General features: G+C 37.8%; 4 protein-coding genes, 1 long non-coding RNA gene and 2 other non-coding genes across 8 annotated transcripts; 4 read left to right on the forward strand and 3 right to left on the reverse strand.

The window, feature by feature from the left end:
* Positions 1-12,643: 12,643 nt before the first annotated feature.
* Positions 12,644-35,400, reverse strand: GPR180 (G protein-coupled receptor 180). Of its 2 annotated transcripts, XM_085057643.1 has the most exons (9): positions 35,026-35,400; positions 32,274-32,432; positions 30,470-30,664; positions 26,943-27,123; positions 26,694-26,743; positions 23,056-23,213; positions 16,617-16,808; positions 16,185-16,262; positions 12,644-14,496 (listed from the first exon to the last, which is right to left on the reverse strand). In XM_085057643.1, the coding sequence occupies exons 1-9, from the start codon at positions 35,171-35,173 to the stop codon at positions 14,338-14,340; spliced, it is 1,320 nt and encodes a 439-aa protein (XP_084913769.1). In that variant the 5' UTR covers positions 35,174-35,400; the 3' UTR covers positions 12,644-14,337. The 2 variants fall into 2 exon arrangements, with proteins under 2 accessions (XP_084913769.1, XP_084913778.1); XM_085057652.1 differs by lacking the exon at positions 16,617-16,808.
* A 20-nt stretch (positions 35,401-35,420) lies between these two features.
* On the forward strand, positions 35,421-49,817 carry TGDS (TDP-glucose 4,6-dehydratase). Its single transcript, XM_085057665.1, has 12 exons — positions 35,421-35,731; positions 37,210-37,276; positions 37,670-37,738; positions 40,024-40,114; positions 41,105-41,247; positions 42,786-42,884; positions 43,717-43,776; positions 45,350-45,393; positions 45,673-45,838; positions 46,340-46,398; positions 48,326-48,423; positions 48,795-49,817. Exons 1-12 carry the CDS (start codon positions 35,655-35,657, stop codon positions 48,893-48,895), a joined length of 1,074 nt encoding a protein of 357 aa, XP_084913791.1. The 5' UTR covers positions 35,421-35,654; the 3' UTR covers positions 48,896-49,817.
* A 4,268-nt stretch (positions 49,818-54,085) lies between these two features.
* TRNAF-GAA (transfer RNA phenylalanine (anticodon GAA)) lies at positions 54,086-54,158 on the forward strand. Its single transcript has one exon. It is a non-coding gene; the product is annotated as a tRNA-Phe (tRNA).
* Positions 54,159-63,961: 9,803 nt separating this feature from the next.
* DCT (dopachrome tautomerase) lies at positions 63,962-82,425 on the forward strand. Its single transcript, XM_085057673.1, has 8 exons — positions 63,962-64,584; positions 72,566-72,865; positions 74,300-74,400; positions 75,468-75,634; positions 77,158-77,337; positions 77,443-77,578; positions 79,149-79,350; positions 81,224-82,425. The coding sequence occupies exons 1-8, from the start codon at positions 64,284-64,286 to the stop codon at positions 81,403-81,405; spliced, it is 1,569 nt and encodes a 522-aa protein (XP_084913799.1). The 5' UTR covers positions 63,962-64,283; the 3' UTR covers positions 81,406-82,425.
* A 10,032-nt stretch (positions 82,426-92,457) lies between these two features.
* Positions 92,458-824,490, reverse strand: GPC6 (glypican 6). The gene is made up of 10 exons (XM_085057688.1): positions 824,109-824,490; positions 606,460-606,618; positions 430,970-431,361; positions 299,544-299,709; positions 173,211-173,341; positions 165,231-165,374; positions 160,932-160,961; positions 115,464-115,600; positions 106,424-106,599; positions 92,458-105,991 (listed from the first exon to the last, which is right to left on the reverse strand). Exons 1-10 carry the CDS (start codon positions 824,488-824,490, stop codon positions 105,789-105,791), a joined length of 1,920 nt encoding a protein of 639 aa, XP_084913814.1. The 3' UTR covers positions 92,458-105,788.
* Positions 312,014-312,202, forward strand: LOC146444595 (U2 spliceosomal RNA). Its single transcript, XR_014855871.1, has one exon. It is a non-coding gene; the product is annotated as a U2 spliceosomal RNA (small nuclear RNA).
* Positions 824,491-897,107: 72,617 nt separating the features above from the next.
* On the reverse strand, positions 897,108-904,228 carry LOC146444596 (uncharacterized). The gene is made up of 3 exons (XR_014849831.1): positions 904,185-904,228; positions 897,879-897,938; positions 897,108-897,154 (listed from the first exon to the last, which is right to left on the reverse strand). It is a non-coding gene; the product is annotated as an uncharacterized LOC146444596 (long non-coding RNA).
* Positions 904,229-937,500: the final 33,272 nt, after the last annotated feature.

The raw sequence follows: 937,500 nt of genomic DNA on the forward strand, positions 1-937,500 counted from the left end.
GCACAAACACAATTTATTTTATATATATTTATATATAACTTTCATCTCAGAAAAAAATGTTTTTCCACAGCCTGGACATTTTTAGAGAAATAAATTCCCTTTAGAATACCAAAATGTAATGTGTCCAAGTAAAACACCTACCTTGGATCTTGCACTTGATGAGATAACTGCTGTACTTTCACAAGCTTCTTCAAAACATTGTCCCCAAGCATCTGTGGAGGTTCCCAAAGCATGTGGCTGGGAGACATTTCCAGCACCCAAACAAGCCCAGGACTATGGACCCCAAGGCATGACCCTAGAGCTTGGGCTCTGAATCCCAGCCCTGCAGCAGACAGTGGGGATGATCATAAAGACCATGCATAGGGAGCCTGGGTTCAGATCAATATTTTGAGTCCTGAATGCCAGGGAAGGTATCTTCCAGGATTTCTCTCTGGGAAAAAGTCTTCTCCAGGACACCATATAAGCTTTGTGGGGTATTCATCTTCTGTACTAAGATACATTATGAAACATGCTTGAGGAATGTTTGGACAAATGGATCACAAATGGGGTTCTGAGATACAGTCTTGGCCACAGACCACTGAAGGTCCATTCCCATTTCCAAAGGTAACAGCTCCTTCCCAACTTAAATCAAGATTATTTTGAGTGGTTTCAAGGAATTCTGACAACAAACATAAATGGGAGCTCAAGTCCAAGGTTATGTTACCTCCAGCTGGGATCAAGCATGGGCTTTAAGCAAACTCAAGGAAGCCGTGAGACCGGAAGTTAAGGATACATGAGATTCTTCTGATGGGCCAATACACAAGAGAAATTGATCCACAGAATGGGAGGCCTTGCAGTCACACAGCTGTGACCCTATCACAGAGTTTGGACATACAGCATCAAGGGATGCAGGAGGGGAAGAGGAGATAAAGCTCCCTTCAGCCCTACAAGAAATCCATACTTACATAAGCTAAAGTTCCATCACTCTGACATTGTAATTTTAGCTGCTGCCCCTGATTTATCTGCAAGATAAATCTATTTCCTACCTGTAGATTTTTAACAAATATAAATGAAGACTTTCTCATCACCATGCTGTCATTCAAAGAAGCAATATTCCCATGGAAGGCAAGGGCCTCCAAGGAATCACACTCAACCATATATGACAGTTGGACATATATATGTAAATCATTACATATGTAAATTATTTTCATTAATATATTGGTGTAAATAGTAATATCAAACCAAGGTCTTGATCGTGTGCATTTCTAGAGAGTGTTTGAACTAACAGCAATACAAAACAACATACAAAATTGCTGACATTACCAAAATGCCGTATCTGAAGATTGAGCAAATTGTGTTGCTTTTTCTTAATATTCTTTACTCCTATCTGTTTATTTGACATTATTTCTATTCCCTCTTATTTAGTGATCACATTCATCGTTGATATCAACACGAGTGGGAAAGGTATAAGCAGTTGACATATGCAGCACTCCTCTCAGGGCTCCAAACAGGTGACAGTGTCCATGTGTTGTATCTCCCCAGGCAGCTCCAGGCTGGACAAGCCTACATTTGCATGGAGCTGTGGATTACGGCTGGAAATAGACCTAATTTTTGGAACTATGTTCAAGATCTGTCTAAAACTTTTCCTTGGATTGGAAGACTCATCTCTGTGTCTGATTCATAGGACTGAGCTTGTGATCCCTCTGGAATTACCAGACTGGGTTTTCCTCCCTTACCCAACTGCCCATTTCCATAACAAAGGACTGTGAGACCATCTTCCCTCAGCCAGTTTTTCCTGAATTTGTCCAAAGAGATAAGCTGTTTTCAGGAGGGGACCACCATCGAGCCCTACATAAGCACACTGTCTGCGAGTGCAACCTTTTCTCCATTATGAAACCAGCCTGAAAATCACAGTGTGTGTCCATGAGATGATAAATCTGACAGAGACTGAAGAAGAAACACTCTGGCTATTAGCAATGATCAGGTTGAATGTGATTTTTTTTTTTTTTTTTTTTTTTTTTTGCTAGGGGATTGTTTTAAAGCGGGATCATTTTGACAGAACAGTCTTGGGATAAGGTTTCCCCAAAACTAGGCTGAGGATGAGGTTCTCACGAGTTGTACGAGGAAATGAATGCATGGGGATGTTGCCCCCGTGGGATGGCTGGCAGCATCTGGGCAGCAAAAGGGCCAGGCCTTACAGCCTACACTAACAGCCTGTGTCTGCTCACCCCTCAACCCCGAGAGTCTGCACGGCTTCCCGTGCTGCAGGGAGCGCTGACTCCCTGGGAAGCTGACCGTGCAAGGCAGAGCACGGGCAGGGGCAGCCCCGGGGTCCAGCAGGCAGCCCCACAGGTGGAGCACTCAGTCGCACGGCTCACGGGTTCAGCCCTTCCCGGCAGAAGCAGGGAGGTGCCGAGGGTGGCGGACGGAGCGGCTGAGTACCAGCGGCCCGCGGGGTCTGACCGGGACCGCCCCGACGGCGGCCGCCCGTGTCCGCGGCAGGCGGGGAGCGCACGGCAGCGGCTCTGGGGCTGCTCCGAGCTTATCCTAAACGTCACTCCGGCTTGGCGGCCGAAATGTGCTTTTCAGTGCGTCTGGGGACATGGGTTGAAAAGGTGGCCGCGGTGTGTGGACGCGAATGTCTGGGATGAGACTTTAGCGCTGTCTCCCTCCCTTCCCCCTCTTCCCTGAAGAACCGGGGCAGATCCGTCACAGGGCTCGCTGGTCCAGCCCCCACACCCCCGCCTCCGTAGGCGATGTGCTGATAAGGCCGCGCAGGCTGCGCGCCCCACCGCCTTCGTGCGCGGCTGCTGTTTGGAGGCGGCTGCGCCGGGCCGGGGCGGCTGCAGCAGCCCTGCCAGGGACCGCTTCCATGGGCAGAGAGGTTCACAGTGTAATGAACAGCCTTATCGTCGCTGGTATCTTTACAACTGCTTAGATGACTTTTTAATTGTGGCTTAATGCATTTAATTATGACAACTCTTCCCCATTTTCAAGTATGATGTATTAATATTACAGATCATTAACATTGCTAAATTACTGTAATGACACAGAGTCCTCAGTGTCCCAGTTAGAGAGAAAAAAAGACCCGCTCTTCTCATTTGGCTCTTTTGTTATTTGCCTTATAGGAAATTCATGCACGATTCTTGAGTCTTTAAAGCAGGTAGGAGAGGCTGCTGCTGCTACTGCACCCTCCTTATTAAATTATTGATAGAGAAAATCCCCCATGTAAAACTTCCCGAGCCCGAGACGGCACAGGAGCTAATATTGTCTTTCTAATATCCACTTCATCAATGTAAAAGTTAGAAAGCCTCGGCTCTTGAGCGGGTTCCCCCCTCCCCTCCTTCATAATTAGAGCAGACCGTATTTAACATCTGCAAAATAGTCATGCTTATAAGGAATGAGAAATGCGAGATGTTCCATTCTGTTTGCAATGGTTAGACCGTTTTAATCTCTTAACTTCAATATATGTCCTCTAGCAGGCTATACTTCTTGGATTTCATTTTTAGATCCTTAAGGCTGCATATATCTGTCAAACAGACATAATGAATTTAAAGTGCTAATGCCTAGAAGACCAGAAAAAACATTGAAATATATCCTCGGATGATTAAATTACCACCTCTAGCTACTTTACCTCCTTATGTCCAAACAGATTTCCCTTTTTACTTACCAAGTACCGGATCTGGGAGATGTGGAAGATGTAATTTCATGGTAAAAAAAAAAAAAAAAGGAAAATGAAAAAAAACCAACCCCAACCCAACCCCAATCCAACCCATACACGGATCTTTAGACAAGCACTTTTTTTTATTTTTTTAACATCGTTTCAGATATGTGCCTATAAGATAGGACTTGCCACTGACTGGAGGTATTTTTCAATTACACCCGAGCTCCGGGGAAAGCCTGGGGTGGGAGCCCGTGACTTTGCAGCGCTCACCTAATGGCTGGGGAAAGCGGGGGGATGAGGTGCAGGCGCATCCGACGGCGGCGGCGGTGGGAGCGGAGGCTCTCCCTGCCCTGCCCGGCACCCCCTGCCCCTCCCGGGAGCTGCCCCTGCTCCCCCGCCGCCGCTGCCGAGCGGGGCGGCCCCGGCGGGGTGGCCCAGAGCGGGTTTGGTGGGGGGACATGGAGGCCATCCCAGCCCCGAGGGTGCCGCGCATCTGCGAGGGACGGGCGAGTCTGGGGAGAGCGGGGACACAGGGAAGGCGAGCAGATTTGTCGCGCTTTGAAATGAAACGTTATAATCCCTCCAACAATCCTGTTGACTGTGAGCTGTAGAGCCGGGAGTACAACACGGCGGAAAAAAAAAAAAAAGATACATTGTTGGATAAACAGCTCCTTATAGGTAAAACTGAATGGGCCAAATAGATGAATAAGGCGACACAATGGAAGGGGGGGGTGGTGAAAGGAAACGAGTCGGTGGCAGTGGAAGAAAAAGGTAAAAGTGAACAGAGGAGACAAAAGGAGAGAAAAGAAAAAAATGTAGATGAGTGAGACAAAAAAGCAAAGAGAAAAAGAAAAGAGAACAAGAGGGGGAAAGAAGTAATATTTTCCTTGATAAAAATGCACAAAAGGGAAGATGAACTTTGTTCTTTTTCTCTTTCTACTCTCCTCTCTCTTTCTGCTTTTCGCCTCGCAGCACGCCAGCCTAAGCTGAGAGCTGTAATGTCATTAAATTGCAAATGCTTTTTCATTTCCGACACACACTGTTTACTTATCTGGCAAAAACATATGTTGGAAGGAATCCGTTAAATTCTGCCCATTGCCTTGGGTAAAAGTGCAATGGAAACGGACCCACTGAGCTTCTTCTTTCTTCTTCTTTTAGCACTTCCCTTATCTACAAGACTGCTTCGCAGAAAACTGGCTAGTTCAATGAAAAATGAAGATACAGCAGGAGATTAGAGAAGAACACTGAGCAAAAAATTCCTGGAGAGAGGGTCACTCCATTGCAAATGATTTCACTCCTCTAGATCTGCATAAATTACTATTTTTAAGGCATCTCCAAAGTCTGTATATTTTTCTCACTCTGTCAAACATTTAATTTCACGCCCCGTGTTCTGAATATGCTAAAATGCATATCTCTGATGCACCTTTAAGCCAGAAAAACGAATGCAAAATTGAAGATAAAATGATGTGATTTGCACTACAAGCCTATTACTTGAGGTATTTACATATAGTTTACCTCTGCAGTTCTGAGAATGATTTATTAAAAAAAAAATCTGGATTAAGCTCGTATAAATATGTATAAATCTTTGTTTAGAAAATAGATTTTGCAGCTGTTGTGTCAAAAAGTTCTTTAAGATTCTGTGAAGAATTTTCCTTTCAGCCTGCTTTAAAAAAGAGGGGAAAAGGACAGTATTTGACATCCTGCTTTGGCAGGAAGGAAAACACACACATACACACACACGCACGTTCAGACATTCAGGATTTTTCTAAAGACTCCATTTGTTTGTTGGTTTTTTTTTTGGGGGGGGGGTTGTTTTTTTTTCCTATTTCACACTTATCTTCCTAAACTTCTCTGCTCACATCCTGTCCCCATCACTCACTCACTCACTCGCTGGGACTCGGTGTCAGCCGCGCTCTGGGCTTTCCCGAGGTGAGAAACAGCGGGTCAGGTGTATGAAAATAATCGTAGGCTGTGGGAGAAAAAAAAAAAAAAGGGGCAAAAAACAAAAAAAAAGAAAAAGAAGAAGAAAGGTAAATCATCCCGGCCCCCGAAGCGGAGGGGAGGACGCTGCGCAGGCTGCTCGCCCAGCCCGGCCGTGCCGCGCCGCGTCCCGCCGGGGCTCCGGCCGCTTCCCCGGGGCTGCGGCAGCGGCCCGACGGCCCCCCCTGGCGGCGCCAACCGGCTCGGCTCGGCCCGGCCCGGCTCGGCTCGGCTCGGCTCGGCTCGGCTCGGCTCGGCCCGGCCCGGCCCGGCTCGGCTCGGCCCGGCTCGGCCCGGCTCGGCTCGGCTCGGCTCGGCCCGGCTCGGCTCGGCCCGGCTCGGCTCGGCTCGGCTCGGCTCGGCTCGGCTCGGCCTGCCAGCCGCTCTCCGGCTCCGCGGCCCCACCGCGCCCCGCCGGCGAGCCCCGGGGCCTCCGCCCTGAGCCGCTTTCCCCTGCGAGAGGCTTCCACTCGCCTCGGGGATTTGCTTTCTCCCAGGGAAAATTGTAGCTGCAGACCCGGGTGCTGGGGAGGGGTGTGGATCCTCACGGGCCCGGCACGGCCACAGCCGTGCTGCATGGAATTAACCTGGAGAGACTCCTAAACCAGCTTTTCAGCCACGACGCTGCTTGCATTTCCTTCCCTCTGGAACACCGACAGCCGTGACTGGGGTGAGGTGTGTGAGGAGTGAGGGTAAAAGCCACCTACTCGACAGGGAAGAGGAGACTTTTCAGATAACTTCAACGTTAATTTAAGACTCGTCCACGAAATCTAGACTTTGAATAATACATGAGTTGCAACCATCCCACCAGGATATGGTGACCGGGAAGCGGTTTCTTCCTGCCCTGGTTCTATCATCCTATTTTCATCTCCAGAACAGAAACCCTAGATTTGCTGCTTCCCGCAGCACAGACATATGATGTAACAAAGTCACTTACTACAGCAACATCCGTACACACACACCGCCACACATTTTGGTCTCTGGTAACAGACCTCAGAGATAAGAAGCTGAAACTCGCTGTCTACATATCTCGAACTCAGTGGTAGAAAACGCTTTTTTTTTTTTTTTTTTTTTTTTCCCTATGGTGATCCACTCTTCTGGTAAGTGCATGGCCATTCCCCCCTTGCAGAAAGACTTTGGGCTGATGGCAGTTGGCAGCTCCTCTCCTGTCATTGAGTAAAGTCTCCGTGCTTTGTCCATTGTCAGTGCTAGGGTGACTCAGGCTATTGACAGTGCCAGCACAGGTTGCTGACTTGGACGGATGAAGACCAGGGTTTGAGCTCATCCCTTGCCCCCACAAAGGGGGAAAGGAGGGAAAAATCAAACATATTCAATTCTTTTTGAGAAACAGCAACGATCTTCACATATCGATGCCATCAATGACAATAGCATGGCAGTGAAGGTTCTTGAAGGCCATTGCTTCACATTTAAATGTGAGAAAAGTGAAGACGTCATAATTAAATGAGGGAAATTCAGGGTCTTGAGAAGAGCTTTATTTTAGACAGCAAAGATCCATCTCACAGACTTCTCAGAACCAGGTCTGCTAAATATCAGGTATATAGTAGCCAAACCCAGTTACTTGTAAGAGGCAGAAAGATGAAACCAAGATGTAGAGGACAACCAAGTCTCACATGCCATGTAACTCTTAACATACTTCAAAATGGATAGAAGCAGAGTGTCCCTGCTGCAACAGCAGGTCACTTGTCCCTCTGCACCAGCCATTTGTGTGAGGGACATCTAGGCAGCGACGCCTCTTTGACAGGGCTGCTTTGCTGAAGGTCCACAGTCTTAACAGGTAAGTGAAATCCTGGAGCCCATCACCTCCATTCCGCATCACTCTTTCAAAAGGAATATATCAATTTCTGACTCCCCAGCATATTCTGCTCTTCGTGTGTCAGGACTTCGGATCAGTGTCATCATTACTACACCAAGATTAGTGTTCTGAAGGTCTCAATTCCCACTACAGTTTGTCAGGGAAGTGATGGCACTAAGTAAGGTTTCTATCATTTGAAGTTGCTGTTATTTTGGTAAAATCCCCGCCCCCTCCCCCCCTCCCCACCCCATGGAAGCTGGCTTTGTGTGAAGGAACAGACACACACCGTGAGGTCTGCACTGCAGGGACAGCTGCACACCTGCATGTGGAGGAGCTTTCAAGAACCCAAGCAGCTCTATAGAGCAGGACAGACAAGTGATCAGATCATGGCACCAAACAAACATTTGCAAAAGTGTTACATTTATCAGAGACCTGAAAGCCACAAATAGCCATAGGGGCTCCAAGGGGACACATCAGTGATGGAGCAACAGATGGTCCATCTTCTCCTAGCAATTTGCTAATGAAAACAGGGTGATGGCAATAGCATAATCCTGATGATACCCAGTTTAAGACAGTACTACCCCATCCCTCACCATGTGGAGGATCAATGCTTTGTTACACCAGGGAGTTTGTCACCACTTGCTTGGTCTCCCAGGGATCAGTGGAGGCTTCCTTCCCTTGGCATGAAGGCTAGAGATGAGCAGCTACCATAGCTCTAGATCATGAAATATTTTGAAAGTATCTGTTGATGATGCTCCCCTCCCCTTCTCTATCTTGCAAAATTCAGATCCCATAAAAATTGCATCCCTTCCCCAAATTCCTCCTAACTTCCTGGCCTGGCACTAGCTCCAAGCAATGTTAGTTCCTTTCTATGGAAAAGGAGCAATGAAGCCCTGTCACTGTGAACTTCCCATGTTTTACACCAAACTCATTACCCTGACATGCTTCAATACAGTACTATCTGAATGCAGATATTAATATCCCTGATCCAACTGAATCCTGTGTAGTCTATCGCAGGAATACGGATCTGAGCTCTGGGTAGCATTGCCATATGCAGCGTAGGGAACCTTCCATATGGTTTCTGAAAAGTGGTTACAGCACACGTGCACCAGGCACTTTTCAAAGTAAAACAGATCTGCTCATTTTTATTTTCAAAATACCAAAGCAGTAAAATCATGTAATTGAGTAATCACTTGCCAAATTTCCTTTTTTAATCTAATCTATTTTGAGTTACATCAGAGCCAAAATGCAAATTAAACTGGTAAGGTTCCAAGATTTTTTTCCCTTCCCTTTTAGAAAACACAATTTAAGGTAATCATAAGTAAAGAAATTTTAAAACCCCATTTGTTTTGTATGCTGTAAACTTTGGAAAACATGTTTCAGCCTGAAGTAAATTTTCATAGGTAATAGGTTACATAGAAGTCTTATGTAAATTTTGATCTCTTCTTAACAACTCCAATGTTCATTTTATAAAATTTGATTTGAAAATAATGCCATTGTTTTAAAAGAGGCTGGAAGGGTGAGAAACGAAGCAAAAAAAAGTATACACTAACAAGGTGCACATATACTCTTTCAGCTGTAGCTACTGTATTAAAGAAGGAGAGATTCCTGAGATACGTTGTTTTCAGTTTCCATTAATCCTTTTTTTTTTTTTTTTGGGAGGATGCTACAGCAGCATTAAAAGCCAAACTCGCACACCAGCCTGGACAAACTCAGGAGCACTTGACCACAGGGCGAGACAGATCCTCACCATCCCACCACAGCCTCCCGAAGTCATGCATCTCAGCTGATTAACCAGCTGATAGAAAAAGGCAGCCTTCCAGAGTACCCACTGCTGGAAACCTTTGCTCTTTGGGTTGCAGATGTTCGGATTAAGTCTCTCCTTACCCACAGGCAGACCTTGTGAAAAGCTGTGTAATGTCCTTGGTTGCCTTCCACCACTGTGTTATCATCTGTTGAAAAAATAGCACCCACTCCAGTCCTGTCTGTTTTCATGGTTTTTCTCTCCTCAAAAATACTTCCTCAAACTGGGGGCTGCTCATGACGCCTCCCAGCTCCTTTTGAAGGCTGCAAGGCACAACTGACTGCGTTCAAATTTAAATACTTTAAAGCAGTCAAATGGTTTTTCCTTTGCTGGAGCCCCCTGCCCCTAATGACACACTCCTGTTGTTAGACAATGGTCAAAGGCAGGGACAGTCCAACCCTTAGAATGCAAAATGCAGCAGAAGACACAGAGGAGATGGAGGAATTACAAGGCTGACAGCTTGAAAAAGACTGACCAACCTTGCAGCTGCCTTTCTGAAGGGGATCTGGCCCCTCTTCAATGTGCCTTTCATACCCCATCCTCAGCAGTGCCACCAGCACTCAACAAATTTGATGAACCTGGTTTGGTGAGCTAAAACCACTGAGAACTAAATTGGGTTTTTTTGGACTGCTGCTAAAGGCTGAATTTTTTACCAGTTTAACTCCTCAACTCCTGACTCAGACTGTGAGGTGACAGCCAGTGTCAGTTCAGGGGAAGCGAGAGCAGTGTGCAGCCAGGGGAACAGGGACACTTTTTCACAGCTAACAGCCCAAATTAGCTGCAATGTCAAACCACACCCTCAGGTCTCTGATGGCTAGGGAGACTAGAAAGATGGCAAGAGAGGGCAAAGGAGAGACAGGAAAAGCGCGAAATCAAAACAGGCCAAGGATAAAGAGAATACACACTACATGCAAAGCAGGGGCTGGACTGCGAGTGTTGATCGTGGGAACAGATGGAGAGATAGAGAGAGAAGTGACACCCATTACATTCAAAATCATATGTATGAGAGAGGGGGAGAGGGGAGGGCAGAGACAGAACATAGTGGAAGAGAGAATTCACAAGGCAGGAAATAGGTTTGCAGAAAATAATTGTTTAAGGAAAACTGGAATCGGAACTTAGCATTCGCTGGAAAATCACTGAAAAGGCCTGGTTGGATCAGTGCAGTTAAAAAAGAAGGATCCTTTGAAAACTGGCTTAATACTTTCTCTTCTAATATTTGACATTTGCAAGGAGAACCCGATCTTTGTATGTTGCACAGTCACACAAAAAGAGTTAAAAGATACAGCCTAACATCAGCCTTGGCCAGCCCCATAAACATTTATCTATCAATTGGAGGCAGAACATTGCACATTATAAACTAAAGCCAGTCAAACAAAGCATTCTTCTAGTTCTGTAGAGGATCAAGATGCAAACAAAAAGATTTGATACTTCCATGGCTTTCTACTGGCACAGGAACCTGAAAGAAATATTCATTTAGATCTGACTAAAAGCGTTTGTCATGTGTGGGAGGTCTTAGTATTGTAATATGTATTAGAAACTTGGTATTTTTCCAATCAAGTCTTTCCACTTCCATTTACATATATTTAGTTGTAAATATTCATTTTCCTACCTGAAGCACTTTAAATAAATGTACAATAAACAGTCTAATGGAAGGAGAGTGAATAGCTGAGGAGACCTGCAATAAGCGTCAGAACTGCTCCAGACTCCACGTCGCTGGTCAGGAGCAATGCAGGATGATGCCTCCTGACAGCTTGTGGGGGGTCTTGCAGACCAAGGTGGTGATCTCACCCTTTTGTCTCTTGAACTTGCCAGTCCTCCTTCCCAACCAACAAATCATAACTGATGCAAACTGGCATCTGTGCCAGCAGAAAAGGTTATGGCTGGCCAGGTGATGCCCTCTCACACAGAAATGGATTTCTTCAGAGCACAACCAACTTCAGTTTGCAGTCTTGTCAATACACACTTCTCTTTTGCAAGCACTGAACACACAGGCAATAGAATGAGCAGACACGGTAACCCCAACTTTATTTAAAACAGAGCTGCATGATGCACAGAAACTCTCAGGTGAAATGTTGTTCTCTGACCTCAGTTCACCAGTGCTGCTCACCATGGGTAGCAGTAGCAGTGCTGCCTTCAGGGGGACCCTGCTTCAGCCCCTTGCAGTGGTGAGGTATCAGGGAGCCTGGAGCAGCTGAAGCTCTCCCCAAAAATTCCCCAGCTGCATGGCAGCTTTCTGCAGGCACAAAGCTGCACCTCATACCCACTATGTACACACAGGGGCTATGGGCACAGGAGGAGTGCTTCTGTCCACTGCTGTCACCTAATGCAGTCCTGATGTAGGGCAGATCACCAGTTAACAAAAGTCCCAGTTTGTGACAGAAAACAATTTGTTTTTGGTGACAGAAAGCACATTCTAGAAATATAGTTTTCAAGTCAGGATACACTGATTGAAGACAACTGGAAGAAGGCTGGAAGCTATTTTTTCAAGATGAACTTATGAAATCAAATTGATAGGAAGGGTAATAGTGTGGATAAGGATGAAAAAAACAAGGTCTTATCAGCTGTTCTCACAGGAGATGTAAGTTAGAAAGGAGAGAGAGGCTTTTACGTACTTGAACCACTCTTCAGGCATGATCCAGAGGCTGTATGCTTCAACACAGAGTACAGGTTAAGTACGAAGCTTTGTCCATTAGTCATACTTGAAGGCTCCCCCCTGAGATATTCTGGACCAAATTAACTATTACTGCAGTCACAGTGACGTACTGCTATGGCGCATATTAATTATTTATTAACACAGAGTTGGTAAGCACTGGTTATCAAAGTCTGCTAAGAGACCTGGGCACCTGCTAAGAGACTCTTTGTACCACTTAGTGATACTTAATAGCTACAGTTACATTAATAGCAAAATTAAAACTTATTTTCAAGTAACTGAATCCAATGCCAAACTAAGAAACTAATGTTACCTGTTGACTTATGGGGCAACGTGGGAAAGATGTAAAAGGCAACACTTTATACTTCATGCTTTCACTAATGAACATGATTGGTTGTAGGGTACATTTATAAAGTGAAAATAAGGTAAATGGTATTGTAATACTGACTAAGTCAACTCAGAAGAACTACAGGAAGTAAGAAAGTACTTCTGGAGAATAAAACAAATGGAGTGCCTCTTCTCAAAGTCACATAGAGGTTTTTCTTGCATAGATTAAAACTTTTATCACGACAGATCATAAACTGTAAAGTAGTACTTGTGTCTATCAGAAAATTCTACTTTATGTGTGAATTTGAAGTCTTATACATGAGGACAGATAGAACTCTTTTACTACATTATTGGAGACTTATCAAAAACAGGATGCTTTTTTCTTGAGAAGATGAAAAGTACAGAGATAAGCAGAGAAATAAAGACTGACGTTTTAACCAATAATATTTTTGTGTGGTTATCAGAGGAATGCAATAATTAATCTTTTAATCATTCTGCAGATTGTGTGAAATCATAATATCTCATCTTTTCCAGCCTCAACCTGCCATTCTTGATCTGAATTACAAACAATAAGAAAGGAGATGATTTAATGAGCAACTTTGTCATGCTGCCATTTTGCCGTAGTCAAAGGCAAATGTCTAGTTTTGCCTCTAAACTAAAATGGAACAGACTTATGTTTCAACTGTGCTCACAACTGTGGCAAAAATAAATGGAAAAGTTAGGGCTATTTTAAAGCTAGAACCATTGTCTTCACATTTTCACAGAGACATAATCAAATACACACTGTTAAGAAGAAGCAAACACTGATTTACTAGAAAATAAAATCCATTTTGTGAAGAAACATATGTGTATGAAGTTTAAACTAAGCTAAATCCAAAAAGAAAAATTTCACTCACAATGGCAATAGGTATGTTCTTATTATGCAGGAAAAAATGTCAGCATGATTTAATCATACTCTATAAATAGGCACTTCAATAAAGTATATATTTACACTGGCTTTCTGAATGCTAGGGCATCACAAAACAGAATGGCTTTATTACAATGGATGGAAGATGGCAACTACTTAGAACCCAGTGCCAACATGGATTATAACAAATCCAGTGAGTATTTTGTTTTTCAATTATTCATAGAAAATTTAATCCTGATTAAGTATCCTTGGGCAGGAATTCATGGGTAGTTGATGACTGAAACCAACATTTATTTGAAATGCTTCTGTTAATTTAATCTGTGTATATGGCTTAATTATGATTGAATCCTCAATGTAACAGAAATGAATTATATCAGGATTAAAATTCTAGTACCACATCACCCATTCCATTTTCTTTGCCTTTTTTTTTCCTCCTTTAAAAGATGCAAGGCTGCTGTTTTAATTACCTTTATGTTGCTATGTATTCTAAGCCTCAAAAACTGTTTAGACCTTGATTACTGGATGAAATTTTTAGTTACATTTACTTTTTTTTAATAAAAGGCAGATATAAGCCCCATTTACATTCCCATTAGAATTTTAACCAGTATGAACATTAGATGCAAAAAAGGCTTTTCTTTTACACCGCTGGTAGAGGAAAGTTTCTTGCAGTCAGTTGTGAACATTTTACATATGTTTTCTAGAGGATTCTCCCACTTTTGTTTCCTCATCTTTTATACTGATACAAAAGATGCATTTTCTCTAAAGCATGAAAATAAAAAAAACCTTGTACTCATCGTTATGCACCACACCAATTTCACAACTGGTCTATTTTAAACTTGTTTGAGCATGTAGAAGTTTTAAGAACTGCATTTTACAAGACCTTCCAACCTAGTATTGACACAAAGTAAGGGCATTTTTGGTGTCCGTGAATGGGAGAGAAAAGATTCATTGTACTCTTCTGTGATACAGCTCAGCACCACTTGTTAAACATAAACAATAGCTATAAAACCATTCAAATTATGGATTTTTACACTCCACAATACTTTTAACACATCAATCGAGGAATCTTGTCAGACCAAAGGTCTGTGAAGTGCTCTGATATTATCACTCAGTTTTCCAGGGAAACCAGTATATCATACAAGTGTGACAAAAATACCTGTATATTTAAGTCATTATTGCACATTTATTACATAATGTATTCTCCCTAAACATCTCAGAAGTGATGTCGATTTTTATGTCCAGAGGATACTGTTAGTGGCAATGTCACCGATGACAGTGAAGATACTTCCCAATACAGACTATGAGATAGAAAAAGTCTGTAGAGGATAACCATGGAGATGCACTGACACAGGATAACACCTATGGTAATAATCTAGAGACAAGAAAAGAGAGAAAAAGAAACAGCAAGTGAAAAAAGCCTCTCACCAAACAATCCACAATAAATTTCTATCAGCATGAGTGCTTGAGGTTTAAATTTAAACCTTTTAATACTGCTGCAGTTACAAAAGATTTGAACATGAATCTCAAGTCCAGGATTCAGTCTCTCACACCTGGGTGTTTTTAAATCAGTAGATAGCCCTGGGCAAGTCACATAACCCTTCTGGCAGTCTCTGTTCTGGGGAATTTCAGACTTGCAATTCACCACCCATGCAGTTTCACAAGCAGAGGTGATGTTTAGATATTCTATTCTTACAACAAACAGAGTGGGGAAAAAAAAAAAGAAAGCTTGGAAACAGTTTGCATTAGCACAATCATGAAGCTGAGGATAGTGATTTATCAGTCTCACTTAGACCTCTTTCAGTTCAAGTCTCTTCATCTGTAAAAGCTGTGTAAGGCTGTATTTATCAAATGCATAAAGGTATAACTATTGTCTCTGACAAAGCACAGGTCTTCAGTTATGTACAGGCAGTCTGTTAAAATACATGTTTTTCTTAAATAAATATGGTATTTATTGATTGTGCATTTCTTTATTGTATTGAAGTGCACTAGAAGAAGCAAACACAGCTGAATTACCACAGCGTAGGAACTGCAGCTGCACATAGTGGTTAAACTTGCTCAAATGCAAGAGCAAAGCAATTGTACTCTTCCTTCAGTACGCTTAATATCTCAAAATACAGCAAAAATACTACTTCACTGATCCTAATTCTAGAGACTGTCCTACTGCCTTGAGGGTGTTTTCATCAAGCAAAACAAAAAGTCTCTTCATTAGTAACTCTAGAGGAATCAATATTTTTCTGCCTAGATTGCCTTTTGGTTTTTTTTTGTAAATCAAATACAGTATTTGATTTATTATGTGTATTTAATAGGAGTTTTTTTCTTTCCCTTACATAACCCCTACACAAGTAAAAGCTCAATTTCTGAATAGGTTTGCATACAAATGCACAGATGGTTACAAGCATAAAGAAAAGAAGCAAACCCTATCCTGGAATGAGGTAGTCAACCACCGGCGAATAGCAATGCAGTTCATCTGAACATGGCAGACTCCACACATGGACTTCTCCAGTTCCCAATATGTTTAAGCAACCAAGAAACCTAGTAAGTCCACCTTTGTTTTCAACTGTTTAGAGCTTACAAACCAAACAGCATATTTGGACAGATTTCTTGATCTAAAGAACACGGTTCAGCTACAGGTTCCCTGACCTATTTAGCCACATAAAGCTTTTAAAGGATGAAGACTAAAAAGCAAACAACAACAACAAAAAAATCCACTGGTTTATCTTTCTACTCCCTTTGTTAAAAGAATCCCCAAGGTGTTTTTAATTAAAAGCAAACAAGCAAACAATAAAACAAAACACCCCCTCCACATTTTCCTTTGACTTTACAGTCTCCCCCTCTCCCTCCCTTAACCTAGAAATGATTACCCTTAGATGATTTGAGCCCTGTATGCCTTTGTAAAATATGACTCACATTAGCATCAATGAGTTCTGTGTGACTAAGACTTTTCAAGTTGCTTTGGGGTCATAAGATTAACAGCCTAAGAGCATGAGTTTGCTAGCAAACATTAAACATGAAGAACAACTACTATTCAAATTTCATCTCTTTTATCTTGCCTGTACATACCTTTTCTCTTTGATATTCTCTGAATATTACAGCAATGGTTGCAAGACATGGGTGGCACAAAAACCAGAGAATGCAGGCCTAAAAAAGATCATGAGTGTAAGCTGTAAAATGACTACATGCCAGCTTAGAAGAAAGAGATGACAGTTACAGGAACTACATTTACATTTCTGTCTATTTTATGAACCCTTTGTTTAATTTTCAATCAACATAACGAAAACCACACAATGAAAGGTGGGATTTCTGTTTTAAAAAGCTCTATACTCCTTGTCAAATTAAAATGACTACTTAGAGTATGATGACAGGGTGCAATGTAATCAAATCAGACACTCGAACATTAACTTTCTTATGAAGGAATGGAGTTTAGTGCTTTAGTCAACTGCATGCCAGAATTACATTTACAGAAGGGACCAGTTTGCTTGATGTAACCCATACTTTGGCAAAGGTGATATAGAACTCCCTTTTCAGTGTGCTTCTCTCCACCGTGACGATCTGGTACAGCCCAGCAGCCAGTGACAGGGCCAGGCAGACTCTGAGGCCAATGAGCAGCCCACTTGCTAAGCCATGGTGTGAATGGTAGCTGTGGTGATTTGTATCTTCAAACTGCTCCCAAATTAACAAAAAGCTCTGAAAAAGAACGACAGCAAAGTACACTCAGAATAAACCATGTTACAGTAAATCTCAATTAACCTTCCTATCACAGATTAAGGTATCTGGTAATACTCCACTCTACTTGTTAGCCACTGCCACGCCAAGTAAAAAAACTCAACACACTCTAGTCTGAGCTGCTTTTTTGGCGTGACCTTTTACTCCAACTGCAACTGGTAGGAACAGAGTCTCACTTCTTGGATTCTGTAACTTTTAGAATGTTTGATAAGTTAAAGTTTCCTCTAATTTGGATAGAGGGAATGTAGCACCTTAGAAAACAATCTAAAATAATCACCTGAACACTCGTCCTACTCTGCAGGAAGACCACTACAATGATTTCACAGAGCTACAGGGAGGTGTCTCCTTTCACTTGTGATCCACAACCTGTAAAGCTTGTTTCAAAGGCAGGCGACTACGCCTTTTCTTTCAAAATCCTAACAGGATTCACTTTTCTTTTCAAAGATGGGGAAGTAAGAGGGTGGTGCTGCTGCCCCTTTTATACAATAGCCTTAAGGCTCAAGCATTCACCCAGGTTGAACTTGTATCTCCCACAATTCCCTTCTTTGCCTAAAGGATATCTAATTCACATCTCCCACCTCCTTGGAGAGTGCTGCAACTGCCAGGCTATAGGGTGTTCTTGGGTGGGCCACTCTCCACCCCTTCTATTGAAGCTGTGCCATGGTGGAGAAAAGAATTCAACATCAGCTAGGTCAGAAACTGGGAGCGAGCCTGACTCTGCAAGCACCTGGCTCAGAAACCTCCTAGGGTCTAGGAAAGGGAGTGTCACAAGCTACAAATGCCATTCCAACATCTGGGCAAACTGTAGCCAACAGATAACTATATAAAAGATAGTAATCCCCTCCTTAACTCCCAGTGTTTTATCCGTCTCCTGCAGAATCCAGTTTTGCAGGAGCACTGGGAGAAACAATATTGATATTCTCCAAGGAAAAACAGACTAACAAGTGCCTAGCTTCTGAATCTTAGTTGTGAAGAAGGCAGGCGCCAACCAGTTGCATTAAAAATGTGTCTTGCTGAAGAACACTTTTTCAAGACTTTGGGAATGCTAACATTATAAATTAGAATACACATAAAATTTAGACTCTCACAGTATCATGTAGCAGCTGAATGGCATTTCAGAACTTGAATATACACTGGAATCCAGTCCACCTACTGCACATATCTAACTTGCACTGAGGCTTCAGGTGCCTAATAAAGCAGGTTTTCTGAAGAAAGGTAGGCAAATTTGATTTATGAGTAAAGTAGCTCTGAAGGCCTTCAGAAGCAGACATTGTATGGCTCAATTTAGAAATATAAATTAGTCAGATTCCTTTCTGAGCACATTCAAAGGCTTTCTCACTACATAAAGACAAAAGGTTACTAATATTAACTTTTTAAAAAATGTGTAATCCACCTGTGCCTTCCAAAGGTGGGTGTCCTTGAGTCTCATCAGTTGAGTACTAGAATAATTTTTGCTTAAGATTATCCTCAGAGAGTACTCTTGTGCTTTCCCCCTCCCTTACCTGGAGGGGACACAGCCCTGTCATTTCACAGCTGCTGTAATTGCAGTTACTCCTCAACTACCTGGATGGAAAATGGAAGGATGAGAGAGGGACAGACATAAAGTATGCACGTCTTCAACATCAGTGATTACCAGCAAACAATCTGACCAACAGCTTCAAATGTTCTCTCAGAAACAGAGTAATTTCAAGCAAATGTCTTCAAATGATCAAATTACTTGACTGAGAATTCTGCCAAGGAGTAAGACTGAAGTAAGACTAAACTGCTCCTGCACCCCTGATATACAGCATGGTGTTTGGTAACTTTGTGTCTACAGCACTAGTTTTGGCATGAAATTGATGAATTCCTATCACAGAAGTTATTTCAGTCCAGTTAGAACATGCTCAGACAACAAATAAGGGTTCTACCAGTTACAGAATCACTGCAGTCTTTTTTTGATATTTATATTTGGGAACAGCCAAAGTATTTAATTTCCCCGGATGTACATATTCTGCTTGAGAAAACAGAAGACCCCTGAATCTATGTATAGAATCTTCCTGACTCAAGCAAGTGTCTGGGGGGAAGCCACAGGCTGATGGAGATAGAACTGTGATACTGCTCTAAAAAGAAAATATCCTTGCGATCTATCTTACCTTAAAAACCAGAGCTCATGGTCTAAATTTTCCTTAGTCTACATTAAGAGTAACAGCAAAGAAGGAAGCCACTTTCATGAGAAGATGACAAAGAGCTGGAGTAAAGGAATCGTGAGAACAAAGCCCAAATCCTCATAGCGTAATAGTGTCTGACAGCAGAGTGTGTTCTGGACTAGCTCTTTAAAGAGCGTAAACAACACAACACCAGCTGATCAAAGGCTGTGTATGGTGACAGGAATGTGAGATCACAGAAGTCCAGTTTCCCTCAGCTCCATTAGATTATTCCAAAATAAGCAGAAGGCAGAGACATTAGAGGCAGAGATGGAACTGTCAATTCAAGACAGTGCAAACTTGGACAAGGTGAATGTATCATTGCCCTTACTATGAGCTGGAGCTGTTCTCACTTGCCTGGGAAAAGCAGGATCTGATAAAAGAGAAATCTGTGCTATCCAGTGTTTCTAGGTAAAAACAGATTAGGCAATCTGTTCTGAATAAAGAAGAGCTTTCATAGACAAGCATGATGTCAAAATTAAAATCTCTCTAGTTGTGGAATATATTAAAAAAAAAGAATTAAAATTTGGTTGAGAAACCAAGGTCAAGAAACCCCAAAGTCCCTTACCTTGGCCACAGAAAGGCAAGCAGCAGATCACTTAGCTGCAATATCAAGAACAAACTGAAAAACATCAGACATCAACCTGCTGAAGTAGACAGAGACGTCTTTCGTTGGCAGTGAGCAGAACTATGTTTGAGCTCTGAGAAGAAATCAGGGGGGATAATTCTCATTGTTATCCAGAAGAACAACTGTGCTTAGGCTGTAGACAGAAGAACTGAATGAGAGAGGTAGCTAAAGGGCTGACTCACACTAGCTATGTCCAACATTAAAGTCACAAGTGCTTCTTCGTAAGCTGAAGCAGAATGACCATCCCCTTGTTTACACAATACACTGTTCAAAATGCCTGACTTTACCTGTACACAATCCTGACCTATCCTGGCTCACAGTGGACACCAACCACTGTCCAGTACTGGCCCTCCTCTTCAAATACTAGAAGAATGATGACCATGGATATTGTCTTGATGTTCCAGATATACAAGCTGAACATCCACATCCATATGAAGAAGAACCAGACACTCTTCCTTTATGTCATGAGGAAACAATTGCGGTAGAACTCCTCCTTCCCTTCACTATGCCAACATTGACTTTATGACAAGCCAAGATAACATATCAATCTCCAGCAAAGACAGGTTCTCGTGGGACAGATCACCCCTGAGAGGCAAGGGAAAGGGGAAGAGCAAAAGGGAAATTAGAAGTAGCAGCAAGGCAAACTAGCTGTTTCTAACCATATCTAGTGCTCAGGTATCTGATGTCACTCAATGCCAGTACAGCAAAAAATGGTTTAGATCTAACGTCAGAGGTAGAGCCCATTCTGAGCACACCTAAGCAGCCCTGCATAGGGTGATGTCTAATGCAGTAAGATTCTATGCCATTTTGATCAGGTTCAAAGCAATCAGCTATCTTTCCAGAATCACTGCCTCCAGTCTGGTCAGCCCTGAAAGCTGAAACTGCTCAGGGCTATGTGACAGGAAGGGCCTGCCATCAATAAAGTTCTGTACAAGGTTTGTGCCTCAGCAGCAGAAAGTGGAATTTTTAATGAATGCATGGCAGTCTGGGAATCTTTTGTTCTGTGGCTCAAATAAAGAACAAGTTAAGGCAAAGGGAGTTGCTAAATGGCAGAGTTGTCTCTCCTTTGAGATGTTACCTCTCTGCAGCTGCAAAGACCACAAGACATTTGCTGACTAGAAGGCTGTGTCCACCCTACACTGAAGGTAACCCATAAACATAGCCCAGGAAATTGCTAGTGTTTCTGAAAGAACAAAGAGAAAAAATCCACAGCATCATTACGAAGAGGAGAAAAACCCCTGAAAATTTGCTGAGTAATTTGAACTAGCGGTAGGCAAAGAGGCTCAGATATTTTGCCAGTCAAGACTGCATTTAAGTTGAAGAATAAGATGTTTTCTCAGGCTGTCCACTTTCTTGACTTCCCAGAAGATGAGATGAGGACAGGTACAGGAGAATGTCAATAAAACTAACATGCTGCAATCTCTATCTGCTGCATTAGGGTAATGTGCATGGTTTCCAGCAGCCTCCTCACCAAGTCCTCAGAACATCTCTGATTATCCACATAAAGTCTGTCCAATCTCTGGCATAGCAGGAAGCTGGCTCTCCCATAAGAATCTCTGGGAAAGATCAGAACAGGAAGAAGGTTATTCTAGGTTTTTAGTCATTGAAAATGCCCACTGATTGATTACAGCAGATCAAACACCCATGTCAATCTCAACAGATCAGTGAACAACTGACTAATCCAGAGATGAACTCTTGAACTCACCACCTTGATAGAGGTGATACGGTCTAAATCCTGTTTCCCTGAGCTCAACAGCGGCACTCTGTATCAAATCTGGCACACTGTATATTTTGTATGCACCTAACCATGAGATGGAAAATATCCTCTCCAGAAGGGCAGGGATACTCTTGGTGTGAGGCAAGTTTTGCTGGAGACAGTAGACACTGATAGAGGGGTGCAAAACCACCCAGGCAATGACATATTCCCATATCCATATTCTGTTCCTACAAGACTCCTGCCAAACCTGACATTCCCAATAGTACCAGGAGGAGATGTGGTAGAGCTGTGCCTTACTGGTGAAAAGTAAGATAGACAATTTTGTGCTAATGCTCCAGTGCTGCTCCAAGAGCCAAAAGATGAGTAATGGACCAGTCTTGGGGGAAGCAGCATATTTGTATGATGCCTACCCACCTTTTACCATAAGTAACAACCAAAACCAGATCAAGCTGATTATACTGTCTTTTCTATGTATACTAAAAGGAAATAACAACAAAAAAACTTTCCAGTCTCAAGTGGAAGAGTACTAACACACCCATACATATGCACTAGTGCAGAGGCATGAATGAAATTAAATACTTTAGAAGTCATCTTTACTGCCAGCATGTAAAATTTCTGGTGCTTGATAGGTTCATTCCACCTTACTTAGACACCCATCTTTAAATTTCAACAGTCCCATTGACCTTAACAGTCTTTGGTTTATATTCTTAATTAGCAAGAAATGTCAGCTCCCAGCTACTCCTAATGTTCTAGAAGTCTACTTATTTAGTTTAGAAGCAGCACTAATTACAGATACTACCCAAATGGCACAAAAATCTGCAGTATAATCTCTTCCTCATTACTGTCTCCAGTTTCTCCCTGCTCTTCTCTTTCTCAATGGTTTTCAAATTCTCTTGTCTTTATGATGTGATTTAAAAAAATTTGTTTACAAAAGGCACCACCAGGGTTGAATGATTTCCATTACAATTTACTTTTAAGTTACTGGTTTACTTAACTTTCTAATTTATACTAATGGAAAATATTTGAATGAAATTATGTGTCAGCCCATTTGTATATTTGCAAGACCAATCCTGCACATGAACCTTTCAAGAATTCCCTTATATTGATTGAAAGGATCATTAGACATTCTATTTGAGTGCTTCCAAAAGGAGGGCACTGATTATTTCCTTTTTTTCATGACAAAGACTTTGTCACAGCAGCTTTTGTCGTCTTTCCTCCCATGCTGCTGGTTGTCAACCCACATAATGTAGATCACAATGCCTCAGCTGTACTGATTACAACTATTTATAAGACTACATTACAAATCAGATCAATAAAATGACTGTGCAAAAAATTGTTTAAAATTTTTTTTTCAGTCTAGATTGTTCCACTAATCTGGTTCACAGCATAATGCTACAAACAATTGTCACAACCAGGAGTTTGGAAAACTGTGGGAACTTCTTAAGTGGTTTTACTGCTAAACAAAAACATACTGTGGAGCTACACCTTAAATTGTTAAAGTAAAGAGAAGGTGGTGTTACCTATTAGACATACTGGGTGCACATTATGCTGTGGGCTTTTTTCCAGTCTTGATACTCCCTCCCTCATAAAATTAAAATATTGAAATTATTTGGTTCACAGTTCTGTCATACTTAATAGTAGCTGTATACTTCAGTATAAGAATGAATATGAAATACAAACCTGTGTAACAACAACTACTACAGCAATGCCAGTAGATGTTGGACTGGAATCCCACTGAAGAGGTCTGCCATGAGATTTCTTCATTCTGCCTATTGTCCAGCCCATACACAGACTCAACAATAAATACAGCATTTGTATCTGTGAGACTATGTCACACACTATTGAAAACAAAAGAAAAATTAATAAATTACAACAAAAAATAAAATTCTGGTTTGTTTCCTATAGCAAAAAGAAATATTATGTATACCCACAAATGAAGATGCTTATGCCTCTGTACCACCTTTTAATTTTGATGAGTTAGATTAGCTGAAGTTGCTTTGCTACAAAGTGTGGCTGTTTTGTGGAGTTTTCAGTGACCAAACAGATCACTATCAACTTTCCTCCAGTTAAGCTGCAGTTCTGCAACAACATGGGCACAGTGCCACATCTTTCCAAATGCCACTCTTGTGTCAGGGTAGTTTGGGCTCAGGAGTCCATCTGCATAAATAGACTTATAAATGCTAAAGAACTAAAATCATATGTATGTTAATCATAGTGCAAATATGAAACATGATGAAATGAACTCCTTTCTTTGCTCTGAAGAACTTTTGTTCAAAAATCTGATAGGTACATTGTATTTTAAATTAATTGCACTTCATCTTAAGGATATAGTAGCTTGCAAAAGAAAGCACGAATATTTAGGACAAATTCTACTCTGAGATACTTAAAGGGGAAAATATAATGAATAACCCTAACACAAACTTCATTTACAAAAACAACTTGCCTGTATTTCACTTTATTAAATGCAAAGTACATTTGCCTCATTTTGCTATGTCCATTTTTACCTCTGTTTGGGAACAATTAACACATACTCCATAAAGTTACATTCTTAATCAGTGTCTCAAACTTGTGTTTGAAGCTGCATCAGAATAAAGAAAACTTTAAGCTCGAATATATTAAAGCCTTTATTTGTTAGCCTTACTGCAGTACTAGTGACAGTAGAAAAACCTGAAGTGATTGTTAGCTTCAGACCTGGTAAGTTTTTGACTTAATGAACAATTTTAAAGTTGGTTTTGGGATCTGACTCATTGTACTGGTGAAGCAGAGACGTAAAAGAAAAATTGATTCTTACACTATGTAAACCGTAAATTTGGTTCAGAAACTAGAGATTGGGCACTACACACAGCAATGCTTTCTTTTTCGCTTCATTAATATTTTAGTTCAATTATATTTGTAATTTTCATTTACACTATCAGGTACAAGAATAGTATTTGTGTCACAAAAAAACCAAAGGTCTACTTTTATATGACTGGACTGTATTAAAAAAGATAAATACCTCCAACATTTACTAAAAATACTGGCACAAAAAATGTTGCCATTTTGTACAAGAAACTAATATGGATACAAAGGAAATGTGTCAAAAGAAGATCAGCTACAATATTTCCCTGACACTCAGCAATACTTAGCAAAATAGGGATATGAAACAGACTTCAAAATGTAATTCCTGGGATATGCTTGGTATTTGCAGAGTTTATATGCTTAAATGCTTCTTAATGTATTAAGACACCTTTGCTGTTTAAGATCTGCCAAGAGCTTTTAGTAAATACAAACTTGATCATTCTTTAATAAAATGAACCAGCACTTATTTTGGGAAAAAAATGAATTATTTTCCAATGCTACCTATGGAGAGACAGTACTCACTAGAAACAGAATTGTTACATGAACCAAAGGCATGCCAAACCAGTGTCACAAATCCAAACTAGACAAATGACTGAACAATCTGTGTGTTCTAGAGGGAGCATTTTATTTTCTGTCACTCCTTAAGATAACCTGCCCTAAAAGGTATAGCCAGGCATCATCTCTCAATCATATCTTGGGCATAGATACTGCTCTGCTTCAGTGTGGTAACAATTCAAGTGAATTCCCAGATAAATTTGTGTAAGACAAAAATTCACAACCATCTTTAATCTCTGACATCCCACACACCTTGCTACAAAGGAACGAGGGTGAGAAGAATTTTAAAGATTACAATAACCCCACAATATTCAGGGTCAGTGTTGTCTGATTTCATCACAATTCATCTTTTTTGACGGTTCAACAGACATAATAATAAGTCTTTTACTTTTCACATTTCATTCTTACCAGAAGTTAGAAGAACACAATTTGCAATGCTTTTAAGTGCCAGAATTATTTGTGTGATTTATGCGATTAGCTTAGGTGGTTAATTAGACTGAGGATCAGGTCTTTATACATGGTAAAGACTAAATCATACCAGGAAAAGAATAATTGCTTGAGATAGTATCAGAACAGGTTTTTAGAAAGATATTCTGGCCACACTGCAATTAATAGAAATCTTAACATTTATTTTCAACTCAGATTTCTGTTGTGATATAGGAAAATGGTATCACCTTCCACCTTCAAACTATACTACTCGCCACCAGGCGCTCCTCAGAATTGTAATTGCCACTGAAGCTTTCCACATTTCTATTACTTCTGCTCTTTTACGGTTTTGGAAACCACCAACTTTAGAAACAGTGAGATAGGAAAACTTTCTTCTATTGATTCAAAAATAATATTAATTATAACCTTTCCTTAATCTAAATAAAAATGAGGTTTTGACTACAATGCATACACTAAAAAATCTAGCATGCAGCTATTCTCTCTGAAGTTCTGGCTGGATAGTTAACACTGGGGAGGAGTTATGACTACCTCCCTATTCTCCATTTAATTTCATTTCAAGAGATGAGAAGGAATGTTTAATAATACAGTTGCTGGAGAGGCTGCAAGGAGCTGCCAGCTCAAATGGTTAAAACAAGAAAGAGGCAATTACTGTGGTGCCAAGTGCCATCAAGAGGCTGATAATTCCAACTGCAGCCTTCTAAATGAACTCTATGAAGGGAAATATTTATCAACATAGGCTGTTCCTCCCCAACACTATCACACTACCACAGTACTACTTTCTTGGGGTGCTTCAAGCCAGTCAAAAGGAAATGTATTTGCTCAGAAAGAACCCCCAATTCTTCAAATGTGAACTGCAAAAAAAAACCCCCAAACTACCCAACAACAATGCTTAACCCTGAAGAATGGAACAAGAGTAAGTTGGTGCATTTTGGAAAGGGATGCTCTAGGAATTTAGTTCCAGTGAGAACTCAGAATATCTATACAGAGCGGAGAAAAATGCTTTGGTAGCATCAAACTTTCACATAAGCATTTTTTGGATCATGCTAATCATAAATTTGTGCCATGAAACACCCTTTCATTTAATAATTGTTAAATTTGTTAGTGAAATGACAAACTCTATAAAACATGATTAAGTTTCCTAAAAAGCTTGGCTTTCTAGATCAGACTCCACAAACCTCTTCAATGTATTGAAAGACTTACTCAGGTGACAGGCATGTCTAAGAGTTTGTAGAAAGGAATGTCAAGACAAAAAAATCCTTTGAAAAATCCTAAACAATATCACAATTGTATAACTTCCAATACAGTTATTGTAAACACCTAAAACCATTCCTTTTCTGGAGGAGCAGTTTATAGTATTTTATATTAAAAATCCAATTATGTGATCCAAGATCATAGTATAGTCCAGCAACAGCATTTGTTAATGTATTATACAGATTCATGGGAGGAATATGTAAGAATCAGGAGACAAGCATACTCACATTCTGCCAGACTTCCCATAAAAGGAGCTCCTATCCCATCTCTCGAATAACTGAAAAAGAATAAGAAGATTGCATTTTTAAGTGGGAGTGTCTTACATGGGTGTTTTCTCTTACATTTAGGCAATGATGCAGTTCAAAGGTCAGTCCCACATTTTGCCACAATCCACCCCAGGCAAAATCATGTTCTGATCTTTACAACACATTGTTCTTCAAGTCTAACGACTGAAAGCAAAAAAGGACCAAAGGTACCTTGAGAAGTGCAGGTAGTTGGCAAAAGCTGAACCAGCCTGCAACAGTAATGCAATTGTCAGCACCTTTAATACACCATGCATAGGTCCACGCTTCCTAATTGTTTGCCATAGGGATTGTGCATATATGCATGCAGTTATGAAGTATGCTAGGACAAGCAGGAAAAAGAATTCATGTAATCCTGTGGAAAAAAAAAGAAACACAGCTTAGTTTTTACAAGGAAACATTCCTACTAGCAGCAAATAACTAAAACAAAACAGTGTGGTTTTTTTAATATAACCATTGGGAAATACTTATCAACTGTTACATAAAAGTGGCAGTACAGATAAAATGTCTAAATCCTAGTCAATTTTATCCCCAAAAAATCAGTGAATTTTTCAGAGAACTGATTATTATTTGATCTGACAAAGTATTTTTTATTCAGCGGTACTTTTTCTGAGCATAGAGAGGTTTGCAGCAATTACCAAACTAGTATAAAATGGCACACAGGTTCTTGATACACAGAAAACAATTGCAGCCCATTTGATCAGTCAGAAACACACCTATTAAAGGACTCATTTTTAGCTCTTTTTCTTTTGTTCGTTTGTTTCATTTTGCAAAGGCACAATCCAAATTGAGAGAACCACAGAACAGACTTCTATTTTAATCTTTTTAACCACTGGGTGTCACTCTTCCTCCACATGAAGTAGCTCAGGAAGCACAGTTGATCAAGTCCAAAAACTTTTAGATAAAGTAGCACCGAAAACAGTAATTAGCTCTTACCATGAATTCTTTTGCACTTGTCTATAAAAAAATTCCCCAAGTGTTTTTAGATTACTGATGCAACAGAAGACCTCTAATTTTCAGTCTGGCAGTAGTCTGATAAAATGCTCCCTTTAAAGCCTCGATCATGAAAATCTTTTCTATTGTCTGTAAGCTTTACAACCCATCAGGAGCTCCCAAAGGGTCAAAACCAGTGAACTATAAGCAAAAAATGGGCAAACAAACATTTCTCACAGAAACCTTACATTTTCTTTCTCCAACCTTCCTTGAAATCTAGTAGTGCCCATAGAATCAGACTCTAAAATATGCTTTTTCTCCAGCAGCAAAATAACTCTGGTAGAAGTTTCCAGCTAGCTCCACCCAAAGACTGGGAAAGAGCAAGTATACACATTTCAATATCTGAGTTGAAAAACATTATAACTGGATGAGTCCTGAATAATACCTAGCATTATAACTTATATGACTGAAATTAAGCATTTTGGACATACGCACAGTAAAATGGGAGAAAAAGAGCATAAGGTAATAAAGATTCTTAAAAATACCAAGCCACTCTGCTTCTTAGGTACACCAATACAAACGCATGATTTTTGAGTGACACAAATATGTGGTTCAGATCAAATCTTTATTTTTCCTTTGTGCTTCAAAAACCACCCATTGAACTTGGCGAGGACTTTGTAGACAAAAGTTATTTCTCACCATGATGAGTGAGTATCCTTGGAAAACTCTTTAGGAAAATCAATTAGCTTTTAACAGACATTAAGCATTTATGATAGAAGGCTCCTTCCAACCATAGACAGAGTGTGGATTATTGGTTTGAGACCAAAAGGGGTTAGGAGAAAGCTGCACTGACAACCAACTATAAAAACCAGAGAAGTGTAATTTTCAACCTGTCTTCTCTAAGTTTCCTGACTTTCAAGGATCCTAGAGCTGACAGACAAAATAAAACATACATACCTTACTTGAAATACCTAACTTCAAAGCTCTTAAAAATGCTGTTTTCGAAACACCTGTTCAGCTGCCTTTAGAAATCCTAGATACCACCTAGATACCATGTGTTATGTAGAAGATCCCTGCCATATCAAATAAGATTACTTGCCAGGGATCAGAAGTCAGGCCTCCTCATCTCTCAAGGCAAACATCTTAATCACAAGGGGACAAGCCTCAAGTTCTTTCCTATGCTTTCCTTATTATCCATTTGATTTTTGAGATGTCCTATGTGAGGCCACAGCCTAAAGTAACTCAAGTGAAGGATGACCTAACTAAAACCTTTTGTAACTAGGTAATTTTTAATTGCCTGCATGAAAGAAACAAGAAATGAAGCTGGATCTTCTGATAACCTCACATCCTAAGTTTCTATGGAAAAATGGTGATGATTATTTCTCAAAGATGCATTAAAAATTAAATTTAAATAGAGAGAGAAAGAGAAAGAGATTAAATTCTCCTCAGCTCTTTGGAAGTAGACCAGTGCATATAACTTCAGGATTCATGGCAACAATGCAGGTTTTAATTCTGAATCAACAGAGGTGTTCTTCTGCAACTCTGGAAGACATGGCATGTACAGGTCATCTTGCTTTCTACTTGTTAGATCTAAATACATGCATCCAGCATCTTTACACACCCCCTTGTTCTGCACATAAGCTGTTCAGAGTTTTGCTACCAAGTGCTCAGACTCCCTACAAAATTCATATAGAGCCAAGATGCCTCTCTAGGAGGTCTCTACACCACTTTAGTGGGCCCTATGATGCCTTGTAGCTGCTCTGCCCCTTGATTTAGCAATTACCCCTTTAGCTATTACCCCTTTTTGAGAGTAAGTAAATTAATCTAGAATTCACTTCTGATGACAAAATTCACCAAATAAAACCTGACAAGCTAGAGAAGTGAAGTTTGATTTCAAGCCTTGCAATCCAGATTATTAATGTGCTACTTTCTTGCATATCCTGCTAAATGTTCCACTGAATATTTCCTTCCTTTCCAAAAATGAGCTGACTTTGCTCCCTCTATATCCTCTTGAGACCAGCAGGGCATTTGATTCCAAGCACAGCAATTAGGTTCATCCTGGGTATGTAGATTCACTCAGTATAGGAAGGCAGACGAAGCCTATAGGGCCCTTCCCTCCCAACAGACCCAGCTGACTGACATGTTGTTGAGGCTTCCCAGAGCAGAATACATTAGGCTGGATTGTCCAAAGCATACAATTTTATGTAGGCATTTCTTTAGCTGCTGTCTTGAGTTTTTCTTTGGATGTTTAAAGATTTAAAATTGCATATCTTAATTATAACAAAATCAGGACTGGAAAACTTAATCTACAGCCTGTGACCAAGACACTTATCAAGATTTCAACACTGAACTGAAATTGCACTGGCAAAATGTTTTATCGTGCTTGTACTCATGTTGCACAGAATCAAGTTTCACACAGCTAAGGAATTTCATTAATTCATTAAAATCAGGTATTAAGTTCATATTCAAGTGGAAGATTACAATTTCAGCATGTTAAAAATACCTATCAGCAAATATTTTAACACCGACTTTCCTTGAGCATCTACACTTCTGGTTAGGCAGGTTTTGGAAAGTCAGTCTAGGGAAAGGATAGGATTTTTCTGTGATGACAGAAAACGAACTCAAGTTTACTCTTCGTAAGAACACAGAATATGAAATATAAGAGGCTCTGCTATCCATTCCCCATACTCTTCCAAGCACAGTGAGTACTGATTTGAGTAATCAGATCCTTAACTTACAAATCTAATTTTAAGAAAAGAAAATCTTACCAGATTCCCCTGCGCTAAAGTGATCTAATGGATTCCCTTCTGCATCTGGGTTTAGTAAGATCATTTCAAACTGAATATCCTCGGATTCAGAATAATTCTCTTCGCAGGTAAACTTGTCTACATAAAACACATACCATGTTTCCGGATAAGGAATCTGGGACACTGTCAGATTTTGCTCTGTGTGGTTCACAGTCACTTTGGAAGAAAACAAAGAAACAAAACCAGGAGTAAATACTTGATTTGTTTGCTTTCAGAAAGAAAAGTATTGATTGTACTTGCTTTGTTTGCTTTCCATACACAGTAGAAAACAGACTTAGTTTTGAAAGCTATCCATAATAACAGAGACCAGACCTCCATCTTTTGTTTCAAGTAGGTGCAGGCAAGGGTTGGTGAGGACTCTTAAGTGTAAGGAAACCACATCCCTAGAAATGACATCTGTGTAAGATTTCATTATGACAAATGTTACAGGAGATCAATCTGTTACTCTAGGATTCTGACTGCACAAAGGAAATGCATTTAAAAGAGAAGCTATTGTCACTTAAGATACATTTGAATGAAGCTTCTAATATTAGTTTAATTCCTTAAAGGAAAATTTATGCTTTAAGTACCATTACAATCAACAAATAGTGCAAAATTATTATTTCACTCTGTTTGTCTTCTAGTTATGTAAGTCAATGCTTCAGTGTTTTACTGTTCTTTCACATTTAGATGGGTTCTCAAGCTTTATCCTGATTAGCTCATCTATGATACTGCACTGAAAATTTTCTGACATGTTTTGTATATTAAAGCATGACAGATTTGTACTATCATGGAAATATAATTTAATTTTTGTTTTCTCGGCTTTGAAAAATGCCATTTCCATGACACTGGAGAACAAGAGCCTCCTGACAAGTGAAAAATGTTCCTTTGTAAACAAGAGACAAAAAAACAACCTACATATTTTATACTGGTATAACTCTCAGCTCAAATATTAAAAACACTTTAATGAGAGATTCAGTGAAGAGTATCAAATTATAAAAGGGTGAAATAGCATTAAGTTTTAACAGAGTCAAGTTGTAAAGTAAGGCAGAATGACGCAGGTTAATTTTTGCAGAAAGACTTATTCTGAGGTAGTAAAAGAAAAGGTTTACACTACAAAATTACCCTTTTACTTTGTACTTGGCCTACACACTCCCACCTTACAAACATTTGCTTCAGAGGTTTAGAGGTAATTGCAGCAGGTTCCATCAGTTTGCCTCTGATTTTTTTTCCTTCCACTGCAATGGAAGTTACTATTCAAACTGTGCATTTGACTGTCCCAAACATTCAGATTCTTTAGCTCTTCAGTCTCCTAGTACAATGGTATTCTTTGTAAATTCTCTCATATCTACAAGACAATCTCTTTTAAGGAAACTTTGAGATTAAAACAAAACAAAAAGAAAGACATTTACTCCAAGACAAGCTAAAAAAAATCTCTGTACTGAATGACTAAATGAAAACTTCAGCCAAGTACGTACTCTTTCTGAACCATTGTGAACACATGAGAGCACGAACTAGAACTGGTCAGAAAGTTTGGTTGTTTGCATTAAAGCCACTGCTTGTCATGGATTTCATTCTCCAGCAGTATACTAAATCATAACAAAGTCTTCTGAAGTGATACAAATAAAGAAATTTTATTTCTTTGCAGTATTTTTAAATTGCAGAAGACCAAAGTTCTAGTTGATGGAAAGTTCAAATTCACTGAAACGAGTATTCTAAACACATAGATAACTTAATAGAGTTCTCAGTACTCAGTTTGTAAGGAGGAAAAAAAGCAGTAACTCACTTGTCAGCTGAGCTTTAGAAAACTTCTCTGTACAGCTGTGATCTTGAATACTGTTCTCCAGCTTCTGCCATTCCTGTGCTTGAAACAGGTGAAGTCTAGCTGCTTTTGCCATAGCTACTGCTACATTCTTGATTCTGACACACAGAACAGCATGGTCACCTTGATATTTAAAAAATAAAATCAACTATTCTGTCTCGATGTCAGTTACCAGCAAAAAGACAGTGTGGCACAGATTTTTTGTATAAGTAGGTTGTATAAGTAGGTTTGTATAAGTACACCTTCACATTATTCTTGAATTTTTACCACTACTTCCTAATGAAAGTATTTTATGGTCTTTCAGAAACAGTTTCTATGTATCTCATTAACAAACCACTGGATGCACAATTCTCTGTGGCGGTACTTAAACAAACCTCCACCATAACCCATGTGTCATTAACCTTGTCTACTACAAACAGCCTTCCCTCCTCCCCCTTTTCTTTTTCCTGAAACAGACTTCCAGATAACATTTTTTCCCCTTCCTCCCTCCCACCCCAAATTGTATTTTTTTGAGTTAAAGACAGTGCTTCAAGAGTCTCAGTAACTTCACTAGTTATTAAGACTATTGTGGCATGACTATGAGCATCACAGGGTAGCTCTTACATCTAACACCAGAAAGATTTATGTAATTGGACTTTCATGTTATGGATGGATTACAGTTAAAATACTTAAATAGAGATGACTGATGTCAAATTGATGCAAAAAATATCAAACTTCAAAAGTGTTCTCTAATGTGTCTGTAGTCTGCCTGTAGAATCACAGAATGGGAGAATGGCTTGGATTGAAAGGGACTTGAAAGAACACCTGGTTTCCAACCCCCAGCCATGGACAGGGACACTTTCCATGGTTGCTCAGAGCCCCGTCTAACCTGTCCTTAAACACTTCCAGGGATGGGGCATCCACAACTTCTGCAGGCAACCTATTCCAGTGCCTCACCACCCTCACAGTAAATATTTTTTCCTAATATCTACGCTAAACCTATTCTCTTTCAGTCTGAAACCATTACCCCTTGTCCTGACACTATAGGCTGCATCTTGATATATAGAAATATTTTAGTTATTTTAGAATTAGCTCATTTGACAGAATTTATCTTGTCTGAGTAATTCCACAATCCTCAAACTTGTTTTCATAATTTCTTTCATGTACTGCCGTAGACTTTAACCTAAAAGTATCTTAAATGAAAAGGTAGAATTCAGTGGAAAAGAAAAATCAATTGATACAGCAAGAGCACAAATTCCATACAAATTCACACAAGCTTTGAGTGGCTTTCTATCTGTCATAGCAACCTTCTTTTACTCCTAATGGAGGTACCAGCTAGATGTGAATCAATAGACTGCTACCAGGTTCAGATAAGGAAGATCAGAAGCAGTTACAAGACAGGTCCTGCAAAAAACCACAAATAAGCTGATGTCCTGGGATCTGTAAAATGTTGTATGAACTACAGTTTAGCTAAGAAGATTTTGAAATATTAACAGAAGGCTCTAAAAAAAGCTTTACCCGAAATAGTTGTTGGTATTCATGCAGAAAGAGGAGTATTTCTATGCAAATATGCAACATCAATTTATAGAATGATATCTGAACACCGATACCACTCATCTTGAATCTTAACAATCTTTCCTCAGATTTAGACAGTGCACTTTCCCCCTTCAGATCTATTTAGAGAACTTCTACAATTAAATTCTAGGGCAGTGATAATTAACAGCTTTCAAGTCACTTCAGAAGCTATCTCCACCCTATCTATCACTTCTCATTCAGTGCTGGAAGGTCATGCTCCAACTGTTTTGCTTATGTCACGTTTTCCTGCATCCTATTATATTTTGAAGCACTCCGCAGAACTGTTCTGCCATGAAGTTCAATGGGAAAGAAAACAGCCTAAGCTACTGAAATGCTGAGCATATAGGAAAAGCAGGCTGACCAGCACAGCCTTGCTGTACATAGCCCTTGTTATGGCCACACACATCTCTTTCTGCAAAGTAAAACTCCTGTAGCAAGCACAGTGCTTTCCAGCCTTCTGGAGGGGCCATTCCAACAGGATTCCGGACCACTGCTAGGGCTCTCTTTCAGCACGACAGTAGTCACGAAATTACTACTAAGTAATTACTGACTAATAGTAAAAAATTATTACTAACACGGAGTTAATGACACGGGAAAGAAAAGCCGTTGGGAATGAGCAGGTGAGAATTTTACGTCTCGATGCGCGGTGTCACCAAGAGCACCCGGCGACAGGGCACAGCCACCTTCAGCACCGCTGCCGCTCGGTGGAGTTCCAAGAGGGAAGGAGGGATGCGTGTCGCCGTGAAAACGCTTCTGCTCTCCCGGACACTCGGGCGGGAGTGTCCAACCCAGGCTGCGGGACACGAAGGGAGGCACAGAGCCGCTCCCTGTGACCCACAGCGCGGGGTGCTGCCAGCTCCCGCAGCCAGCGCCCGGCCCCGCTCCGGCCGGCTCCTGCTGCTGCCCGGGACCCCCGGCAGCGGATCGCACCTGTCACACGTCCCGGCGGAGAAGGAGGAAAAGAGGGAGGGAGGGAGCGAAGGAGAGAAGTGGGGAAGGAGGGAGAGCTGCGGGGCTGACCCCGTTCCCCGCCCCGCTGCCCCTCCGGCCGCCACCGGTTCCCCCGCGCCCCAGCGGCTCCTCACAGCCGCCCCTTTCCCCAGCGGCCCCGTTCCAGGACGGCACAGCCGCTCTCCCGCTCTCCTGCCCTCGGGGCACCCACCGTGGAACTGGAAGCGCGCCACGGGCTGCCACGGCTCCCGGCGGGCGGCGGCGCTGGCGAAGCCGCCCCGCAGCGTCTTGCCCGCGGCGGGGCCCCAGCAGCAGCAGCCGGCGGCGGCGCCGAGCAGCCAGAGCAGCCGCCACGGCATCGCCGGGACCCGCCGGACACCGCGATCCTCCTCCCGCGCTGCCCCACCGCCGCGTCACGTGACAGCCCCGCCGCGCTGGGCGCCAGCGGGAGGGCGGCAGCGGCGAGAGAGCCAATCAGGGAGCGCGACCGCCCCTGGGGGCGTGACCGAGCAGCAGGCCCCGCCCCTGCGACAACGTGTCCCGTTGCTGGGTCCGGCCGTAAATTGAGAGACCCAGAGTCGTAAAGAGTCGGCCGCCGGTCGCCGCTGAATGCGGAGGCGAAAGCTTGACTCTTCTCACACGCCGCGCCCGCCCCGCTGTCGGTGGCCTCAGAGACGGTGACAGTTCCAGTCTTGGGGCCGCGCGGGGAGCGAGGAAGGCGATTTTGCAGTGAGTCTCTTGCAGGAGCTGCGATTCTGCCCTAAAACCTGTGGGCCCGTGCCGCGCACGCGCAGCCGCGGGGGAAGCGGAGCGAGGGGCCGGTGCCGTAAAGCGCGGGCGATGTCGGGGCGCGCGGGTCCCGCGGCACCGGCGGCGTTCGAGAAGCGGCTCCTGGTGACGGGCGGCGCCGGCTTCATGTGAGTGACCCCGCGGCGCCCGAGCGGGCCGCCGGCCTGCTGTCGTGGGGCGCGGGTGAAACCCGGCGGGCGGGGGTCCCTCGGTGCCGCCTCCCTTGTGCCTGTCCCCTGCCGGTTCCGCGGCGCCGCTGGCTTGGGCCGCGCTCGCTCAGGAGCTGCTGGTCACTCGCCCCTGTCGTAGGTTTTGAGGTGGCAAGTGCTGGGGAGCGAGCTGGGATGCTGCCCCGGCGGCCCTTCGCTTGCGGCTGGCGAGAAGGTGCCCGGTGTGGCGGGGAGCCGCTGCTCGGGCTCAGCCGGGACGGGGCTGCCCAGGGAAGGGCAGCGGAGCTGGGGAAGGGTCCGGAGCACAGGTCTGATGAGGAGCGGCTGAGGGAGCTGGGGTTGTTCTGCCGGGAGGCTCAGGGGAGACCTTACTGCTCTCTGCAACTCCCTGAAACGGGGATGCAGCCTGGTGGAGTTCAGCCTCTTCTCCCAGGCAGCAGATGACAGGACGAGAGGACACAACCTTACGCTACGCCGGGGGAGGTTCAGGTTGGACATTAGGAAGAATTTATTCACAGAAAGCATTATTAGATACTGGAATGGACTGCCCAGGAAGGTGCAGGAATCACTGTCCCCGCAGGTGTTCAGGAAATGACTGGATGTGGCACTTAGTGCCATGGTCTAGTTAACAAGGTGGTGATTTGCCATAAGCTGGACTGGATGATCTCAGGTCTTTTCCAACCTTACGGATTCTTTGCGTTGGGGGTGGCAAGGCTTCGAGCCAGCTGCTGTTTCCTGTATCAACCCCTCAATGCTGTAGGCTCAGCTGGAGTCAGAGAAAGGTCTGGTCTGTCTTAAGCTTGAGCCCATCAGTGTGCTTAGAGTCAGAAGCTGTGAGAGGGTTAAATTGCTATGTCAGAATAACCCCTGCTAAACCCGAACTCTCAGAGTGAGCTTCATGTACACAAGACTGTGCCAAGACATGCCACGTAGTTGTCTGGTTGTCACTTCTTACCCTTAGCAGCAGTGTCAGAGACTTGAGTGATGGGAGTCACTCTGGTGGGTTAGGAGTGTTGACCGGTTCTCCCTGGTACCTAATATGTAAGCTTTAGAGTGCAAAAGTATTTTAGAATGGCAATTGAAGTGTATAACATATATGCATGTATAAGCATATAAGCATATGACAGGGTTTTCTTTAAAGTGACTGTGGGCAGAGCTGATTTCTTTCATTATGGTATGAACTTTTATTCTGATTTTTAGTTTCTTAACCATGTGCACTTATATATAGAATATATTAGGATAACGTATAGAATATATATTAGAATAATGCTGATGTGTTAAAATATCTTTGAATCAATCTTTCAGCTGTTTTGAATATATCCCCTTCTTCCCTCAAAGAATTCTGATAGTGCTGAACTTATGTATAATTTGTTGTCTCTTTATTACCTTAAAGCCAAGTATGTAATTATAAAATATATTTTTCTTGTATCCTGCAGTGCTTCACATGTAGTCGTGTCTCTTGTGAAAAACTATCCAAACTATCTGATTATAAACCTAGATAAGGTAATAGCTTGTTTTGTTTCTTGATATGGAAAACTGTTTTAAATGATTTATAATGCAATCTATAATATGTTGAAGTTTATATGGCTTATTGTTAGTTATTAACTTCTGTTTGATTTTCCATCTTTTTCCTATGCAAAAAAAAAATCAGCTGTTGTTCAGGAAAAGAACAAAGCTTTTCAAGCTCTAAAAGTCTGCTTAAAAATTTTTACAGTTAGTTAGAGTGTCTTTTGGAGATTTGTGTTTTTAAGGCTTCACGTCTGCTTGTCAAGTAGGTTCTTTTTTGAAATAAGTTTTTACTTTGTTCTCAGACTTTCCAGTGGTTAGTTTGGTTTGAGTTAGCTGATTTGCTTCCCTGAAGCTCACTTATTAATGTTGTGTGGTACTTCTTTTTAGCTCGACTACTGTGCAAGCTTGAAGAATCTTGAAACAGTCTCTGGGAAGGAAAACTACAAGTTTATCCAGGTGATAAAGCACTCTCTTCTACAAAACATGACTTTTACAGGTTTTTGGTGTACTGCTTCCACAGTCTTGTCTTCAGACAGGAGATGAATTTTGATTTATTGTTCAGATCAACATTCTGATTTGCTAGGCTTGTATGGTGAGGTACTTCCTCTCTACAATAGTCAGTGCTGATGCTCATCTGTCTGTCTCAGGGTCTGCTCAAGGTTGCAGGACATCTGAGAAACGCATATGGTTTAGTTTTCTGAAATAGCACCTTTGTCAGAGGGAGTAAATATAAACTTGCATTTTTTTCTTAGATTCAGGTGATATGGGGAGTTGAACTTGCCTTCACCTGTTAGTGACTCTCATGGCTGTTTATGTTTTTGTGAACCTACCTCTTTATTTCAGTAAGGGATTATCTCTGAGCATTGGGATAAAAACTGCATGAAGGGACAGGGGCTCCTTGTATGCAGACATGCACATTTGTGCATTTTCAACATGACCAAACTGGCTTTTTGGTTATTTTTCCTGAGGTCTTTGATTGTTCCCAGGGTGCAATATGGAATGTATGAATGCCGTGTAAAAACTTTGTTACCCGGATAGATACTAACGTTTAATTGCTGGGGAGAGCTTGGAGTTCTACGAGACATCCTTTAAAACAGTCAGATCCCTGGGGGATGCAGGGCAACAGTAACTAGGAATGATGTGGCTATACTGCTTTTGAACAAGGGCAGGAATATCTTGTCACAAAACTTACATCAGTATAAATAATTCCAACTTTTCAGTGTGGTTTTTTTTTTTTTTTTGTGGTTTGGTATATGTGTGGGTGTTTGGTTCTGTTGTTGGTTTTTAGGGACAGTTGATCACAGCTTGAAATGAAGCTCGTATGCAACTAAGCAGTTTATAGTGACAGGAAAAATATGCTGGAAAAGATCATCTCTGATGTGCAACCCTTATTATTAGAACTGTAACATTGGTACTGACTTTAGGAGACAGCAAGAAGGATATACACTCTAGTGGTATATCCTCCTGTATATATTTTCTAGTGGAAAGGAAGTGTGGAAAGAAAGTAGAACAGTAAGTTTAGAAAATTTGACTCAGGGGCTGTATGAAAGATACATTTTAATCATAATATCTGTTGCTGTTCAGCACAGATGTACTAATCGTGAATTTCAGTTAAAAAAATTCAGTAAGTAACCATTTTATTCAAAATAATGTAGGAGTATAATTACTGGAGTGCTTCAATTTTATTCAGGATGAGAAATAGGAAAATCATTTCACTTTTCTCCCATTTCTGACATAGAGTACCTTTTTGAGGCTGTTGTTCAGAGTTGTCGCATGAGAACTTCTTAAAACATAGGTGTGGCTAGCACAGTTTTTCCCATGAGAAGTTTTCTTGTGTTTTGTAAATAAAGATAAAGTTTGGATGTTTTTGGAACAGTGTCCCAGAACTTGGGCAGTGCAGGCCTGGCCAATCAGGCCTGGGGGAAGGCTTCTGACTGACCAATCTGGGTGACTTTTGAGAACTCTATAAATGTGATGAAATCAAAACAATAAAGGTCATTCCTTCTTGCCACTGAGAACCGATGCATTCATTACTCTGCTAGCTGCTCAACAGCGACACATAGGTACAATTGAACTATTTTTAGTTAAGTATCTGAAAATACAAAAGTCTTCTTCTGCAAGACACCTATTCTCAGGTACTGTCTTAAGTTGAGCCAACAGGTAAATATTAAAAGTGTTTTTCTTGGCTTGCATTTACCTTTAAAAGCTGCTGTTGCTTCTGTGTCAAACCAAAGAATGGCTTGTGTGTTGACGTCTGTCTCTTTTTGTAAAATCTATAAATTAAAAACAAATTACTGGACTAAACAGCAAGAAGCAAAAAGCCCTTGCAAGACATCCAGCGTAGTGGGAATGTGCATCTCCTTTTGCAGTGCCACTAGATGTCCCTGTTTGCTTACCAGACTGGGTACTCTTACTCACTTTGGGAACTTGGCATTTCAGCCTCAGCATTGGAGCTCCATGCTATACTTTTGTTGTGTGTATTTTTGGGGAACATTGCTGTTTCTAATGTTAATAGTAATATAAATTCTGAAATAGGTTTTGTTGAGGATTTTTTTAAAAGTGGGTGAAATTTTATGTGTGATCTTATTTTAGACATGGCATTGATAAATGGCCCAGAACTCAGTTGGTAGTGCTGTGTGTATCCTGTGTTCCCTTTGTAATGGTTTCTTATGTGATACTTGGTGTAAATGGAAGCTGACTATTTTCTATCAAAAATAATTTGGGTTTTTTTTTCTGTTTAGGGAGATATTTGTGAGCCTGACTTTATAAAGCAGCTCTTCGAAACTGAGAAAATAGATATAGTCCTTCATTTTGCAGCCCAAACACATGTAGGTGAGCATTGCTGCATGTTTTGGTACTGTTTTCCCTGACTATACCTGCTTGAAATATATGCCAGTACTTTCTGTCTTACCCCTTCATATAAACCAGAGATCCAATTTGTCTCTACAAATCACATTACTGAATGTCTCGTGGCCTTTTTAAATTAAAGGATTTCACAGCCTTGATTTAAAAAGTGCTTCAACTAACTGTTACCTTGTTGTCATTGCTCATAAATGGTAATGTACCTTTTTGTTTGCATTACATTTTTAAATTCAGTCTAGACTCACATGTAGCTGACAGTGTACTGAGGGAGTCATAAAGACAGTGAAGAGGGGCTTTGTACATAGTCTGAAGTTTTTACTTAATTGGCTCCAATGTCACATGAAAAAACAGTGTGGAAGCTGAAGGATTAGGCATAAGTCCCTTTGGAATCCTGTCTCAGCTCTAAAAAGGGAAAATGAATTATACTTAAAAGTGCCTATTTCAGATCGCTGCTTTTCAGTATCACTGTTAATAAGAACAATCCACACTGTACTGTGTCCATCATGAGAAAAAATCCTCAAAGAATTCTCCGGGAAAATACTTCTCAAAATTGTCAGATTTGATACACACGAAGTGATTAGGTCAGTGGGACAGCTATAAGAATCAAAACAGCTGCTGATGAGTTAACAGTCATAGGTCCGTGTTACTGCATCTTACCTTTGAGTGACACTTTTCTTGCTGTGCTTAGCCTTTCCTACTGAGATGGGAAGGAGTTATGCTGCCATTTAAATAAAGTTAGATAATGCTATTTTAGGTTAAAAATCCATAGCCAACAAGCTTTTGCTCCTGATTACAGCCTCTTGTTGAGAACAAGGATTTTTGTCTTCAAGTAAGTGTAGGAAGTGCCTTCATTTAATAGGAACCTTGTTATCTGACAGGTCTATATTGCAGCCTCCAGTAGGAACCTATAACCCTGTCTTGCCTAAATTTAATCAGAATTGTCTGAATTTTTCAATGTAGACCTTTCATTTTGGCATGCCCTGGAGTTCACCTACGTGAATGTGTATGGCACCAATGTACTGGTTGCTGCTGCACATGAAGCAAATGTGGAGAAATTTGTCTATGTTAGTACAGATGAAGTATATGGAGGTAGCACTGATGAGGTGAGTTTGAAAATGCATGAGAATTTTTGTAGTTCACGTGCTTTTAGTAGTGAAAACAAAGTGAGTCTAACTTTCTTTGGCCTCTAAATGTTTGACTTTTGAGCTATTTCTGACAATACTGGAACTTGTAAGTAAGCACTGGTTGCTTCTAGAAAGCTGAGTATCAAAACTGTCCTGATTTTTTTATAGCATGTTTTATATTGAATGTTTGTTGTCTAAAGCAGTGACATTTGGGTCGTTAATGGTGTCACTACTCCTCAGAGATAGTATCAAAGGAGTTTATTATAAGGGTTTTGTCTTGGAGCATTCATGAAACTTCAATGATGTGCACAGTTTGACAGTCAGGGAACTGCTTTTATACTCTTGCAAAAATGCTAACAAAAGTGTTGGTATTGACAATTCAAATAGGAAACAATTCCTGTATTACTGTAATAAATATTACTGTAATAAATATTCAGATGTTTCTTCTTGTTGTATGGAAAGCTTTGATTTTTGGCAATTTAGACCTGACCTTAGTTCAAGAAATGTAATGTAGCTAAGTAAAAAGGCAAGTTGTGCATGTTCATCTTTTTAAAAGCATAAATAAATCATCTTTTTAAAAGCAAAAAATTAAGGAGCCTTTTGCCATAGTCCATGAAAATATTAATGTACTTCAGAAGAGTCCCATGCACTTTCTTATTGTCGCAATGTCTTTGTCAGTTCCTTCAACACAACTTCCATTTGTAGACTTTTAAGATATCCAAGGATGATGGTTTCTTGTGTGTAGACCCATGGCTTGGCTGATACCTTCAACTGAAATTTTTCTACCTCTAGGCCTTGAAAAGAGGACTTCAGTCTGTTTTTTCTTCTCTTTGTAAATCACTCTAGAAGTTCTTGTAGAGTTTGTTTTGAGGGGAAGAAGCCCAATTGATTTCAGAGGCAAAGGTTGGACAAGATCAGTGAGTCTTTTAATCATGTTAAGGTGGTTGTTAAAAATCACACCTTGGTGTTATATTCCTCCTTCTTTTAGTTTGTTTTTTTTAATTTTTTTTCCCTTCAAGTGAGAAGTAGATTAAAATGTCATGATAGCCTGGAAGATACCTGTTCTGGAAGCAATCAGAATTGTTGAAGCCTTGCTTTGAACATTTTTGGATTGCAATTCTACATCTCTTACAGAAATAAAGTTACACAAAAGTTTAAGAAAAGACCCCTTTTATTTAGGACTGAAAGGTCAATTGCTCGTGCTGGTGCAATGTGAGGCAATATGAGCCTGAAAAGGATTGAGCCTCCATGTAGAAACAGAGATTATTTTACAAGATAATAATCTGAGGACCTGCTACTGTGAGATACTCTGCTAGAAGTATAAAAATATTACTGCTGGTAATCTGGCTGCCTCCTATGTTCAATAAATAGGCTGTCTTTTGTTATGGCCTTCTGCTGTAATGGGACTTTGTCAGACTGATATGCTTGGATATTTAGGGATTTTTATTTCTTTTATAACTTTAAGGCTTATTTGGGCAAAATAAATTGAGTAATGCAAATTTTTCTTTTCATTCGAGGAATTTGATGAATCCTCACCAAAACGTCCGACAAATCCCTATGCCTCCTCTAAAGCAGCTGCAGAGTGTTTTGTTCAGTCTTACTGGGAAAGGTACCAAGTAAGTCCATGGTAGCTTCAAAAAGTCTGAAGTCTGTAATTAAGTGTCTGTATTATGTACATAAGAGTATAAAAGAAAAATCAGTACTAGTCCACACAGTGCCACGTCTTTCCCTATTGTTAGTCCTGTAGTTTGGATGTGTTGGAGAATGTCCACCAATGAGTGGTGAAGATGGCAAGACAGTGGGGACAGGTCAGATGTTTTTAATTTTTGTTTTTTAAATCTGAACTGTAATATCTAAAAATGTGCTCTGATAAAATGGTCAAAGAGAGCATTAGGAGTTTAAAAACCAGTGCTAAGCTTGAAGGAAGTACAAAAGTATTACACAGAAGTAGAACATGCAAAACTCAAATTGTATTAAGACTAGGCATATAGTTAAAGTAAAAAAAAGAAGAAAAAGACCTATTAGATTTGTTTAAGCAAACATTTAATATGTTGAATACTTTAGACTTTTTTCTTGATATACGATGTTTTTGATATAAAGTGGACAAGAATAGGATGTTAATAACCTGTGAAACATACTGGAATAAGAAGGAGTAAGCTAGTCTTCAGTCAACCAGATACACATGTGTAATGTCCTGTGGTGGTTCCAGAGCAAGAGAGGATTCAAACATTTGTCACTTGTGGTGCTCCTAACGGACTGAGAAGTCGGGAGGCCTTGCCTGTTTGACAGAAATACAGATAGCTTACTTCAGTAATGTTTGTAAGGCCTTGCAGATTTTTGAGTAAGCATTGTGCATGTGTCAGTTTGTTTATTGATCAGCAGGAAGACTACAGATTTTTACTGGTTTATGCTTTCCTATGTAATCAATACATGTGTAATGCTCTCCAGTTTCCAGTTGTCATCACACGGAGCAGTAATGTTTACGGACCACATCAGTATCCAGAAAAAGTAAGTTACTATGCTTTACTCTGAACTTCAGTGAACCATAATTCAGGGTTGCAGTGATAATACTTTTTTCTCATGTGCATGGGATGACTTTTGAAAAAAGCACTTTTGCAACTAACATGTGATTATATATTTTGAGCTCACACTAACGTATCTTACCCTGAACATATTTTTTGATTGTTGGTAAGACTTCAATAAGACACGTGTAGTTGTTTAAATGAATGTTACAACAGTGACTTCGTTTTGTAATTTTTTGTATTTTTCAAAGGATATTTTGACAGGGTTAACCTATAAATTACATTAACTCACATGTCATGGTCTGTAATTGGGAGTGTTTATTAACTAAGGGAAACATTTCAAAAAGTAAGCTGAGAGCACAATATGTCTGGTACAGAAAGGGATGTTCCAGAAAACAGGTAAGATGAAGCTTTAGCATGCATATATGGTGAGAAGTAGTGCAAAGTGACTTTCCTTTGCTTGTGTTCATATAGACCTTGCAGGGTAACTATTTGAAACAGTTATTAGTGAGAAGGAGTTGCCTTTTTAAGTCAATACAAAAATCTGCTCTGTTAGTGAAGGAAATACACTGATGGAATCAAAATGATAATCACACTTACTCATTGGAGTTTGGAACTGGTGGAATGTAGCTATATTTTACAGTTCTACTGAGGTGTTTTTAAATTTGAATTGCTTTTCACCTTTTGTGTTTTTTTTTTCCCCAAATAAATTTATTTTCACCTACATTATTGCAGCTTTTAAAATACATTTTGCACTGATCTGTGTTAATTGCTACAGGTTGCATGATTGTTGGGGGTATATTCAGGGGATGTATCACTACTTGCTTGCTTTTGACATATATATTTTTCCTCACGTGTCTAATTTTAGTTACTGCTAAGAACACAGCACTAGGCTAGATTAATCTTTAGTTTTATCTAGTATTCTGCTTCTATGTTTAGAGTAGGAAGTTAACAAAATTAAAATAATTTGAATAGTTTTCTACTGGCTTCAGCTTAAGGACTTTAATAGTGGGGCCATACAGTTCTGAAGTATCTGGGGCATTATGAATGGATCTAAGCTTGTAGGTGAACATAATATTGTAAATCTTTGTTCAGCAAGCACACTGTTACTTGATCCGTGGTTCATCCACGTTATCTTAAAATTCTGAGTCTCTTCCAAATGGAACTATTTTAACAATTCTTTGGTTCTAGAGTTACTGCAGTTTGCTGGATGTTTAAACCTTGTTCTGAACTATTGGCAATAATTATTTCTATTTATACCGTAGTGCACTGCTGTGTGCAATAGTAATGGAAACTTCTTTTATTTTTTAAAAAATGTTACATTTGTAACTTCCCGAAAGATAAGGTTTACAAGACAATAGAAGCATCTACTCTTGCAAACCAAGATCCTTGCAGTTTCTAAGCTTGATGCATTCTTTTATTAGACTGAATAAAACTTGAAAATATTTAAAGGATTTTATTAAAATATTTTATGTTGTGTAACTGTTGAAGTTCCTTATTCTTTGTAGAATAAGAGCTTCTAAAATAGTGGGGTAATTTTTTTTTGTTCAATTCCTTAGGTTATTCCAAAGTTTATATCTTTGTTGCAACAGAACAGAAAATGGTAGGTAACTTGCATTTTTTGGATAGCATTTGTGCTATAAAACTGCAATTGTAGTTATAAATATATGCTAGTTTGTAAAATGATACTTACATAACTAAGTTATGAATCACTTATTTTAATAATAGGATTTTCTTAAAGTAAAGGATCATTTGCATTTCAGCTACTTAAGGTACCTTCAGGTAACCATCTAACAGCAAAACTGCTTAAAACACAATCCAGTAAATTGAATGTGTCTATTTAAGGGTTAACAAAAATTTCTTGTCTTTTTCTTGTCTTAAGCTGCATTCATGGTTCTGGACTTCAGAGAAGGAATTTCCTCTATGCAACTGATGTGGTAGAAGCATTCCTTACTGTCCTTAAGGAGGGGAAACCAGGTGAAATTTATAACATTGGAACTAACTTTGAGATGTCCATTACGCAGCTTGCTAAGGAGCTAATCCATTTAGTGAGTAAACAGTTTTGATGCTTTTCTGTACCAGTTTTCATTGTACATCTGAACAATTCTTATACAAACCATCTGAAGCTCTGAAAGACCTTAGGATTGTGGTGGGTATTGGAAGATACTTGTCCATGGCAGCTGGACTGTGTAAGTTACAGTATGGACTATCCTGTGTTGAGCTGCTGCATCAGTTATCCCAACTGGGATATACCTGGCATCATGGCTAAGTACCTTTTTTTTTTTTCATGCTGGCTGCTTTAGTTTTGGTCTGAGAATGTGCCACTATTAAAATCTAACAGCTTCGTTATGGATGTTCTAGCAGTGCTTGGATGAAGGAGACAAATTGGAATTGTTCTAGATAAATCTGATAATTTCAGTGGTTTGAAGACTCAGTATACAAAAGACCATTTCTGTTTGGTGGGGGGTGGGTTTAACAAACTGAAGTTTAAATATATGTTTACACAGTGCAAGATGTATGGGAGTAATACTTGTTTTTCTTCTTGACAGATAAAGAAGACCAGTTCAGAGTCTGAAATGGAGCACTGGATGGATTATGTCAAAGACAGGTGAGAATGTGGAGGTCATGCAGGATGTGCTGCACATGCAGGATGGTTTTGTCTTGGAGGTTTCTGAGACTCAACCAAATAGTTTCATGGAAGTGTTTCTGCTCTGAAGGAGGGAACACTTTTGAGGGTGTAAGAGCTGTTCTGCTTCCTTCCTTTTTTTTTTTTCTTTCTTTTCTTTATTTTTTTTTTCTAGTGGAATTGACATCTATGATCAGGGTACTGTATAGAAAAAGAGGATTTTCCTTTATTATTTGGATCTGTAGGTCAGAATATATGTCTTGAAGGGGCATGTGTAATGCTATTCTATCTGTTTTCAAACTTTCTTCTTACTTCTCACTACTGAAATCTGCTCTGGAATGAGGACAGGTTTTACAGAACAACTAAATCTTTCCTTCATGGTAGTTTGGACAGTTTATTCAGTGCACTTTGTATTCAGCATCACTTGAGTGAGATTAATACCATTGTCTCTCACTTAGCTTTAGTATTTTGGTCTTAATGTGACTGATTCAGACTTAGATGTACTTTCTAGCAGGACCCACTCTCCACAGGCAGGAATATGTGCCTATGGAGTGAAGTTGGCTTTAGGTTTTTGTCTTAAACTGAGGCTGCCATCTCAAAAGTAGGTGTAAAGCTCTGAGGTACCAAAGTTAGGGTAGTGGTAAAAATGGGTAGCTTTTATGGATATGCTTTTGCTGTGTGTTTCCATCCTTAATTTCAGGCTTGGTTTGGCTCTGTTCTTTTATCTCCATTTCTTTTCTGCAGCAACAATGAGTCTCTGCTTACTTTAGATATCACTCTCTCCAGAGTGATTAGAAATGTCGTGTCTACTGATAGCAGTTAAGTATTATGGCCTTTAGAATTCTCACTTTCTGTTCACATTTGGGTTGTTATCACGGCAACTGAAGTGTCTTCAAAAATGTACTTACTTTTGTTTTTAAAAGGAAGTGTTCTTCAGAATCTTATCTGAGTGTATCACAGGACTTTGAAAAAATTGCCTTTGGCTGACACGATGTGAGTGTTCAGGAGTTCCCAGTGTAATTCAGTTTGAGATATTTCTTCACATGTATTGGGCCCTGTCTGCTAATGTTTAAACATAAATGGGCTTGGGAAAACTAGCTGCATAGGAATACGTGTTTCAGGGGATGCTGAGGTCTTGTAGAAGATTGTTAAGATACCTAATTTGTGACTATTCTATAATGAGTGACATAAAGGTAATGGTGATTACTTGCTACAGAAAAATTAGTTCTGCTTCTGCTCAAGATTAACATGTTATAGTAACAGTGATAACTGTTTGGTTTGTGCCTGCACATGTACCTTGACTATTCAATATGCCAGTGCCAGTAGTGCAGGAATGCTAGACTAGGCTACTTGTCTTCCAGACTGTGGAGCTGAAAATTTCTGCAATGCTTAAATATAAGATGTATCTTTCTGTGTTGAACCTTGCAGCTTGGGATTCTACTTATTCGATATTGCTAAGTTTTTGTAGCTAGTGAGCCACTGTAATGATGCTGCTTTGGAAGCCTGTGTATTTTAAATCTGAAATATGTGTAAATTTGTGGGTTTTCAGGATGAAAAATGTAAATGCTAATATTAGAAGACAGTGGCTTTGCGTTGCAAATGCACTGATTTGCACAATTGCATTGGCAGTGATTCGAGTTTTGTCTTCATTTTTGTGCCAATGAAATATTAATTAATATTTATTCTAGTCAGTTTCAAGTAGTTGACTGTACAAACTGAATTGTATTGTTGTAGCTGCACTCAGGTGCCATGTATTTCTTGAAGGCAATGCAATCTGTTCATGTTGATGGGAATTTTCAAAATTGAAGCATATCTAATGTTCCTTGGAAGACAATGTGAGGTACCGCATCTCTAATTAATGAAGAAGTGTAATCAGATTGTTTTCCTTGTGTATTTTATACTTCATCAGGCCTACAAATGACCTGAGATATCCAATGAATTCAGAAAAAATGCACAACTTAGGATGGAGGCCTAAAGTGCCTTGGAAAGAAGGAATAACAAAAACAAGTAAGACTGATGACTTTTACGTATATTTAGGGGTGATGGGAGGAGGAAGAGGGAGAAGGGGGAAATGGGTATATAGGTTAGTTAATGAGAAGCTAAAGAGATTGAATGTAACACTTGAATTTAACATAAAATTGGCTGCTTTCAAAGTAGTGAATTTACATGACTTAAAAAGAAGGGATAATCACTTTTTAATGCTAGAATAAGTCTTGCATAAAGAATTTATAAAGTTTAAACTGGTTTTTTGTAATATTATAGGTTAAAATTTTCCATAAAGAGCAATTAGCATGTTGTTAGCCTTATAATGTTTGTGAAATATTTGAAATTCCGTTATCTCTGGTCAGCTTGACTCATCAACATTCTTTCCATACTAGTTGAATGGTACAGAGAAAATTTTCACAACTGGAAAAACTCGGAGAAAGCTTTGGAACCCTTTCCTGTGACAGAGCCATTTGCCCAGCTTGGTGGTCCATAGAGTGGCACAGAACCTGAAGGAGTTTTTTCTACCTCATACAGTCTTTTCTTCAAAGCCTGCAATCAAGTGGCCACACTGGACTCTTGATGTATTCAACATACATGAACCATGATGAGTAAAAAGCCACAGTATGGCACAACTTTGGATTGGTTTTAGCACTTTATAAGTTGAACCTCTTAATTTCAGCTTTTGGTGCAATACTCTGTTCTCACTAGGTATTGATTTTAAAAAACTGTATGGAGTAAAGAGTATTTATAATGTTATAAATTAGTGTAACTGAAGTAAAATTTGTCTTATGAAGAATAATTGTGATTGCAGCTTTTGGGACTTGGAGTTAAATTTGTTTTAGTTCTCAAATTATTCGTGTGTATTAGTTTGTTTTTACAGTGTAATATATATAATTTTTTGTCACTTGAAAGAGTTGGGTTTTATTTTTAATCAAGGGGAAAAATTATATATATTTTTGGAGACTATAAATTGGTTGACAAAAGCTGGATACATCACTTGTATGATTCCGTCCATTTCTCTGCTGGTGCACTATTAGCTTTTGTAGATGACTGATTGAACTTATCTACTCTGTAACTTTAAATGCCCCTTTTTAAGGGGGATCAAGGGGGAAAGATGTCAGGAAGTAGCAGATGTTCTTGTGGAGATTTCCATAAGAATTTCCTTAAACTTTCTCCACTTTTTTACTGTATTATTGTCTATTTCATGTTAATTCCCTTTTCTTTGCTGTAATTGTAACAAACTTGAAATACTGGAACACCGTTAACATTCCAATGATCTTATTTCCTGTGATATGAAGGCTGATTATGGAGAAAAAAAATTTTAATGCTTCTTTTTCTGTGAATTGTGGGTTGGCAGACCTTAATCAATGCAGCATTTCACATTTTTTTTCTGTAATAAACATTTTGAAGATAAAGCAATGTTTGAGTTTTAATATAAAATTTGGGGGAAATCCTTCAATTCTAGAAATACATTAATGAATGTTGTTCAAAGTTGATTTAGTAATAAATACTATGGTGTAACTGGTTTCTCTTAATCAAAAAAAACATGCTATAAAGGTAGATGGTGTTTTTTTTAATATTTCTTAGCTCTTCCTCTATCCTGACAAAATTACCTTCTCTTTTACATAGAAGAGACCATTCTTGGTTTAGCTTCTGTAGTTAACACAGTCCCTGATCCTCTGTGGCCTCTGGGCAGAGCTGCTAGAGGCACAGGACTGGGATGCTGTGGTTTACTCAGAAAAAGCTGTGACTTCCAAAGGTTCTCAGAAATTGGGAGTTAACTCTTGAAACCGAGTTCAAGACAACTTCATCACACCTCTTGTGTGGTGCTGTGGATAAAATGGTGCTGTTGATAAAATGCCACTTTTGGTTGGCAAGAGTAACTAAAAGGCTAACCAGGAAGTTTGTAGGCTTACTGTGGTGCCAAGTATGGGTTTTAAACTCTAGGAGCTTGTTATTGAAGGTGAGTTTTCTGTGACAAAGTGGGTAATACTATACTTGAATTGTGTGACATTTGTATTTTTGGGGCTTCTGATACTTGTTTTGGAAGTAAAAGCCACCATTTGGGACAGATAGAAGTTAGAGGGCTTTGTATGTAATGATTTGTCACATGCTTGGCTTACCAGATGCACTTCTATGGATGAATCACTGAAATGTTATTGTCAAATGCATGTTGCTGATTACATTCAAATATTGCCTTAATTTTTATGCTTTTCTTGAGATATTACTTCCTTACAATGTGCAGCCTTCCTTACGATATGCATCTTACTGTTTTGTACTTTACAAAAGACAGTACCAGCAATAGCTAAAGTGCTGGAAAGATCTGTCTTAGCTGTATTTGTGATTACTGTGACATCTGCTTTGAGTGGGTTGCATGAAAATATGTGTCTTTCACATCTCCTTGTACTGGAATACTGGCTGTGTTGTGTTTTTAGGAGTAGAGATTACAGATTACTAAAATCTTATTATTTTAAACCTGCGTACACATTAATTTAAAAATATTTTAAGCCTTTGAAAATAGGTATAGTGTCTTTGGAACACTAAAAACAGTGTTATCAGAAATACACAGCAGAAAGCAGTAGTGGGTGATTAGTTTGAATAGAACTTTAGAAAATTGTTTTGAATGTTTAGGTGCTGAAGATGCAAGCTTTGATATTTATGTGACTATCCAAAGAAGTGATATTACCAGGAGTGGATTTTCAATAAGATCTATTAATTTTTAGTGGAAGCTGTTCTAGGTTATTTAAATGTTTTTTAAGATTTAATTCATCCAAGTGTTTGATATTTTTTGCATTGTCTTACTACTTTTATATATAAAAATAGATATATACATACAGGCACATTATAAAATATTGAAATATGTATATTTAAAAAAATAGGAGGATTTTTCTTTGAGCTACTTTTCTGTAGATCAGATTTTCTTGGCAGGTGAGTGATCTGGTAGGAGCATTTCTTTCACAGGGAAAAGTCTATTTCCTGTTAAAGAAAACAGCTTATTTTGCCATTAGCCTTCTGGCTTCTGTAGGAAGAAAAGGACAAAAGATCAACTAGTGAACTATGTGGAGAAATGTAATGCTTTTAGGTTTTCTCACTGATTTTACTGGGAAGCATTTTTGCAGAAGGCAAAGGTAGTGATGCAAAATACTGTGAACACACTAATCTTTCGGTCCATTCTCAAGGTGTGTGTCACAGAACAAAGTGAGGCTATGCCAGTAAGAAGATAAATGGAGTAAATGTGTATGTCACTTAAATTGCTAAAACTTTCTAAGGGAGAAGACCTGGACTTTGGCAAAGGTTTTGATCCAGGTTCTATCACGGACTTGGAAAGTTATATGGGGATCACTGTCAGTTTGCATCTCTTTTTGGGCTTAGTTATAGTTGGATCAGATCTTTGGGAAGCAGCTTCTGGAATCCCTTGTGCATTGAGGGAAACCAACATTGCTACCTCATGGTCTTGATTTATCACAGCTGCTATGTAGTACATCTCTTGCCAGCAGCAAGTGAAAGGATTTGGAAGACATTGAAGTGGGCAGTGGAGGCAGGGCCATCTGCAGCCACAGAATCACAGAGGGGTTTGGGTGGGAAAGGACCTTAAAGGTCCTCTAATTCAAGCTCCCCTGCCATGGGCAGGGACACAGTCCCATCCAGCCTGGCCTTCAGCACTGCCAGGGATGGGGCATCCACAGCTGACCCTGTGAGCTGTCGCCTGTGGGGTGTTTGTGGTGTGTGTATCAGCTACAGTTTGTGCAGTGGAGAGAACCCTTATTTCTGCAAGGCTTTCTCTGGTCTGACCTCAGCCCTTGCTTAAATATGTGTGCTGCTTGACATTAAGGAGTGTTAGCTGTGGTTGAGGCTGGTTTACATTGTCATAATATGATGGATTAGAAAATAGCTTTTTGTTTGTCCACCCTGTACTTTCTTTGATGTAGGGGGAAGATTGTGGGTGAAAAGTGTTGGGGTTTTTGTTTGTTTGTTTGTTGGTGTGGGTTTTGACTCAAAATGCTCTATTTTTGCTAAAACTGTGTTCTTATGCTTATTAGGTAGCAATGACATGCAAATATCTTTCTAATCTTCAGAAGGAGGAGCTTTTAAACCCTTTTACCAAATTCTGTTAGCGGAGAAACTAACTCGTATTTAATATGCTATGTCTGAGACTGAATTGCCCTTCTCTTCAAATTTTGTTTTGCATTACCTTTAGTTTTTATTTCCATTGCCATTTCCATTTCACCTGGCAAAACAAAGTTTTCTAAAAATAAAAATTGGAATAGCCTGTTGCTCCACAGTACCTCTGATTGTTGTGGTAATGTATGAAAACTCGTAACTCAAAAGTGTTTTGGCTTCTGTGCATGTCATGACACATTTGGAGTTTATCTGCGCCAAAGATCACAAGACTGTGTTAGCTGCATCAGTAGGAGACATGCTTGTTAAGGGATTACATTCATAATTTCTTAGCAAAACAGTCATTGCCAGTGGCAGTGGAAAATCATGAGAAGATGAGATTTTATATCAGTATGTTGTTTACACCCCCTTAAGCGTAAGTGTGGGTGGTTTGGTTTTTTTTTTTTGAGTTTTTGTTTTCAGTCACTAAACTGCTCACTCTGTACTCAGCTTTTGTATTTCTGACAGTAGGTCTTTGACTCCTGAAAATGTATCAGCTCCTGAAGAACAGTGTTTACTCACATGTGCCTTCCCAAATGGGGGGCAACTTGAGGAAAAATACACTCTGAAAATAAAAGGAAGCAGGGTGGGTTATGTCACCATATATTCTCAGGGCTGGCTTGGGATGAATCTGCTTCTTCCCCACTCGAAAAAGTGGTTTATTAAATTCCTCTAGTACTACATAATAGAGAGACGTCTGGGTTTTTTTTACTAACAGGAGGGAGCAGCAGTGGATAATTTTGCAAAGCAGCCTCTCTCCCTTCACGGAGTGCAGAAAGTGTGAATAGGAGGTGCCCTCACAAGTGGTTTTTGCTAGAGCCATGGGCTGCACAAGTAAACACAAACTTGAGATGTCAGTGCCCACCAGAGGCATTAATATGGCCACTCAGATGCATCCTCTACCTTTGACCTGTAGCCACAGGAGTGTGAGAGCAGTTGTCTTTTGAAATAAATGCCTAATTAACAACGTGAATGTAAACTATTTTTCTTATAACACTGCCTAGTCGGGATTTGTGATTTATGTGGATGCAGGGAGCTTCTCCCATGGAACACATCTGCCAGGGAGACCATGGACACGAGAAGGTGCAGGTGCTCTTCCCATTCACATCTCTGTAATACCATCCTATCTGCACATAATTCGTCCAGCTTTAAAATAAAGTCCCTGAAAACTGAAGCTAAAATACTGCCACTTTAATGCTCCTGAGTCCCACATAATATTCTAGTTCCTGCTACCTCCCCCAGTAATCCAGGGACTCACTGCCAAGACACGATCCTGATGCATGTGTTGTGCATAGATGTTTGTATATGCACAGTTTTGTGTTACTGCTGATTTGCCTTTGGCTTACGGCATAATTTTGTTTGCAAAGACCCATCATTGGCTCGGTTGTGTCATCCAGCGCTGCAGGGCTAATAACATCTATGTTATTTAGATTATCAGGTGTGAGCAGGCGCATCACAGGTATGGAAGAAGGGAGTAGTGGTATCAAACCTGAACATGGGTAGCACGGCAGCCGAAACCACGGCGGCCGAAATAGCTCAGTTGGGAGAGCGTTAGACTGAAGATCTAAAGGTCCCTGGTTCGATCCCGGGTTTCGGCAGAAGTGTTTTGCTCCTTTTCCCGGCCCTGTCCGGGAGGTGGCGAGCGGCTGCCGCTCCGGGCTGGCCCGCGGGCTGTGAGCGCGCTGCGGGAGCTGGCCCGGCCGCCCGGGGTTAGTGCAGCCCCAGGGAATTGCTTCGTCGGGCTCATACCGACCGTGTCGCTCCTGCCGCAGCGTTCCCTGCCTTCCCCGTTCCCTCTTCAGCTCTTCTAAGGTTTTTATTTAGGATGGAAGAAACGAAAGCAGCGAGCTTCTTTCCCAGTGGTTCCTCTGGCCTTCGCTGCCCTTTACTATTGACGGCGGGAGGGACGAGAGAAGAGAAAGTGAAAGTGAGCGGGAGGGAAGGGACAGGGACGGAGAGAGGTGTCCAGGGGACTGGGACGGGGACAGAGAATGATTAGAGGCTGCTTTCTGCCAAATCTGGAGCGTAGGTAGAAATTCCCGGACTTCACTATTCCTCTACTGTCAGTAGGTGGCTGAAACTACTTTACGTCACAGAAAGCCAAAGGAATAACTTCGAGGCTAGGAAATCTGGTAATTAAAGTCACCTAGCCTTTATTATTCATGCACTCCCTCCTGTTCCTTTCTTCACTGTAGGCTGAGAAAAACTACTTGGATTTTCTGAAGCATATTTTTAAGGACGGTGTCTGGTTTTGATATGAAGACGTGAAGAAGCAGGCAGTTCATTACATGCCTTTGGTAATTTGTTGCAGTTTTTTTTCAAATATGTAACTTTGGTCAGGACCTGCCCTCTGTTAAGCCTTTTCTCTGTTAGATCAGAGATCTTGGTACTTGGCATTTGGTCATCCCAAAACTATCAAGTCAGCACTTGTTTTGGTAAGCTAAAGAAATCAAAGTCTTTGAGTCTTTCATTTTAAGACACTTTCTCCTGCTTTCAGGTAATTTTTGGTAAACTTTTTAATACACTGACACCAGAACAATACACAGAAAAAGGACTTTCAATATTGATGTCACCAGTGCAAGACCCAGCAGTAAAGCAGCTCCTTACTTCTCTGCTCAAGGTCTTTCATCTGCTCATAAAAAGGTGTCATTGGTCCTTTTCTAATCACAGCATCACATCAAACATTGATGTTGAACTAAATGTCCAATATAAAGAACACTCACCACAGGTGGATATCCTGTTAGTACAAACAGGGGTAGTGTTACTTAGATCCCTACTAATAAGACAGACAGAGGATAGTATAACTGCGTATATTACTATTTTTCCTGATGATTTTTTTAAGGTTTCAAAATAATGTTAAGACTGCACACTTGGGTACTCAGGGATAGAAGGAAATGTTAAAATGATCACTTAAAACTTCTCTGAGTGTGTTATACCAATTTTTTTTTCAAAAAGTGTTCAGTTATTCATCAAAGACTTTTGTGGTGCTTTGGGGATGAATTAGGGAGTTATTAATTTCCTGCAGATATGTGATCAAAGAAGCATAAAGTGGAATGGCTGTTTACTTTTTGACCTTTCCCCCTCAATGCTCTTCTAGAGGTTTGGTGCCCTCTGCCTCTGAGTTTCTTGAGGGCCAGGAAAGGTGTGGGTCACCTTCATCCCCTCAAAGTGTCTGACTTTTAGCATGAGTACCCAGGCACAGGGATATGTGCTGTAGTAGTGTCTGACATTTCTGATTTAAAGATAATATTACCTGTAATGGCAATTCCATTCTCAGATCTTTTGTGATACTAAACAGAAGCTCTGTGGAGTTCTGAAATACTAAAGGTGGTAGCCTTGGGGACACTGAGAGAAAAATCTCATTTTTGTTTGGTGTGGGATTTAGATTGCACATGCTGAGTAAGTCCTGAAGTCTTATGTGGAAGATGAGGATAAAATTAAGAGATAACCTCAAATTTGGAATTTTTAAACTTCTGTCTGTTTGATTTTGCGGGCTTGATGCAGATTTCTAATGGGATTTGGCAGGTTCTGTGAAAATAACCTCAAGTGTTGTGGCTTTATTACTTTTCACAGAATAGTCAGGCGTTTCTTCATTCAGCTGTACCTTCTTTGCACAATCTTTTTTTTTTTTTTTTTTTTTTGCTGCACTCTAGGCCTCTTCTTGCCAGCAAACATTTCCATTTATTTTTCTATGAGCTTCTTCCCTCAAGATGAACCCCCTGCTAGGACACAAATACAGGCTGACTAAGCCTCTATGATTTAGTCACAAAGATCCTTTTCTGCAACTGGGAAGCTTCTCTGCCACTACAGATATGGTTACATAGACTTTTTAAAATACCCATCAAATGCTGAAGTTGATATCTTGCAGAGATTCAGAGGAAAAAAATCTTACAATGTTTTTTCAGCCTTATGCAAAGATTCCAAATCTGGTGGATTTGGTTCATATGCTTTTTCCATGGACATCCTTGGCTCCTATTTTAAGTGAATGAAAACTGGGGCAGAAGGAGAGGATCTGAGAGAAGTGTACCCCACATCCTAGCTCTGCTGCGGGCTGCAACAATTTGCAGTCACAGAACTTGACAAATACTTAAGAAGTAGCTGAGAGCTTTACTGTGAGATGCATTTCTTTGGAATTTCTGACAGCAGTGGGACAAAGTTGCTGTGCCTGGTGTTTTCCATAGGCTTAAGTTCAGGTGTTTCTCATGTGAAATGCTCCTCCTTTTTCTCCATGTCCCCTGAGTTGCATATCTACCCGATTTAAAAAGTCCCCTCCTTGTCCCTGAAGGAATTTCTGCACTTGATATTTGTTACCATCTTGCCTACCTCTCAGCAGTAAAATTTCCTTCTCTTTGGATTAAAAATTGGGTTTGTTTGATAGAAAAGATTTGTTTCTGTATCTTGTCTGAAAAATTTCTGACTTTGTCTCCCTCCCTACTTTACAGATCTGGTAAATCTCCTTTGGTTACATTATATAACAGATAAAAGAGGTTTAGAAAACATGAGTCAGGAATCATATTTAGGGATTTTTATGTTTTTAATAACAAATCTTAGTTGCAGTCTGGTTGGTTTCTGATCCTGTAGAAGAACTAGAATTGTGTTTTTCAATTTTCTGGGAAATAAATACAGTTAAAATGAAAACACAAAATTTTTCAGCTGCTGGTGCATTTCTAGAATCCAAAATTTTACATTCAAGACTTTTATTTCTCCTGTCCCCCTGTGAGTGAGCAGTTTAGGAGAGCTTTATCCTGTTTGAGTTCAGGTCAGGAAGCACACTTAAGGATGCTTTTTCTTATCCTGTTCCTTGGGAGGTTTGGGTTGTGCTTGTTTTTTCTTTTCCCATCTCCTTTTTTTTTTTCCCCCTCCAATGATATACTCAAGAGTTCCAACTTTATGCTTTTCTAGGAATATAGAACTCATATTCCATCGTAATGTAGACCTAGAGAATTTATGGTACAGTTAACAAGGCAAATTTGGGGCAGTTAAGTGAAATCTTAGCCTTCAGTCCTGCTACAGTCATCAGTGCTATCTTTATTCCTCAGTAAACCTCAAGGGAAACATCATATTTTTTTATTTGAATGTGCATACATCCTCTTGCTTAAAACAAGGGAATATTCTGTATTTTGTCCAACAAGGTTCTTGGAATTTAGCCCACATGACAGGAGGGATGAATATATTTTGTTCTTTTTTTATGTCTTCTCTTGGGATAAATAGTAGCATTAGTAGTTTGAATAAAAATTGTGAGAGAAGAATGTCTTCTGGAACAGGCTCTGGAAAGTTGAATGTAAGGTTTCAACCCAAACTATACTATGACTGTATCATTTTTTATATTATTTCAGACACTGTGCTTGTCCTATCTTTCAGATTTTTTAAAATGTGGTACACAACCAAATCTGGATTTCCTTCTTCATATTTCTTCCCCTCTGACAGGGACAGTTTGTTGCATAGCTGAATTGTTGAGATTAAAGCGTCTGTCCTACATACTTCACTTGTACACTGGCACAAATCTACTTTATGTTGATCTGGTCCTCCCCTACCACAGCCATTTAGTGACATTCATCTGATTTTGGTGACATTTAGAATTTCAGTGTCTGTCTGAATTCAAACTAGTCATCCTCACCTCCTTTCAAGATCAAGATAGAGAAAGCAGGACAGAAGACCTTGCCAGGATGCCTGTCTGAGGATGGGGTGTGTTTTTTCCTGAAGGTGCTTCATTCCCTTCACTGAGTATTGGTGAACCTCAGGGTAACTGAGATTTAGTTCTCTTACCTTTCAGATTCTGGCTTCCTTAAGTGAATAGTATTTTATATTCTATGACTGCCTTTATAGAAAGCCCAGGCTAGAAGCTGATGAAATAATTCTGAAGAGAAAGCTGTCTTTGGGTAGGTGGTCTCCACAGCAGCAGCTTAATCTGTCAGTCAGCATTGCGTTTTTCTAAACTATAAATAGCTTAAGCTTACAGCCATGTTCCTACATAATATGGACACCGGAAAAAGTTAGAAAGTGACAGAATACTGAGTCTCATAAACCAAATGATACTCTGTCATGATCATTGAAGAATTTTCTCAGACATCTTGAGTGAGGGAGTACGATGAAAGAAAGATCTTACAAAAGGAATGGAAGTACTCAATTGTTATCTCTGACAGAAATGAGTGAAACCACAGGGAACACCTGACTTATAAGTATAAAAATGTGTCTGCAAATAATGTTTCTTTAAGGCTGTGGAAAGATCTGGCAGAGCTGACACAGGCATGTGCTGTACCAAAGCAGTGTGTGAGTGCAGGACCTTCCCATAAAAGTTGAGCAGAGCACACGCTTCAGCTAGCAGGTGTCCTTGGGGAGCTGAGAAGCAAAGTGCCAACAGATTTGGAGCTTTGGAATGTGTGTCTTTAAGTAATGAGGAATTCCCACTGCAGTCAGCTCCAGACTTCTGGGAGACAAGTTCAGCTGGACCACAAGGCCCAGGGAGGAATCCGTGAAGAATCCAGGAGAGATTAATCTGTCTAAAATACATATCGAGTACCTACCACTGAAACCAAGGCCTTTACACGAAAGTCCCTTTACACGAAATAAATAAACTGAGGTTAGGCCTTGTGTGGTGCAGTTCATCCCCTGATAATGTGAGTACATTATGTGAGGCTAAGAAAACCAGCTATTTCTCTCCATTAAGAGAATATCCTACAAAGGAAACCCTGAGTTACTGTTGAAGTGCAGATATCAGTAATCAATAGATGTCTTACATCAGGTGAGATAACTTTCATTCTCTGTCACAAAAAGATGACGTGAGATTGGTGACACAAAGAAAGTTTGAGTAATCCAGCATCCAAATTGATAGGTTATGAATACAGCAGCCTTGTGGTTATTGAGGAAAGAACACTCATGGAAGACCATGAATCTGTCTTTAACTTAGATTTAATTCCTGGCTGGATTCATTTGGTCTGTTTTCCATGAGACCTGAACAGATTGCTCTTCTCTGTGCTGTTCTTCTATCCTAACAATATATAGACATGTTGTAGCATATAAATTGGTTTTCAAGAAAATAATGCCATGCATTAGAAAAGGACTGGGTAAATAACTTGAATATGAGAAGCCAGGAGATGATGAGACTGCTCATGTGAAGAGAGTTTCTGTGCAAAGGCAGGATCACAAGATCTTCAGAGCTGCTCTGACATTCCCAGACTTTGGCCTCATTCTCCCACATACAGGACAGAGGGACAAAGGGTGAGGTAGTGACAGGGCAGTAGCTTGTGCTGAGAGAAATAACTTTGCTAGGAGATTCAGGAAACCTAGAGCATGCACAGGTGTCTGAAAGCCTCTGCTGCAGGTGTCCTCATAAAATTATCTTTCTTCTTGTTATCTCTTGAGTGATTATAAATTTTCATGTAATTTATTTATTCTTTCTGTTGATATACTGGTTTCCACACAAGTTTATATGTAGAATGTTTTATTTTGACCAAAATTCTTTCCAAAGTTCCAAAGGCTAAATACTTTTCTGGCTTGATGCTAATCTGTGCTTGAGTACAGTAGAAGGAGCCTGAGAAACAATAGTGTCATTGAGAAAAAAAATGTGAACCTGCTGCCTGCTTACTGCTCAGGAGTTCTGTATTACTTTTGTGAGTTGTGTTTAGTGATTTCTTTGCCTGTACCTTTGAGTATTCTTTTTCTTTATTCCCTCTCTTGCCACAAAAATACGTGAATGTAATTATCCCAAAATTGTGTTGGCACATGGATATATTTCTTTGCCAGCCTTTGATGACAGGCTGAGAAGTTTTCTCTTAAGGGTGACCCTGTGCATGAATCCAGACTACAAGGTAGCTGAAATGGTGTTTTCCTGTACTTTCAGTGGAAAGCCTAAATATTTTAACTAGAAAATTTAACACAGTTTCAGGTGTGGTAGCCTGACCCAGCAGCTTAGATGTGTGGTGTGGTGGGTTGACCCTGGCTGGATGGCTTTGGTACCCACCAAAGCCACTTTGTCACTCCCCTCCTCAGCTGGACATGGGAGAGAGAATATAGAGAAAGTCTTGTGGGTTGAGATAAGGGCGGGGGGAGATCATTCACCGATTACTATCATGGGCAAAACAGAAAAATTAGTATAATTTACTACCAGTCAATTCAGAGTGGGGTAATGAGAAATAAAATCAAATCTGAAAAACACCTTCCCCTCATATCTCCCCCCTTCCTGGGCTTAACTTCACTCCCAATTTCTCTACGTTCTCCCCACCAGCAGTGTAGGGAGAGAGTGAATGGGGACTGTGGTTAGTCTATCATGTCTCTGCTGTTCCTTCCTCCTCAGGGTGAGGACTCCTCACAGTCTACCCCTGTTCCAGCCTGGGGTGCCTCCCACAGGAGAGTTGTCCTCCATGAATTTCTCATGTGAGTCCTTCCCACAGATGCAGACGTGCAGGAACAAACTGTTGCAACATGGGTTGCATTCCTCCTATAGCACAGGCTCCTCTTTCCATAGGTCCAGCCAGGAGTCTACTTCCCACAGGGTCACAACCTCCTTTGGGCATCCACCTGCTCTGGTGTGGAGTTCTCCACAGGTGGGTCTCTGCTCCCCCACAGACCTCATGGGCTGCAGGGACACAGCTGCCTCCCCATGGTCTGCGCCACAGGCTGAAGGGGAATCTCGTCTCTGGCACCTGGAGCACCTCCTGCCCCTCCTTCTTCTCTGATCTTGGTGTCTGCAGGGCTGTTCTGCTCACATATTCTCACTCCTCTCTCTGTCTGCAGTTGCCATTATGCAGTAATTTCTTTCCCCCTTTTATATCTGTTATCCTCAAAGTGCTACCACTGTTGGCTTGGTCTTGGCCAGTGGTGGGTCCATCTTGGAACAGGCTGGCATTGGCTCTCTTGGACATGGGGGAAGTTTCTAGAAGCTTCTCACAGAAGACAGCCCTGTAGCTCCCCTTTTGCCATGCAAGCCCAGTGCATGTGGATAAGGCATTGCAGTCACAGTTTGGATTATTGGCATGGCTCATGTGCTCAGATCTGGTGCCTGAAAAGTCCTGTGATAGTTCAGGGTGGTAGTACAAACACACAACACTACTCATTTTTCAAGACATAGTACAACTCTGTACTAAATAGAAAGTCATTCAGGATGCTAATTTGTAAACTGGTATAGTGCTGGTTCTGTGAATCCCTACAACAGCTCCTTTATTTAAGTGTGATTTCGTGGAAGCAATGGAGGAATTTGTCAGGAATGACACACTAAGGAACGGACTGTGCCTGCTGTTTTCCCAGTGACTAATTGAAAGACAACTCTGTTTTTGTAATTTTTTTCCGTGTATTCCCCATGGCATGTCCTGCATCAGCAGACAACCACCAAAGCCGGCGACACAGTGACGCCAGGAAGTGGAATCTGTCCATCCTTTTTCCTTTTGTTGGGTTTCCCCCCCAGCCAGGGAAGACATTCATAAAATGCTGATGCTTTATGGAGAATCAGAGACTTATGCTACATCTATGTGAGGACTGCATGGCGTAGTGTCCTCCAAGTTTTGTAAAATTATGTAGTTGTGATGGAGGGAAGTAATCATGATAAAAGCTATACATGTGCTACTCTACTCACAGTTTTCTTTCCCCTGCACACTAAGTAATTTCCGTATCACCCTCTAGCTGCTCTTCCTTTTCTCCACACTCCAGCTTCTCTGAAAACAGCAGATTTCTCCTTCCTCATGTACTACGTTAGAAGCACATTTTCTTGCCTTGCCTTATTTTGCCTGCCTCAGTACCTCACCTTTCTCTGTGCTTACTCTTTCTGTCTCATATAGGGTCTCAAATAGCAGTAGGAACCTTCCTGTTGGTGTCTGAATTGAGCCAGCTTTGATTATAACGGCTGCTTCGATGCATATTTTGCGTATAGACCCATCAATTCAGGGGTTTGATTGGTTAGCTGAATCCTATCTGTATGTTTTGATTTTATTTTGGTCATGCTGATAAGTGAGTGTGCACTTTAATTGCTTTCAGATTGTATGTGGGTAACTTTGGTACAAGACATTGTCTAGCACAGATTCAAAAACAGCTCCTTCATACACCAGTGAGATGTACTTGGGTGCTGAGTGGGATGAGGAACAGTGGTGTTCTGGGGGTTTTTGAGCAGGTGCTTCCATTTGTAACTCCTGTAACTGTAATTTTTTAGTAACTATTCACACCTGCTGTCTTTTTCACGTGTGTCAAGAGCAGCAGACAAAAGCCAATTCCAAGTAAATTGAATCCAAAGTGAGGTGAGTTGAAACCCATTTCAGACTACATAGTATTGATAATTTGCTTTGTGCCTTCATAAATGAAGTAGAATCATATTTCAGTTTGTCTGTCAAACAAGTTTTTGATATTAAGATCTGACAGCCTGAAAGTGCTGATGACAGTGTCCCTAGTGTGGATGAACTTTAGCAACATGATGGCAATATTTTGCTGCATAGATCAAAAACTTCTTGTGGCAGAATGGTGAGGTTGAACATCCATGGAAATACTGAATGGCACGGATGCAGCCATGGCTTTGCTCTTTATACATACTTATAAAAATGGCTAAACAACAGAGCTAGGGAAGGTGGAGGGTGGAGTAGTGAAAGCTTTCAGTGAAGCAGGGGGGATTGCCAGTTTTTATTTAGTATGGTGGACTTGAACTAATAGCTATTACTTCAGACTCACAGAATCACTTATCACTATTTTTGTTTACTAATTTAATTGCTCTAGGAGTTACATTGAGAGCAAGAACTGCTGCATACTAGAAGCTTTTAAAAGATGTTTTTGTCAGTGTACTGAACAGAACCATTTATGTGCATGTCTGGTGCGTGTATTGATCTCATAGACTGTCTCCTGCCAGGTGGGTAATAAATGCTCAGCTGTGACAGTTCTGAAAGTCTAACAGCCAGACCAGCTCTGGAACAACTTCTGGTGTAATGATGGTGAAAGGATTGGAGAGCAAATAAGGACCATTCACTCTTTAAAAACAATTAAATAATTTATTTTGCATGCAAAAAGGGAAGGGAGCCCTTCCCCACTTGCCACTCAGATGTTTTCAGTGCAAGCACTGAAGTTCGGCAGTTGGCAGGTGGAGTCTCCATCCCAAATTTATACTACCACATTTATTAATTTTAGTGATACACCTCTATCCTCTGCACTGCCAGTTAGCTTTCTGCTGCTGCTGCCGCTTTAATGGAAAGTATTATCTTGTAGTGAATGAACTAAAAGAGCAGAGGTTTCCTCTTCTATTTATCATCTGTTTACAGGGCTTTGATTAAAAGGATAAATGTGTGTCTCCAGCCACCTCAGCTAAAACAAGGTCATCAATTTCTCAAACCTCATAAAAGGCTTGGAGAATAAATCTGAGGCATTCACTCTCCTGACAAACTGCCAGAGCCTGCAGAAATTGCTTTCTTTCACACTGGCATCTCTTCTGCCCTTGATGTCATGTGCAAAACACGAGGATTTGTGCCGTGCTAATCCCTCTAATGAGGGCTTCTCCCAGCCTCTATATAAACCTTGCTCAAATCTGTGGCTGCTGGGCAGGCACCACAGAGTAAAGCACCCCTCTTTTGAACTGCATTCAAGGCAATTAGAGGCTGGGATTAAACAAACACCCAGCACCAGCATCCGCAGCAGCAAGGGTTATCCCGCTTGGCTGGGGCATGGAGCTGTGGTGAGGCCAGGCTGTCCCACAGTTGAGATCTCTGTGCTCTTCTCACTCAGGTTCAGCAGGGAGGCAGAGCCTGCACCCAGCTGTAATGGGAGCCCTGAGGTGGCTCTTCTGGTTTGGGCTTGGCTACCTGAGCTGCTGCTGTCCCCCTCAGGCACAGGCACAGTTTCCCCGAGTCTGCATGACGGTGGAAGCCCTTCACCTGAAACGCTGCTGCCCGGCCTTGGGGACAGAGCCAGCCAATATCTGTGGGTCCCTGCAGGGCAGGGGACGGTGTGAGGAGGTGCAGGTGGACACTCAGCCCTGGAGTGGCCCCTACACTCTCCAAAATGTGGATGACCGGGAACGGTGGCCCCTCAAGTTCTTCAACCACAGCTGTCGGTGCACAGGTGAGATGGGTGCTGTGGGGAGGGGATGGGGATGGAGGGGTCTGATAACCTTGCTCCAAAGGCCAGAGACATTCCTGGTGGTATAAGGCATCAAGAAGTCTTCAAATATTACCATTCTCCTAAAAATCATTCCAAATTAACAATACTATTAGTACTTTTTCAGAGCAGCGGGGTCAAAGAAGTGTTTTCTCTTGTGAACTTTTGTGTTTTCTTCTTTGCTTGTGGAGTTGTCCCTGTAGCCAGCAATCCCCTTTCTCCACAGGGTTTTGGACCTTTCAAACCTCTATCACTGCTAATTATGGTGCAGTGAACCTGGATCAGTGTGCATTGTTTGAAGATTTATTCTTCCCAGACTAGTACTTTGCAGCATGACATACCCCTGTGCATTGAAAGACTCCAGATGCCAGGCCAGGGTGTTTTCCCAGGATTGTTGACTAAATCTACATCTTACACTGATCCAAAATGTGTCTGTACAACCACCACAGAGGCCATCCCATCCTTTTCCTCCCCATCTCCAGCCACTCCTTCTCACTGTGACTTTACATGGGCTTCTGTGTTTGCATGCTGGAGGTGAAAGGGATCTGGGAGGAGATGTGCCTGAAGGCTAACCTGGCCAAAGGGATAAGGTTCTGATGAGACCGTTTCACTAATGCTGGCAGGAGGCAGTGAGCAGGAAGGTGAGTTCAGGGCATGATAAGGTGACAGGACCCTTTCTCAGCCCTGGCTGAAGGAGGGTTAAAATGAGCTGGAACTGCAGCTTCAGCCCAGACTGCTGTGCAGGGCTGGCAGGAGATGGCACCACTAGTCGGGCACAAGGCACATCCCAGACACTGAAATCTTTTGCTCGGCACATTTCAAATGAAACCTGGAATTTCTTGCTGGAAACATCAAGTTGTTTGAATTTTCTGACATGGGCAGAATAAACTGCTTTCCTTCAGCCGGATTCTTAGAACAAAGCTGAACTGTTTTGTCTAAAACTTGCCTTGGCTCTCACTACCAAAAAAGCCCAGATCAATCTGAGGAGGCAGCACTGCAGAGAATTACAGCCAAAGAGGTTAAGTTTTCCAGTGCATTTATCAACTGGAAACAGAGAGGTAGTGGCAGATGACTTTAATGGATACATGGTGTTACTGAAACTCCTCAAAATAATAATAATAGACTTTAGAATATAAATCAATTTTTATCTCTTCCTTTGGCTGGATTTTGAAAGCTTGTGTGAAAGGACTTTTCCGGATGCTTTGCAAAAAAAAAAAAAAAAAATTGGATGCAGGTTTTTTCATCTTAAAGGTTCTTATGTACCTCCAAAATTTAAGCCAAGTGTCACATACAGGCACAGATCCTGGGTCAGAAGAACACTGAAGCACATAGGCATACATCAATATTTACACAGTTAAACTAATTAGAGCATCAAAACCTGGGAGTAAATTGAAGAGCAGTGAAACATTAATTTGCTTGTCTGAGTAGAGATAAGCACTGGTATTTGATATTTTCAGGATGGGATCCCAAATTGCGTGATCAGAATTTAGTGTCCTTTCATTCAGCCTTTTTCTTCTGAGCTGGCTGCTCCCCTCATCTCTTTAAATCCCCTGGATTTCTGTTTCTCTTTGCAGTTTTTTTTAACCTGAATATAACAGTGGTAAAACAGTAAGTGAAAGGCATCCTTAAGGATGATTTTCAGAAAGTTTTTGTGGGCTGTACTCTGCTTGATGCTGTATGCAAAACCATTTCTGGGAGAATGCTAAGAAATTCACGGCTCCATGGGATTTGAATTAGATCTGATGCTTGTACAATGCTGGTGATCATGGCTCTGTGTTTATTAGGGATTTTTTGTATTTTTTTCCACTCAATTTAATGCACTGGTTGGCTGTCTGCACACCAGTTTTAAGTGGCGTGATGTGTGGTATTAGGCATACAGAGCTATGCTACCTATGTAACAGAATGGTAGGTAACATATGGTACCTATGCAGCATATATTAAATATGCTCATTGAAAGGGACATGGAACAGTGCACATTTCTGCTATTAAGGTGTCTTGTTTTCCAAGTGAATGTTATGTGCAAACTGCTTGTTTGGAATGGCTCCTGGATTGTGCAAAGTCCAACCCCACCAAGGCTCTTTCTAGCACTTTAACAATAGAAATAATTGTGCTCCATCTTGGCACTGTTTGTTTTATAGTTTAGAATTGGTGTGAATGATAAGCTATGGGTACTCCAACTACTACTACATAGCTGATTATTTGGTAAGACTGTGCCAATTGAATGTGTCACATACCTGATGGTAGGAAACTGGAGGAGCTGTGAAGAGCAGGGGCCAAGATTTTCCAAAGGTGGGATTCTGGAGTTTTCACAATAAATTTATCTTTTTGCTAAAATCTTAGTGTGAAAAACCTAAAGAGAAAAGAAACTTTGGAAATTTGTCCATTTGTTGAGGCTATTCACTGAGGAAAAATACCTTAAAATCATATCTAGCCAGGTCTGGGTCCTGAATATTTATGGAAAAAAAACCAAAATGACCAAACAAACCAAAAAGAAAAAAGAAAATCCCAAACATAATTATGGATGAATGGTTATTATGGAACGAGATTATTTTTTTCCATTTCTAGGCTTCAGCAGATAATATGCATTACTTTTTCTTTAACTGAGGATGAATAGAACAAGATTAGTACAAAAGAAAGATCCAGCTCTGCTTCCCACTTTTTGTGCCAAGGGCCATGGTCAATAAACAACTCCAAGGCTGTTGTCAGGATGCTGCACATTTCACTCAATGTGTTAGTTGCAACAAAAATATAGTCTCAGTGCAAAATATGGGGTTATGGCATGAATGTAGTTGGAAGGTAGCAAAGAATTTTTAGTTCTTTTATGGTTTCAATTTTGAATACACTGAATGTGTTCTACAATTGGTTTGGGTGCATCTAATATTATTCAATTGATATAAATTATTAAACTCAAATGACCTGAGAACAGATCCAGACAGTGTGCCGTACTGTGTGAAGTGGAATGTGGTAATTTGTTTTTCAGTAAGGTGCACATGTTGAATTAGACCAAGTGTTGGATACACAAGTCCAGCCTTGAATATTGAGCCTTGTAGCTGTTTACACAAAAAAGTAGTATTTCAGTGAGAAAGTTAAATTTAGTTTAGAAGAAAACTATTTTAGAAGACTTGTAAATGCTATTTTGGGTTCTAAAGGATAATGTACTGCTGGGATACAGATCTGCTATAGCGTTTTAAAAACTCAATACAGAAGTCTATTGTGAAAAACCACTGCAGTCAGTCATGTGGTTGCTAGTACAGATTGTGACAGTGATTAAACAATGATGTAGTTTGGATTCACTGAGGAGTTAAACATAATTATAATTCCTTTTTTTCTGCTTCCACTTTCTAAGGTTTACATATGGACATATGCTGAACATTAGTCTATTTTTAAATGGAAGTTTTTTGAGAAAAAAATTTAAATAGTTTCAAATTCCTGTGCAATATATTCAAGCTGGGGACAGATGATTTAACATCTATTCTTTAAGTGTAATCAAGTTGTCAGTTAAGCCATGTAGCTGATATGATGGCTATCCCATGAGGTAAAATTGGGCTTTTGAAGTGGTTATAAAATACACTTCATTTACTTATTGTAGGATAATGTGTCTGTGAGATAATACTGAATTACAGGCATACCTTGATGACCCTACTAAATCCAGTGGTAGATACAGATCTTCCACATCCTACAGCCTAGGAGCGTGTCTAGATGAAGAGCTAGAAAAGAGAGAAGAGCTAACCATTTGTCCCACACAGTGGCAATCCTGATCCTACCCTTGAGAAATTGCAGCATGCAGGTGTTTCAAATCTAATGAAACTCCTGTTTTAATGCAATAGCTAAAGAAGTCTGAAAAGCAGTCCTTTCTCCCCATCCAGTAAATGATAGGCATTAAGCTGGTCTCTGTGGAAGGAAGAGGCACGGCAGCTGCTCAGGTTTCATCTTGGTACAGTACAACAAGGCAGAAAATGGTGAGTGTTGAGTGGGTTCATTTTTACTGAAGAAAACACACTAAGTTGATAGAGTTACTAATTTTTGTTACGCTTGGTGACTGAAGTTTAACCACATATTATGACCACTACAAGGTAGAAAAATCCATGAGCTCACACAATGTCTGGGCTTGAGAAGCAGCTACAGTGGTGTGTGATGGCTGGTGTTAGCACACACCAGTGATGTGTATGAGCACAAACCAAGCGTCAGGTCATAAGAAATGTATTTTTCTCAGAGCCATGCCCATAGACTGACCCACTGGGAGAAGTAGCATGGACATAGAGCCTCCAGAAACAGTCAGACACCCAATTTGACTGAGAAAGAGCACCTTAAATGTTACTGAGATTAGGTACAGAAATAGACAGCTCCCAAGGCATGTGATCCCATCTTCAGACAAAAGGGTTAGTGAAGAAGACCCAGATGATTTTTTGACCAGTGGCAGTACAGTGGTTGTTCCTGGAAACAGTTGAACAAGCCAGGAACATCCAAGAATATGATCTTCTTCCTGTGTACCAGAATGACCTCTCACACTATGTTCTCTGGAAACCACAAGAGATGATGATAATCTTTGTTGTCCCTGGCATAACCTCAGGAAAGTACACTGAGTTCCTATGTGTTAGTCACTGAAGATGAAAAATGCTAAGGCACGAATCCTTGCACGTTCCTGTAATTCCTGTGTGCAAAAGGATCTTGAAAGAGTCTAACTGCCTTACTGAAAATGTCTACTATGTGCTATATCCTGCTATCATCAGATTATTTCTCCTGCTCTCTTAGAGCTGCACCATTTAAGTCCACCTTCACCAGCATAGCAGACAGGGAAGTCAAGTTGTAAGAGACCAGCATTTCACAGTGCTGTCATGTGGGAAGTGCAAGTGGCAGTAAATGAACTTTCTGGAAACAGCCGTGCATAATTTGCAGATCAGTAGCCTGGTAGAGTCAGAAACAAATGCTGAAAGAGTGATTTGGGTAGGTCTGATTATTGCAGTATTTTCTGTTTGCAATATGGGAAATCCCACAGACCTCCATCAGCTTCTTGCCATTTCAGCTGCTGCATAAAGGCAGTCCTGTGATGCATGGAATCTGTTGAAAGAAAATGATGAAAAGCAAGTTTTTATATAGTGAAGTGTTGTTGCTATGCATGCTTCTGACAATAGAACATTGCCAAATAAGACCTGAGGATGTGACAAAAATGTTCAACACAATCAACAGAAATATTGCTGTGTGAAATATCACTTTGCCTGGAAATCACCTCCTTCTGTTTGAAAGTCTCCACTGCATTCCTCCTACTCACTTAGTAAAAGCTCATGCCCCATTGAAAAGTGGCTGGGAAAGTGATGGAAACAATCGACCCCTTGGATTCTTTCATAGATTGGGTGGCTAAGGGAGAAAATCTTGCAGAATATCAATTGAATATAACTGGGACCTGCCCAAGGAAAACAGGTGAGAAGTCAGTGGTCCACCTGGCTCCAGATACAGGCAGTTGGAGAAAAGCTTTCTTCCCATGAAGATAGCTCATAATTTCAGGCTTTTGCAGATTTCTTCTCAGAGTCTGAGGAGGTGTACAGAGTATACCTAAAATACAGATATTTCCTGATAAAATGATTTCAGGCCTCAAGACCTGCATAGTTTCAAAGGGCCCTTCCTGAGAGAGGAATAGGCACCATCAGAGCCTCAACCAATGACCAGGAGTGTCTTTTTCTGGTACCTGACCAGGGGTGTCTACTTCTGGTACCAATCCAGATGGCACAAACTTAGTCCTGCACTGACTTCAGTTCTGTAAGTGCTGTATTTCAGTGTGATGCTTATCAAGCACTGTGAGTAGAGAGGTCCTTTAAATGACTGGAAGCATAACTGCCAGTCTCAAAAGAAGTCGTTGATAGATCTTTTAAGGGTTAATTCCCACTTTTTCTACTTTCTCTTAAGGAATAAATTGTACCTGAGTATGAGCGGTCAACATATGCTTTCCAGAAGTTTATTGTCCATGACTGAAACTACATGGCCCAATTAGGCAAAGTTGCAAGATATTCCTGATATTCATCGTTTGGTCAGTTCAGGCTGGAGTACGTGATGAGCCTTAATAGCTAGGCTGAGTCTTGAAGAATGAACAAGGCACAGATAGTGGAGTATGCAGAAATGATAACAGTAATTGTGCTGTTCTCATGGGACCCTGAGGATATTGTGATCAAATCAATCTTCCATGTTGCTTACCCCTACCTCCCCCCATCCATACAATCCATGAGATCTGCTTTCTTTCATTAAACTATAACCTACTTGCTTTTCCTGGTGTATGCCCTCCTTGCCTTTAGCCAGTGCAGACCCCTGGCTCCAGGTGCCTTCCCTCCTAGCTGGAACACAGCAGCTGAACCCAGCTGCTCCTACTTGGATCATGACAAAATGTAAGCCATAAATCTGGAAACTGTCCTCACGGTATGCCATCAGGATATGCATGATCCAAAACCTTGTTGAAGTCTTCATGCTTGTGGTCCATAACCTTAGCACTGATCCTCAGCTTCACGATAACATGTAAACTTTGAGAAGTCGGGGCCTCTGAAGTAACCATAACCAACCTACTGTTGACCCAAACCTACAGTAAGAGTCCTCATATCATCTTGGCAGGTCTCACAGGAGTCTATCCCACATGTTTACAGTTCAGCAGCCCTTACCCTAAAAGCTAGACATAAGCTTCAGAGCCTTGTTGGTAACAGCCCTTGTAACCTTGGGAGCCTTTGAATTGGGAAATAAGCCTGGTAACCCCCAACAATCTGAAATCTTGCTTTAATGTTAGTTGTTCTGGTCATAGGCTCAAGCCTACAGCCTAGGGACATCTGCCCATCTGGGAACATTGCATAAGACATTTACTCATCCCCATGTTAGTCATGGTTCTAGCTGCACCAATATGTGTGGTGAGCAGTGAAATTTTGTGGCATTTTGAAAAACAATTGGCATGGTTTTAGTGGAGTGAGTGTATGGGGAACTGGAGGAGAGGAGGGGGTGAGGAATCAGTGCAGATTTTTGAGAACTGCATGGAGATCCCAGAGGATCCCTGGTTGCCACTCTGCTCCCCCCTGCCCCTGGCAGCACTGCCCACTGTCCTACACCACTGCAGCCTGCTGGCATGCAGGCAGGAGACATGTGTGCTCTGCAGGAATGGCTGGTTGTCCCCTGTCTGCCCCAGAAACAGGGAAACAAGCTCCAGCAGGGCCTTTCTTCTGCTGCCAGCTGTCAGCCACGGTGTGCAAAATGCCACACTTAAAGGAAGCTCTGCTTTCCTGGGCTCTTCCATCTCATCAGAGAGCCTGAGCTAATAGCCTGGAGCAGACCTGATGACTTGCCTTAGGAATGATGCCAGCAGGGAACGACAGTACTGCAGTGTTTCTCAGGCTGTTATTGTAGAACTATTTAATAATGCTTAAAGCGTGACCAGCAGCAACCCTGGTGCTTGTTCTGCTTTGTGTTGGGACTCAGACACACTGTTAAGAAGCACTAGTTTCTCCTAAGTTTTGTCCTTAAGAGAACTGTTTTGTTTAGGGACTTTTTTTCTGCACTTAAGGATCCACGTGAACTGACCCTGTTTTGGGTTTGATCCTAGAAGTGGAGGAGTACTTGAGAGCCAATCAAGCAAAGCACTTCATCACCAGCTTAACCTCAATTGCTCAGCTCTCTGCTCAGTGAGAGTCCTCACATGCCTGAGGGCTTTGCAGAGCTGTGAGCACCTCAGGGCGTCAGGCCCATTACCCAGCACTTCCCCAACTGGCTGTGTGTGATTCCTGGCCCTGCCGTGGCTCTGGGAATCGAGCCAGACATCTTTCTGATTAGTCAATTGGCAAAGCTGCCAGTCTGCTCAGCTGCTGTCCTTTCTAGGAGCTGGCATCTCTGGGGAAGAAGAGCACTAATTCTTAATTCTGCATTTCACTGTTAGTTTTCCTCAATTCATTATGTCATGACTCATTGTTCCCTCTTGATCCAGGAAACTTTGGTGGCTACAACTGTGGTGACTGCAAGTTTGGCTGGACCGGCCCCGAATGCAACAGGAGGAAGCCAGCAGTTGTCAGGAAGAACATCCACTCCCTGACAGCAGAGGAAAGACAGCAGTTCTTTGATGCTCTAGACCGTGCCAAAACAACCATTCACCCAGACTATGTCATTGCAACTGAGCACTGGAGAAGCCTGCTTGGTCCAAGCGGAGAGGAACCGCAGATTGCCAACTGTAGTATTTATAACTACTTTGTTTGGCTTCATTACTACTCAGTCAGAGACACACTACTGGGTTAGTGCTTTTCTTGTCCAATAGGCCCTGCAGGTAGAATAAAGGGTGAAGGAACCACTGCTGAATGAATGCATGTGCTTAACACAGCTGTGCTGCTTCATCAAACAGTGAGTCCCAGTAGTAGGCGCAGAGCTGTGGAGCAAAACGGTTGGTGGTGAGCAGCTGGTGGCCATCAGTAATCAAAGGAGATGTCCTTCAGACCTGCTGTGGTCTGGTCTCCCACCCTGTGGCAGCTGGAGTACACCAGCTGCACTCCTGGTGCATCTTCAATCTGACAGGGAGCAATGCACAGCCTTAACTGTTGAGTGAACTGAAGTGTGGTCAGGAGGTGACTGACTTCAAAAAAATGTTCCAGTCCACAGGACAAGGCAGATGCAGTGCAGTGGGAAAGGGGCTCTGCAGTGGTGAAAGCACAGACCATGCAGAGATATATGGGACCAGAGTGCTAATACTTTCTGTGGCCATCAGCGAGTCACTAAGGATAGGATTTGCTTGACTAACCACAGTCACTAACCTTTTAAAACCAGCCTATGTTAGAGGTTTAGGTATCTTACCCCATGTTTTCTCCCAAATCCAGATTCTTAGTCCTCATTGCTTTTTTAGACAGAAGTACCATACCAGCCCCATTGCACAAAGCCTACTTCCTGCAGGAGGAGCACCAACCAGTATGGTTTTCTGCCTGGCAGTCCCACGTGGAAGCTGAACAGCCCATATCTATCTGCTTGCTAGAGGAAGTCTGCTACTCTGCAGTGGGTTTCATTCAGTTTGCCCCTCTGTCATGGTTCCATTTTGCAGGGCTGAAGGAAGCAGTCTCTGGCCTAGTGAGAGCAAAGGTCCTTCAGAGCACAGGACAGTCACGGGGAAAGGGAAAGGGGCAACTTCTAGTGCTGCTGCAATAGTAAATAAATGCATATGTGGGTTGAAAATTGCTGCAGTGATAAACAAGTCCATATGTGGTTTGAAGCCTCTCACCTCTCACCCAGCAAAAGCACAATAAAAGAAATAAGCACAATTTGAAGAAAGTTGGCAAAGGATGCTGGCTTACTATTGGCATAGAAAATGCAGAGGTTCTCTTGATAGATACATGATGTAAGTCTTGCAGCTGAGCAGGAGAATGATGTAATGCATATATTAACAAGGAGATAGGGTTTTAGAAAATAAAACTGCTTCTTAAAATCAAAATCCACTAAAGTGAGAAGAAGTCTTCACAATGTCCAACTTTTTAGGGAATGTGAAGTTTTGAGAAGCACTGAAGCAAATATGCACAGAGGAGTTTGTTTCACTTGTCCTGAGTGATGTAGCTTCTGACATGTGCACTCCTTTCAAAGATGCAGAGCTGAAGGTTCTTGTTCACTCCAGGCAATAAAAGAAGGCGCTGTCTTTCTCTCCAGCCTCGTTTGATGCCTAAATGTTTATTTTATCTTCCCTTTGTAGGTCCTGGCCGCCCCTTCAAAGGTATTGATTTCTCCCACCAAGGACCTGCCTTCGTTACTTGGCATAGGTACCACTTGCTGTGGCTGGAGAGGGAACTGCAGGTTAGCAGAACAGCCTTTCCTTTTCCTTGCACATCTTCTTGCTTTTGCTGTGTCACTTGGTTGAGCCAGCCAAGGGTAAGCTATTTCCTAGGACAGTTTGTCACCCAAACTCGCAGGAGTATTTTCTCACTGATTTTTTTTTTTTTTTAATTTTTTTAAAGTGAAATTAGTGCTTTCTGAGTGCGGAGGACTGAATAATTTCTCACTGTGAACAATGATGTGAAGGCTATAATGGAGATTTTATCCCTTCATCTCCACAACAGATGATAGTGAAGTAACAGTATTTACTAATAAAATTGAAGCAACACCTTCATGTAAAACTTGGTAACAGATGTTGTTTGCTGATGTTGAACATACCATTCCAATGAAACCAGCTCTAAATATTACCACCTTTAATTATGACATATTACACATTTAATATATACATGTATTTAGCAATATGCTTTTAAAATAAATATATGTTAACATGCCCAAGAGTCAGTTGCAGAAGCATAGACTCATTTCCATTTGTATGACTTCTGTGTTGGCAATGTTGCTGTATTTCAGCCTTACAGATTCTAATGAGAATGGTTGCTTATCAAAATAGCTGCAGGGTCTTGCTTGTGTGAAATCGTATCTGGCAAGCAAGCACAATCAAATGCACTGTACTCCCCTATTAACACAAGTTCTGATTCCTCCCCAGGGCCAGTTTCCTGGAACGAAGGTCAACCACGTGCACAATTTTACCCATTACCCACTTACATCACTCAAAGCCTCTTACTTGCTTAAGGCTCAATTCATTTCTGCTCCTGCTCTCCTGCCTGGTCTCCGAGTTGGCAAAAAGCCTAACGTGGCCAAAAGAAGTTCAGTCCCACACTAGGGATACCAGTGACAATGCCTTTCCTTAGACAGATTTAGTGCCACAATCTTTTGGAAGGAGTTGGGGCGGCACTGTGAAATGCATGTAGTTTAAATGCAGAATGAAAAGCAGAATATTCAGTGAAAACATTCAAACTCCTTGAAGGAGTTCCCTTCTTTCTCTTTCCTTTGAAGGTGATTCCCAGCTAATGCATTTCTGTCCCTTGCAGCGTCTGATGGGCAACGAGTCCTTTGCGCTGCCATACTGGAACTTCGCCACGGGCAGGAATGAGTGTGATGTCTGCACGGATCAGCTCTTTGGAGCATCGCAGCCGGATGACCCGGGCTTGATCAGCCTCAGCTCCAGGTTCTCCCAGTGGCAAGTGGTTTGTAACAGGTATGAGAGTATCCAGGGCATGCTCACATAAGGACAAAACCTCGCTGTCATTCAGCACTGACAGCACGGGCTGCTCCCACAGAGTGAGGGAGCGAATGGCAGGAAAAGAGTCAAGACATCTTCTTTAAAACTGGAAATTGCCATCAGTTTATGTGTAGGGGTTTCTGTGTAAACTTTCTCCCTGACATCATGGAAGTATATATTTTAAAGATGATTTTTCTAGTACAGGATTTTGGTTGATTTAGCCAATTTATGGCTGCCAAAAGTCTGAAGAGTTTCCATATTGTCAAGTATCTTTCTAAAAAAGAAATACCCGTGTGTTGGTTCTCTATAACATATACCCAACTGACCTCAGCAGCAGAAAAAGTAAACTATTTTGATATATAGGAATCTAGAGTTAGGCTGAAAAGTCTGTTCCTTTGTTTTGGATGAGACATGAACCCTGATATATTTATGGAGTTTGGGGATTTACTTTGAAGTATCTGAGTTTTCACATGAAAAACAACACAGAGCCAGCCAGGAGCTTGCTGGCAGCTCCCTGTGGGCATTTGCTGACTCGTGTGAGAGCAGGGCTTTGACAGGGGATTCAAATGTAGGATTGGGGTGCTGAGACATAAGATGCTGCTGGTTACAATACCCATACATCATTCTACTCTCAGCTCAGGGGCAGTGTGCAGTCAATCAGACAGAGGTACTGAAAGCTCAGGGTTTTTCAAAAGAGTTTCTTTCTCTGGATACCTAAAGAGATATTTAAAATTCCAGCTTTAGGCAGCAGCTGGCTTTAAGTCTTGCCCCTACTGTTTCTCAAAGCTAAATAGGGCTTTGGTCTTTTTCTTGAAAACTGAAGTGACTAAACTTTTGCCTTACCAAGGTTAAACCTAGAAGAGCTTTTGTTTGCTTCAGAAGTTTCTGAAAATGATGTTTCATTTCACACTGAATAGCACAGATTTTTTTCCCCCACAAGTGTTACACTGTTTTTCTCCTTTCCTCTTTCTCTCCCTGATGAAAAGGACTTGCTTCCCGTTAGTTACTGGGTAATCCCCGCAACAGCAGGCTGTTCTCAAAGGCCCTGAAAAAAGAGGATGCAATGCATTGCTATTGTTAAGAATTAAAAAAAATAGTCCTTACTCAGGAGGGAGTTTGTCAATTTAAAATTAAAAACTCTGTTTTACTGACTGACTAAAACTGTTAATCCAAAGTGCTTGGGAGGGGAGAAGGCATGACAGGAGTTGTGCTTTCCTTTCCTAAAGCATCCTCTCTCTGTGGACAATGAGCCTGATAACTCTTGGTCTAAATGACTGATGGTCCGGAGAGGATGCAGAAAGCCATGTCATGGTGACAGTCCTGCTACAAATTCATCTCCCAGGCCATGGGAGGTGAACTAAGCTGCCCCAGGAGGTGTCCATCCCCAACCTATGCTCTCCCACATGTATAGCTGAGGCCTCTTTGTACTGCATGAGAAAAAGCCAACAAAGAAGGCATCACCTTGTTCTGACCTGTGCCTCTCTGTGTTCCACGCTCAGTTTGGATGACTACAACCGCCTGGTCACGCTGTGCAATGGCACTGATGAGGGGCCGCTGCGGCGGAGGCCATCCTGGGGCTCCAGCGAGCAGCTGCCCACCGCAGAAGATGTCAGGAGGTGCCTTTCCCTGCAGGAGTTCGACAGGCCCCCCTTTTTCCGCAATTCCAGTTCCAGCTTCAGGTTTGTCCTTTGGCTGCTCTAGAGCTGGCTGGGTCACTGGTTTTCTTCATGAGCACATTTGTCAGCAAAATGTGGTTACTTGATGGTGCTTTTACGCATCCACAGGAATGCGCTGGAGGGCTTTGATAAAGCAGATGGAGCCCTTGAGTCGCCGATGCTGAGCCTTCATAACTTGGTTCACTCTTTCCTGAACGGGACCAGTGCTCTCCCTCACTCAGCTGCCAACGATCCCATCTTTGTGGTATGTCTTTTACCTCAGTGTGACTGGCAGTGTCTGGGGCTCAGAGGCACCTTTCTCACCAGAGACTTGCAGGACAAGTGAAGTGAATTCCCTAAAAATTAGCCCTTTAAATATAAAAGGAGGAATCCTTTATCTTTCCTTGAACACTGCCACACCTGCATAAAGGTTGGATAAAAAGGAAAAAAATCTCAGATTAACTTGTAAAATATAAAATAAGATTCTAGGGCGAAGAGCTGCTATGCCAAGTCATGCTGCCCTGAATCCTTTCATTAGGTGGGATCTAAATTAAATGGCTTATATACGCAATTTTACAGCAACAAGGTAAAGTGAAAGTGGGGCTAGTAATTTTAAAGCAGCAGACTGAGCAATTTGTTTTTCTGTTTCAAAATCTACAGGCTAAAAGGAAGTCCATCTAATGTCAGGGTCTCGTGGGAAATAGAAAGAATGTGATTTCAGTGGTGCATTGGAATAGTGCTGCAGTGCCAAGAGCAGCACAAAGAGCATTGTGCAAATAAAAAGCCAGCAGTTGACTCTACTTATACATCTTTCTCATCTAATAAATTCATGCTGCTTTATTTTCCTCTTTGTTAGATTAAACCACAGTGTTTACACATATAAATTCTTTATGTATTATAGCTATATATTATGTAAATACATTTCTTTCTTACATTTAAGTTTTCAATCTTTTGTTGGAGGAATTAGTCCAAACACTTATGTGGTGGTTCTCCAGATTGTTTCCTTAATAATTCTTTAATTCCTGTCTTATTTTCTTTCTTACACAGTGAAAGTCATATCACTAAACTGTAATTTTGTACACAAGATTATTTTCTGAAGGATATTTTCCAAGTTTTTTCCAGGGTTGTAATTAAAAAACATGAGTACATAAGAAATTAATTTCAAACATTTGTAATAGTTGTCTGAAACAACTTTCCCATATTAGTTAATTATAGACCTATAAACCCACCCGATCAAATTCACCTAGAGGTGTGGAGCTGGTTGCACATGCTCTAAAATGAGCATGATGGAGTCAAATTTCCTGCAACTTTCTATACTTATTCAGAGACGAGAAAGATTAAAATGCTTTTGAAAGGCACTCACCTGAATGAGCTCAGTGGCTCCTCACCTGAGAAGAGTCATCTACCCATTCAATGCCAGCTGATGTTAAACTATCTGGAGAAAGATGTTGTGAACAACCACAACTCGTTGAGAAAGGCACATGGAGATCTCACACTCAGCTACCTTCTGACACTGATCAGGGTCAACTTATGTGACACGTGTAAGCTAGATCTCTGGAGGCTTCACCTGATGTCTTCAGCACCAGGTAACACTGGCCCCTAAATAACAAAGGGTGCTACAAGGGTGATAAAGCAAAATGCCCCATGTGGAAAATCAGTTTAGTCTTCTCATGAGCTTTCCTGGTTTCCCATTCTGTAAATCCCATCTAAATCAAATTACCCTCTTCTCTCTCTTTTAAAAGCTGCAGCTGCCTCGTGTGTTTGTTGAGTGTTTTAAAGGTGGTTGAGTTCTGAAAGAACTTAATAAATGTGCGTGCCCATGCCTGGATTTGCAGGTTCTCCACTCCTTTACTGATGCCATCTTTGATGAGTGGATGAAGCGTTTCAGGCCCCCAGACAACGCTTGGCCTGAGGAGCTGGCGCCCATCGGTCACAACCGGCTGTATAACATGGTCCCCTTCTTCCCGCCGGTGACCAACAATGAGCTCTTCCAAACTGCGGAGCAACTCGGCTACACCTATGCCATTGACCTGCCAGGTATGTCTCAGGATGAGACAGCTCACATTCTCCATGACACAGGCATATAGGAAATAAGGAACCTTTCACAAAACACACAGGTCTATTCACCTGCTCACTACTCAGCATTAATATTTGGATACCTGGAGAGATGTACCTGGGTGTTTTTTGTTGTAAGCCCCCAGTTGTAAAGATTTTCCGTGTCCATAGCTGGGATGTACCTTAGGGTTTGTCCACTTGTTTGAAATTACCTTTGACACCAATCAGACAAAGACAAAATAGCAAGAAAGCAAAGTATTTATGCACAAAATCCAGTTTTTTGCAACAAGATTTTAAAATAATTGTAAAAGGCAGAAGAGTAAGAACTGCATGAAAATCATGATCCAGCTGCTTTTCTAAAGATTAAGTCTGAGCAGTTTCTTTCTCCACTTCAGTACTACTTTGAGAGGCACTAGGTGATTATCTAACCTGTGTGGGCAGGAATTTCTTCTAAAAGCTTACCATATATCTGTGGTTTTAATCTGTGGAGACTGTTTAAAGGTTTATAGACTGCAAAAGATTGAAACCCTTGTCCTCAGGCTGCATTCATGCAGGGGAACCCTGATTTGTGGAGGCATGCTAGCTGCTTCTCCAGTTCTTTTCTCAGAGGCATCCCCAGAATTTTCCCTGAAAATTTAAACTTCCCCTCTTATGGAGTTTAGGTTTTCCTCCCTTTGGACTACTGTCCCCCTCTCCTGCTTTGAAAATGTGGATGCCCCTTCAGCATGAGGCACCCAGAGAGGAACACGGGCAGCCTGTGACTCTTCTGCTTCTCAACGCACACCTAAATAAATTGTTATCTCTCTGTGAAGGAGTGTGTCTATCCCTGTCTGCATGTCCTGTGTGCAGACATAAAAGCTTTTATATCCAAACCCTTCTCTTTTATCTAAAAGACTAACTTGCTAATTGTACTTCAGGTTATCACGTTAGAAAGAAACATATATTAATACCTTGCTGGTTCTCAATTGAAAGGTGGTAAAGTGGTAAAAAATTTGTTTTGGGATTTTACTAATTTTTGGAATGGTTGACCTCAATTTTTTGAAGACTGCAGATTGGGGCATAAGACTTTTAATTGCTTTTATGGTCAGTGTGACATCTCCCTGAGCCATCTGTCTCCTCTAACCCATATGTCTAGACAACTTTTCAATATGTCCAGTCCTCCTGAGAGGTTTTTTTTGTGATTGTTTAGTCAAATGTGATTATTGCCATCTCAGTATATGTAGCATTCTTCAGAAAAGCAGAGCAGGCAACTTTTGCTTCTGAAAGCATAAATGAAAACACAAAATTTCAGTCATGTGGAACAGTGTTATTACAGGAATAAGCAATATTATCTAAGAAGACAGTGGTTCCTCAGAAGTGGTTTAAAATCAGCAGATGCGATCTGGAGTTGGTCAGCAGAACCACACTAAGTAGTGTTTTCAGTTAAAAGTTTGACAATAGGCTGCTTTGTGGTCTTTAGGAAAATTTGAGGGTTTTCGGTTGACCAAAATAGCTTGGAAGCAGCTGTCTTGAAATGTCACTATAGAAAGAATTGCTTAAATCATTCATTATTTTGGCCAAATCAGAGGAAAGAATTTTTTTGTCTTGTCAATATTAATCTTTCCCATTCCCAACACTTTAATTTGTATGAATTGTTAAGTTTAAATTCAGCTCTAGACTTCTCTGGCAGGAAGCATCTCCAGCTCCCATATGTGTCTCAGTTATGTGGTGTGTTATGAGCTTTGCCTGTGGCCAGTGGGTCACTAAACTGCACAATTAATCATAATTATCAGCCTCTAGGAAATAGTATTTCTTCTGTGTAATTTGCAACATTGAATTACAGGCTATGCTCACTTCAGTTGTTTCATATTTCCAGGTTCCCTTGACGAAACCCAAGCATGGGCTGTCATGGTTGGATCCACAATTGGAGGAGCACTGATAGCTCTGGCCATGCTTGTTCTGCTGCTTGTACTTTTCCAGCACCGAAGGCACAGAAGAGGTTTTGAACCACTGATGAATGTGAGCTTCAGCCCCAAAAAGTACATGGAAGAGGCCTAGTGCCCTCACTTACTTTCTTTCTTTGCTGGTGCTTGTAGGAAGTGACCTTGATTGCCTTATGGAGATCTTAGCTGAGACTTTATCACACACTCCTTTGGCAGCTGAGTAAATTGTTCTCATTCAGGTTTCTCCCGTTATCTTGTGAATTGTAATGTGTGAAGTCTCTGGGTACATATGAGCAAGGCCCAAGTCAGGCTAGATTTTTCTCATTACTAAATATTTTCTGGAGTGTGTGGCATTTGTAAATCATCCTCTATAGATTTAGATCAAGACAGCTGAGAATCCAAATAGGAGAAAACCAACTTGAATAACCAAGATAATTTTTTACCTCAATGTGTTCTTGATTTCATTTAGCAGCATTAAGGTGTGCTGAAGGTCATTAATTCTACATGTATATTTGAATAACATATTATTTTACAGTTATCAATAAATATTCTGAATAACATAGTCTTGTTTTAAGGTTCAAAATATTTCATGCTGTTTGACAAAATACTTTAGGAACACCCTGATTACAGTTTATTTGAGAAACATAACCAATTCTATATGTTATTTCAAATAAAGCTGATGATAGCAATAGGTAAACTCTGAAAGTCCAATTCTCCTAAAATTTAAGAGCAGGAGTTCCCTGACACCTAGACACACACTTGTGTTTTACCTCTGTGTTATGGACCTTGGACAGAAGTTGAAAGTGGGACTTTTTTTGTCTCTGATGTGCTGTTTTGCGAATCTAGACTTAAACTTCTAAATTGCCTAAGCCTGGGATGCAGGACTCAAGGTAACAAGACTAAGATATCTTGCATTCTTCACGTGTGGCACTGGGGAATCAGGGTTTGGATGTGGCAGTTGCTAGACCCTCTCCTAAACATTCCTTTATACATTCCCTAAATATTTCTTTATTTAGACATAGATTTGAAGCTCATTTTTGTGGTTCTCCTGTGTTATCTTGAAACAGGTTTTTTTACATACCAAGTAACATTTTGAACAGTTCCTGTCGTCATTGGTGCTTAATATATTACATTAATGGAGTGTTCAGGCTTTGTGTGTTATGGGGCCCTGAGTCTAATAAAACCTTTGTTTTTGTAGCATTGAATAAAAAAAATTGGTCAGTAACAGTTTCTGGTATTTTAGACCTGCTCAATACTGCCTATGCAGACTAGAAAGGAGAGTCAGTAGGTTTTCACATATTCTTTGAATGTGTAACTCACAAAACTTACCCCTAAAAAGGGCATTTTTTGGGGCAAGAAAAGTTGTGATTTGCTCACCACACACTCAGATAGCCCTTGCTCCATCGGGTGGACAACAAACTACTGCCATTTCTGCTGTTTTGTGGTGCCTTTGGGGGGTCCCAGTGCACTTGTTCCTGGATAATGCCCAAGATGTCAATGGTTGAAGCACTTTTTGCACATTAGCTCAGCTTAGTACCTTAGCTCCCAACTCAGGCTGCTTTTGGGGGCTTTTTGTTATTTAGGGGCCAGTGTTACCTGGTGCTGAAGACATCAGGTGAAGCCTCCAGAGATCTAGCTTACACGTGTCACATAAGTTGACCCTGATCAGTGTCAGAAGGTAGCTGAGTGTGAGATCTCTACATGCCTTTCTCAATGAGCTGTCAGCTGTATTCCAGCACTACTAGACTATGGCCCTTCATATAGAATCACAGATTTTTGGTCCAGATCATCTAGTCCAGCTCCTCTGCAATGAGAAGGGACATCTTTAACTAGATCAAGTTGCTCAGAGCACTGTTCAACCTGACCTTGAATGTTTGCATGGATAGGGCATCCACCACCTCTCTGGGCAACCTGTTCCAGTGTTTCGCCATCCTCATTGTAATAAATTTTTTCCTTATGTCCAGTCTAAATCTACCCTCTTTTAGTTTTAAACCATTACCCCTTGTCCTATTACAACAGGCTCCACAAAAAAGTTTGTCTCCACCTTTCTTATAAGCCCCATTTGTGTATTGAAAGACTGCAACAAGGTCTCCCTGGAGCCTTCCTTTCTCCAGGCTGAAAAACTTAGAGCACACACCAGTTCATGGTAAACACTGATCTAGAGAGCTGCTGTTGGATGGAGATTGACACATTTTAGTCCTTCAAGGAATGTGAATGCCCAAGTTTAGGAGGCTTCTCTAGCTATTTCCAAGGGTGGATGAAAATTTTCCTTGGGGTCACAGGGTGTCCAACCAGCTTAATCAGCTTGGAGGTTTGGATGCTGCTATCCCAAGGGTTTTCTTTGCAAGCTGCCCTGGTTATAGGGAAACAACAGTGGCAGTGGGGTAGAGGAAGGAAAGAAATAGGGAAGAAATGTAAAAAATGCAGCACAGCAGCTAACTTGTTAGAACAGATTTTCCCTAAGAGCCTGTGGGTAAAGCAAAGGAGAGTTGTTCTCATCTCACATGTAAACTGAGTGGAAAGGTATTTTCCTTTCCAGAAGAAAAGCAATGAGGGCGTTAGATTGATGCAATGCACGTAACAAGTACTAGGGTCAAAGACCTGTGCATTCCTCTTTTCACTGGCTGGAGATTAGTTAGGTAATTAGGGCTTTGGAACTGTGTGTGGATTTAACAACTGCTTATTAAAATCTGCAGCTGTATCGAGAGCACAACCTGCCCTCTCGTGGCTTACTGAAAAATTACCTGGTGACACCAGACAGCTCTTTTGCTCCCTCTTAAAAAAGTACAATATTGATCTAGCAACCAAGAAAAGTTGTGTCTTTGGTGAAGGAAAGAAGCATAGGTCAACTTTGAATGAAATGCTTAAAAATAAAGGAAACTGAGAATTGACACTTTAAAGAACAGGTGGAGGAAATCCTGCCACAAGTCTGATTGTAAATGTCGGTTTTACATGTTTTAGTACTCCATTCATGTCAAACTATAGAAGAGGCAGCTTTTGTTGCTGGTTAATGCAAGTGTTATTAAATATTTACCATCTTTTGTTTCATAAGTTGTCCTGAGGCTGCTAGGGTGGGATGAAGAAGGATGCTCAAAGGCTCCCATAGATGCCTAAACTGAGGAAAAGAATGCTGAAAACATAACATCCCCAATCTCCACACAGGCCAGTACAGCCTGGAATTTTCATTCCACAAATCAGTGCAAAGCATAACCTCAGCTGGTGCCCATGGACCACCTCAGCCCTTCACTTTTCCCCTCCCATTCATAACTAAGCAGTCACACAGACCAGCCCAGGGAGGAAAGATGAGGGATCAGCACATCTGTCTTTGTGGTTGCTTTTTACTCAAGGCACTTTGCTGACAGGTGGGATGTGCACTGCTGAATGGTATCAAGGGTAATCATCACCACCCCTGCCCCCCTCTAAAATAATTCCTACTGAATTGTTGCTTTCTTTGAGAAAATGCTCCGAATCACACAGGAGTGTATTACAGCTACAAATGAGATGTTTGAGCCCTGGAGAAGAAGTGCTCAAAACCATCCCTTCGTCAGCACTTTTTGTTAGCTAGAGCCATGCAGCTTTCAGCTTTGCATGTAGGGCTTTTGTGTGGATCATCCTTCTGAGGAGTTTAATGCTCTCTGGTCACTAGTCAATTGCTCTCTCACCTGGCTGTAGTGGATCTGTGGGCAGCTAATGCCTCTTTCTGAGTCACCCAGTAGGTTAAGTGCCTAAATTTTGACACTGTAGTAAGCTGATGAAAGCCATATCATCACTGTCAGTCATGGCCTGTGCCTTTGTGAAAATGATTATCATGAAAATAGAAAATATTCTTAAGGAGTTAGTGAGAAGCTCTTTTCTGAATTAAATTTTAATCTCATTCAGGGCTGTTTAGCTAAATACTTGAAACAGAATTTGTTCCAATTCTGCCCTGATTTAGGAAAGAAGTGATGTAAAGCTACCACATTTTGTGGCTATTGCTGTAAAATTGTAAGTTGCAATACCATTACTGACTTTCTTTTGGGGCAGACGTGCCTATGCTTGTGATGGCAGAAAACAGAAAGAAGAGAAGCAGATTGAAAGACTGTCAGCTAAACTTAGCAGTGGAGGTATACACTTACAGAACCAGGCATGTAGGTTGATAGCTACCAGGAAGGAAACTTGTCCTGAAATACCGTCTGTGCCCTGTTATGCAGTGCATGCAGCCAGTGACATGCCCTGCACACAGCTGCCTGCACTAAGTCAAGTTATGAACAAAGCTGTGTCTATGATCCTGCTCTGCTTCAGTGCTCCTGCAGCTGAGATGCAGCAGGTATTTATTATCCAGAGCTTCTTACTGAAACTAGGCTTTCCAAGACCTGGGTGGCCAGAAAAAAAAAGGTACCAGTGCTGTCCATCTTTTTTTACACACCACCTTCTTCTTGTGAAGGGGCATTTACCTTCCCTTCTAAAGGCTGAAAGACCATGGACAGAAAAAGTTCCTCTACACTGGGCTTCAATGTAAGACAACATATAAACCATTGCACATTTGCCAGATCTAAAACCATGGTCCAATACCAGCAGGCTATGGATGAAACATGAAAAGAAAGCTCCAGGTATTCACCTAATTGCAGAATCTGCAGGTTTAGGTTATTTTGCCTGTCCTGATCCTCTTCACGAATCCTGTCTGCACTTGTGATGATGTTACCATGGCCATGTGTTCCTACTTCAGAGGTCTCATTTGTCCTTGGGTCAGGACAGATGGGTTTTGCAGGATAATAACAAAGCTGGTAAATCTGACTATGAGAATGAGAAACTCCAACACACCCAGCTTTTCAGTAGACAGCAAATAAGAAGCCAGTCTCTTCCACATCACATAATCCATCCCTGTTCCTCTCTCCTCCCTTTACTGCCTTGCTGTCTCTGGCCTGTTGACAAACTGATAAACCCCAGAAGAACTTCAACAGGCAGAAAGGAAAGAAAATATGGGTGGACTGCAGCCATTGCCCTTGCCAGCACTTCCAAATGCCCGAATAAAGGACGCAGTCACTAGGTCTCCAGACCTTATCTCTGTACTCAGGCTTTCTCACAGACTAGATTAGAAAGATCCTTTCCAGCACCGTGGTTCTGCCTGTCATGGATCTCCTGTGGCTCCTGATTTTCTGTGGTGGAGTAGTGGAGAGCCCATCTGTCTGTTTTGGATACAGTGAAATATTTTATGTGGATTTATGAGTGGAAGACAAATGCTTAAATGTTCAGTGGTGAGGCCACAAAATCTCCGTTGCAACTTCCTTCACTGGGTGATTTCATTTCTCCATGCTGGCTGCTTCCAGGCCTGTTTCCCTGCCATCCACCTCTGTTTGGACCATACTGTCTCTTACCAGATTTAAAAAAAAAATTTATTTCTGACTTAGAAAAAGGTCTACTTCGGTTTCTTTCTTTTTTCCCCCCCACCCCATGCTTTCTACTTGAAAACATCTTTCAGCAGCTTCATAATTATGTGGAGGCATTATTGTTCAAGTATCTATAAGAGTTTCACAGTTGCCTCCTCTGCTTGAGTTGACTGAAAAGCTGCTAAGCACATTAAATGCTCCGAAGTTGCTCTTGTCAGCAATAAGGCTGGTGAGTGGTTTTGCTGGGGCTGGTTGCCACCAACTTCAGATAGAGCCTGAGAGAGCTTATTAAACCTTCTTCATGGGGTTTCTTTTTCATTTTTACTAGAGACTTCCAAACTCCAGCCCAGCATTTGCAAGCAAGTGTTTTCTCTCTCTTTCATGCTGCCATCCCGTGGTCAGTGGCTGCACAGGGTGGGGAGACCTTGCCAGAGTGCTGCTTCTTCCCGTGTTGCTGCAGTCATCTGTGCAGGGCAAGGGCATTGAGAGGAGAACTAGTGTGCTCAGCCCTTGCAGATGCATATCTGTGTTAGTTTGAAAAAAAACCAAAAACAGTGGGAGATCACAAGTCAGGATTATAAATTTAATAGGAAAATTAAAGGTAAGTGCAATAATACAAGAAAAAGCACTGACAGAGTCAGATACAACCTGACACCCTGTTAGTCATGGTGATGGTAGCAGTCCAAATGAAGTAGTTCAGTTGAAGCGGTGATCCTGTGGAAGGTCTGGTCTCCACCTGACAGCCCAGTGGTAGCTCTCATCCTTTGGGAATCCAGTAGACAGGAGCTGCCTGTGCCATCCAAGAGCCCAGGTTATATCCAGGTGGGAATGCTTGGCTCCTCCCTCCTGGGCGGAGCATCTCACAATAGGATGAGATAATTCCATGAGCTATGCAGTGTGCTCTTGATGAGCCATTAACAGTTATCAGGGGTGAATCATGGCAGGAGATAACAGTTAATGCCCCACAGCTTGGGGTAATAGAGTACTAAATACATCTCTATTGTAACCTAGGACAACATCAAACCTCCTTACAGTCCTCAGGACCTTGCTCAAGAGCCAGGCTCATGGTTAGCAGGTGCACTCCTGCGTGGCACGCTGTGCTCTCGCTGCTCCCCTTGGCACGGCTGTCCAGCTGAGCTGTGAACAAACAGCTTCACTGAGAGCACTCCAAGGCTGTTGGGATGCGTGTCACATCCCAAGGCGGCCGTGTGTCCTCCCCAGGCCTGGGGATAGGAGCCCCGATGAGCTCTGGAAAGCCTGTTTCTTGTGCAGATGTGTGTACTCACTCGGTGTGCCAAGCCCTATGGATTTAGAATTCAGCTCAGAGCTTTGAAAAATACCACTTGTGAAGGCAAAGCACAATCCTTCCTGAGGAAAGAAAAAGCTGGATTTTTTTTAACAGAAGGAAAAGCTGTCCTTTTTGTTTTCCTCCAACTTTTTCCACATGTAACCTTAAGATAAGTTGATTTTCCAAAAGCAATGACAGCATTTGTTTTAATGCAGAATTTGTTGTTTTTAAATGAAACCCCCAACTAAAAATATTTGATCAGGGACATGACACATGGAGAGAGAGATTACAGATCTCAGTGCTCATTTTTACACTATGTCTATCTGCTGGTAAGAAAGAAGTACACCCTGGTGGCTGTGCTAGGACAGACAAACATAAAGATAAAAAGTATATTTCTACTTATAATTGAAAAGGGAGGGAAAAAGTGGTACTTTTTGTTTCAGTTTTGCCTATATCTAAATTTTTTAGCTTGGTCTGGGGATTGCTAGTAGTGTTTTTGTGATGTATACTTAATTGTGTTATTCAGACAGATGAATTCATGTCAGCTCATCACAACAGCCTGTCTCATGCTCATTTTTGTTTTAGTTGCTGTCAGTCTCTCAATGTTGGTATGGTTTTTAGCTGGAAAACACATCTCTAGTAGCACTTCACAAAATTGCTCTCTCTTCTTTTCTCTAATATTCCATGATTTATTTCATTTGGAAGCAAGGTAGGAGCAGGTTTTACAGAACAAAGTGAATGGGAATGGGAATTTATTGAGTAACAAAATGACTACTTGGAATATTGTCTTTGCCTGAAAATGTCAGTAAATTCAATTTGCAGCCAGGGAATGTCAGGCTTTTTTCCTTCCACTTTCATGGAATGTGTAGTGGAGCTGTTTACCCTAGAATAGAATCCCTTAGTTTTCAGTTGTGTCTGTGACATGTTTAAGGATCTTTGAAATTGTTTCAGGGAGGAGTCCTTCAAATATTTCAGCATTTCAGGGCACTGTAACAGAATTGGGAAAGAGAGTTTACCAAGCTTCACAGCAGTTAGGGAAAGAAAAAAATCCAGCCTGGATTTTCAGCATGTTTACATGTTTCTTGCAGTGCAGAATTGTGCCAGTTCTGTTTTCTGCTGGGAGGTTCCCAGAGATTTCACTTCTGTTTGCTCCTCTGGAGACTTCTCCAGTCTCCCTCCTCTCTCCCACATTGTTTGCCTTGTCCTTTTGGCTCTTTCTGCCTTGCTTGTCAAACATATATATATGTTTCACCCTCCTCTAACTTATCTATTAATAATTATTCCAGTGGGAGAAGGTAGAATGATGCTTTGTGTTTTAAATAGGCTGTATTTTAAAATAGGCTGTATTTTAAAGAAATGTCATAAATTGAGTAGCACAAATAGCTATCCCATGCACTAACCATTTGTATAGTATACACTCTGCTCTTTTAACTATAGTCAGGGTCACAGTTGAAAGGTGGAAGTTTTAACATCTAATTAAGAGTGTGTGAAGAGTTTCTGTATTTATAATTGTATCAATTGTTTTGAATTAATTAATATCTCTATCAAAACTGAATAAATGCACAATTGAAGAAAATCATTAACCAGAAAAAAGAGAAACTTCACCACAAAAATTAAAATCAGGCATCTTTATTTGTTTTAAGGATATTTTTACTGATACTCAGCTCAAATTTTTCCTCTTAATTCGATTATTCTGTAGCTCCTGGACTTCTTTCATTATACTCTCCTCTTTCTCCCATGCGCCTTATCTCCTAAAATAAGTTCTTTGAAGTAATTATAAGTATCAAAAATGTCTCATTACAGTGGGCTGGCCTCTTCTCCAAACCCCTCCTATCCTTCAGGGTCTCTCACTGCTCTGTCCCCAGAGCTCCAGGCTGCATGGGCTGCCAGCCCTGAGCTCCCTCCCCTGGGCTCGGACAGGTGAAGCTGATGGCAGAAGTGAGCATCATCCTTCACATGAAGCTGCTCAAAAATGGGCCATTTTCTCTGTCTTTATATGACAATATCATTCCTCATGCAGATCCAAATCCCAGGGGAAGTTTTTCTGCATTTACATCATATTGCAAGGACTTGACACCTGCACATTCTTTATATTAGCTGGGAATCTGTATTTGATGGCTCTCTGGTATGCCTGAGCTCAGAAATGCATTAGAAAACATTTTCTTAGGCCATGTTCTTCCCTGGATTAATGTCAACAGTCGATTGTATTTATTAATATTTGCCATCGATACTACCCGAATGTTCAAGTGAATGGATATGCATTTCACAGATGCAAATGTAATATTAGGTTCAATAGTGTATTAAACCTAGAGAGTGCTAATAAATTCAGCAAAGCTCAGAATTTAGGATATAAATATCATTTCACTGCTAAGGCTGGTGTTCAAATATCATCTCTAAATTGTAAAAGAACCTACCAGAACCTTTACTTGCTGTTCAAATAAAATCATCTGTTGTTTTCAAACAGTTAGATGCTTGTATTTTCACTTTTAAAAATCCTTTCTCACATTTCATTCTCCTTGAATTTTATTTGCATTCTGATGAGACAAAAGAATCAAAATAGACTTGCAATGTTTTATACAGTCATCAAACAAATATCAGAAATCTGGCAGAGAAAATGGTTGTGACAGTATTCCAAGACTAAAGGATTCAGTGGTGTTTAAATAGGCAGGTAAATTCTTGACACTTAATGGAATCACATCCCTAGAAATTCACATTTTCTTTCTGTTCCAGCAGGATTTAAAGCAAGGCATTATTAATTAATAGAATCTTCTCATAGATGCACAAGAAAAGAATAATGAAAAGAAGTTATTAGTTGTCAGATTTTCCATGACTCACAGAAGACTCTATGCACTGCTTCAGGTAATGTTTCTTCAAGGAACTACCAGAATTTTAAACTGTTGATTTCACTAAACTCTTCTATGACAAGCAATTGTTTTTACCTTGTCAGGAAACATGCACAGCAAGGCTTGCCTTGTGTTAATAAGATAAAGAATAGTATAAAATTACAAGAAGCTGGAAATCATTCTCCAGCCTTTTTCAGAGGCCGAACACTGCAAAGTATTTTTTTCTTCTCTTTGAAAACTCAGTGTTTTGGTCTAGGGCAGGAAACACAGCAGTCAGCTCTAAAGAAATGAGTACATTTCCAACCCTACCTAAACCATTTGTTCACAAAAAGAGTTTTGAAGTGATCTGTTTTCTCTCAGTTCAGTGATAGACATGCCCAGAAGGTGTCAGGCTTCCTCTGTGTTAGAGAGCTGGTGTGGGTACCCAGAGGCAGGTAAGGTTGTGCCACTGGAGGTACTCTGAGTGCCATGGATTAGCTTCAGCTGCTATCCAGGAAGCCACAGATTTCTTGCTGCTCTGCTTATTTGCCAGCTACACACAGATATGTTGAATGCAATGCAAGGCATGACTCAGTGAGCCTCTCAAAAGTGTCCAGTGCTCTTTGAGATAACCTAGAAAATCCAAGGCAGTGGGTCTAGAAGACGCAACACAGGATACACAACAGATCCAGTCGGCAGCTGAACCAAAGCCTGCCCTACCCAGAATGGCAACAGTGCCTCTATTTAGACAATTAACCCCTTCTCAGGATGAGTTTCAGTTCACCCAAATTTCAGCTTGTACCAGTTTTGGGTGGGATTCAGCTCACCTGTATTTAGGAAACTGATTCTCTTGCCTAAACTTAGACCTTTAGTTTCATTTGAGGTTCTTCAGACCATCCCACCTGGACAACTAATGCCCAGTCTGGAAGGATTCAAGGCCTCTGCAGGTCCTGTGTCATGTCTGCTGGCTCTGGGCAGATACCTTGGCTAACTTAGGCTGTTTCAAGTGATGTCAGGCAGCAATATGTAGGCATCTGAAAAAAACCCTTAAACCTGAAACCTAATGAACAGAAAAATTTTAAAGAGGCTACACTGACAGTTTAAAAACCTAGTATGAAGTCTTAGAGACCTCTGAAGGAATTAGAATAAGCCAAACTAAAAAGGAGAAAGAGAGCCCTCTAATTTGCCAGATCCCACATTTCATACAAGACTGATTTTCATTTTAAGACTCTTGGACCACGGGCAGTCTTATGCAAAAAAGAAAAAAAAAAGGTTCTCAACAATTGTAATAAAATACTACCATTAAATTAGCTCCTAATATGACTGACTTAGAACTAATAAGTCAAAATAACAATTAAGTATAATTTTTTAAAGTCTTTTATATATAGACACAGAAAGATCTCACATTTTGCAAAAGAATAAATAAATGACTCCTGCCTGAAATTAATCCTTTGATGTCATGACTTTGGACACTTCCACAATGTTTTTCACTTCTCTGAGAGATTTTAGGGGAATATGGCTGGCACATAAATATAGCTGAAAAAAGAATGCGGTAGAATGAAGTCCTCATAAGTTAGTTTAAAGATTCATTTTACCTCATGATTCTCCAGTAGCTGACAATCATGAGATTAACACTGCTGGTCTGCAGAGGGCACTTTTCATTCTTCAGACAAGAAACAAGAAGACATGAGGCAGGTACTTGCTTCAGATATTTATTGTAGTCCATCAGAGGATATCAAATACCTGTTTTCAAACCACCAATATACATTGCCTTCCTGGTGTGAGTGAAGGGGGATGGGAATGAGAAGAACCGATGACCATGATCTAGATTTAACAAAACTTGGATAAAAAGGAATTGGACAATTTTAAGTCAGAACAGTTATCGTTTTATTCTTCATATGGGAAAGCAATCTAACAAAACCAATACCATAAAAATAACTAGAATGAATAAGGCATGTCAAAGTCTTCACTGAGGTGTCAAGTAGATATATAGATACAGTACTGAATATTAAGCAACAGTGTAAAAGATAGTCCCACACTTTATTTCTGCCATAATTATGAACTAATAAGTGTCACCAGTGTTATTTGAGAGATAGACACCAAGGATATAAACACAGATTTTAATGGTTAGTATCCAGCTTGTTAGATGTGCTTCTCCTGGTACTAGAGCCAATGGCAAACTCTCACTAGCTTCACTGGGAGGAGGACCAGAGAGGCTGGGGAAGGTGTTTCTGATCCTCCATTGCATAGTCCTCACACAGCATAAATTACATTGTCCAGGTTGCTGTAACACTTCTAAACTTTGAATTTAAATGAGTTACATGGGGAAGTCTTAATCCATACACTTTGAGAATATTTACCTCACCAAAAATGACTACTTCTGATCACCTGTTTCTAATACTTGGATTAATGGGCTGTGTGCAAACCACCTACTAGGGCCTTGTGCATGTATTGAAAGGTTTCTAAGCTGAAGATGGTGATGAATAATTCACACAGCTTGTCATACCATGATGCCAGACCAAGAATGCTCTTTATTGTCAACAGAGAGAAGTTGGAGCAACACAGAGTATATGCAGCTATAGCAGCTAGAAAGAACGTGTTTCTGTATTTCTGTCTGTTGATTGTATAGACGGTTGAGATCTCATGGCACTGGGAAGCAGATAGTTTGACTCTCTCATTGCTTTCTTGGTGTCAAATGTCACTGTAGTTGCTGCAACTGGATACCTGTAGTAGATGGTCTGCAAATGACTTTGTGTGTTGCATCAATAAGATTTTTCTGACAAGCAATCTGATACTTTTTAGCTGAGCTATTGCTCTCTCTGCACAGTGTTAGTGAATTGTGGGTTCTATATTCTAATGCTTTACCAATTATGGCATGATTCCCATAAAGGTCCACAGATCTTCTTGTTTAACTGAGAAAAATCTATTTATCTCTTACTATGAAGACAATTGGAAAAACTGTGTTTTCTGACATTTTAAAGACAATGTTTTCGTGGAGATTCATTGATAATTAATTTGCTGTGATTTTGAAAATAACATCACTTAAATCTAACAAACAGAAGTGAACTTTCACAAAATGATCAGAATTTTATGTAATGGTGTCTTAACAAGAGAAAAACTCTGGTTAGTAGTCAGTGACAATCAATTAGACTTTCCAACAAGCCATTGCAAATTTAAAATATGCACATGAATAAACAGTAGAATAACACTGTGAGAGAAATAACTTGCCTTACACTGTCGCCAATAGAAATACATATTCATTAATATATGTATATTATGAAGCAGGGAAACTAACAAGGTACAATCTGTCTGAAAAGCATTATGTGGATAATGTTTGCAGGCAAAAGGCAGGGCAAATAAAATTAATCTTTAAGAATGCTAGTTATTGTCTCAGTCTGTTACTGAATATTACAATCCTATTCTAGCTTTCAGATGTGTTGTAAGCACTAAAAAAGAATTTTTCAGTAGGCAGCAAAAGAAAGTATAGATTTAGAAAATAAAATGTATGGCTTTTTCAGATGCCTCTGTCTAGTAACACAATATTGCACCAGGCAAAATTGTCTTGGCTGAGCAGCAAGGTCTTCTAATGTCTATATTTCAGGAAGATGCAATACAAAAAATGAGTTTAATAGATGGACATTCATTATCTGGTGGTAATTTTAAGGTATATTAAAGAAGCAGGCGCAACTCTACAAATATATATATATATATATGTACGTATGTATGTAAATGACTGTTAATACAACCCTGCCAACAAAATATCCCTGCAGTCAAACTTTTCTTAGTAATGAACAGAAACACAACAGTTTATGGTTTAACTGTTCTGTGATTTCCAAATATCATTTTTAACATCCTTGACATGAAAAACTGTGAAAGAAACAAGCTTAAGAAACACAGAATTCATTATAAATCTTGAGGGAAGAAATGGTATTTGCATTACTGATCATTGCTTTGTGAAAACCACATTAACTGTTGTGCACTGGACTTAGTAAAGACTCAGGGGGAAATGGAAAAGCAATGGGCCAAGCAGTATGTCTGAGATTGTCTGGAAAATGTCAAACACTTCCCTTCTTTTTATCCACAGGGAAATCTGAATGCATTTCTACTAATAAAAATTTCCTGGAGGAAAGAATGTGGAGAAGAAAGAAATGAAAAAGACCCAATTGCTGCAGGGGTAATCCACTGGGTATTGTGTCATGTCATTCTTGGGTGATGGACAGTGGCAATATGATTATAAATCCGTAATTCAGTTAAGGGGGGCCAGATGACACCTTTAGAAGTAAGAGCCACTTTCCATGCATTATGGATTCACTTTTTAAAAAAAACACCCACCAACGAGGATGATGGTTTTGATCATCAGTATTTTACCCAATTAATTTTTAAAGAACATACTTCCATAAGTGTAGAAAAGTCATCATTTAACAATTATTGTAGCCTGAAAGGAAGGAAGATGGGGTTCTGAAAAGCTTGGTGAGTTTCTACAGGGTTTTTTTGGTGTTCAAATAGAAACCAAGGAATAATGAAATTCATATCAGTAAACCCCCAAAATACCATCCAGATTGCTGTTTTTGTCTGGAGAGTTGTGTTTTTTTAATGTGCTCCTTACTAGTAGCAGCAGATGTTGCCAAATTCAGTTCTGCAGGCTCACCCTTTTCCAGTTATTTCAGAAAATTTCAACAACACTTATAGAGACAAAAGGTATAAATATATTTAAAGCACAAATCCCTCCATTGGACTATCCTCATTAGGTCTGTGTCAAGTATTGTGGCAAATAGAGCCTTTCCAATAGTCTCTTACAGCATTTGCACTTGAAATTTACTGGGCCATGATTGTATTTGTAGAGATACAGATATGTGTGTATATGCACATATAAATGTGCATACAGGGAGAGAGATGCATCCTCACATACACTAGGTTCATATGACATTTTGAGAAATGCAAAAGGAAAACAAAGTAGAAGAGAAGGAAGCCTAAAAATTTGGATTGAAATGGGTGCTTTACAGCTAGGGCTTTAGGTTTTTGCCGCAGTTCAAGTACCAGCCCCCAAGAAGTGTTTTGGGGAATGAAAAAGGATTTCCTTATTATGGAGTCTCAAGAGATGGAGTGGGAAACTGATGAAGACGCACTTAATTATTTTTCAGCTTTTAACAAGTTATTTCTGTCATATCACTCAGCTATTTTTCAAGAGGCATGTTAGTGGCTTGTCAGCATTAACCTGCAGGTATTAACCTTGCTTTCTCTACCGACCCCTTAGATGTGTACTTTCCTTTCACTGATGCAGTAAGCTCTGAGACTGACAAACAACTAAGTGCATTAATGATTAAACCCGAAGGGTATCTTTATCGCAGTTCTTCACTCTTTCAGGCACTGCATTAATTTGCTTTCTGTCCTTTGGCCATGTGCATCATAATCCTTGCTAACTGTCTGAGCTGGCTTTAGCCCTGTGCACTGCTTTCACCAGCCTTGGAAAGACATCTGGGATTTCAGAAAAGACCTGTTTGAGCTCCATCCCTTGTGTAAATGTGCATTGAAGGCAGTCCCCTTTCCTTTTTGAAACTAGGATATTTGACTGGTTCCAATGTCTTATGAGTAAGAATACATAGATAACAGCATCAGGCAGCATTCAGAACAATGAATGCATGTTGGTTGTACATCTGGTTACACCAGGGTTGGTTTGGCCCAGAAACAAGGTCATTTTACTGTGACTTCTCCAGGTTGCATCCCTCTCTAGGCTCCTCACTCCAGCCCTGGCATGAAGAAGAGGCACCATTGGGCCAACGAAGAGAAGCACAGGAGAGAGTCTGGGTGAAGTCTGGACCCCTCGTCTCACTAGTGGCATCTTCCTCCAGGCACTTAAGTGGGATTTCTACATGACAAACCTTGTCATCCCAGGCAGCCTGTGCTGGGAAGGGAGGTAAGCCTCTTCCCAGATATGGAGGTGCTCATCTCTTCTGACTAACTTGAGAGATCTACAATGTGCTCCCTAAAGTGCCCAGTGCTTGGTGGGATAACCCAAGGCTCTAAGTCACAGCCGATTTTCATGAAGACAGATGGCATGAGAGGAAAAAGACTCAGTGGTGAAGGGCTGAGAGAATGTAGGTATTGTCCATCAGGAAGGTCTTGGTGCTCTTGGCACTGTCACAGCTTCTTGCTTCCAAGTTCTCAGTCTACGAGTGGACTGAAAATGCATTCACAGCTAATAAAGCAGAGCTTTCATCATCTCTCTGTTGTAGTTAATAATCATAAGGCTGTATATGATAGCAGTGGAAAGAAAATCTAGTGTTGCATCCGAAGTATTTACTATAAAAGGCTATATACAGAAATAAATTCAATTGCATTAGCCCTACATAAAGTGATTTAAGGCATTTTGCACAAAAAATATCAGGTTCTGTGAAACCTATTTCACAAATGTATCAAAACGATTGTACATATTTTTCTACTTCTGTCTATTTCTGTGGTACAATACTTCTCTGAAGTTACAAAGCCATAAAGAATCTTTCCCTTAGAAGTTCAAACTCTGCGTTGATATACTGCTATATATATATACACACACGCACTGCCATATGCTGCTAAATATTCTATCTTCGTAAGTAGTGCTTGGAGATGGGAGAACTTGGGATTTTTCTCTAACTTTCATTTTGACTGGAATCCCCCAAATTTGAAACTACCATTTAGTTTCAGGTGTGGTCTATAAACTGGTTTTGGGTTTTTGTTGTGCCAGATTAAGCTGAAATGTTAGAACCAGATAAGTAGAAAAGAAGGTTTAATGTTTAATAAGATTTTTTCAACCCAGCCCCATTTCTGTCTAAAACTAATTTTATTCTAAACTTGATTTGCATTCAAATATCATCCCTATAAATTCACATTTAGCTATGTTAAATACTAATCTAGAAATATAGCATAAAAACCAGAGCTAACAATTTGCATGCTTTCAAGCAATGTTCGTATATCTGGAGACATAAAAGTTTAACATGTATAAATGTCAATTGATGCCCAAATCAAGAAATCTGACCTACTTAAACAACATCCTTTCTTTGAATTTGATAAATGTAAAAAAATTGCCAGTGGAAATTAAATAATATTGCTCATGAACAAAAGAAAAGTAACCTGGGAGGAGTCTGTCTATAAATGGCCATGAATTGATTTGGTTTGACATCCCTGAACACCTGAATGTGAATTCCTCATTTGTGTATTTGTGCTCAGATTAGGCAGAAGTTGAAAAGAAGCTTCAGAATATTTCAGAGATGCAAATGCTCCTTTCTCCCCCCTCAAGTACACACACATATTCACAAATTATTTACAAAATATTGTTGGAGCCTCAAACTCAACTAATAACATGAAGCTGAAATCTGAAGTCCTCTGACTACTCTTAGAGCAAATTTTTAAGATTGATCATCACTCTGTAGCACTTAAAAACAGACTAAGATAGGCCAACTGCCTAAAAATTTTCTGTGTGATCTAAAGACTGAAACAGCTAATCAGCAGTTATATGTGTGCAACATAATATACCCACAGCCAATGTGTAAAGTAAATGAAATGAGGCCCACAACGTTGAAATAAAATAAAAAATACCCAACACTGGACCTCATAATAATCAATTAGAGAAGCAATATGAATTGTTTCCAGAAGTTGCTGCCCATTCAGTTAATCTTGCTATAGAAAATACACAAGTTCTTTGCCATTGGCCTTGCTGGCTCATCAGCATGGCAGAAAATAGCAAAACAGAAAGTGTAAGCTATAGAAGCAGAATTTTTCCACAACTGAATGAATGACTCAAAACCTACTCTATAAGCTCAACTATGGATTGAAAAAAGAGTCATCAGGATTTATGTCAGATAATCAAGAACACTCAGACGAGCATGTTTAGAATGGAGAATAAAAGCTAAAAGTGGGGTTTGATAAAGCCTGAAAGAAATTTCCCAAATAAGTGAACCAAATCTCTCTGTTGCTATATCCTCTGTCTGAAAATAGAAGGTTTAGTTTCTACCAAAGGCACGGAAATCTGGTGAAGTGAGATAGAAAATCCAGTGAGCTAAAAATGACCAAAAAGACAGTTCAACCTAGAGAAGAAAATAGTCATAGTGACACTGGTGACTCAAAGACAGATAGGGCATGTGGCACACAGGAAGCTTTAGTTAGAATTATTTATCATCAGGAAACAGAGATATGGCAAAAAAAAAAATTTTTTCTAATGTACTAGCTTTGATGAAATACTTATTTTTAAAGATTTTCAAGCCCAGGATGATACTTTGAGGTGAGGAGAGTAAGGATGAGAAGTAGCACTGTCTCCCTGTAAACCTGTGTTTGGGATATTTAGTAGAACACAGAAAACCTCTAAGAAACTTAAGAGGATTAATGGAGTTTGGGTTTTCTCCAGTGCCTCCTGTGAGTGTCATTATCAGGCTGGAGAAGAGAACTTACTAGGTGCATAGTGGAATTGAGTAATTTTTATGAGACCTCTGAACAGCTTTTGTGCCTAAATAACACTTTTTTAAAATGAAAAATGGACTTTTAACACACAGAAATCTGTTTTACGTAGTAAGCTCTTCCTTAGACTCTGAAAGATACAGAATTATACAGTCTACCAGGAAAATGAGAAGAGAAAGAGAAACTTTGCAGCAGACTACCAAAGGACTGCTGACTTGTGAAGAATTATTTGTGCCTTTGCTATGTCCATGAGTAGATGGTTATAATTAGACTACACTGAAAATTCACAGGTGGTTGGTTGAAAAGAATAATTGGACAGATGTGAGGAACGCCAGCTGTCCCTCACCTGATTTTACTGTTAAACCCCCACAGTCATATATATCTGCTGGGTCTCACTGTGAAGTCATTCTGCCCTGACTCATTCCTCAGCTGTCTTCCTATCCATCTTGGAAAAACAAATGCTATGGTCAGCAGGGACAACTTGCTTACCCAGGATGCTCCTTGCTTCAGGCAATCTGTGCTGGGGCTCAGAAAAGCCCTGGAGAGGTACAAAAGAGCTCCAGGAGTTGAGAGAAGTAGAGCTGTCTAAATGGCTGGCTTCCCACTTTGGAGAAGTCAAATTCCTTTCCAACTTCTACAGTGCTTGGAACTGAAAGCCACATATTCTGTATTATTTTCATGGAAGAAAATCATACTGATTTATGTTTTAGTGGGAGTAGATTTGTCTTCCCTGGAAATTAGACTTTAAAACATCTTCAGAAATGCTAACAGATGAGTCTCCACTCTGTCTAAGATAAATAGTTGACGTTCTGTACATCTTTTTTGCTAATGATAAATGGACACACTCTTTCCCTATTCCCTCTCAAGAAAAAGACAACTCCTCTTAGTAATGCAGCTGTTCTGAGTTTAATAAATAAACTACACACCAGATGCTGCCAACTGCTTTAAGTACTAAGTCTCACAGATTTCCTGGTGCCAGAATGAAGGAAGAAAAGGAAAGTATTTTTTCATCAGTGTGAAACAAAAGCCTTTCATGTGTGTTACACTGTTAATGATCAATGATACATAATTAAAGGTGAAATAAGAGCTGACTGAAATACTGACCCATTTTCTTAAAATGATTTGATTTAACTGTGTAGAATTCAAGCTGTGGACAAACATATATGACTTTCTTGTATTCCTGGATAGTTCATAGACCTTGGCTGTGGGGAAGCCAGGCAGAAAGACTGCAACTGCTTTGGAGTAAAGGTTGAAAACTTACAGGTGACCATGCAAATGTCACTTCTTTTGTGGACAGTGTTGTCGCTGTTTTATTAAGAGTCATAAATAAACCACATATGAACAGCTTCCAGAAAAAAAGGGACTTACTTTTTTCTCCCTGATTATAGTCAAAATGCTTGTTAATGATAAAGCTCTCATTTGCTTTGTCATGGCACCTGGATTTCACACAGGTGAAATGTACAAGTCTGTTATACGACCACATATGATACACAACCAGAATCATAAACTATATACTCAGTTCAGTAGAAAAAATAATTAGATAATGTAAGTGAACACTCCATGTTACGTTAGCAAATTACCCTCAAGTGACTGATTGGTCGTATTGGTCAGCCGATTTGATTAGGACAGACTTGGAAGATGTTCTGACTAAATTAATTTGAGACCATCATTCTTGTCCAATGCTAGAACTTTATTTTAAAAATCAGTTTCAATGTTCTTCAGTCTCCATTATATCTCCTAACCTGTTAAACAGATGAGAAAATTGTTACTATGATAACATTTATCTTTCATGTACCCTGTTACCATGGTACTCTGCTCTTTATCATTACTTTATCAAAAAAGGGTTATAATTACACATGTTAATATGATCATCACAGTCCATCTGAGTAGCTGTAATGAAAACATTGCCATGTTCAGTGCATCACCTGCCCTATTTTTCTTGAAAGTAGGCATTGCTGAGTCTATTATATTTTGACAACATAATCTCAGTCCTGACACTAAGACTTAGCCTTTGACTGCTGAATTTCCCTTTAAAATTATGGCTTTTTGCAATTTTATGTAACATTCCACTGTTGTTAACGCTAACCATTCTCCTCTAGCAAGTTTGAACACCTGTGGGTTAATATAGCAAATAATACAGTTTTTCGTCTTTGAAATGAGGATTTCTTCTTAATCTCCATAATGAAATCTATAGAAGCCTGCATAATCATTCTAAAATTTTCTGTATTCAGTTTTAATGGGTTATCTTTGGAAGGAAATTAAAAACAAAAACCACAACTTGCATCAGAGCTGTAATTTATTTTTATGCTGAAAGTTTCAGTGAATAAGTATAGTTACATTTGATAATGATTCAGACTCAGTTAGTAAACTGAAGGCAACTGCTGTCTGCTGAGACACTGCTCACAGAGTCCACCTCCCAGAAACAGCTCCAGCTCACAGAATCACAGAACATGTGAGGTTGGAAGGGACCACAGTAGGTCACCTGGTCCAACCTCCCTGCTCAAGCAGGGTCATCCTAGAGCACATGGCACAGGATTGTTGAACATTTGTTTGCTCTTGAACATCTCCAGTGAGGGAAACTCCACAACCTGTCTGAGCAATCTTTGACAGTGCTCAGTCACATGCACAGTAAAGCCATTTTGCATGGAAGCAGCTCAAACTGGTTCACACGTCTGTGGGAATAACCCTTCCTAAAAATCCCACAGAACTGGGATGATTTGTGCATCTGAGACTCAGATTTTGGGAGCTTTCCATGTTCAGAGGTCTGTGGTGCCTCTTAGGGAATTGGGATAGATCAACCCTTATCAGAACATTGAGGCACAGGTTCCTCTCTTCTTCTTTTGCAGGAAATCTCTACCCTCTTTTTTCAGTTTTTTCTGATTGTCTTTTTTGAAATGCCTAGGTTTGGCCAGAGTCCAGCTAGTCTGCGCTGCATTTACAGTACTATGTACTGAGTCATCAGTAGAAAAATCTGCAGTACAATAAACATTAAAACTTGGGGATGATGCAAAATAAACCTCACAGGGGTCTACAGCAATGGTTATGTAATTAATTGAATCTAATTTTTTGTTAGTCTTCACTTTAAAAGAACATTGCATGTCAAGATCTTCTAGGTTGCTCAGCATGGAGGGTTTACACAATCAAAGGACTTTTCCTTAGGACTTAGTCCCTTTTTCTTGAACAGGTAATTGTCTTCTTTATAATTTCTTACTTTATCGGCTGCTAACAGAAGAGAAATATTTAAACTGTGGCACACCAAAAAATTACCCTAGAAGAAGAGCTACTGGATGCAAAGGACGTGCAAATAGAATCACTGGAAATTATGTAGATTCTCACATTTATGAAAATGAATGCTTTTTCTTTTCTCTCCTTCATTTCCAATTTCATTTTCTCTGTAGATTTAATAGCTCTCTTAATCTCAGAAAAATGCAATGTATGAAGAGAGTATTCAACCTTTAGGGACTATTAAAGAAATGTATGCACAATACTTCACACAAAGGCATCTCTGTCTCCTGACAAAATATCACCATGCATAGTAGGAAAATAAGAGGAGAAATAATAACATGGAAGACAAATTTCTGGTGGAACTCCCTCAAGTATTACATTTTGGCAAAGATGAGGCTGGTGTGCTTTTTGAGTGGCAGTTTGTAAGATTCAGTCCAAGAAGAGCAGGGCAAGATCCTCCAGTGAGAAGCACCTTCAGTGACCCCTTAGTTCTTAGGGATCCCTCTTACTCCTTGTTCAAAAGTCCATGGAGGTCTACAAAGAGGTGAGAGCACCCTGGACACACACCTTGGCTGCACCAGCTGAAAACAGTCATCACATCAACTACATGTGGGCCAAGGCTAACAGAAAAACCTGATGAGTCCATCAGATCCTTCACCAGCAGTTTGGAGCAAGTCCAACAGAGGACTTTCACCAGAGGGCTTGGACATTTTTGCCTGTCAAAAAGCTTTCAGACCCAGAATAATCAGATGGAAATAGAATCAGTTACCGCCAAATAAACACACAGCCAGAGAAATCAAAATCACACTTCACTTCTCCTGAAACAAAGTTGCTGAGGATGTGGAAAGGATGTGGAGATGGGTAGAAAGGGATGGATCAGGGGAGATTTTTAAAGGGTTCTTCTTGAAAAAAAGCTGCATGTGCAAGTTCAGGAAAAAAAATTAAAAACAAAGACCTTCTGCTTGGTACCTGCTGTACCAGGGTAAAAGAAAAAGCCTATGAGAATTGGATTAAACTTCCTGGAGACAGTAAATGCTGAATCACAAGACCTGCTTCAGGGGGAACCTTTGGAGAAGTGAGGAGCATTGCCATGGCCATGTAAGACCCATGTGATCTGTATGCTTAGACAGTGACACACTAGTCCAGAAGAGTAGACCACCTGTCAGGGCCAGGCTGGATGGGGCCCTTAGCAGCTTTATCTGGTGAATGGCATCTCTGCCCATGGCAAGGGGGGTGGAAGCAGATGATCTTTAAGGTCCCTTCCAACCCAGATCATTCCATGATTCTATGATTCTATGATGCTATCGTTGTGCTTCAAAGTAAACAAACAGGGAAAAAAAAGAATTGAATACAAGTGGCTCAAAACTTATGCTTTTTGTTATTAGACACACTATATAAATATTTTGTAAATACTTTTTGGTAAAAGTGTTTAAGTATACTTTATTCTAACGTGCTTTGTGTTTTCTATTTTAATTTCATGCCTAAATCGATAGCTAATTATAATTTGACAAGAAAAAGCAATTGCAATGGATACGATCTACCTGCTCTGCTGTTAAATTGCAATGTGGTTGGCTGGCTTTATGGTGTTACCACAATTTGTGTATACCATTTCCAGAGTCGGTGTAAGAATCAGGAAATAAATTTCTGGCAAATCATTTCAACACCATGCAGAATTGGCCCAAAAATCCTTTGTCTGTGGTTGATAGAAGAAGGAAGATTTTTATGTTTAATTGTTGACATGCATTTGTCCAGGATTTAAACAGCTTCCATCTTGGGTTTTGTGACCAGATGCAAATTAGGAAAACTCTATCCCAGACCATAACCATTTAGACAATGACTATTAAAGCAATGCATCCTTGAAGAATCTGAGAGTACAATTACCATCACAATTGACATCTATGTCCTTCTCTAGGCCTATCATACGAACTCACATGCCCTCCCCCTCCCCCCCAAATACACACATATGAGAGAGGTTTTCTCCACCAACCTGCAAACTTGTTAAGAAATGGACAACTGGATATGTAAAAAATTCTCTTCTTTGATTTTCATGCTCACCAGTCACTAAAGGGTTACTTTTCAGAGCAGCAAAAAAGAGAAGAGTTGGTTGACCAAACATTTTTTTCTTATAAAGAAGTGTCAACCCTGAGCTTGTAATTAAGAAGTTAAAATCTGTGATTTATATATATTTATATATATAAAAATAGATGATCATACTAAGACTAAAAAAGTGAAAGAAATTTCCATGTCAGTACTATATATTTTTTTGATCTGAAATTTGTAGAAGAAATCCTTGTGACACTGAAATTAACCAATATGAAAGATGTACTTAGGTGTGAAACATACTATTGATCCGGTTGCTGTTAGTCTATTAGAGAATTGCTGTCTTTGTAGGGTAATGGTTATAGTAGCAGAAAGTTCTAATCGATGTCAGAACAGTAACAAAAGGAAAAAGTTACATCACAAGAGATTATTTTCTGTCTGAACCCGTGAGGGGTCAAGACCATTGTTTAACATTACCATCATGGCTGGTGAGCTCACTGTGGTGAGCTAAGTGGAAAACTGTGACAATTGTATAACATGGATAAATCCTAAAAGAAACTAGGTGAAACCATGCTTCTACTCATATTTTTACTGGGCATTAAGATTTAAATCCTAAGCAACTGTAACATGATATTCTGAAGCTAGTGGAGCTACTACCATACTAAGATAAACTTATTTTTCAGCTTCTCTACCTTCATACCAATCTGATGTGGTTGGCAGATGAAGTGCAAGACATTCACTGCTGAGAAATACTTTTTTAGTGTTAGAGGAAAAAAAATCCAGCCTTCCTCCCTGTAACAGTGATCATTCTGATGACCTGAATCATTCTACAGAAGTTTCTAAAGGAAACCTGGCTGTCAGTGAAGAATGGTTGCTTTTTTTTTGTTCCTTTCTTGTCTTTTTTTGTGTTTTGTTGATATTCTGTTGAAATGCAGCAGCCTTGAGTCAGGCCTGATTCAGAAAGAAAACTTTCTTGGTTTCTTCCCCCCTCTTTTTTCTCACTGGGGAAAAACACATACTGTAAGATCCTTTTTCTCTTTTGCAGCATAAAAGGAAATGAAGCTCAGAAAGTCTCCTGTAATAAAGGATTGAGAAAGAATTCTCTCAAGAGTGGGTATCGTCTTCAGAGATATCTGAAAAAAGCAGGAAGCAGTTCAGTCTGGCACCTGGTACTCTTTGGGAAAACTAAAATTGGAAGCAGGTTGCAGTACTGCTGTCTTGTAGAAAACTGCAAGTGTTTGTGGCATGGTCCATTGTCCAAGAGTATAAGAAAAGAAGAAAGTTGGCTGTTTCTGTAGCTAAAACACAGTTTCTCCGACTAGATCCAGGATTATCTCCACTGTCTCTGCAGTACGAGAGTGAGGAAGAGGATGAACAACGTGTGCAGTGACCAGCCAGGCTGTGTGGCTGAAGCCTCCACCTCCCTCCTGTCTGAATCCACAGGCGGTGCTTCGGTCGTGACGAAATCAAACTCGGTGGGACAGATATCGTCTGTGCAGCCGCTGCCGCTGCCTGAGCCGCTGGTTTCGTCACCTGGCACAAAGGAGTGAGGGAAACAACATGAGTGCCATAGGTTACAGCTTTCATCCCTCTTCTCCCTTCCACCTGGCACCCCAGTGGTGATGAACACATTGGGAATGAGGAAGTGTTGGTGGTGCTAAATTTTATTCAGTAAAGCATCCAAATGAAACCCACTGTGACTTAATTAGGTGATTAAATGCTCTTCTGAAAAAGGATCAGACTGTTGGCATTATGGAAAGCCCTCAGTGTCTTGATGCATTAAACATGAAGATAAAGAAGAGAAGCAAAAGAAACAATTACATAACTGGAATTTCATGGAACAGAAAAAGACTTATGTTGTCAGCAGTGCAGAGCACAAAGACCACAGAAAGTCATTGTAACAGAGCCAATTTATAAATGTGTTCCAAAATTACAGTTATGTAATGACAGTTAATGGTTTCTTACTTGTATCCTGGAAGTTGACATCATTCCCATTATATGCATTCTTCAGTTTGTTAGTCATGACACGTAAGGCCATGATTTGTTGTCGGATGAAGGTGTCCGGCCTTGTGATGTCCACATCTACTTCGGGATTGTTGATCTGGTTGGTCAAGCCATCGTTCATAATCTCAGGTAAGTATCTATACAGCAGAATGAATTATTAGTTTGAAATGCAGTAAATTCAGGAATAAAACACTGTGCAGTGAATGATGTGCCAAGAAATTCAACGTGCAGTTCTTAAACAGATGCAGTGAAACTGTTTTAAAAATATAGTTTTTAATTTTTTACTGACTCCAAAGGATCTTTTTAGTAGCTCAGCTGCATGGGGAGCAGAAAGGATTTAAGTATTTCCAACTCCTAACTCTCCATATACTCCCCAGTAAGAGCAATGACTCTGTGAACTATGGAAAAGGTTTGCAAGCTAGCAGTAAGTCACTGCATATTCATATCCTCTGCTGACATGAATGGTTGCACACTAAATTAAGCATCTAACAGTGCATTCTGCTGTTTTTATTTCTTTCTGCTTAAAAAATATGAAGTCCTTTGTTGTCTATAGCATATTTGTTGTTCTGAGACAGTTTAGAAGCCTATCTTGTGGTGTTATGGCTTTCCTAGTTTAAAGTAGCACTTAATTTTCTTCTCCAATTCTTCCTTGCATCTCTTTTTTAGACCACCATGAACAACATCTCCAGCCCATATGACATCCAGGCCCATAAAAAGCATTGTAATTTTACCAGACTCCAGTATTCTCTTTGATTTGTTCCTTATTCCTTAAAACCAGGCTATGCTTGCATGTCTCATGTACTTTGTGCATAATATTTAAGGTATGGCATTTCCTATCCATCCACACATCTGAGTCTTCTATTCAGGCTTTTAGCTTATAATTTCTTGATTACTGCAGCCTTCCTTTCTCTGACCTTGAGTAATGCAGTCTTAGGCTACTCACAGGCAGCCAGTGTTCTTTCACAGGTATCTTTCCCCTACAAAAAGCAGCCCATGCCTCCAATCATCCTACACTAAAAATCTCCATTACCCTTTGTTAAAGATGCACACTTTGTCCCCTGCTGCTCTTTGTCCTCAGGAAGCTCTCCTTATAGGCATTTGCAAAGCTACCTTTTTTCCTGCTTCAAATCTCTGTTAAAAATTATCCATGCATTTTACAGCTGCCATGCTGAAATAGGGTTGACATTATTTCTCTGTGCTGGCATGGTACCCTGAAAAATAGCTTCCCTGTTCTCTCTTGTTGGTCTTTACCAACCATCTTTGTCTCATATTTAGGCTGCAAGGGATTTGCGGCAGAGCTACCCTTTGTTTATGTTCTTTATAAGGATATGATCTATTTTGTAATTAGTTTGCATAGCAGGCTGTCCTACTGATGTTTGTGGGACTCCTCGTGTGTGTATGTGCTCAGATAATAAGTAAGGATTGCACAGTCTAGCCTACTAATGACAAGCTTTCATGATGCCTGGTACTGAATATAGTTTGAGAGTATGTCACATCACTCTCAATTGTGCATGCCCAATTCTCTATCAGCATTGAAGTTTGGCATTGATAACAGCATTGTTCATATTGATCTGGAAAAATAAATGTATCTTAAAAATAAATGTGAAAGTAAGGGAGAAGAAAGGACTTTCTCTGTTGAAGTCATGGTGAAGGGAAAATAAGCTCTGCATTGCTTCTGGAGGTCCACAAAATGACAGATGCTTTGCTGCACCAAGGAAGGGTTTAGTCTCAGTGTAATAGGTCCCTGCTTTGCAAGACGAGACTCATTTGCCAGCAGTGGCCTTTGATGAGAATAATCCTGGAGGAATGTGAACATCTAAGAACAAAACATGATTGCCAAAAATACTCAGCCTCAAGCTGCATGTCCTGTTGTTCCACTAGTACCATGATGAGAAACAGCACTGCTGTGGGGATCCCATCCAGATTCCTGCGGTCAGGTTTACTACGGTGAGAACACAGAGCCACCTCCCCTAGTATGGCAGACTGCAGACCACTGTTATGACTCACTAAACATAGAATAGGAAATAATTCTGTAGAGCTGCCTAGAGGCAGCAGGATGGAGACCTTGGCAGGCAGGGATGCTCTGGACTGCAAAGGAACAGCATCTCCATCTGTCACACGTCTCTACAAATGAAAGGGCTGCTGTAGATAAATTACTCAGCCCAGCAGTAAATCAGAGATTTCAAGGTGCTGTTGATTAAAAAAAGCAAGACTGTAAGAATTGAACTGCTGGCTCAGAGAGGATTACTGCTTTGCCCAGTATCCTGCCCATGACAATGGCCAAAGCTGTTAGTAGCTAGAAGTGATCTGAAATTGCTAAACATTCATGTGGTTTCCTTTCCTTGTTCATGAAGCTGCGCTTCATTGCAACCTGTGCATGAGAAGCTATGGATAGCTCTGAAGGGCAGCATACAGGCTTTCTTGACAGATTTCTGTTTGATTTCATTTTGTGTCATCATCAATAAAAAAAGATAAATGTACTGACTTAAAGCAATTAGAGAATGCTCTGATGTGTGCATTTCATGAAGGTTCGTATTTTGCACAGTGTTGTGCATCAGATGTCCTTCTCATGACCATTTAGCTTTAAATGGGCCAGCCCACTCAGTTATAGAAAGTGATTTTGTTGAACTGTTACACACCCTGCTCTATCTGCCCAGGATCAGGTGATCCCCAAAGCACTCCCGGCAAGTGTATCTCACTTTGGTGTATAAGGGACACATACTTGATGTAGATCACAAGAAATCCGTGGCCTTACTACTGCCTAACAGTTAGCTGGATACTTAAATTCCCTTGGTATTTAGGACATAAGAGCAAAAGAATTAGAGAGGCTGAAAATTCATCTTTAGGTTTACACACATACCAAATATTGTATTTTCAAATGCAAGTATCTGCATCTAAGCAGAGTCTCACTCTCACCAGATCTAGTCACCACCGGATCCAGTCACACCTAGTCAGGAATTTATTCATCAGTGGAGTGGGGACAGCTGTCAGAGTCCCATATGCCTTTGGCCAAATGACTAGTTCATTATATTTCATCTGCTGGGATTTACTTGCATAAACATAGACAGCTGGTGCCATTTGAATGCTCTCAGTTATTCCACCTCTTCTTGTCACTAGCTCTGAAAGGTGAGGCTTTCTGGATCATACCTGCAGGCTTGAGGAGGAGGTCCTGGACATCTGGGCCATCTAAAGTTATAGTGAGTGCCTCTCTTCAGGCAGCTGAATCAAGTCTTGAATGACACTTTAGCCAGTAGGATGTAGGCTGCTTGGTGTCAAGCTGCCATTCTGGTAGGGTTTGAATATCCCACAGGTTGAGGGTCTAATTTGCCAGTTCCATGAAGGTGTCTTGACCACTTCGACCATCTTACGTAGCAGTAGGCAAGTGTGTTCATTGGAAAACTGCCTTTTTGAGTACACTGACAGGATATTGAGCTCTTTTCAGACACCTTAACATTGGTGCTTTTAAAAATGCTCCAGCAGTTTTAGCCCAGCCTCTGATCTTGAGGGGAGGTAGTGTCCTGTGTCATGCTTATCCCAGGTGCCCCACAGAGTCTCCAATGATACTACTACTGCATGAGCAACACACTCCTTATTGTCTCAACACATATTTTATGTGTTACATGAATTTATGTGTCTGAATGTGTAGCTGGATTGTGCCCTCATTACTGAGCTAGTTCACCTGCTTCTTTGTGGGGGTGGGGGAAAGTCAGAAAAGTCTATATTGAATGAAACATCTTTGAATAGTTTTCCTTTCTTGAAAGGACTGATGCAGATATGGGAACACGCAGCCCAAGGTGTTTTGTGAGTGACAGCCTCGGAGAGGCAGCCCGACATGTGTTCTGACAAAAGCATTTTGATGTGTGTGGGGTAGGGTTAAGTCACACCGAATAGGAAGCCATGTCTTGGGACCATGATTTGACAGAAGATTTGTTGCTGGCTGGGCAAAGTTGTTGAACACAGCTGCTTTTGCTGCAGTTCCGTAAGCGGAGACACCCTTGTGAATTTTAAGCTTTGCTGCTGCTTCTGCTCTCGTTAATGATCTCTTTGTAGGCCTGGCCATTACAAGAACTGTATGCCCATTATAAATGAAGAGAAGTGCCAGCCTGAATCAGTGTCTGTTCTTTGCATCCTCCCAGCAAAATAAAAAAAGAGCAAGCTTTCTTAGCCCTCTGAGTATAGAGAAGCTGAACAATACTGTTTGTTTTCTGCTGTTTGCTCCTTGCTCAGCTATGTCAGGATTTTAGTGTAATTTACGTTGTTTTCTAAAATATTAATGCTTTCTGTTCCTCTTAGCCTTTCCACAGTTCTTGCTTGTCTCAGCAGACACAGCAAAGATGTCTTTTGGCACATCTTAGCCAAGTACCACAAAGTCTATTTAAAACCACTTCACTTCCCCACCCTTTTTTTTTTTTTTTTTTTTTTTAAATAACCTGTAATGTTCCAGGGCGTCTGCTTGCTTTTCAAGTCTAAAAACGATTGATGAATCTTTCAGGTAATTTATCCAAAGCCTGTAGATTTGACACCCTCCCCCCAAAAAAAAGGAGGAGGAAAAACAATAAGGAGGGACCTTCTGATTTTTAAAATAATCTGTCTTAAAGGGCAGCATTCTCCATATTTTGCTGCTACAGCAACTGCTTACAGTACAACTGGGGTATGCCACCTAGGCAGTACTGGAGTTATTCCAGGTGCATGGAATTGTAGGCAGTAGAGAACAAAATACAGCAGAGGTTTACTCAGGCTAGGCTGGGTTTAGACAGTCACATCTGGTCCAGAAAGATAAGTGCAGTGGAAAATTGGCTTCTTTGGCTAACTAGTTCACCTCATCTGATTCTGTTTGCTCAGGAGGTAATCCCCACAGGGTATTTTCAGTTCGGTTTTTTTTTTCCTCCATCCTGGAGAAAAGCTTGAGGAGACACAAGGAGAGAGAGAAAATGCCAGTTTGCTGGAAGATGTAAAAATAAACTAGAGCCATCAATTAAGAAGAGGCAGCTTTCACACCTACTGAGAAGTGATTCAAAGCATCAACTTTCACCAGTGGTGCTCAACAGTTATCTGTGCCTACCTCCAGCTAAAGGGCATTCAACACATTGTCTCTGCAAGCTTTCTGGGTCAGCAGTGAGCAACTTTCTCAGGGCAAACACAGATCTGGTGAGTCTTTCTTCCCACCTGAATTTCACCAGGAATTAAAAGCTCTCTGCCACAGAAGTATATATTCCCATATGGGTATGGAGAAGAAAATAATGTCAGGACAGCTGAGAGTCTATGCTGGGTTTGTTTTGGTGACATATCTTGTAGTTCTGAGCTAGATATTGAAAATGACAGTGTTAATTTTTCCTTTAATTCCTTATCTTTATCTATTTTTTTCCTGTTTATATTATTTTTCTGTCTCATATATAATGCCATTTTTTCAACTATTTGGAGGAGTGATAGGTTCCTTGTGGAAAGGAATGCCAGTCTCATCTATTCCATGGATTACAGCTTTTCAGAACTAAGACCTATTAATAAGTCTACAGCCCTGGAGAGACTGAGCACCAAGATGATAGTGCATGAGCACAATCTCTCAGATGGTTTGGTTGAAATGAGCTGGCTGAGTTCGTTGGAGCAATTCAAAGTTCTTCTCCTGAACATCAGAGTGAACATCTCACTTCAGTAAAAGTCACATATTCAAGGACTAATACCTTGGACTTGGTTTGAGTCCCCAGAACCTGATTTCCATCATTCTTGGGAAAACAATTTCTGGAGAACACCTATTAGAGAAGAGGTTATCAGCTGTTGTTAAGAATTTAATTGCATGTAGGGAGGGAGGTAAATTTTCAAAGTTTGATCTTAATGTTGTTTTTAGATCCTAAATAGCTTTCAGAAATCTGTCTCTGTACATCTGGCAGAAGATGTTAATTCTTTAAACACCAAATTATGTTCAAGTTCTTTTGTGAATACAAATATGATGGAGGAATCCTGCTGGGCATGTCTCTAAAAGACAGTTTGTCTGAAGTAGCTATTATTATTATGTTTAATTTGGATTTTTCGGAAAAAGAGACTCATCCATCTAATAAATATTTTCCCATTTCCACAGCACTTGGTTTCTACGTGATGTGACCTGATTAAAACTGTTCTTCATCCAGGATCAGCAAGGAGCCAAGTGCACCCTTCCAGAACGCCAAATGGATGACTCTGTTACCCCATGATTACTTGTGAATTGGCGACCTTCAATTGGCGACCTGGTGTCACTGTAAATTAATCATGGCAGCAAAGTGATATTTAGGGAGTGTAATAACCACAAATGACCTTGGTGTAATGCCTCTCTCAGGAAAAAGCCAAGCTTTCATTTTCTGTGATCTCAGATTTGTAACTCTTTGCCCCTGTAAAAGCAGCATCAAAAAGTGATGTGTAAAATGAAATATAAGGCATAATGTCTATTTGGCAATTCAAAGTTTCTAATTCTTTATTCCAAAACAGGATTTGATAAAACCTCAGCAATAATTTCCTTTCCCAATGGTAGCCAACACCATGTTGTCTTCTTACCTACAGTATTAATGTCTAAGAAAACAGAAGGCAACTAAATTTCTTTTTTTTCCTATCACCGGCTTTTGTCACATTCTCTGGAATTCAACATGCAGCTCCTCATTTAGCACAGTACTTAAGGGTACTTAAGACAGCTGACACAGTGAATGCAGATATACATATACATATAATTGGCCAGATTTTGCTATATTCATTCTTGTGATCTAGTATTTGATATCAGATACTAACCAGTCTGATGAAGGAAACCATTATTTTTTTTATGTTGCAGTAAATGTCCTTGTCCACCAGCCAAGAGGTGATTTTGAATTTAAAGCTAGTTATTTTCAATATTGTTTTTAATATTATTTCATATACAAGCCATGGCATTCTGTGGTGTTTCCCTGATTTATTACTATTGCCTCCACCAGAAGAGTTTATTGAATTCTGTTACTAAGATTATGACTGTACATTTCCTTTGGGAATGGATATTAAACAGAAACTGGGCAGAGGAGCAGTGCCTGGACCTGCTGAAATCGTATCTCCAGGTGATGTTTGGAAGCTGTCACTCTACATCCAGTGAAACATTTGAGTTCCATTATCAAGGAGATTATTACCAGAGGAGAGCTCTTCTCAATAGCTCCAGAACATTAACCTCAGAAGGCATCATGAAAATAACCAGGCTTCTCATAAGATAAATACTGCAAAAGAAGGGTGAAAAACTGTATGCCTAAAATGTACCTCCCTAACTCCCAAGAAAAGTGGAAGCTGTGCCAAACCCTTCAGTGCAGGAGCAAGAGACAGCTGCCAAGTATTTGCCAGATGTGGTACACACACTAGTGTTGGTCGTGGAAACCGGGAGGAATAGACAGATATTAAAGGATTTGACTGCTCTTTTGCCAAAAGAGTAGTATGTATCCCTTACTGATGCATGTATCCTGATGTTGCTCATGGCATTTAGCTGGGATGCCTGGAAACTCTGCTTAACTACTGGCAGTGCAATGGCCTGGGCTCATGTCTTTCAAAGCTCGATAACAAGAAAGGATAAAATAGAGAAAGAGAAACTGCACATTTTTATTTCTCTCTTCACACTGTTCCTTTGTGATGAATCCTGTAATAGCCAGACGCTCCTCCTAGTGTTTCTCTGAATCCCCAGGGGCTTTCTATGATCTGGGACTTAGCAACTAAGCAGTGGCTCATGCTTTTGGACAGATTTGTTCACATGCATCCAAAAGAGGATTCAAGGGGTTAGCAGCATCCCAAACAGCCCCCTGCTCTTGTCGGTAAAATGAATTCTTTTGAAGGTTATGTAGTAAGGCTGGGAAAAAATGGTGTGCATTTGGTGTGAAACATCCCCCTGTAAACTGTGCTTCTTATCAAAATGATCAATGATGAGATGGGGGGATGGGTGTAATCTATTTATGTGTCTGTCCATCCACACACCTATGTAAAATGACACCGAGCAGTTTTCTAAGATTTTTCCTGTGTTGTCTTATTTTCACTGTTTTTATATTTTATGTGTTTGTCTCATTTTTTCCCATTGTTTTTTTGCTTGATTGGTTGGTTGCTTTTTCTTATTGGCTTGTTTTTATATTCCATCTTCATACATACCATCAGGTAAAAGGAAAAGAAAGATTCCAGTCCCCGAGTGCCACAAAGTGTCACTTCTCTTGAGATTCAGCTGTCACCAGACACTCAAACCTCTCCACTCCTCATGTCTACCCCAAAGCACAGGATACCACTGTGTACCTGAAACCAGACTACCCCTGGCATGGTCCCTGAGCAAATTCCTCCCCCTCTCAGTGGGATAATCAGATCCTCTCCTCTGTCAGCTGATGAATTCACACTGGGACCTTTGGAGACACCCTGCTCATCTGCTGGCTCCTGCTCTGCTGCAGCCAGGGCCAAGTAAACTTCAAAATTAAAGCTCACAGAAATCTCATCACAAACAGGGGCAGATGACCACAGTTACCTCTGAAGAAGTAACATAAGGTCAAATCTTCTACACAAGATAAGGAGTGCTACATTTATTCTTTGGTGGTTATTTTTCATTTTCTTTCCTCCCCCCCCAGTAAATAGCCCTAAGCTTTGCCAGCCAATAGCAAGTAGAGTCAAAATTCCAATTTCTGTTTCATCCCAGTATGATATCCCGAGAGTGCAATTGCTTCACAAGCTGTCAGTCCCAACACAGGGATGCTAAATGGACCTAAAGAGCTCTTCGAAATCTCAGTATAAATTATCCTTCTGGAGCCAAACCAATGCACATTTTCTGCCATCACATGCTGACACGCTGTGCACATTTACCCTGACTCACACTCTGGCTTTAATGGCACTTTGACAATAAGTAATCTTGGCTACAAGCTGCGTGTGGACAATGACTTGTTCTCCCCATTTCTGTTTCAGCCCCATAAACAGCTTTGTGAAATACCCTCAGCCTCATGATTGCTTCAGGCCAGATGGGCATTTGGACTGAGTGAGGTGGATGGAGAGGAGTCCACCTCACCTCGCCTTGGTGTGGCCATTCCAGCAGTCCTCCTCCACTGACGGACCGGCTGTCACTCGCTCATCCTTGCAGATTGTGTAGGGCAGTGTTGACCAGAACTTTTTAGAGAGCTTTAGCTTTTCTTTAATGTCTGTTACCTGATTAAGAGACAATGAGAGGGAAAACAGATTAAAAACATCAGCCACATTAGCTATAACAGTAAACAATACATTGTTGAAATTTGTAATGGTGATGATGGTGAAGGTAAAAAAGCTAAAGGTGCTAAAACTTAATTTCCTGTGTTTAAAAACAAGACACTCAGCATTTGAGTTCAGAACATACAAACAATCAAAGTCACCTTTTTCCACAGGCAAGACATTAAGAAAAGTGTGTTGCATCTTGCTCTTCCTAGTCTCAATTTGTCTACGGTTTTTCTAAATATACACCTTTTTAAGAATTAATATGCCTCACAGTCTGCTGAATATGAATTCAGTTAAACAGTGTACATCAGATAAACCCACCAACTTGTTGATGTCTTAGAAAAATACTATAGAAACAGCTACATGTGCAGGTTCTGAAAAAATGGTGCAGTGCTGAGCTGATGTTGAACTGATTTAAGATACACAGGCTGAATACATTGCAGTATATTTGGATCTCAGTTACAATGAGAAGTCATGCAGAGACTATATTCATCTTTGCCATTATGTGTAGATAAATATCTGTAGCTGAGTACAGAATCCACATGCAAGAAACGTTGGGACAGTATTGGAACAGTTTCTTTACCTTAAAAATTCCTTGAACAATAATTTAATTTGGCATTATTCAGGCAGTAAGCAGGAACAAACTGAATTTCCAACATCAACTTAATAAATAAATGCTCTGACTAAAATTTTATCAGTTCTTGTTTTGTGTACGGTATACTGGAGCGGAAAAATCTACAAGAATAGATAGAAAGGACAACAAAGGACAGACTACAAAGGATGAATGCTGCCACTGTTGTTCTTATGGAAACAGATGCATTTTGCATTAAGTTGTAATAGGATTTAGGGGAGCTTTTTGAATAGCTTTTAAAGGAAATCACTAAGCTTTGTTCTTTAAAAAACCAAGAAATAAAAGCTCTCCATTCTTCCATTCAGTTTTGAGATTGTCTTTTAGGTTGTTGAAGTACAATATTGTACTCGGCTATTTATCTCTTTTATCTTTTTTTCTCAGGACATGATAGCTCTCCTCGCAAATGGCCCATGCTGCTTCACCATGCTTAAACTCTGTGGAATGTCACTTTATAAGCCAGGAGATAGAAACAGCTGAGGATGTTATTTCAGAGGCACTGTTTGAATTTTCATCCACAAGCAATAAGTAGGACAGTATTTTTCTGTACAGGTTTTTGAGTGTTTCTTGTCTTGATAGACACTTTATGAATCTCCTCCACACCCCTTGCCAAGCCCTGGTTGTTTTGTTTTCACATGAGATACTAGTGGCATTTGCAAGCCCTTAAAGTCTCAATAGGGGAGTCCTGCCAAGCCAAAAAAGAAATTCCAGTTTACAGGCAGTGAGCAAGGCTTTGGCAGAAGTGGAGATGGTCTCAGGATGCCTGCCCTTTCTGATGTCTTTGGTCCATGGTGTCGCTGTTGAGCCGCTAGCAGAGAAGGAAAGCCCCGATTCTCAGCGTGGCATAGAAAAAAAGTACTTTATTGTTTGAATCCAACATATATATAGAGTTTTCAAAGGTCACCCAGATTGGTCAGTCAGAAACCTCCCCCGGGTTTGATTGGCCAGGCCTGCACTGTCCAAATCTCGAGACACTGTTTTTGATAACATCCAAACTTTATCTTTGTTTATAAAACACAAAAAGAATTCTCATGGGAAAGACCTGTGCTAGCCACACCATGGGACGAGGGTTTTTGGGGAGACAGCAGTCCCTTTTCTTCCCCTTCTGCCCATGCTGATGGTACAAACCCCAAGGTCTCTACTGGGACAGCCAACCAGCACAAGCAACTCAGTTAAACTGCCCATTGCTCATGGTGTGTAAATTCCTGCTAGGGCACAGTGAGGACAGAGAAATTCTATAGAAAATCTAAGGAAGAGAGCTTATGGGGTGGAGGATCCATTCATATAAGCTTGGTCAACACGAAAGTCAAAAGGATAAATTTTCTTATTATTGCTTGTACCTGGATTACTATTTACACAAGCAATTGATTGAAAATGGCAGTGAGTAATTAGCTCTCAGGGCAATAACTTCATTATGTTTTGGAAGTTATGTAAAGCTATTCAAAACTCAGATACTTCGAGCTGCATTCAGATTTTGCCCATATTCAAATTAGAACTGGTGCTCTAGGACTTGCTGACTTCTGTTTGGAGCCACAAGTGATTCAACACCCATTAGAAAGTAATTTCCTCCCCGACCATTCCAAGGGCTGTAATTTGGAGTAGAAGCTTTCCATTCTCATAGAAGCCAGCAAAAGAATGGAAAGGTTCTCACAGCTCACATGCTGCATGTGCTCTGCAGATATTCCCTGAAAATCAAAAAAAGGACTCCCTTTCCCAGTCACTTCTGTCACTTCTGAAGATATTAAATGTTGTATGTGTACTCTATATTAGATAACAAATCATTAAGTTTCCTAAGAGATTTTTTTTTAATATTTGTATTAAGGAAGCACACCTGATAAAGAAAGACGGTCTTACTTTATTCAGGATTGTTGGTAAGTGACAACTAATTAAATCTCAGAGGCATCCTCCTGAGGTGTTACTCCCATTTTAGAGACGGGGAGGAAGAAATTTGCATGACTCACAAATGACAGCAATAGCAAAAATGACTACAGCTTAGGGAAAGGTTACCATCTGAAGCCTCTCTAGATGCCTTTGATTCGGGTGGTGTTTTTAACATTTTTTCATTTCCTTCAGATACTTTCTTTCACAGTTATCTCCAACCTCACACCTCCATATTACACTATTTCACTCTGGAGCTTTACACAACTTGTGTGGACTCAGTCTCTGAAGTCTTGCCCTTTCTGCTGTCTGACAAGATCTCTGTTAATCCTCAGATTTTAGCAGTGGAGTTTGCTCATATATCTAACTGGTTCCTTGAACCTCATCCTGAAACTTTCTGGAAGTGCAGGGTGGTGTCTGATGGCTTTGCTAAAGGAATTCTGAACACCAATTGATTCACCTCCTCTTTCAGGGAGTAGCCTGAGGGCCATTTCTGTGAGATGAGTGTTTGGGCAGGCAATGACTTTGGAGTACTTTTAATGCAACTTTAAATGCAGAATAGAATTAGGTGATGTAATGCCTGCCATGACATGTTAAACTTTTGCCAGTGGGTTTCAGAGGCTTCAGTTCTGGGATCTTGTCAAGCATGACCACAGAAATTCTCTTATTAGTCCCCATTGTTACACATGTTCCTCTGTACATTGTTTTGATCAACACCAGCATTTAAAAAATATGTAACAGATGTACAGACCCTTGAAAATGAGACAAAACCCACTAAGGACTCAGTTAATATTTCTTGCTTGTGATTTATGGAGTCAGACTACTCTATTCCCTTATGACCTGTGGCCTTGTAAATGATTCCTTGGTATTTCCTATTCTTTGATTCAAAGATTAACTTTCAAGCTTGGTTAGGCTTCTGTGGAAACATTTAAATATGAGATATTTGCAATTTTGATATTTTACATATTTCCTTTCCACTTGCTCTAGCAGAGATTTACAGGGATTAAGACAGCTAGATGTCTTTGGCTGTAGCTAGCCTGATTTTCCCTAGTTATCTTCCTGACATAGCCCTGATATTATATTGAAATACCCTTTTTTCAGCTACTTTGAAGATGTGAAACTTGTTCTGAATCACAATACTTTCTCATAAAAGAAAAGATATGGCAAGAACCACACAAAGTGTTACATTTTTAATTTATTGGGGGATATATAGAAATGGATATTAAAATAGCCTTGCCTTGATCTATAATTGCTAACAGAAGACAGGCATTACTGTTTAAGTGAGAAAAGCTAAATATTTGCATCATTTGCAAAGAGAAACTCATATCCAGAGTTACAGGAATAGTATACTTACATACCCTACACTGGGAAATACAGTTAATTTCTTATTTCTGCCACTGACTTCTTACACTACCTAGTCAATCCTATATATCATGCAATTCCTCAGCAGAACTTGGAAGGGCACCCACGAGCTCAGTTCCAGGCCTACCAGCACGGGCTCAGCTATAAAGTAAATAAAGCTGACCTATGTTTCTTCTTTACTCACCTTGCACTGAAAAGTCATGAAGCGAGCTGAAAGCAAGCCTGTCACTTTAGTAGGAGCCAGACCTTAGCATTCCTTGCTTTATTTCAGGACATCTGGATAAACTGAGAATTCAAAGTAAGCATTGAATATACCATGCAAAAATAAAAGTGTGGTGAATACCAGTTTTATAAGGCATGAAACACTGCAGAAAGACCCTTGCTTGTGAAGCAGGCACACAACTGCCAACAGAATCACTTTGACTTAATATCTGATGGAAACAGGTTTCTTTGGCAGTATGATAAATTGTGCTCAGAAGCAATTGGGGACAAAAAGCAAATTTTAAATGTGGGGGCCATAAAAGAATTTTTTAAAATTAAATTCCTTTTTTTTTTCTTTTCGTCCTGCTCTGCCAAGTCTTCCCCTGTCAAGACCATCTCATATTCCTTCCAGACTTATCATTCCCACCCATATAATTCCTACTTTCACAGATAAAGGACTATAAGAAGATGCTAAAATCATGTTCAAAGATGGTGGAATGCACGCAAACCTGACCTAAGTTCAATGCAATAAATGAAATCAAATAATATGGAGTCTTTATGTTAGAAGAAACTGTTCCCATTAACCTCCCTTTCTTCTTCCTGATGTTTTTGAATTGCAATTTTTCACGTTTATTCTGCAATTTGGGAAGATTTTCCTTTTGAAGTGCAAGCAGAATATTCAGCTTGCCTTTCTGTCAACACATTCTCCTTGTGGATGCTCAGAGACATCTCTATGCACACACCAATTGGGAATTAAGCCTTTGTAACCTGGGAAAATGCACAGATGTTTCTGGTTGTTCACTGGAAGTTGTTTCTCTGGGGTACCAGGGTGCCACCCTAGATGTTGTACTGTGGGTTAGTGTGTGGCAGCATAGACACTTGGGATTTCCCAGTGAAAACCAGACACGTTTTTTGTTTGCCTGCTGCTTGCTTTGCCCTACAAGTGTCTAAGACACCCAGCCAAGCACTCAGCACTCTTGCAGTCTTTATTAAAAATAATGTAGATCTTGCATAATGGTGGGCAGCTGGATAATGGATTTATGCATATGGTGCTTGACCACCTGAGCTGCCTGTGGGATTGTAAGGGGCATGCCCTTCATCATGGGCATGGCATGGCCAGGTAGGAAGAACAAACAGTTCACCACCATCTCATTTGTGTTCTGCCTTACCAGCAGAAAACTGCGCCAGACTTTCATACATCGATTTATGTCCATTAGGGATTTAATGTGAAAGCATTCTAAGACTAACAGCCAACAATTTGTTTAAAAGGACTAGGTTAGCAAGCACATATTATATACTGCTTTTAACTAAGTTGCTATGTGTCTGCTACATGTGCGTGTCACAGTCAGGGCAAGAATCATACGTCACAAGCAGCTTAGTGTAGGACAGCTGGGTATTTTAATTGACACGCAGTTTTCCTTGTAAAATGGGCTTGATGAAAAGCAGTTAACTTGGACTCCTAAGTTTTAGGGACTGTCCCTCAAGAAAGATGTATGTCCTGTGTGTCCTTTGTTACATCTGCCATCTTCATACAGATATCTGAGAGGCATTAAACAACTGAACTGGGCTCCCTCTATCTCACCCAGCAATTTAGCTAAAGAGGATCTCTCTCAGAGGGTTTTTTAAAAGGCACCTTCATTTCTCCACTGATTAGATGTAGGGAGCTTAGGCACACATTTTTGTTTAGAATGGCTCATTAGGTGCCCAAAATCTCAGTGCACACTGGGTACCTCCGTGAGGGTGACTTGCTTCGATTAGAAAACAAGCGAGGCAGAACTTTATTTGCTCTATATGGAAATTTTTTTTCATACATTATACATTTCCATACCTTCTCACAAAATAAATTTAAATGCCAAGCAGTTGCCAAACCACCATGCACTCCACAGCAGATTATTTTCAGCCTTTTAAAAAGTGAGGTGTGTGCCACATGGAATCAGCAGGATTTGAGCATCGCGTTGCCCCAGCTGGCAGGGAGCACCCAAAATTTGGGGGCCCTCGAGATGGCAGTGTTGCTCAGTTTTTTCACTGCTGCCAGCCCTCCCCAGCACACCCGCTGTGTTTCCCAGAGAATAAGACCGTAGATTGTTCTGCTGAATATAAAACTGACAACCCTGTTATTTTAAACTCGAAAGTGACAGGCTGTTATTTTAATGAGGTCTGCCAGTGCCAAGGTTAACCAAAGCTTTATTTTCCCTACAAAACATTAAGGCTGCGGTTCTAAAAAGGGGGCTGTGAAATTTTATGGTTATTGATACTTTCTCAGGGCAGAGAAGTTCTGAGAAATTCACCCAAGTCTTCTTGTTCAACAAATGCTTTTTGGTTTTCCACCATTTAAATTTTTTTTTTAAATTTGACTTTGTGACTTTAAATGGTCCAGAGCTTTACCAATAACTGCCTGCTCATGATTCATGTTTCTGCATAGAAAAACACATGACAGCTCTTCTAATCAAGAACTAATGCAGAATCCCAGTTATAAAGCACAAACGGGCACTTGGGTAATTTGTGAAATAAAACAAACGAGCCAGGTGACTTTCCAAAGCAAGACTTTTCTCACCAGAGTATTTTAAAGTAAAATGAAAGGATTTTTTGCTGTCATTGTCTCTCAGGGCTATCACATCTTTGACAAGAAAAGAGTTAAGGCCTTTAATAACAGTAAAGAATGGCTACTGAATTCTCAGAATAACACATATAAGTTCAGAGAGTTAGGGTGCATTCAGCTCCCACACTAACACTCTTACACTTATGTATCTGCATTCACATCACAATCCCCAGAAACCCAACACTGACTCATTTAAGTTTCTAGTGCCATTTGTGACACCTGCAGTGACCCGGGCAAGTCTCCTATAGTTTGTGATTTATATGTGACCACCCAGTGTGCTGTCTTGGATGACCTAGCTGAATTGTGTTTCATTGAGCTTTGACCTGAAACAGGCATTGTAAAACAATCCAGGTTGCCTACTGCATGTTTTTTCAGGAAAATAATTTATGGGTCTGCACGAGGGCTGACATGGGCTTGCAGAAGTCTCCTTGCCATCTGTGGCCTGGAAATGCTGGTGTCACATCCCATGTTCCCTGGCTCCAGGGAATGGTGCCATTGTCCGTGTAAGGGCTCCACAGCCACTGCTCAGAGCTGACTTGTGCTCCAAAAGAATACAAGCAAAGCAGGCACATGCCTTTGGCATTGCTAGTTTTCTGCATCTTGACCCTCACCTGGAGTTTCTACCTTCGGCAGTTTCCACAGCCCTGCAGAGAGTGTAACGTTGTCTTGCATCATCAAATGGATCTTTCTTAATAAAAACACTGACATTTTTGCTTACAGACAGGTAGAGCCTGACACAAAACTCCTCCCACATTCAACATTCATTTTGGCTGGGGAGAGACAAAGGGCAGAAGTCTGTCCTATGGTGGAGCAACCTGGGCTAAATATCCCTTCCATAAATGTGTCCTCCTTTCCATGAGTGTGTCCATTTAAATTCTACACTTTGATCCCCAGTAAATAAAAACATTGCTTTTGGAAAGCAGAAGGTACTGGAAACACCAGTGCCCTGAAATGGAAATCTGTAGGACCTGAAGCAACTTTCCCCTTCCCTACAATATCTAGGAGCAGTGCTAAAAAGCTGGTCTATAAATCTGATTCAAGCAAATCCAAAGCACTCGGAGGAATCAGCTTTTTATTGCAGATAAGTATAAAAGTAGCAACAGAAATGTGCTGGAATCTTAAAGATAAAATGCCAGAGGCTTTTCTGTGGCAAGGCTAAGCCGTTAAGCACTGATTCTTCCTGAACAGTCCTTCATCTCTCCAAGCAAAAATGGTAATAGCTAAAGTAAACAATTACTAATAGAGTATTTCAAGCCTACACAGACTTTGATTTGTCCTGGAAATGTTTATCTGGTACCTGTAGTGAAGTGGCTGTTTCTTCTCTTAAAACTCAAGAGTTTAAAAGGAACTGCATGTGTTACAGCAGACAAATAGCTCAAGCCTCCCAACAGCTGTGAGAAGGATACAATTTCAAAGGGCAGCAAGAGCTGGGGTATGTCCTTTCATAACAGACAGAGCAAGGATAATTGTACTTCATACTTGGTAACCTTACATTTAACTTCATTTCTTCTAGTAGTTACTTCTTGACATAGCCCCTTTGCTTTCCAAACTGAAGAAGTTCTCAGTGGACTGTCAATGATGCAAAATAACTCAAGATTCAGACATAAGATGCTGGCTACCCTGCCTGCAATTTCTGGGCTTCTGATCTTCCCCTCCCTCAACCATGAGTGGCATATCCAGATATTTACCCAGAGCAGATGGAGTCATGTGTGTTCAGGTGGCAGAAAATACAGAAAGGAAAGACATATGTAAAGTCAGAGTACGCAAGGGAGAGTTTTGATGAAGGACCCACCTTAAGGTTTTGAATTACTGTACACTGTTATAAAATACTCGAGATGTCTTACATTCAATGTGAAAAAAGTGCCATTTTCTGTCTGGATTTCAGGTATCTTTTAGCATTGTTCATTTTTCAGAGCCCAACTTTTCAGATTCTCTTATCCCAGGGGATCACCAGGCCTCACAGGCTCAGCCCAAGGGGAGCAGCTTCAGAGAGCAAGGCATTAGAGCTGGTAGAGTGCTCTTCTCCACATCATAATCTGGATTAACAATGTTCCCATTATTAATGTTTTATGGGAACACCCCAAACTTGCAGCCATACCATGCAAACTCCTGCTTGTTCTAACATCATTATTCAATCCATCTAAAATGAATGCCTGTTAGATTTCCCTTCCCTAGCACCTCTGGTTGCCAGTCATTCTCTTCTGGAACTGGAGCTTGGTTTCAATAGCCTGGATATTTTCCTTCTTGATTATTTTAATTCAAATCGATACAAATCTGCATTATTACAAGTGGTGAATATATACAGTTGGGAAAAAATAAGAAGCCAGCACAGAGGATTTGTGACATTGCATGTGCTCATTGTAGTGACATGGAGTTTTGAATTTTTTTTTTTTTTTTTTTTTTGCCAAATATTCTTTCCAGATCCTCCAAGGAAGATGCCACAATTTCGTTTTCAGAGTTGTTTCAGAGATGAGAGAGTTATCAATGTATTGTTGTTAAATCACATGCAAATATATATTTGTAATGTTAAAATGTTAAAAACATCTAAGTGAAAATCACAAAATATTTAGAATGAAAAAAGTAATGTTTTCAGAGACAAAAAGTTATATAAAAAGGTATTTCTGGCAGGGAGAGTAGGCTCAGCAGGGAAAGATCTTATCAGGAAAACAATCAGAGTCAAAGAGAGCCTTGTAGTGTCAATCAGCTATGTCAATACACTAATGGCTTTCATTTCCTTTCCACTGAGCAGGGGAGCTGAGGTGGGGTTTCACTCTCTAGTCCTTTCACGATAGGTTTAAGCACCCCAGTTACTGGATCCTCACAGAACAGCTGCACACAGGTTCTGCACTCTGAAATGGAAACTGCACCCTGCTTCCTCCGGGCTGCCAGGGACTCAGGCAGATGCAGACAGGAGATGTAGAAGTTGGGTATGGGTCCAGCTACTGCTGGTAGCTCAGAATCAGTCTAAAAGAGGGAAGAAATTCAAGTCCAGGCTGAAGTATAGCAAAGTAATGAGGTGTTCTCATAAGATTTTATCCTAAAGCAGCAAAAATCTAATGAGACTAATCGATTCCCTGTTTTCTGCCATGGCTGGGGGGAAAGTAATGAATTTAGATATTCTTTCAAGACTGGTGCTCAATCTAATCCTTAAACAGGAAATGAACCCCTTCTAGATTTTGGTTCACTTTGAAGCAGACGTATATCTGGAGTCCTGAGCCCGAGCTGTGACTTGGTGCAGTATGAATTCAAGGTGCACAGCTCACCTCTGCCATAAATCCAATACAGTGCAAAACCATTTGTGAAATCTAATCTGGACAATTCAAAGAGCAAACACCGATGGATAAGAATGAGCACAGTTTCCAGCACTTGAGCCATACTGTGTGAATTTGAATGAGGTGTCTGTCTCAAAGAGTTTTTATTCCAAATAGAAAAATGACGAGAAGAAAGGAATATGCCATACAGATGAAAAATAATCATATGCCAAGCAAATTACTTGAAATCAGAGAGTCACTGGATAAGCAAAGCATTACTCCTACATCTCTAGTACCTTCCTTACAATGAAAACTCTATTTTCCCTTCTTGAATACTGCTTTACAAAAAACACCTCCCCACTTCTCCAAACACATCTATCTAACAGCAGTGATAATATAGCACACTTCAAGCTATATTTAAATCAAGCAGGTAAACACAGCATGCAACTAGGCTTGGTGTTACTGCTTGAGTATTTGTTGTGGCTCTTGGGCAGGCTTTGTCACTTGCCTTCCATCTCCCTGCCACCACAAGCATGCTGCTGGCATCTGGGAACCCTATGTCACCACACTGCTGAGGGGGACACACCACTTTTTGGATGCTGCCAAAAGAAGAGCCCGGAGTGAGGAAGCTGTGTATGTAAACTTGATTTTGCCTTTTTCTTTTGTCTTTTTTTTGTCTTTTTTTTTTTTTTTTTTTTTTTTGCAACAGGTACTGACCATCTCTCTGTGCTTCCACCTTCCCCTTCCCTTTAGTGTTAGTGCAAGAGGCCCCTGCATCACAGACTCTGCAGGGGGAGGACAGGCTGCGTTGGCTCTGTGGGGACAAGGATGCTGCCAGTGGGATATTTCCAAACAGAAATGGAAAATGGCAATGAATCTCTTCTGCATCTTCTGCTGTGAGCTGTGAGGGCAGGGTGGGTGGTGAAAAGAAAGCTACAGGACTCGAAGCAATCAATTTGCAATGGGTAGCAAGTGAGTCACTTCGCAAAGAACAGTAAAATATTCTTGTGTCATTCTTCCCTCAAAGCCCAGGCAATCCCGCCTGCTCTTCACAGCTGTCTCTGAGAACAAACAGGTACAACTGAGCTGCAGAGCTGCCTATGGCTGGCAGGCAGCCTCCTGCCAGCTGCCCCTCTTGATGGAAGCAAGCGGCTGGACAGAAGATCGATGCTTGCTCCTCACACACAGGCAGCTTAAAAGCAGCCCAGCCCCTGTGTCAGCGCTCTCATGACAGAGGCAGCTGTGCAGTGGTTATTTATTTGGCTTTTTTTTCAAAGTGCCTGCCTCATCTTAGCCTGCTGATGCTTTTCAGCCACACCAGGCATTTGGTGATCACAGGTTGTGTTCCCACGGTCAGGAGTCTATCCTAGAAATAATAACATTATACAAGCAACAAGTGCTGCTGTTTATTTGCCTCCAAAATCTAGAAGCTTTGAAATTCATGTTTCAGGGGATTTAGTAATAGTCCCAAAAGCTGGAAAATTTGATTTGTTTTGCCATAAGAGTGAAGACTGCAGATTTTAGGAAAAGCAGTTTCACAGGATAGGGAGTGAAAAATCTAGAAAATTTGCAATTTTGTCTATAAAAAGTAAATCCAGAGCTCTTCCCAGAGTAGAAAAAAACATCAAAATGAAAAAAAGAACGTACAGCCTCACAAAGGGTAGTGCCATAAATGAGCTAAAGATAATAATAGAAACATTCACATTTTCTGCATATTTTAGTTATTTTCCAGTCAGGAGCTCTTTAGCAGACAGACGAGATTACCCTCACTGAGTCAAAGCTACCATTGATACTGAATACATAAAATATAGGCCACTGCCTAAAGAATATTTTCAAGAGCATCCCATAAGGATCGTGTGCTTCCCAAACTCTTTCATTTCTCATCCACTTAATTGGAGTATTTCAAGAATGTAATTTGAAAAGCCTGGGATTTGGCGACTTGGAGTAGAAAAGGATCAGGAAGGTAGTGGCACAATGTGGAAGGGTCCTAGATACCCCCTGTAGGAGTTGATACAAGTATGTGAGGAAATACCAAACCCTGCCATCTCGAACTACCAGTGTGAGTAGAGACACAAGCTTGACAGAAAAGAAATATGATTTTTGGCAAGGGAGAAGGAAAATTTCCCTTCTAAAATATTTTCCTCCAAAGGGCTCAGAGCAGTTCGAGAAGTTAAACTATAAGGAAAAATTATGAGGACTCACCCAAAGTAAAAACTCACTTAAATGTTTTAACCATCAAATCATTCAGCGGAGGGGATTATGTTATAACTTATAACACATTTTTGAGTCACTGCAAATTTATTTCAGTACTTCCTTGCAAATTCCCTGACGGTAATTTATGCAGGCCAAAGTCATATTCTGTCAAATGTGTCTCAGGCTATCATACATCATCTGTCCATCAAAGCCAATAACAGTAGACACAGGGAATTTGAAAAAAAATAAATAGAGGAACAGAAATATTTGATAATGAATAAGATAAAACTGGGGATAAAAAAGAAAAAAAACAGATGAAAATGGGTTTCAGACAGACTGTTCTGCTGCTATTCACTGCTCTTACATCTTTGCATACAAGAAGAGCAGATCCTAGAGGGGACCTGCTGTTTGTGGAGGAAAGGGAGCAAATGTACAATTGTTCTCAAATGTACAAATGCACAGAGAGGAGTGGCTTGGAAAAAATTAAAATCTCTGTGGAAAGAAACAGCCCAGCACCAGTTTTTCTTTACTTAATTGCTATGTAAAATGGAATAAAGAACATGAAGCGAATGTGGTGTTCAGGGAAAAAAAAAAAAAGAAAATTATACTTATTAGCATGCCTTTTATTCTGCACTGTTAACATCTTGCTGTTGTGTAAAAAGATTGCCACAAGGAAGAACAAGAAGCAGGAGAAGTACAGAATTCTAATTGAGTTTTCCATCCTAAACAAAATACCATGAGGATTGCTCATTCACTTGGCATTCCTGCTCTCCCTGAGTCAGCACTCTGAATGGCAACATCCTCCTGTGATATTTCTGAGCAATGGCCTGACCTGTGGGTCATTTGTCAGCAGAGCAAACAGTTGTTCATTACCCTGCTCTAAATATCAAGCAAGCAGTTACGTTCTCTCTGGTTCACATCTTGAGCCACAAATGGGCACATATGAGGAGGACAAGTTATTCAGCAGCTATGAGAAGGGGTGATGAGGTTCAAATTTTTTTTTATCACAGCACTAATAACTTGCAGTGGAATATAATGAAAAATTCATTACTTCTTATTTTGTTGGGTTGCTCTTTTTCTTTTCCTATTTTATCTCCTTTTCTTCTTCCTTTGTGCTGAACAGAATCTCATTCTTCAGCTGTCTCCATTGGCTCTGTCTGTCCTGTGTGGTTGGGGTATACTGAGGCTGTGGTCTGGTTTGATAACAATCTCCCAGGGTTATGATAGCTCCAGCTTTAGTCTGTGAGCACCTGAGGGGAAACATGAGTGACCCTTGCAGGCATGCAGAGCTGGGAGGTGGCTTAAGAGACTCTTCCTTGGTACCCCACGCCATGAGCCTGCCAGTGTGACTAGAGCTAAAGGGCAGGACACTTGTTGGGTCAAAGCATGTAGGGCAGTGCAATGTAGACATGAGCTTTTGTTGGGCTAGTTTTCCAAGCATATCCATTTTTCAGGACCAGCAGATCATTCCACATGTGTACATCGACATATACTCCTCTATGCTTAACTGCTACTGCATGCTAAGGTCATTTAAATCAGATACTACAGGAAAAACTATAATTCCCATCCAGTCTTTAGAATCTGATTTCCTTTCCCAGAAACCAGGCATAGCAAAAGTTTTGGGAGGTGTGTACTTGAGTCTTGACAGTCTGGAGCTGGTGCCTAGCCAGAGGTGTTAGCCCAGTCTGAGCATCCAGAGCAGCTGGATGCTGTCATTTAGCCTTTGCCTGTGAAGGCTGTGTGAGGCAATTCACTTTTAGGTATGTCAAGTCAGCATGCAAGAGGTTAAAGCATATTAAAAAAAAGTTTCAAGAAACTTTCTCTAGAAGCTAAAGTTGCCTGTAGTCATAGAGCAGATGTACTTCTTTGGAGCAGCTATAAATCCTTTGAGTACCCTAATAAATACACTGCACATTCATTGGAACAATGTGCCCCATGGATTTAAACTGCATCTTATCACTTTTTCCTGAAAATAATTATCACACCTATTAGAGGCTATATTTGGGATTTTTACCCTTATACATATATCTGCTTTCCTCTCTCTAGACAGATATTCTGCCATGAAGGATGTGTGCATTTGCAGCCTGATTTTCTCCCCAAAGAACAGAAATAACCCTATGACTATACACTGGGGCACTGCTTACCATTAAATCAAGGTGCCCTTGAATATGGCTGGAAGCTACAGGCACTGAAAATCCTACTTTTAAACTCTTCCAGGAGAAACACAAACCTTAGTGCACAAAATATATTTTCTAAGTGTCTCTTTTCATATAAATCCCTTGGATGATCATGCTCTAATCATGAAAAGGTAGTTGATCAAGAATTTCAGAGCAGTGTAAACTTGGTGATATTGCTGTTAACTGCATTTCACAAAATACTACGCTGGTCACAGTTACTGCTTTGGAATAACTTTCTGAGAAACATCTTCACTGCAAAACAAAGCCAAATGAAAGCACTATACTTTAATATTTTTCAAATATTTGACCAGTTAGATCTAGTGATGCTGCCTAGATTGGATTCAGATTCTTGGGACAGTTTGTAGATGATTTAATTTTTCCTTCTGAACCAGAAAAACAGGCAGGTATCAGTGCTAGGATCTTTATTTTTCTCTGAAATTCAAAAGGAATTCAGTAGGCAGAAAACATTAAAAAAAACCCCAATAAAACAGAAGAAAATAGATTGAACAACCTCCCATAAGGATAGTACAGATTTATGAAAATTCCACAGAGTATTCTTACCACAAAAAGAAACAAGATGTGATTATAATGGGGAGGGGGCAAACAATGCATTCCAAGTGAATCCAAAAGGCAAGCTGTAAATAAATTCAATTAGAGAGAAAGAAAGAAATGCCTGGTAACTCTGGGAGAAGAACTAAAAATTCCTTTTGATGACTGTACAATGGATACATGTAGTCCTATACAATGAATAACAAAATTATTTTGTGCAAACTAAATTCACAACCTGCTGAAATCATTCCTCCCTGAATTAATTTGACTCCAAACACCAAGAGCTGATCTTGCTTGAACATGATGGGTGGTAGCTTGCATTACAGCTCAGACAAATGTTATTTTCATCACAAACAGAATTTTCCCAATACTACACTGGGAGCAGATAGCTCTGGTTGTAGTCCTTAGGGACAACAAGCTAAGCTACTTTCTCTCAGCAGACATATGATTTCTAGGTGTTTACCTCAGTAAAGAAACAGTACTACTCAAAAAAAAAAATAGTAATCCATACTTGGGGACTAAAGCAACCTAGAAAATCAAAGAGGTATTTCCTCACAACATGCAAAATTGCACAATGCATACTGACATCTTGCAGACATGTTTGGATGAGATGCTTCACATAGAAAAGTAATGACACTGTGAAAGCCACAAATACTCAGGTTTGCTGGAAGCTTGCAGTACTGTAGTCACAAAATGATCTGTGTATTCACTTGTAAAAAGAAAACTTGTTTATGAACAGGAAAACCATATGAAACCATGGCTCCTCTACCAGCAGGAATATTAATGAAGTGTATTTTGAGCTGATATGGAAATACATAATATATAAATTACCTATGATTTTTACTGCTTAAAATTTTTAAAACGACAGCAATTGTAAGGCTTTCCTCCTTCCCTGAGAAGTCCAAACAAAAGTACAAATGTCTTTCTAATGAACCATAGTTTTGTTTATCTAGAATCCAAATAACAACACACACAGCTGAGAGTCAGCATAACCCACTATGTGTTGCAAGAAACTTAAATCAAAACTGATATTAAATCAATGTCCTGATGATTTGTTTCCCCAGAGCACTCTCACTCCCACAACAGGAAGGCTGCTGAAACTTAAAGTAGTAGTGCATCATAATACTCATTTGGATTAGCTTTATTTGAGCTAGGAACAGATTTTAGGCAGTATTGAGTGCTTAATTCTCACTGACTCTTGTTTTTGGGGGGCATGCACATTATCCACAGACCATCTACTCTCTGTGAGATGTAGGTTACATCAAGGAACACACTGATCTCACACATCTCAGGCAGGAATGCTGTTGAACGTGGTGCTTTGTATGGTCTGCTAAGGGTGCTGGCATGTTAAGTTCCAGGAAGACTGAGCAGAATTGCTCACCCAAATACTTTTATCAAACCTGGACATAGCCCAGCACAAAATAATACCAAATTTTCGAGCACAGTCTAATTTATATTTCTCCTATATTTGAAAAATTATAAATGTAAGCATGTTTGCGTAAGCAAGTTTGCATAAGCATACATTTTTAACCTTGGTATCAATAATACTAACCATAGACACTGTAGATATATCTACATTACCTCATAAAAATAGGAAATGGCACAAGCATGGGACCTCAGGTGGTTCATGGTGCTAAATTGTTAACATGTTGCCTGGAGCTCAATCACTCCAAGTGCTTTCTCCATCGCAATGTCCTGCGGTGGCTTGGTGGAGAGTTCATTCCAGAAATGGCTCCCAGCAGGCAATGCACACGAGACTGCATATTTGTGATACCCTATGCTCCATACAGCTCTCTAACGCTATCCTGGCAGGCTTTGCCTTCTCTTGCACAACCATACATCTTTTGTGCCACGTTCAAGGACGCAATGACATGTATGCTCAGTTCAGTGCTGCCACACGGATGGATCGCAGCACAGCTCTCACATTATTTCAGATTGTTTGAACTGGAAACACAAACACACACACACAGACACACAAACAGTACTTTTTTTCCCCAAGACTACAGCAACATAATGCAGGACCCACAGGAAATTCAGGACCAAGAGGTGTGGTCTGTGGCTGCAAGCAGTTTGCTTCTGTGGAAACAAGTCCTGATCAGTGTGAACAGCTTACATTGCATAGCCCCAGAATGCCAAACCATATCCTAGCCTGTTTTCTATAGTGGCATCAAGGTACCCTTATGGGTAGGCCAGGCTGATATTTGCAATACACATGGAAACTCCTTCGCCTAACCTGGTGGATGTGGTCCAGTTGCCCAAATGTTGCCATTGCTGTTGGAGATGCCCCAGGGAATGCTACCTGGATTCCAGCTGCTGTTTCAGAAGGGTGCATGACTGCTATCATGCTGAAGCACTGCTGTGACATACCTTGTGCCATATATGACAACCCCATGCAGATGTCTCACATGATCTACATAATTTCAAATGGCAGCAGGTACCACATGTAAGCAACTGCATTGAGCTCTGACAGCTAAAGTTAGATGCATTCTAAATGCTAAAACATCCCTTCGTAGTTCTAGGAAGAATTACACCTATGTATCTCACACTTGTCTGACATTGATGAACAGCATCTGGGAGGTGCTTCTTTGCCAGTAACTTGGAAGAGATGGTCTGCAGGCTGGGTACAGACTACAGATGGACACACTTAGGAGAGCTGAATCTATGAGGTTCACAAAGAGTTGGAAATTGTAAACAGCAAAAAAATCATGCTTACTTATGGCAAACTGGGATGAAAACTTAATTGTTGGTATATTTTAAATTGGAAAGGCTAGTGGTAGGAAAAAATATCTCTGTGAACTGAATGTATTTATTATTTTTGTTTGTGCTTTGTGGTTCACACTTAGACCACAAGAAATTCAAAACTGGGACTTCATGCTCTGAACACCTACTGAATCTTCATTGTGACTCACTATCCTAGGTTGCAATATAGATGTATTTAGTATTCTATTACCACCAGCTGTGGGGTGGTATCTCCTGCCATGACTCACCCCTGATAACTATTAATGGTTCATCAAGAACCCAACGCATGACTCATGGAATTATCTCATCTTATTGTGAGATGCTCCACCCAGGAGGGAGGAGCCAAGCATTCCCACCTGGATATAAACTGGGCTTGGAACTACCCAAGTTAGCCCTGTCTACTGAATTCCCAGAAGACAAGAGCTACCACTGGACCTTCAGGTGGATTCCAGACCATCCACAGGATCACTGCTTCAACCTACTTCACTTGGACTGCTACCATCACCCTAACAGGGTGTCAGGTTGTATCTGACTCTGTCAGTGTTTTTTCTTGTATTATTGCACTTATTTTTAATTTTTCTATAAAATTATAATTCTGACTTGTGATCTCCCACTGGTTTGTTTTCAAACTAATACACTCACCCAATAACTAAGAAAATGAATGGAAATTTTTATATTGACCCCACTGAACTTAATATTAGGCTCTAGGTTTCCTTTTCTGTGTACAGTTTGATTTGTGAACATTATGCCCAGGTTTGTTTTAAGAGGGTGTCTGAGTTAATGTGCTATGTCCACATTTGCACGCTTCGGATGAATGAGCAGAAGCTTCCTGCAAAATCACTGTAACAGTCAGTGCTCAGGCCTGCTAAAAAACAAGACCATTTGCTGAAACTGCTGAGTACAGTGTTATTAGCCTAATTGTGGGCTCTAGTAAAGGAATGTGATATCTTATATTAATATGTATTCTGCACCTCCTGTTTACCTGGAACAAGAATTTGTTAGTTTGCTCACTGATTACAAACTCCATTTACATCACTCCAGAAAAGATGGTCCAATCTAGCTAAAATGAGTTCAAATACAGAGGCAAATAAAAAGATGCTTGCTCTATCCTAACATGGGTATATTTTCATTGTCTTCAGTGAAAGTGCTGTTTCAAGCACCATGAAAACCACAGAAGTTACTGGAGCAGTACAGGCAGCCATGAAAGACACCATGCATCTGGTGCCACTGCTATAAAACAGCAGGCTGTCCTCATTACAGAATGCCATTTATAGTTCAAAGTTCCTCATGGAGGGCTAAACGTTTTAAGTACTTATGACTGATGCCATAATGGCAGAGTCAATAACATCTAAATGACCTCATCTTAGTGTTCCTTAAAACTGAAGTAATTTCAAAATGACAGGTACCATAAAACTACAATTTGTCAAAAAATGGACAATATAATTTTTATGCTACACTTCTGTATCTTTTGTCTATCATTAGTACTAATAGAATAGACAACACTGAAGATGCATTCACAATTTAGTAACATATTACATCTGCTTTCCAAGCCCAAACAAATAAGAAACTTTATGGGCAAGTTTTAATATTCTTTAATTTCAACACTGAAACAACCAGTGTTCCACTGATAAATAGTAAAAGAAACTTGGATTTGTCTCTCTTGCTGTACTGTATTTGTCCATACTCCATGTAAAAGGGGTGATAGTAAAGTGTGTGTAATCTGCTCCTAAGGATTGTTCAAGTGCTCAAGTTCTCAGTTCTTACATCAAGTGCAAACCAAGCTGTTGGCACAGAAACCAATGACCAAAATATAGCTGTAAATGGAAATGAGGGTAAGTCACCTTAAAGAAATGCTAATTAACTGGGAGGCCTGGGAGATTTCTAATCACTGAACTTCTCAGCCAGGCTCATTCACACTCCTACACTTTATCCGAAGACATTTCAATGCATTTCCTTCATGCTACAGAGTTCATCAAGGAGGATGTTCTTGTATTAGGATGGATGAGAGGTGATGGGTAAGCCCCTTTCTAGGGAGATGGGAGGTTGCATTCTCATCAGCCAGGGAAAGGAATTAAACCTAGACTTTGCATGTGCCTGTGAATGCTGTGATAATGAGCTTTGTCACGCTTGATGTCTATTTTGGAAGATGACTTCTGCTTGGTGGTGATGCTATTGTGAACATACATATATATATATATATACACACACATATATGTGTATATATATATATATATGATCCAAGTTATGTGTGGAGGTGCATCCTGGTACTGATGGGTAAAACACCAAACATCAAAAAGTCAAGATGTAAAATATTAGCCTATCCTCAGCAGTGACTATCTCTAGCTAGGGGCTCCCAGATAATTTCAGCCAACAAATCACTACTAAATTTTACTTTCCCCCAGGTAATTGTTTTTCCTTAGAAACACATTACTGAAAAAATTATAGATAGAATTGGTTTATATGTTTTCTATGTTTCTGAGAACCAAGCTTGCAGACTGTTGGTTTAAGTTCTGGAACTGGGGTTTCATTGCACAGTGAGGCACAAATCTGTCCCCAGATATGACACAAGTAGTCCTAATGCCTGACTCAAAAATTTGGATTCAGCTCTGGGCTCACTCAGTGTGTCCATTCTTTTTGCATCTAGCCCTAAAAGATCTGATTCAAAATTCACTGACAGCAGTGGGAAGATTGCTATTGGCACTAGGCCATGTCCTAATGAACAGATAGATACACATAGCCCCAAAACTGTCATTCAAGTTTGTACCACTGGTCTTTCTATTGAGCAGTACTGATGAGCTAAATTACAAAAAGGATAAACATTTACTTTTTGAAAATAAAGACTTTAATACCTCATTGTTTGAGAAGAAAAGAAAGAATATAAATTGAGAGAGAGGACGTAACCTCAGTAAAAGAGGAGTTTCAGCCAAGAGTTAAATGAGGGAAGTGATTTGTTTTTAAAATCTCTAAAAGGCATTGGAACAAAGCTTAATCCTTGGACACTATGCATATATTAACCTCTACAAAGACTTTGATCAAATCCTTAAATGTCATCAGCCCCCTTTCTCTTTCTTCCGGGCCATATAACATCACACACATCACGAGAACTGACCTTTATTGTTTGCAGGCATGCCTGAGGATATTTACATCATCCACACACAGCCCAGAGATAACACCAGTCTCTCTTCCTTACAAGATCTAAGTAACTCACAGGGCATGGAAAGCAGAATTGCATACCCATACAGGAAGTTAGATTAGAAGGAGCTCCTGGAGGTCATCAGGTTCACCCCTGCCACCTCCTCTTCACATGCTCATTTGGTTCAAAGCAGGGATAACTTCAAAGACAGGTCTATCTTCAATTTAGATCTGGTTGCTCAGGCTCTTGCCTGTATCAGGTTTTGAATTTCTCCAAAGAGGGAGGTATTTCTCAACAGTCTCTTATGATACTCAACCACCTTCACTGAAGAAAAAAAATCTTAAAATCTAACTGGATTTTCCTCAACTGCTGCTTGTGTCCACTGCCTCTCATTCTTTGGCCATGGGGCTACAATGAGATTATTGCTCTATATTCTCAGTAACCTTTCATGAGGGAGATGAAGGCAGCAATAAGACACCATCTTTGCTTTCACATCTTCAGCCTGAATAGTGCTGCTCTGCTTCCCTTGTATGCCATGTTCTCCAGCCCCCTGACTATCTCAGCTGGAGGTAGTTGGGAGCTCCCCTCTTTCCTACGGCAATGAAAACAGCAGTCATTGAATGGACTGCCAACAGGATAGAGAACCCATTTGGTTGGACATGTAAGAGACTTACTGTTTGTATTTGCCCTCTTTTTAGTTATACGGAGAGGTGTTACTGTGAGGACTTGTGTGTGTATATGAAGGAAGATAGGTAACGAGACACACTGAGGAATGGCTTAATTTCAAACAAAGCTGGCCTCAAATAACATTCCCTAAATTGTCACAAAACTAGGCTTCAAACTACACAGGTTATCACTGGTTTGAGACACAGCATTTTTTTCTTTTATAACAGCAAAGGAACTGAACCTACAATGTTCACAATCTTGCTAGCAACCATACATAAAACATAAATATTGAAAAGATGCCATACAAATGTAAAAATACCTGGGTCTTTTTCTTGCACCAGCAAAATATATATGGGGCCCAAGCATTAAAGAACAGTGTAATCATCCGTACGCAGAAACAGCTTTTTCATATGCAGACTATTATTTGAAAGCCATTAACATATTTTATTTGTCTGCTCAGACATGTACCCTCTCCACCCCAAACAATAACATTAGAGTCAGGTGAAGATGAGATATCAAGCACAAAATATTCAGAAAAAAATGTTAGCTGTCTTTCTTGCTGTTTGTCTCCTCTTGTGAAGAAGCAAGAGACTGAGAAAATAGCTCCTCTGCCACCTTTCATGTCAGTATGAAAAGTGATATAATCAAAGTGATAGCTAATGGTCAGAATCCTTTGAATAGCTCTGTCAGGCGTGCTTGAGCTATCTGACTGATTTTTATTTTGGCTTTTTGACTCATTTGTCCATAATGGTTTGCTTTTGCATTCAGGAGGAATGTGATGCTCAATTAGGACTCAATCATGTGGTGCATTGAGAGGAAAGTTACTTATGTGTTCGGTAATTGGAGGTCTTTGACATGTGTTACCTCTGTGTGCATTTTGCTCTGCACACAGGGGTGCAAATGCACTTGCCCATGGGAGATGTGTTCCAGCAGTGCCTGCTTGGCAGGGGAGAGTGACAGCAGTGTCATTAACATACAGCAATGAGTGAAGCGGATTTCTTGTTCCTTTTTGTTTTAAGAGGTAACAATTGGAATGTGAATTGGCTCCCTTGCATTTCCATTTGGAAACAGAGAAGGTGTATTTTGGGGCCCCATACGACCCACTGAAGGGTCAGGCACTTTGTAGGAAAGATGGCTTAGAGTTGCACAATGGAGGAACTAGCTCTTTTCTCCCATTTAGTTTTCCACAGAGCCCTCAGCAGTGTGGAAACCGCTGGGGATGCAGATATGAATTGACTTGGCCATTCATTAAAGAGACATTCTGTCTCTGATGCCCCCTGAGCAAAATCTGACACACCTTGCTTGTGCTGTCTACTGAGAGCTTCATGGCTGGACACCCCCACTTCTGAAAAAAGCAATATAATAATCAAACCTCAGAGCTTCCATTCATGCCTCTGGAGAAAACGCTTGTGGAGATTTCCAGCTGCTATTCTCTGTGGGCAGCATGGTCATCACTGATAGAGTGCTCCTAAGAGCATATACTGTTATCAAACCTCTGGCTTTGGTGTGAAACTCTGGGGATGATTTTTTGGTTTTGCTTTTGTTAATGACTGTGTTGCTTTTAATGGCCGAGTTGGGAAAGCTGCTTGTGCTAGATATTGAAATGCTGCTGCGGGGAGTTTGTGCTCTTTCTCATGTCCAGCCAGTTGGGTTCTCTATCTTGGTAGCAACAGATTCATTGACCTGATACAGGCAAGGCCCTGAGCAACCAGATCTAAATTGAAGATAGACCTGTCTTTGAAGTTATCCCTGCTTTGAACCAAATGAGCATGTGAAGAGGAGGTGGCAGGGGTGAACCTGATGACCTCCAGGAGCTCCTTCTAATCTAACTTCCTGTATGGGTATGCAATTCTGCTTTCCATGCCCTGTGAGTTACTTAGATCTTGTAAGGAAGAGAGACTGGTGTTATCTCTGGGCTGTGTGTGGATGATGTAAATATCCTCAGGCATGCCTGCAAACAATAAAGGTCAGTCCTTGTGATGTGTGTGATGTTATATGGCCCGGAAGAAAGAGAAAGGGGGCTGATGACATTTAAGGATTTGATCAAAGTCTTTGTAGAGGTTAATATATGCATAGTGTCCAAGGATTAAGCTTTGTTCCAATGCCTTTTAGAGTTTTGCACACTTTTCACTTACCATGAGGGAAAAGTTTGAAAGAATCTGTTGATTGCTAATGGTCCTTACATTGACCCTTTTAAATACTAAACCAATTCCAAATCTTAGGAAATACAGGTGGGCCACAAGCAGATGTTTACACAAATAATACAAAAAGCATTTGTATCCATCTGAAAATGTGTACCTTTGAGGACAAGAGCTCCAAACTAAATTTCCTAACCTAATAGAAGAATTACTTAATGCTCAATCAGAATCTCAGTGAATCAAAGTATTTATTGTCTGAAATGTAAAATTGCCTCCTCTCTTTGTTTCTGTGGAGAAGGAAATTGGACAGGATGGGCACCAGGACCAGATGAGAAGGCTATTGATCCATTATATCCTTTTAGAGCAAAGACCACACTCTCCATGTGGGAAACCTAAAATTGGCAGACAAAAATTATCGGAACAGATATTACTTGATATTGCTTTCTAAAACTGGATGCAAGCATACTTAATATGGAGTGAAAATGCAGGGAATGAAAAGTGTACCTCAGGAGTGTTTTGAAAACTTTTCCTGACAAAATTCTGAAGAGATTCCAAGAAAAAGGAGGTCCAGTACACAAATTTACAGTGCCAAAAAGCTGAATAACCATTAAAGACTCCATGTAGCCACGGTGATGATAAAAAATATGGTATGAAAGGAGAGTGTGCAGGGTTTTTGTGCACTCCTGGAGTTATATCATGCTTTAATCTTCTTTGTAATGGGAATAATAATACTCTAATAATCATCATATTTTCTTTTGTAGCTCTTGAAATTAAATCTGAAAAGAAATAAAAAAATCTAACTTATTCTCTATGTTTTAACTCCATATACAAATGAAATAAATTTTGTGGGTGTCAGTTATGCCTTCTGGAAAATTCTACCACGCAAGTGTTTTACAGACATGAAAAGCTGACAGTTTTCTATTCTCTGTGTAAGCTTCATCTTGGTGGCCTTGGAAAAATGAAGAGAATGAGTGGCAGGATTTCCTGCAAGAATTGGAGGGAGTTCTCTGAGCAGTGTTAGTGTGTTTGTGGGCTTCTAACTAGACAAAACAAGGTGTGCTAGCTGTAGGGACAATTGAGGTATTTAGGGGATGAAAGAGAGTCACAGCCCATGCATTTGGAAACATATTGGCAGTCAGACCAAAACAAATGCACCTACCAATCTACCATAACCAGTACTAATCAGTAGGATGAATCTGTCATTGTTAGAAGGGTTCACAGTTAGATGCTATTTTATTTTTGTTAAGAAGGACAAGGGAAAGATCTCTTTTGTTGCAAAGCTTATATGGAAATCCTGTTGCAAATAATTCCATTCTAAAAGAACTGAAGCCCTGTGGAGGAGTTGGTGGGCAGAGTAGCTCAGCAGGGTGGTGGTTGTGGCCAGCAGATTGTACAGCAAACACAGCTGGTGACAGCAGCTATAAAAAATAAATCCAGCTCAAATCTGTAATATTTATTCTTCTGTGATATATCCAAGATTGTCTGTCTGTGTAAGAAGAGTGTTAGGACAAGGAGGGGGTAAAGAACTGGGGGGAATAAAAATCTCTAATAGGAGAAATCCGTCTTGTTCATGAAGAAGCCTTGAAGCCATGGGTCCTGAAGAGCAGCTCAGGCAGCAGCCTCCAGAAGCACTTCATTCTCTGCATGGGGGTGGTTGGACTGCAGCTGGATGGGAGTCCTCCTGCCTCTCCTGAAATGTGCTGCCAGCTGGCCTGGGAAAGCATAACTTTGCCCTAGTTCTCTGTGCATGTTACTGGCATGATGGATCTTCACACATTGCTTGGTCTTTTCACAACATTAAGTATTGCACTTGGTTCTGATGATAAATCCTCAAAATGAAGAGCACAGAACCTCTCTTGGGTTTACAATGATGAAGACTTGCAATCCATTCCCTTTCCCTGAAAGCACTAATAATGGACCTTTTTTGTCAGCTGATGTCAAATTTATTTTAAAAAAATTAAAAATTTTTCTGCTGGGACCCCAAATACCTGTCAACAGCAAATGTGTGATAAGTGTCAGTGGTTGCCATCACCACTCCAAACTGTTTGAGTACTTTCTACTTGCAGCAAAAATTCTTAATTACACTCCTTTACCCCTCATTTTCTTTTCAGAAGACAGAGTAACGATGACCTTCTCTTCTTGCAAGGCTGCTGTACAAACCTCGAATCTTCATTCATATTTAGCTGAAAGGATTTTCATCTAGTACTGAGCAACAAATCAAAAACCTGCAGCAACCTGCGGATATTTTATAGTCAATCTAGCAAGACTCTGCAGTTTTCATAGGGAGTAGTAATATATGACCTAGACAAGACCCAGACAAGGGCTTCTGAGAAAGACTGTGCAGCTTTAAAATGATCGCTTTGGATGTAGGAAAGAAATATGGATAATCACTGCCATCCCCTGACCCAGGGTAGTCTTCTGAGAGATAAGTATACAGCTGGAGACAAAGAACATCTGGGAGTTGGCAGCTTTTGCAGCTGGGTCATACCACTTGAAGCTGAGATTTAAGCTGATGTATATATAAATAAAACTTTTGAACATTGCCCTGAGTGGAGATGAGGGGATGACTTTTTCTCCCTCCTGTGACAAGGGATTTTAAGCATTGCCAGAAGAGAAGTGTCTGGAGACAGTGTTTACTTTTTAGTCTCCAAATAACCAAAATGGTTTCAACAGTAAAGCCCTTAATAATCAGAAGAAAGTTTTGCGTGGTTCTGAGTATGCTGTACCTGTGAGAAATTTACCTCCATTCCCAGAGGTTCTCTGTGCTCTGTTTTAGACTTTACACAGGGGAAAGCTGACTCCATGGGGTCTGTGTGACATACAGGCTCTTGATAGCCAAAATAAGCTGTGAGAAATGGTACAACCACCCTGCAGAGCTGTATGTTTTGCATTTACATCCCCTCTGCTGCTAGTGGCTGAATGGAAAGTGGGGTCCTGGGCCTGGAGTTGGGGTGTGAGGGGGAGTAATCTTCATCAAAATACCAATCTCTCTTCTATTATTTAGTACAGCTATTCCAAAATCATAAACTCATAGAATCACAGAGTGGTTTGGGTTAGAAGAGACCTTAAAGATCATCTTGTTCCAACCCCCTGCCATGGGCAGGGACACCTTCCACTCAACCAAGTAACTCAAAGCCCCCTCCAACTTGGCCTTGAACACTTCTGAGATGGAACAGCCACAACTTCTCTGGGCAACCTCTTCCAGTGTCTCATCACCCTCGCAGTGAAGAATTTCTTCTTAACATCTAATCTAAATTTCTCCTCTTTTAATTTAAAACTGTTCCCTCCTTGTCCTATCAAAATCTGCCCATGTGAAAAATTGCTCTCCCTCTTTTTCTAAAATAAGTAATAATTGAAGATCTGCTTAAAAAGAGGCATAGTCAGCCCAGAAGATCTTTTACAGGCATCTGGATGACAGCTAGTGTGGCCATTTCACTTGTAGCATTACAAACCGTCACACTTCAGAAGTTGAGTGAGAGCTGGACTGGTTGGAGTACACAATTCAGAAAAGTCAAGTGTGTCTCAAAGGCTACCCTAAAATCCACACTGCTAAAGGTGGAGCCCCCTAAACCTAGCCTGCTAGAAATGTGGGCACAGTGGGTATGTACGCCACTCTGCAAGGCAGTGTTTCAACCACTGTTAATATATTTATAACCATTGTTAGTATATATTATATACTGACGTGTTTGGTTCCTATGGCAAGGTGGCATTTTTTCAAGCAGAAACAGTGGACTTAAATGTCTATTTCTACCCTCAGAAGACTATTTGGCAACTGCCATGGTTTAATCCCCTCTGGCAACTAAGTATGATGCAGCTGCTTGCTCACTCTCCCCTCTGCCCTTGTCCCAGTGGGATGGGAGAGAAAATCTGGAAAAAGGTAAAGCCCATGGGTTGAGATAATATGTGACTATTGCTACTACTACTACCACCACTACTAGTCATTTAAAAAATGATGATGATGAAAAGGAAAGAGAGAAATAAAACCCAAGAGAAACAAGTGATGTACAGTACAATTGTGCACCACCCACTGACCTATGCCCAGCTCATCCTCAGGCAGCGATTAGCCCCTTCCAGCCAACTCCCCCCCAGTTTATACACTGAACATGATGTTCTGTGGTACAGAACAGCCCTTTGGCCAGATCAGGTCACCTGTCAATGCACTTTCACCACTTACTTGGCACACATGCTTTAAATCATACTTCTAAGCTTCTTTGGCTTTCTGTGCTAACCATTTGCCTCGGGTTTTTTGGATTTTTTATTTTTTTTTGGTTAGTTTTTTTTTTGGCTCATCACTGGGGTCCAGCTGCTTGAAAGTTTGGTGTTTCTGTGACATAATTTACACATACCTGAGTCCTCTATTGTAATCAGCACATGGGGATCACTGAGCAAATGACTTTTTTGAACAGCCTCTGATTTCCCTGCACTTCGTTGATATTCCTACATGCCCACAACACTGCAGGCGCTTTGTATAAAATTAGGTCATAAATAAAGCCTGAAAAACATCTCTTTAATAGTGACATCATAAAGTTCTGTGGTTATTGCTTCTCAGTGGTTTCAAAATCAAATTTGCTTTCTATATAAATGAAATGGTGTGAGATTTTTAGCTAATTAGCAGGCCTCCCTTGAAATATGAAAGTCAAGCACTTTATTTCTAACTTGGGGATTATTTCCTGCTCTGAATGAATTGCATTAGAGGCACAATAAAGAAACAACTGAGCTAGCTCAAAACGGAACTGGGGGGAGTTGACGCCTGCACACAGCATGTTGATGAAACTTTCCATATCTGTCCCATTGGCTCCAGCTGGTGCCATGAGCTAACTCACAGAGTACCCCCATGAGCAAGACTGCTGAAGACGATTAGCTGTCTGCAGATGTGTTACACATCACCTGAGACAGCTTGGGTGAACTGCAAAGTTCAGGTGAGATGCTGATCAAATATTAGATCAGCACCAAAACAGAACGAGTGTGACTCTGGGAGATGGCAGGTGGCCATTTTGGTTTGATATAGGACTTTAAGAATCTCCTGCATGCCTAGCTTGCAATTACAGCCCCAAATAATATATCTATCTCTGCCTGTAAAGGCAAACACAACCTCTCTACTCCAATAAAACCTGCCACGTGCCTTTGTCAGCTCAAGACTGGATTATAGTAATGTACTCTATTTAAAGTGAAATATGAAATTCACTTGAAAAATGGAGTAAGCATGGAATATAAGCACAGCCTCACTGCTTACTAAGCTGAATGCTATGCCAAGAATACATTGCACATTGCTTTGGGGTTTGCTATACTGATATATTAGCAGTGAACCTTTTATCAAGATCTATTCCAAATTTTATCCATTCTGCTGGAAGGAATATTCCCAGTTAGCTCTTTCTTTTCTGAATTTACAGCCCTGGATTTGTTGATGTTACAGATAGATAGAACACAGTCTTAACCTCTTGCGAAAGATCTTTCCCTCATTGCCCTGCATTTTTCTAGGATGAAAAATGATCAGAAAATGACAGAGGGAGATCATGCCTCTTTCTAGAAATGATCTCAAGAGTTTGGCCCTGATGCAAGTGGCAGAAACTCCCTGACTCTGTTTTACACAGTATTTGGTACAGGTTCTCCCATGGCCTGTGTGTTAGGTATCCTGAGGAGTGCCAGGTATCTGGGCCAAGTGTTCTGAGGGTAACACTGGGATAGCAGATGATAAGATGAAGTTGGAAAAGTATGCTGGATTGGAAGGTCAAAGGTAGTCTGACTTTGTGCCCCAACTGCTGTCTTTGGGGAATGGTTCCTGATATCCTACAAGCTACATCCATATCTTGGAGGATATTTATTGGTGTGGGGAATAAAAAAAACTGTGATGGGGAATGAATTAGCCATATAAGCAGTGTGAGCAACCCTTGGTCCAGCCCTTGATTACACTCCAGACTTCTTTTTATTCAGTGATCTATGTAGACCCATCAGTGCCATACTCAGACAAAGACGGGAACCCCTAGTTGCTCCTCATGACAGCACGTGTGATGGCTAACCTTTTTTGCAACAGCAGCTGGAAATTTCTACCTTGCCTTTTCCTGTTATCTCCTCAGTTCTCTTAAGCCTTTCCTTTGCAAGATAGTCTCACATTTTTTAGGTCTGAAAGGTAGTCATTGTTCCCAGATACATCACCTTGCATCTGGCTCTATCAAAACACATTTTATCTAAATGGACTAAAATCATAGGTGATTTAGATCATTCTCTTGGGCTTTCCTGTTCTATCAAATATTTTTTATGGGACCAGTCTGTGCTCCCTGCAAAGCTCATACTGAATTTTACCAACATAAATACTGAATGCTGCAAGATCTATAACTGGTTTTCAGAGAGTTCTACAGGAACACATGGTTATACAGAAGAACACAGTTGTGTGGAAACATGGTGTTCCCTCTATTTGCTGAGATCAGTAAGCTAGCTAGTCAGTCCAGATACTTCTTTTTGAAATTACAGGAAGCATTTATACATCTTTAAAAATCTGTCTGCATTCTTAATGCTTTTAATAAATGTTTTCTCCGTGTTTTGTAAAGGGAGATTTTAAATCAGGATGCTGTGTGTTGTCACTTAAAATAACAGCGATGCATTACTAAGCTAGATTACAGAACTGATTGATTATCTTTGGGAAAAACAAGAACAGGCAGAGATGTTCTGAGCTGTCATCTGCAAACTGTTGCCTTCACAGCATTATTGTCAGGTTTTGAGGGGTTTTTTTGTAGAGAGCTGCACAAGATTTTTGCATTTTCTGCAAGACTGCCCTTGAACCCTAAGTTCTATATAGGGATTCCTACTATGTAAGCACCTGTGTGCTTAGAAGAAATGGTATCAAACTGTTGCTGTGCTTCTTTTTTTGAAGTAATTTCTAGTGGTGCAGTAATTTCTAGTATATATTTTAATATCAAATCAGATTCTGTCAATAACCCTTTTAAGTTGCCTAATTTTATATAACTAATATTTTAATTTTAGTTTCTTTTCAATGTCAATGATATTTTGATTTACATAATTGAGCCATCTTTTCAAAAATAATTCAATTTTATTTCTTATTTTAGTAGTCAAAGCTCTTAGTTGTCTACCTTACCTTGGGAGAAAATTCTTTTGTACCTTCACAAGCTCATGGCACATTTACTTTTCTCACTCATTATCTAATGACATATTGCATGATCTTCAGTCCTTTCATGCAACTGGGCTAAATCTGATTTTTCAAAATCACCAGATATGTGTCCCTCTGCAATTTTATTTTTGTAGTGAATCCTACGTTATCCACACTAGAGAGATCATTTCTGCACTCTCCCCATTTCACTGCATCTGTGGACTAAGATCTCTGGATACTGCTTTCATCTGCAGATGTTTGGGGTTTTCTCGGTCGGGTTTTTTTTTTTTTTCGGTTGTTTTTTTTTTACTTGCTTGTTTGTTTTTTATTTTTTTAAGGAAAAGAAACATGGGAAATAGAAAGCATCACTGAATCATGAAGGATCAAAAAAAAAAAAAAATCTTTACCACTACTACATTTTGTGGCCTAGCCTGCTAGTTTTTTCTCCAGTAATTTAAGAGTGTCAGGAACACTCCTGGAAACACTAGAGATTGATTGTCCATACAGATAACAGTGAGATCAGGCATGGGCCAGCTCTCCAAACCAATTTTCTGGCATTGTTTGGGAATTACAGTAGGCCAGGCACTATGCTCAAAACCAATTTTCATGAGGCCATCAAGCTTGGCAAGGTAAGAGATTTAACACCACGATTGTTCTAAGTTCTCAGCTCATTACATTTCTACTGGGCTCTTCCTGAGTCAGGAACTCTGTGATCCCATCTCAGACTGTGCAAAGAGCCAGCCTGTTGGTCATGTCCTCACCATGCTAAGTTAATTCGCAATTCACATATCAAGCTGGACACATCAAAACCAGGCTCTGGACAATACATATTTAGGTACAGAAGTGCTGTCTAATGGACAACATCAACAGCAGGAGGTATGTTCCTCTAGGAGAGACAGAAGCTACAAATGAGGAAGAATTGACACAGAAACCCCTGTGTTATTGGAAGAGGATGGACAGGGGGCACAGCTACATCATGGCACTCAGAGATCCTTGAGATCACCCCAGCCAGGCTTGTTATGGAGCTGGGGGCTGGATGGCAGAGACATGTCAACTGAATGAGTTAGTCCTGTGGAGAGGCAGGTCAAGAGCTGCAGAATGGTGCTAAAATATCTTTATTGCCACATGAGCTGGCAGCTTCCCATGGTGTGGCATGGTGAGCGGCAAGGATACATCAGCTCACCCAGAGCTGCCTTCTGACTTTCTAGGCTGTGTTACTGCAGAGCACAGAGCTGACCTGTAACACATTTTTACTTGTAAAGTTCAAAAAGGGAGGGAAAAGAGTGGCAATATCTCCCTGAGGGATCAGAAACCATTAAAGATTTTGCATAAGGAGAGGAGAGAAAAAAAGACCTGAAAGAGATGGCAGCTTGCCAATAGGTTACTCATGGACAGCAATAACAAGTGGACCCACAGGGATAAAACAGCAGCCACAGGAGGAAGTCTTGTTGCAGAAAGACTCTGCTTTCCTCAGATGAAACCTCAGGGTTCTGCCCCTCTCCTACACTGTTCAGGCCTATTTTCATTTCAATGAAGTATCATGGAAGTGAACTGGAAATTAGCCAGTCTCATTCTTCTCAGCTCTCCCCCATTTTATAGTACAAAGCGCTGTGCAAACTCCTGAGGCACACAGCTCTCCTGCTTCTTGTGTTTTGCTTCCTGGCAGTTATAAGCCTCTTGATCAGCTGGTGGCCACAAGCTCCCCCAGCCACCATTTGGGAACACTCACCCTGAAGGACGATGCCTGCTTGCCTCCAGAAACTAGGGGCATCCTGGTGTGTCGAGGCAAAAGCTCCTGATGGGTTTTTATGAATGGCTATGAATTCTGAGACTTGAGCTCAGAGCCAGTGAATGAGGAGTATTGTGGCTGAACACTGACAATGAGATGATGCACAGCTTTGGCCTTAAGTGAGATTTATGGCTAGGGCTGTTCATGATGCAAAAAATCTGTCACTGTCAAAAGAAAGAGAGAAAACAGGCTCTGTCCATTTCAAGCAGTTAATTGCAGAGGTTGTTCTCAGTTGAATAGAGGTACAGGCATGGGATGTTGAAAAATTTCTTTCCTGGGTACTCAAAACTTCTCTGTTTGGACTGTGAAGTTTTCAGTCTGGAAGTCTGAAAAAATCAGCTATATCAGCATATGATGTTCTTATATGATACAAATTTATCTATGCATTATCAAATTTATCTATCTATTTTTATTACATGAAAACATTCTGATAAAAACATCCCAGATGCTCCCAATGCTTTGGATTTAACCTAGTATCTTTCCTAAAAATAATGCTCCAGCATAGCTGTAATGCATTGCCAATGAACAGCTTGTATAAATCCCTCAACAGTGATATCACAGAAAAAAATATTTCAGTTTTTATTGATATGGGTAGACATCAATTTAATTCTATAGGAGGGGACACATTAAATATGCTCTTTCTTCAGAAAAAAAATGCCCAAGAGATAACAGACTTTCTGAATTGCAATGAAAGCTATTTATCCATACTAGTTCACTTTTTGCTCAATTGAAGTGTGATTTCCTGGGCAAATTCCCCAATTTTTAGACAATGGTTTTGAACAAAAATGTATTGGAGCCAGTTTGAATGTAAGTATTTTAAATGTAAATATTTTATGTGTGGTAAAATGAAGTAGTCACAGCTTTCCTATCTGTAGAGAAATGAGTACAGTTGGCTTTAGTTTTAGTACTAGTCTTCTCACCTTGACATATCACTTATGCCAGTCAGGAAATCTAGATAAAGTTCTACTATGCAGAAGTACTAGCTTCCATGACAGGTGGCACAGAAGATAAATGTTTTTGTTTAAAATATGATTTGCACTATTTTCCTTTTGCACAAATCAGCTAAAGTCCATAAGTGAGAAAAAGCTTGGATTTTATTTTAACAAGATTCACAATCCATGAAAAAGTTATTGCCATGAAACTGTGTAAGAAATCAACCTAATTCTGTGTCAGGCAGCTGCTCAAACACAGAGAGCTCCCTTTGCAAACATACTCCAGTGAGTGAAGGCTACTCACAGTGTGAAATCCAGAAGCCCCATGGGCTGGCAGCTGGGAAGCCTTGTGCTTCAGAAAAACAATAACAAGAAAATGTTGTGGAATTTCTTGAGGTGTGTGGTGAATAACAGCACACAGTGCTTCTTTTCTTGGGGGAATATAACTGGATTCAGAGTTGTCTTGCCCCAGCAGAGAGATAATTACTATAATTCATTAGAGAGGCTCATTTCCATTTTTCATTACTGGAGCAAAACTTTATAAACTGTGTTGAATGGAATGGGAGCTTTTATTTCCTGAGGCTGCATATGTAATAATTTTAATTCAAACAACCAGTTGAACCAGCCTATGTTGGTCATTACATCTCCTGTCTTCCTGTCATTTTGTAGTTTAATTTCTCCATCAACTCATGCCTAGTTTTACATGTTCTTTCAATTTCTCTGTCTTGAGGCACACAGCAAAGCAAACTCGGTGCTGGTTGGTTTGCACAGTTTCTACAGTCTTATTTTCAGAATAGCCCAGCCAACATCTAACATCGATCTTACATTATTTATATTTCAGCTGTGCAAAGAGAATACTTTCACACTGGGAATGACTTTAAACTATGTCCTATTTTAAGACAAACCTATTTATTTTCCTCATGCCCTTGCCACATTTGCTGATCAAAGCCACTTACATCTAAACAAGTTTTGTTTCTTACAGATGCTTTGCCTGTCTTCTTTTATTCTACAGTACAACTGCTCGTGAAGCTGAATTTATAACTCAGCTACTGTACGCATGACTTCATCCTGTGATTGAAAAGGCAAAGGGTGAGAACTCCACTGTAGGTTCAAGAGGAAAGTAAATCTCTGTCAAAAGAGTTACCAAAAAAATACCCAACCCACCAAAAAACCCCTTGAAGGAGCCTACAGGTTAAATCATTAAAATCCAGGAGAACTTTACCATTCTGACTACAACTTCTTTAAGAATTGGCTTACAATATGCAAGCAGACAAACTGAAAGCTTTTATTCAAACAGCAGAAATAGAGAAGAACCAGAAAGGTGCAAAATACCACAGCAATCAGTGGACCACTCTCAGAGCAATCCTGCAGTTTGTCTCTAAATGGGAGTGACATTGTCCAGGACCCTCGCTTGGACTTTGCAGACCTACAGGTGTGCTCCAGCAGTGCTATGCATCAAAGGAAGGAGATACCCAGCTATGATTAATTTTTAAAGCTGCACTTCAGAACCACCCCAAAACCAGAGAACTTAATGTTTCTCAGCCTTTGAAATCTGTAAAATACAGCTGCAATTCTACTTCAACCTCAGATAGCAGACTAAGTCAGAAGCTTGCTTTACTTCATTTATCTGCTTATTTATTTCTAGTCCTGACCAAACCCAGATAAGCAGGAAACAAAAAAGAATTGTCTGCCTTTCTCATACCTTACTTTGAAAAACTGCCTGTTTTTCAAAGAAAATGGGGTTTGATTGCCAAGGGTCGGGGTGGTTTGGATCTGAATTAATTTCTGACTCAAGTTCTGGGTGCCAAAGCTGTACATTTGTGCAAATCTTAGACAATAGATCCTTCTTCTTGTCAGGAATCCTAAAAAGAATTGTATCCATAAAAATAAATATTAAAAAAGCAGCATGATTTTTTCAGTGCATAAAATGTTTAAATTCAATCAGGTGTGGGGGGAAAAGGTAGAATCACTTTTTATTTTATCTGAACTGGATTACCAATCCTCCTTTTCTTCTGTTTTGCTTCTTGGGCTCAATTATTTTCAGAACATATAACTTGCCTCACATCAACCCACAGATGTGGCTTCCAGCCCTTTAAGAAATGTATTATGCAAGCCAAATCTCTGCAACGTTTACACTTCCTTTCAAGGTGGTTTTAGCAATTTTATCTCATTTATTTTCCTACTTAGGAAAACCTGGCAAAATATCAAAAGAAAAATGTGCAGATGAGTGCTCTTCATGGAAACTAGATGGATGCTTAGTACCTTCCTGAGTCAGGCTAACCTTGGGTTTTCTGATTAGCTTGTTGAAATCCAAATTTGTGTGATGCCCATGGATCCATTCAGGACTAGTACCTCTTCTGATGAAGAGCAAAGTTATCTCAAGCTGTTTTGCATTATGCGTCCCAAAGGCTAAAAGCTGGTGACTGTGGTGGTGTAAAGTACCTCCTGGCTTTCCTTCTATATTAATAAGACTACACAAGCCTCATGATTTTAGACCCCCTCCCCTCAGGGCAACAGCTTAACTTAACAGTGTAGCTTAACTTAAAACCATGGGATATCTTTACTTGACTGCATTCTTTTGCTGCCATCCCTTATGACATAGACCAGCAGGTGCAGGACACTAAGCACCCTCTTGTGCTACCCATGCTGGCATGGCCTCTCACACCTGAAGCCTACAGACAAATTAAAAGCTCTGTGTACAGGAAAAAAAGGAAAAAACTTTACTGCTTGCCCTCTTTGGCTGCTGGGAACAGAATGAGAGAACACACTTTGTTTCCAAGCAAAGGTCTCAAGAGTTTCAATGTTCCCTGAACTCGTACATAAGCATACAGCCAATTCCCAGAACTGAAATTCCTGGCCATCTTGAACCTCTCTGCCTGCACATTCACACATGGGGAAACAGGCTTCTCCTCAGTGTCCCCCTCCTCTCTCCAGTGCACCCTTGGTGGAAAGTACAGCATCTTTCTCTGTTGTCACACTCCATGAAACAAGCTTTGATCCCCACATTGGCCCATGAAAATTGTATTGCTTTTCTCCTTCACAAATCACCACCCAGCCACAGACAGGTACTAAAAAGAAAGTAAGTGTAGGTTCCTTCAGGTTATAAATGATGGCATATGAAAGACAACTAGGACAATTTGATTTCCTTTTGCTGGGCTCACCCCTGGAAAACTGAGTAGAGAAGAAAAATAGCTGTGATTAATAAATATGATAGTAGTCATATAAGGGATGGAGCAAACCGTATGGAATATCAGAACCTTATTTAAATAAACACACTTTCTGAACCAGAAAAATATTTAAATATTATGAACACAAATTTAAAACACTTCTTGCTGTGCTTCATCATCCCATTTTCCTCTCTAATTCCTCTATACTAATACATTATGCCTACAATTTCTATCTGACAGACCCTTGTCCTATTTACCTCTAGCTGAACATCAATCTGACTTTTAATAGCTGCCTAAAGATGCATAGTTTGGAGTCTTTGCTCTATCTTGTTTCTGATAACAGGCAAAGCTTGATTAACTTATCCTGATAAGTTACTATGGCAACTTCCACCAGTGCAGCAAGAATGGAGCATTCACAGGTATGTTCTTATCATTGCTCTTTTCCCCTGACTATGCAATTTAATTCATTAAAATTAAATGGTGAATTGTGCAAATGAAGGCTGAGCCTTGGACTCCTTGCTGGAAATTTGTCATTAGTCTGGATTATGGTGTATTACTGTCTTTGTTAGAAAACACTCCAGCAAGCCAACACCTAGAAGAGTAAGGTCTCAAAATTAGATAACATTGCATTCAGAAATGCAATAAATCCTAAAAAGAACCTTAATGTTAGTCCCGTTATTTGTCACTACTAATAGTGGAAAAGGACAAAATATTCCTGGCTGGTTTAGGGAATGGCCATGTCCTGTAGTGAGAGCCTGGCCTTGATCACCCTGGTCTATGAGGCCAGAGGTAAATTTTTAGGTGGTTATAAGACACAGAAACATCTTGCTCAGATCTTCCTTTTTACAATGGTGCCCTTCTAATCTCTGTTTTCTCTCTGATAAAGCAAAAGGCTGAGAGCAGAGAGAGAGTGTTAAGAGCATGGGAATGAGTGGCCTTGAAGTGATTATGGTGCCTTTGCCATGGGGGCACATTAAGGAACAAATGACATTGAAGAATATGTCCCTATATATCATTAACTATTTTCTAGATTTGTGAAAGTGTGTTTGCCAGCCATATTATTTCACATTTTAGCACAGAAATAAATCAACATTACAACCTGTGGAAAATAGGATTTCTTAAAAGTACTTCCACAACTAGCTTGAGAATTCCAGGGGTTTTGTCCCAGACCATTACCAAGTCAATTTTCTGCTAGTCACATTCCCAAGTGAGCTGCTGCACATTTTACAGGCAATACTTTTTCTCCAATACATCTTTCCCCTATATATCTATATCCGGCTGATTTAATGATAAAAGAGCTTTATAAGGGACCCAGTTTTGCCACATTGACTTTTATCAAGCAAGGGGTGACTTGATAAAAGTATGATAAATCTAGACCTGCCTTTGCAGGCAGAAAAGAGCTGAGTTATTAATTTTCCATCTAACAGTGAAAGTCTTCACCCAGTAGAATTTAAGTTGGACTGGGAATAAGAATCTGGATGGGATTGAGACAGGAACTGTCCTCTTTTCTTCCACAACTATGTAAGCATTATAATCTGGGAGACGTGGGTTGCAGATAAAAACAGTCATGGTTTTCTGGTCCCATCACTACATGTGAAAGGGCTCTGTACATGACAAAGAGGAGGATATTCCCAGTCTCTGGGAGTCCTGTACCCTGGACAGTATTCCATCTCTACTGCTCTGTACTTGGAGGTGTTATCTGTTCAGGTGAGTTGCCTGAACATAAGTGACAAGGGGAAAACTATGTCAACTTTGTCCTCTTTCTCTTGTGAGGCAAACAGGTCACAATTCAGATTTTGTTAAATTGGGTATTATGAATATCACACTTTACAGGAACTGCTGATTTGTTTTTCTGGATTGCTCCAGCCCCACAGTGCAAATGAATGGTTAGAAAATCATACAGAGACAACGAGCAATGACTGGGAATTCTGCGTCTTCTACTTCAGAAGAAAAGGTCTGAAAGATAGATCTCATTAAAATGCTCAAGACAGAAACATATTTTTACTATGTGTTCAAGGTTGAGCACAGTATGACCTGTTGCTGCCAAACCAAATCAAGGTGTATGATAGTAATTTTACAGTCTATCCAGACCATGAGCTCCATAAAGCAGAATCTGTGAATGAAATTCATCTCCCATGATGTCAGCATTCCTGTCTAAGCTACAAAACCTTCTGCAGACAATGGTGAGAAGCTGGAAGAGCTACTTAATCCAACAAAGATTTTTACAGTAGCTCAGATCAACCGTGCCCTGAAAGTGCTTATTTTTCCTACCTGACACCAAAGGATACATTATCTGGCTGGGTCTAAGGTTAGATACTGGATTTCTTCTGAATGAGGCAATAAGAGTTCAAAGGATTTTTATGTACAAATTATTTCTAATATTATAAATGTTCCCTGATTTTTTAAGCCCATTAACATTCATTGTGAGATCACAGAAAAGGAAATTTGTTACAGGTTCATTTATTATGCAGTGATTTTTTTCCCTCTAAATGACTGATGCTATTTTTCAGCAGAAGAAATACATTACTCAAATTCTTGTTATTTCTCCATACATATCACACTTTAATATAGGAGCACTGTAGGTATGTTATATTAAAAGCACAATGCACTTTAAGCAATTAGCTTTTTACTTTAGTTACTCTAGCAGTTACTTAGGTAACACAGTTGTTATTATGTATTGGATATTTTTATGGGCTTGAATGTTTCAGGAGAAAAACAACTTTTATTCTGGTCTGTTTTCATTTGAGTTTCTATACAGTATTTATGCTGTCCACATATATAATAGAAAAGGAAAATTCTCAGCACTTTAAAGCAAAGGCAATTACCCTAGGCACTGTTAAGACCTAGCTGTGTATCAGCAGCATGGTTTGCTCCCATACAAATGAATAGTAATGTCAGCAGTCCATCAGGTGAATTTAAAAGCTCTTGGTGTGGGTGTTGACATGTCATCTGGGTGTCTAAGAACCCACCACAGACAGTGGAGACCTGGAGTGAGGTTCAGTTGCCTGCAGACAGATATACATTTCCTTTGGAAACCATCTATCTCTTCCGCATGCCAGAACAGGTGTCAAATAGGTCCTGCACCTTACCTGAGATCCTCATGTGAAGTCTCTTTTTGGAAAGCCTGTGACCTCTTAGTGGCATCTAGAGAGTTATTCAAGTCGCCAGTTGTCTCTTTTTGTTCTAATTTAAGATCTTAAAAGGAGCTCGTAGATCCCTCATTCAGTATAGATACAAATGAATGTAATGCTATGTTGGAGTCCTCTAGAGCATCCAGAAGATGGAAGAACTTCTGTAAAGCCTTTATCACATCTCTTAGCTCTTTGCAGATGCCTAGATAGTTCAGGGCACGTCACTTTTGACACTTGTTTTTCAGCAAATGATTTCTGTCTGTTACTGACCCCCTTGACTAGCTCTCCACTGCTACCATGAAAGATTACCAAACCCAGCTCCACAGAGCACCTGTGTTAGAGACACTGAATCAGACACAGTGAATTCCATTTCTTTTGTACCAGAAATAACATTTACATGACATACATTCAGTACAGAAGCAGACAGACCCAAGAAAACCAACAAAGACATGTGCATGATGGTAATTTATGATTGCTGCCACCAGATCACAAAGGCACTGGAACATGGTGAAATTGTGAGCATCTACTCAGTTCCCAGTTGAGTACATCTGAGTCCTTAATTCTAATAGTCTCAGGCACTTTTACTTTGGTAGGTTTGTTTGTGGATAAGTCAGATATTGACTGCTCAGCAGGAGTTAATCTAACTCAGCTCTAGCCCTCTGTACCCTAAATATCTTGTCAAGCCTAAAGTTCTTTGTAGCTGGCAGAAACATTAGCACTTCAACAGAGCTATTCATGCAATCTCTGGCAGATATCTACATTAGACTGGAAATTACCCCCTGAAAATACCTGTTCTCTTAACCAGCTGTGCAAGGATTCCACACTATTTAATCCTGATTCCATAGGTAGAGGTCTCTATTACTGTGTATCTCAGTACTCACCAGTGTCCAGAATGGGATCTTCTGAAGTCTTGCAGGTATTCTCTTACTTTCCATGTCAACTAAGCATCTGAATTGGTAATATGCTAGCCACTAATTTTGCCCTTATGTGGACCTGTGAGGTTGCTAGGGTCTACACCCAGACCTAGGATCCAGAAAATGCTGTTTGGTTTGCTCACATGAGTCTTAGATTTGTCTTCTGTTGATGATGGATACAATTCAATATGACAAATCCATGCCCCTTTCTCTTCCCCAGTATTATTAATCATCTTTGCTTTCCTACCAATGAGAATCTGTAACTAGCCACTCAAGATTTGCTGCTCACAAGCAGCGCTGCATTATAGAAACATCCTGTATTGCTATCCCAACAACCTAGACTGATACATTGGTATGACTGAAGGATGGGACATAAGAGCAGGAAAAAAATATGGGAAATCTTTCCTAACGTAAAATATTTGGTTTTTACTAAAGAAGGTTCACAAAAGGGTCACAATTTGTAACAAAGATAAACCTTTTTATTCCTTGTACTTTACCTCCTCTTTAGCCACTAGAATACACATAAAAGTCCATAAAATGCCATTTTCTGTCTATTACAATCAAAGAAAAACATATGAGATGTTTAGTTTGGGAAATCACTTTCAGTCTGCTGTAATCTATTATTTGTTCTAAGAGGAGTCTGGCACTGCACACTCTTCTTATGAGTTCACAATATATCCATGTGCTGCAGTCTAACAAAATAAAAGAATCTGCAAAGGCAGAAAAAAACTAATTGCCAGTAAAGCATAAAACATATTTTTATTTGGAGACTGAGATTCACTATTTGCAACTAATTTAGAAAAAAATCCAAAGTTTTAATTTCTCTTTTGGCATCCACACTCATACACAACTAACTTTGTTGTGGAAAGGTATTTTATGTTCTGTAGTTACTTGCCCAAAAAGGACCCTCTAATTCTCTAGTGGTAGATGAACAGATGATGTATCACAAATCCATTTTTTATGGGAACTTAGACCTTGTTGGTTGCACTCATCTTAACAATGCAAGAATTCATCACAGTGTAACACCTTCCAGGCAGGCTGGCAGTTGTTGCTGTTACTGTCACATTACTTGGAATCATCTAAATGAATATGGTTTATGCACTGCAAGTGGGGACACAAGCCCTGCCACTAATTTTTAAACCATTTTTTTTTCTAATACGATATTGAAACACTAAATGCAGAAAATGCATACATAGTCACTTTCTTTATCATGAACAAGAACATTAAGAATTGACATCTCCTTCTGCACAGATTCATGCACAGACAGGTGAAATGAAATGGGATCTATCTTACAGCTGAAAGAGCAGTGTGAATGTATTTCCTGCTTAGATTAATCTTCCAGAGGCTGGTAATATAAACTTTCTGTATATTGGATAAAACCCCCAGTCTTTATTGAGCAGAAGCTAAAATATCAAATGGAAGGAAGTAGATTTTAATCTAGATTTACAAGGTGAAATTGCCACTGAATAGAAGTTGTGTGGCCTTCAAATAAACTATTTTTGTTTGAGTCTAGCTGTCCTTCTAGGTACCTGATGATACCATGACAATGAGTATGATTAGCAGTACGGTAAGAACTATCTATCAATATATTTTATAGACCAAAATATCCTTTGTGCACATCTGATTCATAGAGCTTAGCTTCAATGCCAAGGATTATGGTTTCATTTAGACATCTACAAATTGGAGATCTGAGTTAATCATCCAGATTCCATTCATACTCAGTGGGGAGAAAGGGGTAATTCAGATTCTTGTCTTCTCTAAATGAGTATCTTAAGCAAGGTCCAGAGGTGCTATCACCATCGATAAACAAAGGAATGAAGTGATAGCTCACTCTTTGATAGCAACACAAGAAACATGAAAAACTAGGACAAATAAATCCCACTTCATATTTGTCTGGTTTGATGGGGCCCAGATGTACAAAATTTTGCCTAAATATCTTGCTTTTCTTTACCTTAAGAGCCAGGTTCAGCAATTGCATAATATTTCAATGTACACTGACTGAAGATCCATAACTGCCATTTCTTCATCTTACTGTTTGCAGTAAGTCTGGTGATCAGGAAGAACCTATCTACAGGTTTTGTATTCCCCATCTCTCTAACAGTGATCCAGAATACCATTCACACTCCTAAGACTTTCCTGGAAATGAGATGATGACTCTCAGTGAGCCTTCACACCCATCAGGTAAAAGAAGTTCAACTAGTATTAAAAAGTCCACTTTAGAAGTGGATCAAGCAGGCACCATGTTCCATGAGACAGGCAACACATCACTCTTCTGGCAAGGCAGAACATGCATGGCAATCAGAATTTTTGCATTTTCTCTGACAACTAATTACGGCAGAGATCTGTCTTTCCTGCTACTGTTGGGAGATGGTCTTTCCTTGCCCATGCTAATCAGGGTCTGAACAGCAGGCAGACCCATTCCACCTGAAGACAGAGGTAATCACAGTAACAAAGCTCTATCTTAGTAACCACCTCACGCACATTAGGAATGCAATGCATCAGATACAGCAGTGTGCACAACCATTCAGCTGGGGGATGGAATAATATCACCATTTTTAAAAACAGGGCTCTGTCAGGTCTCCCAGGGGGGTTCTGACAGCCACCATCATTCATCCACCTTTGCCACCTGGAACTGGTATTAACCATGAGGGACAAATTGATCTCACAGAATTAAACTTAGATATTGCTGTGAGACAGAAACAGAGACTAAACAAAACTTGATACTAAGCAAACACTTATTTTTGGAGAACCAATCAAAGCCTAAATCTAACACTAAATGACCACAATGAATGTGGTAAAACATATTTATTCACTGTGCACATTGCACTCAAACAACTAATAAGAAAGAGGACTCTGTCTAAATATGCAAAATGTAAAGCTGTAGGAGCTGTACATATTATGGTTTAAAGGAATCATTTGATGATTAACACATCACAGAGTCATCAAATCCAACAGCACAGGGCCTGAGGGTTTTGGGGAAGTAGCCTGTGGGAAGCCAGTGGGCTTCTAAAACCCTTGCCCAAGCCTGTCATCTTCAGCCTTAAGAGTGTGACCCAAAACTCCAGACTTACGATGTATTTTATAGGCTCATCGTTTGTATCTTATCCTATGGCCTCAGTATGCAGAAGGTATTTGGAAAATTAATCTCAGAACTTTAAACCCTCTAAGATTTATACCTTCTGGAACTTATTCTAGGGTCTCCTGAGGAAAAAAAGATGTTGAGGATAAACATCCTGTCCCAGGAAAATTGTACTATCATGGCATATATTTAACAGTTCTAGATTTTGGACGAAATGGAGTCTAATATAATTGAACCAAAAACTTCACTTTCAGGACTGCCCTGGAGGATTCCCTGGGCAATTCAAATCAATGTCTGAATACTGTCCTGTTACTTTCAGTCTTTTATAGTTAAAATGCAAAACAGATTATATTTTTGAAATTTGCTTTTTATTTCATGGAGTTTTGGAGCACTGGGAAGAAGTTGCTCACAACAGATTTGTTAGGTTACTATCGCATTTTTTCACTGCAACAAAAAACACAGCATAGTGGAATGAAAAATTAAAAAGAGACTTAAAGTACATCCCAATTTATTCCTAAAAAGGGTAGTTCAGGGTATTTTCCTCATGGAAACTGAGGCTTTACCTACTTTTACTTTAAGGAAATCAGAAGGGACTCTGAAAGGACATTTTCCTACAAAGTGTGACACTGTACATTCCCCTTCCCAGGGTAAAGAGCATGAAAGGTGCTCTTTCTCAGACTGGGTGCATGCTCATCCACTAATCTATGCAGCCATGGTACTGTACTTGAATGTAAATCACTCATGAATGCCACAGCAAATTTCTCAGTTGCCTGCCTCCATAGTATGCATGTGCATTATGCATTATATGTTTAATAGCGCATCAGCTCCCTGGTGAAAAATCAAGAAAACTTCCATGTCCTCCTGAAAGAAAATGCAGAATTATTTTATGCACGTCCAGCCAGGGCAGGCTGCAGTATGTTCTCAGGAGAAATTCCAGCTGAATTAAGACAGCACTGCTGTACAGTGATGTGGAGGACACAGAGGTACTTGAGGCAGCTCAAAGACAGGAGGCAGCATGGCTGTATCAGCATCGTGCTCTCTGTAGACTAATTAGTCCTGATAAGAAGCTGGACTATCAAGTCCATGCTCAGTGCAAATCTGTGCAGTGTTCCTGCCTTCCCCTTGGCCTGTGCTGAATGAACTCTGCTGAGGACAGCTTTCTGCTTGAAACCAGGGACCTCTGACAGCCTCAAAAACTTATGAAGGTGTACAGCAAAAGGAGATTGGGCAGCAAGACAGTGGTAGTTCTAGGGAGGGAGGCCAGGAAAGCCTGGGAGCTCATTCCATTGCTCCAGGCACAGGACTCAGAGCTGAATGTCACTGCAGTATCTGCATTGCTGCACATGCCCTTGTGGGGTGTGAGACCATGGGGACACTTACGCCAGCTTTTAGCTCACTGAGGGAATACACAGCTCCTTTCTGGGGGTGAGGCATCATGCTTGAAGTGGGAGAAAAATACTGGAAGGCACCAGCAGCCCTGGGCACTGGGCAAAATTAAATCAGTCAGAATGCAAAATTACAGAAAGAACTGATAGCATTTTAGCTTACAACACACACACACAAAATAAAGATGGTGAAGATGAAACTTAAACAAGTGTTTGGTCCAGCACTGTACAAAGACAAATGGGAATGAAGTGAAGAATAAGAATACCAAAGCTTACACCATGTTGCATTGTCCTCCAGATAGTCCTCTGGGAAGCAAGAGGGAAACAGATTCAGGGAACAGAAAAACAAAACAAAACAAAACAAAATAAACCACAGGTTATACCAAACAGGCAACCACAGAGAAGATAATGAGTCTTTAAAAGCAGTTGATTTTAAATGAGAAACTTTAGATCATGGTCTACAGAAACGGGTGAGCTCAGTGGTTAAAATTATTTAATTTTTTACAGTTTTTAAAAATTTGCTGATTTCCAGGTGTATTTGCTAGATGTCTAGACTAAGATTGTCATTTTTGGCACTTTGTAGTAGAGAGATATGGAAAGATTTCTCTGAGCTGTTCAAATACATACTTTAGGATGAGATGAATCATGCTTTAGAAATATTTGATCTCAATTCAGTTGCCTAAACCCATGCTTAGACAACTGAACAAAGGCCTTTATTTCTTTCTGCTAACAGTAAAAACTATAGTCATCTGGACTCAAATCTAGATAGCTGGTTCTAGGCATCTGCACTATGGATTTCTATACTGAATCAGAAAATCCTCATTTTTGTTTCTGTTACAGTCTGTATGAGGTGGAACACAGTTATCTAAATATAGGCAGAGTAAGGGAATTTAGCAGCTCTAAATATTCCATCTTACTTCTAGCCAGGTCTCCTGTAACCTCGCTTTCACCTTTGGACATGTTGAAGACCACAGGCATCTCAAAGAGCATTAGGTGCTGAATTTCACATAGTGCAATCTGCAGAGAACAGCTGGGGCTCAGTTCTGTTCTCCCACTTGGATGCCTCATAGTAAACATCCTCACCTGGGACTTCAGCTGCCAGTCCAGGGGAGCATAAGCATCTCACATTACTATTTTATCTTCCAGCTCAGTTAGATGACTTAAATACTCCAAGGCCTTTCAGTCTTGCCTATCTACATGTGGATATCTCAACTGAGTCTTTTATTTACCAGTCTTTGAGAGGTGTCTGTGACAGATGGGGTGAATCACTCTCCAAAGATGTGTGTCTCTCTCCATTGACTTCAGAAAGAGCCTGACTTTTAGGCCCAAGTGCTGTGAAGATATGATTGAATTGTCTGAGCATAAGTATCTTGAATTGCTTGTGCTTCGGTAGTGTATCCAAGCCAGCTCCCCTCTGCTCCCCCAGAAGTGTGCTGGTCTCCTTTAGTCCTGAGCTGGTCCTGTATTTCAGATAGCCCAGGATGTCTCAGATGGTGCTTGTGATCCATGCTAAGATGAGTGTCTCAAGCTCTACATAACTTCCTAAATACATCAGAAGCTTTAAATGTGTCATCCCCCATATGTTTTGGGGGATTTTAAAATTTTTTCCACATTTCTTATAATTTATTTTGATCTATTTCTTATTTGCTAAGCCTTACTTGTTACAGCTATGACAATAACACAGAGAAATCACTTTCCCTCATTTTGGAATGGAATAGCTGGGTTAATCACATAAGCTCAGGCAAGGATGAAGGAGCACTTTCTCAGATGGGTTCAGTACCTGGTAATTTCAGTGTAGGCTTCTTATGAGGGCTGCTTTGTGCAACATACTTGATAAAATATGCTCAACTGAATTACGCTTGTAAGTGGGGATATGAGCAGAACTAAAAAAGATTGTGATTCAGATATGCTGAATGTTTGTACAACACTGAGATGCAGAGGAAATATTTTCTAAACTTGGTTTCTTTTGCTGTCAAACACAGATAAAAGCAGAATGGTTTGTCACTTCTTTTGAGGTTTTTGCAATTGTGTGTTTGGACGTTGTGGTGACAGTTTAAAGTCAAGTGGTCTGACAGTGTTTTATGAATACAAACTCCAGAACAGACTTCTAAAAGCATTAATATAACACTGAACAGTCTTCTGAATTGCAATAAAAAACTTGTTTCTTATATCTATGATAATCAAAAGGGTTTTTAACTGCTTGAAAATACCATCAAAATACTAATATCGCAATGTATTTATATTAAATAAGCAATAGAAAATGATCAGTGTGTAGACAAGAAAACTGCTCTGAATGGGGTTCTCCTTAAATCCTGTTAGCAATGCAAAGGTTAGGAATATCTAAATGAAACTTGGACCTCCAAGCCCTGGCTATAGTTAATGAAGAGAGATATGTCATTCAGGGAATGATTCAGCACATGAAAAGCTGAGGTTCTAACACAGACAGGTTAAATGGTGTTTCTGTGAGGCAGGAGTGTAGCACTTATATCCTTCTGGATAAAATTACCCAAGATGGTGTGAGATGCAAGCAGTGACCTTTCCCAAGAGCTGCTGAGGGATTACAGCTCTGAAACAAGGCCTTCTGCTCTAATCCATATAAACTGTCTTTCCTAGCTCCGCTGAGATCAGCAGCCATCTCTGAATTGAGAGATTGTTGGTCCCAGCCCAGAAGGAGACAACACATTCATCACTGCCATTTGAAGATGGATTTGATACCAACACTCAACACTAACAGACCATAAATAGTTATTATTTTAAATACCATCAGCAAGAACAGGAAATAGTAATTTGGTCTGAAGGTTTTTAAAATTAACAGCAGCAATACTAAACTCCTTGGTTTTTTCCCTGAAATAAAGCATGAAAAAAGCTAGTTAAATCATACAGAGATAAGTTTCCCTTAAAGTCTAGAAGTTATTAGGAGTTATCAAGAATTATCTGCATTGGCAACTTTCATTAGTTACAGCCTTTAAAGGCTGGCAGCATAGGACACATCTCTGCTTTATTCAGGATGCTGCTCAGTACTTTGGAAGCCAGTAGTTTAAAAAGGATGTTAATTAAAAATGTGTTCAGAAGTATTCTCATTATGTCAATATGTAATGTATCTTAAACCTTCATTTTTCATTGCAAAAATGCTTGAACTATTCTTACACCATCAGAGTAATCAAAGATGAGCTGTGCTATCAGCCTCTTCCTTTTTTGTGCTCTTCCTCCCATTTCAGCTGTTGGCAACCTTTAGACTTGACAGAGCATGATTGAAACCTAAAGGCTTTGGTAACCTTTCACTTCACCTTGGCCAATTCTAGATTAAGATCCAGGCCTCTGCTCTGAGCAATGCAGAAGGACTGCTTCTCTGAATCTAAAGTGAAAGGGTAAAATTAAGATCCCATCAAATATAGACTGAGTATTGCTAGTCAGATTTTTACCCTGAGATGTTAGACTGGACTATGACCATGCTGTGGTAGAAATGTCTGAGTCTACAATGGAAGTAAACATCTCTGCTTCTCATTTTAGGATAACCAGGCCACACTGTTTCCAGAAGAGCAGAGAACTAACAAATGTTGCTTTTTGCTGCAGGGTAAATCCCGTGTCTTGACTAAAAATGCCATGTTATTTTCCTATTGAGTCGCCAAAAAAATTGACAGAATACAGCAGATAGAGTACAGCACAGATAGAAGTGATTTGAAAGTCTTGGCACTGAGAAATACTGCTGCAATCATCACATGAATTTGATGAAGGATGGTGTCAAGAAGACACTCAGGTCCTCATCTGGATTGGGATATTTGGGTATTCTCTTTGGCAAGACAGACCAGTGCTGTGCAAGTGTGCAGCAATAAGCTGAGGGCATGTGATATAGCCTGTTTTAATCAGAAGCTCTTCAATTATGCTCATCGGTTTTACCTATTGCTGGGATGGCATTAACAGCTGTAGTAATTAGCTCTCTATAAATCTATAAATGTGTAAATAGCAGGAACATTGAAGTCTGAAATGTGAATCCAATGATTGGTAGTAAAGAAAATAATCTTATGTTAAAGTATTTTTTTTCAAAATGGCTGAATAAGTAAAACAAGATTAATGATCACTGACAGTTTAGCTGATTAAAGTCAATTGTTGAGATGGATGGAAATAAAGCAGTGGTAATTTGATAATTAAGTAAAGAAGTGAAACAAATAGATGTGCCTTTGCAAGGGTGTAAGTTAAAAAAACCAGGTGATAAAAATGGCCTTATTACCTAACTTTTTACATAAAACAAAATAAAAAAAAATATTGTTGTAGACCACTTTTGATAGATAATTTATACTGCAAAGTACCTGCAAAGGCTTATGTGGTTTTTGGCCTCTAGAAAAGAGTTTTTTTCATTCTAACAATTCTAATATATAAAAACTGAGTCACAGTGCTCTCTTACAATGAAATTCTATACCACTTCCAATGGAGAAAAAAGCTTTACTGAATGCTGGAACAGCTGGCAAATAAATTATAAAGAGTGACTATAAAATTATTAAATCAGGAGACTACCACCTTCTAGTATATAGCCAAGCCTTCTCTACTGATCTGCAAATGGAATATATTTTGCCTTACCAGCCTATCCAAACTTGTGCCAGCAGCAGTCGTAGGTCGTTCCTCTGGGTTGTAAGGTCTAAACCGAGTATTGAAGTTTTCAGGGACAGAACGGGAAGATCTCAGGGCAGGTGCTGCTTTAGGTTGACCACATCCTTGGAAAACCTGAAAAAGACATTCTTGATTATATGAAAATCATGAAAAAAAGGGAATTTTTTTTATTTTGTATTTTATGTTTTGTAGCCTCTTTATTCTTTCTTTTGTATACTTGAAACAAGATTTGATTGACATTTTTATACTAGTCAATTGAGGGCCTGGCCTGCATTAAAACTCAGGTTAATAATTTAGCATTATTAATTACTTGGTGAAGGTATAGAAACATATAAGGACCTTAAAACCCCCTTAATTTAAGAAGGTGATTATTATGAGAAATTAACATCTGAAAGCATTTTGATTGCTGTCTTTCCAGGAAGAGAAATGCACAAAAGGATGTCCTTTGTGGCAGGACATAGTTAATAACTATTTTCAGTTCTGTTAAAATGTGGTATTTACCCAGAATCACAGGTCATCAATAATCCCTACCTACAGCTCTTTCTACCTTGCAATCTTATTTGTGGGGTTAGAGAAAAGGTCAATGATGAAATAATCTTGTAACTGGGTGACTTTCTTATTCCCTACCAATCTCTCCCTAGAAGAGGGGTGAGACACACTGAGTGGGCAACAATTATTTTCTGCTAGAGTGTTTGTTTTCTGGGTATAAAAATAATGTTCGGGGTTATGAAATTTTTCATATACTTTCATTTGGAATAAAGTTTCAGTATTGTGTATCTGGTAGGTACTAAAGGACACAGAGGACACTTTCGACTGCTGGACATCAAGTATATTTCCCAGAGGCATTTTCACACAAGCTGCACATCCGAAAAGAGGTAGAATATCCACAGAGTTAAAATTTTCAGTGCTCTCATGAAGTAGAATCCTAGTGTTTGCCTTCATACCAACTTTTTCAGTTTTAGAATTATCCTTCTTTTTTTGTGACCATTGTATTTTGGCTGTTTCAACACTGTGCCTCCAATCAGAAGAAAAAAAATCAGAATGTCTCATAAGATATATTTTACAAAACCCTAATGCCATACACAGACTGTTTGAATGAGTTTTGTGGAGGTGAAAGCTACGCAGATGCTGTGTTTTGATTGTAGAACCAAATTACTCCTTTTTGTGTGGCTATGTTGGGTTTGCATGGCCAGGTTTTGGTAGTGGGGCTGCCACAGTGGTGGTTTCTGTGAGAAGCTGCCAGAAACTTCCCCAGTGTCCAGCAGAGCAAATGCCAGACAGCTCCAGGACAAATGTGCTGCTGGCCAAGGCTGGGCCAGTCAGGAATGATAGCGATGCCTCTGAGATAACATATTTAAGAATGAAAAAACTTATTGTGCAGATGTAATTGCAGCCAGAGAAGATCAGGCTGAGAATATGCAAGAGGAACAACTCTGCAGACACCAAGATCAGTGAAGAAGGAAGGGGAGAAGGTGTTCCAGGTGCCAGAGCTGAGATTCCTCTGCAGCCCAAGGTGCAGCCCATGGAGAGGCAGCTGTGTCCCTGTGACCCACAGAGGTCCATAGAAATACAGAGATCCCCCTGCAGCCCATGGAAGAGACCCACACCAGAGCAGGTGGGTGTCTGAGAGGAGGCTGTGACCCCACTGGGAGCCCTGTGCTGGAGTACGGTCCTGGCAGCAACCTGCAGACCCATGGAGAGAGAAGCCCACACTGGAGCAGGTTTCCTGGTGGAACTTGTGACTTTGTGAAGGGACCCACACTGGAGCAGGTTTCCTGACAGGACTTGTGACCCTGTGGGGGATCCACGTTGGAGCAGGCTGTGCCTGAGGGATTGCACCCCGTGGAAGAGTGACCCACGTATATGGTGCAACTTCTGTTTCTTTCAGGGCACATTAAATTGGCTCTCAGGTTTCCTGATGTTAATTTAGAGGCCTCAAATGATTAAAAATTTGCTGAAAGAAGCTGATTCATGCTAAATATATGTCCAATCATCAGGTCTGCTTTGGCTCAAAGTCCAGCAAGTCAGCTGTTGTATGGCCATTGGGATTTTTAATTTATGAGTGGAATACTGTTTGGTCTGGTTTGAGAATATCTGTCCTAAGTGTTTCAAGCCTCCCTAGTCATGAGTACTATGGGATAATAAAAAACTTTAATCAACTAAGAAAAATTATTTTAGCTTGCAAAGTTGTAAATTTTTCATCAGGAAAGAATATTATTTTTCCTCTGTGAAGAAAATTCAACTAAGATTAATATACAAGATTAATGCATGATTGTGTAGGATACTGTACAGTTTAAAGGGTAAAATCTATTTGTTGAGAGCATGAATTATACTTTAAAAAGTTTACTTATATTTCTTCTGACTTAAGGTAAGTTATATGCTGAAAACATAATTATTTATGTAAATATTTATGAAATCCCATTTACTCAATTAAGCAACCAGGTATTTGCTTACAAAGCAAGTGACAATTATCCAAAACAAAGAACTAGATTCTCAGGAGAAAGGAAAGTGAGGGCACTTCTTAAATTTCCCAGTGTGATTGTTAGGCTATTTGTATGACCATGTGGTGCAACTGCAAGTCTGCATAATTTACATTTCGTCTTTCTTATGACTTATTGAAAAAAACCCCAACCAAGACTTCGTGGCCTTTAGCTTCATACAAATAGTTGCAGAAAGTGGTTTTATACAAACAAATTTGCATACAACCAGACAATAATAGAGATGGAAACCAGACAGTAATTACATCACAGAAGAAGAAACAACTTGCTTTTAAGATGACCTGGAAATGCAGTAAGGATACATTATTCAGTAACTAAATTTTGAGTGCAAAAGAGACATTTTTAAATTTGCATCCTGGTTTTAAGTGACAGAAGACAAAATGTAAAGCTGATAAGTGATATTAACAAATGTTTCCTAAGAAGAAGAAGACCATGAAATACTTTCTTTACAATGCTATTCAGAGATATTGAATAATTTCTGGAAAAATATTCAGGTGTTTAATTACACATGCTGTGAATTGGTAGCATAAACCCACTCTCTAAAAAAAAAAGCATTTTATATATAATTGGTACATTTCATCTGAATTTAGAGAATGGACTCCATTTGAAATTAAGAAACCTAAATTTAGGTATCAACATGTACATGTCTCCATTTAAGCTAAACATCTAAGATAGTGGGGATCAAAAGCCTCCTTCTGTTTCTCTTGCATCAGCATCTCCAGTAGATTGTGATGTCCTGGGATATCTGAGACACCTGTTAAGATTGTCTTAACACGAAACCATTCCCCACTGAACAGCAGTTAAAGCTCAAATGGACCAGATCTCTGTGGTTAGGGATATGAACCAATCCACGAGAATGAGTCAACAGAGCCAGTGAAGAATTATATCTCTTGAGCTGACTAAATGGAAGCATCTACTTCAGGACTGTAGAAAAAAGAGCCCTTTTCCCAGGATAATTTGAAGGTTTGAATTTTTTGTGGAAGATACAGTTTGTTCTCTGTGAAGCCTTGGGTCATGCTGTTATTTAGCCATGTGCTAGTGCTCAGTGTTTCCAGTTGAGTGTCTCTATATGATTCTGCTCCATTGACTCTTCAGATAGAATAGCATTGATTTTTTACCTGAAATGCCATTATATTTTTTCTTGCACAGAGCTCTGGAAAGAACACAGATAAATGAAGAGGTTTTCTTAGCATGAAACTTGTGGACTATTTTAAGAAGAACCTTGGATATAGTTCTGTGAAGATATCCTCCTTATAAATAATGCATAGGTAGTCTGCTATGTCATGGAGCTCATTCATCCATTTAGCTGAAGTAATTGCTGAGAAGGAACTTATATTTATAGGTTAAAATGGCACATCCATCAACTCAGATAAAAGCAGATTTAAGACTTACTAAGGGAAGCTCAGTTATGGGATAGACTATATGAAAGTGGAAAAATCTTGTCATGGCAGCCAAATGGCTCTTACAGCAGTCTAACATACCTGTATAGAACTAGACCTTTGCAGAAAATAGTCCAACATGTGTTTTGACTAGCAGTGGAGACATGATAATGCTGATGCAACCACATTAGGAATTTTCTCCATTTTGAAAACAACAACAAAAAGATGTTATAACATCTTTTGTGCTGTTTTTTGAGTTTTCCTTCACTTAAGAATGAACAATTTCTGCAAATGTCAACTAGTAAACATTCATGTTATTAAAATGGAGTAGATGTAGGATTTACTTTTCGACTTGAAGAAGGAATCAAAGGTGATGGTATTGACAGCCTTATGGGAAAATTGTGAAGGCTTTTAAAACATGCTTGTTTTGGCCAAGATTGAAATAACCATTTATATGTTATGACTACCTGAATATGACTATCTGAATTACCTCAGGGAAAATGAGAATGAGAATAAGGTTCTATGTATGCTACGTATGCCATGTTCTAATGTATGCTATGACTAAATCTGGGATATGAGCTGAACCTCAGGAAACAATACACAAAATGTAAAAATTTTGCCTGAGAAATAATCAACATGTTGCTGAGCACTGAGTTTGGCACTGTATTGTTCAAATACCATAAAAAGGTGTCACTGGAGAATAATGAAGAGTTTTCAATACAGAGGATAACCTGTCTCAGATATTATAAGGAGAAATCCAAGGTGAATCTCTTACACCCTCACTTCTGCCAGAGGCAACCTTCAGGGAGCACTACTCTAGTCTGGGTAGACCCAGACTGCAAAGCCTATTCTTAAAAGGTACTGATGTTTTGGGAGGCATCTCAGGCAGCCCAGGCTGATTGGTTTGCACTCTGTGTGGTTTGGTTTGCTGCAGGTACTCTGTAAGAATGGCTGCAGGTGTTAGATGATGAATCTATAGAATCTGGTTATGATGATCTTCAGCCCTTGTCCTTTCTTGGAGAAAAGAAACTTTGGTCTGATTCAGAGCACATGGATTCCTCCAGCAGAAAGGCCTTGGGCCTTGGGGTCTGACTTTCTATACCACAGCTCCTTTTTGACAAGCATCTCCAGTTGTCACAGCTGTCAGTAATAGGACTTTCCCTGAGGTAAAATAAGGACCTTGTGTGGCTGTCATTAAGGGACATGACAGTTGTGCAAGGTGAGCAGCCAAGAAGCCTAGAGATTTGGGGTCAGACTTTCTAGACAGCCAGTTCTGAATATAAACTGCAGAGAAATATCACGAAAACAGAGAAAGATTGCAGCCTCAGCACAAATTGGTGGATCTTAACATCATAATAGCACACGGTTAATGTGAACTGTGCTAGAGGAGTCAACTACAATCATCACATAAAGAAGAAAATTCAACAGCCTAGGAACAAAGATGCTCCATTTTATGCATGAGAGATACTGGAATGTGGCTGAGTCTGTATGTCCTTGGTCAGCAATACAAAGATAGAAGAGGTATATGTGGTACATCTATAATTCTCTGCCTCAATATTGATGTGCCGCTATCAAAAGTGGAAGACAGAGGGTGTGTGTCTTCTAAGGAAATGAAAGACAAGGAGTGAACTCAAGCAATAAGCCTTGACTGTCTGCACTGAATAAATGTTAAGTCACTGTTTTTTTTCTTGGACTTTTGGAGTAGGGCAATTTTATATAATTATTTGAAACAGGAGCATTGGATTTTGGATTAAATAAACTCTGTATCTTATGCCCACAAAGAGGATGAAATAAGTGAGAGCTCCAAGAGGAAACTTTTTGTTTTCATTTTTTCCACTCCTTTTAAAAGAAAAACAACATTATATAACATGGCCCAAAATTCTACTGAATACAGCATAGAGTCTTCTTCCAGACATCAATTAGGTTTTTAGGTAGAAAAGGCTGCATGTCAGTGGTGAAAAATAATCTATCTGTATGTGGGTGTTGCAGGCATAACATTATTAGTGCATCGTCATTTTTCCACTGTAAAAAGGCACTGACTGACTTGTGGAAAAATAGCTATGATTCCTAGTCACCACATTTTTTGGTTGGTACAGTCAAATAAAAGGTACAAAATTGTCTGAAGAATGACAAAATAGAAAATACCATGATTTCAACACCCTGCTTGAAGCTTTCTGAGTGGTATCTCAGAATAATTGACGAGAGTGGCTTTTCTCCCACATTAGGTCTGCAATTGCATTCCATGCACCCCGTTACATCTGGCAAAGGATCTGTCATTTCCTCTGAAGCTCTAAGTGGTCAGTATGTATAAGGGAGAAAAATTAGACGACAGAGGACAGATTCAAAGTCCACTTGTATATCATCTCTACAGATCTGACCTGGCATTGAAAACCACAGCACTAAACCCAAAGCCTTTGTCTTTTTTTTTTAAAGGCTAAAGCATTTCCACATTACATGAAAAAAGATGGATATAACCTAGGAGATCAAGGAAATCACATTTCAGGAGAATAATGGTCTATGGAGAATATACGAAGGTCCCCCAAGGATAGAAAGCTCTGCTATCTATGAAAATACAATAAAATATAATAAATGAAAATACAATAAAATTTTGCTGATATAATTTCTGTTCTGCAAGATTAAAAAAATATCGTCTAAGGTTTCTCTTAGAGGAAAAACTTTTGCATTGCAAATGCCATTGCTATTAATCTTTACAGCAAATAAAATGTTTTTGAGGGATAGGAGAAATGGCCTGCTTTGCTATAAACAAGTAGTAAGAGGAGCTCATGCCAAAATGTCATTGGACTCTGGCAGGGGATGCAGCTTTCCAACTAATGGAAAAACTGTGAAAACCAAACAAGTTAAAAGGAAACTGAAATACACCTGGACCTTGGGTAAGTTTTAAGTGAAAATATTTTTTTGTTTCTTTTTTGAGGTAAAGGCTGAGCTTGCTGAAGCTAGCCTTTAATTCCCAAAATATCTGAGAGAATTTGGCTGTGAAACACCTTGATCACTGCTGCCAGAATAAAGTCTCATCCTGCAGGATGTAGACTGCTTTTAAAATCCAAGGAACGTCATGCAGGTTGAAAGCAAAAGGCATGCTGAAGGAAACTCTTAGCAACCTGCAGCACTGGGGCCATAAAAAGCATCTAATTTTGGGTTGGCAGGAAGAATATAAACCTCAGGCTCCTGCCTTTTGTCCCCGCTTTTTTTCCCAGCTACACCAGCTTCCTTCCAAGCAATGGAAAATCACTGACTTAGGTGGCAGTCTGGCCAGCACCTGACTGACTATTGAGAGTTAAATGGGAGATAGAAGCTCCTCATGCACAGAACTTGGCAAACTGTTGACTTCAGAATTTCAGCCACACTGCACTGATGAATATTAAGGCAAAGCCATTAATTGTTGACTCTTGGCTCAGCAGCACCTGCTACTGAATTCAAAGGATCTTATTAACATGGAGTTCAGAGGTGTTGGTGATCTGTGCATACACACACACATTAAAAATGGAAAGGAGGAAGCTTGTATCATTAGCTCTGTTTATCTTTGTGTCAGAATCCAGACAAAACTCTATCAAACGGAGGTCTGGTAATCAAGACTGGCCAATATAGTATTTCCCTAGAGTGGCTATTAAAGGAGGTTAAATGGAACATTTTGTGTATTCACCTCAAACACATTGTGCTTCAGTGTGACCTAGATAGATCAAAATGTGTTTGGAAGTTAATATGGAGAATTACAGATGAGACACGAGTGGAAGTTACGAAGTGTACTCTGCAGGATATTGCTTATAGAGTTACTGCTGATTTTCAGCACTCCCTATTTTCCTTAAATCTCTTTCAGCTATTAATTCAAAGTTTAATAAATGGTAGGTTTCTCCCTTCCACTTCCTTTTGAAAAACTCAAGTTTGTTTAACTAGGTGAAGAATTCAAAGGCAGTCAAGTGAACTGTTGAACAAGCAAAAGCAATTTCTGGTGCTCTGGACAGTCTTTCTTAAAGTCTAGACAGAAAAAATAGTGGAGATGTTTTTCCCCCCACTTGCGACATTCAACAACAGAGAAGGCACGACTCACACAGTACCTTTGCTGACACCTGCATGCTGTTTTCTTGCATGTTCATGATGGCTTCAGAAATCTTGACATCAATAGGATCCATGACTGATTCAATGTTGAATGGTCCCTCTAATCTCTCCGCTACCAGAAGCATAGCATCTGTTAAAACACAAAGCAGCCATTCCCTTAAAGAAGGGATACCTTCAGGTACCTCAGGCAGACCAGCATTGCCAGCTGTAGGCGTGGATACCAAGCACTCCTGAGCAGGAGTCTGGGGGGATGTGTGGCAGCAGCACTGTGAAGCCTGCAGGGCAACTTCCCAGCTGTCAAAAATATCTTCCGCTACTGCTGCCACCGCAAAAAGAGGAATAAAGACTGTAAAAGTTAGATTAATATTAGTTGCCATAGCATTATCGAGTTTGGGGTGAAATTATTTTACACAGCTTCTCGAAGCAACCAGTGCTCTGGAGTATACTTATGTAATCTCCTTCCCAAGAAAAAGCAGGATGATAGAAATGAATCCCTGGAGTATGTTCTCAGAGTTTGTATGAGATGATGAAAACTTTGATATGATATATCAGGGTGTTGTAATTAAAGCAGCTGTTCTTTCTGACCTTAATGATCTCATTTTCTTGCAATATGAACAGCAGATGAATATTGGATTTCTGCCATAGTATATAGGTATAAACTGTGTTTGCCTTGCTACATTTTCAAAACGTGGTTGTAAGTTGTATGCAGAAACATATATTCTTTATATCAAAAAAAAGTTTGCTTAAAAAAAGTTTGCTTAATTTACATTAGAGCACCTCTCCAAAATAATTTAATCTTTTGATGTTCATTAAGTAAAAAACAACAGAAGAACAGGAATTAATAGCAGTAAAAAAGATTTTGCCATACATTAGATATATTTGTCTATACACAGACACAAATTTATCACCATTTATGTGGCAACAGCCATGTGATAAACTGAATTTACAGTATAACTTGAACATCATATTTGATGCTTGTCTCCTGTGTTAGATTTAAAGTTTTCAGCAACTAATTAGCTTTAGGCAGATGACACATGTAATTTTAAGATGATAAACAAAAATCTTCATATGCTCTCTTCTTTATACATCAGACTTAAACTCCAGAAAGTACCAAACAAACTTCCTTCTGAAACAGACCCATGCCTGCTTTGCTGTTGTTAGCACCAGTCCCACAACAGCTGTGTGGAGAAGGCATGGAGCATCTCATAGATCTGACAGCAGAGTTTTGTGAGCTCCCCAACTTGGCTGCAAGTCACAGAGCTTTGTTTCAGCCTGCATGGCCATCTTCTCCTTCCCCACAAAAGCACAAGTGCATGGAGGTATGGGAGCAAGCGGCTGGTGCCTCACCCTAGCAGTTCACACAAACCTCCATGCACAGCCTCACCCGAGGCTGTTTATATGCTGTTAATATTTACCTAAAAATCCCACTGAAACTGGAATTGCTTGGCATGTAGCATCTAAGCACTTTTGCAAATTTACATCTAATACTTCACAGTACTTTTAGGCTGGAAAGAGTGTAATGCCAGTTATTTGGAGTGGGGTGCATAGCACTTGTTGCAAACTGTGAGAAATGGTGAGATGATAGGAAATTGGTTTCAAGCAGAGGTGCCATTTTATCTGCACATTATTTTAAAATTCTTTAGTTTATACCCTTTCCAGCGGGAAATGGTGAAAATGAGAACTATCTCTGACAGAGGAAACAGTTGTCATAGACACAAAGACACACACACACACACACATATATATATATACACACATACACACATACACAGAGATTCCTGAAAAAAGTAAGCAACCTTTCCACATGAAAAAAATACAAAGAGAACTCGTAAGTGTGGACTCCTATAAAGTATTTTCTTCCTCACACGTTCAGAATGTATGAAACACTTATGCTTTAGCACTTCGTGAGCAATGTGATCAGCCTAAATCCTGGGTGCCACAACCAGTATTAGGAACAGTTGGAGCACAGGTCTTGGTAGGTGGATTTGGTACTTTGCTTCAGGACTAGGGTTAAGATTAGGGTTACTGCATAAAACAGTCAAAAGGTGGAATATGGGTTTTTTGTTCCATTTTGTTTTGTGTTTTTGGTAGGAGTAGAACTACATTTTAAGTTAAGGACAGGTGCCTCTTTTTACAAGTCCACTTTATTTTGGCAACCAGAAGGTTGGACAAGTGTAGTGCTAAGCCTTAGGACATGTCCAGGGACTGTGCTGAAGCAGAGTTCAGTAAAAAGGTAATTGCTGAAGATGTCTCATGGTAATGAGTAGCAGCTCGAGTCTACTTGCTGCTTCTTCTGATGGCATGGGGCACTAGTTCTGAATTAAATCTTGAAGTGAAATCTCAGCTATGTGGCAGAAAACTGCATCATCCTTAACTGAACAAGAACCACAGTTTTAATTTAAGAAAAGCCTTTCCTCGAGCATAGTGCTTTCAACTTCAAAATTAATAGCTCTGGGAGAAGCAAACTAAAAATCTGTTCCTGTCTTAGACAGCTTGTATCTTTAGAAAGATATCCTTTAGTTCATCAGCTTCTGTTTCCTGAACCTTAAGCCTATCTATAGACTTGGTCTTTATATTTACATCTATATCTACATGATCTATATCTATCTATATCTATCTATATCATCTATATCTATATCTATCTATATCATCTATCTATATATCTACATCTACATCATATATATCTATATCTATATCTACATCTATATCTCTATCTGTATCTATACCTACCTAATATATCCATATCTATATCTATATCTATATCTATATCTAATCTATTAGTCAATGTTAGGGAAGTGGGCAAAGGCTGAGGCATGTGGGTAATTCCTGGCTGCTAAAGGTGAGATTTTTGTTTTGTTGAGCTTCTTTCCTAGATGTAGTATGGTACAGGTCTGATGGTGGTTTCAAGAGCTGGGGTTCAAGTTAAGGTTAGAGTCAAGTTTATGTTTGAATCACATGGGCTATAGCTTTATGCTATTGCTCAATATAAAGGAAAGGAAGGAAATAAGAGAAAATAACAAAAAATAAGAGAAGAGAGAAAAATCAAGCAGTAAATCCCTGCTTGTCCATATTCTTTAATTTCTATCTCCTTCTCTCCTTCTGACTTGGAATGAATCTGGACAACTCCAGGCAGTCATTCACAACTTAAATCTGTGGAGAAGCTAGCCTGAAGCAGTGAGAGGCTATGAGTCAACGGTGACACTTGACATTAGAGCCTTGTGATCTTTCATTTAGTTAGATCTTAAGGATATGGCTAGGGAGCAATGGGTTAAGGGAAGAATACAATTTGAAATATCCACACCCATATTGATGAAAGGTAAATCTTTATATCAGCAGTCTGTATATTCATTTTGGGGTTGGAATGTAGGATAGGACTAATGCTGCAGTAGAGGCCTATACAGGGACATATTTGAAGAGTCTGAGAAATGGATTAAATGCTGTGACAAGAGATGCTTGAAGGGCTGATGTAAAACAAGTTTTTCCTGCAGCATTGCTTCTGAGGCTGACACAAGTTGTGCTTCCAGTTAAGGCTCATTTTAAGGTTCAGCTCAGACTACAAGTCCTGGATAATTGCACAATTCACACGAGTTCTTGCACAAATGGAAAATTAATATTTGAGGACTCATTTTTACCTCCGTTTGGCTGATTTAACAGTGACCAGGCTTCTGGGTTACTCTTGTCTCCTTCTGGTAGGAGTACTACAAACTCAGTTGAGCAAAAGAGGATAAACTAGTGCTACTTCTATGAATGCCAAATTGATTTTCACAGCCTCTGTCTGACTGAGTTCTTCCTTCTACCCTTTCTCTAACCATCATGCTGTTCCTAACTAAATCAAACATATCTAGATGATAACTGACAGCTATAGACTGAGAGAAGCCTGGAAGAACAAGATAATCTTATTATTGTGAGTGTTCAGGCCCCTTGTGAACAAACTCACCACTGTATTTCACTAGCTTCAATCTACTAATATTTTGAGTTAGGCCTCAGATTTAAATTAAGACTGAATTTTTCATCCATAACATTGATTTCTAGGAAGAAACACTGCACAGTGTTTAAGGTGAATTGCTATCTTGGAAAATATTTCCTCAGGTCATTAGGTTGAATTCTCTTGTTTGCCAGCCCTAACTCTCACTACAGTGCTAAACCTTATTATTCACTTGTACAGTTCCATATGAGCACATACAATGTATGCATACCAGCTACCAGGTGCAATTGAGTGAAATGGAAGCTGTTAGGTTGAATGTTGTGAAAATCAGATGAAATATAATAATCTTAGACTTATGAAGGACAGTCAAAATGTTGTAATGGCCCTCACCAGACTGTAGCTCTTCAAATCTGTAATCATGAATCAACAAACACGACACTGTTGTCATGAGCCCCTTTTTTTTTTCTAAAAATGTTATGGATATTATTACATGAGAAGTTGGAAAGACTTTACAATGAAGCTAACAAAATCTAGATGCCTCAGTCTTGAAATCTTGATTCTCAAGATCAGACCCTTGAACTGGACAAAAGTCTAGTTTAGTTCAGTGTGAATCTGAGTAGGCTTAATTTCTCAATCAGCTCAAGTAGTAGATATTGGAAACTTAGTTATTGTTTATGCTTTAAAAATCTGAAAACTGATTGATTAATTGACTACCTGCTTTTTTTTTTTTTTAGTTTTTTATATACTTGGACTGTATTATTCAATTACATATGTTCTTTATTTTTCCTCTTTTGTATTTTTGCCAAACCTGCTTTCTTAGGTTCAGTATATCTTCCCTCTCCATATACTACAGCATTTGGCAAAAAGCTGGTATCTAGCTGCCAGCTGGGGTGAGTGGATCAGGAACTCAGTTTAGGTAAGTCATTCTTGTGCTGTGTGTTTGTCAGGGACTTGGAAACAATAAACATGACTAATTGCTCGCTGGAGGATATAGGCTTGCCAAATGGTCCTGAGGAAGTGCAGAGCATATGGCACACCAGGGCCACTGTCAGTGCTGCTGCTCTCAGCCTTTCCTAGATGCTCAAACCAGGAGTGGGGACCTTCCTGAGGCAGTAAACACATCTAAGTCTCCTGAAGGCCTAGTGTGTAGTCCCAGGGACCTCAACATGTCTCTGCTAGCTGAACTCAGCAGCTCTCTTTAATTTCTTTGTATTTCCTTGTCCACATCAAGAAATACCACAGGTATTTGATAGTGGCTTTTAGAAGGACATTGTTTCATTTTAAGGAATATGTAAGAAAGAAAGAGATCCTGAAGAAAATTTTGGTTTACTTCACACATTTTTTTTTTTAAGGTTTTATGGGTGCCATTTTAATCAGAAGCACAGGACAAAACTCATCATCATGCTAAGTGATTTATTGTATAACTTAAAAATTCAGAAGACCATGTGTGAATTTCAAGATATGGAGATGCTTTATGAGCTAGGCATCTCTAGGCAAAATGATGGATAGACTAACAGTAGAAATAGACAAGAATCTGCCTCTGTTTCCTTGGAAATGCATCAATCTACCATCTTATTATCTTGGTATCAAAAGTATTGTCTTCCTGTTTGTGTTATATTTCTTTCAGGGCAGTTTCCCAGAAAACTTCCTAGTGAATTCCAGATTGAAATAAAAGGAGAAAGGACAAGGATACTGATTTATGAGACATTTGATGAGTCAAACCTCCCCCCCCCCCCAAACTACACTGAAACACAAAGTTCTCATAAGAACAATCAGTGCTCCTTTTTTCTTGCACCCTTTCTATCATCAGGAAAATGCTAGGAGGGTCTGATAGGGAAAACTCAGAAGGCTGATAAGGAAAGGCATTTTTAGGGTCTCTGTTAATTTGGCTGTGACATCAGTTTTTCCTTTCATGAACATTGTTGTTTTCTACTTCAAAATTATCAGCGAGATTCCAGCAGTGGTTGAGCTTCCCCCAGGGGAATCCAAAAAACAATCTATGGATGAAGTCTCTATGGAAACAAAGTCTTCATGGAAACAAAGAATGGTAAAATACAAAATTGCATGTCCTTCACAAAATTGTAAGGTATATTTAGTTTTGGGGGAAAAAAGGAGGAAGATCTTATCTTAAATTTCCTATTAGGAGTTCTCTATTTTTCTTTTATGTATGCTGTCTTACATTTATTTATGGAGAATTGCAAAGTGCTTGTTCCCAAAGTTGCTGGTGAAAGAATGTAACGGTAAATTTTTATTTGTGAAGCTTCAAAAACTTTGTAGATAAATCCATGGATTGCAGATTATTCAGTTGTAAACAGACTGAGCAACTTGTTGCAGTTGACTATGACCTTGAGAGTGTCAATGGCTGTTTTGGAAAAGGATATAACTGTTGATATGCTGGGCTGCAAGGCAGGGATTGTTTGGTAGCTTCCCAACCTTCTGACCAAGGGCAAGGGGAGGCAGGAATTCGGATTGTATATACTAGGTCATGCAGGTAAAACTCAGTGAGTTTTCTATCATGACACTAAATATAAATAGTGGTCATAAAATCTTTCGAGCGTTAGATGGTAAACTAATGAAACAAATTAAAACCTAAAAATTGAAAAGTGAAATATGGGTACATATTGACTTTTTACAAATATAATATCAGTGGCACTACATCCCTGTAATACTCTGCCAAAACTTTTACTGCTAGATTATGATTTACTGAAAAAATTCAAGAAGAGGAAAGTAAAACTCTACCTCATATTTAAGGGAGGTGGTAAGAATTCTTCTCAGGAAATAAGAGCAAGGCATGACAGAGTTGCCAAAACTGCTGCTTTCCTTAGGGCCCACAGTCCCTTTTGCAAATTATTATTCATATTAGAACTATGTATGGTTCTATTCTGATGAAGCTAAATTAACACATTACAGATTTCCTCTCTGATTATCATTAAGCTCCACATGCTTATGCTTTACGCTTTATGCTTTGGCATAATAACATTATAATTTTCTACATCCTGCTTTATTTTATTTTTTGGTGGTTTTGGTTTTGTTCGTTTGGGTTTTTTTGGGGTGCGATTGTGTGTTTTTGTTTGTTTGTTTGGTTGGTTGGTTTTGTTTTCTTTTGTTTCATGGGAGAAAGCACTTTTATTAAAATTCACGTTGCACTTGTGGAAAGGGGATCTCAATATTTTTATTTGGATATTCAGTTAATAACCAGTTAAGCTTTTCTGTGGAGATAGGCAGGCAAACCATTAGCCAGTCCTTGCCTGAACAAAACATGAGAAACTGCTGGATGTGGGGTAAGATTTTTCTGGAGGTAAAAATTATCAGCCTAGGTGACTGAACAAAACAGGGAGCAATGGGGAAAATGTGTCTGGGGTGGATTGTTTACATGGGAAGAAACAAGGGCAAAGAAAGATGGATTAAGGTGAGCTAAGGAACAAGCATGGGAAAATTGGTGGAAGAGGGCATATGAAAGAGGCCATCTGGAAAAACTGCTGGTCAGCAAACTTGTCAGCTGCCTGATCACTGCAGTCTGCTCTATATCCTTATTAAACTTTATTCTTAGCTATTTTCTGGTTGAGAATGACAGCATGGTTGTGCAGAGTATTCTGTCTGTGTGTGTGTGCAATGTGCTGCTAGCAAGCTTCAAGCCAAGGAACTGGTGAGCTGGAGACCAGCAGCAGGAAAGACCCGAGGTTTCTGCTGGAAACTTGGTTTAGTCTGGGTGCAGAGTCTGGATGGTCTTGAGGTCCAGGCTATGGTTCAAGGGAGTTGGTTCAAGGTGTGTATGCACCTGTGAGTAAAGGGGTCTGTGTGCAGCCCCCAAATGAACTGCTGTAGGGGCAGTCTGACAGGGATCCATTCACCCTCTCATCCCTTCTGAGCTTGTCATTTCTGCACATCATGCTTGAGCATGGAGTTCCTCAAAGAAGTAGTGCAGAAGGATGTACTCCTGGAGGTGCCTAACTTTACAGAATACAACCATGTCATGGAAAACTCCATTTCAATTTCTTTTCCTGCTGTGAGTTGGCTCAAAATTTTTACCTGCTGGAAAAAACACCTTAACCACCTCTGCTATTCTAAAGTGCCCAATAGCTCTCCTTTTTAAGCTGTTTCTATGGAATACTTAGCTATTCACCTGGACAGAAAGGTTGGTATTTAAGGCACACAGTTAAGAAGGGATGAATCCATTTTCTGGTTTATGCTTGAAGGGCTGATGTTTGAAGGATGATATAATGAAATTATGTCACAAGATCTTTCAGGAGGGACTGGAATCCAGAATTGTCCCTGCCAGGTTAATTACCAACTAATTACAGGTAAACTTTAAAAATGAGTGTAGATAATCATATCTAGTTTTTTATTATCTATGTTTATCTATATCTATGTTTATCTATTATCTATAAGAATGCACAGATTTAAGAATTAAAATGTGGTTTTTGTTATTTCTGATCAGCTATGTAGCCATGTTGGTTCATGACAGTATCACTTACTCTTCCCTCAAAATAAAAAGGGAGAAAAGAATTGTCAAAACCATGAATAAACTAAAAGAATTTTTTATTACTTCTGTTGGGTTTGTATCTAACTGTTTCTTATGTAAAGCAGCTCAAGAAGTTATGATATATGTATGAAAAATTTATTGACACACAATTGTCATCTTTTTGCATCTGATAGAAACAAAATGAGATTGGCTGGGTGAACTGCAGTTTCACTAGATTTTGAGTACTTCACATAGCATACATTTTTCTTCCATGTATTAAAAAAATGGCAATATAAAAATTATTTTTCTTCTTTGTATTTCTATGACTTTGAGGAATTCTAAATAATTTAGTACACTGTTATTAGATCATGTCTTATTTTTGTTCATGTATGCAAAAAGAAAAGAGCAAAGACTAGACAACATGGTAATCCTTGTCTACTATTCTTATTTTTCCACCACCTATTGTAGCTGAATGCAAGATGTTTTGAACTGGACTTTTAGCCAATGTTATTGCTAAATGTTTGGGATTCTGTCTGAATGTTTGACATGAATCAATTAATAAAACATAATACATTTCTAAAATCTTTGTCTGGTTGCTTTTTCCATATGCCAAGAGATGATGAAATGGTCTCATCGTCAGTCACAGGAAACGTCAGTAAGTAAAAGAACCACCATTGATGCATGCCTGTATCCTACCTGCCAAAGCTAATCTAAATTTGTATTAACATAGGCTAGCGTGCATAATTCTTTTAAGATAGGTGGTGTTTCGAACACTGAAAAAAGTCCATCTTTCTGACTCTTGCTTGATGAGATAGGCTGAAATGGTTGAAAAGAACAAATAATAGCCTGAAATTCCCTATTACATTTAAATGTATCCTTAGTAAAAATCTCCTGGGAATATAGTTTGCATTAGCATTATACAGTCAAAGACATTAGAACCTTAAAGATCTTTTCAGCCATTCCAATGCCCATGCAGAGTTACAACCCATGGTATAAATTCCCTGGAGATCTGTGCAGAAGAATTTTAAAATAGCTTTTCTGCATTCTTCTGACTTTTTTATGAAAGCTATTTCATTGTCTGCTGTACATCACTATCAGAATATTTGTCCAGCTATGTGGTGTATTTTTTCTTCTGCTTAATTAACTCAACTATTTCTAATAAGCTACTTAATATAATCTTAAACAGTTCTATTCTTTCTTGTTTTTCACATCCCTCAGATATATGTAGACATTTATCATGTCCTTTAGTTTGTGCTTGGTCATACTTTCCATGCTAATTTTCTTATTCTGTTTTCCTAAGTGATTTCCTCTAGTCTTTTCCTGTTTTATTTCTTTTAAAAGATCTCTCTAGTATTGTGGTATCTAGAACTAATTAAACTTTTAGAGTTGGATCTCATTAATATTGTTTTGCAGAGGTCCTTTTTGTTCCGTATATCTGACTCAGAAAACTTCCTCAATTCCCTTGGTGCATCTGATTTCCTCACCCCCTTCATCACAACTGATTTATAATTCATATTTCCCATGTCAGTCCTGACACATTTTTTCAAGTATCTCCTCATATTCAGAATTTACTGTGAATATAATTTCTACACTGTTTTTTTATTTTCTTCCCTACTTATAATTCTAAATTTTGTGCAGTAGAGCTTTTTCCAACCTTGACAGAATTTATGGTACATTTTTAACACATAATTAATGACCTGTCCATTACCTCTTCTGGGAAATTGACATATATTTTTTACTTTTATAAGAAGTCTGTTTCAAAAAACTTTTAGTTATTTCAAGAACAACTTCACCCTTTAGCAGCATATAATCTACACATAGCCAAGAATCTTATCATGACATGGCTTGGATTGGAAGGGACCTTAAAAATCATCAGGTTCCAACCTCATGCCATGGGCAGGGACAACTTTCACTTGACCAGGTTGCTCAGAGCCCCATCCAGCCTGGCCTTGAACACTGCCAGGGATGGAGCATCTCCCACTTCTTTGGCCACCCTGTTCCAGTGTCTCACCACCCTCACAGTAAAGAATTTCTTCCCAATATCTAACGTAAAACTACTTTCTCTCAGTTTGAAGCCACTTATCCTTGTCCTGCCACTACATGCTCTTGTAAAAAGTTCCTCTGTACTTTTTGTAATCTTTCTGCTCCTAAGTGTGCTGGTATCTATGACTTCGTTGTCTTCTTCTGCAAAAACTCAGTTTAAACCTAACAGACTGACATTCTTATTGGCAGTTCACTGACTTACGGAAGGACACTGGTCATCATTCTATTTTTTTATTTTCTTTGAATAATCTTTTCTGTTTCACAGTCTCTACCACTAGACGTAATGCATCTTCCACACTGCATCAAGATTATCAATACATTTTTAGAATTTTTGGGGTTAAAAGGGTCCAGTAGATGCCCACCTAGTTGATGAGAATATTGGAGATAACTTTTGCTCCAGAGACATTTTTAACAGACTCCAGAGGACCCTATCCCAAGACTTTCCTGTTGTTATCTTTTCATAAACTGGGATTGGGGGGTAAACAGTAAGGTGAAAATGAACACTAGCTTTACTGTTCAGGTGAGCAAATGTGAAGACTGACCTAGAAAATATGAGAAGTACCTCATAATACTGAATGACTCTGCAATAAAATGGAACGAAGTGATGAGTATAAGAAAAAAAAATCCTAATATCTTTGAGGCAACGAAGGGATTTGGCATGACCATTGCCACTCAAAACCAAGCTTTCCAGTTCATGCTACCATAACATAGGCTTAGCAATCATCAGAAAAAACCTCACACTGAATATTTGGAATAACTAGAGAAAGAAAAGAGCACCAGAGAAAATAGGTTTATAGTTACGAATAAATCTACAGTGAAATAACATCATGGATAGTGCATTGCAGAAGGAGTGATAAATGAAAGCTTTAAAATTTGACACAAGTCATGATCTAACATTCCACAATCCTGAATTAGAAAAATTACCAGAGGATGCAACAGTGGCCAGCCAAACTGTGGGGGACATGGGGATGTCTTAAGGTTCAGTGCTTATTCCAGTACAGGAAAGGATATGGAGAATATGAAACTAGAGGATCACATTTTATTAATTTCCTTATTTACAACAATGATACTTTGCTAATTCCATGTATATATGGCAAATTCCATAGTATTGTAATCTTTTCAGAGAATAACTGGGTGATCCTCAGTTTCTTTGGTAAATTCAACCTTTATTTCCTCTGAAGCAAAGGAAATCTTTGCCCTGTGGGAAGCCACAATTGCTATTAAGGTCTGAAATACATACTTCCCAGGTACCAATGCCAGCTTCTTGAATAGACAGCCTATGAGTAACATCTTTCCTGCTACTCTGTCAGTAAGATGACTTTATGCCTTTCCTTGCCATAAATAAACAATCAGCCTATGACCATCTTTGCTGGCATGAATCCATCCCAATGGAGCAGCTCTTAGGGAGGTGTCACACACAGTTGCACAGACAAAATTGATTTTTGCCTTTCATTTTATTGATTAATATGGAAATGTACTGCGGATATCTCATTGTGTTTAAGAGCCTGCCACTATGCAGAGAATTTTGAGATGCCTAATAGCATTTTCTCCCAGCAAGTCTCAGTGCAGCAAGTAAAAATGGTGGGTTTTTCCCCCCACTGATAAATGTTTGAATCCCAAACGATTGCATACATCAAGGCTGCCACAAATCAATGCTGTTGGCATGACTAATCTATTTATTGTTTTGACATTCCTCTTGAAAGGAAAGAGCAATTTCTCTATGTTTGCCTAGCTGAACTAACTGTATTATGGGGATGAAACAGAACTAATCAATAGGATAGGGGCAATGTTATAAAAATCCTACAGTTGAGCTCCCTAATTCTTCCAAATTATCTGTGTCCTGATCTTTTAAACGATTGGGAGATCAGGAGTAAAAATGTTTGTCCAGTCTAGAGAAGGTCAAAGTAATATAAAAAGTTAATGTTCATCACATGAGGCCACTTGCCTGATGTGCTGTAATCATCATACATATTAAAAATAACACACAGACAGTGTTTTGCAGAAAATAAAGTCTGTTTCCCCTACAACTTAATTGAGGGTTAAAAATTAAAAATTGGAATATTTTCCACAGAAAGATTGCTGTCAGGCTGCACATTGCTGAGGCTTCCAGGCCAGTGGCCAGAGAACCATTGCATTAATTCTCCCTCAAAAATTTTTGATTGTCTAAAATGAAGATTTTTCAAAAGAAAAAACCAACAACAAAAGAAATCGTCCAACAGCTCCAGTTTCATGCAATGGGTATTTATGGATATGAATTAACTCAATTTCCCCATAAGACTGCTGAATGTCATAAAAATGGACTAAGAAATCTAGGGAGGTATGGGGATGTTTTGGGATCAATTTTCTGTAACTTTGAGTTTTAACCTGTTCTTTCCATTCTTAGCACTTAGTCCTCCCCAGTTGCCTGAATACTAAATGTGGAGATGTAGTCAGCTCTGCAGACCTCTGGAGAGACATTTCATCCCCCCAATTTATTTAGGGTTCAGTTTGCTGTGAACTTATTCATACTGGATCCCATCTTTAGGAGCTGCCTGGCTACAGCAGCACCTTTTACCTCTGCATCCAAGCTTCTGCAGGGCTCTGTCCCACCCTCCTTATCCAACTGAGCTCCTCCTTTGACACAGATTTGTGCTTGAGACCAGCCTTCACGGAATTCCTAATCTTTGTGTGCATCCACTGAATCCAGCTGCTCTTCTTACAAGAATAACAAATGGTGATGACGTTCTGCTGTCACTACCCCAGCTATGGTTCTGGGATGCGAACACTGATTGCATTGCATCTCTTCTAGTTCCTTCCAGGCATAAGCAGCAGCAGCATGCAGATCCAGTAGCACATTAAGGGAGAAATGTTAGGCTCTGTCCTATGCTGTTGTACCCACAGTTTTAATTCTGTAAAAAATTACACTGATTTCAGGTTTTCTGAATGCGAAAGTGTAAACCCAAATACGTAACCTTGTATGTTTTAAAGAAGACATTAAGATTATTATTAATACTTATATCTGCCAGGAATAGGAAATGACCCAAGGCCTAATAAAGTCATGAAGCATCTTTTCAACAATTTGTTTTGGAGAAGGCTGTTCATTCTTATTCTCAGGTTTTTCGAAAAAAATAAAGATCTAATTTTTTTTCTAGTTGGCTGAGTGTATGGAAGCAAATAAGCAACTATTATTCCCAGAGCTGCATTGATATCTGTGGAAAGTGCTATAGAGAAATAAGCATGTTTTGGCATGACAGGACTAGGTGGTAATGAAGTTGATGATTTTGTTCCTATTAAACATAATAAGCCATGTCAGTTTTGGCTCTATTGAAAACATGGGTGAAAAAACATCAATGTTTGTCAAATGGAATAGGACAGCATCTATGGAGTGAATTGTTTTCCACAGTTTCAGAAGAGAAAAAAAAAAGGTGAGAAGACAGAAAAAAGAACAGCAAGCACTGTTCTAAAAGTTGATACAGAAATGACTGCTTTCTTAAAATACTGTTTACAGGTATCATATTTTTCAAGGAAAAATTAGGAAAAATGACATCATCTGACATTGATACAGGCTGCGCCATACACTGGGTTCTATCTGCTCTCTGGGGAAATTTCTTCAAAGACACTTAACATTGCTGATATTCAGTAACTAAAAAAGGCCTTCAAAATAAAGTGTCCTCTGCTTCAGCTAAAGGAAAATATAAGAGGCATTTTTTGCCCTCACTATTTCCCTCATGCTCTGTACAAAAAGATAATAGTTAACAATATAAATAATGATGATTAACTTGGTAGCATCATGCTCCTCTACCAACCAGGAAGAAAAACCAGAAGGCTTTTATAATTACATTAGCCTAGCAACATTCTTTCATCTAAAGCAGGTAGACAACATCTATATATCCCACGCTCAAGTGGGGTCTCTGCATTGTGAGACCCAACATGGAGTACTGCATCCAACTCTGGGACTCCCAACATAAGGAGGACATGGACCTGTTGGAGTGGGTCCAGATGAGAGCCATGAAGTTGAAGTTCATCTTGGAGAAGTCTCCAGGCAGACCTTAGAGCAGCCTTCCAGTATCTAAAGGCGCCTGCAAGAAAGCTGGAGAGGAAATTTTCACTAGAGGATGTCATGATGGAACAAGGGGTCATGGCTTTTAACTGAAAATGGGTTGGTTTAAATTAGGTATTACGAAGAAATTTTTCCTATGAGGAAGCAAGGATAGTAAGGGATAGGAATTGGTTGCCCAGAGAAGTTGTGGATATCCCATCCCTGGAAGTGTTTAAGAGCAGGTTGGATGGGGCCCTGAGCACCCTGGTTTAGTGGAAGTTGTCCCTGCCCATGGCAGGGACATTGGAACTAGGTGGTCTTTGAGGTTCCTTCCAACACAGACCATTCTATTATTCTATGATATTTTCTTTTAGAAAAGCAAGTTAGATAACTTGATCTTTCAAAGATGAGTTACACAAATGGAACTAGAACAAACCTGTCCTTTTAGTGGTACTTACTCAAACGATGAAACAGAAATATTTATTTTGACTTTTTCAAACATTTCTCTCTCTCTCTGTGGAAACACAACAGCCAATAAATTCAACTTACTCCTTGCCCTAACTTAATTGCTTAACTTTTTTATTTTTATTTTTCTCCCCTTCAAATATTTGTATGCTTAATACTAGTTTACACAAATATCTGTAGAGGGGTTTCCATTCATGAACAAACTATTGTGTCTGTTTCAGATGAATTTGTTCAGCCTTGCCACACGTCCAAGCCCACAATTTCTTGATGGAAATGAGACACAGAAAAATTTTACTAAAACATCAATAACTTAGATATAAAAAAGACAACATTTGAAAAGACAGTTTTTACTTTTTTGTTTGATAAGAACAAATCTCACTAATTTAAAATGGAAAGAGGTCTGGCAAGGAAAGAATATGAAAATTTTCCATACCTCTATTACACCTCTTGCTACAAAGCTTTTTCTTCCTTCATTCCTATGGGAAGGCTAGAATGTCTAATCAAGGGCTGAAAATACATTTGCTGTGAACTAAGTGGCCAGCTACAAAAAAAAAAAAAAAAAAAAAAAAAAAAAAAAAAAGAAAAGAAAAAGCATGCCAATTTGTCTGTAACTCATACTTGTGGTTTCCTTCAGTGTAAATGGTTCAGTAGAACTGAAAATCCTCTTCTGTTTGTAAAAGCTGTTCTTTGAAATGGGGTGAATAAAGATTCCATTCATGACATGATCATGCACTTCTGGATAGCTGCCTCAAGGAACAACAAGGAACACAGGAGTGTTCATGTGTCTCCTCAGGCACTTTCTCCTGTCCTTCTGCTATCCTGGATGCCTGTCACTGTCTGGATATCTACATGGTGTGGTGAAAAAGAGGACTTGGATGTTATGCATGGAGGAGGATAACTTCCAAGAGAGTCCAAAAATGAGAAAGCAGTGTCAGAAGACAGGCCAACTGTGCTGCTCAGCTCAGGATACAGTCACAAAATGCATTTAAGTCAACTGAAAAGGGGATTTATTTTCCCCCACACCACTGAGGATAAAATTTTATCCTGCTCTGTGCCAGCACTGATGCTCATGGAATAGAGAGACAGATTCAGGGAGGGATGGAGGTGGTTGGAAGCAATCTTGGGTTCATTTTCAGCATGATGTGTTCTACTGCAGAGCAGACAAAAAGATGATGGGAATGGGAAAGAGCTGGTCTTAACAAAAGGCAGCTTGCATTAGAGTGGCTTTTACAGGTATCCAAAGTGGTGTTGCCATCTCTGTCAGGTTCTCGAGGGGCTCCCACCAGCCCACGTGTTTGCAGGAAGAGGTGCCTGCAGGGCTGGGCAATGGCTGCACCCAGCAGCACACTGTGTGGGCTGCAAAGCTCTGACCATGTGAGTGCCACAGACTTCCTTTGTAGCTCCAAAAGCAGCTCCAGAAGAGGATGAGCATCCTGCAGGGAGAAATATTTCCAGAAGGATGTAGTGGGAACAGCCAGTTGGAGAGACTGCTTTGCTGAAGTTGAAACATAGAGGACTGTCATGGTGCTAAAAAGAGTAGCCAAAGCTAGAACTGTTACAGCAATGTTAATCAGCTGCAAAAGAAGGGCCACAGCAAAGGATTGACAGAATGGCACCAGGACACTCTGAAAGCAGTTTCAAGAAAAAAGTTCTATCTTGTTTCTCCGTCTCAGTTGGGCCCTTCTGCTTATCTGCTATTCTTAGACTTCTGCTATTCTACTGCAACCACTGTATGCTTTGAAAATGCTTAGGAAGTTTTGAATGCTTCCATAAAACAAATTAAAAGGAAAATATCAACAGTAAAATGACATCTTGATATGTTAAGACATATATATGCCTTTCAGTGAATGCTAGATGTAAAACAGTTATTTCAAAAACAAAAGGCTGCTCAGAAATCTTTCTTGGTTTAAACAGCTAATGTTTTTTAGTCCTTTATATTTTCTGAAGAAGCAGGAAAGTATAACAATCAATGCTGATTGGAAAGGGCATAACGAGTTATGTACTAGCTTGTGTTCATTGCAGCTCCCTAACTTAGTTTGCTTGAGAAAACGGTGAGCAGGTTGTGATAGTAAATTGACAGTTTCTTCTAGACAACTAAAAAAAATTTGCAATATAGGAGAAGACTGGGGGAATCTCAATCCTGTCCACACTAAAGAACAAAACAATTACTTATTCATGGAGACAGAAGCCATTAAGGACATGTTTTGTTTGTTTGGTTCAGTTAAGGATGAATTTTTATCTTTGTTGTCACTTATGATACATCTAAGGGTTTCTGATATGTGATTGCTTTGTAGAGCTTCATGCTGTTTGAAAGAATCTAATTTCTTAGATAAATACTGCCATTATGCAGTTATTTATCCCTTTGCCATTAGGGCATACTCTTTGATTAGTAGTTTCATGATTTGCTTACCAAAGAGATTGTACTGTGTTTTCTATGTTCTTGACAATCAGATTAAATACCCTTGTTCACATTCAGCTTCATTGTTTCACACTCAGCTGGCCAGTTCATATCAATCACTTCCTCACAGTCTCCCTGAACTCTTAGATAAGTTTTTAATAAAAAATAACATGGGTCTTTCCATGCTTTGCATTTCTTTCCTTTCTCTCAAAAGCGGACAGTGTCATGTATGGATATCTCCAATTCCATTTTAGCTGAAGCACTGCTTGATGACATGGGAAATAAGATAATGACAGCCTAGTCTGTAGTCTACAGCACCTTGTCTGTTCCTACTGGTTTCCTGCAGCAAGCACACACAGTTTAGGGGAAAGATCATGCACACACAGTTTAGGGGAAAGAAAAAAAGTCTCTGATGGAAATTGCATTTTTAACTCTAGGGTCATACATTGAAAAAACTCCTAGATATTACTAGAAGATTTACAGTGCATTTAATTTTGTTTCAAAATTAATAGCAATTTCCTTCACATCCCATTTCCCGTCAAATATTATGCACAAATTGGATAAGGTCACCAGAAAGACAATTTATTTAACAAGAGTTTAACTGAGTTTGAAGCAAGAGAATAAATAGACCCTTCTTCTATTCCAGATGGTGGAGAAGTATAAGAGGCCACATAACCAAGGCTACTGAATTACTGGGTGAAAGTATTTGTTTTCATATCAAAAGAAAGATGCCTTCCACCCCTTAAGCTTTCTATAAAAGGCCTCTCTATAGTGCATTACAAGGCATGTGGATGGCAAATCTTTCTCTGTTGCAGATAAACCAGGAGAAAAGTTCATCCCAGAGAGGGAGGGAGGGCCACCCAAAGAACTACACATCAGCGTCATCTCCCACAGAAGAGTCATTCCACTCTTGTTAGGAATGCCAGCAGAGAAGCCAGGGATCTACTGGAAAATATAACTGACTGCAAAGAACTACAAACAACATGAATTAGGGCTATGTTATGGGGATAAATGTCTTGCAGCTGTTAAATAAGGCATCTCTCTAGCCAGAGCTGATGAAACCTGCAGCACAGAACTGCAGAACAGAGGGCTTTCCCCAAGTAATGACCCATCTGTCTTGTAACAGTTTAAAAATACTGTTTTAAAAAGCCCTTTGTTTCTTATGTGTTCTTATTTCATGTTTCAAGCTGTCCATAATGCACTGTTAATGGCACGTGCCATGAGATCCTTCCTTCAGCTGTCATCATTTGTTTTAAAGAAAAATATCAAAGAATTATAATTTCAAAGTCTGCTGTGGTTCATCTGGTACTTAAAATGCACAATGTAGAGTGATAAAATAATTCCTTCTTTATATTGACTTTGGTGAGGCCTATTTTCATCATTTAGATTACTGAGGATTTGGTTGTTTAAAGTATTTCTGTAAAGAAGATTGGAGTTTTACCCATTTGGATGTAGATGCACTTGTATTTTGCAGGTCTGTGCTTTATGTGTGCACAACTGTATACATACTCATGTGCACACATGTACATCTGCCAACACCTGCCTACAAATTTCAGAATTCAAAGTGCTAGTAAATAAACACTTTAGACACACAGATGCATATCTGGCTGCAAAAACCAGTATGTGTTTGCCAGTTGCTAGTACCAAGCTATAGCAAATAAACTCAAAAGCTACAGTACATTTATGAGTTTTTGCAGAAACTTCCAGCTCTGTAAAAATACAGTCTCAAAAAGCCACTTAGTGACTTTTTGTTGCTGTTCACAGTTTGGCTCTGATTTATTTAATGAATGGAATCTAATTAAACTTTTTATTCCATCCTTTCCCTAAATTTATAATAGATGAAGGACAGGACAATACTGATTTATCCACCTGAAATGCTACTGGCATATTCTGTATGTTTGCAGTGTCTGATTACTTATGCTGCTTAAAACTGACCAGTACATGAGTTCAGTAAAGAAACTGAGCAGAGAGCTGGGTTTTCATCCCAGGATAATTCAAGAATTTTGCAAATGCATTTTTGGCTTGTACATTATTATGATTTACAGCTACTACCCACAGAAAAGGGAAAACACTACAGAAAATAACGAGATAAATTATTGAACGGTTTCAGCTTCATAATTTGCAAAATAGTGCAATTATCTGCTCTAGTTCCACACATTACAGGATGGGGCAGCAGGAAGTCTCTCCAGTTGGATGGCAGAATATTCCCTGTCTCATAATGGAGAAGCCATATCTTGTCAACCATCTGCTCAGAGATGGGAGATCATGAGTTGCCTGGTCCTGGGAACAGAGCAGAAGCTGCAGTAGCATTAGGATCTCCATGTAGGTAATCTTGCATGCCAATCTTGCTGAGCCAAATAATCCTTGTGAGATTAATGTGCACTCTAGCAAATATGCATATGTGTGTATATATCTTCGTGTGTATATGAACCCAGTTCTGCACACATAAAGCAGAGACCCTCAGAATGAAGTACATCTGCATCCAAATTTTTAAAGCTCCAAAATGGAGATGAAATCCTAGAATCATAGGATTGGGACCTCAAGGATCATCTGGTCTAACCTTTCTCAACATTAGGACAATCTAGACCTCAGGGCCCAGCATCCTGTCCAGGTGGATCTTAAAGGTGTCCAATGCTGGGAAATCCATCGCTTCCCTGGGGAGATTATTCCTATGGCTGATTATTTTCATTGTAAAAAATTGTCCTCTTGTGTTCAGTCAGAATTTTCCCAGGAGAAGTTTGTAACCATTATTCCTCGTCCTTTCCATGCAACTTTTTGTAAAAAGGGAGTCTATCTTCTTTGTAACCACCTTGTAAATACTGGAACATGGTGACAAGGTCTCCCCTAAGCTTTCTTTTCTCAAGGCTGAACAAACCCAGTTCTCTCAGCCTTTCCTCATATGGTAGCATTTTTATATGTGGAACATCTGATTAATTTTTTTTTTTTTTTGGAGGAAGTAGTGTTTGCCATAAAAGTTGTTTTGTCAGCCCTTTTGTTATTCAGTCCAGTTGGGAGCTGAACAGCACTCTCCTGCCCAATGTATAGCTCTCAAGAAACCATGACCAAGTGTGTAAAAAATTAAGCCATTGAGTCATTATGGATGCTAATTAATAACCACATTGGCAGGGAAGGGAGAAGTCCTCACCTAACTTCTCCGGCTCACAGAGGTTTACAGAATGTAGAGTTCTACATTTTTTCCCCTTCAGTGGGTTTTCAACGTGAAAAACCACTGCAATGTAAGGGGTGAGCTGAGCAATGAGAGCCCTTATGGCTGAGCTCTGGTGTGTGTCAGTGCATGCAGAACGCTGGACAAACAGGTGTGCATTTGCAGGCTGCAGAGGTTGCTTTATGTGATGGCAGAATATTAGAACCCTAGCTACATAATACAACCTTGATTCAGAACTAGGTACAGGTTTGGTATATTGGCGTAATTCCAGAAATGACTCCATTATGTTTTAGAAAAGTTGGGGATGAAACGTAATGCATCAGTTCTACCTATGATAAGCAATTTAGGGCCATGAAAGGGCTCATAGGGAACAGCTTCAAGCACTGATGGATTGCTTGTGCATTATCCCTGCTGATTACTGAACACTGCGTCTGGATAAGTACTTTCACTTTGATTGAAGATACAAGGTGCAGACTTTGATCAAAATGAATTAAATGCTTACTCTGCAACCCTTTCCCAACTGCAGGCAGAAGACAATGCAAGCAGGAGCTGGAATTGTGATCCATGTACAATGGCAAGGAAGAGTTGAACTTGATAATCTTAATGACATTTTCCAACCTAAATGATTCTGTGATTCTGTGAAGTCAAAAGTGGAACATTGCCACCAACACAAATGCCAAACTGATTCATCGGTAATAGGAGATTTATTCTATTTGCACTTTGAAGTCACTACTCTTATATAAATATCAATTTTCTTCCAAGGCTTTGTTGGTGTAGGCACAAAGTAGGTTTCTTTAGTAATGGAATGAGAATCAGTATCTCAGGCCAGTACAAGCTGCTGCTGGATGCTAATGATGTTTCTGTTTGATGTACCACCCTGGGTGTCAAGCTCCAGAGGGGCATCCGAAAGGCAGGAGCCCTGGGCATGAGCTACCTCTGCTATTAACACCCACTGATCGGAAAAGCAGGGGGCTTCCTGCTGGTAGTGGGAAATGTTGTACATAAAGCTGGACATTTCTTCATGCCCTCCTCTCCCTCACTGCTCTTCCCACATGCACCAGGGCCATGAGCAGCAGCATGACTCTCCCGAGCACCAGGCGCAGTGAGACCCCAGCCCTTCCCCAGCAGGAATTTCTCGGTGCTCCTGATGCTCAGCTAATGGCTAAACCCCATCAGCTCAAGCCCAGCTTCCCACATCACTGGAGTGACCCTTTTTTGTGTGAGGCTGTAACTCGGAGCAGCCCTGGGGCCATCACCCACCAGCCAGAACAGAGAAGTTGGGGGAGCCTCTGCAAGTCTGCATTCTGGCATGGCTGACATGTGGTGCCTCCCTGCACGCCCCTGCTGAGTCCAAACCTGTTATACCTCTTCCTCCTCCCTCATCTCTGCCTCTCTCTTCTGCTTTGGTTTATCCTGCTTAAACTTAGGCACTGAACTGGGTTTGAAACTGGACTAAATCAGCATATGTATTAAAAAATCACTGACAACGACTGCATGGAGCTATTTCACTTCTATTTTAGTGGTCATCATAGCTTGGCTTTACAGATAAACCAAGTGCTATGCCTACTTGAGCTGAGTTAGCCAGACAGAAGTGCAGCAAGACTGCTGTGAGAATGGGCTGCTCAGCAAGGCAGTGGCAAGCAGAAATGCAGCTGCCTTCTTGAATTTTTTTGTTAGGTGACCTCTTTACCCACAGGCTAATCTATTATGCAAATTGTCAAGTGAAACCTGAGTTTGACAATAACATGTGCCCTCCTTCTTTCAGCAGGTTAGTTCCCTCTTCAAAAAAATACCTTTTGTGTGTTTCTTTTCCAAAGGAAACAGCTGTTTCTGTGGAAAAGCTGTACACACTGGGTTTCTAATAAGTTCCGTTTTAACTCCCTTTTTATCTTCTTCTATGATCTGTTACCTAAACATAGGCTAGGTAAAGAATGTGGAAAAAAATGTTGCAAACTAATTTTTACCACCTTGCTTTTCTGCTACAGCTTCAGCTGCCTCCTGAAACCCTGTGAAATAGATAAAGCCTATGCTTTTTTGTTGTTGTCCCCACCATGAGAACAAACATCACATATGATCATCTCATAAAAGTAAAATTGGCCTTTCTTGGACATGTTATTAGAATGCTTGGTTTTGATAGAAGATACAAGAAGATACAAGGAGCAGAGGCTTTGAGTAGAAGAAATGGAGGACTTGTAAAGGAATACAGTACAAAGGTGTTTCTTTTCAAAATGGGTGCAAATTGTAGGAGATAATTAAAAAAAAATACATAAGCCCACTCAATAGTCCTTTGTAGAGTCTTAAATTTTCTCCACACTGAAATACAGAGGAGAGAGATAGTCAGGGCTGTGAGGGCTTTATCCAAGGTATGTACCCAAGAACAAAGATCTAGAATGTGCTGTAGCAAGCTTTGTTACTCATTTCAGTTGCTGTAAAATGGACATGGAAATTGTTCCATTGCTGACTGAAGGCGATTTTGTTTGATCATACCTACTACATGAAATTTTGATACTCCTTTTCTTAGACAATGAAATAAAGGTGTATGAAAAATGTTACAAAAAGACACAAGATTATATGTTAGGGAAAAAAACAGTAAGAAGCAAAATCTCTTCAGCTCTTTTTAGTATTTGAATATTAAACTGAAACAATTTTAGTTCTGAATGCATACATGAAATGGCATCCTAAAGTAGGTATCCAGTTTGCATAGAAAGTTTAGCTGTCCAGTGAAACAGTTCAACTTCAGTGGGTGCACTTATTCTGATGTTTTGGTTCAGATCAAGATGACTCTATTTAAGTACATTCTTTGCATGTCCTGACTTGGTGTGCTTTGGTACACTTTGCAGGGTGGGCTCAGGACACACAAACTGGATCCCTTTGAGAGGAAGCAGTGTGGGAAAATGTACTTCAGGATCACATTCACTGCATTCCCAGTGTCACTGGACATTGGTGCTTAGGACCAGGGCAGAGCTTTGAAATGTGCGTGCTTTGAATATGTATGTCAGAGCTCTGCACCAGCTGTTTTGCTTTGCTAATCTCCTTCTACTGGTCCACACTTCTGACTGATGTAGAATGCCCATTCTGTACACTGAATTTGTTCTTCAGTCAGTGGTGGGGTGTGTCAGCAGAGGCCCCTGGAATGAGATCTCTGCCTGCTTAAACCCAGATACCATAACCAGTCTGGCAAGATTTCTCCTGGGATGTTTTCAGAATCACATTTTTCACTGTCTAGATCAGGAATATAACTGTTTATGCCTGGAGCTAAATCAATACCTAAAGTTTGGGTGCAAGTTGCAATGAAGTGGAGCTCAGCTTCCTTACTGACTGAGTGGTGGCAGCTTTGTTTTTGAACTCCCTTTAATCTACCAATTACTTTGAACAGACATGATATTTAAAAAAAAAATTAATATGCTGATTTTCCTACTAACTTTTCTTTTGGGCACAACAGATCAATATTACAAGTGAAATTCTTCTCCTTTCTAAAGAAAAAACTCATGAAGTAGAATTCCCTTTAGCATGTGTTGATGATCATAAAATAAAACCCTTTTCAGAGGGTTTCACATCTTACTTTTAATTTATACTTATGTTTCATCAAAAAAGTTTTAAATATGTTGCATTTTAAAAGCTGTCCTCAGATACTCTTCTATTTCTGTGGTGTCCTACTTCCCTCTCTCTCCCTTTCTCTCTCCCCCTCTCTCTCCTATGTACATATAAATATTTTATGGAAAACAGATGGTCTGGTAAAGTTGCCATCCACTTAAAAAGGCAGAAGATGAAACAGAATGGATCATATTATTCCCTAACTTATGCTCATAAAATAATTCTATTAACATCAAAGTAGGCACTTGAAGCTGTAGGATTTACCTCCATGTACTGAAGTGAGTTACCTAGAGAAAGCCTAAATCATAATTATTGTTCTAGGATGACAACTGTAGTTAACCAGGGAAACCTTGCAATAAGAAAACAATGTGCAGCCAAATGGTGTTTATACATGATTAAAGAGAATAAATATTGGTTGAAAGGGACACTCTTTCTCTTCTTCAGCCTGCTCATCAAGAGATTGTGACCTTACATTTTGCATATTGAAGGGTCTTTCAAGTTGGTGAATTTTTGGAGCGTAGATCTGTTATCTTGCTTCTGTCAAAGAATGATGGGGACTGGAAGCCAACTTTTAAGCTCCTGGCATTTCAATAAAAAATGAATAATGGTAATGAATGATCAAAGACCTGTATCTTTTCTTTATAAACAGTAAGTGTATCTCTTTGTTGGTTCTAATCTGAGGAGCTACCCTGAAGGTAATTTAGTCTCTCTTTTCTCTGTACAATACCAACTGGACACTCCTGTGAAAACCTGGAGAAGTTGGACAATTCACTGTGAAAGGGGGCCTCTGAAAGTAGAGCACGTAACAAGAAATCATGACTGTGATAAATTAAGTCAGTATTTATTCCATGGTCGACTCAAATGTTACTTAAATTTGAATTTTCCATCAACTGCCAATGTAGAAGCTCATCAACAACATGCACTGATTCAGGGAAACGATGATTGTTATTTTCCAGAAATAGCTTCTCAGCATACCCTTATTTCAGCACAGAGACAAATGGAAACAACCTCTTCAAAGGACTGCTTTGAGCACAGCATTAGGAGCTGAATAAACTAATTTTTATCCTTTTAAACTTTTGGGTGAGAAAAGTTTCTGAAACTCTTGTGGGCTTTTTATGCTGAAGTTGGTTTTCTCCTTTCATGGGGAAAAATGTATGGGATCCTACTACTGCAACTTCTCCTAAAATGAGGGAACTAATGTTATATGTTTGTTTTCTGATTTATTTATTGAGCTGACAAAGTGTACATTGCCAAAACTGTTTGTTCAATATGCATCAAGACTCACTTCGGATTTTGAAAATATATATGAAGTCTATTTCAGAATTTGATTCAGATGTGTTGTTAACAATTTATAACAGTACTGACCATACACCTATCAAAGAGCTGAAGCTATACTTTAATCTGGCTGCCAGTTGTGTTTTGGAGTCTTTGGCAGCAGTTTTTCTAACTTAAAATTCTAACCTTTAAAATAGGTAGTTATATGCTATTATGTTTTTTATTTTGTAATTAAAGTCTCTCTAATGAAAAAGTAACCTGCAAGCACATTAAATTTGCTTTTTAAGAGTAAAAAAAGAAGCAGTGTTTGCAATGTTTTGAATCTGATTCATTTCATGCTGGTTATTCGAACACATTGCACTAGTGTTACTCAGACTTTTATAAGCTAGAAGTGTATAAAACTTTTTAAAACAGGGCAATTTTTCAGCAAATTATGGATTTTTGTGTCATTAAAAAATGCTTTACAAGCTCTCTGAGGCTACCACTGCTGGAAGAAGTCCTGTTGTTAATCTTAATGCTGATGACAACATTTTTAGAGACTCATGGCAGTGACTTCTAGGAGGAAGATGGTAAATGCAGATTTACATTGCATGATGTGATGGGAATTGGTGATGTGTTTGTGTGCATGTACAACACCTAGGCTGGAAACTTATTTTATTTTAGTTGGAATGCAAAAAAAACCCCAGAAATTTTGCTGCTTCCTGTTATAATTTAAATTGAGGTCTAAAGTAAACATTTTCTTATGAAAGGGGTTTTTGAAGGATGAATGGAGTAGTCAGTCCTCTATAAAAAAGAGACTAATTTAAAAAAAAAGCTGGTCTATCCAACCAAAGGAATCTGCCTGCACTAGAGATATTTTTCTGCTTCTAAAATGATGCTGTTTGAAGTTCTTCTGCATAGACTTATTTGAACTTCTTGGCTCTACTTTCTCTCTGTGTACTCACTCATGAGCAAAAATAGTAATTTTTTAATGCTTGTAATCACATTTTTCTACTGAAATATTTCCATGTGAATGATTTCAACTCTTTCACTTTGAAAAACATTCTTAAAAGTTCTTTTTTAATGAAAAGAAGCTAGCAAGGACTTCTTGTTAGAACCAGCACTTGGTGAAAAGGATAGGCCAACTTGACTTGAAAAAATAATGGTGAATTTATAATAGTAAATAGTGGCACTTTCTTTGGCATAAATGATCTCTTATAATGTGTCAAAATGACATTTTATAAGCACAATGGGAGAACACCAAGAGCCCAGAAGAAGAGACAAATTTTGAACTAATATCAGAAACAAGGTAAAAGGAGGTGAAGCAAAGGGCTGTTCTGCATGGCTGGAGACGAAAACAAGGAAGATCTTATAACAGTTCTAGGCAGGCTATTTGAAAAGAATTCATTAATATTGGTTATGGATCTAGTGAGTAGTTAAGATCACTTGGATGGGATTTCTTACAGTGTGAAAACAAGGAAAACAATTCTAATGAGAGATTTGGTGGGAGTCACTTCTGACTGTGACAAGTAGTAAAGCAAGAACAGAAAAACAATTTTCAGGGTGAGTGCTCTAACCTGTATACATCTACATCACAAACAAAGCAGCTGCAACGGCAGATATACATCCAGAATTAAATCTTCCTCTGCTGAAACAAATAGTTAAACTTCTGTTGTTTTCAAGAAAGCTGGTGTTTCATTTCTGGATAATATATGTGTGCAATAAAAGTAAAGAGATTGTTATCCATAGATGACAATTAACTGCACAAGATTATTCCTATTTATTTTGTGATTCTGTGTTGCACACCAGACATTCTAACTTGTAAAATATATTACAAAAAGTAAAAGTAAACCAGAATGTTCTTTATCCTGTAGCCCCTGCTTGTTTTATGAGATTAAAAACTACTAGCTAAAATAATGAAATAATATATTTTGTTTATCTTGCAGTTTAATTATCACAAGCTATTTAAAAATCCTTCCACTACAAATGTTAAGTAACATAACTGTATGCATTTTATAAGAGCAAGATAAGCAAAACCCAAAGATAAATGATGACACTGAGTACAGCTTTTTAATTGCCAAATGTCTTTTAAGATGTCCTTTGTTTCTTTTAATGGAAAGTTCGTAATAAAAACAAATAAAAAACTAAGATTAAAAAATTCATTGCATATAATACATTTAAAATGTATTGCTACTATAACTTCCTTTTGCAGTATTTTTCTCTGTGATTTAAACAAGCCCAGCAACATTTTAGGTTAAAGGACAAACTCTATAGACTCATATATAATAATATAATAATACTTTTATATATTTCTTTCCAGATGTGGGCTTAAAAGCTTTTTGAAATATTATTTTTTAATGGCAAAACTGAAGCAGAGTATTTCTACATTACCACTTAAAAAACCTGTGAGGGGTTTTTTTTTAAATTATTATTATTTTTAAATCTTGTTTCCCTGTCTCTTAAATTGTCAACTAAATCATACACATTTTTAAAGCCTTAGACTACCCACTCAGTTCATGTTGAAGCTACCTGCCTCAGTGATTAGCTTCTTCATATTTGACTGGAAGGTAGCTGTTACATTCAGAGGAGACTAATGTTAATTATAGGAGAAGAGAAGAAAACAAATTTGATTTTAATAACATCTGGGTAATTGGAAGTTAATTGTCCAATAAACAGCATAGATAGACTGGCTAAATTAAACCTTTATGGAAGGTAAAGGAATGTTTTCTTCGAGGAAATAATTCGCATTCCAATGTCAATGTGCTTGGCCAGCTGGGATACCTCCTCTTTCATATTTTCTTTGCAAACGTCATGTTAAATAGCAGATACAATATAGTCATCTTAAAAAATGTTCTCAGATTCTTTCTTCATTGTTACAGAGCTTGCATTCCTACATGAACACTTGAGATGACTTGGTTCCACAAACTCCTCATCAAGTTTTCCTTTTATGCAATTGCTTTAACTGTTTTATAAAGCTAGTCTTTTTGACTGTGACAAGGTTTTAATGACAATACAGTAAATTTAGCTGAGGAATGGACAAAAGTACTAATCTTTCTTCCACTGGCTGTAAATCAGGTCTGTTTTTCAGAGCATTTTACTCCTGTACCAAAAAGAAACCCAAACCCCCATTAAAAAAATATTGTCAATATTAGAAAGAATCCCGAACGATTTAGGTATAGTGCAAAATTATGAACTAAAATAACAAAGAACAAGATATGCAAAATGAACACACTAATTTAATCATGTGAGATTTATAACTCTTTATTTAGTGTCTTTCCTTACTTAGCCTAAATCCTGCCTAATGTGCTTAAATGTATACTGACAAACATGGTATGATCCTTTTGTGTGTATAAAGACATTGCCAAATAGACAAAACAAAAAAACCCAAGCAAACAGACATACAAGCAGACAAAAAATCCTGTTTAACTTACAGAACAGTATGTAAAAAAAAAAAGTCTTTCATTCCTGGTGCCCATGAAAATGAAGGTCATGTATGCTTGTGCCTTCTGACTTCTTTCCAGAGACATACATACCATTCAAAAACTTACAAATGTCTAATTCTTATGACTGAAAAATAAGCCTGGCATGTAATCAAAATGTTTCCCAGGTTTTGTATCTTGCTTTTGTAATTTTGGGCTAGCATGGCACGTCTGTACACCAGGATAAACCTCAGGCTTGCGTTTGGCCCCTTTCTATTCCCTGGTTTACATGGAAAGGAAATCAAAGATGAGGTCAAATGAGAGTCATGGTGCATTGCCACAGGTCTCCAGCTTGGATGAGAGATCTGAGCCATCTGTTTGCCATAGTATGGTATGGATTTGTTGAAGGGCTGATGCACAATGTGAAGCGGCTGCGCAGCTGCCCAGTGTTCTGTGTGCCACCGGAACTACTGAGTTTCCTCAGAGAGAACAAGGACGAACAACTATTCTTCAAAAGGTATTTCAGCCAAATACCTAGAACACAGGACTTGGGGGTCTCACTTATTTTAACAGTTGCAAATGGAACTACTGTGTTGTAATACTAACATGAACGTCCATTTCATGGTACAAGTATTAGAAAGAAACAAGAAACAAAAGTATAGGAAGTTCTGTGTTGATTACTTGCTTTGGAAATTCCCCAGTATAACAACAGGGGACACTGACAAAGTTGGTGTTTCACCTCATTTTCATAATTTAGAGGAGCTCTCAGTTTTCAGACTCATTTGAGAACCACTCATAAAGTAGATAATGTAAAAGCTCTCTGCAGTGCACTGCATTCTTGACCCACAGCAGACTTCACTCTTCACTTCTACCCTTGTTGTGTAGTAGTTTTATGCTCCATGCTAACATTCACAACAACACAGGTTGACACTGCTCTCATGTCTGCATGGGACAATTGGATTTTGACCCCAAGTTTCTAGAGATGAAGAGTTAAAATACATTCCTCAGCTTAATTTGTGTCTTCCTACCATCTCCTTCTGACATGATTTTGAAAAACTAGGTAACACTAAGTGAAACCAATAATGCTGAATTCCAGCCAGACTAAATCAATCCATAATTAATATTTTATAGGTTTACTTCACAGTGTGGTAATATCATATTATTCTTCAAAGGAATAGGCTGTGGGGGCCTATTATCTGCCTGAACACAAAGACTTACATTGTTGTTTCCCACTATTACTAATGGAAGAAATCACATCTATTGAAATAATATTGAAATAGAAAATGGGATGGGATATAAGGGAAAAATGTTAACAAGTTTCATGCAAGTGAAAGCTACAAAAATATTGTTTTTCACTGAATACAACACATACATAATTTCTACACTGATTCATGTAGCATGAAATAAATAAGCAGGTGGTTTAAGTTTCGTGGATACTTAAGATAGTTTTAGGAGCTGTAAATGGCATATCAGGTCAGACAAAGGTTTACATAGTTTACTAATCTCTGACAGTGACTAGTAGCAGATGTCTAGGAAAGCATGGAAGAGCAGGTCAGACACAAACTGAGGAGCATAGTTTTATTTCAAAGGCCTTATCTTATTTGACTTTAATGTGTCTGCTTAAAACCACCATCTGTCACTAAGGTCTGAGGCTCAGCCATGCCACGTGTGGACAAGCACTTCCTTCTGCTGATTTCCAATCTGCTATCTGTTGATTTAATCAGATATTTATCACCTCTTGCACAATCAGAAACAGGAAATAATTTCTCTGTGCACATTCCCTTTGCTTCTTGGGGTTTTATAGGTCACTGCAGTATCTCCCTGGAGATGTTTCTCTTCCAAGATGAAATGTGTTGGTCCACAGAGTAATTTCAAGCAGAGAAGGATCCCTATTTCTCTTTGCTCTGCTCTGTATCACACTTAGTTTTACTAAAGCTTTTTCAAGACGGGGAAGCTAAAGCTTTACATAGTATTTAACATCAGCTAATATTACAGCTTAGATGCCGAGTTGAGTGACAACTTACAGGCTTCTGAACAAGGATCTGCTTTAGAATAGAGTGTGTAGAGATTCAGAATAAATTTTTTTTTTTGGTAGCATTATAGGCCTTAAGGCCAATTTATGTGAGCAGCTGCAGTTTACATCTAAAGCTTTTTGCTGCTTATGTGGTGAATTATATGTTTCATAAAACACATCACACCTTAAGTGTGGTTTCCTATTTTATACTGTTGATGTTTTATTTAACTACATATTATCCAAAAGACTTTCTCCTGTGTGGAAGAACTCTTAGCACTGTCTATTTATACTCTGAAAAGGTGGTGTTATCTGAGTTCGTAGGAGGGAGGTGACAGACTTGTTCAGGAAATGTATGGCTGTTACTCAGGATTTATTTTCAGATGATCTCTTTTGTGACATTGGCAAACAAATCTTATTTTTTTGGGGTATCCTTGAACACGAAAAGGTGACAAAAACACCAGTATATTTGATTCTCTCTGGTACTTAAATCTAGGGACAGTTAGCCTGAATGCTCTAAACAACCACAGTGGTTGTGCTACTACAGAGATAGCAAGAATACCATCAATTTGAATAAATAGCTTCTTGTGGCATATGACAGCTCTATTTTCTTCAATGGGATGCTGAGAGACTGTTTTGCAAGTGAGATGCTACTTTACGTTTCACCTTAAGATTTCCTTTGTCCAGAGCCTGTTTCACCTCACATGTAAAACCAATCTGAGACTGCACTGGAGAAGAACAAAAAACAAAGTTATCGGGGTCTAATAAAAATAGCATACACAGGCTCACCTCTTCCATGTAAATTTAAGTGATATTCCATTCTGCAGGAGTGATATTCAGCAGGTGTGAAATACACCACTTTCCCCCCAGTTACAGGAGCTTTCTGTTCAAACTGATTTTGATGTGTACATGTTTCAATGCCACTCATGCACACCTGGTGTGCCCTCTTCTTCCTAGGGGTTAGTACAGCTGTGAGAACAGCTAAAGCATTTGGACTGAAAACCCCTTGATTCAAGCACCAGGGAGTGGTGTCAGTGCTCAGCACAAATTCCTCGTTGTTTCAGCTGATCTGAGAGCACTGGAGAGTGCAGGAATGATTAAACACAAAAGAGGTTCAGGCTGCTTACATGGGGAGAAGGAACAGGGGGGATGCATGCCACAGCCAAGGTGACCGATGTCCCAGCCCTTGAACTCACGGATTGAAGAAACAGGTAGCAACTATTTTTATTAACTGATGTTAGACTAACAACAACAATGATGAATATCTTTCATACTCATAGCTGCTAAAAAAAAAAAAAAAGTTTAGGTCTGCTTTAGAGATTCTATTCCAAAACTGCCATGTAATAAAAAAAGCAGCAATGAATTTTCACAGTATAATTTTTTCAATATGCGTACGCATCTTAAATTACTATTTATTATTAATATAAAAGGAAACCCTAAAATACCATAAAATGATGCTCAGTGGTAACAGACACAATTATGATTAACTGAGAATGATTTACCACCCAAGTTCCTCAGATTCTAATGTTTCACATTACCCAATTTATTTACTTAAACTGAGCATTTATCTACTTGTTCTTAGAGTACAGCTACAGAAAAGTCAGAATATAAAACTTATGTTCCTCTAGTTTATCTCCCAGTATAATTTAATTCTCATAATAGCTGTTCCTCACTCTGTTTTGAAGAACTAGTCATTAGTTTTGCATATGATGTTCCACCCTCCAAGAAGAGGCCATCATGAGGTACAATATTCAGATGTTTGTCTCGGTTGGACTTCGTTCAGGAATACATGAACCATAGGGCTTGAATCAAGCTTATCTCCAAATTATCAGCTTACTCTCTTAAAAATGAGATTTCTGTCTCCTGCCTCCTTGACAGCATGTCTTGTCATTCTGATGATATTTACTAGGATAATTTTACCAATACATTTCTTTTCATGGATGCTCTTATTTTGGGGTAATATCTGAATTTCTCCTGCTTGGTGAGTTATGCTCTCTCTACAGTGGCAGGATAATTATGCTTCTGCATTTTGCCACAGAAGAAAATGCTAAGCTTCATTAAAAGTCTCCAATAAGTAAGTGATATTGTCTTTCCATGAATTTTTAAGAGGCAGTGAGATGCATCTGTATTTATTTAAGAAAAAAAGAAAGAACAATAAAACTTTTCAGACTTGGCTCTTTCATGTAATATAGAACTCTTTTACCACTCCAGTGACTACACAAATTGAACAAGTGACTTTAAACAGCTCTCCCAGAGCACCAGAGTAGAAGATAATGTTATTTTCCTTGTCCCTCCTAAGACTATGTATTAAAAGTCCTCATCAAGTCAGAAAGAGATAAGTTTTCTCTGTCCTATGTTTGCATAAATCACAGAGAATTTGTGAAATGTTTGGGGCTCTTAAATATCTCTAAATAGCACTTGGGCTAGAAGTGCAACAAAGAAAGTCCAAGGGTGACCTTAATACAGGTCCAACCTCTGTGCTGGCTCCTTGAAAAAGAAGGAATGGTAAATCTGGCTGACTGAATGTTATGTTTTGCAAATTTTCAGGATTTTGCATAGATGAATGTAATACTTCAGAATAAATGCTGTCAAAGTAATTTCAGTAGACCCTATTTGGATGTCTAAAATCTTTTATTTGAATTCAGCATCCATCATCTCCTCATGATGAACAGTCTAACTATCAAGACAGAAGGATTTCTTATAACCTTCCTGTCAGTAAAGCTCTGCAGATTGACTTCAGACTGGCACACTCACACCTGGTAAGATGCATGGAGTCATGCTGGGATGCAATTAGCACACACATTCTCATTTGTTATTGTCTCTTTAATCCCCATTCCTTTCTTTTTTTTTTTTTTTAAGCAAGTATTAGGAGACTTTCTCAAAGATGAAAATTTTCACTTATTTCTCTACAGACAAAAACAACCCCCCAACAGTAACCTGTGTTTAGTTTCAGGAGAAATACGGCATTTCTAAAACACAAGTAAGCTCTCCATGGTATTTTGTATCATAGAAACAGTGAAAGTACATAGGCAAAAGAAGAGAATGCTTTCATATTATTCAAGAAGCATCTACCTTCTTCTTCAACTGAGCCTGGACAGACTTGAAGAGACAGTGTATGTTCTGCAGTGCTTTGGTATTATTTGTTTTATACCTTTTGCCATTTGAAGTGTTTCCCAAGCTAAATATAAAATTTCACTTTAGAGAACTCTAGCAAAAGCATTACTTACTCAAATTGGAAAGAGTATTTTCAGTATGTATTTTCCTGATACATATGCATACATTTATGTGAAAAAACCGGCATTTTTTATTACAAATATTTAGTAATTTTATATGTCTTTGAATGAGACACAAACACATACACACAAGATGGAGGGGGGAATAATTACATTTGCTCAGGAGATTAGGCTTTTTCTTGGTTCTTAAGATTAATTTTTTGGGACTGTATCTGCATTTGAAAAATCTAATCTAAGTGCTTCTATAACAAAAATGACCAACACATCACAATTTTTCTGCATTCATTCCCTGAAAGGACGTGTCTGGGACACTGGTGTCACTGCAGAATTCACTGCCTGAATTGGAACTCTGCTCACAAACATCATCAATAATATTTTGCTTGTTAGTTTGTGGTTTTGTTTTTTATTTTATGAGACTTCAGGAGAAATTTTAATTGTAAAGATAATATTGAAATATGAATTGAATTTATATTAGGGGTTATAGACTCAGAGCAAAACTTCCTAGCCATCTCACCAGAGATATCTCACCTCATATATTTGGGTCATTGCAGAAAAATTCTGAAATAATTCAGAATCTACAAGGTCCATGTAGGCAATTAACCAACATTCCTCTTTCCTTGCTTTCCCTACAGAGGTCCACCTACACATCTATTTTTATCCTTACTTTTTTCTGTAAAGAGTAATTTTCAAACAGTGGGAGCCAAAACTCAGGCTATGGGAATTTAAAATCTCCTGAATCCCTTAGACATACAGTACACAAAGGAAATTTTTACCCACCCAGCCAGCCTTCACTAATTTCACTTGGAGTGCTGAGCTGTTAGAGCACTGTGAAAACAGGTATATTAAAGACAAACACTGACAATAATTTATTGTATTGTATAATTTATCTTAGAATATTAGACGTGAGCAGAATCATCTCAGAGTGAGGGTAGTACAGACTACCATTATCAAAAAAAGCATGAGAAAACTATGAAAAAAAAGTTTCTATGAGAATTCTTGTATTTATTTCTGCAACTACACAAATTTTAATATTAAATGGAGGATGGCTTGGTAGCAAGGATGAATCTCTCATTAACTGAAATTCTACAGAATCATTTAGACTGGAAAAGATCTCCAGGATCTCAAATTCAGCTGTTAACTCAGCACTGCCAAGTCCACCACTAAACCATGTCCCTGAGTGCCACATCTACATGTACTTTAAATACAGAATTTTCGTCAGGGATGGCAACTCTGCCAGTTCCCAGGGCTGCCTATCCCAGTGCCTGACAACGCTTTCAGTGAAGATTTTTTTCCTAATATCTTGAGGCCATTTCCTCTCTCCTATCACTTGTTACCTGGCAGAAGAGACTGACCCCCATCTCACTACACGCTCCTTTCAGGCAATTGTAGAGAGTGACAAGGTCCTCCTTCAGCCTTCTTTTCTTGGTGTTAAACACTCCCAGCTCTCTCAGCCACTCCTCACAGGACCTGCGCCTCAAACACTGCACCAGATTCATTGCCCTTCTCAGGACATGCTCCAGGCACCTCAATGTCCTTATAGTGAGCTATCCAAAACTGGATACAGGACTCAGGGATGTGGCCTCACCAGTGCTGAGTACAGGGGGACAATCACTGCCCTGGTCCAGCTGGCCACACTATTGCTGATACAGGCCAGGATGCCATTGGCCTTCTTGGCCACGTGGGCACTGCTGGCTCACGTTTGACCACTGTGGCCTGCACTTCAGGTCATTTTCTGCCAGGCAGCCTTCCATCCACTCTTCCCCAAGCCTACAAGGGCACCATGGGGCTGCTGTGACCCAAGGGCAGGACCTGGCATCTGGCCTTGTTGAACCTCATGCAACTGGCTTGGCTCATTGATCCAGCCTGTCCAGATCCCTCTGCAGAGCCTTCCTGCCCTTCAGTGGATCAACACTCCTGCCCTACTTGGTATCACCTGCAAACCGACTGAGGGTGCATTTGATCTCCTTGTCCAGGTTATCAGTAAGGCTATTAAACAGAGCTGTCCCAGTACTGAGCCCTGGGGGACACCACTGGTGACAGCCACCAGCTGGACATGACTCCCTTCACCACCACTCTCTAGGCCTGGCCCCCCAGGCAGTTTTCAACCCAGAGAACTGGGCATCATTCAGACCATGAACAGCCAGTTTTCCCAGGAGAATGCTTCAGGAGACAATGTCAAAGACTTCACCAAAGTCTAGGTAGACAACATCCACAGCTTTTCCCTCATCCACTCAGTGGCTCATGTGCCATAGAAGGTGATTAGGTTGGTCGAGCAGGACCTGCCTTTCACATTCCCATGGGCCTGATCCCCTGGATATCCTGCATGTGCTGTGTGACAGCACTGAGGGTGATCTGCTCCATGATCACCCCTGGCACTGGTTATGGTGTAGTTACAAATTGTCAAGGTGAACAATTAAAAGAATAGATGCTAAGTTTGCTTTCATATTAGTAAAGTCAAAATCCCAATGAAATACAGAAAGCCATTACAAGCAGTTTAGCAAATTTGCTTTCTTTGCTCATGCAGTACAAATAGCTAAATCAAATTAGACACAAGATCAAAACATTGCTGACTTTTATTTAGCATTTTGGTAGTAGACCATGAGGAAATCACCTTTTTTGAGCAGCACCTGTCATGCAGCCTCCATGGAATGCACCAACCCTGTGTTAAATATAAAGCAGTACAGAATGTATACGACCATCATGCTGTTCCTCTTTCCATTTTCCAAAAGAGTTGCCTTATCACATAAACGATATCATTGCCCAAGTGCTTCAAGAAGTTTAATTAAATGTATCACTTCCAATAAATTCCTTGGGCAAATGGTCTACCATAGGGGCACATAAAGAATGTGAACATTAATTGCATTTGAGATTAGCCTTGTTGAATTGAATTCTCACACACTGATACCCTTTTTGCTCAAGCCATAAATATCAGGCATTTATACATCCAGCTATCCAGCTATTGGCAGGTTGACTGTAAAGTAATATTCCCACTAGACTGCAAGCCTACATGGGAAAAAAGTTTACTATAGCAGAACTACCTGCTTGCAAATGACCAGTGAGGCAGACAGTACTTCTCTTTTGATATTCTTTAAAGATGCAGCATTTATATTCAATATCATTCCATTAACAACCTCTGCATCAGAGAACTGTACATGAAAAAAACCCCTGTAGTTATAAAAACCATCAAAAATTTCTGGGTAAAAAACCCCCCACCAACAAAAAACAACCAAAAAGAAACCCAAAGCAAGGACACCTAGTGAAAAAATCCAATTTGCTGATAAATTAATTAAATTCCCTACTGACCCAACCCTGACTAACACGCCTCATGTGGGAGAGTCTGAAAGACAAATTTGCTAATTAATGTTAATGCAGGGATTGGAACAATTAGAAAAATAGGTTCACAGCACAACATCCCTCTTCTGCTCCGTTGGTACAAGCACGGTAACTAGATCTTTACATTTGCAAGAGCTATTGTGAATTAAACAATTCCATTACACACAACACAAGTAATAATATTGCAGTCCCCTCGTGGAGGGAAATGTAAAACAAGCAAGGAATAGCTGTTCTTTCTGGGTTTATATGTAATTGTGTCCCAATATCCTCAGTATCATGGGAAAACCTTAAGGGATTAGTACTACTGTGGCACTTTGAATAGTCTAAAAGATTATCATGCCTGAACATCTTTTCTAGGCATATTCTAATGCAGACTTAACTATTTGTAACTAGTTGATTATTATAATTGCATTTCAGTGAATATAGTCGTAAAATAGAAAATTGGATAAACTCACCTGTATGGTGTTACAGACTAATGAGAGCTGGGGAAGCTCCAGATGAATAAAATTAAAAGTGTCTGAATTCCCTTTACCAGTGCTTACATTCACTACTGTTAATTTTTACAATGAGCTGAAGACTGCATACATGGTGGTGACTTGTCTGACTCCTTTCTAGTTTTAATAGATCTGTTTTAAAAATTAATTCTGGATGAAGTAAGCTTCTTAGCCTACCCAAGGGAATCTCACAATATCAGTTATAATTTTATTGAGTTTATTGGTTTCTATATGAAAGCAAAATAGTGCAAAAGACATTTGCTAGTTCCTGATGATTTTACTCTTTTTGTAAATGATTTCTTTAAGATTATTTATAATATATTTCTATTTTGCCACCATGCTATCTCTTAATTACTGATCAATATGACTCTAAATATAGAGCTACTCAAATGGTAGACTACAAGGAGCCATAATGGACTACTGGATAACTAATGTCTGTTTTAACAAGTCCATAACCATGTATTTGCTATAGGAGATACTTTACTATGGCTCCAAAGGAGCTATTACAAGCTATTGACTTTGAGCACATTCCTACCCATCTAATTATGTATTAATGTTACTGCTGTTACTGTCACAACAGAGAAAATTGAAGCGAGACAAAAAGTTGAGAAGTGAAGGAAATGCAGATTTATCTAGCACTGAAAATTCTAAATGAAATGTTTCTTTTCCACTGTTTACATGTATCCTGGTAAAAAACATAAAATTGGTGAGCAGCTGAAAGGAAGAGGGATAACTATTGAAGCATTCTAACACTCAGTGGATTCAGTTTCCAGTCAGGTAGACAGTTGTTTTGTTTCATTCGGCATTCCTGAACTGAGACATCACACAAATTTATCTTTTTATGAATGAAAAGAGCAAGTTTTTTTCTTCTTTCATCTGTGTACTGTTGCGCTGGTTTCCAAACTAAATCCTTATTGAGAAGGGAGATTAATTTCTTTTGATTTACCTGGGTTCAATTTTCAGTAACGTAAGGAAATCTGAAGCAAGGAAATTTTCATTTACTCTATTTTACAGTGAAGAATTTGCATACCTTCAGTCCTGGCTGCATGTAAAACGCAAAGAAATAGAAGAGGGACATAATGAAATCTTCTAAAAGGGGAGCAAAGCTAAAATGAAGGAACAACCCTCTCCATATGAACTAAGTATCTTTCCACCTCCCCATAAGACTGCAAGACCTTAAGCTACACTGCCAGCTTTTCTGCACACAGGAGTTTGACTGTATTCACATTTATAGAAATAACTGCTGTCTAAGGCTGATAGTGGAAAAGACCGTGGATGTATCTGAGAGTCTGATCAAAGACAAGCCAGAGACAGTATCATTTTGACAGACAGCCAGTTTCTAAGCCCTTCTCTACCACATTAAGATTCTCATAAAAAATCTTGTGACTCTGTGTATGAGGACGAGGCAATCCACACCTGGACATCTTACTTTTATAACACATAGCAGATGTAACAGTAAAGTAAATCAAAAGAGAGTATTTTCCTAAATTGCGTTTGAAAACTTAATCAGAAACCTGGAATGCAGAGTGTAGAATACTTTTCATTTAAATTTAAAAAACCACAAATATATAACTCTTTCTTCAGTAGTGCGTGCACTTTGCCGTACATCTAAATCAAGTCCTTTCCCCAAAACATGCAACAGTCCTTATGCAGCAGGGGAGGGAATGGAAAATAGAATTTTTCAGCAAAATTGCTCCTGGACGTGGTTTGCTATGGCCTCTGACCAAAGACTTCCTGAACTGAAAATGAATCACCCTGACAGTTGCAAAAACTAAGCAATAGGGCTTAGAAATATCCATAGAATACATATTCTCTCAAGCTGCATGATTCTAACCATTACCCAGAATCTCAGATGGAATTCATCTCACCTAACTTCAGGAATCTGTAATGTAGATGTTTAGAGCTGAGCTAAACCCTTGATCTAGGCAGTGTCTGCTGTCATTTGAGAGAAACAAACATTTTGAAAGCACGAGTCACTTGACTTATTTTACCCATCTTTACCAAAATGATCTATATTATAATAAAAATATTAAAAATAAGCCTAATGTGCCCAGCTTAGATACTTAGCAATCCACATTTAATTTGAGTATCTCATCTCCTTAAAACAAAGTTTAAGGAGTAGAAAAGGCCACGAGTTACATATCTGAAAGAACTACACAAAGGAACAGGTAAAATAGAGAGCTTTCCAAGTCTCCTTTGACAGCATCTCACCCTTATCTGCACTAGAAGTTACAGCCCACAGATCATATTTCAACTGAAAACTCACCCAAGCACAGGATGTCTCAGAAACCTCCTGAACAGCCTGACTTTCCCTCAAACCTGAGAGATTTAGTGAACCAACACTCCAGAAGAAATTTTTTAATTCACAAGTTACTAGGATGTTAATCCTAATATTAATTAGAGTTGAAGGGACATTAAGAGGTCATTAGGGCTAACTTTGAGGATAGATACTACTTCAAGAGTAGCTCAGGTTGTTTAAGAGCCAAGTACAATTGAGTTCTGAATAGCCTGTTTGGTAAACCTGTTCAAGTAAAAAGTCTGCTGCCATCTGCAAACGTTACAAAATGTGGTGAAAAAGAGATAAGACTTCTGTTAGCAACAATACTCTGCAGTCCTTCTTTTGATAGGTAGCATTCAACATGAGAAACAAAGAGAGGAAGCATGTATGAGTGTTACCTATACAGAGCCCCAACAACCTGTTAATATTTCCTTGGCGTAGTTTGGTAAGCTACTTAGTTTGATTCAATGTGATAATATAATTAGCTTTTCCAGTTCTACTCATTAAAGGAAAAAGAGACAAAAAGGACAAAAAATTTCTTAAAAGAAACCTGAGGACAAGAGATGCTGCAGCCTTTTTTTGATAATTTTGCTAAAATAATGGGTGTTATGGGTGCTCAATTATGCCTAATTGACAAGAAGCTAGTGAGAGCTAAGAGTTCAGGCAGATATAGTCTCTGTTCCTGATGTCCTCAGCCCAGTTTTAAACCACCCTGACTACTGCAGCTATATTTGATCTTTGTTTCACAGAAGAAGAATGCACTGCAAGTGAAAGAGCAGGAAAGAGTGAGGAATTGTGGTATAGCTGCATATCTGGAACAGCCTCAAAGAAATTACAGACACTGCAAACATAAAACCACTGACTGAATTAATTAACTAATGAAATTTCATTTCTCGGTTCCCTCCTTCTGCATTGTAATACTGTGTGCCCTTGAACTGCCACTGTACTCACTCACAAGTCTTTATTGTGGGAAAAATAAAGGAATGAGACACACCAACATGCACTTTCTATTATATATGTTATGGGCAATTCCAAATCATGCCAAATAGTCAGAATAGAGTGGAGAAAATGCTGCAAAAGCAACATTGATATATATATAATTCAGTAGCAGAAAACATTTTTGCAGTGTCATCAAAGCTATAGCCAAGCTACTGGGTGTAGACACAGTCATACCTTTATTCTCTATGGTAGAATGGTTCATTGCTTTCCACTATATATTCAGAAGAGAAAATTAGGGCAGTTAGGCATGGGTGTTCTAGGGTGGGTAATACCACCATAGCAAACAAACCAAAAGGACCTGGCCCTCATTAAGACAACTGAACCTTGTAACTGCCCCTTTCAGAAGAGTTAAATAAGGACACCAAGTATTGGTAGATGTCCATGTGCATCATTTCCCCTCTCCTTTCTGCTCATAGGAAGCAGTTTGAGTGCTTACAGCTTTAGGGTGATTAGGCAGAGCAGAATAGCCCTGTCTATGCCAGAGCCAGTGACCCCCATGACACAGGAATGTGTGTGCTGGGAATATTACTAAAGCAGCCTGGCTTGCACAGGACCACCAGCAAGTGGATAGTGGATGGCAAAATGAATATCCACTCTGAATAGACAACCATATGGGTTTCTGTTTGAAGCAGTAGGAGCTCAAAAACCCAAAGGAATTTGGAAAAAACTAACAGCAACTGAACTCAATAAAGGTTTAGCGAAACTTCAATAAGTCAGTAGAAGTTCTTACAAATCAAATATTAAGGCTGCAACCACAGATTTATTTTTCAAATCCTTTCTCCTGATGCAAACCAAAGAGCTCTGTAACTTGCCTTCACATGTCTCCGTTCAAACTCTTTTTCTGAGCAAATGAAACTCCACACTGGCAGGGACTCTGTTGTAAGATGTCATACGTTAGTAAAGCAATTCATCAGAGCTGAATTTACAGTAAATCAAGGTTGCATGGTGTTCTGTTCTTCCAGAACACCATGATATCAGTAACAGTATTGCCAGTGAGTGAAAAAGTGCTAAGAGCTATATATAAATGATACATTTCCCAGAGCTTGTATGAAAGTCATGACACCTTTGCTAGAGGAACTGCTAGGTTAAAAAATGGTCCTTTCTTGGTTGTGACACTCTTTCTGAAAAATAATTATCTGATGAGTCAAAATGGCTTTTTCTGATTACCCCTTCATCTAATTTTGCATGTTTTCACAGGAATAGTCCAAGTCAGTAGCAGCATTGTCTAAACACAAAGCTGCATCATGCTGTTGTCTTGTACACAGAATCCAAAGGTTTTGCTTTTAATGTCAGCATGCACGAGAAAGAGGATTTTCACAGTTGCTTTGAGTGGTATTTCTTAAGGCATATGGCTTTGCTTGTTTATTACTGCTTTAAAATAACTACATTGTTTGTACATTAATGCTGAATATGAAAGTGTACCTTAGGCTAGGTTTCACTCTGGTTTTCCCCCCCCTGCACTGAAATGCTGAGCAGTGCTTCATTTGCCAAAAAACAGATGCTTCTTCCTGCTCCTCCTGTAGCCAAACGTTTGGTTCGGATGGGGTTTTGCATCTGTTATACCAGTTATGGGAATTGCAGGAACTCATTAGCACTCAAGCCCTATGTCAGCAGACTTCCTCTGGGAAAGAGAGGAAAATGAGTGCCCCACAAATAATCCACAGCAGGAGGTTTCATCCCTTCAAAGCTACCAAGACAGGTATCTGTAGCTATTTCCAAAAATATTTCTAAGATACCTATTTTTTCTCCATAAATATGCTTAGATTATCTGCTGCCAACAAACAAGTCTGATCATTGACTTCACTGGGAATAGAAATGTTGGAACATAAATCAGAAATTTATTTTTAGATGATCTCTTAAGGATTTGATTTACTTTAACATAAGTAATCTGCGTCCTGCAGATACATCAAAAATAAACTTTGGAGGCTGTTCTTCAAAGTTACACCATATGTACTGTCAAAGCTCTACTTAGATTTTTTTTTCCTTTTTATTGGCATCTTCACAGGACAACACCTTGCTGACCTAAGAATACATCCAGCTCCTCTCCTCCTTGATAAGGCTGGCTTGTTGTTAGAATGGATACTGTCCAGGAATTTAGTGCAGTTGAATGTTTGTTGCAACTTTATCACTTCTTTTCGGGACAGACATTTTTAACTAGCATGAAAAAATGAGAAAAGGAATACATTTGTTTTCTTCAGTTTTCTCCAAAATTTGTTTAGGGCACAAAGGTGCTGTCATTTTGATGCGTTAAAGTATAACTAACACATTTGTTGTCTTTTATGCTGAATAAATAGACAAAGGTCGTATGAAATGTCAGATATATTCTTAGCAATCGAGCCATTTATCATAAAGGATCAGCAAACCTAAGCATTTTTTTCTTATTTATAATTAGCAGTTTTGCCTTTCCAGTCAATCCTAGTCTACATGTTAACATCCCAGAAGTTCTCTTCTGTTCCCTTTGAGGTCTGTTGCTTGACACATATAAGTAAATTTTTTAAATTTTGGTGCCATATTCCATGGAACCAGGAATTACACTGACATTTATTGACTCTTTTTGAGAACAGTTGCCCAATCTCCACCTTTTAAAAGCCAGTTGGCTAGGTATGCCACACCAAGTAGGGATTGCCAGCAGGTACAATGAAAAGTGTGCATGTTCCCTGTTCTGAGATGAAAGACATTGCAAATCATTTAAATACACTGTTGAGAATAAATAGGACCACTGAAGAGTGAATGGTTATTTTCATACACATGCAGAAATTACATAAGTGAGTGATTGTGTAAAGTAGCTCTGTTCAGCAGAGAGGACTGCTCAATAATAAATTCAAGAATATTTTCAGAACTTCTGTTGTTAAATGAGTGGCAGCATTTGGCCAGATTGCTTTTGGTTTGACAGTTGTGATAAGGAATCCATTTTGTTCCAGTCCTTGTAGTAAGTTTCTTCCACTTATCCCAACCCACGAAGCCACACAGAAAATTACCAGATATAATTCATACCACAGCCTATGAGAGCAGAGGCTTGCTTAATTTCCAAACCCATCCTGCTTCATGTATTATTCCTGCAATTTAATGTAATGACTTTCTTAATGTTTCACTTGGATTCACTTCAGTAAAATGTCCTTTATCCTCCCTCCCTGCAGTTTCCTGCTTAAAAATTGCAGAATAATAAGAATTTACGTGGATTAAATGAATTCTACTACATCAACTCTCAACTATTTGTGAGGGGCTTACAAGTTGTGGGTTAGTTGAATTGCAGAGGCAGGGACAGGGAGCTGGCTCCTTGCACAGACAAGTCTGGTCTGGCAGGAATTGTATGCTACTCTACAGTGCTGTGGGAAGGTGGCTTTACAGTTTTCAGGGTCAAGTTGGACCAGAAGCAGTGTACAGAGCCCAGACTAAAATCCCTTGGCCTCCCTGCACCACGCAGAGTCAACCAAACAATTCTGCATGGAGCTAGTCCAAGCCTGGCAAGGCTGACTTGGAGAGGAGGTGGAGTTTGATGGGCACTGGATTATAGCTCATAGAGCTTCCTTTCTCCATGTCTCTGCGCTGCATTCCAGCAGTGCTCCTGCTCCAAGGGATTATTGCAAAGATGCAGAGTGGAACTACTGCACAGAGCCAGTGTGGATCTAGTGCCCTGCCTGAACTGGTACACAGTGCTGGAGTGGGAGTTTGGGACAGAGACCCCTGAAGGGCTCTGCTAAAGTCAACTGTGGTCTACATGCCTTGTTGGCTGCACCAGACATGATACTGACTCTCTTTTGCCTCATGCTTGTTCAGTTCTTTTGGATATCTCAGGTATCCTCACCCTCCTTACCTGTGGCCAACTGATGATCAATTCCTTTCTGAAACAAGGCTGGGTTTGGGGGATACTTATCAACTGATGCTTGGAGAATAAATGCTTTTTCTGAGTGAAAAAACTAATTGTCCAGTTGCCAGGACATTGAAACAGCAGTGAGTGGGATGGGCCAGCACAGTAAGGGCTACCTCAAAGATTTCCTTTGTGCTTTCCTGCAAATTGGGAAAAGTCTGTGGAGGCTGTCAGCTGAACTGTGCCAGGGAATTTATTGGGACAGTGCTTGTTAGGACATACCAAAGGGATCCAGACTTAGTGCTGTAGGCAGTGATGTTTCTTGCCTGGGAATATTTGTCTAGCATAGGGATAACTTAAGGAGGGTTGCATAAAATATTTGGCTTCCAGGGGAGCTGCTCATTACTGGTCTGGAGTCTCTACAAAGGGAGCCTCCTGATCCCCAGCTCCATAGTGGGCAGTCTGCATTCCCCCATCCCAAATATGTATCTGAAGGCTGTTCATTAAAACATCTCTAAATTATACTGTTAAATTTTGAATATAACTCTAAAATGTTTTTGAAGAGGAGCATATGACAGGAGGTCCTTACTTTTTACTGTTTCTGGAGAGAAATGGGTCATGCCAGAGCACACCCAGAGAAAGCAAAATACAGCCTGCTGCTTGCTGACTGCCAATGAGCATTTCTGCCCACTTAGGAGTACAAGAACAAAAGACAAACTAAATTATTAACTGCAGGTACTTGAAAAGAATCTTTAAGATTACATCTTATTGCATGAAACTCTTCTATCAAACTCCACATCGACAGTTGTATGTTAACTGTTGAACTATTGTGCTGGGAAACTTCTCATGCCTCACTTTTCTAATGCCAGTTTTCTGATAGAGTCTTAAGTGTACTGAAATGTTGAGAGAGCATTAAAAAACACCAGTTTATTCAAAAGTTGATTTGCAAAATTGAAATCAAAGATGGATCCTACATAAGTGTTGAAAAAGCTACAAGACACATGTGAGGAGGAAAGTTTTCATGAAACAAAGCCTAACATTAATTTAAATGTTATTTTACTGTAATAGAGGCTGGAGTATGTATCACATGCATATCTAGTGGAACAATAAACTTGGGGAACCTTGTATTATAATGTTGAATTTCAGGTATTTCTGCATATTCTGATCTCTCTACATATATATTGAGATCTCAAATGTGCTGCACGACATTCTTTCTCTTGGATGACATATATGACCTTAGAAAATATCTCTCTAAGATGATATCTTATTTTTCTTTTACTTTAATTTTTCTTAGAAAACTTTCTAATGCATTTGTTCATGATATGCACAGAAGGCTTCTTCCCTTTTTGGAGGTGTATCTTAACTTTCCTTTGGAGTTCCCTTAAAACTGAGGCATCTGAGTGCAAAGAAAAGACTTCTAGAAGCATTAGCCACTCCTGATGAATTCAGGTTTGTGGAATTATATGTTCTAGAGTAGAGAAAATTCAGGGAAACCCCAAAATTAAGAAATGTCTTTGTGAGTGTTTTTTCAGGCTTGCTCTTCCAGCTGTCAACAAAAATTGACTTATCCCTTCTCACCAGGTAATCCTCATGCTGAGTGTGAAGAAGTAGCAACATCACAGTGAATATCTATTAAAGGTACTCCTAGTGAAGAGAAGGATTCTTTTGTCTGAAGCTTTTGTTTGGCCAGCATTTGTGCACTGCAAAGTGGATACCAGCATCTCTAAAAGTGTGTCAGGGCATAAATTCCAGAATCTCTCATTCTTTCAGCACAGGTTTTCCAAAGCTCTGAAGACATGTATCACCTTAGAGGAGAAAAGAATTTCTACAGGGAAAGCTTCTAGCGGAAGCTAATTCAGAGGGGTTGGTAGTTTTTGGGGTTTTTTCCTCCCATATTTTTTGTGAGTACTTATCATCCAGAAGGGAATCCCAGGGAAAAGAACGTCGTATTAATTTTCAATAAGAGTGACAATCTTCTTTTCTGTTTGTGAATATGGTAAGAATATATTTTCTCCTGGTATTACAATGCCCTTCTCTAAGGAAGCAGCAGTAAACTTTATCTGCAGCATGTTAATGAAGTCCTTCAATAGAAGACAGACTTCATAGGAAATTCCCACCTCACTTTAATTCAGCTCTCAAAGAAAAGGGGATGAAGAGCTATACAGCCTTTTTCACTTTGAAAAGCTTTATAGTTAAATTTTGCTTTCTAAAAATATAAAAGCATGGCAAATATGGGAAAAAACCCCTCCCATGTGTGGAGTTAGTTCACTCTGGCTGTCAGGTTTCACTCACAACACAGCCCTAATGATTTCCCTTCCTCCAAATCTCCTCTTAAAAACAGTGTGATACCCCATTAGAACAACTTATGAATGTTGTGCTTCATTGCCTCCCATTGAAAAAATGGGGAGGAGTGAGAAGGCTGTCAGAGAGCTTAAGAAGTAGTTTAGAAGTGTTTCTCTCTGTAGTGAGGAATAGGAATTTCCATCTTCTATAGAGACTCTAAGTTGCTTTAGCCTATTCCAACTACTGTAAATAGATCGAGTGCACAGAACAAAGTTGTCTGGAACTACTGGAGACAAATTGCACATTTCAGAAGATAAAAGAAGCTAGTTTCCATCCCCATTTTGAGCTGGGAATCAATGAGGAGGTGTGCCAGGGTGTGCCATCTCCAGGAGCATCTTGCTGCATGCTACTTATTCTCAGCTGCCTGGAAGTGGGCTTCAGTCACACACTGGCTGAGAAGGAAGCTCCTTTGCTCTTTTGCCTTTAGATAGCATCTAACCTGCAGTCATTGCAGATAGACCGAAAATATTTTAAATTATTGGCAGTCTGCAGCAGCAGGGAGTCCAGCACATGCTGATAGAATATTTTACTTTTCTTAATGAGTGTTTTTTTCCAGGCCTTTCCTATCTGTGCGACCTCAGCTAAACAACTACCAGTGTCTGAGATAATAGATGTAAAGTAGCTTAGTTAATTCCTAAATTACCTGCAGACACTGTGCTTCAGATTTATTGTTTATCATTCTCAAAGAGAAAAGGGAGTGAAAGGAATTTTTTTTTTATTATAATATATTTCTTAAAAAAACTTCTCCAGACAACAAAGGACTGGAAGAGATGTAGGTCACTGAGAACTGGTATTGCAAGACTCTTACGATATAAAACTTTTCGTGAAATTATGAAGCTGCACCTTGACAGCAGTTAATTTTGTTCTCCCTATTTGCATGAAGAGGAATTCCAGAATCTCACTGCTCTAATTTTGCAAAGTCTTTCTTCAAGTCCCAGAAAGAAATACTGTTATCATCATCCTCCAATTTAAATTTCTATTTTCTTTCCTTATTCTTGCTTCTCTTACTGGTTGGGTGTGGCTGGGATGGAGTTAATGTTCTTCAAAGTGGTCCATTTGGAGAGGTGTTTTGGATTTGAGACTAAAACAGGGCTGATAGCACACCAGTGTGTTGGCTCCTGCTGAACAGTGCCTAAACAGCATTTAGGCTTTTTCAGTTTCTCATGCTGCCTCGCCAGTGATGGGGCTGGGTGGGTGAGGGGCTGGGGAGGGACACAGCTGGGACATCTGACCCCAACTGACCAGAAGGATATTCCAGGCCATTGAATTAACACTCAGCAATAAAAGCTCAAGGAAATGAGAAGAAAGAAAGTGACATTCACAGTTATGGCTTTTGTCTTCATGAGTAACCATTATCTGTGCTGAGGGTTGGCCTTCCTGGAAATGACTAACCATCTTCCTACTGGTGGGAAGTACGGAATGAATAACTTATTTTGCATTGCTCCACATGCAGCTTTGCTTCACTTACTAAAATGTTTTTATCTTCACCCACAGTTTTTTCAGCTTTCCTTCCAATTCTCTTTCTGTGAGGGACTGTGTGGGTGCTCAGCTGTTGGCCAAGGTCATCCAACTACCAAGACAGACAACAACAGCATTTTCTTACTCTTTTCCAGGCTTTATTTTTGTAACTGTTCTTAGAGCTGGAACATATCCAACCATTCCCTACATGTGCCATTCTGGACCCTTTTTCCTTACTACAAACTGCCCTTTATTTCTTTCTTTATTTTATTTAATTCTCTCCTAGTGAAAATATTTATAGTGATACACCCCAGGGTGCAGTTTCCTTTTCCATTGCACTATATGATTCACACTTAAGTACACTAAGTTTCTGATTGCTGCTTCTTGTGAATAATGCTAAGTATTTCTTCTGTGGGCAGCACAACTCAAAGAAAGGGAAAATGTTGATTGTTTATGTCATAAGAACTGTGTTGGCACTACTAAAAGTCAAATAATGATTTGCTACTTTTTATTTTATACTAGCATACATATTGAAGGAAAAAATTTGTGCTTGCTCACATTTTGAAAGAACTTTTGAAAGTACAGTGAGGTCAGGATTCAAATCTCTGAAACATCAGTGGTACATTGGAGAGAGCCAAGTATGAACTCTTCAGCTGTGTGGTTTGGATTTTTAACTGTCAAATTTTGTGAAATATGTTAAGCTTAGAGTGGGTAATACAAATCTTATGGTGCAGGGAAAAGTGTCATGTGGCTACTATGAACCACTATGAATTACAAAATGAACCATGGTCGCTTAGTCAGTGGGTCTGGACACTTGCTTGTCACAAAGAAAATGACCTGGCCATGTTGTCCCACAAAAATGTACAGCTGAGATACCACTGACAAAATATAGATTTAGTCAGTTATCCTTGTCCCCCCACTTAGTCCATAGAGAAAGACAGGTACTGATAAGGCAAAGTTCATCTCACCTAATGTAAGTGATTAAAGCTGCTTCCTTTTTTCTTTTTAGGGATATAGGGTTACTTCAGTCCCAAGATAAAACCTTCATTCAGCTCAAAATTCAGACATATATATCTGTAGGCATTTACACCACAGACATTTGAGTTAAGTTGTCTGAATCCAGAGCTCTGAATATTAGGTAATATGAACACTTCTTGTGGATTATTTTGCCATTTGGGAAGGGTTTTCTAAATAGTCTCCTTTTCCATCTTGCTTTTTTTTCTAGGTTTTTTTGGATAGTTTAATAAGCTTAATTTGGTTTTTTTTCAGATCTGAAGATAAATCTGATTTTTTTGGGACACATTAACATGAAATGATAAAGACAGGACGAAGAGGATCAGATTCAAAATGAAAACATAAACTTAATTTCGTCTCCTTCCTCCAGCTAGGGAGATTTCTGAGTTCTTGCTTCCTGGAACATAAATTTTTCTTGCCCTGTACTTTAGCTTTTTAATTACTTTTTATCAGGGATGAACAGAATTTCTGTCAAGTCAAGATATTTTCTTACTTGGTTTAAAAAAAAAAAGGTCATATACTTGGGAAAATTACAGAAAGACAGTTTATGGGCTGTAGCAAGTGAGAACTACTGGTGTAAAATTATTATCAATTACTCATTTTCAACCAGCTATCTCACTGGATCCATTCTACCTACTATATTGTAGTGCATTTATCAACTTAATTCAGGCAGTTAGTCATTTGATTTTCTCATTTCATTATTCTGCATAGAGAGCAATTGTTTTTGTAATTATGGTAATAAAACTATATTTAGATCTGATTTAACCTCCCACTCCTTTAGGCATCTCAGTTAAGTGTATAAGCTGTGATCCTTTTTGGTCTTCTCAGTACAGATGTTTCCTTTACACTTGGGGGAAGAAGAAATGGGGCTGTCAGGGAAATTTTGGCATTAGGAAGCCTCAGTGAAAAACTGAAATCAAGCAGGATTGGCTTCGGCCATGGTCAGTACCACAGAGAGACATTACTGATTCACTGTTTGGAACTCCAGTTCTGGCAAATCTGGCACTTCCTGAAACTTATTTTAAATTTTGCTAGTTTTACTTCATTTTCTTCTAGTTTGAACTTTCACAGCTTCTCCGGATGTTAGGTCAAACTTACATAGAAAAGTATATATAAAGTGAAACTCTTAGGATTTGGGTTATTTAAGTGTAATTTTCTACCATTATTTTTAGGAGGAGGTTGGGCCCAAAACCAGGATAGAAATCAGTAATAGCAAGAGGTCAATCTCTTAATAATGTACCTGCTATCTATAAAAGTAGCCATAAATTGGCTGCTTAAATGGCTGAATTTACAAGAGAAATGTAAAACTAATTTTAGGATTCATACAGTCTCTCACAGTATGTTAATAAAGTATTGTAGAAAGCAAATATCAGAGTTGCAGTCCTCTAGCATGACAATTTCTGCTTTGAATCTAAACCATCTTTGGCAGTTTTTGTTCCTTCTTTCAGCACCTTGCATTTAATATATCTCTCCCAGTAATTATTTCGTTGTTTATCTTTTTCTGATTACTTCCAAATTCAGGAGATTTTTTTTTTATGCCTTGAGATTTGTATATGTATTTTAAATAGAAAATGTATTCTTAAAATTTGTTAAATCTGCCATGAGCTTCATCCCTGACCTTTAGTTTTTCAGCTATATTCATTTCATACAGTCCCTTGGATATTGCTAGAGTGCCTATTTTCAGGTTTGAGCTTCTTTGTTCATCAACATTAGCCTTCTTTATTTCTGGTGTATTTTTAGCTAGATTACATGCACAACCCTTGGGCATACATTAATTTATCTTTGAATGTTTTCCATTTCCCTCTGTGTCCTTTATCTCTATTGATTTATCCTTCTTGATTTCATCCTGTGCTTTTACATTCTTCTGAAACTCACTCTTTGAAATTTAACATCCTTCATTTTTTTCCTTTTGTGGTTTTACCTGTGTCCTAATTACCACCCTAATTAGGTTATGAACACAATTGCAAAGAGCCCTTGCACTTCTGCAATCCTGTTATATTTACCACACACAGACCTAGCCAAAGATTGATTTTTCCTCTAAATTCTTCCTTTTTCCCTACTGCATATATAGTATACTGCTGGGTTTTAACCACAGAATTAAACATCTCTTGATTTATTTATCTTATGTAATGAGCCCAAATGTACTAATTGAAAACTTTAATAATTTGCTGTAGATAATTTTGTGCTTACAACTCCTATATATTGCTATGTATTTTTTCAAATGAAGACTATAAATTTGTCTAGTTTTTCTTCTTTTTTTCTCTTGTCTCAGTGTAAAATACAATAAATTACCTCTACTGTCATATTTTCAAATACAAAGTATGCTTACACTTTTCTAAAGAAAAATTTTACAACCATATGTCCATTTACAAATTTCTAGTAATTGGGGATCTTTAAAATTTGTCTTGCATTGTTATTCTGAATTTGCTCTTTGTTCCAAATGAATGACACTGGCAGGAAATTTTTCTCCTCTCCTCCTTCTTTGACTTCCTAATTTATCTCAGTTTTTTTAATCAATTCTTTGTAGACTTTCACAGCATTCATCTGATCAATCTTTAACTAATTTTATCATATGCCTGTTTTTATTTGTATGCACCTGAAAGTCTTTGGCATGGTGAAAATGTCATTGCGATTGCCATGTACAGATAAAATTTTAAAATTTCAGGAATATTCTGGGTTATTATACAGCTTTAATACTGAGTAATGGGTATTGAAACTGCAGTCACTTTTGCCACCATACCAGTAGGTAAATCCAAATACTTGATGCTTCTATGCCAGTTTATCACAGAAGCATAGAAGGATATGGGTTGGAAGGAACCTTAAAGATCATCTAGTTATGCATAGCTACAGAAAAAAAAATCCAAACCTTCAGTGTTTTGTCTTCATTTATTTCAGCCTCCTCATTTAAGCAACTTTCCCTTGCTTACAGCAGATGGTTTCCATAAGTATACTCTTCTTGGCAGTTCAGCTCCTTCCTACTGTTATTTCTGGTTAATGCACTTAACCCACTCAGCTATTAGTTCTTTCACCTATTACATCTTTGAAGACCAGAAAGGATTTAAAGAGACTGATTATTGTCTAATTTCACACCTCCTCCACCATATTTATGACTGTATGTCCAGAAAATGATCCTGTTTCTTAGATGACTATCCTATTTCATTTTCCTTAAGATTGCTTTCTAGCCCCCAAGAACTATAGATTCTGAGCTAAATAGTCAGATTGCCCTCTTCTCATGGACACCAGTTCTAACCTCACATTTAATGATGCAGTAACTTCAAAACAGTTCGCCTGAAACTTATTGCCAACTTGACAGCAAGTTGAAAGTTTCTGTGTGTGGCTTGGTATCTTTTAAGATCTTTTCTCGGCATTTTCCCTCTTTTTCTCTTGCTCTGTCCTCTCTTACTAGCTCCAAACCCAGGTACTCTTGATCTTATTCTTACTGTGCTCATCTTTTCCAGATAGCCTTGCTAGGAAATGCTTGCTCTAGGCACCAGGGAACGTGATAACTCAGTTCATAAGCTCAAAAAGCTATACTCCTGTTGGATACTTCAGTTAATGCACATACTGGATGTCTCCATATTTCTCCTTAACTCTCATTCTTTAGTAATCAGCATAACCTGCCCTAGTTGCAAACTTTGTTTTCCTAAGCCTAAAGACGTACAGTTTGTCACATTTTACTGCTCACCAGGTTGAAGTAAAAGAGGATGAACACAATATTAAGCAATCAAGGGCCTTGAAGGGAGCCCTCATCACACCCAGTCAGACCCCTGGTGTAATCCAATTAAATTGAATAGTTTGCAGGAAACCCCAGAGGATTAAACACACTTACCCAAGCAAACCCATTTCCTACCACTTGAGGGGTATAGCTCTGAAAACATGCATCTCATTAAGTCCCTAAAATGGCAATTAAGGCTAAAAGGTTAGAGAAAGATAATAAAGCATTATAGGGATTCAGCAAACTCTATCACCCTATACCTCCCTCTTCCCCCTAGTCAGTGCCAGCTGTTTTCTAATTAACCCAATGGTAGCAAGGTGTCCACAAGAGGATATCTGCTGATTAGCCTAAGAACTCCCTTTTCTCAATGCTATTAGACCTGTGCCTCTAAAATCCCTGTTTTACAAAAGTCTGCAACCATCACCCAAGTTATGTCTATGCAATATGCAACTACAGTACCTGTATACAAGCAAAGATGCCTAAATTCCACTAAAGCAATCACATCATGCTGAGTGGTAATAGTTATGCAACTGAGATCAAGGCAATGCAGGAAAATCACCAATATTCTCATTCCCACCCTTTTCTCAGCTTGTATCCTCTTTTCTCATCTCCCAGCAGATTTTTAAATTCTTTTCCCAACACTGGAGTGTCAGTCGGACTCCTTAGGGAAAAGCCCCAGGGTGTGTGAAGAGCGCCTCAGCAGTCTGTCATCATCTGTCCCCATTCTGACCAGAATCAGTTGTCAGGAAATAATGTGTAGATGAAAATGTTTGAAAATGCAAGCCCTCCTCTCTCTTTGCATTCATTTTAGAATTGTAGAATTGTTGAACAGTTTGAGTTGGAAGGGACCTTAAAGATCATCTCATTCCAACCTCCCTGCCATGGGCAGGGACACCTTCCACTACACCAGGCTGCCCAGAGCCCCATCCAACCTGGCCTTGAGCACTGCCAGGGATGGAACATTTTTGTAAACTGGATTAATTTAGGGGAACAGTCAATGGAGTGAACAGAAGTTAGCATTGCAGAGAAACAGGTACTCTGGAAAACCATTTAGCAAAGCCAAGGTCTAGATTGCCCACTGGAAGTACCTGAAGTATGCCTTGAATTGCTACACTCTTCACTTAGGGGTCAACAGTTAGGGGGGACAAATCAGTTTCAGAATATGGGCACTAAATCTGGTGTATTAAAGACTTATGTAAAGAAAATTCACATTTTATGTGAAAGGGAGAGAAACGGATTTGCCTAGCCTTGGTACATTAAGAGGCATATTGGTAAAAGTAGAAATAAGATTAATTTTTCCTCTCTTAATATTGTTTTTATTTCTGTATGTTTTATGTCCTAAAAAGTAATTTCCTTATGTTTTAGTAGAAGGGAACACAATCTTCAAAAATTTCTTATTATTGCTAGAATATCTATGCATATATTAAGACTTTTTTTGAGCTGACATTGACAGATGATCTTTTATCTATAGTTTAAATAGTGAAACTGAAAGAGCATTTCTTCACCCAGTCGGTAGTCCTATCTTCTAAGACACCTTCTGAAAACTTACCCTGAATCATAGGCAACCACTTTACAAATAATAATAGAGCTGCTTTTCTATGCTAAGTTGATTTTATTTTATGCATTTGATTGTAACATCCCCTGAAATTTCATATGCCACTTCTCAAATAACATCTTTTTCTTCCTCAGAAGTGCTATGACAAATCCTGACTCGATGTCTTTTTAAAACGTGTAATGCCAAAGTTGGTGTATGTAAGTCACCTGGAAATGACAGTGACAGAGAAGTCATTTTATGAAATGGTGAAACTGACTCCTGCTATGAAATTTTCCTTCACCTGACAGTGTTCAGGTCACTCGACAGTACAATATTTTGTGTTGCTTCAGTATACCCACAGACAGCTTTAAAGTTGAAAGGTTTATGTTGTTGTATACTAGATGTTTTAAGTCAAGATTTTATAGCACTAAAATTAAACACCAAAACAATAGGGAAATCAATACACTGGTTTAAATGTAAAACTAATTAGGATGCAAGAAAGTTTTGTGGTTTTTTTCCTTCCTAGTGATATTCATTATCTACTAATAATTTATCCTTTTCTATTTACACACAATCAGATATAAAACCACTAATTTTCTTCTATTTTCAGTGTGAAAATCAAGCTCCTATGGCTACTAATGATAGCTATAAATTAAACATAGATGAGAATAGATTTTTTTCAAAAAATAATTCTTGGTGCAGTATATTAATCTCCAGGTTTAAAACTGAGGTGCTTCAAAACATAGCTTCAGTTATCTCTGTCCAAGAAGTAAAAAAGCAGCACATCATAGATTACAAAGTTGGAGATAATTCATTTGTAGAGCTGCACTTTTTCAAACTTGATGCCAAATGTAAATCCAGATATGTCTTTCAAGACTGTGCTTTTTTGGCAGTGAAGAGGTTTTGTTGTGCTCGTAACAGTTCATATAACTCAACTTCCTTCTGTGCAAAAATGTTATACAGTGTGCGCATAATTTCATTTCTGTTCTGTAAAGACTTGTTTTAAGATTTTTCAGCCAGTTATATCTGTTAAAAGAGCAATTGCTTGTGTACATTTATGAAAGGATCATAACCAATCTGAAAAGTTGAAATTTTGTTTTTCCATCTTCTAACTAGAAAACATTTGTAGTTTTCACAACTGACATTTAATAATCATAACGCTGCAACACATTTTTGCCTAATTTTATAGATACTTTAAATTAAAATTTTATTAAGAAATTAAAAAGCATTTAAACTAGAGATATAAAACAAATAAGGCTATAAAAAGGATAATAAAGTAAGAGGAAGAAAAAGTAGAGAAGCAGTTCAGCTATTGACACTTCTATTTAAATTTAAGCAGTTTTTAAGTAAGATGAAACATACAAAGAAAGATAGTTTGAGAAAAACTTCAGACAAAGTAATTGTGTGGGTGCTGCAGACCTAGTAAATAAGGAGCCAGAAGATGGAACTATAGTTGTTCAGTCAGTGCATTTATGGCGATCAAATTTAAATATTTTCTTTATGAGTCATAAGATCAGTGAAGACGGTAAACTTGAATTAAACTTACGGAGGCATTTGACTTGATGTTACATGACACTTTAATTAAAAAATATTTTAAAGCTCTGCAAGGGCTATTTAAAAATTATTAAAGATGGCTAAATGATAGGTCTCAAAATGTCAATGTAAATTGAAATCTTTCTTGTCCATCATCAAATCCTTTCAGTGAACTCACTCAGGGACTGTTTCTTGGTGCTTGGATAAATCATGTATTTATCCAACATCTTTAAGAAGCTTTAAAATTATTACTGGTATCATGGGAGGAAGATCAGGGACGGGGTGAATGCTAAAAAGGGGAGAGGCTAACTTCAGATGAAGCAATCTGGGGCTTGTCACTGAAGCAAGAGCCACAGGCAGCACATGCTATGGTACAGCCCACAGTCTTGACCCCCCAAGGCCAAGGACTTGCTCTGTCACCTGGAGAGCCTTTTCCCTCACTAAGAGCCAAGCAGCAGAAAGGGAAAATGATCTTGCCTCCTGACACATGCAGTTAGGGTATACACCTACAGCTAGAAACAGGGAAAAGGTCCTAAAAGACATGGTTTAAATTAAATGTATTTGTGTTTCCTCTACATTTCTTTGGAGGCAAGAATATTTTTTCCTTTCCCAGCTTCTGTTCCCTACAAAAGAAGAACAAGAATGAACAGCAGTGCTGCCCTAAAATGTAAGGGAAAGATTGCTTTTCTCTATGGGAGCAGTCTACTTAGTTTTAAATTAAGATCAATTCTATATAGTGTGATGTTCTATATAAGCATTTATGGCAGAACCCCTCAGTGTTTCTTAATTTTCTGATATTTGCAGTTGTGTGATTAACATAGAAATAAGTCCCAAGATTATGACAATAACTCAGCAAAGCTCAGTTTATGTGAATATCAATATGTAAAACTAGTGTTCAGCATGTGGTAGTTTATTTTTTTTCAGTGGTATGCAAGGTTCTCAAAAAACCTCACAACATCTTTAATGAGAAAGCATTGTAGGGTGCCATTTTTTCAGATTCTTGTATGTGTCAATTTTTTTGTAATCTCAACACAATCAATAATGTTCTATATATTATACTTTAAAAATTATTTTAAGCTAAGTCAATATAGTATGGAAGTTGAAGTCCGAAAGGAGGCCTGATGAAAGTTGGAGTTGGAAGTACCTTTGAGTGTTCAAAAGCAAAAGAAATCAATTAATGGGTATAACATTCTTTTCCTTCTAAATTGGTACTGTCATTACTCCCTTTCCAGTGTTTTGGAAATCGTTAGGGAACATATTCACCAACAATAAACAATTTGTCAGGAATACTGTAAGAAAAACAGCTTGGTACTGAAAACAGAATAGACACCACTATTGGAAACATGATTGTTACTGTAAACACTTTGGTTTAACTTTACAATAGAATAAAAGATGTGTTAAATCTTCCCTCACTGTCTATGGCAGCCAAGAAATATTCTGATCTCTGGAAAGCCAAACTTCCTGTCCTACCATGCTGTCTGCCTCGGGATGCTGTGCAGGGATCAGATGCCCAGGGAGCAGCACTGCTCACTCACCCCTCTCTGATCACTCTGTGATTCTGAGAAATCAGTGTAATTGACAGAAAGTATTAACTAATTAATGTATGAGCCACACCCCTTTCTTCTCTTATTACCAGACCCTCAAGAAATTGAGTTGACTTCAGGTCAACTATGAAACCAGCTGATTTCTTTTCCTTTCATCACTTGGAGACTGATTTTTTTCAGTGGAAAACAGCTCTCAGGTGATATTTCAATTGTTCTCGGGGCTAGCACAGCTCTGCTGCAGTGGAAGCTCCTGCCAACAGTGAGAGAGTGGTCAGGTTAAAGCTGGATGAGTACACCTCAAAATTCTGACTGCAGCAAAGCTTTATTATTTGCAAGAAGGTCATAATTTTATTCTCAGCATTAAAAAAAAATCCCCAAACCAAAACAAATTCCCCCCCCCAAAAAACCCCTAACAATTTTCTCTTAGGAAAGACATGCACACACTTTGCTAGAGTGACAGATGTAAGTGGAAATTAATCAAGCAAAATCCAGCAATCACACATATATATAAAACATTATTTTCAGTTTAAACTCAATATTTACTTTGAAGCCTGCTTAATAGCTTTATAATTCGTAGTTTACTTTTAATTAAAAACCGTATTACAGCAGCCTTCCAAATATTACTTACAATATATTGATACACTTGTGTCAGATATAACTATATTCTAAATAGCTTTCAAAATATTTAAAATCTGCCCTTTGGATGCCAGACCCTATTTGCCCAAGAAAGTTAATGTTTCACATAATTGAAGAGCTTAGGATATGTACTGCATTAACATGAATTTTGGCTGAGGTCACCATGTTCTTCATTGTAATGATCACACAATAGATGGATAGCTCTGCAAAGCTAAAATTTAAATTTATTTTCTTGGATGGAAAATGAATTTGTAAAATTCTAGTGTACAAAACAATATCAGAATTGACTTCTTTCAAAAGACAAAATGAAAATCTATACTATAGCGAAGTGTTTTGCAATTTAGATACTTTGATCCTAACATTCTTGATCAAGTGAAAATGCTTGCTTCTGATGTATATGAGTAAAATCACTGAGTATTGCAGATGGTTTTAAGTTGAATAGAATTACTTGGATATCCTCAAGATTGGGTCCATCTCTTGTGAAATGGAGACCAAGCAGAGATTGCTACATGAAGATATATTTCAGTTACAAATTTAATTTTTTTTAACTGCTGACTTTCTTTATGGAAAGAAAAGTCCCCAAACTCTAAGAAATATAATTAAGAATTCAGTGTTTTAAAGTCTATTTAGACAGTAAATCAACATCAGGTTTTTTTGCTCTGAAATCAGAGATTATTTGAGATGCATTACCTGAGGGATTATTTTCTGTCTTTAGCAGCTGGATATATTTTAAAGTTAGATTCATCTGTTATGAAGTGTAAATTCACACAGTTCAGGATTGGAATGCAGAAGATGATAACAAAGTGCTGCTTTAATAGATGATCCATAGGAATCCTAGTATCAACAGGCAGCTGTCACATTTGCATGCATTTCTCATACCCTGCTTGGATCTGAAATGGATAGCTGCCAAAGAGAATAAATTTGCTTTCTTTCTCATCTAAGACCTTCTTCTCGTTGGTAAATAATATATTTTCATCAGGAAAACATGAATATCTAAAACCCCTGAAAAAGATAACATATGTATTTATATAATCACTCATAGCCAGGCCATATTACTGCAATAAATTACACTATTTTGTGTAATAGTGAGAATAAAATGATGATCATAAGGAACAGAGAGGCTGTTATTATTACTGTTCTTACTGTTCTGGCACCATGACCATATTATTCTCATTTCAGTCATATTTTTGTCAAGCCAGATGTTGTAAAAATCATAAACCTGATGATGCGTCTTGCATTTCAGAATGAACTTCAGAACAAAACAAGAGCTTTGCAGGGGGTAATAAAACCACCAGATGACCACTCTGCTTCCCCCTTTGAATGCTGGGCCATTGGTAACAACCTGACCTGCAGGTCTCAACTGCCTTAGTGTTAAAAGTGTTGTTGTAGTGACTGAGGTGACACCTCCCAGTGTCATGGAAGGACCGAGGATACCCCATATTCACAGATATCTGCACCAACCATGACAATTTATATACTTCTTTTGGATCCTTGATTTGAGCACTGCAACATTTTTCCAGGCTGTACTAAAGACAGCTTTGGTTTTACTCTTACATTTATTGCTTTTTTACTACTGTTACTATTTATAAAATAACCCATTCAACTGCTAACCAAAACAAGAGGTAGCATGACAGTTAGTAGCTAACAGGTAAGAGAAACAGAAAAACCTAGGTACATCCCACACTCACATGATCCAGTCAGTCACTGAAACTGGTCATGGAGTGAGACAACGACAGAGACTCCCAAGAGCAAAGTCATGACTCCTAGATTTCCCAAAAGACCCATGTGTACAGCTGCTCTCACTGGGTTTGCTCTAGTGAGAAACAAAGGCAATCATGTTCTTGAGGTAGATCCACCTCTGAAAACTTCCAGTGAACAGCAGATATTTGACTCTCTGCAGAAATTGTTCCTGATATTATTGCTGTTCATATGTTGATTCCATGTGAGACTAGAGCATCACTTTGCTAAGTGACTTGTGAAGACATTGTTATAAAAAACATTTGCCACAAGAACCTAAAAATCTAAATAAAATCTATCCGTGCAGTTTACAATGCAAGCATCCAAACTTCATATAGCAAGAACACCCACACATCCTACTGACCTTCTTTTAGATGGGAGAAGCTGTGAGCATGTATGTATGAACATTTATTTCAGGAATTTGTTATGCAGATAATAGTGTGACCAAAAAGTAATTTCAAGGTATTTACCAAGCACACAAAGCCTGATACCCTTCTGCTTGCTATGTAACTGGAATGTAGATCTTATATTTATTGAGGCAGGGATTGTATCTTTATCCTCTTGATCTGCATATGAAATTGCATCAGTAGATGTTATATGGCCTGACTGCAAATATGGTTTCTTTAACACCTCAAAAGCAGGGAAAGCAAAAAAAGCACTGAGCATCCAATATTTATCCTAAGTCTTATCTTGTGAACTGATAGCATCATGAGATAACTTCTGACTGCTATCCTCAGGCATAATTCCATCGCTAATTATTTTTCTTATTACCAACACTTGCAATTAAAATCTTCGTAATTAGAACATCATGTTTTTATAAAATAATTTGCATTTAGTTAATTTCTCATTACTTTATTTATTATCTCTCTTTTCACTCCCTCCCACAAATCACTGTGAGGTGATCTCAGAATGTATTTTCAGAAAAGTTTAACTAGTGCTTCACTTGAAACCAAACTTGAAACTTGGCTGCAAAGCCTCCAGAACTTCTTGTGCATGTCTCTATGTCAATATAACATTAGTGCCAGCATACCAAACTCGTACTTCAAAAGCATTACCCTATCCCATTCCTTCTCTTTTTGTCAGTATATGAAAAAACCAGCTTTCACAAATAAGAAAGCAAGTAATACAGAGTGAAGGATAACTGCAGATGAATTGGAACAAATTAAGATCTTGCCAAGAATTGAATAGGAATTGCATTAAAAAACCCAATGCAGCTAGGAATACTGACATACCACTTGTAGTAGGCTGCAAAAAGACAAGGATACTGTTTGTGAAGATCATTGTAAGCTGTAAATTTGAATCTGGATCCAAATTTCTGAAAGAAAAGGGACATTTGTCCTTAAAGGTTTAGATCAAATAAAGGAGGAAGGTATAAAGAACTAATTTCTGAAAGTTATTCAGCTGGTGCTGAATTGCTATGATGTGCTGACTCCTAATACAGTGGCAGGACCCCCAGCAGCTATCCCTGGTAACATTCCTGTTGTGCTCCCAGGTCCACAAGGACACCAATGATTTTCTTGTATGCTGTTGATGCCATCTGTTGAGTGCAGAGGTCCAGTCCATTGTAGCTGCCCATGCCATCTGCTTTGCACTCCTAACCTGCTCCATGTGACATGTTGGGCAGGTAGCAGGCTAGCACATGGAACTGCACTGCATGAATATTTCTTAGCCTCCCTTTTCAATATGCTCCCCCATCTCAGCAACATGAATTGCCTCAGATGGTGGCAGTCAGCTGGTGAATCCCAGCAGTGACCACCAAGCAATTTAGAGTAATTGTTCTAAGGCAAGTCATCACTCCTGAGATTTACTATGAACTGAAGAGGTGTTACTTATTGAAATCAGTTTATTTGATAAAAAAGGTCATGTATGGACTTAGGCACTGTGCATTTCATGCAGTTTTAAGAAGTGGTCTTACTTTGGGTTTGATATGCTGGACTTGCACTGACTAACAGGAAGTAACTTTTTTTGCAAAACGGCAGCATATATGTAGATTTTATTTTCTGTGCCTAGTTGGCATCTAAACTGCACTCAGATTTTGCTGAAAGTTTTTTATTCCTCCTAAAACATACTGTGAATTTATTTCACTCGGACTAAAAAAAGCCCACCAAGGTTCAGTGCCTCTATTCTCAATGCACCTCCTTGCAGCCCTTCAAAGATTGTATAGACTTTCAGTACACAGCTATTTTTTTCAGTACCCTACTACTGCAAAGTGGTGGCTTTTCATAGTTTTTTTACTCAAACAGTCTTATCATTAGAGGATAGAAATTTATCTTCCTCATATACTGTCAGTTTTACTACATTTAGCAATAATGTACCATCTGATGACTTTCAGCAAAAAAACTACCAGGCTTGTGACTGTGCAATGCACTGGGTTTCTGGTCATTCAGGTATTTGAAATCAATAGCCACTATCTGCACCCAAAGTATATCCATGTTCTCTGTGCCGCAAAGCGAACACAACTTGGACACTTTGAATTCAGCACAGGTATCTCATAGATACAGATACAGACAACTCCCACATAGAGATTGGTCTCACTTGGAACTTTCAGGCATGAGTTGATCTGTGAACATACAGCATAGACCATACTGGCAGCACATGCACAGATGGTTTTATGGACACTTTGGATTCCTACCATTTTCTTCATTAGAATGTTGGCATGTGTAAACTCTTCCTACTATGGGAAAATACAGAATATAGCTGTCATATAAACCTCCCCTCACTCCAACAGCAAAGGATATTGAAGAAGATGTTTTTAGGGCAATCTTATATTGCAATACTAAAAAAAGAATCCTGGTTATAACAACTGTCCGTTTGGTGTTGTGCATATTAACTGTTTTCTCTTTTCGGAAAGATTAACTTTAATAGTCTAAAATTTGTGTCTAGTGTAAAACCACGATTTAATCCCTCTCTGCAGAAAATGAAGGAAGGAGCAGAGGAGCAGGCAGTTCCAGAGGAAGATCCATCTCATCAGTCTTTCTCACCCATCTCTCTCCATTTGCTGTGAAGGCATCCCAGGTGGCCACCTTAGATTAAACATCCAAGTTTTAGATGGCTGAAGAAGTTTAAGAAGATGAATCCTTCTCTAGGTGCTGCTAGCCTTTGTTCAGGTCTGAGGCATAGAATGAAGAAACTAGAATCTGCCATTCAAACAGTGGGTTAGATCAAGGTCAGAGCTTCTCCTTTGGGGATATTTATTGCCCCCAAGAGTTCCTGCACTAGAGCAAGAGTCAGACCATTGGATAGCTCTGCAGTTGCTGTCAAAAGGTGTTATGCACTATCTCAAAGCTAAGGCTCTCTTCCATAAGCACTGTGCAGCTGAAGTGACTGTGCTCTCTTTCACATAATTAGTCTGAGTTCCTTCTTACAAGGTATGTGGGAAATATGCAGCGACTGACCTGTGAAGTGAATCAACTTGGCCAGTGATACCTGAAAACTACCATCTTATATCACTTTGTTCTTCAGAAGGAACTGCATTAGACATTTCCCTCACTTCTTGAGTTAAAAAAGTCCTGCTATGAAGTCTGAACTAATACTTGCTGACCATCATGAAAGAGCTACCACTTCTGGTTTTGCAGCCATTCTCCACTATAAAATCAACTATACCTTTTTATCAGACAGAAATTAGGTAGAACCCTTTGTGCATTTCTTTCTGAAATGTCTACAAAAGGCTGTGCCATACCTTCTTAGACAAAACCCACACAGGGCAGTTTAAACACTCTGTGGAGTAAACAAACAGAAAAGATATGGGGGAGTTTTATTTTTCTCCCTCTGAGACACTTCAATGACAATAGAAATACCTTCATTTTGAGCAAGCTTTTACTTGTCATTCAAGGGCTTTTTGATTGAACAGGTCAAAAACCTGTTGGAAAAAAGTAATTTCAGGCTTTTTATAGAAACCCCCAACTTCAAATGAAAAGGCTTTCCTTAGTACATAAAACTGCCAACACAACCAGCCCTCTAAGTTACTGGAAAAAATATGCAATTTCCACAGCTAACCCAAGAAGACTGACAGCTGACAATCTTTCAGAGGCCAAATGCCAGCTTATATTAGAGATTTATTAGATGGGAGCTGAAGAGATGCTTCCTTTCAAAGGATTCATTCTGCTGGCATTAACTTATTGTTCTGGTTATTTTTTGAATTGAGGAACTCGAAGAGTCTCCCTCCTTTTGTCTCCCAGGTCTTGCTCAGGAGGCTGTAGCTCCAAACTCTACCATCCAGAATCTTCCTGTGCCAACTCAATGGTGTTAGGTACAAATCAATGGTCTCTGCAGTCAGCAGTGGCAGTATGAAGTGGGAGGAAATGTCAATCTGTCTCTTTACATCTGCTCTTTTTGAAGCCAATTCATTGGGATGCATTGCTTACTCAGATGTGAATAGATGAGCACATTTAAAGCCAGATGCCAGACATCTGTGCCTGTGCAATCCACCTGTCTCTGCTGCAGAAACAAGGATAATGGGAAAAACTACCAGACCTAGGAACTTTTCCATTGGAAATGTAACCTCTGATGAAAAGTACTAATTGAGTTGACTTTGGCTCTAGCAGGTCTGCTGGTACACTAAAAATTATATAGTTCAGTCATGAGAAAGTAAATTTGCAAGAGATTTCGAGGAAAAGAAGCACTCACTGTCCTCTCTGTACTTTCAGGAGAGAATCTTCTGCAAAGCTCTGTGGTAGGTGAGAATGTAAAAGGTGTAGAGAGCAAAGTCCCACTTCTGGTCTCCTCCTATTGTAACTGGGAAAGGGCATAATCATCAGATTTGCATATCTATTTCCAAATAATGACCAGTAGGGAGGAAACTGGGTGAAAATGGTATCTTGCAAATCATGCTGTATCAGCCTGGTGGTTTCCACACTTCATAGGAAGGGAGTTTTGCAGGCATTAGTATAGCTCAGACAGCAGCACGAGGGGTGCACGCTGAGAAGACCCTGCTTCCTGCCAGAAACTAGATCATCCTTATTTTACATACTTACCTTCATGAAACTCATCTTTTTTCCTTTCCTTTTTCTTTCCCTGGTTAGTAAAGCAACTCACGAATGTGGTTTGGACCAAATAAATGATGAGAGCTGGGGAGGGAGAGAAGTGAAGGCAGAATCACCTTCTGTGGCAATTGCCTCAGGAAACAAAATGACACTGAAGGGAGGATAAATAGCTTATGGTAGTGGAGCTATCCCATGACAGGATACAAATCAAGTGATTTTCAACAGTAGGGAGCTGGTGAGGCAGAACTTCACTCTGGGGCAAATGCCCTGCCATCAAACTGCAGGAACAGTGCAGGGATGTGCTCTGCCTGTCCCCTCAGCTGAACAAATGTCTCTCATGGCCAGACTGCTTCTTTTCCTTCTTCCCACACCAGGAAGCAAAGTTGTGAATGAACCTAGACACAAGCTAGTTTCCAGGTCCAGTTCTTCTCAGTGAGAATGGAGAGAGAAGGAAAAAAGGAAATGCTGAGTAGATACCACCTGAGGGAGACTGGCAGCAGCAGCCTTTGTTGTGGAGGGAGAGGAGTCACACAAGGAATGGAAACAGGAAAGCTAGTGCAGGCTGGAAATTTGTACTAGTGAGTGAGATGTAAAGTGAGAGAAAAACAATCAAAATAGTGGTGCTGCCAGGCCTGTGGTCATTGGGAGGTGCATCTCTTGGCCACTGCATTTCATGAAACAGCAAATGAAACCAACAGAACCCGTGTGTGCTGTTGCTAATTAGTGATACTCAAAAACTGAGTCCACCTGCAATTATGGGCCTCCCAGAGTTGCCACTAATCTGTACTATTTTCACTCCACTCAGCCCCAAGACACAAGCACTCATTGGTTTTCTGTTTCTCAAGTATCTAAAAAAATCCAGGCAAGCCAAAGCAATAATTGTTTATTATATGGCAAAGGTACACTAGTCACTCGGGTCCTCTCTAATCACCATCCATGGCAGTATTTATCTAATTTTTGAGGTATTTTTGAGATAAAAAAGAATGGATCTAAGCTATCAAAACACGTAGCACCATAGATCTTTGGGGAAAACAGATGCAGGAAGCCTTAATTTTCTGAAGTGCCCAGCTAAATGACCCTCAGATAACAGAGGAGGTGCAGTGGGTAAATATTTTCCTTGGTCAGGGATGACAGTCTTGCCTTTCACACTGAACTTAGCAACTGTTCCTACCTTTTTGCATCCTTTCATCTGCTACGGTCCATTAAATGTGTACCCACCTGCCCTGCACAGACTCTTTTCCCTCAAGCGGCACTGACAGCCATACATCATCCTCAGTGGAGAAACTTGGGCAGTGCCAGGCTGCAGGATAAAGGCACTAGACTACTGATCAAACTTAAAACCTGCTGCACTGATTTAGGATATATGGATGTATTTATCTATCCATGCTAATGATGTAATAATGCACATCAACTTATTTTTCTTTAGGGATCCAGAACATACTAATTTTATAACACATATCACTTTTTAAAGAAATGAATTTGCAGCTAAAGTGTATTTGAGAGACAGAAATATGTTTGGTATATTGCACAAATATGAGAGCTCTTTACAGCCTCAATCAATGTAGTGTAATCTCACAGCTGGCCATGCTCAGATCAGGAGGATGGACTATACCTGCTGAGGTCCTTCCCGTCTGGGTGATGCTGAGAAACCTGACAGAGAAAGTAGAGTTTAAGTTGCTCTTGTTTTCAATACCTCATTAATTTGGCAAGGATAGATTATAATTTCTGCTTTTCAAATTTACTGTATCTTGTTTTTGCCAGTCTTTGAATCAATCTTCACAAAGCTAACAGCATCTCCAGTGAAAATAAACAAACCCCCACGCAGGCAATCAGTCATGTTGTTGTCCCAAACAGATGTAAAATTAGCTTCGGTGAATAGTTTTGTAAGTAATTTCAGTTTTCACCCAGTACAGTAAATTTACTTAAGGACACTTTTTTTAGTATTTACAAGTATGTCAGTCTGTTCACTGCTGTGAGGAAGGTGATCAACTCCCTGGGAACATGATTCTTAGGTGGAGGTGTTGGAAGCTTTTAGAGCTTGGGCCTGTGTCCACCTCACACAAAGTTAGGTACCTAATTAAAAGAAAATTGAGTTTGGCTGCCTGGATATCAAAGGGATTGGGAAGCAGCTCAGCCTCAGGTAGCAATATGGACATACTTCTATCCTGACAGAAGGTGCTGTCAGAATCACCAGCATATCTGCTGACCATAGATCTGAACTGAAGGTGAGTATTTTTAATTTAACACGAGTACAAGTAAGTAAATTTTCTCCTGAGCTGCTGAAGTAAATTTAGAAACAAATTGTGAGTACATCATATAATAACATTGAATTAGTATGTTCATTTCACGGGCAGTTAACCTTTATGTCTCTTTAGTAATTGATTGCTTTAATACTTTGTTAATATTATTAGTTTCATTAGTTTATGATCTTTTTTCTTACCTCTGGTCTTTTATTACATTAGCTCTATAAATTTTCATAGAATTGATTAGTCACAAGAATGAAGTTGTTATGCTCTAATACCATTCTGTCCTTCATGGAAGGGAAACACTTTTTTGTTACATATCTCTCTTCACAAGGATAATTGAAATGCAGTGATTACTTATTAAATTAGTATAGCTATTCTAGCCCTTCCAAAATGTTATGATTTATAGTTTTGGTCAAAACCAAGAGTAAAACTAAGCTATTTTTTATAGTTATGTTATTAATTAATAATACTGTATTTTAATCTTTCCAGTAATGTGTCATGACCTCTAAGTATCTCAAATTATGTTAATTAATCATGTAGGAAGAAAGACAACTTAATGTCATATAACATATAATATTCTAGACAAGACAAGAGCAGGTCAGGCCAAGCATTTCATACTCTGTGGTTGCATCAGACTTTAAAAGTGAGTGAAACCCTGAGAAGTATCTGTAAGGAAGAATTAGCAAGTCCACTTAGTTTCCTAAACAAAATGTGAATTTATAAGCATTTTGAGATGTGAATGAAACAAAATCTTCACATAAAAAGGAAAAGCACACTGAGATCAGCAGTCAGATTTGTTTCAATGGCTTCTTTGCTTGTTTCTTGCTGAATTTTTTTTTATCATCCAAAGGGTCTGACAGGCTTAGTCAAATTTTGTTAACTGCCTTGACCCATTTAACATTGCTAGTATCTAATATTGCTCCCAAATTGCAAATGAACTTGATTCCAACACCCACTAAATTGAATGGAAATGTTCCCAGTGGCTCTGGCTGATGCTGGAGCAGTTCCATGGTTTGTATCACATATTAAGGCATTTTGTTTGGCATGATTTGAGAAGTCTGTTGGTAAATTCCCACCTTTTCTATCTGCATTAGGTTTAGTATTCCAAAATTCTGTAATTACTAAGAAGCTCTGTTAAAAAACCTGTAGAAACTTAGTGTTACTTAAAAACTGATAACACAACAGTCTTTAAAATATATTTGTACAGCAGATCTAAATCTAGAACAATCTGGTACAAATCAAATTTCAGAGCATACTCTTTCTTATTGACTTCTTCAGCTTCAGTGGACAATTTTCAAATCATCCCACATGAGCAGTCACTCAACTTGCTGCAACAACTGGGTTCCGACTAGAATTGTGACTTGTCTGCATGTGACTTCTCCATTAGAATGATAAAATCACAGAATATCCTGAGTTGGAAGGGATCCACAAAGATCACTGAAGTCCAATGCATGGCCCTGCACTCAACAGCCCTGAGTAACACCACACACACATACACACAATATTGTTTTACTGGCCATCAGAGAATGGTCACCACAGTTACATTAACTGGATTTCACCTCTTCTATATGAAATATAATTTTGATTATATTTGCGTTTTTCTACTCTAAATAGCCCAGTTAACAAGATGTTTCTTGGATTCTCCTGGCAAAATATTCTATTATGTAAATTAGCCCATCCAAGGTAATTTGTACTAATGGCCAGTAAACATATTTGAAATATGACTGATATAATTGGCCAAAATTACACCTATTTCTTCCATATGTCAGTAAAGGTAGCTGCTCTAAGAAAGTCAGATTCCATATGTAACATAATGTAGACTCTGGTCCAAAAAAATTAATTTAGAGAAAATTCTATAGCATTAGAAGGGAGAAAGCCTTAAATATATGTATTAAGATGTTTGAACAGTGGCCAACATGGTGCACAGTAGCTGTCAATATATGCTGTGGTTAGGGAAAACCCTTTCAAGTTCATGTTCACAGAATAATGTGTTTCACTCTGAGAGTTTAAGCAGTAAGTCAACTCAGATGGGCTAAAGTGCTTTATATGAAGCTTTACATTTTCATTCAGAGTAAAAGACAGACATTCCCAGACACTATTCATGAAGCTTCCTTTCCTCAAATTTAAAGTTTATCTCATGCAGGTAAACTGATGCAATTTAGCATTAACTGATTGTAAAGTGAATCCAGAGAACTGGGGACCAAAACACAGTTGGTTTCATCTGCACTTTTTGTGACACTTTACTGACTTCAGCAGACTCACTTCTTGCCCATAAATATGGGATCGAAATAAGATCCAGAAATACAGCCTGTATTTTGTTCACTAATTTTCAAGGAATAGGCTCACAAACTATTGAACTAATTTACATAGTAAGAAAACTGTAAAATATCAAGACTTAGATGTTTGAATTTGCTTTTTTCTCATCTCTATAAAAATACAGAATAGAATAGGGTTATGTTTTTTTAAATAATTGTCATAAATGTTCCAATTTACCTATGCTGTGCCTTCTAGGATGAATGCCTACACTTAGATCATAGGGTTTTCTGAAAAAATGAGTAAGAAAATAAAGAAAAGGAATTACTTTTTAAAGAAACAATATAAAGCTTTCGCTGTTGGTTTAGAAAACTATTTATTTTCATCTGGTTCAGTCTTTGGAGCAAATAGGAGATCTTAAACCTAAACCTCCTACAGTGACTTGGGAACAAGGCAGTTGCTGTCACTGAGAGTTGATTGGCAAGGACAGAGAAAATGAGAAGATGCTGGAGGAAACAGGACTTTTCCACATTAGAAATACATCTATTATATCTGGATGTGGGGGAAGAGTGACTGATTTGTGTATGAAAAACTCCCTTTCAGAATCACATACTGCCGTGTTTGAAGATGCAGCATTCAGGCACTATTTTCATTACTTGTTGATCCCTAGGCGAAAGGGCTTAAGTATTGAGGAATATATCTGGTGCAGGTAGTTGGGCTCCCAAGAGTGGCAGAAAAGAAAAGCCTTATAGAATAAGTAAAAGGCCTTTGCTCACTTTTGCTCACCTTCTCTCACTTTTGCTCACTGAAAATCATTTTGGGAAAAGTACAGCTGACATGCAGGCAGAACCAAATTACACAAGCACGTGCGCGATCGACGCTGACCAGAATCCTCACTGGTCAGAGCAGTGTGTGGACAGCTGCATGAGAGGTGATAGGGGAAGTGGCAGGGAGCCAATGTGTGTCTGTTTAGTCAAGAAGAATGCTTGGAATGGGAGGGATAAAAGCCCAGGGGGTCTTTTGTTCAAGCTCTCTCCTTGGAGGCACCAGCTTCAGCTGTTTCTGTGGTGCTGTGTTGGAAATAAGTGGCTTTATGGAACAAGACATCCAAGACTCTGCCATGGGAAACCAGGTCTGACTGTGAGTGGGGTGAGCAGGGAGCCAAGCAGGGCTCCCATCGAGTCACTGGAGATGCCTGCTGGGAAGGGACTTTGGTCCCAGCAATGAAAGTGTGGCCTTGGGAGTGTGACTGCCAGGGAGCCTCATGAATGGTCAGAGTGGGAAGTTTCCTTAATATATAGGTGTCTGTGGAGCTGGACTAAACACAGATGATGAGTGGGATGGAAACCTAGTCAAAGTGTTAGGACTGCAGAGTCACGTATGCAGGCTTGTAGGAAATCAAATATCCCCAGAAATCTTGTGCTAGATAACCAAGTCCAAAACCATTAACCATCTAGGTGCTGCCATGAGCACGAAGAGACACTAAACAGAGCCCTAACATGTGAGTGAAGCCTGGAACAATACAGCTGAGTCTTGACATTTCTAGTAGCATTTATTTAAAAGAAAAAAAAGAAAAAAAAGAAAAAAAAGAAAAAAAAGAAAAAAAAGAAAAAAAAGAAAAAAAAGAAAAAAAAGAAAAAAAAGAAAAAAAAGAAAAAAAGAAAAAAAAGGGGCTTTTTGTCAAATATGGAGGTACATGCAAAACCCCAAAATAAATTATCTGGGTTGACTTCATATAAAAAAACCTTCTAAGACGACACTTAAAACAATTTAATGATAAAATTAGAAAGGTCAAAGGATATGCTGTAATAACGTTTTAAGTCTTCACAATAAATTGTGGCATATTGTACAAATCTTCTCTGCTGCACTGTGCATATACACATATGTTCTGTAACATCTGGAATAAAGCAGCTATTGCTAGGAACATATCAGCCAGGGGATTTCTGAGATATCATAGTTTTCTATCTGACTAAGTGAATAATTTCTGCTTTCCAAAGATGAAAACTAGGAATAGTATTCACTAATCATTAAGTCCAATGCTCCATTTTTTGAGCATAATTTTCAAAGCCAGTAGAAAACAGTCCAATTATTGGAACTACTATTTGCACCAATTTGTGTATGGATATTATTTTATGATTCTATGTTCCTCTGATTCGGCTGTAGGAGACCAGAAGCTCTGAGCTGACACAGAGACATTTGACTGAATTAAAGCATCTTTTATGTTGAGTGATAAGACCTCTCCTGTGAAAACCTCTATGTTTTATAAATTACACTTAAAAAAGCATGAGGATGTTCAAGCAGGAAATAAACTCTAACAAGTCTCTCCTTATTCTGTCCACTGAAGTATTTATTATCCTAAGGGACAGTACAGGTCACAGTGCTTTTTATTGGTCATGACAGGTTTTCCTGATAATAAAGAAGAGATTTTTCCATTACATCACTCTACAACAAGCTCTGAAGAGCAGCTAAACTGTGGTAACTTAAATCGAGATATCTGTTGTCCTGGCTGAGTTATTGCTCATGATAGGCATTTATCTGATAGAGGTGTGTTCAGCTGGAAAGGCATTTCTCGGGCCACTGAATCCTTTCCTGTTCTGTGCTCCCCCAGCCCTGATTAAGATAACACTGTAATATAACATCAACTCCATTTACCTTCCAAACCACAATATCACAATGCTTCCAAACACCCTATTATAAATCTATAAATCTATACAGTAGGAGACAGAAGAAGCCACAAGCTATAATGAGCCATAGGGGAACTCAAGGTCATCACCCATGTCTGAGAAGTCTTCTATATGAGACACTTTGTTAGCTGACAGCAGTGGATTTGGGATAATGCATCCCCTAGAGAAGGCAAGAAAGGAGATGAGTTCTCATTGTCTGATATAATCTTCTTTCCTCAGTCTGTTAACCTTAAAATTGGAAATAAGGTAAGGTGGCTTCAGACCAGGCTAGCTGTGAAAGGACACAGGGCAGTGGGCTGTGAGCAGATGAGCTACACCAGCTGGAAGCCAGTCAGAAAGGAAGTGCACTGGAAAATTCATTGCTTGACAGACTGCAAATTAATTAAATAGCAATGTTGTGATCCAATTAAACCTTGTCCCTTGCATTCTGTCCAGATAACCCATGTGCCTGAGACAACAAAGTCGAAAAAACCAAAAGAGCTGCTCATTTAAGGATAGATAAATAAAAAAAAAAGGTGTAAACAGAAGAGATGTCAGCACAGTATTTCAGCTGAAAAGGAGCAGAAAAAGAGGACGAAGCAAGTCTTACATAATGACTTCTCAAAGGAGAAGTAGTAGGAACCATAAAAGCAATTGCTGAACCAGACTTCTTACCTGCTGTTGTGACTGTCCAAACACTTTAGGCTGCATTTCACAGTATTGTCTAGCTACAGTTTGGAGCATTCCTTTCACAGATTTTTATGTTAATGCATTCACATTTTCCTTCAGGATTTCTTTTTCCTTCACTATCATTGCCAGTCTGAAGTTTTAAAAACTTTTTTTTCCTTGAAATAGAGATGTTTGCGTGTCATGGCTTAACCAGATGGGTAGTTAAACACCACACATCCACTCACTCACTTTTGCCCCCCAAGTAGGTCAGGGGAGACCACTGGGAGAATAAAATTTAAAATAAGTAAAATCTGCAGGCTGAGATAAAGACAGTTTAAAAGAACAGACATGGGAGGGAAAATAATGTGAACACTAATACTAATATTACAAAATAAGTGATGCACAATGCAAGTGCATTGTCTGTAGAATTCCTGTGGAGACAACTCACCACCTGCTGACCACTACCCAGTCAGTTTCCGAGCTGCTGCCACCAGCCAGCTTTCCCTGGGTTTATGTACTGACAGCGATGCCATATGAGATGGGATATCCTTTTGGCCAGTTTTGGTCAGCTGTCCTGGCTGACCCCTCCCAGACTGCACCCCCAGCCTGCTCCCTGGTGGGGTGGGGTGGGAAACTGTTAAGTCCTACACTCTATATAAGCACTGCTCATCAACATTATTTCCATTCTAAATCCAAAACACAGCTCTATACCAGATGCTAGGAAGAAAATTAGCCCTACTGCAGCTGCAGACAGGACAGCTGCAGCTGCCTCAGTTTGGGCAAGGGTGGATGTGTCTTTCAGGAATATTCACATCAAGCTAGTGTTCAGCCACTTTATCTTCACACTGTCTGCTCTGGAACAAAAAAATACACAAAAAAAGCCTCTGGGATCAGAAGTCCCTCTGACTCTGTAATGAAATGCCACAAAAATAGCCTGCAATCAGCACTAGTGAAAACGGGGATCATCAATGCAGAAAAACAAAATCATGTTTCAACGATTTTCTTAAATCTGGATGCCTCAGAGCAAAGGCCAAGTCCCAGTGAAGCTAAGAGAAAACCTTCTCTTAATTTCAGACAATGAGGAATGTGGATATATATCTGAACTTTCATATTCTTCAGAGAAGAAGCGTGAAGGAGGGTAGAAAAGGTGTCAAACAAATAAAAGTCTGCTATTTAGATCCTGGAAAACAATAGCATCAACTTTACAGATGGTGTTAAGTTAGGGCTTCTGGGAGATTCTTCCAATTTTAATGGTTATTTTGGGGAATAAAGTCTCTTTGGACCTGATTTTGAAAGTCATATTTAGTCATCCAGCTCAGGACACTGATCCATACAGTAGTTACACACACCAATAGTACTAGGCTGACATAAATATCTGCCTTAACAGAGATCTTAATCCACTAAAGCATCAGGAATTTAATCTGATTTAAGACCAGGATCGGTTTTCAGAACAGTTAAACAGCTATACCTACTTTGATTCACCAAGAATTGGGAATGGAGCTTATTTTTTCCCAGCACTCTGTGACTTTTTTTTTTAAATATTAAAAAGCATTTTTTCATCAGAAAATGAACATACCTCTCTGTAGTTTGCATTTATTGTAGGGGCTGGAAGGCACAAACACTCTAATGAATATCACCTCACTGAAGTAATCCAGCCTTTTAGGTTAATTTCCAGCCTTTAGCATAATTTCCTATGTGCGAGAATCTGAATTGAAGAACAAAGTAAGAGGGGAAATAAAAATAAACAAAATGACAAAGACTAATGTTAGAATTGAAGTACAGTTAAAGCATTTTGCAAATCTAGATTCTATACCTACCACGGTTCCAAGAAAAACATCAGAAAAACATTGCTCACAGGAAGAAATTAGATAGTTGAGATGAGGAAGGGACGTAATAGATATAGTCAAAGACAGATTGAGTGTTTTATCCAAAGGGCATAAAGTTTTATAGTCTCCTAAATATCCCACTACACATTCTGATTTTGATGAGGCACTATTAAACACTATGGCAGGTGAAGACTTCTATCAATATATGTGTTAATCTGGCCCTTGGGATGTCTGAAGAACTCCTGTGGAGAGAACTGCAGAAATGCTCAAACTCATGGAGACCAATTATGAAGGTTTAAACTGGATGTTAAAGATTTCTGAACTTGTTTGGTGTCACACAATAAAGTTGAAACAGAGAGTTTAAATAACAGCTTGGCAGAATACTGTCCTTTCTAATCATATACTCTGGGGGAAAACTCCCAGCTAGATGCTGAGCTGAATTTCAGGGATGGTAAAAAGAATAGAAAACAGACTGTTCCATAGGTGGAGAGGGATGTTTTATAACTTATTCATTAATAACGCCGTAATAATTCACCTTTAGTTTATATAAAGTTATTTAACTACAGAAGAAAGAAACCCTGTCTGCCTGCACAAGAATTAAAAAGTATTTTCACCTGAACATAAAGGTGTGCTTCTAAATACATATCTAATCTGCACGTCTCTTTGCTCAGTAACAATACACTAAAAGATATAGCCATCATATAGACATAATATGTTTAATTATCATGACCTGATCAATATTTCTTCAGGAGAAATTCAGGAACACATTGTAAACTCATCATCTCAAACAAGTATAAAAGTTTCTTGCCACACCAGTTCATCACATATGATTGGATATTTTACAGAAAAAAACCCTGAGTATTTTAGAGAGATTTCATGCTTTATCAGAAATATCTTTTCTCTCTTTTCAGAAGATAGAGTGCCATTTTCAGTCTAGTAGCACATGAATCAATGACAGAAAAGAATACATTATTTAAAAATCATGCTCTTATCAATACAAACAAAAGTGGGAATTTTTGTAAGTGAAAAAACAGCAACTCTAGAATCTATGGTTTTACAATTCCTAAATATTTTACATTCCTATTTTAAATTATCAAAATCTTTCTTGAATGGTTTCAAACTGGGTAGACCTGAAGTGGGCAGTAAGAAGCCAGACTGGTAACCATGTCAGATCTCACATCGAGGATATCTTTCCTTACATTCTTAGTCTGTACTGCTCAGGCACACTGTGGGATGCCTTAGGTGGAATTTACATATAAGTACACATCTACAATGTAGACTGACACTGATGCTGTTTAAAAAAAAAAAAAGTATTTTTGTAGCTCATTTTCTCAAAGCAAATGATCTTTGCACAGCCCAGTTTACTTTCCTGAGTCCCGTTCTGTCACTGAGAGGCTTCTCTGGCTTCACGGCTCAGGTGGTGCTGCAGTGAGCAGCTCAGTGAGCATGGCCAACGCTGATGGAGTCTGCTCAGGGAACTGCCTGCTTGCCTGGAAGCTTTATGGGATGGATGGCTTGTGGACTGAGTTGGGGAGCAGTGACGTAAATTGTCTATTGCCTTGCTAAATCTGGATAGATAGATGATTTTTCTCTCTGGCAATAGCTGTCTTTCTGTGGAGTAGAAGCACTTGCAAGTAATTTCGTTCATGTGGAAATGTTCGCTGACCTTCACTTCTGAGCACTTACCAGAGAAGAAAGAGAATCATACCAGTTTACGAAGCAGCCCAGGTTGTTTGGAGAACACAGTTAAAAAGTGCAGATTACCAGTGCATTATATTTCTCTGTTGATTTCAGAGAAGAAAATGAAGTCCTATGTGGTGCATGAGTAGACATGTTATATAAATTCCCTATTTTTTAAATAATGTCAATGATAAGCCTAGAACAGGATTCACCAGTTGGAATTTACCACTGCATTGAGGCACAAGTACAGTTTACTAAACTCATCAGCAATAGCTATTTTTGGCTTCTCTGTAGCGAACATTTTAATGTATAGTTAAATTACTACTCACAGACCTAGAAAGAAGCTCTTTATTATTTGAATTTTTAGAGCCTTACTATAAATTGCTAGAGGTGAATTTTACGCTAACACTATAAAAATGAAATGGAAAACCTCTAAAGTGCTACAATCCAGAAAATATATGCACTGTTATCACAGATCTCAAATGCAACTACAGATAATTTTAAACACATGGTAAACTTCTGCTTAAGTACTTATATTTTAGGGAGCATAACTGCTCTAAATCTTATTGTAGTCACAGAGTAATTTTGCTTTGAACATTTGTGTAGGTAAACCTAGTGCTGCTCATAGTGATATTTATTGAAGCTGAATTGTTTTACAATTTGCAACTCATTAATTCTGTATATAATTCAAAATAAACAAGGGGATTCCTGTGTAGCTATTTAACTCAACAGCAATAGATTACTATAAAATATCAGCTATCAACAATTGCTTCATGAGGAGCAGAACTAATGAGGTCAGTGTGTCTATCAGTTACTTTCTGGCATTTCTCTACACAACCAGTGTGCCTCGTGCTGTGTTCCACATCCTCAGCCTCTGCCTCTCTTCCCACCACTACCTGTCTGCTGAATTTAACTGAAATTGGTCAATGGATATTCCATCCAGGTTCTGCTGAGGGCTGACTCTGATCTGACAATATCACAGGAAGAGCCCTCAAGGGAATAAGACACCACTAAGGTAAGCAAAGGTTTGTGGGGTTTTAGAAAAAGTTTTAATTATGTAAGGGAAAAAATAAAGTAGAAAGTAAGAATCAAATCATAGACTGAAAGAACCCCAGCACAGCCAAAGCTGGAAGGTATCTTGAAAGATTTTCTGGCCCAGCCTTTCATGGGAAAGGGAGCCTAGATGAGATTATCTAGCACCATCTCCAAAAATGTCTTGAAAACCTCCCTAGCGAGGCTGTCCCAATGATTGCTTGCTCTCAGCATAAAAATTTCATCCTTATACCAAGATAAAACCTCTTGCAGGGCAACTTGCACCCACTGCTTCTTGTGTTCTTCATGTGACAACTTGTGAAGGGAAGTGTCCATCCTCTCTCAAGTGAAGATTTTAGTTTAAGGCTCTTTTTAAATGTTTGCAGTTATTATTATTATTATTAAGCAAATATGGAGTTTTTAATTTGTTTGCAAATTGAAGGAAAAATTCCCTTTAGATCAGATCTCTGTCAGACACTTATCTAAATGAGTGGGTTAGAGATGCTATATCCTGATTTTCAGTTGATTCTTTGAGATATGAGTACAATGGGCATGATCAGTGAAACTTGAGAGCCCTCTAATTCCTTATGTGATAAAACTGTCCATTTTTCCCATGCCTGCTTCCTCTTGTCTTACACAGATCTTGATGTGCAGGCTGACATATGAGTTCCACATTCTAGCATTTCTTTTGTTTTGAAGATTGATTTTTATGGGCTATCTCATTATTTTCAAGATATCCTCAAATATTCCTTAATTTATGCTTTTTTGTTTTTAAGTTAGCAGGTCTCTTCTGTTTCTGTTCAGTAGCACAGGACTGTGAATTGGTCCTGTCAGTTTTGAACCTGTTCAGGTATTATGATTTTGGCCATCCAGTCCTTACACAAGCATAATTTGATTTGCAAACTAAATAAGAGAAACCAAAATCACAATTGAAGTGAAACAGAAGTAAAAATTTGAGAACTATGAGTAACACAAAGAAAGGAAAAATAATTGAATTCCATTGAATAACTTAAAATGCTTTGATTTTTAGTAATATTATCATGGCAGTAATTTGAATGCCAGTGGACTTTAACACTACACTGTACAAAGTAAAACTAAGAAAAAAAATGTCAATGTGGGCTTCTTGGTTACCTTCTCTAAAGAGATTTGATAAAGAAAATGTTGGTGAAGGCAGGGTGAGACAAATCATGCAGTCCAACAACTATATATAGTATTTTGAAAGGAATATTGATGCTATTAATTTCTTTTAAAAACGTTATTGAATGAGGAGAGTATATACAAGTAGATATGTCAGACACAGGGAGGGTGTGAATTGTTAAAAGCAAGAAATTAATCCAATGACAAAAGGGCAGAGGGAGAGCTGAAGAGAAATTGAGATAAACATATTGTGCAGGAGGTTGACTAAAAACCATCTCTCAGCGGAAAACATCCAACATACAGTCAGTCATGCATTCCATGTGCCACTCTTCTATGCCTGGTAAATAAAATAGGTCCCATCTTCTGCCTGTGGTGGAGGGTGCAGTTATACAGCCCTGAGACCAGCATTCTCTGGTGTGCATTGTAATGAAGCTCAGGGCAGATGTAGGAAATACAAGCAGGAAAGTATCACCAAATATCGCAATATGCTTCTCTGGGCTCACTGCTCAATCCATTGATTGTATAATCTTTGCCCCATGAAGTCTTCACTGGAGAGACAACCACTTACTCAGCATCATGGCTGAACTAATTAGAAATCTCAAGATTGGTGGCAGCCTGGGCTTGAGAGATCCCAGTCTTGGGGAATATGAGCCAGGTGAAGACTAGAGTCAGAACCTTGAAGCTTCAGAGACTGAGCTTTAAGTTCCTAAAGGAATTAGTGGATGGACTCCCCTGGGAATTTACCCGCAGAATAAAGGAGATAAACAGAGCTGTCGGCTCTTTCAGGACATTTTTCTTAGAGTTCTCACTTCCCAAATGGAGGAAATCATAAAAGGAAAGCAGGAGACCAGTAAGCCTGAGTCAGGATCTCCTGGTCAAACTAAAGGGTAAGAAGTAGCCCTCTGGAGAAGGACTGGTGGGTGAAAAATCTGGCATGAGCCAGCAATATGCACTCACAGCCCAGAAAAGCAGTTGCATAAAAAGTGTGGCTAGCAGATTAAGAAGGTGATTTTCCTCCTCTACTCTTCTCTTGTCGTACCCCATGTGGAGTACCCAGGGTTTTTTAAACTCTTTTACTTCCTCAGAAAATGTGTTTCCCCCCCAAAAAATTCCTGGGAAGAATCAGTTTGAGCAAATTCATTCAAGTGATTTCTTAGATCAAGGGCAACTTTTTTTTCCTTCCAACACCAGAGGAAAAGACAGCTAGTATCGTGAACATTACAGCAAACTGACAGGCTCTGGTTGGCCCAGATTTAGCTCCCTGGCCTACATGATTATTTTGAGTTCTGCTTCTTTGGCCTGCTCTCTGTCACAGCTTCTTACATTCCTTATTACATCATTTGTGGTGTACAAACCCCTGAAATTTGTTTTAGCATAAAATTGGAGGTTTTTTAGAAAATTTGACATATTTTTAGGATGTTTTATAGTATTTACTTACATAGGAGAAACATTGTCCAGGTAATTGAAATACTGAAAATAGATGAACACATCATTATAAGTATGAATAATCATGACTCTGTGCATTGCCAAATACTAATATCTTTTGTGGCAATCACATATCTTTCATTAAACAGAAGTATAAATATATATTCAATGTGTTCCTAATCTGTTAGGTGGGTAATTGTGAATTATAGCATTTAACTGCATGGCATGAAGCAAGGAATAGACAATATAGCTTTTGGATATATTGTTTTCCAAGCAAAAATTAGAAGTGCTGCTGCTTTGTGTCTTTTATTTCAAATATCTTTTCAAAAACTACACTTCATGGATATCAGAGCAAAAGCTTGTGGTAGAAACCAACCCAAAATATTTTTTACAAAAAAAAGCTCAATAGCTCACAAGTTAAGAAAGAGAACTGTGGGGCATGCAAAATAAAGACATTAAATTAGACAATTAACATGAGGAATAACATGTAGATCCTCATTAGCAAAGACTTTGGAATGTTCTTGACTGAAGGTCATTATTTACTGTCAAAGATTCAATCCAATTTCAGCAAAATCACACAGTGCTAACAAAACCTGAGGTCACAGCTGCCTGAAAAGAGAATCATTATTATCTTGGTACTTTAATTAAGAGAAAGAATGGTAAGGTTGTTAAATACTGCATTAGTAATGTGAATTTTCTTCTGGAATCTGATGCAATTCCTAGTAAATCTGTTTTGAAAAAGAGTAATATGCAAATTCCAAATTGTAAAGCATGAATAATATTTGAGTAACTGGGTATATATAAATTATTTACTTCATAAACATTTTATAGAATCAGAGAATCACTGAGGTTGGGAGGGACCTTTAAGAACATCAAGTCCAACCATTAATTCAGCACTTCTACTGCAACCTCTACACCACTAAGTGATATTACCACACCATACCCAGACACCTCCTAAACACCTCCAGGAATGATGACTCCACCACCTCCCTGGGCAATCTATTCCAATGGCTGACCACCACAACAGTGAAAAGTTTTTTTCTAATACCTAATCTGAATGTCCCCTGTCTCAATTTAAGGCCATTTCCTCCAGTCCTCTCACTGGAGGCACTTTCATAAGTTTCTGTCTCACAGGTTGCTTTTTAGATTAATTTTTACATAATGATGAAGATTCTTCTTAAATATGTTGCTTCAGTTTACATATTTTCCAAATAAAATCTACAATGCAGAACAGAAGTGCCAGCTGTAGCAATTTTGGATCCTTGAGTCTCATTTAAGAAAGCTAGTCCAAAATTTAATAAAGCTATCTCTACAGTTGGGTCAGTCTCCAGGTTTTTTGAATTTTAAGGTGACTTTCTGAAACTCAGAGACTAGTTGGGATGTGCAAATGTAATTCAAAGTGGCCCCAAATTTATTGCAACTAAATTTATGGAGTGAATTGTAGCAACTATGTAGGAACATACTGAATTTAGTAATACAGCCTAGAAACACATCTCTCTCTAGAGGTGACTTGCATTTAAAAAAGCTCCATCCAGAAGCCGCAACAGGTGTTGAATTATGCATAAATAAATCTGTATCTTTGAGATTTTTTCTGATTTCTGCTTCATAGCTTTGGAAATACAGAATTGCTAGGCACAACAGGGGTTTGCAGTGCATTTGCTAAACAAAACTGGCAAACTGCAAGGTAAGGCAGAATGTTTGAAGATTGATTATCCTCAATTTTTGCTTACTAAGGAAGTCTCTGATTAATTGCTATATTTGTTATTTAGCATAATTTGTCCAAATTCAAATGCCAGATTACTGCAATAGTCTACTTATTGTAAGCAGAAATGCAGTATATGAAACATCATTTCTGAGTGCAGAGATGGTTAATGTTCTCCAACTGGATACACTAACTGACAGGGAAAAGTCTTTAAAACCAAAAGACAGTTAAGCACAGTATATTGGAGGGGGGGAAAGCAGCTCTTAAAAACAAGATTGAGACCAGTAATTAACTGTGTATGTATTTTCATTATTGTTCATACTAAAGCTAGATTATAACACACTCTTAAAAGTATATTTCACCCTCAGGTGGGGAATACAGGGCAGAAACCACTGCTTGTTAAATTTGGGTTATTTCTGAGCAGGACTGTTTTTGCTTTGAATAGTCAACATGAATCATAAACTTCCAAGATTTCTGTATTCAGTAATGATATTCAGAATCCACAGACCAAAGTGAAATATTCATAATTATAAGAAAACTAAAATGCTTTGACATACTGTGCAAAAAAGAATGTATCTTTTTACTTTCCTTTTGCAACATCACATTCTTTTATGCAAAAGCATCCTGAGTAAAAGAGGTCCTGATGTTGTTTTGTTGCACCTTGAGACCTATTGCCTAATAGAATTATGTATGTAGACCTGCATAATCAAATGCATAAAGAAATTAGAGTACCAGAAGCCTGACTATTTTAACACTTTCTTCCAAATCTAACACACAAAAAAAGAAAATGGTCTAAAAACATTGTTGAGACATGAAAAGACTAGCAATTCCATCAACACCTTCTATTATGTCATAGCAATGTATTCCATATTCTTCTTTGGAAAAATAGTCCTCATTTTTTTAAATGGATTTAAATGATTGTGGCTCTCTGCAAGCAATGAATTGAAACAATGAGCATAGAGGAAGCACCTGGTCTACATTCTTGGCTCAGCTGAAGTCAACAGGGAAAAGTTCCTTTCATTCAGTAGTTTTAGGATTTTACTCACAATTTGTAGGTAAATAATGTTCTGTTTATTTGATGACACTGCCACATGTCTATTAATGCTGCTTTTTAATGTGTTGTTATATGTGCATCTGCCCTGGGGTACAAAGAGAGCAGGAGGCAGCATTTCCTTGCAGCAAGAAGCAAGGGATAAATCATGAAGAAGGCAGATGCAGGAGAGGGGAAGGAAGAAGACTCATTTTGGTGGCAAATGAATAAGTTGGAGTGGTTTGTGGAGGATTGTCTCCTGTGGGAGGGACCCCATGCTGGAGCAGGGAAAGAGTGTGAGGAGTCCTTTCCCTGTGGACAGAAGAGTGGCAGAGACAATGTGTGAACTGATCGCTAGCTGCATTCCCCGTACCTGTCAAGAAATTTCCTGTAGATCATTTTGAAAGGATCATTCTTCATGGGTCTCAGGAGGGCCTGCTCTGCAAAGCCTTACCTCAGCACACCACCTTTGACACACTGATAACTCTGCTGGTAGTGATACAACAGCTTGTGTGGGTTTCAGCATGCCCTCACTGAGATTTCTATCAGGGAGCAGGCAAATCTAGAAGGAAACTTTGAAAAATCTCCCAAGTACTTCCAGCACATATAACTGAGACACAGGAAAGATTTATTTAACATGCTTGAAAATCTGAAAGCTTTTTTTGTTCAAAAAAGTTGTGATAGCAATTTAAAAATTACATAACTCTCATGCCACAGAATGTTTATTGCTGAATTATCCTTTTAGGATTTTGCTGGATCCTGCTGTGCCATTTATCTCTCTAAGAAGCAATTTCTTAAAGATTTCACCATTACCTTCTTGCTGTAACAAAAATGTGTTTACTTTTTACAACTTGAAAAATGTATGTTTGTGCAGAACACCTACACATGTAGTGTTTTTCTTCTGGGGCAGAGATTTGGAGTAGAGAGAAGGAACTCACTGCTTTCTTCTTAGCATGAAATATTTACAGACTGGTTCTGTGAAGAGCAACAGCCTTTCCCTAGGAAACAGAACACTGGTGCTTTCTCAAACTCTGCCGTGTTTTTCAGCTCAAACTGCTGCACTTGCAGCACCTGGGGGATATGTGTCTGTGTGCCCACCACCTTTCTTTCCTTCCTGCTAATGTTTATTCTGCCCTCTGACTGAAGCCTGTCTGCAACACCACAGAGGGGGAGGCTGATCACCCTCCTGCAGAGGACCTGTGTTTGAAGTCGCATGTGCTCCCCAGTGGGGGATGGCAGGTGGGCAGGCACCTTTGGACATTCCCTGGTCCAACACCTGGCTCAGAGCAGGGTCAGCTGCAGCAGGCTGACCAGAACCTTGCTCTGTTGAGTTTTGAATGTATCTCCATGGACAGAGACTGCCTCTCTGGACAAGATGTACCAGTGCTTTACCACTGTCATAGTAAATTATTTTCTTATACTGAAATGACTGGGCACCAGAGGGAAGAGCCTAGCTCCAATTTCTTTACTTTCCCCACTTTGGGGATTTATATACATTGATGGGTTCTCCCCTGAGCTTTCTCTTCTACAGGCTGAACAGCCCCAGTTCTCCCAGCCTCTCCTCATGTGATATGCTCCAGACACTTCACCATCTCAGTGTCCCTTTGCACCAGCTTGTCCGTGTCTCCTGTACTCTGCATGGCAGTCCCAGAGAATGGCAGAACAAGGTGGGGCTGACCCACACATGGACAAGCACAGACCCACCAGGAGCTGCCTCACTGACAGCCCTTGCTGAGAGGAGTTACACCAATCCCTTCTCGTGGCTTATTTCCCTGGAGCAGCAGCCAGGGCAAGGACCCCACACACTATTCCTCTGATGAGTGCGAGCAATCAATCTGTCTTGCAGCGCCTGCAGTTCTCTCTTATGAGATTTTTTTTAAGCTCAAATGGCAGCACTTCTATTTTGTTCCAAACAGCAAATTATCTGAACTTTGAAAGCTGCCAAATTCCAAGCAGAATCCAAACTACTTATCTTCAGACATTGCTCACTAAGGCCTTTTTTCATTTGTTTGACTTGGTTCACTGGCACATAATTTCAAGCCAAAGGCACTAAACTTTTATTCAGCACATTGAGGGCTCATCCTGACCTAAGTAAGTCAGATTCTGAAGATTAATGGATTACACAAATTTAGTTTGAGTTTTATTAGGCATTTCTTAACACTATACTTTTCAGCTACTCAGATACATTCGCACTCTCAGAAGATATGGTAATTTGCCCTTCTGCTCAGGCATCCTTGCTGCAGATGTTGTGAGACTGACAAGTGCTTCTCAGGATAGTCCCTCAAGACCTTGTAAGTTTAAACTGAATCTCAGAGATAATTTTCAGTCTCCTAATTTATATATGCTGAGTTCAAGTTCACTGTACATAATTATATTCAGCACCCTGACACAAAAGGGAATCAATCCAGCCACACTCTGTTAACTACCCTGCTTTATGCTCAGCACCCAAAACACATTTTGTTGTATTTTACAGATGCAACAACTAGAAAAGGCAGCAGGAAACACGGGAAATGGCCAGTGACCCAAAATACCCCGGAGGACTGAAGTGCAGAAAGCACTTGCATCCTTTTACCTTGCATAAATGCTTCCCAATTTCTCTGCTTTGATGATTTGGGATTCTGCCAATGTACAAGTTACAAGATGTAGTCAATTGTTTAATGTTATTGTAGAAAGTCTGTGGTTTTTTTATTTCAATCTATGAATGTGGAATTTTTTCATTTTCTGAAAATTTCTGTATCACTCAGCAGATTAGGCACAATGATGAGTCATTAATGATCACCCTGTCTACACAGAAGACATGCTTGGGAGGCCAGTTAAAGGTAGAAGAGTATTTTCCCCCCCTTCTTCTTTCTATAAAAGGGAACAAAATGTAAAAACCAAACTTCCTTTTTGGGGCAGCAAGATAAAGCAACAGCAAACTCTCTTTTCAGGGCACCAAGATCAACACAATAGGGAATTAGGAATTATTCACAGAAGGAAAAACAAAGGAGGCTTCTGGCAAAAGTGGAGAATCTGTGCTTCACCGTCTATGAGCCTCAGCTTTGGAAAGCCTCTGGCCTTGGAGGCTCTGGGAGAGATGCTCAGAGGCAGCAAAGGGCACAAGGTACCTGAGCCCAGACAGCAAAACACAAGCAAAGTTTTTACTTCATCCAGGCTTTTTGATCATTCACCCTGTGATGCGAAAACCAGATCTGAATGTCCACTGATCTATGAGTGGTCAGCTATATAAAGCAAGAGGTAAAGACGTATGAAGTAATGCACATTGGATTTCAACATGCTTTGCCCACATGTCAAGTGTCAGACTGAAAAGAAGGGCAGAAAATCAGGCTCTGCACACTCCCAAAGTGCAGTCAACAGGTGGTTCCCTTCCCTTTGCATTTTAGCCTCCAATTTAAATAAGTCAGCTCCATCCTTGGGTGAAAAGGGGAATACCCCACCCAATTAAGGTAACATGCGATCTGCAAGGTCAGAAACAAAAAGCAGCACCAACAGTGGAAATACTTTTGCAGTTCTTAGTGCTGTTCACTGCTTCTCATAGTTCCCTGCTGTTTCCATACAGACTTTATTAAAATGGACTAATTTCATATGGCAGGCACAAGAATAATTTCAAATTATTATATTTCATTACTATTTCATCCTTTTTATTTTATAAAGGCACATTATGTATTTATACTTGATACCATTTTAATTAATAATTTTTCTATTTAATCTCCAGCTCTGTTGAAATTATTCATGGTAAAACAATTATGAAATAAAAGCCTGTGAGAAACTGAAGAAACTGTGAAGTTATACTGTAACTTTGTTTTTTTAAGCCTGGAATTGGTATTTTTTTATTAAATATTCATACAGAGAATACATGGATGAGGAAAAGAGAAAAGTAGAATAAGCTAAGTGAGTGTGATTTAATGTTATATGACAGAAAAGAAAAACAAAAAAGCCCTGCCAGAACAAATGGGGGCTTCAAACCCAAATGTTAGTTCCATATTACCATCAAAGCCAAACCACAGAGGCAAATAGCTTTCGTACTGCCATCTCTTTACATCCAGCAAAACATTCAGTAGAAAAAAAACACTCTTCCACTTAGGCCTAAATCCAAAAATGATACCGAGATGCTCCTTTCCAATTGAAATTAATGGTCCATTTAAATTGAAGGGAGGAGGAATCTCAAACCTGATGCAATGTTGAAGCACTATCCATAAAGAGAAGAATCTCAGGCAGTTCAGACACCTAGCATATTGGCTGATGAGGAGTACTTTTCCATGTATCTTTTCCTACATTCTCTGTATAGGTAGTGGCATCCTGGGAGCCAGACACCTGAAAATCAGATATAATGATACTCCCTGCACCAAAGCTATTTGTGCAACTTAAATTTCATATGGGCGAGGGAGAAACACCGAGAATCCTAACCTGTGTTCTTTGGTGAGACTCAGTGTTTGGTTTGCAAAATATGGGGATTATGGTCCTTTATTACACTTCTTCCACGAATGGAAAGAACCATTATTTAAAAACTGCTGCTTTAAGGCAACCTTTATGATGAAAATTAGTACAAATTTAATTACAAATTAAATTATCTCAAATGTGCTACTTTCCTGACTAAATACCAAGTTTGCATCAATCTTTCTAGACACAGACATAAGGAGCTCTGGAAAAAGTAAAAAAAAAAAAAAAAGAAAAATAGATGAAGCATAATAGAGTGTTAAAATTGGAGCATTGCTTTCATACCCATGAGATTGCTTTTTCTTTAAAGTATTCCAATTATCCTGACAGTAAAAGAAAGAACAACTACATTAGTATCGTATTATTTCCATAACAGCTATCTTCAGTCACTTCTGATCTGACAAATTTCTACATATATTGCGCCTAATAAGCTTGTTTTGTTTTTTTGCAATCCCCTTGATGAGGTGTAAATCACACCACAATTCTTTCACTGGAGGCTCGCTATATGCATCCTCCTACAGGGCTCTGTTGCTAAGACAGAGCATGTGCTGAGGCTCCACTGTGGCAAAAACTACCAGTCCATGATACATTAAAATCCTCAGCTCCTCAATGCTAAAGATCATTGTGTCCTAAATAGGAATTCTATAATCTGAACAAACAGAAATCCCCTGCTCTTTCTGGTAGTGGTGCAATATCAGCAATTAGCTGCTGAGTCCCAGACTGTATCCCAGAAGATGGGAAGAACAGCTGCTTTGGCACATTAATGGCCACTGGCATTATATCGTTCTGTTTTTAATTTAGGCAGCATATTGTTCTTAATTCCCCTCCAGGAGACAGAGGAATCTACAAAAATCATCAAGAAAGTTCAGTCATCTTCATGAGTGCTCATGAGAAGGCTTTTTTTAACCTCATCAAATCCTACCAGGTGTTTTCTGCAAGGAGTCTTCCCACAGGTGCTGGTTGCTCTCCTAGAAAGCTGGTTTTATTAAAGCTGGTTTTATTTATCAGCATTGTACATGTTGTACTGTAAGGAGTCCTGGGTCTATCTTCTAAAACAGCAGATTCCTAAAAGAATGTCAGACATTGTCTATATGGAGGCATAATGTCAAAAGACTCCATTATTAATGAGGTAAAACTGATGTGTAAAAATCAATACATACTATTAAGGAGATCAGCACAGGCTTACAGTGGTTATAAATTCACTTTTTTTCCAGCAAATGTAAATACAGGAGATATAAATATGCTAAACAGTCCAAAATTCTTTGATGAAAGCTAAAACTAATCTGTGTGCTATATCATGCAGTCTTGTTGAATGCAATCTTATGAGCTGTAGCAATCTTGACCAGAGTTTAAAGGTATGCAGTCACTGAAATGTTCATTAAGCATTATCTCAAGAGGCAGTTCTGTTTGCTAGAATGATCTTTTTTTATTAGTGAATTACAGAACCACATAAAAACCTTCAGCTGTCGTTGCCTTCTGCTTACACATCTTTCTGCTGCCTAAGAACTAAATTGCTCTGTAATTGTATCCTCCACTGCAAATAAGCAAAAATGTACTTGAGGAAAGCCCTAGTGGTTCTTAAGAGGGTCAAAATAAAGATGAAGAATCAAACACCTTACAGATTAATATAACCAAGTTTTCTTTTCCATCGTTCAGAATCTCTTAATGGTAGCTATTTTGTTGACAAAAATGATGGTTGTTGATACCATATGAGTCGTGTGAAATCAAAGTGGCTTTCACCAAACAAGATATCTCCCCACAAAGCTATGGGTAAAAATAATGCAAAAAGCCCCAGTCTGTGGAAGGTAGAGAAACAGTAATTCTGCCTAGGAATTGTGCAATTCTGCCTGATCAAGCACTGAACACACACCTGTCCTAGCACTAGTAACATATTCCAGCTAGATTTTTGTCATGTCTTGTTTGTGGTAGACTCTTCTTTTTGCTTGCTAAATCGTTGCCCAGTGTCAGAATGTCAGAATGTCCGGTATTCTTGTTGTCAGAGGAGGGAGAGAAGCTGGGGATATTTTACTGATAATTATCTATTCATCCAATTACTTCTGTCCACCTTAAAAATGGTCCAAGACTGACAACAAAATAGTATCTTCCAGAACATAATTTCTGCCTGTTGGCCACGGAAGAGACTGATTTAATCCTGTATATATATATAGGAAATTTCTGGTTTTAGCAAGATTGTAAATAGGTATGATATGTAATGATCATGGAAGGGTACATGAGGCTTATAGGATGAGGTTAGGACCACCAGTTAAATAGGTCTAAATAGCCATTCTGTCAATCAGTGAGTGTGCAGTAAACAAGGGAGCACAAAATTTCAGGAATAGTCTTAGGATTAAAAAAGTCAGCACTCCTGGAATGTAGTTAGCCTGCAGATAAGTAAAAGGTCTTAGGTCAATAGGTTATCTGAATGCAAAACCCCCCCTGTAATCTTGCCTGCACTACTGACCCTACAAGGTTTGAGCAATGCTGTGAAAACATCAACACACAGATGCCTGTTGCATCAGAAAAACAAATACACAAACAAACCAACCAACCAATCCCACAACTAAGACAACACCCATTTTTTCCATCATTATCAATATACACATTCCTTAACTGAGAAGAGAGTGAAGGAAAATTGTTCACACCAATTTTCTGCATGGCTTCAAAATAAATGCACAGGAATGACTCCAGGAAGAAAAAACATATCACATTACACTGCAAAACAGTAAAGCTCATGAAATCAAGTAAGAAGCTGATAGAAAAGTACATGATCCATAAGTCATCCTGAGAAAAATGATGAGGGAAGAGGGAAGCAGAGCTACAGCAGTGTAAAGGAGGAAGCTGAAGAAGCTGGGGACCTCACACAGTTTTATGATCTCAGTTTTTTCTTCCTGGGACTGAGTGACAACTTAGAGTGAGAAGCCAGCCCAAGAATGCCCCACAAGAACAGCAGTGCACATGGCACTTTTCTTTGCAGCCTTGAACATTCCTCGGCCAAAGACATTTTTCAAAGGAATTGTGCTCTGTTTCATGCACTTAGAAAGTCAGTGGCTCCCCGCAGAAGCTGTCACCACTGGGATTAGGGGAAAAGGATCTCAGTTCGCTTCATCTGGTCAAAGCCTGGATCAGAAACATGCACACAGGAAGCTCTTCTTCCTTCTGGTCATCATTTTTTCTTTCATATTTTAATGAGTAATGACTACATGAAATTTTGAGGATGAAATGTAAACGATGTTCCAATAAAAACCATGTCAGAGGTCAATAGCTTCATGGACATAGGAAAAAAATCATGAATTGCTTGACTTCTAATATTTGGTTTAAACTAAATGAGGGCATTTTTGAGGTCAGTTAAAATGATGTTGCATCTTCACCTCATGCATTTTTACATTAGTAGCTACATAGCCTTTAGCACAAGTATTTTGAGACCAGCTTTTGGGGTTTTTTTTCCATCTCAGATACTTTACTGTTATGAAGGGTTATGTAAAGGAAACTTTTTTTGGTCTTCTCATCTGTCACCATCTGAAGATCATTCAGAGCAAAACAGAGCTTAACAGCTCAAGTTCTCATCTATTATTGCCCTTTCCCCTTATTTTCAGGCCTTCAGAATTAATGAAGAAGAACAGAAAAATAAGTACATTTTCAGACTTAAAGGTTTGACAGAAAGATATTTTTTATAAACGTGGCCTTAACAGAGTTAGTGTGTGTTTACTGTTACAACTGAATTTGTAATTTTTTTTTCCTTTGCCCCAAGCACAGTCATAGTATTATAAAGGATTTCTTTTAAAGCTCATTGAATGCTTGGAAAACTGTATTAACTTCAACAAATAATAAATCAGAGGACAAGATTGCACTAGTGAACTGGACTTCAAAAAGCATATCTTCCTCTTTTCTGCAGATCCATTTCTGCAAATATCCATATAGTATCTCTCTAGCACCGATTTAGTTGACTTTTCCTCAAATAATCTAAATTTCAATAGATACATTATGCACAATTGGAAAAAATTATACTCCTGGGATAAAACTGGAATTTTCTTGAGTGCAGCAGACAGATTCCAAGAGAATCAAGAAAACTTAACACAGAAGCAATAGCTTTGGTCTCTACCAATTTAGCAGTATATTCCATCCAATAAATTCTATTTAAACTCAACTCAGACTTATTAAAAAGGGTAAATAGTAGTTTAGGCCAGATATTTCAATGGAGCACCATAATGATTAAACATTAACGATTGATTATTTTTATTTTTATAGTAACACATATTGCATTTCTTATTTTATTACAGAAAGTAAAAAAAAAAAACCTAAGAGACAAAGACATTACTTCCAACAGCTAGTGTCCTATGTCTGGAAAGAATCAGCATCCCATTAAAGCAATTACTGTTCTCATTTGGGATCCTGATAAGCTCTTAAATAGTCTGTCATTAAGATATATACAGCACATCTCTTTAATAAGATCTCTTGATTTGATGAAACCCTTATTAATACCATTGAAGGTCCCAGAAGAACACCTCCATTTTTTTGTGAGTGTTCTGCTCAAGATTACTCTGGTGTCATTGACACTGCTCTTGGTATAATTAGGCTTATATGCAGAGTTCTCCAGTTTTCAAGACAGTTTAGCAATAGTGTGCATGTACCAATGTGATGCAGCTCCATTTACAGGAGCAGTTTCTAGCCTGTAAAGAATCAATTTCTTTTTTATTATTTCATTTTTTAAGAACAAATAAGTGCAGATTCTGATTAATCCATGATTATCTAATGAGGATAACTTTTATGTAGTGTTTTTATAGTAAAAGCATGCCACACTTTAAAAACATCTATTCTAAAATAACTTATTTCCAACAGTCATATCCTTTTGTTCCTCCTGTTTTTCTGTTACATGATGATCACACTGCACTGATACTTTGTAATGAGAAGAATAAAATATGCTAATGATCATTCATCAGGCTGGAGTTTGGATTAAGAACAAGTGGATATCTCCTTTGCTGTCCAGTGTGAGACACAGATTCCATACACTGATTAAGCATTACATCCCAGATAAAATCCTATTAGCCCGAGTTAAAAATGATTGCTTGATTTGGAGGGGAGGGAAAGAAAAAGGAGAAGCTTGAATGGATAAACATATGCCTCATACAGATGCTAAAAAGAGAAGGACCCCTCTGACCCAGTGCCACAGCACAGAAGTGGCAAGCTGTCTGAAAGCTGTCAGATGGACCTGACAGAGGCCATGAATATTGGTCTTTACTGAAAATCAGGCTACTGATGCAGGTACTGGATGCATGCCTTGGTAGCTGAGCAAGCACCAGATTTTGCCCAGCCCTTCCATCCACATGAACTCATCACCTCTAGAACTCCTATAATTTAAATTCTCATGTCCAGCACTCAGCAAATCCTATAAAGACTATTAAAAATTGCATGCATAGTATTGTTGAAAATCTGGCCATTTCTTTGTATATTTTAAGAAGGGACTGTTCTAAGTGCCTCTTTATCTCTTTACATTTACTTTGTGATTTGAACTGTCATGTTACGTAAAGTTTAAAATGCCACTGAAAATAGGGAGAACATGTGAGAATTTATAGTACCTCCATGCTGTTTGATGGCAAAATCTCTCTGGGAAAACACTGGAAAAAAGGTGTTCATTTTAGGATAATTGCCATGGTCCAAGAAGTTTTTATAGTAACAGTGATTTAAAAATGAATTAAAAGTTACAATGTATTCAATGCAATTTTAGACACCATTAGGCCAGGCAGTATTTGTGGAGTTATGCATGAAAAGGTGTTATTTTCTTATTGCTTATCATTCAGAGGTACTTTTGCATGCACTGAAAATTTTCCATATCCTTTCTTTTTTTTTTCCACTTACAAAAAATTTTCTACCAAGAAGAAAAATGCAGACATGTGTCCAATATTTCATCAAAATACTTTATGTGAGACACTTTTCTAATTCTCTTTGACGCGTGCAGGACATTTGTTCTGTTTGCTCTGCATAACTTCCAAAAATGTTAAGACTCATTAAAAAATGAGTAGATAATTCGAATGTGGAAAGACAACTTGCCAATCTGAGTAAAACCAGGGAGAACTATGTGACTATGGCACAACACAGTTGTAGTCATGCAAACACACTTCCTGGGCTGAGTGGCAATATCCCCATTCCCATCAAGAGATCTTCTGGGACACTGAGGGGAGACCTCATTGCAGTCTACAGCTTCCTCACAAGGGGAAACAGAGGGGCAGGCACTGATCTCTCCTCTGTGGTGACCAGTGACAGGACCCAAGGGAATGGCCTGAAGCTGAGTCAGTGGGAGGTTGAGGTTGGATATCAGGAAAAGGTTTTTCACCCAGAGGATGGCTGAGCACTGGAACAGGCTCGCCGGAAAAGTGATCACAGAACCAAGCCTGTTCAAAAAGCATTTGGACAATGCTTTCAGGCACATGGTGTGATTCCCAGGGCTGACCTGTGCTGGGTCAGGAGTTGGACATTGATGATTCTTGTGGGTCCCTTCCAACTCAGAACATTCTATATGTCTATGATTCTATGATGCCAAGTTTCATTGCAAATGGATGTGATGGAAGTTTGCTTTAATTTCAAGGACAAAGACAAGTGACAATTGCCACAGCATGGTTAAAGCATAATGCAGGATGGATTTAGATGACTTCACCAACCCTGAAGCAAGCAAAATATGCTACATATCCCAAGTTCCCAGAGAATGAGTGCCTTAACTTGTTTTCTCAGCTCCCTAAGGCCCTCTCAAATGAAGTAAAATCCATTCAAATGCTTCATCTCGCAAACGATTTTTGTATATGAACTGGTTCAACTTTTGTACAATTCAGTGCTATTTGTCCTCTTGAATTCTTTATTATTGCTTAGAATATTGCCACAATTTACACGGAAAAATGAAAAAGAGGCAAGTGATCACAACTAGTAATAGAAACAATCTTTGTGATGGAACTTCGTCTTCAGTAATTCATCTGCAAAATCTTGTACTAACTCAAGATGAGATTACTCAAAAAACCCTCAAGTGTTTTGTGCTTTCATGGTGCTGTACTTAGTTTGAGCATTTTGCTATTATGTTTCTGGGTTCTCCTTTTATTTCTGCCAGCCATACCAGAGCAGCATCAAAGATATGAAAAATTTGCTTTTTTACTTGAGGGCTCCAGCATACCTTTTTTTCCTAACTTTATGGAAACACATACAAAAATTTAAAGAGTGCCTGTGCTAGAAAAAAAGCCACCTCCAGTTGCTTTGCTCTCTCGTTTCTTTAAATTATCGTATAATCTTCCAAATTTCTAAAGATATATGTTTTACATCTGCAAGAAATGCATGGACATGAAATGGTATACAATCAATGCCATACAATATTTATATTGCTGTGTACAGATTTCCTTTCCACTGCTGAGGCTGTAGATGGGACTGTAGGTACACTGTGAACTGGCCAATGGGATATCCCATTCCATAAAACATTTTTCTGATTTTCTCTCCCATCTCACTACAGGAAAGTGAATGAGCTGCTACGTGGATGCTTAGCTGCTGGCTGGGATCAAATCACAGCATAAATTAGTATTAAACCAGGGACCAAATAAATGAAAATCAAAATTCTAAATGGAATCAAAATTTCTTAGGGGCTGTATCTTTTTGCAAATGCATTTGATCTGTAAATTTAGGACTCTAACAGTAAAATAAAACCAGCTAAAATTCTTTCGTCTTGAGAATAGCAAAGGAAATTATAAATTTAGGTTCAGTTTGACAAACCATTTACAACTTGCAACACTGGATCTCTGAACCTACTTTTTAAAAATTAAAATGGGCATTTCTACATTAAATAAAAGCCCTACTGGGAAGAATTCATGAAGTGCTAACAATACGCCTTTGAAAAGGATTAATTTACAGGTGAAAGGATAAATATAGACTAGAACTAAGAAAAGGGAATCAGGGATGGAAAGTGTTGCCAAAGTCACACTGTGTTGCAATTATAGTTACCTAAGAGCTCTGTTCCCTTTAGTCCAATCTTGGTGCTAGAGTTAGTTTATTCCTACTGGAAAAATAAGTATTACAGTTTCTAGTCTTATGAGGTGGTCCCATGATGCTGGGAACTCTATAAACTTTGCAGCACTCTTTTAAATTTTGGCCTGTACTTTTAAACAAGGTTCTCCGTGCTGGTAGGAGGCCCCAAGCAGGTACTACTTGACTACTTCACTACTTGACAGCTGTGAACCACCAGATGTTACCAGGGCTTTGATTTTGATTTCAACAGATTGTCAAAATACACTTTTGTTGTTGCCAGTATTCCTGCCTTTTCCAGCAATACAAAAACATTTATGAATACTAGCACTTCAAAATAACCACAGGTACAAGTCACAGCTACAAGCTGGTGTGAGGAAAGTAGTGCTTGGCATACTAGTCCCTTTTCTAAGCTAAGAGACATGGCTTGCTTTCAGAAAACCTAGAAGGGTCAGGGCTCCCTCCCCAAGTAGTAAAACTTTGTTTCCAGTTGGAAGTGGATTAATGCATGTTAACAAACACCCATTTTAATCTGTGATGTCATTATACAGATGTTTGCAACTGGAGAAAGTATTCTTTGGACCCACCTTCTTTAAGATATGTATCTCTCACAATGTTTGCCTTTAAGCAACTAAGTATTAGAAACCTGTTCCAAGTGCGTCACTTGGAAACCCATGAGTGTTTTACAGACAGAGAAAGGACAGGAGGAATTTTCCACCAAAAAGCTTTTCTTTCTTCAGTTTTTCCAGACCAAGGCAGTCCAAGAATTTAGCTTGGACAAATCTCTTAATTTCTGTGACTGTGACAGGAAATGTTTGCCAGAGATTGTTGGAGAGTGGTTCCATAACCCAATGGTCCTTTCCAGAATTACATTTGAAATTGATTCTACACATTTTGCAGACATGAAAGGTGAAAGTGGAGACTGTTGTAGAACATCTGTAAGCAAAGCAAAGAGAGGGGGAAAAAAAGAGAGAGAGAAAGCCACCATTCTGGACAGGATAGCAAATGGAGCACTAGTATAGTGATACAAGGGAGGTATGCAACATGGGCAGCTCTGAAAAGCAGGCTTTACGACTTTCCAAAGGAATGAAGACAGGTGAGCTGGAGAGGCTCTGTTTAAAGAGCAGGCTGATCTAACAAAACATTTGCTTAGTTTTAAACAAAGGCTGGCTTTGTGACCTTGCTAGAAAGATTTTTGTTTACTGCTCAGGTTTATACTCTGAGAAAACAGCCTGGTGTGAGTTTTGCTTATACCACCATTTAATTTTACATTCCCTTTCTTATTCAGGAGGTAGTATCAAGCACCTGCAGATGTATTTGTAGCCGTCACATAAAAGTCTGAAAAGTATAAGTGAAAGTATACTATTGACCCAAGTGTGATGTACTGACCTACACTACCACGCTTGAAAAAAATTGTTGCTCTCCCTGCCTTTGTACGTGTTGATTCTAAAATCTCTCTGCAGCTCTCTAAAGTCGTGGCTCTGTGTTCATTTTCTGCTTTTGCAGGACTATGTTATCTAGTATTAAAGCTGCAAAGGCAAAAACTTGAAACTTTAATTTCATAATTAAAGTCACACACAAAACTTTAAACCTACTGCTGCCCCCCGTGCACATGTGATATGACCACTTTTAATGCCATACCCACACATTATTTTTCCCAAAGTAGGCCTGTTTCATCTAATGTGCACAATGAATAGTGCTCAAGATACTCCTTCAGAAGTGGTTCAATATTTTTGTGAAATTATAATTCAGTCTTCACAAGCTTTCAGCCCATCACTCAAGAACCTAGAACTCTGTGACCAATCATTTCATCTCCAATATGACATTATGTATTTCACAGCTGGAGGAACAGAGACAAAGTCTTTTCTGGGCAACATATGGGCTCAGCAGTAAATGAGGGGTTATCATTTAGGACCACTTGACTGCCAGGCATGTGTTCTGACATGATACATTTCTTTCAAATGTGATGAACAGAACGATGCTCAAACCAAATCAGACTATAAGCTTACAGCCTGTCTCTGACCTTGGGGAGCCAACAGTGCAATCTGAGAGGACAGGAGAAGCCTGTAGTGATATAAATACATTGTCTTTGAAAATATTGTAATATTTCCTGGAGGATATTTCAGTCCTGAGTGACGTCTGACTCTGAGACTTCCTGATACAGAACTGATGGGGTTTTTACTTAATAGCCATCAGTTTTCTTCTGTGAATTGATCCTGATGCTTTTTGATAACATACAATATCTTAAGTCCTAGTACAGTGAGCTGAATTTGTGTATGCTCTTTGTTTCTGTTGTGAAACTGTGGAGATACCGAAAGAAGTACCTGGGACCTGAGGACAGAATATGGGAACTTGTAAGAAATGTTGGTTTACATAATTTCTGGACAGGATGATAGGGAAATTGTCACCTGCAGATAAATGAAAATTTTCAGTGGGCTTCTAGAGCTGAATGGGAAAAAAGACCTTGGTGAAACAGTTCAAAATCTGTATTCACTACAAAATCATGGGTGCTGAATCTTTTTTAAATTAGAAACTTGATTCACTGTTCTGGCACCTTGCACAGGGAAAAGACAGATAAAGTTACTGGGACAGAAAGAAACACCTAAAAGGGGACCAACCTAGAACATACCCGTAATTTTTTTTCATTTTCTGTTACTGCTTTCTGCCATTTGGTTCCTCTTCACCTGGAGCACTGAGGTCAGTTTGAGTCTGGATGCTATATATTAATATTCATTTAGCATCAGACCATGCTTTTTGTTTGGATTATTAGCCCAGACACAATTTTACTAAATGCAAATTACTGTTATTACATGAACACATAGTTACTGTGTCTGAACTTGGCTGGTTAAATCCTATCAGAACAGCTCTGACGCATCAAAATCTGTGAATTAATGCAATTATTGCAACATAAACATACTTAGAGCACCTATTCAAAGAGTTTCTTTCCTTTAAATTACTTAGTAAGTTTTATATTGAGCCTTTTTCAACGGCTAAAGCAAATGAAGCAGGGCTGCTACAGGCTGTCACTGATCTTATTGCCTCCCACAATGTGAACAGCATGAAACTCTCCTTTGGAAAAAAGTTTGTGATTAAAAATGGTGGAAAAATTCAGATAGTATGAATTGATGATAAGTTGCTTGATACTTCTCATTTTACAACTAGATAAATATAATTTATATTTTTTATATTTAGCTGCTTCTTTTTCAAATAAGAAGAAAAAGGGTGAGTACAAACTCTCTTATGTTCAACCACAACAGCATTCCATGGTGTGCTCATTAAAAAGCACCTGGACTGTAAACCATGGACATGTCACTATCATATTTGCAGTATTGCAGACAGTGACCTCTTCATATCGTTTAACAGTTTCCTTTTGTGGGAAACTGAAACATGCAACAAAGTGTTTTTGTTTCTGTGCACTGCTTACATTTTACTGCTGAAAAAATAAGCAATGTAATAAGGGGTGATGTACCAAGCACTTATAATGCTTCCTGCCATGGGTTTTCAAACAAATGTGTTAATCCATGCTAATCTGTTTCAATGCTTTGAAAACTATTATACGGGTTTTTACAGCCCACTTGCCATTCCTGCTAGTATTACAAATGCCCTCCATTGAATACATGCTTTTATTTTATTGCACCTCTAGGCAAATTTAAAGCAAATAAGAAGATATAATTATGTTTGATTAAGGTAGCTTGGTGGTATATTTGTGTCAACAAGTTCAGTGTCTATAATTTTTTGTTTTTTGGTTTCATTGAATATGTACAAGGGATAAATAGATCTCAGAAGGTGCTGTGTACTCTACTCTGGAGATCTACTTTGTTCAATTTAAAAAGAAATTATTGCAGTATTATAGAAAAACAGGAGAGATGTGCACATCTCTGGTGTGTGATTCCCCAAGACTTGAATTACCCCTCAGAGATGCCCATCTGTCTCCATTGATTATACAGAACATTTAGGAAAACTCCGTGCTAAAATAGCCTTGTCAATTTTGTACCTACATTGGCTGTTGGTGTTGGTGGGGCTGGTGGTGGTGACAGGGGTGGCCTCTGTGGGAGGTGGCCAGAGGCTGCCCCATGACAGACACAGCTGTCTCCCACCAGCCCATGGCAGGGCACAGCTGAACCCTTCAGCTATGATGATGGAACCTTGGGGAAACCAGATTTAAGAAAGGCTAAAAATGCCAAACAGGCAAAGGGAAAAAAACAGAGGGAGAAACAGCTCTGCAGAGGCCAGGGCAAGAAAGGAGAATGGGAATGGGAAGAATGTGCTCCAGGCATTGGAGCAAAGTCCCCTGCAGCCTGTGAGGGACCCACACTGGAGCAGGATTTTCTTGAAGGACTGCAGCTCATGGGGATCGCACACTGAAGCAAGTAAAACACATGAGAGGGAAGTATGGACAGAGATCAAAACTTTTACATGGATTACAGCCCTTCCCCATTCCCCCTGTGCTGCTCAGGGGGGAATAGAGGAGTTTGGACTCTGTAGTGAAGCTGAATGTGGGAAAGGGGGAAATAAATGTTGTTTCAATGTTTCTCTTTGATTCTTTCTATTCAAATCTATTTTAATTGTCAGTAAATTAAATGAATTTTTCACATTTGAGTTTTGCCCATGATGGTAATTGGTAAGCAATTTACTCATCTTTATCTTGACCATGAACTTTCGCACCATATCTCTTCAGCCCTGACAAGGAGGGGGAGTGAGAAAGTGTGAGTGGGGGTCTGGCCAAGGTTAACCCACCACAACACCTAAGCTTAAAAGGAATGATATCAAGTAGTACATGGGGAAGAGGAGGCAGGCCAGCATCCATTTTATGAAAATTATTTGCATAATTTTTATGAAAAAACTTTGTGCTTAAGATTAAGGCATGCACTAAATAGTTTTACTACTATTTCTGATTCAACTACAATTAGGAAATACAGCAATTCTTTACTTCTGATAAGGCATTATTTTCCATTAAACAGATTTGTGTGACATCCCACTGAAGGTGAGATATGCCACAAACCAAAGATGCAATACAGGTTTGCACAAAATCACAAAGCTAGAAGACTGACTTTATCAGTTCCTTACTGTTTTAGTTTTCTTGAAAAAACATGATTCTGGCTACTAGTACATAAGCATACTAGCAGAAGAAGAAATAAATAAAAGAGTTTGTGGCATGATTGTGCACATTCTACTTAGAATACATGCTGGCCTTGAAATCTTACGGTGTAAATAACTAAGACTGAGCCAGTAGGATGGGAAAGATCCCTAATGTAACCTCATACTTAAATCAAAAATGCTAAAAGGCCAAAACAAGACCCTAGCTGCCTTGTTTTGTCTGTCACACAAATTAGCTGTGTCTGTTTTCCCTTTAGTAATGATACATGCTCTTCTACCAGTATTTGTACAGGATCAAAGGCATAGAATCTTTGGAACTGCTGTGTGTTAACAGATGCGCAATTAATCTAGTCAGGTTTCTTCTCCTTAACTTTTCTTGATAACCTTGATGAAACATATTGCTGCTGCTACATTGCTCTGATTGCCTGTCTCATTAAGTATGCACTGAGTAACAAGTGACAGCACTAAGATGCTTTATGTATAAACACACAAATATTGAAACAAGCCATTTTAAGCACTCTAGAAATAGTAATTTTCTTCATGTATTTACTTTTAATTAAAGATGTATCCACTTATAAGAACATCCATCATCACAATCATTGTGCTACTGGTGAGGAAATCCCTCATTGTGAAAACTCCACCTTTACTAATCAGTTCCTCCTGGGACAATTTGAGGAGAGATAACTAGAGATGCACAGAAAATCAGTTCGTCATCACGTGTAAAATTTAGTGATTTCAAAAATTTCATCACTCCATATTTGGTTCATTCTAAAACTTCATGTCACTTTTCAACAAGAAAGAAAGAGAACAAAACCACCATGTCACTAAGTGCTTCCACAAATGATGGACTTCAGTTCAGTCCCTTGTATCTGATGTGAGTGCTCCTAACAGAACACATACTGGTACAGTTTAAAGAAAAACTGCATCTTCCCAGAAAACATTTCAGTTGTAATGAACTAACATACTTTGATTATAAAAAACTAAAAATAATTCCATCCAATTCTCAAATGCATCTATTGGTAAATAAGGCTGTGGAATGCTGTGATGGACAAGAAGGGGTTGCATGTGTTCTGCCCCACCACGGAGTCACTTTCTAGGGAAGGCAAGTTTTCTTCCTGCAGTCACTTTTGTGGTGAGGATGGAGAATCAAAGAATCTTGTTCCTTAGTATTTCCATAAGCCAAGGTTTAGGTCAGCACTTCTAATGTCTCATCTTCCTAGGATCAGTTTTGGGGTGAGAATGGAAAGAGGACAGCTAACATTTGAAATATTTTATTTTAAAAGATGTAATGTATCTGCAATGGCGTGAAGGTTTGTAGAAGAAGCAAGAGTAGACAAAAAGTTTCTTAAGACAGTCTACTTAAACATTTCACTCCATGCAAGTGGCCCGACTGATCTTAGATATTTGTATTCAGCTATTCCTCCAGCTGACTTTATACTGTGAAACTAAAGTTTGCAGATTTAATGTTGGTGAAGTTTGTCACCATTGTTAAGTTACACTGACATTTGTCTTATTAAGGCTATGTAGGGCCTGTGCTTTACAGTGTACACAAATGCATGGTTCAACATACGGTTGGAATCAGTAATTGTGCAGAGAGCCATAAAGGTTTTACTGCCACTACGTCACTTGTGAGTTATGTAGGTCATCCCAAACAAGTGGCAAAACAACTTTTACAGCAACATGCGCTGTTATATTTCAGTCATGCCACCCAGAGTATATCACAGCAACATTAAAGAAAAAAATTTAGCAAGCCTTTAAAATAAAATGTTGTTATTGAAACTGCTTTTATGTGACCCTCCACCTGCAATGTGAGTTGCCTTGCTTGACCACAAATCCCAAAGATTTAGGGAACTCTTTGCCTGGGTTACACTATGCACATATTTAGTGTACATATTTAATGAAACTATAATGCTGTCTACTTATTTTTATGTTCACTACCTTATCTTTGTTGCACAGTTTAGCTTTTAAGATGTGTAATTATATATCCATGTTCATAATGACATAAAATTCCTACTTTGATTCCTCACAAATCAAAATTACTTTTTCTGCCACACTGTTATTTGCAGTTAGGCTTTAAATTTCACTTGCTGCCTTGAGCTAAAATATATGTGAAAGGAGGTGCAAGGTCATCTACACAGGATATTAACATTTTTACAAAACAGGAACCATTTCTACCCATATCACACTATGCTTCCAGTCCTATGGTATTAATAAACCCTGCTAACACACTGTAGTTGTATCAAGACCTATTAAAATGCCAGGGAACCCTTATTCAAACAGGGCTTTTATGGTTAATCAGGAAATTTAGCATTGATTATACTACATCTGCTTTTAAATAAAGCAAATGAAATTTGCCCACTTAAGAGTCATAATCAATCCCTTTGGGACACTGAGGGGAATTAGCATATTTAATTACCCTGCAATGGATTTTTTTTTCACTCAATATTTAAGACATACTGTATTACTGCAAAAGGTGACTACCTGCTTTATGAACTGCACAAGAGACCTGGTGTGGCTGTGAGGAAGGGGACTACTTTTGTTTTACACTGCTACAGGATGATGAATATTTTACCAATTCAAAATTATTTGATACCTAGGTAACAATCTTTGAGTGGAAACATTCCTGAAAATACACTGTTGCTAGCAGCCAATGAGGTAGAGGGTTGATTAAGAAGTGGGCACCCTCTGAAGAATACAGTTCTAGGCTTCAAATTTGATCCCCTCTCCCCAAATCCAGGCTCCATTTGTACTTTTGATAAAGCTGGAACCGTTGCAGTGATTCCTCTCTCTGTGCTCCTGTGGAGGTGTACAGAAGCAAAGCCAAGACCAGGAAGATCAAATTCATCTCCTTTCCACATTGTGTTCTGTGGATGTGTCTTGAGGGCTGCCTCTGCAAAAACTGGGACAGTCCTTGCAAAAGCATTCATGTACCTCCTAAACCCCACACTCTGTAGGTATGTGGGTTGTCCTGAAGCACTGAGCAGCACTTCTGTGTTTTGTTTTGCAGTGATCTTGTACAGTCAGTGCTGGGCAGAAAAGGTGGCCCAGAGTCCTTCCTAGAAAGGCAGATATATCACCTTAGGAAGAAGCTGAGAGTCTTGGCACAGTCTGCACATCAGGAATGGTGTTTCATCCAGCCCAGAAGGCAACAGCTCAGCTACCTTTTAGAAATGAAGGTGGTTCATGGCACCACAGCTCCGAAATGTGGGAGTGTGCTGATTCAGCCCATGGCCCTGCTGCCTCTGGGTCTCTCTGCACACTCTACTCCTCCAGAGACCTCTCTGTGATGAGCCCGAGGTAATGGTTATATAACTCTTTTTTTTCCCCCACAGGCAGATTAAAAATGAGGGAACTGTCTTTCCCCTTTTATGAACTTTTCTGTTATGTGAGTACCTCATCTACTCTCTGTAAAGAATTTCTTAAACAAGGAACAGGGATTGGATTTTTGTTGGTGATTATTTCTGGATTATTAATTACCTTTAATTAATATGTAACACCAAGATTAAAATGCATTCTAAAACTTGACACTTCAACCTTATTAGCTTACAACAAGAGTACGGTAGTTTCTAACAATTCTATTTATCAAAGGTAAACCGCTTATTAAGACCTTCTAATTATTAGGGTAGTGTAATCAATCTTCAGTAAAATTCCATTAGAGAGAATAAGCCCTTGAGGAAACTGCTTGTGACTCTTATGAACTTGACCAAGTCTGAAATGTGTAAGAAACCTCTTTTCAACCACCGTGAGTTTCCTGTATTCAAATTTTCTACTTTGACTCTATAGAAAGAAAAGCTTTTGGCTGATTGTTAATATGCCTCTGAAGTGCTTTAATCTTCTTGTAAATGCTGATGTTCTTATTACTCTTTTTTTTGGTAAAAATTTTATTCCACAAGCAGATAATTTGATGACAGGGAAGATAATTCACAAATGCATTAGAAAGCACAATCTTTTCCCCAATGTGTTTACTGTCTAAATGCTTTAGAAACACTATTCTATTCTGCCTCTAATTTGCCTCTTTACTGCATCACCTGGGTATCATCTGATAGCAGCTCTGACATGCCTCCCTGGCTGCTGGGAGGTTGTCCCTTAGTAGTCTTTCCTATGTGAAAAGAAAGTAGCAGACTTTTGGCTCTTAAAAAAATCTGTCTGGGAGAAAGAGCAGAAGTAACCTGTCCAGCCTACAAAAGATGGAAATAATGGGAGTTAATTCCAAACAAAGCAGTGTGTTCCTCTACCCCAGATGAACTGTGACCTGCAGAATCACAGCTACTCTTTTAAAGATTTGTTCATCATGGTGACAAATTATTCAAAACTAAGATAAAATGTTTGCTTTTGATTTCTGTTTTTCTCCTATTATCCAAATCAGACTGTATTTCTTTCACCTTACACCAATATTCACAGTCTGTCCTCATCCCTGCCTGCTAGCATTTACCAGAGCATTCTGCATTTTTCCATCTCATCAACTTTATATCTTTCTAAACCTCATCAGAATTTTTTCACCTTCATATATGCCTCCTAATAACCTGACTCAATTTATTTCTTGTAATTTATCCTACAAATAAATGTTTATTTAGTCACTCTCAAACTAACCTTGCAACAGCTTCCTGCAATTTTTGGTACATACACTTCAGCACTGTTAAGAAAATAAATGCTTTGGAAAAAGTTGAATGTAAAATGATACAAAGGCATATTACTCTGTTTTCCACAACAAATTAAACATGAAAATTATCTTTATTTCAGTGTTTCTTTTAATACTATTTACCAAATAAGTCTGCTGCTCAAAGAAGAAATAGAAAATGAAAATATTTTCTAATTCTCCACTGCAAGAACTTGTGTCTTATTTTTCAGTTGACTTAAAATACATCAGAATTTAATGCAAGAACATTGTGTACAAAACCAACACATAGCAATCCTTTTTCACTTGCTTCCATCACAGAAGCCTATTAGTAAAAAACTCATTAAACATTAGAAGATGCTGCCAATAATGGGACTGTTTTTCAGGTTCTTTAAGAGAAATTCAAGTTCTATTTTATTACGGATAGCTTTGGCCTGTTGAGCCCCCAACACCTGGACAAAGTTCAATGTTTTTCATAGTACAAAGGGAGGGTATTCTGAACATAATAACAAAATTTTGGATGCGAAAGGTTTGTTTATGCTTACATGTTTTTAGAAAAGAATAAGATTATTTCTACTACAGAGCTGGTCTTATCTTCCTGGTGTATATTTTTATTTGAGTTCAATTAGAAATCTATTTTTGTAGTAGAGTAGTTTTTTATTTGAATGAAGTTACTTCAAAGCAAATAATCTGAATAAGACACATATACATGAAAAACAATACAAGAATTTTCATTCTGTGATGATCATAAATGCTGTGAGTCATCTTATATATTTTAATGCCTCATTTTTACCTTCTATGGTATAGAATTAACTCCAGTTAAAGCTATCTACTTAAAGCCAGAAACATTATATTGTAGATATCATTAAGTAGGATCTCTCTGTATTGCGTACAAATATCTGCTAGATTTCTGCAGAGCCCTACCTGGTACTTCCACACCTATTGCTAATGGAAGAAACAATTAAGAAATCACATGTATTGAATAAGAATTGTTAGCAAGGTACAAATATGTAACCTTTTCACTTCTTTTCCTTTTTTCACTTCTTCACTATATTAAAAAGCATGTGTTATAAACAGGAGTGAAAAATGCTGGACATATTCCAAAATAAAAGACCAAGGGTTATGGTATTTCATCCTTTTGCATCCTCTTTCTTCATTTTATGAGCCCCTGCTGGTACCTGTGTTCTTCCCCACTGACAAAGTGATGTATTATTTCCCTAGCATACAGACCTCTTCAGCTTTGTCATTCATATAAGTAAGGTTTTCTTATAAGCCATTTTCTGCCAAGTTAATACACCAAAGCTTTAAAGGTGGAATACAAGAGCTTTTTAAAATGTTTTAGGGTACCTTCTTTCATACTGTCGAGAGTAACTGCAATCCATTTAAGTCAAATGCTTCATATAAAAAGAAGCATTTACAGCAGCAGGGTTGTTACAGAAGCAGTTTATTTTCTATAATGGTTTTGGCCCAGCCCTTTAGTTTTCAAGCATTTAACTCATAGACAGAAGTCTTAACTTTCTCCCTGCAAAGCATAAGTGACAGTTTCTTATGTAACAGTCCTCAAAGCTTGAACGACTATAAATACTTATTCAGGCCTTGTTATTTGCTTCTGACTTGCTTGTAATGACTTAGTATTGTGATAATGCAATTAAATGCTGTGACTTACTGCAAAGTAATGGAACATACAATTGCCATGTGGTTTAACTGGACTGCAGAATATGGCCATGCTTGTAATGGATGCTATTATTCAGAGACAAATGTGAATATAAAAACGCAAAGTGCAGGTAATAATAGTGAGAACATCCATTTTCAGGAATCAGATCAAGAAATATTACTATTATTATCCAATCAATTATATTAGGTTTTGAGCTGCTTTGGTTTGACATGCAAGTGAGATCTAAATGCTGCCATTCTCACTGCAAGTGTATTGCTTGTATAATTATATATAAGTATATAAGTATATAAGTATATAATATATATATATATATATATATATATATATATATATATATATGTATAAACATGAGATTCTGGAGAGTCCCTCAGGCCCTGGGGATGCATCCAGTCTATGCACCATCTCCATCTGGGGTGCACTTGAGGTGTAAAGGTCTCATCCCTAGCCTCTGACTTTCACTGGAAGGATGAAGGCACAAAGATGTATTCTGTCACCTTGGCAGGAGGCTGAGTACAGAGGTGTGCTGCAGAGCACAGCTACCCACAGCATGGCCCTAGCTTTTGCCACTGCAAAAATGGGCCTGATTTGATCAAAACTTCAGGTAGCAGATGGTTTTCATCCTTCTATTTATATACTCTTTAAAATTTGTGTAATACATTTGGTGAAGGTGCAAAACTGTTTAGAAAATTCATATGGGATACAGGGTCTTGCTTTCCTAAAACCCATTTTGTGGAGTCTTCAGAAACAGCTGACAAAGCCCTGTTGTTCTCTTGACCAAGCACTGAAAAACTAAGCTTGAATATTCTTGGGCTAGAACATAAATCTTTACATGTCAATTTGGTTTCTGAACCATCTACATGCATTGTAAGGCTGCATCTACGTTTTGGGAGACATATTTTGATCAAATGTCTCTCAAGATAACTATTCTTTATTGCATCCTTTGGCATTTACCTATTAATTTCCTTTTGAATTAATGATTGTTTTACCTGTATCAAAATGTAAAAGTTTGAGTTTCATTCTTTTTCCCCAAGACATGTCAATTCAGCTGTATATATTTGTTCCTTTAGTAAGCTCTGAGTATATACCAGATGGGAAGTGACAGATCTGCATATCTATGCATAATTCTGACATCTTTAAGTCTTTTTATAAAAACACAAAGTTATATTTATAAGGGCCTTTAAAATGAAAATATATCACTTTAGGCAAAATGTTTACAGTTTGTGTATTCACATAACAACCATTTCAGAGATCCCAAAATATTTATTTTCAATATTGAACTTCTTTTTATGGTCGATCCACTCTCTTTCAAAGCTGTTCAGTTTACACAACTAGTAAATTACTTTTCCATAATTGCTGTAATTACAGTCCTCCTTGTGCTCACTCTTATCTCAGAACTGTGCTTCAGTTGAACATTCTGGTAACAGGAAACCTCATGTTTATTTAGGAGGTAACATAGAACACTCTGTAAACTAAAAGATCTATTTGGGAAGCTCTCTGTAGTTAATGTAATGTGATATTACTGCGATTTAAAAGGCTGTAGCAACATACCAGTTACATAAAAAGCTTTTAAAGACAGCCTGTAACTCAATGAAACCTTGAAATGTTAAAATTTATCCTGTTAAAAATCAGGCTGAAATCGTGGCTTTAAAAAGTAAAGAAAAAATATGCTAATAGCAGGGGGGAAAAAATGACCTCAATATAGTCTAGGTCATTCCTAAAGAACATGGGAAATCCCCATTTCCTGTTTAACCATCTCTGAAGAGACTGTTGATGTAACAATTCATGAGTGCATGTTGTCTACTTTGAGAAGAAATTGTGCTCTCTCCTTCTTGGGATGTTTCATCAAAAATGGTATTTCCTCATTTCACAGATTCTTGTCATTGTGATCTAGTTTTCCCTAATAACTATACAAAGACAACCCAGTTATTTAAAGCATAGCTATGAGAAAATAACATTTAATTACCCAAAACAGTAATAAAATGGGAAATGGAGAGGACTTCTTCTTTCTAAATTATAACTTTTTTTCTTATGCATTTAATTATAGCTTTCATCTGCAGCTCCTTTAGCAACGCCTTCACTCAGTTTTGCTGTCTGTGATGATTATCCAAACCTGCTATTAGGGTTCTGAATTCCTTACTAAAACACCTCAAAAATTGTCAGTGCAGTTCCGAGATGGGCTCTGTGTTTCTCAGAGCTTTCTGCACTGTTGACCTGTATTCACAACTACTTAGCTATTTTTTCATGGGTACAATGCAATGAAAATATATTAAAAATGACATTAATTTCGGTATCCAGACTAAAGCTCACCTTGTGTGTAAATGTGTAAAACTGACACATTTACTGCAAGGAGCCACATAGACTTTGACTGTGCATCATATTTCAGCATTCCTTCTGTCTAATACCTTCTTATTCTCTGGAGGGGTTTTTTTTGGTTGTTTTTTTTTTTTCCTGGTTTATTTTTTTTTTGTGGTGGTTTTTTTTCAGTCGTTTTTTTAAAAAAAAATTGTTACTGTTATTCATGCAGGAGCCTTCTTAAAGAGAGGTTTTGCCATCTCTGTCAACTCTCCTACATATGCCACTATTATCCCACTTAGCAGCTCATTGTTCTAAATCCCGTAAGGAAACTTTTTTTGCATCCCTTCCCATTATTTTAATTGCTCATTTTCACACTTATTTCTTAACTATTTCCAGTTCATAAACATAGTTAGGGCTTTAAAACATTTTGATGAAATTAGCATCCCACTTGTTGTCCTGAATTACTCCTTTCTGCCGCAAGTTGATATTGTGTCACATGAGTTACATCAGGCAGCTGAGACCTATCCCAGTTGAAAGCCTATCCCGGTTTTGTGTCTGGGTTAGCTTCCTGCTGCTCCTGATCCCAGCCAGCTCTCCAAGGGCTAGGTGCCCCACTGCTGCTGGAAAAGGCATGGCAGAAAACCACGGCAGGGACAGAAATGGGACTGACCTGTTCATTTCAGCTGCTCATCGTTTCATCTCTCTGTAGTATCAAACTAGTCTCTTAAATCACAGCCTGGCTGATATTTTGATTGACATTGCTGGCTTAGGGAGCTCTTTTTCTCACGCTGACACTCTCTCATTCCCACCACACTGCTCTGCGCTGGCAATGCTGTGTGCGTGTGTGTGTGATCTCAGGATCAGGGCACGGGTGATGGCACAGTGGCACAAACACACAGCTGGCACTGCTCTCTGTGTGTGTGTGTGTGATCTCAGGATCAGGGCACGGGTGATGGCACGGTGGCACAAACACACAGCTGGCACTGCTCTGTGTGTGTGTGTGTGTGATCTCAGGATCAGGGCACGGGTGATGGCACAGTGGCACAAACACACAGCTGGCACTGCCGTGTGGGGACTGCCTCAGCTGGCTTCAGCAGGATGGGTGCCAAATGTGAAAGCATGACCAGACAGTGATTCCCAAATGCAGCTTGCTCACACAGCACCTTCACAGGACTAGAAGTGTTTTCTGTCACACCTTCCCACTCCGTGCCAGACCATCTGCTTAGGAGAAAGCAGCCACCAGCCCCAGTTGCTGCTCCCATACGACCAAGCAGTAACAGCAGTGGCACATCCTTGTTCCTTCACCCAGCAGGACCCACAGGTGGAGGCTTTCAGGGTTCCCTTGCCTCTTTTGAGGGAGATCAGTGGTTAGTTTTCAAATATTGTGTTGATTCCTGAGTATCAAAAGGTGACTGGGCTATGACTACACCTCATCCTAGTGAATCCCTGAGGAAGGTTTGGCTATTGTGAGGAAAAAGGACTAAAAGTTTTAAAGTAAAAATCTAGGGGAGTTTTGGTCATAAATGAGGATAACTAATGCAAAGAATTGAGAACACAGAGCATCTTAGGGCTGTTTTCATTGTTTTTTGATGTCTCCTAGCTCACCACACATCCTCTCCCTTGCCATGGTGGCAGAACCCATGGGGTCACAGAGCAAGAAAAACCAGAGAACACATTCAGCTAAGCACACTCATTGAAAAAGTGGAAAAGAAAGCAAAAGTGGTTTTCACAGAGATCAGCTCTCTGGCCCCAAGGGCTGGGACTGGAACACAGGAAATTGCAGAGAAGACTGTCATCACTGTTTTCTGAAGCAGCATTAGGTCAGCTAATAATGAAGTCACACTTCAGGCAACATTCAAAATTTTGCATAAAAAGCATGTAAAAATGCACATCTACTCCAATGCTGGGGGTGATATCTTCATTGGTTAGCAGCTACTCAGAGACCATAAGAGCTGTATTGTTTGCTTCCTATGCTTTTTTGGATCACTGCTACAGATACCATGCACACAGCGAGTTTCTGCAGAGGAAAAAAAAATTCAGCTGTCTCAGGGGAGAGCTTCCTAAAGACAAAATTATCTACAGTGATTAGAAATTTCAGATACAAATCATAATTTCTCTGAGTGCACATTGAAATCTAAAATTTATGGCCTTAAAAATGGGAATTGAATAAGTCTTTTCAGATTGAAAATCAGTGAGGAAGAGACAAAGTCTGAATCATTCCGGGAATTTTGAGATTCCTTTGTAGTAGTTTATGAGAACGTAAGCCCTAAGCTGTGATAATTAATCTCTTTTCAGGTTTATACCTTCAGGAATTGTACATATTGGAACTCAAATTGATTAAGATTGTTATTCAATGTCTCTTCTTGCTATGTGTTTCTTTATTAAAAAGGTCAGTCTCTGCAGCAAGAGGGGAGATGGTATTCTGCTTGGAAATATCCACTCCAGCTTTATAGCTAATAGACATGGCTGGACCATCAGTGAACTCAGGTTACAAGACCCATTTGGGAGCTCAGGGAAATACAGATAGGAAACTTAGGCTCAAATCTTTACCATTTTATATTGTAAGTATTATGTAAACCAGGTTTCAGTACCTAAACTAAATAAAACTCAAGTTGCACCTTAATTGCAGTAAAAACATGTGGCAAAGCATCTTATTGATATTTGTATTTACTGCTCTTTTAGCAATAAAGCTTTTTCTGATGTGGCCTGAATTTTCAACCCATGCAAACTCCCCTATTGCAGCAAGCTGTTTTGGGATTTGCCATGTGTTGATAAAACAAGGTGCCATTCTCACTAGGCAAACAATCTTCCATTTAATGTTTAAATAGTGGGAAGGAATGTGTGGGTCATCATGACACTCCCAAATGACAAAAATTTACCCCACAATTGGCTGCAACAGTTAGAAAATATTTTGTGTTAATCCAAGTGCTCTGTCTGATCATCCACATGACTCCATGAATACTGTGAAAATTTTCTAGTTTACACATTAGAAAATAGGATAAAACCTGTTGTTCTAGTGACCTGTGGTCACTTAAAGAAAAAATAACCTGTGATTCTTAAAGGCTTGGTTTTTATCCATCTGCATTTCTTTAACTTATTAAAAGGTGACACATAGTACTTGCGGTGTTGAATCATTCTTTCTTTCAAACAATAGTTTTGTAGAAAGATGTTTGGGTTGGGATGGTGCCCATTCATATTCCTGGCACTTCTCTAAAACCTATGAAGGCAATTTGCTCCATTTCCCCCAAATAAACAAACCACAGCTGCTGTTCTTCAAGCATCAGATTCCAGCCTCTGCTTAAATACAGCTTTTCAACATGAGAACATTTTAACATTTTTAAATTTTGTTCATTAAAAAGTTTTGTTACACACCTCTGGGAGCCCTCATACCCTTTCATTCACTAAATAAGAAGTATAAATGAAATATATCCATGTATATGAGTTGGAATAGCACAACTCTGCACCTTTTCTCTTACCTTTCATAAGCATTACCTAAATTCTCCTATTTTTTATTCTCAAATGAGGTCACCTATAATTGTTTGAATTTTGTGAGCTTGTTTAAATGCTTCAGAGATATATTCAGTCATCCAGTAGAAATCAAACAAAAGAATTTTTCTAACTTATCTGTATCTGTTTAAATAAAAAGAATCTGGTAGATAATCAAAGCTTTGAATAGTTACGAATTCAGACTCAAATGAGGCAATTTCAATAGCTACCCACTTTCCATTGAAATATTGGTATTTCATAACTAACCTATTTGCCTTGAATCCTAACTCTTCTGCAAGGTGTTCTATGGCCATATAATAGTTATTTATTCTATTAATTTCAGCAGAATTTCAGTATAAAGTAATGAAAAGCAGAGACTGCACATCCAGCAACTACTAATTCAATACCATTTTTAATTTTTATTTTATACTTTATATTGTTACAAGGATTGAAAAGCAATTTGGCCTACAGGAAAAGCTAATTAGTTTTTTCATATTCGTATTAGGGATCTTCAATGCTTGGAATAATACCTTTATGCCTGAAGGTCTTTCAGTTTACCCTGAGAAATACTCTGAACTGGAAGGAAAATTTTCAGTAAAATCTACCCTCTTCCCCTCAAAAAATCCTCTCCTGAAATACAGTATGTCAGAGAAGAGTGTCTTTTGTCTCTTTTATAGCAGCTCAGCACACATGTGTAGGATATATTGAGAGTTAGTCTCCAAGAAAAAGATGCCGTGGTAATGTCAGCAAATAAACTGAGCTGGAATACCAAAGCAACACATGAGATAAATGAAGACTGATTTTAGACGGAACTATTTATTTTGTATGGTATTCCCAGATCTCTCAAACTTGGGTGTAGATTTATGGAGAAGCATTAAAAAATTTGAACAAAAACGACTTCTGGTAACACACAGGTTTTGTGACCAACTTAAAAGTTGAAAGATGTATTATCCTTCCTCATAAATACTTATTATTTTCATGCATAACAAATGCAATGTTTTTCAGTTTAAACATTTGTTTCAGAAGTCCACAGAGATGAAAGTGACAATAAAATAGAATACTTTTAGAAAAATAAGTGATGAATTGTGGCAAGTAGAAACACATTTCTTACAATGCTGATTAAGTTATACTACAAGAATCTTGTGTGCAAGATGCTTTGCATACTTATTTGGAGCACTAAAAAACGACGAGGTAAACAAACCTCGAGGTTTTTCCTCAAGGAAAAAACCCACAAACATCACCAACAAAACTGCATCTATTGGCATCAGCTGGAAAGTGCCTTCTTGTCACTTACAGAGCATTCTAAAGTCACAGGACTGTGGCTAGCACAGACCTTTCCCATGGGGACTCTCTCTCTCCTTTTCCTGTGTTTTGTGAACAAAGATAAAGTTTGGATGTTATTAAAAACAGTGTCTCGAGATTTGGACAGTTCAGGCCTGGCCAATTGGCTCAGGGGGAGGTTTCGGACTGACCAATCTGGGTGACCTTTCAAAAGTCTATATAAGTTGGAATTAAATAATAAAAGACACTTTTTTATGCCGCTGAGAACCTGGTCCTCTTTACTCTGCTAGCGGCTCGACAGCAACACAGGACTACAAATTGGACCTATATCACCATTTGGACCAAATAAAACAAGAAGACGAAATGAAGAGAAAATAAAATTATAATTCAGTATCAAATACTTCAGACAAAGCTATTTGTAACCCGTTGTTTCCCTCTGAGACTGTTTATTCTCCAAAGAGTGCAAGTTACACTGATGTGATGATTTCTCTCCCTGAGAAGAGTCTCTGTCTACTGTCTACTGATTGGGTCCTGTAGCCTGTTCTGCTTGGACAAGCAACAAGGCAGGTTGGAAAAGAAGTATCTTCATGTCAATGCTGTCTGGGCTTGTTCTTGGGTTTCCTATTGCCAGATTTCAAACAAAAGTGAATCCAGCTTGAAACATTATACAAGACTAACCTTACCCTATGCAGTAGTTCTGCTTTAGACTTCCTGGCCTATATAACTAGCTATTCTAACTATCAAACTCCTTTTTGTAAGGGGAGAGAAATCTTCCACATCTTGGAATTGACAGGCTTTATGAGGAGCTTGGAGGTGCTTTTACATAAAGAAAAATAAGTACTTGCTCTCCTCATCTATCAGGAACAAGCAGCTTGAAAAAATGAAGTAATTTCAGAATTATTTCTTTAGAGATACATCCAATATAAGTGGAATTAGATCTTCATTTATTTTTCACTGATATATTTCCATTAGGAAATTATTTGCATCAGTTAAAGTTCTGTCTCACTGTCCTTCCTGATTTTAACCTAATTTATGATACTTTTATTAAGCTTTTATAGAAAAGTTTGATCACAATTGAAATTTCAGAGGCTTCTTAAAATGACTTGCATATTACCATAATTTTGCTTCTTTTTAATTTTTAAAATATTAATTTATATTTCCATTCTTCAAAACACACATCAATCAGACAACTATGCATTCTATGGTTCTATGTGTATTTTTCTGGTAGCTGCATTTATAAAAAACCCCCACCAAATATGCACTTATATCTGAAAGACTGAAAGATACTGTAAGAAGATACTGTAAGATACTGTAAAGATACTGTAAGAATATTCTAATCATATGGAGAAGACAATCAAACAAAATATTATGAGATGTCTCAAAACTGTCTAATGATTTAGAAGCGATTTATCTGAGTGCAGTCAACATGCTAAAATGAGAATGTCAGTCATTAATATCTGGAACAGAAGATTTCTATATTCCTGAAATGTGATTTTAGCCATCAGTGTAACTTGGAGCAGCCATCTCTCATTACTCCCATGGAAAGATTTTCCTGACAGAAAATTTCTCAGGAAAAAGAAGAAAGGAAACACAAATATTTTATTTTCTAATTGTTATGAAAAGCCAACCAAAGAGGAGAACCTGATTTAAACTGTGTTATCAGCACTGCAGGTATCAGTAAAATTTCAACTGACAAAATATTCATGGAGTAATTTTTAGTTTGTCATAAGAAATATGTAAACCCCTTCTTTTGAGTGTACAAATGAAACACAAATCACAACCCATAGCTACGTGTGGACAGAACTATCACTCCTATTCCTACAGCAGAGACAATCTATTCTCATGTATTTGCTTCTTTTCATCAATATATAAAAATAAGGAAGCTGAAATATAACTAAATGCCAGTGGATCTGATCCTACATGTTTTATTAAAAGAGCTAAATCTACTGGAAGACCTGTTGTATCATTTTATCTATGAAATCCAAGTTAGAAACTCATGAGTGCTCTAAGTTTTATTGTCTCATGCTTAGGATAATTTCTTGTCTTTTTGGCACAGTCCATTCTCCATGGTGCATCATTTCTTTTAGTGATGGCTTTTATCGTATTCTGCTGTTGAACTAAGTGCAAGATGCTGTTGTAACCTGTACACTGACAGCAAAGACTGACCTTCATCTCATTTTGTAACATTACAGTGAGATGCATGGCTGAGTTGAAAAATCAGACTCTCTTCTGAGGTCAGCAACAAATATCCAGCAGTATCAAAGTTGCATTCTTTATTTTTCACGCTTCTACCTTCTCTTACATAGTTATCTGTATTTTAAGAGTTAACAAGACAAGACAGATAAAAAGGCTCTTTGCTGGTGCAGATTGAAGTCTGATATTATGAAGGTGAGTTCCTACTGATGTGGAAAGTTCTGGTGGCTAAATGAAAAATACATGTTATGGGAGTTTAAGCTCCCATAGGTTAACTTGCAATATAAATGACATTAAGGGATGTTGAATGTTATATTACAGGGCAGGTGACACTGAGTAACAGAGAGAAATAAGAAATATAGGAGCAGAGTTTTTCATATTACCTTCTAAACACATTGAAATTTCCCAAATGCATCAGAACACTTTTAGATTCCACTCTTGCAAAAATGCTCAATGAATTTTGGTCGTACCAACTCTGTCATAACACTCTGCATCAAACCAGTTCTCTTGACTATAGAAATGGTAAAATGGTAAAATGGTTGCTGAGGCAGAGAGAACAGAGGGAAAAAAAAAATCTATATTTTTCCTGGTATTTCCTGCACCTGAAAAAAACTTTCTTTACAAGAAGACATGGAGGGTTGGCATGTTATAAGAAGGCAATTTATAGGATCCTTATCAGAAAGAAATAATTATTTCCTGAATCTTTTGTTTAACTAAAATTCTAATCTCTGTAAGGGTTTTAAGTCTTTGCTCCACTAAATCTGGCACTGATATGGGCTACTGGCCAGGGATCTTTACCACAGTCTCTTTGCCAAGTTATGAGAAATTTATAACTCAGCCAAACACTCTTTATCTTCTTCTATTAGCTTATCTTAAAAAGTCTGTCCAAAAGAAATAAATTGACTGCGTGCAATCTATGCCCTTGTATATGTGTGGCTTCATTAGAAAAAAAGAAAACTTTTTTTTATTACATTAAGGAACATATGTAACATATATATATATAATACGTAGTATTCAAACAAAATTTTGCATTTGAGCAGGTTTTGCCATATTGCTAATAATGTTTGGAGCTTTTGGCAGCATAGGGTAATATTTGTATAGCTCAAAAAGACCTGAATAGGCAGTCAAAAAGTAAAGAAAATTCAATGATTTAGAGACTGTCTACACATTTGAATTTTTTGACTGAGTTTTGGGTTGTTTTTTTTAACCTCCAAGAAACATAAGATTGAAACTTTCTCTGAAATTCAAGAACTAAAAAAGGATAAGGAACTGATATTAAGAAACTGCCAAATTTCCCATTAATGGAATCTTGCTGATTAGTTACAATCAAAAATCACTTTTTTGTGTGTGTGTATTGTTCATTTGCAGCAGTAGGGTTTATTTGTAAGGAGAAATTAAGGCTGGTTGCCAACACTACTTTGTTTCTGTATTTCAAAAAGAAATTGGTGATTCTAAACAGATAACATGCTACCTAAGACATTACCATAAACAAATGAACAATGGATCAAAATTATAACACAAAGTAAATTGATGTCAGTTTTGCTTTGACATCATTGTGGTAAGGGATCACCTTTTATTGATATTGTATAGAAAACTCAGCAAAATATTTTTCAGATATAACCAAGTGTTTTGATAGTTGTAGAATAAATTTACTGAGTTACATTTATCTCTCGATTACATTTACCTGAACAATGGAGAAAAGAAATTGACATTTGTTTCTAATGTTAAGTTTGAGAATCTGAAATAGTTAGTAATTCAATCTATCGGAAAAAACACATTGTTCATGATATTATATAGTTTCAAGTTTATTTTCAGCAAATGAAAACTGTTTCTCATGTATGCAGTTTTCTAAAATGGATGCAGATTCCCTGACAAAACACTAAATCTATAAAATGATGTCATAGTGCAGCAAATACTTTTCTCAGATATATGGTTTTAAATGCAGATGAATAGAAGTAAAAACAAAATACATAAAAATGGACAGAGAGACAAATTTTATTTCAACTGAAGTTGAAATAAAACTGTCAGTACTCCTCTGGGCAACATTCTAATTATCGCACAATTATTTTTGCCCTTAAAAATAGGAGTCCTTGCCAAACACAGAATTCAGATTTTCTCAAGTTTATCAATACTGACCAAGTCAAATGATGATTTACCTGAAGATATGTTTTTAGAAATAACATAATTTTCACCCTTCCTAGTGCAATACAGCATTGCCTCAATTAAGCACAGCCAAAGTAGTAAGTTCAAACCAATTAAAATGATATTTAGTCCCACCTGCTTGGGTAAAATGAAACTCACATGTTCTTCATTAGGATTTGTAATCCATAAATAAAAAAAGCACAACTGCAGGGAAGTAGCTCTTTCAGGCAATTGAACTATAAAAGCATGGCCAAGATCTGCAGTCCTGGTGTGTGCTTCACTCACAGTTGTATGCCAGAGAGCCCTACTGCCCAAATCCCACAAACTGGAAGGAGAACCAGATCAGGTAAGAAGCACAATATTTTCCAGCTGGTCCCTTGTCTGTGAAACAGGGAGATCAGCACAGTGAAGTGCCTGAGGGATATCCCTACAGGTAAACAGGGATTCAGCCCTACAAAAATGCAATTAATTGAGACATCCTATACTCCACTGAAAACTCTTTTGAGGTGCTAATATACATGGTAACCTAGGACAGAAATAGCAGCACTGTTAACTGCTCTCCTGGAAGCAGGAAGTCCTTTGAGAAGGCATAGCTATGGACTTGGAAGAGTACAAAATAATAGTCCCAGATCCTGCACTATTTGAGCAATAAATAATGAACATGTTTCCTGTTTCTAGAGATATCTTGTGTAACATCCTGGGGTTAATTCATAGCATTTTAAGGGCCGTGGAAAAACAGCTTCCCCAGCACTTCCCCTAAATGTAAACACAGAGAAATTTGCTATTCTCTGCAACTTCCAAACTGCGCTCATGTGTATTAGACAGACATTTCCCTTTGATGTAAAATAATGTGAAGGAGTTGGAGATGAGGAATGAAAATGGAACTAAAAAGTCATCATTTGGGTCCAATGGTTTCATTATAAAATCTTTTAAACTTTTTGACAATGCTGATCTGTCTTGCTGTTTTCAAAAGACACTGTAGCATCTAAGTGCTGCTGGTGAAAATGCTGAGTATGTGACTCTCATATCACTTCAAGTTTTGAGAAGCTTTTTCCTGCAAATGGAGATATCATACAGTTCAAGAAAATTGTGTTTGCATGGCAAAGGCAGAATTCTAGAATGGCTGAATTTGATCCTGTATTTGTAGGGGTCATATGACATGATAACATGGATGAAGTGTTTCACATGCACTTATATCTTCTGAGCCTTAAAGAAAATGCCAGAGTTAATCACAATATTTGATTTCCACAAGACATGTCAAAGCTCAGGGTCCTAGACCTCTGCTGCTATCATTCAACTAAACATCTGCATCTTCAGAAATCCACGGTTCCTCTTTAGGAGCTGCACTCTTCAAGAGTCATTCTGAGTGAAGCCATTAGCACCCTTCCAGGATGCACCCCGAGTGACAAGCTGTCAGTGGTGTCACTGGCAAGATCAAGCCAGATGAGTGAACCCCAGCTCTTTTGATCCAGTAAGAGAAGCATGAGATCTCCATAGTCCTACAGGAGGGAATCTCCTTCTTCAGTGACACATCCTAAACCAAATATCCAGGGCAATGGATGCTGTGAGTTGCTAGTAAGAATTTTCACTGCCCCAGGGGGAGCACAGAGATTTGGCAGGGTAAGTAGAGTTTAAGCAGCAGGCAAGTGCTGGTGCTATTTGCATTCTGCTGGCATTCCCACAACTTCAGGCTGAATTCATTTCCGTCTGAGGAATTACATGCCCAGATAGCCTATCGTTTTTACTTCTGAAGTGAGAAAAGCAGTGGGAAGTAACAAATACAGTTTCCTGCTTCTACACATTTTTTACCTTACTGAATGGTGATGTCCCCTTTATTTCAGGGGTGCTCCTATATAATCTAAGCCATCAGATCCTGGTATTGTGTTTAAATTGTAAGCAGTGATTCTACTGTTTCTGGAAAATGAGAGGAAATTATGGGATCATGGAGGTTAATGCTTATCAGAGAATTTAAAAATTATAATACTGTAATCTTTTAATTAGGCATTGTCAAGTTGAGTTCACTTTTCATTTCTACAATTGCATATATTTAACCTGAACTGACATAACTGTTAACAGATGTTAAATCTGTGTTTTTAATAGCACTGCAGATTTCTTCATGTTGCTACCTATGCTTTATAGACACTAAGGCGCCTGAAGCACAGTGAAGGTTTTTTCAAAAATGACATTAGATTTACATCTGCAAATCTTGTTTTCAACCTCTGAGCAACCAGATTTGCAGTTGCATCACATATCACAGTACTCTACTAATTTTCCCTTGCTTTTGTAAAAATAAGCAAAAATAGGGAAAAATAATTCTGAACTAGGAATTACATTTTTTCATATATATAATCACAATGTGGCTCCACACCCTTAGAGCCATCCACCAAGCCCTGATACTTCAACTAAGGGAACAGATTATTGTATATAATAATAGCTACTATAGTCTGTACAACAAAAAACTTAAAGAAACCCTGATACTTCTGTAAACTCTCTAGGCATTAAAGTTGTTTTAAGAAATAAATAGAAAAGATGAAGAGCATTAGGTTAAGATGATTTTCCCTATTCTCATTCTGATGGTTGGCAAAGATGGTTTCACTTGAGGTGTCATGAAAACTTTGTTTCAGGAAGAAAACATGAAAAGATGACAGACTAAAAATTTAAATGCTTTCTAAGCATACAGTAACTGAAAATAAGGCTTTATATGCAGGATTTGAGTTTTAGCCTGCCTTGACTATGAATGCTATCAGTTTTCATAACAGCACAAGATGCAAATTATGAAGTTTTAGTGTTTGTATTCAAGTGTCCATTGTGTGCTGGTTGATGAAAAACTCACCGTGAGCCAGCAGTGTGTGCTCACAGCCCAGAAAGCCAAGTAAATCCTGGGCTGCATCCAGAGCAGCATGGCCAGCAGGGTGAGGAAGGTGATTCTGCTCTTCTGAGACCCTGCCCGGAGCACTGCATCCAGCTCTGGTGTTCCCAGCATAAAGACATGGAATGGTTGGAGCAAATCCAGAGGGCCACAAAGTTCATAAGAAGGCTGAAGCACCCTTTCTATAAGGACTGCCTGGGAAAATTGGGGCTGTTCAGCCTGGAGAAGAGAAGTTTGCTTTGAGACCTCATAACAATCACAAGAAAATAGTAAAGAGTTACTATAACAATTATAGATGAATTTTTCTATGAAACAAAGTGAATCTTGAAGACCGCAGTTAATCCTGTAATATGCCATTAAAAAAAAAGTCAAATTAGGGTCATCTCTTGAAGCTTTAAAAGGAAAATGTTTATCCTTGTGCTTGCACACAGAATAGAAAAAGCACAGAGACCTGACAACTTTCTTAAGCAGTAAATAAAACTGATTGCATATTTTCATCATTAAAACTTTCACTAGGAGTAAGTAGTTTAGGTTTTGTTGGGTAGTTTTTCTCAAAATTATCTAGTTGCTCTAAGACTTCACAGTATACTCTGCCTCAGGAGAACTCCTAAAGTGAGTGTCTGAGTCATACTGATGGCAAGGAAAAACAAATTCTTAAAGCACCTCAAGAAGAAAGTTTATTAGTAATGCAGAGCCGTGGTAATGACAGTAAGTGAAATAATTTTAACACTGGCAGGAGAAGCTTTTGCTGAAGCCTAGCAGATATGATTTTCTCCTCTGGCTGAAGCCTAGCAGGATGGTGGCAGTAAGAGGTGCCTCTGGCTCTCAGCTTTGCAGGCCTTGAGTACAGCAGTGTGAACACACTACATGCTGAGCTGCCTTACTACGCTACAGAGCTTGTCAAATATTGAATACACTCATAGCAAAGTCACTTGCTCTCCACTCAAATGGAAGGATGGCTGTGGATGTGAACTCTTGGCTCCTTTTCACAGACAAGGATGCAATCTCTGTTACTGCACAACTTCTAAAGTGTTTTCTACAATCTCCTGGCTACTAAAACATGGGGGTAATGTCAAGGGGAGTTTGATTAATCATTCAACAATTTATGGGAAAAAAAAGAGGACTTGTAATTTTTGCTACTGTAAATAGCCATGCAGTGCCAAACCTCCATGGATTGCATTTGATACACAGGCATTACACTCTGACACTAACTACAGCAACAAAGCATTTATCAATTACTTTGGATGTCCATAAAAAAAAGATTGTTCAGATAAATGAGTTGCTATGATTAAAAAACTACCTGGATTTTTACTCTTCTGTTGTGCTGAATCACTTATGTGAGGATTGTCATATTTGTCTCACAAATTTGCTAGACTTTCAGATTGAGTATCATCTGTGTTTTTGTCTCAGGACAGAAAAAACTTTAGTGCTAATTGTGAAAGAAATTCTGTAAAAAACAAATGGGTTTTGGCCACTTTGCCATCCTGAACCTGTGATTAAGGCGGCTGTCATCGAGATGCACTTGCTTCCATGGAAATAATCTTTTTACAGTTGGTGATTCTGAAGCTGAATGAGGATACCAAGAGAAAGTGTGGTGTCCACTGAGGTGGGGCATTACTCAACTGACATTCTTGCTTGAGAAAAAGAGCAGTTGAAGGGAAATAAATGAGCAATTATAGGGAAAGCTAAGGTTAGGGAAAGTCAAAGAATCTCAAGATAGGAAGAGGGACTTAAATATAGGTTAGCAAGAGAAAGAGGAGTAACAGTATTGCTAAAATTGAATGTCACTCCCTAAGATATAGGGGATTTAAATTTTTGTAAGTGGGAATAATTTCATCCATCTCTTCTGTGTTTCCATGGCAGAATGAACAGTGGGATCCCTGATTCTTATTGCTGTTAATTGGCATAGCTCCATGGAGAGAAGCATAATTTTGACTATATCTGTTGGGCCATGAGACAGAGAGAATCCCCTTTTCCCCACTCCACAGAATCAGTCATCTCCTCCCTGAGGCAATCTCATTCCTCAGCAGCAAAGTTCCTCTGCTCATGCTTTTTATCTTGCATTTGCTAACTTTGCTCGAGACTGGTGCAAAGGAGATTATGATGGGTAACTAACAGGCAAAACATCAGAAGCAAGCTTTGCAAAATACACATTTTCAAAGTCAGTGTGGCAGGTTTACTTTTAAATACCTCTTAAATATTTTATATAGATACCTGGAAGGAGTGTTTTTTCATTACAGTTTTATAATATGATATTAAGGACTGTCTTCCTTTCTCAGACAAAATTCTGAGTTACAGATGATCTGCTAGAATGAGATGTGCTACATTCGGCTTTTATCATGCCATAATGAAGGCAACAAAATACAAAAAGCCTGTAGTGAAACATTACACAAAAAGGACACAGACCTTAAGGTGAGAAAACCAGGAAATATATAATAAGCCATGTGTCATGCTGCTGCAGCTGTTTCACCTCTTACCAATTTTCACAGTCTATAAAATCTTGGAAAGCACCAGATGTTTAGGGGAAGTTGTCCCACTCTCCCTAGCTTTGAAAGTAGAAGCAAGATTTATTAGTGCTATATGTATGTGATTTCAGTCCTGACTTCTATATTTATAAACTAGGTGAAACATGCAACACATCCTGATGTCAAAGAGCCCATTTACTTTCCTCTGCTCCTCCTCACGTGCAGGTCTTGGCTGTTGCTGAACCATTGCTATAACTACAGAATGATATCAGGACATGCAATCCAAACTACAGGATTTACTTAGTCACTGCAAACATATCTGAGAGTTTTCTCCTAGTTCCAACTTCTGTGAAAACAACCTTGCAATGCACAGATTATGAGCTAAGCAAAACTATCTCGTGTATGAATATGCACTACTGTTTGGGATTCCTGCCTAGGCAGAGACTGTTAATGCACAAAATTATCTTCTTTTTTTTTGCTAGTGCATGGTTCCTAGTATCGGAACAGGGATAAAAACTGCTCATGCATAATTTCCAATCTTTCATAGCTCAGCGGTGCTGTAAAATGCTGCTGTTCGTTTTAATTCAGTGAGTAGAAGTTTTGTTGTGTTTACCACTAAGGGAATTGCATGTGTTATTAGAAAGCCTCTGACAGCTGTCAGAGACAGAGACAACTTGCCTCATTTCAATCTTTCATAAAGGAAGGATCCTCATCTTCAGCAAAGCTGTCAGAGGTCTAAAAAATGGGATAAAACAGAATACCTTTTCCAAACACATGAAAATCTCTGTATCTCCTCTATTTGATTCCCCATAAAGTTACAGAGGGGAAGTTGTATAGTTAGAAGAAAGAGGAAATATGATTTGATGTATTTGTACTGCATACTGCCTTGTCATCACCGACCTGCAGGGATAACTGTGTAGTAGCCTGCCTGACATGGTAGTTAATAAATTAGCACTACGTTTTAGCATAACATAAAAGCTTTCATGCAGTTTTTCTTTTCTGAGAGCAAGGACAATCAAAACCAGAGAGACTTTGATGAAGACAATGCCTTTGCAGCAAAGACTCTGAAAGTCTGAATTGGTAAGCATTTCCTCACTTTCCAACACATCTCACCATGCCCAGCAGACTCACCAAATTTAAAGCACCAGAACAGGAAATCTTAACACCTCAAAACTTCCAGCTTTTGATTTAAACAGGTGCTTGCCTTAATAAAAACTCTGTTGTTTATTTTAGTTCAAACGTTTGGGGTTTTTTTCCTAAAAGCCTTGTTTTTTGTTTTTTTGTTTTTTTTTTAATGCATTTGCTTATTCTTCAGTGACAGGGAAAGGAACTTATGCAATGTCTTTAACAGGTAAGCATTGTTTTCCCATCAGCTCCTACTTAGGTTTCTGATGATGATCTGATTCTCCTTTTCACTTCAGTAATCCCACGGGTATCCCTCCATACAGCACTGTTTCTGATGTCAGCTCCTTTAACCAGTATGAGGGACTGGGAAGGCATATGTATCTGCATCATTTGTTTCATATTGTTGTTTGCATGCTATTTTTATAGCACACTCAATGCTCGTTTTCACTTTTCATACTCTGATTCATTTTTCATCCTGTTTTCTTCTCCCTATCCATCTTGCACTGCTGAGTAAAGCAAAAATCCATGAATGAGTCAGAGTCAAATTTTCAAAGTCACATTGGTCAGTGGGGTTTGAAATTAAACAAAATGAGATTGCTTGTGTTTTATCTTTCCAAAAATAGAAAATAAATTTCTTTTCTTCAGCTGCAATAAAGAAAGTTTTATGCCATTTTCCCAGCTGCATTTATTTTTCTGAAATCCAGTCTAGACTATGACATTCATTAGCGTATAGGGTAACTAGCTGTTTCCGTTCCTTCCATATTATCATCAGCCTTGTCTAATTGCCATCCTACCCTATCACCAAAAGCAACTTAAACCTATTATTTCTTGTTATATGTTACTCTTCTGGGAGGTTTTATTTTTTTTTTGGTTGTGGGTTTTGGGCTTTCTTTTGTTGCTTTTTTGTTCTGCTTTGTTTTGCTACAGGATAGCTGAATGGCTCTTTAAGGGAGACTTTCTTGCTTTATTCCTAGTTTATTTGAGTGAAGAATTGTGTGAAAATAACTGTAGGAGCAGTTTATCTTAAATGCATATTCTATGCTCCATTCTAAAATTGGGTTGCATGTTTGGTACTTTCTATTCAGTACACTGGAAGGGAGACATCAACATATTTTAAGCGAGTACGAGGAATTAATAATTTCTCATGTATGTAACTTTTGAAGCTTTTTGCCAATATACTACCAGAATTAAGAACAGCAGCTGTTGTGATTCATATTGACTGGATGTTATACAACATTATTATCCTCTCAGCTTGCAAGAGCCTAGTTTTCAGTTGTAATACATACTATTTCTGCCATGTTAAGCTTGTTATCAAATCCTCAACCAAATCTTTCTCAACATTTCACATAGCATGTAATAATTCAGCTCAGAAGCTGTAACGTCACACCATTCCTTGGGAAATATGAAATGTGAAACGTGACTGGCTTAGGGCAGGGCGAGCAGTCATTTCTTACTGCAAGCCATGAAGTTCAATTACAAAGTGAGCTGCATCTGCAGTTGCTTCACTCTGAATATTGACCAGCAGTGTCTTCTAACCTCACGGAACTCTGCAGAGTTTTGCTATTTCCAGAGTTTCCTACCACTAATATTTAAACTCTTCTTACCTATGAACAGATTCCACTCAGTATCCAAATCAGCCTGATTTGCTAGGCAGCCCTTCATTACATTGAGGCAATAGTTGTTGCAAGGTTTCACAGTGGGAAGTCCTCTGCAGTAAGGGCAGTACAACATCTTCATTAACGCCCGGATGCACCCTGGGGTGGGACTGACCTGCAGAGGTTAAGGCAGGGAAAGAAAAAGAAAAAGGAGGAAATCAATCTCCTGTTCTGTGAATTTTGGGATGGCTGAGATTATGCCTCTCAAGCAATAAGTGCAGAAGGGGCAATTTGTGAAAAGATAACACCCTCCGATTAGACTAATTGATTCCTGCCAATTATCCTCATTTAGCATAGCAGCAACTTTCAGGAATGCAAAAATCAACACTCCCCTACTGACAGCAATGCTTGCCTCCCCAACCCTCCCACACAAAATCTACTGAAAAGTGAAGGAAAAACATCCAGGGAATCAGCTGGCTAGTAGCTGAGTGATCCTAACATGGAGGATCCTGAGAAGACATCTCACTCTTCCTAGGTAAACTAGAACTGTCAGTCACACTGGCACTGGATTAAAATCTCCTCTTTATTAAAGCACAGTAAATCCAGGATAGACTTGACAATTTCTATAAGCTTGTTCAGACCTGCACCATGACAAAAGGATATCATTGTGTTTTCATAAAAAAACACCCTTCTGTCTTCTCAGACAAATTCATAAAGCGATCAGACAGGGTTTGGGGTTTTTTGGGGTTTTTTTGGTATACTTTCAACATCTTAAGTGACAAAAAGCATTATAGAGAACAGTCTAATGCATTTCCATTTAGAAATCAGCATGGCACATGTCTATACATGGTGAACTTTAAACACTTGACAGAGACAATGGAAAGACACCCAATGACTCCAACTCATTGACACTGGGCATGGCTGACAAGGAAGTAGTGTGAAGATATAAATTTTAAGTGACAAGTGTTACAGTTTGCACTAGAAGGGTATGGATTCCTTGGAGAGGGAACATGGAGATTGAGGAAAGGTTTTTGCATAAGACTTCATTATATGTAATGATCCTTTATCTCATCTTTTTTAGTTATCAAAATGTTGGGTATCTATTCAACAATGTGCCTTCCATGTTCAAAGAAGAGAAATAGGTCCCTTTTGGGGTTTGTTTGCTTTGGGTTTTTTAATCCTATCTCTTGAAGAGTGGGATTAATCATCCTCTGGAAGATATCCACTGAATCCTCCATATCTAAAGTTAAACCACACAAATTGGTCACATTTAATGACCACATGAAGTTCTTTGGGTATATATTATTTCCCTCACTCTCATCTGTATTTAATTGCTTCATCTCAGACTTTAAGAGTCGTATGTAGCAGTAAAATGTACAGTTTTCAGGTCAGAGTTTCTAAGGTGGATTAAAAGTGCTCACTAAGTATTACTCACGTTAGCATCTTGTCACAGTGCAGTGGAGCACAAGTTTCTCATGCTAGAGTGACAATCTAGAGCAATGACAAAGGACTGCAGGTTCCTCAGTGATTTCAAAATTCCTAGACAGGAGATTGCAAAGCAATGACACTCCTTTCACTCAACCTGTTGGTTTATGAATAAATGCAACACTACTGATATGAATTTGAAGGGATTAAACTGTTCTTCCATAATCACGGTAACTTGTGCTGAAAACATGAATCTAACTGCACTATAGCAATACAGGCTGAACTGATTGATGTCATTGGTATTATCAGAATTGTACTAAAATTGTGGGTTTTTATTTTTCTCTGGAATTCGTTTCCCCCTTTTTGATGTTAAATCATTCATTTTCACCAAACTATACAGAACATACTCTTTACACAGGACATCTTTACATTAAAATGGTTATGAGATACAGCACATGCTTCTGAATATGATCAGAAGGGATATTTGCCTTAGTTTCCTAGGGAAATGCACTTTACCAGCACAACACTGATGGTACGTTTATCCATTCTTTTCCAATAGTTTTTGAACTGTCAAGCCAGTTTCAATCAAATTTGACTGAGCACTTCAGGTCTCAGTGCATTAAGATCCTACATGTTTTTTCTTTTTAAACAGACAGCTGAGTGAAAAAGAGGAGAGAGGCTCCATTATTGCCTTTATTATGGAAAAGGGTGAAACACGAGGTCAGTTCCCCGCAGATATCAAAGAACCCACGTAGAAAATGATGCCATGAATGGCCCATTGGTTAGAAAAAGCACAAGGGGAAACTTTCACCTTATTGAACAGCAGAAAATCCAAATTTAAAAAAGGTGGATTTTATTACTTTCATTGCTCAGAACTCCTTTTTAGAGTCACTTATCCTACTGTTGTATACCTCCAAACCTAGAACAGGTCAAATTCACAAAAACATTAGCACCAAAAAGGAAGTATGCAGAACAGATATATTTATGGTCAACAACAGAATCTTCAAATATATATTGAAATAGCTGCTTAAAGCCAGATATTTCCATCAGTGAGCACTGAGAGTTTTATCAGCTAGGTTCCTTTCATGCTTAAAGTTATGCCTCTTTCTAGTTCCGGTAGTCTCATCAACGCCAAGTTGTCAGGACTTAGGTGATTCCTAAATTCAGCTGGAATCCACATGTTCTCCCATCCACACCTGCCCAAATCCACTTTCCTACTTGTGCTGACATATACCTATAAAATCGTGATCTTACACAAAAAGTTTTTGTCAATTTAATTCTTGAAAAGCATATCTCAAAGAGAGAAGACAGTCCCTGTCTTTACATTATGTGTTATCTTTCTTATATTGCCTTTCTATAAAACAAATATAATCCGTATTTATGTGAACCTTATTTTATAACAAGTGCAATTTGAGTGTAAACTAGCTTTCATGCCTTACTCTGCCAGAGTTCCAAATCATGTCTCAGATCTGCTAGGACAGGACCCTAAAGGCCAGTTAGGGTATCTATTTACACATGCTCTGTGAATCTTGAATTCTTGCCACATTATAGAACTGCTTTATCAGAGTACTTCCCATCACAGTCCCCTGTGAAGTAGTCAGGGTAACTTCCAACCACTCAAAATGAATGAGCAGGACCCTGATGTCTCATATCTTATCTGAATCTCTTAATATTTCCCATACAAAATGGTGGCATCATTAACAACACTTCACAAGAAAGAAAGGTGCTCTCCTTAGGAGTGACATAATATGCTTTTTAAGAGAAGAAGCCAAGAAGAGAGTCCAAGCAAAAAACAGATGCAGAAGGTTTCTACAGAAGCCTCTGTCATATTATTTATATCAGCACCTGCTTTATCTACATCACCTTTTGACAAAGACTAACACAAGAAGATCCTTGCTGGATGTCGCAGAATTTGGTTTCAGAATATGCTGCACTGGTGAAATGAAATACAAGCACAGATGAATTGCTGTGCCTGCTGGCTTACATTCACTTTGCTTACTGCCTGCACCTTCTGCTCCAAGCTGGCCACATCCCATACCACCACATCATGTTGGCACTACATCTCCTCTGGGTTCCGCTTCGTGCCTGAGTGACTAAAATACACAGTTATTATTTTGTGTGGTTATTTTTCAGCTCAAAGTGTTGGGAATAACAGGAGTCAGTGGAGCAGGCAATGGGAGTAAAAGGGAGCTAAATATAATGTTGTGTGTTTTGAAGTGAGACCAGAGGTTTGATAGTGCTTAGACTATACTCTGCTAAGCGTTGAAAGAAAGGAAGGGACCAAAACAAGACAGGTATCTTCATGCAGGTCTCTGGGGGTGTCTATCCTGGCAAAAGTGTATTGCATGGAGAGAGAGGTGGAGAGGTCCAAAACACATCTGTGAAGAGGACTAACAATTAAGCTGTGATCCGAGCACTGGATGAGTCCTGGTCTCAATCCTGCTCCATATTCACCTGTCACTTAGCAGTACTGATGTACCTTTAAGTACCCAAATGGTGGCTCAGGGAAATATTACCAATAGCACAGCTACTTCAGAAGTCTAAAGGCTAAAAGCTAATTGCTGTATTACAGCAGTTAAGTGCTTTTCTGAATCTAGTCTTCAATGAGTAGCCAGGTTTCAGTTCTTTGCTTCAGCTGTTTTTTTTGTACCTTTATTTTCAAAGAAAACAGTCAGGTATTTTTCTTCCCTCAACAAAGCTGAATTATCTTTCATGCAAAAAAAAAAAAAAAATCAAATTTTGCTATAAGATTCTGAAATCTTGGTTAAAACCCAATCCTAAAAAAAAATCCAGCTTAGAGTGTGAGTATTTCAGAAAGCTATGAACTCATGAAATCTGGAGATTATTACAGAGAGTTGATTTTCAACCACCTTCTTGCTGCTGGCAAATGCTATGAAATGCATTTTCAAAGCCCATTTCTCATTTCCATCTTAAAAAAAATAAAACTCAGAGTTTCTCACACCTAAGTATGTTTCTGCAGACCAGCCCAAAAGCAGATATTAATTTCATTCAGAGGTATTCAAAACCTGTGTTGGCTAAGGATAGCTATTCCTCATCTCAGGAGTTTCAATGTTTTTTCTGTAGGTAACATTTGTGGATGGCTACAGCTTGATTTTCTTCTTTTTCATCTTTTAAAATACATTGCAATTGGCTCTGCGATAATCACAGCAGAGAAATTTGCATAGACTTCAAAGTTTAGAAATAACTGGCTCATACGTAAATCAAACAAATCAGTCAGATCACACTGAATGACATAACTGGGGAAACTGCTGTAGAGGAGTCATTAATTATAGCATGCTGTCTCCCTGACTGACTAGGACAGCTTCATTTTAGCGTAAGCATACGTGGAATAGAGCACATCAGAAAAGTGCCTTTCTGAGCTTTGATTGAGCCTAGTAGCTTCAGGACATGTTACATTACTGCGTTTTGTAACATTTTCTGACAGCTTCAGCTTCACCTAAATGCATGTTTTTGCATATATGCAAAACCCCTAAAAAGCAATATTCTTAAGGGCTTCATTACTGAACACTTGTTTTCCCCCTTCAGAAAGTCTAGGAGGAATATTATTTCATCTAGAAGACAGATTTTGCTATGGTGAACTTGCAAATATAAATAATTGAGGAGAGAACTTCTTTTGGTAAAAGCCAGGAAATTTTACTCTCTCGTAACACTGTGTTTGCAGACTGCTTTGTTGTGTACTTGACCTGTTTTTATAATCAAAATCCTTGGCTTTGTCAAGTTTATGAACATAAATCTTTTTTTCTGATACAAAAAATCAGAGAAATTGATTAAACAACTGGTCACCTTTAGAAGGATCAAACACATTGAGATACAGTTTCTCCATTTTTATTTTTTGGGGATTTCCTACCAAAGTAACTGCTAGGAAATCACATTGTAGGTATTACACTGTCAGGTAATAAAGTAGTAGTGTCCTTACAAAGCTATACTGAATGTACCTTAACTCACAAAATAAGTCCATACACCATACTTAGGTCCAGATCCTGTAAATTCTTGGCGTAAAATAAAATTTGTCAAATATGAACAAAATGAATCACTACTGATATCACATCAGGGAACTCCCTATGTTTCCTGTGCACCCAAAGGAGCTCCTCCCATTTGAAGCCACAGAGTCTCTCCTTAGCGTGAAGAACCTGTGGTGGAATTTGCTGGGAAGAACCAATCGATTTCTAGCCAACTGGCCAAGGAAGTAGATACTTTTTTAAAAATGCCTCTATGCTAGAACCCACAGTTTGAAGGAGAAGAAGATTATTTTTCGCAAACTTTAAAAATGCAATAACAATCAGGCCGCTGGATTAAAGCTGGAAAGCTCTACTTCCTTCCCATTTGGTGTTCAAGATGCAGGTGAGATATATTCCTGCAATCCCATGTAAACAGTCCATAACTGAAGAGAATTTTGAAAGGAATCCCCATCTTTAACACTTGAGTGTTGGCTAAATCATCCAGCTTTCCACTCAGCAAGCTGGTGCATGTCCAGCAAAGGCATGGTGCACTGGCTGAGAAATTAGGCTACTGGCATCCTTTAATTATTTTTTGGATCTCTGTGCAGTCCATCTACTTAATGGTAGAAAAATTAGTAAGTTTCCCAAGCATAATTTTATTCATAGCCTAATTATCTCGAGAGTTTACACAGGACTAGAGTCATAGAATCATAGAATATGTTGAGTTGGAAAGGGCCCATGGGGATCATGGAGTCCAACTCCTGGCCCTGCACAGGGCACCCCAAGAATCACGCTATGTGCCTGAGAGCATTGTCCAAATGCTTCTTGGACTGTGTCAGGCTGGTGCTGTGACCACTTCCCTGGGGAGCTGTTTCAGTGCCCAACCATCCTCTGGGTGAAGAACCTTTTTCTGATATCCAACCTAAACCTCCCCTGACTCAACTTCAGTCCATTCCCTCAGTGCCTACCCTTGCCCTTGCCCTTGCCCTTGCCCTTGCCCTTGCCCTTGCCCTCGTGACAAAGTTGTAGACTGAAATGAGGTCTCACCTCAGTCTCCTTTTCTCTAGGCTGAACAGACCAAGTGACATCAGCCACTCCTCATATGGTTTCCCCTCATAAACTATCCTTTTACAATAAAATGCATATGTATGTGGCCAGGTCAGAGTTTTAACTTGCGTACATTGGAATGTCTTGACCAACTTCAAGAAGTCTCCCTACATTCTTTTACCAAAAAGTTAATATTTCGGTGGAGAATTTCATGACACAATTCTAGGAATTCCTGTCCAAAAATCCTCCACAGTTTAATTCTAGCATTTCTGTCAAATATTCTATTTAAAAATCAAAGGGGACATAAGGATTAGTGGTTCATGCTTCCGATTTCAGTAAAGAAGGAAAAAAACCCAGCCTTTAATTAAGAATTACATTGCATGTGCTAGAACTGAGGAAATTTCTTCTAAGCCCCAAACCTATCATTTCTGATCACCCATTATAACAGTGATGTAACCAGGATCAGATGGAGATGTATCATAAAACACACTTTATAGGGTACCCAAGATTATTAGAAACCTCTGGATCACACATCCTAAGAGCTTTTTCTTTCATTTCATCTTTAATTAACTTCAGGACAATGACTAAACTCTAGCCAAACCACTGACTATTTTTGCCATATACCTTTGACATTATCTTCTCCACATGTTACTATTACTCCCTATTGATTTTTGTTGCTGTTTGTTTTTATTACTAGGAAAAGCAGATCAAGCTTAACTGGTAATGAGGGTTTTGTTCCTTCTGCTCTTTCTTTTCTTCAAAGAAGATTTGCTCACTCTTGTATCCAAGAAATTAATTTTTCTTTTTGTCCATATTTTGGCTGTTTTCATGAACACTGAACTTCTGATTAATTGCTGATTTAATTTAATAGTCATGGTATTGAGAAAGTTCTTTTCAGCAGATTTCAGCTGAAATTATGTCTGTATGTATCAAATTAGAACTACATAGAAATAATAATAAGATTTTGAATGCTCTATTGAAGTACTTCTCATTGTTTCAGACTGGCTTACAGAAGCTGAGACCTCAGTTCACTGCTTTTATAGCACAATCTGATATAAAAATGGAAGTACTACATCAGCCATACTCAATTGGGAATTTATGTTGTAGAAGGTCAATTTGAGAATATTTGCTTATATCAACCAAAAGTCTTGTCTAATACTAACCTCCTAAAGACAAAAATAGCTATCTTTTTAACAATTTATAGTATCCCAGATGACTGAAAGCTGGAAGTCTTGGTTGAAGTACTACAGCTTTTACTAGTGCCTTTGACTTTGTGCTTGAATTATATCAAACTAAAACCAGAAAAACTACAGTGAGTTAAGCAGCTGCAAGATTCCTACAATCCTGGGACAGTATATATCATGAATATGATGAGACAAAACATGGTCATTTAAATTTTAATATATTCATATCCAAGAAAATATTTTTCTAGCAAATGTATAATGTAGAAAAAATTTATGGCAATGTAGTTGAGCCCTAGAGAATTTTTATAACGTAACAAAGGTAATTACACATATACTATCTGATACAAACTGTGCAACACTAAGAAAGAAGTGAAACTGTTAGCAGCTGTTCTTGTCCAACTGAGATGTCCTTTTCCAGTACCCACGACTTTGAAATCATGAGACACATAGCTACTATCTTTTTTTTTCTAATGCTTATTGAGATTTGAGGAATTTTTCTTACTTCTTTTGTCATCTCAGTTGTGTTCCAGTATGTGCTTATTTCTAGAAGGTGTACTAATATTGCCCCTCTATTTAGCAGATGAAAAACCACTAAATATTACAAGCGATTTGTAAAGGAATTTAAGTAGATAAATCCTTAGCAGTTAAGGATCAGAATTTTTTGAACAATGCCTATGGCCATCGCTCTTATCTATAATTTACCCAAGTTGTCTCAACATGTAATTGTGAAAGTGGCCATTAGAAAATAATGACTGGAAGTCTCTAAGAAATTAGGGAAGGAGGTTGTACATCAAATAATAGATAACTGATGGAGAAGTGAACTGTGGAATTTCACAATTTCCCTACAGAAGTCAAGTGCAAGAAAAGACAAGGACAAAATGTTCAGAGGTTTACTTGGGTGAGACTGAAGCTCTATTTACAGAGGAAAATAATAGCTTCTCCTATTTTTAGGAAACTAGGAAAATTACTTATCAGATGATCTGAATACAGAAAATCTAAATTTAGAAAACCACTTGAAAAGCGGCAGTCACAAGATATTTTGTGTAAAGCTTATTTTTTAAGCTCTTGATTCACTTCTGAATGATGTTTTAAAGAATTTTTTTAAAATACAAAATAAAATGTTTGAGCACTCACATATAAATATTAAAATGGTCTTAAATCCTGTTTTACCTGTCAGAGACATAATTAAATTCAAACAAACTGGGTGGAAATGAAAATTTATTTGACTTAAAATCATGCAAGCTGAGAAAATACTCCAGGATATGAGGATTTACATCCCATGAGATATTACTGAGCTGAAAAATCTGCCCTGCAAATTTTGTGGAAGAATATTTATCTTTCTCATCTGTTTTTAGAGTAATCCCACATTAAACAGAATTTGAGGTACAGAGTCCATCTGTTACTTTCCTAGCATTTCAAGGGCAACACTAAGGTGAAAAATCTCTGCAATAGCTTCTTCCATCCATCCACTCCCAAAAGATAGAAAGTTTTCTATTACACAGAAACAAGGAAGGAATCTCACAGCTTTTAAGCTTTCAAACCCCACCATCTCTTCTGGAACACAAACTTTAAGACGCTCCCTTAATAAAAAGTAGCTATTCTGCTTTCTTCCCAGAGAAAAAACCAAAACTGCCTCTCATTTAAAAGGGAGTGTGCTTATTTCTTCCAGCCTTGTGCTCCCTGTGAGGGAAAAAAAACTGCTGGAGAGAAGTAGGTTAAGTATTGCCCAGGTACAAATCATAAATAGAAAGGTAGGTCCTTGATAATCTGGAAATCAAACCCCCAGATAAGCAGAAGGAAAAACTCTGAGAGAAAGAGAATGGTCACAGCAGGAGATAATGATCAAATCGAGCACTTAGACGTTTTGTGGAGCAGTATCTGGATGAGAAAGTGATGTGAAGAATGGTCAAAGTCAGTCTTGCTTGCAACACCCACGAAGTTTGAAATGCAGACTATATACCTGAGAGCATTCTTGCTGATTGCCTGTGATTCACCGTGCCAGCAGAAAAAAAACCACTGGAGAAGAAAAGCAGTTCTCTCAAAGAGAGAGAAAGAGAGAGAGCAGCAAAACTGTTCTGATCATTCTCAAGTCCTCACAAGTACCTCTCCTTTACTGTCTACCGATGTGTGAATTGCTTCACTGACTTTAAAAGGGCAAGAATCAGAGTGGTGGAAAGGGCTGTGGGATGTCTTATTTGTGCAGTGTCAGCAACAACACACTCATGAGAAAGAAATAAATGCATACATAATATTGGCAGTTTTGGCTGATGATAAGTTATGCAATAATTCGAGGTGACAAGTGACAACAGATTGACCCAACTTGTTCCTGCTCCTTCCTGCTCTAAGAAACCTGGAGTCATGATGCAAAACACACTTTAAAGTTTATAGTTAGGTGGCCACTAAATAGTAATGTGATCACTATCTGAGTTAGTTGACAATAGTGATTTTCTAGAAACATCAAGTGAGTGTATGGAGATTCCTTACAGCTGTTTTCCCACCTAACTGATGAATTCTCTGGGCTGCATATTTGCAGGGTATGTACCCTTCCTACAAAAGGGTAGGAACTGGGTAGATTCGTACTAAAAGGAGGATATTCTTACTAGAGAAAGAAATAAGATTGTAGGAGTAATAAAGCAGGTAAGCCCAAGTTTGATGGCTTTGCCTACCATATTCCTATATTGAACATTTTTCAGGTAAGTTCAAATGGTAAAATTCCATTATTAGGCCTGGGCTATTAGGAAAAAAAGCTAATGAATATCCATAAAAAACAAACAAGGTTTTACAAGTTGCTCATGTTCTTGGTTCTTCTCCATGAAAATCAAAAGGCCAAATAAAGAGTGCTGAGTTTTGAAACAAAACATTTGCTCTGATTACTAGCAATAAGCCAGTCATACCATGTCAGAGACAGGATGGGTACAAAATACAGGCATCAATGCACTAAGGAATGCAAAGCCTGCTTTAAAGAGTGACTATTATCTGAAGACTGCAACCCAGTACAAAGCAAGATGTTAAGTTTCTGGGACACAACAGAATATAATATTATCCTTATTCTCCTTTTTAATTTCATTATGTGAATTAAGCACAAGATGGAGCAAAACAACAGGACTGCAAAACAAATTTTGTGTGGATCATATGCAAATACAGAGATCAAAAGGGAACATATTTAACCATTTTCTTGAGTTCTAAAGGGAAGAAGGATGTCAGCTCTTTAAAGTATCCCAGCAAGAATCTAGTCAGATACATTGCTGGGTTCCAATAATCAGCCACAAAGTCCTGGTAATATATTCAGTGTAGCACAGAAACAGAGTGATACTTTAAAAATAGTTCACAATCTATTTATACGATCCATAAATACCCACCACATTATATGCACCCAAGTCATGTGAGATAACCCTATAGCTCCATGTTAACATTTCCTTCTTTATGGTCTTTCAAATACTCTTGTTAGGTTTTCAGAGAGCTACTTGTAAATATAAGTACCATACATAAAATATTTAACAGATGCTCAAGTGCACCTTGGGATGATGTCTATGGTCTGGAATGACCTGTTTATGGGATGTGTGCCCACATTTCTGCTGAGTATTGCACTTGCAGTTTTTAGAACTGCATGGCTGAAAGTAAATCTTCATCTCATCATTTTATTTTCCTTTATTTTCCTTTTAATCCCTTCCTCATTACTCCTTACTTATAGAGACAAAATGTGAAAACAGAGGGATCCTCACTAGTGTCTGTGTGTCCTACTTCCAAGGCACTATAAGACAAATAGAGGGAGGTTAGTAAAACAGTAATAGTTAGGGGAATTAATGTTTCTAAGTAAGAAGAAAGATTCTTCTCAGTATTTTGTCTCAAAGTTGTACACTAAAGGAAAACATGGTACAAAGCTCTAGCACTAGATGACTACATGATATTAAGTCAAGTATATAATTTCCCAGAGAATTTTTGCAGGGTCATATTAAAACTAGTCCTGTGTAAAAGATTCAACTTTCTTCCTTCTTCACACTCAGATCCACATAAACATAAGAAAAACTCAACTCATGTATGTATAAAATAAATTAGATGCATTGTGTTGTTCCCCAATAGCAGAAGGATAAAATGCAGCTGCAAAATGCCTTTATGATGCCTAGTATTATAAAGTTATACTTTAGGTACTGTAATTTTTGGGAAATAATTCCAATGGAAAGTAAGGACCTTGTAGCATTGCTTTGAAAAAAAGCAAATACCAAATGAAAGACAATTTGTCAAGTTTAAGCTGGTTATTTGTTCATGTTTGCAGGAAGCAGATCAAACCTACCCTATTTAAATAAATCTGACAATCAGATTTACTTTTTCTTTTATTTGGGGGTAGACTGTATGCAAAATTTGCTATTAAATCTTCATTTAGCTGACCATGCGTTTTAGGTTGATGTACAAACCAGAAAAAATGTCTACAATCATACAAAAACATTTTAAATATCTTGTTCCTCATAAATTCTCAGTAGGTAAGATGTTATTCAGACTATTTTTACTTTACCTAAAACTGAACAAGCAAATGCATTTTGTGTAGGGCTGACAGGAATCTAAGCAGCAGCAGATCTGTAAATATGAAAATTAAAAGAAGATATTAAAGAGGTAAACAATATAGCCTAAGATTATTTTCTTTTTCTCAGACATTTTGCCAGAGTAATTTAAAACCCAGGAATCTAAGTTATCTCTATGAGCTACTGTAATTGTATTGATTTACAGTTCTTACTTTCTCTAGTGAAGAAATCACTCTTTTATGTGTCATCTTTTAGATCTGTCAACAGCCCTTGGAAGTGCTGATCCTATATCATCCTCAGTGGGCAGAAGTGCTCTGCAGTATGCACTGAAGCCCTTGTCCCACATGCACCATTCCCAGCTGTTGGCTAAGATCAAGTGCATCATCTTTTGTTGTCACTTTGTTATCTGACACATCCTCAGCTTAAAGATTTTATATTAAATGGATTTGGAAGGCATGGGAAGCAGTAATCGTTTCCTCCATCCACTCCATGCATCAAGCCAAAAGTGCAGTGCTTCCAGCTATTGTGGTCACATTGTGACTGCGTGTCAGGATGTGATATCTGCACATAAAACCACCCTGTGTGCTTTGCTCTTTTTTTAGGTGGACTCTGGATCTCTCATGGTTCCACAGATCTTCTGGTGATGCAGTCAGTGACCACAATACCACCACCCCACTGAGGGCCTGATGCAGCTATGCTCTCCATGGATAACTCCTGAAATCTCAGTCTGAGACACAAACCACAGAAAAGGCTTGTAATTGGGACTGCCTTCATCCCTGCTGGTGTAATTCCTCCCAATAGACGGTTACAGTCTTTCTTAAAAAAAAAAGAAAAAAAAAGAACAGCCCTGATTGTGCTGTGGACTGAACTGGTCCTAAATGCACCTCAGGAAAGGATTTTTGTATTTCTCCCTCAGCATGCCAAGTTCTCCTTTAAGAAAGAAATTTTACAGCTTGTAAAATAAGATGTAAGTCCTTGCCGGATGAAAAAAACCCCATTCATGTTGAACTTCAAAAGACCACACAGATTGGACTGAATGACAATTTGACCCACGTCTCTGAAAGATGACTGAATTTACATCTGGCTAAGTCAGAAAATCCAGTAAAAAGAAAATATATACCTATAATGCTACATAATGGCTACCTGGCAGTAAATTTGTATTTAAGCTATTCCATTGCCATTTGTCTTTATTTGATTAAGCCACCTGATTTATAAAACATGCTGGAATACAATTTATGTACAGCAATATAATCCAACTAGTGGTCTGGTTTCCAGAACCACAAGGATAAACATACTCAAACCGTAAAGGCACTCTCAGTGCCACATATCCATTTATAATGCCTGCAGAATGATGTCTCATCATTACCATCTCCGGTATGGATGAACTGTCAGCTACTCTACCACAACCTCTTTCCAAACCTTTTAAGAGTAAGGAAAGTCTCAGTCGTGTCCAAAACACAAAGGTATTTTACAAGATGGGAGAGATATGCAGCAATATTCACCTTGAGTGAAGAAGACAAGAGGAATACCACTGTGAAATCAGCACTACTGTAAAAAGACAGATTTGGCAAATAACATTGGAACAAAAATGTACAAAATAATGTTGCAGGAATATTCCCTTGTACAAGATGACTCCAAGAAGTGGGTTCCTACTATAATCAGCTCTTTACAACCCATATTCCTATATCTTGTTCTACCTACCAGACTCCTGACTGGCTATGGGGACACACAAAATGGTGAGATCAGTGGCATTGCTGTTGCTAGATATGGAACAAAAATAACTGCTGGGCACTTATTAGGATGACAAAAATATACAGAAATGAAGAAAAATAAATTACACAGGAAAATTCACTTAGCCAAGACTGAAATCCTGATGCACAGAAATCAGCCTCTCTTCTCACCCCTCTCTTTGACCCTACAGTTGTCAAGGGTGCTGAAAGACAAGCTGAACCAGAAGGAATTTCACTATAGCTGCATTTCTTCATTCAGAGGAAAAGTATTAACAAAATGCTTTACATATTATCACTCCAATTTAAATGCATATATTCCCTCTGTAGTAGTTGAAAATGTGAAAATTTTAACACTATTACTTATGGACATAGGTGCACCAGAGAGAAAAGAAATTTCTTCAATATTATGCGTTTTAATATAATGATCTTGCTATACTATCATTTAATGGCTAATCATATGCTACTGAATGAGCAAGGAAGCCTCTTATGCACTGCATTTTATTTGTTTATTTTTTGAATGGCTAAATACTTTGCAACAACTAGAGATGGTTATTAAAGGAAGCTATTACGTTTCTTTTCATCTAATAAGTTGATTTTTCTCTTTCTCTCTCTCATAGGAGAAGTTTTAAAATGAGAATAATGTTCCAAGGAGAAAAGTCCACAATGTGAGCTAAGTAAGAGTTGGATATCTTATTAAGAGTACAGTACAGGTTGCAGAGGCTGGGTTTGTTTCATTACATGTTTATTTTTTATGTTCTGTGAATGATATGGTTTTATTTTTTTTTATTTAAAAAGAATGTAAAAAGAAAGTGTACAGAACAAAAGCAGGGCTGTGGAGATGAAACTTTTGTAAATATGGAGGGATACAATGCTTTTCAAACAGTAACAATACAATGACAACCAGTCACATTTTCATGGCATCATTAGTTTGGAAAAAAATGTCTAAGATCATTGATTCCAACCATTAACATAGAGCCACTGCAATTATTTTTCTCAGTTGTTGGGTCTTCAAATCTGTGTAATTTGATGAAAAAGTGGGGCTTGGTCCACAAAGTAAATTAAACCTGAATCAGTGACAAGTTTTTATTAGTCACAAATTTGCCAAACAGATCTGATTCAGAATCAAGAGAATCAAATATATAATAGGGAAACAATGCAATTCTGACTGTTCAGTGAATGTTGCTGTTGTTTTATCGGTGCTTGAGTTTTCCCATATAGATTTCTATAGGAAAGCCCTTGCTGTTGTGTCTCAACTCCCAATAAACTACTTATTAGCTTTTTTGAGGTCTTAATTAAGTTACTTGTTTTAGTATGAACAGTAAGTTTAGTCTACTTCAAGAGACAGTAAAAGAAAGTATTGCAAACCACTCAAGAAGAAAAGGAAAACCATTCAAACACTGATTTTTTAAAAATTAAATCTAGAGAAATATTGGGTTCACAATCTTCAGAGGCCTCTTTACACTTAATTATTTGATCTCACAGGCTGTTCTGAATGGAAGACTTAAAACATGGAGGGAAATGACAGCACGTGAAATAGAATAAATGAAAATTTTGTGGAGTGCTTATACTCATTCCCTACTTATTTATGGGCACAAAGGAAAAGTGAAGATGGACCTGCAGACATCAAAATCAAGTGCAGTCTATTCTGGGAACCATTTATAGTGTAAGTAAAAGTGTAATTAAATAATGACTTCATTTCAGCAGGATCCCATGATAAGAATCAATAGTCAGGCCACTGATCTTGCATTAATTTGGCCTTACATTGTCACTAAATCTTGTCACAGCCACACTTTCATGACACCGTGAATTAACCTCGACTATAACCTTCCCTTTAAAATAGAAGCTTCTTTTTACCTTCCCCTCTCCAAAGGCTTCAATGGCTGCTTTCTGGGATTAATAATATTCAGCAGAATTCACATATACAAGACATGATCTTCCATTTTAAAATATGTAACAGATGTAGCAATCCTTGCCTAAAAATATCTTCCACATAGAACCATTAAATGAAACTTTTACATGTTTAACTTATCTGAGCCTTTGCTGAAAAACAATTTCCTTTTACTTTAAGCCTTGCATACTCCTTGGAAGTAAATACTGCATTTTTATGTCAGTTGTAAATCTGAAAAAGTGTTATTAAAAAACAACATACAGAGAAAACAAACTGAACATGACTAACAGGCCGTAATACTATTTTCAAACTTGTGGCCCTGCTGGTGATGTGCATTTTTTTTCATCTGCAAAGAACCTTCTGATCTTTTTCAGTGATCAGTCTCTGCAATACATTTTCCTTTTGCTTAGATTGCACTTGCTGCCTGAGACTTTCTGCTCCTGCAAATACAAAAGGCTTCCCAATCCTTACAACTCTTTACAGATTTACTAAAAAATGAAATGCTTCAGAAAATTTTGTGGATACTATTTTACAGCTTTTAAATCATATGAGTATGAACATAAAGCAGCACCCTGTTCAGATGACACAGTAGGATTTATGGTGAGACATCGTTTTCACTTCAGGGTTTGTTAGGAAATGTGAAGCTGCAATGAATCCTTACCATCCTGGAAATACAAAATGTGCTCTTTCAGTCTTGTCTAAAGATTTCATATTATGTAATTTCTTCTCTGGTGATATTTCATTAAGTTGTATAGAAAACTCATTGTCCTCCCTCCCTGAAAAAGTCAATACAATAACTGAATCTTTTAATAAAAAGAATCAGTTTCAGATTCTTTGCTTTCCTGGAGGATTAAAAGCACTCTGGCTTTTGAAGCTCAATGTGCCCTTGCTGCCTTCTTGGTCCAATATCCATGCAGAGCCTTATCCTGCATATAACAGCTCACCTTTAGCCTGGTGCCAGAGCTGGCCAATCTGTTCTCAGTAAGATACTGGATTATTTTCTGCCTTTGACTAAACAATGGCATAGCTAGCTGATTACCAAAAAGGTGCCTTAGGTTTCAGACTCAGCATTGTCCCAGAAGCTCAGCATTCAGACTGTGAAGATGATAGCAACAGAGCAGAGAGAAAGGGCAAATGAAGGCCTTGGTATTCATTTGCTTTTTTATGTTCCTGTATCTACGTGTTGTGAAACATGGAAGTGCAAAACCTGTTGATGTAATTTTTCACATCATAATTTCTATATCAAGGAGAAGAGCAGAGGGGGAAAATTACCTCCCTTAATCTGCTGATCTCCTGTCTGTGATGAGAAGTGACAGGACCTGAGGAAAGGGTATTAAACTCTACTAGGGGAGGTTTAGGTTGGATGTTAGGAAAAGGTTTTTCATTTGATTATTTTGATTCAGCCCAGAATTGTTTGGCTTTCTGGGCTGTGAATGCACATTGCTGGCTCATGTTGACCTTTTTATCCACAAACTCTCCAAGTCCTTCTCAGCAGGGCTGTTCTTGATCCATTCTCTGCACAGTCTGTATTTGTGCTTGGGATTGCCCCAACCCCGGGGGGAGGACCTTTAACTTGGCCATACTGAACTTCATGAAGTTCACACAGGCCCACTTCTCAAGCCTGTCCAGGTCCACTTGAATGGAACCCTTTCCTTCCAGCATGCTGACTGCACCACTCAGTCTGGTGTTTTAACACAACCTTCTAATTAGTAGTATTATAGTCCCTTTTAATTATATGTTTTGCTTTCCTGGATTCAAGATCACTCAGATACGAGAGGAAGCAACAGCTCAACCAGAAACTGATACCAAATACGCAACATTCTTCTTTTTATAGAAAATCACTGCCATACAAATCTGCACTTGTTTCTGTCTTAATCTTCATTCATATGGATTAATGTCTGGGTTTTTATGACCAAAGAAAAGGTTTATCCTTGTTACTTAACTGGACAATGGTTCTATAAAATTCAGTTTTAGAGGTTCAATAAAAGCATGATAGTGAGCAGTAAAGCTTAACCTACTCTACAGTATTATCTAACATCCATATAAAAACATAAGAAAGCTTTAGGAAGAGTTTGAGTTGACAAGTCAGCTTTACATGTGCTTTGTCCATTTTTTCATTGACAAACATCCAAGAAAAAAGGACAAGTTTCCAGCATTCTCAGTACTTAGCTGACATTCTCTTCTTGCAATAGACAAGACAGGGCAACTAAATAAAGCAAAACCAGATGATATTGACATAATGTTGATAAACTAGATTGCCTGCATTTTCATCTTCACAGCAGTTAGGGTATCCAGTAGCATCAAGAAGAATAAAGCAAGAACAAAATGGATTTATTGCTACTAAAGAGGCACCACAAGAGTATTCCAAAAGGTGCATTGAATCTCATTTTCTTTTAGGTTTTGATGTTATTATATGGTAGAGAAGATACAGACATGGCTGTCTACTTGTACACAGGACTGCACTAAGACTTAAAGAAAAAAAAATTACATGTTCCATCCTGGCAAACTAACTACCTCTTTTGTTCTGTGAGCTAATGAGACAAAGCTAATATCTGCTTGTCCTTCATCCCATAATACACTTATTATAAAACCACTATTCAAATTACAGTCACATCTTATTAGACAACAGATGGTCTTATCTAAATTGGTTGGTTAATTCAGGTTCATGATTTTGTATTAATAAAGTCACAGCAATGAATCAAGCCCTCATAGAACTCTTCATGAAGTCATCCATGTGTTGCAGCCAATGGCTGCTATTCAGCAAGAAGGAACAAACTTGAGGAAAGGCCACTTGTACTAAATGTGTTACTCCAGTTCCTTATGAATCCTCATTATTGTGCCCTTTAAGTGCATTTCTTCTAGCACTGATAGGTGCCAGAGTTACTTCCCCATTGTTATGTATACACTAACTCCATGGAAAGTAAAAGAAGATAATTATAATAGGAAAATCTGTGAAACTGACATGATGTTTGGCTTTCAATTTATAGAGAAGATTTATGGTCACAATATATATTTCATGTCAAACAAGATTTTTGAAATATACAATAATTCTTCTGCTATAAATTTTCAGTTAACAAAATATTTTTAAAAAGATGAACAACAGAAACCTGACTACAAGAACTTTGTGATTGTCACATGTGGAAGTTTAAATTCTGTTTTTGCCACATGCTTTTATTTTTTATCTAAGCATTTCTGTGAAGTTGAGCACAGTAACTTATGCTTCAAAAAATCCATTTTAAAATTCACATTCTTATCTCCATTACCTTTATTCTGAATATACAAAACTGAACTGCTCACTGAAGACAATATAGTGCAAATCTGCCCCTTTTCAGGAAACACTAAGGAAGGGTTTAATTTCCAGTGCCTCATAAACTCTACTTCCTGCAACTCACTTTTGCTTGTGGCCTGAAGATCAGGCTCTGAAATAGTTGTATTGGCCTCTTCACAGGACTTACATAGCTCTGAGAGCTAGAGCCCTCCTGCAAGCTGATGTGCAGTTTCCAATGCCTGGGAGCTATCTAAGGACAGCTTTCCCTCTGAAGCACATGCAGTACCTGTATAAGCAGGCTAACCCATCACAACAGCAGATTTTAAAAAGCTGCAAGCCCATGACAGAAAACCTAAGGCAAACCCTGCCAGAAACTGCAATGCCCCAAATGCACTGCTGGCTCACTTTGTATGCAGCAGCCACTGCCTGGTTTATGGCATGAATTTGATGGCTGCGCTCAAACAAGATTAGCAGTAAGCTGGGACTTTTCACACCTGAAGCAAAGAAAAATGAGGCTAGTTCTTAATAGACGTCAGTATTTTATTTGTGCTTGGGGAAATCCCAGCCAATGAACCAGTTGTGCTCAGAACAATCTGCCCTGATTGTGGTCTCACTGTGGAGTTGTCAGCAGTTTTCTCTGCTGTCTATGGAATACTGTTTTGAGAGAGACCTTTCCCTAGGATTGGACAACCTATTGCTGAAAGCTTGAGGTTGAACATACACAGAAGTTAATGGCAAGAGTGGTGATGCAACAGTCTTCACTGGGTCTGGAAAATAAGAGATATGACTGAAATCACAAACCTTCAACATCCAGTAATGTTTCTTGATTCAGAGATAATTAACCTGGAAGTGGTTGGAAAAATAACTGAGAAATCCTAAGAGAAGAATTAGAAAAACACCTAATAGTTGATCCACCCAGATCTTCTGAGGATTAGAAGTATTAGATTCCCAAGTGACAACACCTTCTAAACTAACAGCTGTGCTATACACACACCTCATGAGCATCCTGTGTAGAACAGAAACAGTTGTAAGGAAAGAGGACACAGGTTTTGAAAGAGAATTGCAATCCTGATGGTAACACTTGCATGCTACAGGTGCAACAGGAAGTCCTCATACTCACAGAAGATGAAAACCACCAGAAACAACAGTTTCTAAGAACAAAATCCTGACCCAAGTGAATTTGAGAGGAAGACATCGCCTGGCCTCAAGGGCCAGGCTGCCAGGACCGTTTGGAAACTCACCTAACCTGCTAAAAAAGAGCTCTGAAGTTAATAGTTTAAAGCAGAAGTCCCTCCCAAGTGGGAATAGATCCCGAGTATTAAACAAAGCAGTGCTGTTATTTCTTAAACTCATGAAGATGCACATTCTAACCACCTACACCACTCCCACCTTTTTTTTTTCTTGGTGTAGGTTACTGGTTTTCATTGACATAATGATTTATTTGCATTAGATTTCAGAAGTGAAGATGTCATGTGCATGAAAGGAAAAGGAATTTTGAACTCACATGCTACAATTTTTCATTTACATTAGACAATGCATATGACACCTCATAAAGAAGATAAAAAGGCACATCTCTTTGTTGAAGTGAAATACACTTACATTTCAAAGAAGAGAAAAGGGATTTGCAAATTCGATGCTTTGTCTGGAGGGTGCTACTGTATATATTTAGTTGATTTCATTTAACAGGCCCAATTTTTTTAGTTCTCTGGCATGATAACCATTCCCCTCCAGTGTTATTTAATTTAAATTTTATTTTCTTTATACTTGATGCCAAGTTTTGTGCTTTTTTGATTATCATGTGTAAATGATGAGCACAAGGTGGGTGTTAAGAGGAACAGATGATAAATTACAAGCTATCCATAAGACTGCAGCTCCTAATTCATGTGAAAAATTGAGGTAGATATTGGGACTAAGGTTTAAAAAAACAACCAACAAATAACTAAGAACCTCTAACAAAGTTTTACTAATTTCAAAATGACCAGGCATCTAACAAATCCTATTAAGCTGCATGGAACAGACTGCTTACACTTTCTGAAATCTAGGAAGTTAAACTTTGGAATCCAAATAGGTGGTTAAGACCATCAGTCTCCTATAATAAAAAAATAAAAACCAGCCAACCAACCAACCAAAAAACCCCATCATTTTCCAGTAAGTAATTTTTTCCATTGAAAAAGAAATTGTCTGTTTTACAGAATTCAAAATAGAGCTATCATTTAAAGGTGCAAGGAAATCAAAACAAAGAATGATACATAGAAATTCCCCTGGACAACTGAGACAACATTCAATAGAAGTATCACATAAACTTAGAGAAAGACTACTTTAGTTTAAATTATTCTCTGCTGTTTAATCCTGTAAGTGTACAGTGTCCAAGGCAATAGGAAAATGCAACCTTAACAGAATCAATGGCCTTGAAAGCTTTTATGCTTTTAGAGTGCAATGAGCTGTAATATAAAAAAAACTACTATAATGCATAGAGGTAAAATGTTTTTGAGAGTGATACAACCATTTATGATGCCACAAATTTCCTAAAATTCTCCTGAAAAATGAGAGAAATAAAGCAGTAGAAGAAGTGATTGCATATATAGGGGGTAAGTGATCAATGACAGTAGTATGGTAATGCCACAAGAAGGAAAAAAATAGTTTTCAGAGACGTGAAACTGTTCCAGAGTTGTAGGGGTGAGTAGTATGGCTGCAGTGTGTGCAGCCTTATGGAGTTGGTGGGGTTTGTCCAGAACCTCTTTCATCTCTTTTTGTCCAAATTAATTTCATCCCTCTCACCCACCCAAGTCCCCGAAACCAAGAGGATCTCCTGTGAAAAGCCCTCCCCAAATCCAGCAGAACCAAAACTTCGAAATGCTCTTTTTGACTACTCTTTCCTTGCTGTTTCCACACACCTGGCACACACATAAGAAGCTTTTGGGGTGGGGCATAGGGAGGTTAGTGCTCCTTATGTTTCAAGGTGGCAGTAAGGCCCCTTAGGCGCCAGAAAATGATCTAGGGAGCAAATAAACATGGAGAACTTGCCCTAATCTACAAACATTTTCAGAACTATTTTCAAACAGCTAAAAGAAGAGTATAAAAACCATTGTCCTGAGCACAAAGAAATTAAACCTACATGACAAAATTATTGCAAATAGCGTTCTTCGCATTTTGAATCCATATTGTGATGCTACCATATCTCCTACCAAGCTGGTTTTATCTGTGTTTACCTTGTATCTTCGCTTTTGTTACTTTTTTTTCCAACCCTTTTTTGAGTTTCCTCATTCCTGCCAATACCTCATGCAAATAAGCCACTTAATCAACTTTCTTAACTTCAAAGAATTCAATTTTTTAATAAGTATTTCTCTTATATTTGAGCAGTTTTCATAAACTGCAATTTCATTTTTTAATTCAGTACTGGAAGTATCTATGATAACACACACAGCATACACTCTGATGTTATTAATAGTTTGAGGACAAAAGCAAGATTGTTGATCTATAACATCACTTTTTTCCCAGTGTCGTTACGAGGCTATTGGCTGAAAGGCAATTAATCTTCAAATACATGCATATAACTTTACACATGTCACATCCTAGTCAAAATAATATTGAAACATGAAATGAAAAGCTTCTGCCATCATTTTTTGTCTTCTACCCTTAAGTCCTATATTTCATTATTCTTCCTCTAAAAGTGAAGATTTAAAATAAAAGATAAAGTAATTAATGAAATTAGAAATATTATAATAATTAAAAATAAGGTAGCTGTGGCTAGCACAGGTCTTTCCCATGAGAATTCCTTTCGTGTTTTATAAATAAAGATAAGGTTTGGATGCTATTGAAAACAGTGTCCCAGGATCTGGACGGTGCAGGCCTGGCCAATCAGGCCTAGGGGGAAGTTTCTGACTGACCAATCTGGGTGACCTTTGAAAACTCTATATATATGATGAAATCAAAACAATAAAGGTCTTTTCCTTCTTGCCACTGAGAACTGGGTCTTTTCTCTGCTAGCGGCTCAACAGCGACAGGTAACAATGTGAAAACAATGTGGAATGAACTCTCTCTTTCCCTTTCTTATGAGTTACAACAGACTGGTATGTCTTAGTTGATGCTCCTCCTTAACAAAAGAGTTTGACAAAATTCCCTAAACCCTGATTAATTAAAAGGCTTACAAAGTGACCAACTTACTTTTTTCCTCATTCTTGTTTGATTTACAAGAAAACACCAAAATCATCCTACAAGCAGCCCTGTTATCTTGGGCTTGTGTAAGAAAATAAATACTATCTCATTTTCAGTCTCCAGTGGGAAGGCAGACTAAAAATGGCCATATTATGGCCCTGGTCCTGCAGAGCATTTTCTCCATGCAGACATCACTGCAGGACCCTGGCTTGTACTCACACCATCTGAGGGCTGCTTAGTAGCCAGTGGGAGACAAACAGACAAGTCAGTGAGCTCTGTTCATCACAACACCATTGTGTTTTGCATTTTGTGGTGTTCTAGCTGGCAAACTAACCTGAAAAGTTCTGTTGTGGATGCTGAATCTGTCTGTTACCCATGCCAATCTCCAGAAAACAAAAAAAAAAAACAAACCCCAAACTGATAGATATAAAACCTTTCATTTCTGCCTTCATTCTTTGGCTAAACAGAGTATTTACTTCACTCTGATATTAAGATGCCACTATTCATAACTACGCAGTTCTCTAAATACTTATAAAAGCTTCGTTAAAATTGCATTGGTTGATCTTAGCCAAAAATGGAAACAAACACAAGGCATATTCCATTCCCAGGGAAGAGCTATGTTGCGCTGCAAAGAAAATATAGCTGACACTAAGTAATTCTGAAGGGTTTTGCCTTTCTGTCCAGAAGACAGACTGATGAGCTCTCTTCCACAGTGGGAATGTAAGTCTGAATTGCACTGCATGAAATTACACTTGCCTAAGCTTATCGGAGAAACCACCTGAAAATGACTTACAACTCAATTTGTTGGGATAAAATAGCAAAGAATTCTGGGATGGTGAAATGAATCTTTCCTGCTTTGAAGCTTCTGGATAGTTTTTTTGTACAATAACCATAAAATAGAAAAAAAGAAACTACAGATCAACCTTCTCTGTAGAGATTTACAGATAGATGGTTATTTACAGATAGATGGTTATTTATGGATAGATGGTTGTTTTCTACTATTTCCAAATTATAAATTACTCAGTATATATTGAGGATATTTTATTGGAAATATATTTTTTTCAAGAAAATACTAAAGCTAAAGACCAAAAAACCTTTGGCCATCTCACCCACGTTCTTGAGAATCTAGATTTTTCTTAGTGCAAATCCACTTCATGACTCTGCTGCAAGAAGAAGTTAATTCTCCACCATGTTTGAAAGGTTAGTACAAAGCTAAAAAGGACATTTTCGACAATGTGTGAAACAAAGTTTCCTTTACTGAGTTATGTTTTTTTACCTGTTTTTTATACCCTTTTGACAATTACTAAATAACTCATATTTCTGCTTGAAATTTAGCTCTTCACATTAGACATTTCTGTCTAACATAGCTAGTAAATTCATGTTCATTTAGCTTGTTCTTTTTTCTCATATAAAATATTATTTTATATGATTTTATTGTTCATGAAATAACTTTAATTTCAACATTTTTGCCTGGGAATTTAATTTATTTGTTTGTGTGATTTCTCATTTTCCTTATGAACCCTTAAAAAAGGAATTTTTGACTATGTTTTCAATCTCTTTCTATTCTGTCTAATTATTTCTCAGCCTTTCTCTGAGGCTAAGACACCTACACTTTTCATTAAGTGCTAACTTAATCTCTGAGATACTTTTGTAATAGAACTGACTTGTTTATCATAATAGTGTCTTCTGTTCCGTTCCTTCTTCCCCTCCAATCTATAAACTGAGCACAAATAAGATGTTTATGAGCTTTTCATCTTCAAAAATGTATTGGTCTTGTACGTTTTCAGTGTCATTCAGTGACCAGAGTCCCCATTCAAAACAGACTCAGTCCGCTGTGTTTCTCTCTGCTTATTTGCAACATAAAATACTTATCTGAAGCATGAATGATTTTACCTGAATTTGTTCCTCCTTTTTCCTGTGCTCATTCAGGAGAGCACAACATTATAATGGTGGTTTTCAGGTCCCTTGAACTTTTAATGGCCAATTATATATAGTTCCTCCTACCAAAATTTATTGGAAGCCTCATTTTAGGAGCTCAGAGATGAGGAGGTTTCCAGAATGATCCCTATATGCAAATTCCTCCTTGCCTTCTACAAAGAAAGAAGGGAAGTAAATTTCATTGTTTTTTCAGGTAGACTTCAGCATTCTGGGACATTTTTTCTTTGCTGTCATTTTAAGGGTGTTTGTGTGCATTTTGTTTGCAGACAAAACCCCCTCACTGAGTTTTACTCACTAACTATGAAGAAAAAAGAGAAAAAGTGAATCCCCAAAGAATTTGGATATTTCCGAGACACAGGCTGTTGGACTACAGGCCAGTGGATCGTATCACTGTTGTCACTAATGCCCTCAGCTTAGGCAAAAAGAATCCAAACTGCTAGTTTCAGGTAAGTAATTCCTTTGTTCACTTTCACCAAGTTTAGTGACAATGATGAAAATATGAAAGGCCATATCCACTATACCAAGGCTGTGGTGACAACTCTGGATTATTGGAAAATGTCTTCCTGGTGTTGCCCAGGTAAGCCACAGGTACCTTATATACATATACAGGGGGAAATAGCTCTGAGATGTCTCAATGGCATGTCATGTAGAATAATAGATAATAATTATAATCACCACCTTTTCCACAAGAAAGAAATCAGTGTTTTTATGTCAGTCTCTATTTCCTTCTTATTTAACCTTATTGTTAATATGAATTAATATTAATATTGAATAGAACATTAGCAATATAATTAAGATAATTGTTTTAGCCATGGAAGTCTTTGTCCAGTTTACTCAAACTGATACATCTGTAAAAGTTTAAATAAGAAACAGAAGCAAAAATAATCAGCTGTTGCCCTCTGCAAAATGAAGTGTATACATTCGGATTTTAAAATGTTTCTTCCCTACAGTACAAAGATACAAATGGCAAAGTCAGATTGAATTGGAGAAAGAAAAAGCTTTTTTACAAAAAAACCTCCAAACCAAACCCTAACTGAACCAAGCTAAATAGCAAATACTTAAAACTGAAGGGAAAAAAGGGGAGCTTTATTTTTATCAAATATTAGCACATGTTGCACCAGCTAGTGCTTTCTTTTTGTGACACTGAAACCAAGACCTTTTGCCGGAACGCGCAACGCTTTTGCAGGCTGGTACATCATCACCGCCCCATCTGAATGCTTCCCTGATACAAACATGACCTTGTGCTCCAAAGCTGCCATCTCCTGAAAGCAAGGCAGTCACTGCTTCCTTAAGGAACATCATGGGCTGTGAAAATCAACTCAGACGTAAAAAATGTGTGTATACTTTTCATTGCTCTAAACTGGCGTGTGTTCTGCCACCTGAAATGTGACTTGCTGGGTTATCACCGGAGAAGGGAACATGCATGTTGTTGTTTGGCAAAGCAAATGAGGCGGGCAGAAAAAAATAGCAAAGCAGCTATGCATGACAGTATCACCTGCTTTTTGTTCTAATCTTAGTAGAACTGCCAATTAAAACAATGCAAAGTAATGTTTAGATGTTAATACTAATTAGTGGCAGAAGAACTGAAAAGTAACCTCTTGTTGTAAAGGTCATTGTTATTGATGTTTTGTCCTCTTCTTCCAAGGGTCAGAAGCTTCTTGACAGTAGTGCAGCATGGAGAATATTACATGCTGTTTTTAAGGAAACCATTTCTCATCCTATTTTTGCTATTTTAACCAGAGAAGCACTAAAATTCACTACTACACTGCTTCTGAAAGGTTCAGCTACGTTTACTTAGTAAGAGGAACTTTGATTCTGTAGGACCTCAACTTTGGTCATGCTTTATGACCTTAAGAATGACTTTTAGAAAATTTGCTTCCTTATTGAAATCATGGTTGCCCCTCCAAAACAGAATCAGATTATAAGAAATGTTAAGCAATATTAAACTCAGTACACTTAAGGGCAAATTTTTATAAATAAATTCTATGAACACCTTGAAAGGAAAAAAAAATCTAATAGTTTCTAATTCATTTACTTCTACATTGTACAACCATTTCTATGCTTATTTTGTCTTTGAAAAATCTAACTCACCTTTCAGACCATTCAAAATCAGAATGAAATCATATCAAATTTCTATTGATCAAACCAAATGAATTATCAGCTTACACAACTTTGACTGCAAGGCTGCTAGGGAAAGGAGTAAAAAGAATGAATCTCTATACTTAATTGAGTTTAGATGACAATGAAGAAAAAGCTGAATAGGCTTCAATCAGGAGGAGTAATCCAAAGAGGGCCACCTGATGGTTACATTTAATATGCTAATGCTATTATAGAACATGAAATTTTCTATTCTTCCCATAAAGGTCTTTTTAACAGTAATTAAATGTTAAGATGTTCAGCCCCATAAAGAAAAGAGATATAGTGAATTTATTATCACTAGAATCAGTGGAAGAGTTTTTTAATTAGTATTTGAATAGCAAAAGATTGAATTCTCATTACTCAGGGACAACAAAGCTGATCAGGTCTCTGTTAAATTACATGCAATCATACCTTCTTCATTAGAATTGAAAACTTCAATATAAACCACTGTTTTTGCTACGCAACAGATGACAGGAGTTGATACTAACAGCCTTCCTACCCTCAGCATGTTTTACACCCAAGAACAGTGAGTGGTCTGTGCTACTACCTATGGAGATCTGTGCCTCAGCCCCTAGTGCAGGCCATCAGACACTCTCTTGAGTGGGAGATCACCTGGAATTATGTGAGCAGTAGGTCTCAAATGTTGAGAAAGCACTTCCTGAGTAGCCAAAGTGTGACCCAGTGCAGAGTGTGCACTGCCACGGCAGGTTGGTCTGCATGAGATACAAGGCATGACTCTCCTCAGTGTTATAACCTTGGCTCTTCTTCTCCAACTCTGACAGTTCATGGTTTTCAGTCCTGGAGGTCCCTGGCATTCTGTCAAAATGACAGGCATTGCATTCATGCAAACAGTTCTCTAGTTGTACAAAGAATATTTCGATAACCTCTTACAAGTATTTACTTTTTTTTTTGTAATAGTTGAAGGAAATTCTTTACCAAGAGCAAGCACTGGAATTACACAGCATGGTTTCCAATAAAGAATAATTGGATTCAGTCCATAAAACTAATTAAGATTGCCACAGCCTCTTTGGGATCCTAATGCTGGTTTTAATACTTGCTCATAGGATTTCACAAAACATTCATTTGCAATGACATTTATTTGCATTGATAAATGCATATCAGCTAATTTAAACACAGAAAGAAAAATGAGGTTCACTTATTACTTAAACTAGGTAGAAACTTAAAAGCAAATTCATTCAGTTTAATATTTAATGAAGTCCTAAATCAAAACTGATGGGATGAGAATATAACTAGGAATAATAACCCATAAAATGTGTCAAAGATTGTTGTTCCTTAAAGTCTCAGGCCCAGTTCCATAGCATCTACCATTGTACAGAAGTACTTGGCAAATATTTGAAGTGAAACTCCAAGAAATTACGAAGTGTTAGATAAATACTGTAAATCTTCGAGTTTGTTGTGTATCAGCTCAAAAGCTCAAAATTTCAAATACTGGTGATAGCAGACAATTTCATTAAATAATGGATACTGATGCACAGTTTCAAATGTCAAAAGGAGAAGGATGTGTAATGAGAAAACTGCTGAACAGTAACTGTATTTCTTTATGAGTAAACTTCACCCTTCTAACTCTTGGCCACAGTGACACGGAGTTTCTATTTTGTGCAGATGGACAACAGGAAACTTTAGTCCACAGTTAAAAATATGTCTATAGCTTGCTTCCTCAGGCATTTGCAACTTCCAACATGGTAATAAAGTGGTTGTACTTGGGAACAGAGAAAAATGAGAGTACACTGGTAAAGTTCTTGTGAATCAGTAGATAAATTTAATATAACTCACATCTTCTAATCAAATATGAACCACTGTGTGACTGCCATCAAAATACAATTTCTTCACCTGACTTCTGATCAATAATGATAATCAAGATCTAATGAAACACAAATGCCAGTGAATGCCATTGATCTACTTCTAAAATTATCTTAAATACCCTGTAACTTTACAAAGAACAATGAAATATCATTTGTGCAATGAGAGGAGAGAAACCCTTCTTCCCCTTCCTTCCCACTGCATCTTTCAACACTTAAACCTTGACCAAAAACTATGGTTGCTGTAGCTACTGCACAGCTTGCAACTAGTAAAAGGAGATAAAATGTTTGTCAAGTTTTTACAGCGTATGTTCTTTCCATTCCTGTAACAATTTCTGTATTCAATTTTTTCATGTTTGCCAGACTCTAATGTCCTATGCCTGCAGTTATGCCAGCTTTCAGTGCCACCTCTGCTAGATAAGGAGGGACTTGGCTAAACTTGAAAGAAAGAAAGTGCATTATGTCATAGGCTGATGTTTTCAAAGAGAAACAGCTGAAGAGCAGTTGAACATACCAGGTTTCCTGTAATTATTTCAATCAATTTTTTATTTCAGATATATTCGATATTTCAATATTGTATTGGTAGAAAATTGATGGCAAAGGATTAAGAAACACTAAACCAGTACTTTTAGGTTAGCTGACTAGGAATTATGGAGCAAGGTGTGAAAGATGAACTCCTTTTAGAGTTGGAATTAAAATATGACCATTTATAATACAATTTAATAATGATTAATAATAAAAAGCCCAGAGACACTGAAATGTCTCTTAACTTCAAATCCTTCTTGTTTACCTTCACCAAGTATTTTGTACTAGTCCAATCTATGGGAAACTGAAATAATTTCAATCACCTTCAGTTTTATTATTTCCATCACTGTAGAACTTGTTCTGGAAAAAAATTACAAAAATGGGGTTGTGTAAAAATTTTGGGCAGAGCCTTACAAGAGTTACTTCAAGAATCTCTAAGCAGAATATATGGAAACAAAAGATTAATTCATCTTCTTCTTCATGAAGAAGAAAATCTTGCATGTGCCCTATGGGGAGAAATGCTCACTCTTTATGGAAAACCCAAGCAAAATAATTATTTTCTAATAGCAAGGAGCCTGATTAAGAAAGTAGTACAAATTAGATTTGCCAGTTTCTGGAAATGTTAAAGTCTCCATGTACAGCAAACATGGCAAACTTTGCAAAGTTAGTTGAGGGTGAATCTTATGCCATTTGACACAACCAGTCACCCTGACTGAAAGGTTTGCTGTCAAAATGCTGCTGATGAGGTGGATGATGGGAAGGCCAGCAAGTTATTACTTATGTCTTAGCTTTCAAGCCTGGAAGGAAACATACACATGTACAATTTATACAAAACACGATAATTTAGAAACTGCTAAACTTGTTTTAAAAGAAATATTTTCTTCTGGCTCAACTCACATATTTGCCAACATGAAGAACTAGCATTCCTGTTTGCTTCTGAATCCAGTATTTTGACTGTGCTCCAGCTCCAATACTAACACAACATTCTTTAAAGTGAATATGAATGGAGCTAGAGGAGCAGGAGAACTACAATTTCCCTTTTTAAGTGAATCCAGGATGCCATATATCTTGGAACCATACTGACTTCATTCTGTCTTATGCCTCTGATCTTAGACCAAACTGATCCACACCACAGGAAATACCTGGTATACAGCTGATTCCCTTACTGACAGCAAAAAAATAACACCTGTCTTTTTTATTTCATAATTTGCTTCACCATCTCCAAGCCAATGAATGAGGCAGTAATTCCTCTTCCCCTTCCATTTTTAATATTAAGTTTAAATAACAAAATTCTGACACACATTCTACCCACAAAAATTTGACCTGTGATTATAACTCATCAGGTACTCAAAAGTACTATGTCAGTCTCCACAAACAGTCATGCTTACAACCTCACTATTTAATAAAAAAATTCAAGTCACATTTCCTTTTCTTTTTTTTTTCCTCCCCAAAACCCAGGAAATAGGAAATGCAAAAGAAAACTTCAGTCAGAATGATCAACATTTTGATATCCTTAGAAAACCCAACTGATGTTTGAAAATAAATTTAAAAAACCCTGAAGCTACTGTAGTCAATAACTCAAAATTTGTACAGGAGTTCTTCAAACATCTGAGAGATTTCTTAAACAGGTTTTGTTAAAAATACATGAGTAGTTTAAAATAAACACCAAGAAATGTGAAAAATTCTCAAACTTGGAATATAGACTAATGCAAATAGTGTGTGCTCAGAGAAATAATTACCTTTCACATTTGTAGTAAAATGTGATTTCTCACAGACTACCTACACAGCATAATGTTCATGAACATTTTCATTATTTGAAGAGCTAATATAACTTCTATTCTACTCAGACCAAGCTTTATCTGCAGTAAGTAACATTTGAGTTTAGTGTTCAGTTTTTCTTGAAAGGGAGTCTGAGAGAGCAACCACAAGATCTCACATACAAATGAGCAATTCCTTTAGCTAACAATAAAAGATATGGCAGAAGTATTTCTATTTTAAAATTTCAATTCATATGGGTAAGAAATTGTTGATTTTTCACATTACAGTCATCAAGCTAAGGTTTTGTGGCATTTACTGTGCTGGAGAGTTTCTGCCTTATCATCACATCTGTTTTTATTTTTAAATTATAACCTTAAGATTTATATCACCTCTCCCCCTTGGTTTTCATGTATATGGATTCATTTAGCTACAAAACCATAAAAGTGCTCTCAACTCATTGTACTGTACAATGGTTTGGGAAAATATCTAGAAGAACTTTTTCTTTGATGCATTCTTTGGCAATTAATATCACAAATATCTGTTGTTGACATCTCTATCACTGACTCCAGAAGCCTTTTCTGTTCCTAGAGAAGCTCAGGGATGGGGGTAGGAAGGGGATCTGAACACCTGGGAGATGAGGTGTCCTGAGCACATTACCCTGCCCATCCTAAGCAGGGCTCTGGCAGAGTGTCACAGCCTGTGCTACAACCTCAGCTTGGACAAGGTGAAGGCTGGCACAACTGTCACCATGCCCAGTGTCACCAACACAGTGGCTGAGTGCTGAGCAATAACTATGGCTGGTATTGCCTGCAGCTTTACCAGAAAATATCTATTCACAAAAGGCACCTTTAGTCCTTATGGCATGAGCTACACCATGCATCAGCCTCCATGGGCAGAGAATAGTCCCTGAACCTGTTTCCTGGTAGATGTAGTCTTCTAGCCTACATCTGTTGATCATCTCAGGAGACTTGCAAATAAATTAATATGAAAAGCAAGTGATTTAACCATTAAGTGAAAAAAACCCACAACTAGATCATCATATGTGTTCTGATAGGCAAATGACATTGATTTTACTGACTGGTATTTGTAACAGGCAGTCAAATGACCTCCTGTTGACATTACCCAGCCCTTGGCATTGTAAACATATTTCTGGCTTTTAAAGATCCTCAAAGCAGACATTTGCATACTTCTACTGCTTGTAGATAATATTGGAAATTTGGAAGAGATTAGAAAAATATCTGTGGCTATCTTTGGGAAAATCAGTTTGGATTTAACTGAGCTGCAAACAGGGCAATGTTATCATTTATACTACCCAGCAGTGGACTTGCTAAACCACCGGGGTAGACATTGTGAACATTCTGTCTGAAAGAATCTTGTTTGGGTCCCATTGGGCCTTCTGTTGCATATACACATATGATTCATGTAACATATAAACCTTATCTCAGCAAGAGCCTGGATATCTGAACCAAAATACTCTGCTGTACTGTAATAAGGATTAATATGCACCATAATTTTATCGCATACTGAAACCTTAAGAAAACGGAGCAGATATATTTGGAAATTACCAGAAAATTTAGTCACAGATCATGTTCTGTTACTTTGGAAAAAAATAGATGGATATATCGTAATTCTTACAGATATCAATCTCTGTTTTTTAAGAAAAGGGGAGAACATAATTCTAATATGTAGGAAATAAAACACCCTTATATTAACATTGGATAAGTAATTTGCTGACTTGCTGATGTGTATTGATGCTCAACTTTGAAAAGCCTCTGATTCTTCTTTTTTTTTTAGTATTCAAGTGGGTTTGAGACAAAAGCAAAATCAATCAATTTTGACAGTATCAGTTCTGAGCCAGATTCTGTTACTCTGGATGCAGGTGGAGTGGTGCCTTTTTTAGCAAGTGGTGCAATTGATTTTAATGGTATTAGTTGCCAAATAAGAAGCTCTTCAGACTAAAGAGGATATCAGAAGTCACCTTCCATAACTGAAAACAAAACAAAATAAAAATTGATGACTACTAGACATTTCATATATGCTGAAATGCAAAATGAAGGTTTTTTAAAGAACATAAATGCTCTTGTGTAAAGACTAATACACTTTTTTAAAGTAGCCTTTTAGTAATTTTATTGCTTTTTTTCTTTTGAGCACTTCAATAAATATGGATGAAATGACTTTTCAAAAAGCTGCAAGAGGAAAAAAAGAAAAGGAAAAACTAAACCCTACAATTTATACCCCTAAATGAGGGTACACTTCAAATATACTTCACGTGAATCAGCATTTAAAAAACAAAACAAAAAAGCTTTGCTTTTCCTGGGAATGTCTCTATTTTTTTCTTTTATTCCTTAAAGAAATGTTTCTTGCAGAGGAATTGCTGTCAATGGTGTTATTACCAAAAATAACATCTCTGTAAACTGGCATCGGAGTGTGAACCAATTAGCACTATGAGATGCTGTGGAAGTTTAAAACCAAATGTGGCAATAACCATCTGGGTAGACAAAATATTCTTTTTACCTGCGGGTCCTTGAACATGGCAATAAACATATGGCAGAGAGAGCTGGGCTTGTTCAGTGCATTTCTAATAAAAATCCAGGTGACAGAAATATGCCATGATAGGTGTCATAGAAACTAGTGTAATGACCTTTCACATCTGGATGCCTCATTTCTAATTAGGAATGAATAAGATATAACAAGGTCAGGTGACACTGTCTAACGCAGCATATTACTTGTGTATGGATGAGGCATTTTGATGAAGAACTTCCAAAGTGTTTTTGCCAATTATCTCACCTAACTTTGTGTGACACCAGACTGTGTCCCCTTAAAAGAGGTTCCACATGTGAAAGGTCAGAACTTTTATCCTGGATTATGCAGCTTATTCTTTTTTCAGATTGTTATCTCTATATTAATGTCAAACGAAAACCAAATTTGTTCCCTCCACTTTACAACCCTTTCGAAATGCTGCTTCGAAACATGACACTTGTACAAGCTGCTCACACCCCTCCAACAGCATGAGCACGTTTCACAGCCATAACACCAGATGGCCAGATCCTGGCTCACTTACTCTGAGTCTGTTTGTGCAGTCAGTCTCACTGAAACAATATTTTGTCATAATCAGCTAGTCTACTTCTTTAGTTTATAACCTCACTAAAAAAATTACAAGGGAAAAATGACATTTCCATACCTTTGCAAACCACCTGAATGGTCTGACCCCCAGTAAAAGAAGCAAATTCTGCAACATTGCACACTTAAATCAAGGAGCTTAACTCAATCTGCTGGACCAAACTCAAGCATGGTACAGAAACAGCTGTTTCTTTGCAAAACTTGACATCCAGGAGTCCAGCCCTGGCTCTACGGAGCAGGTTTAGGCTCCTGAGAAGGCTCTGGGTAGCCAGCACTCATCCCCCAGAGTGATGCTCGGGCAGTAGGAGGGGGAAGAGGAAATCTCACATTTCATGCACCTTTCCTGGGGTTTTGGGGACATACTGGTGCTGCTGGCTGAGTGCTGCACGAGTTGTTTCCCCTGATTTGGTGTCACCTGGAGACGTCCAGATTTTATGGATCTCTTGCACTGGGAGGTTTGCAAGCAGTCTCCAATCACTTTTTGCTGTGAGATGTCAATTAAAAAAAATAGACAAAAAGAAAAAAAAAGAAGAGGCAGAGAGATGGAAATGATGCTTTGAATAACGCACCAGTTTGCCTTACAGGTCACTGAAACAAGGTCATCATTCATTGAAAATGATAATTCTTGCGCTTTCCAGGCACATGTAGATTTAAACAAATCAGAATATTGGTGTGCTCAACTCTACCTTATCTCCCATTTCGACTGATTTCTCACATGCTTTTATTACAGTTTAAGATCAAACGCAAGTCACCTTAATACACAGCTGAAAAGTAAATAGGTTTTGGCAGTGAAAGAAACAACAGAAGAGCAGAAAGGTGATGTAACACGTTGAAACTCACAGGATGTTCAGGCTAACATGCAAAGGTTTGTGGCTTTAGTGAAATAAATCTAGGAAGATATATGAGGAATTTTTCACTTGATATTTACTTGATCTAAAATGCATAATTTTTTATAAACAAGCTTCAGGATCATCAAGTCCAACTCTTGGCTCTTTGCAGGACACCCCAAGAGTCACTCAGTGCCTGAGAGCACTGTCCAAATGCTCGAACTCTGTCAGGCTTGGTGCTCTGAATACTTCCCCGGGGAGCTGTTCCAGTGCTCAGCCACCCTCTGGGTGAAAAACTTTTCCTGATATCCAGCCTAAACCTCCCCTGACTCAGCTTCAGGTCATTTCCTCAACTCCTGTCACTGGTCACCACAGAGAAGAGATCAGTGTCTGTCTCTCCTCTTCCCCTCACAAGGGAGCTGCAGACTGCAATGAGGTCTCCCCTCAGTCTCCTCCAGGCTGAACAGACCAGGTGACCTCAGCCACTCCTCATACAGCTTCCCCTTCAGGCCCTTCACCATCCTTATGGCCCTTCTCTTGAAATTCTCTAATAGCTTAATGTTTTTTTTATACTGAGGCAGCCAAAACTGCCCCCAGCACTTGAGGTGAGGCTGCCCCAGGGCAGAGCAGAGCAGGACAATCTCCTCCCTTGCCCAACTGGTGATGCTGTGCCTGATGCCCCCAGGACAGCTGGCCCTCGTGGCTGCCAGGGCACTGCTGACTCATGTTCAACTTGCCATCGACCATGGAGACTCTTCAGTGAGAAGATCAACTCTGGAACTGGGAGCAGCATAATACTGTCACCTAAGCTAAATAACATTACATTACAAGTGTACCAGACAGCTTCAGGTGCCACCAGACCAGAAGAAGCAGCTCATGAAACCCTCCCCCGGTAGCACTTCTGTTTCCTCTTGAGGACAAACACCAAAGAAAATGTAGTATGTTAAGGAGCTCTCTGCACCACATTTACACACACCTACAATAAAAGAAGCTTAGAACTGGGATATCTCTCTTTTTAGATATTCAGTTTTATGAGTGAGCCTATGCTCGGAAATATTGAGTCATTAAAGCAGCTATTTTTAAGTAAGTCCTGCTCTTTTTAGGACTTACAATATGAAGTTGCTTTGGAAAAACTACAGACTGGTGCATCCTTGTTTCCTTTCCATCCCTTAATGTGATGCTTCTGCCTACCTATTTTTATTTCATTCCTTTCACCTTTTCAATGAGTAATAGCTGAAATTTGTTTCACAATTTTACAGGACCAGGGATTATAATTGTGATCATGGTAAAGTCCCTGGCATATTACATGCACTATAAAAATAACAGTAACTGCAATAACTAGTATTCTGTGTTAAAATACTGTTTTATTTCAAGTTCTCAGTCAGTGCAAAACTGCATTTTGTATGTTTGCTTTAAACACATCTCAATCTGCATTTCTTCTAAATTTTTGGATTTGGGATGCAGTGATGCTGCTGACATGGTTATCCTGCAAATGAGTCTGCAAGTCTCAAAAGATCTGCCTGCCCTGACTACATAAATATAGATTAGTAAAGAACTAGATAAAAGGCAGATAAGTTCACTGCCCCTGGCTTTGGCAAATATGTCCCTTTGGTACATCTATTAAGGGAAATGTTATCTTTACAAAGCACACTTGTGTTATAGGCATTCAGCAAAAGATGGAAATACTACAGGTCAGACTTGAGCCTCAGTCTGTGTGAAGCCCAAAGGTCAATCAGGAGTCACTTAAAGTTCTCCCCTCTATGTCACCAATGCTTTGACCTATTTCACTTTGTTCTGAGCAATGATAGTCACTTCAAGGATCAACCAACAAGGGAAGACTTCTAATTTCACACAGTCAGCACCCCGAGGAGGACAGGTCATGATCCAGTCACTTTCCCCCTCCCAGCTCTACCATGTAGGGAAAAAGCATCCTCAGCTGGACTCAGACCATCACCTCTATTACAAAGACTTTCCTTCTGACATAAACGAAATTCAAGAGACCAAGCATGATGTTTGCCTTAACTCTTTATTTTTCTATTAACATTATCTTCTGCCATATTGCATTACCCTGTAATTAAATGATCATGATCACGAAGAAGGTACAAGATGGAGTTAAAAAAAGTCATTCAAAAGCTACAAGTTTAAATATATTCAACAACTGTTCTTTTCTGACTAAGAGAATAATGAAAAGGAAAGAGAGAATGAAAACTGATAAATGAAGCCTGATGATTTCCTGCAGATTTTAAAAGAATGATGTTAAAAATAAAATATTTACTTTCTCATAGATGAGAAACAACATGGACTTTTCTCTGTGCTCCATGAGATCTTAACAGCAGATTCTCTGAGTCAGAGTGATTCCCATAAATCTTTCTCTGTTTTTAATAATGGTTAAAGCTTTCGAAATGCCACAATCCATTGCATTTGACCACTACATCAGCTACACTGGGACACAGTGAATGTATGCTATGGTTTTCAACCCTGAAAATGTATGAATTTTTATGCTAGCTATTCTAAGCCAGAATGCACTTATTGGGGAAAAAAAAAAAAGAAGCTAGATCATTTGCTTTTATAATATTTCTTTCATATAAAGTACCATAAAACAACATATATTAAAAATCCCTGCTATATTATGAAACAGAGATGTTCTGTAAATTACTGGAAATTTGAAATTATTTGTGAAAAGGTCATTCAAAAACAGAGAAGAAAAATAAATCCTTGTACTGTGGAGCACAAAGATATTTCATTCCTCAGATGCCTCATAACAGAAGAAAGCCCACTAAATATAATTACCTGTTAACAGATAATTTGCATTTACAGAAAAACCTCTCTTCTGCAATGAAGGTTGGGTCTAGGGATCCAAAGAGTAAGAATCTGCACCAGGAGAGGAAGGGAAGATAGAATCCAACTGTAACCCAAATCAAATTCAGAAGTAAAAAAAGAGACTCATCTTCATGGAGGAATTGCCTTTCATTCTATATATCTTTATTTTCCTCTAAGGAATGTAAACCCCATTGCTCTGAAGAGAAAGCTTCTTTTCTCTCTCTCTCTCTCTTTCTCTTTTTAATAAGCTCTGTAACAATTTACAGGTTATGTACATGTAATTCTTTTAGTTTGATGTATTTCAGGAACTTTGTAGAACTAATGCAGCAGTATTTTCAGCTGACTGGGATGAAGAAAATGAAAATGTTCCTTTGCAAAACTGTAGTTCTAGTCCTTGAGCTCCTGCAAGGATCCACCCTCACTGCAATTGTTATTAAATTGCTATTTATGGCCCATCTGTGATCTTTCTGTCTACACAGACCAAGAGGGTGAGGCACAAAAAAAGCAAAAGGGGAGAAAAAATTTGGAAATATCTAATGAAAAAAATTCTACAAAACCATTCAGAAGCTTAACTGTTGTAAATCAGTCACTTAGGAATTTAAAGCCCATTCAATTTTGAGAGATTAGGCTTCAAGCCACTGGAACACTTTAGGAAATGTTATTCAATGCCCAAATATACCAGGCTATTGCTGGATTCTCCACAGAGCTTTTAGTGAAACATAGCACAAAGAACCTAAGACTCCAGTGCTGGGACTGCTCTTCTCTTTGGCTTTTGGAAGTGCTTGGAGACATTTGGAGACAGGGATAATAATGCTCCACACAAGGGACTGTAGTAGAAGTCTAATCTGATTTAAATTCAAGAACAAATTTTAACCCAAACCTGTTCTTACGTATTTTTAAAAGTACAATAATATTACATTATAAACATTTCAATCAGGATGTCTGATGTTTCAAATTCCATTTTCCAATTAACACTATAAAAAAGAGGGAAGGATGCTGTATATGTAAAGACTTGAGATCCTTATTTTTGTTCACCATAAATATTTCAGATTAATTTCTCCTAATGTAATCCTTTCTTTCCCCCTTGAATTTCCTTAGTATGCAGTCCCTAGCTGACTGTCATCACACAACCTAGTCATGATCACATTTACTTCAGCTGATCAGAAGTTGTTGTACAGAAAATGGTACATTTTAATGATATTTAGAGATGCCAGACCACTGTAAAGGACATTTTTGATGTTACCTTGTATGCTGTGGAAAGTACCAGATCTGTTTAAAATCTTCATTTGCATTTTATGTATAAACCCGTTATTTCATATAGTAATAAATTGTCAGCTGTGAGGACTAGATTTTTATTTGTTTACAGAAGCTATACCACATATTAAACAAGTTCACACTTGTTCCTTCTCCTAATGTGGATGGTCAATTTCTCTACCTACCCATATTTTTTTCACATCTGAGTACAGAATACTGATATTAAAATCCATTAGCTTCTCCATAGCGTACTTATTGCCTCATTGAAATTTCTCAACATTATTTTTTGTTTTCTCTAAAAATTTGCATTCAGTTTTCACTGTTGCAAAAAGGGTATTAATCAAAATACCTCAAAAACCAGGCTACTGCTATGGTTGTGAAATAGGAATGGCTATTGTCCCCTTAACCTGTCTATAGAGTGTGACAACAAATGTACCTTTAAGTGTAACTTTTGATCTTGATGTTTATGTACTGAGACCTGGATCGACAGCAAAATAATAACAGCTTACCAGAACGGATTCATATAAATACTTACTGACCTTACTAAATAAAAAAATATGATTGTGTAAATGCAGTGGTCTCTTTTCAAAAGTAAATTGCATTGGGCAAAGAATCCAGGAAGCACTTCAGACTTCAGGATGGTGTTTGGAGTATTTTACCCAAAAATAACAAATTTACCACTGAAATCTTAAAACAACATGTACCAAAAAAAAAAAAAAAATGGAAAAAAATGATCTGTTCTCTTTCCAATATATGGGTCCCACTTCATATTTTGAAATGTCTTATTGATTAATTAACAGTACTTTATGTGGGGGGTTTTGGTTGATTTATATCCTTTTAGTCATTTAAAGATGCTATTGTGAACTTATACATTTACACAGTGCATTTATGACTCTTGATTTCACCCTGACATAGGTCTGGAGAATTCAGCAGTTGTTCAACACAACACAGGGCAGCTGAGCCTGTAAGAAACTGAAGAGCTCCCTGAGATGCAGAGCCTGCAGGGCTAAGGTTCAAATCCCTCATGGCCATCAGTTTTATAAAGTAAGGGCTTTTTTGCCTCTGCCTAATGACTTTTTTATCTTCCTTATAAAATAGAACAGCTACAAAGCTAAGAACCAGTGAATGTATTGTAAATCTCTTATTCAAGCAGTGGACAGTGAAATTTTCATGCTCCTGAGTTCAGATTCAGACACAGCAGGGATCTTTACAGTTATTCTTCAAAGAAGCCAGCCATCCTTTTGGTTTCTATCCCTTTCCTTGTGCAATTTCTGTAAAATCTTTGTCAAAATAAGTTCCATTAGGGGAAGAGAGGAAAAAGATTCACAAAAAAATTCTCATCATGGAGACACAAAAATATCTTTACATAGAAATACTTTGTGGAGTGAGCAAGACAGCTTTTCTCACAAAGCATATTTGCCATATTTCATCAGATGCCATAGCCAGACAGCATTCCTAAATATCTCTCTTTGGCATTTTTCAAGTGTGGAACTCCACCACTGCACATGCTGGGTGTATTTGGTGTTGTTGGTCCCAGTTTTATTTTTGTAAATAGCACAAAATAGGAAAACTCTCTACTAAAGCTTAGTTTCCTTCACATTTTGATGTCAGATTCGAAGTTCCTATGCTTATGATTTTCTCATTGTATTTCTTTACTTCCAGTGGGGGATCAGGAAGCACTTGGTAATGATTATTTGCAAAAAATACCAGAGAGAATAGCATACAGAACAGAAAAAAAAAGGCAAGGCATAGAGAAGGATGAAAAATTGATAATGTGCCATCTAAAATGATCAAGTTGTCAAGGATGACACTGATATAAATTCCCTTGTTATTGCAGATGAACCAGTATAATACCAGGGGACTGAACATGAGCCAGATTTGATTTGTCAACTTGTTGCTATTATTTTGACAACATTTCAGCAAAATTGTCACATCTGTCGAAATTCTGTTAGAAAATTAGATGTAGCAAAGAACACCAAGCAGTCTTATTTTCTCCTACTGGGTGTGCTGGGATTTTCCTTCGGTGAGTCATCAGCAGGCAGCAACAATGAAGTGTCACAACAATCACAAAGATACCATCTGGTTAAGGGAGATGATCCAAGAGCAAACATGTATCTACCTAAACATGAAATTCATCAGCACAAAAAACTATAAACACACACAGAAGTGTGTGGCTTTGCATAAATATATATATATCTGTAATTTCAGCAATCCTTGCAATGCTATCAAAACACCAAGACAGCAGCAATTACAAAATTCCCTGTATGGTTTTCTATCATCAGCTAGAGCCACAGATGATATTGCTTGAACTTTGTGTCATGAGAGCTCATGACATTTGGAAATATGGAATATGTTTTTCATCACATGGTGCCTGTCACACCTGGTGCTTGCAGAAAATAAGGTTTTAATAATTAGAATTATTCCATTTCTTTCAAAGTATTTTTAACAAATACAGACACAATGCACAGCTCTGCCTTGCCAAGAACTCCTCCAGAGGTCTAACAGACTACAGGATGATTACTGCAATAGTACTTGTCTAGATGACCTTTATATTTTTTTCCCTTTTCCTTTACTGGGTATGTGCAAGTCCTTGTTGTATTTGAAAGTAAACTGTTAAGAAAATTCTCTAGTTCTCCTTGCCAATCCTGGAAGCAACAGTAAATGTCCAAAAATGTTAAGTTTTGATCACTACGGCTCTAGAGTGATAGAAAAATATTTTTGATGCATTTTCTGAATTAAAAATGACAAGGAATAAATTGGGAAAAAAGCAGTGATAGTTTCCAAACGTGCATAGTAAAGCTCAAGGAAACATTTGCATTGCTATTCATGAAAATATTCACAAGGGGAAGATTATTACTGAAGAGGTAAAAATATAGATTACCAATATACCTTCCTCAGTCTTGTTTAAAATAAATTTAATTATGTAATGAATGAATAGCAATACAATCTAGTGTTAAGATAGAAGCTTAAAATTATTTTTCTTTCATTTATAACATCCAGATCTTTTAAAAATAGCACAATAAAAAATGATGGTCATTAGGTGACAAATATTGCTTTATTTCTTGCACATACTCAACCTAATATCCATAATAAATTAGCACAATGGACCTCTTGAAGTAATTCCAGAAGCACTGCAGGCAACTACCTTCTCTGTTTGACTAAAGTGTATCTTGCATATCTACTCTTTTGCCTTCTTTTAAAAGGTAAAATATAGTTTAAGTGACTTGGTTAATGCACCCATGAAGCCAAAAGGTGTTCTCACAAAATCAAAAATCCCAGGAGGAGTGGTTTAATGACAACACAGTAATTGTAGATGTTGTATTTATTTCACTCCTGTGCTTATATTTAAACAAATGGCTCAGATATGAGCAAGACCAGGACTGACAAACTTCTGCCTAAATATTTACTGTGTTTCCCTGGTGATTCTCTCATAAAGCAGGAAATAAATGCTACTGTTTTCTGCTAAAATTGTCCAAAATATATTCCAGTTTTTCTTCTGTCTTTCATCTAGTATTCAAGTGACCTGTGGCACAGGAATGGAACAATTATACTTGCCTTCACTTGGATGTAAAGTGAAATATAAACATACATGCCCACATGAGCACATAGCATTCAGCTCAACTTTACTGAAAAACCCTCCTGCCCTGCCCCCCTCCCCCCCAAAAAAACCCAAACCCCAAACACCCAAAATCTCAACTTGCTGCAGAAGCATTTTCCGACTGTCCTACTTACATTGTAAGTTGGTGAGTATCTCTTTCAGTAACTTCTGATGAAACATATATTTTTTCCCTGGATATGATATGAATTACTAATAAAATACAATGCCACAAACTAGTCCTTTTACATCTAGCATAATGATTTTCACCCATATAGAGACTGATTACTAACGATTTATACTAATGCAATTTAAATTTTGAGACTATACCTGATGATTTTATTGAGACCAATTTAATTTTCCCCACTTAATTAAAAAAAAAAAAAGAAAATTAAAAAACCAATCAATCTGAGTCTGACTGAACACATATAGTATGAATATATAACAAAATTTAAGCCAGTTTATGGTAGCTAATGGTACCTAAGCCCCACTTGATGTTGCTCAATTCTCTGCAAAGGTTGCTGCAAACAATATTTATGATTGTGGTAATGTTAGTGTCCAAAAAGAAAAAGATCTTCGCGGATGGGAAATTTATTATTATTATTTATCATCAGTCAGATATAATGCATAGTAGGTCAGCTTCTATCTCTTGCTTTCTGCCACATGCACACAAACATGCAGTTACACAAACATGTTCTGTTTTGAAAATTCTGCCTTAAAGAGTCAAGGAATAAAGAAGAAATAGTCATAGATACGATAAAATATATAATGATTCCTTCACATATATACAATGACTTCAACAATAGGCTACAACTTCAGCACTTCATCTGCCGTAAACAGACCGACATCAAAGCCAAAAACCCATCAAAGGGTAGTCTTTAAGTAAGCACACTGGAATTGAAACACATTTAGAAAAAACATATTTTGAAATGGAACTCAAATAATGTTTTCAAATGTGTTTCATCATTTGAGCTAGATGAGGCATAACTGATGACAGAACTTATTTTTCTGTATTCAGTCATCAGAACTATGGCATTATGTTTGTCTCTTCATTGGGAGTGAAGATGAGTGTGGAATGAAAACAGTCAGATCAAAATGAAAGAAGTGATATCACATAGATAAACTTGTCTTGGACATGTCACTCCTTGCTATTTCATTTCTCTGATATGAAGGATGGATGAAGTAAAACCAATTTTGGTTGTCAAGGGCTGCCACAAAATGGAGAGAAACAAGATGAACAACAAAAAGATGTCAAGAATAGGTCTATCAATAACACTAACTTATTTTACACATACGCAGAAAAACCCCATCCAACTTTTATTTTACACATACACAGTAAAACCCCATCCAACTTCCAACTTCACATAAATAAAATACCTTTTCATTTCTGGTGGTTACTCTAGTTGCTGAAGACATGTACTGCTTCACCCTCCTTCTCAAACTACAAGAGTCACCTATTTGAGTATCTCAGCATTCAAATACTACATCTGTATGGTCTTGCAATTTTTAATAACTTGTAGTAAAACCCTTCAACTAGGACCCCACTGACAAGTTTTTTGAAGATCCTGCACAAAGGTGCTGTTGAAGGCAATAGAAACTTTGGCGGCTCAGCATCTTTGAAAGTCTGTTCATATGTTTTTATCTCTCATTTAAATATAAGTCCTGCAAAAAATAAGAAGACTGTCCAGACAAGAATATAAATAATCTGAAAAAACCTATACAGAGTTTGGTAATTTATAGAAAATACATTTAAATTTAACACACAATATGAAATATAGCCATAAATACTGAACACAACCCTGACGTGAGCTATAAGAATGAGTGAAGTTGTGATGGAAGAAAAATTAAAGAGCCTGTAAGAGAAAAAATGAGAGTGTAGGGAAACAAAGAAAACCCTTACTATGTGGAAAATCTGCTGAAACACTGTTTCTATAAAAATTCTAGTGTTATAAAATACTGTCCTTTACCTTCACAGTAAATCTTGTTTTGGAAGAAGATAAAAGTAAGTTGTTATTGTATAGGCTAGGATTCCCTTAATTCTTGTTTCAGCAATAATTGTCTAAGTAATACTGAATTGATTAACGTATTAGATCTATATGGAATTGGTCTTTACTATCAGTAGAACATCTTACAACTTACAACACAGAACACAATAAAAACTGAAATAGCAAGGAGTGTGGAAATAAGCATGTGATTTAGATAGAATTACAATAAAACCAATTGAAATCGTGGAGACAGCCAAATGCAATCTGACCTTGTACCTCCCTGTACTATGTGTTAATACTGATTTTCTCAGCAAAAGTAGTATCAACAGCTCCAATCAGTACCCCCCAAAGTGATTCTGCTAAGTATCGAATGCTTGCCCACAATGGTTTGGTCCAGTTAAGTTGGTAGGAGTGACAGATGGCCTGGCATTTTTCCTTCTATAACATGCTGCAGGAAACTAAGCAGCTCCTTCAAAGGCTTTGCTTTTCCTGGTTTGATAAGATGTTTTCTTCAGAAAACAAAAATAAGTTTATTAAATCAAAATATCTCAGAAAAGATACAGCCTATGACTATATACCAAAAGCAAATGCATATGCATGTGTAATAAAGGAGCTCAGCCTAGAAACTCTCACGATTAAAAAAAAAAAAAAGATTCATATACAGAAGACAGGTCCTTTCAACTGAGTAATATAATACAAGAGATATATCTAAAGGGATAAGACTTCATATTGTCCTTGAGGATCAGGAAGTGAAGCTGGTTTAAAATGTAACTACTACAGGAGGAATAAATTACATGATTAAGAAGAAGCATATGCTGAATCACTGATGCTGTTTGCTCTTTCTGACTAAGTTACAATGCGTGTATTCATCCCATGGTGCCTAAAGAAATTAAATTAAGAAGTTCCCTTTCCATCTGAGTGAGTGAGCAAAGTATTTTCTCTTTCTTTTCTGCAAGGAGAATGACTATTGCACTAGAGACCAGACAAAGCAGCGCTGTTGGAAAAGTGTCCATTACTCCAATAAATACAGTGTATTGGGCTGATAGCTGCCTCATCTTTCACTAGGTCATGCAAGAAAATTCAAAAGGCAGCAAGTGCAGCCCCTTCAAATTTGAAGGCGTAAGAACTCACAGTGATAGGATATTTGGAAGGGGCTTAGGAGCTTAAGATAGCATAAAAAGCTATTAAGACCATTTTGCTCAATTTTTTTCCAATTTCCTTGAAATAAGGTTGTCTAATAACTGTCACACTCCACCTAAATTGCAGGATCAAATATGAAGCTTTAACACGTGAACAGGCATGATGATCTTGGATTTTTTTTCTGCTTTATCATAAGCTACAATCTTATTTTCCTTCCACTGTCTTGTTCGGACAAATGGAGCAAATACAATGACAGATAAAAAATGTAATTTTTCAAGAAACACCATTTGGAATGGAATTAGTAAATAGGACAACACTTTCTTTAATGTGAATCTTGATTAAACCTCTCTGTCCTTGCATGTCTCCCTCTTCCCAGATGCTATCTCTTTCACCCTGAATTTCTCCATTTTCAGATAAAATATTCTCAATACCAGGTGTTTCAGGCACACTGCACCAGTGTTTCTTTTTGTCAACAAAGTTTCACAGAATAATCTTGAAAAATTTAAAAGCTATTTCTGTTGAAATTTACTTCAAGGAAATAAAATTACTCTTCTCAAAAAACAAATTGGAGGAGATGTTGAAATAGTACTTCATGGTAGACAACTTAAAATGGAAATGAGGCTACGTCATGGGACAACTGGACCAGAATTCAAAGTGTTATTTCAGATACCTGAAACCCTCTAAATGGGAAATGGGAGAGATGTGCATGGCCAGGTTTGATCATCAGTGGGATATTAGGATATCTAAATCAACTGAGAGAAAATCTAAAGGAAGAATCTTCTCTAAGCTAAACACTGTTTCAAATTAGCAATTTATTTGGTCTATGTTTAAGGACTTAAAAGTGTTTGAAAAAAATCTTGGTTTTTATTGTTACATTAGTATATTTTACCTAATGATAAAAATATAGCCTGGGAACTAAGTCACCATGGCTCACAGCTCTCCCATCTCAGAGGCATCAAACTATTTTGGAAAATATCTTAAAAAGGAATACCACTTAAAAATACCTTTGGATACCAAAGCATCTTTAGATACTGAACTGCTTACCTTCTACTGAATTTCAGCTGGACTGAGATCTTACCAAATTGCTGGGGAATGTTGAGAAATCTTATTCAAAGTCCCATGGGAGGCAAAGCAAACGGTGCTTTGGAATTGCAGTAGACTCAAAGAAAATAAAAATAAAAATAAAAATAAAAATAAAAATAAAAATAAAAATAAAAATAAAAATAAAAATATGAAAGGACAAATCTATGAGGAAGGAGATCAGAGATAACTTTTGTTTGTAGGAAGAGTAGGATGTGAGGGTGCCCTAGAAAGGTCCTCTGAACAATTAAAACAAGCCGTGTCTTTCAAATATACAGAAAGCAATGCACAGCACAGCCTCTTGTGAACAGCAAATGAAACACGGGGAATGCCCTGAGTGAAGGGAAGAGAAAGGGAAGGTGGATCCACAGTGAAACTACTTGCATGGAAGAAAAAAGACCAGCTTTTAAATTAAGGAGGATGGGGGTCTTGCTCTGGTTTTGTATACAACACTATGAGAAATATCTGGAGGGTCATAATTTAGTAGCATATTCTACAAATTTTGGAAACTTAGATTGCAGGGAATGATGACTTTCAGTCTAAGTAAATTCAACCACGCAATTTTGCTAGTTAAAGGTAAATAAATTCAGTTCCACACACTTTACGTGGGTTCATTTCTCACATCCATGGAACTTTTTGGAGCAGATATATTAGCATACAGCTGGTTGAAAATTTGGGATTTTTTCTGGTAAACATTTTCATTCACAAATCCTGAGTTATCAAAATTGAGATCTCTTCCTTTAGCTGATCACACTGGATCTGGCTGGGATGGAGATAACATTCTTCACAGTGGCCCCAATAGTTCTCTGTTTTGGATTTGAGACTGGAACAGCATTGATAATGTATCAGTTTCAGCCATTGCTAAGCCGTGCCGGCACAGCATTGAGACTTTCTTTGTTTGTCATGTTGCCTCACCATCAAGTAGTCCAGGTGTGGGCAGGAGGCTGGAAGAGGACACAGCCAGGGCAGCTGAGCTCAGAGATGCTTGGAGACAGTCTGCCTATGGCATGAGAAATGACTGTCTTTTCAGTCTTTATGGTTGGTTTTTTTTAAATCTTTTTTTCATCACTTATTAATTTGTCTTTATCTTCACCCAAAAGCTTTCTTGCTTTTGCTCCTCAAACTGTTGTCCCCATTCTGATGGAGGGCTAGTGGATGAGTGACTGGGTGGGTAGTGAGTTAATGGCCACAGTCAACCCACCACAGTGATAAAATGGTTATAGCAAAAACATTTTGAGAGCAAAGATCAGGTTTTGTGCCCAAATGAAAGCACAGGATTCTAACTTTTCCAGTCAGTGCTGATAATCTCTCTCTTGCTGATGTTTTTTCTAGTCAATATGCTCAGTTAAACACTCACTATTGCAGAGAAAACACAGAATAGATTAATTCTCTCAGAAGGTAGAGAGTTACCTTGGATTGTGGAAGTAAAGGCTCAAATGCCTTTTCAAGGAAAGAGTTCATTCCTTATCCAAGGTAGAATAGTTCCAGTGGGAGAGGTTGCAATTTCCTTTACTTTCGTTTGGAATGAAGAAGGCATAAGCCAAAGTACATGGATTATGAATAAGTCTTTCTCATTCGTATAAGTTCACTGGTCACTAATCTAATGAGAGGGTAAGACTGGAGAAAGTTTTTTACATCCTGAAACTGACTTGGCAGAGGACTATTTGTTCTCCAGCTATACTCTGCTATCCTTCAGCAAAATATCTCCCAGATCCTTTGTAGGAATATTGAAATTTCATGGGATTCTTTAGAATGAAAGGTATTATAAAACAAAATAATTACATAATTATCTGAACATAAAATACTCTTACTCAGTTCTTATTCAATTGAACTTTGAAAAGTGCAAAAGACAGAAATGTGGATGTCCTTGGACCTGGATGGTCCATGCATTGAAAATTTAATTTTCTTTGAAGGTCTTTCTTTTCCCTCAATGTCCCTCTATTCAAAGTTAATTTAAGACATACCCTGCTGAAATGCAATGGAACAAGTACTATCTCTAATGGTGTCTTTGAAAGTTATGAAATGCTGCATAGCCCTCAGCAGTCTTCAGTAAATCTATTTTACTGTGTTCCTTGTAAGATTTATCATGCTTCACTTTGTCTAAATAGGTGTATGAAGAGCTGAAACACACATACACAGGAGTGCTCAAAACTTTTTCACCTCCTGCAATCAAAATTTTTGATGGTAATAATCCAGGCAAGTACATGGAGTTTGCTTGACATACCCAAGTAAACAACTCAGACTAAAAATGAATCAACAAAGCAAGATCTCATAGAATGGATCTCATAGAATCAAAAGTTTTAGGTTGAGAATTAAAATTCCGCTAAGGAGACAAACTTACACAGATGGGTACAAAATACTTTTTTGTATTATTAAATCTAGGTAAGGCTTCTTAAGAAAGACGAATATTTCACAGAATTACAGAATCACAGAATATGCTGAGCTGGAAGGGACCCAAAAGGATCATTGATCACTAAGTCAGTTTAAGGCAATTTGTATAAATTAGAAGTAAAATGAATGTGTGTCTTTGGAGATTCATAGATACACTATCTCCACTGTACACTTAGACCACATTCATGCTTTGGTGATACAAATGTTCAATTCTAAATACCACTATTTTAAGAGTAGACAAGATCTTAGCTGATATTTAATGAAAATGCAACCTTGGGCAACAATTTAGAAGTGATATGGATAATATTTTGATATACATAAACAAGAAGCTGACAGTCAGCCCTTGGACAGAGATAATATAGTCAGAGCTTTCTGGGTTTAATATTTATAAAAAACATGCCGAGAATACCTTGGTTGTCTCTTGGGTTTGCATCCTATCTTAACCTTTGCTACAACAAAAATATTCAGACTCTAAGTTTTATCTGATTATCCAGACCCCAGATTGTTCCACTTTTTCCCTTTTCAGGCATTTTGGCTTGTCCAAAGAGAAAAGAAATGCCACAAATTATGTCAGATTGTAGTACTGAAGTTATTAGTAATCTATAGAAATATTTTATCTTGATAAGTTATGTATTGTACAATACAAGTGAAATACTTTGGGAAGAACACTGTTGAAAGGTTTAAAGGGCTTGAGAGCAAAGCTGATAACAATGGGGAATTCTCATGGCCAAATAATCTAATGTAGTACTATAATTTCTTCATTAAAACATAATATTTGTATAAAAATATCAACTAGTTTGAAATAAAACTAGAGAAATGCCTTAAGAACCAACTTTGATTCCATTTAGATTTTATCATGAAAGAAAATTTATGATACTTTCTTCAACATTATTTTTCTTCATCATCTTTGTTGACCCACAACCACCTTTGCAGAGCTATTTACACAGGAAAGCGAAACACTGCTCTTTTAAAGTTGAAATCAAAGTACTGTAAAGTAACTCGCTGTACTTCTAACTGCATGTTATCCCACCCCATTATCCTACTGAAGAGTTTCTAAATGAGCCCTTGGCCGGAAAAGGATGTCCAAGGGTGTGATGTGAAGGTAACTGAATGAAGCAACAGCTTTTGGGACTCCTGATGAGTGAATAGCATGTGTATTACAGCACCAACTTCAAGACAAAAGGCATATTTTATTCATACATCTGGACAGAAATGTGAAACAGCATCTGCTGCCTTGCTCCTGTCCTTCCCCTCTTCCTTCTGGACTTGAGGAAACTGTAAGCTGCAGCTCCTGGGTTGACATGGCAGAAGTATGCTGGGCCTTTATTCAGTTTCTGCAAGGGAGAAAATCAAGGGAAAAGGCTTCTTTTTTTTTGCCCACACGACTCCAATTGTGGATGAGGGAAAAGCAGAGCTAGGTCATGCAGCACAGAAGAGCTGCTCACCTGAATCTCTTTGCAAAGGGCTCTGTTGAGTACAGCTGTGAGTTCGTGGATGTCTGTGATGAAGCACCATCAGGAGGTTTCTGCTACCATCAGTGCTGATTTGTACTTAGCAAAACTACATGCACAGATTATACCCTTGAATTGCTATTCAAGACACCAATGTTAACACAAATCTGGAATGTTTCTAAAGGGTAATAAAAATGTAAAATGAAATAATTCAGCAGACTACAGGTGACATCTCTGTCCTGTGCAATTTACCACGGGAAATAAATCACTGAGACAGGAAACATATGCAGTGGCAAAACATGGGACTTGTCACATCAGTTCAGCATCAATCCATATCTGTCTAGTTAATTCAGACCTATTTTCGCTGCAGACTTTCTTTCTGTTGAAGAATTTTTATGGAGTTTTCAGAGCCCATAAATAGCTTTCTATTTTTAATAGCAATATTGGTAGACATCTTGTTTATCTAGTAAAACAAGACTATCTTATGGTTTCTAAATATGTAAAAAATCTTAATGCTTCAGGCTATAAATTTACCTATAAAATTATACACATGGCTTTTTAAGTATACCATGTTGTCTGGAGCATGGAGATACTACTGGAGGATCATTCAAGTGAAAATTTGTTTCAGACTTCTATTGACTGTGAACACTCATAGGCAGTGCTTTCTCCCGGATGGCTTTTTCATGATTTCCCCACTGAATTTTGTTCTTAATACATTGGGATAAGTAAATAAGCCATTTCATTTTTATTTTCCCTTCCGTGAAATGCTTCCCAAGTAACTTGATTAATGTTCAAAACCAATATTTGAGCAGCCACATAATGTAATTAAAATTTCATAAAATAGCTATAATCATCCTAGCTTGGTAATAAGCAACCTTATTTATCACACAAATGATTTCTTTGGATTTTCAACAAGCACTTTATTTAGCTAACTAAATAATTTTTTTCTGCAGGAGGCTTGTGTTTTAAAACAGACAATTGAAGTCACAGCCAGAATGCCTTGCTGTACATACCCACTATTTAATCACAGGAGGTTTCAGCTATGTGCACATTGAAGTTAGCCTGACTTATCCAGGAAAGCGTGCTTGACTGAGTTCCATTTTAAACCTGTCTGCCCAAACTGTTTTTTTTTATCTTGAAGTGATACTAAGTGCACAATGATCCAGTATAAAGGCAGAATGTTATGTGAATAGGATGGGGGTTTTTTGAGTAATGTGCAGCACTGTATTGATATCTTTAACATCATATGGACTTTTCGTGTCAGTAAGACTGACTGTGAAATCTGCTATTTGCTGGAGAATCTTAGAGCTGAAGAGAAAGGCATTTTAATTTTTTGTTGCTCTTTACATAATCTCTATCACCATACTGTCCCTACAGCCCAGTTCTATTTGAGACTGACTGATTTAAGGTTCAGTCTTACTTTAAAAGTACTTTTGCAAAAAAAGGTAGCATATAGTTACCTATTTGTTATACCTTAATGACTCCCAGATCAAATTTTCTTAGCTTGCTCACTAAAATGTCTTTTTTTTCTAGGCATCTGTTCTGCAAACCTTCCAGGAGTCTGGAAAGTAAACTGTGTTGTTTCTTATATGCACTATACAATCCAAAAACCTTTCTGCTGGGCAAACGCTTCCTTCAGGTACAACTGTGAAAGACGATGCATTGCTTTCAAATCCTGCCCTCATTTACCTCCCTCCATGTAGCTTGGGGCCCACAGTGGGCCTGGAAAGGTACTTCTTAGTACTTGTATGAAGCTATAACAGAGAGGACTCTGCATATTTAACTGCTCATCGTTATGCTGATGAGATAAGGAGGAGAAAACTGTCTCACTTTCTACTGCTGAACACATTGAGTTCTGTAAGGATGACAGGACAGGAAAAGAAAGATGATAAAAAAATAGTCCATTTTCCAGAAGTATAGGCAGAAAAAGCTGTTTGTAAGATGAAATGGTCCCTGTACACTACCAGTTTTTAGGAAAGATGCAGAGTTAAATATTATTCCAAGGCTCACTATTACCACCAGGAAGCTTTTCCTTTGTGGGAACACCAGTTGCAGCAGCTGATGATTTGTGACATCATGCTGTAATCCAGGAGGAACGTGGAATATGACCAAAGGGCATTACTAATATTCTGCATGACTAATTATTGAACCTTCCTCTGGGTTCAAACATCCCAGTGTTTGCACAGATGATGCCTTTGTTCATCCATCATTTAAAATGTCTTGTAGCTGGAAAGCTAACAACACTCATAAAAGACCATTCATAAAGCCTGCTGGTGGCGGGGGAGGTGAAGTGACAGTTTGCATTTTTGTGGTCTTTTAACTTCTTTGCTGCTGACTGTGATTACAAACACTGTGCAGCTATGGCCACTGGGAAAGTCATATTTTTTAGATAAACTCAAATACGTTATACTCAAACACATTAAGGCAACAGTCAGCAGACAAACCTAGTTCTGTTAAACAAAACAAGCTCCTCTCAAGCTAGAACTTGTTGGATCACACTGCTGCTTTCACTGGGTCTTTACAAATGGAAACTGGAAAGGTAGGAAATGGAAGAAGGAATGAAGAAATGAAGCATGTCCAAAATTTAAGTTGAAGAGGAGCTGGGATGCAGACTAGGTGTTCAGAGTTGGAAGCTGCTGGGTGCTCTTGGCTTTATACTCATTGATTGCCATAGCATCAAGGAAAAAAATAGGTTTGGAGTGACCTCTGGAAGTAATCTGAAAAAAAATGCCCTGCTCTAAGTAGACAGGAGAGGCTGAACAGGACTCTATCCACCACAAGATATAAGCTCTACAGAAGTTTGACTCCAGGACCAACCCCTGTTGATCTCAGCGGTTCCTTCTCACCCTGACCTCTACGAATTGCCTATATCTCCTTAAAGTAATAAACAAGAATTCCTAACATTTTCCACATCTTAGGCAAAGCTCCTGGAGAAAGGAGATTAGATTTAAATATTGGTCTTAAATCTCATAAAAGCATTCATAATTTCAACAGTTATAATAATCCCTGTAGTTTGAAGTATGTTACCACTACAAAACCAAGATAGCAAGTACCCAAAATTTCAGTATTTATTTTCGCAGACTTTGCTTTGTAGAGAATTTTGGACATCAAGCTCAAAGCTCCAAGAAGCACCTTCCTTTCAGAAAAAGCGGAGGCATTGAATATCCTATCTTCTTTCACAGAGCCTTTCTTCTACACTCAATTTCCTTTCCTTTTTCAGAAGCATTTTGATTAGCATTTCTCTGCAGAAAATCAATACTTATTTCATAAGAATGAAACTGACTTTGAATTTTAAATGGAAATTGAACCTTGCAAACCTTTGATTCCTCAAACATGAATCTGTTAAATGGACCCCAAGACGGAGTCTCAAAATGCCTGTTTCTTCCCCCATTTAAAAAATCATGTGCACAAAAACATAAAAGGAAATTACTGGAGAACTCACACACTTGCAGAGTAGACCAGAATTATCCATGGGCAAGTTCTGGGAAAAGCCTAATGCTGCGTTCAACAATAGGTAATTATCGAACGAGATCCCTGCTGATGTTCTTTTCTATTTCTTATTTGAATGACAAAAAATTGTATGCAGTGTGTGTGGTGCGTGTTAAATGCACATATGCATGCCTGCATAAGTGCACAGGTGTCTGCTTCTGTCAGATGGGGAGTCTTTATGACTTGCATGTGTATAAATTCTGTTTCTGAAAAGAGAAAAGAATAGCCTGCTAAAAATAAATTACTGTTCAATGAAAGACAGATATTAGACACACGATTTGTTGATATCTGTGTAGCTGTCTCAAAATGCTTGCTAATTTTGGAAACGCAGGTGCTGACTGTAAGAGCTGAATACATGATTTTCACTGGCTGCAGGAAAATGGATTTTAGAATTTGATTCCACCATCTGAAGATCAAACACCGTCAGTGGAGTGCAGACCTTGCTCCTGCATACAACCTCATTGGTGAAATTTTACTTACAATTCAAGGCAAAAGGCACCAGCCCTTGTTTATTCTGTTTTTAGTACCTGGATATTGAGAAGCAGAAATTACAGGGGAGTGAAGTGCTTCATTAAAGAAACGGAAACAACATAGCCTCTCTTCATATTGACTATACTATTACAATGTGTAGCATTGAGCTTTTTCTTTCATACTTTTTTCACCTGTGAATGTAAGTATGATTTCATTTCTTGACATATTATCACGGAATCACGGAATCATTTTGGTTAGAAAATACTTCCAATATCATTGATTCCAACCTTTGACCAAGTATCACTATATCAACTAGACCAGTGCATTAAGTGCCACATCACATAATTTCTTGAATACTTCCCGGGATGGTAACTACCACTTCCCTGGGTAGTACTTTCACAAACCCAGGTTAGTGGGGCCTGATCCCTTGGCTGTTCTGCACATTCTCCCTGTTGGCACTCAAGATGATCTGCTCCTTCCCTGGCACTGAGGTCAAACAGACAGACCTGTATATTCCTAGATCCTCCTTCCAACTCTTCTTGTAGATAAGTGTTACGTTAATTAACCCCCAATCAACTGGGACCCCCCAGGTTAGTCAGGACTGTGGATAAATGATTGAAAGTGGCTCAGTGAGTCCTCCTGTCAGCCCCCCTCAGTACACTTGGATGGATTCCATCCAGCCCCATAGACTTTTGTGTGTCTGAGAGGTGTAGCACGTTGCTGACAATTTCCCCTTGGATTAGGGTGGCTGCCTTATGTTTCTTCTGCTCTTGTTCCCTGTCTGCCAGCTCAGTGGGCAGAGTATCCTGAGAACAACTGATATTACTATTAAAGACTGAGGTAAAGAAGGCATTAAGTACCCCAGCCTCCTCCTCATCCTCTTTCACTATGTTTCCCCACCTCAGTTGGAAGAGACAATCACTCAGTCCAACTGCCTGACCCCCCTGAGGGTTGACTAAAAGTTAGAGTATAACATTGAGGGAATTGTTCAAATGTCTCTCAACCATTGAAAGGCTTGAGGCAACTACTACCTCTCTAGGAAGTCTCTCTAGTTCCAGGGTTTGACCACCCTCTTGGTACATGTAAAGCCCTGCCTGTAAGAAGGAATAACCTCATGCACCAGGACACACTGGGGACTAACAGGCAGAAAGCAGCTTTGCAAAGAAGGCGCTGTGGATCCTGTTGGACACCAAGCTGGGCATGAGAGAGCAATGTGCCTCCCGGGGCAAAGATGGACCGCAGACTTCTGGGCTTCATCAGGAAAGCCATTGCCAGGACAAGGGACATGACCCTTCCCCTCTACTTCCACCCAACCTGTATACCCCTAATTCGATGAAAACAAAAAAAATTAATTGAGGGAAGTAAATATTGGCAACTACACTTTCCTTCTCAATTTTGAGTGTACACCAGTTTACTCTGTTTTTTATATCTGACTGAAATATTAGGCATTTCCCTTATTTCTATCACATCTCCTATACAAGCATACTTTAAACCATGATATTCAATGAACTATCTCCTTCACCTTCCTCCCATATATATAAATGTTCATCAGTTCTTCAGACACCTCTCCATACCATCCCTTTTGGTTCTGATTAAACTGTGTTCTTCTGTGCTAAAAATACAGGTGACAGTACCTAATAAGAAAATAGAAAACCTGGCAGAGAACCATGAAGTAATACATCACTAGTGATGAAGTCATCAGTCTTCTGATAATTCTAATACAGAAATCTATGTGTTCACTTGTGCCCAAGTAACAAATGCATACCTTGGTCTAAGAAATTTGACAGTTTCTGACCTACAGACATTAAAACCCATGTATGAACCAATAAATTGGGCTATTAAGAAGAAAAAAAAGTTGAAGGGAAGCTGGGATTTTATTACTTCATTGAATCAGATCATTAAGGTTGAGTTATAGCCCATAACAAACCAAAAGGATGAAATTATGAAATGCTGGTTCTTCGCCAAAAAAAATTAAAGCACTATGGGTTTATTTTTATCTCAGACAGTCAATGCTTGTTCACTTAGCAGCTTTCCCAGATGCAATGAGAATTTAAATGGAAAGCTCTAGGCAGTATTATTAAATGATTTCCTCACTCTTTGATAGAGAAACATGCAGAACACAGATATCTTAATACAGAATATGTATAGATAATGCATCCACATAACCTCAGTGGGATAGAAATGGGCTGAAGTGAAGAGAAACAGATAGTTGTCTGTTGCAAGAAACATGGTTTCTGTCTGTCATTCCAGCTTTTGAAAGAAAACAGAGGGAACTGTGAATGTAGATCCTGTCTATAGTTAGCTTGTTTTTTGAAAACAGACTAAAATTTATCACTTGTCATTCCTATTTTCAGTGGAACTTCTCTAGTGACACTTTAATTCCTGCCAAGTATCACAGGAACTTCAAACATATATGAGAAAATACACATGATCAGACATGGAAAGAATATTTTTTCTTCTTGAAGAATCCTACAGTTTTTTGTTAGACACAGTTTTAGTGCACTGGTGCATAGGACACACCGTATAAGGGAGAGCAGATAGAAAACTACAGAAACTTGATGTTGCAGTAGCTGCTTTTAGTATCCCTCAAGCCTTTAAAGAAATTTCTCACACATGGACTTCTGACTGCAGTGTTATCTAGCAGAATATGACTTAGAAGTATTCCAGGAATATTCTTCTGTAGGCATGGCCAGCAAAGGTGAACTTGTACCTAAAACTCGTCTTCACTGTAAATGGAACTGATAAACCATTCAACTTGGTGTAAAGATCGTATCATGCAGATTGTATTCAATCCATGCTCAAAATCAGGAAGGAGCTGTAGCCCAGCCTCAGTCATTAGGTCCCAAGGTTCAAGTCCATGCACTCAAGCTGGAAAGCTTAGGAGTTTTCCATATTAACAAGAGAACATAAATAATCAGCTGTGAACTACTTGTACAGTTCATGGGAACGGTTTACACTAGCAATATCTGTTTTGTTAGTGTTTTCACTAAAATTAATTTATAATGTCCTATAATGGAAAGGAGAGGAGAGGAGAGGAGAGGAGAGGAGAGGAGAGGAGAGGAGAGGAGAGGAGAGGAGAGGAGAGGAGAGGAGAGGAGAGGAGAGGAGAGGAGAGGAGGAGAGAATTATCTTTATCTGTACAAGCATGTTTTCTTTGCACTTCATGTGTGGATTGTAGTTTAGTACTGTGTATGTCTCAACAGACATTGGCTCAAGGTACATTTTTTAAAATACTTAGTTGTATGTCAAAGATTCAAAGTAACTGCACTGAGGACATGTACCTCACTCCTTAATGCATCAGGCAACACAATTTAGAGGTAAAACACTACCACTGAGAGGACTGCAAAATATTTTACCAAATCTCACATGCTTGTACTATGCAGAAATTCTATTCCCTTGTTCAGAACTGAAGGTTTCATTTCCACATATAAGCTTTTCCTTCAGTCTTTTAAATTCTTAAAAAAACCCTTCTCTACTAGAGAAATAAAAATAAATCTGTCAAAACAAGGGCAGGAAAAGCAAAGAGTTTTTTTCTTCTTTAATTGACAAGTCTCTAACATGGACATTTTCTGCTTCATTTGTCTGTGGCTGAACTACAAAAAAACATTCCAAAGTGTTTTCAGTGACCTGTAAAAATAGGCTTGTAGAGTTTAATAGTCACAGCATTTCAGGATCGCATAATACTCTGTCACCCAGCAGGGTAATGTCAGACAGGGACAGTTGTCCTTATTCTTATGGAAGGTATAACAACTGTGATAATTCCTCCTTAAAATGGTTTCAGTCCCCATGATTGTCTGATCCCTGGGCAAGATAGCTGGCAGAAACACTAAATTAGCCTCCTGCATGCTTGTACTAAATTCAAAAATTTACTCTTTCATTAGGAGGTATGTCAGTGAATAATTTACAATAGGTTCATAATTTCTATGCATGTAATTTATTAAATAATACAAATAATCCAAGTACAACATGAAATGAATTTAGAAAATTCTAAATTTTGGGGTTCCTTATGTATCTTAGCACAAGGTTGTTTGTGGGTTTTTTTTCTTGTTTGCTTGTTTGTCTCTTTGTTTAGAAACTAATTTTAAATTAATTGAAAAAATAACTACTTTGGACTAAAACCTTTTTGATATAAGGAAGAAAATTTTTAACTCTAAAGTTAAATTTTAACTTTAATTCATAAAAAGAATCAGTTTGAATTAAAACTGGGTGTTTTTTCTTTTGGCTCGGTTGCTTAATTTTTTTTCTACAATATTTGCTCTAGAAATATGAACAATCTAAACTTATAACTACCCAACCTAGTCCTCAAAGCAGAGAAATGTCCTTGAATATTCAGTGTTGCTAGCAGTAGTTAGCTATTATGGCAAAAATTGCAGAACTCAAGTATGGACCATTCAATTTAAAACATGTCTCTCTTTAGGAAAGAAAAGCACAGTGCACATCTATTCCTCAGAATTACTTTTTCACTGCTTTTGCTGGTTTGTGGTTTAACATTTCAATGCATCTTTAAAAACCGCAGGAATAAGACTCAGACAGACTAAACACACAAAACATACCAAAGTCGATGTTTTGTGATTTCCTGCTTGCTTTCAGGGTGTTGGAATTAATTAAAACTGAAGCTCCTATAAAGCAAACATCCTAGCCCAAAGTTAAGTACTCTATTTTTACATTTTCTTGGAATATTCCTCCCAACACATTTGTTTGTTACATTTGCAATGAGCTAACCTGTCAGTCAGAAGACAGGTCATACTCCTGGTGTTTCACAGGCCCAGAGCAGCAGAAAAATACAGAGTATATGGGAAGCCTCCTAAATTGTTTATGCATCAACAGTGCAAAACTGCTACCCCTGCAGTTCTTCACGCTTCATTTGCTCTCCCCATTTCCACCTTATACCACAACACTCCCTGGAAATTTTTCCCTGTTCTTGCAAAGCTGGTCAGCTGTGCCACAAGAGCAGAAGGGCAGCCTGAGCTCTCTGGTTTGTGAAATAAAAGAGGGCCAGGGATTGAACTTCCACAAGGCTAGTGGCTCCAGCTATCTGCCCAGCTCACTGACAAGAGCTTCTCTCAGGAGGAGTATCTCTTGCAGACTAGCCTAGAATGAGGGCATGGAGCTGGGGGAGCCAGGAAGAAAACATGCTGTAATAGGGTGTCTGCAAGGACATAGCCTTTATCACAAATGCATTTTGGTGCCAGCTCATAGTGAAGATTTAGGTGTTTGAGTAACTGCAATTGCGATAAAGTGTTTGTATTGATAAGATACATTAGAAAATGGTAATCTAGAGTCATGCATTGGGCATACACTACCAGTGAGAACCTTTACTTTTTAGCACACAAATTTTAAACTCATAATTTTCCCACTGGAGAATGTACCTGCACATGGGGGGGTTTCTGTTGTTATTGTTGTTTGTTTGTTTATTTTTTGTGGGTTTTTTTGTCTGCTTGTTTGTTGGTTTGTTTTCTTTTTCTTGTTTAGGGGGGCTGGTTTTGTTTGTTTGTTTGTTTGTTTTTTTAAGGAATCCTCAGATTTCAGAGAAATCTTTGGATGGGCAAACCAAATGATTATAGCACAGAATTTAACTAACCAAACAGTGCAGTAAGGAGATGACAAGAGCTATTTCAATGACATCTCTTTTTGTAAAACACTATATTAGATATTGCAATATTCTGATTGTGAGATATGAGTTTATGTAAACAAGCCTATAGAATAAATATAGTACATATAAAAATACTTAAAATAGTTATGAAATTTCATTCAGACCATGACTGAATCAGTTACCTTTTTTCCTAGATCTGGAGAATTGCCTGCCTTCAGTTTGCATCTGCTAGAATTATTGTTCATGGGCAGTTTATGAAATAAATGAATTAGTTTGTTTTGTCTTCTTTCAAGGCCCTCTGAATTCTGTTGTTTGACAACTTGACTGCAATAAAAAGTGGCTTTTCATGGGTATTAAAAATGCCTGGGGAAAAAAATTAGGTGGGAAGAGGAATTCTAATCAAAAGCTACTACAGTGGGAAGATGTCATCTGTAGGAATCTACTTGTTTAAAAGTAGGAAAAAAGAAAGAAAATTGGAAGCTGAATTAGGGTTTTAAACTAAATGTAGAGAAAAAGAGTTTGTCCATTCCAAGTCAAACTATGATCTGAGTATCTAACTCTCACAGGCCTAAGTGCCAAAACTTCAAATTAGTTTGACAGCTTCCTTCCAAATCTGGGAGTGAATAAACCTCTCTAATTTGTTGGAGTAGCCCTTTGCTGTAAAGCAGCATCAATTGTGCTATCCTTCCCCGTGCTTCACAGGATAGAAGACATTCTGATTTATATCTTCACCTTGTACAAATAATTTTAAATTAGCCAGTACTGTTATCCTGAAGAAATAAACCATGCAATTGGTAAGACTGCATTGTTATGAAAATCCCTTTATAAGCACAATGCAAGAGTGATTGTATAGCTTGCACTGATTTTCACATCTGAGCAATTCAAATATTGAGAAACATATTTCTCATCTATATGGACTATTGGTTTTATGCTTTCTTTTCTAAAGTTTTGATTTAATAAGCATGGTTGCTGAATTCTGTTATTGAAGAACGGTAATTCAGAAATAACTCTTTTTTTGACTGGAGGAGTTCTTGCTGTACTATATAGTAATGCATACAGAAATCTATAAGATTCAGGTTATATAATACAACCCAACACAGCTGAGCTGTACAGAATAATATTTTGAATCCACTGTCAACCAACCAGAGTGGATACTGCCACTTCAGGAACTATGAGGATTGTGACAAATTTGTGATGTTGAAAGGAACATATGATCACTTTAAATTTGTATGTTCATTTTCAAGATTACGAATCTGCATACACTAAATTATTCTATCTTTCTATAAATACAAAATTATTCTATTTTTCCTGGCAGTAAAATATTTTTAGACAGAATTTTTCATTGAGAAAAAATGAAACTACAATATTGCAATGTCATTTAAATACTCCTTCGCCATCAAAAGTAAATAATTGTAAATTTTTATGTAAAATAACTACAAATTAGATTCTAGCCCTACCTTGTTAACAGCGTAACAATTTATATAATACCAAATCCTGCAGTTGTTCCGTATTTTCCTTTCTTATAATGAATATTATTACCATGAACCCTAACCATAAATCAAAACCCTGCTGTAAAAAGAAAAGAAGACAGGGAGAAAAAACAGGAGAAAAAATATTATTCAGATTGAGCATTATAGGAGAACACACACAAGCTGTTGTTCAAAAGAAGAAAAACAAAAATTGAGAAGCATAATAGGCAGTAGAAATATGTAGCACATGAATAGCACAGATGATGACAACTTTGCTGTTTCTTTGTGGACATAATTTCAGCAAAATGATGAAAGAGGTTTGCTTCAGGATACTCCTATTAAGAATCAGGGCAGACCAATGACAGAGGCTGGTTGTGAGCCAGTTATCTGTTTGAAATGAACTGATGAGAAGAAGGGCTAAGATATGAAATTAACAGAGAGCTTATTTTAATTTAATGAAAAGGGGGATACAATGGATGACCGCAAAGGGAAATTTAGAAAACTCAAAAAGAGGTTGGAAGAACAATCTTTATAGCTTTCTGAAAACAGCAAAACTGCTGAGCAAAAGCAAGACTGCATTGGTCAAGGCTAGTAAAGGATGACACATGATGCTGGGAGCCTGGATAAAAGTATGTCAATGCAAGAAAAATATATATATTTTTTAAAATGTACAATTAGTCTGCAATGTTTGGATGTAATCTTGAGGAAATTACAAACAGAGACTGATATCTGAAGTTCTTAAAACACCTTTGAAAAGGAGAGATGCTGCTGCAGAGATAGGTAACACAGGTAAACTTAAGAACAGATAATGTTCTTACCTGGAGGTATGAGAGAAACAAAGTTTTAGCTTGAGTGGAAAGAAACAGGATTGGTATTGATAGTAAATTACATACCTCCCCAGTAGAAAAAATGATATTACATTAGATTGCTGTTAGATGAGATTACCCTGAGGTATGGCATACTGGAAGGAGAGAATGGACAGACTCTACAGGCCCTAGAGGACCTTCAGCTAAAACTAGTATATTGCTAGGGAAGTAAAGAAGCAAAGAATCAGAAAAGAACAGAGGCCTGGGAGGAGAGATTGAAAAGATTTCAAGAAGAAGAAGATAGAAGAGCTAAAAAAAGTGAGGGAAAGAGAGGAGGTAAAAACTAAAGTCCTTATAGGATAATTCAGCTTGGAAAAATCATTCTCATGAGGGCTGTTTCATTAGAGTGGGATAGAGGTTACAGGCAAGAACAAGGCAATTGCAATGCATGTACTCTGTGATCTTACTTTACTGTCAGCATAAAGTGAGATTAAGCAGCTCAAAAATTAGACATCTAATTGTGAGCAACTTACCTTAGGCTCTCTTTCTAGATAATTTATCAGATCTATTTTAAGAGATAATGAATCACACTCTGGAAGGAGCTTCAATTGACTTGAAGTGGGACATAGACAAAGAGCAATTATATGCACAAATTAAGGCAGAAATCCTACCACAAAGATCTACGCAAATCTGGCTTCAGGTTATCATTCTCTCCTCTTGTATGTTCTTTCATGAGTTGCCTTTGTCTACAATATCTATGGGAAGTGGATTAAAGAGCCTGAATTTTTTCTAGTATTAGAATTTTTTTTCACCAGCTTATGCACAGGTTTTAATAGCTACATTATTTGTTTCTATACCCTTCCTCTCCCTCTCCATGAGCCTCTCCTAATATTTTTTACCTGCCTCTCCTCTTCATTTAAGTGGCTATAGGGCAGAGGGATGAAATGTCTGTTGTGCACAAGAAGAAAGATTTTATCCTGAGAAACAGTGATAATAAAAAAAGAGAATTTGTAACAGTATCTATGTTAAGCTATTACTATATTTTATTTAAAAAACTATCTGATCACCTGTTGCTACAGAATTCACCTGGGTCTGCTTTGGGTGCCCTGAGCTGAGCCATTTCAAACACAAAAGCACCCTTGCTGTGCATGGCACACTGAACAGTAGCTGTTGCAGTGCCTGCAAATTTTATGTGCACTTAAGGGTTTGTTTCCTGCATTATTTTTTCATTATATACCATTTTTGTACAGAACTGCAAGGATTTTACTGGCATAGCAGTGATTTTCCTAGCACAGCACAAGTCTGACACCTGAGTACCATCTTATCAGCATCGGTCTGCTGCACAAAGCATCAGCTTCTATTATTAACTGAAACTGTCATATCTGTTTTGCTTTTCTCTCTGCCTGATCTCCACCTGTATGAAAAGAAAGAAAAAAAGCTCTCAACGTTGCCTCTATTACAAATGAAGGGTTAAGCTTCGGTGTTCCTATCCCAGTTCTGCTGAAGGGTTTGTCCACATGACAGTAAGAAGATATTTGAAGATTCGCAGCTTTTTTAAAACTAGGGTTTTTCTAAGTACTATGAGTCTAGAAATTTTTGTTTGCTATGGTCTAATATATTCTATTTTGTTCATGACACCAGATCTTCATTCAACTAAACCTTTCTCTTTACTTGTCTTATACAATCTAGAATTTTCAAAATGAAATTAAACAAAAAATTAATTTACTTAAGCTTATGACAGTTTCCATACATGCTTGCAATTATTTGACTCCAGCAAACAGAAGAAACCATTGCCTTTGTATTTTTCCAGAAATCAAGTTTAGTCAGAAAGTGAATCATGCAAATCTATGAAAACTTACCAACAGTGGTAAGTTTCACTGATGCAACTACTCATTGATATTACTTTACGTTATCAAGTATTTGAAAAACACCTTGCTCCTTAGAAAGTTTTTAGAGTGCCAGTACTTTGCAGTGTGAAGGCTATAAATATGTAGCTGAGATACATCTTCAAACTTCTGACAGAACTATGCAGCCTTTAGAGTTAACAATGTCTTTGTCATTACGACTGTACCTTTTGGTAAAGATGTAGAGAATCTCAATTTTGGGCCTTTAAACTCTAAATGCAGTTCTTTTTTGTAGTGTTCTCCTAAGGTAATTATTTTCTTTCAGCAATATAATCCAAATTTCAGACTGTCTTCTGTGTTGAGAAATATACTTTCAACGACAGAATAACATCATATTTCACATGGTTTTATGTTGTATTTGTAAGAGCTTCATTTCAAATGAAGAACTATCAAATTTTCTGCAGCTGCTATATAAATGGAATGGTATTATTTTCTAAAATGTTGTAATGGTCTAGGTTTTACTGACGGGGAAAGAAAATTGAGCATGTGAACCAAACAGTAGTGAAAAGGGAAATACTTTTCCTTTTATGCTTCTGATTTCTACAACCTCTTGCCAAACTGATCTCTGACTAACCTCAGCCTCACTGTACTGCATGTACAGCATGTATGCACACACAAATCTGGCTGAACATTCCAGAACAGCTTCATGCGGCAAGTTTCTCTTTGAGAGACTGAGAACACGTTGTGTAAGGATCAAACTTGTAACAGAAAACCACAGGGGTACTATCAGAAAACTAAGGAAACTGAGTGGTTAATGAATAAAAAAGGTGTTCATACTCAGTGCCTACTCACTGATGGCTGGCCTACAAGATTAATTAGTAAGAACATATCACATTATTTTAAACTAGTCTTTAGATGCTAGTTTTTGTTCATATACGACACATTTGTAATATGAAACAGTAAGAGGCACAGGCAAGCTGTTACCTCATCTTTACTTTCTAAAACCCAACCAAACACTGAAGAGGAGTTTCTTTCACAGCAATCTCAGGGGTGTCAGAGTCTCACATCTCCAGAGAACAGACCTTTATGACACCACAGAAAGGCGGTTTTAGCTGTGTTTTTCTACCAAACCATGAAATGCTTTGGGGAATACAGGTGGTTATGCACCCAGGCAGCAGGGTAGAAGAATGACAGTGTTGACTCAAATGCTGAGTCAGCTTCTCTCATGCACTTCTCCAACACACCCACATGCTCAGCAAGGCAAAAAGCCTCAGGGAAAGATTCCTCGGGATATTTTATCTTTTTTGGGATGGTAAGTAAAGCGCAGTTTGAACCCTGAAGTCCCAGTGACTCACATACATAAGCCCAGCACCACAGCAAATTGACAGCTTGCATGTTCATTTGCAGCTATCCCAAGGGACAATCAACTCCACAGCAAAAAAATTATCTAAGGATAAAGGAACTTTATTTAGGACATACCAAGCCATCTGTTCTTGTGAATTACAAATTAAAAAGTGACAACAAAAAAAAAGCGGTTGATTTTTACAGATAAGATTTGCAAAGATCAGAAATATTTTTTGCTTTCCTTTGCCTGTTTGTTGTTTGCTACAGTTGCTGAACGGCACATTGGACACAACACATTCTTTTGTCTCTAGGTTTCATTCTCTCCCATCTTTCCTTCTTGCCTCATATCTTCTGAAGAATAGGTTACTCTTCTCCCAGTTTTACACATTCAAGATTATACAGAAATTTGGGTTTCTGATTTTATTTATGCAGCATTTTTGCCATTAAAATGTTACCCTCAATTACATAAAAAATACACATATTTCACCTGTCAGGTGTCAGCCTCTCAGCAGATGCCACCTTGCTCCATCACTAATGATGATTATACTAGAGGTCACTGTCAGAGACATACTGTCATTTCACTGATGTGATAGAAAATGTGCATAAAAGCTCTTCATTTATGCATTACAAATTTCCTCCTAATCTCACCAATTCCACTGTACATTTGTAAAAGGAAAGCATCGATAAATTTGTTGACTACAAAGTTAATATCTTTTCATCAGCAGGGATTTCAGGCTGTGTATATTCTAGTGACAGTGAATTTTTGCAGAATGTGGTATTTCACCCCTGCAATTCAGCAGGTAGCCTCATTTGGGTTCTAATTGCAGAGTATCAGTATCTGTTCAGTTTTTATCCTGAATCATATCTCTTCAGGCTCCTGTCCTTACCTGACCTTGATAAACTGATTGCATTTGTGAAGCTTATAATATGCTCTTTAGACTCCTTTTCAGATGAGTTATTGGTTCAGCAGTTGGATATAGTTGGTTAATCTTCCTGTGCCTTTGGGCAAGAAATCATCTCTGCTGAAAGCTGCTGCGATGAAACTTAGAAAATGTTCAGTTTTACTGAAGGAGGAAGAAAAGGCAAGGGATGGGGGATCTTTCAATGTCATACTATTAATTTTTATTTTGTGCCATTGTTGTATCTTCCAAAGAATTTAGAGTATATTGTTCCCTTCTGAATAACAGCTTACAGGAATATGTATGGTAGATTCTTTACTAGATTTTTGTGTCCCGAAGGGAAAGAAACTGTAACTGGCTGCTCATAATATTTATTCAAGTTATTGCTGAAGAAAGTATTCTGAGTGGCAAGTCTAGGTGATAGAAAAGATATTTGACTACAGTAACAGCTAGCTTCCACACTTGACATAATAAATGATTGGGTTTTATCTCCAATAAATTTCAATTTCTCTTTTTAAATCTACAGAAAACATTGAGACTAGATTTCTCACTGAATGTCACTCTAAACAGTGTTAAGAATTCTGAAAAGAACAGGAAGAGGGTGAAGAGGCCAAACCTTTTGGCAGGTTCCCACCAAAATGGTAATACGTGCCAATGGAGATGGGAAAAAAATCCAAACTTTCCAGGAAACTGTACTGTGACCAGACTGTACCTTCACTGAAACACTGGAGTGGTTCGATCTCTTATGTGTTGGCAACACTTGTTTAGCTTGTCACTAGAAAGTATTGTCAGATGGTAAGTGAATCAAACTCTTCTTTGTGCTTTGTGACTCAGGAGCTAAGACTTGTGGATGACATGTTGAATGTCTCTGTAAAACTCCTCAACCAGAGAAAGAATTATGGACACCTCTGAACGTCATCCGGGACACAGACAGCTCTCACTGTGGTGCTACAAAGGTAGGTCTGTAAATTCCTGGTTGACTAGACAAAGTGAGTATTTTACTGTGGATTCACTGGGAATCTGGGAAAAAGAACACAGATGATTTGTATTCACATCTTAGAGCACTGCAGGAAAAAAGCCTGCACCACCACCAACTAAAACAATGATGAAAAAGAACCACTCTTTAAAAAAACAGTTCTTCAGCAATCTCCTTCTTCAGAATTATTGGGGAAAAAGAATTTTTAGCGGCAGAGCATAGGATGGAGGTCCTCTTCATCAGCAGAAGGGAGTATATTCACAGAATGCTTTCTGTGGCTGGGTTGGAAAAACCCCACAAATGTCTTAGGTATGCAGAAGAAAAAGAGGAGGAAGAAGACAATTATCAGAGGGCAGTGTCATACTTCTGCCATGCTGCTAGGCTTGATCTGCGACATTGGGTCAAAAAACACAGTAAGAAGGTGGTAATTGAGATAAATGGGTGATTCCTATCACTCACAATGAAAAATGCTTCAAGAAAGACACCCCATCTCTGCCAGTATCACCAATGACTTATTATAGCTAATTATTTTATGTAAAAATTCCATAATCATAATTTTAATTATATATACATGTGCATTATAATTAATAATGTTTGAGGGGAAAAAGAAAGAAAAAAGCCCTACACAGCAACTGAAAAATACAATAATATCAATTATAATCTGGCCTTTAGCAGGTAACAGCCTGATGCCTCTTCAGCAGGGCAGGTTCATCAGCTCCAGGCACCATGGTTTTTACTATTTCAGAAGCACAGCACTACTTCTTACAAGCAACTACATGTCTCAGCCTCCATCATGTTGGGTGTTACAACACTAGTGCTTGACTTTCACCAGAAGCTACCCCAAAGAAGGCTGAGGCAGCTGGACTCACAGGACTCCCAGAAAATGGTGGAAGATGCAGAAGGTAAACAGAGAAGTGAGTGGAAAGAAGGTTTCAAGAGGAAAGGATCATTGCACAGGTTACAGGTGAGGGCCAATGATTTACAAGAGTTTGCTTCTCAAGAATATCTGATTTGTGGAAAATCAAGTGATTATACACATTAGTATTTATTATGCTTTTCCCTAGATCGTTATGATAAAAACAAATATCCCTTTGCTTTTTTTCTTTTTTTTAAATTTATTCCAATATACATACTTTTCCCTCTGAACTTGAAAACATGTCACTGCATTGGACCACAGCTGATTTTCCTCAAAATACTTTCAAGAAATTTTTGATTGATATTTAGTTAATGACTCCTCTAATTAGTTTAGATATATTTATGAATACCTGCAAATATTTTAAATTAGTAAACTTTAATACTTTTTAAAGACTGTTAATTACCTGCTCATACAGAAGTAATGGTAGCACAAGCTTTCATTGGATATGACCTTGCTGATAAATGTATTTGATAAAACACTGCTGGGGAAAAGCAGCAGGACAAGAGTAAGATGAATTATCAGCCTCTTCATCTGGCAAAATACAGCAAAAATCTTCCAACCTTACATTTAAATACAAAATCAAATAAAATTTAAAAAAGCCAAACCCAAACACCAAAACCCCCTGCTCTCATGTTCAGCAAAATACTAGAAAAATACCCAAAGCACCTTGCCTATCCATTCAGCCATCTTTTCCTTCATCAGCTGGGCTCTGCAGCTCAACAACTTCACAGCCATGTAAGGGAAACAAACATGAAGGGAAAGCATGGAGATCTCAGTTAGCATGAAAGCAAAATGAAAAATGAAGCATTAGAACAGCCAAAATAGATAACCAGAAGGTCTGTTGAATGTCTGGCTTTCTGCTTGCTGAAAGAAGTGGAAGCTTTAATTATGATTCATGGAGTCATTAATTTTTTCTGTGCATGAAAGTTAATGGAATAATGATTTTTAATCGCTGTGGGATGATTCCTGATGTGTCTAAACAAAAATAGTACTGATGATGTATAATGCATAAAGAGCATTTCAAGAAAAGGAGTCTCACTGAAATGAAAGGACACTTAAGGACTAAGTGTTCACAGCTACCTTTTACAGTTTCAGTTCAGGGCACAGGCACTCAGGACCTCAGTCTCCCAGGATTACAACCAAAGTGCAGCTGAAAGGCCACTTTTGCTTCTGCCTGCTTTACATGAACATAACAATTTGTACCAATTCTTTTGATGCTCTTTCTCCTTCCCCTCCATAACTGCCTGAAACATGGTGACTGTTGCAGGGCTTGCTGTACTGCTGATGAAAACCATGTCATTAGGGGCAGCCCCTGCCTAGCTGCAGACTGCCTTTCAACTGAAGCACACTGGTGGCAATTTACCAGTGAAATTCAACTTGATTGATTCTTTTCAGCAGTCATCTTGTGCTCTTTCTGTTCTCATTCAATTTAAGTCATTGTAGCTAATTAAAAAACATGTTAGTTTTATTTGGATGTAAGACATAATATTTTCCAAAATGAGGTATGATTAAAATATATGAGACAGCTATGGAGCTTTGTACAGAACAGCTCTACAGCCCGCTTATACTTCCTTGCACTGTAAAATATAAATCTAAGCTGACTCCTCTTGCAGCTTATTTTTTATTCTTGTCTATACTTGTCGCCTGTGGAGCTTGTGATATATATTACTTTTTACTGTTTGTTCCCTTAGTTTTAATTCCATTCTCCCCTACTTCTGTTCTCTCCCTGCAATGCCTTTTTGGTTTGCTTTATGAAGCAAAACAGGTTGCTTGACACAGTAATATCTGCCTGATGTTTCTAGGATTGCTTAGGCTTTTATCTATTTATTTCCCTTGAGTGCCAAACCCTTGTTCCTCATCTCTGATGTCTCCAGTGTAGAGGTCTGTATCTGGTCTGGTCAATGGAAAGTCCAAGGAACCTCTGCAATATCTCATGTTTTTCTGCTTGAGCCACTTACACCAGGATGACACAGACAGCACAGGAAAGAAGAGGAGGGATTTGCAAGCCTTCATTACAGCCACTGCCCCACGCTGTGCTCAGTACTGATGCAGAGTCAGTGCAACCTGCACAGGGCAAGCATCACTCACTGGGATCTGCTCACCTCAAGGCTTTGCCAGTGCAAGCAGGTTTGGAGTCTCAGAGGCTGAGACAAGTATTACTGACATCACAGAAAAAAAAACCAAACCAAATACCAAAACCAACCCTTCTTGGTTACTTCAAGCACAGCTTTAAAATAGGCAATAGTCAAAGAGAGACACAAAAAAAAAAAAAATCCGAATTCTTAAACTCAGTTCAGTTTCGCATGAAGAGCAGAGTTGCCACTGGCACTCTCTTCCTCTTGTATATGAAGTTATGAGATTCCTTAGAATTGCCATTATGGCTCTAGAGAAATCTCACTAGGAATGTCTGTCTTATATTGCAACAGAACTCCTGCTACTGATGTGCAAAGATGTTCAGCATGCTTGTGACTCTTGAATTTGCTGGCAAGTTACAAACCCTCACCTTTTCTGTAAACTAAGTACTTAAAGTTTAAAGGAGATAATGCATAAAAAGTATGATTTAATCACATTGTACAGTTTGTTTATTTACAGTGACCTGAAGATAATCACTGAGCAGCAATCTATGAACTATTTAATTTCTAGAGCACCTCTAAGTAAAGCCTGCTAGCTGAGTTCTACTAATAAAATTATAATTTTGAAACCCAGCTGCTCTAACTATCTTGTAGAACAAACTGTGGTAAAAAGACTGGCCATGGAACTGAAGATACAGCTGTTATGTCACTAAGGGTGACATATCATGACACAACTGAGATAACTTTTTTAATTTTTTTTTTTTTGAAACATTTCTAAAGACAGACATTCCACAGCCTCCAAGAAAACCTTTTCTGATGCTGACCTCCATTATGGGGAAAAAAATTCTAATGCATAAGTAAAATTTACAGTGTTGCAACTGGGTTTGTTTCCTTTTGCTCTACTGTGCACCTTTAAGAAGAGTTTGGTTCCCTCCTGCAACCACCCATTGAGTACTTGCAGACAACAACAGGATCCCTGCAAAGCTCTCTCTTCTCAAGACTGAACAAACACCACTCTCTACATCCTATCAACAAACACAGTGGGTGAAATAGGCAAATAAATATTTATTTATTTTTGCACTCTTGGATTAAAAAGTGACCAGCTGGAAATTTCTGTTCCCAGAGAATAAATGACTATGCCCAGAAAATAAATGACTATGTACATTTTCAGAATCAAGTTTGTCTTCTAAGCAAAATGCATTTCAATTTTTAATAGTGAAGAAGAAAAAATTAAAAAATAAGTGGAAATTCTTTACTTTCTACTAATCTTGTAAACCAAATACTGCTTGTAGATCAAGTCACTCTACTCCTTCTAGTAGGTTATGCTTTATGTAAGGAAAAATTGCAATAGTGAAAAAAATTTAATTGGCACTCTAAAACATTTTTGAGTAAAGACACTGTAAATATTTTAAACTCCTAGTTCTAGTCATTGATCATAGCAGTGCTGGTCCAAAGGAGATAATGAGAGATAAAACCAATATTCTTTATCTTTGTTTCTTTGCTTGCTTGTTTTTTTCCAGCCAGAACTACCTGTCAGGTGGTACACCTTTACTGGACACATATAAGTCAGCACTGACATGATCAAATATGAGGTCTAATATATGTATTGATAACCAGGCAGGAGCAGGTAGGAGCTTCAGGTAGGAGCTTCCCATAGGAGCACCATACACAGGCTAGGACTAATACCAGAAAGAATTCTGGTATCCCCCCATGTGCTTCTTCATGAAGGAAATAAAAATTTGTTATCTCTCTTGGATTTGTGTTATATCAGGTTAGGGGGCTAAATGATCTCTAGCATAAATAACATCTCCTCAGTGGACATATGTTAACAGGAGAAGAGAAATAACTGATCATCCAAACTGAACTACAGTGCAAAGATTTCCTTTTGAGATGAACAATAAGAAGGAAAAATAAAATACAGAGATTATAGAAAAAACTATTAAGACAGAAGGATAAATATCTGATTGACTGAAAAGCACATAGACAGAGGTGAATTCAGGAAAAACATGTATCTAGAAAAAAAACTGTTCAGGAATTTCAGTGGAAAATTCTGAACTAAAAATTGAACCTTCTATTAGGTATTGCATACTTCATTTTGCTATCCATGAGTTAAGGTTTGCAGGTGGAAACTTGCAAATAAGAGCAGCCTTTATGGAAGGTTCCTCAATCTTCACTCATACAGAAGTAGTAGTATTATTATTTAATCTTTGTACTGTGTTCCTCTCTATGCATAATACATTCACTATCACACAAGTTTGTGCAAACACTCATAAGAATAAATTGTTTCATAACGAGATTCTTACAAAAGTAAAGTTTTAGTTCACTGACAGGAGTTATAGAAGGCTTCCAGCTGGATTTCTTTGAAATCTGATTGTCACTTCCATGGTCTGGATTAGTCAATCCCCCACTTCCACTCAAAGATGTGCCACTTTTTACCTTGTGATTGGAGAGGGAAGGGACATTTTAGTGTGGAGACTCCTACTCGTTTTAAGTGATAAGATTTTTTTTTCTGTGTGAGAGGGTGTTAAGGACAATACTTAAATTTTGTTTTTGTCCAGAGATGGCTAGTATCCTCTACATTTTTCACTGTTCTCCAGCGTGGTTAGACCTTACAGGTCCTCAAGAGAATGCTTGTCTGTCCATAGGCATAGGAAAGAAATATAACGCTGTCCTCTTTCTCTCCCTGCTTTTAGTGCTGTTTATTGAATGTCTGAAATGCAATGACAGCAAGGAAGAGATCGATCCTATTAACACCAAGAGAGGTAAACAGAATAGAAAAGCTTTTCCAAACCTTTTATCGGAGTTATAATATAGAGAATACAATGGGGAATCAGCTCCAGCCCTTGCAGAACTGCATATATAAGCACTAACAGGTAGTGTCTGCCTAAGTTAAAAAACATTCAATATTTTATATATCTATAAAATTATATATAGATGAGACAACAAAACAAAGAAACCCAGCAGTGTTTCTCTAATTGATGTTATGCCTTCCTCTCTAACAAGCTCTCTTTTCCACAGGTTAATTGTCTCAGAGTGTGGTGCAGCTACCCCAGTGCTGCTCCTGGCTCTAGAGGTCTCCGCTCTGGAATTCATCATCAGGCTTAACACTTGCCTTTACAGTTTCTTGCCTTACTCAGACAACCAATCCAGACAATTTACAGGGTACTCCCAATCCTAGAGTGCATTTACAATATACAAGAAAAGGTATTTTGACTATAACATATAGGAAAAATAATCACAACTCACTTATCTGGGAATGTGATGGACCATCCAAGCAGATACAATAGAATGGCTAAACTGTTTAAGGCATATATAAGCTGACACTACCACATCCAAGATGACAACTGAAGGGATTCTGGATTCCCTGTTCTCTCATATTTCCCACACTTGGTTTAGTGAAAAGAGCATAGCCCCAGAGTTTGGTGGGGCTGTGCACTGTAGAGACTCTCTGCTGACAGATTTCTTTTTTCAAGGCAATAGAATGGAGAGAAGCAGTCAATGGTGATATTTGATTCTCATTTATGTTCCATGTGCCTCGGTATCTCTCACCTTTTGACCCAACCGATCCATGTCTGTTAACAAAATCCTACAGTCAGTAATGAGGACAGCCAATTCCTTTTTCTGAAAGGTCAAACTCAGAAACAAATCCAACTTCTAGTTTTCTAAAATGTTGGAATAAAACATTCCTTTCACTTGACTTTGACCCTAGGGCACATCTGATCTGGAGAGAATAACTGCAAGTTAAGGCTGGTGCAAGAGACTTCCACTATTCATGATTCAAGGGATCTAGAAATAGCTGCAAATAGGAATCCTCTTCTTTGAGCATTTAAAATTATTGAGAGAATCACTGATGCAGTGATAACAGCAGGTATTAATTTAAATGCTGCAGTTTAAAGCTGAACTTGCATCTGCACGCTTTGTCTTTTGAGGGACTTCTTCCTTTATGGGTAGGATAATGCAAAAGATATATATTTTCCTTGCAATGGATATAAGTTTCCATGCCCTAAGGTACAGAGATCCAGGAAGCAAATGTGTGAATTAGCCTGCCCCAAGGTCTATGGTCTATGGGTAGAGAAAAAGAACCTTTGCAATAAGCAGTGTCAGTGTGGGGCTGTTACCTGGAGATGCTGTATCCTCCCCTCTCCCTGGTACATTTAGTGCCTATCATCTCATCCAGGGCAGGTTTTAGCCTCAAGTTAAGCTACAGGTATTCTGCAACTTAACACTTAGAGCATTCTTGAAGACTTTGGGTCAGCTTTGCCTGTTTGCAGTCATAGTCTGACTTTCTTTTTATAACTAAGCTGGCAGCAAAAGGCAAAATATACTGATGAAAAAATAGTTTAGAAAATCTGTAGATAAGAGAAGATGTGTCAGACGGAGAAATCTGATTCTCTTCAAGCATCTCATTTCAACTGAGATAGACAAGGACAGAATACAGAATTACTGTCTTGTTTCACAATACAAAACACACTACTTGAGGATATCCATTTGTATATGATTTGTTTCCCCTTAAGAAATTAACATAACCTTTGAACCTCTAGAGTCTACATAGAGACACTCTTGCATATGGCACTGTGTGAAACTTCACATATTGGCAAATGAGCATGATATTTTTGGCAGGCAGTGATATGTCAGGTTAAATCTAAAGCTTGAGAAAACAGCCTTTGGTCTGTGTCTGGAGGTATAATTTTCTAGTGTGTGACCAAGTCAAAACAACTCAATTTTATTGGCTTTCCAGCTCTATATTGATCTTTTAAATAAGGATATATGAAAGTAGAGAAAACCCTTATTTATACTGGTAATTCTTAATATAAAAGCAAAACTGATGTCGACTGAGACTAGAGACCAGTTGGAAAGTTTGTTTAAAAGTGTTCTTGTGGGACTCAGACCAAAGTTTCACCAGCCCTAGGGCACCAACCACATACTGTACACACACAAGCTAATGATCATATTCCCATATGTACTTTCTGAACATCCTTTATTCAGAGCTGAAAACCACTGTATCACAAAAGAAATAAATTTCTGCAGTTAACTGGCTGTATGCTATCTGAATTCTTTTAGGAGGTGGAAGGTTGTGCAGTTGCATCTAGTTCTCTGAACAGATTGCAGTCCTGAGTACTAAAAAATGCTGGGTTCCTACCAACAGTTCTGGGAGGGTTTTTTGTGATCCCTTTCCTCACTGAGAAATCTGAATTCCTTTAGACTGAAATATAAAGTAAATGGAGGAAACTTGAATAATTAATTACTTGAAACAGAAGTAGTCAGTGTTTTTACAAACCCCCTGGCACCAATTTTAAATAAAAGGAATGCTAATACTTGGGGGGGGGACAAAAAAGTTTCCAAGGTCCTATTAAGTGTTTCAAGCCAAAGATTTGAACATCTGGCTAGAAGAGCTTGTATTTGAGCATGGGAGGATTAGGTTAAACAAACCAGTCTCTGGGGTACAGAGGACTTGAACAGAGTCAGCATACTGCACACCCGAAACTCAGTGAGTCCTAGGAAAGAAATTCCTGGAGAACTTCATATGCTAATACCTATGTGTAAAGCTGAAAATAAAACATAAAGCCTGAAATTTACATTAAAGAGGAATGCATACTGGTTATTATCAGTACATTGCTGCCTGTTACTGAGTTCAACAGATTTCTTGCTCCTACTGCTTATCCTTCAGATGCTTCCTCCAGACAGAAATGAGAGAATCATGGGCAGCCAGGGGAATTGGGGATACTGAGGGGAATCAGCTAGTCATGTCCAGCCCACTGAAACAAACTGAGCGCAAACCCCATGTGACAGCAAAACTACCAGAAAACTGTAAAACAGTAAGAAAAAAACCAAAAAACAACTCCCAGGAAAACCTCACACTGATGAATACCTTAGTGTTCATTGACCTCCACAGTTTTTACTTCCATTTTTTCCTTCTATTTCAATCTCCCACTTTTCTCCCCCCTTTTTTTAATTTCCAGTGCATGTAAGTGAGTTGTATACAAAAGTCTACAAAATATATTCTTAAAGTTTGCCTCTCTAAATCTCTCTTTTCTTTCCCAAATGTCTGAAAATCCATGTCTACAAATAAGCAGTGCGCTCACAAAAAGTTTATGCCTTTTGGATATACTGATTGTAGGTTTTGAGGGGATTATTCTCTTCCATATGCAGATATTGCTTCTCTTCGCTATTGTGAGCTTTCCCTTATTGCCTTCTGTGTTCCACAAAAAATTAAGCTAAAATATATTGAACAACAACAACAAAAAAAAATCCAAACGGAAGAGCAACTGCTCTGAAATACTTTCATCAGAAATACGAAAACCAAAATCTAAATCAACAGCAACAAGAAAAACTCTTTCCTTTCAAAAATCCATTTACAATTTTGTGCTGTAGTGGTACCATGAGAATCCAAACAGGGAAAGATGTGGCCCATCCAAGCCTTACATTGAATTATTCTGTAGGGCAGAAAAAATCATAAGTACTACCTCATGCAGTGAAATGAATTCAATTCAATCCTGTGGAATAAGGCCCTAAGGTCACAGATGTAAATTGTTTGCAATAAACCTAATACATCTCTCCCAGCCTTTTTATTGTAGATATTGCTGATTGAGTTGCTGTATTAAAGTGCAGTAGAGATTGCTGTGATGTGAATTAATATTAACTGGTGAATAACATATATACAAAAGTATCACAACCTGTTTAAGCCACTGGAAACCCCTCCCCTTTAATTAGATCTGGAGATCTCCAAATGTATTCTTTCAAATGAGAAAGTGATAAACAATGTACAGAATGAACACCCTAATTTATTTAATGTCATTTTAATGGTTTCAATTTACTGGTTTTTTTTTTCAAATGTCAAGTTTGGTTGAAGATGATAAGTCTTGGCTACTGTTGAAAGGCCATCTTTTGTGCTCAAAATCACTAATAAAATGTTAATCAGGCTTATTTCGTGGCCTGCACTATTGGCTATTGCTTCAAAGCAAAGCTCCTAAGATTTAAAGACAGTTTTTGTACAGTCAAGACCTCCCTGTGGCATTAGAAATTACACTCACTGTTTCTTCTTCCTTGTCTCAGATTGCTTATTCCATCAGGAGTAATTTACTCTAATTAGAGGCTGTGTGTTCTGAAACTGTAACTGTTACTCCAGGACAAGTTAAACGATATTGTCTCGCTAGTTGCTATGCCCCTATCAACTCCATAAGCAAACTTTAAACCTGAATAAATTAAAGCTAGAACACAGCATTTGTCAGACTGGATCAGACAGCTGGTCTGTCACGGAGCCCTGCCTGCCACTGGCAATGATCAAACGCTTCATGCTCCTGAGCAAGACGAAGTATGCCTAGTGTACCCAAGGCAATATTCTCTGTAGGAGAGAGAAAATTCCTTCCTGGCCTCCGTAGGTGATGGATTATTTCCCTGAAGCTTAAGATTTTATTATGACTTTGCTTTTGCTTCTGTAACTAAAGAAGTAATGGATATCAAGTCAGAAATTCTTATATGTAAAACCAGACACGTGCGCTTTATTCGACTTGATTCTTCTTTCTTGATATGGAAACAAGTGTTGCAAAGTGGCTCATGCATAAATTCACAGAAATCAAAACCACTCATATCAATGAGTGCAGGATCTGAGGATAGTCTGTGGCAAACTGTCATCGTGCCTTTTTCTGTAGCCTTCAGCATGTCCTCATCAGGCTTACCAAAGGGTTTCTTGTTCTTTCAATAGGGCAACAGCCCCACTTCCCACTCAACAATATAAATGATTTATTTTTTTCCTAGTCATTTTCCATAGCTCTGACTGCTTTTATTACAAGGGGATTTTTTTTAGTCTTGGTTTGGTTTTCTTTTTTTTTTATATATTTTTTTAGGCATATAATAATTCCTTATTAGACTAAGACATTTCTGGGTGATACTATTTATTTTATATGCATCTTTGTGAGACAATTGTTTCAGTCACAGCATCATTTGCCTTAAAATCATAGGATCAAAGTTATGACATAATGAAGCAAGAGAGTAACATTATTTCATTCACAATGTTATTGTTATGACTTTATCACTGTCTCTTTTTAAAATTTATTTTCTTATTTCAGAAAATCCTCTGTGGCATGTTTGTTTTTTTTTATCTACACTGTCACAAGCAGCACAAGTAATGTCAAGCAGAAAACACCCACAAGAAAACTTTTTCCTTAGCAAAGCCATTCTCTCTATCCTTCTTTTGTGGTTTCTTGCCTTTCAGATTAAAAAATGAACCCTAAACCCCACATAATAAACCCACAAAAGATCAGTTATTTCAGTTATTTTCACCTATGAACATTATACTTGGTTGAATTATTTCATAGGCATCATGCTGCTCATGGGCAGGGTATCTGCATCTGCACAGCTCTGGATTTTAACTGCCAAATCATGCTAATTAAGTAAAAAACCTTAAAGATTGTTATTAGTAAATATCCAACTCATTGCCTGCTCTCTCATCCAAATCATTAGCCTATATGTAATGTGGCACTGACCTAAGCCACATCAGTGATTTTTCTCCAAAATCAAGATTTAAAATTGCCTTGTTCTCATTTCTTTCACTTAAATATCCTTCTGTCTTTAAATAAAAAAATTATCTTTATTTTTAAATTTTTCTTTGTACCAACAGTACTTTACAACAGGCTTCATAGTCTTATTTGAAATAAAAATCAAAAGCAATTATATTTCTGAGCACACCTTTCTTCTTTTTTTTTAGCAGAACACTGAAAAACACATGATCCTTTTAACCAAATTAAAAGTAATGTTTTGCTACATAAACTTAGCATAGTATTCTACTATATCTCTAAAATTTCAGTTAGTGCCCAATGATCAAAACAGAAACAATGTCTTTTATTCTTCAGTTTTGTCTTATACCTTGAGCTGCTTAAGAATTGACTTTCATTTCAGGGTTTATGTTTCTGACCTGCTTTTCAGGTGAAGTTGCTTAAGTCTGAACTCAGGAAAAGAACACTTTCAAAAGAAAATTTCTTTTAAAATAAGAGTTTTTACTCCCCTACTTTTGCTCCAGTAATGCGTATAAAAGTAGGAAGTTTAAACATTTGGTTAAGAAAAAGAGAAACATCTTTTAAAGACATAAATATCTCAATAATAGTTGCAATCATTTCATATAGGATAGGTGTAATTATGACTGGTCCAGAAAAGAGGGAGGTAATGGAAAGGCCACCAATGGGCTATTTATAAGAAAGAAAACAATATTTCAGAATGAAATACCACTACACTGAAACAGTTGCAATGCTCCATAAAATCGTTGCAATTGAGCAACATATTAAGAATGCCACATATCTCTTTTCCTTATGACAAGAAAATACATCTAACTTAGAAGGACAATGGCATCTCTTATAGCACATCCTTGGTGCACACTGTTTCATCATCTTCAAGAGTGCACAGACTCACTTTGAAAAGTTTGTGCAGGGCCTTGAAAAACAGATTAAACATTCAGTGCACCTGCTGTAATTCTAAGAGGGGCAAACAAATAAGTTATAGTATTACTGGATGAAGCTAGAACCATCTGAACTTATGAAGGTATTACAATTTGCATTAAAAAGCTCAAAACAGACATTAGGGGTTTCTCAGCATATATAGAATACAAAGCACACATTTAGGCTCTCTCTTACATTAATAACTTTGCTGATATACACTGGAATATGTCACCTGAATATGTACTTACTACGTTCACAAGCAATTTGTAGGATAAAAGTTTACAGAAAGAATTCCTGCATTGGTATGACATCTAGCCCATAAGTTTTTCCTAATAACCACTTTTTAGGACCTAGATTTCAAGAAAGTAACCCCAAAATGGAGACACCGTGTATTTTAAATAAACATATTGAGGGTGATAGATATATTTCTGAGCATGTCAAGTCTGCAAGCATGGAGTAAATTTTCAGGCAGCAAATTTTCCCTAATGCCGAATACTTTATGTTTCAATTAATGCAACAAAATAAAAAAAACCCACCAAAACCAAAACCACGCAAAAAACCCTCTGTCTAGCACTTATCTTCAAAGGTCACAAGGACCTTTAGGCAAGATGCAGGAGGTCACATCTTAAAAGCACTGTCTGTCCTTGCTGATCCCAGTACCATGTTACTAAGTCTTTCCCTTGGTCAGAAAGATCAGTGGTTCCACGCGCTCTGCAATATAACACACTCGTTAATAAGGAATGAACTTAGTAGTGGTGTGAATAACAAAACACAGCAACAAAGACAGAACTGACAAACCCTGTTTTGCAAAGTTTTAGGATAGCTAAAGTTTTGAAAAGACAGTTTTTAAAAAACACAGTCAGTGATACACTCAGCATGTTCGAGTGTAATTTAGCTCTCTGGTAATCTCTGGTTATTAGCTCGATAGAAAGCTGATGTATATTAGCATCTTAACATTGTGGTAGTTCATGCTGTAGCACTGAACCACAGAGGACATTAATTCACATGGTGATTTTTGGAGCCAGACTATAAAACCTCATAAATATTATATATTCCATTATTTGCTTCTTATAAAGGGGATTACCATATGAAAACCCAAATATTGGCTGCATGTAGGAAAAAGGCATCAGAGTATGCAAAAGACAAAAGTTTGTAAATTTGGGAGGTTAAAGAAGAAAGAACACATAAAGATGATATTTCACGATCTGCTGAAGGCAATTCATATACAGGCAGAAAGCAAGAGCCCTGACTTGGTGGACTATTCCCACCACATCTTCTCTACTGGCACAAGCTGACATGATTGTATGACCACAGAGCTACGCCATCTGAAGAGCAACCCTGAGGGGAAGCTCACAAACACTGAGTTTCCAAGTGGAACTGCTGCCTGCCTTGGCATGCAGCAAAGTGCTAGCAGTGCTAACGTGGGGCCACAGGCTCTAAGCCAGCACTGCTGAGCTGAGCTCACCAGCTCTCACTGAGGAGGCACGCCCGTGGTTGCTGGGAGAGAGTGTACTCATGTAGGAGAAGAGAGGCAATGCATGCATGCAGTTCTTTCTGTAGCTTTGCTATTGATTTAGGCACTTGCCTCTAACTACTGTCTGGATGTTTAATGCTTGCAGTTGCAAGCAGAATAACCCTCTTTCCACTCGAAATTCCCACCCTCCAGAAGATGTATTGACATTAAACTAGTAAGATTCTGTAAAAATTGAATAAATCAATCTGCAAGTTACCTTTCTGCTTGAGTGGAGCATCTCTCTGTTATCCAATCATCTAGCTATTAATTCAGGGGCGAACTGAGCCTTACGATTCTGCCTCAAATAATATACTTCAGACTAACTACAGGCAAGGTGTGTATGTGAGTGTGTGTGCATGCAGTGCATGCATGTCTGTCTCTCTATATTTCTATTTACAATTATGAAATAGCTCATGTTCCACTATTTGCTGATTATTCTCAAATCTAAGCAATAAGCAACATTCTGTTTTAAAATAGAATAGATCAGTCTCATCCTTCATTTGGCCCAAATTCCACTAGTGACTCCTAGAACCATTGATCTAAGGAATTTTTCAGTATAATTAAGTATATTTCTTTTTCTTACCATTTTAAGCATCACTGAGGGTATTTGACTGTCCTTTCCTGAGCTGTACAGAGAACATCATTATCCTCTCCTATGGTAATTCCCTGCTTAGCTGACTGTATCACCTTCAAAACTTTATTTGAGAACTTACCTAATTAGCCTTTGAACCACTAATTGGCTATTATCTGCAGATCTCTTTGCTGTTTCTTGCATAGAAGGTTTTGTTCCTTTCATTATGGGAACATTGAAATTGCCATCCTGGGACAAAACAATGGGTCACATAGTCTCATATCCTCTCTCTTACCAGAGCAAAGACAAGACCTCTCAAGCAGGTGTTCAGCACCCCAAGCCTACTCCTGTCATTATCTCTTCTGTAAGGCTTCCACTGAAATAAAAGGCACATAACATTTCCCCTTTGGCTGCAGGTGTGCATTGAACAGATGTCTTCATTGAGCTGTCCATGGTGACATTTTATGCTGTTTTTCTCCCTGAGAGATTACAGCTAATTCAGAACTTAATCAAAAGTACAAATAGTGTAGATGTCATTTCCAAACAGCTTATATGTACTGTTTTGGGTACTGTGCCCCTTAAAGCTGCTAATTACGACTTGGTTATGCAGGCATACATCTGCTTGAGAAAGTAGCAAATCTAAGTTCTAAACTTTTTCCCAGCCAAGATGTCTTTTTTGATTTCAATGCAAAACCTTATTCATTTAAACATTTTGAAATAGTCTCCAGAGACTCCCACAAAAAAAAAAAAACCCAAAAAACAAACCAAAACCCCAAGACTTTTAAAAAGAGTTCAACAGCCTGCTGAAAGAGTGAGTGGATAGCCTTATTTGTTATCCACCTTCAGATGTCTGAAAGTCCAAGTTTTCCCTCTGAAAAGATGAAACTAAGAATGAGAGTCAAGCAGAGCTCTTCATTTCATTAACAAAATGAAGGGAAAGAAGAAAAAGGAGTGCCCAGGAACACTGATCCCCACAATTCAAGACGTGTACAGAGTGGAGAGGGTCAAAAGAAAGGCCATGAAGATGGTCAAAGCACTGGAGAACCTTCTCTATGAACAAAGACTGAAGCAGTTAGACCTTTATCCATGAAAAACAGAAATATCTGTCAGGACCTCATCACAGTCTTCCAGCATTTAAATGGCAGATAAAGGAGGGAAGAGGCTATTGCCTCACAAGGAGCCACCTGGAGAACACATGGGACAATAGGTAGAAGTTGCACCAGGAGAAATTTCATCTTGACATACAAAAGAAATTTCTATAGTGAGAAGAGTCAGTCAGTGGAAAAACCTTGCCAGAGATGTGGCAACTGCTGAAGCTTTTCAGAGATGTGAGTGCTCAAGGTGCAACTTAATCCCATGCAAAGGGTGAAATGACTGCTCAGAGTACTTGGGCTTAATTTGAACTCTAGATAAAATAAAATTTGAACACCTTCTGGTTGCCAGGGCTGAATAATTCCAGAGACCTTGGTGTAGTTTCTGTAGGTCATTATACTAATTTGAATTCACAATGCTTTCATCTCTGCTTTGAATGTAAAGTACCTCACACTCATCTGTGCTGCATTTCCTTTTCTGTGCTTTCAATAGATAGTTTCAGTCATTCCCCTCTCAAGTACCTCACAATTCATTCTCTTCTTGACTACCATTTTTGTTCTCAAAAGAATGCTGAGCTACCCTGGTTTAAGATTATAAATAAATAAGCTGCAGGACTAATTTTACTGACTAAAGTTACTAAAGTGGTATCTTTTGGCTTAAACTGAATTTGTTTCCATTTATGACATGGGAAATGTTGAAGTTAATGCAAAATAAATTACTTTTACCCTGAGGAAAATTATCTTGCTGTTTCAGCAGTCATTATCACTCCATGTGCAAGTGTGCATCCTCTTGATGCCTAGCAAATACAAAAATATATGATTTGGTTTGACTAAAGGTTAATTCACCTTAGTTGATCTCCCAAGCAGGCAAAAAGTATCTTAGCTGATGAAACTTCAGCCAAAATATAAAGGCTTTTGTATGTGCCATCCCATGTTCTTACTATGCAATATGCTCCTGCATAAAGTCATTCCCACACCTGTAGGAGGACACAAGACAGTGAGGGCTCTGATGATGGTGTTTCAGGTTTGTTATCCTGGGACCCAAATAACCCCTGCCTAACCCTCAGCCCATGTTGCAGTGTTCTGGTATGACAGCATGAGATTCACTGTTCTCTCTAGCTTGGAAATCCTAGTGGAGCTTCATTTTCCCTGCCCCATGTGGGCTCTGCCCATGGTCTTTAACTATGTCTGAACCAGACAGGCTTCAAATTTTCAGTATGTGATAAGAAAGGCTGTCACTCTTACCTAGGTCCTCTTCAAAATTACTAAGACTAGTAGGACTGGAAAGATGTTAAACTAGCCTCACCACAAGATGCAGTGCCATACACTCAGAAACATAGGTCCCAAAAAATCTCCGGAGGGAAAGTATTTTGAAAATAGGGTAGAAAACTGGGCACAAGAACAATTGAGTTTGGTTATCAGAGCTCCTAAGAAAGCACCCTTTCATTAGCAGAATCCTGAAAAACAAGTGAAGAAATACCCTCAGGAGCCACATTTTTTCTTCAGAAAGGACAAATGTGAAGAAAACTGAGTAAGAAAAATGGAGAGAAGCATCTCTAAGGTATTTGAACAGCGAAGAAAAAGAAGTGGCGCAGAGAAAGTCCATTGAAAAAAGAATCAAAACCAAATGAAAACTAGAAACTACCACTGCAGAAGTGAAGATTTGAAATAGCTTTCAATAAAACTTTATCTTTTATCTTCCTTTTCCTTTGCTTTCTTTTACTTTCAGCCTTGCATTTTTGTTTTTATAAATTTCTTCTCCCTTTTCTGTTTTTAATTTTATTTTTTCTCCAAATTCCCTTTTCACACCATTGCATTTCAAAACAGTATGTGTTGATTTCAGATCTGTATTCCTTCACTACACTAGTTACTGTTTTCTACATTGCGTTCCCAGTGAACAGTGAAATATTTCTCTATCAAGCCCAATGAGAAAACAAAAATATAAAATGACATAATATTATGCTACTTGCTACCTCTTATGCCACTGAATAAGGACAGGCTAAGCTTACAAATTATTTTCTTAGGGGGCCTTTAAAAAATGCTTATCTACTTCTTTCTTCTTTGAACTGTGGGTTTTTATCATTTTAGAGTAATTTCCAGGAGTACATATAGCAGTCATACATATCCAGCAAATAAATGAGCTTTGAAAATAGTCCAAAATACAATTTCTTATTAGCATTATTTGGATTGTCAAACCTCTCCCCATGAATTGTTTTTGAATATTCCATGCTGTAGACTAACAATATCATCTATCAGTTTTAGCCAGACAAGTAAAAGATACCTACTTTCTCCATGACCAAAAACATAGCTCTGTCATCAAGGTCTCCTCACTTTGTGGAATTCTCTGAGTGAGTAGATACATGTTTTCCATTAAATTATTCTGTCAAGTACTGCAGTGAAACTAATTCCTTTTAAGGTTTTCATAAGCATTTTTTTTCAATTCCTAAAAGAAAGCAAGCTATACTTTAATGCCTCTATTCTCAAATGATCTCCATAGTTACATATACTCCACTAATCCTCATTATGAATAATTTTATTTATCATTTACAAAACTGCAGTCCTTAGAGGAGTTTTTTTGTTAAAATATACAGGTTAACAAAAATGGAACATTTTTGGTCAACCAAACGGTACCAGTATTGCTCAAAGCTGGTATTCAGTGAACACGAAAGGAAATCTGTTTGTCTGCAGAAACCCAGGAGATTACTGCATTTTTCATATGTTAGTTACTGGAAACAGAAGCTCCTTGTTTTACTCACCCCCATCTGTCCCTGTTGTTCTGTAGTTATTTACAAATAAGGTGAAAAACACTTCACAGAAGCATTTAATGTTGGAGCTCACTTGTATGCAGAACACACAGTACTGAATGAGGTGTGGAAAACATTATTCAGTACAAAAATATGCTATGGGAATTATGGTGTCTTCTTCAGAATCTGACAAATTGCCTGGCATATGAAATGTTTAGACACTGGTGGCTTACTTGGGATGCACATGAGTGGCAATAAAATCATAGGGTCTCCAAGACAAGGTTTGAATTTTTATTTGATTGCAGAAAATTTCTGGCAGAAATCTTCTCAAGCTGCAGTTGATTTCCTTAGTTAGAGTTTGGCTTGTAAACAAAGAGAAGATTTTGCCATTTATTCCATTCCATATTTTTGGATTTCTGTACCATCTCCCTGATGATAACTTCTCTTTTTTCTTCACTCACAAACTGCTCATTTCTGCAGTGGCACCTGGGATGGATGGCAGACTAAAAAGACAAACACAAGTGCTACAAGGACAAAAAAAAGCCCCACAAAGCCTGTTGCAATGTAATGGTGCACAGTATTTCTTGTGTCTGGACATCTTTAAAGAGAACTCACACCCTCAACTGTCATTTTTACTCCAAGATGATTCATTTTTCTTCTTTGGAGTAAAGACTTTGAAACAAGCCAATCAGTTGCTGTGGTTGTATGTGGTGAACTTATTTCCCATTATAACTGTAAAGCAGAGAGAATTTCAAGCTGATCAGTGTACAGGCTGCTGAGAGTCCATGCACAACCCTCACATCAGTACTCAAACATTCCTGGGATGCTCACTTTTTCTACAATGTCCCTTAGTGATCCTGGAGCCACTTTTAGAAGAATGTTTATGGGATGCAAGGTAACTTTTCAAAAATTTCTTTCCCTTATCTTGTTCAAGAGTTCCTCAAGCATTCTCCATTTTGACTCGAAGTAATAAACTATTTAACACAATATGAAAACAGTGAACTTAAGGATCTTGTTTAATTCTGCTGATGGGAACAACTGTATGCACAAAGTACTCCCTGGAATGAGCCTGGCATTGGACTTCATTGCAAAAACAAAATACTCTGTCCCTAGTGATGCTAAAAGATGACTTTCACAATGGTTTTTTGTTTGTTTGTTTGGTTGTTTTTTTTTGGTTTTTTTAAATGAAATGTGAAGAGGACCCTGGTCTTAGTTTTAGGTATGTAAACAGAGATATTCTGCCTAAGGATCTATATTTTTTCTCTTTTTGTTTATGGCAGCTGAATGGAACTAAGATTCAGGTACTCAGGCAATCTACCAACTTCTTTTCTTTAAGCAGTTTTTCTCAAATTCCATGGTTTCAGTCACCTACTCCACATGAAGAAATAATAGGTTTTCATAGGGCAGAGGAGGGATTACCTTTTAGTTGAGTGGTAAACGCACAAAAATCATCCTTTTGTGTTTTTTAATAGTAACTACAAATTTAATTTGAGGGGTGTTAGTTTTGATCTTTCTTCCTTAGAGAACATACTAGGCAAAACAAAATGAAAGGAATCTAGAAATGTCCTTCACTCCCAAGAAATACATACAAAAAAAGTTGACAATTAAAAAAAAAGTAAAAAGTTAACTATGGAGAACACATCTCAGTCCGACGTATATGCAGCAATCCACTCTATTGTCAATCCAGAAAACAATTAATTGCTGCATTATCATATTGAAATCACTCAGACAATGTTGGCTGTTACTATTACACTCCTATTAAGATTTTATGGGCTCAGGGCCATTAAGAGTTTCTTTTATATGAATGTTTATGCCACTCAATCGCAAAAAACCTGCCAGTATCACTGCAAGCATCGCAACATTCACTGAGCAGTGACTGCCTTTGGTTCACTTAAACTGAAGAACATTCACAAAATACTCACTGAAAGGAACAGGATTGCAAAACCCCCAACTGCTGCCAAACAAAAAGTGAGATAGGAAATTTACAAATGCACTTTCGCACAGTCAACCTAAAAAACAAGCTCTGCCAGCCTGAGATGTGTAAGGAAGTCATAATTTCAGTTAGACACTGACGTATCAAAATGATGGTCAGAAATTTTCCTCTGGATTCCAAGGAGAGAAGGATTTTTGAGCATGAGAGAAAAGCCTGAGTGTCACAGGCACCTATGGGTTTTTCATGAACAGGTAAAACATAGGCTTTATCTTACAGTTTTATCACACTTTCCTGTACCTTTGGGATTATGTAATGTTAGCACAGTTTTATAAAAGACCCTGTAGGATGTCTGGTTCTTTCCATTTCACTGGGGAACCAGAGTGCTGGGAAGAGAGAATGTGATTAGTGGAAATTCATATCTTTATTCCTGTTGAGTGACCTGGGATTTTTGCCTTAATGTGATTTTGAATTAATATCTTCTGGGGAGTGCAGACAGGAAAGTAAGTCTCTTTCTGGATTAAAAGAATAGATGTTAAAGATGAAATAAAGAAGAGCTGAATGAGGATGTAGATTGGGAATATGCTAACAATCATGCTGTCCTTTTCAGATTCTTCTTTTAGAAAGGTTACAAATAGGACAACATGAAAAATATTGGACCTGCTGAAGGAGAGCAATAAATAATGTTGCGACTTATCCTTCGCCAGGTTAGTTCTCTCATGATCTTTGAGAGCAAGGCATGTTTGGGGGCAGACATAAAATGATTTGACAGTCTCAGTTCAGTGAATGGGCTTCTTTTGTTTCACTCAAAAAAAAAAAAAATACAGGTGCAGATTGCTACAGATTTGAAGTTTAATGACCAGCATGTTATGGGTTATTATGCTGCACTGTAGACATTGTGTTTTCCAAGAGTAAAAAAAGAAACATCAAACTACTACTAGATATATGTGTTGGCAAATGTGGTGACACTGATGCTATAGAAACTCTTTTGTGGATAAGCAAATGGCTTCATCTTCTACTGCTGTCAGACTAACACTATTTCAGAAGTGGTACATTTCACTCAGGGAATGCTAGCAGAAAGCTGACTCAATCTGTAATCTTAAATGGGGCCATTCAGTTCCACTGAGGGAGAAAAGAATGTTCTTGAATAACAACACAATGGATTTGGGAAAACAAACACCAGATTGGCAGTCTTACCTGAGTGCTGCCCTGCAGACCTGATGCCAGTAGGTATTAACAAGAATTTCTAACGTGCCAGTCCAGTGCACTATCCATCAGCACAGCAAAATACTTCTTCACTGCAGCTGACAAGAAGTGAAAAAAGTGTGCTTTCCAATCCACATCCTTCCAGATTTCCTAAATTACAGCAATGTCAGGCACATTTTAGATGTTTTCTAGAACACATGAGTCCCACTAGGTTTGTGCTCTTCCACAGACTGCTAAGCACACATTTTTCTGGCACCTATTCTAGGTGACATTGCCAAACGGGGCTCCTGTTATTTCATGTATTGCCTGCAACTCTCACAAGGTACATGGTAACCCATGCACTGCACTTTGCTTCCCAAAGAGTGTAATTCACAGTTAGAAATCTTCTCAAGAGATTATGTCTCAGAGTATCACATCCTAAGTGTTGTTATTTAAAACTATAATGCTCCACGGTTGACAAACATACAGGTTAATCTTAATAAGGATTGATCACATGGTTAATGATCAGTTGCAACTGTGCTGTCGTGTATTACAATAACAGCAATGCCAGCCACTTTATTTTGTGGTTCACTTCTGAAATTACTAATACCATAAGTTAATGATTTGACAAAGTTCAGATTGCTGATATAATCATATCACAGCTGCTCTGGTAATGAGTGCTATAGAGATGTCTATAAGTAGACTATCTAATTAAGTATTAGCATATCCATTGCAATATCTATCATTATGCTCCAATGCTGTCCTTCCCAAATACCCATTTTGGGAATCCTTGTTAATATAATTTGCTCTGGAGCTCACCTGCAGAATGAAATGCATTGACACTTCCCTAGCAGGAATCCCAGTGGAGCATTTGCAGGCTCTGCTGATATCACCACATGGGGAAAAACTGGCAGTAGGCTAACTGCACAGCAGGGGCTCCACTGCAGGTGCTCCCACTGATGCCCTGACAGCCAGGAGCCTTCAGCAATTGCAGGTCAGTTCCTCCAAAATCAAGCTCATTTTTATTCAACAGCTTTTTATGTTTTACATTTGGGTTAAACACTGAAGGCTTTGGGCTGTTCCTCGTTGAGTTTTAGAATCTCTTGGTCTTAGAGAAGCCACAATTTGTGGTTCAGGGTTATTTCCTCCTCACCTCCCTCCATCAATTATGAAGGTTAAAAAAATATTTTCAGATGAAAGCTAATATTCTGACACATAGGTCAACAAACAGTGGATTTTTACAAAACACACCAAGGTCAGAAAAGGGCCCACAGAGGAGTAAAATATAATTCAGAGCACTATGGAAACAAGAATATAAAAAAAAAAATTTTCAGATACATTAATGGCAAAAGGCACTGTAGAAATAACACCGGGTCATTACAGGATGAGGTATCCTTACACCCAGGGACAAAGACAAGGCAGAGATGTTTAAAGCATTCTTTGCCTCCATCTTCAACACTGATGACAGACCAAGGAGAGTCTTAGTGCTCTGAGCTGGATGACCATGACTGCGAGAAAGATAAATTCCCAGCTGTTCCTTACGTGGAATCTACTGCTTCAGCTGGATCCCTAGAAATTTATGGGGTCTGATGGGATTCATTGGAGAATCCTCAAAGAGCTGGCTGACCTTGCAAAGCCTGTCTTGATGATTTTTGAGCAGTCATTAAAATCCAGAGAGGTCCTAGCTGACTGGAAGCTGGTGAACGTTGTCCTGATTTTCAAAAACGGTAAGAAGGAGGACCCTGGAAACTACAGGCCTGTGAGTCTCACTCCAGTGCCCAGTAAAATTGTAGAAAAGGTTGTTCTGGTAGGTATTGAAAAACACCTGGAGGGCAACCAGTCATTGGTTGCAGCCAGCACAGATTCCTGTTGAGCTGTCAACTCCTTCAAGGGCAGAGAGGCCTCAATAAATGAGTGAGCTGGGCAATCACCAGCTGATGAAGTTGGACAAGGGAAAGGGCCACATGCTGCACCTGGGATTGGGCAGCCCAGGTTGTGTGTACAGATCAAGTGATACAAAACACAGACTTAAAACTTCCCCTTTCCAGCGGTAGCCTTCACTGGATTAGAGAAAGCACTACTGTTTTTTTCTCTGAATTCTTCTTCCTTTTCTATAGTTTTCCTGTCTGGTTGCTTTATTGGGTTGGTTGCCACCAAGGATTTAAAGAACATACTTGGTGGCTTACAGGCAGAATGTGTTGACAATAGTCATTGATTTGATGTCATTGATTTGATTTGATGTGTTGACAATAGTCATTGATGTAAGAGCAACATATATGCAGAGAATAAGAGATTAAGAAGGTGTTTAGTGTCTTGGAAATGCAGAGTAAGGAAGGCCAGAAAATAGCAAGGTAGTCTCTGAACCTAAAGATGGGAGAGAGTCATGGCTACATGCCAAACAATGAAGAAGCTAAACAGGTGAGAATACAACAGATGAAAGGCTTGTTTTGTTTTGTTTTGTTTTGTTTTGCTTTAAATAGAGACTTTGCAGAGTTTCTTAAAATTTGGTGAGAGACCATAGTAAGATTTGATATGAAAAGACATTCACTGGCTAATTCATATTCTCTGCCTTTTGATTTACCACCCAAATGGCCTGGTTTATCTGCATTTTGGTTGCATGTTAAATAATGAATATAGTAAGTGTTTAGCAATACAAAATAGCACTAAAACCCTGGAGATTGGTGAATAATGCATTAAGAGATGTAATTTCATTAGTAGTATGTTTCCTTTTTATTATATAATATGCTCAATAGCTGGATGAAGAATAGAAGAGTGTGTGAGTTAACTTTCTTACTAATAAAGTGAGCAGAATTAAGGGAAAAGCTACAGAAAAATAAAGTACTGTGTCTGCAATTACAATGACTGTTCTTGCATCACAAGAATATTTTAATAGTGAGTGTGCTTAGCAAAAGATATCCCCAGCTAGCAACTCAAAGCATTAAATTTAGTGAAACAGAATCTTTGTAGTTCATCTGTAAGAAATCATTGAGAAAACTACACTGGGACAATTCAAAAAGGATTCTGTATTTACAGGAACAGTAGTAGGTTCTAAAAACATTATACTTATTCAAAAAGCTACAAAAATTAATTCAGAAGGAGGAAGCAATAATGGATTGCATGGATGATCTGAGGAAGAAATTATTTTGTCAGAATTTCCACAATTATATAGGTGCATTAGGCAGCATTTTCTTTGGAAGCATAAGGTGTAAACCACAGGGTGATGGCGAAGAGCAATTTTATAGCTTCTCTTGTCCATACAGGCAAGAAGTCAGTTCTGAGTCACACTCCAAATACCTCATCTTAGAACAATTTCATGTCTCAAAAAACAAAATACCTGTCGTTATGCACTCACAGAAAAGTATTTTATCATAATTCCATACATTGTTAACTTTATCTATCTCAAAGTTTGGTTTAGCATCAACCATTGTAGCATCCTAGAAATATTTGGGCCCAACATACCCAGAGTCCATCCAACCATCTCAGCCTATTGAGAGTCAATTGCATCTCCTTTACACTCACATCTCTCATTATAACAAAGTTTACAATATTATTTTTACATCACAAGAAGTTTTCTGCTTCCTTCTCAAAAAAAGAATTCATATTTATGATATATCTTAGAAGGACAAAAAAAAAAAATCTGGGCCTAAGAGATTTATTGCACTGAAATTCTTTTAGTATTTTATAAAGAGGGGATACTTTTAAAGAATTCTCTGATGCAGAATTTTCACTCAAATTGATTTTACAAAGAGTCATAAATTTAATTTAAAGGTTCCATATGCTTCTCCCATTGCATATAATCTGTTTTCACTGCTGCTTTTGGGTTTCTTTCCTTTCTCTGTGGAAAGCTTGGGTGGAGGAGATGTTAGGTAAAAAAATCTGTAGGTACAAAAATGACTAGCAGAAAAAAAGCATTTTCCCACCATAGTCAGGTGACATCTGAGTTCTCTTAATAGTTGAGTTACAGTGGCTGATATACTGCAAATACAGTATTAGGAACTGAACCTGTGTGTAAAGGAACTACAATAGTAGGATTCAGCTTTCAGTTTCACACATGCAGCTTAAAATGTCTTATTGCCTCTGTGTGTGCAAGTGAAGTCTGTCCAAGCTCCCACAACAGCCAGAGGAGGACCCAGTCAGTACAGCTGATGGAGGCTACAGACATCCTGACATCACACTAAACTGACACACCTGCCCAGATGAATGGCTGCCCTGCTCCTTTGACTGCACTGAGCAGAATGGGACAGTTTGCTTGCATGGTCTATGCCTCTTCTGTAAATACTGATGATAGGGAGACTAAATTCCTGTGACTTTCACTTATGGTGATGTGGCAAACTGGCTGCATTTATGTGCTGTTTGACACCTCAGCAATCCCTGGCGTTGCAACACCTTCTCCTGAATTTTTCACTTAGTGAGAAAGTGGTATATTCAAGAGAGTTTAAATGTTTTATTTTCCACTTATGTCCATTAGCATGTTCATTGTAGGTCCATACTGGACGTTTACATGGCTTACATATATGTACCTCTGTATTTGTATCAGGACCAGACTGTCTCCCTGTACTAATGTTCTAATATAAACTATTCTGTCTTCATCAGACGTCAGTTTTTTTCATGAGTTAAGGATGCAAATGATGAAAACTACTATGCAAATAATGTTTACCAAGAGGAAAACCAGGGCCAGATACTCTACCAATAACTGTCACCACATACAATATACAGATGTTTCCATCTGCTTTGTTACTTCTAGCTAAATTTGTATTATTTAGGATATTACAAGTCCAGCATGGATATGATTTCTAATAACAAGACACAGGTGTTCCCTTTAATTCCCTCTTTCACTATTTGCTTGACAGCACATTTTACTTCAGCTGTTGGCTGTTATTGCTCTGGGCAGCCTAATGCTATAAAGCAAACACAATGTATAAATTATATTTTGAATCTGCTGAAGCAAACAGCCTTTTAAGATGTGTAATTTAAATAAAAATATAATAAAAAAAAGTATTTCCTGCTTTCTCTCTCTTTTTTTATTACGTAAATTGAACCTAGAACACAAAATTCATATTTTGTCTCACTGACAGTAATTTGACTGCTATAATGAAACACTGCACTTTTCTTATATTATTAGCATTTTGAAGCTGAGCTGAAGCAGCAGTTCAAGACCCTTCCTAACTACCCTGATCTCTGGAGATCTGTCAATTATTTAAATACAGACATAAAATAGAGACATTAACTGAAGCCAAAACGGCAAATGGTCTCAGATCTGAACTATATCTCAAAAAAAAAAAAAAAAAAAAAAAGAAATAGAACATGTAAGAAGGAGACAGACTGCTTTTTTTTTAAGAGATTAACAGAAGCCTTTCTGTTCACAACAAAGTAATTCATAGCCTGTTCCCATTACTGTCTTCCACGCAGTTCATTTATTCCACAGTCATTCCTCCCACAATCTTACTGAGCAAATTGCTTGCAACAAATTGGTTGACAAACTACAATTGTTCCATTTACAAATAACAGTGTAACATTCCATAATTTGGGCAAGACTTTGCCTAAACTGAGCCAAAAATTCAATGTAAGGGATATAATTAGGGGGAAAATAAAATCAGTTATTTATTCCAGTTCTTTGACTTCAGAATTTTAAATATGGACAGAAATGTTAGCAGTCTTCTTTTAAAGAGTCCTTAAAAATTAGAAAGAAGAGAAAAACTAACCAGAGATATTACTGAAAAACTGTGTGGGAAGTTGACAGTAAAACTGCCATTCCTGAGAGCGTAATAAAGGTTCTGTTGTGGAGGTACAGGGCAGAGCCAAATCTCACACACTTTCAAGAAAACATAAACTTCAGTCCATTTCCTTCTCAGAATCACTTGCCTCCTTTCCTCTGCATTTTTCAATCATTACCACACTCAAACCAGATCTCAAACACAGCTGTATGGAGACAGCTCTGATTCCAAAAGGCAATCCACCCTTGGAGAACCAATGTCACACTTTCTTCCTAGTGTAAACCAAAGGTCACCTCTAGCAAGTACAAGCATTTCCTGAGGCTTGGTTTTAGTTAATCATGATGGTTAAAATTTAAATATGCCCTTTTGTCACATAAAAAGGATCAGAAGATATCATAATCACAGAACAAGGCTCATTTTCAGCTGTAAAAATGGAAGAAATGTAAGCTGCATTGTTAAATGTGTAATGACACTGCTATTTCCTTCTTTGGTATCTCCACATATTTGAAAAAGAATAAATTTTCTTCACATTTCAAAGATTATATTTAAGGGACTACTGCATTTAAGAAGGTAATAATAAATTCTCAGGTATCATAATATCTGACATGAGGTCTGAGATATCCCTTAAATACCTTACGTGAAACTGCTGTCTCGCAAAGGGAGTACTATTAACTAGCACTCTCTGTACAGTAAGCACCATTAAAGGGAGACCATCAAATTAAAATTGAATCAGCTTCAGGAGATGAGTTAAAAGTAGTTCCAAGGACTGCATCTGCCCATTAATTACTGTGTGGCAATGGGCCTAATCTAGAGGAGAACTTTACAGAAATGTTATTTTTGAAGCATGCAAATAATATCATTTTCCTCAGCTTTTTTATGCTTACATTTAGATCCAGGCTTTAAAATAAATCTAGATCGAGGGCAGGTAGTAAAGAGAGAAAGACACAAAAAATTTCCCCTTGAGAATGATTTTCCTCTTTATTTTGAGCAAGATCTCTACAACTAAAGGTGACACTGAGTAGCTGGGGAAGTCCACTATATATGAAATGCTGTCCCACACACTAAATAAACAGAACAGGTGAAATATTTCAACCCCTATTACCTTATAGCTATCATATCTTAATGTATGTCTTCTAACAGTAAAAAGTGTCCCCTTATAAAAACAGTGTTTAAATCTATTAATATATTAAGCAGTTATGTCAGTAACACGGTACTTCCACCTATTTAATTACACTGTTAAACCTTTAATAATCATACAATCTTCATAGACACATGTGTGCCTGTTTGTAAATACACATGTAGATGCACACACATGCACATGGAAACATCAGCAGTAAAATCCATGAGGATCAGTTATGACAGCTACCCTTCCTGAATCTCACATCAAGTGCTTCAGGGGTGTCCTGGCTTTGGCAGGTGACCAGAACAACATGAGCCTGCACCTCAGTGCACCTGCAGTTACACACTTCACCTCATCCTCTCCCCAGGAAACTGTGCTTGGAGCCACCCTCATTATTCCTCAGAAAAACCTCCCATGAGACCATGTTTCCCCAAGCTTGTGTTTTCAGCTAGAGCTCCTTACTTTATTTCTGTGAGTCACTGAATCCTCTGTGTAATCTTTGATACCCTACTGTGGGTTCTCTTTATTTATGTTATTCCATGAAGTGTGAAGAATTCATTGTTTTCCAGGAGATCATATTCCTACCCAGCTGTGTTTTTATTTCATTAAAACTGAGGGAGAGTCTCCAGCTTCAGGGGAAGATGAAAAATAAATCAAGAAATAATATTCCAGCAGAAATGCATCTTGGAGGTCCCATTCCACCGATGCAGTGGCCACAGCAGTGTAACTTCAGATCCCGTGGCAGTTTTTACTAGCTACATCGCAATACTCTTTGCTGGAAATAATTTTCAGGCTTATTTCATGGGTTCAGTGCTGCTTTTGCTTTATCCCAGTTCTTTTGCTTGTAAAGTTTCATGGACTTGAAATTAGTACTGTTGGGAAGAAGCTTCTCAAGAGAAGATTTAAAACATTTCTAGGCACTTGCCACATCATGTTTCCTGGCTTTATGTGACTCAGTGTAAACCAGACCTAAACACAGCAGGTCAAAATCTCAGCTAGTGACAATCATGTCAGGTCCTTTAAAATCAATGGAGCTAGACTCATTTGTCTCTGCATCCAGTTTTTACTGACACAGAAAAAATGTGGGTTTATAAATATGCAAAATATGTAAATGAATAAGCTTGTTTTCCTTAATTTTGATGCCACATGGGCACTGACTCCAAAGACAGCTGGGGTTAGTGTTCCAGATGTCATAGCGCAGGATCCAATCAACAAGTAAAAGGATAAAGTTTGCAAAAAATTATTTCGAAGTTGGTAAGTGAGATCCCCCTCCAGATTGCAGAAGTTTGGCATTCAGTGAATAGAAATATGAGTGACAATACACATATGTTAAAATAAACTATCACTGGAATTGTTTATTGTCCATTGTGGACATTACCTTGCAGAATCAAAAACTATTTTCCCTCACTCTTCACCAACTCATGCCCTCACCATGTCACCCAATTCATAGAATTGAAAGGCTGGGACTGGAAGAATTAATTACTGCCCGCCATAGGAGAAGATCAAGCTCCAGACCATCTAAGGAACCTGAATGTGTACAAGTCAATGGGGACTGATGAGATGAATCCAAAGATCCTGAGGGAACTGGTAATGAAGTTGCTAAGCCACTAGCCATCATATTTGAGAAGTCATGGCATGCTGAAGAAGTTCCCCCTGACTGGAAATGGGGAAACATAACCTCATTTTTAAAAAGGAAGAAAGTACAGGCCAGTTAGTCTCAACTGTGTGCCCAACAAGTTCAAGGAACAGAACCCTCTGGAAACTACGGTGAGGCACAAGGGAAACAGAGAGGTGACAGGCTGGTGACAGCCAACATGGCTTCACCAAGGGCAAATGGTGTTTGACAAATTTAATGGCAAATCTCAATGACAGTGTGGAAAGCACTGGTGGATAACGGAAGAGTGACTGATGCTGTCTACCTGGACTCATGTAAAGCATTTGACATTGCTCTGCACAACATCCTTTTCTCTAAAATGGAGAAACATGGATTTGATGGATGGACCACTCAGTGGATAAGGATGTGTCTGGATGGTCACTGTCAGAGTTGTGGCCAACAACCTGATGCCCAGGGGGAGACCAGTGAGGCGTGATGTGCCTCAGGGGTCAGTACTGGGAACAGAGGTGTTGAACATTGTTGGTGACACTGACAGTGGGACTGAGTGCACCCTCAGCATGGTTTGCAGCTGACACCAAGCTGTGTGGTGTTGTTCATACTCCAGGAGAAGGAATACCATCCAGACAGTCCTTGGTAGCCTTGACAGGTGGACACCAGGACAGGTGAATTGCAAGAATGAAGGTGAACTTCACTCCTGAAGTTCAATGAAACCAAACGTTAGGTGCTGGATTGGGGCAATCCCAAACGTGGATGCAGGCTGGGTGATGTGCAGATTGAGAATAGCCCTGCAGAGAAGGACTTGGGGATGTTGGTGGATAAAAAACTGAATATGACCCAGCAATGTGTGCTCACAGCCCAGAAAGCAAATCAGCCCCTGGGCTGCATCAAAAGAATAATGACCAGCAGGTTGAGGGAGGAGATTCTCTACTCTGCTTTTGTGAGACTCCACTTGGAGTACTGTGTCCAGCTCTGGGGTTGTCAGCATAAGAAACACCTGTTGAAGTGAGTCCAGAAAAGGGTCATGGAGATGACCAGAGGACTGGAGCACCTCTCCTACGAAGACAGGGTGAGAGAGTTGGGATTGTTCAGCCTGGAGAAGAGAAGGCTCCAGCAAAATCTTAAAGCAGCCTTCCAGTGCCTAAAGGGAGCCTACAGGAAAGATGGGGAGGGGCTTTTTATGAGGGAGTGTTGTGACAGGATAAGGAGTAATGATTTTAAACTAAAAGAGGGCAGACTTAGATTAGATTTCAGGAAGAACTTCTTTCCTGTGAGGGTGGTGAGGCACTGGAATAGGTTGCCCAGAGAAGTTGCTGATAGAAGTGTTCAAGGCTGGTTGGATGGGACTTTGAGTAACTTGGGTTAGTGTAAGGTGTCATCTAGTCCAACTTCCCTGCAATGAGTAGAGGCATCTTCAAGTAAACCAGGCTGCTCAGAGCCTCACCAGCCTAACACTGAATATTTCCAGGGATGAGTCATGTACCACCTGTCTGGGCAACCTGTTTCAGCATTTCACCACCCTCATAATAAAAAATTCCTTCCTTCTGTGTACTCTGAACCTTCCCTCTGATAAAACCATCACCCCTTGCCCTATCTCTACAGCCAGTACTAAAAAGTTTGACCCTATTTTTTCCTAAAAGTTCCCTTTAAATATCAAAAAGCATAAATAAAGTTTCCTCAGAGCTTTGTCATCTCCAGGCTGGAAAAACTCAACTGTCTCAGCCTTTCCTCATAGGAAAGGTTCTCTGATTATTTTCCTGAGTAAGGTCCTTTCATAATTTCATTGTGTATCTTTTATTACTTACTAGAAGATTTATTTTAACAGAGTTGTAATGACCATTATGTATTTCCCATTCTGCAAATAACATATCACATTCTGCCATTCCTGTTGAGATAATCTGTTTTGCAAGTAACACTACTAATACAACAAACAGTCATAGAATTTTATTATAATAATTTACTGTTCTTCATGAAAAAAAAAGGAGCTCCTGATTTTCATCCCTTCTGAGAAGTTGCATTTTGAACTGCATGACAGTAGTGGACAAAGACACTATTTATCAATCAGGCAGTTCCATTGACCTTGAAGTGGAAGAAAGAAAGCATGTTATAACTCCAAGTGCAACCCACTCACTTGCTTAATAGAGAAAAAGGCTATATACACAGCAGCTCCCCAGGACATATGATTTCCTCCCACTACTTTAATCGAGGTAAAGTGGGACAAACAATGTTAACTGCCACCTCCAGTAGAAATAGTTGTTTTGTAGGAGGAAGGAATAACAGGATAGAAATACTACATTAGCTGCCCTTTCTCCTTGCGAAGAAAGGCAAAAAATGATAAAGTGAGACCAGAAGTGTTTCACACTGATACTGTAAAAATAGTTTTATCTTGAAGTTAAGAAAGATTATCTTCACTATTCTTCTGACTGAAATGAAGTAGTTTCAATTTTGTTAACCTTTAAAAAAAAAGCATCAGACAGGAACCTGTAAATAGCACAGTGGTTTTCAACATAGGATAACTGCAAAGAATAGTCCCTCTCAAAACACTTGTGAAGAATGACCAGTGAGGACAGTTGGATTAGTTTTCTGGAAAGAGAATCTATTGCCAATTGACCAGAAGAAATTCAGAGAAGCAAAGTCCACAGTTTATCCAGTTTATCTATGGATAATAGCACTTCCTTCTGATTTCTTTACCAACCTTGACAACCTATGGAGCAGGAGGAGAGTGCACCTGGACCACAGAACAGTGATACTGTTTTGAACTCTGAAGTGATTTCTGGAATTTGAAACTAAGAGCAGAATCCAGCACTTGAGAGTGCAGTTAGTTCCTGGGAAGTCCACAAGAAATGAATTTAAAATACTTATCCATCTTGAAGTAAAAATATATGTAGACAACAGGAAAATAATAATATTCACAGCTTGAAAAGTGATTAGGGAAACATTGACCTAAAGATGATGTTAATAGTACAGATGCTGGAAGAACAGAAGTCAGAGAATGCTACTGACTTCAGGATGTCCCACTTGTCATAAAGGCCACTCTGATACTTAATTGGATAAATGTATTAATGACCAATTACCAGATGGAAAGAAACAAACAGGAGAGAGGGCATAAAGTCTTAATTAAAGAGGGATGGCATCATAGCAGAAAGGAAACAGAGGGAAGGTGCATTAAATCACTCCAGGAACATAAATTAATTTTGGTGTCAAGGGACATAATGTTGGCAAAATAATGCTTATTCACAGTGTGAAAGACACTTTCCAAACTACCCTCCAGTTGCAGACAGAGGGCTTGCAGTCAAAAGCAAGAGACAATACAGTGGCAGAGAAAATAACAGAGGCTGGAGATAAGGCTGGGGGTGCAGCTAATGAAATGGGTAAGGAAAAAGATTTTCTCAGAGGATTCAATGTCCAAGAAAATTCACATGAGATGGTGCAAACATGCAAAAGGGGGATGGAGTGGTGGTTACAAAAAGAAAAAAAAATGTTAGAAGGAAGAAATACCCTGGCTGAGAACTTAAGGCTATCTGATTGTTGCAGTGTTATAATTTAGATAACTATTAATATATACGTATAGTTTTATTATATTTACCACAGTACAATATATTTACAGTGGGTACATCTTGGGTTTAAATCCTAATTTGTTAAGAGTGCACACTATCTGACTGGTAAGCACTTAAGCATCTATTTTGAAATGTCTGGAGACAACAAGGCAAACCTGTCACCCAGTCAAGCCCTGATACACAGAGTGAATGCAAGGTCTCACCTCTCATCTGATGTCACCTCTTATCTGTCTTCTCGTGACAGAGAAGAGGACATGGCTCCGGGAGCATTTTCCATCCTTTCCATTCATGGGAGACAATTGCTAACTGCCTCTTCTCCTAGCTGTCCTAGGTTGCAATATAGATGTATTTAGCATTCTATTACCACAAGCTGTGGGGCACTGGTTGTTATCTCCTGCCATGACTCACCCCTGATAACTGTTAATGGGTCATCAAGAACCCACCACATGACTCCTGGAATTACCTCATCCTATTGTGAGATGCTCCACCCAGGAGGGAGGAGCCAAGCATTCCCACCTGGGTATAAACTGGGCTCTTGGATAGCACAGGCAGCTCCTATCTACTGGATTCCCAGAGGACAAAAACTATCACTGGATCTTCAGGTGGAGACCAGACCTTCCCCAGGATCACCACTTCAACCTAAACTTCAGTTGGACTGCTACCACCACCATGACTAACAGGGTGTCAGGTTGTATCTGACTTTGTCAGTGTTTTTTCCTGTATTTTTGCACTTATTTTTAATTTTCCTATTAAATTATAATCCTGACTTGTGATCTCCCACTGGTTTGTTTTCAAACTAATATACTATCTTAAAGAGAAAGGTCTCTCAAGCACAGAGCAGAGTGGAAGTGTGTCATGAGGCCCCTTTCCCAGATGGGAACTAACTCTACAGCACCCAGGCTGATACCTGAGCCCCACTGTGCCCATGGCTCCCACACTGCTCCTGAACCAGCAGCCAACCCAAATGCTTTAACAGAGCCAGTTGGAAACAGAAAACTGTACAGGTCTGAGCTGAAAAGCGATGGTTACTAATGGCTGCCACAACCCGGAGAATCTGCTGCCATCTGCCTCCCTGCTGACTTTGGATGCATTTCCACCCGGTAGGGCCATAGCCCACAGCTGAACCTTTGCTGAAAAGCAGGATGTAAACAGAGCCACATATTAGGGTAATGAAACAAAATTAGTGCTCCTGTCCAGAGACAGCTTGGGAGTGAAGGGTCCCAAGGTTATGTAAGAAAGTTCAGCCTGAACCTCATTAAGGACCACTGCAATCACATCCTGCAGTATTAAAGGCTCCCTGATACTGTTTCCATGTCCTGCAGTGGACAGGATGACAGCACATGGTAACTCTGCTTTTTAAGGTGCTAGTATTGAAAATCAGCTCCCACAAGCACTGTGAACAGTACAGTTTCAAGTTTTATTTATGTGTTTGGAGGGATTTACATCAAATCAGCCAGTGTCTCCTCCCTGCACTAACATTTATTTCATTTAGCACTACTTTTCAAACTTACAAAAGGAGAAGAAAATAAACAAATATATAACCATCATAAATGTTTCTGAAATTACATTATCTGAGTGCTTTAAGATAGTTATCTATTTGTCTTTTTTTCTACCTTGTTTCTTTGTGGATTACTTAAGAAACACCCTATAAGGAACAACTGGTTTTTTACTTTGCTAATATTTAGTGACATTTCAAATACTTGTCAAATGCATTGGAGAGTAACTGTTCTGAAGCCAGCTGCATATTTTTCAATAACTTCAACCTTATATTTTCTTTTATAATGAGCAGAGGACTGAAAATTATGTTTGGTGGTACACCTAGAGCATTCACAAAAGCTTTAGAGAATTCTGCACACAAGTGATTATTGAATATTTCCAAATGTATGATAATTCAGTGAATACTCTCCCAGAGAGCCCTGTCTCTGTCTTGCTTTCAACTTAAAAAGAAATTCCTGCTGTTTCTCAGCAAACAATACAAATACTGTAATTTTTTATGATGTACCTTTTGTGCTAAAGAAGATAAGCAAAGAGACCAAGTTTCCCATGCTTCCTACTCAAATGCAAATGCAACAAGATGTTCAACTTGATACAGTATCACACATTGCAGCATGGATTACATTTAGTTTTAATAAACTAGATGGTCTTTAATGTCCCTTCCAACTCAAACCATTCTGTGGTTCTACGCACTTACAAATGCCATTTACATAAGTAATTTTAATACCCTATGCAAGCTTTTTAATAACGAACGCCCCATTCAAATCTATATCATTACTGGTGCAAAAATAAGTGACCTGGTTTTTTGAAGTACCAAGGATGACGTCATTTATTTAAATAACGACTCATAACGACTTTCAGGCGCACATTTAGGTTGATGTTTGTTTAAACCTTAGTGTCATAAATTTGAATTATTTATGTAATCTGACATTCATAAATAAGAGATTTTTCCTCTGATCCAAATATCTGTGTTTGACTAGTCACAAATGCTAAATGCATATTCAAAACATCTTTCAAACTAATCTGCCTTCCATGGAGACATCTTTCTAGAACAGTTGACTCCCTAATCATTCTACCCTTTCAACTCTAGCATGCAGCTTGTGCACTAAACATTGCAAGAACTGACTCACTGAACAAGAAATATGTATACCTCAGACAGTACAGGGGTTTTTATTGTATCAAGGTGATTTTTCCGATGAAACAAAAGGGTTTTAACCAGCCCCCTTGAAGAGGGAAGGATATTGAATAAAGACATTTCCTATTTGGCTAAACTGTTGGAAAGGTTTAACTGTACTGAAATGGAAGTTATGGTTCTTTCTTTTCATCCAAGCAAAGGTTATATCAAAATCAAAAGCTTTTTATTGTTCGAATGCTTTCTTTGAGAATACAGTACGCTTTCCAAACTTGTGTATGCTTTGAAACTTCCAGCAGGGTACTCTGCTGCATTAATCCAGGTTATACTCTGTGGCACAGCTCACACCTCCTCTTCAGTAAACAGGAAGGCCCTACATCTTACCACCAGGGTTACCCTGGAGATGAGGTCTTGGAGATTACATCCTCCATGACCTAAAGAACTATTTTACATTACGAAATTAAAAGCAGTAGGAAGGGATTTTTTTATTTCATGGGCCATGGGCACAGCTGCTAAAACCCACTTAGCCTGGATGGAAAAAAATATCCATCCCTGAATTAGAAACAACATGAGACATAGACTTCGGTTTGAAGAGACATAGTTTGCCCTAGTATAGGTATGCAGACAAAGCAAGGTGGAGATTTCTGCTTTCACACAGGGAGTTTGTGAAACAAAAAATCTGCATTTGTATAATACCCAGCACATCTACTAGGTCTGTAGTGTAGGATTGAGGTTTTATATAGGGCATAAAATTACAGATTATCAGCATTAATGGAGTTGAGAGAGTTGGGATTGCTTGGCCTGGAGAAGAGAACACTCTGGGAAGATTTTAGGGCAGCCTTCCAGTACCTCAAGGGGGCTTACAAGAAATATGAAGAGGCACTTTTCATACAGGCAAGAAGTAATAGGACAAGGGGAAATGGCTTTAAACTGAATGAGAGTAGGGCTATATTAGATATTAGGAGGAGATTCTTTACTGTAAGGGTGATGAGGTCCTGGTGGCCCAGAGAAGCTGTGGATGCCCCATCCCTAGCAGTGCTCAAGGCCAGGATGGATGGGGCTTTGAGCAGCCTGGTCTAGTGGGAAGTGTCCTTGCCTATGGTGGGGGTGTTGGAACTACAGAATCTCCAAAGTCCCCTTCAACCCAACACATTATGTGTTTCTATGATCAATAATAATATCAGGCAGTCTACATAGCTTACATACCTTCTACTGTATTACATGTTAAATTATTCTGTGAGGGTCTTTCAGTTCCCTTGAGAATAGGATCAAAATACTACAAAAATTCGAGACAAATCTCCCTCACTGAACCTATTCTGTGCTGTTTTATCTGGGTGCTCTAAGTGGGGCCATACTATTTAGTAAATTAGTATGATCAAACTAAGTTTTCACTTATTAGTTTTGTTCAGTATTTTTCCTTTACACTGGTAGAATTTTAAACCCAGAAGGGGTCATTGCAGCAATCTGATTTCAAGACTAGCAAAACATAGCCAGAAAAATAACTAGGTTAAAAACACAGCAGAGCTTTTTGGAAAACCTATTTCAAAAAATATCCAATTTAATATTCAAAACTTCAAGTGCTAGGGAGGCCATCATAGCCTTTGAATAGCTGTTTCTATGGATAATTACCCTCGCAATTAAAAATGTGTGTAGTGAATAGAGCCCAAATTTGTGTAGTTTCAGCTTCCAGCCAGAGGATCTTTATGTATCTTAGTCAATTAAGAGAAAGCCTCTTCCATCATCAAAATGCTGTTCCACACTTGCATGTGTAAAATCCACGATTAAACCACTTTTTATGCAGTTTTTTTTTCTGAAAGAAATTGACTTCACTCTGTCAGTCTCTTCCTACGGGACACATTTTGATTACTTCTAAATATTACGTTGACATTCTTCTGCGTCTTCATCATTCTTTCAGTATCTTTCTTGGATTGAGGACATACTGGGAAAAAAACTGGGAACAGTTTTTCAATTCAAAGTAGAGTGTGGCTAAATCTCTTTCAGGCTGGACTAAATACAACCCAGTTGCACCAATTCCTATCTAAGCAATTTTACCCTTTCATTTTATGATCAATTCGTGTTTCTTTGCCAACACTCAATACTTTTTCATCTAGAGCAACCTTTCTGAGTCAGGAAGTTGCCAGCTGCTATTCTTCAGCAATAAAAGACTAGTTTCTGCACTTTCCGTATAGGAAGAGAGTCCCCTATGCTCCTTCTCAATTTTTCTCTGCATTTTACAGACAATCATTTGAAATGTTGTGTTTCTATCAGTATACCCATGCTGTCATGAGCTTTCTCTGTACAGAGATCCAACCCTGTTCTTCTAAGGCCAGCAGACCAATTTTTATAGATGGAACAATTCATAATTAATCAGTAAGAATTCTATGTTTTTAGCTTGGCTTGACGTGGGGGGAACAAAACAAAGAAGAAGTCAGAGAGGACATATCAGTTGAAACAAGCTTTATTCTAAGATCCTCTGCCTCTAATCACTAAGCTGTTGTTTTTTTTGAGAGAAAAACACCCCAAACTGTGTGCTCATGTTACTAAACTGTTCTGAAAAAAAAAACAACTCTGAGACTGTTAGGTGTAAATGTGCAAATAATTTCCAAATAAGGAAAAAGAGAACTTTCCAAAGACTCAGGTCAGCTTAAAAGCCCTAGTGAAACAATATAGATCACAAGTGTAGGCATTCCTGTACTCTAGATGGTTGGAGTTTCCTAAGGTAAGGTTTACACATTCTAGAGAAAAAAAATCACCCATCTCCAGCTAGTAATTTAGTTCAACTAGAAGATCCCAATGCCTAGAGAATGAACACTTCAGGGTCCTAATTTTTAGAAAATACTGAGTAGTTTCAACATGCAGGGAAACCCACTTCTGTAGTGGCTCCAACGGAACTGCACAAATCTCTACTAGTTTTAAATTTTTTAATCTTAATGTCATATCCAAAAGTGATTCTTAATTTTGTGATTGCAATGTATCCTGGCTCCAGGCAGGACAGAGATAATTTTTTGCAGCCACCAGGAGGGGCCATGGCTAGGACACAGAGGTTGTACTATTCCACCTCACATCAGTGACAGGGCTGGGGGAAGGGAGCCTCTTCCCAGGAGAAGAGGTCTCTTCCAGTCAGGGTAGTGTGGCTGCAGTCAGGTCAGGTCAGGCTCTGCAGTGAGCATTTTGCACATGAATCACTCTCTCTCTTTCGTACACTTTTCTCATTAGTTTGTTGCTGTTACTGTTAGTTTTCCTACCTCATTGTTTCCAGTAAATTATTCTTATCTCAATCTATCATCTTTACCTTTTGTGCTGCCAATTCTTTTCTCCAGCCACCGGCAGTGGGAAGGGGGGAGATGGAGAGGGAGCAAGCAGCACCCTGGTTTTAGTGGGAGCACTAAACTGGAGATCACCATTCCTAAACCAGGACACAATGGAAGAGCAAAACCTTGTATTTCTACTAAATAGTAGCTAAACACTCCAAAAACACTGTGAAAGTAACAAATCTTATTCACTTTAAAAAGGAAAAAAATCTATGCCTGCAAATTCAATATTCATATTGCATTTTATTTGTGGAGACTCTGTCCCTGATTTAGAAAAGTATTTAAGTGATGCTCTCGGTTTTGAATTAGAACCTCAGATTTAAAGGTATGTTTTAAGGTCTTTTGCCAGGTCAGAACTAATGTAGAAAGTCATCATAGTGACACATTACAAACAGTAACAGAACAGCAAGTATAAAAAACTACAGAATTTTAGGAGACTGAAACATTATCGTTTATGACTTAAACACCTTTATGAAGGACCTTTGCTTATTATAGCAAAACTGTATTACAAAAGCTACAGAGAAGACCACAGCACCCTGAATGGGGCCCTGACTGAGGCTCTGAACTGCCAGCTGATTAAAACAAAACAAGTAACAACTCAGAGCTGGGAGAAAAGAACACATTCACAGAGGGATCAGACTCAGCACCTTAGCACTCCACCTGGGGAGTGGAGACCCCAGCCCCAAGGCTATCAGCTGCCAGGCAGCACAGACCCTGACACCAAAGGGTGGGGGGAGAGAAGTTTTGGGTGTGTGGTGAGAAAGCCTCTGGTCAGAGGCAGTGAAAGTCCAACCTCTGCTGTGCAGACAGGCTCAGGTGAGGAGCCCTGCACCCTGGAGAAAGCTTATCCACAGGAAGGTCAGCCGAGGGGGTGTCACGGCCCATCAAAGGACACCCCAAAAGGGTCCCCAGACCCTGCACCTGAGATGATGCAACAAATCCAGAGTTTTGCAAGGGACAGTGTCAAACCTAACCCCCTCAGGAGACACGTGGCCATTCACACCTGGCCCAAATATTAGTTCACTGAATTCTATGCTCCTCAGCATGGTGGTGATGGCAGGAGACCCTCACCATCCAGAAGATCAGATGGAGGGGAACAACGAGATATCACTGGGACCCCAGGAAGGGTGATATGTTTCTACCTAACCCCTGTCACTCTCTCCCTGTCCCCCCACACCCCATGCACACTTCTTTTCCTATTTCTTTCTTTTCTCTTTCTCTTTGTCTCTTTTACTATAAATAAAATACATCAGGTTTTTGGCACAAACATCTAACCTAGTCTGGTTTTAATCATGGGGCTTTTTGTGTATTTCGAACCTTTCTGGGTTTGATCCACTTTATTTGCAGAGACTTAGTTTCCTCTGCTCTTCTATGTTTAAACTAGATTGTAACAAGAATGCTCATTGGATACAGCACCAAAATATGCTTTGAATGTTATATTCAGAAAAAGTTTATTGAGAGATTAATCTGTTTCTTTTAAACTATAAGATTGTTCCAGCCATCTACCTCAGACTCATAATAATGTTTTGCATTGATTGTCATGCCTCTCAGTGTGTAATAGATTGGTTCCTCATATGAATAACATCATCAAGATCTCTTGTATACAAGTGCAATTTCCCAGGGAAATAAAAAAAAAAAACCCTATAAAAAGAAATTTACATAGCCACTGAATACAAATAGGATTAGTGTACAGTTAACAAGAACTGCATTCAAGAGGAGTCAACAGCATTTGCAAGATGTTTAACAGCCAGCATATGAAGCAATGCTGAGATGCAGCTGCATCTGGATCATTTTATAGTTTCTTTGTTCTTCACAGGATGCTCTCGTACTACTATTTTATGTGCAATTAATCAGCCTTACAGGTCTTGTAAACTCATCATAACAGCATTTCCATCTATGCAGTGGATCAAGAAATGTACAGAGAATCTCATCTCCTCCTTTAAAAGATAAAATAATTGACATCTATAATCCTTTCTGTGTGAGGATAGTGTGGAAAATGCCATAAAGCCATACCCTAATTTGCTTTAAAACATTGCCAGAATTATTCATAGGCATGATGTCTCTCCTGGAGGAGCAGCTCAGTGGTTCAGATAGACAAGGATTTATCATGATGGGAGCAGAGAATGTTTACCCTTCCCATCAGAATGTGGAATAGGTACCTTCACACAATATCACTCCCATAACTACCTGGGTACACAGCCCCACTCCCTGCAATTAGCACCATCTCTCCACTCCCAGAAATAAATGCCTAGAAAACTTGGCAAACAGTGAATGCTAATTCTCACAGTGAATTCACCTTGTGAGCTTAGTAACGTGGGCTGACTTTATAAAACAAAGGGGCATAAACTTGAACACGTCCACCCACTGAGATTTCAGTTATTGTCAAAAAATTACAGTCCTATGGTTTTTAAGCCTGATTTCTCATAACCTTACAATGCACTGTGTGCAAAGTGCTGACAGCATATTCTTTCCCTTTTGTAAATTTGCTCCTTACTGAAATGCCCAAAGATTTCATACTGTTTGCACTGTGTTTGTGAGAAACCTGCAGCTGGAGAGACTGCACTCCAGAGATGCTCAGAGCGGCTGGATGAGAGCCCTATTTCGGATGTGTCCTTCCACATGGGGTTCTTGTGTACTTGCCCACCCTGCTGTGAGTTTTCTCAGCCCAGCTGGCAGCCAGCTTATTGTGTATCACTACTCTGCTGGCAGTTGCAGCACAAAGCCCAGCCGAAATTCAGCATGATGATCATGATAACATTTTGCTGTGAAAGGATGTAGAGGTGCTGAAAATTGGCACATAACATTTCCCATCCCCCCCTTTTTCTTCCCCCCAGGATCCAAGCTTACTCATCCCTGTTAGAAAAAAGAAACTTAGTTTGTGCATAACTGTGTAGGCACCATTCACTCCACGTGGTGACAGGGGCATGTTAATATGAGTTAATTTGTGCCACTTTGAAGGGAGGGTTCACTCCCCCATCCCTTTTTATTTATCCACATTCCTTGTGCTAAATGGCTAAAAGTACCTGGGAAAAGTGAGGCAATGAAAAAAACCCGCAATTAAATGTTCCAACAAAATTGAACAATGTGGGGGGGCACTTCATTAGCCTTTTTCATAATAAAACTATGGGAAGCCAGTAATTTAAAACCAACCTCAACTTTCATATTTTCTAACAAATACCATGTCACAGGGAAAAGAGACTTTGTCAGCTGCCCAGGGATAAATGGAGGTAGTATTTAGAAAAGGTCAAATAAAATTGCCCTAAAAACTGTGTGATAAATCAGAATTCATTTCTAGTCTGAGAATACAGTATGCAAAAATGTCATCATGGTATTAGCATTCCAGCCAGCTACATGCATTCAGTGTGTGCTAAGAAAAATCAAAGACCAGACTTCTTCAGTCTTCTTAACCCTACAAACTGCACAGAAGTATAAGAGAATGAATTCAATTTTAATCTTCCTTTTCAGTCTCCTTAACTGTTCAGTGCAGCATGCTAATCTTTTTGCTATTGTCCCATGCAGCTGGAGAAAAGACAGAACTATGCAGGGACCCTGGCTCAGTAAATCTTCATAAGAGCCAAACTGAGCTTATTTTAACATTCAGGTTTGCTATTTCAAAGCTCCCTCTATTTTATTTTAAGAAATCTGTTAAAATGGACTAAATATGATCAATAAATCTGTGAAGAAAAATGAATTCAAAATGTCTCCTGACACATTTTTCAGATCAAAATCACCTTTTTAAATGGTAGCTAAGTTTGCCTAATATATGCTTTTCATTGCATTATTTCATTGTATTATCTGATTTCCTGGTTAAGAAAGGTAAGGTCTGCACCCATGACTATGGGCAAGACTTAGATCATTCATATCTGTCCTACCTTTTGTTCTGAAAAGACAATGGTATGAAACACTAATTTATCAATTTTGATAACAGTCTAGTTAACTACTGACTACAGACTGTTTCTCAGAGCATGGGTAAGATAAGACATGAAAGCAAAAAATATTCAATATATTTTCTTACTTTTCAATTCAAAATATTCCTGAAAATTGCCTATCTCCATCTATTCGTGAAAGACTACACATATCTGTGCTGTAAATATCGTATGGAGAATTGCTCTTCAATTTAGACTTATTTATGTGAAAGACAGCAGGCAGTGTGCAATAGAGACTTCTGCATTTAGCAATAAAGAGAATAAAGACTTCATGCTTCTAGCCAACCCAAATGACTTGGAATCAGTCCTTGAACGTTAACAGCTGATATTCATTTGTGATCATTTTGCTGCCGAGGTGCCTGATTGTCTATGGCTGGCAAAATGCCCCCTGCAAGGTAATATGCCAGTTTTCCAGGACACAGCTGCCAGTCAACTGTGGGTTGAGGTGCTGAGAGTATATTGCACTGCCAAGGCCATCCCATCTGTAGGAAGAATATTGTTTTCTCAGAGAGTGGCATGCCAGTGCCAAATGCCTGAGCCAAAATGAGGTACAGGAACAACAGAAGAGAGGATGATGTGGTGATTTCAGGCACTTCACTCTGCCAGAGGGTGAAATACTGTAGGTACCCTGAGCAGCCCATGAAGAACACTGGTGTCCAGCATATCCAGCAAAAGGCAAACTCTTCAAGTGCTCATACAAATATATTTATGGGGGAAAACTGTCTCAAGCAGTGATATGCTATAGTAAAAGAACACAGGATTCACAGATCACATTTGCTTGAGAAAAATTTCAGTCTAAGCACATGTAGGGACTGATTATGGGATAGTAGGTATCAAAAAAAGACTTCAATGGATACAATATTCACATCTTAGTCATGTGTCCAGTTACTATGGGTCATGACTTTTTCTGCCAACCGAAGTTATGTGTTCTTTTATGTACTTACATAACTTTTTACATAACTCTTTAAAGTTGGGTTTTAAAAACCTTTCCAGCAATATAAATTCTTAAGTTGTACAGACACGAACTATATTCCCAGGACACTTAACATTCATGCTAATGTTATGCTTTTAATGCAAGTACTACAAAGACCTCAGTGCTAATTGCAGTGTTAACCACAAACATAGCAAAAGCCAGCAGTAAAAAGATGAATAAAATCTAAGCACATCCAATGTGATCCAGAAGTGAGGTACTGCAGTTGTACTGCATAAACTCATGTTTTGAGCTTGATCATGACTTACCTGCAGCATTGCTACACATGATTTATATCCATACTGCTGATTGTAAGTAACTGAGCTTCCAGTCAATAAACCACCAAAATTTGTTTACCAGGTTCTTTCTTTAAAAACAAAGTAAAATAAAATAAAGCAATTTAATTGCTGTTTCAATTGTCTAGTATGTGGAGGAGGGACAGGGAGAATGTCAGTTACAGAGCATGATAAAATCAGAAAAGGTACTTCTAAATAAAGTTTCATGGCTAGAACCACATACAAACTCTATGTTATAACCTTAATCAGGATATCTGATGAAATACCATTGCATATTGTACAGGTTATAAGATTCAGGAGGTTTTTCTAATGCTGCCAATTTTCTATTTGTGTTGATGTCCTCATTATTCAATAGTATTTGCAACCAGAATTTAGGAAATTATGTTTACAATTGACTTATTTACAGACTGTGTATTTTATTTAGATAATTGTATGCCTGAATACTTAGCCATGTATTTAGATCTCTTATGTAAAAGCAAAATTCTTCAGCTGCTGACCAACTAACAGCAGGTTCCTCACATTATACTGTGATTAACTCATTTACAATTCACAAAACGGAGCATTTTCAGAAATACTAATTTACATAAAGGCAAATTGGTCTACTTTTACTCAAACATACTGAACAATCTATTTTTTATTACTCAGTCAACTCTATTAATACACCAGAACACTGAACTGCATTAAAACTGTACATTTGTTGCCTTTAAAGCAGCCGATTTCTACAGAAAATCATTACCTTAGTCTGTTCTCCTTTCAGAAATAATTTCCACAATGACTAACCAATAAATGCTGAATAAAATGTCATTAACAATTGTATTTAAGTCATTTAATTAAGAGGGAACAGCTAAATATAAGCATCTATGATAAAATCCTAACAATCTCTAACTTAACAGCTACAATATACTACATTGCATACTAATATCAACAGACTGGGTTTTTTCCCCATCTAATGCCCTGCATATGGATAAAGAATGTAAAGAAGTTATTTTCTTCTCTACAGTTGGCAAAGAAAGAAAGCGACATCCTGAGGTCAGTCAATGTGACAGGAGATAAGAACTGCTTTCTGGAGATGCTTAACTCTCTTCATTGCTTATTTGAAGAAGCCTATGACAAATACACTCCAAACATAAACTACCTTGGTTGACCAAAACTAAGGATCATCTGAAATTCTGTTATATAAAGTAACTCACTCACTGAATCAGACTAGCTGAGCTAACCCCAGGGCCTCCAGATTTGAAGAAATGTGATTCTGAATAAATTTCTACAGAAATAAATAAGCCAGTTAAGGTCAGATTTCAAATACAAGTCCTAGTTTCTTATCTTAGTAAGGTCGCTGAGATATTTTTTTCTTTGATGATAAATATACACTAAAATTAGCATAAGGTGTATAAAACCTGTTTCAGGGAAAGAAGAATGCTTTTTTCCCCCCCTCTGTTATAGAAACAAAGAGATAAGAAATCTTTCAATTTGTGTAATTAATCTCTAGCTCAGAAAGTAAGTTTTGGTGCAATGTAAAGTTTCAGTCCCTTGAATAAATGGCTCAAACTACATTACTGGACATATAAAATATTATCAGACCAATGAAAAATTTTCTAAGTACTTGACAGTCCACTACATCATGAAGTAGGGTGACTGAGAAGGTGCAGAGAGGAGGCTACATGATCAAAGAGATTCTTCCCTCTCACGGCACAGCCAAGCTAGCGCAGGCTGTTACCTCCAACTACAGCTCCCTTTTGAACCCCCTGAAATGGGGGCTGAAATTCCACAGTCTACCCTCTCCACAGCTTCCTAAGGCAAAAGAGATTTCTCTCACAGTAAATCAGTTTACACCTTTATGACTACACCAGAACAATTTATGGAACAGTCTGAAGTCAATTCTTTCATTAGCTGAACCACATGCTTTGAGATGAGATCCATTAAAATTTCCAAGCACATCCCAAAAATGGCTGTTCATATTTACTGAGGCAGTAACTCCTTTGCCAGGTTCATTTCATGTTCTGGAAAAAAGAAAACCCAGCAATCTATCAACTCTTATAAAAACAAACAAACCAACCAACCAACCAACCAATCAACCCAAAACCAAGGCAAACAAGCAAGCAAAAGAACCACCAAAAGAAAATTACAGTCCCAGCGTGAAAAAGAACCACTCTCCTCAAAGTGAATAATATTCAAAAGCAAGTCTACCTGGCTAAATGGAGCAGAACTATTTGGGAAAGATGAAATACCAAGGCAGAACTGTACTGATATTCTAGCAACACATTAATCTGCGTGATTTTTTTTTCATTAGTGGGGGTATTTGCTTTAAAGAATCTTACATTTAGAAAAAAGAAATTGCTCTTACAAATAGTTCAAATTACGGCTGTTTTCAGATCCTACCAGCAGCAAACACTACAATTTGAATATCTACACATTTTTGGCAGTTTTTGGCTACTTTATGGGTGATACATTCCAAAGTCTATTTCTGAGCCACTTCCATTCACAGTAAAGACATGAGGAAGTGAGATTTTCACTTTTTCCTGCTGTTATTGCTCTTTGACCACCATTCCAACTGAGGTGATGGCTCAAATATCCTCCCCTTTACCTCACGCCAAAAAAATCAGGAAATATTTTTGACAGCAATCAGAACAAAATTAATTGTGTCCTGGGATATATATGCCTACCTTTGGAAAAGAGTAAGTCAATAATATTAATGCTGAAAAAGATTCTATAATCAGGCATTTCTCGTCTCAGAAAGTGCTAACCAACAGTTGTAAGTTTCTTATCTGTTACATTTGTAGTTATGTTTTAATGTCGCCGGTTTAGAAGTTCTTCTCTATAATGATTGTTAAGAAAATGAAATTGCAATGGTGTCACAAGTATGCACAGCAGCTGAACTCTGTAAACCACAGACTTCCTCTCCTCTTTTGTCATGTCATTTATTCTTTAATTTACAAGGTCTCCTTACTTCAGTCATGAATAACCTACATACACCTGGAGCAACAGATTAGAGAGGACATTTTCCATTTCATTTCAACAGCAGCCCCACTTCCTAAGTTAATTATGAGGCAACAGATTTTACATATAAAGAAATTAAGGTTGATTCTGTCTTATTTAATCTTTATCCATCATCTGCAAAATTAACTTCTGATCACTGAGATATTGAATACTTGGATGAACAGGGTTTATAAAAAAAGAAACTATAATTGTGAGTTTAATATTTTTTTGTAAGAATAACCACTATGGATCTATATATGAGGCAAAATCTAAACTTCTGAGCTCTTAATAAGTGTGTGAACACTATTCTTGACTTCTCTAATGAAATCCTCAGCATAATAAATAAATATCAACTAACAGAGTAATTTAAAAACATGAAGTAGAAGTTCATTTAAAAAAAACACAAGTAAAATGCACAGGTGTGTTTTCTACAGCTGAGCAAAAAGGAAAGGAAAGAATTTAGGATTTCCATGACAAATGGAAGAACACCTTAGGCAATTCCCATCTTGGCATGTAGAGGAATTTCCATTGAGTTCATGGGATATCCACATTATCAAGCAGTGGACTGGTCCATCACCTTGGACTAGTTAAAGGTTGGCCCATGCATTAAATGGCCTCTAGTGGTCCTCTGTTCCCTCTCCTTTGCCACTGAGAGCCTGTCCACTCTAGAACATCATTGAACCTGCACAAAATGTGATCTTCCCACGGAGATGCCTAGTTTTCTGTAGAGGTCATAGAAACAGTTTCAGGTCACTCTATTTCTTACTTAGTTATCTCAGGTAAGTGCCTACACTAGGTGATATAAATTTATGGCTATTAAATATTATGCTTGATCTTAGCTTCCAAGAACACCTTTCTTTTTCCACATTCAAGCTTCATGCTTCTCAGCAACCTCTCAACTCATATAAAACTCTCTGAATTATAAGCCCTTTACTTTTCTTGCTAATAAACACATTTATAAGCATTTTCATCTGCCAGAATTTCCATTCTTCTCAATTCCTGTCCATTTCCCACTTTCACATTAAACATTGCATTATATTTGAGTGTCTTAGAGCATTTAGGAAACATTTTACTTCTGAGGCTTTTTGGATCACGCTGCAAATATGCTTAGGTGAAAAGATAATAGTGAAAAATGGTTCCATTAGAATGCATTTGTTTATTCTCACTCTTTTTAAAGGATGTCAACTTGACAGTAAAGCATAATTGAGTCCTTCGTTACTGATAAAAATGAGCAAGAAAATGTGACTGAGCAATGCTTCAGCTTTGACCCAAAAAGGCAAAAATAAAGCTACAAAAGTAAAATCTACATAATACAGAAGACCTAAAGTACTCTTCTGTACCTGTCGACTGAATGTTTTCCTATGTATTAATATTGCCTTGAAAGATACTGGACTGAGTAGGGCTTTCTGTGATCTATGTTTAAATATATGAGCATTCCATGATATTTACATAAATACCTATCAGGTGGTAATAACACAGCCATTACAAGCTCAAATAGCAACATTTGTACGCCATTACCTGCAGTTAGTTTGGGTGCTCATAGGCTTATATACACTCTAGTCCTCTCTTTCCATCAGTATTCTGAAATATATTTGATCATAAACACATGTGAGTGAACCTCAACAGCTACGAGTTTGTGCAAAGGAAGATCATCCAGTTCACCTCTCCTATAATACAGCATTGCTTTAGCTGCCAACGTGGCACCCGTGAATCTGTGTTTGTGTGTGTGTGCATGCAGGAATGTGAACACAGGACAAGAGAAAGAAGTGCTGAAATGGATTGTCACTTGAGTAAGTAAGCTCACTCACCCTGTAGAAATCCAGTCTTTCCTTGATAGGTATTTACTCCTCCTAGTAAGAACCCAGCCATGAGGAATACAATTTTGATAGTAAGTAAAGAAAATAATTCAATACATTCAGTTAAAATGTTTCTTTTTCCCACTAAGTGACAATCTCTTCCATGTCTTAGTCAGCAGGAAGAATAACTTAGTGCTTTACACATCTCACCTCATAAGTTCTACCTCATAGCATCAGCTCTATCAATACAATATATCTGACAAGGCTTATTAATTTTTCTTTTTTTGTGTGTGTATGTGTGTGTACAGAATGATAGAATCATTGAATTGTTTAGGTTGGAAAAGGCCTTTAGGATCATTGACTCCAACCATTAAATTAACACTGCCAAATCCAGCAGTAAACCATGTGCCTGAGTGCCACATCTACACATAATGACTGAACCACTCCCCTAGTCAGCCTGTCTCAATATTGTCAACCCTATCCATTCAGAAATTTTTCCTAATATCCAATCTAAATTTTCCCTTGTGCAACTTGCAGACATTTCCTCTCATCCTACTGCTTCTTACTTGGAAGAAGAGACACACACCCACCTTGTTACACCCTCCTTTCAGGCAGGTGTAGAGAATGATAAGCTCCCTCCTGAGCCTCCTTTTCTCTTGGCTAAACAACCCCAGCTCCCTCAGCTGCTCCTCACAGGACTTGTGCTCCAGACACTTCCCCAGCTCCATTACCTCTCCCTGGACATGTCGCTCCAGCTCCTCAGTGTCTTGTAGTGAGGGGCCCAGAACTGGACACAGAACTTGAGGTATGGCCTCAGCAGTGCCTAGTACAATGACTGCCCTGGTCCTGCTGGCCACACTATAGCCAGGATGCCATTGTCCTTCTTGGCCACCTAGGCACACTGCCAGCCCACATTCAGCTCACTGGCAACAACAGGAATTGTCCCTGGGGACTGTGAACACTGTGCTCCCCTCTTTGGAGCACAGCCCTGGTGGCAGGTAAGGCTACAAGCTTCAGAAATGTCCTAAATGTCTTTAATGTCTTCTATAGTGTGTTAAACTAAATTATCACATATGTGAAATTGCACTCATGATTTTTTGCAAATTATACTATATACAGATAGTCTATAAACATTTTATCTATGTCTATATGTAATGCTGTTCTTATGCCTTTAAATAGTCATTTCTTGACTGAAAATCTCTTATTCTACCCAAATTTCCTCAGCAATGTTTCCATCAGCAAGTTCTTCAGTCTCTCTGTACAGACCTTTGCCTTAAAACCTTTGTTTTCCGACTGATTTTATATAAATCTGAACAATCAGACCCTAATCAAGTTCAGATTGAAGTCAATGGCTAAGGCACATTTTACTGATTCAGTCAAAAGGAAAGTGGGAGCAAGAGCAGGAGGCACACACTGAATCATAAATAGAGAATAGACTTTTACATATAAAAATACGCACTGTAGGAATGTATGTATATTCACAGTGCTTCAGTACTAGTCTAAGTCTAGAAGACGTTTCTCTCAGAAGCAGTTTTAGGGAATTAGACTGAAATTATGGTATGGCCATAGGATGCTTTCTTTGGGATCAGGACAAAAATAAGACAATTGAGCCATTTTGATATTAACATGTCACTCTCTGGCTCCCTGCCCCTCTCCCCCTTTTCTTATTTTGAATACAGTTTATTGTATAATTATTTCCCACCCTTAACATTTTTTAAAATATATTTTTGTAACTATATGGAAGAAAAAGTATTTGCATAGTGGTAGAGACTAGCAGCCAGTTTCCTCTGTTAACTTTGGAGACTGCAGAGCATAAATAAATCTGCAAGCATACTTTGCCCAAAATGTTAAGTCTGATTTAAGTGAAAAACTTAATTTCACTAATTTCCATTTGGTATATTCTGTCATCGTTTTAAATGTTAATGGTATATATAAAATTATGTAACAATAAAAAAGTATTAAGAGATTTGTTTAACCTTGCAATTACGGCCAGGAAACATTCTAAGGGCTCATGAAAGTACTTCAGTTTTGAGGATCAGTGTGAAAGTTTCTGACAGCAGTTTGTCTTGTGTTTTGGTTTCTAAACATTGTCCTTGAAAAACATATGTTCACTGTTCCTTACAAACAGATGTGCAATAATGAAAGATACACAGGTGCTTATTTTTCCTACCAAACTACACCTCACTCATCATGGGTAGGTTTCCAGGTGCTTTATGAACAAGTTTTGGTTCTGTCTTCCTATACTCTCTGTGGTAGCAGGTTATTTTGAAATTTACCTTAAGATCTTGAGAACCAAAGGCAGCAGTATGCCTAGAGCTTTCTCTCTGTTGGATTTCAAACTAAGCATTAAAATAGCCACCCTTTATTTGATGAAAATATCAGTGCAAATTCAAAACTAACATTCAGATTGGAAGAAAACTGATTTTTTTCCTATTCATGCTATCTTTGCACAGTGGTGCTTAAAAATAAATAATTGTTTCAAATAAACAATGGATTAAATTATACACATACTAATATAATCAGGTAATGCCAGCAACAACAAAATAATAGATTTATCCTGAAGAAATCAGACAAATAAGTACCTCTAATGGTTCCTTCATTGACTAGGAAATAGACAGGTATAAAAGGCATTGTGGCCAGGACCAACCTAATTCCCATAGAAGACCTGAGACCTAAAAGAACATGGCAGTTGAGCTGAGCAGCTTTTCCATATTTACTTCCATGGCTCCTAGGCTTGAGCTGATTTGAGTTCATGCAGCTTAGATGCCACACACCAAAGTAGGTAAATTATTGTTTTCCCTGGACAGAGAAGACCAAGCACTCAGATCTATATGCATTCACTTGTTTTGGGGCATATCTGAAAAACAGGGCTCATAACAGCTGACTTGGTGTTCTCTAGCATCCACAGAGAGTGGTGATACTGCTGAGACAGCAAAGTGCTGGAGGGAACACGGTTAGTCATTCCTTGCTTTCTTTGTACTTAAACACTTAAGGCTAGTTTTGTGAAATTGGGATAATATTTTTGGCAGCTCAGGCTTCTCTCTACCAATTTGATGCATAAAACCTCCGTTTGAAATTGGACCATTAGATCAGTGTCTTCTCTGTGGAGAGACCTGCTGATGGTTTTGCATAACAGCTCAGTATGCAGAGAGCTTACTCAGGAAATGTGAATTAGAGTGTGCTAGCCCTGCTCAGCTTTGTCAGTTTGCCAGAGATCGCTTTATACACACTTGCTTCTGGATCCACAGGTAATGCAAACACATGAACATGAATGGAAGAATTGTTGGATGTAGAACATGATAGGTAAGTGTAGATGCAATTCTGTTGCTTGGTGATATTGAAGATCACATAAGTGGGGGTTAAGTCGAGAGTTTGTACGTGTTTCCTGAAGAACTTCAGTAATTTCTCCACTGGTGTGTTCATATAAAATTGCTAAACCTTCTTTTCCTTACCCCTCTTTCCCTAACCCGCTTAAATCTCACCCCATTGCCCTTGACTGGGACCTCGTGTCTCAGCCAACGATCACAAAGCGTGCCCTTGGCGAAAACTCTGTGTTTTTGTCAACAGCCGCGAAAATCCTTCCCTTGCTCTTGACTGGGCTGTTGAGTGTCCGGGTCAGTCAACAGCTGCCCCTTTTTCCCTTATCCTTTCGCCCTTGTCTGAAATGTTGATGTCCAGCTTCGGTCAACGGTAATCACGGCCCTCTTGACCGTTGCCTTGTTGTCCGGTTTTAGCCAACGGCAACCTTTCCTTCCTCTTCTTTCCCTAACCTTATCCCCACAAATTCGTAAATCCCCAAGATGGCGGTGGGGGGATCTTTTCTAACATCTCAAAATGGCATGCTCGGGTCCCCTGAAGCAGCTCCCTCTCCCCACAATCCTTCACGTCTCCCGCTTCCCGCTTTCCTTTCCCGCCTTTTGTCCTCCTCTTCCCGCCGATTATGTCTCCCTCCCCCATGCTGTTTCGGGTGCCTGCAAACATCTAAGCACTGCCAACCGCCACTTGCTCTAATCGTGTCTCAAGTAGTGTCTCCACAGATCGTAAATCAATATTCTCCATCCATGTGCTGCTATCAGAGACACTACCGAAAAACATCAAGAAGAGCCACCAGCAGGCAGAGACACAAGAGCTGAAACACGAAAACTTCTGCCGGCAGCTCTAAACCACCGAGCTGAAAAATAAAGATTTTGCGCTACCCCTTCCCCCATAAATAGATCTCCAGGAGTTTCTCCATCCAATAAAGTTATTTATACTTGTGTTTCTTCATTTATTTAAAACCGAACTTTTACTCTGAAATCGCGTAAATTGCCTCAAACACATTTTGTGCAGTTCTTTGTAATTCGGCATTTACATTTAACATCAATAGATTTCAGAGTAAAATGTTCAAAATGTCCCTTTTCCCTCATTTAGTTAATAAAGAAGGGGGAGGTGTGGAGGTTTTACCTCCAAGTTACCAGCCAGAGGGCCAGCCATGGGGGCAGGGACAGCCTGTGCTGTTCACTCATGGTGACAAGATCAGCCCATGAGCCCCTGCGGTAATGTATGCACCAGCTAAGAAGATCATTGGCCCAGGCTCCTCCCCCGCCCCTTCCCCATATATAGGTTGCTTCTAGACCGTTCCTCTTTGTTCTCCCCCTTGAGTTGTACAGCATTGATTGGTTTGAATTATGTATCCTCCCCTCCCTTGTAATGATTGGTTGTTACCCCTGTCCCTCTTCCCTACGGCTTTCCCGGTTGGCCTGCGTGCCAAACCACTCCCTCTCTCCTTCCCCTTAAAACCCCATGCCACGAGGTGCTTGTGGGCCATTGTGCTCTCCGTCGCCCATCAACATCAACTGCTGCAGACAGCTTGCTGCCTCCAGAGCTCCAGGTCCCACGCCCGTCCCCCCTTCTCCGCCTCGTCTCTCCTTCCCCAGACCTTCCCTGCTGCGCCTCACAATAAACCACTGGAGAACTGCAGACTGCTTGCTGTGCGTCCTTCTGCCGCCGCGTCCCCTGCCTCGACGCTTGTTTTTTTTTTCCTTTTTACAACAAGAATCGAAGACCAGCAGTCAGATTTGAACAGTATTGGGACAGATCTGAATATCAAAACATCTCTGCCGGTTTTAAAAGAAAAGCCATTTTCAAGAATGGGGAAGTTGTTCCTGGCTAAAACTGCACTGAGGTGCTGGGGAATGGTAAAATCTTGTACATCAGTGGCCAAGGGATGGCAAAACATTATGAAGGACAAGCAGGCACGTCCTTGCTCTATATTCTTAGTTGCTGTTCTTGGCCATGTGAAGATGACAGGGGTATAGCTGAGGTCAGCTAAATCCTCCTATCTTCAAAGCTCTACTTTTCCCCAGTTTTGTCTGATACATTTAATTTTTACTCAATAACTCAATTCTTCCTTAGGGCTTAAAAAATAAAGCAAAAGGAGAAGGGGGAAAAGACAAGAGAAGAAAAAGCAAGGGCAATGACGTTCTTAAACATGTGGACTGAACAGAAGTGACGTTTTACCTCCAGAAAAGATTATGGAAAAAACTCAGCAAGCTTGTGTAATAAAAAACTCCCATAAGAAACAGATACTGGAGTATGTAGATAAGTTTGAAATTTTATAGGTTACCAGAATTATTTTCCTGACAATGGATATCTTCATTTTGTATTCCTATCTTCACACCATCTTTTTTTTTTGTTTGTTTGTTTGAGATATATTTTGAGATGCAAGACTTAGGCAGACAAGAAATCCAATTGTAACTGACCCCTGAGTAACTGAGAATTGAACTTAGATCCACACTGTTGATTTCAGACTTCATTATTTGAAAGTCTCAAATAAATTTGACTCTTTCAATATATTGCTGATGACTTTGTTGACTGCAACACTTAAGCAGAGATGCATTTAAACTTCAGTTAGTATTCCTGATGCATTTTAGGTAAATCAGATACTTTCTTGGCTGATGTATTCCATAGAAACCTGAAGGCCAAATAACCTATTAGGATTTCTTTTGCTTCTGGCTCACATGAGAAATAAAATTAATTGCTTTTCTCAAGTCATGATTGGAAAACAGTGCTTCCATAGGCTGTCTTCAAAACAGGATTAAGACAATCTGTAAAAAGAGTCATTCTAAAAAGTCAGCAAGTTACAAGATGATCTAGATCTCCTTGCATCGCTTAACCTTCAGACTTTTTAATCTCCTTATTTCTATTTGATTCCTCTGAATTTTCTTTCACTCTCCCATGCTAAAACAGCAAAAATGTAAAACCTGCTGTAAAATTAATTACAGATTTCTACATCTAGTGGGCTCAGCAAGCTCCTGCATGAGATCTGCTTCTTCACCATTGTTTTTATCATGACTTGAGTGTGTACCATGTTACGCATTAGGATACATCCTTTTTTCTAGGAATGCCTCTGAAAAAGTTCTACATTTTTTAATATAGTTTCTTCAGGTGCCATATCAACATCTTTTGTAGGTGGTAAATACATCTGGTGTGAGAACTTTGAAGGATTGTGTGTAAAATATGCACTTCAGCAATCCTACAGAAAACCTTGATTAAACTAATTAATTTTCTAATGTGTCATGACAGTGCTTAATAATGTTGTTAAACTAAAATACTCTCATTACAGTCCTTAATTCATAGTTGGAAGTTTCGTGCAAAGCTGAACTAAAGGGTACTTTTTATGCAGTAGGCATTGAGAAAAAACCCAAAAGAAGCTAAAGTCCGTAATCACAAGATCTCTGCTTATGAATGATACAAAGAACACAAAAAAGACAGGACTGCTTCAGATTTTGAGATGTGATGTGGCACACACTAGGAATAAACCTGATCAGTAGACCTTCCTGGAGGGATACTGAGCAGGACTGACTGTCTTACTGAGCAACATGACTTAGTTAAACTTGGGTTATTAAGTTCAATATGAAGGAAGCTGAATGATATTTAAAGACTTAGGAAATGGAGAGGCCAGGCTGGATTATATTTGATGATTCTCACAGGTAGGACATAGACCAGAGCTTTTGAAGATCTCCTACTGCCTTTTTCCTTTTGTTGAAGCTGCTGTTTCATTTTAGGCCTTTTCTCCTGAATTGCTCTTCTGGAACATCTGATGATAACAGTGCACACAAAGCAGAAAATAGATCAGTGCACCTGCAGTATGTCTGGGATATCTGGAAGACATCTGTTTTATTTCTCCATGAAATGTGTGCAATTAAATACATCAGTTTATGTGCCTTTTCTTTCCAAAAAAGAGGAAAGATATTCAGCACAGCTGAAGAACCTCATTTCAAAGGATACTTCCCAGAAAGAACTCAAATGTGGATACAATTCATTCATGCTTTTGTGCCACAGACACCTCAGAGCTCTGAAACTCCCCTGGCTGGATAATCCCTGGACTCCCTGCCTGAGGAACATCAAGGGAGAGGAAGTTGAAAAAAGAATGTGGCTCCATTCATGTCATGGTATGATCCAGTTCTTGTAAATATACATTAACTCAATGAAAACTCAAAGAATGAATGAGTGAAAAAACCTTAAAACAATAGAGAGAGATGCAATCATCAAAGCTATGCTTGCTCAGCTGGGCTGTTCCTAAACCAACAGTTTGAACTGAGGATTAAAGCTTATTAAAAACTATAGTCTTTTCAGATTTCCTTTCTCTCTGTGGCTTTAACAAGCAAAATCTGTTCAGCCAATGAAGTTAAAATATACAGGACACATAGCTCTTTATCTGTCACACCCTGCAAATCACATTTTCCAAGCTTAAAGTACAATTTGTTTTGGCTTTTAATTACCTGACTTATCACCATGTCATATTCCCTCCCCCCTGCAATAATTACATTCTGAATCACTGTGTCATTCAATATTGGCCTTTACTTATGCCTCTCACAAAGTGTTGAATGTTTATTTATAAACCATGAAAAGCAGAGTTTGTAAGAATATTGATTCAGCATATTAGAAAAGCAGTGGCCTGGCATTCTGCAAGTAGAAGTAATCACAAGCAATTACTAGAGACTGCTTTTCACTACTAATCTTGGGTTTAACCTTATAATTGTATTACTGAATTTATTTCACTTTGCTCATATATCACCAGGCTCCTAATAAGAAGTCTGATATTAACATAACTTAATAATATTCAGGGGATGAATGGTTTTAATTGGTTTAAAAAGAAGTAGATATATAGCCTATGCCATGCAATGACAAAAGTATTGTAACAGCCTCTTTTTATTTTTTAATAAATGATAATTAATATTTAAATGCATTAATGAAATAAGTTCTTAGTGGCTGGGTCACAAATCTTTGATGTTTATGCCACTAACAGAATCACTAACTGCACTTAATGATGCCTCTGAGCTAAGCTTCACTTTACTCCTGGTATAAAAACTACTCTGGTTGCCGATAGCATGAATTTTCAAGTGAAAGTCAAAGCCAAACTCAGAATAATTCTTCTTCTCCTTTTCCCAGTATGCAGTGGGAAGAAAGTGCTCAAATTCAGACAAAAAACCCAAACCACAAACCAGCCAAACTTAGAGAAAAGCAAAACAAGCAAATAATAACTAAAACCTTAGATCTCTGAATAAAAGTACTCTGCCCTCACTTGCTGTTCCTAGTGCGGCAGATTTAGTGCAAGGGGCAATGAAGATGTAACTGTGTGCCTGGGATGGAGTCAGAGCTCTGGGCAGCACTGGGGCAATGAACAGCTGGCCAATGGCTCTGCTTTTGGACATCAGTGACCAGTTGTGCTTCATCATTTGTGTTTTCCTACTAAACTCACATGTTCTCAGTGTGAATGTACCCAGGTTAAAACAAGGAAACAGCACAGGTCAGAACTGAGAAGTTAGGCTCATGAGACAGAAAAAAATATGCTTTTTGGGGGGTTTTCTCCTGTTTTCTGTAGCTTTCCATGGAAAGTATATGGACAGAAAATGTTTCCAGGAAATATTTCCTTTGGTTGGAATGCCAACCTGATGGGGTAACACCTGTGTTAGAGTATTGCCTTTATCAACTAGTACAACAATTTTGGCAATTTTGGAATAACCTTAGCCTCAATCTTAATCTTTCCTTGGGAACTGTTTCTATTTTACACATGGCCATGTTTGGTCCTTATTTAATTAAAAAAAAAATCCCATTATGATTAGCTTTATAATTGTTGTAATTCAGCTATTAATATATAGCTACTAACATATTTGGGAAAAGTATTTCAGGAATCATGTGCTCCTGCAAAGTCATATCAACCCTTCCATTAAAAAATTTTAATTCCCTGTGTGTTTTTCTGCTTACACTCTCCACCACTCAGCGACAGTTCAAAGAGAGTATTACAATTACTGAGTATGCTTTTTTAGAGTCAGAGAGAATAACTTAGCATTATTTTCTCACAAAGTGTCCAGAGTTCAGACATAGAAAAAAATGAACATGAAAAGTATGCATGTCTTTTCTGTCACATTATTGGTAATCACAGCTAGGAGCAACTTCAGAAATATTTTCAGCAGCTTCTCCAGCTTAACATTAGATACTAAATCACAGCTTGTCAGGAAGGCTTGTTTTTTGTTTTGTTTTGTCTTGTTTGGTTTATTGATTTATTTTATCTAGGACAAAAGTTGACAAAAATGAATAAATTTAATAACAGTAACGTTAATATGCTGTATTTTTACAGAGGAAAAGGGAAGCACAGAACTATTTTTATTTTTTTTAACCAAATGATAGCAAAGCAGAAAAGCCAGCTTTTAAAAATCTGACAAATTACTGGAAAAACAGGTGGTGGAAAATGTAACTAGTTATTTCTGAACCCATAGTTCAAAAAGTCCATAAACATCTACTACCTACAGCTTAAGAAAGTATACTAGTTGAGAAGCTCTGCTCCTATACTGACCTTTAAACTACTGCCACTGAGGTAAAATCAACTAAACAGACCTTTGACATACCCCAAATGGCAGTTCTGATGTGTATTGAATATTATACTTTGCAGCTGAATCAGGGCAAGTTCAGACTGGACAGCAGGAAAAGGTATTTCACTGAGAGGGTGGCTGGTAACTGGAACAGTCTCCCCAGGAAAGAGGTCATGGAACCAAGGCTGTCAGAGTTCAAGGAGCATCTGGATAAAGCTTTTAGCCATATGGTTTATTTTTAGTTAATCCTGCGAGCAGCAGGCAGTTGGATTCAATGATCTTTATAGGTCCCTTCGAACTTGAGATATTTTAGGATTCTTCTATATTAATGAATAGATCAGTTTAAATTAAGAATTAATTTTCTCACTTTAAGAAGTAATTACTTTTTGCTCATATGCTTATACAGCTTTCTAGAATATATATAGAATTTAGCAAGCTGGTCCATTCAAGCCAGTGGAAATAAACTGCATTGAGTGGAGATTTAAGCAGCATAGGAACATAGGACTGACAAATTTTAATGTATTAGAATGAGAAATTAAAAGATTTAAAAATCTCTGAAGATTTAAAAGTGTAATTAGACTTAGAGATCATGCAAATACTGTTAACTAAAACAGCTTAATAAAACTTCAGGCAGATGGAAGCAACTATGTCTGCTTACAATTAAAATATAATATTTGAAAAAAATTACAAAATAAGATGTCCTAACCACCCTCCCCATTTATCTAAATGTGGCTTACTAAATTATAATCTCACTGACAAGCAAATTGCAAAACTGCAAAATCCTATTGTAAGAGGAAAATGTTTGTGATATATGTTGCTTACTTTGAGTGTGCTTGAGTTCACACCTCATTGAAAAACCAGAAATGTAGCTCCTTTGCAAGGAATACACTGATTGCATTGTTTTCAGACAGTACAACCTCTCTGAGGAGAAATCTTTAAAAAGGATACGTCCCTGACATTAGAGAGGGAACAAATCCTTCTGCATGCGTGACCCACCAACTCCTCTACAGAAATGCTCCAGAAGATGATGAGACAGTAAAGGCCCAAAGGAGATGCTGTTACCAACTTTCTCATTAGTGACTCTCTTTCTCATGGTGTTTAAGGTGTAGGCTCAACATTTTTCTGTGTCTGTGGCAGTTCAGTGAAATAATGGGTCCACAAATAGAAAGCAAAAAATCTTTTAAGCCTGTGATGTTGCAGGTAGAAGATCCCCCTCTGTTCAGACAATGGACAAAGGATTCTGTAAAAGAACTGCAACAGTTCTTCTTTCCATTTTCTCTCTTTATTCATTTCTCCTGACTTACCCAGATGTGGCATCCTTATCACAGAATCTCTCAATATTGGACTACAATGAGAAACAAATCTGTGCTGAATCTGGATGACTTTCAAAACAGCAACAAAAGATATTTACCTGCCTCATTTTTGGCTGCAGTTATGTACTAACTATAGAACTAGTTGTAGTCTTTTAAAATTATGTTTAAAGAAAAGGATTTGCCATTTTCTACAGTAGATAAACCAGCATGAAAGTCCACATTTATGATATGACAATGAAAGATTCATTCCCAGAGTAATCACAGCCTTTCCACAAGATAATTATTAATCTTGAACATTTGGTGCCACTTGGGGTTCTTCATATCTGCCTTACCAGGCTGCATGTAACATGAAGTCCCTAAGGCCAGCAATTGTTTTTCATGTGCCATATCTACACAGCCACTGAGATTTTAATACCAAAGTTAGTCATGCAATCCGAGCATATTCCACATTTAAGCAAAAATGTTCATTTTATTAATATTTTAACAGGATCACAGGATAATGATCCTAAAGAAATGTGACCAGCAGGTCAAGGGAGGTGATTCTACCCCTGTACTCTGCTCATAGAAGACCCCACTTGGATTACTACATTCATCTCTGGAATTCTACGCACAGGAAAGACGCAGACCTGTTATACTGGGTCCAAAGCAGGGCCACAAAAATGGGCTGGAGCACCTCTCCTATGAAGACATGGCTGAGGGATTTGGGACTGTTCAGCCTGGAGAAGAGAAGCTCCAGCGAGAACTTATTAGCAGCCTTCTAGTACTTAAAGGAGGCTTATAAGACAGATGGGGATGGGATTTTTAGTAGGGCCTGCTATGATAGGACAAGAGGAAATGCTTCAACTCGTCCATCATATCATACCATGCCCCATTGTTAAGAGGTTTGCTGCATTTCTCCAATGACCTCCCTAGAGGCACCAGGATCTATTGCTAAATGCCCCTGAAGCAGCCTCTTCTCCAGGATGAAGAAGCCCTAGTCTCACAACCTGACAAGTAATCCAGTCCAGATCATGCTGGTGGCCACCACTGAACCTTGTTCAGTTTGCCAACATCCTCCTTGTATGGAAGGGGCCAAAAACTGAACACAGTGCTCCAGATGTAGTCTAATGGAGTATCACTATGTGTCTACAAAGCACACAATCACACTCTCAACACCCACTGAGCCCTTTTAACGATTATTTCAAGTGTTTCTTTCACGTTAAAAGAAAAAAAACAACCAAAAACCAGAAGCACTATTGAGCCATTGTTATCATCTTCAAGTGACACTACAAAAAGCCCCACTTTATGACTGCAGTTCTCATTATAGGATCATAGGATCATTTAGCAATCTTGTTATAAACCCTATTCTTGAAAGGGCTTATGTACCCAAAGCCCAGAAGCCGAGATGGAAACATTTCCTGCATACGTGAGAGAGGAGACACCTGCACATTCTGTACAGTCATGTACATACACAGGCAAAGTGACATCTCAGCAGACAATTCAGACCTTAATCTAGGAGGGATTCACAAATTATACATCTATTACATGAATTACATAGCTTACTTTCTCCAGTCTGATCCAGCAAGACCTAATGCCTGCTGACAACAGTGACATCAGAGCTCTGCATTTTCACTTAAAACCTGACCCATGGGGACATCATCACTCTTCAGAGGAAATTCAGGGCTGCAGATACATGCATTCTGCATATTTGGAGGCTAAAAGGCTGTGTCTGCTCCCAGCTAGCCTGGGCAGCCTGGGGTTTCATGACAATGCCTTGCCACCATTCAGAAAGACTCCAAGAATTGACAGTCCCAGAAATCAAAGAAAGGCAACACTCAAGCCCAGGAAGGCACTTGGAGGAAAAGACTTTGGTTCTAGCTGACCAATAAGGATCACATATCTCATCTACAGAGTTTTAAGTGAAAAAGGACCTTTTCCTCCCATGCAGTCTCCTAAGCATAAAATCAGGCTCTCCCCCTGACTACATCTCTGGTTCCAGGGCTTCTCAATTTGTAACTGCAAAATATCACCTAACACAGGTTAAGAAAAGTTTAAAAGCTCCATCTTGTTGAGTGCTTGAGTTGCAGTCCACTGTACAATGGGTTGGCTCTACCTCATTTTCTGACTGTGATTTAAATGAAGCAAATGAGACAGTCCTCTTGAGCCAGAGGAATGGCTTAGCCTTGTAAATGTAGGAAAGTATTGAATGGGCCAAGCATCAAAATCATTCATGCACTTATTGTTCAGAAATGAACATTTGAGCATTTCACCGTGGATCTCATGAGAGCATTTCAGAATTCAAGGTCCAAATATGCTACGAGGACTGTGAAAAAGTGAGATCACAGAACAAGTAACTAGTTAGGAACAGCAATTCAGAAAAATATACCTAATTTTGAAATACTATATAAGAGAAAGACATTCAGGCACCTTTGTGGTACCCAGATGGGTTATTTTTGTGTGTATTTTTTCTTTAATTATGTGAAGCCCTCAAGGATTATAATTGTCATAAATATTTGCATGGATAAATAATTAAAACTAAAATAAATGTGAGTCAAACCATCCTTTGGGAAAGCTCAGGCTCCAGAGGTGTCACTGTTTGTCTATTTTCTCATCAGAAACATGACTAGACATTTCTAACAAAATCCATCACCCAGCTGCATGATGAATGAATGCTGTGAGGGCTGTACTTTCCTAATGAACAGCAGAATAAATTTGCTTGAAACATTTAAATTCTGATCTAATCTCCATCTTTTATATATGTAGCCAGTTTTGAATTACAAATGACAATCACTACCATGCTATCACATTGATGTATATTGGTATGTCATTGTGTCCTAAGCACAGAGAAATGCTTACCAGGCAGTATTGCCTTAATATTTATAAACTTAGGATGGGTGTATCAGTAGACATAAAAAACAACCAAACACAGTGCCTTAAAAAACAACAAAAAAAAACACACAGATTTCAATTGTCTAGCAAGTTTAGACAAATTCAAGCTAAAAAAAAAAAAATCACCCTGGTTTTAGATTACCTTGGATACTCTGTTGGCCACCTCTCTGCCCACTGTCAGCCCCTGCACAAAGGTCCGTGCAGCAATAAATGCTCTAGTCACTTGAACCTTCAGCTTCCTGGGAACATCTCCAAAAGGCTTCAGCTGGTCTGTGTATTTGCTCACACACTCCAGGTAGTCCTCACTGAAATGGTACTGGGGGTTTATAAGCTGGAACATCCGCTCCAGCAGCCGAGCCCAGAAGTCGTTCAGCATTTCCTCCAGGTTCACGTTGCCTCCTGTGTAATAACGCTTCAGCTCTGTGAAGAGGTCCTGGAACACCTCGGAGTTCTGCATGTACAGCATGCCATAGGTCCGGACAAACATGTCATTTAAGGATCTTTCCGCATTCTCCAGAAGTTCTCGGAAAAACTCTGCAGGGAAAACAAGCAGGTGTTAATGGATACAACAATAAGGTATGAAGGGTTTTCTTATTTCTTTCCTCCTAACTTTTGGACATTGGATATGAAATAGATTTATTTAAAAGTTAAGAAAAATAGAGTATAAAATAAATTCCCCAGTGAGGCTGAAAGATGAAGAACCTATAACACTGAGCAGAAAAACCTGTTTAAAAGAACTTCAGGGAGGGGAGTTCCACTTCTTCTTCAGGTACTATTTGAACATAGCAATCCCTGTCCCTTGTGATATCCTCCATACCCAGTATACTGAAACTTCTATGTTAAAAGTGAAGTCACTAATGTGATGATTTAAGTGAAAATTTAATGATTTTAGAAGTTACATTCTGATGAAGTTTTACAATGTAGAAGAAAACCAAGGAAATAAATCTGGATACTTATTTGCAAATATTCTAGAAGAGAACTTGAAAGAGCCTTGAGCGGAAATGAGAAGAATCCTTCTTAGATGTGTCACATATATAGGTAATGCTAAGAAAATCTTAGTATTTATAATAATTTTTTACCCTACTGAAGAACAGTGTTAGAACCTTCCACCAGTCATGTCACAACTAGCCTCCTAATTCCATCCAGTCTGTGCTAGTCATTTATTTTGGAAGAGCAGGCATTAAGTTTTTCTTGAAAGGATTTCAGACTACTGCTTCTGTGCCTTTTATCTACCGAGGACCAAATCATAACCTATTTCTAAATTGTGGCTTGTGGAAATTATTTTTACTGGAAACTGAGCCCATGGGATACAGCAGAAACATGTAATCATCTCTTTTGTTCAGATTCTCTAACTTCAATATGGTGCTTAGGGTTTCCTAAAAAATTCACCAAGAATGTACAACAGTTCTTTAAACACAGCTGACCAAAGCAGGCATAGCATTCCCTGGCTTTCATAAGATCAGATCTTTCTACAGGTCTTGTTGTCAACCTTCTTAAACCACCTTTGGAAGAGAGTTCTATAACTGTTGTGACCAGTAAATGGGGCATTGCAGACAGCAAGGCAGAGATGCCAAAACCTTTGGCAAAACATTTATTTGCTGCAATTAAATTATTTACAGTGAAGTAGGAGTCATCACACACCAACTCAGGGATACCAGATTCTTAATTTGTGGTCATTGCCCATAGACACATCTGTGTGTGCTAACTGCAGGGATGTGCTGACTTCTCCCAATCTTGGCCAATGCTATAATGTGAATACTCTTTTAACACAGGGCTCTGCTGTGGTCACAGTGACTCATAAAAATGCAGAACCACTGCAATGCTAAAGAAAGGATGGAAATTAAGACTATGTAAGAAAAAATCTACACTAAATTTGAGGATTTGCAACTGTTATCAGATAAAAGCAGAATTCACGAAACACTGTAGGCCAGTCTACAAGGACCCAGCAAGAAAAGAAACTCTTATTTTTGGCAGGAGTTGTGCAAAGCCCCAGTCTTTGATCTCTGAGATAACTGGAAAGGGGTTGTTTTGAAAATGTGTACACAGAACATTGAGAACATACTTGCTACATCAAAGCATTTATTACAGGGAAAATATAGTCTAATAAATATATCAATGTCTAAACTGTCATTAAAACTGCAGCTCTTCATAAGGAATAAATTCCATCTGGCAAAGGATAAGCTGTTGCCAAATAGTTTATGTAGGGGAATGAAAAAAAAAAAAAGAGAAACAAAAGGGGGAAAAAAAAGGCCATATCAAAATTTTGTTGCCAAATAGAAAAATTTGTTGTCTTCAACAAACAGGCTTCTGTTTAAGAGACAAACGAAATAAGCCTGTTTTTCACCACTGACCCTGACCTGATGGTATCTTTGACATCCAAATCACCATGATTACTACTTTATACATTCAGCATTTCTTCTTCTAGAAATAATGCACAGTGACTGCACTGCTGAATACATCTAATTCTCTAGTCACACAATCTGGAAGGCAAAAATGGCAGAGAACCTGTGGTTCAAATTAAAACTTGTTTTAAGGTTGGAGCCAGGCTTTCACACCAGGGCAACTCAATGATAGCTGGGAAAGAGAGTCACAAAAACAGTGAATCCAGGCCCCTCAACCTCTTTCCCATAACCCTGTATATGCTGGGAGGCTGCTCTAAACTCACATGCTGGCTCCTCTCAATCCATAGCTATACTGGGAATCCCACTATTTATCTTAAAAGATCATGCCATTGCATAACTCAGTCACAGTAAAGCCTTACTGAGTTTGCTGACAGCTCCTCTTGTCTAAGATTATTAGCTTACTCTTTCTTTGTGTAGGTGTATTATTTAGCATTCTCACATTCAGCTTGTTGGAAGCAACTTTTCAGGAAGGAGTAGACATTTATTCTCTGCTTGTACAGCATCCAGCATAACGTGGTCCACACTGGTCACAATCTTTATTTATACTGCAGTACAATCATTATCAGTAACTCTACAAGTTTTAATTTCATGCTAGTCCAAATGTGACACCATATGCATTAATTCTGTAGGAAAGCTAACATCCTCTAAATAGCAGTATATTTATTTAATTTTTAGTCATCTTATAGGTCTCTAGTCTTCAAGAGCTACTGCTAAAGTTAAATTATGCCATTAAAAAGTTGGAGCATTAGTACACTTTGACACAAAAGACTGTTAGTTAAGAGAGCTACCTGCATCAGTAACCCCATGCAGGATCAGAATAATAAATCAACAGCAACGACAAAATTGGATACCTTTTAGTTCCAGAGAGAAAGAGATCTCCCATGTTGAGCTAATTAGAAAATTTCTCAATCAACTCCCATCCAGCAAAATGAATGCTGCTGTGAAGGATTGTTTGCTTTTTAGCCTGCAAATCTCCCATTTATCAAGAAGGTAGTCTGCTTTGCAATGCTTATGTGTAGAAACTGGGTCCTGGCATAACCGAGCAATTGCTCACTTACATCAGTAGAAACTGAATGTGCTTCTGCAAACGTTGAATTTTTCCGTGGTATTCAAAGTAATGTAAAAAATTTATGTTCATTGCAAAGATGATATTTCATCAACTTGCAAGTAGTTTTTGAATAATAATTTAATTTTTCAGCTTCAAGTAAAAGAATGAAGATGAGACAGACATTAGTCATGTTGCTTAATGTGCTTCTGGAAGGCACTCAAGTCCTAGGGTGGGAGAGGAGAATCTATATAAGACCAAGATATGCAGTGTTTTAAAATATATATCTTGTGATTTTTTTGCTGCCAAAATAGGTTGTCTTGAGCAGTGTTAATGCTGGAAATAATTTTTCCTAATTTTAAGTGATGATTCATTCATATGACAGCATGTGTCCTGGATATGTCTTTGGGTGCCAGCATGTTTTTATACAGATTTCATTTATTAACCAGAGGATCCCAGGAAGCCTGTTCACTTCAATGAGGTAGTTGAAAAGAACAAGGTCTAAGGCACACTGAGGCACTGAAAAGATGGAGAGAAGATTGCTTTTGTAAGCCATTATGTGCTCTATATAGGCTTAAATGGCAGGTTTCCAGTCCATGGATCACACTTTAGCTAGTTTTCATTTTTAAACATTATTTGTAAATTTAGGTTGCAAAATAGATAGTCTCTGCAAATGAAGTCTGAATACTTTTAAAATATTTTGGCTATGATAAGACAACTCAGTCACAAAGTGAAAGGGCAGAACTGCTAGAGTCCCTTCCTGAAGGGTAGGAACAGCTCTCAGATTTAAAATAATGTCTTGTTAGCTCTCACACCACTTTGCCAACTGCGAGTTGACATTCTCACTCTATTTTGACATGGGTAGACTAGTGTCATAATGCAACTCAACATGGGAACTAGTTTAATTCCAAAGTTGACTAGCTGTCAACTAAAGTCAGTGGATCAAGATTAGGGATAATACTGCAGCATGACATGATGCAATAATTGCTTTTAGGAAAATATATGCACAAATATCTAGAGGTAATTTTTAGAGACATACATTTGTATTATGTTGGAGTGGATATTCTATGATCATTCCCAGCCTGTTAAGTTCCCTTTCATTTTCTTTTCCTCTGTTATTTCAGCAAAAGCAACATCTGACTGTAGGAGAAGAAGCAAATCTAGAAACTGTTGTCTAGTTCCTAAATCCAAAAATATATTAATGAGCTCTAAGACCAAAAGGAAAATTTAATTTAATTATCATATATTCTGCACAGCTTTCCTTTTTAGCAGAACTTGAGACCTGAATGCCATACTATGGTGCATCTGATACACTGGTCAATCAGTCTCACTGTTAGCTGAGAAAAAACCAGCTCAGCTGCACAAAGCTCTTCAGAGGTTCTGGACAGTGATATATGTCTGATTAAACATTAGTCTTTATATAAAACACTGCTCAGGGTGACATCCTGATTTCGTCTATCATTGACCAACAACACCCAAAACCTGCTGGCAGTTCCCCATTATAGCTTTGCTCCCCTTATGGGGGCATTGCTTTTCCAAGTGCTCTAAAGATTTAGATATACAAATTCTAGTATTCCCTACCATTCTATCATTTACTGTGAAGATGTGCATGTGTGGACTTTGTATACCTAACTTTACTGCACATCCTTGAACTTCCCAGTCCTGAAAGTTTCTTTGGGGGTTCTTTAGGTAGAGATACTTGCATTAATTACAAATATCAATGTCAGCCTTTTCCTGCATCCTATTTTTGTCTGTCTTTCTTTGTTCAGAAAGTCATTAATGAAACAAAAATGTCTAGGTGAAATCTTCATCTTTTTATTGCTGGATCCTTGCAAAGGCTTTTTTTTTTTTCTTTTTTCTTTCTTTAAAGAGACTCCACAATGCCATCAATTAGTGAAAGTTGTGATTTATCTCAAGGAAATTCAAGCGAAATTAACCTCTGTGGGTTTTATGCTTTTTCATTTTCCAACTGCTTTGTTTCCAGATACTTTCTTCTAACAATAACTAACCTTACAAAACAAAAAGAACTCAATTTAACTTCCTGATTGAGAAAAAAGTTGCCGTAGGAAAATATTTACAGCAGATGATTTTTCTCCCCTAGTTTTGACATTACATTTGTTTTATATTCAAGAGCAAACAAATCACTTGCATAAGGCTACCAGTGCACTGGTATTACTTTTTAGTGAGCCTGAATATCTAATTTTAAAATTCCCTTATAGCTTTGACCTTTAAAAACACTCAACAGTCACAACTGGGAAACGAATTTCAGCTCCCATTGGAAAAACAAAAGCTTCAGTGTGATGGGGTTTGTTGAAAACTTCTCTTCTTTTTTACCTCGTTTTGACTATATATATACATTGCATTTCAATCTAAGAAATAGAAGTCTGATAATTAAATGTGCCCTATTAAATGTGCAAATTTCAGAATAGTTGATTTACATCCTCTAGTTATGTCTTGGATAAAATCACCTATTTGTGAAATTATCTAGATGTTAATGGATCTTGATAGCTTTCCAGAATGTCCCAGAAATGTAAATATCATTATATTAAAAAATCTTTTGGGTGCTACTAAATTTTTCAGAAGCCAATGCACTCTCAAAGGTTGTGAGTAAAGATGAAGGTCTCTCTTCCCTCTTTAATCCCTCCATTCTCAGACTACTGTAGGACTTGATAACAAGAGGTAATTCACTGCAATCTTCTCCCTGGCTCCTACCCAGAGTGCATGACTTCTTCCCCCTTATGGGTCAGGATATTGCAAGAAAGGAATGAGATCCAGGGGGAGAGGAAACCACTGAGGCTTCATCCTTAACCATTCCCCACTGCAGAGCATGGAGATAATGCAAACAGGACTGTCCTAAGCTAAAATGAGGGACATGAGGATGGGGAAGAAACACAAACACATCTATGAGGGGCTGGGTTGGACCGGGGACATCCGGTGCAAGCAAGTGGGGAAAAAAGCTATGCTGCTCTTTATACATCAAATGGCATTATCACAATGGCAACCTGATCTGAAAAAGAATTAAAGGCATTATTTAATGCTGGTGCACAAAGAAGCTATTGTACAAATGAACACTAATACAGTGTTAAAGGATCTGTCATCTACTCAAAGCTGATTACATGCATTGATAAAGGCTTATAAGACTTTATTCTGCAACACTGAAATCAATGAGAAGATTATCAGCAACTTCAGGGGATGCAGACACAACATTTAAGTGCTAAATATACTGTTTTTTCATTGCAAAAGATCATTTCCCAGCACTTGAGTATGTATGAAAGAGAGAGTTGATCCTGCCAATGATTCTACACAGACACTCACGCAACTAACTGAAACACATAACTTTCACATGAGGAATATTCCACATTAACATATACTTTTTTGAAGTACACTTCACAGCACTCTAGAATCTCGATTCTGTTTTTGATGTGGTACTTCATACTGATAATATATCCTTGGCTATAAATATGAAACCTGAAATTCCCAAGATACCCTCAAAGAATTCTCTGAACTTAGAGCAATAACAAAGAAAGAAAATGCTAGGAATAAAAAAAAAGCGACGAGATAGTTTTACACGTAATTTATATATACACCAATAACTGTCCCTGAAGGTTCTCCTTTCATTATCAAGTGGAAAATGCCCAAGTGAAGTACTCATAAAACATAAGCAAAATGTTACATGTGATCAGAAGGTTACATTCTAGAATATTTATGAATGGGCATTTAAATGCTCACAGCAGTAGTATTGCATGAATATCCATGACCAAAGAGAGACATGTAGCACTTCATGGATATCTGTGAATTTCAGAATGATGAATTTTACATTGTATGTTCATAAAAATGCATAACACCTCATGAAAGATTCATGAGTCACCACAGTTTCTTCTGAAAAACATTTAAAGCTTTCATGAAAATATTAACAATATATAAACTATGGGACTCACTGCAACCACTGTTGTAAAATATAGAGACTGTACCATTTTTTGCTACACCTCACTAGAGGCTATTAAACATCCAGTTCAATAGTTAAAGAGATTTACCATCTAACATTTTGTAAGAAAATTCCTTGCCATGCCTATAATCTACAACCATCTTCTAAACATATTAAAAGTTTGTTGACTCTTATTACAGGAAACTGTAAGGTGGACCAGAAGACACTGGGGAAAATTAACAACAAATAGCCTTGCTACAGCCGAGATAAAACTTAAGTCAGGATAATTTACATATTCTGTCAAAAAACAAAAAAAAAAGAAAAAAAAGGGGCCAATTTTTTGACAAGCAGGTCTGAAACCAGAGGCAGTATTTGCTATCACAAGACTCACTCCTGTGCTGTTCAGAGGTCACAGGTGTTGTGCTGGGCAGGAATGTGGCCCTGAAGTCACTGTGTGCCTTCACATCTGTTCTCAGAGTAGACAACTTGAACTGACTGTGGGCAGGAGTCATTCGTCAGGAAAGAGGCACTGGCTGGCTGGAGGAAAACACTGAAAACTTCACAGATTTTTATTTATAATGGGGTGACAAGCCACAATTTTACAGCAGTGAAACTGGGCTTCTGAGGCGGGAGTTGCAACCTGGGTTTAGGCATGTGTGTGATTTAAGAGGGCTTCCTCAACTCTTCCAGCATAGTCTTCTTTTTATTCTTCCTCTCACTTTAAACAAAACATACTACTGAGCAGAACTGTCAGTTGAGGTGTTTGAGAACAATTTCTTGAGCCTTATTCAGCTTCAAGAAGCAGCTAATGGATTAGATCCATTTAGTGAAGCACCCAGTAAGAAGTGCAGGTCCTGAATCCCAGTGTGGAAAGGTGGGCTTTTTATAGGTCAACCTGGCTGCATCACAATATACTGAAAAATAGAACTGCAGCTACTTTCACATCACAGTTGCAAGTGTAGAGAGCTAAAACATATTTGCACAGTTGTATTTATATAATGTAACTGCTGCAAATCCATAGCAGTTTTCCTTTCGATCTCCTTTCACTTTTTCCCCTTTTTGAAGAAGGCTCATTTTAGTATTTAAAAATAAGTCAGTATATTACATAAAAAAACCCCAAATCTTTAGATGTTTGACCTGAGACAGATATTACTGAAATAACTGCAAAGACTTCTATTTGAGCTAACCAGCAGGAGAATGCCTACAACAGCAGTTTGAAGTTTGACTTCCTATGGGAATTGTTATGTACATAAAATCAATTTTGTATATAAGTCTGCAGTTTAAGAGGTAATGAAGTCATGTTGATGGTTTTTACAGACACCTCTGAAGGCAGCCAATAAGTTCTGCTATTGTTTAGCACTACTAACAAAAAATAAAAAACTATCTCCAAGAAAATTCACCTGGTTTTGAGTTTATCCAAAGCTACACCTACACTCAAAGAAACCCCATTCACCATTAAGATCAGGCAGTATTAAATCCAGGCTGATTTCCCAGTTGTTTCTTGACTATTTGGACACTAAGCACATTACTATTTGTTTCTGTAATAATAATAATAGAGATGTGATTGAATTTCTTGCTTGTAAATTGAGCTACATGTTCAAAATTCACTGAAGCAACAGATTTCCTTTTAGTTTTATGACATCAAATTAAGCTCACTTAAATGTTCTCAGTTTGTTAGAGAGATGATTTTACTTTTTTTCCCAAGTCAACAGTAGGAAAGTTAAGGACCAGCAATGGTCCTAGAGATCAGATTTGGGCAACTAGTGACTTGAAACTAAGCAATGCATAAAATCCTAGATTAAGGATAAGGTTATGGATTAAGTGGATTAAGGTTAAGGATAATAGAGTTGGCCTCAAATAAGATACAAATGTAAAAAAAAAAAAAAAGACATATTACTTTTGAAGAAAACAGTCTTTCAGATCCTGGATCTGCATTCATGTGCTGGTAGAAAGATCTTGGGTCCCCTAAGGAGCTTTGTGAAGTCAATAAACTTTCCTACCTGGATGTTTCAAAGATCAGGGATTAAAAAAATGAAGTCAGTATTTGAATAGCTTTAAAGCCAACACAAATCTTCATCTACAGACATCAGTTCACTGGATCAAGATGATGCATGATTGATTTTTATCTGACCTACCTCCTCAACAAATGTTTTTTTTTCTCTTACAAGGCTGTCTAGTGGGAAAGCTTTCCAGTCAGAAGGTAACTTATTTTTAAGATACAAAAAACCAGCTTTACAAGATTGGTATATATTTAGGGTTATGCTAGATTTCAAACAACATAATTTACTTTTTCTTTCATTGAACTACACAGGAGTGGCCTTAAAACTCCTAGGCCAAGTTTATTTGGATACTTGTTTCCATTTATTAGATGCTGTGTTGCATATGATGTTTCCATCTAAATGTATATGTCCATATAGTGACACCAAAGTTTTGTGCTTCTATTGATGTGCTGATAAATTGCTGAACATGTTGAACATATTGACAAGAATATTTCAATGAACCCACAAGCTGTTGATTCTCCAACCAAACAAACTACACATCTGACTTTTTCCCAGGGTTCTGTGAGAAATGGTGTGGCTCAGTGGGAGCTAGGAGATTAGGAACTATTTCTGGATTTTTGTATGGGGGTTTCATTTGTCTGTTGGTAGGGTTTTTTTGTGCAGAAGTCACTGGAATTCCATGCCTCCTGCCATTTATTGCTCCTTCTGTCTTCTTTGCAACCTTGAGACCTGATTGTCTGCCTTCTCTGCTATACAGTCTTCATCCCTCTGTCTCAAATATATGTACTCCTCACATTCCATGGTTTTTACCTTGGAGCTTGATGGGGAAGTGTAGGCATAGGCCATGTTTTCCTCATTAATGTTCAATGCTTCCCCCTGAGCTGGAAGTGAAGCAGAGATCCTAAGTCACTTCTGGTGACAAGGTCTTTCCATTCAGTCCCTAAAATTATTGCTGGACACTATTTTCTTGTGTCATATTTGGGTATTTTTCCAGCTTGTTTGGCCATAACATTAACGCTGTGCCACATAAGGGAAGAAAACCTCACTAACTGCTTTTCTCATCTAGACCTTGCCAGCTTGGAATTACAGCCCTCTGAGTTGAGATTTGAAGAGCAAGCTGAAAAACTGATCAGTCCTACTGGGCAGCTGGCAGCAAAGGGTGACCTGTGCTGAGTAGAGACCTTGTAGTTGTTTTCCTGCACTACACTCTTGCAGGAACCTTAAAATATGGGAGGGTAAGTACAAATGAGGCAGTACAGGTGAAACAGGAAAGCAAAAGTAGAGAGGACAGTAACAGTTGGAGAGAAGTTAGAGAAACAGGGAAATAGCAACTGAATGAAACGGATAAAGTGATCAGAAGAGAGCTCAACTTCAGTTTTCCAAATATTCCTCAGACGCAGTCTATCAAAACTGCCAGAACCACCACCCTTGGACACACAGGCAAACAAGGGTCTCAAAAGTTTGAATGTCCAGGCTACATCTTGATTCACTTCAGATACCCAACCAAGGAACCTCGGCATGAAGCCTTGCTCCAGATCTGCCTTTACGTTCTCCATGGGGAGAGAAAGAAGGATTTAGATAAGAAGTCTGGCTTGGGCTCTAAAATGCTTTCTTCACATCCCAGAGGAGCCTGTCCTTTATATCAACCCCACCGGATCAGGGATTAGTATTTTCATTCAATGCATGCATGAATACATGTATTATTGCCTAATAAAGTGATCTTAGGGATTCCATTACTGCATTATCTGAAAGAGTAAAATTTTTAGTGGTCTGGAGAGATACAGAAGCAAAATGAATATTTATTGTAAGAGATTGTTGTAAAATTTTTTATCTAATAATTTCTTTCTTTATTAGTTTCCCTAATGTATATATTAGTCATTTGGGAGAAACATTCAGACATTGGCCAGAATAAGGGGCAAAGAGTACAGCTCAAAGAAACAGGCATTCCTTTGAAAAGGATGTAAGAGAGAACATGCTTTCTGTTTTTTTGAGACAACATTCAACATTCTTTTATAAGGCCCTAAATAACTGGAAGGATTTTCAAACTCACAATAAAACACTGATAACTTCTGAAAAATGTAAATGTTAGGTATGTTACATGTTAGGTGAGACTAATTACCCTGCTCCTCTGCCATAATAATAAACTTCTTAAGTTCATTATAATTTTATGTAGCCTGGATGGCCTTATACTTTCAGTGCTTCCACATTTACAAACCATATAATTAGAAATGTGCTTCCAATAGGTGACTTTTATATTAGGGTTCAGCATTAATTGTATCATTCATTCAACCCATTATCTAGAAAATATTCACCATTTTCACTGAAGACGCATTTTTTTATTAGTCACACGTTCCTCTCTTATAAAGGCCATATGTTCACTCAGACTTGCTCATAATATGTGCATATATAATATATTTTAATTTAATTTTTAATGTTTTAATGTCACAGTAACTGCAACAGGTGCCATACTGCCTACCTAATACGTATTTATTCATTAAGCAAATTAATATCATGTATAGTTTATACTGTTAGTCCCTTAATACAGCAAAAATCAGATAAGCAGCTAAAAATGTAACTGTGGAGGGTACTGAAAAATCTTTTTTGTTGATTACACACAAATAGCAGCTTTTGTCTCTGGAATCAAGATTCACATTGAAATATTTCATAACACCATGAATACCCTGCATTTTTTTCTTCTTGTTCATTCTGGTTTTATTTAAAATTGGCCTCCTCTAAATATTTTCACCTATTCTGAGGAGCAATCAAAGCTTGTATATCTGTCACAGGCTCTGAATAATTCTAATATAGCTGAAAGTCATGATTACTTATATTCTGAGCATCAATATAACCTATTAAAATTTTTAATTTATTTTGGCATTATTTTACTTCGCCTTGTTAAGATTTTGGGGGGGGGTTATTTGGTTTTGGTTTTTTATTTAATATACATTTTGTGACCATGCTGTGGGTACTACCTCGAAGGAAACAGGCTCCTACTTTGCACAGCAACTATTTCTACTGCTTTAACATATCTCTGTCTCTGGGAAATCTCAGACCTACCCTCTATTTCTTTTTCCTTTGTGATGTTATGAAGTTTGACAGCAAATAAAAAATTCAGTCTCATGTTGTTTTGCTGCTGGCTGATACACTGGCATCAGGTCCAAAGGGCCTCTTGTTATCCTTCAAAGCCAAATGTGAGAACATAAATACATGGTCTGCTCTGCACGGATAGAAAAGCCAGAGGCACAAACCCAGACCCACCAAGAGGAACTAAAGGATTAGAAAAATATACACGTTTTAATCCTTTGAATTACTTCTATATTCTGGAAGCAATGCATAGGTCTGGAGTTGACACAGAACAATGAAGAATTTAATCATATTCCTTTTTTTAATACAAGAAGTAAGGTCTCCACTGTTATTAGCTTAATCACATATATAATTCAGAGCATAATATAAAATTTAAAAAGTTCAGGCAAACAAGGACATGGAAAAATGATGCCTATTCACTAAAGCTTTTTTGAAAATGTCAGGTGAGCTTTAAAAAGACATAAAAGTGAGAAATAACTTTTTTTTACCAGATGTAGAAGAAGGAGAACTTCTGAATTAATAAAAACAGAACTTTTTTTTTTTTTAACATCACAGAATCTGCATTCTTCACTTCTGTCTATGCATATGAGGGTCACAAGCCCCGGGTTTTTTTTTCTTTTATTATTTTCTCCTTTATTTCTTTAGTCTCAACTTTTTCTTGAGAGCTGCACTGAGAAAGTGACTAACATTTCAGCCTAGTAGGCAGCAGCCATTTGGGTCAGCTAACCTGTAACATGAAATGAAAGGATGGGAATAAGGTAACAGTGCTTCATTTAGATTATTGTTAATAGGTTTAAATCTTTGCCGATATTCTGCTCCTTTGATTTCTGCTGTCCTGACCCGGACTGTATGTGGTCTACATCATGAACCTGCTTCCCTGAGCATGTTTACCCAATCTTTCTTTGAACTGCTGCTGGTAATGAATCTCCTTCCTCCAGCCCCAACTGCTGCATTCAGTTATCATCAAGCACAGGCATCAACTAGAGCTCTAATCTTGTTCTGATGGATGGAATACTAACCTTTCACAAGATTAGAGACACAAGGTGCTCTAGAGATAATAAAATTCAAATAGGTTTATTTCAAAGGGCAACTCAATCTCGATTTTGTTCATGGGTCACTTGACAGATCATTTGCCAATGTAGTTTTTGTGTCCTTCTGCATGTGGCTTCTGTGCAGTGCTCCAGCTATTTCATATTAAGTGGGCACCAACAGGCAGAGTTCAGCAAGGGTCTGGCTTCAGTGAAAACAGCAAGGTACTCATTCAGCATGGAGCTGGCAACTTTACTAAAAGTTCATCTTCTGAGGGCGGTGCTTGGATGGTGGTAAAGCTTTCCTTAGCATTTCCAGGAATGCACAGAAATGACAATCATGATAAGCATCTTGAACACTTTGAATTTTAAACTCCTGTTAGATCAAAGAGGAAAACTCTTGCTAGCATCATGACAGCCAGCTGTGCAATATATGCAGTAGCTGTAACTTAAGAGATTTGTAGCTTGTGAGCAACCATTTTTAATGTGCTTGTCAAACACTTCTGTGCAAAAGTGTTTACAAATCAAATATTTAAGTCAAATATCTACAGGCATGAAGATAAGGTTCTTATAGGTGCTAAAAAAAGATTCCTCCAGATGACAGCTCTGGTGTTATATGCAGTAATTGGGATTCCATGAAGGTAGAACAGGTGAAATTTCCTGCAACTTTTATGGTTGTAACTTTCCCCTATTAAATATACCAGTTGACCTAGCCCTGTGGTTTAATAGAGCAAAATTAAATGATTGCAATGAGACTCCTTAAAGGACAAATATTATTGAAGCCAGTGAGCATAATGTCCAGCCTTCATTTAGGAGAAGGATAAAAATAATTAAAAGGCCCATATAAACCAGACAGCTAAAGCTGCAGGTGTATAAATTGCACACAAATTACAGCACACCAGTGAGTTATCCAGGAATCTGGAGGCTGGTGTGTGCACACAGATGCTAGCAGCTGGACTGCTCTCCAGGAAAGAGAGAGAGGGGAGAAAAAGCATCATAAGCACACATCAAGAGAACCAGGAAAGTTCCCAAAAAGTCAAGAGGAATGTTGTATGCTCAGATCCAGGACAGCACTGAAAATGAGTATGCTCTAGGAATTAAAAAACAAACCAAAAAACCAAAAAAACCAACCAACCAAAAAAAAAAAACCACAAAAACTTACTCAGAAATATTAAACCTAGTCTTTTTTTTTTCCTTCCCCTCCCCACCCCCGAACTTGCTCCTTGCATATTTATTATACAGGTGAGTGTTTAGGATAACAAACCCTTTGGAGGTAAGATTGCGTGCTTTTTGTTTCCCAAACCAAGGATGACTACACTGTATTTAAAATTCAGTTGTTGATGAGTTTGCAAGATAACTAAGTAGGACAAATTTCATGCCATATGCATCTAAAATGTGTACTGGACTAACTCTGAAATCTGGAAACTGGAAAATAAAGTTCAAGTTTGTTTTTGGTTTGGTTTTCTTTTTACTGTTTTTAAAGCCATAGAACTACATGGAAAATGTATTCTGATTTTGGATGTTTTAGCTGTGACAGCTCATAAACTAGTCTATTCCTAGAATTGCAATCATACCTCCGGAGTCCATTTACAATGTTTAAATTTCATAATTGAGTGAGTTCTTAATACTTCAAAACTGCTTCTTTTTTCATAGAGACAGTTCACTTGCCATTGTTGTCCTTTATAATAAGAAGTTCTTGGAACTAATTTTACAGTATATGTTTTTAAAAATTCCAGAAATAACTATGTATGAATCCTGTGATTGATTCAGGAACTTATGCACTTATGTGTTTCTTTCCCTTGCTTCAGTACTAAGTGTTAAGCATTAATTTTCTGGAAATATAAGCAAAAGTAATCTTTAGGGATACAAGGCAGAATCCATACCTGAGGATTGAAGTCTTTTAGTCAGAGGATGTGAATTTTTCAGGAAATCATCTGCCTTTGGCACTTCACTACCAACTCTATCAACTAGTGTGCAATTTTCTACCCAAAATAGATGCAAAAGGGACCATGAAATTGTCACAGGATCCAGAGAATAGAGAATTAAGTTCTGGGTTACCTAAACTGTTCACACAAAAGGGGACTACATGAAATCAAGACCTTTCAGGAGTATGAAGGCTCTCAATCAGCTGCTGTGGAGATGCATGTGACAACTAACAACCCAGGCTGCAGGCAGTCACTGTAATTCTCCAACAGTGAGGGGCTGGGCTGGAGGAAGCAGAGATGGGGAAGCAGTCACTGTGATCATCCTGTCAGACTAATCCCTGACATGCCTCTAACTTTTAATTATGGAATTTTTACTGGTACATTTCATCCTGATAGCTTGTCTGCATAGACCTTCCTACAGGCTTTGAAATCTTCAGTCAGTCTATGTGGGGGAGATAAAAAAGCTGGAGACACATAAAGCAGGACAGGGAAGTGTTACTGTGGAAATAATTTTAAATTATGTCCTGAACAGAGTGTGTATTAAAACTTGGAAGATTTTAGCTTTTAGAAAAGCAGTCATTCAAATAAACCAGGTGTTTCTTCTTCCAAGTTTTACACATAAAGAAACAGCATTTTACTGCAAATCAAAATATGCCACATAAAAGTACCAATACTAATCTGGTAGGCTGTCAGGAAATACAGTATACCTGCAAATATAAAAATTACTGAGGAGCTCATCCTCTGGTTCAAAGCCAGGACCAGCTGCCTGGAAGCATGAAATCTAGCATCAGACCTAGTTCCAAAGATAACTGCTGAGCTGACTGCTCAATAATCTTTTTTTATAAAGCCTGATCTGCAAGTACACACTAAGAAAAGTCAAAGGACTTAATTTCGTTTAAATGCAGCTGCCCTAATCACACAGAGAAACAACCCCGATAGCCAGAAATACTCAGACTAAGCTCTTTTCCAAAGAACAGCTCTTGGCCTAAAACACATAACATTACCCTCTTCATCCTTAACTTTGAATTTTCTTGCTTTCGTGGGATTAAGTCAGACACCTACCATTAATGTAGTTTTTTGTAGTTTAATTACAAGGTTTCCTCTAGAGTGTAACGTAATAACAATTAATCAGCTAGTTCTTAACTTCCACAAAAGGAAACATCATCTGCTATTATCTGTGCTGCTCTCCCACCACAATGTCAGCAGAACTGAAAACAATTATACCACAAGAGCTACAGGCAAATAATGTCTGCAGCTAAAGCAAATGACAGCCAAAATCTCAGACTCATCCCTGAAACTCTCCTTTGTTCATTCTATATTACATAAACAGCACACCACTAAAATTATTAAAATAAATAGCAGGCAGTAGGGATGTCCTAGCAACACACAGAATGACTGATGTAAATTGTGGATGGAAAGTCATCTGAAGTAGCAGAATTTGAAGCTGATGTTATTTCAGGATTTACTGCCTTCTTCCATGATACCTAGATGTAAATTCTCTGGTTTATTTTTAAGTCATGCTTATTTGTAGAGCCAGGCTGATTATATTTGGCAGGAAAAAAATCATTAACAGATGCAGATAGTAATCGATGTGATAGATTAAAATAATGGTTTTTAAATACATGAATGTAAAATTCAAGAAATGATTTAATAAAAAAATGGAGACAAGGTATTGGACATTAACAGCAAAGGAAGAAACAAAAAGTCACTGTGGGCATTTAGCATTTAAAAATACGAAAGACTCAATCCTACCAGCAGCGAAATATTCCCAGGTTAAAATTCTTTCCTCAGTGTGGAATGGGTACAGAGATAGAAAATATTTTCATGTAGCTGGATGGCAGTGGGAAATGAGAAGTGAAATTCTGCTGCTGTTATTACTTTTCTTCTTCCAGAGAGTAGTTTTCTCTAGGGTGCTGTTCGACTCTTAGAAGTCACCACAAAAAATGGCAGTTTGAGTCAACAGATTTGTTCAATGACAAAATATGTTCTTAGCACTCTTTAGTCCTGTTAGCCCTGAAGCAATAACATGACAGAGGGGGCAGAGAATGTGCTAGTAACTTTTGTTAGGCATGAACAGTCTCTCCCTCCCTACCTCAAAAAGAAAAAAAAAAAAAGGAAGATGGGTGATTTTAAGACATAACTGGTATTCCCAGGAACTGCTTCCTAATCCCAGGCATAGCTACTGCTAGCAATATGTGTTACAGTACAAGTACTGCGCAAGCAGCTTTATAGAATGTTTATTTTAGAGCAGTTATGGTCTTTGTCATTCATCACATTTCATTTTCTTAATTCTGTATATCTAAGTATTAGGTGGGTTTTTTAAAAACCCGTTTGGAACGTTAGCAGATACCTGTAACAGATGGACCTTAACACCTGTTGTATTTCATTCTTTTACTTGTACCTATAAGTAAGGCTCAAAATTGCAATCTAGCTAACAAATTTTATTTAACATTTCCCTAACATTAACTCTGGTATTACAAAGTCTAGCTACAGCCTTTCTGTGATTGTTCCTACCAGCTTTTCAAAGGTACCCTGTTCTCCTCTCTGCTGCACAAGTCACAAAGAAAGATAAATTCACATTCCAACAACAGCCATCACTTCATTCATTAGTAACAAACACCTGTAGCAGCAGGAACCACATACACTTTAACTGGCTTGGTTGTGCATCTTTAAATTGCTTGTCATCATAAAGAAATGACAGCAGTTCAATGAGAGAAGAGTAATAAAGCAAGAAGACTGAAGCCCATTTTCAGTGTTTAATTGCCATTAGAAAAAGCTAACAAGTGATTAAAAAGATAAATCAAAAGTTTGCAGAAAGACCAAAGCACCCAGTCATTTTTACGGTTTCATTTGAGCTACAAACACGTTATTATACATCCATTTACAAAACAATGAGCTCTTACAGTTTATGAAAGTTTAATCTCTTGGTTTATTGCTTTAATATATCTAACATCGGTAAGGTTTACTTTAAAATGAACTGTCTGACTATGTGACGTTGATGTTATTTTCTACATTCAGTCTGCAAATGGAATGAATAACACAGTAATTGTACTCATCTATGAAACAATTAAAGTAGGGGTAATTGCTGCTTCTCTCATATCTGCATATAAAATAAAAGAATTAATATTTTATCATTTGGCAATGCTTCTTGTTAGTACAATATTCTGAGATCAATTTTTTGTTTGGCCACAGGCATTTGAGCAAATGCTGAAAAAGTTTTGCAGAACCAAAATGCACATTGCTGGTAATCTTGTGCTTGAGGAACATACCATCTTAGGCTCATGTTGGGAAAAACTTTAGTTAAATAAAATCAACAACAGAAAAAAAACCCAAGCCAAACCAAAGAACCCCAACCATATCTCTTAAACTAATAACCTCATAATTTCAGAAAATAAACAAGCAAATTAACAAATGTGGAATTGATGACAAACTGCTGCCCCTCAAATGGTACGTCTATCCTAGAATGAACTATAAAATGACAAAAATTCATGACAATAACAAGTAATTGTAGCAGTTGTTATTAAAGAGGATTTTAAACACAGGTTTAAAAGCTCAGAAAACAAACTGTGTATGTGATTTCACTGTTACAAATGATCCTACCATTTCTGAAGGAAACCAAAAACTATCTGAAAACTATTCCTTTTCCTATCCTACCTTGTCTAAGAACATATTGATCTTGGCATTTGAATTAATTTTTATTTTATTTTTTATCCACTATTTCAGGAAACTGCTAATGACATGCTTTTAAATTCCTGAGTGTGTTTTAATGATGTGATGGGGGAGACTCTCTTATGCACCTTGAGGACTGGCTTGTGGGGGAAAGGAGATTCTGAAGATCAGAGAAGGGAAAAAGGAAGATGCTGGTCCTCTGAAGTGCCAGAGCTGCTTCCTACCTTTCAAAGCTGTCAGGTCTTTTACTCATTTGCTTTTCCATTCTGCTTCTCATTTGCACATCAAGTCCTGCAACCTGAATTTGGTTATCTTTAATAGATGTACTACAAAGTTAGGAACATGAGCCAAAGCTTCATGGTTTCTTCAACTCCCCATGTGGACATAAAGCAACCATTGCAGACCTCTGGCAAGATTTATTCTCCATGTAACCGCCAAGACAGAGTTTCACTTCACTGTGCCTCTTAATGAAATGGTGGAATTATTATGTGAGGTTTTCTGACTAAGGGCTACCTCAGCATAGTAACTCACATACATATAGAGAATCACAGAAACATTGAATGGCTGGGTTGAAGAGACCTTAGAGATCCTCTAGTTCCAATCCCCCTGCCATGGGGGGGATTAATATATGATTAATTTTGAGTAAAGCAGACACGTTTTTTTCCCCATGAAAGTTTGCTTAAGATGTTCATAATACAAGATGTTCATAAACGAATGGAAATTATACAGATCACTATCCAAAACAGTGAAGATCAATTAGGAAGAATTATGCTTCGTTTTTTTTTTTAATGTGACTGACCCTTTCCACACAGAAAAAATAACCTCCACAAAAACCTGTGCTACAAACAAACAAGTAAAAATCAGGAACCCAGGAACTGAGGAAGATGCCCAAATCAACCTGAACTGTACAGAATCACGGAAATCAAAGCATTTGATTTTTTTCTCATTTCCCTCATCATGACTCCTGACATATAACTTACCCCTGTAAAGTCAGTGGTATAAGATTATGTGACTCTATAACTTTGGGAAAAACAGATAACATCCTAATGATCACCCTAACATTATTATATATCTTCCATGCTATGTTCCCATGTCTGGATGTTTATGGCTGTGCCAGAGACATAAATTTTAAAATTAGCATTATACATTTTTATACACACTAATGTAATTAACCACTGCAATCTTTAGCAAGTGAGCATAAAAACACAGAACTGTGCATCAATCTGAATATGTTTTGATATTTCAAATCAAATTTCAGAAATTAATAAATCTATGACTGTTAAAAATTGACATTACCAGTGCATTGACATCTTTCAAGACTACTGTTACTTGAGATATACACTTGCAAACTCTAAGAGCAAACTTGTTCATGACAAAATAAAAGTAGCAGTAAAAATCTTGACTTAAACTGACCACCTTGGAGTAATAGGCATTCTAGGCCTCCTCTAACGGTATAGAGTACAAAATTCTAAAATTAATTCCTTTCCATAACAGTGCCTAAATGGCAAGAAGTTTATGTCTACAAATACATATCAGAATTTTTGACTGATTCATTATCTCTAGACAGCCATTTTTCTTCATTCATCATGGATAGTTCTTAACATTTTTATAATCAGTGACTGAATGTTAAATTTTTGTTGAGTTCTTAACTTCTTATGACTGTCCTTTCCATTTTTGTTTTGAATGTTTATTTCCCTAATACAGGACTTCTAAACTATCTCTGAGGAAAAACCTAATGAGTGTGATAGAGAATAGTATTTCCCTATGTGGTTATCTATTATAGTTACAAAGAATCCAGGTTACAACAAACAGCCTGTAAACAAGGAAAAAACCCTGATAAAATTAGTAGGGGTAAAAGCTAGTAAAAATGTCTTTGTTTTACTGATAAAAATAGAACACACCCCTGCCCTCCAAACTTTCCTTTCCCTTCACCTTTCATAGCAGAATTTACACATAAAGAGGGTAGATTTAGGCAAGATATTAGGAATAAATTCTTCACTGTGATGTGGTGAGGCACTGGAACAGGCTGCCCAGAGAAGCTGTGGATGCCCCATGCCTGAAAGTGTTCAAGGGCAGGTTGGATGAACAACCTGGGCTAGTGGAAGGTGTCCCTGACCATGGCAAGGGGGTTGGAATTAGATGATCTTTAAGGTCCCTTTCAACCTTCGCTGTCCTGTGATTGTGTGTACAGCTAATGTAAACTGTGCTGCATGGAGGGAAATGTGCACATGTGCCCACTTTCACTGACAAGGTATAAATGTGGGTGAAGCTTGTGCTAATTCTGCATGGTTCAGTAAAGACACAGTCGCTCCCTGATATGGCATTCCTATTTCCATTACTTTGTCACAATTCATGACACAGGAGCACAGATAATACAGTATTCCCTTCAAAAATCTGTGTTTATACTGCAAGGTAAAGAGTGAGCTTGGCAAAAGCTTTGATTTGTGACTTAATTATTTAAAAGATTAGTTTCATGCCACCTAACTTGAGATGCTGTTAGTGCTAATACCTGTATCCCAATTGGTCACAGTAGAGTCCTTATTTAGTTAGTGAGTTTAGTTATTGCTTCATAGAATGCAGATGTGGAATGCAATTTAGAGACATAGAAACTGCACCCTGAAGTGCTTAGTTTTCTTAACTGACTACAAAAATACCAAGAGTGACCAGTGCAGATATCTACAATGTACATGGTCATGTGAATCCCACTCAGTGTTTGCTCTTCCTATTTGAAAACTAAGGTTGTGATTATCTGTCAAAGTCTTGAGCCCTTTTATTTACTTGATCTATCCAGTATGCTCAGATGAAACTTGGTCTGATGTTAAGAGTCCAAGTTAAGTGTTCCCAAATTTTCCCCTCAAAGGGCATTCATGAGCTTCATGCCAGTTATATGAATGAGAACAGAAAAAAAATACATGCATAGGCTATAAAAACAGTATTTTTGTCTATATATTATCATTTCTTATTATCTATATCAGTCCCACAGTATTTTTAAGATGTTTAGTCTACATATGGTACTGAAATTCTTCTTTTATCTCCTAAATAAGCATAGTATTATTGTGCATGATTCTAGCCCAAATAGTAACAACTAACACTATACATTTATTTACTGTAATTCATTCAAAGATCTTCAAGCATATTAGAAGCTATTTTCAACTATGGGAGCTTCTGAAGCATTTCTATAAAGGGGAAAAAAAACCCAAAAACAAAACAAAAAACTCAAACCAAAACAAAATGTCAGCGCTGGCTCTGTGTTTGTTCTTTCTACGGCATTACCACTGGGAGTTTGATTCTGGCAGTCACACTTCTGGTAAATATTTCTAAAAAATGACAATCACAGTCTTGGTAATATGTCTAAAGATGACAGGACACTTTGCAAATCCTGGGAGAAAGGCAAGTAGGCATGTGCTAATTGGTTTGATTGACCAGCAAATCTACTTTTGTGACATGAGCCATTCTCTGCAGGGAACAAAAACAGTGTTTCTAACTTCAGGCTAGCTATTAGTTTTGGGATTTTCCATGGAACAGACCTTGTTGACCTGTAGCTGGAAAATATAGTAGGTGATAGCAGTTTGGGAAACAAACTGTCAAGGAAATATTGTGCTGGAGCTGGATTAAAATAATCTTGTATTGGAGTTACATTTGTGTGAACTGCTCTAGCAGTTGCTGATTTGATGGCTGATAAAGAGAAAAGAGTCCCACTGGGCAGCAACAAGCTGGTGAATCACAGCTGCCTCCTGATATTCATTTGATTATAACCGCAGCTTATGGATGTCATAATTGTGCAGGGGTTATTTGCTAGTTAGGGAATCTGGTTTTCTATTAAAATAAGGACAGGCAGAAAGGTCAATTGAAAGAAATGGGCAATGAATGGATTTAATTTATTTATGCTTGTCTTCTCAACAGTTTGGAAAGAAATAGAATAAAAAAATTAAACATATCAACATGGGATTCATTGGTCATTTTCATGTGATCATTGGGATAAGCAAAAGAACAGAGAACCTGTTACAGCACAGGACTCTAGAAGAGCACGTCATGCTTAATCTAACATTATGGAAGTTGGGCTGGGGCCAGATATGATTATTCCCTAGTACACATGAGTGTTAAACACCAGGGACAAAATAGAGGTAGTTAAGATGATGGATAAAACAGGCATAAGAACAAAAGGCCATTAACACAGCTTGTCTATGAATTAGATTATTTCTGTTAGACAGAATAGAGAGTTTCTGTATTAAATTTCCAATAAAACCAACTGGACAATAAAGCTGAGGAAGAAGAAGGGAAGTTTGTGCCACAGACACAGAAAATCTATGGTATTTTGATTTACACTGAAAACTGATGAGTATTATCTATACAAAATATTCCATTACAAATGGCTAAAAAAATAAGAAATTATTCTCACTCATTAATATAGTGGTGATTGGAAAACACTGGCAACACCATATTACACATGTAAAAGAAAGACTGTTTTCTGTCTAGGTACCTTTCCTTGAGTTAGGGAAAGACAATGATCCCTTAATAGACAAAACCAGAGACTTTTTTACTCATTAAACTGTAATTGATAAAATATTTTGTCTATTCCAGTAAATATTTATAATTACTGTCAAGATAAATTATTTGCCTATGACAACAAGAAATATGCATAGAATAAAATGAACCCAGTTTTCTAACTAAAATGGAGACAGTTTTCTAACCCATTACTTAACAATATTAACACAGACTTTGTTTACACTGATAATTGTCCTTATTTTACATAACATATTTCACATATTTGGTTCACAGACAAAAAAAATTACAAGAAAAAGCTCCACATTTCTGTAGGTATAATTGAGGCAAAATATATTTTAGAAAATTTACTGTTTCATTAAATACTCTGTAAAAGTACCAACTACTTTTTCAAAAAGGTAGCCTTGCGCATTGCCATCTTTTTGTAATCTCTTTTCCATATGAGATTCCTCCTTTCCTGCCCTACAGTATTTACTTAAGCCACTTTCTGAAGTAAGTTAGCATATTGATAGCATGCTCGAGTGGTCTCATCCATATCTCTTAGGCGACATTAGGGTCTTGCTTTCCCATCCATCCCAAAACACCTCTACTTGTAAGATAATACTTGTGATAATCCAGCAGATGCCAGAAAAAGGAATCTTGTGTCTGTCTGGGGACACTATAATCCACATTTCGGGGTGGGATCTACCTTAGATGATTTGGTTTGATCAGGCATGCACTTTTGATGCACATACCCACGCTACCCACATGGCAGGGTGAAAGTCCAGGTCTTGCCTGGACTGTGCGACTAGAGTCCTTTGAAATGAGACCAAACCAGAAGATGTTCTCTGTGAGCATAACTAACCTGCTGCAACTGGTAATGGGATCTCAGCCAAGAAAAAAGCCTTTTACATTTTTTCCTAGCTGTGGAACTGAATTTGTGTATTTCAAGTACATTTTTTGCTGGAAGATGTGAAGTTCCCACAGTATGCAAGAAAGAAAGAAACAAAGAAGTTTCAGTAGCAAAAATCATCATTCAGCTTCAGGAACTGTGAAAAACATGTGTAATTAGGATTTTACAACAGTGTGGTACCCTGTGAGAAATCAACAGCAATTGTGATGCAACATCTGGTTCTTCCAAAGACATACATCCCAAAACAAAAGCTACTAAGAACCAAAATGTAGACAGAATAGCGATGAAAAAGAAGGGAAAGAAATATGTATTAGCTCCTGAATTCTACCTTTTTTGTTTTTTGATGTTTGGTTTGTTTTTGTTTTTTTTTCTTCTATAGCACAAAGTCAAAACTTAGCACAAAAATATCTAACCCTATGCAAATTTTCTCTTTTTAAAAAATGTTTTTTAAGCTTGGTGATGCATGGTACAGATATTTATTTGTCATTACTAAGTGTCTCTGATGTACTATCATGAGAAGCCAAAAAGCCCGGATCTCTGACTGTGTGGCTAAAACCAAAAGCACTCAGGCAGCCCATGTAAGCAATGGTGGCTTAAAATTTAAGGAAATGGTAATGAGTAGTGATTTTGTCTCAGAAATTAGCTGTAACTCGGGAAAGGCCTTTTATAATGAGATTCCATATGTTATTTCAATTACCATTGAGTCACTATGTTTGGAGAATGTAGTGACTTGCTACCATACATAATAACAGTGAGTGAAATCACTGTAACCAGAGAGGAAAAGGATGTTTCTGTACACTTCCAGAGCATGTATTGACCATAAAAGGTGACAACTCATCCCTTTAGTGCATGCAGGTATGGAAATCTTATTATATGGAGCATTTCATACTGCTGCCCTTCAGTACTATATGGCTATTTTTATTGCTGCCTGTGGCAAGCAAGTACCCCTGTCTCATTTTACACAACACCAGAGAAAAAGAATATCAGGTGCTCATGTAGCCTCAGACGTAGGTGTCTAGTGCTGAAATCCTAGCCCTTCCTTTGATTTTCTCTGCAGCTGTGCACACAACATCCTGCACGCAGAGACAAGCAGTGTCTGTCTGCATTCTGCTTCAGCAGCTGCCAAAGTGCTGAAGTACATCGACTTTTCCTGAAGATCCAACTCAGGAGGCTATTTGTTGGCCCAGCAGAGTGAGATGTCTGCTTGCAAAAGATATATACATAACTTTATGCTTAGTTTCTCATCAGCATAATGGGGCTAACCAGACTGTGTGCCTCAGAGAGGATCTGAAAGCTTTAACAACATAGCCAACCAGTCTATGAAGTACTTGCGTATTATAGCAACAGAAATCATAAAGTATGCTTCAGGAAGTTAAAATTAAGAATTATACAAACATTTACTGTGGCCAAGCTTTAATATTTTTTATATAGCTTGGGGAAGGAACAGCAAACAAATCTGGGCCTTGGAATAAAATGCAGCACAAAGCTTATGTGTTTCTTCTGTTGTAAAATCTAACAGAATTGGATTAAACATTATCACTTGCTCTTTAATCTTGGTTTTACAAGGTGTTGGTTCCTTGACCTGATTTTAAAGGATTTAAAACTCAAACCTCTTATCCTTAATAGTGATTCTAAACTTCAAAGCTTTGAAGGAGGAAGGGGAAATACAATCTGCTGCATAGTTGTTGAGATTAGAATTCTCAGCAAGTATTCATTCCTGTCATGTTCAGAAAGACCTATCTGGCTACACGCTGGGAAACATGACATGCTGCTTGTGTAATTGAAAACTGAGAATTGAACAGGTAACTAGGAACTTTGTCTGTCCTGCTTGAAATTAGATGTGTACAACAATAATAACAGACAGATCTCAGGTTCAGGTTAGAAAACAGAAGGAATAACACAGAATACTTAGCCCAATATCTTCTGAAATGCTGTTTGAAATTACTTGGGAAATACCAACCCTGTCCTGATAGTAATCTTCTTCTATTCTATTTTACTCCTACTCAGTAATCAGAAGCTAAAAGCAGTTATTTAGTACTTTTATTCTTATTAAAAGGGTTTAAATGTATTCCAAGGTGGTGGGGGGAAATTGTCAGCATTAGCAACAGAAAACTATAACAGCATTGGCTTCTTTCAAGACTCCTTTTATTTATCAAAAATGTAAGAGCTTTTGGAAGAACCACAGGGCTCAAAAAACACGAAAAATCACTTTGCTTACAGATCTAGTTGTCTTTATCCAGTCACCATCTCCACCAGAAAACTTCCTTTTTCAGTTTTTAATTTGGACTGTGTTAAAGATGTTTCTATGCAACTCCTAGTGCCATATTTCCTCAGTGCATCTCTTTTAAAATAGGTAATTTTCCCCAGTTAATATTACTGTCCTATGAAGATTTCCCAAAACCTCTGAAAAAGAAAGGAGGCAGAGAGATAGACACTGGGAGAGAAGACAGGAGAGAATTGGAAATGCAATGTGCCATGTAAGAAGAAACCAACAAAAATAAACAAGAATTACAGGAAATTTACAACCTAGAACCAAAGACCTGCAAAATGTTGAAATTTCTTTCAAAATATGCACTAAACCCTTGACTAGCTGGTTTGTTTTAGTTACATAGAATTTTAGTTCTCTTAATCATAGTAAATCTACAGTGTAGTACAGAAGAGGTAAAATTACTTGGCACAGATTCCTAAACTAGGAAAAAATTACATCCTTCAGTAAGGAAAAAAGGGGTTGCTAGTATGTGGGATATTGCTTCTTTATTTCATTTCTCAAAGAACATAGGGCTAGTGCTGAGATACCAGTTTTTCTGTATCTTAGCCTCTGAACAATGTTCTATACTCCACAAGACGTTATTTTACAGAAACATAATCAACATCCCTAAATAAAGAAATGTGATGGAAAACAACAACAAAAAACCCCAAACCAAAACAACACAACAACAACAAAAACAAAAAACCAAACAAAACCCTCCAAAACAAAAACAAAACCAAAAAAGGCCCCAAATCCCCAAAATGAGTTTGAGAGCTTTGTTTTTGAGTTGGCTCCACATCCAGAATACTTGTATTAAACATTATCATATATTATTAAAAAGAAAGTATGATCCTAACACTTCACAGAAAATAAAATGCTATGCACTGCAAATTTCACCAATATTAAAATATCTTCCTCACAGTTTCTGAAACCTCACAGGCATGAAAGACTCTGAACTTCAATTTTTTTAAAGTTCTGAAACTTAAGGCCTATTGTTTTAACAGCTAATTTCCGTGTCATTGGTGTAAACATGTTTTCTCAAATGTCTGCAGTTTTTTATAATTTCATCTTATATAATTTAATTTTTGAGCTTGTTCAGCAGTCAACAAAGTATAATTTGCATTATGACTCTTCCCTTAAATTCCTGAAAGCTAACCTTTTCCTTTAAAAAAAATCAATTTATACGTAAATTATCACATATCTTTCTATAGCCCTAAATATTTCTACATGCAAACCTTTTCAGCACAGATCCTCAGTGTACCTGAACCCACTGAGAGTGCATTGGTTTTGGTAATCCCAGTTTTCTTCCTTTCACAAAGACTTCCTGAGTGAAGGAATGTAGTAAAGTTACCAGGACCAAAAAAAAGACCAACAAAACACTCCAACATTTTTTTCTTTAATGTAAATACTGCTGAAAGACATGTACAAAAATAAGTGAAATAGACACGAAGCTCCCAAAGTGGCTATTGATACCAGAATCCTACAAAATAGGAAGCACAAAAGAATTCCCAGTGACACATCATATCCCATATCAAATGCTGGATGACAGTCAAACCTAATAGCAAACCATCTAACCAAGTAACCCTGAAATGAGCTCCCATGGCAGTGCATTCAGAGATGCTCTCTTCTTTACTATGAAGAAAAATCTTGATTTCTTTGATTGCAACTGTTCAAACTCCACTTTCTAAGAATTTGAGAACTTGCAGGGATGGAAATTTGAGTTTTGGTAAATCACTAAGAATCCATTTCAAGATAAGATATAAGGTTAGAATTATATGTTTTCTTAAAAATATAAGCTGCAATAAGAGTGCAACATGTTCAAAAGTACAAAATAACAGAGTAAATTACAAGGAATATAATAGAATCATAGAATAATAAAATCATGGATTCATAGAATGGCCTGGATTGGAAAATGCTTAAAGACCATCTCGTTCCAACCCCTCTGGTGTGGGCAGAGGCACCTTCCACTAGACCAGGTTGCTCAGATACCAATAATCTTGAATACCTAAGGCACCTCAAATGGGTACAAATGGCCAAGAAAGGCACCTGAATCAAGTCCTGGGGCTCTTGTGATTAGAATCAGGCCATAGATACAATGCCACATATAAGCTCCAACTTCTAAATACCTAAATGCAGACACATGCAGTACAAAACTGAATGTCACCTGGAAGGGTGGCTGTCCTGTGTTTGGGCATGGGGGATTCACATCAGTCAGTGGGTGGGGAGCAATTGCATTGTGCATCACTTGCTTTTCCCTCTTCATTATCATTTACCGTTATTACTGTACTTTATTTCAATTATTAAACTGTTCTTATCTCAACATAGAAGTTTTACTTTGAGTCTTCTCCCCATTCCACCAGGGTGGAAGAGGGAGAAAGGGTGGTTAAGTGAGTGGCTGCATAGTGTTCCATCTCCAGCTGGGATAAAAACTATGACAACTTGTCACCAAGGAAAGTTTATGGGTGCAAGATGATGTTTTAAGGAGTTACTCTTCAATCTGAATGTTTCCCTCACTGCTGTGAATCAAGTCTCAGCAGAGAGTTTGTAGATCCAAGATGCTTGATATAGACAAGAACTGATAGGAGCTGCAAGAGTAACAACCATTTCTACTGCATTAATGTTACAGGATAGAGCACTTAAAGTATATTAATGGGTTCAGTCTTGGATGTCAATGTCTGTCTGCCCTAAAGTATTCATATAACTTAAATATTCCTTCTTGATACATGCATGGCAATATCAAACAACATCTATAGCATCAAAAGGTAAAGGCATAGAGCAGTATTTCTTCTTTTCAAGGTTCAAACCAATGTTCTAAAAGAGCATGATAACAGAAAATGCTTGGCAGTGGCCTTTTTCAGACTGCATGCTCTTCTTAGCCCCTTAAATGTATTTTAAGGAAATGAATATGAAGTGAACTTTGAAGAGGTTACCTACTTAAAAACAAAAGGAAGTTGTTTTACCTGGAAGCATTTCTTTGTAATGTCTTCTTTATACATGGCTCTTCATTGTCAACATGCAAAAAAGCTTTAGCACCAAAGCTAGTTTGATCTACTTTCAATAGTAACACTGAGTCACCTCTACCTTGAAATACCTGAGCAATCACCAGAACAGCTCCAAGTGAACAGAGATTTTCATATTCTCATCAGTAAAGTGGGCAAGAGAGGAAAAAGATAATTTTATTAACCTGTTTCCATGTCTTAATAAATATATGATGTAAAGCCTCAACTGACTGGGATACTCAGAAGGAGTATCCACATTAAATAATACCTCTTCTATGTTTATCATGGCAAAGCATTTTTGAAAGATAAAAAAGGGTGCTAAACACTACTTTTGGTTACAGTGTCAGGTCTCTCTCAATACAAATTAAGTTTACTTCTAGAATTTTATTTGAAAAGAATGTCAGCTATTCAGGCTCAGATGTAATTCCTTAAAATGTACTTATCAAGTATGAGCCTTTCTCAGCCCTTTCTCAAAAACAATCAAAAACCCAAACCATTAAAGAAAATCCCAAATGCAGGCAAGTTGCCATAATAATGGGCACTTCTGTTCTTTAGCCCTGTGGAATAAAGACTGCCCCGAGTAGAGTCTTTCCAAGGGCTGGGTCTTGGGAAGGCTCGTGGAGAGATCCAAAATCTAGCTACTCACAGTGGGAGAAGTGACACCTCTGGTAAATGATATGCAAATTGCATATCCCTGTTCCCTTACTCAGACTCAGGTTAAACAGTGGTAAACCCAATAGGCAATATTAATCTGTCATTTGAGACATCTGAGCCAAGGCCAGAAGATAGAGAACAAAAAATTTGGAGATGAAGTGGGATTTCTGGCAGCATTAAATATTACACACAAACCCTATAGTTAGGAAAATGTTTCCCACAGTAGGAAATGTTGAGGAATGAAAGGAGGCAGAAATTTCAGTCCTTTCTTTGGCTTAGCCTTCCTATACATAGGTTCCCTCCCAGATTTCTCTGTAAAATCACACATCTTCAGGAGAAGAAACTCCAGTCCCCTGGCATTGAAACAGCAATATCCTGAGGACCTGAGCAATACAGAGCTGTAGGTATGTAGACAAAACCTGGTGCAGAATATAGGTTTTTCTAGGTAAGTCCTTCAGCTATAAACAGATATGACAAAAGCACTGTGATGGTGGCTGCCACTGCTTCTGCCTTCCATGTAACAAAAAGAAGCAGAAAACACCATGGCCTTTTTTGGGGAACCACATCCTATAAGTTGAATTAGGGATGGTCCACAATTAAGCATTGTCTGCAACTTCTAATGATTTGGAGAATTATCTATGTTTTGTGATTCTGATTTGGTCTGTGCTGTTTTGATGGGTGCAGGAGTGCAAAAGTTGAAAGTCAGAAGGTAAGGTGCATGTGTTGGAAGCTCTATTTCTCCAAGTACAGGGCAGGAAAATCATATAAACCCTCAGAATCACAATTCTGAATGTATATGTTTAAATGCTGTCAAATCCTTTTATTGGCTTTTGCTTAAAAAAAAAAAAGCAAACTGAAAACAAACACCTTGCAAGACTTTGCATCTGAAGGCTGTGACTGTTCATGTATTTTATAAATGGGCATAGGATGATACAATACACTTCCACCAGTGGGTTGGTGTCCTCAAGGGAAAATAACTTTGTTGTGCTCTCCTTATTTTATATGACATCATCAATTTAAAAAAGACTAGAACAAAAGAGTGTTATGAAAGAGTTCAAAAGGCACAAGCTGTTTTTCATAAGTGTAATGATTTTTATCAAACTTTTGGAGCTTCTTAGGCTGCTGAGACCCTCTTGACCTGTGGTGCAATCACTGGAAATGTCGGCAGAGAGAGTACATTTTTGTATTTCAAAAGTCTGCTGCCAAACTCCAGCATCTACTCCTTGTTCTCTTTTGGAATGGCTCTAACAGATATATTTTGTCTGCTTCTCTGTATTCCTGAAATATCTCTTTGAGCATTGAAGTGCAGACAATTTTTTAGTAAAAAATTAAGATCAAGTGACTTTTACATTTAATGATATAATCCATAAGATTTCATTCCTCTATTAACAAGTCTGTCCAAATACATGAATTCTCACCATGTGTAGGCAAAGACTGAAATTAATACCTTGGTTTACATAAAGTCTTCTATTACAGATGAGTCACTTTCATATGATCTGTTGTTATTTACAAATACGAAAGCCCCTTTCAGTTCTTCATGATGATGTACAACAGCAGGAAGCTGATTTGCTGAATTGAAAGTATTTTACCTGGACCTGGTCCAAATGGCTCAGAGGCATATCAGAGCCAGAGAAGATACACATTTCAGAAGTTCACCAGGACAAAAGCAAAATTGTATTTCTTCACAATAGGTAGTTTTGAAGTGCCATTCATGAACAACAAGTACAGGTAAAATTCTCTTCTGCATAAACTCTTTTACCAGCTAACACTTGATTGCTAGCTGCAGACTAATTCCTAGCTGTGATTCACAGCCCAAAAAAGCAAACACTATACAAGTTTTAAATCCCCTAACAATAAATATTTTATACATTTGTTTTCTTTATACTACACATAAATACTATATATGCAGAAAGTAATGTATTTACAGTTTATGGCTCCATACTTTTAGAGAGGAATGGAAAAGAATTATTTAACCCTAAATTCCATATTGGTGCAAACCCAGGAGCGTAGCAACTGAACACAGATAGATCTGGAAACAAAAAAAGCAAGTGATAGTAAATTTAACCAAGGAGCAAGAAGGCTCTGTTAGAATCTTCCATCAGAACTGGGAGTGGTAAAAGGAAGGGATTATCCTGCTAGCAGCTGTTTCCTGTAGGACGGAGACTGTATTTCAAGTTACAGGTTTCAAACATCTTAGAACATGGCTATGAGAAAATAAGATGTATTCCTTAGTTAATAAAATAGATTAGACTACTTCAATTGGAAGGGACATACAATGATCACCTAGTCCATCCAACTGCAGTGTTTGCATAGCTGCAAGAAGCCTCTTCCTTTTAATTCAGTGGAAAATTTTACTCACAGAATAGAAAACATTTTGAGGAATTAACCAAAACTTGATCTTCTCTGCTATGAACAGCAGTATAGGTGCAGCATGACTAAAGAAGAAAAAAAAAAGCAACACTAAAACAAACTTTAGTCCTGTTGTCTAGAGAAAATAAAGATTTTTTTTCTTCCTTAATATTGTACTACTCACATACTACTTCTCACTAGCTGACTTTGAATTCCTCATAGTATTAAATTCCTGTTCTTTTTCATTATTATTCATTTAGAGCCCTCAATTTAGTTCTGAATAAAATGACACTGGCTTGTTTTCACTTTAATATTATACTTTGCATCTGATAAGGGATAGGTACCCCATGATAACAACCCACCTTTTGACAGTGAAGCCCTAAATTATATTTACAATGTCTGCTAGAGAGAAACTAATTACCAGACTAGCCCTAAATGTCTTCTTCTACCAAATCAGTGTATATACATGAAAATATGCAGCCTCAATAATCACCCATTTTTACAGAACAGGAAAGAGTTTATCACAGAGGTAAGGCATTCAATGCTCAATTTTAGTCTTGTTTTTTCTTTTTTCTACTCTTTCAGAAATTCCTGAAGTCTAGTTTCCTACAACGAAAAGTGAAGACTGAAAAATATTGAAAACATTATTTTGTCAAAACTCTCATCTTAAGCCAGCAATGCAAATGACAGGCTGTTTTCCCAAAAGTTAAACACAAAAGAACTGCATCTGAACAGTTGCATAAAAATTGGTTATTTGCCATATAAAGACTAAACACAAAGATTCATACATTTCCATAAGCCTTCATGGGATGGAATCCCTTTGAAATGACACTATTCACAAATGAAGAAACTAAAAACCTGCTATCTTGGATGGAATGTAGCTGCCTCTCTTGAAAAATTAAACATTTATACAAAATTTTGCTTTCTGACTTGCCATCTATTTTTGGTTCATTCTTCTCTACATCCCAGTCAAAACCCTCATGTACAGGATCCTTGAGTCAATGACACAAAGAGTATGAAAGCAAAATGACTGGAGAGACACTGACTTTTCTGTGAGAAGGTTGCATTTGTAATTTCTTCCTCAATCATTGTCCAAGGAATCTCAAAACCAAGTAATTACTGATTTTTCAGATAATTTTCATTTTTATACTACATTTTCACCATCTCAGCTACTAGGCCAAACAGTAAAAGGTCCCTGAAAATTATGTAATTTTCTGATATTTGAGGTCCTATTTTCTGATATTTGAAGGACTTTAACAGTCCCTCCCAAGTCAAAGGTCACCTCCAAAAGATGGCTCTGAAAGGAGATCCTAAAAGCTTTCTCTCAGTTATTTCAAACTGAGAAGTGGAAAACAAAGGCTTTGTGGGTAGCCTCAATGTGGAGAATTTACTGTGTATGCAGGTCAGAAAATCAATGTCGCCCACAATTTACTGCTGTGAACTTTCACTCCCTTAACTATTTTGTGTTCAGATTGAACATTCATTAGGGATGTTTCACTGAATATAAAGATTCCTGAAAACCGATGGAAAACAAATCTATTCTTTTAGCAATTTAACTAGTTGTCTATGTAGAAGCCTATTAATTTACAGGTGAAATACAGTCAGATATTAACAGTGTTGTAATGACACATTTAATTTCTCCCTGAAGTTTCATCTTAGCCTTATTGTGAAGGGCAGATAAATACTGCTTTTCCAGGACCATCCTTCAAATTTTTTCTTTATCCTGTAACATAATCTCACAACCAAAATTTTACAAATACTTACTAATAATTTGAATCCTACAAAGCCTCCAGCTTTTACCAGCATATACTGCCTTTAAAAAGTAATAATTCATACACTACGATAATCAGATTTTCAGTGAAGGTCTCTACTGACCTCAGCATTTCTGTATTCCTAGGGTGAGAACAACTGAAATGCTTCCACTGACCTACCACACCAAGCCATTGCTTTTGTAAATATATGCAGCTGCTCCTCTTTCACTCCTTTCTCTCACTCCTCTTTAAAGAGAAGCTTTTAACACTACAGATTGTCCATGGAGAAAGCACTGCAGTTTTGACTCATTAGTGTTCTTACACGATGCTCTGCTGATACACACTGTAACTTCCCTCTTAGAGGTGTCTCTGTTAGCACTACTCCTATACACAACCTTCCATCAACCAGTGTGCCAGCCTGGCTCTCTCACCAAGCCCAGTGCTTTTCTCTATTAAGCAAGTCGGGAGAAAACCTTAGACCCATGATTTTCTTGTATAGAATGACAATTTACTGTGTTGGGGATAGTGTATATATTATAAGTAGTATTTATATATTGAGGATATTCAGCCACAGGCATACAAAATCTAAGGATTTAAGTTTTTTTCTGTTTATATTTTTCTTTTCTGGGTCAGTGTTTCCATTAAAAATGCCATGGATCAGCAAAGCTTTAAGTGTGTCTATCTGTGAAGGTGGTCAGTGCAGCTCCTGCAGAGTTCATAACTCATTAAAGAAATTACACTCTCAGACATATATTATCTCCATCTAGCTTCACAATAATATAGGTAGAAAACAAGGGGAGATAACAGCAATAACAAAACCCCCAAGCACAGCTACTGAGCTGGTCTTTTTGTCCAGCTGTACCCTGTTTCTGTGAAGGCTGCAGTTTAGGTTAGAAACTTACTTCAATTTGTAATGTGTGAAAGAGAAGGATTTTAATCCTCCTGTCCATGAAAACAGAACCTCAGCTCCAGAGTTGGGGCCTAACTTCTATAATCCTTTGGGTTTATATACTTTTACTTTTCTAAACAGAAAATAGCATTTCCCTTCAGCAGAAAAAAATCCTGAAAAAAGTTCCTTAAGCTGGATCATAAGAAAGTGTGGAGATAGAATTTGAAGAAAATACTGAGGTTTCAGAAAAAGAAAAAATCCAAACTTTTATCTTATCTTTCACTAATATTAATCTAAAAAATGCCAAAGAAGAGACAAAATGCAGTATATACATAAAATAAAGCCAGCTTTCAGTGAGGGAGGCTTCATTGCTACTGGTATCTGATCATATTTTTGTGTTGCCAAAGCATTTTTGTTGGGACCAGTTGTTTTAAAAAGTAATTAAAAATGCACTTACATTTTTAGGTGAGTTGGCTGTCTGACCCGAACTCATTGGCGATGTGTTGGATTAACATACCAAATTGACATGGATGCCCACCCAGTCTCTTTGAGTAACACACAGCTTTCTTGATGGGACATGCTTTCTGCAGCTTTTGACGCTTACAGCTGGCATGTGATAGATTTCATCCCCCTTCAGTGCAAAGGTGAACAGCTTATTTTAAATTCTTTTCAGTTGAAATCTTCTAACTTTTGGAAATGGCTAGGATCAGCTTCCTAGATCTCCAGTTATAGCTCAAAATAACCAGTTTGACTTAGCACCAAATGGGATCGAAGCACTCTTAAGTCACTTTCTGGAGATGGGATTTATCTCATCCACCTGTAGATTACTGCGGACACCTACAAAAAATTTCATTTTCTAGCCCTCCTTTTCTTGTGTTAGTGAGAAGTACGAACTTTTATAGAGCTATTAAAGTGCTTTGTACCAGATCTGTACCTAAGAAAGGAGGCGAACGGCACTCTAGAAGTGCCTATTCTTTTCCTATAAAGCCACCTCGAATGACTACTTCAGACACTGCCAATGCATTAGAGGCGTCTACATAGACGAGAGATCTCTTTCCATGGATTTTTGTTGAAAGAGAAAAGAGAGCTGCTGAAATTTCCTCCCACGCTTTCCTGAGTGAATGAGTATTTACAGTACCTTTCACGGTAGAGTCAAGCAGGTTAATTTGAACAACTGATTTCGGAAGCTGCTCTCACTTCAGCAGCAGCTCGCTACTAGCACTCTCCAGCCGACACTTGGGACTAGAAATTTCAGTTCCTGACCCTCTGGAACAGATTTCTCATCTGCTACCTTTACTCTTCATGCACTTGTCTTCAGTCTTAGCATGCACCTGACTGTTGTACCAGAGTATGCAGAAAAAATCTTAGTGCAACTCAGAATTAACTATAACTGTCCAGATTCACACCTCCTAAATCTTTTTTATTTGGAAGAAAATGTCTAGAACCAAATTAAGATGGTAGTGTCCATTCTTCTGTATCATAACATTCTCTGTTATTACTACAGCATTACTTCTACCTGTAAATTGGACCTGAGCAAAGAGTAAAACTAATCATAAAATAAATATGAAATGGAGAAATTTTATTCTCATATTTTTTTTTCCTTTTTTTTTTTTTTTGAGCAATTTCTATTTAAATTTCTGGTTCTGGCTCTGCATTTATGACTAGACTAGTACTAAATATGTACAGACAGAATGTCTTTTAAAATCACATGCAAGCAGACAAGTTCCTTCCACTTATATAATACTATATTGGCAACTTGGGAATCAAAGGGAACCTTGGATAATGATCATTTAGCGTTGCTTTTCTTTGAGAAATGCACCCCTTGATTCAATGAGGGAAAACAGACAAAATGTGATAAATCTCTATGTTGATTTTATTTGCCTTATTTATTTTTTTATGCAGCCTTCAAGTTGATTTATAACATTACATTAAAATAACTTGGTGGTGGCAGTCTGTGTTGCAAAACAAATGGATCAAATTAACCATCCTGTGTACTACAATTCTGGACAACCAAGTGCCAAACAGTACATGGGTGGGTTCAGCACTTTTAAAATGCTTTGTATACACCTTAATGCTCACTTCAGCCACTGATTGATTAGACTGTAGTTATCACGTAAGAGGATTGACTCCATTACAAGGAAAAAGAAGGAAAGAATCCACCTATCAAGTACTTGGACCTCTATTAATACTACCTGAGAAACGCTCGGTATAAATGAGAGCCTGAAATGAGGGACAAAGGTGAATTTTTTCAATGCTGGTAATTAATTCTTGCTTTGCATAGGGTAATTGAGGGCAATCACAGAATATTGCATGTCATTTCATTATTGGGCCATCAGATGGACTTCTACTTGCACACCCTGGTAAATGTGCTCAATACCTTGGCTGCTGTACCCATACTGAAGATAAAAACCTCCTTAACCTTCCTGTCAGTCCTATCTTCCTTTTAAATGTTGTCATTTCACTTTCACCTTTTTTTTAGACTAAAAAAGAAATAAAGAAATAAAATGCATAACCTCATGCTTTCCTTTGCTTTAATATGGAAAAAAAAGAGTAGGAATAACTAAAATAAACACATTCTGTAACAGCACTAAATACAAACTTACATTGTAATGAAATTCCCTGCCTGAGATGTTCATGGTGTTGTGGTCACTGCTGTCATGTCCCTTAGACTCCTTTTCCTATGCCTGTGCAAAACCCAGCTGCCCAGCACTCAAAAGAAGGCTGTGATAAAAAAGAAAGGCAGCTGCTAGGGTAACAGATAGAACTAGAAAAACATCACTTCTGTCTTGAAAATCAACAACCAGATTGCTTGTTTCTTCATTTATTTCATGAATCCCCCTACAACATAAAGCGCAATTCCACTGATAGTTTAAGTCACTTGTTCTATGAAGTTTGACATACACATTTTTAAATGGACCCTTCTGTTGGTGATCCACTCAGTTGTGATACTTTCAAGGCCACCATACATCGTTTGAACTGAACGTACATATAATTTTTTCTGAATAATTTGTGGGGCATAGAAATATGCCAGCTTTCACTGCTCTCCTCTGGATGCTCTCTAATAGCTTTAAATCTTTTTTATATTGTGGTGTCCAAAACTGCACACAGGACTAGAGCAGAGGGTGCACAAACACAGAGTAGAGCAGGACATGCAGAGATCTGCATGTTTGTGAAGGCAGCAGGTAAATTCACACTTAGGAAAGAATTAAAAAGCTGTTGTACTGGTGAGAGCCACAACCACAAAACTGTATTACCACCATCCTGCCACTAGCTCCTGACCTGGGACGTTCCCATACCTGCAGCAACCCACTTTGTACTCAGTCTTTGCAGCAGCCCTTCTCACTGAGGACAGTGCTCAGCAGCTGAGTGGCCAATGCCTTCCATTTGGTCTAGAACAGGCAAAAGAATGTTCATCAAAACCAGTCACAAGATAAGTCCATCGTGAGCTGGATGTTTTTGCATATATTGCATCTTTGCTGAAAATGTATCATTTTTCTTGCTGAAATGTCAGCCTTACGGATCACATCAAATGTATCTCTCTTCTCAATGGGTTTGGATGGCTGTGTTGCAGATTGCATTCTGATCTCATTTTGTACACACAGCTGCAAATTTACCTGCTGTTTATGTGATCCTCTGTTATTGTACTACATGGAATATAGTTTGATGCATATTAGCAAAACAGCAGGATATAGGTACTAATACATATTGCCTGATATCTGACGAGAAAAAAAAATTAAGAAATGAAACAAACAATCAATCACACCATTCCAAACTAGCTTCTTCCTGCATTCTTTTAATGTCCCACAGGGTAGTTTGAGAATCCAAAAAACCCCACAATTCAGAACAGAAATTGATATCATTGTTTTAAATATTATCAGCAGCACATTTATTTTGTCTTCAATTAAAATTGCATCCATTTTTTTCATATAATGTTACAGATCTTTTTGTTTTGTTACTATCTAGATTCATGTAAATAATTTCATTATTCAAATGAAAACAAAAAACTAAATAAAAACATTTTAGCAAATTTCCCAAAAGGGAATTATTTTGCAAAATGATTAACATATCTTACATATCATACATTACATATCTCAATGATTTCAGTAATAAGAAAAGGAAGTGAATTAGTTTCATTTTCAGCAGTAATCTTCTCTATTTGCTTAAAAAAACCCCACAGTTTTGAAGATGTCAGGGAAGATTAACCCATCCCATTTATCACAATTATCAGAGAGGAACATTTCCTTGCTATAACTGACTCACTATTTTTTCCTTATACTGAAGGCTGTTTTCCTCAGCCCTCACTAAACCTTCCAAACTTCTTTTTCTGGTACTTCCAAATAGAAGGCATTATCTAAAATTACATCCTGTATTCTCTACTACAATTTTTACCATTCTTCATTCCCATCAGATGAATTTTTATGTGTTCCAACAATACACCCTCATATACTACTAATATACCTTTTTCCCACCATAGTAATGCCATGGATTTCAAGAGAAACTGCACTTTTAAAAACAGAAAACTGAATTAAACACTACATGTTTTTCTAGGAGAGGAAAAATTGCTAAAATTACTATTTTTAAAACATTATCATAACGTGCATTTATTTGTTAAATGGCATTATGTTCTTCCTTAGTTATGCTAACCAGAAAGAGCTTTTGTTTGAATGTATAAAATAGAAAAATATGCCTTGATCTCTCGGATTTGAGACTGTGAGGCCTTATAAAACCATAACAGCACAAGTATATTAAGTTGCTGGGACAGACTCTTGTTAATACTCTGCTGAAAGATTGTTTAATTTATTTTTAAACTTAACTTAAATCTGTCATCAGTGAAAGACAGAGGAGCAGCAGTAAGACTATTTGATTCAAATGAGTTTTATATCATGGGGATTTTTCTGATTCGGTGGGGAGGTATGTGTCTACAAGAAGAATGCAAACAACTTTCAAAGCATCATCGTCTCTGGTATGCCTCTCCTTTGTAAATTATACAAGAAATCGATACTGAAAGTAGGGCTGTCAAAACTGCCTAATACTAGCATACAAGTGACTCTAAATTAATCACAGATTTTCGATCATCCTATCGCTGGAGCAGCATCAGTAGGGAATAACCAACTGGTTCGGTTTGTCATCAGTTCTGAGAAATGAAAAACTTGAAAACACACCTATCAAATGGACCTTGAATATAAATCCTTTCTGAGGACCTGCACATTATTCTCAGCCTGACAAGCCCACCTCGGCTGAAGGATTTATAGAGTGTCTGCTTGCAGCAGAGGCAACGGAGCATAATTACCTGGATTGAGTATTGCTCTAAAATAGCACAACGGAGGATAACATTTATGAATCACAATTAGTATGAACCTTTCCACACAGGTGGATCATGGAGCTGCTGTTCATCAGTGCCACAAAATAAAGGAACAAAACGATCCACAGAGTATTGCAGGCCCTCTCCCCAGTCTGGGAGAATAAGAATAAATTACCAGAATTGTAGTTGAAACCTAGACTCTAAACTCCATCATTAATTGAATGTCAGCATTAACCACATGCTACTGTTGATAGTTATTTTTTAAAATTTGTTTAGGAGAAAAGGGACAGTACCGATTACTAAACATTTATTTCCCCAATATCAACATAGCTTTTCAGATATATGCATGGATATTTATATGTGCATGCATATATATCTGCACAGAAATATGTATGTGTAAGCACCGTTTAGTAATTAAGAAATTAGAATTCAGTCATTATAAATGGAATTAAGACTCCCTCCTTGTAGTGTTCTTTGAGAGCACATAGGAGAAATTTATCAGATATCTTTTTCTAGTTTCCTTGCATAGGAAGCAGTGACAAAAATAGCCTGGGAGGAAATAAATATGTGTCCTTCAGCAATGGCCAGAGGAAAGATGGTACTGGCAGCAACTCAGTCTATCATTTGCCAGAGGAGTGGTGTCTCTCTCAGATAATAAATAATAAGTAATGATATTACTGCAAAGATTGCATATACTTCTTCATCTGTGAGAGTCAAAAGAGCTATCATCTGTCCCTGGCTCCATACAAATTATCTAAGGAAGAACTTCACCTCCTCCTTTTTGTTCTCTGTAAGTAATAGTCTCATACGTAGAGAGGCAATGGATGTCACAAGAAAGGGATGATTTTCAAGAAACTTCAATAAAAAAGATGATAGACACTGTATGACAGGGCATAGCTGAACTTCAATAAACAGATGCAGAAGTAGTCTAATAAACTGATTGCACAGCTTCTGTCAGTTAATTGTCCTGAAATACCAGAATTTAACAAGGAAAGGAAAAGAAGCCAGTTGTTCCTAAGTCGTGTGTTCACAACACCCAAGATTACCAGAGACGTCAAGTTAGAAAGGTCCTAAAGTGATCAGAAGACTACCGTAAAAATCAGTGGTGGGATCAACATGGGTTGAATACTCAAGCTGATTTCCTGGGTCTCTTTTATTTAGCAACATGGATGTCTTTGATCATGTAGGCTACGTCTAACAGCATTCAACAACAGTATGCAGTACTGTGAAAAAGAAAAAATACATGTATTTGTCCATTTATGTAAAGTTGGATATTTCCTAATCAAAACAAAAAATTAACTGTATTTCCAAATTTAATTTTAGTCCAAATTTGATCAGAAAATTAGCATTAGCCATGGACAAAAAATATGTAAAATAAATTATTTTTAAAGAAATGAGCTCTATTTATTCTTTTTGTTAAACAGCATTAATTTTCATTTGCACGGAGAGAAATAATAATAATAATAATAAAACCAATGTAATATCAATAAAGAAATTTTAATTTTATGCATAAATATTTTCTCTTTCAATTCATTTTTTTGATGTTGAGAGAAAGAGAGGGCCCATTCTTTTAACCAAAATAAAAGCATCACACTAGTTGAACCACTATGACATCTAACCCTATTAACCACACAGAACTCTTCATTTTCCTGTTTACAGGGCCAAAGCTCTCCAAAACAAGAATCATATCTCCCAGTACAACCTGGGATGTTCTAGGACTTCTTCCAGCCATTACTTTTCAGCAGCAGTGTAGCTTTGAGAACCACAAAGCGCTCCCTTGGAAAGCAGCAGTAGGAGCTGCAGCTCTCAGGATTAACAGTTGCTCCTCATTATCCCCATATTGAGCTGCACTAATGAGTCACCGTTTGGGTTAGCCTGAGCCATCTTCCACAGTGACTTAAATTAATACAGCTGCTTTGCCCTGAAACAGAGTGGGAGGACTCCCACAAGCTGTTATTGGCCTCAGCTGCGGGGGCTGTAATGATTACCTAGAGAAGCAGCAATAAACAGCTGCGAAAAGTAAATTCAAACTGTTCTAGCTAGATCTTGTTTGTTTCTGCACTAACTTAATCAGCATCATCCCAAGCACAGATGAGTTCTTAGGATTTCATTCATCCAAAGACTGGGGAGGCTGGCCTGACCTTTCTTAGTTTATAAAACACAATGAGATCACAGCCTATTGCTTCAGGGGAACAATAGCAAAAGATTAGTTGTACGATGGAGATTTAATAGATTTGACATGGCCATAGGGCATACCTGGTTTCTAACTTTCATCTTCCAACACCTTTTTTTCTTTAATAGTGTGCAAGTATAAAAGTAAATTTTTGCTTTTTAAAGTAAAAGAAGATGTGAAGTTGCAATAGCAACAAGTTTCTAGAAATCCATGGAGAAGATTTTGGAAAGAAACATGAATTCCTTAATTCATACCCTAGAGAAATCCCAAACCTCAAAGTTTCAAGACCTTATTTGTTAAAAGCACAGAGAAACAATAAACCTCAGCAGGGAGGAAGGAGCAAGTTGTGAAACTTTAACAAGATCTCCAAGGAAGCTTAGACGAAAAGGTAAGAATCGATGTTGCTGAGACTTAAAAGAAATATTAGAGGCGAAGTTTCATTTTCATGAGCTACATCTGAACCCAGGATAATGTGGCCAAACTCTTGAGTTGTCAACAAAATACCTTAATTGGACAGCTTTAAAATGACTAACATTTTTTATACACTCTATTAATCCAAATTTAGAGAAGTAGAAGATATCATGCTATAAACTGAAATAACTGAATTTTGTATAGCTCTGTATTTTCTTTTATCATTACTGCAGTAGTTGATTTTTTTTACAGTTATCTGTTGTTATTGTCATGATTGTCTATTACTTTATGAGGACTGCAAGGCTTTCACATATAAAATACATGAATCCACCATACAAATACCCATATATGTTATATATATATGCCAAGTTGAAAGAGTTAATACAAAAGTTTTAACCATTTCATCATTCCACTAAACGGAATCTTTAAATTGTTTGAAATAAGAATAAAAAAAAAAAAATTGTATGTCTGAGGTCTGAGAATCAAACCTTCCCCCCTCCCCATGACCCTCCCCAAGCCAAACCTATTAGTTCCTGGTAATTTTCTAGTACCCGTATCAGGACCATGATATTTAAATGAGAGAAACAAAAGACAAAAATATCTATTCTGCATAATAGTATGTTACATGCACTTAAGCTCTTGGCGTTGTTTGCCTGGAAATACAAAGATTAATGCAAACTTACAAAACAGTAAAAATCATGTTGTACTGTTACTGTAGGATGCACTAAATATTTCGTGACTGTAGCTTGGCAAAACATACCTTTGTGCTTTGCTGGCAAATCACATCAAAAAATGAAAAATCAATTTGCACTGAATATTTCATTAATTTTTAATCACGTAAAAATATATTTCATGTTGAAAGTAAGACCTAATCAAAATAATGAACTCAAAATTTCAGTTAAAAAAAAAAGAAAGATATTTAAATAAAAATAATCTTAGAATGAAAATTGAAAACAACTGAAAACAAAAATTTTCAGTTTAGGACCAGCCCCAAATTCTATGTCAACTTAATGGTGTATTATCTATTAGGAAGAGAACTATGTCAAATCCATTCTGCATGTGTGCTTAAATAATGATGATTCTTTTAAAAGAAATTAGTTTATAGGATTTTTTTATTTTATTTGCTTTTCCTGAAACTCCGTGTATAGAAAACCCTATTTATTCAGACAGGAAGGTTGGTTTAGAAAACCTTTAAGCAAATTTCCATCCAAATTCCCATAGGTACAAGGAGGATGTCTGGATGCATTCGAATTCTAGAAGAGTAGAATGTAGTTAATCTTTTCCTTGACTCAACCTCTTCCATTTTTCTTCTTGCTTTTAGATCTGTATGTAAGTCCTGCTGGCTTATGAAGAGTTAAACAGAATTTTAACGTGAGGCAATCAGTACAGTCTGTCCTGATCCATTCAGGCTGAAGGACAGTGGCTCTGATTTCTGAAGCCCCTCTAAGATTTTTCAGACAGTAGAAAGGAGCTGCCACTCCCTGTGAGGGTGGGTAGCTTTATCCTTGGGATTCAGCAATAGCTAAAGTTTAAAACCACATCTCTTCCCTTCTAAGTCACCTCTGGCTGCTTACAGCACTTGAGGAAATGTAACAGGGATCCGAAATAGTAATGCCCACACCCGAAAATGGATTTCCTCATGTAAGACTGAAACATGGGAAGCACAAGATACAACACTTGAGAGATGTTTCCTCTTGCATTTGCTTTTTGAGAATTGGCTGAATCAATATTGCTTACTGCACTGTCAAAATGTGTATCCTCATGCATATTAGACATTCTCAGAATACTACTAGATTTCTTGATTTATTTGTCATTTCAAAAACTTGAAATGATGGAATTTAAATTCAGAGAGACACAACACCAAGAAAATGTATTACTGGAGCTGTAACAAGTTTTGTATATTTTTCTTTTAAAATTATCTTACAGGGAACCTATTTTTAGGTAACTCTCTTATCATTTTTTAAGCCAGGAAAATCCTGTTTCCCTTTTCAGTATTAGACATCTGCCTTCTAAAGAGAGCAAATTATATTTTTTTTTCTCCATATACTAGATCTTAATCAACCCAACATTTTAGACTGTAATTTAGAAAACACTTTGTTCAGCTACTCTGCAGGGAAAGCAAAGGAATGCGCTGATTTCTTTCCCTGCATGGTCTTGCATTGATGACTGTAGAAGACCTCTATCCTTTCTCATTTCTTCTCTCCCTGTGCCAATTTCTTTGTGACTCAGAGCAACTCTAGATGATGTTTCTAAGCTCAACTACCCAATCAATACCCTAAATGGGTGTAAGATTAATTATTCCCACTGAGATCAAATATGCCAGGATAGCAAAGGCCAATTACAGACAAAAGCTATCATGGAGTGGTCATTTCCAACCTCCTGCCAACACCAATCCCAAATGCAAAGGAAATCAGCTTCCTGCTGAACTGAAAAAGCTCTAGTTTCAGTACATCCCATGTAGGCAGCACGCTGGTATCACTTTCATTCGTTTCCGCAGCTGAAGGATATGCTTTGCTGAGCTGCGTGACTCATCTTGCCAGCAGCAGCAGGCATGTGCAGCGCCCAGAGCAGCGGCACTGCTGGGTGGGAGGGCAACAGACGGCACATCAAAAGTGTCGCTGCAACGCGAAGGGAGCAGAGGTTGTTGAGTAATTGTGACTTCAGAAAAGCTCTTTTGCACACTGCCTGTTGACAGCTGTTATTATGACATCTAATCTATAGTCATTATTCGGGGAAGCAGCTCAGCCAGGATCCTGCAGTCATTCTGCTAAACCCACTTAGTGGATTACCTCGAGCTTTAGTTTCCAGAAATCAAGTTCTTTCCTATTTTGTTGCATGAGAGCAGAGTAAAAATCTTGATCAATGGGTGTCAGCAAAAATGCCTCAAACTGTTGAGAAAGGAAGGAGGAGAAATAAAGTTGGGGGCATAATATGTGCCGGCAATCCTTATTAGAGCAGTCATTGCTGAAGGCTGGAAAGGCAGTGCGTAGGAATCCTGATTAAATGGACTAATTTTGAACAGTGTTGAATTGAGTTTAATTTTTGCTATCTCAGGTGTCATATGGTATTATCTCCACATGAGTTAACTTCTCTGCTTCAGTCCTACTGCCATTACTGCTCTGATGACTGCAGAATGTGCTATTTCCAGTCATCAGTGTGCTCTGAATAATACCAACGTTTCCTGTTGCCTCTGGCTGGCTCAAGCACAGGTTTGTTTCTCTGTTCAGAGATTCTCCATTTGACAAAGTTACTGGATTTGGATTAATCTTATTTATTATGTCTGCCCCTTTTTGAAAAACTTCTACATTGGATAAACTTATTAAGGATAAATTCAGTAGGCAGGGGAGTTACTTGGGTCATTGATGATTCTGATTCATCAAGTAATACCTGATTAGGCACATGACGTGGAACAGCTCCAGCAGGAAAACCTGGAAAAACTAATTCAGAATAATGAATATCCTGTTCATCATGGCACTCTCTTCTCATGCTGGAGACCACAACCCTAGACATTAAATCCAGTTTTTCTCTCACTACTGATTTTGACCAAGAACTCCACTGGGGAGCTGAGAAAGCTTTGCCAGCAAAAGCTTTTTTATAATGGCACAAACCAATAATGAGTTTCTGTTTTGCTTAACTGGATTTTTCAGATAAAATAAACAAACAAAACTTTGTCATGAAGCTCCTTCTAATATGCACAGAACAATTCCTGGACCAATTCCATCTCTAACATTAAGACCAGATACAAGTTAATGTATTAGAGTTTACTGAATTGTTTTGAGCATTAATTCACAAAGTTTTGTAGTACGTTTGGAAGGTACATGGCTCAATCATTCTGTAACATTACTCAATAACTGTGCCATTGCAGGTATCTATCTTAACAGTAATTATCACAGTCCTCAATGAGATTGGGAATAACCCATCTTCCCATTCCGGGTCCTGAAAAAAGAGAAAAACACCTAAAATTCCTTTTCAAAACTGGACAGCTTTTTTACAACACCAAGATCTGGAACGCAAAACCTACTTGATTAAGGAATCTTCAGCAGTGCAAGTCAGGCCATTCACTGAATAACAATTAGGTGAAGAAAACTCAGTTTCTGTACAGATTAACCTTAAGAAATCACTACTAAAATAAAGTTTCTAGATGCAGATGTTGTATGATAATGGCTGGTCTCCTAAAAAAATCCAATCACAAGATCTTGCACAGATACAAACTCTCTCTCTTGTAACTAATGTGGGGTTTGTTCAACATGAAATCTGTGACCTTACAACCTTGACTTTCTCAAAGAGCACCCAAGTGAGATTTTTAATATATGCCTAATAGAATGTAAGATGACTGCAGTCTAAATGAACAATAGTCAATTCTTTATGCCTATCATAATGTGCAATAATTTGCCCAAGAATCACAGGAGAAGACTTACACTCAAGTTTTGTGGAAGAGCTTGTAAACAAGGAATCCATTGATTCACAAATATTTACAAGTATCAGTGTGATGGGACTAGGTAAACAAGTAAAAAGCAAACAGAATTCTGTCCTTCGGCAGCTGGAATGCTAGATTGTAAGAAGCAGGTAAACGTGGTTTAGGGAACAGCCATTTGATTAGAACTAATTACTAGAAATAGTGCTTCTGTTTTACAGTATTGCTGTGGTGAATTTCTATCAGCTGTATAATGGAAAACCAAGCCTCATGTCAATTCAGAGAATAATTAGACAAGCTCCCTATTGATAGGCACAGCAGTGACTCAAACACAAGTTAGGAAACAGAATTACTGTTATTCCTCCACAAGAACAAAGCAAGCTGATGCTCTGAGTACTCTCATGTATACCATCTTAGCTTTGAACATTGCAATTTTATTCACTGCATGAGGTTCTACACAGTCACATCTTACAGTAAAATCCAATTTCAAGAAGTGTAAATATTTTAAACTTACATAAATGACACCTGAATTTATATGAAATGGACAAAATGACAAGAGGCCTGTAAATAAGGTCAGTATTTCTAGGGTGTATCTCAGTAGGAATGGAGGAAAACAAATTGGCAACAAAATGACAAATATTTGTGTATGTAATTCAAGCCAAACAATGGTTTGGTCCAGCAAGAACTTCAGCCAATACAGAATCTGTATGTGTGAGTTGCTGAGCTGAATTCAATTAAATGTTTTTGGGCATTAGAGACTACACACATTGAAGTCTGAAGGACAGATGTCACCATTTTGGAATAGAATACAGCTATTTTGGGGTAGCTTTTAAAATTGATCAGAATTTGCAATGCTTAACACTTTATTCAATTAATGAAACAATATGAATAGATTCTACTGGGAGTCAGTTTCTCTTAAGACTCATATATTTGCTTTGGTTTACCTTAGTGGCAAAATGTGTGCAATTTTTAATGCCCCAAAACACTTAATTGAATTTTAAAGATGGTAATACTGGTATAGATGCTAAAGTGATGCAGAATAACACAGTTTGATGTTTCCAACTGCCAGCTGAAAATAACTCCATATTTCAGAAATATGTGAGTGTTCATAAATTACTGACACATAATACATGAATTACACAATACATAAAAAATGTATTATTTGAAAGATTATTTTTCAATGTGTTCAACAGAGACAATATTCTTATATCAGGGTTTTTTTTACATTATTTCTGTCTCTAGCATGTTCCAGTACACATGAAGTCAACACCAAGATATTATTCTTCAACAAAATCAAAACCAAACCAACAACAAAAAGCAAAGAACCATAATTTTAACTAAGAGCAGTTACACATTTATACAGCTAGCACACATTCATACTGAAATATGTGAAAAGACACTGCTCTACACCAGTCATGCACAGTACAATTGTTTCAGGGAAATAACAGCAGTATTAAAAATGTTGAGGTTTGTTTTCCATCTATTAATAGCACTGAACAAGCATCCAATTAAGTTTTTGACACCTTTGAAAAGTTTTTAAAATTTATAAAGAAAAGTAAATTATGCATTATGGTTGTTATGATTCTGTCAGAATTGTGAGACATTTACAAGTAAAAAAACATAGCCCTACTATGACAGAAGACATAAACTGAGGCTACTATGCTAAGCTACAGCTATGAAAAACATACTTTTTTTTTCCTTTGCTTTATTATAATTCTGAGTGTTAATCATTCACAGCAGGAGGTGGTTTAGTGGTGTGATGGTTTGTCCCGATCAAAACTGTCACAGAAAGAGGTGATCTCTTCCAAGCTAAAAGAGCAAATTAATTATACATTCCATTCACTAATGGATGCAGAATCGACAGCTTTTCCAGTGGCTCTTCCAGAAACAGGAATAAGCTATAACTGATTTTCACTTTTTTCCCCCAGAATCTGGTTTTTACATGTTTACTGGGGTAATAAATCTATCAGTGAGCCAGAGATTAAATTATTTCATTCATTTCTCAGAAACCAGAAAATTTGGACTCACTCTTTACTTTAAGGATAAACTTTTTCTCTATGGCCTGACTTCTGTCTCTTTAATTTTCGACCCTGAGCATTCTCAAATTTTTTTAAAAACCCAGTTAGAAATCCTTATTTATCCTTGGACTTCACCATGAATCTCTGCTTATAGATTTCACCTTATTGTTCACAAATCTTACATGTCTCCACAAAACAGAAATCAGATTGATACCTTAATGACAAGGCACTTCAAGTTGTTGAGATTTAAGGCAGTGAGGCAGAAGAAAATAGAAGGACAGGGTGCTTCACTGGAGTGAAACAAGGATGATGCATCTTTGCATGCTTCCTTTATCATTATTGATTTTCCAAAGGGAATTTAATACTGCTTGCAGTTGGAGACATAATATCACGGAGAGCAGAAGGATCAAGTGTATTCCTGAGCAAGTCTCAGGCTTGGGTAGGGAGGGATTTGATCAATTGGGGTTTCAAACAGAACAGGCCTAGGGTGTGTTTGGGGAAGAGCTAAAGCTACATTTAATCCCAGCTGACTCTTACTCTTAAGAGGTTCTTAAAAAGGTTATGAAACATCCTGTCCAGAAATAATTGACTTTTTTTCTTTTTATTTTCTTTTTATAATGTTATATGCACTGACACAATGACTAGGAGTATCACATATACCCAAGATCCATTGCATAAAATGTTCACAAGTAATAGAAAACAAGAATTCAAAATGCCATAATAATTAAAAAAAAAAAAAAGATGCTGATGCTCAATTTCAGACTCTCTTACTGACTATTAGTTAGAGGGGAATAACAATTAAACCACTTATTCTACACTACAATTACAATTCTCCCTCTGATAGTTTTTTTTTTTAACCCTTCCAGATTTCTATTAACTTTTTTCTTCTCTAAAAATAGTACTCTATCCCTTCTCTGCATGTTAGCAAGTACTCTGGTCTGGCTTGCAAATAATCTCTCCAGGGTCCAGTGGGGTATATCATATAAAGTAACTAAAAGCTCCTTCATCAGTCTACCTCTGTCTCCAGTTGACAGTGGGGCTTCTCTCATATTACCGGATGAGAATTCCCTGCTATTTTCATGAGAGGAATTATAATGGCAATAATTTTCCCTGGAATTTTCACCTGTGAAGGTAACAAGACCTTTTGCAGGACTTGGTGTCTTGGTACTTCGGAGAAGAGTCAGGATATCTTTCTAGGTGTCTTCTCCCCTCTCTCTCAGTTTTAGCAAGCATTCTTCTGCTGGCATACTTCTCAGTCTTGAATCCAATACCTAGGGGCTGCCATTATGCTGGATTTGTGTCACTTTTACATTCACCTAATTATAATGCTAAACTCGATCTTATTTTTTGTTCAGTAGTTTCATCTTGGATTTGGTTGGATTATTTCCCAGTCTTTGAGAGACACTACAGAGGAAATGGTGTCTACTCTAACTTTATTCAAATGAAACTGTAGAGAAATGTACAGCAGAGAACTAAAGGAGACAATATTTTTGAAAAATTATTATTTTAGTTTTAACAAAGCAGTTTTAATTGTAACAAAGTAACAAAAAACCCCAACTCATCTACTTGCATGAAGTATTTTACAACGTCAGTTAGCAATTATAATATGAAACCAGAGCTAAATTTTTAAATTTAGCTATGAAACATATGTACTATGGAACAGAAATTACCTTAAATTGATACAAAATATAGGATCTAACAAGTGAACAAAATAAACAGGAGGAGGGAATGTAGCAGTCATCAGGTTTTATAGTCTGACAGTAAAAGAATGAGAATTACCCACAGGTCCTGCCACCTCCTGGAGTTTTTTTTCTTTTTTCTTCTACCTGAAGAAAACCTGACCTGACCCAACTTGACATTGCTCTTCCTCACCCTCATGCTTAGAAATTGCTTGACCAGGTCAAAACCTAAAAGGCACATAGAGGATTGCTTTGCTTTCCCTGCCTCAGTCAGATCTCCAGCTTTATTCAAAATGCGACACTTAGGTTCCTAACATCATTTGCTTTCCTGTTTCCTTTCTATATTTACTTCATATTTCTCATCTTCAAACCTTTCCAGTTGCAGAGCCACACCAGCAACCCTGAATATGTATTCTATTAGCATGAAAAGCACTGCAGTGGGAAACACATGTAAAAGTAAGTGCAAGTAAAACAGGAAGGAACGAAGAGTTGACCAGAGCTCTATTTGTACAACTGTGTTCACCAACTCAGTGGCTTATTGATTTGATGAACAATATCCCAGAGTAGGGATTTTCTTTGTAGGCTTGGGGGCTAGAAACATGCAGCACACTGGTTTTGGTTCTTGGTAATAGCTGAAATATCTCTTTTTCAGCTACACCAAAACTACATGCTGAGTGGTCACACTTCGTAAACAGGCAATGTCAAAACAGATGTGTGTAGCAGATTATGAGTTCTAATCCATTTCATTGAAAGTCTGCTAGCCTTAGCTGCTCAAAATGTTCTATTTTTGTTTAACTGCAATAAGCTTATCACTAGAAAGGCAGCTAATGATAATATCTCAAAGAGTTTGACACTACCACAAGTTTGTCAAGTGTTAGACTAGCTGACTAGATTGTGTGTAATACCTGTCTTTCTTTCAAAAGCTATGATGAGCAATTCAGCCCTCATCACTGATGCTGTATTTTCTGCTCTATCTGTTTCTCTCACTTCTGCATCTGTTTGATTTATTTAGTCTTCTAGGAAACTAGACAGAACTGGAGTAGTGAATGCTGCTGTCCTTCTCAGCTAACCTTTTACAGTAATGACTGTCAGCATTACCACCTAAAAACTGTGGAGCAGAAAGCTTTTTTTATTCTAGAAACTCTCTAGGACACCAGAACTGCAAGATTTGAGATTTTTTTTTCTTTTTCCATGTTTAATTAAAGGGGAAAGGTGGTTTGTGTGATAGCAGCTTATCACAGAGACTTGGGTCTTGGTATTTGAATCTGAAGTGGGTGTAGCTGCTCAGCTGTGTGGGCACAGCTGTGTGAAAAGCAGTTTGATGCTGAGCCCATTCCTGTTATTAGAAACTATATGGCATCTTCATATACTGGGGACCTCTGCTCTGTGTCTAACAAGTGTGCTGCCTACAAAGCTGTTATGTGTTTTGCAATATATTAGCATGATGAGGGCTGTAAATGCCTTAGGAAAATCCCCACCAGCTGTGCTGGGCTTAGTGCTTTTATGTTAAGACCCTGCAGCCTTACACAGACCAGTTTGTTCCTGCAGTGGAGTTATGCTCCTGTGTTTGTGGTGGCTCAGGTAGTGCACCCAAAGGGAAAGCAAACCTTATCTGGAAAATGCAGATTCACAAGGTGTGTTTTGAAAGATTGGCACAGTGTTACCTAGATATTTCATTATATAGATCAAACAATGTGCTCGACTCCTTCTGTCAAGCAGATGTGGAGAAATCATAGTTTAATTTGGACAAAAAAAAAATTATAAGACTAGTTTCAAAGCCAAACCAGACCAAACAAAGCAATAAAACTAGGACACTATCTGGAAAATACTTGGAGGCTGGAATGTTTTCTGTGCAATGTACCAAGAGAGACAGGTCCTTCACAGCAATTAAGAAATCAAACATTTTAGCCTGACATACACTAGTGTGCTTTGTTGTTGTGGCATTCTTCAGATGAGAACTCCAAAGGCAGAAATGTAGGCGGTAGGATTAATCTTCCACTTGTGACCTGATTTTAAGTTGTGAAAATATTTATACTTACATAAAATCCTATGATACCTACTAGAATCAGAGGCAATCTGTGCTGTCCTTTCGCAGGTTATATTTCTACACAAAGGTTTGAATTCCTCCATTATTTTCAAAATGAAAAAACAAAGATATTTTGCTTAGTGAATATGGGGACTCTAAAATCTTTTGGGAGGGAAAATAGATGAGGAAACTGCTAGTTGCAGGTGGGAATGGACTGGGTGATCACTTCTCTTGGGCAGTGGGTTGAAAACAGTGCCTGAAGGCTTCAGCATGTAAGAATGCCAACACTGTGTTAGCTGATGCACAGCAACTGCTCTCCAAACCTATGGCAAAAGGCAGGTAATTCAGTGTCCTTCTGATATCACTGAAAGTAAAGTGCATTCAGCCCTGAAGAGCCAACTCATGTATTTAGCAGTGCGATGTTGTATGATTCTTTGTAATTTTGTAAGTTTTGATATGAGATATTCCATATAATTATAATGCTGATTTCTCTCCCTTTGTTTGATGGTGTTTCTCCAGTCTCTGGCTGTGTGAGCTGACAGCTAAAAATTGCCAGATAAGCAGCAAGGTCTAAAGAATGGAATTTTTCTGTCTCATTTTTCTTCACGGTTTGCTACTGGGGCACATACAGTGCACATTTTAATAGCTTCTTCCTGCAAACACTTATGCACATGTTTAACCTTTTATGTGAGAATAATCTACAGTGTTTTACTGGCAGTAAGTATCAGGTTCTATGGATATGATGATCCAAAAAGCTCTTTAAGGTCCCTTCTAACCCAAACCATGATATGATTCTATCATATGCAGGTCACTTTAACAGCTAATGGTCAAAAATTTCCTCTTATGGAGGAAATGGCATGGAAAATGTGAAGAATTGTCATTACTTTCTTATTTCATTTTCCCTGCATTTCATCGAACCACAAACATATTCTGCAGTTGTACTGGATTACCAGAAATATCAGCTGACAATTCAAAGGCCAAAAATTCAGTATAACTGGTGGGGCTTTTTTTCCTAAATAGATCTCATAAATGGTGTTGTAATTAATTGTTTAAATTAAATGTTTGAAAATCTTTTTACTAAATATATGGTTCAATCTCCCACACACCAAAATGGTGCAGTTGGTCTGTGAATATTTGCAGGTTTTCACATATATGGAAGACTGCATTTAATCACAATAAATACATTTCTCAAATGAACATAGCCATAGGGTCAGATTTCCTTTTACCTTAATTCATAGAGAACATGAGAATGTCATGCTCTCCCTACTTTCATATTTCTACCTTACCCATTTCTTGCTGACATTCAACACAGTTTCTAAATTCAGCTTGTCTATCTGCATGCTTAAATGTACTGCTCTTCATTTTCTGCTGAGACTCAAGAAATATGATGAGAGATGACTCTTATCTTGAAGGATCTGCACTGCATTCTGTCTGATGCACAACATCCCAGTGGAGTATTGGATTGTTTATCTACTTGCACTCAAGCTTATCTTTCGCATCTCATAATGTAGTACATTAAAACAAGGCTGTTGCCCCATTTATTTGTTCCTGTTTTACCACTAGCAGTGCCTTGGTCATGTGTTGTGCAACTGTTGCACTGTTCTTCCTTAAGCACACACCTTCCATAATTACCATGATTAACTGTATGAATTCTCCTGGTGCTTAAATACCTACAGAGTAGGGGCCCTGACTGTTATAGGCAGTGTACAAATGGTGACAACTGAAATATTAGTAAAACCATAGAAGCATTTGGGTTGGAAAAGACCTTTAAGATCATCTAGTCCAACTGTTAACCCGGGGCTGACAAGTCCACCAGTAAACCATGTCCATAAGTGTCACATCCACATCTTTTCAACACCTCCAGAGATGGCGACTCAAGCAGTTCCCTGGGTAGTCTGTTCCAGTGCTTGACAACTCTTTACTTGAAGAAATTTTTCCTAATATCCAGTTTAAACCTTCCCTGGTGCAACATGACGTCAATAGTTGAGAAAATAAAAAACTAAGGGGTAGGTCATTGTCATAACTAGACTTCTTTCAGAAAGAATCCTATATTTTAGCAGTAATGATTAAATTGCATTACCTTATATACTCTAACAAAATATAATTTTGGATGTCTATTGTGGATCTTTGAAGTGTATGAAAATATTTGTAACTTTAAAATGCAAATTTATATATATAAATACATATATCCTTGAGCACAGTGTATTGTTCTGACCCTTACTTGTTGGCAGCCAGGCAGATTTCTAAGTTTCCAAGGCAGAATCATTACTGCATGCCTACACAGCCCTTCACATATTTTGAAAGCATTATGCTAATGTGTTTTAGGTAGTGGCTAAAGTATGTGTCCTTATCAAAAACATGCAACATGTATTTTTATTGTTTAATAGCAGTCCAGAAAAACTATTTTCTGAAGTCTTATTTTGTGGAAATTTTGTCCTTCAAAATTATCATCTAGGATATGAGTGACTTCTTACAGGCTTTACTGAACAAATAATAATATAAGCACGAGCTCTAATTCTTTCCCAATTAAGAACTTTCATGAAAAAAATAAGCCTCAAAAACACTTCTTTGCCATTTTCATCATCAGTAATACCATACAAGCTCCAGGAAGATAATTTCTAAAGCTTTTTATAGAAGGTAATATTTTCCTACAATCTCCTAACTCTGTATGACAATAACAGGACCAGTGTACCTGGCATTTCATTATGGTGGCTGTATTGGATTAGAACACTTCTGAAAAGTGAGTAAGTGACCCATTCCCCATGTTTGCGCATCATATTTAAATCCCAAAGTGTGATTAGGACAAGACAAAGCTGTGGTGCACCCAGGCAGTGAAGTGGGTGGGTCATATAGGAGATTGATGAGATGTGTGAAACTGTAGAGTACAGGTGATGACTACACCTGAAAGCTGAAAGCTGTAGTCAACTGTTCATGGTTACAGATTAACATGATCTCACATCCTTCCTTTCTCGTCAAGTCCAAGATTTTGATCTATGGGACTTAGCATGAAATAAGTGAAAGAAGCCATGGTTTAACTTTGAATGACAAGTTAGAATTTTCTATGGTGACGGGAAGTATTTTGTTTGTGTATTATGGCCACTCATACTACATAGTAACTGACAGGTTCAGGTGTGTGCAGCTAACACAGCACAAGATGTGCATTGGACTAGTTGGAGATTAGGACTGGGAACACCACTCATGGGGCAAGTGAGCAGAGACAGCACTACTGTGGAGGATTGCACTCCTCTGAGTAGATAAACACAGTAACAAGCTCACCAAAGAAAATGCATTTTGCTATAGAGCAGTTGCCTAAGCAAAACTATAGGAGGATAGGTGTGCTGCAGAGCCATTGAGGGCCCACTAGGCAGGGAACTTGCAGCATGGCCAAGGGATTCCCCTGCCCAAAGGATGGATGTTTCCTATCAGCAGAACAGACGTATGTTCTCAATAAACAGAGAAACTGTTTCCTAGAGTCAAAATTCAGCAGCTGTCATTATATACAACTACAAATATCAGAACTGTTAGATTCAAGTCATAGCTCAATCCCTTCTCAAAACTGAAAAGAAATTAATTACAGCTTTACACAAGAGCCGAACAGAAATCTTTACAAATGTCACCTTAACGTGAGATACAGACAAGTTTCCCTAATCAGCCACAGCATTCCATGGTTCCAATTTCAGAAAGCACGTAATTTTTTGCAGCCCTCTGTTACACATACACTATCTACGGGAAAAGTATTAACATCACAGCGTAAGAATGCTTTGCTGACATCCAGCTGTGATTTTTTTCCCCTAACTCCTGCTAAAATGACAATTATTTCATCCACACTGTTTATGTTTTTATACTTCCAGAACTGGGAGCCTCACGGAAATCCAACCCTGACTTAGGACTGTGTTTACAGTCATGGAACTCTTCTCCTGTCCCTACTACTTCTCCTTCTCCTTTTGAAGGCACCAGCAAAGCACACTGGCAATTTTTTCAGTGACATGGAGAACCACTACATAGGCATGGCTTCTGACTTCCTGGCTCCTTTTCACAGTAGTGCTACTCTTTTAGAGCTGGAGGTGTATGTGTGGAAGGAGGGATTGTATGGTACTTGTTAATTCAGTACATTATAGGTTATGACTAGTTTATGCCTTAACATTACCAGGAAAACTTATCAGAGAGCAAATGACAGACTGCTGGTTTATTAACATTCCCATGGTGTAGTCTCCTGTCTGGCAGTGATTCCCTTATACTTGTTTTAACAAGCTGTGTAAAAGTCTCCCCTATGCAAATTGCCCTAGCAGTAGACAGCAGTAAATTGTGACTGGAGTGACCCACATGAAATCCAACTCCTCAAAAGCTGTTCCCTGTACAAGAGCACTCATCTGCTCTACTCTGCGAAGGCTATCACTTCTATCTTTCTACCAGAGGACTGTGGCACTCATGAGAGGTGAAGCAAAGTCGAGGTCAGAGATTTGACTCCTTATGCAAGTTAATTGTCTTAATCCATTCCTGGCAGTATCATTTTCTAAAGCCTATTTATCTTATCCAGGGATAAATTGTAGTAATGCCATGGAAGTGAATTAATTCTATCAAATTTGCTAGATCTCTTGGCAGCTAACAGCTAAGCAAACAAGAGATGCCTTTCAAAAGCTCATCTTTAGTATTTTTATGTTGTTCTGCCCAAAACAAAATGTAAACAAAAATAACCTGGTATTAGAATTAAACAGTTCATTTCAAACTTCAGTCTTTTTGAGGGTGTCACTTTTTTCCCCCTCTAATTTAACAAGACCACTTAGAACTTTTGAAATCGACCTTTCAGGATTTTACATTTAAAAATTTGGAGAGAAATTAGTATGCATTTTTGTTCATACCTTGCTTGAATCAAAGTAAAGACTGAACCTCTGATCTCTACATGGAGTAAAAACACCTTGTCTTTGGAGTCTTTGGCTACTCCCCTTCTCATTCAGACCTTTGCTCCTTGACTGACACAATCCTGTCACTGAGACAGTGTCTTGATTTCAAACATCAAGTTTTTTGGCGAAGAAACAAACAAACCATGATAAAATGCTCTCTTTTGAGGTGGCAGAATATCGTTGGTATTGGGGCCTGTATTTATCCCCTTCTTGACAAATGCTAAGCAAAGTGTGCAGCAGAAGGGCCACATGGGACATGAACAACCCTTGCAAAGAAGAAAACCCAGTTCCAACTTGTAACTCTCTTATTTAATGGGAATAAAGTTACTGCTGCTTCCAGTATCACAGTGTTGTCTGAGCAGGGTGTTAAAGGTTCTCTCTTCTCTCAAAGCCTATCCTTATGACAACAGATATTTTGAGTTGCAGCAAATATTTAGATAGACAGATAGATAGATATTTAGATAGCCAGATAGATATTTAGATAGCCAGATAGATATTTAGATATTTAGATAGATAGATAGATAGATAGATAGATAGATAAATAGACAGAGTATTTTTTCCATTCCTTCACTCTTCACTTGAAGCATACATGATTTAGCAAAGGCTGGTCAAAGCAGAGGTAACACATTACAGGACCCACTCAAATAGCTTAGTAAAAATGCATGATACTGATAGGACATTTTCAGAGAGAGAAGTGTACTCAGAACAGATGTGAGGAAAGTACTGCAGCAAATCTTTGAGTAAGTACATCCACTTTTTAATTCTTGAAGCCTTGACAACTTCTGGGTGAACGTCAGAGAGAGCTCTTTAACACAGGGGCATTTGCTGAAAAGTAAACATACAGTATAGGGAGCGAAAACATCACTAAATTCTTTCCTTTTAACAAATACTTGTTTTTGTCTAAAAATATAAACCTTTTAACTTGAGAAATTGTGAAATTAAGGAGATGTAGGTAGTTTTGTTTTCTCTTGCTGTTTTTCTGTGGCCTCATGACAAATTACTACTACCTATTTGCATAAAATATAATGAAGCTCATTCAGCAGACAAATAACACTAAGGAGTGGTGTTTCATAAAAAGATAGACAAAACGTATTTATTAGAAGGCTGTTTTCACTTTCTTCTAGCCTACCTTCTTGCATATATGTCTGTACACTGAAGCATACCTTGTTATCCATCTATTAAAATTATAACTGGTGTGATTGCCTCAACATTGGGGAGATAATGACTTAATTAGGCTGTTGGCAATAACAGAGTCATCTTTTTAAATCACGCCAATTAGCATTAGAGTTTCTTCCCTCAGGTGTCCCAGGGATCCCTTCTGGCTGCCTTTATTGCTTGAGATAAACAAAATCATTGGTTTTACCTATATCTCTGATAATTACTTCTTTTCTTTATTATTATTACTATTATCATTATCATCATCATCATTGTTGTCATGATGAGCAGGAGTTGTTGATTGCAGTGTGTGCTAGTTTTGGCTGGGACAGGGTTGATTTTCTTCACAGTTGCTTGTATGGGGCTGTGTTTTGGATTTGTGCTGGAAACTCCTGGTAAGAAGGGGATGCTTTAGTTACTACTGAGCAGTGTTTGCACAGAGTCAGGGCCTTTTCTCTCCTCACCCCACCCACGAGCAGGCTGGGGGTGCACAAGGATTTGGGTGGGGACACAGCTGGGACAGGTGACCCCAAATGACCAAAGAGATATCCCACACCATATGACATCATATTCAGCATATAAAGATGGGGGAAGAACAAGGAATGGGGGATGTTTGGAGTGATGGTGTTCGTCTTCCCAAGCCACCATGAGCTGTGATGGAACTCTGCTCTCCTGAACTCTCCTCTACTCTCCATCACCTGCCCGTTGATGGGAAGCGGTGAAAGAATTCATTGCTTTTCTTTGCTTGTGCACAGCTTTTGCTTTGATAAACTTTGAGATAAGCTGTATCTCACCCCATGGGTTTTCTCACTTTGACCCTTGTGATTGTCTCCTCCATCCCACTGGTGGGCGAGTGAGCGAGTGGCTCTGAGGGGCTTAGTTGCAGGCTGGGGTTAAGCCACAACACACTGTCAGCTGCAAACAGTCTTGGAAAAAAGACTTTTATCCCAGCAGTATACCAAAACATCAAGTTCCTAAGACTGTAAAGTACTGCTACCCTTCCTCCTGACCTCAATTTACAACAGCATACTGCCATGCTATTTAATAAAGTGTTCTGGAGTGTGTTAAAACACTGTGCTGTACTTTCTACTTTGGTATTAAAAGTTGACAGTAAAAATTATTAATAGTAAAGTTTCTGAGACATAAATTTGATGTATAGTTTGGCTTGATCACTGACCATCTATCCACACACTGCAGGCAGTTCTTTATGTAACTGGCTTTTCTGCAAAAGGAGGCAGAGATTGTTTTCTAAACAACTGGTGCTTCACCCAGCATGGCAAGTCAAAGCATCTCAGAAACAGCATATTTGCTTGTACTAGAAATAACACATCAATGTGCATGTTTTTAGCAAAGATAAGGGAGCATTAGACGATAGACTGCTGATTCAGTTACCTGTGAGTTATTAAAAATGGAAAGCAATGTACTGAGACCAGTGTTTTGGAACTTGTGCAATAATAGAAAGTATCAATAGACACAGCCACTGAAAATATGTGAGGAAAGGATTTCAGGTAAGGATAGAAAAAGGACACTATGTCACCCTTATTCCTGCAACCACCTGAGATTAGAATGCATGAGTGACTTGCTGATGTCAATTTTGCCAGTTAATATGGATATTTCATCAATACAATATACTCCTTCCATGTCAACAAATTATTCCCTATTTTTTATGTATTCAAAAAACCCCCACTAAGAACCCAGGATCATTTAAACTTACAGGATCATAAGAACCCAGAGGGATATTATCTGATCCACTGTTCTATAGGCCAAAGTTTACTTAGACATCTGGTAAACTTACTTTAACTTTCAAATACATTCAAGTGGAAAAAATAGAAACAGAAATATTAAGTAGTACAGTGTTGCTACTATACGTTATTTAAGCTTCTGCCTTTCTAATTCAAGTGGGATATCCAGCAATGAGAAAGATCCCACTGAAAATACATCCTGAGAAGGAAAAATTTCCCATTCTATAAAAAAGAAAAAACAAAACTGCCCACCCCACCAGTTCTCTTTCTCCATTGTGCTGAAACCTATTTCTTTTGAAAGTCTCTGGATGACCAGATCCATGAGGTTATGGAAATCTTATGAAGAGCAGGATGTCCAGCTATAAAGTTGTTGCTCTAAAAAACAGAACAAAATTAATACTGTATTAACAATGTATTAATTTTCAAAAGATAAATTTCAAAGTCTTTCATAAGAATTTCCATAAAGTCAGAGGTATGACCAGGATATAAATGCAAGGTCCCAGTAGTCATGAAACAAGAGATTTATATCACCCACTATCTCAGTAAATGTTGGATTTTGGTTATTTCTCGTGTTCTCTTCCTCTGATAATCTCTTCTCACAGAAACACATCCACAATGTCACTGCTAAACCTTTAATATCAGTTTTGGTATAGAAGAAGTCCAACAGTATCATGTATGAAGCATCACTTTAGCCCACGTAGTCTGATCTCCAGTTAAATCCCATTAGAGAACAGAAATGCACCCACCAAGCCCAACTGGTTGCAAAGAGCAGCTTGCTTGTTGCATGCTGGTTTTCTACAGGAACTCAGTGGTGTCTTGTTAAATCAAAATCATACTAGTCGAAAAGGCTGCAAGTAAACCAAATGGACACTTTTTTCATCTAACTGCCTGATAATAATATTCTCTACCTCACTTTCACTAAGTATTTTTAAGATAAAAAATGACAAAGGGAAGTGTTAAAAGCTGCCCTACAGATTTTAAGCCTGGTTATTTTAAGCACCTGTAGATAATTGAAATTTATTGATCTGTATTGTAAGTGCTGGCTGCTACAGAACAAAAGTAGGAGAGATTCATGCACCACCACAGAACCCCTATGTGTGGCTTGCATCAGATCCATGAAGGGACTTTTTCAAGTCATCCCTATCCTAACAAAACCCTCTAATGGCCAAGTTTTAAGTGAGGACCAAACACCTTGCATGAAGGGAGCGTGAAGACCATTGATTTTCTGTTGCCCATTGCTCCTTCTTGGTCTGCTCTCTGAAGACCTACCAAACACCCAGGACTTAGGAAGCTGCCCAGGCTGCATATTCCAAATCCAGAGGGCTTCCCATAAAACTCACTATGCCTCCTCCCCATACACAGGAGAAGGCAAAAGATATAAACTGGGGAAGGCAGAAGAACACAGTCGCCAGAGCTGTACATGGAAAATGAGGGAGACTAGTGGTGGCAGGAAAAAATCTTGTTTGAGCTGGTGCAGCTGGGTCAGAAGAAACATTGAAGACAGTCTGTGCTGAAGATTAATTTTGTCATTAATTGTATTCACCTCCTGTTATCTTGCTCTTCATTGAGGAAAAAAAATTAAAAAATCGTTAAGTCTTGCTGTGAAGCCAACCTCTTCAAGGTCAATGCCTCAACACAGGTTTCTTGCTAGCTGCCGCCAGGGTTTTAAGTTAATTGGACCTGACCCTGAAAGTCTGTTGAGTGTTAAACATGCACGTGTTCTTTGCAGACTAATATCCATGTTGTCCTGATGCACTCATAGCATATCTAATGAACAGGACAGGGTACCCAAGCTGGGCAGTCAATATATTGCCTGAGCATGGCATGGACCTTCTGTTGTGGGGCACACTCTGACTGGTGGAGCTACAGAACCCAAATACCTCCCTTTAGGAAAAAGAAGCTTCCAGCTGGCCAGAGCTGCATGGCCATGATCTGGGCTGTATTTACCATTCTGTCAGTGTTACTGAAATCAAATATACATAAGACATGCAAAAAATTAGAGTATTTCGGTTATTTTTCTGTACGCAGGGCTGTCCCACAACAGTTCCTGTTAAGTAGCCAGACAGCAGACATGAGTTCAGATTTCAGATTGTTACTGTGGTCCATTCACAAGATGACAGATGCTAAGATCTATGCTTTTCACATCAGTATTAAGTTGTATGCTTTCAAGATGAGTGGAAATCACAAAGTGAATTCAAGTTATAAATATTTCATGTAAGTAAAATCAAAGGAGGCAACTGTGTTGTATTCTATTATTCTCTTTTAGCTCTTCTAAATATACTGTCTGAACAAAATCAGATAATGCTCTCTGCTTTTACTTGGACAACTGAAGATGGATGATCAAGTTCAGATATATCAGTCAGCCTATTTTTTCCCTAGTATCTTCTTAGATGCTGTGCTTTACAGTCCTTCACTGAAGAAAAAACTGATCCTGATACTACCTACAGGCAGTCACCACTAAATGAGTCTGAATCCTGGATAAAGTTTTACACGTAACATGCTACAGCAACTGGTAACACATGCTTGTCCTGGTACAACATTTTTGTTCCTTTAACTTTTCCTTTAATTTTACTTTCTGGAGTAAGCTACTGTACTGGCAGACTCTTTGTACTCATTTCTGTTGCAGCCTTCACTGGCAGGATTTTCTCACTAGATTGACAAGCTGCAGGTTTTGCACTGTGAACTGCATATTCAAATGGGGGCTCTAGGTCTTTTCTTTGTCTTCCTGTCTGTGAAAAGACCTTGCAAAAGAGCCTGAATCTAGTTATTCACTCTCAGACAGACTTTTAAGATAGCTTGCCCACACAGGCAGGAGGTGAAATAATCTTTCAAATACAAAGGGCAGCATCCTCATCTGCCCAAACTTCACAGAGTGTCACGATAGGTTCTTCTCAGCTCCCTATTGACACAGTGCAAGTCAGGCTGAGAAACAGAGAGCACAACCTTGACTCCAAGGGCTCTCTGGATTTCCCTTATTACGGATTAGCTCTGCCTTAAGCTTGAAGAGTTCAGAAAATAATCGACAATTAACACAAAAAAGTTTAATGAATTAAAGGAAGAGAAAGTATTAGGCAGGTTTTGCAATATTTTAGTGTGTGCATTCACCCACAGAGACCATCATGAACTTCATTAAATAAATAATCTTATGTACACTGTGTGCCAATTAATGCATTAATCTGCAGAAAGGATATGGTATTTAGGCTGCAGTCTCTAGGCTTCTAGGGTTTGGATGATGCAAGCTAATGATAAATTTATACACAATGTAAACTCATCTACAGTCATTATAAAAATGCTATGCACAACTTCTTGAAACTTCACAGACAAAATATATTTTACAATTATTATGGAAACAATCCATGAATTATAATTTGATTTTCATTTTCTAATCTATTTTAAATCAACTTGAAAGTATGCACTACAGGTACCCGGAGTAGTTCCTGAGCCATCCTCTAGTTTCAGCTTTCATAACAATTATCTGGTTTATTAGGACACATTTTAGTCATAATTAAATCATATGCTTATTTAATGCAGGAGAGGCTCTACAAAAATGCAAAGAAGTTCTAGTGTTATTGTATCATATTACAATAAATAGAATGCATTCTCCATTAACCCTATTTTAAATATTCAGTTCCTACACACAGTATCATATTAATAATACATATATGTAATTGTCATAGGCATGCAAATTTTAGCAGTAAACAGCACAAAAATATTGGTACATAGAGAAATTCAGGAGGTCTCCAGTCCAGTTTCCTGCTCAAAGTAAGGTCAGCCATGAGGTCAAGTAAGGTTCTGAGCTCTGGGCTTTATCCAGTCTGGTTTTGAAAACCTCCACAGATGGAAATGCCACCAAGACTTATTTAATTTCATTTATGTAGGAATGAAAAAAAGTTACAGAAATAGGTTTAATTTTTTGGAAATTCAAAACACCTTGATATACATTTGAATTTGCAGGCAATGACTGGAAAAGCAGAAAGCAAACATTTTCACATCCAAAATGTGCCACAGTAGTATCTTTTTATGACAGGAGTGATCAGTGCTATATAGAAGCCTTTTTGTTTCAAATCTCTCCCTCTAAGTTACTGCATCTCAAAATATTATGACTTTTGGAGACAATCATCAGTCCTCTCTCCACCTGAATTTCTTCCATCTATAATACAGAATAAAGTTATCTAATTATCATGCATGGGTGTTGGGACTTGTACTTCATTAGCATCTTCAAGGCATTTTGTCACCTTCAGGAGGAAAGCAGTGGCACTGGCAGCAGCAGCAGCACTATCTCAATATACAAATGAGGTCACATTATAAGGGAGGATTAATGGCACAGTTTTACTTTTGCAAAAATGATAGTAAATATGCCTTAATGAGGGTTGGCAGACAGATCCTGAACTGCAGGTAAGAGTGGCCCCAGAAGATGATACAGAAGACAAAATATTAAAGAGGAGAAATAATTTTAGAAGTTAGAAGGAAAGCTGAAACTGAAACATTGATCCCACTTCCAGCCTAGTGCAAAGACATGGAGTGGCATCTGCATAGCCTCTGTGCCAGTGAGGAATTTCTGTCACTCCTAACACAGATATGCCCACATTCAGTCAAAATTACAAGGTTCTGAAAAATTGGTTTTTTGTACATTTAGTAGATGCTTAGATTCTTGACTCCCAAATTCTCATGTGATTTAATCTATATGGGCATGGCACAATGCAGAGTTCCTCAGGAATTCTTAAGCTTCCAGCTGAAGTTCAGGGTTGCTGTGGGTAGGCCAGGGTGACTTTGGAGGTCTCCTCTGTGTAATGCTTTCCAGCTGGCAGTAGAAAGTTGGTTAAGGTTTGTCTCTTTACATGGTACAACAATCATTAAATGTGAAAACACACCATGTTTCATGCAATCCTTGCACCAAAAAATATAACCTATGAGAATGAAAGGGTCCCATGGAGAAATGCAATGCTGTATTATGATCTGCACTGCAGACATCCATTGCTCTTTATTCTGAGGGTTCAGGAACTGAAGGGCAATCTTGCTATCTGCCTACAGTACTACCAAGTCAGGCGTCCTGAGACTTCACTTCATGGCCCCATATGCTTTACATTTCTGGTAATACAAGACTCAGCTTCAAGAAAAATTTACTCCAGACCCGGGAAATATGAAATTAAATTCTCATAGAGTATAAAAGTATGAGGACCCAGGTCTGCCACTTTCCATCATAAATCCGAAATGCCGGATTTTTGGTCTTACCAATCTTAAGGATTTTTCCACCCTAAACGCTCCTACGATTCTATGATAAAAGCCATCAGAGGCCCCCTCTGGCATAGTGGCTTTATAAAAGAAAAGAGTGAGGCAGTCATTGTGAAAGGCATAGATTATGTCAAATCTAATGATTTCAAGCCTGTGATCTTTGGAAGATGTCTGTAATCAGTTTGCATGCATTTCAAAGAAAATGTGATCCTACATGTTGTTTTAATGCCACGTTGGTTAACAGTTAATAATTATAATCTAACTATGATTTTATAAAAAACTCAGGATAAACAAAAATTGCATTTCACAAAACTGAGGAAAGTTAACTCAGATTGTCGGTCTGCCTGCACTTGAACAAGCAAATATGAATTTCCAAGAAATAGCTAAATAAATAAATAGCTAAATAAAATAGCTAAATACCTAAGGGAACAAAATATTACCTATTAATTTCAGCCTCATGTTGTAGTTTTCTTTTGATAAATGAAGATATTATTTCTGGATAGGCAGTAAACCTATTCACAAGGACCCGGAAAGAAAATAAAAATCCCTGATATTCTGTTGCAGTGTTTGATACTAATATTTTTGCATTACCATGATATCCAAACCTTGTGGGTCTGGTGGGATTTGCAGTATGTGAATGTGGTGCCTCCACTGATAACCAATTATCTTGATTCTTTTCTCTACTTTTCCAAAACCACTCTCATAGTTAAAACCCTGCTTTCAGTGCCCTGGAATACCCTGAGTGGGAAGGGATCCTTAAGGATCACTGAACTTCAACTCCTGACTTTGCCCTCTTTAAAAGCTGCTCATGAGAGATCATTTTTCTAGGAAAAGTGAGCCTGTATGTCAGCTGTGTTTTCTGTCTGTTATTTAACCCCAAATACAGCATGAGAAGGAAAAACACAATAAAGGGCATATGAAGAGAAAAAATATACCCAAGCCTTTTCATTGCCCCTTCTAGGCACCAAGTTGAGCAAACAGTGTGAGCAAGAACTGAGAAGATGATGCCATATCTCAAGTTGTACTTGAGATATGGCAATTGGCATTAAACTGCTGATAAGTTAACCTTATGTATAACTAAATGCAGTTCTTTCCATCACACAGCTGAATGCTGTTCCCCTCATTGTAAACAGGAAATGACTTCATGGAATCAATCGGTGACTGCTGACAACTTAATGGAGACAACTATAATGTAATTCTGTCTCTATAGCACAACTGTTCCCCAAAGCATATTTTCTATTGATATTTTGTAAAAATGCCTTCCACCCAGTGTATTTCTGGATCTGCAAAGCATGCTTTTTCACCTGACAGCTGCATGATGAAGTTGTATGGTGTCTGACAGAGTATTTCTTAATGTTTACGAGGCAACATGTGCAAACAGTGAAATGAAGCCTAATCTTTTAATGAATGTCTCTTGCTAGCATACTACTATCTCCAACAGTAGTACTTGCTGTTTTCATTTCTTGTAGCTTCATTTATTACAGATGCTGCATTACCTCGATACTTCATATGTAATCTACTTAGAAATTAATATATATTTGACCAAAGGATATAAATATGAAGCAACCAATAAAAAGTCTGACTCTGGAGAAAATTAAATTACCTGTGCAAAAATACTACATAACAACAGTAGTTGAATAGGGAGTCTCATTTAGTAGTTTTAGATATATCTATACATATATATATATATGTATAGATATATTTAATTAGATGTAGAATTGTGAATCAAAATATAGCCAGGTAGGAAAGAGAAAACTGCTTCAACACTGGAATTTCAAAAGAAGCTTTCAAAAAAAACTCCTGAAGATGTCTCCTGGAAATCTATCAACCCAATCAGCTGCTTGGATTCACTTGGAAAAAGTCACCTCCGTCCATGACTAGCACTTTCATTAACTATGAGTAGCACAGGAAGAAGGTCAAGGAGCAAGTTTCCAGGATATTTAGGATAAATTCAAATCATCACAGAATACTTACAAGAGACATCAGTTTCTGCTTTGCTAGAAATAAGACTAATAATAAAAAAAGATTAATTTTTTTTACATTAAGATCAAAGCAAATGTACTGTGAAAAAAGGACTTCCATACAGTATTATACTAAAGGACATTTGCCTTTTCAATCTTCATTTTACAGGCCATTAAATATTTTGTTAAATGAAAACTGACCATAGGGAAAAAAACCCAAAAAACAACATGTCCTAAACTAAATTAAGATGGATGTAACATAGCATACAACCCTGTTCCTGTTCTCTCAAGTTACCATGGAAATAATACATAAAGCACATATTAATCCCATGGGCAATTGCTAAAGAACATCTTTTGAGCACTTGTAAAAGCCTTTAAAGAGACTGAAAATATAAACTTCTTTTAAAAAATGAGCTATAAGTGAAACAAAGAATGATGAGATGGTAACTACTTAATTGAATGAATGGGTTATCTATCTGTCAAGAATTCCTGCAAGCCATCACAATTACTGTGTAGAACCAAATGGTACAGTATAAAATTTAGAAGAAGGAGGCAATCACTTCTTTACCCTCTGAACTTCTCCCTAGTTCTGATTCAATGAAACACTTCAGGCATTTTTAACATTAAGATCCAAACACTTTCAAAGGGAAGCTTCCAATTTGGAATATATTTTGCCTCTATCCTACGTGTAATTCCATACAGTCATTCTTAATTTTATCCCTGACTTAAGTGTTTTGTAGAACTGTATCTAGGGTGGATTAAAAAAAAAAAAAAGAAGCTGATCAGTAATATCTGTTGATATTACAATCAGCTTTCATGCCAGGCAGATGAGAGCATTTCAGTATTTATGTATTTATACATATGTATTTATATTTTACTTAAGAGGCAATATATATCCAGGTGGTGATGAAAGACAACATGTGAGCCATTATCTGACAGCACTTGGCCATCTGTGCAAAGCTATGGTTTTCTTTAGTTAATTTTATGCTTGTTACTTGTAGTGATAGATGACAAGAATTAAGTTTCCTGAAATTCTGTTATGTATGGATAAAATTAAAGAACAATAAAAAATAAATGGGTTATCTGTGGCCTAAATGACAACCATATGGATAATAAGACTTAGCATATGATATTGAAAATTTTCAGTGGGGTGAAATGTAGTCTGATGTCTATTAACAAGGTATATATTTTTTCACTCTCTAATTTCCAAAACAAGGTAAAGAAGCTTAAATGAGATTCACTCACAGTGTGGGTTGGTCTCCAACTGATAATCTCTGCGGGGCATATGCAGGGGTAAAGTGTCTTCTAATTACTTTTGTTCTATTCTACTTTTCTTCTTTTTTTTTTTTTTTTTTTGCTATAACTTCCTACCCATGGTTGTAACTTAATGAAGTTTAGTAAATGACAGAGCAAACATATTTCCTGGCTTGAAGGCATGATGTGTATTTTTGATTTGCTCCTGACCTGATTTCTGAACTGTTTGCCTGAAATGGGTCCAACTATTCAAGGAACCATGAAGTTTTATTACGCTAACTGCTACCAATCTAACTATAAATTTAGCTTTAACTGTTTTCTTACTGAGGGATTTCTGTGAGCTGGAAAGTACGGTGTTTTCCTATTTTTTTAAATTTATGCAGCATCTTATAAAAATACTTGCATTAAAAATCAAGTTTTTTCCACTCAATGAAACATATACGAGAGCTCAGACCTTTAACAGTTGGAATTAGACCACAACACTGCTGAAAGAAATGTAGGAAGCATAAAAGAAAAGCATGTTCTCATGCTAATTGGTTAGTTCCATGGCTAACAGATATCGTCTTCATCTAATTCCAGTCATTAATGACTACAGCTTTATTTTATTATGACGTATGGCAGGAAATTTTCATGAAAAGGTACAATTTTTTAATTAATTTGTGTTGGTGTTACATAGTATTTACTATTATTTGCTGCTTATTACATTTGAAAATGCCTCGAGTAGTATGAACGAAGTTAAGTATGAAAAGGTTAACTAAGAAATATGATTAAAGTTATATTCAAGGAAGTTCTCTAGTCAAAGAGGGATAAGGCATGTGCAATTTTCCTCTTACAGACCAATGCCAAAAGGACCTGGAGCTGAGGAAAACTTTGACTTACACTTATTTAAGATGCATGGTCTAGAAATGTTAAATTCTGATTGAATTATAGAATAAAAATAAACTAGACAAAATTTCTTAAAAGCCATGAGTAAGGTAGTAGAGGAGTTTTATAGCCTGAACAATTTTAGTAAGAAAGTGCAGTTTCAGAAAACTCTGAAGTAACAATTCCAATTCCCTCAAAGTTTTCAGAAGAGTGAAAGCAAGAAAGGAAGACCTTCAATGAGTTCTGCAAGGCACACAGAAATTCATGTTATTTTATCTTCCTCTTTAAAAATTTATTTCGAAGTCAGAAGTTAAATACCATGGCATTTGTTGTACAGTCAAGTTATTTTCAATCACTTTTCAGCACACAAGACCATCTGAATATACAAGGCAATCTGTTTCCAAATAAACCATGTTGTAGCCACACTTCTTGGGTTTCTAAAACTCAAAATGAGCTTAAGAATCCTTGGAATTTGGTGTTGCTTTCCACTAAATTCCAATAACTGGTTTGAGGCCTTGCCATAGCAAATCCCTTGATGGTGGATTCCTTTCAGGAAGGGGCAGTCAGAAGGTGATACATGGTGAACCCTTTTGGCACCACTTGTGCACTGGCTAAGGTGAGAAAAGCTATTTAATGCCTGCTCTTTATTTCAGGCAATTTTTATTAGGAAGATAAGCAATATTAGGATCTACCATTAACATGTTCCAGAGAAAACTATTGAAAGCAAATTTCATTTGCTATTGTTTGGAAGAAACCCTGTTTTCCAGTTGTGAAGATAGAACATTTGTTGTCTTTCTAGTCAGACTGTGTTTGCCATATGGTGTAAATAGGATTAAGGAAACTGGAAATATCACCTTGCTATTCTGATGTTATGATTTATGTTATTGGACCCATGGGGAAAAACACTTATATGAATAATATTAAGTAGTTTAAAGCTGATTATGTGTCTGATTACAAAAGGGACTAAAACACTGCAGAGTAATTTAACTGCAAAGGTAACTGTAAATAAAAATTGCATGAACAATATTTCTGTTATCAGAAAAGTAAACAGGTGTGTTTTCTTGAATCTGAGCTGTCTTAGCAAACATGAGCTAATTTTTATCCTGCTACTTCCAGTCACATAAAGACCATCTGTTCATTCTTTTAAATTCCAATTAGTGTTATTGACTGATCTTCTACAAATGGTTCTTCTAAGCTTTGCCTGCGTGAGTGTTCTCCTTTGATAGAATAAACCTGCAGGAAAAATGGCTTCCTCCTTGAAGAAGCTAACTCCTCTTCCCACTCAAGTGTCTTTTTCAGCATCCCAAGACATACAATATTAAGATATTGTTCTGAAACTTGTGTACTCCTTCTGCAAATACACTGTACCTGTTCTTAAACATTCTTTAAAGGTGCATCAATAACATGGATGGATTGTTCAGTGCACAGCTAAGCACATAGATAAATAATTTACAAGATTAAGCCATCTTATACTGTTGTATCTCGGTCCAGGAGGGTGGCACAGGCCGGCTCCCCCCCGGACTGGGTCTCTGGTTCTTGTAAATCCCACCGGATCCGGGGCGAGCGGCCCCCGAGGTTCCGCGGCATGGCGGCAGTCTTCTAACCGCGTCAATTCAAGCAGGAATATCGTGATACGAAGGAAGGAACTGGACTGCATCTCTGTTCTGCTAGAGGTTTATTTGGGGTAACGGGGGAAAGGGTCACAGGGAAGGAGAAAGGGGGAAGGGAGACAAGGAAGGTAGGTGATACTAGCAGCCCAGAGATGCAAAGACCTCGAGCTGGTCCAGGCTCTGCCTTTTAAGGGGAAGGAGAGGGGGCAGGGGCTGGCTCTCTCTGAGCCAGTCCCAGGAGGAGAAAGGGAAGATGGGCAGGAGGGTACACACCAATAGGTTTTGAGGTACAGCACAGCGTATTTCAAAATGAACCAATGGTATACAAAGCAGAGGAACAAAAGAGCACATGGAATCCTGAAACTCCACGTTGCTACATTATACTTCTTCAGGGAAGAAGGCACTATACTTCCAGTTTAAAGCCTTCTTCCACAAGCCCATGTCCCCTGTCGTATGGAATTGAAATACAGGAATAAAAAAGCCCACGGAAAAAATACTATCAACATGAAAAAAATGGTATACATACTGTGGGGAATGTGCAAAGGAAAGATGCAGGGAAAAATCAGCTGCACAATTACTGCCTTTCTTTTAAAGCACATATCCAAAATTGGTTAGTTTGATCCACAGTTTAGGAAAACTCAGGCTGCTCATTGGTAAAAAGATTTCATAAATGAATGAAGTATCATCTACACTGATGAAAAGCATCTATTCTGTTCTTTGTAGATGATGACCTGACATTACCTGCTTGCTCTAAGATTATCTCTCCACTGTAATACAGGAACATCTTTGTAGACAGAAATCCTCTGTCACTAAAGCAGATCTACCAAGAATAAAGAAATGGTAGGTCATGTCTACAAAATTTGTGCTGCTATGTTACAGTACAGTGATAATATAAATTACTGATATATAATCCTGATGTAAAAAAGTTGCAGAGGTTGAAAACAAAAACTTGTCCAACTGCTCAGCTGCCTTCTGGCAACAGGTGCATGGCAGGAAGGCAATTAATTTTGATGACCAGAGACTGATGCTATTCTGCAAGTTTTGACAATTACAAAATCACCCCATTTTTATGCGAAAGAACAACTTGTCTAAAAAGCACCAATAAGACATGGTAACTGTTGAATCCCCTGATGCATTTTTTGCAGACTACTATTCAGTCTACATCTAGTCTTTACACAAGTGAAGATCTTTGCTCTTCAGCGATTTACGCTGTCATTTCTCCAGGCTAGAAGGATGTCTTGCTTCATTAGACATTAGAAATCTGCCACATAATTCCCTTTAGCCACGAATATTTTAAAGAAAGATTTACAACTCAAAATAATGCTATTTAAGAACTGAGGTTGTCAATATTTGTTGGAGTGTAGTTATGTTTTCTATAATAAGGCACACAATAACATTATGTTAAAGGATTAAAAACTTGTCTTCTACCTGGCTGAAATAGTTTTGCTCTGGATTTATATACCACTGCTGTTATTGCACAAGTATTAGAAAATCTTTTACTTTTTGCATCAGATTCAGTATTGAAATCTTTCCAATTTTAAAACTATGCATTATTTAAATTTCATAATGAAGGTATGTAATTTTCATAATGAAGGTGTGTAATTAATTTGGACTAAGAAAAAAACATAGACTATTTCAATTACTAAGTCAAATGCTTATAAGTAAAAATATACATAATACACAAAAGTAAGGTATAATAAGGAAAATGTAGTAAAAAATACTATATGTATGTAAAGATATACACTAAGTAAAACTGGTGATTTTGAACATTTTTGTTTAAAGGATATATGACACATAGACCTCTTTTTAAAATAATTTTTCAAAAGATCCTTGTACTTTCAAGTGCTAGATGCAATTGTTAGTCATCCCTGTGCGAGCCATTCGAACCCAGTGTCCCTTCACACTGCAAAACCGTTCAAACCATGTTTGTTAAAAATGAGGTGGACATTAGCATATCTCTCAGGAGCACTGCTTAACCTTAATAACTAAGCTGTTTATTGAACCTTGGACCACACCATAGGGGTTTATCCGTACATTTGTTCCAATAAGATAAGATTCAACACCTGTGACAGTGCAATTGGAAATTCGTTTTTTGAATTTCCCTTTCTCAAGCAAGGGCAAACTCTCTTCTGCACAAGCACAGAAACACAGCAATTAGCAGCAGATTCTCAGTGTATAATGTACCTTCTAAAGCAACACTTCTGAAACAGCACAGTCCTCCCAACAGGGGAAATCCAACTAGCCATTGTACAGGACTGTGTAAAAGCTCTTAGGAATCCCACCTCCCAACAAAACAAAAAACACACAGAAACATATAGCAAGAGAACTGGAGCACCTGGAGTGGGACTGACCTCAACTAAACCCAGCTAATAGCCTCCCCTACAGCAGAATCCAGCTAATCCAAATTAGACTTTTACAGTACAATAGGATTAATTCTACTGAGCACAAAGACACAATACCTACAATGCTGAATAAAACAAGGTCACAGAGAGTCCTCTCCCCTTAAGCACAAGCAGTATAAGCTGCCATATCCCATAACCACACCTACTGTTTGTTATCTTACTGCTGGTCTTTTTACATTACTGCTATTTATAGGTGTGGGGCTTTTTTCATTTCAAACTGTGTGATATAGCACTGATGTTCCACCAGCTAGAGTGACAGTGTTACAGCAAAGAATGAAACTGAGGACTGCGTAGGGGAAGGTGTTCTGGCCCACATCAAGTGGGTGGTAACTAGATGACCTTTAATGGCCCTTCCAGACCAACCATTCTACAATTCTATTATTTGTGTTCCAAGTGCCAGAAGGCAGCATGAGGACAGATGGGACATTACTGAGGTTGCCATGGGACTCATGAACTGTGTAGACTAAGGAAAGCCAGGAGTGGTGCAGTTCTTGTCATCCTGTGCCTTGGGAACTGCCACCCAGGCATTCTCCACAAAGAGATCTGGGGCACTCTCTTGCAAAGAAAGGATTGCCAGGAATGTGTGATAAGCATGAGCAGCACTCCAGCTCTCACACCCACCCCAAGGCCATGGTTTATACAGGGCAGATATAGTTACCAGTCAAAAGTAGATACTTGGGTGAATCTGGCAGCTTAATGAAAAAAGAAGCAGGAAGAAGTTAGAACTTCTCTAAGAAAGAAGTAGACATGGGATGCATGAAGAAAACAAGTGAAATAAAAAGACACAGATACTTAGGAAAACATATGCAAAGCCAATAAATCAACTCCCAACATTAATCAGACTCCAAATCAATTTATGTCTCACATGTGCAACACATAATAAAGAGGGGTGCAACTAAGCCATTTACTTGAAAAAGACACAAGGTCCACATGTGTAGCATCACTAGCATTTGTAATATCTGGAAATGCAGACAATTGCTTGGATCATACCTTGCTATTTTTATACATACTGTGTCTGTCCTATCCTCAGTTGCTTGAAGACACTAGTTAAGTGTCTGATATCAATGTTTTCCCATTCTACACCCTGATAATTCGGAAACTGATAAGAGATTATAGACTATTGTCCCTTTTTGATTAAAAGGAAATCCTAGTAGATAATTTTTTTATTAAATTTGGGTTAATTTGATTTTTTTATGGTTCTAATAGTAATGAGAATCTTGTAGTTGGAATACAACTGATTACACATTTTCAAATATGAAGAAATAAGACAAAATCAAAAATAGGCAAATAAATAAAAAAATTTGGGTTATTTTTATTTTCAGTTTTAAGCACTGCTGACTGTTTGCTTAATAATACTCTTCTCTATTGCCATCACAGACCTGACCCCAGCATTCTTAATGTCCCCTTTGCATTTGAATGCTAATAAAAATTTTAAAGTGCAAATTATCAAAGCAGTAGCAGCTTAAAAACTTCTTGGTTTGCTTGTCTGTATTTTTTTTAACAGGAAATACTGATGCTTCTGTAGTCTCCATGCAGTTAATCTCCTGTCAGAAAGAGAAGGGGTGAGAGACATGCACAAACCTAGCAGAATTTATGGGCTCATATGTGTTTGCACATGTATACACATCTCTCTGCCTCTCTTTCTGTCATCTATCCATCCCCAGACTTGATCAACTCTCCCCAACCACACCTTAAATTTTGTTTTTATTTATTAGTTTTATAGTGCTGGTACCATACTGGGTAGATCAATTTTTAGAAGACATTGTAGTGACACTTCAGAAACTTAAATGCTCTCTACTAAATGTTAACAATCCCCTTTTACGACATCCTCATACTTGAAGTCTTGATTGCTATTTTCAAAACAATGCATAGTTAAATTCAATTCAAGTTTGAAATTACAAAGGAGGGATGGATTCAGAATCCTCCCAAATGCCACTCTGTATTGATGCAGCAGCAAAAGGGTTTGCCACCTGATGGGCACAGTCAAAGGCAGTGCATGTGATACCAGCTACATAAGATGTCACAGTCTGAACATGCTGTCTTGATAAATACAGCTTTCACCTTTCAAAAATATGTTTGTTTTGTATCCTTCTAAGCTGTTCTAAGAAAAAAAAATCTTCTCTTTACCTGGGAATTATTTGTCCCGTCATATTTATCAAAAATTTTTCATGGCTCTCAGGACAACTACTATTTGGGAGTAATATTTGCAAGTATAAAAATTTATGAAAGTCAAATGACCCTGCAGAATTCATAAGGTAGTAAAGTCCTTTTTGTAGGATTGCCTAATTGAATATGAAGCATTTGGCAAGCATCAGGACAGGAAAGGGAAATGGAACAAGTTTTGTCAAGGAAAAGAAAAACACTTCTTAAATCATTAAATGGCCTCTGATGGCACAGCATGGTTTGGAATTGAGTTTAGTGCTGCACTGCTGAAAAACACATCTGAGAGCTTCACACCTTTTGGAAAGTTAGTTCATTTTCATGCCTGGTTTCAGTCCCTAAAAAAAGCAGGAAAATAGATTTAGTTCATTTATGTGTAAAATGCCATAAACAATGGTGTGGCATGGACAGCAATCCCTGTTTTAGACATGTGGTGGTTTGCATATCTTATTTGGGAAAAAAACTTCATTGTGTACTTGAGTGTAAAGCAGAGGTGTACAAGTTTCCCTAAACCAGAGAGGAATTTACTGGCATGCTTTCACTTAAGTTACTTCTAATGCAACTTCAGAGTCAGCTTTCTGAGTCAGCTTTACTTTAAGCACCTTTGCATATGCTTTCTTCAGTAGAAATATCTTCCTAAATCAGGATATTTGTAAATATTGTGTTTCAAGCTCATATATTAAATGGTCATCTGCTAATTTAAATTTCTAACTTCTAAAAATGTGTCCCTTCCAGAAAGTCATTCCAGGTAGTTATTAAACATATTTGATAAGTTAAGCTGTGTGTAAAAGAAGAATTTATGACTTTCCCATCTATTCCATTAATCCCCAATTATTCAAAGTTTTCCAAGTCTCAGAGAGAGAAACATTTATGTCTCTGGGAAATAATGATTTCTGTCCTTTCAAACACTCACCATATTCAGGAGGTTACAAAACTGTATTAAAGAACCTGTGCTTAAGAATGAGTAATTTCCCTGGATTACATTTTCATTACAGAATGTTCAGAAACCCTTATACCTTAAGCCTAGCAGCAAACTGCTGCATGCTTTTGAATACATTTTTACAGACAAAAATACCTCACTCTCAGTTATTAGAATATTAACAGCATAAGATTAACATTCTTAATATAAATTTTAATAATAAGGCTTTTTTCTTAAACTTGCCCTTTTTTAGCAAAATAGTTCCTAATCCACCAATATTTTACAGCATAAAGAAAAATAATTGTGTAATGAATATAAAAAGAATTTTGTGCTGCAGTGTGCATACAGACAGCTGACCCAGTAAATAATGAAAAAAAAAAAAAGTTAGGTGGAATATCTAAAGGAGTCAGAGCTGTACTTTTAGAGGCAACAAAGAAGGCACAGCAAAGTCTCTCTTTCCAATGTCTCTACAGTTGGTCTATAGCCTTGCAGTCCTTTCTTGCACACAAAACTGACTTCTTCAAGTGTTTTCCCTGGTGGTGAAAATGCAGGCTGAGGCTCTGTGAGACTCAGCTGCAAGGTGGATGCAGGATGCTCTGTCTGCTGGCTCTGTGCTTGTACAAGGTGTGGGACAAGGAGGAGCACCTGATAATGCAAAGATGAGGGAGGAGGAATGGTCCTGAGGCTACCAGGGCAAACTGAATCCCAGGCCTTCCCTTTGGGCTCCAAGGTGTTTAATAGAAAAGTAAATCTATGCTTCCATATAAATAATGAATGATGGAGAGGCTATTTCTTCATGAGCACATTCTCAAATATAGCCGATATGTGATTCACAGGGAAGACAACAGGAAGAAGATTGCATCATGGTAACAGTTTTCATGTTTATGTGGAAAAGCAACAGGAACAAATAACTCACAACACAACCTGATAAAGATATTTATAGCTATAAATATCTTTGGATCTTTGGTTTTATAGACAGAATAAACCTAATTTTAAACTAACTCCTAACTCAAACTTTTAAAAAGAAGGTCTCTTTTTCTTTACCAGTCACATAGAGACCAGAAAAATCTTCCTAAAACAGAAATTAGAAAGCAATTCAACTCAGGCATGACTGAAATAGCAGTTAAAAAGCAAAGCTGGGGACTGAGCTATTTACCTTTCTTTATTTTTCTGATTATTGTTAAAGCTCCTGTGGAAACATAAAAGGAAATCAATGAGTATAAACTGACATACAGATTAATGCAAATGTTTTTTTCATTCTTTTACGTATTTGAAATACACTGTGCTCTTGCACATACTTAAGGTTTTTTCTTAAAATTTAAAAAAAAAATCCAAGGACAATTCAAAGAACGAGCAACCATGATTTGGGTTTGGGATTTTTTTTTTTTTTTTTTTTTTTTAGAACTATTGAAATAAGAATGGGGAATTTTACAACATTCCACATCTACTGACGGTGGGCACAAGTATTTTTCCTTTGTGGACATGGGAAGAAAGAAAAAGAATGGGAAAATAATATGTAAATGCACAGACATAAAAACTGTAACTGTGAGGCATGAAATTTTATCTATTTCCCACTGTCATAAAATATTTTCAGTTCATGCACAATTTCAGTGAATAAAGGTGATCTACTCTTAAAGCATTCTCATTTAAATTGAAGAATTTATTAAATAAATCTAACTTCTCTTTCCCTTTGCATTTATCTGCATATAAAGTTCATAGTTTTAAGGTGATGTTAGTATATGTGTGGACATTTATGGAAAAAAACATCTCTGCCTATTAGATTATGACCTTTACTCTGTGGCATGCAACAAAAGTCTGCTGTTCTTTCTACTTGTGTGACGATGAACACCACAAGACATTGCTGCAGTTCCCAGGCTGGTAAGCAAAAGAGATGGAGAGAATTTGGGTAAAACAAATGTGAAGGCGTGAGGGTGTGAAGAATTCTTTCTGCAAACATATACACACATTTTTTGCAGTTTTAAATTCAATTTCCCTGTGACAACTCAAAAGAAAATGTACCTATATTCTTTACATGTTGATAGAATATTATTGCTTCTACCATATGTTACTATGCTTTAAGCTTGCAACTTCTAAAGTATAGGACAGACCACTGTGTCTTGCCCACAGTTTCTGATCAATTTTCTGTATTCTTGCATTTGACCTGTCTTTATAATTTCTTCCCTTTCCTTTGCAGAGTTTTAATCCTTTAAATTGTGTGTTTCAAGTGAGTAGCCCTTTTTTTTTTTTTTTAGTAGCTTTATCAGCTCTAGCCCATTCCATTATTATTCTCTCTGATTTCTTCAACAGAAGTTATTAGGTATTTTTGGTCTCCTCTTTTTCCTGAATCTAAGCAATTAAGTTTGAACCGGTTAAACAGCTCACATATTCTTTAAACAGATTTCCTAGCATTTCTCAGCAGTGAACCTATCTGAAACCATGATCCCATTTTCTTAATCTCTCTAGCTTTCTTTGAGGTTCTATCAATTTCTTTTTTTCCTGAACAGCCTGAATAATTTGGTATCACCTTTAAATATGGAAATCTTTTTTCTAAATTACTAGTCAGACATCACTGAGGTTATTTCCAAATCTTGTACTTGACACACTGCTGACAGCCACTTGTGAAGGATCTCATTGGAGTCTCTTTCAAAGTGAAAATGGAATATGCCATCAAGTTTCTTCTCATCTTTAATCTATTAAATGTTTATAAACAAGCAATGAAAGAATGTTGGGTTTTGTTTTTCCCCAGATAGTATGTGGTGGTGGATGATACCACCTTGGGAACTGCTGGGGAGCCAAGTGGTCCCAGTACAGCAGGGCTTCACTGGTGGGAAACATCCTACTCTGAGTAACACGATAAGTCCCTCCCCAAATTATGTAAATCCCCCTGGCTGTAACCTAACCTCTGACTCCATCCCTCCCTTCTCCCCATTGGTTGTGGTGTTCCCCCCGCCTCCTCTCCCCTGATCCCAGGTGATCCCTATATCTAGGGACACCGAGGGCTCTTCCTCCTCTTTCACCCTGGAACCCTCCAGAATAAACATCTGGAACATCCAGCTGATTGAGCCTCTGGATTCTTTGTCTCTGGTGATGCATGAGCTATCCAGCTCTCTGGGTGAGTGAGAATCTGTGCCTTACACTGGCACGGGTGTGAGAAGGGTCTTTCTGTACAGCACCAGAGCAATGCTGGCTGGAGTGATCTCTCGATAGCCATAGAGACACTTTCGGTAAACGCAGAGGCCTGGTTCCACCCCTCCTCAACCCACTACGTTAACAATACTGATAGCACTCTGCAATAAAATGCTTATACTTTTCATAATTTCACTCTTCATTAACATTTCAACTATTTGAGTAGTGCTTAACTAGAATTCACTAATCTGTTATCAAGGAAAAAAAAGTAGAAGTTGCATATATGACATTTTATGAAAGAATTTTTTTTTTTTGCCATAGAATATACCTGCACACACATAAAACAGAAAAAAAATAATATATTGTATTACGGTGAGTCATCTCCGGAAGTTGTTTATTATGTGAGCTCATGCTTTGTCTAGTGAAATTTAAAGATAAATAAGTAACTCAGGGTGCTAAGCTATGCATAAGTACGTATACAGTAACTTAAAGTTATGAAGAAAAAGAGTGACATCTGAAAATAGTATCATCTTAGCAATCAGACCATGGCAGCTACTGTCCTAGACATGTGTTAAGGAAGGTCCATGCTGCCTTCCACTCATTGTTTGCCTTCTAATTAGAATTTTTTCCATGTTTTTTAACATTTTTAACTGTAATATTTTTAATTCTGAGTACAGACTATGAAAGCAGTCTTATGGCAATCAGTGGTCATATATAGTGCTGTTGCTTAGCACTGTGTTTTAAAGAGCAATATTAATAGTCTGCCAAGTCAGTGGAATGCTAATGTTAGCCTTCTGTAGTTAAAAAGAAGTGTATAATTTTACACAAATTTTGAAGTTTTTGCATAAAATCTGTCATTCCTGATCCAGTTATGGGTCCAATGTTCTTATTTCCAAAGAGACAATCTTCTCTCTAGATGTCTGGGGCTTGATTCTGGTCAAGTTTCCATAGATAAACTGTGTATCATCATAAATTAATGGATCTGGTGAAACTTTCATTGTTACCTTTGATAAGCAAATGAACACCACTAACAGAGAAATCACAGGTAGACCAGAAAACACCTAGAAGTTCTCTACAAATGGAAGCCACATTTCCATTATTATGAGTTTTTTAGATGTCCATAAAACTGACACTTCAGTCTCTTTGAAAGAAAAAAAACCATTCAGTTCTTCATGCCTGCCACATTTTTAGAATTTTAAAACCAAGATTTGCCTTTCTGTCTATAAGCATAAACATACATATATATATATATATATATATATATATATACACATTTGGGTCATGTGGTTTCTGTGATATGCTCCAGGGAGTGACCTTTCCCTTAACTAAATAAGTCCTGAATGATTCAAGCCCATCCTGCACTTTCTGAATTATTCTGTGTGCATCTTCAGGCTATATATAATTTGGTTGTAATAGGTATTTCACAAGGCTTTTCAACATACTCAGCACACCATGAAGAGCATTTATTTTGCCATGTGACACCAGCTCTCATAAAGGACTTATCTGAGGTCAATTTAATTTTAGGGTATGAGACATTGTAGCAGCATTTTTACAATTCTTTAAAAATTAATATTTCTATATGGAATGGACATGCTAAATGGCTTCCTCGGTACCTGTCAAGTTTTTGATTCGATGTCTGGAAGCTGAAAGTATCTGCTGTATACCAAAAAGCACGGCAACCCTCCCTGCCTGCTGCAGCCATACTTGGGCCAGCCTGCAGAGAGACCTTGCTGATGCTTATCTGCAGACAGACACAGCTGCTCCCCTCCAAAAGGGATTCCAGGAGTGATTCTGCATGCATGAAGTGTGAACAACCAGGAAGAACAGGTTTCTGGATTGAAAAATTGAATGATTCAAACTGACAGTGTAGATGCAGCTTCTGTGACAGCAGCATAAATCCATAGCACTGGCATAATTGATTCCTCTCATCGCACATCCCTCCTGCCTGATCTTGAACGAAGGCTAGGATGTGTGACTCCAATCAGAATTAAAATCCTATAAAGTCCTCCTCAAGACTTCATTAGAAGATGCATTAAAAGATGTATTTATCTATAATTGTCTTGCTGTTTGGAACAATTACAAGATCTTTTCCTATGCCATCTACAGTAATGTACACTTCTACATTAAAATTTGCTACTCTGCTTTTAAAAATACAGTATTATAAATAAAGTTATAACAATATTTTATATTTATTAATCTTATACATGAGGGTTAATACTTAATTCATAGCGAAGTTTTATTCATTCATTTATGCTTATTGAGAGCACATCAATGTCCACATCTGTCACCATTTTACCCCTTTTTAAATGCTTCCCTCTCAGAGGCACAATAATGGCAAACTGGACCTGTGGGGTAACCATTAAATGGAAAGAGGAATTCAGTCCTCTGCTTTAGAAATACCTATCAACAACTCTGAAGAGCTGAGCAGTTTCTAATAAGTAAAAGACAGGAAACTAAAAGAAATATTTTCAACATTCTTGAAATTTTGAAGTGTTTTCACTGGTTGTATGTGAATTATTGAAAATGCAGAATGTGTCTAAGAAACAAAACATAAGATTAATTGTCCTGACAGCTTCTTAAGCTTAAAAGCAGATGCAGATTAGAAAGAGATATTTAAATCTCTCATTTTCTCTTGGTCTGTGTGGTGGTTTTGATTGGTCCAAAACATCAGTAAAGTATTTTTACTATAGTATTTTACTATTTTACTAGTACTTTACTATACAGTATTTTACAGTATCTGGGAGAAATTTGGACCCATCAGAAGCTGTTGTGGTAGGCCTGGGGAGGTGTCTGAGGGGTGGGGTGTGGCACAAAGATGGCTCCTGTGTGTCTTGAGTGTAAGTTCTGGAAGTTTTTACATCAAGTCCAGCAGAGCCAATCTCTGATGGCTCTGAAGGTGATGGACATGCTGCTGGCCAAGTTTAAGCCAATTAGAAGTGCTGGTTACGCCTCTGTGAAAACATATCTAAGAAGAAATCAAAACAAAGCAGGCGCGCACTTCTTTCACTTCTTTGTAGTTGGAGGAGGAGGAGGTGGAGGTGAAAATACGTGAAGGAAGAACAGCATGGAGATTGCCAAGGTCAGTGCAGAAGGTGGGGGAGGAGGTGCTCCCGGCACTGGAGCTGAAAACCCTCTGCTAGCTGTAGTGAAGGCCATGGGGGGGGGTGGGGGGGGGGAGCAGGAGGTCCCCCTGCAGCCCATGGAGTCCACAAGAATGCAGAAAATCCACCCACAGCCCACTCCAGAGGAGCAGGTGGATGCCTGGAAAAGATTGTGAACCAGTAAGAGTCTCATCTAAGAGTTAAAACTGCAAAAGGCCTTGACTGGGAGAGAAAGGCCTTGCTCCTGGGATGGAAGCAGCCTGGCCTTGGCTCGGGAGAGTCTGCACAGCACCTTATGGACAAAGAGACTCATGTCGCAGCAGAATTCAGGCGGGATGTTGCTCGTGAGATTGGACACACACCAAAGAAGTTCCCAGAGGACTGTCTCTCGTAGGAAGGACCCCATAGCTAAGTAGAGAACCCCTCTCCCTGATTGGGCTGACCAGAAAACCCCTACCCTGCCCCCTGTCTGTGTTGTTGGTTTGGAAAGAGGGAAGGGGGGTGAGCAGAGAGACTGCTTCTTAACAGGGAGGGGGTGAGAGCAGAAAAACTGTCTAGAGAGAGAGATAAGTAGAGATAAAGAGTATTTGTAGTAGAAGAATTGTGGTGATGAATAGATTTATGGACCTGCTCTGTGGACTGATAAAATACCCCACACCCTGCTCCCCTACCCGAGCTGTTGGTTGGAAGGAAGAAAGGGGGTGAATACTATAGGTTCGTAAGAGGGAGAGGGGGAGTTTACAAAATAGTGTATAAAAGGTTTATTTTTGCCTTACATTTATCATCCAACTCTGTTAGGTAATTAAATCACTTTTTGCAACTTTAAGCTTGGAGCCTGTTTGCCCTTTTTTTTTTCTGTGCGTCCTCCTACCAGTGTCCTATCTCATTTGACTCACGAGATTGGTGTGTATTTTTGCAGTTTTTTTCTTGCAGCAAGAGAGAGTCAAGGTGCCTGGCGTTTAATCAGGTTCAAGCCCCGACAGTCTGCAACATCTTTAGACATCTTGAATAATGTACAAATTTTTGCATATCAAAGTAAAGATGGTATTTAAAAATCACCGGGAAAAAAAAGTTTATTCAAGCAAAGAACTGAAAATGTGTCCTTCTAAAATTATTGACTCAAGAAAATCAATACTATTAACTGGATTTAAGTGAATAAAAAGGTATCAAAAGCAATCAAAAGAAAATAGAGCACACAAAATTAGTCTTGAAGTTACTGAAGCATACACAGACTACCAATGTATGGGAAAGTTAAGTGTGCTAAGATTTGCAAAGCACAGTTTCATGAAACTCTGGGATCAGAAGAACATAGTTACTTAAGAACAAATTTGAAACAAATAACACAATAACAAAAGAAATACTGTATTGCATTGATCCAACTGACATAGCTTGCTTTGTTTCTGTAGGCATCTCATGGAGCAAAAAAGACACACTTTTGAAAACTTGAGAAGAAATGCTAAATGAACTATCAAAAATGAAATCCTGCCAAAGAAGATGGACTGAACTACTTATTTTCTATTCAGTTAAAACCTGAAGAACATCCTTTCTAAAACCACATGTCTGGAATGAAATGACAAGCCTATAATTCAGAACCATTTAAAAAAAATAAAGGAATTTCAAATGTCTTCCTGCAATTAAAGTTTAAATTAACTTTCTGCCAAGTTGGCAACAGCAGAAACTATTGGCCTTTTTCATTTTAATTTGGGAAATATAAATCATCTAAGTAGGAAATGGCAGTATTTATTACAGCAACTGGATCTTGAATGTTGTTCCAATGTGGAAAATTTGGAATGGTTCCTTTTTGTTTCAAGAACACATGGATCCTCACTCATGGCATCTTGAACACAGCCTACATCTTTACATTAATATCTTCAATGGCCCTACTGATTTTACTTTAGGGGATAACATATGCTCCACATATATGCAATAACAATTTACAACAACAGCAAAAACTCAAATGGGTCGGTGGGTGGGTTACATAAAAGATTCCAGTGGATTCTGTAAGATGCTCAGCTTTTGGAGAAATGAAGAACAGTATGTTTCTGGTGCCACCAGGAAATTGAAATCAGATCATTTGTCCTGCTCTGTGCAGCAGAACTGAGTTGCTAAATACAGACACAGAAGGCAATGCTATCTTACTGACAGAGCCCCTGGATGGCTTGGGAGTGTAACTTTTAATCAGTCCTGAATTTCACAGTAAGTGTAAGGACACAAGAGCTCTTCTGTAAATGTAGTGTCTCCTACCAGATATGAAGAAAACAAGGAAGAGTGGTGTTCAGCAAGCACTGCAGGTTCACACAGGAGCTCACTCCTGCTCAAACAAGAGTGCAGACACCTGGAAATTCTGTGGTAGTATCTGTTCATTATTTTTATTTTGCAATCAGCCTGACAACTTGGCGATTCATCTCTCATGGTCTCCAGGTTCTCTGAAGCAAAGACTAAGCAGCTTTCAGTGCTAAGCTATGCCAAACCCAGAATGTAGAAAAAATCTGTATGGTTACTGGCAAAGGTCATTGACTGGTGCTAGATGGTCACACCAATGGTGGTAAAGTCAATAAATCTGTTCCTCTTTCTGATATCAGAGCACCCAGTGAACTTCCAAATCACACCTCCAAAGCCAAGGCATTTATTGAAAACCAGGCTGACATTGCCATGTGCTTTTTTCCCTGCCTTTCCCCCCCAGATTTCCCATATCTGCCTCTGCTACATGTTTTCACAACAGCTTGGAACCCCAGTTCTTGGCATATCAGAGCTTCTTGGCTTCTGCACATAATCACATTAAGCAGAGCTTGGTCTTACCTGAGCTATAGCAATTTGTGAATGTCATAGCTATGAAAAATTCAGAGTGGTAAAAAAGTGGTATTGTTGGAAATATGTTCCAGTTGGTTTTCCGACATAAAGTCACTGGAAAATGTAATTTGATAAGTGATGCTCAACTTGTTAATTCTAAACTTACTACGTAGCAAACCAGTTAGTTGTGCTTTTCTCATTTTTATATTTTAAAAGTACACATATGACCCTGTATTTTGCTATGTTAAATACTTCATAGGACTGTTTTAACAAAGAAATGCTGCATTGTGTTAATTTGTCTGACACATGACACATTTAGCTTTCAGACTTCCTTCATTTTAATTTTCATATATGACATTAAAATAATGCTTGGTTCATACAATAATCTGAAATCTGTACATAATGGGCTTCAGGAAAAATTGTGGTGTCTTCCTAAATCTGCTTCAGCAGCTGTCTACACAGCAGGAGGAACAAGCTTACACATTCCAGTAACTGCTAATTACCACTGATGCACAGCCCCTATCCAATGGCACTGCCATCTCATTTCAGAGCAATGAGGGAATGGCTGTGGACAGGACCCAAATGGGAGTTATCTCTGCCTTTGGGGGAGCATTTTGTGTCCACTGAGTCTCAAACGGGGACATATCTTTTGCTGAAATTCAGGAGTTTTACCTAGTGTGGATAACAAGGTTTGCCTTCAGATTTCTACTTGATATTCTATGGATGTGTCATCTGACCCCCACGTGACTTCATAGGTCTTTTTAACACAAATGTATTTTTTCACTCCAATAAGCTTTCTACCAGGGTTTCATGTTAAATACTTTATATCTAACATGTTTACTAGCAGTCACATTCTTTGGTAGAAAGCCTTCTTTTGCAATCCAGAGTGACACCATCAGTATGTAAAAGTCCATCCTGCATGTCTTTCTCTTTTAATAGATCCAACATGGAGCAGTCAAAAGTTATTTAGCAAATGACATTGACATAACTTTGCCACAAGCAACTGAAGCAATTACAAGACCTCGGATGGGTGCAGCTGAAACACCTTGATAAGAAAGCAATGAAAAATGACACATCACACAAACAGAATGGTTTCATCAGTGCAACACTAAATCAACATGTATGTTTCTGGCACTCCCCATTCTTCTGATAATGGAATAATCAAACAGAGAGGAGGACTGATATCCCCAATTTTTTCTGACAGACTGGAAATGAACTAAAATAAAGCATGCCTGTGCACTGTCATTTGATTGTATTTTAGCCAAGACAGTTCCAATTTAGTGCTCCATAAAACACTTCATATTTTAGTCTGGCTTGCCTGTGGCTGGTATAAGAAGATAATCTGTTTGTTGAATTTTTCCTTCATTCCCTAAAAAAAAAATCAGTATTTACCATGACCATTGAAATCAGGCAGGATATCGGAACAGCAACAAAAGAACAAATGAAATTTGGAAAACAGGTTACCTGATGTTCTGTCCCTTGTGCAGACAGTATGCCTGAAGAGTGGCAAGAGTTAATGAGAGAAACACAACACTCGCCACTTGGGCAGAAAAGGCATCTTTCTATCACAGAATTAGCTGTTTCTCCTTTCCTATTAAAAAAATGAGATCTATCCACAAGAAAGCATTTTATTTCTGGGTCACTTCAGTTTACAGAAGAATTTGGTATTTGTTAATTTCTCTTTCCAAGGTTAACAAGTATCATTAGATGAGTAAGCTGATTTCTCAGAAGAAATGTAGCATTTTTAATACTTCACTGTATTTTTCCCTTCCTTTTCACTTACAGTATCAGTGAAGTCACTTTGATAGCATATCCAGATGAAATGTCTTCTCATCCTTCAAATGTTACCACATATAACAATTACAGGAGCTTTTGTGAAGCACTAAGGTGTTTTATTTTAACACAACAGGCAAGCCTTACTTTTAATATTTCCATCTACTACCAGGCAAAGAGATCTTCCTATTTATGCATTTTTATTACTGTAACATTATGCAGTGATATATCAGCTACAATAAATAATGAAAACTCTTTATTAGAGAAGGTTTCCAAAGCTGTGAGTAGCAGAAGGAATGCACAACAGCTCTTGCAAAATCATCCTTTCAAGCTGCAAGGATAGAGCCTGATAAACAGAGGCAAAACTAAATAAGTCTATGGAATCTATTTACTGAAGATAAGAATTTAAAGCGAGAGTGCAAGAGAGGTGCAAAGTAAAGTAAGTGGTTTCAGTAAGGAAAGTGAAAATTTGATTCAGTGTGTAAATTATGTTACAAATCTTCAGCAAAATATTCTGACACTACAAATTTCTTCATAACAACATTTTAATTTTTTTTTCTTTTGAAATCAAATGTACATGTTTTTCAGGTGTTTCAGTTGGAAAGTGCATAGGAAACACTGCACATATTTTGATTATCTACAATAAGGTATGTTCCCACTTATTGAACTTTGCTGCTATTAAAATGAGAGAATAAGAAAAGCTTCAGCCTCCATGTAAGGAGAGTAATACTTCAAAATTCAAAAACTTAAGGCATGGAAAGAGCCATAAATAAAGCTTAATATAACTTTTTAAAGGATAATACCAGCCTTTAGCAGATCCTAAATGTTGGTTGATGTTTCACAGCTACTCAACTTACTGAAAACACTGATTGTAATAGGAAACTTTAGCTCCACTGTCAGCACTGACCACAATAAATGCAGCCAGAAACCATGTAATTTCTAGTACTCACTTTATTTATTTGTAAACCTTTTTATATTTACCTCTGTATACAAAGCAGCTATTGATTTCTGCTGAAGATTCACTGAACTGACCTGACCATTTATAAGGCACTAAGCAATATAACTATTAGATCTTAAGATTGGACAAGAGACAAAATTGGACAAGAGACTCTGTCATTGTTTATTACATTATCAGTTACAACTGAAGACTTTTTTAGTTTTAAAAATGCACTTGCCTCACTGTATCAAACTAGTGTATAGAATTTATGAGAAAGAATATTAAAAGGGGGTGTTGAAAGAATACTTAACATCAGAGATTAAAATAATTTTAGCTATCATTTATTCCTGAGGCTTCTTTTTCTATCATCATCATCTTTCTCTTTCTCGCAATGATTATGATAACATGCCATAGTTTTAGTTCAAGCCTCTGAGATTCACAGTCACCAGAAGGACAGCTTGTTTCTATTTGCAGTATTAATTTTTTCAATATGACAAGCTATGTCTAAATCTGCCATTTATGCTTTTTCTACCAAAAAAGATTTTCATGACAGACAGTGATGTAAGATATTGAGTTATTTAAATCCAGGCACAGAAAATCACTACTGGACTGTATATAGAACAGCAGTGTTTTCCTCTATAGAAAAGGATCCCAGGAAATTAAGTACATTCAGCACAACAAAAGAAAAGCTGCTTACAGTGAGATGTAGGCAGATAACCTTGGAAGGGCCATAGTACTGGAAAAAGAAAGAATAAAGCCTCCATCCTATGACAGAGGAGCACAAGAAACTCACTTATACAAATGTTTGCCTTAAGGGGTAGCCCATTATTCTGGCTAATTTATAACCCTAACTTCTATAAGTCTGATAACTTTGCTCTTGGCATAATTTTCAAGGTAGCCCAACTCAGTTGTGGAGAGGAAAGTGATAATATATATGAAAATTAGTGTGGAGCTGACTCCTACTCATTTGAGTGGCCTTTGGGCACCTGAATTACGCCTTGGGCACGCTGTTTCCAGTATCTAGGGACATGTATGCTACCCTCTTAAAACTGAACTAGTAACCTAAACTCTCCTCATAGTCTCTGCAGACAAACAGACCGACCTAAAAGTAAATTAATTTATTATAAAATAAGGGTTCAAAAAGGGAAAGGCTTTTAGACATACCTGCCTTAAAGCTTGCACTCATTACCTGAAATTCACACTTCAAACTTGTAGGCATCTGTTAGGGCTGGGGTTTGCTAACATTAAGTCTAAGCAGTTCCTCAAAATCCTCCCCATCCAGCAGCTGCCCAGCCCTCTAACCCCCTTACACAGCACACTGCTTACAGGAGAGTTTATATTTATGCGTATTTGAATATTTTTATACACTCACCCACAATATGTAGGATCAGAAACAGGGGTTTGGCATTAAGACTGTAGATTTCAAGTTTTGGTCTAAAGCCTCTTTCTTCCATAAATTTGGAATAATACCTCCAAGTCGGATAATTCTGCATACTGGAAATAAATTACCAGTACATGCATCAACACTATTAGGTGATCTGGCAAGAATCTTCCTCAGTCTTTTTTAACGAAAACATGCTATTTGTAAAGATGATCCCATCCCCTGAGTCAAGTCCTTCAAGACTAAGGAGGAATGTGAGAGACAAAAAATGGGGCGGAAAAAAAAAGGAAATGGCCTGGTCCTAGGTTGCAATAGCAAAGCCAGAAATCTTTTTGCTAACAGAGAAGTCACGCTTTAGTCCAGATAACAGGTGAAAAGAAAAATCACAGGGTTCATTACCACATGTTTATATTACAATTCCTCTAATTTTCCTACCTTCTATTGCTTTTTAAAATATAATTATTATTTGTATTATTGTCATTGCAGACACTCATATTCACTCGAGCTGACCCACCTGAATTGTTTGACAGCAATACCACATTGACACAATGTGATACAGATATTTTGCTTTGAAAAATTCTTAATACAATTTGAAGAAAACCTAACATACATTCTAGGAATATGTTAAAAGTATTTATCATTTTTATAAGCACTTTGGCAAACACACAGCAGGCATGGTATCGTCATGGAGTTAATTAGCTGCTTTGATGCCTACACTGATTATTCATTATCACAGTATTTCCAGGGAAACTCAGATGCTTATAATATGTGCTAAGAGAGAATCTATTTTGGTGATTTAGGATGGGATTTCTGACCAAAGATATGTGCAATGTAATTTATATCTGTGCTAGTCACTGTAGGATCCATGTGTGGTTGATAGGGAGAAACAGGCAGTGTAATCCTATAGTCAGATTTAGAAGTCTATTATAGGAGGCAGTGAATCACACCCTAGAAGTTCTGTTGTTCTGCACAGATTATAACAGGAAGTAAGCATGATTAACTCAGATGCAGACATCTATACTTTAGATATTTGTGTTCAGTTACATGCATTCACCCACAAGTGGTGCACATACACATTTACACAGCTGGGTGTTATTCCAGAGCTGCATAAATCAGCCAAAACCACTTAATGTCTTAATTAATGAGCAGAGGAAGAAGCCCTTTTACTTTTCTTACAGCAGTATTTCATAATGCATTGATATTCTAATCCATGACAAACATATTGCTGAGCACTCAATTCATCCCATTTCCTTTAGCATATCTGTATTTTTAAAGTGGAGCATGGCATGGAAGCATACAAAGCACCCTAAAGGAGAGAGACTAAATAAAGTTGGTGCAGGACCAGATAAAAAATAAATAAATCTGAACACCTGAAGTCACAAAAGCACTCTAAATTCATTAGCATGGTCCCAATTAACTTTGGTCTAGGAGTTTTGATGAGTTTGGATTAAGATCCATACCAGCACAACTGTATTGCTTCCAGTTGTGGAGCAAATCAGCTCTACATTGCAGTGCCCTGCTCCATAATTGATTGTATGGCAGAAGAAAGCTTAGTGACAAGCACAGCAAAACAGCCCACTGCACCCAAACCTAGCAACAGACAAATATTTCAGATGGATACAGTCTGTGTTCATCAAACCTTTCTACACTCTTCAACTAAAAACTTGCACATTCTAGACCTGTATTTTTATTTCTCCCATATTTATTTCATCTTGAAAAACACAGACAGAATACATTTTCAACTCGAAGTTCTTCAGCTGGAAAATTCATATTGCTGTGAGTCAAGATCTGTCTGAAGAAAGTCAACCAAAAGGGAGAAGAATTATTCCTCTATTATTTTGAAGCCATCAATTGGTATAATCTTAGTATAGCTCTAGAAAGCTTATTTCTGGATAGATGGAGGATAAAGGGTCAGATAGGATGATGCCACAGAAGGGGGAAAGCGAATGGTTTAAGTAACAGGAAAGGAAGTAGCTTCTGTGATCTGCTCTTCACGTCCTTGTTATGAAGGCAGATATGCACTCTGCATTCGTATCGTACAAGATGCATAAGCCAGACACCACTATGGTAGTCTGACCTATCTCTTATTCTGATGCCATTTTTTTCTCTTTGTCTTCCTACATGCAGCTGGCCTTGGGGGCCATCTTCTTGGAAAGGGTATTTCTGCTATTCCTAGTGTCTCCTTGTTCTCATGGAGTTAGTGAGATTTAGCAATTTTGTATCTAGTGATTATTTGCTGCTATTTTCCCGTGGCTGTTTTGCATTATGGAAAGTATTATTTTTTTACTTATATCTACTTGTATTTATTCCTTATTGGTGGAAAGGAAGTGGTTGAAACTAAAGGGAGGTAACTCATTTTAGAGTGTCCACCTCTTTAAACTGTCTTAAACCAAGACAGACATATACTAATGTTCACTTGTATTACAACTCAAAAGCACAGGAGGAAAGCAGGGGAGATTCCCATCAGTAAATGAAAATCTAAAATTTGTATGTACACAGTAAAAGAATGAAAGATGTTGTTACAATGAGAACTTTTAAAAGGGATAGCCTCAGTTCAAACTGCTGATACAGAAATACAGTATTCTTTGTCTTTTTAGAGTATTTTTATGGTTTTCAGTTGATCTGGATCTAACATGCATCTTTTCTATTGTATTTTGACAAGACCTTCTGAAGTTTTCTCTGTATTACACAAGACCAAATTTAATTTGAAGAGAGAAATCCATATAAGCAGATTTAGAGAGATCTGTGCTCTTAAAACTTACCCTAAACTCTATACATCTGAGCAATTAGGAAGACTATTTTCTTAGAATAAATAGCATAAAACAATTTTGTCAAGAAGAAATTAATTGAAATTCATAAGCTCATGCTTTTATATTTTATTAGTTTTCTCTTTTATATGTTATTACAGTACAAAAAAAATCCCTGAAAAACAACAACCCAAACCCTGATTCCACCTCCTACTGTAGTATTTAGCCTGAAAATGCTGACGGAAGGATTGTATAAATAAAGCCTCCATGAACTTCATTATAAAACTTTTTAAACATTTCAATTACTTTTAGTATATTTTCTGGTCTCTTGAAAACTTTATTAAATGTATTCAGGCATTTCATAATTTAGTCTCTTTTCCTATATTTCTGGCATACACAGTCACTTGACAGCCCCTTTACCCACAGTAACTTTGTACATCATCTCTAGATAAAAGGAAACCCAGAAGTCTTTCAGGAGACCCCATTCTGGATAAGTGGATTTAGTGTTAAAATTGCACCTTTTTTATTAAAACAAAACCCTTTATCTGCAGAAAGGCCAGGGGAAACTTCCAGTCTGTTTTTACGTCTGAGAACTCTTAGCTCTGAAAAGTGATTTGTCCCATTCTCCCTCTCTGTGATCACTATGTTTGTATTCTCAGTAGCTAAATGTCTTACGATTGGTGGTCCAATTTTAAATTCCCTTTGACTTCTTTTTCTTACTGAAATTTCACACAGTGCATAATGATTGAAATATTTCTTTATCTGCATTAGAGTTTCAAATGAAAGCCATGCAGATGAAAGCTGATATAAAGTAAAAGTGATTTGCATAAGTATCTTTCTTTTTTCAAAGGAATTTGATGGTGAAGAAAAAATAATCCATTGTTCAAAAACCTCTCTTGGTATGAAGTAAATTCTTCCAAGAATCATAATGTCTTCTGTAATTTTGGATGGAAAACAAATTATTAGATCAGTGGCATATTGTTTACTGTTAGAAGTAGAGAAAAAAAGCAAAAGGGATAGGTTACACCTCTTCAAATTTTGTCTGTCCAGAATCTAGGTCCCTGTGTAGGTTTGTCATGTATGTTACCCATTGTGGATATATCATGATATATCTCACAGAATATATAACAAGGCTGACTGCAGTTTTCCTGTTTATTAAGACAGATTTTGAATGATCTTTGAATTTAAAAAAAAATCCCAAAATTTTGTCATATACAGCATGCTTTTATATGTGTTTTGAAGTAAAATAAAGTCTTATATTTGTGATTTCTTTTTAAGTTGTGTTTAAACAAAAGTCAAGAATTTAATTTGTCGGCATGGAATTTAATTTCCAAGGTATGGGATTTCTGCTGGGTTTATGAGCAACCTGGTATTAGGATATCAAACTTCAAATACATGGCTTCACTCATAATGGACACGCAGCATTTATGTTAAACAGTATATTCTTAATATGCATTTAAATTTAGTCTCATGAAAGCAGGGTGGGCTATGATTTCATGTGAACAACAAATGATAGCACTCAAGAGTAACAATGAAGTTGATATCCACAAAATAGGATTTGATTTGTATTATCAAAGCATATAATGACAACATTTACACGCCTATAATTTTTCTATCTACAGTGTAACTGGATATAGCTGGAAAGGTCAAATCTGTAGTCATTTACTGTGCATACCAGAATGATATAGTAGCTGCAAAGTCCCATCAACCTAAATGCCCGTGACATTTCCATTTCAGTCCTGGCAGTATAAAGACAAACACTGATTAAATTAAAAGCCTACTGTTATTTAGAGCACATGCTTTTAATCTGAATAAAGAGGTCATACAGACTGTCCCAAAACATACTTAGTGATATATTAATCATATATACATCATCATCTCCTTATCATAGCCAACATCTGTCTCTTGTATTTCCTCCTCTGTAATCTGAAAAGCAGCACACCTGTATCTCCCTCCAAAAAAAGACACCACCTCTCACAAACCACCTTCACCAAGAGCTGCAGCATGTTCCTTGTATATTAAGTGTACTATTTCAAACAGGTTCAGAAAGGACACTGCTCGGTAGGGATGGTATTATGTAACCAGATTAAGGGACCTTACACTGTACCTTTTAACAAAAATGAATCCTACAGTGCCTATTTTAGGTACTTATTTGCTGTTTTAGAGAACTTACTATTAAGTCACAGGTTATTGAAAATATCAGAAAATAGAATCTGATTTTCACTTTTTAAAAGAAATTCAAAAATCAGTCCCATCCTGATTTTCATACAGCTGCTATTTTTCCTGTAGCTATAAAATATTTTATGTTCAACTTATCTCTGTGATCTAATTATAGCTCCTGTAAAATGTTTCATGTTGATACTCTATGATGTTCATGAGTTGTAGCAGAGCCCCACAGACTCTCATTTATGGACAGATAGAAAAGCCTGTCATTAGAACAGATCTTGCAATTCCTTAACCTTCTGTGTTATTTTTCATAGTCAGAGAAAAAGTCTGAGTTGCTGAATGACACTGTCTCATATTTCAGCTGGCTTAATTAGCAAAAGCATCCCAAAAGAATGAAATTATACCCAATGGGGAATGTCTTATTTCAGTAAAAAATTTTCAAGTGGATGGAATATCCAAATCAGAAATGCTTCTTGTTATACTATTAAAAGTTCTCCCCATTTTAAAATCTTTTCACAAACAAATCTTCAAACGTAGATTCTGTGCTCACTTCCTACATTAGCTGAAAGCAAAACAGCAATAAATATTTTAAGACTTTAATAATTTCCAGACCCCTTACAGTATCAATTAGCATATTAATGCAATGGTTCATTGGTCTTATTCAAGAAGTTAAAATTCTAAATTACTAAATAAAAAGATTTTATTATATGACTATGGGAAAACTGGTATTAATTGCAAAGGAACAGGGACAGGAGTGGAAAAATGCAAACCCTGCATTTGATTAATTGTTCAGTCAAATGATTTCAAAGGTCTCTTGTCTTTCTGTAATTAGTCTCGCAATTAAAAATTGATCTATATACTGAAAATTATATTTGACTTCATAATTATGTTTTAATCTCTGAGTATCCTATTCAGAAATATCATTTAATTAATTTCTACATATACTCATTACTATGTGTGTCTAAAAACATTCAGTATGCTTTCACTGAGCTCCCTCAAGAAAAAAAAAAACAAAACAAAACAATCAAACAACTGTACTTTTTCAGATTTGGTGAGCAAGAGATTTTACTAGTACAAGAACTCAGTGCCAGAAAATAATAAGGGTGGAAATAACAGAGAACTACTGGTTTTCTTGATTTACGGAGCAGCACAAACTGGCTACAGTACCCATGAGTGTTTCCTAAACCCTTGAATTGTGGAAATCCTCCTGAAACTGTTGACTCTTTAGAGGAAGACTCCAAAACTTGGCTGTGTTTGATTATACAAAATGCTCTACACGGCACCACTACCCCATAGACAGGAAGAGTGCTGGCCAGTTTTCTGAGTGCACAGCTGTGATTTCCCATAAAAGCTCTACATTGGCCAGATCTAGCAGCTCTTACTCTCATTCAGGGCTACAAAACTGTGCATAAGAGATGCTCTAAACCCTGCAAATTAATCAATTGCACCATATCATTTTTGTCATGGGCTAGAGAGGAGAGATCATGAACAGTGATGCTATCTGGAAGAAAATTTCCAAGAATATGTGGTGTTCCAAGAACATGGCACTTGCTATGATGAGTCCATTAGCAACACAAAAGAGTAAAGGGCAATGCCAATAGTTTAAGGCTTCAAAGTCAATTTCCTGTAGTAAAGGAAGAGATGTGGCAGAGGAAGGAATTTTCCTTTACATTAGTGTAGCTGCAGGTTATGAGGCTAGTACTGCAATTGAAGATGTAGAAGGTCCTTTTGCAGGCAGAGCTACATAACAAGATTTCTTCCGAGTGGCAACACCTGGTTCTGCCCTGACTTTTTTTTAACGATATTTTTGTCACTGATGATTGAGAAACCCTTACAAGGCAAAGAAGGGTGCTCATGCAGGTCTCCATTCTCAACAGAGAAGAACACAGACTTGTATCTGCAGAAAATGGTGATTATTTGCTTCTAATAATCAGATTTCTATTTCTCTTTTAAACAAAATTAGTCAGTCTGCTTCACTGGGTCTTTTTTTTTCCCGTTTAGTTGTTACCTCATTTTCATTCCAAGTTATTACGTCTTATACATGTAAACTTTTGGAAAAAGGAGAGTTTCTATTTCCAAGTTGTTTGTTAACAGCAGAATGGACACTGTCTGCTCTACAGATTGTTTTAACCCTTATGAGTCAATGGAGAACAAACGCTACCTGCAAGGACCTGAAACTTCAGTCTTAGAGGTGGGAAAGTCTTAAAAGGTTCCCAAATCCAGGTAGTTCTTCTAATGTGATGAAATATACTCCAGGTTCTATAAAGAGTCTTTTTAGCCAAAAGTGTGCATGTAAGATGGGAATTCACACCAGCACATGAATGTATAGCAAGCACACAAGGTGAAAGACACTCACACACTACAGAGCCTCACACAGAGTCAAGCTGTCGTGGTGGGAACAGCCAAATTTCTTCTGTTCAAATGTGTCCAAGTACTTGAGGTAGGGATGTGCACTGTGGAGTGATGTGACTGGCAGAGACTACCTGGGGAGAAGAGAAGGCTCTGGGAAAAGGTATCTGGAAAGATGAGTCAGCTGCAGCTGTTCATTAAAATCCCTCTGAGGCTAGACTTAAGGGCATGAACAGAGGGTTAAGCAAGCCATGTCATCAGATATCAGACTGTCTTGTTGCTGTTTGTCTACTTTCTGATTCCATTTTGGACTGTTCCAAAGAGTTTTTTGCAAGAAAGGAATGATGTAGTGAAGTCATAGGCAGTATAGCTGTGTGGCAGTTCATGTCACTTCTTCTCAGGGACAAGAAGTGGTCCTCCTTGATTCAGCCCTCTTGATCTGTCTGTAAGACCCAGCCCAGCTTGTCCTCAGGCCAGGGTGCCACAGGATGGCCCATCCCTGTAATTTCTCACCAGTAAAGCTCTGGCCCTGATGTTGTTATGCCCACAAACCTGATAAAGAAGGGCCTCAGCATGACTTTGATTGAATGTTGACCAACTGTTCATGGGGCTGTTATTTTATCAGTGCATGATTACTTAAGTTTCTAAACAGTTTGTGAGGGAACACATGATTCACTGCTGGAAATCAAACAATAAGGATGCTGAAACTGCTCTTCTTCCTCCTCCTCCTCTCTCCCATTAGCAGCAAGGAAGTTCAGAGTTTTTCACACATTCATTCCCTGCAATAAGCAATGTATCAGCTCTGTCTTCATGCCTCTCCTAAGGATTTTTATCTAAAAGACCACTCTTCTTTTACACCAAAACCAGCCATAACCCTCTGCGTGTGGCCAGCACAATCTGTTTTGAAGGTTTCTCTAGTTAAAAGTGGAGAACCCTTATGCTAGGGGTAAAATTGCATTACAGAAATGAAATAAAATTTAAAAAGAAAGATAAAGACAGAAGTATATTGTCTCTATGACAGTTTTGTTTACCTTAGAAGTTCAGCTCCTTGGAAGCCTTTGACCATAATAAAAATAACAGCTGGCAGATAAATTAACCAGAAAAATAGTTATGCAAAGAGCAACTCCTCAGAAAAGAAATCCATCACAGGCACTACTTAACATAAAAAGTTTGTGACAATGCTAAAGAGAAGTAATTTCCAATGTCTCTATGAGGTTACTAAATCTTTCAATTGATAGGGATTTCTAAGTTCTATCCACAAGAAAATTCAAATAAGACACAAATTACGTCCTCATTTTTTCACTTCTTTTTTAATTCCCAAGCACATTTTTTCACCTTCGAAACAATGAATATAAATTCTGGTTCATTTCTTCAGATGTTGCTTAGAGTAATTTAGTCCTGGGGGAGCTAGCCAGTTTTCTGTTACTACCTCATCCTACTCTTTAATGGGTATTGGATCAGATCCTTAAAGAATAGAGACAATCCAATACCGTCACCAGAATTAACCGTTTTAAAGCACTAAATTAAAAAAGAAAGCAGGATTGCATATTTAAAAGAAACATATGCCAGATATACAGACCATACCTGACTAGTCAGCACCAACTTATTCTCTGTTTCAAATTGCCTGTCAATGTTAACCTGCATAAAATTTTAAATGTAGTTTTCAAGTCCCTATTGCTGTTAACCTACTTCAGAAACTGCCCAGAAAAACAACATATCATAGTCAAATATGTTGAAACATGAGATGACTTGTTAGGATATGGTAATAATCCCTAGAATCTTGTTATGTTCCTGCTATCAGTACACAATTTACTTGATGTACAATTTCAACAACAAGCATTGCTGGTTTCAAAGGAGTTTGGCATTTGGTGTTTGAAAGTAGCTGTAACACAGAAACATCTGTACCACTCTGTTTCAAGAGGAACACTAATTTTATCTCCCTTACACCCTGCAGGAATACCCTGATAAAGCTCAATGTACTTGCTAGACAAATACAACTCAGCTGGCCAAATGTCTGAGCTCTCTACTGTGTTTGGTTGCCTACTATTTCAGGAATATAATATAAAACAACAGCAAAGACAGAAGCAAGACATCTGCAAATGGTACTGGCTGTCACAATCTTGACAGCTTCCACTGACCTACAGCATTAATATATCAGCTCTTCACTTTTTAAGACCTGAAGTGTAAAGAGCAGTTTCTACACTCCCTTTTGCAAAATGGTAAGTTCTAGTCAGCCCACAGGGGAAAAAATGACAGTCACCCAAATTGAAGGTCAGTGCTTAACTCTATAGCTTTGCATGCACACTATTCAGCTACTGAATATTGCCTATTTCTGTTTTCTCATCATTATAGCCAAAGCATATAAATAAAAAAACCTTGTGCAGACATTTCATTCTGTTATCTTCCGTCAACTGTGCTTTCAGCTGACTGAGGCACTGCACTGATGTAATACACAACTGCACTGTGTCAAAACCAACATTCTTCACTGAATTGATTCGACTGCATCTAATCCTGTTCACCTGTGGCTTGCACAGGTCTTTCCCATGAGAATTTTTTTCTTGTGTTTTATAAACAAAGATAAAGTTTGGATGTTATTAAGAACAGTGTCTCGAGATTTGGACAGTTCAGGCCTGGCCATTCAGGCCTAGGGGGAGGTTTCTGACTGACCAATCTGAGTGACCTCTGAAAAATCTATGTAAGTTGGAATTAAATAATAAAAGCTCTCCTTTTTATGCCACACTGAGAATCCGGGTCTTCTTTGCTAGCGGCTCAACAGTGACATTCACCCACCTGTGAGATCTTCCAATACAAATCTTCAGATTTTCTTCTCTTCAAACATCTCATGAACTATGGGGACCAGACCAAGTGGGAAATCCCTTTCTATTAATGGTATTAATAACAGATGATAGACTTCAGACAGCTCCACCTACCTGAACCTTCAAAACACAAGTGGATTTCAGAGGTACTTCTGGGACACCAAGCGTAGCCATGAAAGATGTGCTTGCTTTCTATTTTTCTGACGCCAGAAAGATTGCAGCTACTGACTACAATAAGGCATCTGGGGTAGTGGGGTTAACACAGAAGATATGTAGGGTTTTTCCCAAAAAAACCCTACATATTCACAGCGCCTGTTATCACCCAGCTGGCATACACTAGCACACATCATGATGCCAGTCTGCTGCTGCAGTTCTCTGTCAGCAGGAAAAAAAATGTAAGCTTACAGTTGCACTTAATTAAAGAGAACATGAAAATAAATGTAAAAACCAATTTTGGATACTAGTGTGTACATGCTACACTAAGGGCAAAGGGGCAGGAATTAGGAAAAGGGATTGCTTTAAGTCACTTGCTTTTTTAAATTTGAGGTCAAACAGATTTGCAAAAATTGTGTGGTTCCTCCTGATGTGAATAAGTTTCACTTAGCATCACTTTTTCAGTACACCAACCCACTGACTTTAGTTTCAGAGGGAAAAAAAGTTGCACAAGTTTGCCATTTCTCATGTAGAACAGTTTAATATGTCAAAGACCTCTGGCCAAAGCTATCTTTCATTTCATTTTGTCTGGGCATATGTATGTCCCCATTTTCTACTAGGTGATATATTTTCAAGTAAAATTGCATGATACTATGTAAATTTACTACATCTGCTTTGACATGTGTTCGAGGTCATGTTGGTTCTTTCTGACTCAAGGGACTATTGGTACAAAAGGGCTGAGTACAGGAAGAAAGAGACACATTCAAAAGAGCAAGTTAAAACAGAAGAAAAAAATTGTGACAATGATTTTAAAATTATGAGGTCTCATCTTAAATTAAAAAATAGAACTAAAATTCTTTCTAGATGTCAGAATATGTAATTTTAAGATCTCTTATAACACAAATGAACACGAACAGTGGACTCTTCATTAATCTTCTGCATTATTTGATTGAAGAAGGACTTTGAGTTCTGTACTTTCTGTCTGACTGTACATTGTATATCTGTGTACATCCATACAAACAGCACAAAAGTGTAGGTATGCTCTTAGGTGAAACAGCACATAAACTGAGAATATGAACTTTATATTTTACTAGAGTGAAAAGAGAATCTATTTGCCATCAATATTTACTACTACTCATAACTGAGTAAAAACTGAGGAAGTGGAAAACTAAGTCAAACATTTCCCAGTGAAAGTATTTGAAAGAGTCAGGATAATAAAGCAAAGCCCTGTGCAATTTTGGGGTGGGGGATGGGAAAGAAAAAAGGTTTTCACATTGCCAAACATAAAAACTTCCTGTAAAGAGAGTTTAGTGTGTTTTATTACATTTTCATGGAAGAAAATAAGACCAACAGAAGGCAAGTTTGGCAAAAAAAAGGGGTCAATGATTTTGCATCTATTAAAAGTTGGTGGAAAGATGCAATTTTCAGCATCACTAAAGGATGCTTCTACCTTTTGTTATTTTGCCATGGAAAGTAATATTTCACTGTATTTCCTTCACCTAACATCTAAATCTGCTGATACTGATAACAACATAATCATACTTGCCTTTATGAATTACAGAGCATAAGACTGCCAGAGTATGAGATTTTGGTAACTGCTGAAGATCAGCTGTTATCTGCATAGAGTGCATGGCATTAACTGGCAGAATCAGTGAGAAGGGTTTCAGAAACACAGCACTTAGCCCAGACCTCCATTCAGTCATCTCTACCTTCTCTTTCTTATTTTTTCATTCTTTTCTAAAAGTCAACAACCTTACAAAACAGAAGATGGGAGCTAAAATGTCATGTGCCTTTTGAGATAACTTTAGAGCAACTTACTCTTGCCCTCATCAACCTGTTAAAAACAAGTCTTTGTTTTCTTATTTTGACATATATTTTGTTTGACTGGGTTTTGTTTGTATTGCTTTTTTTATTATTTGGAATCAAGATGATAAGGGTATATCCTAAAATGTTATTATCACCATATATTCAGAGATATTGATTTCACAGTAAATTTCTCTTGTTTCCTCCACAGGCATGGAGGAAATCAAAGGATACTGTCATCTTTCTGCTGATGATTTAAAAACTCCTGTTAATGGACAGTGCAGTAAAATTACATTTTCTCTCCCTCTTCCTCTTTGTCTAAGTACTATTAACAGGTGCTGGATTTCTTCAGTAGGGATAAAAAGGGCCACTACAATGAATGCATTAAATTTTTATCATCTGATTTGTTTTCTTCTTGTAAAGCTATGGTTTTGGCAATGATAAAAACATTCCTAGCAGTAGAGCGCAGTTAGGGAGCATTGCTATTCACTGGTAAATACAAAGTAGATTATCACAAGAATTTAGATCTGTTTGCTATACATAAACATAGATCTACACCACTTATTTTCTATAAGTTTATACACACACTACTGATGCTTTTTAGACACATTATGTGGAACTAAATTGTATGACCATGAAACACATTATTCCAGCATAGGACTTCTCAGAGAACACAGTATTTTATCTCCTTTTGTTCTGGAGATAAACACCCACTTCACGGAAAGAACTACACAGATCTGAAATCAGCACAACAAAGGACCATTATATTTAAGGTCCTAAGATGCTAAACTTTTAAGCTCTTTCAAACTCTGACCTGACTACAGGCAAAATGCAAATTAAACCTTCATTTTGTATTACCCTGAATTTCATTTATTCTACTTCAAAAATACAGCCTTTTGCTACCAAAAGGGAACTCACAAATCATATATAAAATTGGATAGTTAATTGCTATTTTTCACAGCTGAGAAAAATGTACATTAGTTAATGTTATGGGAAATTCGCTATATCAGTAACTCTATGCAATTTTTATCATATCTCCGTTGATTCTAGCATAAAGTTGGTATTTCAGAAAGTCATGCGAGGCAGCTAGCAGACTGCTTTAAAATTATTCAAATGTCAAAGTTCTGATTTACAGTAATGCAGATGCTAGTTTTAAAAGTTGATAGGAGAGTGAATTTTGACATGTTCATACATTAACAAGCAATACTGTCTAGCTCTATAAATGACGTATATACAGCTTCTTGAAAACACTACACTGCTGCCTTCAATGTTCCCAACATTCCCAATTCAATGTTGAGAAGACAACATTTCAGAAGCTCTGTAAAGGCTATTAGTCTACAGATATTTGCTAGGAGCCCTTGAATATTCTGAAACCAGATAGCAAAGGTTTCCAAGGGAGCCAATTGCACCCATGGGAAAAGAATTGGGGTTACACAACCACTGACCTCATTCATCACTTACTGACAGTGGCCTAGATAAAGTTTGCAGTTTTTCCTGTAAATGCTGCTTTGGGAAGTATACATGCACCAGGTGCAGAGACTCAGTTTCAGACTAACCCATTGTTTCAAACAAACCCATTGTTTCAAACAAACCCATTGTTTCAAACCAACAAGTACAGTATATAGCTTTCACCAGTTGCACGAAGCCCACATAAACATATTAAAAAATCAGATAAAGAAAGCTATATATGCAATAACAATTACCTTTTTTTTTTATCCAGAGGATATGATTATATGCTTTCATTATAAATTTTACCTGTATCATGTCCTAGATCTTTGCCCTTAAAGCTTCTTTAAACTGTTTAATTAGTGTATTATTGGATGCTCTGATTTTCAGTGATAGTAACAATATTTAATTACTTGGATATACCAATAACTACAATATAAAGACTTAGTAATTACATATTTACAAATGACAAGGGGAAGAAAATGCGTGTCTTTGCCCAGTTCCCTAGAACAACTACAATGCTGATGGAAAAAACAGAGTTTTCTCTTTTCTCTTACCTTCTTATCACCCCAGAAACTGTTAATAAATTAATCCAGAGTTTCTTACATAAGGGAAGTGGAGTTCTTCCCACACTGATGGATTTTAGCAGCAATTATATTTGTATTCTTGCACTAATGCCCATCAAAATGGTATCTAAGTGTTCTCCAAAGACTCAAAGTGACGTAAGACAAGAAGTATAACTTCCACTTTTCTGACTCAGTATCTTCTTTGCTCATAAAGTATTTTTAATTTGCTTTCTATTTCCTTGTGCCTTTCTACTTCTATTTTTTGTGTGTATTTATATTTAGCATGTCTTAAAAGAATAAAAATAGAAAAGAACACTACCCATTTTACAAGGGTATTTTTGTACATAAATGTTCTCCATGCACAACTAAAAACACTTAAACCATAGAAAAAATGTGACTGCAAAGGATGTGAAGGCAACTTGCCAAACAGCATGTATTCAGTTAGATGTGAGCCCATGCATGTGTTAAAATTTTAGCCTGTTTAACCATTTGGTGCTAAAGGTAGATAAGTAGATAAAAAACTTTTGCTTCTGAAGAATAATTGTGAATACAGAGTGTATAAAATGAGTTGAGACTTCTTCCTTGCATCTTTTCATGTTTCCTTATAGACTACCTTGAAATACAGAATCGTAACCAGCACAAATTACATACTTCTCCTCCCTTGCTATCTCCTACGCTCCAGATAGCTGTCCCAGAGTGAAAGATAAAGTAAAATACAGCCACATTATAGTCAGGATTTCACCACAGAAGAAAATGAAGATGGAAACTGTAGCTTGACTGTACAGTTTCTCCTCAGTGGGAAACAGAAAAAGTGTGATTTCTGTGCAGCCACATCGCTTCCACCACACAGTGCAAACATTTCTGACAGATGAATTGACAATGGGACAGGAGTCTGTTCCTGAAACCTCCTATCCCATAAATCAGCATAAAATGAGCCATATTCTGAAAATGGTAAAAAAATGGCTTTCCCTGGCAATTCCCAGCATGTATTTAACTGTATTCTAGGCTGAACAAAGTGTTCCTCTGAAATTTCAGTATAATGCCACTAGGTTTGTTCACCTTTGCTTCATTACAGGATTACAAAATGGTGGTGTGATTTTGTTTAGAAACAGTTCGATTCTGTTATCTTATTTGAAAGGTTTTGTTTGGTTTTCTTTGGTTTTGTTTTTCAGTTGCTTTCAAGTTAATTTATATCCTGTTTCATTTGAATAAGTGGCAATTAAAGAAACAAAAGCCATAAAAATATTTCTCTTCCTAAATTTCATTTTGCAAAATATTTCTTTTCAATAAGCACATCTAGAAATGCAATATTTTTGCCTACTTTCTCATTATTCATATGGCATTTTTCACATGAAACTACTATTTTTATTTTGGTTCTCCTTAGCCTTTTTAGACAACCTGATTTCACAGCTGTTTTTCATTTTGTCTTTCTGAACTGGTAATTGTCTCTTTGTAGATTCATCTTGTGCCTTGCAGGAGGGACCTTACATTTGTATGTTTTTTAAACATTCAGGAATTCACACAGCTATTCAACTCATCATGAGACAGTAGAGAACTTTTCTTGCTCTCATGTTTTTCTTTTGCAAGATGTAAAACCTCTACTACAATATTAGAAGGCTGATGTAGCAGGGTCCGGGGAGGCTGCACGAGCCGGCTCCCCCCGGTCCGGGGTCCCTGGTCTGTGTATCTCCACCAGATCTGGGCCGGGCGGCCCCCGGGTCCCGCAGCGTGGCCTGAGTCTCGTAGCCACATCAATTCAGCAGGAAACAATAGTGGGACAAAGGAACGAACCTAGACTCATCTCTGTTCTGCCAGGGAGGTTTATTTGGGGTAACGGGGGAGAGGGGTTGCAGGGGAGGAGAAGGGGGAAGGATAAGCGAGTGACGGGAATAGCGCTAGCAGCTCAGAGATGAAGACTCTCTCTGACGCAGATGCTGGCTTATAAGGGAAAGGAAGGGGGCGGGGGCTGACTCTCTAAGAGCCAGTCCCAGGAGAAGGAAGGGAAGACTGGCAAAAGGGTGCACACCCATAGGTTTTCAGGTACAGCATGATGCATATTTCAAAATGAACCAACAGCATACAGGGCAGGGAAACAAAGGGAGCACATGGAGATCTGAAAATTGCATTACTACAGAAGGCTACTTCTTCAATATCCAGCATGATAATGAAGCATTATATGTAATGTTAATGTGTAGCTCCAGCTCCATGAAAGGACAAAAATTCTGAGAAGAATATATCTGAAAAGAATTTATGTGAAAGTCAAATATGAACATTATCATAAATTTTAGGAGATAAATCTCTATAATAAATTATCCTTAAAAACAGTGCCATAAAATATTCTAATAGTATCTTAAGTAAAGGTGTCATATATGGATATGTTTATGCTATATATATTTATACGTCATATATGTATATGAATCCCTCCTTTGAAAACTTCAATGCTACGTGAGATTCAAGTTTCAGAAGAATGCATTGTTGCACATTGATTAGCACCACAGATTTGGATTAATGGTTGCTAATTACACTTTTCCTATAACTGGTGGTAGTCACCCAAAATTGATCATGTAGGCTCCCCATTTACTCAAGACAGAAAGACTGACACCTCCAGAGTAATTTTTACACTATTGACAGTATTATAGAATCTGCTTTGGAGCAACAGAAAGGCTGTAACAATATTTAGTGTTTGTTTTTAAGGTAGTGAATTGAAAGAATTCCCAGACATCTCAGATCAAAATCTTTTCTTGATTGTTTCCCACTGACTTATTTGATTAAATGTCTATGGCAATTTGATGCTAAAATGTTTCTCATTCAAAACATAATCTGCAAAAGTGATGGTAAGTGTCCCCCTAGCCACAATTCTATTCAAGAAAGGTTTGCAAAAGCTTACACCTCCTGAGAGCCAACATTGCACCAAGCTCTGATTATGCACAGCCACACTAAGCACAATACACTCTTGGGTTAAACCTTCCTTCTATTGCTTTGTCTCACTGCTCTCAGCAGGTACTGCATTGAAGGCTAATTCATTTCAATCATTGCGTTTCACATGGATTTTTGCTTCTGTGTTACGAGGTTTTGTAGTTAAATAGAAGACTTCATTCTTTAGGACTATCATTTGCAGTCTCAGGAGCACAAGTTTCATCAAAATGTGTAAATGGGGGGAAAATATAGAGTAATTAAATTAACTATGAATTTTACTTCTAATGCACCTACAATTGCATCCTGCTCTAGTTTTTTGTTTCAATAATCATTGCCAACTTCAGCTGGAAAATAGATATGAAGACACAGAATTAAAAAAGAATAAAGAAGAAGATAATGATTCCTTACCTCTGTTGCAATTTAAAATTTGATCTACATGTATTTTGTGTAACAGTGGAGGAAATATAGTTGTTTAATACAACCGAATTCTAATCAGAACCTGTCTTCTAATCAGAAAATCAAGACACAGAACTCACACCTTGAACCCCTTTGTTCTTGTCCCAGTTGATTTCTCCCAGCTCAGGACTGTCAGCAACACACACGTTGTGTCAGCCAGCAACTAACACCATAAAAGGGAAAATAAGTAAAGAGAGGTATCGCTTACAAGAGCTCCCTTCTCACTACAACAGCTATGATTTTTAACAATTTCCAATCTATGCTAACAAGCAGATACTTTAAAAGCATTGATGGTAGCAATGGAAATGTATGTCCAGTACCAAATTTTTATTATGCTGCTAGGTTATTTGAAATTTCAGCTTGAAAGAATTGTGCAACTGCTTCGATGACAAAAAAAAGTATGTATTATAAAGTAAAAACTCATTCAAAGTCTCAAACCTTCCCAGCAGAGAGAGACATATATTAAAAAATTTTCTCTGCTTCCAGCTAGCAATGCTCATAAAAATATCCTATGCTAAACTACTAGAGGTCATCTTTAAGTGCCAGAAACAGTATTAGACCCTGATGACACCTTCTATGCTTCTCTTGGTGTATATAACATTACAATATAATTCATACTTGTTGTTTCAGGGAGATGGATCTTGCTCTTCTTATTTGAATGTTATAAAAAGGAAAATAGTAACAAACTGCATTTGAAGAAGTTGTAGCTATTAACATTGGTATTGCAAAAGAGTTGTTTTAGAACTGAAGTAAAATGCCATTTTTGCAACAAGTTTCCTTTAAGTTATGCAAGTACTTGACTTTCCTAGCCGGTAATTTTCATAATTTCCAAGCTTTCAATAATTCAATAATTTCAATAATTCTTTTTTTGCTTGTTTTGCTGGATGTGAATCCTACAGTTTACTTTCACTTTCTGGCTGAAAGAAGGAATATGACTAGCACAAAGAGACTGCAGAGAAAGAATGCTGTATATCATTTACTTTTTGGCAACTGAGAAAAATTCCACCGCTACTTCTTACTTCTTTTTCAAAACCAAGGTCATAAGATTATTATCAGAACAGTAAGTAAGACAGCTATGAAGCCCCTCTTCATAACTGTCTTCTCTGTCAGGATGGTCAAGGAAGTTTCCATGATCTTTGAAATTGGCGTAGTTGCACTAATTTGTAAATCCTTCCTTACTTTTGAAGAATGTTCTGGGTGTTAAAAAAAAAATAACATGTGAGATTCTGCTTACTAGTATTCCATTAGCTCAAAGTGAGATCGTCTCTTTAAAACTAGAAAGGCAAATTCCAAATAAATTCAGTCTAATCAAGTTATCTTCGCACCTTCAAAAGCCAATATCACACCTTCAGCTCACTGGGAAGAAATATTTCACTTTACTATCAACTCATCTCTCATCATCAACTGACAATTCATGGAAGGCAAGCAATTCCTGGGGGTTGTTTCACTGCTTTTAATCTCTGGATATTGTGGCAGCCTTATCTATGCGTCTTCCTACATGCCTAGCTCCTCAAAACCTTTAACACGATTTCAGCATAGATTTTGATTGATATTTTAATTTCTTTTATTAAAATCTAATATATAAAGGGAAAGGAATCTTTTAAGCTTCCAACCAACAATGAAATTATACCTACATTGTCAAAGGGAGCTAACTTCCTACTAATACAATTGTATTTGACATTTCCATTAAAAAATCTTCTGGTGTTATATTATTATGTCTGTGACAGCTCACTGTGGGTTCTATGGTTACATACTGATTTTAGATTATCACTTTACTGCATTTCTTTTAACATACATAAAAGGTCCACTTTAGAAAAACACTAATTTGTTTTTGCTCTAAAGGGGTAGTGAAAAGATATTTACGGAATTCAATTAAACTTTTGCATAGTAAGTGTGATGCTTTTAATTTAAAGAAATTTAAAGAAATTTAAAGAACCACATGCTTAAGGGAAAATTGAAATTAAGCTCCAAAGTAGTATAAAACACTTTGCTAATTTTATTAGCCAGTTAAATGTAGGCTTTTGGACAATGTAAAGGAATACCTCTCAAGAGACAATATGAAACACAGGAATCCAGGCATAACCAGAAAAGGAATATGCAAGGAAAGGCATTAGACTGTCTAGATAAAATCCCAGAAGCAGCTAAGTTTTGCTTAAATTCTCAAGAATATGATTTCTGCCATGTTCCCATCATAGGACACTTTTAAGTATACACACCAGGCCAGAAAACAAAGCCTTAGGTTTCAAAATCATGAGACCTTTTAAATGTGTATAACAACATAATTTTTTACTTTAGTAGCAACATATGATTTGAAGTAGTACCTTACAAAGCAACTCAGGCAACAATTTAAAGGGTGTTAACAGTAACATCACAAGGTCAGGTAGGTATCTCAATAGCAAAAATTAGTTTTCATAGAGTATCATTTATACACAAATTATTTATTCAGCTACATGATATATTCTGTCTGGGAGCTTGACCTCTGCATTGCCATCTGGTGATTGCAAATTTTGTGAAAAACACCGGGCCAACCTCAGATTTTTGCTTGTTCAGAAGATTATCCTTTCTACATTATTTAACTACCTGTCATTTGACCTTGTCTTGAAAATCACTGTATGCTTCTCATGTCCCTGCATTCACCACTGACAGCTGGTGTTTATCACTAGAAGCTGTGGGGGGAAAATTACTCAGTGTACAGCCTAGCCCACTTACAAAAGCAGATCAAATAAAAAATAAATAGAAATGAGGAGTCCCTAAATACCAGCAGCTAACACTTTGCCAAACAGGGGGAATGTACAGTGGTTAGATCAGGTTTCAGTGTACAGCTGCTGTCAGCATTCCTACTGCTCAAGAAAACAGCTGAAGTGGTACCTGTGGTTCCTAAAGCGCTAGCTTTAAAATATGTCAAAATGCAGCACGTTAGTCTGCAGTACAGCTATTTTCTGTGGTGGGCTAAAACCTAAACAAGGGAGTGAGTGATCAGTTTGTCCCACACTTGTAATCATCCATTACTGGCAACTGTCAAGACAAATTCTGGGCTAGACAGACCTCTGCGCTCAGCTGTATGGCTGCTCCTCTGTTGTGATAAAACACATGTCAGACGCAGAAAGCAGCATCAGGATGGTGATGTGGGGGACATCTTATTTCAGTTATGAAACACAATCCCAGACCTGGCCAAGCCTGCTTAGTAAAACTACACTACGTGTTTTCATTTAAAGGCATGAACTCCTGTGTCCTAGACAAACACAGGAAATTACCCTTTGGTAACTGCAAATATACTTCTGGAGCTCAGTGGGGGAATCCAGCAGAATTCCTGCCAATCTTTTTGAACAGATGACATGAGCTGCTGGAATAGCCACATAACAGTGAAGGTACAATAGATGATTATTCTACACTGGACAAGTCCCTCTCCTTCATTTGCACTAACCATTAGTCATTATTTTCTTTAGAACTCACTGTCCCAATTTACCTGTCTATCATCTGAAAGATATTAATTACATATGCAAGGGACCAAAAAGAACCCTATGGGTGGAAATAAAAGTCTACTAAGTGACTTAATGCAAAGACAATACCTTCCTCTTATGTAGTACCTGATTATGGATCAGAGGATTGTGTGTAAACAATGTGAAGTATTGCAAAAACTTGATTTAAAGAGTATAAAACATCTTATATTCTTCCATGAATGCCTAATTCATGATGGCTATGTAGCTCTTTCTTTTGACAGAATAAAGTTTTTGACACGTTAAAGAGAATGTGAAATTATATTCTCTTGAATAAGCTTTAGTTCCACTTTCTTGACTCATCTTATTTGTTTATATTACACCTGATTTAGACTTCCCAACTGTTTCTGATAACTGTGAAGCCTGCCTTGCTTCTACAGAACAAAAGACTAATTTTATATCCAACCATAAAATTAATTGGGCTTTATGAAAAATTCTTGGATTATCACACAAATAATTAAGCTGGGATGGGCAGACATTACTTTGAACGTGCAAAGCTGCAAAACTACAGAAGGGTGTGCATTGCAAGGCTTTCATGCAGCAGTAATAACTCTGAGGGGCTCAGACACTGAAACAGGTAATCCTGTGTGTAGTAATATTCATGCAGCACTCATTCCTAGTTGGTGAGTAAAACCAGAACAAAGAAGGGATAGACAAATGATTGGTGAACATTCTTGCACATTAAAGGCTAGTGAGTTCACTCACATGTGACTTGCAATAGATTTTTCAATCTTGTGGACTGTGGGGTTGTGGAAAGTGAAAAAGTGGCAAAGAACGCAATTCCTGTTGTATGAAATAAATACAAGTTTTAATTATTTTTTTTAAAGTATGCTCAACCAAATAGGATGATCTTTAGGATGAACCTATGTATCTGGTTCTGTCATTAAATATGCTAAAACTATTTCATAAGAGAGAAAATAGCTATTAATTAACAAGATTTTTAAAATATCATTGGAAAAAACATCCCACTGCCTTTTCATTTGCTTACAGAAAAGAAGTTTCGGAAATCTGCGTCACTAGCAAAAAATTTGCATTTCATACAATGCTTCAAACATACTTTTAAAAGAGGAAATAACACTTGTCTGTTTCCTTGAAATGAATTTAAGACTTCTCAAATAACATTTTGATTAATTACATGTAAATGAATTCTAAGTCTATAAAGGGATTTCTTCAGTTGTCAAGGTGATTTTTAATTAACATAAAATGGGAGTCTCTTTCCTGGTTTCCATCAGTACTTGTGATGCTACTGGAAAAACTACAACTCATCTTCATAAGGCTCATTTAATGCTCTAAGTATTTATGTAGTTTATTCAAATATAGAAATTAGGAAAATAAACACCACAGAACTTGTTTGTTTTTACATAAGAAACGGTGCTATCAATTCACAGCCTCTAAATTCATGTTGGATGTTTCATGAGCAACCTAATAAAAATTTAGTTATTGTTCCTGTATAAACCATGGCTAGACACAGCAGCAAAACCATCTGAAAAGTGCAAGTTTGACCAGATGGCTTCAGCTTCCTGACAAAACCTTAAAATGTCTCAGCTCGTCTTTCTAGGAAATTTTCAATGTGAAATTACTTAATTCAACTAAAAATACCTCATCTGACATCTGATAATTATGGTATTATTTTACAAATATTAATCCTTTTTTTTAAAGTAACACATGTAATAAAGGCAGATCTATAAGCTGATTTAATTAGATGCCAATATTACATACTGCTGAGCTCTGATGATCAGCAAAAACCAGTAATTTTTTGTATGTGTTTGGGCTATAATTAAAAAGCATGTGGGATGAAATCAGGGAATGTTTGTCTTCCTTAGCAGACCAATATTTCATTCACTTTTCTGTGAGGTTTAGATTCCTGTGTCAGTTCCAAGATCTGCGAGCTCTTCTTTCAGTGTCCTCTTCACAGAGGTTTAAGATTTAAAGGCCAGAAGGAACTCTTACAGTCATCTGGTCTTTTCATAACACAGGCTATAAAAAAGTCATGCAGTAATTCAAGAATTAAGGGCTTCATTTCTTAGGGTTATTGTATGTGCCTGAGAAAAATGTCATGGCCTGAATTTAAAGTCATGGGGTAACTACCACATCACTGAACACATTTTCCCAGAGACTTCATGTGAAAGTATATTGTCTTTACCTAGACTGATCTTTTATCTAGTTTCAGTTTCCATGTACAGGCTACTTTTACTTCTGTTGTATTACAGAGATGTTTATTGCTCAAAATCATTTGGATCAAATTCTTTGGGAGCCTTAGAACAAGACACCCTTTCTTTTCTATTTGTTAAACTAGAGAGTTACTTTAAATTCATAATATAAAAGATAAATCTGAATTTAACCATTCTTTTTTTCCTCTAGTAAATCATCTCCATCAACAGCTTTTACAGCATCATCACCAGAACTGAATGCAGTACTTCAGCAACAATGCCACTGATGCAGAACACTAAGTAATACTCCTCCTGTAGTCCTACATTGGTAACTATTTTGCAATGCTGACCTCAAGATCCTTTTCAGTATCATTACATATAAGGATACGTCTAGCAGGTTGAACATTCAGTGTAAATTTTAATAAATTTTTTGAATATACTTACTTGCACTATAGCAGATATTCCTCAAATAAAACTGCAGTTCTAAGATCAAAGATAACTGATTGTTCCACAGTTATTTCTTCTCTTTATTTTGTATTTATCTCCTCTTTTTTTCTGTTTTGTTTTCTTCCAGGTTAGAAAAAGGTAGTGAATAGTGTAGAATCACATGCCCCATTTTATAATACACAATTCTTGTAACATCTAAGTCATCCAAATGCTATTTGAGAATTTACTAGTACAAAAAAAAAGTTGGTTTTTTTTCAATAAACTGCCTTTTTAGGAGGAGCACTATAGCCATTCTGCTTGTCCACTTCTTGGAGGGAATTTGACAGGACTCTCCATTGGTGCTTTTTTTTTTCAAAGCAGTCTTCATGCTGCTACTGCAGTACCTCCTTCTCCCCTGGTGATAAGCAACAAGCCACAGCGACCTCAATCCCCCATAAACTTGGGGATAGCACTTCAAAAGCAGAACAATGCCTGACACATTCTTCATCCTCACCAGTTACACATATGAAACTTGTCTGAGCAAAACATGTTTACAAGCACATTCCTTGCCCCAAAATTCAGGGAAAGAATATATTTTTCCTACATGGTGGATTGGGAGGTACTTGAGAGACCAGACATAGATGACAATCAAATTCAAAATGACTGTAAATTACTAAGTATATCAGTCTGCAACTAATCTGGTTAAAATATCAGAAATTTCTTTTTACAGGAACAAAACCTGTGCCCATACACAGTATGACTGACTTCAGTTATTTAAAGAACTGGGCAACAATTCAAGTTCTATGTGACTATCTTCATTTATTATTTTTGTTCCATTTTTGTATTAGTCATTTCAATGGCACTAACATACATTTTGTTACATTCAATCACTTTGTCTAAGTAGGGAGAAACTTTGTTTAAAATATACCCTTACCCCTTTTACAGTTGTACCATGACAAATCACTGTTTGTTCAGCAGCATCTCTATAGGGGCATCTATGTAGTCATGAGTATCTGACTGCAGGATTATCGTCCAATTCCACTATTTATTAATTACCTTTTATATTTTCTTGGGTTTGGGTTTTTTTGTTTTTGTTTTTGTTTTTGTTTTTTTTTTTTAATCCTGTGATATCAACATTTTTGAAGACCCTTCCATACAGGGAACTAAAAGAAGCAATACTGTTTGTAGACACAGGTTTTTAGATACATCACCTGCTCTAGGAAATGCTAGGTATCAAACAACAATGACAGTCAAACAAAAGATTTTGGTACCTATATATTAGATGCCATTATGTATTATTTCCTAAGGACAATTTTATGAATTTTAATTCCTGTTACTAGAATATTAAGAGACAAGGAGATCCAAGCCAACCAGCATGCTGAAGCTCATTCTTAGCCAGGTTGTGGGAAACACTGTGCAGTGGGCACTTCTGCAATACTTTCTCATCCTTTCTTGTTTGGAACTCAGATATCATACTCTGGGCTTTGGGAAAAACTCTTTGTTCATTTGTTACCACCAGCATACAAATAGATCCTTGGCAAATCTTTCAGAGAACTGTTTTTCTTTTAAACTGGTTAGAAAAGGTTACTGATTTTTATATTTTCTTCCATTACTATTTCATGTAATATACAAAAGTTAATCCTTGTATCAGGCACCACTAAAATTCCTTTATTATAGATTCATTCCTTAATTACTGTGTCACAGCTTCATGTTTCCTTTTATACTTCTCCTTTAGCTTAACAGAACTTGAAGTAATGTTTTTAACAATGGAAGTACTTTCAGAGAAGGAGTGAAAATTTTCTACACCCAGCCTACATCCGTTTTGTTCCCTCTTCTGCACACCCTCTGACACCCTCACTCCTGCTGAGCTTCACTATGTTATATAAAAGTTGTTGCCACACATTATGCATCACCAATCATATCTCTCCATGTTTGCAACATATTCTGAGAATTTATAAGGGTAGGAAGAGTATAGAGTGTCTGGAAAACATTTTGTTTCTCCATCAGAGATCGAGGTGTATTTATGGAGCAGGTCTAGGCAGATGTGGAGGAGATATGTGCCTCTGAAGATCCTGCTCTGCACAGGCTCTAAGAGACTAAACTAACAGGCTCAGGTGAAGAAGGCAGTTGAAAGAAAGCTTTCTGCTCTCTGACACCAAGATTCCTTCAACTTGCTGAATTTCCTTGGGAGCTCTCCCATGTGTCTAAAATATTAACAACAGCTGAACCTCTCAAGGAGCTGGAGCTCAGAAAAATGCTCAAAAAATCTTCCAATAACTCATCTTCCTTTGAAATTATCAGAAGCGTAACTTTCTAGGCTTTAGGGTGACTGGAGAAAAACACTTCTTTCCAGTGATGTATTTATGTATTAAGAAATAGAGAAAACAGAACATAAATAAAAAATATTTTATTGAACTTTGTTTCAAATACCAGAATATCTGTATGTTACAGTAAATAAGCACAGTAGTTCATTTCAAAAGCTAATTTCAACTACAACACTTATGGTGCAGTTGAGCAATGGGTTCTATACATTAAGGAAAGCGAAAATTTTCAATAAATGGACTACTAATGCCTATTCTTTTAAATAGAAAAAAATGTATAGATAGGAAGAATGCAGATACTGATCAACACTCATTCCTCAAAATTATATTTAGAATCTTTATCTTTGTGTTAAGATGCCATTTAGCTGTAAAATACAATACACAGAGGTACCTCCAGTAGTTCTTATGAAAGGAATGGTGAGAGTTTCCAAGTATTTTATAGTCTTTGGGAAAAGAAATTAGATGCCCAGCACATAAAATAGTAAGTACTTTTCTCTGAAAATTTCCTTACTCTTGCTTTCTCTTCCTTTTCCTTTCCCATCACTTTCCCTTCCCTTTCCCCTTCCCTTTCCTTGTCTCTAGAAGAAAACAGGTATTTCACTGCCCTCACAGCAAAAAAAACCCAAAAAAAACCCCACCAAAAAACAAACAAACAAACAAAAAAAAACCCCAGAAAACACCTCATGGAGCTAAAAAAGCTTTGAAAAATCAAACTACGTAAGATGCCAGGAAAAATATACTATTTCAATAGAAATTATGTCTTCTGAGCTTTGGAAGTCAAAATTATAACTTCCAAAAATCAGTAATAAGATTAAATCATAGCAAATTTAAATAGAGAAAACCAAATTATTTTAAAAATTGAAAGCTCACAGGGCAATCTACATGGCATCATATAGATAATTCAAAGCAAGAAAAAAAGAAAGGTAATCCAATTCAGTCAAACTGCAGGAAATAAAAATGTCCTTGTGTTCCTTCAGATCTCCTAATTAAGTTCTGAAAACTGTACGTTCAATGTTTTTAAAACAACTAAAGAAAAATGTATTATATACCACCCCCATTTCTATTCTGAGTTGCCATGAACAGAATCTGTCTAACTGAATGCAGTGGTGCATTATCTTTAATCCATTTTTAAACAGAAAGACTTTTAAGGTCATTGTTAATTAGAGAAAGGTTCCAATTCTTCCTGACTTGAGGCTGTGGATGCATCACTGTGGTTAAGCAAATTTACCTGTTTGGATTAATATAAACATTTGAGAATTAGACTATCTTATCCCACTGGGTTTCTATCATTTAACTAGCACTTATTTTCTGGGCAAGAAGCAAGATAAACTTCTTTCATTCAAATAATAAGCAGTACTGCTAATAAAACAAAATACTGCATGAAACGAAGAGGGGCAATCTGTTAATCTGTTAGTTTCTTCACAGAATTATAAAACTACCAAAGGGAATAAAATAAATGTCAGAGAAAGAATGTCAACAGCAGCATTATAAGGACAGAATCAAGGAGAAAGAAAATGTCAAGGGAATGTTGTACCTAATATACTCCCTTTTAAATTGCTTCACTACTAGAAATTAGGCAATTCAACAATAAACTTAAATTATTTGCAAGAAACCTGACTGTGGGGCATTTTGCTCTTCATAAGCTGCACACTAGATATTCAGCACAATTTGAAGAGTACTGCTCTGATCTGACTTACTGAATAATATCTATAACCTTACAGATAAGAAACTGTCACCTAGGCATTGCCTTTCCACCCTGTAAAGTCACAAAATACTGTGCAGTCTGTCCTCCCTTCGATGAACTCCATTTGTTTTGTGATAAGGCATTCTATATTTCCTTATTCTTCAGTGTCATGGCTTTTTAAACTGCAAACCCATTTAGATTGGTCAGTGCTACCCAGATACAGAGAATGGGTTTTGCCTTTATTTTGCTCTCAGTACTAGTGAAAATAGACATATATCTTGGCAAATATTTTCCTGTGCAACTTTATTTTCAATGCTCATTGGCAAGATTTACTTCATAATATAAATCAAAATTCAAGCGCAATAGGAAATTACTGGTTCAGCTCTGGTTCCAAAGCCATTCTTGCAACTATTAAGGCAGCCTAGCACGTATCTCTGAATGAATTTCCCATTAGTCCTTGTCATTGCTACTTGCTGGAAAATAAAAATGACTACTAAAAGAAGTGGTCTTATGCAGTGGAGTAAAGACAGCAAGAATAAACTTAAGCTGTTGTGCCCAAAATGGAAGATTCAATGACCGTCAGAGTCTTACTCCTAAGAGGTCTTGAGCCAATACCCAGTTAATAGCAAGAGCTTAAAATACAAGAAATACAAGGAAATGTCAGGTGGAATTCTGTGGTGTTAAATCTTAACAGAGAAGGAAAGTCAATATAATATTCTTACCCCAGATATTTCTCATGGATGATAGACCTATATATTCCTCTCCTCCAAATGACTGCACACTTTTCCTTTGACATTTTTACACTTGTGAAAATACAGTTCTATAGTTCCTCTTAGTTTAATACAGCACATATGGAAACTGGATTTTATCTAACTACACTAAAGCTTGCATTAATTTGCAGAGACAGACGTCAGGTAGATTTTCCTCTCCAAGCCATTCCACAAATCAAGCAATTTGGATCAACTTCAATATAGGATTGATGAGTGAATTTAATTCCACGGTATTATGCATAAGTTAAAAGCAAATGTTTTGTATTGAAGAAATAAACAAACAACATTTTAAAAATATAGTGTTTATTTTTTCCTTTCTAAAACTTCAAAAAGATTATTTAAATATTCATTACCATGGATACTAAACCATGCAATTGAGTATCTTTCTTCAACAGAAAGAATATGTTTCTTCTTTGCTATGGTCTACTCTTCTCCACAGCGGTCATACTGCTGACCAAGTTGATTGCTACAGTCTGTAACATGAATTACCCAAAAGGAAGTGAATCTGGTAGCCAGGAAAATGTTTACATTAATGTTGTATAAGCACTGGCAAAGAGTGGGATTCTGTAGAGAAGAATAACTTCCAAGATATCCCTTACAGCTCCACAGCGTTTTAAGACACACTGCTGGTTTCTCCACATTCCAGTAAAAGCCAAGCCAAGAGGTAAAGTGATTATGCTTCAGTAACTAGATTTTTATAGTTTTTTCAAGTATATGTTCAGCTTCTCAGTAGCATTATTTGTCATACAGCATTAAAATGCTACCTTTTTCTTAACTGCATGTGCAATAAAATAAAATGGACAGTTCTCATTTAAATAAAAACTACCTTGCGAGGAGATACGCTAAGAATGAAATGCCTTTAAAATAAACTGCTCTCTTAAAACACTTTTTATGAACACCTAGAGACCAAGTCATAAACCACAGTTCCCACAGTCAATCTGAATTTGTTTTTATATTCAGCATTGTTCAGTAAAAGTAGAAATCCGCAAGAACAGTTTAGTCTCTTATATTTTTCCCCACTCTGCTGTATAACTTGCTTTCAGAAATCATTATTATTTTACAAAAAGTATCAATTTTCATCATTATTTGATGAGGAATCTCTCTGAATCAGATATAATGGCTTTTCATCAATCAAAAGTTTATTTTGATCCATCTGACCTCTTCAGAGAGCTTTCCAGTTGTGAAATACTGTAAAATAATTCTTTTTCCTGATTTATTTGCATTATTGTATGTGAACAACAGTTAACTCTGTTCAGCTAGCAAAGTTAGATGGACAGAAGAGTATTTCGTGTGAAAGGGTGTTTAAGCAAAAGAAGAGTTTTAGCTTTATTAGAAACAAGGATGAGCAGTAAAACTCTAAGCCATTTCTATCTTAAACCCCAGGAAATTTACTAACATTACTGGCTCAGACAGCCATGGTATAGCTTCAGCTGCACTGACTTGTCATATACTTCATATCCAAAGGAAAAATTAAGACTCAGAGTTTTCACGTTCTATAGAAATAAGTAGCAAAAAATAAAAATAATAAAATAAAATAAAAATAGCCATACTCATTCTTCCAACAACAACAAAAAAACCCCTATTGCCTTACATCTAGGATTTCAAAGAAATGTCACCAGCAGCACCACTGGGACATCAATAGGTTCTACATTATGAACGTGTTGTGGAATTCGCACTGAAGCAATGCTAGCCTTGCCAAAATTAATATAGGAGCATATGGCTGCCCAGCCCGCTGGCATTGCCAGAATACACATAGCAGGCGGAACTGAACTAATCCCAGACATTGTCAGCAGTCCGGATGAGCCAACATACACTAGCACATTTACACCTGGATTCAGAGACCATAGCAGTAAATGTCAGGTTTTGGAAACCTTCCTGAAACCTCATCAGACTTACCCACCTTTACAGTTCTGAAATGAAATGAAAACATGAAAGGTTCATAAAGGTACAGAAGAGCTGTGTTAAATCACATTTGTAACCTTTTTGTTTAATTCTCCATCACATGCAAGTTCCTTGAAGAGTTACTTTCAAATCTGGGGCAGCAATCCCTTCATTTTTCAAATTCCCTCTCTTATTGAATAACTATGGTCCCAGTAAGACTAATTTCATCCAGTACAACATCATAGTACATGAAAATGTGTGCAACATGGAGGTCAGGAAAGGATGTGCATGTCTGCAAATTGTATTCCCTTTTTTCTTTATATTTCCAATATCTTGCCACTACCTACTCCTCACACTAAATACACAGAGGAAATCATGAAGGCACCTCAGGTTCTTTTGGGAAATACTGGGTGGTGCGTACCAGGAACTGCTGGGAAAAGAGGTTTTCCATACAGTATTGCTAGTTTATCATAATTAGGATGCTTGGCACTTCATATAAATGCCCCCCAAAATCAAGATCATACTGGTTGCTAATTCGGTATTTGAAAGGAATTTCTTCCCCTTTTTAGGCAACAAATTTGGAAACGTTTTTGTCCTGCTTTTCTTCCAAAAGACAGTATTTGGCCACACTGAAATCTTGCACATCTCATCTAAATAATCTTCTTCCTTTGATGCACTTACGATTGCACACTGTTTTCTTCCCCTGGCATGCTGCCTAGTCTCCTGAGTGTTTCTATGCAACTAATGTCTTGCACAGTTCTTATGGTGTCACATATAGCTTTATAGATGAATATTTGCATTGCATTTGAGGTCTTGAGATCTACTGAAGGCTCAGATACTGCCAAGAGAAAGACCTAAAGGCCAGAATGGATATTTAATTGAATTTTCTGGGCTTAAGCTCTGTGATACTTTAGAAGATAAATTGTGCTGTAACAGGTAATAGTTACCATCTCTCTTTCTACCAAAACCTACACATCTGATGCTAGCAGCATATCTCTATTCCATAATAGAGACAACTCTCTTGCCTTATGTTTCAGTAAATTTATGGATTTGTGGCACTTTTCTAAGATGATAGAAACAGACCTATTTAGGAGTCAGTTAAGCAGCCTTTAAGTAATATATAAATGTTGTCTTCTAAATGAAAGAAATAACAGCTCATTTAAGAGTGGATTTGTAACATAATGATTATTATTTTATTTATTTATTTATTAAACTTCAATACTATATTTTCTCCAGGTAACATATTCCTCTAGGTTACTATTCCTCTTTATAATATTGTTTGACTCAAGACTGTATCACTGAAGAAGATGCAACTCAAACATGACAAAAATTTGAGAATTACTTTAGGCATTTGATATATTTAATAATTCTCTGAATTAAATTCTGTCTCTGTCTGATTGCATTGTGATTTACATTTCAATATACAGGGTTCATAGAACACAAAATAATAAATGCATTAGTAAATTTCCTGCTTAAATATAGCAAAACAAATAAAAATTAGATTTAAATGGAATGGGAAGAGACTTCCCTCCTTCCATAAAATAACCTAAATAAAATACTGATGAATCTATATTTGTCTCACACATTAAGAGGGGAGAGAGAGATGGATTATATAAGTAAAATGGGGAAAAAAGATTTCCCAGAATGATTGGCTAGTACCAAACAGAATGTAAAATAAAGTGTACAGTTTTCCGAGACTTGTGAAAGAAATATTCTACTAAAAGCTGTAACCAGGACTCAAAGATCAAAACTTTAGAGTGAGAATTTAGACTACCAGGTTTTATGCAGAATGAAGGATTAACACAGGACACAGAATTAATATGATGAAGTATCTGATTTTGATTGACAAGACATGTGAAATATATAGGACAACAAAACCTGTAGTATAACTGGTAGTTTTAAAATTACTTTAGAGTTTATAATATTGATTGACAATATAATATTACAATCTTAATATTATGTAATTATATTTCTTTGAAAGGGGTAATATGAAAGAATGAAAACTAAGGGATCATTCCTGAACAATGCATCACCTTTTAACTGTTTCTTTAGTCAATCACCATATTACTAAGCCACACAAAATGGAAGAGTCATGAAAATGCTAACGCTGGTATTATCTCTTTATCACAGAATTTGTGATTACACAAAGATACTAAATTCCCTTTTTTTTTCATCTTCTGCACCACCTCTACTTCCTGGGTCTGGCAAACTTACATCCCTATTTCTCATAATGCTTAAATATACCTAAAAAATATGGCAAATCTGAATGTCATACCCCCAGAATACAAGTAACTTATATGACACATATTTATTCTTCATCTCATCTCCCCTGATTTTCCTCTATCCACAGATTTGCATGTTGTTATGTGATAATACTGGGAAAGTTTTAATAGCAAGCTTCTCATATTGTATATATTATCAGCTTTCACAACATGTTACAATATAGTGTGTGATTTAATTGGCAGATCCTCTATTTTGAAGTAAAATGAATTAATATATACATTTAATCTGCACACAAAGTAGCTACTAATCAACAAGGTTTATAATACTAATAATATGCCAGTTTAAATAACATCTGTTAATTTCCTTGTCATGGAGTTTATGACTTCTCAGAAGTCCAATATGTATAGCTCGTCTTCTGTCCTGTTAGTGATATACTAATTTGAGGGTTTTTTTTAATTAAATGTGAAGACTGAATTTTTTATATAATTGGAAAGACACTTTCAATTACCATTAAGTGTATTCTTGCTTTCAAGAAAGTTCAAATCTTTAAGCCTATACTGTGGAGCAACTGGAAAAAGAAAAGACTGACTGAGGTCCTCATTGCTCTGTGGCTTCCCAAAATGGCTGCTAACTCCCAAGAGCACTGTAAAATTTTAATTGCAGGATTTCATAAAAGGAATGATTCCATTTGGTGACTAACCTAACAGCCACCAAGTTGCAAAAGTAATCTATAAAAAGGCTCTGACATTTATTGGAATCACCACTGGAATCTTCCCACCTGTGGTGAGGAGGTGTAGCAGGGGAGCTTGCACCAGTGAATGGGAGATGCAATGGATGGACAGAAGCTGTTCAGGAAAGACCAGCTAGGAAAGCAAGGAGGAGACCTCATTTAACACCTCCTGATAACAAATACCTTGGAACAGAACAGAACAGAACAGAACAGAACAAAACAGAATAGTCGTACACATTAAGTAAACCCTTGAGACTCCTGAAGTGTCCTGATTACAATTTCCTGGCACAGGTGCTGGACAACCTCACTAGGGAAGCTGGTTTATTGGAACTGCAACTCAAAGGCAAACAAGAAATATTTGGGGATAGGATTGGCAAAGGTAACCTTGATTACAGGAACTGTCAGATTGTGGAGCTTAAAATTCTCACAGAAGTGACCAAGTCAAATAATTATAATACTGAACTTCAAAAGCATTTATCTTTTTGGTGAACTGAGCAAGTGGTCAGGACAGCTGGTTCATCTTCATAGAATCATAGAATAATTTAAGTTTGAAAAGACCTCTAATATCAAGAATGGTCCATTCCAATGTGCAGAAAGTCAACCAAGAAAGACAGAAGGCCAGTATTGATGGTGGGGGAATACCTGAACAAGTTCAAGAGCAAACAAAATTACAGAGAAGATGGAAGTGCAGATAAGTTACCCAGGAAGAATGTAAGGGCACTGCCCAAGCATGCACAGATGCTGATAGAAAGGCAGAGCTCAGCTGGAGTTGAAAGAAACTAGGGAGGTGAAAGTCAACAAGAAGAGTGTCTTGTATACACAATGTATGTATACACACCAGCAACTGAGGCAAGTGGAGGTTCATGACCCAACAAAGCAGGAAAATTAGCGATGAGAGATGTTGAAAAGGTCCAGGTACTCAGTGACTTCTCAGATTCCACTGTCCAGGTTTGGTCTCAGGTCCCCCATTCTGTGAGAGTGAAGCAGTAGCCCACAGGGCAAACAGTGCAACTCCTAGCTTCCAAAAGGGCAATAAGGATCATGAAAACTCTAGGCTGGTCCAAATAATTTAGTATTTGGGAGAGGTTATAGATCAAATCCTTCTGAATGCATTTCCAAGAACAAGAATTTCCAATGCACAAAGAACAAGAAGGGGTTTGGTAACAGCCAGCTTGGTATCATAAAGGATGAGTAGCATCTGACCAATCTGACTGTTCCATGATGAAAGGACTGGCTATAGCTGGGAGCTCCGCCATTAATCTAAAAAATATTTATTATTTCTCCCTGGCATAAAAGTAAAATGAGAATAGATGTAATTGCCTGAATACTCTGCAGAAGCATGAGAAACAGGAGCTCTGATAGCAAAAAAATGACATGTGAGTATACAGAAATAGAGAACCAGATTGGCCAACATTGTATGGGCAGAAGTGCCTCTAATCAGTAAGGTGCATTTCCTTAAGGAAATTGTGACTGAACTTCAAAGATCATTAATATCTTTATACTTTGGATTCCTTATGTCACATTATCCATACAGCTGGTATATAGATGATGCATAGTCTGCTCTTGCTACTTCTTAGTCTACTGTCTGAAGCTGAAGCAATTTGTGGCACTGATCGGAAAAATGCGGATGATCCTAATTCATTACCAACACAGTTATAGCTGATCAGATGGCAGATTGTTTTCTAAGAAGTCAGAAATATGCAGAATACTATTAATCTGGAGTATGCACACCCTTTTGTGAGCAGAATGTCATGGTTATGTATTGAAGCACTCAGAAGTTTGTCAGAAAAATTGCCTATGCATATGCAACTTTATAGCCTCTTTGACACATCCATCATAATAGTTTAGTTACATGGCTCATTATATTTCTTCCTCTAACCCTCTAGTATTTATTGCTATTCAAGGTAGTACTTTTTGTTCTTTTCTTTACTCAATGTTTGTTTGACCCCATACCTTATTTAGCACACATTATTCAAAGATCGAATTGAAAGTAAAAATTTTTTGAGCACTGCTTCCATGGCAGGTTTGCTATAGTGAATGAACGTTGAATGAATACTCCATAACTAGGAATTCCTAAGACTCAATTTATTAGTCATTTTTCAGCTTGAAAATTAATCAGTTGTACTAAAATGCCTACTAGCTTTGTGTATAAAGTTTTGGTCACTTGAGACCTGACTTTTCATACACTAATTTATAAAAATGTCATAATTCAGAGCAGTCCTAATTGATTTTATTTACAACTGGAAACACAACAGTTCTTCAAATCTGACCCCATATTTTTCATGGTGTACCCAGAAAGATGGAAACATACTTACAAGATTATTTCAGACTTTAGATGAAAGATACCTTTTTGAAATTTAGGTGTAGGTTCCAGGAATTTCCTTTTTCTGCGCTCCAGACTCTACCATGCTTTACATCTTTGTTTCTCTCTTCCCCCTAGGAGAGAACTAGTGTACCACACCTTTCTTTTTTCTCTTGTGGCTCTCTGCTCTGTAGGCCTCCTCTTCCTACAGAGATGGTTTAACTGAGAAATTGTACTCAGTAGGGGTACTGAACTTTAAAAGCTTCTACTTCAATTTAAGAATGGAAAAAGGGCATATATTCCTGAAATTTTCTCACTTTCCCACTTGTAAAATACTACTTTTAACACGGCTGCATTAATGATGGTATCATCCTGTTTCGCAGTCATCAGTTGCACATCTAGTGTTACACATCTCCTAACCACAAATACATGAATCAGACATCCTACAGCATTTCCTTCCAACGCAGCCTGAGAGAACAAGGCATTGGATAAAGGCTTCTGTTTAAAATGTATGTGATCATAAAAGCAAAGAATATATTATCATTCATGTGTGCAGACACTAATTTTATCATTCCCTAATGCTAGGTATTCTAAAACTGGGTATTCTAAAACCTAATTCTAAATAAAAAGTCAGTAATGTCCACTGCTTTATTAAAGTGTTTGCATATTTACATGTAAAACATATATATCACAATGTATAAATACACCTATACTCTCATTTTTATATTTATATTGGCTAGCTGTGAACATAAGCAAATCTCACTGAACCATCTGGAAGAATATTTAAATAGATATTTTAGTATTGTCATTCTTATTGTTTAGTATGAAACACATTGTCTTTTTAATTCATAAATGAATAGCAAGTGAATTACGTTAAAGAGGAAGTCAGAATACACTGACAGGTAGAAAGAGGGAACTGCTGTGTCAAAGTAAACGACCCAACTCCCTACTTGTGGCAGGTACTTGTATTCCAGCTAAGTAAGAACTAACCAGACCAGCTGACAGCCAACCTCCTATTAATCCTTTCCTGAATTTATATGTGATTAGCCACCCACCACCAATTATTGCTCACCACCATCTTCTACCACATACTTGTGATTTTGCTTTATATGAGCTCTCTGCACTTTCTCAGAGATCTGAAGGTACACACACCTGGTAGATTCAAACTCCAATATTCCTCATGTAGTCATTTTTAGATCCTTGCTTCTTTTCCATAAGTGTGCACCTACTTTTCCCACCAGTGCCCCAGCCACTGCCATTGGGAAGGACAAGCTGCTTTCTTGACACAGCTGCTAACATGACACAGGCTGCTAACATGACAGCTTTTTGACAGATGCAATTCTTATTTTATGTCAAAATAAATAGATCAGTGCTTGAGTAAAAGGTAAAGAGGGGAAAACAATAACTAAGATATGGTAAAGGTTGAAAAAGAGGAGGTTTTTTTTTTGTTAAATGTTTCCCTCCTGTGTCCTGCAACACTCACATAAATACCATCTGCAGTGCTCAATTTTGGCAGAAATCTGAGCCCTGGTGAACCCCATGACTCCAAGTGTGTATAGTTGCTGATATTTATCAAGTGGGATAGCAATCAGGGTTGAAAGGGCTGAACATACCACTGCATTATTTTGTATACAAGTGGCAGTGATGGTTGATGAGGCTGGGAAAGATCATGCTGCTTGTGAAAGGTGAGCAAGCCAGAGGAGGAAGAGGAGGCTAAACATGGAAGGACAAGTAAATTCAAATTAAGCAATGCCAGAATGCCATGGCTGAGATTTGCATAGATGTCTGTAGGCAACTTGTGCCCATTCTGGTGGTGAAACTCGAGTTGGAGGAGTCAGAATTGGACTGAATTTGTTTGATAGGAAAGAAAGTATCTTGCCATACTTGCAGTCCACTATGAAAACATGACAAACAACGAGAGAAACAAAAGAAAAAAAGAAAAAAAGATAAAAGAAACCTGTCAACTGTAACAGTGGGAAACACCTTCAGATCATTGTAACTGCTGCATATTTTAAATTGTCTTGTATTTTGAGACAATGATACTAGATGATCAGTCAATCTTTTCAATTTCCCATATCTCAGAAACCAGGCAGAGTCCATGATTTACTGAAACTGTACGTGCTTTAAGAACCAACCCAAAACATGTCATGTGATTAATGCTATTACATCATAAATTAAATCCTAGATGTTCTCAGTACTAGAATCACAGACTTCAAGGGCTTTCTTCACAGTAGACCCTTTGTACTTGACAGGCTAAAAACTCATTATAAATCTCCAGCATACCTCCAGCATACCTCCAGCATACCTTCCATAAATGTGGGCTTGAAAGACAGGATGGTGTCAGTTTGCTACATTCGGATCATAGGGTAACTCTACAGTCAGAGTTATAGCTCCAAAAAACTAAATCCAGCTGATAATGAGGACTTTTCAAAGAACACCCAGATGCATGCATGCCTATATGGAAACTAGCCACATGTGATAAAACGTGGTCAGAGAGTCACAGTGTCCCTGGACCACTATTCTGAAAGCATTTGTAATGAGGGTAAAAAGAGCCACTTTTTGGTCTGTAAGAAATTTTACAGAAAGCTAATACAGAGATTTTTTTGAACAGGTGTAGTGCAATGAGACAGATGAGTAAGACAGGATTTAAGCTGCTTCATTTGTTATTAACTGAGTCTCAATATTTTGAAGGTGAGAAAATGAAAGTTAAGATACACCAAACACCAGATTTTCAAAAACTGATTCAAACCCATAACTTTCAGTGGGAATTTTTCCCACCTAGTATGTGGAAATGGTATATTGAGACGATATTCAAAATTATTGGCTGGAAGAGAAAAAAGTTGCTGCATGTGCAATGGACAAAAAGCTGTTTGAAGCGGAGCAATGATTTCCAACAATTATTTCATATCTGGAACCAGGTCACAGGTAGGCAAGAAAAACAATTAGAATGAAACAGGGTCTTAGTAATTAGAATAGGATAGTTCTCTGCATTCATCATTTACAATCAGAAAACCTATATCACTTGTATAGGAGACAGATTATGTCATAGTTCAGGATTTGAGATAGAAAAATAGAAGGCTGAGAGTTTACCCATGCATTTCCTGTGGAGGTACATATTCTAACACAGGTTTTAGAATTCAGATTGGTACATGATGACAAGACCCTTTGCAATAAACAAGCTAAAGCTGACCTTAATATTGGCTCAGCGTTATGTCAGCTTTATGCTCAGCTGAAGTTGCTGGATTCAGTTACTGAGTGAAATGTGATATGTAGAAATTCAGACTAAATTGTCTGCTGCAGTAGCTTCTGCTTTAAATGATGGAACAGATTAGTTGGCCCTACTTTAGACATCTCGAGATTGGGCATTCAAGTCTCAACAAGTCATTCTAGTTTCACTTTACAATCAACAAAGGGAAATTAATCTCATGTTAAGAAAGGCACCTAAGAGTAAGATAAATTACTCTCTGCAATGTTTATCTCTGTTGACTTTAAAAGAAGCCATGGAAACTGGCTGAGATTTACACATCTACGCTTTGGATATTGTCAAGGCTGGGCAGATTAATTTCTCTTTTAAAGTTTTTTGTTTTCATGGTTTTGATTTTGGGGGTTTTTCTCCCCCTCTCTTTGTGTTTAAAACATGAGGAAGTATTTGCATTCTTGCTACTAAATTCTATACACCCTTAGAAAAGTTATAAGTAAGTGAAACACCCATTTATTTTTCCTGTTCTTTGTAAAATCACTGTTTTGCGGTGTCTTTCTTTCCATGATTACAATATATATAAATTGTAACTATATTCCAGTAGCTGAGATAATAAAGTACTATTTTCACACACAAATATGTCAAAAGGATAAACCACAACAATGAAAATTTAAGAGCTCAATATAAGAAATGCACAAAAGAAGAGGATTGGAGAGAGAAACCTTCTTTTACAGCTGTCTCTTGATGAGCCTGAAACTCTTCATGGGAAGGCAGAATCATTTCTGATTTGCATGGTGTCAGCAATACCTGAATCAGAAGCTACATACTGAGGGGTTTTCTCTCCATACAGTGTGAAATTATTATTCTTCTCTTGTTTTTAATTATTTGTAAGCAATTTTTAATATATCCTTGATACTGTTATTATAAATTACACAGATAAAGATTTAACTGGGATGACTTTCATCCTGAAAACAACCAAACAGCCTGCAAATGCACACTTATCACATACTAACAAGTAATGTTCCTCTGCCTACAGTTGGAAGTAAATAATTCCAAGGTAGAAAGACTTGTGATAGCATCTTCTTTTGTCCAGTCTTTTGCAGGTTTTGTGACCATCAAAAGAAAACCCCCCTTCTTTTACAAGAGATGGTCATTCTTGTATATTGATGCACTTAACAATAATTACCTAAAGATTATGTTACAGTAATAAAAGTAAAAATATAAGTGTAGCGTAACATGCATGAAGGTGTAACGTGGGACTACATAATTACTGGATAAATAACCAAAACTAAGATTAAAATACAAGATGTGAGGACTCTTGCTATTGAGTGCTATGGGTAATGAATCAAAGAAGGGATCTGTTCAGATCAACAATGGGAACATATCACTCTTTAGGCCTAGACAGACTGTGGACTATTTTTCCATGGCAACCAACTAATGTAACAGTAATAGTTCTAACAGATGGAGGCTTATTCACTCATCAGAAACAAGGACCCACATTAAAGTTAGTCTCTTAATCAAAACTGATAAAAAGAAAATTCTTTTTAAGGTATGTAAATGAAGCTGGCAAAACAAAGTCAGACAGCAGAAGCACAGATGATACTTTGGATGAAGTGCCCTCCAGTCACCATTCTGTCTCATCTTCTGAGGTGTCCCTGGAAGCCAATTGTCTAAGTAACATAGCTAGTGTTTATCTGGACTGCTTTTCTATTATTTGAGAGTTCTTAATTATTATTTTAAACCTTAGGCTGCTCCTGATATAGTGTTAAGTTATACGAACAGAACCTGGTTTGGAGACTGAAAACACACATCTGTTTCTTAAACAGAATCCTATCTTGAACCTACGTAAACTTTTTTTTTTTTTGCATCTCTAGCCTTAATCAGGTAAGGCTGCATCCTCGTTATTTACCAATGCCTAAAAAGAAGCAAACTAACATACAGCGAGTTGCTTAAAAAAAAAATAATTGTAGTTTCATTCTGTAAACAGATAAACTTGTGTAACTCCTTATTCACACATCCAGATCATTTATCATTAACGGAATTTGTGGAACTTATTATGGAAAAACAACTTTATAAAAGAAAAAAAAATTACCCAAGTGTAAAAAAAAATGTGATATTTTTATGCAACTTGATATTACTTGTTTGTTTATCCAAAGTACTATCAGTACATGCAAAAAATTCAGATTATTGCTGAAAATGTTCTGAAATGTTACATAATGAGACATATTTTGGATGCATTTTTATTACAAAATGGGGAAAATAACATACAAAAATTCAGCAAAACACACCACAAGCATCTCAATTGTAAAAGTCTTTTTATCTTTTGTATTGATGACATAAGCCAAGTAATATTTAATGACATTTCATTTTAAATATTATAAAGACTTAAATTTGTTTTCAGTATTGCCACATTTCATATACTTAGTTAAGATTTTTACTGTATAAATAAAATACTGCATTTTTGTGATTACTACATAGCCCTTGTAGAAGCTAAAAGTCAGCACTTTCAAGTTTGTGGTTTTATTTCTCAGGAACGTAATATATTAGTATGTATGGGTGACTGTCAGACTTTATGGCATTTTATTACATTCAAGCAAGAGGAGACAGATTCTGAAATGCAAATTTGACAACTCATTGAAAATTACCACTACTGTTTTGATTTTTCAAAGTATGTGTCTTGTTGCAAATGAAATTCATGGAAATTTGAAAAACACTAAAGAGAATGCTGTATGCTTTTGACATTTGAATTCTCCCCAGTCTAGTATAAAGGTACCACCCCACACCTTACTGTTGTCTGTTTAAATCTTTCATAAAAGATTAACTTGCAGTGTCAAGGCCACTGGCTAACATCCATTTTGACACTGATGAAATTACCTGGAGTGACGCAGTCTCCTGAGGCACACTGTCACAATTAATGAAATATGAAGGGACCGAAGAAAATTTTCTGGCTCTGCATAACAGAGCCGAGGAAGAAAAAGGTAAATGGAAAAGGGAAAGAAAAAAAGAAATAGGAAAACCCTTTGAAAAGTATGAATGAAGACACATTTGCCTCCAAAGTAATCTTCAAATTCCACAAAAGCAAGACAGATTTTCCAACAGTCATTTCTGGAACAGTATGCATACAGCCTTTCGGCATTTTGGTCATGGTATCATTTTCCAGAAAGGCAAGAGCAGTAGATGATAAATGATCCTGGCTGATTTAAAGAAGGAATAGAGTAAGGTTCAGGACTTCTCCTTGCCAATACCTAAGTCCAACTGGCCTTCTCAAATCTCCCTCCCACAGCAGTCTTCCTTTTTAGTGAAACTGAGTTTGCCAACAGTCATCACACACAAAAAAATGACAAATAACTGTTCTAACTTCTTTACACAGGGGCTCATAACAGCATATGAGTCAGATGGAAATTACACTAAAGGCAAAGGGCTTTCAGTAACTACAGAGGACTTCCAATCAAAGTGTATGGAGGAGCACCCTTGCAAGTCCTGAAACCAGAGTCTCAGAAGACTTTCATTATTAAGGAACTTAAGGGACTTTCCCAGAAAGGAGAGTTGTGTTCATGCAAAAGAAGATACAGACATAAAATTTTACAATGATACATGCATAATCTCAGTGCATGCATTCTATGAACCCTATTAATGTATCAGAATCTATTTTTTTAACGCAGTTCATGAGGCAAGAATGCAGTGTTGAACTTGTCCTTGTACTAGAACAAATAGGGAGGAAGGGAAGGTGTGAATCATGTCCAGTTGGCTAAACTTTTCTGGGACAAGAATGAGTGAAGCAGTGCTGTTGATCTTCAGTTCAACTGCTAAAAATTTTTCCTTGCCATCAGAGATATATATATGTAAGAATGCAGTGAAGATACTCAAAGAAACAAAGTACTTTTTTCCTGCCTTTTCCCGAGCCATTTATCTATGACATTTAAAAGGTTATTATCATTATAATTTCAAAGACCTGTATCAGGCCTTTATTCACCACTTTATTCATTTACAGAGATCCACAGTTTGAAGTGTCCTGGCTGTAGCTACTGAACATGGATCTCTGTAACCTCCTCGAGCTTGCCTTGCAGCTCCTCATTCATTCAGCTACTTTTGAGCACTGCATCGCCTCTCTTAATTTCCAGAACCTTCACCACACTAGATTTGTCATATTGAAATATTAATTTTGGTAATTTTATGGTTCAAATGAATAGTGGGTTTTTCAATTATCATTATCAAAAGTAAACTACTTTTCATGCTTTTGTTACTAATATTCATTCACTTAAATCCTTTAAAGTAATTGTGGGTAATGGGAAAAATAACAATTGCGAAGCAGAGCAATCCTTCAGCTGATGGGTTGAGTGCAATTCAGATGCATACTAAGTACAATGTGAGATCGCTGAAAAACTAGTTTCCCTCTTTATGCTTATAAGCCTTGCAGGAAACAGATTTTATGCTATCTTTTCAGAAACTGGTACTAACAAAGAATATTCAAAGTGACTAATGAACAGGCTTAAAAGCAAACTTTTGCCTATCATTCTAGTTGGAAATACTATTCCCAGCATAAAAACTATGAAGCAGGAATGAAAAATACAGTTAAACTAAATAATAAGTCACAATGCATTTATTTACGTCTAACAATTACAGATTTTAGGTACTACCAATGCATCATCGTAAATTAAAATTAAAAAAAAATTAAGCTTCCAATAAGCTCCCTTCCATTATAATATTTTTTCATCTCTACCACTTACGCCAAATCTAGATAGAAAACTGGAGATAGCTTCTGGGATCTTTTTATCTATTGTGCTATATGAATACAGGCATTGCATTACTGGTGCTTCAAAGAGCTCTGCTAATTCCAGTGGTTAATTAAAACACCCAGTGAGACATAGCACTATCCCAGAAGTATTACTTAACCCAGAGCTGCCAGCATCATTATCAGAGATCTATCAGTAAACAGAATATATATATTTTACTATCTATTTCAAAAATTTCAGCGTTTCAGACAAAGGTTATTTAATTTTTTAATGTAAGTGATGTTGATTCCTACCAAATGATAAAATACAAGCAAATTTAGAACACAAAATAAGAACTTCACACTGTATTTCTACATACTAATTTCTAAATAAACTTCGGTGCATTAATGATTACCAAGCTGTTATGTTTCAGAGAGGACTGATCTTTTGATATGCCTTCATTTTAACATCCAAGTTAAGTATTTGCCATGAGGTCTTTCTGCAGCATTAGCAGGATGTTTCTTAAATTCAGTGCCTAGCTGAATGTCTGTAAGCCTCTCTTGGAGTTTTATGCAATTATAGCACCAGCAACCACACCCACAAAACTAAGAAAAAGTGACAATCAGGTTCTCAAATGTAAGAGCATTTGATTTTTTGAGAACACTGCCTTATTAGAACAGAGTAGGACCTTGGGAGCTATTGACCTGTCAGCCTCACCTCTGTGCTTGAGAAGGTCATGAAACAGATCCTCCTAGAAGCTGTGCTAGGGCACACAGAGGACAGGAAGGTGATCAGAGACAGCCAGCACAGCTTCTCCAAGGGCAAATCCTGCTCAATCAATCCAGTGGCTTTCTGTGAAGGAGTGATCACATCAATGGACAAGGCAAGGGCTACAGAAGCCACTTATCTGGCTTTCTGTAAAGCCTTTGACATGGTTCCCCGCAACATCCTTCTCTCTAAATTGGAGAGAGGTGGGTGTGATGGGTGGACAGTTAGGTGGGTAAGGAATTGGTTGGACGGTCACATCCGGGCAGTGGTCCGTGGCTCAGAGTCTCAATGAACATTGGTGACAAGCGGTGTCACTCAGAGGTCCATGCTGGGACCAGTGTTGTTTAATTTCATAATTGACCAAGGGATAAAGTGTGCCCTCAGCAGCTTTGCAGAGAAATGAAAGCTGCCACACCTTAAGGATGGGATGCCATCCACTGGGACCTGGACAACCACAAGAAGTGAGTCCATGGGAATCTCATGAAGTTTAACAATACCAAATGCAAGGTGCTGCACCTGGGTCAGGACAACCCCTGGTATCAACACAGGCTGGGGGATGAATGGATAGAGAGCAGCCCTGCCAACACCCCAAGAAAATTTCCTGTCACTCTGCCTTTTCCTAGACTAGAAAGCATCTTTTAACTTTACCCAACAGGATTAGAGGGATAATTGCCCAAAATCAACAAATATCAATGACGTGAGAAATAGCTGGAAAGCTGAGTCATCAAAAGCTACATGCCCTACAGTAATGCATCTCAGGCTATAACACATTTCAGTCACTGCACAGAACTTCATTGTAGAAGCCATGCAGTTGAAATCAAATGAATGCAACATCTAAAAATGAAAAGCCAACTGGCAGCGGACAGAAACATCCAGTTGTCATCAGAAACCATTTTTTCATGGAACAGTATATCACTGTACTCTCTGTCCCTAAAGTGAGACCTATAAAACACCTTCAACATACGAGCCTGGAAGCTAAAACCCATTATTATACTGGACAGTAAAAGTTATGGACTGAATAAAGATATTGCACATTCCATTTTTCCCAGTGACACCCTGCCAGCTAGCCCTGAACACTGCATAGGCATTTGCCACCTGCTTCTGTCAGCTACATGCAGAATAATGATCTTCCCACTTCTGCTTTATTAACCTCCCCTTCTTTCACCAACTGCCATTCACCCTTTTCTCTCAAATTGCTTTACCAATTAGCAGAATGACACAACCAAATACAACTGCTTGTAACTGGTAGCTAATTTTTCACTTTTCTCTTTCTAGTCCACACCTAAACATATTTTAGTGCCCCATTTCAGCTGTCACTCAATCTAACAAAAGACCCTAATTGTCTTTTTTTTTTTTTTTCGTTAAATTGTGATGATATATAGGCACACAGTGCCAAAAAATCTTCCTGGATTGATTTAATAAAAGGTATTAATTTGCAGTTAGGTCTGTTCAGGGTAAAAAGTTCATGGGAATTGAAGATATGATATGAAGTACCATGAAGGATGTACAGAAGTATTTGATTTTCAGTATTTTAATATATAAAACAAGTTTCCTTTGCAAAATATATAGGCATTATGCCTAACTGTGTTTATATTGATTGTCCTGGACTCAAGTACAAATACAGAAAAATACTTGGAACAAAATGCTTTCACTTTTTTTGTTCGGAAAAAAAAAAGCATACTGAAATCACTGGAACTTGTGGAAGTGTTCAAGGCCCAGTTAGATGAGGTATTGAGCAACCTGGTCTAATGGAAGGTGTCCCTATCCATGGCAGGGGTAGGCAGAACTTAATGATATTTAAAGTTCCATCCAGTGTAAACCATTCTTTGATTCTGTGACCCTGCAATACTTGGCAACCTTGAGAATCAAATCCTTTATTGTTTATTACAGTTGGTGACATCTTCAGAGCCATTTAACTATGTTTTAAAAGTGACATATCATATAAAAATAAACAAAATGCCTGAATCCCCATTATTAAAAAAAAAGAAAAGGAAAAAAGTTCTAGCACCAGCTGTCTCCAGACAAAGTCAGATACAAAGTAATAACTTTCTCTTTGCAGCACCTGTATTCAATTTCTAGGGTACATCTGTCATTTTATTTTAACAAAGTCTAACAAGATCAGTTCACAGCCATCTGTGTCTCTCCACCTTAAAAGCAATTCAGGTTGCGCTGCTTTAAAAAATACCATTCAAAGCAAAGCAACACAAAGCAGAACAAAACCATTGCACAAGATTAGAGATGACATTTTGAAGTTCATTACAGCTTCAATAGATATCTCCGTGCACTTACAAATGTAAGACCAGTGAAGAGTTTGCAGAGCTTGCAGGGGACACCTCAGTTTCTCTTCAGCAGCAGCTCTATTGCTCTACGGCAGAGTTAAACCTGCTGGAAGTGGTTACACATTTTGGACATCTCATGATGCTCACTTACTCTCTTATTTGGTTATCCCCTACCATGAAAGAGATTGAGAAGGTTTAGTATAATCAATGCTTCTACTTCCTGAGAATCCTTGTAATGGAAAGCGAGCTGACAGAGAAGTAAGGCTTTCTCTAGCAATGTAGCAGAAGTCTCCAAACAATGAGACTCCAGCCACAGGCAATTGGACTATGGGTTGTTCCTTAGCGGAACAGGCACAGAAAAAGCAGAAAATGTACATGCTGCTAAGTTGCTTAGGCATGGTTTTCTAAATTCCCACTTAAGAATAAAGAGTCTCAAAGACTTTGTATCAAAGCATAATTATTTAACTAAAACTAAATGAATAAGGATAAGCCTCTGAGTCTCACTGGATATAGTCTCCCCGCCTTGTATAAATAAAAGTCTACTTTGATCCAAGTCCTTCACACATGGTATCAAATCACATCTGCCAGAATAGCAGGAGTTTGGAAATGCAGCAATGTGTGGCATTAGAACCAGAATTTCTGATGCAGAAATTAGGACCAAGGGAGAGACAGCCCATTAATTCAGTATTAAATGGAGCCAATTTAGGGGAATGAAAACAAAACAAAATGAAAAACGGAAAATTATCAGATCAGAGCCAAACACTGTGGATTTATTTTAGTCCCTCTGTAGTCAAACAGAGCATTTATTTTTTCTCACTTGTATGACAAAAACTTTACTAAAAGTAATGAATATGAGTTGTTGTCTAATTATTAAATGATACTTTTGTCTAAAACAGATGTACAAATTGTAAATTAGGCAGTTTATTATGAATGCCAGTCAGAGTCTAAAGTCACCTACAGATAAGCAGTTAAGCACATTTGAACCCTATCTGTACAATAGAGGGAGCTGCTGTTAGGAATCAAGCTTTGCACCAAGCTAAACGCTGAGTGCCAGAAATCTCAGGACAGACAGGAAAGATAACAAGTCCAAATCATTACAATGGAGTCAGTCTGTGAGATCATGACAGACTCAAAGGAACAAAACCAACAGGGACATGGAAGCATGGAAAACACTTAGCCAATCAATCAAAGCCAATAAATATGGCAAAAGCAAGGGATTGTCGAGGTTAACTGCAGTGAAATAGGCAGCAATTAGCAATGACGAGTAATGGATGGGTTATAAAAGCACTCTGTGCTGCTATGTAATGAAACCATAGACCCTTCCAAGTAGCAGCAAAAGGAAAAGAACGTCTGAGGTTAGAATTTACACTGCCAGAGACTTGGAATCTTGACAGTTCCTTATGGCAGCAAGTATCTGTGAAGTAAAAGACACAGACCTCTGAACCAAAAAAACCCAACGTCCTTATACTTGAATCCACTTTTATGCATATCAACATCTGATCTTCTTTTATCCTTTCACAAATGCTTTATCTGTACTTCAAATTTTAAAGTCTCTGACTAGGAAAAAAAATATTCTCAGTTAGCTGACATCATTCCACTGACAATGCTACTATAAAAGCCCTACTCTACCACAGGAAACATGAAAAACCAGCATGTGCACTAAAAAGAGTATCCACGTATCAACACTTAGTTCAATCACAAATTCTTTTCTTCTCTCTATAAAAACACTTGCATCAGTGCTCTTTGTTTCAATTACCTACTAAGAAAGTCACAGTTCATTTCTCATATGTTCCCAGAGAAGATTCAAGTATTGTCTAAAGTACTTTGACAGAGAATGCTATGGCAAATACAGCCAAGAGTGAAGCTGGCAGCACTGAACACCTGATTTGGTGGGAAAACAATTACCTGTCCTTCCATTCCTCAGCCTAAGCTCTTTAAGCATTCCAGATTATTTCTCAACTTTTTAGATAGCAACATTTCTTTGATGATTAGTAGTTTCTTTCCTTTTGGGTCTTTAGTATGTTGAATTGATTATTTCTCAGATAACATAGAACCTTGGGTAGTTTACACAGTAAGCAAATATGTGGATTTCACATACGTTGTGTATGATGGATTGCCTATTTTTATTGTGAAAATCTCAGTAAATTCTACTTAGGGGACACCTGACTTATCTAACTTATTGAAAGGACAACACTTTTAAAAACTGTAATTACAATTCTTAAAGTGTAGATATATAATACTGATTTTTTCCCCTCCTGTTTCTAAATACCTTGAGGTCTTAACGAAGTTCCTTATACTTGCAAACTACTTGGCATTACACTTCAATTTAGGGTCACATTCAGATTCTGAAGCTCTTGAAGTGTTATCACTTCATTGACATATATATTTAAAGAATTCCCACAGTTGCCTACAGTGTCTAGGGCCCTTCAAAATGGACTTTTATCTGAGATATTGGCATGATCCTGGTTGAAGCAATGCAAGACCTATGAGAGATTCACGTCCTTCTGGTCTGGCAGCTACTGGACAGGGAGTCCCATATGGCACAGACAACTACATTACAGCAAAAAACTCAGACACGAAGGATGAGATTCAACTCTCAGGTAAAGAAACCCACATTCCTTTACATGCCCTGGCTCCCACTGTCATCATCAGGGATGAAAATTTTAGTTAATTTGCCTGAACGTAAGTATTGAGCACAGTTTGAAATTGAGCGTAACATGACTTTGGTGCCAATTCAGGTGACTAAATAAAGATGTTTATTGTTACTTGGAATGTTCCACGATACTCAAGACGTAAGACATGTCATGGGTTATATCAAGGCCCATGCTTTTCTGAAGTAACAACTGGAAGTCAAAAAAACCTCCCCTGGCATTTCAAATGGCATCAGGTGACTATATATAGGTACTTTAATTAAGCCATCTACATTTTATTTTTCAGAGGGATCAGAGAAGTTTTCGTTTAGAACTCCCCAAAAAATCACACATGGCTAGATGCCAAGAAGTGAAATGTTCCAAAACAAAAACAGAAAGCCTATACAGAAGACTGGCAAATAATTTTATATTTATCCTGGACTTCCAAACAAAACTATTAAGAATATAAGTTCAATTTATTAAAATACAAGAAACAGTACCTCAAAATTTCCCATTTATTATGAATTAATTGATCTACAATCACTGGTTACCCATTCTCAATGACATGTTAGGACTTCAAACATCTTTTGAGATTAAATCTACAATTGCATGAGCTCTCTCCAACTAACACCCTGTCCATTTGCTACCTTGTATCACTTTACACAGACACATTTTGTTCAGACACTCCAAAATTGCCTCTTTTGGAAAACATAGGTTAATTAATTTCTTTCATGCTCTAGCTGTGCTGCAGCAACATGCCTAGTCGACAAGGAACCCTTTCAAAGCTCTGTGAAACAATTTATAAGTACTCCTTTTGAACTGCCTTAGAGAATTAAAGCAAGAGAGCACTAATAATAATGAAGAATTTTGTTAATAATGAAATATATTCTATCAAAAAACCCCAAGCAAACAATAAAACATTCACTCCTAAAACTAAACTGCAGTAAAGATTTTGATACACTCACTTCATACTACTGTAATATTTCACTGATAGAATAGTTTTTCCCTTTGGTCATGCATTTTACTGGCTCTCAACAGTATAACCTTCTAGGAAATTAAAGGGTCTGCATAATGGGCACTTCTTGATTTCTTACCCTATTTCACCCCATTTTGAAGAGAAATCACCCAACCAAGGGTGTCAAATGTGGCAGAAGCACTAGCTCCCTCCATTCCCAGAGGTTTCAAGAACTTTCTCAATTTCATGCTTCTGTGCACAACTTTATTTACACTAAAACCATTCTGTTTCGTGCTTCAGAGCAAATACTTCGTCTTGATCTCCCAGCAAATCTTGGCTATATTATCTGAATACTCCGTGAAGCTTTGACTCTTTACCATAGACTGTGGCTGACATATCAGGTGAAACACAAGTGAACTGCATAATGGAAGTTAATGTCCCGTCAAAATGGGGTCAACAGGATACAATCAAACGTTTGTATATCATCTACTCACAGCGTGCAAGCTTTTCTTCAAAATAGTATTTAGATTTGAAGTGGATGCTGAAACACAAATATTTAATATACATTGGTGGGACTCTGCTAATTATCTTTTTGAAATACAAGTTGGTGTCTCAGACAGACACTTTCAACAATGGTCAGATTAATAATAATTACATTCTAAAATGTATTTTTTTTAGATTTTAAAATCTAAGTTTAAAATCTTGAGGTTTCTTAGCAACCTTTTTCTCCCTGAATAAAAACAGTTACAAATATAAACCCACATACTACCGAGGTTGCATTTGACATGCTTAATTACACAGCCTTTTTAAAAATTACTTTCATACTGTTTGTCTTTGTAAATTATCAACTCAAATTGCACCATTCAGCATAGTGTCTCCATAAAAAATCTTCAGGCATATATGTGAAGAAATAGATTTTCTTCTTGAAAGACACTTTCTTTAATTCAGTAAACAGTGCTGAATACCTATCCTTTATGCAGAATTTTGAGCTTCTTTTCAAAGCTCTTATTTAAATAAGTTAACTACTTAGACACTTTCCTAGTGCAAATTGGTATGAATTGAAAGACACACTGAAAAGCATTTTTGCTGCATGACATACAAAGTTAAATGTACCTACTTTGTACTTCTATAGAAGTACATCTATTTCTTACTTCCCTAGAACTTTTCTCACAAGAATTTAAATTATCAGATGAAAGAGAATATGTGTATTTCACAATGTGATGGAAAAGACCTGGTTCAATTTCTGACTTTGCTTGTTCTGACCCAGCAACAGCTGTTTCATTCCAATTAATCAGACAAAAATCTCAGCTGTATAGAAAACAATAGTACAAAATGACAATTGTATTACAAAATACTACTAAGAAATCTTCATTGCTGTCCACACAACTGCATTTTCCGAAGCTGTTTGTCCAAATTGAAAATGCTGATGAAACTCGTACTCAGTCTTCTAAGTACTAAAAGATCACCAGATAATTACACACTTCCATCTATGTTCAGCTGTACTTGGAATTCTGGATCTCTTATAGCAACCTTGTTTTGTACTTTCACTATCACAGAACATTTTAGTAAGCAAGTGCCAAAAAAAGCATTAGTGGAGATAGTAGTATTTTACATTTAAAGTTTCTTCATAATAAAATACCTTCCAGTTTCTTCTTGTGATGTGGAAATTTGATTCAAGTGTCTGCAGCTGGCAAAGACTTCTTACAAAGCCTTTTAAAAAACTCTTCAGAAATTTTAATACTTTTTCTCTAATGACACAAGAGACAATTGCACCAATCGCCAACATTAAAGCACCATGATCACAACATCAGAGAATGGCTGAGGTTCGAATGGACCTCTGGAGGTCAACTGGACCAACCTCCTTACTCAAGTGGGGTTGTCTAGAGCAGGTTGCCAAAGACTGTGTCCCAAAAGATTTTAAGAGTCTCCAAGCATGGAGACTCTACCATCTCCATGGGCACCCAGTGGCAGTGCTTGCTTACTCTTACAGTCAAAAAGTATTTCATGATATCCAGAGGGAGGATTTTCTCTCTCAGTTTGTGTCCATTGCCTCTGGTCCTGTTGCTAAGAGGAACACGGCTTCATCCTCTTTGCACAAGTGAATAAGATCCTCCTCCTTGTCCCAACCTTCTCTGCTCCATGCCAAACAGTCCTAGCTCTCCCAGTTTCTTCACATAACTCCAATGATCCAGACTTTTAATCATCTTAGTGATTCTTCACTGGATTTGCTCCAGTATGCTCATTTCTTATACCTCCAGGTGCTTTTCTGCGAAGTCGATTTCCATCCAGTTCTTCCTCAGCCGGCACTTGTCCACAGTGTTGTTCTTCCCCAGGCACAGGGCTTTACACCTGTGTTTGTTGAACTGCATGTGATTCCTGCTTTTCTTTATCCTTCGTAAAACAAATTACAGTGGGGTAACACTCTGGAGAAATACAACCAAAAGGTCAAAACTATCAGAAAGCTTAAACTTCTTGAAGTTTAAGGTACTATGGCCCTTTGAAATGGCTTAAGGGATTTTACTTTGTAAACTTTCTATGTTTGTGAAATTTCTTCCTTCAATATCAAATCCATGCCTTCTTCCTACTCTTATCCAAAGGTGAGACTGTCCAAATATGAACCTCTATAATGAAAAACTTGAGTAAAACTATAAAAAAGAACAAAAATCCCACATATGAAATAGCATAAATCTTTGCTTTTTTCATTTTGACTTAAGCCCTTTTGTTTTAAGAAAAAACTTTTCTCTATAAAACAATGTGATATTTTTAAAATCACTCCACATCTGGAAATTTTAAATTATCTTTTTTGCTTTCTGTATGAAGCCAAGTGATCATCATTTTATAATGTCATATAATCCCATATGACAATGAAAAATATGGAATATCCATCACGTAACAGACTTGCAGCTAATTATATGAAGGAGAAAGAAGCCACTCTACAAATCTTCAATATTTATGTAAAACAATTGGTGTACCAAAGTGTTATATTCTTTCAAATCTTCCTTAGAACAATCTAACTCCATACTCTGACTTCACTTCCTTGACCTACAGACATCTCTGTATCTCTGAAAGCATTTTTCCAACAATTGCTGTTAGCTGGCCCTTGAGCATCTGCTAATTTGACATTTTTGTGCATATTTAAAAATATTTTTCCACCTTTCTTTACTGACACCAAAAATACAAAAATTAGATAAATTCTTCAGAGGAGTCAAAACTGGATAATAGTCTAACCTTGTTTATCTGGAAGCCAGGGATTAGATTACAGCTACAATTTTAATTTCTTCACTTAGCAAAAGTGACTGTAAAATTATTCCATTTGATGTGGCATTACCTTTCCAGCCTTGAACTTGTTTTGGTTGATCTCTAACTAGCTTCAGATGTGTGGTGGCACAGAAATATGTATCATAATGTTATAATGATCATAATCATAATGTGACTTTTACACACACACACACACACACGTGATTAAAGGATAGTAACAGCAAGCAGTATTTCTGTATTGAATGAACATCATTAATGGTTTTAAAACATAAATGGCACAGAACAAATTACCTTTGGCTCTAGAACAAAATGTGTAGAGCGGTGCAAGCATGCAGTGGTGGCATAGGCTGTGAAGGTGCTGATATAGGGAAGGATAAGAGAGGCCCCAGACCTACAAATAAATCCCAGTGGTTTGCTCCTGGTCACTACAGGGATGCAGGCTCAGCAGCTGGGTAAAGCTGACTCCAAGGGCAACAAAGGAGCAAAGGTCAGGAATTCCTATGTAGAATCTTACATACACATTTGCCTTGAGAGCTAATACAAGAAGAAAAATCAAAAAGACTCAACAGAAGATTAAGGAAAATTTCCAAGCAAATATCCTTCCAAGAAAACTTTGGCGTATGGAGGAAGCATTGCCCAGCACCAGCAGTAGTTTTCTGCCAGTTCAAAGCTGTGATGAAATCACTCTTGAGGAAAATGAGTGCTGATGGCCCTTCAAACCAGGGGAGCAGAGGAAGGGTGTGCATAACCCCAGGGAAAAGAGGCACGTTTACACATGAACCCATACTGGGAGTGTAACATTTTAAATTATGTTAGTATTGGGCTATTTTTCCATGATTGAGGTTTTTTCTGTGCCTAGACATGGAATAGCAACAATTATGTGGTTGAACTGGTACGCTTTGCACCACACTCAGAGTGTGTTTTTGGCTTGGTGTGAAAGGTGTGGTTTTGCCAACAACAAAATTTTGCATGAAACACTGCATCTGTTTAAAGAGAGTATCAGCCCTGAGCTGCCTTTCTCTGAAAGGCTGCAAGAATAATATTGGCCACATAGGTTTTGAGGTAGACAGGGTATCCCTTCCACAATATTTTTTTCAACTCCTTCACATGTTTTCTTGCTCTAAACATCTTTCTACTACAATTTTCTGCACCTGGTGTTCATCTGTCTTCTATTTCAATATTTGGAAATATTTCAAATTCAATGACAACACCAATTTTCAGGTTTTTTTGTCTTTCCCAGGGAAGCTCTGAATTTCCTTCACAATGTCTTATTGCCCAAATAGCTGGAAAATAGACTTTGGGATTCAATACCTGACATATTTGAAACACTGACCCATTAAATCAGTGAACTAGTTCAACATGCTAAAAGCAGGAAAATGTAAGCACTGGATTCAGATTTCTTTTATGAAAAATACAGGGTTTACATTAAAAAAAAAACCATTTTATAAATTTCAGGCAAAGTAAATTAATTGACTCAAAAAGAAAAGGAAAAACCACCAAATAAAGTGGGAATTTTTTTTAAATTGAGATTATTTTGTCCTCTGTCATTTCACTAAAATACTATTTTAAACATTCTAAAATACCCAAATTCCCCCCAGAATGTTTAATTCAAAATTTTCAGATTCGTTAAAAATTTACAGAAAAAAATAAACTGTTCAACCAATACATCCTCTCCTTGCCTATTCTGTCTAATCAGCTTGCAAATAAAAGGAAAACTATAAATGTGATTAGGATGAGACAGGATAGGATAGACCAGAATTACACCTTTCATCTTCAAGGAATGCATGCAAGCAATACTTTAATCACCTTTCCATATCCCACTGATTCCTGTGAGATAAAAGTGCATGCTTAAGCAACACAGCATCCTGTCCTAGATCTTTTTGTTCCTGCACAAATCAAAACACCTTTAAGCATCATCATTTCCTCAACTTTGAAAGCTATCTGGATGTCTATATAATATATTCTACAACTATGGATTAAAACAAAACAGAAGGAAGAAAGATCATAATATTATCAACATTATTATGACAATATTAAAAATAATCCCACCATGGCAAAATATGAAATTTATATTAACTTCCATTCCACTCTTCATGGAATGGAAGCATATCCTCTTCCTGTAATGAAAATAAAAACAGGCCATCAAAGAATTCAAGAAACAGGCCAGCAAAATGTTTTAGTAAATGCTTCCATCAGATTCTGAGCCTTCTAATTTTCGGTAAAAAAGTTATTTAACACACTTATTTATCACAATTTTATAGCCAGTGGATTAATGGTGGGAAAATTTTAATTTGGCAATATTTTAATCTGCACATATTTGGGTATTACACAGGCAAGTTTATAAAACAGTGAATAGATAATATATTAATTATTGCTATTCCCAGTGAGAATGTAATCATAATCACTGGCATTTGGTGCCATATTCCCAGACCCTCCTTTCAACAGACAAAGCAGAGACCTTCTGTCTAGAAAAAATATTTGTAGAGATATTTCATGGATAGTTAGAGGAATGTGGGCTATATCAAGCACCAGTTACATTCTGAAAATAGTATTTTGAACTTATTATTTTAGATTTGCCTGTGCATTTGTGAGACACAAATATTTTCATTTTCTTCTTTGTCAGTGTTTCTCACTGTGACATGTCTTGGATTTAAAATGTATACCATGTTCTTCAGAAAAAAAAAGAGGAAAAATCTTCTTTATTAATTCCTGCAACTATTTTCAATAAGTATAATTGCACAACTAATTTATCAATGTTGTTCCAAAATTAGCATTTCTAAATACAATTTGTCAAGAGTTCCAGTTTTAGGCTGGACAAAGTTCTAGTGACTTCACCAGGACTGCACTTACCAAAGAACTGGAGGAATATTGAGGAATATGAAGGAATATTGACCTTGCCTCCCACTACCTTCCCAGAAAAAGGCAACTCTCCTGGAGACCCTGATCTCACTTTTGTAACACTCAGCCCAGGCAGTCTGCTCTCTGTGAAGCAAGACTGTTTTTTCTCAGCCTGATGGAGCAAAGTTCATTAGCTAGAACATGCAATATAAGGAAAGCGAAACCAGAGATAGCTGAGCAATTGCTAAACAATTGTTTAGCAGATCAAGGACTTGAGAAGAATAAAATCTGACATAGGAAGGTATAAATCACAAAGGCAAAAAGCAGAAATGGAATGATGAGCATCAACCTGTCCCTGATCTATATGTGGAGTGGTCACCCAGCTGAGATACCCAGTTTCAGTATCTCATTGCAGGACCATGTCAATGTTCAGCCGAGTAGCTCATTACTCCCAGTCATCAGCTGTGTGTATCTGTCAGTAAACAACTGCTTTGCACTCATAAATCATGTGTATCATTCTTTGGGGTGTCTCTCTGGGCCCAACAGAATTTTAAAGAATCGTTGAAAGGTTTGGGTTGGAAGGGGAAATTTGTCCATGTAAGAAGAAAGAATGCCTGGACATAGTGTCTGTCTAGTGTCTCTGGTGTCTTGAGATGCCTCAGAATGTTATGACTAGCTTCCAACTACCATGTCAGAATACTGTGGCTCTCCAGTGTACCTGGGGTTTATCTGTCAGTCCCATAATGATGTGACAGATAATCTAGGGAATTTCAAATGGTCCAACTGGACAACTGACTCTGCCCATCCCAGCTGCAGGTTACCTGCATAACATGCAAAAAGCATCTATATAATATTTCTACTCTGAAATTCCCTCTGGAAGATCTTACTTTCCTCACTGACTATGTTGAATTTTAGGGAACATCAAGCCCTGCATAAAGTTCTCACATTAAGTCACCAGATGCATCTCTTGGTGCCCCCACCAAGCATTAGCTTCAGACAGGAAAAAAATAAATGCAGATGCCTCCACAGCAAGTGTCTAATAAAGGGTCTAAATCAAAACATCCCAACACATCTGTGACATTGTCTGGGAATGTGGAAGCTTCCCATTACATTGACTGAAGATCTGGGAAGCTGATGGGTCTCAATTCAATTGCTGAAAACTAGTTGCTAAAACCACTGAGATGACTGAGAATGTATCTTGGAACATACAAGTCATCTCACACAGAATTTGACACAAGCAGCGAGACGCTTGTCCAGTGTTTGTGTATGTCTTTAGATAAGTTATGGTCAAGCAAATGAATTGGTGGATCTGGAGAGCTCCTCAGTTTATCCCAGTTGTAGCTGAAGAAATGACAACATGCAATGATGATTTTGGCAAAATTGCAAGCACTCAGTTCAATTTCTCTACCACAGGCAATTTGTGTCATTTGAAATGCATTGCTGTAATCTTCCTGGCCTCAAACTGTCACGCCAGAAGAATATGGGTCTCCAAAATGTCCTGTGTCTTATCTTTCCATCACAATTAATGGACCAATTCCTGTCAATTGCAGCAAGCCTGGATCAGAGATCTCATGAAACAGACCAGCATAAAACAAATCATACTCATCAATGTCCCTAACAAGCCTTGTGTCATACCTACTACTCTGAGAAATACATTTTAGGCATTCTGGTTGGTTTTTTTTTCCCAATGAAACCGGACACTGATGCTTACATAATAGATTTGTGCCTCCTTTGACTTTACTGGAAGTTCAAATAGCCAAAGCACTACTGGTTGTGCCATTGAATAAAAAGGTTTTTCACAATTTATGTTGTTTCCCCAGACTACATGATAAAAAGTATCACCAGGGAGGTGGCGAGTGTGGGGATGGGGAAAAACACAAAAGATCCACCGTAACACAAACTACCATGTATTTTTGATGGTCCAGTTAAATAGAAAACTAACACTGCACATTCCTAGATATACTGTCTTCTGTATGCTTTCAAAAAAAAAGTTGCATCATTTCTTTGCTAATTGCTTTCAGAAAAAAAGTCTAGCCTATACACTGACTCATGGAAAAGAAAACTTCTGAGAATAAGTTTAAGCATCTTTGAGCTTACAGTCACAACATCAGCAACTAGAAAAAAGGAGATTTCTTCACACTCCAAAGAGAACCAAGTGTTGTAAGGCTTAGTTATGAAGCTGAAAAATTTTATTTTGCATGAATTGCTCTCCTCCATCTCCCCTACTTCCCCTGCATTTCTACAGTATTTCTGCTGGAGAAACTACCTACATAAAATTAATCTTGATGACATCATGTGGTGCTAGTTAGTCAGAACATTTAAGTAGGATAAAGCACTTTAGCCTTAAGGACTCTTAAAATGAGAATCATTTATTCTCTGTTGTCTTCCGTGAAATGGATTCTTGCTGTTACTAATGTAAAAACCTGCTGCTAAATGTTTTGACTGTACATATTAGCCAGCTGGTGGTTCAGTTCTCACTATTGAGTTGCTCAGAACTGAAATAATTAATTTAGCTAAGAAAAGTATATTGTGCTGTACCTTTTGGATTTGTGACTGTAATCTGTAATCACCAGGGAGTTTATTTGGATTTGCAATAATACTGGAGTTGGTAATTTATAAGAGAACAGGAGCTCACTAAGTAGAGCTTATGAAGCTTGAAGTTTTTCGATAAGTTGCAGAACTTTCTATAATATGGATTCTGTTAGCAGCTTACAATTGCCTCAAACATTAATCTATGTTATCCTAATAAACTGAAAGTAAAACCTGGGGATTTGAAAGGTCTCTTTCTAAGCACAGGTACCCTTATTATTGTCTCTTCATACCTGTATAGCAAGAAATAATTCAAAGCTTGCTGTAGTCAGTGTAAAGACTCCTGTTGACGGTAAAAAGATTGGACTCAAATTCTCAAGAGAAGGACTGTTTAGCCCAAAGAGATCCATTAATGCCAATTTCTACAACTCTTCACTCCATAACTGTTATTTCTCTTTACTTCTGGTTACTCCTTGTGTTGCAATAGGCTTCTAAGAATGTAATGTGTAAAGACTACCTGACTCTTGAAAACTGTGGTCAGGCAAATACTTCTATTCATATATATTCATTCATTATTTGATCCAAACACTGATTGAGATTTTCTAAAGGAATAAGGGAAAGGTAAAGAAAAATATGACATACAAACAGGAGATAACCATACAGACTGCAGTTCTCCAAAAGACTGCTAGTAAAGAGAACAATATTTGTGACACAATATTCATTATGATAGGCATTGTTTGTCTAGCTTTAATTTTTTTTTTTTTTTTTTTTGGTTTTGTTTTTTTGAAGTTCCCTCATAGTCCAATGAGACATTTATTTATCTTTCTTGCATAAGGATTCTCAAGAGAATGGACCCTCTCAGATATCTAATAGAACCAGATGCTCATCTCCCCATCCTTAAAGAATACAGAAAAAATGGAGGATACTCCTACAAGGCTCTCAAAGCCATCTATTGAAGGCTTTGTATTCTAAATAAAATGTGTCTCTACTCACAGGAATGGGTGGTTGACCTGGTGATTTATTGATTTTACATTAAAGGATGTGCATTTATGAGGTTTGCTATATGATAGATCCAGTACTGATGCCAGATGAAGAGTTAAAGGGAATAGACCATCATTTGTCACTGCAAAACAGAGAAAGTGAGAAAGCTGTAATGACAGCAACACTAATCCCTCTGAAAGGCAGCTGGTTTTTGTTATTCTTATTTTACATCAGTGAAGAATTTCATAGTTGTGCATTGCTACAGTTTGTGTTTTAATGACACTGTTTTGCTTTTTTTTTAATTCAACACAAGCCTGTTAATGCACAATTATTCACAGACGTTTAATTGCTATTTACAGATGTAAAGCATCAAATTTTAGCAACTCCATTCTTTTTAGTATCAAAAAATGGTTTTTGAATCGTTAAAGACAGGAAAAAGGTATTGACAGTACCTTAGCAATCTCTTTCAGCCCAGGTGTGTCATGAGTTTATTAAAGTTACCAAACACTACTCCAATTTAAAAATGACAAATAGAAAACACCAGGTATGACCAGGTATGGCCAGCATAGTACATGTGTGTCATAACTAAGAACATAACCACAGAATCATTTAGGTTGGAAAAGATCCTTAAGAGAGACCAACTCTCAACTCAGCACTGCCAAGGCCACCTACAAGCCATGTCACAAAGAGCCACATCTGCACACATTATAAATACCTCCAGGGATGGTGACTCTACCATTTCCCTGGGCAGACTGGGAACATGGCTTGACAACTTCTTCCATGAAGAAATTTTTTTTCAAACATCGAATCTAAACCTACCCTGGCACAACTGGAGATAATTTCTTCCTATTCTGTCACTTGTTACCCGGGAGATGAGACCAACCCACCTTGTTACAACCTTTCTTTAGGAAGTTGTAGGGGTCGGTAAGGTCTCTCCCCAGCCTCCTTTTCTCCAGGCTAAACAGCTACCTCAACCATTCCTCATAGGACACGCTCCAAACCCTTCATCAGCTTCACTGCCCTTCTTTGGATGTAAGACAAGAGCACTGAAAGCAGTACATTAATTTTAATATACCAGAAACTATTACTAAAGCATCTTTTTTTAACAGCCAAAGGAAATTAGAAAGACAGTGGAGCACTACAATTTTATTGCTCTTGGATGAGTCCTCTTCTGGGTTAAACAAGTCAAAGCACTTCTTCCGTTAAATAAAAATGCAAGAAAAAAACCCAAGAAATGAATCAACAAAAACCCCCCATTTTTCTAGTTCAGTGTATCAATACAATAGCAGGTAAACAATATTAGATGTCTATAACAAGGAAAATATGTAGTGATAATTAATTAGAGCAAAATTGGGATTAAGACAAGCAACATCCTGGCACCATACCAGCAGACATACCGATAGCAATTTCCTTGATAAATATCGTATGTGATAAGGGCACTGAACATTCATACCTTTATTTCTCAAACACAATCCAAAATGAAACTAAAGAGTTACATAGTTATATTCTGTTCACAAATCACTTTTCATAAATAAAGATGTCTTGAGTAACATTGCTTTTAGACTAGTTCAAGAAATTTATATTAAAAGATATATATAGAGAGAGAAGCTGAATTATAGTCTGGTGAAGTGTTTACCCATTTTACCCAATAACAGCGTTTTGATATAGAATGATAGAAATACTCTTGAAGTCATTTTCCAAAGTTTGCATTTAAATAAAATACTCTGGTTTACACTTAATTCAGTATTAAGTGTATATAATAATATCATCCTTGGATGAGAAAATGAAGTTTTCCTGTGATAATGTTGAAGGACTTCCATTTGTATGCAGATTCTGGCTTTTACATCAGTGAAAATCAGAGCAGGAAAATAAACATTGCTTTTAAAAAAAATCCCCCAAAAAACTCATGAAGAAAAAATTTCAGGCATAATCACACATAAATTAGCTTCTTACTGATGAGAAACCCTACCTTCTCAAGAGAATTTCTTTTATTGTCATTTTTTTACTGACAGGCTAAAAAAAATCTCAAAACATCCAACTTGTTGTCTTCTCATTACTTTCCCTCCACATAATCATGACTGTTTATTGCTCTGTTATTAACCCGCCTGACCTCCAAGGCTTAGGACTCTGAGATCATACTTAACTCTCTAGATTTAAAAGTAGTACCTAACTTCCCCCTCTACATCTTCCACAACATAAAGAAAAGCACGAAGACAAACATCCCTGGATGCTTCAGCTCTTTAATGTAACCTAGACAACTCCAGCTTTGACTCACTGCAGCATCCTCATTATGTTACTCCTTGGTATTCATACAATTATTTCACAGACATCAGCTGAAACTTTCACACCTTTCACACTCACCAGTCCAAAACATAAATGTCAGTCCATGTCTACGGTGTCTGCCATGTGCTGGTAAAGCCACCTGCCACACCTGACTACTCCACAGACACCTCAAAAACCCTGTCTACTGTGTTTTGGGCTACTGTGTCCTTTCTTTTGCCATTTGATCACAGAGACACTGCCTTTTTCATTTGTCCTGAAGTTAACCAATGTTCCTATGTTTTCAGTCCCTATCTCCTTGCCACAGTCTTATTCTGCACTTGCAAAAGCTGATGGGTCTCTTCAGTTATCCATGTAAAGGAGGCTGGTGCCATTTGAGGTGTTTTAGCACCTGCAAGACGTCTGCACAGACCTAACAAGGCTTACGTGAGACCTCTGTCTCAACCATGCCCTTTTGAAGAGGCATCTGAAGGCCAGGAGGAATTAGTAGTGGCATTTCATAGGGCATGAGGGTATTTATCAGAAAATTTTGCCCATAAGCAGACATTCAGCACATGAATCAGTTGCTGAAATACAAAGATATGCTATAATTTTGAACACTGCAAGATTGGTCCTTCTGACTATCATATTTGCCTAACATCTGCATGTATCTTGGGAATGCTGAAACATCTGAAATGCCACACATATCTATTGTTAGGTGAGTGAATTGCCCCCTTGTAATTCAGTGCGTGCAATTTGGAGGTGAAATAACACCTTGAGAATCTGAAAGAATAAAAGCTAACCATGGGCATATTTTTCTCAACAAAACAGTTCAAACATTTGATTAACTTTAATAAGCATTTAGCATAACAGCAAACAGCAGATAACAAGACAATTTAATTACAATGTATTTTCCTAAATCCAAGTTTTTGTTTAAAAGAACCCAAGAATTTTCCTTTAAGGTCAAGATGCAAATATCCTTTCAAATATTCTGTCACATTAACAGGGTCTTGCAGTTGTTAGGAGGTGAACTTTCAAACTAGTGGAGCAGAGAATTTTCCCCAAAACTGGCTCATTTTCTCCCACATTCCATGCAACTCATGACTGAGTAACATAGAGGGATGGGGAAACATGATGTGAAGCTACCTCAAGGGGATTTGATTTTTGTGTGAGAACAGTCTGTAATGTTGAATTTTATAATATTGGTTGCTGAATGACACTGCCACTGCATGCCATAAGTACTATGGACAATGAGCACGGATTGCTCCAAACAGAGGAGTCGTGACCTCCTGATGCAGCTTGCAGCCAGCTGACAGCACATCAGCTCTTCTGCTCTGGAAAACATCTACAATGGATAGAACCCACAGTCACAGATTAAATGAACTCAACAGCCATCTTGGGGGGCCAGCTGTCAATGATGGACATAATACCTATGCTTGTGTGTATTTACATATACACGTAGGAAGGTGCAGGACCTGGGCATGATGTAGATGGTATAGAATAAGGGGTGGATAAAATTCTAGCTCCAGCCAGAACAGAGTTTCTTGTTTTTTACATTATGCTTTTCCAGGGGTAAGAGAAAAAAATACCATTTTCAAAAATATGCTAACCGCCCTGCTTGTGTGTGCTGCAAAGGAATACCTTACTGTGGATAAGCAACAACTTCCAGTCAAACTACCTATAACAATACATAACAGTCAGAACGGGAAGGGAAAATGGGCTTCAGACTGGGGTGTTAGTCATAGAAAGCACCCCGACCATTTAAAAATTGGTAAGGAAGCAGTAGCTTGATTAACTCAAGTCATAAAACCAATGTTATAAACACTGACAGACCACCTTGCTTATGAAATACTCACTTATCATCTTGTCAGTTATAGTATGGACTTCAAATAAGCATTGTCCACTCTGGAGCATAGGGTTGAGCAGGACTGTCCTGAAATTTCCACAGCGCAGATCACCCTTACAATGAACTAGACTGAATGGGCTGGAGAAACCACAGCAATCATGTTTAAACTCTGCAATACTTGTCATCAGCACTGCTCAGGGGCATCAGATTTGACTGAAAGTAGAAACATTTAAATATCACAGAATAGGCCTATTCTGTGGATTTTACAGAACCAATTGCACAGGGAAAAAAACCCAACAACTAAAAACAAACCACAAACCCAGGAAATTATTAATCCAGACAGCACTGCTATGCAGGAAAGATGAACACACATTCATAGGTGCATGCAGCAAAAAGGACCAAGCAAAGAGATTTTTCTCTGTAGTGAAAATCAGAGTCAATATGAATGTAGACACTTCCTGAGTATCCAAAACCAAAATATGGGGCTAACCCAAATATACAACTCCATCTTTGCTCCTGAGAAAGATATAGATCAAGTATCTCCAGTATGGCATCCAGCATTGCTCCACAGCAACATTACAGCATTACATTCTTTCTACTGTCACACTCAAGTGTTTTATCAAGAAGCTAAATGCAAAATAGGGAGGCTTGTAGCAGGATGAGTAACATCAGACCCTTTAGTTCTAATATCTCAATGAGTTAAAAGGGAATGGGACTTTGAGAATAGTGTTGTCTCAGAGGTAAAGTCATTACTATTTACTGAAAAAGATGAGAAATTTTCCTTTATGAGAGATTGCCTTGTATTTTCTGTGACTTGCAATATTCTCTGACTGTGTTGCTTACACAAAATTCATAAAAGGTAGAACAAAACTGCTTTTATCAGGCTGTTTTGTAAAATGGAGTATGAGAAGAGTTAAGGGTTGCTCTTTCACATCTAACTTTGTTTACACTGTCACTGAAAATGGCTTTTATTTCAATGATCTAAAACATGCAATAACTTGCAGGCTAAGAATTTCTCCAAGTTTACTTTTTCAATTCCAAACTCTTCAATACAAGTGAAAGACAAATGTGTTTCCTATTTGTGCAATACTACTTCACAACAGACTTTAATTTGTGCTCACACATGTATGCAAATCCCTTGAGCTGTATTTTGTGCAGTAAGGATGACTACAAAAGGATCAAAATATGCCTGCAATAAGAGAAAAAAACAGTTGGTTAACAAATTAATAAACAAATTGTAGGTCAACCTCTCTTTTAAATTATGGTTTTAATGAAATCTGAAAGAACAGGAAACCTGATACCTGATGATCTTACATCTCCAAAGCAGATGGCTTCATTATCATTTGGGATTGAAAAAGCTCAATGATCAGGGATTTCATTAATATCTGGAAATAAAAAATTTGAAGGTTTGTTGCTATACCTATAAAATTAGGTGAATATCAATTTTCTGGTGCATTAAAATGTGAAGTGAGCCAAGTTTAAATCTGAGGAGATTGAAAATAGAGCTACAGCATTGGCTATTTTATTGTAGATCAAAATAGTCTCATTATATGTCCCATGTATTTGGGTTCCTTCATTGTCCTCAGTCACATATAAAGAGAATGTGTCTGAAGTCTTGATGCATTTATTACTGGAGTCCAGCTGTGATAAAGAGCCATTAAAATCTCATTGGCTGCATAATGTTATACTTAAAACACAGCAGAAGCATTTTGTACCAGCCAGATACATTATAATATCTCTGAGACTGGGGAGCACTGATAGTATTCAACATAACAGAGGCTAATGCGTTAACTGGAATGTAAAAGACTGTAAGAAAATAACCAGAAAATTATTATTTAATCTATTCTGTTTCTGTTAAGTGAAATCTGCATCTGGAAATCCAACAGTGAGATACCCAGTACTGTGATCCTTTGACCATTTGTGTGAGTGTGAGAAGCAATTTCAGTGCCTGAAATCTTCTGATATACGCAAAAATAGAAGCAGAATAATGTCTCCATCCATTGTGCCACAAATTAAAAAAAAAAAAAAAAATTATGGGAAGAACAAAAGCCAGACAGGAAACTTAGTAGAGGACTCTGAACATGGAAGGAATGACATTGTTCTTGAAATATGGAGAAGAAATAGCTCCTATTATCATGGATAGTGGCAACATCATTCTTTCTGGCTGTGATCACTCTGATGGATTGTGATCACTGTACCTAACTTTAGATACCTGTGACATGCATCTGAGAGGCTTCATCTTCATTTCTTGCAGAGTCAATAGAGAAAAGGAGCCACTTGTACAATGTATTTATCTAACCTATTCTAAAGTAGGAAATATGCTGTATCCTGAGAGTTCCTATTTCTCTCCACTATCAAGAGAGTTGAGACAATTTGCTCGGATGAAGTCATCCACACACTGGCTGATATTCCCATTCAAGGGGAAAAAAAAAGCGAGAAGGAGAAAGAAAGAGAGGGACAAAGGGAGAGAGAAGGAGAGGAACCAAAGGTGCAGAGCACAAGGAACTAAGCTAAATGGAAAAGGTCTGGTGTCAGACAGGTGACTGAGAGACTGGACTGCTAGTGATTAATGACTCCAACATCTGACCACTTGCAGCAACCACCCAGGTTACTCCCCTCTGAAGTACAGGGACATTCACACATAGAATGAAAGTATTCACCTCAGCTGACAAGCTATTATGGGCCATGATTTACTCAACTGATGTCAAGAGACAGCTGCAACATCTTACCAGGTGTCAAAGACTCATGGGGGCATTTCCACCTACCCTCAGCATAATACAAACCTCAGGGACCTGGTGTTGGGTGGACTCTCCTTCTACCACTTCATGCCCAGTCTGCAACCACTGAGAAGACTAGAAAAGGATCAATGGGATATAATCAGAATTTATGGAGTGGTGGCGTTTTTTTCTACTTAATCTGTTTCTCTGTGATTCCTTCCTCATTCTTGTCTCTATTTTCCCTATCTACCTCTCTACCTCATATTTACAGTTAAATAAAGATCTGTACTATTGACTTTGGCATATGCTCTCATTTGTACCTTAATCTGGACAGAGACATCTCTCTAATAATTTTAATAATTGGCTCTTAATGTTAACCTTTAATATTTAAGTCCCATGTAAGGAAGGAAGAGAACCACCAGGAGGTGGGAACAACAGCAAACAACATAAATACCTTAATTAATAGGTCAGTGTTTGAACTGCTTCTGGGAAGAGAATGGACTGCCTTTGCCATGATAAGCCTTTGGAGCGAAGTTCAAATTCCTAATGACAGCCATTTCCCTTAACTTTGTGCCATGAAAAAAGTTTGTTCTGTGTCACCACTGAGGTTGCAGATGAACACTAAGGCTCCCAGCACTCACCCCCTGGCGTGTTGGGTACCCTCTCTTCAGCAGCTGCCTGCTGGGCATCAAGCCACTGATCACTGCCCTTTGAGCCTGATAGCCCAGACGATTTTCTACCCACGTAGCAGTCAGATTAGGCAGCCAGGGTCTCCTCAGCTATCAAATGAGAACACTGTGGGAGATAGTGTCAAAAACCTTACCAAAGTCAAGGTATATTACCTCCACGGTTCTTTTCTCATCTGCAGAGCCAGTCATTTAGCTGTAGAGGCAATCAGGTTGTTCAAGCATGATTTGTCCTTGAATGCCTGCCGTGAACACTCGCGGTGCCTGAATGCAGCTGGCCTCACAGTCTTTTAAATTTAACACCTGCAAACTGACAATCTCAGTCCTGCAAAGCTGTTGAACCCCAAACTGATGTTGAAATGACACAGCCAACACCTGCTGCACTTCAGGACATCCTAAATTTGTATTCTTCTTCTTTTTTTTTTTTTCCAGAGTGCTGTTTCTAGGGATAGCAACAGACTCTGAAGATCATACTTGCAAATTAACAAGCAGCAACAGAAAGACTAAATTCCTAAATATCTCCACATCTCATTCTTTGTGAGTGTAATTTTATTTCCAAAATCAAGCCTTAAAATGAAATAAAACTAACTTGAAACTACTAATAAAGACAGAAAGTGTTTTTAGAGTCATTCAGATATTCTAAATATTAGTTATGAGACGTCTGATTAAAAGCATCTCTTACTGCAATTTTCTGTGAATAAATGATAACATCTGTTCATGTTTACAAGACTATACAGCTATATGCAATACACGTACTTCTGGGACAGGTTTCCAGGTCACATAGAAGTATATTCAAGTAATTACTGTTGGTATTTCTGTCAGTGCCATCACTTCCATTAAGATATTCTTCATGGAGCATTTTCAAATACCAGGTTTCATTGTTCCCATTTAAAATAGCATGTTTTGAAATTGTGTCAGGGCTACCTTATAAGACATGCATTTCTCTCTTTCAGAGGCAAAGAGAAACAGATCAGTTACTGAACAGTAAAGGTCAAAGCATAAATCAATCATTTCACTAATAAGCCATCTTAAAGCTGTACAAGGAATAGAAGAACATTTAGCTTCTCATTCTCTGCACAGACATTGCAAGAGAAAAGCTCAAAATGACATCCGATTCCCATCAGTCCTCTGAGAACAGGGCTTTAAGATGCTGGAGAGCTCAGAGCTAAGTGCTGTAACAGGCAGGTGCTAGGCCAGCCAGCACACTAACAACATGTATTTTATGCTGTTAGTTGAAAGAATGGACACTTAAGTGTACTTGTAGCATTTGCAAACAAGTTTCCTATCATCTTCATCTGTTGAAGACATAGAATGCATGTATTTTTCCATCTTTCTGTTTGTTTATATTTATTTTTCATAAATATTTCTGACCATAGGACTAGGCCACCTGTGCTTTTGCCTCTGGACTCACCCGTGGTCCTAAGGAGATGAAATGGTTATTTTTTCCCTTTTCTGTTCTTTCTTTCTGTAAATATTTTTGTTTACTGCTTTGTCTGTTTGTTTTGTACAGGTATGCAGACATCTTGGGTATGCAGTCACAACTATGTAGACCAACCATGTCAAGAAAACAATGAATGTAATAGTTAATTCTCTCAGATAGTGTCCTTATCATTCAAAAAACATTATTTAGCAACAGCTGCCACGTTTCAGTACTGGCAGTATCGGAATACATTCCTAGAGGACAAATAACATGTCATAGTTGGAGAGGAGGGAGAAAGAATAAAAGCTATAATCTGCTCTTTACTAAGTGCATATGTTGATAAACAATACCCTCCTTCCACCTCTGAAATTTAAGGGCAAAGCTACATCTTGGACATCATGCACACACCAGAAGAAAGCAGTATAAAATCTCTCTCCAGCCTAAAAGGAAGCTCTGTCTTGCCCTTATGAAAAAGACATAACCTTAGGAGGAGTAATAATTAGCTATCACTGATCTGTACTTTTCACTGTTGTTAAGATATGACATTGCCTTTCCAGTTCTATACACAAATATGGTAAATATAAAGCACTTGGGATCTGAACAAAATTTCTAAAAGAGAAATTGTATTTGAAGTCCTTACCTACAGAACCTATAGCCACAAGGTTCTGCCTAGCAGATAAGAAGTGCGGAAAAATATGCTGAACTTTTAATATTCTGAATTTACAGTTAGCTCACTACAGAATGGTGTCTTGGTGCCTTGAGCAGAATTTACTGGCTAAAATCAAAACCCAGCCAGCCCTAGTGAGATAATGTATTTGTTCATTTTGGAGAGAGTTTGGGGGAATAAATATGAGTAGTCTTTTACTGTTTTAGATATACTAGGCACCTTAATAACCAGTGAGATGAAGAAAATAGAGTGGTCAATGCAGTAATGGTACTCATGGAAACAATTTTAGTGCCAGACAACCTTAAATGTTTTTATGAGAACTGAATCTAAGACCACAAGTCTACCTCAATTTCGTAACAGATCTGAAGAAAAAGGCTTGCTTTGTTTGAAAAATAACTGCGGTTCAATGATCCACTTCAGCTGTGGGAAGCTGTCATGAAGTTGCAGAGCAGAAATTTGATATGAGAGCACTGTTGTTTTGAAAGATCAATGATGAGAGGAGGTTATGGCAGAATTTCAGCAGTCTAATTAGTGATAGTAGTATATCCCAAAGAGCTTGTGTCAGATAAAGAATCGTTTGGGTTTTTTTTTTTGCAAATGAATCATCTAATAATCACCTGGATGAAGAACTAAACAGCACAGTAATTAAAATTGTGGATTATTTCAAAATGGGAGGTTTTACAACAACTTATATAGAGGGAAGACAAAAAGCCTATAATGAAAATAGAAATTGGCAGTCACTAGTGAAGTAGGTTCTATCTGGAAAAATACAAGTGAATGCATTAAAGACTAATAAGAAAAAATTCAACAGGAATACCTGGGGGAAAATTACCTGAGGGTAGTAAATGTAATGTGAATGTGTAACACAGTGTTGCAGCATGGAAAAAACTCAGTTTCATTTCATAAAGTAAGGGATATTATACATGAGAAACCTCTTTTATACCAACATGGTGCACTCACTGAATATTGGGTATAGGCCTGGACATTTCTACAGCAAAAATCAGAACTGAAAGGAATTTACTAAAAAGCAATTAAAAGTTCCTATGAAAGAAAATCAAACTTATGAAAGAAAATAAAAAGAATGTTTGCTTACAGTAAAAGCTTGAATCAATGAAAATTAAGAAAAGCCATGTCTTTCTCTAAAAATTTTATAGCATTAACATCAAGAAGGTGAGGGTGTATATATAAGGCCTGAGAAAATGCAGATGAAAAACAGCCCTTGTTCCATTTCCAATTTTGTCACTACCAAATTTTGTGACATGAGACAAGTCAGTCTGACTTTCAGTGCCTCAGTTTCTTCATCACCTCTATAGTTATATGAACATTGTAAGACTGTTTTTTTGTTTCACAGAGAAGTTGCAAGACTTTAATTAACTAATCTTGATTTAGTTTATTTTTAAACTGTAAGAGAAAACATAAATAGTAGAATGAAAAGAAACATGGTGAAAACATATGTCTGAGATACTTTTAAATACAAAAAAACTGTCAAGATCTGGATAGGTTAAACTGTTTGAAAGTTAGCATCCTTGTGGTTCAAAGATTTAGAGATATATGATTTACATTCTCATTTAACACCTATGATTTCCATCTCTGTCATTCTGGGAAAATGATCTTTTGAATATTCATCACTCTGTGAATAATCTGTACGAAGTCTTCCTATTTGACTAGAGAGAATTATGTATTTGGTTAAAACATGACAATGCAGCACAGCTCTGCAAAATCAGAATACAAATTTTCTTTTCAGCAGTGTTTTGAGTCTAATTTCAGAAAGGCTGAGGCAGATGCAGAGCTGAAAGGAAGCCCTGTTGTTCACAGAATGGATATACTATTCAAAATTGTCTTTTTTCATAGTGGCTAGGGTAGGGGATAATAATTTTCAGACATTTATATAGCTGCTGAATTATAATTGGTAAACCTGTTTTCAACCTTTCTTCGTATCTTACCTAAGAAGAGATGAAGGCATTAACAGGAAATCCTGACAATGCATATGTATGTTCTACGCTCAACTGCTAAAATATTACAGATATATTTACAGCAGCATCAGAAATAGTTCTGTTTCTTCACTATCTGTGTGACTAATCTCAGAAGCATGCTTTCACAAGGAATGTGGCCTTGGAAGTGCTCTTCTGTCTAGACATTTCTAAACTAATCCCTGAATTCCTTCCCAAATGACACTGAACTCTTTGGAAAGAAATCACATTATTTTCTTTCTCCTAGTCACACAAAGTGGGATCATTTCTCCAAACTTTGAGCTGCTCTGGCCCTGGTTTACTTTGAGCTGCTCTGGCCCTGGTTTACTCAATACTTAAGTTGGCAAACACAGAAATGAGACTTATTTGAAAGACAACTGCCCTCCAAGAAGGAACAGCATAGTAACATACAGCATAAAAATACAGTAAGTATAATAAATAACAGTATTGTCTTGTTAGAAAATGTGGGCTGTTCCCATTGTAAAGCACAGTACATCTACACAAAACCTAGATCTATTTCCTGAAGAGACTACAGGTCAATGCCTCAGCACCATGTGAATATGATACTCCATTAACTCACACATGTTTTGCAAACAGAAGCTGAGAAGAAACCTTTTAGCTGTTGCAGAACTTGCTGCACTTGTTCACAGATGGTCTATTAGTGAATTTGATAGTGTGCTGTTTTTCTGGGTAGTCTAATAAAGTCTTTTAAACAGACTAAGTGGTGAGGCATTGATGGGAGCAGGGCCAGGCCCTTTCCTAGGAGCTTGAGATCTGCATTAGTACTTTGGTATTTCTATGTCACAGACAAACATAAGCAGACAGCCAAGTACCTACTTATTGACTCCCTTCTTCTCAAAATTTCCACCTCCTAATTTCATTACTCCCTTGACAGTATTTTGTTCTCATCTCCAAGAGTTACTTGCCATTCCACACAGACCGATCACTCAATTTTCACCTCTCTCTTTTTACTGTTTCCACCCCTTTCTTTTATCTGAAGAAACCACAACAAATGTTTGCTGATTTTACAAGCTAAGCCAGTTTAGTTGGTTTAAAGTTGACTGATGGTATGCATGACCATCACAGTAAGGTGGCCTTGTGGTTGATCCTAAGCTTCAGCATCTACAGTTCTTGATGCTGAATACAACTCCTACAATTCTTGAATAGTATTAGTTGAACTATAACCAGACTAAACATGTTTATCATATTAATGAAGGAAATTTAAAGTAGGGAGGATATGACATCTGAGCAGCAAAGGGAGATTTAAAAATAAACCAGAATGAAAGAATCCCATACCTTTGAAAACTGAGGTCCTCTACACGAGTTTTAGGCAAGAACAGTAAAGGTCATTCATGCAAACAAGTAACTTCAGGCAGTATCTTAAAAATCTTTGCAAATAGAAATAATTTTATTTTTTCCTTTTTCATTGGCAATTTATTATTTAAAATTACTTTTATGGTTTTTTTCTGAAAATGTACCTCTTACAAAGATGCCTTGTTTTTCCTTTTATCTGTGCAGCCTTTAGCCATCAGAAAAGTATCCTGCTACCTGCATGTCTAGTAACAATACAACACGTAAAATGGAAGATCAGTATTTATCTCCGTATGTAAAATGAACAGCACTGTACAAACTCACAAGCAATATTATCACCTGAGATAATAATAACTTGAGAATTGCCAATAAAATGTCCAGGGATACCTTGTTTTGGACAACTACACCTCTGCACTAGGGATGCACAAATCATCCCTCTAAATGGTCACTGGATCTCTCCTTTTTCCCCCAGTGTTATATTGGTTTTTATTCCAGAGATTACATAAAAGCCTCTCACATCACTGCTATTCCAAAATTAAATATGGATTATAGTTTTCCTGGCTATGCTTAAAGTAGTACAAACGAATAAATACAATACAGATTATCAATAAGGACACTGTCAGTCTCCCTAGTAACTCAGTTTCTATTTAGGGAGTTTGCAAAAAGCATCATTAGAGATGCAAATTAAGGCCATTAAGACATTTAGAAATTTTAGTCAAACCAGGGAAGCACTATTGTCTTTATGCTGTGCTACGATTGTTTCCTTTCAAGCTGTGCATTTGAAGGCCTAATTACAGATACTCCTTGCATTCTGAAGTCTCTTCTGAGTTGAAGAGAAAAAGCAGGTGTCAGGAGGAGGGCAGCTTTCTGTCCTAGACAATATTCCACAATAACTAAAACTCCCTGCTGGTAAACAATCCTCAGGCAACAGCCACCTTCTCCTGCTGACACCTTGAGATGATTCACCAAATCCTACAACTTTCAGCAAATAAATCCTTAGGCTACAATGGCAATAAAGCCCTGTGGTTTGCCCTGCAAGAGACCCTTGCTGAGGTGGCCTTCAGGTTTCAACATTTACCCATCCTTTCATGGGACTGAGGCCACCATAAAATTACAGTCAGTTCTCATCTGTCCTTTTCTCACCTCTGAAGTTCCCATCCTCTTCTGCACTGCTCTTCTTCCATGCACGTCTTTAGAAACAGGTAAAACTATTTCCCCCTCAGCACAGCACTACAACAGGGATAAAGCTGTAGCAAGCAACTTACTGATATGTAAGTAGAAAACCATATCACACTAGAAAACCCCATCTCTCAGCAGCACAGCTACATGAATCATGAGCATAGCCCAGGTGAAGGTGAGGATAAGGAGTTTCATTTCAAAGGGCTTTTTTTGTAAACGGTGGGCACAATGATGCTCTGGCTTGTTGCATTCTATTTTGTGCACTAGCTGAAAATGCAGTTGATCCCCATGCAAAGTCCTGGCATTAAGCCTGCGTATATTTAGGTCCAGCACAGACTTATCCTTGTGCTAAGAAGGGAACAAGGATTTTTCTAGTTTTATGTAGACGTGGATGCCCATGCATATGAAAGAAAGCAGTTCAAAAACCCAGTCACATTAAGAAAGAGAATGTAGGTATGTAAGATGCCAGAAAATCCAAATAAATCACTATGCTTTTAGGGTTCCCTTTGAACAGTTAAGTATGATATTATCCTGACATGTATAGTACTGTCTTTCTGGCTCTGTTGTTAGAAATGGTTGATTATTACTTTGAACAAACAGTAGTATTTTTTTTTCCTTTCAAAGAACTATGTAAAATTAGAGAAAAAGAGAATTCAGGTACACTTACATTCCTAAGACCAGCAGTACCTTCCTTCCTTCCACATGGATCTTTGCTAAAGAGCCATTTGGAAATTTCTTTCCAGTTCTCTTTCAGTTTCCAAAATCTCTCTTATTTTCATAATATTTTGTTTTGGCATAAAAAGAAGTTGTTGTACAAGGCATGCAGGCAGCTTCTGACACAATGATCACATCTATATGGAGATTACATGACACTGAAACTGCTAAAAATATTATTTACTCAAGGAATGTGATGCTATAAAATGGGGGGGGGGTCAAAAAGTCTGTTGTAGGGTAATTTTGAATCTAAGCTGTATAAGTTCTTAATTTAAATTTCCATAATCATCACTTGATATTTCACTTCTAACTGATATACAATTACATTAGAATGGTTCACCCGCTATACCTTTAGTTAGACTTAAAATTCCATGTGTAAATAAATAAATCATAACTTTTGAATATAATAACTTTTTTTTAATATCGATCATGTATGCTTTGGCAGGAAAACAGGACACTGAATTCCAAATAACAACTACATGTAGGAAAAGGATGTCTCTGGGCATTGAACTAAAAGGCAAAGTAGTTTCAAACCTGTAGCTCTCCATTAGCTGTAGTTCACTAGGCAGCAAATCCCAGCTAGCAGGGTTTGGGTAGAGCCTGAAAACAGTCTGCAGATGTCTGAGGCTCTGAGATCCCTTCCTCATAGCCTAGAAGCATCTTCAGCTCATGCCAATACTGAAACTTCATTATGCACTTGAGAAGGTGAGACAAGGTTCCCCCTGCATGTTCTTTAATGAGAGATTAAATCAATATATTATTAATTTGTAGGAGTGCTAGGAAAGTTATGGAGATATATTCAACAGAAGATACTGAAAAAACCCACTACTTTCTTGGGAGTGTTTCAGATTTGCTTATAAAGCTGATTAGGTGTTAACATCAGCAACAAACACATTTTAAAATTTAAAAATACAATGCTGATATTTTGCACAAATTCACATAACTTCACTGTAGCACAAAATATACTATTAGAAAAGATTTTGTAATCATTTGTTTCTTCATTTTTAATTGCAACATGTTGGGTTTTTCAGCTAAAAATAACCCTTAGCATACATCTGAAATCTTTCAAAATACTTGATTTTACTGAAATTCAGAACTAAATCTGTATAGTATTTTGTTGACATGAAATATGTATTTCAGCTTCAAATCTTATCTTTTGCTTTGTGGTGATTGAAATAAGGTGTTTTCTTCAAAAATTGTTTCCACCTTTTGAAAATTAAACAACCCAAATTGTCTATATTTGCTTAGTCTCAATAGCTAATTGCTCTTAGAAAACACTAGATATCCTAGTCTGCATTCCTTCACATGCACTCATTTCTTATGCTTTGAAAGCTTGTTGCATTTTTCCCCTTAAGAGATTTTAAATCCTACAAAAACTAGTTCACATCAAGCAGAAACAACCTTGTCTTTCACTTACCAAACTTTTATGCAACTTTTATACAAGAAGCTTGTATAAACTGATGCCTTCCTTAAGCTGCACACCCCTGTGAAGCTGCTTCAATGTCAGAAGAAAGAAAAAGGAGATAACAACAGAATTGATTTCCTTAGCACAGTTTTAGCACCTGTGCAGACCAGTTGCTCTTATCAGGGCAAAAATTAATTCACATCCATTGTATCCACTCTGTGATGTTAGCATTCAGCAAGTACCTGCTGTTGCCTTTTCCTGACCATGATCTTGCTGAGATTTCATTGACTGAAAATGTCCTACATTTGTGAAAGGAGTTGTTTTTCACCTCCTTCCTGTTTTACATATGTCTAATGTTTTCACTATGAGTGTAGCTCGCCAAGAGCAAGGACAGCATTTTTGCTGTGAGTTGATGAATTTCCTAACTCAGGAATAGTGAATGGACACTCCCATGACAACACAAAAGAAGTATCAATTTATAGTACATAATTTCATCTAAGAATGTCAAATTAAGAACTTGTAGTATATTAAAGAAGATATATTTTAGGCCTTGTCGAGGTTTGGTTTTCCTTTTACTCAAAGTCTTGGTATAGATTCAAAGCAGACCTCAAGCAGTAATAGTCCACTGTCTCTCCACCAGTGTGAAGACTCTTCCACAGAAGCTGCATTGTTACCCTCTCAGATTGTTCCTGTAAGCCATATACTTAATTCTTTACATGCTTACAGTTTAACAGATAGCTCATGACATAGTATTTTTGGTCCTCTCTCTTCCCTCTCCTCACCCCCTTTTGCCAGCTCATCTGCTGCTCTACGCATTGCCCATGCAGTGTCTCTGCTGTTAATGACAGGCAACTGACCTGTGCACTGCTGAAACACTTGACATTTCAGTGCAATGTCACTCTAAATGCATAAAGCACACGGCGTATAACTAGAAGAAAATTAAAGACTGTATTTCAGATAAAGCTTACAAACCAATATACACATATCCCAGAGTAAATATGTGATGAATATACAATAAAAACACATTAAGCAAAACCATTTCAGTGTAACTTTGAAAAGATGGGAAAGTTGAAAATAAAGATTCCTATTTATGTAAAAATCCTAAGAGTGGGAACTGTATCAGAAATATTCAGAAAAATAACCCAGAAAAAAAAAACACTATGGAGAATCAGTGAAATTCAGTGTTCCAATGTATATACAGAAACTGGAACATTTCAGTTATATCTGCCATGCATTGTTTTAAGCTCAAAGATTTCAGAAACAACATCTGAATGTTCAAGCACAGTAAAACAAGAAAGAAATACTGCAGCATGGATAATCTAATGGGGTTTGTGTCTTGGTGATCCATGTTCATTTTGCCCGTGGCAGCCCAGCCAGCAGAAACTGTGCTCCACATGGTGGTGTCACATTTAACCCCAGCTCAGTGGTTACTACGGTGCTACATTAACCAGCTTTGTCAGCCCTCCCCAGCACCCAGTGGGGCTGCCCACACAGAGACCATGGCTGCTGCTTTCCACCAGCACCCACACAGACAAGAGAGATGGTACTCGGGGAGTCTAGGCAGCATATGTTTATTTGTACCTCTCAGTTGTTGGTAAGGAATGAGAGCTAATGTAAAGCAAGTGGGGAAGACTTGAGAAGCAATACCTCTGTGTCACATCTTTCCTACCTTCTTCCTGATTGATTTATACATGCAATTTTCATAGTTGTCACTAAGTATAGCACAAGTGGACCTTCATATGCCTCTTCTAAGTTATGTCCGAAAGTATTCTTATGGCACATAGGCATTTAGGCATATAAGCATTTAGGCATATAGCTCCCTGCTGTTCCTATCTCACTGCTGAAAGTGACAGTCCTCCCAGGAAGCCACCATCCTCCCAGAAATACTCCTCCCAGAAAAAGTGACAGTCCTCAAAGATACTCCTCCCAGAAAAAGAGTCATTACCATCTTTTTCTGGTAAACCATAGAGCAGAGGTAAAAAGGAAAAAAAAAGGAAACTTTAATTTAAAATAAACTCTGAAAAGTCTTTTAGGTAAGCAGACACAGGGACAGAGATTCATTAAATCATTTTTCAGTATTACAGGAACCTTTTCATGATATACCAAGTTTCCTTTTAATTTCCCAGTTGTTTGAACACAGAGGCAAAAAGAATTAGGGAAAGAAGGTCAGCAAAAAGATAACAACGCTGTTTATTACAGTCAAGAGATTAATCAAAAAAATAGCATTTCTGCATTTAATGAGGTTTGAGGACAACAAATGAGAAATTATAAGGCTACACTTCCTATTATCCAAAGTGCTTACAATATGTATGAATACTCTTTTTTCATAGCTTGGGTTTGACATTGATTTCCATTCTCACAGCATGGTTTCTCCTTGCTGTGTGGCAGGTAAGTATCTACCATCAGAGATAGAATAATGTACAGGTACAAGAGCCACCGACAAATGATTGCAAGAAGACATCAGTATTATGAGTTTGAGGCTGAGTCCATTATTAATTCTATTCTTGTACATGTGCATATGGAGCACCTTTAATCGCAGGGGGTTTAGTATTTGTAAATCAGTAATTTTACTTATGGGCTGATATTTTTAAGGATTGGACACTTAGAAAACAATTTTCATCATAAAATATTAAAACCATACACTGTTCAGAGCTTCACTGAAGATTAAATGCTATTTGAATTCACCAGGATAGTGCTTTTTTCAACCAGCATAAGATAACTGACCTCTATAGTGCCTGCCTCAATATTTTAAATGTCTTTTTCCCCACAGAATACTACACACACAAAAAAAAGAGAGGATGACCTGCAAAAGAGGGAAACAAAGCACAAAAGAGAGCCGCAAAAGTGTTTTAGATGTTTCATTCCTTTATTCTGTTCCTTAGGGTGGGATTTATCTGAACAAATGTATATGTAAGTCCAAAGCATAGGCACCTATATCATAACTAAATACCCTTTTGAATCCATATAGAGAAATACATACACCAGGGAAAGATTTTTCCAGACCTGTTTGAGGTGTAAGCTTTACACTAACATGACTTGCACCCCTCATTCCCTGTTGACCACTGAGGGAACCTACATGAAAGCTCCATATCCTGGACATCTAATAATCAGCAAGGCAAATTCTGCTTCCCACTGAATGTGAAAAACACTGTATCCCTGCCCTCTCAAAGCCTGTTTGCATTTGGCTCTACCTGGCCAAGATGCTTTCCAATGAGACACATTTGAGAGTGGGTGATGTCCACCTCCTCCAGCACAGGGTTGCAGCTTGTTCTTAAAGAATCTCTTTAATGCTTAGAAACTTGTGCCAAATGTCCAAAGAAGGCCTGCAAGCCATTACATGCTACAAGTCAACAGATGTTGCATTTTTTTAAGGCTTCTATTTCCTCTAAGGTCTGTATTTTGGCCAACACATAAGTTACCTAGTGTGTTAAACCAGTAGATGAATTGTATGTAAATGGTGGCCCTGCTAGCACTGTTACAGCCAAGCAGTTGTGGAATTTAAAAATCCACCTGTCCTGCAATGGATTTTGCATTTGATGTGAAATATGTTGAAATCTGGTAAAAGAAACAAAGTAAGAAAAAAAACCCAAAGCACCACTATCTTGCCCAGAATGAAGCCCCAGAATATCTGGTAACCCAGTTTTGGTATTGTGTAACCTATGTGCTGCCTCAGACATGGCAGCACTAGAATAATAGAAGTATGTATCTATTTGATTTTCCCGCTCTCTGGAGAAGCCTCTTGCCTCCCAAATAGGTCTGTGGAAAAGGCAGACCTTCACAACTTCCCAATTCCAAAAACCAAACAACCAAGCAAAAATCTTCATGTGGAAACCGATGCCCTTTCACACTGGATGCAAGAAAAGCAAAGCATTAAAAAAATATCATTCTTGAAGTCCATCCTTTACCCGTTGATCTCGACAGTACCAGTATGCAGTGGCCTTCAGTGTGGCTGTACTTCCCCTCTTCTGCAGAAATCCACAGAGGTCAGTGGGATCATGGGCATGAGCTAAAGCTCAAGGTAGGCTGGCAGGCTGGGCAGCAAGAGTAGGAGGAAGAGGGAGCAGAGAGCAGAATTACACTGGCCATGCAACTGAACTTCAGTGTATTCCAACTTCAAGCACATCCCTTAGTTCACTTTTCATGCCTTTTTTTTTTTTTTTGCCAAGTTTAATGAGACAGTTATAACTGGCTATAATAGTTAATCTCATTGAAAAGTTCTTACTTTGTTGGAAATCAACTTCACAGAACAGTTTTGGCACCTCTAGTATCAAGGAAAGATTCAAACCTGCTATTTTTCTCCAAGTTCTTTCATAAAGTGTGCAAGAAAAGGGAATATGGGGTGTCTGAGATGCTAGCTCTTCTTGAAGGTATTATTTTGGGAGATCATCTTTGAAACGTTCTTTGCTGCCCTGTAATTTACACCCCTACTGCTGGTAATGACTGTAAGACATATGAGCTGCACTAATGGGTATGGATCACTGTTCTCCTAGACTGCAAAAAAAAGGAGCACGGGTAATGATGACACTGTATGATAGATCAATGCAGCTGCAGATTGGTCCTTAGGCTATTCAGGTTATTTTCCTTAAAAGGCATCATGCCTCACACATTCCGCTGAAGGCTATCCATATCCATTCAAGCTCATGATAGCTATTCTTAGACATTCCTTCATTTTTAACACCACTGCTAAGACTGCTACTGTAATTTTTAATTACAATGAGGAGACAGTGTGTCTTTTATCAGATTCATATCTATTTAGCTTAAATTAAAACTCTTTGTTATATTTTTTCCTATACTTATTCAAAGGATTAGTGAGAAAATGTCACTGAACAGCTACTTGCCTCCTCATTAACATTCATGACAAAACCTTCCGGCCAGGCTGGTTTCAGCTGCTGATGGAGCAATACTTAAAAGAAATTGGCTTGTGTGTGAAACAGCTGCTCAGCAATGTCACTATGCAAGGGAATTGGTGATAATAAGATGATACTATTACAGCTACACTGGGAGTATAATATATTTTAAGCTGCTTTGAGGTATACAGTGGAGGTCCAAGAACTGGAGCATGATTAGTTGTCTGTTGTTAGGAATAGGAAACAGCTGATCATTCCATGTCTGCTTGTATGGATTAGTCTTACACAAAGCCCTGAGGTAAAAGAAAAATTTGTATCTGCTGGAATTCTTCACTTCGTGTGTGTTTCCTATCTGCTGGAAAAGCTTTTGTTCCTTTTCCTAGTGCTTGGAAGAGTTTGTATGTCCCACTGCTGAAACAGGTATTGCAGTCTTTGCTAGGACCATTGAGCACTTGTTGTTTCACAGGAACTTTTCTCATTTCAAGGCTTTATTTATTTGGCAAGATTCTTAGGATTAGATTCAATGGATCCTCATGCACCTGTTAGTGGAATTCCAGACACTGATTTTGCTTCAAATGACCATCCAGTATATCAATGTAATGACAAACATGCAGATGTGGGCAATACAGATATAAACATCTGCATGACAGGCTCAGCCAAGAAACAACTGGCAGCTGGTATTATGTTGTGTAGTGACTTACGCTAATGCACGCCACTTGCCCAGAACAGGGAGACTGAATGAAAAATTATATTGTCAGACCTTTAGTTCTGAGACATCTTTGAACCTCATATACTATGATTAATAAATTAGTCTAGAAGAACGGAGCAGTTGAAAAGTCCCAATACAGTGACAGCCCTTTAGAAATGTGGAGTACAAATGAATAAGAAATGAAAGATTATAAAGGGCTTTAGGATGCAAGAGCTGATTGGCAGTTAAAAGAAAGGTATAATTTTTTCTGATCATAGCTGGTTCCAAATCGCTTACTAATTTCTGAAGTTCTCTGTTACAAATTTCATCCTTAGCTTCTATTGCTTTAAATTATTACAGAAATTTAGTTCTTGTATAGATTTGCAAGTACTGAACTTCAGGTGAAGTGAAATATAAAACTGACATAGAAATTATGTAGGAACACTGCCAGCAGGCTGAGGGAAGGGAATCTTTGTCTCAGCTCAGCATTGATAAGGCTGCTCATGGAGAGGTAGGTCCAGATCTGCACCCCTCAGTACAAGAGAGATAAGGACACACTGGTGCAATCCCAGCGAGGGGCATTAAGATGATGAGGGGACTGCACTATCTATTCTAGAAGCAGAGGCATTGAGAGCTGGGACTGTTCAACCTGGAGAGGAAAAGGCACAGGAGATCTCATCAATGTGCATAAATATCTAGGAGGGTGATGATATATAGCCCAGTGACAGGACAAGAAGCAATGGGTACAAACAGAAAAACAAAACAAAACAAATCAGGAAATTCCACGTAAACACAAGAAAACACTTCTTTGTTGTGAGGATGGTCAAACACTGGCACCAGTTGCCTAAAGATGCTGTGCAGTCTCTATTGGGAGATATTAAAAATGCTGCTGCACATCATTTTGGGCAACCTGTGATGGTTGAGCCTGCTTGGATCAGGAGGGTAGACTAGGTCACCCCCACCACATCACAGCTATGCTTGAATTCTGTGGTTTTAAGTAAGAATGTCTGTCTCATCAGAAACTAAAGAGACAACGTTCAAGTTACAACAGACTGAGTTTCCTTTTAGATTGCATCATGAATAGAAACTGGGAAAAAATCCTGAAAAGCAAAACAGATCTCAAATTGCCTCTCAAAATGGAAATCATATCATTCTATCTATGCTTACGAGTATGGTTGTGGGGCAGAGAACAAAGTAAGAAAGACAAGGCTTATGAAGGTCAGATCAAATTTCAACAGAGTTCACATACATCTAAAAATTCTTATGTTGCAAAACTTAGCATTATTCTAAGATGTCCAGTACTGCATTAAAAAAAAACCCTGAAAAACTACAAGATATCCCTTTGATGTCCTTTCAAGAGTTTTCAAAATTGCATGAATATCTGAATGAAAAAGAGCTTGGCAGCAACTCTAGTTTAAATTAACTCCACAAGGGAGCAATGCTGATATCTATTTCAACATTATTTAGATAGTCATATATTCTTTTATTGCTTACATACACTGCTCTTGACAAACACAGGTACTATACAAAAATTCCATAAAATCATCACAATTGGCTGTATCTGTTTTGTTATTTGTGGCGTACTAGCATTAAATGGCAGAATCATGTCAGAATTCCTTTGTGCAACCACAGTACCAAATTGAAGAACAGCAAAAATGGTTAATACTTGAACAGTTAAAACACAGACCTTATCAGTCTTAACATTGCTTTATATTGAAAAACATCATCCTATTTAAAACTGCAAGAAATCTAGCTGATTTTACACTGAAATTCTATTAAGCGAATATATTTTTCCATTAAAGTATTCTCCCTTCTAGAAAGAAGCACTTTTTCCATACAAGTGAGCAAATTTTGAACAGCTTTAGAATAGTGTCGAAATCCTGAAAGCATACATGAAGTTCAAATGCTCTCTGATAAGATGTCATATTGCAAATTCCCTTTAAAACATCAACAATAAGACAAAAGAAACCACTTAGTCTTTTATTCCAAGTTTCTGTGGAGCAGATCCCAGAGTGGAGTATTCATTACTGATCAGGAACTTTCAGCTATACCTTAACTTCAGTTAAGGTCTTAACATTAAGACACAGAATGTCAGAGAACTGTAAAAGGCATAATGTCCTTAAGTTCAGTGCAATACAGAAAAGCTTGAAGTTGCCAAAGAATTAGCAAAGTGCTGTCTGAGCTCTGTGGTCAATGAGCCCAGTGTTTTCAGTGTGCTGCTTGGTCACTGAGCACCAGCAATCACCCTGGTCTCCTCCTAGAAAATAAAAGCCCTGTACATGCCACAGATGGTTTGAAATGTCTGTTCTGCTTGTACATTCATCTTGTAATACTACACTCAACTCCTGGTTTTTTGGGTTTGTTTTTTTTTTTAGATCCTTTGAAGACAAGTAAAATTTTGAAAATCCACTATACAAAAACTTCCATTTTCACATTTAAAAGGGAAGTCATCACAATTCAGAGTAATACACGGTCACCCCCACCTTCCAAGGACACTAAATTTCATTAGCATATGATCTTCTGCTGGGGACTTTCCTCCAGCTCATCCTCATATTACAGATTTTTCATTCACTTCTTTTATAATTCATTTTTTCTTCTGTGTCATATTGAGTGAATCGGTACTAGGAAAAAAAATCTTTAGTTGGATAATAATACAGAATTACCCTAAGGAGTTAGAGACATCTTCACATCTTTCTGAATGTGACCTAAGAGTTTTGAAGCAAGCTCCCAACTTCAAAAATAACATTTCCACCATTCTCCTATATGTGTACATATGATCCATTAACCTGGGGTTAGTCAGCTTTACACCACCTGTTTGCAGGCTTTTCACCTACCTGCAGCTCTGCAATCCTCTTCACAATCCTGATTTACACCTCTTAATGCCAGACCCTTTTCAATTTACACATATGCAGAAATGCTCAGGGTGACACTTTCAACACAGATGTCATATTTAAATAAAACCGTGACTTGAAAGCGTGGACACAACCTTAAAAACAGCTTAACGTTCATTATCAAAGACAAGCACTTAGCAAATTCTGACACTGCAACCTTGATCTAACAAAGATCTTATAAAGGCCAATCACGAGCAAATAAAAGCCCCAAACCATTCTTGTCAGTTCTTTCTAGGCAGAAAAGATGTGTTCGATACTGCTTAAGTGGTTTGTATGATAATCCCTCCCAAACACAACTTAAGGCCTTAGTGTTTGGAAGCCAGATGCCCTCTTAGTGCCTCTGTACATCACAAGAAAATCATGCAGGAGAAAAACAACAGCCTTAAGGCTATAAAAAGGCAGACTACATAAATACTGCTCTGCAATAATAAAAATCATGGGAGATCCACAGTTCATCTTGCAACAGTGAACATAATTACAAACCTAAATTTTGCATTTGAAACTAGGAGACAAAAATTATAAACCTCTCTATGCATATCTAATCTCTTTTTTCAACATTAGCCAAGCCTGCAGGCACTTAACAGTCTGATTCTTGATGTCATTGTAATTAAAGGCAATACTCATAAGGCTGATAAGCATACCAGCTGTATATTAACCCTTATCTTAGCCAAACTGACAACTGCAAATGTGATATCTAATTGTAAAGAAAAGAACATTGGAATTTATTATGGATGACTGGCTTTTAAATCCCATAACCTTGAAAATAAGTAAATTATATCCAGCCTACCGTCAAACTTCTTGTGCCGGGATACGAAAGTCGTGCGTACAAAGTGACTTGTCTCCTCCACTAAGTTTTCAAACTCCAGTTTGCTCTGTTGGCTTAACTTGTCCTCCATTTCTGAGGTGCAGCATGTATATTCCTGAGGGCAGATTCTCAAATGTTCCCCTGGAATCACAAGAAAGAAATTAATTAGAAATATTTGAATATAGATAGAAATGTGCCAGAACCAAATATACCTGATGGCTCTTCAGTTAGGGTGGGCTACCCAAGGAGCTCTTTAAGGCTTGACTACTTGACAGGGAACATCTTGAATTTGTATCAACAACTTTACTATAGCTGGATATTCCTCACAGGGGAGAGGAGACACACTTTGCAGAGCTGTTTTGATACTTCAACAAGTTGAACTGTCTCACATCAGAAGTGTTTTCCCATGCTGAAGAAGCCTTCCACATGTACTGAAATATACTTAAAATTTGAAAAACAATTGCTTGCTTTCTGTTTGTATTCAAATTGCCTGGAGAAATACCTAGTGAGATGACCTGTTACAAGTCATTGGAGCTGTCAAAATTGGAAAACAGAAATTATGCATTTGCTGTCAAAACCTGAAGAAAAGAAATTATGCATTTCTGTACACAGCTCCCACTTGCCCAAGTATACCAAAACATTCTTGCCTTCTCTTCTTTCCTTTCTGCTTAAGTGTATTTTAATGATTGTGTTTGGGTACCACATATTTTCTTGGGCAGAATTTCTTGTCAGACTGAGCAAGTGCTCTGCTGAATAGGAGAAAGCAATGAAGAGTTTAATTAATGCTTATGTTATACGGAAATGCAATGTAAAAGGTAATGAAAGCCTCTTATTTAATTCAATAGATTTATCTCTTGAAGCACTCTGCCAGTTCTTCTGACAATATTGCTTTCTTCAGTACAATTTGCAAGCAGAAACCAATTCTTCAGCTCATGAAATTAAAATGGTCTGTTATTACATGAAATGTGAATTTCCAATTGACACTGTACTAAGGGTGTCAGAAACATTTAGCTTGGTTTGTACAAAGGCAGAAAATTCTACCATTTCCTCTTGAGAAATAAAGAGAATGATCTGCCTGTATGATTAAAGTTACTTGTAAGGCAATGAAAACATTTAGCTTTCAGTACACTGAATCCAGATTAAAAATCCCTCTGCAAATCTCTTAAAGGTGCAAACAAAATGATATACAAAGCCCAGGGGTTAAATAAATACTGGGGACCTGATTCTCATTTATATCAAGGTTCCTTTCTACCACTGCTGAGCCATAAAGAAGACTTAAATGCAATTTATACCTACTTTAAGGCTGCTTTTCACCATTCTTATTATGTAGTGAGGAGAACCAGGCCCTAAGTTTTATGCTTCCCAGGGGTATAATACATTTAGCTGCTGCATCATTTTGAAGACACCATCAAAAAGAGGTTTGCACATGCTTAGAATAAACACTGTCTTGAGTTTGCCCTCACCTTATTCCAATTTATGTTTCAATTCTCAAGTGAAGTCTTTTCATTTGAAATTTAGTCATTCCTCAACCCTGACTTCTCAACCCCATCTTAATTTTTTTTCTGCAAGAGTTCATAATATATGAACTATAACACCATGAGATTTCTTTTAGCAGTCTCAAGACTTTTTAAAAGCTCACAGCTGTACATCTTCAGAAAGGATCATTTCATTATTATCAGTTACTGTTTGGCAGTATTACCTACAAGTTGCAGCCATGTCCAAATGTGCCATGATATAAAATTTTGTACAAACCCGGAAAAAATCTTACTGCATGACCATCAAAATATTGTAAGGATTGCTTCCCATGTCTGCTACACCCTTCCAACACAAGAAATTAATTCCTCTCCATCCTCAAAGTCACACATCTAAGCCATAAACAACACACACAGGGAGTGGTGAGCCAGCTGCTGTCAAACATAAAAGATAGTGGCAAACTAATGTTTGCCTTACCCTCTACATCTCTGTCACATTAAACTGCAACTATTCAACAGGTAAGGGAGGTACCATAATAAGAAACAATAAAGGTTGTTTTAGTAACGGTAATGTGAGTTTTTATTAGATGCCAGAAAGACAAGTAAAGCTGAAATATTGTGTCATTAGAAGCAGTGCTGTGTGCTTGATTAAATAAAAAAATCCCATCCATAATGTCTGCAACCCCATTTCCTAGATAAATCCAGGGTTTTTTCCATATTGAAAATACCTTCTTTCCCAGCTCCAGTCAGAGTGCTAGTTTATGCTATTACGATAACCTGCTTTAGTGCCATTGCACTAAGAATTTTTATAATATTCAGTTTTCTTTCCTCTCTTCATTGGAAGTTCTTATTCTTTTCTGTCTGTCTCTGTTTATTTTTCAGAACTGTCAGGCTAAAAGGTGAACTAATGGCAATCATCAAGGCACTGTGCTTAGTAAGTAACAGTCATGGGTCTAAATTTTTTAAGACACTGTATTATGCTGAGTATTACAACAAATTAAAGCCTATTGAACAGTCATTTTTTCAGAAATAGTAATTTTTATTTTTCTTATTTATTTAGAGTCTTAGTATTGCTGTGCTACAAAAATTATTTCTCACATTGCCTGATACAAACTCATTCAAATTCCTACTGCATTGTTTTCTTATACATTATTTTCATTAAGTTTCTTCCTTTTAATTCACTGATTATTCCTTCATTCAGGAGGCTCTTGACCACAAGAATCTGAAACTCACATTCATCAGAAACATTCACAACTTCCACATTACCTCATTATCTTTTTCTCCTAAAAATATGTCTCGCTGAATCATCTGTACCAGCCACCCAACACCATCACAAAAACTTTGCTATACAATAATGAACACTTTCCAAAACAGATTTCTAGTTCTTCTCTCCTCCCTGACCACATACTCCCTGCATTTCCATAGAAAGAAATAATAATGGAAATATTGCGCTACTACTTCAAGGTTTTTGCTTCCTTCTCTTTCCTGCACTGGAGATCAGGCCAGAGTACAGATAAAGCAAAAGAAAAAGCATTTTCCATTGGTCCACACCAACATAGTCTTTGTATGCCTAAGATGTTCAAGTTATTTTGCAAAAATGAAGCTTTTAGAAATTTTAGCTCATAAAATCTGCAATGTTTGTACTGACAGTCATTGGCTGCAATTTCCAGAATCTCATAACTTGGAAAAAGCTCAGGTGCTTTCCTGGGAATGGCAAATGGAAACTCTCTGACAAAGTAATTTCTGTATGCTTAATCTCATTTTCCTCTTTAAAAGCATGATGCTCATTCTGTGCTTGTTCTTATCAAACCTCCAACTAATGTTAGAATTGCCAGGTCATTAGTTCACTCCTTGTTTAAAAAAAAAAAAAAAGAAAGAAAGGAAAAAAGACACAATTGTCTCAACACAAAGACAAGGATTTTGTTTGTTGGGGTTTTCTTTGTTGAGGGTTGGGTTTTTGTTTTGGTTGTTTTTTTTTTTTTTTTTTAGTTTGGATTTTTTTAATTTAGAGGTGTGTGCTTAATTTTGGATTTTTTTTCTTCTTTTCTGCAAATCTGTGACCTAAGAAGCTATTTGGATTCACAGTGATTCTGCAGGCAAATTTGATTGTGCTTCCTCTGATTTCTTGAATTGGATCATTTACCATTTGCATTTTGTAAAACATTGTTCTATTACCATAGAAGGAGTTTAATCACTAATTTGTGCATTTGCACACCTCAAGTATTTTGCAGGCTGAAAATGTGCTCATAACTAATGTACCAGTTCTTGCCCTGGGAAACTCCATATGGTCTAGGTTCTTACGCTAATTTTAGCAACGATTTTTATGGCACAAATGGCATTGGTTATAACTGACTAGCTTTTCCTTGTTGCAAATGTTGTGTCCCCAGACAAGTTTGACATGGATGTAGTTACACTGCACCAGCATTCTGCTAGGCTGAACAGCTATTAACTCAATATTCCCAGTGACCTACCACAACTCTTCTAACCATCATTTCCAGCTGAAGATGCTGACCTACATATCTCTCCTCATGTGGCTTATGTTATATAAATCAAATCAATTGCCTACTACAAATTCAGCTACCAGTATTCAATTTCAGTTTTATTACAGCTGTAATCTCACACCTGCCTTCACATGATCCAAATTGGCAAGTTTTGCAGTTGAATTTGGCAATCCTGCTAGCATGCTGCTTTGAAGTGTGATAAAGCAATTTATAAAGCACTTGTTTTATATTCAGATGTATTGCTGTTTGGTGTCCTTAAAGCATGCTACAAAGCTCAGAAGTCTTTAAAAAATCACAACTTACAGCTCTCAAGCTGAATAAATGCTTTTACTGTGTATCAAAATGCCGGAACTGATTTGAGCGTGGTAACTACTTGCAGAAGACACAGTCTGAAGGATCAGCAAACCCTATGGAATACAACATTACCCTTAACAATTTAACCACCAGATTTCCTGAACACCTGATGCAAACATTGGTTACACTATTAGAAATGGAAGTATTATCACATAACATATTTAACAATCAGGCAGAATTTTTTATGGGTCATGTTGCAAGCTTAGCAATTTTGGAAGCAATTCTTTCTCAGGCAGTCAAAATTTTATAGTCTTTATCCTAATCATAAATTTAAAACCCTGATATTGGTCTGTTCACAGAATGGTACGGCTAACTGTATGACTGAGGAGAATAGAAACACAGTCACACAAGATGGTTCATAAAGCCAGGAATTAATAAAAGTTAATAAATAAAAGGGGTAAATTCAAGGTGTGCTTTCAAACTTGATCCCCTTGTATGCATCAACAGAGCCTAAAAGAAGAGAAGACAGGTCTGCATTTTTCATCCTGCAAATTAGATTAATGCGATTTGGCTTTGTCATTAGCTGTGCTCTTTAAAATTAGTAATACTTGCTTCAGACCTGCTCATATTCAGCCACTTGTGGAGAAAGCAGTAATTTATTAACAGTATGAACTTTAACAGACACAAGTACAAAGTGTCTGGAACTGGAACAGACTAGCCAAAGAGCCCAGCACACATTGACACCTCTGCGGATGGGGAGCTGCCATGCTGAAAAGGATGGGGGCTCCTGCTGGATACCAAGCCACCATGAGTCAACAGTGCCCTGCAGAAGCAGCAAAAGCAAATCTGATGCTGGCCTGCATCCCCAGGGCATTACAAGCAGAGGTAGAAACATGATTATCCCACTAAACTCAGTGCTTGTCATGCTGCACCTGAAGCACTGTGCCCCATTCTCGTCCCCACAATTCAAGGAAAATGCAGCCAGACTGGAGAGGGTCCAAAGGAGCATCGTGAAGATGATCAAGACTGGAGAACCTGCCACATAAGGAAAGACTGAAAAAGTTAGGTGCTTCTCCCTGGAGAAACAGAAGGCTCAGGAGGGATCCAATCCCAGTATTACAGTACTCAAAGAGCAGGTACAAAGAGGATGGAGGCTCTCTCACAAGGAGCCACATGGAAAACAAGGGACAAAAGATACAAACTGCACAAGGAGAAGTTTCATCTTGGCATAAGAAGGACGTTTCTTAAAGTGAGAACAATCAGTCACATGTCCTCCCCAGGGACATGGTGGATGCCTCTCTGCTGGAGGTTTTTGAGATTCCATTGGGTAGGGTATTAGTTAACCCCATCTGGGCTCCCTTTTCCACAGTGCCTGAGACCAGATGATCTGTCAGCATTCCTTTCAAAGTGGGCTCTTCTGTGGTTCTGCAATGAGGTACTTCAGAACTTCCTACCACTCAGACTTATTGAGGACTGGAACTCCTGGACTTCTGCTCTTAAATTAACATTTTCCATCCAATTTTTTTTTTATTTAAAAAATTTTTTTTATTATTTTTTATTATTAAAAAAAAAATCTAAAACCATGATGAATAGAGTTAAATGAAAAACCTCATTCAGCTTTAACCCTTGCCCACTGTTTTGAGATTTGCATCATTTTCAGTATTGGTGATGGTATTTCTCAATACCTTCTTTTTTAAGTTTTCCACATAAGTTCTCTGTTGAAATCAGGAGCATGGGAAGCTCTTAATGATCACATTATTAGTCTTCTACTAGAGAAAGCTATTCTTCTCCAATACACCTATACCATTCTGTCAGTCATGTGCTAAGAGAAAGCAGTGCTGTAGAAAAATTTGACTAACAATCAACTTTAATTTGAAATAAAACCCAAGCAGCACTATCATGTTTTCTGCATTAACTTACTCAGCGGTTAAAAATAAATTAGAAACATGAGTTTTAGCATTTCAGGCAATATTCAAATAGCGAAAATTAAAATATCATTTTGTTGGACAAAATCCTGTTCTCTAACCAAAAAGTCCTAAGGCGCCTTCTGACTTTGTAATTATCTTCTCTGTGGGGTAGAACAGCCCTGCAAGCAGCCTCTGTAAAACTGCACCTGACATTCAAGTCACAGATTGAACTTTCCTACTCAAACTAAAAGGAAACAGATTATGTTTTAAATTAATTCCATCGTAATATTGGCCTGACAAGTGATGACAGGAGCAATATTTGCACAGAAAATGACAGCTGGAGGAAGGGAGGGAAATGTGTCTGTAACACACAGATCGTGCTGTTGGACTCAACTCTCCTAATTTTAATCAAAGGAATACTGAACTTGAAAACCTTTTATGTCTGGTGGACTCTAATAAACCTGGGCAACTACCCCAAGAAAGAAACTGACTCATTTCTTTGCCTCGGACTCAAATCATCTTTGCTCAGATTCCTTTTGTTCCTTGAATTCTTTGAGGTCAATTAAAAAATGAATGCCTTCCAAACAGACTGATAATTAGTTAACAGTCTCTTCATTACAGGTCCCACAGGGAACACTCATTTACAAGAAGCCCTGACCCTGTTGTCCTTGGGAAGATTTCAGAAATAAGTTACCGAAGCTGAGGCCAAGGCAAACTTGTTCAGACTGAGACTATACAGATGCTAAAGAAAGAACTGAAGTCCCTAGAGTATTCCTAACTAAACTACTAGAAGCAGTACCACTACTCCAACACTCAGGATCATTTCATTTTCCAAGCATACACAGTCAGACAAATTGGTTTTTGATAGCACAGTTTGTGAGAAGAATCTTTAGTTACCTCTTGGAGAGTGTATTACTGGCTTTGTGCTCAGTGCCTTGTGGAAAGCAAACGGCAAGGCTGTGATTCAGCTCCGATAGTTTCATCATCTCACTGGCTACATGGCTGCAATTTTCTGATTTCAAAACATGCTCCCACCTGGGAACAGCAGCCAACTTCCCCTCCCCCTCAATTGATTTTTGCTGTTTATTATGTCCCCTACTATAATAGCAGAAATATCTTATATAGCATTATAGTGAGAAGTAGAAATACAAGCAGCACATTGCTTTACCCTGGCCATAAAGCACAACGCAAGGCAGGTTTTATATTTAATCCACCCTCAGAACAATTTTATGATTAAGATAACAGGATGAGATTTTACACATTCATGCATTTATAAAGATTTTAATCAACATTCTTCACGTAAAACTGAAATCCTAAGATGTGATTGTACCACATGATGTATCAGAGACAGATTTACACTACTTAGGTCGTATAACCACTGAAATACTGTTGCAGTAAGAGAGCTTGCTGGACTTAATTTCCTGGGACTAACTGGGTATGCTGTACTGCCCAAACCAGTCCTTAAGATAGTTACACCATTACTAATATACATCCAGCAAAAGTTAAAGCTGCATGAGATACAGTCATGCCATTTGATTGCACTGTCAAGAGTATTTTAAAGTTGTGCAGATCCCTTGCTAATCACTGTATTGTCATGCATAAAATCCATGTTTCTAAAATACTAAACCTAACCACAACTGTTTAAGACTCATTAATCAAAGTGCTCTTCTCTTATTCATATGGCTTCAATCAGCCCAAGGAAACCTTTTTGTGCTACCATTAAACAGATTAATCTACGTTTCTGTCTTCTGATTAATAATGACATGCTTTGCTGCAATGCCAGTCACAGAAACAGCTCACAAAGACAAACATGATAAATGTCGAGTTGGTCTTAAGTCATAGGCTGTTATGGATATGTCAGTGGAAAGACTTTGTTGCTTCTGCCATAAGCACTTTATTGAAATATTTTTCAGCCTAATCTCTTTCTTAGTTCCTTCAGGAAAGAGAGTACAAAAAGGGAGGCCACAATTTATAAAGATCTGAGAGTCCTGTTAGCATACTGACTCAAGGTCTACCCATAAAATTTCAGGGCCAGAAATGCTGGCATTTGTCCTTTCATTTCTGTTTGGAATCAACCACCGTTTAAAGCAAAATGCCTCTACCAGCTCCTAACTATTAACCTGATTGTGACATTAGTTGTAGAGCAAAAAGCAAAGTACTTTTTCCAAATTTGTGTGTCTTTGACTTTATAAGGGAGGGGCGGAAAACACTGGGGGCAGAGTGGTCAAAAAGCTGCCCATTGGAAAAAGACCTGGAGGTGTTGGTCAACAGTTGGATGAACGTGAGCCAGCAGTGCCCAGGTGGCCAAGAAGGCTGATGGCATCCTGGCCTGGATCAGCAATAGTGTGGCCAGCAGGACCAGGGCTGTGATTGTCCCTCTGTACTCTGCATCGGTGAGGCCTCACCTTGAATCCGGTTTTCAGTTCTGCGCCCCTCACTACAAGAAAGACACAGGAGCTGGAGTGAATCCAGAGAAGGGCAATGGAGCTGGGGAAGGGTCTGAAGTACAAGTCCTGTGAGGAGTGGCTGAGAGAACGGGGGCTCTTTAGCCTGGAGAAAAGGAGACACAGGGGAGACCTTATCACTCACTACAACTGCCTGAAATAGGGTGGTCTTTTCCATGACTTTCCTATGATTCTATAATTCCAACAATGAATCAGAGAAAGGTACTTCAGAGGCCCTGGCAGAGCAAGCATGACATTGTCCTTGACTTTAAGATGTTTCCCAGCCTGAAGGAGGATACAGGGCAGGTGTGTCCTGCACTGCTGATGCCGCAAGCTTGGGAATGTAGGCAGTCCTGCAGTGTAATAGAAAAACCTGCTTACAGTATCATGGTGGTTTTTTAATCAGTATTTTCCAACAGAACACTGTTTGCTCTGAAAAAACTTTTCACTCACTCTAATTAACAGAAACTATGCTTCCATATTATTGTCCAGCCACAGCAATCGCTGCCAAAAGGAAAAAGAAAGCTTTTTACAGGACAGTAACTTAGCCACAACAATTTCCCTTTTCCACTATTCCCAATAGTGCTTGAGATCTAATCTATACTTAGCCCTACAGAGTGGGCTTTTTTTTGTTTTTGTTCATGTGGAACTTTTTAGTTTGGTTTTGGTTTGGGTTTTTTACTGCATTTAGACACAAAAAGAATCCAAACAACTTTATCTATTTTTTTAGCTCTTTTTATTATTGTACTTTTGTCAACACCCTCTATGGGCTGTGATACTTGGAAAGGGTCAGGGTCTTCAAAATCAATAACTGAATGTTTCTTGCCCTTCAGGTGTTCTAATGTTAAAGGTTTGAACTTTATGATTAAAGATCAGCTTGAAAGGAAATGCCTATCTACGTCTGAAGTCTTCCCTTATGCAATCATTTTTGAATAGAGATTTTTGACTGTGTAAATTAAAAGGCTTCTGTGGACTTTTATAGACTTAATCAAAGCATTTAAATATAGCAGAATACAGTAATAAGCTGTACTTATTCTATCAGTCCTTTAGAGAATTACTTTTATCTTCTTAACATACCTTTTTTATTTTTTAGGCTTATTTCTTGAGTACAATCAGCTTTTGACTTGCAACTTACAGCAGTGATGAACCTCTGATTAATTTGTGGTTATCCTACCAGCCACATTTTAAAAAACCCAAAACCCTGAAATAACCAAACTTTTTTTTTTAAATTTATTTATTGAAAGAACATCACCTTCTGAGTTTGATAGGCACCATATTTTCCTTGAAGAAGCTTAAGAATTCTTCATTACGATTAAATGGGCTATTTCCCATAAAGAATACTAGGCACTCTTTAGTAGCATTTATTCTGTGTACTTTGGCTGACATACCATGGACAGATACTATCCAAAGTACTTGTCTCATGGAGAAAAACTCCTTGCAAATCTGTAGTAGACTGAGCCAGGAAGACAGTTGGCAAAGACTATGCCAAAGTCATTTGTGCTTTTTGCCTTTAGTATAAACAAGACTCTAGGGCATCTGTCTAAATTCACATCACCTTGAATACATCCTGTCTTGGTTCCTTGTCTCAGAAACTACTCAGAATAAGGCATTCCCTGACCTCTGCTGCATGGATGGAGCCACAGTCAGGTATCACAGTAATGACAGGTGGAAATGTAAGGAAATCTCTGGGCATGTCTGTAAGAACTTCAAATGACTACCCACCTCATTCCAAACACTGAAAAAAACCAACTATGAAACTTGTACAACCATGCAAGCAATCTTGCAGATGCAGATATGATGTTTCCAGGCTTTATTATCTCTGAAGGTCTGAATGTAAGGATTTCTCATTCCCTGTGGTAGGGTATATTGCCTTCCCTGGGTGCTTTGGTTTAAACAGTTTGAATTTGCCTTCCATTACTCCCTCCCTCCCCTCTCCTTGTCCTTGGAGAGAGCCCTGTGGCCCCCACTGCCAAGGGGGTCTGTGACTGTGCCACACTCACTGAGCCAACATAGAAGTGCTATCTTGAGCAAAAGTGGTGCTCATTTACACCCATAATGGGGAGTGATTGTGATTACCTATAGAAATCTCTGCAAACACCAAGACTAAATCTCTAAAATAAGAGCTAGGTCAACATGCACATAATTCCAATACAAATCATGTGTATTTAGGAAAGGGTAATATTTTGGGGTTTTTTTCTACAATACTATGAGCTGTATTTCAACCCTGAGCTCAACAGCAGCAGTAGGAAATATATTACAGCACTTTCTGGTGTTCTGGTGGACTAATGTATGCCTAAAATCTTGTGCCTAGATTATTTTGCTTTTTGCCACCTTGGCAAAACAGCCTTTAAAGAAGAAAATAGTTCTAGGCAATATCCTTTTCTTTAAATATTAGCTACTAGTAATTTCTAAAGTATACTAAGGTTGACATTTTCAGCAATAGTATTGATTTTTACTGTCCTTACAATTATTTAAAATAGAAAATGTCCTGATAAAATGCACGTTTATCCTTTTTGACTGACAGGTTTCAGTAAAGGAACACATCTAGTAAACTATACATGGAAAAACATTAAATTGTTTTTCCCAACCTTCCCAGAGTAACTGCCTGCAAGTAAAGGTAACGTCTGCAATTATCAAGGAGGAAAAAAAAAAAAAGTGATGTGATAAAATGTGCAAAGCATCTTAAAGGAGGTCTCCATTCACTGTCATTTCTACATGTGCTTTAAGTTACTGCACAACTGTGTCACATTTCTTGAATGTCAACCTGCAAAGTCTCTTTCCAGGTTTGATTCATGGGTAAGGAGGAGAACCAGTATATGGAACTTTGCCCTGAGGTGGTGATTTACACCATCAAACTGGAAATAGAATGTACAAATTATGAACATTCGCACAACACTGTACATGCAATTAAAAGCACGGCATGAAAAAGGAATTATTCTTGTGAAACTGTTAAAAGCCATTCTCAGAAAAAGTGGAGTGGTTTGGCTGCTTTTGTGACAAAAAGTATCTCCTTATAGAGGGTTTATGAGATAAGGCAACAAATCACATTCTGCAAAAGAAGTCATCAGCAAACAAGTCAGAATGGTTTATGAAAAAGTCATATACAAAATATACACACCTGCCAGTAAATAACCTCTTCACTGAGTTGGCACTTTTCTAAATTACAAATTAGGGATTCATGATCCTAATAAATACAATATACTACCAGCTGACAGGTTTCACAGCATTTTATGTTTCTGAGGGAGATTTATAGGTTTATAATGAGGAACAAGATAATGCAGGTGCTATTAACTTCACTGAAACCTAAGTGCAAAAAAGGAAAAGCAAATCCTTTACATCTTGATTAAATAGAAAATACCAAAGCATTTTGTTAAAGGTTTTTCTTGTGTACTGTTTTCTAAGGAAAAAAGTCCCTATTTCAAGGCAATTTCTAAGCAGTGTAATTAATGTAGTTCAGTTCACAAATTGCCTAATGAGTGCTGTGTTTAACGAATATTCTTTTAAAGTTTATGGCTATTTTCTACATCCATTCAGCAACAGCAGTTGCTGAACTACAACAGTAGTTTTGAGTGCTTGTTGCAGATGTTTCCAACCATTTTCTGCCAAATGCAAATTCAACGACTTGAGTGATTGAATTATCAATGCCAATCTCAGCTGATACTAGTGTTAAAAGATTAATGTCCTAAAGGGAGAATCAGGTTTCTACTTGCATTCTTTTAACATCACTTTAGGAACACTCTCAATCCCCTTCAACGGGAACAGAATGCTTTTTAAAAACAATATAGCACATTTAAATAGAGTTGGCCTTCTCACAATATGGTTACAAAGTATCTGGAGCTGTGGTGGGTTGGGTCTGCCTGGATGCCAGCTGCCCACCAAAGCTGCTCCATCACTGCTCTCTACAAGTGGACAACAGAGGGTTTATGAGCTGAGACAAGGACAGGACTCACTGATTGCCAGCATGGGAAAAACAGACTTAACTTGGGGATATTAACTGAATTTATTGCTAACAAAATCAGAGCAGGATAATGAGAAGCAAAATAAATCTTCAAAACACCTTCTCCTAACCTCTCCTTCCCTTCCAGCTCTACCTCCTCCCCCCAGCAGTCCAGGGCAATGGGCCTGGAGATCTCTGCCAGGACCCTGCTCCAGCACAGGCCTCCCACAAGTTCCCAACCCTCTTTCAGGCAGCCATAGGCATCTTTTGGGCATACAGTGTGGGTCTCCTCCATGGGCTGCAGGGGCATCTCTGTATCTCTATGGACCTCTGTGGGCCACAGGGACACAGCTGCCTCTCCATGGGCTGCACCTTGGGCTGCAGAGGAATCTCAGCTCTGGCACCTGGAACACCTTCTCCCCTTCCTTCTTCACTGATCTTGGTGTCTGCAGAATTGCTCCTCACATGTTCTCACTCCACTCTTCTCTGGCCCCACTTACAATTGCACAATAACTTTCTTTCCCCCTTTTTTAACAGGTTATCACAGAGGTGCTACCACCATTCCTGACTTGCCCAGCCTTGGCCAGCAGCACATTTGTCCTGGAGCTGTCTGGCATTGGCTCTGCTGGACACTGGGGAAGATTCTGACAGATTCTCACAGAAGCCACCCCTGTAACAGCCCCACTACCAAAACCTGGCCATGAAAACCCAACACAAAAGTTGAAATTCTATCTTAATGGAGTTATCATACAAAATTAATGCTACACAGTCTCAAGAAAAAGTTCTAAAACTACACAAAAACTAATTAAAAACAAGTCACAAAACAGCCATCTAGGCTACCACTTGCTGTAATTTAAGAATTCGCTATTATCTGACAACTCATAAACTAACTACCTCAGGATAACATTACTTCCTAAAAAAGGAAAGACACAAAATTCAACATAAAATCTTAAATAATGATGATGATGATGATGACAGTGGTAAATTCTGCAATAACTTCTGCATCTGAAAGTACCACTAAACTCTATGTGATGGCTTACACACCTGAAGCTCCCCATCCATAAAAACTGCCAGCATTAAAATTCATCAGGACAAGCTGCTGGAGTACAAATTTTTTATTGATATTTGGGGTTTAAATTTATAGTTTAATTATTACTGATCATTTACTGATTACTGAATTATTGATTTTCCTTTCATATAGCTCGAAAAATATAGGATGATTTGGGTACGATCATGAGCTCCACGCTCATGATTTGGACAAAAAAGATCTAAAATGAGTCAAACCTGCTGGCTTATAGTTAAAATTGCTTTGGGATACAATGGAGTGGTATGATTCATGTATCAAATGATTATATCCCTTGATTCAACCTTTCCTTATTATAAACTATAAATGTCTGACTACTTACACATAATCAAGTGACAAATTCAGCCTAGAAAACTTTAATGTACTGATATCTAAGATATCTGAGAAAACAGCAAATTAAGCACCTTCACTGTCTTCTTCATTCAAGTGATACTTGAGACAAACTTCCAGAGCAAGAAACTGAGAATCCTAAGTGATCAACTTCCTGCTAAAGATCCCAAAACTATCTGAAACTATTATTACTATTACTACTAACATAAAATTCTTTTGAAAATATTTTTGAAATGGTAATCATATAATAATAAAGATTTAGGCACATATGCTAGTGACAGTATCTTGCAGGGTGCCACAATAGTTCTATGTTGATTTGCAGTATACTAGATTTATGATGATGAAATAAGTAATACAAAAAGAAATTCAAAGCTTTAACCAATATGTCTCCTTCAGGAATGAATTCCAGAGTGAAGATAAGAACTGATCTCCCTGCATTTTTAAAGGCAGATGCTGCAGACTTCATGTCAAGCTGCAGATCTGTGAGTACAGACTGCAAAGGGAAGCAGCAAGCAATGATTTAATGCTAATTTCATTCATCGTTCAGAGTCAAGGCAGCATGTAAGACTTGTTTGACAAGACACATTCAAAATACAAAATGATCAAACTGAATTTGTGTTAGTTATTTTATGAGCAAATCAGGTCTCTGAATGTTGCAGAATTTCCTTTACAAGGGGCTGTATCATCATAACAGATTAATTATATGAAAAGTGGAAGTACTACAGGGAATGACATCCACACTGGTGAAATTGGGGTTGATCAAAGAAATACAATGGAATCACGATGTCCCTGAGTGACTACATCTTACTTTATTAAATGTTCCCGTAGCATGGCATGATCATTTCTGCACTTCAATTCTGCTGCTCAGAACTGAACAAAGTTCATCCATTTTGTTACATAGATTCAAGCTAATTTAGTCTTCAGTTCTGATCTGCCTAAATTGCCCTTTTTCAAGTTTGAATGATCCCACAATCCTAAAAAAAAATCCAGTCAAACTTGTCATATTTTCTTCACTTATCCATTTACTCAATGCTAAGTCTGCATAACTATGAGGCTCATCTGTGACCCAGAATTGGACTGCAACCCTTAGATTGTCTCAGTTTGATTTTGGATAGTGTAATTAAATTGTCAAACAAAGGTCTAGTGCTTTTAAAATATGAGCAGGAAAGAAGGACTGAAAGAAAGGGAAATGAAAAGAGAGAGACAGTCAAAGTCTATAGTAATGAGGGTATAAATAATGTAACATTTGTCCAGAAAGAACCATATCATTGCTATTCTAATTTTCATAAGCTCTCAACTAAAACAGAATATAAAAGCAAATCACACTAATTATTTAGACAGAACAAAACCTCACATTATTTCAGATACTTTGAACAGAAAAAATGTCACCAATATTGTCACCTGAATAAACGCACCAAGAATGCCACAGCATTACCCTATTATGACACCACAGGAGAATAAAGGTTAAGGAATATGAAGTGTGGGATCAAGTAGGCAGATTCTGCTCCAAAAGAGGTAGAGTAACATGAGAATGAGCTTGACTATGCCACATGCTTTGGGGCTACAGATCAGCCCCTTTTGCTAGCAGTTTTCTGTTAAGCCAGGCAGGCAAGCAGAAAACATCTCCCGGTCTTCCACATCTTCCTGATTCGGACATGGTTCTTCAAAAAGCATGATCCAATGGCAGGCTGAATGGTTTGCATCTTAAATAACCTTTTTACAGTTGGAGATCTCCAGGAAATGACAGTTGTCCTTCCTGCAGGTTCACTTGGCAACACCCACACCCACACCCACAAACACACTGGAGCTAGTAGTTACGCTTTCAAGATTTTTCCCGGTGTTGCACAGCTTTCTGTGAATGCAATACATTGGTATTCTGCCACAGAACCCTTGCTTCTACAGCAATGTGAAGGGGTTATGTCAATTAGCTTTTCTTTTTTCCTTCATGCCAAAACACAGCCAAAAGAGGATAACAGTAAGCTTGTATAGCTGCACACGGGTGACAAACCAGACATACGGAGTGTGAAAAAGAGAAGTGAAATCATTGAAGAGCTAGCAGATAACTCTTCATACAAAATTTAGCCTTTTTTAAAAAAAAACAATGAAAAGTCAAAAACGTAGGGATATTTTTCTGGATGTAATGTGTAGCATCCCAGATTTCTAGATCCATTTAAACAATCTCATTCAGATATTTTGACTTTACTGACTCATGCTTGTGCCTTCAGTTGCACTTATAACTGCATTGCTGTTTGTCAGTGTATCACAATAACAAAACCAAATACATGCAACTTGAAACATAAAGTTTTCATGTACAGTCTTTCTTATCCATATATTCTTATACCTTCAATCTTCACAACTGATTATTCTCACTGAACTCTGCTACATGGGCTAAGTTGAGGTTTTAAAATTATAAGTTACCTAAGGGTAGAAAGCTGAAACTTTAAAAATATGAATTAAAGCTCAGTTTTTGAAAGACACTTGGAAAAAAAAAAAAAAAAAGACTATACCCCCACACGCATCCCAAACAACTGAGCTGTTAAATTACAGTTGAAGCAACTAGGTCTTCATAAAAGCTATGGATAAAAACACTACAGTTCATCATACAGTATTTTAAAATAATACACCTAAGTACCGCTGCAAACTAAAAATGCTTTTCCATGATCATAATCTTATGCGTCTAAGAAATTAAAATAAAGACAGGACTTTTCATTGTGAATCCATAGTAATGACAGTGTCTTAACAAGATGCAAAGATTTACATGCTGTTGTCCTGGTTTCAGTATTAGGTTGTTTCAGAAACCTTTGGTGGACAATGCTGCCTAGGATGCTTCATTCACAAACTAAATTAAAATGTTTTGAAGTTTCACTGAGGATTGATGGGAGAAAATAAAGAGGTATTTTTCCTCTCAGTACAATAATTTTTTTAACTGAGTAATATTTAATGGAAATAGAAAGAAAAGAGTTTTCTGGTCTTTATCTTCAGTTCAATTCTGTAGAACAGACTTCAGATACAATGATTGGCAGGACACACTTGAAAACCTGAAAGACCTGAAACACTGAAAGACTGAAAACCTTTTTCTCTTACCGGTTTTCAACACTGCAACTTTTTGAAGCCTCTTCTGCATAAATATTTTCCATATGAATTTTCCTTCTTATGCCACCTTGGAAAAGCTGCCTTTCTGACTCATAGTCCTATTTCAATTTTTCTTTCAGAAAACAGCCAACAGTTTGTATATTCACTTGGGATTGGTCTGCAATTCATTCTAAGCAATATGTTTAAATAATAGGGAGATCTGAACATTTTCAATTCTTTTTCAACTTTTTTACATCTGACTAAAATGAGCTGTCTATTAAAGTGGTAGTCTACTGGGCTCACCTCTATCCATGTTACGTGTCTTATAAATATTCAGAAACTTGTTTTGATGTTGAAAATTAATTTATTGTTTTTGTGTTATCTCACTGTCCTTGAAACAAAAGAGTGCATCATACTTGCAAAGAAGTTTTCACATATTGTCTACCTAAAGTATCGTGTTCATTACACATTAGAGAATCTGGATGATTTCAATTTAATTGACAGGTAATTCTCAGAAGTGAGTAGATAAAAGATTAGTTGGGGTTATTTTGGAAACAGAGTCTTAAACGATAAACTTATATCTATAAGGACTTGTGTCTTCCCAGAGCAAAGTGCTAAGATTCATATCAAAGCATTTTTGTCAAGAATAGAAGTGCAAGAAAGTACAAGCTGACACTGGTCCCAAGTTAGTTAAAAAAAAAATTAGAAATTCAAAGATGTTTTCAGTTTGCCATGTATTAAAATGGGTATTTAAATGATTTTTAATTGTAAAATAAAAATAAAACCCCACATAATTTTTCAATATAATTTCCTTCAGGCACTTAAATGCATTACTATAAAATCCATTTACTTTATATTTACTGCAAATTCCTTCAGTGGAAGGAGGACTTTGACATACATTCAGGAAGAAAGAAATGGTAGGGGGAAAAATACCATCTAAGTATACTGAAATCAAAATTTAAAAATGTAAAACATGCTATCAACAAGGAAGCTAATGAGGGACTATTCATTCTATTTATTTTAAAACATATCTAAAAAGAAACTTATGTTGGCCAGCTTGAATATACAGCACTTGAGAATGTTATGATTTCATTTCATGATGGTTTGTGAGCCCATTCAGTTCATGAGGTGCTTGATTACATTTTTTCTCTGTGAACACTCTCAACAAACACTCACACACATGCAACTCCTGCTAGTTAGAAGAAAAGAACATCTCCCTAAGTAGAGTGCAAGAGTACTGTGGGGAGCCCCACAACATTTAAGAAGTTCCCAAAGCTTCCTTCACATTCCCTTCCTGGATTGGGATTCCTGCTAGCTCACTAGTTACTGTCTAACTACTAAATTGTCTCAGTGACAACAAAGTAAAAGACATTTGTGTTGTCATTTTGACAACCAGTTCTGTAACAAATCTCAAAGTTACACAAGATTTTTCATTTCATTTATGTCTCCTTGTAAATTGTATGTGTTAACCTTGATATGAAGCTTAGCAGGAAAGTGGAGACTTGCAGTCACAATTACACAAAAAGAAATTAATTTATTTTCTGAGACCTTGCTCTTTCTCAGGAATTAGGTGATTGTTCATGTATTTATTTACATTGGCATGGTAAGAATACAGAATTACAAATGTAGAAATTTAATGTGAGCAAATTTGTTCTACAAATGCAAAGCACTGGCAGTTGGGAGAAACCTACATATATTCTTCTTTCAGTTCATAAGCATTTACATGCAAACCTGGATATTCTAAGAACAGAAAGTTCTATCAGTGGTAAACTGTTGGCATTTCCTAGACACAGTGGTGCATAGCTGGCTCATCATCTAACAGCACAGAAAGAAACAGTGAAGACCAAAAACCTATTTATTCAGTAGATGATAAAAAAGAAAAGAGACACCACCATGAGGCAAATGTATTTGTGGCAATAAACAGCACTCTACTGACATGTTTAATTTTTGGTCTTGAAGGATGTACTCACTGTTTGGACAATATAGAATAAATTGTATCAATGAAAATGCTGAAAAGAAACCAAGACACATGGGAGAAATGCTAAAGAATTCCTCCCAAATAAATAAATTTAAGGTAGATTCTATTTACTGTGTGCTAATCCAATAGAAATGTAAAAAAACCCTCTTGAGCCCTAAGTGAAATTATAATTAGATAATCATAAAAAATTGAGAATAACATGTTGTCTTCATTCATCTGGTGTAAGTTTCACTATAAATATTTTTTTTTAATTTATTTGTTGGGTAGTTAAATAAGTCATTTAAGGTGGTTTCACAGATTGCCTCTCTGATGTAACATAAACCCAAAATTTCTGTGATCGCCTCGTTTTTTTTTAAATAGAAGTTCTTCTGCATGGTGCAACACTACTCCCAAGTCAGATCTCTTAGTCATATTGTGTAATTTATTTTATTTATCTTGCATTTCCTTAACAGATATGAAGCCAACTTTGCTTCCAACAAAGTGAACTGTACTTTGCCGTTAACTCCCAACAGCAAAAATTCAAGTTGCAGTGTAACTTAAAGCAACTTTTGAGAACTATTTGAAATTATTTATACTTTGATTTGGGTGTTGATGATGGAGTTTTATAGCCACACTGAAAAATGCTGGAGGAACTATTTTTTTCTCTCATAGAATATTTTGAAAATTTATGACTAATTATATACTTAACTTTTGAATATTTAGGACTTTTCATCAAAAAGTTTTTGAAATGCTAAGATTACTGCAACAATATTTCAAAATTAAAAACCATACACACATTCTAAACTACTTTTATATAGCTATCAGTTACCTTCTAAAATCTCTTTCTCCCCTGCCTGCCAAGAAATAAAATACCATCCATGTTAGCCAAAGGTATTGCGTAACAGTGCTGTTCCTGATTACCGATTATTACTTACAAAGTAATCATGACATGGAATATATGACTATGATACATATAATATAAAGGAGTTTAAAAAATTCTCCATTGGATGAGGAAAAAAAGTCATTTGGCTAATATAGCAAACTGTGATTTTACGCATTTTAGTACATACGTTGTCAAGTGGCACTGGTCATTAGAGGATGAAACATTTCTCTTACTACAGAAACAGTCTCTGGGAACCTGCATATTTAATACTTTCTTTGCAATATGATATTTTCTCTTTATTAAGCATGTTTCGACATTGTCTTAACAAAGTTAACTAAGAAAAAAGTGTCCTTTTATGGAACATAAATACAGAAAACACATTTTTACAACTCTCAGGTTTATGCTTTGATTTTTCAGGTAGAAGGGAATGTTCCACAGGTTTATGAGTTGAATTCTCTATCTGACATTTGCCTGATTTTGTATTGCATATAGAACTCACCAGTAAACAGTGCCATTAGTTTCATACAGGGGCATTAAAATAAAACAAAACAAATAGGAAAAAATTACAAAATTGCAAAATGCTGTTTTAAATTTTCCTGACCCAGTTCTAAGTACATGTAGAAAGAAAAAGGACAAATTAAGAATTCCCTTCTCAGAGCTACATCTGAACAATGCTTTCCTCCATGGCCTGTGATAAGGGTGAAGGATATACATGTAGGAGGATATACATGAGGAATAGCAAAACCTGGGCCAAGTAAAACCAACATACTGATTGTCATATTAAGTGTAATAATTACTTGGGAAGACAAATGTCATCACTCCAAACATTTCCCATTCTTTCTTCTTCCCCCCACTTTATATGCTGAGCATGATGTCCAATGGTCTGGAATATCCCTTTGGTCAGTTTGGGTCACCTGTCCTGGCTCCTCCCAGCTTCCCATGCACTGCCAGTCTCCACACCAGTGGGTCAGTACAAAAAGCAGAAAAGGTCTTGGCTCTGTGTAAGCCCCACTCAGCAATAACAAAAACATCTATTACCAGCCCTGTTTCAATACAAGTACAAAACACAGCCCCATACCAGCCACTGTGAAGGAAATTAACTCTACCCCAGCTGAAACCAGCACACCTCCCAAAATCCAAGAGAAAGCTAATCCTGCAAGTAGCAGTATGTGCAACTTTATCTTTCTTCTTTGCAGTGTATTGAAGGATGTAAATTATCAATTCAGAGAATATTTTTTCAACCACACAAGGCAGAGTAACAGCTGCAAATGAAGAAAATAAACATAGCCTTTTACGACTGGCTGGGAAACAGCCAGCAGCAGTTGAAACAATGAAGCAGTGGCATTGTCAAAAACATCACTATCTGTGCTGGCATCCTTAAAATTGCAGAATCAGCGTCTGTCTTCAAAAGAGACCTCTCTCTATTTGTTAGTTGGACCTGTAGACTGCCAATACTTCTCCAATATGCTTTGTTCGTGATTTGAACAAAGGACATTTGTCCAGGAACAGGACAACTGAAGTTGAGTATTTGCTGTTAATTAAACAGCAAATGCTGTTGTTATTAAATCACACATCACTTGTGGGCTGAAGAAGTCAGGGAGAACCCAAAAGAAATGTGTATGCAGGCTCAAATACATTTTTACATGGATTGTTCTCTACCCTTGATGTGTATATTCTCTTCTGACACAAATGCAGTAGAATTCAGCTTGATTTATTTTTTTGATTTAAAGTCAGGAAATTCTCATCTAGTTTTCATCCTGAGCTCCACACATATCCTGCACTGGTCTACAAAGAGATCTTGCACAGTGTTTTCAGCTTTTAAAAGTTTTAGTTAATGAAGATATTCTTCTGTGCAACTTATTCCCCATAGAAAAAGTCCAATCTTTATTTATGGAATATTGTTACCTGCCACACTGATACGTACAAGCAGAGGAGGAATTTTAAGTTTTGGGGGAGTTTGGCAGAGGTTGAACTAACAGTGTTCGAACTTTATAGCATCTTTGAACTGAAGAGTAAATCTCAATTCTGAGTGCCTCAGATGGATTTAAGAGAACGTAATTTATAAATTTTCCAAGAGAGTTTTTCTACATGCGTCTTACTACTTTGGGGATGCTGAACTAAATCAAACAGATTTGCACAGTCATTTAACTCCTCCCCTCAATAAGTGCTCTTCTGAACAATGGGGATTTTGCTTTCATCAATGTCCAAACCAGTGTGGTTATTTTAAGCACTCTTTCCTTTGCATACATTTTTTTACTATAATCTTCAACTTCAGATGATGACAATATCATAAATGTAATCTGAATTCCTCTTTGATTAGAGAAATATGTGTGTCTTGAGTGGTGCATGGATGTATATATATATATCTGTGTGTGAGCCCGTGAGTCTATAACCATGTATATATGTATATTCTCTAATTAAACCAGAAGTTCATATGTAAGTTCCTGGGAATTCTATCATAAAGGTTTTAAAAGCAGCCTGAAATTAATAAGTTTTCTAGTAGAAGGAGACAGAAAACTGAAGGACAACTGGTCCATTATACTCTGTTTGCAGATGACAATCAGTTCACCATATCGTTAATTTCTCATTACCACTAATGAAAGTTGTAGGTCTAATTAGGGCAATAATAAGCACATTGCAAAATACATATTACTATATAGTTTTCATATGTTAGTAAAAGAACAAATTGTAATTCCATGATGGATCCAAGCTTATTGCTCATTATTTTTCTGTACTAATACTGTCAAAAGTCAATTTGAGTAACAGAACTTTGACTATCAAAAAGATTAAGTAATAGTATTAGAGACGCAAAAGTACTTGAGAGACATACAGAAGTATATAAATATATTTGTATTTTAAAAGACATGATTGCTCATTACCAAAATCATTTCTCTGTACCCAACAGAAAATTCTACTGGTAGCATTTTAGTACTCAGCTTAAAAGGCAAAATTTTAATTATATCGGCACTTTAACTCACCAGCTGTAACTGCCAGCAGGCCTGGTTAAAGTAAGTAAAACCCTGGTTTCATACTACTGACATAGGGCTTACCTTTAAAGACTGATTGAAGACTGATTAAAGGTTTCAGATTTGGGGTTTTTTCAGTAAGATTCAATTACTTTAAATTTAAAAAGGAGTTTAGCTAAAATAGAACAAAATGGTGTTTGCTCATTAAAAAAATGCATCCCTCATTTTCAAATTTTTCTGCAGAAGAAAGAATTTCCCAAGGTACCAGATGTATCTTTCCCTTTTGTGATTTTGTATGTTGTGGCTTCTTTCCTCCAAATACTGTATTTTTCAAGAAGTGCAAAACAATTAATGCAGATGATTGGTTTCTTTTATAGTTCTCGACTGACAGCTCCAGCAAACTACTCTGAAGACTTTTGTTAAAGCTTTTTGGGTGTTTTTTTTTCACTTAAAGGATTTGATTTCACTTTTTCTCTCCTTCATAGTTCTTTGAACTTCCCTTGTGAGACTGCTGAAAAAAATAGCTTTCCCTCAAGAGTAAAACATGTTATGCAAAACTCTCCCCTTCTTATTAGCAGCGTGTTAACCAGAAACCTGCAGGGCAGGTTCCCAACTAGTCTAGATTTGATTTAAATGGAAAAAAGATTTGTTGAGAGTTTACCATTTTATTTGTAGAGCGTCTACGGAATATTAGCTATATCAAAGATCATGCTCTAATGTTGGAACACTGTATTTGTTTATTTGGCAGTTGAACAAGAGAAATAATAGTTTCCTTCATTCATTCATTGATTCATTCATTTTATTTCTCTGATGGGTTTTTTTGCACAGCATGAACGATTCCCAGGCTAGATAAAATCTGTCATGCAGTTTTCACTGACCTACATACCTACTTTTACTGAAGCAAATGTTTGACAACAACGACAACCATAACCATAATCATCATTCAGGTGTTGGACAGATTGTTATCCAGCTTCTTTCAGTGAACCTCTGGCATTTATGAACCTTGAATTTCTCATTCTTTGCCACATAAAACTGTAAATACAGTTGTTCAGCCACAGTAACATCATTATTATTTTTAGGCATCTCATTCACATAAGTATGCATTAAAAAACCAAGAATTTCTTAATTTCCAGTGATCAACAATTTGTTACTAACTCTTCTCTTGATATCTGCAAATGAAAATGTTCCTGCCATGGGTCCTATATGAAAGGTTTGTATTGGTATACAGAGAAATAGGAATATGGTAATTTGGTTTATTTTCCTTAACGAGGGGATTTATCACTTTGCACAATATGCCAAACAACTTAACTCTCTCTGAAAGACTCAAAGAATGAGACTAATCCTTGAAGTTTGTACTGAAATGTTCTTTTAGAGTGATAGCTGAAGGCTACTATTCTGAAAATTGCTATCAATAAAAGCTGAGATTTTCATCACAGATAAATTAGTGAAACAATTAAAAATATTACTAATTACAGCTATTTTTTTGGCCATTTGTATTACAGTTTGAAACCCTTCAAGTTATTACTTATAGATTTTTGAGACAGCAGTTATCATAAAACTTTCAACTTCCTGCTGCCCCCACATTTAGAACAAAGCTACAACTGTGCATGTTTCAAAACTCATATGTATTATAAAATGGGGATTCAATCCCAATAATTTCCTTTCAAATCTTTAATTAAAAAGTTTGCTTGAATCACCACAATGGAGATTTAATAAGGCTGTGCAACAAAGCATTAAGACTAGGAAACATTCACCAACACTAATCACTACTTGTAAATTTTTTGTCACCGGTGAGTATGGTCTGAAATACACTAGTCAGTAGGAACAAAACTAACTGTGACTGCAGGGATTTTGGGGCTCTTCTGCCCATCAAGTCAGCAAGCCTGCTGAGAGGCATCACTGGTTAAAACTGCTCTGAGAATTGCAGTGCATGGCTGCAAACGGCTGTGCTTCCAAAGCACTGGTGAAAGACACATCACTCCATTTTGTCCTGCAGCTCCATGCCGCTGGTTTTCTAAATAAAAAGCTATAATACCAGTACACTATTTCATGATCTTGAGTACTAGCTATGCTTGACCCTCCTGAAAGACATTTTGAAAATAATTATATAAACCCAGAAAGTTTAAAAAGGCAACAAAATCTGACTCTTGTGTCAAGGGTTTTTTTGCTTGGTAGGAAACCAAAATGAAATTCATCTATACAGTTTCATGTCTAGATTTTGTAAGCATTCTGTATATGTAAGGCAATGAAAAATATAATTTAGACTAATTATTCTTGACATTTTGAAATTATGAAAATAATGAACTTCAAAAGAAATTTTGCTTATGCATATACCATGTGGCATCCTTAATAAGCATGAGTATGTAATTGTACAGCACAATAACTTCATAAGTATTTTGTAATTAAAAGGTCTACTCCTCTGATGACTTGTACTTACACTTAACACCTAATTACATGTAATATAATTGATTACATAAAATAACAGAAACTGAAAAAAAGATTAATGCTGAGAAGTAGATAAAATTTTTAAAAAAGTATTTGAAACCACACTTTTTTAAAAAAAATAGTTACAGTGGTTACTCTAAGATTTGCATCAATTGCATGCTGAAGCTTGTATTTCAAGTCCTTTTTGTACAGACATAATTCCTTCATTACATAATGAACCTTTCTCACTATTATCAGGTGAAATTAGGATATCCCCTCACTGACCCCCTTCTCTTTTGCCATGACCTGCCCCTCAAAATACTTGAGCTGTCCCTCTAATAGGATAGCCTGACTATTAGAAGTAGATTTTTTCCATTTCAAGCATAGGGAAAAAAGGCAGCTGCTGCATGCAGGCCCCCTTGGGACAGGAATTTCTAGTCTCCCCATAACTCTGTTGCATGGACACTTCTGTGCTGTGACAGAAAATACTGCTCCTCTATGCACCACTTTTGGACAGTGAGCATGTGTCCATCAAGGAAGGGTTCTGTCCCCAAGGATGCACTATTCTATATCCTGAAGTGGCAACAGCTGTGGATGTCTCTATGACAATGATAGTTGGTGCCTTTGTGGATCTTCCCTACGACATCTACTCCTACTGCTCCCTCAAATCTAAGTTTTCTCACTTCGTTCTTCCTGCATAATCTTTTTTCAGATGATCCATTGCTACTTTTCTGAAAACAAATGAGGTCGACCTCATGAGATCTGGGGTACCACTTTCTTCCAGAATAGCAATGTGTTTGGGCCTAACTTGATGTCCTGATTTTCTATTTTGAGGATATTTTCCAGTCTCAGATAATAACAGTTCTTCACTCAACTGACCAGAGAGCTACAGAATCTTTTTAGCATAAAGACAGTCGATTCTGTCCACAGTATGAAGGCACATGACTTATTTTATTGGCACTTTTTTAGTGTTTGATATTCATTTTCAGAGTATCAGAAAAAGCAATTCAAGCCAAAATATGACACAGCTCAGATGGTATACATCACCTATACCAGGGTGTGTTGGTAAACTTTTACATATACAGCTCGTGTGAAGATGAAGAGATTGATTTAGAATCACACATAGTAGAGAGTCACTCAAGGGAATAATAAATAGCTATTTAAGTGGCAGCGCAGTCCCTTGTTATAAGCAGACTGTCCACACTCAGAATATGAAAACTTTGGAACAAGAATGGACAAGCTTGGAAAACACTTTGAGGAAATAGCTTGGGGATATTTTGTTCCTTTTCAACTCTCTTTTTGCACAAACAAGGAAGCAGAGACATGGTAGTAGAATTGCTTCAAGCAACAAGAAGACAAGAGAGGTTTTCCTGTTGTGTTTGCATAGGCAGATGGCTGATCTTGATGTGTTTCATTGGGAACACAATCAGTGCATTGCAGAGGCATGCAAAGACACAACAAAAGTGACAGAAGAGCAGCTGGGCTTTAGGACTGACATCACTGATGAAACTGGGGTGGCATGGCTTGAGATTTATGTGAAAGTCAAACTGTCAGGAGACTGTGAAGAACAGAGGCATGTAATTAAAAAAGCATGTGCTTTAACAAAGCAGATTTAAATGCGAATTTTATGTTACAGGAGGCCTTTTCATCAGATTTTTTTTAACAAATAAAGAACTACTTCAAGACAAAAACAAAAGATAGAAAAGAGTTGTTCAATAAACTTTGTGTAATGCTTGACATACGAAGTATTTCTTATTAACTTACTGTAGCATCTTGCTACAATACTGTCTGGCACTTGGTTTATGTATTGTTACAGCACTGGGTATAACATATGTTTTCCCACTAAGCTGATTTCCTTTCCACATGGATTGCTGAACTTGTTCACACAGGGGATTAAAATGGGAAGAAACACACAAAATAAAAATATGGGGAATTTTTTTAAATTATTATAGCTGCACATTCACAATGACAGGGCAATTAAGATTGTTATATCTTAAAAAACATCCTGATATTTTGGCATGAGTGTGCTTACCAAAATGTTATCTTTAAGCCACCTTATTATGAAAGGAATTCAGTCTATATGTCATGAAAAAAATAAACATGCTCATACCATCTGTAAACCCTCCTTTAGAACATGACAACAGTCTGAGCAGAAGTAACTATTATGCAAACCAGAAACAAATAAAAAAGGAGTCAATTTACCATGGCAAATTAAAATGAGATCACAGAAATCTCATCTCCACACAAAAAAATATTTTGATGTCTTCTAATTTACTTACAAAGGTATTCAGGATAATTTGATTTATAATTATGTTCTGAAACTACGCAAAGAAAAGATAATTAAAACATCTTTTTTTAGAAGTGTGTCTTTGAAAAAAGCACATTATATTTTTGTTTCCTGTTTAAAAGTTCTCATTAAAGGCCCTTTCATAACCTGACACACCCTGCATTTTACTACCACCAAAAAATACATTAGATTCAAATAATATTTAGATAAATTTGTGTGTGTATATTTTCAATTTGTGTCCACTAAAGCAAAGTCCATCTTGGGAACATTAGTGCAAATTGCAAGAGGAGAACTGCAAGCCAACATTCTTTACTTACTTTGCCAAGCTTAATCTCACTGCTAGGCAAAATTAAGAATTCCACATTATGTCTGTAAACAGAGATTGAAAACTTGACATGATGTTACTGTCAATTCAGATAATATTAGTGCTGGAAAAAATATCAGGTCATAACAGAGAATCTGAGAACATCCTATCCTTGCCTGCTTCTTTCCTCTCCCCCGCATCTCAGCTAGAATATAAATTACCAGAGGAAGATCACATTTTAAGCATGGACACAATGGACAAATTATGGGAGACATGATAAAGGGTGTTTTTTTACTGAAACAGAAATGACAGGCTCAGGATGGGAAGTGCCAGTGGAACCTGTGTCTGGTGGGGCAGAAGAACAAACAATGGCCCAGCAGCAGCACGCTCCCAGCATTAGTGCACTGCTCCGTTGGGAGGGCAGGCATGGTCACAGCAGTGCAGCTTTGTTCTTATTTAGGGCTATTCTCACTCCTGCAATAGCTTGGCTGTAATTCAAAAATGCTCTGATTGCAATTTGGCATAGATTACCACTGCCAAGAAGGCAAAACTCTCAGAGATATCTGTTTATGCCTATGACACAATATATGCTCACTTCCCTGACACCAGAGTTGCTCTTGCAGTGCTAGAGAACTAACAGCAATAAGCACTTTGCTAAAGAGAAAGGAAAACCACCCAGATTACACACCACATTTTTTTCTTAAAGCTATGCAGAACCTGAGTTTTAAGAGCAATAACACTTAATATATGTCATATTGCTCTAATTGCCTTGACTTGCAGCTGTGACTGCTGGGCACTTCTGCAGCCACAATGCTGACATTTCCTAACATTTGAGCATGTGGCTTTCCAGCCTTTCCAGACCTTGTTTACAGGAGTCTAAAGCTCTTTTAAAAGTCACTTTTTTGCTGTATACAAACAAAGGAAAGTAAATGTCACAAATGCTTTGTGAAAGCATAATGAGCTCTGCACTAAATGTTAGATGCATTGGATGTTCAAGCTAATTATCAGTTGGTTTTGCAGGGTACATTTATGTTAACAAGTAAATTTGAGCAACAGAAGAGGATCATCTGATCAAAACAGATGGTACTGTGGCCCCTGCAATGATTTATCTGGTACAGGAGTTTTACCTCAAATGAGATGAATCCAGTTCCCTGGCCCGATTGCTTGCACCAGAGATGTTGGAATTGTCTGATCCAAAGGACTGGTGAGTGATATCACCCCTTACTCTCCAAGAAGGAGAGGACTCTATTTGGCTTGCACCTGAATCAGAATTTTATGAAGGGGGTAACTTTGACGATTTTATTGCTTTCCTCTGAAAATACAAATAGCTCTGTTTCTCAGCTCTCTGATGTGCAACAAGTAGGGATGACCTGTGAGCTCTGCCCAGAATTTCAGCTCTGCTACAAAGCAAACAGCGAACATAGGCACAACATAACACAAGCTATTCTGCAAGCAGGATGCTATTTTATCAGTCTATTTGACAGATATTTTGCCGAGGCATATTGGTTTTTTCTTCCACATTCTGAAGGAAATATGTGACTTTAGACCTCCCTGCTCTCTCTTTTCCATTTCCTTTACCTTTTCTGTACTCCAATTTCCCCTTGTCATTTTCATTATTTCTTTAGTCCTGCAAACTGCCAGTTACCTGAATGCCTCCTTCAACTCCTCCTCCGCTATGTCCCTGTATTTAAATGAGGCTTCTACTCCACGTTGACCACGTGCCAAGCTAAGGAACAAGAACAAGATGAACCTTCCTGTTCCAGGGACTGACTCCAGGGTCCCACAAGTGGGGCAGAGCAATTCACTTGTTCAACCCTTCTGCAGCACAGTCAGAGAGGTCTTGAAGTGGTGAAGGATTTGACTTTTGCAGTTCAGTTCCCAAGGAGACAATAAACTTAAGAAGGCAACAAAAATGTTAAAAGGAATGGAATATTTTCATAAAAGGGGGAAATGGATAAACTAGGGCTCTTCAGCTAGGAGATTACTGAGGAAATTGTGAAGATCTATAAGATGCTGAATAGCAGAGAGAAGAGTAGGGAACTCTTACTAGCAATGTGACTCCACATCAGTGTCTTGTTTTGATCTGGAGAGCACCTGAAGCAAATATCCACTTTGGTTCACACTACAGAGGAGCTTCAGTGCACATTAAACAGATTCCTTTAAAAGGAAAATAAACTGCAAGATGCACTCCATATACTCACCTAAAATGAGTCAGCCACTAACAGGTGTGCATGGAACTAGACTACTGTTAGCTTGATGTAAAATTCCTTCAAATGCATATTGTATGCTATCAGGTCATTAGCACGAATCATTTCATTCCACATATTCACTTTCATTACACTTTACTATTTGCTAAGGAAGGTATATCCTATGTTGCAAAAACCAGAAGGCATCAAATCAAGGAGTGATTTTAAAAAGCAGGTATTTGGTATTTGGCTCACTGCTACGTTTCATTTGAGTAGTAAAATTCTGTAAGTGTACAGGAGTTATTGGAGAAATAAGACATTTGCAGAACATATTGACATAGATGCAATTTCCTGCTCAGAAAGCACCCAGACTGCAGATTATCAGAAAATCAACCCAGTGGACAGGTCATTCCATGCTTGTCACATTACTGTACCTTTTTTGTCAAGTACATCACAAAGTCCTTTTCTCTTTCAAGCTGAGGACCCTGAATTCAGTTTCAACAGATCTTGGAGATTTAGAGTTCCCTAGATACTTGGCATCCTTAATGACCATAACTTGCAAGATGGCTTTCTGGTGGTGGATAGCAAACACTTCCTAGCATCCTCAAGGTAGAGCAAAACACCATCCACCAAGTACTGAGTTAAGCAAGTTTTTCAGTGCTGTTACATGACTCTGCACACAGCTGAACAGCACCTTGAACACACACTGACATTTTGGAGTTGCTACTGTTTTATTAACAATCATGGGACCTGTTGTCTTCTGATCACAAGAACATTTTTCCCCAGATATTTTTGCCTCTTTGAGGTCCTATGTGTATTTAATCCTTGGGTGTGCTACTTTAGCATTTTGGTTTGGACCAGGAGGGAGATATTTGAACTGAATATTACAGTCTCTGCACCTGTGATGCTTTGGTTCATGTCGTATCAGACAGCAGACACACCTTGCATTTCTTTCCAATTAAACTGCAGCAAGTAAAAAGATGTACTCCAAGACTTTACCTTAATCATCTAAGACAAATATAGTCCACAGAACCATTATAGTCCAAATGAAATAAACACCCTGAAAATGCATATAATGTAGGTATCATTATGTCCTCAGCAGCAGCTGTTGCACTCTACAGATCCACTCTTACTGGACTGCACTTCCTGCTAGCCAATGGTGAGTTGTTTTGTTTCATTTTGACTTTGATAAAATTAAATGAAAGAGAAAAGCAAAACTAACAGAAGGCTCAAAATGAAAGCAGTGATAGGAAAGTTAATGACAAATGTTCTCTTGGCAATGCTAAAAGTCACAAATTTAAAAGGCACCACTGACAACCAGGGCCAGCAATTACCAATTACAGACAAGATCCCAAGGGAGAAATTAAAGCACGTATGAATAAGCTGGCTGCAACAACCAAACATTTCTTAAACTTGAAATAAAATTTGGTACACAGCTTAAAAAAGAATGTATTTTATTTTATCTATACAAGTTCAATTTAATTCAATTTTATATATGTTAAGGTCTGGCCTAATCATTTCGTGCTGTTGCACCAGGAACTGAGAAATCAAGATCTACTACAGATTCAGGATTTTACACTTTTTAGATCAAAAGGAGTTCAGATTATTACTTCTCTGTAAATGTTTCACAGACAAACATGCTCCTAATAAAGGTGTGGCAATATTACTTGACTGCCAATGTGGTCAATAAGCTGAAATTTGTCCCACATTTTAGCTACCTTGGTCAATTACATACAGACTTCATGAAAGAGATCTGTTGAAATTTGAGGAAAGGAGATTGGTCACTATTGCTCCATGAGTATTAGAAATTTTACATTGCCTATATGCACCAGTAGGAATACTAAGGTTTGCTCCTCTTAAATATATCTTCCAATCTTGTAATTTATACAGAAACTTGGAGAGATATTTTAAGCCAATTCAGTCTGAAAGATGGAGATCTATAGTGATTAGGTGCTGCTACACAAACTCTAAGACTAGAAATACAGCCTTGTGCTGTGGCCAACAACAGGGGAGGGAGTCTAGCACAGCTTAAACTGCTATGATTTCGGGAAGTTTGTCTTTAATGCCTGGTCCAGAATATAAATTTGCACAGATGAAACATGGATGATTCATAACAGCCCCTTTCTCCCACATTTTTCAGATTCTGTCTCTTTTTCCAGCCTCCATGTTTTGCTTTGTCTTTGTATTCTCGGATCCCTGGGACTCATTCTTTGTGCATGTCTGCAAAACATCTCCTACAGCTGGAGCTGAAGCTGTACTGACATAGAAGCAGGAGACTAACAGAGGTACAGAGGAGCAAAGATACTGACAACTGAAAGGAACAAAGAAACAGGAACAAGTTAACCTGACTGCAATGTAAATTCCTCCATGTTGGGAACAGATTCCTTTGCTGTTCAGTGGAGTGCTGAATATGGTTCTTTCTAAAACAGCAAATGTAATATTCCTTTACAGTTGCAGGATGCATAGTATTTAAAGCTGGATTCCACCCATGACACAAAATACGTTAATTACACTTGATCAGTCAGCTCAGTTAAGTGTTAAAGACTGTTACACAAAACTTTAATTCTCTAACATTTGTTTGCTTAGCTCACCTGATCAAACAAAACCTCAGACTTCATCTCCTCTTGACTTACCCATTTAGCCAAAGTAATGCACAGAACATCAACATGATTTACCCTTGAAGTACAAATAAATCATATGCACTTGGGAGTCTGGATCTCAGGATTCACAATTAGCATGTGCACCTACTACAGAAAAACTGTAAGCGATGCTTTCAAGAATCTGATTGCAAGTCTTAATTTAGTAGCTTTATCTACCTCTCTTACTGTTTCAGCTCAATTGCTGCTTTTCCATGCATCAGAATCATTAGTGGTCACACAGAGATACTTGTCTCTGGGTTAAAATGTCTGCAAGCTGTCAAAGTGTTTTAGTGTAAACCTCTGTGACTGAATGTTTAGTGGTGCTCTCAGCATATAAGAGATAAGCCTGCCAATATTATTTACATATGATGATAAATGAGCAACATTATTCATTTTAACCTAAAGTAAGAAGTGCTCTTGAGATGCTAATTAAGAATTTGTTTCCCTACTGTGGCTTTCTATTAAAGTGTTCTAGTTTAACTTTGTTTCTTTTTTTTTTTTTCATTTTTTCATATTAATTTTAGGCTTATCATATGTGAAGAAAACCATATACTTTCTTAATTAAAAAAAAAAGAAAAAAGAAAAAAAAGAAAAAAAAGAAAAAAGAAAAAAAAGAGAAAAAAAGAAAAAAGAAAAAAAAGAAAAAAAAGAAAAAAAGAAAAAAAGAAAAAGGCACTAACCTGAAAAAAGGGATTAAGAGAAAAATACTTTTGGATGTTTTAATCTGTAGCAAGAGGAGAGAAATAATTCATGCCAGCAGCAACCATAGCTCAGGGATTTTTTTCTACCACTTCAGAATATATATTAGGAATACTTTTGTTCATTGCTTTATATATATTCTCTGGTTTGTTTCTTTTTATCTCATTAAAGATACATAAAATTATGGGGGGGGGAAAAGAACTTGATGATGGCTGAAAAAAAGTCCCACATCTTGGAGAAATATGGAAAAAAACATCCTTTTTAGAAAGAATTGTGCTTTAACACTGTATTCCTTTCCAAGGATATTAATTTTAAGGTAGAATATTTATTTCCAAGAATTTGTTTGTTTCTCCAGCTGCTTCTCTACCTGAACTCTTAATCAGGTTTGTAACAGTGTAATTATTTCCACAGCAACCAGTTTAGGCATCACAAATAGAGGATTATGACTTCAGTATACAAAAGAGCAGCAAGAAGATTAAGTTTTAGAAATAGCCTGGGGGAGGGGTGTTCTTGTTTAATTTCCCTAGTACTAAAGAATACAGGAAAATAATCAAATATATGCAATCATAAAGCAGTTTCTGAAGAAAAGGCACACAAGCACTTTTCATGAGAAGCAGGATTATTTCCAACCAGTAATAATTCTATTATTGTGAAATCTGGAGTTGGATTTAAGCTGTGCATCATTAGCTGTACACCTAATTTACAGGCTATAGGTGTGTGTGTTTGGGGAGGGGGGAAATCAGCTGCCTAAATACAGGTGCTAGGCTGCATCTAAGACGTCTTGGCATACTTGGGATATCTGCATGAGCTCTCAGATAACAGAGAAGACATAGGACATGTGTGACCTTCTGAACTGGCAGCTGAAGCCAGGCAGGATGTTGCAGCACATTTCAGCTAGGGCCAGATACATGAACTGAACTGACACTCGAAGACCAAAGTCCTGAGTTAAAAGACTGTTCTGGATTTTGTAACACGCATCAGAAAAACCTGAGGATTTATGTTAGGCAAGTGTATTGAGTCCCTACAAGGAGGTGTTTGAATCACAGTCTGGATCCTACCTTTAATGACAACTTAGACATTTAGAGACACACTTCCTTTCTGTGACTGAACTTCAGTTAAAAAAACAAAAACAAAAACAAACAACAAACCTCCCCCCAAAATCCAGTAACAACAACAAAAAATATCAAAAAAACAAAACTAACAATATGTTTAATCAGGGACCTTGAGGAAGTTTCTGCCTGCTTTTAGAAAATTTTTGATGTCTCTCTGGAGAGAGATTAGTCCTATCTGAGCATGAAAAGCATCTGTTAGCAGAGGTTTAGATTTGGATTAAGAAGACACAAGAACACTGAAGATCAGTCTGTATTGATTTCCTAATCTCCAGCCTATCTCATCTGTCCTGGAGAAATCAGATGGGGTTACTGCAGTTACCAGGCAGGTATCAGGCAGCTAACATTTTTAACAGAGAGACAAATAATCAGCTGAGAACAGAGAAAAAAACAAGGAAGGAATATCTGGCTTAATTAGATTATGTTAAATCAATTGGACCTCAGGAAATTTGCCTTAGAATATGTGAAACACTGACTGCAACAATGTCAGAAGCATTCATAGTTACCTTTCAGAATTTTGAGAGGACGATGACATTTCAGAAGATTTAAAAAGGTCAAACACAACCTTTATCTCTGGAAAGTGGCAAAAGGAAGAGACAAGGAATTATAAACTACCTACTCAACTTATGTTCAGTACTTGAAACAATACTGGAAGAAATTAAGAATTTTAGAAACTTGAAAGCTAACATGAAGATGAAAGGCTGCGAACCTACATTTGTCAAGAACAAATCCAATTCAATTTTCCTTCTAAGAATAAGGCTTTATAAAAAACGAAGTAGCAGAAGATACACTAACTCAAAAAATACTTTTGACAATGCTTCAAGAGACATTTTGATAAGCAAACAATGTTACAGACAAAGCTATTCTAATACCCCTGCAATATCTGCTTCAGAACTGCACTCAGGGAGCAGTTATCAATAGTTCATTTTAAAACTGGATGGTATATGACAATCAACAGATATAGATACAGCACTACATCAATAGTCGTCATACTTCATTGACAATCTAGGTGGCAGAGCAGAGAATATATCTATTGAATTCAGAGGCACAAAAAATGAAAAAATGGTTTAGAAAACAAGACCAAAGAACTGACAAAGTGGTCTGAATAAAACAGGATGGGATTCATTATGGGAAAAAAAAACCCCTCCAACTATGCAATGCTCTTCAGTGAGGCAGAATAAACAGTTGCAAAAATACTAGATGGGAAACAAGTGGCAGGGTGGCAGCTGTAAAACGAAAAATCTAAGGCATATAATGAATTCTCAGGTGACAGTAAGCTGTCAAAGCCAGCTGACTGGTAAAAGGCTATCATACTGAGACATATAAAGAGAAATATTTTTGCAAGCCACATGGAATAATTCTTTTGGATTGGAAAAGACTGTTCTCTCTACCGAGTTTAGTTTTGGGCTTTGCATTAAAAAAAAAAAAAAAAAGGCCAATTAGAGAGATCCTACAGGGTAGCAACCAGATGTCTAATAATCATAACCTACAGAAACAACCAGGTTTATTGTTCATAGAAGAAAAATGACTGAATCTGGAATATAAAAATGATCTCCAGTATTAAGTAGTTGTAAAGAGAAGGGAAATACACGTCTTTTCATGTCCTCAGTAAATAATAAAAGAAAAAATGGTACTACACTCCAGCAAGAAAATTTTAGTTTATAAATATCAACATTCTCTAAGAGTAAAGCTATTTGAATACAGAAATAGATTGTCTGTGGAAATTGCGAAGTCATAAAAGGTTAGATGTGGAGTTTTATAAGTATAGGACTTTGTCAGATAAAACTGGGCAACATGAACCTTTGAAGTTCCTCCTAGGAGCTGGTTTGAGGGGGGACTCTTGATACTTTTCTCTTCAGCTCAACAGCTCTGAAGAAGAGACCTGAACTTTTATCATCTTATTTACTTATTTTGAATTTGGGATGGAATTTTGTCTACTCCAAATTTTATCTAGTAGGTCAGTTTATTATTCTTTTATTTCTTGTTTGTATCATAATTTTGCTGCATTCGTAAGGCCTTAGAAGAGTGTTTAGTGCACAACCCATAATTTGCATTGCGCTAAAAGACGTCTTAGAAACAAATCAACTGATATTTTCTGAAACATCTTATGGGACAGAGAAGAGATGAGCAGAATTTGATGGAATTGTACTCATTCAGTGAAAATGGGATGGACACATGAGAATGGGAAGGACACAAACATTGCAGTCCTACTGACAGTTCAACAAATTTGAATGACAACACCATGTTTATATGTCAGGAATCCTATAATTTTTTCACCTCACAAATTTATAATCTAAAACTTTGCTACATACCTAAAATGCAGCCCAGCACTGGTTTTAAATCCAACCCCAAAACATACTGGCATTTCACTGAAATTCCGGGTATAATTCTTCTTTCCGGGTATAATTCTTCAGGAACATACAGTCTACTAAATATCTTTATATTGCATATCTCAGGTCTCTTTTGAAAGCCCATTTTAAAAGAGGTTTTTTAACTCTATTTATTAGATCACAGTTTTACAGATTGAGTTTCCATTAGTTATGGTACTATTACAATTACTGGGTTTAGTGTTATCTTTGTTGTTACTTTGGTACCGTTTTACTACAGTGTTTTCACATTTCCCAGTTTAACTTTATAATACGCATGCTTTATTCAATATTTATTTGTTGCTTCTCATACAGTCTCCTCTAGGAGATGGAAGAAACGCGAGATGTCTTTCATTCAAATGTCTGTACATTTGTAAAGCTTTGAGGAGAGTGAGTCAGCCCATAAACATCCAGAAACTTTGAAAATCACTGGGCATTTAGTAGCTATTTATTAAATTGTAAAGGAAGTTTTCATTGGGACAAAAAAGAACTCCACCCAATGCTTCTGCAAATGGTCTAAGAAGGGAAACATAACAGTTACAGACAAAATACCGTCAAAGCAGTTCTCTACTCCATTTCTGTACCATCAGCTGTTTAATGATCTGAGAGAGAAGATAATGGCATCAAATATTGACATCTGAACTGCTCCACCAGATATTAGTTTTCTGTATGCTATTTTCTTCTTTATCACTCACCCTCCCATACATTTTATTATTATTGGTTACTAGGGTCTAGGACTAAAGAAAATGCAGCCAAGGAAAATAGGCCTTGGCTTGGAAATAGAGACAAAAATTAATACCAGAGATTTTGTCAAGGATTAGCTGGAGAACTGCTATCCTTCTGAATACTCAGTTTGAAATTATTTGAGGGAAAAAGGTATGGATCATTAATGAGGCTGTTACAATATTGTGTACATTTCAAGATGTTAACTGCCATTTCCCAGCCTCCCAAGACCCTTCTCCAAAACCATCACTGAGGACTAAAGAAAAAGAATACATGTCCTGAACTCAGTGCATACAGCATAAAAGAATGTGTCCTGAACTCAGAGCTTTGTCTGCATAAAGTACAGAGAAGTATACAGCATAGGAAGTATATTAACACAATTTCAATGACTAAACCCCAACTGTTGATTTTAGTGGCCAAAGGATAGAGCTGTCCTGTTGTGTGTTTCTTTAATAAAGACATTTAAATATACTCACAGTCTCTGGATATACTTCCTTAACTAAAAAAAAACCAAAAACCCACCGAAACAAAAAACCAAAACTGAACAACCAAAAAACCAAAACACAAAACCAAAAAATTTTAAAAAATCCAAAAAACAGAAAAGAAAACCACACACACAACAAAATCAAAAAGAAACAAAAAAAAAAAACCCAAAAAAACCCAAACAACAAAAACAAAACCCATACTAAAACTACAACCAAAAAAAAAGCCAAACAAAAAAACATCAAAAAAACCCCCAAAAAAACCCCAAAAATACCACAAACAAAAAAAAAAAAAAAAAATAAAAGCAGCTCTTTTTTTTATAGGGACTAAAGAATATAGTTTCTTCTGATCATCCTTTGGGAATGCAATAAGGCATGGCAAGCACTCCCCCCTCAGATAAATCAGATGTAAGATGCCAAACAAAGACTTTTTATTCCCATTTGATTTAGGAAAAAGCTAGAATAGATTTAGTTCATTAACGCAAAAATCCCAAATGGGATATAAGCATTCGGGTGCCATTTTCTGAAATGCCTAAATTGAAAATGAAGCTCCTCAGAACCCACAGAGCAGTGTTGCCCAACACCAGCAGTACATGACTCCCCCAGGGCTCTGAAGTACCACAGGTGTTTTTCCAGACGCACAGCCTCCCACTCTGAGTGCACTCGGACTGCATGTGTTCTAAGCAAAGCAAGCAGGCAAGTTTCTGGCACAGATATAACCACTGTGGGGCTTACAAACTCAGTACCCCTCCTCTCACTTTCCTCAAATGACTAAAGTGAATGTGTGCTTTAGGAGAAGCTTCTCTGTCAGTATTTTAACTGGATAGAGATTTTAGTCCAGATGAAAGGGAAATTCAGTTCTCTACCTCTGCCTTAGGGAACCTGATCCAAGTTCTTCTGATACTCACATTATCCATTCTGGATACATCTGGCCTATATTCACCTGTATAAACATTGTTAATTGTCAATGTCAACACCTACAACAGCAATCTATTCTTGAGGACCATTTTAGGAAGAAGTCCTTTAACTTCCGCTATTTCTATTTCTTTCCCATCAGCTAACTCGTCCCATTAACTAAATTACTGCTGAAATCTTTAATGGCTGTTTATTGCCTAAAGTGTCGTGAGATGAATTCCAGGCAAGATATTTAAGGCCAAAGGTTGGTTCTCTATCAGTCTCTCCTCCTAAAACTATTTCCTGTGGAATAACTTAACATATGTAAGACATGTAAGATATGTTAAATATCTTATGTAAGACAGATAGCGGCAGCATGGAAGCATTCGCGCTGCATCATCATTTATAATACACAGGTAATCCTATGGAGAAAAGGCTACTGATCTGAAAATATTTAGACAATTTTAGAAAATGAGAGCTTTTGCTTAAGTAAGTCTTTATGGGAAATACTTATAATTTTCTCTCATGCTGAAAGTATTGTTTTATTTCTTCTACAGGTGCATACAAAAGACTGCTGTGAAATTAATTTCAACTGTTTACACATTACAGTTTTTGTATGCTATTGCTGTGCCTAGTAAATATCCTTTAAAATAACTGTAAAGCAAAAGAAACATTAGCAATAAAGCCACATACTCATTTTGATATTGCTTTTTAATAAAATAGGTAAAAAGGGTTGTTAAATCCTGCTCAGTACTGTTCTAGAAGCATGATATATACAGCTCATCTGAAGTGGTAGCAAAAAGAGTTCAAAATTGAATGTTTATACCATCTCTCATGATCAATTATTTCATTAATGGTTTACTTAGGAAGATAATGAAAGATGAACCTGTAGAACAGCTGATCTCAGCAGAAAGGTTATAGCATACTTATGATACAAATCAGGGGAGATAAGTACATTTATCCCTTAAGGCCTTTACTAAGATCTGGATTAGCAGCTTTTGATACTTTTCCCAAAACGAAGAACAGTTCAAGTCTTGCTAGTCTTTATAAACCATGAGACAAATAAAAGTGCATATGAGGATAACAGGCTTAAAAATTATTTTAATCCTTCAGAATATTTCTCTAGGAAATACACAGCATTCTTTTATTGAGGGCAGAGGGACAAAGATCCTGGGATAATTATCTACTTTAACATTAGTCAGTACCTGACTTGAAAATTTTCATGTACTTTCTCACTCTTACAGTTTGCTTACTTGTAGAAAAAACAAAGAGTGCAATGCTTCCACCATTCCTAGAATAAAACCATAAGAAATTTAAGTTTCCCTATAATGTATTTGATACAGCTGTGTGTTAGCTTCTGCCTGTGCTTGTGCAGATTTACACAAAAGAGTGAGATCAAAGCATCAGTGTTTAAATTTGAAATAGATGGATATTAAGTTGCAACAAGATGAAAATAGATTATACCATTTACTACGAAAATTACTATCATAAGAGAACAAAATCAACCCACAAGAATTTATTTTAAAAAGAAAGTCCACTTGCATTATTTTTTTGTTATCTTTGGATGTGAATCTAAATAAATAGAGGACAAGTTCTAAAATCAAAACTCGATATTAACATTTAAAAGCATCACTAGTAATTTAGAGTATTGTGAATTTTTCAACTGTGAATTTTTCAACTGTGAACTGATGACAGATATGCCTATTTATTTCTATGTTTTTGTGATCATGGTTACATGATCACTTTCAATGACAAGGAAAACTACACCTTCATGTAGAAGAAAAATTACAGATGCTGTGAACTTTTCAGTGTTGGCTGCTGCTTTTTCTCTTGCCCACTTCCAAATGAGAAATCCTATCAGAGTCTGGTAACCTACTAGGGCATAAGATGCAATGCAGCTCAGGGTACCAAGAAGGTAACATGTTGCTTCGGAGGATATGTAGCATTCAAGATTTTTCTGAGTCTCTCTCTGAAAATACAACTATTGGTAGCAGATTGAAAGACTATTATGACTCTGCTGCAGAAGAAAATAACATCGTTTTAAGATGAATTTAAACAAACTGAATGTCTAAAAAGTCTTATCTTAAAAATGCATAGTTCTTCAATGGTGGGATAAATATTCTGTATTAAACCAGCAAAAACATTTACTTGTAAAATCACATCAGATTTTCTATTTAAAGAGAAATGAGCAACAGATTAGGGGGAATTGTTAGTCGACAGAAAGGTATGAAAGTTAACATGCTGGATATCCAAGGATGGATATAGACTATAAATGCTTAGATTTCTTCTTGTGTTTGCTGCTTATGGGTATATGAATAAAGACACACAAAACATATTCTGCTTAAAAAGACTAACTTTTAAGAACCAAAATTAGTCTTGATGTTAAAGCTAATAAACGTCTAACAGTATTTGGGGGCCAAAAGCAAAGGCAAATATTTCTTAAGAGGAAATAAATATTCTAATATTATCTTGTACCTCCATTATCACTCTTTCTAATATCAGCAGTTTTCAGGTGTTACCTTTGCTATTTATGTATAATAAGAGCACTTACTGCTACTACAGTTAAGATTTTCATCAGCATGAACACAGATTTCTGTTCCAACAGCTCTTCATATGTGTTTGAACATGGAAATATGGTTACTTTTGAGAAAAAAAATCCCTGAAGTATGCCTAAAGAGTTATGTTTTCTGCTCATTATGAAAGCACTTAAAATCTTGGATTAAAGTTGAAAACAACTTGAGGAAGAAAATGGTGAAGGGGCTGTAGTCTGCATTTACACTTAGATTATTTGAATTGATTGCGTTTTATAATAAATTTCAAATAAAGAAACTACACAATAAAATGAAGCAGGAACACACTGAAAAATTAGACTTTCTGAACTCTGCATGCATTGTTCAGGGATGAACACATCTTTGAAGCAATATATCCTCCTGTTAGCTCTTGCAAAGCCCATGCAGATCTAACTGAATATCAAAGTCTGTATTTTTATGAAAACATTTCCCTTTAACCAGTTAGGTTACTTATATAAATTCAATTTTGCATTGTAGAGTAAGTGAATCTTTAAACTTCAAGTTTCTGTTTCACTAGTAATCTGGTAAATACATCACTAATTTCTACTTTCAGCCACAAGGACTTGAAAGTCTCATTCATGCTCAATTTAAAAACCTGGATTTAGGTGCTTTAGGGTGGCTTGTTGTGATTACCTATCCTACTGACTACTGGCCTGACTTTTTCTTTCTGAAATGCATTTTCCTCTTGGCTCTCTGCCCAAATACTGTTAGGAAGCATTAGTTCCCAAGGCAGACCTCATCCTTTTCCAGTTAAATACAGTAAGAAGTGCTGATTCTACTATTTTACTGAAATCCTCACTATATTGCTCTTTATTTTATGGCTTGTCTCCGAATGCTCCCTGACCTAAGAACTTGCTGTTCATAAAGTGACGTGATTGCTCCTTTCACACAATTACAAAAGAACCCAATAACCCTGTTACTTTTACTTCCACTTCACTGATCTGAACACCCTTTGAATGTAAATGTGATAAGCTAGTACTCTGAAAGGATAGCAAGATAATACTCTTTTAGACACCAGGAAATGTTTTGATATTTTTTCAGGCTTTCTTTGTATGTGAAAATGACATCTGAGAAGTGTAGTCAAGGCAATTCTCTAACATATTTTCCATTTATTATCATTGTTTATATGTTAGGCGTGATGAATACTTCCAGAAAATAAAAGTGTTAATATTTGAATGCCAGGTGAGTTCTTCAAAATCATGATGTGTCTTAGTTTCTGAATTAAATGGTGAAACTCATCCTGAATTAAGGACAAAATGTTATTGCTGGTATAGCTGTACCACTGTGGGCTTTTTTGCTACTATAGCCATGGGATGCCAAATAATGTAGACAGTTTGGCAAAGTGTGGATCAAAATCCTATTAAGTTTCAGGTGTTGATCCTCAGTGAGATACCCCAGGCATCCCTTCAGACCTGAGATTTGCTATACAGCACTTCTCCTCACCCCTGTGATCCCACCTGCCCTGTGAGAGCAGTTACAGCAGTAATATCTTGGTACTGGGCAGAGTCACAGCTCATACCCAGCATCTCTGCAGCTACAACCACCACACACTACTGTGCTACATTTGTAGGCATCAGTAAGGAAAGCTTCACACTCCTATGTATTTCCTCCATCCCTTAAAACTGTTCTGGGGTCTGACAAATGGGTGCATCCATCATGCAGGTTCAAAGAAGTTAGGGTAGTTCTCAGTCTCTTGAGCCAAGTGTCCTCAACAGATCTGACTTATCTGTTGACAGTGAGCAGACTTGGCTCCTTTTGCTGATGCTCACCAGGACAAGCTGCCCTACTGATTTCTCCTATCCAATCCCAATTTTTGGCAGGAAGAAACTTAGTAATTCTCTATCTTGTTTTTTGTGATGGTCTCACTTGTCTAGCAAGAAATATCAGCATCTTTGCACAATGTTTCATATGACTAGATGTCATAAAACCTATGAGAAAGAGAAAAAAAGACTTATAAGGATGTATATGCCTTGAGGATGAGTATTTTAAAAATGTATGGTTTGGAGTAATTTTTGAAACAAATAATATTTTAAAAGAATGCTTCCAAGAAAGAAGATTATAAAATGTATGGGCTAAGCATAGATGCCAGACTGGCTTTATATCTAGAAAATAAATTATTTAGAAAATATTAATACATATTAGAAAATATGGATTTATTTTTTCAGACTTCTCCAAGCATTAGATATGATAACACTTGAAAAATTGTTAGTTCATATAAAAATATTTCACATTTATTACTGCAATAATTGAGGTGGAGACAAAACTATTTCAAGGGAGGAAAGCAATATATTTTGCTGGAAGGAAGTTACTCATAAGTTCCTTAAGAATATTTTAACTGGTGATTTTGGCACATGGAGCACAAAGAATGTTATTCAAGAAACAACACAGGAAGATAGGAATACCATATAGTGAGACATAAACCTTCAGGAATAAAAGAATTAGGAAAAAAGGTAACACAGTTAGGGAATAATGTTACTGAGAGGAATAGCAAAATAGATGACAGAAATAGGTTTATTTGTGGAGGAGAGGATAACTGAAAAAGGCCAGCATAATAAAGGCTACAACATGCGTATATTGTTATGCATATAAGTTATACATACATGTCACACTATGCATTTGTAGAACTGAAGGAAAGTATTGCTGCAACTTTGTAAGGAAGAATATTAAGCCTTATCTAGAATACTCTATGCATAATTCATCATTCACAAAAAAAAGAACGCAAACTAGAATAAGTCTGAAGCAGTGTTACCTGCATGAAAGAAAAATTTGTAGAAGAGAATTTTTACTTTGGTTTAAATTTAATCTGAAAATATGAAAGCCTTGCGAAGCTTATGGAAAAAGTCCTCACAGATCCATTTGCAAGCACATTAAGGTGACTGTGAACAGCCATCACAGATCTACAAAGAGCAAACTGCACTTGACCAACCTGATTGCTTCCTGTGAGGAGTCAACAGCCTCTTTGGATCATGCAGCTGGTGTGGAGGAAGCACTGGAAGATTTTTTTTTGTTTTAGTAGAGCTTTTGACAAAGTCTCCTTGTAGCCAAACTGGGCGAAGATGGGCTTGATGTGTGGATTACAGGATGGATGAAAAACTGGCTGTGCAAATTAGACACAAGGCTTATATTCAACATCTAACAGCCAACCAATTTGGGGTACTGTTTCTCAACAGTTGATTCTGAGGCTAATGAATCAACTGAATGAATCAATGAATCTCTGTCAGTGATGTGAAGGATAGTTCAGAACAAAACTCCAGTAAACTAACAAATGACAGGTGGGGGAACCTGTAGCTTGCAGTCAGAGCTGCTATTCAGAGAGACAGAGAAAAGGGCTATCATAAACATCATTAAATTCAGCAAAGACAAATAGCAATTATTTCCCCATACCTGCTGCCATCCAACCCACATTCTCCACAGTACACCCAAAGAGCCTGTTCTGGCAGGTTATAACACAGTCCTCATGTTATTTCGACATTCTTAGTAAAAAACCACATGCATGCACATAGACACAAAATAATAATTGCGTGCTAGGGCCACAGGAGCACCATACAGGTCTGAGAAGAGACTTAGCTAATCTGGTCTGGAAGGACTAGTGCAAAAATGGACAGGAGCCAGTCCAAATTTAACCTTCAGAGGCATAGGCCATTAGAGTAAATAGCAGATACCTAGAGAAGTGCATGAGCAGGGAAAACACACATTGATATTTTCCTTCAACACTTTTCCAACTGTGAGAAACTACTTATGTTTCTCTCCAGCTTGATGCCCAACAATTTAATTGAATGTCAGTAACTTTTCCGTGTACAATAAAACATGGTGACCCACAATGAACTGGCTATTTCCCCCGTATGTTATGGAGATCTCCAGCATCTCCTCTGACCTCAATCAATCATTTCCTTTCAATGTTGAATACTCTTACTCTATTTAATAATTCCTGCATTATGAAGCCTGTATATACTACATACTGCTAAAATATACTAAATATACTAAAATATAGATTAATTAGGTTATTTTAATTCCATCACCCTTAATTTGACAGGATCAACAGCTTAATCACTTTTTTTAATTTAGGTCATTCATAGAGAGGTTTAAGAGCACAGGTTTCATAAGTTTCATTTCCTTTGGAGAAACTGACTATTTACTCCCAACTTTAATCTCCTATCCTTTAAATAGTTTTTACTCACCTAGAAAACCTGAGAAGGACTGAGAAAAGTTTTTTATTGAAAACCAAGTATATCTGACACCTTTATAAATCCACCTTCTGTGATCTTCTGTAAACAAAATATGAATAATTTTCTATAATAATTATACATATTTCTAAAACTTCTAGTAGAGAAGTCAAACTAACGGGTTTATAATCACCTCAGCCTTTTCAGGTCACCTCTAAACAGTCAATTTCCAGTTGTCATCTCCCATTACTCTAAAACTGGGGAAATGTAAGCAGGAGAGTATACAATTACTATTAGTTTTTAATGGTACTTTTTGCTAGTATGCAAAGTTAAGGCAGTTCCTTCTAACTCCATCCCAAGAAAAGAAAACCAGTAAAATTAAATAAAATGGAAAGTCATTTAGCCATGAGCTGGTGTTCTGGCACCACTTAACTGCAATTCAAATTTTCTCACTTTTGGTTGTATTTTCCTCTGACATGTTTTTCAAAAGCGTGTAGGGGAATATTCCAAAGCAGAACCTAACCAGTAAGTAGTAAAATCATAATATACCCAATTCTAAACAAAAACTCGTATGTGTTTTTTCTCTTGTTTCCCTCATAGAACCATTTAATGGTTTGGGTTGGAAGAGACATTAAAAATCATCTAGTTCCAACCCTCAGATATGGCCAGGGACACCTTCCACTAGACCAGGTTGCTCAAAGCTCTATCCAACTTGGCCTTGACCACAACCAGGGACAAGGAACCCAAAATCATTCTTTGCTCTTTTTCATCCCTTGGGCCTCCTACAGCTGGTACTCCCTGTTTATCAGTAGAGCTAAACGAGCTTATTGCCCATCAGAGTTTGACCATACCCACATACGAGGCAGGAGCATTCTGTTCTTGCAGCAACAGACCATTAGCAAGATTAATTTTTCAGGCTGGAAGACTGGTTTATTGCAAAGGGCATTTCTTGAGTCAGCTGCATCTCATCTTACTGATGATGGCCATGTCATCTCTCCTTGATCCCAGCAGAGTACTCTGTTCCACTACATCAACTCCCAGGGACACAGGAGAATAAAGCTCAGTATCTGTTTACCTACCATACTCCTTATTCTTTCTAAAAAACTACTTACAGTCACAGTTCAGATTTCCTAATACCCTGCTGCCCCTCAATACAGCCTCCCAATCTCAAGGTGATGCTGCTGCATTAACAACATTCAGCTATTTCCTTGTGATATTAATATCCTTGTCTTCAACTCTTTTTGTGTAAATATTGTCTATGAGATAATTTCACTTATTTAAACAAAATCCAAACAAAATTGAAAAATACTCTTGTTACAGAGAAAGAAAAACATTTCAAAGCACAAATATTCTTTTTGATAATGTATTTTTTGTTGAAAACCTGAATACTGTTAGTATACATAGCTTTTAAATCAAATCTACTTCAACACAAAGTGACATTTGAATGGATTCCTTATAATGAAATAAGACTTACAAACACATTAGGTAAGTTAATCAGCCCTCTATAGGAACACATGTAGAAATTATCATTTTCAAATGGATAAGCATAGGAATTATTAACTTTGACATAATTTAACTTTGACATAAATTACAGAATATTAATAACACTCCCCCTCAAATACATAAATATTCAGTTCTTCCCCCATCCCTTTACTCTTTGGAAAGGGAAGTACTGCAGTTACCATCTTATCCCAGTAACTTATTTTCTGAATTAAAACTATAGCTGAATTTATTGCCACAAAACTGTACTTGTTGGAAAAATATTTTTCAAACATCTCTCAGTCTAAAGAGATGGAATTCCTTGTGAAGCATCTTTTGAATACTGAGATTGGCTGGCTTGAGCTTGACAAGTTTTCTTGATTTATACTTCCAGTTATAAGTCCTGAAACACAATGACATCTTTAAAATTGCACTATGCCTACAGCCCATTAGCTTCAACACATTTCATATGAGAGTACAGTTATAGTTTATATAATTTCCATTTAGGATGTGGCCCTGGATATGTGATTATCTGATCAAGACTGTGATAGAAATATAGATGCAAATTCATGTAGAAATTTATTAGTTCCTTTTTCATTCTACCTAGCTGCAGTTTTTTAGCAGATATTGAGTAAATTAATTTCCTACACTATTCAAAACTGAAAGAGCTGCAAAAGAACCAGGAATGAAGCTAAAATCTATTAATGTTTTAATGGGCTCTTTTTATACCCACAGCAACAAGTATTTATCTAGCATACAATCACAGATACCTCCTGAAAGTCACTCAAAGAAAACTGTTCCTTGCCATTTACAGAGGCTGAAAAACCAGCTGCTGACCATCACAGATTTTGCATCAACTGCCTTCTACCAGGAAGTCAAGGAACTCAGTATCAAATTTCTGTCTCTCTCTACTGTAATGCTGAATTTTCACCAATCTTTCCTGTAGTGACGTATATTGGGAAGAATCTAGTTTAAAGTATTCAATGGCCTGTTTTGAAGATAGCAGGGTCAAGGTCTTAAATTGGTTTTTTTTCCATAGAACTTCCTAATGATGACTCAATTAATTCAGAATATCAAATTCAAATATTAATGCACTGAATTTAGTTTGGCCCGAAGAATAAAAAGAAACCATTATTCTCCATGATGTCACTATAGATTAGCAGTAACTTTTAATTAATAATTTATTTGATTAATGTTGTCCTTTTCTCTGGTCATGAAGGCTTCATATTCTTCTCAAAGGTAACAGTCAAGTCTGAACTACATTCATAATACATTTTTTGTTGTGTTCTTAAAGACTTCTGACTGATTTGATATTTTAGTGTTTCTGTTTTGAACAAATTTTGACTACAAATTTACATTATATTTAAGAGTGAAGGAAATGGCTTGTGAAAAAAATTAAAATTTCAGTGTTTCATTTACTGGAAATACTATGTAATATTTGTACACAATTCACAAATTGCATTACACTTCTTTGCAGTTCAGTTGCAGCAATAGTTCAAAATGAGAAATATCTAGTTAGAAAAAATGTTTCTGGCTATTTTTTTTTCAGAAACTGAATAACTACTACAAATACCATTATGTTTCAAATTATTACCAATATGAAATAAAAGTTATAATGGCAAGCAATTACCTTGTTCCTATAATATAAAATGTTTCCTTTCATTCTTCCAAAGAACATGGAGACTTTTGTTTCCCAGGGTAATCAGAAAAAGTAGTACAAAGACATGGAAATTCATAATCAGACTCCTGGAAACGATTCCATCATGCAAGTGCAGCAATAAGTTGTATTAAAAAAAATAACAGTACTCAATGGCAGTATCAAAACCAACTCATTCTATTGTACAGAGAACTTCACAGAAAACTAAATTTCATGTAGAATATTCACAGGTTTCTTTGGTTTCTAATTTTTTGCAGTCTTTGAGAACTCAATTGCATAACAAAAAATGCCAGCACAATCAGTATCAATATTCAGCAAGTGCTGATTCTCAGTGGGAACTTACTGGCAAATTTCTGGACACTTAAATAAAATCACAGAGTCTTAATAAAAAAAAGTCAATTAGAAGATGCCATGATCACAATGTGCAGGACTTTCTAGTGACTAATGAAAAAAGGAAAGGGGAAAGGGGAAAGGGGAAAGGGGAAAGGGGAAAGGGGAAAGGGGAAAGGGGAAAGGGGAAAGGGGAAAGGGGAAAGGGGAAAGGGGAAAGGGGAAAGGGAAGGGAAGGGAAGGGAAGGGAAGGGAAGGGAAGGGAAGGGAAAATAAGCACAACAGCCTTCAAAAAAATTATGTAACATAAAATGGTAAATATTTTGACAATGTTTTAATAGAGTGCTTTATTTTATTAATAAACATATTCAGACCTTCTCACTTTTCTCAAAACAAAACACTCAGGCAAACTGAAAACACTTAATATATCTGAAAATGCAACAGTAAAAAATATTTCTCTCAACTGTCTGTACTATTTACTTTTGCTATTTGATTTTAATCAATGGAATATATACTGCCGACACTCTAATACACTCCAGAGTACAAACTCATATTCATATAGGGACACAAACTCTCTATTTTGTGTGTTCCATGAGTATAGCACCTAAACATATAAGCTGTTGACTAATTAGTTGTTGAGTTGCTGTTTCTACATTACAAACTGAATTACATCTATTTAAATTTAAAATGAAGTCCATGAGTAAATCCCTCCACGACACCTATTTTTCAAGAGCAGGAAGGTCACTTTTCAAGGACATGGAGTAGATACCTTTTGCTACACTAGCAGTCTGGCAGGCAGTCAAAACTCAGTTCTTTAATCGGCACTGATTTTTACGGTTTCTTTTAGGCCCCTGAATATATATGGAACTGGACAATATTTATTTTAATATTTGAATGGTCACTAGAATTTACCAACATAAATACATACAGGGTCTATACATATACATACATTAATACACATAAATATACACCCACATATACACTAACATGTTTTGCCTAATTTTTTTCTTTTAAAAATTTTGGCTGTTTTCAAATTAAGACACATTTTGCTGGGAAAGTTAAGACCCATCTGAAGCTGAATCTGAAAATGTGCAGGAAAGGCAACAAGGACTTCTAGAGGTCTAGTGACAGCAAATAAAAAAGTGTGGCCCTGCTGCCGAATGGGAATGGGTACCTGGTGACACAGGACGTGGGAAAGGCTGAGGTGTTCAACACCTTCCTCACTTTGAGAAAGCAATCTTGGCAAGACCAGCCTTCATTAATCCTTCATTAATCCCTGCCCTGAGACCTATTGAAACAAGGAAAATTAAAGGTTGGTGGAGAAGGAACAAGCTAGGGAACATTTAAACTGAATGGACATAGAAAATCTCTATCTGGATGGGATGCAGCCATGAGTGCAGAGGCAGCTGGTTGCCACCATTCAAAACATCTCTCAAATATCGTTTTAAGGTCAAGGCAAGACAGCGGGGTTTCTGAGGCCTGGAAGAAAGCAAATGACATGGCTATCTTGAAGAAGTGCAAGAAGGAGGACCCAGGGAACTGCCAGTCTCACAGCAGTCTCTATGCAGGTGATAAAGCAAATAATCTTGAAAACCATTTCTAAACATATAAAGAACAAGAAAGTGACTGGGTGTATGGGGCTAGCACAGGTCTTTTCCATGAGAATTTTCTCCTGTGTTTTATAAACAAAGATAAAGTTTGGATGTCTCGAGATTTGGACAGTTCAGGCCTGGCCAATCCGGCCTAGGGGGAGGTTTCTGACTGACCAATCTGGGTGACCTCTGAAAACTCTATATAAGTTGGAATCAAAATAATAAAGCTCTCTTTTCTTGCCACGCTGAAAATCCAGGTCTTTTTCTCTGCTAGCGGCTCAACAGCGACAGGTGTAGTCAGCATAGATTTATGGAGGGCAAAGCATGCTTGATCAAACCAATAACTTTCTACAGTGAAAGGACCAGACCTCTGGATGAAGGAAGAATGGCGATGTATCAGCAAAAGCATGACCTGGACGATGGGACAGAGTGCACCCTCAGAAAATTGGCAGATTGAACAAAGCAAAGAGGAATGTCTGATACACCAGATGGTTGTGCTGCCATCCAGAAGGATTTGAACAGGATGAAGAAATGGACTAACAGGAACCTCATGAAGTTCATCAAAGGGAAATGAAGTCCTGTATATGGGGAGGAATAAACCCACACACCAGTACGGACTGGGGCTGACTGGCCAGAAACTTTGCAGACAAGGACCTGATGGACAAGAAGTTGAATAAGAACCAGTAGCGTACCACTGCAACAAAAAAATTCCAGCAGCTTCCTAGGGCATTACGATGAGTGTTGCCAGCAAGTTGAGGGAACATGACCTTGCCCTCTGCTCACCCCTGATGAATCCAAACCTGGAGTGCTGTGTCCACATCTGATTATCCAGGGCAAGAGTAACATGGAAGCACCAGAGAGAGTCCAGGAAATGGCCACAAAGATGATTAAGGGACTGGAGCATCTGTCAAAGGAGGAGAGGCTGAGAGAGCCAGGACAGTTTACTGGGAGAAGGAAGGTTTGGGGTGATCCCAGTATGTACTTGATGGGAGTAAAGAAGACTGAGCCAAACACTTTTCAGTGGTGCCCAGTTGTAGAACAAGAGGCAAAGAACACAAACTGATATATTTTAATTAAATAGTAGAAAAAACTTACACCGTAAGGGTGATTGAACACTGTAGAAGTTGCCCAGAGAAGCTGTGGAGACTAGAACCTTGACATTATTCAAAGCCCAGCTGGACTCCATCCTTGGCAACTTGCTCTTGTCGACTGTTTTTGCCAGCAAGAACAGAATCTTACATCTTGAAACAGTCCCTAGCACATGCATACATACATATATATACACAGTAATGTATTTTTTTTTCTGTGACTCAACATGAGTAATCATCTGACTAAAATCTAACAATATTTCTTGTATAAAGGTTTTTAAAAGTTAGTGTTTTTTTCCTGACCTAGGACTATCAGGACTTTAAAATGTGGTTAAAAAATTCAAGGTAATTTACAACAGAAATCATTCACAATTTCATTTTGAAAGGACTTTTAAATATTTTCTGCATCTCTGAATTGTTGCAATTTTCTCAAAGCTTGCACAATAATAATTTCTTATTTGATTATAACTCAAGGTTATTTTTTCTCCTTGTTAACCAAATAACCCCTGATCTAAAGCAGCAATCCTAACTAGCATTTTTAAACCTAATTATATTATTTTAATGGGCTTGGATATATAGATGCTTCAGTAATTTAGTGTAATTTGCTCAGCTTGGTTAGGAAAAAAGAAAAGGAAACAAAGCTTACTTTTCAATTTCATCATGCTGCCTTGAGAAGAAACAATAAAGAACGATCAAATTTATGTACAGTCTTGTTACAACTGAATATGTTAATTACTTTTTATCAAAACAACTTTATGTTACTAGGAAACAGAGCAACAAAGGCCACAGGTGGTAATGAAAGAAGGATGCCTTATCAGAAGTGACTAATACTGCTTGAGTTGCCAAAGTAACCAGATTGTCTCCTAAAAATGTATACTTTGACATTCGCTTATCAATGCTACTGAAATGCAACTCTTATCATGACCGCATAGCAAATTTCATTTCCATATAAGTGATGAATATGCAGATTCTTCCATTATTTGAACATCTCATCTATTTCTTTTTCATGCACAGAAGAAAAGAAATGCTTCTTGTGGGTGGATTTCACCCCCTGAAAGGGATAGGCAATGGCTTCCTTGATTTGTCTTTCGTACAATTTTGCTTCTGGGGTTTGGGTGATTATGCAGTAGTTTTGCTTTGGATTGAGGAGTAACAGTTTCTCTTTCCTTTACCAATTTCTTTTTGCTGTATTTTCATTCATTTCATTGCCTCCTTTAGCTGCATACTGCTACCTAGATATGACAAAATATCATGAATGTGCTGTTTCACAGAGAATCAAAGACTTTTTTTCATATTTGTTTTATATCTTTATTGCCATAAAATCTCAGAAAATTGTTTGGATCTGACTCACAAGAGTCTTTGTTATACCTTTAGTTCCCATTTTCATCTCTGCAGTAAAGACAAATGTCACTTTGCTTAGCTTTCTCCTACAGTATTATAGCAGATTCTCTATGTTATCTCAACATCCACATGACTGCACACAGGGCTCTAAAAAGGGAATATGCCTTCCTGTTTGTCCCTTGAAGCAAAATCAGGCTACAAGAAATGCCCTGGCAACAGTATGGCACTGTGATATTTTATTTATTTATTGACTCATACTGAATATGCAGCTGGTCAGTAGATCCCCGACCAGGAGGTGAAGCATTTGTGCAGGGACTCATGGAGTAGGAGAAAGACCACGACACCATCTGGCAAAAGTAAAGCTGTAGTCGTAAAGAAACATGAGAAAATAATCAAAACAGAAGGGCAGAAATCTCATGTTCAGCGCGTGAGATTTGATAGATCTGAGCTGCTTAAAGCCAACTATTTTGACTTGCTAAAGTTCTGTTCTTGGCACAGAACACAACTAAATTACTACCAATTGAAAGAGTACAAAATCAAATCCTACCTCCTCCTTTGTTGATACAGAACAGAAGTATGACTTTCTCATCTTCGGAAACTGGCCATGAAAAATGTCTGTGTAACTTTTAGCAACAGAGGCATACAATATCATCTTCAGAGTAAGTGATTTCCAATACTTCAGAGAAAGAAATCAAAACATTTCTCAGCTGTTGAATACTGCAGGTTGTTCTCAGTACAAGGTATGATCTCATCAGAAATTCAACCAATGAGTAATGGCATTCACCAAGAAAAAAGGCTGAAATTCCAGGTAAGGCTCTTCTGTTAAAGAAATAAATATTTTTCTCTGTGCAGTACTGGTTGTCTAAAGGGTAAGTTTTATGTCCTCTAATTTCAGACAAGTTAAATGTCCACATTTGTCCACATTGTTTGGATACATACAATGATGAAGAAAACTAGTCTTCACCACAAGGAAATGTGCCCAGCCCACATAGATACCTACTTCAGGATGAGATTAACTGCTCTCTGGAAATACCTCTTCCTTCACTGTAAAGGGAAACTGAGGGTTCAAGCTTGGACACTAAAGTTATACTTACTTTAAATTATGGTGCAGAGTTATTCACGGTGACTGCAAGACACAAGACTGTTCAAACAACTGGCACTTGATGCGAATGTAAAAGCACAAAGTTGAAACAGTCTACAGTACGTGGCTATCATAGAAAGTAAACATTAATCTTGAGAGAAATTTTGTTATATATATTAAAAAGTTTGAGGGAAATTTAAATTATAAATTAACGAAACTGAGCATGTTGTACAAAAACCTTGTATCAGTATCATTCAAATTTTAAAAGCAGTATCAAAATGTCAAAAAAGAAATATATTTTCCCCTAAGAAATCTGTCAAATTTTGACGACTTTAATCTGAGTACAATCTGCAAGCCTTATTGCTTCATTACCACGTTGCTATAGTCCTACTGAATGCAGTGTCAATGGACCTACTTAGAGAACACATGACTCCACAGTATCTCAGTGTGGCCAAGACCAGTTTTCCTCAGTCATTGCTTTTTTCATTCAATTCAAAAAAGTTACTTGAAGGCTGAAATTGAACTTGCAGGTCAACCCCTAGTTTCTTCATGAAAAACTGTGAGCAGACTGAAGATGCAGCAGAAAACTGGACTAGGTAGGATTTTAGATCTCCCTGTGCTGACGTAGTAGCAGCAGTAAATATTTGATCAAGTGCTAGTAAAGATCTCAGGCTTTCCATTTAGCCCCATCCTATGTATCAATATTACTAATTTTTAGAAAGAAACAAATGAAAACAGACTGAATAACTGCAATTTATTCCTCCTGAATTTTTTCTCTCCCCTCCAAATGCTATGTGCTATAAAAAAGCCAAGATATTTATTTAAATATTTTTATTAGAGTTCAGATTCAATTAGAATCTTTCTTTCTTTTCACAGAAGCTTAATACAATCTTATAAGCTTTAACATTCTTCTTGAATAGTTAATTCTAATGCTTTAACAGTTAAGGTACTAGTTAAGAATGCACCAGAATCCAGAATATTTTTGATTCCAGTAAAGTCCTACATGTCGTCCTATTTGAAAATCCTGACCATGACTCACGATAGACTCCCAAGTGGGCCACTTAAATCAGCAAAACTGATTAGATTGGGAACATTAGTCTACCAAAATAACTCAGAAAAACTATTCTACCTTACCCAAAAATTGTCTCAAGGGGTTTAATCCCTTTCACGGGCAGGCAAATTTTCACTTACAGTGCTTGAAAATAATGGATCACTGGAAGGTTTATGTTTACTATGAATTATAGACTTTTAAATCAACAGGTTATAAAACTACTGCATCAACACTTCTGATTCAGAACAAAATTATGTGCAAAATGTAAATATAAACCTGTATGTATAAAATGGTCTGGGGATAATATATTTACCCTCATTGAGCTATCACACAATACCCAATGTTAACAGTTAAAACATTAAGTTTGCATCTCAATTGAATTACTTATTGAAAAAGAGTTTTATAATACTAGAAGAGATGAAAGGCAACAGGACTGGGATTACACAAGAAATAGATGCAGACTACTAGAGTCAGTATTACGAAAATTTCTTATTTAGTTCCTTTTTATTGTTGTTGCTGTGCATAACACTGCAAGCAAAGAATAGTAACATTTTAAAGGGAATAAGCAACAAAGCAGATTCTGACTGAATAGTACTAATCTTTCACTGCAAGACCTCTTGTTTAATCAGACTACATGTGTACTGTGCATATGAACCTTACAACCTTTCCTTTTCTGCCTTACATTGTTGTTGTTATTAAATAATAATAGTTCCCTAATGTACCCAGTGGAACAAGGGTGGTCATGTTGTTAAACATGCAGTGAGAAGCACTCACTGCATTCCCTTCTACAGAATTAGCCTAGGCAAAAAAATTTGCTCCAAGTCAGTGACAAATCAAGGACAAAAACATTTAGTTCCATGTTATCATATGGCCTATTTGAAGCCTCTCAGTTTTCTATTATAGTGACCCTTCATTAGTTAATGTGGAGTGAAAATGTTACTGTACTTGTTCTCAAGCTATTACACTGTGCTGTCACCAAGACAAACCAAACCACACAAAGAACAAATAAAATTTCACATAGACTTTCACAGTAACAAATGCATTATTCCCATCTGCTTCACACACCTTATTATTTTGTCTGAAAATTTTCCAATGCCTTGGGAATCTGCGTAAAAGAATACTTGAATAGAAAAAAGGTGTTTTCATCACTCCATTTGAATACAAATTCAAAGTCACAGCCTAAAAGCCCACACGGCTACACTACTTAGCTCTTAGTAACACATACTTCTACCGTGAAGCAATCACAGTAAAGTTTAAGTATCACTGATTTATGAGGTCAAAGGTTTGGCCACTCTAATCAATCCCAAGTCCATCTTGAAGTGAGACTGTGACTTACTGTCTTTTGCAAGAAAAAGAATGGTATCTGGGGCAGACAAGTGTTCTTAGTGACAATGAATTCTCTCTCACAACCAAATACACAGCTCTCATCTATCTCCCATTTCAGTGTCTCTTCCTTCATTGAAAGATTTTTGTCTAATCTGCTCATGAATTCTTATTCCAATGCTTCAATTGCCCTAATGTTAGAAAATCTGTCATGTTGAATGCCTATTTTCTTTTCTTTCATAAATTTTGAGAACTTATTTGAATTTATTTTATTAAATACTTCTTTTATATTCCAAGACTTAACTGAGAAAATTCAGTTTCCCTCACCTTTTCTCAGAGGTCTTGTAATTCTTTTTGCTCTGTATGGACTATCTGCAATTGTTATTTCCGAGCAGTGTTCAAGTCTGGACAAAATGCCTCAACATCACAGCACAAGGGATATATATGTATCTTTCCAGAAGTGCTTCTGTCCATCCATCTCACTATATACTTTGGGATTCTTTTGGCAATATCATGCCATTTTTGACATTTGCGAACTTTGTAATGCCTTGTGGTTATAAAAAAATCTTTGTCTTAAAATGTTACATAAACAACCTTTCCCTAGCCCTTACTTGCACTGCTGCTTCTTCTAGATTAACCTTTTTCATTTATATTTCCCCTATTTTCTCCCCAATGGTTTCCGCATCCATTTCAGAATCTTTTCCTTTGATGTTGAAGGTTCAGCTGTGTGCAGGTTAGTATCATTGGAAAACTGAGTAAGAATTGCTCCTATTGTCTCATTCAAATCAATATCATGAATATTAAATAACACCAGACATAGTACAGGCGCTGCAGTACTCTTCCAACACATTCATATAAACCACCACTGAAGTCCTGATAACAACTCATTGAGAATGACTTTCCAATCAAGGTTATGTATAGCCTGATAACAGAACCGATAACCAGTAAATGAACAAAAATAGGATAAAAGCCCAGAATGGACCTCATCATGTGACTCAGACTGTGTTGTAAATTCATAATTGCATGCAGCTTGACAGCACTGTTATATATATGTGTTAAGAGAACATGAATAGAGAAAGAATCTTTCTTATTCAGAACACTAGTCACTCTTAGAGCATGAAAAATTATTTTCCAAGACTCTCTTATTAGCAACATCATGCATTATACAACAGCACTGCTTGTTCAAACTGTTTTTCTGATAAGAAACACTGCATTTTAAAAAGCAACCTCTATTTTAATATTTAATACCTCAGCATATCTAAATCTCCAAAAGTAGCAAGCTATTTAGGCAAGCAGTGCACTTCGTGTAATGTTAAAAGCATTTCTGGCATTTTATGTTATCTACTTTTTAATGACTGTATTTTCCTAACATTAAAAATGAATTAATATCTTTCCTTAAGTAGTCGGCTGAATGCTGAAAGAGTAAATCTGACAGGGTTACTCATACCTTGCCTATACTGTACAGACCTTCACATCAGTTTGTTTTTCATTCTTTTGAAAGAAAATGGGTTTCCTTCAAAACTCAGTATCTCCAAAACTCATCACAGTTATGCCTGGGCACTAAGGAGAAACACATATATGTGTTACCTTCAAATTTCTTTAAGCTACACTGTCACCACTGCTCTTACTGGCTCACCACTGCTAAGTCACCACTGCTCTTACTGGCATTCAAATCCACTGAGGATTGAGCTGTATCAATTCTTCAAAACTGCATGTGGTCTAAAATTTGCAGCAAAGAAACCCTCAGAGTTGTGCAGTGTAGTCCTAAGACTATCAACAGCACCAAAATAAGGATCAACTCCCTCTTTATTTTATCTTCATCTCTAACTGAAGTGACTTCATTTTCCGTGTTTCCACTCTTCCTGTGGTCTTTGTCCCTTAATGGTTTATTGATTAGAAAACAGAAGCAAAAATGACCATTCATAGCATTCCTAAGCTAAAAGGAATTCTGGGAGTATAATCAAATATTTTGTATTGTATTTATGAGGTTTCCTACTTTTGCATTTCTTTTTCCTCATATTCATTTCAGGTTCTGTATTGAGATCTGAAAAGCAGCCCTTCATTCCAACCAGCTAATGGCCCTACATTTTATCAGCCTTTTCCTCTTTACACCCTCCAGGAAGAGGTAAAAGAGACTGAAGCCCATACATCTCAAAGGCCCAATTTTGCAATATCTTGTTAGAAAAAAAGAAAGTCAATATTAGTCCAACGATCTATAACAATTAGAAGGATTTAGTCGGGCAACTTATCTAAAACCTAAGAAACAGTTCTCAATGACAAGAGACGTAAGAAAAAATATAGGAGATTCTATCAGAGCCAAATCAATAGCAAGAAATTCCCTGACCCTTTTTTACATATTGGGAAGATCATGTTTTCTCACAATTTCTGACTGACTTCCTAAGTTTCTTAAGAAACCGATAATCAAGTATAGCTGATGTTAGAAAACCACCAGTATTTTCTGTCATCAGCTTTACACTCTGTACTGCAAATTATGTCAGTGTTTAATGGGAAAGAAATGCTTCACTGAGAGCACTATATTAAGCTATTTCCTAAACAAAAACTAAAACAGACTAGATGCAGTGGCAACAAAAACTATGCAAAATAATTGCAGAACCCAGCCTCAAATCAATACCTAAGAATTAAAACACAGATCTGCTTGTCTTTTCCTCTTCTGAGATCACATGTCTTCATGCCAGAGAAAGAAGAGAAAACCCTCCCTGACCCTGGTATGCAACATGCTAACATGTGCAGCAGCTAAGGCCTCAGTCAAAAGCCTGATTGTCCTAATGTTCTGTAACCCATATAATTCAGCTTTTTTCAAAATGCTTAATGCCACAGATCCAGAGATTCTAACTCTGTTTTTCTGTTCATTTCTCAAAATGTATGCACAACAATAGAATTAATTACTATTTTTGTACAGCTACAAAAAAGTTTCCACTTTCCTTTGTATTTACAGATTTACAGCTCTCTGTGTAAACCCAAAATGTGAGAGACAAAAGCATTTTATGGTGCATGAATGGCATGAACAGTTATAGCAACTATTCTTGGAGTGAATGTTCTTTGTAGGAATCTTATGGGGTCTTTGAAAATGTTTTCCCCTATTATACTGAAAAGAGTCTTTATTTTAATGGTTATGTATTGATTTTCTTTTAGAAGCAAGAGTTTCTTCACCCACATGATCTGTTATTCTCATGCATGCTGACATTTATAATGCAGTATATTAAATAAAGTACAGTAACCTATTCATCCTACTCACTGGAATTACTCTCTGGAAGCAATGACAAGTATTTCACAGTATTTCACAAACTTCCTCAAAACCATCTACATCCACTTCTAAGAAAAGCAGCTATTACTTGCAGTTTTCCAGACTTACAAACAGTGCTTCATTATCCTGACCTAGTAGTCTACAGAAACTTTCCCATAAGGGAAAGCGACTATTTCTCATACTAGAAGCATTGCTATAATTAGACCCCTACTGAGCTGTCCTTAGCCCAAGGAGCAGTCAAGAAATTATATCTGGAAAACAGCATTTGATTAGGATAAACTTATAAATTCATTATGCAGGTCTCCCAGCTATCATTTAATGTGGATAATTCAAACTCCTTTTCATAACTTATTTAATGAAACAATAAGTATCCATGGGACAGGTTATTAGAAGTTCCCAGTAATATATTTGAATCGGTGTATGTCATATAGATGCCTTGGCTCTGTGCTCAAAAACAGGTGTTTGAAGATAGACTAGGAATCAAAAGCCATCAGAGAGCATGAATATCTATGTAACTGTAGCAACAAGGTTAATTTAAATCATGGAGTGGTACCTGAGTGATTCATGTAAAAATCAAATGAAAAGGACTAAGATTTGCTTCCAAGTATAATCTTTCCTTCCTTAAAAGGGATAACTTTCTGCCTGTGACAGACTTGCAACCAACGTTCTCAAGAAAATTTAAATTAGCATTAATAAGAAACAAATCTCAAGTGATTCAGAAAACTGTTAGGGCTTAGTTCTGCATCTCAGAAACCGTGATGCATATCCTGTTGGAGCAATTTCTGAGGCACCTACATGGGCCTGCATTGATTCATCTTTCATGGAACAAGGCTGCTTGACTATCACCTTGGATAGCACATCCTAGTTATTCAAGATGTAGGTGTGGAAAGAAAAGGATTTATTTTGTGCCTTAACAAGGCTGGTTCCCCTCCCACTCTGTAGCAAACATCCCTGCTACTGTGTACTCATTCCTGATTTCCATCCCACAGTTCTGATTTGGAGATGTGCACTAGGAACTGAGCCCTCTCCAGGGGCTCAGCAGTGGCCTTGACAATCAGGTATTCGGCACAACCATGCCTCTCTGAAAGCAGAGATTTCCCTCCCAGCACAATCAGGAGTACCACAACACTCTTTGAGGACCTATATTGCTTGACTTCTCCTCGATGGTGACATTCCCACCACATCTGTCCTCCTTTTGTAACACATTGGTCAGTCTGAACCCTTGGATGGAATGGAAGGGGGTGTTTTTCACAGTGGAGAGTGGCATTCATGCCTGGAAGTTTGGTTTCAACTTGCTGCACTGCAGCAGCCCCTGTATGAGAGAGGAGAGCATCTCAGGCAGGTTTAGCAGCTCTGCTTCAAACATTTGTGTTATTCCTACCACTAAGTGACAATAGTGCAAGCAGATGGGAAGCCCTATATTGGTGGGTTTCTGCAAATTTATGCAAATCAAGACTAAAAAAATACAGTTTGAAGGTTAGGAAGGTCTTGCTGCCAGAAAATATAGCTCCTGTGAGGAAGAAGGAAGCTCTGTTGAGAGTTTGGGGTACTTGAAGAAAGAATAAAACAGGAAAAAACACTGAAGAACCCTGAAGCAGACCATTATGAATGATTCTCCTTTCTGCAGTGGCATGTATGGGAAAAAATGGAGCTAGAAGTGGCGCATTGCAGCCACTGCCTCCATGGGCATGTTGCATGAAGCAACACCTCAAGGTAGAGAACTGAATATAGAGGTCTGATGACCCCTCTGCCAGAGGACACCTCCGTGCAGAACTGATTTGTCATCAATTATGTAGCCAGAACCTAACAAATTAGATGAAATAGTTTCTGTTCAAACATAACTTTTTCTTTTGTCCTGGATGGTAAATGGATATTGGAATGAGTGGTTTTGTTGTTATGTAATCCTGACTGAGATTTCATTTAGACCTGGAAACACAGCAAAGAGCATGACAAGAAGTAATTCAGATACTCTCCCTCCTACCAAAAGGACAAGAAAACTTCAGTGACAACAGCAACAAAATCAAGGGAGTGATAAAACTCCCTGTTCAAGAGTCAGATCAAATCTGTCTTTCCCTTACTGATCTTCATTTTTCCATGTGCTCCAAGAAACCCTGGTGAAAATGCATTTACTCAGCTTCTCTGCCTGTCACTACTACCAGATCACTTTCCTCACAGTTCTCACAATCGTCATGAATGTGTGAAAGGCTTGCATGGTGCCTTTCACCTCCTCCCACTATGAGCAGTAACGTGGCAGCACTTTGGATTTAAGAGACACCAAGAAGTTTTTCATATGTAAACAGTCACTTCCTGCTTATGTGATATATTATTGTTATTCAGAAAACAGCCAAGGACACTGAATCTGCAAGTAACTATAATTCTACCGTGCAAGCGCCATAACTTTATACTGTGAAGTTACCTTTAAAAATATGATTGGAGTATTATGTTTCCATGTTATTTTCTTGCTGGAACACAATAAATTCTTGTCAAGCCTCCTAAGATTGGAAGATTTTATTCAGCTAAAGCTTAAATCAGTCTGACTTATGCAAAATTTGAGAGGGATGAGAAAGGTGCCCTTTGTCATATCTCACTGGTACCTCATACACCTTGAGATCAATGTACCTTTCAATATTCATTGTGTCAGGCTTTATTCTAAATTCCCACAGGTTCAGCAGGCAGTGGGAGCGAGAGGAGGAACAGAACTCTTCCACGTACCTTCAGCCTGGAAAATTAAGTTAGAGAAGATTTGTCCATTACCATTTGCAGACCTGCAATTGGGGCTATTTTTGGTTCTAAGTATTTCTGTGCTCAGGCAATTGTCTTCCCTTTGCTATTAGCCTTTACTCTGCTTAATCAGGCAGCCTGTCATTTGTCATACCTTCCTGTTGCTTTCTTGGCCTCACAAGTTTTGATGGGCTTTTATGGGCAGAAAGGTCTCATCAAGCTTTCAAAATGTGAAATCCGCATCTGCTAACTATTGAGGGAGGGAGGTCCACACAAAATGGATAGCTGTAATTGCATGGAGAAGCTTTATGCCTTCAAATCACAACTGGATGGTTTTGTGATGTGTAGCGTGCACAGTTTGTACCTGAAATTTTAATTAACTGGGTAAGGAAAAACTGTCATTAATGCATGTGATGAAATGCTCTCACATACAAAAAAAACCCCAAAAAAACCACTGGATTGCAAGGAAAAAATAAGATTCACTTTTATCATGAATATTTCTTTTCTTTCATCTGGAAACCCTTAATGCTATTCTTGGGGGGGAAAAAAAAATCATTAAAAACTCTGATGCTCTGTCTGCCTTCTGTATGCTTTTACAATTTCTGAAGGATTTTTCCAAGGATGATGAGGGACAAGATCCTTGTTAGAGAACACTTTGAATCTCATCCAACAAAGATGACAATAAATCTTCAAACCATTTCTGACCATATGTCACAACTCCTGAAGGCAAATGAAGGCTTTTACAGCTTTTAAATAATCTTTGGCAATGACAGCTGCTAAGACACTTACCCTCCTCCCCGCTCTTTCGTTTCGCACAAACGGGAAGGAAAAGTTGTGCTTTCATTCACTCTGCTTCCAGAGTCACACATCATGACCTGAGTTACTGTAAACTAAACATTAAAAGCTACATGAAAGGTCTACTTAATGTGTGCAAATTGAGAAACCTGTTATCCACAGAACTCACACAGTTTTCAAAATAAAGATACTGCCTTACATTCCTAAACTATAGCATTTTTCAAGGGCAAACTGTATTTACTTTGGTGTTTCTGGTACTAAATCAGCTCCAGACATGGAGAAATAAATAATTCTGTTAACCTCTGTATAGGAAACTTGCAAGGGCTGAATGCTATAAATGACTATATTTACCATACTTAATAGTATGATTTTTGCATCTGTTTTCTTCTATTGAAAGGCTCAGTTTAGTACATCAGAGTGCAAAATGGGACCTGAATTTTAAGAAAGCAGTAGTTCCTGTGACCTCAATGGAACATTTGTCTCCTTACAGAGAATCTTGTGAGTTATGCAGATCAGTCTAGCAAGCCTGGGAGAGGGCTGCTCGGAAAGAGAATGCATTTATCCACGGGCACATTTTCTTATTTCACAGGTTTCTGGAGAGAAGAAAAAAGCATGCACTACATTTTAAAATATTTGTTGTGGAAAATAGTATACACAAGTGGCCCCAACTGGACTGGTTAGTTTTCAGTCAGTAGAAACTGGTAATTTCTAGAAACTGAAGACTTCATCAGTGGTGAAATGCTACATTTACTGCATTTTACTTATCTTAAAATAGACAGGGAATCCTGATACAAAGTACATTCTGTGTTCAGTCATATAAATTAGTTTTCTGTATTTCTTGGATAAATCTTAGTCTACAAATCAGTTAATTAATTTCATAAACACACACACATGCTTTTTTCAGTATGGGTAACAATACACGTGACACCCATGACTAATCTAATAATAATGTTCTAAATATTCTTTATCACATTCATCTGTCTACAACATCAGCTTAAAAAAAATAAAAAACAACAAAACTCACAAGCATTTGCTATTATTTTTAAAATCTTACTTGACACCAGGCTTATTTTATTATAATACAACAAATATCTACAATTTACTGCAGTGAGTGGATGCACAAGTCAATGTCTTTCAAAGTCCCCTGTGCGTTTAGGAGACAAAGTTCCACAGGTATCAAACAGTGGGGTTTTGTATCCTCATCTATACAAAGCCTGATATTTAAAATAATCCTTGGCATATGAATACTTACAGAAATCTAGCCACTGATTTTTGAGAGTTTTACTTTCACAAGTCTGATGCCAAGTTGGTTCAGAGCATGGGCTGTGTGAGGTTGTAGCTACCTATTCCCATCTGGGCTTTTCCATTCGTGAGGAAAAGAGAATGTCTAGGAATAAGGCATCTGTTGATAGTTGATTATGACAAGCTAAAAAAACCTCAAAAGCAGAAGAGAGATGGGATCTGGAATCTATTTGGGGATTTAGGAAGTGGTGGGATGAACAATTTGGAATTTCTGCAATGACACAGCAATGATTTTACACATCTTATTTGAGGCAATCAGTTGATTTCTTAATTTTTTTCAAGAAAGAGAAGCAATGAAACACCTGATGAATGCAGTGGTAGTCTTCACCTTAGAGTCTACACCTTAAATGGAAGATCTGGGTTCAATACTCTCAATACTCTCTTAAGCCAGAAGAATATACTTAAACCTTTTACTTGCCAACAACACGCCATTGTCCATTCTGTATTTGGAGAGAAGATTTCTCTTCCTCTTGCAAAATACTGCCTCTGGTGACTAAACTGATATGAAAACTTTCTGAGGTTTGTCTCAGTATGACTAAGTAAAAATAATGTTTTAGGCCTAAAAATTATGTTTTAGGCCTAAAAATATGCTATAAACACACCCAGGTGCAAATTTCTACACGTATTTTATACAACTATGCAGATACTTTCCTGCAAATTGCATGTACAAGTAATGTGTTTGGTGAAACAGGTGTCTTCACTTTCAGGACACAGTGAAACACATGACATACATCAAGTATTTGCTGACCAAATAAGCAGAAGCTGCTGTGCATATGCCTATGTACTTTCTATGGTGAACAAAAAGTACATGTGCTTTCAAATCCAGCCAAGTTTCTCTGAGCTGTATTTTATACCCCCATTAATTATATAAGAGAAATGGGAAGATCTGGAACGGGAGCAGTTTTTAAGGACAGAGGCAAATAAATAATTGAATACTGCATTGCTTCAGATAGCTTCTATGTTCTTTTGCCCTAAGATATCTCTTTCAAGCTTCAGGGAATTAATAAATTAGACCACTGATCCATCTATTACACCTGCTTTGCGGGAACACAAAAAAATGAAGAAAGAACCCCATAGGGTGGAAATGGAAACATCTTGTAATTTATTCCCCTCTACTACTGCTTGACATCTTCCCAACTGAATAAAACAGTAAAAAGGCTGTCTAAAAACATGGATTTTAAAGTGTGTGTATTTATTTCTTTTATTGGATTACATGAAAATACTAGAAGTGTCATTCCAAACATTCTCAGAAAACAGTTTATATCCATAGACAAATTGTCTTAAATACATATGTATGTTTTAGGTAATATCCAGTTTTTATCTAAGATAAAAAACTTTTGATGAGTTACGCTAAACCGTAAAAGTTATAGGAAGTAACACTTTGAAAAATAATGAGTCTATATCCTTGAATTTATGAGAAACAACAGGTCAATCTAAATATAACCAAATTTCATGAGCTGACTCTTTTCTAATCTGAGCTTGCACTCAGGCTGTGACCCGAGAACACGCACATGCTCCTACCCAGTCCTTCAGAGGCTGAAGCCCTCTTACACATACTGTGAGATTAAAGTTAAATTTCCTTCTCTTCTAAGGTGAGGCAGGTCAAGGAACAACTGATAGGACTGTCCTGTAATGCTGGCAAGAATTTATTTCTGACTAACACCCTAATTTAGTAAAAGAGATTTCCTAGATGAGAAGGAAGCATCTCAACACCGCCCCTCCTTTTTACAGTCTTCACAGCCAACAAGCTGTCTTCTTGAGCATTTTCTTCAAACAAACATGCTGAAAATGCATGCCCATGGCTTCAAACAAACTCTGCAATACATATTTCTGTAACGATGTTTAGCAGCCCTTGTACTGCCCCATTTTTTTTTCCCTCAAGTCTCCCAAGAAAACAGAGTGTATCCAAGAAAATACTGTGAAGGAGCTGTCCCTCCCTCATTATAACACCCACAAAGAAATGCCCTTAAATTCCACTGTGCAATATGAAGGAAGATTTAAACATTATTATTAAGCTTTCAAACTGTCTAGTTCCAGATTTTGCTAGGTTTTTTTCCACTGTTGTCATTTAATTATAAATGCTGAAGCTTTTAGCAGCACAGAATCAGACATATTTTGTTATGAATGATTAAGTGTGCATGAAGTTTTTACCAGCACATTAATCATCAGGTATAGAAAGAAGCATGACACTGGTTAAAAATTCACTGCTTTACTGCCCATGGGAAGTGTAAAGTCTTCATATTCAGTAAGATTGCTTACCTTTATGACAGACCAAGAGCTGAGTAAGATGCATTGAATTTGCAACCCCCAAAAAAGTACGTTCATTTGGCTAATGAGATTAATTGTCCTTTGACAGTATGAATGGCAGCAGCACAAAAAACAGCAGTGGCAAAATCAGGTTAGGAGTTTTAATTATGCTTTATTTGATGCCTGATCCTGGAACCTAAACCAGACACTGAAGAACAAACTGGTTCAGGGGAATACGGGTATCTTGATACACCCTTGTATTTACCTGCCTAGCTCTGCTCAGATTGCCCACTTCTACTCTCATGTGGTCCAGTCAAAATGGTTTTGTACAGCAGAACAGCAGTGTCGCTGTTGAGCAGCTAGCAGAGTAATGAATGCATCGGTTCTCAGTGGCAAGAAGGAATGACCTTTATTGTTTTGATTTCATCACATTTATAGAGTTCTCAAAAGTCACCCAGATTGGTCAGTCAGAAGCCTTCCCCCAGGCCTGATTGGCCAGGCCCGCACTGCCCAAGTTCTGGGACACTGTTCCAAAACATCCAAACTTTATCTTTATTTACAAAACACAAGAAAACCTCTCATGGGAAAAACTGTGCTAGCCACACAGCAGCACACAGAGACCCGGGGCAAAGTGTGGCCCTCTGTGGTAAGTTTTGAAAATACACTTAATAAAGAGTTGTCTGGAATCTATTTTCAAGTATGAACAACTATAAGGACCTTTGTGGTTTGGGACATTAATGTGAACGTTCTATTACTTTCACATTAAAAGAACCTTCCCAGATATCACCTGTTACTGAGTGGGAAAGTCCCTTTCCTGGCTTCTGAGGTGCTAATTTTCAGACTGGGACAAGTTATGCCTATGTGTGAAGACTGAAAATAAGAAGAGTCCTCAGCAGTCCAGGTTTTGTATTCAAGCCTTCTTTCTTCCCTGAATGAGCGAGAAGCATTTTGATGTAGCTCCACACGTTCTCAGTTAGGGTAGAATTAAAAATCTTTAAAGCAAATGTAAAATAAAAAACAGTTGCAAATGTTTATAGTAATCTATATTTAAGCTATATGAGTGTACATGCAATTACAGATTTCTATGTATATCCAGCTCCCAGATACAGTCTCAGGAATCCTGCTGTCCTCCATTCCCATTGTATGTCCTTAATGAGCATCTGTTCCTACTTAAACATACTGGGTTTATAGACTGTTTCTCTGTGCGCTCTCTTGGAGTTATATACACATTCACTTCTTCCCAACTCCAACATTTATTTACCTCTTAGACTTACTGGAGAGATGATTAAGACAGCCCTCCCATCCAAAGCAAGTTTGTTCTACTGCTACCACAGAGATGGAAACAGTGGTGCAGCAGAACATTGCTGCTACCTGCACTTGTGTGACCCACTACAAGCCTTGATTTATGAATACTTCCTTTTCCAGCCTGTGTAGAAATGTCAGAGCAGAAATTTTAGTCACTCCATTTACATTTATAAAATCTGATGTATTTTTTATGGTAACTTAGAGATTATCAAATATACTTGATGCTAATATGAAAACAAGACAAATGTGTTTGTTTCACTATGTGACCACAAAGACCTTCAAACTCTTGAATTAACCCTGCTGAGATGCCGACTGTTTTGGAGAGACTGTCCCCTAAACCTATCTTTGGTAGTTAGTAACTCGTAAACTGGAAAATCTAGTAGTGCCACCAGCTAGTAAGGCAAGATACACTGGAATAACCCCAGTATAGCAGTACGAATTTGAAAACTGCAGAAATTTTGCAAGGTACAAGACTCCAGTGCAGTGGGAAGCACTCTGACAAAGAAGAATATATCTGTAAGAAGACATATAGGTTTTCAGTCATTTGTGTGTGCCTCTTGTTTGTAACTTGGATATAGAAACAGTATCTCAAAGATTTTTCATTTTCATGTGGAAAGTCTAAATGGAGGGAATACAAAAATATCCATGGCTATGACCTGCATCAGCTCTTTTCTTGAGAGGCTTACTATTACATCATCATGTCTGAGTTTCTTTCTAAAATAGCAGATGAAGCCTGAAAATTAAAGCTTCAGAAAAATATTAACAGAAAACAGGGAAACTCAAGTAAGCAACAATAATAGCCTTACACATCTTTACACAAAGTGACTGAACGCTCATAAGAAATCATTCACATGAGGTATTAAAAGACCCTTAATAGTACTCCTGATGATTACTCTTCAATGGACAGTGGTGGTATTTGAGGAACCTTTACTACTGTGCTTATTTGGATAAAAAAAATTTGGTTTTGCATGAAAATATTCTAAAGCATAACTATTAAGCAATTTCAGTACAAGCAGCTTTCGTGTTCTACCAAAGTAATCATCGAAAGAATAATATAATCTCAGAAAGTTTACAGTACCACAAAATAACTATGGTATGTATAATGATGATGCAAATTAAGGCTATCCAGCAGAAACCGGTTACTTTAGCATAAAATTAAAACCCAACTGTGTTTTCTTTCAGCCTCTCCCTGCAGGACCAGCTATACCTCCTTTAAAGTGAACTTTCAGGATAATAAAGCAATGGCATGATGAATATTCTAAAAGGTCAATACTAATTAACTACATTAATGTATTTTACATAGAAACAGCTGTTTGAGGACACATTGATTTTTTTCTTTTTTTTAACGTGTGCCGGGAAAAGTTCTTTCTTTCAGCAAGATTTCTGTGACAAAAAACTTGAAGAAAGGCAGAGTAGAGGGTTTATGAACACAACAGCATATTTGGTGTGCACATGTCTTTTATATGTGTGTGCATATATACACATGCACATAAATATGTTAAGGTAAGTTTGCCCAGATCATTAGTTTAACAGTGTCAACATTTGCAAAGAAAACAAAGCATATCCCCAGATGTACAACACCAGTGTTGAAGGAAATCAACCAGCGGCCCACACGCCATGAAGTCAGCTTCTGTACTGACAATTCTAACTGACAAGCTTCACCTGAAAACTTTATATAGTTTTAGCTACAAAAAGCTGCTACTACAAATGATCCATCACCTTGTCAATTCCTCTCTTAAAAGGATGGGACTATCCACCTCCAAATGGTCTGTGAATGAGAAAGCAAGTTAGTTCCTGGGCATGTGAATGTGCGTTGTGGGCTACCTTTCACATTAGCAATTCAGTGCACTGCAGCTAGAGGTTCTATAGAGCAAAGCACTTGTTGGGTTTTTGGAAGCTTTTAATGCACACTCATTCTAGTTCATTCCAGTGAAACACATAGGATTTGCACAAAAACATCTGGTAAAGTTTCATCCAAAAATCCTTCACTTGCTACAATCCAGCACTGTTTTCATGATCCATGCTAGAATCCAAGAGCTGTATCTTGCGTTTCTCTCTTTCTCTGCTTCTGTCTTTTCTACTTATTTCTTCTCCTGTGTCATTTAAGGTTGCATGGGTTAGAGTTTGCTAAGTCAATGCTTTGTGAAATGCTTTATTTTGATTGAATGTTTGCTTTAAATTTTGCCAACTTCCTGACCTTCTAAAGTTTGACAGTAAAGTTTGTTTTTTAACCTTCTGAGAGCATTGTTGTGTTTCTCCCGTGTGCTCACCTCAGGAAAAGGTAGTACCTTAAGCCCCTTTTAAATAAACTCACTAAGGGAGAGCCCAGGCTTTACAAGGCCTTTAAAAGATACAAGAAGTTATAAACATTTCTCATTATATGAGTCTTACACATTTCCATACATAAACCCTTCCCGGTTCATTCTAAAACTCAGTACTGCTTAAAAAGGAATTAAGAAATAGTTTGAAAGAGCTTCAAAGGTGCTAAGTCTGAGCCCCGCCTTTTTTATGAATTAATAATTTCTCCTTTGCTTTCTTCAAGCCACAAAAGATTCTCTGACCAATTTCACCCTGTCATTCTTTTGGCTTTCCAAGTGACAAGAATCTGGTTAACAGCACCTGAAGTCTATCCATATATTAAAACTTAATGACAATATAGTTTGATTCTTGAAAAAGCAAGTGTTTGTAATTTGCCTCACTCCTCTTACGGCAAGCTTTATAGAGTGGCTTTGACTATTATTTGTACACACATCCTAGAAAAAAACCTAGGAGTCTGAAAGCTGTAAGGAAAAAAAAAAACGGCAACAAAATTGATGAAGGGCTTGGAGCATCTCTCATGTAAGCAAAGGCTGTGAGAGATGGGACTGTTCACCCCGGAGAGATGGGACTGCTGCAGAAGACAAGGCTCAGGGGAATCTCATCAATGCATGGAAATCCTTGAAGGCAGTGAGTAAAGAGGACAGAGCCAGGCTCTGCTCAGTGGTGCTCCATGATGGGACCAGAGACAATGGGCACCACCTGAAACATAAGAGACTCCCTCCAAACATTCAGAATGACTTTGCCACTGTGAGAGTGACCAAGCACTGGCACATGTTGTCCAGTGAGTTTGTGGAGTCTCCATTTTCAGAGATCCTCAAAATTCCACAAGAGCAATGTGCTGTGGCTGACCTTGCTTTGAGAAGTAGGTTGGACTAGTTCATCTGCAGAGGCATCTTCAAACCTCATTTATCCTGTGATTTCATAAAACCTTCTCATATTCATGTGAACTTTGGCTTTTTCTCTTTTCCATCATTCCTGTTCTCATGCAAGTGGGTGTGAATTTTCCTTCTTCAGCAGAATAAGGCATGTTCTAGTTCAGGAAATTATTCTGATTGATAATTCCTGTTTTCAGTGATGTTACTCAGGCTCACACTCTCTTCTGTAGGGCAGCCATTCCTGTGAGTTAATCAGGAGTTTTATAGTATTTAATGTTTTCCTTAGAGCCACTGGCATCTGCAGCCTGATGATTACATAATCCCTGCAGTTTTCTTTGAAGAAAACATTAATCAACTCAGTTGTATACAAAACTTGAAACTGTGCATTTTAAATGCCTAAAAAGGAAACATTTCTCTTCATAGTCCAACTTTTAAAAAAATTGTACTAGTTGACTGGTACTCTGATTCTGATGAGAGAAACTAAATGCCCAGCTTCACCAACACTGCAGCTGTTAACTCTTCCACTGAGAGCTTAAAATTATTTTTCTGCACATAAGGAGCACCTAAATTCCATCTGCAAATAAATTTATTTACACAGTAGCCTTTAGCCTTCTAGGATGAGTTCTTCCTCCTTAGCTGGAAAACCTTTTCCTTGCTTTACTGTCCTAAGGGCAACTACAGTTGTTACACTAAAAATATGGTAGCTCAAGCGTTAGAATTAGCTTAGCATGTTGTGTGTCTGGAGGCTTCTGTTACTTCCTTACTATTTGCAAGTAACTAGCAAGTTTAAGGGGTGTTTTTGGAAAAGAAATACAGCATGCAAACAGCCAATATTAATTCTTGCTATACCATGAGCATAAATACCAAGGAAGAATGGATTTTGCCTCTGCAGCCCATTGTTTATTTTAGAGAAGGAAGTTCCATCTAAAAAAAACCCCCAAATTTGGAAGGAATGAACTATTATTTCAGTCAAAGTAATAAATAATTTTCCTAAGATATTGCTTTTTCTCCCCTATTTTTTCGTACTTCTTCTGTTGGCTTCTGGTAATAAATGCAAACAAAACCAAAAAGTAACATTGCTATAGATTGTTCAGAGACTAAATGAGCTTTCTTCTTAGATGATCACAATCAGGAGTTTCATATTTTTCAGACATCTAGTTGGCAAAATAACCATCAACTTATTTAGCTCATCTATAATATTTAGCACTGTGTTTTAGCCTGACTAGTCAATAAAGCCTCCATTTCATAAAAGCTGAAGGAACCATTAAACTGATATAAAGAGGAGAGACATGACATAAAAAAGGCCTAAAAATCTTTCCTTTTTTTCCCCTTTGAGGGGAGTATATGCCACTGTATTCTTTAAACAGACAGAACATTAATCACTTTCCAGAAAGCTTCTCTTTATTGGATAAAAGTATAAATAATGCCAGTGCCAAATCTTAAGGCAAAAGGAAAGTAAGAGTCACATTCTTCTTCAGAAATAGTACCTTCTTCCTAATGAAAGCTATTGAATTTAGCAGCTAAATGTCAAAGAACAGAGAAAGAAGAAGAGAAAGAAGATTTACCATTAAAATCTCCAGACAAAAAGGACATTTTCATCATTCATTTGAACAAAAGTTCTTTACTGTTTTCTTAAATTCTGGCTTTTCTAGAAGAGAATGTTTTTATTTATGTATCACTATAGCAGTCAATATAGTAGAAAAAGGAACAAAAATCAACTGTTCAATGTCATGAAAATAACTGTTCCATAGTTCTTTTCTGTTCTCAGTAGAGAATAAGAAAAGCAAGGAAGACAGAAAAAATGGCAACCCACAATACTGTTGAGTGATTCAGTTCAAGAGATGGGTTGGAAGCTACTAAATAGAAAACTTACGCTTGACTTCAGAGTGTTTATAGCCTTGTCTTGCTCATTTTTGTATGCTGATGGTGTCCTGAATAATTTTCCTCTTGTATATACTAACCAGCTTCTCTCTTTTGACATCTCTGCAGCTACGTAAGGGATTTGTGGTGATTCCCACCCCCCCACACTAAAATTGTAACTCTAAGAACCTTTTGATGTCTGTAACTATCACATGAGAACACTTGTATGCACAGTAAAAATGTGCACATTTCCTTAGATCTCTTTCTATCCATCCTTCACTCAAGAAACCAGTTTGGCCCTTTATTTCTGCAGATGAGTGAAAACCAGTATAAAGCTCTAACTTCCATAGGAGGATACAGATGTTAGGAAATGGAGTCTCCACCACTAAATGGCCTCATGACATTTTAACTGAGACTTGCAGAGTGACAATACCATTTCCACTTCTGGATGTGCCGTTTAAGCCCTAAGGAAAAAGCTGAAGGTGAATTTGATGGTGGTCTGGTTGCTTCACGTTCCACAGGCCACAAACTAGCACTCCAATAACCAATCTTAGCCCAAAGCAGATCAAAACAGTAGCACTGTTTGGGAACACTCCCAAATCTGATGGGGAGGTCTGAAAAGATGACCTCAAGACCGTGCCATTTATTAACCTATCGAATTCAGAAGTGTTAAATCCAACTAAAACTCTAAAAATAAAACTAGAAAATACAAAACTTTTGTGGTGTTCTACCTCATTGTTGGGAGGAAAGGGTTAAAACCAGAAGATCTGATGAGGAGGAGGGAATAATCTTGGTCAAAGTGACCTTGCAGCTGAAAATGCTAAAAACTGCTATAAATAAAAATGTCAGTGTGGGAAAACTCCATTTATGACGCCTAGCATGGCTTACCCTCTGCCTGTTTAGAGAAGTCGAATTCTTGTAGAGAGATAAGACACTCTCACAGACGTGGAAGCCTTTTGTTAACCTGGGGCAGGAAGCAAGGCCTCCCTCTGCCCACTGTTTGCTGCTAGGATGAACTAAGTCTAACAGAGCCTGTATGTCCCTGTGTGTCTCTGCCACCCGTTGTTTTTAGCAAGATAATGAAATAAATCTACTCCTTGCATTTTAGCTCTGGCTTGGTGGTTGCCTTGGCTACCTGCATGTGCTGATTCACACACTCATACACTGCCCTCCCTTTATGAAAATTATGAAAATCTGAACAACGCTGTAATTTTACTATTCATCTTTTCAGGTATATTTCTACACGAAACCAAGTTGAAGTTTTTTTGATGAACCATAAAAGTGCAAAACCAATTCTAAAAAACCTTTTTTTAATATAGAATTAAATGAGTGATATTTAAGACTAAGTTGGTCCTTATTCATATTTTGTCAAAAGACATTTTCTCTAAAACTATCTGTTAAACAATCTTTCCTGCTGGAATTTTCAGAATCTGTCTGCCCTAGTCAGCATTTTTTATATGTCAGTTTTTCTAGGAATATTACTAGAAAACTATTTATTTGCTCTGGCTCCCATTCCATTTGAACATATTAAAATTCCCCCTACACAAGAAATATGTGGACCTCTTGGAAAGAATCCAGAGGAGGCCATGGAGATGATCAGAGGGCTGAAGTACTGGCTCTGTGAAGACAGGCTGTGAGAGTTGGGGCTGATCATCCAGGGGAGATAAGGTTTTTAGTGGCCTCCCAGTTCCCAAAGGGTGCCTACAGGAAAGCTGGAAAGAGTCTTCTAACAAGGACAAGGGGGGATGGCTTTCAGCTGAAAGAGGGTAGGTTTCGATATTAGGATTAGGTATTAGGCAGAAATTCTTCACTGTAAGGGTGGTGAGGCACTGAACCAGGTTTCCCAGAGAAGCTGTGGATGCCTGATCTCTGAAAGTGTTCAATCCCAGTTTGGACAAGGTTTTGAGCAACCTTGTCTAGTAGAAGATGCCACTTCCCATGATGGGGAGGTTGGAACCAGATGATCTTCAAGGTCCCTTCCAGCCCATAGTGTGATTCCATGAAAAACTCTTGCTTTTAGGTGCTGAATACAACAGCCACACTAACCATGATCGTTGGCCTGACTCTAAACCCTAGAATCTTGAAAATGTGCTGAATACATTCAGATAAAAGGCTAAAATTAAGCAAAAGAAAAAACATCTAAGATAAAAAGAACTCTGTACTTCAAGTCACCTAGAGCAATAAAGCTGAGGAAATGTAAAGTTTGGGTGATTTTTCTCTTTGGTGCATTCTACAACTCTACATTGAGTTTTGCTGTTAACAATAAATAACTTTTTTTTTTTGTTAGTATCTAGGAGTGCTCTATTAATTCCTTTAGAATCTGTAATTTTGTCCTGAAAGGAAGACTCACCAACTTGATGTAAATCTTAGGTATACGGTAGTCACAGACAATTTTGTGTTGGCCAAGATTTTATCCTTTATCTTTAGCAACTACATTTGTTTTAGAAAACTGAAGGTACAATGTTACTTAAGTGACCATTTTGAGAAATGAAGAAAAAAAGAAAAATATTTAATATATTAATAGCTATCAGAACTAACAGGCCACATAATCCCTAATTTTGACTGAAGGCACAGCAAATCTGTAAATTTAGAAGCCTGTGTTACGACACCCAGCAAATGAAAAAACAGAAATACTGTACCATCCTTAAGCTTGCTACAGGCATTTTCCCACTTGTTATCTCACCCTGCATTTTTATAAAGAAAAACTATGTCCGAAAATAGTGAATGAGATTTGCTGCTTACTATTACTAGGTCATTTTTATGTGCCCTCTGGACACAGCATGTTTACCTATTTCCTATATTTGCAAGTCATCAAAATTGAAATCAAGAATGAGGCTGCACTTGTCCAGCTGCAATATTCTACTCCTCTGGCAAAACAAGGATGCCTCAAGAGACAGTAATCATTTATGACACTGTTTACATCTTTCATTTCTAGGAGCTATCTAATCATGCCTTCCAAATAGTCTTATGAGTGACAGGTTTGAGAACTTCCCCAGGTAAGCAGACAAATAACCTCAATAAAATGCTAGCAAAAAAATGTTAAAAATGCCTCTCCCAGTTAAAGCATGAAATCCAAATGTCTTCTCAGTTCATCGGGAACATTCAGGATAGTGTGAAAGGCCTGACATAGACCATGAAAGATATCATTAGTGCTGAGATCCAGGAGACTGCCAAGTCTGTCTACAGGCTTTCCTTTGGCAACAAAGCATCATTATGTCTCCATGTGATCTACTCTTGCAACTCTTCCAGGAGCACTAAGCGATGGCTGTCTACAGGCATCCGTAGCATTTTCTGAAGCATCAAGAAATACCGTAAAAAAATAGCATGTGGTGAACCTTTCAGATCTTGTGAGTTACATTTGACAACACTTCAGGCATTTTAGCAATGTTCTTAAGTGAAAAATATCACGGGAAAAAATAAAAACAAATTTATGAAAACTAACACTTCTTTGCATACCACACTGCACGCAATTTTCCTATCTTTCAGCCATGTCCTGTCATTCTGAATATCTTTATTTCACTATTAATAATATAAAGTACCATTCTGTGACATTTTTCCACACATTGCATTCCTCTAATGGTAGTATCTTAGTGTACTTAGTATAAAATCTTTATAAAATAAGAAGTTTTAATCATTATGTGAAAGAGTTTTACATCATCATGTTAAGACTTTGCAGGCATGAATAGACTTAAGGTTAGAAGGATTGCTGGATGTGTTATTTATATTTTACTCACTGAAATAACAAGAAATATATTTTCTTGTCAATAGAATCTCTTTCTTTCTCTTTTTTAACCATGGGGGTGAATACAACAATATGAACAAATACAATATAAATGAAGATGGGTACCACATTTTGCTGTTTAGCATGTAATTTTGGAGTGCTCAAAGAACTGTGCTGTTTAGTCTGTTTTCCCCATTGACAGCTTCTCTATAATTAAGGTGTGCTCTATAATGACCTCAAATTGACCATACATTCCTGACTTTTTGTAATATGTTACAGTTACATTAATTCTTATACAGTTCTGTGGTTTAGACCCTTTGATTTGCGATGAAGTTTCCTGTATGCAGATTCAGAAATGGTTTAAATTTGAAGACCTTGAACACAGACTTTTTCTGATTCTTTTCTCCTTTTTTGGTCTGACTCTCTTTTATAAACTGTCATGAAAGGGAAAGTGGGAAGGGCATTTGGAGAAGACTAAAGACACGAGAATACTTTGGTTTGAGAGGAAACTCTAAAATGTTGCTAATTTTATATACAGCTCTTTTTAGCTGCAGTTCCTGGGACATGTTTTCAACTACTGTTGTGAAGACAAACTTACTTCATGGTAAAAAGGGTATGAACAAATATTGGTGTCCATGAAGCACTCGGAGATTTCAGTTATCCATGTTTGATTGACAAGGAAGGCTCAGCATGCATACCAAGTTGACCCCTGCACAGCTTTTGTAGACTTTTTTGTCAGACAAATGCTGGCATTTGCATATGCAAACCCATAATGATCTAGTGGAGGAAACTGGTGTACAGAAGGCTAATTGAGGAACAGCTCCTAGTACACAAAACTTTCCTCATAAGAGAGTCAATGTTTTCTGTCAAATTTTAACTCAGAATGGATATGAATTTACACACAGTCCCAGATGGCTGAAAACAGAATTGAAAGGAAGAGTAAAAATAAAAATAAAACTGTATAGTTTGCAATCCAAGACATAGCTCACAACTGCATTCAACTCAGGCCATGATGACACAAGTTTATGCACAGTGCATTATGAAGAGTCCATCTGCTTCTTTGTCAAGGTTTACAACCTGTGCTAAGCTCTTCATTGATAAGGACAAGATTAAGATGAGCCAACAGTTTTAAAATTATTCATGATGTATTGTCTTCTCTAACATTAACCTAAAATCCTACTTCTAATTGAAAAGTTAACATTAGAAATACACTGGAATAGAAAATAAATTTTTAATCTAAAGAGAAAATAAATTTTTAATTTAAAGATGAGGCACATAGAATTACCATCAAGCAAGACAGATCTTTTTTCTAAATAAACTTTTTTTTTATTACAGTCTAGACTGAAACAAAGTAAGTTAAAAAAAAAGTAAGACAGTCTATCTTGGAGATCTGAGACTGAGAATCTTTGTTTATGTAACTTTGAAGGGAAGATAATGAAATAAATATCCCCTGGTTGATCTGAATGGAAAAAAGAAATCAATTTGGCTTATACTATGCAGAGTCGACCCATATGTTTTATTACCCTTCTGTAGCAACTCTAATGTGCCACTAGCCTAGAGGAACTAGACTGCATAAGTGTGCAGTAGACATCTCCTTACACAAATGAGAGAAGAAAAAAAATTAAAGCAGCAATAAACATTAATACATTTGATTAACACTTTGTCCTGAAGGCATCAGGGACAAACATGCACATGATGAAGTTCTAAAGCAGCTCTCTACACTTAAGATTTCTTATAGTATTTATGACACTTCTGTCTTGGGGTGATTTAATGATTAGTCTATTCCCCAGTCATCTGGTCTATACCCTAAAATAGTTGCTGAATCTTTAAGGTAGGTCTAGGGGGAGGGGGGGAGCCTTGGGCTTTTTCAAAGCCTCATTCCCCAGGTGTCCTGCATGCCCTGTCATCTGGGTTTTTGCTTGGCTGCCTTGGTTTTTTTGTTAGCCCAGGCAAGAAGGGGTTGTTGGAAGCTTTTTTTAGAGGAAATACTCATTCCAGAGTGTTTTTCTGCTACCTTTCCCTAAACTGACACTATTTCTTATAATGCAAAACAAGTATTTACAGAAAATTTGTAATTTACATTCACACAACAATTCACATAATTTAAATATCACTTCTATTGCTCTTCCTTACCAATATATGTTTGAACTTTTTCAGTATGACCTTAGCTGGCTCATTTTTTGGTACTCAGGAGAAATGAATCCCTATACAAAGGTACATGATTTCCCTGAACAGCAAAACAAAACAAAAAAAAAAAAAAAAAAAAAAAGAGGCAGCAACTGGATATCCTGGATCAGATTCAGTGTTGTTTAGGGCTCTTTGATACTTCTGCTAATGACTGGAGGAATCAAAATTCCTCCCAAATCATGATATTGAGGCTGAACATCTCTGTCTCTAGGGTGCTGTGGTTAGTAGAAAAATGTAAACAATATTAATGTTCATGCATAAAACTGAAGCTCATCAGGATGAAATAATCAAAACCAGGCTATAGGCCTAAAGCAGGCAACTTGAACAAACATAACTGTCCAGCACCAAGAAATCTCAGGCCTTTTCAAAGCAGCTGTGTCTATCCAATATTTCTGTAGTTCGGCTGCCGTATAATTTTCTTAGTTTTCCCAAGCATGATGTAACTGTATTCCCTTTCCTTATCCTCTTAAGTTCTTACACCATGCCCATCACTGTGAGAAACACTGTGCTGTATAAAACCAACACAAACAATATAAAACACCCCAAAATCAAATAACTATATCTAACTGAGACAGAAAGCCTGGTAAAGAGTAATGCAATGTGTGTCAAAATAATGCCATGCTGGGTGCAATTCAGCTCCAACTTGTAAACCCCACTGCTCAATCCATCTACCTAAATACAGGCAGGTAGTCCTGTTTGAGAGGCCCTGGAGTACCTGAGCCAGCTACAGATATGGCAGAAGTACAATGTGAAAACCAAGACTTTGGGGACTGGCAGCTGGAGACCAGCTATGATGCCCCAAGAAATCAAAATGGCATTAGACTACTGTCTACAAAGCTACGTGACTAACCAACATACTCAGAGGAGATATCTTACACACATGCATTGTACATGTATCCTTTATACATATACATATATATATATATATATACACACACACCTTTTAAGCATATTAAAATATGTACACATTTTATAGATATACCTAAGTATTTTAACTTTCCATTTGTCATTTTGTGTAAGTTAAACAAGCTTGAATTATTGGTTTGAATGAAATAAGGGAAAGCAAAAAAAAAATTAGCAGTTTAAAATAAATACTGCTCACTATTGTCATAAAAAGTTCAATGAATAAAATATCTGCTGCTCTGTTACAGCATGTATGGTAATTTCATTTGGCATATGAATCACTGAGGCATACAAAATATCGAAGGATGATTTTTCAAAGAACTTACTGCATTGGCAGTTCTGTAACAATATTACAAGGCAAGAGGTCTTCAGAAAGTAATATGCTGAGGTAGCACTTTTGCGTCAAGGCATTTTAATACAATTATGTTTGTGTTACTGCTGTGATGTCTTTAGGACCAGACTTCAGAACCATTACTTCTTAATGTCTCTTGATTTCATGCTTGTATTTCTTCTGATCAATCAACTGTAATCTCAAAACATATCACCTTCCACTTAATGGGTTTTACTTCTAAATTTAGGAAAGCATGTATAAGTAAATATATATACATATGTATGTAGTGGGCAGGAAATGTGTATATAATATACATTATATACATGTGTATGTATATATATACACACATATGTATATATATATATACACACATTTTAAAAGTGGGGAAAATTATGTATAAAGATTGAATTCTGATACCATATTGCTTCTTCTTCTTTTTGATGGACAACATGTACTTTGAGAAGATGATCCACCAATCTGCTGTAACACGAAAGGAAGCCCAGGCTTTTCAAGACATTTTCATTCTTTTAAAGGATTTGCTTTTTGTGTATCTAGTTACGTTATCAATGTATGTCTTACAAAATGAATCTGACAATTGGTATTACAGAATTAATAATTTCAAATATGTAGCACATTTCTTTACTGTGTAGCTGAATTACAGCTGCTGACACAGCTCCAGTCAAAATTTGTCATGAATGTGGTAAAAACCTATCAAAAGTCTTTGCTTTATGCCAAGCTTTTCAATAAACTGCCAAATTTAGACAATGCTGATAATAGCTAGTCCACAAGGATAGATATTATATTTTACTCTTGCCCTTCAAAATAAAATACAAACCTGCTTATGTTAGCAGGAGAGATAAAAAGCTGTAGAACATCTGGACTTGGGCACTGACCATTGGGCTAGTGCAGAAAGGAAACAGTGACTCAGAACCTGGCTCTGCATCAGAATCACAGTAAATCCCAAAACCTTGCATGAGGTCACTTGCTGCCTCATTTTTCTTACCTAGGTCATTGTACCTGGGCAAAAATGACAAAACATGTTACTACTTTTCAAAGATCTATGCTCCAGGGGAAAATACGTGAGCCTTTCCAAAACCACTACAAGATGCATGGAAGCTACAAAACAAATCTAATGAATAGTCAAGCCCTGATAATATGAAGCTAAAAATCATCTCAGGTCCTTTCGAACTCTCTTGGTTACACGTAACAGTAATTATTTTGTGATCTAATTGGATATTCACAGACATGATTTTCATTAAATAAGCAAACAATATTGAGTTTACAGAACAGACACTTTTAACTGTTATCACTAACACATTTAGCCTTTCTCTTTGAAAGTCAGTTACTTATAGAGCTACTTTTGTCACTAAGTCACTCCTTCCATTAGTGAAATTTTTGCCCTTCTATTGTACATTTTATGCCTGAAAAAGGTTAGAAAATAGAACAAAACCATTGTCAGAATATGAGCTTTGAGACCTTTTATAAAACATTGTCTTAGAATTACCAAAACTTCCTAAATCTAACATACTGCGAGCACAGCAGTATATTCTACAATTATTCTGATTTAATGTCTGTCTTTCTAGAAATATTCTTCAAGATCATATTTGTCTTTTTCAGCTTCAGCTGAAGACTGCATCAGCACAGACTATTTGAAAAGCTTTTATCATAACCCCTTTTCCACTCCATTAGGTGTGCTAGTGTCCTTTTTTTCCAAAAACAATCACTGTTATTCAAACAGATGACCCCTAATTTAATTATCTTGCAATTTATGTATTAAACAGACTATGTAATTTTCTATAATTATAGCAAATTTGGTTTTAGTTGCTGAGGTGTGTTCATATGGTTTTGTTATAATTCCATTTCCAGATTAATGGTTTTGTGTTATACAAACCTCTGATGCTTTCCTAATTAAAACCTTTTCAGGTAAAATACACTTCATTATGCTTATAACAAACACATTAATCCATCAGGATTACCTGATAGTCCAATGTTCCTGGACTACCAACAATTTGTCTGGAGTATTTTCAAAGTATTAATATGGAACATTACAACTGAGGTTTACAAATACATTTAAAAAGTACAACATGCATAATTGAATCAGTACAGTATGAGCTGAAACAATTCTCAGTGGTTACTCTTGCAGCTGTTTTGACCAAAACAAGATTGTTTGCAGCTGGACAGTTGATGTACACTGATCACTGATAAGAAGTTGCCAGCTGAGCTGGCTGAATTGACAACAAGCAGGTTTATTTTAAGAACAACTACTACTAATTCTCTGAAAGAAGAGAAATTAGTATTATTGCTCTGGTAAAACATTGCACTATTTTCCAGTTATTTATGAAAGTGGTGTATGTTTCTGCCTTTTGAGCAGTGTGCAGCCTAGCGAGGCACAAAAGTTTTGGGTGGCTTTGAGCCCAGGGAGCTCAAAGCATTCTAATCCGCATGACTACCATCCTTCCATTTTGTTTTTTTTCCCTAGGGATTACTGAGGAACCAAATACTCACTGAGTTAATAAGAGGAATCAGGAAGCAAAAGACAGTAGATTTGAGAGAACTGGGTTAATGTCCTGGAAAGTCCTTCGTAATACCCAGCTCTATTTGTGGTCCCTGCAGGACCGGAGGCATTGCCAGGGCTCTGGGGGTCCCACCAGGACAGCAGAGGAATCAGCACATGGAGCCAGTCTGGTGTGCTGGCTGCCACAGCTTGTTTGTAAACCTGCCCAGCAAGCATGACAGAGATTCCAATAGCAAAGAAGCAGTCTACAGCTTTCCTTCTGAGGCCGGGAAAAAGCTGCCAACCAAATCATAAAAAGCTCCTCACTGAGTGACGCTTACAAGAGAAGCAGCACTGAATGACAGTAAGAATGTCATCCCACACATCATATATTCAGGAATGTAATTTTTACAGTAGCACTGCATTTTTTCCTTTAAAATTTATCTAATATTTACAGCTACTTAAAAATTCACGGTTTAATTTAATGTCATTAATAGTTTGAGCTTGCGAGGCAATTCATGTTTCCTTGTCACTGGAAATCTACTTAGGTTATTACTGACCTCTCTCCTGGCATCAGCTGGTGCCGTCTGCCATGAAAACACATCACAGCATCTAGCAACTGCTTGGAATAGGCAGGGATATCCACAGAACAGTTGCAATCTTATTTATTCCAGAAAAAAAGCAGAGGGGATCACAATATGCAAGCAGCAGGCTACTTTTTTCATTCCCATTAAAATATATATTGCTCTCACAGTCCGAATAATAACTTATCAATTTCTTTGTACTTTCAGATTTGTTAATAATATGTTTAAAAAAGAATAATGGAGATAAATATCTTTAATTTTCTACTTCATTTTGCCTTCAGAATACTTGGGCAACCTGCACGTTTTTTCTTTTTGCTACCAATTCTTTACACGTTGCAAACTGAATACAAAACTTGAGCAAGGAAACTATTTAAACACTTAGAAAGACCACAGAAACTTAGAAAAAAGAAACTGAAAAACTGTGCAGACACACAATCTTTGAGCAGTGAAATTGCATCCAGATTCACTGGCCTAACCCTCAGATTCACCAGTACCCTACCAACTGCACTTTCAGATTTGAAACAAACCCTCATTTGAAGTCACTGTCTAACCCAAGACTGCACTGAAACCTCTGCCAGCAATATGTACTTGCATTGGCTAATTCATTCCTTGTATTCTGCAGCTGAAATTTGTCCATCTGGTAGTTGTCTTTTGCGTATTTTGGGGACCTGCTTTTTCCATCTGTGTTTTTACAGCACCAAATAAAACTGGATCGTGATGCTCAGTTCATGCTATTAAACACTATGAAAATACAGATACAAATTTAGTATACTAAATAGCTTTGAGAATGAGGTCAGGCAATAGGTTTTTAAGAAGGGAAAAGAAAAAAAAGGGGTTTTGGGTTTCTGTGGGGAACCATTTCCAGAAAACAACATTTATAAACAAACGTTTGAACAAACACTTGCTGAACAAGGAAAGAAACCTCACTAACTACCTTAAAACACTAGATGCAGTTTCACCTAAAATATCTAATCTGCAAGATTTAAGATAGATGACAACTCCAAAGCAAAAGTAGAAGGGAAAGGATGATGCCTACACTTCAAGGTATTGGCACTGTGAGATCTTTTGCATCCCAGCAGATATCTTCCTCCATCTGAGCCTTCATCAGAGTTTGAACGTCACGGTTTGGGGACACACCGCCAGAGGATTTATCAAGATATGAAAGCAAATAGGCATTTCACATACACTAACTTCTATGCATTTTTCAGGCAGGCACTTTCCAAACTCAAAAGCATTGCATGCTGGAAAGAAGATGCAGAACCAGGGTCTGAATAGGAAAGGTTTTATTGGACCTTACTAAAGCTGGTAATTTATGATACCAGCATCTAGGATATGAAATGTTTACCTAGCCTTTTCTCCTCTCATGTAACTATCTGGATGGATTTTAAATTGTATTACTCAAAATAAAGTAAAATGGAAACATGAAAACAACCTTAGATAAATGACCAGTTAAACTTGACATCATAGCAAATAGTCTACAGCCATATTTGGTTCTCTGACCCACGGCCTGAGAGGATCTTTCTTCTTCTCTATGCTCTAAATTTCAAATGTACATTTTTGATTTTTACAGGGAAAAAAATTAAAAATTAAAAATACAGCTTTTCCTAGATTGGCAGAGTTACTTGCAAAGAGACTTCCTGTGCTACACTCACAATCGTGTTCTCAGAAATCCAATGTTTTCTCTTTTCTTTATTTTTTTAATTTTTAATGGTTTCTTGTAAGTACCTAGGTATAATTATATTGAAATTACATGACAATCTCTTGTTCTTTATACATCTATATTTTCCTTTTAAATAGACAAATAAATGGCTACTTCAAAAACACATTAATTTATTATTTCGGTAAGTCTTTATTGTAATCATATTAACTAATCTGAACATCTGCATTAATTAAAGTGAGCTATAGCTACATCCTCTCAATATTAATAGCAAAGCAGCAGCTCATCTTGTGAGGCAGCAAATCAAAGTTAGTTCCAGCCCTTCTCAGGTCATGTTTTTCTAGAGCAGGTATTCTCCCTGATAGTATACTCTACATGTTTGCTGTTGTGCTCTGCAAACTACACATATACCTTCACTTTGCTGTCTCCTAGAACCATGGCTAATTGTATCTATTCATCTTGTTGTCTGCTGCATCATCTTCTAGTTTCTACTGTACCAACTTTCTCAGAAACCTTCATTGCATGAAATATGTTTTTTGAATTCTAATCTGAAAGTCTCTTTTCTCTTTTTTGTCCATTTTTTTCACAGCTCCCGTGACTACCACATTTGTAATTTTAAACACCTTCACATACAATCTGAAAATACACATGATGATGGTCTTGTGAGATTCAGCAGCTGGGGAGCAGACCCAAATACTTTTTGAAAGGGCATGCTACTTCCTCTGGCAAATGCATAGCTGTTTATTAATTTACTGTGCCAGGCTCATAACTTATATGATACAAACTATCTCCGGTGTATTTACATAGCTTCTTAAAATCCTAGTGAGATCTATTTCTCCCAACCTATCTGAAAACAGAACCTACTCTCAACTCTTGTAAAAATTACCATGTAAGCCCTGATCTTTTTCAGTTTTGTTTTTACCTTCTTATTTGTTCCAGGATCAATAGAGTGAAGCACAAAAGTCTTTGCTTTAATATATGCAAGTCTTCTCATCAGTGATCATCTGTTCTTTTTTGGACAAACCAGTCCATAATCTGTATTCCCTTTGAAGAGTTTATCTTCAAATGCCTACTCACATTCCCATCTCATTCAGGACTTTCTTGGCTTGCATGGTTTATAATCCACAGAGATAAGTGCCTCCAAAGGAGACACTCTTTTTTTTCACTATGCAGGGTGTACCAACTATGCTTTGGATTGCAGGTAGCACCCCTAAATCTGTCTTTGCTTCATGATGCATATACTTTGAAAAAAATCAAAATACTATTTCAGTATCATTTCAGTGACTTAATTATTATGCAACATTTTGAGAACTCTTGCTTTTAATACTTTGTATCAAAAGATAAAGTCAGCACTGACTGACACTCAACAAAAATACAGTATGTAGCACAACAATGTAACAACAGAACTTTTCCTGCTACTTTTTCAGTAAACAAATACAAAGGTTCTCCATCCATATATACCTGACAATACAACATGGTTGATCAGTCAGCTCTGTTGATTTTTCAGAGCCAACAACATCTCATGTACCGTTGCTAATTTTTTAATCAGTCTGAAATGATTTATTTTTCTCTGGACTCACATCTTTCTGTTATGATCCATTTTCTTCTGTGCTACTAAAAAAAAATCCTGTTTGCAAGAGAACTATTAAAAACAAATACTATTTGTTCAATGTCTGGGATTCACTTAAATAACATGACAAAACATCTTCTCATTATAAATTGTGACAGAAACATGCAGACTTCCAAACACTTAGAAAGTCAGAGAGACGTGTTTTTTTAATCTTCATAAAGCATTAGTGAATTATATGACTACATTTAAGCCATTTTCTTTTTCTGAAATAATCTGCCACCATGCAAGCATTTATTACCCTTTTGAGGTCAGTCAGTTGAGGAGGTGGGAATACGAAAAACAGTTCTATTTCCAAAGAATAAAAGGTTAAATTTTCAATATTGAGACCTCATGATCCAATTAAATTAAAATTTACAAGCAACAAAAGAGACTCAGAAATTCTGTTACATCCATAGTACCAGAAGAACAAAAAAAAAATCTCAGAATGCTCTAACAGTAATGTAATAGCAGAACTGATGAAAACTGTTCTATTAGCCTGAGTGTGAAAATCAATCACTGGCATCATAAACGAAACAAGCAGAATGAACTTCATTTAGTGTTCACTTTAATTACAGTTCTACACCAGGTCTTCAGGCTATGAGCTCTCTAATACGTAGCTACCTCTTTCACCACTAATGCTTGCTTTATGAATAGCACAATAGGTAGATCTCCAATAAATGACAGAGGCACAGACACTTTTTCATTGTCTTCTTACTTCTGTTAAATAATATGAACTAGCTACCAGAACAACTGTGGATATATTTGTGTATCAGGTTGCTTACCATGCCACAGTTTTTACTGCATATAAAATATCATGAAAAAAAAGACATTTATTTTCTTGCTCATTTCTTCATTTTCTTCATTAGTCTTTTTTTTGGTTGGTTTTTTTGGTTTTTTTTTTTGTTTGTTTGTTTTTAGTGGAAATGTATTTCTGGATTTACTGTTGATTTCAAATGGTGCTCACCTGTAGAAGACCTACAGCATGTAAATGATACATCATTTTTAAAGAGGCTTTCAGCTGACTATCCAGAGAAACTGTTAAAATTGGCAGATGGTAACAAAAACAGTATTTGAGCACAGCTTTGGTGTTCCCACAATCAATTATGTGGTCAGGAACCTATTGATCACCCTGAATTGCCCACACCTGAATTAATAAACTTCTGCCACTTCACTCTTCAATGGAACTGCTCTATTACTCCAATAAATACTGGACTCCATACAAATACTAGAGCCAGGTGCACCTCTGAGATACAGCTGGAAAAACAGCACAGAGGTGTAATGTGTTGTTTGCATGCACTAGGAACTACAGAACATTTGTCCTTCTCTCCTTCAGCACAGCAAGCTTTACCTCCTTCTCTACGTCCGCTGGTGTGCTGAGATGGCAAAACTGCACAGCCAGACACTGCTGGGCTGAATTCTCTTGAATATTGCATCAAGGTAATAAATTTTGGGTTATCCCTTATTGTCTATCACTGAATTTCCCCTCAAGTTTGTGAGCTTGTCTGTGAGACTTCTGCTATACTTTAAACTCAAGTGGAAATTAGCAAGTGGGACTCAGACACAAGTGCGAAAAATGTGTGACTGCACAAACCTCCTTTCAGAGTTTCCCTAAAATCAGGTTATCATCTTAAACCCACCATGATTTTACTAAAAATAAGCAGCAAACGCATCACCAAGGTGGCTGTCTGAGGCTTCTAACACACACACACACACACACACACACACACACACACACACACACAAATACAGTTGCTACTAATATCCCAAGAATATTGTGAAAGACTCTCTGCTAGGTATTTTGCAATTTTTTTTGTTGTTTGTAGTGAAACAAAACAACATATTAGCTAACTGAGGTGTAATTGATCAGAGACTTATTCTGAATACCTAAATAGTGCAGTGTGGGTATTACTCAGGCAGTGTGGGTATTACTTGAGCATATGGCTATGAAGAAAGTTTAAGAACAAAGGTAAGTTAGCCTTTGAGTGGCTTAAAAGGAAAACAAATGTTAGCCATAAACTGATTTTTTTCCAATTACCTTTATTTGCCTTAGTCTTCACACACTACCAAAGTCCAGAATATGACAGCAGAGGACATGATTTGTTTTGTCCCTCATATGGCAGCTGGATGAAAGATCTCTACAAACAACATTTACACACAGAAATAAGTTTTGCTAAACTGAACTCTTCTCACAGTAGAACATAATTTACAAGTTTCTGTAACTCTGCAGCTACATTTTATAGCTTTGCACCCTTGGACCCACTTTGGTCTCCTGCCTTTGCCAACATAGTGTGCTGAGAGATCACACCGTCGAGAATAATACCTGCAATACTGCTACAATAAGCAACAGTTTTGTTCGCAAAGATCAAGCATAATTGGTAAATAAGATGAATAATATGTATGAAAAGTAAACAGTACTGAGAAGAAGAGAGAATGCTCAGCAGTGCAGTGTGGGCAGTCAGTTTTTACATATATAACTTACGATCACTGCCTTACAGACCAAATGTCTGGTCACAGATCTTTTGATGTGCATGCCTTTGCCTGAAGACGCTGACAAAGTAGGTTTTAAAAAGACAAAACATGTTTTTTTCCCCCCCTGCTTCTAAGAGTTTGGAGAAACCTCTGCACAAAACTTGTCCCAGGCAGAAATTTCCCTCGTGAGGCAGACCTAATGTTTCATTAGAGATTTATTTGATTTCTTTTGCGTTTTTAGGTTTTTAAGACTTGGTTATTTTAAGAGGTCTTTGGTGGAATTATTATAATTGCAATTAAATCCTCTCTAGATGCACTGAGATCTGCTATTGGACATTCTGGGTAAAAGCTCCATGTATTAAGTACTGTGATTCTAAAACTAGGACAAAAAAGCACTGCTTAATTTTCATTGCAGTATGAGGATAGCTTTGTCTTCAGTTTCATGACTAAAATCCTTTTCCATATTCTTTATTTCCAGTCAACATCTGATGTGACTAATTTCCCTAAAAAGTTTTGTGTAAAGATTTTTGATGAAGTAAACTAATTAGTTGTCAGTGGCTAGAAATACTAAACTTCAAGATGTCTTTAGAAAATTAGTGTTTTTAAATTTTGTTTTATATGTGTCTTGGGGAACACTGCTCACCAGCTTTGACCCACATTCATCAATTCTTTTGCTGAGCTCAAAATACTTGTTTAAAAAAAAATATTTAGGCATCCAAAAATGTCTGGCTTAGTTACAGATATTATTAGTTATTCGCCTTTGCTAAAATAGGTTTCTATTTCCATATATTTTTATGGTATAGCAAACCCCAAAAGCACACCAGAAAAGATTTATGCTAACAATTAATTATTTTGAATTAATAAAATATTTATCTTTATCACTAATGAGAATGCTTACTTGTTAGAATAAAAAAATTAAGCTTGAAATAAGTGTGTGATAAATAACAAGGTGTCAATAATAACTGTCATCATTTGCTAGAATGGGTATGTTACTTTCTGTACTTTTGTAAGAGTGTTCAAACTGGAATGCCATTCATAAATATATCTGTCTTAAATCCGGCATGAATTTTCCTAGAACAACAAATAAAATTATACAGAAATCATATTGCACTCCTATCTCAAACTTCTACCTCATAATAGTAAAGCCATATGATCCTGGACAGGCAGTTCTGGCACTATTATGAAAACACAAATTCTTGTAACACTTCCTTTAAAATTTTTCAATAAACAAGAATATTAATCTGTAAAACATTTGAAAGCTGAGTCTATTTAAGTAACTGTTTCAAGATTTTCACTCAAGTTATGAGAAAGTTTTCAGCAAGGTCTGTAATATAAAAAATAACAACTAGCAGTTTAGAGGGTCTTTCCCCCTTGATATTCCCCTATACCATTAATTAACCACTAAACACAGATTTCCACAGCACCAGTTTAAAATTTGTTTTTTAATGGTGAAGGCAACTACTTTTTTCATAACCCACTAGAGAAGGAATCTCTGAAGACAGTGGTCATGGCATTAAAATGACCCAGCTCATCTGCTTGGCCTCCCGAGATCTCTGCACGGCAATCCCTCCACAGCCCCTCTGTGCGCATGGTGGCAGAACTGCTGACATCAGAAATGACCAGGAGTGTGAAACATCTCTACTCTGTAAATACTTAAGTATGCACTATTTGTTTCTGCTGACATTTTACTGCCTTCTTGCACAATGTACTATCCTGTGTTTTATTTTTTTACAGTTGCAGCATCCTTGCTGCTTTTATTGGCTCAATTATTTGCAGTGATATGAGGTAATTTTTTTTTCCAGAAATAAGTTTACACTTTAGCCGCAAGTCAATTACAGACATTATAAGATTCAGGTGTCTGTTTTTGAAAATATCAATCCACTCTTGACCAAGTTACTGCTCAGCTAAAAAGAAATTAACAGAAGGATGCCATTCATCAAGCAGTGATTAATTAACCAAGCATATCTGACTGCTCATATTTGCTGTATTTTCACGATAGGAGCACAGTTCAATTCACTTTATTGTTGTTTCCTTCCAAGAAGTTTTTCAGCTGTATGACTGCAATTCTCCTCTAGGCACTTAAAAGAAATAGAGTTAGCAAGCTGTTTATCTGAGATAACTTTCTGCAGCAGCGAGAGGAAACCATTACAGCTGACCAGAGGCAGGTCTTGCTCGTGTTTTCTGCGGTGCCTGGATGGACTTGCTAACAGAGACAGGAAGGACTGTAACATATAATTCTGGTCTCAGTGGAAAAGCACAAACCATTAATTTCAGTATCCCAGCAGAGGGGACATGAGTGATGTGGAATCCGTGCATAATCTCAGAGTTACTAATTTCACTTATGCATAAACATGAGTACTAAAATAAGACAGGCAGGCTGAAGGACAATCTCCTCTAGGAATTTAAACTCTACATTAACACCCAAATCTCAGGAACATCTCCACCCTAGATACTCTGTAATGAGAAACCAGTGCAAAAGCAAAATTTAACTTCTTTTCATAGAAATACTTCTATGAAAGTATTCTATTTTCTATTATGAAAAACTTCTTTTCATGATAATTCATTTTGGAAGGGGACATCAGAGATCTGTCCAACCACCTGCTCAAAGCAGTGTCAGCGACAAGCTGAACACTCCTGGACCTCAAGGGTCTTTCTTTTTCTTAAATATTAATCAAGCACTCAATTTACTTGCTTGCAAAAATATGCCTGGTGTATGTCCCAGAGAACAAACCCCTCATGACCTCCAGCTGCTAATCCCAGAACTGCATCTTCTAAATGTCACCAGCAACTTTCCTAAATGCCCAAGTTGAATCTGCAGGACTCCAAAGAGCTGCACATGAGCTCCAGTGCCTCTAGGTTGCTTGATGTGCAAGGTGTGTGTAGAAGCAGCATGCACAGGGTATCATGACCCTGCTTGTGCTTCTTCTCTGAAAGACTAATAAAAACCCCAATGAATAGATAAAACATTCTTTGAAATAAGGTGTGGTGTTTGGCGGGGGGGGTGGCCTGTGTGTTTGTGTGTTTTCTTTGTTTTGTTTTCTTTGGGATTTCTGTGGGTGCTTTTTTCCTCACCAGAAGACTAATTTCTATTTGGCCAGAAAAATTCAGTTTTGTCTGAGAAACTCATAATATACCATAATAATTATCAATAACTGAATACGTAATTATTAGAAGAGGATACTTCTCTTAATTATTCTCATCACTTATTCTACTACAGTAGGGGTAGCAACAGAAGAAAAATCTGTGAATTTGTTGTCAATCTAACTTATTTAACCAAGCCATGCTCAAGCCTTTTCTCTGTGTGTTACCTAAGGCACCATGAACAGAGTTGGTCTTCTCTGAATATGGAAATTTTTGTAATTCTCAGACATCTCTCCAGTGTGTAAATGAGTCTGAATATGTTTTTAGAAATCACTGTAATGAGTCAAGGAGAGACCAGAGGAATTTTATAAACCACTGGATGCCTCAAATAAATAACTACATCATCAGGAAAAGCCGAAGTAGGCTGTGTTAGCAGCCGAACACTCCCTTTGTCTCAACATGATCTCCACAGATTTTTGTCCCCAACTCACTCATGCTGCAGTTTGTCTGCAGCATGGCCAGATTCTCACCAGAAGGTTAAATCCTCCTGACAAAGGGGTTACACTCTTTTTTATAAGCACAGAAGTGATGGTGGGAAAGGTTGGCTACACTGGCATTATCCCTCAGGACAACCTGGAAAGGATGAGTAGTAAAACACCTGTTTCTGAATTCTGCATGTAAATATTTTTTTTTTTTCCCAAATAGCCAGTCACTAATATTAAAATGAGATGGTTTATCCCTACCCTGAAGTATAATATAACCCAAATAATTATCTGAGAAATCTAAAAATTTTCAAAAATTTTCTTTAAAATTCTGAGAAATGTGGTTGAAAAACATTTGTGATTCTTAGTTAGAAAAGTAACTGCTAGAAGAAACAGAAATATGTTCCAATACTTCATAATTATTTAATAGATTAATTTATATTTTTACAGTTTAAAGGAGGAAGGGAAGATTTTTATTTACCAAAGCACAAAAGAATGACCAACTTATTTTAAATTTTTCTCTATTACCTTTTATAGGTAAATTCAGAATTTCCAAAAAAACTCAATTTATAACAAAATTTAAATTGGGAATTTTCTAACTACATCCAGTTAACTTTAGGCCATAATTAGTAGCACTACGTAGAAAAGCGACACAGTCAATTACATTTTTCTCCAAGAATATTTGATTTAAGCAACTTGCAACCTATTACTATTCCCCATTTTTTACATCTTTTTAGAATAGTGTTATTCAATTGGCAGGAGTTACTTATACTGTCTGCTTTTTGAAACCTGTGTTGCACTGCATTTTTTCCTAAAACAATAACAATAAAAAGCAATTAGGAAAAATCAGCAGCATTTGTGCATATCTAGAAGGCAGAAGTATTTAATTTCTCACAGCATTATAATGCTAACATTTTCAATTTAATTTAATTTAAAGTAAATTATAGTTGAGATCTCTAATGTCATTGTTTTACTTAATGGTCTTAATTCAGGCCTGATGTTCAGATTAGTAGCTGTGATTATTCTGTTTGTATCAGCAACTGCATCAGTTCACATATAAAGGACTCCAGAGCTTGGGGAAATAAAATTCATGATTCACTAGACTTACCACATTAGATTATTATAAATAGGGAAATGATGTCATTAGGATCAAAGCAAATGAACACACATTTATATAGATAGCAGACGCAAAACACAAAGACTGCAATCCAAAAATAATTTTCTCTGGAATAACTTTTTAAAGAAATAACTTTAGAAAGTTTCTAGTTTCTTGCTTTGTGTTCCATCAAAGGGCATGAACTTGCGTAATCAGAACTGAAGCATCTTTTTTTTAAGTTCTTTTGTTTGACTACAACATCAAAATAAGAAAACTAACCTGAACATGTTCTAGAAAATGCTTTTCTGTTTCTTTTTTGCCTAGTAGACAACTTTTTTTTTTAATGCATCAACACCCACACAATTCTGTTCATTGCCTTCATTCTTGATAGCTTCTTTACACCAAAACTTCAGGACTTAGCTTGATAAACACAACTAAAAGGTCATAGGTCCCCGATTCCCTGATTGCTAGCACAGAACTACAATATGCCCATAGTGGCTCTAAAATGCTACAGTAAACAAGCCTCACCATCCCTAGAAGAGCTTTTTCAACATACTGCTTTAGCAACAATTTTCAGAAATTTTTAGCAGACCAACTCACAAGCAGCCCACTGCTGCATTGTAGTTGAAATGTACTGCTGGTACACCTGTAAGAAAATAAAGTGTTTGAAAAACCACTAGCTTAGTATTATCATTAATATAATAATTAGTATAATTATTATATTAAAATAGTATTATCATTAATGTAATAATTAAAAGTACTGATGATGCATGGTGAAAAGCATTGGCAGAACTCAAGAGCTGGCAGTTGTTTTGAAGATCCAGCTACAACATCCTGGGTACTACTACTCATTCTCTGATCCTATTTTAAGCAGCAGTGAAGAGTCAGTGGCTTTTTTTGTCTTTGGAGATGTAACAAAACGTCAATCCATTTCTCACCAATCTTTGAAGGTTATCCTGCAACAACATCTAATTCCAGTGCTCTACATAACATTCCAGCAACTGAAGATCACTTGAACTCGCATCATCAACTTGAACAGTCAATTGAGACAACTCATTTAAGGACTAGTATGTTTTTTTGAAAACTAAATTTGGTTTTGGCATAATATTGAAAGGTTATGTTAGAGTGTTGCGATAGAATTATAAAACCATTTAGCAAATGGTATTATCACAGATTCACAGAATCAATTAGGTTGGAAAAGAACTTTGAAATCATAAAGTCCAACCTATGAACAAATACCACCTTGTCACATAGACTGTGGCATTAAGTGACTTGTCCAGTCATTACTTAAACACCTCCAAGGACAATGACTCCATCACCTCCCTGAGCAGCCCATTCCAATGCCCAGTCCTCCCTTCTGTGAAGAAATTCTTCCTAATGTCCAACAAAACCCTCTCCTAGCACAGCTTAAGACTGTGTCCTCTCATCCTGTTGCTGGTTGCCTGGGAGAAGAGGCTGACTCTCATCTCATCATACTCTCCTTTCAGGCAGTTGTAGAGTGTGGTAAGTTCTCCCCTGAGCCTCCTTTTCTCCAGGCTAAACAACCCCAGCTCCTTCAGGCACTCCTCACAGGTCTTGCCCTCCAGACCCTTCACCAACTTCGTTGCCCTTCTCTAAACTCATTCCAGCACCTCAGTGTTCTTTCCAGCACCAAGACTGGACGCAGCATTTGACACCTATCTAGACACCTGCAACAGAATCTGTGCTGTACAAGCGAAGAGATCATTTTCTTGACTGGTAATTATAGCCTAGAAAGCCAAAAATGTACCTGTCTTTTGAAATGTCCATCAGAAGAGTCTGCATAGTTTACCGCGGAATTCAAAGTCGTTTTGTGAAAAAGAGAGGTTAAGTTTTTGTTGGATGGGATACATTAGGAGCTGTCTGAATGGGTGATGCAGTGCCTCTTAGAGGAAAAAAGAAGCTGAGGCTACAAAGCTGAAATGCCCATAGTTTAAATACAGAGAAACAAAACAAAAAAACACAGAAAGACATTTCTCATTAATATGATTGTCTGTTTTCTTCTGCCTTGTTTGCTTTTATGTCTTACTGTATGGTAAAATATGTTCCACAAACCACTTATTTGAACATGGTGTTCCTTCTAATTGTAAAGAAAGTCTAGATGCAAATATCTATAGGGCACATTTAATGCAGAAAACCATTCACATCACTAAAAAGCACAAAAGAAGATAAACAGGTACAATTCTCCCTTGTAAGGTGAGTCAAAAGTCACCAGAGTAGTGGCTTCTTCCAATATTTTCTTTCAAGGGCAAAGAAATAGAACATAAACAGGAAAAGATTACAGACACAGGAGGAAGTATTGCCTAGCAGAGGTAAAGGGCAACAGAAAAAAAGTGTTAAATCAAGTAAGACTGTTTCTATTCCTAAAAATCAGGCAGAACTCACTGAAGCATGTACAAAATGAGAACAGGTTTAATGTCTGCCACTTGTTAGACTAATAAAGGTGAATTTGAAAAAAATCCTGTATGCATACATTTTTTAAAAGGTGCTGCACTATTGATGTAGCAGGAGCAGAAGGACAGTAACCTTCATTAAAACTGGGTTATGTGGTCATCTGCATAGCTCTTGGCTGCACGGCAATGTGTATTTTCTGCAAAAAAAGAGTTCTGAGAGAGCATGACCTTTCTGAAGAATAGACTGGTATCCTGCAGAGCCAGGATCTGTGGTCAAGAATCAATACAGCCTTCTGGAGGTGTCTCGTTTGGTTTAATGGAGAGCGAGCAAAACAGCACGATGAGCAGCATAAATCCATAAACACTATTCAAATGTCATTTAAGGTGCCTTCAAGGTTAACAATCACTGCTATCAAATAAGCTGTCAGAATGGCAGGAAGCTTTCGTTTACTGAGAGGTCTAAGGTCTAATGTGGTAATTAAACCCAGAATACAAAATAAACTGTTCCCATGCAGTGTACCAGTGAGCTGGAGAATCCTAATGAATAGTAAGCTCTGCTGCTGCTAATGGTCACAAAACCTTTATTTCTGCTCCAGCAGCTTTGCCTTCTTGTGCATATGGTGCATTAAGTGCTTTATTGTGTTTCTAGACCATCCCTTTGCATTTTTCCGACAAAAATTCACTAAAAGCAGAATAAAACATAAATTTTTTGACTTGCCACAATCTGTGCCTGGATGAAGTACACTCACTTTTCAGCCAGCTCAGAGAGATTTAGAGGCTGTAACACCGATAGGAAGAGGAAACAAGTGCTACAGAACAGATCCTCTCATATGTGTTATAACATCTTGTGAGTCTGAGTTTGGAAAGTGTTGGGACACTGTGACTCTACGGGCCTATACAAACCTGGAAACACATTAAGCATCTTCTCTACCCTGGGAATCACACTGGTCACTTATGGAAAGGCTATGGAATACTTTAAAAGCTACTACTTTCCCTACTAAAGTTTTCCTGGGAAAAGCAAAAAGTAAAAAAAACCAAACCCAAAAAAACAAACCAAAACAAAAAGAAAACACAAAACCAAACAACAAAAAAAGCATCTGCTGTGTAGATGGCTGTGTGGGGAGTATTACAAATAGGCCTGCTTGGAGCATTCCCAAATTTAAAGCTGCTGGTAACAAAGAAAGTTATCTTCTGTATAGCCCAATCCATGCACCGCTGGCTGCCCAACAGCTGTCAATGGAATCAAGGACTGGTAGGGGTATCCTCTGCCCAAACTCCAATCACCACACTCACTGAAGGGCCAGCAACAGAAGGATAAGGGATAGTATAAAATGTCTAATGTTTTAAGGGCAGAGTACCAGTGAATAAGCCTTTGTTGAGCCTTGCTTTCCTGCCTATACTCTTTACATTAATAAATCAGGCTGAATTTCCAGAGTGCCAAAAGCCTGGCTGCAATCCCCTAGGAGGACCAAGAAGCATCAGAAATTATTTTTCAGGGCTGAGGCAGTGCTATTCAATGATAGAAAGGGATGCTGAAAGGATTTCTGAACCTGAGATTTCGCTTCATAGATCTAAAAATGCAGACCATATCCAGACACAGTTAGCTTAAAAGCTTTTGTGATTGAATAATTGAGTACATTTATACTGCAAACCAAGAGAGGGCAAGGAGAAAGCTCAGCCATAGGAACTCTCAACACCCATTTAATTGCTTAATTGTTAGTTCAATCCTGGCTCTGGTCGCATACAGAGGACTTGATACAGCAATTGGTTTTAGTCACAAGGCTGGTGGATATCAGACAACAGTCTAACAAATACCCTGAAATACAGCACTCCAAGAAAAAAGAACTTTCACATTTCTGGTCTTCGGCCTAATGAACTATAGTGGCCTTAGGTCCTAAACCAACCACAGCATTATTAATTATTTGGTTCCTCAAGGATTTATTAAAAACACAAGAGGAAAAAAAATAAATATACCGAATACGCTGGACTAGACATTATATTTCCTTGAAAGAACCAAAGTCTCAAAGTTGGAGAATAATAAGCTTTTAGAGCAAATGATTTAACAGTCTCTTAACTGTGGAATATACAGAGTAATAAATCTGACAAAAGGTGACTTATCTTTCCGGGACACCTATCAAATTGATTGTGCAGATTAAATACGTGCTCCAAACTATATGCATACAGGTACTAAAATCACAAAGTACTGCTGAAAATGTCCAAAATCATCCCTTGTGTAACTCTATTGAAGCCAGGGGAATGATGCCTGGGAGACATTTGTCACATTTATAGGCAGGTTTCAATCTTAGTGACAGCAGAACAAAGGCCCCTGTCAGCAGGAGCTCTGCCAAAAGTTCTCTTACAGAGTGCACAAGTGCAAGGCGTAGGCACAGGAGCCCCATTACTGACTAACTGAGGCCCGAAAAGAGACTGAACTAGAGCTGGTAGGAAAGGTTCAACCTACAGCCTCTTGCCTACATATGATACATCCCTGTGGGATCCCAGGTGGGTTTTAACGTTTGTCTCCCAGTGCACCTTACAAACATTAGTGCAACCTACACCATTTCTATTGATTCAACCCACGCAAATGCCATGACTCAGATCAGATCAGCCATAAACTGGTGGGAGGTAAGGAAAGAAAGAACTGGAGTAGAAAGGAGAAAGTAAAACTGTGCAGACATAGGGACTCATCAACAGCAACTGAGATCACAGAAAATGGATGTCACAGATTACTGTATTTAGTAAGACAAACAATGAGAAGAAACTAATGGCTAAGTAAGTTTGAGAGTTTTTTAAATACACCTGGGAAAATACAGTAAGAGACATTCAAATGAAGAAATACTTATTTAAAATAGATGGTTAACAAGCACAGTAGCTTTTTTTTTCCTGTTAGTCTTCAACAGCTGGAGAGAAGTTGTATGCACTCTTAAAGACATTTCTCAGGAACTGATCCTTAGAAACTGAAATCCCTAGGGAGAATCATAAGTGCAGCAAATCACTAAGTGCAGATCAGAAACTTGGAAAGCTCTGTATAAAGATTATTCACAACAGATTCGGTTATGCCATGAAGCCACAAATCCAGGAAGAAATACAAGGGCAGTATCATTAGAAAGGAGAAGTGTCCATAGTTCCTGAGACAGGACATTGGGACAAATTAGAGCAGTCCTTGCACTTCCAGTTCCAAAAAACTAAAACCAAGCCAAACCAAAACCATATTTCTTGACTCATGCAAATATCATGCATTAATGGCCCTATTTCATTAAAAGTTCTTTTTGCCTATATACTCAGCATAAGGAAAAAAATCTTTTTTTCCTCTGCAGTGACTTTAGACTACAAAGTCAATAGCAGAGTGCCTGCTTTTTTTTAAAAAAGGATGCAAACAAAATGTGGCCTAGCATGAAACAGAGTTAAAAATCACCATCTTGTGAGAGAATCACTTATCAAAGAAATAAAAAAAAAAAAATAAAATCCTGTGGTATATAATAAAGACTGTTCTTCTGAAAGAGACAGTCAATGTCAATATGCTAAGGAGATCTATTCATTAGTGTACTGCAAGAGAAAGGTGACTAAATGGTCGAAGCCTGCAGGTAATCATTTCAGTTAATGAAGTATAGAAGATTGTAAATAACTTCACACAGATTTGCACAAGATTGGAGAACAAATGAGAAACACCAATTTCTGGTAAAATAAATGATCATTTGTATCAGGAACAAAATGGCTAATACTTCTAGTTTGAAATAGGACATTTATCTAGAAGTTACATTAACTTTACCAGCAAACATCACGTGTAAGTTTTAAAAGAAAAGTATATTTTGTGGGATTAAGCAATAGTGGTATGATTTTTTGTTTTACAAAATTCTGGGGGAATTTCAGATTTCCACAATTTTTTAAAAAAGCAAGAGAAGAATTTTAAAGATACAAATTTCATACTGATTTTTTTTTTCTATTTTTTTGGTAGTTAACAAGACTTTCATTGACATTGTTTGCAACAGGATTTTTGCAATGAAATTTGCCTACTCTGAGACCCTTTTCTCTGTAGCTTGTTTTGGTTCTTATCTATATAAAAATATAAGTTTAAGATAACACAAATGGGACTGAAATCAAACCCTTTATATCTTCTGCATTTTATTAGGAAAGTGGTTAGGAGAAAAATTTGCATAAAGGAAAACTATTCATTAAGGATGTGAGAGACTCAAAATAAAACACCAATATTGTAAATGCAAGTTCCAAACATCCAGTGAATGCCATACTACTGAAGCCCCTCCTGTGCCCTGCTTTAAAAAAGGATATTACATATATACTTACATGAGAGTTTAGGTACTTAATTAGAATGTTCATGTTTTATCATCTCAACAAATGCAAAACCCCCACACTGTTAAAGCAGCTATTGACATATTGTGAGTTATTTTACTAATATTTTGAGGGATCCAGCTAGGTCACAAGACTCCTACTTCTTATCTTGGAGAATTCAAACACATAGATGATCCACCTTAGCATGAGAGTCCCTGGGGCACATCTTTTAATAGATTCCTATTCTAAAAATGCTTCTACTTTTTCTCTGCAGTGATAAAGAAAATATAAAATGTAATGTTTACATTTAAGCACAAAATGTCTTTCTGTTAAAAATGCCTGTCTCTGTCAGCTATTACTAAGGAGGCCTAGGGCAGATAACTTCATTTGAGAATATCAAGAATATTCGTAAAGCTAGATGTGATAAAAAGTGCTATTAAGAAAACAAATAGAGTAGAAAGCTAAGTAAACCTAGTCACGTATTTTCAAAGCTTATCTCCAGGTAGTCTGAACTCCAATATTACTGATGATCTAGGCAGTCCTCCACATCATGTTATCTTGGTGGGTGATCATGCATTTATGACAGGTGATCCAAGGACTCAGAACCTGTTGCCTGGAAGTTTCAACATGGCCTGTTTCACAAACACAAAGAAGTACAGGAAAGTGTAAACTGTATCAGAAAGCAGGGTCTAGAAATATGCAGGAACAATTGAACATTCAACAAGAAGGGAAAGAAAATTAGAGGAGCTAGAGTATTCTTACCCCAAACGCATGTTTACGCAAAATGACTCAAACATGGAACTCTTACACTGAACTGCTACATCAAACAGCACTTCAGGCTGAACATTTTTATTTATTTTCATTTTTAATGTCAAGCAATCGAAGTTCTGTTCTCTGTTCTAACTAAAAGGGTGCATGTGGGTTCCCTGCCAGGACAAATTGTGTCCTCAGTCTCACCCACACAGACAGAAAAATCCCAGATAGATGGTTTACATCATGCATTGCCATCAATATCACCCGCTCTTCTATCTACACCTTCCCAGAGCCTGCTAGTCCTACTCATGGCATGACTAAAACCTGATGTTCTCATGCCCATTGTGTTGGTTTTGCTTGGCCTGGGTTTTGGTAGCAGGGTGGCCACAAAGATGGCCTCTGTGAGAAGCTCCTGGAAACTTCCACCATTTCCAGCCAATCCCTGATGGCTCTGAAGATGACAGACATGCCACTGGCCAAGGCTGGGCCAATCAGAGATGGTGGTTATGCCTCTGGGATAACATATTTAAGAAATCAAAACAAAGTGTGCATGCAGTTGTTACTAGCCAGGGAAGAGGAGGAGGTGAGAACATGTGAGGAAAACAACATGGAGACAACAAGGTCAGTGGAGAAAGAGGGGGAGGAGCTCCAGGAGCTCCAGGCACTGGAGCTGAGATTCCTCTGCCAGCCATGGTGAGGACCATGGTGGAGCAGCTGTGCCCCTGCAGCCCATGGGGCCCACAGGGGATGCAGAGATCCACTCACAGCCCGTGGGGAGGTTCCCACACCAGAGCAGTGGATGCCTGGAGGAGGCTGTGCTCCAGCGGGAGACCCAGCAGAGACAGAGGGTCCTGCTTCCAGGCTGGAGCAGCCTGGCCTTGGGGGACTGCACTCCATGGACAAGGAACCCCATGCAACAGCAGTTTTGGGAGGATTGTCTGCCTGTGGGGGGAGCTCACATTGAGGCATTTTTGGCAAGACTGCTGCTTGTGAGATTTGGAACCATGTTGGAGGAGTTTGCAGAGAGCTGCCTCCTGTGGGAAGGACACCATGGCACAGCAGGGGAAGGTCTCCTCTCCCTGAGCAGTGGAAGAAGATCTCGGTGATAAGCTGATCAAATCCCCACACCCTGTTCCCTGTGCTGTGGGTGGGAAGAGGGAGAGGCTGGGGGGAAGGACGGTGTCATAAGGGCATATTTTACTTATTCACTTTGTAACTCTAAATTGAGCCTGTTTTGCCCATGGAGTGTTTTCTCCTGGTCCTTATCTCAGCTCATAACCCAGCTGTGGCAGCGGAGAGAGCGAGGGAGCAGCTCCCATGGGTGCCTGGCGTTTGGCCAGGGTCAAACCATGACACCCATCCATGAAATGCAGCAAAAGCATGAGCATAGCCTAAAGCAGTGGGCTTTTACAGGAACTGCAGAAAAGAGTCCCTCAGGTGAGGGTTACACATGTTTGCATGCTGGCAAGTAGAAGAACCCTTGCTGTTAAGGGGGCTTATGCCACAAAGAGCCCAGCTGGGACACCAAAGCTGAGGCAGAGTCAGTAGAGACGGCAGGTCCAGAAGAGTAAGATTTTTTCACTCTCCAGCTAAGCAAGTTTTAGCTGAAATATCTGGGAAACACAGTAAGTATGGAGGTCTACAATGCCATTCTTGCAAAGTCACTGCCAAGGTCAAAATCATAATTTCAATAATCTGTCCTTTATGTCATTATTATGCAGGTTCTATTTTACCCTGGTAAATTGCCATTCTTTCTCTCTATAATCTGGGATGCTTCAAGGAGAGCTGTACCTTCACTATCTCCCTAAAGTATCAGTGTATGGATAAAACATTAAGAAAGAAAACAGTGGGATTCAGGAGGAGGGGGGGCTATACCACTGATTTGATAGATTTAAAAGGTTAATCTTCAGCTACATCTTGTTCATTAGTCTAAATATACATTTAAAACATCAATGTGCTTTAAAGTACTTTGTCAGTACCCATTAAGAATGTGCATTGCATATTTCAGACATCTTGATAGTAATAGGTGCTGAAAAGCAGGCACTGTTCATCTTTTTAATGAGTGGTTTTCCCTCTGAGTGCACTGTGGAGCTATGATGCACCATAAAGTGACACTGGTATGCCCTGTGGACATGCAAGATCAACCCATTCTGTGAAAATCGGGCAATTAAAAAGCGTAATGTGTGAGCATGACTTCAAAGCAGCTTTTCTTTGAGGTCTTGATTGCAAGCCCTATTTTTTCCCACTGATCTAAGGGAGGTGAGGAGGTCTAAGAAGATCTTTCTAATACTGGCCACCTACTCTGGAATGTGGACAGCTGAAAAAAAAAGGAGCCACTGTAAGGCTATTATTCCACCTCTGATACATGATACACTTTTTCACATCATTCTGCTCCCAGAGCTGCACTGTGCAAGTAAATATCCTGCAGCAGATAGATTAATTGCATCTGCCAGTTAAGGACAAAACTACATCTATTCTGCTAAGCATCCCTGTGCCCCAGGCCATGCAGTGAATAAACTTCTTGGTTGGGCTGGAAGTACAATGGCCTGCAGTCCAGTCCCACTTGATCATGACGTTTTTCTGCCTCTTAGAAATAATTGTTTGGGCTTTAAGTTGTTTCAGGTTGAATACCTGAAATAACAGGAAGGCTGTCGTGCAATCTGTCAGCACAGAGCAGTGTATACACAGCATGCTGCTAAGGGAATGAAGGATATGGCATGAGAACATATGGTATGTTTCAAAGTACATGGCCCATTGGGATGGCATAGAGGACTGTGCAGGGCAGAAGAAACCAAGCCTGGCATGGTCCTGGCTGAGGAATGACTTGTCCTCAGGAAGAAGCCTCTCTTGAACTGCACCAGGGTTCACCTTGGAGGGAGGAAACACTTAGGTTTGCTTCACTAGAGAGCCTAGGAATCAAGTAACATATCTACCACTTCCCAAAGACGCATTTGATTTATTTGACAATGCCAACATATCCAAGGCATCCTTTTCCACTGAAGCTGCAGAATCAATTGTGTAAATGCACATGTTGTGCCAGCAGTTCTGTAAAATATGAGGGTAGGAGCAGAGGGTTTCACAGCCAAGGTCAGGGACAGCACCAGGGGAACGGTGCCATGGTAAGCAAATTGTGGTTACTGGTAATAGTGGAAATGACCTTCACCCAAGAGCTCCAACACTGCTCACACTGTTACTGGGGAAGTGCCAACTCCTGTTGTTCTTAATCATGCCATATGGGAGTGAGTATATGTAAAATATGTAAAGAAGCAGCCTACCTGGGAAATATGAGCATAAATACCAGCAGTGACAGTCCACTGCTGTTTATTTTAAAACATAAATACCATGAAAGCAGCTCAGTGCCTCCAACAGGGCTTATGCACAGTGAGCAGTAACACATGAGCAACTGGATTCTACTTCCAACAAGAGGACTGCCAGGCTTTGAGCATGGCATGCCTTCTATATGTTGGTACAAAAAACCACTGTAATGCAAAATAATACTTTAAACTGAAACAAGCTTTTGCGTCTCACGTGCACACACAGTTACACACACGAGTAAGTGTAATGCTAGCAGGATCATGGGGCACTGTGCAGGGCTCTGACAGCCCCACAGCCAAGCACTGTCTGACACGATATCATCACTCCCCTTCAGTGGAGCTCAGCCATGATTGGCAAGGGCCCGACTGCCCTGCATCCCTCCTCTGAGGAGCTGGGAATGCTTCAGGAACACGGGAAAGGTAAGCTCAGACTCATGGTGACTTGGGAGTGTCAGATAATGCCTGATCGTAAGTTCAGGGCTTTCTCTTTTCTTCTCCCATTACTGATTTGATCATTTGCCACTAGGTGAGCACATTGCTCATTGAAGAATTGCTCTTCTTCACCAAAACTAAACACAGAGGATAACAGCTACATAACTATATTTTGGCATCTGTTTGCCACAGAGAGTTTGGGATAGAATTAAAAAACACCACAATAACCTTTCCGCTCATAACTGATGTTTAGCAAGCAAATGACTGTTGCTTGTCTTTTGAAAAATCAAGGAATTTAAATTTTAAAATAGTTACCATTCTACCTTTGACTATACCTCCTATTCCTGTTTCATGAACTGCCCTCTAGGCTATCACTAACTTCACAAGAAACCTCTGCTACTGCCTCTAGAAATTGTTTAAAACCCTGCAGATGAAAGAAGAAAGGAACACTAGAAGAAAAGCAGAATGGAAATACGTGCCTTGAAAGCCAGTGGTTGAAAGAAATGTTTTAAATAATGTCTAGGTACTTATAAAAGGAGTAAGTGCATGCCTTGTGGAAACATCCAACTGGAAAGTTCATATTAATTCTCTCTTCTTAATAAACCAACTAGGAGAAAAAAAAATTAGTGCCAGAATCTTTGTAATTCATTGGATGCTGCTGATCATTTAATAAAATACTTGGGACTGTGTACTTCTGTCTGGATTAGAATATCTGGTATATCAACATCATTAAGAGTTCATGTTATAACTATGGAGCATTGCTGGGCAGGAAATATATCTATGAACAAGAATTACTTTGTGTACCTAGAAACCTTTTTTTTCTTCAGATGAATGACAGCAGAGACTTCCTTAGCTAGAAGTTTTAGAGAATTTAGATTCATTCAGCAATATTTCAACTCTGCACTTTTCACAAAAAAAAACATTGTTTGAATTCTGAGAGTAAACCTTTTAGTGAATGAACAGATATTAATTTAAAAATCCCCATTTTGATAAAGTATTAGGAAGAATGGGTAAGTTAGCTGGTATAAATATCCACAAATGTACTGCAATTGTCAATTTATATTTACTTGTATAAATAGTATTAATGTCACAATAAGATCCTATAAATATAGAATACTGAGTGGTAACCAAAGTAACATTAGCTCTGAAAGAGAAATACATGACTCAGACCTAGTCCTAAGATGACCATTTGAACCCACTGTCTGAATTTGTATCTGAAAAGCTTTTTTTTTTTTTTTTTTTTTATACTTTCATATTCATCTATGGGTTTTAATTTTCTTTCTCTGAGACATTTTTATTTACATTTCCTGGTAAGGAAACTGCATGCCTACAAAGTGGATCAAAATTCAAGAACTGATTTCACTTAGAGTAAATAAAACACATTCCTCAAACACTCCTGTAACACAACACATCCACGGGATATGTGAATTACATAGGAGTACTGGTGACATGAGCTTTAGAAATTGTATCTTTACTTACAGATATCTTTCACATCCAATACACAGTGTCTGCTAAAAAAGGATCTCCCTCTCTCCCATGCTTACCTTCAAAACACTGAGCAAAACTCCTGTTTCCACTTTTTGAGTGGCACTTGTTCTTTCAGGATAAATGTCCCTTGCATTTGCAACTGGATGAATGTGTTGCTGTCAGTCTCTTTTCTAACTTATCACATCTTCTCATGCCTTTTAAGCTCATATAATGCATTATTCAAAGCAAGGACCAGATTTTCCCCATGTGTTCAAGATGTCTATTACACTTCTGAAAATGCAAGAGCAGTAACTGCTTTCCTACAAAGTCAGAAGCTTGCACTGTCAAACTGGGATGTAGCAACTTTGCTGACGAATTTGCTTTTACAAACTTTGATGAAATTTGCTTTGGAGTTAAAACACTGGAATAGTCTATTTTACCACAACTACCTGTATTTTATAACCATGAAGAAAAAAATGTCACCAGACCTTTAGCTTCTGAAGAGGTGTGAAGTTTACTGTTTTCTGCAAGTTTCCAGTAAGACACTGTGGGCTGCTAGCATAGTCACTATACAAAATAAGATTGGTTCTCCTGAGCCACACTTCTATAAATTTTATTCCTGACAAGAGGAGCAAAGGCAACAAAAAACAGTCCAGGGAGACATACTAGGAAACTATAAACATAGTATTAAAAAGCTTGCAAAAGGAGAATTACCCACTTTGAAGCACACAGCCTCTACCATACTGTATCCACCTTCTATTCAAAGGCAAATAAATTCTCCATGACAGCCCCTAATAGGCTCTGCAGTTGTTCACTGAACTTGCCCTCAAGTTACAGGGTAATAAAGAGATAACAACCCTTGGCTGACTAAATGAGGAGGTGGGTCCTCTCAGTAAAGCCCATCTTTCATTACTTGCCCTTTTCTTTCATTCATCCAGTGAAGTAATATTTCACAACTACAACTAAATCACTAACAATTAATGCACTAATATATCTTTATTCCACTTAAATCACTCTGTGGAGTATCACTGTGGTAATGCTCCAAAACTAGGTTATAGTTTGTTCAAAATTCAGCAGTGTAGTAGTAAAAACACTTACTTCAACTAAACATACAGAAACACTTGGTATTACTATCCCTGTAACATCATGCTGTCAGGCTTCTTTTTCCAGATTATTACAATTTTGACACAACATATAATTGCATTTCTGCTGAATGCCAGTTTTCCTATTCATCTGTTATTAGCTTGTTAAATTTTGGTCCCCCTCATCGGAGGCCACCTACATACATCCTGAAAATTTGAGAACTGCATCTGTGAATACATGTTCTGACCTGCTTTCAGCTTGACATCCCCACAAGAGGAATATAATCTAAATTTATTTGATGCAAACAGACACGAATTTGCCTGGATAACCATACTCCTACAGTGAATTTTTACCAAAAATAACTATTAAATTTAGATTGAATGCTACCTTATTCTGTTCTATTTCCATATATGCAAGCTTCTTTAAAGGACTTTGAATATAAGCTGGGGATTTGATCCTCCTAAATTCTGAAGTCAAAGATGATGTGACCAGTTTTTAAGGGTACTGATGTCCACTGCACTTCAACATCACTTTGAAATGGCTCTCACTGCACTGAGCACCAGACAAAAACTCAAAGAGATATTGAAGGCAACCACATAGCTTCTAATCTCAACGGACAAAACAATATTCTTTCCACAGCTGTCTTAAACTGTTCCAAAATTGATGCAACTCCTGTCTAAAATGGTTATTGCACAAGTGTACATTGTTATTGCCTCACATGTATAGAAGCTGACTTACTGTAAACCAAAACCAAGCCATACTTAAGCTAAAGTCAATAATAGTGAAGTGGAATAAACAGAGGGTTAAAATCATTACAGATTCTTCATATGAAGAAAGAACCTCCTTATGCACACTCCTTGACACAGGAAAATAATGGAGATGCACACCTCCTTCCCTCCAGGCATCCACTAACTGGGATTTCTCTATTTTATACAGTTAACAGCCTGACAGGAAATTTAGAAAAGGAAAAACTACTTTGCATGATTTCTAAAATGGAAAACAACCTGAGAAATCAACTCTCACTAAGCCTTGCTTATGTTGATTTTGTTCACATGTTGATGAAGTCAGCATGTTGATGGTGATTTCATTTACCCATGCAAATAATTGATTTTTCCACATCCTCTGCATATTAATAGGACGGAGATCAATTATCAGTAAGTACATGTTTTACATAATAACTTTTGTGTTTTCCTCTAATTAGTTATTATGTGAATAAAGATATATTTTAGGCTTTCTTCAATTAATATTCTATTACCAGTTGTCCCTCTTGAGAGTAAAAACTAGAGCTGTTTATTTTTTGGGTTGGGGAGACATTCACCTATATATGCTTCCTTCCACTTAGACACCTCAACTTAAAGAATTTACACAGTTATTTCATTGAACTGGCACATGAACCATGTTCTATTTATTCTATTTTGTCAACTATGTGATGTATGTTACAAAAAGAATTCTGTGAGAGCAATCTCACTCAATTTCCTTTTTCACTTCCTTTGCGTTTCGTTTTGTTTGGGTTTTGTGTTTTATTGTCCTCCTCTTTCAAATACCAGAATCCTTTTTGCATAAGAGTAACAGGGCTTGTTAAACAACCTTGTGAGGAAATTCAAATTTCACAGGAGCAATTTTTCTCATTGGTAGATGCTGATCAGCTTTGTCACTGGAGTGTGGATATAGCTTTTCTCATTATGTTTTAAAACAGAGTCTGTGACAAATTTTATAGCCAGGATGGTATGATGGGGCATTTGTTTCTAATTTACAGTTCTTTTCTGTTGACTTTGTAACTGTTTATTATACATGAGTGTTTTTAAAACTCCTTGCAATTAAAATACCATTTTCACTGCACTTTCTTTCACATGAAATTGCAAGAGCAAAGAAAAGAATACTGCCCTATTACTGCAGGAGTAAGTATACTCCTTAATAGTGTTAATTGTGTTAAGGAGTATTGGCTGGATTGTATATACTGGTTGATCTTTTCTACTGACTGTAAACCAGTGTGCTGTAAAATGTACATATGTTGGTTATTAAGACATTTTGACAAGCTCTAGGTACATCACAAAATTTATAAAAAACTTCAAACGAACAAAACCAACAGAAAATAGGAGTCATTAGGGGGCATTTTTGAGTCAGTACTGAGGAAATGCACATATTGATTCTCTGTGTTGCTAGAGGCAGAGTCTTTCATGTCAGATATGGAACTGTGGGCTTGGTTGCTTATAATTAGATGGTCCTAGGACATTTTTGAGGCATTCAGGGAAATAAAGGCCCCTGACGAGACTACAGATCTGGTAATTACTATTTATCCCTAATTTTTTTCCCCTTAAATTGCAGCTAGGAAAAAGAGTCCATGTCCTTTTTTACACTGATAGGAAGAAAAACCAAAACCCCACTGCTCTCATGCTGCTGATGGGAAAGGATGTAGTGCTGCCAATCCCAAAGAAGATTGTATGAAGGACATGCAATTGCACTTTGGGCAGTGCAGGACAAATGTGAGGTGTTGATTTTAATTAAAAGAGAAAACCCGTTTTTCTTCTCTATAACATAGTTCAAGGACTCATTTACTTTAGAAAAACAGCATGTATTTATAATAGCAACCCAAAGCAGCAGAGGCAGCTAAGATTTTGCAGATTCTTCTTAAAAAATCATATACCCATTATAGGTCTGGTTATTCCCACATAAGTGATTTACTGTACTACTTAAAGTATTTGCCAGCTCTTAGAAAAAGTATATTTCTGGGGTTCAGGTCTTCAGTTCTGTTAATCTAGTGAAAATGCTGTGGGTAGTCACTCTAAGAGAACTGGCAAAACTAAATTTGAGTAGCAGATGGAACTCTTCCTTTGTTCAACTCCTTTTAGGGCTACTGTATCCAGTAGCTACTTTTCTTTACCGTGTTTGTCATTTCAACACTTCTGCCGAAGCACCAACCTGGATTTCTGATACAATTCTGCAGGAACTAATGAGAGCACAGAAATGAGTGCAATTAAAACACACTTTGAGCAGCTGACACATTTTTCAGCAAAAATTTGGGCATTTTTCCTTGAGCAATATAAAGAAAAAGGAGAAAGGAATTGGAAGGTAGAACTATCCTACGGCTCTGGATTCAGGTCAAAGGGACATGCCCTGGCCTGAAAGGCATCTTAATGCTGCTGGATAAATGATCCACACTGTCCACACAAATAAAGAATCCTGGTCAGTTTTCACACCAGTAAAATCTGGTACCATCCAGCATTCCAGATGGTATTATTCCAAATCCCAGAAATACAGAGACACTGTGTGTACCTCCTTCACATATGTGTCAGCAATGAAATACCTTTACATTTCTTTGCATTCTCCATGGGTTGGAAGTGTCAGGGTAGCAGGGAGAACTCTACCTTGCTACAAGATATATTCCTACTAGAATCAGCAGAAAATCACTGAAAAGCACAAAAGTCCACAGAGAGTCTTACTTTGTCATCTCTACTCAGCTATTTCTGTCCTGAATTATTTTTAATGGGTACAACTCCCACCCTTTTGCTTTTTGTGTAGGTCTCTGTATTATTTGAGGATATAAAAGTCATCTGGGTAGTTTCCAGCACTTGAGACGATAACAAATGCATTTTTAAAGTAGAACAACCTGAAGCTTGTTATTCTAGAAGTAAATTGTTAACCTTTTCACTAAGTAATGGTCCATGGACTTGAAGAAAAGAATAGGATGTGGATCACAGTTCCTTTTATTTTCCTCTCTTTATTCTTTGGAGATTCAATTCACCTCAGATGAAATTGAAGTTCTTTCTTTGTCATTAAGTTTCCCAAAAATAGATCCTAGGGTTTAAATATCATTTACATCACAGTCAAAAGAATAATCACATAAATAAGAATTTATGAATAATTAATCACAACTGCTGTTACATTAGCACAATACTATTTTTAATTTATGGGGACCACAATGGCATTTTTACTAACCCGGCAACGGGCAAGTAGCAATTAAATAAGCACACTGATTAATTGATGAGTCACTGCACAGGCATACAGATATGGATTGATTGAAGGATTGATTGATTGATTGATGAAACCTTCCACTGTGATCATGCCACAGCATACCTGAAAGACAAGGAAACTCTTGTGTGACAAACAGTGTCCTTAACAACAAGAAGATTATAAAAGTATCACAAATAGAGAGAAGTATTGTTAATGCTATTTTCACTGAAAGGGAACTATTTTGCTCTCAACAAAAGGGATGAAATCTAGACCCTTTTTGCAGCTGCCATAATCTGCTGAGCGCTTACAGTCCAATGGGGAGAAAAGAGCTGTGCTGAAGTGCTCTAGTAATGATCCTTCTGCCTGAAGAGTAACTGAAACTTTCAAAACACTCAAAATGTGCCCATTTTTACATTCTCGATAGTGAAAGGAAACACAGTGTTTTTCTTCTGAAAATGTCAGATAAGATACGTGCTCTGGTTTTTTACCTTTTTTCTTGTTTCCCTACCCAGATGTCTACTAATTCATACAGCTCCATGGAAACAGAATAACTGACTAAAACCAGTTAAAGACTGGGGAGAAGCTACAAAAGGGAATTTGAAGGAGCAACTTTTGCGTTTGTCTTTCTTTCAGGTAGTAACATGTGAAACTGATACTTAAAATGTATTTAAAAGCAGCAAAAGATAAAAGTATGAATGTCCATTTTTCTGTGATGAATTAGGCTAGCATTTCAAAGGAAGATATTGCAGATGAAGGCAGCTGGAATTTTTAATCAAAACTCAGTTCTCATTTGGCTTGCAGAACCAAAACTTCTCAGAGAGATGAGGTGATGCTTTTAGCAAAGTTAGAATCACCTGTGAAAGGGAGCAGACCTACAGCCAAGTAAGCAGCTGGTCACACAGCTCATATGTGATGTTTGAGACAGTTAGATACTGATGTTCTCCCTGGTTCACACATATAACTTCATCATTATACTCCTGTTTTCATTCCAAAGACACTGATTTTATTCCAGTGTAGTATGTAGAAAATCTCTGAAATACCAGAAAGTGTCTTAGGAGTGCAAATTTTTTTCCCCTCCTTGCTTTGTTTTCAAGATCTAAATATTGCCTACAGAAACAGAAAAAAATATGACTTACAATCTGCTTTCTATTCTCAAACTATGAAGATGGGGTATTATGAAAAAGAAATTAATGCTATGAATGTTCATCTAAACTCTGTATGTTTATACTCTATATTTTCTTTTAAAGATAGAGAGTATCTTTATTCTAGCATTCTACAGCTTATTTAGTATTTGCTTTTTATTTTGTTCCAGTACTTGAAACTGATTAAGACAATTTCTTAATACCAAAAGATGTGCAGAATACCAGAAAAAGAAAACAAATGCTGTAGCAGAAAAGACAAAAGTTCAGGTATGAAGGAGGGGACAAAAATGTATTTATTTAATCATCGGATCAGATGAGAAGATGAATTAATATAGACAGCTCCTAGGTCTATTGTTTCAGAGTGTAATTGGAATCCTTCAAACATGTCTCTTTAAATCAGATGTCCCTTCAAATTCATGCAGGTATTCTACTCCAATACCTCTATCTATAACTAGAGATCAAGGGAGAGTCCCACACCCTAAATGAAGCACTGACAGGGAGGTAGTTGGGACATTTCCACTGCTGTCAACAAGGAGGAAGGCAGTATTTTGTGAATAGCAATTAGATCTTCAGTAGATCATTGTCTGGAGATGTGGACCTGGTTCCATTTTTTTTTGTGGATAGCTGAGGGCTACATTTCCCACTTCTCCACAGTGTTCGATCAAAATCTCAGAATTAGTCACAGACTGGTTGAGGTTGAAAGGGACCTTTGCAGATCATCTTGCCCTCTCCCAAAATAGGTTCTCAGGTAGGTTATGCTTTGGTGAAATGACTTGGAAATGGAGAGCTCTTCGCAAAGCCCTTTTTCCCACACAGCTGGGACAGCCCCTGAGCAGTTCCAAGGAAGGAGAATGCTGAAACAGCAGATTCAGAGCAGAACAAACCCAGACCACTTCCCTGCACAATGGCAGGTGCCAGGAAGAGATGGGCACAGTGCTTCAACAGCTCTGCTGGATGGTATGAAGGCCTGCCCATCTCTGAGGTGGGGTGATTAAAAAATGAAGAGTGAAGCAGAGGCAGCAGGCAACAAAGCAGCCAGGTGGAAGAACAGAATCCGTGAATAAAAGCACATCTCCTTACCATACTGTGCTTCAGGAACAGTACTTTGACACAACCCTATTTATTCCACAAAGGAAGTACAAAGAGAGATTCAACCTCATTGTCATTTTCTCCTCTAACACAAAGGATCCTCAGGATTCTAATTACTAGCTAGCTTCTCACATCAAGAAAGAGAAATGCTGGTAGGAGATGGGGAATTTATTTTTAAGAAGATAAAACTGTGAGCAGGTTTTTCTGATGAACCACAAAAGAGCAGATGCCAGCATGTTTAAAAAACTCCAAAACAGACACAGTAATTTTAAATAAGACTGAAAGACAAGAGGTGCAAAAGGGGATCAAAGCAGCATCTGGTGGTTTTTGAGAAAAAGAGAAGCTGACTTTAAAAACAACATTAAACCTTTGTTGGATTAGCTGTTATCAAAGGCGTCAGTAGAAAAGAATCAGAGGAACTGATGAAGTGACCAGCAGCCTGCCTGTCATAACTTAAAAAGTTTTCTGTGAAGTAACCAATGCTAGTCAAACTTTTGTTCTGAATTTGCTAATGGAAGTGACCTATAACTTGAACTTCAAAGCTCAGAAATCATGTTTCATGAATACAGTGTAAGTCAGTCATCTGGATATAAAATTGAGCTTGCCATAATTCTTTAACAGATTTTGTATTTATAAAGGACATCTATTCATAACATACTGACACTCAAAGGAAGAGACATGAGGCTGTTCCAACTGAAACATTTTTTTTCTTTTTATTCTTTTCTTTTTTTTTTTTCTTTTGCCAGAGGAAGAGCTTTCTTTGAATTACAGCCAGAATGAACAGTCATAGGGATCAGGAATGGGGCTCCTAAGAGTCACTCCTAATCAGCTAAACATGTTAGACCTCCAGGGCACGAGGCAGTCTCCATAGACTTGCCAATACTATGCAGATCTCGCACAATCCCTGTAATAGATGCCTCAATCTAAGTAGTTAATTTGAGCTGGCCAAAGACCAAGCGAGAGAATGAAGCTGCTGTCAGGCAAGAGAAATGAATGCAAAGGCTCTACTGACAAATTCAGCATGGCATACCCGCTACCAGCCTATGTGCACTCAAAGAATTAAATGAAGAATCATTGGATGACTTGCTACTTTTAGCCTGGTTAGTATGCCTAGACAAAGCTAATGTACATTAGCTATACCACCAGAAACATATTTAAAATTTATGTGAGGCTATTTACCCATCTTCAAACTGACTGAAAACAGACACGATTTGTTTCAAAGCAGTGACTCATACTGACTTCACCCATAAAAAATGAACACTGAAGTGATACAAAATTACTAGATTCAGTGGATCTCTGCAGAAATGAAGAGCTTTGCATATTCTAGTCTTACTAGTGTAGATTTGAGTCTGCCATACTTACATCAATTTCAGCACAGGCTGCATGAGAAACCACTTCTGTTATGAGCAGAGAAAATTCATTCCTGAAGAGAACTCTTGCAGGTGCTTCTGTTTTAGCATTCCTGCTTTCGAGACATTTCTAGAGCTGAACAAATGCTCTAGGAGATGAAAAAGAGCACAAGGAAGCAGTGATCATATTTGAGGGTGGGGATTTTTCTTTTTTTTCTCTTTTCTTTTCTTTTTTTTAAGGAAATCCAACACAAGATGATGGTAATGCTTAAGTTAATATACGGCTTTCAGTGTTATCTATGTTGGAAGAAGCTTGGGGCCAGGGTAAACTCTATTCCTTTTCAAGAACTCTCTTGAGTGAAGAATCTTAGAAGGAATTTAACAGAAATTTTACAGTGTTGCACTAATATAACAACGTGGGGTAATGCTAAAGCTTTAACCTTGCAATACTTTACCCACTTGACAACCACAAATATTGCCCTAAGCAGAAGGAAAAATAATTCATCATTGAATTACCCACTTCTGCCTCAGAAAACGTGGTTACTTGTCTCAACAATCACAGAACAGAATTTTCTTCCAAAGCAAAAGCATACTTCCAAAGTACAGGCATGCAAGAAACAAAGAGACCAACCAATCAAAACCTCACAACTCTGACAGATTTGCTAGCAAATATTTAAAAAAAAAACAAATAAAGAAATGCCTAAAAAACACAGTGACTAATCTACCAAGAGTAAGACAATTAAACATTTCCAACAGGGACAGGAGAGTCCCCCCATTTGAATGTTTGATTTTAATGAACTGCTTAATCCACTCTTAGAGTCCCTGAAGTGTCTTAAAATTTGGCTTGCATTACTATAAAAGGTCTCTATCTGACTTTAGTATGGAGAGCAGTTTGCTGGTTTTCCAGAAATACTGAGTCAATGTTCAAGATCATTCTTGGCATAACATGCTAAAGATTCATTTTCTCCAAGGCCTTTTCATTTTAAATGCTAGGAATATATTTTCTCTGTCCTACTTTTACTATGTCATCAAGACTCATCAGCAAGTTCTTGCAGAAATCGGAAAAAAGTGGATTGTTAACAACATAATATTGTCTACCTTCTTTAAGTGCTTAATGTGCAATAAATTGTAAGATTTGGATGCAAAATTTTAATGCTTCATGACACATCAGGAGAAAGCTTAAAGTAGAAATAAGTATTCAGAAGTCTTATCTAGGAGTAGGTGAGAGGAAGCTCTGTGTAGGGGTATGGGTGCTGCCAAATGCAATGAAAAAGATGTTTGAACAAAGAAAGTTAAGAACCTTTATTATGATTTAAATATTGCTGGTGACTTAGTCCTTCAAAAAGCCATACTCAGGCTTTAGAATAAACACATTTTTCTGTTGTGTGAAATGCTAACAGAGTTAATTATGAAGACACAGACTGTTATCATTAAAAGATTTTGCTGCATTCAAGGGTAAGGTTATTAAACACTAATTTATACAACAAGCTTTCAGACACTTTCGTCTAGCTTGCCATCCCTATGCTACCTTATAATCAATAGAGATAAATTAGCTACTCCAGAGGGTTATTAATTTTATTTTGTGTGAGAAATGTGAGATGACTTAACAGCTGAAGACAGAACTGATGCAAGAAGAGTGGTCTAGATCTTTCCACAACATGGTTCACAAGAAAATAAGTGTGAACAGAATTGCTAAATTTTCACAGTGACTGAGAAAAGTAGGAATTTTACAGAGGCTAACAAAGGCCTTCTGTGCTTTTAAAATTAGGTTATTTCCTGGGGTTTCAGGTCCCAGCTAAGAGTTTCATTCTCAGGAGTGCAATGCCACTGGGCATTCAAATTGAAATTCAGAGTCAGATTTTACAACATAAATGAGTTAAGACTTCTTGTCTAAGAACAAAGTGACAGATCCACAGTCTGTTGATCTTTGGCAGAGATCAGGTCATTCTTTATACGCATATATCAGATTAAGGTGTTTAATCAAACTCATCTATTTTTCAATTAAAACAATCTGCCCAGGTACCTCCTAACAGACAGTCAGACACCTATTGGTGTAGCTAAGGTCACAAAGAATTTCAGGGAAATCCTTCTGATTGAAAAAAATATTAGAATTAACAGGAGAATGTACTTCTCTTTATATAAAGAACATTAGAGAAGAGTTTACTTCTGACTTAGATCCTTACTGGCGTTTAACCACAATGTCATTCTCCACTGTAACGTTATTACATCTCAATGAGAAGCTTTGGAAGAAATTGATATTTCACTGAAGTTGTACATCAGTGTAAGCAATATATTGCAAAGTGAAATGTGCTCTTTTGCATTTAAATGGGCAAGGAGATGAAAACATTAAATTGTGCTTCATTACAAACAAACATAAGACCGTCCATTTGTTATACTCTCTTCCCCTGACTCAGCTGATGAGCAACCAAATCACTAATACAAGCTTGATACCATTTGATAGGTTTGTGCCTTTACCACACTTATAGAAAGATGTTGTTTTGCATCCTGCAGAGTAACTAATATTCTGTAGCTAATTGTGTGCACTGGCATGACAGAACATCTAAAGAAGGACATTACCACACACGTCTCAGAGGGAATAGGAAGATACTTCATTTATAGCCACCCATCTGTCTAGTCACAGCAGAATTACATACAAACACAATGCACAAATTACTATGTCCTTCAGGAACCACTCTCCCATCATAAAAGCCTGGTTCTCTGCATAACTCGATTCACATACCAGTTCACTGTGGTGCAAGATTCTGTACATTGCATGCTTGATGACAGGCACAGAAATCCCAGTCAGAGAGTTGGAGGGAAGAAGACAAATGCAAAGCTTAATATCAACATAAGGAGAAACAATTCAGCTTTATTTTTTCCCAGTACAGTATTTATGGGGCTGATGTCTCCCAGTGGGACACTGTCCTGTGAAAATGAAAAATACTGCAGAGGTCTTCTCAAAATGCAGTTGAGCAAAGATGAATGTTTTCCTGGAGAACAGAAAATAAGTTTCTTTTCAGATTTAGATGACTCAGAGACTTTTAACAGCAATTAACTGTTGAGAATATTGATAACTGATAATTCATCATAAACATGAAAGTAAAGGGAAGTCATTATTGCACTGACTTCTCAGTGGCACACTCAAAAAACACATCGTTTTTTGAAGAGTCAAAGGAAGCACTCTAATATATAAGCAAGGGACTCCACTGGGCATCCTTCCACCACACTGCAAATCACTGAGGTCCTGAAGGTAATGCTGACCAAGGTCCTGCATCTGCATGAGCCAGTTTAGCATGGTGCACATGTTCTAACAAAAATGTAACACTACACCTAAGACTGAACATTTCTCAGCAGGAAAACTGTTTGGATATGGCATCATACAAATTCAGTTGCATTGCTTTTAAATTACTTAGTTGTATGTTACATCCCATGACTTCAGAGCTGGTGTGAGATGTTGCCAGATTCAGCATTTTTGCAGTGGCTACTATTATGCAGTACAGTTGTACAGTGCTGTCAATGCAAGATTAGATTAGGCTTGGAAAAATGTCTTTATTGCACTTGAGATAATCTGTATTCTGAGCAAGTGCCCTACCATCAATAAAAAAAAAAGTTTCTTCTGTTCTATATGCTGACATATTTGCTTTCTTGTATTTGCAAGTACAGATGTGTTTGTGGGAGGCATTTTCATGTTTTTGTTTCTGGCAATAAGTGTCAGATAACTCCTATCACGCTATATGGATTTCTGCTTCATAGAGTTTTAATCTACTCAGTGTCTTCTTCTGGCTGTTCAATCCAGACCACATTTCCTCAATTTCTTTATAAAAAAACCTGCAATTTCATTCAAATATTATTACTCACATGATGTTATTCAGTGAAAACAGCTTAACCAAAATATCCATAGACAGAAAATAAAACCTTAATTTGTCCTCATATTTCCAAAATTTGCATGACTTTTAAGAACTTCTATACAGCTTTATCAGTTATACCTCAAATTTTGTGCCTATAATGTGAATCTCTTTGACAATTTTTGTTTAGAGAAAAAAGTTCTGTTCAATAAGGAAAACTGCAGCTTAGGTAAAACCAGAAGGCATTAACACAGACTTTGGTTGCCCCTTTCCAGTGGAAAAATAGGGGGAAGAGTGTCAGAAGAGAAGGAGTTGGCCAAGGAAAATCTTTCATCCTTTGGCTGAATGAACTTTGAAAGGCTATTCTGCAGGGCCACCATCACTAAGGAGGTGGGGAATAGGAGACTCTTACCTGAGTGAGGGAGACCCAGGAATCTGTGTCAGGGAATGCTGGTACATGGAGGCACCTTTGAGTTTTTGGACATCCCAATAGGGAAGCAAAGACCCCTGAAAAGAGGCGGGGAGGGTAAAAATAGAAGTGAAGGGGTTTCAATAGCACTGGGGGGAAGGATGCATACATGGAGCTCCTCATCTTGGTGGTGGAACATCAAGGTAGAGAGAGGTGGGAATGGAGAAGGGAGAGGTGGGAAATCAGGAGATGCTGCACTTCAGCAGGATAAAACCTGGTGGTGAGTTGGAGGAGTGACACATGAGGGCCCCAACCATATGGAACAGGAGAGGAGGAGGGGAAAAAATGAATGCAATGGGTTCTGGCTGCAGGCAGTGAGCTTGAAACTGCTTGTGAAAGTTATTATCCAAGTTACGAAAAGTGGGACACTCTGGAAACATTTTGTATAAAATGTTGCATGACTGGGCCACCAAGATTAACGTTGGTACACCACCAGTCATTAGAAGTACCTATGCAAAAAAAATCGATCACAAAAAAAGCCTCACAAACCAGTGAATAAATTCTGGAGTAATTCAAAAGATTTTCCCAATTAAAGGGAGCATTTGTACAGGTTTAAAAAATGTAAGGGAGTATGTCCCTAATAATAGTGAAGCATATGTGATAGGTCCTTGTTTCAAGTACAGAATGCTTCATCTTAGATCATGCTACTTCAGCAACAAAACCAACTAATGACACAGCAGCAAGACTGGGATCATCTGTTTAAAAATAAAATTAAAAAAAATTACAAGGAGACTGGTCAGACAAAACAACACCCCTCCCCCCAAAAAAAAAAAAGCAAAATTATAGAGGCCTTTGGACCAGAAACTGAGACACAGCTAATTGCTTAAATATATCACAGACACACTCTTAATCTAGGCAAACGTGTGGTAATTCCTATCAACTTATATTCATTGACAGTCTTTGTGTTCTTTCTCTGGAATACAAGCTACAGCATTTCCCAGGCATACCAGCCAATTAGGAAGGGGTCAACTTTCCAGGTTATGTTAAACTTAAATTTTGTTCTGATTAAAAAAAAAAGCTACTGCGTCAACTAAAATTGTTGACAGCAAGGCATGCACTTAAACCAGCATTCATGTCTGAGGATAATTCAGCTGTGGCATATTACTAGCCTGTTTCTGAAGCTCAGTGTAGTAAATAGGAGCTCACATTCCCAGAGGAATACAAGGCCTGCAAGATATTTTTTGAGATAAGATATGCCATATGTGGCATTTTGTCACCAATCTAACAGTTAAAGGACTGTAATTTTAAGCAGCAACCTTGAGCAAATGGTAATTTGTAGGTTTTCATAAAATCCCGTGTAACATGGGGGTCAAATTTCAGTAGGAAGACAATTGCCTGAAATAATGTCGTGGTTTAACCCCAGCCAGCAACTAAGCCCCTTGCAGCCATCATGTCAGGATAGGAGAGAGAATTTTAAGGGTAAAACTGAGAAAACTCATGGGTTAAGATAAAAGACAGTTAAACAGGTAAAGCAAAAGCCGTGCACAGAAATAAAGCAAACCAAGGAATTTATTCACCACTTCCCATAGGCTGGCAGGTACTTGGCCATCTCCAGGAAAGCCAGGTTCCACCGCATGTAATGGATTATTAAGATGAGAAAAGGCCATCACTCCAAATGTCCCCCCTTTCCTCCTTCTTCCCCCAGCTTCATATGCTGAGCATGATGCCACATGATAGGGAATATCCCTGGTGTCAGCTGGGGTCAGCTGTCCCAGCTGTGTTCCCTTCCAGCTCTGTACACCTCCCCAGCCTGCTCACTGGTGGGCTGGAGTGAGAGGCAGAAAAGGCTTGGGCTCTGTGTAAGCGCTGCTCAGGAACAGCTAAAATTCAACTTTTTATTAATACTGTTTTGGTTACAAACCCAAAACACAGACCCATATCTGTGTTACTGTGAAGAAATTTAACTCCACCCCAGCCAAAACCAGCATAAAGAATGGACATTTTATTCCATAGTTGATTTATAAGACAAACAAGGAGATGTTTAGAGCTCTCAGTGACTTAAAGGACTAAGTCTAAAAGACTTCACTGCTGTTTCTCATACTCACAGTTTTCTGCACCCACTAGGCTTGTATCTGGTAAAACTCTCATAATTGAGCAAAAAGAACTTCCAGCCAACTAGCTAATTAATCCCCTAAACCTGAAGACAGACCTTCAATAACGCCAGTGCAAATACTAGGAAAGGTGTTCCTTCCCATGGCAGGGAGATTCAAACTAGATGATCTATAAGGTTCCTCTCAATCCAGTCCATTCTATGATTAAGAGCAATCCAGAATTCTCCCTTAAGCCACAGGATCCTGAAGAAAGAATTTGGTGAGATATTGACTCTTTTTACAACCACTACAAATCAAAGCACTGGCACCTTAGTGAGTGAAATGGAAAAAGTCAAAATATTTTAGGTTTGCAGGAGGACAGGCCATTTCATTACAGATATTAAGTAACAGTTTTCAGGAGATTTGGACGAGCAGAAAGCCCTGGCTGCTGTATTTCCATGTCCCTGGCTGCTGAGCCACCTCTCCTGTTGCTCTTCTGGGGCACAAGCTATAGAAGGTAAACTCCAAGCGTGAAGCCCAAGTTTGTCCACAGCTGCAACAGAGGTGCAGCTGGATGTCACAGCTGTGCCTTCATTCACACTCAGCAATGAATTCCCTGAGAAGCCTGGGCCTTCCAAGACCAGTCTTTTACACAGATGAGCTAATGGACTGGCTGGAGACAAGGGATTGACTTCAAGCTAAGTGACTGACTGATCTTCGAGCCACCTTCTGTCACAATTAATTATTTGACTGAGGAACTGCAGACACGTGAGCTCTCCAGGTGGGAATTTTAAAGGGATATAGAAATTCCCCCAGGCAGTTCCTTCAGTGCCTCATTCAATTTGTGAGCTTAAATGTCTTGATTAACATCCTGACTATAGTGTCCCAGTCAGATCCTGCTGGGGAATTAATCCAATCTTATATAAGTAAGCCACAAGAAAACAGCCTGCAGAAACTTGTGGCAGACACAGAAATGTTCATGTAGGACATCTTTCACACATACTTTCTCAATGGTTCGAAGATGTCATTTGAGATGGCTCCTGAAAATGCACCATGCATGCACTGGGCTTGCCAAGTAGTACCACAAGCCAGTAGAAGAGTGGTTTGGGGAGTCTTGTCCAAGCTGAAAATACCATTGCTAAGGCCCTTGCAATAAGGACTCCCATTTTCATCCCGATCAGCTGTTTGGGTGATTTCATTCTGAACGCAAGTATTAAAGGATGTCAAGGTCCAAAATTTGGTCTTTTTTTTGTCAAACAAGTATTCTGTCCATAATACATGTCACAATACTCAGCATCAAAGCAGAGTCATTCAGAGAAGGTGTGGATCTCAGTAAACTCTCCAAAGAGCTGGGGGAGAGTGTTAACATTATTTCTCCCACCACACACCCAAGAAGGATGTGTTGTGGTAAGGAATCACAGTAAGATGGGAACTGCAGAATGACTAACTATTTCTCACCTTCCCATAGTTTGTGTTACACAGAATCCATAAAACTGTAAGATTATATATAGAAAGAGTAGGCAACATTGTATTTAAAATCCAGCTCAAAATTGCAAACTGAAAGCTTAGTAGTATTTGTTTAACAAGATTCAGCACAAAGCTAGGAATTGGGAAATCCTGCATGACATCTGCCAACAAATGTAATCTTCCTAATTCTGCTTTACTCTGAATTGTTAAAAACCCCCAAACCTTAAAATCCAATAAAGTTCTTTTTTTTTTTTTGGTCCTCCTACTCTCATTGTTAATTTCCATCTACATTTTCACAGGAATGATCAGGCAAATGTTTATAAAAAATCAAGTCTGAACAACTGGATTAAGTAATAAAGCCCATGCCAGTAACATCATGTTGGGAATTGTCATTGTTAATGTCAGCACGCTGTATCAGTTAATAAGCTTCAGTGCACATAAGGTAATCTTGCCCTATTTAGGTATGTGCATGGCAAGGGAAATGTTAAGGGTCTCTCTGATGTTTTCTTCAAATTTTTAATTATACAAAGACCACATTTAAATCATAAAGAGCTGCTGTTTCTTATTATCAAACCTATATTTCTAAGAAAAACTATAAAGAACAGACTCACACTTCCTAAATGAGCCCTGAAGTATTGAGTAAACTTCCAGTGAGCAATACCAGCTTCGGAGAACTCCAGAAGCCAGCAGAGACCTCTTTAATTCAGCTGCTTAAAATATACAGCTTTGCATTTTTGGATTATTAAATTTCACCTAACATATTAGTCTTCTTTACAGCTTTTCTGTACCTAGAACTTCCAAACAGTCAAGGATGCTTCAGTGTGGATGAGAGATGAATAGAGGAGAGAGATATAAATAGAGGTCTATTAAATTCTCAGCAGTTTGAAGAAGGTGCATACAGACTGTTCATTCTCACTTCTGATATGTAGGACGTAAGGGAATGACTTACTACTAAAACAACCAACCACCAAAAAACCCAACCCAGAAAAGGTAAGGAAGGAAAACAAACATAATTTGTATCACACAGCAAATTAAGGTAAGAAAGTACGTGTAAATTTTTACAACATTTCAAAATTGACAGGAAAGATTAATGGACAAAAAGCTTGGTTTGGAATCATTAAATACAAACCTACCATTATGGCTTAGGAAACCCTGGAAAAATTTCTGTGTGATGTTGCTTTCAGCTTAAGGTTTTCCTTAGGTTGTCAATACCCTATTGCTAATTCCTTTTAGCCAAGACATGAACAGGCTGAACATTAGATTTAATCTGATATGCACCTGAAAATGTTCTTATGCCACTGTCTTGTGCTTTGAAATCTCCAAGCATGGTCAAACTATATACCTCCTGGGTTTTGCTATTCTTTAATCATTATCTTTGTCTAATACATACAAAAATAAAATAAAAATATGAACTTTTTCTTTTCTAGAACTCACAAGTGAAAAATCTCAAAGAGATAATGGGTATATCCTATAGCTAAAAAGATACCCTATATTGAAAAAAAAAAACAAAAACCAGTCTCAAATATTAGATGTCAGCTTTTTAAATATCTGTCTTCAGCAGCTGTTGCATCATCATCAGCTTCTCTCCTCTGTGGTCACTGAACAAGAAGCCTTTTCCTGGAAAATACTTTACCAAAAATTACACAAATATAATAACATGCAAACAAAAGAGAGTTTATTTTAAAGAGATTCTCTGCAGCTTGAGTAAGCACTGTTAAATTCCTACATGCTGCTGTCAACACAAGATACAACAAAGAAGACTCATACCAGTTAAACTGAAGATTATCATTTGATACCAGAAAAACCCATATTTTGTATTTCTAGCAGTGGACTCACCAACCTGCCACCGTCTTCTTCCTACATATGATACTCTAGACTTCTAAAAAGGAAGCACTGATATTAATGTTCCATTAAGTCTTTTTCTTTTTATCCTTGCCTTGTTTTTTCATTTGGATTACTTTCTCATTTCCGCTTCTTGATTACTTCTCTCCTATATTAAAACTAGCTTTTTAATGAACCATCAGCTTTACCCTGGCAATCCTACAATATCGCTCTGAGTACAGCACTTGCATTTGTACTTCATAAACATTCTGACACCTTTATAAGGTTCTTAAAGGAATAAACTTCGAATAATGCTGCATTCAAAGTAGTGAAGTCTAGGAAGGAGAAAAGATTTACCTATACTCATTAGAGTGCTTCTTACAGATGTATTTAAAAACTACCCAAAAAACACAACTGCAATGTATTCAAGTTAATGGATTAATAACAAACACATGCAATAGATTAATATTAATAATATAATAATAGTATTTATTTATGGAAGTAGAGTGGCTAAGGAGCAGTGACCTGCAGAGAGATACATTAAATAGCGCAAAACTCTGCACAGGAAGAGTATTTGTGGGGAGCCAGGCTGTGAAAGGATGTTTCAGTAAGGAATTAAGCTACATGTTTACTCCTATTTGTTAACATGAACCAGCCATAGCAGTGCAATTGCATTTCACTGTTGCCTTTATGTATATACTTGTGCGCTGAAGGCAAAGTATTTACAAAGTGTTTCCATACCCATTGTTTAAAAAAAAAAAAAAAAAAGCAGGAAAAACTTCCATTTGCCATGTCAAATGAGAGACTGGTACAGCCTGGAGATGCTGAGACTTTGCACAATTTCTCATCTATGAACTTCAGACTATGTAATCAAAAGCTACACAATTCATTTCTGCACCTCTAACCATCCCTGTGGCCCCTCCAAGAAGTCGATTCCACGTACTGGTCTCAACATGATTATTTTATTGACATTGCTCTGCTGAAAGACTTTTGCAAATACCATCCAATTTTCCAGCTCTTTCTAAAGATCAAAATATGCACCTTGCATAGTAGACAGGAATTTACACTGATGAGTGCCTATTGTCTTGAATACAAATGCCACTCACAGGGTTTGCCCAAAGCCCAAAGACTGTAATAACTAACTGCAGTTGGACCCTGAAAGCAGACTTGTATTGGAGATAAAAATATGTTTGTGTTGCAGAATAGCTTTTGCTTGAACAACCCTCAGGCTAAGATCTTCAGGGCCTCCTAATTAGGGAGGATGGCACTGAGCTTGAAACCTGTAATTCCAAAGGAAGCAGCTGGAAAGGGAATGTAACTTCTGCTTGGAAACAGGAACAAGTATGTTAAGGTATTGCTGCTGGTAATAGACCCCGCAGGTTGAGATCCATTTCTGGCAGAGACCTGCAGGTAGCAAACCACCCTGGTCCAGGGGTTCATGCATGTAGTAGGAGGCAAGTTAATGGACTTCACAATCAGAGCACAACCTAGCCAGGACACTAACTCACATTTTCTAAGATTTTTTCGAGTACAGAAAGAAGCTCATATTGTACTAAACCACCCCGATACTGTCTCCTTCTCCAATCACCCTATTGTTCAGCCTTTACTGTTTCATTTCTCCACATGAGACAGGCTGTTGCTCTTTCAGCTGAAAGTCACACGTCGAGGTCAGCAATAAAGCTGACTTTATCATGCTACTCACTTGAACAATATGTTTAGAAGATATGAAATTAATTTATGGTGTTTCTTCAAAATTCTGCTAAGAAGTAATTTTGTTTTCAAATATCTCTCAGAATATCTCACATTTTTGATCATAAAAAGGATGAAATTATTTTAAAATTACTCAAAAAGAAAAGTTGTAGGAATTCAACTATCATATGCTCACTAAATTATGCATATATAAAGAAAAAGATATTGAAGTTACTTAAAAGAAATCGTATTATGATTTCTGAGCTGCGTAACACATATGGTTGAGGGGATTAATTTTATCCCACTTGATACCAAGAACAAAAGGGTGAAAAAAAATTCAAGCAGGATATGACTAGCAAACAAGGTAACTTGATTATTTCAAGTGGAAATGCAAAGCAAATCCTTCATGAATAATTTACTGAAAATACCATCTACATCACAAGGTATGCATGACAGTATTAAACATATTCTCATATAGAAATGTATCTTCATAGTGTTTTTAAGATGGTGTTGTATATGTAAGATCAGAAAGCAGCAATACTGGAAACAACATTTAAGCACATGTCCAACAATGAACCTAAAGGGATTCTCACAGCACCACAAACATGAAAATAAATTGGAGGCACCCTAATGTTTTGAGGCAATTTGAGAGGTTTGCTTATTGTAAATATTTTTGCACCAGTAGTTTTTATTTTGAAACATCTCGTTGTACTGAACTATAGAGCAATTCCAAGAAACAGATATCTTTAAATATTCAGATAATCTGAATATATGCAGATACTGTAAAACTAGACTTTTCTTTCAACACATCGAGTAGAATAACTTCTTTTTCTGATCTTGTTATTAAACCATGCAATCCAATGCAGAACTATTTTGCTTTTAAGTTCTGATTAATTCTACTTAAAAGCATCAGTCCAGGAAAAAAAAAAATCTAAAAAAAAAAAAATCATACAATAGGGTATGCACAAAATGCCTTTAAAATTGTTATTCTTTCATGGCACTAGGAAAAAGTATGTTAACACATTTACCAACTCCTGAATATGCAGAAATAAAATAATCATTCAGTTTTCTTAATGGAAATTAGAACACAACTAAGTTACCTCAGAAGGCAATTTCACTGCCTTGTCTCCTGACCCATATCTGTATTTTATTTTTTTCAGATCATTGGTTTTAATAGCTCTTGATAGTTTTTATGACTGCAAGACAAGTTAGTTTGGCTTGTCTAGACCCATTTTCAGAGTTTTAAATGCTTCACCCATACATGCCCACATATTTAAGCCACATATTACAATTTCAAACAGAAACAATAAGGTGGCAGACAATTTTCTCAAAGCTCATCTTCTGTATTAAGATGGAGATTTAAAAATACAAGCAATATCTAGCACTTCCACACCTGGGTGACTCTTTAATAATATGATTTTACACTTTTCAGAAAATCCACAGAGGCAACTAATCTCACCACTTAGAAGACTTTTTTGTATTGAAAAGCTAAATTTCATTAATGAAAGAAACAGAGAACTGCTTATGATAGCCATGATTATGGTGTAATAGAGTAGAGAGAGCCTGGGAATTCAGCACACTTCAAAACCAAAACCACCCTTTAGGGAGTTAAAAGTTAGGACTCAGGCTTGCATGGGGAATGCTTGCAAATAGGACATGTTGAAATGGCTGAAGCAGGGACTGTCCTGGCTCTACACTCCTCTTATGGCTGGAAGTTACAGAATGAACAGCAGAAATAGAAACTTTCCTACTGCACTGGTGTTCACAGTGTATTTTCTAAGTTAAAAATGACAACACCTTCCATTAGTAAATCTGAGTGTTAAGTATGGCAGTAAAGGAGAAAATAAAGTGCATTTTTAGTCATCCTGCAAAATACCGGTGAACATGAGCCAAGGGCCTTAATACCCTCCTACAGACCACCCTTTTGGTTTTTACAGATTCTAAAATAATGCAAAAGGGGCATAAGCAAACACAAAATCCCCCAGAATTACAGTTTCAGATTATTTCACAAAACTGGAAAGTTGCCTGCCTTGAGGAAACAACTTACATGTGTGGTAAGAATCTTCACTGACTTTGGCAAGCTCTCTGCTGCCCATAAGGAGTTTACTAGTGATATCATGATTTTGTCAAAATTGGAAGTTAGTAGTTTTACACATTCTGTATAAAGCAAAGTAAAATAATTGCTTTATATAACTCATCTCCCCCCCCCCCCGGGCAAACAGGCTATAATTGCCATGGTGTTAATAAAACAGCTAGTTATAAATCAAACATATTCTGTAAATAAAATAAAATGAAATGTTATCAATTTGCTTAAACTGATTTTAAGAGCTGTCTGGCAGCTAACATAAAAATACCATAAAACAGTTTGAACAGAGTGAAAACTATTCAGTATCTCCAAACAATGACCTTAAGAAATATGGAAATAAATTGGCCCAAACACCATTTTTCTTGTATCTACAAACATTTACCAGAGGCACTTCAAATAACTTACATGCTGTGAGGAGCCATTTTAGATCTCCTTTGTCTCAATACTGGTTGTCAGAGGCGTGAGGGGGGAAGGGAGCCACACGCGAAAGGAGGCAGCTAGAAGATGGGGAAGCCCTGTCCCTGGGGTGATTCCACCTGCCAACGCCTGACAGTGGACACTGTGCTCCTCAGAGACACTCACGGATGGGGGAAGCCTTGTCTCTGGGGTGATTCCACCTGCCAATGCCTCACAGCAAACACTGTGCTCCCCAGAGACACTCAGAAGATGGGGGAAGCTGTGTCTCTGGGGTAACCTCACCTGCCAACACCTCACAGAGGACGCTGTGCACCCTAGAGAGGCTCGTACAGTCAGAGGGACCAAGCTTTCCAACAATGAGCTACAGAGGAGGCTGGACTGGGCCAATGGCCTCCTGTCAGCAGGCGGACTTGGGGCGAGGCCTGGCGGTATAAAATAAACTGCGTCACAAAGATGGGCTCTCTGCTCTGGGCCTTTCTTTTGGGTTCGTTTGGGGCTTTACTCAGGCCTTGCCCGCCAGCTTCCTTTGGGGTGAGGTCTTTTGTTTGCCCTGGCTTGGTTTTGCTTGTATTTGTGCCCTGGCTCCAACCTGCCTCTTGGCCCTTGCCTTCGCTCGCCCTCAAGTCCGATCCTCTCGCCCAGCGCTTGGCAGGATGCTGGCTGACCCAACCTAAATCCTGCCCGTCCCCGCTCCTGCCACCTGCCCTCCTGACCTGCCTCTGACCTGCCTCCATCGCCACTACCTTCTCCGCTGCCTGTGCCGGGTTCCGCAGTCCTGCGATTGCCCCTCACCCATGTCCGGCTGTCCGTCACTGCGGGAGCTGTGCCGGAGGAGCCGCACCTGTCGGAGCAGCGTGCAGGCACCGAGCGAACAACATGCGTTCTGTGACCAGCACAGGTCTTTCTCGTGAGAACATTTTGCTGTGCTTTATAAACAAAGATAAAGTTTGGATGTTTTTGCAAACAGGGTCTCAAGACTTGGGCAGTTCAGGCCTGGCCAATTAGGCCTAGGGGGAGGTTTTTGACTGACCAATCTGGGTGACCTGTGAGAAGTCTATATATATGGAAATCAAAATAATAAAGCCTCTCTCTTTTCTTGCCTGAGAACCTGGGTTTCTACTTCTCTGCTAGCGGCTCAACAGTGACAGCGTTCCACACTTCTGCCGTGGGGACATCGGCAGCACCGCCTGCTCTGCTGCTGGCGACGCCCACTATTCTCTCTCTGGCTCCTCTCTTGCTCTCCCCCATTCCTTTTGTGAGAAATGTCCTCTCACTATTTAAATTTTGAAAGAGTTTATTCACTCATTTTCATAGTACAAACGATAAGAGGCTTAGAATGGCTGTCTGCCGTTACCCAAAGCGAAGTGCAGCGCTGAGCGCTTAGCCACCCATGCGGGTAGCCAAAGGCACACCTTCTGGCTAGGGGATACAGTTTTTATAACCACCTAACCCAACCCGCCTCCTCCAGTCGCTCCAATTGGCTCGTTGTTTTCAGTCCTCCTTGGCTCATCTTTTCTAGGGTCTTCTGCTAGCTGCTTGCCCAGCTCTCCTCTTTCTTAACCATAACATTTAAGTTAGCCACAACAAATTAACAATTAGACATAACAAACCTATAGATGTAGCCATAACATTTATCAGTTAGCCTCAACTAATCTATGGAGGTAGCCGAAACATTTATCAATTAGCCCCAACAAATCTATAGAGGTAGCCATAACATATACACAACCATTAACAAATAACCATTAACAAATACTTCATAAACCTTTATGAAAGCCAACTCCATGACTTCATTTATAACACTTTTCCATTTTCTCTGCTTCTTTTCTGTCTTTTCCAGCCCTCTTTAGTGGGGCAGTTACTTCTTCCTTTCGTTTTTCATTATCAATAAACGGTTCTCAGATAGCAAGTCTATCTCAGGTGACTTTACTTTGTTCCTGACCATCCAATTAAAAGAACTCCTCACAGTTCCTCTAAGTGGAAAGTGACATAGGCATGGTAGAAAGTATCCATCCTTAGTCTGCAACAGCTTCAGGGATTATTCTGCAATGCCTGCTACATTGCAGCACTGATTTTTACTTCAGCTATCAACAATGTATTTTTCCAGCTACGTAGCCTGCTTTGCATTCAAGTGAGTGAAAAATTTGGCTTTTGCATTTTTGATGATTGCTTAAAGAAGGTCATGTTATTCATATAATAATCTTTAGCCTCTATGTATTTTCTTAGTCCCACTATATTTGCTTTCTGCTTACTTCTATTATTACTGTTTATCAAAAATAAAGATTCATACACTGAAATTACAGAAAGAGAGGCTTGGGTTTTTTTTAAGGAAGAATGAATCCCATGGCATTTCAATATTTTTCTGTCCTACTAATATTTGTGTCTCTCATTCTGATTTTCAGTAACACAATAAAGCTGGCAGTCTGGCCTTTGGCAGGAGAGAGGTATTTTTTCAAACAGATTTACTGTTCAACAGGGTGTTTTCCTTCATCAGCTTACTTAGGCCAAATACTGTGTATGTGGATATAACTCAGCTAAAGTCAGCCCTCTTATTTCACGACCAAATTAGTATTTATGAGAGTTCAAATAAAACCAAACCAAACCAAACCAAACCAAAGCAGACTTTTGACTGCATAAGCCACATTATTTCTTTGGAGTAGCAGGAACAAAGTCAAAAATGGAAATGTAAGGCTTCAAAAACATTTCATAATCAATGTGACCAGATTTACCAATACCAAAATGAATGTCTAACTTCACTCAACTACAGGCCTATCTGCTATCGATGCCATGGATTAGTGCTCTATCTGTCACATCTTGCTCAAAAGGGATTGAACGGTTTTATGGACTTAGTTTCTTTAAATTTAGCTCACTACAACATTCACTGACAAAATGCAGAAGTTCCTAAGCAGTCCTTAAGATATTACACCACACTATCAGTATATCCTGACTTTGGGAGCACTGGACAACATATTTGTTATGATTAAGCAAAGATTGCATGACAGACCTCCAAAAGCACAACACTCTTCACCGCTCCAAGTCTTTACCATGTAATACTTTCAATGAACTACACTGAACTTCCCTGTCAAAAAAAAAAAAAAAAAAGAAGATCAACTCCACCAAAATAAGACAGAAGGAAGAATTTGCCGTTACATGATATTCAAGCACCATGTGCTCAGAAAGCACATTAGATGCACATCAGAATGTTAAACATTGGAATAGATTTGAAAGCCAGTTGGTTGAAGAATAAGTAAGGAATTTGCTTTGAAAAAAATACTCAGTCACTCCTGAGAAATGCCTCAGCTTAAGTTTTAACAGATTTTTACAAATTAAAACTAACTAACTAAAATTAAAACCAGTTAAAATAAGACTCTCAAAATCCCTTTGGAAAAAAAATAAAAGAGATTCATACTGTTTCCAGGCAGAAGCAGTATGATGTGTCTTACGTCATTCAGCTGTTTTAAGGGTTTTATTCTAAGACCTGAGATTTGAGGAATAGGTTTTAAAGTCCGACACTAAAATACAGATTCTCAGACCAAATCCTTGAAATCTGACAGGTATTTAGCTGTGTTACCACAGTTATTAGTGTCCAAAGCTACAAAAGATATAAAAAAAGAACATACAATGACACAATCTTTTCCATAAAAACTACTTCTTACTTTCTCATCTTTCACAAAACAAAGCCACAATACTCTTGTCTTTTGTCACCCTTTGAAATCTTGTTGTCTCTCCTGCCTTTTTTGATCATGGAAAATCATAATAAGTGGATAAGAACAGTATATTATACAAAGAAATCATGTGAAGACAAATAGACTGAGTCAACATTTTTAAAAGAAAGTTCTCTGCTGCAAGGAGAGATTAGGGAAGACCACAAGTGAAGCACATATCAGATTCTACCTGTAGCTATCATTTCCATAGGAAAATGACTGGCTATGTCAGGCTATGCCCATTATCAAATTTACTGAAATGTGGAATGTAATGCTGCCTAAATCACGGAAGAAAATTAATATAAGAAATACTAAACAGGCAGTATTAAGAAATATTAACCCCCCTCCCCCCCAAAAAAAACCAACCAAACAAAAAAACAACCCAACAAAAAAAACCAACCCACCAAACCCAAGACCTATAAATTGCTGGAGTCTGGGCAAGTACTCAAACATCATTGCATCATTGTATGCTCCCTAGAACTTCTACTCTTCCTTCAGCATCTGATAGTGGTGGCTCTCAGATGTACAGTATTATAGTAAAATTTTTCTTCGGATTGATCCAGTGCTATCACTCTTACTGCCAATAGACTTGTTGCTGTTGTTGTTATGTTATCATCGTCATCATTATTATTAATAGCAGTAGTAGTGGTCTTAGTAGTGCTCTGGATCCTGGAGCTGTGATATTTATATGATAAAAACAAAGACTTGCATAAGCTATTTTCCAGTTCTCCTTAAAGCATTTAAAATGAGACAAAAGACACATATGGTAACTTCTTTAGGCAGAGACTATCTGTCCAAGTGCTCAATCATTTCAGTTTGATAAAAACTACAAGAAAAACAAGTCCTAATCAACCACCTACACTTGCTGACGCCAGCACCTTAAACATTTTCTTATCTCTGAGTTCATTTTTTTCTAGTTACATTTTGTGTCTGTAGTTCCTCTACTTCAGTGTAACTTCTATCCTTATATTCCATGGACACAACTTTCTCAGAAGGATTCCCTATGCTTTTTCTTAGCCAAAGCAAAATTAATGCTTAATTTTTACCCTCCTAATCTTGAAATGCTTCTGGCCCAAGTTTTTTTCCCTTGAAATACAGTTGTGTTGCAGCTTTTGGGATCACTACTTTCAGCTTTTATTCCTGCTTCTCTAATTTTGCTTTAAAATAACACCAAAACATTTCAAGAACGTCTTAACTACTGGCTTAAGATAATAACGGCTCAAAAGAGAGCTTTTAATTTTACTTTCTGGCCTGAGAGATCTTTACTTTCTTTTCTCTATATCTGTGAATAATTCCATCCTCCTCAGATACAAAGCCTATGACTTATTTCAACTGGTGTATCTAAGTTCCTTATGCTCAGGGTTTATCTCCACCTTGCAGACCTTTACATCAAACCTTTTAAGAGACCCTTCCCATCCAAACACACAACCTGTGCATTCTCCAGATTCTGACCCTGTGCCTTCATTGGTGCAAGATCTTTTTCTTCAGCCCTTACAAGTGCTGTTTCACCTGCTTATTCACTTCACTATAATATGACACTCTTCACTGTAAGAAACAAAAATTTATTAAAATAATTCCACGCAATTTACACTAGGGAAGGAAGAGTCTGAACAGTCCATTTTCATGCATCTCAAAGTTCCTTCTGCTAAAGTCCTCAAGTCCATATATCAGTTTGACAGAAGGGCAAGATACAGCAAAAATGGTTGTGAAACAGATTTTTTTTTTTTTTTTTTGGCTTTAGTAATCAATCCATAAAATCCTAAAATACCATGGAGGGGAAGGGTCCCCATGAAAACTCTCTGAAAAGATGAACAACATAAAATCTATCACTCCCGTTACTGGCAATCAGAATGTTTATAGTCTTCCTTTAAGTACAAATTCATTCCTCTACTTAGAGGATAAAGTGAAAAGTACAGATAGAAAGCACTACTGGAATATGATTGACTTGCTTCCAAAGTATGCAATTTAAAAACTTGGGCACCTTATGGCGTTCATGAGAATTCAAAGTAACTTTAAGAATTTAGTCAACTTTTTTCCCCTCTTTTCTTGCTCATTTCAAGTATAAATATGAAGCAATCATGCTTCCAACTAGTTCTAGGTTAGCTCAGTCATTTTCCAGCTTTCCTGGCATAGCAAAAACCAAAAAATATCTTCCCAAACTTGCAGTCAGACATGATCTTTGACTGCAATCCCCATAGGTAATAACCAAATTGTTCTCAGCAAACCCTAATTAAAATGTCATGTGCTACTTAGGAATGGACACATGATAGCATTCTTTGAAAAAAAAATGTAGTTACATTTATAATCTAACTTTTCAAATAGGGTAAATATCCATGGGATGACATATTCAACACCTGGTCTACAGACACCTGTGGCAATGCACATATCTCTGAGGGTAGAAAGAGCTCTAGCACAGGAGCTGGTGTGGCTCATTAACAGAGCTTTTGATCTAGCTTGGAAGAGTGAAAGGGACAAAGCCAGGCTTGCCAGTGATGAGCGATGGGACAGAGTGCCAAACAAGCACTGATGGGATCCCCCAGTCTGCTTCATGAGGTGGGCCCCAGGGCTGCACAGTGCACTACACAGATCCTCACATTTTACCTGTTTGGCTGAGAAAAAAGCAAAAAGGCAAGAAGGAACAGTAGAAACAAAAGATGGTGCAATTTCTTTCACTTTCCAGTTGAACATTACTATATTTAGTGCTGACACTCAGCATTACTCTACCTCATCTGTCTTGTTGAGACCTTTTCTTCATTCTCTTACTACTTAAGTTAAACTATGGTTTTATTTCATGTCTAAACATTTGCGACATCTTAAGAGTGAATTACAGTTAATCACATCAGCAGTATGAAAATTGCAACACATAGTGTTAACAACATTTAAGCGTTATGAACCTTAGAGCTACCTCTTAGATTTTAGATCCATTAGTGGGTTATAGGATCCAGAATGGTATATTTAGAAAAAATAGGGTGGAGATTGACAAGGATATAAATTGCTTGTCCTCTCAAAGTGGATAGCAACCACTGTGTCTATAACCATCATAACTCCGTAATGACTACACACATTTCCTATACATGTTTGCATCAATTGCATTCTTAGTACACAGACTCATAGATAACATAAGTGGACACAGAAGACATTAAGTTTGTTGGATGGAGACACTTCTCAGCAGTTCACCAGACAGGAAGGCAGTGCAAGAGCCCACCTCATTTACTTAGAGGTGACCATCAAACACAGGAATTGATACCCGACTGGTCAAAGTTATTTTTGCTCCCTTAATGAAATGCCTGTTTCAGTTGGAGGAATGGTAAAACTAAGTCCTAACAAAAGTAGAAGTTAGTAAGTCAGAAAGAACTGAAGGAGAACACGTAAATCTATCCAGACGCCTACTGACATTCAAGAAAAATTAGCTATAAAGCTAACACTTCTGCTAGGAAGCAGTTCTCTCCCAAAAGGAACCTGAATAGCATGTAGAAAATATAATCTTCCATGTAATGCACACAATCATAGAGACACCTTTCAGTTTTAATGGTGACGTCAAAAAACAAAGCTTTTTTTTTTTTCCTATCACTTACAGATCAATTTTTAGAAACATTTACAACATGTAAAATAGACAGCATGGTATCCAACTTCTTTTAGCATTTTAAATTTACACAGATTTGAGCTAGGTGCACTTGCCAGGATTTTTCATCCAGGACTGCCCAGCAGATTTATAAGTGGGTATTGTGACATGCTAACAAATGCTTTATCTCTTCCACACAATTTTAGAATATCCAAAGTACAACAAACAAGTCTCTCCTTAGCAAAAACCTAGACCAGCTTCAGAGCTTCCAACAATAGGTTGAGGGATGAAGATGTGTCCTTCAGTGACTATAAAACAGAGCTTTACACTGGGGAATCCAAAGCAGTTCAAGGACCTGGTTTTGGACCTCGTTCTTGACAGATGGATAAAGATCTGCTCACTGTATTTTTATCACCATGGGTTTAATAATCATAGAATCATAGAATCATAGAATAGTTTGGGTTGGAAGGGACCTGAAAGATCATCTAGTTCCAACCCCTCCCCTACCCCCCTCCATGGGCAGAGTCACTTCCCACCAGACCTGGTTGTTCAAATTCCCATACAAGTGGACAACTTATTTTGTCCTGGAAATAAAATTATATATATTTGTCTGTATATTTAGTAAAGTGAATATTGTGAATTCATTTCCACAAATTCCTAAAAAAAAAAAAATTAATCTCACAACACAAGAAAAAAGCACCCTCTCATATTTTATGAGATAGAATTAAATCATTAGTTAACATATTTGGAAGCAGCTCCCTATGTGATCACTGAATTTTTATGTAAAACTGTTTATCTGTGCTGTAAGAAATCTCCAGAAATATAAGGTTTTACCAGCAGCAGCAAAAGCAAGCTACCAATGACTGTCAATAACACTTCATCAACATTTATATACTACTAATGCAATATTTCATCAATGCAAAATGATATAATTGCTACAGATGTCTGACCTTAAAGATACTAGATGTGAATTTCTGATTTCAGACAGAAAATTCAGAAGTCACACAGTTGCACATTTCCACCAAGGATTTCCAGCATGATCATTGCTCAAAATTGTATTCTTATTATTAAACAAATACATACACTATCAGAGCTAAACAGAAGATTATAGGAAGGGCAAAAGTCTGCTTGAGATCCACAAGCTACATATTTTGAGTCACGAAACACACTCCTCCAATAAAAACTAGCAGAAAAGCAGTAGAGATTTTGGAACTTATTAGTGCAATCCCATAACTAAATGCACTGTAACAGGACAGCATGCTTTTTAACAGCACTTAATTCAACCTGTCAATGCAAGGCTGGACCTTAAACTTCTCCCAGAAATCAGTTCTGAATGCCTGGACATTTACATAGAGTAAAATGGCCTTATGTCTCTACTCAATATTTGGATGGAGAGAGAGGATCAGCCTTTTTTTTTATCCAGGCAAAGTTTGCATGGGGCAGCAAGAATTCAGAGGACAATTGAAAGAGAAACTGCATTTATAAAGTTTCAAAAAGTGTCAAGTATTTGAAAGCACAAACCCTTATTATAAAAAGCTACCACATCTTTTTTGTGTGTCATCACAGACTATACAGTTTATAGTCCCTAATTCAACTCCCTGCAGTAAAAGCTTCCTTCAAAATTGGATTCAAAGCCTAAAAATTAACGTCAGCGTTTTTGAGAGATTCAGCTCTCACAGGCAGATCCTGTGAAACTGGAAGTCAAAACAGGAAACTGACTTTCAGACACAGTCCTGAGATACCAATTAATATACATTTTTACAAACAGGCTCCAAAATAAATCCTCTTCCTTCCTAGCAGGCCTCAGCATTACCTTGGTTACACACATTAAATTGTGCATATATTTTCTTGTAATCACACTGTTAAATTATTTCTCCAAACAATACTAAATGACTGAAGCAGGAAAATAAATGTATATTGTTTCAGCTATCTGCTTCCAGAACATAGGATTTTTTGCATACTCTTTAGCCTCTCTTTAGCCAGCTACATTGCCTACAGATTAATGCATAAAGCAGCAAAAACCACACACTGACCACAAAGTACTTGGAACTACAATAGACTATTTTTTTATTAATGAAGTTTCACCTGCATGCAGTCAAAAGCAATCTAAGAAAGATTTCTTAAGCAATTAGTACAGCAGACTTCAATAAAGGGATTCAGTCCAGTTCTCAGAAGACAGAGCTCCTATGTTTGTCCATGTTCCCTACACTTTTGAGACTGTTACTTGATCTGGATTCAAATTACCTAGCAGTACACTTTTGCTAGGACCACCCTTTGATTCCCAGCAAATCCTTTCCTTTTGCAGCCAGCAAGCTGATTTCATTTCTTCAGCTATTCAAAAAGATTGTATGAGATCTACTTGAACAAAAGGAATCTGATGATAATTTTGCAAACACAATGCAAATGCTAATACAGCATCCCTGCTGTTCTGGAAGGCTTTAATGCATTGGTGCAGGAAGATAAGTGGAGAAATGTTCCAGAGACTTTATGCAAACTTAACAAAAAATCCAGTAAGACTCCACGTGCAAATATCTTCACTGATATTAACACCCATTTGCTGCTCCTTTGCAGCAGATACAATCTTCAGTGAAAATGCTTCTGTTTAGCATTGAGAATGTTCTACAAAAATTAAAATCTGCTCAAAGTAAATGTAAATGTTTAGAAGTCCAGAACTTATAACAAGCTAGACTCCAAAACTTCCAAGTGTGGATAAACATATTTTGGAACAGAAGTACAATTACGTGATTATGAACAAAAAGATTTCTGCTTCCAAACTGTTTTATGGTACATTGCATAGAAACGCCTTCTGCATTTTTTTAAATAGTCATGAGGACCAGATGACAAAAATGTTGGTCTCATCCCCTGTGGTATGCAAACTGATTAGAGTATACTAACCTTCTACATTCTATCTGCCTGATGTACCCATAGACACTATTTTTGATCATTTGGTTTGGGCCATTTTTCATTTACACATTCAAAATAAGATATCTCAGGAAAAAAATTACAAATAAACTACGAAAAATGTATTTTATTTCCTAAAACAAATCAGTTTGGCATTTTGGAAAGCATTTTTCAAACACTGCTTATAAAGAACCAGAAATTAAATCACGTGTGCCCAAAATTTCTTACAAGCTGCACAAAGTATAGCTAGTTAAAACTTCTGATACCTCTATGATATCAGGAGTATAACTACTGGCTTTTCATAAAATTCTCAGAACTGACACAACTGTGCTAAATCCCACAGCTCAGGGAAACAGGAAACCCTTGGCCCACAATACAACAAACACTTTACTAAGAAGAACATTGTTACTATGCAGTGACACCACTCACTTTAGCTGAGTCTCCTGATCTAGAGGACTGTACATTCAACAATCACTGGCATTTCGCACACATGGAAAGGGAAAATGGAGAACAGATTCTTGAAAAACCTTCATCTTATTCTGCAGTACATAATTAGAACACATGAAATTTTAGAGTTGTCTCAAACATTATTTCAGGAACTTAGTGATTTCAAAGTGTTTTAAATTAAGTGGGAGTTTCCTGTATGTTCCCCTTTTGATAGCTTCCTCCTCTCATTTTCCCCATGTCTCAGCTAATACAGTGCTCGTATTGACACTCACTGTAGCATGAGCCTGATTTTGATGCAAAATCCTCTTTCTCCAGAATATAGAGGAGGACTGTTTTTCAGACCACTGGAGAGCACTGCTCTGTCCTCCTTTTGATTCCGTGAGATTTTTCAAGTAAAAAAGAAGACAATCCCCCCCTTTGTGAGGTTCTGTATTTCTTTATATCTTAGCTTTTTTTCTTACTCTGAAACCTTATTTCTAGGTCTGCGTATCTTGAGAAAAGTAGCAAGAAATACGGCTTTGAACCCACAGCTGGCAAAAGAAAGTTATTAATTAATTCTTTTTCTTCCTTTTTAGTCACTGTAGTATTCCAACCATTCCAACCACAAAGGAAAACAATTGTATTTAAAGAGCAACTTTTCCCCACACACTAACTATATGTTGCAGAAAGGCTACAACTCTACAACTTAAATTTATATTAGACAGGGGAATGAAAAAGTAACACTCAAGGAAAGATCCTTACTTTATTTCAAGGGTGGGGGAGGGTTTGGCTGCTTCTGGACTTCATGAAAATATAAATTTCTATTTGAAGAGCCTAGTAACTCTTCCAGCTCAAATCAAGAGGCATTATGAAACTGGTATTTAATGAAAACCTGTTGGAATTAGAAGGCCCAGACAACTATTTGCATATTCCTTCCCCTTCACATCCAACTCCACTTTGTTAAGGAAACTTCCCACTCTGATCATTCATGAGGCTCCCTGGCAGTCACACTCCCAAGGCCAGACTGTCACTGCTAGGACCAAAGCCCCTTCCCAGCAGGCAGCTCCAGTGACTCGATGGGAGCCCAGCTTGGCTGCCTGCTCACCCCACTCACACAGTCAGACCTGGTTTGCCACAGCAGAGTCTTGGATGTGTTGTTCCATAAAGCCATTTATGCAATAACACAGAAACAGCCTGAGCTGGTGCCTCAAACAAAGGACCCCTGGGCTTTTATAATCACAGTTCGGGTGCATGAAACTCCTGCTCATCTTGCTGAGACTCCGGCTGCTGCTTTGCCTCTCAGTGTCCATTCACCTGACTCTCATCACCCACCCTCATGCCCTTTGTTACCCCAAAGGCTGGCAGCTCATGGCCTCTTGTTTTGGGCTCTGCCACCCAGAGCTTAACCTGCTGCTTGTGCTGGAGCTAGCAACCAAGCTAGGTGCAGCAAATGTATTCCTCGACAACTTTATAATCTAGAAAACCTGATGAAGCCACTGGAAAGATGCAGAAAATAAAACCTAGTAAATTTCCCATCTAAAAGAAAAACTGACTTCCTTCTGCTAGCCTTACTGAAAAGTAAAATTCTAACTGTACGACTTAGAAGCCAAACCACTACTAGTTCTATGACACTCAAAAAATAATAAATATCATCCACTGGGTCTACCTGAAGAGCACTCCGCAAAAGAGGCAGCAGGGTAAGTACAGCACAGCTTTTTGCCATGAGAGTTGAAAGGGATTACTTTGTGATACAATTATGGTTGCAATAAAATAAAGCAGGAAGGAAGGTGCCTACAGCAGCTCATATTCTTCTTCAGTATCTCTTCTTGCCTCTTACTGTCTCTGCCTGTGAAAGCTTTACAAAAATGGAAGGCAGATGGGCAATGTCTGCTTGACCATTTGTGTTATTCAGAAGATTTTGCAGCACAGAAAATGCATCCATATTATAACCCCAACTGCTGAAATCATAAAATTGATGCATGTTCCCAAAAAGCCTGCACATTCCGTTTTTCTCCTGTTAACAAATTTTTCAGGACTGATCTTCTCCTTTCCAGAGTAATGCAATGATCCTTTTCTTGAATTTCTTTATGTGACCATTCACCTGACACCAAACCTCTATAAATACCATGTACCTTCATTTGTCCTGTTTTATGTATGCTATTATCAGTATGCATTTTGTGCAGCTGCAAGTACATATAGGACTATAAATGCCTGTATAATGTCAGCACGTCTGGCCTTTACGAGACGTTTGTCACTCCATCACGTTTGATATATGTGGGTTGTCACTATAACAGCAATGCCTTGTATATTGCACTGAACGACTTGTGACTACTGAGCACAAGGCTGGGCTGCACACTGCAGCCCTTAGCGTTTGTATCTGCTCCGTATTTTAATGCACCTGAAATTATGATGAATTTAAGCACAAACTCGCACTTACCACCAGTGTGCTCATACCTGGCTGTTGATACTGAGAGACCTTTTGTGTCCTGAACTAACAGAGTGGTTTGTCAAATAAAATAATCAACATATGTTTCGACAGAAATCAAACTAATGTTAACACACTACACACCCCAAAAAGATTAATCTTAGCAAGGAAAGAGCGTGGACAACATTTGTCAGTTTAAACACTTCCTGGCAATAGCTCAGCTTGTTAACAGGCAATGAAAGACCGCCCTATTAAGCTCAGGGTGATGCTAAAATGGTTTCACATAAGATGATAGCAATTTTCCTTACCACCAAGTGAGGCTGCCTGTTGAGAAAGGCCATGGCACACTGCAGGTCTTTGGTATTCATAGGTATTGATTGTAATGAGGAAGACATTTTATTGCTATCCAACATTATAGTGAATTACATGAACGGCTATGTTTTTATTAAGAGCTAGGAGTCATATAAAAATGACTTAGACTGCTGCTTAATTTAATGGCATTTCCTTTTAATTTTAACTGAAGCGATGTTCCGTACAAAACATAAAATAGATTACATAACCCTTTGGTTTTAATTTAAACCCAGACTTTGAAAGGGAGAGGGTTTAATAAATGCTACCTCTCAGAATTTACAAAACTATCACTTCCATGAATAAAATATTTTTTCCTGATCAGAACTAGATTAATTTTTTGTGCTTAAGTGAAATTCTGAGTTCCTGGAAGTCACCCAAGTCTGTGTGAACCTGGCTTCAGTATATATTGCAGGAAAAACCTATTGACGCATAAAGGAATAAAGAACAACAGAAAAGAGTGTCCACTAACAGAGAGGAAAAGGTAAACCCAGTTAGTGTCCAGAAGAGAATAGAGAATTAGCTTTTTGAATTCTATATTCTGCACACTCCAGACATCACACTGCAGAGTAGTATTTTTTTAACTGGGTATCGATGTTGCCAGTCTAGCACAAACCTCTGCTGCAGGGACATTTCAAATGCTGCAGTTTAAATATCCTGCTAGCCAAAATTTGGGAAATTCAGGACATGGGATGAGTCTTACTCTTTTTCACAGGGCAGTTATATTTACAAATAATCCACGCTGCTACAGGTGGGAGATCTCTGATGAAAGCAAAGCTCCCAAAGAGGTTGCTGGTGGAATTCCTTTTTAATCAGCCTGGTGGAAGAGCCTGAATACTAGCTCTCCTAGCAGTTGGCTTGGCTCTGGATTATTTGTCATTTGCATACACATTTCTTGAGACTTGTCAGGAGTGCTTTAATACTTTACATCCAATATCCTCCTTCTATCACAGTGCAGATCTTTGGTTCCAGAAAGGACTCCAAGTCCACAACAAAAGGAAGCCTTTTATACAGAAAACTAAAACATCCATAGGTACAGGGAATTATGCTAAAAGACAAGCCAGTCTTGGTCAGTAAATTATGATGTCTAATAATTTTTATGTTTAATACAAATTTATCTGTTTTAATAAGTACCTTTGTATGATTGCAAAGGACTGTGCTAGATTGCACCTGTGCTGATGCAGTTTAACTTCAGTGATTCCATTTGATTTAACAGGACCAGACCAGTGTAAGGCTGTTGTAAGGAGAATGTGAAAGAGGGAGCAATCTACAAAAATTAAAAAATTTCAGAGTCAATCTCAGTCTTTGTATGGCTGGATGTACATGCTGGTTCCTACATTTATATGCGATACTTTGTATTCAAGACTACTTGCACAGTTTTCATTGAATCATCACTCTGTTTAAAGATGTATAGTCTTGAGACTGATAAATAAGATTTCACCTATTTATTCTTTCCTTGTTCCTGTCATCACAGAGGAAAACTTATAGGAAAGAGGTTGAGAATGTAGAGCATACAAATTTCAATAGAGAGTCACAGAGTCCAGTGTCCCAATTGTTGCTACATTGACCAACATTTATGAAATCTGAGACATCTAAGTTTGAATTTTAATGACCTGAAGTTCCTTCTAGAGCCAGAGAAGATGGATATACATCCTCTTTGCCAGCATCTCAAGCTGTAACTCTCTCCTCTAATGGTAGAGGGCTCCTAGCCAAGTACCCTTCCAGAGGCAGTGACTCAAGCAGGTGCCTTAAGTAAAGTTAAGGATGAGAATGGCCTGTGTTGCCAAGAGTTAGGAGTTCATATTTCTTTATACATGCATGTTTGGTACTAAAATTATATTTGAAATATTAATTCATATAGAAAAAGGTGAAACATTATTTCCTCATGATTAAAGAACAAGACTAGAAAATGAAAAGTCTTGATTTACTCTTCAATTACTATTTACTACTCAATTTACTAATTCATAAATTAATAAACAGTAATTTACTATTTACTAATACTATTAAATAGTGATTCTTATTTACTATTTACTATGACATATTTTCTTGATTTACTATTTATCATGGGTCTTCTTTTTTTTTTTTCATCACTGCAGAAAATAACTTCGTTCCAGCCTTTATGGCTAAAGATCTATTTACATTTAACCATGTAGTCTCTTAGACCAGATTGTGGATTTCATATCACAAATTCAAACATTTATCACTTCAGGAGAGCAGCAGCTGCCCCCACCCAGCTCCTGCCCCATTGCTGCCTTGACCAGAGCTGGCATAAAGGGCACTTTCTTTGAAAGTCCCCTTTTTTTCTCAGTGCATAGTCTCCTTTGGTGGAAAGACTTTTCATATATGCCTGGTGACACAAAAAAAGTTCCTCCAAGGCAATGTTACCAGACCCCTCACTGATATCTCCACCTTCAGCATTACTAGCACTAGAGAATTTTCTATACACAATAGTTTTTCTTCCTATTATTTCTATTGCATAAGACATGACTGCATGATTGCTTTCATTTGGAGCTATGGAAATACATCCCTCATAGTAGAAGGCAGATCAGCCTCTGGTTTTTAATAAATGATCACACTGACAATTAAAATTCCTGGTGACAGGCGAATTACTGTTAAAATCTATGACTGATTTCTAGCAGAAAAATCTGGAACAGCAGGGAGTTGAGCAGCTAGTAGAAAACCTTATTAAAAATCAAGGTAATAAACCTTTTGCAAATATCAATTTTAATTATTTTTTAAATTACCTTTTCCTCTTCCATCTCTTTCATATGGCCCAATCATGTGAAAAGTTAATCATATTTTATAATAAAAAAAAATTTACTGTTCTTTTTTTTCATCATCTTTAGCAGAGTTTTTCAACAATATGAGCCATTACACAAAAATGGGAATTTCTTCAGCCATCAGTGCACACAGCTGTTTTATAGTTAAACTGTTTCCATCAGTAGAGGTTTTTTGCACAAGTGCTGCAGGTTCTGGAGCATGATTTTGCTACAGGGTTTTTATTTAGTAAAACCAATTTTTAATTGCTAATAATATCTGTACAATGACTGGCTAATCTTTTTTGCTCTTAATAGGCTTCTTTACTAAGAATTTTAGAAATATCTGAAGACAATAAAAGAAAGGTTTCTAAAACATGCATAAAGAAGTTGTGGAAATTAAGTGCCCAGCAGAATGACACGTGAAAAGGAAAATTCTTGTTAGAAGACCAGTGACATTTATTTTCATCTCAACCTCTTCCTCTCCCACAGGTTGAAAAGGATTTGGTCAAGGTCTTTTTTTTTGTGAGCTGAGATATAGAGCACTGCATCTTCATTTTCAGAGGTGAAAGATGTGGCAAATTTTTGGAAGTGATTTGCTTAATGGAAGAAAAAGTGTCATTAGGGCCACTAAAAAGTGACACAGAGCAAGGAAACATAAAAACCTCTGGGTGCTTACCATTTTAAGTTTCAAGTCATCTCTCTTTCTTTCCAGAAGTGCTTTTTACTTACACTGTAATGATCTTTAAAGGGGTGGTAATGAAGAATAATGTACTCTGTGATGACTGGAATTGGTCATTTTTAACTTGTGACTCACCATGGACGGAGTGTATATTGAACAGTACATCACAGTCAGGGGTTTAATTCCAGCTCCTCTTATTTATTTGCCTAGAGTATGTCCTGCTCTTCTTCCGGTTTGGGGAGACTGACCTGCTCAGAGGCAGACAAAGGAGTAATTCCAGACAACAGCTGTGTGATTGCTCTGACCTTTGCAGGGGTTTAGAGAAAGCACTGAGCAGCCTGGTCTTTACACCATTTCTTTTCCACAGCAAATAATTCTTTTCTAGATGGGACATGAAGCCAATTGAGTGCATCTTTAATACATATTGAATACATATGTGCACGCAACCAGACAGCTGTAGACCAGTTTCTTCTGAAGAAAGACCACTTAATTTAACAAGCAGAGAGTAAGCATTTCCCAATTAATGCATTTTAAATTCTTTCTCTTGGTTCAGCTGCTTTGACTTTCAGAGTCACATATCTCCTTATCAGCAGCTGAGGATGGGGAGTTGTAGCCTCTTTCCTGACACAAGACGAAGGCTGCAGCAGACACCCAGCACTGGAGCTGTTATCACTGATGCCTGTACAGTGTGTGTATATATATATATATATATATGTATGTATGTATCTATGTATGTTGTACACAGCACATATGAGAAGTGAGGGCCCATAATATAAGAGGGCATTCAGTGGAATGCTACAGCCAGCATGATCCACCTGGACCACAGCATCCTCCCTCCTCATCTCAAGCAACTCCCAGGAACTGGACATGATTGACTGGTTTGAGGGACTAAGTGAATTCTCTTCACAGACCTCAAAAACTAATGAACCTGGGCTCATAATCCTGTGCAACAAACTCACAAAGTTCAGTGAAAAACAACCTGAGATTGCATGAGGTAGGAAACCTGCCATTTACAGAATGAGTTTATCAGAACTGATGTTTTTTTCTAGTAAAAGCTGTTGTACATATGAGCTCAATTTGATGCTGCATTGTTTAGTGGCAGACAGAGATAATACAAAACATAATGCAATTTACCGCTTCATTTCTTCATAAAGTCTATCCTGAAACGTTTATTGCTCCATGTTACAGTAGAGAAGGAGTTTAGCAAAATGAGTAAAGCAGGGAATCAGGAAAACTATAAATAGTGCTCTCTGCTTTCCTAAATATTTCACACTCTAGTGAAATAACAAATTTTCCTTTTAATACCATATCTGACCTGAATTACTTGTCTAAAATTTCTAAACTCAAGTTAGTCACCCTGGGCTAGACTTGTATTTATTGTTTTGTCTATTGATGAAATGGACAGCTCAGTCTGCTCTGCCTGTGGACTTTGAAAACTGAGAAAATCTTTAGAAGGTGTAACATTCAGCTTCTGCAAGCACTGAATTTTGCTCAGGTTTCTTCTCAGCTGTCAATCACAAAAGATTGACAATTTCACAATTAAAAGCAAAATATTTTTAAACAAAGCAGCAGTAATGCCTTTATGGGTTTAGTCTGCTTTCCAACCTTTTTTCACTTGCTAATTCCATTTCTTCAGCCCCAAAACATAGAACACCATACATATTCTTGCTCACACACAAACTGTAGACTTCCTTTCAGATGCTGGAGAGAGAAAACAAATAATATTTCTGGTTTCTGGGAAGAATGGTTGATAACCTCTTCTATTTGCTTGTCTAGAACCCTCTAGAAATCCCCTTAATGACCTTTTAGGCATGAATTCCGGGGTTGACTATTTTTGTACTTCTTTCCCCCCACACACCCTTTTCAACATCAGTTCTGGGAGACAAAATTCTCTTTCAATACCTCTGCTAGAAATGTTGACTATTTTCGCTGTTGCAGTTCATATGCATTTTGGGACACCAGACAGTGTCTCTGTAGGGTACTGCTCTATGACATGTGGTCGATGCAAGTCGGACTAAGGTTAATAACCTTTGTTCTGTATTCTGCTGCATGGAGTATATCTACCTTTAGCTAGTCTACAAAAATGGATAGAATTCAGACAAAAGCGTACATTTACCAATTCTCTAGAAATCGTAAAAGATAGAAAATGAATGATAACCTTACAGTAAAAAGTGTCGCTTCACAGGAAGATCTCAAACTTCACTGAAGATTTTCCAAAGCAGAAATTCAAAATACATTTTCAAAAAGAGCTAAATTTGCACAGTCCAAAAGATGGTATTTTCAGTAAGATATGAAAATGAACCAATCTGCAACCATAAAGATAACCATTTGCAGCAACTACCACCACTGCTCCTTTTGATTTCTGATTATTTGAATCTACTGCCCACTGACAGGTGCTCAGTATGAAAAAAGCTGGTCCTGATCAAAAGGACAATTCTCACAGTTCAAATATCCATACTGACCTTATGTGGCTTAGTTTCAAGACTAAGTTATTCAAAGCAAAGCAACATTCAAAAGCCAGTGGTTGGTAACTTCTGCAAAATGTAGGCAATTTACCTGTAAATGCCTCACTACAGCTGGTTAGACTTACCTTCTCTTTATGCACAGGTACTCACTGACTTAAACAGATCTACATTAATTGATCCTGCAACATCAATTAAGTTCAAAAGCAAATCACAAAGGATGTAACACGCAGATTTCAATCTGTGCAGTAAGGATGCACTTCTCCAGATATAAATCATATGCTCATACCTCTGTAGCTCTAGAGCTAACTTATGACCAAGTCATCTTTACTTTGTGATGCCCCCAAGCTCAAAATTCATGTAGGAACATTTCAATATAATGGTCAATTAACAGTGAAAGCCTTTAAGTACTTCATCCATATTAATCCCAAATGAGTACTTCCTGATTAATTTTCTTAAATTCCAAAGGAATTGTCAATGATTAAGTTGTTATTGTAGAGCAATACTATTATTTTTATGTATTTGTGTGTTGTTTGCCTGGTCTCAGTACTGCACCTTTGAAAGATTTTTTTAGAGACAATGGCCAGCCTGACACTTAAATGAGGTGTGATACCTTGATGTCTAAAATTAGATGACATAAATCCAGGCCCTAGAGTCTAACCTGAATGTCACTAATCTGACAAAATTCTTCTTGATGGTAGCAGTGAGCTGTCTTTTTCTCTCCCTGGTTCTCTGTGTATCCTGCTCAAAGATTTTTAAAAATCTTCAACAGTTTGTATATACCTACATTCTGGAATAGGAAAATAAGAGGCAAGTGCCTTGATTCACCTTTTTTTCCCATCCCCTAGCTTCAAATATGGAGCAATTAAAAAGGAATGTCTTCTCTTAAGGAACACGGTAGTATTTATCTAACAAATATGAACCAGAGACAATGCCTCTTTTCCAAATTTATCACGAGGTTTTCCGTATTTTGAACTTAAATTATAAGTTTAACTTATAACTTTTTGAATTTTCATCCAGGTTGCTGATTCAACTTACCATCCTCTCCCACTGATTTTGGCTGAAATTCCTTTAGACTAGTCTTTCACTATTCACTGCCCATACCATTACAAAAAATGCGCGATAGTACAAGATAGAGGGCATATTCCTACAGGACACATGTCAGCTTGACAGGGAACAATACACTGAGCACAGCTTCTTTACTAATTATATGATCACATAATAGCGGTGTAATTTCTTTTTTTTTTTAATGCTTTCTTATGAAGATGTCATGTGAAATAATGTCAGAAGATTTACTTGTCAAGACAGATGACATCTGGTTTGTCATCTCCTCAAGAAATGTTATTCCATTACAAAAGGATATAGGACTGGTATTACAGAATTTCTCCATGATAAATTCATTTTAGCTATTACTCATCTCCCCACTATCCTGCAGGTGCTTACAGTTAATTTGATTTATTTGTTCCAGTTGTTTGGGATTTTTTTTACGACATTTAAATTATGCTGATGGGTCTGTAATTCCACAGCTCTTCCTTCCTCTCCTTTATAAAGGCAGGCACTGAGTCAGCTCTTTTTGAATTTTCTGAAACTTTCTCCATTCTTCACAACAGAGAGAACTGATAATGGATCTTGAGAAGGCTTCGTCTAGTTACTTAAATATTGTACTATATACTTCATTAAACACGGATTGTTTTCAAATATGTAATTGTTCTATGTATTCTTTCAGGAAGCTCTTTTATCATTCCAATCTGACATCTTAGCCCTTTCTTAGGCTTAGTAGTTGCATTAATGCGTAATAGTGCCAGTTAAGCAGAAGTGAGGAAAATATTTAAAACTTTTTCAGGTTTAGTACAATTTTTCATTTTTTTCTTCCTTGATTGATAGCATATCGATCTTTTTATTTATGTTGCTCTGATTATTAATATGTTTATAAAATGACTTAGTTTTCCTTTATGTCCCTTTTTTGTGTCATGTTTAATTCTGTGTCTTGGCCTTTCCCCTTTTGTCACCCTTCCAATTAGTGCTACTTCATCTACACTGATTTTGTAATTTGATCTGGTTTCCACTTTCTGAGGGATTCCTTTCTTTCCTGGGCCTTAGGCCAGTGCACTCAAGGCTTACTTAAGGGAGCTACTTCCTAGGCTTCACAAGTATTGAGATGGTTTGTGTTTCTCCCTTAAATATAATTTCTAGGGGGAACTGCCAGTGCTTGTAAATGTTTTTCTTTTAGATTTATTTGCAATGAGATCTGACTCATCAGCCCTACTAGTTTGTTTTCTTATAATTTATTGGTTTTATTATGATCTGCACTTTCTGTTTCTTGATGTAATAAATCATGTTATGTCCTCACTAAGCAGGTTAAAGAAAGTGAGAGCAAACCTCTTTCATATTTTCAACTACATTTTATTCTAGAGGCTTCGTGCTAGCTGCCTTCAATGAACCAGAGAGACTGAGGCTGGGAGGGACCTCTGGAGGAGATTGGTCCCAAGCTTCTGTGCAAAATAGCACTTAATGGAAAAGCTGGATGAGATTGCGCCGTGCTCCAAGTCAGCAGACTTTTGAAATTCTCCAGGGAACATATTGAAGTTGATTTCACCACCTCTCTGTTCATTTTTTTCTTACTATAAACCACTTCTGCTCTAAATTATTGTTATTCCTTATACTCAGCTGGAATCCTTTGCATTGCAGCTTGTGACAGCTGCTCTCTGTCCTTCGATTAGTGACAAACTGCAGTTGCATCCCAGAATCATAGATCACAGAATGGTTTGGGTTGGAAGGGACCTTAAAGATCACCTAGTTCCAGCCCCCTGTCATGGGCAGGGACACCTCAGGGACACCTGGTCTGGTGAAACTCCTCCAAAGGGCAGCTGTGGCTGCCTTTCCTCCACTGGCGTAACATCAGCTGCTTTACAGGGGAACAGTTGCTTTTCTTGTGCCCAGACACTGAACATTGTACATTTCTGAGTCAAGCTTAAAAGGAAACTGGGATACTGCATAACATTGCACTTTAAAATGCTTTGAAAATTTCCTCCAGGCAATTGCAATACCTGCCAGGGGCTAATATGTTAAAGACCCATAACTAAAATATTCCTGCTAAGGCAAACAGAAACTTAACTTTCTAATTAAACCAACAGTGAGAAAAAGTGAGAAAGTGAGAAAGTGAGGCAGAGAGACAGAGAGAAAGGAAAGGGGAAGGGGAAGGGGAAGGGGAAGGGGAAGGGGAAGGGGAAGGGGAAGGGGAAGGGGAAGGGGAAGGGGAAGGGGAAGGGGAAGGGGAAGGGGAAGTCTTTACTATTGAAATATCTTTGTTAAAACATGTCCTCTATGGCATAATTCCACATGAAGGATGCAAAACTGAGGCACCCATATCTAAACAGCATAACTACCTTTGCAAGAAATGGATGTTTGATTTTCTTTGTAATAAAAAGATGGGTAATTTTTTTGTAAGACTGAATATTCACTTCAGCACTAGAACCAAAGTAAGGGTCTACAAGGCCATGATATAACTGGGGTTTTTTTCAGGAAGCACCATATGAGGTTATTTTACTCCTCACCCATGTACCACTTCAAACACTTTGCAAGGATTTTTCGAGCCACTGCAAATAAGTAAATAACAGAAGTCAAAATAAATGACAGAGGGTAAAAGTGGACCCAGCAACTTGAAGACAGCCTGTGATGTTTAACTATGGTGCATCCTAGAGGCTCCCTATCCTACCCTACCCTACCACCATCACCAGCTACTAGACTGTGCAATCCAGTGTCTCCACAGAGAAAATAATTATTTTTAAACCTCTGAATAGAGCAACATTAATCCACTCCATCAGTCATAAGTCACACTTTTCCACTACAGCTCACAGAGTACAAATCAGGACTGGAGCTCCCAAGGCAGCCAGATAATGACCTTTGAACTACATTTGGTCTCGCCTTTTTGTTCCATGAACGCTTCCCCAGCACACTGTAGAAAGGTCCTTAGAATTTACTAAACGAAAACAATGTATGTATGTTTTGCTTTGTGTCTGTTGTACCGGTGCTTTAAAATGTCTGCAAACATAAATTTCTCAGGAGAAAGAATAAACAAATTGCAAATAGAATTCAACATACCAGGAAGCACGGTATGCATTCACCTTCAGACATTCCTCTGTTTTTTTTTTCTTAGTTAACATGAAGCTTTAACTCTTGAATGTAAAAGTGATTTGGGAAGGCAAAAATTTCTTTATGTGGATGGTAACTCCTGATGTTTGACAAAGCTTTTTCAGGTTCAATAATAGGAGTTCATTCAAATGTTTAAATGAATCCCACTTCTAAGTCTCAGCAGTATCTACCCAATCTATAGATAGCTCATTTAATCCCAAACATACTTTAACAACACTGCTCGGTGAGAAGGAAGCAATTTCACCAGAAGTGAACCAACGATTTCCATTAAAAAAAACATGGAGAAGAAAATGAAGGTGTAGAAGGAAAAGTACTTTTTTTCTTTTTAGATCTTTGTTTTTTCAAGCTCTATTCAGCTGCATAAGGCCAATGCAATAATAAAGGCTAATTTCCTGTGGCAATCATCTTCAAAGGGAATTAAAATTAATGCATGTGTTCTGGAGCCATACTGATAAAAAAGGTTCAAACAATTCCTATTATTTCAAATAACATTGAAAAATGAATGGTTTTCAACTTATTTCTAGCTATTCATTTAGGATTAACATAAAATAAGCTACTTGAAGTATTACTATCCTTGTGCAATGTATTTATATCAATGTGATTACTATCTTCAGTGAAAGGTTTAATATCAACATATAAGTAATTACTGGAAATGTTTCAATTTATATTAGGAAATTAAACTGTAAGATCAGCAACAACTGCCTCAACTAAATAAAATGGCTCTTCCCACAAGCCACATATAAATTTTCTCATTTATTGAAGTTACATCTCTTTCACAGCAAAAACTGAGCCACTCAGCTTCATTTCTAAAATTATCCTTATCAACTTTGCTGACTGTCTTTACACAGGGCTTATATATAGTTTGAAAGGATCTCTTCTGAAAGCACTTAATCCCTTGCAAAGGTAAAAAATAATTAAAATAAGAAAACCAGAAATTTCTACAGTATGTTATTTCAATCTTTTACTTCTGTGTGACAACTTTTTACATAAGACATTGAAGTCTAACAATAATTCAGTTAAGTTACTGTCGTGTTTTGTACACGATGCTCTCCCAATATAGCTCATGAAATAAAATACAAAGTGTATTTCTAATATCTAGGCCAAACAATTTTTATTTTGAAATAATGTGACTCTAAAAAATTAATGGAATAATGTCTTTGGAAAATCTTTACCAATTGATTTTAATAAAAGGTGTAAGAAAAGAAATCTGGAGCAAAGGCTTCTTTCTCTGTCCACTTTTGAGGAAAATAAGAAAACATGCCAAATCTCTCAAATTATACATGTGTATGTTTTGACAAACTGTGAAAAAGCAGAAGTCTGTTCACAGCAAATATTATTTGTTTTTAAATAGGGTCAGGTATCCAGATACATGTTAAGTCTCCAGACACAAGACAAGGCTCAAAGATACGACACAGACCGACTGGGAGCAGCCTACCCTATTGGCCACAAGACCTTGAATTTGGAAGCCAGGCAGAAAACACAGGACATCTCAAACAGAGCTAATGTCTACATGGTACCAGCAAGTGTAGCCTGGGATGGTGCCAATCACATTGTAAAACAACAAATAAAATGATGTTCCTTTATTGAGCCGTGGACACTGGGCAACCATACTTAGCTTACAGTGCTCACATGACTCTGGGAAAGATTCTACAAAATTTTGCAGACAACCAGAAGCCACATGAACCTGGTGAGCCAAATAAGTCCATTGCTATAGTCCCATGTGTGATACTAAAAAAAAGGTGGGTGTTTGGGGCGGAGTGCCAAATATAATACTGAATGATCAAATAACAGCCTGGAAACTCAGCAGAATGATAGAAAGGGTCTGAAGATTTTAAATGCCCCCCTAAATGTATGATTTGTCACTTGCAGTGCATGCCACTGCTGCAGAACAAAAGCAGTATCATTTTGGATTTGTTAACTAACAAGTGTTTCATATGAGACACTGGAAATACTTACTTTCTTCTACTTACCACTAGTAGACCTTTTCCAGAGAACTATCAGTGTTTTGGGGCAAGTTAGTCTAGACAAATTGAAGAACCCAAATGAAAACAAGAAGACACTAAGAGACCAAAACATGCAATTTTAATGAAGGAAAGCCAAAAGGAGCCCACGAGGTGCAGCTGAGAGGAAGTGCCTGTGGGAATGAGCAAGGGGAGAAGTGTTTGAGTAGAGCAGGCAGAAGCTGGAGTAGAAAACACTATGATCAATTGTTCCTTGTGACTGTGGCAGATAACAAAAGATTATCTTAATTTGCAGAAAAGAAGATTTATGTTTGATCTCAGGAAAAGCTTTCTCACTTAAGAACAGAATATACACCAGCATCTGTCACATATGGATGTACTTGATCCTGCTTTCAGTATAGGTGACAAATTAGATGATTTCTTCAAAACAGTGCGAGCTTTAGATTTCTGTGATTTAATGATCTCAGCTGCCTGAGAAACTTATGAGTTGTGATATGAATATTTGCTTATAAACAGTAGCTTCTATGGCAAATTAGCCGAAAAACCAAATTGTATGATACCAATAAGAGGCACTAATAATGCAACATTCCTGAATTACGAATGCAAATCTTACTGTTCTTTATCCCATTTCTAATCCAGTGAGCCATTCCACCTCATGCCTGTCTGGATACATCAAAGCAGGATTTCTGTTGACAAAGATTTTAAGTACTGTCATCACAAATGCTCAATTCATGATTTAAAAAATAACACCTCTATGAAGTTTATTATGGAAGGCTAATAAGCTATTATCCCTGTGTGGATGGGGATAAACTATTATCCCCTTCACTGGAGCGGCACGTAATTTCCAATGTGCTTTCTTTCATTTGTTTATTGCTGCAATAAGTTTTTTCCAAGGTGGAATTTCCACAGAAGTATCTTAAACATACATATAAACATACATATGAATAAAAAACATACATTTTCCTATTCCTCTAAGAGAAAGAAGATGGAGGATTCTGAGCACTGCAGTTTCTTGAATTTAGTGGGAGCAGCAGCTGGGGTTCATGCCTTGAGAACTCCTGATGTAGGAGAGTTTTTCAGGAGTTACTTGTGTACATTAGGTGTGTTTTTGACTGCCGTGCTTTTTTGACAAAAGAGAGTGGAGTAGCTTCAGAAAAAAAAGCATAAAAAGCTCTTGAAGGCCAAGACTTATGCAGGATACGCTAAATCAATATTAAGGTAAGTGAATTGGGTTTTGTATGTGCCAGTGAACTAGAGACCTGCATTATGACAGAGGCTGGATGCACACATGCCAGCAGGTTCTGCCCTCTGTCCTTAAAATACACTTTCTAGTCCCTTTGTGGATTGGTGCCAGCTAAACAGATTCTTTCCTTTTTGCTTCAGGGTTGAGTACTTTTCAACACTTCTTCTCATGTATAATCTCAGAAGAGAAATAATGATAATAATGAAAAAAGCCATGCTAAAAACTCTATCTTCCTCTCTGTGAATAAATACTGTTTCTGTGCTGCCTGCCCTCTCTTTTCCTCCTGCCAGTGTTTCTGTGCTTCTCAGGTGCTGCTGCTGGTCACCACGGCAGCATCTGCTGAGCACTAGTGCCAGCACTGCCACTGCCACTGGCCCTGCTCTGCTCAGGAGCTGACAGTCATTGGTATAGATGACACTCTTCTGCCAGTGGATCAGCACATTTCCTCTGCAATCAGCTAAATTTAATTCTGAAATTCATACCCATGTGGAAAGGAGACTACGTAATAGCCATTTTGCTGCCCACTGCCAGCAGCTAATTGCACAAATATATATGCAAAGCATATATGCGCACCAGTAAAATCTGTTAAAAGATGTATGGCTTATTGCTATTTCCCAAAACATTTGGAGAATTAGAGTAATAAGTATACAATAAATTATATATTTTCATTTTATCAGGCAAAATTAAGGTCTGCTTTCTGCCATATTTGTTATCTTCTTTCAGGAGGAAAGCCTATTCATTTCAGTAAAATGGCCTGAGAATTAAGGCAGTGTTCATCCGAAGCAGCGGAAGTATTCAGCTGTTAATAAAACCAACAAGCTTTTATCAACGAGATCAGATGCCCCTTTCAATCCTTAAACCAATTTATCGTCAGGCCATATATGAACAAGATCCATGCTAGAACCTTCACACAAATCAAGTGAAGAAGTGCACAGCTATGTGCAAACGATTATTAGGAAGCACATCTGATTCTATAAAAAATGTTTAGCCTTTGATTGATGTTTGGAGAGGGGGTAAGAATGATCCCTAAGCACGTACATTTTTCATTCACTAGTCCAGACAGCATGAAGAAAATTTTATTTGTATCCTGTTCATTAATGACATAATCAAGAAATAAAACTAAAGTAAACACCTATTTAATGTGCTATAAAACTTTTTCCATCAGAGAGCACCAGTCTTTTAATTTCAGTTCCCAAAGAGTTTTGTGCTAAATATTTTTGTTTGTATTAAGGATTTAGGGAATGTTCTGTTTAGCAGGCGTCCTTTTTCCACAATGATTTCTAGGTAAACAATACTGATAAAACATAGTATTTTTCATAGTCTATGATAATTGTTCAATTTGCAACTCAATTCAAGAAATCCACCTTTCTTATTCATAGATTAGTCACCACAAAAAAAAATATCTTTTGGTTATTACTCGGTATTTCATTCAGAGAAATATTTGGATTGTATATGTTATACTCTGAAATGTGACCAAATTTATTGTTATGCAATAAATAAAAGCACGCAAAAATAGATAATATGGGAGAAAGAGGATCTGACTAACCTCTGAAAGCTACTTACATGCAATATTGCTTCACACTTTACATATTCTGTGCAAATATTACCAAAACCAATGTACTGAGCTTATACAGTTCTCACAGCTACCAGAATGTCATATTAATCACATGAAACCACACTACTAGATACCATTGTTTACCCTTTAGACTTTGCCTTGCTGTATCATAATCCTCCATTTCATGGTAAACACAAGCTTAATAATCAGCTTTCTTTTGTACAGCTTCCTGATTGTGACTAGTATGCCATTTCCTATTTCAACATTGATTTCTCATAATGGAATAGCTACCTACAAACTGGTTTTACATCTGCTTTCAAATATATATATTGTAAGGGATTTCAGATTTTTAGTTTTTCTCTGGTCTTTTACTCCAACTGAAAACTTCTCTGGGATGCATTATGAATGTTTCCTGTGTTAACTGGATCCTAGATATAGGTCAGTCAAAAACCTGCACTGTTTTAATTTCCATAATAAATTTATGTATGTGATTTATATATGTTATAATTTATGCAAAGTTTCCACTCTCCAGTACATAATTGTTAATGAAAATAATAGTGGCTTAGAAGATGATACATCCAGCAGCAGTAAGAGCAGCATGCAAATAGACAGATGGACAGACAGAGATAGATGCTTGAGCAGCCCTCAAATGAGCAAATCTCTTAGGGAGCTGTAGGCAGACATGAGCTGAAGGTACCACTGTCGAGGAAGATGCAATGACCAGTGCAAGACAGATGCCACGAGTCACACAAGGTACAGTGCCAGAAGTAGAATGGTTTTACCACCATAGTGCTGTAACTGCAACAATCTGCCTGGGGAGACCAGCAATGAGGAATTGAGGCATATCAGCTGGGGCACAAGAATGACCCAACGAAGGCTTCAGATTGATGGAGGCATGGCCACAAGCTGCTACACAATCTTGTACGATGCTACCAAATAGAGTTGGGTTGGCTTGGTGTGGAAAATCACCATTCTGTGATTCTGTGACTGTGAAAAGATCCTCGATGCTGCCCCAGAGAGAACTCTCAGTCTTCTCAACAAGTGGTAATTAAAATCAGTCAATAGAAGTGTTTTTGACTAGGATCTGTATTACAGGTCTACAGAGATCAAGTGGGGCAATCTGAGATTCTGCTAAAAATGTTGGACAAAATGGTCTCTGGAGGTTCCTTCCAGCCTTGTATTGTTGTGCGCTGTTGTATTATTATGTGATTTAAAAGAGACAAAATCAAACATGAACCTAATGTCAGGTTTGATCTAGATACCTAAGCTACTTCCTAACCCAGAAGCTTGTCGTATGTTAATCAGAAGGCCAAGGAATGTCCAAGTGAAGTAGAGAAGTAAGACTCCACATTCATCTATGACCCCCTTTTTCCAAAAGCTGGCACACCGCAGTGTGACGAGAAAACCAACACCTCCATCAGCACAACAACCATTTTCTTGGCTTGGACACCGCTCCTGAAAGATGAATAGCACAGCATGATTTGGACAGCAAAGCAGGCCATGCTGAAGGAGTAATGCTGCTGCATTCATTCTTCTTCTTCATTGCACAGAAAGGTCAATGAATAAACCTTGCCAATGAATAAACCTTAATTAATACATGCAGCTAGTTCTGATGAATCAAGCGGCAGCAAGCCAAATCCAAGGTGCTGAGGTACAAGGGAATCTTCTGACAACTTCCATGGGTTTTAGTTCATACCTTGTTTATCCTGGATAGCCAGGAAGACCTGGGAGAAGCCATGCAGTATTTTCCTGCAGAAGGGGTTCTGACGATTCTTGATAGGTTTGAAATATTATATAAAAAACTCTTAATCATCGATATATGAGGCTTTACAATAGCTTCATACATTCTGAAAACTGGTCTTCTTGGAATTTGTCAACTTGGAACACAAAATTAAACTCAACAACTTGTTGAAGAAATTTCAAATTGTTGAACATGTCTGCTAAACTAAACTTACTTTAAAAAAAGGACCTCTTTGGTATCTACATGAATGGCCCTGCCAATAAGTGTAAGAGCTTTCCTAAAATATGTTTTGGTTCACAGTTAACTGTTTGAAGAGTATGATTACTACCTTCTGTAATATGAGATAGTATCACAGAATTCAATTTATTGCATTTGATTTAAACATTCTAATTTAAACTATTCCATAATAAACCCACTTCTTTCTCTCAAAAAAGTATGGAAAAATCAAAGTGATGTAAAATTAAAATTAAAGTTTTCAAATTCAAAGCTAAACATGTCATTTTCTCCAGATATATTTGACATACGGCTGTAAGTTATCAGAAGATGCAAGTAATATAAACTTTGCTAATTTGTTTACATTCATACTGCATTTAAGTTAATATATATGCTTGAAAATCAGGAGCTTGTAATCTTTTACATATTCTGGAAAACAGCTTGGATCTTGGTTTAGTTCTCTATCCATACCCTGTCACTTAGTCCTAGTGCTTCTGTGTCACTAAAACACTTCCATTTCATTTAATAATAACTTCCTTTTGCATTCCAATCATATTTAAAGTATTTTACCAAGTAGGCTTGGGTTGGAATTAAAATATTGCAACTTTACATTATTCTGTCATTAAATGCAGAATCTGTTCAACTCAATCAACCCTCCCATAAACAAGCTGAAAACTGGTTTTCAGAAGCACTCATCTTTAAATAGAATTTTTAGTAAGAAGAAAAATATCTCCTTAAATTACACAAAAATATAGTTTAAATATGTCTATTTGCCTCTATACATGCAAAATATAATTTAGCATTAATGAAGTGTCATGAAGTTCTGAATGGGAATTTATATGTCCCAATATTTATGCCATACACATCTACCATTAAGAAATTCATCGTAGGCACTTTTTCCAGTCATGGAACAGAAGAAGGCATCTCATCCTAATGCTGACCAGATTAACAGAGATCAACAGAAGCAATCTGGAATTCTGCTAAAAATGAGGTGTTTAATTTCTTTCCATTAAATGTCATTTACTGATGCTGCACTGTTCATCTCTAATGCAGCCATCTAAAGTAAGGAGAGAAGAGTTCTTCTTGGGTTCCTGCTACTTTGCCATCATTACTCCTTAGCCAACAGAAGCTGAGCTCCTAGTAAAGACATTGTTCTTCCGAAGAGCACTGTATAAGCCCATACACTGGCAATATTTCGTGAAGACAGAATTTAGAATTTAACCCACTTATCAAACTATAAGAAAAATCAAGGCTTTAACTTACTGTCAGTTCCTAGTAGATTTTTATGCCTGCTAAAAATGTTTATATTTTCTGAGAATTTTAGACCTTTTGTTGCAAGCTTTACAATGTAGAACATAAAACAGATAACAAAGGTATTCACTGAACAACAGTTAATGGACCTAGCATTTTCAGTGGGGAAAAGGAAAATAGGTAAACCAAGAAGTTCATCACCTATTCAGAAAAATCAAATTCAACAAAACAGTTCTTTGCTGACAAGGAGAATAGGAATTACCCCTGTGGGACACAATTCAGACAGACCAGCAACCAGATGCTAAGCAATAGTTTCTGTGATCTCTTTGTAAAGGGCCTGTAAACAGGGAAACGCACAAGCTGCATTCTTACTGTCCTGCAAACATCCTTGCATCATAGGACCTCACAATGCAGCGCCCTTGGAAAGTCCAAGGAATCTCTGAAGTACTATTTTTTTCAAAAGCAAAAAGCCTAAGCCATAACAATAATTAATTTCAAAATATTGTCTTTGGAGAGCTTCCTCTGAAACATACATAGTACACTGGAGAAAGTGCAGTGAATAAATGGAATGAAATGGTAGTTAACTAGTACACTTTTTCCTCATCTGTGCTTATAAAACATAATTAAACCCATCTTATCTTACAAAACATCATCATTGATAATGCTTCCAATTTTACTTCTGGCAGAAGTTGTTGGACTCTAGGCTTTTAGTATACAACAATGACCACATCAGTAGATTTTATTACCTTACTTAAAACCCCTATAACAAAAGCTGAAGACAATCCTTACAAGAAGATTCAGCATTATCATTAAGAGCAAAATTATGTTCAAGAAGTGAGGAGGGATTACAAACAGATAACCTTGTAAAGCTACTGGTGGGGAAATCCTGCTTGTGTGAAAAGTAAATGACCAAAGTTCTCTGTATTATCTCTTGAGAAAATGCACACAATGTCAGCTATCACTTGAGACAACAGGCTGCATGCTGGTATGAATAACTACATTACTGATGCTGAAATACCCTAGTGCAAGATGTAATTGGAAATATGTATTTTAGGGCACAACCAGCAAATATGCTATAGCTGTACTCACATGGTTGGTTTGGGGTTTTTTCCCCTGTAGATTCAAATTGATGAGTTTTATCCCTTTTCCCACATGTACATAAACAAACCATTGTTCTGAGCAAGCCAACTTAATGCAATAAAGAAGATGATTAAACATGCAAAGTATTCTAGTGCTCCATATTGCATACATATTCAAGTATCTGAAATTTAAAGTCTTAAACAGATTATTTAAAAAATCCAGATTTCTCTTATGATTTTTTTCCCAAAACATATTTTGTACGTAAATACAAAATCCTTTCACAGACAAACCCCATAAATATAGGAACATGCTTTAAAGAAACACACCTAAATTACACACATAAATAGACAAAATGTATGCGTTGAGGAAAAGTACATTTCCATATCACTCTATTTTATTTTGATTTTCCTCAACATGGTTTTTTTCTAGGTATTTATGACAGCGCAATATCAGACTCCATCCCAATAGCTTCTGGATAAGAACAGATGTTTACTGGTTAAAAAAAATCAGTACAGAAAATATTTGTAGATAATCCAAAGCTTTTGGAGACATAAAGCAATGAAGAAATGGGTCAAGTGTACAGAAAACTTGGATTCCTTGGTAATATGGTATATCTAGAGCAATGAGAATGTCAGGAGTTTAAGTTCAAGGCTGCAACTCAAAATAGAAATTGCCGATTTTAGTCATACATTCTAAGAATTTCAGTGAAATTCTGTGAAATTAAGAAGAACTTCAATTTAAGCTTAAATGATCAACTAAACACATACTTCAAGCATGATGCTGCACCTAGGACAGGAAATACAACTTCTGGAGTACTTTAAGACAGTTTAAAAGTTTAAAGTACTTTCAAAAGAGATCATTAATAATAATTTTCCACTGCCAGACATGTAACAATATTGCTAAAGCAACATCATACTCTTCTATCAATGTGAACCTGACTTAGGACTCCCCCCAAAGCTTAGAGGCAGAGCTCAAAATTCATTATGGTTACTGTCATGATGAAGAAGTAGATTTTCAAAAATACTCTGTATCTAAGGCCCATTAAAACTGGCCTTTCCTTTCTGGTAATTCTGACAGAGGAAAACTACAGATATGGAGAAACAGACAAGAGACTTTGATAACGGACAAAATAAAAGTTTAGAAATATTATTTGTCTATAATTTTTTTTTTAGTTTTATTTCAGCATCGGTTTCAGTATCTCTTGAGAGAATTATTTGTTGCTCTGTGGTAAGAGGAAAGAGCCCCAAGTTTTCCATTCTCTTCTAATTGCTAGTGAGCATAACTTCATGGGATACGGGTATGCCCAGCACACAACACAGGACAGCATGAAGAGGAGAGTAAGTCTGCACATGTGGGATATGCCTGTCATGAGAATTTCCCTTTCTGTTCTGTTCTTGTACATAGTATGTCACCACTCATCTCACTCAGCAATTTCCCTGTCTCTTTTCTTTAGCTCATCAAACCCGACATACTCACACCACTTTCTCACCTCAAAAGAGGAAGGTCAAAAACTAAGTATAGCTAAAAGAGTAAGTAGAAAAAGGGTTAATTCTGGCCATCAGAACAATTTTCAAACAACTACAGGGAACAGAGAGAAGAATGGCTATTTCCTTAATCAGCACAAAAAGGAATATACTATTTCTGACTGTATTTGGTGTAGGTCCCAAGGCTTGTGTAGACGTGAGAGGCTGCAGGGATGGACTCTGCAGCAAGCGAACAGGATGGGCATCTGAATGCTGGCTAAGATTAACCCACCAGCTCATGCATAGTCAGGGTCACTGCTAATGTCACAAGCTGAACTAAAATATCCCGAAGCCTATAGAAAAATCAAAGAAAGAAGATTTAACATTGTTAACCTCAATTCTGCCCTCTTTAATAATGGGGTCAGAATATTTCCACTACATATGTTGAGGAATGGTATAGAAAAAATCATGGGAAATCATTACATGAAATCAAGAGGAGACAATTAGGCATAAAGTTACTCTTAAGTATGGTTTCCACTCTATCTCTGAATCTAATACTCATCAAACAGTCCTTGCAAACTTCATCACTTCTCCTTTGTACAAGAATATCTTCCTTAACTGCCTCTAGTTAGATGTTATTGCAGAAATCTGAATTATTCATACTACTACTTTGTTTTCCATCCCCATTTAAACATGTCACCCTATTTTTATCAGCGATATGGAATCTTAGTAGTGAAAATGAGATGTATTTAGCTCTTCATTGTTAAACATTTAGGTGTCTAAACATGAACAAGCTCCCACCATTATGAACAGTCATGGACAGAACTGAATACCTCAATACTGGCATCTGAAGTAATTTGAGAAGCTGTGTGGCACCCTTAACACAGGCATGGAGATGATACAGGTTCATTGGGATTCATGAGATTCCTACCACTGGGATAAACTGGGCTACCTCAACTACCACTCACAACAAAAATTCTGCCTCAGATGTTTTTGAAGACGCAAGGGGAAGAATGAGTCCACTGCTCCAATCTCCATCTGGGCCTTGTCACATTCACTAGCTCTACATTCCTGTCAGGGCATCTTAAATAGTATCAGGCACCTAAACTGAAGAAAATGAGTCCAATTCTACCCCTGCTTACAAAGTTCACTTGCAGACATTCATATTTAGCTGACACTCAGGCTTCCATTATGGTTTTAATACATCACTCACAGTACTGACAAGCTCCTTCAACCAATCCCCCACTCTTCAGTACATTTCAACTCAATACTGTGAACGGAAGTTGGATAACCAACAACGCATATGCTGAACTCAAAATCTTGACATACAACACAAGTAATTCCACTGCTACTTTGGTGTACTATTGTACAACTTCTGCTTTCTCCAGTAACAACCTATCTATTCAGGAGGGCAGCCTTAGATTATTTTGTGGCATACCTGCAAGTGCTTTTCATAAGCTGAAGTCAACAGCTGCAGTTGAAGTCAACATTACTTTAATTCATCATTTTCTGTTGTTAAAAATACACCACTATATGGTATCAGAGTTTAAAGTAATTGAACACAAGAGGTGAAACTGCCCTTGGCAATCTTAATTCTGGAGCAGACTTTTGGACTGCTAATGTACACTTGCTGAGAATCGCAAATCAAAACCAGCACTGTAAAAGTGCAATTTTGCCAAAAGGTAGAGGCATTCAGCAGAAACTTTCTTGCTGCTTCTATGCTTTGTTTTTCCCACTGCTGTCTGCGCACAGACCTAAATAGCATCTCAGTTGACAACCATACAGCTCACCAGTTCAAACTCCAGAGCTTGTTCATACAAGGAGAAACAGGACCTCAAAAACTATTCATTACCATAATGTCTTAAGACACTCACAGAGTGGTTTTACAAATCAGCCAGCCATCTGGAATCACCTACACTGTTATATAAATTCTGCTCATTCCCTTGCTCGTTATCTGTTGGTTTAGTTTTTAGTCAACAGATTTTTAGTCAATAGTTAGAGCTGTCTGTGAAAAAACAATTCAAACCTTGATAATTAGGTAGAGAGCAAAATGGTACACGGATGCAAAACTATCCAACAAGCAAGCAGTAAAATGAAGTTTCAGGAAAAAGACCGTGGCATTTAAAAGTGCAGACAGAAGGGATAAAGTACAGTGAGTATGGGGGAAAGATAAGACATGGCAGGAAAGGAGACCAATGGAAACGAACGAAACCATGAGAGAGTTCTGTGATGGAAGAAACCACGAAGTTTGTCACAAAGTGTTTATTTCACCAGAATAAATGCAGCTATCCTACCTGTAGCAGCTGACTAACTGAAAACACTGGCAGTGGCTAGAGTGGCAGCTGAAAAATGGCTGGGAACCCAGTAAACCAAACACATCTGAGACTCATGAAGGCAGATGACAACAGCACAGAAAAAAGTTATGTGGAAGTACTGGGTGTATGAATAACAAATCAGTGCAAGAAATCTTGACAGAAACTTTGCAAATGCAAAGCAATTTGTTGATCATATCACTGTCTCTGAATTATATTTATAACTCTAGTTGTAATAGGAACATTCAGAGAGACGTAAACTACAGTACCAAAGGGAGCATAGATGACTGATGAAAAGATGAATCCTTCCTACAGGAAGATGTTGGTCCTTTTTACTATTGGCCTAAGCATTTATTATTTCTCTCCTTGATACATTTCAAGGTGCACCACACTGCTATGAATTTACTGATTTTAGCTGGCACAGGAGTTTGTAATGGAAGCAATAACCCAAATACACACCTGGAGAATTAGTAATAGGATCATAAAATCATTTAGGTTGGAAAAGACCCTTAAGATGACTGAATCCAACTGTTAAGCCAGTACTGCCAAGTCTATCACTAAACTATATCCCTGCATGTCTTTTAACACCTTCAGGGAGGTATTTAAAAGTCACATGTTCTAAGCCAGCTACTTTACGTTACAACTATCAGTGCTACATTCTTCAGGGGTCAGTATATTTCAGTTAAATGTTACTTGTAATTAATTAATTAATTAGGGCTGATAGCAAGCTGACTAATATCCTGAGGTTTACTACTTTCTTAAACTTTACCAGGTTATTAGAAACGAAGATATATTATTAAGTTGTGCTGTTACTGCTCATAGATTTAATTTAGATGCTGAAATACAGAATTCAGGTTGACAATATTACTTTTCCATCATTTACATTCTCTTAGTGTACCACCACAAGAAAAAACGACCTTATTTCTGTGGGTGATACATCTATTTTTTTTTTTGAGGATGAAAGAAAAGGAAGGAAAATATTGACCCACTGTCAAACGAGAGAGGTGAATTAATAACCAACAGTGTTGAAAAGGCAGAGATTCTCAACACTTTTTCCACTTCTGTCTTTACCAGCTCTGTTGGGCTTGCCAACAGAGACCAACACCTTGCCAACAAAGATCCAGGCTGACACAAACAGACCTGCTGCCAGTGAAGGGAGAGTTGGTTTGTGATCTGCTATGGGAGCTTGACCCCTACAAATTGATGGGCCCTGAAAATCCTGTCCAGCAGTTTTACAGTTAGAACAGAACTGGAACAATTATTCCAATCAGACATTGGAATAACTTCCCCAGAGAAGTGGGGGATTCCCCAACATTGGACACTCCCAAGATTCAGCTGAACAGGGTGCTGGGGCCATCTGGTCTAGATGTGCTTTTTCCAAGAAAGGCTGAACCAGATGACCTATAAAGTCCCTTCCAATGTGTATTCCATAATTCTGCAATTCTATTAAAATGTAAAAATTTTTTAAAACCTCCAAACATAAGGGAAAAAATTATTCCACCTATATGAAATCGATTTTAATACATTTATTAATTTATAAAATTGTTTCTTTAAACAAAGAAAAAGTACTAAAACCTTAATATTTTTACTTCTTTTTATTTTTCTAAATAATGTGCAAGGCATGAAGACCACCACTCAAAAAAAGATACTTCAGTGCAAACAGTCTGAAAGACAGAGAGTTCAGGATGTCAGGAGCCAAGCTCCAGTCTGCAAAGCACTTCAACATTTGCCTAATTTTAACCCCTTGCCTTGGCTCCATCTGCTCCAAAGACATGCTTTTATGCATTGTTGCAAAGAACTGATCCAAAGCACACAGTTAAAAATTAATATGTTAATCATAGATTATAAAACCACAAAGATCTCAGTGATCCTCTAATCTGACCTGCTGCATAATAAAGGACAGAGGATTATCCTGACTTTATTCTAGTTCTTCATTCATGTGCTTCCAAATGCTTTTTTCAGGGCTTAGAAATCCTTTTCTTCCTCAAGTGGAAATTGTTTGGAAGATACTTAAGTTTTGTTTCTTTCTATGTACACAGCAGCCACTTGCAAAGAAAAGGAATTAAAAATGAAAATAGATCATTAGTATAAATCAGAACAAACGAACGATGGCTCATTGTGTCTCACTCTGATATTTGAAGTGCCTTTTCATGTGACATGCTATATATATCAAGGTTTAGATATTTATCAACATTTATAGATTTTCAAAACGTATTTCAATTTTCAGATAGAAGCTGAGGGTTATTGATGACTTTGAATTATTCTGGTAATACTGGCTTCAAAATAATGTTATTCAAAGATACATAGGACTTTTCTGGATACAAAAGATGCTCTTTCTTTGTCAAGAGAGTCAAACTATGTTGATATACAATGCAAAGGTATTAGGGTATTGTCAGTCCTGATGAGCCCACTGCATTTCTTTAGCATATAGCCATTGTGAATGAAATAGGAAGTCTTTTACAAAGATCTACGCATCTTCATCCTAGCTGTGGGGAAGACAGCCCAGCATAGCTGGGATAAGGAGCTCCAGGCCTCTCACTCTACCAGCAGCAACTTTTGCTTTGATAATATACAAATAATGAATTATACTAAACATACTTATAAATAAAGCATGTATATAATTTATTCTTGGTGGAAAGCAGTAGGAAGGCAATAATAAATTATAAGAAATTGCTTTAGCTTTAGTTAAAAACTGTATGCATACTGAGATAGATACTTTACCAGTCATAATGTGCAGAAATTTGTAACCCAACCCTAACTGGGTTACTCAGCTGACCCAAGGCAATTACTTTAGCTGCTTCCTCAGGGGTTTTGTTCAGTAATTTTATAGCAATACAAACCTCTCCAATGGGGCTGATGCAGGTAGGGCACATGTAACCTGCTGAACTAGGGCATCTCAATGCAAACTATCAGGGCATCTCAAATGGGAACACTACAGCCAACTGAATCATATTCAGTGTGTTAACTTTACTGTGGCCCAATAAGTGCTCCTGACCATGTTAACTGGTTTCCCTAAAGTGTGCTTTCTACACAAGAAGCCTGGACCTCTGGTTCACGCTCAGATGTTTAGATTTTTGTTCTGAAGCTGAATAAAGTCTTCATTGGATTTTCAGTCATTTTCTAGGAGGCAGAGCAGAAAACTGAACTGCTCCTGGCAAGGGAAAATGCCATAATGCACAAGTGCATGCAGAATCTGGCTCTCAGGGAATGCCATTTGTACAAGGATACTACAGAGGCTTGGTACACACACCAAAGTACTGGGAATTTGTAGTTCATAGTACTCCTTAAAACAGCTTAAGAGCTCTTGCACTCACTACGCCTATATTCCAGATGCTAGTGGGTTCCTTCCTGGCTCAATCAAGTCCTGCAGGGAAGTACAGGAAAGCTGGGTGTCTTCAAATACTGTGAGCCCTCTAGTGGGCTTCATTATTTTCTATAAACCAAAGTCATGCCAACCATAGGGACCAGCCATCAGGACATCATCCTAGCTCTGCATTTTGGTGCACCATTTTGCTAAGTATGATAGCTTGAAATCCTGTGCACAAGTCAAATGTCCATTTCAACAAGTGTGTTTATTTGCAGTTGGGGGAAAAGGAAAACCTGCAACAGCTCTAAGCAATTAAAAAAAAATCAGTGTTTATTTTATTTTTATATAACCAAACCAAACAAGGAGGATTTGAGAGGTTAAATTCCTTCTGCATAGTTCATAGGAACAGAAATTATGAAAGGGAAGTTTTTAACTTCCCTCCAGTTACTGGAAGTAACAGTTGTATTCTCAGCCTCACATCAAACCAACAGAGATGCTGGCAGATCAGTATTTGCTGCCTAAAAGCATTAACTGCAACCAACAACCACAGTTATTGTACTACACAATGAAAGTAACTGAACTGAACTTGCAGTTAAAGGCTTTTTTAACTGGTCATGCTAGGGGGGCATTTTTTGTACCTTTTTTTTCCTTTGAAGCCATAAGACACAAATCATGAAGCAGTGAAAGCTAATGGGAGATATCAGCATGTATTTATTTACCTTGCTACCACTTCAAGTAATACAATCCTCCCCCTCCCCCAGTGTCATTTCCTCTTCATTATGGTATAAAATCTCTTTTGTGTTGTTCAGGTCAAATTGAGTCTGAGGTAAAAATAAGTAGAAGGGTCAGCAAGGGATGGGCCAGGGCAATGGGTCAATACCTTCAGAGTAATTGGTTCTTAAAGAAGGTAATCTAAATTCCTGGAAAATCAGTACAATCTCCAAGAAAAGTCTGGGTTTAATAAAACTGAACAGAAAGTATCGCAAAAATATAAATATAAGGCACCAGTCTTGAAACTAGATTTCCTGCATTTTACTTGTTCACCTTTCGGAGATAACATCATTTAAAGTAATAACACCTACATAATATAAAGTTTGAAATCTTTTTTAAAAATATTTTTTCAGGGTTGCAATTTATGCTTTGAAAAATAATACTTGCACACATTTACCAAAGAGGATTGGAAATGATTCAATTTTTTTTGCTTAAATTACACACAGCAGAGGATACTGTTTAATTACATGTTTAAAGTACCTAGTCAGTGTGAGTAAATGCAGTAAATCAAATGTAAATGAAAATACAGCAATATACTAACACAATTTCTATAAACAGCATTACTTATGAAAAAAATGCCAGCAAAATCTAGACCAGCATCAGCATACAACTAGAGTACATCTTAGCAAGTATGCTATGCCTATGTGAAAACACTCACAGTAATTTGCTGAAACTAAATTCATGATGGTGTACTATAAAATAACCAATAAAAAAATCTAATTTCACCTTGGCTTCCCTCTGTTAAATTATCAAAAGTGAGTATATTTATTTATTTATTTATTTCTGTAGAAGTACACATATGAAACAAAGGAGCCTTTAAGAAAACACCGGCCTTTGATGCCAACAGATCAACTGCCCTTTAAGTAACAGATAAAAGCATGGTCTTTTTCTCACTATGCCTTATATACAATAAAAGTTTTAATACAATTTCATGATGAGGAAATTCTGATTTATAACTTTTTTTTACACTTTTTCATCCCAAAACCTACAATCTAAGAAAATACAAGAAATGTAAGAAAAATAGGTAAGAAACAAGAAACCATGAAATGGTTTGCATTGAAGGTTGCAATGGTTGCAATGAAGGATTTTACAAATCTTGTAATGAATTTGAAGACAATAATTTGAAGTACAAAGGATGCTGTAAAGGCTAAGCGTCTTTTTTCTTGGTAGATCTGTTCTAGAGGAATAAACACACAAGGAAAGAATACTACCTATGAATAAAGGTTAATACAGCTAACAGTATAGATGAGTACTGGAAATACAAGAACACTCCTTTGGGTTTGCCAAAATTAATCCCAGATCACATATAAGACCTGCCCCAGTTTGCTTGCAGGTGCAGAGAAGGGGCAGAGCCTGGAGCTGTGTGGGCACAGGTACATCACTATTCTATACCCTCTGCTCATCTCTGGAGCATAGCTTTGGGGAGCAGAAAAGGTGAGCATACCCTGAAGTGGCACCATTTTATTCTATTTTCTTCCAAGGGAACGTTGCCAGGACCAGCCCTGCAGACTCTGTCCTTCTCCTGCTGCTGCCCATCCTTTCCCATCCCTCGGGCAGAACACAACTCTAAGTGGCAAACACAGCTGAGCCCAGTGGAGCGCTGCAGCATCAGTGCAGGAAACACCCGTGGGCAACAGAGTGGCAGAGACAAGCCCAAGCCAGCTGAGCCCAAGCCAAGTGCAGAGGAACCAAAACAAATAGTGCCCACCACAGCCAAGCCCAGTGGTTCAGGAGGGGGTGGAACAGCATGGACAAACTGGCTTTTGGGTGGTTTGCTCATCATTGCTTTTCATTGTCTCAGGCTCAGGGATGGGGAATACGAGCCACGGGGAGTATCCACCATCATCTTCTTGTCTTGGTGGCCACGGAGAACTAAGCTGAGGTGGTGAACACCTCTTGTGAGTAAAGCACCTTCTCTTTTGTATACTTTTGTCATTAATATTGTTAATGTTACTGTGTGTTTCTTATTCCATTGCTGTTTGGTTTTGGTAAATGGTTATCTCAACCCATTGTCTCTGCCTTTGTGCCTCTCTCGTCAGAGAGATGTGAGGGGAAGGGGAATGGCTTATCTGGAGTTTAATTCCCAGCTTGTTTTTTTAAACCACATGCCTAATCACAGAATCATATCACTGTAGAACCATTAGGGTTGGAAATGCCCTCCAAAATCTTCAAGTCCAACCTTTGACAATAATATGGAGAATAACATTGAGAAACACTATGTTTATAACCTCAGACTTGCTAGGATTTGTTTCAACAAGATTCTCTGTCATTAATTGAAGAAGAAGGCATCTCTGCAACCTTCTCCACAACACCCATGTGCAAATACAAGAAGGGTAGAAGAGGCCTACATGTAGACCTCTGTACACAGACCTCTGTGACTTCTTTCATCAATCTCTTCTTCAGCTGCATGAAAGCCACTGTCTTTTTGCCTAAAGGACCAAAAATACCTGCTATATTTGAACCTCAGTAAAATCTGAAATCATGGATGGCCAGTAAACCACCTTATGAAGACACAAGAGAACACTCCTTGGACCCTTATCTCCACCAACTTGTATGAGCATTTTACCACCCAAATCATGGCAGTCATATGACCATTATGAATTATAAGTAACTGCAAAAATTTAAGCAAAAACTATTTCCAAATACTTTTTCCATTAAGGCAGTTAAGCTATTTGCATTCTACTCTTACATTCCTCTCTTATTGCTGATGCAAACCTTAGTACGATGACAGACCTTTATCAGTTTATCTCTGCCCAGAGAGGTGAAAGATTTTTTTTTTTAAAGCATATCTGTAAATTTAGCATATCTGCTTAATTTACACCACTTAGTTACTTTGCTCTGGAAGAGCTCATAGTGAGGTCCATGGGGCTGCTGCAGGTGATACAAGACTTTGTTCATTACTAATAATGCAAAAACTTCTCTGAGTGCTCCTTTACTTCAAGAAGACTTTTAGCTTGCAGTGACATAACTTCCTTTCACAAAAGTAATGCTGAATGATCCCTACTATTTTATATTTTTCTACATGCCTCTCAGTTCCATATCAAACTTACCAGTAATTTGCCTGCTTATCCATTTGTAGCAAAGCATAAACAAACGCTGCGATTTCACCAATGTCAGTGTTCAGAGCTTTCCTTTATAGGATTGTTTCTATACTTTTCTGTATCAATACAGTATTCACCTTTGCTAGGTTTTTAAACTGTTTCCAACAGGTCTCTTCAGAATACACGCAGTCACCTGGACAGACACTCTGAATGACCCAAATCATGCAACACTTCAGCTTTTTAAAACAAACAAATTTGTGGTTCCATCTGCATGGCTATATTTACACTTTTCTCTCTAAAAAACCACCAAAACTAAACAGAACTTAAATATTCTTCTTCCTAAAAGGACATGCAACATATCTTTATGGAGGCTCCAGCAGCATCACCCTAGGGCTCAAATGGATTAAGGACAAAAAAAAACCCCAAAACCCAGAAACAAATGCATGAAGTTATATTGCTGTGCGTAATAGGATTGATGACTGAGTAGCTGATTATTCCAAGTACAAGTACTCTCATATTTCCATGAAACAGCAATAGAGAATATTAAATGCTAAGGACATGATCTAAAATGAAAATTATTAAAACAAAAAAGATCACTAGCACACAGAACATACCAGTTCTTTTTTCTAAGCAGAAAAGGAATTAGGACTTTTAAAAGAAATTTTTAAAAATATATCCCAGCAGAGGCACAGTTTTTTAATTGCACCTAACACAAGTCAGTTACAACAGAAAAATTCTAAGCTTGTGTAAAATTTCAAAAACAATTTCTCATACAGGAACTGCAGAACAGTTTTTGATCACCTTCTCCAAATACCAACAAACCACACACCAAAACATTCTCCCCACCACAGTACAATGAAAGACAAGCTGATGTTCCATGATTGGGAACAGTGCATTTGTACACAGTGTTCACTGCTCTGCTTACACTGTACAAAGATATAAAGAACACTATTAGAAAGGGTTCAAAGCAGAGCTATGATGATGGCAAAGGGTCTAGAGTGGAAGCCATACGAGGAGTGGTTGAGGTCACTTGGTCTGTTCAATCTGGAGAAGAGGAGGCTGATGGGAAACCTCACTGCAGTTGCAGCTTCCTCACAAGGGGAAGAGGAGGGGCAGGCACTGATCTCTTCACTCTCATGATCAGTGACAGGACTCAAGGGAATGGCCTGAAGTTGTGCCAGGGGAGGTTTAGGTGAAATATTAGAAAAAGGTTCTTCATCCACAGCGTGGTTGGGCACTGGAACAGCTCCTCAGGGAAGTGGTCACATCACCAGCCTGACAGAGTTCAGTAAGTATTTGGACAATGCTCTCAGGCACATGGTGTGATTCTTCCGGATGGTTCTGTGCAAGGCCAGGAGCTGGACTCAGTGATCCTTGTGGGTCCCTTGCAACTCAGGATATTCTATGACTCTATGAGTGAACAGCAAAAGACACCACATAACAATGTCTGGCAGCAGAAGCTGGCACCTGCAAAGTCATTGGAAGTAAGAAAAAATACTTTACTGAGGTGTCAAATTTTAAATTGACACCACCTGCTCCAAAGAGGTTTAAGCAAACACCTGAATAACAGAAGATTTACCATATTTTATGGCCATCAGAACATCTCAAGCTCTTCAGCCTTCTTCTGTCCTAGTTTCTGCCTAATCAGCACTCTTGACGGAAGGCACTAGGGCCCTATAATAATTATGGTCTGCCCAGTTAGAAAGGCTGAGTGTCCCTGGTTTAAGGTTGTGTATTTTATTTCACAAGTGCAGATGATTGTGGTTACAGAGACAACATGATTTCTCACAGCTTGCTTGACAGGCAATAGTCATAAAGCTTTGGTGTCTTGATCTCCTGCCATCATCCAGGCATGAAAGATTCAAGAAACACATGTACAGATTTTTGAACTTGTGTGCTTGTCTTCAAGTATTTGCAAACTTGTGGAAAATTAGAATAGTATAGATGAGAGACCATTTTAATCTGGGAATGACAGCATTTTCCATATTAAAGGGAAACACCAGTACATCATTATCTCTTGAGAATGCAAGATAAATAGGACTTCTTTTTGGTTGCTATGTAAGAACTAAGTTGATCCTTAATAAGTGCTAAAACCGATAACAAGTAAAATGAAAGGAAAATGAGCTAATAATTAGAATTCTACTGATTTCTAAAGTTACCTTATCACGAGCTTCTCTAAGGCTAACTGGTATTTAAGATGTACTCGTTTGTATGTGTACAACTTTTAGATAACCTATACGTAACATTGCCCAAAAGAATGATATTCTCTATTCAGATCTTGAAGTACTTACAGTTTTTATCTGCAATATTACACCCCACAACACAAAAGTAGGCACTGACTTTGACTTTGTCCTCTGTAATTCCTGTTGGTCGTACGTCATAAAGTCTGTGAAGTCTTCACACCTTAAATATTATGAAAAATGCTTATGGTTGGAGATTATTCTACAGGAAATTCTTCCTATTGCTAATGAATGCTTCAAATATTGAGATAAAAACTTTTGCTTCAAATACAGCAAATTCTAAAACAGCAATGCTGTACAATGTCATCATCAAGTACAAAGAAGGCTGTTCTATGTATAGAACCTGCAAGGTCATTTCACATTATAACTGGTTATCAATGCAGTATCTGCATTTAACTATCAAGTGCTGAATTTAATTGGGAAGTCAGTTAATCACCTAGCAGTGTTTAAACAAGCTGCTCATAAGGACAAGAATGAGCTCTCCAAGAGTTAAAAAAAAATAAAATTCAATAACTTATTCAATATTGGTCGATGTTAAAACTTCATTTTACACAATCTAATAATTATTTCAGTTTAAAAGACTATATTTTAGGTTGGTAATAATATATAAAGCATTATGGAAAATTAAGCTTTTACTTCATAAATGTTTCTGCAACATGAGGTATCACTAAGACTGAAAATTTTGAAAAATGTGAAAACCATCAGAGAGTCCTAGATGTAGATTCTTTGTATTAAATTCAGTTATTCAGAACAATAGCAGTATTCTATCTTCCCATGTATCCCTTTGCAGGCTGTCATGTCAGGTTAAATCCACCACTTTATCCCAAGACTAATTTTGGAGAGAAACTCTATATACAGAAAAATCTATTTTATTAGAGGAGTATTGTGCTATTTCAAAATCTGACAGTAATCAGTTTTCAGCAGACTGACACTAAATTCCAGCACTGCTGGTGCTGCATGATGGCCCTGTGAAGAGGGAAGAGATGCAAGAATAAAGGCAATGATGCTCTGGCTCTTGCATAACCTTTTCCTTGGCACAACACTTCACACAGGTATATCTATTGTCTTCTTGCACAACAGAACTCTCTTTGTGACCAAGAGAAGCAAGAAAAAGTATTTATGCACAAATGATCATATACCATCACATATAACTGATCCAGTTCAGACATCTAAAAGATGTCTAGCCTCCACCAGTCATGAAGGAATTCTCTGCAGTTAGTGTGGAATATCTTTAGCTCATGATTCATACTGAAGTAAAACTGAAATCTTAGGTGGGATGAATCACACATACTAGATGTCTGTCTTCTTCTCTTCAACCACTGTTTTAAAGTGGATGTTCACCTTTTAGGTGACTCATTATACAATCCAGCCCAGAAGATCAGGAGATGCCAACATGATGATGAAGCAAAAACCCAAAAGTTACTGTCCTAGGAGTACCTGGAGCAGAAATTAAATAGAAGAGTCTGTACTCTTTCATCCTGTCTGGAATACTTTTGCCTGATAGCCATATGAGATGAAAATGGAACAATTCATGGGTGAAGGGGTGTCCTCATTTCAGCCAAGGACAGGGTTACTTTCCCCCAGTAGCCATGAGGGGTCAGAGCCTGGAGCCGTGGCCATGGCCAATACACTGTGTTCTTAGATAGCATCTTATGTCACAGGAAGGGGCAGGAGAAAGGGATTCTCCCTTCCAAGAAGAACGGGCATGGCTTGCAATCTATCCTGTAGGGCCTGTCCACCACTCTTTTTCATTCTCCATAGCTTGTTTAGCACATTTTGCATGTAAATCACCCTCTCCTTGTATACTTTTGTTGTAATGTTGTTGCTGTTACTGTTCATTTTCTTACCTCATTGCTACTTCCACTAAATTACTCTTATCTCAACCCATAATCTCTGCTTTTTGTCTCCCAAGGGACGCTGGGGGGAAGAGCAGATTGTGTCTCAGAGTATTGTTCCTAAACCACGACAATGGCGAAGGATAAAAAAAACTTAAGTGGGCAAAACGTGTTCATTATTTTAAAATATGGCAGTATATTGACAAAAGGGACTGCAAAATCTTCCTACTATGGTGGATACTGGACATGCTTATTCAGGAGGTGAGATCTAGTAGTACACTGTTCTAGCCATTTTTTAAAAATTCTCTTTGCCCATCATATGCATTCCCTATATGCCTCTAAATAACAACAAACTATTAACAAAAATGCTTTGAAGGACTGTATGTCCATTTAAAAGTGGGTTTATATGGGAAAAATGGTGTCTTCTCACTAAAGAATTACCAGTTTATTATAACATTTCAAATGAAGTATCACTTTGGTGGGGATAGGTAAATATTAATTGTATTATATAGTACTATTTTTTCAATGAGGCTGTTAAAACTTTCTGCTGGGTTTCTGAAGTCCCCTTGGAAAACAGGAAACTGAAGATAAACTGGTAGAGATTAACGGTAGCTAAAAAATACTGGTTTCTAAAGGATTCAGGGAATTACTAATAACTAAATTAAAATTCTGCAAGGAAACATCTGAGAAAAGCATTTCCATGTTTATTAAAAAACATCTACCCTGTATTATGCTGAATACATTAAAAAATTATATCCCAGATCCGTGCTGGAGGACATGTGACTATCAAACACAAACTCTGCAATATTAGAGCCACCTGCCTGTCTCTCTTATTCCCTCTCTCTCCAGCAATTCTTAAAGACCAAGAAAGATTTTACTAATACCAATTTATATGCGCACATCCACATGTTCAAAGCAAGTTTAAAGGAGCTGGAAAGTGGACTAATCATTAACAGAAGCCTTGTAAAAATCTTGTTACAATATTGTCATGAAGAGTGATTTGGCATGCAGTAATTTTACCAATGTCTTTAACATGTAATATGCAAAAGATATTTTTATTTGTCTACTACTCTGATACTTCTGTAAGTGTATAAACAGAAAATGAAATAACAGCAGTCTGCACAAAGGAAAAACATCTTTTATTTCACTTCTCTCTGTTAAATCTTGGTAAACCTATAAAAAATATGCCAGAGAAAGCAACTCACTACCACGGTAAACCTTTGTAAAATTCAAAAACTCTAAACCTATAATAATCCTAATCTGACCAGCTAATCACAGTGTGAAGCTATTCTAATGTGTATCCAATTATAATCAGCACTATGATAATGGCACTGTCATTAATCTTGTGTGCTATTTCTTATAATTTCCAGGGACACTGCTAAAAGCAAATTCTTGGAACTATTTAATGGAGATCGGAAGTTTCAGCCTTTGTATTGCTCAGAATTTTCTATGACATTCCTTATTTTCAGGAATTTTGAATTTTGGCAATAAATTTCCAACAAAAAATATCTTTAACCTATTATATGGTTGAGATTTGTTGTTTCAGTAAGCAAAAAAATTTTGTGTATTCCATTCCAGGCTGAAATCAGACAGGGAAAGGCAGGAAAACACTTGCTATGCAATAGCTTTACGAATTCTTTCTCCAGTCTCATCAGATAACTTGTCACTTCACACTCTGGAGCAGCAAACTGAAATGTGTCAACAAAGCTGCTTTTTGTGGTCCCTAGGAAAAAAAGTGCTGCCTCTGAACAGAACACAAACTCTTCTGGAAGATTTCTCTCCTGACACACACTGTAGAAATGAATTTGACAACTAGATGCACCAAGATGCTCCTTAGTGCCTGAATGTGCCTTCGTTCAAAGTCACTGTGTGGCTTTGGACAGCACATTAGTAGGGCCTGTAATAGAACAAGGAGTAATGGTTTTAAATTAAAAGAGAGTTGATTTAGACTAGAGAGAAGCAAAAAATTAAATTGACAGTGAGGTGGTGAAGAGTCAAACAGGCTGCCCAGAGAAGCGGTGGATGCCCCACACCTGGGAACATTCAAGCTTTCTACATCTATGCCAAACACATCCACCTTCACCCATAATCATCTTGGGCCTCTCTGCAGGCCTGGAGAGAGCTTGGCTCAAAATGATCATAATTTTCCCTCTCCTCTTTCCAGGAATGTAGAGCCAAGGATAAAGATGCAAATGAACTTAAAAGATTAACAGATTTTCAAAAAGAAAAACTGGCGATGGGGAAAGAGCATTACCACCAAAACTACAAGGCTTTTTATGGTCTTGTAGCTTTCTGCCACAACAGTCTTGGCTGCTTCCTTTTCTTTTGTCCTGTGCCAGGGTCTCCTGAGGAGAAGGGATGAGTGCTGCTTGGCCTCTGTGGCAGGTCAAGCTGGTAACCTGGACACAGGAAACACTGGAAGAGGCTGAAATAAACAGAATGGTCCTGTAATAATGGCTGGTATGCTGACCAAGGACAGAAATCTTCCAGTGCCTTATTACTTGTGGTTCCACAAAAATCAGTGGGGCATGTATAATACAAATAACAGTGACAGCCTGGCTCTATGCTGCAAGACAGTCTTTCAGAAGACCTCTTTGAAGATTTAAATATAGTCAAATTGGTACTGATTCAATGGGATTTTTTTAATGCAAAAAGCAGGTTTCAGCATTGGAACATAATGCAATTGTTTTGAAATCCAGCGCTGAAACAGTTAATATATTCTGCACTACAATCTATCATCCAAAGAAAATGGGTGAGGGAAACAGTTGTTGACCTTCATTTATCAACACGAATTTAAATGGTTTTTAATTTGCTCTCCATACTACAACTGGCATTTGAGAGGAAAACAACATGTGTCAAGAATATCTACCTGAAACAGATTTAAAAAAAAATGAAGATGAGTTACTGAGAGAAAGAAAAATGTTAGGTCAAACTGATGGGAAAAGCTTTGGATAAGGATAATGAGATTTTCTTAGAAGACAGGCGAAAACAGTGACAGAAAGATAATAAATAATAAAATACTATGGTTAAAAACATATGAAATAATTTTATAGACAAATATGGGCAAATGTGACATTGACAGTGTTACTACTTGGAGAAATGCCAAGCCTGTGGGTTTGGTAGTTTGTTTTGCTTTCGTTTTGGGTTTTTTTCTTAATAATTCTTATGATAAGTATTAAGACTGGAAAGATACTGATCTTTCAGTATCTTCTTACTTTTAAGATAAAATACCATCAACTAAGTAAAACTAATTACTGGTCTTGTCCTTCATGGGATTTAGAACACATGAATGAAACCATCAGTATGTTGGGACTAGCAGACCAGACTTCCTGGGTAGCTTTTATATTGCATGAATAAATGCAGGTTTTAGCCTACATAATAAAGCTGAACTGCAATTCTTTTAGCTGTGATTAGTTTACACCCCATAAGTTCACAAAGCAAGACACCAAACCAAGGGAAAGGTTTCTCGATAAGCTCTTGGTAGAGTAACACACATCTGCAGTTCTCCTGCAATCTACTTCAGTCTGAAGTGTATGTAATTCAGTTCAGTCTCAATACCTATGATATCATCTCATTTGAAACTGCGCACATAGGGAATGCATCCCCATAAGAGATGAGTGATATACCTGAAAAATTACGTATGTACTGATTTGGTAGGTGAAAACACTTGTCTCTTAATGGGTACAAATAAGTAAGTGCCTGAAATTTCATAGTAAACTTTGAAAAATAATTAAAAATGGCATAAGAACACAGATAAGTAAATGAATAAAAACATTCATTTGAGACTGCTGCACACAGCTAGTTTTCATGGCTTTGTTTCCCTGGTACTTGAAGCCTCCTGCCCTCAGCTGTCCTCCTAGGAGCATTTCCTATCTCTTTAATCACATCTTAAATTAGACTGCAGCTCTAAACAGCATTGCTTTCCGATCAGCATCTCTCAGGTCTCCAAACAGTGGACCCCTGACCGTACAGAGTGCAACCAGTGGGCAGCAACAAACTCTGTAAACGTGTGCTTCAGTGCACATACCTTCCTCCAGTGACGATAGCAAATCATTTCTGGCTGCAAGCCAACATGGCACTGCAGCCTCATGTTACTGCACTGCAAGTTCTTCTTCAACCATAGATTTACTAGAATGATTAAAAAAATTCAAAACATATTACTACTTCTGTAGCCTTTAGAAATTATGTACTTCTTTCAGATGTTTTGCTTATCTGTATTTTTCCTGCTGCACAGTAAGTGGCTCTACTGTAAGACATGGAAAAAGCTTTCCTATCACACAGCTCATTAGAGGCTTAAATGAACCAGTTTTAGATGTATGATTTTGACCTCATTACTGTCCTCAATCAATGAAATAAAAATGGCGGCTGTCATAACATCATGTCTTGGATACATTACTGTGGGAATCTGCAATCAGAGTCTGCTCATCAGATGGTAAAACTGCTATTGAATATATTTGCTAGTACTAAGCCTGATTAAATAGTAATTCAGAAAAAGGCCTTTTTGAACTCAATAAGCCAATCAGACTATTTCTGAGCAATCTGGAGGGAAAGATATATCCTACTTGCATCTTCTCATAACCTTGGTCCATTTGCAAAATGCTGCAGAAAAAAAATCCCTCTCCTGACAGAGTTCCTATGCCATTACCTAAACAGATCTTAACGTGCTTGTATGTGCCATGCTGCAAATTTCTCAACAAAACTCCCCATGTCTCAAGTCCTGCTCTAAAGGTGAAAGACATGCTTTAACATCAGCGAAAAAATTTTAAAATACTCTTTATCTTCACTCCTTTTTAAATACCTTATCTTTACTCCTTTTAAAATACTCCTTCCTTCTTCCAAGATTATCTCTCTTTTTCACTTTTCCCCACATTTATGCCAGTCATAAACTCAGCACTGGATGAGCCACACTCTGGTGATGCCCCTTTCTCTCCACTGCCTACAGAAGGAGCTGAGGTAACTGTAACTCACTTGAGGCTTGATGCTTAACTCTGAAACAATTTACTGTATTCTGCCTAATACCAATTAGGTGGATTATCTGTGGCTGCATTCAATTTAAGAGATTTCTCATTTAGTGTACTAGGTCATTTTTAGAACTTTACCCTTCTGAATGTATTACTATATAAAAAAATCATTATTTGAATTTCTAAAGATATAGGGATGCTTTCAGTTTAGTAAGACTTTAATTTGCACATATTTATGGGTAGTAAGCTTGCCTGTTACATGCACTGGACATAAAATGAATGTTATTTTTGTGAGACTTGAGTGACCAATACTTATCCCAGTGACTCAATAATTCATTACCAGAACAGAAAAAAGATGTTTTTCCCAGAAAAAAAACACAGAAAAAATTAGCAGTTAAAGTTTCCAACAAGCTTGCCAAGCCAAAATTCTTGAAATTTTGCACTGTTCAAATTAAGCTATTCTAACTTATTGGTTTATTTGTACTTAGCAAATAGACTATGACCACTTTTTAATTCACTTTCATTTTTACCATTAATACAGTGGTAATTTTTTTCTGAAAATATGTTGTGAGATGTCTGAAGTCATGTTATTAAACAATTCAACACTGTTTTGCATATAATATTATTTTGAGGTGAAACCGTTCTTAGAAGTTCCTGTTGCCCAAATCATGCATCTCTATGGGATGCTGGGTTTTGAGAGTACTTTTATGATTTAGCCAAATATTTCTTCTTTCATTTTGACATATATATCAGTTAAATTCCACAAGCAAGGGTTCTTGCAGCAATAGAAAACTGGAAGGTTGTACCTTCTATTTCTTTCATAATGTACTTCCAATTAGTTTCATAATGTTCCCTGCACAGCTGTAGAGAAATGGAGCTTTGAACAGAGGCAGAGTGCAGGCAGAAGAAAAGACCTATCTCTATCTTCAACAGCAGGTAGGGAAGAAACAACATTTTACACTTTACATTTGTGTAGTCTCTTCTCCTGTCCTTCATCTACTTTTTCTCCTCATAGGTGCATGTAACAAGATGTCAGCATTCATCCATGGGAGACAGCATGGAAAGATTTGGGCAGAAAAGGCTCTCCATAGCTGGATGACTCCTACTGACTCCTGGTCAGGAGAAAAGCTCCTTTCTAACAGCAGGTGAGCACTGGGCATTGCCACATGTGTGATTAGGCATACAATAAAAGTAATTTACCTTAAAGTAATTTCTCCAGAGTGTCCTCAACTATCTTATGATCTACAGCACACAAATTGGGAGGGGATTTTTTCTGGCAGAAGATAAAGCTGACTTTTTTTCAGGCTGTTTTTAGTCTGGTTTCCTATGGAAACAAGACTGAGCAACAATATAACACAGTCTGTGTGTCCTCTCCTTGTAATTTTTGAACTAAGTAGCCTGATTTCAACTAAATGTGACTGAGGAGATAGAAATCTCAAAGATAGTTTTACTCTTTATAAATTTTGAAAGCGGCAGCTGCTGGAGAGAAGGGAGATGAGGATCCTCATATTAACATGCAGGGTGCTAACAATCTTATCAGCCCATTTCTGCTGTCAAGTGTGGCAGCCAGCATACCATCACCAGAATATATGCATATTCAGAGATAAAAGCAGACCTCTATAATTCAATTATTAACCAAGGGACATAAATCCACAAGAAACTGGTCCTCTCCAATTCTGGTTCTTTTAGTCCTTTTCTCTTTTAACTAGACAGCCAAGATACCAGGCCGATGAGGGGGGAAAATGAAACAAAAAGGAGGAACAGTTTAAATGAAAACCAAAAGCACACAAAATCCTTACTGTAGCAAAAGAGAAAATAGGAGGAATTGAGAATTTTTCAGCTCCTGTATTATAAGGATGCACAGCTTTTAACGTTATGTTCTACATTTAAATATATTTATCATTTTACCAGGTTCAGAAGTCCTACACACACACACACACACACACACACACACACACAGAGACAGACAAACACAAGTACAAGAGGAGATTATGAGCAACTAACTAAACATATTGAATGATTCAGCTTTTTCATGCAGATAAAAATGACATAAGGCTGAAAATCATTTTCATTTCCTATATTCCACAGCCAAGGAGACACATGATGGTTAAAGAACTGGGACTCCCCCACCAAAACCATTTTTACAGCTCTTGAGTGATTAGTTTGACATGGTCTAGCATAATTATCCATTCTGTAACTTCTCCTTGCTTGTGTCAAAAATACTTCAAAAAACACCACCAAACACTGATTCATTGTCAAAATGCATGCATTGACTAGAGAAAGTGGTATGAAAAGTTATTTGCTACACAGAGTAGCATAATTGTTCATTATATATCCCATGTTCTGTCAGTATTTACTATAAATCAGAGTGTTCTGTTCCAAGATTTCATAAGACAGATACAAATTCCAAGTTTTCTGCCAAAAATTTCAAAATCTAGAAATTATTTCTCAGCTAGGAGTTCCTGAAATATAGCTACTGCTTGATAACTACCTAGGAATTATCAAGGGGGAGGAAATTAAAGAAAGGAAAAAAATGAGCTTCATTTTCCCTCATTTTTGCAGCAACTTTTTTTTCCCCCCCAGATATCGTTTCCCCTGCATCCCCTCTGCTCATGCTGGGAATCAGGTGCGTGCTGCCAGCAGGACTTGTTAATTCAAGGAGCTGCTGCTGTCCAATTAAGCTTGGTGCCAGATCACAGACAGCCAGACACTAAGGTAGCTAATTCTCCTTCCTAGTTCAGCAGTAAATGCAACACCATTAGCAGTACAGTCTAGGTATTAATTCACTCATTTGTAGGCACGCTCTGAGGTTAATTCATGTCACTCCAAATGGAAAAAAAAACTAAAAGAAGTGAAGAAGGATATCAAGCACTTTAAGTACCCTCTTATTCTGCCTTTATTCAGTACTGCCTTTATTCAAGAGAGTAATCTAGAAGACCTGAATTCAGAAGAAAGTTTACTCAAGGAATCTACTTTGACTATTTGAAAGTTCCCAGGTGCCTAAAATTTCCCTCTAATACATCCATAGATTCTTTCCAGGATCGGGAATGCTGAGAAGCCAGTATTTAGCTAAAATGAAACATAAAAATCAAGTTGATAATCCCCTGCCTACCTTCCATGAAGAACTGAATTCATTAGATATTTTTATGACACACTTGATCATGATCAAACACATCTGAAGTACAGTGCTAACCAACACTTTTAAAATGTAACACAAAGTGCTAGTTTCCCTTCTTTTTCAGTAGCTGAATGTAGCTGAGCCTATTTTCAACTTGTGGTCTGCAGGCATTATATGAGAAAAGGCTGTCTTGGTGTAATCCATAAAGAATAACTAACAGCATCCTGATCATCAGTAAGACTTAAGTTTGCTATGGATGGCTATGCATCTCAGCCACAATAGCATTACAAAAAAAAAATTCAAAATCTTGATTCAGTGGATATGCTTGGATTCAAGGATATACTCGGGATGTTCTCAGATATAACAGTTCAGCTCCTTTCTTTGGCTACTGCAATTCAAGCCCCTGTCTCCTACAACTCTGCAGGTTATGCAAAGCATTAGGCTATGTGACCTGAGTGAGGAATCAGGTATGGGAGGCACAGCTCCTACACTGTACACTGTATTATGACACAAGCAGGTACTCAATCCAGGCTGCTGGAGGATCCAATTAACCTCAGAGAACTGTGCTGAAGTAGCCCAGAAGTAGCCAGCAATTAGCAAAGCAGACCCATACATATCTTAAGTGCTATCCCTCTCTAGATCTCTACAGAGATATACAAGGTAAACAACTTTCCTAAGATGAAGAAACTCCTCCTTTTAAAAATGGGCTTGGGATCACTCTTTTCCTTTAGGCAGCACTGGTAAAAATCCATCTGACGTTTCCAGGTCCCTTACATACACTTGTCTAATGGATTCACTGCTTCTTTGAGGTGGGAGAGCTGAAGCTTTATCTGCAGCATCTAATTTCCCTGGGAAGTGTCCTCACAAATGGGTTGTACATTTTTCTGGCTGGGAAAGAGGCTCCCACCCCCACTTCCCCCCAGCCTTTCCTTAGTCAAGAGGAGAAAGAGAAAACAAAGAGCATGATTCTGTAGCTTTGAGGGTAGAGTAGCTATGTGAGAGAAAGGTATGCTGCACTTCCTTCTGTGATAAGTGTTTATGAAATGTGTTCAGTAATTGGTTAGCAAAAGGCACTCGACAGCTCCTAGAGGCAGGTTTAAAGCCCTCCACTCAGTGTCTGCCCCCCCAGCAGCTACGCTGTCTTGCACTCAGGTCTCACCCTTGCAGCCAGTATTTTCTCAAGTACAAGATAAAGAGCTGCTAACACAATTTCTAATCTTGACATTTAAATATTAGTCAGTGGCTACACTCAGCATTCACTAGCCAGATCTTATTTTTATTTGTGGGTGTTTTGGTTTCTTGGGTTTTTTAAATTCTTCTCATGACGGCAAAGGCAACTTTATTTGCAGCCTCCTTAAAAAGGCCATCCAAAGAAACAGACTGTATATCAACATTAAAAAAGAGACAAAATTAGCAGTCATGAAAAGTACAGAAGGCTTGGATAAAATATATATTTGCCGGGAATAAAAGCAGCGACACTGACAGTGGCACTTGAAAGAGGAATCTGCAGACAGGGTTTTTACAGACACTATTTTACAGAGGTCTATAGGATACTGAGCTTAACTTACTGCACACTCAGTTTGACCTTAGAAATGAAGGACAGGTGAGAGATGGGTGCTGATGTGCACAACCAGCACCATCACCCCATGATTAAGCCACAGGTTTACTAAATTCATCAGAAGCTCCTCTGCACTTTGTGGATCCCATTTGAGCACTGGAGCCCATGTGTCTAATCCTAAAAGGTAGAGTGCTGTCCAGTCTAGAAAGAGCAAACAATCTATGCCAACTAGCAGAAAATGCAAGAACAATTATAACTAGAAAGCTCGTATGTTTATAAAATATTTAAACACTTATTAACATAGTATTTTAAACCCAATATATAATGCAGGAGATAAAATACTTCCAGTAGTGTGAGAAGATAAGTAGAAAGCATAGTGAGCAAATGAAAGACTGAGCTGTTCCTCACCATAAGTGATGTCACCACTACAAAATCTATGTTACAGGTACAGATTGCTCATTTCATTGTGTGATAAATTTATTGTCTGGAACTTGATAAAACCTAGTGTCACTGATCAAGGCTCCAGGTCTTGTCAGGCTGGGAGAAACAGCAACACATTCATGTAGCTTTCATGATGCATATAGAAGATGAGAGACAACAGTTGGATCCAGGAGTCAGGAAAACAGAATTTAAGCGCTAACTCAAGAGTTACTGCACTCGTGTAAGTGTGTCTCTCTTGACAGTATTTTAATCAATTGCTCTTGAACTTGGGCAATATATCTGCTGTATTTCCCAAGCTATTATAGACAAAGATTTTCCAACTGTTATAATTTATAAATGGACCTCACACTGTCCTCCCAGATATTATTAAATCCAACCACAAGTGGCCATTCCACTGCGGACTCCACTGATTCTATAGCAATGACCACATTTCAAGTTTGAAAAAGGATACTGAGAAGTTTAAATAAGAAGGAAAAAAGAATCACAAATGCACAAACAAAAATAACTGAACTAGAAAAAAAAATCATCTCATAAATACAGCCCAGGGCTGCCTAAGAGATGAGACTAAGGGAGCAGAAATGACAGTTTGCAGTATTTTGAGGAGGCACAGTGAACTTTGTGTGATGATGCTAATAGTAAATCCCAATTTAGAAAAGACCACAATTTCAACTTCTGCCCAGGGCTCTTTTGAATGTCTGTATGCCCCTGAATGTCTAATCTGGCAGTGGTTTTATCGTATACGGCTACTGATCTAGTACCATTTAATTAAAGCATTTACAGTAAAAATTCATTCTCATGAAGGAGTAACACACTTTGCTTGTTAGACAGAAGCACACAACTGAAAATTGAATTGATTCCACATGAGTTCAACTGCTAATTTTTAATTTTATGACAGTCCTTGGATGCTGTGACAACTCCTATTTCTGCACTGCTTGCAGAATGCAGAAATGCTCCATGACAGAGGAAGGGTATAGCAGTAGTAGCAATAGAAAAACACAGGCTTTTCTTGAGCAAAAGACAGCCTAATCACATTCTCTCCTAGCACCTGGAAAGCTCACATGTTTAGGGCAGATTTTCAAAACAGAATTACTTTTGTTCCCACGAGTTTTATGGAGGTCCTCAGTAAGAGCTTTTGAAAACTCCATCCTGAAAGTACAGCTTTTAGGTCACCAGTAATGGTTCACCAACCATTTCTTTCAAAGCCTCTCAGCACCTGAAAACCTTTTCAAGAAACCACTTTTATGTATTGCTTTCTTTGGGAACTGCCCATGTATATGAAGGGACAGAGTTTGTTCCCATTTAAAAGGAGAGCAATGTACTCACAGCAAGCAATCGCAGAAAATGCCGTTGAAATTATATATATTCTCTAGCAGTTTTGAAAGGGATCTGAAGGTAAGACCCAGGGAATGTTTTATACCCTGTCTCATTGCAAAAACTGCCATGAGATCATGACTTCAGTGTTGTGAGAACTCTGTGTTCCTACATGGTTTTTGTTGGTGAAGGAAGTTTTGCTTTTGCCTTGTTTTAATATCGTCTGTCTGGTGACATTACCATTTAGAGACCCACTGGCTGAAATCAAAGCCTTTCTAACTGTGATGCAGTTCTTGTCCATCTGCTGTAATCAGCTGAACTGTATCAGCATCTGCCTAACCTAAATAAATACTGAGGGGATGCAAGGTGGGTTTCCTAAGTGGCTTATTATGACATGCACTAACTTGATAAAATCAATAATAAGGCAATTCCTCATGTAGTCTTGGGATTGTGGACTTGCTGGTTTTGAAGAGGTGCCAGAAAAAAATGGATGAACTTTTTTAACTTAATTTGGTGAACCACTCCCAAGAAATACACAGAAGAAAAACAGTGGCTGAAGGTGAGGTCTTCCAGTTGCTAAAATGATTTATCAATATTCAAAAATAAAATATGGACATTTTATAGCAAATACAACACCTGCATCACTGACAGTTAATCAAAGTTAAAAGCTTTTTCTGCATTTATGTACATTGGCCAAATCTTAACACCTTCAGACTTCCTTGGTTTTGCTGTTACATTTTTCTGTTTTATTTTTCCATTCTGAGATTTTGCACTTGCTTTAACGTTTTGTTGTCTAAGGTGCAGTAAAAGCTAAAGATATATATTCTAAAAGACCTAAAAATACCCAAAGCCACGTATTATGCCAATGCTTACAACCTCTGTTGAGTCATTACATTTTTAATGCAAAAGAAAAGGTGCAAAAATCACTTTTCTGTGAATGAGAAGCCTATTATTAACACCATTGATCCCAGGAAAATCCTTATAATTTGTCTTAGGAATGGTTCTCTTAGGAATTAAGCACACATGTCTCCATCAGGCACTGCTCCTATCACAACTGAAGTAAGCAGCCACTGAAGCATTACTCCAAGAACCTTGGGAAGAAAATAAACTAATTCCTTCGCCCCTTCCTTGGTGCCAGGAGTGGTCATCACCAGGGGTGGTCATCACCAGGGGTCTCACACAATAAAAAAAAAAACAGGAAAGAAACAGGAAGCATTTTCCAACGGTTTCCTGTCAACAGGGAGGAAAATCTCTCCAGCACATTGCATAGAAATAGACAGCACACTTAAAAGCTGAGCAAGTGTATGACAGAAGGTTTAAAACAAGCTAATACAATTCTGATATATGTACAACTTCCACTGTCCCCCCCACCCAGCAGGAATTTTAAATCTTGTCCAGCCTTTTAGCTAGCAACCGGTCTAAATAGATTTATTTTTTCTGATCTCAGTCCCATTACCTGAGCTCAGACATTTCACTCAGTTTTTAACCTCACACTCGTCTGCAGTCACCAGCTGTAGCATCCATCCTACTGCTCCAGTGTAAGAAACACTATTACACTGAGAACACAACACATCACTGTACTCGCTCTGCCTGCACAGTCCCTATTCCAGGTATGCCTTTTGCTGCTCACAAGTTCACTGCAGCTGAAAACCATTTCTTCTCAGAGAATTTATGTACTTGAAAATTGGTCATTTCGTTACTAAAGAAGATCCATCCTCCACAGTTAACTTGCTTTCAGTAATGGTCAGTGAAGCACCACACTGCTCTTAAGGAAGTTTGGGAAAGAGCCAGCTTTGATCCTACAGCAAACTCTTTGCTGGTTTTCAGGAATCACCAAAGGACTCTGACTGCCTGCTAAAAAAACTGCAAGGAACCTGCAGCGGATTTCTATGCAAAAAAGGTTTTTTAGGGGAAAGAAGGTTCAGGAAAGAATGAGGAATTTCTTGAATATATTTCCCACCTCCTAAAAGAGATTTTATGGTTTTTTTTTTCTCAGCCTGGGGAGGGAGGTCCTTCCTAATGTGTCTGATCTGGGGCCAGAGGCATCCCAGGTGCAAACACAATCCTTTGATGAAGTATGTGTCACAGAAACATAGGACTGGTTTGGTCTGGAAGGAACCTTAAAGACCAACTAGTTCCAAACCCTCTTGCCATGGATCAAGACACCTTCCAAAAGAACAGATTACTCAAAACCCCATCCAGTGTGGTCTTGAACCCTCCCAGGGATGGTGTTACCAGACAAGTCATATTTCTTTAATATGGAGTCTATGCAGCAATGGGGGAAAATGCTGGGACCTAATCAACAAGGGGGAAAATGCAGTCCATGAAACAGACAGCAGCTAACAAACCAACCTCCAAGTGATGTCCATGTGTTAGAAAAACCAATTGAGGTTCAGGAATTGACGTGCTCCAGTGATCTGAGACCTGGGGGAGGAGGTTAACATAGTCTGGGAAGAAGGATGCAACTCTGATAACGGGCACAAAGAATGCAGGATTTATGAGCAACAAGGACACTTGGCAGGACTCCCAAAATAAGGAAGAAACTCATCTGAAATCAGCTCCAAGTGTGTAAAAGGTAATTCTGGCAGGGGAAATCTGCAGCCACCAACCCACAGACCACTGACCCAAGAAACCCACCAACCCAAAAGGAGAAACTGAGCATGAGAACTAATTAGCATGAGAAGTGAGAGACTCATTAACCAACAGAAGATAGAATACTAATTACTAAGAGACCTTGTAATTTGTGTCCAGTGAATACTAATTCCAATGAACAGTAATTCCTTTGTTTGCTGAAATGTATAAATAATTAAATCTTTTGATAACTGGTGTACATATTAGGTGGAGTGACAGCCATGTACCTCAGTGATGAATAAAGTAATGTCAGCTTTCTAACCTAACAATCTGGTTGGAGTGTCTGTTTTCCAGTTTCTGGTGACAACGGGACATCCACCATTTCTCTGAGAAACTGTTTCCAGTGTCTCACTACCATCAGAGTAATGAATTTCTTCCTGGTATATGATCTAAATATACCTGTTTTCAGCTTAATGCCATTCCCCCTTGCCCTATCACTACATGCTCTTGTAAAAAGTCCTTTTCCAGCTTTCCTGTAGGCCCCCTTTAGGTACTGGAACACTCCTTTGGGGTCTCTCCCAGAGCATTCTCTTCTCTAGGTTGAACTACCCTAACTCTCTCAGCCTGTCTTCACAGAAGAGGTTTTATTCCATGTTTAATACACAGATATATAGGTATTTATATCAGTTATGTGGTCCTGCTGGCTAGGAATGGGGCTGGTATATTTTGGTTCAGGACAAGTGTTTATTCAAGGGCTGCCTAGTTGTCCTTGCAAGTTGGGGGTGTGAAGATTCCACCCACTAGGGATATCTGGTCCCACTCCATGATGCCTTTTACCGTCTAAAATACAGGGAAAATTAAGATAACTGTTCCACAGTGCCTGAAGAATGATTTTAGAATTATTTTAGACTATGAACAAGGCACAATGAGCTGCTTTCACAAGCTGGTATTAAAGAAGCTGCTGAGGACTAAGCTGAGAGAAGTCTCCTTGGAAATGAACTGACTGGATGCTGATCAAGTTCATATTTACTGGAGGCTGGAAAAGAAGTCCAAGAAAGGAGAGACTGCAAGGGAAGAGTTAATACTCAGAAAAAACCAAACAAGGAGAGGTATTTCCTCCCCAGGAGGGAAGGAGCACTCAGCTGACAGTCGCAGAGGAGCAGGGGAGCACTATCACAACGTTGATCCAGAAGGATAAATTTCAGTGCTGGTGCCAGGGGAAAAGACTTAGGGCTACTAAACCACCTAGCAGCATTCTCCATGTATCTGGAATTTCGCATTTATAGCAAAATAAAATAAAACAAAATAAAATAAAGTGCTATGTAATGAAGCAAAGCATCAATTATACAGTGCTTATAAGGCACAGCAATCACTTTTCAGTAATCTCTGGTAGGCATGGTAGCTTTTTAACTGGTTTGTGCTGCAACACTCCTGAGAAAGGCTCATCTAGAGCCCAGATAACCATGACAGTTGTTGTAGTATCTACAGTGTTAGGTCTCCTTTTTACTATTTTCTTATGACATATACCAACTACTTAAAAACCCTTGGTAGGCAATGACCAGGTAAAAACAATTTCATCTGTCAAATCTGCCAAGATTACTTTGGGAAACTCTTTAAAAATACTAGGTCTTATGGCACATAATGATAGTGTCCTTGATTCAAATAATATTGTGGTTAAAAGACTAGGAGTCAGAGGATTGAATTTTGTATCTTTTATGTCCTCATCTTGTGGAACTCAACTTTTTATCAGCAATTCAAATGTGGCCACATAAAAATACACTGAAAGCAGATTACCATTAATGTTGGCTAACAAAATCCACTGCTTAACATATTGCATTACTGGGTAAAGACGGAAGGTGGAAGTCCAGGGGAAAAAATATCATACATGCAAAACATGTAATAAAAACGTCAACAAAGCAAACACACCACAGTTGGATATTGTCATAAAATTCCCCCAGCAATGGAGAAAGCAGATCTACATTTCATACATTTGAAAGTTGCATTTGTCTTCTAGTGCCAAATTTCAGACACTTAAAAAGAATGAGAATGATGTAGGGCTGTTCAATGGGCCTCACATACCAGCAGGTTCTTTTAAATAAATGGGTTAAAGTATGGAAACCTTAAGTCACGGAAAACCGATGAAATTTCTTTTTCTTAGAAAATCACAAGCCTCTTAAGACTGATACAGATTGGTCCCTACAAGAAGAGGACAAAATCAAACAAGTGATACCATGTCTCACTCCTGGAAGTTTTGCCAGCTATCAGCATTTTCACAAGTTAATTCTATATTACTAAATAAGAAATAAACAAACTGAGACAAAAGGAAAATGTTTCTAATACTTCAAAACATAAATCTCCATATGTCTACACAGCATTTGTAGAATGTTCTGATCTGAGGACTTTTGTTGCTAAAGAAAGGAGACCTTCAAGTAAGCACAGTTATACATTTCTTACTTTCCATCACACTAAGGTCCATAAATCAACTGTAGTGCAATTTTTCACAGTTATGAGCTTGGAAAGGTTTATCTTGCTTGGAAAGCAAGTTCTTACTCTAGTATGGAAATTCAAAACAAACCTTCTATATAATACACAATTTCAATTTTCTTCTACTTGGTATGACCAATAGCAGAAGCAGTAAATTGCTGTACTGATAGCCATGTATTCACTCCCATTGATCTCCAAACAGAAGTCATGATTTCTCTGCCCCAGATTGACAGTGCTGTTACAAAAGCCCTGATGCTAACCTGAAAGGAAGAATGCTATTTGGATTTACTTTGAAAATTAATGTCATATTAGTTACAACAAGTATTCACCTGAATTAATAATGTGATTATTTTTTTTTTAGTAAGTGCTTCTAGCTTCTGTACTTTTTTTTAGTAAGTGCTTCTAGCTACAAAAAATATTTTTGTTTGAAGACTGTGGCCATACTTCTCTAGACAAGCAGGCCTTCTTACAGTGGTATCTCTGGAAAGCTCACTGATTTTCAGGGATCTGTAAGAATAATGTTCCAAGTTCTTAACTTTTCCCATTTGAAATAAAAGAAGCAACCCTAAGACTAAACTTAATATTGGCATTTCTAAAAAAAAAAGCCTTTCTTTGAATATGCTTGGAACACAGGGCAGCAACTTCACTTACTGCTTTTGTGCTAACTCATGTAGCTACAAGTCCTTCCCACTGGTCCTCTAAAAACTGTGTTTCTGTTTATTTTTCCTCGTGATTAGTGCACACCTCTGGCTTTTCCATAAAGAGTTGCATCGCTTATGCCTAATCATGATTGGGATGAGTTCAGCTTCCTGTTTGACATAAGATGCCTGTGAATGAAGAATGAGACCTCTGGTAATGCTCAGTTAGTCCACAAAACAGTGGTTTCCTAATTCTTCAGATGTCTCTGATTCTCTCTTTCTTATAACTTGCACTGCACTCCAAACTAGTCTAGAGCATGTGAAAGCACATCATACAACTGGTTTTCTCAGTGAAATCAAGCTCTGTGTCAGAGGAAGGCTGCAGTTCTAAGATAGGTGGCTTTTCAATCTCCCTCAGAATTTAAGAAACAACCAAAGAGGAATCCCACCCTCTGTATGAGATGTATCAAGAGAATTTTGCCTAATGAACCAAATGAACGGAAAATTGTTGAATGCATGATAATAAGTCCTGTCTCACAAATTACTACTTCTCTGAATGAGTAAAGTGTGTAGAAGATGCAACTGATCTGCAAAAAGCAGTTGGATTTCCAAAAGCCTTTTTTCAGGTAATGTACTACAAGGAGCTTCAGACCTGCCTAACATGGGAGGAGGGGCAAGATTGTCTTCTGGCTTGGTGACTGGCTAGCAGACAGGAAGAATGTTAGAAATAAAATGGTCAGTATTCACAACAGAGAAGGAAGCATTCCCATCAACTTCTCTCAAGTCTCATGACACTGAACTTTCTTTTTTAGCATCTGAGAAATGAGGATGGTAAGTGAAGAGAAAGTCTGATGGTAAAGAATTAACTAGAACAGGAGTAATTAAAGCTGCCTTCGAAGACCCGTGAGGATGTGACAATACTCAACCACTTGGCAAACAAATTACAGATAAAAGTCAAAGTAGTTACTTTCAAAGTACTGCATATGCAAGGCAACAAAGGACAGCCTAACCACAGCGAGTCATGGACTGCTATACCTTTCATTAGTATTAATAGTCAATTTAAACCCTTTGATTACTGCTCTTCATGCCCAGTAGCAGTTAAAAACAAAATGCAATTTAAGAAATTATTAGGCAACAAGAAACAAGACCAAAAGAGAAAACTATTTTCTATGTAACCTTACAAAGCACGACATCTGCACAATTTCAATAGGATGGCATACTTAGAAAAGGTATAACGAAGACCACAATGAGTGGAATTCATCTTTGAAAAGATTAAATAGGTTAAGAAACTTTAATTTAGAAATTAAAAAAATAAATGAAAAAAATTCCAGGTTGATTTATGTTTTATTTTAGGAATACTGTCTGTTGTATGCATGTCTTGGAGTAAACCATCAGTTCTGATTTAGTTCTGCCTCTTCAGGATGTCTTTGTCTATTGACAGTTGTATGTGATTATAAGGATTAAGGACGGAAGCTAAAGGGGAAAAACATATTAGGGTGTTTTCTTTATTTTGTTTTGCTCTGTTTGTTTGTTTGGGTTTTTGCCTCTAGTATGCTTCTTGAAATCTACTGGGGCAGCAGCTACTACAATTATGCCAGAAGACACGGGAGGGAGAAGAGAGAAGATGAAATTTTTTCAGCACGCAGGGAAGGCACAAATGGAATTAGATGTGGGCAGCGCACACATTTTAGAATTATAATTTGAAATTAAGCCTTCAACATGAAAGCTCTGCTTCTGGGAAATCCATCTGAGCTATCAGCTTGTGTGGAGACAGGTAAAATTATGGTGAAGGAGGCGCCTTTGTTGCCAATGAGTGATGCCTGTTACTGACACCACATTGTTGGCTGGTGCAAAGTCATGGTACTACAGATAGAAGCTGCACTACACGCTGCAAACTTCAGTATAATGAAAAATGTTCCTGAGAATGTTGAAAACAAAAATTTTATAAGGCTGAAAAAACAAAAGGAAGCAGGTAGGTGAAATAGGAACAGTGGTAATCAGTAATACAGGAGAGTTTTGTACCAAGTCAAAGGCATTAGGTGAGGGGGACCACAAGGTGGCCTCAACCTTGCCAATTGCTTATCTCAAATAATTCAGTCATAGCTGTAACCTCACTAAACAGCAAGGGGAACAGATAAGCCAGGCTTCTCTTGCTCTTGGAATTTTCAGAGAAGTTCTGAACTTTGCAGTACAATTTCCAAAGCAACTCTCAGAAGGAAACAGAAACAACAATAAACTACTCAGTAGTAAACAAAGAGTCTAGTCTACTAAATCGTTCCAAGAGAAACATTTGAAATAAATGAACGCTTTAGCTTTCAGCTTTGAAGAACTGTTCTCATTTTCGTGGAGTGTTTAAAATAAGCCTGCGTCCCATATGAACCTGGCACTTCAGTACACTTACAGCACTACTTCAGCAGCTGCCACTTGATCTGAACAAACTGTGGTTTTCCCCTCTCTGGAAGAGCTCAGATGTAAACCAAACATTCAGTTTTCAACTGTGCCTTCCCCAGTCTTTCTGCTGACAAGTCTACTCCACAGGCAAACTCTGTGCTCACATTAGTTGTCTCTTGGCCCTCAGTGACAAACAGTCTTGGACAATCAGGCTCATGAAGAAGAGGACCAATGAGTCAAACCCCAAACCACCCTCTTCATGCACGCGTGGACCTGAATCCAAGTCAGATGCTCAAGAGAATCAAACTCTACACCAGGAGTTTATTTTTTTTTTCCTGTAAATGTCCTTCTAGGGCTTCTCCTAACCTTGCTAGGGTAAGAGTGCCATAGTATATCCAGTGACGCTGTTTTGGGTATCATTTGAAGCACATCCTCCAATCTTATTGACCAAAGTCACAGAACACGTCAGTGTGCATCTGATCTCACATTTTTCAGTGAATGCCAGCATATTCCCTGTCCATTTTAATACAATTCCATTTAGCTACTACTATATGAATATTAGGAAAAGTTCATCACAGTGCAAAAGGTCCATAAAAGATTTTTTTTTTAAACGAAACAAGATGTGTTTTGGACAGAACAAAGACCACAGGGAAACAGATGCAGAGCGAATTTTATACAAAAAGATGTCATGGCAAAAAGAAAGCCTAAATTCAGGCACCTGTACTGTAACTTTTACACACATCTAAGGAGTCCTGCTTAAAGATCATGAAGTTAGGAAATGAAACATTCATAAAATAAAATCATACCTACTGTCCTGCATGAATTTGCATCACAATGGTGAATGGTATAAGACTAAAGTAGGTCTACTATGAGCAAGACTGGGTAGTATTCAGTCTGTAGGACAAAAGCCTTTTTTTTTGCCAAACTTGGAAAGTGCTTAGCAAACAGAGATGGAAGTTGCATCGAGGGAAAGGATAATCGCATGAGTATCATGGCAAGAGCATTTCCATGGAGAACTGCTTGGTAGCATTCCTCTTCCTATAGGTTTCTGTATCTCAGCCAGACTTTCACAAATGATTCTCCATTTACATTAATCACTTTCTGGTGTCCAAAACCAGGCACAATAGAGCCTGTTATGCAGAAGATTTGCTTGGAGACTGGAGCCAAAGCCAGTGTTAGTGATGCTCTGAAAATACAAAGTGCTAAGTACTTTCACAACACAAGCTGAGCATCTAAATCTTTAAAAATATATTTCTTTCTCACCTGTAAAAGGAAAATAATATCTCAAGACTAATTGTGAAAATAAAAGGATCTAATTAAGTTTCCACATATAGTAGTTACAGGAGAAGAAGCTACGAGAATATTTCTAGCTTATCATCAGAACAGAATTTGAATAAGATCTAGTATAAGACAGAAAAAAAATTAATTGTCTAAGCACAATAAGTGATCATGTATGAGGATTTGTGCATGAATATACTTCTAGGACTATATTTATTCATAGGTACAAGGGAGCTAAACAAAGCTCCTGCAACAATCACAGTTATCCACATTTTTAATGTTTGATGTTGCAATTCTAAATTTCCAACAGGATGCTAGCATATTGTCTTTTCTTTTTTCCCTTGATCTTACCTGTGACCTAGTATTTTTGGTGTTTTAAGTAGAAATATATGCTAGAAATGCTGTGAGAATCAGAAAGTTATAGAAAAGTACACCACTAAAGCCTGCACCATTCCATTCTTGATTTAATATGGCCTTGACATGAGAAATGTGTACTGGTAAAGTATTCTTTGAATGAACTGAGAGGTCTGTGTTTTCTGGGAGGGAGAAACAATACCTAAATTGACACTGAAACAAGATTTACCAAACACCTTTTGAGAGAACATGCTAGAAAACAGGAGTTATTGCTAGTAGCAATTTAGATGGTTTACTTACTAGTCCTAATACAAGATCAAAGTATTTGTTTTGCACTAGCATGGTGATTACAAACAGCTGAATGCACATGTGGAGAAGGGTGTGATCCAAAAAAAAAAAAAGGGGAGGGTTTTGTCTATTTTCTGTGGTTTCATATTTTTTTAAATATTATCACGTCTATCTAAAACAACAAACAGTTGACAGCTGGATTAGCACAGATGAGGTGCAATCCCCATTACATCCTGCCCCAGGGGGAATAACTCACCAGAGGGGACTGAAGTAAGAAGTGGTGCACAGCTGCTGCCTGCACTGCCTTTCTCCTTTTTCATGATATAAACACCATGAACTGTATTTTATATCACCTACTTTTGGACAGCTAATGTGAGCTTTCAGTGCCTCAAATTCAGGCACCTTCCTGCAGCAGAGTGATTCTGACTGCCTCTGCTGAGGGCCCAGACTCACCCTGTGGCTAAAAGAGAGAAAGCTTGGAAGAAATTCATGCTTGCACCTACAGCAGCAAGCAGTGCAGTTCAATAGAAGCAACTCCTTAGGGTAATGCATGGGTGATGAGACACTGACATCCACACTGTACTTATTAAAGGGTTTGGATTTATTTTGATCTGGGCCTGGGAATTTGATTATCTAGTAATGGTTGGAGTAACATTGCCTGGTTACCCCGAAAAAGTCCATCTTGTGTTCTGCAAGACCACCTTATAATGCAAATCCAAGCATAGCAAGTAGGGACAATGGGGAGCTTTGCTTCAAAAGCCCATTCCTAATTCATACCAAAATGCTAATTTAGATATGTTCCCTGAATGCTTCCAGGGAATGATGCAGAACATCTTAATTAGAAATCTTCCTGTCTCCATTTATCATGAATAACTACAACAGGAGAAAAAAAAAGAAAAAAAAAAGACACATATTTTCTATTTTCTTGTCAAGTACTACAACAAGAAAAAAGAAACCATAAAGACCATAGAAATCTATGTATTTCCAAGGGAAACCACAGGGTATACATACACCAGAGTACCAGAAACAGGTGCACTCATAAACCTGATTAAGCAGTTGCCTAAATCCTGCTGGATTCAAAATGCCAAACACTTCTTTTTGTATGATGAACATACACAAGAGAACAGAACTCCTCTCTCATAGCTAGCAAGTTGAAGTTTCTGCCCCAAAACAGCCAGTATAACTACTTTGGCCAGAGGAGCTCATTTTTTATCTTTTTTTTTTTTTTACAGAGGTCTTGGGATTCATATGAAGACCTGGCCTCAAACTGCTCTTTCTGATTTTAGTATTTAATTCTTCATAAAATCCTTCTAAGTTCCAGTTTTGGATGATAGTTACTGAATAAATGTATTACTGGATTTGCATGCAATAAAACACTTGTAATATAGCCTCTACTCCAGGCTTCAATTCCAAGTAAAACATCAACTTTCACTTTGCTTGCTTTCTGTTTGCGAGAATCACACATTATTTCCTGCTCTGAGACCCTCTGATGTCACATCTGTAGTAAAAAACAATATTGTTTCACAAATGCCAGCAAATGAACGCCCTTGCTTTAATCACCTCAAGACAGATAGGTAGACAGGTAGATAGGCAGATAGACAGATAGACAGGCAGATGGATAGATGATAGGTAGATATGCACCTCACAACTAAGATACAGAATTCCATCTTTCATAAATCAATTCCAAGTTTTTTCAGGTATTTGGGCACTGACTGGCATCTTAATACATTAAGCAGATATAAAAAAATATTCCCTAACCTATCCTTAAATGGAAGCATCTTGGTGCCTGGCTCTTTGTTTTTTTTTCACATAGTCATGCCCTCCTTTTAGCTGGTACATATATTGAGAATCAAAACCTTTAAAGCAGCCTCTTCATTATGGGATCATGAAGAATTTATATTTCACAATTTCAGTCCTTGAGAAATGTACTTGATTGAGAGTGACTAATTATGAAAATCAAAGCAACAGCATGAAATATTTGTTGAAGGAACTAATGACAACTATAAAGTTCAAACACAAGGAATACTGTCAGAAATACTCCAACTAGCACTTGTGCTTGATGAGATTTTTGGAAGCAAGTAAAATTCTACAGAATTCATGTGCAAAAAAAGATTAAAGACTCACATCTGAAAGGAAGCTACCACACATTTCCTTCACCTCTACTTCCCTCCACAGGCTGCTGCACATTGTTATGGAGTGCCTCTCGTCCCTCACCCTCCTCTTTATTTCCCATTAGCTTTCCTTTTGATCCTATCGCCAGTGGTCTTTCAAGTACATTTCTTTTTGGATCCCTCTCCTGTTTTACGTGTCCCTAGCATCATACAGAAATACTGTATGGTAACTAGCATCTCAGTCCAATTCACAGACGTCTCTCTCCTTGGTTTTTTTCCAGCTCCGGTTCTGTTCAAAGTTAAGCTTTTTCTACCAATATCCGCTTATGAATTATAGTGTAAGAAATGTTTTAAACAACAGTCATCACAATATCTGGTTCATTAAGTGTATTTGTATCATTTGTGTCCAGAATCTTCATCAGTTGATAACTACCAACTTTCTGCAAGGAATGAGTGAGTGGATTTTTCATTTTTCAAAAACTATTTCCTTGCTCTACAGTATGATGCCAAAGAACAATACTCCAGACTGTTCTGCCTGAGTTACTAAACTAACTGTATCTTGACCATGTGGGTTTTTTGTATCACGATTATAATGGCAAATTAGTCAAGTTTAAAAATGGTGGCAAGGAGTACCATTACTGTTTACAGGATCATGACCAATTTATATTTCAAAATTTCAGTCCTTGAGTCCTTATCACTATTTAATGTTAACCCCAGAACATAACCTGAGAATAATTTTGCTGATATAATACTTTTCATATCAAGTTATAATCACAGTATGCTTATGTTAAATTATGTTTTACTTACACTATCAAAAAAACTGTTTTGTTTTTTCTTTCCTATTTTTGGATTTAGTTGCTGCTATTAAAAGCACAGTTAATATAAAAATGTCAACAAATAAAGTTCCCGCCTGTTGGCCATATGCAGGCCAGTAAAGGAGATTAAAGTAGCAGTAAATATATTGGTTAGCCCTGTGGTGCCATACACTATGTGCTTCCACAATCCGGATTTAGACTGAAGTTGCATTTGCCTCTAGTGTGCCACACTTTTAGGTAGCAACAACTTATTAACTTATCCATTATTCTGAAAGTGTACCTTTTTTATTATTTTTTAATAAAAAAAAAAAAAAAAGCTTTTTCTCAAAGCCTGTGTACCTGTTTAAATCAAAACAAAAAACCAAAAAAAAGCCAAATCTTTGGCAATTTCATATTAATTTTATATTTGGATTTCATTACATTGATTCCTTTTCAGTGCTATTCAGTAATATGAAAATGCTACTGGCAAAACTAGATGTCTCTACTCCAAACTTTGAGGAGTAATTATGAAATAATGACATTAAAAATTGCCATGCTAATGAAAAAAATTAATTTTCCACTCCCCAAATACAGTATCACACTTTTCATCTTAAGAGTCGACATCATGGTATATGGTAGATAAGCAGTGCTTTGCTTGGAGCTGGCTTGTTTTCACTGCAATTTTGTCAGGCTTCAGTCTCGAAGACTGTAATTTTTCATTCCTGAATTCTGACGCGGATTTTGACTTTTCTGACTATAGCAGAATGGCAAAGGCAGTGCTTTTCAGCACATCTCACCACTTCTATCTTGCGGCTGCTTTTTTCCTGTTTTGTCCTTTGCCTGCATTCTTCCCAAAGTGCTGATGATTGAGAAGCAAAAATACATCTGTACTGCTGTTTGCTATTAATACTTCTCCCTCCTCCAAAAGTGAGAAAGGAAAAAATGTAACAAACCTCTCATTCCTCTTTATTTGAAGTCATGTCCTACCCAAATCCAAACCAAGCCAATACCTTCTTCTACTGCATACAGAATTGAAGTAGTTCATAAGGCAAGAAGTGGTGTTACTCAATGTAAGTCAGGTCAGATAGGGCATGCTGACCCACCTGGGCCACACCACATCATGTGTAGGTGGGTTGCAGGGCACTGGTGCCTGGAGTGCAGCCACCTGACCATGAGATGCCAGGGAAGCTCATGACAGTAGTGACTCATAAGAAGGACATGGATTTGCTGGAGCAAGTCCAGAGGACAGCCATGGATCACAGGGCTGGAGCACCTCCCCTGCAAGGACAGGCTGAGAGAGTTGGGGTTGCTCTCCAGGCTGAGAGCCTGGAGAAAAGAGGGCTTCCTGGAAAACTTATAGCAACCTTCCAGTACTTACAGAGGGCCTGCAGAAAAGCTGGACAGGGACTTTTTACAAGGACATGTAGCGACAGGACAAGGGGGCAATGGCTTTAAACTGAAAGAGTTTAAATCTAATCTAATGTTACGTATTAGGAAGACATTCTTCATTGTGAGGGTGGTGAGACACTCAAGCAGTATGGTGAGAGGTTGCCCAGAGAAGCTGTGACTGTCCCATCCCTCAAACTGGACATTCAAGACCAGTTTAATTTGGCCTCTGAGCAACCTGGTCTACAGGCTGTCCCAGCCCATGAAAGACAGGCTGGAACTAGATTATCTTTACCATGCCTTCAAACAAAAACCATTCCTTGATTTTTTAATGACTCTCCTCACAGCAGAGCGAGGGGACACTGTGAAGCTGTTGTCATCTCCTACCTGAGGCCCTCACAGAGATGTCCCATCTGCTAGCTCACAAAGGATGCCTCTGCGGTTCTTGTGAGTACATGAAAATTTTAGCAGAAAACTCCTGGGGTCTCCACTGTGGCAGGAATGTGGATGGACAGCACCGTGGCTTTCCCTTTTCAAAAAGGGCAAGAACTCTATTGGGTTTAAGTTTCATGGTCTAAAAATAAAATACTAATTGCAGATGGGTTGTAAAATTAGAGTTTGTAAACAAGATTCTGATACTGTCCAAATTTAAGCAAAATTGCTGCATTAAAACACTAAAATCACAAAAGATTACTTTAGGTATTGCACCTTTTGTTCCAGCAGATATTGTCAGACTCAGCCTGTGTTCCTCTATTTTTACATAGCTCTGCAGAAGCTAACTTGTGTGCCTCATGCTTTTGTCTTTTGTTCCCCAATGCTTTGTTCCTTCTCAAAGACTGAACTGACTGGACTCCTCTCCATATCCCCAGAAGTTTCTTACATGTGGTTTAACATTCAAGAAAAAATAATCTTTAAAAAAAAAAAAGTTCAGGAAATAAAATTCTGGGCAAAGAAAGAAGTCCTGGCCCTTCTAAAATCCAACAGTTTTGACAGACTTTAGTAATAAAGGGCTTCAAAAAAGGGCTGACAGAAAACGCACTGAAAGGAGGCTTAATGATAAATGTAAGAAGACCACACTAAATGGTATATTTTTTTGTAACTGGTAAAATGAGTAACTGGCAGATAAAACTACAGTCTGAAGTTGCAGAAGCAAAATACTAAGAGCAATTTTAAGAAAGTGGGGGGGAGGGGGGAGGGGCCAGGACATGGACATACACGAAAAAATACCCCAAAAACAAGATCAAGCAACTGAGAAAAAAGTGACATGGAGTGAAGCTGTTGGAAATTTACTGTCAGGTTATCTTTATAATAAAAGCACCACAAATTAAATACTAACTCCTGGCAAGGAGCAAAGAAACAATAAAGATGGAAGAATTCTAGTAACCTAGTCAGTGAAAACTAGAGGACACTGAGTCAGCTACTCATGAGTGCCCAAGGAGAATGATTTCTTGATGAGATTGTTGTATCTGATATGAAACAAAAAAAGAAGTCAAAGAAAGTAACTCTCCCCCCAGTGCGCTGTGCACATGGAACAGGATAATTGTGCACAGAGGTGAAGGACTGCTGACAGGAGCAGTGCAGAGGCAAGAGCATTTTGGGACTGTATCAAGTTTTTTGAGATGCACTAAGGAGGGCTGTGGAGATGCTGAAAACCTAGGGGATGTTCACAGAAGAACCAAAGGAAGAGAAAGGCAAGACTGGAAGGGGAGAGACTTTCAGAAAGACATCACACAAGACTGCTGCAGTTGCTAGTCGCTCAGGAACACACAGTAAGATACATAATAGAAGTGTCACACTCACTTTTGAGTTCAGTACTAACTAAGCCCCTATCAAATGACTACAACATTCTTAGAAAGGGAGTTTTGATCCAGGTTTTATTTTTGGGATTGATGGCAACAAGGACAAAATTTATACTGAAAGTGAAAGCCTTGTAAGTCCAGTCATCAGCATTCCACCAGATATCTACCTCCTCTGTCACGGTTATGTCCATATAACTGCAAGAGAAGTGCTTGTTTAGTTCCTACATCTTCCTATATCAGAGTTCTGCAGCAAGCTGAATGTAGATATGCCCCAATTTTCACAGCCCACTCTGCATCCTGCTTTCTCTCAATATCAAATATATTATTAGTTCTGTGTCTTTTATTGCTTTTCTCATTTTGTTGTTACACAGCTCCTCTGAAAATTGCTGTGTAAGTCTTGAATGAATATAATATCCTGAACTAATATAATGTCATGAATGAATGAGAATATAATGGTGTTAATCACAAAGGAAAGCTGTTCTCATTTGTTTTAACTGTTCCCTGAAATAATCTTGCCAAAAAGCTTTTGGTCTTGTTAAAGTTTCATTTTAAGTACTTACTTCAGTTTGTATTTATATACTGCTTAAATTGATGATTGTGTTGTCTCTCACCTGAGAAGATGTTTGAAAAGGAGGAAGAACTCACTTGTGAGGGTCAGCAGTGTATAATCAATAGATTCATCATGTTATATATGGAATTCATCAGAAATTAACTTCCTTAAACTTCATGATATTTAGAACACCTCTTGCATTTTGGATGAGCAGCCAATTAAAAAATAATGAACTTGTTTTTTTCTAAAACTGACTCATTATCTTGGTGGTTTCCAACAGCAACCTAGAGCTCAGTTTTATATCAAATTATTTTGTGCCTGTTGGCCAGCAATATCTTTGCAACCTTCTAAGGTGCTTCTAAAGTCAAACAATTTCCCCAGGAGAAAGTTTCAAAGCTGCTGCTATTCCCAGTGCCGAGTTTATATCTAGGCTCATAAAGCAAATAAAACTTTTAGTGGAAACAGACAGAATCCATGGGATGTTCAAGACCTCTCTCTGGTACCTTAACCTTAGTGGAACATCTTAGGAGAATAGCTTAATCTTCAACAGAGAACACCAAGATTTCTGCTGCTGACTCTCCGTGGGATATTTTTGTTTGTTCTTACAGTATTATTCTTAAAATAGTATTATTCTTAAAAATAAATATATTTATAGAATACAAAATGTTAAACCCCTTAGCAGGGTATATAAGGAACTGTTATGCACCACCACCCACTCCCACTAACAGGAAAATAAAAACATCTTCCAAGAATGCTTTCTGTTTCATGCACTTGTTTGAGGAATGATCAAACTATTTTTGGAACTACAACCTACCCAAAACTCAACTTCAACAATAATCACGTGCACTAGCAATAGTTAACACTGAGGTGCTAAAAAACAGTCACAAAATGAAACATTCTGTCTGACTCAGGGAAGAGAGAATCATAGAATCATGGAATTATTTGGGTTGGAAGGGACCTTGAAAATTATCTAGTTCCAAGCCCCCTGTCATGGGCAGGAACACCTTTCACCAGGTTCTTCAAAGTCCTATACAGCCTGGCCATGAATACTTCAGGGATACAGCATACGTAACTCTCCTGGGTAACCTTTCTCACTGCCTCACCACCCACACAGTAAGGAATTTTTTCCTAATATCTAATCTAAACCTATCCTCTTTCACCTAAAGCCATTCCCCCTGTCCTATCACTACATGCCCTTATAAAATGTCCCTCTCCACTCTCCCGTTATTTCTTGTTATTATGCAATACTATTTATGCACAGTGGAATTGCTTCAAAAGGAAAGATCACATGCATCCCTCCAAAAAAGGGCCTTGAAGATGTTCTCTCAAAAGGTGGAGTGAGGACTCAACTCTCTCACTCATCAGCATCACACACAGGGTTTTTCTCCTAGGCCACATTCACTGGCTGATTACTCAATTGTTCTAATTTCCCTCACGCATTGTGTCCTGTAGCCTTAAGCACCTGTATGAAAAATTATCCTGCAAGGCAGGAAGCTGCCTAAAATAATTGAGTGTATCAGTAAAAACAGCAATGGCCTAACCCTTTGTGGAAGCAATAAATATTTCAGCAATGACAAGTAACATTAAAAATTGAATTATCTGTTATTTTTCCTTATTTTGAAATGGGGATGTATGTGTCTGTTCATAAACATGAAATTTTCTGGACAGAATAGAAAAGAATGACTTAGAAGAGAGAATTTCGCTTTAAGGAACTGAGAAAATGTTCAGAATATGTTCCATAACTTGCCTTTGCATATTAACTCCTCACTGTTGAAAGACATGCCTGCAGCTCACTTGTAAAATTAGATTGACTGAGACACTTTCTCCACAAAAATTTGTTTGAGTATTTTATTCCTGTTATATCTAAAACAACTTGGTAAGTTCCTTTGCTCCAAAGGGTTCCAGTGATTAGCACTTGCAGATCGCAGCAGGGTGAAACAAAATATTTGTGAAACAAATATTTGTGGAATAAATATTAGTAATTTGCCTTTCATATGAGCATGTCAAAAATACAAATATGTATTAATCAGAAAATGCGGCTGCTAGCTGTTAGTATCAATTTCCCAAGATGCTTATTGTTGAAATTTTTAAACAGCTCATCTCATATTTGTCCATTTTAACTAATTAAGGTTTTACCTCCATATCTCTATATTGCATTAACACAAAGGTATAGAAACCCTAAGTTCCATTTTGAGAAGTTTTATTTTGCTACATCAGTCCTTTCCACATGACTCATCTGAACAGTTACTGCATGCAACAGGTTGATCTGCTCCAAACATCAGGCAAGCCACAGAATGAAAAAAAACATGAGCACTTGGGTATCAACCATTAAAATTATAATAATCCTAATTTGCCAATGCCATTAGTCTTTCTAGAAAGGTTTATTGTCTGTGCTGTATAATAAATGTAATAATGATGGTGAAAGGACTATAAAAACCCCAAAAAGTATATAAATCAAAAGCAAAGTGACACACATGATCCCTTAAACCTATTGAAGTTTATGGACTGATACCAGATTTGTTTGGCTGTACGGAATAAAATCTGGATGAATCCATTCTTAAGTATAGAATTAGCTTCATCCTGAGTTGGGTTTTTGCTCTTCTTTCAGTTGAAAAGGACAGGGAACTTATGTAGTGTTTCCTCTTTGGTCAAAACCAGATTTAGCTGGAGGTCCATTAGGCACGGAGGTAATGGCAGTGAACATCCTATCACCGAAAAATGAAAATTACTCTGGAATACTCAAAGTAGAAAAAAGTATGGAAAAGGAAAACTACACAACTATTAAAGACACAATTGGACCTCACTTATAATCCAAATTTATAATCCAGTTATTATCCACAGTGTTACAATATACCTCAGAAAAAAGTGTCTGGTGTCTGATCCAATCTCAGGAGACTTTTTGAATGTAAGGAGCTGCTTGGGTACACAGGCTTATGAATGTATATACATATGTCCCCACACTGTGGACATAATACTTCCATGCATTCTTCTAAGCTGAAGAGACAGAATGATCTGTATTTGTGTGTTTAAGTATTTGCCAGCAACCAGATTTTAGTATACGAGGTGGAAAGAGTTTGTGGTTTGGCCAGTTTCTGTACTGAGCATAGACTGTGCTCTAGACAATGATTTACAGTGTCCAGCTGGAGCTGCTTTAAAAAGCAAACTCAAACTCTAAATTACTAATTAACAAGGTACAAAGATGCATCCACAAACAATCCATCAAATACTGCTGAATCTCACCAGGATATGAAGTTGGCATCTTTCAGAAGGATGATTTAAAAATTAAGCAGCATATTTATTTGTATTACATTTGATGTTTATGTGAGAGAAAAAGGTTTAAACAGTACATACATAACTATGACATTATGATTTTGTACGTCTCATGAAGAAATACTGGCATAAATGTAGAATGGAAGCTCTTTGCAGATAGGACTGTTTCTTCTTTGTATTTCTTCAGTGCTTCACACAATTAAACTGCAAATTTGAATTTTGATCATTTACTGCTCTATTTACTCTTGTAAAAAAAAACCTGCAATTAATTACCAATCAAATCTCTCCATCAGCTGCATTCAATGGAGACAGGCAAAAGTGTGTGTGGGTGGGGGTCTTTAACTCCAAAAACTAGCAACAGAAGCGTGCACGTGCCTCAGAGCCAATCTTACTGCAGTCAATTCATGGCTGTTGTAAGCAATTCATAGCATGGCTTTTAGTATGCTGTCCCAGTAGTTAAAGAAGAAAGAGGCTTTGGAGTTCTCATTCAAAGAACAGTACAGGACTTCTGAAGATCAGCTTTAAGAACAAGCTAATCACTGTTTCAGCATTCAGTTTCAGGAAGTCCTTTCTGGGAGTCCTTCCACTTCATCAGCCATGCTACATGGCAAAGACAGGTGTTTGTATTTAATCACTGCATTTTAGTTATGTTCCAGGTATTCAATTAACAGTTCTCATTGCCAGGCCATAGTCAGCACAAAGACCATCTCTTGGAATAGCAATGGTCAAGGAATATTGCTCCTGGCTTGTCACCAATTCAATAAATAAATGTCCCCTGTGCTATTCTTTTAAATACTTTCATTTTTAAATTAGATTTTAATTTTCTGCTCAAAACCACCTAAACCTCTGTTGAGCCAACATGATTTTACAATTTTGATTTGCATTATCTGTCTTCCCTGCCTAATTTTTGCAGCAGGACTGCTAGCCAAGGATAGACTACTTCACAAAATAACAACTATTTTATTAAGGAAGGTTTTACTGTGAGTCAGCTTTGACAACTTGCATTTTTTAAACAGTTTTAAATACATGCATGCTATGCAAAGTTTGGATCAGACAAGAATACCATAACTTGCAATGACTCTAACAGTGAGAAACTCTTCAAGAGATATTTTCTAGATTTCTCTATGACAGAGATAATGCTGACAGATTAAATTATATATAGCTATTCTCATCCAAGGAGCTTAAATTGCTGATAGGCACTATTAACTTTAACATACAAGTTGTAAAGCCAAATGATAGTATCAGGAAAATAAATATTTGCATTTTGTGTTTGTGCTGTGAAATCAATTCTGCATAACTAAAGAAGAAGTTTCTGTTTTTATTTACAGCTTCTTTCTCTGTGAAACAATACATCAGTTTAAGAGAAATGATGGAAAACACATTAGGTTGAGCTGCTGGACATTGCTGTTCATCAGCCCTTGCCTTTGATTTGCCACTGCAACATTTAAGCTTCTTAAGAACAAGCACTCATTTAAAAACAAGGGTACTCAGAAACTGCAAGACATTTAGAAATTGTGCAACATCTTAAGTCTGATGGCTGACAACTGGATACTTCGGACATATGAAGAAGAGTTTTGCCACTGCTTTTAAAAATATCTATTTCTGCACCACTGTGAGAACAATTGTAATGTCAAAGGTGCACAGAACTGGGAATGGGCACCCTCAGGTGTAGAAAAGATTTGAAACATGAAAACAGCAATAAATAGCAGTACATAAACTTGAGGCCTAACAATTCCATCCATTTGCCTCCTAACCCCCAAATTCAACATGCCATAAAATCAGCAGCCACCCACTAAACTGACCACGTTAACTATCACACACTGACACCGTAACAAGCAAGAGTTTCCCTAAGGTAGTAAAGCCCTCTCAGTACAATTCTTCATCCCAGCAAGTGTTCATCTCCTTCAGTTTTGGAGAACAGCCGACTTTGCTAGTACAGCTTGTAAAATTTTGGTGATGCCAAAGTTAGAAAGTTAGAAAGCCAAGCATAGAAGTGGCTACAATAGCCAAGAATGCTCAGCTGTATTAGTTTCTTCTCAGCTATACTGCTAGAACTCTATGGTACTGCCACACTGCATTTCACTGACATATGAGAAAAGATGGACAATCTTTCTCTAGCAGTTTCAAGGGAATTGTAAGACATCTACATGAAAGAGAGCATCGGATTGTGAGGCCCATGTTATCATGGCTGCAGATACCCATTCCCACCTACCATCCTGAGTAACTTCAAGATTGTTTTTGGTGGATTAGCTACCAAGATAAGTTTTCTAGTTCAGGTCATCATGTCAGAGAAACATTTCCTGAAGATGGGAAACTGAATCCCGAACTGAAAAGAATTTACAGGAAATGTACACAGGATCTGAGAGGAGCCTCCCTGGCCATGTGACCATCAGACACTGCTGCCCTACTTTTGGTAGGATAACTGCACATAAAGACTGTTCCTTCACTTCTTAAAACATAAATTCTGTTTAAGAAAGCCATTTTAGTTTCCTCTGTTAATTACTGCTCTCAAAGACAAACTCAAAGGTCGCAAGGGATACTGACTACAACTCAAAAGCCATCCACAGACATTTCACACGAGAATCATAGTGAGGCATTTACAGACTGTATTTTGCCAAGTCTGGAGTACTCCCACATACCTCCACAGCTGTCCAGCCACAGGAGCATCCACATACATCCGTCCACTATACCATACTACAATCTGACACCCAGATGTGTGAAAGCCTCATCCCATGCATTGACTTCCCTCCAAGGCAAACTCATGTAAATGGCAGAAAGGTGTTCCTGCAGTTGCAGTATGTTAGAAACTCAGCACATGAGCCAGAGGGACATGGCTAAAAACATCAGAGAAATATGTTGCTACGATTATAAACATGCCAAGAGCTGCACAGACTGGCAAAGAAACTGTTTCTGGCAACAGAGAAGTCTAGCTTTTGACTTACAGGGCAGGTTATACGACCTACTGCTTACTCAGGCATCAAGCTTGAACTAATTGGACTTCCCAAACAGTAGGATTAGCATGGTTGACTTAGCCTTTGATCATTCTGACATATATGAACTGAGCCCTGTGTAGTTTTTTATTGCGCATATGTTTGTATTCATGTGTGTTTGCACATGTGTTTTTCAGATGGGGCCCATAACACAAAATAACAACCTGGTTTGCAAGCACTTACTCTGGTAATGTGCAATTCCTCTAGCTTATTCAGTTCTTAAAAGTGACTTTCAAGCAACTCCAGAAAAAAGCCATTATTTTACCTGGGCACACACACACATGCACACACAGATACTATGTGTTACTCTGCAGGTATATCTTATTTAATGCCACTACACAGCACCTGTTAAAAGTAGTTGACACTTCCACTTATTTTAGGAGATTTGCCCTGCTATTTTAAACCCAACAGGTCAGTGAGCAGATCCAAGGCTCCACTGTTTGTCAAGCATCTGTAGAAATGCTTCTTTCAGGAGGAAAAAAAACCCAGCTCAGGATGCTCGGTACCCTTTACATCTGCTGCTCAGCTGGAGACACAGTTAAAAGGCCATTAGAAGCACAAGGTGACAGACCTCACAGGCCAGGCAAGCTAGAGAGCAATTTGCTGTTTGCATTAGGAGTATCAGCCCTGGCTGCTTCTTTTCGCTGTGCTGAAAGCAGCTCCGGTCCCCAGCCCTGAAAATCCGGACCAGGATGGGTGGCCAGCAGGTCTCCACCCCATACCAGGGCTGGGTCTGTGGATTTATCACAGGGCTGGGTCTGTGCTGCAGAGCCTCTACCTGCTCATTCAGGTTTCACAGTGGGTGGAGGGGACAGCACCCTTCCCAGCACTATCCATAACCCCTGACTTTGCCCACAGAGACTGGCTCTGCTGGGCAGGCATCACAACAGGACCCAAATTGCTGTCACCTGTGCAGTCAGAGGGAACCTCTTCCAGCACATCTTTGGCAGCACTGGCCTCCAAATGCCACTGTCTTCTGTGTTCCACAATCCCTCAACAGAATAAAGTGCTGCTGTTTCACTTTGCAGGAAGGAAAAGGTCACGTTAGCCGAAAGAAGCTTGTCGGAGAGAGCTGGTGGACTTTGTGACAGACTCCTGTAACAAGAGCTAGAAATGTTCTTATTAGGGAAGCTCATTTTTTTGGATGTGTGCTGGAGCTCTAGAGCAATAAGCAGTGAAGAAAGCAAACCTTGGTTTTAGGGCTTTTTTACATATAGAGGAATAAAATGCTATGAATTTTACCAGCATACGTTTTCTTGCCATCTGCAACACATTTTAAATTCCTTCTGCATCTTGTAATGTATTCTCTCTCTTTAGCATAATAACTATTCTGCCTTTAAACACCAACCTTTATATGCTGTTCTTAGGAATTTCTGAAGAAGTGTTAATTCTTTTACACATATTTAAGCTGCTAAAATAATTATGCCTGGTAGCATGAACAGTCAAAACCACAGAATGAGGGTTCCCTTCCCAGGGAGAGAGCACCCATTAACCAGGTACAAAAGGGGGCATACAGTCATAGTTCACTGGAAAAGTAATTTCATTTTGCTAGTAATGGGAGTGCTGATACTTTGATACCATAATGGAGTTTTAAGCACCAAGCCTGTTATTTCAACTAGAAATTTTAATGTAATTATGCATTTTTACTTTGCTAAGCAGAACGGAAGATTAGTATGCATAGTTTTCTTACATGTATCGTGGGGAATAAGACAGAGATCTCCAAGTGATACTGCAAGATGCTCAAGTCATTCAAAAGAAATGACAGGTAGTAGTTTTAAAGACAAATTACCCAGAAAAGCTTTTATTGTTGATCACTTGTTATAAGATTTGCCATTTGCAAGTAATTGTACATTCAGCTGAAACTGACCTTTTATGAGAGCCAAGTGGTAGTATAAATGAAATGAATATATTCTTTATTGCAGTAATATAAAAAGAATGGCCTGAGCTTTTAACATAGTGCTTGACCTCTGGTGTCTGAACACCACCTAATCTCAGGAGTATTTCACAACAGCATATGATGAAACAAGTACTAACACAGCATTAGAACAGTTTAACACATTAGCACTTAGAAGTGTAGAAAATATTATAGCTTTAGGTATGCTTTTTGATTATAAATCAGACTGACAACAGAAAGAAAAGAAATTATTAGAGACAATACACTGAAGTTCATCATTGCATTAATTATTAAAGCACCGCCTTTTCTATTTTAAAGTCCCTCTTTCCAAAATACTCTAGCATAAAGTCACACCGGGAAACTCCAGATGCTGAGATTTAAAAATCTCATTCAAAACTGAATTATTTATAAGCATCAGAAACATGCTATTTCTTCTCAAAGGCCCTGATCTTACAAACATCACCTTTAAGTTTAGATGTGCATACATAAGTTGTATTCCCTTTAATGGCATCAATCACATACAACCCAATAAAGACATACAGAAGCAACAGCAAAGACAGGTCTTAGGAAAGCTGCACTTCCTCCTAGCTACATGCACATGCCAATTTATTAGCATGCACCATGAACCCACAGCTGGAACATAAGGGAGGTGACCAGAGGTAAGGGTAGGTGACTAGAGAGACTCTTGATGCTGCAGTTACTGAAATTGCAAACAGAGGTGAGAGGGGGTCACACACAATGTGAAAGTTTACATGAAATTCCATGTCCATCTTCACTACCATCATGGAGATCAGATTTCACAAATTTGCACTGAATGTAGTACTAATTGTAGTAAGGCTATTCCTTTTTTAACACCGCTGAGGCAGCCACACAAGTGTTCTGTGAATCCCCATCTACCTCCTGATCTACAGGCACTTTCTTCACCCACCTCTCAGTGACAGCAGAAGAGTTAATAATAAAAGAACAAGTACTTGGATACAGACTCAGTCAGGAGGATTTTCCACTATTCTGTAAATCTATTACTGCATTTTAGAGCTACGAAAGCAAAACATTCAGAAAGGGTATCTTGGGAATATCTGACAGGGACTAATAGCTCAACTGCATGGGTGAATACTGAGGTGGTACTATTACTATTATTATTATTATTATTATTATTATTATTATTGTTGTTGTTATTACTATTATTAATGATGATAATAATAATAGTAATAAATTATCATTATTATTACCACTTTAGAGGTTCAAGCAACTGTGTTATGTATGCTAGCTCACTTCAGTCAACGCCTCTGTATTATGCCAGTATAAAGCCTATTCATCAAAGCACAATTTCAAGTGACTCCTGACCTTCAAAATGAAGGGTTTGCTTCTGCTTTCATTTCAGTTACTTTGACTATGATGTCTCTGTGCTGCCAGAATCTCACCTCGTTCATCATCTGTGTAGGAGAACAAAGTTCACATACTTCTTACACAGCATTTAAAATTCAACATCTTTACTGTTGGATGTTTTACGAGAACACTTCTAGTCTTTATCTAAATAAACTATTATTCAGCATGTAGTAAAAACCCCTAAACAAAATAAAAACAAACCCAAGTAAAACCGCAACACACAAACCCCCCACACCCTTCACCTTGGAAGTGGAAAGGCAGAAATCAGACACATCCACTACTTTAAACAGTCAGACATTCACTTTCATTCAGAAAACTCTGAGGCAAGGGCACAATCCAACTTCCTTTTCACAGTTTCCTCTAAGATGATGTAAGTTACTGAAGTCATGGTTGGAGTTGAACAAGTATTGCCAAAAGATATGTTCTATGATTTTTCTCATGCGCTGACTTTCAAATGATAGATTTTCCTACTGCAAAACATTTCCTGTGAAGTCCTCAGGAGCTCCACTAACACTTATGAATGCTGGGTCATGGCAACCTGAGTCTCACAGCAGCACGCTTTTGTAACATGCAGGATACTCCACAGCAGCTTTCAGAGAGCAGCCCTTTACAAGGACAGCCCAACACACACTGCAGGCTCCTACAGCCTCCCCTGCACGTGACTGATGCACCAAATCAAGCCCACAGCAGCATATTAAGTATACATCAAATTTTCTTCCTCTGCCTCCCATTCTCAGTCAAAGTTCCTTTATTGAGGACTTACTTTGGTAACCTATGTGGAAAACTTTATATGCTGTACTCCAATGAAGGTCACAGCACCAGAATTTGGTGATCAAAAAAGACATCAGACACAGAAGGCAGATTACAAGTAAGTTCTATACAATTACATGGAAAAATTTAGCATTGTTGTAAAAAGTACAGTGAACAACTGTAGTCACATTGCTGCCAACTTCAACATATTTCATGTGCAACAAAATACTGTAGGAAAACCTTGCCTGACGGAGCAAAAACTGACAACATTTTAAATCTGTAACTCCTACCTTCTCTGTGCAAAACTGAGTGAGAGTATAAATAACATTACAGAAGTTATCTAACAAGTCTCTTGCATTGCAGTTCCATTCAACAGAGAGATACCTCTATGTCCATAGTCTCTCTAATTCAAACAGATTATTCTGCTCTTTCCGTCAGTAGATACACACTTGGCCTCTCTACAAACACACTGTCTTCAGTTTATCCATTTCAACAATCCTAGCTAGAAAATAGCTTTTAAACAAACAACAACTAAAAACATGACTACTGTTAAATCAAAACACATAAACCACACTCTGTATTGCTATTTATCATCATATTATCAAGACATTGATGCAAAATCTTTCGAAAACATGATGTTAGTTCAGAAATACGACTGTAATTAAAGTTCTTTGAACTCCTCAAAACATGAGGCCTTTGACAGACTACACTTCTGTAACACTAATGAATCGCTTCCTTAACCAAGTCAGTAGGATGTGAAAAGACAGAATGGAAAAGAAAAGAAAAAAAGAAGAAAAAAGCATCTGAAACCTGTACACTGATTGCTTTAACTACACTTTCAACACTCTACCAGGTAGCAAATACAGAGCTTTCACATTATCAAGAGCCGTGCTGCATGAACAGCTATTACACCACCTCGCAGCACCACACAAGAACAGCACTCTTGGAAACACACTTTGAAGCAATCCTAGTCTTCCAGCAACTCACTTGAACAGCTACAAGCAGAATTGCTCAAAAGTTGATACACCAACTAGCAAAAAGGCAAATAAAACACAGAAAAACCAAGCACCTTCAATAGGAAGCTCAGAAAAAATAACTCATACCCCCATAAATCATGTACTTAATCATAAAAGTAGATTTACTTATAAAACTTAGCAGGAAACTGTGGAGCAATTTTGGATTGAACTACTATTAAATATTTAATTACTCTGAGTCTTTCTGTACTGATACAAGAGAAACTTGCAAATGCTGGGCTTACTTAAAAATTGTATGTCCGCCTTGCACTGTACATTCAGAAAATATATGAAACAATAAAACTTCTCGGTGAGCTGAAAGCAACAAGTGTTTATCAAAAGTTATCAGAAGTCTGAAATTTACTGGAATTTCTTTTTTTAATGGGACAGAGGATATCCTACCATCCTGTCTCAGAGCATCTGGTATAACAGTGAGCAAAGAGAAAGCATGACTGCATATTCAAAGGATCTGTGGCTCACAGGAGAGATTTCATGATTTCACATAACTGATGAGCAACCTGAATATAAATTACAGGAAAAAAGCATAGAAGGACCAGAGAATCAGTAAGCCTGAGGGATGAAGGTGCAACATGGAACAACCTTCCCCGTATCTTTGTGAACTACAGCCTTGCCGTCCTGAGATTTTCCCCATTAATCATTCCTCATGTAAAGTGCTAAATATTGCACAGTGAATAACTGTGGCATTATTTCACCTCCAGGAAGATAAATCTACTGCCTCCAACTTTAAAGAGGAAGCGAGCAAATCGAGGAGCATCTAATTCACTCTACAAATAGCAGGACCTAACAGCAAAGTGCCACTGGCGAAGCATAAACCTTTCTTGAGGGCTCAAGCAGTCCGATTTAAGCAGCCCCAGCTCATGCCTTCATGTATAATTTCTCTCTTTTTGTGGTGCTCTCTGATTGCTAGATGATATTCAAGCCCCAAACGCATTTTTATTCATTCAGTCTTAAAGACGCAACAGCGATAAGATTGTAGGGAAAAACAGGGAAATAAAATTACAACAAAAAAACGTTCCCAACACCTTCGTAGGCGGACTGCGATATAACCTGTTGTAGGCATGTTTCAGCAGACGGAAGAGCCAAGTAACAGGCTGCCGGGCTGCCGGGCGGCGGAGCGGGTGTGTGAGGATGCGTGTGGATGTGTGAGGATGCGTGTGGATGTGTGTGGGTGTGTGTGGGTGTGTGTGGGTGTGTGTGGGTGTGTGTGGGTGCCTCTCCCCGGCAGCCGGTGCCTCTGCTCGATCCGGGCTGCGGCGGAGGCGCCCGGCGGCGCCTCCAAGGGGTGACCCGCCCGGCCGGGGCCGCGGCGGACTGCGGGAGGGGAGCAGGGCTGCGCTCCTCGCCCTCCTCCTCCTCCGCCCCCTCCTTCACGCCCCGTGCCCGCGGGCAGAGGGCAAAGTTTCTCCCCCGCACAGGGCGGCAGCGGGGGCAGCCGGCACTGCGGACCTGCCCGCTGCCTCTCGCCGCCCGGCTGCAACTCTCAAGAAGTTTCAGCCAGCGAGCAGAACCGCGGCTGAGCCTGCCCGCGTGTCCGTTATTCTCCTTTTTTATTTTTTTTTTTTAATACCTCCCACCCCCTTAGTTTCTATGTTTCTTTAATCATGATCTCCACACACACGCTCCTCCGGAAAGCCCCCGGGTGCCACCAGGGCCGGCAGAGCCGCTCCGCTCCGTTCCGCTCCGCGCACCCACCGCCACGATCCGCGGCTCCGCTCCGGCGGGCTGTGCGCGCAGCCCCGCGGCGGCAGCGCCGTCCCCGTTCCGCGGCCCCAGCCCGCTCCCCGCTGCGCCCTGCCCCTTCCTTACCTGCGATCTCCTGGTAGGGCACGCTGGCCAGGCTGAAGCCCTTGGCGCTGTACGCCTGCCGCACCTCGCCGCAGCTCCGCGCCTTGCCCTCGGTCCCCGCGGCCGGCAGCGCCGGCAGCACCAGCAGCAGCAGCAGCAGCGGCGGCGGCGGCACCGGCAGCAGCGGCCCCGCCAGGGCGCAGCGCCGCGCAGCCCCCCGCGCCGCCGGCATGGCGCGGAGCGCAACTCCCGCGCGGCGCGCAAGTCCCGCACCGCCGCCTCCGCCGCCCCGCCGCGCCCCCGCCGCGCCCCCCGGCTGCGGGGGCGGCGGCCCGGGAGCCCCCCGGCCGCCCAGGCAAACTTTTGCGAGGTGGGGGGGAGATGGGCGCGCACACACACACATGCGCGCACGGCGGGGGCAGGAGAGCAGCAGCCTTGTCCCCCCGGCTCCTTCTCCAAACGCAGAGCGCTCGCCCCACGCCGAAAGGGGAAAAAAAAAATATAAAAAAACAAAACCTCAAGCAGAAGCCCCAAAACCAAGAGAAAAAAAAAGGCAAAGGAAAAATGAGGGTAAAAATCTGTCTGTCGCTTATGAAGATTGAAACCGCGGGCGCGTTGCTGCGAGCGGAGTCCCGGGGCAGCGTCAGCGCGATCCGCCGCGGAGCTGTGCCTGCCGCCTCTGCCAGGCTGGATGGAGACTGTGGGGAAAGCAGCCGGCGTGGGGATGGACTGGACAGCGGCTCGGAGCGTGCCTGTGTGCCTCTGTGTGTGTGTGTGTGTGGTGAGCGTGCGTGTGGTGCACTGGATGCGTGTGCCTGTATTTACGGGAGCCGGGGAAACCTCTGCTCCGCGCAGCGCTCGAGCAGCCTCCGGAGCCAGGCAGGGAGAAATCCTGGAGACAAGACACAGCGAGGGAGAGCCGCACATGCACACATACACACACACACATACACACACACACAGAGAGAGAGAGAGAGAGAAACGTGCTACACATTGCATCGCCGAAATACAGAATACAGGAGCAGAAAGCAAATCCTGGCGTGGATCGCTGTTTGCTGGCAGAAGGAAGGAAAAGCACCTTCAGCTCCAAAAACTTCCTCTTCACCACAAATCCAGCTGCTCCTAGCCCTAAAATTAAAAATTGCCTGCTAATGAGATGTCAAAAAGGTACTCCTCGGCAGTATTGCTCTCTGTAGTGCCAGGGTTGAACTGGGCCCCTTGAATACTTTTTTCCATTAATTATTATTTGTTGCACACATAAATACCTGAGCTGACAAGATAGAATGAGAATTAGTCCATCGTCTAAAGGGGAGAGAAGGAAAGATGTTTCTGTGCATCACACAAAACAAAGAGAAAACAAGAAAGTCAGTCCTTGACCCGGAAAATTCCTGCCAACCTAGGAGAGGAAAGCTGGGGAACAAAGCCATAAATTTCCTTTCTGCAAATGAGCATCTGCAAAAAAACTGAATGGGGGAAGTGAACAAAATTCCTGCAAAGTGAATTGGTCTTGGCTCAGGGAGAGAGAAAAATATTCTGTAAAGTATTTGATAGCAAAACCCAAACCTACAGTTTTAAAAGATATTGCAGTGCTTTTTCTGAGTACTGTAAAGAAGTATGATAGCTTGTCCAAAATATATAGAGAGAGATGTCAGACACAGGATGAAGTGAAGAGGGCCAACAGAAGAGATAAAAGACCATGAACTTGAAGACTGACTTATCAGTGAGGAGCCACAGAGCAATATCATGATGCTACCATAACTCAAGGTACTTTAAAATTTAGACAGAAGTTATTAGGTGCCAATACTGCCGTGGTGTCATATTAGCTGCAGTTAGTTTTGGGTCTGGGCCAGTATACGCAGCCTGGTCTGACTTGTTACTGTGCCCCTCTAGCCTCCCTTCCTGTTTTACCTCTCCCACATTGTCATTCCTTCTTCTTCCCTCCTCTTTTTTCCCCCTGACCGAGTGATGATGATGTGACACTGCTTTGTACACAGCGGGTAAACAGTGTTTTTGTGTATTGTAACAGTGTCAAGTGCTATCACCCAGCCTCTTCCGCCAGAGGACAGGATGAAAGCAGACCCCTCTACAACAACCTACAAATACAGAACTCAGTGCCTTACCAGCCCACTACAAATAACGAGCTGTTAGTACGTGTTAGAGCCCCATATTAGTGAAAAGTTAGACAAGGTTTGTATATTTACTTAGCGCAAAAGTTTTGACAAATCCGTATGTAAGATTACACTGTGCATAAGATACATGAAAGATACACGCAGTTCACCCCAAGATAGAATCAAAAGGGTGTTACAAATGTTACATATACCTAATTTCTTCTAGATTGCTCCTTCTTCTGTGCTGTGGTCGAAGCCAAGTGTTTAGCTTACTGCATATCGAGCATAACAGACTCCCCCACAATCCAATCTCCTTCAACGTCTCTTCAACCCACAGGAAAGTCAGTTGACACAGATTCAAGTATGCAGATAAGAAAATCAGCAAACTGTTTTGAAGTGCACAAATCATCCTAAAAGAGCAAAAGAGATTATGTGATTAATTCAGGGGTGCCTCTAGGCAATTGTTTTTTAAGAGAAATGTAAATCTGCCAGAAAAAAATGGAGCATGTTCATCCCAGCATTTTTTTGCAAATACCAGTTGAATTCATATCATTGTTAGTATTATTTTTTTACGTAAGACAATGACAGCATGATATAACCTTTATATAACATGGGAAACTTGCTTTGGGAGAATCAGGCTCCTTTTCACCCTTGAATCCTACCTTGGATGTAAGTGGCCTAGACAGCCACTTGTGTTGTAGTCCTGAATGTGGAATGAATGCCTGGCTCTCCCAGGAGCTCACGTTTAAACACAGGTATTTCTCCAGCTTCAACAAATCTCCTACTCATCACATGGGAGAATCATTGGTGTTCTCAGTATGCATGTAATTAATTTTCTACAAAGTGGAAGAGCTCCAAGGAAAGCCCAAGTCAGAATGCACTCTAAGTCGGTGGCTTTAGCAATCCCTTAGAAACACAACACCTTCTGCCAGGCACATCACAAGCATGAGCTAAAAGCTCTCCTATTTCAGGACTCACACTATTGAGGCTATTTGAGGTGGTCTCATCATACCCGTCCTTTTCCAGCTGAACCATAGAAATAAAAGCATAAAACTGGTGTGTTTCACAACTCATGAAAACAACTCGAATTATTTTTTAATCTTCCCTTCTTCTCCTTGACATGGTGATCAGTGTTTTCCAACTTAAAGCATTCTCTGCCAGAGATGGATTTGATTTTGATTTGTTGTGCATTGGTGAGGGCTCAGACCTTTAAGTTGTTGGGTAAAAGGCTGGCTTTTCCTACATTGATTTTGGGAAGGAGCAGTTTTCAAAAACTCAATTCATTTATATAAGTGTGAAAATGAAGCATTTAACTTTAGTCATATGGAATATTTTCATCACCAGGGAAAGTTTTTTTGTCTTTTGTATTTCTGTGGAAAGATATTATAGCATTTAAAAATAAATTTTTTATGTTCTTCTTTCTTGGCAGTCAGACTGAAAATCTTTTAACCCCATTGGAGAGCCTCCTTAATCAAACACATTCAGCATAGGAAATGTAGATGATTGCTTAGAATGAAGACTTTGCAATGCATCTGCTGGCCAGGTTTATCAGAAGCAGGTTTTTTTCTCAACTTGTTCCAAATAGGTGTTCATTCACATCAAATTCTCCCAATTGATTTTATTTGAAAACTTTTTCCTAAATATCTGCCAAAAATGTAGAAGATAAATTATTTTTAGCCTTTGTTTCCAAATACTTCTATGAAAAAATGAAAACTAATTATTCACGCCCAATCATAATAAAAACATCAGTAGAAAGTGAAGCAGCAGCCAGCATTATTTCCTTCATCCACTGGAACACTCTGCCTCACATGGCCAAGACAATTTTATGGTGTGCAGTACAGGACCTATTGAATCTCTAAACAATAAGGAAAAAAATAAATATTGAATTGCTGCATCATTTGCAAAGCAGGCATCATCTTGAGCTCTGAATCATTCAAGGACATGGTGGCAAAACATGATCATAGATCTTAACATTATAGTGTGTAGTCCATAGGCATGAGATTGAGATTGTACAAGGAATTTTTGCTCCTTTTTTCATGTTTTTGAGTTATTTTCCCTTTAGAAATAGGATAAATGATGTTACTTTGAAAGATACACTGATTTATTTTCAGGTGTTATCAAAAAACTCTGCTTGTTGTCATGGGTATTAAGGGGACTGCATAGACAAAAGCATCTTTCACCTGACTTGACAATAAAGCTTTGGCAAATGTCAAAATGCTCTATAACTCAGCTTCACAAGAAAGAGAAGCTGACTTCCCTATTCTCCAGTAAACCTATGCACTCTGTGGATTTGCAGCTTTCACATAATGGATTTCTAGCAAGAATGTTTCCCGGGTTGAGGAAATAATCACTAAGATTCTCAGATGTGCAATAGAATTACTGCTGGTGAAGTGGCTCTGATGTTCCAGCTAGTTCTGCAGCCAGCTGACTGCCTCTGTAAAAGCCACCAAGCCCTGCAACACTGCAGAAGCTGCAGCTCTGGGAGCAGGAGGGCTTCTAGGATCTTGCCTTAATTTTAGGGGAAGAGCCATCCATACATAGGTTGCCAAGGTATTTTCTTAGAGAACAGAACACGTCCTTGATGTTGATGACCAAGTCACTCATACTCCAGGCTCTGCACTCCAAAACAGAAACCTGAACATGCTCTTTTTACTGTAAATCTGTAAGGATGAGTATGAAGACACTTGTTCTTGTTTTAGGTCTGCAGTGTCTACTCCAGGTGGATGTGGTTCTTTAAATGCACAGAAATGGTTCATTGCATGGCAATGAGGTAACACTCTGATTGAAACTGAGCTATGAGTTTGTCCCAATAAAACTTTCCAAAGAGCAGTTCAATGAAGGCGTAGATTGCAGCATCCAAAAATAATTTAAACTGCTTTTTCATGTTATGTCCAGAGCCTTCATAGAAGAACTTTCTCCACACAGCACAGGCTGCTCTTCCTTATCAGTCTATGCTAGAAGGGGAGACTTCGGGTTTTTTCTTTGTGCTGAATGCTATTTGCTGCAAAATTAATGCAAAGCCCAGTTCTTTCCAAAATGTGAGCTCCAGAGGCACAGGTGTGAAAAACTCATCTTGCTCTAGAAGTTGCACTCAAAAATAGAATTGTCAACACAGCTGCTAGGTAAGTCCTCTTAGAAAAGGTTTTCAGACTCCTGGCCAAGAAAACAGACCTGCTAAATATACAGAATAACAAAATATTACTAGCTTTTTTTCCTCTGAAAATTTTCAGAGGCAGAAGGCAAAAAAAATGATCTAAGATTCCATATGCTCAGTTACACATAATATAGGAGGCTTAGGCTCCCATAAAAAAGGTTTATAAGTGGTAATCAGTGATGTCATATTAATTATAAGCAGTAAGCAGTAGTGGTTGCTCTTGAAATCTGCAGGCTATGCTATTTTGGGCAAATAGCAGCTTTTTATATTCACTGATCATTTTATGAAATCTTTTGTGAACAAATACTAGAAGTTTGTGCACAGCAACTGAATGGGTAAGTCAAAATGTCTGGACAGAACCATTGCTCCTTTTAAGTGAAGATTACAGCAAACAATCCAGAGCTACTGTTCCTAATGATATTTTTTTTAATATATTTTTTCTCTGCTTATTTAGGGAAGTGCCATTTGATCTGCCCATTTTAAATTTAAGAAAAAAATGGACCACAGTGGCAATATCTCTTAAATAAAATATCTGCACTTAGGCTTGAAATAGCCTATTTGAAAAAAACAGAGGAAAAAGAAATTATTTTTAAGATCATAGCTTTTCATTACAATGAACAGTGAAACCATCAGACTGAAGTGCACATACATAGACAAAATCTGTATTCATGCTCGATTTCACTGAAGTCCAAAACATTTTTGAAGCTTGAATAATTGTTGGTAAAGTTCCAAAATCCAACAATTTATATATTTCTTACAGTGACCAAGGAATAGCATTTTCGATACTATGCTCTGGTTCTTTTATGCCATTTTGATGTTGTCCTCCTAAGTGACTGGTTTCCAGCTCAGACAGGGTTTTGACATTATACTAGATCTTTCAAGAGTAGATGCCATTTTTCATAAGAACAAGTATGTACAATATTAGTTTCATATGCAAATATATACTTTTATGAACCTCTCCCTTTCTAGTTAATCCATAAATAAGATGTCACATCTGTTCTGATCATAAACTGTAAAATACTACCTTAAAGATTCCTAAAAATGGCTAAGCATCTTTTTATCCTTGCTTTCCTTTACCATCTCACTGTCACTAGAAAGTAATTGAGGCAAAAAACCCCACATGATATACAAAGTAAAAAAATTTGTTAATTTCCAACAGCATTTTGACTGTAGATTAATATTTTTTAAAACATTATTTACTTTTAAATATGGATATCTAAAATACTGAACTATGGAGTATACTGAAGCAACACCACAGAGTTAACAATATTTAATTTGCAATACATTATTACAAGAAAAAAAACCCTAGCTTTATTTAGATAATAGTACTGAGCAATGCAAAACCCACAGGTTTTCATTGGTGACTATTTTCATTCATATTTTATCAATTTGCAGTATCATATTTTTTTCTGTTCAGCTGGATTTTAAGGCAATATTATGCAATAGGCAGAACATGGACATTATTTCTGATAGAAATGTACAGCATAATATATGCATTAAAGCTGTGAATGTAAGGTTTATAGTTTTTAAATTACCATTTCCGAGCAATGTGTTTAAAAGTATATGATATGTTCTCTGACAAAGATCAAAGGGCTTAATATATTTTGTAAGTTACAGCTGTAATGATTGCATTTGCAAAAGCTGTAATTTACTGGTCTATTTCCATAATGAATGGGAGCCTAACGAGTCACACAAGCTTATACATTCAGCAAAAATAAAGGACATCTTAGACTTGACTTGGAATATGCATTATGATAATAGCTGCAGTTTTACTGGAGAGTAAATTTTCTTATATTGCTTGGCATGCTTACCTTGTCAGTCTTCTTCATTTTTTTAGTTTTCTAAACCAAAATATAGCTTAAGAATATCAGCAAATGAAGGGTGGGAGGAGGTTGCATTGGTGCATTCATTCCTGTACACGTGTTCTGGAAGGCTGTGGGAGAAGAAAGGCCACATTCTGAGGTAAAGACAGACAAGAAACCTAAGGATTAAAGGAAGATACACCTCAGGCACAGTAATATAGTTTTGTTGTCCTTGGTACTCTAGATAGAATTTTGTCATCACCTTTTTGTCATAGGGTGAGCATGCCATGCCATGATCAAAATAGAGTATTGTAAAGGATGTAAAAGAACTGCTAATATGGTCTCTTTCCTGTGGATGTTTAATACAGATTTACATGGATGCATGGGTAGACTAGACAAAGCAATAGAAAAGAAATTATCTGAGAATTGCTAAATACACAGCCAACTTCTGGCTCAGGAATAACTTGAGCAACCAAATGCTCAAGATGAGAGGTTATCTGCAGAAATTCGCCCTTTCCTGTACATTCCATTAGCAGGTGCTTTGGGCCACTGTTGGAGCAGAGCAGCCTGCTAGGTCTACCCTTTGGTCAAAGCCAGCACGACCATTCACATGTTACATTCTTAATTTGGTTTTGATCTTAGGGAACTAGAACAGAAAAGAACCTAAATATAAAGTTAATGCTTAAATCTTTGGACCTGGAAAAATGTACCAGTTTCTAAAGTGTCTTCAATGATTTCAGACCTCCAGCAGGAAGCAGTGCAGAGCCCCACTAAATGTGCATGCCTTGTAAATCCCTCATAAATCTCCAGTCTACCAACTACATCCTGCAAGAGTTGCAGAGATTGTCAAAACCTGTCTTTTTTCCACTTCCCACACTCAGGGCAGTTCACAAGAATTACCATATTCTACAAGACCATTGGTTCAACAAATGCAGTCACTTCCTTCTAAAAGTATGTTTTGCTTCATGGGAAAGCACAGTTCCTCCTGCCCATCCCTCCTTTTCAAGTCCCTCTTACTTGTTACTGAGTAGCATGCCATGGAAAAGAAACTTTCCTAAGTCCCAGAAGTGTCTTCTTGTTTGATTCAACACAGCTCATGTCTGTTTGACCTTTAAATGGCAAAACTCAGAAGGTTTTATTAATATCAGTGTAAAAGTCTTAGGTTTGGGTTTTCTTTTCTGTCCTCAGGACACTAAATCCCACATATGTAATTGAATGAAAGGATTGCTTCTCCTTAAGAAAGCTCACAGAAACTCTCTGCTGTATTTACCTGCACACTGTTCAGATAAATAACCTTATGTTCCTGTTCAGCAAGCTACAAATCCAATCTTAGGGAGGAAAAAACTTTTTTTCATGAGAAGTTTACCCCACTTTTTTTAGGAACCCTTTTGCAGATATTACAAAGAAAAGGACTGTATTCCCTTAACAATGTTCATGTTCAGGGAGTTCTGTTGATTTACAATTTTGATGCCAAAAAATCAGTTATGGGTATTGATCTGTCCTTATTCAATTCTTTGTTGGTTAATTTAGTGGCAGCTAGCTTTTCCTGTACTGCTTCAGCGCTGCTTTGTAGTTCCCAGCATTACCTTTAACTCTTCTGTGAAAGTTAGACATTGTATTCAACCTCCCTCCAATCTTCAGATAGAAGCTGGCTTTAATTATAAAATGTGTATTTGTTAAACTACTCAGAAGCTTTTTTTTTTATTTCCAGCCTCACAGCAGAATGGCTTTTTTCTCTGGAAATTATTTTCATTACCCTCACATGAACCCTTCATCGAAATGCTACAGCTTATCTTCCTTTGATAATTTTCACCTCTGTCAGCAAAATTATCATTAGTATAACCATATTGCCACCTTTTCTTTTCTTTTCCAAAGCTTGGAGACTTAATGTTAAGGTTTCAAAAAAGTGCTAGGAGTGACAAGGGCAGAAGTTTATTTGCAGAAAGCAACAAAAAAAAATCAACCAAAACTAGGGACACTTTGATTTCCCACTGCAGTTTCCTCTGCAGCAGCTACAAAATTGTGACCCTTAAAAATACATGAGTTCCAAAACAGATAAAACACAGTAGAGAGATTTTGGGAACCCAGCAGATAAAGGGATGAATATTTGTATAGGATCCATCAATCTACCTACTTCTTATGGATGGTTTGTTCCCCAGTGACACCTAAGGCGCATAAGACCCTGTGGGCATGTAAGGCAGCATGACAGGTGGCCAGTTGCCTCCAGGCAGCCTTTGAAAGACCATTTGCCCAACCTGACAGAGCACAGGAAATTGACTAACTCATTTCATTTATCTGACAAAGTCTAGGGGTTGTGTCTTTGTGAAGACAACGGCATTGTTCCGTTCATTCCCTAGAAAAGAGAAGGTGCTGAAGAGAGAGCCTGGAAATTCATAGCTGGGGAGTCATTTTCAGCCTCAAATCTTTTGAAGGTAGGTTTCTCTGCAGAGTCACAAAGTCAGGCATCTATTCCTTTAGAATAAACAGAAAAAAATGTAAAAGACATTTTTCTGTGTTATCTGTAATTCCAGTGGGATTTTTGTATATGAAGATGGATGAATATGCAGAAGATCATTAAGACTATTTGTATTGTTTTCTGTGGTTGTTAGAAAAAACTTAGAATTCTTACTCTTCAGTATTGCTATTTTCAGTAGGGGTGGGGCCAGATAACATTTTGAGCTCCCTTGTAACACACATTATTCTATAACTCTGTGTCCTCCATGTCATATTCTGATTCTTGGGTGAGAAATAAAGTTCTACAAAGAAAAAAAGTCCTGAAAATTTCTGAAAAGAAATTGGCACCTAGCTCCATCTTTCTTTGTTCTTCCGTAGGATTGGTCTTGGCTGTAGGAGTCATGAGCATGATAGCAGTGACTCCTTTCTTGGGGCTTGTGAAACTGGAAAAATGAAACTGGCTTGGGATGACTGAAACTGGTGCTTGCTTTTTTGAAGCTAAGCAGAACAGAGCTGTGATGTCTACACCTAGAACCCAGTCTTCTGTATTTTTTTTTCTGTCTGGACTTTTTTATTGGCTCCTGTTTTCTTTCAGTGCCCAAGTAATGACTGGACTCATCTTGGCTCAAGAGAAAGCATTAGCTCATACCCTTTCTATGTTTCCTTAATAAGTATGTTCCTCTGTCTGCCTAAAAAGGCTTCCTGCTGCTTGCTTTTAAGTTAAAATGAGTATAAATCCCACCACGATAAATATTTGCAAAATATGCAGCTGACAAAACTCAAAATTCTTAAGAGTGCCTTTGGAGACCTCCTTAGAAACCACAGGTATCTTAATGTCAGTTTAAGTGAGCCTTGTTATCTTGGCACATTCACTATGCAGATCCTTTTGTAAATTTGTTATTTCCAGAGAAGAGTTATAGAATAGTCTTAGGATGCTCTTCCCACATCATGTACTTTATTTTAAAAGCAAAGTTTGAAAAACCAAGCAAAGCTTGAAAACCTAAGCGAAGCTCTTCCAGAAACCATGAGTTTAAAAAAAATATTAAATTACTCTGATCTCAGTAGTACTATGGCAATTGATTTTCTCACAGATACTGTCCCTGCTTTTAATTTTCTAGATGTATACAAATTGCATATGTTTAAATGAGTATGCTAAATGTTCCATAGTCAGTCTGGCCGTGTGCAGTAGATTGCATTTGGGCATAGATAAACCATCCACATGTAGAGTCCTTTTGTCTGGATTCAGTTTAGATTTACTGAAGTCTTATGACTCCAGCTGCTGAAAAATCCCCGATCAATAGCCAGAGAAAACCCAGGTAAGTAATAACAGGCAAAAAACATATTGCCAAACAATGGATATTAACAACTAGAGCAATTGACATGGATAGAATGGACTAATGCACCTTAGATATCTAACCAAACAGTAGAATAAAATATGTGAAGAAAAAAAGAAGGAAAATGCAAAAATACTCCTTGCTATTGCTAGAATTTGTACATTCCACTTCCTAATAAGTCTGTGCACTCTTTCAGATTATTTGAAACCAGTGTTCCAAACCAGTCCAACTGGCTGCCTTTGTTTCTGGTAGGGAAGAAGTGGCATGACCCTAATCCCCAGGGCTACAACCAAGAGCTTTGAGGAGCTCCCAAAACTGTGTTTGTCCTTGCCTTGTCTGAGTCCTAGTAATTCCTCTCTGTGCATCTACTCAAGGACTAAATCTGCATGCAGCCTAAAAACTTCATACCATCTTGTCAGAGAAGCTTGGGGCAGAGCTTCACTGCATTATATCTGTAATCTACAAGTTTGAACATCCCTTGAATACTAAACCACACACATCTTGCAAAAATGCAGGGATTAAGCAAGACACTTAATAACATAAGTCAAAACACCAGGGACGTGTAAGGCACATGCAAATATTTAGCTGAAGAGCACATTTCCATACCCCTTATGCTGTCTGTCCACCACATGATCTTCTCCTTTTTTTGTCAGTCTAATAAAGTTACACTGGCATTTTGAAATACAGGGTGATTACTGGAGTGAAAATGAGCATGATGAATACCGTGCAGTGTACATTTTCTGCTGTGGTGAGTAAGAAAGATTTCACTCACTAACTCCATTGTCATCCTGAATTCATCCCTGAAATACTTTTGCAGAGCTTCTAGAAATATGTTTATGTGCTCTCATAAAAGTGGCAGATCATCTGAATTTGAAAGCCAGAACTTACTTCATATTTTTTAAAGTATATGTGGAAGTAAGCACAGATAACATGAGAAAGAATTCTGCTTTGCACCAGCAGAAATAGTGTAAGGTTTCTGAACATTAAAATATATAGGATATTGTTTTAAAGATAATTAATGACAAGGTATTGAATACTGCACTGAATACTGCAAATATGCCCGTAACTCTCTTTATAGAAACTGTGCTCATCCCTAAGAAGTTTATGCTCAAATTGCTAGCTTATGTTGCCAATGATGAATTATTTTCAGAACAGAATGACAGTTTACCTTAAATTTATGAAGTTGTAGGCATATTTGCCATGTTTTTATCATATCTGATGAAAAAAAAATCAAGAAAATATTGGATATGTTCCAAATCATCAAGACAAATGGTGCCATTCATGTGGTTTTACAGGTGATTTGAATGATAAACTTACTTCTTTAAAATGATGCTTTAGGTTTAGAGTTTTCAAATGTGTTCTATATATGATGCACATATAATTTGTATTATGATCTGAGTTTGGACATTTGTTACACAGAGAGATTTATCACTAAATTTTTGGCTAATAAATCAAACTCAAGACATGTATCTGTTTTTCTTTCCCTGAAAATCCTTGACAGTTGCATGCAACTTCTATGAAAATAAACAAAAGAGTTGTAACTCAAAATCTCATTTGACACATTTAATATTTGGGAGTTTTATTTGATGTTGTTGTTTGGGGTTGGCGTTTCTTTTCTCCAAGACTTACAAAAAAATGAGTGAGGAAACAGAAAGTTTAGGCTTAAGAAAACACAGGGGATTTGGATGGTTTTATAAATTGTGGGGAACTGTGGTTTTATATAAAGTTTATGTACTGTAACAGTCAGGATAAAAAAAATCTATTAATTGGAAAGCAAAACAAATATGTGATCTCCTTGTTAAATGAAAGTGATTGATCGCTTTCTGGAGAGGCTTTAAGTTATGTGGTTTCTTGAAATGTTAAGTTAAAATAAAGTTATAATGAGGAATGGTGCAAATTTCAAATTAGTGTGCATAACTCATTTGTCTACCAAGTGATCCCATGGTAAGAAACAGGAGAAATATGTACAGAAAAAAATACACATCAAGTAAATAAAAGTAAGTTTTAAGAAAAATAGCTTAGAGGATCTATTTCATTAGTTTTTTTTCTTAGCAATGTTTATTAATAATTGGCCACTCAGTTCCGCTGGGTAGTGCTACAGGTAAAGAAGATAACAGCCCAAAGTCTTGATGAGAAATAATCACCAGATTTTATCAATAGACTTTTAGTCTCCACCTATATTTCTTCATAGTATCTGCAACTTTATTGATTACATTTCTCTGTTTATTGCAGAGTCTGTGATTAAAGATCCAGCTGGCAAAGGTGACCAGTGTTAATCAGACCCTATCTCTCCTGACAGTGATCACTGCAAAAATATTCTCAGTGTAAAATAACCATCAGCCCTGTACCTGGGAAATATTTATGAAGGTATTAGTTTAGCAGTAGTCAAGATGTTCTGCAGCTAGCAAATCTTGGCTAAGGAATTAGCACCTGGGAATTTTACAAGATAGTTATTTTCCAAAGGAACTAGGATATTTAGGATCAGTAATGGAGGATGTTGTTTACAAAGTCTCTAAATAGGAAGACAGTGACCTCAGTTTAAATGATTGCTAACAAAACATTAGTGACATATTCTACAACCCCATACTGTGACCCCATATATTTCCACTTTACCTTATCTATTAAGTCGCAAAATACATTCTAATCTCCAAACGGTCAAATCCAGAATGTTAGTGATTGTAGTTGGTGAGTGAGGCCAGACATTTTCACCTAAAATCTCCCACAAAATATAGAAGTGATAGGTCTTCCATTGTATGAAGCTTCCAGTATCTGTTATTCCATCTTGTACTTTGTGAAGGAAAAGACTGCATGTAATGGATGTGGAACTAATATTCCTCCTGGGGGCCACCCTTCATCATGTGTGGGTTATCTCTTTTTCTGGTTTTCTTATAAATAGTATTCTGTGAACACCACAAAGCATAAGGTACAGAGCACACCCGTTTCATCAACATCAGCTTAAAGAAAACAAAGATAGCTTTTCCTTTCAGGAAGAAAAAAAATCCTCTTAAAACTAACTGTCTTAAATTCACTCAAGATGCTATTTCTCACTAAGGAGTATGATGATGGAATAAAATGAAATGTTGACAGACTAATAACAATATTCATTTTAATATTACAATTGAAAATATATAAAATGAATATTCACAGCAAGAGACCAAAACCTTGGATAACAGGAGGAAAATGGAGAAAAAATATTTATTCCTCCAAAGTAATACAATATAGGATGAAAAAATCCTGTTCTTTACTAGACCTTCATACAAAACCAAAGGAAATAATATTGATTGAAAAAAAGTTCTTAAGGTAGATGTTCTTTTGATTCAACTTTTAGCATCCTTGCAATAGAAATGTTCCTCTAACATATTTATTACTAGAATATGTTTTTATCATCTTAATCTCTGTGATCTCTGAGCAAAAACATTCTGTGGGTGGTAGAATAATGCCATTTGAGTCACAGCATATTTCTGCAGATGCTGGAAAAGGACAGTTTTACTGACAAATATTTACCTATTTAAAGAAGCCAACAAAAGTACATCGTTTTTAATCATCTTGATTTTATTACTCATCTGAGGTGGTTTAGTATACCAAATCCCAACTTAAAAATCATTCAGAGTTCCAACACAGGAACAAGTCTCAATGATTACATCCCATCTCTGTGATACAGGAGATACAGAATGTAAATTTTACTGTGGAATCACTCTTCCTCCTTTCACTTTTTTTAAACCTTCATTTGCATGTAACTGAGCTGTGGAAGAAACTGCCAGTGGTAGTAGTCCTCTTCACAGACAGAAAACAGAATTTCTCAAATTCATGTGATTTATCAGCGTGGATGTAAGCCTGTTCTCTCTCCCTGATGCAGTGAAGTCTTCTGACACACTCACAGTGAGCAGGTGAGAGCATCAGTGACTGAAAACATGACCCCAGCAGCAGAACACGTTTGTCATTGTTTTCTGTACCTGTTCAATCCAGCATGACACAAAGTGATTGTCATGTAAAAAACCAGTTCAATGGCCTTTCTCATACTTTTGCCTGGTGGACATAGTATGGTTTATTCTGGGAGGTATCCCACTTTTCAGTCTCTTCTACAAGAGGTGTTTTTTTTTTCCTCATGCTGTGTACACTTTAGAGAACTTGGACAAATTCTGTTAGGTATGGCTTTTTAGATATTTAAATCTTTCTTAAATGTCACATTTTCATCCTTCCTGAGGATGTAATTATATATCTTGCCCTGCCTCGAGGTGAAGATTAATCAAAGGTGTTTTTATTACTTCCACCTCATTGGCTTTCATGCTTTTTCCACTCTGTGGATCACCAGCAGAGGTTGCTCTCCTTGTTGAAGTCCTTTTCAGGTTACATAATGTCACAAAATAATCTTCCACCATGCTTTGGAAAAAAGAAGTGGTGGCAACCCAATAATGTAAAAACAAAGAAAAGGACTACTAAGATGGCAGGTTGTGGGCCTACAGCCCATTTTTCTATCCAGGAAAACTTGGACAGAAATGCAGACTCATGCATACACCCCACTGAAGGGAATGCATCCTAGATTATGTAAGATGGATTTCCACATGGAGCCAGCAAGCAGTCCCAGCTCCTCTTTTGTCACCAAATGCCAAGCAGGAGAAAAACAGTAGCCATTATAATGGGAATGGGAACAATTCCTCTTCCCACCCAAAGCTCTGTACCACTTTACCTTCTCCTGCCTTGGGTGGTCTGGCAAAAGGAGCATTCTCTTGACACAGATACGCTACCTCCCTAATCTTTTCCCCACAAGGCAGCATCTATCCCTGCTGTAACCTCAGTGGCTGCAGCTTGCACTATCAGGTTGTATTAATGTGTACATTTAATGTGCTTACCTTTTCAGAGTTAAAGATTATAGTTAAAAATAATAGATTAAAAGAGAGAGTATTTATGCTTTGCAAAACGGATTTTATCAGGTTAATCAGTTTATAAAATATGGCTTTACAAAGCAATCCATAGCTGAACAGAAGTGTGATAACCAGTACATTAAAAAATTTACAGGAAAGGTTTTTTAGAGAGATCAGTGATCCGAAATCAGATCACTTGTGATACATCTTTTCACACCTACTCCTTATTATTCTGAACAGCAACACTTCCCTTTTGTCTGCTGAGAAGAGACAGACTTGAGCCACCTGGTCAGCCTCAGATTCTCTGCTTTTGAGACAGTTTTTCAGACAATATTTAATACTTTTTGAAACTGGGATTTCTTTATACTGTTATTACAATTTTGGGCTCAAAAATGTGGTCAATACAACAAAACCAACAAAGAGACTATTTACTCACCTGATGCAGTCTGACATGATAAAATTTTAACTCAGAAATTCATGTGTTTTAGTCACGAATAAAAAGATAACAAAATAACTCACTGGGCAGTACATAATGCAAAAATACGTCAGTAGCATAGGACAACACACAGAAGCAAACCCTTGAGAGAAACACCAGTAACTCATTCATGCCAAAACAGAACAGTATTTCAAATCAAATTACTTCATATCCATGTAACTTTTTATCCTTGACTGTATTGTGAGGTTGTAAAGACTGTCACTTATTGACATAAAATACATTGTGGATTCAGTTAAATAGACTGGGGGGAATTAAACGATATAACCAGGATACTTTGAAATACTTCCTTTTACTGACAGTTCAGAGCTGATCTAGTAAATGGGGAGGTAGCATGTGAATCAAGCAACGATGAAAAATACAAGCTGGCCTTAATAAAAATCAGTAGGTGAAGTTATGAAGTAGTTTAATTAACAGAAATTTAATATTAGCTGATTCAGACAATTTACCATGCTGACCATTCATTCAAGCTGATTTCACTAACACAGAGGAAGAATAAAAGAAGTATGCAGTACAGAACAAAACTTTAGTATAATTTCATGATTTTTCCAAACCCCTTTAGCAAATTGCATATCTTCAAATGAATTTCCATTTTGCATTCACACAACAGGATTCAAACAGCGTAGAAACTTGGAGGTTATTGGTGACCTACTTGCATTATGCAAATTCAGTTAAAATACACAGGATCTGTAATGAGTAAAACCAAGGACTTGATTTTTCATTGGGACAGGTAGGAAACCTGGAAACACAGAGCTATGCTTTTCATGCTTATAATTGCAAACATACATTATTAAATCATCTCATTACACCAAGTAAAGCCTCTCAAACTTTGTAAATCAAACATACCAATGATTTTTCTGAAGCTCAAGGTTCACTGTTCCTGCCACACTTGCTGCCTCCTCAACATATACCAAGTTGTAAGAAATAACTTGTCACCGAGTTGACAACATGGTTTCTGCCTAAATTCCAAGCACATGCTTGTGTACAAGTCACACATTGCATGCATGAAATTATCATACTGAAATAAGGAAACAAAGCAGTAACAGGTGCCTCATGTTTTTAAGACTAGAAGACTGCTCAAAAAATTAATTTTGTATTTCTTTTGTCTTTTCCTCTTAAAGGAATACTTAATAGATATGTTTAAAAAGCTTACATGTACATTATTTCTCATGGTCTAAGCAGCCTTCAAGTTTTATATAACTCATTTGAATCTGAAATTTCCAGATCTTTTCTCACTTGCTCTTTTTCCCCTCTTTTAAGCAAATGAAATGAAAATTAAGGCAGTATAAAATGTAAACTTAACACTGCTGTGCTTGCTTTCCTAGTTTTGACCATGCTTCTCATTCAAAGACCAAAGCACATTTTCTGACACATAGTTCCTGTTTCATCCCAGGAATTTCAGTATCTCAAAGCCTTCTAGTCATTCTCCTTGCAGCTGCTGCTCAGGGACACTCATGACTCTACTGTCCACAATCAAAAGCAGAGCATTATTTGCTGTAATAATGGATTTGCATTCTTGAGAGCATTTGCAGTCCAACCAACATGGATAATGAGAAGTTCTCAGGAATGTCTGGCAACATCAGGATTGTCAGGGCAGTTTTAGAGACCAGACTGTAGGCCTAACCTGCCTTGGTTACTGTGCTGCTCTGTAGCATCCCGCAGCAACCTTAAGGCTCAAAACAGGACAAAACTCGGAAAGCATTATAATTTAGCATTATAAAAACTAACCAAGACTACACGACTAAGACATTTGCAGTTCTCCAAGGAGTTATGGAGCTGTGATTTGGTTGGATATTTTCACTGGGTTTTTTTTGGTTGGTTGGTTGGTTGGTTTGTTGGTTGTTTGGGTTTTTAAAAATAATATTATTTTAAAATTCTGACAAATGTAGGATTCTCCCTTTTGGAATTTTCATTTTAGCATATAATGTAGAAAAGGACCGAAAATTTAAATTTTTAATCAATTAAACCATTACGAGAACTACAGTTAAAAATAACAGGAAAAGATTAATCTTATTGAAGCTGAATCTTATTGTGCCCTGTTGGTATTTGACACTATATTATTCCTCTTCTTAATTTGGCTTGAAACACTTTGTTTTATTCTTGTAGTCCAGGCTGAAGCTTCACTGAGGTACTTGTGGTTTAGGAATGGTATTCTCCAATTTAGTAGTCCTGTTAAAAAAACCCCCACGCCACCACTTGCTTCCCCTCCCACTCCACCTGGAAACACAAAAGGTGAAGATCACAGGTTGAAATAAGAAGAATTTACAAGAAACAGCAATGGGATATTAAATAAACAGTTACAATATTAATAACAAAAGTGTAGGAGAGTGTGGAGCTCGACCCTACCACAGCCACACCACCCAAACCATTCCTTTCAGCTGGGACCAGCATTAGCCCACCGCTCTGTCCATCACACGTTCTTCACCAGGAAGGAATGCTCTTCTTCTGGGAAGGGAGAGAGAGTCCCTTTCCCCAGGCCCTGGCAATGACATAAGATGGTACTGAATAACAGTTGGGTTCTGGCCATGCTCACACAGCCCCAGGTTCCACTCCATCAGAACTGCAGAAAATTAACTCTGTCCTTGGCCAAAATCAGGGCAGTACTTAAATCACAAGACAAGTGGCAGACCAATAAGCAAGCTGAGACAACATTCCAAAGGTAAGTCTTTATACAACAGCTGAATGTAAAATATATCTGCTGCATGAAAAGGCATTGCTTATTAATAAAGGCAATCTTAGAACATCTTAAAATCCTTGCTGCAATTTTACTCTAATAAAACAATCTCCATTTTTTCTAAACCAAAGCAATTTTAGCTTTTTTCATGAAACATTAAACTAAATGAAAAATCATTAGTAAATTATACCAATAAGACAAGAGACTAGCTTTTTCATAAACATGGAGCTATTCCACAATTCCTTATGGAAAAACTATTAGCTAGAAAACTAGTTTATTTGCAACATAATTGCCGAAACTTGATCATTTTTCCATCACGTCCTACCCCTTTGAGTATTAGTCCATCAGAAATAATGCAGCATACCTATTTATTCAGAGACCTGTTCCTGCTGAAAACTAGTTTCCTCACTTTCCTTCTGAAAAATGCCAGCAAAAGGAAGGAATCTGGGAAGAGGTGAGAGAAAATGGGTAGAAGAGTGCAGCACCTCTGAAGGACCAAGACTGAAATGCCATGATACTGCACATAGTATTGGAGGAAGCCCACAGAGTTTTTAACAGGAAAACAACAATAATAATAGTAAACTGCAGGTTGAAGAGAGCCATACAAGAAAACACTTTTGATGTATTTAAAGGCAAGGGAAAAGTCAATGACTGAGGTAATTCATGCTTAATTGTCTAGAATGCCATATGAACTAGTTTGGGGAAAAAGAACATGGTCTAAATAATTAATTTATCTTTGAGAAAAGATAAGACATGGACTTTTCTCTTGTTTTCAGATCCTTAGAAAACCTTGTTTCTGCTGGCATTAGGAAAGTTGTCTGGCATTAGGAAAGTCTGGTCCAGCACCCTTGCAGAATGCCCAGTGCCAGACCCAGACTATCACAGTAACCATGAGGATGTACAGCACAGTACAAGAGACAGTACAAAAGGTCTGACCCAAAAATAACAGAACTGTGAGATCTTGTCCTGGTAAGAAAAAACAGGAAACCTGACACTAAGGGATGTGTAGCTGGTGCCACTGTAAACTGGGTGCATCTTAGCCCTGTGCAACTAACTTCCATCCCTGCAGCACGAGAAAATTGCTAGTTGCCTCATATCTGTGAGATGCAGCAACAGCCAAAAAGCAGGAAAAATTACTTATTCAGACACAGTGATTCTATTATTCCTGGGAAAGCAGTGAGAGGTCCCATGAACCCATAAGACAATATGACCTGTGTACCAATGGAAAAGGTTGCACCACATGTAATAGTAGAACTGAGTTATATTCATTTGCACCCTCATTTCTAACTCAAGTAACTACTCACAGGCAATCTATGGAAATTCTGTCCTTGCCACTTTGCCTTCAATTTGGATGTCAATAGGGGAGTACAGCAAAGTATGCTGTTATTCCTTTTTTGCTATTTTATTGACACATAAAATCCCCTGAAAAAACCCTTTGCTGTTTTAATGCTTCATAGTTGTAAATAATTTATGTACTTATTTTGTTTTTGTTTTTGGTTTTTTGGGGTTTCTTTTTTTGTTTTGTCTTCATTTCAGTTTTTGTTTTTGTTTTCATGTGTGTTGCCTGTGGACAAAATTCAGGGTTCTTATTGCTAGTACTGGGAGAAGCAGTCCTTTGGGTATGATCTTTGTTTTCAGTCTCTCTGAAGCCATCTAGCTCATTGACTGCAATGATGCTGAATGCAAAGAACGTACCTGTCAATCACCCAGGGATTTAAATCTATGGAACCCTGCTTTTTCACTCACACAAACTTTAATATAGCCATGCACTTCCTTTTTGGAGAAGAAAATATGAATATAGAGATATCCAGAAGTACAAAAGCAAGAAAAAAAAGGAGAAATTCAGTTTTCAAATGCAAACACAGCAGTGGGGTTAACCTGTTCAACAAATTTCTCATTTATAAGCATGTGAGAATTTAAGACCAAAAGGAGGCTATTTATAGTGCTGAAAGTGCTCAGGACTCCAAGATTTCATTTTCATGTGAATGGGTGCTTCACATCAGTCAATATCCAGGGAATGTAATCAGGGAATAATCCATTTTGAGGGAATTGAGCCCTGTCTTTGAAAACTTCAAACAACAATGCTTATTAGAACACAATTCTGTAAGGGTACAGTGTGAATCTTTAAAAAAAGAAAAAATGCGCATTTTGCTGTGGTTTAAAAAAAAGGAAAAACCAGAAAATATGGTCAGGTAACTATCTTTATCCTCATGCAAATTAGATTAATTAGTATTTTTGTAATCTTTTGGGAAAAGCTGATAATAGGAGCTACATTGTTTATGCAAATAGTATCCAAATATGCAAAATGGGCATCACCAGATTATAAATTAAACTTCAGCAAGCTGACTAGCCTTATTCTATCTTTAGAAAGCAGAAAAAAAAAATCATTAAAAACACTCACTCTATATAAAAAAACATTAGGATTTTTTTAATATGTGGGGATAATATATACAGAAAATTAATGTTGACATAATTTTAAATCTTTGTTTTCTTCCCATTTGGAATTGATTTTGAGTCATTGGAAGTTCTTTGACAAAACTCATCTTCCATAGGATAAGCACAATTTACTCTTTAAATAAGATAAACTAAATTGTCACTGTTGAGCCGCTAGCAGAGAAACAGAAACCCAGGTTCTCAGGCAAGAAAAGAGGAACTTTATTATTTTGATTTCCATATATATAGACTTTTCAGAGGTCACCCAGATTGGTCAGTCAAAAACCTCCCCCTAGGCCTAATTGGCCAGGCCTGAACTGCCCAAATCTTGAGACCCTGTTTGCAAAAACATCCAAACTTTATCTTTGTTTATAAAACACAGCAAAATGTTCCCACCAGAAAGACCTGTGCTAGCCACACTAAATCTTTACAGCAGCTAGACGTCATCTGAATTCTGAGTTCAGTATGTAGTAATATCCTCCATTCTCAAGAAAAACATGAAAAAATATCTATATTGAAGTAATTCCATGGCTTAACAGAACAAACTCATCAGGAAATATTCACGGAAGTTTGTCAGCTTATTTACTCGTTCTTTACCTTTAGGTACAAGTGCAGTAAAACTAGGAAATAACATTTTACTCAACTATGAATTTTTATGCATATGTGTTAAATTGTGTAAAGAGTAATGATCTTGTTTGCTGAATCCTGAGCTTCCTATAATCTGATTGCCCTTCAGAAATTACAAAATCACTACAAAATCTTCATTCCTTTGAAGATTTGAATCAAAACCTCAAAATCAAGATGCAGCATTGAAAATTGAAATGACCATATAATTGACCTTCAAAATCTGATTTACTTTTCTGCTTCCTTATGTCTGTTATTTTAGTTTTATTAATTCCCTATTCATCATAATTCATAAAAACAAAAAAGATGGAATATACAGGAGAAAATACATCACATCATGATTTGAAGGAGCTATGGAAAAATTCAGCATGAACAAGTATGTTTAACACAGGGAACAATCAATGTGCCACGCAAACTTGCATCAGCAGTGTGCCACAATCAATTGCAAAATTCAGTTTGAGTGCCAGTATCTGGTTTTGGAAAAACTGTTGATCCCAACTCGGAGAACTTCTTATACAAGAATAGTGCAAAGAACAGCTTGATACTTTTTGTGTCAAATGTGTAATCTCTTAGGTGTAACCTAAGAATTTTATTTTGACTTTTGTATGAGCAAATAGAATGAGTTTTTCACAAATCTATAAATAGAAGGAATGATAAACCAGCACACCAACAAGAAAGTTGTTCCTTCCTATGTCTGACAGTTTTATATTTCCAAATAGAGCCCTAGTGGTATCACTGGATACCACTTTTTTGGTCCAAAAAGTTACTTCACAAAGTATGAATAAAAAAAAAAAAAGAAGTAGTCTGCTATAATCCTTCTGCAAGCTTCTACGGTCAGCACATTTAATACAGAATAGAAAAGTTGTGCATCTCAATAAAAGGAAAATAATAAGAAAAATTAAAAACAAATTTGTACCTATGATAAGCTACACCTTATTTCAGCTTTCCATTTTCCTCAACTCTGGAAAAGAAATTAGTTCTGACTTTCTGGGGTTTTGCAACTCACAGTCCAGCATTGATTTTACCCCTAACTAATGCATAAAAAATTTTAGCTTGAGAGTGACTTATTTTCAGTTTTTCAACCAAACAAGAATCAAAATCATGTTTTTCTTTAATTTTTGTGCAGTCTGTATATGCACATTCCATTTTTAGAACAAGAATGTTTTATTTAGATGTCCGTGAAATGTTGCTGTTTCAGATTTTTTTTTCATTGAACTGGGAAACAATCCCAGACTACCTGCCCCAAATCAAATTGGGAGTGGCAGAGATCTTTTCCTATCTAAACATGTTTATTAGAATGACTATGGTACTTAAGGATTTGGAACAGAGGATCAATATTGCTGCCATTATATTGACATATGTCTTTAGAAAATGTAGCTGCTTTGAAAGAAATGATTGGCAAAAAGAGAGTTAAGAAGAGAATTAGGTCTAAACATGTTTCCTTTAGTGATTATGGAATGTAAGCATTAGGAACGTCTGTTCAGTGCTGCTAACCATTTCACTATGGTCTACCAATAAAGCAACAAATGGGAGTTAAAAAACAATATGTGGAAAATAATAATACTACAGCAATTAGAGGACTCAGAGGTAAGAATATGCATGTGTTTCTCGACATAAATACAAATTATATTTTCAGATTTACAGTTGGATGACTTGGGATGAGAGTATTTGACTGCCTTTCAAGAACTCAAGTACTTTGCAGTCATACTCTCCAACTCACTTAGCATATAAAATTATAAACAGGCAAAGGATATTGAACAGCAAAGGTCAGCTTCCACTCTGGAAAGACAGCTAAGCCAAATAAATTGTAGTTTATAATAAGATCATGTAATATGCAAAACCAACAAGAATCAATAGCTCCATTATATTTGGACTTAGAGGCATGGAAATAAATACCAGACCCAGACTCCCCTGGCAGCTTTCTGAAGTTCACAGTATAAAAGTGTCCAAGCACTAGACCAGCTGTATCTAATGTTACTAAATTCAGTTATGCTCCAGGAAAACAAAAAATGTATAAGTGTTTACTAATAACTCCCTTGTGATATAGCTTCTGGTTTCTTCAGGCAACATTTCTGATCTGCATCTCTCTCCCTTACAGCCCAGTCTAGTATCCTCTAGGATTTTTGACAGTGGCCTTTTTAGATCGTCTTGAGGGCACCTGCCCTCTCTGCCTGCCTGATTTGGTAATGAGGCTCAGTAGTCCTCTGTAAATGTGAACCAGCTGAGGAGAGGCTGATAAAACTGATTATCTCATGTGAGGTGCTAAAAAGTTTCTGTTGAGACCCTCACATCAGTCACTAATCCATACAACTGATAATACTGGAGGACTTCATCTGGGCTGTAGAAGGAGAGCTTTCCTTCATGTTTGAGATGGCCAGACAGACTTGAGAAACCCACAAGGTTTTTCCACATCACTCATGGGAAGGATAGAACCAGCCGCTGTTTCTTCAAGAAAACATTGACATATACAAATACAAGGTAATGTAAACATTGTGGATTTTAGCATTTTGGAGGCTCTTCCAAGTAGGTTTGTGAGGAGCAATTCATGTGATGTGCAGGTTCCCTCAGCCCATCTGTGGGATATGGAGCTTATTCTCAAAGTCGGGGTGGGTTGTGTTTGCATACAGCATCTCAGGATACAAGGACTTGCTTTTTTGGTTGGTGGTTGGACTTTTTGCTTTGGTTTTTTTAGTCGGTGTTTTGTAAAGGGTCTTAACTAGGGCTTCTTGCTGGCAGACTTTGTGTGTCAGGAGAGTGAGGTAGATGCCCTGCCTGAGCATCTGAGATGGGCTCAGGGTGTAGCTGGGATGAACTAGGAAGAGGTTCCAAATGTCACAGACTGAGGCCTATGTTGGACAGGTGAAGAGACTTGCTGATTTTAACATGTCCACTGGTCACAGAGACAGGCTTTCATTGAGAAAGACTATTAGTCACGCTTTCAGACCACAGAATACTCCTTGAGTTCATCATTCCCCTAAATGGAGACCAAACACCATGAAAGCCTGTCCTCTCCTCTGCTGGAGAGGAAGTTAGAAGGGGAATCCCAATACAGCCACTCCATTTAAAAAAAAAAAAAAAAAAAGTTTAATGCAGTGGTAGGTCTAAAGCCAGTGGCTTCTCACACCTGAAATCCCACTTTTTTCATGTTGTCAGTTCCTTAAGAAACTAAAATTATGAGAAAAAAATGCTACAAACATGTTGACCACTTAGGATCCAGATCCTGGAAATCACCAATGACCATGCACTGAAAGACTCCAGTGAGCTGATGAAGGATCAGGAGAACATGGCAGCAACGCACTTTCCACTTTTCAGGACTGTTTTACACAAAATTATTAAACCATTCAACCAGAAAATAAAAAGTCTGGATTCTATTCCCTGCTCAGATAAAATGAAATCAGAACACCATCTCACAGTGAACACATTGATTAACTTGTTTTCTGGCCCCTGGAACTTTATATTCTTCAACATATACTGCCACAGCCTCATTGCATAGAATGGAAACTAGTTTTCTGTCTTGATATGTTGATAGAAGCCTTAAGATGTGGATTTATGGCTCCTTAGTCCAAGGAGGGACAGGAAACTAGATCACCTACATCTATTTGGTAAGATAGTGGGTGTATTAATTCCTAGAATTCCAAAAAGGAAAATAATTTGCCTTTGGTAAGATCTGTGTATTGGATGAGTTTAAAGCACACCCACTTTACCAGGCTTCCAGGGATCTAAAGTTCTGCTGCGGCAAAGACGACTTGATGGTGAAACCAGTAGGTGTAGACAAAAAACTGCCCAGCTGTAAGTGCTTGTAGAGGTGGCCAGCTCTTAATTTTGCACCTGGGCATTTAAAATGTGCCTCATACTGAGTTAAGAAGAATAAGCCGTTCTTGATGCTGGTCTAGATTTATCTTTTTACTCAACTGTTTCTAGCCTAGCACTTCTAATCTTTGTTAAAGGCAAACACAGATGGAACAAATAGGTCAGTGCTTTGTTTGACTATCACAAGATCATTTTACACTACTCCAGATTTGCCAATGGAGCAATAAAAAAGGAAGATTTTCGCAGCTATGTAAATTCTTTAAAAGCTTACTGGAATTGCATATAAGATCCAATGAGAATTGTTTCAAATAAGCAGAAATAAACAGAGTTAACAGGCTTTAGAAAACTTTACTGTTTCTTTGGGAATAATCTGCATAGAAAGAAGGAATTAAAATCTGCAGAAAGTGCTCATCAGGCAATTGCTAGCCAGTTAAGTCGGACTAGAGGCAGTGGTGTTAAGAGATGGGTAGTCAGTGGTAGTCATTTACCAATAGTAATTTATTTTTCTCAGTTTCATTACAACTAAGGCATCTAATGGAATGGGAAATATGCTCAGTCTTTGAGTTTTCAGATTCTGATGGGAGAATGTTTTCATTTGAAAAGTAACTGCAGAAGCATTTATCAATAGTATAAGTCGTATGTGTGAAGTTGAATAAATAATTAGGGAAATTCCTACTAACTAACAAATTTTATTACAAGTAGAGTTACATCTTTGATGAAACTTGAGATCAAGTCCAAGTTAAGAACTTGTACCTTCCAGTGGTTTTTATTCCATCTGAAATAATTAGTTAACTGGCATCAGGTAGAGTGTGTGGGGATTTAGTGCATATTCTGCCAGTGACAAGATGTCTTCTAAGTCCTTAGCCACAAAGGAAATGTGAACTTCCACATGTAAGTTGCACGAGTACATGAAATTCATAACTACTGTAAGGTTCTGGCATTAAAAACCACTGTAAATGCAAAAAAACAATTTCATTTTTTTCATCGCAGTCTGCTTTCTAGCTTTCCTTATCCCAAAAGAGAGAGAAGAACCTTCCCATAGACATATTTCTACCAGGCTTCCTCTAGGCTATTTGTTGCTAATTGAAGATCTCAGTGGTCTCACTGACAGGTCCAGAGGATCCAGTAAGTAAAAGAGAAACAATTGATTATTATACTGTTATAATAAGTTATTATAATGTTTAAAGAGAACATCAGAGCCAAGTGATGCAGACTGTCTTGTCTCCAGACTGCTTGAGTCTATCTGTCTCTACAGCATAAAAGATAAGAAGGAATAGGTTGAAACATAAGTGGAACAGCTGATCAATGGTTAAGTAATAATTTCTGTCAAGACAGTGTTTTGTTAGCATTGCCCAGAATTTGGACCAGTGTGAGATTCAGAATGGTACCAAACATAAAACTATCAACCTTGTAGCAAAATTTGTACTCTGGACAATGGTAGGACCTAAACACAATAGAAAGTACAGTGTTAGATAATGTAGCACCTCATTTTCAAGTGTCTGGCACCTTCAGTGGTATCCCTACCTTCCTACATAAGCAGCCCTTCACAGAAGCATAACAACAGGAGTCTCAGAGGGCATGGTACTACAGACAGTTTCTGTTCAGCTATCCAGAATTCCAAATATCTGATTTGTCCTACTGGGCCTCTAATGAAGAAGTGTGATAGTTTTCCGCTTGATGTTAGCCATGTGTTGTATCTGTAGACAGTATAAGAAATGGTGTAAATGAGTGTGGCTGTGGCCCTTACCAGGTGTCTGCACGTCTCAGTTTGGCCTTTGATGGCCTGTCCTAAGGGGTCTTTGGACCTCAAACCCAGTCTCTTCCCCACACCATGTTTTGGTGCTTACTCAAAGCCTGGATATGGGAGAAATTTAAACATGAGCACATGTAGTCATAATGACAGAATATGAGACCTAAACTGAGGCTTCTTGGCAGATTAGAGCCACACAAGTCATGTCTAACACTATTTTCCTCCCTTTTTTCTTGAGCTCTTATGGTTATATGGCCAGACAAGCAATTTCTTCAGGGATCTGACTTGGCTTAAAAGATGCTTTTTCCAGGTTAGCTACTGACTGACCGTTCACAGTCAGATGGCAAGGATCCCAAGGATGAACTTCTTTTCACTGGGATGACTAAGAAAGAGTATAACTGCTCTGTAAGATTCATGCAGTCTCTGGACAGAAAGTCTGTTTATTGCATTGAACTTTCTTGAAAGCTAATTTTGAGGTAACAGACCTAGGAAAATGAAAGCATCAGTTTTGACATCTGAAGGTAAATTGTTAAAATACCAATATATGGAAGACTATGCAGCTAATTAACTTTTACAGCCAATATATAGGCAATTAACTTTTTCACATTTACCATATGTTTATCCTCCTGCAGGGAGTATTTCCAGGAGGAAATCATAATGGGAAATAGCTCTGCTTTTATATGGGAATAAGATCTGTTGATGATAGCTACAAATTCTTACATAGCTCATGGTAGCTTCAGGAGAAGGTGCTGTTGAAATCTCAGAAGTGAAATGTAAGAATTCAGCAATTAATTTCATGATTTCACAATGTTCATTTCCGTAGGTGGTTAACTATAAATGGTCCTTTGTCTTTTCCTTCGAACAACTCAAAACAGTAACTATCAGCAGTATTCAGAAAAAAACCTCACATCAATTCAACAAGACTCTAGCTGAACTGATTGTCACACAGTGATACAGTATGTTTGTAAGCTCCCAGATTGCTCTTTTCAGGAATAACCACATATTAACTGCCTACAATATAGTACATGTACAGTCCCAGTAAATGTACAGTCCCAGGTCATGGCTAAGGCTTTGTTGTTGCAGTGAAAATCTGTACTCGTTTTTTTTTTTATGTTAGGACTTGTCCCCTAAAATATTGATAAATAATCTACTTGTATCACCACTGATTGTGGCAGTTTTTTCAGTTCTAGGTAATTGTCATGCTACAGTCTAGAGCTCCTGCAGTCCTCCTCTCTTCACTGTAACCAGAAAGGATCACTGCAGTCATCTTGCAAACATCTGAAACTATAAAATGCAGACAAACTTTGCTGGCAGTTCATAATGCTGTCTTGAAATTTTAAAACTAAAATGCATGAATCACCAGCTATGATGTCTGTGACTACTTTTGGGCAGTGTGTAGCTCCCCAATTCATTTTGCAGTCCTAGAGTCTCACCAAAAGAACTGTTGGAATGCACTGAAGTCTCTTTTTTTGCACCTGTGATAGCAAAAGATGGTTGTTTAATGGCTGTCATAAGGACCAGGAAGGCACCTAACTCTTTCCCAGACATGCAGTTGGATGATGCTGGACTCCTGGGTCCCACAGCAGGATTGTCACCTACATGGCTGGGTCACAGCTGGACTCCTGGGTCTCACAGCAGAATTGTCACCTATATGGCTGGGTTGCTGCTCTGACAGGGCTTGTGGGAGGGAAAAACACTGTTGCCATTTTCCAAAGAGCCCTGCCTGCTCCAGTGGTGATAGTGGAAAGAGAGATATTTGCTTGGGTGTTCAGGCAAGTTCTCAGATCAAAGGAAATGGAATGAAAGGCATGGACGATAAGGACTTAGCTACTGCGGTGGTGAATTGGTTGCTGTTTATCCCTGTCCAGAACTGAATAAGATTCAGTCCATAAGTAAATAAGATTTGTCAGAAAAGGTGCAGCATTGTTTGCACACTGGGCTGATTTTATAATATTTTTTTTCAATTGATTCCAGTACAATTGTTTATACATTTATTTGATTAACTATGACATTTATCTGGGGGTAGCAGTAGCAGAATATTTTTTGGGAGAACTGAGGAGAAGAAAATTAAGAATTATCTTAGTTATGTATGCCTTGATCTTTGATCCTAAAATTGAACTATATCATAAAAAATATTATTTAAAGTATCTGACATGGTTTCTAAACAAGTATATAACTCTTAAAATAGTAATTTTACAATTGCCAGTATTTAAAAATTGTGAATGGAAATTTTCTGATTTCAACACTGTCATCTGACAATGAAAATACAGTATCTAACATAAATAAGACAGGATTTAAAAATTATTTTTAATACTAAATGCTTCTCCAGATAGCTGTGGGAAATGTGTTTCTCATGGGTCAAACTGCTGTGCCTCCTCCCTTTTCTTTTTGAAACATAACTATGCTAATCTGACTAATGTCATACACTTTCTTTTTGTCATATGAAAATATGAGTTTCATTTTCAAGTTATTGAGCTCTTTCTGGTTTTAATGGAGATAAATATTCAAAAGAAACCATATGTTAAAATTCTTAATTTAAAAATATGACATATAAATTATTTTTGGTTTGATGACAGAACAACACATTCTGAAAATATATCTTTTAATGCTTTTATTTAAATTAGTCTAAATTAGCAAATTATTTTGACTACTCCAAAGTGTCAGTTCTTGATGATTTAAATACTGAGCACTGACATGGATCATACATTAACACATTAACCCATGATGTCAGCAAAGTTCTTTTCCATCTCCTTTATTTAGAATATTCTCTAAATATTTCATTTTGGAAAAATAAATTCTCAGTTCCAAGTGTTTAAATTTGAATGTCTTGAAACACTTGATGAAAGAAGAGAATACATCTCAATCACCTAGGAGTTTCTCAGAGCACATTGTTGGATAAGATTTAAATCCATCATTTTCTTGATAAACTGTGTAAATAATCTGGAAACTGATCCTGTGTTCAAACGGGGCACAGTTCTCCAGATTTTGCACACTTCACCAAAATACGAATGATAGCCTTGGTAGCATTATGCAGAAAAGGATCAGAATCAAAGCTAAACAACAGTGACTAATGTAATGCAGTTACAAAAAAAATGTCATTATCTTTATTATCAGGAAACACAAATAGGAACACTGTCCCAATGGCCCAGAATGTACCCCTTTCCGCTTTTTTGGTAGAGTTCCTTTCTGTGTGGTCGTGGCAGAAATGCTTTTGCCTGCACTGTAGAGTAGATAAACACCAGGTAGAGAGAGTCCAGAAGGCTGCAGTTGTAGTGAAATGCTCCTGTAATGCAGTGCAAGCATGTTAAGGTACAATTGTGAGTGTTAGATGTGAAGGAAAACATTTTCCATCTGTTTAGTACACAGACTATGAGGAGTTTAATTTTAATTTAAGAGATTTACTTTACAATATGAAAATATCCCAATTGAAACAGTGAGGAAACTACAGAATCTGCATTCTGGAACTTTTAAAGGACATATTTGGGTCAGCGATTAGAGGTAGAGTTTATGGAATCTACCTCTTATTTTAAAGGAAATCAAGAACAAAACTAGAAATATTTCTAGATACTTGTAAGCAAATTTATTGCCACACTTTTTGTCTGTGAATCTCTTTTCAAAGGTAGCACATTAATCACATTAACAAAACCAGGCATTTAAAACTGCCTTGAGACACACTGAGAATTATTTTTGACATTTAAGTATGTGCTTACACTTTTGTTCCATAACATTTACAATAAGCTTATGGTTTTCTCCTCCAGTTTCATACCTACAGTAATATAAAAGCAAATGCATTTGTTAATTATGCATTTATTATGTGTGTTTGTTAATTAATCTTCAAAATAACATGGCAAGGAAACTGAAGGTCTGCAATAAAGACATTTGAAAAATTGAATTGGAGCCATCAGAGAACAGCTGTCTATATGACAGTCAAAAGCACTCTTTTTACAGTTTTCCAAGTTGATTTTAATGGCTGTGTCAGACTAAAACCTATTCATCTATCAAAAGTGCCTGTAAGAGAGCTGAATTAGTCTTTTTTCATGAACTTTCTGAAATGAACTGAATGAGCACTCAGCAGTCATGGATGTTAAGGCCGAGACAAAAAATACAATGCTCGAGTTGCAAGAGTTGACTCTTGTTCACTTGTCAAATAACTTGGTGCAATCTTGCTTTAATCCTACATAGACTTTTTCATTAAGGGATTAACTCTTGCAGTTCTCTGACATGGCAATTTGTTTGGCTCAAACGTTTTTGATGTTTGTTTTCTTACATAGAAATTCAAGACTTTCCACTACTTAAGCAAAATTTAAAAAAAAAAAAATTCTTTTCTACTTGTGTTTAGGCAAAAAATGTATTTTGCAAAAGATAGGAACATAGATGCTGATGACCAGTAATTTTATTTTCACTCATGTAATCCTCAGTCTTTAAAGCCATCTGCTCCATGGAATGTGCAACAAGTGAAGATTCATTTTAATTACGTATTTAGCAAATATCCACATATTTGCTGTCAAAGTGTCATTAATGGACACTTAGTTTCCTGAAATGATTCTTCCACTTCACTTTGAGATTGTGTCCAGCTCTAAGTATTCAGTTGCATCAAGAGCTTATTCCTGTGCTCATTTATTTAAAACCAACTATTAATGATGAAGTACTTTAATTGCTGTCAGTCTTTCTCACTATTTTGCTTTAGGAAAGATTGCAGAAAACTGATCACTGAATAAATGTTTGTTAATAATAACAACAACAAAACACACCTGGAAAATGCATCTTTGTCTTCTGTTATGTTGAAGATACAGAAAACACAGGTACCACTTTATTTAGGAGAGCAAATGGCTAAGCTAATTTTGGAATAAAATTAAATAGAATCCCCAAAAGTCATAGTTTGTTCTAATCCACAGGGGAATTCTGATGCTGGATTTCTGGATACATGTAGCTGAAGAATGCATCTGTTATGGTTTGTCTTTCTCTCATTTGCACTTAGTTTGACAAAACTAAGTGTTGTGGTATATCCTTTTTTCTTCACTCCACACCATTATAAGATTTGAAGACTGAGAATTGCCACTCTCCTTTACATTGTTTCTGAAATTCTTCCGACATGTCAAGCTCTTCATCTGACTTCTGCTGAAAAGATTCCTCAAAACCTAATACCTTGATTTAATATTTATTACCTTCTGTTGCCCCATTCACAGAATCACAAAGGCATGGAATTATTAGGGCTGGAAGGGACCTCTATAGGTCATCTAGAGCAATCCCCCTGCCAAGGCAGGGTCACCTAGAGCAGGTTACACAGGAACATGTCCAGGTGGGTGTTGAATGTGTCCAGAGAGGGAGTGTCTGTGACCCACCTTGGCAGTCTGTTCCAATGCTTGCCACCCTCAGTGTAAAGAAGTTCCTCCTCATACTGAGGTGAAACTGCCTGTGTTTTAGTTCATGGCCATTGCTCCTCATCTTGTCGCTGGGCACCACGGAAGGGTCTGGCACCATCCTCTTGGCACACTTGTTTGAGATATTTATATGCATTGATGAGCTCTTCTCTCAGTCTTCTCTTCTCTGGACTAAGCAGGGCAAGATCCCTCAAGAGAGGCCAAAAGAGATGCTCCAGACCCCTCAGCATCTTTGTGGCCTCCAGTTCCTTGCCTTTTTTGAACTTTCATTCCAATGAGGTTGCAGATTAGGCAGGAGTTTAGGGAGGAGGCTTTAAAAAAGGGTAGAGATGCATAGTTTTTGCGCCCAGATTTTACCAACTATTTTTTGTTATAGTGGGCAGAATTCTTGTTTTAAATCTGTGCATATTGTATTTATCAATTTAAATTAAGAACTAATGAACCCAGGTGTAGTATATTTAATCCTTTTTTATCTTATATTTCTCTTTTCTGTATTTCTTTCTTATTCATTAGCTTGATCACTGTTTCTATTAGATGACTTTATAGAAGTTCACTACTTAGAGACTTCATAAATCATAATTGTTTTTCATATTTAATTTATTTTGGTGTAATTATACTTACACTTGTGATTATTTACAGGTGTAGTATTATTAAAGTTGTGGAGCAATTCAAATAATTTTACACCAAAGGCTTTTATTCATGAAAGAAGGCATGTCAGTGTTGTTTGTTTTTAAAATATGTAATTCACAACAGGAGACAAATCTCTGGGTTTGACTTTTCTTCAGCTCTATTGTGCACCATTTTTCCTTTTTTTCTATCATCAATTTTTGAATTAGTTGTATATCAACAATAATTAACGGTTATAAGCAATTTGAAACAAACATTCCTAACAATGTTAACAAACAGACAGAGATATTTTTAACAGTTTAGTGGGGATTGCCTGAATGTACTGATGAGTAGATATTCAAGATAGCACAAAATGCAATATATATAGATATATAAATATATAATTCTCTTAAAGACAAATGGCTTATATTTGAGCTAAGAACGAACAGTCAGATAAGGGATTCAGAGAAGCAGGCAATGTGATTTGCAAGAGCATTTAAAATGAATACTTTTGGCCAATACTGCCATTTAAAGGCAAGAAAAGATTGTTAATGAAAGTGAGAGATGAAAAAAAAATGCAATCAAGTTGTTTACTTGTTTTCTTTTGCAGATGGATGAGAAAGGCATCAATTTTGAAACATTATGCAAAAGAAATCTGTAAGTAATAAAGGCAGCCGTCTATTTATTAGCTATAACTGACATTACATCCACTTGTCTGGCAAAAGTTGTGTCAGTTATTTCCTGTCATACAATTGTATTGCTTTCTTCCGCTGCCTTTTTGTACATTTAGGCTTCATTATTCACTTTTGATCTTTTTATTGACCAAGTGACCTTCAAGGCTCATGGAACTGGCAGAGGCAGTGGGGCTGAAGTGGGAGCTGAAGATGAAATGCAGGCAGGGCAGACCTTGGAGGCACGACTGGAGCCTTAATGGGCCGGTGCCAGGGTGGACTGCGCTGGCTGCATAACAATTGCCGAGGAGCCGTGCAGAATGCACAGCCTCAACACTTTCCTCGAGGTGAACCAGGAAAGTCATTTGAAAGCAGCCTGGGAAGAGATATGGCTTAGAGTAGAAATGAAGCCTAAATCTGGTCCAGGGCGTGGATTAATGCGCGGTGGAATGTGTTGCTCCAAGGCTGACTGGACTGTCCCAGGGATCAGATGCCAGTCAGGGCTGTAGTAAGGCAGCTGAAGCTACATCTACAATGCTCAAGAGAGAGATTAAAGATAAGTAAAGTCTGATTTATGGTTTCGGTTAGGGACATGGTTATTTATAATACAACATTCTTGTTTGATGTTCCTGTCTACATTTAATTTTATTTCTGATAGTGATATCTCTTGTTGCTGTTATTCTTCCAAGCCCTGCTCATTTTTCCTTTCCTAGTCATATATAATATATTTTTGTGAGGTCCTGCTTAGACATAAATATTTTCATTTGGTCGCTGTCCATTTTACTTAAAGGAACAGCTACAGAAATGTTCTGCAGGGGTGACACTAAAGCACTGTTATCTTCTAAAAATATCTTTTGATATCAAGACAGGAAGTAGTAAAAATAATCCATATTTAATTAGCTTAGTTCTACGTCACATATTTTAGTGATTTTGTTTGCTGGGAAAATTCAGAACTTCTCTGGGTAGTTAATAGATGCCAGTTTAAGATTATTGCAGAGAGAATGCCCTTTTAAAATATGATCTGAAGATGTCTTGCATTTTAATTGTGAGATGCTAAGAGAAAGGTACTGGATATTGGAAACTTTCAGATGCAGTAGTTCGGTAGCAAAAAAAGATACTGCATTTATGGGACAAGAAAGAGAAGCCATAGAGATTGGTATTAAAGGTAGCTGGCTGACTTGTCTAAATAGATTATAAAAAAAATTACAAAAACAATGGGCTATTGAAAGTACCGGGACTATATACATTATAGAATGCTTACAAAAGGGAGTGGTTTTTATTTTTTTGCATATTACCCTCAGCACATGAAATTAATCAGTTCAGTAAGATTGAATAATTATAAAAGCAACTTTTGCATCTTTCACACTTTAGTTGTCTGAAAATTAGGTGTCCAATTTGGAAGTAGTCACCCTAAATTTTTTTTAGTGGTGATGGAAAGAAACAGTCACCTTCAGATTAATCTGGCTTGTCTTACATATCTATATTATTGTGAGCTACATTGTTCTTTGCAGGTCTCTTTCTCTCTTCCATCAATAAAAATTGATGAAGATGACACATTTAAATAAAATTTGAATGTCCATAATCAGGTGAGAATAATACGCCTTGCCCTACATCTCCCACCCATATTCATAGAATAAAGGCCTGCATGCACATCCATCTCATACTTCAAAGTGGAATATTTTCCATCACCAATGACATTTTTTCTTCCAACTCCTTCAGAACTGGTTGCACTTCGAAGCACAGAGAGCACTGTGAATAGAGAGCTTTAATGGGACTCAGAAGAGACAGCTTCTAGTTCTTCAGTAAACAGGTAAATGAGTAGGACTTGAAAGAATAGGTAAGTCATCTGTGAAAATGGGATAAACTGAGAAGGAAATAACTGTTTATTTGAGAGAATTATGAAAAGGATTATTTATAAAATATTTAATAAAAATAAACCAGAATTATCACATTCATTTAAAAACAGTGGGGTTTTTCCCCCCTCTCCTATGGTTAAGAATTTTTAATATGTATTTATTTTAACTGGGGTTTTTTTTTAATTATTATTATTGTTGTCTATAATCATTTTTGGTGAAAGACTATGGAGGGAACAGAAGAAAAGAGTTCTCAATAGGTCATAAAATCATAGAATGGTTTGGGTTGGACAGAACCTGATCATCTACTTCCAATCCCCCTCCTGGGCAGGGATGCCATTTACTAGGTTAGTCAAAGCCCCATCCAACCTGGTTTGAATGTTTCCGGGGATGGGGTATCCACAACTTCTCTGGGCAACCTGTTTCAACACCTCACATCTCTCTAAATGAAGAATGTCTTATTGACATCTTCCTAACATTGTAAAACTGCTCTCTTCTTTCCATCAGTATAGGTTAAAATAATGTTAATGCTTTCAAATCTGGATAGGCTTTTGTAACGATCTGGCTGTGATGTTTCAGTGCTGTGCATTAATCTGAAAGTTAGGGGAAAGTTCAAATACATGAAAATGTTTCCACTGTGTACAAAGTTAATGAAACAAGGTTAAGCTAGCTCCAGTTACTTTACCATAAGCTAAGAGCCTGTATACAGGCAGCTGCCACAAATAAGGTGAGATGGGTGAAGCTGTTGCACCACAACTTGTTCATTTATATAAGCCCTTTACTGTGCTTTGAAATCTGCTGTTTTGATATAGTAAGCATCATGGGTTGTAAATGCATAATTAATACACTATTTCCCTGCTATGTTTTACTGTTCAATTTTCTCTGCCTGAACTGCATTAAACTACTGCATTTAAAAAAACAACACTCATACTCATGATTGAGTTATGTTGATTTCATTTAAAGTTCTCAACTGATTTATATTATTTTGTTCAGTGCTTACTTACATAGATTACTAATGTCTATGTACAGTGATACATAGTAGTGACATAACATTGAGTATTAATAATGAGTCAGCCTAGAAGTAGTTAATTTACTACTCTTTAGATAGTACATGACCCACATTTTCAATTTATACTTTCTTTTGCACATGTCCTGCTAAAAGTTCACATACAAGTTTTATGTAACAGGTCACCAGTGGTAGAGTACATTATTCCTTAACTACAAGCTTGCTGCCTGAACAAAGTTTAGATCTTTAGGATGTACCTTTTTCACACTGCTCTGATGCTGTGTACTCATTGTCACTTGTGTATTTTGTGCTGCCTGGCTTTGTTAGACTTCATGTGAACTTCCTTTGTGCTAGTTAGTTTTACCCTGAGCACCAGAGACTAAAAAGCAATTTAGGCTCCTCCACTTCCATCACTGCACTGCAACATAGCTCAAGCAAGATCAATTTCCTTAAGCAGTATGATTAACTTGTTTAAAATGTCCTGGACATGGGTAGTGTTATGAAAGAGAAGACTGGACTGCCCTATAAGATATGGTCCCACAGAGTTTACATACAGTCTACACCTACAGTCTGCACAGCCCACACTTGAGTGTCTGAATTGATGCAGGGCTGTGATGCAGCTCACCAGAATGATGTCTTAGTGAGAAAACTAAAGGTGTTGTTTGCATGCCTTGGGGAAGGGATAAGGGCTTTGCGAGTGCAAGATGTCCTTGGATTGCACTGGCGGATGTGAAGAGGAGGAAAGCAATCCTAGTATAGGCTTGTTCTTAGGTTTTTGGGAATTGGCTATATTCTTCCTCCAGCTCAGGTTTAATCTTGGAAAAAAGCTAGCTGATATGGCTGACTAGTGAGTTCGTGGGGTGTTTCAATTATGTGGTGCGATAATCAGGAGCGAGTGCTTGAGTTTCTTCCTAGCCTCTTGTGCTTTCCAGTGTAGACAACATGTAGTTCTGTAGGATTCAGGAAAAAATAGGTGGCCTGAATCATGCTCTTAACCTACTACGTATTTGTAGAAAGGTCTGAACTTTGCCTTTCAGGCAAATAGTGATTCCTTGACAGCTTTGACATTCACTTTCTCACTACCACAGGGATTATTACCTTTCATCCCTCTGAGGGCCTCTAAATGAGACACAATGCACTGGGGATGTTCATCAGATTCAGTGCAGTAAACTGCTACTGCCATGGGGCGAAAAACAACATCCCAAGCAACATTTGCCACAGTGTGTTTACCGTTTCGCAAAACTCTCCAATGTTTAGGTAAATAGATTTCAAGGAACTCAGGATCCTATTCTCCTGCCAGAGTTGGTGATGAAAGCACAAAGCCTCTCTCTTCTCTTTCTCCTTCTCCTCTTTCTCTGTGAAGTTTCTGGAAGATATTATTAACAACTCTGTTACTTTGTCAAACCCTGAGAGATTTTCTCCAAACTGCCACACCTGCAAAGAAGCTGGAGGAAGCTATTCTGTCTAGCTTCAACCAGAATAGCTTATCATTAAAATTAGACTGGCATTGTCCTTGTCTAGTAAATACAGACCTGACAGCCTGTGGTGTATTACACTGTGTGCTGCTGCCTTCTCCAGTAAAACAGATGGTTTTAATCACTAAATGAACAAATAGCCTTTCAAAGGCAGATTCCCTTCACAACACATTGTATGTTGCCCTCATTGCCCTCTCCGATATCACTTCACTGAGATACATATATATAATATATTTAAATTGCAGTAAAAAATTATTTCAAAATTTTAGTTATGAACCATAGGTTATACCAAGTATATTCAGCAGACTCTGGGAACTCTCAGGAGAGACTGAGGTCAGCTGTAGAGCACAGCATTAGGAAGGATGAATCACTCCTATCCTCCATTTATCAAGGCTGATACCCGTGACAGGCTGAAGGAGAACCAACAGTTGTAGGAGAATATTTAGCTCTGACTCAAACGAGCATTTTGAATGCTTCCTATCAGTGCCTAAGCTTCACAAAACTGCCTTTCCCTCACTCTTTCTTTTGTCAATACTGATAAAGCACCAGCCTAGGTCTGCAGAAGCCAGTCCAGGTTTGTTTTCACTATTACAAACTTGCTTTCTGTTTAGATATTTGAGAAATTTTTATTTACTCTCAGAATTACATGTTAGGTACATTTGTAAATCTTAGTCTTCATAGATGAGGAAGACTTGAGCTTAAATACTATAATGAAAGGAACTTTAGTCAGTCCTATTCAGTGCAAATAAGACCAAGTGATCAAATTCTCAAATGCAGTTGCACTTGATCTTGACAGGACATAAGATTATGGATACTGCTGCTCACGGAGTGCAGCCTGGGATATCTGTAAGCATTCAACTGCTTGGCAAGGCAATACCTTGTATCATTAAAACTGTGGAGTCATGAATGTATGAACCTTTAAAAACGTCCAGAGAGCAGGAAAATTATTTTAGATTTGAATTTCCAAATCTTGTTTTAATACAGGCTGGTTTGAAAATTGTACAGTTGCAGGTGAATTAGGCAAGAGGGAATTCATTAACAGATTCTTTGTTTCTTTTGACTTCAGCTTCCCTAATTCAGATTAGGGAAGTTTCTTCTAGGGTAACAGGCCAGGAGATATCAGATGAAAAAAATACTATAGGCAAACATGGCATAATTATTATGTTACCAGTCACACAGTAACATGCCCTCAAAGGAGAATATATTGCAGTACTCATTTACAAGATCTTTTAACAGTTTTGTATGACAAATGTCATTTTGATTTGGTCTGGTATCCTGTTTTGTCTTGAGCTGATAATTCTTTGCAGTTTAATTTTATTAACGTAACAAGTTAGAAAATGGTGTTCTGGATCCACATGGTGAATTATTCATTGCATTTCAAATATTAAGTTGCCATCAAATGCTTTCTGATCTGCATTACATAAAGTCATGCTGAATCTCTAATGTCTGGACTGCCTGTGTAATGAAGAACCTTTCAGAAAGTGTTCAATCAAAATACACTTGAGAGAAAGCAGATACAGTATTTTGATAAGCATCATGAGTACCCTATAGCTCTGTTTTGTTTGGGGTTTTTTTTGTTTCCTAAGCAGGGAGAATTCAGAGATCACATCTCTTCTTCTTAGAACTACCTGCTTGAGCACAAAAGTTTTGATTTTAAAGCAATTAAAATTACATCATTTAGTGAGTTCCTAGGGCAGCTGTTACTGGTAAAGTAGTTAAAATAATTTTTAAACATCTCTAATTTTATCCAACAAAAGACATACTATTCTATCTAAGAAATACAATGCTGCATTAAAAAATCAAAACATCTCTGTAACATGGCCTTAGATTATAGTCAGGAAGAGGTGCTCTTCACCACCTTTTTTGTTCTCCAAGAATGTAAAAATTAAAAAACCCCATAACTCATATGAATAAAAACATGAGTTTTAAAAAGTTTGAAATAGATGGAGATAAACAGTGAAGTTAAGTAAAATGTTTAGGAAATCTAAATCAGAAGAAGGGAATGTTTGTTATTTTTAGACATTGACTGAATTTATTCCTTGGTCTTTTAGCAGACATACTGTCCTGGTTTGTTTGTTTTGTTTTGGGGTTTATTATTTTTGTGTGTGGTTTTGTTGGTTCTTTTTTTTTGCATTGGCTTTGGCTTTTTTTTTTCTTCCTGTTGTTATTTTAATATCTGAATGACCTGATCTCTGTTTTAGTTCTCCAAGGGCATGAATATTGGAAGACAAAAATTTGCACCATTCAGGTACACCTGATTTTTTTTGTTTTGCTTCTTTGTCCTTGGATGACTGGGAGAGAAATTGCTCTCAAAGTAAAGCTGTGCTTCATGCTCTGCGCTTAGCTGTTTCCATGGCCAGTTTTACACCCTTAAGCATTCAGAAACAAAGGCGTCCTGGCGGTCAAGCTATAATTCTCGATGTTAATGGCTTTAAAGCTGTGATTCAGTGTAAATTCGCTAGGTGGCATGTGGCAATGAAGGAGAAGGAAGTTAATATTGGGAAGTTCTGGTGAGCGCAGCTGGCGCTGGGCGCCTTGGAACAAACACGTTAGAGTTAATGTATTGCCATCTGCCTCTGTTTTATTCACTTGTTGGACAACAGACCACAGTTGTCTATTGCTCAACATGCTTTTACTCATAAATGATAGCAAAATCTGTTCAAATATTTCCTTTTGATAACTCTATGAAAAATCATTCTGTGTGTTTGCTGTAGAAAGAGTCTTTTCCTCCTCTCCCATCCTCTGCCTAAAAAAAATAGACACAGTTCTTCTTAACAATATAACTCAAGCATATAAAAATAAAGGCATAGATTAGGGAGATATTGAGGGTGAGGGAGAAGAAGAAGGAGGTATCAGTACTCTAGTGCATATATAGCCATATTATTCTGTGAAACTGGTATGATTCAAATAACATATTATTATTACAAGCATTAAGCCTACAAAAGAGAAGTTTCTGTTTCATCTGTACATGTGATTGAAGGAAAATAGATCTGCCAGTTATCACAGCTCTCTATCACAAAAATCAGTGTAAAGGCAGTAGTTCTGCAGACAGAGGCACAGGTAGGATACATGCCCCTATAGAAATAAGTAATAGGACCAGCAGACAGGTACAAAAAGTTGTATCTGTTCTATCTTTCAGCCTTTAAAAATTTCTACCCATGTTCTAGAATGACATTGATTATATGAAGATAGGAGACAGAAGGTGGATTTTTGTAGCGTTGCCTTAGTTCACATAAAAATGTCAGAGGCTGTGGCAATCTGTGCCAAAATATGTGGAGAACTTGTAGTCTAAAATCTTTGGTCATGTATGCCATCCCTTGTCTTAAGAAAAACAGCCTTCTTATTTCTAAATTCTGAGAAGTATCAGTCTGCAAGGCAGCCTGTGGAAGTCAGTTGTTTAGCGATTGTGTCATCCTGCCCTGTGAGATGTGTTCCCTTCTCCCACTACCCCTGAACACCCTCTTTGAAAGCTTTATAGGCATGAAAATCTCAGGTGGTGTAAGGGTGGAACAACACAAATACCTTTCCTGGTTTTCGTTTCTTCAGTTGCTGCCACATGTGTTTGCAGATGTAGAAGTTACAAGGCTGTGAGATATACAGGAGATCTGAATTTGGGGAAGTGAAATTTTGAGTTACTGAATGCACAGTCATGATCAGTTCCAAAAATTTCCTAAAGAAATGAGGCTCAGGGGAGACCTTATCACTCTTTATAACAACCTGAAAGGAAGTTATAGTGATTTGGGGGTCGGTCTCTTCTCCCAAATCTGAAGTTGATAGGATGAGAGGAAACAGCCTCAAGTTGCACCAGGGAGGTTTAGATTGGATGTTAGCAAAATTTTCTTGTCTGAATGGTTTGTCAGGCATTGGAACAGGCTGCCCAGGGAAGTCACCATCCCTGGAAGTATTTAAAAGGCGTGGAGATGTGGCAGTTTGGGACATGGTTTTACGGAAAACTTGGCAGTGTTATGTTGACAGCTGGACTCGATCTTGGAGGTATTTTTCAATGTAAATTACTTTCTGGTGCATCCTCTGTGATCCAATCCTTTCCCTTGGACCATTAGAATCATGGAAGATACTCTCTGGGTAGCTATGCCTTTCATGTTAGCCCCTACACCCAGCCCTTATCTTATCAAGGTATTATTACTGCACACAAGGATTATGAGCAAAGAAAATGTCAGAGTTTGTCCAGTTTCATGGTGCACCAATTCTTACCCATCATTTGGTGTTTGCTTTTGAACCACAAAATAGGGTTTATTAAAAAGTTGTTTTTAGGAGCCACCTGTATGTCAGAGGGAGCAAAATGCCATATGAATTTGGCATCATTAAAGAAATATATCAGATGATGTCTGAAGGCAAAGAAAAAAAAAGAGAAAAATGGAACTTCCATTAGTCAGAGAAAAAGAAAATTCTTGGAATTTAAGCAGTCAACTGAAGTAACTGATTATTTCTCAGTACAAGCCTTGTCATTAGCATAGTAAAAAATTAATTTCCTCTTATAATGAATTAAATGTTCTTTCTTTCTGGATAATTTAATTGCAGAGTGAAGAGGTCACTTAAAGTTAAGCAAGAGATTCATAAAACACAGTCTTGCTCTGCCTATGTTGAGACATAAATTACCCCTACTTTTTTTTTTTTATTATTACTTTTACTTGGGCTGTTTGTGTGTAGTTATTTCTGCTCATGCTTGATCTGAAGCATTTCATTCTGAATGTGACCTTGATGGCTGCCCCAGGTTTTTATTCTATACTATGTCCTAATTTTTGGAGATGGCTAAAATTATATTTCTCTTTAATAAGGTAATCTGTTTTAGCAGACATTGATTATCTACTTAAACTAGTATTTAATCACTCTTAATAGGACTGAAAAGTATCTTCATAATATAGTGAGGAACAAGAATTTGTTAGGAGAGAGGAAAAGAGATGCCTTTGTTTGTCACTGCAAACATTATATCTGCAATTAAGAATGTATTTCAAATACAAATTGAATTAGGATGTCTACATTTGATTATTTGTCCAGACTGTCTTCATAGGCAATGTGTCTGATTCAAGATGCCTATTTATCTCTATTAACTCTTAAGTAAGCATTGCAAACTACTTCAATTGTAGTTGTCTAAACTTAAGTGAGACGTATCCTACCCATGAGGACAAAATGTTTCACTGCTGAAGAAATCTTCCTTGTTGGTGGATACTCAGCAACAGGAACAGCCTAAACAGAACTTGTTCCAAACTCACAAGGATGAGATATTTTTTTCTTCATTTTGGATGTCTAAGTTCAAGCTGAACACTTTTAGGAAGAATTAATCTGGTTTTGACATTTATATTAGGATGAGTTGAGTCATGGCTCAGAGAGGAGAACAGAGAGATATGTGCCGTTTTATTGTCTTCCCTTATAAGAGCCCTATTGTTTGATGTGCATGGCAATGGTTGCTTGCAAATGGTTTATCTTCAGGTCAGCAAAAGTCCTGGTTGTTTGGACTTCAGTAGTTTGAGAATTGATATCCAAAAGCAATAACAAAGGGAGTATTTCTCATATCAAGCTCCCAAGGTTTGAATCAAACTTTGCAGGATTTTTTTAGTTGTTAATCAGTAGCTATGGCTGGGCAGTTATGATTTAGCAATTGCACTGTGAATGCTGCTTGCTCAGTTAATTTTTTGTTTCAAGGAAAAGTGAAGATAATCCCAAGATGAATGGGCTGTCTGGATGAAAGCCACCAGGAACGAGTGGTGCAGTTTGGGGCAGAACTGATCAGCACCTGGGGAAAAGGTAAGCCTGGAATGGTGAGTTTGTGACCACCAACTTATTGACTGCCAACTCAAAATGGACCCCAGACTCAAATGGAGAAAACAACTCTGCATGAGGACTAATTAGCATGAGAAGTGAGAGATATTGCTGGCAAACAGGGGTTTGAGTAGTCATTAATATAAGTTATGTACCCTGCAACCAGTAAATGCTGATGACTTTGTTTGTTAAAGTGTATAAACAGTGTAAGGTTTTGATGATAGGTGAGTTAGTCATTTGTTGGTTACCACCCAGCTTTATGCCAACTAAAATTAAAAACAGAAGTACCTCTCTTCAGTGTGTGAACTGGAGCTCCACACAAGGTAATAGGCCTACATTTGGGATAGTGTCTCCACCCTTGTCAGGGGTAGTTCAAAGAGATTGAAATATGGAGGTAATTCAGTGGAAACTGAAGTGCTTCTCGTGATATTTTCAAGTGTTTCCAGCATATAATGACTTGAATTTATACCTAGTTTGTTGTTTTAGCATAACTTTTACTCATCTCCACTGAGACATGCTCAGGTTTTATTATATTTATTTTCTTTTTCTGCTGATAAATTCTTAAAAAGTGTGCCTTGTGGCTGCTGTGAAAAGTGAAGATATTCCAGAAAGAGCTTTGATATATAGTCTTTCTAAAGTTTGTTAAAATTTAATATTTAGAAATAAAGTGATTGTGTCTAATATAAATGTTAACATAGGAATTCACTAATGGGACAGACTGCTACTTTCAATACATTCATTTTCACAGCTCTTGTTTTGACTTAGGGATACAGCTGATAAAGCAGCCAAGAATCATATATCACATTATATTTCTCCTTTCCATATACATTATTCCTAACTTTATTGTCTATTTTTTTTCCCAGTTACAGTCATACAAACATATCTGGAGGATTTAGTCCATTGTTCTCCTTTTCATAGTCTAAAAATTCCTTCTTTTATTCAAATGCCGTTTAATTGCTTAGAAACTGACTGGGCATTAGATGTTTGAAGCCACTAAACAAATCAATGTTCATTAATAAACTGAGAAATTGTCATTGTGCTACATTTCAATTAATTGATCCTAGTTACTCATGAGAATTATCTCTTCAGAGAAAGACTATTTTCTGATGTGCAAGGCTTCCTAGTATTATCCATAGTTACAAACTTGGATTAACAGATCAACTCCAGTCAAATTGAGACATTAATATAGTTAACAATGCTGTCATAAATATAAGCATTGCTATTAACTGAAATTTTCACTTGAGATTCTGTGTAAGAATATGTTTACACACCCACACCCCCCCATTTAAAGAACAGTGTTAGAACAGAATGATATCTATTTTAGTATTCCTGACACAACTTTCATTTTAAAAATATCTTTTTCTAGCTTACTACAATGCTCCTGGTGAAGGTGCAAACATCCTATTATAAGCAAACTAGGGATGCATTGAGGAACATAAAGAGCTGCATAATATAAGAGGTCCCACACCAGTGAAATAATTGTAATTAACTTTTAGCACCATTAATTATATCCTTTACATGACTTAAGACTAAAATGTGATTTACTTGGTCTTTTATTAGATGATATCAAAAGGACCATAATTTTTTAGTGTATATATCTCCTGTGCAATTAAGAGTTTAAATAGGTATAAATGTGTTCCAAATAGAATATAATTTATATTGTAAGAGTTTATTCTGTTGGCACAAAGTGACCTTGGTAATGGAACTGAGCAAAAATGTGCAATTGCAGCATTTCAGGAAGTGGAATGCAATTCCACTGACTGGAATTCCATTCTGACTGGAATCCTGTTTCCAGTCAGAAAGAGAAAGTCACTCCTGGGCAGCTGGCAGTCCTAGTTGATGCAGAGCCATGAGCTTAAAGCAGAGCCCTCGAGTGCTGCAGGCTTGACATTTTGCTTCTGCTTCCCACAGCAGGTGGCTGGAAGCCATAGCCTGATACAGTGGGACTCATGATTATAGCCTGTCTGGTTAGGGTGTCTGTTCGGCAAGCTAAACTTTCCAAATTTTGCCAGTGATGATGCAGTTCCACAGGACAGATATTTTGGTTGGTGAATCATGGATACAGTCATCTGGTGAATTTGTCATACATTATAGCTTGTCTGCAGGAATATGGATATAACCAAATATGAGCAATTCTATGCAAGTGACCTTGTTGTTAGTGAAATGTTTATTTTCTGAAAGCAATTAGTGAGTATCTTGACAGGCTATATTAGCAGGGAAAAATATGTTAAACTTTTTATCTGTCTCAGAGACACAGATTATCAAGACTGCTTACAGACATCAAGCATTCACCCCTGTATTTTCATATAAATGCAGAATCGAGTGCCACTGGAGAAAAATCACTTCCATCTGAAAGCAGCCTTTGCCTCTCTGTGTGCAGTGGAATGCATGTTCAGTGCATTCCCAAATATCTATATCACTGACTAGAAATGCATCTTATTCCAAAAGTCTCAGAAGAAAACAACATCCAAAACAGAGCTTTTTAATCTTTCCAATCATGCAGGAAAACATTCAGTGCAGCTCCAAGTTCATGAAATCTTGTTGAACACAAATGTAAGATTATCAGCTGTCTTGAAAATATTTGCCATAACCCTGTGCAATTAATTTACATTTGATTGGATCCTCTGGAAATAGAATTTTTATATTTTTTCAGTACAATACTGGTTATTTAGAAAAAATATGTTCACAGTCCTGTTTCTCTCTACATGACTGGAATAAAATTGCAGAAAGGCTTGACAATCTGAAGCAAGAAAATTCCTGTGCTTCTGAATGAGTCCTGTGTTTCTGAATGAGTCCTGTGTTTCCAAAGTACTGTGTTGTTCTTGTCATTTTGAAATACCTTGGGTCTTTCCTTTCCTTTCTGCCCATGATATAGCTTTCTACCTTTTGCCTTTACCCTCTCCCTTTGCAGCTCTGTCCGAAAAACCACCTGTCACACAGGGCTGCCTGCATTAAGGAACCACTGAAGAACCATCCTGCAATGTGACATCATCCAGAGGCATGATTCAATTAAGTGAAAGGTCTTCTTTAGGATTAATTTGTGCTTAGAGACACTGATCTTCATTTCTTCTTTAATAGTCAATGAAGAGAGACAAAGGCTTCTCAGCCGCTAATTTAGTCTATGAAGTCAGGTTCTTCCAGAGGATGATTCAAAGCAGGATCCTGCCTTTTTCTCAATCAATTATACAAGGGACTGGACTTTGTTAGCACTATTGAGGTATTCCCTGAAGACTTGCCTTTTAACAAAAGTGAGCACAGAGTAAAATATGTAAGAGGCTTGTCAAAAACCTTCCCCTGATTCCAATCTTTATGTACATTTCAAGCTTTTCTCTCTTCACCTCTTATTCTGTGAGATATTACCTCCATGTCAGACTGTAAAAGTTGCTTGTATCATCACTGTACATATTCATTTTTTTGGTACAAAAAGGAGTCTACTTTTTATTGGAGAGAGTAATTCAAATTTAGGTCAATTAAAGGAAAAGAATCATTTAACAGAGAAAAAGAATCAGTGTATACCAGAAAATTTCAGTCAACCATTTTAGCCCACACAATCCCTTCTCTCTTGTATTGGCAAAATGATTTTCATAGAGTAGGATCAGCTAACTGTACGGAAACTTGTATTACTAAATCATCTTGGGATCATCTTGTCCATGTCTTTTATCTGCTTTCTCTTTTGTATTTTTTGGGTCAAGTCTAAAAGTTACCTGAGGGAAGTTTTTGTTTGTTTGCTGGGTCTGTACTTTACAAAAGTCCAAATATACAACTTAAATTGTCAAAGCAGGTACACAGAACTTAGCTGTCAGGTGACGTGGAAATATCAATGCTAAACAGCAGTGTCAATGCAGAGTATTTAGATACTATTTCTTGTTAAAAATTAGTGCAGAGTCAAAACCTATGGCTTTAGTTCAAACCAGATGTCAATTCAATAGCCCCTAAGTACTTTTCCACTTTTTTTTTTTTTTTTAATTTCTGGTCTTCCCAATAATCAGAGGACTACAATTTTGTTACAAATGTCAGAAGTTTATAACATTATGCCACTACAATTGATCAAAATACATAACTCTTCTTAATCTAAAAATGAATGGTGTTTTTAAAAGGTCAAATTATTCTGGATTATTTATATTTTTCAGCCTGGAAGTAGCATCTGAATGACTTAAACGAAAAGCTGACACATTACACATACCCAGTTAAAAATTAAAGATGTTGAGAGCTAATAGTTTTAATTTCAAGGAAACACATAAGTCACTTCATAATAAGTCATAGATTTTTCAGAAGTTATTTACATTTATTTTAAATGTCCATAAATCTTAAATATAATCTGCCATATTTCAAGATCAACACAGTCACTTCAGAAAATAAGGATTCTTTCACAGTTGTTGGCCTGTGCACCTCTCTTGTAACTACCAGATATGGACAACATGAAAAAAAAGACACCTTTTTATTATCATGTTGTTTTTCTTAAGAAAGCAAGGTGATAAGTTCAAAGGTTCCCTCAGTGAACAGCTAATTGCATACCAACTCCTCTCTGTGCCAGCAGAGATGGTGTAAAGGGAGCTTGAAGGAAAAGTAGATGATCTGAAGTTCCACTAGAGAAGTCCATTGAATAGCTTTGATTTGAAAGAAAGAAGCACTTTTATAACATACCAGTATCACCTAATTGGCATATCACACCAAATATGGATTTTAAAGAAGCACCTTTTGAATATTATTGTTTAATTAAATTATTAGATTTTTTTGCCTTAAGAAAAAATAATTTCCATCAAAATTGTGAAAACTGTGAGATTTAATAATTGTTCATTGGAACAATTTTTCAGTGGAAATAGAACCAATTCCAGGACTTTGAATAAACCCTTAAAACAACTTCTCTCTTATTTAGTTAATCACTAAATTAAAAAGTAAAGATTAAGCTATTCTGCTTCTGAAGAGGTAACCACCCAAAGGAAATAATCTCTTTGAAGGCTCTAGGATAGTCCTGTCACAATCACTGAGTGTCAGTAGAAGCTTTAGAAGGGAAATGGGTTAGGTAACTTAAAAGAAAAAATAGTAACATTTACTTTATGAGTCATTCATGGTGGGAAAAAATGGGTCAAGTTAAAAATACATGGAAAGTGAATGTTAAAAGGGTATAATTTTAGGATTATGTTAAGGATTGAAGAAGATTTCAAATCTGAAGGCAAAGAGGAAATCTTTCAGATTAAATCTACAATCCCATCATTCCCATACATTTGATCAAGTAAAATGGTTGGTTGCTCTATTTGTGAACACAGGAAAACCTTTCTGTTTCCCGTACAAGTGTATTTGCAGATTAAGAAAATAATTGTGGTCTTTTCTTTTTGTTTTGCTTTGGGTTTATGTGGAGTTTGGCTTGGTTTTTTTTTTTTTTTTTTTTTGTTTGGTTTTTTTGGATGCCTTTGCACAGTTTGTAATATATTTTCAGTAAGTAAGGGTGTTACAGATTTAATTGAAAATTACCTTTTACAGATGGCATAATTTGACTCTTAATTTTCTTTGAAAGAAAGAAATTAAGATACATTGATTTAGGCTCCATGAAAAAATGTTAATAGATATGTAAAAGAAAAATTGGAAAAATTTACAACTATCAAATTAATCAGTCAGGTGATACCTGTTTCGCTAAGTTTCAACCTCTGAAAATGATGCATTTATTTTAGACTGTATATGAAGGCTTAACTTTATGAGTGAGGCACAGAGAGATCATTCAGAATTGTGTATCCCACCTATTGCATTTGAAAATCATTGAAACAGGAGGATTTTCATGCTGTTATGAGTAAATCTGGTCTGCTTTTAATAAATATAAGGGAAGCAAGATTTCAGTTGTGGTTCCTTGACACTGTCTGGATACCAGGACCAGGTACTCACCAAAGTGGCTTTATCGCTCCCCTCCTCAGCTGGAAAAGGGAAAGAAAACATAAAACAGGGCTCATGGATTGAGATAAGGACGAGGAGAGATCACTCACCAGTTACTCTCACAGGCAAAGAAGACTTGGCTTGAAGATATTAGTTTAATTTACTGTCAATTAAATCAAAGTATGATAATGAAATGGGTTTCCGCTCTACCATGGCCCTCGATGGACTTCAGGGATAGAACTGCCTCACCATGGGCTGCAGAGGAATCTCAGCTCTGGCACCTGGAGCACCTCCTGCCCCTCCCTTCTGCACTGATCTTGGTGTCTGCAGAGTTGTTCCTCTCACATGTTCTCACCCCTCTCTCTGCCTGAATTGCACATGTTTTTTTTCCCTTCTTAAATATGTCATCCCAGCGTTTCTGATGGGCTCAGCCTTGGCCAGCAGTGGGTTTGTCTTGGAGCTGGTTGACATTTGTTCCACCAAACACAGGGGATGCTTCAAGCAGCTTCTCACAGAATCCACCCTTGTAGCCACCCTGCTACCAAAACCTTGCCACAAAACCCAAATACATCCCACCCCTTCCCTCTGCCTTAGCTCAAATTTCTTGTGTCCCTGTTTGTGAGCCAAAAAGGACTGTGGTATGTTGATCTTGGCTGGACCACAAACATGCTTTATCACTGCCTTCTCCATATGGACAGGGCAAAGGAGAAAATAACATGGGAAAAACCTCATGATTCAAGATAAAGGCTGATTATTAAAGCAAAAACAAAGTCTGTGTGAGGAAGCAAAAAAACCCCAAATGATTTATTTTCTACTTTCCAACAGCAGGTGATGCCCAGCCACTTCCCTGGAAGCAGGGCTTCAGTGTATGTAAGAGTCATTCTGGAAGTCCATAGTCATAATAGCAAATGCCACCCCCGTCTCCCAACTTCTTTTCTCCTAGCTTTTATTGCCAAGCAGATACCATGTGGTACAGAATATTCCTTTGGCCAGTTGGGATCAGATGTCCTGGCTGTGTCCCTTCCTAAGATCTTGCTCTCTCTCTGCCTCCTGGAGAGAGAGTATTTGAGATACAGCTTTGATATTGTGCAAGCAGTGCTTAGCGATAGCCAAAACACCGGTCTGTAACCAGCACCTTTCCAGCCACCAATCCAAAGCACAGCAGGAAAAGGGCTGCTATGGGGAAAATTAACTTCATCTCAGTCAGTCCTAATACAACAGGTAAAAGACAAATTGAAAAAATAGTATTTACATTTTACTGAAGAGTCATTCTTGGTAGCTTTGTGACCTAACAGAAGGTGGCTTAGATAATTCAAAAGAAGTAAATAACTTCATTTATTTTTATGGTCTAAACATCCACTGTATTTACAGACATTCTATTTTCTAAAACATATTCTCAGCTTTTAAAAGTATCAGCTGTTTTTTGAGGCTGTTGGATCAAATATTTCTTAGGTTAATACAATAAATTTGCACTAATTTCTGTTTTCCAGCCAGATGTCTCCACTAGACTATGGAACCCTTAAAAATTTTCTTGTAGTTGACTTCAAAGCCTGAGGTAATTGCTTTATCACAGCAGGTTAGGAAATCTATGTCTGACACAGAGGTTGAGTCCTGAAAATAGTACAGGCTTATGTTTTATGCATATTTTGAAGACAAATTAGCTTGTTTCAGGAATTTTGATCTCAAAAGATTTAGCTCTTGAAAATATGGATGTTCCTTTATCACTCATTCCAACTGATGCTTCTGTTAAACATTTCCTTTTAATTAGAAACTCTCTTGTAGGAATCATACTTGCCTTAGAAGCATTGCACACAGAATATGAGAATAGTGGACAATCTTTTGAGGACAAAAGAATAAAAAGTAGTGAAGAAGATTTTTCCTGTTCTTGTTCATTGAACCAGACACATTACAGTCATTTTGAGACTCCTTTCATCTGTCAAAACAACACTAAAAGCCCTCCATAACTTAGGCACTTGGGAAGTCCCACCCCAAAATAAGCCTTTCTAAAGAAATTAATTAGGCAAAGACTCTTCAGCAGTGTATCAGCCCTCTACTGGAGAATGAGTTCACTGCTTACCCACCCACCATTCTTCTTTTATCCAGATGATGTTGGATCTCAGAAAAATTGCTCTGTGCCTGACAGGGATTAAAAATAAACAATATCATTATGTTAAAGAAAATATCACAGAAGAAACTTTAAGCCAAGAAAATACAAGTCCAGACAATCCTTGAAGTACTTCCTGAAGTGCCTCAGTATCTCTTAGCTAATTTAGGAATGCTTCTGCCTCATTTTCTTTCTGACATATTTAAACTGAGGTATACAACTTGCTGTTACAAGAATTTGATTCCTACTTCTCTGTTACTCTGCTTTTGGATAATCCTACTCAGTTTCTTTGGTTTTTAGGCTGAGTCTTTTGGCTTTTTGCACTAGTATTTCCTCATTTACATTTTCTACTGTGGTGCCTGATTTGTTTACAATCTTCTCAAAGGTTTTAGGCTGTTTTCTCACTCTTATCTTTCTAAAGGCATGTTTGTGAAACTGTATTGCTGATGTCTCAAGAAACAGCAATTTTTTAATCACCACAGAAGACTTCAATATTAATTTTTCTCTAAGTTTTCTATAAAGACCTATCATCATTCAACAGATGGCAAATTGGGAACAGTATCATTACAGAAGTATTTAACTTCCTAAATACAGTGTTTGAGAACAAATGCAACTAATAATGGTATTAGTATTGAATAGCCTTGGCTATTCAGATTTGTGACAGCTGGCAGATTTCATTGCTAAGTCATTAAAAATCAACATGAAGCAGTGCTAAGTTTATACTGATCTGGATATCCTTGTAAGGATTTAATAGAGAATAACCTTAAATAAGTCAATTTAAATTAATTATATGAATAAAAAAGGAGTTCTGTAAATGTTACCAAATGTTCTTAGTTTGAAGTGCTCAGATTTCAGTGGATTTATGGAATTAGTGATGCTGCATGGAGGAACTAAATGTGTTGATTTACAGAGATTCTGGGACTCCTTCACTTTCAAAGAAATGCTCAGTCCTGGAAAAATTTTCTGGAAAGGCATTGTGGCCTTTCCTGACTGAAAAATCGACTGTAAGGCTGTCAGGAGTACACTTGGAAAGAGAAAGAAAGAAAATGCTAGCTAGGAAAGAAAAGTAGTAAGTGTAGGTATAAATTTTCTGCTGCAAGTCCAAGTTAGACTGTTGCAAATGGAATAAGAACAAAACCCCAAGGCCACTATAGTTTTATAAATATCTGTGAATCAAAAAAACCCAAAAACCCAACCCAGCTTGAAAGACCTACCTTGTACAGCAGAAACAGCCCAGCTGCATTAGCACTGCACTCTGCCAAAGCCCATATACTGTACTCCTGCATTTGCTCTCAGGAAGACAGCAAAAAATGTGTGGAAGAACACGGAAATGTGAGCATATCACAAAGTCAAACCCAAAGATGCAATGTCTGAAGTCAGAAACACATTATTATTTCTGTCAAAGGACCCTGAAAATCCAATATAAATCAGGTATCTATAAGAAAAATATGTATGATATTTGGAAACAGACCTCATACATTGATCCACAGAGTTAAGAGAGAAATCAGTGAAAAAAAATTAAATCTAATAAAAAATTACCAATCCCAAACAAAAAGCAAACAAAACAAACAAGCAAGCAAACCAATAAACCCAACCCCAAAACCCCCACAAATACCTTATTGAAGTGCAGGACTATTCAATGGACTTATGTAGCATGCAGGAAATAGAGAAATTTCAATACAATCGTCCAGATGATGATTATTTGCAACAATGAGCATTATTGTATCTGGTGTACATGTTTTGATCTCAGTTGCTACTAAAGTTAACTGTTTATCCATCCATTTTTATGAAAGCAGTATAATTAGGGCAAAGTGGAAAGATATCAACATATAAAACTTAAATCTGAGTTTAGACAATAATATTTTGGAAGACTACATCTTCTCTGTTAACTTGTAGAAATGGGACAGCTGCTTCTTATTTTATTGTCTACAAACCTCAGTAAAAGTAATTTTAAAAGATTTTTGTCTTGGCCAGTATATTTAAGTAAGATACTTCCTGGAGACAATCCAAAGTCAGCATGCGTTATACAGAGATGAATGATTTTCACTTGTATCTACTGTCATCGACTGTTTTGTATGGAAGTAAATCATTAAAGATATCCAGGTAAAAGAAGAGATTGATTATCCCTAAACTTTTGAATGTAACGAAGCAACCTCTCTGTTAATTAAAATAAATTAAAGATATCAAAGAAAAGGAGGAATATGGTTATACAGATTATATTTTTAAAGGTCAACATGTCAGAAAATTTCTGGTTTATATTTAAATCAGATTGCACTCATTAGAGCCTTATCATTGGCTGTACTTGTATTAAGGAAAAAAAGAGTTCAATAATAATCAAATGAAATAAATATACCCTTCATTTCTCAATTGTACTTCCACATTACTATTATATTGCTTTTAGGTAATTTCCACTGAAAAACAAGTAAGATTTAAAATATATAATAGAAAAAATTGTAAAATTCTGTAAAGAAAAACAAAATACAGCATTTTATCAGTAACCCTGATATTCAGCTACTTTGGATTATGCAACAGAGAAACACCCCATAGGCAACAGGGGCATTGCAGAAAATGGGTGCACAAGTGAATTGTAACAGGAAGCTCTTCTGTTCTCAGTCCTATCCCTGCTCAATGTGGACATGATGTGGACCTCTGAGTCCCCTGTGTACCCTGAACATTCAAACCCAGCTCTCTCAAAGCATCCCATGAAACTGGATTAAAGTTGCTGCTAAAAATAAAATACAAGGGAGGAAGAAGTTTCTGGATGTTGTGTCATTGACCCTACCAGTTTTCCTAGTTCTTTGTGATCAAGTAAAGGTTTAACTATATATTTGTTCATAAAAACAGAATTAGAACAACATGAACCTATGTGTAAATGTATACCTTTATAGTAAAAAAAACCCAAACAAACCAACAAAAAGAGACTGAATGCTTTGTTAAGGATAACATGGTCATAATGGATAATAATGGTGTTCACAAAGTAGAGTAATTATATCTAGAGTATTTGTCCAAGTTTTAAAACCACTTTATATTTTCTTTTTACACTGCTCCAGGGAGATAAAACAGATACATTGCATGCTTTAAAAATGTAATGGAACCTATTTAACATCTAATTTCTGTGTGTGTCTTTTCCTGCTTACAGGACATTTTCAATACAACTTTTGTGGTACAAACTGCCAGTTTTATACCCTTTCCCAAGACATTTGCATTGACTGGCAGAGCTGCTGCTAACTCATGTGTGAGGTGAGGTTGAAAGCAAAAATAAAAGTTCTCTTGGACCAACACCATCAGCTGTTTTGGCTTCAAACTGAATTTCAGAGAAACACAGAATCATTTACAGTATCAACCCTTGTGTGAGCTGAATGATAGTGCATGGGAGAGCCAAGTACTTCAACAAAAATTTGAGAAGGTTTCTCATGGTTTTTTTTCCATGGAAAATAAAATTAACAACGACATAGAGGAGATAGGGAAGCATTGCGTAAGTCTGAGTAAAGGATTTTTCCAAACTTACTACTCCAACAAAGTCCATGAAACCATTACTCAGATTCACCAGATTTCATAAAATCAATTATTTTCATTTCCTGTGTTTTCACTTCTGTATCATTACCTGAGAAGTTGAGCCTCTAATTAAAAAGAGGCAGGAAAACATGAAATTAAAAAATTATTGGATAGAAAAGCTTTAATACATAAATCGAGAAGACTGAAGGCAAAGGGAGAACAAACAGAGCTGCTTTTACCTTGTGATTCAGAATGATTTTTGAATGCCAGACAATGACAACACCATGCCAACAATAGTAACAGATTGTTTTATCCTGAGCTGAGAAAACAAGCATAGATCTTCAACAAAGGGAAAAAAGAAAAAGTAGTCTCTTTAGTAAATCATTAGGGAGAGAGAAGGTGGTCTGCAGTTTTGGACAGTGAATTAGCTACCTGCCAGAAGTCCATCGGGCACTCCTCATTTCTTTGTCCAGGAGCTGTATTTGAGCCCTTGCTCTTCTTCACCTGTGCAAGGAGAACTTCCCCATCCAGGAGAGGAGTGGTGAGAGCAGAAGTGGTGGCTCATCTGAATGTCACTGTCTCTGCTCCCTGCGTTGGTGCCAAAGTCCAAAAAGAGGTGGACAGAGCAGTGGCCTTTTGCTGGGAAGGACAGGGCCCAGCAGTAGGTGAGCAAAAAGAGAAACAGGACCATGGGTTGTCACCATGGTCAGATGAGTCCTGCAGTACTGTGAAGCCTGCAGAAGCCAGTCCAGTCTGAGGTGATCACGGGAAGTCGAGTCAGCAGGTCTGCATGGCCACACCCAGGGCATAGCTCAGGCAAGGGGCAGGACTGTGAGTCTGAGCAGAGGTGCAGCCTCAGCACCATGGGCTAGAGGCCTCCAGCAAGGCCTCCATGAGGTCCTTCTGCCACCCAAAGTCTTGTCCCAGGGATTTGTTGGAAGATTGCGCAGCTACACCGCAACACTGGCTTTGAGCACAGGCAGCCTGAGGTCTAGAAGGGAAGGGAGCTATAGAGCTCTGTGAAAATTCAGCCCCATAATGGCAACCTTGGCCTTTCCCCAATACTGCCATTAATGAAACAATGGCTTATGTTCTTGTCAGGGTCAATGAACTCATGGTAGCATTAAAGCTCAGCTACACTTCACTACAGTAAGTAGCCAGGAGTTACCTTCTGCCCTCGTTCTATGAAATCTCCAAGAAAAGCCAAGCAAAGAACTCAGAAAAAACCTCCAAGCTCTGTAGATTAAAAATGCTATGACCTTATGTAAAAACCTAGAAAAAATAAATTTTATAATATAAATTATGTATGTCAAGTTAGAATTTGGGCTCTCTGATATATTAATTTAATCTATAGTTATATCTACAGGCTGGTTGAAATATATTCTAAATCCCACATAACTACTGAGAGATACATAACCATTCAAAATTATCATCTGTATTAGCAAAAAACCCAGCTGAGATAATGCTATCAAATCAGATGTTCAGCTTTGTGTCGAAATTTTAAGTCAGAATTGTTTCTCTGTGTACCAAAAACAAAACCTTTGTCTATTAGGTTCTAATTTGCTATTAGGACCACCTTTGCTAATTAGGTCTACCTTTGCTATTAGGAATGCAAAAATACTGCAGTATTTTTTTAGTAAATTCTCAAATAGCTGCTAAATTTTACTGGTTTTCATGTTACAAACCTATTAATTTAAAATTGTTTCCATGTGTTTATTTTAGTGTTAATTAATATCTCTTTTTGCTGTTGTGAAAAGTGTTAATTACTCTCTTGAACCTTTCTGTAAGGCAGATAATAGAGATCATGGAATAGTTTAATTACAGACCATTATTGCAGGTATAAATGGTTCATTTCAAAAGTGCTAAGTGAACCGTAAGTTTAATTCAGGGCAGAATTGGGACATCAAGATCAAATACTGAATTTATTGTAGCAAAGAATTTTATGTTGATGTTATTCTGAAGGCTCCTTATAATTGCTGGAAGAATTTAATTATAATTATTTAATCCATAATGCATCTCATCACCTTCCGACTAACATTCACAAGAAAGACTTTGTTCTCAATTGTCCCTGTACAAGTGCAGTTGCACGGACCAAAATAGTTACTGTTTGATACATTACTTTTATCTCTAGTTTTCAAAGGGGCATGAGTACTGTGTCTTTTCAGATGTGTGCTTTTTTTCTGCAGAAATAATCTGTGCATGTTTTTCCATGAACTGGCTAAGGTTTTGCTTACACAAGACCCTGCCACACATGGCCTTGCATATTTGAATGAAATCTGTAGGGGAAAAAAAGTGTTTAATTTAAAATGCTCATAAAATTTCTGTTATGGCAATGCTTTTCAATGTATGAAATTGTAAAATATTTAAACTCTTAAATCTTGTTTTGAAACTATGGTTATTTAAATACTTTAAGTGCATGGCAAAACATCAACTAGGGACTGTTTCAGGTGCTTAAAGGTATGTATCTGGAGCCATTTTTATAATCAGGGAGCATAATGCCCTGCCTGTTGTTGCCACGCCAGAGGCACAGGTTGGCACACATCCTCCACCTTAATATTCATCTGCCAACTCTGTGCAAAAGTTTCACATAGTCTCAAGTGATAGCAGTTGTTGATATATTGAAACACATTGAGACATATTGAAAGAGATTCAGGTTCCTGAAAAATATTAATTTAAAAGTGGTCATGCATTGGCATTCTAAGAAACGATTGGGAAATTTTTAAAAAGGTTTCAGTAGCTGCTAAGCTATTTGTTGCCTGAAATTATGCATGCAAAAAATCTATTGTATGATCATCAGTATCATATTTTTAGATTATGTGTAGAAATTCCAGTTGCTGGAGCAAAAAGTTATGAACTATGTTTCCAACACTAGTGGAATGAGAACAATACTCTGTCAGGATAAAAATAAATCAGAACATATTCTTGAGAAATTACTGAAGCATAATTAAAAATCTGCTTGATTGTATTCATAGGGAAACTATTAGAGGAGTTTTGTTTTAAAACTCTTATTGTACAGTCTGGAAACCACACTTGTACTAACAGTCCTTGATTTTGAAGATTCTTCGTAATGTGGCACATTAGGGAACAAGGAGCAATGTCCATCCACAGAACTGACATTTCTACTTTCTAGGAAGAAATTGCATTCAGCAATACTATCACACTATAGCATAGCATTGTCATTGTAGCCCATAGAAGTGTCAAGTATCTCAGATGAATTGATTCCAGCCCAAGCTTCCAGGACTTTAAAGACAAGCTTACAGGAAGTAATACCACAGTCTGTTATGAACACCTCAGCCAGCTCTAAATGATGCAGTGTGACTGCACAGTGCAGTACCATACTCTGAATGCAGATTTATGCTACATTAGAACTCAGAAGTGACATAAGCACGCTAAAGTAACCCCTGGCAGGTATAGGCACAGCACAAAGGTGCCTCCAGTTTCAGAGCTAGCTGGGACCCAGCCTCTGCCAGGCATTGTACTCTGCTGTGCTGTGCAAATACAAATTACACATTCTGATGTGAGGAGCCCTTCAGGTGTACCATTTTGTTCAGCTCTGTTTCAGAGGATGAATAGTGTGCAATACATACTCTATGAGCTCGTGTGCTTTAAAGCTGTAGCAGGAGTTTCCACAGTCTTCCAACACTAGGAGCAGCTGGCCTAAGGACAGCCCTTCCCTATTCCTTTTGTCCCCAGGTTCTAATAGGACTAACTCAACCCTCACTGTCTTTCTGTGTAACTTCAAATCTGGACCTGAAATGCAGGCCACAGCAGCCTAGATTTAGTCTTGGTGCAGTTGAGATTTTATTGGTGTTAAAATCATTGATAAACCTAATAAAAAGGAAGCACCTATACATCACTGGAGAATGATTTGAGATGCTTAATTGTTAAGACTTTGCTAATTTAAAGAGTGTTGTTTAGCATTCCATAATTATATATTAATAATAAAAGTAATATTATCTAAACTACTACACTAATCAAGTATAGATGAGAACTAAAAAAAACCTCCATTTTTTAATCTGGAAATACAACATGAAAAAATGTAAGAGAAGTCACAGATTGAATATTTGCTACAGTAAAATAAAAATTTTACTCAAGACTTCTATGTATTATGTTCAAGACCATATATTTTTCCTGAAAGGCAATAATTTCTTGACAACAATACATTAATTTAACTAGATGAATACTACAGTTAAGTGTCTCATTAAATGACAGTCTACTGTATATTCTATCAGCCAAAGGTGAGATTCATTTCTCTAATTAGACACACGCATGAGGAAACTGTCACTAGGTGATGATTTAGACCTCAGAAGCTATCATCTTTAGGCCGGGGAGAGACCATGTAGCTTCCTCTGGAGAATGCTGCAAATCCTCCAGCTGAGGAAGGACCTTCCACACCCAACAGAAAGGACTGGTGTTGCACAGGCTTGTCCCTGATTGAGTATGAGAATGGTGAGGCACTGGAACAGGTTACCCACAGAAGCTGTGGATGCTCCATCCCTGGCTGTATTCAAGGCCAGGCTGGATGGGGCTCTGAGCAACTTGGTCTAGGGGAAGGTGTCCCTGCCCATGGCAGGGGGGTTGAACTAGATGATCTTGAAAGTTCCTTCCAACTCAACCTGTTCTATTCTGTTCTGTTTCCATTCTGTCTTAGTCTAGTCTATTCTGCACTTTTCATACTCTAGAGAATAAGTGTCTGAAATAACTCACAAAGATTCGAAGTTCCCACATTTGGAATAACAGCTTTCCCTGGAGGAGCCTCAGTCTCTTTTTTCTCCTTCTAAGGCAGTATTATTTGGAAGACAGAACTTTCCAGTTCTAGTTTTGAAAATGTCTTTTCATCTCTAACCTGGGATACAAAATCCATTGAGCCAGGGAGATGGGCAGCAAGGAGAGAGTAACTGGTTGTATGGTCTGACTGTACAAATGACTTCTATACAACTGGACATTGTCTGAAGCGAGAAGTGCTTAGTGAACAGGAATCAGAAGCCAGATCTGCATGTGAGTGAACCTTCAGCAGAAGTGTCAGAAGACTCTGAAGAGAATAACAATGAAGATAACAACTACTCAGGCAATAAATGTGCAGTCTAGAAGAAAATATTCAAAGAAAAAAACACTCAAGCCAGAAAATCCATTACTTACTTCCCATGTGATACATTCAAGTTCATAAGTTCAGTCACCTAATTGAAGTAATGAAGTGTATATGAATTGCAGATAAAACAGCCATGCCAAATTAAATAAATACAAATATTAATACAAAGCATCTGACGTCAAAGGCAAACTGGCAGAAAATTGAAAATTGGAGTGAATGCTATGAATAAAGCAATGCCTTTTAATAGCACCATTAAAGGTGAACTGTAATTTCAAACAGTGAGGGCAAAATTCTTGAACTTTGTTAGAATTATTCAAGGGATATGTAAGGACTTAAAGAGCAGAGTTGCTTGTCTCAAACACTGTAACCACAGAAGGACTTTGCCATGAAATAAACACAGAATGGAGTAACAGGATGGTGCTAACTCCAGGCCTGGTTGAGGCAAGATCTGGCTAGCACATCCCAGGTAATGCATCCTGGCAAAAATTCCCACTGCAGCAAACTGTAAAGAAGCAAGTGCTAATACACATTTCACTGGTCAAACAAACATCACCCTAAGTTAGGGAACAGATGCCATCTGCAACCACTGAATTCTCCCCATCTGAATATGCCTCCAAGGGTGCCTGGAATTTGGACTGTAAGCCAAGCCACCATGCTGGGAACTTGAGATAAGATAAAGGTGGTACTATTGTCCGACTGTTATCTCAGACCTAGGGGGAGGTTAACAAACCTGGGACAGAAGATTGTATCACTGGCAATGGACATAAAGAATGCAGAATTTATGTGCCACAATGAAAGCCAACTCAGCAACTGTGCTGAAATGAGCTCAGGCTGGGTAAAAGGTAATTCACCAGTGGATCGTTACCGCTGAGCACAGACCCACTGACTCAGAAAACACCTCCTCACAAGAAGAGAAAAATTGAGCATGAGGATTAATTAGCAATAGAAGTGAGGGAGTTTTTAACCAATAGAATAAGAAAAATGTTTGGCCGTTAATTCCTTTGTTTGCAAAAATACATGTATAAATAGTGAAAAGTTTTGAATGACCTCAGGATTCCCACAAACAGAATTATTTTGGATCCACAGGTAGTGACTATCTTCTGCTGGATCTCTCTCTTGCTTTCTCTCTCTCTCTCCCACCTCGCCCCCTCTACTTTTATGTTTCTTTCTATCTCTCTACCTCACCCTTACTGTTAAATAAAATCCATACTACTGGCTTTAGCATATGGCCTCGCTTGCCCCTTAATTTGGGAAGAGGTATCTCTCAATAATTATATCTTAGCAGGATGTTTTACAGGTTTCAAATTAAATGTAGCATATGAGAAGAAGCTGCTCATGAAGAAATTGTACTCTAGAACACATTGGTACAAGACTATATATCTGAGTGTAATGTTAATGATAAACAAACATTTCACTAACTGACATGCACAAATTTTGTGAATCAGACCTTAGAGTATATCTAATGGCATCAGAATCTGTCACTGAAGGGAGTAGAATACCAGGGTTTTTTCAGCAAAATTGCATTTTATGCTTCCCTGAATAAGTATAAAAATTCAGCTAAATCTTGGTGTCTCAAGGCATGAGTTAGATACAATATTAATATATATATACACACATCTTTACATATACTATATATAATATAGAGGTACATAGTGTGTCTAGGTCTCTATGTACCTGTATGTGTGTTATATAATGAACATTATTTGCCCATATTGTTATGTACTCATAAAGGTACACACTTTTGATAACTGAGAATGGAAAGATAAGAAATATTATAATTTATTATATCATTCATGATAATAATTTCTTATTAATATTCATAATGTTCAGTTTATACTACAGAGCACTGCTGCTGGCAGTGCAATTAGAGCAATGGCAACAGGCCCAGCAGTGTCCTATAGAAAGCAATGGAAAAGAGCTTACATCATATGGACAATTTCCTGGAAACAGCTTTCTAGTGTATCAATGTACAGAAAGTGGCGTCTTGATAACCCCATCACAGATTAACATCACTACAGTCCCTGAGCATTACTTAGTTCTCCCCAAACTCCTTGACATCATCTTTCATGAGGGTGACATGAAAGAGTGACCATTATAATGAGGGTGACATGATCCCATAATTTTACAGCCCCACAACAAATTCATCCTGATGTTATCCTTCTGTGGCTCACAAATCCTGCTCCTGCCATCTCAGCTTTTTCTCCAGGCAGATAGAAGGGAGAAAGTGTTCTTAGACATTTTAGGGTTGATTTCTTAGTCTCGCAGTCTTAGTCAAAATTACACCCAGCATTTTAATCAGTAGAGCTTTCATAGCTGAGGGTGTGAAAAAAATCTCAGTCCTTACTGACACTGTTATGTCATAAAAATACCTTATGCAGGGACATTTATGCTGACAGAGTCTTTGTCATACTTAGTTTATGTCATTGAGAGGATTAGTGAGACTATGACTGCAGAAAAGCACTTCCTGCTGCCATGCTCTGCGTGAACACTGGGGGCTCTGCTGACAAAGCACTTAGTGTAACCAAACCAGTGATGAAGGCATCAGCTGAGATTTGTTGATATGCTTCCTCTGCTCACATTTGATGTACTGTCAGCACCACACAAGTTTTAACCTGCTGTGGCTGCTGAAGAGTCTCAAAGAGGAAAAGTGATGCTTAGAAACTCATAGGATGTAAAAATTAAGACATAGTCTGAGACTAGCTTGCCAGCCTAAATTCTGTTATTTTTCAAGGATCTCTTCATTCTCTTAATCTGATATTTGTCCAAGTCTTTAAAATTTATGCATGATTGTCTCTATAGAAAAAGCCAGGAAGATGAAAGATAAACAATGTACTTTTAAGTCTCTAAAAACATGTTCATGGTACACATTATTGAAGGTGAGTGTTGTGTTTTTTATATACTTTAGTTGCTAAGAGAAAAATGAATCAGATAGCTTTTATCTAAGGATTGAATTGGCAGAGGCATTATAATACATCCTTAGTAGTATCTGAAACACATTCTACTTTGATTACTGCCAGGATCTGGGGCTAGCACCTTCAGCATCTTAATTTATTTGTGATGAAAACATGCTCTCAAAATTCTAACAGTCACATAATTTACTTTCAGAACTTCTGGCGTGCATCTCCATTTCTGTGATTTTCTTTTTAATTAAATGAAAACTGTTCATGGGATTCAATACTTGGGCTCTCCAAACCTCTAAGGAAACTATGGCTGCTAATTGTCCACTGCATAAAACACATTATTATTATTTGTTTTTGACAATCCATTTGAAGAAAACTCTTTCAAAAAACTGATTAACTTGAATACTTCCTGCTTGACATAATAAACATCTTCTGCATCTCTAACAAAACTGCAATGCCTAAGCAAAATTCCGTCTCTCTCCACATTTTCACGTGTGCTCTTCTCTGGTAACCTGTCCCCAGACAATTCTGCACAATTGTTCTTTTTCTTTTTTTGTTGATAGGAAATTTTGATAAAATCAAAGGAATATACAGATGTGACATATTTAAGATTAGATATATACATATAAATCTGATGAGCTCCAAAATTCCAAATCACTGTTAGTCCTATATTTATGAAATGAATTTAAGTATAGCAATTCTTCTGAACATTCAATTTATGCTTGCATTAAAAAGATTTTCATAGGGATTATTTAATTTACTGAAATCAGTTCCTTTCAAACAAAGTATTAACTGAAGATTTTAATATCTCAGGTACCTAAACCATCTCAAAAGTAAGTTAAATTATGAAGCTTGAAGAAATGCACTCAAAAGACCCTATAAGAAGAGGACATTTTGGTTCTGAAGCTGCCAGTACATCTTGCTACTCCTCTTAAATTGGCTTGCAACTAACTCCTGTCTCAGTAGAGCTGAGCAGTAGGGGCTAGTGGAAGTTCAAGGGAAAGAAATTACCCAGGAGAATAAGCACTGAGCAGTCCAAAAGCTAGCTGGGTTTTCTTTTACGTACAGCAGAACTTTAGAGTTTGTCCTAGCAGACCATACCTTACCTGGTATGATCTGACCAAAGTCAACTAAGAACCTCATAGGAAGATGCCAGTAATTCAAGGCAGTTCATGTAGTTTGTGGTCATTAGGTCAGGGAAGTTCAGCACCCAAAAGTCTTCTCCATAGGCATAGCATGGTTTCAATGACAATATCAATTCTACCCATCCCTTTTGCAGTATTCCATTTCTTAAAAGAATGAACATTTTTCAGATCAGTCTATTTCACAGAACTATTAACGTTACTGTGTGTGCAATGAACACACCCGCACATGCAACAAAATGACAAGTACATTGCAAATGTGAATTTACAACGTTCTCTATTTCACTGGACTCTAGCCTTGAAACCACACACTCAGTTCTGTCAGTGACAATTTATAAACGCCAGTAAGAAGCTAAAGCTGGTGGTGATGGTAGGGACCATGTAGCAGAGATATTTTTTGATTTTGTGTCTTCTACTCTTAACTATCCAACTCACCTATACATCACAGAAACTTTGTGAGGAAAGGTTAAAAACTGTACTTCTTAGGTGCAGATATTAGAGGGAAATAGTGTTTCACAGAGAGTTATCAGAAAACTTATTTTTGAGGCTTTGGGCTGTGTTGCTTAGAAGAGATGAGAGGAAGATTTAGATTGCAAGTCAGTCCTAAAAACTGTCTGTTTTTGCTAGACAGCAAAGGTAAACACCTGTGAGCCAGTTCAATGCGCAGATGCAAATCAGACTACATATGAATTTCTCTGTTATGATGAGTCTCAAAGGGGATCCATTAGAGCTCAATTAAGAAACAGCTTGATGTAAATTTTCTTCTTCCATTTACTTGCTTATGTTTTTCACATATGCTGCATAGGAGAAAAAAGGGTATCTGTGAATTTCAGAAACTATGCCAGTCTCCCTTTGATCATTTCATTTTATACAGCTTTCTGTTTATTTTTCTCTTGTGTATTTTTCTTACAAGGGTGTACTTTGCCGACTAGGTCTTTATAGGAGTTTGTTAAAAAGACAAAAGCACAACCATCAACTTATTCCTAAACTCAGACCTTTGTGAGGTATGAGAGTATCACACAGTAAGCAAAAGTAAATTATTTGGAGACTTCCTGAAATGCACAGAAACAGAAAAACAAAAAGGCATTTTTTGGGTCCTAATTCTAATAGTGAACACAAGCATAATTGCAAATTAAAAAAGGATTTATCAAAGGGAAGAATTATTTGGTTGTTTGAGAAGTGTGATCTTTTCGGTCATTTATCTTTCGTGACCTCTTAAGAATGCAGCAGCACAGTGCCTTTAAGGCAGGGTGGTGAAAACTGGCTGTAATTACTGGTGACAAGTGTTATTTGCTTTACCTTGTCCTGAAGTATTTGAACTGTAGCTTGCAATTAAAGCTACTGAATAGTAATTAACTTCTACCTTGACGTTGGTGTTAAAACTTAAGTCAATATACTACAATGAAAGAGTTTATAAGGCAACAAAAACCTTTATTTCTTGTTACCAAAGTCAAATTAACCCAGGGAAAAAAAAAAGAAAAAAGGTCAGAAAGACTTATATAAAATAGTAAACTGACAGCACTGAATATTATTGTTTCTTCTAAACTTGACAAATTGATATTTTTTTTCACAGAGTTAATTTATATGCAGATCAGATGGGATATTATTCAGTGTAAATGCAAGAACATTAAGTTTTGATGAGAGTTTATGCATCTGAGGTTAAGGGAAAAGACTGAGACACAGTTTTGTATTGGACAAAGAACCACAACCTTTTTTTTTTTTTTAGAAACAAAACTTTTAGTCTGACACTGCTGATTTGTCAGTTACAGAGTGAGCAAGTATTCTAAATGGAAATTCTGAATTTTACACACAAACATGTAATGTCAACAAAAGAATGGCCTCTGAAGTATGTACTGTAAGGTGAGTCCGGGAGACCAACAGAGGAGGCAGACCAGCAACAGCCATATCTCCTGGGCATTCAATTAATCCTGCCTGCTTCATCATTTTCCAGTTCTTATTTAAGCTGCCATAAAAAGCTGAACTTTCCATTACTGTTGAAGAAGACAGTAGTAATAGAAAGAGATTTATATCCTCAATTTAATATGCTGTATTACTTTCTATAGTCTGTTCATTATTAGAGTGTAGGTAGGTCATCCAATCATTATCACTCAAGCACCCATAACAATTTCAGAGAAGCATGTTCAAGTAACAGTCTGTTCCTACTGAATGAAATTATTTGGTTTACTCTTAACTAGACAGTGATGGAAAGATACAATGCAAGCAGATCAATGGGGTTTAGTATTGTTGTGCAAGACAGTAAACTATGTTCTGTACACTAGAACAGCATAACAATGATGGCTGCTTTAAAGAAAAAAAAATATTTCTGTTTCATTCATCAGGTTTTGAAATTCCAAGGACAGATTAAAACCTAAACTTAGGTCCTACTTTCTGGGTTTGAAGAATTTTTGAACTGTCCACTTTTGATTAAAGAAGACAAAAGAATGGTATGAAGAGAAGGGAAAATAATCTCCCTTTAAAATGCCCAGTTTCTAACATACTCAACATTAAAGAAAGTACTAAAAACTTATACTAAGGATAGCCAATGCAGTGGTGTCTGCCAGGATACTTAACATTTGGAAGTAGTAGTCTTGAGTTTTGGTGGATTTGCCAATGAAGTAACAAGCCTGACAACTCCCAGTAGTCCTGTCACAAGATTTTGCACTCAAATCTGTCCTTCTTTCAACTGTGCATAAGCCTTGAATTAAGCAGGGAAAAGTTATTGACATAATTTTCCAGTTGAACAAATTAGTCTTATAGCTCAATTTCCTCATAATCATTCTCCCTGATTTGCATGTGAGGACCATTGCATGATGAAATTTGTCTTGTTTTGCTCTGATCCCAACTTTCTTTCCAGGATGGGCTGTTGTGACCTGTGTTCAATTATGCCACAAACTCCTTGAAATAAAACAGGCTTTAGAATCCCAGATTCATAGGATTATTTACTTGGAAACGACCTCTGGAGGTTCATTTTCTCAAAAATCCAACTCAAGAAGGACCAAATTTTTCCAACCAATAGTGAGACAACTGTTCTTTAAAGTAGCTCTTCCCAAATTTATTATGGCAGCTTTTATAATGGAGTCCTGATTTTGATTTCTTCGTATGTTAGATTAGTTCATCTGCTGAGTGGGAGGGGAAGGAATAATTGAATTCTCAAAAAAACTCTAAGATTATTATAAAAGATGTTGTTGAACCTAGAGAAACAGAATTAAGATACCTCGGGTTCCAGCCATCAAGACATTATTCAATTTAATAGTCTGCATGGAAGAGCCGGTATTGAAGAAAGAACTTCACCTGCTATTTTATTTAATATGGCTTACAGATCTTCTGACTTCCTCTCTTTTATGATTTTCTTCCACTTTCAATTCTCTGTTTATCCTGTATGCTACAGACTAGAATAAACAGCTGGAGAATTGGGAGCTGTTCCCTTCATTGTCCTTTTCCATGATGCTTACACTGGTTTAGACAGCCTTAGAACAAGTTGCAAAGTGTAAAGGAGAAAGGAAAAATTCTGTTTGCAATGGTGGCAACAGCAAGTTTAAGGCTTCCTAACGTATCTGCCAATCAACCAACTTTACAAATTCAAAGTGTCAGACTTGAACAGTTTCTCCATGAAGAGCCAGCTAAACCTGTGAAGAACAGTAAAGGAACTTCAGCAAACAGATTCTATAGATTTAGCATAAAAATTCAAGGTCATTATGAAGCTAGAAATCAATAGAGTCTAATGGGAGTGCTGTTTATTTTCCAGTAAGAAATATGTAATGACTTACATATGTTTGTGAACCTAGACACAATTTTACAGGAACAATTTTATTTCCTTTTAATAAAGTTGTGTATTAAACTTTACTAAAAAGAAAAAGGTAGTTATGAGGACAATATAGTTTTGATCTTCTTTAATTCTCATTACTGATCTACAGGTGACTACAGACTATTTTTTAAGAAGGCTGTAGAGCAACCTCTCATAATTTCTGGGTCCCACCTTCCTTCCAAGTGTAATGGGGTTGAAGTTGAGTAAGGTGGCTTGGACTAATTTTCTGGTGTCTCAGAGCAAAGGGATCATTTTTAGGTTTATAGTGTGCTTGGAAAAAATCTAACATGATTATTACCTTCCTGATACCCAGCTCTTTTCCAAACAAGATTGAAATGTCTAAGTTTTTTCAAGCTGTGAAAAGAAGTCTTAAGAATACCAGCATAAGCTCCCTTTAGAGGAGAGCATGTCTGCAGGAGGCACATACAATTTGAACCCAAAAACTATCAAGCAGGAGTCTTGAAAAATACCAATGCCAAAAAATCTTAAGATGAGGAAATAATACAGTTAAGCTATATGGCAATTACAAGGCAAAAGAAAAGACAAACTATGTGTTCTAAGATGGTCTGTGAGTTTTTGGTTTTGTTTTTTTGTTTGTTTGGTTTTTTTTAATTGTGCCATTGAATCAAGTGCTTTGCACTTCCTAGCAGTAAAAAAAAATCAGATGCTGACTATAGCCATCTGCTACAAAACAGCTGCAGGTACTTACTGTACTTTAGATGTTGTGGTGCATATGAAGTGGTGCCTAGCATAATGAATAAAAGATTCACATTTCTATCTACTTCAAACTGCACAAGAAATTCAAAGTATGAATTGATAAATTGCATATTTTGATAATTTAAAAGAGGAAAGAAGTATTTTTTCTTTTAGTCCAACAGATACAAGATGCTGTTAAGCACATATGCCATAAGATACAAAGAGGGAGTTATAGGCAAAGTGATTGAGAAATTTAATGTAAAGTAATTGAGAAGGTCTCTATATTTGTTGCTTCTTGTAATCTCGTATCTGTAATTAACAGGATCTCAATCTAGATTGCATTACAAGGAACTTCTGCAAAAGAGAGGGTTTTAGTAACGGTTTTGATTATGTTTTATTTTTCATCTTACTATAATTTTCATTTTAAGGATAATTTTGTGTAGTGTGAGCTGATGCTGTTTTCAATTCATAGGGACATGCTACCCAATGACTGCACAAAAGTAGCACAAACACTATACACTGTAGGGACATTAAAGGTAATGTCTTTAATTTTAAAACAGCTGTTTTGTGCTCTCCTTTATAGTGAATGTAAGACAATTCTTAATGTGGACAATCTGCACAGATTTAGACACCTACATTTAGGTGTCCACTTGCAAGCTAACATCCAAGATACCATTGTATTTTTAGAAGGTTTTAGTCTTGATTCTGGTGCTCACTCAAAGGCTCTTGGTGCCTTTTGAGATGTCACACACTCACAGATCTTACACAAGGTCTACAGAAGTCCCATGTCCTTTGAAAGAGTAAAGGATGAATAGAATAAAGTCTGGTATTTCAAATGGTATCAGTCACCAATGTCTTTTAAACTGCTTTACAGCCAATATCTAAAGAATGATCCAACTGATGAAATTATACCAGCTCGCTCTGTAATGGAAAGCTAGGTGCTTAAGTGAATAATAACTTTAGATTAAGATTGGAGTGCCTGTATACAGGCACCAAGTACCATTTTGAATACTCATGGGCCTTCCAGATATCTACACAGGGCTAGCTAATATGAGATCTATGGATAGCTCATGTACTTTTAAAGAAATGTCTGTAGACCAGGATGAATATCCCAAAGAAGCTTAAATGGCATTTGACGTCTATGTTTGGTCAACTGAATCTGACCCAAGCAGAATATGATTTGCATTTACATAAAATCCTTCAACAGTTGTATTTAGGAGTTAATATCACAGAATCTGCAGATTTGAAAGGGACCCATGGGGACTGAGTCCTGCACAGAACACCCCAAGAGTCAAATACTTCTTGAACTCTGTCAGGCTGGTGATGTGACCACTTCCCTGAAGAGCTGTTCCAGTGCCCAGCCATCCTCTGGGTGAAGAACCTTTTTCTGATATCCAACCTAAACCTCCCCTGACTCAACTTCAGGCCATTCCTCTGGTCTGAAGACCATTCCCCTGGTGTCACCGTCACCAGAGAAAAGAGATCAGTGTCTGTCCCTCCTCTTCCCCTCACAATGAAGTTGTACTCTGTACTGAGGTGTCCTCTCAGTCTCCTCCAGGCTGAACAGACCAGGTGACCTCAGCCACTCCTCACATGGCTTCCCCTCAAGGCCCTTTGCCATCTTTACAGCCTTCCTTTGGAGGCTCTCCAATAGCTTAATGATTTTTTTATATTGTGGTGCCCAAAACTACACAGAATACTCAAGGTGAGGCTACACCAGGGCAGAGTAGATTGGGACAACCATCTCCCTTAACAGGCTGTGCTTAAGTATGCTACCACATTAAACAGAATATATTCTTAATATGTTAGTACAAATTGATTTTATTTATAATGGTTTTCCTTAATGATTAAAGGGAATTAATTTTGATAGGAAATAAAAAATACACTTGGATATAGATATTACTAAGCATAACAAAATCATTCATAGTCAAATGGCTGTAATGCAATGAAATAAACAGAATTTCAAATGAAATGAATAAAAAGCATTTGAAAATTAGAAAAATATCGCCATACTTGATAACTTATGTCAAAATATTTTTACTTTTTTCACATGGTCATTGAATGCTTTTTTATATATATATACACACAATATATATTCACTATCAAAATATCTTGAAAAGTTATTATGATAACAACAGTATGTGCATTCATTTGGCCTACAAAAGTTGACACTAATGTAGAGGAAGGCAGATGAGGGTTGTGGTTGCCTTCCAAAGATCTAATGCATGCATTGTAAGAGTGTTTTTCCTCTCTCCTACATTGATGTAATTCAGGAATCACTTTATGTAAAAGTCATTATGAAGGGTTGAAGCAAGGGAACGTGACAGGGAAACTCTGGACTTCATAAACCATCTTCCTTTGCTGAACAATACTTCACTATTTTGCTGGAGTAAAAACATTATTTTGTATCATACCAAACTCTATTTTTTGTGGAATTGAAAGGCATCTTCACCACAAGTCCAGCTGTACTCCCCAGATACTCAAATCTTTCTGAAGAAACAGTGAATGACACAAATTTGATTTCCCTCTGAATTGCCCTTACAGTTAAGAGAAATAATAACAATATAAATCTATAGTTCATTGACTTGTGTCAAACACAGATGCAGTTAAAGTTCTTAATCACAGAATCACAGGAAAACTGAGGTTGCAAGAGGCCTTTGAAGGTGATCTGGTGTAATCCCCCTGCTCAATCAGTGTCGCTTAGAGCCAATTGTCCAGGACTTCATAAACAAAACCACAAACAGAAGTAAAAATCTTAGAAATACTTTGCCCTTACCACCTGAGATCTAGTTTTGTGCTTGGAAAATTGTAGGATCTTTATTTTATTTTTATCGGTCTTTTTCTTCATATTTTGGTGTTGTGACTGGAGTAAAGAGCATGTTTTATAGAATTACCAAATAAAAGTTTCACTGAAGAGCAACATGAAAATCCACTTTCCCCCAAAAGATCAGTACAACTCTTTGAGTTCTATGACACTTCTCTCAGACTTCCTGCTGTTTTCCAAATCTTCCCCTGTACCACAAATAAATTTTCAGTGATTAACAAGTAAAAAAAAAAGTAAAAGTACAATTAAACAAAAGCATATTTAAAAACGCCCTAAACCATGAGGCCAAACCCCATGTGACATTCACTTTTGCTTTCAGACTAATTTTTCATTTTTTTTTCAGTATTGTAATCACTTCATCTTTATAATGAGCTCTATGGGGATTTTAACAGGGAATATTTCCCTCATGTCATGCTCTTTCTTGCACAATGGTTAAAACAGTACAAAAGTCCATCTCATAATATATTGAGTATAGAATGAAATAATTATTAGTTTCCAGTCATTATGAATTCTCATGAATGTCAATCTTTCTGCTAACCCTCCTTACTTGGATGTAAGAATATGGTTCCGTTTCCAATGAAGTCTGTAAGAAAAATCACAGATTTCATGGTTGCAAAAATACACTTCTAGGCACAGTATCAGGTGTGATATGATACGAATGCATTTTTCATCTTTTAAGCCCTTAGCACCTTACAAAGAGACCATCAATGTCTCAGGACTAAGACACAGAGGACACCTATTTAACTAATCAGCTTCAATCAAACCTCAAGAGAAGACATTGTGAAATATGTGCATTTTTGTATGAGTGTAAAGATGGACAGTATACAATAACAATTTACCTAAACACTGATCTTGGTCCCTTGCTTCATCACACAGCTTCTGGAAAAAAACAGGATAACTCCTATAGATTTATAGCGGTTAGTGTTACTTGTGACACTTCGTCTGAGTAGGACTAACCAAAGAAGCTGTAGGAGTAGTCAAATCTAAGGCTATTTCTCAGCTCATGGTCTCTGTATTATCAGTGATCTGTAGGATCCAAGCAAGTGGTTGATTAAACATTATGTGTTCACATACAGACAACGAAACAACTGAAATGGAAAAATGCAAAACCAAAATTTGAGCATCCCATGGTAAGCTTAGTTTTTCCATATGATGCAATTTTTTCAACATTGCACAAGATAATTTTTGTATTTTTAGAACAGTAGTTAGCTTTCTGATTAAAAAAGGCTGTCCTTGAGAGGCACTAGTGTATTTGTTGTATTTCTTTAGTGCCATCTTCTAATCTCTTATTACCTTTCTGTTAACAGAATTGCATAATGAAATTTTCATATTGTGAATCCCTTGATGTATAGCTTTTATGGGAAAGATCTTGCATTTCTGTTCCATTTTTACATGTTTAGTTTACTAGAGGTTCAGTTTTGTTCATAACCTCTGCTCAGATGATAGCAACTCGTCAACAGTTGCACGTCTCTCTGCAGACTCTCTTACCTACTCTGATTTGTCTACAGGAGTGCAAGGAGCATAATGAATTATTCAAAAAGTACAATCTAACACATATGAGCAAGCTGAATAAATGCCAAGTGTGCATAACTTCATTCATTACCTGAGAAACAACAGATGAAAATATGCTGTACATGGTGAAATTGCTTTTCTCCCATTTTACCTACAACAAAGAGAGAAAAAACATCCAGCAGAATACATATCTTGATGGAGTAGAAGAAGAAGTGAGCTAAACAACTAAGGAAAATATAGCTGGAATTTTTATGTGTTATATTACATCCTCTTCCCCATTCCTGTATGCCCTTGTGGATCAAGGTCCTGCAGAATACTGACTAAAATTACTTTTTAAAAGTTATAATCATGAGTGCTGAGCTAAGGGGAAAATGAAATGAATTGCATGATGATAACAAAGATTATGACTATCATAAATTATAATCTCCACAGGACAGAGCCATGTAGGATCCAAGTTTAAAACCTAAAGAACCTTTATTTTTATTTAACAACAGTCCCAGAATACTTCATTGCCCCTCTTCACAACTAAAGACCCAAAGCATTATTAACCATCCTAGTGGCTACGAAACCCAGATGGGAAACACTCCTTTATGCTACTGTGGATGTTTTAAAATCAATGACTCTTAAATGTAGAACACAAACCAGGGAGCATAATCTAGGACTCCACTTCCTCATAAAGTGTTTTAAGCACTACACTGTGAAGTCAAGATACTTTTTATCTTGTAAATCTGTGCTGCTTAGCATTTGAGTGCTGCATTTTCAACAGCAAGTCTTCTCTATGCTAGTCTTTCCCACACAATATTTCAAATTGAGAGTGGGGTAGTGGAAAGAGGACCTCATACAGATGAATTTGGGTTTCACAAGGAGAAGAGAAATCCTCCCTTAAGTCAAACCAATGACTCTTTTTGCCCTTTGTTTTAATTAAAAAGCAGTAGGAATTTTCATTTAGAAAGACCGTATAAATCAACCCATTTTGTGCAACTAGTAGATTCCCTTGTACTCCCCCAGGATCCCTTTGTTGCATTGAAGGTGTTGGAGGACACTTCCTTGCCTATATGCTGCAAAGAGTAGCTAATGTTGATGAAGGCCACTTTGTTCAGGAACTCCAACACACTCTGACATTACTAAAGTCAGCCTGAATGTTCTCTTAGATATGATCTAGCAGACACCTCTGTAACAGAGTCTTCTTTCAAGAATTAAAAACTCTGAAACAGCCATGTAAAATGTTCACGTAGAGCAACTTTAATGGGACTAGACCTGTATTATGGACCCTTAATTCCTATATTTTGCATTTTATACTCCTCTGCTTTCTGTTGTTACCTTTTAGTATGCTGTGAGTAGTAGCAGTGGGTTCCAAAGCATTTTAGACTCAGATTATTCAAGCCAGCATAGACAAGTTAAGGAGTGGTAAACACTGGAAGAAACCTTTGTCTAAAAATCACAATATGAGGTTAAAAAGACAGAGAAATATAATGGAGAGGGAAAGGAGAATAGTAATTTCAGACATGTTTGCATAAATTAAACAACAAAAGTAAAATGTTCCTTCTGCAGCCATTTAAAGTGATTTGCAAGTCCATCAAAAACAATTACAATACAATGAAAACAGTTGAAATAATGAGAGCTGCACCTTTACTTTGTAATATGTTCTACAGTGGGCAGATGTATTGTGTCATTGTCATGCAATCATCTCAGGTTTTGTTTCATTTCCAGCATTAATTTCATTAAGTGATACCCTCCAGCATAGCATTCCACGCATAATGAGACATGAGGACATGGTAGCAGTTCTAACAGAATGTGACACTTCTGCAGGCGGCTCAGCAGAACTTGCTCCGTGAAGACACTTACCAGTATCCTCTTCTAATAGAGTGTGTCACATTCCTGACAAATCAAGGATGCATTCTGTTGGAAAAGAAGTGTTTGAGTGCTGGAATGTCACACTTGGTATGACAGGGCAGCTCTGCGGGCAATGTGACTGCTTTCATTTACCATGTCCCTTGTCTCAAACTGACCTTCAAGTTCTTCAACAAGTTAGCTCGGCTTCAGTACATTTTTAGAAGAATTTGTTTGTTATAGATACAATGGTGCATATTGGCAAGCATTTACCTTTTTATTACGTGCAGTCAAGACTATTTGTTATTTTTAGTAATATGTCAAACTTGCTATAAATGCTAGTATGCTTGGAACTATGCTTTTCTGACTGGAAAGGCACTATATTTTTTTTAAAAAGTTCATTTCTTTAGAAATACATGTATTGTTTTGTTCTTAGCTCAAAACTAGTGAAGGTCTCTGAATATATAAGTATTGTACAGTTTACAAAAGAAGTTAGCCCTACAAAGTTGTGCTGTGTCCTCATTTGTCCAAAGCTGGTAAGAGCTGAGATACAGACCTGTGGGTTGGAATGCGACAGAAATTAGAAACTACGTTGTCAAGTCACAATTCTGTGTAAAGTGAAGATAAATATATATTAAGATCTGGGATTTTTGCTTCAGAGAAAGCATTAATTTGAATGAAACAAATCTGGAGAATGCACTTAATTTTTTTAGTGCATACTTGACTGGATCCTCCCAAACTGTTCAAGAAAAAGAAAAGTTCAAAAAAAAGAATAAGAAAAAAAATGAACAAATTCTTCATATTTTGTTCATGGTTTTCATATTTTCTCTAGCTCTGAGAAACTATAATACTGGTTTCTGCAATTACATTATTCTTCTGAGTGATCAAGTTATTAGGATACTGTTCTAACTCTTACTGATTCCACTGGCAGTAGATGTTTTGCTGATTCAGGACATGTGTGTCCATATCTGTATTTGAAACACGTATACATCCAAGGAGAAAAAAAGGATCTGTTTAAAATTGGGTTTTGATAAATCCTTAAAAAGATAAGCTACTAGGAACAAAGTAGCTTGAAGGATAAAATGAAAACAAGTTTCTACATTTAATGTTGCATTTGTGTTTCATTCTATTTTGCTAGGCTGAAATATGAATAGTGGTCATAGGCAGTCTTGATTTGTAGCAAGCATTATTGTAAGCATACTTTAAGTGTTCCAATTTAATTTCAGACACTCATAAAGAAAATATAGTTTATGAACCAAGGATCAGAACACTGAGCACAAAAATGCCAGTTATTTGGTTTTGGGTTTTTTTTACTCGATTTAGTGCAAATATGTTTACTGCTTTTTCCTCCTATAGACAACAAAGAAAGGTCCAACAGCTGATTTCCTTGTATATTCTAATTCTGTATTTAATAATATCAAATTATGCATAGATATGACATCTAATTCAGAGGAACACTGTGACCAGCACAGGTGTCTCTCGTGAGAACATTTTGCTGTGTTTTATAAACAAAGATAAAGTTTGGATGTTTTTGCAAACAAGGTGTCGAGGTTTGGGCAGTTCAGGCCTGGCCAATTAGGCCTAGGGGGAGGTTTTTGACTGACCAATCTGGGTGACCTGTGAAAAGTCTATATATATGGAAATCAAATAATAAAGCTCTCTCTCTTTTCTTGCCTGAGAACGTGGGTTTCTACTTCTCTTCTAGCGGCTCAACAGCGACAGAACACTCACTCTTCTGAAGCATTTAACTTCTTTGTTCTCCTTAATTCCTGTTGATTTTTGCTCTTACTTTGTAAAGAATAATACTCAATAACGTTAAAGTTTCCATTTGCATGTCCTACCCATCAAAACACAGGATCAATAGAATGAAGTCATTAAAAGCCATCAAACAGCTGAAACATTCCTGTAACATGATCAGAGTAGAAGCAGGTAATCTTTAAGCAAACCCCTTTGTTTATTTAGCATTAGACTTAAAGAGAGTGGAGCTTTACACTTGCTTTCTGAGAAGGAGCAAACAAAAGTTAAAAGAAGTGGCATAGTTGAATGTGGATATGTGTTTACATACGTTGATCAAGTAATGTTGTTTTACCGGGTCTCAAAAAGCAGATTCAGTTGTCTAAATTTAGAGATACAGAGATCTTTGAAGTACTCATCTGTTGTTCCTTCTCCTTAAATGATTCTAGCTCCCTGAAACTACCTGGAAAAATATTAGAGCATCTATAATGATATTAGTTGCCCACTTTTAATGAGCTAAATTGCTTTTTGGAATTGGATAGAAACATTGAATATATGAGAATTGTCATAATAAAAGAGCAAGAAAGAAAAACATCCATAAAGATTAACCAAAACATTTCTTCTCAATTTCAGCTTTTATTTCTCACTTTATAAATGAATTTATATTTTAGTATTAAAAGTGTTTTTCTTCTGAAGACCAGAGACTATTTTAAAAAGCCATAAAACTTTAACAGTCATAAATTTATTTTTACACAGAAAATTTAATGACAATTTTATTAAGATATTGTGTCAATAAATCATGACTTTTTAAATTGAAAAATTTCACATGAAAGTTTGTGACTAAGTCGATTTATGATATTTCTTTCAGATGTCACACTATATAGCACTTCTGTGAGATGCAAAGAGGGAACTTCTATGTCATGGAGTTGGCATTTACTATATTAACCCAGATATCAACTGCTTCTCATAAATCTCAGTGAAATACGTGTGAAATATCCACTGGTAACATGATATTTTTTAATGGCATAGTTATTATTTAATTTGTATAATTATGCAAAGAAAATGTTGGGGTTTTTTTTGCTAAAACAGGTGCTTTCTTACTGGCTCTTGCAGTGATTTTCTAACTGCTGTGGGGAGAGGAACTCCCTGATAGATTTTGCAAGGCAATTTTTTTATATTTGCCTTCTGTAGTTCTCTATAAAATGTTGTTTGATCTTTCCTGACAGGAAATAATTTCCTTCAGTGTGCCAGAAAGTAAGTCATTGAAATAAATCTGTGTGTTCTCAGTACACATCACAATTGTCATAATTCCTTTGAAAGCCTTGGTGTCTCAAAATTTGGGTTAAAGAAAGATTATCTTGCTTTTCATCCTTTCTTTTGCACTAGCTGGGAAAAAAAAATAGTTAATTGTGGAGCCCAGCTTTACCATGTCTGTCACTTTCTTCCCAAAATATCTGAAATCTGAGCCATATGATTTCTTAATACAGGTAAGAGAACGTTCCAAGCTCCTGAATAGCCCATGTAAATTCTCTGTGGAGAGTTCAGGAAGCTATCCTCATTCCTGGAGTCCTTTGGTTCAGAACACTCTGTTTCAATTCTTTTCCTTTCACGTCCTTTCTGAAATGAGCTGGGCAAGTCTTCATGGGAATGGCTCCTATGAAAACACTTGCCCTTCCTGCTCCCAAGCCTCCCAACAATATTCCGCACACCCTGAGTGCCCTGTGCCTCCAATGTGACCAAATAATCTTCCAAGTTCTAGAATTTGAATACTGCTCAGAGTATATTTGGTTGTTATATCACCACAGCCACTAAGGCCTGGTGAGGAGTAGAGGAAGGAATGACAGGCAGGGACCTGAGTAACTCCATGTGCACCACAAGACTCTGCTTGGCCAGGGCTGCCCAAGAGCAATGGGCCCAGAGTCCAGGTATTTTTCCCTCAAGGGAAGAAGCTTCCTTCTCCAATGCCTTGTGGAGCAAATGGAGATATTGCTGAAGAGGACTATAGGATAAATTATGGGATGCAGGAGAATTTTAGGATTGTCTAAAGCATCGTGCAATATATTCAGGAAAGTGTGAGAATTTGCAAGATTTATAGAAAGATCTTTATTGGACAGACCAAAGGCAGGGAAAGGGAAGGAACAAGCCTAGGAAAAGAGAAAGAAATAGAGATAAAAGGCAAACATATACACATGTCACCTGTGCCCTACACTTCAACACTGCAGTCTAGCCCATGTTCTCATTAAACAGTATTTTAAAATATTTTTTGTGTGGATATGCTCTCTCTTCTTACTGCATATGCATGAAAAATAGCCAGTATACATGAGTATGTACGTGTGTTTGTGTGGTACACTTCTGGATTTCAATCCCAATCAGCTGGAGAAATGTCATCGTGTGCTGGTTTCAAATGAAGTAGAGTTTATTTTCGTCACAGTGGCTAGTGCAGGGATATACTTTGGATTTGTGCTGACCACAGAGTTGGTAATACTGAGATGCGTAAGGCCCTAGATCTTGCTCACTGAGTCTCTTAAAACAGCTTAAGATACTTTAATGTACCCTGAATCAGATACATGGCGAAAAATATTGACAAAATATTCCTCAAGAGGTCAAAACAACAAAAACTTTACTGGCAAACTTGAGAAAATCAGGGAACTTTGGCAAAAGCTTTGAGCAACATTCAATCAACAGAAAGCATTTCACAAAGCATTAACTTAGCAAACTAAGCTCATTCAATTTAGCAAACACCAACTGATTTGAAGTTACTCAGACTTTGAAAAGAAGAAACTAGAAGAAGAAGAAAACCAGAAAATATATAGAAAAAAACAAATATAGCTACCAATCCTGGTTCCAGCAGTGCTCCAGCTGATACACAATCCAAGGCCAGACAGAATCAAGATACATGCTTGCCTCATGATCTGGCTTAAATATCCTTTGGCTTTCCTGGGCCCTTCCTCCTGGTGGGACTTCTGCTCATTTGGCCACTCAGGAGCTGGGGTGGGGCTCCAGGGGCAGGCGTGGGGCATTGTCTCTGGTGTGCTGGGGATTGGCAGCCACTGCAGGGCTGGGATACAGCTTGGGGGTGTGGGCTGTGTGGAGCAGAGTATCACCTCACCAAAGCAAGGCCTGACCTGACCTTCCCTCACACACACACCTGAAATGTTTTGGGCTAGCAATCCTTCCAGCCTCTCACAGGCAAAATTATGTATTTCAATATTTTTTGGGGTTTTTCCACAATACTTTTCAAATGCAACAAGTGTTTTAGGCTTTCAGATAAATTACCTTTTAGTAGCAACAGTCAAATTTTATAGGGTTATTCAGCTGAATCAAGTCCTTAGGAGTAATGACTGTATGTAACATCCCATTCTGACGGATGGGTGAGTAAATCCAGATTTACCTCTGAAGTTGATGAGAATGCTAACAGTCCCCATAAGAATGTGATGCTGATGTGCAAGTGCCTCACAAAGCGTCAGAGAAGATGTTACCATGTACCAAGCAGAGTCTGAAGGCAGGAAACATCTCATAGAAAGTTATGAGATGCACAAAACCTTCAGATATGAATTTGCCTCCGATGTCTAATTTGAGATGTTCTGTCTGTATGAAGTAATTCAACTTTATTTTCCAACCTAACAAATGTGCAGAAGGAAAAACCTACCACTGGAGTTACTACAAGGCATAACATTTTTGATATCTGAAATACACTGAGATGTACAGTCAAACTAAATATTTTTGGCACTTAGATGAATAAAGTGCCAAAAAATCAAGTAAATAAATTTAAAAAAGACAAAATCTACTGTAGCAATGTGGTCCTGCAGATTTCCATGTGTTTTTTCCTTTGTTCCCCTGCTCTGTACGTTATTGGTTGTTTTTGAAATATGCATCCTGCCTTATCAGAAATGTATTGGTGTGTACCCCTGCCTTTCTTCCCCTCAGACCTTCTGGGATTGGCTCCTCAGAGCCAATCCCTTCCCCCTTCCCTTATAAGCCGATGCCGGCATGAGCCCAACAGTCACTGTCTTTGAGCTCCCAGCCCCTTCGACTTTCCCCCACTTTCCTCCCCCTTTCCCCTTCCCTGCAACCCCACCAGAGACCCGAATAAACCTCACGGGGAGACCAGAGACAGTGTCCAGTATGTTCTTTCGCCTCACCCATGTTTCCTGCAGTTTCTGTTGCTCGACTTTCATGCCACGCTGAGCGTGCCCTGGCACCGCCCGGCACGGACTTGCATGGAGGTACGCACCATGGCAGACCCCGTTCTTGAGGTTTCTGGGTCCTGCCGCCTCCCCAGAGCGAGAAACCTCAATCTACACTGCCACTATCTTAAAACTCAGGTCCATATATGAGTGCATTGCTGAGTTATAGATTATTTTAAAAATTAAAAGCATTTGGTTTCCTTTAATGAATTATGCAAATTCTATATAAAATACGATAAATTATTATATAAGCACATACATTTTCGTGCAGCTCCTCAGAAAGTAAAAATATGAAAGAGATTTCTCCTAGATTGCATCATTTTGGAGGTGAGGAGGTGCTTGAAATGAGCTGAGGTACTGACACATCTTCAGATGTCCAAATTGTTACTGGTGATTTTATTCCAAAAGCCCGTTAGAAAAATACCTTCTTGGAAAACGCTATCTTTCCTTAACAATATTTCAATTGTTTTTTTGGTTACCCATGGCATAGAATGAACAGAATTTAATTGTCTTATGTTCTGATCACCTGTTCCAAAGTTATCTGAAAAGGCTCATTCACAGAACAAAGTGGAACTTTCTGAAACACTGGTTTTGCTTTTGCAGTAGCTCAGAAGATCAGAAAAAATGTGTCAGAAATTCCTGCTGTATTGAAACCTATAAAGTACAGGGACTAATGATAAAATCAAGAAGTTAATTATGTCCATTGGTAAGAAATTTTTCCATTTTTAATTCTAGTTCAAACTCATGCTTAATCTTGAAAGATGAGGAAAAGGACTTTCTTTTGCACTTTTTCACAAAATGTTTCTGCATAAAAGGTTTTCATCAAGACTGGCATACTGTAGGAGACTTTGTAACAAGAGGCAGACAAAAGATAGGCTTTTCTTTCAGCTTTAATATCTACTTCAGGAAAAAAAGAGAGGGAAATCAAGCTTTTATATTTTATTATTTTTTTGCTTGAAAAGGTTTTTTATAGGACTTTGTTCCTGAATCTGTAATAACCTCTGAACTTTTAGCAGGTTATAATAAAAGAGAACTTTATAGTATCAGTGCAGTTATCAATATAAGGGACTGGGGTCTTCCCATATACGTTCCCAAATAGCTTAAATATGACCTCTGTAGTTACTGGGTCTTGTAAACCAGAAACATAAACTTGTAAATCAAGTTTCTGTTTTCTCTGTCTTCTGGTAACACAGGCGATGTTACTACATGCTAAAAGTTAAATTATTTTATCTATAAAAACAGGCAATTGGATGTCACTTTAGCCCCTCAGGAGGCTCTCACATAGCTATTTTCACCTTGGTTTCAGGGGAGTGTGTTTAGGTACAGCGTTTTTACTGGTCTCACCCTTGCCAAACAGACACCCAGGCAAGGTTTGCTCATAATAAAGCCTGAGTTGTTTCTGATACCTTGTTCTTCATGTGCCTGGCCAAAGTTTCATAGGGAATTTTATCTTTCAGGGCTTGAAGTGTGTCTGCCTGTCCTAAAAAGAGTGTGGGTGAGATCTGCTTTTGTTTTTTTTTTCCCAGACAGGAAAGGCAGACATCACTGATGCTTCTGCTTTTGAATGCCTTAGATTATTAGAGCTTTGCTTTTAAAGGATAAATCAGTGTCTTGGGCTCATCTTGCATGAAACTGCAAGTCTTTATTTATAGATGCAATAATATCTTTTAAGAAGAACAATGAGAGTTATGATTAAAGGTTCAGATCACTCTTTGTAATGAATACTATTTACAATAATTGAAGAACTGCCAATACTTGAAGAGAAGGAAACATACTAGGAGGGGAAAAGTAACTATATAATTGTAATAATATTTTCAAATATTTGATTGAATGATAGGTTTTCTTGGATGCTTAAAGTATGGGAAAATATATTAAGAACACATAATGCATATATTTTAATTATTTTTAACAATTCAATCAAACTGATTGTTCTGTATTGAACTCTTGTTTCTTTATCAGCTCTCAGTTACTTTCATATATGTTTTCTGGAAAAAAAACAGGAAGGAAGAAAACTTCCGAATTAAACTTGAAATTGAATTTATGTGTAAAAAGAATTGCTGCTGCATATATTCATTTGCACCTAAGTCATACGCTGTAAATAGAACAAGTTGTAATCAATAGGACATAATCATAAAACTGAGATTAGCGTGAGTATTAAAATGGATGAAAGGATGCAGTGTTATATGAACTACTTGCATTACTTTAAAGCAAAAAAGAATTGTATTAGTGGCTCTTGTGTCAAAATCTAGCCACTGAGGCTTAAATTCTTAAAAGGGCCTATTCAGATGGAAACACAGACTTATACTTATTTGAATGAATTAGCCTAGAATTCTTTTGAATTAATTTAATTTGAAATAATGAACTTTGAGTTTATACTATGTTAAGTTACAGAGAGATTTATTTTGCAAGCTTTCAATGTTTAAATAAGAGACACTTGCTTAGAGAGCCTCACACACATCCTAAGACAGGGAAGATAGTATGTCTGTATGATACTTCTGGAAGCTGCCCTCCCACAGCTTTTTCATTCCTCCCACAAAAGTGGGATTTTAACCAGTGTTATTTGCAATCTACAATAGACTAGCACCTGACAGCCAGCTCGTATACAGGATTTCAGTCCTGTTTGCTTGCTTCACTCTAAGACTGAGAAAAGCAAGAGCAAACCAGTAGTGTAGTGAGATGGAATGTTCTGAAAAACATAGCTATTTATAGAAACAGAAATGGGAATAAAACCCAAACAGCTACTTCATTTGCCTAATTACTTTTTACAAATTTCCTTCTTGGTGCTAATCTCTCTTGACTTACGTTTTCCCTGAAAATAATAGGACGGCAGTTTCTGCAGAATGAAAAAGTGATCTAACATTTTATTAAATAAAATTGACATGATTACATTAAAATCAAGTAAATGTTCCATAGAATACTATTATTTTTAAATGCTTTACTTTACTTTTTACTCTTATGTCTCAGAATACATCTGTCAATAGAAGAAAAAACATTAAAATTCCATAAAATTGCTGAAATAGAGCTGCAGAGAAAAGGGCACAAATATTTTATTCACAAATAAAACAGTTTGATTAATTGAATGGGTTTTGGCTATTTAATTATCAGTAATTAGATATATAAATGATCATTTCAGTATGAATATTAATTATTTAAGCACTTTCATAGCAACAGCTGTCATAGTTTTAATAAGTATAATATATAGTGCACAATATTTTTAAAATGAAATATATATTTTTTAACCATTAGTCATTAACCCAGTATTTAGCTATATCAAGCATCCACCTTCCTCATTGACTTCAATTAACTAAGGTCTTCAAGGATTAAATACTGAGTTTAGTACTGTGCAACTAGCTTTAGCTATTTCTCTGGCAGAAGAAGCTGCAATATAATCTCTATGGAACAGCTGCAATAAAATGTCTTCTTTCTGTACCTAAGAACCTGTCCTTTCAAAGTCTGAGATGAAGAAACAGGTGATGTAAAAAAAGAAGTTTGCTTTTCTCCAAGGGATTTCTGACTCATGTGTGAGACTTACTGCTTTGAAACTGCTGTGTAACCAAATGTTTCCATTATTTATTACACCTTCTTTAATTTCTTAGTCTTGTGAAATTCCAGTTTATCTTTGAGTTTTAGAGCTTTTTCATTTTGACCTTGACAGCGAGCAGAACATTTGAAGATGAACAATTTTCCTATATGAACTACACTCTTGAAACAATTTTATGAAGAAAAGTTGAGTTGCCCTTTGCTATCCAGATTCATCAAGCTCTTATGCCAGAGCACTAAACTTCTATTATTTTTTCTCTTCAAACTGTTTTTCTAAATTAGTTTCCTAGATACTGAACTCTCTTGAGTTATCTTGGCCAAGTCTTGCCTACAGATCATACTGTTGTGTGTTTAGTGTTCTAGGCTCCCCCTTTCCGTCCAGAGAACTGAAGAACGCCAAAGGTAATATTTTCTCTTAGCGTCAGGTTTGTGTTCCCTTCAGGTATAGTCATGGAAAGAATCATCAGCTGAAGAGGGAGCACCTTGATTATCTGCCCAAATTTAGATGTGATGTTTCTCAGCCTAGCCATCTGAAATGACTGGACAGACATTTCATCTGCACAAAATGACCAAGATATCACTTGGAAGTGCTTTGAGTTTCTGTCCAGTAAAGAATGTAACATGGGAAAAAAGAGATTTTGCCATTATGGGTTATTCAAAGCTTGACCAAGTATACAAATTTTTGGGTATGAAACAGATTGTGGTAAACAATGTCAGTGTTACTAACTTCTAAACAATATTTTGTTTTGCTGATGAAATATTTGTATTCTCTGCTAATGAAGAGTAGAACCTTGTACCCCTTGTACCCGCCCTCAACTAATACTAAGATCTAAATAAAACTTTTCAATTTGCTACAGTTGTCTGAGTTCCTTCTGATATGACAGATGCTACATTTAGTATTATCAATACAACAGTTAATTCAGAGTCAATACTTAGAGGTTTGCATTATAACCACTGTTTATATTGGAGTATCATCTGGGATACAGAACTGCTAACAGATATTACCAAAATGTTGCAGATTTTATTTTTTTAAATTTTACTTTCATGCAGGTAACAATTACAGAATTAGAGTCAGTTAAAAGAAATAAGTCAACAGAAACTGTACAGTAAATTATGATGATTATGAGGGTCTGCAGTCTAGACATAATTTTAAAAAACATCAATAAACTATTTTATTAATCCCTTGATTTCTTGATTTCTTGCTGCATTTTACTGGAGTAATAGATAACTGTGATATTGTTCACAAGAAAGCTATACAAATCCTACAGGAAGACTATATAAGCAGACTGATTTTTTAAGTGTGCACGGATATGCAACTCGGTTAAGTTGTCACAAGAACGAGAGATCGTAGAATGGCCTGGCTTAGAAAGGACATTAGAGACCATCTTGTTGTCACTCCTCTGTTATGGGCAAGGACACCTTCCTCTAGACCATGTTGCTCAAAGATGTCCCTGTTCATAGAAGGAAGGTTGAACCAGAAAATTTTCAAGGTCTCCTCCAACATAAATCATTCTGTGATTGTATGATTCATTCTAAAATCTATGAAGTCTTACACCTCATTAAATACACCGAACATTCACAATCCAGAAATCTTACAAAATGGGAGTAGACTCTTGATTTATAGAAATGTGGCCATTAAAATGAATTCTGACTTATAAAGGGAGCCATTTTTAATTGTTCTCTGTTTTACATTCTGTGTAGACTGGTACAAATAATTTATTTTGCAATAGCTAACGTGCGATACAAAAAACCCCCCATAGCTTCAGTGTTCAATACTAGAGCTAAATTTAGAGTTAATGAAACTAGCCTAAGCTATAGCACTTCATTAAAGTTTGGCTCCAAGTAGTCTGAGCTATTCTAGCTTACTTGCACTAAAATTAAAGGAAAATTCGCAATCAAACTGTTCACATATATATATATGTAGAGAATAATTTCTTCTGCTCTATCTACCTAGCATTCAGGAAAATAAAAGTATACAATATTAGGAGTAGTTACTAACTCAGCACAATTAGTTCAAAAGGCTGTGTGTGACAATCTCTCCAAGAGTTTTGTGTGACATCTGTTCACTGTGTAATAACCAAGCATGCATAACCCCTATTCTGTTAGAGAGAGTGGTGGGCAGAATGTCTTTCTGATAAGCAATCCAAGATTTAAATGAAAAGAGGGAATATTTTTTCCTTGAATTAAGAACTGCAGATGCATACACAGAACAGATCAAGACATAAAGACATTTTGGAGTGAGATAGCAGGGAGATACCAAGATTATTGAGGGTGTCAATCCATGCACCATGTGGGGAAATGCTGAATGAATGGGGAGTGTTGAACCTGAAGAAGAGAGGCTAAGGGGGATCTTATTGCTACCTACAAGCACCACATGCAAGAAACTAGAAAAGACAAACTTTTCAGCTGTGCACAGACAGCAAGAGAAAACAGACACAAGCGGGAACACAGAATAAGAGAATGAAATCAAATCTTTCTATATAAGAAAAAAATCCCATAAAAGTGGTCAAGCTCTGTAACTGCAGAACCTTCATCTTCAGAGATATTAAAAAATCAACTGGCCATGGCCTGCTGGATGTGCTCTGAGTAAGAGGTTGGACTACATGATCTCTGGAGATCTTTCTGACCTATATGAGTGTGATTTCATCTTCCATGTAAGAAGAATCTTTGAGAAACATGGGAGATTAATTTTATTCCCTTTTCTGTTGCAATTGGTAAGAAAAACAATTGTAGAAGCATCAGCCCAAATTGACTACTCTTTTGCTCATGTTTCTAGTCTCTCAAAAGATAAATAATACATGTCAGATTCCATGTAAATTGCTGAAGATTTTAAAAAAGGTTCAGAGGAACTCCAGAATAGCAGAAGAATTCGGAATTGTCAAGTACTTTGCCAACAAATAGATTAATTCTAGTAGGCTAGATCCAGGCAAAATAATTCTGACTGCGCTGAGGTCAAAGTTAGAAGTCTCAGCCCTAGGTAACAGCACACACTCTCTACTCTTGAGACACAGCCTGGTCTGCTTTAAAATTCTCTCATTGCTGCAGGCATTTTAAGAAGTGCTCAAGTAAACTGAAGCATAGATTTTTTTGGTGTTTACATGACTAGCAGTCTGTAGACCAAGAGAATTAACAGAGTATCCTTTACATGCCACGCACTGCAGCAGTGTACCTATATATATACATCCCAAAATATAGAACTTGGAGTATCAAGAAGAGACCAAGTTGCAGATCTTGGTGAAGGAATATCACGCTCCTCACTGATGCTTCAACTCCTTTGTAATATGAAAGAATATCTTTCACAACCATAAAGAAGCAAGCAAGTTTTTTTTCCAAAATACATTATTTCAGTTTGTGATCTGAATAACTTTTAGGATTTCTGAATTTTAATCACTTAGAGGTGTTTTCCCACATTATTCCATTTGAGTAACCTAATTTAGGTGGTTAACTCACAAAACATTTGAACTTCAAAGGTATTTTTTCTCCATGTTGACTTCATGAAGAATCTAGGCAGCAGAGTTAGATTGTCAGAATTGACATGGCTCGCTGTAATATCTGCTTTTCAAATATGGTAGTACACAACTTAGGAACATAAAATGGACTACACAGAGTTTTCATCACCTTGGCCCATTATAAGCAGAAAGAAAGAATGATATAATAAGGAGCATTTTTACCAATGGCCTGCACTGAAATCTGCAGATTCTACTGGACAGAAAGAGTAAAAATGCAACTCACTTGCAAACCATGCCTTCAAGTCTTGATTTTGAGGTTGAACACCAAATTTAGCTCCGGTAGTCCTGTGTAAAATCTGAATGAGATAATTTTTCATATTTTTCATATTTATTAGATAATTTAAGGCACTTTCATAAGATAGTTCTCTTTACTTGTTTTAAGGTTTGGTTTTATGGGTTGTGCTGAACTAGGATAGTGCTTCTGCTGTGATTCAAACTTCTTTTCTACCCATAGCCACATTTCCTTCTGTCTTCTAGCACTAGTTATTGCAATACTTTGCGAGACGTGGGAACAGTACACCCATTGAATCCATCTGCTTTCAGAAAAAAGGAAAAACATTTTTGTGATTTTTAAATAAGCTCTGCTGCTTTTGAATCTACTGCCTAAAATGTGTCTCTTAGAGAACAACAACTTCATTCCCATTAACGCTTTTAAAAAGAAAAATATAAATGAGATTGGTAGCATGATTAACACTATGGCCTCAAGTATACTTTGATGTTTATTTCTGTGTTTCTCAAGTTAGTGTTCAATATTAAATTACCCAGAAGTTTGTATCGAGGACAAAGTTCTGCAGGAGGGTTTCATGGGAATGGTGGTTTTGGTTCTTTTGTTTGTAGATTATTTCCTTATTGCTAGCAAAACATTTCTTTCCCTTTTTCTTCTGCATTCCTGAACAACATCTGGAGAAAAAGAGTCTGGGTGACTTGCAATTTTCTTTTTCTGTATGTTTTCTTCTGCATGGCAAAAGTAAATGCAAAATCAAAGAAACAAAAATTTCTATATTGGGTCAGATCCTCAGGTACTGTAAATCAACCAAATTGCCAAAAGACATCTCTCTTTTACATTTGCCATATTGCCCATTTAAAGGGAACGGTTTCTCATTGCCTGACTGTCATTTAAATACTATGAATGGCATTTGTTTCTGGGAGATAAAATTTAACATAGAAACAACATTCCTGAAGAAGAGCAAAGTATACAGTACAAAAAAATGTGTTGTTTTCAGGACCATTGATTGGTCTACACAAATTATTAGTCTTGACTACTGTAATGGCATAGTGGAGTCCTTTCCAGAAGAAAAGTTTGAAACTCCTCTTTCAGTGAATTGAAACTATACATATGAATGTTTTTAAAGAAAAGTTTGGAAGAGAAAGGGAAAGAAGAGTCTTGATGTAAAACAGCACCTGGGATGTCACTCATATTCTTTACCATTAACATATTCAGTTCACTTGATGTCTTGCTGATTTCATTCTGCAGTGTATTTCTGCCATGTTTTCCTTCTGTACTGTAACTCGCATTATCAATTGTCTTTAGTGATGCAAGTATCTTCCACATGACAACCTATATTCTCACTAATAAATGAGTTTTGCAACTTTGTAATTAATAGAAAGACATATGCATTTATATATAATAATTAGTCAACACCTCTACCTTGTTTATCAGAAAATTCAATGATTAATAACATAGGATTCAGAATCCTGTATTCATATACAGCTGCTGCAGTATATAGATAACTACTCAGAAATTAATGTGCAAATAAAGTCTTCAGGTTCAGCTTCTTTCTATCCCTTTCAAATTGTAACTGGCATGCTTTCCTGTGACTATAATACCTGCAGTTTGAATTATACTGCTAAAATGATGTTCCATCCATGTTATGCTGTATAGCATCTGCTACAGTTTTCTTAACCTTGAAATTCACCATACAGATGTCTTATTCCTGATATTTTCCTCTCTCTCTAATGAGGTGAGTGTCTTCTATAGTCTCAAATTGTACATGAAATAACATCATTAGATGTACACTGTTATGTGCAGAATTAGAAACTGAATTAGAAAATAAAATTAGAAAGAATCCTTCCATTCCCTTCTTTTCCCCTTCCCCCCTGCCTTCTTCTCCCCATCCTTCCCCTCCCTTACCTTCCCATGCTTTGTCTCCCCACTCCCTCTCTTCTCTTCCTCTCCTTGCCTTTCCCCACCTCACCTCTTGCTTTAGTCATATTCCCAGGGCACAGTTTGTCATTAACTGCCCATCATTTCAATATTTTGAATGACATTTATGTTTGGGAGATTATATTTAACAGAAAAACAACATTCCCAAGGAACAGAAAATACACAGCTTTTTGCCCTGTTACCTTTTTCTCCTGTCTGGCTCTGGCCCTAGCCTTTTATCTTTTGATTGTTTTGATATGCACGAGCCTTCTTAAAGGTAACGCATGTTGTTCTACAAATTGTTGGTTCCATCAATTTTAGCCTCAGGTTCAAAATACCCCGCAGAATGTGATGGGAAGATGAGATCAGAAATTGATTTGAATTTAATTTAAACTCTGTGACAAGAACTGAATGATGTTTTGAATCAAGTTCATCCAACTGTTTTGTTCTTTTCTATTGTATTAAACTTCTCCAAAGAAGGACTACAAATTTTATCATCATTGGAGGTTACTGGATTTTGGATTTTGTGTGTCTATTATGTTCAATATATTGTTCCAAAATACTTAGATATAGAGTGCTTGTGACTTTTGTCCCTTTATGCTTTTGGAGGACTTTATTCTATGTAATTAAGGCTGGATTTTATCATTCACTCGCTAGCAAAAATAATAAAAACTGTGTGGTGCATTTCAACTTCTGACAGGGGTGATCTGCACAGAACAAATTGTACTTTAGAAGATTAAAGTGTTTTCTTCCACCTGTATAATAAATGAACCTTACTCTTGAAATGACCCATTCAGTTGCAAGAAACAGCTTAAAGGTTAAATAGAAGATTTTAAGACAACCATTGGCTATCAGTATGCATTGTACCTAAAGTGACGTATGTTATTTAAGGTGATTCATTGATAAAAGCTCCATAAATGGTAATGTAACCTGAAATGTGGGACTGTGTTCTGGGTATCATACGAGCACAAGTATCAGAAAGGCAGAAAGCTCAACAACAAGAAAACCTGACTTGCATCTTATTTCCCATGGCAAGTAACCTGCTACAGATGTGTGAAAGAATGGCTGTACATTTAATATCTTGCTACTTCCTCAGTTGTTACATATCTATGATTTGGAAGTTCTGGGATTCCTGGGTACTGCTGTACTTACCAGGTGGTTTTACTTGCCATTTCATGACTCCCTCTTGGAGTTGTCATGTTTATTTGCTAACACTCATCATCTTGCACTGCATGTTCTTGAAGCCAGAGAACATAAACATCACTGGAAAGCAATTTTCAATATTATTTTAGACACTCAAATCTACCACTTCCAGAGTTCATCCTTTCTAAACTGTTTCCCTAATCTACTTCTCCTGCAAAGACAAATTGTCTGTCTATTTCTTTTCAAATAATCTTCGGATTCCAGGAAAAGGAAATCAGTAAACCACTGAAGCAGAAAGACTGTTAGACTGGAAAGATTTTGCAAGTAATGAGACATTGCTTAATTGCAGCTTTGCTATGGCAGATTTGAAACAGTAGACAACATCACTCTGTCTTGTGCTTCTGTCCACAAATCTTCAATATTTGCGAAGAAGAAATCTTGGCTACATAAAAGGCTGTTTGAACTGTATTGCCTGTTAATAAATCAACAGTAAATAGAATTAGGTCTTTCAAAGAATACAAACTCTGGCTCTATTAGCAAGGGAACAGGAAAGTCTCTTGCATCATTTTTATAGAACACAAAATCTCAGCTTCAAACTCCTTGGTTATATGTTTTTCTTAGTTGACTATGAGATGAGTTGTCTCTCCATTTTTGATGTGCTGGTCATAAAACAGCATTCCCAAATTTGGATGAATTCCCAGAACTGCATTATACTGAGGCAGTGTAGCTCAGTTTTCATATACTTACATGTTCCAAAATATGGGTTGATGTACTAGAAAGCAAAAAATTATGAATTGAGGTATTAAGGTTGCTGGGTATAATTTTTATTATTTCAGCAAAAGCAAGAATGGAACAATTAATTTCATTATTTTTTTGCTGCAAAATCCATGTTAGGATTATTTAAATACTTCTACATAAGTTAATGTTATATAAAAACACTCCCTAAGATTGTCGGTTGTATAGCAGCAAAAAGGATACTCTTGTTAGCTTTCCCTAACTAGGTTTAAAGATGAGCAAGGAAGTTAGTAAGTCTTAAATACTTAGCTACTGGTAGACTAAAACAACAGTCCTGTGGTATACACTCAAAAATTGTATTCTGCTAATGCAGCATTATATTGGTCTCTGTTCTGCAGTGGTGTGCTGGTGTTGGCCAATACAGTTTGGCTAATTTTCTTCACGGGAGCATGTATTTGGATTTATGTTGACAAAAGTGTTGACAACACATTCCTGCTGTAGCTATTGCTGAGCAGTGCTTATACAGACTCAAGGCCTCTCCTGTTTCCCATGTAGCCACGCCAGCAAGAAGGCTGGGGGTTCACAAGAAGATGGGAGGGAAAACAGCTGGGACAGCTGACCCCAACTGACCCGAGAGATAATCCATACTATCTGATGTCATGCTATAAAATCAAAGGACTATTAAAACAAAAAGTAACAGAAGTGTTTTGGCATCTGATGTTAAACAGCAAATAAATATTAGGTTAAAAATTATGATGGCTGTACTTCATTGAATAGGACAAATTTGGGCCTGGACACAATTATTTTTCTACTAATCTTATTACAGCAAAATTAGGGATATAGGTATGACATTGATACAGCATGTCCTCTTTGAAATGTTTTCTTACTTAATAAGAATCATCTGAATATATTCCTCTTTCAAGCATGTGGGAGACCTTCAGTAGAGAAGTCTGCACTGCAGAAATACCACAGAAATCAAAGTGTGCGTGCAGAAAAATAAGAAAGCTCTGACTTTTTTCAGCACTGGTCCTTGTCTTTAGCTTCCTGTGGCTGTCACTAGCTTTACTGTTGGTGCATTCCTAAGGCTTGTATCCTAGACAGGCAGGCCTGTACTTCTTGAACAGATGATGGCTCCTGTGCTCCAGAGGTCCCTTTTTGTGTAACTGAGAGTACAGGAGAGGGCTTTTACATACTGATAATTTGTCCTAGTATGTGGCTGGGGTATGGCTTGGGTGTTCATCAAGACACAGGAAACACAGAAAAGCTGTCTTGGGCAGTAGTGTAGATATGGCCTTTATTTCCTTGACAGAGGTGGAATTTGGTGATGAACTAAATGTGAAGTTTGTAGATAAAAGCCTTTATTACTGTAACTCTGGCAGAGGTAATTAAGCTACAAATAAGAAGACTCATGTGCCAAATAATCTCAACCTTGAATCAGAGAAGCAAATTTTAAAAAAGACTCCGTCATGCTGTTTAGCTTTTAGCCTTTCTTTTGTGATTACCCCAGATAGTGTCAATTGTGATTTTTACTTTATAACACATAATTTTTTGTAGACCATTATAGATCACACAGATCACAGCCCCATTAACTCACAACTGTTTCTTTAGAGTTTTCGCTGTCGAATATCTGCTATAACCTTCTGCTGTTTCAGTAGAAAAGGACTACCTTGTGTTATTCCACTCAATAATTCTTTGTCTTCAGCATATTTTACGTGACACTGACCAATTTGTGTTAAGAAAATTAGCTAATGGATTAAATAAATGAAAGAAAACAAATAAGAAGTTTTCAGAAGCATACTGTATTGAACAGGAGACTCTGATTCTTCACATACAGCACTGTCAAAGTTCTGTTGAACAAAGCTATCATAACAAGAAAAAATGAAGATGTACACATCCAGAATCAAAATCACAGGAGAACAATGCAGTCTGAAATTATTCACCATATTATGGTTTTGTTGGATTTTGTTTGTTTGTTTTCATTGATTGGGAGGGTTTTTAATCTGGATAATTTTTTTTAGAAATAATATAATATTAGTCACGGGAAGTGATTGGAAAAAAGCCGTACCAGGGGAAGTTGCATGAGTATTTCTACAAAAGGAATTAAAAAATATGGTTTTGTCCTTCACACGAGGAAAACTCTCTTTTCACCTTTCTGTCCCCAAATGCAGTTTCATAGGTCATTCTGATCTCTATCATCCAAGATATAATCAGTTTTCAAGGTGATTTACAGAGATCACAAATATTTATCAAATCCTTTTTGCTGGGCAATATGAATTATTGACATGCCCAAGGCCCACCATGCTGGTTATTTCTTTCAGGGTAAATAGGTGATGATGTGCTTATGTGTGTAGAGAACCGAGTGACAGAAATGGGAACAAAAGGATGAGGACAATGAGAGTGTGGTTATAGATATCTGAAAACACAACACCCAACCCACCCACCCCACCCCAACCCAAACCCCCATAGATATCTAAATTAAAAAAAAAAAAAAAAAGAAAGACCGTCAGACACAATAAGCAAAAAAAAAAAAGTATGGCAAATCAAACATTAAATTGATTTTTCTTTTTTTAAAGTATGTTACATTCTATGAAAAATAAAACCAAAAATATTTTTACATTTTCAACTTTAGTTGGTTTCAGTGTGAGAGGATCCCTATCAGGGCTGGATCCATAGCAATTATGAGGTACCAGGCAAAATCCAGTCTGTATATATAATATAAAGCTTTATAAGACTTCTTTGGTTGTTGCTGGGGTTGTTTCTATAATAACCAAGATAGGTGCTATTCACTTTGGTTGGTGTACCATCATTTTCACCCATTCTTTCTGGTACTAAATAAGTTGGGCTATTATGATTACTTCTCTTAATGAAATAAATCTATATTTATTTTATTCTTCCCTTTCCCTGATAGTGATGTCCAGTAAAACTGAGGAATTTTACTGATGGCAACAGGAAACATCACAAAACACTATAACCATCTTATTGCATACGAAACAAGTTTGAGTGTTCTGATTTTGCATCTTATATCTCTTTTAGAGATTGTTTTCCTTCTACTGATTGCCTTCCATGACAGATGTTTAAAATGCACATTGGTACTCTCATTTTCAATTTCATGCCAAAAGAGCTGGTGTGTCTTTAATGAAACAACATACAAAAAAATACAAAGCTTTATTTGGCAAATACTATGTCATCATAATTTAGTTCTTCAGACATTTCTCAGTGCTGCTCATTAAGTTTATTATCACAAATGAAGTTTGTACAATCCCTGTTTTGAATGCTGTGTTGACTCACACATAATAGAGTAAGAAATGTCTAATAGTGATGTAATCCCATAGGGAGATTCTTTTTACTTTTGAAGTAATGCAAATAATATTCTGTGTTGCATTAAATTAGCATGAGGTTGATAAAGGCTAAAACCTATCAGCTGTATTGTTCTCAATTTTGCTGTTCACTGGTAGTGCTAGCAGTTGCTGCAGCAAGTACAGAATTATATACCCCATGAAATAGTCCTTTAATAGGAGCTCTATATCTAACAATTGTTGTCATGCAAAAAAATCAAGAAAATTTAAATAATTCAAAAAGTCTTTTATGTATTCATCTTAAGTGAAATATTAAATATAGAAAGACTGTCAATCTTTAAACAATATCTGTCATAAACCATGTCTATCATTGATCAGATTTTGCAGAACTACTTATTTTGGGGGTTTTTTTGCATAGATTATACAAACGATTTTGTGGATTTTTTTCTGGGGGGGGGAGTTGGTTGTGATTTTTTTGTTTGTTTGTTTGTTTAATTTTTATTTTAAGGAAGATTGCATGGGATGAGGGATGAGATATACTAAAGGACTTCTAAATTTTTTAGATTAAAAAAATTAATTATGCTTCAGGATCACATAATTAGTGATAATAGCCAGTTGTCCATGTTGGGTGAAGATAGCATCTATATCCCAAAGTCTTGATTTAACATAGCAGGCAGTTAAACACCACACCCCCGTTTTCTTACATGCTTGCATCAAGTTGGGATAGGGAGAGAAACAGAAAAAAAAAGATTTCTGGGTTGAGATAAAAACAGTTTAATAGGACAGAAAATAACTACGACAACTACAATTACTCCAACTGACAACAACAACAAAAGAATTGGAATATACAAAAGAAGTGATGAACAGCACATTTGCTCACTGCCCACTGACCAGTGCCCATCCTGACCCTGAGCAGCACCTTCTGACCAACTTTCCCCCTAGTTTATATGCTGTCATATCCTAGGGAATATTCCTTTTGTCCATTGGGGCCAGCTTTCCTGGCTCTGTCTTCTCCCAGCTTCTGGTGCCCAGTAGCCTCCTCACTAGCAGGGCAATATAATAAGCTGAAGAGGCCTTGACTTAGAGTAAGCTCTACTTAGCAACAGCTAAAACATCAGTGTATTATTGTTCTCATCCTAATAAACCCAGCACTGTACAAGTTACTGGGAGGAAAATTAACTCTATCCATAATGACACCAGGATACACAACTAAATAAAATCAGCCGTTCAGTTATTCTTGACTTATCTATACTAATCATGAACTAGTTGTTCAAGTAGGCTTTTTATTTATAGATTTTTACCTTTGCTGTCTGGTTGGTATAAAGTATCAAGCATTGTTCTTCCCAATTTTCCCATGTTTGGGTAAGAATAAATGAGGTTGTACTTTTCTGAACCACTTAACTTTCTTTAAACATTGTACCAGCTACACCTTCCAGCATTTATAAGGCTGGTTCCTGTGAGTTTGATTCCCTGTCAAACTCACATCATCTTCCTCACAGTGGAAATAGGAGAACTATTTCCTGAATATTCCAGACCAAACAGGGAAACATAAATAAGTCCTCTTTGCCTTAAATATCCACAATAAAGTGTATGTTTATTCCTACATGCGTCCATAAATGCATGTAATAATGTTATTAATATTACTAATTTCATCTATAACTATCGTCAGAAATCTCCCAGGAATTTTCACTGTAAGACCCCTTATAAGGTTTAAATCCTTTCCTTTTCAACATCCTCAGTGTTCACTGTATCTCTCTGCCTCACTGAGTGCTCTATCCCTAATCTTTGTGAAGAAATAATCTATTTAGGAGGCTTCCTTTTGAACCACCATGTTAGCAAATTGCCGGCAATAGCTGGGGACTATAACATCTCTGTTTTATATTCCTGTCTAATGAGAGAATTGATAATATGTTGGACAGATAAAAGAGACCCATCCTTTGTTTATAAAATGGAATTATCAAATAAATCCCCCTTGAAATTTAGTTCATGTAATAATTTAACTTTTTGCTTTTTTTTTTTTTAAGTTTAGCATTTTTATTTATCACTCAAAGCTGCCTTATTACATTTTTAACATTTGTGTTAAAAGCATGCTGAAGTTACAAAACCAAGAACATAGGAAGATAAAAATGCTTAAAGTTTAAGCTCTCCATGTGTCACGATTTTGTCTTCTACAGTGAGGCATAAGCTCAACTGCTGGATCATACAGGGAGAATTTTCAATCATATAGATGCTTAAAATGAAGTGTGCTGAAATATGGGAAATTAGAAGTGGAATTCAATGCCTAAGTTCTGATCCCAAGTTTCACTAAAAATCCCCAAATCCTCATGTTCAGGTAGTAGATCTTGAAGTTTTTGGGTAAAATGTTCCTATGAGGTTCAACATGCAGAAATTTCTGAGCTTTCTCAATACTCTACTGTATTGAGTGACTGTTTGCTATAAAATGTATATTAATCTTGGGGCCAAGACCAGGATACTCCATGAGAATCAGCTGTTTTCTGGATCTGGTTTTATTCTGTACACATAAATGTTACACATCTAACCTCACCATGGCTTGACTTCCATAGCAGATATGACGGAGGATGTGGAGTAATGTTAAAGTTTGGGAGAAAAAGAAATCTCACACTTCCTGAATTACTCTTCCAATCATACCAAGTTCATTGCTGTATCTTAATCCCATATTGGCTATATTTTATTTCTATAAAATTATTGAAATGGGCTAGGAAACTCATTTTTACAAAGATGTTTATGCCATCACTGTGGATAAATACCTACAGTGGTTTCACCATGCTTGTCACTTCCTCTCAGCTGTTATATCCACAGAATCATGGAATCACAGAATAACGGAATATGCTGAGTTGCAAGGGATCCTCAAGGCTCATGAAGTCCAACTCCTGCCCTGCAAAGCACCATCCTCAAGAATTATACCATGTGCCAGAGAGCATTGTCCAAACACTTATTGAACTCTGTCAGGCTTGTCTTTCAGTTCAGCACTTCAGGAGCCCAGAAATTTTCTCTTCATATCCAAAGCCAAATCACACAACATATTAAGTCTCTTTGAAAGTTGTCTAATAAAATAATGCAATGGGGGTTGTTTCCAAATAGCCCAATTGTGCTATTTCTCAACTAGCCATTCTGATAATATCAAAATATTCCATCTGCTTTTGAAACTTGATGAGCCATTTGGCAAAAAGTACATTTAATTTACCTGATACGAGCAATATTTCAAATAAAATTATATTAAATGCCTCCTTTTTTCCATGTAACTTGCAAGATTTAGGAGTTGTCTTTTTTTTTTCTCCTATTATTTAATTTTTTCCTGCACATACAGCCTGAAAGTCATTGAGTTATTTATCATTCACTTACTACTTCTCAGTTGTGGGAACCAGTCTACATTCTTCTTGTAACAAAATGGAAAAATGTATTTGATTGGTTTATATTAGATAGATGGCATGCACCTGACTGTGTACAGAACAAATTGATTGTGACTTTATTTGATCTAAATGAAGTGAATATACTTAACTAGATCAATCAGACTGAATAATAATGATGCACTTCACAGTGACTAAAATCAGTTTTCCCAGAACAGCATCGTGTGATTTCATCCTCCAAACCAGACTGGAGAAAATGCTCCACTGCTCTTACACCTCACAACTTTATTTTCCCATGTTCAATTTTGCAAAGCTCAGAAGGAATTCTGGAAGTTGTCTGTCTCATAAAACATTAACCAGGTCTCTCTCCAGGAAAATTTTTCCACTATAATGTTTCAAAAGAGTGCAAAATAAAACGTACAAGGAAAACACAGTGATTTGAAGAAAGAATCATATATTCACTAGAGATTGCTTATAGGCACACATGGTACAATAAATTTTACTTTGCACTCAATTTAAATAAATGATAGCTTTTGTAAAGGAGGAAGAAACTGTCTTATAATATTGACTCAATACATAAGCCCAATCTTAAATTGCTCTGAAGTTAAATAGAGTTCCATTTGGGGCTTACTTTAAATTGTATTCTGACAAAACACCAAATAAAATCACTCATTCTAGTTAGAAAACTTTCAAGGAAGGAAGGTTTACAAAATGTCTTATTAAAATATATGTATGAAAACACATAATATAAAATTTACCTTTCCCCAAAATGCACTTTAAAACATTTATAAATATTAAAAATTGATTATATGTGTTGGGAATTGATACCTGGCACAATCCCATATTTTTTAGACAATTCTAGATGATGTAAGCAGGAGTTGTTGCAGCTAAAATCATGATGATTACATCACTTATTTAAGTAATTACTTAGTTATTATTTATTAACATTTTGTATTAGCTATTTTTTCCCTTTCCTGTTTTTTTTCTGCTTTCAGCCTTTTCCTGATGAACACCACTCTTTTTCATGATGAAACAAGAGCACTTAGAGCAATGACATCAGTACCAACGCTTAAAATAACAACATTACTTAATGAACAGCTGAAGAAGTCAGTGGTACACTGAAGTCAGTGGTACCAGACTGGTATAGTGAGAAGATGCTTACATTTTACAGAACTGTTTTCTCCTAAAGTGCTGTTAACCTATGTGGTGTTAAAGTTTTCCAGGGATTATGTTTACAAACCATGCAGCCCTTTTTTTTATTCAAAAACCTTTACAAACCTCCTGTAAGTACATCCGTTTCTTTAACAGGGTTTAACTCAAAATATGGAGAGAGTCGTTCCCTTTCCTTTCTTTCTCCTGTGCTGAGATGACCTACTCTAGCACACTGGTGACATGCCCAATGTCTAATAGAACACGGAGTGCAAATGTCATATTCAAAAGACAAAGTCGCTATTCATGGAAAGTCGACATAGAGTCCTAATTCAAACCTCATTGAAGCACTGAAATCCCTGAAGAGGAAAAAACAAAAAAAAAAAGAAATACTGAATTCAGTGACCATGGAGAAAGCCGAGAAATGCAAAAAATGTGTTCACTATAGTACTGCTGTATAGAGCATTAAGGTACATTCATTGCAATGAATGCAGGTAATGGACAATGGAAGCCCATAACAATACACTTAGCAGGGAGAACAGTTCTCACTGTGTAAGAGGGGTTGAGGGAGCAATTTGACAAAGGAGAAGGTCACATAGCAGATTATTATCAGCTTGCTCTTGCAACACAGAATGTTATTTAATAGAACATGCATGGTGGATTGTGTCAGGACAACGATTCTCTGCTGTTAATAGAAAAATAAAAATGAGAGATACACAGAGTGCTTCAAAAAGGGTGAATGTGAAATTAAATTAGGGTAGTCAGTGACCATATTGCAGAAAGATAAAAAACAAGTTCCAAATGACAAAACAGAAGATAATTTTACTGCCAGCATGTCAGACTTCCAAAGATAGATGCTGATGGAAGGATCACAGTTCTTAAGACAGAAAATAGCTATACCTTTGAAAGCTTTAGGTGTGATGCATTCTCCTCCCTCTGGTTTTGAAGGAGCTCTAAAAGAAAATTGTACCACATTCTACTAAGGGACTGATATGATGAATGAAAAATGAAGCAAATTATAGATGACACCAAGTTCTTGATTCTTGGAGTAAAATATTCAAATAGGGATTTAAAAGTTTCCCATAAGGCCAGACATTTAAGACAGAAAATTTTGTTGAGTAGCTAATATCCCTATGTAATATACTTGAAGACCTCAAATTCCACACCTTGTGCAAGAAGCTGCCTTTTAGGTGAAGGTAAAGATATATCCGAAATCCCAGCGTCCTGTAGAGCTGTCAGTGTACATGTTTGTGTAGGTTTGCTTTTATCTCTTCCAAAGCCAGAGACGGTAAGTGCACTGTGGGCACTGGTTAACTGAACAGGCTGTGGTGATGGCTGAGGTGTTCACTCTGATTGACAATGAAGTATTTAGAATGACTGATCACTGAAGCATTCCTACATCTACAAGCCACGAGAGTCCAATTTCATGTCTTTTAAGATCTGTGAGTGTACTCATTAACCTAATTTTTCAAGGCACAGCTTACCCCACTCTTAGATGGGGATACTGTGCATTTCTGGCTCTGAAGTGCTGCTCCTGCAAGCACTTGCTGCCAGAGAAAGTGGCACAGAGACCAAAACCAAATGCTGATTTTTAGCTGGTTGAATTTCCAGGGGATCAACAAATTGTTCTGCCTCACTGCTTGCGTAGCCAAAATGCAGGAGGCAGAGAGAATGTGCCATTACAGACATGGAGGAGGTTGGCACTTTCAGCATGACACTGTCCCACATGGGCTTGAGGTGCTCTGGGAGCCTCACTGCCAGTGGGGACAGGAAGAGAGTAGATAACACTCTACCAGGTTGAAAAAGTAGGGAAGGGAAAAAGGAGCAAATGAGGTAAATGGTAAAACTGAAATAAAACAGCAAAGCAAATGCCAGAAGTTGGTGCATTGAATAAGATATTCAGCCAAAAAAATAATTGTGTTATGCTTTGTTTAAGAGTTACTACATAAGGGAGCACATGTATGATGGGTGGATAGTTTCCAGGAACAACTGGTGTGGCTGCAAATAGAGACAAGCACCAAAGATAATGTGACACAAGTTGAAATCTTTTGTTAAGGAAGCCTTGCAGAGAAAAAGGAACAAAAGGAAAAACATCTGTTTCTTTATGTTTACATATCAGAAATCAAGGCATATCTGCAGTAATACATATCTTGGTATACTCTGATAAGTGAATAAAAGGAAAGGCAGAGAAAAGACATTTCCTTTTACAGTGTAACAGAGGCATTCAGAACCAGTGTAGGGGAATCTATGAAAATGAAGACACACAAGCGTTTGTACCAGATCCATGAACTCTTACCACCTGACACCCCTGTGTCTCATTATTATTTGAAAATCAATTGTATTTGATTGACTTTGCTTGATTTGTGTCTTCTATTAAAAAATAAAATCACATGATGTTAGTTTTGCATATTATACTGATAGCATTTATTTTCTTAAATCCTAAAGAAATACAGGTTTACTTATAGTGACAAAGGTGTTAAACTATAGTTTTTACATATAAGATAGACAATATATGACAGCCTAGATAGTGTTTAGGTTTTATGAAGTGGGTGTATGCACATCACTTGAATATATGACAAATTGGAAGTCATACTAAAGATATATTTTTCAGATACTATATGAAAGGGCAGCTGTCCTGGAAGTCCTAAGTGTGATGTCTGTTTTGTTTTGATGGAAAGCAGTGTATATGCTGTCTAATAATCCATTTGGTTTTATTTTTCCACTTTCTTCTAACTTCTGTCTTTTCAATCAGAATGTAAATTTTCCTTCTAAACTACACTTGAAAGAGAAAATATTTAAAACAAAAAAAAAAAGGAAAAGTCCACAAACACTACATACCTTCATTGTTTTCAAACACCACATAGTGTTCTAAATTTCATTCTTTCAAGATCTCATAAAGACAGATATGCATCAGCAGAAAAATAGAGTGAGCAGAAAAATAGCATAAGACTGAAAGTAAATGATACAGATAATAGTGATTTAGAATCTTTCTGCAAAATGTACACTGTCCTCATTTTTAGACCTAGATGTTTTCAAAACCAGGAAACTGTATTATAAAACAAACAAACAAAGAAACAAACAAACAACTTGACAGAAAGGTATCCTTAGCTAGATTTATTTGGGAAATCTTTAATGTGCCATATGGTCACTTGGCTCTTCCAAGAAGCACAGATCTGTGGATGAATGTACTGAAGTGTACTGAGCAGTGGAAAAATTGATGCCACCCTAGAGAAAGAAATGCTTTCAGCAGTATTTTTCACCAGTGTCACTTGTGATGTATTTCCAGGTAGTCCATTTTGACCCAGTATGCTGTCAGTGATCTCCATTTAGCCTGCTGTTTAGAGGCACCTCTAGACATCTTTGTTACACAAAATGGAGCACATTTATAGGGTTCACCATGCTATCTAACACAGCTTGCTTGTATCAAGATATTCCATGCAGGGAATACAAACAAAAGGATTTACGAAGGTTTTAAAAGCCTTTATTCAAGTAAACAGAAAATAGGCAAAATACACATTGCTTAATGTGTTGGGCAACTCAAAAGAAATTTTCATTTTAACTGAAAATAAGAGAATGTAGGGGGGGAGGGTTTACCTATCATCCAATGATAAATGTTTTTATTGCAGCATTTTCTGTCAGAATTTTGTGCTTCCCTTTCATTAGGGAGCTACAGGATTTTGTGGTTGCTTTTTACAGGATTTTGGATTATGAACTATCATACATATGCTGAATTCATCTTCAAAATGTTAAATATAGACTTACCCTCTCTGCAAAAGCTGTTAGACCTTATTTTGTATTATTTAAATGTCTTTTTTATTGCAATATGTTCTTTCAGTGCCATGTTACCTGACATCTTGCAACATTAGCCAGTCACTGTAGATACTAAAGGGAAATACTTAAAAGGTGCCAGCATATTCTTATTAAGAAGCTTATCCTGCCTCTGAAGGCAGCAGAAAAAGGAAAATGGAGGTTTAACAGTGCAAATATGTAAAGAAAATGAAAGTCGCTGTTGTCTATAAAATGTCACTAGCTTTGAAATCAAGGAAATAATTATTTTGATCAAGTGGACATTGGTCTGCTCTGCCATGTCATAAGGAAAAGGACAAGAGGAAATGGCTTAATCAGCACCAAGGGAGGTTCAGATCAGTTTTAGAAAAAAAATCACTGAAAGAGTGTTAGGCATTGGAATAAATTGCCTGGGGAGGTAATGGTCACAGTTTCTGGAAGTGTTCAAAAGGCACCTGGATGTGGCACTTGGGCATATGGTTTAGGGCTGATTATGGTGGTGTTAGGTTGCTGTTGGACCAGATGATCTTGAAAGTTTCTTCCAAACTTGATGACTCTGTGATTCTGTGAAATGCATTATCCACCAATAGAATTTATTGTTCAAAATAAAATCAAGGCAAAATCTTAGCAAAATCCAGAGTGGGATGTTTATACTAATAATATTCTGAAATAGATATATAGAGAAATAATAGATATATAGAGAAATCTCCTCTCCTCTCCTCTCCTCTCCTCTCCTCTCCTCTCCTCTCCTCTCCTCTCCTCTCCTCTCCTCTCCTCTCCTCTGTCTCCTCTTTCCTTTCATTTTCTTGCCTTGCCTCACCTCCTCCCTTCCTTTCAATCATCTCTCCCTTTACTTGTTTCATTCTCTCCACCATCTAGTTGCTCAATTTTCCTCTTTCCTTCTCTTCCACCCTTCTATCCTCTCCTTCCCACCCTTCTCCTTCCTGCTCCCCCACCTCTCTCATTTGTCAACAGCTGTTAATACACGTCACAAAAAAAATTTCCCTGGAGACATGGGAAATTTTTTATGGCAAGGAAGAAAACACATTATCAACTGTACTTTTTGGCAGAGATGGGTCTCTAAATTTAGACTTAAAACAAGCTGTTCCAATAAAAAATCTATTGCTTAGTAGGTATCATTAAATTCACATTATGTTTGTTATCCAAGTTGATCTTGACTGTTTAACAGAGAAAGCTTTTTGGAGATACAACACAGGGTAATGCAAATAACTCCCTTTGCTCATTTCTACTCTGTCCTAGTAAAACCATTATTTGATATAAAAAAATTCCCTACCACTAACTTTTATATTCTTAAGAGAGCTTATCCTTCAATAAAGGTAGTAATAGTTAACAAAAATATGTCCCATGCATATAAATGTTTTATTTACCCTTTGAGCATTATTAGAAGATATTTATATAGTGGTGTTTTCAGAAAAACTTTTGGGTTTACAAGTTGGCAAGCCATTAGCTTTTCTTCCTTCTCTCAAGGAATGAAATTAGAAATCACTTCAAGATATTACAACAGTTTTGGATTGCCATGTAGTCTTCTTTACTCTTCATTTCTATATCCAAGCAAACAGATTTCCTTGACTCAATATTTTGGAAACGTTCAACTTTCATATCTTAAATGATAAATGTGAATTGGAAATATTAATAATCCTGTCACAAAAGCACTTAGAGTTATGACATTTTTACATGCTTTTCTCATAGCAATTGATATTTCCCTAGGAGCAACACTGTTGGAATTTATGAGCTATTGAATGAAGAAAAATAACTGGCAAATTAGCAGTAATATAGAATTACTGTTAGTTTTGCCACTGGCAAATAGTGTTTTCAGTACTGGCAACAGGCTCATTAGCCTTTGTATAAGGCATCTGTGATACTGAATCATATCCTTGGGCAGCATTACTATGTAGTCTTGCTTCAAGCTGAACTTTATGAGCAAAAACCTTTTATTATTTCTGTTTTGCTTTTTTTTGTTGTGGTGGATTTGGTTCTTTCTATATTGCATTTTGGAAAATAAAATCAGAGCTATTCAGATTTTCAGATTGTTAGCCAATCTTACTTGTCAGTTTTAAATAGTGTCTGAAACAAGCAAGGAACTCATCAATCCTTTTGAAATGGACTGCTAATGTAATATTTAATCCATTAAACATTATGGGTTTGTTCATTAATTTCATTAGCAAAGAACTAAAATGCACCAACCTTTCCTTTAGGATCCAGACCATCTCCATTAATATCCCTTGGAAATTACTTCCAGGGTTTTTTGAAGTTTACAGTTAGCAGCAGAAAGCTGAATTTATGTGTGCTCTTGTCAAATTGGGTTTGTAGGAAAGCTAATTGTTGGAAGCTGGAAGGCCAGGTTATGATACTTTCTGTTCTCCAAGAAATTTTTTTCTTTTCCTGTTCCAGTCATGGCCTTGTACATAACCAATCCAAAGTGCTCTTACCAAGTCATTACTGCCATGCCAAAGTCTTTATTCAATAAGTCATGCTTTGCCATTACATGTAAAAGTCTTTATTCAATAACTCAAATTCTTTATCCACTGAATAACTCAAAATTAACAGTCTCCTTAACTTCATTGTTAGCTAAGTTATTACTCCCTCTTTGAGAAGAAACCACTATAATTTAAGATGACATTTCTTTTTTGGAACTATGGACATTCTCATTCATGCATTTTTCAGGCATGCCAATGAAAAGTCATATGCCTTTGAAAGTTTGCTGATAGAACAGACAGACTGAGAGTGAGTTGGGCTGCACCTCCTGCATTGGAGGAAATCCAGTTTTATATTACCCAGAAAGACAGCATAGTATGATCTAGAGTGCATAGGTCTGGAAGCCAGAAATGCTTTACATTTATCCTGTTATTCCAAGTTATTTCTAAAAGAAGTAATGGATAAAGGTTCTTAAAACTTACTTTTATTTCTCAAAAGCCTTTTAGTTGTAGTTGGGAGTAGGGAGAGTAGGGGAATATTCTGATATCCTAAAATGTTCTCTCATTCACAATGCCCTAATGTAAATGTAAATTGACATTCGAAGGTAGAGAGGTACCTTAGCATGCTTGACTAAATGCTCACAGTGTTAATGATCAAATATAATCTCCACCAGAGACACACAATAAATAACGTCAATCTTTTCATGGGAGGAACCACCAAGTGCTACATATATGAGTTTAAAGACTTAATCAGTTCAGTACAATCCCAGACCCCACACATAATATTTTAGCAACTTCATACATCTTGAAATTAATAGGATTCTATACAATGCATTGCAAATTATGGGTGCAATCATTTTCAATCTGTGGGAAAAAAATATTGCTATAATATTCTTTGTGGCCTTCTGGATGCTGGATTGGAGTAATTTCATAAATTACTCTTTTCATCATCTAAACCTGGGTCATGTGCTTGTATGGCATCAATGAATGAAGATAGCTTCTTCTCTTAAAGGTGATAAGAGGGAGCCTTACAGGAGTTTTTATCCACTAGAGGTTGTCAGCACAAGAAACTGGCTATTGCTTACACTGCACTGTGGAATTTCTATTTCAAATTGAGTCTTGTTATGAAAAAGGGAATATAAAATCTCACAATGTACTTACTGTGTCATAAAGGGTAGGACAACATTAAAAGGGATATTTGAATTTGACAAATTCAACTCCATTCAGAGACTCACTGTTTTGAAGCCTTCTGAATAAATGAGATACAGCCTGAAGGGCTGAGAAATAAAGGGCAGAGATAGGTCTGCAGGCAAGAGTTTTGTTTTTAACCTCACAATCTGAGAGACTCTTCATGCACATAGATCATATAGCAAAGATATAATTTGGTGAAAAGCCAGTGTCAGGCTTTGATGCAAAGCCATTTCAATACAACGTGCCATAGATCACAAATCCTCAAGAGCATTTTGTTTAAACCATCGAGCAATGTTTGAGAAATGATAATTACTAACCTTCATGAAATGTAAATTTAATTTTGCCTTAGCATTTGATAGCTTTATGGGTCTTTTCTACAAGCCATTTTTTCCGAAATGTGTCAGACTGACACTTGTGAGGACTTAAAGAATGCAGTTGCATGTCTCAAAACACTGTCCCTATAATATAAGCAACCAGAATGGAAATTGAGATAAGCACATAAAACACAGCAGGAAAGCTAATTCCGGGCCTAGTGGAGTTAAAGGTTTGGTTAACATCTGGAAAAAAAATTCCCACCGTGGCAAGGTGTTGGGAAAAGAAGAAAGTACTTATGCACATGCCATCTCAAGTTATGGGAATGGCATCTATGCCCCATGGATAGCCAGGACTTGGACTGTATAGACATGGTACTTCCAAAATAATGACTCAGGGACCAGCAGAACACTGCTTGCTGTGGTGATATCTTTGCTTTATCTCTCTCTCTACCCCTCTCTACCACCCTCTTCCTATTTCTTTCTATCTCTCTATCTCACATTTACTGTTAAATAAAATCTGGACTGTTGACTTTGGCATATGGTCTTGTTTGCACCTTAGCTTATGCAGAGGCACCTCTTCAATTTGTATCAAAACAAAAGTGCAGGAATCTAATTGCTTTTATCTAGACACTGAACAAACACCACCCACAACAGCACTTCAGGCTTCCTGACATTACCCTGTCAAAGAGTCTTCAACTCCATTTTTGAACAATCAGTGATGGAGGTTGGTGCAGTTCATCTTCTGCTTCTTCAAATCTCAGCCTCTTTGCTGAAACTGCCAATCAGATAATGTATTAATCACAGGGTGCCTAAAACTGCAGTGTTCTTCAATGCAGTCCAGCAAAAAGCTATCAAATAAAGCAAATGGTTGTGCTCCTTATTTGCCTAAAATTGTGCTAAAGCTGAAATATCTCATAACTACCTTAGCAGTTCCTTAGCTCCTGTGGCTACATTCCCTGGAAAAGGTTAGCCTATCACAGAATTAAATTTGTCCTTCTTTTCTAGCGTCTCTGATAGAAAGGAGGCTAGGGTTTCTGATATGTGTTATCACTCTAATAAATGAAAATATAGTGAAAGTGGAAAAGATGACTGTGATGAAGAAGATAGCATATGGAAACAGAAATGCCAAACATTATTGCCTGCAAAAATATGTACGATGGATAGATGGGGAGTGTAATCTATCCAGCCACTTAGCAATAGATGTATAAATGTTACTTTCCTTCCGAGACTGAATAGTATCTGAACTATTTGAAATTCCTCAGCCTTACTTGACTTATCCTCAAGGGTTTGATACCTATTTAATTATGGATTTTATAAGCACTTTTGAGCAATATCCTGTGACAGTCACTGTAGAAGAATCAGAAATTGCAAGATGGGTGCTGGTTCATGGAGTTAGAAAGCAGTTGTGACCAGTTGTGACTGGGAGGGACCTCTGATTCATGAAATGTAGTTCCCCACTAGCTGAAGCAATCCAAATCACTTGATCATCACACAATCACTTCCCAAAACATATCCAGGTCTATCTGAAGAACATGATGTTTGGGTCTGGGGTTTTATTATTTTTCCCATTTGCCTCATCAGAAAATCTGATGAATAAATTCAGTTCTATGAATTTAGATGATTCTTACCATTTCTCCTCTGAAGTCAGTTAAAATTACCAACTGGTGTTAAATAAAGTATCTGTTTGGAAGCAAAGGTTAAATTTTGCATAGCAGCTATAACATCCTGTTCCTCATGTCTTGATTGGCTTTCCCTCACTGTAATAATTTTTTAAGCATAAAATTTTTAAGTAGATTCTACAAGCCTGAATAACCTTGGGATACCCCTTCAGTAGGCCATGAACAAACTCACAAAGAAACAGATCTGCTCTGCAATTCTACTTTCGGATTTAAAAAAAATGCTAAAATTGGCAATTATATAGAATAGTAAATAAAATTAGAATGCAAAAAGAACCATGGGGTATAATGTGACAGAGAACAAAATGGTTATGCAGTTGTGGGGATGAACTATACGTGTACTAGGTAGTGGTTATACATCTGTGCTTTCATCTGTATTGCCAGAGAACTGATAGAGTTCATATTTGTGCAGGGATTTATAAAACATTTACGGCAACACTGTTCGGCATGTTAATTACTACTTCTGACCGCTGTTATTTAAGTTTAACTGGGAAAAATAAGAACAATGGATATTGACAATATTGTATCTTTTTCAGAGTCAAATTATGGTCTTTGAAACCAGATGTTTTCATGCACAGATAAGCAATGTTTTTTGCTAAAGATTGGAACACAGACTCCTGATTCAGATAGCTATGAAGCATGCTATTTCTTTAGAGATGAAAATGCAAAAGTAAATATTTATATCATCTTACTTTCCTGAGTGTTCAATCAGTTGTGTGTTGCCTTTTGTTTCTAAAACATAAAGATACTCTTTGAAAGTCCTCTTATCACTTAAAGGAAAGAAACCATTCATTAAAAAAAAAAAAAAAACAACCCCAAAAATTGTGCTGGTGATCCTTAGCTGCCTGTTTATGTATAGAGGCAAGTGTATATATCTTAATATAAGTTATCACACAATTTTCCAATTCTAATTTCAGGTGAAAGTGGTGCTTGGCTAGAGTTTCCACCCTCAGAACTCTGATTCACATTAAAAGAGAGTTTTCACTAGCTCCAGAGAAACTATTACTGGTCTTAGTTCTTCTGTCCTGAAGATTTCTGTCTTTTCAGCAGTGATATGAGTGTTTGTCCTTGCCACAGCAATTTAGACACTGATGTGTTTCTGCAAATTTCTAGGCTGTAAGATGTAGCAACTCAGGAGTAAACAGGATACATTCTAGGGGAACAACAATAGCTTTTAGAGAAAATAACAAAAAAGCTGCTCCACCATCAGGGCTCAGAGAGAGAGAATTTGTTCAAAGAGAGTATGAATTCTTACTGTCTTCTCTCTAGACAGTGTCAGGACTTTATCTGGGAACAATTACATTTAAAATGCAGAAACCACTCAGGAAACAGGAATGAAATTTGTCAGGATTTCCATCACAGATGTCTAATTATTGGAATGTCATGTTATCCCTCTACTTTTAATTCTTTTATTATTTTATTTTTTTCTTTGGTTGTGGGTTTTTGGCTGTGATTTTATTTAGTGACAACCAGCAAATTTGGCTTCAAGCTTTTGCATTACATTAAGATGAAACTGAAGATAAAATCTTATTAGATACAAGCAAATTTCACTTACATTTCCTTGGTAAATCCTGTGATACAGAACAGTTTATTTCCTTTGTTATTACATATCTACATTTGAATCAGAACTGATCATTGCTTGGATTAGCAAGTGTGTTCATGGGTTTATAAACTCTCAAATAATATGATTTGAAATTCTAGTAATTTTCCAGAAACATATGGAGAGTTCCTCTCCCTGGCTTTCTCACCAAAATTAAAAAGAAATTAACACACCCATAATAATTTTTATTCAATTTCAAGGCCACAGGTTGCACAGTTTTAGGCCCATGCTGCCATAGAAGGCTATGCAGTAGATGCAGATGGTGCTTGAGTATCAGGTGATGCAGAGCATCAGTCCTGCTAAGGTAAGAATCCAAATTCCCTGTGCAGCCAATGAAGAGAGGTAACACTTTAGAAGTTTTTATTGTAGAAGGAGAAGATGGAAGGACTTAACTGCATTGGATCCCATGACAAAAGTAAATTTTATTTCTTGTAAATCCACATATTGTATATTAGATATCCTTGAACTAATCTCTTCTTTACCAGAAGAGCCTTATGTGATCCTAGATACCTTTCTCAGGATGAGAGGAATCACACTTTCAAGGTGACCTGAGGGCTCAGTTCATCTGGCCATGCTGAGGTGTTTTTACCTTTTAGATGGCCTCAGGTGTCTGCTGGGAGCTGGCAGAATCCTGCAGGACATGGAGACCTCCCTGCAGCACCAGAAAGGGGCAGGTGTCCCAGGCCATCCTGGTGGAACTGTGTAGCCTTGGAACATGGCACTGCCGTAGCTAAAGTGGACATTATTGGCTTTGTACAGAGTTTTCTAGCCCTCCAGACTGGCACTCCTCAGACTTGCTGTCTGAATGTTTCTTTACTTGCCTGCGGCTTTGTTTTGCTCAGTTTGGCTGTGAGAAAAGGGGTTTTCCTGACTGACCCAATGACTATGGCAAATTGGTTTTACTTTCATTTAACTCTGCATGAGACAACCACAGTTCTATACAGATGACAGTAACAAGCAGTTATTCCATGTAGAATGAGATATTTGTGACTATAAGACAAGGCACAGGGTTGGTACTGGGGACCCCATAGCTATAAACAATGGGGACCCATGGTCTTTGAAGAAATGCAGCTCTGAATCAGGACTAAACTGGTTTTAAGGGTAACAAAGAGAACCAAGAGGTAGCATCTAACATATGTAAATGGCACTATATATATTAGATTCAGATGTAATCTGGAGCAACAGATGAATAAAGGAAGAGTGAAGGTATAAAAACATGTTAGCAATATAATGATGACAAAGTGAATCCTGAAGTGAGAAAGAATAAAGCATCAATGTCAAATTCTTCCCTTTGAAGGACCCCAGATGCTGACAGCCCAGTGTAATCCCTCTTCTGCAGTCTGAAAGTGCCAGTTTTAAGACCCATACAAAAAGTGGAAGGCTGAGTATAAAATTATAAAGAAGAGATAAAAGCTACATAATTCCCTTACCCACGATATTTAGATTACTAAAACGCTGACATTTATTAGTGCTACATATTTCATACATTTTCCTTAGAGTTATAGAGGTAAGAGTTCACAATATAAATCTTTATTTTCTGTGTTAATTTTTTATTTGTTATGGTTTACATATAACCAGTAGAAAGCAGAGAAATGCAAATTGCTATTACCTGTAATTTTGTGATGCTTTTCTGAAAACAATCTTATTTTATTAAGTGTATCAATTCAATTTTGCATGTAGATAATACAAAGTCAAGCTATGTTTACAGTTATATCTGTGGAATTCAGTAGTATCACAAATGTCTGAAAGAAGGAGCTGGCCCATGCACTAATTTCCAGTCTGCCATTGCTCTGAGGCTAAAAATACCGTATTTGTTACAGCTTATTAAAGATATACATGACAAGCAACTTCTATGCTTCAGGATGATGCTGCTTTTTACCTTTTTGAAGGCCTGTTATTCCATATTTTCTTTCAGTTGATGAAACTGTGATGTTTTTTAATATAAAGGTGAAAGACATGGGTTTCATGAACACTTCTGTCTGCCAAAAAGCAGGGATGTTAATAGAGATGAACAATATTTTTAACAGCCAGCACAAAGGTGTTAGCTATAGATATAAATAAAATGAACTGAAAGTAA

Source organism: Lichenostomus cassidix, chromosome 1 (assembly GCF_008360975.1).
Source record: "Lichenostomus cassidix isolate B80296 chromosome 1, HeHo_3.0, whole genome shotgun sequence".
Lineage (NCBI taxonomy): Eukaryota > Metazoa > Chordata > Aves > Passeriformes > Meliphagidae > Lichenostomus > Lichenostomus cassidix.

Bases quoted from the DNA above. Each gene is read 5' to 3' on its own strand.
- GPR180 (XM_085057643.1), bottom strand. From the start codon at position 35,173: ATGCCGTGGCGGCTGCTCTGGCTGCTCGGCGCCGCCGCCGGCTGCTGC. The intron at 16,809-23,055 runs GTTTGTATTTCA...GTTCTTTTTCAG, and splicing joins TAGTAGTTGTTGTTACACAG to AGCTTTTTGTTAATTTGGGA. The intron at 14,497-16,184 runs GTATGTACAGGC...TCTTGTCTCTAG, and splicing joins GAGAATATCAAAGAGAAAAG to ATTATTACCATAGGTGTTAT.
- TGDS (XM_085057665.1), top strand. From the start codon at position 35,655: ATGTCGGGGCGCGCGGGTCCCGCGGCACCGGCGGCGTTCGAGAAGCGG. The intron at 40,115-41,104 runs GTGAGCATTGCT...TTTTCAATGTAG, and splicing joins TGCAGCCCAAACACATGTAG to ACCTTTCATTTTGGCATGCC. The intron at 42,885-43,716 runs GTAAGTCCATGG...AATGCTCTCCAG, and splicing joins CTTACTGGGAAAGGTACCAA to TTTCCAGTTGTCATCACACG.
- GPC6 (XM_085057688.1), bottom strand. From the start codon at position 824,490: ATGTGTGTGTGTGCGCGCCCATCTCCCCCCCACCTCGCAAAAGTTTGC. The intron at 431,362-606,459 runs GTAGGCTGGATA...TTTTCCCTGCAG, and splicing joins CCGGCACAAGAAGTTTGACG to AGTTTTTCCGAGAACTTCTG. The intron at 106,600-115,463 runs GTGAGGTGGACT...TCTGCTGTATAG, and splicing joins AATGGCCACACCAAGGCGAG to ATACTTACCTGAGATTATGA.
- DCT (XM_085057673.1), top strand. From the start codon at position 64,284: ATGGGAGCCCTGAGGTGGCTCTTCTGGTTTGGGCTTGGCTACCTGAGC. The intron at 64,585-72,565 runs GTGAGATGGGTG...CTCTTGATCCAG, and splicing joins CCACAGCTGTCGGTGCACAG to GAAACTTTGGTGGCTACAAC. The intron at 79,351-81,223 runs GTATGTCTCAGG...TCATATTTCCAG, and splicing joins CTATGCCATTGACCTGCCAG to GTTCCCTTGACGAAACCCAA.